Genomic DNA, 1,153,433 nt, shown 5'->3' with positions numbered 1-1,153,433 from the left:
ATACTCAAATTTTCAAACAGTTGTGATTTTAGTGCTGAAAATTGTCTCTAAAATAAAAAATCAAGGAATTTCATTTCGGGGTGAAATTAATCACCTGTCAAAACAATGATTGTTAGGGGCTCAGATAGCCGTAGCGGTAAATGCGCAGCTATTCAGCAAGACCAAGCTGAGGGTCGTGGGTTCGAATCCCACCGGTCGAGGATCTTTTCGGGTTGGAAATTTTCTCGACTTCCCAGGGCATAGAGTATCTTCGTACCTGCCACACGATATACGCATGCAAAAATGGTCATTGGCACAGTAAGCTCTCAGTTAATTACAGTGGAAGTGCTAATAAAAACACTAAGCTGAGAAGCAGGCTTTGTCCCAGTGGGGACGTGATGCCAGAAAGAAGAAGAAGAAGATTGTTAGTTTTGAAAACAACTTTACTTAATTAATTTGGGCCTCCTGAATCCAAATATGCTGACCAAATTCTTAACAATGCAAAATTTATAGAAATAATAAACAATTAATGTTCAACAATGCCGCCGAAAACGCCTAAATGTAGGCAATTTCCGAAGGAATCTTCTGATACCGTCGTTGGGGGTGACAATGGGTCAAAAAGGGATATGTGCGTTTTTTTTTTTTGAATAACTATCGCAATTTAACTCCAATAAACTTCAAATTTGGTGTGTATGTACTTTGATGGTACATTAACAACTGTTCAAAAAATTAAAGACAAATATTTATTCACAGCGGCACCACAAGTGAATGAAAAATGACCCAATCTCACCCCATTGAGGGGGTGACATTGGGTCACTGTAATTAAAATAACTTGTTTTTGAGAATATGATTTCAAAACCATTCACAACTGAAAAATATTGATAAAAAACGATGCAAACAAGACAAAAAGATATCTAAGATGTTTCACAAGTATGATTAACCCACTTAAAAGAAAAATTATACAGAAAATTGAAGAGCTATGAGAAAAAATATGTTAACTCAACATTTATCGTCAAGTTTTCATAAATTTTCCTGGTTTTTCCCTCAAATTGTCTTCAAAGTCTCATCCCCATTGCTATAAAGCCAATGCAGTTTCCCTAAAGGTGTACTGAAACAGTGATTTTTTTAAACCTTCGCAAATAGTTAAATTTCGGTGCTACATTTCACGATCAATAAATTTCAGGCAGAAGTTGACGTCATAATCCCAGTATTTCAGCGATCCAACTCATTTGTACTTCCGTGAGATGTTTCTATAATATGAAAACACTGATAAATAATCAAATTTAGAAAAAAACACCCTTTTGATAAAAATTTACAATGTTGCAGCGCACGAAACACAGTTGCTGGTTTGAGAAGTTGTCAAAATGCGTTGTATAGTTATTCAATACACGGAATACTCAAGTAGACTTGTTTGATGTTTCAGAGATGCTGTATATAGAAAGAATAAACACATCTTAATGAAAAAGAGAACACCCGGCATCGTAAAATGTCAAAAAAATGGACTTGGAATTTCATTTAATATCGTTCTTGCTTGACCCAATGTCACCCCCATTTTCAATGTTTTAGACATCGTACCGAAAAAAATTATTTTTTTGTGGGAAAATCAAACAGATTCCGGAAAATACCTGTGATGTGTAATGAAAAGACTTTCAACATTCTACTAATACAACGATAGAGGCTAGAGTACATGCGTGATACTTTGTACAGGAGAATTTTAATGTTGTAAATTTTATCTAGTTTCAACATGCAAGTTTATTGATGTAGTAAACAAAAACTACCATTTCTAAAAATGTATATTGTTATGAATTATGTGCAATGATATGTTTCCAAACATATGAATTATTAATTTTAGTAATATCAGCGTTATTAGCTGAAATATTTCACAAAACATATTTTTCCGTTTTGACCCAATCTCACCCCCTAGACCCATTGTCACCCCCATCGACGGTATTTATAAAAATTTCAATTATTACAAAAAAATGAACAAATTGGTACAAATATTGATGATAAAATTTGTGTTGGGGATGTATTTTAGGCATCCTTACAAATTTTCAGGTTGACACCATGTCCAAATACTTGTTTAAAACTATAAGTTTATTGATGTCTGCCAATACAACTCAGAACACGATTAAGGAATTTTCTATTATTTTCATAGAAACAAACATTCTTTAACACAAAAAAGCTTCACAACATGTAATTCGATAATAGTTAAGACAAACAACGTTCATTTGCTTTGGTTGCATTGATTTCTGTGCTCTATAAGAGGGAAATAAAATCGTGTGAAACAGTGATCAATTTCATCCGAATTTACGGTACTTGAATTTAAATATTAACTACACAAGTACGGGCTGTGAGTAAACTCATGACTATGCTTACGACTATGACTTATAACTAAGGAAACAAGTTTTAAAACAGATAGATTGACTATAAAATATCACAGGACGGCTGTAAGGACGTTCAACAGATTGACTAGGAGTCACAGATTTATGAGTATTTGTTACCTATTTATTAAGCAATCTAAATATTACAATTATATAATTCTTTTAGCTTTAAAGCATTTCCATAAATGAAATGAATTGCTATAAGAACCGTGGTCTCTTGGTCTTTGTAACGAGCTGTGCCTACACAATCTTTGAAGAAACTTCTGAGAAATTTTCTGAACGAATTGCTGAAGGTGTTTCTGGAGCCCTATCGGAACCGGTTCAACACAAATCCTTCTTTGAGGCATTTCTGGTATAACTGCTAGTGGAATCCGTGGAGTAAATGCTGTAGCGATAACGGTAGAGATTATCTTGGAAAAAATCGATTTTTGTGTCATGGCGAATGATGCTGATTCCTTATATTATCATATTTTTCTGAATTCACCGTAACGAAAATGGTATTTGGATATGGTAATATTAGAGAGCGTGACCCTTAATGATTGATGTGTAACTTTTTCTTAATGCATTAGGAAGGTTAAAACCATCAATATACAACTTTTTAGGCTTGTGGATCCTCAAGCCTGTATTCCATTAAGTCTATGGAGAACCAAGGACATCGACGCTCATCTACGTACTGTTTACTTATATGAATGTTTTGGGATCGGAGCTACATTAAAAACTATCAAAGAATTGCCTTTTACACTAGTAGATTTAAGATATTTATTTCAGGAAGCTTTTGAATGAACTAAAGCACCTGTCACCTCACTTAGCTCTTGACGGTACTAAGAGTCCTTCAAAATCTAACAATCTTTTAGGGTTCAGAATCGTAATACCGTTTTGACTCATATTCCGAACACTTAAGGCCAACAGTGACTTCAAATGCATCTGGGAGGCATAAATAAGTTCATATTTGTGAAAATTTAAATTTCTTCACAAAGTCTAACTGTTAGCTGTTGGGTGTGTCGATAAAAAAGTTCATTTAAACTTGTTTAGTATTGTTTTTACGTAAAAGTATGTAACAACATTTTGATTCAAATGCCGAACACTGCGTTCATTCTGTCTCATATTCCGAACACCTTAACTCAAATTCCGAACAGCACGAATAAATCGCATTCAGAAGAATAATTTCGCAAATAAATATATCTGAGCTAGTTTCACTGACCTTGAGCTAGCGAATTATGACCACTCCCGGGGTATAACATATATTTATATGCGTTTAAATTGAATTCCAATTGACTGCCATTTCATGGTAATTTGGTGACTCATTTCAGCGAAACATTTCAACCAAATCGCCATACAAAAACCGAGTGTTCGGAATATGAGTCTGTTCGGAATTTGAGTCAAAACGGTATATTATTCTAGTTAGAAACGATGAATTGATCTCCATTTAATGAAATAGAATTATATGGCCAAATTCTAAGGAATGACAATAACCTGTAAGCATTTTAGGCATCTGAAAAGATTGATTTCTTCTTCTTCTTTTCTGGCGTTACGTTTTCACTGGGACAGAGCCTGCTTCTCAGCTCAGTGTTCTTATGAGCACTTCCACAGTTATTAACTGAGAGCTTACTATGCCAATGACCATTTTTGCATGCGTATATCGTGTGTCAGGTACGAAGTACTCTATGCCCTGGGAAGTCGAGAAAATTTCCAACCCGAAAAGATCCTCGACCGGTGGGATTCGAACCCACGATCCTCAGCTTGGTCTTGCTGAATAGCTGCGCGTTTACCGCTACGGCTATTTGGGCCCCTCAAATGATTTACAATCGGTAAAGTGTTCGGAAAGCTACGACCAAACCAATTTTAATTTTTCATGAAGCATGGAAAAGTAAGGACTGATACTAGTTTTAGTTTAGGATAAATGTAGTGTTTTACAAACTTTGTTTAGCTCTAATATTATTTGTTTGCTGAAAGATTCAAAATTTGTTGCATTATAATGAAGCTATTTGAGCTTCACTGAATGTCATGTTCTATAACTTGATACCGTTTTGACTAATATTCCGAACACTTAAGGTCAGCAGTGACTTCAAATGCATCTGATAGGCATAAATTATGCGATATTTGTGAAGATTTAAATTTCTTCACAAAGTCTAACCCTTAGCTGTTGGGTGTACCGAAAAAATATTTATTTAGACTTGTTTACTATTGTTTTTACGTTAAAGTATGGAACATCATTTTGATTCAAATGCCGAACACTGTGTTCATTCTGTCTCATATTCCGAACACCTTGACTCAAATTCCGAACAGCACGAATAAATCTTATTCAAATGAATAATTTCGCAAATAAATTTATCTGAGCTAGTCTTACTGGTCTTGAACTAGAGAATCATCACTACTCCAGAGCTATAAAATAGATTTGAAGACGTAAAAATTTAATTGCAATTGACAGCCATTTCGTAGTGATTTGATGACATATTTCAGCGAAACATTTCAACCGAGTCGCCATCCAAAAACCGAGTGTTCGGAATATGAGTCTGTTCGGAATTTGAGACAAAACGGTAGTTGACATTGAAAACGCTTTAACCGTGCCAGCATATTTATGGCTCAAACTTTAAGAATATTTTATTATGTGATTTGAATTTATAAGAGAATGAATAAATAATTTGCCAGATAAGTTAAAATTCAGGGACAGTTAAATAAGAAAAATAAAAAAAAACTATATAAGAGTAGAAATTATTTGTACTGAGAATATTCGAAAAATAAGCCACATTTTAGTGCTGATGTGATCATTGATCAAGTTCATTTAATCAAAACAAGAATTCTTATTCGGTTGAGAACCATTGAACCTGTGAGTCAAAGAAAAAAGTTACTCAGTAAAAAACGCGAGCAAGTCAGCTGAATAGATCTCGAAATCAATTAATTTTGTTAAGTGACTCGTAGCGAAGTCTGTCTTCGTAGAGCCAGTATTCTAAGAAAGGGGCGAAAGTAGGATTTGGAGAATGCGCGTGTTCGATAACATTGGAAAATGCCTCTCTCCAGTGTTCTGTAAATTGATTTTAGATATCCGTTGAAGGGACACACATAAACAAATACTCTTCTGTGCCACGCCGGGAAGGTAGATAACGTTAAGCGTTCGGTTGGCCACAGGCCTACAGCAAGAGCATAGGGGTTAGAAAGAATTCCACGCGTTTGACTATTTGTTCACCGCGAGGCAGGTGAGTGACTCACTCCACAGACCAAGTTGCCTTTTTCCAGGCCTTTGTTTGTCACCACAAATTGTTATCGAAAAACGAGGCCACAAGCTGTAACGAAATCCATTTCGTTCTAATCCATTATGCAGATGCATCGATGCGTTCGACATCGTGTGTCACACATGCAGCAAAACCCTCATCCGCAGGCAATGGTGATTGGTGCCGCACGATCCAGGTAAGGCATGTTTTGTACATTCTAGATAGCTATCTGTCGATAGATGTAAACCCTTGTCACAAGGGTCGATCCCTGCGTGCGAGTGACAGTTTTTTACTTTTAGTTTGACTCACAAGCATTCTTCGATTCTAGTATGATTAAGGTTGTTAAAATATTTGTTACTTGACTAGTAAAATTTACTTTGGACATTTCTGGTTGCGATTAGTAAGTAGGAAATTTCCATTATACATGATCGTTACTATTTCTTGTCAATGAAATAAATTATCATAGCAAATAAATGATTGAATTTTAATTTCCAGTTTATATTCAATTTTGAATAATTATAATGGTTACCTCGGCTATGTTAAGATAACATATTTATATTTTTTCTCAATTGCTAGCTGTTGTTTGAAAAGCATTTCGAAAACATGCAGTTTAGTTTGTTTGTTATTGTATTGGCTATTCCAGAGAAACAATTCATTTGTATATTACGTGTATCAAAATTAGGCTTTAGGACCAAGCCTGCCACTCCCTTATTTTCTTTCGGTATTTGTTTTTTATAATCATTATCCAAACTTCCATCCAAACACACAAGTGCATACTCGACTTTTTTGCATCGCTTCCATGCTGCTGTAATTCTTTGCCCTTTAGCGCCGTGTTCCTTGATGACTGGCAAAGTCGGCCACCGGTGTTGAAGCACCAGCAGCAGCAGCAGGTAACGCGTTGGTAACGTAATTAAAATGTCATTAACTCACGAGACGGGGGAACACTACCGTCGTCATCGTCGTCATATCGTGTCGGCCTCTATCACTGGTCCACCAATTGCCATTCAGGGGACGCGGACATGGCAAACGTCCAAGATGACTTCTGACTTAACGACTGACTGCAGCATTGCAATGCACCAATGCACAGTGGACAAAAACAAGACCCGAAACTGTAATTTTGACAAGCCACTGGTTCAAAAATGTTGACAAATACCTTCCTAGTAACAAGAAATAGACTTGTGGTAGTCGCGTCCTGAGCAAACCTCGAGTTTGAGTGTTTTTTTATTGCTTTGATCAATAATGTATATTTAGACTATTGGCGGAAGATTCAATACAAATTAATATACAAAAAGCAGCTAATTTGGATGGAGATGTCACGCAGGCTTCGGCCTATGGCAAAGAGGCCTGTGTCATCTGCGAACAAAGATTTTAAACTTCCCTGAGGTAACTCAGGTAAGTCAGATGTAAAAATTTGTATAATATTGGTCCCAAAATGCTGCCTTGAGGATCACCAGCTCTTAAAGGAAGTCTCTCAGACTTGGAGTTCTGATAATTAACCTAAAGTGTACGATTTGACAGATAACTTTGGATTATTCTGACAATGTATGTTGGAAAATTTTGAAACCTTCATGCCAAACAATGTCGAATGCTTTTTCTATGCCTAGAAGAGCAAGACCAGTAGAATAGCCTTCAGATTTGTTGGAACGAATCAAATTTGTTACATGTAAGAGTTGATGAGTGATCAAATGTCCTTGTCGGAATCCGAACTGTTCATTGGCAGAAATTAAATTTTCGTTGATGTGGACCATCATTCTGTTCAAATGACCATTTCAAAGAACTTACTGATGGAGGAAAGCAAACTGATTGGACGATAACAGATATCCACTTTATAAAACTATAAGGGTACATCCCTATGGGGTTGTACGAACTGGTGACGTAGGACCACGTAACAATAGGAAATATATTGCATCCCAACGGCACATCAGCAGCGTCCTCGGAAACATCCTCAAATTGCAGTATTGTCAATAATTCGTAATAAATCAATTATTGTATGCTGCTATGAGATGAATTAAGAAATTATAGCAAGTATGTGGTAAACACATTAGGGAATATTACACAACTAACTCTTTGACACATTTGTTGGCTCTGGAAAGGGCCGATTGAAGTGTTGAATTTGCGTAACACGGACACATTTTGACGGCGCACTGGTTGCGTCCTCCTCGCCCGTTGAGATTTGCGGTGCTGATGACGATGTGCGCTGCAACAAGCGGCTTTGGTCGATTTTCTTCAGCCATCTCGAACAAATTAGGGAATATTACACAATCAACTCTTTAAAACACATTTGTTGGCTCTGAAAAGGGCCGATTGAATTTGCGTAACACGGACACACTTTGACGGCGCACTGGTTGATATCCTCCTCGCCCGATGAGATTTGCGGTGCGCTTCAACAAGCGGCTTTGGTCGATTTTCTTCAGCCATCTCGTACAAACAGCTTGCCTCTGGTAGCGAGGAGCTGAGCAGGTTTGGAGGAGCTCTTACCAGCTTGAAAGCGAAAACAGAATGAAACCGAATTCAACGAAGGAGGGATGCTTTATACCCTTAGAATAGCCGGTGATGCTCCTCCTTTCAAATTCTTCGTTTTCTTATCTGGGAAATAGGCTATATGAAACTGATGTCTGGGTAAGGGATGTACAAGATTAGCATTATGTTGTTATTGCATCCCGACGGCACTGCAGCAGCGTCCTCGGAAACATCCACAAATTGCCGTATTGTCAATTATTCGTAATAAATCTATTATTGTATGATGCTTTGAGATGAATTATAAGATTATAGCAAGTATGTGGTAAACACATTAGGGAATATTACACAAATAACTCTTTGACACATTTGTTGGCTCTGAAAAGCGCCGATTGAATTGTTGAATTTGCGTAACACGGACACATTTTGGCGGCGCACTGGTTGCAATCCTCCTCGCACGATGAGATTTACGGTGCGGATGACGATGTGCGCTTCAACAAGCGGCTTTGGTCGATTTTCTTCACCCATCTCGTACAAACTTGCCGCCGCTTGGTGATCAACAGCTTGCCTCTGGTAGCGAGGAGCTGAGCAGGTTTTGAGGAGCTCTTACCAGCTCGAAAACTAAAACAGAATGAAACCGAATTCAACGAAGGAGGGATGCTTTATACCCTTAGAATAGCCGGTGATGCTCCTCCTTTCAAATTCTTCGTTTTCTTATCTGGGAAATAGGCTATATGATACTGATGTCTGGGTAAGGGATGTACAAGATTAGCATTATGCTGTTATTGCATCCCGACGGCACTGCAGCAGCGTCCTCGGAAACATCCTCTAATTGCCGTATTGTCAATTATTCGCAATAAATCAATTATTGTATGCTGCTATGAGATGAATTAAGAAATTATAGCAAGTATGTGGTAAACACATTAGGGAATATTACACAATTAACTCTTTAAAACACATTTGTTTGCTCTGGAAAGGGCCGATTGAATTGTTGAATTTGCGTAACACGGACACATTTTGACGGCGCACTTGTTGCGTCCTCCTCGCCCGATGAGATTTGCGGTGCGGATGACGATCATCTCGAACAAATTAGGGAATATTACACAATCAACTCTTTGAAACACATTTGTTGGCTCTGAAAAGGGCCGATTGAACTGTTGAATTTGCGTAACACGGACACATTTTGACGGCGCACTTGTTGCAATCCTCCTCGCCCGATGAGATTTGCGTTGCGGATGACGATGTGCGCTTCAACAAGCGGCTTTGGTCGATTTTCTTCAGCCATCTCGTACAAACTTGCCACCGCCTGCTGATCGGACACACTTTGACGGCGCACTGGTTGCAATCCTCCTCGCCCGATGAGATTTGCGGTGCGGATGACGATGTGCGCTTCAACAAGCGGCTTTGGTCGATGTTCTTCAGCCATCTCGTAGCTTGCCTCTGGTAGCGAGGAGCTGAGCCGGTTTGGAGGAGCTCTTGCCAGCTCGGAAGTCGAAACGGAATGAAACCGAATCCATTTTTTTCATTAAAGGTTTATTTATTTCATTTCATTTTACATTTTTGTACATTTTACATTTCAAGTGATGCTGCTCATGGCATTTCAGCTTTGATCTTCTTCCACAAAAGTGTTGTTTCTTATAATAGTTTAGAGTTTTCCTTTTTTTTTTGCTCTTAGCAAATGTTATAATTTTTCCTTGCAAATACTTACAAACTAATCCTAACTACAATCCTAACCTAATTTTGCTGAAACAGCGTATTTATCATTGCATATTCTGACTGTTGACACTTTGTTTTGAATTTATCAAAATTGGCTATTATTTTTTGATCCAGCATTTGAACACCTGCAATATCATGCACTTCAGTATTCTTAGTATGGTATGGAACATTTAATATCATTTTAAGAGCCTTATTTTGAACAATTTGTAGTGTTTTTCTATGGGACATTGCAGTTGATTGCCAGACGGGCATAGCATAATCTATTACTGGTGATATAATCTGTTTGAATATTGCTATTTTGTTCTTGAGACATAATTTTGATCTGCGATTTATCAAGGGATAGAGTGCTTTTACAATTTTGTTGCATTTGGTCTTTGTTTTCTCTACATGGGATCGGAAGAGGAGCTTCTGGTCAATAGTGAGTCCCAGATACAAGACATCGGTGGACCAGTCGATGGAAACACCATCCATAACAATTTTGCAGTCATCGGGAGGGAGTAACTTTGGGGAGCGATTGAATGGGAAAACTATCACCTGGGTTTTGGCTGCATTCAGCTTTATTTTCCACAGGGATGCATACTGTTGAAAGGAGTTCAAGCATTCTTGTAGTTTTTTGACTGTGGTTCTGGTGTTACGTCCCTTAACCATAATGGCAGTATCGTCGGCAAAGAGAGACAGGTAACATCCATCGGGAAGTTGCGGCACATCTGATGTGTAAATACTATAGAGTATTGGACCGAGTAGGCTACCCTGCGGCACTCCGGCTGGGATTTGTAAGCTGTCCGAAAGTTCACCACTAAGGGCCACTCGAAACTGTCGATCTTTCAGATAGTGTTGGATTATCTTGATTAGATAGTTCGGGAAATTATAACGGTAGAGCTTGTAAACAAGCCCATCGTGCCACACATTGTCAAAGGCCTTCTCTACATCGAGAAGACCCATGACGGTGGACTTAGCGACCGATTTGTTTTTGTTAATGATATTGGTTACGCGATACAGCTGATGAGACGTCGAGTGACCCTTACGGAAGCCGAACTGCTCCTGTAGGAGGATGTTGTTGTTGTTTACGTGATCTAATACTCGATTTAGAATCACTTTTTCAAACAGCTTACTGAGAGCCGACAGCAGACTAATTGGCCTGTAGCTCTTTGGACTGGTGGGATCTTTTCCTGGTTTCAGTATTGGTACCACTTTTGCCAACTTCCAACAATTCGGGAAGTAGTTCAGATCTAGGCATCTGTTAAAGATGTTGGCAATGTGGGACAGAGCGGACACACTAAGGTTTTTGAGAACCAGGTTAAAGATTGTATCAAAGCCAGGGGCTTTCATATTTTTAGCACCTTTGATGGCTGCAGAGACTTCTTCGACCGAGATTTTCTTGTTGTCAGGGACGTAACAGGGGGTGTTATTCAAAGTGAGGAGTGTATCTGAGACTGCTTGCTCCATTGGACTAACCAAATGGCTACCTATCAGATGATTTTTGCTGAAGCTAGATGCAATGGCATTTGCCTTCTCTAACGGAGACACCAGTAAGTTTTCATCACACTTGAGGGGGGGAATCTGTTGGGGTTTTGATTTTAAGATCTTGGCTACCTTCCAGAACGGCCTTGAAAACGGATCCATTCTCCTGACATCTCGCTCAAACCTGTCGTTCCTCATTTCCTGAACTCGCAAAGCAATAATTTTGGTCAAGTAATTTGCTTGAGACTTTTTTGACAAATCTCCAGTACGCTGAAACTGCCTCCTAAACACATTCCTAGCTCGCATTATACTGCGGAGTTCAGGGTCGAACTGTAGTTGGCTACTTACGATTTGTACTCGTGGGACGCACTCGCTCTCGGCTGCTACGATGGCCGCTTGCAGGTTTTCTACCGCCAGGTCGATGTCTTCAACGGTGTCCAGTTGCACTTCTGCGTCGACTCTGGAATCGACTTTTCGTTGAAACACCACCCAGTTCACCCGGTGGTAGTCCTTCCTCGTTCGGCGTTGCCCTCGTTCAGCGTCACCACCAACCCTTAGCAGGACAGGCAAGTGGTCGGAGCTCAGTTCGTTGACGGTTGTCGGTAGTGGGACCTCCATGTTGGTCAGGAAGAAGTCCAGGCAGGCTGGGATGCCGGCCGGCGACAGGAATGTCGGGTCCTTCGGAGCGTTCACCACGAAGTACCCCAGTTGGGACTCGTCGAATAGAAGGTTTCCGTTCTTGTTGCGGCGATGATTTCCCCACGCCTCGTGTTTGGCATTTAGGTCGCATGCCACGATGAACTTCTTGCGATGTCTGGTCAGCTTTACAAGATCATTCTTGAACTGCCTTGCCTTACCTGATCCTTCATAGCACTGCTGCGGGCAGTAGGCGGCAATTACCAGCAGGGGTCCATCTGGAGTAGCTATTTCTACCCCAACTGCCTCGATGACCGATGTCCTGTAGTCGGGTTGGATCACGAATTTGATCGGCTGCTTAACAGCAATGGCCACTCCACCTCCATTGGTAGCCGTTCTGTCAAGCCGCACTGTGTTGTATCCCAGAAGGCAGAAGTTGACGCCGGGCTTCAGATGGGTTTCGGTGATGGTGATTACTTGCGCTTCTTCTCTCTCCGCGAGGTCGAGTAATTCCACATCCTTGGGTTTAACGGAGTGGGCGTTCCAGAGCAGAACCTTCAGGCCATTAGCCATGGCGGATGATGAATTCTCCCAAGCAGAGGATTTGGTCCGCACGGGTGCGACACTGTTGCATTTGCTGCCACATATCGTGGAAGATGGGCAGAAGTTGCTCAGGCGTGAGCAATGGAGCCGAGTTGTCGTGCGGCGCTGCATTGCTCTGCTGAGGCTGGAAGATAGATGTTCCACGCTGGCAAAGTCGATCCCGATAGGACAAACCCGGCGGAGGAGTATCCGTGCCTGCTTGACGTTCGGATGGCCTGCCCCCGGCTTGCGATGGGATTGGGGGGAAGTTCTCCTCGCTGAATTTCGGCGCCTCCTTCATCCGGCGTCTTGGCTGGTTTTGGCTTGAAGCTTGCATTCGGATCCGCTTGTATTCCGCTCGTTTTTCACAGGTGCGATCGGTCGCTCGATGGTTACCGCCACAATTGGCACACTTGTAGTCAACCACCTCTTCGATGGGGCAGTCTCTGGTCTCGTGTTGCTGAGTGCAGACACCACACCTCGGCGTCACATTGCAATTTCTTGCTCCGTGACCGAAATGCAGGCAGCGCATACACTGAGTAACGTCTCGATTCGCTCCACGGTATGCCTCCCAGGTGATGATGACGTCGTTGACTGCTCTAGCTGCCTTCAGAGCTCCAAGGGTCACTGTTCCTTTCTTGAAGTGCACGAGGTACAGGGCATATCGATACACTCTCTTCCTGTCGTGGCGATTCATTGGAAATACCGCTAATGGCTTGAGTTTGTAGCGGTTTTCCAATTCCATCTTGATGGCCTCTGGTTCCATGTCACAGAGACCACGGATGACAGCCTTGAATGGTTTTTCCGAAGGCATGTCGAAGCTGAAGAATTCGGCTTTGCTCCTCACCAGGTAGGCCTTGGCTTTTTGGTAGTCTTCCTTGCAGTTGAGGATCACTTTGACTCCAATGCGACATAGCTTGTACATCGCACTGATGTTGAGCGCCTTCATGGTGGCTTGCAGTTTGCTGAGGCCGACGGACTTTACCATCAGCGGAGGGATTTTTCCAGGTGGATCGCGCTGCTGTTGTTGCTGCTGCTCATCCGGCACGTCGCCAAAGTCACCTAAGTCGCTATCGTTGACAGCCGTTCCTCCAGTGCTGTACCGATTTCGCGACAGGATTGTCTCCTGAAGAGAGATTTCGTCAACTTGACGCTTCTTCCTCGTGTTGGGCTGCTCCGGTGTGCTGGCCGTAATGTCGGCCGGCTTTCCGTTCCGAACCTTTCGCTTGCGTCCCATACTGGGTTGCAAGCCGCGAACTGACTACGATATTAAACCGCGCTCTCGAAAAAACGTCCGATACCCTCAAGGGGTGAAAGTAAACTCGAAACCGAATCCAACGAAGGGAGCATGCTATATACCCTTAGATTAGCAGATTATGCTCCTCCCCTTCGTGCTCTTCTCTTTCTAATCGACCAATCTGGGAAATGCATATGTGCCAATAATGAGTTGGACTTAGAATTACTTGATAATTGCGAAAAATGATAATGCGTGAGAAATTGGTCGAACATGAATGAAAGGGTTGACATTTACTAAATATTCAATAGTTCGCTATTGATAATCAATAGTTTTCTTTAATATGAAGGTAAATTTCTGATCCATGGTGCCAAAATTATGAAAATTGTTCAATGGGAATTTCTTTTCAAAAGCATTCTAAACATGTCGCAATTTTGTTACATGTGATCATTTTCGTAATCGAAGTGTTCTCATAAAATATGGCAAATCAAAGACACTGTCGGAAATTCCACTCTAGTTTACAATCGTTATGAAATTTTGAGCACTCACCCCGACGGCACTGCAGCAGCGTCCACGAATAGTCTCAAATTGACGTGCCATCAATTATTCATAACAAATTAAATTTTGTACGAAGCTGCGAGATTGATTGAGGAATATAAGATGTTATAAGGTTGGAAATATTATTCCTTCAACTCTTTTCCACAAATATTATGGCCCTGACAAGGGCCGATGGCTTTCTTAGCCTCGATACGGTTACAGATAAATAGCACTACGGGATGTTATCAGTTGATTGCCATGGTCAAACGGGGAATTTGCTTATACGACGAACCAGCTGAATGGTTCGTGACGTGGATGGCGCACAATAGCAACGGGTATTGGATCCCCGGGCACAAGTCGAAATCAGGAAACGATGCTCACTCTTGAAAGCTTGAGCGATTTCACCAGTCCGACGCTCGATTAGCAGCATCTCCTCGGATCAGCAACTCTGGGGGCTTCTGGTTTCTGGTTCCTAACGGGCTTGCTTCTGGACCACCGATCACGAGTCGAAATCTGGGAGCGCGGATAAATTTGCAGCGGCGATGACGATGGCTTGGACGCTTCTCTGAGCAGCAGTAGTTTGCCGTCATCGCCGCCGCAAATCAATCTTGCGTCTTCCTCTTCCGACGACACAAATTGGACTGTGACGCGGGTGCAAAAGCAAAGCGAGAATGACTCGCCCGACCGTGTTCACAGTCCGACCGCAAAAAGAAGACTGAGGGAAGAAGCAGGGACCCATTTGCTTTTATAGTGGGTAGCGACACCGTCGAAAAGTGCTCGAACGTGATTGGTTGGATAAGAAAGAGGTCAACATTTATCAAATTTTCAATAGTTAAACAACAAAATTCACTTATCGGATATATTACTTACGATGCGTACATATATTTCTGATCGAATGATACTAAAATCGTAATAATTGGTTCATAAACAACTGAGTTATTAACGTTCAAAATCTCCCCTAATTTCGTTACATGTCTCATTCTCCGTACTTTTAAAGTGAAATTTTGAGCACTCACCCCGACGGCACTGCAGCAGCGTCCACGAATAGTCTCAAATTGACGTTCCATCAATTATTCATAACAAATTAAATTTTGTACGAAACTGCGAGATTGATTGAGGAATATATGATGTAATAAGGTTGGAAATATTATTCCTTCAACTCTTTACCACAAATTTGATGGTCCTGACAAGGTCCGATGGCAGATGAATAGCACTGCGGGAAGTTATCACTTGATCGCCATGGTCAAACGGGAAATCCTCAACGCAAACAGCAACGGGTAGTGGATCCACGGGCACGTGTCGAAATCTGGAAACTCGAGCGCTTCCGACGCTCGATTAGCAGCAGCTCCTCGGATCAGCAATTCTGGGGGCTTCTGGTATCTGGTTCCTATCGGGCTTGCTTCTGGACCGCCGATGCTGAATTTATCACGGGTCGAAATCTGGGAGCGCGGATAAATTTGCGGCGGCGACGACGATGGCTTGGACACTGAGGCAAAAATCTCGCATGATTTTCATAAGATCACACTAATGAACGCGTTTTTTATTATTTTTTTGTTGGTTCATAAGACACTTGCGTATTTCATTCGACGAGATTGAGATTCATAAGACAAGTGTAATTTTTTCATAACAATCAATTGTCAATGTCATAAGAACGCTTATGAATCCCATTTCTCATCATTGTGAAGAACCACGTGAGGCAAATTTTCTCGGTACAGCCATTTCACTATCAGAAATTCAATATGGCTTCCGAAATGGACGTGTTTGCTGATTTGTCGCTGGCTGACTCCGTTTCTAATGCATTAAAGGGTAAATATTTTCTATTTATCATCAATTCCGCTGTAACTAACACTTTCTTTCGATCAGATTAAGGAATTGGAGCCAACGAATAAGATTTTTGAATGAAAATTCAAAACAATTTGTATGACGCGTAAGAAATCACAAACCCCCCTCATCCATTAATCCGCCCCTAACGTAAACCTGCACCAATTCAGGCGTTCTTCACAACTTTTCTCAATAATGTTTCGCTGCTATAATATACTTCTTCGCGTTCAAAATAGGTTAGCCAACTAGAGAAAATCGAATTTTCATCCATTTTGTCGTATCGCAAATCGATTCTAATGCTTACAGTAATGTGCTTTAATCGAATTGCGACATGACAAAATGGATGAAAATTTGATTTTCCCAAGTTGGTTAACCTATTTTTCAACGCGGATTAGTATTATTCATTCATTGAAATTTATAATCTAAAGCTCAAATTACACAAGACAGTCTTATGGAACCAAGAATGGATCAGAACGTAATTCATAAGACTATCTATGGATTTTGTTATCAAGTCAATGCTGGTTCATAAGATCATCTTACGAAATTCCTTCGAGGTGTATTATGGAAACAACATCTGCCGAAAACCATACGATGGTCTTATGAATTTCAAAGATTTTTCTTGTGTCGTAATTCCATAAGCAAATCTTATGACAGTCTTACGTTTGCTTTCCTCAGTGGACGCTTCTCCGAGCAGCAGTAGTTTGCCGCTCGGAGAAGCGCCCAAGCCATCGTCATCGCCGCCGCAAATCAATATTGCGTCTTCCTCTTCCGACGACACAAATTGGACTGTGACGCGGGTGCAAAAGCAAAGCGAGAATGACTCGCCCGAACGTGTTCACAGTCCGACCGCAAAAAGAAGACTGAGGGAAGAAGCAGGGACCATTTGCTTTTATAGTGGGAAGCGACACCGTCGAAAAGTGCTCGAACGTGATTGGTTGGATAAGAAAGGGGTCAACATTTATCAAATTTTCAATAGTTAAACAACAAAATTCACTTATCGGATATATTACTAACGATGCGTAGATACATTTCTGATCGAATGATACTAAAATCGTAATAATTGGTTCATAAACAACTGAGTTATTAACGTTCAAAATCTCCCCTAATTTCGTTACATGTCTCATTTTCCGTACTTTTAAAGTGCACCCCAATATAGAAAACAAAGACGTAGTCCTACGTCAAAATGAAAAGTCCTTAAGTATTTGACAACGTTTCAGCCCAGCGGCTTCTAAAAATTGCGATTTTGGACCAAATTTTCCCCACTGTGCAATGTGCTATGAAAACGACTGGAATTCTTGCCCAGGTATCCCAGGCAAGCAAATAAGAAGCACCAGAATTGATGATTATGTTCATCCTGGCACGTCTTTTGTCATCATTGCTTCGGAAGTTTATCTCCATCCGTCGGTCTGATGCGATCGAGAGTGATTGCGGGAGAACTAGTACGAATGAAGAAGACACTCATCAGCAACTGGGAAGGCGGTCGCCACAACCGGCAGAGTAGCGTTATAATTAGGGTTTTTACCTTTTATAATTTATCTCGTTGGCTCTTAATGCAAATTGAAGAGCTCCAGCATTTTTCCGCCGCACTATTCACTGGTTGGCTTTGAAAGGAAGCTGACCATCAAGGGGGGAAGTAAACAGAGCTCGGAGAATTGGCATGCTCAGGTGCAATGACGGCTTCCGCATTGCTCTTTCACGCCAAAGTACGGCTTTCTGATTCATGGGTACTTGTCTTGCAATGATAATATATAGAAAGACGCTCTAGGGTTTAAATCATTCTCCTTTTGTTTTTTCGAACTATTTATAGTTAAATAGTTCATAATTTGTGAATAATTTAGATCTATTTAGCAAAAAAAAAAAATCTTCGCATAATTTGAATGTGCATGAGGCTGCTCCTAATTCAGGTTTTTGTTCTCTATTCGGATGCGCCACTGCGACCATTATTAAGATCTATTGTGGCATTACATGTTTCCTTAGTGTATAGTGCATGTCGCATTACTCCATTTTCATTGATTGGTAATGGAGCATCGATTTATGTACAGCTCTTGTTTTGATTCCTCAGAGATTGATATAAATCGAATGTGATGAAAAGGTCCCGCTATTTACACCCTTCATAGAGAATAACGTCTCAGCGCTCCTTAGCAAACATGATCGATTTATTTTCTGAGGAACCAAATCGGTACTACTGATATTTGACCTTGCAACGGTACTCTAGTTTTATCCTTGTTTCGCTTTTAGTTTAGTCCCAGAGAAATACTAGAAAAAATGGGCTTTGTAGTAGTAGCAAAACCGAATCAAGCTAGAAAATTTGTTTGGTAATTAGAATTCACGTGAGTCCTTGAATTGCCAGTACTTAACAGTTCTTGTTGATATAATACTCATGATTGTTATCCTGGCTTCAAGTGTAGTGTCGGGACTGACCAACTCCGAGTCTTTAACCATCTGCTAGGTAAAATAGATTTAAATTCAGAAACTGTTGCCAGTAACTAGGACTTTGTACCTAGCCCGACAAATAAAATGGACTAGGGATCAAATTGGTAGATCTTACCCCGTAGCGCACCACGAAAAGGTGATCTACCAGCATTACGGGTAAATTTTCAGGTAATTCAGGATGCGCGCAATTATATGAGTTATCCATGCCGATTCTGTCGTATGATGAAAACTGACTTGTGCTAATTATAATAAACTATGGTTCTTAAAACTTTTGGATGCCGAGCAAGTTTTTAAAAAACCTTGCGTTCTAGATTAGTAGTATGCAGCCATTCTGTTCATGTTTGCTTGGGGATTTTTTCTTATTACCGTACGGGTTTGGGCCGAAGGGTCTCAGATTTTCATGAAACTTTTTCCACAGGCAGGGCTCATGGATATATGAATAAAAAAAAATGAGAAAAATTCAGGGTCGCCTATTTTTCCGGAAAACTCAGGTGGAAATTTTTTGTTTTCCCTTGACACTACTTACTTTGAAAAATCATAACTCAAGAACAAAGCATCGTAGAAACAAAGTTTTTAAATGAAAATTTAAGCAAATTTTCTCAAAAATTCAAAAAAAAAATGAACTGGAAAAAGTTTTCTACAAAATTTTCCACCGTTGGGAAAGTTCGTAAAGAAAAGCTGGAAAATCTATCTCTAAATTTTTAATAAAATATTTTTCAGAAAGAAACTTTATAAACTTCAATTCTGGTAACTTTTAGGATCTACTTTTCTTTAGTTCCTGATCTATGGTCAATTTTGTAAAAAAATGCAAAGATTTGCCATACATGCCTTTTCGTTTAAAAATCATGACTTAAGACTCATCATGACTTGTCGAACCGGATTCAAATCATCTCAAAAATATGAAATTTTTGAAATGGAATCAGTTTCCCAGGACATTTTTCACTGTTTATGAAAACAAATAATGAAAACCCGATTAGCTATTCCAGCTTTCAAACAAAGTATATTTGAAAAGAGCTATCAATAAGATCCAATCCTACAATATTTTTCAATACGCTCATTTTTCGTTCCTAAAACATGATCAAATATTGCTAGGATGAGCTGTTTGAACCATATATTTACAAATTTATAAGTTCATAAACAAAATTATTCGTGCGTGATACAAGATTCCATTCAAAGCCATTACTTTGTACGACCTCAAGTAACAATACATCCATTTGTAATTTATTACAAAGACAAATCTTCGATCAAAGTCTAAAATTTTGTTGTAATTGCTGACATAAAAAAGCATAACACGACATCAGTTTATGCTTTTCAAACAAAACTAATTTCAAGTTTGAAAAATAAATTCCCTGAGCTTGAAAAAATCATTTATCTTTCTGATGGTTGCGGAGAGCAGTACAAAAATAAATCAAATTTCAAAAATGTATGCAACCATGAAAATGATTTTAAAATTAGAGCAGAATGGCACTTTTTCCCAACCTCACATGGAAAAGGTCCATGTGATGGTATCGGTGGCAATATTAAGCGAATGGCTAGAGATGCTAGTATTAGAAAGTCAGCGGAAATTAAAAACGCCAAACAATTTTTTGAGTGGGCTGTGTCGCAAAAGGTGAAAGACCAATTTAAAAAAGATTGGGAATTCATCTGTGCAACTGAAAATGACTATTCAGAGGCTGAAAAATTACTTCAGGAGAGATTTTCTAACCTTGTTCCAATTCCTGGAACAAAAATATATCATTCATTTATTCCAAAAGACGAACGAAGCATTTTTGCGAGTGAATTCTCAGATGCACATGAAAACCAAGAAAATACAGCATGCTTTGTTCTTAATACTACAAAGAAACGAAAATCTTCTGGTGGTAGCAACCAAAGGCAATCTTCCCGGTTGAAAAAATAGATAGTTTTAAGATAAAATGTAAGTTATGTACTGAATAGAATAAATAAAATTAAAGAAAAATATAAAAAGAATCTTATTTGTTCCACAGAAAAGAAAGAATCCCTTGGAATGGAAAAGAAACAGTTTTTTCAGCTTTGCTTAACGGTGTAATGTTTCATGAAAAATATAATCCAATCCGACTTTTACTTCATTAAAACCAATCCCATATCGTTTCTTTCAGATCTTTTAGAAAATTTACAATTGCTTTGATAAAAAAAACCTTGTTTTTCTGATGCTTCGATTGAAATATGGGTTTTCAAAGATAAGGCTTATATGGTCATTTTTCACAAAATTGACCATAACTCAGGAACAAAAAAAAGTACAACCTAAAAGTTACTAGAATTGAAGTTTGTAAAGTTTCCTTCTCAAAAATATGTTAATAAAAATTTTCCGCGGGTTCGGGCATAGATTTTCCAGCTTTTCTTTATGAATTTCCCTAACGGTGGAAAATTTTGTGGAAAACTTTTTCCAGTTCATATTTTTCTTGGATTTCGGAGAAAATTTGCTTAAATTTTCATATAAAAACTTTGTTTCTACAATGTTTCGTTCTTGAGTTATGATTTTTCAAAGAAAAGTCTTATATGGCACATCTGGACATTTTTCACAAAATTGGCCATAACTCAAAAACTAAAAACAAAGGCAATCCAAAAATTTCAGTGATTAAAACTTATAAAATTAACTTCTAGAAAATATTTTTTTGAAAATTTTCCACGAGTTCGGGCATAGTTTTTCCGGGTTTTCTTTACGAATTTTCCCAACGGTGGAAAACTTTTTACAGTTCATTTTTTTTGGATTTTTGAGAAAATTTGCTTAAATTTTCATATCAAAGATTTTTTTCTATGATGCTTTGTTCTTGAGTTATTATTTTTCAAAGTAAGTAGTGTCAAGGGAAAACAAAAAATTTCCACCTGAGTTTTCCGGAAAAATAGGCGACCCTGAATTTTTCTCAACTTTTTTTATTCATATATCCATGAGCCCTGCCTGTGGAAAAAGTTTCATGAAAATCTGAGACCCTTCGGCCCAATTTGTACGATAAAAAAAATCCCCCTTTCTCACCTTTGTCGCAGCAATCAAAAGCAATATTGAGACAGTTCTCACAGCAAACAAAGAAATTTTTTAGCATTGCACTACTACGCAGGCAATTGGATTGGTGGATTGACACTTGTGTCTGCGATATACGAGAGAACGCATTTAGCATTCATTCGCCGAATGCATGCAGCTAAATGAGCGGATTTCCCTCTCATTGAATTATTCCGTAGTGTGTATTGCCAGTCAGAGCTCGCTCATCAGCACTCAAAAGCGATAGTCAGTCAAACGGTATCAGAATGTAAGCAATCATTCATTCATCATCATTAAAGTGAGTTACCGAAATCCGCACAGGCTCAAAATCCATATACTTCATACAAATAGTAGGGGTTTTGTATGAGGTGGATCGATTTAGATTCATTTCTTAGGTGTACGGATCCCGCACGGTATTGCAATCAGTTGCTTTCGGCTCTCAGAATCGATAGTACCGTAAAACGGGGTAACTTTGATAGTTTTTTCGAAGAAAACTTGAATATTTATGCATGCTGTTTCAAAGAATTTCAATTCATATTTTTAAAACAAGTACTGGTATCCTAACTATCGATTCCAGTTGATAGATTTCCAAAAGATTTATTCTTAATGGATATATAATTTTTCATATAACCGAAAGTCGGTTTTCTGTTTTGGGGTAACTTTGATAATGGAGCATCACTCGAACAAAATTGAAAGAATTACAGAACATTTGTAGGGCGTTGCATATCTTTAGGCGTTAGGAAATTTCTGACTTAGATTACAAAAATGGTCCCAGTTTTTAAAAATAGTTTTCGCTAAGAGATTCGAGACCGAATCCGAGTTCTACTATAACTAGGCTATCAAGTTTAAGTGACGAATTCATTATGACTTCATCAAATAGTGATCGTAGAACAGATTGTTTGAGAGCATTTCAAAATTGCTAAAATCTTATAAATGTTCCATATTTGCATATACATCCTCAAATGTACTTGATTCCAACAAAAATAGCTTTAACATGAAGTGTCATACTAATACTCTTTACTTTTGCATTCGTTTTGCTTAACAGATTAACAGGAACTTTGTTATTTCGTTTAGTATGTTGAGAGTCTCGCATTATCAAAGTTACCCGCATTATCAAAGTTACCCCGTTTTACGGTACCTATCAATCTGTTTCCGTTTTTTGTTTCTCTTAGTGCTCACCGAAGAAGTAGAATGGACACTGAAAATTGAAACGTTCAGCTTGGTTAAGGAAACGGCAACCTCGCTCTCGACTGTACGTGGAAGCGAGTGAGGGAAACACAATACCTGAGTGAGTATTTTTAATACTTGTCTAAGAGCACTTTTGAGAGTTCATGTAAGATTTCCTTTTTAGACTTTTTCAAAAATGACTCTAAAAAGAAACGTCTAAAAAATAAAACACTGATTTCCTCATAAACGAGCTTTCTTCATGAATATTCACAAGAACTTCTCCAAATTTTTCTTAGAATTTCTTTGGAAATGTCTTCTAAGATTATTATAGATTTTTTGCCAGTAATTTTTGAAGCATTGTTTTATACGATACAAGAACACATATTTAAGGGAATTCCTTATATAAAGCTACATATAATTATCTTTAACTTGATATTGAAGGGATCATTGAATTAAGGAGATATAGAGTTGTAGAACACATAATCAGGGCAACTGTGGTTGTAGAGCATCCAGGAAGCCATGAAAATCAACTAGTTGTCGATATAGAAACATAGAAAAAGCTTTTTTGCAATTTCTCATCGTAATAGGCGGTTTTTCATCACGCCAATCTGTCATGAAACGGCTTACTTTCCTGCCCTTAAGTATGCAGTGCAGCAATAGTCATTACGCAACTGAATCCAGTGCTGTAATGATTCATTACGCAACGCTTTCTCATAACGCAACAATTGTCCAGAAATTGTAAAATAATGGTGAATGCATTCTGATATAATTTCTGGTACCCTCACGTGGTATTCTACGAAATTGCAAAAATGTTGTACGTAACTTATTGCAGAACTCGATTTTTACAGTACTCGTCGTTATTATCCTACTCGTGCTGTGAAAATCATCATTCGGCAACTTGTTCCGTGGAATAATAACAAAATTATCCTTATACATGTACACCTAAATAATAATAATATTCTGCGAAATGGATGGATAACGAACCAACGGATTTAGCTTTGTAATGTTCCGTTCTGTTTCACTAAGCAAACGGCTTAAGCGCCACTTTCCAATAAGAAGGACCGTTAGCTCTTCTTAATTACCCGGCATGAAACTACTCTCTCAGGACAGGACACCTAGTTAATAAGAACCGATGTCGCACTTAACAACCCAAAACGTCTCCAAAACTAACCAGAACCAATCCCAAAAATCATAAAAGTATTGAAACCGAAAAATAAATCCAAAATTAACCAATGGGGGAAATGCTTATTCACTTGAGGTACCCAACACCAATCATAAATCTAGTTAGTTATCAATTCGTGACATAATAAAAAACTCGTGGAGTAATCTAACTAATCTAGAAGTAAGTTAATTAAAAAATCAACATAGAATCCAAAGTAAATTTATTATATTGTAATTCAAATTTATCGAGTTGAAATTGCCTTAAAATTAACGTTAAATTTATTTCAAATTCAAATTAAAACAAGCCTAAACCCTACTGTAACGTCACGATTTCTGATTTTCTTCCAAAATATCTCTTCAGGAAGATCTGATCTTTTTCTTCTCGGCGGCAATCCTGCTTCGAAAGTCCCGCGTGGTCGCACAATATTCAATTTCAATTACTCACCGGTAGCACTCGTCCAAACTTACGCCATCGACCGGTATAACTACCGTATGACTCGCGCGTCAGCGTTGATTCCGAGGTAGAGACGTCCCCGCGCAGTGGAGTGATAAGCTTCCAATAAGATTTTAGCTCACGCCACACGACTTATTGGCGAGCGAGTCGTACAGTACGAGCGTCGAGACGATTGGTAACCGTTGTGGCACGACGATGCGGTGACCGGTTGACGTACCTCGGACAACTCACAGCCTCTTGACGATGGCCGCTAGTAGTCCCTGTCGTATCCGAGGGAGGGCTTCCACTTCTGTCTAGGGCAGATTAGCCACCCACGTTGATTGGGCAAGGAGGTTCTGTTCAACGCGGATACCTGAATTCTTAGTAGCCGAAACACACTGATTATCAGGCACTTACAAACAATATCTCAAATCAACTCGACAAATTCAATAGCTCTAATCATTCAACATAAAAGACACAGAAACTGAAATAAATACACCAAATAAATCTAAAACTCCCGAAACTTACTTCGAATTTAGTTGTATACCGAAATACAAAGTCAAATTTAGACTTAAGTAAGCTTTAATCACTTCCGAACTCACTCCGATTAAAACGATCTGATCACTTTGACGCACTCCACTAGAATAAAAGAACAATCGCGATCTAGACCTAATGAAGGGTTGAGCGAACGCAATTTCAACCCGAATGCGTAGGTACAAAGGTTGTTTTTTTTTTAATTGGCATATTTGGGAATTTTCATATTAGCCCATAGGCGCAATTTAGTTGGAGCGACAAGAGAAGTTTTGGCCATTTCTCTAAGACGCAATAGATTTGAATTTCCGAAATATTTCTTTAGCTCTTTTCAATTTTCATAGGTGGCGTCTTGTTTGGTTGGTGTCTGGACTAAACTTGAAGCTATGCTGTCAGTTTGCGACATTCACGACGAACTCTAGTATACATAACAAATACAAACAAAATATATCAATGAGAACGAAAACTACGAATAGAGTTCTAAATGACGTTACAGCTTATTCTTCCACAGTCACATTCTAGAAGTCTTCCGACGTGTTTGTGTATACAAAAAGTCGAAGAGCTTCATGGGGACAACAGGGAACGAAAACTAAAACTTTTTCAGTTGCATTTTGTTTTGCATTGTCAAACTTTCTTAGGAAATTTCTGGATTAATTCCAAAATCAATCCCTTTACAAAAGTGTGTTTAAATCCTACAAAAGTCAAAACACAATACCGTTTTGATTCATATTACGGACACTTAAGGACTCAGGGAAATATAACCCAGGATAGAGCATACAAAATAAATCATTCTGTATGATTCCTTAGCGCTATCGAGCGTCGGAAGCCCTTTACTTTCGAACGGTGGGTGAAGAATACGCTTCCGCAACTTCAATAATTTTAAATAAATCAAAATGTGTGGCCTTTTCATGATTCTTATTCCGGACGCTTCCTCACTTTTGCCTCATATTCCGGACACTTTGAATCAAATTCCGGACAGCTTATGATAATCATTAATGGAACAGTCAAATCAACAATTGAAATCGTTAAACCACCAAAGAGACATCTCAGGTAGTTGGGCATTATAAATTTTCAAAGATATTTATGGAAAAAGTTTACTAAAACGAGCCTTGAAATTGAGAACTTTTGAACAGCAAAAATTGAAACATTTCGCGTGAAATGTTTCCCATACAAAGTAGAGTGTCCGGAATTTGAAGCTGTCCGTAATATGAATCAAAACGGTATCTCAAGGAACTTCTGAAAAAAAAAAAACTGAACTGGATGAACTTTTCCAGGCCAACACAGGAGAACTTTAGGAAACAAACATAAATGTCTACAGAAGATCTCAGGTGAAACGTCCAGGATTTTCTAGAGAAATGCCTGCAGGAATAACTATAGCAATGCAATGCAATGCATCGAGAAAGTCTTGAAAGAATCTGAAAAGGTACGACTGGCATTTGTTTTGATTTATAATGACTGTAGTCATTTGCCCATTATCTTAAACTAATTACAATGTTCTTTCGTCATTAAAACCAAAAATTAAATCTTATTATATACTTAATCTATCCTTTGGAATTTCGATATTAAAACAATCACAGTTTACATTGTAAAATGACATCATAATATATTAAATAATAGACACATTTTTTTATAAAATGCTTATAAAAGACCCTCAAAAATTATTCAAACAGTACTGAAAAAAATTCGAGTATTATTTATATGAAAATCTCGAAATAATAATTTGCAATGAGTAATTTCTATACAAATCCACCGTTCCATACTTTGCAGAATTATGTTGTTTTGCATCTGTTAATTCCTCGCAAGACTCATTGCAGATATTTTACGAAATTTTCGAGTTATCATATGCTGTTAACTTATTTTTAGATAAACTTTTATAAAATCTGGGGTCAACGGCCTCCTCTCCTCTCTCTACACCTACGGTTCAAATTACACAATAACATTTACCATAAATACTTAAAACCTTGATTTAAAAAATGTGACAGCTCTAAATATCCTCATTGATATTTTTCAAGTGAATCGTTATGTTTTTCCATATCACTAATTACACCTTTAACCCCACATGGGATGTGATTGATATCAATTTCCGAAAACCGAATAAATATCATTTCATCTTTTCATCACGCCGGAAAAATCACCGACTCAAACGAAACATGACACGCACTTTTTCCCCCGACCCACACACAGATACGAGCCGTACCGATGATGCTAACAAAAATCACGCGATTGACGACTTTGTAATGGAAAATGAATTCAATTTTTATCACGTTCCACGAATCGGTCGGGGGAAAAAAAAGCAACCGATCAAACGGTACGAATGTTTCGATATCTCATTCGCTTTGATGAAAGCAATCAAGCAATCGACTTTCCTCGTCATCGTCTGTCTCTCTTTCTCCCGTCGTTCCGCGAACACAAGTGACAAATTTTCGGCATTTTCGTCAAATTCGTTTAATTTCAAATTCCTGCACGCAATGAAGGTGAAATGGCAAAAGAGAAATGGTGGCACCACCAGAAGCTTCACAGTGTGAGCGATAAAAGTGCAGATTGAGATGAAGAAAAACTTAGAAAACCCAATCCCTCATATCTTGTTCACAATTCTTGCAAAAAAAGTGCTGTTATGTAAAATTTTAGGAATTTTTGTTAATGATTCAAAGGCGGCGCAAAGATGATAAATGTTCATATGGAAATACATTTCGAAAAGTGCTCCAAACGTACAAATTTATTAGCTCAAAGTGAAAACTGATTCTTCAAACCATGAACCCTGACCGAAATGACTAAAAATTGGATGGAACTCTATGCTCATAATAAAAATCGTGAAGATTGAGAGGAGATATTTTAAAACTTTTTAACATATTGAATCACCCTAGTGCAGATTTCCTTCAATTTCATCTTCTGGTTAACGTTTTATGTTAGCACACTTGTGACTTGCATTTGGCAATCGATGAACGAATCGCATTCGACAAAATTGGAATTGATTTAAGGGCCCTTGAATGGCCCGTAAAGCTCGTGCTCCTTCTGCCATTTTGTCAGTTTTATTTTCTGTTGATTTTTTTTGTTGGAAGAGCTCTCTGTCGCGCAGGCGATGGTGCTTGTTGATGGTAGACAGTTTAAAGCTTTTGGGAGGCAAACTAGCATTGGCACAGAATTATTATCGATGATTTACGATCTGGAAGGTGCTCAGGGATCTTTCAATGCGATGAAACCAGATAGAAACAAATTCATATATAAGGGTGTATACGAGCTTAAAAAACTATAAGGGTACATCCCTATGGGGTTGTACGAACTGGTGACGTAGGACCACGTAACAATAGGAAATATATTGCATCCCAACGGCACATCAGCAGCGTCCTCGGAAACATCCTCAAATTGCAGTATTGTCAATAATTCGTAATAAATCAATTATTGTATGCTGCTATGAGATGAATTAAGAAATTATAGCAAGTATGTGGTAAACACATTAGGGAATATTACACAACTAACTCTTTGACACATTTGTTGGCTCTGGAAAGGGCCGATTGAAGTGTTGAATTTGCGTAACACGGACACATTTTGACGGCGCACTGGTTGCGTCCTCCTCGCCCGTTGAGATTTGCGGTGCTGATGACGATGTGCGCTGCAACAAGCGGCTTTGGTCGATTTTCTTCAGCCATCTCGAACAAATTAGGGAATATTACACAATCAACTCTTTAAAACACATTTGTTGGCTCTGAAAAGGGCCGATTGAATTTGCGTAACACGGACACACTTTGACGGCGCACTGGTTGATATCCTCCTCGCCCGATGAGATTTGCGGTGCGCTTCAACAAGCGGCTTTGGTCGATTTTCTTCAGCCATCTCGTACAAACAGCTTGCCTCTGGTAGCGAGGAGCTGAGCAGGTTTGGAGGAGCTCTTACCAGCTTGAAAGCGAAAACAGAATGAAACCGAATTCAACGAAGGAGGGATGCTTTATACCCTTAGAATAGCCGGTGATGCTCCTCCTTTCAAATTCTTCGTTTTCTTATCTGGGAAATAGGCTATATGAAACTGATGTCTGGGTAAGGGATGTACAAGATTAGCATTATGTTGTTATTGCATCCCGACGGCACTGCAGCAGCGTCCTCGGAAACATCCACAAATTGCCGTATTGTCAATTATTCGTAATAAATCTATTATTGTATGATGCTTTGAGATGAATTATAAGATTATAGCAAGTATGTGGTAAACACATTAGGGAATATTACACAAATAACTCTTTGACACATTTGTTGGCTCTGAAAAGCGCCGATTGAATTGTTGAATTTGCGTAACACGGACACATTTTGGCGGCGCACTGGTTGCAATCCTCCTCGCACGATGAGATTTACGGTGCGGATGACGATGTGCGCTTCAACAAGCGGCTTTGGTCGATTTTCTTCACCCATCTCGTACAAACTTGCCGCCGCTTGGTGATCAACAGCTTGCCTCTGGTAGCGAGGAGCTGAGCAGGTTTTGAGGAGCTCTTACCAGCTCGAAAACTAAAACAGAATGAAACCGAATTCAACGAAGGAGGGATGCTTTATACCCTTAGAATAGCCGGTGATGCTCCTCCTTTCAAATTCTTCGTTTTCTTATCTGGGAAATAGGCTATATGATACTGATGTCTGGGTAAGGGATGTACAAGATTAGCATTATGCTGTTATTGCATCCCGACGGCACTGCAGCAGCGTCCTCGGAAACATCCTCTAATTGCCGTATTGTCAATTATTCGCAATAAATCAATTATTGTATGCTGCTATGAGATGAATTAAGAAATTATAGCAAGTATGTGGTAAACACATTAGGGAATATTACACAATTAACTCTTTAAAACACATTTGTTTGCTCTGGAAAGGGCCGATTGAATTGTTGAATTTGCGTAACACGGACACATTTTGACGGCGCACTTGTTGCGTCCTCCTCGCCCGATGAGATTTGCGGTGCGGATGACGATCATCTCGAACAAATTAGGGAATATTACACAATCAACTCTTTGAAACACATTTGTTGGCTCTGAAAAGGGCCGATTGAACTGTTGAATTTGCGTAACACGGACACATTTTGACGGCGCACTTGTTGCAATCCTCCTCGCCCGATGAGATTTGCGTTGCGGATGACGATGTGCGCTTCAACAAGCGGCTTTGGTCGATTTTCTTCAGCCATCTCGTACAAACTTGCCACCGCCTGCTGATCGGACACACTTTGACGGCGCACTGGTTGCAATCCTCCTCGCCCGATGAGATTTGCGGTGCGGATGACGATGTGCGCTTCAACAAGCGGCTTTGGTCGATGTTCTTCAGCCATCTCGTAGCTTGCCTCTGGTAGCGAGGAGCTGAGCCGGTTTGGAGGAGCTCTTGCCAGCTCGGAAGTCGAAACGGAATGAAACCGAATCCATTTTTTTCATTAAAGGTTTATTTATTTCATTTCATTTTACATTTTTGTACATTTTACATTTCAAGTGATGCTGCTCATGGCATTTCAGCTTTGATCTTCTTCCACAAAAGTGTTGTTTCTTATAATAGTTTAGAGTTTTCCTTTTTTTTTTGCTCTTAGCAAATGTTATAATTTTTCCTTGCAAATACTTACAAACTAATCCTAACTACAATCCTAACCTAATTTTGCTGAAACAGCGTATTTATCATTGCATATTCTGACTGTTGACACTTTGTTTTGAATTTATCAAAATTGGCTATTATTTTTTGATCCAGCATTTGAACACCTGCAATATCATGCACTTCAGTATTCTTAGTATGGTATGGAACATTTAATATCATTTTAAGAGCCTTATTTTGAACAATTTGTAGTGTTTTTCTATGGGACATTGCAGTTGATTGCCAGACGGGCATAGCATAATCTATTACTGGTGATATAATCTGTTTGAATATTGCTATTTTGTTCTTGAGACATAATTTTGATCTGCGATTTATCAAGGGATAGAGTGCTTTTACAATTTTGTTGCATTTGGTCTTTGTTTTCTCTACATGGGATCGGAAGAGGAGCTTCTGGTCAATAGTGAGTCCCAGATACAAGACATCGGTGGACCAGTCGATGGAAACACCATCCATAACAATTTTGCAGTCATCGGGAGGGAGTAACTTTGGGGAGCGATTGAATGGGAAAACTATCACCTGGGTTTTGGCTGCATTCAGCTTTATTTTCCACAGGGATGCATACTGTTGAAAGGAGTTCAAGCATTCTTGTAGTTTTTTGACTGTGGTTCTGGTGTTACGTCCCTTAACCATAATGGCAGTATCGTCGGCAAAGAGAGACAGGTAACATCCATCGGGAAGTTGCGGCACATCTGATGTGTAAATACTATAGAGTATTGGACCGAGTAGGCTACCCTGCGGCACTCCGGCTGGGATTTGTAAGCTGTCCGAAAGTTCACCACTAAGGGCCACTCGAAACTGTCGATCTTTCAGATAGTGTTGGATTATCTTGATTAGATAGTTCGGGAAATTATAACGGTAGAGCTTGTAAACAAGCCCATCGTGCCACACATTGTCAAAGGCCTTCTCTACATCGAGAAGACCCATGACGGTGGACTTAGCGACCGATTTGTTTTTGTTAATGATATTGGTTACGCGATACAGCTGATGAGACGTCGAGTGACCCTTACGGAAGCCGAACTGCTCCTGTAGGAGGATGTTGTTGTTGTTTACGTGATCTAATACTCGATTTAGAATCACTTTTTCAAACAGCTTACTGAGAGCCGACAGCAGACTAATTGGCCTGTAGCTCTTTGGACTGGTGGGATCTTTTCCTGGTTTCAGTATTGGTACCACTTTTGCCAACTTCCAACAATTCGGGAAGTAGTTCAGATCTAGGCATCTGTTAAAGATGTTGGCAATGTGGGACAGAGCGGACACACTAAGGTTTTTGAGAACCAGGTTAAAGATTGTATCAAAGCCAGGGGCTTTCATATTTTTAGCACCTTTGATGGCTGCAGAGACTTCTTCGACCGAGATTTTCTTGTTGTCAGGGACGTAACAGGGGGTGTTATTCAAAGTGAGGAGTGTATCTGAGACTGCTTGCTCCATTGGACTAACCAAATGGCTACCTATCAGATGATTTTTGCTGAAGCTAGATGCAATGGCATTTGCCTTCTCTAACGGAGACACCAGTAAGTTTTCATCACACTTGAGGGGGGGAATCTGTTGGGGTTTTGATTTTAAGATCTTGGCTACCTTCCAGAACGGCCTTGAAAACGGATCCATTCTCCTGACATCTCGCTCAAACCTGTCGTTCCTCATTTCCTGAACTCGCAAAGCAATAATTTTGGTCAAGTAATTTGCTTGAGACTTTTTTGACAAATCTCCAGTACGCTGAAACTGCCTCCTAAACACATTCCTAGCTCGCATTATACTGCGGAGTTCAGGGTCGAACTGTAGTTGGCTACTTACGATTTGTACTCGTGGGACGCACTCGCTCTCGGCTGCTACGATGGCCGCTTGCAGGTTTTCTACCGCCAGGTCGATGTCTTCAACGGTGTCCAGTTGCACTTCTGCGTCGACTCTGGAATCGACTTTTCGTTGAAACACCACCCAGTTCACCCGGTGGTAGTCCTTCCTCGTTCGGCGTTGCCCTCGTTCAGCGTCACCACCAACCCTTAGCAGGACAGGCAAGTGGTCGGAGCTCAGTTCGTTGACGGTTGTCGGTAGTGGGACCTCCATGTTGGTCAGGAAGAAGTCCAGGCAGGCTGGGATGCCGGCCGGCGACAGGAATGTCGGGTCCTTCGGAGCGTTCACCACGAAGTACCCCAGTTGGGACTCGTCGAATAGAAGGTTTCCGTTCTTGTTGCGGCGATGATTTCCCCACGCCTCGTGTTTGGCATTTAGGTCGCATGCCACGATGAACTTCTTGCGATGTCTGGTCAGCTTTACAAGATCATTCTTGAACTGCCTTGCCTTACCTGATCCTTCATAGCACTGCTGCGGGCAGTAGGCGGCAATTACCAGCAGGGGTCCATCTGGAGTAGCTATTTCTACCCCAACTGCCTCGATGACCGATGTCCTGTAGTCGGGTTGGATCACGAATTTGATCGGCTGCTTAACAGCAATGGCCACTCCACCTCCATTGGTAGCCGTTCTGTCAAGCCGCACTGTGTTGTATCCCAGAAGGCAGAAGTTGACGCCGGGCTTCAGATGGGTTTCGGTGATGGTGATTACTTGCGCTTCTTCTCTCTCCGCGAGGTCGAGTAATTCCACATCCTTGGGTTTAACGGAGTGGGCGTTCCAGAGCAGAACCTTCAGGCCATTAGCCATGGCGGATGATGAATTCTCCCAAGCAGAGGATTTGGTCCGCACGGGTGCGACACTGTTGCATTTGCTGCCACATATCGTGGAAGATGGGCAGAAGTTGCTCAGGCGTGAGCAATGGAGCCGAGTTGTCGTGCGGCGCTGCATTGCTCTGCTGAGGCTGGAAGATAGATGTTCCACGCTGGCAAAGTCGATCCCGATAGGACAAACCCGGCGGAGGAGTATCCGTGCCTGCTTGACGTTCGGATGGCCTGCCCCCGGCTTGCGATGGGATTGGGGGGAAGTTCTCCTCGCTGAATTTCGGCGCCTCCTTCATCCGGCGTCTTGGCTGGTTTTGGCTTGAAGCTTGCATTCGGATCCGCTTGTATTCCGCTCGTTTTTCACAGGTGCGATCGGTCGCTCGATGGTTACCGCCACAATTGGCACACTTGTAGTCAACCACCTCTTCGATGGGGCAGTCTCTGGTCTCGTGTTGCTGAGTGCAGACACCACACCTCGGCGTCACATTGCAATTTCTTGCTCCGTGACCGAAATGCAGGCAGCGCATACACTGAGTAACGTCTCGATTCGCTCCACGGTATGCCTCCCAGGTGATGATGACGTCGTTGACTGCTCTAGCTGCCTTCAGAGCTCCAAGGGTCACTGTTCCTTTCTTGAAGTGCACGAGGTACAGGGCATATCGATACACTCTCTTCCTGTCGTGGCGATTCATTGGAAATACCGCTAATGGCTTGAGTTTGTAGCGGTTTTCCAATTCCATCTTGATGGCCTCTGGTTCCATGTCACAGAGACCACGGATGACAGCCTTGAATGGTTTTTCCGAAGGCATGTCGAAGCTGAAGAATTCGGCTTTGCTCCTCACCAGGTAGGCCTTGGCTTTTTGGTAGTCTTCCTTGCAGTTGAGGATCACTTTGACTCCAATGCGACATAGCTTGTACATCGCACTGATGTTGAGCGCCTTCATGGTGGCTTGCAGTTTGCTGAGGCCGACGGACTTTACCATCAGCGGAGGGATTTTTCCAGGTGGATCGCGCTGCTGTTGTTGCTGCTGCTCATCCGGCACGTCGCCAAAGTCACCTAAGTCGCTATCGTTGACAGCCGTTCCTCCAGTGCTGTACCGATTTCGCGACAGGATTGTCTCCTGAAGAGAGATTTCGTCAACTTGACGCTTCTTCCTCGTGTTGGGCTGCTCCGGTGTGCTGGCCGTAATGTCGGCCGGCTTTCCGTTCCGAACCTTTCGCTTGCGTCCCATACTGGGTTGCAAGCCGCGAACTGACTACGATATTAAACCGCGCTCTCGAAAAAACGTCCGATACCCTCAAGGGGTGAAAGTAAACTCGAAACCGAATCCAACGAAGGGAGCATGCTATATACCCTTAGATTAGCAGATTATGCTCCTCCCCTTCGTGCTCTTCTCTTTCTAATCGACCAATCTGGGAAATGCATATGTGCCAATAATGAGTTGGACTTAGAATTACTTGATAATTGCGAAAAATGATAATGCGTGAGAAATTGGTCGAACATGAATGAAAGGGTTGACATTTACTAAATATTCAATAGTTCGCTATTGATAATCAATAGTTTTCTTTAATATGAAGGTAAATTTCTGATCCATGGTGCCAAAATTATGAAAATTGTTCAATGGGAATTTCTTTTCAAAAGCATTCTAAACATGTCGCAATTTTGTTACATGTGATCATTTTCGTAATCGAAGTGTTCTCATAAAATATGGCAAATCAAAGACACTGTCGGAAATTCCACTCTAGTTTACAATCGTTATGAAATTTTGAGCACTCACCCCGACGGCACTGCAGCAGCGTCCACGAATAGTCTCAAATTGACGTGCCATCAATTATTCATAACAAATTAAATTTTGTACGAAGCTGCGAGATTGATTGAGGAATATAAGATGTTATAAGGTTGGAAATATTATTCCTTCAACTCTTTTCCACAAATATTATGGCCCTGACAAGGGCCGATGGCTTTCTTAGCCTCGATACGGTTACAGATAAATAGCACTACGGGATGTTATCAGTTGATTGCCATGGTCAAACGGGGAATTTGCTTATACGACGAACCAGCTGAATGGTTCGTGACGTGGATGGCGCACAATAGCAACGGGTATTGGATCCCCGGGCACAAGTCGAAATCAGGAAACGATGCTCACTCTTGAAAGCTTGAGCGATTTCACCAGTCCGACGCTCGATTAGCAGCATCTCCTCGGATCAGCAACTCTGGGGGCTTCTGGTTTCTGGTTCCTAACGGGCTTGCTTCTGGACCACCGATCACGAGTCGAAATCTGGGAGCGCGGATAAATTTGCAGCGGCGATGACGATGGCTTGGACGCTTCTCTGAGCAGCAGTAGTTTGCCGTCATCGCCGCCGCAAATCAATCTTGCGTCTTCCTCTTCCGACGACACAAATTGGACTGTGACGCGGGTGCAAAAGCAAAGCGAGAATGACTCGCCCGACCGTGTTCACAGTCCGACCGCAAAAAGAAGACTGAGGGAAGAAGCAGGGACCCATTTGCTTTTATAGTGGGTAGCGACACCGTCGAAAAGTGCTCGAACGTGATTGGTTGGATAAGAAAGAGGTCAACATTTATCAAATTTTCAATAGTTAAACAACAAAATTCACTTATCGGATATATTACTTACGATGCGTACATATATTTCTGATCGAATGATACTAAAATCGTAATAATTGGTTCATAAACAACTGAGTTATTAACGTTCAAAATCTCCCCTAATTTCGTTACATGTCTCATTCTCCGTACTTTTAAAGTGAAATTTTGAGCACTCACCCCGACGGCACTGCAGCAGCGTCCACGAATAGTCTCAAATTGACGTTCCATCAATTATTCATAACAAATTAAATTTTGTACGAAACTGCGAGATTGATTGAGGAATATATGATGTAATAAGGTTGGAAATATTATTCCTTCAACTCTTTACCACAAATTTGATGGTCCTGACAAGGTCCGATGGCAGATGAATAGCACTGCGGGAAGTTATCACTTGATCGCCATGGTCAAACGGGAAATCCTCAACGCAAACAGCAACGGGTAGTGGATCCACGGGCACGTGTCGAAATCTGGAAACTCGAGCGCTTCCGACGCTCGATTAGCAGCAGCTCCTCGGATCAGCAATTCTGGGGGCTTCTGGTATCTGGTTCCTATCGGGCTTGCTTCTGGACCGCCGATGCTGAATTTATCACGGGTCGAAATCTGGGAGCGCGGATAAATTTGCGGCGGCGACGACGATGGCTTGGACACTGAGGCAAAAATCTCGCATGATTTTCATAAGATCACACTAATGAACGCGTTTTTTATTATTTTTTTGTTGGTTCATAAGACACTTGCGTATTTCATTCGACGAGATTGAGATTCATAAGACAAGTGTAATTTTTTCATAACAATCAATTGTCAATGTCATAAGAACGCTTATGAATCCCATTTCTCATCATTGTGAAGAACCACGTGAGGCAAATTTTCTCGGTACAGCCATTTCACTATCAGAAATTCAATATGGCTTCCGAAATGGACGTGTTTGCTGATTTGTCGCTGGCTGACTCCGTTTCTAATGCATTAAAGGGTAAATATTTTCTATTTATCATCAATTCCGCTGTAACTAACACTTTCTTTCGATCAGATTAAGGAATTGGAGCCAACGAATAAGATTTTTGAATGAAAATTCAAAACAATTTGTATGACGCGTAAGAAATCACAAACCCCCCTCATCCATTAATCCGCCCCTAACGTAAACCTGCACCAATTCAGGCGTTCTTCACAACTTTTCTCAATAATGTTTCGCTGCTATAATATACTTCTTCGCGTTCAAAATAGGTTAGCCAACTAGAGAAAATCGAATTTTCATCCATTTTGTCGTATCGCAAATCGATTCTAATGCTTACAGTAATGTGCTTTAATCGAATTGCGACATGACAAAATGGATGAAAATTTGATTTTCCCAAGTTGGTTAACCTATTTTTCAACGCGGATTAGTATTATTCATTCATTGAAATTTATAATCTAAAGCTCAAATTACACAAGACAGTCTTATGGAACCAAGAATGGATCAGAACGTAATTCATAAGACTATCTATGGATTTTGTTATCAAGTCAATGCTGGTTCATAAGATCATCTTACGAAATTCCTTCGAGGTGTATTATGGAAACAACATCTGCCGAAAACCATACGATGGTCTTATGAATTTCAAAGATTTTTCTTGTGTCGTAATTCCATAAGCAAATCTTATGACAGTCTTACGTTTGCTTTCCTCAGTGGACGCTTCTCCGAGCAGCAGTAGTTTGCCGCTCGGAGAAGCGCCCAAGCCATCGTCATCGCCGCCGCAAATCAATATTGCGTCTTCCTCTTCCGACGACACAAATTGGACTGTGACGCGGGTGCAAAAGCAAAGCGAGAATGACTCGCCCGAACGTGTTCACAGTCCGACCGCAAAAAGAAGACTGAGGGAAGAAGCAGGGACCATTTGCTTTTATAGTGGGAAGCGACACCGTCGAAAAGTGCTCGAACGTGATTGGTTGGATAAGAAAGGGGTCAACATTTATCAAATTTTCAATAGTTAAACAACAAAATTCACTTATCGGATATATTACTAACGATGCGTAGATACATTTCTGATCGAATGATACTAAAATCGTAATAATTGGTTCATAAACAACTGAGTTATTAACGTTCAAAATCTCCCCTAATTTCGTTACATGTCTCATTTTCCGTACTTTTAAAGTGCACCCCAATATAGAAAACAAAGACGTAGTCCTACGTCAAAAGTGGAGTCGAAATAAGAATGTATATGTGTCAATTGTACTGCATGCAAATACACATTTATACATTAGAGGAATAGAGCAACACATTCTTTTTCATACTTAACTATTCAGTGGATGACCCTTAACTAGTTTGGAATAATCTGTATGAGTCTGCTTAAAGTATACTACTTTTAAAATGATCAGTTATCACGCTAGCAGTTCTTAAGATCAATATTTCCGGAGGATCGTGAACGATTTAGAACTTTTCTTTCGATACATTATGAAGCTCTTCTTTAACCTGTCTTTCAAGCCATACTCGTTGATTGGAAGATCTATGGTCCAGGGAATTCGTGGATGAATAAGAAATTATGTAATTTGCTTTTCATCGAACTGATATTGGTAAATATTAATTATGTACAACTTTTAAGAGAATATCGTATCACGATCGTAGAACTTAACACCTAACCCTGACAACCAGAAGTCGCATAACAATTTACGAACAAAGTCGTTTACCTATACAAATTGCATCACATTCGCTCTAAATGGTGGATAAAATCGTTTCATCGATGAGTTTCCTCGCTATAAAACGCTTTTTTTACGAGTTCATATGTATATTTCGTTTCGTCCCATACACTCGTACAAAGTAAATCGGATCAATCCATAGCAGCTGTCAAATAAATGTTGTGATCATAAATTAAGTCGAATAAGAGTACAGATTAGTTCGCAATAAAATCTACACACTCGCATTGAATGCTATCTTTCATCATAAAAAATATGCACGTATATCACCTCCACTTTTGTACGTATAAGGGCTTTTTACGATATCTTATACGTGAAACATTGCACATATAAACATCGCATAACGCAGAAGGTGATTTTATTATACGTGCATTCTGGTTGTCTGGGAAATGCAAGAAGGTCTTGGAAGGCTTGGAACATCTCTTTAATCTTGGAATTTCTTTGTGTATGTAAGAAATGTATTTCATTGCGTATGTGGAAATTAAAATTAATTTAAAAGAATTTTCTTAACATTCGTAAATTTGAAGAAAATATTACAAGAGGCTTATGAGTAACATCTTCCGCAGTAATTTTCGAATGCATTATAATTCATGGAGGTTTAGATTCAACAGAACCAAAACTAATATGAATCGATTAAAAATTATAGTCAAGTTGTGTTTAAATCTTTGGAAATCAACTATGTCTAAATATCGATCCCATTCAAAATTCCGATTCTTTAAATGCCATACAGCAATCGAATATATTGTTCTTCCATATGTTCATGATTCCCTTGCCTATCACTTGTCACCTTTGGCTAGGCCCCGGATACAATAATGATCCTATTTTTCATGGCCATCGCTCTTTTATTACCCGTCGATAGCAGTCAAAGGCCTCTGGAGCCATCATCTCAATTCACACAGCCCAGAATCAAAATCGTAATCGCCTCCCTTCTGTGACCCCTCGTCATATCTATCCACCGGACCAACTAGATTAGTTCCATCCATCTATGGTGAAATTGATTCCTCCCATCATAAAACCAAAAGTCAGACAAAACCGAACAAAGCAAAAAATCACCCCTCAATGAGCTCAGCATAATCCCATATGTGCCGTCGACCGGAGTGGATCTCATCAAACGAACAAGCGTGACTCAGTCAGACTCATCTCGTCGCAATCGAAGGCGTGCGATTGACTCTGCTCACGGCGAGTTTACGGCAAAGGTTTATTATGAAAAATAAGCATCGCCAAATCTTTCACTGGTCAAACATAAATTTTAATTTTAATTTGCCATAAAAAAAATGCACCGAGGGATTCCCAAAAACATTTTTTTCCAAAAAACAATATCTGTGCCTGTTGGGGGAATTTTTGTAGGATGATTGGATAATAATCGTAGTCAAGAAGATAAGAGCTTTTCAAATTTTAGTACAGGAATGAATAGATAATGATGAATAATTTCAGTTATAATAAGCACGAAGTATTCCGGCAAATATTTTAAATTACGAGGGGCCTCTTTCGTGGATAATTGTGAACAATCATTGATATTGGAATGGCTATGAGGATATCTCTAAGCGTTTTACCCATAATATTCAAGTGGTTTTCTCTAGTTATTCTACTTTGGAGTTTTTCCAGGGATTACTAGGGATTCCACCAGTTATTTTTCCTGGGATTCGTCCAGGAATTTATTCGATCATATCTCCAGAAAATTGTCTACAGATTCTACCAGAAATCTCTCCTGGCAAAATCCTGTCTATGAATCTATGGCGGAATGTATGGATGAATTCCTGAAGGTATTCCTAAAATACCTTTAGAAATTCATCCATCCATTCTTCCATAGATTCTTTCAAATGTTCTTCTACAAATTATTTAGAATTCGACTCATTCCATCAACGATAAATCCTCAAGTGGTATCTTAAATAATTCCTGCAGACATGTCTATGATAATTTCTTCAAAAATTCCTTCAGGAATTCCTCTGGGAGTTAGTTTAAGCTGTTTTAAGGATCCCATCACGCATTACCCCTGGAATCACATCACACATACTTTCAGAAACTTCTCTAGAAATTCATAACCCGGAATTCTCCCAGGGATTTCACCAAGACTTATTCCAGGATTCATCCTTAAATTCCACCAGGCGATTCATCAGAAATTCCACCAGGAATTTGTTCAGCGATTCTTTTCAGTAATTTTTCTACAGATTCCTCCAAGGATGTATCCAAAAATTCCCCAAGGGGTTTATTCAGTAATTCTTTCTATGCTCCTTCCAATAATTCCACCAAAAATCCTGCAACGGTTTGTTTAAGAATTTCTCAAATAAAACTTCTGGAATTCCAATACAGATTTATTCAGGATTCTTTTTCTCTAGAAATTCTTTCAGGAATTCCTACAAAACTACCTGATGAGACTTATTCCACAAATTTTTACAGTGATTCTACCCAGAATTTCTCCAAGGATACTTCAAGGACTTCATCAAGGGATTCCATCAATAATTCTTCCAAGTATTCCACCAAGAAGCCTTCAGGGATGTCACAGGAAATTCATCAAAACTTCCTCCATGGGATTTCACCGGGAATTCTTTTAGAGATTCCACTTGCAAATTTTTGTGAGATTTCCCCAGGTTATGCTTCAGGGATCCTTCTAGGGTATCTTCTATGAATTCTTTTGAAATTCCTCCAGTGTTCTCTTAAAAGATTTCTCCTTCCTCGTTCCTTCAAGGTAGAACTGTTAATTCGTCTTGGGAATTCTTTGGGAATCACTTCAAGAGTCTGCCAGAAATTCCTCCGAGGATTCCTAAAGGAACTTAGACCAATATTTGGGAACTTCTTCAGAGAATGCTCCAATAGTTATTTTTTCTTGGATATATTTACGAATTTCTCAAAGAGAGTTCTGTTTGATCTTTCGACCTTGACGCTTGCTCCTACGGGGGCGAGCGACGAAGGCAGGATCAAACATGTCGCGCGTCGGTTTAGTAAGTGAAAAAGTGGCGTGATCGGTTAGTTTTTTTTTATCCTTTGACCTTGACGCTTGCTGCTGGGCAGTGCGTCAAGAAAGCCAAGTTTTTTTTTCCTTTTCGGGTCGCGCGCCTATTTTTTTCTGAGTGCTTTTATATAGCCGAGCAAACGAGTGAGGCTGAGAGTGGATTGTGGCTGCATAGTGAAGGATAAAGGATCAATTGGTGAGCTCGTTTCATGCTACTATTTCTAATCTATAAAATATGTATGACTGCACATTTAATCGTTACAATTGTGGGACGTAAATATGAATTTTCAACAAACTATGAATTGTTCGTCACTGTGAGTGTCGACACAAACTCTGATTCATGAATTATTTATGTTTCACTTTTGACGTAGGACTACGTCTTTGTTTTCTATATTGGGGTGCACTTTAAAAGTACGGAAAATGAGACATGTAACGAAATTAGGGGAGATTTTGAACGTTAATAACTCAGTTGTTTATGAACCAATTATTACGATACTAAATCATTCGATCAGAAATATATGTACGCATCGTAAGTAATATATCCGATAAGTGAATTTTGTTGTTTAACTATTGAAAATTTGATAAATGTTGACCTCTTTCTTATCCAACCAATCACGTTCGAGCACTTTTCGACGGTGTCGCTTCCCACTATAAAAGCAAACGGGTCCTTGCTTCTTCCCTCAGTCTTCTTTTTGCGGTCGGACTGTGAACACGGTCGGGCGAGTCATTCTCGCTTTGCTTTTGCACCCGCGTCACAGTCCAATTTGTGTCGTCGGAAGAGGAAGACGCAAGATTGATTTGCGGCGGCGATGACGATGGCTTGGGCGCTTCTCCGAGCGGCGAACTACTGCCGCTCGGAGAAGCGTCCAAGCCATCGTCATCGCCGCTGCAAATTTATCCGCGCTCCCAGATTTCGACTCGTGATCGGTGGTCCAGAAGCAAGCCCGTTAGGAACCAGAAACCAGAAGCCCCCAGAATTGCTGATCCGAGGAGATGCTGCTAATCGAGCGTCGGACTGGTGAAATCGCTCAAGCATTCAAGAGTGAGCATCGTTTCCTGATTTCGACTTGTGCCCGGGGATCCAATACCCGTTGCTATTGTGCGCCATCCACGTCACGAACCATTCAGCTGGTTCGTCGTATAAGCAAATTCCCCGTTTGACCATGGCAATCAACTGATAACATCCCGTAGTGCTATTTATCTGTAACCGAATCGAGGCTAAGAAAGCCATCGGCCCTTGTCAGGGCCATAATATTTGTGGAAAAGAGTTGAAGGAATAATATTTCCAACCTTATTACATCTTATATTCCTCAATCAATCTCGCAGCTTCGTACAAAATTTAATTTGTTATGAATAATTGATGGCACGTCAATTTGAGACTATTCGTGGACGCTGCTGCAGTGCCGTCGGGATGAGTGCTCAAAATTTCATAACGATTGTAAACTAGAGTGGAATTTCCGACAGTGTCTTTGATTTGCCATATTTTATGAGAACACTTCGATTACGAAAATGATCACATGTAACAAAATTGCGACATGTTTAGAATGCTTTTGAAAAGAAATTCCCATTGAACAATTTTCATAATTTTGGCACCATGGATCAGAAATTTACCTTCATATTAAAGAAAACTATTGATTATCAATAGCGATCTATTGAATATTTAGTAATTGTCAACCCTTTCATTCATGTTCGACCAATTTCTCACGCATTATCATTTTTCGCAATTATCAAGTAATTCTAAGTCCAACTCATTATTGACACATATGCATTTCCCAGATTGGTCGATTAGAAAGAGAAGAGCACGAAGGGGAGGAGCATAATCTGCTAATCTAAGGGTATATAGCATGCTCCCTTCGTTGGATTCGGTTTCTTTTTTAGATTCCAGTCCGAGTAAGCGACACGTGCAGACGTCTTTTTTAGCTATCCGGTTAACTTGAAAAACAGTCAATACCGCATCCCGGCGAGCTTATCTCGCGTCCCCAATATGGGAGACAATCCAACTACCCTGGCTGCGCTCAAGGTGCTGAAAAGGTTGACCGAAAGTGAGGAAAGCAGAACCGGTGCATTGGAGAAGCAAACCAATGCCAATACGAAGCGACGCAATCCCTCCCCGCGGAGGAACGTTGCAAAGAAACCACCGATCAGTCACCCGATCGGTCCTACACTGGACGAAGCAATTGGAGGCATGCTGGTGAACGACCGGCAGCAAAATCAGGAGAAAAATCTCCTTGAAAGCAACATCTTCAATCGATTGAAGGATGGCGAAACCGGTAGTCCACCGGCCAACCAAAAACCCCTTGGTGCAAAGAGCAAGGAGAGGAAGGAGAAAACCGCACCTCAAAATGCAGTGCCACCACCAGAGCGGAAGGAGAAGTGTCCGCCAATATTCGTCAAAGGAGACCCACCCGGAATGCGTTCGTCGCTACGAAAGTGCATTGCCCGGGGACTAAGGTGCACATTCCGGCTGTGCACAGATGGCGTGAAGATAATCACCGACGAGAAATCCCACTACCAGATGGTGCTCGGCTTTCTTGACGAGAGGAAGTATGAGTACTTTACCCACGATGATCCTACCACCAAACCAATGAAGGTGGTTCTAAGAGGCCTTGACAGCATGGATGTTAAGGATCTAACCGCTGAGCTTGAACGCCGTCATCTCAAGATCAGCAACATTTTCAAAATTGTTCGTCACGATCAATCAAGAAAATACCGGGATCAGCTATACCTGATCCATCTTGAGCGTGGATCCATCTCCGTCAAGGACCTGAAATCCATCCGAACCGTCAACGACACGATGGTCAAGTGGGAGCGGTACAGGCCGGCGCATCGCGATGTTACGCAGTGCATGAATTGCTTCAATTTCGGCCATGGTACAAAGAACTGCCACATGGCGCCTCGGTGCAAGAAGTGCGGCGATAAACATCCCTCCGACATGTGCGACGCAATGGAGGAGGCTGACCCCAAGTGCGTGAACTGTGGGGATAAACACTGGGCAACCTCCAAGAACTGCCCGAAACGACATGAATTCATTGCACTCCGGAAGAAGGCTGCAGTGAATAACCAACCAAACAGAACGCGACCTCCAGCGCTCAACGAAGTGAACTTCCCGCAACTGGCGGCGGGCAATCAACCATCAACTGCTGAACTACCCAGAAGTCAGTGGCCTCCCATTCATCCTCCCGGTTTCCGGAAGCAGCAAGGAGAAGCCCTTCCAGCTGAAGATGCCCTTCCTCCCTACACCTCGGATCAGCTAGTTCCAATCTACAAGGAACTTGTAGCTCGACTACGAAGCTGCAAAACACGTATCGACCAGATTTACGCTCTGGGTCTTTTCGTAATCGAAAACGGCTTCTAGAGAGTTTCTGGTCGATATAACTACTGACACAGCATTGTCGGTTATTAGGTTAAGTTAGGTAGGTTATATTTAATAATTCTAAACCCCAACACTGAACGCCAAACAAGGGCGAAAATGTAAAACATGGCTTAGCCACACAAAATCACACCTTTTTATAAACACTTAAATACCAGAGCTGAAAAACTTTTAGTTGTACCAATCGACCTGTAAAACATTGTAATGCACAAGAAAAATATGAATAAAGAGAAATTTACTACTACTGGATTCGGTTTCATTCCGTTTCGACTTCCGAGCTGGCAAGAGCTCCTCCAAACCGGCTCAGCTCCTCGCTACCAGAGGCAAGCTACGAGATGGCTGAAGAACATCGACCAAAGCCGCTTGTTGAAGCGCACATCGTCATCCGCACCGCAAATCTCATCGGGCGAGGAGGATTGCAACCAGTGCGCCGTCAAAGTGTGTCCGATCAGCAAGCGGTGGCAAGTTTGTACGAGATGGCTGAAGAAAATCGACCAAAGCCGCTTGTTGAAGCGCACATCGTCATCCGCAACGCAAATCTCATCGGGCGAGGAGGATTGCAACAAGTGCGCCGTCAAAATGTGTCCGTGTTACGCAAATTCAACAGTTCAATCGGCCCTTTTCAGAGCCAACAAATGTGTTTCAAAGAGTTGATTGTGTAATATTCCCTAATTTGTTCGAGATGATCGTCATCCGCACCGCAAATCTCATCGGGCGAGGAGGACGCAACAAGTGCGCCGTCAAAATGTGTCCGTGTTACGCAAATTCAACAATTCAATCGGCCCTTTCCAGAGCCAACAAATGTGTTTTAAAGAGTTAATTGTGTAATATTCCCTAATGTGTTTACCACATACTTGCTATAATTTCTTAATTCATCTCATAGCAGCATACAATAATTGATTTATTGCGAATAATTGACAATACGGCAATTAGTGGATGTTTCCGAGGACGCTGCTGCAGTGCCGTCGGGATGCAATAACAGCATAATGCTAATCTTGTACATCCCTTACCCAGACATCAGTTTCATACAGCCTATTTCCCAGATAAGAAAACGAAGAATTTGAAAGGAGGAGCATCACCTGCTATTCTAAGGGTATAAAGCATCCCTCCTTCGTTGAATTCGGTTTCATTCTGTTTTCGCTTTCGAGCTGGTAAGAGCTCCTCCAAACCGGCTCAGCTCCTCGCTACCAGAGGCAAGCTACGAGATGGCTGAAGAACATCGACCAAAGCCGCTTGTTGAAGCGCACATCGTCATCCGCACCGCAAATCTCATCGGGCGAGGAGGATTGCAACCAGTGCGCCGTCAAAGTGTGTCCGATCAGCAAGCGGCGGCAAGTTTGTACGAGATGGCTGAAGAAAATCGACCAAAGCCGCTTGTTGAAGCGCACATCGTCATCCGCACCGCAAATCTCATCGGGCGAGGAGGATTGCAACCAGTGCGCCGTCAAAGTGTGTCCGATCAGCAAGCGGCGGCAAGTTTGTACGAGATGGCTGAAGAAAATCGACCAAAGCCGCTTGTTGAAGCGCACATCGTCATCCGCAACGCAAATCTCATCGGGCGAGGAGGATTGCAACAAGTGCGCCGTCAAAATGTGTCCCTGTTACGCAAATTCAACAGTTCAATCGGCCCTTTCCAGAGCCAACAAATGTGTTTTAAAGAGTTAATTGTGTAATATTCCCTAATGTGTTTACCACATACTTGCTATAATTTCTTAATTCATCTCATAGCAGCATACAATAATTGATTTATTGCGAATAATTGACAATACGGCAATTAGAGGATGTTTCCGAGGACGCTGCTGCAGTGCCGTCGGTATGCAATAACAGCATAATGCTAATCTTGTACATCCCTTACCCAGACATCAGTTTCATATAGCATATTTCCCAGATAAGAAAACGAAGAATTTGAAAGGAGGAGCATCACCTGCTATTCTAAGGGTATAAAGCATCCCTTCTTCGTTGAATTCGGTTTCATTCTGTTTTCGCTTTCGAGCTGGTAAGAGCTCCTGCAAACCTGCTCAGCTCCTCGCTACCAGAGGCAAGCTGTTTGTACGAGATGGCTGAAGAAAATCGACCGAAGCCGCTTGTTGAAGCGCACATCGTCATCAGCACCGAAAATCTCACCGAGCGAGGAAGATTGCAACCAGTGCGCCGTCAAAATGTGTCCGTGTTACGCAAATTCAACAATTCAATCGGCACTTTTCAGAGCCAACAAATGTGTTTTAAAGAGTTGATTGTGTAATATTCCTTAATTTGTTCGAGATGGCTGAAGAAAATCGACCAAAGCCGCTTGTTGAAGCGCACATCGTCATCAGCACCGAAAATCTCACCGGGCGAGGAGGATTGCAACCAGTGCGCCGTCAAAATGTGTCCGTGTTACGCAAATTCAACAATTCATTCGGCACTTTTCAGAGCCAACAAATGTGTCAAAGAGTTAATTGTGTAATATTCGCTAATGTGTTTACCACATACTTGCTATAATTTCTTAATTCATTTCATAGCAGCATACAATAATTGATTTATTACGAATTATTGACAATACTGCAAATTGAGGATGTTTCCGAGGACGCTGCTGCTGTGCCGATGCAATATATTTTCTATTGTTACGTGGTCCTACGTCACCAGTTCGTACAACCCCATAGGGATGTACCCTTATAGTTTTTTTTTTCAGAACACCCCTTTTTACCTTTATTTTTGTAATTAAAAAAAAAAACTTTGAATGGTTCGACACTACAAGTGTAGACTTGCGAAAAGTTCACTTTATTCAACAAACTTTGGATGGTTCGCCACTGTAAGTGTCGGCATAAGAATAAGAGTGTTCTATGATGTTCCAACCAATCAAAGTTTTTGTTTCTTTTCAAATAAGTAAAATATAATAACACATGCTTTCGTCCTGACAGCTGTAGGAATGTTACATTTAGGTATTTGTTCAACAAACTTTGAATGGTTCGTCACCTCAATTGTCGGCATAATTTTCCTCTACATAGAAATTGTTCATATCAAATGAAAATATTATATTTACAAATAAGCATGTATATATCTCACAAATCATTATTTATCATGGTCTAGTCGCTTATCAAAGTGAATCCTGTGACCCAATGATCCTTCCCATTAACAAACATCCCTCCCAGTAACCTTTGTGGAGATGCAGAGGCAAACACGGTCTCCAAATAGCAAAGGTTACACACTAACATTCCTTCCCCCAATCCCACCTGACTGCAAGGACGTGGCCGGCGCCGTTATTGGCCATGTATAAATAGAGGCACTGAATTATGCACATTGAAGAAGATTATGGCCAATCCCAGCCAAACTTCTAGTTGATTCTTTGTGCATTCTCACTGACTTCGGTCAATCACGGAATAGCAACCATTGATATGTGTAGTCAGTCTAAGCTAAGCGAAGCTAAGGTATATTTACGAATTTCTCAAAGAATTCTCTGGGCATTTTCCTAGTGATTTTTTCGGCTATTCCTCCAAAAATTTCTCAAGTAAATATCAGTGGAATCACTGGAGGAATAATCTTTTGGAATTTTGTTAAAGCTTCCTGATGAAATACCTAGACTATAGAAAGGAAGAATTTCCTGGTTTATTGCCTCGCGGAAATAATAGTGGCTTTACTGAAAAACATTTTTCGGATTTTTTGGTTAATTCCGTGGAGGAATATCTGATAATCCTAAATAAATTCTTAGAAGGGGAAACCTAGTGGAAACTTTTTCGGTTTTATTGGTGGAACTTTTGGCGGAACTCGGCTAGATTTCCCTGGTGGAAATTCTAGTGAAACTCTGGTGATATTCCCAGTGTTGACTCTGGAGGAACTCTTGGGGTAATTCCTTCATAAACTCCTCTCTAGATAAATTATGCTGAAACAACTAGAGAAACTATTGATGGACTCTCTGAAGCAACTACTAGTAGAATCTTTATGGGAAATTGTAGACGAATCCATTGAGAAATTACTTGTGAGTGGAATCCTTGAAGGTTTTTTTCCAGAATGTTTAGAAAGAACCTTTGGAGGAATTTTTGAATTCCTGGTAAAATCATCGGAAAAGTATTGGTGGAGTCTTTGAAAGTGGAATTCCTATGAGAATTACAGATGAAATCTTTCGAGGTTTTCTTAATGGAAATTCTGGTGAATTACCCGGGAGAATTCTAGATGCAGGACCTCTGGTGGAATCCTTAGAAGAAGCCCTGGAGGATTTATGTAGGAGATTTTTATTGCGGGGAAATTTAAAAATTTGGATAGCTTCGCAGTAAAAACGCGCAGCGAGCTATCCGCGCACAGAACAAAAGTCACATAGTGTGCGTTGAACATTCACCTAAAAAAATCATCAGCTTTATCACTATATGTCACATCTAAGGTTGATAATGTGCTAGTCAAAGGTTCCAATAGATATTATCAACAATTATTTTGAAATGGTATTCATTTGGGACGCCATGATTGGAACCGCATAGATTCGAGTTACGTATATGGAGACTAGTATAAGAAAACTCGGACTGAATGATTTCAATATGGCTTCTGAAGCTGTTTCTCTTTGGGTACATGTGATAATCGCGTCCATCATGAAGAGGGCCGGTCTACGAAGGTGTGGCAGTATATGTACTTGATATTGGAAAAGGCGGGGTCTAAGAACACCCAAAAATCAAGGACATCATTTCGAAATATTCTCTTTCCAAAGTTTAAATGCACCTTTCGATATATCATGATCTGTTGAGTGTGGGTTCGATTCCCGCTTCAATCATTGAAACTTTTCGCTAGGAATGTTTCTCAGCTGTACTACTGGAGCATGCTTGTCCGTTGTCTACAGTTAGGTTATAGTCTATGCAGCTAAATGCCTGAAGACAGTGTCCGTGTTCTAACTTGTAGTAGAAATATTTGAGGAATTCATAGTGGAATTCCTTAAAGTATTCTAGATGGAATTCCTAGGAAAACTTCTTCTGAAATCTCTAGAAGAACTCTTGATGGAATCCCAAGAAGAACTCTTGATGGAATCCCTAGAGGAACACCTGACGAAATTACCAGAAGAACTCCTGATGGAGCCCTAGAGGTACTCCTGATGGAATCCCTAGAGGTATGCCTGATGGAATCCCTATAGGAACTCGTGATGGAATTCTTAAAGGAGATCCAGGTGAAATCTCTGAAAAAACTCCTGAATAAACCCCTGGAAGATAGAAGATAGAATCTCTGAAGAAACTCCTGATGGAATCCCTAGAAGAATTTCTTATAAAATCCCTAGAAGAACTCTTGATTGAATCCCTTGTGGAACTTCCAATGGAACCCATAGAGGGACTAATGGAATTCCTGTTATAATCTATGGGAGAATCTATGGAATTCCTGATATAATCCACGGAAAATTCCTGAAGAAACTTCTAATTGAATCCCTGGAGGAATTCTTTATAAAATCCCTAGGAGAAATCCTGGTGGAATTCCTTGAGGACCTCCTGATATAATATTTGGAGGAATTCCAGGTGGAATCTCTGAAGGAACTTCCGATGGAATCCCTGGAGGAACTCTTAATGAAATCGTTAGAAGAACTCATGATGGAATTACTTGAGGAGCTCCTGATATAATATTTGGAGGAATCTCAGGTGGAATCTCTAAAAGAACTCCTGATGAAATCCTTGAAAAAACTCCTGATGAAATCCCCAGTAGAATCCTGATGGAATCTCTAGAGGTACACCTGATGGAGTTCCTGTGGGAACTCCTGGAGGAATCTTTCGAGGAATTACAGGTGGAATCCCTGAAGGAACTTTTGAAAGAATTCCACATGGAATTCTTGAAGGAATTCTAGATGAAATCCCTGTAGGAACTCCTGATGGAATCCTTAGAAGTACTCCTGATGGAATTCTTCATTGAAATCATGATGGAATCCCTGGAAGAACTACTTAAAGATTTTCTTGAGGAACTCCTGATAAAATCCCATGAGGAATTTCAGGTGAAGTTTTGGAAGGAATTTCTAAAGGAATCCTTACATGAATTCCTAGAAAAACCACTGGACATAGTCTTGATAAAATAAGAGGATTCTACAAAGATAATTCTTTAGGAGAACTTTGAGGAATTTTTCAAGAATTCCTTGAGCAAATTTGAAGAATTCGTTCGAAATATATCTCTATCTGCCGATATTGAATACCTTTCCCCTAAAAGTATTATTATGAAAATTACAAAAAAAAATGATAAGTGGCCTATGCAACGGTCCTAACTGAGCTTGAAATGAAGAAATCAAAGCAGTAGCAAGTTTTGATGTGTTAAAATTAGAGATGGGCAAAATGAATCAGACCGTCCAAAAAGAACCAAATCACTCAATTGAACGAGTAATGCATGGCTCTTTTTTGGCGACAACCGGTTCATTCGATCGGCAATCACATAAAGGATCAGATAAAAAGTGATACGGAAAACGAACGAATCGATTCGTTTCCCCTATTCTCTTTCGTTCGTTTATCGGTTTTAATGCATGATACATGCTTTGCTTTGCACGCCACGCTACGCATGTTGTTGTTCCTGCTCCGAGCTCTCAGCGCTCTCAGCATGGACAGACAAATTTGCCCCGCCTACTTGCATTGCAGGCAAACGAAAGATGAAGAATGTGCCAACCTGAACGGCAAAACGCATATAATCTCTCATTGTTGTTCGTAGGCATGCTCAGGAGAGTCGAATTGGACATCTAAGAGAGCCGAAGGTGATGTAGTGTTGGGAAGGAGAATGTGGGGTCGTAACGGCCTTTTGTTTCAGGCCGACGGCGCTGTAGAATCGCAACCCATTCTGTGGCGTAGTTGGTTAACGCGCGCAGTTTAGCGTATTGAGAGCCGTGGGATCGAAGCCCTCTTTTTCTTCTTCTTTTCTCTAGCCTACCGACACCTTTTGGCATCGGTTGTTGTTTTACGTCCGCCTATTTCTGGTACTAAGCCTTAACACGGACGCTCAGGGAGACCTCCACACACACCTGAGACCATACATATCGAACCCATCAACACATAGGCCGGGACCAACGGCTTTACTTCCCATTCGAAGGAAGACGTGATCAGAGAATTTATGCCTCAGAAATTCCCGACAGCATCGACGGGAATTGATACCCGACCATCTGGGGTAGAGGCAATCACGTTTACCACTAAACCATCGACGCCGCTATCGAAGCCCTCCGATTTCATTGTTTTTCACAATTTTACATCTCAATTTGTTTAAGCTGACTTTTGTGTCTACGAACTTCTGTTTTTTTTCTTGGCACCTTATTAGGTCAGCTATTCACAGATATTTTAAAATTAAAGCTTTCATCGTGCTTGGAAAGTATAAATCTGTATTTGTTCATCATTACATACAATAATAATGTAGGTACTCTAAAGAACGACAAATCGAAACAAAAATAAGTATTCTGAACCTCGAGGAGATTTTTTTTAGGAATACCTGAAATTAAGCGTACATTTTCGAATGATAAAAGATTTTACGATGCTTGTATTTTGTGATAATGTTATTCTACCAGACACGCCGTGTATCTTCCCAGCAGCAGCATCCCCGCTCGAACACTATTCAGTCGGTGAGCTGCCCTGACCCGGCACTCAATGTCCGGCTCGATACGAAGAATCCCGAAATGTGGGGGATATAAAATAATAAAGTCATAAAATTGGGTTGTAGTTCTTTTCTGCGATCCAACAAAGCGGGGAAAGCGTTTATTTGCCTTGTTCTTCGGAATGTTGTTCTCACCGAAACAAATGTTGCCGACCGCCGCACACTCGCCCTTACATATCACGATGGCTATCGATGAGTCGCCGAAATATGCATACATTAACATACAACAACGTATTTACATATTATTCAAATTATTAACATATATATTATTCCGATACCGAACAGTTCGGGCATCATTAAAGTGTGATACGGCGTGATATGTTATGAGCAAATATAGCGCGAGCTTGCGGTTCTCTTCCTCCCAGTTTTTCCTCTGCTCTCCTAATACAGTCACCCCACAGTTATGAATAGTGCGTAGATATTAATCTGTGTTGGATTAAATCCAAATTAGGATGAAAGTGTTTTTGTGACGCAGAATACCTAGATATAAGAAATCAATGTAATGTTTAAAATGAGACTAATAAAAAATTAATATAAAAACAGTGTTGGATGAAACGTACAATATTTCATCAGTTAGACTTGTAATTGCGCAGAACACTTTATACTAAGTAAATTATAAATCTATACAGCATTGCATTCAATTGTAATATGATTAGGCATGTTTTTATCGTCTGTAGGAATTTTGAAAGCGTCGATTCATAAATAAGGAGAGTGAGAACCATACATTAGTTATAAATTAAAGATAATATATTATAAGAGATTAGGAGATTGATTTGATTTATAAATCATTCATTTATCTCGATAATAAATTGCTGTTGTAGTGTTTCAATCCATAATATGGGTCCATTCGACTCATAATGAGGATCATCATCTCTGATCCTGTGTAGGATGAAAATTGCTATCGGAATCGACACTTTTTCGCATATGATAATAACATTTGAGGTACATTCATGAAATAAATCATAGTCTTCAGTTTTGGGGCGATTATTCAGACTTGCACATTGACGTCATGATTTTTGCTCATAATGTCTTCTAAAAATTGACCCTCAGTTGATTAATAACTGGGGGGTGACTGTACCACGATGGAAACTGTACGGTTTCGGTGATTGAGTGAAACACATAGCAGTTGGTAAGTTTTGAGAGGTAAACCAAATATAGATACAACAGTACTGACTTTTCAATGAGAATGTTTCCATCATTAGCGTGAACTGGAGTTTGTTTTCAAACAGTTTTGATTGCTAAACGCAGAACAAGTTTACACGGGAGATGAGATTCGATCGAAATGGTTTGTTGACATTACTAATTGAGTTAGTGTGTAAGTTTGGTTATGGAGCATCATGATTTGATAAATCAAAGAGAACAAAACTATTGTCGTTGGAGCGCTCAATTGTGTTCCGAATTTCTATGATTTAGGTACTTCTGCATCTGATAGCTCATCTGCTAAGAACATTCACCAAAATTTAACGTTTTATTTTAGTATTGCAGGACGTATTTTTTTGCAAACAACAGTTTATTGTTGGCAGAAGATATTAGTTTCTAAAAGTATCAATATTTTGTGTTCCAGTTAGCGAAAATTTGCCCCACACTAGTTATCGAACTCTTGTCCCATCGGTGGGACCAAAGTTCGTTTTATGCAATCAATTTTAGAACCGTCATAGCAAAAAAATTGCAAATTATGGCACTAGTTTGTTCAGCAAAATTGAAGCCTGTGTTAAATTTGCCCTGTATGGTATTAATTTATCTTCAATTGTTTTAATTTTTTTATAAATCTTGATTATTCTACTAAAGTCAAGCTTTTGCTCCACCGTACTCTTACAATAAAGAACTACTCATAGTATTTTGAAATACGCAATGTCACTAATTTAGTTCCAATTGTACTTTTTTGTTGCTGTTGATATTGGAGCAAGGTTTTGTTGCCACCTGCAAAAGAATCCCGCTACCTCATATAAAATAGAGTCGTTCGGCATTGCCTTCGCCGCAGATTCTTAAACGACCCACCTCCGCGTGCCGACAAGATAAACGATTATTTGGAAGTAATTCCATCCAAAACGATCCCCATCCGCCAGCATATCTCATCGTTCACGAAACTCCCAGCAGCCATTACCCGTCCATATGCGGAGGAGTTGAATTATGAGAATCTCCTACCTACGACGCGTCGCCCGGAGAAGGCGCTCGCTCCACAACAAAGCTTTCAACCTTTTTGGACATTCACAGGTTCTGACGATTAAACGCGATAAAAGCAACCGGCCGCCGCCACAGAGGGCTGCGTTTCTTTCTTCTCGAGCCGCCCATTTACTGCCCGTCCGAAGCAGGGATGCCAGGTTGAAAGGCATTTGGAGCATGCAAGGTACATATTCTTGGCACTTTTGATTCACTTCGGCAGTGGGGTTTTTCGAAAACTACTGAGCTCATATTTGGCCACAATATGCGTCGCATTGAAGTGCTTCTTATGGTAAAATTTCAGACAATTCGGCCGAGAAAAACTCCCCATGTCAAAGTGAATCATGGAAGTGCCCAACTAGTTTTGCACCCTACTTGAAGATATTTCAAAATTTGTGGATTACAAGAACTCTTGGTAAAGAATATTCTTGGTGCCGTTCATCTAACCATCCCTAGCCCGTCAAAGATTACACTGGGAAATTCCATAGATTATGACAAATATGCATCTACAAATTGTTCCAAAGATGCCTTCAGTTTTTCTTACACAATTCTTAACAGGTATTTTTTATGCAGCATCCAAAAATTACTACGAATATTTATCAAAGGAAACATCCAGTGATTTTGACGAAGCTTTGTTTTACCAGTGCATACGAGTAACTGACACTGAAGAAGGCTTAGAGTGGTAGGCGTAATGCGCGTTCCAGCGGACATTTGGAGTGTTATTTTAGCACATATTGTATATAGTCGCCTCGATCTTCCAAGCAATGGGAATTACTTTATCGATCGACGGATGTTCCGGAATACAAGGATCTCATCACGTTTCTCCATGGTCATTTGTCAATTTTGCAGTCGTTGCCACCGTCCACATCGCGTCAGCAGAGTTCAGCAAAATAGATCAACATCTGCCGCTGAAACCGAAGATCAACACCGTGCACACCATTACCTACCAGTTCAGCGACCAGCTCGTGCCCATTTTTCTCCAAGTCTCCACATTCGCCAATCAAATGAGACACTTTCCAGGGTTTGGTAGTCTCATAACGCTTCGACCTTGTGTCTGCAGAGTTTGCAACCAGAAGCACCACACTATGCTACATCAAACATCGAATGATCGCCCTTCCACTCCTAGCAAATGCATCGTCGTCGTCCTCGTCAGATATCCAGAAGCCTTCGTCCTTCGCTACTATCTTCATGTCCACCATAGTCGTCGCCAAACATCAATGTTTTTTCTTCGAATGGACATTAGAGTGATGCAGTTTTTGAAATGTTGGCTCCCCTATGCTTGAACATTTTGATTATGGTAAATAGCATCCTCCCAAAGTTTGAAATAATTCGGATGAAATTTGACTGTGCACACGCCATTTGAAATTTATATGGAGATTACTAAGGAAAACGCCAATCTTTTGTGTTCAGCCCTTTATCTTTTCATCATAATATTTGATGAAAAAGTGAACAAAACCTTCTCATGTGGAATTCTTTCAGCTACAACTTTGCCGAAGACCAAAGGTTGGACAAGTTGACTTAGGTGACAAAAGGTGACTTGCTTTCCATTTGAGATCAGTCTTTTGCGTTTCATCCGATTTGCAGGATCAACCGGAATAAGAAAAATAAAATCGCGAAACGTCAACAACGCAAGGGTTGAATAAATTTTCTGGGTGAATCTGGATGATTAACTTGAATCCCGAAATATCGCTACTCGAATATTAATGGCTTGAAGTTTGTTCAAGAAACACCAGTACACCAATGCAAATTTCTTGCACATCATAATGGTGTTCCAGCATATACAACCTCCAGTACATGCAGTCCCCTTTTTCAATGGCACAATTACTTTGCATTAACGCTAAATTATCGTTCTATAAAATAATGTGAAAAATCCATATTTGACCAAATTTTCGACTAAATGTCCTTCCGACCAAATGTCCTATACTTTTTAAAGCAATTCAGTTCTTTTCTACCAAATGTAGTTTCGACTAAACGTCATTTGACCAAATGTAATAGAATCATCATAATACACTACGCATCATCATTCTTTGCAAAAACAAATATTCAATCATTCATGCTTATATAATATGTTCAAAAATTTCAAAAAATTTCCATTTCTTCAGAGAATTTTTACAGTACCGTTGTTGGGGGTGAGAATGGGTCAAAAAAGGATATGTACGATCTATTTATTGAATAACTTTCGCAATTTAACTCCAATAAACTTTGGTGTGTATGTACATTGATGGTACTTTAACAACTGTCCTAATAGTTATAGAAAAATATTTATTCACTGCGGCGCTATAGGTGAATGAAAAATAACCCAATCTCACCCCATAGAGGGGGTGAAATAACTCGTTTTTGAGAATATTATTGCAAAACCAGTTACAGCTGAAAAATATTGATGAAATACGATGCAAAAAAGACGAAAAGACATCTAAGATGTTTCACAAGTATGATAAGCCCACTTTAAAGAACGAGTATAGCAGCAAATTGAAGATCTATGAGAAAAAAATAGGGTAACCCAGCATTTATCGTCAAGTTTACATAATTTTTCTTGTTTTTTCCTTCAAATTGACTTCAAGGCTCATCCGTATTGCCATAAAGCCTATTCAATTTCCCCTAAAGTGTACTGAAACAGTTACTATTTTAAACTTTCGCAAGTAGTTAAATTTTGGAGCGACATCAGTACATTTTAGGCAGATGTTGACGTCATAATTCCGGTATTTCAGCGATAATATGAAAACACTAATAAATTATTAAATAAAAAAACCTTCGATAAAACATTACGATGTTGTTGCGCACGAAAAACAGTTGCTGGTTTGAGAAGTTGTCAAAATGCGTTGCATTGTTATTCAATGCACGGAATCCTAAACTAGACTTGTTTGATGTTTCAGCGATGGTGTATTTAGAAAGAATAAACACATCATAATGAAGAAAGAGTACACATGGCACCGTAAAACGACAAAACAGTAGACTTGTGGTTTCATTCACCATCGTTCTTCCTTGACCCAATCTCACCCCCATTGTTAATGTTTTAGACACCGTACCGAAAAAAAATATTTTTTTGTGGAAAAGTCAAATAGATTCCGGAAAATACGTATGAAGTGTATGAAAAAGACTTTCAACCTTCTACTAATATAACAAAAGGGAATAAAGTACATGCGTTATACTTTGCACAGGAGAAATTTAATATTGTAAATTTTGTCTAGTTTCAACATACAAGTTTGTTGATATATTTAACAAAACCTATTATTTCTAAAAATGCATATTGTGATTAATTATGTGTAATAATATGTTCCCTAACATATGAATTATACATTTTAGTAATATCTGCGTTATCAGCTGAAATACTTCATAAATCATATTTTTCCGTTTTGACCCAATCTCACCCACATCGACGGTACATCAAAACTGGACCAGTGCCAACCAAGGATCTCCTCAGGAGTTACTCACCGGTTTCGTCAAGGATTTACTACAGATTTTATTTAAATCTATCAAAAATAAAAAACAGCGTTTATATCTCCAGGTTTCTGCAAAGGATCTATCCATCAAAAATATTTGATTATTCAAAATATAACTATCCACATAATCTCTAAAGAATAGATTTAAAGATTTATCCCAGCTTTTCTCTCCAAAAACTATCACGGGAATTTTTCCAAATATTCATCCCGAGAATTGTTCCTGTCATTCTTTTGAAAGCTTTTGAAATAATTAAAAAAAAACTAAACAAATCATGGTGAAAAAACTTTTAAAACTTTTCTAAACTGTCCCAAGTTTTTCTCATTGAGCTTTTCTAAGGATGTATCTCAAGAATTCCACATATCATACCTCTAGTAATTTCTCTAGAGAATCTTTAAGAAATTCTTTCAGACATTATGTTACGATTTTTTTCTAAGAGAAGCACAGCCTATTTTTTTTATCTAGTTCGTTTATTTGAGGCTCAAATGCGTTTAACGCTTTACGGAGCCGAAATTCATTTTTTGTATTTATTTTTTACATACAATCAATTGACTTTTTCAACATTAATGTGGGATGGAGCCAGGGTACTCGTGGCAGCTCGAGGTTAGTGGTCACAATTTTTGAAGGAAGGACATGGTAGGGATTGGGATCAGGGTTCTCAGCAGCTCATCCGGGAGGTATAACGTGGCATCTTGATTTTTGTTTCATGGCGTTGGTAGCGATTTCTTGCCGGTATTCGACTGCCGGATGGGCAGGATCCTCAATCCAACACAAAGGGGACAAAACACAAAAAAAAAACTGGGGAAGAGAACACAAGAGAATTAAACTTTTATACAAGACGAGCAAAGAAAATCGTAAATTGCGACCATATAAATAAGATCGCGGGTGCCCAACACATCTCTAACTGGAACATAGGGTTGTCTACCTCGGGCCGCAAGGGTATCCAAAAGTTGCGCTCTGGAGGCGTCCATATCCGGGCACTGCCAAACTACGTGATCGATGTCATCATAACCGGAACCACACCTATTACAAATATTGCTCAGCGCGAGGTTAATCCTGTGTAGATGTGCATCTAGCGAGTAATGGTTGGACATAAGTCTTGACATTACGCGAATGAAATCTCGACTTACGTCCAAACCTTTCCACCAGGCTCGCAAGGAAACTCTAGGAATTATGGAATGTAACCACCGTCCCAGTTGGCCATTTAGCCAATCGCTTTGCCAACCGTGAAGAGAACTTTGACGTACTAAATGAAAAAATTCATCGTGTGAAATTCGTCTATCATAAATCTCACCTTCCTCAGCGCCCTCCTTTGCGAGAGAGTCCGCCTTCTCATTGCCATAAATTAGGTAATGTGAGGGGACCCATACAAAGGTAATCTTATATGATCTTTCGACCAGTGCACACATCTGCTCTCTTATTTTTGTAAGAAAGTAAGATGCATGCTTTACAGGTTTCATCGATCGGAGTGCCTCTATTGAACTGAGACTATCCGAGAAGATGAAAAAGTGGTCTGCGGGCATGTTTGAGATCATCCCCAATGCGAAGTTGATTGCTGCCAGCTCAGCAACATAAACCGTGCAAGGTTCCTGAAGTTTTCGGAAGGCGGAAGAATTTTCATTGAAGACACCGAAGCCAGTGGATCCATTTATTCGTGACCCGTCAGTAAAATATCTCCTGTAGGAATCAACATTCTGGAACTTTGCGTTGAAAATACGTGGAATAGTTATACATCGAAGTTGATCTGGAATTCCATGAATAGCTTGTTTCATGGACAGATCATATTCAACAGAGGAACTGTCATTGGAGAAGCTTACACGTGGAGGGTTATAACATGGAAGGCTAATGTCAGATGACATGTAGTAGAGATAAACTCTCATGAATTTTGACTGAGTGTTCAGATTGAGCAATTCTTCGAAGTTTTCGATGACGAGTGTGTTGCTCACTCCACACTTAATAAGTATTCTTAGCGAGAGCTCCCAGAATCGGTTCTGTAGCGGTAAAACCCCTGCCAGAACCTCTAGGCTCGCATTATGTGTCGAGTGCATACACCCTAAGGCGATACGCAAACAACGATATTGAATTCGTTCCAATTTAATCAGGTGGCAGTTTGCTGCTGAGAGAAAACAGAAAGAGCCATACTCTAGAACAGAGAGAATGGTTGTTTTATAGAGTTTTATGAGGTCTTCCGGGTGAGCACCCCACCATGTTCCGGTAATTGTTCGTAGAAAATTGATCCTTTGTTGGCATTTCTCCGTTAAATACCTAATATGAGTTCGCCAAGTGCCTTTTGAATCAAACCAGACCCCAAGGTATTTTGAAGTCAAAGACTGGTCGATGTCTGTTCCCAAAAGCTTAAGCTTTAGTTGGGCAGGATTCCGCTTCCTTGAAAATACGACCAGTTGAGTTTTTTGCGGAGCAAACTCGATCCCTAAATTTCTAGCCCAAGTGGATAGATTATCAAGGGAATTTTGCAATGGTCTTTGCAAGATTTCCGCTCGTGGGCCCTTCATAGAAACCACAGCATCATCTGCAAGTTGTCTTAGCGTGCATGGTTCTTCCAAACAGTTGTCAATATCTTTAACATAAAAATTATAAAGCAAGGGACTCAGACATGAGCCTTGGGGAAGGCCCATGTAGCTAATTCTGGAAGTTGTCAGTTGACCGAGAGTGAAGCTCATGTGTTTTTCTGACAACAGATTGTACAAGAAATTATTCAATATTCCAGGTAGTCCACTATTGTGCAAATTTTCTGACAATATTTCTATGGAAACTGAATCAAAAGCGCCCTTAATATCCAAGAAAACTGAAGCCAATTGCTCCTTGTCCGCAAAGGCTAGTTGAATATCTGATGAAAGCAACGCTAACATATGAATTATACATTTTAGTAATATCTGCGTTATCAGCTGAAATACTTCATAAATCATATTTTTCCGTTTTGACCCAATCTCACCCACATCGACGGTACATCAAAACTGGACCAGTGCCAACCAAGGATCTCCTCAGGAGTTACTCACCGGTTTCGTCAAGGATTTACTACAGATTTTATTTAAATCTATCAAAAATAAAAAACAGCGTTTATATCTCCAGGTTTCTGCAAAGGATCTATCCATCAAAAATATTTGATTATTCAAAATATAACTATCCACATAATCTCTAAAGAATAGATTTAAAGATTTATCCCAGCTTTTCTCTCCAAAAACTATCACGGGAATTTTTCCAAATATTCATCCCGAGAATTGTTCCTGTCATTCTTTTGAAAGCTTTTGAAATAATTAAAAAAAAACTAAACAAATCATGGTGAAAAAACTTTTAAAACTTTTCTAAACTGTCCCAAGTTTTTCTCATTGAGCTTTTCTAAGGATGTATCTCAAGAATTCCACATATCATACCTCTAGTAATTTCTCTAGAGAATCTTTAAGAAATTCTTTCAGACATTATGTTACGATTTTTTTCTAAGAGAAGCACAGCCTCTTTTTTTATCTAGTTCGTTTATTTGAGGCTCAAATGCGTTTAACGCTTTACGGAGCCGAAATTCATTTTTTGTATTTATTTTTTACATACAATCAATTGACTTTTTCAACATTAATGTGGGATGGAGCCAGGGTACTCGTGGCAGCTCGAGGTTAGTGGTCACAATTTTTGAAGGAAGGACATGGTAGGGATTGGGATCAGGGTTCTCAGCAGCTCATCCGGGAGGTATAACGTGGCATCTTGATTTTTGTTTCATGGCGTTGGTAGCGATTTCTTGCCGGTATTCGACTGCCGGATGGGCAGGATCCTCAATCCAACACAAAGGGGACAAAACACAAAAAAAAAACTGGGGAAGAGAACACAAGAGAATTAAACTTTTATACAAGACGAGCAAAGAAAATCGTAAATTGCGACCATATAAATAAGATCGCGGGTGCCCAACACATCTCTAACTGGAACATAGGGTTGTCTACCTCGGGCCGCAAGGGTATCCAAAAGTTGCGCTCTGGAGGCGTCCATATCCGGGCACTGCCAAACTACGTGATCGATGTCATCATAACCGGAACCACACCTATTACAAATATTGCTCAGCGCGAGGTTAATCCTGTGTAGATGTGCATCTAGCGAGTAATGGTTGGACATAAGTCTTGACATTACGCGAATGAAATCTCGACTTACGTCCAAACCTTTCCACCAGGCTCGCAAGGAAACTCTAGGAATTATGGAATGTAACCACCGTCCCAGTTGGCCATTTAGCCAATCGCTTTGCCAACCGTGAAGAGAACTTTGACGTACTAAATGAAAAAATTCATCGTGTGAAATTCGTCTATCATAAATCTCACCTTCCTCAGCGCCCTCCTTTGCGAGAGAGTCCGCCTTCTCATTGCCATAAATTAGGTAATGTGAGGGGACCCATACAAAGGTAATCTTATATGATCTTTCGACCAGTGCACACATCTGCTCTCTTATTTTTGTAAGAAAGTAAGATGCATGCTTTACAGGTTTCATCGATCGGAGTGCCTCTATTGAACTGAGACTATCCGAGAAGATGAAAAAGTGGTCTGCGGGCATGTTTGAGATCATCCCCAATGCGAAGTTGATTGCTGCCAGCTCAGCAACATAAACCGTGCAAGGTTCCTGAAGTTTTCGGAAGGCGGAAGAATTTTCATTGAAGACACCGAAGCCAGTGGATCCATTTATTCGTGACCCGTCAGTAAAATATCTCCTGTAGGAATCAACATTCTGGAACTTTGCGTTGAAAATACGTGGAATAGTTATACATCGAAGTTGATCTGGAATTCCATGAATAGCTTGTTTCATGGACAGATCATATTCAACAGAGGAACTGTCATTGGAGAAGCTTACACGTGGAGGGTTATAACATGGAAGGCTAATGTCAGATGACATGTAGTAGAGATAAACTCTCATGAATTTTGACTGAGTGTTCAGATTGAGCAATTCTTCGAAGTTTTCGATGACGAGTGTGTTGCTCACTCCACACTTAATAAGTATTCTTAGCGAGAGCTCCCAGAATCGGTTCTGTAGCGGTAAAACCCCTGCCAGAACCTCTAGGCTCGCATTATGTGTCGAGTGCATACACCCTAAGGCGATACGCAAACAACGATATTGAATTCGTTCCAATTTAATCAGGTGGCAGTTTGCTGCTGAGAGAAAACAGAAAGAGCCATACTCTAGAACAGAGAGAATGGTTGTTTTATAGAGTTTTATGAGGTCTTCCGGGTGAGCACCCCACCATGTTCCGGTAATTGTTCGTAGAAAATTGATCCTTTGTTGGCATTTCTCCGTTAAATACCTAATATGAGTTCGCCAAGTGCCTTTTGAATCAAACCAGACCCCAAGGTATTTTGAAGTCAAAGACTGGTCGATGTCTGTTCCCAAAAGCTTAAGCTTTAGTTGGGCAGGATTCCGCTTCCTTGAAAATACGACCAGTTGAGTTTTTTGCGGAGCAAACTCGATCCCTAAATTTCTAGCCCAAGTGGATAGATTATCAAGGGAATTTTGCAATGGTCTTTGCAAGATTTCCGCTCGTGGGCCCTTCATAGAAACCACAGCATCATCTGCAAGTTGTCTTAGCGTGCATGGTTCTTCCAAACAGTTGTCAATATCTTTAACATAAAAATTATAAAGCAAGGGACTCAGACATGAGCCTTGGGGAAGGCCCATGTAGCTAATTCTGGAAGTTGTCAGTTGACCGAGAGTGAAGCTCATGTGTTTTTCTGACAACAGATTGTACAAGAAATTATTCAATATTCCAGGTAGTCCACTATTGTGCAAATTTTCTGACAATATTTCTATGGAAACTGAATCAAAAGCGCCCTTAATATCCAAGAAAACTGAAGCCAATTGCTCCTTGTCCGCAAAGGCTAGTTGAATATCTGATGAAAGCAACGCTAGACAATCGTTTGTTCCTTTGCCCTTGCGAAAGCCAAATTGTGTACTGGAAAGCATGTTGTTTGATTCGACCCAGTGATCGAGTCGGGATAGGATCATTTTTTCTAACAATTTCCTTAAACATGATAACATAGCGATCGGGCGGTACGAATTATGATCAGACGCTGGTTTCCCAGGCTTTTGAATAGCTATTACTTTGACCTGTCTCCATTCATGTGGAACAATGTTGTGCTCCATGAATGAGTTGAACAGGTCAAGCAACCGTCTTTTAGCGATATCAGGGAGATTTTTAAGAAGATTGAACTTAATCATATCGCGTCCCGGAGAGGAGTTGTTTGATGAAAGAAGAGCCATAGAAAAATCCAGCATAGTGAATGGTCTGTCCAAAGAATCGTCTCTTGGAGTTTCCCAAAAAGGCGGATGAGCTGGAACTGAGTCTGGACAGACCTTTTTTGCGAAGTTGAATATCCAACGATTGGAGTATTCGTCACTCTCATTTGAGGATGAGCGGTTTCGCATGTTGCGAGCCACTCTCCAAAGCGTCGTCATTGAAGTTTCTCGCGAGAGACCATCGATGAAACGTCGCCAATAGCTACGCTTCTTCGCTTTAATAAGATTCTTCAGTCTTTTTTCGAGCTTCGAGTACTCTAAATAAAGTTCTGAGGTACCATATCTACGAAAAGCTTTAAAGGCATTAGATTTTTCACGATACAACTGAGTGCATTCATCATCCCAACCAGGTGTGGCTGGTCGTCTTTTGAAGGATGCACTTGGAACTCGTTGCTTTTGGGATTCTAATGCACTTTTATAAATCAATTCTGTTAGGAATCGATACTCATCCAACGGTGGGAGAGTGTTGAATGATTCGATACCGAAAGTTACCGCTGATGCAAATTTTTGCCAATCGATATTCCTAGTGAGGTCAAAAGGAACCTGAGTTGACTGTTCTGACCTTTCAAGATTATTTCTGATAGAGGTTATTATGGGCAAGTGATCACTACCATGGGGATCATCGATAACCTTCCACATGCAATCGAATGATAGTGAACTTGAACCCAAAGATAGGTCAATGCGGCTTTCTTTGCCGTCGGATGAAATACGTGTCGCTTCACCTGTGTTCAAAATGTTCAAGTTGAAATCGTCGCATAAGTCATAGAAAATAGCCGCTCTATAATCGTCATAAGATTCGCCCCATCCAGTACCATGTGAGTTCATGTCACCCAGTATTAGAACTGGGGATGAGAGCAAGGACACTACATTCCAAAGATGACGGCGGTTTATTGAAACTCTTGGAGGAATATAAACAGAAGCTACGCAAAGATCTTTACCCTTTACGTTTATTTGGCAAGCAACGATTTCTATGCCTGGATGAGTCGGGATGGGGATTCTGTAGAATGAGTGGCACTTTTTGATCCCTAAAAGCACACCCCCGTAATTATCATCTCGATCCTGGCGTATAATGTTAAAATCGTAGAAGTTAAGATCATCTTCAGAAGAAAGCCATGTTTCACAGAGTGCAAATATATCACAATCGGAATTGTGAAGCAAAAATTTAAATGTGTCTAATTTAGGTTTTAGACTATGACAGTTCCACTGTAGCACAGTGATCATATCTTGTACCTCACTTGATGAATTAGCCATCGAAAGATATAATCGAAGCAAGGAGGGGCCACGAGATAGTCAATTCCCTGAGATATTCTTCTATTGCGGGGAGAAAAAGGTCGAGTATGCCTCTGAATGAGTCTGAAACTCCGAGAGCATTACATATGCGATCCACAAGGGCCGTAAAAGTTATCAGTCCTCGCTTAGCCCGGGGGGTTTTCGAGGAAGAGCGAGGGACTTCAGTAGCTTTTTTCTTGCTATCTTGTCTAGAGCTTCTTTTCGAAGTGTATTTAGTCGGTGGAGGCGGGGGCGGCAGATCTTTGCTGCAACACGGAACGGAAGCATCAAAGACCTGTTTCTTCGGGATTTTCAAATTTGCCCCACCTCCTTTGGAATTAGGCAAACTTCTGAGGGAAGATTTCAATACCTTACGGCGCAGTCCCGGAGAAGATGGAGACTTTCTTTTACCGGGTGCGTGTACCTCCGAGGAATCTCCCCCATCGGTTTCGTCGTCGTTTGCTTCATCGGAAGACAACTCTTGAAAAGAGTTACCAACTGGGATGGCTGATGAAGACTCTTCTGCGGACTTTTTTAAAGATTTTACCATTTCCGCATATGTCTTCTTGGAGCGCTTCACAATGGAGCGACTCTCATTTCGAATGCGCCTTTTGTATGCCGGGCACTTCTGCAAGTCATGAAGATCCTCGCGACAGTAGCTGCATTTTTCAGCTTCTTGTGTGCAAGCATCTTCCAAGTGAGCTTGGTTGCATTTGCCACAACGGGGCTTGTTGTCGCAAAAGCTAGCGCTATGACCAAGTTGTTTGCAGTTGGTACAATTAAATACCTTCGGCACGTATAGGCGCACTGGGTAAAAAACACTATCGATGCAAACAAATTTCGGGAGAACGGAACCAGGAAAAGTTACACGAAACGAGGCTGACGGCGAAAACACTTTCTTATTTCCTTCCATGGAAACTGATTGCAATTGTTTACAATCCAGTATAGCCACATCAGGAATGGACCGGTTCTCAAAAATGCCTTTGCCAGTCTTAATGTCTTCACATGTCAGACTTGCGTCGCTAATTTTCCCTTCCACCTCGACCTCTCTGGCAGGTATGTAGATAAAATACTCCACAGTAAAAGCCTCATGCTGAGCAATCTCATTCGCTGCTTTGTAACTAGGTGCAGTCACACGCAGCTTGGATTGCTTCACTTGGTGAATAACGGTCCCAGGATATTTACGCGTCAGCTCTCTAGAGATCGAGAGCACATTCAAAATCTTATTTTTGCGCCGGAAATAGACAACCCAAGGCCCAGCCGAAGACGGTTGATAAAACCGCGTTCGAGCAACGAGATCTTTAGGAGGCGTATCGCCTCCATCCGATTCGTCCATGCGGAAAAGAATTCAACCGCAACCGAATGAACAAAAATTAAAAAAAAATGTGGAGGAAAAAAAAAAGAAAAAAAATGAGTAGAAAAACTTAGCAATTAGTGAGCTATTTTGTACACACCTCCCCTATAAGGGCAAAAAAAAATAAAACTAAAAATAAAAAAAAAAACTTTCGAAAAAAAAAAAGTCAGTGGACTATTTTGTACACTCTTCCCCTAACAGAGCCAGCAAAATAGCTCCGGGAGAGAGACAGAGGCGAAGCGAAAAACAACTTTGAACTCAACACTGTTTGTTCTGGGAGATGCGAAAGCAGTATGGATAGGTATAGAAATTTGCTACTTATCCGTTCCCGTTCGATGACCGCAAAGCAGCTAGCCTTCCACGTCGTAGGTAGGCAAAAAATCGTATCGCCGTCTTCGCTGTTGATTTGCACGGGGGGATCCAATCACCGGGGGATGAAGGTGACAATTTATTGTGGCACGATACCAGTTGACCCTTGTCAATCTGGTTCGCTTCCTTCGCGGTGCGCGGTTTTAAGCACTACACTCAAGAGGCACAAAAACTGGTAAAAACCACACGGACGGTGGAGCAAAAAACCAATGAATATGCCGACTGCGAAAAACTGAACTGACTTGTTCGAGCGCACAACAAGGAATGAAGCACAGCCTCTATATATAATGCTTCATTTAAACAAATCATTCAAAAATCTGTTCCAAAATTTATCATATGTATATTTTAATCTTTGGTTACCTTAATTTCGCAAGATATGTTTCATTCAGTAAAGCCCAATAAACCTCCTGAGATTCTCTCAAAATCTTCAAAGATTTCTTGAAAAATTCGTCAAAAAAATGAGAGCATTCCTAATAATTGTTAATTGAATTTTTCCAGGATTCCTCTCTCATTTTATAGTATATTATGAATTATATGCTAAAGCAACTACCCTACGTTTCGGAAGCATTTTTCCCCATTCCCCGCTTGAATTGCTTGTTTTGTATGATATTGAAATTGCGAAATTTCAGGCAAACCACCAAATAAAAATCACCCAAGCCAACGTGTATCATAAAGATGAAGAAAAATCCTTAGTTGTCGATTCTAAAAGAAATCTCTGTAAAAACAATTTTCTGATCTCCAAAAGGAATTTCTAATGGAGTGCAAAAAAATAAATTAGTTTTTTTAAAGGAATTCAAATGATTTTTTAGGAAAATTTTGGAAATTTCAAAGAAACTTTTGATGGAAGGCCAAAAAAGTGTTTTTTTTATTAGGGATTTATGTGAAAATTTTTGAAAATTCTTATGTAGCCATATGTCGATATCCTAAAGAAATCACTAGGAGGACTTCTAGAGAATTCATTCTCAAAGCAGACAAATTCGCTCCCTAAGGGCTTTGTTGCTTTCAGAAATGCTTCAACACGTCACAATTTTATGCTACAGGTCATCAAAGTTTTGCAAAATAGTGTTTTTTTTTTCGATTTATATAGGACATTTAACTTTGATTTTGTAACCTAAAGTGATAGTTATTATCCTACCCTATGACTCTGGTACATTTTACTTGTTCGTACCTACGGAATTCCTGAGCTATTAATACTGGTTGCTGTATGCGCAGAAGATAGTTTCCCGGATTGTGGACTGATTAACATATTATTTTATTCTTTATTTTCTGATATAAAAGATTTATGATTTTGCTTTGATAAATAATCAAATTTATCAAGCATTGAAATAAGGACTTGAATGTTTCTATTTGACATGGTTTGATTGAAATTTCCCGATTAAATATCGATTTCATCGAATTTTTTAACATGCTTGCTGCCGCTATACAAAATACGTCGTTTCTTTTACACTGCCTGTCATAAATGCGGACTCACTAAAAAAATATTGCAAGACCCCGTTGAATATTGAATCAACCACCAAAAAGTTCAGCAAAGCCTCAAAATAGATAAATTTACATTGCTACATATATCTTGAGATGTTTATGATATGCAAAGAAGCGATCTTCAACAAAGTTGTTCAGCGAATAAAGGACATCCGGAAGGCAAACAGTTTGGTTCGCAATTTTGCCACTAGGTGGTGCTAGTGAGCTTGTGAATTTGAACATTTCAATCAAGTTCTGGCTTGTAATCCATATGAGAGAGGAAGTTCTAATCTTGGACAAAGTTGTTCAGAAAGGACAGATGCCGTCCATTTGGCCGAATTCCGTTTGGCGGAATGGGTCTTTTGGCCAAATGCCGTTGTCGCGAATTACAAATATTGTTTTTTCAATGCTGATATGTATGATCCATAAGTGTGGCCCAACATCTGATCTGCTAGTTAATTTGTTGATCTCTATGATGTGACGGGCCGTCTTGTTTGTCGCTATATCAGTGCTCCAGGAGCATAATTAAAACTATCCGATCATTCAGTACGAAGTTGTGAACTCTCGTAAAGACTCTGAGCTCATGGTTGGTTCGTCTCTGGGCTACCAACGGTGTTCTAGAGTTTGAAATGTTTTGATAATTTCATTAGAAATTTTTCCATCTTTCAAACAAAGGCTATTCTTTCAACTTGTACTGGTTTCATTACTATTGGCAATAATTTAGCTCATATTTTAATTGGGAATTTTACCAATTTTACCTTCTTTAAATCAACCGCAGATCTTCATCGTTATATTGATAAAACAATGATTTGTATTACACTAGCTTAAATTTTTATTAAGAGACTAGTGGTCCCGGCAAACTTCGTCTTGCCATCAAGTAGGCTGTTGAAAACCGTTATGAATCGTCCCATACAAAATGACAGTTCCGTTCAGTCCCGTTTTTCCTACTTTCCCGGTGAACATCCTGGAACTTTTATACACACAAACACGTCGGAACCCTTGACGAACAAAATGGAAAAAGAATCATCCAAATCCGTTGCCCCGTTCGTGAGCCATTTCGTGACATACAAACACCATTCCATTTTTATTTATATAGATTGTTTTTCTTTTGATCATAGGATGTTCTATCATATTGGAATTTTTTTCATGGTTATTAGAATTAAGACTAATAATACCAGGCTTGGGAAAAAATCTGAAATTCATTCTACAGTAGCCAAACAAAGCCAATCACAGTCAGCGAAGCCAGTGAAACTCACGCCTATCGCTGCTGTAGGCAAAGAGCCTTGAAAATCGCAAAACACCCGTTGCTAAGGGCAACCCAAAATTACTGTAGAAAAATGTTCTATTTTCCGCTGCATTTCCCGTATATAGACCCTTCAATGACACTAACGATTTAGAAGATTCATGCACCTAACATAGGCTACTTGATGAGATTCACTTTTTTCAACTACTGTACTGGGAAAGCAACGTGATTTTCGCGAAATTCAAGCCTACTACTATTACCATTCCCAGCACTGAATAATACGTTCATAGAGAGTTCTATGAAAAAATAAACCTAAAGACTAAGTTAAAGAAGCTCACTGTTTCTCGTAAATGCGTAAACCGATGTTGGAACCTACCCAGACAACCAAAATGCACGTATAACAAAATCACCTGGAGGCTTTGTATGTGCAAAATTTAACTTATAAGATGTCGCGAAAAGGCCTTCTACGTACAAAAGTGGAGGCGATATGCGTGCATATATTATGTGATGAATAATAACATACATTGCGAGTGTATAGATATTCTACCGAACTAACCAGTGATCTTATGCGACTTAACTTATGATAATAAATGTTGATTTGACAGCTGCTACGGATTGATTCGACTTACTTTGTACGAGTGTACGGGACGAAGCAAAATGTTCAAATGAACTCAGAAAATAGTGTCATATGCGAGGAAACTCATCAATCTGGCGAGTTTATCCACGGTGGTTTGCGAGTTTGATGTAATTAGTATAAATAAACGAGTTATAATGTGAACTTTCATGCGATTTCTGGTTGTCTGGGTATTACCGAAGTGAAAAACTGCTTAGGATGTTCTTCCTTCAGCATTGACTGTTCATTGAACTAACACTAAAGAGTCGTATATCAATGGTGATTTATCCTTCTTTAAGCATAAACTGTTCTTTGCAATTCAGCTTTGAAATACATTGCAAATGCATGCTTACTGTAGTTCACTATAGTTTTTAATTTCGGCCCACGACATTCGGCCAACTGATCCTTTTGGTCAAAAGGCATTCGGCCAAATGATCCCTGCGGTCAAATGACGTTCGGCTAGACGGCATTCGGCCAAATGACCCGGAACCTTCGAGAAGTCAATGACATTTCGAGGAAAGACAGTATGGTTCGCAATTTACCGCTAGGTGGCGCTAGTGGGCATGTAAAACGAAGCATTTTAATCATGTGCTATTTTGTGATTCATATGAGATAGAAAGTTCGAGTCTTTGGCAAAGTTGTTCAAAAAGTCAAGGACATCCAGAAGGTAAATAATTTTCTGATCCAGTTAAGATAAAAAAAAATGATTTAGGCTTGAATCTCTAGGAAATAAAGTAAATCAGACATAAAACGCTTAAATATGATGCCATGCCGGAATCACCTTATTATGAGGTGAATCAGACATTTTTGCTGAAAATTAAGGACAAATCCTGAAATCAGTATTGAATTATTTTAACATGAATTGCATCGGACCAGATTTATAAGAAAATTAACACTCAAATTATTTTACCGGAATCCGTGAATGTAATCGTATTCTCAACAGCTGAACAAAAAAATAAAACACCATAACTCCGTCTAAATTCAACGGATTCCGGTAATATTTTACCGAAAACTGTAAAAATGTACCGTACTACGTTAATTTCTTTCACCGAGCTATTCAGCTGTTGATTACAGTGAAATCCACGGATTCCGGTAAAATAATTTAAGTGTGTAGAAGATGGTACTTAAGAAGTCCTGATGACTTCTTACAGAAAACTTTGGAGTGATACCTGTTGATATCAGGATTTCCACATGTACAGATATATTCGTATATTACAGATTTTCTTGAGTATTGTATAACCAAGAATCTTTAGATACATATTAGAGATTGTTAGCAAAAATACAGATAAGTATACAGATTCTGTACATAAAATATTACCAAAGTTATGCAGATGTCTACAGATTTTTGAGCAAAATTGAAATTACACATTTTTGAAAACCATAAATTTTAAGCTGAGATTCTTCATTGTACTTACAAATTATTTGAATATACTTTAAGTTCTTGTAAAATTATAATGATTTTCTCCATTTTTTTTTTGGATACATATTTAAATTACGAATATTTTGTTCAAGGATACAGAAATACAGATAATTCAGGAAAAAAATACATATTAAAATGTGGCAAATGATGTCAGTATTTATTTTTAAAAACTCTGAAGGTATGCTAAGCGATATCGAAGGAAAAATTTCTTCAATTTCACTGATAAAAATATCGATATTCCTATATTTTTTTTCGTTTTTATCTTCTTTGATAATATACAACTTTCTTTAAATTTTGTAAAATCTTTTTGAATCTTTCTATGAAAGAACATTTTCCTTTGAAAGCTTTTCGATTTTTTTCCGGAGTAGATTTTTTGACTTTACTAAGGAAGTTGTCCTGAAAATTTTCAAGTGAAAATCACAAAAAAAAAATTCCCTGGCATCCCTGGTCAGGCGCGTCCCGTCTCGCGTGTAGGTACACTTGAGACGAAAACTTCCCGCGCGATCCCGTGGAGGTGTTGTTGGTGGTCATAAAAACGAAACCCGTCAGCCAGCCGGTGGAATTTCATAGTTTCACAGCTTCCTAAAATTTATGGAGGTGTGAACTGTGCCCGATCTTGCACCCATCTAGGGAAACACGCCGTCGCCGGTCGGTTGCCTTCTCACGGTTCGGCAGCTCTCTGCTCCGCTTGCTTTGCGTGGTAATCTGGTTCTAATCTGCAAGAAATTGTCGTAGATCTTCTCTGCCGCAGCTGGACGGTTCGGCTGCAGAGCCCAAACAAAATCAGTCGGGTGTCTCCGTAAAACTTCTCGATCGCGCCTCGATGGTCATTACGGTTTGGCGTCAAACTGGCACACTTTCTCTAGACACAGTGATTGTGAACGGTCGAAATAGAAGCAGAACCGAGAACAACATAATCTGTCACCGGACACAAAGGCCACCAGCGGCGACGTTGTTTGCTGTAGGCAGCGGAACAAAGACGACGATGCAAGAATTATCACCCTAGGATATGTTCGTCCGTCTTCGGGATAGAATTTGAGACATTTCTGTTTACGAGTTCTGGGAAAATCGGAATTTGCCCTAATTGTTGTCTTCGGTTCGAATTTCATACGAATGCGCTTCTAGTCGGATACAATTGCAACGGCTATGAAAGACTACCCCGTGGCGAGGGATTGGTGTTTCCTGGTTAGATAATAGATAGAATGTATAGAATACGCACTTTCAAGAAATGTATTGGGACGGCAAAACTTTCTCTTCAAGTATGCTCAGGTGAAAGTTGAGATAAAACAATTTATGATGTGCGTTTCCTTGTGTCTGGTAACTTCATCACAGCGATGAACGATTTGCAAATCTGATTGCTCATCAGTCGATTAAGTAAGAATTAAGAAAGAACAGAACAAACTTAACGAACTTGTGTCAACATATTTACCCATTTTTATTCGAAACAGTTTCATAATTTATTGTTTTAAACGATTTGTTGCGTGTAATGTATGTGTATATATGTTGTCAATAAAATCAATTTATTTATAAAACAGATCATTTTAATACAAAATGAGTCTAAAATTTTAAAATTATTAAACGAGTTCAAAATTAGATAGTCAGAAGCTTCTTCGATCAATAAATTTCCAAGATAATCCACAATCAATGGCAGTGCTTTTTAAAACAAACCTCGATTGAAAAAGCATCACTCATCGCCAACAATGCTCCACACGTAACTACTTAGAAATGATTTTGAATCCAGAATTGAATGATTTACGATCGATCGGAGTCGCGGTTCAACTATAGTCCCATGAATCACAATTAATCAGACAATGGGCGCGCGAAGCCGAAGCCAAGAGCCAATTGTGAGGCGTTCATGTTTGTCTGTTTGTGCATTGGCTGCCCTGACTCAGATTCAGCAACGACGACGACGACTACGACGAGTCAGCAATCAATCGACCGATGAAGCAGCTGTGGGACGGGGGAGGGCTTATTTACTTTATTGGCGTTCCTGCTGCCACAGACGATACCCTACACGAGCCCCAACGATAGACAACAAATACCATTCTGTCATAATTAATGAAGATGCATTCACGGAGAATGAATGGTCCACCGGCCAATGAGTGATGTTTCCTTGGAGACAATTGATACTTTAACGCTTTTCCCATGCTTTCCAACGACATTCTGCTTTGGTGTTCAGGTGTTGCGGCGGTGTAAGGACTGTATATTTTATAAATTGGACACCTTGTTAATCATATATTTTTTCATTTACACTGCGGAACACGTTTTTGTCCGTTTTCAAAAATATCTTAGCACGTCTAGTTTTTGAGATAGTGACTGTTAAAAATGTTAAAATAGGCTATTTCAGCAAACTTGCATGCAAGTTTGCCAGCTTGTATGGCAATTTATTTACTTAATTTACCACAGAATTCAAACTTCATGTGTAAAACAATACTTATCAACAAAGTTCATAATATTTTTGATGCTAAAAAATATTTTATGGTGTTTCAGAAAAGTATTTGTATAGAGACTGCAAGCATGTTGAAAAAATCAATTTAATTGAAATTTTATCGAGCAACTTCAACTAAATTATAGTTACATCGAAAGTTAAGGTTCTATTTCACAAGCTTGATGGATTAGATCACAAAACAGTTTGATAAATCATACTTTAAATCTCATGTAAACATCAATGAAACCAGTATTTTATACTACTTTGGTGACCTGTAGCTAAAAATTGTGACGTGTTGGATTTAGGCATTAGATTCAGCGACCCAAAATCTACTGAAGACACATTATTTGATTCTTGAGACACGCAAAAATATCATTTTTGCTACGCTGTGTTATTGATGAAATCGTATTTGGATTTCTGTACCGTTTTGCTCATATTCCGAACACTTAAGGCAATTTGCATGCATTTGATGCATTTGATAGGCATAAATTAGCTGATATTTGTGAAAATTTTAATTCTATCGCAAAGTTTAACTGTTAGCTGTTGGGTATGCTGATACAAATGTTCGATGTTCTAGTTTGAATGTCTTGTATTGTTTTGACGTTAAAGTATGGAACAACATTTTGATTCAAATGCCGAACACTGTGTTCATTCTGTCTCATATTCCGAACACCTTGATTCAAATTCCGAACAGCACTAATAAATCGTATTCAAATAATTTATCTGAGCTAGTTCTAATGTCCTCGAATTAGAGAATCATCACAACTCCCGAGGTATAAAATAAATTAGAAGACGTTAAAATCAATTGCAATTGACTGCCATTTCCTGCGAATTTGATGACATGTTTCAGCGAAACATTTCAACAAAACCGCTATACAAAAAACAGAGTGTTCGGAATGTGAGACAAAACGGTACTTTGTTTAACTACTATTCTAGGATGTCGTGAAAATTAAAAATCCATTTTGTTGCACAACTGAGCATGAACATGAAAAAAGATGACCCCTTCAATTCGTCGCTGACCAGAACAATCGAAGTTACACAGAGATTTAATGAATGGGGCTTGAGATTCAAAGTTTAAAAGCCAATAACGGCGAAAAACACGCCCAATACGGTTATCGGTTAGAAAACAGGAATGTTAGTTAGACAACCGTTGTTACTAGAGACCGAGTATACCTCTGCATCTCCACAGTTGTCATGGAAAGAATATTGGGTTAGTGGAATAAGGTAGAGATCTGAGAGTCACTAATGTTTGATGATGCGATCTATGATATAATCACGCCTAACCGGATTCGCGATATAATTCGAGAATCGCATTGCACGCCGAGAAAGTGTTCATCACTCGCCCCCGCGAGAGCAAGCGACGCGATGGATGAAACACTACAAACATTCCACGAAGCTTTTTCATTTCATTACGCGAATTACGCGCAACATGTTTGGTCCTGATTCGTTGCACAACTGGTTAAAAGTTTTTTTTCCAAACCCCTTAGAGAAGCTGTTAAACAAAGTTAAAAACATTTTTCTTAAACACCTTTTTCTTACGTCCTGCAAAAATGTGAAGTAAAGAACGTGTTCAAAATTGGTGTAGGAACTAAAAAATAGTCGTACAGGGTGATTACTATTTCTTGTCAGTAAAATAAGTAATCATAGAAAAAAGATGGTTGAATGAATTTGATTTACCAGTGCATATTCAGTTTTGGACATCAATAATATTTGTCTTCACTGTAAATAGATAACATATTTATTTTTTAACATTAATTTCCATCCACATGCGTTGTTTCAGAAGCATTACAGTTAACACGCACGTTGTTCAGAAGCATATATTTGAACCAAAACAGAGATATATTTTTCGCCAAAAATTTTCCATAATCAGTCTTATGCTATTCCCTAGTAAGTTTGAAAGATTGTGGTAACATACTGTTTCAATCAGGCAATTTTTTCAGCGGAGTTTAGTCAAAAATACATATTTGTGGGAAAAGTGCATGCCAGGTGTAATGCCTTTAAAACAACACATATGACTAAAAACTAAGGTAAATGAAAAAATATTCGATCTTTACTTTGTCAAAACAAACATAATAGCTTTACAAAACAGGATGTACACCGGAAATTAAAATTCGTACATATATCTTTTATCTACGATGATTTACTTTACTGACAGGAATAAGTAATCATCCTGTATAATTGAGAACTAAAATATGATGCTTTACCACATTCGAAATTTAAAATTTACACATTATGGTTGAAAAATCTTATACTTTTTCTAACAAGAACGCATGTTAAGGATTTTTTTTTTTCTAGGAACAAGAAAAGCATGTACAAGGTGTCCACTTTACAGAATGTACAGTCCATAGAATCGACTGACTTTGCTTAGCTGGGTGCGTGTGATCGAACAAACACGTCTTTGGGTAAGTCATAAGTAAATGTCAGTGAGGGATATTGGTAAAACCTGAGCAGAGTGAGGTTCGCGCGCTGTCAATGCTCGCAGCGGGATCGCGATGATCGACTATTAATCAATGGAACTGATCGGTTGTGTAGACTTGGGGCGTGGGGTTGTAAAGATGGAACAAACAAGTCATTTCCCTCGATTGAAATGGACATGTTGGCCATAAAAGTTTCATCGTCGTGCTTTCCTATGATTGCTGATCGTTTATTACCCATGATTGGAAATAAAAGTTCCTGGTGATGAGCCTGCCTGACTCGATAAATTTCTATGCCAATTAGGCGAGGGTCAATGTTTGAATCGAAAACAAAGGTCAGCTTTAAAACTTGAAAGAGCTTCACTGCTTTATCAAACAGCAATATGTATGTAAATTTGAAACCAAATAGAAACAAAAATTTGGGAAAACCAGAAACTTAAAACAAAACAAAAAAATCGTGGCAGTCTGAAATGGTACCAGGAACCTAGAGATCAACATGCCCGAGCGTACACCACGATGCTTTCGACACCTTTATTTAAGGTAGCACTATAATATTAGCTTCAACCGAGATTTACCCAACAGACCATCTTTTCCTGGAAATTTATAGACATTACAATGGTATGATCCAATGAAATCTTCATGCAAAAGTCATGTCTAAGGAATATCAGTCTATTCCGAATTTGATCGTTCGGAACAACGAAATTTGATATTAATTTCTTACTAACTGTTTGATGATTTATAGAAGTTGTGGAGGCTGCAAGCTTATTTCAGATCTCAATTCAATCGATATTAAACCGAGCAATTTCAATCAAACTATCTCTCCTGTTTTGTCCTGTTTTAATCGAGAATTAATTAAATTATCAAAAATACCATTCAATCATATTCAAATCAACAATATTCAACTTTGAGCAACTTAATCACAATTTTTTTACATGTTGAAGCATTTATGAAAACGATAACCGATTCAAAAACCTCAAATTTACTTCAGACAGATGATTTTATCTCTGAGACGAGCAAAATGTTATTTTCAGGCATTGCAGAATTCGTTCTCAATTGATTTCGAAGCCCGATCAAAGCAAGCTAAGCATGCTACCTACCTTGATACCTTGATGGCTACAGCGTAGCGTCACGCCATTGCCGGGCGTATTGTAGAGCTCCATCTTCGTCGGTCTTGGGCGAAACTTCTCCAATGGCCCCGAACGTTTAGGGTCGCCAGGTCCTCTTCCACTACGTACAGCCAACGTATTCGTGGTCTTCCCTGAAGCCGCCAATCGCAACCTGGTTCCCTTTTGAATATTATTTTCGCTATTATTTCTTCCGACATTCGCACTAAGTGACCAGCCTACTGAAGTCTGCCGTATTTTACACGCTTGATAATATTCGCATCTTTGTATACTTGATACAACGCCTGATTTATGCGTCTGCGCCACACACCATTTTTGAGTTTCTCACCGAGTATTGTCCACAACACTTTCTGTTCGAAAATACTGAGAGCTTTCCGGTAGAGCCAGAGCCATTCAAGATCTACGGTTCGTGCCCGTATAGAGCCACCGGAAGAATCACAGTATTATACAGAGCGAATTTTGTTTTCCTTTGCAAGCTGCAGGATACGTAATTTGTAAAAGGTCCTATTCGCAGCCGCAACACGTCTTATCACTTCGCGGGAAACGTCGTTGTCACTTGTCACAAGTCTTCCAAGGTAAACAAATTCTTCAACAATTTCAAACACTACCTCAGCACCTACACCACCATGCCTGACTCTGTAACGCTTGCTTAGCACACAACGTACAGCAGCTTTAGCGCCACTCTCAGGTTAGAGAGACTGCTGACGCTTTTCAAAGGTCCGGCTAAGAGACTCTTTACACGGGCGAGTATTCTAAGTGGCTCAAACACGCATTTTTCTCCGACCAACCCAAATGGAAGCTCTAACGAATTTAGAAATGGAAAAAGAATCACCGAATAAAATTTTAAAACCTAATTTATGAAAGCCTTAACCAATTAAGCTGAGAAAGCGATGTATTGAGGTGCAGTTGTTGCGTTTCACAATTTTATAATCATAACTAGGGTCAAATGGTCCAAAATGCCACTTTAAGGATTTGTGTCGTTTTCTCCTAATGAGATCCACATTTTAACGCCTTTCGAAGTCTTAAAAGTAACTTTACAATATTTCCTAGCTACCATCATGAAAACATTTCCCAAATTTTTTTTTTTAACGGGTATAAATCGTGTAGAAAAGTTGGTTGAAAAATGGGGGTGGTTCAAAATGACCAAATGGATGGGTAAAATGCCATTTAGTATGGAGAATTAGTAGTTAGCAACCATGTTTCTCCATGAGTTTGCTCTGTGGAATGGAAACGCTTATTCCTTAATGAAATCATCGGAAAACCTTAATGTTTAGGCAAAAAATCAGTGGGGGTTGTGTACAAGACACGACCGCATGACGTTAACTACGCCATTTAATTTGCTGCATTTGTATTATAGTCAAATGTCATAATTGCAACCTTCCTTTAGTTATAATCCAGAATGTAATGGTTTGTGAATTTAGAAAATATATATGTTCAAAATAAAATTTTGCGTTACGTCATATTTGAATCATTCCTTAACAATAGAAAATATATTGCATCCCAACGGCACAGCAGCAGCGTCCTCGGAAACATCCTCAATTTGCCGTATTGTCAATTATTCGTAATAAATCAATTGTTGTATGCTGCTATGTGATGAATTAAGAAATTATAGCAAGTATGTGATAAAGACATTAGGGAATATTACACAATTAACTCTTTAAAACACATTTGTTGGCTCTGAAAAGGGCCGATTGAATTGTTGAATTTGCGTAACACGGACACACTTTGACGGCGCACTGGTTGCAATCCTCCTCGCCCGATGAGATTTGCGGTGCGGATGACGATGTGCGCTTCAACAAGCGGCTTCGGTCGATTTTCTTCAGCTATCTCGTACAAACAGCTTGCCTCTGGTAGCGAGGAGCTGAACAGGTTTGCAGGAGCTCTTACCAGCTCGAAAGCGAAAACAGAATGAAACCGAATTCAACGAAGAAGGGATGGTTTATACCCTTAGAATAGCAGGTGATGCTCCTCCTTTCAAATTCTTCGTTTTCTTATCTGGGAAATAGGCTATATGAAACTGATGTCTGGGTAAGGGAATTACAAGATTAGCATTATGCTATTATTGCATCCCGACGGCACTGCAGCAGCGTCCTCGGAAACATCCTCAAATTGCCGTATTGTCAATTATTCGTAATAAATCAATTATTGTATGCTGCTATGAGATGAATTAAGAAATTATAGCAAGTATGTGATAAACACATTAGGGAATATTACACAATTAACTCTTTAAAACACATTTGTTGGCTCCGGAAAGAGCTGATTGAATTGTTGAATTTGCGTAACACGGACACATTTCGGCGGCTTTGGTCGATTTTCTTCAGCCATCTCGAACAAATTAAAGAATATTACACAATCAACTCTTTAAAACACATTTGTTGGCTCTGAAAAGTGCCGATTGAATTGTTGAATTTGCGTAACACGGACACATTTTGACGGCGCAATGGTTGCAATCCTCCTCGCCCGGTGAGATTTTCGGTGCTGATGACGATGTGCGCTTCAACAAGCGGCTTTGGTCGATTTTCTACAGCCATCTCGAACAAATTAAGTAATATTACAAATCAACTCTTTAAAACACATTTGTTGGCTCTGGAAAGGGCCGATTGAATTGTTGAATTTGCGTAACACGGACACATTTCGGCGGCTTTAGTCGATTTTCTTCAGCCATCTCGAACAAATTTAGGAATATTACACAATCAACTTTTTTTTTTTTTTTTGTTAAAAAAAACTTGTTTTATTGCATTAACATGTTTACATTACAACCTTAAACTAAATTTATAATGATCTAAACTTCTGTCTTCAATTTTTGTTTCTCTTATGTATAGTAGATATTTTGACAAAATACACATAGTTTCTTCTCGTTTAGTACTATTTAGAAAACTTAACTCAGGAAATTGAAAATTTACATTGCTTATATTTCTAAAGTTTCTTGTATCTATTCTACGAATGTTTGCTAGTGTGTACTGCCATAATATTCGTATTTTTCTACATTCAAAAAGCATGTGCTCAAGAGTTTCCCTTATATTATTGCAATTGGAGCAATACGGAGAGGAGATTCTTTTTTGACGATATTACAATTCTTTACATGTTATCTTTTTATGCACAAAAAGGTAACATATCGATCTTTGTGTTGATGTTAGCTTTTTATTGTTTATGTTTTTGAAAATTCTTGCCCAGCAGAAATTTGGGTTTTCCCTAATTATTTTCGGTATTGGTAGCTTTTCAATCATCTTATTGTATAATACAGATGAAAGTAAAGCATTTGGATCATCAGATTGATTTTTGCGGAATTCAAGAATTGGTTTATGAAGATAATAAAAATTAGCTGGTAATAATTTCATAGATGTATTGTCAATCATATCATTTAGTTCTATCAAACTGCGATCTCTTGCAAAGTGCAGCTTATTTAAGAAAAGTGCCTTACATTTAATATCAGGATTATGCAAATTCAAACCTCCATTGAGTTTTGTTAGCGTGATTTCATTAAATGCTACTATTGTTGGATGTCCTTGCCAAAGATATTGGCGAATTAGTTGTATTACTCTTTTACAAGTGTTTGCTAACATTGGAATGATAGATCCAATGTACCAAATTTTCAAAAGCGCGTATGTATTGATGAAAATAGTTTTTTGAATTATATTTAATTCCCTTGCTTTGTTCATCCACAAAAGCCTTGAAACATTTGTGACCGCAATTTTCCAATTTTCTGCAATAATGCTCTCAATGGAACTGTAAAATGCTATTCCAAGTATTTTTACATGCTCATTTAGATTCAGCCAACACGGTATATTTTCTTCATTGGCAGCACCAAAAGACATTAGGGAATATTACACAATTAACTCTTTAAAACACATTTGTTGGCTCTGAAAAAGGGCCGATTGAATTGTTGAATTTGCGTAACACGGACACACTTTGACGGCGCACTGGTTGCAATCCTCCTCGCCCGATGAGATTTGCGGTGCGGATGACGATGTGCGCTTCAACAAGCGGCTTCGGTCGATTTTCTTCAGCTATCTCGTACAAACAGCTTGCCTCTGGTAGCGAGGAGCTGAACAGGTTTGCAGGAGCTCTTACCAGCTCGAAAGCGAAAACAGAATGAAACCGAATTCAACGAAGAAGGGATGCTTTATACCCTTAGAATAGCAGGTGATGCTCCTCCTTTCAAATTCTTCGTTTTCTTATCTGGGAAATAGGCTATATGAAACTGATGTCTGGGTAAGGGAATTACAAGATTAGCATTATGCTGTTATTGCATCCCGACGGCACTGCAGCAGCGTCTTCGGAAACATCCTCAAATTGCCGTATTGTCAATTATTCGTAATAAATCAATTATTGTATGCTGCTATGAGATGAATTAAGAAATTATAGCAAGTATGTGGTAAACACATTAGGGAATATTACACAATTAACTCTTTAAAACACATTTGTTGGCTCCAGAAAGGGCCGATTGAATTGTTGAATTTGCGTAACACGGACACATTTTGGCGGCTCTGGTCGATTTTCTTCAGCCATCTCGAACAAATTAAAGAATATTACACAATCAACTCTTTAAAACACATTTGTTGGCTCTGAAAAGTGCCGATTGAATTGTTGAATTTGCGTAACACGGACACATTTTGACGGCGCACTGCTAGCGATCCTCCTCGCCCGTTGAGATTTTCGGTGCTGATGACGATGTGCGCTTCAACAAGCGGCTTTGGTCGATTTTCTTCAGCCATCTCGAACAAATTAAGGAATGTTACACAATCAACTCTTTAAAACACATTTGTTGGCTCTGGAAAGGGCCGATTGAAATGTTGAATTTGCGTAACACTGACACATTTTGACGGCGCACTGGTACAAATCCTCCTCGCCCGATGAGCTTTGCGGTGGCGATGACGATGTGCGCTTCAACAAGCGGCTTCAGTCGTGGCGGCGTGTTGTTGTTCCATTCGCGTTCCATTGAAAACTGAGCTGAGAATGCGAAAGGCACTCGAGACTTGCTCGCCGACCATGTTCACAGTCTGACGGCAAAAAGAAGAATGAGCGAAGAAGCAGGAATCGGTCTGCTTTTATAGTGCGAAGCGGAACGCAAAAGAAGCGTGGAAAACTGCTTGCACGTGATTGGTTGCGTAAGAAACCAAATTTTCAATAGTTTATTGTCGATATTCAATAGTTTTCTCCATTCGAGAAAATTGCTGTATACATTTCCGACCGATTGGTGGGAAAATTTTTAAAATCTATAGATAAATGACTGAGTTATTAGCGTTCAAAATCTTTCATAATTTCGTGACGGTCGCAAAATTTTAGATTTTCAATTGACACCCAGTATATTGCCGTAAGACGTAGTTAACGTCAAAAAGGGAAAAATGTTGAATTTCACCGGAAAAATTAAGGAGAAATCTATGAGTTTATGTCCAAGGGTTGCGGCGGCAACTCTTGGGTAAACATATTTCAACATCGTTTGGCAAAGAATACAAATTGAAACGTGCTAGGAATGATTTAATGAGGTGGGCCATTTTACCCCATCAGTGCGTCTTGGACCATGTTCCCCTAATCCTATTTTGAGCTCAAAGGGGTGAAAAACTTACAGTTTGTCTTACAAATTGTGTTCTGACGTTGGGGTCCAATCGTCGTGTTGCTCCAATCGATGTCGCGTGACCTGCAGACTGCAGCTCTGGAGATTTGATGGGTGGCTGACGAGGTCGGTTGGGGTGCAACGCGTTGGTGTATCACGGTCGCTCCCTAGAGCGCCAGATCGTATGGCTGACCTCTCAGCGCGGAGCTGAGTGATAACGAGAGAGAGCGCGACGGCTTCCGCGGCTTCTCTGCAGTCTCGGCTAATGGGGATCCACTGAGTGCTCCACCCTGGCTACGGGTGTCGTTCGTACTGGCACTGTGAGATCACTCGGCGTCTGGGGAACTCAAATTGATCGTCGATGAACGGAAGGCGATGGGCTTGAGCGTCGCTGGTTGGGAGCGGCGCTGGGAGAGTCGCAGCGTTCTCCTGTAGCGTGTGGGATGTTCCTCTCAACGATTTCACCGGAAGGGGATGAGCACCGTCGCGCGTAGGCTCGCGCTGATGCGCGTGAGACCGTTGATGCGCGTGAAAACGGCGATGCGCGTGGAAATCTCGATGCGCCGACAAGCTTGGGGATTCTAAACCCCAAAATAAAAACCCTTCGTTGAAGGGAAAGCTATCCCACAACAAAATTAGAAGATGCTTCGGTGTTTTGGATTACAATTTGTCTTAACTATGCTTTTTTCTTCTTCTGGCTTACAAAGTACACAATTTTATCGCGCAACTTTTAGGGAAAATTCCTGCAATTAATATAAGTTGCTTAAATTGGACCTTTTACTAGATCTTCAAATCTCACCTCCACTATTAGGATCACCAAGCACATAATCGGTCTATCTATTTTGGATTTATATATTTTTCACAATCTTCTATTGAAATTGGCTTAAGTGTATCTCGATCGCTTGCCTTCACAAAAGTGATTTAGTGGCATTCCCTTCTACATGCCTCAACTTAGGCTTAACAATAGCAATTCGCAATTCTGGTAAACACCTATTGTTTGAAATTCGCAGAGCAAATATATCTGCAATGCAGATATATCTTATCCAATCCATATCTGCCGCGTAGCCCGATCCGATGATACTCTTTCGCATTTCCTCCAACGGTATGCGCCGCGATCCCTATTGCAATCCTTATTGCTGGGGGCGTGAGCCATCTCACTCCGCATGCACTCATACTCTACACTTCGTTTCACTACCTGTTATCTGGACGGTGGGAGAGAGATTGGGTGGACCACAAATTCCGTCACGCGAGTGTCGCAATTCCTCTTTTTCTTAAGAGATGGCACTGCCACATGCTGTCAGTTGCATTATTCATATTGTGATGGGATTCCTAAGGAATCACATAGCAATATTTCAGAAAGTCGTTACAACTCTATCGCAACCATGTACTTCGTTTTGGTAGAAATAATAGTCAGTCCTATTTTCACTGTCTCCCCTTCAGAGGCACGAAGGTCTCTTCCACTGACCTGCGATCGATTCCAATTAGGTCTATAACGCCCGCAAAGCCAAGGAGCACATGCGACCTTGTGATAATAGTGCCATTTCTCTGCGCGCCAATAGCACTTTCGAGAGCAATGTTGAACAGTAAATTGGAAAGTGCGTCTCCCTGCTTCAACCCGTCTAACGTCACGAACGCCGGAAAACCATGTCGTACGCCGCTTTGAAATCAATAAACAGATGGTTATACTCCCGGAATTTTTCTAGGATCATTCGCAAGCTAAACATCTGGTCCGTTGTAGAACGGCCCTCTCGAAAACCAACCGACGAAGAACTCATTGAGCGGTCTCAGTCTGCGCGACAGAATTTTGATGCCGAATTCAGCAGGAATTACCCTGCTCTGTAATTGGCACACTCCAGTCTGTGCCCTTTCTTGTTGATTGGGCGTATGAGGCCATTCAACCAGCCGGTGGGCAATTCTTCGTCTTCCCATACCTTCAGAAGTACTCGGTGGATCGACTGATAAAGCTGCTCACTTCCGTGCTTGAGAAGCTCGACCGGGATCTCGTCCTACCCAGCAGCCTTACAGTTCTTCAGCTCGCTGATAGCCTTTTTAACCTCTCCCATGGTCGGTGGGTCCCTAGTTGGATCGTCATCATCAATTCTGTTCCTCGCTACATTTCCATTTTCACCGTTCAACAATAGCTGAAAGTGCTCCTTCCACCTGGCAGCCACCGCCGTTGCTGGCCGATAACAGCAAATTCCCTTCTCGATCTTTGCACATGGCGGGCACTGGTACGGTATCATTAACCGTTGCATAGAATCTTCGCATATAATTCCAGTTCATGCTTTCTTGAGCTTCAGCTACCACACTTTCTTCGTGCTGCCTTTTCTTTCTGCGGTGGATTCGCTTTTCTTCGGCTCTCGCTGCCCTGTACCGCTCTCTGTTCTGTCGGGTACTGACCACTAGCATACGGCTCGATTGTGCTACTTTTCCCCAAATGTCGGTTCCCCGAACGCCAGTTCCCCGAATGACCTGTTTCCCCGAGTGGAGCAGTTCAAATAGGCGCCATAATAGTTTTCAGTGGCAGTATGGTGAATAAGGAAAAACGATAAACAATCAAAAGAAGGAGGTATTTGGACATTCTTGGTTATACACATGTTGTCAAAAATGATGAGGACGGTAAAACTTGCAAGAACCGCGAATCAAATAAAGAAGGGTGCATATCAGATGACCAGTACGTTCACCACCCTAAAATGTATGAAGATATGAAAATTATGAGTTCCAAAAACTTTTCGGGGAAGTGGGTTATTCGGGGAAATGACATTCGGGGAACTGGCGTTCGGGGAAACGACATTCATGGAAACGACATTCGGGGAAAAGTAGCACAACCATACGGCTCTTGGCAACATTTTTCATGTCTGTCATTCTATGGCACTCTTCATCGAACCAGTCGTTGACCAGTGCCAATCACTTCTCGCGCCGTTGTTGTCACAGCTTCGTGGATAAGGTCCCATAGGCTGTCGACATCTCCAGCGACGTTGATTCCTCCCGATTGCTCGTCTAGCTGCTGGCGGAACTGTGTAGCTACGCCATCAGTCGACAAGCGTTGTATATTGAAGCGCAGCGTTCTGTTTGTTCTGGAACTCATGACGCTGGATAACCGCGCCCGAATTTTAGCTTCAATGAGGTAATGATCTGAGTCGATATTAGGATCTCAAAAGGTCCTGACATCCATGACATCTGAGAAATGTCGCCCATCAACCAGCACGTAGTCTATTTGGGAGCAGGCATCGCCACTCGGGTTTCACCAGAAATCTTCTCTCCCGATTTGCGCATTTGTGTTGCCGATGACTATCTTGACGTCTTGTTTTGGGCACTCTCCGTAGGCCTCATCCAGGCTCTCATAGAAATAATCCTTCATGTCATCGGGCTTATCGTTCTTGGACGCATATATGCTGATCAGGCTGTAGTTGAAGAACTTGCCCTTTATTCTCAACACACAGATTCGGTCGCTTACCGGTTTCCACCGAATAATTCGCTTCATCTGCTTCCCAATAACTATGAAGCCAACTCCATGTTCTGCTCTGTCGCCACCGCTGTAGTAGATGTGGTACTTGAATGAAGTGTTGACGTTGGAGTCCACCGCTCGGAATTCACGTTCTCCGGTTCTCGGCCAGCGTATTTCCTGGATAGCTGCCACATTCACGCCGACATTCCGCAGTTCACGAGCCAGAAGCCCAACATGCGCGGGTTCATTTAAAGTTCTCACGTTCCAAGATCCAACTTTCCAATCATTGTCCTTTATTCGTTACCGGGTCTGTTGCCGAAAAATCAATCCGTTTGCTTTAAGAGGAAAATAACCATCATCGTTTTACAAATTTTCAAAACCAGTTTTTTTGCTCAAAATTCAAGCAATTCAGAAGAAAATCTATCAATGCATAACACTCACTATCTGATATACGATGATAGATTTTCATAAGGATTGATTGAAATTTGAACGAAAAAACTGGTTTTTAATTTTTGATGATTGCTGATGATTGAATGATGGATTCTTGAGCCTTAATATTGCCTTTTTTGGTTGTTGAAGAGTCTTCGATAGGACACCTAACCAGTGTTGCGCTACCTACATCGCAAGAGGGGCTGCCTCATCGGTGCTGACACGATACAGCATTGTCCGCTTGTTCTTTACATGATGACCACGGTCATAGCAATCACAATCATCCACCTTTATCAGGGCTTTGGACCTGTAGCTCTGGTTCTAAATAGTTTCAAGTTCTTTCGGACATGCTACTATGGTGAGCCGTCATGCGCTAGCGGTGTTAGCAAAGATGTACAATAGAGTGATGCAAATTTTGAAATTTAGGCTCCCCTATGCTTAAATGATTTTAATTATGGTAAATAGCATCCTCCCAAAGTTTGAAGTGATTCGGAAGAAAATTGAATGTGCACACGCCATTTGAAGTTTGCATGGAGATTACTATGGAAAACGCCAATCTTATGTGTTCAGCCCTCTATCTCTTCGTCTTCATATTTTATTGAAAAGTGAACAAACTCTTCTAATGTGAAATCCTCCCAGCTACAACTTTGCCGAAGACCACTTTTTGATTGGACGTCAGGATAAATTGTTATTCATCATCATAAAGTTGGTTTGCATGTAGCATGCTTCACCAACTGTTCGGCAGGCAACAGTGGTGTTCCTGGCGGGAAGAATATATCAAAGTAATCCAGGCTACTATGTTCTACAGCAAAAAAGCAGTGTTGCTCTGAAAGTAGTTGAATGATCATCTCAGCATGATTTAGACTTTGTTATCAATAATAACAAATTATCCTTACGTCCCATCAAAATGTAGTCTTCGGCAAAGTTGTAGCTGGGAAAATTTCACATGAGATGAGTGTGTTCACTTTTCCATAGATTATTATGACGAGCAGTTAGAAGACTGAACACAAAAGGTTTGCCTTTTCCATAGTAATTTTCATATAAACTTTAAACGGCGTGTGCACAACCAAATTTCTTCCGAATCACTTCAAATTTTGGGAGGATCATTTTCATTATAAATGAAATCGTTTAAGCATAGGGGAGCAAAAACTTCAAAATTTGCATCAGTCTAATGTACAAGCCTAAAAAATAGCAGCAGCACAGGAGAGCCCCAAAGACACAGCGATAATAAAATCCTTCTTTCTCGCTTATTTACCATTTGAATACTCTAGCAATAGTGTCCTCCATTTGTGTATTTTGTTTGGATGTGTTTTAGTATGCACTGCTATCCCCCCGATAAAATTAGAGTTTTAGAAGTAGACGATAGACAGACTCTCATGATGTGCTGCAAGTCATGATTGTTACACAGAGCAACAAGTGAGCGATTCTCTCAATTTTCTCAGAATTCAACCCCTGATTATTTTCATTCCGCTGTGTAATACTGCAGTGCAATTTTTATGAAAATCAAGGATAATACGAGGTTGGGGCCCAGATAGCCGTAGCGGTAAACGCGCAGCTATTCAGCAAGACCATGCTGAGGGTCGTGGGTTCGAATCCCACCGGTCGAGGATCTTTTCGGATTGGAAATTTTCTCGACTTCCCAGGGCATAGAGTATCTTCGTACCTGCCACACGATATACGCATGCAAAAATTGTCATTGGCATAGTAAGCTCTCAGTTAATAACTGTGGAAGTGCTCATAAGAACACTAAGCTGAGAAGCAGGCTCTGTCCCAGTGGGGACGTAACGCCAGAAAGAAAAAAGAGAGAAACGAGGTTAGAAGTCCTCATGAGATCGCCACCATAAATGTCTCAGAAAACATACATAGTTAAATGGAATGAACATTTAAAAATGAGCCGTTCGAGCGAAAAATTGAATGTAAACATAACCCTTTCTGCTGGTCCAACTCAAGTTCCAAGCCGATCTCTCGATCGATACTGCAGCGTTCCTTTGTGGAAATGCCGAAACAAATGACAACGGCCACTCTGATTTATAACTGCACGCAAACTATCACTTTACCGCTCTCCCGTTGACGAATCGCTTTACAATGCACTGTTCGCCACCATTCGGTTATTTGGTTTTCCCACCCTGTCATAACACATTAGCCATAAATGTCAACGGCCACATGGCTACATGGCCACCGGGTTCCGTTCCGTTCCATTCCGTGTCGCTGTCGTCAGCTGGATCGACGGAACACAATCATAATGTAGGCCATGCATCATCGCATTCATAAATAAACTAACGCGAGATGCGATTCAAAAGTGAATGAAAATTCACTTCACCCAGTTGACAACGAAAACGACATCCACTGATTGGGGGGAGCGGTGAAAGTGTGGAGGCGGAGGATATGGAAAGTGCATAAAAATATCAACCCGTAAATATATCAACATCACAAGCTCCGGGCGACGACGGCGACGGCGGCTTCAGCTACTGTTTTTCCTTCCATAAATAATAAATTGTTTTTAAACAAAAGTTGAATCCGTAATCGATACAAATAATTTATGAATGCAAACTGTCAACGATATGGCTCGGATGTGGGGTCGAACGCCTCGGAAAAAGGGTTTCAACTTGGTCGCAACACTACAAGGTGGGTATGCAATGTTTGCTGTGGGTCAACCTCACATGTAGCGGTTGGTTCCATTAAGCACACGTCAGTTTCTATCCGTTTCAGGTGAGTGTTTCGTGGCAGAACCGAAAGTAAGGATAACGAAATGGATTTAAATATGGTCTGTAGGATTATTGGTCCTAGCTACTGGAAAATCTTACTAATATAGATTATGGAATGAGAGTATAAAGTACCACAGTAGGGAGTGCCGACAATGAATTCAATGGGGGTTAGTGGTGAGTCAAACTGGTTGGGTAACTTTATCAAAGAATATTTTCGAAAATTCCTTCGAGATAAATAATGGAAAGTTAATTCTGTACTATACCATTTTATTCTACTAGAGTATAGTACTAAATTCTAAATTTATTTATACACTCCCGTGCATAAGTTTGGGTTCACCTCCTAAAAACATGCAAAAGTGTTCAGTCCATATCTCTGTGATTACACGTCCAATTGAAACTCTCTAAGCCGCATTCGAAAGGCAAACAGTTATTCTTACTTCGTATGTATTTTTCCAAAAACATTTTTTGAATTGTATACTAAATTTTTACTCAAAATTGTGACATTTTTCAAAAAACACACTGGAAAAACATAGCTAATTTCCTCAGCATTGGATCGACCAATATTTTAAAACAAGGTGTCATTAGAATCGTAATCTTATGGATTCTTTAAAGAGTACTCACGATTTTTTTGCGGAAAAATCTGAAAAGTATTCAAAATCAATGAAACAGTCAGTCAAGTCATCGTGCAAAAGTTTGGGTTCGCCCCTCAGTATGGTGTATCGTGCAAAAGTTTGGGTTCATCAGTAATTTATACAATATTTCTTTAGGAATTAAACCAGGAATTTCCAAGTAAATTCCTGTGAAAATTTCAAACGAATGATTGAAAATATCTTGAAGACATTGGAATTTTCACAGGAATTTACTGCCGTGAATTGCAAGTTAGTTCCATCTGTAAAAAGTAGGCAATTGACAAAATGGGCTTTGAAGTTTCCAAACTCGTTTTCCATACGAATATTCAAAAAATTCCAAAGGATTGGAACATGTTCAAAATTTGCTTTTCACTACGATATCTCTCTGAGAAAAATATAAAGATGCACAAAACACGGTTCATTTTTGTGTTACACGATGCGGAAATCTGTAGTGCGGACTGATATGCGTTTACTTCTCTTTATGGGACAATTTGACTTGCTGTTTTTCCCTCGTTTTCGAACAACTTTTATTATCTCATAAGTGCAGCTGAAAGAACATTGGAAGATATGTTGAAAACTGAACTCAGTTCAATTGGGGCGAAAATGCAGAATGGGACTAACTTGCGATTCACGGCAGTAAAGGTTCTTCAAAATTTTCTTTGACATTACTTCAAAAATTCCTTCAGGGATTTCCTAAGAAATTTTCCCAAGGATTCTTTTGTCAAGACAACTTTGCCATTAGTTCCTCCAAGAGTTTATACATGAAGTTCTACGAAGATTCCTCCAATTATTTGTGTCCTTATCCAATCTCTTAGAAAATTATCAGAATTTTCACAAATCCGTAAACTCATTCAGGAATTGCTCCAAAAATTACAACAAGACTTTTTTCAAAGACTCCTTCGATATTTCTTCAGAAATGTTTTTTTTTCAAGACATCGTCTGGGATACCACCTGGACCTCTTTCAGAAAATCCTACACGAGTTTTCAGGATTTCATGAAAGAATTTCTCTCGAATATTTCCCAACAAATCCTCCATGTTTATTTCTTCAGGGATATCTCTGTATAATATTTTCAAGAATTTGTTCAAATATTGCTTAAAATTCCGCCAATCTTTTTTTATTGAACACTCAAAGATTAGGTTAACTGATCCATTAGTTTTGCGGCTTTCTTTAGTTGCGGTAGAGCCCTCTATACTGATTTCATTGTATTAGCCTTAGACTCGACACTGTCATTCGACGTATTGGCTTGTTGATACACGAAATAGTTGAAAACATCGTTAAAATTGCTTTAAAATTATCGATTGTTGTTTTGGTGGTATAAAACAGCTAAAATATTTCTCATTTGTACCAATAGTTGCGGTAAAGTGTTCCTATAGTGGATAATCCAATAAGAAAATAACGGATACCGCAACCATACGAACACAAATTAAAAATATACCGCAACTAAAGGAACAGTGTATCAATGGTGGAGGTACTATTTTTCACTGACATACCGTTGGTTACTACGATGAATTAATTTTTCTCATTCAGTAAATGGTCGTTACCTGGGAGGGAGAAACCAATACAAAATTTATGTACGTCATAGTGAGCCGGGATTCCGCTGTCACGAACTGTCACTGTGAGCCCAGATCTCAAACATTGGACTAACATGGAAATAGCGCGTAACTGATTAAAACACATTTTCGCATTTCATCAAAAGTGACAAAAAATGAATGAAAATCAATTCAAGCATATAATGCAAATAATGTCACGTGAGCACCTTTCAACTGATTGAATATAAAGCATTGAAAAACGCATCTTTTTTCTTTTTCCAATGAAAATTAATATTTAGTGCATAGAAAACTGTGGCCCATTTTCCATGTTTGTCAGGAAAGATCGAAATTACACAACAAAAGAAAACTAGCGGTTTTCCCCAAGCCTGCCTTGATTGTTGTTGGCAAGCTGGAATTATCTTGCAGTTCAAACAAACTCTGTTCTATATTTCGTGTGTAGTATCGGTGCCTCCCTCCCAGGTCGTTACTTTCCGTTATAACAATAATATGCACAATCATAGCGCTTTTTGAATTTGTCACAATCAAATGAAGTTTAATCGTACGTAGTACCTCCACTATTGAAACATTTACCCTATTTCTAGATTTTTTAATAATCTCCATTTATTTAAAAATCCTATCAGTGAATCCCTTAGTAATGCCTTCACGGTTTCCAGAGATACATATTTCTTTGCTTTTTTTTCAATCAATCCGTTAAAAAGTTTATCTAGAAAATTTTTGCGAGCTCCTCTGAAGATCTTCCCAGATATTGTAGAAGAGCTAGAGAGAACATTTAGCTAATTCATTTAGAAGCTCTTTGAGATACTATTGAGAATTCTCTTAGTATATTTAAAACACAAGAAAGACAAAACGACGAATGCCATTAAGTGGAATCCAAAAACGCCAAAAGGGACAAATCGTCGAAATTACAAAATAACTAAATTCATTTTTCCATAAACATTTCGTTCCCTTCTGATTCTCTCCTTTAGTCGATTTGTGTTTTCGACGTATTATCCTTTCGGCGTTTCGTCACCCAACCGTCAACAAGCAAAAATACACCGTGAATTAAACCATGTGTTCCGTACGGAACGAGCCGTAATCGAGTAAGATATAAATTCACCCCTAATGCAGCCCCCAACATGGCCCACCCTGCCGACGCCTCTATGTTAAAGAGCATCATTGATGGGCGTGAGTGTTAGTACTGAGTGCTAGTGAGGGACCACCTTGAACTTCATTCCGGAACTCACGACACTCACATGGAACTCACTGAAGTAGCAGCGTGACGATGAGTGCCGACGCATTGAGATTGTTTCACGCGCTACCGGAACACGGGTCGCGAACATTCTAGAACGCATCCGACCTGCTATTTATACGCAACCACTTCGTCCGTTGGATTCAGTACCTATTGTTTTAACCTCCGCGACCCAAAAAACCCAAACCCAAAATCGATGCCCCTATCCAACACGGTTCCCGTGGTGTCTGTACTGCACCGTGTTCCAACTGTTCACTACCGTCACCGCTCATCCAACACGTCTGCGCGGTACCTATATCGGGACGTGTATCGCCGAGGAAAATAGTATCCGTTTCGCCGCCTAATCCAACATGTTCCCGTGGTGCTCTGACCACAACGTGTACTGCAAGAAGAGCTGGCACTCAAGCCGCCCGTTTATCCGATACGTCTGCGCGGTACCCATACCGAGACGTGCATCGCCAAGAGGAAGACATTCGTTCCACTGCCCAACACGAATTGCCGACACGATTTGTGACACTTTCCCAAAGCGTGTAGCTCTAGGAGGAACCACAACCCGACCATTCGACACGTCCCAGGTAACCATAAGCCGTATAGCCCAATCCCCCATATACGGCTTATATAGTGCTATTTAACGGCTTATTAGCATTATATCAGCCGTAAAACAACATTTTGGCCCAATATACGGCTTATTGGTTACCTGGGGTCTGTGTGAAGCTTGGATCAGGACGTGTATCCGTCAAAGTGAGTTTGTTCGACACCAGCCAAACGCCGAAGAATACCAGCACAGAGTGACTGTTTCTACCCGACATGAATTCCAACGCCATGGAGTTCCAAATTCCATCAGAAGACGCTATGGAGAAGAATTTCACGCAAAAAATGAGATCCGTTACTCAAATTGTAACTGGAGCTTTTCAACTGAACGACCCAAAAAGGACGTTGACCCGACAGACCCAAACGCCAATTAGAGAACATCCGTTAATTCGAACACGCTGAAGGAGTTTTCGTTGCTTTCACGCCTCCAAACCCACGAAAGTCTTAAGCTAGAGCGAGTAAAGAGCACACTTGCTGCGGCCAAGGATCAGATGAGCCTGCCTCGACTCAGGACGTATTTGAAGAACGTTGAAGACGCTTACGTTGAGTTCAGCACTGTACACAGTAAGGTGGTTGCGATCATTCCAGATACCGCTCTACGCCGACAAGAAGAAATTTTCGCCGATTTTGCAAACCGATACGAGCAAGTACGATCGATTATCCAAGAATCGATGATAACCCATACGAAAAGCTACGCTAGAAGCTCCATTCCACAACAACCATTCGACGACCCGATCCGTACTGTCAATGAATATCACGCTGACTGGACGAAGCTCTACTTCCTAGCACCCGTAGTAGAGGAGAAGCCAAACAAAAAGGATTGTGAAACCCCACAGTATAACCACGAACTATCGAACCACGCATCCACGATGATTCCAGCCAACCACGCCATTGCAAATTCAACATCCAAGTCCATCGATCAAGATGCAATATGAAGCGCACGAAACTCAATCCAACCCGATCGTCAAACGCACTGGAGATAAATCGAACATTCAATTGCAACAATTGCATTTTTTTTAGATTTCTGCCAAATGTACCGAGCCATCGTAGGTCATCCAACCCACGGTAAAAAAGAAGCAAGGTATTATACTCAGAAAAATGACATTTGGCAGTGACGTCATTCCTATCTCAAACTCGAACGAGTGCAAGACAAAGCAAGGCCTGCTCTCCTTTACTATCCTCAAGGCCTCATGCTTGACGATAGGAATGACAACACATGTTTTGATGGAAAATCGTTGTTTACACGTGGGAATAGCCTACCTTGTTGTGTCTACCGTGATCCAACCTTTCCAGCGATTGAGCAGCATACCATGAAGAAGATACCGACCGACTCCGAGGAAACCAGATCCAGTCTATAGGATGGCCACTCAGCTGACAACCTCTACAAACGAAAATTCCGCCCACCGAATCCCGTCCAATATCCACCTAGTAAGAGCGATGCGATAGAGTTCCGACTCATCCGACCCAGATTCCGCCTGCCGAAGAGAACGACCATGGAGAATCATTAACCGGAGCCGTAATCGAGTAAGATTTAAATTCACCCCAAATGCAGCCCCCAAGACGACCCACGACATAATTAGGATTTATTTGAGCTTATGGGCCCCTTGAAAATATTTACACATTATTTTGCAAACCCTCGATGACTTCTTTGACAGAAAATTAAGAATGTAGGAATCTTTTGTGAGTCTCCGAAATACCTTCGAAATTCTCTAGCAATTAGTTTATAACCTTTGGGACTATTCAGGAACTCCTGACATGCAATTAAGGGGTCCTCCCTTTTGAGCTGTTTACTATTTACTCTCGAATATGAGATTTTTAAGACACTACTTATTTCATATAACACTTGTATCGCTTGGAATTCAAACTAGGGTTGGTGTACCAGTTAAGGGCATAATGGTTCCCTATTTCACCATACGTAATAATTTATTTTTGATATCATACAGCATAGCAAGAATAGTGTTTTGCTCATAAAACCGTTTGTTCTCAAATATTGTGTTTATTTCAAGCGAAATTGCCTACATTTAGGCGTATTAGGCAAGTTTTCAAAGTTTAATTTTGCAATTAAATTATCAAATACTCGAGTTGTAAGAATTTTGATATCAATTTCAGGAGACCCAAATTTAGTAGACAGGGAAATTTTTTATTCCTAAACCTGCTTTATCATATGGTGATCAATTTCGCCCCAGTGTGTCATTTTAATTTTTGGGTACAAAAACTATTTTTATGACATGTTCAATATTTTTTAATGTAAAGTTGATTACATAAACTGATAAAAATCAATAGAGTACTGGTTTTGTCGAAATTTGACAATATTTGAATTACGAAGGACAACACAGCAAAAAGTTGTGAAATACAGTTAAACCTCCATGAGTCGATGTTCCATTACTCGATATCGACTCATGGAACTATACTAAAAATTAAATTTTATGGTTACTATGATGGTCCCTTCAAACAACTTTCCATAGCATTGCTGTTCCATGACTCGATATTTCCATGAGTCGATGGTCCCTTCAATATCGACTCATGGAGGGATGACTGTAGTGATCAATTTGCCCCCGGACTACGGTACCTTCAAATTTTTAATTACACTGCGGAACACGATTTTGTCTCCAGCATCAAAATACCTCTATTCACTTAATTAAGGGTAGCTGAATCCATTGCCGTTTACAGAAATGTCATAGCACGTCTAGTTTTTGAGATATTGGTTGTTGAAAATGCAGAAATTGGCTATTTCAGCCAACTTGCATGCAAGTTTGCCAGCTTATAAGGAAATTTATTTGCTTAATTTGCCACGGAATTCAAACTTTATGTGTATAACAATACTAATCATCAAAATTTATAATACTTTTGATGCGGAAAAGTTATTTTTTGATGGTTTAGAAAAGTATTGTAATTTGCCATATAAGAGAAACGAAGAATTTTGTATGGAGGCTGCAAGCATGTTGAAAAAATCGGTTTAATCTAAATTTAATCGTGAAATTTCAACCAAAATATATCTAAAACGAAAGTTTAAGTCCTCTTTTGCATGCTTGGTGGATAAGATCACAAAAAAGTTTGATAAAATATACTTCAAATATTAGGTAAACATCAATAAAACCAACGTTTTATACAACTTTGGCGACCTGTAGCTAAAAATTGTGACGTGATGGGAAATTTCTGAGAACGGCATCAGATTCAGCAATCCCAAATCTACTAGAGACACATAATTTGATCCTTAGACACGCAAAAATGTCATTTTTGTTGCGCTGTGTTATTTTTTGTGTTTAAGTACCGTAATTTCGGGTGAAATTGATCACTTTTCACGGTTTTTCTTGTCTGATTTCTATGATGTTGACAATGCCAAACAACTGAATGCAGAAAAACAAGTATGGAAGGGAGCCTCATTGACTCAAGTACTGAAATTTTCTAACAAATGTAATTTTAGTGCTAAAAATATGTCTAAAACAAAAAATCGGGAGATCTCATTTCGGGGTGAAACTGATCACTTATCAATGCCATTATTGTTAGTTTTCAAAACAACTTTACTTAATAAATTTAAGCTCCCTGAATCCGAATATGCTTGCCAAATTCTTAACAAGACAATATTTATAGAAATAATGAATGTTTAAATTTCAAGAATAACGCAGAAAACGCCTAAATGTATGCAATTTCCTAAGGAGTTTCCTGATATAAAACAGAAATTCAATTTTTTCAACCAAATCAACGAATTGGTACGAGTTTTGGTTATGAAATCTAGTTTGGGGATATATCTTCAGTATCCTCACAAACTTTCAGGATTATACCATGTCTAAATCCTTGTCTAGAACTAGAAGTTTATTGATGTTTGTCAACACTGCACCGTACAAGATTTTGAAATTTTTCATTATTTGCATAGAAATAAACATTTTTGAACGCAAAAATCTTCACAACACACAATTTGGACAAACTTACGACAAACAACGTTCATTCATTGCAGGTTACATTGATATTTGTGCTCCATTAGGAAGAAATAAAATCGAGTGACACAGTGATCAATTTCACCCTACTGATCAATTTCACCCGAATTTACGGTAGTTCGAAATTAAACATATCTTGATGTCAAAACATCCAAAAATATTCAAAATGTAAAAGTTTCAGAGAAAACACATATGGCCAAATAGGGAACCACTATGGCCATAACTGGTACACTTTCGCTACCTATTCTTTTTTTCAACAATAACAAAACTATGCAAGGAATATGCCTTATTCATCAGGTTTCTGAGATACCTGATTTTCAAATTAACGTGACTGCGTAGCGCCATATTTTCATATTCAGCAGTCCATTCTAGATAGCTCTCATCATCCCCTACAGTTTTGTCGAAGATTCCAGCCTTCTAAGTCAGTAGGATCTGCAGAGACCATAGTATAGCATAGGCTGACTGTACATGCCAATGATTGCTACTTCAGTACTATGTTAGTGTGTAGTGATTATTGCCTCTGCATCTTCACAGTCATCAAGAGAAGGGTGTTGATTAGTCAGGGAGGAAAAAGATCTGAGAGTTACTTTCAGTCGGTGATGCGATCCATGGATAAGGAGAAAAAATATAACTCTTACATAAAACTAGTTTTGAATTTTTATCTCGCTGTGAAAAAATAAATGGTAGTTATGGTAGAAGATCGAAAAAGTACGTTGACACTCATAAGGAGCTGAAACCAGGCCGCCATCAGCAAACATCGTTGAACTAAAGGAAGGTCGTTTCGGTTTTCTCAAATTGGTGGCCCCTAGTACGCGATCTTGGTAAACGATTTGCAAAAATTAACATTTTTTTCTATAATTCCTGGGTATTTCTTCACGTGATATGGGTCACGTTTCCCTTGGAACACATAGCAAACGTAGTGTCATCGTGTAGAGGAAGGAAATAACTTTCATTTGAAAAATTGGCGGTCATTTTGAATTTCGTTAGAAAACCCGTTTTTTTTCAATAGCGCATTGCTTGTTTTGAATTCCAAGACCACCATCAGAAAGCTGGGAAAAAAAACTGAGTATAAATAGGCTACAACAACTAGGTGAACAATGGTATTTACCCAATGAAATGAACGATTTTCTAAATCGTGTTTTACGATTTGACGTAAATGGTGAGTGCAATCAATTCAATTATAATTTTTCGTACAACAAAGAACCATGTTTTCAATCCTTTCTTCCATTCGAGTGGAGAATAGGAGTACTTATTTATCTTGATTTTAGGTAGTAGAATGAGTTTTTTACCTTGTCAGCACTCAACGTGTTGAATAAGTCAAATCATACAAAATCGTTTATTTTATAGGGTAAATACCATAGCTCACCTAGTTTTTGTAGCCTATCATACTCAGTGTTTTTCCCAGTCATTTCGACGGTGATCTTGGAATTCAAAACAAGCAGTGTGATAGTGGTGAAATTTTGTTAAAAAAAATAATGTAAAGGAAGCCAGCTAAAATTATAAAGTTATTTGTTAGAAAAAACGCGATAACTTACAACAGAGTCTGTTACAACCCCGTTCAAATACACTGGTCGCGTTCTCCCTATGTTTCTCATACAGCAAGTGAATCACTTCCATGCTATAGTAGCATCTTCCGACGATATTACCCGTTTCATAGAAAATAACGAAATAAGTGTTCTGCAATGTTTCCATTTTTTATCTTTGTTACCGAGATTTTTAATCCTGGGTTAGTTCATCTCGGGACCAACGGCTTCACTTCCCTTCCGAAGGAAGTTGTCACTATAGCTTTTGAAGTCATAAGTGACTATCTCGGAAATGGGATTCGATCCCAGGTCCTCGGCATGAGAGGCATGAGATGTAACCACTACACCAGGTCCGTCCACTTTTTTCTTTCCATTGTGTCAAACTTTCATCCAATAAACTGCATTTAGTTTTATCGAAGAAATTGTATTAAATAGATATTCACGGTATTAATACATTTTTGCATTAAAACCTTGCAGTCCAGGTTTGGGTTTACTTGAAAAATATGACCTAGAAATTCTGCGAAGAATTTTTTTTTAATTTGTTTCGTTGAACTCTTTTCACTCTTCTGCACTGGCTGATCTAGATACGTTTGAATCCAACACGTTTTGAGGAATAAAACTAAATTCACTTGACATGTAAGAAACACATGAATTTAGCAATTGTGTACCATAGTCACCTCGTTCCATCCATTGAAACTGTTCGATAGCTAAGGTTTAAAACCATGAATAAGTTCAACAGCACTCACACCCTTTACCCGCGTTTATCGGATCAGTGACCCTAGCTAACATAAAATTACACGCTTCATTTCAATCTTACCAACCACCAGCCAAGTGCCATTAGCGAGCATGTCATCGGCGATGTGCAATTTAACCGTTTGAATAATTTATGACGGCACTTATTGATTTCAGTGTTATTCCGAAGAAGTGATTTCATATCCTAGAGTATGAAACCTATCTTGTGTTTGTCCTCACACAAACAGCAGACCCAGTGCGTCCCGATCGGAGATCAAAAGTCATAAAATTGTAATGCACCGATTGACTATTGGCAATGGTGCATCGGTAATTTTGACGGATTTGCCTTTTGCCACGACTTGATTGAAGACCAACAACGACGGTTTTATTGGTTCAGTGTTTAGTACCAAAGCTAAAACAAGTGCGTCCGTCAGTCAGTCAGGGAGGAAAGCATAGCCTAGTATAAGAGTATGCGATATGCAATTCTTTCAAGTCCAAACTAAACGATACACGGAAATCCTAACGTTGGTAATTATGAGCGTGTATGCATTAATAAAGCTTTAAACATATAGATACATATTTCCTTAGTTATTTTGAAATAAAATCAATAGAATAAAAATTTTCTTCGAAATATTCCCAATTTGTCGAAAATATCCGGAATTGGAATGAAAACATTTTCTTGTATTAAAGTACGCGGAATACGTGGAATATCGTTTCGAACGCTATTTAACGGAATTATTCAAAACATCGCATACCGTTAGCTCAGTCATATAGTATAAAAAACTAGATAGCAAATGCGCGACCTACCTCAACGATGGCGCTCGGTGACGTGACCGAAGCCTTGCGGACACCCATAAAAACTATAAGGGTACATCCCTATGGGGTTGTACGAACTGGTGACGTAGGACCACGATGGTTAATTTAACTGAATTTTATGTCGTTCTTGTTGCTCGTTTTGACTTCATATTGTTTTCAGTGCTCGAAACTTTCGTGAATATTTATGCATATAACGATTTGCAGCCAAGTGTACGTTTAATCATGTCCCAAATATACATTATCTTTATCCGATGAATTCGTCATATTTATCTATGAAAATGTGAAATTTCACTTCAGGTTGTATGATCATTTTGAAATTATATTAGTAACCTCCTATGAAATATATGATAGCATTGGAAAGAAGTTATTCGAGGATTATAATGAAAGCTTCAGTCATCGCTTTCTTGATCTTATGGTTTGAGAGAAATATTATTCATTGCTTGGCAATGTGATAAATAAAGTCGGAAGTCTGTTAACTTTCTTACACACATTTGGTGGCACTGAAAAGAGCCAAAGGCTCGGATGCTGTCATAGATGAATCGTACTACAGGATGTTATCAGTTGATTGCTATGGTTAAACGAAGAATCCCCAACGCAAGTGTAGAAATTTGTATAAGTTCTCTGCTTATAAGACGAACCAGTTGAATGTTTCGTGGTGTGGATGGCACACATCAGCAACAGGTATTAGATCACACGGCTGAAGTCGAAATCTGAAAACGTAGCTTAAGTTTGAAATCTTGAGCGACTTGCCTAACGGGCTTGATTTTTGACTGCACCACAGATGAGTTTATTACGAGCCGAAATATCATAAACTAGATGCTGAGGAGCTCTTACCAGCTCGAAAGCGAAAATGGAATGAAACCGAATCCGGCGAAGGAAGCATGCTTTAAACGCTTAGATTAGCAAATGATACTCCTCCCATTCGTGCTCTTGTCTTCTTGTCGACCAATCTGGAAAATGGGTATTTGCCAATAATGTGTTGGGCTTAGAATTACTTGAAAATTGCGAAAAATGATAATGCGTGAGAAATTGATCAAACATGAATAGTTGAAATGCTTGACATTTACTAAATATTCTATAGATAGCTATTGATAATCAATAGTTTTCCTTAGTATGAAGGTGAATTTCTGATTAATGCGTGCCAAAATGATGAAAATTGTTCTATCCGAATTTCTCTTCAAAACCATTCTAAATATGACGCAATTTTGTTACATGTGATAATTTTCATAATCGAAATGCTCCCATAAAATATGGCAAATCAAAGACACTGTTGGAAATGCCACTCTAGTTTACAATCGTTGTGAAATGTTGAGCACTCACCTCGACGGCACAGCAAGGCGTCCAAGAATAGTCTCAAATTGTCGTGCCATCAATTATTGATGACAAATTAAATTTTGTACGAAACTGTGAGATTGATTGAGGAATATAAGATGTAATAAGGTCGGAAATATTATTCTTTCAACTCTTTTCCACAAATTTGATGGCCCTGATAAGGGCCGATGGCTTTCTTAGCCTCGATGCGGTCACAGATAAATAGCACTGCGGAATTGATCAGTTGATTGCCATGGTCTGTGGATGACACATAACAACAACGGGTAGTGGATCACCGGGCACAAGGCGAAATCTGGAAACGATTCTCACTCTTGAAATCTTGAGTGATTTCATAAGTCCGACGCTTGATTCGCTGCTCTTTTCTCTTCGGATCAGCTTCTGGAATTTAGCTCCTAACGGGTTTGCTTCTTGACCACCGATCACCAGAAGCTGGATCGCTAGCTTGAAGGACGACGCTGCACAGGATCGGAGGAGCTCTTGCCAGCTCGGAAGTCGAAACGGAATGACACCGAATCCAACGAAGGAAGCATGCTATATACCCTACGATTAGCAGATTATGCTCCTCCCATTCGTGCTCTTCTCTTTCTAGTCGACCAATCTGGAAAATGGGTATGTGCCAATAATGTGTTGGGCTAAGAATTACTTGAAAATTGCGGAAAATGATAATGCGTGAGAAATTGATCGAACATGAATAGTTGGAACGGTTGACATTTCCTAAATATTCTATAGATAGCTATTGATAATCATTAGTTTTCCTTAGTATGAAGGTGAATTTCTGATTAATGCGTGCCAAAATGATGAAAATTGTTCGATCAGAATTTCTCTTCAAAACCATTCTAAATATGACGCAATTTTGTTACATGTGATAATTTTCATAATCGAAATGCTCCCATAAAATATTGCAAATCAAAGATACTATTGGAAATGCCACTCTAGTTTACATTCGTTGTGAAATGTTGAGCACTCACCTCGACGGCACAGCAAGGCGTCCAAGAATAGTCTCAAATTGTCGTGCCATCAATTATTGATGACAAATTAAATTTTGTACGAAACTGTGAGATTGATTGAGGAATATAAGATGTAATAAGGTCGGAAATATTATTCTTTCAACTCTTTTCCACAAATTTAATGGCCCTGACAAGGGCCGATGGCTTTCTTAGCTTCGATACGGCCACAGATAAATAGCACTCCGGGATTGATCAGTTGATTGCCATGGTCCTTGGATGGCGCACAACAGCAACGGGTAGTGGATTACCGGGCACAAGGCGAAATCTGGAAACGATGCTCATTCTTGAAATCTTGAGCGATTTCATAAGTCCGACGCTTGATTCGCTGCTCTTTCCTCTTCGGATCAGCTTCTGGAATTTAGCTCCTAACGGGCTTGCTTCTTGACCACCGACCACCAGACGCTGGATCGCTAGCTCGAAGGAAGTCGCTGCGCAGGAACGGAGGAGCTCTTGCCAGCTCGGAAGTCGAAACGGAATGAAATCGTATCCAACGAAGGAAGCGTGCTATATACCCTTAGATTAGCAGATTATGCTCCTCCCATTCGTGCTCTTCTCTTTCCAATCGACCAATCTGGGAAGTGCATATGTGCCAATAATGAGTTGGACTTACACTGAGGCAAAAATCTCGTATGATTTTCATAAGATCACACTAATGAACGCGTTTTTCATTATTTTTTTGTTGGTTCATAAGACACTTGTGTATTTCATACGACGAGATTGAGATTTATACGACTAGTATAATGTTTTCATAACTATCAATTGTCAATGTCAGTGCGCATCGTACCTTCGTGCTGTGCGTACACGAATTCTCTCTGCTCTTGGAAGTTTTCTTAAAAACTACCTAAAGCAATAAAACAGTACTTTTTAGTGCTACAAAAACAGTACTTTTCAGTGCTAAAATTAAAAACGGTACTTTTCAGTGCTACTAAAACAGTACTTTTCAGTACTATTTTTTCTACTATTGATCCCTTTACGATCCTTGTTTGGACCCGTGCCTTCGATTTTTCGTTGGACCCGTTGGCGAAAGCTAGCGGTGGTAATCCTTCTTGGACACCGTCTTGGGAAAAAACCTTTCGAAGGTCACGTCTTCTTTCGTTTATTAATTAAACATGGTATCAACAACAAACAAAAGGAAGGGTGAATCTCTGAATTCACTACTTCCTTCCAAAAAAGTGGGTTTTAAAACTGTCACTACACGTGGCAAGAATGGAAGAAAGGACGCTTCCCCGGAATGCGAAGTTTCTTCCAAGGGTGAAATGAATAATTGTATCGAAATGAGCAATCAGTTCGATGCTCTAGACAAATTTTCCGAACACCAAATCGAAGCAGCCTCTAGCCCAGGCTCTTTGATTCAAGTGAGGAAGCAAAGAGTGCCGCCTATCGTGGTCAGTTGTTCCGAATTTGGGGGATTTAGGCAGGAGATCTTGAACTCCATTAGGGGAATCAAGGTTTCCTTCCAAATCGCAAAGAAAGGAGACTGTCGCGTTTTGCCGGAAACTCTTAAAGATCGTGAGCTTCTTCTCAAACATCTTGAAGAGAAGAAGCACAAATTTTTTACTTATGACGACAAAACCGAACGTTTGTTCAAAGTTGTCTTGAAAGGTCTCTCAAGTGACTATAAATCACCTGAAGAGATCAAAAATGGAATAAATGATTTACTTGGATTTTCCCCAGTCCAAGTAATCATTATGAAAAAGAGAACCCAATCTGGCATTGTTCGGAAAGGGCTTTCTCAAGAATTTTATTTAGTTCACTTTAACAAAAAAGAACTAAATAATATTAAAGCTTTAGAAAAAGCAAAACTTTTGTTTGATGTCCGTGTGACATGGGAACATTTCCAGAAACCTGGAGGAAATTACCAGAACCCCACTCAGTGCCGTCGGTGCCAAAAGTGGGGTCATGGTACAAAAAATTGTCGCATGGATGCTAAATGCATGATTTGCGGAGGTTCTTCTCACGCCAAAGACGTCTGTCCAGTGAAGGAAGATACCACCAAATTCATATGTTGTAATTGCGGGGCTAACCATAAGTCCAATTTTTGGAATTGTCCTTCACGAAAAAAGGTCATTGAGGCTCGTGCCAGGCAGATGAAAGATAATATCCGTTACGATAACGGTCGTTTCCGGAATTTGCCTGGTAGAGTATCGAACAATGCTCATTTTTCAGTTAACGATCGCTTGATCATCAATCATACCCATCAGGAAGATCATAATCATGCTCAGTCACAAACTAATTTTAATCCGTCGGGTAGCCGTTCGAATCTTTCTATTTCGAATGTATCTACCCACGGTAAATCCTTTGCCGATATCGTAGCAGGAAATTCGAACTCCTCCCCTGTTCGATCCATGGGTACCCATTCTACTAGTTTCAAATCAAATGGAAAAAACCCTACCGCCACAGGTAACTCCGCTTCTTCGTCTACCGAAAATTCCAATGGGAAATCACATGACATGTCTGCCTCTGATTTTAATTTTCTAACTGAACAATTGAATCTAATGATTGATGCAATGTTCAAAGCCACCACTATGACTGAAGCAGTCCAAGTAGGTGTAAAATTTACAAATCAAATTGTTATTGGATTACGTTTTTCTAATGGATCCAAATAATAATTTAAATATTTTAAATTGGAATGCTCGTTCTCTGAATGGTAGAGAGGGCGAGCTGTTTAATTTTCTTACAGCTAATAACGTGCATATAGCAGTTATTACCAAAACGTATTTATAACCTGGATCTAAACTCAAAAGAGATCATAACTTTTTTGTTTATCGTAATGATCGACTTGATGGGGCATGTGGGGAAGTTGCAATCATCATTCATAGGCGTATAAAACATCAACTGTTTTCAACATTTGAAACTAAAGTTCTTGAAACTTTAGTTGTTTCTGTTGAAACACAGTTTGGTAAATATACTTTCATAGCTGCCTATTTGCCTTTCCAATGCTCTGGGCAGCAAGTTAATTTGCTCCAAACTGACTTGCGTAAATTGACTCGCAATAAGTCAAAATTTTTCGTCATTGGTGACTTTAATGCCAAACATCGGTCATGGAATAATTCTCAAAGTAATTCCAACGGCAGAATTTTATTTGATGAGTGCTCTTCAGGATATTTCTCAATTCAATACCCTGATAGCCCCACATGTTTTTCCTCTTCTAGAAATCCATCTACGATTGATTTGGTCTTAACCGACTCTAGTCATCTTTGTAGCCAACTGATTACTCATGCTGATTTTGATTCTGATCATGTCCCTGTTACATTTCAAATATCGCATGAAGCGATTCTCAATCCTATCAGCTCCACTTTCAATTATTTACGAGCCGAATGGAATATATATAAAACGTATGTTGACTCCAATCTTGATGTTAACATTTCTTTAGAAACTAAACTTGATATTGACAATGCTCTTGAAACTTTAACAAATTCCATTGTTGAAGCCCGGAGCATTGCAATTCCAAAATGTGAAGTAAAATTTGAATCCGTGATTATAGACGATGATCTTAAACTCTTGATCCGTCTTAAAAACGTGAGGAGAAGACAATTTCAACGCACTCGCGATCCTGCTATGAAAATTATATGGCAGGATTTGCAGAAAGAAATCAAGAAACGTTTTGCTCAATTAAGAAACAAAAATTTTGAAAATAAAATTTCTCAATTGGACCCTGGCTCTAAGCCCTTTTGGAAATTATCTAAAATCTTGAAAAAACCTCAGAAGCCAATACCGGCATTGAAAGAGGAAAACAAATTATTACTAACTAATTGCGAAAAAGCTCAAAAACTTGCTATGCAGTTTGAAAGTGCGCACAATTTTAATTTAGGACTTACTAGTCCAATTGAAAATCAAGTTACTCAGGAGTTCGAAAATATTCTCAATCAAGAGAACGTTTTCGAAAATGCCTGGGAGACTGATTTGGAAGAAGTGAGAACTATTATTAAAAAATTCAAAAACATGAAAGCTCCTGGCGATGATGGAATTTTCTACATCCTCATCCAGAAACTTCCAGAAAGTAGCTTATCATTTTTAGTTGATATATTTAACAAATGTTTTCAATTAGCATATTTTCCTGACAAATGGAAAAATGCTAAGGTTATTCCAATTTTAAAACCAGACAAAAATCCTGCAGAAGCTTCTAGCTATCGTCCAATCAGTTTGCTTTCCTCCATCAGTAAACTTTTTGAAAAGGTTATTTTGAACAGAATGATGGCCCACATCAACGAAAATTCAATTTTTGCCAATGAACAGTTCGGATTCCGCCATGGACATTCGACCACTCATCAACTTTTACGTGTAACAAATTTGATCCGTTCCAACAAATCTGAAGGCTATTCTACTGGTCTTGCTCTTCTAGACATAGAAAAAGCATTCGACAGTGTTTGGCATGAAGGTTTGATTGTAAAATTGAAAAACTTTAATTTTCCAACATACATTGTTAGAATAATTCAAAGTTATCTGTCAAATCGTACACTTCAGGTTAATTATCAGAACTCCAGATCTGAAAGACTTCCTGTAAGAGCTGGAGTTCCTCAAGGCAGCATTTTGGGACCAATATTATACAATATTTTCACATCTGATTTACCTGAGCTACCTCAGGGATGTCAAAAATCTTTGTTTGCGGATGACACAGGCCTCTCCGCCAAAGGACGAAGCCTGCGTGTCATCTGTAGTCGATTGCAAAAAAGTTTGGATATTTTTTCTTCATACTTGCAAAAATGGAAGATTTCTCCTAATGCTTCCAAAACTCTACTAATAATATTCCCACATAAACCAAAAGCTCTTTATTTGAAACCTTCAAGTAGACATGTTGTCACGATGAGAGGGGTTCCAATAAATTGGTCAGATGAAGTTAAGTATCTAGGGCTCATGCTAGATAAGAATTTAACTTTCAAAAATCACATTGAGGGCATTCAAGCCAAATGTAATAAATATGTAAAATGTCTCTATCCCCTTATTAATAGAAAATCAAAACTTTGTCTTAAGAACAAGCTTTTGATATTCAAACAAATTTTCAGGCCAGCCATGTTGTATGCTGTACCAATATGGACTAGCTGTTGTAATACCAGGAAGAAAGCTCTGCAGAGAATTCAAAATAAAATTTTGAAAATGATTCTGAGGCTTCCTCCCTGGTATAGTACCAATGAGTTACATAGAATATCCAATGTTGAAACATTGGAACAAATGTCAAATACAATCATTAATTATTTCAGGCAAAAATCGTTACAATCTTCTATTGCCACGATTAATGCGTTATATGTTTAGGTTAAGTTAGGTTAAATATATTAAAAACATTTTTTTTTCTCTTATAAGCAGGTGAAATCAACTCACCTGTAAAAAAACTGAACTGCTACGGCAAATGAAATGTAATATGTTGTTAACAAAATGTTAATTAAATCTTAAATTTGTTTTACCAAATTAGGATGATAGTGTTGTCAAATAACACAGAACACCTAGATATAAGAAATGAATGTAATGTTTGGAATAATACTAATAAAGAAATTAAAAAAAAAAAAAAAAAAAAAAAAAAAAAAAAAAAAAAAAAAAAAAAAAAAAAAAAAAAAAAAAATTGTCAATGTCATAAGAACGCTTATGAACCCCATTGTTCATCATTGTGAAAAACCACGAGAGGCAAATTTTCTCGGTACAGGCATTTCACTATCAGAAATTCAATATGGCTTCCGAAATTGACACTGTTTGCTGATTTTCCGCTGGCTAATTGCGTTTTAAATGCATTAAAGGGTAAATATTTTCTATTTGTCATCAATTTCGCTGTTACTAATACTTTGTTTTGAACAGAATGTGAAATTAGATCCGAGCAGCAAGATTTTTGTTTGAAAATTGAAGACAATTTGTATGACGCGTAAGAAATCCGAAACCCCCCTCATCCAGCAATCCCTTCATAATTCATTAACCGCCCCTAACGTAAAACCAGCACCAATTGAAGCGTTCTTCACAACATTTCGCAATATTTTTTCGCGGCTTGCTTCTTGTTAAAAATAGGTAAGCCAACTCCAGAAAATCGAATTTTCATCCACTTCGTCGTATATCGAAACTCGATTCTTATGCTTACAGTAAAGTGCTTTAATCGAATTGCGGCGTGACAAAATGGATGAAAATTTGATTTTCGCAAGTTGGTTAATTTATTTTCAACACGGATTAGTATAATTCATGTATTGAAATTTATAATCTGAAGCTCAAATAACACAAGATAGTCTTATGAAACCAAGAATGGAATAGAACGTTAATTTATAAGACTATCTATGGATTTTGTTATCATGTCAATGCTGGTTCATAAGATCATCTTACGAAATTCCTACAAGGTGTGTTATGGAAACAACATCTGCCGAAAATCATACGATGGTCTTATGAATTTCAAAGATTTTTCTTGTGTCGTAATTCCATAAGCAAATCTTATGACAATCTTACGTCCGTTTTCGTCAGTGTAGAATTACTTGATAATTGCGAAAAATGATAATGCGTGAGAAATTGGTCGAACATGAATGAAAGGGTTGACAATTACTAAATATTCAATAGTTCGCTATTGATAATCAATAGTTTTCTTTAATATGAAGGTAAATTTCTGATCCATGGTGCCAAAATTATGAAAATTGTTCTATCAGAATTTCTTTTCAAAAGTATTCTAAACATGTCGCAGTTTTGTTACATGTGATCATTTTCGTAATCGAAGTGTTCTCATAAAATATGGCAAATCAAAGACACTGTCGGAAATTCCACTCTAGTTTATCTCACCCCGACGGCACTGCAGCAGCGTCCACGAATAGTCTCAAATTGACGTGCCATCAATTATTCATAACAAATTAAATTTTGTATGAAGCTGCGAGATTGATTGAGAAATATAAGATCTAATAAGGTCGGAAATATTATTCCTTCAACGCTTTTCCACAAATTTGATGGTCCTGACAAGGTCCGATGGTAGATATATAGCACTGCGGGAAGTTATCACTTGATTGCCATGGTCAAACGGGAAATCCTCAACGCAAACAGCAACGGGTAGTGGATCCCCGGGCACAAGTCGAAATCAGGAAACGATGCTCACTCTTGGAATCTCGAGCGATTCCGACGCTCGATTAGCAGCAACTCCTCGGATCAGCAACTCTGGGGGCTTCTGGTAATTGGCTCCTACCGGGCTTGCTTCTTGACCGCCGATGCTGAATTTATCACGGGTCGAAATCTGGGAGCGCGGATAAATTTGTGGCGGCGACGACGATGGCTTGTACGCTTCTCCGAGCAGCAGTAGTTTGCCGCTCGGAGAAGCGCCCAAGCCATCGTCATCGCCGCCGCAAATCAATCTTGCGTCTTCCTCTTCCGACGACACAAATTGGACTGTGACGCGGGTGCAAAAGCAAAGCGAGAATGACTCGCCCGACCGTGTTCACAGTCCGACCGCAAAAAGAAGACTGAGGGAAGAAGCAGGGACCCGTTTGCTTTTATAGTGGGAAGCGACACCGTCGAAAAGTGCTCGAACGTGATTGGTTGGATAAGAAAGGGGTCAACATTTATCAAATTTTCAATAGTTTAACAACAAAATTCACTTATCGGATATATTACTAACGATGCGTAGATACATTTCTGATCATTGCATGTAAGCATTGCATTGCATTGCTTTATTCATACGCATCAATTCTTAATTTCTTGTTTACGCCCGATGTTGACGACATATTGTGTTTGTGCTCGCCGTTTCCTATTAAGCTTCGGATCGTCCAGTTGAACCTGTTTTATTGATTTTTCCGCAACGAGGACAAGGGGATGGGGAACTATTCTCAAATTAGGCAATAAATAGGTTCCCACTTGGACGACCCTTCGAGAAGCATTTGCGACAGCTTGGCAGAAGTAGGGTGACCAATATATTTTGGACCTCTATATATTTTGGACCCCCTTGGCCATTTTCCTGATAATTTCCCAGTTTAAATCGAAAGATCAACTCAATTTGCATGCCATTTGAAAAGAAAATGTGTTTATTTTATCTGAAATTAATTAATTTTAATCGGTGATCCATGCAACCGTTGCAACACGTTACACACAGAAATTGAAGCCGTCAGAAATTTTTCAAATGTAAACAAAAACTTTTTTCAAATTTCCGGACAAAAATCGTAGCTTTTCTTCGGTTTTCCATTGCCGATAGATTGATTAGACTATGGGCAAGCATATTATACATCCAGTGGCATGGACTTGGTCACCAAACGATAAAAAAAATGCCGGGGGTCCAAAATATAGACTTTGAGAGTCCAAAATGTATTGGTGTGTCCAAAATAATGAAAAACTGTCACTGTTCAATTATTCAATTATTTTCGACGTTTTTTGGATCCTACATGACCGTTTGGGCATTTTTATCTCGTAGAGGAAGTTTTTTTCTACATTTTGACATGTTCTTTGACTTGGTTACGCTGTGCAATGTATTAATTGGGACACAAAACTAAAATCACTTCCTTAGGGGGTCCAAAATACGACCGTTACCCTACGATATTCTTTCAAAGCTGGTTAATAGGGACATGGATGGAGCGTAGTCGGGATTTGCATAAGGAGGTTTCACGATTTCAAAAACATTTTAGACATTTTTTAGAAGGTTGTAAACCTTTTCCAATTTTGGATGGATTTGAGAAATAAGTGACGAAAGAAGAGTTACAAGTGACGAAGGGCCCAAATTCAACCTAAGCAGATTTCCAGAAGAATTTTATAGGTTTTTTTTTTCAAAAAATCATTCAGAAATTTGAAGTTTTTCTAGAACTAAAATAGTGTATCCTCAAAGGTTTTCCGTTCAACAGCATTAGGAATAACGTCATGTTTTTTTTTTATTTGATAGATGCTTCTAGTGACCCTGTTTCAAAAGGCCCAAACTCTATAGCTTTTGGTTTTGGTTTAGTCGGATGAAAATACTGCTGTAAAACTTGAAAGTACTGAAAATATTTTTTCAATACATTTCAATCAAAACCGTCCAAATCTCACTTACAAATCTTTGGGTTTGGACCACTCAAACATCAAACAAAATATTATTTTATGTAACAAACAAGTATTTTACTGTGTGAGCCCCGCTCTTACTACACCCATGGATACGGAGAAGCACTTTGATGAGTTTCACCGATGGAAATTAATCGAATCGTGGGACTAGTGTAAAATGCAATTGAAAACGTGGCAGAGTAAACTTTTACTGGGTTATTTGCTAAGGGACTGTTCATTAATCACATAGTTTCTTAGGTTAGAAAGGGATCATGTTTCAAACTTTAAAAAAATCTGTGTTAAGAAAATACCCCGTTATTTGCGTGCCAAACACTGTAGTCCACGTTGTTTATGAACAACCCCTGAACTGTAACATGCATAACTCAAAGTGAGCAATCTGTAATCTATGGCGATAGTCACAAAGTCACATGCAACAGAGTCTCTAGCATATATCAGGGCACTCAGATTTTTAAAAGCAACAACCGCAACCCGGGAAGGATCTCCCCATCAGCGACAGTGCATCGCACTTGCCGTTGTAGACTATCGAGTCTGTTTGAACAAATTAAGCGCTTGCATGATGGATTTCTCTGGCCTACCCTGGATTTATTTGCATAGTAATTAACATATCAATTTGCATTCGCTTCATATGCATGTCACATAGCCACATACAAATGCACACAAGGTGGATACACATACACTGAGGAAAGCAAACGTAAGACTGTCATAAGATTTGCTTATGGAATTACGACACAAGAAAAATCTTTGAAATTCATAAGACCATCGTATGGTTTTCGGCAGATGTTGTTTCCATAATACACCTCGAAGGAATTTCGTAAGATGATCTTATGAACCATCATTGACTTGATAACAAAATCCATAGATAGTCTTATGAATTACGTTCTGAACCATTCTTGGTTCCATAAGACTGTCTTGTGTAATTTGAGCTTTAGATTATAAATTTCAATGAATGAATAATACTAATCCGCGTTGAAAAATAGGTTAACCAACTTGGGAAAATCAAATTTTCATCCATTTTGTCACGCCGCAATTCGATCAAAGCACTTTACTGTAAGCATTAGAATCGATTTGCGATACGACAAAATGGATGAAAATTCGATTTTCTCTAGTTGGCTAATCTATTTTGAACGCAAAGAAGTATATCATAGCAGCGAAACATTATTGAGAAAAGTTGTGAAGAACGCCTGAATTGTTGCAGCTTTACGTTAGGGGCGGATTAATGGATGAGGGGGGGTTTGTGATTTCTTACGCATCATACAAATTGTTTTGAATTTTCATTCACAAATCTTATTGTTTGAATCCAATTCCTTAATCTGTTCGAAAGAAAGTGTTAGTTACAGCGGAATTGATGATAAATAGAAAATATTTACCATTAGAAACGGAGTCAGCCAGCGACAAATCAGCAAACACGTCCATTTCGGAAGCCATATTGAATTTCTGATAGTGAAATGAGAAAATTTGCCTCACGTGGTTCTTCGCAATGATGAGCAATGGGATTCATAAGCGTTCTTGTGACATTGACAATTGATTGTTATGAAAAAATTACACATGTCTTATGAATCTCAATCTCGTCGAATGAAATACACAAGTGTCTTATGAACCAACAAAAAAATAATCAAAAACGCGTTCATTAGTGTGATCTTATGAAAATCATGCGAGATTTTTGCCTCAGTGTACACACATCCCTATAGAGAAGCGTCGGATTCAGCAGAAGAAAATTGCGGTGAATCTGGTGCTGAAGCCGCGCGCCCGATCGTTTGCCGCTTGATGGACAACAACGGTTGACACTGCCACTGTTGACCGGTGTCACCGCTTTGGAATATCAACGTACGGAAATGTGTTCTTCTTTGCCTATGTCCTGCAGAAAGCGTGCTCCTAGGGGAAATACGGGGATGCGCAGGGACAAAGTATCACTATGGGACAAATCACCGCAGTGCAACTGCAAACAATGCACGACAAACGATCATGTGTAGGGTTCGCTGGGGTTCTTTAGTTCTTGGGGGAATTTTTAGATATCAGTAAAAGAAGATATCCATCTATTATTTCAAACTTAATTTGGGTTACGAATACCTTAGGGGCCGTCCATAAATGACGTAGCATTTTTTCACTGATTTTTTACACCCCCTCCCCCCTCGTAGCATTTCGTCACAAATGCTGGTACTCCCCCCTGGAAAATACGTAGCATATCGAGCACCCCCCCTATATATATTTTTATTTGTTTTCCTTAGTGACAGGGTTGAAACAAAATATTGGAATTGAGAAGTTCAATACAAAGTTTGATATTAATTACTGACTGAAATGAAAGGATAATCTATTCTAACAGTTTGATATACAGTAGCGCTCAAAAGTAAATTGGAAAAGTTTTAAATAAACATTTTCCTTGGTTTTGGTTTCCAGTTTCTTATAGACTAGATTATATTACTATTGCTGTTCTTACCATAAAAAACAAGTTTAATATAAAAATGTAAAAACAAATTGATTGGATTGATGAAGCTCGTTACTGTCGAGTTAGGGTCCAATATATTTTATAATATATTGAACAAAAATTTCGTTATATCAAAGGATTGTTTTTTTTTAATTATTCGTTGTTAGGAAATAGATTTCAATCAAGAAAATGATCAAGAAAATATATTAATTTGGATGAATCATCGTTAATATTTGATGACGGGCATATTTGGACGGTTGATATCCTTCAGCGAGTAATAACAACAGTGAGAAGTGGATTGAATTCATGAATGTTTCAGATTCGTGAAACTATCATTGATTTTTTATTTTCCATTTACGCTGTAAGTTAACATTAATTTTATTTGAATTAGTCTACTATATATGTCAATTTACAAAAAAAAGTAAAAAAGTTAAAGTAAAATTCGTAAGAACCGCCTAACAAATAAAGAAGTGTGTATATCAGCGGATCAGTACGTTCACCATCCTGGAATGTAAAAAGATATGACAATTATGAGTTCCAAAAAAAAATTCGGGGGTGTGGGTTATTCGGAGAAACGGGATATTCGGGGACCTGGCATTCGGAGTACTGGCGTTCAGGTAAACGACATTCGGAGAAAAGTAGCACTTCTCTGCTTTCTCTAGTTATTCCAAATTGTCTTCTATAAATATTTACTCAGATGGTTATTGACGTCTCTTCTGAGGACATATTTCGAGCATAATGATGAAATCAAAACTATGTATAATATAAGTTTTCTCTGCCTACTAATTTACTCAATTGCTTAAACTTAGTTCTAAGCTCTATATCACTCAAAGAACTCTCGTTACTCTTGTTTGTCATTTTTACTTTCTAGCATCTCTAGCATTACTTGCAGGAGAATAACATTAGATTTAAAGAAGAAAGAGCTACAATATCTTCTATCAATTTTATATAAGTTTTCATTACAACATTACCTACTTTTTAACTTATATTCTACTCGTTTATCAAGTACCTACACAGAAAAAAAATCTTAAATTTACATTGCTCGCAAACTTTCATGATTGTCAAGTAAAACAAGTTATAACTGAATGTTCAACGATAAATAATGTAAACCGAACGTTTTCGCTTGCAATATTCTTTGAGAGAAGTCGTTTTGCGTACAGTTTTTGGGATTTTTTTAGCAATGTTCGATAGAATAGCTGTGTTTGTAGGACATTACAAATAGCTTTACATGTTTGAATTTAAAAATACGTGACATGTAAATCTAAGATTTTTTTTTGCTGTGTATGGTTCACCAGCATTTCTAATAATTTTAGTTTTTGTAGCATATTTACTTTCTATATCTTCTTCTTACTTCTCGTGATGTTCTAGCTCTTTCAACGTCACTCCAACTGATTACTATGTTTATCTTTCGCTTCTATGCATTTCAAGTCTTTGTACCAATTCTAAGTTGTTATTTCTAACTGCTCCACCATAATAAGCTACTTCTACTTGTAAAGTTAGTTCACCTTTCCAAACTTCTTTGGATTCTTTATTTATGTTTTCTAATTTCTCTGTCATTTTTTAATTCTCTTATTGCTCTAGCTTCTTCAAGAATGCTCCAAGACGGCCCGAGGAATCGTTTGTATTTATTTTTTCCTCTTGCTTTGTGCGATTTTGCCGGGCTTTGGAAAATGCCCGAGGAATAGTATGTGTTATTCTTTTCTTTTCGCTTTGTGCGTTTTTTTTTCGGGCGGTGCTTCGAGAAGGCCCGAAGTATCGTGTTTGTGTGAATTTTTTCCCTCTCGGTTTGCGCATTTTTGCCGGGCAGTGCTTCGAGATGGCCCAAAACATATTCACATCAATAGGCTTCTATCTAGATTTTATAACCAGTTTTACCAACTTTCGAGATTGATCATTTATGGTGATATTCAGTGACTTATGAAATTGATTCCTCAACTTTACCGTTGAAACTTTATTTCACGAAACAACCCAAAAGTATATTGACATATATTACAGCATAAAACTAACGAACTAGAATGGGTAGAATAGATAACCCCTCAATTCCCCACTTATTTTAAAAATGAGACCATGAAAAAAATCGAAACCTAAAAATAATTTGTAAAAGTTTTTTTTCTGTGTAATGATCTTAATTAAAAATACTTAACGTCTGCGTCACTTACATATTTTTGCCAATTTTGTTTCACAGTTTTGCAGTTTAATGTATTTAGCCCATTAAACACGAACAAAAAATTTTTGCAACGTTTTAGAATCTACAATCTACAAAACTCTATGTTAATATACATCCCCTATCACATAATACAGTTCTCAATCCTGCGAATAAACCAAGCTAACCAGATGACTTTTATATTGAATGTCGACGTTTCTGTGACTTATTGACCTTGATACGGAAGTTCAATTCCTCAAAACTCCAAGTCCTTAAAATTCCATTTTAGGGTAAATCAATACATATTTTATTCAGAAAAACGATTGATTCATTTCATTTATTTAGTTAACATCTAAACGGATAACACTGATTCACGTTCGCCAAATCGATACATACTTGATCCGCCTACCAAGCTCGCTGCGCTTCGCGCTTTCTTGTACCAACCGGATCCGAAGTGAACACCATCCTTGCAGGGTTGTTGACCAGCACTCTTGAGACACGCCCTGGCCATCATATCCTTCTTTGGCCACCTTCTGAATACTGGGTTCGCTGTAGAGTTGTTCGAGCTCGTGGTTCATTCTTCGCCGCCACACACCGTTTCCTTGCACACCGTTCAAAGATCGTCCTTAGCACGAGACGTTCGAAGACTCCAAGTGCTTGCTGGTCCTCCTCAAGCATTTTCCACGTTTCATGCCCGTAGAAGACTACTGACCTTATGCGCGTTTTGTACATGGTACATTTGGTGCGGATGTGGATCGTTTTTGGCCACAGCTTCTTGTGGAGGCTAGGCCCGACTTCCACTGATGATGTGCCTCTGTTTTTCACGGCTTACGTTATTGTCAACCGTCAGCAAGGATCCAAGGTAGGCGAACTCGTCGATCAACTCGAACGTACTTACTTACTTGCTTACTAACTTATTTACTTACTTATTTGGCTTTACATCAATTATCTTGATAAAGCCTCGTAAACAATATGTTGCCAATTCACTCGGTTCATGGCCGCTTCTCTCCATCATCGACTGTGACCCACGCTCTCCAGGTCCTGGTGCACCTGGTCAATCCACCTAGCTCGCTGCGCCCCACGCCTTCTTATTCCGACCGGATTCGTAGCGAACACCATCTTTACCGGGTTGTTGTCCGGCATTCTTGCAACATGCCCTGCCCAGCGTATCCTTCCAGCTTTAGCTACCTTCACGATACTGGGTTCGCTGTAGAGTTGAGCGAGCTCGTGGTTCATCCTTCGCCGCCACTCGCCGTTCTCCTGTACGCCGCCGAAGATCGTCCTAAGCACTCGGCGTTCGAAAACCCCAAGAGCTTGCAAGTCCTCTTCGAGCATAGTCCACGCCTTATGCCCATAGAGGACTATCGGTCTTATGAGCGTTTTGTACATCGTACATTTGGTGCTGGGGTGAATCTTTCTTGACCGCAGTTTTTTTCTGGAGTCCATAGTAGGCACGACTTCCGCTGATGATGCGTCTTCGTATTTCCCGACTAACATTGTTGTCAGTCGTCAACAAGGATCCGAGGTAGACGAACTCGTCCACCACCTCGAAGGTATCTCCGTCTATCGTAACACTGCTTTCTAGGCGGGCCCTGTCGCAATCAGTTCCGCCAACCAGCATGTACTTTGTTTCCGACGCATTCATCATTAGCCCGCATTCACCATTAGCCTTGTTGCTTCGCGTTTAAGGCGGGTGAATAAATCTGCCACCGTTTTAAATATTCTCCCAATAATATCCATGTCGTCCGCGAAGCAAACAAATTGTCCGGATTTCTTGAAAATCGTGCCTCGACTGTTAAGTCCGGGTCTTCGCATGACACGTTCAAGCGCAATATTGAACAACAGGCACGAAAGTCCATCGCCCTGTCGTAGTCCCCGCCGAGACTCGAACGAACTGGAGTGTTCGCCCGAGATCTTCACGTAGTTTTGCACACCGTCCATCGTTGCCCTGATCAATCTTATGAGCTTCCCGGGAAAGCTGTTCTCGTCCATGATTTTCCATAGCTCTACGCGGTCGATACTATCGTATGCCGCCTTGAAATCGATGAAGAAATGGTGCGTAGGGACCTGATACTCACGGCATTTCTGGAGAATTTGCCGCACGGAAAGAATCTGGTCCGTTGTCGAGCGGCCGTCGATGAAACCTGCTTGATAACTTCCCACGAACTCGTTTGCTATAGGTGATAGACGACGGAAGAGAATCTGGGATAGCACTTTGTAGGCGGCGTTTAGGATGGTGATTGCACGATAATTTTCACACTTCAGTTTGTCGCCCTTTTGGAAGATAGGGCATATAGCGCCTTGCTTCCACTCCTCCGGTAGTTGTTCCGTTTCCCAGATTCTGACTATCAGCCGATGCAGACAAGCGGCCAACCTGTCCGGGCCCATCTTGATGAGTTCGGCTCCGATACCATCCTTGCCAGCGGCCTTGTTGTTCTTGAGCTGTTGAATGGCATCCTTAACTTCCCCCATCGTGGGAGCTGGTTGGTTTCCGCTGTCCGCTGTGCTGACGTAGCCATCGCCTTCGTTGTCCTGACCTTCTGTGCCTGTGTTCTCTGCGCCATTCAGATGTTCATCGTAGTGCTGCTTTCATCTTTCGATCACCTTGCGTCCGTCCGTCAAGATGCTCCCATCCTTATCCCGGCACATCTCAGCTCGCGGCACGAAGCTTTTGCGAGATGTGTTGAGCTTCTGATAGAACTTCCGCGTTTCTTGAGAACGGTACAGCAACTCCATCTCTTGGAATTCCACCTCTTCCAGGCGGCGCTTTTTGTCCCGGAATAGGCGGGTTTGCTGTTTCCGTTCCAGTCTATATTGTTCCACGTTTTGTCGCGTACCATGCTGCAGCATTGCAGCCCGCGCTGCATTCTTCTCCTCTAAAACCTCCTGGCACTCCTCGTCGAACCAATCGTTCCTTGAGCTCCGTTCCACATATCCGACAATGCTTTCGGCAGCGTCAATAATGGCTGCTTTGACTGTCCTCCAGCAGTCCTCAAGAGGGGCCCTATCGAGCTCGCCCTCATCCGGCAACGCTGCCTCAAGATGCTGCGCGTATGCATTGGCGACATCCGGTTGTTTGAGTCGCTCGAGATTGTACCGGGGCGGGCGTCGGTACCATACATCATTGATGACGGATGTTTTAAGCGCAGTTTCACCATCACCAGGTAGTGGTCGGAGTCAATGTTAGCGCCACGATAGGTTCTGACGTCGGTTATGTCGGAGAAGTGCCGTCCATCGATCAAAACGTGGTCGATTTGCGATTCTGTTTGCTGAGGTGATCTCCAGGTGTACTAATACGGGAGGCTGTGCTGGAAATAGGTGCTACGAATGGCCATATTCTAGGAGGTGGCAAAATCTATCAGTCGTAGGCCGTTCTCGTTCGTCTGCCGGTGGGCGCTGAACTTTCCAATCGTCGGTCTGAACTCCTCCTCCTGGCCAACCGTGACCGCGGGTCTTCAGTACATCGGAGAGTATGCGAGTACTTCCAATGAAGTTGAGAGATTTGCAGTTCCACGTACCGAGTTTCCAATCGCTAGTCCTTTTTCGTCGCTGTGGTCTTTGCCGATTATTCCGGTCCGTATTTTCTAGTTGACGTTCCAGTGCTGATGTGTTTTTACGGTTGGCTTGCAGGGCCTGACACCAATCCCCTAAATTTCCGGAGGACCATAGTGCGCAGTTTAGCTAAGAGTCCTTCTCTGGCACTCGAACGATGATCAGCCGGCCCTGACATGGGGAACAGACGCTTGAACGTATCCCCATCTATAGGAACACTGCTACCTAGATGAGCCCTGTCGCACTCGGCCCCACCAGCTAGCATGTACTTTGTCTTGATCGCATTCACCACCAGTCCAACTTTTGCTGCCTCGCGTTTCAAGCGGGTGTACAGGTCTGCCACCTTTTCAAATGTTCGGCCGAGAATGTCCATATCATCCGCGAGGCAAACAAATTTAATGGATCTCGTAAAAAATCGTACCCCGGCTCTTCGCATAACACCTTGTAGCGCAATATTGAACAACAGGCACGAAAGTTCATAACCTTGTCGCAGTCCCCGGCGGGATTCAAACGAACTGAAATGTTCGCCTGAATCCTTTAAACAACTTTGCACACCTTCCATCGTTGACTGATAAGAGCATTCCCGGGAAAGCTGCTCTCGTCCATGATTTTCCATAGCTCCACGCGGTCGATATGCCGCCTTTTTCAAATACTCATACGATTTTTAATTCTATATCTTCTGTACCTCTTCTAACTAGTCTAATTTTTCTATCTTCAACAGCATTTGCACTTTGATTTTGCCCATAAGTGACAATATTTCTCATATCACACCTCGACCCTTCAGCACGCTATAGGCGCCTGAGAATCATGCCCTGCTCTTAGCGCAGCATCCCAGGTTTCTCTAGTTATGCTCGAAGAGGCACATCAAATTGACTTTCAGTGTTTATCAATCATTATTATTAAGATGGAAATTGATCTCTCATTATAAATATTTACATACACTCAACGGTGGCATCGGCAGCAGCAGCTGATGTGTATCTGCTGAAGATGTTTCGTCATCTGCAATCTGCATCTTTTGACGTGTGTGTGTGTTTGTTTGATTCCGTGTTGAGATAGTGGAGCTTGGATGATGATTCATGCTAAGATGGAGGAAAGGGGGTTATCCGAGCACTAATGTCGCTGGATGGAAGATGCATGATGACCACCACCGAGGAGGAATGTCCCTTTTGATTTAAGCGTCGTTGGCGATTAGCATATCTGCATTGTCAAACAATCAACGTGACCTAATTAGCTTTCTGCTTCGAGTTGGAAGCCAACGCGCCACTAAAGGGACATGTTGAAAATGATTTGTATTTGGGTTTCAAGGTAGAGGGTGTACAATAGGCTGATCCAGTTTTTGTGAGAAAAAAAAAACAAATCGTAAAAATCTTAAGTTACGTCCACGAAGATTGTTCATTTGGACTCCCAGAAGGGTTAGAGATCACTGGTTACTTTTGTTGATCCGAAGACCCGTACTCAACTGAGTTATTGGATGTCCCTTGTCAATCGTTGGAATCAGAACTCGATAGATTGTTATTTGAGTCTGTATGGGTATGATCCTTGTTTTTACATTTCCGATAGATCTCTGGTTTCCCTTGTAGATTTGGAGGTCTCAATTCAAGGTAGTCGTTGGATTACCGTTTTTGGTTTCGGAAAAACGGGATATTCGGGGAACTGGCATTCGGGGAACTGGTGTTCGGGGAAGCGACATTCGGGGAACTGACATTCGGGGAAAAGTAGCACAACCACCAAATAAAATTGTTTATTGAATATGTATTGATCCTAATTAATTGAACCAGTTTGGATGTAAACTCTGTTCTTTAACGTCGGAAATACCACTACTTGTAAGGCGTGCAAAACTGAAGTTCTATATTCAAATGAGAACTTGAATCTGAACAATTGTGATTGTTTGAATTGTGTAATTATGATAGAGATTTTGTTACATGGACTCTTTAAGTTCATGGCCTGTATGCCAAAACTTGATCAAAATTGAAATATTGCACACCATACCATTCCAGAAAATATGCGCGACGTGACGTTAATGGCCAAGTCAGCTCTCAAGTCACCTGTTCAAACATACTTACGACTCCATGGGAAAATTCCAAACTGCATTCAACCGGTTCGTGCGAGAAGATCATCCACGAACTAATCAGCCAAGAAACACAACTTGAACCATATCAAATTGGGAGAATGAACAACTTTTGCCATTATTGGCACGTATTTTGGGGCTCAACCCCGACGCCGCGCCCGAAACACGACCAAATGATGACGACAACGACGATGACTTGGAAGACGGCCACGGCCATGGCCACCGCAGAAACGGGGCGCAATAATAATACCAAAGTACAATAAAACTGAAACAAATGGAAATTTTATGCTGTTAAATGGATCTTGTTATGGCGGCGTGGAGAAGAGCATCATCCTGGCCGTTCACAGTGTTGTAAGGGTACGCGATATGCATTTCTTTCACGTCGATACGAAACAAAATGAGACACGGAATTCCTAACACTGACAATAACGAATTGCTGCGCGTTAACCGCTACGGTTACATGGACTCTTATTGCTTTAAGTTTTAAAATAAACTTGAAATTATCTTCTACTGTTAGAATATTCAAAAAAAGCCACATTTTATTCCAATTCTTTCATTTCTTGTTACATCGAAAGGAATGAAATAGAAGTTCAAGCTAACATATACTGGATGTTTGGCAAATATGTTTCACAATAAATGAATTAAATTCGATATTTCTATAATTTCCGTTTTGTTACGTCTAGTATGAAAAAAAACGACAATTTAACGAAACGATACTAAATCCGGAAAAACGAATTTCGCCTTATTTCACTCCGTGGAATTTTTTCGCGATGTTTTTCAAAATCGTTTGAAATATCACATACCCTTACTGTGAGGTGCTGTGGTCGGATGTCGTGGTGGCACATTTCATTAGGTTGTTTGGGATTGGAATTTTATGCTCCTGTGTGTTCTAGATTTCCACAACCTGCAGCAAAGAGGTAAGTTTCTTCGGTTATTCGTTTGTTTTTTTTACCCCGGACCAAAAGAGGTGCAATAAATGGAAGAGCTTTTAACCGTGACCTTATCGCACCATCGAAAATATACAATGCTTTTAGGTTGCGATTGGTGGGGGTGAGTCAAGTGGTACCTGAACCTTTGAGTTCCCACTTCTATAAACCATCTTGGAATCGGAAGGTGCGTTCTCTATCTCCTCGACGCAACGGTCAGATGACTCTGGATGGAGTCGATGATCACTAAATTAATTTCGAACATGAGATCCACGCGGTGGAGGTAAAAGCGATGTTGGCATTTGGTTGATGCATTAATTTTATGGCGCTGATGACATGGTCTACACGTTCTATTTTCAGACAATTTATTGTATTCGTGAGTTCGATCTAATTTATTGTATTGTATACAACCATGAACGGGGGAGCTCGAAAAGTCGAAGGAGATGGATTTACAATTGGGGATAAATTTAAAAGAATGTGTGCTGTGCACGAAATTAGAGGAACTTTTTAAACAGAAATGATCGTAAATATCTGTTGATGTCTTTCACTTGAAGATTAGGAACGTCTTCGATTGTTTTTCTTCTTATTTAGATAATAAAAAGCTCAATAAGTAAAAAAGGTGGATAAGTAGGGATCTAGTAAAATGTGTTTTATCAATACAGCTTTCCTTCCAACGGAGAACATTCTGCTAATTCGAGCTGTCCACTTGGGACAGTAAAAGCGAAAAAAGAGACCATTAGGGGCTATCCATAAACGTGAATATTTTTTCCGGAATTTAAGAACCTTTCCACATAAATGACCACGTGGTTTATGGACGGCCCCATACCATGTGAATTTGAGCTAATATATTTCCTTTGATTGATATAAGAATGGACTGTATCGGAAATATTCGAGGATTCTTAAGGTGAAGATGAATCGAAGCCAAACCTCAAACTTTCAAGAGCACAAATCTGGAAGACAAAACATCCGTTAAGGCTGAAAAATTAATCGATTGGTGACTAGCTGTTGGTGTCTCGATTAGGTTTTGAGCTCAAACGGATGTTCTGTACTCTAGATTTTGTGCTCTTGGAAATTTTGAATTTGGCTTCGATTCATCTTCACCTTAAAGCTGAATACACATTTTCGTTTCATATAGTTTGCAAATTTTAACGATTATTTAAAGTTCAAGGTTCTTCTTCTTTTTCTTGGTATTACATCCTCACTTCGACAGAGTCTGCTACTCAGCTTTGTGTTCAATGAGCACTTCCACAGTTATTAGCTGAGAGCTTTAAGGTAATTTGCCATTTTCGCATTCGTATATCGTGTGGCAGGTACGATTACTCTCTATGCCCAGGGAAGTTAAGGTGAAGATGAATCGAAGCCAAACCTCAAATTTTCAAGAGCACGGATCTGGAGAACCAAACATCCGTTTAAGTTGAAAAATTTATCGATTGGTCACTCGCTGGTGGTGACCAATCGATTAAGTTTTCAGCTCAAACGGGTGTTCGGTTCTCCAGATCCGTGCTCTTGAAAATTTGAGGTTTGGCTTCGATTCATCTTCACCTTAAGGAAATTTCTATTACGAAAAGATCCTGGAATCGACCGGGAACCGAACCCAGACACTTTCAGCATGGCCTTGCTTTGTAGCCTCTAACCACTCGGTTAAGGAAGGCCCCATAAGTTTATGGTAGGTCAATTAGTACAGTCAACTCTCCCTAAATCGATGTTGAAGGAACCATCGAGTTAGGGAGGTATCGAGTTACAGAACACAAAACTAATGCAACTGCGATTCAAGGGACCATCGAGGTAGTCATGAAATCCAACTTTTACTATGGTTCTCTAACTCTATATCGAGACACAAAATATCGAGTAAGGGAGAGTTAGCTGTATCTTGAGAATTAAGCTTCGATGAGGTTAAATATACATATTATAGGGGTCACATCAATATTATAGTGATAGTGCACAGAGAACCACTCAGTTGGAGCTTAAAAAAATATATATATTTAATTCAAATTTGAATTTGATACACTATGTGTTTTTAAACATCGACTCTGATCTCATTGCTATCCAATCAGGATACAATCAACCCACAATTTAAACAAAAATCATACTTATATGTTCTGCAATCTGTGTCGTATCAACCAGCAAGTCATACTCCGCGTTCAATTTATCTTAATGCCAATTAAGCGAAACTGTATGGATCTCATTTTACATGTGGAAAATCGCCTAATTGCGTGTCCAAAGCTAACGAGCGACGGAGAACCGTTCCCCCGTTGCGTCATCTAAGTCTTTTCTATTCTTACACTATCGCAACCAGCTAAAACAACAATTAATTCCCGAATCATCTCGCCCAGACGCTTTTTTCCCTCTTCTGTTAAGTGTCTGGCTGTTTTGTTTTGTTGTTAACATTGTTTTAATCCACCTTTTCTAACTAGACGAGCCGTGTCGGGAGAGGGAACTTATTCCCCGATCCTCTCTTCATCTCTAAAATCTTACCGAAACTCGATTAGCTACCATGGCTGAGGTGAGACGACCCGATGCGATATGGGCCAGAAATCAAAATTACGCGCAACAACTTTTTATGAAATATAATTTACGACAAACAACTTTTTATAAAATGAGGGAAGGTAGAAAGTTTTTACCGGGATTCAATTTTGTAAGAAAAGTATCGACTGCTTTTAAATTTTTAAATGTTACTCAAATTAAACAACTACAGTCGACGCTCGATAACTCGATATTCAAGGGACCGTCGACTTAAAGAATTATCGAGGTATAGAATATGACGTCACAAAAGTCCCAAAATCCAAGGAACAAATTCCTGCATTTTTCATACATATGTGATCACTTCTGTAAGAAAGCAATATTATTTTGTTGAAAGTATTTTACAAACTATTATTTGAAAACTGTTTTTCGAAATGCTCGAAAAGTCACGTTAATTTTCCGGGCATTTCTTTTTTTCAATTTTTATTACATTTTGCAAGTATTTATTCACCTCTAAACAAGAATAAGTTCAAGTTTCTACGATCAAGAAGGATCTTAAAATAGCTATCGAGTTATGGAGAGAAATTTATCTCACATGTGACATCGAGTCGGGGAGATATCAAGCTACAGAAATACCGACTCATGAATAGTACGATGTATGGAAACATGAAGGGACCGTAAAATCCATCGAATTATGGAGAGTCGACTGTAGCTATCCATGTAGGAAATATGCCGTTCAGAAGAGAGTGTAAAAATTATTGTTTTAAATTTTAACCTTAACAGTACTGAATGCCGGCATCATCATCATCGTCATCTCGAAGTTACAGAATTTTAAATCTTCGATATCGCCACCCGGTACTGTAAAGGTTATGAAGACAAATTTATCTAAACAGTTGATAACTATTATTTATTTGCTGTGAAAATAATAATTCGATGGGCACTTCTTCTTCCTGTCGTTACATGTCAATTGGGATAAAGCCTGCTCTTGAGCTTAGTGTCCTTTTGAGTGCCACCGTTATTACCTGAGAGCTTTCTTTGCCAAATGAACATTTTTCATGTGAAAGGTACAAGGATTCTCAATGCCCTGGGAAGTTGAGGAAATTAATAACCTGAAGAGCGGGATCCATACCTAGCCCCTCAGCTTGGTCTTGCTGAATAGCTGCGTATTCACCGATATCTAGGCCGCTGGCCAAATTATTTGAAATTTAAGCGAGTTGTAATATTGCCCCGTGTCTTTCTCTTCTTTCTACGATTTCTGAGAGCGAATAATGGCGCTTATGCCTAGACTTGTCAGCCAGCACAAAAGGTGGAAATACCTTTGTGTCATCCCAGAGAGAGTCAACATTGATAAAGTGACATTAACCCAGTGTGCCACGTATCGTATAAGAATGTACGCCCAAAATCACACATTCTTACGTCAAAAATCATAATCGCACAATATGCTGAATTAAAATGAAACACAAAAAATTGTATATAATTCTCCACTACGATTCATTGAGCATGAGTATGATTGACCGCCCGCAGTTGCTACTCCGTTATTGCAAGAACAGCTGTACTTACACAGGGAACCAACAGACGCTACTCAGGATCAGTAGCATCCTCGATGTGTAAGTATTGGCGCTCTCATCAATATAACAATACCGGCGCCGGCTGCGTCTGAATGTAGGACATTTTGGGAATGGGAGCGAAATGTTGACGTGTTACTTGCTTTATAGAAGCCTAGGAGTCTTCTGCACTTCCACTAGAAAACACTGGGGGTTTGTATATGGAAAAGGATTCGTTTTGGTAGACGCTAAAGATATTACACGGATGAGCGATACCGATAGTGCGGTGTGCGGTGTGCGACGTGCGTATGTGGACTCCACCTTGGTATATGTATAGCCTTTTCATGTATTTTATACGAGTGAATTGATAAATATAGAATACATCTAGAGAAAAAGTAAATACATAGTTCACGAGTAATCAAACAATTTTTTTTTTCAAGGCACTCTGTGCACGTGGCCACTACTGTGCCGGAATCAGTTGATCAGTATCTTCTTTACCGATACAGATCTATTTTAAGTACTCTCTATTTACATCTACTTTCACTCTCTTCTACTCTATTTGCTCTCACACCGAGCAGGTAGGAGAGTGCTCTGCTGTTAGTCCAATTGATTTCCATAAGCCATAGTCCATTGCGGTGGTTCGTTTTGCCGTGTTCCTGAGTCGTTTTGAGGCTAGCTGCCTGCAAAGTGGGTCAGTTTGTCTCAGTCACCATCTGATACTGACGGAGGATGGATGTGTTCCCCAAAGCACGGTCCTCCGTGCGGCGTCTTCTGGTGGCTGGACGGGTTTTTTTGTGGAGGGGCTGGGAATTGAACCCATGGCCTTCCGCTTATGAAGCGAAAGCGTAACCTCAAGGCTACGGACCCCCCTTAAGTAATCAAACAATGTGTGATTTATTATGGTTTTGAGCGACAAATCGATTTTATACACATCAAATTGACATTTAACTACCAGTTCATAGTCAAAATCTCTTAAACACCAGAAATCTTGGAGAGGAAGAAATTTATTTGAAACGATTCGAACACGATCACGAACCACTTTAGCTTTGTTAACTCGCGAGCACAACAGATGCGAATAAATCAGCTCTTTGATGCTCTCTAGAATTTTGCTTTGATTTATCTCCGGTTCAACAGACATGTTCGGTAAACATTCGACATATATTGCGACATTTTTTTCATTTCTAAGGTCAGTTGGTTGGCGTTAAGTCAGAGTGGACCAAGTACAAAACTTAGGAAAATTGGTTTATTCTTTCATTAGATGCGAATTTACCTTTCCTCCATATCACTTTGATCAGATTTGATCAATCTTGTAAACGGCGAGATATATGTAACAAATTTACTTTGGATGATCAATAAAAATCGATTAAAGTATGCAGTCAGAGTGGACCAAGTGCTTATTACCATAACAGCGAAAATGATCAGTGCGCTAAAGAATGCGAGGAAATGAAAGACCTTTTGAGGGATTTGTCAGATTTTTCGACATCGAGGGATTCTTCTACTCGTCCATCAATAGAAATTCATAGATATTACTTAATTCGATGCATTTCATTTTGATTTTTGATTATTTCTCATATTCGGATGGGTAATCAGAAATTGTAACTATTTCTGTGCAGACAGAGCGGACCAAGTACCAAAAAGCAATGAACTGATTGATTATTGCATATTTTGAGTCGATTTCAGTGTCCAATAGAAGATTATGGTCGTTCTATGGTGTATGTGTAGAATGTCCTAGAACGCGCTTATTGGACCAGTATATTTTGGTCGGTACTCAAGTTTTTCAATTGGTCCACTCTGACTGAACGCATATTTGAATATTTCTGGTCTTCAATGCCCTGACCCTGCAAAATCCTTATTTTCAAGCTATCGTAATGCCACTGATTTCGGGATTGAAGATATGGATTATATAAGACTTAACCATACTGATGTCAAATAGTCTTGATAATCTGCTTATCTAAGAGATATGCACCCAGTTCGACCATACAAGCATTATATGGTTGTTATTTTCCTAGAATTTGTTCAGTCAGAGTGGACCAACTCACTGAACGGTGGTCTTTAGTTCAGTCAGAGTGAACCAAGTGCACATAGTCCATCAAAAAATCGTTCTATTAGAGGTTTGGATTATGATTTTTCATGATTATCACTTCACATTATATTGTTTGAAAGTACCATAATGTTCTGTAGAAATATTGAATTAAAATTTTAAAGGGTTTAAAAATGACAAGGTAATAAACTTAAAGCCCGTTTTTCTCAAAATATGGAAAATATCACTTGGTCCACTCTGACTTAACGCCGACCAGTTGTAAGATGATTTTATACACTCATCCACTACCGTCATTTCTCACAAACAGCTTGAGCGGTAGAGGAACACAAAAACTGTAAAATGAAATTTTCAAAAATCATAAACTTAGCATAAATCATTAACAAAAATAATTGCTTATTCTTGCTTGTTTTTTTTTTTGAATTTGTACACATATCATTGATCAGCTGCACACATGCCTTGAACAACGATATTATCAAACTTGAAGGAACCTTAAATTTTCCTTCGTAGGGTTCTAGGTTATGGTCGAATCTTTCAGAAAATCCATGCCTCAAAATATGCTTAACGTGAAAAATTGAAATATTCTCGTTTTAATCCTCCAATACCCAACCCCGCCTCTAGACGGGGTACACTTTGGAATTTTGTGTATTTTTTCGTAGCTCAAAAATCAAAATGAATTTTTTTTTTGCTAAAACCTTGGCTCATAACACGCACCTATGGAAAGTTTTTTTTTAATGATTTTTGAAACTTGTTTTGATGAAAAATGTTTGATGAAAAATAATTGTATTTTTTATAACCTACAAATGCCCGGAGTTTATTTAACGTGTAACACGAAAAATCGTGCTATTTAAATAATTTTGGTGGATTGAAATTAAAAACCAGAAATTTTAAATCCGCGAATAAAAATAAATCATTGTCCAAAACGTGTATAAAACGATTGGACGACTTATCGGACAGAGTATGAAGATATCTTTCATGATTCTTAGCTATTGAAGTACACTGCTCACACTATTATGGGTCACCTTGTCACGATTATTAGTCACTATGTTCCACACGCAATTCAAATGGAAATGACCCATAATAGTGGGTGACCCATGATAGTGTAACCACTGTACTTAAAACACCTAGAACAAGGCAAACAAGATTTTATCAAAACCAATGTTGAAACTTTTATTTCTTATAGTTAAAGGCTCATTCAGCATAGGGCAAAAATCAATTAGCTTGCAACATAAGGTTAATATACAGACTTCTGCCAAATATTTTAAATCGTTTATAAAATTTGGCATTGCCTTATTCCTTCCTGATCGATGGCAAAATTTTCTTCATGGAAATTAATCTTATATTTAAATTTCTCAAAAATTATCCTCAAAATTTATGTTTATAAAACTATTGCGGCCTGATTGATTTCTTTTTTTTTTTTTGATGCACCATAGTATTATTTTCTCCCAAATCTTCCAATGTGAAAATACGAGACAATGAGTCAAAAAGGTGAGCCATCTCATTCATGATTTTTTGGACTGCTGAGTTGCATGATTGACAACATACGCATGAAAAACCTCAAGCACGAGTTATTAGAAATTGAGTTTTCACCAACGAGTAGTCAGCAAAACTTCAAGATAGTTTTCGGAATGAATCTTTGGAAACTCATCAGATTTTTTTAATAACTACAGGGAACTGCTTAATGATTTTTTTTTCTCTTTATATCTACCTAAGAATTCACTGAGAAGTTTATATGGATTCTTCAAGTTTTCATCCGAGATGGCACTCTCTAAAAATCTCTTTAATGTTTTTTTGAGAAATGGCACCTTCTGGAGTTCTTCTGCCTATTTTTCATGCATTCTGTCTCGAGTTACACCCGCAATTTCGCTTGAGGATTTGCTTGGGCTCTTTTAAAATTCGTCCAGTTATATTTTTAAATTCTTTAGTTAATACTTATAATGTCGCTTCTGATTCCTGATTGGGATCAACTCCTAACATTACCCAGTCAACATTTTGGTTGGTATAATTTTTGATACACATCAATCTATATTAATCAATTCAATTGCATAGAATGCATGAAAAGGCTATATACCTACCAAAGTGGAGGCTATATGAGTACTTGGCACGACTTTTTCAGACTTTCTGCGATCAGATATATGATGCTACAAAATTTGACCTCTGGATCAGGAATCGGACACCTCACCACTGTACCACCGAGGGTTGCTTGATTATTTGCCAATATTAATACCGTAATCCGGGGTAACATTGATCATTTTTTTGAATATTTCTTAAATATTTCGTTCGAAAATGCAAATGTTGAAAATTTTATATTTTTAAAACAAGTACTGCCACCCATAGCTCGTGGCTATATACTGTATTTTGTTTTAAGAAAGATTTAAGCATGTTTAAAAAAATGTTTTAAGTGATTTTTTGATTAAGCTGATATGGGGTAACATTGATCACTCATGTAAACAACATTCGGTAATAATGAAAATGTCGTTACTTACTTAAATCATGGCCCCTGAAGCCGAATATGAAGGCCAAACGCTTACAAGTCATTTACTTTTTGAGTTATTTTAAAATTAAAAACACCTCGAACGCCGGAATACGCCTAAAAGTAGGCAATTTCCTAAGGGAATTTTACATTAGTAACAGTAATTCGACAATGTTGCCTAATTTAACATACTTTTGAAAGTTTTGACAACGGAATCGATTTCGGCAATGCCATTTTTAGTAAGAACCGCATTTTCCTTGCTCATATCGTTTGCAGAACTTATGTGAGACATGAATCTTCGGTAGTGTCATCCTTAACCATTAAAATCATTGTTTCGAAAAGTTGCCAAATTTACGCATAAGGTAAACGCAATCTTCTCAAAAATCTTCACTTTTATTAGCTCATGAATATAAGAAAGAGAAGCACCATTCATGATTTGGAAATGTTTCATCAATAAATGATAATACGAACTTTTTACGAGATGAGTCATTCCGATCAATTTTACCCCGCTGATCAATGATACCCCGGATTACGGTACATGTTTCATGTACAGCGACACATACTTTGTTGTTCTTTCAGGCTCATCGTCAGCAGATACTAAGTTTGGGTGGCAATTTTTGCTAAGTTATTGCGATTACATACGATGCTTTCGGGATTGATATATGATCTGTCAGTTTATATAACTTAACGCGATTCTATGTTGCACTATTTACGACATGTTTTGTTGTCAACACAGATTGTCGTTTGTGAATCGTATTGGGTATTTATATACAACTTGTGTTGACATTGATAACGATTAATCTTGCATCTTGTGCGATTCTGATTTTGAACGTATGAACATGTGATTTTGGATGCACATTCTTGTACGATACTTGGTTCACTGGGTATAAACTTTTTTCCTTCAAAAATCTATTTTCCTTACATTATTTTGTAAATCCTCTATGAAATGCAACCTTAAACATCCGAAATACCTATGAGAACTACTCTATGACCTTTTAAATAAATTTCTTCAGAAATTTCCCTAATTTTCCTCCAGGATTTTTTTAAGAATTTACAACAAACTCAATTCATTATGATTGTTTAGGGAAATTTCACCAAAAACAGCTAAGATTAGCAAAGTATTCATGTATTGTGCCAGAAACTTTTTAGGAAGTATTGCCTAAGGCTGGGATCCTCCGAGAAATTGCTCCAAGGATTCTACATAGTAATTTGCTTTGAATAGTTTTTGATATCCTAGGAATTTTTCTGGATATAGCATTCGAGCTTCTTCAAAGAAGCACCATGAGTTGCAAATCATCCCGCCGTTTTCAATCACTCCATTTGGCGGTATGTGACACAGACAAGTAAATGCTTCCAATGCACACTGGGCCAGGAACATAATTTAGCCAGACGAAACCTCTAGCGCTTCAGGGATGCATTTTATCGGGTTGGTGTCTGAGGAGACTTGTTTTGGATTTATTTGTTCCTTATTTTGATGATAGAAGTCGATAGAAGTAGTTGTAAATTTCACCGCTGCGATGTATACTTTTTTTACTTCGCGTCCAATAGCTTTCATGTTTTCGGCAAAGTTTTAGAACGTGTTAAATTACGACAAGTTGTCGAAGACACAAGAATTCTAGGACTTCAAATAACCGTCGTGCAAAGTGACATTGTGCCATAAAGGTCACTTTGGGAAAAGTTATTTACAGCAAACTTGAACCGGAATAATGAAAACAACGTTATAAATAGCCACTGGATGACCATGGATTAGTTTTTAGACTCTCGTACTAGTTATGCAATGCATTGAAAAGGGCGGTCAAAGTCACCCCTAAGACCAATCTCACTCCGCACGGTCGTAACTTTTATCTTAAAATAAAGAAAAACAGTATATCTAAGGTAAGTCTCCAAGGACATCAACCCGACGAAATGCACCCCTAAAGCGCTAGAGGTTTTGTTTGGCTAAATTCTGTTCCTGGCCCAGTGTGCAATGGACTCACCCCTTGAAGGAAGCACCATACTAGACAACGAACTAGCATGCAACGCCCAATGGCACAGTCGAAATACATTCCTGGAAAAGTTTTCCGGACTGTAGTGGAAATCGAACTCTCACACCTTGAATCGATGCGACTAAATACTTGGTAGCACTAGCCGCGCGGCCACGAAACCCACAGTATGAAACATAATTATCTAATTTAAACCTAAATTCTCTAAGCCACTTCGAATATTACTTTTGAATACCTTAGTTTGTATGGATTTGTGACAAAACGACGAAAGACAAAATATCGAATTCCAAAAAGTCGAAAGTACATCGAAGGAACAAAACGTCGAAAGCACAAACCATCTAAAAAAAGAGAATGGGAAGAAAACGAAAATTTCTTTGAAGAATGATTCTATTCCGGAAGAATTATTAATTCACTAACACCAAACGCACATTTAATCGAACACGATGTGAACATTTTTTTTCCAAAACAATTCCTAACCGCTGTTGAAATGTTACTACTTTCGACGTTTTTTTCCTTTCGACCTTTTGGAATTCGACGATTTGTGTTTCGAAATTTTGTCCCTAAACTAGTTAGGCCAATTTCTGTCCATAAAAAAAGTGCTAGGAATTTTGTCCCGAAATTCTGAATTCCGGCCCATAGCACGATGGTCAATTGAACCGTTTCCGAACGCCCGGCCCCGATCAGTTCGGCTCTGGAGCACGGTGATTGGCTGGGGCCATTGTTTTTCGGTGCGCGACCCCTCGTTGAGGGCATTATGGCGGAACAAAAATAACATTATTCACCGTCACGAATCATTCTTTGAACAAATTTTCGATAGATCTGGACGAGATCGGTGCTCGGACAGGTCGGCAGAAAAGGCGACGACCGATCGGTTTAGGGCGGAGTGTGTAACGAGCGGAACCGTTGAGCTTGGAGTAATTGAAGAGATGAGTTTCCACTTTTTTCGCCTCCATCATCTTTGAGGAGGGGGGTTTCGCGAGGTCATTTATGTCCATATGATTGACGTTATTGGCTTTTGTTATCACGCTTCGGTCGGGATGGATCTAAACCTTTGGTGATGGCGCGGAATGTGGAGAAAGATTATGATCTAACGGATCGAACACCGCGGAAGAAGGTGCGAGCGTGCGTCGATGGATTTTCAATATGCGAACACATACTTAAAAAAAACAAAATAAATCTTTGTAAATATGAAATGATGATCAACGATCATTTAGGGGAACTGGGGGTAAAATGAACACCCTAAGCAATTTTCATGTTTTCTTGCTTATGAAGCTGTCAGATTCTTATTCAATTGCTTAGAATTGAAGAAGGATGTTTATGCAATGTAACAAGTTGAAAAATAGTTATGGAATTTTATCAACATTATTATAATTTTGAAAATTTCTTTCCACAGAGTCAATGTTCCAAACATGTGGGTAAAATGAACATGTAACGGGGGTAATATGAACATATACTGGGGGTAAAATGAACATGTAGTGGGGCACGGTGTGCCAGAAACCGTTATTAACAGAAAAAAATGTCCATGAATTCGGCACCTACCATTCAAAAGATATGGTATTCAAGCATCTTCTCCTTGAATTTGAAAATATTCTAACGAGGGAATCGAAAGTTATAGTGATTTGAAGGTTTTAAGCTATTTTGCATGGGATATTCACATGTTTAAAAATATTTCTCAACGGTGCATCATTATTAACTTGTAAACAAGCCAAGTAACCATCAGCTTTGCATTATGCATTCAAAACATGTGATATCCAAGCATCTTGCCTGTAAATTTGAAATCATTACGTCGAGAAAATCTGAAGTTACAGCGATTTGTATATTTATCATTATTTCTATGAAGTCTAAATTAGAGCTTTTTTATGGCTTTTTTATATTAGTGCACAGAATTTACAAATAAAAATGTCCATATGACTGACACTCGGCATTCAAAAGATGATTATTCAAGCATCTTCGCAGCTAGTTTGAGAATACTTTATCTAGAGACAATACTACTAAAGTACTTTGAAGTTTTGGACCTATAATAAAGTAAATTTTGAGTGTTCAATTACCACGTTCAATGTTTTCACCACTACTAATTGCAACAAATTCTTATCAATATGTTGATCAATGTGATTTAATAGCGTGATTGACCGCGTACTGTTGCTTCTCCGTTATTACAAGAGCAACTATACATGCACAAGGAACCAACGGATTTTACTTAGGATTAGTCGCAGCACTCTCAGTGTGTAAGTAATAGAATTCTCATTCCTTGTACTAAGCAATACCGCGTCCTGCTGCGTCCGAATACATGTCAATTGGGGTTTTGGAATAACGTGATACTATCTTTGAGGAAGCCGTTGGAATCCTCTGCACTTCCACGAGAAGTCAATGGGAGTTTGGAAAATTGGAAGTGGTTATAGATTCGTCTTGGTAAACAAAACGCTTAATTACAATAGTTTTAGGGATCATCACATCATTTTCACTGGTTATGCCCTGTTATACCTCTCTTAAAACATAATGAAGTCATCAACATAATGAATAAAATAAAATAAAAAGTAATCCTTTTATATTCACAAAACATGACTGAATCAATATGACGATACCTTTGATGACGAACTACTCAAAGATCTCGCATGATGGAAATCATGCAGCATCAATCCAAAAAGTAATCTATCAGTATCTAAAGGAAAAGTCGACGCTTATAGTATCCAATAATTCTAGGAACTAAACGAAATATGAGGCTTGCTGCATATACATATTTTGCAAAACATGAAACAAGGTTAATTTCTACAATAAACTCCTACTAACTATTAATTGAACAAACACATATATAAACGTATCCCCTTCGCTGTCATGAACAAAATGTGAACCATCATTTTTAACTTATTTAAAACACTAGCATAAAACGATCTCACTAGTTGATAATCTAACCTCGACTGAGCAACATGGTGCCATTTTCAAATTGTTCAAGTTCGTCAATATGCTTATTTGGGCCACAACGAAACATTGCCCCGCAAAACGCGCAGAAATGAAACAAAATTCACAAAAACGAACCCATTTGCTTATAATTCAACGAAACACTGCATTTCTTCAATGTAAGATATAAGTTGAATGCAAATCTGTTAAGTTAATTTGTGTCGAAATAATTAAACGCGTGTTGCGAACACTATTTTAGACGATTGAAAAAAAATCTTAATGACTCCAAAACTTCAAAGTACTCTAGTTATGTTGTCTTTTGATAAAATAATCTAAAACTAACTGCGAAGATAATTGACTACTATATTTATTGAATGCCGAGGGTCAGTCCTATAGACATTTTTATTTGCAAATTACGAACACTTTCATAACAAAGGCATATAAATCAGCCCTAATTTAAACTTCACAGAAATAATCATAAAAATACAAATCACTGTAACTTCAGATTTTCTCGACGTAATGATTTTAAATTTGCAGAGAAGGTGCTCGGATATCACAAGCTTCGAATGCTAAATGTTAAGCTGGTGATAACTTGGCTGATTTACAAGTTAATAATGACGAACCGTTGGGGAATATTTATAAGCATGTGAATTTCCCTTCCAAAATAGCTCAAAACTTTCAAATCACTATGACTTTCGATTCCCTCGTTAGAATTTTTTCAAATTCACGGAGAAGATGCGTGAATACTATATCTTTCGAATGGTAGGTGCCAAATTCATGGACATTTTTTCTGTTAATAACGATTTCTGGCACACCGTGGGGGTAAAATGAACACCTTTGAAATTGAACGGGTTGCGGCATGATGCTCGGCATCTGGTGCATGTTCAATGCATATCTCACGGACAATCCGGAATCAATGGAACGTTTAGCCGCGACCATTTGGATGGCTGTCCATGTATGTCTTTGTATTTTCTCCGAAAAACTCTCAGCATCTGAAATAAAATCCAGTAGTATGCACCCTGCAATGGTGTTCATATTACCCCCATCTCGAGTAGTTCATTTTACCCCAAAAGAATCAACATCTACAAATCATTTGTTCTACGAAATTAGAACATAATAATACTTTCAATTTCCGTCTACTTATCATAAATACTTTAAAGATATGATGTGCAACGCAGTCAAATAGATTCTTGATGGTTTTAGACATAGAAACCTTAAATTCCAGGAGTGAAGATTTACATCACATGAGAAAACGGAGAGGCGTACTTTGTTTTTGTTTACTTTTCCAGCTTGTGACAGTTCTAGATCGCGCTAGAGTTGTCGAAATAGTTCCTTAGTCTGAGGATTCAGGATGGTGCAATGTTTTGCATAGATATATAGCATAATTACCGTAAAACACAAACCTGTTCATTTTACCCCCCCTGTTCATTTTACCCACAGTTCCCCTACATATTAATAATGTGGTTTGTGCCAATGTTTTGATCATCAATGATTCTTTAAGGACTATCCATTTTGTATATAAAATTAGAGAAATGGGTTGCAACTCATCAGCAAACGAGCTGTTTAAATTTACGAATCAAATCGAATTACAAATACCGTAAAACGGGGTAACTTTGATAGTTTTTTCGAAGAAAACTTGAATATTTATGCATGCTGTTTCAAAGAATAATAATTTATATTTTTAAAACAAGTACTGGCATCCTAGCTATCGATTGCAGTCGATAGATTACCAAAAGATTTATTATGAATAGATGTATTGTAATAGATGTAATCGAAAGTTGGTTTTCTGTTTTGGGGTAACTTTGATAATGGAGTATGAATCGAACAAAATTGAATGAATAACGAACATTTGTAGGGCATTGCATACTTCTAGGCGTTTAACGTTATATGGAAATTTCTGACTTAGATTACAAAAATGGTCCCAGTTTGTGAAAATGCTATTCGATAAGAGATTTGAGACCGTATTCAAGTTCTATGATAACTAGGCTGCCAAAGATAAGTGGCCAACTATTAAAAACTACATCAAATAGTGATCGTAGGACAGATTGTTTGTAAGCGTTTCGCAAATGGTAAAATTGTGTCAGTTTTTAATATTCGAATAAAAAGCCTCAAATGCACTTGATTTCAATGAAAATAGCTTTGACATGAAGTGTCATACTAATACTCTTTACTTTCGCATTTGTTTTGCTTAACTGATTAACAGAAACTTCGTTATTTCGTTTAATATGTTGTGGGTCTCGCACTATCAAAGTTACCCGCATTATCAAAGTTACCCCGTTTTACGGTACCAACATTCCCCAACTAACCAATAATTCGGATTGTATTTAACCAAACTCCAAAGTTCACTTTTGATATGAATCTAATTTTTGAATTTTTTTTTGATGAAAGTGAATACTACAGATATTAATTGAGCTTGATTCTCGGAAGAGTTACTAGATAACTAGAAAGCTCATAAGAAGTTTGAATTGAACTTTTTTCCTGTTTGAAGATAAATATCATTCTCTATAAGCAACTTAAACGATCTTATTGTAAACTGTTAAGTTCTATTATTTACTTAAAAAGTGAGCTGATCACACCAAAACATGCCCTTTTGTCCGAACTTTTGCTTGCTTGGGTCTAACCCAATTGAAGTTCTCCTGGAGGAGTTCGATTTCTTTTTCTTTCTTACATTAATACATACTTACTTCTGTCGGATGTTACAACTTTGCGATTATGGGCAATACTGTTCCGATGAACCGTGCTTAAATGAACATCTTCCAATCTTGTCCTTGCTTCTGAAAAGCACAAAAGTCCACATTGTAATCTTACGTTTCCCTCTGATAACAGCATCGCAAGAAAGTCGTCCTTCAAATCCCTTCCCATCCAATAGGGAACTCGCCGCGTGATCCACTTTCTCGAATCGTCAAGAAGAAAGGGCTGGTTCAGTTTCAACTCTTCTTGTACTTCTTTCTGACGTTACGTCCCAACTAGGACAGAGCTTGCTTCTCTGCTAAGCGTTATTATGAGCATTTCCACTGTTATTAACTGAAAGTATTATTAGTCAATTATTCATTCTTTGCATTCGTATACCGTGTGACAAGCATGAAATACCTGAGAATTCGATAAAATTCCCTAAACAAAAAGATCCTCGTTTGGTGGGATTTGAATCCACGACCCTCAGCTGAATAGCTGCGCTTCTACCGCTACGTCCACCAGGGCTCCTTTCTCACCCACCCACAGTTCATCGTCTTTGAAAACGATTGTTAGCCGAGTGAGTGGAAAATCGAATGAGAAAAGATTACCGTAAGAAGAATTCCGTATCCTTTGGCTCGTTTCACAATTCAATGTCCTCCTGAGCTTGTGCCGTGTCGTCGTGCAGTTTCTCCCGTAGTTCTCGAAGCGCGCCTGCTGCTATCTTATCAAGGAGCTAGGACTTTCCCCCAGTATGCCACCGCTCGATAACGAAAGATATAAGAATGCTCTTGCACGCATCGCAACCATCTTGTTCGCTTCTGGTGCAATACCTACCGGGAAAAAGGAATTAAAAGCAATAACTATAATTAATTAAATGCTCCTGCAGCAGCGCTCAAGTGACCTGAGGTTCTCATGTTGCCGACTCTTGTGGATGTGGGGTAAGTCGGCTGCAAACCGAACAGCAAGAAACTTTCCCTTTGAGCCTAATCCATTTGTCCTGCTGGGGCTTTGTTTCCTTCTCTTCGTCGCAGGGTCCGAGAAAAGTCTTCTTCCGTCTTTCGTTGAACGAATAATGGTTCGGCTCCAAATGGAAGCTATTGTAGTGCAAATGAAACTTGAAGATAAGCTGCAAGGATTTTAATTTGTCCGATAATGGGTAACAAATTGCATTTTCGTTAAGTGCGACATGACAAAGGGATAATCCGAAAATAATTTATAGATCTTTCAGATATTGTTGAAATGCTACTTTCTTCGAATTTTATTCAATCTCCGTTCCTGTCGGCATAAATCAGCATAGAGCATGTCCAGCTCAGAACGCAAATAAAAATGACTGGCGAATTTAGGCGATTTAGGCGAACTTTTTCAATACGAATTAAACTTTGCACATGTATTAGTAGCTGTTCCAAATGACATTTCCCATCAAAATGGGAAATACATTTTCAAATAGGCCCTTTCTCAAATGTAGTCTAGCATATTGAGCCAAATTTTGATGTAAAATGCTCAAAGTTTCATTCAATTCAGAAAAGGTAGCGTCTACGCAATTTTCGTTTTCAGCTGGAAATTCTTCTTATTGAACAATCAGCAAATCAATTGCCGAGTTCATTAGGGTACGTATTTCAAAATGCGAAGTGTAATCAACTGTATTCCAAAGCGGTTGATTAATAATTCCGAAAGCTTGTGAGTGGATTTCATGCCGGATTGGAGCCCACTCAACTCCTATAGGAGCATGGTTCGGAATATGGCTTTACGCAATTGTCTCAAACATGTCATAAATCAATCAGGCAAATAACGCGTGTGTGGATTTTTCACGGTTAGTTAAACGCATTTTCCGATAAACCGAACGATCCCGGGTGGTGTGGGTGCAAGCTTTTCCGCAACGTGAAACAAAATCGACAACGACCGTCGATAACGAACGCTGACGATGGCACAAAGGTCCAGTTTTCTAGAAAGTTGGCAAAAAACTTAATTTATAAACACGTTATTAGCTTAAACACAAAGTCTAGCATTCCTATACTATTCCCGTGAACAAATTCAATATCATATGTCGATTAATCTATTATATAAGAAACTATTATGGCATCTCAAATGCTAAAAGGACAGCGTTTGTGTATCTTATAAAACATCCCCATAAACAAACTCATCAACACTTGTGGAATATTGACCCTGCATAATATTTCCATAATTTTAGGAATTTGTACCACTGTGCGACGACGACGACGATTGGCGACCGACGTCAAACCCAGTAAATTCACAATAAAACCATACAACCGGAAAAAGCTTTACGAGTTAATCTTACCACACGGCGATGCGGGCGCTCTTTTTCGCGGTCGCATATTCTTTTTCATTTTTTTCTTGTGGGGGAAGAATCTTCGGTGGACCAAACGGTTTGGGGATCGTAAAGATACGCGCTCCAGTTAACAGCAAAATCGCATTCCATCCGTAGAACCGGGACGGCTGCTTGTAGTGGAAACCAGCGAATTGAAATATGGTTTTGATTGGGAAAAGGGTGCAACGCATGATAACTAATCGATTTGATGCAAGATCTGTTGATGACATTCGATGTAAAATGAGAATAGGAACTTTCATTCCACATTTAAGACTGTTTGGAACACAAGAAACTTTGCAAAAAACTATTTCAGTTCAGATTCCTCAACATTTAGTTATCCTACAAAAAAGATGAGAGAATTTCCAAGTTAACCAAACATATCCTATGACTTCTACTCGCTCCATTGAAATGCCTAAACATCTATAAGGATGATATCATAAGAATAGTGTTCTGTGAAATGTTCAGCTCTAACGGTAGTGATTTAAAGGAGAAATTTAAAAAAATGTTTCAAACACGTTAGTACTGTTATGTAAGTACCGTTTTGATTCATATTACGGACAGCTTCAAATTCCGGACACTCTACTTTGTATGGGAAACATTTCACACGAAATGTTTCAATTTTTGCCGTTCAAAAGTTCTCAATTTCGATGCTCGATTTACTAAGCTTTTTCCATAAAAATCTTCGAAAATTTATAATGCCCAACTACCTTAGATGTCTCTTTAGTGGTTTGACGATTTCAATTGATGATTTGACTGTTCCATTAATGATTATCATGAGCTGTCCGGAATTCGATTCAAAGTGTCCGGAATATGAGGCAAAAGTGAGGAAGCGTCCGGAATAAGAATCATGAAAAGGCCACACATTTTGATTTATTTAAAATTATTCAAGTTGCGGAAGCGTATTCTTTACCCACCATTCGAAAGATTAGGACTTTCTACGCTCGATAGCGCTAAGGAATCAAACAGAATGATTTATTTTGTATGCTCTATGTTGGGTTATACTTCACTGAGTCCTTAAGTGTCCGTAATATGAATCAATACGGTACAAACTTATCATGCCAAAGTGAAAACTCACTCTTCAAACCTTAATGCAGAATGCTGCTGAAGATACAAGTCTCTTTTGAGCATGTTTGGGATTTTTGAAGATGTTTGCAGGGTTTTAATCCTTTTTGAAGCTGAATAATAGCTCTTCTTCCATCCGCCGAATTGAATTACTCTCTTCAGCAAATTTCTATGTTGTCATGGTTTGAAGAATGATTTTTGATGGGATGATAGTACTTTCGGTTTTGGAACATTTTTTAAAATTTCTCCATAATAATTTCCATATGAACTTCGTCTTTAAATCATCACCTAAAAGCTGAAGAAATTCACAGAACGTAATGTTTATGGTAAAGATGGAAAGGAAGATACAAGAGATTAGATTTCAACGGCTTCCGAGGGTTATCCAACAACTCCCTTGAGCCCAGGTCTACAGATCAACAAACGTAACCAGTGATAGATTGACGATAAATCAACATGATTTAAACTCATGTAAGCTCATACTATTATGATAAACCAAGATCAGCATTTTCCAGTAAAAATTGAACTTGTTTCAGTTACTCTATAGTGCCCTCCATACACGGTCAGACGGTTTGAGCAACATTGACTCCACCCCCAAGTTAGTCAAATCACTCTGTGTTCCTACATCCTACGCTTGACAAACTGCCGAATCTTGTCGCACCAACATTACTTTGCCGTTTTCACATTGATCGCTGTTCGGGATGGAAAATCGACAAATATTTTCAACTAATGTTATTTTTATGTCTGGTGTTCCCGTGAATACAGAACAGCAGGAAATAGTGTCCAATGTAGATCGAGCTGAACAAAATCTTGATTAAAAAAATATCAAATGAGATTTTGAATAAATGACGCTGCGGCTTGAAAGGCTGCGTCTGACAGTTTTTTTTTTTCGAGGGTATCAAGAATTGTCGAGTTTGAATCGTTTAATGTTCGTTGAAAAGTGGCTGTGCGAGCTTGAGGCGCATGATGTTTTCGTTACGTGCGTTGTGTGATTCTCAGAAGATTTGTTCAAGATTCCTAAAAACTACGTTTATGAGACGATTTTTTGCAGAATTCAATTTGGCGGATTTGCTGTCAGCGTCGATTACAAACTTAAACGAGGTGAGTTCGTTCCATGCTTGTGAAAACATAGATTAGTATCGTGACAATGTTTCATTCATTAATTAAACAAACTATGGATGGTTCGTCTCTGCACTGTAAGTGTCGGCATATGCCCTTGTTACTGTATCATTCAAAAGTTCCTATTTTTATTTATTTGTCGCAATTACTAAACCATTACCTTTGAATAGTTCAACATTAAAAGTGTCGACGCTCAGATAGATACTTTATATTAATTTGAGGCTACATGAATCGCATCACTTACCAAGGTAAATCCTCATCATGTAGCTTTTGATCCTTCCTTACTAACAAAACTCCTTCTTGTAAAAACCATGGAGATGCATAGGTGATCTCGGTCTCTAGTAGCAATGGTTGTCACACTAACACTCCTTCCTTTCCCTGATGACCGTAAGAACGTGGCCGGCGCCGTTATTGACATTACTGAGTTTAGAGTCCTCGAAATTGTACATTGAAGATGGTACGCTACTCCCAAGCTACATCTCTTGGTTCCCTGTACAATTTTAATTATTCCGGTCAATCACGGAGTAGCAACTACGAATTGTACGGTCATCAATGCTTATGCTTATGCTTAAATGACGCTGCGGATTGAAAGTTACTTTTTGATAAAATGTTTGAGAAGAATAAATACACATTAGTTAGGAACGCGTCTATTGTAGAACCATGGTAAATCATTACGTTCTGGTATTTTATTGTTGGCAACATATAAGAAGATTTATGGTGGGAATTTAGTGAAGGGGAGAAGATTGAATTGGAACTCCTCCTGGAAGCATTTTAAAAATTTGACTAGGAGTTCATGTCAAATTCATCAATATCATTTTCATGTCGTTTTATTAATATCCATCTAGGAAACCATTAGAGATGAGTACCGTTTTGATTCATATTACGGACACTTAAGGACTCAGGGAAATATAACCCAGCATAGAGCATACAAAATAAATCATTCTGTATGATTCCTTAGCGCTATCGAGCGTCGGAAGCCCTTTACTTTCGAACGGTGGGTGAAGAATACGCTTCCGCAACTTCAATAATTTTAAATAAATCAAAATGTGTGGCCTTTTCATGATTCTTATTCCGGACGCTTCCTCACTTTTGCCTCATATTCCGGACACTTTGAATCGAAGTCCGGACAGCTCATGATAATCATCAAAGGAACAGTCAAATCATCAATCGAAATCGTTAAACCACCAAAGAGACATCTAAGGTAGTTGGGCATTATAAATTTTCAAAGATATTTATGGAAAAAGTTTACTAAAACGAGCCTTGAAATTGAGAACTTTTGAACAGCAAAAATTGAAACATTTCGCGTGAAATGTTTCCCATACAAAGTAGAGTGTCCGGAATTTGAAGCTGTCCGTAATATGAATCAAAACGGTACAAGGATAACTCCCAGAGTTTTTGGAGGAGCGCCCAGCCATTTCTACAAATATTATCCCAATGATTTCTCACTAACTTTCTGTTTAAAATAAATTTCGTACAACTTTGTACCTGAATGCATCCTGCTTCCAGAGATTTCTTGTGAAACACGCTAATTTCATCAAAATTATTCTAAAGGCAAAATTATAATTCTCTTAGCTGTGCATTCATTGAGAAAGTTATTTTTGGATACCCTGTCAATTTTTTCCACGTAATTCTGAACAAATGGAAAATTGTTTGATTTATTACAACATTCCTCCAATATTTCTCCACAATTCCGCTAGTTCTTTGACAATTTCGCTCTGAGTTTACTTATGAGTCAGAGGAAAAATGTTAGCAAAGCTTGAAGAATTCTTTCAGGAATATTTTCTTGGAATTCTTGATTGAACCTTTCTAGAAAAGGCAAAAAAATCTCTCCAGGAATTCATTGAGGAATCTCCACGGTGATCTGTTGAAATACGTGTTTATTTCAGAAGTTTGCTTTTAAAGCTTAATATTACAACAATGTCTTTTGACGTTTGAGAATGCACAGGGGTGTATTTGGAGGAATCTTAAAAAGGGACATTATAGTTAATACCTCAGCATGATCTAAAGCAAATCTTGAAAAAATTTCAGTAAAAACACATAAGAGAATGTATGAATAATCCCCGAAAAAATCTTCAGCCACAATTTAAGGAATATTTAGATATTTTTTTGAGAAAACATTTAACTGGAAATTTCTTATTATCATAAAAATTCCTGAATGGAATTTTGACAGCATTACCGATGTTAATGCTTCAGGAATATCTAAAAAAAACTTCGAAAAATTATTTGTTACATGTTCAGAGGCATCGTTGAAGAAATCTATAAAAATAAAAACAATACTTGACTTGATTTGAAGGCAAATATTGTACAAGGATTTACTATTGAGATCACCTCTAATTTCTTACAGATTCTTGCATGAATGTTCCAGTGATTCTCCCAGGAATGTTGCCAGGGATTTATCCAGGAATTCATTCAAGAGTTAATCCAAAGATTCTTCCGAATTTCCTACAAAGGTTTCTTAAGGAATTCCTGCACCAATAATCCAGGGATTCTTTCAGAATTTATTCAAGAGATTCTGACAGGCATTGCTCCAGCAATTTACAAGTTATTTTCAAAAACATTACTTTAGGAATTTTTCTAATGACTTTTTTAGGCATTTTATCCACGAATTCTCTAGAAATTATTACTGAAATCCTACAGGCTTTTAATGGATGGCTTCAATTATTGGTCAGGGATTATTCTAGAAATTTCTAGGAAAATCTTCAAGAGATTTAGAGTTAAATAATTCCTCGAAAATTTCTAAAGAAATTCTTCAAGGAATTATTCCAGAAAGGAAATCCTGGAGAAATTCTCGGATGAATCTCGGAGAAGCTTCTAGAGGAATTCCTTCAAAAATCATGTATACTGTGGTAGGAATCCTAAAAAACCTAGAGGTACATTTGAGGAGTTACTGGAAGAATCTCTGGAGTAGATATATCGCTGGGGAACTCTTGAGGGAATACCTGAAGATTGTCTGAGAAATCTGTGGTAAATTCCAAGAAAAGTTTTATGGAATTTCTTAGATAAATCCCTGAGGAATTCTTGGTGACATCCCTGGGACACACTTGAAAAAAAAAATTGAGCTTTTTTCTGAAGTTCCTGGAGAAATTTCTGGAATAATCTTTGGGAAATTCCTGGAGTTGTTTTAAAGGATTTCCTAGGATATTTTTGAAAGAACATCTGGAGAATTCCTGAAGGAATCCCTTGAGAATTGGTGAAGAAATTTCCGAATTGAGAACCTTGAGGAATTTCTGGAGAAATTTATGTTGAAATCTTCCCTCATTCACTGGAAAATTCATGAAAAAATCTCTGGGACGTTCCTGGAATAATTTTTGTAGCATTTCTCTGCAGTTCTTGGGGAGTTCTTGAAGAAATTTCTTCGAGCAGGTGTTCCTAGAGGAATCGCGGAGGAATCACTGGAGAATTTCTGGACAAATCCCGGAGGAATCCTTAGTGGAATTCCACAGGATTTTCTGAAGGAATCCCGGAGAAATTCTTGGAGAAATCTCAGGAGAATTCCTGTAGGAATCCCAAAAGATTAATTAACTATTAACTATAGGGCTCTGCACAAAAATCTCTCTCTTTCTCTTTCACCTCTTCACAAAAGTTGTTAACAACAAGGCCAGTAAACGTCAAAATCCCATACAAAATCTAAACAGTACAGAGCCCCAGTAACTAGTAACCTTCAACTATTAACTATTAACTATTAACATTTTTTTTTATTAATGACACTTTACACCATAGGGTGCATTCGTGTCAGACTAGGATGGTCACTAATTAACATTTATTGTACAATTTATGTTACTTCCCTCATAGTTGTTTGAATAGATTTGTGTCATGTAGAAACTTCAGCAGATTCTTCGTGGTGCACCATGGTGTTTTCTTCATTTGCTGGGGCGTCTCTCAAACTAGTGGAGCTAATATTGTTCTCCTGTCTTTCTTCATTAACTATTAACTATTAACTATTAACTATTAACTATTAACTATTAACTATTAACTATTAACTATTAACTATTAACTATTAACTATTAACTATTAACTATTAACTATTAACTATTAACTATTAACTATTAACTATTAACTATTAACTATTAACTATTAACTATTAACTATTAACTATTAACTATTAACTATTAACTATTAACTATTAACTATTAACTATTAACTATTAACTATTAACTATTAACTATTAACTATTAACTATTAACTATTAACTATTAACTATTAACTATTAACTATTGACTATTAACTATTAACTATTAACTATTAACTATTAACTATTAACTATTAACTATTAACTATTAACTATTAAATATTAACTATTAACTATTAACTATTAACTACAGTTAAACCTCCATGAGTCGATGTTCCATTACTCGATATCGACTCATGGAACCATACTAAAAATCAAGTTTCATGGTTACTATGATGGCCCCCTCACACAGCTTTCCATAGCATTGCTATTCCATGACTCGATTTTTCCATTAGTCGATGGTCCCTTCAATATTGACTCATGGAGGGTTGACTGTATTAGCTATTAACTATTTACTATGAACTATGAACTATTAACTATGAACTATGAACCGTTAACTATTAACTATGAACTGTTAACTATTAACTATTCATTATTAACTATGAACTATTAATTACAGTGGTGAGCTGGTCAATTAGTGCGAATGTCGGAAGAAAGAATTGCGAAAATAATAATAAGCAGGTAACCAGGTAGAATTAGGTGACTTCGTGAAAGGCCACAAATACGCTGGCTGTCCGCAGTAGAAAAGGAATTGGCGATCTAAACGTTCGGGGCTATTGAAGAAGTATCACCCAAGACCGGAGAGGATGGAGCCCTACAGTACGCCTGGCAATGGGGTGACGCTACGATGTAGCCATCCAGGTACAAGGTAGGTAGGTTTAACATGTTCCGGTAATAACTGAACTATAGTGTAACTTGTCAGTTTTCTGACGTTAATGTTACAGCCACACAAGTGCAATATAATATATTCTATACCATTTCAAAATAAACTGTTGTTTAAGGTTATCCAAAAATTTCTGTAAGTGAAGGTCTGCGTTTCTACAGACATCACCAGGGATCTCTCGACGGTTTATGAATAAGGTTCAAACCCAGTCAGACTCAAACAAACATATTCTACAAAATTTAGAGTCCAAAGGCTTTCTAAGGTTATACAAGAACTCTTTTGAGTCAAATCTGTCAAAAGAAAGGTAATTAGGGTGGTTTTGAAAATGCAATACTCAAATCTACATATTTTGTGCACATAGGGTTCGAACACGTTAAAAAATCTTACATCCCAGCTGATGGCTCACCATAATGTTGGCCTCGAAAGACGATGGTCTAGCAACAATGATTAAACAGATTCATACACGCACCATACGTAACATGCGTTCATAAGATCTGTGGTTCTCCAAGGATATAAAACTTGAACTTAATATGTTGAAGAAGAACCTTAGAGCATTTATAGCATTCGAGCCAGGCATCTTTGGCAGATTGCAGGAAAATTAACATCGCAAAGGGAACTTCGTAAGTTTTGTTTGAACAGCTGTAGATAAAACTAGAGAATACTGCAGAAAGGCTTATGTTAAATGTCATTTTAACTAAAAGAAAAACAACATCAAAGCTCCTTATATTTATCAGCATTGTACAGTCATTTCCATTAGGTGAACAACAAATTGAATAAACATTTAGACGTTTACATTCTAGTAGTCTTCCACGATGGAGTGTGATGAAAGATACTAGACAGAACTGATGCCCTAAGAGGTAGTATCCCACTAATTGGTACTCAAGAAATACAATCCATTGGACGAACGGAAGGTGAGATTGGTGTTTGGTATATCGTAGTATTGAAATAATAATGAAAAAGCATAATGAATTTAGTTTACCTCATCGGCTTACCTTGAAGTTGTTAAAGTAGTGTTTATGCATTTCAGATGTCTTATGCCCCATGCAGTGAATAAATGATGTCTTCCTGATCACCAGTCTACTTAACGCAACACCGGCGATAAATATTTATTTATACGTTGAACCCATGTTCTGTACCGGAAAATTGAATCACATTCGTGCAGTTCATCATCACATCAACAGCAATGTTTTGATTTCCGAGAACTATCATTTCCTAAGCTGCACATCGACGATCGGTCGAATGAAATATTAATTGTGATGTCAAATGTGCTTTGCCTTTGAAAGGTGCAATTTATTGTCACCGACACCGGCAATAATATTCCCATGGCGCAGCACAGAGACCATTATCATCACGTCACATTCGAGCGAAAGTGTCCACAGTCTGACAAACATTGACACTTTGTTGGAGATAGAATAGTGATAATTAATATGGTGTCAAGCAAACCGACGACGACACCAAACCAGGACTGCGACAATACGGCGTCAAACCTCTAATCTTCAAACCATGAACTGAACGCAGCTCCAAAATTATCACTCTACAAATAAGGTTTGGAACATTCGACTGTATACATTGACATGACGGTGGGTTTTTACTTGCTTTGAAAGTTCATCCGGGTTCAAAGTGATAACGAGTTGGCGAGATTATGCTCTCGGTGAGTAATTTTTATGCTTGAAAGCATTTTTCGATTGAATCAAATGAAGGTCCTGACCTAATTACTGAGGCCATTTCGACTTGGGTGAGGGATTTAATTTTCGACCCTTCTGTGCAGACTCAACCGTACATGAACACTATTATATTAAACATAGATCTAAATGCAGTATTCTGAGATGACATGTTAGGATTTATACATGAGAATATGGTTTGTTTCGTACATGAAAACGGTCGAAAATTGAAACACCAAGTTTCACTTTTCGACAGGTCGAAGCTGCTTCTCAGCTTAGTGTTCAATGAGCACTTCCACAGTTATTAAATGAGAGCTTTCTTTGTCAAAGTTGTCATTCACGCATTCGTATAACGTGTGGCAGGTACGACGATACTCTATGCCCAGGGAAGTCAAGGTAATTTCCATTACGAAAAGATCCTGGAACGACCAGGAATCGAAACGAGACACCTTCTGCATGGCTTTGCTTTGTAGCCGCGGACTCTTTATCTATTTGTCAGATTTATGGGTCGAAATAAAGAGCTTTTACCCCATTATTTCGTAATTGAATCGGCCCAGTTCCACTACCCAAAAGCAATTCAATTAATAAATCCCAAAATATCCGCCAGTCCCTTAAAAATTCTACAGGGAAATTATGTTCATCAGATTGGCATGATTATGGAAAAGTGCATCCAATCGACCCAGGCTAGCTTCATCGCAATAAAGCGGATCTTTTCGTAGTTGCATAACCGCTTTCTGCCGTTTGTTCGATTCCCACCTGGAATCGCTTTCGCTGCAACCGGAGAAGGTAAATTTGAATAATTTATTGAGTACAAAATTTCAAGATAAATGTAAATTTTATTCTCTTCTTCATTTCATTTCTCCACCCCGGACCTCCCCCGCCATCTCTTCCCGACGCGCCTATTCGGAGAATGAAAGGATAACCCAAGTTCTCAAGAACGCCCTCGAAGCAACAACCGCCCGTCTCGGAGCTTCCGTGTTGAGTAAGTTCTCCTCCAGTTACGTTATACTCGGTTAGTTACTTTGTAACCGGGGCCCGGTCGGCTGCCTCAGGGATTTGCATCTCGGAGATCTTACCGTTGGTTGTGCCAAGTGATGGAAGCTCCCCGAACACGGGAGTGCCCATTGAAAGTAGCAATGAGGAGAGCCAACGTGGCCAACGTTCGCACCGATTTCTATTCTTGAGGCTGCTTCTTGGGATGCTTGGGTTGTGTATAAATTTTTCATCTTCAAGTTGAAATGAATCCCTTCGAGGGTTTCGATGAATGAAAGCGAGAATTTGTAATGGGCAAAGCGGGGGCAGAGAAGGGATGGGATGGGTGGATGGTCATCGAAGAAGAAATTGTGGAACAATGTGCATCAAATAGATATGTAGTACTTGGAAAAAGGCTCTTTGGATGGGATGGGATGGCACATTTCCAGGGTTGTAACAGAACAAGAACAATGTGTTAAATACATTATACTTTCAATATCTACCTGAAAAAGGACTGTTAAATGTGTGAGTGTGAATTTAATTTAGCACTAGATTCGGGTTTCTGAGGTTAGTTTACATAAAGAATGTTCAACAAGCAGTAGGAATCACAGTCGCACAATACCTGGACAAATTTATTTGAGATAATGCGAATCCACAATCAAACACACAAGAATCACACTCAAAGAATATGGTATGCTTAATATTTGTCCTGTGGTAGGTGAGTTACAAGTTACAAGACTTTTAACAGAGTATTCCAATTCTGCTTTGATAGATTTGTTATATGTATTCTGTTTCACCGTAAGAGATAGTATAGTGATATGCCTACCTAGTACATTGGTGGGTACAGCGTAGCGTCACGTCATTGCCAGGTGTATTATAGTGCTCCATCTTCGTCAGTCTTGCGCGATACTTTTTCAGTTGCTGGCAGTGGTAACATTTTAGTTCCATTGTAGCGTGAGATTCCAATGGTCTGAAACGGCGAGTTGGCTAATAGTTCAGGCATCTCCTGTCTCGTAAAACCGTGACAGACATTAGAGTACGTTACAAATCCATCACCTGGTTAGTCCTACTAGACATGTCTATGCTCAGATGCCAGTGGATCTGGTTCTGAACATAGTTCTCCATGAAGGACTATGTCAACTCAAGACCTCTCTATTTGCATGGGATCACAAGGATGACAGTTTCAGCAACTATTTAAGTAGGGGCACTTAGGAGGATCCCTAAGAGATGTTTCAAAAATCAAATCTAAAGTGGAAAGCTAATAAAAGGACTTTGTACTCATCAGTAATCGGTTATGGTTTCCATATATAAAGGCGGCGCATATTGTCAACGTAAATAAGTGGGACTAGTGCGTACAAAAGTTTAGACAATGTGGCAAATCGAGGCCATGAAACGTAATTGGAAGTGCCTTTCAAACATGCTGGTGGTTGTTGAGCAACTCTAAGTAATAATCGAGTTTCCTAAGACTAGAAGCAATATTGTTGAAAACAAGTTTGTCAGGATTGAGAATATCATTCTTAGATGTAAAGTAAAACTAGGAGGAGTCAAGACCCAAGCAACCAAAAGTTCGGTTTTAACTCAAGCAGTGAACTCAAGAGTTAATTTTTAGTAGATTTTAAGATCCAAGGAAACTGTATATTTGAATAAGAGATCATGATGGATCACAGAACTTGATTATCGACAAAGTAACTTATGCACTTATAAACAACTAGAAAGTTCAGAACTAGTTCAAGTCAAACTTTTTTCCTTCTTTATGGTAAGAATTAACTCTCAGATTTCTGAGAGCTAAGCGTACAAATTTCCTTTGAACAGATTCAATTCGCGTGATCCAGCTGGTGTGAAAAGGACACCACATACACTACCGTGCATAAGTTTAGGTTCACCCCCTAAAAAACATGCAAAAGTGTTCAGTCCATATCTCTGTGATTACAAGACCAATTGAAATTCTTTATGCCGCATTCGAAAGGCAAAGAGTTATTCTTACTTCGTTTGTATTTTTCCAAAAACATTCTGTGAATTTTGTAAACTAAATTTTTACTTAAAGTTGTGACATTTAAAAAAACACACTGAAAAATCATACCGTCGATGGGGGTGACAATGGGTCTAGGGGGTAGATTGGGTCAAAACGGAAAAATATGTTTTGTGAAATATTTCAGCTAATAACGCTGATATTACTAAAATTAATAATTCGTATGTTAGGGAACATATTATTGCATATAATTCATAACAATATACATTTTTAGAAATAGTAGTTTTTGTTTATTACATCAATAAACTTGCATGTTGGAACTAGACAAAATTTACAACATTAAATTTCTCCTGTACAAAGTATCACGCATGTACTCTAGCCTCTATCGTTGTATTAGTAGAATGTTGAAAGTCTTTTCATTACACATCACAGGTTTTTTCCGGAATCTGTTTGATTTTCCCACAAAAAATTCATTTTTTTCGGTACGATGTCTAAAACATTGAAAATGGGGGTGAGATTGGGTCAAGCAAGAACGATAGTAAATGAAATTCCAAGTCCACTTTTTTGACATTTTACGGTGCCGGGTGTTCTCTTTTTTCATTAAGATGTGTTTATTTTTTCTAAATACAGCATCTCTGAAGCATCAAACAAGTCTACTTGAGTATTACATGCATTGAATAATAATACAACGCATTTTGACAACTTTTCAAACCAGCAACTGTGTTTCGTGCGCAGCAACATCGTAAATTTTTATCAAAAGGGTGTTTTTTTTTCAAATTTGATTATTTATCAGTGTTTTCATATTATAGAAACATCTCACGGAAGAACAAATGAGTTGGATCGCTGAAATACTAAGATTATGACGTCAACTTCTGCCTGAAATTTATTGATCGTGGAATCTCGCACCGAAATTTAACTATTTGCGAAGGTTTAAAATAATCACTGTTTCAGTACACCTTTGGGGAAACTGAATGGGCTTTATAGCAATGGGGATGAGACTTTGAAGACAATTTGAGGGAAAAACCAAGAAAATTTATGTAAACTTGGGTTTACATATTTTTTCGCATAGCTCTTCAATTTTCAGTATAAACTTTCTTTTAAGTGTTTTTATCATACTTGTGAAACATTTTAGATATCTTTTTGTCTTGTTTGCATCGTTTTGAGTCAATATTTTTCAGTTGTGAATGGTTTTGAAATCATATTCTCAAAAACAAGTTATTTCAATTACAGTGACCCAATGTCACCCCTTCAATGGGGTGAGATTGGGTCATTTTTCATTCACTTGTGGTGCCGCTGTGAATAAATATTTGTCTTTAATTTGTTGAGCAGTTGTTAATGTACCATCAAAGTACATACACACCAAATTTGAAGTTTATTGGAGTTAAATTGCGATAATTATTCAAAAAATAAATCGCACATATCCCTTTTGACCCATTGTCACCCCCAACGACGGTATCTAATTTTCTCAGCATTGGATCGACCAAAATTTTAAATCAAGGTTTCATTAGAATCGTAATCTTATATTCTTTGAAGAGACCCCACGAAATTTTGGCGGAAAAATCTGGAAAATATTCAAAATTAATGAAACAGTCAGTCAAATCGTCGTGCAAAAGTTTTGGTTCACCCTTCAGTATGGTGTATCGTGCAAAAGTTTGGGTTCACCTGTGCACATCATTTTTGTAAATATTTCTGCCATTTTTTAACCAATTTTATTAGTTCTCTCCTTCCCTCTGTACAATAGAACAATTTTACTACGGGTTTTAATCTTGTGTTTAAATTCTTTAAAGATTGTCTCCAGCCAGCACTCGTATTTATACAATAGTTACGTCGTGACAGATTTAGAAACCTAATCAAATTTTCAGCGCGAACGGTTCTCTAGATTTGTACTCTTGAAAATTCGAGGCTTGGTTTCGATGCATCTTCAACTTAATACTACTCTCAAAATATTCAATGGAATCCTGCTGAAACTTTTTTTCAATATACATGTACATAGTATTTTTTTTAAATTGTTCCAGGAACGTACATTAACAAGATTTTTTTTAAGTATTCGTTCAAGATTAAATTTCTTCATGCGTTCCCTCTTGAATTTGTCCCGGAGTTTCTATGAAGAAATTTAAATTTTTAAGGAATGACTTCAATTACTTTAACTTCTTGTTACATTCCTCCGAGGTTTTCTTTAGTAATATCGCGAAATATTCCTTTAAAATTTGCTCCTAATGTTTTATTGAGATTCTGCTTTGAATAACTTCATAAGCTCTTGAAAGTATCCCTTCAAAATTACATTTTGTTGAAACTTTCTTAGAGTATTCTAAAGAAATTCTATGAATTATACTAAAAGGAATTCCAAAAAGAGCTTCGAGGTAATCACTGATGCCATTATGAAGAAATTTCTAATCAAAAAACCTTAAGGAAATTTCATATGATTTTTTTTTATTTTAAGTCCGGTGTCTTGAGAAAAATTCTATGATAATTCAACGGTCATGTAATCTGAATCCTAAGATTGATTCAAAATTGCCGATCAAAGGGATCACTACAAATCGATTCTCCATTAAGTGATTCTCCAAGACGTTAAATGGACCCGTTACTCTAGACGCGTTCTGGACCTTTCTTTGCTTACTGTGAAAAAGTAGGATGGATTTCCTGCATAGCTTTATGGTTCATGCAAAAAGGATGCAGAAGCAGTGTATAAAGATCGTTTTGACGCGAAATTCGAGAATGAAATGGTGAAGACCGCTCTTCTCCAACAAAAGTCTATGTAGGTCGTTTACCTGGTTCATAGGCAAATATTAACACATACAAATTTAAAAAAAGAAACAAAATATATGTCCCGATTTTGTCGGGTTCCTCATTTTGTCAGCCTGAAATTCATCGAGGGGCTGAAAAAATTGGGTCCCTACTGTAAAACTGTATAAGTAGTTACTATGTTTTCCTACTCTCTATTATATATTATTGCAATGTTTTCCAAAGCATAACCGCGTAAGTGTTTTAGCTTCAAATAAAGGGTGAATATAGAATGCAAAGCCACCAATGGTAAGACAACATTCACCCGATACAACCACAGGGAGAGTTTTCCCTGTAGTCCCATTGACTTTGATATGCTCATAGCGATTATATCACACATCCATACACATGCGGTTTTTAAGATCTCTTGAGATGATCCAACAGGAAAATATCAGGAGTGACTTTTTCCCCATACAGCATTTATTGATGTACGGGTTCTAGGCGTCAGTCACCAAAATCACTCAAAAAGGACCTGCTACGGGGTTTTGGAGGCAAAACATACTGTTGGGTATACGCCGTATGCCTGAAAAGTGTGACCATTTGGCACAATCCTACTGACTAAGCATTGGTTATTTCCCTACCCTCGCCAAAAAACCCCCATCCCTCATCCCTACCCACCTAAATGATTTATGGAGACCCTGGGTTGATTAAACACCAAAACTTATTCAAAACTGAAGAGTATTACACAAATAATGCTATTCAATATATTAGGCTAGGATTGGCTGTATGATCACCTCGGAGATAGTCGCCCACGGCACGGGCCGCACATATGAGGTTGTGTTGGTCTCCAGCAATTCCTTGAGGCGGCTGTTATAAGTTTAAAACAGCCTCCGTGTCGAGCCAGGATGAAAGAGTCTTGAAAGGCACGTTAATACGTTACTGAACTGACCTGATTGGGTTACGGTTTTCACCGTACGAGATGACCTAACACTTCCCAATGTTTAGCGTTAGAAAGTTTCTAACACACCATGCTTCGAATAAGTCAAATAAACTCTGTAGTCTAATACAGTCATTCAAGCTATTCACGATCATATATGCTTTGGCATCGTCTACATAGAAAAACAAGATCCCGGGTGGTAAAATCAATCATGCATCATTGATTAACTAATGAAACCTATGCCTATGAGCCTATCCTTACACAGAGCGATCGATCCGTAAGATAAGAATCGAACCAATTACTAAAACCGGTGGATGTTCCGCATTTTCTGGAGAAGTATTCGATGATCGACACGGTTAAATTCCGCTTTGGGTCAAAATAAACAACATCTACTTGTTTTCCGGCGTCAATGGATTTAACGCAAAGCATCGTGAATTCATCGAGATTAGACTCGACGGACCTTCTCGGAAAAAAATCCATGCTGATCGGTGGAGATGTTGTTTGTGCAGCAATGAAACAAGGCCTCATTATTAATTATTCTGAATACCTTTGAACAAGCGCACAACAAAGTTATTCCACGGTAGTTTTTTTTTTAATTTCTTTATTAGTATCATTTTAAACATTACATTCATTTCTTATATCTAGGTGTTCTGTGTTATTAGACAACACTATCATCCTAATTTGGTAAAACAAATTTAAGATTTAATTAACATTTTGTTAACAACATATTACATTTCATTTGCCGTAGCAGTTCAGTTTTTTTACAGATGAGTTGATTTCACCTGCTTATAAGAGAAAAAAAAAACGTTTTTAATATACTTAACCTAACTTAACCTAAACATATAACGAATTAATCGTGGCAATAGAAGATTGTAACGATTTTTGCGTGAAATTATTTATTATTTTATTTGACATTTGTTCCAATGTTTCAACATTGGATATTCCATGTAACTCATTGGTACTATACCAGGGAGGAAGTCTCAAAATCATTTTCAAAATTTTATTTTGAATTCTCTGCAGAGCTTTCTTCCTGGTATTACAACAGCTAGTCCATATTGGTACAGCATACAACATGGCTGGCCTGAAAATTTGTTTGAATATCAAAAGCTTGTTCTTAAGACACAGTTTTGATTTTCTATTAATAAGTGGATAGAGACATTTTACATATTTGTTACATTTGGCTTGAATGCCTTCAATGTGATTTTTGAAAGTTAAATTCTTATCTAGCATGAGCCCTAGATACTTAACTTCATCTGACCAATTTATTGGAACCCCTCTCATCGTGACAACATGTCTACTTGAAGGTTTCAAATAAAGAGCTTTTGGTTTATGTGGGAATATTATTAGTTGAGTTTTGGAAGCATTAGGAGAAATCTTCCATTTTTGCAAGTATGAAGAAAAAATATCCAAACTTTTTTGCAATCGACTACAGATGACACGCAGGCTTCGTCCTTTGGCGGAGAGGCCTGTGTCATCCGCAAACAAAGATTTTTGACATCCCTGAGGTAACTCAGGTAAGTCAGATGTGAAAATATTGTATAATATTGGTCCCAAAATGCTGCCTTGAGGAACACCAGCTCTTACAGGAAGTCTTTCAGATCTGGAGTTCTGATAATATACCTGAAGTGTACGATTTGACAGATAACTTTGAATTATTCTAACAATGTATGTTGGAAAATTAAAGTTTTTTAATTTTACAATCAAACCTTCATGCCAAACACTGTCGAATGCTTTTTCTATGTCTAGAAGAGCAAGATCAGTAGAATAGCCTTCAGATTTGTTGGAACGGATCAAATTTGTTACACGTAAAAGTTGATGAGTGGTCGAATGTCCATGGCGGAATCCGAACTGTTCATTGGCAAAAATTGAATTTTCGTTGATGTGGGCCATCATTCTGTTCAAAATAACCTTTTCAAAAAGTTTACTGATGGAGGAAAGCAAACTGATTGGACGATAGCTAGAAGCTTCTGCAGGATTTTTGTCTGGTTTTAAAATTGGAACAACCTTAGCATTTTTCCATTTGTCAGGAAAATATGCTAATAGAAAACATTTGTTAAATATATCAACTAAAAATGATAAGCTACTTTCTGGAAGTTTCTTGATGAGGATGTAGAAAATTCCATCATCGCCAGGAGCTTTCATATTTTTGAATTTTTTAATAATAGTTCTCACCTCTTCCAAATCAGTCTCCCAGGCATTTTCGAAAACGTTCTCTTGACTGAGAATATTTTCGAACTCCTGAGTAACTTCATTTTCAATTGGACTAGTAAGTCCTAAATTAAAATTGTGCGCACTTTCAAACTGCATAGCAAGTTTTTGAGCTTTTTCGCAATTAGTTAGTAATAATTTGTTTTCCTCTTTCAATGCCGGTATTGGCTTCTGAGGTTTTTTCAAGATTTTCGATAATTTCCAAAAGGGCTTAGAGCCAGGGTCCAATTGAGAAATTTTATTTTCAAAATTTTTGTTTCTTAATTGAGCAAAACGTTTCTTGATTTCTTTCTGCAAATCCTGCCATATAATTTTCATAGCAGGATCGCGAGTGCGTTGAAATTGCCTTCTACTCACGTTTTTAAGACGGATCAAGAGTTTAAGATCATCGTCTATAATCACGGATTCAAATTTTACTTCACATTTTGGAATTGCAATGCTCCGGGCTTCAACAATGGAATTTGTTAAGGTTTCAAGAGCATTGTCAATATCAAGTTTAGTTTCTAAAGAAATGTTAACATCAAGATTGGAGTCAACATACGTTTTATATATATTCCAGTCGGCTCGTAAATAATTGAAAGTGGAGTTGATAGGATTGAGAATCGCTTCTTGGGATATTTGAAATGTAACAGGGACATGGTCAGAATCAAAATCAGCATGAGTAATCAGTTGGCTACAAAGATGACTAGAGTCGGTTAAGACCAAATCAATCGTAGATGGATTTCTAGAAGAGGAAAAACATGTGGGGCTATCAGGGTATTGAATTGAGAAATATCCTGAAGAGCACTCATCAAATAAAATTCTGCCGTTGGAATTACTTTGAGAATTATTCCATGACCGATGTTTGGCATTAAAGTCACCAATGACGAAAAATTTTGACTTATTGCGAGTCAATTTACGCAAGTCAGTTTGGAGCAAATTAACTTGCTGCCCAGAGCATTGGAAAGGCAAATAGGCAGCTATGAAAGTATATTTACCAAACTGTGTTTCAACAGAAACACCTAAAGTTTCAAAAACTTTAGTTTCAAATGATGAAAACAGTTGATGTTTTATACGCCTATGAATGATGATTGCAGCTCCCCCACATGCCCCATCAAGTCGATCATTACGATAAACAAAAAAGTTAGGATCTCTTTTGAGTTTAGATCCAGGTTTTAAATACGTTTCGGTAATAACTGCTATATGCACGTTATTAACCGTAAGAAAATTAAACAGCTCGTCCTCTTTACCATTCAGAGAACGAGCATTCCAATTTAAAATATTTAAATTATTATTTGGATCCATTAGAAAAACGTAATCCAATAACAATTTGATTTGTAAATTTTACACCTACTTGGACAGCTTCAGTCATAGTGGTGGCTTTGAACATTGCATCAATCATTAGATTCAATTGTTCAGTTAGAAAATTAAAATCAGAGGCAGACATGTCATGTGATTTCCCATTGGAATTTCCGGTAGACGAAGAAGCGGAATTACCTGTGGCGGTAGGGTTTTTTTCCATTTGATTTGAAACAAGTGGAATGGGTACCCATGGATCGAACAGGGGAGGAGTTCGAATTTCCTGCTACGATATCGGCAAAGAATTTACCGTGGGTAGATACATTCGAAATAGAAAGATTCGAACGGCTACCCGACGGATTAAAATTAGTTTGTGAATGAGCATGATTATGATCTTCCTGATGGGTATGATTCATGATCAAGCGATCGTTAACTGAAAAATGAGCATTGTTCGATACTCTACCAGGCAAATTCCGGAAACGACCGTTATCGTAACGGATATTATCTTTCATCTGCCTGGCACGAGCCTCAATGACCTTTTTGCGTGAAGGACAATTCCAAAAATTGGACTTATGGTTAGCCCCGCAATTACAACATATGAATTTGGTGGTATCTTCCTTCACTGGACAGACGTCTTTGGCGTGAGAAGAACCTCCGCAAATCATGCATTTAGCATCCATGCGACAATTTTTTGTACCATGACCCCACTTTTGGCCCCGACGGCACTGAGTGGGGTTCTGGTAATTTCCTCCAGGTTTCTGGAAATGTTCCCATGTCACACGGACATCAAACAAAAGTTTTGCTTTTTCTAAAGCTTTAATATTATTTAGTTCTTTTTTGTTAAAGTGAACTAAATAAAATTCTTGAGAATGCCCTTTCCGAACAATGCCAGATTGGGTTCTCTTTTTCATAATGATTACTTGGATTGGGGAAAATCCAAGTATATCATTTATTCCATTTTTGATCTCTTCAGGTGATTTATAGTCACTTGAGAGACCTTTCAAGACAATTTTGAACAAACGTTCAGTTTTGTCGTCATAAGTAAAACATTTGTGCTTCTTCTCTTCAAGATGTTTGAGAAGAAGCTCACGATCTTTAAGAGTTTCCGGCAAAACGCGACAGTCTCCTTTCTTTGCGATTTGGAAGGAAACCTTGATTCCCCTAATGGAGTTCAAGATCTCCTGCCTAAATCCCCCAAATTCGGAACAACTGACCACGATAGGCGGCACTCTTTGCTTCCTCACTTGAATCAAAGAGCCTGGGCTAGAGGCTGCTTCGATTTGGTGTTCGGAAAATTTGTCTAGAGCATCGAACTGATTGCTCATTTCGATACAATTATTAATTTCACCCTTGGAAGAAACTTCGTATTCCGGGGAAGCGTCCTTTCTTCCATTCTTGCCACGTGTAGTGACAGTTTTAAAACCCACTTTTTTGGAAGGAAGTAGTGAATTCAGAGATTCACCCTTCCTTTAGTTTGTTGTTGATACCATGTTTAATTAATAAACGAAAGAAGACGTGACCTTCGAAAGGTTTTTTCCCAAGACGGTGTCCAAGAAGGATTACCACCGCTAGCTTTCGCCAACGGGTCCAACGAAAAATCGAACGCACGGGTCCAAACAAGGATCGTAAAGGGATCAATAGTAGAAAATATAGTACTGAAAAGTACTGTTTTAGTAGCACTGAAAAGTACCGTTTTAAATTTAAGCACTGAAAAGTACTGTTTTTGTAGCACTGAAAAGTACTGTTTTATTGCTTTAGGTAGTTTTTAAGAAAACTTCCAAGAGCAGAGAGAATTCATGTACGCACAGCACGAAGGTACGATGCGCACTGTATTCCACGGTAGTTGCTTACACATCTTTCTTCACTCTTTTTGTGAACTGACAAAAGAAAAAAAAATGTTTTCCAGCATGCAGGAAACTGTTGTCGGCGAAGTGAATGATTCAGAAGCTTAGTCAAAGGAGACAGCAGTGTAGAGGAACATCTCTTCAGCAGCGCAGGTTATCTACCGTACAATCCAGGATTATACAAAAACTTAAGCATCACAATGGCTCTAGTTATTTCCTGTTATAATTAAGAAATATCAACTGATATATGACCAATTCTAGTCATATAAGAGTTAATCTGCATCATTTATAACATGTGTGCTCCTTGGGTAGGAACCGTGAACTAGCTTTTGGATTACGGTTATAGTCATAGCAATCATCAAGCGTGGTGTAACTCAACCCAAGCTCGAAGTTGGACAATAGCGCGATTCGATGGTGCAGTGATCGAAATACTCTGGACCTAGATGCTGAAAAACTAGATAATGTGATATCACGAGCGTGATACTTTCAGAGAAGACAAGTCGTCGATATACTCTTAGTGTGAATCAATTGGGAATATCCGTGCGACCTACCTTCGAGCTAGGTGAAGATTGCGTCGCGTGAGGGTTTCAAGATTGTAGGCTTCACCGATGGAGTTACCTTGGTAGTATATGGTGAATCGATGGAGGAAATAATTGACCACAGCGCACTCTACATTCATGGTCGAGATAAATTAATGAGGTCTTGGAAACTGGCAAGAATCACAGCAATTTTATATTTATATATATTTATATAATGTACGAATAATACTGATTTTAGTTGATCTTTGACTATGGTTATGAAAAGTTCTAGGTACAATTTCTTTAGCAAAATGTAGTTTACTATCTCACAAGAATAGTGTACTACTGAAGTTTGACATGAAATGAATGGAAAACAGGGGCTCTAGCTTCTATATGCAACAAACTTCCACGTCATGCGACCGCTCATTGATTGATCGGCTGAGCTAATCAACGGACAGTTGTCGAAAATTAGCGGAATCCGTATAGTCGCCTCTCCACATCTCGATATCGAAGGGACCATCAAAATAGGGAGAGATCGGGACATAGAACAAATTTTTAACGAATACTAGATTCAAAATCATCCCGTTACCAGGAAAATTAATAACAAACAGATATCATTGCGTCTTCGCAAATCTCTAAAATCTAGTCTAGTAACCTTTGATAATGGGCATATAGAAATACGGAGAGAAAATTGGGAACGAAAATCACATCGAAATAGGGAGATACCATTTTGCTTCGAATTGCCGGACGCTTCGAAAGCCGGAGACTACGACTATTTTTACGCTTTTAATCATATAAATTTAAATGTTTCTATAATAATCATGCCAAAACCATTCTTGAAGTTTGATTGTACGTCATTGATTTTAATGTATCGCAATAGGCTGCAATATATAAAAAATAAAAATAAAAAAACAAAATGTGTATTGATACTCTACACATTCCAGTGTTTGTTGGACTGAATCCAGACGCTAGCGTAAGATGAGTGCATCAGTTTCTCCAAAACTTTTATTCACCTTTGTGGTGACTCAGTGCTTTTCTAGAATTGTGATTTTTGTGATTCTGTATAGTAAACAGTTCAGAATCCTGGAATTTAAAGCTGGTGAGTTAAATTTCTTACAAAATATGGAAATTAATCGTCAAAACGAAGTGTCCGGAATTCGAAGCAATTTAATAGTAGCGTCCGGATTTCGAAGCAAAATACCGTCAAACGGGGTAACTTGCAACACTTTTCAACTTCGAAGCTATGTAGAAAAAAAAATTAAGGATTCAGATGAAACAAAAACCATGTGGTATCCTTTTTTTTTTGTTGGGAAGGTTAAGCCACTGCGTCCATTGGATTGAACTTTTGTGGCATGTCCCTTTTTACTATTCGCATCATTGAAGGAACTAAAACTGTCCACCATGAATCAAGTGAACAGCTTAAGCACTTTGACGCGTCTTTTCCCAGTCAGGCAAAATAGAGTTAATAAAACCCACAACCTTACTGGGATTTCCAGTCCAAATTTCACTTGGTGGTAAATAACCCCCGTTTAGAAATTTGGATCTGCGCTTGTATAATGCACTACAACTGCAGAGCAGGTGTTCCGAGGTTTCGCGTTCCATGTTACAGAAACGACAGATATCATTCTGAACCTGACCAATATTCTTTAAATGATATCTACTCGGACAGTGTCCAGTTAATAGGCCAATGTATATACATCCTAATCGCCACGTAAAGAATACCGCGCGGTATTAAATTTATCAGCATTTGGTTTTCTGGGATCAGGAGAGACGAAAAAAATACATTTTTCAAGCTACCCCTGATGTGGGGTAACATGCAACACATAGTGCTACCAAAAGTTCACTATTAAAAAGTTAACTTATATCGTGTTATTAATAATATATAATAATTTTCTGCAGTAAAAGCATGACAATAATCAAAAACAGAATAATCTACTCTTAGTAAACTAATTATTATTGTTTAAATTAGGAGTATTAAACCAATTCGATTGAAAACTCTATTGGATGTTTACACGGGGAAATTTTAGCACATCATAAGTCTCTAAAGTTGGAAAGCCAACTTTTCTACAAATATAATGGAATTTTAAGTTATACTTCACATAACTTGTATTTTTATACATATTTCAACGAACGCAACATATCACATATTGATATGTATGCATTGAAATAGTCTCTGTTGGTGCTTTGACATAATTATCACCATATTTCATGCAAAAAGTTCCTAATAGCAGATCCACTAGTTGAAATTAACGTATAATACAGAGTAATACAGATTTTCAAAATTATTCACAATTTTCATGAAGAGAATAAAAATAATTATGATTATAATGAACCGTATTGTAAATTTTGAAATATTTTGTACCAAACGTGTATTGAATTGATTGAGGTACACAAATTTTAATGTTAATGAACAAATATATGTTAAACTTTGCTATTTCATGTGTTTTTGATGACGTGCGGCAAGAAATATCAAACAATTGAGATTAAAATTGCTGTTGCAAGTTACCCCACAAGGGTAGTCAAAAACATTTTTGAATTTTTATAGTGTTCAAGCATCAAATTATCAAAACTTTTATATTGTCAATTTGTACACTACTAAGTACTGTTACTGATAGCAAATGCCTCGAATGACATATTTCTACCGTTTGTGTGGCACGAGGAACGATTTTCAGCATTATTTTCATACAATCCAACGTGTAATATGATTTTTACCTCCAGCAAACCAACCATAAAAGAAACAATACCCAAACACTCGCCAAAATCTTCTGTTTTATACCTTAGGTCAATAAACGGCAAAATAAATTACAATAATTTAACTTAATGCTAAACCAAACGTTAATTCGGTTACATGTCAAAGTGTTGCAAGTTTCACCCCTGTTGCAAGTTACCCCGTTTGACGGTACACGACTTGTATTTGCATATTCCAACCTTTTTTACATAACTTATCGCATTTTTTTTATTACACCATTCTCAATGATACACATATAATTTCATACTAAGTCACAGTGCTCTATGAAAAAATATATTATCAATTAGCAAAACGATGTTTTAAGTTGACATTGTGTTTATGGGTTCGGATTTCGAGTCAAAACGGTATCGAGATAAAGAGGATATCGAGATATGGAGAGTGAAAATGTATGCAGAATGAAGGGATCGAAAAAATCATCGACATAGGGCTAGATACCGAGATGTAGAACATCGAGATGTGGAGAGTCGACTGTATTGAAGAGCACCGCAACGCAACTGATCTGACTACAGTTCATCGACAGATGCAGTAACCGACGTATCGTTTAATAATATGGGTTAATAAAAATGGGTTAATAAAGAGTAAGAATTCAATGACTATAGTCATTTCAAATATCAGAGTATTGAGTTTCAATTGCAAACTATGGCTGATGGCAATGGAAGTCTGAGAATTTAGTAATAATGATAACTAAGAAAACAGAAATTCGCGGAAGCCGCAAAATTTGGCCTTTTCCAGATTATGGGTTTGTTTTGGAAAATTACAATAAAGCTTTTCTTTTTGGAAGGGTATAATGATAATACCACATTTCCTAAACATCTGCTACATCCCTGACATCATGATCTCAATTTTCGGAAACGGTATCTTCTTATGTAACACCTCCCATTGCAAGCAAGCTCCTCTCTGGAGGCCACACGAAAGAAAACCATCCGAAACAGTAGCATTCAAGTGAACCTGTAAAAATCCTTGCCGTAGCTTAGGATTAGTTTCCACTGTATACGTTGAAATCGAGCTAGACTGACAGAGAAAGAGCAATAAAAATAAACAGAAGCAAAGCTTGGATGAGAAAACCTCGGTTTCTCCTTGCTCTGCTCCTTATTCCCCAATCAAGTTCTCACTAAATGCATTTTGATTACTGGACAACAGTGGTATTGTTTCGAGTTGTGAAGAATACTTACCCCATCAGCACCATCAGCATCCCGGCATTCTAAGTGCATCGTTCAGCTGCTTCACAGACCCAATAAGACCTCATTTCCATCTATCCGTTTTGTAAGTTGGGTGTGCCTTGGTGTGAAGAGCCCAAGCGGCTTCTAGAGCAAAGTGTTTGGTCTCATTTAAATTTTTATAAAAAGCCACTAGGGCACTTTGGACGAATTTTGAGAAGAGCGTTCCAACGCAAATGAATCTTCTAGAATGAATTTAAATTGCCCATTGACTGGAGAGGGATGGTAGCTGGATCGTGTGAGGTACCCAAAGCTTGTAATGCAATCGTATCAAATTACACCTTTCATATGGGCTGTTAAACATGTTCGAGATTGCTTGAAATTTCTGTAAATATAGTGTGACTAAAATGCTGCTCATTCAAGGCGCTGTGTGGCGCCTTGTTGCGGCCTCTATTGACTTATTTGTTCAAATCGTGACAGTCCTAATTCGAATCGCAGCCACATGGGAGTAACAGGAACAATTTCATGGTCGAAAGTCTTATGGACGATTTCTGGGCCTGTTTTATGTCTCTAAGCTGTAAATGCTAAGTATTTGTTACTTTGAACACTTCTCGATTAGAAATCTGAATTAAAATTTAAGGACATTTGGCATAATGAGACTTATATGCCGACTTTAAAATGCTACCTGTTATTGTATGAAACTGTTTTATGCCAAACGTTTTTATGCGAAACGTCTTTATGCAAAATGGGTCACCCCCATGTGGAGCAATAATTAAATTGAACCACCCGAGTATTCATAATACTGTGAAGTTATGTATGTATATCTATAAAAAAGCATATTTATAAGAATCTTAAAAAGGCACAAACAAATTCCCAACAAAATATTTCTAATTATGGCCAGAAATATAAACCAGTTACTCCTATGAGCGCTGTCGCGTCCATTGCAACCATAAACTGCAGTCTGTTGGGGTACGACCACCCATTGATTAGTATTCGCACACGGTAATGGATTGTGGGTGGCACCTCCAGACGGTTATAACTGTCGGGTTTGATTCTATTAAAGGCACGTCAATACGAACCAAAGACTGGTCCCTACTGCCGTCCCCTAGTCACCGGATATGAGTACGATTCCAAGAAATGCACATTAGCCGAGGGGAGACTCGGGTTTAGGTGGACAAGTCAGTTGCATTTACAGAATTTTATTTGTCTGGGAATGATAACCAGAAGTTGCATAAGATTTTACATTAAAAGTAGGTTACTTGTATAAATACTCGTGAATGAGATCGTTTGATTGGCGTTTGATTGCATTTTATTTCGTTCCGTGACCATGTACAAAATAAGTTGAATCAATCAGTAGCAGCTGTCAAATAAACTTTGTTGTCATAAATTAAGTCGCATGAAGTTATATATAAAATTTCAATAAAATCTATGTTGCATTGTATGCCCATTTACATCATGTGAAATGGTTTATGGACAAAAGGTTGAAAATGATTTGCTTGGTGGGATTTTTTTATTTGTTTGAAAAAATATATTCGACCTTTTGTCCCTTCTTTTTTGTTCTTCTACCTTTTGTCCTTTCGACCATTTGTCTTTTGACCTTTTGTCAGAATCATGTAAAATATACACATATATCACCTCCTCGTTTGTACATATAAGTTACTTTTACGACATCTTATACGAAATATTTGCACATATAAGCATTGCATAACGCAAAAAGTGATATGATTACGTATAACTACATCCCGATTGTCTGGGTTATTCGACGTATTTGACACTGTTCACAAACAGAATTAGATGTAAATATTGAAGACAATGAAATCTGACCATTTCACTTCGGTCTCTCCTAAAAAACCGTTAGCCACAATTAGCAAGGCGACAAAGCTCAGCTCTATGGCACCGCACAAATTTTGATTCTCTTTCATTTGCCACGAAGGTGCAATTTAACAGTATTGTAATGGCTCGTAATAACGAGTCAATTACGATTTACACGAATTTTTAACACGCTGCACCACAATGCAAACGAGAACCCGTGCACCAATGTCTGGTCATCGTTCGTATCTAAGGGAAATCGATAACCATAAAGTTATCATTCAATTTTCGATTCGATTATGATAATACTCATTAAGTACAATCTGCCCTACACTATGTCATCGGTTCATTGGTTTTCCCATCGTTACACGGATCGCCTCCAAAACGGCTTAATTGAAACTAAATTTTTAATTAGGCAGCCATTGATCAGATGCTCCAAGCAGGGGGTGAGCATTTGTTTGCCTTTCGCCACACGCCATCCCGATCCGGGGCCTGGTTTCATTGGACCGTGTTTCCTTAATCGCCAGGCAAAATTATGATAATCACCTCTAATCACCTGCTCGGATGCCCGTTTCCTCCCGCCGTCCGGTCTGCTCCATGCCGAGTAGTAAGATTGAGAATTTCGAAACCAACGATGACTCGGTTTGTCCATAAATCAATCCAATTATTTACGCTTAAAAGGGAGGCAAAAATCTAGACTAGTTAGATTGTTTGGCCAAGAGTAGGGGATGAAAATATATAAGGAGGAAGTAATGTTACAATCAAAGTTTTAAGTAATGAGGAGTAAATTCAGATTTAATCTGGGATTGCAATAAGAAGTGAAAATAAATTTCTGTTCTGATGCGTACTATTATTGTTGAATGATTTGATCTAATGGCGAACACGTCTTCTGATAAAATACAAAATCTTAGTAAACTTTGGTGTATTATGCACAAAAAAAAACTGTCGATACGGCACAAACATTCTTCTACTTATTGCTGGAATCAACTTCGAACAATACTCTATTAGGTGAGTAAAATGCCAAGACTGCATATCCGCGTTTATGCTTGCGCTTAATGCCTTTCATGATTTTGAAACTTTTAAGATTATCTCGCAGCTTAACACTCCCATGCAGCCACTATCCCGCTAGTTTGTTGCATTTATCCATATTGATCTGATGGATGGAGCAAATTCGTACGCTCACAATAATTATGTTTCCGCATTCCATGTTTATTAAATAATCTATAGCTGAGAGAGTGAAGAGGAACCTTGGCTCTAGCCAAATGCGCATTTCCATCTGACTGCTCTCGCATATTGCGAATCTCTGCAAACACCTCATCATTGCTTTTGGGGTGAACTGTCGTGGATTGCTCCATCAACGCAAGAGCAAAATGTCGCATTCCTCTTTACCCTTTTGGGCAAAGAGCTGCAAAGAGGCAAAGAAGAGCTGTCTGGTGAGAAAGGGAACAAAAAATCTCTTTCTCTTTGAAGCACTGAGGTTGTTGAAACAAACTCTTTGCAATCGTGGGAATGAAAATAAGCAAACATAAACGTGTAAACTCTTCATCCCGCAGAATACGTACGCTCAGTTTTTGTGTGGGGAAAATCGCTTCTTTGTTGTAGTTGATCATTAAAAGGGAGAGAAAAAGGCTTAGTCAAGAGCAAAGAAAACCCAGCTTTCAGGAAAGTGGCAACCATCAATCTTCATGAACTATCTCGCTCTTCAAATAAGATGATGAAGATTTTTAGAAACTTCAAAGTAATGATTCTATTCGGAACTATTTATTTATTTTTAGCATGACCAAAATTGTAGTTTGAGCATATTTATTTCAAATATGGTACAAGATACATTCTCACCTTCAAATTATGATGGTTTTCCATTACTCCTGCGAGATCAACATTATTTTTACATATTCAAAATCATTATTTAATTAGTTAAAATTTAAGGCGATACGTCAACTTTTTATTGGTTTTCAAACATCTCTGTTAAAAAAAAATGTGTGCATATTTTCAGGATGTGTTATTCTACGCAACCATTCCTCTCTATAATAGCTTTCTTTTCTTTTTGATTGGACCGTATTTTCTCAATTTTTCGACGTTTTCCGGTAAAGGGTGCTGTCCAGTACTGAGGGATCTACCCGTACACTAAATGTATGAAAATTTTCTGTAAACCTATTCTGCATGAATGATACTGAAAAACTTGAGAAAACAATACAGGAAATACTACAAAAAAACTGGATGAATTTTTGGAGACATATTAAGCAGTTTTTGTGGGTCTACCAGGAGGACTTTTCGAGGAACTCCTGGATAATCATATTTTTTTGTTGTTGAATAAATGACTCTTTTTGCATTCTCAAATGCTCTGCTAGAAACTTATAAGGAACTAATCGAAATAAATCTTTGTTTTTCCCTCAAGGCCTCAGGAAATACAGATAAAAAAGATATTAGAGATGTTTTGGGTGGACTTGCCTTTGATTACATGTTCCTTGATGAATGATCTATTAAAATAAACAATTGAACTTATCCAAAGCTAACACAAATTCAAAAGCAGCAAGTTTGATTTTGTTAATCAATTGAATTTGGCTCTGGAATGCCTAAGAGTATATAAAGACAATTTACACCGTCTTCAGCACATAAGCTGCACAGACTGAACGATCACTAACTTTAGGCAACGGACTACACGAAACACCCAGTAGCCCAGCGATGAATTTTTCGTTTGACGAAAAGTTTTCACCGACTGGAGCGGGAATCGAACCCACACCCCGTGGCACAATACGCCTAGACGACTGACGCCGCTAACCGCAAGGCCACGAAGCCCACATATAGGCCTGGTAAATAAATCATTGGACAAACAATCTTACAGACGAACTATAACTCATTAGACAAAAAACAAAAACAGCTTTTTTTCGAATACGTAGGACATTATACAATAATAATTTTGGATTTATTATTTCTGGACAGCATTCAAAAAATTTCAAAAAGTACAGTCACGAATATGCTTGGAATTTTCTGAGTCAATAAATACTGAAGTAGTTTCTTGATGAGTCGTTGGAGTGCACGTATATGACAACCCCAATCCCACCTATTGGATTTGACAGTAGCCAAGATCAATTGAGTATCCGCATCACAATATATTTGAGTATCCAACGGTTGCTTAGAACATGTTGCAATCGAAAAGATGGCAACTTCGCATAATGGTGTTGGAGTGCTTTGTAGAAAAGACCCTGGAAAAACATTGGAGAATGAGGATTCTTTCATACATGGGTAAGGGTATGCGATATGGATTTTTTCCATGTCGATACGAAACGAAACGATACGCGGAATATCTTGCGCTGATAATGACGAAACGAAACGAAATTTAAAAATGTTTCGTGTAACTCGATACGAAATCAAATATCTCACGGAATTTTTCGAAACGAAACGAAATTTTTGAATTTGTTTCGCGGAATACACGTTTAAGTTTTTTTTCTTGTCAAAAGCTGGAAATTTTACCATAGGCATAAAAAACGTATTTTAAAACCCTCTACCATATGTAAACCTTAGTGATGCTCAGCGGAATCCTTACATGTTTTGGTAAGACTCTTTTCTGTTTGTTTGAAATTTTCTTAATAACTTTATAAGGTTTCATTTCAACATATCTGACATTCACACAAGGCAATGAATGGGTTTAATTTAAGGCGAAGTAGGCCGTCATTGAAATTTGTACGCGTCGTTAATGATTGTTGCTGATTCATCTCACGATTTCGAATCAAAGAAAACCAGTTGGTTTTGAACTGACACAGCTGAAAAAGTATCAGAATACATTATACATATTAGAGATACGTTTTCAAGTCGATATAAACTATCATTAGTTATATCACTTTGAAATGCCAGCTGAAAAGGCATCATTGTTGCCAAAATGAATGACGGGCTACTTAGCCTTAAATGTTACAACTAAGAAGTGGGTCGAAAAGCAGTTACAAACATTTAAAACAATCTCAAAAATACTGAGAGGAGCCCAAAATTAATTTGATTTTTAGAAATGTCTTACAATTTTTTTAATCATGTGGATGTGATGTTATGCTTATGATGGTATATAATAAAGCATGGGATAATGATATTCATTTTTTTGCTGTACTTTGTGGCATGAATGAATGAGATTGGGGACACAAGTCGATAAGTGATCATGAAAACACTAAACTGAGAAGCATACTCTGTCCCAGTTGGAACATAACGCCAGAAAGAAGAATAAAAATAAGTAGAACAGAGGAATCACTGAAATATTTGCTTTAGTATTTGCTGGAGTATTGAATTAAATTAAATTTTAAAGAATCCATCAACACATACCTCAGAAATCAATCAAGATAAATTTAAAAGAACTGCAAAAGTAATAAACTCCAAGAGATATTGCGGCAGCAACTTAGCCAGGATTGCCTGTTGGGGTTAATTTAGAAGTTCCTAATAAATTTTATGGAAAAGCTTTGCATAAACTGTGAATTAATTCTTGGAGGAATCAAATCTGGACGAAAGAAAACTTTTAGAGTAAACCTTGTAGAAAATACTGAAGGTATTTCTATTATTTTGAAGAGCAAATACTGAAGAAATGATCCTGTTCCAAAATCTGTGAAGGAATTTCTGAACGATTTCTGGAAGAATTAAGGATTGTTGATATTATCTCATTTTTAGATTCTTTGTTTAAAACTGACTTTAAAATCACATTTTCACTAAATTTTGAGCTTCAAGAGTATTTTAAAAAATATTTGAAAATTTCGAAAAAAAAAAGTTTTGATACTGGACTACATAGCATAGAGGAACCGCAAATAAGGCTGACAAGTTCACCCATGTTCGATCAGACAATCCGTCTTTCAATGAGCTAAATTTAATGTTTGGCTCATTTTTTTTTCTCGGGGTTTAGATGTGCGAAAATCGAAAAAAAAATGTTGGGCTTTTTCATTGTGAAATACCCTAGGTACACCACCAAACATGAATCTATATCCGGAACCAATTTTGATGGTGCATGCAATGCATGAATCAAATTTATAACTGATTTGTGATTTTTCCTGAAATAAATCATCAAAATCAATCGACAGATGGCGAAACTAGATAATTTTGAAACTTGATGTCGGTATTGAAAAGGTTAAGACTTTTGCCTTGCAGCATTTGGCTTCTAATACTTGTAATGATATATTATCAATATTCGCATTTTTTTTAAATTGGGGGTCGTGAGGAAATTATGTCACGATATAAGAGGAGAGAAGAGTTGGTGGTGTGGTACAGCGTGAATAAAACTAGATTCACTATTCGATAAAAAATAATGTATGCATCTTCCTTGTTTAAGGTGAATAAAAATAGAAGGCATACCTCAGAATTTCAAGAGCACAAATCTAACGAACCTGACAGCGGTTCAAGCTGAACACTTGATCGATTGGCCATCGAGTAACCAATCGATAGAGTTTTCAGCTTGAATGGACGTCTGGTTCTTTAGATTTGTGCTCTTGAAGATTTGAGGTATGGCTTTGGATCACCCAAATCAACGCGATTTTTTACGGCGACAGCGACAAACAATCGCTGCGATTTCGCTGCTACATGTAGAGTTTTATGACATAACAACGAAATCGCAGAGAGCCTTAACTCATTGATGCGTGCTATTAGTTTTCTCTTCTATTCTCCCGCTCTGCCCACACTCGCATAACAGTCCTATTTATATAGGAAATCCCATATAATATGGGACTGTTATGCGAGTATGAGCAGCGCTGTTCTTATGCAGAGTTAAAAGTGACGTCATAGCGGGAAAGCAAGAGAGAGAACTAATGCGCGCATCAATAATCTGCAGATTGTGCATGCACCACCTGAGCAAATCCAGAACATCAGGGACTCACGCTCCGCAGCTTTTTTTGACATTTGTGTACAAACAATTTTTGCGATATATTAACGGATTTGCTCAAAAGGACACGCGATGTTCCCTGGAGGAAACCGTGGTTTCGCTCTCTTCATTCTTATGGAAGATAACATTGCGGTAGTTCATCAAATGCAGTTGTTTCTTTCCTGGGCTATTCGCCGCGAGGAATTTAGGGCAAATGGGCGTTTTTGGAAACTTTACAACGGCAGTGCAGTTTATCATATCCTGCGGACCAGTCAATACTACAGTCATTCCACAGTCATGAATAGCACACAGATATGGATCAAAGTTGGATTAAACGGAGAATATATCATCAAATAGAGTAGCAATTACGCAGAACCCATTTTACCTACGCGAACCATAAATCAATACAGCATCGCAATCAACAATAACATGCTTAAACACATTTGTTCCAATCGTAGGAAATAAAATGTCATACATATGCCTAGTTGATTCATATTTGTGGGGTATTGAAACCCATACCACAGTTATGAATCTAATACAGTTAACTCTCCCTTACTCGATATTCCGTATCTCGATATCGAGTTAGAGAACCATAGTTAAAGTTGGTTTTCATGGCTAACTCGATGGTCCCTTGGATCGCAGTTGCACTGGTTTTGTGTTCTGTAACTCGATACCTCCCTAACTCGATGGTCCCTTCAATATCGAGTTAGGGAGAGATGACTGTATAAGACGATTCCTAAAGAAACGCCAAAACGTATGCTTTCACTAGCACACCATCCGTTTGCCTCGCACATGATTTGCTGTTATAGTGTTCTGATCCATGATATGAGTCGATTTGATCCATAATACGGACCAATTTTTGACTGTAGCTGCTAGGAGTAAAAGCGAACGCTTTGCTTTTTTTTTTGTTCGAAATTAAACTCGAATTTCGCGAAATTCCGTTTTATTCCGTTTGTTTTCAATTTTCCGTGGAAATATTTTAACAATTTGGCGAAACGAAACGAATTAGCAAAATACCAATTTCGCCTGTGCGAGTTCCGTGGAATTCCGCGGAATTTCGTTTCGAAGCGTATTTGACGGAATCATTCGGTATTTCGCATACCCTTATTTCTCAAATGCTCTGCTAGAAACTTATAAGGAATCCATCGAAATAAATCTTTGTTTTTCCCTCAAGGCCTCAGGAAATACAGATAAAAAAGATATTAGAGATGTTTTGGGTGGACTTGCCTTTGATAACATGTTCCTTGATGAATAGATCCTAAAATAATTGAACTTATTCAAAGCTAACAAAGTTTCAGAAGCAGCAAGTTTGATTTTGTTAATTAGTTGAATTTGCTCCGTTATGCCTAAGAGCACCTTGGGTCTGGTAAATAAATCATCAGACAAAAAATAGACGAAATTTGAAAAAACAAAAACAGCTTTTTATCGTATGCATAAGACATTATAGCTTAGCTTAGACTGACTACACATATCAATGGTTGCTATTCCGTGATTGACCGAAGTCAGTGAAAATGCACAAAGAATCAACTAGAAGTTCGGCTGGGATTGGCCATAATTTTCTTCAGTGTGCATAATTCAGTGCCTCTATTTATACAGGGTCAATAACGGCGCCGGCCACGTCCTTGCAGTCAGGTGGGATTGGGGAAGGAATGTTAGTGTGTAACCTTTGCTTTTTGGAGACCGTGTTTGCCTCTGCATCTCCACAAAGGTTACTGGGAGGGATGTTTGTTAATGGGGAGGATCGTTGGGTCATAGGATTCACTTTGATAAGCGATTAGACCATGATAAACAATGATTTGTGAGATATATACATGCTTATACGTAAATATAATATTTTCATTTGATATGAACAATTTCTATGTAGAGGAAAATTATGCCGACACTTGAGGAGACGAACCATTCAAAGTTTGTTGAACAAATACCTAAATGTAACATTCCTACAGCTGTCAGGATGAAAGCATGTGTTATTATATTTTACTCATTTGAAAAGAAACAAAAAACTCGATTGGTTGGGACATCATAGAACACTCTTATTCTTATGCCGACACTTACAGTGGCGAACCATCCAAAGTTTGTTGAATAAAGTGAACCTTTCGCAAGTCTACACTTGTAGTGTCGAACCATTCAAAGTTTTTTTAATTACAAAAATAAAGGTATATAAGAGGTGTTCTGAAAAAAAAATATTAAACATAAATAAATCATGAATCAGAGTTTGTGTCGACACTCACAGTAACGAACCATCCATAGTTTGTTGAAAAATCATATTTACATCCCACCATTGTAACGATTGAATGTGCAGTCATACATATTTTATAGATTAGAAATAGTAGCATGAAACGAGCTCACCAATTGATCCGTTATCCACTTTCGGCTTCACTCGTTTGCTCGGCTATAAAAAAGCACTCAGGAAAAAAAAATAAGCGCGACCCAAAAAGAATAAAAAAAACTGTTCGGGCTTTCTTGACGCACTGCCCAGGAGCAAGCGTCAAGGTCGAAGGATCAAACAGAACTAACCGATCGCGGCACTTTTTCAGTTACTCCAACCGAACTCACCGATCACGCCACTTTTTCACTTACGAAACCGACGCGCGACATGTTTGATCCTGCCCTCGTCGCTCGCCCCGGCAAAAGCCTTTATCGTATGCATAAGACATTATACAAGAATTACTTAGAATTTACTATTTCTATTTCTGGAAAGTATTTAAAAAAAAACAAAAAGAACAGTCACGAATTTGCTTGGCATTTTCTGTGTTGATTTAAAGGGAAATACTGGAGTAGTTTCTGGATGAGTCTTTGTAGTGATTTGAAGTAGAGACCCTGAAAAAAAAGAACACAGGAGAATTCCATGGACAACTTTCAATAAATGCTTCTACTTTGTAAACATATCGTGAAGAATTTCAATATTTGAATCACAGCTTGACTAGAAGAGCTGTCGGTTCTTAAGTTAATGATAAACCTAATTATTGAAAATATTCATAGATTGCGGGTTTCACGCTGCTTCCATTATGGCATCATGAGACAGGTATATTCAAGAAACCACGTAAGCAGAAGTTTTTCTGAGTAAATGTTTTCTCGATATCGTAAACAACTTTGCATAAAAGAGTTGCAGTAAACATAGTAAAAGAAAATTACTATAAAAAATTGAGGGTAGTTTCGGTAAGTTTTTGATATTGTCCCTTACGTAGTTACTTGAAAATTCCTTGAGGGATCCATGCAGGTTTTTCTATAAGAAATTCTTTTAAAAAATCCTGAAATTAATTTAAATCATAAATAACATCTAAATGGATTTCTACGGAAATCGCAAAACTACTTTCAAAAATGATTGCGGGTGAAAAATCTAAAAGAATCACGAAAAAACCTCCAGTAATTTAAGCTAAATTATCTATATTTCATCAAATAACTTACAGATACAGAATATTTTTTGTGTTTGTTTATACGTTTTGAATAGAGCAAATTATGACAATAAAAACTTATCTCGCAGAGAAATTCCTACATTTTAAATTATTTAATAATGTATAGGAATCCTTGGAATTCCGACTTCAATGGGGCAAAACCCGCTTCAATGCTAAGCGTTCTACTCACACTTCCAGCATAGTTATTAATTAAAAGCTTTCTTTGCCCAACTGATCATTTTTAAGGCTAAGTAGCCCGTCATTCGTTTTGGCAACAATGATGACTTTTCAGCTTGCATCTCAAAGTGATAAAACTCAGTCTTGATAGTCAATATATGACTTGAAAAAGTATCACTGTACGCGCTAACATGCATAAAGTATGATGATACTTTTTCAGCTGTGTCAGTTCAAAACCAACTGATTTTCTTTGATTCAAAATCGTGAGATGAATAAGCAACAATCATCAACGCCCAACTAACATTTAGTGCAAATGTAAACATTCTCTAGGCTCTCTTTATAGGGCTTTATGCTGGGTAAAGGCACTGTACATACGAACGAAAGCTTCTATGCGATCCTTTGACCAACAAATCTGGCGAATCTACTCAGCTACTTTTAAGCTGTATTGGCAGCTCTTATTCATACCGATCATTGCTCTATCTCGACAGTTATACGACAAGTAGCTGTGTAACATCTTCGGAAGGCGCTTTCTCAACAATTTCGCAACTGTTGAATAATTATTATACAGCTTCGCTGTATTATCGATTAAATATTATTTTCAAGCTGTTTCACAGCTTCCGGAATTCATAAAATAAGTAACTTCACAACGTTACCTGCCACCGCTTGGAATCGAACTCACGATCTCTGCATCCACAAGTCTCGACGCTGCCCTTGTTGCCACCACAGTCTATATCGAAAGGCAAAGAAAACACACCGTTTTGTTCTACATCGAAAACGGTTCACACAATATTTTATAATGATCGTAAAAGATGCCATAGCCGCGCTTACACCACTTCATCGGGCTGTTAAAGGGTGCGAAATGTCAAACGCAATGTTTACATCCAACAAGCTGAGTAGATGCGCCACAAGTTGTTGTTTTACAGCATACTGATGTATGCTCGCTGTATAACTAACGACAAAGCGCTTCTTAAATATATATTGAGCAGCATAACAAATCATATTGTATAGAAGCAGTTGGATTGATGATGGCGAGTTTTATTCCACATCATTAGGTTGCTATCTTTTACGGTGTTGAGTTACAGCTTAGTGAAAGCAGCAAAAGCGATAACTGACGAAATTTATTCAGCTAGATTTGCAAAACGTTTGCGTTACAGCTGTATTAACGCTAATCGTTCTATTTTTGACAACTTTCATTTTTTGCTGCGTTCGCTGCTTCAATTCAACTGTTATACAGCACAAAGCAAATAATCTTGGCTTATAGCGCTAAAATTGTTAGTTGGGCGACGCGTACAAATTTCGATGATGGCCTACTTCGCCTTAAGTTTATATCGTGGGATAGGAACAATACTTCAAACACAAGAAGGTCAAGAAAATCTCCATTACAAAAATCTTTTGGACTTTTCAATCGAAATGGACCTGGACCCTTAGTTTTATCACTGCACCGTAGGACCAAATATCTTCTTCTTCTCATTCTTCTTCTTCTGACTCTTGGCATTATATCCTCACTGGGACAGAGCCTGCTTCAAGGATTTGTATTCGATGAGCACCTCCACAGTCATTAACAGTCGCAACGATCATTGCAGAACCGTATCGGGTTTCTCCCGATAACGCAAATTGTGTAGCAGACATAACAGAGACGACGGGAATTCAAATAATAGGCCTATTCCCATCCAAGAAGTAGTCGAACGCTCATACGAAGGTTTCGTGATTGTCAAAATTAATGGAATCTTCGTGTGTAGCTGTTACGCCCCCCCCCTGGGTGGACACTGGAGCGATAGTACCCAGATGTTGGATGTGCTAACCGCCAAGCTGATCGATCGAATGCCGGTAATCATCGGTGGAGACTTCAATGCTTGGGCCGTGGAGTGGAATAGCCAACTGACCAACGCGAGAGGGAACAGTTTGCAGGAAGCTTTAGCGAAGCTCGACGTAAAGCTGTGCAACGACGGTAGGGTAGGGCATCCATCATCGAAATTACCTTTCGTAGCCCATCGGTGATGACCAATATGGACTGGAGAGTTAGCGATGAATACACTCACAGTGACCATCAAGCGCTCCACTACTGCTTTGGCCAGAGAAGCTGTGCAGTATGGCAGAGGTTGAATGGAGAACGTAGGTGGAAGAGGAAGCATTTCAACAAGGATCTTTTCGTCGAAGCACTCTGAGCAGTAAGCGACGCTCCAAACATGGATACAGCAGAGCTGTAGCTGACAGAAGCGTTGGCGAGAGCGTGTCACGCAACTATGCCGAGAAAATTGGAGCCAAGGAATCAACGGCGTTCTGCACACTGGTGGACCGACTCAGCACCCTACGTGCAGCCTGCTTATGAGCCAAAAGACGCGTGCAAAGAGCTAGATCAGAAGCCAACATAGAAGAGCGTAAGGTTACTCACCGTCTGGCCAAGGGCAGCAATCTTGGCGTTCCCAGATATATTTAGGACAACGTATCAGAAGTCTAGTGGAATGCTGCTTCCCAGAAGGTGCATACGCTGGTGTTGTTGTCAAAACCGAGAAAACCGCCAGGAGATCCTGCTTCATATATACCAATATGCTTGCTGAACACTCTTGGTAAACTTATCCTCTGCAGGCTGACGAAATACACGGAAAGCTAGAACGGATTGTCGGAAAGGCAGTTCAGATTCCGTAAAAAGAATTCGACAGTGGAAGCTATTTGGACAGTAATCGCGTACGCGGAGAAAGCGTCCATTCAGAAGAGGAAAGGCAATCATTATTGCGCAATGGTAACGACAGATGTTAGGAACGCGTTCAACAGTGCCAGTTGGGAGGCCATCATGTACCCTATACATAATGCGGCTCCCAAATATCTGTGTAAAGTTTTGCAAAGCTACAGAACCGGGTTACGATACAAACCAGGGACGGAAATCAACCAAAGTAACGGCAGGAGTTCCACAGGGATCCATACTTGATTCAACACTGTGGAATATGATGTGCGATGAAGTGCTAACCTTGACACTGCCGAATGAAGTCGAGATCGTCGAGTTCGCAGATGACGTCGTTCTCGCGGTAACTGTAGAGACTGCGGAGGAGGTGGAGCTGCTGACGGCGTCATTGAATAGGAGGTGGTGCTTCAACAGCCATGTAGACTACTCCTTCGAAAAGGTAGTGAAAGCAGCTAACACTGTAGCTAGGATCATTCCCAACACTGGAGGACCAAGAAGCAGTACGAGGTGTCTTCTGGCGACCGTATCATCATCCATGCTGATATGCGGAGTCCCGGCTTGGGCTGCAGCGTTGACAAGCAAAAGTAATCGAGAGGAGGTGGCAGGTACGTTCTGCTCACGACTATACGGGTGGCGAGTGCTTACTGCACTATATCGTCTTCCGTCGGGGACTAGATCGAGCGTAGTATCGTGTAATAAGTCGTCTGGGCGTCTGCAATCCGTAAGGCATCCTCCAACTGGGATTGCAGAGCTGACTCTGGCACTTGGCCAACCATAGTCTAGTCGAAGTAGGCTGAATCCATCGTCAAGGTCTAGCTGAGTAATTCGCGAAACAGCACCGGTAAATTGTCGTCGGAGCGCATGTGAACCGGAAGTTTTCCTCCACCGGAATATCGCAGTACCAACCCCGTCATCTGCCCGGCCAGCTTCGGAGTAGACTACGTGCATCTAGTCGAGTAGATCGTGTTGTTACACCGGCAAATGATCGTCGGGGCGTTTGTGAACCGGAAGCTTCCCACTACTAGCATCGGTTCGAGAGATCTTCCACCGTCGGGGAAAATTTCGTCGGAGTAGGATAGACTCACCACCGGGCACTACTCTGAGTTCTATGTAACGTATCACTGGCTTGAGGCGTTGGAGCGCTAGAAAAACGGAATTCATTCTTGAACCGGAATCGCTGGACCGATCTCGGCATCCAACCCGTCAACCAGGAGAGCTCAAACAGCAGCAGCGGAGAACAAGTCGTCTTAGAGTAGCAAGTGCACATGAGCGTCCAGTAGAAGTTCAACAGGGCTCTGACGTGAGGCCAGCCCAAGAGTGGAATGCGTCGTCGCACAGAAAGCTGTGCAAGCCCCGACGAGATTTTTAACCGTCAATCGGACAAAACGAGTAGTCGCAGAGAGACCGTAGAAATGTGAGCAGCATTTTTGAGCAGCTCCAAGAGCGAATGAGCAGAACAGCTAGATGCTGAGACTGACGAAGTGCATGAGCACTGCCCTCCCCTGATGAAGCTGCGTGATGTAATTCCGTTGTAGATCGAGGCACATGAGCAGTAGGGAAAGTTTTGCAGTCGTTAAGCACGCCGTATGTGAATCCCACACCATGCCAAGCTTTTGAAGCTTTTTTTGTACCCTACTATAAATAAAAAAAAAGTCATTTACTGAGAGCTTTTTTGCCAGAGCTGTCATTTTGCATTTGTACATCTCGTGTGGCAAGTACGATTATACTATATGTCTAGGGAAGTCAAGGAAATTTCCATTACGAAAAGATCTTGGCCCCGACCGGGAATCGAACCTAGAAACCTTCAGCATGGCTTTGTTTTGTAGCAGTGGACTCTTACCAATCGATTAAGGAAGGCCCCTGACATAATACGAATAATGAACTCACAATATTTGTTAACGATCATATATCTTTTTACAACACTTTGTCTCAACACACTCAAATCTCAACCAAAATGCACTTACATATATCTGATAAATTTTCAGCTTTTTTTTCGAATCCATTAAAACCCATCAATCACTTGAAGCAAATTTTGACCAGTCACGCATTTCACTTGACCTGCAGTATTGTTCAATTTGCTACACATTAATCCGATTTTACAACATCATTCGACGGTCTTCCTTTTGGGGCAAATCAGTCAACTGTATGTTTGACTTGGATCACGAAATTTTGATTTACTTTCTTACCTGTGAAAGCTGCCCGAGCGCGCTCTAAGTAATTTTCCTAACAAATCGCACCTCTTCAACTTAATTAAAAGTATTTACGCGACCGGCAATCTCGGTTTTTCATTTTTCTTCGTCGTCGTCGTCGATTTGCCGTCACCGAAGACCCACCCACCTTCCAGCAGAGTGATGGACGAAGAAAAGCAGAAGGGCGAAACACAGAGCCTGTCTTTCACCTTAATGATTCTTTTGTTGGCTTTGAAAACCGCGCTCGCATCCGAGTGGACGCCTCTCGTCATCAAGAGCGGTGTAGATTTCTTTCAAAAGCGTGGTCTTCGTCGTCGTTCGGGGTACTTTTTCGCGGCATGCAAACACCACTGAGTACGGCACACTGGTTCAGAACAAGAAAAACGTGCATTTTTCAGTTTTCGAGGTTCAAACGTGATTTTAATGGAGCCTTCTGATGCATTATAGAGTATCCCATAATCTTCACTATAGTATAAAAATATTGGCGATCTATCCACCTAGTCTTTCAGTAAAGAAATCATTTTTTTAATAGAGTGACTTGTTATATTTTCGTCAGCTTCATTCTCTTCGTCTAGGGTGGTTTTCTTGCCTTCGGAAAATAGAACAGTACAGCCTAAATTTTATAAGTTTTTTTACCCACCTTAATATCTTCAGCAAAGTTGTAGATTAAACTAAGTGGTATTTTTTCTCTCTAGATACATACCGTTTTGTCTCAAATTCTGAACAGACTCATATTCCGAACACGCTTTTTTATGGGCATTTAGTTGAAATGTTTCGCTAAACGTATAGAATATGAGTTAAAACGGTACGTTTTTCATGAGTTACAGACCATTTGTATTGAATGCCCTTAAAAGACAATTTTGAAAAATTACTTCTTCATAAATGTTTTTTATTTTCAATATTTTCATATCAAGTCTAAGCATATGAGCTATCTTACAGCTCTTCAGAAGAAATCACATTTAGATACTAAAAAAGTCAACGAAAACTTAATGCGCATGATTTTTTCGGGTTCTGAACCATTGTGCATTGCCACCACCACCACCACCAGTATCGTTACCTTGAGGGTTACCGAGGGAGCATTAGGCTAATGGAACCATCCATCCATCCATCGCCCTGGTGAGCTCGAGCTTGCTGATATTCCGTCGCCTGGGAAGTCAAAAAGTATCGGACAAAGTTTGCTATCTCCGGTACTAACAGTTACAATTTTTCAACTTCTCAAGCTTTGCCGCCTCGGTCCCGACCGAATCTTCTTATCCACGCTGGCTCCCCCCCGAACCGTTCGGGCGAGCTCCCGGTGATTGATGTGATTTTGAAGTCATGTCCTTGTCGCTGGAAATTTATCAGCCCACCGAAGATGCGAGAAATATTTTGACAAGCGATCATGCACTTTACGACGCTGTGGCGGTTTGCTTCTACCGGTTCTCATTCGGGACGGGGGTAACTAAGTGTTCCATTTTACCGGTCGTGAAGTGCAAAAATTTTCGTGTTTCGTTCACTCTTCGAATGCTTGAAAGTTAATGGCTGATGGGGTTTCAACGATTGAGCTCGTGACAGACGGACGAGATATGTAAAGTTTTGTGAGATTGATGCTGATTAATGTTGGCAAAGGAATACCTACATTTTTACGGACTGTATTGAAATTTAAGGTGATAAATTGACTTTGAATGGAAAATGTATTAGAACTGTAAATTAGGTTCGAATTCTAACCGAAGTTTGTGAAAAGTCGTTAGGGGCAGATCCCCTATCGCCAGACAGCACCCAACACTGGATATTGATGGAAAATGTTGAAGTCATGATTCAATCAAGATGCTGTGTTGGAAAAAAACATAACTGAGAGTAAAGTTTGCCTAGCCTAATAAATCTAAAATCACCAGTGCTCCAGAAAGAGCCGAACTGTAAGAGTAAATCAAATTAAATCAATTCAATTACCAAAAAAATCAACTTAGATTGAAAGGCCCTTAGGCCGACCATATTAGATATAAAAAAAATTTTAACGATCAAACAAAACATAATAAAATAAAGAAGAATTTACGTTACCTAACAAATCTTTGAAAAAGGTATACAAATTGGCGTAGCTAGGATATTTATCTGGAGGGGGGCTAGGGAGGGCCTAGCAAATACTTGTTTAACAGAAGTAATTTTGGTTGCAATTATCACGATTTTCACAATTTTTTTTTGTCTCATTTCGCGGCACATCAGAGATTGTAAATTTCAATTTTCGCTAGGAAAAATATTCATTTTTTTTGTAATTTAGTCGAAAATCCTTCAAAAATTCTAGGAAAAAAACTCACAAGGAATGTCCTCTGTGAATCATCGACGAATTTTCCAAATTTTCAAGCATGTGCTTTGAAGAGATTCCTCTGAGAATTTCTACGGGAATTTCTTCATGATATATTTTTGTATTTTTCAGTGCTTTCTCTCAGAACTCCTTTCACTAAGTTCGTCCTGGGATTCCCACGGAAAATCATTCCCAGACTTTTTGATCCCACCAGATAATTTCTCGATCAATCTCTAAAGAATTTCTTATAAAATTTCTTGAAGGATTGCGTCAAAGAATGCATTAGAAATTCTTTCAATCATTTCTCCTGGAAGGTCCTCTATGTACATATTACATATTAATTCCAATTGTTAGTTTAAAGTATTCTCCTGTGTCCATTGATAATTTGTTTGGGATTTTCTGGAACTACTGAGGATTTCACCAAAAAATAGTACAAAAACTTCTAGGAGTCTCGCTAAAAATCACCAAGTAAGGATTCATTCTACGAATTCTTCTGAGAGTTCGCCAACAGTTTTTAAAACCTTGCTTTTGAAGTTCTTCAAAAAGTTTCTCCAAGGATTGTTTGAAAAAACCACAGCAAAAATCATACAGACTTCCTGCAAAAAAATTGATTGACTTTTCCATGTGTTTAGTAATATTTCACAAGAATTTCAAGAGCAATTTGAAAGAACTTAATTGAGAAATTGTTATTCATGATTTCTCAGAGAAGTTCTCCACAGATCTGTCCGTATTTTTTCACAGATAATTATTTTTTAGAATTCAACATCCTGCCTTCTTTCAAAATTTGCTCGATTTTTTTTCAAGAATGCCCAACTAAGAAATGTTTAAAGAATATTCCTATAAAGATCCTAGCGCAGTACATTCAGCTGTTCTTTTAAAAAAACTCTTCCGTGAAAATACTTAAAGATTTTCCGAGTATTTTGTTCAGGGTTTTCTAAGAGAATTACATTATTGTTCCCCTAAGATTCTTCCGAAAAAATACCGAAGAGTTATCTTAGTATTTTCCAACGATTTTTTTTTTCTTTCAACCGAACTGACGATTTTTTTTGGAATTTTCCAAAGAAATTTTTCACCAGATTAACTAAGATATTGCAATCAATTCCTAAACTGCTCAAAAACTTTCTCCAGAAGTTCCATCAGGTATTCCTTCAGGTTCTGAAAATAACTCAAATTTTGTTGTGAATGGTAATCTCAAAACTCTTCCATAAAAACATTCAAAAGTTTATCCACTATCTATTGTTTGGTTCAAAAAGTGCTCCAGGAATATCGCGACGCGCTTTGAAAAATTTTGCAGCCTAATAATTCTGAAAAAAAGATCAAATCCTGTCGTTGAATCAAATTAAATTTTTGAAACTTGTTGACAATGTACAAAAGTTGTTGTTTTAATGTCTACGCCTTCTATAGTGAAAAATGATTTTTAACACCAATTATTTTGATGGATGGAATTTTCACTGAAAGTATTCAACCTAAATTCTATGGTGAACATATTGATATAGAACTCATTCTTTCCTACCTTTAGAAACTCCTAACGAATTTTTTGAAGGATCCATTATCGATTATTTTGTAGTACTGTAGAAATTTAACGCGAAAATATGTTTTAATATTGTGCTGTAAGATTTAAATTTTGAATCTCAGGAGAAACTTTTGCATTTCTTTGAAAATTCGTTGAAAAATTCCTGATGGACTTTTCAGAATCCTGAAGACTCCTACAATTTACCTTTTTTAAGATTAATTAAAATGGTACTTTTTGTAGTAATGAAAGTTAATTTATAATCTTTTTCTAGAGGTAAAATACAGGGTAATTAAAATGTATCTAATAAATTTACAAATAAAGCAAATTTCTAAAGAAAATCCATCAGAATCTTGTTAGGAATTAAACATTGAATTTATCCTTCCTTGACTCCTGATGTCTAAGAGTTCTGCCAGAAAGTCTCTAGAAATTTCGTCCTCGTATCGCACAAATATTCTCTCCAAGAATATGGATTATGCCAATAACTGGTAAAACTATTTCTAAAGAAGTGTTTTAAGGAAGATCAATGCACATTTCTTTATGAATATCTTATAAATCTTTTTCAACTTTCCAGTTGTTTTGCTACATCTTTCTCTACAGATTCATTTTCTGCTATGCAAATTTCGGAAGCCTTTACCAAATTTATTTTTTGGAGAAAAAAATTTAAGAATGTTTCACGCAATTTGGGAAGTATTTTAAAAATATTTCTCAATGACTTTTGTTAAACTTTTCAGAAGAATTTGTAATAAAAAATTTGTGAAAACTTTTCGAAGAAATTTACAGAAAAATTTCTAACAGAATTTTCAGTGAAGTACCTCAGTATTAAATTTTGCAGAGCTTATTTTTTTTTTTTTTTTTTTTTGAGGAATTGCGGAGAAAAACTGAACTTTTGATAGGTAAGGTAACGTTTCTCAGGTAAATCCGGGAACATTTTTTTAAAGACAATTTACACCGTCTTCAGCACATAAGCTGCACAGACTGAACGATCACTAACATTAGGCAACGGACAACACGAAACACCCAGTAGCCCAGCAATGAATTTTTCGTTTGACGAAAAGTTTCCACCGACTGGAGCGGGAATCGAACCCACACCCCGTGGCACAATACGCCTAGACAACTGACGCCGCTAACCGCAAGGCCACGAAGCCCACAATTCCGGAATCAGTTTACTAATAAGAAGTAGATATAGAAGGAATGGATGTCCCCCAAGAAGAATTCGCTTTGAAAGTATCAACCAGTCCTACTATATTATTTGACTAATTTCCAAGAGATTTGCAAACGTCCTGATACTTTTTTGAAGACATTTGCTACAAATCATTTATCAAATAATGAATGAAAATAAAATAGATTAAGCAATAAATGATAATTTTTTTGTTGAAATTCAAGAGCTTGTTCTTAAGACAAAGTTGCAATTTTCTGTTAATAAGTGGATACAGTCATTTTTTATATTTGTTACATTTAGCTTGAAAACCCTCAATGTGATTTTTTATCTAACTTCTTCCCAATCAATCATTCAAGAATTGTCGTATTCTGGTAGACTCAGTGTATGATACAGTGAAATTCTTCTTAGCAAATCAGTCTTTTTTGCAACAGTCTTAATCAAGCTAGATTAAGAAAGTGATGTATGTCTCATAAAAAAATCTATCTTGATCGATTTATCAAGAACAAAATAAATAACAAGTTAAAAGATTTGGTTTTGACTTGTCTTAACTCAAATAATCGACTTGTTCTTAAGGTAGAATTGTGGATTGCATAAACAAAGGGCGAGACCAGATGTGCCCTATGGGCAATTCTGTTATTAAAATTAGGGTAGTTCGAATGTTATTGAAGTGAGAGGCTCCTAAATCAATTGTGGTTTTGAAAAGTTATGGGCCTAATGTTATGATTTTCGGTCAAATTCTCATTGCTTGGAACGAAATAAAAATAAAATTTATTTCGATTTTTATGGAAGGGCTTTGCTAGATCTACCAGAAAGATGCTTTGGGGTTTATTAGTTTTGCATAGATATTTGGAAACCATTTTCGACCCATAGTAGGGCAACAGTTTTAATCAAGGGGGCAAAAGTTCGAGTCAAATATTATATCACGGAAGAACCTTTGCCTAAAATTTGCAAAATACTTCTAAATTTAGAAAAACATCAGGCATCGTTCAAAAAAGTCTCTGAAACATTAAGTTTTGTGTATTACAATTACTCTATTTGGGTAACCTGCTTATCAAAATAAAGTGTGTATTTTTCTACAATTTCTATCATAAAAGCATCGATGTTTGGTGTTTGAGTAAGCACCTCACTAGTGGGCTATAAGCTCGTTAAAGACAATCAATTTTGAAACTCATATAACTTAAAATGGGCAAATATTTTCACACAATTTTGTTCAGCAAAAGCCTATATGCCAAAAGTTCATTGTGTGGCATTTATTAATTATGAACTGTTAATTTTTTTTAGAAATATCGATTATTCAACTAAATTCGAACGTTCACCCCACCTCACTCTACGTAAAGTACTGAATTAGAATCACATTTTATTATAGGTGAAGATGCATCGAAGCCAGATATCAAATTTTTAAGAGCACAAATCTGGAGAACCAGATAGCAGTTTCAGAAGAAAACCTAATCGATTGGTCACTCGCTGGTGATGACCAATCGATTGAGTTTTAGCTTGTACGGCTGTTTAGTTCTTCAGATGTGTGCCCTTGAAAATTTGAGGTTTGGCTTCGATGCATCGTCTCCTTAATTAGCGGCAATATCGTGGGGATGGTAAACCTGTGATTTAATCTCATATATATAAAAAAAAAAAAAAAACGAAGAGCAAAACTTTGATTCTGGACTGGCAGCATTCATTCTTCAGAGTGTATTAAAAAGCTTATGGTTGACTACTGCACATAGCATGCCTGATTTCTCCCGATCAAACCGCAGCCATTTCAGTAAACATTGTAGTCCAGCTCCACAGTACTTAATTCGATATTATGGCATAATCGTGGCTTCCTCTCTAAATGACATCCTCTACCCTCTAAATCACCATGCAGCACTCGCGGTAGAAACGAGCGGAAAGATCTTCTCTAAAGACATTCTTTCAGCGCCGACTGAGGCTCGCCGATCTCGACGGGTGGCATCGGAATTCCTTGGACGCCGCATACACTTATCTTGCCTTTATTAGGCATTTCATGACCATAATTCAGCAAATAGGCTTCATAGATTCTGCTAGAGTGACACTCCAGGAGGAAGAGCCATGACTGCGCTTCATGGGGGAACGAAGGTGGCGGATATGGGAGCAAGCAGGATGGAAATATATAACATCCAGCCGTGGGGAGCACTTTGAGCCGAGTTGGGACGGAGCCTCCTCGGAGGAATTATGAAGCATAAACGAAACAAAAAGGCGCGTGAGCTTTGCTCCCCGAGAGGCTTTTCACCGTTGATTGTATGCAAAGCATTAATAATTTTCGCCATTCTGCACTTGAGGCAACAGTCAAAGAGCGTCCAGTCGCGCCTCTGTTGTTCGTCGGTATGGTCGATATTTATACACATTCTTCAAACAGTGCTGGACTTGTTGTTCTTGTGCTGATACGAGAGCATCAACGAGTTGGGGCCCCTTGTGGCGTCGTGAAGCCCCCCGGGAGTCCACTCGGTCCAACTGGGCAACAATCACGAGATATTTCATATTTCGCTTTCCATCTCACTTGGCACGTTCTATGCGCCGTTAAGTGCTCCGGATTCTGCTGCTCGCGGACATGCATGCAGATCGAATTTATTTCAATTTCCAGCTCTTATTGATTCGATTTGTGAGATGCTGTGCCTGCTGAAAATTAAGACAGTGCCAATGGGGGTAGCCAGAGATAGCACAGAGGAGGGCCATTCAAAATCTAGCCACTAGTTTTAGCTTTTTTTCAGTTTTTCACAATGCAATCAAAATCAATATGATCCAGTAATAAAAGGTCATGGTATATAGGCACATATTAAAATACAGTTTTTTGGCATATGACCGTAGTTTTTGAAAAAGAGTCTAAAGAAAATTGGGTTCGATTATCGGTCGGTCCAGGATCTTTGCGTAATGTAAATTTCCTTGACTTCCCTGGGCATAGAGTATAATTGTACTTGCCACACGATATACGAATGCAAAAATGGCAACTTTGGCAAAGAAAGCTCTCAGTTTATAACTGTGGAAGTGCACATAAGAATACTAAGCTGAGAAGCAGGCTCTGTCCCAGTGAGGACGTTAAAGCCAAGAAGAAGAAGAAGGAGACTCATGTGGCCCGTGGAAAGAGACTTTGGGCACGAAGAACCTTCTCGTACGAGTCATCGTTTGCCTTGACTATTAGCTCCTCGCCTCTCTTCCGGCCCTTGAATAGTTTTTGTTTTTCGCATCTGCTATTTGGTTTCGTCTTCCGATTTTTTCTATTGACGATTTTCTAAGGGGCATTGTTGCCGTCCTTGGTGGTTGCTGCGTTCGCTGACTCGTTGAGGCGAACGTCCTTGTGTTTCTAGGAACCACCCGGTCTTGCATCTCCTGGTGATGTTCTTGGCCTCTTCGGCGCGAAGGGCACGCTCTCCGTCGTCTTGGATTTGTCCATCCTTGGTTTCCCTCGCAAAAGTTATTGGCCGTTTGTTGAGTCGGCGCTTGCCTTATTTCTAAGGCAGTCTTGGCCGCTGACAATTCCTTCTCAGTCGATTCCGCTTTCTGTGCAACGGCCGCTTCTTCCTTGACAGCTAGACCAAGGGTTCCTTGGATCTTCAACACCATTCACAAACTCGTTGAATTCGTCCACCAGTTCTTAACCTGCTACAACAATCGGTTGGTTTGGTACCTTCAACCATGCACTGACCTGAATCTGTTGCTACTGCTATCGAAGCTGCTGTTGCTGCTGCTGTTGAAGCAGCTACTAAAGCCGCTGTTCCTACTGATCGCGCCGCTGTTCCCCTAGATACGATGGTGGTGATACTACCAAGCGACCTTTGATGAAATGATTTGCAGCGCCTTCTTCGATTTCATATAGACTCTCTTCCTTTCTTCAAGTTCCCCCCTCTAAGCCGATATCATTTCCCGCCATACGTAGTCGCCATTCATCCCAGTAAACACAAACTCGTATACAATAGCGCATAAGAGTACAAATGTGGAGGTGATATACGTACATGCGCCATAAGGCTGAATGCAAGATGTACGTATATCGCCTCCACAATTGTACTCTTATATCTCATCATAAACGATGGTGTGTTTACTGGGATGATTCCAAAGTTATCTATGCAAGCAGGGAGGTCATGCAAGGGTTGACACGATCCCTTATGAGCAACGTGTTCAGAGCTGGAACGGCGTAGAACGGAGTTTGGTCATCTGAGCCTAGTACTCATCGTTCAAGCTGGACGAGTTTCGAACGTATCCGGAGGCCTGCCAAGGTTTTACCGCGACGGGTGCAATCGCACTATTAGCCTACTCGCCGTTTCAAGTTTGTATACCCATCCTTACTCGGTGAGTAGAATAACACGACTGTCATGTCCGTTGTTCTACGCTGTGACCAGTATACCATAATTAGGATTTTACTGGCATCCATCCTGATGTTGGTTAGTACTTCAGAGACCTAAGGTACTTTGAAAGCGGTAACAGGTCGCTTGTTCTGGGTTCCTTGCAGATATGTGGTTTTTTGTAGAGATTCACCGGAGCCCACCGATGAATCCTCGCCACATCCTAGGTAAGTCTGGTCAGATAGGCCAGACGCTCGACCACCTCCCGGAGGAAGTGCTACTACAGGTGGTATTCCGTACGGCTGTATGGATGATTTCGCTTGGAGAAGGCAATAATCCCAAGCTCCTATCTGGCTTACTGGCTGATGTCAGAAGGACAACAGTGCCCAGGTTGCACTACCAGCTAAGTACGCAACCCTTAGCTGGCGGTCTTTGTCATCGTTAGACCCGTGAAAGCGTGAGGTAGGGGCTTGTGAGGATCAGAGCTATGCTGGGCGCTCCTTCCTGATTATCGACTCTCCATTTTGAAACAGGTATAATAGATCTTTAAGAGCACATATTTGTATCGATCTATCATGTACATTAATATGTCATTTATTCGAAATAAAAATTAAGTCAACATTAATTATCATTATATTTAAAAGTCTGAAAACTTTTGATGAAATGCAATCCACAGCAGCAGGGACGAAAGTCCAGGGGCATAACGGATCCCCCCAGGACGTCTGCGATTTGGGGTGTTGCCCAGAAAACCGTGGCAGGCCTTAGAGTACGTTCCATGAGATCACAAAGTGGAGATGCAGAGGCAAACACGGTCTCCAAATAGCAAAGGTTACACACTAACATTCCTTCCCCCAATCCCACCTGACTGCAAGGACGTGGCCGGCGCCGTAATTGATCATGTATAAATAGAGGCACTGAATTATGCACACTGAAGAAGATTATGGCCAATCCCAGCCTAACTTCTAGTTGATTCTTTGTGCATTTTCACTGACTTCGGTCAATCACGGAATAGCAACCATTGATATGTGTAGTCAGTCTAAGCTAAGCTAAGCTAAGCTATATTTCCTGCTAAATTGCTTTAAGATGATTCGGAAACATTCTTGGAAACTGCAAAATTTTCTCAGAAAATTATAGAAAAAAATCATATTCCTTAAAATTTTTGCTCCTTTGCACCTATTTTTCTGGTCTGCTGAAAATTGGTGCGAGCGCTTAAGTTAACCCCCTAATATGGTAGTTTATAGACGGATTAAAATTTGATTCCCAAATCATGATTTACAAGTCAAGAAATTCATAATTTGATTAGGTCATAGTACCAGGACCACAAATCATGGTTCCTGGTGTCATAATCATGATTCCTAATAAGCGTAACATCCAGAGTTACAACACTAAACGGGGTGCATTGCATTATTTTATTCGTTTCGATCATCCTCATTTCAACAAAATAAAGTGGTAGTATGGTGTTGTACGGGACTCTTAATCAGAAGGTTCTTGGTTCAATTCTCGCTTTAGCTTTTTTATTGTTTTTTTTAATGTTGTCGATCGTAAACAGATGGGTGGCTCATGATTTTAGGCATGTGATTCATGATTCCGAGCAACAAAAACATAACGCCTGTGTTGCGTTACGGCAATCTGACTCATGATATCATGATTCCAAATCATGGTGTATTTTCATAAGCTGAAAACACTCTGAAATCATGATGTCATCAGTCATAATCATGTTTTTCGATTCTGATTTCTACCCGTGTGTCGAGCACACGTCCCACTCAAACCAAAGTACCTTAACACCAGGTAACACCGCAAATGTTTATGCATCAATAAGAAAAAGAGGGGACGGACCTGGTGTAGTGGTTAGAACACTCACCTCTCACGCCGAGGACCTGGGATCGAATCCCATCCCCGACATAGTCACTTATGACGTAAAAAGTTATAGTGACGACTTCCTTCGGAAGGGAAGTAAAGCCGTTGGTCCCGAGATGAACTAGCCCAGGGCTAAAAATCTCGTTAATAAAGTCAAACCAACCAATAAGAAAAGAAAATAGCAAAAAATACTAATGAATTTTCCTTCATATTGTAAGGGAGTATCACTTCTTCAATTAATGTTCAAGGAATTTGGATTTGAAACAAGTAGTTTAACATAGTTATAGTATAACTACATTATTATCTTTGTTATCGGCTCCATAAAACTGGATAAAAATAAATTTAAAATTATATTCTCGTGAGATGGTTTTTGCTTCAAACCAGTTCCAAACGCAAGATTTTTTGCATGTAAAGAATAGTTGAACTATCGGACTCCAGAATAAAAAATGAAAAAATTGATTAATTATTTATTTGTAAAAATTATTGCGACGTAAGGCATTGTCTTTTAAGGGACCTATTTTATAAGTCGAGTCGATCGAAATGACTTGACTGGACTCACTATCGACCAAAAAATTCACTCGACACGGCTCTATCACTCGAGTCTTTCGACAGATGTTACCTTATGTGACTGAATTACTATGGGAGCCGACAGGTGACTTCTGAAATATGCCTGCTTGCTTTGATCGACAGTGATTTCAGACGAGTCACGTAAATCTGCTCGATTTACAAAATAGACCCCTAAATTGCCACAAACTGACTTCAAATTGGAGTTCATAATTTCATTCACTTATCTAATACTACTTGATGTATTAAATTACTTTGGTCAAAAACAGAACTGAGTCGCGTGTTAGAAAGCAAAACGAGAATGACGTACCAGACCGTGTGCACAGTCTGACGACAAAAAGAAGAATGAGCGAAGAAGCAGGAATCGGTCTGCTTTAAGGTGACACTTCGTTGAATCAGTAAATTTCTGTTTGAATTTACCACTACACAAAAAATATTATCTTATTTGTTGGTAATCGTGAAATTACAATTAATAACACGCCGTTGCCAGTCATCCCTGCATCAGTTTCAGTCTTTTTCATTTCGACTTAATAATTTTGCTTGATGCCGTGCGTTATCATCAACATTTCTGACAGTACTGCAAGCGGGCAGCCGACTTGAAATTAGAAAAATAAAGAAAGTGGAAAATTGTGATCGGGTGATTGTTTTAAGCACGGTTCTGTAAAATATTAGGTTGTATCTATCAGAAATAAACTGTGGAAAGTTCGGAATGCTGCTGCCGCAAATGCCGTCTGGAAACGGAGGAGGATCCCGGAGCTCCAAGCGCGACACAACTTACCCGGGCGACGGCGTGTTGACGAAAGAGGACGATTCTGGCACGCGTCTGTGCACGGTGGTGATGGCAGTGCTGGCAAGCTTTCGTGTTTCTGCACAGTGTCGATGTCAATTGACTTTATCTCGAGGGGTCCATCGTAAAGCATATTTGGAGATGCAATAGGGTGTATCCCACATAAACTAGAAGGTGTCTTTCAATAAACAATCAATGAAAGTAAACTGAGAACGGTGTTATACGTTTAGTGGAAATATAATGATATAATTGTTCGAAAAGTGTCCTTCGCTCGGAGATGAGAAAGTGTAAACGAACGAAGGAATGTTCGTCGTTCGTGTTGAAAATTAGCACGGTTCGTGAAATTTGGATTGTTAGCAGTTGCTGAAACTACAATAATGCTAACATAACAGTGTTCTGATATCCACTTAGCAATTTAGGAGTGATTAATTATGGGTAAGTGAAATATTTTGACAAAAAGTGCGAACCGCCGGCAAATGTGCCGGCAAAAAGGAAGCCATTTTCCCTGCCATGACAGGGATTCCTTCCTATATGTCCTTAATAGTGCGAAGCGGAACGCAAAAGATGCGTGGAAAACTACTTGAACGTGAGTGGTTGCGTAAGGAAGGGGTCGACAATTTCCCAATTTGTAATAGTTTATTGTCGGTAATCAATAGTTTTCTTCATTCGAGTCAAATGTTGTATTAATTTCCGACCGATCGGTGGGAAAATATAAAAATCTTTCGAAAAATGGTTGAATTATTTGCGTTCAAAACGTTTCGTGATGGTCGCATAATTTTAAATTTTCAATAGACACCCAGTATCTTGCCGTAAGTAAGGGATGGTACACAAATTATGTCACGCTAAATTTCAACTTTTTCGACCCCCTCCTCCCCCCTTTGTCACACTTTTTGTATGATTCATCCAAAAATTTTGTAAGGCTTGTCACGCTTGGCTCGACCCACTCCCCCCCTTGGAGCGTGACGTAATTTGTGCATGATCCCTATGACGTAGTTAACGTCAAAAAGCCACGGAAGAGTCTGAACCAGGCAGAGCCACAGGCGCAAAGCAATCCACGAGTTGAAAAGAAGAAAGTAAGGAGAAACCCAAAAATGGCGACCAAGGAGAATGCCAAACCGCTTAGGCGAGGCCCTCGTTATCGAAACGGAGGTAAAGAAATACGCCGAGGTTCTGAAGGGGATGCGAAGCATGGAGAAGTTATTACCATTGAGCGCAGATGTGCGGAGCCTAAGGCAGACTAGGATTGGGGAAACTATCCTAGGCTTAGAGAAGGACGCCAAGTAAGAGGGCGCAGCCTATAAGCAACTGGCACAAGAAGTACTTGGCGACGAGGTTGATGGAAGATCCCTGACTGAAGAATCGACTCTCCAATATAAAAATCTGGATGAGGTCACCGATGCAGCGGAGGTCTCGGCTGCCTTCAAAGAGCAGTGTGATATCGACGTGTCAGTAAGGCCATCCACCTTAGAAAGGCCTCTTTAAATGTAGAACTGGCAAATGTGGGTACAGCGAATACCTTCCGCAGAACAGGCATGCTTTGATAGTCTATGCCAGAGAGCCACCTTGAGTCCGTGGGGTGACGCCAACAGAGCTGAAATGGCTAAGCGCCCCTATAGAAGTCGCCCGAGTTGCTGCGATCGATAATCGATGTACCGTAAAACGGGGTAACTTTGATAGTTTTTTCGAAGAAAACTTGAATATTTATGCATGCTGTTTCAAAGAATTATAATTTATATTTTTAAAACAAGTACTGGCATCGTAACTATCGATTGCAGTTGACAGATTGCCAAACGATTTTTTCTGAATGGATATATAATTTTTCATATAATCGAAAGTCGGTTTTCTGCTTTGGGGTAACTTTGATAATGGAGTACCAATCAAACAAAATTGAATGCATTACGGAACATTTGTAGGGCGTTGCATGCCTCTAGGCGTTTAACGCTATATGGAAATGGCCCCAGTTTGTAAAAATGGTTTTCACTAAAAGATTTGGAACCGAATTCATGTTCTACTACAACTTGGCTGTCAAGAATAAGTGACGAACTCATTATGACTTCATCAAATAGTGGTCGTAGAACAGATTGTTTCAGAGCGTTTCAAAAATGCTAAAATCTCACAAATTTTTAATATTTGCATATAAATCATCAAATGTACTTGAGTCCAACGAAAATAGCTTTGACATTAAGTGGCATACTCTTTACTATTGTATTCGTTTTGCTTAACTGATTAACAGAAACTTTGTTATTTCGTTTAGTATGTTGTGGGTCTCGCACTATCAAAGTTACCCCGTTTTACGGTACACTTCCCGTATCATCCCACAAGACCCTGAACCCAAGCGTTGTGTGCGGCAGATGATGAAGAAGAAGTGGCAAGGGTGACGAACGAAGAGGTGGCAGAAGTTGTGAAATCATTCGCGACAAATAAGGCCCCCGGGGACCCGATGGTATCCCGAATGTTGCCCTAAAAGCGGAAGCGACAGAAATTGGTGCTACTAGGGGGACTAAGGGTAGTTTGCCCATGTTAAGGAATGCAGCGATTTTATATGTAAAAACATTATTTTATGCTCTTTTTTTAATGATGGTCGGATAAACAAACATTTTTTCTATCAAATAGTCGAAACAGCTATCCATTTTAGCTTTTCTGAGTTTTATAAATCATTTTTTATAAAATGCTTGCTTAACTGCATATGTATTGTTTTGCGGGGTAAAACGCCCCGCTTCAGTTCGGCGTTAGCCATGCTGTAAACGTACGCACACAATCATGCTTGTTTATAGGTTGCATACATCCGGGCGTTTGTTCAGATGTTATTGTTCAATAATAGTATACATGCTGATGCGAAAAATGTACATTTGTAAGGTTCCAAATTACGCGTAACTTCAATATGGCATTACGTTTGGTAGAATTAGAATTCAAACAGCTGTTTTGGTGTTATGAAATAGGGGTGGGCGTTTTGCCCCCAGAGTTGATTAAAGTTTAGGTCCTTCAATAAGCTTTTTAAGGACAAATTCAACGTATGTTTTCATGTTATACAAACTATAACAGTGCACAACAGTGAAAAAAAAGTATTCTTAACCACACCGTTCGCCCAAATCGAGGGTGGCGCGTTTTGCCCCCTATGGGCATATTACCCCCAGTTCCCCTACCAAAGGCGAGAAAACCATCAGGTGACCCAGCGGCATATAGACCTATCTCTCTACTAGATACAACGGGCAAGTTGTTGGAGAGGTTGATCCTCAACAGGCTAGCACCGTATACGGAAAGTTCAAATTGTCCAACAACCAGTTTGGATTCAGGAAAAGTAAATCTACTCTGGACGCTATCCAGTTGGTCGTTCAGACAGCTGAGATGGCAATCGAGCATAAATGGAGCGATATTCGTTACTGCGCGGTTGTCACTCTGGGTGTGAAGAATGCGTTCAACAGCGCAACCTGGGAAGCGATAGTCCACGCACATCACCGCCTCAAGGAACCGATGCAGTTGTGTAAGCTTTTAGGAAGCAATTTTGAGGGCAAGATTCTACTGTATGACACAGAGGAGATGCAAAAATACGTTTGAATTACCGCGTGAGTACCTGGCGGTTCAATCATGGGCCCGATGTTATGGAATGCGATGTACGCTACTGAGGCTGCCCCTTCCGACGGGAGTTAAGATTGTTGGCTTCGCCAACGTTATCACCCTAGTGGTCTATGGCGAATCGATGGAGGAAGTAGAGTTGACAGCAGTGCACTCAATTTATTTTGTTCTCAAGAAATGCTTCGAAAACTCTTTAAGGGTTGTATAGAAAAAATATAGATTTATCCTGAAAGAAACCATAAGAGATTTATTCATATGGAATTGTCAGAGTAGAGTAAGGTGGGGCAAAAGTTCGACCTTAGTGGTATAATCAAAGTTTCCAGGAAAACAATAGCAGTTAAAACAAAACAAATACCATACAGTGAACCTTCAACATATTGGCTATAATTTTGCTGAATAAACTTGTGTCAAAATATTTACCCATTTTTAGTTATAACAGTTTCAAAATCGATTGTCTTATTCGAACTTTTGCCCCACCGGTGGGGCAAGAGTTCGAATGTAGTGTGGGGCAAAAGTTCGCTGGCTAAAACACAAAATATCGATCCATTTATGACAGGCATACTTTACACCAGCCGTAAACTTAAGTTTGACGAAAAATACACATTAAATTTTCATCGAAAAATTGCGCAAAACCGGGTTAATTGTAATACACTCAAAAAATAGCAGTTTTTCGCAAAACTAAGTGGAAATGTAAAATTTTGGTGACAATTTTCACACGATCAGACAAATGTAACTAAATTTGAAGATTATATGTGGATTTTAGGCAATTTGCAAATTTTTCCGTGAGTTTATACATGGGTCGAACTTTTGCCCCACTATGGGCCAAAAATTGTTTTCAAGCATTTATGCAAAAACTAATACACCTCAAAGCAACCTTATGATAGGCCTAGAAACGCCCTTACATAAAATATTGAAAAAGATTTTATCTTCAATTGGTTCAATGCAACGAAAGTTTGACCAAAAATTACAATATTCACGTCGAAAAACAACAAATAGTCATAACTTTTCCAAATCTCAATCGATTTTTATGATATTTGGATTGAAAGTCTCTTACTTGAATAGCATTCGAACCACCATGACATTTATAAGATTTGTTTTAAATTGAGCTAGAAATCTTAAAAAGAAACTCTTACCCCACTCGAACTTTTGCCCCACTTTACTCTAACTCAGGGTTTCTCAACCGGTGGTCCGCGGACCCCTAGGGGGCCGTGAAGACACTACAGGGGGTCCGTGAAGCCCTTTTTTAGAAGTGTTTTATGAGTATTGGTAAATAAATGAGAAGAATTCCTTACCCGATTTTTTTGCAAGAGTTCATAGTTAGTGGAGTCTTATTTTCAATATTAGAAAAACAACTTTTTAATTACTGATAAAATAATTATAATGAAATTCTGTTCATATGAGTCTCTAAGCTTATCTTTTAGTGCAAGCCGGAAAACAAAATTAATATCGTTTCTATTGATATACGTAAATTCTTGGTTGTTGGCTATCTCATGTCTCTTGATCTACGAACGCTTTAATTTATTTTGCCCGACGTTTCGGCCATCTGTTGTGGTCTTTTTCAAGGGAAAAATGGGGGTTCGTTTTGTCCATACCTGACCAATTTTCCCATGAAAAAGGCCACAACAAATGACCGAAACGTCGGGCAAAATACATTAAAACATTCACATATTAAGACTGAGATAGCCGACAACCGAGAATTTTCGTTTCAACTTCCAGTCGCAACCACAAACAAATAGCTATACGTAAACAAATCCTGGCACATTTTAGGGCTAATTCTTGACATATTTCACTAGCTTTTTTGTGAGATCATCAAACAGTTTTTGGAGGGTTTCTCAGCGATTTACTGACGGAACCGGAAAAAGATTTTCAAAGTATGCAACTGTTTTCACTCAAACCATTTCCAAAACCTTCTTGAATCCATCAGTAGGATTTTTATTCAGAATTTCTAAAGATATTCATCCCACTTTAAAAGAATATACAGATGGATCTCCCGACCTACTGATCAGGAAGCAGGCTTGGTACCACCGAGCTAGCTGTCACTGCTTGTTAGTGGTGTGCAAAAACTGAAACAAAAGGATCTCATGCCTGCCAGAGCGGATGTCAAACGATTTCACAGAAGCACGGAGAAAATATTGCTATCACCAAACTGTTTGTCAGTATTTCACAGGGTTACAGTAAATTTGTTTTCACGATTTTTTCCGGTGATTTCACGATTTTTGTTGCCAATATAGAAGATTTCACAGGAAAATCTGTCATTTTGTTGTTTACAGTTAAATCTTATTAATTTATATCAAAGGATCCTATGATTTATGCTAAGTGTGCAGGCAGTGATCCTTTTATAAAACTTAATAAAAGTTTAAACGAGAATGTTAAAGAGTTATTAGTAATATTTTACGAGCTGTTTTCTGGTTTCTAAAAAGCTCAAATAAAAGTTATTTAGAATACTCAAAAAAGCTTGCAGAGGTCGAATCCTAACATAATTTTCATTGAATTTATTTACGAGAACCTCGCGGATTCTGTTGCAACTTTTGGTGCACCCGAAGAAATTATTTAAATTCAGTGAAAAAATACGAGGTTTCTCGAATAAATCTTCATTCTAGGTACCCCTAGACACATATTTGAAAAATAAAACTTTTTTTCACGTTTTTTTTAAATCTAAATGGTTTATTGTAGGATTTTGTACGATACTTCGAAAAGTTTTTATCGGATTGTTGGAAAGATGTTTGATAGACTTGCCTGTCTTTAGCGGAATCTGATTTATCTTGGAAGAATTCTTCCACTTTCTGTGGTGCATTACAGAGAAAATTATCTGGTGTTTCTGTAAAGGATATCAGTTGATTCATGAATAATCTTTGAAAAGTGTTCATGACCCTTTGTTTAGAGATTAAGTTTGTAAAACTTTGAAGGGGGTCGCAGCTTCAAAAAGGTTGAGAACCTCTGCTCTAACTGAAATGCTGACTTGGTCTCTTGATGAAAATCATAGCTACGCTCATGACAGTGCCCAATCCGAAAGAAACATACGTGGTGGTTTGCTTTGCATAGGTCTTTCACGGTTGCACACGCATTTTCAATAAGTCGTGATAACATCTGTTAGCCCTCTGTTGAAAACCTTTCAATATAATTCCCCTCCATAGGCTACTGGAAACAATTCCAAAATATCTACCTTAAAAGCTTTCACAAATGGCAGATATTTCTTCCAATTCCCAATACGTGACTGGAGACTCATCCTCTTAGATTACATTCAATTCCATTCCGAAGCCGAGGGAAACCTTCGGCGCAGGCAAAATAGGTACATCACGAGTATGTACGCACTTCAACTGGCGTGCCAAGAGCCAAGACGACTGTTTAATTTTGATTGATTAGCCTCCGGCGCCGCCAATGCAAGTCAAGAAGTCCCTCAGCAAATAACCATTTCCACCACGCACCGACATCAGCTATAATTACCACATTTGACAGCTCCCCGAACGAAGCCAAAAATGCAATGTCCTAACACCACTTTCGGAGCCAGATTTGATGATTAGATGAGAGACTTATTTGGTTGACGCTTTTTTCTCGCCTTTCTGAACAGAATAAAATTAACGATAAGTGACGCCCAGACGTGACGACGAATTTAGAATCGTTCTCTGGAGACAATCTTTTTCCCCAAGAAAACTTCAACTTGTCGTCATTATTCTTCTTTAATGGTGCGGAAAATTAAACAAAAAATAATTTCTTCAATCACCCAGCAACTGTATAGCAGTGACGAACAAGAAAGGTGACTTGTTCGGGGATTAGCGGGCACTGCACCCGAAAAAGAGATCCGAAAGCGCCCAGTCACGGACCATACCGCGGGTCATCACATCCAATCATGTGAGAATGTTGCCGACTCACGGTCAGCAGCGCAGCACCTTCTTCTCGTCAATAAACATCAGTGTGTGATGGGGAACCGACCGGTGAGATTGAATCAGGTGATAAACCGTAAACCACCACATGGGCGAATCATTTGGAATTGCTGGGCGGCGAAGATGACGCCGGACGACCTCTGACGACAAAGTTGTTGTCCACGGTGACGCTGAGGTTCATTGAGACTCATGGGGAAAGAAGGTAGCCTACAGTGAGTGTGACCTGAGACACAAAGTTGAGTGAAAGTCAATTTTGATCGGGACCTTAGCCTGCAGCGCTAGCCTGCAGTACGGGAAGCCTACAATATAAAATCGCACCGGAACAATCGGCGTAGACCCAGGTGTCGAAAACGGACTAACGATTGGAAACTCGGATCATGGAACATGGAAGTGGGCACTAATCAACCTGGACCAAAACCTAACATGTGACCCTTCGATTTTCATAAACCTTCAGTAGAACTTTATTGATGAACTTATAGTTAATTCTGGTACCGTCGTTGGGGGTGACAATGGGTCAAAAAGGGATGTGTACGATTTATTTATTGAATAACTAACGCAATTTAACTCCAATAAACTTCAAATTTGGTGTGTATATACTTTGATGGTACATTAAGAACTGTTCAAAACATTGAAGAAAAATATTTATTCACAGCGGCACCACAAGTGAATGAAAAATGACCCAATCTCACCCCATAGAGGGGGTGACATTGGGTCACTGTAATTGAAATAACTTGTTTTTGATAATATGGTTGCAAAACCATTCACAGCTGAAGAATATTGATGAAAAACGATGCAAACAAGATGAAAAGATATATAAGATGTTTCACAAGTATGATAAACCCACTTAAAAGAACGATTATACCAAAAAATTGAAGAGCTATGAGAAAAAATATGTAAACCCAACATTCATCGTCAAGTTTACATAAATTTTCTATTTTTTTCCCCTCGAATTGTCTTCAAAGTCTCATCCCCATTGCCATGAAGCCTATTCAGTTTCCCCAAAGGCGTACTGAATAAGTGATTATTTTAATTCTTCGCAAATAGTTAAATTTCGGAGCGACATTCCACGATCAATACATTTCAGGCAGATGTTGACGTCATAATCACGATATTTCAGTGTTCCAACTCATTTGTACTTCCAGGAGATGTTTCTATAATATGAAAACACTGATAAATAATTAAATAAATAAAAAAAAAACAATCCATTTGATAAAATTTTACGATGTTGCTGCGCACGAAACACAGTTGCTGGATTGAGAAGTTGCCAAAATGCGTTGCATCGTTATTCAATGCGCGGAATCCTCAAGTAGACTAGTTTGATGTTTCAGAGATGCTGCATTTTGAAAGAATAAACACATCTTAATAAAAAAGAGAACTACCGGCACCGTAAAATGCCAAAAAAGTGGGCTTGCAATTTCATTTACTGTCGTTCTTGCTTGACCCAATCTCACCCCCATTTTCGATATTTTAGACACCGTACCGAAAAATATGAAATTTTTGTTGAAAAATCAAATAGATTTCGGAAAATACGTGTGACGTGTAATGAAAAGACTTTAAACCTTCTACTAGTATAATGATAGAGGTAAAAGTACATGCGTAATACTTTGCACAGGAGAAATTTAATGTAGTAAATTTTATCTAATTTCAACATACAAGTTTATAGATATAGTAAGCAAAAACTACTATTTCTAAAAATGTACATTGTGATGAATTATGTGTAAAAATATGTTCCCTAACATATGAATTATTAATTTTAGTAATATCAGCGTTATTAGCTGAAATATTTCATAAATCATATATTTCCGTTTTGACCCAATCTCACCCCCCAGACCCATTGTCACCCCCATCGACGGTAGCTAAGATAAAAGGAAAGGAAAATCACGGCTACGTATTTTACCGGGGAAAGATGCTTCATGTTTGTTATAATATAATAATATCTTGACCAGGTCTCCACGTCTATCCGATCCTGCATTGTTGAGAAAAACGTGGTCCGAATCGACTCTTTTCAGCATATAAATTTTCACTCCTTTGCTAGGTCATGTCTATGCAAGCGATCTAGCTTGAAGTAACACACTGGGGTAGACGACTCTTAATAGGATGCATGATTATTATGGCCATAAGGGAAAATTTGAGGGATGGGGTAACCCGTACCAAAGCTGCTAGACCTTGATGGCTTCGTTGTCACCGGCATCAAGTGTTGAGTCGTTTAAGATAATGGAAGGAATAATGGGCAAGAAATAGCGCATTGTCATCCAAACTAACGAACCTGTTGCAAAATGTATGGAATAAGAGCAGACCATGTTCAAATTGATATATGAATGAGGAGATTCTGCTTAGGTTTATGAGTGCTAGGATGATCATTTGCTCTTGGTTCACGAAATACATTAGGATCTGTATTTCTTCAAATCCAATCACTAACTCTCAATTAGCATGAATTGGTAATCAACCATCAGAATCCGCTCTCGCAAGAAAGAACTGTTAATTTCATTCCCCGTAAAGACGACGGCACGATCCACCCGGATCGAAGTAATTACAATAAATGAGTTCGATTGTTTGGTCCATTTGAATAAATTACAAGATTCCTCTCGAACGGAGCGGATGCAGAGCGCAGCCGTTGAATCTTGAACAAAGGGAACGGATGGACAACGTCAGCAGCTAGTTTGTGTCCAATTCAAATTTCAACCGTTCGACTTCGTGGGCGGACATGGAGCTCCACCATTTTCTGTTCCAAATCAAGAAAGTTTCCTTTCCGGAACCGGAATCCCTTTTCCTTCGACGTCGTCGTCGCATCACTTGTTTGACTTGGAGATGCAAAATTTGTCGAACCGAGACAAGAAAGGTACTGATTTTAGTAATTTCATGAAACATCAACCACGGACTGGGTCAAATCTTTTTTCGTTTGTTTTGTCGTCCTTCCGGTTGCTTCCTGGCTTCCGTTGTCAATCTGGAAGATCATCAAGCGCTTTTTATGGTAATCTGCTCGTTGGGAAAGGTGATGAAAAGGGACATGCGGGAAATGAACCAAAAGAATCTCCTGGTCATTAATTTTAGGTGTGCCTTCACTTTGACTGGAACTGGGAACTGACCCATTGCCCAGAGACCAGGTCAGGTCTCGGTAAGATGATTTTCATTTTTCTCGTTTTTCACCTCATCACACATTGTTTATCACGTCCCGATAGAGCCCGGTGGAAAAGACAACCGTCTGCGACCGAGGTTGGTGGAGCAGGGAAAGACAATTTTCAAGTCCACCTTCATCTTGATTCCAATGGATCAAAGTCAAAATGAAGGACCGGCTTATGGTCTGCAGTACCAGAGGGAAGCCAGGTGACATTTTTCAGTATTTCTAAGCCAATTTTTTATTATCATCTTAGAGGCTTATCTTGTCGTCATCGTTGTCTTGGATGTCGTGTGCTTTGGAGTTGGTCGTGAAAATTTGAGATTTTCAGGTGTTTCACGCTTTAGGGTGACAGATGGAACTTCGACAGAACAAATAAAGACGTGGCAATGGAGAAGGTTATTTTTCATTCTCATCGTGATACTGATGCAGAGCTAAATGACACAGATGAAAAATATGCTCTTGAAAGAAGTTGTTAGATTGTGTTGAAGAATACATCATGAATGAATATTTAATCTAATAAAATATTGTGTTGGTGAAGAAAAACCCGAAAATTGAAACGTTTTCCTCCATAAAAAAGAGGATCATCCAATAATGAAGATATATTTCGATGATGTAGAAGGGAGTATTTCAAGAGGAGGCCTTAAAGCGAAGTTTTCAGGTGCTATAATAGCAGACAAATTTTAAGCCTGTACTCAGGATGCAATTGCATGCATGCTGCCATTTTGTCCATATTAACGGATTGCCTTCCATATTAAGTATAAATACTTAATTATTTTAAATGTTTTACGTTTCAGGGTATATTCTGACGTTCATACTAAAACTACAGCAAAACTGGTACTACATAATTGCACGCAAGCAAAATTGTTACCTGCCAATATCAATGTGTTTCAAAATTGTTTTCTGACCATCAAAGGTCCATTGTATCTATATCTAAAGTTGAAAAATATTTGTTTCTTCAACACATGGTAAACATTTCAGTTCGAATTTATGAAATACTATGAAAAAAATGTGATTTTTATAAATAATAACAGATATATTGGACATGATACACTTCCTCCTACTTTCTAATGGGAAGGGTGAGTCGATCAAGTATTATTATCCTATATTGACAGACTGCTCACGCTAATTTGAACAAGTTTCAATATCCTTAAACGTTGTTCTCTTAAACTTTCTTTTATTGCTAAGCGATGTTTGTTAAACTCTTTGTGCTCTACAATTCCTCCAAAATAATTATCACTATCCTGATAATCAGGATAATCGAATGTTGTTTTGTCTCCAAACGAAGGAACACAAATAATAAATACTAATAGTCATAGAAAGCACCTATATTAACGGAAAACGTCACATAAAGACAGCGAAAACACACAGTGAGAGAGCAACTAACTGAGAGCACACCTACGTAAGTGGATGAGCCAAAAATAAATGATTTATATAATTTCATGTATTAGATTTCATAGGTTACATTTTATTTTTAAATGGTACCATTAAATAGAAAACACAAAAAATCATTAATTGGCAGTCTTGCTGGTGTACTGAGAAGCTGTTATCTTACCAAATGTGTTGTATAGAGAGAAAGATTCACCTTAAAGTAGGGATAACGATTCGTAATCCAAGCCAAAAATAAAAAGGCGCTTGCCTTCCCATGGTTTAACTGCCTTGAACAGACGCCAGCAGTTAACAGACAGGGTTAGGTTTAGGCCATCCAAGCGAGAAACCACTTGATAAGCTGATGTTCGTTCGTCTTTGGGCCATGCACGGATTCTTGTGCAGGGATGGAGCTGCAACCCAGTCGAGTACATCAAGGCTACCCCGAGTCCACGAATCGGTAATGCTCTTTACTTGTGTCTTAAGCCAATTTCTGCCTCTCATGTCGACACAGCCGAACCATATTCTACCCGAGTTCACGCCACGTCAATTAAATCGAGGCTTAAATAACAATTTATCGTGCCTTGGATAAAGGTTACGAAGCAATTCTTCGAAATCATCAGTCGTTAGTTCACGAATACGACTAACCAACATAACTTTAGTTTTTGGTTGTCCATTAGATTTGCTGGTAGATTGATCATCGTGACGATTATTCGCCGCAAAAAGATCCTTTTGATCCGTTATGAAGAACGAGAGGTGGTGTCCTCAATGTCCTCTAGCTCGCGAGCTTTGGATGAGCTGTCCACAATCGGGTTAGGTAGGCCTGATCCACGTTCTCCTACCGAGGCAGATGAGATCGAAGTTTGCTGTCGAACAATGGCAACAGAATCCGGGGCAGCTGTCTTGGGCACGATGGTTGATGCACAATCCATGTCACTTTCAATGATGATAGATCCAATTTCGAAATCAACGACCATTTGTCCTTTCTCCGAGGACGCTGAGCGAAAACATCACACCAAGCGAAATGAACGAATTCACAAATTTATATCATAATAGAAAAAGAAAAACTTACCAATTTGTTAATATGGTGACAGAATTTACAGAAAAGAAAGTGCAATTTGCAGAATAATAAGGAGACACAAATTGGATTCAGATCACCGAACTAACGCGAATCAATTTGATGATGGCGAATGGACGATTCGATAGAAAAGAACTATCTTATGCGGTTATAGGTACTATTCACCGATTTGTCAAAAAGAGTGTAGTACTAATTTTGATTATTTTATACACATGCATTACAGACCTTTTAGCTTGATTTATGTTGTCAAGGGGCTCCAAAATTCGAACGTGTTCATTGTCCTTTTCATTTCATCCCTTTTGTGAGAGAAAGGTGGTAAGATGCAAGTCGGCCACATTTTTTTTTATTCCGCTTCAAACCGCTTAGCAGTAATGCAATCTTGCGTCGTAAAGAGCGAAAATGCTAACAAACTTGCATCTTGTCACTTATTTAATATTTTCCGTTGAAAATTCATGTTTTGGGCAGTTTTTGTTGAATAAGTAAGTCAAAACAATTTTCAAATTAATTTGTTGTTTATTAATTAATTAACTTATTTAAAACCTACTAGTTTCGCTTCAAATGCATGTTAAAAGATTTATAATCGGTTAAGTTTTCATGAAGTTATAGTCAAACAGAAATGATTTTTTAGTAAAATAAGGAAAAATTTAGAGAAAACTACTTTTAGCTAAGGCTATGATTGATTTTACAAAAATTTGATATTCTGCAAACTGATGCAAAGAGCTTTATAATTGTTTGGAAAATAACAAAGTTATGTAGACTTCCCTGAAGGTCATATTTTATAACTTGAAAATTCACCTTCAAGCCGCTTGAGCCACCTCTAAATCTTAATATTTTTGGCTCAAAATTGGTGGTTTCCTTTTTTATGTGATTTGAATTTAGAAGAGCACACGAATTTTTAGTTTTGGAACATTTCGATAAATAAGCCGCACCCTAATGCTCATGCTGAAAGTTGAAAATGATGCTTGTTGCTTGAACATTCATTGAACAAATTGAGAAGTTTGTTTTACTTATCTTGCTTATTTGAGCTTGGTTGCCATGAAGCATGAAGGAGCCGAAGTCATTAGTAATTATCAATTACAATTATTTATTATACTAAGACTTAGTTATCAGGGAGCCTTCCTTAGCCGAGTGGTTAGAGACCGCGGCTACAAAGCAAAGAAATGCTGCAGGTGTCTGGGTCCGACACTGGTTTTGAGGCTGCTTGGGCACGTCAGGAGTTAATCATCAATATTAACCTCCGTTTCCCGAGCAGCCTAGATAGCCGCGTAGTGTCGGTAGCGGTTGTTTCAACTGGCTAAGAATTAACACTACGGACTGCCTGTTCCGGTGGTAAAAGTCCACCTCACAGGTGACCCCTAATTTATGGTGTGATGCGTACCGTGCCTAAGAATGAATGGTTAGGGGGGTCTAAATAAAACCTAACCGCAAACGGAGCCTGTGGGGTACCAGGGCGCCCTCCACAGTATTGAGTCCTTCCTGTGCTACCCGGAGCAATGGTGCAGGTGACCTTGTGTTTCTCCGAGATAATCGGCTGCCCTTCTTCAGTCTCTATCTTGAGGCTTAATAAGGGTGGGATTATGAATATGTTGACATTTAATTTAAATTATCACCTATATGGATTCGCATTATGCGTTTTACACAGTGTATTCTGTGCTCTTTCGCCTTTGGCGACTTTAAATAGATACCGATCTGGTTTTTTCGTTGCTGGTCTTTTTCGTGCTGAGATTGCAAAAAGCTTAATCCTGCCTAGTTTGGGTAGTGGCTACGGTTAGGTTAGCTCAGATCAATCTTCAGCATAAAAGAACAGCAACGATCAATCTTTGCAGACTCATGCAAAATGGTGCAGCCCAAGTGGCGCTAGTTCAAGAACCCTACTTTCGTAGAGGGAACTTCTATCTAGGTAACCTTGTGGACCCAGTTTTTGCTACTTTTAGCAAGCTTGAAATGGCAAACTCGCGCTCCATGCCCCGCGCATGCGTGCTCGTGAATAAAGCAATCGTTGCTACACTCATTTCTGAGTTAACTACCAGAGATGTATGTGCTGTCACAATCGATGTTTCTGTTGGTGACCTCAACAGGAAATACGTCTATTGTTCGGTATATTTACCACATGATGAACCATCCCCAACGGATGACTTCAAACGAGTTGTCGTACACTGCGTAACAAAAGGCCTTCCGCTGATTGTGGGCAGTGATGCCAATGCTCATCACATCATCTGGGGCAGCTCGGATATCAATTTGAGAGGCTCCAGTCTGATGGAATACTTAAGTAGTACAGACCTTGGATTACTTAACATAGGCAATCGCCCAACCTTCATGGTTTCTAATAGAGAAGAAGTGTTAGACATAACGCTCTGCTCGAATAGAATCAGTCACGAGTTGACGAATTGGCATGTATCAGATGAGGAATCATTATCTGATCATCGCTACATCTTCTTTGAACATTCAAATGTAACTGCGCAGACTTTGCGTTTTAGGAATCCCCGGTCAACAAACTGGGAACTCTACATTGAATTGGTTGCGACCAAATTTCATGGATATTCTCCGTCCATTGAAAATCCAAGTGATCTGGATGATGCCGTTGATAATACAACATCCTACATTATGGAAGCTTTTGAAGAAGCATGTCCTCTGCGGTCTGTAAAGACTACAAGAGGGACCCCATGGTGGAATTCCGATCTGACTAGACTCAGGAAACAATGTAGAAGGAGTTGGAACAGACGCCGTTCAGCTGGATCAGAGTCGTTCAAGTCGGCTCGCAAGGCTTACAAGAAGGCTCTTCGTTCTGCTGAACGATCCGGCTGGAAAAACCTTTGTACAAATGTTTCCAGTTTGAGTGAAGTCAGTCGGTTGAACAAAATTCTTGCAAAATCTAAGGATTTCCAAGTGAACGAAATTCGCTTACCTAATGGTGACTTTACTTCTTCCGATGAAGAAGTTTTAGAATGTTTATTCAATACACACTTCCCCGGATGTGTGGACATAGCATCTACGGATGAACCAAATGTCTTTTCATGTAGTTACGAGTCTCTGGCCTCGGCTCGCAGTATCGTAACTACTGAATCGATTCAATGGGCACTCAATAGTTTTGCTCCATTCAAATCTCCAGGAGCGGATGGGATTTATCCTGTTCTGCTCCAAAAGGGATTTGAGTCTATCAAACATGTTTTGAAAAAGCTACTTGTAAGCAGTTTTGCTACCGGGTACATTCCCAAATCCTGGCGTGATATTACTGTAAAGTTTATCCCAAAAGGAGGACGTGCGTCGTATGAGGAAGCGAAGAGTTTTAGACCAATCAGTCTGACCTCTTTTCTTCTGAAATGTCTGGAACGCATTATCGATCATCACATCCGTGATGTTTATTTGGCAAACATGCCTCTTCATGTGAATCAACATGCTTACCAATCTGGAAAGTCCACTGTGACTCTTTTACACAAAGTTGTATATGATATCGAGAAAGCATTCGCTCAGAAGCAATCGTGCTTGGGTGTTTTCTTGGATATTGAGGGTGCCTTTGATAACGTGTCTTTCGATGCCATATTGGAAGCCGCACGAAACCATGGGCTACCTACAATGATTACCAATTGGATTCATCAAATGCTCAAAAACCGACATCTCTTCTCGACATTGCGTCAAGCAGCGATTCGAAAATTGAGTATTTGCGGATGCCCCCAAGGGGGAGTCTTGTCACCACTTTTGTGGAATCTCGTAGCAGATACGCTATTGAGGCAACTCAATAATAGCGGTTTTCCAACATATGGATTTGCCGACGACTATCTAGCTCTGATAGTTGGTATGTGCATAAGCACCCTATTCGACCTGATGCAAAGTGCTCTTCAGGTAGTCGAGAGTTGGTGTCGCCAATATGGCCTTTCGGTTAACCCGAATAAAACATCTATTGTTCTTTTTACGGAAAGACGAAACCGCGATGGAATTCGACCTTTACGTCTTTTTGGCACTGAGATTAATGTGACTGATCAAGTAAAGTATGTCGGAGTCATTCTAGATTCCAAACTTTTATGGACAGCTCACATTGATTTCAGAGTCAAAAAAGCTTGTATGGCCTTCGGTCAATGCCGGCGAACCTTTGGTAAAACTTGGGGCCTCAAACCCAAATATATCAAATGGATTTACACAACAGTTGTTCGACCAATATTGGCATATGGATGTCTTGTGTGGTGGCAAAAGGGCGAAGTGAGAACAATCCAATCAAAATTGGGCCATCTCCAAAGGATGTGCTTGATGGCGATGTCTGGTGCGTTCTCTACAACTCCCACAGCAGCGCTCGAGGCCCTTTTCGACGTTGCGCCACTACACATACATCTTAAACAAGAAGCACTTTCTTGCTCTTACCGTTTATGGGTACTGGATCTACTGGAGAAAAATCCAGTGAATCGTAGATCTACACACACTTCGTTGTTTCCACTTTTGGTGAATTGGGACAAAATTGTCCTTGCTCCAAGTGATCTCACAATTGCTTGTAACTTTCCTTACAGGACATTTACCACACAATTCCCTTCACGGGAAGAGTGGACATCTGGCTATTTGGAAAGAAGTATATCAAACAATATAGTATGTTACACTGATGGCTCCCTTCTTGAAGGTAGAGCTGGTGCAGGAGTATATTCTCGTGAGCTAAGGCTGAATCAGTTTTACTCACTTGGTAGAAACTGCACCGTTTTTCAGGCGGAAATATTTGCTCTTATGTGTGGAGTGCAATCAGCACTTCAACAGCGCGTAATGGGTAAAGTCATATACTTCTGTTCAGATAGTCAGGCTGCTATAAAAGCTCTCGCTTCGGCCAACTCAAGGTCGAAGCTTGTTATCGCATGTCGAACTCAAATTGAGGAACTGAATTCAGTCAACTCTGTAAACCTTGTATGGGTACCTGGCCATTCTTCCATCGCTGGAAATGAATTGGCTGATGAGCTAGCTCGTGATGGAGCATCGCATGACTTCATTGGCCCTGAGCCGGCTATTCCAATTTCGAAGTGCTGGGTGAAGCTTCAAATAAACTCTTGGGCGGCAACTCAGCACAAGCAATATTGGAATAGTTTGGAGTCATGTCGTCAAACAAAATTGTACATTACTGAGCCATCTACAAGGGTGGCGAAGTATTTAACAAATCTGTCAAAGCAGAATTGCAGTCTCTTGGTCAGAGCGTTGACAGGCCACTGCCGACTCAACTATCACATGGCAAATATTCAGCGTGCTGACTCATTTGTGTGTGATAGTTGTGACTCCGATTATGGAACTTCGTATCACCTGATATGTAACTGTCCAGTTTTTGCGCAAATGCGATTCCAATTACTTGGTAAACACTTATTAAGTGAAACTGAATACAGAAGCCTGAATCTTCAGGACATCCTGTTATTCTTAACCCGCTGTGGTAATGAGCTATAGGCTCTCTTTACGCTCATGCGTTTTGCAGTGCCCTTTTTAGGGCGCTGTTCGAACCCATTGTGGTATGGAGCTACATGCTCTCATTTCGCTTATGCGATCTTCCCTCTTCAAGGGACCCTACTCCTATTTCCTCCCATCTTTCCCTTCCCTTTCCTCTCCCATCGGGTAGATGATGAAATAGGCTCAAATATGGCGATGGCACAAATCTCCCAACTGGTGGGGAACGTGCCTTTGGAGCCGGCCTTCTGATACCTGATACCTGATTATACTAAGACTTAGTTATCAGGGAGCCTTCCTTAGCCGAGTGGTTAGAGACCGCGGCTACAAAGCAAAGAAATGCTGCAGGTGTCTGGGTTCGACTCCCGGTCGGTCTAGAATCTTTTCGTAATGGAAATTTCCTTGACGTCCCTTGGCATAGCTGAGAAGCAGGCTCTGTCGCAGTGAGGACATAAATGCCAAAAAGAAGAAGAAGTTTTCGGGGTAGCTGCGTGAAATTTAAAGATTCTTAGTAAACTCCTAAGATTTCTTTGACATTCTGTAAACTTCTATCGGAATACTGCTACCCGTAACGCGGGAAGATCAGCTTTTCGAGGTGCGTTACGGAATAAGATCTACCATATTGTACTCTTGTTGTATCTGTTCTTGTGAATACTTATAAGATAGGCTCGGAAGAGTATAAGAGAGTAACAAGCCACTAAGACCCACCTATTTGTCCTAGATGATGAGGAGGTCGAAGTGGGAAAATGGCTCAATCAGCATCTGAGGTTGGTTTCAACGCATGAGACAATTTCATTCCAAGTTCAAGAGTTTATCTTTCGATATCTAGGAGGGAAACGATTCCGAATCAGTGGAGTAGCAGACCTCTTAACTTCTAAAGTAAGCTATTTGTTTCAAGGAATCTAAATGTCTCATGCGATGAAACCTGTTCACAGTTTCAAAAAACGACTTTGAACCTTATAAGTGGAAGTAATAATTTGGAGTAGTGTTTGATCCTTCGACCTTGACGCTTGCTCCTGCGGGGGCGGGCGATGGGGGCAGGATCAAACTTGTCGCGCGTCGTTCGCTCAGAGAAATGAAAAAGCGCCGCGGATCGCTAGTAGTGTTTGATCTATTGATCGCGTCGCTTGCTTTTGCGTGGGCGAGTGACGAACACTTGTTCGGCGTTTGATGCGATTATCGAATTATTTCGCGAATCCGGTTAGGCGTGATTATATCATGGATCGCATCACCAAACATTGGTGACTCCCACATCTTTACCTTATCCCACTAACCCAATATCCTCTCCATGACAACCGTGGAGATGCAGAGGTGATCTCGGTCTCTAGTAACAACGGTAGTCACACTAACATTCCTTCCCTTCCCCGATGACCGTAAGGACGTGGCCGGCGCCGTTATTGACTTTTAAATTTGAGCTCTCGATTTGTGCACATTGAAGAATGGTAAGCTAATCCCAAGCCCCATTCATTAATTCCCTGTGCAACTTCGATTGTTCTGGTCAATCACGGAGTAGCAACTACGAATTGTACGGTCATCTATGCTTATGCTTATAAGTGGAAGTAATAATTTGATTCGCTGGAGTACCGATGCATGGTCAAAATCAGTATCAATCAACCAGCTTAGTGGCCGAACCTGATTAAGGGGCGTGCTTTTGAGAGTTTAATGGTGACAAACTGTTTTCTCCAAAAGGTATAAATAGCGGTATCTTTTTCTAAAGAGGCTCTATGCAAAATGGTAAAGAATGATATTTGTGTAAAAACGACTACTTCATTATTTCTCAATAATAATGGAGTAGAACGACATGCACTAAACAAAGGACACGGGTATACCACAAAAGATCATAGAAAACTGGTTGCAGTGGTTCATCCCGAACAGAAACAGAAAAAAAATCGGAATACTGTGGATTTCTAGTTGTATTTTGAGTATTGCAGGCAAAATCCTAAAAATGTTACAGAAAATGAATATATTTTCAGCGGCATTTGAAGATCGATACACTAAAACCTCAATTTAAGAAGTCTTTTTTCACGCAACCTCAATTTAAGTCACTTTTTTACGAAGTAAACTCAATTTACGTCACTTATTTTACGCAGTGCGTAAATTGAGTTTAGACAATTATGTGGGAAATTATTGACCTCCGGTTTGGAAAAACCGTTGGAAACCCATGCAATATGGGTATTTTTGGAACGGGCACGACAAGAAGATAACGAAAATCAATGTCCGACGCCATTTTGGAATCCAAGATGGCGACCTCCGGTTGGGAAAACCGTTGAAAACCCATGCAATATGGGTAGTTTTGGAACCGGCACGAAGTGGGGATGACGAACATCGATGTCAGACGCCATTATGGAATCCAAGATGGCGACCTCTGGTTTGAGAAAACTGTTGGAAACCCATGCAATATGGGTATTTTCGGAACGGCACGACGAGGGGATGACGAAAATCGATGTCAGACGCCATTTTGGAATCCTTGGAGGACCTAGGATATCGCCACAAATTATAACAATACTCATTTTACTGCTATGAATAGATAAGGGCCTGTGACATATCAAAAGAGCATCACTCGATATAGATCTTGGAGGACCTAGGAGATCCACACCAATTAATAAATTACACCGTTAACTAACAGGAACGGTTACGGGCCTTCGAAGTATTCGAAACCTAACCTCTTATTACTTATAACGGTCGTAGTGCTATATTTTATGGAGTCCTTGGAGGACCTAGGTCATCCGCACATATTATTACAATACACCGTTTACTCACAGAGATGATTGGGGGTCTTTGGAGTATATGAAAAAAAATTAACCTTCAATCACTTATTACGGTCGTAGATCCCAAGGCCTATATTCAATGAAATCCTTGGAGGACCTAGGACATCGCCACAAATTATAACGATACTTATTTAACTGCTATGAATAGATAAGGGCCTGTGCCATATCAAAAAAGCATCCATTGATAATTGGTTACGCTTGTAGATCCTATGGACTACACACTTGAATTATTTTACGGATTCCTGCAAAATCTCAACAGTTCGGTGAAATAAATTAACGGAGTACGGTAAATTTTTACAGTATTCCGTGAAAAATCACCGAAATTCGTAAAATTTCGACGGAATTACGGTGTTTTATTTCACCGAACTGTTCAGCTGTTGAGATTACGGTGAAATTCACCGTAAGAACTTAGTGTGTATACTCGATATAGATCTTGGAGGACCTAGGACATCCGCACAAACTAATACAATACACCGTTTACTCACAGGAATGGTTGGGGGCCTTTGGAGTACTTGATAACTAATCTCTTATCACTTATTACGGTCGAGATCCCAAGGCCTATATTCTATGAAGTCCTTGGAGGAGCAAAAACATCCGTACACACAAATAAAATATTACGATTACTTAAATGAAGTTCTTGGAGGAGCTAGGCTATCGGTACAGATTTTAAAAATATTCATTTTACTGCTATGAATAGATAAGGCCATAACACAAAAAACTATAAGGGTACATCCCTATGGGGTTGTACGAACTGGTGACGTAGGACCACGATGCTTAATTTAACTGAATTTGATGTCGTTCTTGTTGCTCGTTTTGACTTCATACTGTTTTCAGTGCTCGAAACTTTCGTAAATATTTATGCATATAACGATTTGCAGCCAAGTGTACGTTTAATCATGTCCCAAATATACATTATCTTTATCCGATGAATTCGTCATATTTATCTATGAAAATGTGAAATTTCACTTCAGGTTGTATGATCATTTTGAAATTATATTAGTAACCTCCTATGAAATATATGGTAGCATTGGAAAGACCAGTAGTGATTGAGGCTTGTTCAGTATGCTGAAGCAAAATCTAAGTAATTCTAATTAAAGAATATTTAACAGCAATGTGTATAGGATGTTATTCGAGGATTATAATGAAAGCTTCAGTCATCGCTTTGTTGATCTTATGGTTTGAGAGAAATATTATTCATTGCTTGGCAATGTGATAAATAAAGTCGGAAATATTACTCTGTTAACTCTCTTACACACATTTGGTGGCACTGAAAAGAGCCAAAGGCTTTGTTAGCTCGGATGCTGTCATAGATGAATCGCACCACAGGATGTTATCAGTTGATTGCCATGGTTAAACGAAGAATCCCCAACGCAAGTGTAGAAATTTGTATAAGTTCTCTGCTTATGAGACGAACCAGTTGAATGTTTCGTGGTGTGGATGGCACACATCAGCAACAGGTATTAGATCACACGGCTGAAGTCGAAATCTGAAAACTTAGCTTAATTTTGAAATCTTGAGCGATACCACAAGACGGACGCTTGATTTGTCTAATAATAGTAGTAATGATGCCTAACGGGCTTGATTCTTGACTGCACTACAGATGAGTTTATCACGAGCCGAAATCTCATAAACCAGATGCTGATCAACAGCTCAGCAGGCTTCTGGCTACGAGGTGCTCCTCGCTAAGCAGGTTCGGGGAGCTCTAACCAGCTCGAAAGCGAAAATGGAATGAAACCGAATCCGGCGAAGGAAGCATGCTTTAAACCCTTAGATTAGCAGATGTTGCTCCTCCCATTCGTGCTCTTCTCTTCTAGTCGACCAAACTGAAATATGGGTATGTGGCAATAATGTGTTGGGCTAAGAATTACTTGAAAATTGCGAAAAATTATAATGCGTGAGAAATTGATCAAACATGAATAGTAGGAATACTTGACATTTACTAAATATTCTCTAGTTAGCTATTGATAATCAATAAATTTCTTTAGTATGAAGGTGAATTTCTGATTAATGGGTGCCAAAATGATGAACATTGTTCTATCAGAATTTCTCTTGAAAACCATTCTAAGTATGTCGCAATTTTGTTACATGTGATAATCTTCATAATCGAAATGCTCCCATAAAATATGGCAAATCAAAGACACTGTTGGAAATGCCACTCTAGTTTACAATCGTTGTGAAATGTTGACGGTGACGGCATAGCAGCAGCCTCCAAGAATAGTCTCAAATTGTCGTGCCATCAGTTATTCATGACAAATTAAATGTTGTACGAAACTATGAGATTGATTGAGGAATGAAAGATGTAATAAGGTCGGAAATATTATTCTTTCAACTCTTTTCCACAAATTTGATGGCCCTGACAAGGGCCGATGGCTTTCTTAGCCTCGATGCGGTCACAGATAAATAGCATTGCGGGATTGATCAGTTGATTGCCATGGTCCGTGGATGGCGCACAACAGTAACGGGTACTGGATCACCGGGCACAAGGCGAAATCTGGAAACGATGCTCACTCTTGAAATCTTGAACGATTTCATAAGTCCGACGCTTGATTCACAACAGCTCTTCGGATCAGCAATTCTGGGGGTTTCTGGTATTTGGCTCCTAACGGGTTTGCTTCTTGACCGCAGATCACCAGGCGCTGGATCGCTAGCTTTAAGGTCAGAGCAGGTGCGGACGTCGCTGCACAGGTTCGGAGGAGCTCTTGCCAGCTCGGAAGTCGAAACGGAATGAAACCAAATCCGACGAAGGAAGCATGCTATATACCCTTAGATTAGCAGATTATGCTCCTCCCATTCGTGCACTTCTCTTTCTAGTCGACCAATCTGGAAAATGGGTATGTGCCAATAATGTGTTGGGCTAAGAATTACTTGAAAATTGCGGAAAATGATAACGCGTGAGAAATTGATCGAAAATGAATAGTTGGAAGGGTTGACATTTACTAAATATTCTCTAGTTAGCTATTGGTAATCAATAGTTTTCTTTAGTATGAAGGTGAATTTCAAATTAATGGGTGCCAAAATGATGTTTTCTTTAATATGAAGGTAAATTTCTGATCCATGGTGCCAAAATTATGAAAATTGTTCAATGGGAATTTCTTTTCAAAAGCATTCTAAACATGTCGCAATTTTGTGACATGTGATCATTTTCGTAATCGAAGTGTTCTCATAAAATATGGCAAATCAAAGACACTGTCGGAAATTCCACTCTAGTTTACAATCGTTGTGAAATGTTGAGCACTCACCCGACGGCACTGCAGAAGCGTCCACGAATAGTCAATTATTCATAACAAATTAAATTTTGTATGAAGCTGCGAGATTGATTGAGAAATAGAAGATCTAATAAGGTCAAAAATATTATTCCTTCAACTCTTTTCCACAAATTTGATGGTCCTGACAAGGTCCGATGGCAGATAAATAGCACTGCGGGAAGTTATCACTTGATTGCCATGGTCAAAGGGGAAATCCTCAACGCAAACAGCAACAGCAACGGGTAGTGGATCCCCGGGCACAAGTCGAAATCTGGAAACGATGCTCACTCTTGGAATCTCGAGCGATTCCGACGCTCGATTAGCAGCAACTCCTCGGATCAGCAACTCTGAGGGCTTCTGGTAATTAACTCCTAACGGGCTTGCTTCTTGACCGCCGATGCTGAATTTATCACGGGTCGAAATCTGGGAGCGCGGATAAATTTGCGGCGGCGACGACGATGCCTTGGACGCTTCTCCGAGCAGCAGTAGTTTGCCGTAGCAGTAGTTTGCCGCTCGGAGAAGCGCCCAAGCCATCGTCGTCGCCGCCGCAAATCAATCTTGCGTCTTCCTCTTCCGACGACACAAATTGGACTGTGACGCGGGTGCAAAAGCAAAGCGAGAATGACTCGCCCGATCGTGTTCACAGTCCGACCGCAAAAAGAAGACTGAGGGAAGAAGCATTTTCATTCATTTCATTAAATTCATTTTTATTTTCATTTGGATTTTTTGGTACAAAAGTGTTTTACATATTAAGAGTTTGACCCCGAAGGGGTCCTTCAACTTTGTTTGTCATAGTTTTTGTTTGGCTGGTTTAATGTTGTGGTGTTACCCTAGTTTTTTTTGGCCTTATGGGCTCTGGTAGTTTTTATAAAAGAGAATTTGATAACCTAACTAACTATTTACACTACAAGAAAAATTTGATAACCTAGGGGGGAACGAGGTCCCGGATGACCTGCTGGTCCGATTGATGGCAACGAGCCCTAAATCTGCCGATCGAGTCACCAAAGCGCTCCTCTAGTGTTTTGATCTCAGCCAGACGGTGGACCTCGGTTGTCCTCGTTCTCGGAGGACTATTGAGGATCATCCGGAGGATCTTATTTTGGGTCCTCTGGAGCCTCAGATGGTGGGTTTTAGCGCAACTCTCCCAGATTGGAACGCCATATTCAATTACTGGAAGAATGACCTGTTTGTAAACAGCAAGCTTATTCTTCAGAGACAGAGTTGACTTCCGGTTGATCAGGGGGTACAATGCTTTGAGCAAGATGTTGCTTTTAGTGACCGTTTTGTCAACCTGCTGTCTGAAGAGAAGCTTGCTGTCTAACGTTAGCCCAAGGTAGTCGGCTGCATCAGACCATTCCACCGTTGATCCACCGAGGGTGATTTTACAATCCTCAGCCGGAACAAGTCTGGGGGATTTGGAATAGGGGAAGAGGATGACCTGGGTCTTCGCTGCGTTGATACAGATCTTCCAGCTGTTCAAATAATCTGACAAGACGTTCAGGCCTCTTTGGAGTCGAGATGTTAGTGCTCTCGTGAATCTGCCGCTGTAGACGACTGATGTGTCGTCGGCGAACAGTGACAGAGAGCCGCCTTCAGGGAGCTGAGGCATGTCCGAGGTGAACAGGTTGTATAGTAGGGGACCTAAAATACTGCCCTGTGGGACACCTGCGGGGATGTTGTGAGGGTCTGAGTTGACTCCATTAAGGGAAACCCTGAACGTCCTGTTAAACAGATAGTTTTTGATGATTTTCACCAAATAGGTGGGAAGATTGTATCGGTGCAGCTTGTACACCAGGCCGTCGTGCCAGACGTTGTCGAATGCTTTTTCAACATCGAGCAACGCCATGGCGGAGGATTTGGCAAGGGACTTGTTCCGCCTGAGGATGTTGGTTACTCGAGTCAGTTGGTGCACGGTTGAGGGAAGAAGCAGGGACCCGTTTGCTTTTATAGTGGGAAGCGACACCGTCGAAAAGTGCTCGAACGTGATTGGTTGGATAAGAAAGGGGTCAAGTTTTATCAAATTTTCAATAGTTTAACAACAAAATTCACTTATCGGATATATTACTAACGATGCGTAGATACATTTCTGATCGAATGATACTAAAATCGTAATAATTGGTTCATAAATAACTGAGTTATTAACGTTCAAAATCTCCCCTAATTTCGTTACATGTCTCATGTTCCGTACTTTTAAAGTGCACCCCAATATAGAAAACAAAGACGTAGTCCTACGTCAAAAACACCAAAAGATCGTATTTGGCCAGTACATTGCAGGTATATATTCCAGGAAGTTTTTGGACGAACTAGAACATCTGTTGCACTCACTTAGTTACCAAACTCGGATCTGAGAATACAATCTCTTTTTTTCAAAATATAACAATCTTCTAGGGTCCAGTATTATGAGACGTCAGTCTACATAGAAATGATATAATCAAACACCAAAGAGTTCTTGGAAGACCATAACTTTTACACATTCTAGCCTGATTAAGAACCTAGTACATCAATAAAATGTTAATGATGCAAAATGAGCATAATTTCTTTAAATAATATAAATTAATTTCATACAAGTAGACTCTAAAAGGCAACACCTCGTTTTACGAATTAAGCTCCCTCGTTTTACGCACTGATTCAATTTACGCACCAACTCAATTTACGCACCCCCGATCTAGTTCGTAATTTGAGGATACAGTGTTATTTTAAGATAGCGGTATTTCGAGAGCTACGCTTTGAGTTACTGTTCTGTACGAATCTATGACAAAAGATCGAAAGACAAAAGGTCGGAAGGACAAAAGACAAAAGGCCGAAAGGACAAAAGGTCGAAGACCAAAAAAGAAGGGACAAAAGGTCGAAAATCTTTTTTTCAAAGAAGGCAAAATTTCCCACGTTTTGTAATTTTTTTCGATGAATTTTAAACCCATATTTCTACGGAAAATCCTTAGGCTTTGTCAATAGATATTCTGTTTCAACGAATATCATAATTTTTGTGTTCATAAATCAATTTCAACCGTGTTTTTGTGTTCTTAAGACTACAGTCAATTATTAGATATGAGATGCCTTACTACGATAGAAACATTTTTAAGAGCAATTTTCTTGTTACCGAATATTGTCCAACTTGACGCTTGGGCTTAAACAAATACACATTTGTTTGCATTAATTTCATCAAAAAATCATTCAGTTTTGTAATACTTTTCCTATAAATAAATTTCTAATTGTATTTCTATATTCTAACACTATTTTGAGGAATTGTCCAGTTTTTGAATTACAGTCACCTATGCGATTATTTATTTAACACGACTGCATACAAATAGTATACGTTAAGCTTATAAAGCATCATTGAAGACACATACTCAATAAAAAGTATGACAAAAGAAGAAACGTATGTCACTATTTAAACGACGCGTCTTTAGATGTACACTCTTGCAAAAAATAAAAATTAAATGGAGAAGAATAATGTTATAGAGTGGCTGATCCAGCGGTAGTGTGTGTACTTATAATAGTGGTAGTGCAATTTCAAGCGTGTTATAGGCAATTTTCATTTTAATATGTATTTTTCTAACATGGGCATTGTCAAAATGATATGAATGCAAAAAAATCTTGGAAATTAGTAAGAAAATAGTATCAAACAATTTAAAACCTTAACTTTTTTGCCAGCAATAGTGAGGCGTTCTTATTATAGTGAGTCTCAATGGAAAAACAATGTAAACCAGTCCTGTGATTGGTAATAGTAGTAGACTTGACTTTCCCAAAAATCACGTGGCTTTCCCAGTGCAGTAGTTCAAAAACGTGAATCTCTTCAAGTAGCCTATGTTGGGTGCATGCATTTTCTAAACCGTTAGTGTCATTCAAGGCTCTAAATGCGAGAAATGCGGCGGGAAGTAGAACATTTTTCTAAATTAATTTTGGGTTGCCCTTAGCAACCGGTGTTTTGCAATTTTCAAGGCTCTTTGCCTACTGCAGCGATAGGCGTGAGTTTCACTGGCTTCGCTGACTGCGATTGGCTTTGTTTGGCTACTGTAGAATGAATTTCAGATTTTTGTCCAACCCTGATGTAAACCACTATTATAGGAACAGAAGTTAGCAAATACCACTATCACTGGAACATGTTCCAGTAATGGAGGAAATGCCATTTTGAAGGATTCAATGATTTTATCATTCGAAGATTATGTTTTACGTGAAATAGAATATAAAAGCTTTCGATTGACGCATTCAGATATAAAAAACAAGCATCCGTTAGTTTTTGGCGATTTTTTATTTCTCAACCCGTTACTATTGCCTCTATCACTGGTACAGACACCCTTATTACAAAATTGAACATATTTGTTGTTCTTTGGAACGAAATTCGATTGCTTGAAATGAAATAAAATTAGGGTAGGTGTACCAGTTATGGCCATAGTGGTTCCCTATTTCGCCATACGTTATATCTTGAATGCCTTCACATTTTGAAAAATCTTTTGTGTTTTAGCAGTAAGATAAAGGATAAATCTTGATGTTAAAACATTCAGAAAGATTTAAAATGTAAAAGTTATCCATATTTTGCATATGGCCAAATAGGGAACCACTATAGCCATAACTGGTACACTTTCCCTAGATGTTAAAGTTAAGCATTTTGTAGTAAAATCTACTGGTTACTTTACTGGTTTAAGTTTACTCATACAATTGTGCATTTTAAAGAGGCAGTTTTTTTTTTGTTAGAGGTCCTTCGTATCTATTGAATTGAACAAAGCCATTATAATATTTTTCTTAAAGTTTTTTATTACTCTTGACCAACGTATTATAACCGGTGTTACTGACAGTATTTGTGGCTGTTTAATGGTGGAATTTGCAAAAAAATGTTTCAGCTTAATACGGTTAGTAATTCCCATGAACTTTTCCATAATTTGAATATCACTTTGTCGATATTTATTATTATTATTAAAAGACATTGACACCTTTTCAAGCGTTGTTTTTTCGTTTGAAATGTATTGTTAAATCGTCCGTTTCATGAACAGAAATGTAATGAAATGCAAGAACAGACATCAGACATCCCCCTTTTCCTTCGTGTTCTTTGTCCGTACAAAACATTAGAAATTTGTTTGGACCGTGGACTTTTTACAGGCGTTTTCTTCCCACGTCTTTACCACGTGGTTTATAGACGGCCCCTTACGCATTCGAATTAATTATTAAATTTCTTATCAACGTTGCTTTTGAATAAATATTTGCTTTCTTGTCCCGTTACTTTTCTGGACTATTCATAAAGCTCTGTTCACATAGTAGCATAAGTAAGATAAGCAACTACTTGGGCACTTCTATGACTCACTTTGGCATGGTAATTTTCCTCGGCTGGAAAGTCTTAAATTTTGCAAAATGGAGTACTTCAATACGCCACATAATATGATTATTTATAAGCCCAGTAGCTTTCAAAAACCCCCTGTCGAAGTGAATCCGGCGCCTCAATACAAGATTTAGGCAAATCAACTATTTCAGTCATTGAAAATCATTAAATGAAGAAAGACACATCCATTCCATCCTATCACGCTCCAAATTTCCAAACCATCATCCAATCGGAAGCGTCGCCCCGATTGTTTCTGCTTGGAAGTATCAATTTCCCATATACAACCAATCGATCGTTATCGAAAATCCGGTCGTTTCCGATCCCTACCCAATTTTCATTATTGTTATTATTATGTAACAACAAACGACGACAACAGCACCGAATCGCGCCGAAACGTCACATGGAATCGTAAATTACACACAATTATGTTCAATTAAATTCAATTATTGCTACCACCGATAGGGCGAACGCCGAGCGGGCGGTTTTCTCTGTGCGGTAGAATAGGGGACAGGAAGGGCACGTAAATGCAATCGTAAATGTTAATGAAATAAAACAAAAATGTACAACACTCATAAATGGTGGCGGCGGTGCTGTTGAATCAAAAAGCCCGATGCATACAGATTGGAGTCGTAAAGTTCCGACCGTTTTAAATGAGATTTTTCAGGGCTCTTCTGCTTCCTGCAGTTTAATGTCTTTTTAATCTCATTCCACGCGCTCATAACTCATTATCATTTCACACTAATTAGATTGCAAAACGAGTTTAATGGAAAATGGTGAATTTTGGCGTGGATTTGAGCTCCCATATGAACAAAGACGAACGTATAATAATACTAAGGAAGTATCGATATTAGTTTGAATGAACTCAAGTTGTTACTTATATATGCCAGAATATTCAAAATGATGATTCTATCTAAATAAAATAATACTTTTCCACGAGTGCGCTGAACGAAATCTACTGTCCTGAATTGAATGATTTTGCTGCATCTAAGCCCCTTACATATTTTCAGACTCATTCAAGATGATTTTTACCTTCGTTGAAATCATCAATCTAAATCGAACTCTAGTTAGGGGCTGTCCATAAATCACGTGGTTATTTGTTTTGGAATTTCAGACCACCTCGACCCTTGTGGTCATTGGCCAAACTCCCTCCCCCATAAATGACCACGTGGTTTATGGACGACCCCTATAATGTTGAGCATTTAAAAATCAATAATTGCTGCTTCTAAATACATATTTTAATGTATTTACACAAAAATTGTAATATTTTTACATTATAATATTTATATTTCCGAGTCATTCAAGTATGTTTACTTATAGTTTAAAATTTACTCAAAAAAAGAAGACGAGACCTACAAATCCAACTCAAATCTCAACAGAACTTGAGTGTGGCTAGGCTAAACAAATGTTTTAGTTGAAAAATTACATTTTCTGTTTTTGCTCTTGGGCTTCCCTTCAGTACATGTGTTTATACTTCTGTAGAACTATTCTGTTAGAATATTCTGATTAATTTTAGGAAAAAATTTTTGGTTAAACATAACGTATGTCGATCATTGTATTTATAATTTAGAAAACACCGTCGAAACTAGCTTCTTACATAAACACTTTTTTCCATCGAACGTAATAAAAGAGTTAAGAGGGCAGGATCCGTCATTGATTTCGGAATTTTGAAAAGCAGTTTTTCAAAAGAAAATTTACAGGAAAATGTATTCATTGTATTCTATTCTCCAACCGAAACACAGTGAAAACATTTTCATCGAATAATTTTTAGTTTTGAACAGCAAAACTGCTTTTGAAGTTTCGATGATGACGATTATTACGATGACGGAGCGTTGATCGTTAAGATCCTACCGAAGTGTTCCTTTGCTCCAATATAATCATGACACCTTCTTTGATCTGATGCTTGGAATTCCGATGAAATCTTCAATTTGCGCCTATTTAAACCATCGGGGTCATTGAACAAATAATAAATTAAGCTCCTCTGGTTGATGGCAATCACCAAATTTGTTTGGATAATCATCGCCATCGAACAAGTTTAATGACCCTTGTTGGTTCCGTCAGACGTGACCCCGCATCCTCGACCACACCGCCACACACGCGCTTCGAAATGACTAGAGTCCAAGTACGGTAAACACCGACAAATCTTCATTTCTTAATCATAAATCACAATTTAAGCCGTATTTAAGCCAGTGCTCATTTGCTTTAGTTTTCGTTTTTTATTGTCTTCAGATGTCGGTTTCCACTTCAGGGCCCCGTCCACGATGTTCTGTTCGAGGCCAGAGATATCTACCTCGCTCCCCGTGCTGAACCGAACCGTGTAAGTTGCGTTCAATCACTTTCGACGATGGACGGCTGACGGTGTGTCCGGGACCAACATGAATGGAACGAAGAAAAAAAAAGCCGAAAACAAACAACCGTTGTCGGATATGTCCCGAATGAGCCGGCCGAGAACCGCCGAGGAAGTGATAGCCATAAGAAGCATGAACTTCTTCGAGCATTCCCGCGGTAAAGTAAATCGTGCAGGAGGCCAAATATGAATTATTGTTTACCTAATTGTGAACGATTTGATTGCCTGCTCTTTCCGATGGTTTAGAAAGATACGTGTAACAGCGATGAGTTGATGAAGTGTTCCGGGTACTATTCGTTTGATGAGTAAACACCTATGGTTCAACATAGCAACATCGTGGAATTTAATAACAAAAAAACATCGACTCAAATTTTATTTTATCAGTTTTATCGTCAACACAATTCGTCATGTTATTTTAAACGTTTTTCAATTTTCGTCCTAAAAATATTAAATTAACAAATAAAAACCTCTAAATTCTTGAAGGAAACATTCAATGAATAAGAGACTTTTTTTAATTAGTTTTTTCTATAGTGCACTACATTTCTGCTTCAAAATTCAGGACATAAGTTCAGTTCAGCTCTCAGATGATAACATTAGAAGTGAACACTAAGCTAAAAAGGAGTTGTCCATAAGCCACGTGGTCATTGAGGGGAGTTCGTGGTCCAAAACGAAAATCAACGCTGAGAAGAGGGGGGGATATTTATGGTTTAATCGGATAAAAGAAAGTGTTGTTTTGGCACATACTAGTGTTTTTTGTGAGTATTCATGAGTTGTGACCCTCAGCGCGCCCATTGTATGCCATAGCCAAACATAATAAATTGAAAAATAATCTTCAAATTTAGCATACTTCTTAACAATCTTTGTTGTGTCAAAACATTTTGTCAGAAGGTTCTCAGCGTTCACAAATAAACATTAACAATTTTCGGATTTCCTTGATTCTGCCAACTGTCCAATTTCATTTATCATAATTTCCGAAAACACCTCAGAATGATAATTGATTTTTGACTTTTGATAAACCGATGCTGTAATGGAAAAATATAGAGGCAATTCGTAGGGGCCTTCCTTAGCCGAGTGGTTAGAGTCCGCGGCTATATAGCAAAGCCATGCTGAAGGTGTCTGGGTTCGATTCCCGGTCGGTCCAGGATCTTTTCGTAAAGGAAATTTCCTTGAATTCCCTGGGCATAAAGGCAATTTAGGCAAAGAAAGCTCTCAGTTAATAACTGTGGAAGTGCTTATAAGAACACTACGCTGAGTAGCCGGCTCTGTCCCAGTGGGGACGTTAATGACGAGATGTGTTCATCATTCATCAATTGTTATTACATTGTTACAACAAACAAACCGCGTCAACAATTCCACGCCATACAACTCGGCCCACACTCGCCAGATCTTACAGCGCCTGGTCAGCCCACCTCCTCGTCTTTTGTACCTGCCGGATCGGAAGCGAACACCATTTTTGCAGAGCTATTGTCCGGCATTCTTACAACATGCCCCGCCCAGTGCATTATTCCAGCTTTTGCTACTATCAGGATGCTTTATGCAGCCCACAGACGCTCAGACGGTTTGACCAACATTGACTCCGCCCCCAAGTTAGTCAAACCGATTTATGTTGCTGCAACCGTTTGACCGACTGTCAAAGTGTGTTGCAGCAACACCATATTTCTTCGCATGTTTTGAATGCTCTTGGCAAGCCTAGTGAATATGCACTCTTAAAAATAATGAAAATTACAGTGGACGTAATTTTGGATTTGACTGAATGATACATGATGTAAGTGATGGAATGACACAAAAACGTGTCCTTGAAGATGTATTGAACAAAAAAAGTAATTTTACATGTTAAAGGACACGAAAACTATGGAACTGTGATGGACATTTCCCGAATCAGACACTAACGTATTTAAAAATTGACACAAATTTACGTCATTCGGCTCGCTTCTTTTATGTGCATCCCAAAAGACGTAAATCACATGATTTTTTGGTAGTGTGTGTGATTGTTATTTTTTTCGATTTCTGTGGCTGTGGGGGTGAATATTTCTATGGCAATAATCGTTGTGAGAAAGAGCAGAGCTTTCAGAATTTAAATACCGGAAGAAATGGATATTGAGGAGGAATTACAATTACAATTTGCACGAAGTATTCCGGCAGAACTCTAAAACTATGAGGTATCTCTATCGGGGATTATTCTGAGCAGTCATCGATATGAGAATGACTAGGGTAATTTATTCAAAGTTTGTATCCGGAGTCTTTAGCGGTTTCCTCTAGTTATTCTACTTTGAAGTCTTTCCAGAACCATTGATTATACTAGGGATTCCACCAGAAAGTCTTCCTGGGATTCTACCAGGAATTTCATCAACAATTCCTCTAGAAATTTATCCACAGATTTATCCAGAAATTCCTCAGAGGAAAATTCTTCAGGCTGGCTTTCTTCCAGAGGTTCCTTCAAAGATTCCTCTGCTAATTATTCAGGGTTTCCTCTACTGGTTTCTTCAAAAATAAAAAAAATCCTCAAGTGATTTCTTCAGTAATTTTTCAGAGTTTACATCAAGGCTGACTTCAAGAATTCTTCCGGAGATTGCTATCACAATTTTTCAAAGATTCCTTTATTTCCTCTAAAAGTTATATCATTATTCAGGAATCACATAACGAATTATTTCAAATACTTCTCAATAAATTTATAACCAGAAATTCCCATAAGGATTTCACCAGAACTTAAATTCTAGGACTCCTCCTTAAATTCAACCAAAAGGAATTTCTTCAGCGATTCTTTCTTGTAATTTTCTCTACAGAGTCCTCCAGAGATTTACCCAAAAACTTCCGAGGGATTTATTCATACAATGCTTCCTTCAAGAATTCCTCCAAAATATCCTCCACAGATGTATTTAGGAATTCCTCCATCGAAACTTCAAGAAATTCTATACAGATTATATAAGGATTTTTTTTCCTGCGCTTTTACTAGGAATTCCTCAAGAAATTTTTTATAGAGATTGCTCAAGAAATTATTACAGGAATTCCATCAATGAATCCACCAGCAATTTCTCCTATGCATCAAAAACCTTTCCCTAGGAATACCTCCAAAAAATCCTTCAGTTATCAACCCAAACATTCTTCCAGAGATTCCTACGCGATTTTCGCTAGAAATTCTTCAAAAATTCCTACAGAAATACATGTAGAGATTCACTTCAGGAACCCTTACAGTGATTCCACCCAAAATTTCTCCAAGGATTCATTAAGGAATTTCTCTTGAGATTCCACCAGGAAGATTTTGGGAATTTAGCAAGAAATACTGCAAAACAATTTAAAAAAAAATTCACACACACTTTAGAAATTCCGCTTGAAATTTTTCGAGAGGTTCCCCCAGGTTACTTTCAGGGGATTCTTCTAGGGAATCTTCAATAAATTATTTTATGAATTCTTCCAGTGTTTCCTTAAAAGATTTTTCTTTGTATCCCTTAAGGGAACCTACGAGGCATTCTACCTCGAATTTTTGAAGGAATTACTTCAAGAATCTACCGGATATTTCTCCAAGGATTCCTAAAGGAATTTATCCATCAATTCCTTCCAGTATATCTTGGAGGATTTTTTCAAAGGATTCCACCAGGAATTGCCTTAGGGAATCCTGTAGAAACTCCTTCAGGGATTGCTTTAAAAGTTCTTACGGAGATATATTAAAGAATTTCCCCAGTGAATTTCTCCAGTGTTTTCTTTGGTGATTCCTCCAATGATTTCAGTATAAATAATTCCATGATTTTTTGCAGAAATTTTCCAAAAAATCATTCAAAGAATTCAACTTGAAGTTCAACCCTTCGTGGAATTGCTGGTCGATTCTCTTGCGGTTTTCCAGAAAAAAATAGTCAATTGAACTTGTGGTTTTTTTTTGATACCCTGGAGGAATGTCTGATAATCCTGAATAATTCGAAAATAGAAAATCCTAGTCAAATCATTGAAGTATTTTCTGATAGAACTTCTGGCGAAGCTGTATTAGATTTTTCTGGTAAAAAAAATTCTAGCGAAACTCTATTGATATTCTTAAACCTGGAAGAACTCATGGCGAAATTTCTTAAAAAACACCATTCCGGAAGAAATAGTTAGATAAAATACTGGTGAAATCTCTGAAGGAACCGAAGGATTTTTTCCAGAATGTTTTAGAAGAACTTTCAGAAGATTTTCTTAAATTTCCGGTGAAATCAACGGAAAAATATTGGTGAAGCTTCTAAAAGAATTTTTAGTGGAACCCCTATGAGAATTTCAGCTCATTCCTTGAAGATTTTCTTGATGGAAATCATGGAGAATTATCTGGGCGAATTTCAGATCCAATCCATGGATGAACCTCTGGTGGAATTCTTAGAGAAATTCCTGGAGGATTTTTAGTTGGAATGCCTAGAGGAAATCCTAGCGAAATTTTCGAAGCAATTCCTGTTGGATTCAATGAACGAATTCTTAGAGGAATCGCTGAAGGAATTCCTTTTTTGAATCCTAGGAGGAACTCCTCACAGAGTCACTTGAGGATATACTGATGGATGCGCATAATTGGTATAAACACAAAGTGGAATAAGAAAAAAACTCAGCAATCACAGAAAAAGAAGACCGTCTTCGCGAGTCTCAGGTGCTCACGAGAGCCGTGTTCAAGTTCAAACAATTTGCGATGTTTGATCACAGTGCGCTGTTCATCTCGTGGCAACCGTTGCCGTCATTATTTGTTTGCCTATTATGTGATCGTTGGATTCCTAGCAAGTAAGAGTTCATAGTTTGTAATTATTTTAAAAATATTTTAGACTTTAATTTATGTTTCAGCATCATACGATTTTAAAATTGATAGCCTGATTGATCGTATTTGGACGACGAAATTATTGGTTAAACTGTAGCGGTGTTTGAGACGCATTTCTAAGCCAAAGAGTTTTGGGATGTCTTGGCTCGATGAATTCGGTTGAGGGACATTGCATTGCGTCTAGGCGTAAGACAAAATCAATATCGTTTTATAATCTCATCCGGACAAATTTTAATGATTTTATGAATTAAACTTATGCTATACAGATTTGAAATGCGTTTTTTTTTTCACTGTCCGTTAAGAAATGACGAGTAACATTTTTTGCAATACAAATACTGATCACTATCCGAATGTTGATTTGTCCTGTGATAGAAATTGATGTTCATCTTACTATTGAATTAAACTACGATTCGTCCACACTGCCATCCTATGACTGCCATCCGATTATTACCAGCGTTTCGTCGAATGGCGCAAGCTCAGTTTATGTGCAAGTAGGTACTTGAGTGTCCTGAAATTTTCGTCGCTTCTTACGAGAGATTTCGGATCATTTATCCCAGTTGGAAGTTTCCTATGATTGTACTAGCCAATACCATTCACTGGTCGTAACCCAAACTTCGAATCGTGCCGTACCAAAATCATGGTAGACGTAATTGCTCGCTCGTCAAAAATTTTGGAGATCACAATTCCATGATCAATCTAGTCATCTTGTGTGTGTTCAAGAAGCTGAACATGAACACGAGAGCAATCAAAGGATCATTTGAGAACGCTCACAGAACATGAGCATTCAAAATGCGTCTCTGTTTAGGGGAACGTTCAAAAATTACGTCATTCATTTAGGGCAGTGGAGGTGTATGAAAGTGCGACAGTGCATGTGGGCAAAAGCGTGATAGTGGACATGGGGAGGATTTAGATTGACTTAAAAACAAAGGACGTAATTTTTGAATTTCCCCTTGCTTTGACAATCGATCAATACCATGTTGACGCGATAATCCATTTTGGTGTTCTACAATGTATGCCGGTTCAATTTCTGCCATAATATTTATGAAATTTGACAACTGAAGCTGAAAACCTTTACTTACTATTTACTTCCGAACCACAGAGTCCTTTAAATGGCATACTATTGATGTATGCAGCCCATGCTAGTCTTCTTCTTCTTCTTCTTCTTCTTGGCATTACATCCTCACTGGGACAGAGCCTGCTTCTTAGCTTAGTGCCCAAGGAACACACATGTTATAAATGATGCATATTTACTCTTATATGACTAGATTTTGTCATATAAGAGTTAAAATGCATCAATTATAACATGTGTGTTACTTGGGTGTTCAATGAGCACTTCCATAGTTATTACCTGAGAGCTTCCATTGCCAAAGTTCCCATTTTCACCTTCGTATATTATGTGGCAAGTACGATGAAACTCTATGCCCTGGGAAGTCAAAGAAATTTCCATTACGAAAAGATCTTGGACTGACCGGGAATCGAAACCAGACACCTTCAGCATGGCTTTGCTTTTTAGTCGTGGACTCTAACCACTCGACTAAGGAAGGTCCCTGCTGGTATTACTCGCAAATATGTTTTTTATGATGTATGAAATGCGTTTGAAATAGTCTACTTAACTATTAAACAATGAATGAAGTTATAGAGTCTAGATTATCCGCTCATATAAAAAATATCGTTGTCATTACGTTTGAAAATATATTGTCTAAATCTGGAATTTTGAGACTTAGATAAGCTGATATTTTAAAAATAAAAATCTGTACTTTATTGCCGTGCGTATAGTGTTGCAAAGTAACTAGCAGTATCGATCAAAGAAGTTTAGGTTCAATTCCCGCTGCAGTATTTTTTTTTCGTCAGATACGTATTACGATTGTGCCATTTGGCGTTGCATGCTAGTCCGTTGATTCGTGTGATGCTTCTTTAAAGGCCATAATCGTACATAATGCTTTCCAGGAAACTTTCCACGGTAGGATTGACAGCTAAAAATGTACATGCAACCGAAACGAAAGGGAAAACAAAACCTACGAGTATGGTCGAGCTTTACATTTTCCTTAGTAATCTAACGGTCACACCGATTGCGAAACTTTAAAAGCTCATGGAAAATCAAAAAGTCTACTGTTTGCAGCTGTCTTCTGTATTGTCTTATTAGAATCATTGTCAGTGTCTTTATTTTAAAATCTGGAAGTTTCCAAACATTTAAATACATTAAAAAAAATTGATTGTTCTATGTAATTTTTAAATTAGCTGGAATATATGTATGTAATAATTTCAAAAATCAAATTCATTCTTTAATATGGTTATTGACCTGATTTTGTCAATCCTTTTTAAATGGGTTTTTGAATTCCCTGTTATATGTAAGTTATCCGTCATAGTTCTTTCAATCCTACACACTACTAAAAACTAATACAGTACTGACCCGATTTTGTCAGCTTTTTGACCCGATTTTGTCAGTCTATCTTGAATATATCCAAAAATTGTCTTCGTCATGTTGTACCCGTTTACATTAATACTGATGACGATGTTCGATATCATGCACGCATGGGCGTAGCCAGAGGGGGCAATGACAATCCTCCTTCCCTCTGTACATAAGAACAATTTTACTATGAGAATTAATCTTGTGTTTGAATTCTTCAAAGATTGTCTCCAGCACTCGTATTTATGCAGTAGTTACGTCATGGTAGATTATAAAACTTAAAAAGTCTACCAAACATCAGATTTTTTGAAAACTTCTTGCCAGACATTGTTCGAAGGTTTTATCAACAGTCCGCAATGGAGATATGCACAGCTGAGTAGTCGACAAACGAATTACATACATTCTCGAGTATCAGTAAATCGTGATTCGTTACTTGGCAACCAGGCAATTATTTGTTAAAAATGAAAAATCGAAAAACACAGCCGAGTTCACGAAAAAGAAATTTGGTATGTAGGTTCATTCATGAATTCCTCTAAAAGTTTCTCTAAAGGTTAAGATGCATCGAAGTCAAACCTCGAATTTTCAAGAGCACATATCTAGAGAACCAGGTAACCGTTTGTACAGGAAATTTAACTCATTGGTCACATTTTGTTACATTCTTTCAGGGTTTTTTTAAAGTAATATCTCGAAGATTTCCTTTAAAATTTGCTCCTAATGTTTTACTGGTTTTCTGCCTTGAATAACTCTATAAGCTCTTGAAAGTATCCCTTCAAAACTACATTTTGATGAAATTTGCTCACAGTATTCTTAATGTAGTTTGGCCTAGGACTCATCAATAGTTTCAAAAACTCCTCTTAAAACTGTCTTAGAGATTCCTTCAGAAATTCCTCTAATTTCACTTCTATTTTTTTTTTTTGCAAAATTGCTAAGATTAGGAAGGATTCTTACTGGAATCATCTCACGAGATTTTTCATTAATTCGACCAGGAATTTCACGAAGATTTTTTTTAAGCATATAATCATCCCATAGGTAAATAAATAATTTCAGATATTTATTCCCGACTTTATCGAATGTCATTTATGAATACCTCTAAGAACACAAAGAAAACGCAAACTAAAGAAAGTTTCTCAAAATATTATTTTTTAATTTTCATACTGGAAACAATTTTTTTACAACAATTCCAGGTCAAATTCTTGATGAAACTTTTAAAACAATTCTATAAACATCTTAAAAACAGTTCTGGATGAATTTAAAAATATTTTAATATTTACATAGAAATCTCCAATTGAAATATTCTATGAATTATACTTAAAGGAATTGCAAGAAGAGCTTCGAGGCAATTACTGATGCCATTTTAAAAAAAACCTAAAGAAATTTTCGATTGATTTTTCTTAGGAATTGCGGTATCCTAAGAAAAATGCTTAGATAATTCAAAGGTTAGGTAGAACTAAGATTCAGATTGATGCCGGTTGTCTTACAGGCCAGAGCAAAATTTCCGATCAAAGGGATCCAAATCAAAATCAAATTTGAGAATGAAATTGTGAGGGCCGCTTTTCTCCCCCTGATAAACAAAAAAAAAAACCTGATTACGCCCATGTTCCTCGCCCCTTTAAAAGCTATGTATGTAGCAAATATTATCACGTTAAAATTTGAATGTCCCGATTTTGTCAGGTGCCCCATGTTGTCAGCCTAAAATTCATCGGGGGGCTGACAAAATCGGGTCTATACTGCATTACAATGACTTAAATTCCATTTTAAGCAAATAGACTCGATGTAAAAAATAAAATAAAGTAAATTTGATATTGGGAGCCAGATAGCCATACGGTATACACGCAGATACTAAGCAGGGTCTGAGGTTAGAGTCCAGCCGGTCGAGCATCTTTTCGTAATGGGAATTTTCTCGACTTCGTAGAGTATGATCGTACCTGTCACACGATATACACATGCAACATTGGTCGATTGACAAAGAGAGCTGTTAGTTAATATCTGTGGAAGTGCTCATGAGAAGTTGAGAAGCAGGCTTCTTTATCGTCAGAAAGAAGAAGAAGAAATTTTATGGTAATTATTTGCACTTAAAAACGGGCACATATGACGTAAATTTACATGAATTTTTAGGAAAACTGCTTACGCAGACTGAATATTTTGACGTTTCCATTTTAGCTGAATGATTCCAGTTATTTAAAATAAATTAGTTCCATGTTACCAACCTTAACAAAAACATCGTTCAAGCATCATTTGAAGGAGGGCTATGTGATTTCAAAAGTGATAGTGTATATGTTAGGTAAAGTGAGTGAAAGAGGTTGGAGGGAGTCTCTAAAAAAATAATTTAATTTTCGAGTCTAGTACACGACTCTGACAACGGCCTTATAGTGGAGGTCGAATTATGCGTAACTGTCAAAGGATACAAACTGTAGTGGAATAAAATGATATAGTTCTCAATTCGGTTTTCATTTATTTATATGTATTACACTAAACAATTCGAAGGTTTATTATTATTTTCAATTTTAATTTTTATTGCATAATTATGTTTGAGGACAAATCCCACATAATTTAGGAGGATATAAACAAACATAGCAAAACAAAGACGATTTGATTGAGCCAATTAGTTTTCAAGTTATTCACACATGTATGTTTACCCATTTCTATATGACGAAGACTAGTTCTTGAATAATCTCGATAAACGTCATCGTCACGTAATGCTTTGAATCTTAGAGAGAATATGAAGTATTTTTATCTCTCGTACATTGTTCTCGTTCCATTTATTAAAAAAAATCATATTAATTAAAGTACATTATTAATTAAAGTACATTATTTTTTTAAATTTCAATGTGCATTAAAAAAAAACATAATTATTTCTGAATTTTTGGGTCATCCTATCTCACGAAAGAGCACCCTAATGACGAAATAAAAAAATACGGGTCCAAAATTTTTTAAAAAGGCATGACTTGAACAACTTTCTATAAAAATAAAAAAAAACAACGAACATCGACCGCTTTGGGGACGGACCAGCACAATTGTGCTGGTCTGCATTTGACCCTAAAAATTTCATGGAGTGATAGAATAGTCAAAATAAAGAATGTTTTGTTCTACGAGATGATGAGTTTATAAGGTAAATTTTGAAATAATCACTCAAATATGGTCCGTCCCGAAAGGGATATAGAAACAACTCAAGAGCGCGCATTTGATAGATCACTATGGCACCGACGCTGCGTAAATTCACGCATTTTGACTTTCCACCCATCTGCATCGGTAGTTCATGGGACGTCGAAGCTTCAATTTGACATAATGACGTTGATGTTCGTGCAACATCCCTACAGACGGTACGATCGGTTCGTCAAACATTTGGCTCCGCCCACCGGTGGTTTGAGCAAAATCAAACTCGTTTGATTTTGGCCGACCGATTCGTCAACCGTCAAATCGGTTTCACAAACTGTCAAATTGGTTTGTCAAGCAGCATCACACACGGTCAAACATAGCACCAACATGTGCATCAACCTGGGGGGCGGAGTCAATGTTGGTCAAACCGTCTGAGCGTCTGTGGGCTGCATTAGGTTCGCCATAGAGTACAGCGAACTCGTGGTTCATCATTCGCCGCCACATACCGTTCTCCTGCACACCGCCAAAGATAGTCCTAATCACTCGACGTTTGAAGTGCTTGCAGGTCCTCCTCGAGCATTGTCTACGTTGCCCGTGTGCCCGTAGAGAACCACCGGTTTAATCAGCGTTTTGGACATGGTACATTTGTTGCGGGGAGGAATCTTTTTTGACCACAAGTTCTTCTGGAGTTCATAATAAGCACGACTTCCACAGATTATGCGTCTCCGTATTTCACGGCTAACATTGTTGTCCTCCGTCAGCATGGATCTGATGTAAATGAATTCATCTACCACCTCGAACGGTATCCGTCAATCGTAATGCTGGTTCCTTGGTGATCCTTGTCGCGTTCTGCTACACCTGTCCGATCACGGACAGTAGTTGACGAGGGCAATCCTTTCGGTTGAAGGATCCCTGCTTCGGTGGCCAATTCCTCTTCGGAATGATCGGCCAATTCCTTCTCCTGAAGGAATGCCTGGGGTGTCGATAGCTCAGACTGTGAATATGATTTCGCAACAACAGTCCTGAAAAGGACTACTAGGTTGGGCTGCTTTCGGTGAGGGAAACGCTTTGGGTATCGGTTTTCGAACTACGACGGTTTATTGCGCGTGCCATACAACGGTTAAATACTGAATGAATATATCTGTGCACGCAAGCTCCTTAAGTAGGCTGCAGGTAGAAGGACTCATTGCATGCACAGTGAAATGGCTTCGGTGGGAAATTTCCACTGTCTTATGTACTGGATGCTGCAATCGGTGGTCCGGGTGGTGTGATGATCACTGAGCCAGAAATTGCGTACGAATTTCATAAGAGAACGCTTGAATTGATTTCTTGACTGGTTTTCTCTCTTTCATAAGATTCTTATGAAACCCAAAACGTCCGATATTCACAAGAAATTCTTGTCGTTATCATTAGAGATCTTATGAATATCTTTATTTCCCTAAATTCAAAGAGCGATTCTCTAAATACATAATGGTCCTAAAGAATTCCATAATTGATATCTATGATCCTTCATAATTGTATCTTATGATATTATACCTATTTGTATTATGAACGCAATGATCGATGGAAGTTCACAAGTTTTTCTTATGAGTCTCATTAGATGCTTCTTATGTCTTTATTCCAAAAGAATTTCGTATGAAATTCTTACGTGGTTTTTGATAGGAAGTCGACTGTTTTTCATAAGTGTTACTAATCATTGTCATACGCGCGTTTATGAATCTCAATCGTGAATATTTTGTTATTAGCATCTCTCCACGTAATTCATAAGATTTTCGTATGAAATTGTTAAGAAAATCGTACTCCATTAGATTGTCTTATGAATGCCAATGATCAATGCGTTTGATATTCAAAAAGAGTTTCTTATGAAATTATATCTGTCTATGTAATGAGTGTTATTTCATAAGTCTGTTGTGGAATGTTATAAGATTCTCGAATGAAGAACAAAATACTTCTTATGTCGTTATTCCATAAGAAATTCTTATGTACCTCATACGTTCCGTTTCCTCAGTGATGGAGAGCTCAAGCTAGTCGATCGGGTTGCGTGAAGTAGTGTGTGTGTGTGAGGTTCAGGTAGGAAAGGGTGCTTGTTAGTGGTGGTAGCCGAAATACTCGCGGCGACTCGAGGTTAGTTATATGTTTGCTTTACATGAATGGGAACTGGGGGGAATGGATTACATAGACAGGATCAACAACAGGGTGAAAACGACGACTGAACTGATCAGGGTTGAAATGTTGCACACTGTTCGCGTTGTGCGTGAACAACGCCCACCAGCAAATACTTTCTTTTCCACTCATTTACTAGCAGTCTATTGGAGGTCTGACTTTTGTTGCTTCGCGTTTTAGCCGGGTGTACATTTCTGCTACCGTTTCAAATGTTCTTCCAATTATATACGTGTCATCAGCAAAGCAAACAAATTGACTGAACCGTGTGAAAATCGTGCCTCGGTTGTAAAACCCGACTCTACCAACAGCTTGTCCTTCAAAACTAATTTAAAAGAACTCCTGCGGCGAAGAATTCCACATTCAGTTATTTGAATTGAAACTTTGTCGTAAAAACAAAAAAATGTTAATCGTCTACAAACAATTAGCTTAACTGTTCGTATTTATTACAAAATTTTGTTTGTAGTGTAAAATTTTCTTTTTCATATGTGCTTCTTTAAAACGATTTACAATCCACTAGAAGCACTTAGCTTAGTTAATTGTTTGTTTCAAACTCACTGTTGTTGTCATTATTGATTATTCTCAGTCTCTTATAAATATTTGTTTTCTTAAATTGGTGTTGCCTTTGGCTGAGAATTGAGTGTCCATTACCAGGGGGCTCGTCATTAACTTTTTGGTATGGAGGAGAGCGGAGGGTCACTCAAATATTAAAAAAAAGTCATGATTGTGTACCCTTGGGATTGGGAGTTGTTCTAACTGTCAAATTTTAACCTAATTATGTTCAGTTAGTCTACTTGCTCATAAAAAATTTAAGCCCTATGGGCTAATGACTCATAGCTCTGATTGATGCGGTTCACATTTACAAAACATCGAGAGTCAATATAATCCGTTGGTAATATCTTGAAATTTTTGGATCAGATTTTTTGTACCAATACATATCATTTTGCAAAAGGTATGAAAGATTTTTTTTTATTTTTTTCTCAAAATGATTTTTGAAGCATGCCTACTAAAAATGGTTGAGCTGAAATATTCAAGAAATGTTAACAGTCTAATTTTTCATCAGTTGTTTACCCTCGTGGCGTGCAAATCAAATTTTCATCTGTTCCAAGAATATTCAATTGATTGGTCATCAAAATTAAATTAAAAACTGTTTGTCTTCAAAAGCATTTTTCGATTTGAATTCTCACTGCTAGGTGAAAAAGTATCCTGTAACGGTTCGAAATTAATACTAATGAAGTTTTAACAATTTTTCAGTCAATATAAAGGCATGAGAAGATCATTTAGAGGGGGAATTAATTTTGGCCAAGATTGAACCGAATGACTCTTGTGTGGCGGTAGAGGAATCTGATTTTTAAGCAATGTATGTATGTAATTTGAACATGTTTAATTCTTATTTACGCTTTTGTTGAGGAATTTTCAGTTAATATTAAGGGCGATGTGACATACTATTGAATAAACCTTTTCTTCAAAAAGCGTTATGTATTTTATGCTTGATCCCTTATGTACATCAAAAATGCTCTTAAAATTAAAAATCTATGATTTACCAATCCACTAATTGTAATCGTTGACTTGCAGATGTGGATTACTGCATAAAACTGGATGTGTCCCACTTGCACCGTTTAGCGAGTTAACTGCGTCTAATGGCTCATTCTAAAACTTTCTTCTAAGGTTTTTACAATTATGAAATTATTCGATCAATTTCATGCACACACCAACAAATATGTTGCCAAAATGTGATTGTGTTGTTTGATTGATTGAAATATTGACATTTGAAAATTTTGTTGAACAATTTGTTTGAACTATCGTTTTTTTATGTCCCATTCGCTCCGGTGTACCTTAACTACTTTTGCAACACTCCTGTTGTTCTACAGGCAATCAGAGGATGATGTACTTGTGTCAAGTCATAAGTGAATTGATTTGCAAAGGGTCTATTTTGATTTTCTCAAACACTGAAAACAATATGAACGTAAACAAATTTTACTGGCAAAGTTTGAATTTTGATCTGAATGAGCCGATCGAACCATATTTGGAGAGTGCTATTCATAAACCAAAACAAAAAAATCGTGGAACATCGCAATCGGAGATTTTTTTAATGTTACCATTCATTCTCTTAGTAATAACATGGTGATAGAGCGTTCAAGAGCTGCAACCTTTACAGACCACCACCATGGTCTGTAAAGGTTGCAGCTCTTGAACGCTCTATCACCAAGTTATTACCAAGGAAATGAATGGTAACATCGAGCCATTAAGCGTGTCAGCGAATAGTTCAATTCACGGTGAAATACTTTACCTTCCGCATTTAAAGAAATTTGAAAACAACTGTGCAAGTACCATAGTTGAATGTGAGATTTGGCCAAAAATGCGTAAGTCCTCATTTATTTTTGAACAAATTTCGCGATTTGACTTGTTATATTCGTCTGATTATGAGAATGCGTTGCCAATGCTGAAAAATGAAATTTGATTATTTTCCTTTAAATATGAAACGTATGAAAATTGGCCCAAGCTCACACTTTCGAGGGGGTGATATTGGGCCAAACAATCTACTTTCAGTAAAAAGGACTATCGATAAACATAGGAACCCCTTATTTTATAAGGCAAAATGTATGAAATTCTATAGTCCAGTTCGCTGCGTGTTGAAATGATACGCAATAAGCGCAAATGAAGAGAATCGTGTGCTTTCCAATTGAATAATTGATATGATGGACATGAATGTGAAACTCAAAAATAGTATTCGTCCACTTATAAGCGAGTTTTCTATGAAACCTCAAAAGTGACAATTTTAAAATGCCTTATTTTCAAGCTTTTTTCGATGATTTATTAAAAATAACTACTAGTTCTAGTGAGCGAATATTTTGATGGTACAGTCAACTTTCGTTTGTTGCACTAAACCTGTCGCCCACTTAGCGAAAGACGTTCACTAATCGGGCTGAGTTTCGAGTTGCCAAATAACATAGAACAAAAGAAAAACAAAAGTACCAAAATTGATAAATTGCGTCTTATGTCAGAAAATGAAGTTTGCCTTCGTTTTAGGTGGGAGCCTAATTGAAACGTGGCCCAACGAACGAAATTCGAATGTAATTGTAGCTAACTTAATGGAATACTACATTAAACTTTTATATTAATATTTCTAATGCTTGCTGAGATATTTCAGATTATAATTTGGCCTAATGTCATCCTGGCGATAGTACCTATTATCTTTGACAGGCACTGGCGCCGTTGTTTTCAGTTCTTTCAAAGGAGAGGAAACCAGGAAACAAGCGGTGACTTGCAGTCGTCAGCATCAACCAGCAATTTTCTTTTTCTTTTTCGAAATTTCTTTCGCTAACGACAAAAGTCATTCGTGTTGTTTGAATGCGGACGGATGGAGTGGATAAAAGGGATAATGAACTAGTTTACAATGACGTTATGCTGCAACTTCCAGCAAGGAAAAAACCTTTAATGCGGACCGTGTTTACGAAAAAAAACACCTATTTTGCTGCGCATTCATCGATTCAATGTTCATTCGGTGAACGTCCATTCACTGGATGTTGGTCCGGATGTCATTTTATGTAAACACGGCCCGCTTTTAGAGCGGAAAAGAAAAAGAAAGTTGACTGTAAAAGAAGACCGAAGGATAAGTCCATATTGCGACGCTTATTTCTCGATTATTTTTTCTAGATCGACGTATGTAACTTTCATACGATTTTGAGAAAACTAATTAAGAAGTATCACAACCTGTCTTCTAAAACTGTTTCTGAATTCTCCTTTTAAAGATTTTTTTCGCCGTACACATCGCTTAAATTTTGCATGAAATCAGCTCGCGTTAAAATACTAGGTAGGTTCTATCGGTTTCCACAAAAATTGTATGACAAAATGATAAGCCGTTCAGTTCAGTTACTTACGACGTTCTTGTACCAGTGTAAAATCGACTTTGTTCTGATTCGTGGCTATATCACTTTGTCTCTCCATACAACGGAGCGGTTAAAGTAATGATTAGGTTGCGAAAGTTGGAAATCTTACTTATGCCGTTTTGTAAATAATCGTAAGTTTAGTAAATAACTGAAAATAAACGTACCAAAAGTGAAAAATCGAGCTGGTCAAAAGCGAAACGTGTTGAAGTTCGTCTATGAAACACGTAGGATTCATAAATTAAGTTTGTTTTCTCTTCTGACTTGAGTCTGTTTGAATAAGTTTTTGAGTTTTAAAATCCACATCCAGCGGCGGCAGTAACGTGCAAACAATATGCATCCGAATAATTGCTGCAATGTCGCTCAACAGTCGCATCGCTGGACTGTTGAACGCTTTGCAGTTAAGCGCTCCAGGGACGCATTGAAATAGCCTGTTTCGCTCGAGTACTAACATGAATTTGAAATTATTCAGTGATACAACTTGAGTTTTATTAATTGTATTGTAATTTAAACTATCTCATTTGTCATGGAAAAATTTTTGATTTTTGAAAAAGCAGTTTGATTATCTTACGGTCGCATATCCCTTTTTCCAGTGTATACATCACCTCGCCGTCCAATAACGACTTTAATCTGCTTCAAATTAACTTCCCCATCTAACCAACCTCGCATTCTATTGAATTGTCACTTAGTTTCGGTCTCCCGGTTTTCCAACAATAATGACAGCCGTCTGCCGAGTAGATCGCTCCTCCGCATATCGGTTACGTCCACAATACATTACATTTGTCACCATCACCATCTGAGTTATCGATCTTCCCACTCCCATCATTGTCGGTCATCCGAGTAGCCTAACCGGTGAAATCACGGCCAAGACTCGCTCAAGTGGTCGACAAATGAGCGATTATCTGCCAGTCAAGTGTGAATAATGTGTGTAAAGATCGGAAATCTTCCAAGCGATCGGTCGGTTGGTTCTCGGTTGAAGGGTTTTCCAATTTGTTACGGATCGTATTCATCGATGATGTGACGACGATCAACTTTCGTAATTCAATTTCCTCTTGCCAGAACCGATGTTGCATCACAACATAATCGATAACCGCTAGATCGTAGATGCGGTCAGCGAGCAGAAAGAATAAGCAGAATCGTTCATGTTGTTTAATTAGTTTCTAGTTCCTGTTTTTTTGGCTGGTCTTTTTTTTTTCGCAATTTGTGTTTTGACAGACCATTTCGAATTCAATACTTCCGCATCTGCCGCGTGCGCCGACTGTTGAAGCGCAAACAATTCTGGCGGATTACTTTGAAGCTAACCGACAATAATCATCCTCGATCGATGGCGGTAGATTATTTATACAGAAATTTTAATTAGGAAGTCTCGGTTCTCGCGGGCAACAAGTCACTTGGGTAGATCTTTTTTTCTGCTTTCGGCGGAAGAACAGATTGGAGGGAACCTCATCGTGGTGATCGGTTGGCTGAGAAAAACACAAAACGACTCGACTCGCACGTTTGTCGATCGTAAACCATCCGATTGATGAGCTGCCTGGATAATTGGAATATCTACGTGTCTAGAAGACGATTGTGCGTCAAGCTGATGGAGCGAAGACGATGTCGAACCAGAAGATGTGTCGTTGCTGCTGGAATGGAAAGGGTGCATCGATATGTCTTTCGTCAGCGCAGCTTCCGATTAGTGGAGAATCAAACGAGTCAAAGGGTAAAAGAAGTGCAATTATCAGGGAAATTTATGAGTCTGTGAAAAATGTTACGAGGCGTCAATACATGCGTTTTATTGCATCATAAATGCGTAAAATTTGATAATTAAAAATGAAAGTTTGGAAATGGGGATTAGGCTGGAAAATGTAAAATAATACATTTCTTGTTATGTTATGCGTGTTAGATGTTTACAGGTAAAGTTCAAGTGATTTTTTTTACGTTACACTATAACAAGATTTATATGAAATATATGGAACACTGGATATTTTTGTAAGTATGACCATTCTGGGCACAAGGACACCTGAAACCTGTTTCAAAAGAAAACAGGCAAATATCAAATTCAGAAGTTCATACGCATGACTTTTGAACATTCTCACTGAACATTACTGAAAGACCAATCTAAAAATGAGGCATTCTCTCCTCTCTTGCTCTTTTGATTATAACAGTAGAATACTAAAGCTTTTGGGAAGTTTTTCACTATTGATCGAAAGGCATTTTCCTTGACTAGCGTTTCATACAAAAACGCAACAGAAGAGGTTAATGCGACTCAGTTACACAGCGCAACAAAAATGACAATTTTGCGTGTCTCAAGGATCAAACTATGTGTTTCTTGTAGATTTGGGGTTGCTGAATCTTATGTCTCTCTCAAAAATTTCCCAGCACGTCACAATTTTTAGCTACAGGTCGCCAAAGTTGTATAAAACATTGGTTTTATCGAGGTTTACCTTAAATTTGAAGTATTTTTTATTAAACTTTTTTGTGATCTTATCCACCAAGCTTGCAAAAGAGGCCTTGAACTTTCGTTTTAGATATATTTTGGTTGAAATTTCTCGATTAAATTTAGATTAAACCGATTTTTTCAACATGCTAGCAGTCTCCATACAAAATTCCTCGTTTCTCTTATATGGCAAAATACAATACTTTTCTTAACCACCAAAAAATAACTTTTCCGCATCAAGAGTATTATAAACTTTGATGAAAAGTATTGTTATACACATAAAGTTTGAATTCTGTGGCAAATTAAGCAAATAAATTGCCTTACAAGCTGGCAAACTTGCATGCAAGTTGGCTGAAATAGTCAATTTTTGCATTTTCAACTAGACGTGCTATGATATTTCTGTAAACGGCAATGGATTCAGCAACCCTTAGTTGAGTAAATAGAGGTATTTTGATGCTGGAGACAAAAACGTGTTCCGCAGTGTTATTGATTGAAGAGAGAGTAAACAAAGAAAGCCTCTTAATGTTAGATAGGTCCTCTTGAAAAGTTGCACGAGATTTGGTCGAATGACGTTCAGTCGAATGACATGCGGTCGAAAGTATTTGGTCGAAGGGACATTTGGTCGAATGGACTTTTGGTCGAAAGTTCATAGAGCATAACGTCGATTGGTATTTGGTCAATCAAATGAAAATAGGGTCAAAAGTGTATTATACAATGATTTACTCAAGTAAACAGTAAGCACGATAATGCGGTACGGTAACAGCATTATTTGCGCATATGGGGTGATCATTTGATGCATGTCAGTTTTATATATGCAAAGAATGCTATTATAATGCCAGAAAGGGCGAAATAGCGTGCCATTATAGTGCCAAGATAGAACCGTGCTTCTCTGCACCACTAATGTTGATATAAGACCACGTGAGAAACGTCAGTTGTTTTCGCCAGGTTTTTAAGGGCGAATATTTTGTGCTTTCGCGTACGCAGCCAGGGAGCTTCCGCGTATGCGGCCAAGCAACTGGTACACGAGGTAAATAAATGAATAAATGAAAACGGAAACCTCTAATAGTATGCAAAAAATGTAATAAAATGATACAGATAGTATCACCGTATCAGACATATTCGTTTTGGTAGTTTTCATCCTTTTGAGGACTTGCAATTGCCACATTTTGATCCTCGTTTTATGATGATGAAATTCCTTTCTTTGCGTCTCAAACCTGCGACACCCGTATTGTTGAGTTGTTGTCCTGCTCCTTTGCTCCTACGGCCACATAAGATGAATAGTATTGGAAAGAAAAGTGACCAATTTAAACCATCACTTTTCCCCGTCATAAAACCTGCAATTGTAGTAGTGAGAAGATTTATGTTTGACTCCCTCTTACCACTATATGCAAACACAAAGCACGTGGTATATCTGTCAAAACACTGGATGGCATTTAAACATACCCTGTATTCGAATATAAAGCCAATATAGCGCTTATTTAATGCCTGTATGCATCAGGCTTAGAAGCATTAATGATGCTGTAATAGGGTTTCTATATAGCGGAAGTGCTGTTATAAGGTGTGTAAGCATTTGTGGTGCTATTATAATGCATGTACGCATCTATGATGCTGATTAAGGGCTTATTATTAGTGCTTATGGTTACTTGGGTATGGCAGAATTGCAGCTTTTGTGCATCGTATGAGCTTTATGACATTTGATCAGATATATATGTTAGGAAAACTTATATGTCATCACAGGTCGACAATGAATCGTTTTATGCATTGATTATTGTTTTTTACGTTATACGACTTTGGTATGATGTCGTAATCTTCTGAGCAATCTCAATCGTCAGTTGATGTTGGATGAATGGTATTATGGTATTCTTTCAAAAATCTTTCTGAGGATCATTTGAATTCTTTCTACTAGATTTTTTTCAGAGATTCTTTCATAAGTTCTTCCGGAACTACTTCTAGGATGCTTTTAGGCATTCCTCCTGGATTATTCAAGAAATTTCCGTGTGATTATTCTATAAATTATTTCCCTAGGATTCTTCCGGAAGCTCTTCTGGAATACTCCTGGATTTCTTGCAGAAATCGCGCTGAAAGGTTTCATGATACCTTTCAAAGACTCTAATGGATTTTTATGGGAATAATTCCTGTTTTCCGGGAAGCTTTTGAGATTCTTCCGGAAATACCATATCATCCAAATATTATTCTAGTATGCTAACGGAAGCATCCCTGGGATTATACCAATAATCGTTCTGGTATTGTTCTGGAAATGCCATTGGGATTCCTTACATAATAATTCTTGGACTTTTCTGAATATCTTAAACAGAATTTACGATAGAATTGAGGCTAATGAGGGACCAGGAGTATTTCCTAACAATTTCAATGGAGTTTTCGGAAGAATTTCCGAGAAAAATCTTAAAAACTATGTCCGTAGTAATTTTGTTGTTCCATGAAAAAATGTCAAATAAATCCCCAAGCGATATCTGGAAAAATTGTAATATGATTTCCAGATGTATTCCATAGGGATATCCGGAAGAATCCCAAGAATTTGAACGGATCATCTGTTAGTGAAGGAAATGCTTTTTAACTATAGTTTCAGACGGATATCTGGAGAATCCCAGAAGAATCGGAATAATCTTTAGAAAATCTCAGAGGGAGATCCAGAGAAGTCCCTGGGACATTCACGAAAGAATTATTGATGGATTTATGGAAAAGTTTCAGAGTTATTTAGGCTGAATTTCCGGAAGAAATCCTGAGGGATTCTTGTAAGAAACCCCGAAAGATTTCTGCAAAAATCTTCAGGAAGGAAATCCCAGATATTTTTGAAGAATTCCACCCCTCAGGAAAGCAATCATGGAAACATTTTCGGCAGAATTCCAGGGAAATTTTACCGAAAAAAAAACTGGAAGGATTTCACTAAATATTCAAAAGTAATTTCGAAGATGATCTATAAGAAGTAAGATTTTCGGATGAATCACAGAGTGATAAGAAGGATAACTTTAGTAGTTTCAGAAGGATTTCCGAAAGAAACTAAGAGAAATTTCCGAAAGATGTCTGGAAGAATCCACAGGGATTCTTGAAAGATTCTCTTAAAGATTTTCTAAAGTATCATGAAGAAATTACAAGACGAATTCCAGAAGCAATTCTGGAATAATCCAAAGAGCATTTTTGGACGGAACAGCCCGAGATAGATTTATGAAAGAACTACAGAGGGATTACCTGATAAATTTCAAAAGGATTTCATATGAAGGGTTTTATAAGGGTCACCGGAAGAACTTCAGATATTTTTGGGATAATTTCAGAGAAGTTTGCGGAAAAATGGACGAGAGGTTCCAGGAAGAATTTCAGTGGGATTTTCTGAAGAATCTCAAGAGGATTTTAAGAAGAATCACAGAGAGCTGTGGAATTTCTTGAAGAATCCTAAAGTGCTTCAATTTGTAATCTTAGATGAACTACCGAAAGAATCTCAGAATAAATGAAAGAAGGATAGAAAATAATAATTAATGCATAAAATTTGATTATTCAGTGACATTTTCTATTACTGATAAATCACAATTGTTATTTTTTTTCGTGCACGCATTCGAGAAATGAATCTAACAATGGCGCAAGAACTGCGTTACATTGGAAGAATCCTATGCAACAAAAATTGCCTGCGCCATCCATCAAATTCGTTCATCAAAACCATGTTGGTAATTATATCAACACAGCTAAACTGATGATAAGATAGCTTGTACTGCTTTCAATTATTCAATCATTCAGTGTATTAGTTATAAAATGCTACTCTCGACGATAATCCGACCAAACTTTGTTTCCATCATGTTTATTTTCAATCAAATGTACCTTTCGAAGAAATTTCGGTTCGACCAAATGTCATAAGATTTCTATCACAATTAAATGTTTTTCAACCAAATATCCGTTCGACGAAACGTCGTTCGACTTAATGTCATTCGACAAACTGTCTATCGAACAAATGTCATAGATTCCTGAGGAAACTTTTCCAGGAATTTTTGCAGAGGTTTTTGCAAGGACTCTTCCATAGATTTTTTCAACGATTTTTCAAGCGATTTGTCCTGAAATTCCAGGAAAATCTCTACAGGTTTTTTTGCAAAGAAGCATTGTAGGCTTTCTTCAGGTTACATTGCGACAGTTTCGTCATGGATTACTTCTGATAATGTTCCGGAAGTTCATCATGTAGTCCTTCCTGTAGACTCACATGTAGTTTCTCTAGGAATTATTCCTGAGATTTATTCCCGGATCACTCTACTAGTTTTGTAGGGATTCCACAAGAGTTTAATTCAATAATTCGCTCCATGAATTATTCCAAGCATTTTTTCAAGCAATTCTCCTTGAAATATCTCCAGAAGTTCGTTTTGGTCTTGAAAAAAAATCCTCCAAATATTCGTCTAAAAGTTCCTTCAGAGATTAACCCATGAATTCTTTCTTAAATTTCGTCATACAGAAAAAGTACTTCTGCTGGGTTTTCTTTGTGAATTTTTACTAGATATTTCTAAAGAAGCTAATTTCCTTTAGAACTTTTTTGAGGCATCAATGGATAAATTCTTGAAGCGATTAGAAAAGTAATCCCTCCAGGAACCTCTACAAAAAACGTAGAGTAATCTCTAGATGAATATCTGGAAAAATACCTAGAGCAATTCTTGTAGGAGCCTATAGAGCGATTCTCGAAATATTCTCTAGAGGACTTCCTGAAAAAATCTCTGGAACATCAAATACGCTTTTCTGGTACTCAGTCTTTATTTTTTCTATGGCTTTTCAGGATAAAATTTACATAGAAGAAAAATCATATTTAATTAAAATATACATACCTACAGTCGGTTCTCTACCTGGACGTTGGAATAATTTATAGAGGAGATCTGTACATAATATTGATCTGAAGCAATCCATGCAGAAAAGCCTGAAAAAAAAACTGGTGAATTCTTTGTAGGAATCCCTGTACAAATTTTCTTAGGAAAATCCCTGGAAAAGTCTCTTGAGAAGCTCCTGTAGGAATCTTTGAAGGATTGTCTAAGTTAATTACTAAATCACTCCTGGAGGCATCTCTGGAGGAATACCTGGAGAATCCTTGGAGGTATCCCAGGAAGAATCACTGTAGATATTTTACTGGAATCCCTAGAGAATCCCTGGAATTCCTAGAAAAACCCCTGTAAAGGATGCTTTACACCCTGTACTGGATACTTTAAACGGAGGGTGACTAGTTCAAGGATACTACAATAACTATTAAGTATATTCATGTAGACAACTGTCAGATGAATTATTCAAATAAATAAATAAATAAATAAATAAATAAAGATTTTTCTGGAGAAATCTCTGGAATAAGGCTTGGAGGAATCCATGGAGAAATCATTGAAGAGATTTTCCAAAAGAAATTTATGAAAAGATTTTACTGGATGAATTTTTGTAAAGACTTTTTTAATGTTATCCCTGGAGAAATTGCTGCAAAAATATTTGATTACATTCCTACAGGAATATATGGAAGGATCCCTGGAGGAATTTCAAGAGAAACTCTTAAAGGAATTCCCGGAGTATTTTTTGAAGTCCCTGAACGAATCCCTCGCAACCTGGCAAAATTCTTGGAGTAAGTCATTTAGCAATTTTCCTGCTGATAACCCTGGTAAAAAAAATTCCAAAAAAGTCCATGGGGAACCCTTTGAGGCAATCGTGAGTTGTTGAACATCTGGAGGAATTCCTAATTGAATCCCTGAAGAAATTCTTGGAGGAATGCCGGAAGAAATCTCCGGTAGAATTTCTGGACGTATCTCTAGATGACTACTTGGGAAATATTTGTATGTACCCGTGGAGGAATCCCCGAAGGAAATTCTGGATAAATCACTAAAGGAATGTCTTGAGAAATGAATGTAGAAATTATCCTAGCGTAACTTCTGGAGGAGTTTCTGGAGAAAGCCTGGAGATGTCCTTGCAAGAATCTTTGTAGAGATTTTCATGGATGAATCCTTGAAGGAGACTCTGGAAGATTTTCCAAAGAAACACCTAAAGAAATCTCCGGAGTATTCCTAGAAGAATACCTGAAATAAACACTGAAGGAATTCTTAGAGAAATTTCTAGAATAATCCAAGTAGGAATTTTTCTGGAGAAGTTTATGCAGGAATCCCTGGAGACATTCCTGAATTACCTCATTGCACAAGGAAAGTTAAAAGTTTTCAGCAAAGACCAGGTCAACAAAACCAAAAAGATTATTAAATTTACAAGCTTTTCAATAGGAGTAAAACTTCAACTAAGATTTAAGCATTAGCTTGCCTTTTATCTTGCAAATTAATGAGAATATTATGATTTGTTTGAATGAATATCATACGAAGCCATAAAAATGTATTCACTATCCTTCATAATAATGTAACCTGTTAATCATTCTCAAAATTCTCTGATCTCACCGCACCCAAAGATTTGAAATTAAAAGTAATCATCCCGAAGAAATCGCTTGCTATTGAAGAATAAGGCCCCCAACGAAGATTCCCTCCGCTTCGAACAGCTGCCGATGCTTTGTTGTAGAATGCCGTTCATTGACCAAAATGGGTTATTATTAGTTATTTTATACCGCTTTGAGTGCTCGCAGCCACTTGACTCACAACAACCTGTGGTTAATTAATCTCAAGCAATTCTGCCACCTCACGCTGACGGTAATTAATTATTCGATCAATCGCGAGCTGTTTGGACGCACAACAAAAGATCAATCACCCGATCCGCCAGAATTGAAGTTTTTCCACCAGTACGTTGTTACAATCATGAAAGAGCTGATCTTAAACTTGTTTGATTGTTAGTTATTCAACAAAGTGAGATGCAAATTGGCCCTTTGCTTCATCTTTGCAGAATGCCATTCTTCTTACTTTGCCAATGACCATTTTTGCATGCGTATATCGTGTGGCAGGTACGATGATACTCTATGCCCTGGGAAGTCGAGAAATTTTCCAACCCAAAAAGATCCTCGACCGGTGGGATTCGAACCCATGACCCTCAGCTTGGTCTTGCTGAATAGCTTAATGCAGAATGCCATTACAATCAATAATGTGCACCATCAACAGTTATTGAGATATCACGGTAAAACTATGCTGACTCTGTGCAAACACATATTCACTTGAACTTCATCCTTATGAAGTATGTTATAGTACCAGAATGACCGCCAAGCGATTCGCAACGTCTTCCTAGTTCCCAGTCTTACCAACCACACACATATGCTGCATGTCACAAAATTCTGTGCAGTTGAATGCGGAAGAACCGTTTATCAAGAAAGTTCTCCGCTTCTCCAACAGCATCACGCTGGGGATCCCGAAGGGTGTCTACTTTCATCACTTTCACCACCCTTGCGGAGCAAACCGAGAAAAAGATGACTGCTACTTCGACGACAACGGGACCCAGCAGTGTTGCCAACACGCTTAGCCCCGACAATAAATTTCGAACATCTTGAGACTTTCCTGGAGCTTGCCAACCAACCCAGCCAGCAGCGTTGGTTGTCGCGCGTTCACCATCTTGTTGGAGTTGTCGTCCTCGGTCGTTAGTCGTCAGTATCCTAATCCTTTTTGCTTATTTATGAGCTGAACATTCCCAACCCAACTCGGGCTGAGTTGCGAAAGCTGCCATCATCAAATTCTCTCGTTTCGCTTTCAAGAATGTTGGAACGTCCCAGCTCTGCGGGAGGACCTCGCCAAAGTAGTTCTAACCTCTCGCATGTATAGGGGAAGATGGTTTCAAATGCGGACTTCAACTCAAAACAAAAAATGAACAAAACATTTTTATGTGTATATTATTATTACAATGAAAACTGTGTCATTTTTCCCCACCAGTGCATTTCGATTCACTTTACCCTACGTTAGTGCAGTCGAGGAGGTAAAACAAAGACATCTTGCGTCGTCGTCGTGTAAGGATGAGTTGGTCCCTTCTTGCCAGCACCGGCAGATGCAGATTCTCCCGTAGCATAAGTGGGAAACGTAAAAAAGGACACACCAAACAGAGCTGCCCGAAGATGCTGGGATGCTGTGTGTGCTCGCGCTGATCCCTACCTGCTGCTTTCTAGCATCACTAGGTATAATCATTTTTGCAAGATCATAAATATATCACATTTTGCCCTGTTTCTGTGCTTGTTCACGCTCGGTTTGTCACCGAACTCCGTGATCCATATTGCATCGGATTCAGATGGTTCCTTTTGCTGACAAGAAGGGTGAGTGAACTTTCGAGTGTTTAATACTCGAACTCATAGAATTGGCGTTTCTGCAAGTGAGTGTTATCGAAATCACGATGATTTAATGCCTTTTTACGGAACCAAGCATGTATACAATTTTTAGAGGTCATTTGAGTAATTTGGAACACGTATTACTTAAACTGTGTCCTTTTTCATACTTTTAATTCTTTGATCGTGTCATCCATAATCATGGAAATCATTGTTTTCAAATGTTGGAAAATTTACGTATGAACGCATCTCAATTTTCGCAAAAACCTTAATGTTTATTAGCTAATGAATAGAAGGAAGCGATTGCGATCAATGTTACCCCGGATAACGGTACTCCCTTTCACTCTGAGTATAAGTATTGCATTCACCGAAGTGTTGTTCTCAAATTTTAAAGGAAAAAATCCTCAGTGATAGAACCTGCGATATTCCAGCAAATTGTTCTATGCAAAACTTCTTTCAATGGCTTCGAAAAACTATCGAAGGTAACACTAGCATGAGCTTAACAAAACTTTTTCTGCATTCACCTCGAGAAACCTTTAAAAGAGTAGTATGTAGTCCATCGATTGTTTAGCTTGCTCCTGCGGCAGCGAGCGATTGAAAAAGAAGCACATTCATTTGGCATGCAATGTGTATTCGAGTAATGTCGGGAATCTGGTAAGGTGTGATTGTATCTGGATTGCATCACCATTATCACCTACCCACCTTATCCCACTTACCAAATATTCTTTCCATGACTACTGTGGAGATACAGAGGTATACTCGGTCTTCAGTAATAATGGTTGTCTAACTGTAATATTTCCCATGCTTGATGACCACATTGGGTGTGGCCGGCGCCGTTATTGACAACCTCTATTTATTGAATCTCTGTACAACTTCGTTGTTCTGGTCAATCTCGAAGTGGAAATGTTCATTAGGGCGATTCAAAATTTAAAAATGTTCAAAAATTCAATCTCACATGTCTTTCTTGCCATCCTTACTATTAAAATAGAGTTCTGTGAAATTTCCAGCTTTTTCGAATGTGATTTTAAGGTGATCCATAGACAATGTAGGTTTATATGGAAATTACTATGAAGAAATTTTGAAAAATTATCTAAACACGTCAGTACTGCGTACTTATGAAAAAACAAACTCATGAATATCCCTTCTTGAATTGGTTTCTTCTACATTTTTTATAGGATGATAAATTTGTACTTACATTCCAGTGCTAACGTGTTTGCACCATTTTTCAAAATTTCTCCATAGTAATTTTCGTATAATCCTACGTTGTCTTCGTACAATCTAGAAAGCTGAACTGCCCTAGTCGTCATCCATGCTCATGCTCATTCACCTCCGGGAACAATTTATAAGATATTTTCTTCTTCTAAGATTAATTCAGAATTTCCACCCAGAAATCAAATGGGTTCTCCCAGTATCCTTTTTTTTTCTGTAGAATTCATTAGAAGAATTTACCAGAAATCATCTTAGGGGCCGTCCATAAACTATATGGTTATTTTTCGAATTTACTCGGGGTCAAAAATAAAATTTGTGTGAACCGTGGTCCAAACAGCCCCTCCCCCGTAAATGACCAATTAGTTCATGGACGACCCCTCAGCAGTTATTGAAGGTTTCTTCGCTATTATCAAACTTTAAAAAGTAAAAGTGTGACCGCGCATAACTTGAGAACGGATATATCGATTTGTACCAGAATATTTGCGGAATGGAAATTTTATTGACTTGCCTGGACATACAGTGTCATCGTGCCTGCCACACAATATACGAATAAAAAATGACGCCTTTGGTAAAGAAAGCTCACAGTTAATAAATGTGGATGTGATATTAGAACACTAAGAAGTTGAGAAGCAGGCTCTGTCCCAGTTGGGAATGAATGCTTAGAAAATGGAAAATATGTTATAGATTTTTTTTTATGAGTGATTTCATGAAAAAGAATTCGGATGCTGTAAGGATACTTGTACGTTCCTCCAGAAGAACTCATGGATAACTCGCAGGAGCAATTATTGAGAAATTCTTAGAATATTTTGTGGAGGAATCTATGTGAAAATTATTTGCGAAATAAATGAAATAATCAGCGCAAGAATCAATTAAATAGGCAGGATTTTCTAAGACAATCACTAAATAAGCTACCCTTTTGATGCTTTCGACTGGTATGTTTCGCACTGGGGGATTTTTTCGGCAATGCAGTCTTAGGAGCAATTAAAACGACAAAATTTGTTCTATGCCCGACGTTTCAATGGTCTATGCCATCTTCTAACCCTTGAGAAAGATGGCATAGACCATTGAAACGTCGGGCATAGAACAAATTTTGTCGTTTTAATTGCTCCTAAGACTGCATTGCCGAAAAAATCCCCCAGTGTAAATAAGCTACTGCAAAAGTTCCTGGATGTGTAAGATTTCAAAGAAGTATACTTGGTAAAATTACAGTAAGGATCCCTTGAATAATTTGTGGAGAAATTTTAGAAATAATTACCTGCATAAATCTTCTCTAGAACCCCAGCAGAGGAAGTTTTCATGTATTTGGACCCTCTGAACAGAACGTCTAGTAAAGATAATCAAAACAAGATTTGAGCATTTAGTCCTGTTATTTTCCATTTGGAAGCATTCAAAGGTGGATACCTGGAGCAATACCAAAATGAATTCTCGTAGTATATCATTGTATAAATGTTGAAGGAACTTTTAAAGGAATCTCTGTATAATTTTCTTTAAAAATCTAGTGGATTTTTCTCAAGGAACTGCTGTAGCAATCCCTGAAAGGTGCAGTTGAAAATAGTTTTGGAAAGTCCCCGGAATTTTAAACCAGATCATGTGGAAATTGCTAATTGAATCGTCAAAGATTTAATACTGAAAAAAGTGTAAAACTCATTTATTTAGTTAACATCTTAAAAGAGTTGACACTGAATCAACAATTTCATAACACAATGCTATTATGTACATTTTTTTACGCGAAGCAAACATATTCCGTATTACACAAATTGAACAAGAGACCAGAAAGTCTATCATCTTGACCTGGTCTTCGACAGGCTTCAAACAAACTGGACTGTTGACTGAGTTTCTAGAATATTTTGCACACCATATATCGTCACTCCTATTAGTCTTGTGAGCGTCCCGGGAAATCTTTTCCCGTCTATGGTTTTTCAAGATAAATGGAAGATTCTAGCCCTTTGTATTTCCTTACACATGACACATAGTGTAACGTTTTACGTTTTAGTAGTTTAAAAACATAAATAATAAATAAAAAAAGAATTTCAGTTTTTATAGCGTTTGATAAATATTTCGTTTGAGTTAGTAAAACACGGCAATCCATGTATGTATTGCGTTTGCCATAAGAAATGGCGAAAGCTTCGTTTTATAGCAAGGCTTCATGTTCATTTTTTAGCGGACCTACCATTCGCCATGCAAAATCAGTTGGCTTGATTTTATATAAAAGTTTGTTCTTGCTTGAATAGTTGAACGTTTAGAAGAAGTAGTTTCCTAGCGCAAGAGTTACTTCGACTCGTTCATTCGCTACGTAGTTGACGGGAGAACAGAAGTGCGCGAGCCGAGTGATTCTAATCCTTTAAACAAATGTGACTTGTAAAGTTTCAACGCTAACTTTTGATTTGAAGGAATTTTTAAATTGAAGGTAAAAGTTAGTGAGAGAGTTAAAGTCACAAGTTGTGTTGAACGTTTTGTGTATTTCTTTCATCCGAGGACCGAGGTACGCTGGGTACGTGTTCATTAGACTGATGCCAATTTTGAAGTTTCTGCTCCCCTATGCTTAAACGATGTCAATTGTGATGATAATAGAGTGTCCATCCCGGGACATCCCGGGACAAAAAATCCCGGGATTTGATGAATTTCGGGATTTCCCGTTTCCCGGGATTTTTTTCTAACATCCCGGGAATCCCGGGATTCCCAAAAAGTACGTAGAATTTTATGAAAATCACTAAATTTTAATGAAAAACAATGCTAATTTTTAATGATAAACAATGATGAAAAACAATGATAATTTCCCGGGATCCCGGGATTTCCCGGGACAAGCATACATTTTTGTCCCGATTCCCGGGACGAGCAAAATGGCCGGGAAATGGACACTCTAGATGATAATCATTCTCTCAAAATTTGAATTGATTTGGAAGAAAATTGGTTGTGCACACGCCATTTAAAGTTCATATGGAAATTACTATGGAAAAGACAAACCTTTTGTGTTCAGTGCTCTATCTGCTCGTCATAATAATATATGAAAAAGTGAACACACTCTTCCCAAGTGAAATCTTCACAGCTACAACTTTGCCGAAGACCACATTTTGCTGGGACGTAAGGATAATTTATTATTCTTGATTCCAAAGTCTAAACCATGCTGAGATGATCATTCAAATACTTTCAGAGCAACACTGCTTTTTTGCTGTAGAACATAGAGTAGCCTGGATTACTTTGATCTATTCTACCCGCCAGGAGCACCACTGTTGCCTGTCGAGCAGTTGGTTAAGCATGTGAAATGCAAACTCATTTTATGATTATGAATAGCAATTTATCCTAACGTCCAATCGAAATGTGGTCTTCGGCAAAGATTTAGCTGCAAGAATTTCACATGAGTAGAGATTGTTCACTTTTCCATAAAATATTATGACGGCGAGTTAAAGGACTGAACACAAAAGGTTAGCGTTTTCCATAGTAATCTCCACATAAACTTCAAACGGCGTGTGCACAGTCAAATTTCTTCCGAATCACTTCAAACTTTGGAAGGATGCTATTTACCATAATAAAAATTTAAGCATAGGGGAGCCAAAATTTCAAAACTTGCATAACTCTAGTGTTCATCTATTGGCAGGAGCGGATCGTCTCGGGTATTAATCGGCAAAATCGTCGTTCCACTCTCGTTTTCCGAAATATAACAACAAGTGACTCAGTAAATTTTATACCCGGAACTTCATTAAGGATTTATCGCAGGGTAAATATTTAATCCGTCGTCAATCGGACCTCAAGAGAACAAAATGGATGTTTTCCAACGAATTCACAAATAATCCGGACCTGGGATTGTGGTAAGAACACACGCCTTCTGTTTCTGTTCGGGATGAACCACTGCGACCAGTTTTCTTTGATCTTTTGTGGTATATCCTTTGTTTAGTGCATGTTGTTCTACTCCATTACTATTGAGAAATAATGAAGTAGTCGTTTTTCATAAAAATATCTTTATATATATCAAATATATTCTTTATCATTTTGCATAGGACCTCTTTAGAAAAAGATACCACTATTTATACCTTTTGGAGAAAACAGTTCGTAACCATTAAACTCTCAAAAGCGCGCCCCTTAATCAGGTTCGGCCACTAAGCTGGTTGAATGATACTGATTTTGACCATGCATCGGTACTCTAGCGTATTAAATTATTGCTTACACTTTTAAGGTTAAAAGTCGTTTTTTGAAACTGTGAACAGGTTTCATCGCATGAGACATTTAGATGCCTTGAAACAAGAAGCTTATTTTAGAAGTTAGAAGTCTGCTACTGTCTCAAGAGTAGAAACCAATCTCAGATGCTGATTGAGCCAGAACACACGTCTTCAATGCCGAAGACATGGGATCCCATCCTCAAGATGACGCAAAGAGTCATAGTGACGATTTACTTCGGAAGGGAAGTAAAGCCGTTGCTCCCGCGATGAACTAGCCCAGGGCTTAAAATCTCGCTAATAAAAACAGAATTAAAAAAAAAACATGATTGACTAGGGCAGTTCAAATTTTAAAAAAAGTTTAAAAATTCAATCTCCCATATATTTGTTACCATTCTTACCATAAAAATAGTGTTCTGTGAAATTTTCAGCTTTCTAGGTGAAGATTTATAGATGGCCCAAAGACAAAATAGGTCTATATGGAAATTACTATGGAGAAATTTTGAAATATGTTTCAAACACATTAGGACTGGAATGTGAGTTTAAACTTATCATCCCAGAGTAAAAACTCATTATTCAAACCATAATAAAGATTTTGCTGAAGAAGGAAATTCAATGCGACGCGTAGGAGAGGAGGATTTGTGAGTTTGCTTCCTATTATTAAGCTTTATACGGGATTATAGTCCTACAGACATCTACAAAAATCCCAAACAAAAATAACTCAAAGGGAATTGTTTTTTCAGCAACATCCTTCATAAAGATTTGAAGAAAGAGTTTTCACTATGGGATGATAAGTTTGTACTTATATGACAGTACTAGCGTATTTGAAAATTTCTCAAAAATTTATCCATAGTAATTTCCATATAATCCTACATTGTGTTTGGGCCACCTTTAAATCACCACAGAAAAAGCTGAAAATTTCACATAACACTATTTATATGGTAAGGATGGTAAAGAACATATGGGTGATAAAATTAAAAAAAAAAAATTAAATTTTGAATCGCCCTAATCAAGCGGAAATCAAACCCACACCCCATGACACGATGCGCTTAACTGCCAGACAGCGCTAACCGGACGGCCACGAAGCCCACAAAGGTCATTTGTTTAAAAGAAAAGTACAAATAAGTAACACATTTGTCGTTGTATGATTTCATACACTCTTAAAAATAATGAAAATCACTCCGGACGTAATTCACATCATGACTGAATGACACATGATGCAAGTGATGAAATGACGTAAAAATGGGTTCTGAAAGATGTATTGGAAGAAAAATGTAATTTTACATGATGAAGGACATGAAAACGATGACGCTTTAATTGACTTTTTCCGAATCAGACACCATCGTATTCAAAATGTGACACAAATTCACGTCATTTGGCTCGTTTCTTTTATGTGCATCCAAAAGACGTAAAATCGCATGATTTTTTCGGAGTGTGTAATAGTGTATAATATATTCAACGAAGCATATTGTTATTTTGCATGGAAATATAAAAACTCAAATTTTCCTATATAGACTATGAATTTGGTCCGATTTTATTCCGATGTGCTCCGTCCCATCGGTTACCACCCTAGCCAGCTGTAAAATTTCCAATCATTCCCGCAACGAATCGATTCCCCCTACTTAACCCGAAATACTTTCGCGTAAAATCGCCATCATTAGCACACCGGATCCAATTCGCAGTCAATTTCCAGCAGCTTCTTGGTCACCCTTGGCAACCTACCTACCTCTATGTATAGCGCACATATCAAATGGCAAGAACAATTTCTTCACCAATAACAGAAAGGAAGCACCTTGCATCGCCGCTGCTATTCACACCTCCCATTGTGTGTTGGGAAGGTGCTCCCGGGCCAGCTCCGATTTTCTTTTGCTTTCTTTGCCGCTCGGTAAGGTATAGGTAGAGCAGAGCAGCAACCACTTCATTCTTTCCGTAAAGAACCGACACTTTTATTCAAAACACGATTCCACTGCATTCCTGACGAGGATGACGACGCACAGTGGTAGCGTCCATAGGTCAAAAATCGGAAAACTTATACAGTAAAGTCCCCGTCACTCGATATTTTGTGTCTCGATATCGAGTTAGAGAACCATAATTAAAATTGGTTTTCATTGCTAGCTCGATGGTCGCTTGGATCCCATTTGCACTGGTTCTGTGTTCTATAATTCAAAGTATAATTATTAAGGCTATTTCCGATGGTATTTTCTATCACATATTGTAAATGTTGATTTATGACCGCTTCGTAAAACAAATGAAACCACTGTGCAACGATTCCTTATGTGTCGGTATTTTCACGGATTTTGTACGAAACTTCGTTTTGTAGCTGCCGGGGGTTGCTCATTTTTCTGCAACACGTCCCACCAGGGTTCCGGATTCCGGAGCCCAGCGAAGTGAGCTTGAGTATGTTACACACTGCTTCATATTATGTTTAACTACACACCGAGGAGGGATATCATCATGCAGTTATTCGGCGGAAGAATGTAGGAAACCCGAAAGAAAAAAAATCCTTTGGAGAAAACAATATGTTGCTCTGCTGACTGCCACCGTCTGACGAAGATGACGACGACGACTGCTGAGAAGTTGGTCAACAAAGGATACGGATCGCTGGTTTCTTCTGCTACCATCCTTTGTCCATGAGGCATGGGGTGCTGCTAGTTCATTAAATAACTCTAGAAAAATGGACAGGACTCTTGTTGTTCTAGCTATTGGCTGGATTGCATCGGGTTCCGGGTCAATCATCCATGTCTCCCACTGGGTTTTTCCGAAGAATAGAAAGTTGAATTCGGTATTACCCGGTCATCGAAGAAACTATGGCTGGCGTGGCTTGCGAATGGCGTGCTGATTTTGGTGCTGATGGTTTGTAGATTACTCTGGATTGAGATCTCCTGGAACATGTTCCGTAAAACAAGAAAGGCAGTTAATCACAAAGATTGTGGGTGGTTAAAAGAATTTAATTAAAATTGTGTTACCTGTTTCAGTTGAAACTCGTTTTTCTTGCATAATTGTGCAATAATATCATACTTTACGATAGTGTCCTGATTTTACGAGCCCCCAAAAACAAGTTATCTCGAATTAAACAAAATTGTTCCAAAAAAAATATGTTGCTAGTAGATGAGTTAATGACCCTGCTAACAACACATTTGTATAGTAAAGTTCTATAGACGACACTTCAAAACTATTATATAAATAAAAAGCAACTTGTTGTCCTAATGGCCAAGAGTAGAGTACGCTATGTCCCATAATTGGATGCAAACTGAGCGTATTCCAAGCCACCCAGAACACACGGTACTACTTAAATGAAGTATCAAAATTTTAACGAATACAGTAATATGTTGAATATTACTGGAGTTGAATAAATAGTAAATAATACTCAAAATACTCAAAAATCAGATACAACTGTTAACCCCGATGTGCAGATGATCAAGGATAAGAATGGCAACACCCAGACCGACAAACATGCGGTAATCGAAAGGTGGAAGCAGCATTTTCGAACACATCGGAATGGCGCTGAAAACGCTAGCGTACTAAATCTATGATAAATGAACATTCTTTAAAAACGATGCGATAAACCAGGAAGATTGAAAAATAGTTATTTATGCAACAAGTTGCAAAATGATGATTTTTTCAGCACGAGTTTTACATTTATCCAACGAGGCTCGTCAAGTTGGATAAATACAACGAGTGCTGAAAAAATCGAGTTTTGCAACGAGCATTCAACATTTTTTGCTATTTCGAAAAATGCCGTTTCAGCTGGATGAACTCTAATCACGTAGGCTGTGATACAGTAGTACCAATAAATGTGACAAATTTTCTCGCCCCCCCATCGACATCATGCTGGACGATCCTATCCCAAATCAGGCTCGTCAGCATTTGTAGGAACGAGATAGATACCGAGATACCTAACATCGGAATTCGATTCGCATCCGGATACGCTTGAATGCGCCCTGCTTCCGAAGTAGGGTATCTTGCATGGATTCCGAGGAAAAGCCAACTTCGATTAAATGCATTTTCTAACAATTATCCGATGCAAATGTGCTTATTCTGAGCGGCATGTGAGGCGAAATGACAATTGTCGACTCGCTCCCATTTGATTAACATTAGTTGCCTCACGTCACCAGAGGTAAGAACGATTCGTCTCGACACACCGCGCAGACTAAGCACGAATGGCATGAAGAGTCAGGGTTATTAGATTGACGCCTATCAAAACAGTACTGAAAAGTGCTACTTTTCAGCACCGAAAAGAGTGCTGAAAAGTATCACATTTCAGCACTGTTTCCTTCGGTAGGATAAGTAGGCCGTTATGTTGATCAACTTCTCAATGAAAAGTTGATTGATTTGCAACGGAATTGCAAAAAAAACTGGCGATGTTTAAAGAAAGTTTGAATTTCGAAATTGAGTCACAGTAGGCTGTTTTTATTTGAATTTATGCTGCGACATTTATTTTCCTTTATTCTGTTTAACTCGTTCTTTGAATAAAGTCGGTTGTGTATAACACTCTGATTATAGTATTTTACTTTGTTTCTACCGTGAAATTCCGTCGGTTCTGACAAATTTAATGTTATTTCTTTGGTCAAAAGCTGCTGAAGGCCATAAACTCAATATTGTGTGGAATGGGCCATACGTTAAAAAAAGCAGGGAAATTAGGCTTATTTTAAAGGCTAGTGAGAACCTGGTCATATATTTATAATTATATAAAAACTTGCCTCGGATTGATTGGATGCTTTATAGATGCTAACAAAATGGTATGATAACATAGATGTTGTAGTGTTAATTTCTCTGCCCAAAACGAACCAGAATAACTGTTCATTCATCCGTTTAGTGCGAATGTGAGAGATGTGAAGATATGGAGCAGCTGTATCACTCTCACAAAACGCGTAAGTTCAACAAGAAACTCAATGCATCCCGCAAAGGCTTTGTGCCGCGAGCTGAAATGTACCGGGATAATGATAGAGGTATTTTGACGGACGAACGTGAGGTGATTGAAAGGTGAAAGAAGCACAACAATGAACATCTAAATGGCGCAGAGGTGGAAGACCAACATAGCAGGAGGAATGGCTTCATCAGTACGGTGGATGAGGGAAACGTGCCAACTCCCACAATAAGAGAAGTTGGATGCTATCCAAAAGCTCAAGAAAAACAATGCAGCTCGAAAGGATGGTATTGGAGCGGAACTTATTAAAATGGGCCCGGACAGGTTGGCCACTTGTCTGCACTGATTGATAGCCAGGACTTCGGATACAGAACAGCTACCGGAGGAAGGGAAGGAGGGAGTAATATACCCAATATGCAAAAAGAGTGACAAGTTCCATTCTTAACGCAGAATATAAAGTGCTTTCCCAGATCATCTTCCGTCGTCTACCACCGCTAACAAGCAGATTTGTGGGAAGTTAACAAACCGGTTTTTCATGAACGGGTGATCGACAACAGACCAAATCTTTATGTTGCGGCAGATCCTCCAAAAGTGTCCAAAAGTCCCAATAGGTGGTACTATTCATCGATTTCAAAGCGGCCTATGGTACCATCGATCGCAAAGAGCTATGGAAAATTATGAATAAGAATGGTTTTCCTGGGAAACTGATGAGACTGATCAAGGCAACGATGGAAAGTTTACAGTGTTGCGTGAAGTAATCGGGTGTGTTATCGGACACGTTTGAAACACGCAAAGGCGATGGTGTTTCCTGCCTCCTGTTCAATATTGCGCCAGAAGATGTTATGAAATGAGCGAGGTACGATTTTCAACAAATCCAAGCAGTTCATCTATTTTGCTGACGACGTGAACATTGCCGGAAGAACGTCCCAAGTGGTAGCTGAACAGTTTACCAGGCTAAAACGTATAGCAGATAGGGTTGGATTGAAGATAAATACGCCGAAGACAAACAATCTGCTGGCTAGAGGAACCTAGCGCGATAGAGCTCGCATTGAAAGACGTGTGCGGATCTAACGAGATGAGTTCGAGGTGGTGGACGAATTTATCTAGCTCGGATCATTAGTAACGTCGGATAACAACTGCAGCAGAAAAATTCGAAGACCTATCTGTAGTAAACGGAGCTATTTGTTTACTCTTATGCAGAATCTAAACTTTTCGCTTACGGACTACTCAATCCATCTCGCGCTAAATTAACAAAGGTCCAACGGTCGCAAAATTCCAATCTAGACTTGAGACCTCCTTCCCATCCCCACAATCGAATGTCAACATTAAAATCTATCTCGTATTCTCTTTCGCACTTCTTCCAGTTCATTTCTCTTTCATGTATCCTTGTCTACTCTTTTTTTATTCACTACACAAATTCCACAACTCTAACAGAAAACGTTCATGTTGATAGGTATCAAGTAAGATAAACTCATTGCCTTTCGAATGCGCCACAGAGTGTTCCACCTAGCTCGCTGCGCTCTACGCCTCCTTGTACCAACCGAATCCGAAGCGAACGTCATCTCGGCAGGGTTGCTGTCCGGCATTCATGCAACATACCCTGCCCATCGTATCCTTCCGGCTTTGGCCACCTTCTGGATACTGGGTTCGCAGTAGAGCTAGGCGAGCTCGTGGTTCATGCTTCACCGCCACACACCGTTTTCCTGCACACCGCCAAAAATCGTACAAAGCATTCGACGTTCGAGGACTAAAAGTGCTTGGAAGTCTTCCTCGAGCATCTTTCACGTTTCATGCCCGTAGAGGACTACCTGCCTTATGAGCGTTTTGTACATAATACATTTGGTGCGGGTGTGAATCTTTCTTGATCGTAGCTTCTTGTGAAGGCCATAGTAGGCTCGACTTCCACTGATGATGTGCCTCCTTATTTCACGGCTAACGTTATTATCGGCCGTCAGTAAGGATCCAAGGTAGACGAACTCGTCGACCACCTAGAACATATCCCCGTTTGACGTAACACTGCTGCCTAAGCGAGCCCTGTCGGCTCCACCAGCAAGCATGTACTTTGTCTTGGTCGCATTCACCACCAGTCCAAGTTTTGCTACCTCGCGTTTCAGGCGGGTGAACAGGTCTGCAGAGTGTTCGCCTGAAACCTTCACACAATTTTGCACACCTTCCTTCGTCGCTCTTATCAGTCTCGTGAGCTTCCCGAGAAAGTCCATGATTTTCCTTAGGTCTACGCGGTCGATACTATCGTATGAGGCCTTGAAATCGTTAAAAAGGTGATGCGTTGGGACATGGTATTCATGTCATTTTTGGAGGATTTGCTGTACAGTAAAGATCTAGTCCGTTGTCGATCGGCCGTCAACAAAGCTGCCTAGATAACTTCCATCGAACTCGTTTACTACAGATCATAGATGATGGAAGATGATCTGGGATAATACTTTGTAGGCCGCATTTAGAACTGTGGTCTCTCGAAAGTTGTAGTGAAGCTCCAGTAGCTGTTCTGTTTCCCAGATTGTGCCTATCAGCCGATGCAGACAAATGGCCAGCCTCTTTGGACCCATTTTCATGAGTTCAGCTCCGATACCATCCTTACCAGCAGCTTTATTGTTCTTGAGCCGGTGAATAGCATCTTTAACCTCTCTCGAAGTGGGGGCAGGTTGGTTTCCATCGTCCGCAGCACTGACGAAGGCATTTCCTCCGTTGTCCCGTTCATCATTGCCTGTGCTCTCAGCGCCATTCAGGTGTTCGTCAAAGTGCTGCTTCCACCTTTCGATCACTTCACGCTCGTCCGTCAAAATGCTCCCATCCTTATCCCAAGACATCTCGGCTCGCGGCACGAAGCCGTTGCGGGATGCGTTGAGCTTCTGATAGAACTTGCGTGTTTCTAGAGGCCGACACAGCTGTTCCATTTCCTCACACTTCGTCTCCTCCAGGCAGTGTTTTTTCTCCCGAGAGAGGTGGGTCTGCTATTGCCGTTTCCGTTTATAACGTTCCACGTTCTGCCGGGTCCCTTGCTGCAGAATGATCGCCCACGCTGCATTTTTTCCTCCAAAATCTGCCTACATTCCTCGGCGAACCAACCGTTCCGTCGACTCCGTCCCACTTACCCGACATTCCTCTCAGTTGCATTGCTGATGACTGCACTAACATCCTAAGCAACGCCACTTCCAACGATTTTATCTATCTCCCAGAAATGAAACAATTGGTACGGTTGTCCCCGTTTCTTCTTTTAATTTCCAAATATTTGCGTTCATCACGTTATTCATACGTGGATAATTTGGTAGCCGTATTTCAATTATATTCAAACCCAAGTCTGCGCAGCGGGCATGGCCATTTTTTATATCACGGATGTGCCGCAAATATTAATGTTGACAAGAAAATACGAGGTGAAATTTCGATATTTCCAGAATACTTTTCAATATTGGTGCCAGCAACAATACGTCAAAAGTTAATTAAGACCTTCAACAATTGAGCTAGCCATCTTGGTTGATTGTAGTTTGAAGTCTTCAAAAGATCCACTAAGAACGTCACCATAAACATTACTAACAATCATTCTAACATATGCCACAAATTCAACAATGAAGTTTTTACATTTATTCGATAACTTTTTAATGGTCATATTTTGCGCTTACATTACATAGGCTAATGAAGATTTGTTAGATAAAATTGTATATGTATCTTATACTTTCCATTCAATAAGCTTCTGATCTTACCCTGCATGTGCAGATCTGCAAGCAATCCTCAATTAAGCCATAAATCATTTGCACTGTTTGCTTTTTGCTTTCTGTTTTTACTTAAGCCCCGTTTTGCTCATTCCTTAAACTAAACTTTTTTCTTTCCAAACAAAAGATTAAAAACGCTGCCGACGTTCCGCACAGGCCATCCCAATGTGTGCCAATTGTTGGACTCAACGGGATCGAGGCAATTAGCTGACAGATGCTGACGGGCTCGGTTCGTTAGATTCTAAGCCAAACAGCAGAGAAAAAAACACCAACAAAAAGGAATCCCTGTCCGGGAGACAACTTTTCAGTTTCCTATAAATTATCATTAAAAGCACTCCACCAGCTGAAGGATCGGGTGAAGGTGAGCTGGCATCAACTAGGAGGACGAGGAACAAAAAGAAGTCCCGTCACAGTTGTCGCGTTTGTCCACGGCCTTCGCCTTAGCGCATAAGAAACTCCCCGTGTCTGGATTCAGTCCGAAAAGAGTTATGAAATTTATTTATGATTCTCATAGAGAGCCAACAAGCGGTTTCACCTTGCATCGGGGACAGGCCGGTTCCATTTGAGGGTGTGCGATAATTTGAATGATTCGAAAAAGAACGCTGCGGAATTCTACGAAATCTAATAAAGTGAAGTTATTACTTTCCTGGGTAATATGCTCATTATTGTGGTAGGAGGCATACATTCTTATTATAAATCGGAAGTACTTGTTCTAAAAGATTTGATTATTCATTATTAGTATGGACAAGAAAAAACTCTTTATCGAATACCCTTAGCGCCATTCCCCTGTTCGTGTCCAATGCAGTGCGAAGAAGATGCCGATGCAGCAGCAGCAGCACCATTCTTCGGCAAATAAGCACAGAAAATATGAAGGATAAAGGTATAGAAATTCATAAATGGAAGTGGTGAGGTCCCGGTGAACATAAGGAGAGAGAACCGAAAGGCGAAGGAGACACATTCGCCCGGATCAGTGTCTTGTTTTTCATATTTTTATAAAATATTGAAAGATTTTCTTCGTTTGTCCCTGCCAGAGCGCATCGGGCATCGGTGTCTTTCGGTTTCGCTTTCTGCTGGGGCCTTTTCAGAAGTGCATAAGTCTGGATAAAGGAGTAAATGATCTCTTGATATATTTTATGCCCATTTCGGGATCAAAATAAAAACAAAGAGTTATGTCTCGCAGGGATGAGCCTTCTGCTGCTTGGGACTCGTTTCTGGCATGCATTGGCCCCAGGTAATAATATCTCATGCTCTGCGTGAGCCATCCCAAGCAATGTGTGCCATAAATATGCGACAGCGTTTGCATGATATTCCAATTAAATCGTAAACGCAATGCGAGTATCAATTTTCACAGTTTCAGTGAATAACGGGATCATGTAATGGAAGGTCATTAATCGACATAAATTGGCATTATGAGTCACCGAGCTCAAATTTCTAATTACGAGCATGATCCAGCTGCTTCGATAGGTCGTGGGTTAGATCCCAACGAATAAAACCACCCCTTCCATTCGAAAAACATCTTCATAAAAATTAATTAAAATTACAACCAGCTCCTTTTATCGTCCAGCAGATGCACGAAATCGGCTCCTTCTAATCTACTTTTCCCAACACGAGCATCTCAAGACGATCCGAAACCTCCAAAACCGACAAGTGCTAGTAGAAACAAATTTTTATTAATCCATTTCCAGTTGATTGGTTCCCTTTCAACTCACCAGTCCAGTTCACTTGCTCCTATTCACTTCCATATCCAAGAACAAAGTTAGGGCAAGGTGGTTTGAAATGCAATCATGGCGTAAATGACCCGATTCATATTGATTTGAAATTTGTAATATTAAAACTGTGAATTCAGAAAGAAGTTTTAGAAAAAAATCAGCACTCAAAATTAAAAAAATTAATAAATTGAAAAAAGAGAATGTTGGCTATAAAAACTGAAACTAGGTATATTAAAAATATTGTGAACGACTGTATTAGATATTCTGTCAATTTCTCTGTAAAATGCCATTGAGTATGAGTTGACATTTTGAATCACCATCCCCTACTATCTGGGTTTCTACTGCTGCATATCATCCATTCAAAAAACGGTCGGATAATTATCAACCGGCAGACGCCCAACCAAATGAAGTCATTTATAGGAAGGGGTCTCCGCCACACACAATTAGGACGGCAGCTGATGCTGACTGGAGATCACTAGAACAGAGAATCAGCGTTCAGTGTTTCCCGGGAACTTGTTGCTAAATTAGAACCATCCAGGCGAACCAAGAAGATTGAACTGTGCTGTTGCTTCTTTTCGGTTCGTCTCAATTGAACCATAAAACTCAAGCTGTGAAGCTCCGGTATCTTAGCAAAAATCTCTCACTCGCTAAAAAGCACTTTTCCATTGGATTTCTGCCATGTGCCGCTGGCCCACAGGAGTGTGTTGAAATTTTACAACCCCGAAGGGCTTGCTGAGAGTTTCGGTTCTGTTTGGTTTCGGAAATGTGTAAGTTGTGCCTTCTTCCATCAGCTGCGACTAACAGCGCCTTTGGCCTTTCTGTGTGAGTTTTGATTGGACAAAACATACCAAAATAGATTGGCCGGTCTGGCTGACCAAAAGTTTTATGGATGAATCCCTCTTTGGACTATTAAGTCATAAAAAATGTGCTACATTTGGTGGCCAAAAGATGAAAGAAGGCTCAAATTTGACGCACTGTGAATTGTTTCGTTTAAGCTCAGAGTGCGTTAATTTTCGTCAGGAATGCGGATTTTTTTAAGCAATATAAAAAGAAGTCACTCATATATTACGTTTCGTTTTTAGGGAATAGAGGCGGTTTAGGTGAATGTGAACAAATTTTTCAAAGGCTCGGCGGGGAATTGAAAATGTTCGAATTTCGCATTCTGAGTCATGCAACGATGTACACTACCCATAATAAAAACGGACTCGCTTGAAAAAGTATTGCAACATTTAGCTAATTATTGAATCCCTGAAAAATTTAGCATCACCTCAAAACAGGAACATTCATGATGCTATATCTCGAGATGCTGATGATCTATAATAGTACGGTCTACAGCAAAGTTATTCAGCAAATCAAGGACATTAGGAAAACAAAAAAGTTTGGTTCGCAATTTTGCCGTTAGGTGGCGCTAGTGAGCATGTACAATTGAGCATTTTAAACAAGTTCTATCTCGTGATCCATATGAGATAGAAAGTTCGAGTGTTTTGCAAAGTTATTCAGAATGTCAAGGACATCCAGAAAACAAGTAGTTTGATTTAAAAATTAGCCGCTAAGTAGCGCTAGTGTGCAGATAAAAATGAGCATCTGTCTCATCATCCAGATAAGATAGAAAGTTCGAGTCTTCGATAGAGTTGATTATCTGTTCAAGGGAATCCAAATTGCACACAGTTTGGTTTTAAATTTTGCTGCTAGGTAACGCTAGAGAGCATGTGAAATTGAACATTCTTAACTAGTTTAATCTTTTTATCCATATAAGATAAAATGATCGTGTCTGTGGCAAAGTTGTTCAGAAAGTCAAAGAACATTCGGAGAACAGATTGATTTATATATTTTTATCTTCATACAAGTTCTATCTCATAATTTCAATAAGGAAGAATGTTCAAGTTTTCAAGGTCAAGGTCAGTTTAGCTCGTAATTTTCTCACTAGGTACCGGTGAACATGTTGAATGAAGAATTTTAAGCTAGTTGTGTATTGTGATCCAAATGATATAAGCAAGCTCGAGCCTTCGACAAAGCTGTTCAGACAGCCAAATAAATCCGGGCGTTACTGACGTTACTGAGTTTCGAGGTTGCCAAGAAAACCAACTTTTACTCTGGTAATTGAACACTTTGTCGAGATATGGAACATGAAATTATGGAGAGTCGACCCTCTCGTTATATAATAAGATAGAATGTCCATAATGTTGTTCAGATAGCCTTGGGTATTTGAAAATGTAAGTGATTAAGATCAGAATCATATCATATTAAAGTGATTTAGGACTGATCTATTGCATATTCAGTGTTTCAGATTTGATGCATAGTTTTAAAGATTCGCACATCATACTCAAATTATTTAAGTAAGAAACTCTTCATATCCAAATGATTCAGGATTGATTGTCTTTATATTCAAGTGGATCATGTTGGTTCGCTCCATACCCTAGTGATACATGGCTGATTCTCTTTATATTCATGTGTTTGAAGTTTGTTTCATTTCATTTTCAAGTTATTCAAGTTTTATTATCTCCTTATTAAATAAATCATGTCAGATTCACTCCATATTCAAGTGACTCATGACTGATTCACTTCATATCCAAGTGTTTCAGGTTTTGTTCGCTTAATATCCAAGTGGTTCACATCAGATTCACTTAATTTTCAAGTGATTCAGAATAGATTCACTTCATTTCCAAGGGATCCATGTTAGATTCGTTCCATATACAAGTGATTCGTGTCGGATTCATTACGTTTTCAAGTGCATCAGGTCTGATTCACTTTATAGGTCTAAATTAATTAATATTCACGTGATACAGGTCTGATTCATTTCGAGTTTGTGCTATTCATGTTTTGATTCCCCAAGTAATAATGATAGCTGAATTAAAGCTTATTCAGCTTAAATGCGATTTATACAGCCGCTTTTCAGCTGAACAAACTGTTATTCAGCTACCAATGTTTCCTGGGTCATGTCTTCCAAACAGTTTAGGACACTTTATGTTCAAATAATTCAAAACTGATTCACTTCATTTTCATGAGATCCTGAATTGGTTCTTCTTCTTCTTTCTGGCGTTACGTCCCAACTGGGACAAAGCCTGCTTCTCAGATTAGTGTTCTTATGAGCACTTCCACAGTTATTAACTGAGAGCTTTCTTTGCCGATTGACCATTTTTGCATGTGTATATCGTGTGGCAGGTACGAAGATACTCTATGCCCAGGGAATCGAGAAAATTTCCATCACGAAAAGATCCTCGACCAGCGGGATTCGAACCCACGACCCTCAGCATGGTCATGCTGAATAGCTGCGCGTTTACCGCTACGGCTATCTGGGCCCCTATCCTGAATTGGTATACTTAATGTTTAACAAATAATGACAGATTCACCTCATATTAGAGAGATTCATGTATAACATCATGTTCACTAGTTTCAGGTCTGATTCACTTCATTTCCTACTGGTTCGGGTTTAAATCATTGGATATTCAAGACTCCAATTTTCTATCTCATATGAATCAGAAGATGTAACTCGAGCTTTCTATCCAGGTACGAAAATACTCAATCTACCCTCGCCTACATTGATACTTGCTAGGTAAAATTTTTGTTGATTTTTATTTGTTTTATCCTCGCCTTGACAACACAACAAAGATTGGCAAAACGCTTTCTAAAAGATTGTCAGTTTCCTTTTAATCAGCTGGTTGAGCAGCTGTGATAATCGGAATCAAAAAATGATATTCATTCTAAACAGCTTGACTTTTTTACATTCCGCTTCGGGAAGTTGTAATTTTTGCACAAAGCACACTAAAGACGCGTCAATATCATCGATTCCGTGCATCGAATCGTTCATTACCTGTAAAGCAGCATATTTTTTAATTAATATGACCCTCATTGATAATCAATTTTATAAAACTGACACTCTTCTGCTTCTGATAATCAAAAACAGCAACAACATACGGGCATCCTCGTTTGTTTTTTCATCTACTTTTGCGCCTTCTTCATTGGTACAATCTTATTGGTGGTGGTGCGGTTACTTTGATGGTGGCATAATTGCCAGTGAATTGAGTATAGTGAGCATGATTTTTTTCGTCCCTGTTTCTATCTCCTGTGGATCACAAGAGAGACCTAGTTTTACACGCTCAATTATACATGCTCACTAGCACCACCTATCGGTAAAATTTCTAACCAAACTGTTTGATCCGCTGAACAACTTTGCTGGAGGTCTTCTCTTCGAGTATCCTAAAGATCTCGAGGTAAAGCAATGTAAATTTACCTTTTTTTATGTGATGCTAAACTTTTTGGGGGTGATTCAATATTCAACTAGATGTTACAATACTTATTTTAGTGAGTCTGTGAGTGTAGAATAAAGAATAAAGAAAGTTGTATTGATTTAAGAATCTTTAGATTAATAATACACTCAAACCTCAATTAACAATGTTTTTTTTTAACACAAATTCAATTGACGTCACTTTTTCTCGAAGTTAATTTAAGAACATCAGTATAGATCAGTACATTGATCCATTTGATTTTAAAAATATATAATCTACACAATACTTCGTTCACTTATATGGATAGTTGGGGGGCATCGCAATATTAAAGTACTCCCAACCAGTGGATTACAACAGATTAGTGACAGATTTTGTTACTCAGTTAGCGCGTTTTTTTTCTTTAAAAAAATGTATTATAATTTTGGCTGGTTGGTAAAATAACAAAAATTATAACTCAATTTCTTCTACACTAAACAAAATTGAAACAAAATATGTTATTATTTTAAAAAAAATTACTCATTATGTTTAAAATCGAACAAAAATAAAATTTATTTTCTTATTTTCCATAACATAATTGAAATTTGTTATAAGCAATAGATTTCAAATTTTTTATAACAATTTGTGGTATATTTATGTTTTAAATTGAAACAAATTTTAAACAGACATCGTTATTAGAACTGATATTGTTTTAATTCCGTTTTAATTTTCTCCATAAACTCCATATGCTTCTAACAAAAAAGAAACCAAATTTGTTATTTGTATCAAATCTTAATATATTTGTGCTACAATGTTGATGTAATCCACTGGTCAGGCTACCTATTGATAAATGGTTACGCTTGTAGATCATAAGGCCTTTATACGATATAGATCTTGTTGGACCAATGGCATCCGCACAAATTAATTCAATACCATCGATGGGGGTGACAATGGGCCTAAGGGGTAAGATTGGGTCCAAACGGAAAAAATATGATTTATGAAATATTTCAGCTAATAACGCTGATATTATTAAAATTAATAATCCATATGATAGGAAAAATGATTGAGATAGGCAACATTTTGCCCAACTTCAAATGCTCATAACTTTTTGAAAAATTGATGAAATTGGATGCATCTGGAAGCATGCGATGGCAAATTTGGCATTGTTTCAGGAATAAGCTCAGCCATGCGTATTGGCCACTGTACTCCGGAGATGTTCCGGATTTTCCAAAGTCATGTCCAAAACACATTTTTTCTATCGCTTGTCATTTTGTGCGGTGTGACGTTCTATAGATGTTAACATTTTTTCAAGAAACTAGATCCAATCAAAGATTGAATGCAGGTGGACGCAATAAGATCCGTTGGAAATCTTCCGAGATATGGCCATTTTCGTAAAACTTTTTCCGGAACACATGATCAGTCACGTTTGTATTTCCAATTATGTATATATCAACTGGAACTGTAACCAAGTGGGCATCAAATTTTAAGACGATGTTTCTAGGTGCCCTGGGGAAAGTGGCCAATTAGGAACATGTGGTATCAATATCAATGTGGTTGTCAAATTTTGAGATTTTTGAACGTGATGCTTTCGAAAATACATCCAGAATCTGGATGTCCTGACCACTCTAAGTAGGTTCCAAGTACCTTGGAGGATGTGACCAATCCAAAAAATGTCCTTAAATATATCAGTGTGGACAACAAAGTTCAAGATTTTAAAAGCTGAGGCTAAGGTGGTGGAAGCATTTTCAGAACTACAAGCGGTTCTCCGACATTACCCGGAAAACCATTACCCGGAATGCAATTTACCGGAAGACCATTACCCGGAAAACCATTTACCGGAATGAATCATTTACCGGAAAACCATTACCCGGAAGGACCATTTACCGGAAAATTATTTCTCTATTTCTCGCATTTTTCATTAACGTCCTTTTAACCAATTCACGGTACTTCAGGTCAGTATTTTGACTTGAAATATTTTAAATGATCATCAACGATAATGAACAGGGGATGTTCTTCTTTCAAAAAACGTAAGTGTCGAAGAGGAGACTAAGATATCTTCGTACTTGATCATGTCAATATGCACCATCTTCATATATTTTCATTTCATAGATGATTCACCCTTCTTTTAAAAATAAGCTGTTCTTTCAGCTTATTTTTCATCTTGTCTAGGCCGAACTGGCTAAATTTGGCTACAACTATGTTACTTTACTTTCGACATTCGACCGTCGGTTTTCCAAGTGTCCAAATGTTAATAAACAAGTAATGGTTAGAATTTTTAACACGATTGGTTGTGCTACTTTTCGACGAGTGTCAATTCACCGTTTCTGTAAACGTCAATCAACCGAATGCAAATTCTCCGTATATCCCTTTTTCTAGAATGACCCATTTCGGGTCATCTGATATTCACCCTTCTTTATTTGATTGACGGTTCTTTCGAGTTCCACCGATCTCAGCATTTTTGGCAAAATGTGTTTAGTTGAAAATGACCAATAATCTTCTTCTTATGATTGCTTACTATTCTTTCTAGTATATTATCCTGGATTCGGGAGACAGACTTTCAGAGTTATGGCATTCGTAGAAAAATAGCACAGTCAAGGAAATTCAAAGGAAAAGTAGATCTATTGAGGTTCAATATTTCGGAATCCACAGATAGACGTCTCAATGGCGTAAAGTGCCCCTACTCTCGATCACCAAGGCACTCTTAGTTTCGTCTTGATTTTTTAGATTTCCTCAAACCTAAAGACTCCCCTAAATCAAGGCGTTTTTTTACGGCTACAGCGATTTGCGCTGCATGCACAGTTTGATGAGCGTGTCTATCCCACAGCGATGCAATTTCGCAGCGATTTTCGTCGTGTCAGTCTTGATGGTTATATATAAGAGTGCTTGCAACGACACAATAACGAAATCACGTCGATTTTTTGTCGAATTCGCTTAAAAAAATTTATTCATTTGAGGGAGCTCTAAAGCTTACATGAGAATTGCACTGTACTGCACAGTTTTTTTATTTTATTTTTTGATACAATTTTTAAATTGGATTCTAAACTGTTTTAACTGAAGAAGATAAGAAAACTATTATAAATCCAAACATTTTCAAATGCTGGGATGTTCCATTTACTCCAGTGCACCCTACCTTAATTGATAGGCGATTTTTTCGATTTATATTGACCTCGTTAATATTTCACACCAAATATATATATATATATATATATATATATATATATATATATATATATATATATATATATATATATATATATATATATATATATATATATATATATATATATATATATATATATATATATATATATATATATATATATATATATATATATAACACAAAAAATTCTTTTCATTATTTTTAACCTTGCCTGTAATGTTTAGTTTTATAGCCTAAATTTGAAGACATAGTTTTTCGATCTATAGGGAGCCGGATCCTATTCTTGACACTTTTGATTCACTTCGGCAGTTGGGTTTTACGAATGCTACTTAATTTATATTTGGCTACAATGTTCGTCTTCTTGTAGTGCCTCTTTTTGCAAAATTTCAGATCATTCGATCGAGAAAAACCTCCCTACCATGCCAAAGTGAATCATGGAAGTGCCCAAGTAGCTCTGCACCATATCAGGCGATTCTTTTCTCATAAAATCGCAAATAAATGACATGTGCAATTAAATTTTGGTATCGTAATGTTTGTTGCGGCAAAGTGAAGCTATTCAGAAAGATCAAGCTGAGGTTGGTAGTATTGAATATCGCTGGTTAAAAATTATTTCTGGTTGGCAAAGTTGACATACTTGTCAATCTATGAACGAATGTAAAAGTGGTCGAACAATCTATGAACGAATGTAAAAGAGGCTCTCAGTTATTAACTGTGGAAATGCTACTAGAATAGCTTTGTCCCAGTTGAGTCGTAACGCCGGCATAAAGAAAAACATATTTGGTCCATAGCTGTTTGAAGATGTCTTTTGAAAAAGTGATTATGGAAACCGAGGCAAGATGGTTAGCGTGACATAATTTGTGCTGAGAATCAATGAAAGAGAATAAATATTGTACACAAATGTACTGAAAAAGGTCGTCGAAAATGGAAAATTTGGCTTTCCGGGTAATGGTGCATTCTGGTAAATGGTACATTCCGGTAAATGGTTTTTCCGGGTAATGGTACATTCCGGTAAGTGGTATTCCGGTAAATTGCATTCCGGGTAATGGTATTCCGGGTAATGGTATAGAATCACTACAAGCTGTCATACCCATATGGGTATCGAACTTCAAGGTTCTTAAAGGTGATACTTCCGGAATCATTTCTACAACCACCGGCTGTTATGACTACTTTATAGTAGGTTTAAGGTGCCCCTGGGGAAGTAAGCAATTTTGAACTGCTTCCAGAAGCATCATCTTCAAAAATATTGACATAATTACGAACAGGCTCGAAATTGGCCACATCCCCCGGGGTACCTCGAGCCTACTATGGAGTGGCCGCAGCAGCTGGTTGTTCTATAAAATGCTTCCGGAAGCGTCAGGTTTAAAAATCTTGAAGTTTGTAGCCCACACAGAAAAAAATATTTAATTTTCAATGTGATGTAAACTGAAGTCTATTGTAAAAATAAACCAAATTCGTGTGTTGTTACAGCATCATGTAAATTTAAATGAATATACATTCAATTTTCAACTAAAAATGGTTGAATATTACATGATCGTGTAAATTTAAATCACTTTTGTTTAAAAAATAATGGATTGGTCGTTGAAAATTAGGTTTATTTTGATGCTCCAAATATGTGCATGAAAATAAACTTAAATTTACAACATATTTTTAGCTGTGCATACTAATATAATTCTGGACATTTTTTGAATTGACCACATCCCGCGGTGTACTTGGAACCCACTTAGAGTGGTCAGGACATCCAGTATCTGAATGTATTTTCGAAAGCATCACGTTCAAAAATCTCAAAATTTGACCCGCACATTGATATTGCCCATGTTCCTAATTGGCCACTTTCCCCCGAACCCACTTTAAATTGGTCAGAGCATCAAATGGTTCTGAAAACTTTCCCGGAAGCATCGTCTTAAAATATGATACCCACTTGGATAGTGTTCCGGTTTATGTATACATGATTGGAAATACAAACGTGACTGATAATATTTTCCGGAACAAGTTTTACAAAAATGGTCATATCTCGGAAAATTTCCAACGGATCTTATTGCGTCCACCTGCATTCAATCTTTGATTGTATCTAGTTCCTTCAACAAATGTTAACATCTATAGAACGTCACACCGCACAAAATTACAAGCAACAGAAAAAAATGAGTTTTGGACATGACTTTGGAAAATCCGGAACATCTCCGGTTTCCGGTAGCCAATATGCATGGCCTAGCATATTCCTGAAACAATGCCAAATTTGCCATCGTATGCTTTCAAATGCATCGAACATCATCAATTTTTCAAAAAGTTATGAGCATTTGAATTTATGCAAAATTTTTAATATCTCAATCATTTTGCCTATCGCCTGTATTATTACACAAAATTTATTACCATATGCATTTTAAGAAATAGTAATTTTTGTTTAATTAATAATTCGTATATATCCTTTTTCAACGCATTCTCACCCCCAACGACGGTAGACCGTTTACTGACTTAAACTAACGTAATCCTTTATAACGATCGTAGATCCCAAGACCAATGCTCAATGAAGTCCCTAGAAAAAAAAACGTACAATTCCTTGAATTACTCTGGAAAACATATTGTAGTAATTTTGGGAGTGGCAAATAGAACATTATTGAGCAGGAATTTCCTACAGGTATTTTATCAGGAATCTCCTGAGAAGTTATTATTGTTCAGAGAAAAACGCAAAGGGTACACTATCTTTACAGCTAAAGCTAATTTCCAAAAAAGCAACCTTTCAAACTCACCATCCACTGCGATTGCGATTTTGCTAGCATTCCTATCCCATATTTTCAGTCCTCGATTCAATCTCTCGAAGGCGGAAAGTTAAGTTATAAAAATTAACCATTGTCTGTATCATTCATCGTAAAGATATTTCCGTCATCCTTCTCAAGGCGTGCGCTTGGATTTTCCATGACATTTTCCAGCCGACACGTCAACCGCAACTGCTTAGCCGTACTCAACTAGGGCTAGATATATTTGTTTATGGCCATTTCGATAAACCAGCATCCTCCCGGAGGCCCTAGGGCAGACCTACCGCCACCACCAGTAGAAATGAATAACGATCGACCACCATAAATAAGCACTTTGAACGACGAAGAGGATGCCTTCTGCGACAGCCACCGCCCCGACAAACGAAAGTAATAAACAGCTTTTCAATTTGGTTCCTCCGGCGTGGTCCACCTGGGGGCTCATCGATGCGTCCCTCCGGTAGACTGGTTCGAATCAGGAAATGGACAATTCTGCTCCGAAATGCTTCCGCATTTCCGAGCACGTCTAATCTCTTGAAGTTTTACCTGACAAAAGTGCCCGCGCTTGTTTACAAAAGTAATAAAACTTGGCAAAACAAAAAAAACCGAAATCTTCCAGTCGAAGGTGCTTAAATTGGTGGTATAGACTAGGAAGACGAGCACTACTAGTGGAAAGTCCCTGGAGACGACGACCAAGAAAACGAATGGTAGGCACGGCGAGGCACGGGGGCGTAATCCATTTCTCATGGTAAATGTCACGATTATAAAAGTCAAAATAAAGCCCTTCGGTTGGTTTTGGTTTTATGAACGTCAACGGTTGTTGGTTGGGTTGGTTGGCCGAGCGGTCGATGGGTATGGGAGCGAGAGATGCGGGTAGATAGAAAGAAACTGAGCTACGGTGCTCACCAGACCGTTATCAGCAGAAAAAAAAATATACGTCTCATCTGTACTCAAAAAATAATTTCCTATGGCAAAACTGTATGTCCGGGTAAAACTAAAAAAAGATCGTAGTGCTCATTTAGAAATTTCACCATAGAAAATAGAGGAGGTTAACAAATTCACAAATTCAAAGGATCAAATTTAACCCCAAAATACCAACAGTGATTTTTGATTGATATTGAGACTATTTTTCAGTTCACTATTTCACGAGCACTTTCAGTTTATTTATCTTGAACTTTTTTTAAATTGATCATTCTTTGTATTTGTATATAGAAGTCTATAAACTTATTTAAGTGATACATTCAATTAGATTAATTTACAATTATTTTCAATATTTTTTATAAGGTTCTATACAAATGTGTTCCTTAGTCTGAAACCATAAAATAAATCTAATATTTAATGTATGCATCAAAAATACGAATAATTTGTGTTTTTTTTTTACTAGAATCTTGAACCTTCGATGTTTGTCCCATTGCCTACCTTGTACCTTGATGGATACAGCGTAACGTAACGCCATAGCAGGGCGTATTGTAATTTTCCATTTCGTAGGTCTTGTGCGAAACTTCTCCAGTTATTTTAGGGTCACCAGGTCCTCTTTTACTGCGTACAGAACGCGTATTCATTGTTTTCCACGAAGTTGCCTACCTCAATCTAGTTCCCTGTTGAATATTATTTTCGCAATTCTTTCTTCTAACATTCGTATTATGTGACCAGTTCACTGAAGTCTGCCATCATTAACATACATAATGATATTTGCGTCTTTATACACTTGATGCAACTTGTGATTCATGCGTCTACGCCACACAGCACTTTACGGTCTGGTTCTTTCAACGTCCTACCCCTAGGCCGCGGAGAAAATCAATATTTTTGAAGGGAGAATTTTGTTTCCGTTTACGATTTGCGGTTATGAGCTCCGTATAAGGCCATATTCACAGCCGCAACACGTCTTTTCACTTCGCGGGAAACGTCATTGTCACATGTCACAAGTGTTCAAAGGTAAACTCTTCAACAACTTCAAACACGTCTTCATCAAACACTACATAAGCACCAACACCACTAGGCCTACCTCTATATCAACCTGCAAACATGTACTTCATTTTGATAGAATTAATGGTCAGGCCAATCCTCGCTTTCTACCTCTATAGATGCACAAAGGTCTCCACTGAATTGCTGAACTGATAAATCTATTCAAAATAAATACTTTCAACAGTTATTCTTAACTCAATATTGTGACGATTGTTTTTTTTTTTTTAACTATACCGAGAGGTTAAAATGGCAAATGAATTCTGATGGCGATTGTTTTCTGATAATAACGGTCAGAGGAGCACCGTGCGAGCAGTACCACTTCCTTAGGTCGCTCAGGGATTCACTCGTTGTGGCTCGTACAGCACGGGGAAATGGCTTCTTCAGGCATCAGGGACAAATTATAATTGATTTGATGTCTAAGCACATTTCGGTGGTGGCGGGGGTTGGTTTTTGGTCTAAAAATGTCATTCCAGTGGAATAGGTTTGCGCTGTGATGGGAGTAGCGATGGATATATAAAGAGTGACAAGTCGGCATGACGGTGGAAATCACGTTCCAAGAGTTTCATGATGTATTTTTTTTTTCTCGGCCGGGGTAAGAAAGAAAATTTGTCGGAAATCTGTGGGATTTGGCCCTTGCTGTTCCACTTTTCGATTGTGAGGCAGTGTATTAGGGTGAAAAATTAGATTACGGAATTCGAGAGGGAAATTTTTGTTGAATATTTACGCAAATTAGTTTGGAAAGGATTCTGACTTGATTGAGCTTCCGCTAATTTGGTAAGATTAAATAGGACGATGGATTGCTGTTGAAGAGCAAATGACAAGAGTTTATCTTTGCTATCTTTAAAGAGAAATTATAATTTTTATTAAAAAAAATATAACGTTGAAAGAATAAGAAATTAGGCTAGTTTTGGACAGCTTCTGACAGATGAATTCGAATAAAAGCAATCGAGGATATCTTCCAATAGCATAAGCATAGATGACCGTACAATTCGTAGTTGCTACTCCGTGATTGACTAGAACAATCGAAGTTGTACAGAGATTTAATGAATGGAGCTTGGGATTAGCTTACCATTCTCAATGTGCACAAATTAAGAGCTCAAATTTTATAAGTCAAGTACGGCGCCGGCCACGTCCTTACGGTCACCGGGGAAGGGAAGGAATGTTAGTTCGACAACCGTTGTTACTAGAGACCGAGATAACCTCTGCATCTCCACAATTGCTATGGAAAGGTTATTGGGTTAGTGGGATAAGGTAGAGATCTGGGAGTCACCAATGTTTGGTGATGCGATCGGTGATATAATCATGCCTAACCGGATTCGCGAAATAATTCAATAATCGCATTGTACGCCAAACAAGTGCTCATCATTCGCCCTCCTTCGTGCGACATTTTCAATAGATCAAATACTACTAACGAACCGCGAACTTTTTCACTACTGCTCTACCGACGCGCAACATGTTTGATCCTGCCCTCATCGCCCGCCCTCGCAGGAGCAAGCGTTAAAGTCGAAGAATCAAACACTCCAAACGAGGATATCTCGAGAATATCTTCTAAAACGCGAAGAAAAAAACATCACGTTTTGCCGGAAACACTTATTTATTTTCTTCTTCTTTTTACTAGCAATACGTTCTCACTGGGATAGAGCCTGCTTCTCAGCTTATTGTTCAATGAGCACTTCCACAGTTATGAAATGAGAGCTTTATTTGCCAAAGTTTCCAATTTCGCATTCGTATATTGTGTGGCAGGTACGATGGTACTCTATGGCCAGAGAAGTCTAGGAAATTTTTATTTCGAAAAGATCCGGGACCGACCAGGAATCAAACTCAAGGGAGCCCACATTGCCGTAGTGGTGAACGCGCAGTTATCAGCATGACCATGCTGAGGGTCATGGGTTCAAATCTCGCCGGTCGAGGATCTTTTCGTAATTTTCTCGACTTCCCCGGGCATAGAGTATCATGAGCAATTCTCGCTGAAACCAGGCCGCCATCGGCACCCATCGTTAGAATTCCAATTGTATGTCACTGTTCGCGGCTATTTTGAATTTGGCCGCCATCTTGAATTTTGATAGAAAAATCGTTTTTTCACCATTAGCGCACCGCTAGTTTTGAATTCTGAGATCACCATCAGAAAGCTAAGGAAAAATTGCGTAAGATAGGCAGAAACTAGGTGAGCAATGGTATTTACCCTATCAAATGAACGATTTTCTAAATCATGTTCTACGATTTTGACGCATATGACGAATGCAATCAATACACAAACCATTTTTGTACTACAAAGAAACAAGTTTTCAACCTTTGTTGTTTTATTCGAGTCGAGTAAAGAATAAGAATATTATTTTAAGTGAAAAAATGTGGCGGCCATCTTGGATTTTGACGCCATTTTGATTTTAAGTAGAAGAATGAATTTGTCACCTTCATAGCACTCAGCATGCCGAATTTAGTGACCACCAATAAAAAAAGGTTACGTATACTCTTCTTATTATTATTCTTCATTTTCCTGACGTTATGTCCCTACTGGAATCGAGCCTGATACTCAGCTTTATTAGTTATAAATCCAGGTTATTAGACAGGAATTTTCTTTTATAATGCGATTTCTGACAACAGAATAATTCTACGACATATCTTTGAATTCAGATATAATGAATGAATAAATTCAATAAATGAAAACCGGCCAAAAACATTGATTGTATTAAACAAACATTTTTGTACCATTCATTGAATGAAGTTTATAGATTGTGCAACGGGACATTAGTAAGTCTTGTTGTAATATCTGTAGTTTTAACGTAAAATGATAAAAGTGCATTAATTTAGAATGGAAATCTTACATTTTGAAGCAAAAAAACATCCTTGATTTTCTGAACCATAAAGTATCGTTTTAACTGCCGCCCAACATGTATGTGAAAAATAGCGAAATTGAAAGATGAGCAGCAGGTTTTGTTCTAATGTGGACGTAATGCCGAAACGCAGGTGTATTATTTCGAGGTTGGAAAATCTGGCGGCCATCTTGGATTTCGACGCCATCTTGCTTTTTAGCAGTTAAATAATGTTTTACCATCTCAGTACTCATCATGTTGAATTATGAGGTCTCCGTTAAAAAATAACAATCAGATTCTATTTTTCTTATCTTATCTGAGATGTTCAACTGATTGTTCATTTCTATCAATGGTTGAGACCAAATAAATTCTATTTTTCAACTCGAAGATATGCAGAAGAATCATTCAGGTAGCAAACAAGCGTTAAAATCATATTTGATCATTTGTTTTTAAAGCTAGTTAAGCTGAGAGGCTGGCTCTGTTCCAGTAGGGACGTAACGTCAGGAAAAATAAGAACAAGAAGAATAATAAGTGTAACGGTAGCATTAAAGTTCAACATGTTGAGTGCTAACAAGGTGAAAAATCATTCTACTACTTAAAACCAAGATGGCTTAAAAATCCAAGATGGCCGCCACATTTTTTCACTTAAAATAATATTCATATTCTTTACTCGACTCGATAAAACACCAAAGATTGAAAACTTGTTTCTTTGTAGAACAAAAAAAAATTTTTTGTATTGATTGCATTCGCCATATGCGTCAAAATCTTAGAACATGATTTAGAAAATCGTTCATTTGATAGGGTAAATACCATTGCTCACCTAGTTTCTGTAGCCTATCACCGCAATTTTTTCTCAGCTGATCTCAGAATTCAAAACTAGCGGTGCGCTAATGGTGAAAAAACGATTTTTCTATCAAAATTCAAGATGGCGGCAAAATTCAAAATGGCCGCCAAAATTTTTTCGATTTCAAATGAAAGCTATATCCTTTCTCTATACGATGCCACTAAGTTTGCTATGTGTTCCAAGCGAAATATGAGACATATCACGTGACGAAATACCCAAGATTTATCAAAAAAATGGGCTTTTTCGCAAACTGTTCAGCTAGCTGGCGTACGATGGGTCCACCAATATGAGAGAACAGGAAGGACCACCCTTAAGTTGTATCGAAAACTAGCGATCAGTGACATAAAATTGGAATTCTAACGATGGGTGCCGATGGCGGCCTGGTTTCAGCGAGAATTGCTTCATCGAATCTGTCACGCAATATACACACGTAAAAATGGTCAATCCGCTAAGAAAGCTCTCAATTTATAACTGTGGAAGTGCTCATAAGAACACTAAGCTGAGGAACATGTGGAAACACTTAAAGATCAGGAACATCTTGATGAAGAAAACTTTTACATTTACACCCCGGGGAAAAAAGTTTGATGTCAGGCTCAAAAATCATATACTGATCTGTTCTTGTTAGCACTATTTTTGAAAAAAATATTTATCTTGGAGTTACCAAGTTGTTTTTAGAAAAACATATTTAATAAAAATGTCTTCATCGTCAAACATTGCCTTAAAAATCGTTTCCTATCAAGATTCTATGGTAAAAATTAGGAAAATTCTAAAAATGTTTTTGTGTAGCCAACCATATGGACTATGAAAAATATATTGAAAGAATTTTTTTTCTATCATGAAAATTCAAAAATAAAACTTAACTTTTAGTTTTATTTTTTGAATTTTCATGATTGAAAAAAAATTCTTTCAATATATTTTTCGTAGTCCATATGGTTGGTTACATTTTCTGCAAAGAACATTTTTCTCTAAAATCATCAAAAAACATGCAAAAACTTCAAAAGTTATTCTCGAATCAAAATGATCGATTTTTCTATGGAAAACATTTTTTCCACCATATCGAAAACATGTGCAAAATTTACGGAAAAATTTTCAAAATTTGTTGATGTAATTCTGGTAGGAAATTGTAAAAAAAAATTGATATAGCCATATTTTGTTTTCACTGAAACCTCACAATTCAGCGTAGCTCTCAGAGAAGTTCCTGAAAAAAAAGTTAGTGCAACTCGAAAAATCTCAACAAGAATCATGGTGGATGTTTCTGCACGAATCACTGAAAATTAGTGGATGGAATTGTGGAGGAAATTTAGGGTAATTTTTTTAGGTATTTCTGAAACAAAAAAAAAAAAACATTCGGGGAATCTTATTCGAAAAATGCCTATCGTTATTTCCATCTGAATTTTGAATGATGTGTGCACAGCTAAATTTATTTGAAATAGCTTCAAAATTCGGGAGGATCATATAGGGGATCCGTCCTATTATGCAGGACTTAGGCACGGTGTTGAAATTAAAATCGTATTGCAGTGTCCAAAATCTAAATATTATAGTATTTTGCAATGTTAAGTGTTAAAGTGAAGTAAAAAAGTAATTATTGGAATCATACATACATTTTTTTGACATAAATCTGAAGCTCTTCCTCTGTCCTATTATTGCGGTAGTGCCGTCCTACTATTGCGGTTTACAAAAAATCATAGATTTTATTACATTCAATATACATTCAATACCACATAATGTTCGAGCATTGAAATTATGCTCCCTCCATGTTTGTGACACTGCACGGTACTGTCAGTTTGTGTGATTTTGGACCTATCTATGAGGAAAACTAATTTATTACTATACGTCACTATTCGAAAACAAATTAAAAGAATCGAATGATTTTCTGCCAGTTTCGTCTCCTTTTTTGTTGTAGGTGGACAATGTTAAAGTGAATAGACAAGGTTCTTCCATCTGAGACTACTAGTCGCTATGTAAGAAATGAATTTGTTGACCTTAGTATAATCTACAATGTCGATGCTTTTAAAAATATTTCCCACTAGCAACACAATTTTAAAGGATTGCTTCCTTGTGATCTTAGTTGTTCAACATATTTTTGGCATGTGTTCCGATTTTCAGTCAGTTTACGTGATTTTTTGGTAAAACATTGTGTTTATTTGCAGAATAGTTGTAAATAAGAGGAACTACAGGGTAAAAATAAACATAAAAAGGTTTGACTAAATAAATGTATGAATAATACAAAATTATGTCCCTAATTAGTATCCTAATAATATAATTAATGTTTCCAGCAATTACATTTAAAATGACTATTGAAAAATCGAATTTTTGAATGGGATTTACAGATACAGCAATAATAGGCATAAAGCTATTTTCATTGTCCTATTATTGCGGTATATGCTTCTCAAAAATATAGAACTTTTATTCAAAATTCAATATCTATCATGTAACTACATCCATACTGAACTGATATACCCGCTACACACAATTGTTTTGGTTCTAAACTTAAAAATTTAAGCTTATGAAAACCCGCCCGTAGATAGAGAGACTGGTTAAAAATATAGGCTTTTCTTGATGCATCATTTAAAACTGTTCTTCCAACGATCAAAATCGTTTAATTTTTCAAACATTATTTTGGTACAGCTTGGGAATACTATAAGCTTTCATCATCATCAATAATATCCATAGAAAATAGAGTTTTCGATTAATAATGGGGGTTTAATTCTTATACCGCAATAATAGGAAATACCGCAATAATGGGCAAATTACTCTATACCATAATTCACATCATCACATCATCATTGTTCACCGTGAAGTTCTAACATTAAAAAGATCTACAACTCAATTGGAAATTCGCTTGCAAGTGAAGGGGTGTTAGTCATAAACATGTTGACTCACACCTTTCAACTCCAAAAATAGCAGAAGTAAAAGTGAAAAAAAAAAAACAAATTTTCATTTGCGAAATGCTACAATTCAATGATAAATCTCCCATTTTCAATCACATATTAAAATAACTTTTTCGATACTTACCTTGTCCTAGCAAGAAAGCCCAACGCGGCCCCACATTTTTATCTTCACGAAAATGAAACTAATGTTCTAGACTCGTTGGAGACAAAAAAAAAATAGCTGCCACCATATGCGCATATGAGTTATGCGCTTCATGTGTTATCAAGGATTTTGTAAAACACTGTTTTGAACTATTTTTACTTAAAGTAGCATTAAATACAAAAAAGTTACTAGTAAATGATGTTTATTTACTTTGTTATTGTTAAGCTTTAAAAATTTGATGACAAAATATTTTTCAACAATTTTTTTATTCTAAAAAACGGTCAGAATAGATTTTTTGGCTGTTTTTACCAAAGTATCATACAGCGCCATCCACGTCAGTGATAAAGTAAAAGTGTCTACGGAAGAAATGTCACGAATGCTTCAATTAACAACTTTGCAGAAGAAAGTTTTTTTTTTGCTTGAATGTTTTTATCAAAAGATAAAACTGATATAGATCAGTTTTTACTTATCTAGCTGAAGGAGCCAAAATGCAGTAAAAAATATTCTAAAATACTTTGTCAAATACACCAATCCTCTAGGGCTCAAGTCTAGGGTACTAGAGGTTTTGGCCGTCGAAATCAGCAATCTGCCCCAGTGTGCGCCGTCGGCCAACCTGACACCATAGTCCGTCACGACTCCACGTTCTCCTCTACAACTCTTTATATCTTTCGGATTTCTAAGATGCCCAATTCAGCTCTCCTAAGCGTGCCTACGAACAACTGTGTGCGATTTTACTTTTAGCGTCGCACTGTTGCACTGTATCCGTGTTTGAACCGTTATTGACACGACATCCCTAGTAACGTGCATCTGGATAGTTTGTCACTGAGGATCCGAAAACAATGTCCATGGCTAGCGTTACATACAAAAAAAAAACGCAACCGAAGGAATTAATGTGGCTCACTTATTGATTGAAGAGAATGTAAACGAAAAACTTCTCTGTGTAAGATAAGCCCTTCTGATAAGTTGCGCTAGTGATTTCCAGTGATGTCTAGAATATTGGATAACGACCCGGTGAGAACTAACCATCTGGTACTATATGATGAGGCACCTAATGAACAAGACTGATCGATGAATTAGAGTTCGATCGGCGGACCCATCGCAGAATGCAAACCTGACGAGTGGAATGGAGACATCTCCCACGTGCAGTAGAGACCACTCAGGCCCTAGCCTGACCGGTAGGATCACTCATCTACACTGAATAAGGGTGCATTACTGGACTCAAGGAGGTGCCAGACAGTTGTTGGTGTTACCTTTATCGAACCTCAAACCTGTTTTCCTATTCAATTTTCCACCTCAATAAATTTTCACTAACTCTGCCAGTTCAAAGTATGTAGCCGCTCGCATACATTACACGCGTTATTTGCGAGTAATTCACAAATAAATAAACCATTGGCCTTCTTTCTTTGCATAACGCCTCAATCTCAAGCGGCGTTTGTTACAGATCTTACGCCTAGCCCCATCCGATACGCTCCCAACGTATCACATAACACAATCTCACCGCAATCAGAGTGCCAGCCGCCGCAGCACCGACCTATGAAGGCGATGATACATACAATCCTCACATGTACCATGCAACGAATCTTCGTACAAACGTGAATGGTGGCCCACATAACCTCCCAACATACGTAACACCCATGCAGTCAACTAATTGCGGAGTGTAATCTTCCAAACAGTGCAATTGCACCAACCAACGTCACAAAGCAGCTCTGTCTGCCGTCTTCCAAGGCGAAGTTGAACTGCATAGAAACCAAAACAACCGGCAGCGTAGCATATTTCTCCTCCACATCCGAACTTCCCCTCAAACGCCGAAGGGGAATACGCTACAGTCGCAGGGGAAGCCATGGAATGAAAGAATCGGGCAAAAGTGTTTGTGCGCTCGGCCACGGTAAGATGCCATAAACCGAAGCGAGGGGTTCGCTTTCAGCTGGCATTGCTTGGACTGGATCGTGGAGGTTTATTTCATGTTGGGCCTTTGGACGGAACGGATGGGATTCTCTTCAGCCTTTAGCTATAAAGCGAGAACCGTTGAGCGGTCATGCGCTGTTGGAGAACTTCTCGCACGCGAAAAACTGCTCGCGAGCAAGTGGGAAACCTCGCTCACAGGACTCTGCCGAGGGACGATGTTCTGCATGCTCGCAGTTAACACTGCTATTACATCGCCTTGGAGTTTTCGAGGGCCAGCATAGAACATTAGCAGGCACAAACCAGCTGAGGGGATTTTACAGAAGGGAAAATTTAGTAACGTCGTGGCTTCGGTGAAAGCAAGTCGTAAAAAGCAGGTTTTTCGTATCAGGAACCGTATCGCGCGGACGATTTTTCGCGGGCGAGAGCTTTTCCTCTGTTGGGAAGGATTTTTCCTCTGGTGGGGAGTTTTGGAGCTAGGGCTCGCTTCACGTCGGTGTGTTGTTTAAAGTTAAAGCCATCGGTTGGGTCGCTGGGTTATTGTAGCGATTGAGCATAAAAGAGGATTTGGGCTAGCCCCAACCGGACGTAAATTGGCAAATTATGTGAAACGTCCCTTCCGGTATCGTTATCAGTGTTTTCAGCCTGTGGGCGGTTTATACGAGATACAATAAAGATCGACCACTATCGATTGGTGGGACTCCTTCCGACTCGAAGAGAAGGGTTTTTGTTACATCAGACATCAACACAGAATCCCCTTCGTCTTTGCAATCTGCTGAACTTCGCGATTCGTTGGCATTCCAAACGGATTTGTTGTTGTCCGTGCGATCCACATCTCGAGCGGGTAGTGTGGCGCTAGTGGTGTGAGTGAGAATCTTAGCGGAGCGCCTGGTAGTGATGTAGGTGTTGGGAAAAACGAGGTTTTCCTTTGATTTATTTCTCGCAAATTGCGATTTTATAGGCGAAAGTCTGTGTTTGTAGTATACAAAACCCATAAGAAACAAAAGGAAAAACTTCACATAAATTCAGGCGCCTGATGTAATATAGGCAAAACAAGATGAAAATATATGCCCTTGCAAACAAACGAAAAAACCCACTGCTGAATCGTTGCTGGCAATAGGATTCGCGGGAAAAATAAAGCGAAACCCCAACGCGAGGGTCGATTTAGCTCGATGATTTATTGGAACAAGTGTTTGTGCGAATGAATTATTTGTAGGCCAACCCAGCTGTCACTGGCTAAAGTTGTTGTTGCCAATTCCGCGAAAGAAATCCCTCGGAAAATATCAGAAAATAAAAACTCTGCCTCAGACTGGGTGGAACGTTTCTCAAACCGAACATCCCGCAAAAAAAAGTTCAATCCAAATTAAATTGCGATTAGGCTTCGGCCCCCAAAAATTCCACGACTGAAGTGTGGCAGAAGAAGAAATCAAAATCCGAATAAAAACAAACAAGAGTATATTAAACAAAATAAAAAAATCCATCTTCCCCAAAACGCCCGTAAGCTTTCATAGTGTTCCGGACAACGTGGAAAAAATCGGGAACGGTCAGTGAAGGTTTTGGTAGGGCAGTGGCAAGTGGCGGTGAATGAGAAGAATCTTGATGCCACACGCACGACTCGGGGCTCGTAACAACCGGTGAAGATCTATCTCCATCCCCGGCAGTCCATCATCAGCATCGGTAACAGCCTGAAGCGGCATCATCTGAGTACTGGCCGGTGCTCTGTAGTGGTAACACGAGCTCTGCTTTCGATCAACTTTTCAGAGCGAGTATTTTGACAGCTGACAGACGCGCGCGGATGGATTTCGTGCCGAGGCGAGTTGGTTTTTAAAGGTACCTATCTCCTCGATACTACTTTTCTCTATAGTTTTTTTTAAGTTTCTTGGTTGGCTTTTGTTTTTATTTCGTCTACCTTGATCGGCAGCATCTTGTCTTCAGTGAAGGAGAAGAAATTTCGAATGAGGAACTCCCTTTTGCGTGCTTGAAAGGCGTACTATGAGTAAACGTGTGCTGGAATTTCAGCATCGCTGTTAAAGGGGATGTGGAGAAGCAAAATGTGCGTTTCATTCAAATTGAAATACAGACCATTTAGGATGAGCATTAGGGAGTAGTCTTCAAAATTTGAAAGTAGTATTTCTGCATTTTCGTGGGGCAGGTCTTGGTGGCCGGAAATTGACAAATTTAAAGTGAATCATTTTTTACCTGATCTATGATGGTGGAAAAGGATATGTGATCCGCTCGGTTATTATTATACGCCTTTAAGCTTATCGAGGTTTCATAGATGGCATGGAAATAGTTCTTATATGGCCTTCTGAATTGTGAGTTAAAACAGAAAAGCGGCTTATGGAGCCCAGATAGCCGTAGTGGTATACGCGCAGCCTTTCAGCAAGAGGATCGTGGGTTCAAATCCTGCTGGGTGGGCATTGAAATTTTTTCAACATTGAGTATCTTCGTACCTGCCATACGGATGTACACATGCAAAATGGGTAATTGGAAAAGAAAACTCTCAGTTAATAATTGTGAAAGTGCTCGTTTCGAACACTGAGAAGCAGGCACTGTTCCAATTGGAATGTAAAGCTAAGAAGAAGCAGCAGAACAGTTTTGAACTTTTATGAATACGATGATACATTATTACTCAGAGTCTTAGCCAGAATCGATGCATTCAAATGATGTCTTCTTCTTTCTGGCGTTATGTCCCCACTGGGACAGAGCCTAATTCTCATCTTAGTGTTCTTGTGAGCACTTCCACAGTTATTGACTGAGAGCTTACTATGCCAATGACCATTTTTGCATGCGTATATCGTGTGGCAGGTACGAAGATACTCTATGCCCTGGGAAGTCGAGAAAATTTCCAACCCGAAAAGATCCTCGACCGATGTACATGTGCTCAATTGGGGTCAATGAAGGATTTGGCATTGAAAAGAAAAGTGATTTTCTATTAATAAGTTTAATTTTCTCTAAATTTCTTCTGAGCTCGCAACTCAAATATATTTATTACACTAGATAGGGAACCGGATCCTATTCTTGGCACTTTTGATTCACTTCGGCAGTGGGGTTTTTCGCAAGCTACAGAGCTCATATTTGGCCACAAAATGCGTCGTAGCGCTTCTTACTGCAAAGTTTCTGACAATTCGGTCGATAAAACCCCATGCCAAAGTGAATGGTAGTTCCTAAGTGATTCTGCACCCTAGTTGATAATAGTGCACAAAATAAATGAGTTTGTTTCTGACAGTCTTACTGCGAAAAACCAGATTTCATCCGCAAGACGACTGACAAAGCCGCTAGTCACACTAGTTCTGAAAATTGTCAAATGCATTTTCATTCATGACGATGTCAGTCACCTAATGGTTAGAGGTATCATTAGAAAAGGGTGTTTAAGAAACGTTGAAGGTCAAATCAAATTTCTTGACATAGGAAACCCAATTAAAAAAATATATATATGAACAATTTTAATTTATTTATTTTTTATCCATGATTCCCTTTCAGTTAATTCATTGTGGAACATTCATTAGCTTGGTTTCCCGATAACAAGATGTGAGTGTTAAATAACAAAATGTGATTTTTTGTTGATAGCTTTTTTTTTTATCAAATTGTGAGCCAGAAGTTTCGGAGCTGCTTGAAGTTTTCCGGAAGTACACATGAATCCAACAGAATTGAATACTGATTTGGTTGAACATCGTTTACTCACCTGCCTTAGGTAAGTAGCACTATACTTGGCAAGCGGTGTATACAACATTTGAGCCATCAAGAAAATCATCTTTTTGATGGATAACCGAGCTACCCATAACCGCATATCAATAACATTCACAAACAAAGTATTGAAACAAAAACAAATAAATTTATCCTAACGTATGTTTCAAGACCCAGTCAATCTGCTGGTGTTGTTAGGTCTTCCAAGATGTACTAACAAGCTTTCGTCCTGATTATACAGACAATGATAGACGTTAAGGCGAATTTAAGTGTTCGTGTGTGATGAATTCCCCATATCGTACAATAGAGCGGCTTATACCATTGGCTTTGCTAGGACTGTATTCTGGAGGGGTATCACGGATATAATATTCGTCACATTGATCATTGTTTTCACAAATCTCGCATTTTTCATGGATTTTTATTCATTGTTCTCTTTTATGATTCGGGTGAAAGGTGTGGAACTGTGAACATGTCCTAATCGCTTTGCACATTTAGTGGTCTTGATAGATTTCAATTTTTAATGTGGACAAGGTTTCTTGTTCATGAGTTTAATATTCTCGATTTCTTCAAAGAACTATCTTCGAAGAATTCCTTCAACTGTATCTTCTAAAGTTCCTTTGAGAATTCCGTTAAGAATTCCTTCAATGTATCTTATACAATTTCCTTTATTTGATTCATGCCGTCTTCTGTGATATTTTTCAGGAATCCTTTCAGATATATCTAGGATACCTCTTAGTATTCAGCATACTAGAAAAGTTCGTAAGTTTAATCAGTATTATTCAAAAAGATATCTTCTGGGGACCCAGATAGCCGTAGCGGTAAACGCGCAGCTATTCAGCATGACCAAGCTGAGGGTCGTGGGTTCGAATCCCACCGGTCGAGAATCTTTTCGTGTTGGAAATTTTCTCGTCTTCCCAGGGCATAGAGTATCATCGTACCTGCCACACGATATACACATGCAAAAATGGTCATCGGCATAGTAAGCTCTCAGTTAATAACTGTGGAAGTGCTCATAAGAACACTAAGCTGAGAAGCAGGCTCTGTCCCAGTGGGGACGTAAACTCTAGAAAGAAGAAGAATCTTCTGGAAAACCTCTATTATTTTTTGGCAAGGTTTCATGTATGTTATTCTAAAAAATTACGAGCTCTGCTATTTCTAGAAACCAGCTCCTAGAATCCATCCAGGAATTATTCGAGTGATTCCTGCTGCTATTTCTTAAGAGTTTTCTGTAGAGAACCCGACCCGTAGTTAAAATAACAAAAATTATAGCACAATTTCCTCAACACTAAACAGAAATATAACAAAATATGTTATAATTTTACAATAATATAACACATTATGTTTCAAATCAAACCCAAATATAACTTATTTTGTTATTTTCCATGACAGAATTAGAACAACAATTCTTATAAGGAATTGATTTAAATTTTTAATAACAAATTGTGTTATAATTATGTTCTAAATTGAAACAAGTTTTGAACAGACTTTGTTATTAGAACTGATTTTGTTGTGATAATGTTATAATTTCATCCATCAACTCAATGTGCTTCTAACAAAATTTGTTATATGTAGAAAAATCTTGATATAATTGTGCTACAATTTTGATGTACCTAATCCACTGATCGGGAATCTTACAGGATTTCATTCTAAGTTTACTCTAAATTGTGTTCAAATGTTTCTACAGATTTTTCTGCATATTTTATCATATGTTACTTCATTATACTTCTCCGTGATTTTCTTGAGTGGAGTGTCTGTTCATATGGTAAAAGATTCCTGATTTGCAAACAGGAAGAACATTTGAAAAAAATGTGTTTTTAAAGCTGTTCCTCTGAATTACGGAAATGTTCTTTTCCCTAGAGTTTCGTTCATTGATTTTTCTATAAATAGATGGATCATTGGAATCCATCAAAAATATTGCTTTTTTCAAACACAGAAATTAATCCAGCTATTTCTTCAAAAGCTACTATTGGACATCAGAATTTTTTTTTTAATTTTTTTTTCTTGATTTCATCAAGGAAATAATCCAAACATTTCTATAGGATTTTTCTGGAATTTGCTTCCAGTGAAATAAAAAAAATGTGTGTGTCCATTGGAATTATGACCAGAAGAGAAACCAGATCTGCAAATATGTTATGAGGAGATCAGTACTTTACAACAGAATTTCTGGAGATATTTTTTTATTTGCTCAGAGGACTCAGAGGACTCGAAGTTATTCCTGGAATAATACCTGAAAATATGTTTCAAAGGGGGGACCTAGATAGCCGTAGCGGTAAACGCGCAGCTATTCAGCATGACCAAGCTGAGGGTCGTGGGTTCGAATCCCACCGGTCGAGGATCTTTTCGGGTTGGAAAATTTTCTCGACTTCCCAGGGCATAGAGTATCTTCGTACCTGCCAAACGATATACACATGCAAAAATGGTCATCGGCATAGTAAGCTCTCAGTTAATAACTGTGGAAGTGCTCATAAGAACACTAAGCTGAGAAGCAGGCTTTGTCCCAGTGGGGACATAAACGCCAGAAAGAAGAAGATGTTTCAAAGGGTTCCCAGAGTTATATCAATATAAATTTGGAATCAAACTTATTACGAAATTTCTTGTTGAAATATTGCTCTTATGCTCCAGCAATAGCGAGTTTTTCATTCGCTTATTACATCATGGAGTTTTTTTTTATGAAAGTTCAGATAAAATGTTATGCATGCATCATTTTCGCCACAATACTGGAGGAATGCAGGGAGGCATTGAAATTGGAATTTAAAAAGTTTGTTTAAGTCAAAAAATGTATAACATTTCTGACGAATTCTGAGTAAGTTTCATGAGTGATTCCAAGCAACAGCACCAAAATTTGGTAAATTTTTTAATTCATTTTTTTCTATTGAGCTGAAACTTTGCACAGTTTTCCAGTTCCATCTAAATCGTCATTTTCCGATATCAAATCTTCAAGTTGAGTCACGACTAACTTTTCAAAAGGGTGTATGTGAAAATGGTTCAAAAATATTCAAAAAGCTGCACAGCAAAAACGGTTTGTTCGATTGTTAGACAACTAAAGAAACAAAGTTAGACAACTAAATAAAGATTCCAAAAAAAATACACACAGTAAAAAAAAAAATTTTTTTGCATTTAAAAACATAATTTTTGACACAAAAACTCAAATATCTCAAAACCCTATCGGAATACCAACGTAATTTTTTGAGGGAAAACGGTCCATTATATTAGCTATCTACCATAAAAATTTGGTGATGGTAAACTAATAAACAAAAAAGTTATGACATTTCAAACATGTCACAATTTTCACATTTAGTAGAAAAAAAAATTTTTTTTCGGTGTAAATTAATACGGGAACCGCAGTTTGTTGCTGATTTTATTGTTAAGGGCCTTGCGTGAATTAAACAAGTCGTTTTCATGTATTCATTAGTATTATGTATATTATATGTATAAATATTATGTATATGTATAAATATTATATGTATATGTATATATGTATAAATTAAAATGAATTAACAGATTACACGAAAATAATTTTTTTTTTTTACCAGGATATATTTTTTTAGAGTATGATCGATGAGTTTCTAAATGTTATATATAAACTTTAAAAGTTCTGGATTTGGGTATGCGTTATGAGATCATGAAAACATTTTATTAATACTTATTTATTTATTTATTGTTATTCAATTTTTTACAATATCGAACACTTTTGCATCATTATCAGTACAGTTCGAGTATAGTTTTGCTTTAATTTTATTTTCTGACAATGGAATGAAACAGTGAAATTTTTGGGTTCCTTGGATCGTTTTCGCGTTATTATATTGCTCGCTGAGCTCTGATGCCGTTAATTCGTACTCTTCAGTAGTAGTAAAACAAAATGATAATTTTGTTAAATCTCCTTCTTTTCTGCGATTCGCCCAATCAAATAGTTCTTTTGCAGTTTTAATTGGATGCTCACTTTCTTTGGCTAATCTTGCTCTTGTGGCCATGCGCTTTATGGTTCCTTCAATAGCATCACAAGGACCTTTGCCATGTGACGTAGCAAAGAAATGCCATTCTGCATCAATTCCGTACTTTGATTTAAATTGACATAGGCTCGAAAAATTCTTACGGTTTTTGTACTGCGATGCTGCTCCATCAGACATGAAATATATCTTTCTGATTTCTTTATCCTTATCAACGCGTAAAAAGTTAATCATTTTGGCAATGAACAAATTTACAGATACTGAGTCGTGTCTTAAATCTTCGGAAATTACAATAAAACTAAAATGTTCAATTTGCGTACTTCCATTGAAATAAATAACGAATGGATGAATTGTAGCTTGTTGTACGTTCCAGTGGTGGGACTGCACTTCATCTTGCAATACAAAGCTATAGTTTTCAGAAAAATCACAAATGACTAAAAATTCACCATCTTGTAATGTATTTTTCGTATTTTTTAAAAAGCGGGATTGCTCTGTTTTAATAAAGTCGTGAGGAATTAAACTTTCTAATTTCAAGCAAAAAAACGACACAAACTCATCTACAGGTTTTACAATAGTTTCTAGGTCACACCTATCCGTGGTCACCCATTGCTCAAATGATAACTGATCAATATAATTTTCTTCAAACTCAGGGAATAAAGTTTTTTCCAATGATGAAGAATCTGGACAATCCGAACAAGATCGTAGATAGCAATTTGATGTTGTATTTTCACACAAAAGACTACCAGTTAACATTTTAATATCCTTTGATAAATTGATTCTTTTCAAACTATGTAAGATTAGGTTAATATTTTCGTGTGTTGTGCACAGACAAACATTATGTGTTCCTGAATTGGATAGAAGCTTGCATTGCCTTGGACAAAGGCTTGCAAATGAGGAAAAACCTACCTTAATATTTTCGTTAATTTCCTTGAAGCGTGTATACGCTTCTTTCAAAGTAGTCATCATTAATCGTTTTTGGATTGCTTGACGCTTTCCATCTTTTTTTACAGATACATAATCTTTTTGGCCAGGCATAGCTCTACTTACTTCATCGTCTTCAAAATATTGAATTATTTTTTCTTTTGTCTCATCTGTTAATGAAGTACTCGACCTAGCATTTTTGGTTGCAAGACAGTTATTTTTGAATTGTTTTGCCTCTTTTGCTGTATTTCTATTGGTTTTGAACTCATCAATGGCGTCTTGAATAGACCACGAGCTTGGCAGCATCGACAAAATCAATATTTTTTCTTTCCTTGTCGTGGATAGATTCGAAAACCTTTCCTTCATATTCATAATTACCTCATCGTAGTCTGTATTTTCCACATCCTCAGGTCCTAATTTGAAGAGGTTTCTTCGTACAGGTTCGTTGATTTCACGGTATTTTTTCTCGGGATAATTGACGTAACCCATCTTCGTCCATTTAATCGGAGTCACTTTTATTCCAGCTATCCCTTCGTTGAAGCGTTCGATGTTGACCTTCTGGATGCACTCATCTTCTGATTGATTTGTTGAAACAGATGTCGCTGATGGTACCGTGGCAAGACTATCTGCACTTGGTACTTCTGGTAACTCCTCAGTTGTTGTCGGCGCATCTAGTAATTCCTCAGTTGTTGTTGTTTTCGAACTTCCTGCAACCTGATCCACCGATGATGTACAGATTGCCCGTTTGTCAACGTTTAAACGGCAGGACGTACAAATGCGTAAATTTGTATTCAATGTAGACATTGGAGCATAACCAGCCGCTTTCAGTTTATCTATGGTGCTTTCGGTGAGATTTCGTAGCTCTTTCGAACACTTTTTTTCTGCAAACGGCCTGCAACAGTTGAGAAAGCAACTACTCATGTTGCTCGTTAGATTTTAATAAACAAAATCACTTTTAAGTTTTTACTGACTAGTTTGGTGTCGTTTGCTTGACTGAAGAAAAATTTTACAATTAAATCTTCTATAACCATAGTGGTAGTATATTTTTAGCTTTTTCGTGAGTATGTTGATGGTATGTACCTATCATGTTTTTGATGTTGTTGAAGTTACTCGCTTTCTCCCAAATATGATTAACAAAGTCTATTCTCTACCAAGGCGGGTCTATACCCAGGTGTAATCAGATTTTAACTTTGTGGAGAAAACCAGCGCCGAGAAAACCGACCTGCTTTACGTATACTAGATCACCTGGGTATAGACCCGCCTTGTTCTCTACGAGGTAAACTTTTTGCAGGTAAACTAGTCGTATACCTGTATAGAAAACTTTTTTTGTAGCTTTTGTCTTCAATATTAGATTTCTTATAGGTTTCTTTTATCAAAAGGTTCCAACACTATTGAGACAATTTTTCTTCAGTTACGTACAATAAAAAATATGACACTATCAAGACTTTAGATCACAACACAGGATCGCGTCTAACTTTCTAATAGATGCTATAATAGTTATGAATAATTAAATAAAATATCATGAAAACAACTTGTTAACCTCATGTGGTACCCTTAACAAAAAATTCAGCAACAAACTGCGGTCCTTAAAAAAATTAACAATGAAAAAAAAAAAAAATTTCACTAAGTGTCAAATTTGTGAAATATTTGAAATGTCATAACTTTTTTGTTTATTGGCTTACCATCACCAAATTTTTATGGTAGATAGCTAATATAATGGACCGTTTTCCCTAAAAAAAAATACGTTGGTATTCCGATAGGGTTTTGAGATATTTGAGTTTTTTGTGACAAAAATGATGTTTTTTAATGCAAAAAAAATGTTTTTTTACTGTGTGTATTTTTTTTGAATCTTTATTTAGTTGTCTAACTTTGTTTTTTTAGTTGTCTAACAATCGAACGAACCGTTTTTGCTGTGCAGCTTTTTGAATATTTTTGAACCATTTTCACATACACCCTTTTGAAAAGTTAGTCGTGACTCAACTTGAAGATTTGATATCGGAAAATGACGATTTAGATGGAACTGAAAAACTGTGCAAAGTTTCAGATATTTTTGAAATGGTCGATCAGAATCGACTTGCATGCCTTCGTGGAATTCCTCTCATGATGAAGACATTTTTAATAAAAAAGTTTTTCTTTATTTCGGTTTGTTGTCAAAATAATCACGCTCTGAAGAAGCAATAAAAATCTCAAGATTTTTCTAAACCATAATGATTATCATAATCACTTTCCTAAATGTAATTATATATGAAGTATATCAAGATCAATTCAAAAATAAATTATTGAAATGAGAAAATAGTCCATTTTTATTAATTTATCGTGATTCTTCATTAAGAGTAATAAGTTTACGAAAGTATATGCCATTTTTATCTCCACTTATTTTTTTCTGAAATTGCTATCCTCTGCTATGATGGATTGTCCAGTGATTTACCAGCAGTTATAAAATATACCAAAAGTATTTCCATGAAACTACTTCTTAGAATAACTGCAAAACATGTTGGGAACATTGCTTAAAATTTTTAGAGAAGATGTTTACTAGTTTCCTTCTGTATGTCTGCATAAATATTGTTGTGATTTCTAGTAGAAATCCCACTTTTTTTATTATTGTGCACAACAATACTATAGGTGGATTCCATAGGGACATTTTTGTGGAAATGTTGATGGAACTGTTAAAAACATATACCGCGGATTTTTCTTATAGATTGCATTATCCTGGAATAACGAAAAACCTAAGCAAAACTTAAGATGTTGTTTATAGTAGAGTAAATATTCAACTATTTACAGAAAATCAGGAAAATTTTAAATAGCAGCAAGACTATTCATTGTATTTCCTGCATATATGTTATGTAGCAACTGTGGCAAAATCACTGCTGACGTTTGTTTGTGGAATTCTTGATGCAATATCCAGACAAACTACGAATTACAGAAGAAAGATCTCACGAAAAAAAAAGTCTTCCAGGAAAAGGTATTTTAAAGCAGGCATTATAATACTCCTCAACATCACCAAAGCACGGTAGCATGCTTCAGAGCAGCGTACTGTCTCTGCCTCTTTGTCAAGGAGCGAAAAAATACTTCACAGAGAAGCAACAAAAATGACTTCGCGAGACTGGTTTTGTTCGAACAGGACACTCGAGAGTTCTTATAAAGTGTGAGTAAGGGTTAGCATAGATGCAAGAGAAAAAGAGTACCAGGAAAAATCCTTACAATTCAATACACTCTCGCTTGAATCTTGAATTTTGAGTTCTACTCTTACCCCTCACAAAAAAACCTCGAAATCGTCTCATTTTTGCATCGCGCACAGGAATTTCTGTCAAGCCTGTTTTCAAGTATTTCTTCGTCGAATATGAGAAACATTGAAATTCGTAGAACTTTGGCTCGTTGTTCTTTCTGCTCCAATAAAATTTGTATGGAGCGTGAACTTAAAAGCTTCAAAATAATATTCCTGGAAAATAGGTGTTCGTCCCCCTCTGGTTCTATTGCGGCTCTTATAACAAACTATCATCCAACGGCGGAGATAACGCGTAAAAGAGATACCCATAACACAAATTATATTGATAATGATTGAGAATTATTGGACCAATCTCGTGAAAAAGTTTATGGTGGAATCTTCTATCTCCTCAAAAGTTTTCTTGAGGAACACCTATTTTTCCAATGATCTTTCTCAAATAATTACTGGAATTTCTCCGTACACGTTCTGTAAAAATATCTGCTGAAAACCAACAGATTTTTTTATTCAAACAATTTAAAGGACACTTTTATACGATCCTCAACGGAGGTCTGTCTATGAAATCAGCAGAGATGGTATCGACACATTTCTATAGTTGAAATGTTTTTGGCTTCATATAAAACGTATTAAACACCTGTATTCAGTGGCCGTAAAGGCAACGTAACTGTGTCGTTTTCAGCGGGAATATTGAGCTACAAAGAAAGTTTATAGTTTGTAGATTCAACACCTCTTTGTATTTTCTACTTACAATAACTCTATCCTCCAAGACAAGACGACTTACAAATCTGATTGATAGGGTGCAGAGCTACTAAGGCACTTCCATGTTTCACTTTGGCATCGGGGGTTTGTCGGTTTTGTCTGAAACTTATTAAGAGACGTTCAATACGACGCATATTGTGGGCAAATATGAACTTCGTAGCTTTCAAAAAACCCACTGCTGAAGTGAATCAAAAGTACCAAGTATAGGATCCCGCTCCTTGCTTACGCTTTTTATATCTTAATTACCAAGATTTCAAATCTTCAGGTTAGTCCATCTCGAGTCCAACGGCTTTACTTCTTTTGAGAACGAAATTGTCGCAACAACTTTAGCGTCATAAGCTAGTATCTATTAGATGTTGCACTGTCTGTGTCTTGGGGTCATATTAACCCCACATCCAAATTTTAATAAATTAATGAAATTTTATTAAATTTTCGATTTTCGTGATATTTTAGAAATAAAATTTAATTCAGTTTTACTTCAAAAATACGAAATTTTTAAAATGGAGTGATTCATCACCGAGTTTTTGTGAAAAAGGTCCACCAAACATAACATTTGGAAATTTGGCGCCTATATCTCAAAAACAGTTCCACATAATACTTTGTTTTTTCCGGTTAAGAGTTGCAACAGGGGATGGGCTATTTTGATACAAATTATCTTTGAAAAATATTATTTTCCGACCACCCTTAACAATTTTGACGTTCTACAACTAGGTCTTAGGATGAATCTATATTCTGATAATTTGAAAAAAAAAACGATGTTGTCGGCGCTCATTGGTTCAAGGACTATAAGCAGTGTTGGCTTAGTTTTTAATTCTGCTACTAGGAGGCTCTAGTGAGCTTTCAAAGTTGTTAATTAGGTTAAAAACTATATGCTGCATGCTTGATTAGTCCGATATTCCATCAATATGAGATACTAGTGCGCATTAGAAATTCAAAACGTCTATATTGACATATGCAGATCAGATAGAAGCCTGGAGTTTTCGGTAAAGTTGTTCATAAGACCAAACATGTGCCTCCATCATTCATATAAGCATTGGAAATTTCAAACTCCATATCTTTCGATGCAAATCAGTGAGAAGGTGGGTGCTTTTATAGACCAAGATACATATTTTCTATTTCGATACACACAGTTCAATATTCGTTAACTAAGCTAAATAGCTATTTCACCGTAAACACTAGTCTGTCATCTGATCTGCATCCTGAGATACCGTATGGGATCGGAATTCGTTCACCGAAGAATTGAATCTATATCCCTATACTTATACAAAACTAGTATTTTTACGGATCTTGAGCCTGTATGGATTTCGATTTTAGATTCGCAAAGTTATCGCTGTTTTAATTTGGAGTCAATATGACCCCAAGGCACATACAATGTACTTTTTTAAAGAAAATTATTTTAGAAGACTATCCTTCAAGATATTTGATGAAATCTATGTGCGAAACAAACAACTCGTAGAATCGCTTCAAGGTGTCGATTTACTAACATGAAAGTTACAGCCCTTCAAAATACTCTGGAGTGATATTAGCCCTAGAACACAGACAAAGGGTCGAAGTATTAATATCACTTTAAATCTTCTAAATCGACTTTATTTAAGCTTCCAAAATGGACTAGAGAAGATATCAATAATTGATAACACCAACAAGTTCGCTCTTGATGGAAACCATGAAGAATCCGACGTTGTGTCCTTAGCAACAACCACAACACAAATTTTCGCATTATCAATCCTCTTTCTCTAAACTTGACCATCTCCGGAGCATTGGTTTCCTTTCGGTTCATCCATCCTCGGACCCATTACTGTCAGTTTACACCCTCCTTCCGATGCGTGTTTGTTGAACTTGTTTCGCTCTCCAGGAATCAAATGCCTACCGCGCCTCTAAGCCTATGATCCATCTTAACAGTTGATATAGTTTCATTTCCAATCCCGGACCGCACCTCCTCCGCCGCTTCTTCATGGACGGAGTCTTCGAGAAACTTCAACCGGGTGCGCAAACATCAACCAACTTCGGGAAAAAGTTGATAATTATTTGAATAAATAATGAGATTGACTTGGAAGTTTGCTTTTGCTACTACTGCTGACTGCCTACCTGGGACTTGGTTCAGCCTTCAAAGTCCGTCCCAGTTATGGACAGGTGCGGCGGTGCGGTACTTTGTTGCTGCTCCGATCAGGTGGAAAGGAAAAAAGTTAGTTTGCTACCGAGAATATGTCTTAATCTTTTGAATACTTTGACGAGTGAGCGCGGCGGAAAGGGGAAAATGTGTTGATGACTAAGCCTAATGTCAACAGACAGGCGCTCCGGAATGTGCCTCGGTGAGTGACTTTCGGAAAAAGTGTGTTAATGGAGTCAGGCATGAATTACTTATTAGTTTTGGAATGGAGTCGTGGGGACTCGTTGCGCATCAGATCGATAGAGGTCGTGATGTTACGGGTTCCCGGTATTGTGCGAGATTCTTTAGCAATTATAAGTGGAGTAGTAATTTGAAGGGAAAATGGTCAACATATTACAGATAATTAAATGTGTGTAACAATATATGAGTGTGTTCTAATGATGAAGCATTTCTCCTTTGACGCGTGGCTTTTTCTACTGAGCATACGAGTAATTAGAGGCGACAAATTATCGTCTAGTGTTACCATCGCAGCGTCTCGTTTCGGTGCCTAATTTCGTTTCGTTCCGGGTAAATCACTGCCTTGAAAAAGTCGAGTCCGAAAAAAAGGGAGGAAATTTGTCAGCGTAACGCTGCAATGCCGTCCTGAGGGCATTTCATATGGAGAATTAAACGCGTTTAAATCTGTGGCAGAGCAACCTTATGAAAAATGATCCTGAACAAATAGTCCAACGGGTTTTTTAGAAGGTATCATTTATAGGGGCAGAGCAACGCAAACGATGAAATATAATAAGAAACATTATTCCTTTTTGAACATCGACTCCAAAGGCGCGGTCAACATCAATTTGGGGATTATATTTGCCTGTATCGTCAATTTCTTGTTATTTCGACTGCACTGACACCCGTTTTTAAACCTCTGATGATATTTGGCATGATGTTACAAAGTTATTGGTGCAAAGGACAATTGTAGAAGCTACAATTTTATCCAATTTCCATAGAACACTAAAGATAGGACAAACATATCGTTCACACCCTATAGAAGAAATTTTACGTTCTACCGACCATTATTTGGATGCAAACATTTCCGTCATTATCCGGGTGCTAAGTGGATCCCTTTTATCGTTTGTCTTTCATTTATTGACGCCAAATTGGTGGACAATCCTCAAATTAGAAAGCACTCCAATTTAACGCGTCCCTCTAGATAACTTCCCTGATGACAATAGAGCAAACCCAGTCATTCATATTTCCACACCGAGCAGTTTCCCCTTTTCGGTTATCTACATAAATCCAACAACGGGGCCATCACACCGCATTCATGCTGACACTGCTGCAGCATCATTCAAAACCAGAAGTTAAGTCAACGTGAACCGAGAAACAGAGATAAAGAGAGTACTCCCCCCACTACCCGGTGTGGCCGTTACCCTTTGGGGCGAGCTGACCCATCCTCCGATGCTCTCCATATTGGCTGTCACCGTTTCCGGGGCCGCTGCAGAAAACACTTGGAAACAACCGGACGTCAGCCGGTATGATCCGTGTTGTCCCCTTTCGCCTCGCCAGCAACAAAATAACAGCGAATAGGCAACGACTCCGGGAACAGGGAAATCGGTCTCGTCTCCTAGTCGGTCTAGTTGGCTAGCTGGCTGACTGGCTGGCTGGTCAGTGTCCTCCGGTTGTCAACTGACTGACCAGCCGACTAACCGGCAATGTGACGAACAGCGGATTGTCAACCTACTAACAACACAGTAGTGTGCTCCGAACGGCGATGCACAGTGGTTCAGTTGCAGCTACTCGCATATAATACACCCGCGTCAAAATCTCGAAAATCGTTAAAAATGGCGATAACACAATTTTTAACGATTTTTGAGATTTTGTCCGACGTATTTTATGGGGGCCGCCACTGTGCGAAATCATGCCCGGCAAAGCTTAGCTTAGCTTAGCTTAGCTTAGACTGACTACACATATCAATGGTTGCTATTCCGTGATTGACCGAGGTCAGTGAAAATGCACAAAGAATCAACTAGAAGATCGGCTGGGATTGGCCAAAATCTTCTTCAGTGTGCATAATTCAGTGCCTCTATTTATACATGGTCAATAACGGCGCCGGCCACGTCCTTGCAGTCAGGTGGGATTGGGGGAAGGAATGTTAGTGTGTAACCTTTGCTATTTGGAGACCGTGTTTGCCTCTGCATCTCCACAAAGGTTACTGGGAGGGATGTTTGTTAATGGGGAGGATCGTTGGGTCACAGGATTCACTTTGATAAGTGATTAGACCATGATAAATAATTATTTGTGAGCTATAAATATGCTTATATGTAAATATAAAATTTTCTATTTGGTGTGAACAATATCTATGTAGAGAAAAATTATGCCGACACTTGAGGTGACGAACTTATCAAAGTTTGTTGAATAAAGTGAACCTTTCGCAAGTCTACACTCGTAGTGTCGAACCATTCAAAGTTTTTTTTTAATTACAAAAATAAAAGTAAAAGGAAAAAGGTGTTTTGAGTAAAAAAAATTTGACGTAAATAATTTATGAATCAGAGTTTATGTCGACACTCACAGTGACGAACATTTCATAGTTTGTTTAAAAATTATTAAAGGTGCAATCATACATATTTTATAGATTAGATATAGTAGCATGAAACGAGCTCACCAATTGATCCGTCATCCTTGAGCAGCAACAATCCACTTTCAGCTTCACTCGTTTGCTCGGCTATATGAAAACACACAGAGAAAATAGGCGCGCGTCCCGAGAGGGAAAACAACTGACGACTGCTCGGGCTTTCTTGACGCACTGCCAAGGAGCAAGCGTCAACGTCGAAAGATCAAAAAGAACTTATCGAACGCGGCACTTTTTCACTTTACTCGACCGATGCGCGACATGTTTGATCCTGCCCTCATCGCCGGCCCCCGCAGGAGCAAGCATCAAGGTCGAAGGATCAAACACAACTAAGCGATCACGCCACTTTTTCACTTTCACTCGACCGACGCGCGACATGTTTGATCCTGTCCTCATCGCCGGCCCCCGCAGGAGCAAGCATCAAGGTCGAAGGATCAAACACAACTAAGCGATCACGCCACTTTTTCACTTTCACTCGACCGACGCGCGACATGTTTGATCCTGCCCTCATCGCCGGCCCCCGCAGGAGCAAGCATCAAGGTCGAAGGATCAAACACAACTAAGCGATCACGCCACTTTTTCACTTTCACTCGACCGACGCGCGACATGTTTGATCCTGCCCTCATCGCCGGCCCCCGCAGGAGCAAACGTCAAGGTCGAAGGATCAAACACAACTAAGCGATCACGCCACTTTTTCACTTTCACTCGACCGACGCGCGACATGTTTGATCCTGCCCTCATCGCCGGCCCCCGCAGGAGCAAGCATCAAGGTCGAAGGATCAAACACAACTAAGCGATCACGCCACTTTTTCACTTTCACTCGACCGACGCGCGACATGTTTGATCCTGCCCTCATCGCCGGCCCCCGCAGGAGCAAACGTCAAGGTCGAAGGATCAAACACAACTAAGCGATCACGCCACTTTTTCACTTTCACTCGACCGACGCGCGACATGTTTGATCCTGCCCTCATCGCCGGCCCCCGCAGGAGCAAGCATCAAGGTCGAAGGATCAAACACAACTAAGCGATCACGCCACTTTTTCACTTTCACTCGACCGACGCGCGACATGTTTGATCCTGTCCTCATCGCCGGCCCCCGCAGGAGCAAGCATCAAGGTCGAAGGATCAAACACAACTAAGCGATCACGCCACTTTTTCACTTTCACTCGACCGACGCGCGACATGTTTGATCCTGCCCTCATCGCCGGCCCCCGCAGGAGCAAGCATCAAGGTCGAAGGATCAAACACAACTAAGCGATCACGCCACTTTTTCACTTTCACTCGACCGACGCGCGACATGTTTGATCCTGTCCTCATCGCCGGCCCCCGCAGGAGCAAGCATCAAGGTCGAAGGATCAAACACAACTAAGCGATCACGCCACTTTTTCACTTTCACTCGACCGACGCGCGACATGTTTGATCCTGCCCTCATCGCCGGCCCCCGCAGGAGCAAGCATCAAGGTCGAAGGATCAAACACAACTAAGCGATCACGCCACTTTTTCACTTTCACTCGACCGACGCGCGACATGTTTGATCCTGCCCTCATCGCCGGCCCCCGCAGGAGCAAACGTCAAGGTCGAAGGATCAAACACAACTAAGCGATCACGCCACTTTTTCACTTTCACTCGACCGACGCGCGACATGTTTGATCCTGCCCTCATCGCCGGCCCCCGCAGGAGCAAGCATCAAGGTCGAAGGATCAAACACAACTAAGCGATCACGCCACTTTTTCACTTTCACTCGACCGACGCGCGACATGTTTGATCCTGTCCTCATCGCCGGCCCCCGCAGGAGCAAGCATCAAGGTCGAAGGATCAAACACAACTAAGCGATCACGCCACTTTTTCACTTTCACTCGACCGACGCGCGACATGTTTGATCCTGCCCTCATCGCCGGCCCCCGCAGGAGCAAGCATCAAGGTCGAAGGATCAAACACAACTAAGCGATCACGCCACTTTTTCACTTTCACTCGACCGACGCGCGACATGTTTGATCCTGCCCTCATCGCCGGCCCCCGCAGGAGCAAACGTCAAGGTCGAAGGATCAAACACAACTAAGCGATCACGCCACTTTTTCACTTTCACTCGACCGACGCGCGACATGTTTGATCCTGCCCTCATCGCCGGCCCCCGCAGGAGCAAGCATCAAGGTCGAAGGATCAAACACAACTAAGCGATCACGCCACTTTTTCACTTTCACTCGACCGACGCGCGACATGTTTGATCCTGTCCTCATCGCCGGCCCCCGCAGGAGCAAGCGTTAAGGTCGAAGGATCAAACACAACTAAGCGATCACGCCACTTTTTCACTTTCACTCGACCGACGCGCGACATGTTTGATCCTGCCCTCATCGCCGGCCCCCGCAGGAGCAAACGTCAAGGTCGAAGGATCAAACACAACTAAGCGATCACGCCACTTTTTCACTTTCACTCGACCGACGCGCGACATGTTTGATCCTGTCCTCATCGCCGGCCCCCGCAGGAGCAAGCATCAAGGTCGAAGGATCAAACACAACTAAGCGATCACGCCACTTTTTCACTTTCACTCGACCGACGCGCGACATGTTTGATCCTGCCCTCATCGCCGGCCCCCGCAGGAGCAAACGTCAAGGTCGAAGGATCAAACACAACTAAGCGATCACGCCACTTTTTCACTTTCACTCGACCGACGCGCGACATGTTTGATCCTGCCCTCATCGCCGGCCCCCGCAGGAGCAAGCATCAAGGTCGAAGGATCAAACACAACTAAGCGATCACGCCACTTTTTCACTTTCACTCGACCGACGCGCGACATGTTTGATCCTGTCCTCATCGCCGGCCCCCGCAGGAGCAAGCATCAAGGTCGAAGGATCAAACACAACTAAGCGATCACGCCACTTTTTCACTTTCACTCGACCGACGCGCGACATGTTTGATCCTGTCCTCATCGCCGGCCCCCGCAGGAGCAAGCATCAAGGTCGAAGGATCAAACACAACTAAGCGATCACGCCACTTTTTCACTTTCACTCGACCGACGCGCGACATGTTTGATCCTGTCCTCATCGCCGGCCCCCGCAGGAGCAAGCGTTAAGGTCGAAGGATCAAACACAACTCTGTGCGAAATCATGCCCGGCAAAAACCAAAAAGTAGAAAGCGATTCTTTCCGCAGCTCGGTGAATCCATTTCTGTCACCGACAGTCGCCTCGTCCGCTAGAAGGCCCTTTTGGTCCGTCGGACGTCGTCGTTGTTGGTGGTTAGCCGTTCTGAATGTGACGACATCGAACGGATGCGGTGTGGCTTCGCTCCAGGATAGATGGAAAAGTGCAAGCTTTTGCTGAGGTGTACTTGTGTGTGGCTGGGTGGGGGTGTTGCTCTTCCGAGAACAAACATGAAGGACGCGGTTAATGTCCTGTCGCCCACTGTTCGGCTTGTTTATTGGCCGTAGAGTGAGCGGAGAATGCACGGAGCGAAAACGTAATTATTTGCGTGGAAGGTGATAATTTATAGGATAAAATGCGGTTTGCAGATGTCTTTTGTGAATTGGCAAGAATAGAACAGACAGTTTGAAATGAAAATTGAATGAAAATGAACAGTGTGAATCGTACCCTTTTGATTCTTGTTAAGGACACTTATGGCCACAGAGAAGTAAACATCATTGAAAAGTTAATGTGTGACCTCGTCATGATTCAAATTCTGGACAAAAGGCAGTTGATGAACAGTGTTTGCCGCATGGTATATTCATACAAAAATGGTCTACTGGCATAGAAAGTTCTCAGTTATTAACAGTGGAAGTCTCATGAGAAGCTGAGAAGCAGGTTCAATCCCAGTTGGGATGTAATGCCAGTACAAAGAAGCAGATCGTATATTAATTCTTTCTGCTAGTGGAAGGTTTGAAACTACCTAAAGTGTAGTATTATAGAGTAAATTAGAAAATAAAAATAATTCTATCGTAGGGAAACAAAATTATTAAGTTTGTCGCTAAAAGAAAACTTTGCATATTTCAATCTCTAGAACATTTCGTTCAGTGTAATCGTAAGTTTTGCATTCGCTTCCAGCGCAAGTGAACAGAACACGAGAATGTATGCGAACGATGCGAAGAACGAGAACGGAAGCGGAGAGTCTCCGCTCCGAGACAGAGGGGTTGAGCTGAATGGATGCGGAAGAGAAATACGTCGATTGACACTATGACTGGCACTGGTACTGAATGGAATGGAATGATGCGAAGTGAAGGAGGAAAAGAGACAGGGGTGTGTGACGCAGTAAGACTGATCGATGTCGTTGCGCATGCTCCTCAGTCTAATAACGATTTTTGACGCGGACGGTTGAGTACAGTTCGCGCGAGGTGAAAAAAAATAATTTGGAAAAAATACATATATTACTTGGTGACGCCATGAAAAAAGTGTTTGATTTTGAAAGAATACGACATGGCGCAGTCGTTAGTGTTGTTTGTGACTAACTTCAATCGGCAATATAATTGTGCTCTATTTTATTGATTATTGTGTGAATTTCAAATGTGATTATTTTTCTACGAAAGGAATGCTATAAGACGGATGTGAAAAAAGCAGAGGAGTAGATCGGATACATGGCGTTTGAAATGTTGAGGTAGGATGTTTAGTGAGAACGGTGGAGAAGTATTTGGCAATCAAAGGTAAAAGTGAACATGGCTGTTGAAATTTCGAGGTAAGATTTTCAGTGGGAACAATGGAAAAGTATCAAGAAATCGAAGGTAAAATTGCAAAAAATTTGCAAATTGATTTTTATTTACGAAATTTAAAATCTAAATTTTTACATAGTTAAAGGATATTCGGGGTGGTCATGCCGCAGCTGAAACGGAAGCAAGATAAAATATTATTCTGCTTGTTCTTATATTTCTGCTGAAAAGACGGATTTGCATGTCATGAATCGTGATATATTTTATGAGAATACTCCTTTATAATCGTAAAAAAAAAATATATACATATATATCAAAAAATACCAATCTTAAGCTGCCTATCGCCTTTGAATTCTTTGCATTATGTGAAAGGGCAGAACTATCATTGACGAAGAATACTTCAGCAATTTTTTTGAGAATGTCTTTGAGAAAACACTGTAAAAAAAAAGTAATTTGTTAGAGAGCGAGAGTTGGAATAAATAATTGAATCAGCAGAGCGAGTGGGCTACTGCTAGCACTGCAGATGAGCGGATTCCTGCATGATGCTTAATAAAAGAGCGAAAGTTGGAATAAATAATTGAATCAGCAGAGCGAGTGGGCTACTGCTAGCACTGCAGATGAGCGGATTCCTGCATGATGCTTAATAAAAGAGCGAGAGTTGGAACAAATAATTGAATCAGCAGAGCGAGGAATTTTTCAGGAGCCTGGTCAGCTCCATCAAAAAAAAAAAAAAGTGATGAAAACCAGATAGTATTACCTTTTTAAATGTATAACATGTAAAATTCGTTTGTTGAGACAACTGATTAGAAATTTTTTGGTTTTGTTACTTGACGGAATTTCCTAGGAGCCTGGTCAGCTCCATCCAGAGAAGTGATGAAAACCAGCTAGTATTACCTATTTAAATATAGAACATGTAAAATCGTTTGTTGAGAAAACTGATCAAAAAAAAACTTTTTTGGTTTTATTACTTGACGGAATTTTTCAGGAGCCTGGTCAGCTCCATCCAAAAAGAAGTGATAAAAACCAGAGAGTATAATCTTTTGAATGTATAACATGTAAAATTTGTTTGTTGAGACAACTGATTAGAAATTTTTTGGTTTTGTTACTTGACGGAATTTCTCAGGAACCTGGTCAGCTCCATCCAAAAGAAGTGATGAAAATCAGGTAGTATTACCTTTTTAAATGTATAACATGTAAAATTTGTTTGTTGAGACAACTGATTAGAAATTTTCTGGTTTTGTTACTTGACGGAATTTTTCAGGAGCCTGGTCAGCTCCATCCAGAGAAGTGATGAAAACCAGCTAGTATTACCTATTTAAATATAGAACATGTAAAATCGTTTATTGAGAAAACTGATCAAAAAACTTTTTTGGTTTTATTACTTGACGGAATTTTTCAGGAGCCTGGTCAGCTCCATCCAAAAAGAAGTGATGAAAACCAGAGAGTATTACCTTTTGAATGTATAACATGTAAAATTCGTTTGTTGAGACAACTGATTAGAATTTTTTTGGTTTTGTTACTTGACGGAATTTCTCAGGAGCCTGGTCAGCTCCATCCAAAAGAAGTGATGAAAACCAGATAGTATTACCTTTTTAAATGTATAACATGTAAAATTCGTTTGTTGAGACAACTGTTTAGAAATTTTCTGGTTTTGTTACTTGACGGAATTTCTCAGGAGCCTGGTCAGCCCCATCCAAGAAACATAGAACATGTAAACTCGTTTGTTAAGAAAACTGATCAAAAACTTTTTTGGTTTTATTACCTGATGGAATTTTCCAGGAGCCTGGTCAGCTCCATCCAGAGAAGTTATGAAAACCAGCTAGTATTAACTATTAAAATATTGAACATGTAAAATTTGTTTGGTGAATAAAAATGATCAATTTTTTTTTTGGTTTTATTACTTGACGGAATTTTTCAAGAGCCTGGTCAGCTCCATCTAAGAGAAGTGATGAAAACCAGCTAGTATTACTTATTGAGGTATAGAACATGTAACATATGTTTATTGAGAAAGTTGATTGCAGGTTGTCTGGCTGTGTAACTGGATGGATTTTTAGGAGCCTGGTTAGCTGCATCCAAAAGAAGTGATCAAAATCAAACAGAACCTATTGAGAAATAGAACATAAAAAAAAACCTTTTATCTAGAAAATTGATAAGAATTTGAAAAAAATTGAAATATTTTCAAAAATTTGGTCAGTAAAAAAAAATATAAAAATCAGCTAGTATTACCTCGAAATGTAGAACATGGAAAATTCGTTTGTTGTGAAACTAGGTTCGAAGTTTTCTGGTTATGTTACTTGATGGATATTTCGGGAGTCTGGTCAGCTCCATTCGAAAAAAGTAATGAAAATCAGCTAGTTTGTGAGATTTAGAACATTTAAAACTCATTTGTCGCGAAAATTTATCATAAGTCAAGAGTAGTGATGAAAATCAGTTAGTAATACTTATTTGTATTTTGAACCTGTAAAATTTGTTGTTCTGGTTTGGTTACTAGACGGATTTTCAGGAGCGTGGTCAGCTCCATCTAAGAGAAGTGATGAAAACTAGCTAGTATTGTGATATAGAAAATGTAAAATTTGTATAAATTTGATAGTAAATTAACTGTTTTTACTGGATAGATTTTTCAGGGGCTTCTTAAGATATGGAACATGAAAATTCATTCAATGAGTAGGTTATTGGAAATTATCTGGCTTATTATTCGTAAATTTGATAAATATTATTAAAAAAATATATGACAAGAAATATGATACATATTATAAGAACAGAAAATGTATTATGGAAATGAAGGGTGGGAAACTCTCAAATGTTTAATGTGCCAAAAAAAATGGTTTTTGAACTTCTTCGGAAATCACAGTAATATTGAATAGCAAAAAAAACGGATGTTTTAAAATTCGAAGGTGATACATTTAAGTGCTCAAAATTCATAAAGTGAATAACCCGGATAAAAACGTATCATTCAGTGAATGGAATAAACCATTAATGTACAATATAACGTATTGGATACAATACAGCGTATTGTAATTGAATGTCGAAGCAATATTATTCTTGTTTGGATAAACAATTCAAAAACAATATAATATATTGTAACAGAACATTGTATTGTTTTTAATTGGGTTTATACCTTACAATTTTGGTCAAATTCCTATTTACGAGTAAAACAACTGTTGCTTTTTTCTATGTAGCTTTGCTGAAAGAAATAAACAAAACAAGTTCAGAAAGCAAGAAATGTTGGGTGAAAAATATTCAAAAAGTAAAAATAAGTAGTTTTTTAGAAGTCACTTGACATTAGCTGTAACGACGAATGCAATCATGATACAGTTCGTTGAATTGTTTTTGTATTGTACAACAATACACGAATTGCTAATCAAGACAATTTATGAACAATATATCGTATTGTATTTTCAAAATGTTTGTATGAGAAAATATCTATATTTGTATTGTTACGATACTTAACCACCCATACATTATATTGCCAAAATCTCATATACAATACAGTGAACTGTTCAAAACAATATATTGTACTGTAATTGTATTGTCATTGTACAATATACTGTATTATATTTCCAATATATTGAATGGTACTGTTGCAATACGCTATATTGTTTTTGTATTGTATTTTTTATCCGGGAAACTACTCCGATAATAATGTACCAGTGTTCGTTTAACAAAAACAAATGATTCCTCGAGGTTTAATCTGAGTTTGAAACATATTATTACGATGTATAGAAATGTTGGTAAAAAAAGTTGTCTTCATAAAAAAAACACTAAAGAAATTCTCATTAAAATATGTTATTGAAAACGTTCATTGTTAAGAATATTGAGATGAATCGAATTATGTAATAATCTAGTATTTATTGTGAAAATACTATCAAAGGTTAATTTGAAAAATAAAAAATATACGAAGCATTAAAAACAACTCTATATATAAATACCTACATAGAAAATGAATCATGAATTTTTGATCTTGTCTTTTCTTTTATCAAAACTAAAGGTCAATGTTTACTACAGTGTTAAAACATTATACTGAACAATATTATATTTTGTATTTAAAAATTGAATAGTTATATTTATGCAGTTAATTTCAGTTAAGTTACACAGGTACGAATAAAAGCCACAGTTGTTTTCACGAAAATAGGAACTTGACCAAAATTGTAAGATAACAAAATAAAACATTAAAAAAGCAAAACAGTGTTGTGTAACATAATATTAAATTGTTTCAAATTGTATTTAAATTGTATTTCAATGATTTTCAGTCGATGAAAGATTGATTAAATTTGATTGTAGCAAAATGTGAAAATAAAAAAAAAAACACGGAAAACACAATATAATGCGGAAGACGATATTATTTTGGCAATAATGGTTTTATAAGATGAACTAATGATGATACTTTTCGATGAGTATGTTTTGTTTAGTTGAATTTATATAATAACAAATAAAAGTCTGATATAAATAGGACAGTTTTGCTGATGCATATTATGATGATCATGTTTCTCATAGTATTTTCATTAAATATTCGAATAAATAATTATTAATGTAATCGATTTTTGCAGTTAAATAAATTATGAAACATAGTAATAAGGTATTACAATTGAATTAAATAAGTTCACGTAAGGACAGTTTCAAACATCAATAATGTCTATAAAATTACCAAATCTTGACAATAATAAAAGTCAAAGATGCAACAATTGACAAGATAAAACGAAGAGTTTAAGACTTATAATAGATACAAATAATTAGAATGAATGAATTTCAAATTTTATGTTCTGATTGTACACGATTGAACAATTATTATCGTTCACGCAATTTTTCTTGAAAATAGTTAAATCCATATGTATCCACATGTATTTATGTATATATTTGGAGCAAGATTTTGTAACAAAACGTTGGGATACTGCATGCGTTTCATTCGTATAGAATGATTGTTTTGTTAATTATTGTTTAAATCAAATAATAAGTTTAAAATTAAGGAGATATAAAAAAAAATATATATATTAACACTTTTGTAGCAGAGATATATGACAGCAGTTTATGTATCAATCATATGAAGAGTATAGAAGAGAGCGAATGTAGTATTATAGAGTAAATTAGAAAATAAAAATAATTCTATCGTAGGGAAACAAAATTATTAAGTTTGTCGCTAAAAGAAAACTTTGCATATTTCAATCTCTAGAACATTTCGTTCAGTGTAATCGTAAGTTTTGCATTCGCTTCCAGCGCAAGTGAACAGAACACGAGAATGTACACTGAAATCAAATCTCCATTATATTTTATGTGCGCAAGACAGATAAAACTGTTTCAGGAGCTCGACGCCCGATTTTATGTGCACCATTTGATTTTTATGTGCACTATAATACAGTTCCAATGACACATTTTTGAAACTTATTAAAGTGGAACATAAATTACGAGTGTATCAACCCATAGTTGAGAATTATCAACTTCCGCACATAATTTCCAAAAGATTACATACATAATGATATATTAGAACAGCGGAGTAAACAAACAGGATAGGTTACGTTTGCACTCCCAAACTTTCAATCCTAAACGTTTCCGGAAAAACATCAACGAAAGCCTTGCTGGTTATAAAAAAGAAACTGTGAGTAAAATTCTCCACCTGCAAACAAACTTGAGCAACTAATTCATCACTTTTGTTTAGGGAAATGTGATTCTCAAGCGTGTGCACCAAATTCGGGATTCGATGGCAGTTCCAGTCAATTTCGATCAACTTTTACATGTATTGGAGTAATCGACGGAGGAATTCTTCCCAAGAAAAACTCGGGTTCCCCTTGATGTGCATCATCCGCGGGTGGAGATGGAGCACACATCTACTCTTCGTCCGATTCGAGCACTGGAAAGGACAACCGATGATGACGAACCGAAAGCCGCAAAACTCAAGAAGTGATTATATTTATTAAGCTTTTTTACACAATTAATAAAAGAATAAAAATATTTATTTGTTCAATAACAATTGTGTTAAATAAACTATTTGTAACAATTGCAGCGTTATTAATTAATGATGCCCGTAAATACAATGCTTTAATAAGCCTAATAAAACTTAGTTTACAAGCATTTGTTATGTATTTGCGCTGCACATAAATTCCAATATGAACAACGTTTCCAAATTTATGTGCAAGACTAATAAAGTACAAATGCGAAGCTTGATTGCAAAAATATAAGTGCAATGCACATGTATTTAACAGGGAGATTCATCTCAGTGTATGCGAACGATGCGAAGAACGAGAACGGAAGCGGAGAGTCTCCGCTCCGAGACAGAGGGGTTGAGCTGAATGGATGCGGAAGAGAAATACGTCGATTGACACTATGACTGGCACTGGTACTGAATGGAATGGAATGATGCGAAGTGAAGGAGGAAAAGATACAGGGGTGTGTGACGCAGTAAGACTGATCGATGTCGTTGCGCATGCTCCTCAGTCTAATAACGATTTTTGACGCGGACGGTTGAGTACAGTTCGCGCGAGGTGAAAAAAAATAATTTGGAAAAAATACATATATTACTTGGTGACGCCATGAAAAAAGTGTTTGATTTTGAAAGAATACGACATAAAGCAACAAAGCAATATTTCCTTATGCTACCAAAAAGTATGTTCGGTTTAATTTTTCAACCGATATTTTGTTTCTTTTAGTATCCGTGGCTTAGATTTTTTTTTCAGTTTTATTGGCAGTATTATATTTCCATTTACGATGGTAATCTTCTTGAACACCGTTTGGGACAAAACCCATTTTTGCGTGTCTCAAGGATCAGAATAGGGTGATGTGCTAGTATCCATCGTATTAAGCTCTGATCAGTGAGAACTGCAATTTTCCCAGTACTGCAGTGAATGAGGCTGATACAAAACGATGTCAAACAATTCTTTCCCAAAACGGCTTTTGCATTGTACAATAAGATATTGATAAATCTTCATCGTCTTATTGGAAATAATGCAATGAAACTGCATCTTGCCGTATTCTCAATTCGTCGTATGGTTTTCATTTCTGTCGCAATCAGTTTCCAGATTCGTCAAAACTCAGCTCAAACATATTAACACAATTTCTTTTGACCGAACATTTTTTAGATTTGCTCACAGTGCAGCGAAAACAACACAATCAAAGGTATCGTGTTTTTACGCTGAGCATCGCGCACACATTGATACACACAAGCTTTTTTTTCTCAGTACGACAGATTGAACTTTGTTTACTTTCTCAACTTTACGCGGTCATTGAGAAAATTTCATAAAATTTCGTGAATTATAGTAGTTTAACGTTTAACGCTCCGTCATCATCGTCATCGTCGAAACTTCAAAAGCAGTTTTTCTGTTCAAAACTAAAAATTATTCGATGAAAATTTGTTCACTGTGTTTTGGTTGGAAAATAGAATACAGTTGTGTGGTACTGAATGAACATTGTCATAGATCTTGTCTTCCAACCCTGTTATGATGGTTGACAATCAAAAGCCTGTTGAAAGAACTCCGAGAATGTAACATCGGATCGGACATCAAACGATCTAGTAGGCATGGCACAACTTCGACGCCTCACTCCTATAGTAATGTCAGAATGGAATGCAAGGTTCTTCGTGGTGCTCCCGCTTGCCAACAACGATTCTGAGCTTCACAACAGTGAATACATTTTCCTGTAAATTTCTTAATTTTGAATGAAAAAACTGCTTTTGAAAATTCCGAAATCAATGACGGATCTTGCTCCCTTCACGGCGTGTGATTGGAATGAAATCCTTCAGTGAAGAAGTTGCGACAAAGTTTGGTTTAAATTTCATGATGAAATTTAGATACATGCGATCTTTTTAAAATGCCTGCATTTTCCATATAGAAGCGCGTTCACGTTCGAAACCGTGGGTAGGACAAATGTTGTTGATTATTTTGTACACAGTGAAGCTAAGAACAATTTTAACCCTATGGCTTTCTAAGCTGGAAATTAGAAGTTACCATATCTAAGGGGCTTAAACGCAAAAGGTGTCAGTTGTTACCACAAAACTAAGTAAACTTTCCGTCTTTACCTGTCTGGCAGAGACTGATAGGATATTAAAGAAAAAAGGAAAAAGAAACCAAAAAGGAATCCAAAAGAGACCGAATAGAGACTAAACAAGAAGTAAGAAAACAAAATCTGATAGGAGCCAGGAAATACGAGTTTGATCCTTTATACTATCAGAGCAAATATTTATCAAAGATCTAAGATTTTTGTTTTTTGAAATTCCTCATAACATTACGACTAGTATTACTGTTCGTTTTACAGTACGTGTTTTTCCATAATATTCTCTAGGAACTTCATCAGAAATTATTTCAGGTTTGCTCAGTTATTACTTCGCAAATTCCTGAAGGTATAAATTTTGCCATTATTTTCCAAGGATTCTTTCGACGAACATTCCTAGGGAATTTCTACAAGAATTTTGCTTCAGATACCTCAAGAATTTCTCCAAAGACCTCTTTGAGTTATTTTTCAAGAAAGAAATAATTCCTTCAAGATTTTATCCAGTGATTTGTCCATAGACTTCCCTGGGACATCCTTAAAGATACCTAGTCAGAGCATCTTATGAAATTCAATAACTTCTCCAGGAATGCTTCTAGGAGGTTCCGGAGATTTCCTATAAAATTGTCTTTCAGGATTTATAAAAGATTTAAACTAGAAATCTGAAGATACCTTAAGCAATTACCTCAATGATTTCTTGTAAGATTTCTACAGAAATTCCTCCTCCAATTCTCTGAGATTTTCTAATGTAAATTTTGTTTATTAAAAAATTTGTCCGTGAGGTATTTTTGAAGAAAATTCTAAAGTTACCTCTGATAAAACATGTGAAAGTTTTAATCCTCAAAGTACTCCTGGACCTTCGGACTTTGGAAGATTTCATAGATAATTTGCTGAGATATTCGAAAAATTCGAAATTGATTAATCAAATCTCGGGATAGAATTTCGCAAGATTTTATATAGGAATTTCTCAAAAAATCAAGGGTCAGAATGTCGAAAGAAATTGTGCAGGAATGATTGGAGGATTTTTTGGGAAAATACTGTAGTATTATCTGTTGCAAAAACTCAAATAGACTTTTGGAGATTGCATGGGAATGTTTTGAGAAACATTTTAAGAATTATTTGAAGTTATTTTTGGATGAAATGCCTTGAGAAATTCCTAGAAACAATAGATTTGTTCGTTGAGCGTCTTGAGATATTCGTGGGTCTCTGGGGGGAGAAAACGTTGTTTAATTCTCGAAGGAATCCACATGAACAGAAGGAGGACTTCTTACAGGATTTTTTGGAAAGCTTTTTTAAACTTTTTTTTTAATCTGAAATAAACCTTTGTGAATTTCATTGGGAGAAATTTTGCGGAAATCTATGGAAGATCTTTTACAGTTGATGTTGGGTTGGTTTTGCAGTCTTGAAAATTAAAAACTATTATTTTATGTCGTCTATCGTTTCGGTCCATTTAGGACCTTTCTAAGGGAACAAACAATAGACAAAACAAAATGACCGTTTTAAATTTCGTCAAGACTGAAAAGCCATTAATGATGTTTCATACAGTAACAACTGGAGAATTCGGTTGAAAGATTAGTGAAAAACCATCTGGAGGATATTCTAAGATAGATTTGAAAAAAAATCATTACAAGCAGAGTAGGAAAAAAACTTGACTTTTGAGGCCTTCCATTAAAGTAGAGACTTTTTAGAGACATCAAAACAGAGACCAGAAAATATCAGTGGGAATTTGATGAATTAATTTTTCAATAATGTTGTGCAAATTCTTACAGTTAGTTTTCCAACATTGTCTTGGATTGTTCTTCACACGAGCCAGAATTTTTAGGGGTCATACACAAATCACGTTACTCTTCACTATGTTACATGAACCACGCAAAACTTTATCATGACTTCCATTCTCCATAAGAATAAGTACGATGAACAGATGATAAATTGTTTATTTTATTTTTCAAGCTTCCTTCTTTCCGCACCACTGTCTCCATACAATTATTTTTTTTTAAATCCATACATAATTCTAGACTGCAATATACTCAACATTTTCAAATTATCAAGAAGTAATTTTGATCATCAAACGTATTATAAACTTTGTAAATAAGTATTTCTAACACATTCAAATTGAATCTATCAATTAATGACTAAACCAGCACCAATGTCAATGTATTGACTTAACTATTGTCGTATTGTGAAGTTTGTTTGTGTTGAAGAATGTTTATAGCTATGAAAATTATGTAAAGTTTAAGAATCATGTTTGGTGCAGCGTTGACAGACATCACATAACATATGTGGAACTTAGAAGTGAAAGCGAGTTGAAAATTGTACCCACTAAGTGAGAGAGAGAGAGAGAGAGAGAGAGAGAGAGAGAGAGAGAGAGAGAGAGAGAGAGAGAGAGAGAGAGAGAGAGAGAGAGAGAGAGAGAGATTGGTCTGAGATTTTTACTAGGAAATAACTTGAAATTTGTGCAGTGGAAAATTCACAGCATTTTGATAACACACTTTAAACTTATCACAAATCCCCCATTTTGTAGAAAATGCTATTTTTTTTATTTGAACTGCTTTTCAATCGAAAGGATTTTGAGCACTAAACCTTTTGACAAAAATGATTTAACAAGAGAATCAAGTATGTAAAATAGAAATTAAAATTCTTTTTTTTTCAAAATATATCATAACTAAAATTTTGTCATTACTTTCAATATGGGATATCTGCGATAACATTAAAATGTGTGAATTTTTACTGCACAAATTTCAAGTTATTTCCTATTAGCGGTAGAAATTTCAGATCAGGAGTCTAGAAGTCAAGATCCAAGTATCCAAATAAGGCTATTTCGTATAGAAGACGACAAAATGATCTTTATTTTTCGCAGGTCACTGTAAAACATATATATGACCTTCCCTCCCACCATCACTAGGGTAGAGCTTGTTTCTCTGCTCAGCGTTCTTAGAGCACTTTAACAGTTATTTACTGAGTACTTTCTTGGCCAAAGGTGCTAAAATTGTAGAGATGGGCAAAACGGCTCATTTTAGTGAACGGATCCGGTCCGAAACACTCATTTCAGTGAACCGAATCTTTTGAAGTGGCTCAGCGGCTCGCAAAAAAGAGCGAACTGAATCAAGCAAAGAAGAGCGGTTTTCTCTCATTTACGCGGCATGCGTCGTACCTTCTTTTGTTCTCTCATTCTCCATATATTGATCCTCAGAAACTAACGATCGGACTCGGACGATTTTCCCTACCCGAACCAAAAGGAAGAGCAAATGTATGCAAATTAGGCGGTTGTTTGGTTGTGTAATGCTGAGAGTGCGGAGCTGCAGCAAACTGTATTTGCATGTGTGCCGTGGCGCGCAAAGCAAGTCACCTGTTAAGCGTTATACGAGAAACGAGCAGAAGAGAATAGGGGAATAGAATCGGTTCGTTCTTTTTCTAGGTCACTATTCGTCTGATCCGTGCTGATCAAATGAAACGACACTCGCCAAAAAAGAGCCATGGATCACTAGTTCATTTGAGGGATCCGGATCTTTTGAACAGCTTCGATTTTCTTTGCTCATCTCTAACCCACTTCCAGCTGCTGGCAAGTGGTATATCTGGTATAGAAGACATCGACCTGTCGTTACAAATGGTAAACAAAAACCATATGATTCAAACAATATACCAGTTACTGTAAAGATGATGAACATTAAGATCGGTGGACGTTCGCCTACATTGGGAAGCAATGAGACAAAAAATATTCTTATGTTTTATATAAAATGTATATAAAATGTATATAATCTTTTCCATAATTCCTTTTTTATCTCCACAGAACGTGATATTTAAAAAAAATAATCTTTTCTATCAAATGTGTTCCTATTTAATTACGTGAAGTTTTTCGGAGACGAACCAGCCACTGGGTGAAAATCTCCTTAATAAAGATAAAAAAAATTACGTGAAGAAGTTTATGTTTTCAAAAATCCTTCCGTTTGCCTAAAAATGCTTTTGTAAATAGATACCTTATACAGCGGCTCAATTATCCGGATATGAAATCGTGAAAAAGATTAGTTTCATCCAAAGCTAAGGTTCTTGGGATCAAAAAATATTCCGCAGTATTATAGTTGCTAACATGGAAAAAGGGTGAATATCTAAAATGCAAACGTTATTCAAAAAAAAAAAAAAGATTTTTTACCTGTTGAGTAACGTAGCATAAATGGAGAAGAGGGAGTTTCTACAGATTGAGCGGTTGTTTCCAAGGCGGGCATGGACAATGTTGAAAATTGCATTGAAATGAGCAATCCGTTCGAAGCTTTAGCCAAATTATCCGACCAGCAAATTGAAGCATTATCAGATACAAGGACTTCGATTCATACAAGGAAACAAAGGGTGCCCCATACCTGGTCAGTATATCCGAATCTGGAGGACTTCGGCAGGAGATCTTCAAATTCGCTCCATGCCGTCGGTGCGAATAGTTGGGTCACGGGACTTTGCCACATTGATGCTAAATGCATGATTTGTAAAGAATCTCTCACGTCAGTTTTGTGAAAGAAGATTTAAAATAATAAGTTTCAGTTGCCCAAACATTTGGGAATGTCCTTCACGCAAATGAATTGTGATGGCTCATATTAGGCAGATGAATGGAAACTATAATTGTACCCGTAATTCACAGATGTACCATCGAAAGCTAATTGACTAAGGCATTGAGAAATTCAGAAAATTTTTTGGAGAATGATGGCTATACCGTAGCATCACGAAATTGCCGGGCGTATTGTTAAGCTCCATCTTCTTCGGTTTTAAGCGATACATCTTTAGCTGCCTCGAACGTTTAGGTCTTCAGGTACGCTTCTACTGCTTATAGCCAGCGTATTTGTGATCTTCCATGATATCGCTTACTTCTATCTGAATCGCTGCTGAATATCAATTTAACAATTCTTTCTACCGATATTTGCACTAAGTGACCATCCTACTCGAGTCTGCCGTATTTTACACTTAATAATTTTCGAATTTTCATACATATGATATAAATCTTGATTCATGGGTCTGCTTCTTACACCTTTCTCTATTTTTCCCACCAAAATTGTCCACAGCACTTTGCGCTCAAAACCACCGAAGGCTTTCCAGTCTGCTTCTTTCTACGTTCACGCTTCGTGCTCCTAGAGAGCCACTGGAAGAATCAAGGTTTTATACAGGGCGAATTTTGTTACCATTTGCAAGTTGCGGGACTTAAACTGTTTAAACAATCCGTAAAACGGCTTTATAAGCAGCAACTCTCCAACAACTTGAAACATATCCCTATCAAACACTCTCTCGGCACCAACAGCGCTAGGCCTACCACGATCTCTACCTGCTGACATGTACTTCATTTTGTAGAATTAATGGTCAGGCCTATCTTCGCTGTTTCCTTTCTCAGATGCACGACTGACTCGCGATTGATTTCAACTAAGTCGATATTGTCCACAAAGCCAAGAAACATGTGCGACCGCAAGATCATTTAATAGCACGCTCAAGTGCAATGTTGCACAGTCAATTCGAAAGTGCGTCTCCCTGCTTCAATCCGACTAACGTCACAAACGAGGTCAATACCTCATCTTCAATCTGAACGCTTGATTTCGAACCATGTGGCGTAGCATGTAACTATCGATATAATAAGTTTCGTCGGGAAACCATGTTTAGACATTTTGTGCCCCAGTTCATTTCTTTTCACTGAATCGTACGCCACCTTGAAATCAATGAACAGATGGTAGATCTGCAAGTTATACTCCCGGAATTAATCTAGGATCATTCGGTAAACATTTGGTCCGTTGTTCAGTGGCCCTCACGAAAACCGGCTTGGTGTTCGCTGACGAAAGACTCCTCGAGCAGTCTCCAACCAGCCGTTGAGGATTTCTTCGTCCTCCCATACCTTTAGAATTACTCAGTGGATCAACTGTTGAAGCTGCTTACTTCTGTGCTTGAGAAGCTCGTTCGGGGTCTCGTAATTCCCAGTAGCCTCAAAGTTCTTCAGCTCGTTGATGGCCTTTCTAACCGCTCCTATGGTTGGTGGGTTAATAGCTAGATCGTCATTTTTGTCGTTCAACAATCGGTCATAAAATTCCCTTCTCGATCATTGCACATGGCGGTCACCGGCACCATATTGTGCCACGCGCCATGGATCGTTGCAAAAAATCTTCGTATATCGTTCCGGTTCATGATAACTTGAGCATACACTACGTCACTTTCTTTGTGAAGGATTGGCTTTTCTTCCGCTCTCGCTGCCCTGGACCGCTCTCTGTTCTGTCGGGTACCGGCCACAAGTATACAGCTGGAGGCACTTAGATAAAGTACTAGCTCTCAACATAGAACTAATAAGTAGAACTTTTCAGCGCTGTTTTTGTTGGAGGGAAAAGTAAGCCTTTGATGTTCATTCTTTGGATAAAAATACAATGGAATTCCTAAAAGAAAATTTTAAATTATTTTGTACATTTCATTGAGTTGTTTGACTCTCACAGCATTTTCGTATGGCTTTCTTTGGGGTTTATGAGGCCAATAGCTTCCTGTTTAAGGTGGTTCCAGAAAACAACGAGTAACCGATGCGGTGAGATTAATGTGCAGCCAAAAATTTTATATAAAAGCTATCAATAAGACATAAAAAATCGATATTCCACATCCTTCCAAAGTTCAAAAACAACTTTTATATGAAATTATTTTTATCCACTCCGCTTTAGTTATTTGTTGTTTCCCCGAACCATCTTTAACAGAAACAGGAAGCTTTTGGCCTCAAAAACTCCGACGGAAAGCCACTTCATTCGTCTTACTCGTTTCTTCTCGTGGGAGCCAAAACTGGTGCACATAACATTCCGAATACCTATATCCGTACGTTGCTCTTTTCCTTTTGGCAAAATATTTACTACCACTCGCCAAAGCTATAGCTACCGCAGCTTCACCAGTACCCAATCGATCGATTTTTCCGAGCGGAAGAAAACCCCGGGATTCCGGGGAATTACAAACCAGCACGAGCAACGAACGGAGGCGAGGTACAACTACTTTTTTCCCTTACTTTGAACAACTTTGCAGGAAAATACACCTCGCCGCTTTTTGACCCGGGTGAAACTCGATTTCCTGGCAAAACTTTAAATCTTCGCCAAAGATTTGCAGTTTCCCCGGTTTCGCCGCTCCTAGGCCATCCCGTCCGGTCGTTAGTCCTGCAAATGACGCCCTCTCTCTGCTCTGGAAGCAAGCAACGCGGCGCAGACAAAACTATCAGTGATTAATGCCTTGTAGTTGGGGTGTAAGTTTTTCTCCTTCGACGTCGCTGCCACGCTGGGATTGGGAAAAGTTTTTCTTTCGCAGTGCTTGGCCCTCCAAGATAGACAGCGTTAAATGTGCCTGAGTGGCACGGAGGAAAAGTAATTAAAATTTATAAATAAATGAACTCCAGCAGGAGCTACTCCAAGAACGACGGACGCAGTCTTCAACCTTCGCCCATCGACGGTAGTGTTCGAAGCAGGGCTAAAGTTTTTCCGAAACGTGGTGCTCTTGTTATGATGCCACTGTCTAGCGGAAATCCAATCTGGAGATCAAGTAGGTAGTAATAATAATGATGAACCCATGTGGCTGGTTTGAGTTCTCGCCGGCAGCGTTTTATTGGAAAAGGAAGAAATCTTCGCCGGAGAGTGGAATCTGATGTAAACAGAAATATAAAAGCTGGTAATAAAACTGACTTCAGTCACCGGGAATGGGTTTGATTTGTCTTCAGCATTACGACGACGATTGAGGGCGTGTGTCATCTTTATACACAGGTTCTGACTTTATGCAATTAGGAGCACGTGTCAGTATTAAAAAGATAGTAGTTTGTTCCTCTAAAACTAGCTTCTACATTGTTGAAATCGGCTTAAAATATGAAATGCAAACGGTTTGAGAGTGTTACAAAAAGTCGCAGATTTTTAAAAAATGTCACAAAGCAATGACACAATCTTCTGATCTAGAGAAAGAATGGAAAAAGATGACGGAAAAAGTAGACACTGCTGCTGTGCACCAAATTATGAGTGGTTTTTAGCAAAGAAAAGTAAATTTAAACGAGTAGCTGATGAATATCTTGCCTGATTTTTGTTTTGGTTCTCTACTTTGGCATCACTGGATATACGCAGTGAAATATAGTGGTAATGATTTAAGTGTTCTATCTTTCGCGCCAGATGCAACAATGTTCCCTGTTTGGAAGATAAGTAGGCACTGCTCAGGATTCAACGTTTTATTAGAAATCAATTACTAATAAGTGAGGTTCCGGTTTGAAAACGGTCTTCGTCAAAATTTAAAATGATAAATGTACTAAACGGAATCAGCCTAGTCCTACCCACCGAGGGCACATAAGCGAACTATAAAACCGATTGAAAAACATCTTGATTTTCCCATATTATTTCTCATACAAACGAGCCCCTCAATTTGTGCAGTCTTAGTTTTCATCCAAATGTGCTCAAACTTTGGGAGTGCACGAAATAGGGGTGGTGTACCAGTTTTGGACACCCTAAGAAAAAATATTGTTTATACATAAATCAAACGACCTTTGGTTGCTGTCAATACATTAAACGAAAGCTTTCAATCCATGCGCAGCAGGAAAAATATAAAAACTTATCAGAAACTTTGTTTGCTTATGTATTGAAAATCCAGTATTCGCCACGATTTTAATTTTGGTTCCTGAATTCGCCACCTACGTTGATTTCTTATGGAGGGTGGCGAATCAGGAACACCATGGCGAAAAATAGGTGCAAAGGAGCAAACATTTTAAGGAAAATATTTTTTTTCTATTATTTTCTGAGAATTTGTTTCTGTTTCCAAGAATGTTTCCGTATCTTAAAGCAATTTAGCGAACACTTAACAATTGGCAACCATATATGTCGTAAAACGGAATATAATCCTGGTTGGCGAATAACTGGTACATGGCGAATAACTGGTACATGGCGAATACCCTAGTACTTTACGGAACAAGATGCAGAATGATGATTTTTACAGCACGAGTCGAAAATTCTCTTTGCAATTCCTCATCGTAATAGGATTTTTTTCATCAGGTCATTCTTTCATGAAACGTCCTACTTTCCTGCACTGAAGTATACAGTGCGGGAATAGTCATTACGCAGCTGAAACCAGAGCTGTAATGATTTTTAACGCAACGCTTTCTCATTACGCAACTGTTTTGAGTTGCGTAATGAAACATAATACAACCATTTTGAAGAAATTGTAAAATAATGATGAATGTATTCCAACATTATTTCTGATACCTTCAAGTGGTCTTCTACGAAATTGCAAAAAATGTTGTAAGTAACTTGTTGCAGAACTCGATTTTTACAGTACTCTTCGTAATTATCCTACTCGGAAAGCCTCGTAGCTGTAAAAATCATCATTCTACAACTTGTTCCGTAAACTACTATTACAAATTACCTGGAATCGAATGAATGGTATGGAGCAAAAACGATATTTTGAAGCACCATAGTATACAGTATTGGACTAAATATTATTATTGAATTTCAGCGTACAATTTTTCAAATCACGAGTTTGAAGCAACGATTTCGCCTGTGGTGGATTTTTGACAAATTTTAGCAATAAGCAAAACTCTAAATTATAGGAGGAATATATTTATAGAAGAAAGTTGTAGAGTTAGATGAGCGAAACAATTTTGTCGGGAATAGTTTTTGTATAGAGCTATCATATTTTGAGATGAATTCTTTAAAAATTTTCGTCAAAAATTTAACTTTAGTCAAACTATTATTACTTTTGAACTCGTGAGTGTAAACATTACTCAACATTATATGTTGAAATCCAAGGTATGTATGGTTGAAACAAGTGCCTCAAGTTAGAAAGGTTTGGGAAATGATTGTAAAAAGAACAGATGTAATCGAATGCCAAATACTTGGAAATCGTCTTCTTTTTGACATTACGTCCTATTACTGAGAGCATTCTTTGCCAAAGTTGCCGTTTTCGCTATTTTAGTTGAACTACCAAAAATGCGACATAAATTTAAACAGAAGTTTTCGCTTCCCGCGAATGTGGATTACCGGTAATACATTGCCAACAATGTTATCCCCAATTGAGTTAAAGCAAGTAAGGAAAAAATGTTCATCCTCTAACCACAAGCCATAAATTGCAATCGCAGAAGGGCTATCCCAATTACGTTCGCATGAGAACTTTCGCTCGCTCTACTAGAATCTTCGTCTTCGTCTTCGTCCCCGTCTTCTCATCCAATGGCCTTGGAGGTGCACAAACCGCAAAATGCTGCTGCATATGTTCTGCCCGAATTTCCTCCGTCTTTAGTGCCGAGCGCATAAACCTTTCGGTAACTAACGACCGAAGTAAACTTCAACCGCACGCTCGGTTGGCTCGGTTGCAGCTCAAGCACGAAATATTAATTATTAAGCGAATCTTCGCCGTTCCGTGTGCATTGGAACCAAGCCGGGAGACAGATGCACCAATTCATCACCGCCGCGAACAGGCGAGGCGATCCGATCAACGTCGTTCGAACGAACAAATGAACGAGCGTGGAGTGTTTTACGGTGCAGTTCGTTCGTTGCCGCAGTGTCTGCTTCGAACGACGACGATGCTCTTGCCGATAGGGGTATGCGATATGATTTTTTTTTCAGATCCATACGGAGCGAAACGATTTCCTTAGAATCCTTATCTCCAAGATTTTAAAAGGATCCTAATTTTATTTCATCTAGGATTTTTTTCTGAGATTCTTTCAAAATGTTGACAGGATTTCTGCAAGATTTTTCAAAGGATTGTTTCATGAATCCTCCAAAAAATCTCTCGTAAATTTGTTGCCTTTTTCAGGATGTTTTCTGCTGTGATTTCTCCAACAACAATAAAAATTCCTCTAGAAATTTCGCTAAAAATAATGTTTTGACTCATATTCCGAAGGGTTGAATTGACATTAAACGTACCTGAAAGTCTGATTCATCGACTTTCTATGCAAATATTACTGTACAGATATTTGTGATTTTTGGTTGCTCAATTCAACTCAATCAACTCATGCTATCTTGAGCACAAATCATGTTGTATTTTCAACATGAACATCAACAAAAAACACACTGGAATCATAGAATCATGAGCAGACATGGCAGAATTCTTTCTCATTTGATTTTGAAACACGATCAAAGCAAGCGAAAAAAATCATCTCATCTGTATCAGTCCACGATCGACAATGCTTCGCAAATTTTAACAAGCATGATAAATAGCAGCAGCGAACAAGAGCCCCAAAGAGAGAGAGAGAGCGATGATAAACCCCATTTTTTCGTTCAATTACCGTTGGGGCGAGGTGTTTCATTTCACCGGCATGACAAATTATAACCAAACATCTGACAGCAATACTGCCCCCAGGTTTGGAACTTATTTTTATGGGTTTTATCATTCAGCATTAATCTTCAATTCAATCATAGGTGTACTAGTGAATGACAATCAGGTTCTCATGATGTGCAGCGGATCATTATTGTCACAGAGAGCGATCAATAAGAGATACTCTCAATTTTCACCGAATTAAATCCCTAATAATGAGTCATAATCTTATTTTTGGGTTCTGATTTCTATTCGTGTAAAGTGCGCTTGCAAAATATAATGATTCATCATTTCTAGCTCTTATTGATTTTGAAAAAGTATATGTCAATATTTTGTTCCAAATGCCAATTACTTTAAATGTGTCGTATTCCGAACAACTAGATTCAAAATCCTAGCAGCATAAACAATAAGAATGTAAACAAATAATCCCGCAAATAATTCATCTGATAAAGGCCTCAATTCAAAGCAGGGCTGCTTAACTTACGGCTGGTGGGTCGCATCCGGCTCGCCACTCCATTTTGTACGGCCCATGATGAGTTTGAAGACTCTACTTATATCTGGTCTGTTGAATATTCTGCCAACTTGAATTGAGAATATACCATCGTGAACTAAGGCAGCGTCCGGCTCTCTGTAGGAAATTTCTTGACCTTTTCAAGGAATTTCTTTAATTTTCTTGAGCGAAACAGCATACTTAGCTTAAATTGTAACGCTTGAGCCCTAGAGCGTTACTTAATTTGTGGATGCCGCCTTAATTCAATTTTATGCTAATATTTCAGCTCGGCTATATATTACTTTGCTTGATATCTCTTGGAGATTGGATATCCGTTATGAATTTTCCCGAAATTAATTTTCACTCAATGTATGGAGCGGTTGGCTCAGAATCTATTATAATGTTTTGAACAGAATGGTCGCAGATCTTTTAGCATTATTTTTTCGAAATAATTGGGCAAATTCATTTTGTAAGGATTGTTAAACAGAACGAACACACTCAGCACGTTTTCTTAAATTTCTAGCCAAGATTGGCACTGAATCTAAGACAAAGTTCTCACAAAACCCTCGGCTGATGTATCTCGGGAAAGATTGAAATTAGATCTACATAAGCAATCGAGTATTAGGAATATGAGTCTGTTCAACGTTTGAGACAAAAAGAAGAAGATTTTTTTTAATAGAGGTTTTCTAACTTTTTAGCTCGCGTAGTACTTTTTAAAACCGGCTTTAAGCACGGAGCACCTTCTCGTTATGGCAATTCCGTTTGAAATCATTTTTATAACAAAAAATGTTATAATTCAAACAAAAATTCAACTCATTATTTTGCAAATCTGTAATCTTCCAGAAGTTCCTTTGGAAATTTCTAATCGATTTTCCCAGAAATTATTCCAAGGAATCCTTACAGAATTCCTTCACCAAGATAATATAAAAATAGCGTTTTGTTTCAGGCTCCAAACAGACTCGTATTTCGAACCCTTCGATTTTGTATGTAAGAAATATGTCATCGAACTTTTAAGAAATTGCAGTCAATTACCTAGTCATCACATAGTCAAGATATCTGCGAAGCAAAAATATGATGCTCCCTGGCGTCATCCGGTGGAAAATAATCTTCTGTATTGTGTAAAAAACAGCCTTCCTGATCACTAGGGCCGCCTGCTAGCTAAATCTTGAGTATTTTGGCTGAATTAAAGTTCCATGCTCATTATAAAGCCATTTTATGACCAAATTTCAAATTTCATACCCTAAAATAATGACAATTCTTAAGCCCGTGCTGTAAACATTCGACACACACAGCACGAGCGGCAGAATGAACATCGAGAAATACAACAACTGTCAATTGAATGTCGTCTGACACGATGACATTTGCATAAAACATTAGTTTTGCGTTAAATTCAGGCGTATCGGACCACAAACAACAAAAATAGTTTGTTTTTGCTCTTTATGTAGTATGCGACACATGTACAGTGAAAGCAGCTCCTATTACGAAAAATTGCAGAAACAATCAAAACAGTAACGTTCCTTAGCGAGCCTATCGTGGTCAGAGGCGTTAAGTGACATTTTTCTTTACGACATTCGTTTGATCGCTCGTGTTGTGAATGTTTGAGTATGCTCACTAGCGCCGCCTGAAAGCAAAATCTTGAATCTCTTGGCTAAAGTCCTTGAGCATCTGAAACAAATTATCGAAGACGCCATCTTTCTAAATCGTCAGGCTCCTGAGATATCTACAGTAAACAAAGAATGATGCGCTAGAGAGCATTAGCCACTCGACGGCATAATTCTGAATCTTATATAAGCTTATCAATTTGGCAAAGAAAGCTCTCAGTTAATAACTGTGGAATTACTCATAAGAACACTAAGCTGAGAAGCAGACTCTGTCCAAGTGAGGACGAATGCCAAGAAGAAGAAGAAGAAGAAGAAGAAGAAGAAGAAGAAAAGGCAATTTTTGACCCCTGCCCCCCGTCCGTAACGAATTTGTGAGGAGAATTTCAAATTTTTGTAAGAGCCGTAACGCTTGCACCTACCCTTCTTCCCCCTGTGCAGCATTACGTAATTTGTGAAAGGCGCCTAATGAAGGAATATTTCAAACTATCGCCATAAAAAATTCTAGGGTTTGGAATATGAGTTTGTTCAGAATTTGAGATAAAACGGTATTAAAAATATTTGGTTCCATTTGTGCGTCAAAATAGTAGTAAGAGATGATGTGTCATGCTCAGAACTTGAGACAAAATGGCATGTTTGAATAATTGTACTCAATGGTTTTAACATTAAACTTGGCAAGGAGATAAAATATTTCAACAATATTAGCTAAATTAGAACTATGAAATCTTCAAAAGAATTCCTCCTCGACTTTCAGCAAGTGGGAACTTTTCAAAATATGCCTCAAAGCATTTCTGAGCCACTGTATTTTTTTTACCTTTGCTATGGGTTCAATCAGTATTTCCTTTAAGCCTGTATACAGGGATCCTATTAAAGTATTTATCAAAAAGCTGTGCAAAATTTATCAAAGATTCTTCCAGATCTTCCCTAAAAGTTTCTCTATATTCTTCCATAAATTTTCAAAGAATCCTTTCAGGAGCATTTTCAAGAAGTTTCAATACTTTTTCAAGTATTTTCCAAGAATTTCGGAATGCACACAGAAAATTTTCAGAAATTCCTTCAGATTTTTTTAACAATATCTACATTAGCTTTCCTCCATTTTCCTACATATCTTACATTCTCTTACAGTTTGATCATTTTAACGTTATCTTTTATTCAAATATTTGTGCTTCAATATATTCATAACTTAATCTGCATCTTTTTGTCTCTTGTTTAGTTACAAGTATGTAAAATACGCCCACAAATACTACATAAACTGCAATAGCTTGTTTGTTTCAAAACTTGCCGTTCATGTATGCTCTAAAACAATAATAATATCACATGATTTTTTTCGCAGCTTAATTTGAACGCACTTCTGAGAAATTCAACATGGACAAAGAGAGAAGGGAAATAATTGCGCACAAAAAATTGAGAAAAAAAAACGTCTTGATCTGGAATATAAATTGCAAAAGTGTTAGGTTTTTCATTAAATACTGTGTGGCTCGTACTGAATAAGTACGAAGTAACAATTTTGGCAGATCGCAAGCCACATAGGAAGCGTCGGTTATTTACTGTGCACCATCAGCTGTGGATTAAAATCAGGACCATTGATTCAAATCCAAACATTTGAGACCGCGATTTGGCCAAAACGGAACTTTTTGCAGTGCAATACCGTGCAATGGATTCGACTTCGGATATTGAAGCCTACGACCATACCATATCTGCAGACAACCATATAGAGTAAGGTGGGGCAAAAGTTCGACCTTAGTGGTATAATCAAAGTTTCCAGGAAAACAATAGCAGTTAAAACAAAACAAATACCATACAGTGAACCTTCAAAATATTGGCTATAATTTTGCTGAACAAACTTGTGTCAAAATATTTACCCATTTTTAGTTATAACAGTTTCAAAATTCATTGTCTTATTCGAACTTTTGCCCCACCGGTGGGGCAAGAGTTCGAATCTAGTGTGGGGCAAAAGTTTGCTGGCTAAAACACAAAATATCGATACTTTTATGACAGGCATACTTTACACCAGCCGTAAACTTAAGTTTGACGAAAAATACACACTAAATTTTTATCAAAAAATTGCCCAAAACCAGGTTGATTGTAATATACTCAAAAATAGCAGTTTTTCGCAAAACAAAAAGAAAATGTTAAATTTTGGTGACAGTTTTCACACGATCAGAAAAATTTAACTAAATTTGAAAATAATATGTGGATTTTAGGCAATTTGCAATTTTTTTCGTGATTTTATACATGGGTCGAACTTTTGCCCCGCTGATTCGAACTTTTGCCCCACTATGGGCCAAAAATTGTTTTCAAGCATTTATGCAAAAACTAATACACCTCAAAGCAACCTTATGATAGGCCTAGAAACGCCCTTACATAAAATATTGAAAAAGATTTTATCTTCAATTGGTTCCATGCAACGAAAGTTTGACCAAAAATTACAATATTCACGTTGAAAAACAACAAATAGCCATAACTTTTCCAAATCTCAATCGATTTTTATGATATTTGGATTGAAAGTCTCTTACTTGAATAGCATTCGAACCACCATGACATTTTTAAGATTTGTTTTGAATTGAGCTAGAAATATCAAAAAGAAACTCTTACCCCACTCGAACTTTTGCCCCACTTTACTCTAGGGAACAAAATTGTAGAAATGAGGCCTAATTCCGTACCATGAAGTTATTTGATCAAGTGTTGACGGAATTTAAGGGTTTTTTCATGATAGGTGATACCCACCAAATGACCCCGATTTAGAGATTTTGGGCTATTATGAAGCGGAAGCTAAGAGCGAATCAAAGTATCGCCTAAACATCGACGAACTGTAAACTAAATAAGATGAACTTGTCAAAAATATGGATGAAAATAGTGTGCGAAAATTAATTAACCGTATTTCGAAAAAAGTCCGACGATTTCTTATAAAAGGGGATGAATACTTTTTTTTATTGATTTCCTTTGAAGCTTAGAAGCATTTATGATTTAAATCAGAATTCGTTTTTGTTGGATTATATCCAAATAGTTCCAATTGGTATAAGTTCCAATTCTAAATGGGCCACACTTTACAACGAGAAAAGCAGGATATCGGGTAATGGAGAGCGAATTCGTATGCAGAATGAAGGGACCGAAGCAATCATCGACATAGGGAGAGATATCGAGATGTTAAACATTGAGATGTGGAGAGTCGATTGTAAAACGAAATTTTAAATTTTTGATTAGATTCCATGTAATTCCTCGGTATTCCGTTTAGAACTATATTTGACGGAATCATTCGCAATATCGCATACCCTTATGTACCGGGTACCGCTTCTATAACGATAATTTGAAGTGATGCCATTAACGAAATTTCGGGCCAAATCGCTGGATGCTCTAGTTCTAGCGCAAAGCTAGGCTAGTCATCGGTGGCAGCAGCCAGCGCGCGTTGAGAAAATTTATTTGTGACATACCGTGAAGTATGGCACGAGAGCTTCTTCTCGGTCGGTTCCCGAGCTGTAGACCAAGGAAATAGGTCAACGAGAATTGGATTCGACGTTGTTGGTTGGGGTGAAAAAGGGTTATAGTTAAGTGTTCGTAGTCCCTCAGCGAGGAAAGTGTATGTTTGAGTCGGTTTTAATTGTACTTGAAATATATGGATGCATGGAGCGAGAGACCGGACCGACAACATCAGCGAACACGGGGAGACCTACTTGGCACGTGTTCAACGAAAACCTTGAGCAGCTATGCGCTGCTGCATCTCTGAATCGACAACGACCAAAACGACCGAAACGAAGATAAATTTCTTGTAACTTTTTGGCCTAGTAGATAAAGGAGACGAAAACGACACTGGGAGACGACGGAGATGCCGTTCCAAATTAGTATCAATTTCCGAGACTGAAATAATCAATTAGTTTATGGCCGAGCGCGCCTTCCTGTCATGTGTCATCGGAGCAGCGATGATCAATACAATTTTAGGCATGGGATATTCTAGAACAGCGATTCTCGATCGGGTGTGTTTTGTTCATTTCACGACGAAATTCTCGCTCTACCTGAAAATTTTAAAACAGCGGTGCCAGTACCTGTCAAAATCGACAGGGACTGGCACCGTTGTTTTCAGTTTTCCCAAAGGAGAGGAAGGGAGTGAAAACACAGCAGATAGGGGGGTCCGTAGCCTTGAGGTTACGCTTTCGCTTCATAAGCGGAAGGTCATGGGTTCAATTCCCAGCCCCTCCACAAAAAAAACCCGTCAAGCCACCAGAAGACGCCGCACGGAGGACCGTGCTTTGGGGAGCACATCCATCCTTTGTCAGTATCAGATGGTGACTGAGACAAACTGACCCTCTTCGAAGGCAGCTACCTCAATCGAACACGGCAAAAATGAACCACCGCAAGAGCAATAGACTATGGCTTATGGAAATCGATTGGACTAAATAGCAGAGCCCTCTCCTACCTGCTCGGTGTGAGAGTAAAAGAGTAGAAGAGAGTGAAAGCAGATGTAAATATAGATTAGTTAAAAATAGATCTGTATCGGTAAAGTAGAAACAGATGAACTGATTCCGGCACAGTAGTGGCCACGAGCACAGAATGCCTTACAAAAAAAACACAGCAGATCATCAATTGAGTACACTAATTGAGAATCACTGGTACGATTTCTACATCTCAACGATTCCAATTCGATACCGTCAATGAAATCACAGTAAACTCGCGCAACTATGATGCCAACCAGCAGCCCTGCAGATCGAGTCTGTCAACTGCGACCGTAGACCAGATCCATTTAAATTCTCCGGAAGATGTTTATTATTGAACACTAATTAATTTTATTTGGCCGTTAAAAGTGCTGCACTGACAACGCTGCTATGTGTTGAAGTTGATGTAACACAAGCAAACACTTTTAGAACAGGGCGCCATCGCTATGCGCTATGCGCCTCTGTTGGAGGATGCACTATGGGCCACCAGCCTGGTCAAAAATATGTTTACCATCTTATGCAATTATGCGTTTTTTTTACACCAATTTGATATTTTGTTTTTATAAAAACATGTTTTTGAGACAAATTTTTGAATAGGCCCTAACGAAGTTTGTAGCTTATGATGCATATAGGTAACTTGTGCGAAAAACATTGCGAAAGCGATTATTCAAATCAGAACTTACCTAGTTGTAATGGTATGAATTATATTGCGACATTCAATTATCGACTTTAAAAACTTTTGCTGCCATTTGAGGAAAATCATTAAAAATAAACTCATTTTTTTTAAAACTCTAGCTTTGACATACTGTATAATGGAACTACAAAAATATAAATATCATATTCCACGAATATCTGAAAAGAAGTGATCATTACGGAATGATGTATACAAAACCATATCAGAACAAGTATTTTTTTCGTTTTTTTTTACATCGTGATCGCCCATAGTGGAACGACGAGAAACGATAAAAACCATTACAATTTCGATATAAAGAAAGAAAGAAAAAACGAGTGCTCCATTGAAACATATTTTAACACTCTCCATTCCTGGGGCTCGGGGTAGTGTACCTTCGTTAGCAAGTCTACATCGAGCTGTGGCACGTTTCGCCCATTTTCGGTGCACATAGTTGCAATTCTTTTGCACTCTCGGTTTCGCTCCTTTCGAGGCTGTCTGTTTATGTGAAAAAATAATCCTTTAAAGGCAGTCAGCTCCTTGTGCCGTTTGCGGAGGAGTACGGAGTGGGTGGGAGGTCTTGTTTTGCTAAGATTGTGTTCGATCTGGGAAGAAAGTGTTCGTCGGTAGTTTTTTTTCCCGTGTCTAGAAGCTAGCTCAAAGCGGAGTAGCAGTAGGTTGAACTAGCTGGAAGTGAAAAACTTTTAAAATTAAACTTCGTTATACGAGTTTTCCTTTGCCAGGACCAGGAAGTGCTGATGGGAAACGCCCTGCAAGCATACGGAATGGTTTTCCGAAGGCGGAGATCTATGGACTAGATTTATAGCTTCTTCAAAAAACGGGAATGATGCATTGCTTGGGCTTGTAAGGTGGCAAATCACATTTATTGGGGGGTAACATTGTACAATGTTGAAATGAAGTGTGGAAAAATTGACATTAAGAGATTCCTCTAGAACATTTTGAACTCTCAATTCTTCTATTTTTTGTTATTTCATATAAAATGAGGCTAAGCTCAGCACAGTGTTCCATGAGCCCTTGCACATTTATTAATTCAGAAGTTTTTGTGCATTTCGTGGGGCAAGTATCCTATGGTTCATAAAGTTTCCTACCATGAAAGATCCAGGACCAGCCGTTCGATCTATGTTTAACAAATCCTTTATTTGAAGAAATTAGGGATAGTCCTTAGAACTTAGAAAATGAAAACTTTCTGAGTTTTCATAGAAATGAAGTCAGAGTTCAGATGCTGCAACTAATTGGTGATAAAGTGCTCGTTAAGATCCAGCATATTGTGTGAACAATTTAAGTTCATTAATCGTGTACATTTGAGATGCATAGTGTAAAATTCAATTTAAATTAGGGTATTATAGAACTAATTACGGCATAAAAAAAGTGCATCCGCATAGTAACATAAACATTCAGTTCCCTTAAAATCATAATTGTCCCATATGGGGTTAAATGGTACATATTTTTCCATCACAAAACTCTTTATAATGTATTGTTGTTTCAATACTCATTCCAAAATGAATACACTTTATTGGAAAACGTTATCGGAAATATAACGTTAGTGCTCTACTATATAGAAATAGTAGTTAACGGAACAAATTGCAGAATGATGATTTTTACAGCACGAGTCGTAAATTAACGATAATTACGACGAGTGCTGTAAAAATCGAGTTCTGCAACGAGTCACGTACAACATTTTTTGCAATTTCGTAGAAGACCACTTGAGGGTATCAGAAATTGCATCGGAATGCATTCACCATTATTTCACAATTTCTGAAAAATTGTTGTGTTATAATTCATAACGCAACTCAAAACAGTTGCGTAATGAGAAAGCGTTGCGTAATGAATTATTACAGCACTTGTTTCAGTTGCGTAATGACTTTTCCCGCACTGCATACTTCAGTGCAGCAAAGTAGGCTGTTTTTCATCACGCCGATCTGTCATGAAACGGCCTACTTTCCTGCACTGAAGTATACATTTTGGGTTTTTTTTTTGCCATAGGCGCGTGTAACTGCTGTAGGGAACTCAGCGAATTTATTTTTAAGTAGATGAGAAAAACGAATGGACATGTAGAACTATTTAATTAGAAACATTTCACTAATATATAACAGGGATAAATCTTTAATTAGAAAGTGTACTTGTAACTATGTACAGAAATTTCCTAACAAAATAGGAATTCCAATTTGGGGCGAAATTGATCACTTGTTATTGTGTCATTGTGAGTTTAGAAACAACTCTACATACTTAATTTAAGCTCCCTGAATACGAATATGCTTTCAGAATATTGCACAATGGAATATTTATGGAAATAAATAAAAGTTTAATTTCAAGAATTTCACGGAAAACGCCTAAACGTAGGCATTTTAAAATAAGTTTCCCAATGTCTTACAGAAATGGAATTATTTCAGCCAAATGAGCCAATTGGTACGAATTGTGATGATGAAATCTGGTTTTAAGGTATATTTTAAGCACTCTCACAAGTCTTGTTCTTCAAATTTTATAGCCTCAACTTCCAGAGTTCCTAAAGGATGTTCAAAGAACTTGAAAGTTGTATGAATGAAATGTAATGAATATATCGATAAATGTCATGATTTCGTATTCTGGGGATAAGGAGTTGTTCTAACATTTTCTACTAGTTATGAATTAACCTAGGAATGCTAATGCATATTCAGTCTACCATCTCATTAAAATTTTAAGACTAAGGCTGACTCATAGCTTTCATTGATGCGGTTCACATTAACATGGTATGGTAACATCTTGAAATTTATGGATCAATTTTCTTACTAATTTGCCTTACATAAAAATTTTGCAAAAGGCATGGGAACAACGTTTCAGATAAAATATACAAGCCAAATTTATTTTTCTTTTAGAAAGAAATTTGATTTCATGAATTTGGAATTGCAATGTTGCAATGCATTTTTTTCACAAAAAAAAAAAACAAAAATTAATTTGTAAGCAGAATTACAAAAAATATAACTAAAATGTTCAAGAACTGCGAAAAATCTAATTTTCCATCAATTGTTTACCCTCTGGCGAGTCGGGAGTGCATTGAGGTGCGGCTTATTTTTCGAAATGTCCCGAGACCAAAAATTGGTCTGCTCTTCTGAATTCAAATCACATAAAATGGGAAACCTCAAATTTTGAGCCAAAAATATTACGATTTAGAGGTGGCGCAAGCGACTTAAAAGTGAATTGGCATAATATGAAACATGACTTTCAGTGGAGTTTTCATTACTTTGTTGTTTCTCAACCAGTTTTGAAGCTCTTAGCATAATTCTTTTCAAATCTGCAAATCTATTTTCCATCTGTTGCAAGCGTAATCAAAGGATTGGTCATCAAAAATGAACTCAAAAACTGTTTGTCTTCAACGGCCTTTTTTCTATTCGAATACTCAGTGGTAGGTGGATAAGTGTCCTGAAACGATTCGAAATTAACCCTTACTAAGTTATAACAGTTTTAAGTCAATATTATGGCATGAGAAGATCATTTAGGGACGGAAAACATTTTAGCCACGATTAACACTGGTAGCGAGCACTTAATCGGATCAAAACAAAACAAAACGCTGGTGAGTACCAGAGTGCTGATTTATTCGCATCTGTCGTGCTCGCGAGTAAACGAAGCTTATGTGATTCTTGGATGTGCTGTTCTGAATCAATTGCGCTTCTGAAAAAAAAAGCTGTTTTGCCTCTAAAGTTTCTTGATTTCAAGGGTTCTCGATTACAAACTGGTAGTACATTCTCCTGACCCCTGCTCTTTCTCCAGATAACTGAATAATCATGGAAACGAGGGGTCCAGAATAAGCCTCAAACGTATACCTCAACATTCAAATGAGCTGGTGTTACGAGCAAAGTTATTCAACATATCAAAGACTTTTTGGCGATGCAAAATCTGATTGAGAATTCAGCCGCTAGGTGGCACTATTGACACGTTTTTTTTTTCAATCATCTGTATCTCAAGATGTTTATCAGCTAGAACGTTTGTGTCTTCGGTAAAAATATTCAATAGATTGAGAGCCATCTGGAGGTAAAAAATCTAATTGAAAATTTATTCGCTAGGTGGCGCTAGTAAGAAATTGTCGTCAATTGTCTGTATCTCAAGACCTTTACCAGCAAGAAGGTTGCTATCTTCGGCAAAGCTGTTCAGCAGATCAAGGTCTTGTGATGAAAAGTCTGGTTAGAAACACATCCACTAAGTGGTGCTAGTAACAAATTTTCTCCAAACTAAGCCTCCTTATCGGCTGATCAAGGGCTGTGTGGCCATGAAAAGCTTACTAGCGCTACCTAGATGATGATCTCCAATCAGTCTCTTCACCACCAGAAAGCTGAATATCTTTGCCAAACATTCCAACCTTCTAGCTGATTTTTAGTCTTGAGCAACAATAATGGTGTTGATTTACCACGGTTTTGTGTCCAAACATGTTTTGAACAGCCATTCCAAATCTTATCAGCGTTTTTAGGTAGTCATCTGTAGGCTATGTCACACTTCATAACTGTTTGAATAACGCTTAGCTAATAATATCTGATCAGTCCCAATATTTTTCATATCCAGATAGCCCACAATTTGCCCAGCTAAGACCCAAGCTGTCCGATTCATTTTTCGTTCACTCGGAGTGTTTTTTTTTCAGTTAGCACTTTATTTTCGCGGAGTGATTCTGTATCCCTGCTTAAGCGTGTTGACGCTGAGATTGTGACTGTTCAGTCGAGGATGGATTACCCACATTTGTTTCATGACATGTATCTTTTTATGTATTTGTTAAACAAACTATGGATGGTTCGACACTTAAAGTGTTGGCATAAGCGCTTATTCATGTTTTATTAAATTTCGCGGTTCAAACCTTTGAATAGTTCGAGGTTTAAGATGTCGACGCATAGATAGATATTTTTTTAAACAGAGGTTACATGAATCGCATCACTTACCAAGGTGAATCCTGATCATGTAGCTTTTAAGCCGTTCCACTAACAAAACTCATTCCGGTGACAACCATAAAGATGCAGAGGTGTACTCGGTCTTTAGTAACAATGGATGTCACACTAACATTCCTTCCCATCCTCGATGGCCGTAAGGACGTGGCCGGTGCCGTTGTTGACATTACTAATTTCAGAGTCCTCAAAAATTTACATTGAAGATGATATGCTACTCCCAAGCTACATCTGTTTGTTCCCTGTACAATTTGGATTATTCTGGTCAATCACTGAGAAGCAACTATGAATTGCACAGTCATCAATGCTCATGCTCCAGGAAGCCCTCAATTTGCTGAATATATTTGTCAAAGATATCTTGAGATAGAGACTGAAGATTTCTTTTCACTAGCGCCACTTATCAGATAAGCTCCTAATCATTTTCTTCAATAACTACAAAATGACCTAGACGAATAAACAAAGTTTAAAGACGACTGAAGAGTGAAAGCTAGATAGTGACTTTTATACAGTGAATTGTGGGCGAAAACTTAGACAAGTGGAGGCGAATTCTTTAAAAGCAAAAACCCAGTCGAATATCATTACATATTCTTCAACCCTAGATAGCCCTTGATATGCTGAACAGCTTTGCCGAAGACACCAATCTTCTAGCTATCCTGATCAGCTTTACAGATTATAAGAAAAATAAAGTGAAATATTAGTTTTTAGTAGTGTGTTGGTGAACTTTTAAGGCAAACAGGACGTGGTCAATCTTAACATTTTGTTCTGATCTCTACACCAGAATCGTAACCAAAGCATTAAATAGTTGAAAATTAAATTCCACTCCATTTACAACAATTACTGCACTTGATTAGCAAAATATTCGCGCTCTTTAATCGAAAATTAATTTCCATGAGAATCATTGTTTCACAAAACTACCACTTTTTCCGATTCCAAAAGTATTTTTTGATTAAGTCAGTCCGGAGATTGATCATTTCCACGAAACGAGAAACAGTGGTTTCGAAGCCTAATCCAATTAAGGCCGTTCGGAAAATTACAATTTCAAATTACAAATTCTACCACAGCCACAGCCGCCATCACCGAAATTAAGCTAAATCTGACGCAATCATTGCTGCATGGTAGCACTTGTTTTTCAAGTGTCATTGAAATTCCCTGTTTAAATTTTATTACTTGTTAGTTCTTCTCCCCTCTTCCGATTCCGTTGCATTCTGAGCTGAGAGTTGGAATAATTTTCATTTAAGCTATATTTCTCCCGTGGCGCTGTTTTCCCATCTTGCATTACGGCGGCAGTCATAGGCCACGCCCCTCCCCCATCGAAATCCCGTGTCGGTAATGGACAATGAAACAAAACAGAAACGGAAAACTCGAAACAACACTCGCCGTGCGGAAAAACAAAGACCCGAAAAGGTGCTTTAATTTTTCGATCTCTGAAAACTGATACCCACCAGGGGCTTGTGAACTGGCGCTGCTCGGCATTTCGGGTGCAATGGTGAACGGGAAAGAGACAACACCAAAACGGTTGCGCTTCACCGAAAATAAAACACATTAAAATGTTAATTACTTTAGTCGTTTGTTTTAAACACATTTATTTAATGAAAGCAACAAACCATTTCCTGGGGTTCCGCTGATGCTTGTTGCCTCCCGCCGCTTTTGCTCCGATTTATATTTTTACCCGAAAACATTCCCTCTCTTTGTGCACTATTCTGGGCGCTGTGCTCCCCAGAGCGTTATTTTCCGTAAAAAGCTCAATTGAATCTGCGCTCACCAGTAGTTTTCTAGATATCTGAAAAAAATTAAAAAATCCAAAATCTTGCGGCCATTATTATTATTATTTTTTTTTTACTTATCTCGTTTATTTGGCAAGCTCAGGCGCCGTAGGGCATAACAGAGCCGAAATCTTTTCTTTTTTTTACATTATTTACATTTTGAAATTTGAACTTATTTTAAAAACTACGTTGGTTTGCGGAAGTTTTAAGGTTAGTGGATACATTTGAAATAGGGAAGGAAAGGATTTTTTGGAATTTCTTAAGCTACTTAGACTACTAAGCTGATGAAGCTTGAAGGGACAGGATGTCCAGATCTGTAATGAAACTAAACAGAAACGGTTTGTGGGAGACACGACGAGAAGAGGACAATTTGAATGGGAAAAAGAAAGACAGGGAACGAACACAATCAAACCCGGATATTGATACGCTTCAAAAACAGATGGATTAAATTCATATATTCTAAATCAAGGCCCGCCAACACTTCCCTGACAGGTTTCTGCTGTTTTCCTCGGATCCGGAGAGTTTCAGTCAGCTCAGATCTGACACCACGATGCTCAACGCATCCCCACACAACATGTTCGATATCCTGGTAAGCCACGCCGCAAACACAGAGATTGCTTTCTGAGAGCCCAATAAGGTGGGTATGCGCGCTTAACGAATAGTGATTGGACATAAGCCGACACATGACACGAATGAAATCATGGCTCATGCCCAACCCCTTAAACCATGGCTTTTTCGACACCTGTGGAAATATGGAATGCAGCCATCTACCCATTTCTCCGTCTCTCCATTTCTGTTGCCAGCTGATCAAGGTCTCCCGACGGGCCAATGCAAAAAATTCTTCGAAGGCGATTTGACGCTCGTAAACATCGCCTTCTTTAGCGCCTACCTTAGCCAGAGAGTCCGTTTTCTCATTGCCAGGAATGGAGCAATGCGAAGGGACCCAAGCTAGGGTAATAGTGTAAGAGCAAATTGACAAAGCACTCAATGCCTGGCGTATTCTATTCAGGAAGTACGCTGAGTGTTTCACCGGCTTCATTGACCGAACAGCCTCCAGAGAACTTAAACTGTCGGAAAAAATGAAGAAGTGCTCGGGTGGGAGAGAACTGATGTACTCTAAGGTGTAATGTATAGCTGCTAGTTCAGCAACATATACAGAACATGGTTTTTGAAGCATGAAGGAGGCGCTATGAGAAACGTTGTAAACACCGAAACCAGTGATATCATCCATTTTTGACCCATCAGTGAAGAATTGTCGGTTCTCGCTGACATGCCCGAATTTACTTGCAAACATGGGAGGGATAAACTTTGAACGAAAGTGATCTGGTATACCATGGATATCTTGCTTCATGGACAAATCAAATACTACAGAGGAACAGTCGAATTCTAGGAAGTAATCACGATTGGTGTTAACCGAAGATGGGCTAACCTCCAGCGTCATGTACCAGTAGTACACACTCATGAAACGAGTTTGAGGGTTATGTTCAAGCAGCTTTTCGTAGTTTTCAATAACCAATGGATTGAGAACCTCACAACGGATGAGGAACCTGAGTGTTAACTCCGCGAAACGATCTGTCAGGGGCTGTACTCCTGCAAGTACCTCTAAACTCATTGTGTGAGTCGAGTTCATGCAGCCTAGCGCGATGCGAAGACAGCGGTACTGAATCCGTTGTATCTTCAGCATATGTGTTTTCGCTGCGGATTGAAAGCAAAAGCTACCGTACTCTAAGACCGACAAGATGGTTGTTTGGTACAGCTTGATCAGATCTTCCGGATGGGCTCCCCACCATGTTCCGGTTATAGTTCGCATGAAGTTGATTCGTTTTTGGCATTTCTGTGTCAGATACACAATGTGTTTCCCCCAGGTGCATTTGGCGTCGAACCAGACCCCGAGATATTTAGAAGACAAGCTATGAGTGATTGTCTTACCCATGAGTGTAAGCGGAAACTTGGCAGGTTTGTGTTTCTTTGAAAAGACAACCATCTCAGTTTTCTCCGCAGAGAATTCGATACCCAGCTTTAAGGCCCAAGTAGACAAATTGTCCAGAGTATCTTGTAAGGGTCCTTGTAGTTCGGCTGCTGTTGGTCCTGTGACAGAAACAACACAGTCGTCTGCAAGCTGTCTTAACGAGCAATTTTCCATGAGACAGTCATCAATGTCTCTCACATAAAAATTATAAAGAAGGGGACTCAGACATGATCCCTGGGGGAGACCAATGTAGCTAATTCGTGAAACTGACAAGTTGCCATGAGTAAAACTCATATGCTTCTCGGACAACAAAATGTACAAAAAATTGTTCAAAACTGATGAAAGGCCACTTGCGTGGAGTTTGTCTGAAAGGACATCAACACAAACTGAGTCAAAAGCACCCTTAATATCCAAAAACACTGAACCCATCTGTTCCTTTTGGGCAAAGGCAAGTTGAATTTCTGAAGAAAGCAGCGCATGACAGTCGTTCGTTCCTTTGGCTCTGCGAAAAGTTGAATTTCTGAAGAAAGCAGCGCATGACAGTCGTTAGTTCCTTTGGCTCTGCGAAAACCAAACTGTGTATCTGACAGCATGCCATGCGATTCAACCCATTTATCCAGCCGAAAGAGAATCATCTTCTCTAACAACTTGCGAATACACGACAACATCGCAATTGGGCGGTACGAATTATAGTTCGACGCGGGTTTCCCGGGTTTTTGGATGGCTATTACTCTCACCTGCCTCCAGTCATCCGGAACAATGTTACACTCCAGAAAGTGATTAAACAAGTTCAATAGGCGCCTCTTTGCGACGTCAGGTAGGCCCTTAAGCAAATTGAACTTGATTCGATCCATTCCTGGAGCGGAATTGTTACATGAAAGGAGAGCAAGTGAGAATTCAACCATCGAAAAAGGTCTATCCATGGCGTCCTTATCCACCGGAATATCTCGTCGCACGCGATCAACAGGAACGGAATCCGGACAAACTTTCTTAGCGAAATCGATAATCCACCGAGGAGAGCTCTCTCGATCTTCATTAACCGACGATGTATTATGCATTCTTCTTCCGACGGTCCAAAGCGTTCTCAACGAGGTCTCACGTGATAATCCTTCCACAAAATGACGCCAATAACCGCTTTTCTTCGCTTTGACCAAGCTTTTAAACTTGCGTTCAAGGGAAGAATAGCGCTCATAGTTGTCAATTGAACCACGTTTCCGGAAGTCTTTAAACGCGGCGGATTTCTCGCGATAGAGTGCCTTACACTCTTCATCCCACCACGGATTGGGAGGCTTCTTGCGAACCGACGGACCAGGCACAGGACGGCGTTGGGCTTGAAGAGCGCTGTTGAGAATCAACTCGGATAAAAAGCGATACTCTTCCAACGGAGGAAGTACTTCTACCGCTTGTTCTCCATCAATGATCGTTTCCGCGAACTTTCCCCAGTCTATGTGCTTTGTGAGGTCGTAGGCGAGATCGATGGATGAAGACTGTTGTGTTCCATTGGAAATTGAAACTACGATCGGCAAGTGATCGCTACCATGGGGATCCTGGATTACCCTCCATGAACAATCCAGCGATAACGAGCTTGAACACATTGAGAGGTCTAAACGGCTATCCCTAGGACTTCCATCTTGAGCTGGAGGTGCCACTCGTGTAACTTCCCCAGTGTTGAGAATTGTCATATTGAAGTCGTCGCAGAGGTCATATATCAACGTTGATCGGTGATCGTCATACAGTTCCCCCCAGCCTGTTCCGTGGGAGTTGAAATCCCCAATGAACAACCGTGGTTCAGGCATAACAGAGCAGATGTGAGAGAGATCTCTGCGAGATATCGCCGATCTCGGAGGAAGATATATGGAGGCGACACTGAGGATTTTGCCTCGGATAGTCACCTGACATGCAACGACTTCAATGCCTGACATCGGCGGCAGATCGACTCTGTAGAACGAGTGATGCTTTTTGATCCCCAAAAGCACTCCTCCATATGAGTCGGATCGATCCAGGCGAATAATATTAAAATCATGGAAAGGAAGGGTCACATCAGGTGTTAGCCATGTTTCTGATAACGCAAAAACATCGCACTGTAAATTACTAACTAAAAATTTAAAACTATCTAATTTAGGCATAATACTACGACAGTTCCAGTGTAGAACAGAAATCATATCTTCGACCTCTGTGGATAAATTATCCATCAAAAGATATGATCGTTGCAAGGAGGGGCATTCTAGAAGCCAGTTGCTTCAAAAGAGGAGTCACACATGGATGCAATCCTTTTACAATGTTCTTCACTGGGTCAGAAGCATTGAAGAAATTAAGGATGATATCTACAATGCCAGAAAGCGTAAACATTGGAACGCCCTGAGGTTGCCCTAGGGGCTCCGAATGCGAACTTTCTTTTGGCTGAGCAGTTTGAAATTTTGGAATATTTGGGATTTTAGATTTTCCCGGTAGTGGCGGAAAGTCTCTTTCCTCTTGGAGTTTGAATCCAGGAGGTGAAAGCTTTGAGACTTTCGCGACAGGCTTAGTATTTTTCATGGCTGGTGGGTCATCACTGCTAGACAGATTCCGAGGCTTTTTTGTGGGTCTCTGGAGTCTCACACGCTTCCTCGATGAACCCTTGAAAACGAAGGAAATTCCTTCACCAACCTCAGAGTCGGAGCCCTGATCATCAAGAGACAGAGAAGAGTAGATATTTTGGGATTCAGCAGACGGAGCAGCCTTTTTCAACATCTCGGCAAAACTACGCCGAGAGCGCTGCTCTAATGATCGTCGCTGATGTTGCTGCCGGCGTACGTACGTCGGGCAGTTTTCGAGGGCATGTGGTGGACTTTCGTTGCAATAAACGCATTTTGGCGGTATACTACATGCACCATCCACATGTCTCTCCCCGCAAGAAGCACAGCGAGGTTTATTGCAGCAATACTGGGCAGTATGGCCCAGCTGCTTGCAATTTGTGCAATTCATTACCTTCGGTACGTACAGCCGCACAGGTAAACGAAGTTTGCCGATTACAAGAAAATTCGGCAAAGCAGATCCGGAAAAGGTCACACAGAAGGATTCAGAATGTGAATAGATCTTCTTTTCTCCCACCAGGGATACGGAATGCAATTGCTTGCATTCCAGTATGGGGACAGATGGGAGAGAAGGGTTTTTGAAGCGACCACAACCCTGCATCAATTCTTCGCAGGTCATACTGCCTTCGGTGACCACTCCCGCAATCTCAACCCGATGGCTTGGCAGATAAGTTTGATACTCCCGAGTAAAGAGCTCACAGGCCACAATCTCATTGGCCTGTTTACGATCACTGACGGTGACGCGCAGCTTACCAGAACCCACTGTGTCAATGGCGACAACGGAAGAGAATCGCTTAGTCAGATCATTACTGATCTGAATAGTGTTCAACCGTTTGCCTTTGGATCGAAAGAAAACAACAAAAGGCCCACCAGAGTCGGGCGGGTAGGCCTTGAGGCGAGGGGACGTCGGAGATGGTAGAATATTGGTGTCCATTTGAGACACATCAGATTGAGGGGACACACATGGATTGGGCATAGAGTTGTTTGTTTTTTGTTGGTTCAACACATTCGAAGACTCAGTGAGGGGATACGACGTTCCCCCGCCATCATCATCTACACCCATTGCGGTAGCTTTACACCGCAAAGGGCGCACGAATAACTCAAACTAACACTATTCACAGAAATGGAAATTGAATCAAACTGAAAAAAAAACACATACAAAGGGGAAAGGGAAGAGGGAAAACTTTCACACGCAGTAAAAACTAATCAAAAAAGACGTGAAGAGGAGAAGAACAACGAGAGGTACTTATCTTTTACTCTATCCACGCTGGCGTCGTCGATGCTGTAACCGATGGGCGTCTACGCTTGGGGAGAGGTAGCAAGTAACGTACGACCATTCGCTGGGACGCGTAGATGTGTGGTTGATCTCCGCTGTCCACGCTATACGCACACCACAGACGATGATCGCACTGATGAACTCTGCACTGCACACAGGTAGCACACGGGACGGGGTGCGAGCTGCCTTCGATGATACACGTGATCAAAAAAGGACGGTCTGGTTCCTGGTTCGCTGGTACGGTTAATGTGTGGTTGGTCTCTCACTGCCTGCCACCAACCAACACAGGCGTCGATAACGATGGTGACCACTGTCGGTGTGGAGAGCGCACCGCTGTGCACGCTATGTGCACACCACAAACGATGATCACTCAGGTAGCACACGGGACGAGGTGCAAGCTGTTTTCTACGATACACGTGATCGGAAAATAACCACGCAATGGCGAAAACGTTCAATACTTTTGCGCAAAACTCGATTAAACGGCAACACAATGGCTTCGCCAAAAGTGTTCCGCTTCCAAGCCGAACTAAGGCTCTTTACTGCACTAAAAACACTTTGCAATAGGCGTCGAAATACCAAAGATTTGGAAAAACGGGGGTGAACCCGGACACACGAGAACTATCGACTGTCTCGCACGGTAGCTCAACAAGGAATGATGGCCATTATTATTCCAAGTGTCATTAAGCCGAAAGCCTCAAAAAAGGTTGAGTACAGCTTTAATGGAAGTTATTTTTTCTGAAAGCAACTGTCAGAGGAGCACCGTGATGAAGTTCGTGTTTGATTCCATTCGCGACATGCTGCAAAAATGCGTCGCATTCAGCGTGTAAATGACATCCTATCCTAATAAAACCGTGAGCGGGGCGCATTGCTCACTGGTTGGAAATTAGTCGCCGGAACCACAAAACTGACACCGAGACCCATTGAAGCCAAGGATGGAAGACCGTGGAAATGACCCCTGAATAGAGGGAGCGCCTGGAGCTTAAGTCCGGAAGTGCCAAGCAAGCAGATAAAATGCTCCCCGAATGGTTGATGAACGGAAGATTTTTAAGAATGATTGAGTTTCACGAAGAGTTGAGGAAAGAGGATTTCCCATGGAGGCAGAAAGTGCTGACAGTCTTAGAATTCGGAGAGTTTTATGCCGCGCTGAGTGATATCGAGCGCGAGAAATGTAAATCATAATTTCCTCCCACTCTGCGTCGCGTCTACGTCATCGCAGTCTACGCGAAGAGGGCAGAAGTTGTCTCCGGTTTTTTTAGAGTCGTCATCAGAATGCGGCGTTTGCTGATGGGACGGGATGACGTTTTTTTTATGATTTAGATGATGCCCTTTTTTGTTTACGCCAAATGTTTGGCGGAAGAGGCGCGATTTTATCCACACAGATGGTAAGCATTTAAAATGTATCGGGAAGAACACAACGAGCCACAAGTTGAGAATTATATGAGATAAATTTCCGTTTGAGAGGCGAATATTTTAGTAACTTTTTAGAAAGGAGTGTTTTTTAGCCATTTACAGTAAACAAGTTGATGTAAAATTGACCATTTTTTTTCAGTTAACTTTACATCAAACTTGTTTAACTATTTTTAACAAACTTAGCTCACGGTGTCTATGGTAGAAAAACACTATCTGAAAAATGGACATCTTCAAGGCACCAAATGATAAACTTGAAACTTCTCTTTTCAATTGGTTCTCAAATAGAAATGATCTATCGGGGGTCATTTACTTGAAATTTGTTCTAGACTTTACGATAAAAAAAGTTTTTAATCTCCGATATAATATTTCTGTGTGCACCAAATGAAAGAAGATGGTCCACTCTTTCCATTTTTCCATATCGAAAATACTTATTTTTTGTGTTAGAATGGTTTCTGTCATAGAAACCATTAGCTTCTATGATTTTTGCTTTTATTTTAAACTCTCAATCAAGTAGGGGAATTAGATATACACTACCCGCCATAAGTATGGAATCGCATCATCTAGTATTGCAACACCTCAATTGAATATTGCAGCACCCCCCAAAAAGTTTAGCATCACCCGTAAGCTATTACAATAATGACGCAATATCTTGGAAACCTTACTTTCTAGAAAGCTGCGGTCTTCAGCAAAGTTGTTCAGAAGCCTTACGGCGTTCATCAGCTGAATTTTTTAATGCGCCATTTTGCCGCTACGTGGCGCTAGTGTGCATGTAATTTGGTCATATTTTAGACGGCTCTAGCTCATGATCCTTACCACTGAGAATGTTCGTGTATTCAGAAAAGTTGTTCAGAAGCTTAAAAGCAATCTGGGACAGCACTGATTGGTTAGCAATTTTGCCGCTACGTGGCGCTAGTGTGCATGTAAATTGGTCATATTTTAGACGGCTATAGCTCATGAACCTGATTACTGAGAATGTTCGTGTCTTCAGAAAAGTTGTTCAGAAGCTTAAAAGCAATGCAAAACAGCACTGATTGGTTTGCAATTTTGCCGCTACGTAGCGCTAGTGTGCATGTAAATTGGTCATATTTTAGACGGCTATAGCTCATGAACCTGATTACTGAGAATGTTCGTGTCTTCAGAAAAGTTGTTCAGAAGCTTAAAAGCAATGCAAAACAGCACTGATTGGTTTGCAATTTTGCCGCTACGTGGCGCTAGTGTATGTAAATTGGTCATATTTTAGACGGCTCTAGCTCATGAACCTTACCACTGAGAATGTTCGTGTATTCAGAAAAGTTGTTCAGAAGCTTAAAAGCAATCTGGGACAGCACTGATTGGTTAGCAATTTTGCCGCTACGTGGCGCTAGTGTGCATGTAAATTGGTCATATTTTAGACGGCTCTAGCTCATGAACCTGATTACTGAGAATGTTCGTGTCTTCAGAAAAGTTGTTCAGAAGCTTAAAAGCAATCTGAGACAGCACTGATTGGTTAGCAATTTTGCCACTACGTGGCGCTAGTGTATGTAAATTGGTCATATTTTAGACGGCTCTAGCTCATGAACCTTACCACTGAGAATGTTCGTGTATTCAGAAAAGTTGTTCAGAAGCTTAAAAGCAATCTGGGACAGCACTGATTGGTTAGCAATTTTGCCGCTACGTGGCGCTAGTGTGCATGTAAATTGGTCATATTTTAGACGGCTCTAGCTCATGAACCTGATTACTGAGAATGTTCGTGTCTTCAGAAAAGTTGTTCAGAAGCTTAAAAGCAATGCAAAACAGCACTGATTGGTTTGCAATTTTGCCGCTACGTGGCGCTAGTGTGCATGTAAATTGGTCATATTTTAGACGGCCCTGGCTAATGAACCTGACCACTTAGAATGTTCGTGTCTTCAGCAAAGTTGTTCATAAGCTTAAAAGCAATCTGAGGCAGCACTGATTGGTTAGCAATTTTGCCGCTACGTGGCGCTAGTGTGCATGTAAATTTGTCATATTTTAGACGGCTCTAGCTCATGAACCTGATTACTTAGAATGTTCGTGTCTTCAGCAAAGTTGTTCAGAAGCTTAAAAGCAATCTGAGACAGCACTGATTGGTTAGCAATTTTGCCGCTACGTGGCGCTAGTGTATGTAAATTGGTCATATTTTAGACGGCTCTAGCTCATGAACCTTACCACTGAGAATGTTCGTGTATTCAGAAAAGTTGTTCAGAAGCTTAAAAGCAATCTGGGACAGCACTGATTGGTTAGCAATTTTGCCGCTACGTGGCGCTAGTGTGCATGTAAATTGGTCATATTTTAGACGGCTATAGCTCATGAACCTGATTACTGAGAATGTTCGTGTCTTCAGAAAAGTTGTTCAGAAGCTTAAAAGCAATCTGAGACAGCACTGATTGGTTAGCAATTTTGCCGCTACGTGGCGCTAGTGTGCATGTAAATTTGTCATATTTTAGACGGCTCTAGCTCATGAACCTGATTACTTAGAATGTTCGTGTCTTCAGCAAAGTTGTTCAGAAGCTTAAAAGCAATCTGAGACAGCACTGATTGGTTAGCAATTTTGCCGCTACGTGGCGCTAGTGTATGTAAATTGGTCATATTTTAGACGGCTCTAGCTCATGAACCTTACCACTGAGAATGTTCGTGTATTCAGAAAAGTTGTTCAGAAGCTTAAAAGCAATCTGGGACAGCACTGATTGGTTAGCAATTTTGCCGCTACGTGGCGCTAGTGTGCATGTAAATTGGTCATATTTTAGACGGCTCTGGCTAATGAACCTGACCACTTAGAATGTTCGTGTCTTCAGCAAAGTTGTTCATAAGCTTAAAAGCAATCTGAGGCAGCACTGATTGGTTAGCAATTTTGCCGCTACGTGGCGCTAGTGTGCATGTAAATTGGTCATATTTTAGACGGCTCTGGCTAATGAACCTGACCACTTAGAATGTTCGTGTCTTCAGCAAAGTTGTTCATAAGCTTAAAAGCAATCTGAGGCAGCACTGATTGGTTAGCAATTTTGCCGCTACGTGGCGCTAGTGTGCATGTAAATTGGTCATATTTAAGACGGCTCTAGCTCATGAACCTGATTACTTAGAATGTTCGTGTCTTCAGCAAAGTTGTTCAGAAGCTTTAAAGCAATCTAAGACAGCACTGATTGGTTAGCAATTTTGCCGCTACGTGGCGCTAGTGTATGTAAATTGGTCATATTTTAGACGGCTCTAGCTCATGAACCTTACCACTGAGAATGTTCGTGTATTCAGAAAAGTTGTTCAGAAGCTTAAAAGCAATCTGATTGGTTAGCAATTTTGCCGCTACGTGGCGCTAGTGTGCATGTAAATTGGTCATATTTTAGACGGCTATAGCTCATGAACCTGATTACTGAGAATGTTCGTGTCTTCAGAAAAGTTGTTCAGAAGCTTAAAAGCAATGCAAAACAGCACTGATTGGTTTGCAATTTTGCCGCTACGTGGCGCTAGTGTGCATGTAAATTGGTCATATTTTAGACGGCTCTGGCTAATGAACCTGACCACTTAGAATGTTCGTGTCTTCAGCAAAGTTGTTCATAAGCTTAAAAGCAATCTGAGACAGCACTGATTGGTTGGCAATTTTGCCGCTACGTGGCGCTAGTGTATGTAAATTGGTCATATTTTAGACGGCTCTAGCTCATGAACCTTACCACTGAGAATGTTCGTGTATTCAGAAAAGTTGTTCAGAAGCTTAAAAGCAATCTGGGACAGCACTGATTGGTTTGCAATTTTGCCGCTACGTGGCGCTAGTGTATGTAAATTGGTCATATTTTAGACGGCTCTAGCTCATGAACCTTACCACTGAGAATGTTCGTGTATTCAGAAAAGTTGTTCAGAAGCTTAAAAGCAATCTGATTGGTTAGCAATTTTGCCGCTACGTGGCGCTAGTGTGCATGTAAATTGGTCATATTTTAGACGGCTATAGCTCATGAACCTGATTACTGAGAATGTTCGTGTCTTCAGAAAAGTTGTTCAGAAGCTTAAAAGCAATGCAAAACAGCACTGATTGGTTTGCAATTTTGCCGCTATGTGGCGCTAGTGTGCATGTAAATTGGTCATATTTTAGACGGCTCTGGCTAATGAACCTGACCACTTAGAATGTTCGTGTCTTCAGCAAAGTTGTTCAGAAGCTTAAAAGCAATTTGAGGCAGCACTGATTGGTTTGCAATTTTGCCGCTACATGGCTCTAGTGTGTATGTCATTTGATCATATTTTAGACGGCTCTAGCTTATGAACTTGACCACTCAGAATATTCGTGTCTTCAGCAAAGTTGTTCAGAAGCTTAAAAGCAATGTGAGGCAGCACTGATTGATTAGCAATTTTGCCGCTATGTGGTGCTAGTGTACAGCTGAGAGAGGAGACAGCTCACTGACAGTTGGTATGTTTTCTTGCCTTCTAAGACTTCTTTCTTTAGTTCTTGGGTTGTGCACAACGGTCTAATGATCTTATTTTGGTTAAAATCTTTCAATTCTTTTTGTTCACTATGAAAGAAAAAGGTATGAATAAAAAAATCAATAGCAGTTTGCCAACACACGACTATATTTAAGTATTCAACTTTTTAAAATAAGCAGTCATCGAAAAACACCTAGAAAGTTTCTTTACCTTTACTTAAATTTTGACGGTATTTTACGCTTTGCTCTTCAAATGTGTGGTTTTCGAGTGTCAGTTTATGACAGGTTCCCTAGTCTTTTGGGAGCTCGCAATCTAAGCCATCTGTCTCCTCTCTCTCAGATGTGCATGTTGATATGGTTATATTTTCGCGGGCTCTAGCACATGATCTTGACCACCTAGAATGTTCGAATCTTCAGCAAATATTTAGAAGAAGGCATTTTCTACGAACCTGTTTACTTAGACAAATTCAAAACATTGTGGAATATAATACAGTGAGGACCCGATTTTGTCAGCCCCTCGATGAATTTTAGGCTGACAAAATGGGGTACCTGACAAAATTGGTTCATTTCATTATGTTCCTGTTTTTCAAATTTCGACGTGTTGATGATTGCTTGTGAACCGTGTCAAGAACTTGCATAGACTTTTAAGAGTTCATTTAAAAATTACGTATCGCAAAATTTGTCAATTTTAGACCCCCTTTCACCTCCACGTAACAACTTTTGTAAAGAAAATTTTAAATTTTTGTATGAATCGTAACACTATGTAAGACCCCCTCCCTCCCCCTGTTGCGTTACGTAATATTTGAACGGTCCCTAAGGGGTCGATGACCATTGGCGTAGCCAGGTTTTTTTCATCAGGGGGAGGGGGGTTTGAGAAGATCGGTTCTTAACATTTTATTCACGATTTTCACGACAAAACGATCATTATACATTACACTCTTTTTGCATGAAACATAAAACTATACAAGATACCCATTTTTTCATAGTAAGCTAAGTAAAGTCCTAAACGCGTCTTATTTCAATGTTGAGTGACGGGTCTATTTAAAGTCTTGCAGATTTACCTATTGGAAAAATTCCAAAGATTCGATTCGTTGTGGTCCCTTTGATCGGCAATTTTGCTTTGTCCAGTAAGACAAATGGGATCAACCTGAGTTCCTAGTTATACATGATCGATGAATTATCTAAGAATTTCTCACAGAACACAGAAATTCCTAAAGAGGTTCATATTAAAATTCCTCTTGATTTAGAAACTCCTTCAAAATAGCATAAATAATTGCCTCGAAGCTCTTTCAAGTTCCTGAAAATCTCGTGAGCAAATTTTAAAGTTTATCTCAAGACATACTGAAGTTAAAAATGGAATGAATTCAACAAGGTCTAAAAGAAGATAATTATTGAAGTAAACACTTGAAAAATAAAAATATTCTATTAGAATTTTGAGTGAAGTTTGTGGTCGAGTTCAATTTTAAGCAAAAATAAATTTTAATTTAGACGCAAAACCCTTCCGGTGTACTCAGTATGTTTCTGGAACAATTTATAAAATTATTGCTTATTTTTGAAAAAAAAAAGTTTCAACAGGAATCTATAGATTAATTTTTGAAATAGTATCGAGAGAAATTCTCGGAGGAATTCATGAATGAACCTACACACATGTTTTTTTTTTGTCATAAACTCGTTGTATGAATCCCGTTTTTTTTTCAAATTTTAAGCATGATTCAACTAGCGAATTGCCAAGTTGCTTAGTAACGAAACACAGTTTTATGATACTTGAGATCGCTGTACATAACTCGTTTAATGTTTGGCATATTTAATTGAGTTTTTATGGAAGAATTTTCAGAATCACCTCCAGAAAACACCTTTAAATTTTGTTGAGGAATCTCTGGAGAAATTCGAGGTACAGCCAGGAACGGTTTAAAGAATAATTTCAGGAATAATTGGAGAAACACGTTGGAGAAATATCTGGAGGATTGTGAATGATATCTCGAATGAATTCCTGTGGGAAATACGCGGAGTTTTATCCGATTATTCTAATGATAATATTCTGCAGACAATAAATTTTGTAGAACCTTTTTGATTTTCACAACAGAATTGATACACCCTTCGAATAATTTATGGCAAGAAGTTTTTCAAAAGACTGATTGTTTTTGTATACTCCATAAGTTTTCCAATCTATCATCATGTAACAATTATATAAATATGAGTGCTGGAGTCAATCTTTTAAGAATACAAACACACGATTAATTCCCGTAATATTGTTTTTAGCATCGTCCAAAAGGGAGGAGGCATTCCCATTGCCCCTTCTGGCTACGCCCATGCGTGCATGACATTAAACATCATCATCAATGTTAATGAAAATGTGGTAAAACATGGCGAAAACAATTTTTTGATAAATTTAAAACAGGTTGACAAAATCGGGTCAAAAAGTGGACAAAATCGGGGGTAGACAAAATCGGGGGCAGACAAAATCGGGGGCTGACAAAATCGGGTCAGTACTGTATAATTGTTTACTATGTGTTATAAAATTTCAAAATTTGACATTTTTTATTAAAATAGACTATATATAATGCCTTAAGGAATCGTACACAGTTTTAATTTAAAGTTATTTCCAACATTCAGTTCAAATTTCGGATCCATCATTTCACTAAAAGCAGAGCCACCCTCGTCAAAATTGCTAACCAATCAGTGCTGCCTCAAATTGCTTTTAAGCTTCTGAACAACTTTGCTGAAGACACGAACATTCTAAGTTGTCAGGTTCATGAGCTAGAGCCTGCTAGAATATGATCAAATGACACACACACTAGTGCCACGTAGCGGCAAAATTGCTAACCAATCAGTGCTGCCTCAAATTGCTTTTAAGCTTCCGAACAACTTTGCTGAAGACACGAACATTCTAAGTGGTCAGGTTCATGAGCTAGAGCCGTCTAAAATATGACCAATTTACATGCACACTAGCGCCACGTAGCGGAAAAATGGCGCATTAAAAATTTCAGCTGATGAACGCCGTAAGGCTTCTGAACAACTTTGTTGAAGACCGCAGCTTTCTAGAAATTAATGTTTCCAAGATATTGCGTCGGGGGGCCCAGATAGCCGTAGCGGTAAACGCGCAGCTATTCAGCAAGACCAAGCTGAGGGTCGTGGGTTCAAATCCCACCGGTCGAGGATCTTTTCGGGTTGGAAATTTTCTCGACTTCCCAGGGCATAGAGTATCTTCGTACCTGCCACACGATATACACATGCAAAAATGGTCAATTGGCATAGAAAGCTCTCAGTTAATAACTGTGGAAGTGCTCATAAGAACACTAAGCTGAGAAGCAGGCTTTGTCCCAGTTGGGACGTAACGCCAGAAAGAAGAAGAAGAAGAAGATATTGCGTTATTAGTGTTATAGTTTACGGGTGATGCTAAACTTTTCGGGGTGCTGCAATATTCAGCTGGGGTGTTGCAATACTGAATTATGCGATTCCATACTTATGGCGGGTAGTGTATAATGAACACACGGGCAAAATAGACTTCATCAAATGTTTTAACACGGTTTACAATCTGTATTAAACTTGATCTGTGTGACGTTATAAAAGTTTATTATTTGCTGTGATTATCCTCTGTAATTTGGGTTCAAGTTTTTATTTGCTTCTTATTGGTATATTGGCAGTGTGTGTACCGTTGGCAGCGCAAAGCCTGATGGTATTGATGCTGCTGTTGCTTTGTGTTTTGGTTGATTGGCAGAATCGATGAACTGTGGTAAATTGTGGTCACAGTTCCCAAGCCTGGTTGTTTCAAGGGATGGTTAGAGGATATTTTTCGTAATTTTCTCCAGGAAATTCATGAGCACTACAACGCTTTTCTTGACTATTTCGATTTCCTCAGTTAAGAGTTATCTAAAGAAATTAAAAAAAAATTCTTGATGAAATTTAGTTTGGGATTTTTCCAAAAGGATCTACGAGAATTCCTATGCCAGTTCCTCCAGTTATCCTTACAGGTATTTTATGGATTCATTCAAGCATTCATGCACATTTCCGCCTTAAATTCCTCCTGGGATTATCCGAGAATATATAATTCATACTCTTCCAAGAATTCCTCTTCAAACTTGACCTGGGATTCCTCATAAAGCTCCATAAGAGATTTATCTAAAGATATCTCCCACATTTCATGCGAAATTACTCCTGCAGTTCTTCCAAACAATTTCTCGTGTATTTTTTCAAGTAGAATCTGCATTCTAAAGTTCATCTCAGGTTCCACATTACAGCTCATACTACAGTGAATATTCAAATAATTACAACCATCTTAGCAATTCACTTACCAAATCCTTCGAGAGTTCTTTCAGAGAACTTTGTGGTAGTTCATCCAGGGTTACTTTCAAACTAAATCAAGTTTCAGCAGATGTTACTTCATGATTGCCTACTGAAATATCTCCCAATTGTTTTTAAAAAATTGCACCAATAATTTCTGAAAATAAAATCCTTGATCTCTTTTTGGAGGTATTCCTGAGAAAATTACTGGGATAATTATTTGAAGATATCTTTGAGAAATCAATCACTGGAGTAATTCTTGAAGGAATTCTCTGGTTGAAATAAATTTAAAGAAGAAAATCCCTGGAAAAAATAAAAGTTCAAATCTCAAAGACGTTGTAAACCAAAATCTTGATGGAAGTTTTTATAAAATGATGGTTAACCATTTGATACATTTCTTAAGCACTTTTGATTTTCTTGCAAAAGTTCTGAAAGAATCTTTGAAAAAAAAATCATGATGGAATATCTGAGGTAACTTCTATAATAACCCTCTGAAAAATTCTACGTCCGTGAAAATCACAAAATGAACTCCTGAAGTAATCGTTGGATTTAATTTGACTTTTATTTCATCAATAATTTTTAAATCAATCCCAACTAAAAAACACAAAATTGAGGAAATGACCAAATTTTCTTAAAATACCTCCCTAATTAAAGTTGCTTTCTAGTGCTACTTTTCCAGCCAATAATTCTACTCCAATTCAATCCACTAGAAGTCCTCTTGATAATTTTCAGTGAATCAATGTGTTTTTGAACAAGAACTAAGAAAAGAAAAAAATATTATTACCAGCTTTATTAGGAAGATTTTTCCTAATAAAGCTAATAATTTTTCTTTTCCTAATTCTTTTTCCTTATTTCTTACGTGGTTCTAAGCTCACTGAAAAAAATGTAGTTCAAATAATGTTAACGTTCAACGCTCCGTCATCGTAATCATCGTCATCAACGAAACTTCAAAAGCAGTTTTTCTATCCAAATCTAAAAATTATTCGATGAAAATGTGTTCACTGTGTTTCGATTGGAGAATAGCATACAGTGAACACATTTTCCTGTAAATTTTCTTGACTTTGAACGAAAAAACTGCTTTTGAAAATTCCGAAATCAATGACGGATCCTGCTCCCTTAATCTGACCACTAGTTCTAAATTATTGACGCACCAATTTTTTTTTTTATTCAATAATTTTTGATGGAAGATTTGATTTTGTCTGTTAAATTCATAACTTGATTAAATTCTTCAAATTTTGAGCAATTTTAACATATTTCTATGTTTCTTCTCTTCCAGGTAAATACGAGAGCAAAAAATAGCTATTCCACTGGATTTGGTTTGGTCTCTATGGTCAAACAAAGACGCTGTAAGGTAGTTTATTGTTATACATAGCACTCTCATTATTTCCGCTGTTAACGCCAGAACGGGTAACGATTCTGCAGCGCAATCGGCCAACCTGAAACCAAAGTCCGTCACGACCCCATTTTCTCCTTCACAACCCTACACCTCCTTCGGCTCTCTGAGATGCCCAATTCGACTCTCCTAAGCGTGCCTACGAACAACAGTGAGAGATTTCGTGACGGACTTTGGTTTCAGGTTGGCCGATTGCGCTGCAGAATCGTTACCCGTTCTGTGGCGTAGTTGGTTAACGCGCCCAGTCTAGCGTATTGGGAGTCGTGGGATCGAAGCCCAGCAGAACAATTCTATTATTTTTCACAATCTTACATCTCAATTTGTCCAAATTGACTTTTGTGTCTACGACCCTCAGGTATTTTCAAAACACCGTCGGCTGGTTAAGCCGTAATAGACATGACAACCCTAATTGAGTACGATAAACATATTGTGAGTTTAACTTGTCTTGAGAACTACTTGTGGAAGGTTTATTGAAGTGTTGAGGATTACCATAAGTGATGATTACAAGTTTTAAGAGATACTTGACAGTTGCTCTCCCACACCGTCTCTAGTGTGGGCCACTTTAGTCTTATGAGAGGTTTATCAATGGGTTAGTATAGGTTTGTAGAATTACTGGTTTTATTTCTAGTTTTATAGAGTTGGTGTAAGAGAACACTTCAAGAATAGCATAAAATTGACTTTGCTACTTGGGTATGCTTTGTTTTAGACGCATTCACCATTAGCCCGACTCTTGTTGCTTCGCATTTAGGGCGGGTGAACAAATCTGCCACCGTTTCAAATTTTTTCCCAATAATGTCCATGTCGTTCGCGAAGCAAACAAATTGTCCGGATCACGTGAAAATCGTGCCTCGGCTGTTAAGTCCGGCTTTCCGCATGACACCTTCAAGCGCAATATTGAATACATTGAACTCTGACACATTTACACATTTCTTTTTCCCGGTGGTTAACGGAGGTTTTCTATCTACTCTGACCTTACTCCTTTCATTGTACTCAAAGATAAGTTGAAAAATTTTCATATATGTTTTTTTCCTTTACTGATTTCTAAATTTTCTTAATATTTGTTTTCGACAAATTTTCCCGATGAATCTTTTTAAATTCTACAATGATCCAGTTCACTTATAATTCTTATTCTTCTTGGCATTACGTCCCATTGGGACAGAGCCTGTTTCTTAGCTTAGTGTGAGCACTTCCAAAATAGTTAACTGAGAGCTTCTATTGCCAATGTTGCCATTTTCACATTCGTATATCGTGTAGCAGGTACGATGATAACGTTTTGTCTCAAATTCCAATCATGATTCATATTACCAACATAACTCACATTCCGAATAGTCAACTTTACAAGACGATATATCAAGAAAACTACTCAAATTTCTTTCTTTTTTTCGAAAAGATCATGGACCGATCGGGAATTGAACCCAGATACCATGGGCATGGCTTTGCTTTGTAGCCGCGGACTCTTACCACTCGACTAAGGAAGCCCAATGATTCTACGAAATCCGAAGTACGTGATTGCAGGCACAGATTGCCTTCGAAGTTTTTGAGCATAAAGTTCTCTGGGAAATATTGCACACGTCACCCCAAATCGGACAATCACGCAAGCTATAGAATGCAAAAAAAAAATGTGATAAAAGTGCACGTTTGCATCGGATCATTTCGACGTATATGGTGCACTTGTTCCTTGAGCTACAAGGAATAAGCGAACCAAAGACACTACCAGGATTCAACGTAACCCTGAGCTGCTATCACATTTTGAAGGGACGTGTACACTTTTGTGACGGTCCAACTTGGGGTGAAATCAGCAATACTCAGTGGGAAACCACGCATACGGTGACTGTGCATATAGGAAGAGGACTTCGAGTTCCAAAACGTTCAGGGTAACTTTTAAAGTATCGCCCAGAACCGACGAACTATCCCAGTGATACCAATGAGCACATATCCAAGAATTATTTCAAAAATTCCATCAGAAATTCAACCGAGTTTTCCTACTGGAATTCTTCCAAATAATGTCCCAACGAATAGTTCAAGAATATCGTCGGAGTCTCCTGACAATGAGTAATTTACAAGGATTTGTTCAAGGATTAGTGAAGGGTGACATAAATCATAGCATAACAAAGACTGACTGTACATGTCAATGGTTGCTACTCCGTGATTGATCGGAACTGGTAAGAATTGCACTACGATCCAAATGAATAAGGGATGGGAGTTTCCGCTTACTCTCGAAGTGCAATTTTAGCAAATCTAATATTATTGATCAATAACGGCGCCTGCCAAGTCCTTACAGTCAGTTGGGATGGGGAAGGAATGTTAAGGTGTAATGATTGTTGCTTCTAGAGACCGAGAATACCTCTGCATCTCCACAATCACCACGGTAAGGGAGGAAAAGATCTGGGAGCCACCTTTGATCGGTGATGCGATCCATGGACAAGGGGGGAAATATATGACTTATATTTAAAGCTAGTTTTGTATTCTTGTCTCAAGAATTTTTTAGTAGAAGATTTAAAAAATACGTCAACATCTTTAATGTCGAACAATTCAAAAGAAGTTTTTATTAATAGCGAAAACTGAGAATTATATGTATATATTTTAAATCATATGAAACCGGAATAATGCCGGCACTTGTAGTGACAAACCATACATAGTTTGCTTGAAAATTACATATGAGTATTACTGTGCATTTTTGTCTAGAGATGGTAGATGTTTCAAAAAATACGTCAACATTCACAATGTCAAACAATTCAAAAGATATTTTAATAATGTCAAAAAGAGAAATAATAAATGTATATTGAATAGTGAAGGGTGACATAAATCATTGAGTTTAACTTGAAAATACGGCCTTTCAAATTGTTACATTTTGAGATTTATAAAAAATCTAACCTTTATATGAACGAATTCAGTTTTTAAATGTCATATGTAAATCCATCATATGCTTTGTTATTGGAAAGTTGTGGATTACTCAAGTAAAAGAAGATTATCTAGATTTGTTATTATTGCGAATCAATTTTAGTTTCTTTATCCCCCTAAATAGGGTGAGATTTTTGGTATTTTATCGATTCTACCCCATTACACCGAAATTCACTACCCCGAACGCTATTTCCCCGAAGGTACAAATGCATTGAATGGCATGATTGTACCCCGTTTGGCATAAAGTCGTTTGGCATAAGGTCGTTTGGCATAAAGTTGTTTGGCATAATGGCCGTTTGGCATAATGGTCATTTGGCATAATGGCCGTTTGGCATAATGATTGACTTAAAATAACTATCGGCATTCTTTAAGCTTTTACCGAGATCAACACCACCGAGCCCATAGCAAAAAAAATGGTGGGTTCTGAACAAGCGTGGTGTTCGTTCAGAGAAGTGTGCATCAAATACCGTCAAGCTACCATTCACCGTGCATTTAAGACAAATTTGCACTTCAAAAAATTATATATTTTCCAAATAATTTGAAGCGTACTAGAATACCACTACGTAGCGTGCAATTATAAAATAATTCAAGGAAAAATCTAAAACAAGTGATGTATAACAAAAAATATACTCAAAAATTATGTTTGAAAATATCATGTTAAGGTCGCCTCGTACCGTTCTATGTCACCATTTACCGTGCACACTTGTGCTCCATTCACCGTGCGTATAGTTTTTGTCATGATTTAATTTTATATCTTGAAGAAACGTTGTTGATGGGGCAATTATGTTGCTAGTAGTGTGTGCACTCATTTTAAGAGTATTCAAATCTTCATTTACAATAAAAAACATAAAAAAGTTTAAAAATTGGGTAAATAATTATTTTTCCATTAAAATCGTTATAAGAGGTTTTACTGTATTGTCCAAACCATTCCATGTTCACTAAAAAACTAAATATGAAGTAGTTTAATGACGACATAACAATAAATCTAATATTACCGAATAATTTCATGCCTTTTACACTAATGCACGGTAAAAGGAACCATATACATTGAAAAGGAACCATGCACCGTGCATTTGGGTTTCGACAGAAACACAATAAAAAAAATCTCATTTGCATAAAATCTCATTGCTCATACAATGAAATACATCTTACTTCTGGTATCCACAGTGAAAACTTGTTAAAATTTTGAAAAATTTCATACTCTATCGTTAAAATGAAAAATGTGACTTTTTAGCGTTTCTACTAAGAGTGTTGAAAAATCTCATTATCAAACAGAATTCACATGATTATGACTACATAAACTAAGTTTTTCAAATTGTTTTGTGACACAAACTACTTCATTTCATCAGTTTTATGTTGTTTTGCTGACATAAAGAATAATTTGTGAAAATTGTATGAATATTCTGTAGGAATTTGTTTATGTGCACGGTGAATGGAGGCCGTACGGTGACTTGTGACTTAACGGTACACCATCTATTATCGAGAGGACCCATAACGCGGGTAGATCATCTTTTCATGGTGCGTTATGGGGTGAAGATCTACCAATGAACCCTAGTCCTGACTGCTTCAAACGAAGAGAACAGGATGCTATAGTAATCAAAGGAACACTATTAGTCCTTGTTACATTTTAAACCTAGTTAAAAGTGACAAGTCTCGGTTTTCCAGAATGACCTTGAGACAAGTATAAAAATGAGTCGAAATCAACAAGTTTTCTAATCTTTTATTTATTGTTCTCTAGTTTGAAGAAGTAAGGACTAGGATTCTGATGCATGGACAATATCGGTGTCACTTCCCGACTTTATCAAGGGATCCGATTTTGACTGATAAAGGGGCGCGCCTGTGCAGAGTTTACCCACCACACCCTTCGAAGGGTTTAAAAAGCGGAACCTTTCAATTAGAATCCTTCAAGTTAGGAATGACAACTGTAAAAAAAACGAATACTTTATCACTTCTCGATAATGACAAAGTAACACGACATGCACTATACAAGGGACACGGGATATACTACAATAGATCAAATATTGGTCGCAGTGGTTTATGTTCCGAACAGAAAAAAAAAATCGAGAGAAGTGAAAATTTGTGATTGAAATAATATTTTTTCCAGCATATCTCGGCAGCAGATCACACGTTTGCCCCAAAATAAAGTATATGTTGAACATTGGCAGGTTCTAAAGTAATTATCATTCTAACAACACATCTGGCAAGAATTAATAAAACCGCAAAATATAAAAATGGATGACATCAAGCTTTACTAGATTATAAAATTTAAAACAGTAAAAATATAAAGAACAGCCTATTTAAAAAAAAATAATTATACCAAAAGAAGAATGGACGCCAAAAATTATTGCGGCATAATAAAACGAAAAGATATAAAAAAGTGCGTTCAGAATCATTGAAGTGATTGTGCTACTTTTCCCTTAATGCCATTTCCCCGAATGACTAGTTTCCCCGAAAAGAGGTGACGAAAAAAAAAACGATAAACAGTCAAAAGAAGGAAGTATTCTGTCATTCTCAGCTATACACATGTTGGCTAAAATGCTGAGGATGGTTAAACCCGAAAGAACTGCCAATTAAATAAAGAAGGGTGCAAATTAGATGGTCAGTTCGATCACCACCCTGAAATGTATAAAGTTACGACAATGATGAGTTGTCCACACTTTTCGGGGAAGTGGGCTAGTCGGGAAACGGGATATTCGGGGAACTGACATTCGTGGAACTGGCGTACGGGGAAACGACATTCGGGGAACCGACATTCGGGGAAAAGTAGCACAACTCATCGAAGTAAATGCAGTAATCGATTTCTATTTTCGATGATAATTTGAGCAGATCAATGTTATCCATTGCCGCCCTTTTGTCAGTTGGAAACAAAAAAATACTTAAAAAATATAGCTTCAAAGAACAGCCTTTGCATAAAAAAGGAGAAATTTATTGAAATTTTGAATCAACAGTTTTCATACCTATAATTATGCTCACATCATATTTAGAAAAAAAAAATAAAACATTCGAAATAAGGGTAAATGTGTGATAAATATATAAAAACCCTCAGTGCAAAAATTTGTTCCAATAGCGAAACTCAAGAGAAGAATTAATATTTGAAAGAAAGGTATTTTATGGATAAATAATAAAATACTATTGGCAATAACTCCCCTTATATGCTTAAATTTATGCAAGAGCGAATGATTGTTGAATAAAGTGTCATTTTGTATCAATTGACTCCAAAACAAGCCTGTTGTCATCAGAAAGATTCAATTGAAACGTAAAAACGAAAAAAAAAATCTTGGTTTCAGACTCATTATGCCACACCACTATTATGCCAAACAACCATTATGCCAAACGACTTTATGCCAAATGACCTACCACCGAATGGCATTGCCCCGTGATACTTAAATTCGGGATATTTACATTCTGGGTAATGGGGTAGAGTCCTAAAAAAGGCAAAACGCATGAGCGTAAAGAGAGTCTACAGTTCAATACTACAGCGGATTGAGAATGTCAGAACGTCCTGAATATTCAGGTTACTGAAATCAGTTTTGCTTAAGGTGTTTATAGTACGAAGCCAAATCTCAAATTTTCAAGAGCACAAGACTTGAGAACCGAACAGCGCTTCGCGTTGAAAATCTATCCCATTGGTCACCACCAGCAAGCAAGCAATTTGATTGGTTTTCAACGCGAACTGTTGTCAGATTCTCTCGTCTTGTGCACTTGAAAATTCAAAGTTTGGCTTCGTTTTATAATCACCTTAATAAGTGTTGACCAAGTAATTTGAATGGCATTTGCGCTAAAACTGGACAGTTATCAGCTGTTACGAAGTTCCATAATAGGAATCACTATCACACACAAATGAATCAGCACGTTGAATATTTGTCATGTAAGTTGAGTCGGCAGTCGGCTTCACACAACACTTCGGAATAGCAAATAGCTGGTTTAGGTGCATGCGATGCTCCATTATGAGCTAAATCATTAACTAATTCATTCCAAGCGATTGAAGCATGGCCAGTTACCCTTACAAGGTTTAATAAGTTGTCTGAACTCAGTTCCCCAATTTGAGTTCGACATTCGAAAACAAGCCTACACAGCTAAAAATATATTGTAAATTTAAGTTTATTTTCATGCACATATTTGGAGCATCAAAATAAACCTAAATTTCAACGACCAATCCATTATTTTTCAATCGAATTCACTTTAAATTTACACGATCATGTAATATTCAACCATTTCTAGTTGAAATTTGAATGTATATTCATTTAAATTTACATGATGCTGTAACAACACACGAATTTGATTTATTTTTACAGTAGACTTCAGTTTACATTACATTGAAAATTAAATATTTTTTTCTGTGTAGATCTTTAGTTGGCCAAAGCAAGAGCATTCAAAGCAGCCTGACTATTTGAAATACTTCTTTACAAATATCCAGACGTCTACTCTTCCCTTGAAGGGAGTTGTGTGGAAAAATTCCTATAAGGAAAGTGACAAGCAAATGTGAGAACAATTGGAGCAAGGATAATTGTGTCTCAATTCATCAGAAGAGGAAACATCCAAATTACTAAAATTTCCAATGGACGAAGAGAATCCATGAAAATTACAATAAATTCTCAGTTAGTGGAGTATAAAAAATGAAAATCTGTGAATTTACATTCAAATTTTCAAAAAAGTTATAGCGATGGCTAGATAATGATTCATCATCTGATACCAAGGCAGTTCGTCAACTCGTGGCAGATTCTAATCATTTTGCCTAACACTTCTTATCTAGCAGATGCCATGAAGGTTGAGCGATTGTCTATAATAAGAAATACAATATATGCACTACTTTAGAACTTTATCAGACTGAAGCTTCTTTAAATTGATGTCTGACATCTGAAGCAGCAGATGGTGATGTGATGAGTAGTAGCATCACTGCCCACAATCGACTGAAGGTCTTTTGTTAGACAGTGTACGACAACTCGTTTGAAATTATCCGCAAAAAAATACACCGAACGATAGACGTTTTTTCTGTTGAGGTCACCAAGAGAAACACCAATCGTGTCAGTACATATATCTCTGTTAGCTAACTAGAAATGAGTGGAGCAACGATTGTCTATTTACGAGCACACATGCTCGAGGCATCGCATGCGTGTTTGTCATTTCATGTTTACTGAAGTAGCAAAACCTGGGTCCACAAGATTACCAAGATAGAAGTTTCCCTTACGAAAGTAAAATTCATGAATAAACAGAACATGGGCTGTAGAATTCTGCATGAGTCTGCAAAGCTTGATTGTTGCTGTTCTTTAAAGCTAAAAATGATCTGAGCTATCCTAACCGTAGCTACTATCCAAACTATGCCCAGGGCTGGAAAGCGTCAATGTTAATAGAGAGTGTCGTACAACTTATACATAGATGCTTCTCTCACTGTCATCGGACGACGAGACAATGGCAGAGATATTTTTTAAATTTTCTTTCATTTTTCCGTGGTTACGGCTCATGACGGAATCGTAAACTTGATCATTTTCAGTTCATTATCTGGTATGATTGTTATTTATATTGCTGGAATCATAGAAGAATATCCATTTAACTTATCAAATACTTCCCGAAATTCATTAAAAAGAGATAATTTTTTTTTTAAGCCAAACAACATTAAAATTGCTCTCATGAGAGCTCCATCATTGCGTCGTGACAAAGTGAGTGCATGAAATATAGTTTCGTGTAGTGACGGTGAGAAGACTTGTTTCATCAGTGTCGCAAGTCGCTCATGACAGCCCTGACTATGCCGTATTGAGCTATTTTAAATCTCAGCACGAAAAAGACAGGCAGCGAAAATAAACAGATCGGTATCTATTGAAAGTCACCAAAGATAAAAAGCTCAGAATACACTTTGTGAAAACCTTAATAAGAAACCATAAATGTGAACCATTTAACTAAATTACGAACTTCTTTGTAATACCACCCTCATTTATCCTCAGGATTGAGACTAAAGAAGGGCTGCCGATTATCTCGGGAGTGGAGGGCGCAATGGTATTCCACAGGCTCTGTTTTCGGTTAGGTTTCATTTAGACCCCCCAACCATCCATTCTTTGGAACGGTGACCTTGAAGCTGCATGAATTAGAGGTCACCTGTAAGGTGGACTTTAACCACCGTTTACAGTTTGTAGTGTAAGTTCTTAGCCAATTGAAACAAACGCTACCGACACTACGCGGCTATCTAGGCTGATCGGGAAAAGGAAATTAGTATTGATGATTAACTCCTGACGTGCCAAGGCCGCCTCAAATCACCCTAATTGACGGTAACTGTTTTATCTTATCTGGAAAGTGCACCAGAAAAAAAAAGTGAAACAAACAATACAAAAACGGAAGACTAAGTGATCGATATGAATGTAGTGCATCTTCACCTTAACTCAAACAGAAAAGTAAGTAAGCCATACCGTGGATTTTGGATTATAATCCAACTCAAACAGGAACCTTCTGATTTCGCTTATCATCATTTCCCCGAAAAGCATCCGGTCCTCCGAAGGGAATCACAAAAAACAATATTAATCTTCGGCTTACGAGCCTCGCTAGCAATTTAGTCAATTTCGTAATTACTTTTCTGCTGTATTAATTTTCCGATAAGCCACAAAGCTCCGTTTCCGTTGGGTGAGCGAACAGAACCAAATAGACGGCGGCTGCAGCGGCAGCAGCTACACGTTCATCCAAGAGGTATACAAAAAGGCACTCCAATTCATCGCTAATCCTTTCCTTTCCGAAACCTACGCTTTTCGTGTACCAACAAAGAAGCAACATCTCGACCCAACCCAACACTAACAACCGTAGAGTCATCATCGACGTTCCCGGCCTTGTTGGTCGGTCCAAGTCCAAGCTTCAGGCATCCTTGGCGTGTCCCTTTCTCACTTGGACCAACAACTCGAAACGGAATATATCTCATTGCTATTCATGACGCAGATTTCCGCTTTACTCCCCCTATTGATACCGTGTCTCGCGCCCGGAATTTCCGATCGGTATCGATTGTGTACGGTGCGCTTCCGTAATTAATTTTCCGTTTCGTTTTTATCCCGCTCAAGTACCCTCCTGCTCTGAAATCCCAATGGAAAGCGACGAAAAATCCGAAGCTTTGGACAGTGACCGAGTGTTGCGAGTGATGCGAAAGAAATTCTAATCAACTTGGTTTGGATTTTTTTTTGCGCTCCCATACTTTGTCGAATCAGTCATTGCCTTCAAAGAATTTCCATTTCGTAAGCCCCAACACGCTAACAAGGATCATCTTTTGCCCGGCGGTATTGCATGTGACTACACAGTCAGGATCATAACCAACTCGGTGGTGTGCTGTCGTGTTTTATGACCGTAAATGATTCAAATTACTTCACAGCCAAACGTCGACAACCGGACAGCAGTACCGATGAGCCAACGCACATTGGGGTCATAATTCACACGCCATCTGTCGGTCCATAAAAAAAAGTAGACGTCCGATGTGTTTGCTTGTACCCCCGCCTCCATTAAATCCCCAATCATGTTTCATCCTGGTGCTGGATTGGCAAGGTTTTCCACGTTTATAACAACTACTGAAAGTGGCGGAATGTTTGGGTTTTTATTTTATTGGACATTGTTGTTTGGCGTCATCGTCATAGTCATGTCGTGACGTAGACTTGTCGAATTAGTTGCGACAACAGTCAGTAGCTTGAACCGAGAGCCCTTGCGCCCCGTTCTACAGAATGGGAACCGACCGACCCAACGACCGTGGCGTTCCAGAAATGGATGGTTTTAGGAGACGACATTTATCAGTCGCTGTCGTCATCGCTGTTGTCTGGGTCGTTTGATGTTGCACTTTGGCTTCTGCTGAACAACAACAGTCAGTCGGTGCGGGGGCTCCATCGGTTGCTGGTCCCGCTAAACATGTCGAAAGTGTCACGTTTAATTGCCGTCATAAACAGGAGTGGAATCGAGAATAAGTCTGACTCGAGGTGAGACGGTTGCAGTCTAGTAAACTTGGACGGTCGTCGATGCGGTTAGGGCAGAAACTATGGACTTACTGTTCCGAAGTCATGATAAACGATGTAGTTTCACAATCAAATAAGATAAATATGGAAAATTCATAGAAAATATATAACATAATTATATTTTCACAGAAATGTATGCGATTGAGCAAGTATCGTTGTTTCTGACGTACGAAATATTCACATTTTGAATGGTTTATGAATAATTCTGGTGCTTACGAATGTCTTCGAAACTCATTCGTTATTTAAACGCTAATCCTGAGTCTATGAGAGTGGTCTATAATTTTCGAACTGCAACAATTTTCAGTAACATCTCTATATTTCATAATAAGAGCCCCCAGAAGCTACTGGATTTTTTTTTCGAGACTGTAAAATGGAACAACATCGATAAGTGAGGTACCACTGAAAGGTATAAAACTATAATAACCTGATCAAACATGTATGCCTTACATGAATTTAGGGAACGATGTAGCCAGAGAGTGGATATGTCCATATTTGTAGTTAAATTAGGATTGCCCAAGACGGTTTGAGCATACATATTTTTAAGTGATTTTTTGTATTCAGCAAGACAAAAGAATTACTGCAGAAAATCTTGAGTTTTTTTAGAAACTCGATTACATTCAAGTGTTTTCGGCGGTTCTCATGATCTTAAAAATAGCTAGTCTAATTGAAATCTCAATCAAACTATTTTTTGACGTGTTTCAGATTCAACTGGTGGGTTTCCATTAACCATTTTCTTCACAAACACGTCGCAGCACTTGAACAACAGTGAATAAACTACTTAAATCAGATGACCCGTTCTCAATCCATTTCGTGTCATACATACCATTCCATTTTTATTGATATAAAAGATAGATAGAATATGTTCCAAGACTCAAAAATCCGGTCGGTGTTGCCTTTTATAAGAAAAATGTTGGCGTTTTAACATCACTTTTTGAACAAGTCATGATAAATTTATTCAATGTACGAATTTCTTAAATGATTCAAACTTGTGCATCAAACCTATCAATTGTAAAAATCCGGCAAACAATTCGACTCAATTTCATCAAACTGTGATGGTTCATACGCAAGAAAAGAAAAGAATGAGAAAAGAAAGTCCTTCTGTCATGGCCCTAAGCAAACAGTTATCATTTCAAAATTTGGTACAAAAGACTTTTAGGGTCCAAAATTTCAATTGAAAATTATCTCTCTTGAATTTTTAAGCTTCATGATGTAAGAATAATTGAACATATAAAGTATTGGGCAAAATAAAGCACTGAATTTCACTCAACTAAAAATTTGATTCATCAACTTTTGAATTATTAAAAACGATTGTACCCCGTTTGGCATGAAGTGGTTTGGCATAAGGTCGTTTGGCATAAATCCGTTTGGCATAAAGTCGTTTGGCATAATGGCCGTTTGGAATAATGGGCATAATGATTTACTTAGAATGAATATCGGCATTTTTGAAGCTTTAACCGAGATCAATACCACCGAGCCCATAGCTAAAAATTTTGGTAGGTTCTCAATAAGCTTGGTGTTCGTTCAGAAATTTTTCAAGCCAAAAGTTGTTGTGCCATTAAAGAGCATAACTAAATAAAACTCGTGTAAAATCTCTTCGAGATAATAATTATCTCTACATCCAAGAACATTGAGTATCATTGAGCTTGAGTGTTGTCGAGGTTCTTACATTAGCACAAACCCCAAGAAATTGAGTGATCATTGAGCTTGTTGCGATATACATATTCGAAAATATAAAATTGGCAAAGAAACTTCGCAGTTATTAATAAAGGGAACGGTCATAGAATATTTCGCAGCAGATCAAGCTCTGTCCCAGTTTCGACGTAACACTTGATGAAAATTACTTGATAAAAGAAGGGAAAATTTATTTGCAAAATAAAAGCTCTAGTTGAAAGATCTAATATTGCAGCATAATAAAAAAATAGCCTTTATACGAAAGCAGATGATTTTTAGTTCAAAATGTTTAACGTACTAACGCAAAGAATCTTCCCACTGCATAGCTCAAATGAACTCACATTTTTGAAAGAAAATATGTGTGGCAAAACTTTTGAACGATTCCATAATAATTTTAATTTTGGAGGTGTACGTCAAAAACACCGTCTATAATCAAAAGAAGGGAAAATTTGTAAATGTTTTTTTTTTTTCAGTATATCTCGAAAGGTGTGTTTGCCAAAAAAATATGTTGAATATTGGCAGGTTCTAAAGTAACTATCATTCTAACAGCAAGAATTTATAAAACAGCAAAATATAGATATGGTTAATGGTAAGCTTTACTAAATAATAAAATTTAAAACAGTATAAATATAAAGAACAGCCGATTTATAACAGAAAGCTAAATTTATGATTAAACCAATAGAAGATTGGACGCTTAAAATTATTGCGGCATAATAAAACGAAAAGACATCAAAAATTCCGTTCAGAATGATCGGTTACCCGATTGCCAGTTTCCCGGTGCAGTTTAAATAGGTGCTATAATGGTCTTCAGTAGCTGGATAGTTAACGAGAAAAAGCGATAAGCAATCAAAAGAAGAAAGTATTCTGTCATTTTCAGCTATACACATGCTGGCAAAAATACTGTGGACGGTAAAACTCGAAAGAACCGATAATAAATCTTCGAGCTGTTTAGTAGAATACCTATAAGTAGATGAAGAAATCCGAATTTAGTACTATACCATTTAATTCCACTAGAGTTTGTATCCTTTGACAGATACGCGTATTTCGACCTCAACTGTAAGGCCGTCTTCAGTGTCGTGTACTAGACTCGACTCGAGTCTAGTACACGACACTGAAGACGGCCTTACAGTTGAGGTCGAAATACGCGTATCTGTCAAAGGATACAAACTCTAGTGGAATTAAATGGTATAGTACTAAATTCGAAAGAACCGCCAATTAAATAAAGAAGGGTGCATATTAGATGGTAAGTTCGTTCATCATCCTGAAATGTATAAAGTTACGACAATTATGAGTGCCAAAAACTTTTCGGGGAAGTGGGCTAATCGGGGAAACTGGATATTCAGGGAACTGACATCCGGGAAACTAGCGTTCAGGGAAACGACATTCGGGGGAAAATAGCACAACGCATCGAAGTAACTGCAGTCTCTTTTCATCTTTAACTTGAGCAGATCAATGTTATCGATTGCCGCCCTTTTGTCAGTTGGAAACAAAAAAATATCCAAAAAATATAGCTCCAAAAAACAGCCTATGTATAAAAAGGCGAAATTTATTTGAATTTGAAATCAACAGTCTGTATACCTATAATTATGGTTACATCATATTAAGAGAAAAAACATTGATTGTTTGAGAGAAGTAAATATATCGAAATTTGTGCTAAATATATCGAATTCTGCTGTGTTAAATTCATTCCAATGAATTATTCTCCCAAAAAAAAAAAACTCAAAAGAAGAATGAATATTAAAAAGAAGGGTAATTTCTAGATAAATAATAAAATACTATTGGCAATAAGGGGCTGTCCATTAATTACGTAAGCGTTGATGGGGGGAGGGGGGTCTGAGATTTCTTATGCGCCATACAATTTATTTTTAATTATCGTACAAAAAATCTTACCATGGGGGGAGAAGGGGTTTAAAAACCCCAAAAATTGTCTTACGAAATTCCTTTCCTAATATGCTTTAGTTTATTCAAGCCCATATGATTTTTGAATAAAGTGTCATTTTCTATCAATTGACTCAAAAACAAGCCTGATATCATCAGAAAGATTTAATAGAAACGTCAAATCGAATGTCACCTTAAGAAATTCTTGATTTCAGACTCATTATGCCAAACGACTATTATGCCAAACGGCCAATATGCCAAACGACAGTTATGCCAAACGACTTTATGCCAAATGACCATTATGCCAAACGACCTTATGCCAAACGGCTTTATGCCAAACGACTTTATGCCAAATGACCTACCACCATTAAAAACCTCTTGTTTTGCGAAAAATAGCATAAATTTATTTTAAATATATTTTCAAAACCATTAGATTTATTGAAAACGTTATTTAATAATGTTTCAATTTTGAGTTTTCGATCAAAATGCACAATTTAGCAGAAGGGCATATTGCATTAAATAATTCCATTTTAGAATTATTCCTTATTCAAAATTTTATTATTTTTTATATGCTATGTCGAACGTTTTGGAAAATTTAATTTGTTTTGTCAACATATGAGATTTGAGATGTCTCAAACGTGTGTTCACGAAAAGCTCTGAATTTCCAGCTTGGTATATTTGAGGTTACTTTTAAGCTGCGTTGAAAATTTTAAGTCAATCGTACTTCTAGAATTGAAGGCTTGATCATTTTGTATGGGAAAACGGCCAATGTGCATTTTGTTCTATCCAGTACTGTAAGTCAAAAAATTAAAAGTATGTTCAATTTAAAGAATAACCAATAAAAAAAAAATATGATCAAATGATTACCTCTCTCAAATTGGTAAGTGCAATTGGTAACCTCAAAGAATTGGTAAGAGATATTTACATTTTTAAGCGAATAAAGTTTTCCAAATTTTGGCGTTTCGGCTTTAAAAATGGCACATTATGAATAATATTGAAAAGAACTTTAAACATTATGATGATAACGATCAGTCATAATTTTGAAATGCAATTGAGTTGTATTCAGTCGAACTCTGAAGTTTTTTTTTTCAAACATTCAGTTATTGTTAATAATATACCGGAGCCAGTGGAAAAACCGAATCTAAAGATTGTGCCATCCTACTTACTTGATACTTGATGGGCAACAATTCCTTGCTATTGCGTTGAATCTACGCCGAAGAAGCCTTCTCCATTGGACCCGGTCCTGGGCCAATCGGTTCAAGTCGCCCTGAACGTTAAGCGACCTTAAATCCTCCTCAACTGCAAAAATCCATCTGGTGCGCGGCCTTCCACGGAGGCGACGGCCTCTCCCTGGTTCTCTGCTGAATATTTGTTTAGCTTGACGTTCCTCCGACATGCGAGCTACATGGCCAGGCCACCGCAGCCTGCCGTGTTTTATACGCTTAACAATATCCATTTCATTATAGACTTGGTATAACTCGTGATTCATGCGACGCCGCCAGATGCCATTGTCCAAATTACCGCCGAGTATTGTTCGCAGCACTTTACGTTCAAAGACCCCAAAAGCTCTCCGGTCGGCCTCTTTCAACGTCCAAGATTCGTTGCCGTACAGAGCTACCGGAAGAATTAGAGTCTTGTACAACGCGAGTTTGGTCTTCGTCTGTAAGCTGCGGGACTTTAGCTGGTTCTTCTTCTTCTTTCTGGCGTTACGTCCCAACTGGAACAAAGCCTGCTTCTCAGAGCACTGTTCTCATAAGCACTTCCACAGTTATTAACTGAGAGCTTTCTTTGCCGATTGACCATTTTTGCATGTGTATATCGTGTGGCAGGTACGAAGATACTCTATGCCCTGGGAATCGAGAAAATTTCCTTTACGAAAAGATCCTCGACCAGCGGGATTCGAACCCACGACCCTTAGTATGGTCATGCTGAATAGCTGCGCGTTTACCGCTACGGCTGTCTGGACTTTAGCTGGTTACGAAGTCCGTAAAAAGCCCGGCTCGCAGCTGCAATACGCCTTTTAACCTCGCGGGTAACATCATTATCGCAAGTCACTAGAGTTCCAAGGTACACAAATTCTTCAACTACTTCAAAAATATAACCACCTATCACCACCTCACTACCAACATCACCTATGGGCCCACGATGTCTACCAGCGACCATGTACTTTGTCTTCGTGGTATTGATAATGAGCCCAATTCGCGTTGTCTCCCTTTTAAAAGGCACGTAGAGTAAAGTGGGGCAAAAGTTCGAGTGGGGTAAGAGTTTCTTTTTAAGATTTCTAACTCAATTCAAAACAAATCTTATAAATGTCATGGTGGTTCCAATGCTATTCAAGTAAGAGACTTTCAATCCAAATATCATAAAAATCGATTGAGATTTGGAAAAGTTATGGTTATTTGTAGTTTTTCGACGTGAATATTGTAATTTTTGGTCAAACTTTCGTTGCATGGAACCAATTGAAGATAGAATCATTTTCAATATTTTATGTAAAGGCGTTTCTAGGCCTATCATAAGGTTGCTTTGAGGTGTATTAGTTTTTGCCCATAGTGGGGCAAAAGTTCGAATCAGCGGGGCAAAAGTTCGACCCATGTATAAAATCACGGAAAAATTTGCAAATTTCCTAAAATCCACATATTATCTTCAAATTTAGTTAAATTTGTATGATCGTGTGAAAACTGCCACCAAAATTTTACATATTCACTTAGTTTTGCGAAAAACTGCTATTTTTGAGAATATTACAATTGACCCGGTTTTGGGCAATTTTTTGATCAACATTTAGTGTGTATTTTTCGTCAAACTTATGTTTACAGCTGGTGTAAAGTATGTCTGTCATAAAAGGATCGATATTTTGTGTTTTGGCCAGCGAACTTTTGCCCCATACTAGATTCGAACTCTTGCCCCACCGGTGGGGCAAAAGTTCGAATAAGACAATCAATTTTGAAACTGTTATAACTTAAAATGGGTAAATATTTTGACACAAGTTTGTTCAGCAAAATTATAGCCAATATGTTGAAGGTTCACTGTATGATATTTGTTTTGTTTTAACTGCTATTGTTTTCCTGGAAACTTTGATTATACCACTAAGGTCGAACTTTTGCCCCACCTTACTCTATGCCTCTTCCACGGCTCGGCGATCAATCTCGATTATGTCGATATCGTCCGTAAAACCGAGGAGCATATACGAACGTGTGATAATAGTGCCATTCCTATGCACGCAAGCTCTTCTTATTGCTCCTTCTAACGCTATGTTGAACAATAGGTTTGAAAGTGCATCGCCCTCCTTCAATCCGTCTAAAGTTACGAAGGATGTGGAAATCTCATCCGCAACACATATACTTGATTTCGATCCTTCCAACGTTGCACGAATCAATCTAATCAGCTTCGTCAGAAAGCCATGTTCCATCATTATTTCCCACAACTTGTTTCTTTTAACTGAATCGTACGCCGCCTTGAAATCAATGAACAGATGACGAGTCTGCAAGTTGTACTCTCGGAATTTATCGAGGATCCGTCGCAGGGTAAACATTTGATCCGACGTCGATCGGCCCTCACGAAAACCAGCTTGATATTCGCCGACGAAGGACTCTTCAAGCGGTCTCAATCTGTTGAACAGAATACGTGACATTATTTTGTACGCCGAATTGAGGAGTGTTATTCCTCGGTAATTGGCGAACTCCAATCTATGCCCTTTTTTGAAGAGAGGGCAAATGAGGCCATCTATCCAGCTAGCAGGCAGTTCTTCTTCCTCCAATATCCTTAGTAGTATATGGTGAATTATTATATGCAGCTGCTCACTACCGTGCTTGAGAAGTTCGGCCGGGAGCTCATCCTTCCCAGCAGCCTTGTTGTTCTTCAGCTCTTTAATCGCCTTCTGAACCTCATCTAGAGATGGAGGCTCCACAGCTTGACCGTCGTTGTCGATGTTCATTCTGTTCTCCGATGCTCTATCGTTCCCTCCATTCAGTAACGTTTCGAAGTGCTCTTTCCACCTGGCAGCCACCACCGTTTTATCTGTCAGCAAATTACCTTCACGGTCGTTGCACATGACGGGAGACGGCGCTGACTTTCTCCGCGCGCCATTGACAGTTTCATAGAATCGTCGCATATCGTTCTGTTCCATACAGTTTTGCGCCTCGGCTATCACGTTCTCATCAAACTCTTTTTTCTTCCTGCGATGGATTCACTTTTCGGCTGATCTTGCTTCCCTGTACCGCTCTCTGTTCAGCCTGGTACCAGACACTAACATCCACGTTCTTCTCATCCGTCACCCTCTGGCACTCCTCGTCGAACCATCCGCTTCTGGGGCGTCTTCGAGCATTACCTATCACTTCTCGCGCTGTTTCACTCACCACTCGATGGATTGCATCCCATAGATTGTTGAGGTTTTCGCTCACATTGACCTCACTTATCCGCTCGTCCAGCTTTTGGTGGTATTCAGCTGTAACACCGTCTGCTGAGAAGCGTTGGATATTGTATCGCATTGTTCGCTGTGGTCTTGAATTCGCTACAGTTGATAACCGCGCTCGAATTTTACTGACAACGAGGTAGTGATCCGAGTCAATGTTAGGACCCCTGAAACTCCTAACATCGATGACATCTGAGAAATGTCGGCCATCCACCAGAATATGGTCTATCTGGTTGCAAATATCACCATTTGGATGCCTCCAGGTGTGCTTCCGAATATCCTTGCGTGCAAAGTAGGTGCTGCAGGTGGCCATCCCCCTGGCAGCAGCGAAAGTCACTAGTCGTAGGCCGTTGTCATTGGTAACGGAGTGAAGACTCTCCTTACCGATGATCCGACGGAAAAAGTCCTCTCTTCCGACCTGCGCGTTCGCATCTCCGATAACGATTTTCACGTCGTGTTTTGGGCACTCTCCATAGGCCTTCATAGAACGCGTCCTTCACGTCATCAGGTTTGTCGTTCGTCGGTGCATAGATGTTGATCAGGCTGTAGTTGAAGAATTTGCCCCGTATCCTCAGTACACAGATTCTTTCGCTAATCGGTTTCCACTTCATAACGTGTTTCATCTGCTTCCTGATCACTATGAAACCGATTCCACGTTCTGCCTTATCGCCGCCGCTGTGGTAGATGTTATATTTGAACGGAGTGTTGGCGATGGGATCAACCGCCCGGAATTCACGTTCTCCAGATCTAGGCCACCGCACTTCTTGAATGGCGGCCACGCCCACTCCAACCTTCTGCAGTTCCAGGTACAAAGTTTTCATTCATAGCCCTTATTTCGTTGCCAGGTCGGTTGCCGAAAATATCGTTCGTTATTTCTTCTTTCTCCATTTTTCGTGGTAGGTGAGAAATTCGGTATGCTACCTTACCGGGGTTGCGCTACCTACATCACGTTGATGGGGCTGCTACCTTAGGTTAGTTGACGTGATACAACATTTCATATTCAGCCGCTGGATACCAGAACAGGTGCTGTTTGAGCCGCACCTCCTGATGAACAGACGCTCGGGACGCACCCCCTCACTCTAGCTGATGTCAGAAGGCAACAGCACTACCAGCTAAGTACGCAACCCTTAGCTGGCGGTCTTTGTCATCGTTAGACCCGAGGAAGCGTGAGGTAGGGACTTGCGAGGACCAGAGCTATGTTGGACGCTCCTTCCTGGTTGTCGACTCACCATTTTACAACCCATCCATACAATGCCATCCATAAAATCTAAAAAATGAGACGCTAAATACTTGATCTTGAATTTAAATAATCGAGGAAAATTTATAGCTACAAAATGTGGACGCAACATTTTTCTTGCAACGCGTAATATTTTGTTCAAATTTTAGATATATCAGTTTATTTGAAACAAAAGTTTTACAACAATTGTTCTTAAATATATGTTTGAGATTTGTGGGCTTCGTAGCCGTGCGATTAGTGTCACCAAGGCATTTAGCCGCATTACGCTAAGGAGTGTGGGTTAGATTCCCGCCTCAAACCGAAAAACGTTTCGAGAGGAATGTTTTCCAACTGTGCTACTGGGCGTTACATGCTAGTCCGTTGTCTGTGTGGTGCTTACTTCAAAGGGCAAACAGAGCCCACTGGAAGCATTAACGTGTCGGCGTCTTTTTTTACGTAAAACTTTAAATTTTTTTCCTACAGGGTAGGAAATTTATCGCAAATTATCTGTACAAACTTTGAAGACATGGCTCTATACAATCAAGCATAATAAATTCAATATTCTTGCATGGTTTTAAACATTTACTTATTATATTCATAAGAAGTAAGTTTGACACATTTCCAATTTTTAATAATTGCAAAACCAACCCATATGTATTGAGGTGTCTTAAAGGGAGCTGTTTTCCGAGCTTTATGACGGAAGAGAAATGTCCATAGAACTCACTGGACTTGAACCGTACAATTTTTTATTCCCAGTCTCACTTGAAGCCACTAACCTGTAGATTGCTTCAAATAATAATAGGACATTTGGATTCATCTCTTTTAGGTTTCAGGGATAACACATCTCCAGTATGACTAGCGGCCCTCAGGAAAAACGTCTCCGAAAAATTTAAATTTGCCTATCTCAGTAACAAGTAATCATTTTGAATTTTTTTAAAGTTGTATTTTGTGTTATCCTTTAGATATATTATAAAAGGTACATGGATATTGATTTTCCATTGTTTTCAAAGTGAGATCATCTTTCCAATATTTTGCTGTTCGGATAATTTGCGGACACCCTGTACTGTTCTCAAGTTTTGATCATCAAATCTCAATCAATGAGCCCTTCAGTCACAGCAAAATAGAAGTTTGTTATTTTTTTCTAACCAAACTTGATTTATTTTATTTGGAACCAATCTACCACTATTTCCAGAAAGACGAAAAAATTTCGTGGACGAAAAAAAAAGACCTCTCACTGGTCTAGTAATCGAACCCATCGTCTTCGAATTGTCAATCCTCACTGATTCCTCAGAGATGGCCAGAGTGAAAATGTGACACGAAGCTAAAAGTTTATGAGAATGAATTATTTGTTATTAAGATCCAAATGCGCTGTTACAGGCGGCTTTTTTCTGATTTCATGTGGTTTCATACCAGAATTTTGTTTCAAAAAATTTAACCCTAAATAAACTCACACCCAGAACACCCCCCCCCCCCCCCCTGTTAAATGCCGCTGCCGCGTAGTCATGTAGATCGCGACAACCATGGACAAACGGTTATCAGGGCGCCTGTAACCGGAAGTCTACTTTTACGGCAATCAAATGGATTGAACTCGGTATCTGCCCAAGATGCACTTGCAAAGAAGGTCTTCTACCACCTTCGAATTTTCCGGCGAAGTAGAATTTATCCACCACCAGGATTATTTTGAGTAGTAGGTACTGACATGACTCGTCGCATTACCAGGTTCCGGAATGGCTGTTCCATCCCCAAGCAACCAAGAGTTCGGATAAACGAGAGTTTTTTGGATTAAGCAGCTCACTGTTAAAATTATTAACCGAATTTCAGTTCATTTAAGTTGCTTAAATAGAATTATGTTTACAATAAAGTAGGATAAAAGTTCAACTCAAATTTGTTCGGATCTTTCAAGCTGTTAATAAGTTCATAAGTTACTTTTTCAAGAATCTAGTTCTGTTAGTATTCATTATGTTCTCTCATTCAGCGCTATAGTATCTATTGAGCTCAAAATCAAATAGATGTGAACTTTTAGGTTCATTGGTTAAACAATTTCCCTTAAAATTACTCAGCATCATTGTTTCCAAATTAGATTCACAAGAGCTCTTAAATTTGCTCATCCACATTGAACTTCCACGGGAGCTGCTACCTACACATCGTTGAAAAATGATACCTTTCCACGGATGCTTTCGCTCCGAAGTACGCACATCGTTAAATTGAGATTTCGATCTGCCTGTATCCACCAACCTCGCTTACCCCATCCCACTCAACGCGTCTCCAGGAAGATAAATGATAATTGCTGCCAAACGGCTCATTCCCCTTTAACCGAAGTGGCTTGCTTCCGCCCTGAGACCCCCGAGAGACACATGATAATGAGACGGAAAATTAATCTACTCTCGCTTCGTGTAGAAAACCATACCTGCCGCCCCCCACCATGTGCGTAATACGAGCTCACCTCACCATCCTCCCAGCAACTCAGGTGGAGCTCATTTGGGCTACTAATCAAATTACATCGGCCTGTATCTCTCGCTTCTGTGAGCTTCGTAAAGTAGAGTAAAAGGATCTACGCCAATCGAGAAGCGTCAATGATCTACGTGTGGGAGCTTTCGGTGAAAAAGCGTCTCACGGAGTGTCTCAAACTATAATTAACGTAAAAAACCACTAAAAATTTGGCACCCACCATTGGAAATCCATAGATTTAAGCATCTTATACAGTCTCAATATAGAGTAATAGAACCATAGTGTAAGTTGGTTCTCAGGGCTACCTTGCTAAAATTGCAGTTGCACTGGTTTTGTGTTCCGCAACTCGATGGTCCCTTCAATATCGAGTTATGGAGATTTGACTGTAGCTCAAATTCATGATAATTATCGATTTCCTCGTTGCAATTATTTCAAATTCGCGGATAAGATGCTTCAACAGTACGCATGTCTTTCCAATGGTAGGTGACAACATTTTAAGAATTGTTTACATTAAAAACGATTTCAGACACACCGTGGTGTCTTATCTACAGCACCACCTCCACACCGTTCTCGTTTCTAGTGGCTGATACTTGAACCGTTCAGGCATGAATGGTCAGAAAAATTGCAGCGTTAGATGATACTGATGGGTTGATTGGCATGTGGGAGCATTTTCGGAGCGTTTCGGATGATTGAGCCTGCCCCGACCAAAGGAGATGAATTATTCTGGGAAGGATTCTCTTCCCCGTCTACCGGGATGGATGATGCAAGTGGTTGAGGGAAAAAAGGCGAGAGCTGGATGAGGTCACGCATGCCAGGTCAATTACGTGCGTGACAGAGAACAGAACTATTCATCCGGATATACGAAAAAGAGCAGCATCAGTGCGTTGGACATGCGGTTTGAGCTTTCGGGCAAAGCAATTTCTTGACTAACAGGCATGAAGCTTTTCGGGGAAGTCTGGCAAATATGTTAATATTCAAATGGGTCACTGAATATGGACGTCAGGAAGGATTTTCATTGGGATTTTGTTACACTGTTGGATCCTTTTTGTCTATAGTTTTAGAAGAAAGGGTTCGGAAAGATAGGATCAAAAATTTATTGGCAATTTTTCAATCGCTCAGGGTAGTGGAAATTATGCAGACAAGAAGGCTTAATGGAACACAGTAATGAGTTTAATAATTTTTAATTCTTCTTGGTTCTGTTGGCGGAAATAAAATTGTGGAAGAGGTTTCTATCAACACCGTCTTGGGAAAAAATAAAACTATTAGACGATAACTTCTCCGATTATAGTTAATTCTACGAACAAAATAATGGCAAATCCCTCAATTCACAATTTTCTTCTGGAAACGGATTTTAAATTGTCGCTGTCCGTGGAAATAATAGAAAGAATTTCGTTCAGCTGCAATTGGAAGCGGATTTTAATTCCAACTCTTCGGTTCAGCAGAGAGTGCTGCCAATCGTATTAAGCATTTACTAGATTCTAGATTCCGGTTAGAGGTTTTGAAATTCATTAGCCCTCTAATACCCATTTTTTTCCTATCTAAATATCTCTTTTTGTCATCTAAAATCATTCTAAAAACGATTTGGGCAATGATTTATTTTTCTTCGCAAATTTATGAATTTGGTTTTTGATTTTATTATTTTTATTTTTGAACATTTCTCTTCTTTTATTTTTTCTTGAAGCCTCTTGTGGTTACTGATTTTTGGTAACAATTTATTTATTTTTTTATTTATTTATTTAACAAAAATTTGGAAGAGGAAAAAACCCCTTTGAGTGATTTCTATAGAAATCTTTCTCAAAGAGGCACAAAACCTCGTCATCTTTTCCAAAACGTTATAATATGAATATATAATCTATAGGCTCCAACGGACAAAAACCATAACAGGGCCAAGCGCTTGATTTTCCAGGGTAACAACATATTTTTGGTAACAATATTAAGTTTCAAAAACCGTTTTATTCCTGAAGAATGGAGACTGCCTCATTTTGTCAAAACTCTTGAAAATAGCATTTTTGTCTAGGACATAGGAAGATATCCGGAATCATGGAGGTGATTTTCAGAATTGATTAAGCATTGTCACTGTGGAGCTAGGATACCAAACCTATTAATGTCCCTTTAACATGATTGCTATACCAAGTTTAGGTCATTCATGACAAGGACAACATTTGAGACTGTCTGGCATGCAAACGAAATGTTGAGCCTTTCACCAAGGATATAAACAGAAACTTGCGCATAGTCCTGTAGGTAAAATATTCAATAATTTCTATTCTTCGATGAAAAAAACACTTGATTAACAATTATTTCCTTCACCGGACAAATCTCATAGCCATACTCATTTCTACCTTTGCTGAGCTAGGTAGCTGTTCCAATGCACTACGGAACAATCGCTGAATCTTTTGCCGTTTTTTAATTTGGATTTTGAGATACTGATTGTTGAAAATGCGTTATTTATCAATATCAGTAAACTCACATGTAAGTTTAACAGCTTGTAAGCTGATTTTTGTGCTCAATTTACTGCAGAAATCAATGTTTAAATACTGAAGAATACGAATCAACGAATTTTGTGAATTTTCATTACTTGAACGATGATTTTCAAATGTTTGGAAAAATATAGTATATGGTCATATAAAAGAAACGACAAGTTTTGTACGGTGGCTGCTAACATGAACAAAAAATCGATTAAAACTAAAACAATCATCTATCAAAATTTAAATTTATTTTCACATCAATAAAATTGATATTTGATACAACTTCGACGACATATAGCAAAACATTTTGACGTGCTGAAGCATTCCTGAAATCGGCAAGGGATCAGCAACGCAAAATTTAATGGAGCCACATAATTTGATTTTTGAAACACATGAAAAGGTTAGCATTGTTTCGCTGTGTAATAGTTAACTCGAAGGGAACTGCCTATGTCAATGTAGCTGCGGGTAGCATTGCATAGTATAGACCAGGCCTGCCCAACCTTTCAAGCTCTATTTTGACATAAATATTTGATACGTTCACAAATATTGATCGATGTGATACATTTTTACAAAAAACGAAAGCTTGAAACTATATCCAACCGATTCATGTATAAAAATTCAAATTTGTATCGAATCTTTTGCTAGAGGTTCAATAAAAGCCAAATTAGCCCGGCCCGCAGGCCGCACTAGTTTATTGACTTAATTGCATCGGTAGCCTCAAGTTTATCTCATGGATAAAATATATATACAACATAGCATTCAATTGAGATATGTTTTTTATATTATACTGAGCAATTCTCGCTGAAACCAGGCCGCCATCGGCACCCATCGTTAGAATTCCAATTTTATATCACTGATCGCTAGTGTTCGATAAAACTTAAGGGTGGTCCTTTCTGTTTTCTCAAATTGGTGGATCCCTCGTGCGCCAGCTAGCTAAACAGTTTGCGAAAAAACCCCTTTTTAAATAAATCTTGGGTATTTCTTCACGGGATATGTCTCATATTTCGCTTGGAACACATAGCAAACTTAGTGGCATCGTATAGAGAAAGGATATAGCTTTCATTTAAACTTGAAAAAATTTTAGCGGTCATTTTGAATTTGGTCGCCATCTTGAATTTTGTTAGAAAAATCGATTTTTCACCATTAGCGCACCGCTAATTTTAAATTCTGAGATCACCATTAGAAAGCTGAGGGAAAATTGCGTAAGATAGGCTACAAAAACTAGGTGAGCAAAGGTATTTACCCTATGATATGAACGATTTTCTAAATCATGTTCTACTATTTCGACGTATATGGCGAGTGCAATCAATGCAAACATATTTTTTTGTACAACAAAGAAACAAGTTTTTAATCGTTGGTGTATTATTTGAGACAGATGAAGAATAGGAGTATTAATTTGAGTGAAAAAATCTGGCGGCCATCTTGGATTTTGACGCCATCTTGGTTTTAAGTAGTAGAATGAGTTTTCACCTTGTTAGCACTCATGAATGAAGTTTTCTTAGCTTACCATGTTTGAAGATCTTAGCATAATTCTCTTCAAAATAAAGTTCATGAAAAGTTTGTAGAATGTCAAATTTTACATAAATCAAAAATAGTCAAGTCTAAAGTAGTTTTTTTTTTCAAATTTTTCCTCGTTTAAATATAATAAATCATCTTAGCTTCAGGAATACTCAACCGATTTCGTATATTTTTACATGCTTTTGATGCAAATCTTAGAGTCTTTAAATTGTGGGTACAACAAATTAATTTGAAAAATAGTTTTGACTTAGTTATTTAACAAAAGCAGTCCAAAAATATGAATTTTAAACGGTTTTTGATTTTTTGTCAGTTAAACGTTAACTGAAACTGGTCATTCTCATTTGTTAAACTTTAAAAAATGCCTTGGAAGCAGTTCTTTTGACTCCGCCCTAATCACTTATCTTTGACGAATACGCGTTTCTCGACCACAAAAACATAAAAAAAATTGGATACGTGTAACTGACACTGAAGAAGGCTACAAATGGTAGTTAAAAAACATTTGTCAAATATAAGCGATTAGGGCTTCAAACACGTTAGTACAGGATTGTAAATACAAACTGTTTATTCCATAGTAAAATTAATTCTTCAAACTATAATAAAGAAATTTGCTGAAGAGAGTAACGCAATCTGACAAATTGGAGAAGAAATATTCAAGAGTTTGTTTGCCATTATTTAGCTTCATATGGGATTATAGCCCTGCAAACATTTACAAAACCCAAAACAAAATAAGCGGTTGTTGTTTTTTCGGCAACATCCTTCATTGAGGTTTGAAGGATAAGTTTTCGCTATGGGATGATATTTTGTACATTACTTCACAGTACTAGCGTGTATGGAACATTTTTCAAAATTTATCCATAGTAATTTACATATAAACCCACATTGTCTTTGAGCCACCTTTAAATCACGATCAGAATAGTTTAAAATTCCACAGAGTACTATTTTGAGACATTTTTTTCACAGGTTTGATTTTAAGAGATTTATAAAATTTTGAATTTTCCTAATGAACAATTGTGTTCATAATAATTTTCATACGAAATGCTCAACTTTGGCATGCTGTTACTTTGTTTCCATATGAGCAATCGGCATGAAATTTTGGCAAAGAACTAAATCTATACTCAATTTCATCATTGAAAATTTTCACACTACCGGCTAAAAAGTTGAGCACCAGGTAAAATCGCTCAAAATAATAGTAGTTTTTTATTTTTGTTTTGTTTTTGTGCAGCAATTATTTTGTAAAAAATCGGCTTGTTTATATATTTATAGCTTGGATGAAAAAACGATGAATAAAGAAAAATTCGCAAACTCAAAAAAACAGCACATATTTAAATGATTAAAACTACTTTTATTTTGAGCGTTTTCACCTTTTAGCAGTGCGAAAATTTTTTTCGAATATCATAAACATGAAACGAGCTCACCAGTTGGCATCCAACCTCGACTGAGCACGAATATCTTTTCGCACTAGCACAACGCAAACCGGACACAAAGGAATCAAAAGACCATAAGCTTCTGAAGCGATTTTTTTTCACTCTTGCTCAACTTGAACCGATGGATGATGTTTCCCATGGAGTAGCTATCATCTTTCATAAGCGGATAAATATCAAATGGTTGAGTCATTTAAGCCGAAGTTTTTAAAACTGTTGAAACACTACTTTTAGTACAAATATTTTCATAGATGTCCATTTGCAATTTGAATGCACTGGACAGCAAGTTAATCTGCTGCAAAATGTTTCATGTCATTTTTAACTCACAACAGGTCCCAGATAGCCGTAGCGGTAAACGCGCAGCTATTCAGCAAGACCAAACTGAGGGTCGTGGGTTCGAATCCCACCGGTCGAGGATCTTTTCGAGTTGGAAAATTTCTCGACTTCCCAGGGCATAGAGTATCTTCGTACCTGCCACACGATATACACATGTACTAATGGTCATTGGCATAATAAGCTCTCAGTTAATAACTGTGGAAGTGCTCATAAGAACACTAAGCTGAGAAGCAGGCTCTGTCCCAGTGGGGACGTAACGCCAGAAAGAAGAAGAAGAAGGTATATTTTTTGTCATTGGATTTGTCACACTTTAATATCGCATACCAAACTTGTTCGCCTAAGTTGTCCCAGGGTCGAATTTATTTTCAAGGATATTTTGAGATGTTAGCTGAAGGATCGTTAATTTATTTGCACTTTTTTATTAGCACCTCTTTTTCAATATTTTTATCAATTTTTTTGCTAACACCTAAAGATTATTTCATGTGATAATTGAATACCATAAAATGAATTATATCATCATAACTTTGTATGTTCCAATATTACATTAATCACATAAGTGGCCTATATGCATATTAGCAACAAACCTCATTAAATTGTTATGAGTCCCATTCAAAAATATATGTCGAAAACTAGTTTTTTGAAAACAAAACAACAAATTTGTATCTCATATGTTTGGCCGCCAATCTATAAGGAAACTGCTCGAAATGTACTCGCTGCTGTGTAATGAATAGCATATGCCAGGATCTGTAATAAAAATGGAGAGTAAAGATCATTTTACTGAATGGAAAAAGAAATCTTTCCAAAATAAAGTTTGACACGAGGACCCTGGCTTCAGCTAGGATATGACCTTAACTTAAAAAAGGCTCAAAAGCCTTTTTTTGTTGCTCAAATTTTTAATTTTCGTCTCACAAGTTCAATTGAACACTGAGTTGCTTTCAATATCATTTTTATTCAAAAGAAAGTTTTCTGCAATTCTTGGCAATTTGATCTGGAAGAAGTGAAAATTATTACAGGTCGGACTCGATTATCCGGAGACTCGATTATCCGGACTTTCAACTTTTTATAAAGCATACGTAATTTCCTTCCTTTTAGGCGTATTCCACAATTCAAAATGTTTTTAATTTTAAAATAACTTGATAAGTAAACGACTTGTAAGGACCAGGGACCATGATTTTAGTAAGTAGTGATATTTTCGATAATACCGAACGTTGTTTTCAAGAATGATCAATGCTACCCCATATCAGCTATATTAAAAAATAACTTATTTATTTAAACATGCTTTGACTTTCCAGAAACTAAAATACAGTAAAAAGACATGAGCAATGGGTGTCAGTACTAGATTTAAAAATAGAAAACTTGCAACATATGCATTTTCAACTGAAATTTTTAAGAAATATTAAAAAAAATGATCAATGTTACCCCGGATAACGACATAAACATTCAGCCCCTTATTAACTTTTACAACCACGTTACAGGTTGTACAATTCAGATTTTTTTGTTGTACCATTGTTAACACAATTCAAAATTATTTGTCAAATCGTTCACTTTAGGCTCGTTATTATATAGAACTCCAAGTCAAATAGACTTCATGCAGAAACTAGTGTTGTTCAGTACCGTTTTGATTCATATTACGGACACTTAGGGACTCAGGAAAATATAACCCAGCATAGAGCATACAAAATAAATCATTCTGTATGATTCCTTAGCGCTATCGAGCGTCGGAAGCCCTTTACTTTCGAACGGTGGGTGAAGAATACGCTTCCGCAACTTCAATAATTTTAAATAAATCAAAATGTGTGGCCTTTTCATGATTCTTATTCCGGACGCTTCCTCACTTTTGCCTCATATTCCGGACACTTTGAATCGAATTCCGGACAGCTCATGATAATCATTAATGGAACAGTCAAATCATCAATTGAAATCGTTAAACCACCAAAATGACATCTAAGGTAGTTGGGCATTATAAATTTTCAAAGATATTTATGGAAAAAGTTTACTAAAACGAGCCTTGAAATTGAGAACATTTGAACAGCAAAAATTGAAACATTTCGCGTGAAATGTTTCCCATACAAAGTAAAGTGTCCGGAATTTGAAGCTGTCCGTAATATGAATCAAAACGGTATTCTGTGACCAATATTGTTCATTATTTTCACGTCTGACTCACCTGTGTTTCTCAGGGTTACCGAATGTCAACAATCTTTGTGGATGACAGAGACCCCTCTGGCAAAGGACGTAACCTGTGTGTCGTATTGGGTATTAGAGCTAAAAACTTTAAAATGTATAGTTCTATTCAGTACTTACAATGAATCACCCCTTATCAGGCATTACAGAATTTATTCTCAATTAATTTCGAAACCCGATCAAAGCATGCGAAGGCAAACATCGCATCTGTATCGGTCCATGATCCGCAATATTTCACAAGTTTCACTCTACTGGCATGACGAGCAATCCTAGAATATCTGATAGAAATAGTGTTCCCCAGGATTGAAGCTTATTTAGATGGGTTTTAACATGAATTGTCATCCCTCAATGCCAATCAGAGCTGTAATAGTAAACGATAAACAGGATCATGATTGTTACAGAGAGTGATAAGTGAGATATACTGTCATTTTTCGCAAACTTCAACCCTTGCCCCTTATAAACAGTTTCACCACTTGTATTTCTATTTTCGTCGATGTTGGGGAGTGTGTGAGTCACCTTTGGCAGGAACACGCAAAAATTGACAGCAGCTTTCATGATCGCAGCTTCAATGCTAAACATGGTTTATTCAATACTAATATTAACAAACTATGATTCAAATAACTACATACATGTTTGTGTTCACTACGCACTACCAAAGAAACGGCCTCCGGAACTCTTCTCTTCCATTGAACACTACTGACTATTCCTTTAATTCAGTGTTGCTAGTTGCATAAACAATTTCCGTCACAACAGTCGATGTTCACGAACAAAAGTCAGCATTGATTCTACAATTTTGTTTGCAGGTCGGTTCACACTCCACTCAACCCACAACAAAATATTGAGTCGTAACATCTGAGCTCCAAAAATCCAAGTGATTTAATTTATCAAGACAACCATCCAGCACCTGCACCTGCAGAGATCGCATCGTAATCGGAAAAACAAATCCCGAAGCAGTCATAATTTCATTCAAATCTTCCAAATCAACAACCTCTGCCCAGGCCTTCCGAAAAAAAAGCTTTCATCGCATCGCATTTCACCCCAAACCGAAAGACCACCGAACTGATCTACGAATCCTTCAACCTCCCGGATTTGTTCCGTTTGATATTTGCAGTCAGCAACGACAACGATGATGATATATTTGCTATTTGTTCTGCGTGCTGTATCGTATGTCTGTCTGCTCAGCTATGTACCCCTTGAATCCCCCTCATCACCCTTTGATTGCGTCCTGCGTGCGATGTGGGCGCCGTGACAATAGAAATGAATGATTCGGTGACATATTTCCTATTCCCACAGCAGCACAATCCGGGAAAACCTCAACGTCGTCGTCGTCGTCGTTTGGGATGATGACGACGCTGGCGGGAGACTTCGGGGCGGCATCGTATGGGTCGTGTGCAGAATTCGGATTGGGACCGAAAGCATGAATTCCACGTGGACGCTGTCCGTCGTCAGTCAGTCGTTGAAGAGGATGCCGCGTCAAACGTGGTTTGTGATGTGCCGTCCTGGATAGATTCTTTTTTTTTTATGTTCTGTTCGCTCGCATCGAATGTGAGTGAGAAAAAGAGCCTCCGGCTAGCCACAGCCGCTTTGGTCCAGGCTTTGGGTCAGGGCCGTTTTTGCAAATGGGGGGCACGGGGAGAACAATATAATGGGGGGGTATTTGCCCAGAAAACTTTGTTGTTTCTAAAAAATGACTCTAGTCACCCCGAATTATTTTATAAACCCATTATCCCACGGAATCATACTTAAATTAATATTTAATGATAACTATAATAGTCCCATCAAACAGTTTCCCAAGTCATTTCTGTTTCATTACTCGATATTAACGTGAGTTTTTCAGATATGCACTCATGAAAGTTTAACTTATAACATACAATTGAAGAATAGTTTTGTGCGTAAGTCTTTTTAAAACTGAAAAAAAATATCCTAGTATCCGGCTTTCGTCTCGCGTCTGGCAATTCAAAGCAAAACCTTACCGCTTTCAATTGTTTCAATTATGAATATTTTTTGTCCTAATTTATGGGTGCCCGGAAATTTGGCAGTCCTGGGGCCATGATCCCTCGACCTCCCGAAAATACGGTTCTGTTTTGGCTGAACAACATCATCACGTGAGGTGAATGTGACCGTATTTGAAGCTTATGGCAAATACATGCCCTGTGCTTTGAGAGGGGAGTAAAGGGGATGTTGAAAACGTTATCACTAAAAGAATGGTTTTCAATTTCATATAGTATTTTTTCCTGATTAGAATGTTAGAATGCACATCAAAACTCATTTATAAATCTTGCATTGAGTATGAGTTAACCCCATATTTCCCCACCAAATTCACAGAATGAGGCTAGAAAGACATTCAATTTTTGGCATGGCGTAAAAGAAGGCCACCAGCAAAATGTGTGCAATGCTTTCGCCGTTTCTTTCTTTTGCAAGAGAGGCGTTTTTCCGAAGAATCGTCCTTTCCGATAGAAATGTCAGAGTCCAATGTACGAGTGGCACTTTCATTATTGTTCCCGGGTTTCATCTTCTAGTCCGAGTATCAGTTAGTCATCGAGAATGGAGTGTGCGTTGGTTAGCGAGTCAGTGGAGGGAAAATTAAACAACGACGATAAAAACACCCACAATCGAATCTCGGAGCAGTCGGTATTGCTGATGGTGGTGTTATGGTTCATGGAAGTTGCTGACTCTGGTGATATCGTTTCGTCTTGATTCGCAAGTGGAAACAGACTTGTGTTGTTTTGGTATGGTGCGATGATTTTTCCTCTTAATTATGAGTGCTAATGACAGAAAAAGCCGTTCGGAATGGATCGCTAAGAAAGATTCTTCGTCAGCAGCTTGTTGAAAGTTGCTACTAGAGTGCTAATATCAAATGGTCTTGATACATAACTTAATTTCATGTAGAATTAGTTGCACTCTACCGGTAGCGAGGGCCGAAACGAAAGTTTATCTAATTATCAGCCGCCAGTTCAATCAGTTAATGAAGTATTCACTTTTAGGTCAAAGTGGAACAAGAAAGAACAGAAGGTCGGAAATGATTTGCTTGGTTTAAATGTTATACTTCTTTGAAAAAAGATTTTCTAAATGTTTTACCTTCTTTTTTTCTTCGAGTTTTTGTCGTTTCGACCTCTTGCCTTTCGACTCTGTCCAATCGACCTTTTTGTCATAGATTGAATAGAAGTTAGTTGCACTACAGTTAGTGATATCGGTATTTCAGGTTGTCAACGCATGGTATGCTTTTAAGATGGCTAAAACCAGGGATGCAAAAAGTACTGTAGCAAACATTTACCACCTCTACATTTACATGTTTCTACACAACCATCAAGATCCAAAGCAAAGCATGACCGTTCAGAACAAAAAAAAATCACGCCTCTTCAAACCTGTAATTATTTTCTTCCTAACGTTTATTCAAACCCGAATGCGAAATGACTCGAGCACAGTGGTAACACGATTTTTCCGGTTTTCGCGGTTTCGCATTTTGGCACGATAAAGGCAGCATTAAATTGAACTTATTTATATGTATCACAACGGAATGAATGGGCTCTTGTTGCTAGCGCTAATAGATTTGAATTAATTGAAAACACAAGCGAAATATTAGCGATTGAACAATGTTGTGAAAAATTCAGTTTCTCATAACTCACTCTTGAGATTTTCCATGCGTGAGTTGTAAATCACGCAACTCAGCAGTCAAAACATTATGGATGAGTTGGCTTAGCTTGTTGACTCATTTTCTCGGTATTTCCACAGTTAACTCACACACGGCAATAATTTCTTGTTAGTCTGGTAAAATTATAGTAATACTATCTAACGTAAACAACAACATTCGGGTTTCACGAGTTTTTGACGGGTTTTGCGACTGAATCATTTTTTACGGTTTGAGTTGAATGATTGATTTTGCATCAAAATCTCAAGCGTGAGATTTGCGAAGCAGATCTTTTATGAGTTTGCTCTCGCGGGAGAGCGTATTGATTGAGATTTGAGTGTGAGTCTATCAACACTGCGATTGAGAGAAAAATAGAGAAACTTAAAAGTAGATGGAGTACCGTGTACCTTTTAATTCCGCTCCTAAATGCTTATCTTTGACAGATACGCGTATTTCGACTACCACTTGCAGTCTTCTTCAGTGTCAGTTACTCGTATCCACTGTCGAAATACGCGTATCTGTCAAAGATAAGCATTTAGGAGCGGAATTAAAAGGTACACGGTACTCCATCTTCTTTTAAGTTTCTCTTTTTGAGATTCTGCTCAGAGGATTCGAACATTCATTAAAGAGTTGGGACTGCGATTGAATTATCTTTCGTAATTCCTGGTCAAACTATCGTTACATGGAACCAAATGAAGATAAAATCTTTTTCAATATTTTATGTAAGGGCGTTACTAGGCCTATTATAAGGATGCTTAGCGAAATTTGCCTGATCGTGCTAAAAATGATACCAAAATTGTACATTTTCACTTAGTTTTGCGAAAAACTTTTTTTTGTGCATATTACAATTAACCCTTATTTAGCAATTTTTTGATGAAAATTCAGTGTGTATTTTCCGTCAAACTCAAGTTTACGGCTAGTATAAAGTATGCCTGTCATAAAAGTATCAATATTTTGTATTTTAGGCAGCGAACTTTCGCCCCACACTAGATTCAAACTCTTGCCTTGAAACTGTTATAACTAAAAATAGGTAAATATTTTGACACAAGTTTGTTTAGCAAAATAATAGCCAATACGGTGAAGGTTCACTGTATAGTATTGATTTTGTTTCAACAACTATAGTTTTTCTGGAAGCATTGATTAAACCCTTAAAGGTAAAACTTTTGCCCCACCTTATTCTATTTGAAAATAATCTCAACCGCTGTTCGATGACCATCTCGTCAAGGGTTTCATCAGAATTTCACTAAATATCTGGATTGGAATCTTCCAGGAATCTGCTTCTTAAATTTTCTGGCATTTTCTGGTAGTGAGCTCATTGCAGGCTTGAGATAACACTAATTTGTATCGTGGCAATGTTGCATTTATTCAATCGTATAACAAATTGTAGAGTGTTTATTAAAAATTCGATATATACGTTCATTTAAATTTTCATTTATTAATTTGAGATAACCTTTGCATAGTTCGTCATTGAAATTCTCGATGATCTGATAGATAACTTTTTAAATTGAGGCTACATGAACCGCATCGCTTACCAAGGTGAATCCTGATCATGTAGATCTCGAACCCTTCTACTAATGAAGCTCGTTTCTGTGAAAACCACGGAGATGCAGATGTGGTCTCGATCTCTAGTAGCAATGGACGCCACACTAACATTCCGTCCCTTCCTCGATAACCGTTGAGTCGTGGCTGGCGCCGTTATTGACATTACTAAGTTTGGTGCTCTCGAAATTGCACACTAACGATGGTATGCTACTCCCAAGCTAATTCTGTTGGTTATCTGTGCAATTTTGATAATTCATGTCAATCACGGAGTAGCAACTACACATTGTGCGGTCATCATTGCTTATGCTCCTGTCATGAGTTTCACAGGACTTTGTTTTCAATAATGCTTTAAACTTTAATATAAAAATTATTTAATATATTCTTGGGTAAACTCTCATTACTACAATGGGGCACGGTTTTTAGAGGTGTCATTTTTTCCCAGAAGCGTTTGATACTACTGCAGTATTCTTCAAAAGGATTTTGTCCAGGATTATTCAGTGGCGACTCGAGTTTAGTCAATCTCAAAGCTTCCACACTTTCAAGGGGGTCCTTAGGAGTTTTCAGAGGCTCACAAAAGATTCGGTTGTACGGATCACAGTGGTTGTCAGAGTTTTACAAATATGTTTTGAGGGAATTCTCATTAGTGTACAAAACGTTTTCAACGGTTTCCAAGAGGATTATAGAAGTTGCATTGAATACCCGATGGGTTCTGAAAGGGTTTAATATAAATTAAGAAAGAAATATTCAAGGATTCAAACACAAGTCTTTTCAGAAATAGTTCATGTATCAGACACAGACACGTCTGGCGTTATTCCACAACATTCCACATATTTTCTTAAAGATTCTCTAGGTTTTCGTTTGATAACTGTTTAATTATAATACACCGGATTTTCTCTGCAATTCCAATAAGAAGTTGTCAAGAATTCCTAAGATGATTATCAGACACTAACATGATAAGCAGGCGTTTTTTTTTTTGCAGGAGTTTTATTTCAAACTCTTTCACAAATTTTCTTAAACATTCATCCAGAGATACATTCGAAAACTCCTCTAAAATTTCTTCCAGAAGAACTTCGAAGGATTTTACATGTACTTCCTCAAGAAAATTTATTTCTAAAATTTAATTGGTCAGAGCATTTTAAATGAATATTTTACAATACTGCACTTGGCTAGGTAGCAAACCCGATTTGATGAAACTAAAAGCTCCCAGGAGATCTTAAGGAGAATTTTTTTTCCTCAAAATATTCTCCTGTGTTGATCATAGAAGCTTCCAGCTTTTCTCAAATGCGTCTTTAAGAGATATTTATTGCTATACACAAAGTTTTCATATATTTCCTACAGTTTTTAAAGAGGTTCCCAAAGATTGCAATGAAACCCTAATGACTCAGGTATTCTCAAAAAGTTAAAAAAAATATAATTCTTATAGGAAATCTGAAGATATTTCGTTGAATAAGCTTTACACTTTACTAAGGACACACTAAGGACGCACTAAGGATGCACTGAGGACAAGCATTGTTCCACAAGTATTTTCTTGGAAAACTATTTCCTTTAAGAATTGCCTACTGATAATTCCTAGTATTTTTTTCCTGGGATTCTATTCTAATTCTAAGTGCTAGCTCAGCCAATATTGAATGGCATCCTGGACATACCGGAACTTCTTCCAGTATTTTCTTGTCAGCATTAATATTTGCATGATAGCAGTGATGTAACACAAATATAAAGAAGGCCGGCCCATTTTGCAGACTTTGGTTTGAAGATTATTCACAAAATTACGGCGAGCAGTTTATCCACGTGTGAATAACATGGTAAACGCAAATATTTCAAATATGTTTAATGGATGAAACGGGGACAACCGTACCAACCGTTTCATTTGAGCGAGATAGATAAAATCGTTGAGAGTGGCGTGCTAAAAATGTTAACGCACACTCCATGTGCTGCTTCTCCTTCTACTGGGATGGGACACAGGTATTTCTTCCTCGTGCCCTGGCTGAAGAGCCTTGGCTTAAGCGCCATTTCTCGATATCTGGAAAAAGATAAAGGCCCTCCGAATATGCAAAAAAAAATATATATACATAATTACATCGAATTAACCTTCCAGTCGTCGCGTGGTTGGCCACTGTCAGAACCACCACGCTGCTGTTGTGAACGAAAAGCGAGGATTTTTCACCAGTGTTGTACAAAATACAACAGCACGACGATTGAAGTGTTAAACAGATCCTGTTAGCGGTAAAAACACTCAAATTTAAGGATTATATCGGAAAGAACTCACCAAATTCTTCTTGTCAACGAATACATAGATGACTTCAATTTTTCATCAATCATTCAACCAGCATTTGAACAGAAATTGTGTTCTCCAAAACTAATAAAGACCCTATAACTTGTTCTAGAATTAGGTTGTTCAGTTATCACAATTATCATTACATCACTACAGAATGGTTTTGTATGTAAATAAAGAAATAATTTGAATTTCCTCTTCCATCAGCCGAATGCATATGTTGCCGCCAATCGCTAATGTTATGCACTATTTAACATGTTCAATAAGATTCGGTTACTAACTTGTTTCGTTAAAGTTTTGTTCTTTTATCAACCGATTTACACTTTTGCCAGCAGAATTAAAATTATACACGGATACGAGCGAGATCGTTACCCGTATTTTTTTTCAGTAATTCCAATCAAAAGTTTGCAAAAAATAGTAAGATTATTGGCAAAGCTTTAAGATCCATTATTTTTCTTCAGCCTTTATCGAATTCTTTTACAACTTACCATAAGCATTACTGCAGGCAATTCATTCGAAAAACATACAAAAATTCCTCTAAGATTTCTTGCAGAAGTTCTTTTGAGAAACGCAGCTCATCAAGAAAATTTTCTATAAATTTTTAAATTTTAATTGGGTTGAGCATTTTTAACTTAATTTTTACAGTAGTGAACTTGACTAGGTCCCAAACCCGCTTAAGTGAAGATACAAGCTCTAATTACTTTGAAAGGATCTTCAAGAATTTTAAGAGGTACACACATATTCTCCTGTGCTGATCACAGAGGTTTCCAGCGTTTCACAAATGCGTCTTAAAGAGATATTTATTGCTATACAAAAAGTTTTCAAAAGCTTCCAACGGTTTCCAAGAGGTTCCTAAAGGTTGCATTGAACCCCCAATGGCTTCTCATGTGTTCTCAAAGGGTTTGAGAAAAATAATCTAAAGCACTTCAAGAATCCTTACAGGAGTCTTTCGAGAAATGGACTCCTCCTTGCAGTACTATCTGAGAAATTCCTCCAGGTTTTCCTTTAAAATTTGGCTAATGATAATTCTCCGTATATTTTTCTGGAATTCCAATAAAAAGTTTGCAAGAAATACTTAGATTATTGGCAAACCTTTCAAGAGTCATTATGCACTTTTTGCAAGCAGATTTTAATGAATTCTATCACAATTTACCTTAGGCATTACTGCAAGAAATTCATGCAGAAATATATACAAAAATTCCTATATGATTTCTTTCCGAAGTTCTTCTAAAGACTTTACAAAAAAATCCTCTTATTTTTATTAATTTCTGAAAATTTTACTGGTTTGAAAAATTTGAACAAATTTTTCCAGCGTTGAACTTGACTAGGACAAAAATAGTGAACCTGAAAGCTCTCTTGATTCTTATCTCTTAGGCGATCTCTGAGTCTTTCAAGAGGCACATAAATGATTCTTTTGTGCTGATCACAGAGGTTGCCAGAGTTTATCGAATGCTTCCTGAAGAGATACTCACTGCTATATGCAAGATTGTATCGAAACACCATGTGTGACTTCTTATGTGTTCTCAAAAAGTTTAAGAAAAAAATATCAATAATTTACACAGGAATCTTTCCAGAAATAATTTGAGAATTAGATACAAAATTGCATTGAAGACACTTTTTAGCAGTATTCTATAAGATTTTCTTGCGAATACTCTTCAGGTATTCATTTAATAATTGCCAAATGACAATTCTCAACTTTTTTCATGTGAATTCAATGGAAAGTTAGCAAAAAATCCTGGCAAACCTTAAAAGATTCATTCTATTTTTTGCAAGTATCTTTCTCCAAAATATTTGACAACTAACCTCAGTCTTTACCGCAAGAAATTCATAGAGAGATACATACAAAAATCATTCTGAGATTTCTACCAAAAGATCTTTAAAGGACTTTACAAGCAGTTCCTCAAGACAATTCAAGAATATTTTCTATGAATTTTTGAAAGTTCATAGCAGGGTGTCCCAGAAAGTATGAGCACGACTTTGCCGTACTGCCATTTTGAGACTAGTGCAGATAAAAATCTGATTTTCACACGTTTTATTCTTGCACTTATCAAGAGCAGATTTTGAATTTTGAGCATTTTTTTCGCTACTTGTTTGTTGATGGTGTTATCATTGCTGTTACGATAAGTGATCAAAGCAGTGGTCTAGCACTACCTACCTAGGATTCCAAAATGGCGTCGGACATCGATTTTCGTCATCCCCTTGTTGGGCCCGTTCGCAAATTATCCATCGTCATCCTCTCGGCGTGCCTGTTCCGAAAATACCCATATTACATGGGTTTCCAACTGAAGATCCGCGGTTTCGACATCGTAGCGCTGCAGGAGGTGTGCTGGACAGGTTCGATGGTGCGAACGTTTAGAGGTAATCATACCATCTACCAGAGCTGCGGCAACACACGTGAGCTGGGAACAGCTTTTATAGTGATGGGTGATATGCAGAGGCGCGTGATCGGGTGGTGGCCGATCAACGAAAGAATGTGCAAGTTGAGGCTCAAAGGCCGGTTCTCCAACTTCAGCATCATAAACGTGCATAGCCCTCACTCCGGAAGCACTGATGATCACAAGGACGCATTTTACGCGCAGCTCGAACGCGAGTACGACCGCTGCCCAAGCCACGACGTCAAGATCATCATAGGAGACTTAAACGCTCAGGTTGGCCAGGAGGAGGAGTTCAGACCGACGATTGGAAAGTTCAGCGCCCACCAGCTGACGAACGAGAACGGCCTACGACTGATAGATTTTGCCGCCTCCAAGAACATGGCCATTCGCAGCACCTACTTCCAGCACAGCCTCCCGTATCGATACACCTGGAGATCACCACTGCAGACGGAATCACAAATCGACCACGTTTTGATCGATGGACGACACTTCTCCGATATTACCGACGTCAGAACCTATCGTGGCGCTAACAAAAGTCGGCCTGATGGTGAATGCGTCAAAAACAAAGTACATGCTGATAGGCGGATCCGAGCGCGACAGAGCCCCCCAAGTAACAATGAAAGCTGAACAGCAAGAGTATTTGCTGAATATTGGCTGATCAATGGTGTACAAGGCTGAACACCGTGACAGCTGAACAATAATTTGAAGAAAAGCTTATTAAACACTCTTTTTCAGCAGTATACTCAAAGCTGAATATTTGAGTTGAACAAACTATTTTTCATCTACAGTTTTAACTTTTGTTCAGCCAACCTGAATGATATTGATTAAAGGTTATTTAAAGCTTTAATCAAGCCATTGTCGAAAAATTGTTCACCTGTATGTTGATAAAAATATACATACCGAAATATATACCTACATTGGGTCGAACACTAAATTAATTATTATAAAACCGTTTCATCGAACAACAACATTTTCACATCCCGAAGCAGACATGCTGTAAACGCACACGGGCCTATCATTTGTCGAAAAAAATCGATGACCTTGTGTAACAACAAGATAGAACCAAGGATATAACACTACACTCGATGACACAAATTTCTTCGTAACATTTTTAATTAACTGAACGAAATCGAAATCATTACCAACTTGCGACAACAATTGAATAGCAGAAATTAAAAACTATAAGGGTACATCCCTATGGGGTTGTACGAACTGGTGACGTAGGACCACGACGGTTTATGTAATTGATTTTGATGTCGTTCTTGTTGCTCGTTTTGACTTCATACTGTTTTCAGTGCTCGAAAATTTCGTAAATATTTATGCATATAACGATTTGCAGCCAAGTGTACGTTTAATCATGTCCCAAATATACTTTATATTTATCCGAAGAACGTGAGTTCGTTTTGTATGAACATTACAATTTGGTCAATCATTCGTCATACTTATCTATGAGGATGTGAAATTTCACTTCAGGTTGTATGATGATTTTGATATTATATTATGAAATATATGATAGCATTGGAAAGAACAGTAGTTCCTCAATGTTCACCATGCTAAACTAAATAGCGAATATTTAATAGTAATGTGTCTATAGGAAATTATTCAAGGATTGTAATGAAAGCTCCGGTCATCGCTTTGTTGGTCTTATGGTTTGAGAGAAATATTATTCATTGCTTGGAAATGTGATAAATAAAGTCGGATATATTATTCTGTTAACTCTTTTACGCACATTTGGTGGCCCTGGTGGCTTTGTTAGCTCGGATATTGTCATAGATGAATCGCACTACAGGATGTTATCAGTTGATTGCCATGGTTAAACGGAGAATCCTCAACACAAGTGTATAAATTTGAATAAGTTCTCTGCTTATACGACGAAACAGCTGAATGTTTGGTGGTAGGGATGGCACACATCAGCAACAGGTAGTGGATCACACGGCTGAAGTCGAAATATGGAAATGTAGCTCAATTTTGAAATCTTGAGTCGAAATCTAGAAGCGCGGGTCAATCTAGGGCGATTTCACAAACCAGACGCTGATCAACAGCTAAGCAGGCTACTGGCTGCAAGGTGCTCCTCGCTAAGCAGGTTTGGATGATTTCTTACCAGCTCGGAAGTCGAAACGGAATGAAACCGAATCCAACGAAGGAAGCATGCTATATACCCTTTGATTAGCAGATTATGCTCCTCCCATTCGTGCTCTTCTCTTTCTAGTCGACCAATCTGGAAAATGGGTACGTGCCAATAATGAGTTGGACTTAGAATTACTTGATAATTGCGAAAAATGATAATGCGTGAGAAATTGGTCGAACATGAATGAAAGGGTTGACAATTACTAAATATTCAATAGTTCGCTATTGATAATCAATAGTTTTCATTAATATGAAGGTAAATTTCTGATCCATGGTGCCAAAATTATGAAAATTGTTCAATGGGAATTTCTTTTCAAAAGCATTCTAAACATGTCGCAATTTTGTTACATGTGATCATTTTCGTAATCGAAGTGTTCTCATAAAATATGGCAAATCAAAGACACTGTCGGAAATTCCACTCTAGTTTACATTCGTTGTGAAATGTTAAGCGGTGAGTGCACAGCAGCAGCGTCCAAGAATAGTCTCAAATTGTCGTGCCATCAATTATTCATGACAAGTTAAATTTTGTACGAAACTGTGAGATTGATTGAGGAATTAAAGATGTAATAAGGTCGGAAATATTATTCTTTCAACTCTTTTCCACAAATCTGATGGCCCTGACAAGGGCCGATGGCTTTCTTAGCCTCGATGCGGTCACAGATAAATAGCACTGCGGGATTGATCAGTTGATTGCCATGGTCCGTGGATGGCGCACAACAGCAACGGGTAGTGGGGATCACTGGGCACAAGGCGAAATCTGGAAACGATGCTCACTCTTGAAATCTTGAGCGATTTCATAAGTCCGACGCTTGATTCGCTGCTCTTTTCTCTTCGGATCAGCTTCTGGAATTTAGCTCCTAACGGGCTTGCTTCTTGACCACCGATCACCAGACGCTGGATTGCTAGCTTGGAGGTCAGCAGGTGCGGACGTCGCTGCACAGGATCGGAGGAGCTCTTGCCAGCACGGAAGAAGAAACGGAATGAAACCGAATCCAACGAAGGATGCATGCTATATACCCTTAGATTAGCAGATTATGCTCCTCCCATTCGTGCTCTTCTCTTTCTGCTGGAAATGCCACTCTAGTTTACATTCGTTGTGAAATGTTGAACACTCACCCCGACGGCACTGCAGCAGCGTCCACGAATAGTCTCAAATTGTCGTGCCATCAATTATTCATGACAATTTAAATTTTGTACGAAACTGTGAGATTGATTGAGGAATATAAGATGTAATAAGGTCGGAAATATTATTCTTTCAACTCTTTTCCACAAATTTGATGGCCCTGACAAGGGCCGATGGCTTTCTTAGCCTCGATGCGATCATAGATAAATAGACTGCGGGATTGATCAGTTGATTGCCATGGTCCGTGGATGGCGCACAACAGCAACCCACTACCCGTTGCTGTTGTGCGCCATCCACTGGGCACAAGGCGAAATCTGGAAACGATGCTCACTCTTGAAATCTTCAGCGATTTCATATGTCCGACGCTTGATTCGCTGCTCTTTTCTCTTCGGATCAGCAACTCTGGCGGCTTCTGGAAATTTGCTCCTAACGGGCTTGCTTCTTGACCACCGATCACCGGACGCTGGATCGCTAGCTTGAAATCAGCAAGTGCAGACGTCGCTGCACAGGATCGGAGGAGCTCTTGCCAGCTCGGAAGTAGAAACGGAATGAAACCGAATCCAACGAGGGAAGCATGCTATATACCCTTAGATTAGCAGATTATGCTCCTCCCTTTCGTGCTCTTCTCTTTCTAATCGCCAATAATGAGTTGGACTTAGAATTACTTGATAATTGCGAAAAATGATAATGCGTGAGAAATTGGTCGAACATGAATGAAAGGGTTGACATTTACTAAATATTCAATAGTTCGCTATTGATAATCAATAGTTTTCTTTAATATGAAGGTAAATTTCTGATCCATGGTGCCAAAATTATGAAAATTGTTCAATGGGAATTTCTTTTCAAAAGCATTCTAAACATGTCGCAATTTTGTAATATGTGATCATTTTCGTAATCGAAGTGTTCTCATAAAATATGGCAAATCAAGGACACTGTCGGAAATTCCACTCTAGTTTACAATCGTTGTGAAATGTTGAGCACTCGACCCGACGGCACTGCAGCAGCGTCCACGAATAGTCTCAAATTGTCGTGCCATCAATTATTCATAACAAATTAAATTTTGTACGAAGCTGCGAGATTAATTGAGGAATACAAGATCTTATAAGGTCGGAAATATTATTCCTTCAACTCTTTTCCACAAATTTGATGACCCTGACAAGGGCCAATGGCTTTCTTAGCCTCGATACGGTCACAGATAAATAGCACTACGGGATGTTATCAGTTGATTGCCATGGTCAAACGGGGAATTTGCTTATACGACGCACCAGCTGAATGGTTCGTGACGTGGATGGCGCACAACAGCAACGGGTTGTGAATTCCCTGGAACAAGTCGAAATCCGGAAACGATGCTCACTCTTGAAAGCTTGAGCGATTTCACCAGTCCGACGCTCGATTAGCAGCATCTCCTCGGATCAGCAACTCTGGGGGCTTCTGGTTTCTGGTTCCTAACGGGCTTGCTTCTGGACCACCGATCACGAGTCGAAATCTGGGAGCGCGGATAAATTTGCGGCGGCGATGACGATGGCTTGGACGCTTCTCCGAGCGGCAGTAGTTCGCCGCTCGGAGAAGCGCCCAAGCCATCGTCATCGCCGCCGCAAATCAATCTTGCGTCTTCCTCTTCCGACGACACAAATTGGACTGTGACGCGGGTGCAAAAGCAAAGCGAGAATGACTCGCCCGATAGTGTTCACAGTCCGACCGCAAAAAGAAGACTGAGGGAAGAAGCAGGGACCCGTCGCTGCGCAGAATCGGAGGAGCTCTTGCCAGCTCGGAAGTAGAAACGGAATGAAACCGAATCCAACGAAGGAAGCATGCTATATACCCTTAGATTAGCAGATTATGCTCCTCCCATTCGTGCTCTTCTCTTTCTAGTCGACCAATCTGGAAAATGGGTATGTGCCAATAATGTGTTGGGCCAAGAATTACTTGAAAATTGCGGAAAATGATAATGCGTGAGAAATTGATCGAACATGAATTGTTGAAAGGGTTGACATTTACTAAATATTCTATAGTTAGCTATTGATAATCAATAGTTTTCTTTAGTATGAAGGTGAATTTCTGATTAATGCGTGCCAAAATGATGAAAATTGTTCTATCAGAATTTCTGTTCAAAACCATTCTAAACATGTCGCAATTTTGTTACATGTGATAATTTTCATAATCGAAGTGCTCCCATAAAATATGGCAAATCAAAGATACTGTTGGATGTGCCACTCTAGTTTACATTCGTTGTGAAATGTTGAGCACTCACCCCGACGGCACTGCAGCAGCGTACACGAATAGTCAATTATTCATAACAAATTAAATTTTGTATGAAGCTGCGAGATTGATTGAGAAATATAAGATCTAATAAGGTCGGAAATATTATTCCTTCAACTCTTTACCACAAATTTGATGGTCCTGACAAGGTCCGATTGCAGATGAATAGCACTGCGGGAAGTTATCACTTGATCGCCATGGTCAAACGGGAAATCCTCAACGCAAACAGCAACGGGTAGTGGATCCACGGGCACGTGTCGAAATCTGGAAACTCGAGCGCTTCCGACGCTCGATTAGCAGCAGCTCCTCGGATCAGCAATTCTGGGGGCTTCTGGTATCTGGTTCCTATCGGGCTTGCTTCTTGACCGCCGATGCTGAATTTATCACGGGTCGAAATCTGGGAGCGCGGATAAATTTGCGGCGGCGACGACGATGGCTTGGACGCTTCTCCGAGCAGCAGTAGTTTGCCGCTCGGAGAAGCGCCCAAGCCATCGTCATCGCCGCCGCAAATCAATCTTGCGTCTTCCTCTTCCGACGACACAAATTGGACTGTGGCGCGGGTGCAAAAGCAAAGCGAGAATGACTCGCCCGACCGTGTTCACAGTCCGACCGCAAAAAGAAGACTGAGGGAAGAAGCAGGGACCATTTGCTTTTATAGTGGGAAGCGACACCGTCGAAAAGTGCTCGAACGTGATTGGTTGGATAAGAAAGGGGTCAACATTTATCAAATCTTCAATAGTTTAACAACAAAATTCACTTATCGGATATATTACTAACGATGCGTAGATACATTTCTGATCGAATGATACTAAAATCGTAATAATTGGTTCATAAACAACTGAGTTATTAACGTTCAAAATCTCCCCTAATTTCGTTACATGTTTCATTTTCCGTACTTTTAAAGTGCACCCCAATATAGAAAACAAAGACGTAGTCCTACGTCAAAATTACCGAGGATTCTATTTTGAAACAAAAATCACAACACACTTTGACAGCTAACTCAAGTGTTTTTGCAAAGCGCTGTTATCACTTCTTCAGCCTCAATGCAGCCTTTAAAATAGCCCTTATTCAGACAAAACAATATGTTAGTCCCTTGCTGTTGATGATGTTCACACAGTCTCATGTGGAGCAGATGTCAAGGTAAGTGGTTATAAATCAGCGAATCCCAGTTCAAATCTCAATGGCACATATTTACTAATCTTCATCTTTAAATTCCAGCAATTTTCTACACTATGTATTTTAAATTGTTAGTTGCGTTGATAAAACCCAAAACTATAAACCTGTAAATACTTTTTAATTTTTTTTGGTTAATTGTTGAATAATGGATGAATAAGCGATCGTTAAGCCATCTGAAGGTTGCCATCTGTTCTAAAAATAGAATTATCGTTATTGAAAGAGGCCTGAATAAGCGCATGCTAGACCTTTATTCAGCCTTCTATATAGCTTCAATTAAGCTTAAGGCTGAATAAAATCGCCAGAATTAGATGTTTAACAGCTGAACAACAGTGAATGCAGGCTATGAACAGCTTTTGTTCAAACAAAGGCTGAATTGAATTAGCTATAAAAGCGTTTGAGCAGCTTCAAATTGTTACCTGGGCCGCCTGGGAAGCAGTGTTACGATAGACGGGGATACTTTTGAGGTGGTTGATGAGTTCGTCTACGTCGGATCCTTGTTAACGGCTGATAACAACGTTAGTCGTGAAATACGGAGACGCATCATCAGTGGAAGTCGCGCCTACAATGGGCTCCAGAAGAAGCTGCGGTCGAGAAAGATTCACCCTCGCACCAAATGTACCATGTACAAAACGCTTATAAGACCGGTGGTCCTCTATGGACATGAAGCATGGACCATGCTGGAAGAGGACCTGCATGCACTTGGAGTGTTCGAACGAAGGGTGCTTAGGACGATCTTTGGCGGAGTACAGGAAAACGGTGTGTGGCGGCGGAGAATGAACCACGAGCTCGCTAGGCTCTTCGGCGAATCCAGTATCCAGAAGGTTGCGAAAGCCGGAAGGGTGCGCTGGGCAGGGCATGTTGCAAGACTACCGGACAACAATCCTGCAAAGATGGTGTTTGCGTCGAATCCGGTTGGCACAAGAAGGCGAGGAGCACAGCGAGCGAAGTGGCTTGATCAGGTGCAACAAGATCTGGATAACGTGGGCCAAAATCGAAGTTGGAGAGACACAGCCATGAACCGAGTAAATTGGCGTAACATCGTTAACGAGGTTTTATCAAATTAATTGATGTAATACCATCTAAATAAATAAATAATAATCTAAGGAAATAACTGGAGCTAGTATCGTTGGATTGCTGAAAGATTTTCTGGAGAAAATCCTCTAAGCATCTTTTGAAAAATCATTGGAAGAATCGCTGGGAGAATTGGTGAAGGAATCTCTAGAAGAATTTCTGGAGAGATATTTGTAGCAGTCCCTGAAAGTATTCCAGATGAAACCTCTTGTAAAACCAGTCAAAGATTTTTTGAAGTTTTTACTCGAGCAATGTGAGGCAAGGAATTCTAGAAAAATTGAATAGCCGAATTTAATCTCTGATTTTTTTTCCTCCGGAGCCTGCGAATCAGGATTCACTGCAATCAGAATAAAAACAAAAACAAAACTTTAGAGACTAGTTTTGTTAAAATAGAGACTTTAGAGACCTTCCATTAAAATAGTCAATTTTCAAAAATTTGCATTAAAATAGAGACCAAGTCTGTAGCACGAGACTTGCTACCGGCCCTACACCAATTTCGTCAATTCAAAACAAGTGCATTTGTAGATTAAACAACTTCAATATTGAAACATGAATAGAATAAACATAATTTGAATTATGATACCAATAATAAGGGAATCATCTAATGGACTTTGTTGATGATGAATAAGCTCTAAAAGAGCATTGAATTAAGTTTGTAAACACATTACATGTACAAAAATCGTTAAATACGAAATGTTGAAAAAAAAATAATAATATGATTTTCAAATTGGGGTTTTTTGAACGTCATAAAATAGGCCCTCACAAGACAATGGCCCCGGGCCCACACATTTGTAGATTTGTAGCAGGTGATGGAATTCTCTTTGGTAACATTTCTACATCGTCCTGAAACTTTTTTTCTATGGTAGAGGTATATTTTCCGGGTTGTTCTGAAACGTTAAGATTTGGACCGTTAACGAATCTACCTGGCAGAAGAAAATCAAATAAATAAACAACACCTTGACATAAAAAGCTGCAGAAATAATATATTTTCTACTGCGATAGAGCATTTTTGCTCAAAGGGGGCGTAGTATACCTTTGTACCCTACCTGATGGAATGAGTGAATGAAGTCTTCGAGCCTAGTACACGACACTGAAGACGGCCTTACAGTTGAGGTCGAAATACGCGTAGATGTCAAAAGATACAAACTCTTGTGGAATTAAATGGTGTAGTACTAAATTCGGTTTTTCATCTTCTTCAATCGCAATACATATTTCCAACCACAGCAAATTATCGCCAATGATGAAAGACCCTCAACTTTCCCCATAGGTCCACGGCTGAAAGATTCAATGACTCAATCAGTCACCGAAGAATAAGCGAGCTTGACTCTGTGACGACAACGACGGCGACAAATTTGACGAGCCTAATATGATTTAAAAAGTTTCCGAGCTGGCAATGTCTGATAAGCCTCTGGTGTAAATTGCCCGATTAGAAGCGAATGGTGATGACAAAGCTTATTTTGCCAGTTCTACGTAATGCGGATGATCCGCACGACATTACAAAAGATTGAACAGATTGGTCGGATCTGGGCCTGGTGCCTCATCACGGTGCGGTTTGAGATGGTTTCGGTTTGAAATTTATGGTTTTAATATTTATCGAGCCATAAATTTCGCTCGTCTCTCGATCGAACAACATGAGTAGGTTACATATTCACACCATCCGACGACGTCTTTTACCGGGAAATTTTCAACATTATATCGGCATGTTCTACAACGGAGTCAATCGAGACATTTGACAGGGCTAGACGCATAAAATTTTCCTCTCATGAATAAAGTAATGCTCATTTGGATAGATGCCGACCGGAGGAATATTCTAAGGCGTGTTTTTATGAGAACTCGGTCGTTTTCCTGGTCGAAGACTTTCGTCGTCGGTTTAGATCTAACGACAGTGCTGACTAAGCCAGAACGCGTAAAACAGGGGTTTTCAGAAACTTTGGTGAGCGGAGCACTTTTCAAAATTTGATTGTTCTTCTCTTCTTCTTGGCATTTATGTCCTCACTGGGACAGAGCCTGCTTCTCAGCGTAGTGTTCTTAAGAGCACTTCCACAGTTATTAACTGAGAGCTTTCTTTGCCAAAGTTGCCATTTTTGCATTCGTATTTCGTGTGGCAGGTACGATGATATGCCCAGGGAAGTCCGGGACCGACTGGGAATCGAACCCAGACACCTTCAGCATGGCATTGCTTCGTAGCCGCGGACTTTAACCACTCGGCTAAGGAAGGCCCCATAAAAGTAAACAGTAATCTGACAGGAAATCAAATCGATTGGTCACGGCCAACGAGTTAATTGGACATACAATTGTGTTGTAGAAAATTTAAAGAACTCAGAAAAAAATAAATTGATACATCACGTTATTTTACTGCATCGCCTTAATTATTGCGTTAAATCATATTGATTTTAACTATGTGTAGCTTGCTTTATTACGTATATTCGACACAATTTATAGTGTATTTTCAAGCAAAAAGTTTAAAAATTGTGATCTTTAATTTTTAAACTTTTTGGTAGACATTTTTAGAAATGTCGCGCAGCACCTTCCAAGACTTCACGAAGCACCAAGTGCTCTGAGAAACACGAACTGAAAATCACCAGGGTAAAGTAAACTCTGATTCAACCGCCTCAGGACTGCCGCCGTCGTAAAATGTTTTAATTTGATTTAATTCACACGGTGCTTATCTTATCGGTCTACACCGCCAACTATAAGACAACCTCTCCACAAGTCGCTCGAATTCCGCCTGAACCGGAGAAAAGTTTTCCTGCATTGTTTGCGAAAATTTACAACATATCAGGACCGTAATACCGTTTTGTCTCAAATTCCGAACAGACTCATATTCCGAACACTCGGTTTTTGTATGGCGATTTGGTTGAAATGTTTCGCTGAAATATGTCACCAAATAATAAGGAAATGGCAGTCAATTGCAATTCAATTTTAAAGTTTACAATATAATTTTTACCGCGGGAGTAGTGATGACTCTCGAGTTTGAGACCAGTAGAACAAGCTCAGATAAATTTATCTGCGAAATTATTTATTTGAATACGATTTATTCGTGCTGTTCGGAATTTGAATCAAGGTGTTCGGAATATGAGACAGAATAAGCACAGTGTTCGGCATTTGAATCAAAATGTTGTTCCATTCTTCTACGTTAAAACAATACTAAAATTAATTAAATCAACATTATTAGTGGTACACCCAACAGCTAACAGTTAGGCTTTGCGGAGAAATTAAAATTTACACAAATATCAGCCAATTTATGCCAATCAGATGCATTTGAAGTCACTGTTGACCTTAAGTGTTCGGAATATGAGTCAAAACGGTAACTTTTCCCGACAACTCAACTGCTCGTCGTTCTCCAAACATCAAATTTGTCTGCAAAATGGCTACGCATCGCGTGGCGTAGTCCTTTAAGGTTCGGTCCCCGTCAAGACGTGCGATGGCAATCTTAATCTTTCTAGAAATGACATTAATAATTTGCTTCATCGCTCGTTGGTTTACCACCGGGAAACAGCTACAGTCGAGACAAGGTGGCACCTCAGTCCCTGTTCCTCAGATGTAAGAGCTTGAACACCGGCGATCATATGCGTGAGTAACGCAAAACACCACCGCGGTAAATGTGGTAGCAAGCAGAGCAAGAGGCAACAATCGCAGTTCTCCTGTGTGCACGGTAAAAAATCAAAACGTTCGATTGAATGGATTGATCATTTGACCCAATTCAAAACACCAATCACCATGATTTGAAGAGTTCTAACTTTGGATGTGCTCTACTGTCTTTAGCACTAGACTCTGGAGTGAAAAGTTATTGATTTTGAACATCATGCCTTTTGTATTAAAGCAATCATTGACAGCTCGTTGTAGAAAGTGATTGAGATCATTTTAATCACTTTCAACAGATGCGAGTTGGTGACGAGGTAAGATACAAGACTTGTATTCCGAAGGTCGAAGGTTCAAATCTGGGTCAGGCGGAAACGATCATTAAACTTTTTTTTTTTATTTCAAATCAAAACATGCAACGTTGAATTCAAGTGCTGTTATCTTGATATTGTCAAGATTCAACAGTAGTGCAAATCCAAGTGCAGAACTATTGATAGCATCGTGCTTATTTTTTACCGTGTGTTATCTTGATATTGTCAAGATTCAACAGTAGTGCAAATCCAAGTGCAGAACTATTGATAGCATCGTGCTTATTTTTTACCGTGTGAAACCACTGCAAGGACTGGGCACTATGGGTCAGAAAGCAAAATTTAACGCCAATTTTTTTTTTTTAATATATAATTAACTGTCTACACTACTCACTATAAGCATGGAATCGCATCACCTAGTATTGTAACACCCTAGTTGAATATTACATCACCCCGATAAGTTTTTATTTTCTTATCATTTATTTTGAAGGCTCAATTGTTTTCTGAAAACTCAACGGAGCTGATTATCTTGCAGAACTTGTTATTCGGAAAAAAAATCATAAAAAGATATCAATAGTGGGTCTGGCGAATGAACTTTGTTTTTGGCCCGGCGCCTGAACTGGAACCTGTACCAGAACGAGAAACTGCGAACTTGATTCGTCGCCTGGTTTCTTTTGAATTATCTATATTATCTCGTGGATTGCTCTGGTGACATCTCCCAATTTTCCTATGCTTTCCTTCCACCGTCGATTAGGCTCCTGTGCCACATACGGATTGCACCACCTGTTTCTTCTCTAATGTTTCCATGGTCTGGTTGATATAATCTTCTTCTTCTTCTTCTTCATGTATTTCGATTATGTCCTCCTCCAATGCTTCCGATATTCCCAACGCTTCTGATGTTCCTCAATATTTCATGTTCTCAAAATCATTTGTTTACATTGTTTATAGGCTCCTGTACTATTTAGTGACGATTTTCCAAAATTTCAGATTGATTAGTTTTGTTTTCGATTTTTGACAGCATCATAAGTGTGGAACATTGTACTGCTTGGAATTCATCAACCATAGTTTACCTACCAAACTTCAGAATGTTATATCTCTACGAAATCATATCTGATTTGTGCTCAATAGGCTTCATTTGAATTGTAGTCTCGAGTCTTTGAGTTGGCTATAATTACATAATGTTTAACATATTTAGTTGTTATTTGTAGCAAAACATGTTCTTCCAATCTTTCTTCAAAATTGTGGTAAATTTTTAAAACTTCGTCCGTTTTTTGTGAGGTGTTTCGGAAGAATGAGTCAAGTGTCCTTAAGACCTTCATAGAAAATCCTTCCTTTCCTATCACCAACATAATTGATGGTGAAATGTTCGTTTTCATGTCCATGCACACTTCACGCACTCCTATGTACATGTGATCGAGGCCCAGGTCCGGCGGAAATTTTTCTCGTACCACATACTCAATCGTGCCAAACTGTCCGAGCACCAACGACAGTCCAGGTGGACCGTTAGTTCAGGTGCAGGATCGAACACACGGACTTATTGCATATTTGCACCCGCGGTCGACAATCTCACTGCTACTGTTTTTCCGTTCGCATGAACGAATTGCCGTGGATCCACATTTTTTCGCCGCGATTCCGTCATGTATAGCCTCTTTCGACGTAAATTTGATGAACAGCAAATGGTCTTGTGCTGTTTTATATGCGGTTTCTATTGACTTCAAGTCCTTGTCCAGCTGTATAAGTAAGGTTGCCACTTCTACCCATGATGGTATTGGGATGTCCACCGGAAAACGAAATTATACGGTTTTAAATTCGGTTTCATCCATGCATTTTCTACAGCACGGAAGTCAACCACAAGAGATTTCCTAACAATAACGAGAAACCTTTCAATGGGGGAACACAATTACTTGCGCAGGGGACGGACCTGGGGTAGTGGTTAGAACACACGCCTCTCACGCCGAGGACCTGGGATCAAATCCCATCCCCGAGATAGTCACTGACAAAAAAGTTGTAGTGACGACTTCCTTTGGAAGGGAAATAAAGCCGTTGGTCCCGAGATGAACTAGCCTAGGGCTAAAAATCTCGTTTATAAAGATAAAAAAAATACTTGCGTCCGTTATCGATAAGGGCAACAATAGAACACCCACCCCGAAAAGTTTAGCACCAACTAAAACTGTAATACGGTTCCGGGTAATTAAGCCAAGTGCCATTGGACCGAATGCCATTTGACCGAACGCCATTTGGCCGAAAGAGTCATTTAGCCGAATGCCGTTTGGCCAAAATTAAAAACTATAAGGGTACATCCCTATGGGGTTGTACGAACTGGTGACGTAGGACCACGATGGTTAATTTAACTGAATCTTATGTCGTTCTTGTTGCTCGTTTTGACTTCATATTGTTTTCAGTGCTCAAAACTTTCGTGAATATGTATGCATATAACGATTTGCAGCCAAGTGTACGTTTAATCATGTCCCAAATATACATTATCTTTATCCGATGAATTCGTCATATTTATCTATGAAAATGTGAAATTTCACTTCAGGTTGTATGATCATTTTGAAATTATATTAGTAACCTCCTATGAAATATATGATAGCATTGGAAAGAAGTTATTCGAGAATTATAATGAAAGCCTCAGTCATCGCTTTGTTGATCTTATGGTTTGAGAGAAATATTATTCATTGCTTGGCAATGTGATAAATAAAGTCGGAAGTCTGTTAACTCTCTTACACACATTTGGTGGCACTGAAAAGAGCCAAAGGCTTTGTTAGCTCGGATGCTGTCATAGATGAATCGCACTACAGGATGTTATCAGTTGATTGCCATGGTTAAACGAAGAATCCCCAACGCAAGTGTAGAAATTTGTATAAGTTCTCTGCTTATAAGACGAACCAGTTGAATGTTTCGTGGTGTGGATGGCACACATCAGCAACAGGTATTAGATCACACGGCTGAAGTCGAAATCTGAACACGTAGCTTAAGTTTGAAATATTGAGCGACTTGCTAAACTCGATTCTTGACTACACCACAGATGAGTTTATCACGAGCCGAAATATCATAAACTAGATGCTGAGGAGCTCTTACCAGCTCGAAAGCGAAAATGGAATGAAACCGAATCCGGCGAAGGAAGCATGCTTTAAACGCTTAGATTAGCAGATGATGCTCCTCCCATTCGTGCTCTTCTCTTCTTGTCGACCAATCTGGAAAATGGGTACGTGCCAATAATGTGTTGGGCTTAGAATTACTTGAAAATTGCGAAAAATGATAACGCGTGAGAAATTGATCAAACATGAATAGTTGGAATGATTGACATTTACTAAATATTCTATAGATAGCTATTGATAATCAATAGTTTTCCTTAGTATGAAGGTGAATTTCTTATTAATGCGTGCCAAAATGATGAAAATTGTTCTATCAGAATTTCTCTTCAAAACCATTCTAAATATGACGCAATTTTGTTACAAGTAATAATTTTCATAATCGAAATGCTCCCATAAAATATGGCAAATCAAAGACACTGTTGGAAATGCCACTCTAGTTTACATTCGTTGTGAAATGTTGAGCACTCACGTCGACGGCACAGCAAGGCGTCCAAGAATAGTCTCAAATTGTCGTGCCATCAATTATTCATGACAAATTAAATTTTGTACGAAACTGTGAGATTGATTGAGGAATATAAGATGTAATAAGGTCGGGAATATTATTCTCTCAACTCTTTTCCACAAATTTAATGGCCCTGACAAGGGCCGATGGCTTTCTTAGCCTCGATACGGTCACAGATAAATAGCATTCCGGGATTGATCAGTTGATTGCCATGGTCCTTGGATGGCGCACAACAGCAACAGGTAGTGGATTACCGGGCACAAGGCGAAATCTGGAAACGATGCTCATTCTTGAAATCTTGAGCGATTTCATAAGTCCGACGCTTGATTCGCTACTCTTTCCTCTTCGGATCAGCTTCTGGAATTTAACTCCTAACGGGCTTGCTTCTTGACCACCGACCACCAGACGCTGGATCGCTAGCTTGAAGGACGTCGCTGCGCAGGAACGGAGGAGCTCTTGCCAGCTCGGAAGTCGAAACGGAATGAAACCGTATCCAACGAAGGAAGCATGCTATATACCCTTAGATTAGCAGATTATGCTCCTCCCATTCGTGCTCTTCTCTTTCTAATCGACCAATCTGGGAAGTGCATATGTGCCAATAATGAGTTGGACTTAGAATTACTTGATAATTGCGAAAAATGATAATGCGTGAGAAATTGGTCGAACATGAATGAAAGGGTTGACAATTACTAAATATTCAATAGTTCGCTATTTATAATCAATAGTTTTCTTTAATATGAAAATAAATTTCTGATCTATGGTGCCAAAATGATGAAAATTGTTCTATCAGAATTTCAATCAAAGAATCAGATTAAATTTTGTATGAAGCTCCGAGATTGATTGAGAAATATAAGATCTAATAAGGTCGGAAATATTATTCCTTCAACTCTTTTCCACAAATTTGATGGTCCTGACAAGGTCCGATGGCAGATAAATAGCACTGCGGGAAGTTATCACTTGATTGCCATGGTCAAACGGGAAATCCTCAACGCAAACAGCAACAGCAACGGGTAGTGGATCCACGGGCACAAGTCGAAATCTGGAAACGATGCTCACTCTTGGAATCTCGAGCGATTCCGACGCTCGATTAGCAGCAACTCCTCGGATCAGCAACTCTGGAGGCTTCTGGTAATTGGCTCCTAATGGGCTTGCTTCTTGACCGCCGATGCTTAATTTATCACGGATCGAAATCTGGGAGCGCGGATAAATTTGCGGCAGTGACGACGATGGCTTGGACACTTCTCCGAGCAGCAGTAGTTTGCCGCTCGGAGAAGCGCCCAAGCCATCGTCATCGCCGCCGCAAATCAAAAAGCAAAGCGAGAATGACTCGCCCGACCGTGTTCACAGTCCGACCGCAAAAAGAAGACTGAGGGAAGAAGCAGGGACCCGTTTGCTTTTATAGTGGGAAGCGACACCGTCGAAAAGTGCTCGAACGTGATTGGTTGGATAAGAAAGGGGTCAACATTTATCAAATTTTCAATAGTTTAACAACAAAATTCACTTATCGGATATATTACTAACGATGCGTAGATACATTTCTGATCGAATGATACTAAAATCGAAATAATCGGTTCATAAACAAGTGAGTTATTTCAAAATCTCCCCTAATTTCGTTACATGTCTCATTTTCCGTACTTTTAAAGTGAAATGTTGAGCAATCACCCCGACGGCACTGCAGCAGCGTCCACGAATAGTCAATTATTCATAACAAATTAAATTTTGTATGAAGCTGCGAGATTGATTGAGAAATAGAAGATCTAATAAGGTCGGAAATATTATTCCTTCAACTCTTTTTCACAAATTTGATGGTCCTGACAAGGTCCGATGGTAGATATATAGCACTGCGGGAAGTTATCACTTGATTGCCATGGTCAAACGGGAAATCCTCAACGCAAACAGCAACAGCAACGGGTAGTGGATCCACGGGCACAAGTCGCAATCTGGAAACTCGAGCGATTCCGACGCTCGATTAGCAGCAGCTCCCCGGATCAGCAACTCTGGGGGCTTCTGGTATCTGGTTCCTATCGGGCTTGCTTCTTGACCACCGATGCTGAATTTATCACGGGTCGAAATCTGGGAGCGCGGATAAATTTGCGGCGGCGACGACGATGGCTTGAACGCTTCTCCGAGCAGCAGTAGTTTGCCGCTCGGAGAAGCGCCCAAGCCATCGTCATCGCCGCCGCAAATCAATCTTGCGTCTTTCTCTTCCGACGACACAAATTGGACTGTGACGCGGGTGCAAAAGCAAAGCGAGAATGACTCGCCCGACCGTGTTCACAGTCCGACCGCAAAAAGAAGACTGAGGGAAGAAGCAGGGACCCGTTTGCTTTTATAGTGGGAAGCGACACCGTCGAAAAGTGCTCGAACGTGATTGGTTGGATAAGAAAGGGGTCAACGTTTATCAAATTTTCAATAGTTTAACAACAAAATTCACTTATCGGATATATTACTAACGATGCGTAGATACATTTCTGATCGAATGATACTAAAATCGTAATAATTGGTTCATAAACAACTGAGTTATTAACGTTCAAAATCTCCCCTAATTTCGTTACATGTCTCATTTTCCGTACTTTTAAAGTGCACCCCAATATAGAAAACAATGACGTAGTCCTACGTCAAAACATTGGTGAACTGCAGTTAGCATGCATTTGTAATGAATTTTAATGCTGAATTTCATAGAACAGACTATTCTTAAAGAAGGATAAATCATCATTGATATACAGCTCTTTATTCACTTGTTTTCTAGCGGTAATAACTGTCAGCAGGTTTTTGCATTGCGTTTGTAGTCAGCTTCTGATACGACTTATGCGTCTTTCTGTAGCATCGATTTGCTTCAGTCCTTCTGAAAGTACTTAGTAAATTAATTAATTTCTAGCAATCATATGGCTTCTTCTTTTCACAACTGAGAAACAGTAGGTAACGTAAGTGTTCACCGAGTTGTTCGGTTTAATTTTTATCAAGACTCTCTTTTAACGTATTATAAGCCTTAATTCCAATAACAATGAAACATATTCAAATACGAAAGTACAGCATGTGCTTGAAACAAGGAAAAATCTCTTGTTAAATTTAAGCTGGGCTTCGTGACCATGCGGTTAATGTTACCAAGCATTTAGCCGCATCAATCAAGGAAAGTGGGTTAGACTCCGGGAAAACTTTTAGTAAGGCGTTACATGCTAGTCCGTTGTCTAGTGTGGTGCATTCTTCAAATGGCAAATCGTTCATTGGAAGCATTAACGTGTCGGTGTATTTTTCAAAGAGCTAGTGTAATGCAAATAATTGTTTAATCAGTATAACTATAAAGAATTGACGTTGATTTAAAGAAGGTAAAATTGCCAATTAAAATATAAGCTAAATTATTGCCTATAGTAATAAAACCAGTACAAGTTGAAAGAATGGTTTATGTTCAAAAGAAGTATGAATTTCTAATCAAAACCATTTCAAACCTTAGCACGCCGTTGGTAGAGACGAACCTACCATGAGCTCAGAGGCATGAATCGAGTTCACAACTTCGTCCTAATTAATATCTTGCAGCACATGACGTCCCGCCACATAATAAAGATCAACTAATTAACTAGTAGATCAGTTTTTGGGCCACACTTATAAATCCTACACATCAGCGCTGAAAAATGAAAAAAAAAAGATTATATGTTCGTGAATCTGATAAACTGCACTTGGCCAAACGACCCATTCAGCCAAATGACATTCGTGCAAACGGCACCCTATAATACATGAGCAATTCTCGCTGAAACCAGGCCGCCATCGGTACCCATTCTTAGAATTCCAATTTTATGTCACTGATCGCTAGTTTTCGAATAAACTTAAGGGTGGTCCTTTCGGTTTTCTCAAATTGGTGGACCCCTCGTACGCCAGCTAGCTAAACGTTGTGCGAAAAAGCCCATTTTTTGATCAATCTTGGGTATTTCTTCAAATGATATGTCTCATATTTCGCTTGGAACACATGGCAAACTTAGTAGCATCGTATAGAGAAAGAATAAAGCTTTCATTTGAATTTCATTTTTCATTTCCATTTTGAATTTGGCAGCCATCTTGAATTTTGTTACAAAAATCGTTTTTTCACCATTAGCGCACCGCTAGTTATTAATTTTGAGATCACCATCAGAAAGCTGAGGAAAAATTGCGTATTTACCCTATGAGAAAAAACGATTTTCTAAATCATGTTCTACGATTTTGACGTATATGGCGAGTGCAATCAATGCAAATATTATTTTTTGTACAACAAAGAAACAAGTTTTCAATCGTTGGTGTTTTATTTGAGTCGAGTGTAGAATAGGAGTATTATTTTGAGTGATAAAATCTGGCAGCTATCTTGGATTTTGACGCCATCTTGATTTTAAGAGGTAGAATGAATTTTTCATCTTAATAGCACTCAGCATGTCGAATTTTGAGGCTACCAATAAAAACAAGGTTACGTATACTCTTCTTCTTATTATTCTTCATTTTCCTGACGTTCCGTCCCTACTGAAATAGGAATTTTCTTTTATAATGAAATATTTAGTAACAGAATAATTTTTCGACATATCTTTGATTTCAGTAATAACGAATACATAAATTTAATGAATGAAATGACGCGAAACAATCCAATAAGTAACGTTAATTTCGTATCAATCTCCGAAAATATGACAACGATCGATAGAACTGTTACATACGCCGAACAAAAAAGTTAACTGGTCGAGGCGACAAATTTTTGCCTGTCTTAGTGTTAGTAGTGACCGACACTACAACATCTAGCCGTTCGAAACCAAAACGTTAGGCAACGATTTGTCGTTTCGATTGTGTTGTTCACACATATGGCTTTCTGTTAAAAACAAATTTTCAACTTCTATTCATTTCTCTCGTCGCTCGCTTGCGATTCTATCCATCTTGTCATTTCATTAGAAAACAAAACATACTGATGCTGCCGCGTAGCGTTTTGATTCATATTACGGACACTTAAGGCCTCAGTGAAGTGTTACTCATCGAAAAGCATATAAAATAAATTAGTTTGTATGATTCCTCCGCGTTATCCAGCCTTGAAAATCATTAGCTTTCGAATGGTGAGTGAAGATTTTGATTCCGCAACACGAATAATTTAAAACAAATAACATAGTAAATCAATAGTTACAGTTCTTGGAATATGTCGCTCAATTCTGATCTCTGCCCCATAGTCCAAGGAAGTGATGTGGCATAAGAAAAATGTCGAGCTGACAAGTTTTCCGACCTTCCCCAGGCGCGCGTCCAACTCCCTCGGCAAAGGTAGTACCGTCTGAGCCACCATTGACTGGGAAGCTCCCAACTGAAACCATGCGGGTGCATGCTACCTTCCTGCTGCCAGCAAGGATTCGGATACACGACCTTCCGTACACTTGTGGAGAAGAGCTTGCGAAATTTATATTTATGATGTTGGGACGCACACTCTCACCCATGTATACAAAGTCCCGATATCACAACAAAAGCGGGAAGTGGGTTGGGAAAACCGCACCAGGCTGGGCCCCGTCAACAACCGCACTTGGATGCTCTGCTGCGGATGCGATGTTGTGCTTGTTATAAAGCTGCCGCTGGCAGGAGAGTGGAAAAGCTTAACAGGTCTGATTTTCAGGGTTTTATTTTTCGCTGAACTAACTTTTTCGAGCAACGAATAGGTACTCGCTCACTTCTGAGCGTGGAAAGTGTTGTGAAAGTTTGTGGATAAAATAATTAAAATAACTCTCGTTTTTCGCCGAACTGCCGCGGTTTTAGTGTAGAGTGATCTGTTAAAGCTGCATCAGAATGTATTGCGTGGTTTGTCGGGAATTATTGAATAACAGAATTCGTTTTGATATGATCCTTATGATGCTTGGTCGTGAAAGCGATGATCTTATTCGAAACAAATCATGATCAATCGTTTATTTTTTATTTGATTAGTAGCAACGATTATTACTTCAGATAAATGGAAGAGCTACTAGTTGCTAAAGCTCTATGATTTATTGTGTGAATAGTGTTCATGAAGCAGTTGAGGTCATTTTGGCAGGACTATGATCAAATAGTACAATTTATCAATTGTTCTAGTACAATCAATGCAACCGAACTTGCATTCTGATAGATTAGTTTATTGATTATATTATTGAAATTGTACTAATTTATTTATTTTCTATTTCTATTTTCAGGTACGTTCATTCTATGACACCAATACAGGTAGACGAAACATTTTGTGCATCAATTTTATTTTTCGTGCAACAAATTTTATTTTAAGAGCACTTCTACCACAATCATACTGTCTGTTTTCCCATTCAGTCCATGAGACTGCTTTACAATGTAACATAAGCAGCAACTGTCGTTGGATGCAGTAACATAATATTATGAATATTTTAAAAGTGTAATACCAACACACTTGCTCTAGTAGAAGCATTCAGTAGCGAGGATTGTTACAGTGAAACTTCAGTCCATTTTTTTCTTCATATACATCCCACGTACTGAACAAGGTTCAAGGCTAAGTGCTTTCTGGAATCTTGTTGCCAAGTTTCAAGGACAAACAGCACTCGTGAAACTAATTAGTTCTAGCACTGAATTTTCACGGAAACTTTCATCCAAATTAAGAGAAGGTCTTGATGAGGAACTGATTTCGTGACTTTTAGGAATTCTACTCCTACCGGATAAACTGTTTTGCCGAATCATATCAGCAACACACCCAAGCATAATTTATTTATTTCCGGAAAAGGGAATTTATTATCATTAACGTCATGTTGGCGCGTTAATGCGGCGGAAAATTCAAAAACTCTTCAAAACAATTTGAAACACATTTTGCTGACGACAACAGACGGCGCGACGATGATTCCGACGCACGGATGCTGAGGGTATGTGATATTATGAATAATTCCGTCAAGTGGCGTTCAAATCGCAGAACCGCGGAATTCCACGGAATACAATGGGGCAAAGTTTTTATTACAGGATTATGTTTCAATTCGTCAAAATTAAAAAAAAAATATCACCAAAATTTTTCAAACAAGAAAAAAAAATGGAGACAATTAAAAATTAATACAATTCAAACAATTCTTTTAATTTCCCGATTTTGTGAATAAGGACACTCTATTCTTCTAATTTCACAAATTCACTTGGTGATGAAGAAATGTCCCATGTCGTAGTTAGATGTTGCTTATTTCTTGTTTTTAGGTTCAAATTATAATAAAAATATTTAATAAAAAGCCGTCCATGAACCATGTAGTCCAGTTTTAGATACTCACTCCTCTCAAATTTTTAATCAAGGTCTTCTATACATATTTATCCTTTCTATGTCAAACTTTTCTTGATTTCTTAACAGTTTTAGAACTGCATCTCATGATAATCATTTGTAAAAACAACATGTTTTATCTGTCGAATATGCCTGGTTTTGAATTACATAAATCTAAAAATCGAAAATCACATGGTCATCCAAGGATTATCATTTCACAGGGTCGTTTTGAGGAATTTCTATAAATCACGTTTAGTTTTTCACGGATTCCAAAGAAATTCCAAAGGTTTTTCAAGGGTTCTTAGAGATGCTCAGAAAAGCTTGAGAAGTTTCCAGAGCTTCTTGGTGATTCCCAAGACGTTCTCGGCTGACCACAATTCAGAGAGTTATTCAGTGATTCCTACGCGGTTCCCAAAGGATACCAGTGGCCTTCAAAGGATTCACAGGAGTACCTTAGATATTCAAAATCATCAAAATACAAAAAATCAAATCAAAATTCTTAAAAAGTTCCTAGAACTTATGGTAGAGATTTGCTAAGGTTCGTAGAGTTTTCCGGAGGCTATCAAGCGGCCCTTGAAGGTTTACTGGGTTTCCAATCAGAAGTTTCAAGATTTTCAGATGTCCAGAGAAGTTTTCTTCTTATTTCACAGGCATTATGCCCTTAATGGGACAGGGCCAGCTTCTCAGCTTAGTGTTCTTATTAGCATTTCCACAGTTATCAACTGAGAGCTTTCATTGACATAAAAAATGCATATCGCATACCCTTAACAGCTGGGCACTTGGTCCCCAGAGTGAAATCGAGGGAAAATCACAATCTGCTTCGAAACGGAATTAATGTGTTGGCAGTTAGGAGGAGAAAAACGTTCACCAGGACCAGCAACGCCTTGGTACCAGCACTTGTTGACAAGTTTGGATTGGATTCTGGCGAAGTGAGTGGTGAGAATTTGTCACACAGTCGCCACCAGTAGGTAGTCAGTGCCGGGTGTACCGAAAGAACAAGTGGGAAAAATAAAATGTAAAACTAAAACACCGATCCACGGGAATGGCCGTAAAAAAGTATAAACTGCCACCGAAAAATGCTATCCATTCCGCGGCCGACAAGCGAAAGCGCCACTCATATCGGGCCGCCTGTCGTTTCGGGGAGTTGGTGACGATGATTATGATTTACGATTTCTCCTCACTTTTGTGGTTATGGTCCGGAGGGTGGGAGGGGTGAAAGGAAATGAGTCATTGAGAGAGGATTTTTTTGCGGTTTAGATAAAAAAAAATAAATGACATATGCCGCTTCATGATCATCATCTGGTGGAGTAGTAGGTTAAGGCTGCTCTTCAAAATGTGTTTCATATGTTGATATGCAGATTTTCGTGATCTTATAAGTTTATAAGTAATAATATTTTCAACCCGTAAATAACTTGACAAATGATCATAGAGATCTTTCATAGTTATTAACTTTTACAGCCCAGCGACATAACGCGAAGCTATTCAGCAAGGCCAAGCTAAGAGTGTGGGTTGGAATCCCAAAGCTCGAGGATCTTTTCATAAAGGAAATTTTCTAGATTCCCCAGGGCATAGAGTATATTAGTAGCTGTCACATGATATACACATGCAAAAATGGTCAATAGGCAAAGAAAACTCTCATAACTATGGAAGTGCTCATAACAACAGCTGAGCTAAATGTTCTATCCCAGTTGCGACGTAACGCCAGAACGAAGATGAAGCCTTATCCGCGTTTAACCTTATTAGCATGATAAACCTGATTGGATGTAGCGTCAAAAAATAATTGACATACACAGCTCTGCAAATTAAGAAAAGCATTGCGAAACACTTATCATATATGTGTTTTGATAAATATAATTATCTGATTTCCTTGAGAAATATTCCATTTGACAATGTTTGGAAGAGCCTCGCGATAATTTTCAAATATCAGACTCATATTTCGAACAAATGCTTCCTTTCCTTCTCTGTGGATTCATTATTATTCATACATTTTTGTCCACATTGCAATACCGAAACGCATATTTTCACAAACGAACTATTCAACACAGAACACACCAGCAACGCTCGCCAGCAATCAACTCCAGGCTTCCGAGAATCGTCTAATCTAATGAAAATTTCACATACTAATCCCATCTGCGGACCACACCAGAAACGGCCAGCGATGACGGCGATGATGACGCGGTCAGTCGATCGGTCGCCAGGGACATCACAACTCGTGAAACCCCATCGCGGAATGCGTCCTTTGTCGAAAAAAGGATTTCATCATGAATGGCACCGAATGAAAACGCCGATCCAAAAAAAATAATGCCATTCGTAGAAGGGAACAAAAAATCCTAAATTAATTTATTGCTCGGATTTTTCCTAATCGAACGCGCCTCAATGACGGGGTCCAACGGAGGGGCCCCCATTTGCTCGAAACTGGCCCGTGATTTGCACAGCCCAACCGCAGAAAACAGCGTGTCGGTCAATGTGAACAGACTGTTTTATGATTCTCAGATTCGACGTCGTCGTATGGATCAGCGGTGCTCATCCTGCGGCCCACGGAACACTTAAAAAAACACCATCTTAAGCCAAAGGCTGCTCAGACTAAACGATTTCAAACATAAGGCAACGGACAATACACGGAACACCCTGTAGCCCAATTATGAATATTTCGTTTGACGAAAACTTTTAACCGACTGGAGTGGGAATCAAACCCACACCCCGTGGCACAATACGCCTAAGCAACTGACCCCGCTGACCGCACGGCCACGAAGCCCACATCTGAAACTAATTAGATTTTTTATGTTGTTTTTTTTTTTAATATATTAATTAGTCTAAATTTGGCAAAAAGCGGCTTCAACACCATTTGACTATTATCAGCAACCAAAACTAAAAATGTAAGTTCACGGAATTTTTCAAACAAACCCTCTCCAATGAATACATTCACTTAAATCTTCGTTATGTTAGCTTTTTCCTGAAACAATGTTCAAGACTGAACAAACAATTTCACCCAGGCTCAAGCTAACGTTTTAAAAACATTCCCCGAATGTTTTTGACAAATCTATCGGTATGAATCGATGAAAGATTAAGCAGCGCATAAATTTAAACAAACGGACATGTTATTAGTTTGTTAACACTTCAGACGACAAGCTATTGTATTTTGTACAACACTGGTGAAAAAACCTCGCTTTTCAATCACAACAGCAGCGTGGTAGTTCTGACGGTGGTCAACCACGCGACGACTGGAAGGTTACAATTACAAAAGAAATGCGTTATTGGATTAGGTTGCCAAGAATTAAAACAAATTTAAAAAAATCCTAAACCTCTAGCATCCACAATGTGTAAATACTTGTGCTCTCATTATTGTATAAAGAAAACAATCATTTGAATTGTTACTTGCTTTATGGATTTTTGAAGTGTTGCTTGCTTTTTGAAAGCCGAGGAAGAAATCTGGGAGCTTGGATATGGTACAGGGTTGTTTAAGGGATTTGTTTTGGTGTTCGCCCCAAAAGTGCAAGCCACAGAATCAACGGATCAAATATTACTCTCCGGTTTTACAAAAAGTTTTAAGTCTCATTTCATCTTTCAAAATCGAAACCGGAGCGCCGAAGTGACTTAATCTATCCTGATCCTCTCCGTAGCACTTCTTTTAACTTAAAATAATTACGATCTCGTACCAATTTTAGAGAACTTATGATAAATCCCTCTCATCTCAAAAAATAAATAAATAATGATGTCCCGCAATGTTTATTTTTTAATCTTTATCGACTGCGATCATTTGTCCAGAGGTGACATCGGAAGGTTTTTCGGGTATTTTATTTTGTTACAGTTGTTTTTTTTGGTAATTGTCAACTTATATAACACATGGACCTGATTTTCAACGGTTTGGGTCGTAACAGACACTCACAAATGTACTGCTCAGAAAAGTAAGTGACTGACAATGAGAAAAATGTTGTAGCCAGTGTATCATGATCACGGAGTGGTCCCCTAAGGAACATCGGAATACCTACAGAAACAGAGGATCGGAAAATAACCGCATTCAAGGGAGATTTTATAAATAGAGTTTTTCAATAACTTGTTATAAACTGTATTTTTGTATCAGTTTACTGGATTATACTCAAAATTATACTAAAAATGTCCCATTAATAGACGAATATCTCTTCATATATGTGTCATATTAATTTAGTCTCTTCACGAAATTTCTTCTCAATTGTGTAATAGCAATAGCAATTGCCTAGAACTTGACAATTAATTAACTGTGTAATAGGGTGCGGCTTATTTTTCAAAACTAGTTAAAACCAAAAAATTCATGTGCTCTTATGAATTTAAATAACACTAAAAGAGAAACCTCAAAGTTTGAGCTAAAAATATTAACATTTTAAGGTTGCGCAAGTGTCTTGAAAATAATTTTCTTTTAGTTATAAAAAATGGCCTTCAGGGAAGTTAACTTTACTTTGTTATTTTTCCAACCGATTTTGAAACTTTAAGCATCATTATCTTCAAAATTCAATTTATACAAACTTTGTAGAACATCAACATCATTTTTTTTAACCAAAACTAGTCTAAGTTAAAAAAAATTTTTTCGACCTTTTATTACTTCTTTTTTGTTCTTCGACCTTTTGTCCTTTCGACCTTTTGTCTTTCGACCTTTAGTCTTTCGACCTTTTGTCATAGATTGAATCTGCAACACTCAATGCTAATTTAGTTTTTGCCAACAAATGTTGATATTTTTTATTGGTCACACTTGTTAAGTATTGTTATTCATGTATTTAAAGCATTCGAAGCAGTACAAGAGCATTTTGAATACCTTTTTGAAAGAAAATAATTGAGCTATTTTTGTATGGGAAAAAGATGTATTAAATCATCATGGTACAATATCTTAACTGAACAATATTTTTAATGAGTGTTTGTTGCTGATTGATGAATTATTACTCCTTTGATTATACAGTACACCTAACACAAACGTTTTTCACTTTTATAAAACTCTAAATTACTTCGAAATTAAGTGTTGCAAGTCACCCTGCATAGGTACATTTTTATGAAAATGATTTTTATTCAAAACTTGTTGCTATAATTTCGTAAAATAAAATCCGTCATATTATCACTTATTAGTTATAGAAACACCAGGTAGAGTATTACTTTTGTAAAATAAATCTATCTCATGGTTTTAGGTCACGATTTTGAACCTTCATCAAGTATAAGTTTCAAGACATTTTAAAGAATTATGTTTAATGTGTAAAAATATTTATGATAACAGCTTTAATCGTTACTCTTAATTGAATTGTGAGTCAAACGTATTGAAGCACCGATTTGAAACGATTTTTTTTTTTGAAATTTGTGTTTTATAGTGAAATTTAGTTGTAAATTACAATGTGTTGCAAGTCACCCCGTTTGACGGTACCTTTTTTGACCATAACTTCATAAATACTCATCTGATTTCAAATTTATTTATATGATTTTGAAGCAAATTTAGTTGTTTCACTGTTCATACAACACAGTTTTCTTATAAAATGGATTTAACTTAGTTATTCAAAAAAAAAAAAAATACTCAAAAATATTATCTTTTTTATTGAGAAACCAATTTTTTTTGGATTGTTTCAGCCTTTCGCCGGAAATTGCATCATTTCTATAAAACTTATATTTATAAAGCATCTTGTTTCAATTACAAGGTGAAAAGTGTACACGTTTATTAACATGTGTAAAAATATTTTTTTTTCAAAATCATTTAAAAATTGTTGCAAAGTCAATTTGAAATGAGAAAAACCAGTTTCAGCTCTAGAGATAATGTTTAATCGGCAAAATTTAAAATAACTGACATTTTTCGTTTAAAAATTTTGGTTTTGTGCAGTTTTTGTTGAATAACATGGTAAACAATGTTTTAGTAAAATGTGTTGTATGAACTGTTTGGAAAAAAAAATAGCCTTAAAAAGATTTGGAGTCGGTTGAGTATTCATGAAGTTACAGTCCAACAGAGATATCTTTTTTAGTAAAACGAAGAAAAATTTGGAAAAAAACTACTTTTATTTAAAAACAGTTTTGAGTTCAGACAAATTTGGTGCTCTACAAAGTTTTCATAAATTATTTTAGAGGGAATGATACTTAAAGTTACAAATTTGGTTGGATAAAAAAAATTATGTATACTTTACTGAAGGTCATTTTTTATCACTTGAAAATTCACCTTTGAGTCAGTTTATGAAAAATAAGCTGCACCCTACTGTGCAATTTCTACTCGCTTATTTTGAATTTTCTCTTTTTATATGATTTGAATTCAGAAGAGCACACGAATTTTTGGTTTTGGGAACTTTTGAAAAATAAGCTGTACCCTACTGTGCAATTTCTTCTCGATAATTTGATGAATAAGCTTGGACTGAAAAGGATGAGATTGTACTTACATACAAGTTTTGTCATGTTAATAGCGTTTTTCTAAATTTCTTCATAGTAATTTCCATATACACTCATATCATCTTTGAGTCACCTTCAAATCACCACCGAACTAGCTGAAAATTTGGCAGAACACTATATTTATTATGGAAATAATAAGAAAGCTATGGGAGTTGAGATTTTCTTTTTTTTCTGAAATCCGGATCACCCTAGTGCAGGGATTGCAGAATACGCTCTCATTTGATTTTTAAGCACGATAAAAGTAAGCGAAGAGAAACATCTCATCTGTTGCGATCCATCATCGGCAATGTATCGCAAGTCGTAAATAGGAGCAGCGAACGAGAGCCCGAGACCTCGAGAGCGATGACAAAATCCGTTTTTCTCATTTGTTTACCGTTGGGTGTAAGTGTTTTACTTAACTGGCACGATGAACAATCCCCGAACTTCCGATAGCAATAGTGCCTCAAGTGGAGCTTGTTTAGAGGGGTTTTATCGATACGTGGGAGATTCTCTCAATATTCTCAGGATTCAATCCCTGCCCTAGCGTATATATCGGTCATTCCATACCAAGTGTCCCCAGCATGTATAATCAACCATTGATTCTTTCAGGTTAATTGATTGACAAAAAAACTGTGGCAATTGACACTAAACTTCTGAGGTGTCTTAAGCCAATCTTTACAAAAGCGTTCATTTGCAATGTTTGCATTCTATAAATTCTCAAATGATGATAAAAAATAGCAACTTGATTGAATAAAATCTCAAATAAAAACTGCAATTTGAATTGTTCTATCAATATATAAAAATAGTTGAGAGAAAAGATTCTGGACAAAACTAAAAAATCAAATTGGCATCAGCTAAATAGCTTCAGACAAAAATATAACTATTTGATTCATAGGACAATTAATATGTTTTCAGGATAAAGGTTAAATAATTAAACAAACTAAAGTTAGTAAAATATGACAGAAAAAAAGCAATACAGTGAAACCTCCATGAATCAATATTGAAGGGACTATCGACTCATGGAAATATCGAGTCATGGAACAGCAATCCTTTGGAAAGCTGTTTCAAGGGACCATCATAGTAACCATGAAATTCTGTTTCTAGTATGGTTCCATGAGTCGATATCGAGTCATGGAACTTCGACTCATGGAGGTTTAACTGTATGTAATTTCGCTTACATATAAAGTTACTGTAGTTTATCATTAGCTATCCATAATACTTTCATTTCTCTACACTGAATATATTAGTTTAAAAATATTATGATAATCAATAAAACCACTGAATTTTCAGCTCTTAGGGGAAAAGCACTAATTTTCGACCTACAAGAAATCTGTGTCAATTTTCGGATTTCCATACAAAGTAGGCCAAAATCGTATAAATGGATCAAACTTAGTGCTGGGCTGAAAATTAGTGCTTTTCCCCTACAGTAAAATTCTTTGAATAAATCTCCAAAATGTTCATATTTTCAACATTCAGGTAAATAATGAAATTTGACTTTGAAATTCGATGTCTCAAAATTTATATACAGCAGCATAACTTAAATAACCCTACTTTTAAATGAAATTTCAAATGTGAAAGACGAAGTTTGTTTAGAACTAATTAAAATAACAGCCAGTGAGTCGTATTTGTAATAAGATTAAAACCTCAAATCACACACAATATTTGTAGAAATAATTTGCCAGCAAAATGTTTGATCATCGAGTTCATATTATATATGCTTTTTTCGCGACCATCCAGAGATCAGGAAAGTATGGTCTATGAAAAGAGTATTGCATTTTAATGCGTTAAAATCAACAACATCAACAGCAAATATATTTTTTATGGTATGAAAATGAGTTTTCACTATGCATAAGCATAAGCATAAGCATAGATGACCGTACAATTCGTAGTTGCTACTCCGTGATTGACCAGAACAATCGAAGTTGCACAGGGAATTAATGAATGGGGCTTGGGATTAGCTTACCATTCTTCAATGTGCACAAATCGAGAGCTCAAATTTAAAAGTCAATAACGGCGCCGGCCACGTCCTTACAGTCATCGGGGAAGGGAAGGAATGTTAGTGTGACTACCGTTGTTACTAGAGACCGAGATCACCTCTGCATCTCCGCGGTTGTCATGGAAAGGATATTGGGTTAGTGGGATAAGGTAGAGATCTGGGAGTCACCAATGTTTGGTGATGCGATCCATGATATAATCACGCCTAACCGGATTCGCGAAATAATTCGATAATCGCATTGTATGTCAAATAAATGTTCGTCACTCGCCCACGCAAGAGCAAGCGACGCGATCAATAGATCAAACACTACTAACGATCCACGGCGCTTTTTCATTTCTCTGAGCGAACGACGCGCGACAAGTTTAATCCTGCCCTCATTGCCCGCCCCCGCAGGAGCAAGCGACAAGGTCGAAGGATCAAACACTACTCAGATCAAAATAACAGTAAGGAAACAAATGAAAAACCGAATTTGTCATTTAACTCCACTAAAGCATTCATCCCCTGACAGACACGCGCATTCCGACCTCAACCGCAGGACCGACAGGCGATGTGTGAGAATTGCAAATTTCAGTTTATGTGGAGCAAATCATTCAGCTATCGCTGATCTTAAGGTGTTCTTTACTCCCACTTCCCCTATAAGAAATAAGGGCGAGTAATACTAATGAATGAATTGTCCATTAGGCATTTCACGGAGAAACCCTCTCTTTTTCGTTCTTTAACAAAACTTAAAAACTAGTTGACAGGTGCTGGCACCATCGTTTTCAGACCTCCCGAAGGAGGGAAAAAGAGCGATTCACTGATGACGTCACCGTGCAATGGACTGATGCACGAGTCCGCCAATTCGACGCCTGAGCGGTGCCGAATCCACTGGTTACTATGGTAACATAAATAATACGGCGCCGCTCAAACGTCAAACTAGTGAACCCGTGCATTGGTCCATGGAGAATGAAGGAAATCCAACCGATCTGTTTTCGCAGCGAAACCCTCTCTCTCCCACTCTCACCTTTCTCCGATTTTCCAGAGGAGAGAACGACTCTCCGCTGACTTCATCGTGCAATGGACGCTCTAAAATATTTGATGGCAGAGATGAAATAAAGCAAAACAGTACCAACACAGAGCAGACAGTGAGTGTTAAATATAAAAAAACACAGTCTGAAATAAAAACACATTTACTCCCACATCGATCCGTTGAAATCCACATCTTCGTCCCCAGCATCACTTTGCAACGTTCAAAACCAATCCACATCTGCATATTCAGAAGAAAAAAACGAGAAAAATACTTAGCTTCTTGAAAATGAGTTTTCACTATGGGATGATAAGTTTGTACTAACATTCCAGTACTAACGTGGTTGGAACATTTTTCAAAATTGTTCCATAGTAATTTCCATATAAACCTACATTGTCTTTGGGCCATCTTTAAATCGTCACCTTGAAAGCTGGGCCATCCTTAGGCGAGTGGTTAGAGCCCGCGGCTACAAAGCAAAGCCAAGCTGAAGATGTCTGGGTTTGAATCCCGGTCGGTCCAGGATCTTTTCGTAATTGAAATTTCCTCGACTTCCTTGGGCATAGAGTATCATCGTACTTGCCACACGATATACGAATGCGAAAATGACAACTTTGGCAAAGAAAGCTCTTATTTAATAACTGTGGAAGTGCTCATAAGAACACTACGCTGAGAAGCAGGCTGTATCCCAGTGAGGACGTAAATGTCAAGAAGAAGAAGAAGAAGAAAACTGAAAATTCCACAGAGCACTATTTTTATTGTTGAGATGGTAAGGAAGATACGGACGGTAGGATTTTCAAACTTTTTTAAATTTTGAACCGCCCCACAGTGGGACGAAATCAAAAACAGTAGGACGTTGTGTTTGTACTGAAACTTTTGGGTTTAGCGTTTCGACATGTTCTACAAAGTTACATCATTTGTTGAGTACTTCATTTAGACACTGAAAATATCACTAGAGGTAATATACACTGAGAAAAAAATAACTTTTTTATTTATTGTCAAAATTGAAATCTGTCTAAGAAAGTATTGTAGGCGACATCATTTCACGAAAGTTTTTCCAAGACGGAAAAGCTCTATCTCCAACACTGTTGAAGTTAGGGGGTAAAAATGATGGGTACCCCCTTAAAACTCATATTTTGTCCATAACTTCTAAATTTAAATTTCCACATTTTACAACGTTCTACAATGTTTAAGGTGCTGTAAAAGTTCACATTTTTTCGGAAGACACAGAAGCGCTAGCTCTTCATTTTGAAGATTTACGAACGATTTTCTGATTTTTTCACGTCAAATTGAAGTGTGCATAACTTGTAAAGTTGCAAGTAGTAGCAGCTAATGTTAGCATCATGCTGTTCCTCAACCTATACCCTTTTAATATATGCATAAATAATTGCGGAGTCTAGCGGGATCCATAGCAGTTTGTTTAACAGAAAATTGTATTTCCACTTTTTTTTTTCGTCCCACTGTGTGCCCTATTGTACATACAAGTCGCATTTTAATAAACGCACTATACTGCCCATATTCGCATAACAATCCCATGGTTATAGGGAATCCCATAGAACATGGGACTGTTATGCGATTATGGGCAGTATATACGGTTAGAGTGGACCACAATTTGAAATCGATCACAAACTCAAGACACCCTCGAAACGTGGCGTCTTAAGTAAAGTTGTTCTGGAGGTGGATCGCTATCCGATGGCACCTCATTTAATTTACAATTTGACTGCGCAACCTAGCTAGTGGGCATGAAACTTTTACTTTTGTTTTGCGGATATCTCAAGAACATGGCCTTTTAGAAAGATGGCGTCTTCGGCAAAGTTGTTCATTATCTCAAGGGCTATCCTTGTACGAGCTAGTGGATTCATAATTTTGCCATTAGGCAGCGCTAGTGAGAATGAATTTTTTTTTCCAGGAATCTCAGGAGCATGACCATTTAGAAAGATGGCGTCTTTGGCATAGTTGTTTAGTAGCTGCAGGGCTATCATTATCTAAAACAATAAATTCGATACTTTGCCACCAGGCGGCGCTAGCGAGCATTCAACTTTTATTTGGAGATAGTTTAAAATCCAGACCACTTAGAAAGATGGTGTTTTCGGCAAAGATGTTTAGTTGCTCAATGGCTATCATTGTTTGAGCTAATTGGTTTAAAAATGATTGGCTGATTCGAAATGTGTGTTTTGGTGTAACTTTTTTTTAAGAAAAAATAGCCCTAATTTTCACATGCAGCTCGCTCTGCACATAACTGCATATTTGTATCATTCGACAAAAGTAGGCATTGAGTAAATGAACTTCCAAGTGAACACTTAATGGCAGTATGGGAAGAAACTAAAATTTATAAAAATAAACCAGAACTCAAAAGTGCTTATTTCAGGCTGAAATGTTGCACAGCTAATATCGCACATTGTGTGAATAGTCAGAAAATAATAGTGATAGAGATTTCATGACGACTTAATTACAAGGCTTATATATAATCTCAATGTGATTGTTATGCAGTTACAATTACCAGTGTGACAAAACAACTTGGAATTTTTTTTCATATTTTCTGGAACAATCTCACAGATTTCAGTAAGTTGATCGAAAGTATTGATTATTTGATGACTCTCCACGGTATTATCTCGATATTGACAAAAATTTCGAATGTAACAAATATGCAGTTATGGGCAGCGCTGCTCCAATGTAAAATCGCAATTTGTCCCACAACACTCTGCAGCTTGAGCACCACTGAAATAGATATAGATGGGTTTCGGGATCCGGATCGACGCCGCATGCCGATGGCAATGACGCGATGTGTGTCTCGTCAACGCGCTGCTGCAGCAGTAGACGATTGGAAAATAATATTCCGCTTGGTGGCGGCCGCCGCCCCCCATTGCGTGTAAACCGGAGCGCCAATGAGCGAGCGGTGGAAGCGGCATCCAAAAATATTTTGCATTCTAGTTAATTAAGTCGAAAAATGTCCAAACCCGGTTGGTTGGCCGGTTGGCTTGTCGTGACGGGTGGTTGTGCCGTCGTATCGCAAAACACGAGGATTGGACCCTGGTCTGTGTTCTACTGGTGGCGGGGTTTCACTAATTGATGAGAAAATATTTCAACTTTTGATACTCCACGAAGGGGGTTCAGCGTCGGCAGAATCGAATTGAAGGTTGTGTTATGCCGTCAGAAGGAAAAGGGGCTACTCGACACTGTTGGCGCTTTTGCGATGATCAAAGTGAATAGAGAAACAAAGGGTTAATTAATCACCATCCAATTTTTGCGGTGATTCAGAAGATGGGATTGAAATTAATCATAGATCTACACGCTAAGTATTTTTCACATAAAAATGTTTTTCGAAAAAAATGTATGTCGAGTTTTCTTTTCAATTCAGTGCATACGCTGAGATACTATGGATTGACCGTTTTTATAGTTGTATTCTCCCTTGCTCTCCTTAATCTAACAATTCTACTCCAGGAAAGAACGAATCTTCCTGAAATAACGAAGAAGCGCTGGTTAAATTAAATTGGTCCCTTTCTGGAGTGCGCTATTGTTTCGGTGAATGTAGGCAAGCAAGAGTACCTAAGATAATGTGTTATATAATCATAGTAAAAGTTGGTTTTCATAGCTGCCTCGGTGGTCCCTTGAACCGCAGTTCGATAAATATATACTCCATCTCTTGCATCCAATCTGGTGCCACTCGAATTCGCCTACCTACTTGAGATTCCACCTCAGTGATAAACATGTTAGACTCGAAATTTCGATTTCGTCGTTGACACCTTTTGGTCTATTCTCAGCACCCATCTTCGGCAGCACAAACCCAATCAATTTACGAACAATCGTCGAGATTCGCCATTTCCCGAACAGAACCACCTTCTCTCCGAAGACTACACAATCGATGGACGACGAATGGCAGTGCCTAGCGGTGACACACGCACGAGCCCATGAATCTTCCTCAAATCAAACCCATCAATCACCCTGAGACACAGACACGCATTCATAAGATTTTATGGTTCCGGTTATATCTATCGTCTCTTACGGCCAGAAGGCTTCGAACAGGTTCGTAATCGAAATCGAAACGTATTGGATTGTATCCAAGGCTCCGAGGCTGCTGGGAGCATTGCACGTTTGCTCCCCACCATCATCAATCGTTTTGGTTCCGTTTCGCGTAGCACTCGCAGGTGTGTTCCGGGCAAAATGTCTTGATTTACGGGCACGCAATCAAATTCAATAACCATCCCCGGATTCTCGGTCATCCATGTCCTATTTTCTGTGACGTAACACACGAGCTCCGATGTAATTCAAAGTCGCACATTCGCGCCTACGTGTCTATCGATCCAATTGATGAACGCAAGGAATCACACACACGTACAACTAGGTTAATGTCCTTACAGATGTCCCAATAATGACTACGACGGTGATGATGATCACATCTATATAATTTCTCAATTTGAAATTGGTTCCACGAGACTTGACCCCAGCTCACAGTGGTTCAAAGGTGGACACAACCTCAAAATGAAATTGGTTTCCTCTGATTCTTTGATTCTTTTGATATTCATTGGAATTTACCTGAAAACTATAATAGTCCCGATAAAATTCAAAACGATTCATTCGAAATTTTTGAAATCTCTATTTGAAAGTTGTGGAACAGAGAGGAGATTAAAAATTTGCTAGACCTTGTCACGCATTTAAACATACCCTTACTTTTAAAAATGTTTCATAGTTTATCGAAGCTTCCAAACAACAATTTTTATGCTAATCATAAAAATAATCAGGTTCACGTTATGCGGGTGAATGAAAGAGATCAGACATTAATTTCAAAATAGACTCCCACTGTTTTATTATGGAAGTGTAGAAGACTCAACGGCTTCCTTCAGGCAAGAAACACGTCAACACTTCCTTCCCATACCCAAATTGACCTGCATTCGGACGCAGCCAGCGCCTTTATTGTTTGTTATGATAATAAGTCATATAATCTCATATTTATAAAATATGACAAAACATATGTGAGAAAATAAAATAATAAGTTAAGCTAAAATACAACAACCTTTACCTTACAAATGAGTGTTTGAGATTTTGACCATCATTTATTCCACATCGAGCCACTGTGCCCAGTGTTTGACGCAATGATGTCGATGGCCGATTCGACAAAGGAATATCCAAACACATGAAACGGACGGAGGTCATCGGAAAGGGCAGAAGTGCGAGACCGACTATGCTGTAGGCATATAATTATTCCAATGCGGTGATGTGAGTACACACCAGAAGGATGTGTCAACGGCAAATCGAACGTAGGTTTGAAGATGGGTCGACCAACCGTTCGATGACAACGGGCTTGGGTCGTATGGGAATGACTACTATTTTGTGGCTCTTCAGTTTCCAATCATCGTTGCGGCGGCTTAGGGGTGACAAAGGGGCGTGCGGGAAGGGTTCTGTCAGGGCAGGTGAAGTGTTCAATCAGACCAACAACACTCTCAAGTAGCATCGAAGCGTACGACAATAATGATGCTGCTATTGCAGGAACTCTTAGCCACTATTGCCTACCCACTTGCTGTGTGACAGTGGCAAAGGTTTTGCTGCTGCTGCTGACAATGAGGACGACGATGACGGTATTGATGATGTTAGTAATGACTTCAGTGCGAAATTGAATGTGGGGAACTTGTTATGCATCGTCCAAGCATAACTCGATTGATACACTTGTTATCGCCTGGTAGCAATGCTCTCGACAACTATTGTGTTGTGTTCAGTCTCCGGTTCAGTAGTTCTGAACTAGGTGTGATTGTCTGTTGTTGAAACACAAATTGGTTAGCGATGAACTGTTGTGAAAATTGATAATCATAAAATCATAAAATCATAAAATCATAAAATCATAAAATCATAAAATCATAAAATCATAAAATCATAAAATCATAAAATCATAAAATCATAAAATCATAAAATCATAAAATCATAAAATCATAAAATCATAAAATCATAAAATCATAAAATCATAAAATCATAAAATCATAAAATCATAAAATCATAAAATCATAAAATCATAAAATCATAAAATCATAAAATCATAAAATCATAAAATCATAAAATCATAAATCATAAAATCATAAAATCATAAAATCATAAAATCATAAAATCATAAAATCATAAAATCATAAAATCATAAAATCATAAAATCATAAAATCATAAAATCATAAAATCATAAAATCATAAAATCATAAAATCATAAAATCATAAAATCATAAAATCATAAAATCATAAAATCATAAAATCATAAAATCATAAAATCATAAAATCATAAATCATAAAATCATAAAATCATAAAATCATAAAATCATAAAATCATAAAATCATAAAATCATAAAATCATAAAATCATAAAATCATAAAATCATAAAATCATAAAATCATAAAATCATAAAATCATAAAATCATAAAATCATAAAATCATAAAATCATAAAATCATAAAATCATAAAATCATAAAATCATAAAATCATAAATCATAAAATCATAATATCATAAAATCATAAAATCATAAAATCATTAAATCATAAAATCATTAAATCATAAAATCATTAAATCATAAAATCATAAAATCATGAAATCATAAAATCATAAAATCATAAAATCATAAAATCGTAAAATCATAAAATCATAAAATCATAAAATCATAAAATCATAAAATCATAAAATCATAAAATCATAAAATCATAAAATCATAAAATCATAAAATCATAAAATCATAAAATCATAAAATCATAAAATCATAGAATCATAAAACATAAAATCATAAAATCATAAAATCATAAAATCATAAAATCATAAAATCATAAAATCATAAAATCATAAAATCATAAAATCATAAAATCATAAAATCATAAAATCATAAAATCATAAAATCATAAAATCATAAAATCATAAAATCATAAAATCATAAAATCATAAAATCATAAAATCATAAAATCATAACATAAATCATAAATCATAAAATCATAGAATCACTAAGTCATAAAATCATTAAATCATTAAATCATTAAAACAACTGGAATGGAACTGGAATGGAACTGGAATGGAACTGGAATGGAACTGTAATGGAACTGGAATGGAACTGGAATGGAACTGGAATGGAACTGGAATGGAACTGGAATGGAACTGGAATGGAACTGGAATGGAACTGGAATGGAACTGGAATGGAACTGGAATGGAACTGGAATGGAACTGGAATGGAACTGGAATGGAACTGGAATGGAACTGGAATAGAACTGGATATAAATTGGAATATAAATGGAATGATAAATGCTCGTTTAGCAACTGGAACATTTTTTATGTTTATTAACGGTAAAACAGAAACACAGCATACATCTTGATCAGAAATACAACGTGACATCCTGGATTAGTTATTTTCCGTGTTAACACCTGCTCGTTACTATTCGTTTCTCTTTTTACCAGTTGTAAAGCTCAATCGAAATTGCAATTTGTCATCCAGCCATCTACCAAGAATCAAGAGCCACCACGGTTTTCCACATGGATCTCACATACTTGTACGTGTCTATTTACTATTTATAGCTCTCTCTAGATCGATGCTTTCTGCACGTCAACTTCATCTTCCGTTCCTATTCCCATTCTAGAATATTTGCGCTTCTCACAGCACTCGCCATCCGAATTCACTGTTCAAATTTTGAACTTTCCGGTTACATTTTCGTGCATTCCCAACCCGGCACCCTAATGCCTCATCTCAGCTTTAATCCTCGCTACGTGTCCTTCGGCCCCCGGATGAGAAATTCCAAGTGTAATCCACTTGTACCGAAGAGCACTAGCTCTCTTACGTATATGCGCGGCTCTTCTGCACCAAAGTGGATAGCAAACATCGTAATGCGCCCCGGAAAATTGTTTGGATGTTGGCGGAAAAGAAAGCCATAATCTCGTCTAGTTTCCACTCGTAGCTAGCATTACATTACATACACACACCCACACCCACATGAAATCCCATCAGCAGCCAAGGGCTCTAGGATGCTTCCGAAAGCGTAATAATTTTGATTTTAATAATGAAACTCCGGCATAATTTTCAATCATCGGCATCAGCAACAACATCAGCTCGGTCGGTCGGTCGATGTGTGCCAAGCAGCTAAGTGTCTAGTGCTCTTCGGAGTGGAGTGAAGAGCCGCTTCGAATCCGCGCAGTTGATGAAACTTTAATCCAACACGCTAGATTGCGAAAAGCATACCAGCTGCTTCGCCAAGAGATTGAAGAGATTTTGCCATTTGCGGGGGGTTTTCGAAGGATGGAAGTGCAGATGACGACGGAAGGAGTTTTATTGGCGAAAGTAAAGCCCAAGCGAGAGGATGCGATGCGATAGGCACCGGGTTTGGATCATCGTCATTTTGTGTGTGTTTCTTCAAGCGATGAAAAGATTGTTGGCATTCCAGGCGCGCGAAAAGCTGAGAATGTGTAATTTAATATTTAAATTCAATTACGGATGGATTTGATGCGAAAGTGTGTGATGTTCCAGGAAGGAGCTATTGTGCTGAATTCGTAATGATCGAAACGGGATATCTTGTCGGAATTTTTGAGGTGTGGAATATTGCAAAATCGGTTCGACTCGTTTGATTGGTGAAAAAAGAGGAAACGATAATTTCTCGAACTAGATTAGATTGCTCCGGATACCATGAAAAATGTATGAGATTCTTTTGATGGGCATAGCAGCAGTTTTTTTTTAATCTGGATAACAAACGTTTATATTAATCTCTCTGGTTTTTTTTACATTTCCAACAACCCACATTTTAGATCTGCACCCCCTTTGCTGCGTAACATGATACTGTTTGGTTTCTAATTATGAAAACATTGCTCAATTGCTCATATTCCATACACTCATGATGATTAATCTATTTATATTACAATGCCTAGATAATGCTATTTCTAAACTTTACGATTGGCAGTTTCCATTCCTTGAACATGAATTACCATAAAAAATGTGTGTTCTGCTTTTTTTTGTGGGATGTTTAACAAATCCATAGTCATGCTTATGACGAAGTGCTATAAACTTGTATGATTTATAAGAATAAGTTGATGGGTAATAAATTCAAAAATTATTTAATTGCAAGGCAAAAGTGTAAGCAAGGCGGTAAATGTCATTGAGAGTAAGTAGGAAATAAATTGCAAGAGGGATTCCAACAGAAATCATCTTAATCATTTGCTTTCTATAATTCGATCAGGAGTTTCCCTAAAAACATCTTCAATAATATTCCATGATATGGGTTTCCTAAGAAATTATTTCATAGATTTTTTCCAAGGTTTCTGACTAACCAACGAAACATTGCCGCAATCAATATAATCTTCTTTTATAAAGTAGGGTGAAAATCCTTTCACGTTCTTAAATGCAGATGTAGTGCATACTTCAAAAAGCTACCTTGAAAATCCCTAAGGCGTCTGTAGACCATTCAAGGCCAGAGAAATCCAAATCGCAAATCGTTTTTTTTTCCTCAAATGGCCTGTTCCAAGCCAGCCATAAAATTTATGACCCGGCTCAATTTTTCGCCAGCTTCCCGTGAATTTTTCAACGACAAAAAATAACCAAAAAAATATCACCATAATTGGGTCAATATCTCTAAGCGCCCATTAACTCCAGACAGTGAACTTCATCCTCATCGCTTGACTACCGCAAGCACAACGTAAGTAACACCTCATTGGGCACATTTCTCACCCGGCAGTCGGCAAAATCTGTACAAGCCACATTACACCGTTACTTTTTCTTGGCTCAGCCCAATTTACGAAAGCAGCGCCTCCCGAAAAAAAAAAAAAAAATCTCACTCACTGTCAGAGAGGCGTGACAATAAATCACTCTCACTCGGTGAGCAGTGATGAAGCGGTGGAAGGCGCGATGCTCTCTCTGCACATACCTGCCTGCCTGGCCATTTGTGTAACAATGATGCACACTGAATTTGATCGGGTGCACTTTTCGTGGTCCCATTCATTAGGAAGGAGCCTGGGGCTTCCGCCGCCGTTGCATTCCGAGTGACTGCCTCTTCACGGAGACGAAGTGCAGAGTGAAAACCATTAAAAGACACATCATCATCATATTTTATCGCGGAGCACGAGGAATCTGCTTCTGCTAGGTAGGTAGGGCGAAGTGGTTCAAAATGACCTCATGGGTAAAATGGCCTAGTTTACATTCCAATGGAATAAATAATACAAAATGGTGTACGGAAACAAACTGCGACACACAAAAATATTTTGCAAAATTCGCACGTTCAACCTATCATCTTCAAACTTTCAGGGAGTAAAATAAAACATGCCATGAATTTATTCCAATGTTTGTTTTATTCAATTTGAATTACAAATCTAAGTGCACGACCTTTTCTCTTTACACTACTCATAAGGTCCTGTACAACACTTGGGCTATTTTTTCTCTTGCGTGGCAATCCATTTTTTTCTTCATATCTTTCTTAGGCTAGTTCCGAAGTGCCTGCTTCATGATGGTCCAGTTCTTTTCAATTGGCCGCAGTTCCGGTGCGCTCGGGGGGTTGAGATGCTTCGGCACGAAATTGACTTAGCCTTGTACCACTCCAAAACCTCTTTCGAGTAATGGCACAAGGCCAATTCCGACCACAACAGCGTGCCCATTAACCATTCCAATTGTCACGAATGAGGTACTCCGCTTTCCATACGAGCAAATTGCTTGCCAAATCATATATATTTCTAACAAACTTTGACATCTTCTGCTCAGGGACGTCCTCAGGGACATTGATTATATGATGAACAATGAAAAACTGGAGCCCCGGAAGTTGTCAGAAGTCTGCTTATACATACGTCTCATCATCCATAACGAGGCAATGTGGTTTCGTCAATATCTGGATGTAGAGCTTCCGGGTACGTGTTTTACGTACCGTACTCTGCCGTTCATCGCGATAAGGTGCTTTTTGGACTTTGTACGTATGTAGTCCTTCATGGTTTTACGCATCTTGCACGAAAGTTTTGGAAAGATTCAGTTTCTTCGCCTCAACTCGAACTGAACTGTTGGGATTCCTTCTGAAAGCTTAAACTACCCGTTTGTGATCCTTAAAACTATACGAAGATCCATTATTGCCATTTTGTTTTCTTTCCGATCGATGTATCGAATGTACCATACCCAGCTTTCTGTTGATGGCACGATGAGATAGATCCGGATTTTCAAGGTGCGTGCGTAATTTCTTTGCGACGTTGCTGTTCTTCCGACTCCATCTTCACAGTCCATCTACTAGTGAAACTTACACAGCGTAAACAATTACACTCAAAATTTGAATAGAAAATGCCCAAAGGGTGAAAAGTTACAGCCATTTAACAGTGGTGCAATTTGATTCCGTACACCCTTTACAGTACTTAACGGAAAGGATATCCCTTTAACCCTTTGGGGCCGGCGCGGTCATATATGACCGCAGTACAAAAAAAGGCTGTAAAAAAAGAACCAATGAACAAATGTATATACTGTCGTCGGCAAAGTTGTCCCAAATATACTCTTTTATCAGAGAAAAATATGAAGTATATGCCTTTATGACCTAATTGACAACCTAGAACATCCTGAACATCCTGAAGTTTGGAAAATTGAACTATAAGTACATACAAAGCGTGGAATGCTGTTTGTGAACATAAATGATGTTCAGGCTAGATAATACAGAATTACTCTTTTAACGAAAACACTATTTCACTTGCTCTGCTATGTCCTGGGATGTTCTAGGACGTCCAAACTGTCCTGAAGCACACTCTTTGAAATCTACAACCGTAACAGTAATTGTTTGGGTTAAAAACAATTACATTACAAATTCAAATAGATCTACCAACCTCTGAGAATCTCAAGAGCTATTTCAAGGAACGTTTGGGATATTCCAGGCCCTCCAAATTACCCTGGAGTTCAGAACTTCAGGTCTACACTTGTTCCAGTAGTTATTCTCGCTAAACTGAGTGAAATTATATGATCTACAATGTATACTGAACCTTGTCACGGATCAAAAGGCTACTTCAAGAAACGTTTGAGGTATTCCAGGCCCTCCAAATTACCCTGGAAATCTGAATTTCGTGCCTACATTTATTCCAGTAGTATTTCTTGCTAAACTGGGTGAAGTTTTATAATCTACCATGTTCACTGAACTTTCGCACGTATCAATAGGATGTTTTAAAGAACGTTTGGAGTATTCCGGGCCCTCCAAATTACCCTGGAGTTCAGAACTTCAGGGCTACACTTATTCCAGAAATTTATCTCGCTAAACTGAGTGAATTTATAAAATCTTTCCTGTTCACTAAACCTTCTCATGCATCAATAGGCTGTTTCAAGGAACTTTTGGGATATTATAGGTGCTCCAAATTACCCTGGAGTTCAGAACTTCAGGTCTACACCTATTCCAGTATTTTTTCCTTGCTAAACTTAGTAAAGATATATAACTTACCAAGTTTACTGAACCTTGTCACGGATCAATAGGCTAATTCAAGGAACGTTTGGGGTATTCTAGGCCCTCCAAATTTGTTTCAGTAATTTATCTCACTAAACTGAGTGAAGTTATAAAATCTAACATGTTCACTGAATTTTCTCACGGATCAATTAGCTGTTTCAAGGAACGTTTGGGGTATTCCGAGCCACCCAGATTACCCCGGAGTTCAGAAATTCAGATCTACAATTGTTCTAGTAATTTTTCTTACTAAACGATGAAGTTATTTAATGTTCACTGAGCTTTCTCACGAATCAAAAATATATTTCAAGGAATGTTTGGAGTATTCCAGGCCCTCCAAATCACCCTGGAGTTCAGAACTACAGGTCTTCCCTTGTTCCAGTAATTTTTCTTTCTAAACTGAGTGAAGTTATATAATCTACTATGTTGACTAAACCTTCTCATGGATCAATATGCTGTTTCAAGGAACGATTGAGGTATTGCAGATCCTTCAAAATTTCCCCAGGACTTCAGAACTTCAGGTCTACTATTTTTACAGTAATATTTCCTTCTAAACTGAGTGAAGTTATATAATCTACCATGTTCACTGAACCTTCTCACAGACCAATTGGCTATTTCAAGGAATGTTGGTGATATTCCAGGTCCTCCAATTTACCCTGGAGTTCAGAACTTCAGGTCTACCCTTGTTCCAGTAACGCTAAAATGATCAAAGTTTTCCCTTTGGGGCCGGCACGGTCATTTATGACCGCAGTCGGAAAATGGCTGTATAAAAAGAACCAATGAATAAAATTTACTGTCTTCGGAAAAGTCCTTGCAAATATACTTCCCTGTCAGGGAAAAATTTTAGATACAAAGGTATCGACCGTGATGATTTTATTTTGAAATTGTTTATCGGCATATCGGTCTATTTTGCTCGAAGAGGGAGCATGGAGAAGAAAGCAATGAATACTAGATGGATAGGTACCGTAAGGGAACGGCGAGAGAAATTGGATTAGATGTTGAAGAGGGTATACCATATGAAACAGTATTACTTGAAACGTCACTTCCTTGTGGCTAACGTCCCCTATGGGAACGGCTTGGGTGTGTTTTGAGAATGACACTACCAAGACAGCTGTTTCATAATCGCCCAGTACTTCTCGATGGAGCGGAACTCCGGTGTGTTGGAAGGGTTGAATATTTTCGGCACGAAATTGACCTTATTATCCGCATACCACTTCAGCACGTCCTTGGAGTAGTGGCATGAGGCCAAATCCGGCCAGAAGATTGTTGGGACGTTGTAAAATGAAGTTTAATAGTTATTTCTCAATCCCTGAAAATTTGATGGCAATCGGATGAAAACTCGAATTTTGCGAATCAATTTTGTGTGTGGCAATTTCGTCGTGGACACCCTTTATCTTCGTGCCTGCCACACTGTGGAAGTACTCAAAGAACACTAAGCTGAGGAGCAGGCTATGTTCCTGTGGGGACGTTACGCCAAGAAGAAGAAGAAGAAGAAGAAGAAGAAGAAGAAGAAGAATGTACCAGGTTCACTGAACTTTCCGTGTGATCAAATGGTATTGCTAAATACTTTTGAGATACTCAGGGTCATCCGCAATGCCCTGCAGCAGTCCCTGAAATCTACAGTCGTAGCCTAGTCCGTAACAGCAGTTGTTTTCACTTACATAACCAATCGAAATCTGTGAACCTGGGGGTCAGCTCTGGTCGCATGGTTTGCTGCTAGGGTTTGATTAACATCAATAAGTAGGAGTAAATATCAATAGAATGATTCGTTTATAAGGATTCAAATTCATCGTTAAACGCATGTACCTTGAGCTTCTCAAGAGTGTTACGTCTGTTTATCTATGGCAGTACAGTAGTGAAGCCTCTACATGGATAGTCGTGTTGCACGATTGCAAAAAAGAAGTAGAGCTCGAGATTTGTATGACGATTACCGGATCTTTTCGTAAAGGAAAGAGTCTTGACTTCCTTGGGCACAGAGTATGGGCGCATGCCTGCCACACGATATATCCATGCAAAAAGGTCATTAGAAAGATCTCAGGTGATAAATGTGGAAGTGCTAAACTAACACTAAGCTGAGAAGCCAGCTTCCTCCCAGTGGGAACGATATGCCAAGAAAAAAGAAGAAGATTCGTCGACAAACACATATATTCAAAACGTGTTTCTACTCGTTTACGCATTTAGACTCTACTTACGTTTTCTCAAATTGTTCTCAAACAAAAGGTGAAAAGCAGGGGGGTTGAAAATAGTATATTTTTACATGACATAATTTATGGATGCTTCCCAATAGATGTCGCTAATTATGACTGGAAACTTTGTCGAATACACCATGTTTCGGTAGTGCTTCGTTTTGTGATTATTAATTTTTTACCACTAAATCCTGACTCTCATCGCGTTGTAGATCTTATGTACTGAACATCCCGACAAGTTAGATAATCTAGAACATTCGAAATGATCTGATAATATTTGCTGAACACTCGGAAGGTTCAGAATATACGGTAGATTACAGTTCATCACCTTGTATGATGAACAAGGTTGTTATTACAAGCATAGACTTCAAGTTATGAACTCAAGAGCAGTTTGGAAGGCCTAGCACCTCCCAAAAAAATATTTGTCATAATTTCTTGTTATGTTCAGCATTTTGAGCACCAAAACTATTGAAAGGCGTTCAAAAAACTGTATAATAGTTCTTGGAAAAAATCAGGCCCCAAAGGGTTAAATCACTCCATTGGAAAATAGAATAATATTATTTCAAGAACATTATTCTCTTGCTTTTCCACCTCATAGTAAAATGTTTGGGGAAATTGATAACTTTTGATGAATTAGTAACCAAAACTGATGTACTAATATTCTGTGAATTTGGAAGAGCGTTTAGATAGTAGATATTTTTGGCATTAAACATGAAGTAAACAAAATCAAATTCTAGGACCGTTCGAAGAATTTCATAATAACAATGAAGAAGTAACTAGTAAGTACCCTACAATGGACCATCAATATGTGGGCTTCGTGGCCGTGCAGTTAGCGTTACCAAGCATTTAGTCACATTGATCTAAGGAGTGTGGGTTCGATTCCCGTTTAAGTCCGGAAAACATTTCGTCAGGAACGTTTTCCGACTGCGCCACTGGTCGTTGCATGCTAGTCCATTGTCTAGCTTCCTGTTAACTATACGGTTGCAGAACAATATTGTACCAACATATTTTCCCATTTTTAGTCATAACCCAGACAACCAGAAATCGCATGAAAGTTCACGTTACAACTCGTTTATTCATACTAATTACATCAAACTCGCAAAACACCGTTAATAAACTCGTCAGATTGATGAGCTTCCTCGCATAAAACACTTTTTTTCTGAGTTCATTTGTACATCTTGTTTCGTCCCGTACACTCGTACAAAGTAAGTCGAATCAATCCGTAGCAGCTGTCAAATCGACATTTGTTATCATAAGTTAAGTCGTATAAGATTACAGGTTAATTCGGTGGAATATTTATACACTCGCATTGTATGTTATTATTCATCACATTATATATGCACGCATATCGCCTCCACTTTTGTACGTAGAAGGCCTTTTCGCGACATCTTATAAGTGAAATTTTTCACATACAAAGCCTCCAGGTGATTTCATTATACGTACATTTTGGTTGTCTGGGAACTGATTCACGAGTTCAAAACAAGTGTGAGGCAAGAGGTCGCAGACTGAAACACAAAATATCGATACTTTTGTGGCAAGATTAACTTTTACTTCCCATGAAATGATGTTACACACTGATTTTTTGTGGGGGTGTGACATTTCGCATAAAGACGTTTCGCATAAGGACGCATAATGTCCTTTATGAAAAATGTCCGTATGCGAAACGTCCTTATGCGAAATGTCTTTATGCGAAATTGGTCACCCCCGATTTTTGTTCAGAAATTGGCAATACTAAGGTAAAATTGAAAAAGCCATTAGACGCAGTTACCTCGCTTAACGGGGCAAGTATCATGCATCAATCCACATCTGTAAGTCAACCATTGCAATAATAGGATTGATGAATCATAGATATTTAATTTCGAGTGCATATTTGATATACATAAGGAATCAATCATAAAATCCGTAACATTTTAGGAAGAAAACGTACATTCAATGGAATGTCACATCGCACTTAACATTAACCGAAAATTCCTCATTAAAAGCGTAAAGAGGAATATAACATGTTCAAAATTTATCATTTTTAAGTTATTAATTCAAAAAAAAAAAAAAAACAAAAGAATTTTTAATAAATAACGAAAATGTAAAGATTTTCTGTTTTGCAAGGCAGAAAATTAATTATTAATATGATGCAATTTTTTTCCGCAATTACTAAGTTTGGTAGATGTAACAAATCAATCTTTCATGCATCATGAGAATTTCATCTCTGTCTTTGTTCAATTTGAATTCGTATCTCAAAAATTCAAAAATAAAACAAAATATATATATGATTTTTTTTGCATTTTATCTCTTAAATAATAACGTTATTTAAGATAGATATTTTTACGAACATATTTTTTTAATGTTTAAGTACTTCTTTCCAAGAAAATGTAGGAAAAGTTTTGATTCTGATCCTTGTTAAAATAGGTCCCACTTACCCCGTGTATAATGCTATTTTGGGGTGAGTTAAACCATAGAAATTTTCATATTATATTCGAACAAAATACCTGTTTATCGTAGGCAGCTTGTAATTATACTTGAAATTGTAGCTAACTGATGGCAATTCGATATGTAACACAATTATTTTTTGCGAGCTAATGCAATACGTGATAAGTGTCACAATTTATCATGCCAGTTGAAAATGGAGCTGAATTGACAACTGTTACATGGAGCACATGGTAATAAAAATAACATTGTTTTTTTGGACTTAAATCATTCCGTATCATTGTATCTCTAACTTTCTAGAAGAATACCCCCTTGAAAAACTTTTCCTAAATGAGCTGTAACGGAAGATCCACACAAGTGTCTTGTGAACCTTTGTTAGTTGCCTTGGAAATGAAATTGAGTCCACATTGGCATTCTGAACCATCGTCCCCTACTTACCTTCCAAGCACTTCCAAAGCAGTACGGAAGGTTCCCCATCATGACCACCGACAGCAAGTGAACGCACGGTAGTTCTCAAAAGCAAGGTTTGCAAAATTACGATCCTCGAAAAAAAAGTGCTAACCGCCAGTAACGAGATGATGGTGTTGGCATGCGGCATAGCTTCACACCATCCATCTAGTAGGCAACCATATAGGTGGCCGTGATATGAGCGAGCACACGCGCAAAACCCTCTCACATCGGATCTCGAAAGCTGCGTTATTTTTGCTAAGAAAGTGTTAACGGCGATGGTATTGTTCTTTAATAGAAAGGTTCGTTCCTATTAAAAAAACTGCCCGTAAATTTCTAGCGGAGGAAATAATTGTAGGCCTTGTTTCCATGTCAAGGATAAGGAATTTTGAAAACAAAAAATCCAAGTGCCGTGCCGACAACAGTCAAACGAACAATTGAAAAAGCGATCGCATTTCTACACGGTGGGCAAGGATAATGGGTTAGAACACTTAGGCGGAAGCCTTGAGTACAAACACGTGCCCGCGGTGTAGTTTTAATTGAGAACAATAAGCTGTGAGACCTCTCGGAAGCATTCAATGTTTTGTTCCAAGAAAGTAAGATGGATGCAAGGAAAGAACCGTTTGATTTGAAAATTTAATTATAATTGTTTTCGGAACAGAAGTATGCATGATGGAACATATTAGTTTGGAAGGCCTTCCTAAGCCGAGCGGCTACAATGCAAAGCCATGCTGAAGGTGTCTGGGTTCAATTCCCGGTCGGTCCAGGATATTTTCGTAATGAAAATTTTCTTGGCTATCTAGAGTATCATCGTACTTGGTACCTGATATACTAATGCGAAAATGGCAACCTTGGCAAAGAAATCTCTCTGTTGATAATTGTAAAAGTGCTCATTAAAAACAAAGCTGAGAAGCTGGCTTTGTCCTGTGAGGACGTTATGCCAAGAAGATGAACATATCCGTTTTAGAATTAAATGCAAGGGGAGGGTCCAAGCTTTCATTTGGTGGATGCCTCGGGGATCATTTTTTGAATAATGTTTTCTCGTATAGACACACAGAGATACTTCTCTTCAGTCTATGTATTTGATATTTATACCTTGTTTTCAACTAAAACATGGTATGGTCAATCCAGAATTCAATACTCAGCAAAGTTATTAAAAATGACATAGCAACAGTTGCCAACTACTACAACGTTGTAGCATTCAAATATTGACCCTGTTCAACTCGTTTTACAACGCAAACATCCTCCAATTCACATCCCAACTCGTGATGCAACGTCATTTACATCGATAAACTGCCAACTAAAGCACCGATGCAACAATCAGAACAAGTCCCAATCGATTTGTGTACAATAAAAGTTAACAACTTCAATCAAAAATCCATTTACCGAGTACTGGAGACTCGATTGCTCGTTTTCCACGGTGCACAAAAAAATCCCTCAGTTGCAGTCCATTCCAGCTGCACCACCATTCCGCATCTTACACCCATCGGACTTAGAGTAGTGTCCTTCTGGACTCTTCACGCAGATACAGGCCCATCGTATACACCCATCGATCGAGCCTCGTTAGGCTGAGCTTGCAAACATCAACAACTTTTGGCAGCAAAAAAAAAAACTCCTATCAAAATCAATACTTTGGTTCGGTGAACGGACCATCACTGACAACGACATCCCCTGGAGAGAGACAAAGGTAGACCGATAGAGAGATAGCAACTGAGTCGCATTGCTGCATCCTAGCTAGGCAGCGCCCATTAGAGCGATTCAAATTACAAAAATGTTTGAACAATTGTCTGTCTTTTATATCTTTCTTACAATTCTTGTGGTAAAAATTGGTAAATTTTTATCCATTTTGGTGCATAATTCTCAAAGACTTCTGAATAAATAATATATTTTCAATTCTTAATAAGTATCATTCAAAAAATTTACACGCATTTTTCGTCGCTCTCAACTCAAAAAAAAAAATTATAAAAATATCGGTAATATTGAATGGATTTTCCTTAAAAAGTAAAAATAGTTGACTGCAAAAGTCGAAAGAAACAAAACGAGTACCGTAATAACTAAATATTAATTTCCATATAAATATATTTCGTCCTTGAATCACCTTTAAATCACCTCCGGAAATGATAAGGATAACATGGGAAGTTAGGATTCAAACTTTTCCATAACTCTAACCGCCCTAGTGCCCATCGGTCCGAGTTTGTTGGTCAGTGATGGGTTTTCCGAGTCCTTCACGGGTGGTATGCTGCTACCCCCGAAAAAAAGCAATCCACTGCACACCATACACTGCAACAACTCGAAACTGAGCGAAAAAGCCTTGTCCTGTGCCAATCTTCTTGCCAACATGCACTAGTATCCCAAAAAAAGTATGATTCTGTCTATTGTTTACTTGCCGTTGGTTTGTTCGTCCTTTCGGTCCTGTGACATTCCAGGGGCAAGTTGATCGTTGTCGTCGCTTTGGTTACATTTTTTTTGTGTGCGTCTACTACTATGACCGGAACGTGCAAAGCATTGTTGCTGACCTATCCGTAAGCCATTGAACTATTTGACTCACTAACTGAGTAAGTGCAGTCTTCGAACATTAAAAAAAAACTAATTCTTTTGCATTCGGGTTGTGCAACAACTCCTGAATTGGTTGAAAAACGTAAATCCAAACGGCACGCATTGTTCTATTCTTCAGAGTCAAAATGCTATCGAATACAATGCATTTTATAAACGCTTAATATTGATTTGTCTTCTGAACGCTTGGCACGGAAAAATTTACGTCGAATGAGTTAAACTTCACCTTTCTTAGCCGAGTGGTTAGAGTCCGCGGCTACAAAGCAAAGCCATTCTGAAGGTGTCTGGGTTCAAATCCCGGTCGGTCCAGAATCTTTTCGTAATGGAAATTTCCCTGACTACCCTGGGCATAGAGTATAATCGTACCTGCCACACGAGATACGAATGCGAAAATGGCAACTTTGGCAAAGAAAGCTCTCAGTTAACAACTGTGGAAGTGCTCATAAGAACACTACGCTGAGAAGCAGGCCCTGTCCCAGTGAGGACGTAATACCAAGATGAAGAAGAGTTAAACTTCGCATGGGGACAAAGAACTAAATACTTATATTTCAAAATGCATTGATTTTTATGTGTTTTTACTTTAGGCACCCTACAGGTCGATTAATTTATTTCGTTCGTGGAAAAAGGAAAACTAGTTGATTAAGATTCGTTAAGAAATTGCTGAGATATTAGCCTTCAGGGGATGTCTTGTGAGGTCATGAGGGATTATTATCTCCAGGAAGTTGATAAAAACTTCTAAGGGGATTTTTTTTTCAATATTTTCTCAGGTGTATCTGTTTGAATTCTTCTGCGATTAATCTCGAGGAATTATTTCAAAGAAATGTAGAAGAAATGTGCTCAAAATATCTCAATCAAATATTTTTCAAAGAATAGTTTTTTTGGTGTTCAACTGAGCTTGTACTAAAGCGATCAGATCTTTTGCAAATTTCACTGTTCTGCAAAAGTTTGGACGTCCGATCATTTTATTTATACAAAATCTTTTCAAGAATTTTGTACAAGGACTTTTTTTTTTGAAAATCTAACTATTTCTTCCCGGATTCCATTTTTAAAAAACTACTGTAAGCTTCTCTTAGAGTAATTCCTGAAAATAATTTCAAAGAAACTCCTGGACATGTTTTGAGGAGTTCTTGGGAAAAATCCTGTACATATTTCTAAAAAAATCCTGGAGGTTATGCCTGCATGAATAACAAGCATTTTATAAAGACATTACTGTTATTTTTTAAAAGGAATTTCATAAAACAATCCTTGGAAAAAAAAAAGAAAAAATGTTTGTAGGAGATTAAGTATTCTAGGAAAAGAAGGACAGCCCCTATAACATGTTTAAAGTAACAGTCATTAGGTAGGCAACGGATTCTCAGTATACATACCCGACTAATGGGTTACAACTAAATTGTAGCAAATTTATTTCATATAACAAATTTTATGTAATGTTTGTTAGAAGCACATTGTGTTGATGAGAGGTACAAGGGAATAGGCAAAATGATTGAGATAGGCAAAATTTTGCCCAAATTCAAATGCTTATAACTTTATGAAAAATGGATGAAATTGGATGCATCTGGAAGCAGTCGACGGCAAATTTGGTCCAGTTTTAGGAACTTCCTTGGCCATGCATATTGGCCACTGGACACCGGAGATGTTCCGGATTTTCTGAGGTCATGTCCAAATGTCATTTTTTCTGTCGCTTGTATTTTTGTGCGGTGTAAAGTTAGATAGATGTTTGCAATTTTCCTAGAAACTAGAACTAATAGGAAGTTGAATGCCACCGGACGCATTAAGATTGGTTGGAAATCTTCAGAAATATGACCATTTCCGTAAAACTGGTTCCGGAAAGCATGGTCAGTCATGTTTGTATCTCCAATCATGTAAATATTATCCGGAGCTATATCCAAGCGGACACCAACCTTAAAAATGATGTTTCCTGCAGCGTATTCAGAACCATTAGATGCACAGACCACTCTATAGAACGTTCCAGGTGCCCTGGGGGAAGTGGTCAATTAGGAACATATCCGGAACCATATCAATATGGGCATCAAACTTCATGATTTATGGTAGAATGTGATTCTAAACAGATGAACGGACATGTTCCGAATTGGCCACATCCCCGGGGCACCTGGAATCTACTATAAAGTGGTCATGGCAGCCGGTGGTGCTGGAAATGCTTCGGAAAGCATAACCTTTGAAAATCATGAAGTTTGATGCCCATATTGATATGGTTCCAGATATGTTCCTAATTGACCACTTTCCCCAGGGCACCTGGAACCTTCTATAGAGTGGTCTGTGCATCTAATGGTTCTGAATACGCTGCAGGAAACATCATTTTTAAGGTTGGTGTCCGCTTGGATATAGCTCCGGATAATATTTACATGATTGGAGATACAAACATGACTGACCATGCTTTCCGGAACCAGTTTTACGGAAATGGTCATATTTCTGAAGATTTCCAACCAATCTTAATGCGTCCGGTGGCATTCAACTTCCTATTAGTTTTAGTTTCTAGGAAAATTGCAAACATCTATCTAACTTTACACCGCACAAAAATACAAGCGACTGAAAAAATGACATTTGGACATGACCTCAGAAAATCCGGAACATCTCCGGTGTCCAGTGGCCAATATGCATGGCCAAGGAAGTTCCTAAAACTGGACCAAATTTGCCGTCGACTGCTTCCAGATGTATCCAATTTCATTCATTTTTCATAAAGTTATAAGCATTTGAATTTGGGCAAAATTTTGCCTATCTCAATCATTTTGCCTATCCCCTGTACATTCATGCATGGTAGATAGCTAACAACAATTTTCTTTTTCATTTCAGGTATGCGGCTGTGAGGAGTTGTACTACACGTGGTGATTATTTGCATTTCAATTGTAAAATATACTCAATTAATTTTCTGTTTTTTTTTTGTTTCTTCGACAATATTAAGGTTTGACGAATGAGTTTTTACTATGGAATGATACGTTTGTACTTACATTACAGTACTATCCAAGTAACCACTTGCTCGTTTATTTACCTTTTAGATCTGATGGTATTAGACGGCTAACATAGGACGTTTCAGTTGTATAATAGCACTTAAATAGCACGCAAGGCGAATTATAGTACTGTTTGGATACATGGGTAACGTGTTTGGAACATTTTTCAAAATTTCTTCATTGTAATTTCCATATAAACCTACATAGTATTTGCAGCACTTTTAAATCACCACCAAAACAGCTGAAAATTTCACAGAACACTATTTTTATGGTAAGGATGGTAAAAAATGTATGGAAGAAAGGATTTTCACACTTTTTAAAACTTCGAAACCGCTTCAATCAACTATCAACATGAGCCTAAACTGCCCATAAAAGCATAACTGTCCCATATCCAAAAACTAGGCACTGGGAAAATAGTGCTCAAAGTTTGAAGTTTGTTTTCTCATACAAATTTTCATAATTTTCTAGTTCATTTCTCCACGCCTTATTCATTTAACACCATTTTACAGATTACTCATGTTGCATCTATTGATCAGCAAAAATAATAAACTTGAACACAATTCACGTTTTTCAGTTGCTATTTGGGTTGAAAGTTCATATAGAGACTGTTATGCCTTTATTGACCCATATTGAAATGGGACTGCGCCAAGCTCATATTTTTCCAAAACATTTTTAAATAAAGTATGTAAATTTTGATATGCATTGTAAAGTATATTTAAAACCATACAGTGCTCGTACAGTAAGCCGACTTGTCCTATCCTCACAATCTCGTGAATATTGAGTAAAATTGCATTCAAATTGTTGTAAGAACATGCAACTGATCAATTTACGTCATTTCATCTATTTTAAAGAGACAATTTACACCGTCTTCAGCCATAGGCTGCACAGATTGAACATAACTTACATTAGACAACGGACACACGGAACGACCAGTGGACCAATAAAGAATTTTTCGTTTGACGAAAAGTTTTCTCCGACTGGGGCGGGAATCGAACCCACACTCTGTAGCACAATACGCCTAAACGACTGACGCCGCTAACCGCACGGCTACGAAGCCCATTTTATTACAATAGTTCGAGTGTAATTTTACGTAACAATCATGACGTAAGTGATGTACATCGAAAATGACGTGATATTACAATTCAATATTACAATGTTCAAAACTGTTATTTACTCGATTAAAATAAGTTCACTTTGTGGCTGTTAGATAAAAGAATAAAATGATCACGTTTTCGTGAAAACTGTCTTTTGTCGCCCAGCATTTTTTTACATACAAAATATGTCATTTTAAGCCACATTTCGAACGAATCTGATGTGCAGCTAAAGTTACGTGATATTACAATTTATTTTATGCTGTGCAGAGCATGTAATGGTTTGCAGGGCGCTTGTTCAATTGGAAAAAAATGTCTGAAATAAAAAAGAAGATCTCTCCGTAATGGTCAATTAACCCAAGAAAATAAAAACAAACAGTTGTTTCATATGCGAAATAAAACGGCTGTGTTTTTTTGTTTTATTTATTATTTTTTACATTTGCTCCAATTTTACAAGGGTACCTTAGGCATGGATCACGCCTCGTGCCTGTAGAGGACTGCCAAGAGAAGCCCATATTAAACACAACTGCGAAATTAATTTCCAACTAAGTACTAATATTTTCGATCAAACAAGACAGAATGTTTACGCAGAAATCTTTTAAATTTACGTCGTTTAAAGTGACCATGTTTAACGTCAAGGTTTTTTTTGGATCTAATTGGGGCCCCAAAATTTGTCTGAGGCTTGCGCATAGCCATTGAAATGTGTATCGAACAATCCTGGTAAACTTTGTGTGTTACAAATTTTTTTTTTTTCTATCTTTATTAACGAGATTTTTAGCCCTGGGCTAGTTCATCTCGGGACCAACGGCTTTACTTCCCTTCCGAAGGAAGACGTCACTGAAATTTTTAGTGACTATCTCGGGGATGGGATTCGATCCCAGGTCCTCGGCGTGAGAGGCGTGTGTTCTAACCACTACACCAGGTCCGTCCCCTGGCAAAAAACATTAAGTGTTTAAATTTCTTATAAAACTTACAGTTATTTTTGGTAGCTTATTTATTTTTTTTTTTCAATAATGATGAACACCAAGAGAAATCTTGTTTTTTTTAACTCCCTCATGATAGCATTTCAATGAAAATCACTGGCATAAGACCTCATCATCGTGGAAAACTTTGATAGAGCTTCAAAATTAAACGTCTACTCTCTTGGAAATTTCATTGTTGAAGGACGAGGCAATATTTCGCATACTAACAGAGATGGACAAAAAGAATCGGATCCGTTCAAAAGTTCCGGATCACTCAAAAGAACGAGCGGCTCTTTTTTGACAAGAGTCAGTTTATTTATTCAGCACGGATTCGGAAAAGAGTGACCCAGAAGAACAAACCGATTTTTTCCTATTCTTCTTCGCTCGTTTCTCGTTAATGATCAATTATGATAAAGCTTGACACGTGACTTGCTTTGCGCGCCACGGCACACATGCACACACAGTTTGCTGCAGCTCCGCACTCTCAGCATACCCATCCAAACAATTAATTTGCCGCGCCCACTTTCATGCAGACAGATGAAATAATGTATAGAGATAGAGAGAAAAAATGCCAACTTGAACGGCAAAAAACATCTTCCTTCTACCTTTTGGTTCAGGAGCTGGAGTTTGGAAGAATCAGTGATGAGCGGGAATGAGACTAAAATATGCATTTTCAAGCAACCCGTCATTACGTTGCCGCCTGTATCTGCGAGAAACAAGTTTCGTGAACTACTATGATTGTTGATCATAGAACTGACAATAAGTCAAGATCGATACGATCATTTTCCCTGATCAAACTTCATCGACTCTAAACTTATCGCGATAGTTATCAGATGGTAAATTACAAAAATTTTTGCCACTGGCGGGATTTGAACCCATGTTTATGGCCAAAAACGTTTTCATCAAACGCACATCATAACCACACGAACATGCTAGCTGAACGGAAGAGGAGATAAATTTGGTATATAAAAGCAACATGCGTTAACGAAGGACACTCGAAAGGAAGAAACAAAGAGTAGAAAAGGTGGAAAATTAACATTTAATATAAATATAAATTCGCTGCTGCAGATCTCGTGAGAACACTCTATCGCAGAACAGGACGGGTTTGATATTATCGCAAATTTCTTTTCAAAAAATTGACTTGAGCGGTAGGCTTATAATTATCGTCATGACCGATAATTTCACTCCTTGCTAGGAAAGAGAGAGCAAAAGATACGGCGCATGTCGTGCGACACTGAGCTACTAACCGGTGAAAAAAATCTGATTTACTAAAATGAGTGATTCGGATCGGATCCGTTCACTAAAATGAGCCGTTTTGCGTATATCTTAGCAGCACTACTGACTTGTGAAATATCAGAACTGTTTCATAGATATGTAATCACCTTGCTTTATACAACAAAGTTGTAATGTACATTCTTCACTGCAGCATCTTATGTAAATTGTTCACAAAAAGAACACGATCGTGTATGATAGTATGTAAAGGCTCTCCCAAATCACTGCGATTGTTTTAGGCGACAGCGACCAAAAAATCGCCGCGTTGTTGTGTCGCTGCAAGCACTCTTGTATGGAGCCATCTAGATCGACGCGACAAAAAGCGTCACTGTGGTTTAGACACGCTCATAAAACTCAACATGCAGCGAAATTGCGGCGATTGTTTGTCGCTGTTGCCGAAAAAAGTCGCTTTGATTTGGGGGAGTGTGTACTTTTATGTACTACCTATACGATTTTGTGTTAACTGGGGAATTGGGCACCTTAATGTTTATTGAAACCAGGGTTGGGAAAAAATCTGAAATTCATTCTACAGTAGCCAAACAAAGCCAATCGCAGTCAGCAAAGCCAGTGAAACTCACGCCTATCACTGCTAGGGCTCTGCACTGTTTGATTTTGTGTGGGGTTTTGACGTTTACTGGCCTTGTTGTTTAAAAATTTTATAAAGGAGTGAAAGAGTGGGATTGATTTCTGTGCAGAGCCCCATAGCCTTCAAAATTGCAAAACACGCGTTGCTAAGGGCAACCCAAAATTACTGAAGAAAAATGTTCTATTTCCCGCTGCATTTCCCGCATTTAGAGCCTTCAATGACACTAACGATTTAGAAAATTCATGCACCCAACAGAGGCTACTTGATGAGATTCACGTTTTTGAACTACACTAAAGTTTTTTTTGCACGTTTTTTTTGCACGTTTTTTTTTGCACGTTTTATTTTTACACGGCTTTTTTTTATACGCCTTTCGGAATTTTCACGGTACTTTTTTTGCACGGAATTCGAAATTATCACGGTTTTTTATTATTTACACGGATTTCGGAATTAACACGGCTTTTTTTTTCTTATTTATACGGATTTCAGAATTAACACGGTACTTTTTCCACGGATTCCTGAATTAACACAATTATTTTTACACAAATTCCGGAATTAGCACGGTTTTCTTGCGTGGAATTTTTTTGTACGGCACGGGGAACCGTGTAAAAAAAGACCTTAGTGTACTGTACTGAGAAAACCACGTGATTTTCGCGAAATTCAAGCCTACTACAATTACCGTTCCCAGCACTGATTGGAACCCTAAATGAAGCCGATTAAGCTTCAATCTGGTTGGATTTATTCTAATTGACTTTTTTTTCATTCAGGTATCCCCGTCCCAATTCACATAGGGTATTGCGGTAGACATAATCAACCACACCACTACCAGCATGTTTTAACCACAGAAAATATTTCAAAGTAATAAGTTTTTTGGTTTTCAAAATTGTTGCATATTTTTTTCACAAGTTCTCAAATAACTTTTCTATTTTGATATATACTTCTTGGAGGAACGACGTATTATGATGATAACCAGCGTAAATATCTAAGGCTACCGAATTTTTCTCATGCTCTATTATTTGCTATTGTGATTGGATTCTCCAATAAAAGTAGGTGGTAAAAAAATGAAGCGATTTGGTGCATCCGTTTTGGAGTAATTAATATTTTTGTGGTACCACTCTGGTTATATTAAGATCTTGAAAATCTAATAAAAAAAACACCAATTGGGAATCTACAGATTTTTTGGAAATAACTCCACCGATTTATATGAATTTTCTGAGAAGCTCTTTTAAACATGACATTGAGTAGCCTATAATTTTATTTTTCGAAAAATTGACTAATACAAAACGAGGGTCAAAAATGTTTATATGGGGATCATCGACCCTCTAAGAAACATTTGAATAAATTCTAAACCAGATGAATTGTGAAAAAAACTGACACACAATCTTAAATAGAAGAGTTAGGGCCTTCCTCAACCGAGTGGTAAAGTCCACGGTTACAAAGCAAAGCTATGCTGAAGATGTCTGGTTTCAATTCCCGGTCGGTCCAGGATCTTTTTGTAAATTTAATTTCACTTCCCTGAACATAGAGTATCATGGTACCAGAAAAATGATATACGAATGCGAAAATCGCAACATTTGCAAAGAAAGCTCTCAGTTAATAACAGGAAGTGTTCATAAGAACACTTAGCTGAGAAGCAGGCTCTGTCCCAGTGAGGACGTTACTGCCAAGAAGAAGAAGAAGAGTTTTTAAGAGTGAGAAGACGAAGAAGAAGAGTTTTTAAGGCTTGTAAAATAATGGTAGTTTCTAAGAGAGGAATTAAAAGTTATAGAAATAAAGACAAGACAATGTAGAATTTCACTTAGGAATTTCCAAGGACAGTCAGAAATACATGTGAAAAAAGATCACACTTCTCGCAAAAAATATTGCTGACATCAATAGAAACTGAACAACCAACGAGAGAAAGAGCAGCTGCGACATAATTTTCATACATTTCGTCGTATTCAATTGTGCATTTCATTTGTCAAAGGATTTTCCCACTGCATATCATAAAACTCACCGAACACAGCTTTGCTCCCCATTCCTGATGCCGAGTTCCGGGGATCACAGGAAAGCGAAACGGAAAGATTTTCCTCGTTACAAAAGCATTTTTTTAGGGGCGCTACAAAACGGGAACGGGAGCGGCCTACCAAGAGGGAAATGGTTGAAGAGCGAAATTTATTATATCATGCATGGAATGCAGCTGCGCTCAAGCAGTCGAAACCGGTGCAAAAAGGGCGACTGTGGAAAATCGCGAAATTCCTGTGTCAGCAGTTCCTGATTTTACGGCTCGGGAAAATGAGAAGCAAAAAAAAAAACACAGGAATGCAAGATGCTTTTAATCACCGAATAATTGCACCGAAAAGGTGCACACTGAAAGATGTGCCGGATGAGCCAGACTCCGGTGGGGTCAGAAAAAGACCATGTCCTGAAAAAAAGTATCTTCAAAAGAAAAGAATTGAACTTGTGAGCCGAGTGGGATGGACTTTGTGCACTCAAGATAGCGGAACGAAAGCTGACACAAAAAAGCGCCGAAGATTCTTTCTTCCGTACCGTCATTTGGTAGATACTTTTACAAAACTACTAAGTCTTACATTTTTCATTTCCCAAGCAGCATAAGTACAGACGACGACGACGACACTGGAAACCGAGCAGATGTTTCTTGTCTGTTTCAGAAGAAAAGCTCCTATTGGTGATGACGACGACAAAGGAAAGTGGATTCTTCCCCGGAGAGCTGCTGAATGAATAAAAAATCAATATCTTTTCTCAAATATATTCCCAATACACCACTAAAGGGGGTGAACCACATCGGTACAATTGAGATCCAAGAAATGGAAGGGAGAGTGGAAAAATTTCGACCGACTTTCCTTACGCTTGAAAGAATTGCTCCTCCCCGTAAGGGTATGCGAAATTTCGAATGATTCCGTCTAATAAGTGACGTTCGAAACAAAATTCCATGGAATTGCACAGAACACAATGAAACGAGGTTAGAGTGGTTAGAGTTCGTGGCTACAAAGCAAAGCCATGCTAAAGGTGTCTGGGTTCGATTCTCGGTCGGTCCAGGATCTTTTCGTAATGGAAATTTTCTTGATTTTCCTGGGCATAGAGTATCATCGTATCTGCCACACGATATACGAATGCGAAAATGGCAACCTTCTGTGGAAGTGCTTATACAAACACTAAGCTGGGAAGCATGCTCTGTCTTATTTGGGACGTAAAGCCAGAAGAAATTCTGCGAAACAATGTCAAAATTTCGTTCTGTTCTGAAAAACTCCGTGCCATATCGGAGTTTGTATCGTATTTCACAAAACATTTACATATTTCGTTCAGATTCGTTATTACAGCGCGTGTATGATTTCGTTTTTTATTGACAAGACAAAATTGCATATCGCATACCCCTAATCTCCCAGAACAGCGATGGAAGATTGTTGCAGCACACGAAGCTTGAATCGTCTAATTTCAAGATTCCGCCCACTTTGGAGCTTCAACTTGCCGGTGTAAGATTCTCTGCAGTGCTGGTGCGGCGAAAGCTTCTACAACGACGACGAACAGACGGGAAAATCTATTTAGCCAAAAACTTGTGGGAAACTACGAACGGAAGCCAAGCTCTAGGAAAACTCCCAGAGCTGCGCGTCCGTTCGTCCTTGTTGAATGTCTGCAGCTTCTTGTTTCCCCGGGTAAAAACGAGAAAAGGATTTGAACTTGGTTCAAATGGCATCATTGAGACTTGAGGTTGGATTGCGAAGCGGAAGCTTGGTCTGCTTGGCTTTGTGTGCGTGGAGTGGAGTGGTGCTTGTTATTCGGGATAATAAAGTATAATTTAAACTTTATAGACCACTCGATCGACAAGTGCTGTTGCTTCAAGAAAAAATAAACTTTTCGGTTGAATGGCGGTTGGGTGGTGATTTCAGATAAGACGCTGGTTGCCAAAATTGACACCGATTGTAATTTGTAGCTTGTAATTCAAAGATAGAAAATGAATTAATATTATCAGGGTCAAGCTAAAATTAAAACGCATTCTCTAGAGATTTTTCGGAGGATTTTAGCAGAATACTTTTGATATTTATTCATAATTTCATGATTATTTTTTATTGAGTTTCTCTTTAAAATATTCTCTCAGAATTTCCACAAGGGTAAACCTCATTATTCTTCGACATTTTCAAATAAACGTTCAAAATAATGCTGCTTTTTACAATTTTTGATACTTTTCTTTCAATAAACGCTTGCAAAATTTCCTCCACGATTTTTGAAAAGTTTGTTTAGAATCTGTTCAAAGATTTCTAGACTAAAAGTTTCAAGTATAACTTCTGTTTTTTGAGCATTCTATCAAGGCGTTTTTATGATTTTCAATCCATTTTCCATTTTCTTCAAACATCTATGGAATAACTTCTCAAGAATGTCGTTAGAAGGCCTCGTTTAGAGTTTTATATATCAATTCCTGTATAATTTTATTTATGAGGTTAAATTCGTAAATTGCCTTATAATTCTTTCAAAAATTTTAACGGAATGTAAAAATCAACCTTCCATGTCCTAACACATTTGAATGGTTCTGCAAGAAAAATGACACGCTCTCAAAAGAGTTTAATTCCAGGCAGCATTGGTAATTTGAAGAAGAAGCAATGCATCTCTGATCCACAGTATCAGAGGTTGTATGACCATAAATAAAATGCTTCAACACCAAAAAATATTGTGCAATGAAATCGAAATCCAACTCTTATGATTTGCAAAAATCTTTCGTATTTACGGAAAAGTCAGCAAATCAGTTTAAAGGGCACATTTCAAATTGTGTATATTGTGCCATCGTAAAATTTCTTAGCAATAGCGAAGCTTGTAACTATTTTGGGAAGGATATTATTGTGGACCATGAATTATAAATTGCATGCAAAATTTCAATCAACATTCTTAAGTGTTCAATAAACACCCTTTTTATTCTTTAGAAAGTTTCACGATTTTCTTTAGTTTTAAAGGGTTTATGAGCAATAGCTCGAAAGACAAAAAAAAAACATAAAGTCGAAAATGATTTGCTTGTTTGGATTTTTTAACTTCATTGAAAAAAGGATTTTCGAACTTTTGTCCCTTATTTTTTATCCTTTTGACTCATGCATTCTGTTATCACGAGACGTATGCTTTTCGGACCTCTTCGAGCAAAATCGTTTTCTTCTGTTTGAGTAAGCTTTAAGCTACAAAAATGCATGTTTATTACCAATTCAATTGGTTTGGGATAAGTTTTACTTACATTATCAGTCCTACATATAAGAAACCGCCAATCTGTGATACCGATAATATAGTTTCTGTCCCTGCGTGATTACATGTTTAGTTCATAAGCTTATTTATTTTTAATTTAAGTAGGTATTTACGAGATTTTAATACTATTGAAACAAATTAAGTTATATTTTGGAACAAATTTAGCCAATATATATTTGATGGCACAAATCTCCCAAATGGCGGGGAACGTGCCTCTGGAACCGGCCTTCTGATGTCGGAGCTCGTTGACTACTGCCTCTTTGTTGCCATAGTTCTACATACGATGATACCAGGATATAAGAAGTTGGGTAGCGTAATTCTCTTTTGGCAAGATAACAGGGAATTTGGAATCATGAGAAACGCAATCAGCTGCTTTCAGTCGACTACCCATTCTAATAACCCCGGGGTCATCCAAAAAAGGAGATAGTTTGTAGATGCGATTTTTCTTATCGAGTTTAGAAGACTGTTGATTTTTATGGATTTTTGAATCAACTTGGATTAGCAGCTTTTCTGTGCTTTTCACAACTCGGCATCGTTCCGACCTGGACAAGGTTTCGCTTCTTCCAATTGGGGCCCCTAAAGCGACGAACGAACGTTATCGCGCCGATCAACCGTTCCAAGAAAGAGAAGCGCTTGAAGTCTATCGCTTGATCCTCTGTGTTGTGGAGTTCTATCTTATCCCCTAGCTCCTTTTAAATCCAGCTCTGGATCACAGTAACCAATTGCGACCATCAGCCTGGACCACACAATAGGTTTACTGCAGATCAGCTAGGCAGGCAGGCTATGGATAGCAGATGATAGTAAACAGCCTTTCGTGGCTACCTGTATTGCTGGATGACCACTGCACTGCGATATGGGAGATCGTTGGAAAGCTGTCCATCTGAATTTGCAGTGGTGCAGAAGATGATTATTGAAGAGGAGAGAGATCTAATTTTTATCTCTGGATCTGATCATTTTGAGATCTCTACCATAGGATTAGCAGTGACCTTTCGGTTTTGTAAGCGGCAGTTAGGATTGAACCTTCACTCCAATAACAGGCGCGCGGGTCAAGGCCTTTGCATGGCCGTTTCAAGTGTTTCGTGTTTAAGTTTAAGAGATCGATGTTAGAATATTAAGAATAAATGTAGTCTGTGTAGTTCTGTGATTTTTGATAAATATATTGTGTTTTATTGTACCGCGAGTGTTATCATCTACAACTAAGGAAGAATTAGGCTCAGAGTTCTTTAAATGGAAGCATCTAAGGATAATTGTTGCCAACCCAAAACTCTGGTCGACAGCTGTTCATTCCAAACGACTCCAGACTTCCATACCTCTTGCACATGTACTACGAAAGGAGCAACTAAACCCAGAGGGTCGAACACGCTTATAACGAGACTCAGCAGCTCACGCTTCGATGGTTCAGAAGAACCATGGAGTAGACGTTGCAGATCTTCACGGGGAGCAAATGAAAACGAGACGACATCTTCTGAGGAAGCCACACCATCCCAAGAACTTGGCTGCTTTAGTGAACTCTTCGGCGTGCTCCACTGCGTTCAAGTTTTACACGTAATGGGTGGACCAAGAAGAGTACGTTGACCCAAAGATGGCGACTTTCATTTCAAAGACATGATGTGGTTCCATTGGTTGATTTCGCCACAGAAATCTTTGAGCAGATCGATCTTGTGTTCTAATTTGCACTTGATGGAACATTTACATAATATTCCCGCTGATGGCGACTTCCCTTTGCCGATATCTGCATAATACAGTCTGCAATGATGTCAGAAGGTCCGGCCCCTTCAGTAGAACCAAATTTAAGGAGATATTTCGTACTGGTGCAGCTGCATTCCAAACGATTCTAACTTAGCAGGGCTTCTTTGGGTTTTCCACCTCACCCAACGGGATAAACCATGTTCTTCTTGGATCAGTTCTTTCCAGTTTCTGCGGAGTCACTTGGAGAGCGTACCCCTTTGCTACATATTCGCTAATTTGTTGCCTCACGTTATCGTACAACGCCGAAGATTTTGAAAGCCGCCGTTCAAGGCATTTTAATCTTCGCTCAGCCATCGGTCTACTATCGGGGAACTGCACGTTGGTAAACCGCCATTAGAGCCCAGCCTTGAACCTTCCGTAGTTGACCCGTTTAGTAGTGGATTCCAGGATCTGCCATGCTCGTTGTTCATCTGCTAACCCCGCCGCCGTTTGCCACTCATACACATTTTACGGAAAAGAAACTCTTGACGAGCTCATGTAGCTCCTCGTCCCTGGATGTTTTTCTTTAAAAGACACGGACACCGTCTTCAGCCATTTAGCTGCACAGACTGTAACTTAACACTAGACAACGGACAAGCAAGCTCCAGTGGCACAGCCGAGAAACATTCCTGGTGATAAGTTTCAACGGCTAAAGCGGGAATCGAACCCACACCTCCTGACACGATGCGCTTAAATGCCCGACGACAGATCGGGATATGGAGAACTGTCAGTCTGATCCAACCCGATCAGAACACCAGGAACTCCATTGGTCCACTGCATACACATATCGTTATTTGACCATTCAATCCTAGTTGATCCGCTAATGATGTTGATATCCACTAATGATAATATCATTGTGGAATCAGACCCATTGAGGTAAAGAATAAATCGATGATTGCTATTCCTTAATCTTCGTTCCAAAACTTTGGGCTTTGCGCACATCTCTCGTTGGATACGAGTGATACAGAACGAGTCGACCTGTGTTGCCAGCACATTCGTTTTAAAGAAGGCTTGTTGTACCAACACCTCGCACCTTTAGTTGAATTCTCACAGTTTTGCTAGAATTCTTCTTTATTTTTAAGAGTAGTGTTTGATATTTCGACCTTGACGCTTGCTCCAGCGGGGGCGGTCGATAAGGGCAGGATCGAACATGTCGCACGTCGGTAGTTAGAAGTGAAAAAGTGCCCGGTCCGTTAGTAGTGTTTGATCATTCGACCTTGACGCTTGCTCCTGGGCAGTGCGTCAAGAAAGCCCGAACAGTCGTCAGTTGTTTTCCCTCTCGGGTCGCGCGCTTATTTTCTCTGAGTGCTTTAATATAGCCGAGCAAACAAGTGAAGCTGAAAGTGGATTGTTGCTGCTCAGTCAAGGATGACGGATCAATTGGTGAGCTCGTTTCATGCTACTATTTCTAATCTATAAAATATGTTTGACTGCACATTTAATCGTTACAACGGTGGGACGTAAATATGATTTTTGAACAAACAGTGAATGGTTCGTCACTGTGAGTGTCGACATAAACTTTGATTCATGAATTATTTATGTTTAATTTTTTTTTTCAAAACGCCCCTTCTTTTTACCTTTATTTTTGTAATAAAAAAAACCTTTGAATAGTTAGTCACTACAAGTGTAGACTTGCGAAAGGTTCCCAGACAACCAGAAGTCACATAACAGTTAACAAATAAAGTCGTTTACCCATACTAACTGCATCACACCCGCACTAAATGGTGGATGAAATCGTCTGATCGATGAGTTTCCTCGCATAAAATGCTTTTTTTTATGTATACTTGCACAAAGAAAATCAGATTAATTCGTAGCAGCTGTCAAAAACATTTTGTTATCATATATCAAGTCGCATAAGAGTACGGATTAGTTCGCAATAAAATCTACACACTCGCATTGCATGCTATTTTTCATCATATAAAATATGCACTTATATCGCCTCCACTTTTGTACATATAAGGCGTTTTCACGACATCTTATACGTGAAACTTTGCGCATATAAGCATCGCATAACGCAAAAGGTGACTTCATTATACGTACCTTCTGGTTGTCTGGGTTCATTTTATTGAACAAACTTTGGATGGATCGTCACTGTAAATATCGGCATTAAAAAAAGAGTGTTCTATGATGTTCCTGCCAATCGAGTTTTTTTGTTTCTTTTCAAATAAGTAAAATATAATAACACATGCTTTCGTCCTGACAGCTCTACGAATGTTACATTTAGGTACCGTAAACGGGGTAATTTTGATAGTTTTTTTTCGAAGAAAACTTCAATATTTATGCATCCTATTTCAAAGAATTACAATTTATATTTTTAAAACAAGTACTGACATCCTAGCCATCGATTGCACTTGATAGATTGCCAAAAGATTTAATCTGAATGGATATATTATTTTTCATATAATCGAAAGTTGGTTTTCTGTTTTGGGGTAACTTTGATAATGGAGTATAAATTGAACAAAATTGAATGGATTACTGAACATTTATAAGGCGTTGCATACCTCTAAGCGTTTAACGCTATATGGAAATTACTGACTTGGATTACAAAAATGGTCACAGTTTGTAAAAATGGTTTTCGCTAAGAGATTTGAGATTGAATTCATGTTCTACTATAACTAGGCTGTCAAGGATAAGTGACGAGCTCAAATAGTTCATATAGTGATCGTAGAACAGATTGTTTGTAAGCGTTGCAAAAATGCTAAAATCGTATAAATTATTAATTTTTGCATATAAATCCTCAAATGCACTTGATTCCAACGAAAATAGCTTTGACATGAAGTGTCAGACTGATACTCTTTACTTTCATCTTCGTTTTGCTTAACTGATTACCACAAACTTCGTTATTTCGTTTAATATGTTGTGGGTCTCGCACTCAAAGTTACCCGCATTATCAAAGTTACCCCGTTTTACGGTATTTGTTCAACAAACTTTGAATGGTTCGTCACCTCAAGTGTCGGCATAATTATCCTCTACATAGAAATTGTTCATAACAAATGAAAATATTACATTTACATATATGTAAGCATGTTTTGTTTCTCACAAATAATCATTTATCATGGTTTAATCGCTCATCAAAGTGAACCCTGTGACCCAACGATCCTCCCCATTAACAAACATCCCTCCCAGTAACCTTTGTGGAGATGCAGAGGCAAACATGGTCTCCAAATAGCAAAGGTAACACACTAACATTCCTTTCCCCAATCCCACCTGACTGCAAGGACGTGGTCGGCGCCGTTATTGACCCTGTATAAATAGAGGCACTGAATTATGCACCCTGAAAAAGATTATGGCCAATCCCAGCCGAACTTCTAGTTGATTCTTTGTGCATTTTCACTGACTTCGGTCAATCACGGAATAGCAACCATTGATAAGTGTAGTCAGCCTAAGCTAAGATAAGCTAAGCTCTTGTTTATTTTTAATGTATGGTTGAAAATGTTATTATTTTATGTTTATATAACCAAAGTCGACTGAATTTAATTTTATTTATAAAATCATGAATTGTCTTTTTAATTAACGAATAGACTTTCGCGCAAATTTACAAAGCAGTAAAATGAATACTCACACAACAATTTATGTGGTAGTTTAGTAGAAGCTCGCAACATGCATTAAATGCACAATCCAACGCGTTGTGCGTTACATGTACGTTACGTGTGATTTTTGATAACTACGACGTCATCGATTGAATACAAGGTGTGACAATATTTTGGTGTGATAAAATGTTTCAGCCGATATTCTCTTACGGTGCAAAAAGCACAAAATTGATTATACAATGTATTATGGATTCCGTTTTATCTCTTAAAGTGCTTTTGTGATGTTTTTGGGAACCTCTGTGATTCTCTATGATCCACTTTGGAAAACCTTGGTAGCTTCTTAGGAGCTTCCGTACTCCTATTGAGTATTCTAAACACTGAAATTTCTTCAAATCATCCTGATAAAGCTTTTAGATCTTCTGATAATTCATTGGGATACTTTGAAAATTACTGAAACTTTTTGAGTACATAGTTCTTCCTGATCTATTGCGTAATCCGGTTTAGGGACAAAATGTCGAAGGACAAAACGTCGAAACCCAAAACGTCGAATGCCAAAACGTCGAATCCCAAAACGTCGAAAGGGACAAAACGTCGAAGGGACAAAAAGTCGAAAGCAGTCATTTTTCTAGCGAATGTTATTGGCAAGCGTTTCTAAGGAAAAAATGGTTGAGATGCGAATGGCGCGGCCTGAGAAAACGAAACTTTACAATTTTCATCAAAGTAATCGTGGGACAAATTTTTCAGAAAAATGTCATTTCTGGAGAGAAAAGAAGCAGTGAAGCACTTTGAGAAGGAAACTGTAATGGAGGCCTGAGAGGATGTTCAATAATAAGATATTGCTGTGTGCGTTTGAAATGCAAATATCAAATGCGGGAACACCAAATGCGGTAAGATTTTTCACAAGAAATGCGATGTCAAAGATAGATTTTTCTTGCTAGGGCGGCGGTGATTTCTATAATCGTTGCTAGGTGTCCTTCGATTGATTTGTTTTACCGCATTTGGAGGACGTTTAGTCAAGATTTGCATCCCAAATGCAAACAGCAATATGTTCAAGGAGGTAAGGTGACATTCTTATGGCTATACTTAATTGCTGAAGTGATGAGAATTATTACACAAGTCAAAACAAGTCTGTTAATGCATAAGGTTGAAGATGATAAATATGATACTTAAGCTTTCTTTCGCCGTACCTCATAACTCATTCTTCTTTCAACAAATCAGTAACACTAATTTCATCAAATTAACTGGATTTCCGACATATAGTGATTTCTTTATTCTTTAAAAAACTACTCATTCTTTTGTCGAATAAGTACAATTGAACCGATTTATTGATTTGCTTTTCGGAAATAGATAGATGTCATCAAGATATCCAGTACATTTTATATGCACTTTTGAAATTACTTCTATGCATTGTATTTTTTTGTATAGAGAATCTCTAAATCATCAAAGACACAAATCATTTCAAAGATAGATAGAAATACTTGAACAATTCTGACATGACTTGACTTTTTTTTTTTCTTTCCTTTCTAAGACCAGCTATAAATTACGGTATCCCGTAGATATCTTTGGAAAACAATGTATTTTCACTGATCCGATTTTTTCGGGGGATTGACATTCCCTATATAAAATTTCTTTGGCCGACATTCGTTTTAGTCAATTTATCAAAAAAATATGAAATGTTGGCTATACAATACCAAGGGTTCCTCTTAATAAATCATACAAATCGGTTGAGGTGTCTTCAAGAAATCATCAAAAAAATATATGATATTTTTTTTACTATTTTTCAATAACATACTTCCATCAAATTATAGTTTCGAAAAGCGCAGCAAATTATAGTTTCCAAACGTTTTGTCAGACATTCGGGTACTTTTGTTCTTTTCAACGTTGTGGCATTCGACGTTTTCGCATTCGACATTTTGGCATTCGACGTTTTGTCTTTCGACGTTTTGTCTTTTCGACGTTGTGTCACCCAACCGCGTAATCCAAATGGCGAAACTTTTGTTTCACTTACTGATTCAATTAACGAACTACAGTGAACTCTCCACAACTCGATATTTCGTATTTAGAGATAAAGAACCATTCTTTCTCTTCTTGCCATCACGTCCTCAGTGTGACAGAGCCTGTTTAATGTTCTTCTGAGCACTTATCGTTATTTTTCAAGAGCTTTATTTGCGAAAGTTGCCATTTTCGCATTCGTATATTATTGTGTGGCAAGAACGATGATACTCTATGCCCAGGGAAGTCAAGGAAATTTTCATTTCCAAAAGATCCTGGACCGACCGGCAATCGAACCCAGACACCTTCAGCATGGCTTTGCTTTGTAGCCGTAGACTCTAACCACTCGGCTAAGGAAGGCCCCTAGTGAAAGTTATGTTGCATGTTTACCTCAATGTTCCTTGAATAAGGCGCAGATGCATAGATTTCGTGTTCAATAATTGAAAACCTCACTTACTCGATTCTCGCTGCTCATAGACTGTGACTGTGACTCAATTAACGAACCAGTTCAGTTTCATAAATTAAGATTCTAACGAAACACATCCTTTCATAACCTGGTCCAATGAGCCGAAAGTAGTCGTTCCTTTGCAATCCCACCTACTCAAAAACCGTTCTACGCACCAGAATTTCAACTTACAACATTACAGCTCCCAGAGCGAAGAAGTTTTAAGCACCAGCCCTTGAAAAGGGGTAAGCCCCCAATCTCTATTTGAAAAAGCCATTAGCGAGTACCATCGGATTGCGATTAGGACTTTCTCACACGTAGGACTTCGGATCCTCGGAAACGAAGCCAGGCAAAAAAAAGAACTGCTACAAACTTGTCAACAACTTTCGGCTCCGTGCTTTGAAGAGTGTCCACCAGGAGTACACTTGAAGCTCACTCGCTGCTGACCGGCCAGCCAGTCTCGAATGGGGGATAGAAAGGACGGATTATTTTAAGCCGTAAATGAAAATAATTTTTAATGAAAGCACTCTCCGGCGCAAGCTCTTCTCTAATTAATGAATGTCTAAGCGGCTGCTGGCGGTGAGCTGGCGCCCCTCCAGAAAGGAACATTTGCTGGTGGCCGTTGTTGGGTCACGTACTTCCTACACAGTTCGAACAAAACGTGTAAATTTCTGAGACATATAATGCACATAATTGGAGCGTGGAATATCATGGATATTTACATGATAGGTCATGTAAACTTCAATTATATGTCATGTAATCTAGCAAGATCCTGAGTGATTACATTACATATAACACATTTTTACATGATTTCAAACTGAAATTTACATGACGCCATGTTTACATCGCATAAATGAAGTTTACATGACGTGTAATCTTCATTATTTTTAACTGTGTAGAGACCGATGAGCCGGCCGACTGTATAGTACAGTTTATGACAAGAAGGGTAGCGGTTAGACCGCATTCTCAGAGAACTGGCCGAGCCAGAAAATACACATGGCAAGTGCTAAGGCCGGCCAATGGATGGTCAGCAGGGTGCGGCTTATTTTTTCTCAAGTTCTCAAAATCGAAAATTTTTGTGGTCTGCTGGAATTTTTTTTTCCTATGGGTAACAGTTCGAATTGTAATTCAAATGCAAATACCCATGCAGCGCAAAAAATTCCATCTCTTTATCAACGTAAAATCCCAACAAAAAATCAATAAAAAAAATTGTACTTACCTCTAGTAACATGTCTCGCACTGGTTTTGATTTTTCAACTGAACAATTTAATCATCACAATGACTAAAGCAGTCCAAATTGGTGTAAAATTCACTAACAAAATTTTTATCGGTATTACACCTTGATAAATACGCTTCAATAGCTGTCTATCTGAAACTTTGTGGTTTCTTTTCGTATGTGATAAGAGTTCAGTATAGCACACACATTTTTGGTTTTAGGAATTTCAAAAGAATAACCCACACCCTACTGATCCGGCGTTTTATGTTGTGGCCATTGTGTTGCTGGGGTTGCGTACACCAAAGGGTGGCTTTTGGAGATGCTGCTGGCTGCCAACATATTGCCGTACGTGTACGTGGTCAACCACTTTGCCTTTCTCTCGCTCTCAAACGTTGCTGTTGTTTAGATTTTCGGGGTGCTTCAGATGCAAAGTTCATCATCACCGCAGAAGCCGACCCCCTCTGTCCCACTCAGAAAGCAATGATACTCAATTTGGAAGCTAACGAGATCCACCGGTGGTTTCGGACGATGAGAATAGTTCGGAGTAGTGTTATTTGTACGTGACTTTTATTGAATTACGGACAGTTGTTCTCGACGTCCAACTAATTAACGAGTTGTGCTTGAGTCAGCTGGGAGCCCAGCATTCTGGGTTGGATGATGATGAGGTCAACTGTGCGGTTTGTTGATCTTTTCCCAATAGGTTGAAGTTTTGGTTGGTGTTTGTAATGATCTGACCGTGTGACCGAAGCGAAGCTTTTTTATTAATTTGGTTCAACAACTTCACGCCTTTTTATACAGCATTTGTAGCAATCGTCGTATTTTCAAAGTTCCTGGTCAGCATTCACCGTATGTCTTGCCCATTGTATCCTATCAGCGTTGGCCACCTTCTGAATACTGGTTTTAGGATTTTGACGTGCCCCTGCCGAGAAAGCTGATCAAGTTGAATTCAAATTCAAGTTAGCTTCCACGTTCACGGGTCCCGTTGTGACGTAATTGTTAACGCGCCAGTCGTACGAGCTGGAAGTCGTGGGCAGTGTTGTGAAAAACTCAATTTCTCACAACTCACGCTTGAGATTTATCATGCATGAGTTGTCAATCATGCAACTCAGCAGTCGAAAAATCATAGATGAGTTGGCTCACCTTTTTGACTCATTGTCTCGTATTTCCACAGTTTACTCACACATGGCAATAATTTATTGTTAGTCTGGTAAAATTATAGTAATTCTTTCTATCGTAAACAACAACATTCGGGTTTCACATGTTTTTGCCGGGTTTTGCGACTGAATCATTTTTTACGGTTTGAGTTGATTGAGTTGATTATGCATCAAAATCTCAAGCGTGAGATTTGCGAAACAGATCTCTAATGAGTTTACTCTCACGGGAAAGCGTATTGATTGAGATTTTGAGTGTGAGTCTATCAACACTGGTCGTGAGTTCGAATATCACCGAGAAGATATCTAACTTTTTCGCAAAATTTGATTCAAACTTGTAAGTACAGTTAATCCAACTATAAAGTTAAAACCAAAAAACATATGGGGATGTAAAACATGCATAATCGAGGTGAAAATCACTACTGAATGAATGAGAAGAAGAAAATGATGCCAAGAGGATAAGAAGAACAATGGAAGCTGTATCTGGGTGCCAGGGTGCCCACAAATCAACTCATCATAAATAAACACCAAAGTTTCCTTGAAGAGTTTTTGAGTAAATTTGTCGAATAAAAAACTCTCGTTTAACATTCATTCTAATTATTTGCATGTACTTCTTCAGTCTTCGTCTAATGAACCTTGTGGGAACTATTGATTCCAAAAATGGATTATTATAAGAATTTGAGATAAGTATAGAGCATGTACCACTCGCGTTCTACATGTCGCATTTACTATCGAGAATGTAGTAAACTCAACTTTACTACATTTTATTCAAACCGCCCATTGACTCGGATCACTACCTCGTTGTCAGTAAAATTGGACGAGCGGTTCAGTGAAATCAGCAAAAACCTCAACAATACATGAGATTCAATACATGGAGTAGTAAGTGAGTGAAACAGCGGAAGAAGTGATAAATACTGTTCGAAACCACCCCAGAAGCGAATGGTTTGACGAGGAGTGCCAGGAGGTGACGGATAAGAAGAGTATGGCCAGACGTCGGATGTAAGTGTCTGGTGCCAGGCTGACAAGAGCAGTACAAGGAAGCTAGATGAGCCGAAAAGCAAATCCCTCGTAGCTTAGCTTAGACTGACTACACATATCAATGGTTGTTATTTCGTGATTGACCGAGGTCAGTGAAGATGCACAAAGAATCAACTAGAAGTTCGGCTGGGATTGGCCATAAACTTCTTCAGGTTGCATAATTCAGTGCCTCTATTTATACAGGGTCAATAACGACGCAGGCGACGTCCTTGCAGTCAGGTGGGATTTAGAGAAAGAATGTTAGTGCGTAAGTATAGAGCAGCTGCCTTACATAACCGACCATGTTTTTGAATCTTAAGTATTTATTTTTCTGACGCTGATATTCAGAAACTTTCTCCAATTTCCCATCAAATGTTCGCAAAAATGCTCGCATAGATAGTAGCATCCCACCAGAGTGCCGCACTCGACAGTTCCAATTTCAACAGACATTCTGACGTGCAACTCTTTTGTCGAGTACCTTTCCCTATCTACGCACAGTTCTATGCTCTTGCACGAAAACTTCCAACGGAGTGCATTTCCAGAACGTACCGAACTGTCAGTTGGCTCCATTCTTCACCAAATATCAACTCTCTCCAAACACCGGGGCCGGCTAGGACCATAACGGGAGGAAAAATCTCCTCCATTTCCTGGCTGAACTAGAAAATAAGCAGTTTGCCATAGAGATATTGCTGGGACGCGTGGGGGCTGTATTCGGATGAAAGATGACATCGAGGTGCGGGGATTGTGATTTGTGCATCTTTTCCTCAATATAGTTACCAACCATGGAGCCGAGGTTGATGCCGCCACTACTGCTACTGGCAGCAGCAGAAAGGATATAATTTAAATATTTCTCTTCGCTTCACTGTAATGATGTGTATATTTCCTTCCATCATCTCGGAACGGCACAGAGGCATCCTTTGGGTGGTAAAATGGAAAATGTGGGTATGTTTACGCTGCTGACATGGGCGTAGCTAGGATTTCTGATGAGGGTGAACGGTATTTTAAATTGCACACCAAAAATACTATTTTCGACACCTTCTGTACATTATAAAATGTGAAACTTTAGATGGCCTTCATATCTACTTATTCCTGAAAAAGTAAGAGGTTGTTTCCGAGATACGACCGCCAAGTTGACGTTGGATAACGTTAGCTTCTTCTATTTCCTGATTTAGGACCGTCACGAACTTATGAAAGATTTACCTAGAAATCTAAAAATCTAATCAATTTTCAAACTATTTGTTGCATGTCAATTCTGATCTATTATGGATATTGAGTATTATTATTTGGTTGGTTCGGTTAACACTTCAACACCGATAGAACCGGTCGATGGAAGAAGAAGCATGGGCGGTAACTTTTGCTCTCCAAATAAACAGAGAAAGAGTTTTGGGTGATCTGTTTGTAGTATGAAAATGATGTCCGTAATAGGGAATGCATCACCAAACTCGCAACTAATCAATGATCATGACTGCGATAATTGACAAGAAAATTATGAATAAAATGGATCACTTGGGAAATGCGACCGTTCCTTATGAATAATCCCAGAGATAATCATATTCTTTAGTCCTTACATTTAATAGATGGAAATAATATCCTTAGGGGCCATCCATTTATTACATAAAGTTTCAGGGGGGAAGGGGGTTTCAGATTTCTCACGCGCCATGCAATTTATATTTTAATTTATTTTTATTTCTATACAAAAATCAAAGGGGGCTGTGTACAAGACCCGATTGCATGACGTTAACTACGCTGCGTCCTCGGAAACAGCCTCAAATTGCCGTATTGTCAATTATTCGTAATTAATCAATTATTGTATGATGGAATGAGATTAAGAGATTATAGCAAATATGTGGTAAACACATTAGGGAATATTATACAAATAACTCTTTAAAACACATTTGTTGGCTCTGAAAAGGGCCGATTGAGTTGTTGAATTTGCGTAACATGGACACATTTTGACGGCGCACTGGTTTCAATCCTCCTCGCCGATGAGATTTGCGATGCGCATGACGATGTGCGCTTCAACAAGCGGCTTTGGTCGATTTTCTTCAGCCATCTCGTACAACAGCTTGCCTCTGGTAGCGAGGAGCTGAGCAGGTTTGGAGAAGCTCTTACCAGCTCGAAAGCGAAAACAGAATGAAACCAGATTCAACGAAGGAGGGATGCTTTATACCCTTAGAATAGCAGGTGATGCTCCTCCTTGCATATTCTTCGTTTTCTTATCTGGGAAATAGGCTATATGAAACTGATGTCTGGGTAAGGGATGTACAGATTAGCATTATGCTGTTATTGCAACCCGACGGCACTGCAGCAGCATCCTTGGAAACAGCTTCAAATTGCCGTATTGTCAATTATTCGTAATAAATCAATTATTGTATGATGCTATGAGATGAATTAAGAGATTATAGCAAGTATGTGGTAAACACATTAGGGAATATTATACAAATAACTCTTTAAAACACATTTGTTGGCTCTCAAAAGGGCCGATTGAGTTGTTGAATTTGCGTAACACGGACACATTTTAACGGCGCACTGGTTTCATTCCTCCTCGCCCGATGCGATTTGCGGTGCGGATGACGATGTGCGCTTCAGCAAGCGGCTTTGGTCGATTTTCTTCAGCCATCTCGAACAAATTAGGGAATATTACACAATCAACTCTTTAAAACACATTTGTTGGCTCTGAAAAGGGCCGATTGATTTGTTGAATTTGCGTAACACGGACACATTTTGACGGCGCACTGGTTTCAATCCTCCTCGCCTGATGAGATTTGCGGTGCGGATGACGATGTGCGCTTCAACAAGCGGCTTTGGTCGACTTTCTTCAGCTTGCCTCTGGTGGCGAGGAGCTGAGCAGGTTTGGAGAAGCTCTTACCAGCTCGAAAGCGAAAACAGAATGAAACCAGATTCAACGAAGGAGGGATGCTTTATACCCTTAGAATAGCAGGTGATGCTCCTCCTTTCATATTCTTCGTTTTCTTATCTGGGAAATAGGCTATACGAAACTGATGTCTGGGTAAGGGATGTACAGATTAGCATTATGCTGTTATTGCAACCCGACGGCACTGCAGCAGCATCCTCGGAAACAGCTTCAAATTGCCGTATTGTCAATTATTCGTAATAAATCAATTATTGTATGATGCTATGAGATGAATTAAGAGATTATAGCAAGTATGTGGTAAACACATTAGGGAATATTATACAAATAACTCTTTAAAACACATTTGTTGGCTCTCAAAAGGGCCGATTGAGTTGTTGAATTTGCGTAACACGGACACATTTTAACGGCGCACTGGTTTCATTCCTCCTCGCCCGATGCGATTTGCGGTGCGGATGACGATGTGCGCTTCAGCAAGCGGCTTTGGTCGATTTTCTTCAGCCATCTCGAACAAATTAGGGAATATTACACAATCAACTCTTTAAAACACATTTGTTGGCTCTGAAAAGGGCCGATTGATTTGTTGAATTTGCGTAACACGGACACATTTTGACGGCGCACTGGTTTCAATCCTCCTCGCCTGATGAGATTTGCGGTGCGGATGACGATGTGCGCTTCAACAAGCGGCTTTGGTCGATTTTCTTCAGCCATCTCGAACAAATTAGGGAATATTACACAATCACTCTTTAAAACACATTTGTTGGCTCTGAAAAGGGCCGATTGATTTGTTGAATTTGCGTAACACGGACACATTTTGACGGCGCACTGGTTTCAATCCTCCTCGCCTGATGAGATTTGCGGTGCGGATGACGATGTGCGCTTCAACAAGCGGCTTTGGTCGACTTTCTTCAGCTTGCCTCTGGTGGCGAGGAGCTGAGCAGGTTTGGAGAAGCTCTTACCAGCTCGAAAGCGAAAACAGAATGAAACCAGATTCGTTGTTGTTGTTGTTTGAGAGGGACTTTAACCCGAAGGTCATTCGTCCCTTGAAACCAGATTCAACGAAGGAGGGATGCTTTATACCCTTAGAATAGCAGGTGATGCTCCTCCTTTCATATTCTTCGTTTTCTTATCTGGGAAATAGGCTATATGAAACTGATGTCTGGGTAAGGGATGTACAGATTAGCATTATGCTGTTATTGCAACCCGACGGTACTGCAGCAGCATCCTCGGAAACAGCTTCAAATTGCCGTATTGTCAATTATTCGTAATAAATCAACTATTGTATGATGCTATGAGATGAATTAAGAGGTTATAGCAAGTATGTGGTAAACACATTAGGGAATATTATACAAATAACTCTTTAAAACACATTTGTTGGCTCCGGAAAGGGCCGATTGAATTGTTGAATTTGCGTAACACGGACACATTTTGGCGGCTTTGGTCGATTTTCTTCAGCCATCTCGAATAAATTAAAGAATATTACACAATCAACTCTTTAAAACACATTTGTTGGCTCTGAAAAGTGCCGATTGAATTGTTGAATTTGCGTAACACAGACAAACTTTGACGGCGCACTGGTTGCAATCCTCCTCGCCCGATGAGATTTGCGGTGCTGATGACGATGTGCGCTTCAACAAGCGGCTTTGGTCGATTTTCTTCAGCCATCTCGTACAAATTAGGGAATATTACACGGACGGTGACGGCTGTGCCGCTCGATCTAATGAACCAGAATGACCGCGCTAGCCTCCCGCATGGCAATGACAGCGGAGCACTGGCTGGTAGCGACGATTTCTGGCCGAAAACGATTATGCTGGCTGGTGCACTCAAATGAGCGGCTTCAGTTGCTGCGGCTCCGAAATGCGTGGTTCTGCGGTTCTAATGCGTGTTGTATTCGCGTCCTATTGAAAACTGAACTGAGGACGCGAATGACTCTCGAAATTTGCTCGCCGACCGTGTTCACAGTCTGACGGCAAAAAGAAGAATGAGGGAAGAAGCAGGGTGCGGTGCGCTTTTATAGTGGGAAGCGGAACCGAAAAATGTGCTTGAACGTGATTGGTTAGATAAGAAAGGGGTCAACGTTTTACGATATTTCAATAGTTTGTTGCTAATAATCAATAGGGTCCTCCATTTGAATCGACGCGTAGATAAATTTCCAATCGATTCATGGATAAATATTGAAAATCTATCGATAAACGACTGAGTTATTAGCGGTCAAAACCTGACCATTTTTCGTTACATGCTCAATTTTTCGTTTTTCTGAATTGTACCCCCATATGTTGCCGTAAGACGTTATCCAACGTCAAAAAACGCAACAAAGTTGTTTATGTGTTGGCAGAGTAATGCCACTAGTAAATCGTTTCAACTAAGAGAAATGCTGAATTGATTGGCCAACTTATGTTTCTTACGGTTTGCGACGGCATATAAGGATATCAATCATTTTCTAAGGAAATGTCGAGGAAGTGTTACTTTGTTTTTTTTTTATCTACACTCTTCCATGAACCCTAAAGACTTTTAGATATTCCTGGATTCTACTGTGAATATTAATTCATAAATTCTACAGATACTTTTTCAAGGTATCTTCAACAAATTTTTGAAGAATTGATTCAGAAGCGTATCAAAAGGGTGCGGTGGGTGCGGTCCGCACCGGGCCCCGAGCTTCTAGGAGCCCTAAAAATATAGTGTGGATTTCTCAAAACAAGATTCTAGGAGCCCTAAAAATATAGTGTGGATTTCTCATATTATTGAAAGTTCGACATAGCTTGTAAGAAACTGACAATTTGTATGATTTCAAAAAGAAAATGAACATGTCATAAGTTTTGGATAAGACATCATCAGCGATGCACAGGGCCCCTGAATTATCCTTTATATTTGATACTTTAGGTCTAGGTTTTAAATGGGCCAAGTGACCTGGGAGACTATGGCATTGGGCCCCACATTTAAGAAGCCTTCACAGATATTTGTTTTGAGAGTTATATTTTTTTGTTTTTTAATCGATTACACGCCATGTCAGACTTATCTTAAAATTTAGAAACAACTACGGGTATTTCTCCAGAATGTCTGCTATAAAGTGTACCAATGATTTACTAAAATTGTTTGAGGAAGTATTTAGATGATTTCTTGACGAGTTTCACTGAACGATCCCAATGACTCCTCCTTGTAATTTATTGAAAATATAAATTCCTTCAGGTATTATTTTTAAACTATCCTAAAATACCTACCAAAAATCATCAAAATTGATTCTCGGGTGACCTTAAAAAATCAACCTTAAAAAAAATGTCTATTAAATTACAAAAAAATTATGGCATGGATTTTATCAACATTTTTTTCATTAAACGTATCCAGAGATTCATCCAACATTTCATTGAAAAACAAGATTATACTTCCAAGAATTCCCTTAGAAATTATTCCAGGAATTTTTGCAGAAATTCAAACTGTTTTTTTTTCAAACGCAACATTATCAATAAATCTTGGAAACTTTTTCCAGCGCTCTCATGTACAAACTCTACAGAATATTCGGAGCAATACCACCAGGATGTTTCTAGTAATTTCTGAAAGGATTGCTTCGGGCGTACAAACACTATTATATAACCAATCGTTCCTGTATGGTCGTTATTAAATGATTTTCAAAGAAATTGTGACAGAGTTTCCAAAAATTTCTACCCGCGATTTTTGAAAGGATTCTACCCAGGTAACCAATAAGCCGTATATTGGGCCAAAATGTTGTTTTACGGCTGAGGTAATGCTAATAAGCCGTTAAATAGCACTATATAAGCCGTACATGGGGGATTGGGCCCGATATACGGCTTATGGTTACCTGGGTAGGCTAGAGACAAAAAGCTGAGGGAGATTAAACAGGATACGCGGAGATGGTTAGACAGTGGCATTTCGGCCGACCAATGCGTCCTAACCAGACTGAGAATTGGACAAACCCGGCTCACACATACTTTCCTCTTAAAAAAGGAACCTCCGCACATTGGGGCAGATTGCTGTTTTCGACGGCTAAAACCTCTAGTACTCTGGACATGCATATTAAAGGTTTGGTGTCTTCGGCAAAGTATTTTGGAATAATTTGTACTACATTTTGACTCATTCAGAATTGATCTAGATAAGTGAAAATTGATCAAGATCAGTTTATCTCCTAGCAAAAACTTTCTTCTACAAAGTTGTTCATCGGGGCATTTTTGACATTTCTTCCGATGACACTTATTTTGTAACACTGACGTGGGTGGCGTTGTATGGCACTTTAGTAAAAACAGTCAAAAATCGATTTTGACCATTTTTTCGCATAAAAAAAGGATACAAATGTTTTGTCACCGATTTTTCAAAGGTTAACAATAAAAAAGTAATTCAACAACATTTACTAGCGAAATTTTCAGATTTGATGATACTTTAGTAAAAACAGTCCAAAAATAGTGTTTTACAAAATCCTGGATAACTCATGAACCGGCAAATGACGGCAGTTAATTTTTTGTACACGGCTAGTCAAGAACATAAGTTTCATTGTCGTGAAGAAAACAAAGTGGTGCCGGGTGGAACTTTTTTGCTAGAACAATTTTGGGATAAAAAAAAACAGTTATACAAGTATGTGATTTAAAATTAGATATATGTCATTTAATCTGCTTACAGATCTAGAGAATAATAAGATTTAGAGAAAAAAACCTTTATGTACTTTTGAAAACTCAGACGAATTTCATTTATTTGTATACGAGATTACTTTTATTAAACACACTACTATCACCCTAATAAAAATCGAAGGATGTAGATACAATGAGATGGGACAATTATCTTGAATTCCGTTTAAAAGTTTATAAGAACACCAGTTTAGAGATGAAATGTTTATAAGAACACCAGTTTCTGAAATACATCTTCAAAATATAAATTCATGAAAAGGTTATCAATCATAAGCGTTTTTTACATATTTTCATCAACTTTTCAAACCGCCACAACATAAAAGCTGCACGAGGCCCCACTTTTCTTTCTTCGCGACAATGAAACTAATGTTGATACAAAGCATTAGCTTCCGTCATCTGCCGCTTCATTAGTTATCCTGGATTTTGTAAAATACCGTAATCCGAGGGCAAATTGATCACTATTTAACAACTTTTTGTCATGTTGTCCTTTGAAATTCAAATATTGTCATATTTATTTCGTTAAAATCAGTACTTCATTGATCTTTACCAGTTTATGTAATCGATTTTTTTCTGAAATACAATTTAACATTTCATAAAATTGATCTTAATATCAAAAGTTGAAGATGACACATTGGGGCGAAATTGATCACTATATAAAAAAGCATATTTTAGAATGTAAAATTTCTCTATCTACTAAATTTGGGTCTCCTGAATCTGAAAATAATGTCAAAATTCTTATAACTCGTGTATATTGTCATTTTATTGCAAAGTTTAACTTTGTAAATCTGCATAATACGCCTAAATGTATGCAATTTCCTTTGAAATAAACAAGTTATTCAACAATAAATGGTTCTATGAGCAAAAAACTATTCTTGTAATACTGTGCGATTTCAAAAATGAGTTCGGCAGTTCACACTGAAGCTTACACAACATTTTTAACACCCAAAGTTTTCATACAGGCTCAGCACCAGCGGATTGTTTAGTATCGACATTTCCAACAGTATTGCTAACACCTTCAAAAACTGTGAATATTTTTATGCAAAACTGACCTTAATTAAAATGAAATATTTTAAAATCATCATTAGACATTTATAAACTAGAAAACATGGAATGTCTGTGATACCAAAGAAGTTTTAAGCATCCTTGAACGGAAATGCTATTTGGTACCGACCTGATCAAATTCACCCCAGTGATCAATTTGCCCCCGGTTTACGGTACTATTGTTGGACCTTATTTTACTAAAAATATAATAGAATCTGAAAATTTTGCTAGTAAATGATGTTAATTTACTTTGTTATAGTTGAGTTTCTAAGACTTCATGACAAAATATTTTTTAACAATTTTTTTGTATAAAAAATAGACAAAATCGATTTTTTTACTGATTCTACTGAATTGTCATATATTGCCACCCACGTCAGTGATAGAGTGTAAGTGTCTTCGTAAGAAATGTCAAAAATGCCTCAATGAACAACTTTGCGGAAGAAAGTTTTTTGCTAGGATGCTCCTATCAAGAGATAAAACTGATCTAGAGCAGTTTTTGCTGATCTAGATCAATTCTGAATGAGTCGATATGTAGTTAAAAATTATTTCATAATACTTTGCCGAAGACACCAAAACTCTAGGATGCATATCCAGAGTACTAGAGGTTATGGCCGTCGAAAACAGCGATCTGCCCCAGTGTGCCTCACCAACCTGCGATTGTTGCGAAACGTCACTTGATGTGCGGCATGTTATTCTGCACTGCAGAAAATATGAGCAAGAAAGACGAGAATACGGCATAGATTCACATAGCCTAAATGAAACTCCAGACAATACCAAGATGAGAAATAAAGCATTAATGAAATATTTACATGATACAGGATTGTACAGGAATCTGTGATAAAAAAATGAAATGTTATGTGTGAATTTGTAAATAAATAAGTTAGGTTGTTTTTTCCATCGACATGAATGTACCTGAAGGTGTAAAGTGTTACTAATAAACAAATAAAATATACAAAAAATACAATTAGTTCTCCAAATGATAAAAGCAGTAATTACCCCAGAAACTCCATAACGATTCTACCTTTTTTTTCAAAAAATTTTATAAAGCTTCTTTTGCAAGTAGTTTAAAGAAGAAAAAACAAGAATTTAAGTATTTTTGAGTTTAATGAAATAAAGAGTTCCTTCAGGTGAATCACTGCCTGTTTTTTCAACGTATTTTCCAAAATGTTCACTTAGTATGGCTCTATGAGTATCGATGGGAATCCCTCATAAAAAAAAAACATCAATAATAAGTTCAATCATTTTATCTTGAATGACTCCTAGATGTGCATAAAAAAAACAACATTTTTTTCAGTGATTAGCGCAATACTAAAATCTCTGGAATTTGTCCAGTGATTTCACAAGATATTTTCCTAAGAATTGTTCAATTATTTGTTTTCACGAGTCTTTAAAGAGCTCAACTAACAATAACCGTTACTACCGAAAAACTAAACATTACCTATATTTTGCAATTGGATTAAATGGACAAATTGATGTGAAGTTTGCGAAAAAGTTACACGTTTTCTCGGTGAGAATCGAGCTCACGACTCCCTGTTCTCTAGATAGGGCGCGTTACCCCTACGTCACAAGATGACTCATGGACGCAGAAGTTAACCTGAATTCGATTTCAGCTCAATATTCACGTGGTCATCTTTCGCAAAGCGCACCTCTTTCGGAAGAATTAGATGCTCATCTAAACACAACGCCTTCTATTTATATTTAATGCCTAACACGAGAGCGCATTATTTATTAGGAATTGAAATACCACACAACACTCTCCAAGAACGTGCTGGCTGAGATTTCTATAATGCGGGCTTCCAATGGGTCGTGACGTTCTCAAACGACCGGTTACGGAACATGAGTCCGTTGCTCGTTAAATACTTGTTTTAATTAATTATGATTCGGGATAATTTGTCTACTTAATACAATTGCAATATATATGTAATGTTTATTTTTTCGCTAGTTGTCAAACTTCCACTCGGCTGGTTAACCGTAAACCACGAATCACAATTAATTAAAATAAGTAATAACCGTAAGTAACCTACCAAGTACCGTACAACATACAGAAAGCTATCCAAGAATACCTTTAAACACCCTTTCGAACAGCAACATCTAGACATTTTTAAAACAATTTTTTCAAACATATTTTTTATTCCATACAAAGCATCAAAAACTACTTCCTGGCGGAAATCTTGTCTACGTCCTCGGCTGGACTTTTACCAGCAGAATATTGTGTCATGAGAGATCTTTCGCAGCGTCATGATGTTTTGGTTGGCACCATGAGTCTTAGTAGGATTTTCGCATGACTTTATTGAATAATTTCTTCTCTTCGACTATTGGGTGTGAGGGGACAGCGACCCACCCCTGGTCCCTCAGGCTACGCCCTTGTCTGCTAGGAGGATACTGGATTGGATGTGCGCTGTTTTCCAAGCCAAGGGAATGCATCAATGTTGCAAAGGATTGCGTTCCCAGCTGTTCTTGCCGCCGTTTCTGGGCGTCGAAATGGATGAAGTGATGCTTCAAACGGTGCGGTAAAGCTCAGTTGCGTAACATCGAAGATTGCGGGGGCCTGGTGTTTGTGGGGCGTTGGGTCACCCGGTGGTGTTTCTTCCAAAGCGACGAACGCCGCGATGAATAAATGATATCCGAGAATCGCGGGAAGTGGGTGGGTGGAAGGCGCTGAATTGTGGCAGTCGAGTGGGAAATATGAAAGGATTCCCGTTTCCAGGCCATTATGAAATGTTGAGAGCGAGGGCGCATGAAAGTGAACTCGGTCCCAGGCTGTCGCCCATTCTTCGGTTACGCGCTCCGAAAGAGGGGCTGAGGAACAACGGGTTGGGTGCTGCTGCTGCTGCTTGTAACAAACAAAGACCTCTGGGAAAATGGAATTGATTTTCCGACTCTTGAAGTGGAGGCCGTCTTGGTCGTCCCGGTGATGACAGCGAAGCAAGCAGTCGACGACTGCCGACAGTGTTCATCGCAAACAGGAGCAGTTGGTTTTCCGTCCGTCGTCCTCGTTGTCCTTCTTTGGAACACGATGACGCCGGAAGAGGTGAGCAGTCTAACGAGGTCATGGCATTCGCTAGTGAACTGGATGGTGGTAAGGGGGAATTATGACAGTCAGTGACTCAGAGTCTATCGCTGATCGTGGCGGTTTGGGAGGAAGTCTTTGAACGATGTCATATGGAAGCGTGGAACAAATACAGTTAAGTGGAAACTGTGAATGTTATATTGATTGTAAAGATTCAAGCGAGGGAGTGTTTAGTTAGGGGCACATTATAAGTCTTCTCATTGTTCACGAAACGCTGTTTCCTTTCATTGGAAACTGGAATTTCCGTTGTTTGAGAAATTGACGATCGTTTCTGATTATTGTTCCATGATTGAATTTTAAAATAAGTGGAACAACCTTGCAACTTTTATATTTTTTTCAACGTTGTAAAGTTTCATGACTAAAAAAAACATATTTTTGAATTCTTGCTTATTAATGTTCCACGAGCACTTAGATAGATTTCTCGTGTTTAATGTCACACACGCGTATCTGCAGTGATCGATTTATTTTCGTCCATTTTCTCTTTGGATTAGTACAATAAATTAAATATATTTTCGAAATTTCACGCTGTACCATGACGAAGGACGATGAATACTTTCTATTAAATCAAAAATAGCCGTCGAAAACAACTGCACGGCCGAAAAATTTGCCAAAGAGAAAATCGACGAAGAGAGATCGATCATTGCAGTTACGCCCTTATGAAACTGAACGCGAGATGTGTATTTTTCCAAAGAGTACAAACGATCCATCGACCATCATGAATGTAAATCGTGTTTTGTTGAAATGTTCATCCCTTTTTTTCACATGCTAAAATCTAAATTTTTAGGCCAATCCTTCCGAGATTGCGAATTTTACTTATCTATTTTAGTAAAATTATAAGAGTAAAACCTTGAGAATTTGTTAAGAACGATTGGGGCAAGATGAAATACAATGATGCCAATAAAAGTTAGTTTATTTAGTGGTTGCTATCTAAGGGTACGACATTTATAGAAGCAGTTTGCGAGCTGTAAGTAATTTTGTGTATAACTCTAACTGATAGATTGATTTTCCAGAAATCTTTAAGAAATAATCTTTTTAATCCTTGAATGATAGTAATGTTGTCCTTAACATGTACCAAATCTGCTATAAAGGTACGAGCTAGCATAAGAATTGATATATATTTTTGGATTGGATGCCTTTCCAGAAATTAGGAAACATGATTAAAAGACTCAAAAGCTGATAATCAAATAAAAGTTCTGAAGTATGCCTTTATCGATTCCCGTAGACATGTTTAACCAGCTTCATGTCACTAGAGAGGGACGCTAGCCCAAATAGGAGCTAATAATAAACTTATGATATTTACAATAAAAATAAAGAACTCTATCTGCACCCGGTCAGATTCATCCCTCGCTGCCAAGACGAAGAAGAAAAGCAAAGCAGCAATAATAAAAATCCTCTTAAACAGGGAGGGAATCCATTCAGTCAACAAAGTTGTGAAGCACGTTGTTTCTTTCACCTTTAGAAGCACGCTCCCTTTCGTTTTTCCTCCGAACGATATCAGTATGCTTGCTTGGCAAAATATATTCCCCGGAATCGGACAAAGCCATTGGAGGGATAGATCAATTTCACACCTTATCTGCCTGTCTGGTTTGGGTGACTCAGAAACTCGCACCGGGATATCATTTTCATAATGGTCGTTAAATTTCGGTCCACTCGGAGACTGCCTTCTGATGAATTGGGGAACGAGAGGGTGAGCTCAGGACAGTTCAGCAAAATTAAACAATATTACAATAATCGCATAGAAATCAGAGTGGATATTTCATTATAATAATACTCCTTTTGGGATTCTCTGTCTCAGTTTTTCACATCGTCGTATGATTAGGGGAGAAACGATGATTTTTGCAGCGCGTAATCAAATCCTTTAGAAGTGAGCCTGGTTTGGAATCGAGAATTTTACCAGACGACGACGACGACGACGAAAATAATAGCTCTTTGTTTCCTGATTGCATAATCGTTAGACGGGACCAGACCCAGAACGACTGTTGTCGGAAGGGTTTCATCTGATCCTTTCTCTGCCCGCTTTTGGCCAACCACATTACAGCTCATCCCGCTCGTCCAATCCGGCACCCACGTGACGTTTGAGCTGTGCTGGCGAGATGAGCGAGGAATTTATTACACAAAGCATGTAATTATATGAAATCTCACGTTGTCGTTCCCTGTCGAGAGGACGGTGCTTCGATGGGAACAAATGAAAAACGGACCACGGTTCGAATGTCCCAACTGTAGTCTGATGAATGGGCGTAGTCAGAGGGGGCGTTGTTGTCACCCCCTCTCAGATTGATGAAAACAAGTCGCTATGAACATTATTTTTTCTTCTCGGCATTACGTCCTTACTGGGACAGAGCCTGCTTCTAAGCTTAGTGTCCTTATGAGCCCTCCACAATTATTAACTGAGAGCTTCATTTGCCAAAGTTGTCATTTTCGCATGAGTATATCGTGTGGCAAGTACGATTCCATTACGAAAAGATCTTAGACCAACTGGGAATCGAACCCAGACACCTTCAGCATGGCTTTGCTTTGTAGCCGCCTGTTTGAAATTCTTATATGTATTTTCTAATGGTCGTGTGCTTAGAATTAGTCTGAGTGTGAGACAGGCCAAACCAATTTTGGTGTTGAAGTTCTTGCTACGTTCTTGTTCGAATATTTGTAAAAGGGGGGGGGGGGCTCTGTTGCACGCAGAATATCTGGAAAGATATGAACGATAATGATAATGAGAATCGTCCTTTCATCATCGTTGTCATTCCGTCCGTGTGATACGATGCGAGTCGTCGTCGCCGTAGAGAGAGCCGGTCAGTGACTTGACGAGTGAGGGAAGATATTTATGATGCGAAAAGTTGTCACCAATGAATCCTTTTACTATTGTTGTCTCAACTGGATGGAAAAGCGACGACCGGCGTGGAAAGGTCCTTTTCGGAATCAGAACTGTGCCGGCTTAAGTAGATAAATGAGTGTAAAATTGGAGTCGATTTGCTCGGGTGGGTCCAAGTGGTTTCAGCAAACGATACGTGACGATTGTTGACCTTGATGAATGGTGAAGATTTTATGTCTGATGATAGGATAGATGGATGTGTTGGAAAGTATTCTCAGGATTTCAGATTTCAAAATAATTCTGTAGCAACAATTGACATTGATTCACATTATAGAGAATGCATATCAGAATCCGCGGCTACAAAACAAAGCCATGCTGAAGGTGTCTGGGTTCGATTCTTGGTCGGTCCAGGATCTTTTCCTAATGGAAATTTCCTTGACTTCACTAGGCATAGAGTGTAATCCTACCTGTCACATGATATACGAATGCAAACATGGCAAATTTGGCAAAGAAAGCTCTCAGCTAATAGCTGTGGAAGTGCTCATAAGAACACTAAGCTGAGAAGCATGCTCTGTCCCAGTGAGGACGTGATGCCAAGAAGAAGAATGCATTTCGAATGTAGGTTCACAACGTGGGAGGTATACTGTAGTAGGCTTTGGTGTATAGTACTAGAGCTAAGCATTGACTTGGACATTGACAAATAAGACCATTCTGGAATAAAACGTTGAAAAGATAACATCGCCTTTTATTCTTACATAGGGTAGGTGTACCAGTTATGGACATAATGGTTCCATATTTCGCCATATCGCCATATCGCCATATCGCCCATGTCGATATGAACATTATCAAAGGTTACTAGGCCACATTTAAGTGAATCAGAACAATTTGGAAACTCGAAATGAAGTTTGTTTGTTTATTATTTCCCTAGTAACGGAGTGATTTTCAATCTAGTGTTCATTAAATAAGTGTTCTTTGTTTCGATCTCTCCCTATCTTGATGGTCCCTTCGATATCGAGATGTGGAGAGGAGATTGTACACTGCGGAACACGTTTTTGTCTCCGGCACCAAAATACCTCTATTCACTTAATTAAGCTGAATTCGATGCCGTTTTCAGAATCATCATAGCACGTCTAGTTTTTGAGATATTGACTGTTGAGAATGCGAAAATTGACTATTTCAGTCATCTTGCATGCATGTTTGTCAGCTACCGTACAATATATTACCGTACAATATATTTGCTTAATTTGCCACAGAATTCAAAATGTATGTGTATTTCAATACTTTTCATCGAAGTTTATTATACTTTCAATGCGGAAAGTTATTTTTTGATGGTTTAGCATATTATTGTATTTTGCCATGTAAGAGAAACGAAGAATTTTCTATGGAGGCTGCTAGCATGCTGAAAAAATCGGTTTAATTGAGATTTAATCGTGCAATATCAATCAAATTATATCTGCAAAACATGTTTAAGTTCTATTTTGCATGTTTGGTGGATTAGATTATAAAAAAATTAGATAATTTGTACTTTAAATTTTATGTAAACATCAATAAAACCAGTGTTTTATAAAACTTTGGCGACCTGTAGACGTGCTGGAACATTCCGGAGAATGGCATCAGATTCAGCAACTCCAAATCTAGTAGAGATACAAAATTTGATCCTTGTCATTTTTGTTACACTATAGGGATCTGGATAGAATTAAAAACACGCTTAATCGGAAATTTTTCGATATTTCTGCAATTATTTTTACCGAGGGACTCGTAACAAAAAAGTGATAATTCCCAAGAATATATATCTTGGCATCTCTGTGGATGTAGATTGCAGAAATAAACTAAAACTTTTCTAGAAGCAACGTATGAGTAAGGGCAAGCGTTAACAGTAACTCTTTCAACTTTGCCTTAGAACGTTGATTTATAATCTATATACCGTCGATGGGGGTGACAATGGGTCTAGGGGGTGAGATTGGGTCAAAACGGAAAAATATGATTTGTGAAATATTTCAGCTAGTAACGCTGATGTTACTAAAATTAATAATTCATATGTTAGGGAACATATTATTACACATAATTCATAACAATATACATTTTTAGAAATAGTAGTTTTTGTTTACTACATCAGTAAACTTGCATGTTGAAACTAGATAAAATTTACAACATTAAATTTCTCCTGTACAAAGTATCACGCATGTACTCTAGCCTCTATCGTTGTATTAGTAGAATGTTGAAAGTCTTTTCATTACACATCACAGGTATTTTCCGAAATCTGTTTGATTTTCCCACAAAAAAATCATTTTTTTCGGTACGATGTCTAAAACATTGAAAATGGGGGTGAGATTGGGTCAAACAAGAACGATAGTAAATGAAATTCCAAGTCCACTTTTATGACATTCTACGGTGCCGGGTGTTCTCTTTTTTCATTAAGATATGTTCATTCTTTCTAAATACAGCATCTCTGAAACATCAAACAAGTCTACTTGAGTATTCCGTGCATTGAATAACAATACAACGCATTTTGACAACTTCTCAAACCAGCAACTGTGTTTCGTGCGCAGCAACATCGTAAATTTTTATCAAAAGGGTGTTTTTTTCTAAATTTGATTATCTATCAGTGTTTTCATATAATAGAAACATCTCACGGAAGTACAAATGAGTTGGATCGCTGAAATACTGGGATTATGACGTCAACTTCTGCCTGAAATTTATTGATCGTGGAATGTCGCACCGAAATTTAACTATTTGCGAAGGTTTAAATTAATTACTATTCCAGTACACCTTTGGGGAAACTGAATGGGCTTTATAGCAATGGGGATGAGACTTTGAAGACAATTTGAGGGAAAAACCAATAAAATGTATGTAAACTTGACGATAAATGTTGGGTTTACATATTTTTCTCAAAGCTCTTCAATTTTCTGTATAATTTTTCTTTTAAGTGGGTTTATCATACTTGTGAAACATCTTAGATATCTTTTTGTCCTGTTTGCATCGTTTTTTATCAATATTTTTCATTTGTGAATGGTTTTGAAATCATATTCTCAAAAACAAGTTATTTTAATTACAGTGACCCAATGTCACCCCCTCTATGGGGTGAGATTAGGTCATTTTTCATTCACTTGTGGTGCCGCTGTGAATAAATGTTTGTCTTCTATTTTTGGAACAGTTGTTAATGTACCATCAAAGTACATACACACCAAATTTGAAGTTTATTGGAGTTAAATTGCGATAGTTATTCAAAAAATAAATCGCACATATCCCTTTTTGACCCATTGTCACCCCCAACGACGGTAATTGTTATATTAATCGATCGAATTTATCATATTTTATGAAACTTTTTTTTTCATCAACAGTAAGTTCAATTGTTATCATATATCTAATCATAATATTCTCTATTTTGTTCACAGGTACGTTGAATAATGCCACATCCCCTAAAAAATATGTCTGGAATGCCAATGTATAGCTTTAGTAACGAATTGGAAGGAATATTCCTATACCTAAACAAACGTGCGTGGTACTACCTGTGGTGAGTCACACCTGTTCCTTTGGAATATATAATCTCCAACATTTCTTTGTTAAAAATAAAAAACAGTTTTTTCACATCATTCTCCACGAGTTTCTTAACCTTTGCGTATCTGACCTGTTTTCACAGTAAAATTTTCTTGATCTTGGCTCTAATATCTAAAATTTTTAGCCCATTTTTATAAAATTTTGTCACAGTACCACAAGTTTCGTAGCCTGTACTAGGAACCTCTATTCGAGTGGTCGGTTCCGGATTTATAAGAACCATATCAAGTGACACACCAATCTTCATAATATTTTTCTGGGAGTATAATATGATGCATATTGAGAAATTTCTTACTACACAGAATTATTTAAAAGTTGGTACTTGCGAGATATTCTGAAGCCGATTTAGGGACCTTGAAAAAAGACATCAAACAGATGATTACAATCCCTATCATGCGACACATCAATCTTCAAGGGGTTTCATTGGGAGTATTCAAGCTTTCAGTACCAAAATCTCAACATATTTTTCAAATTTTATTTTCAATAATTGGTTTCTAGAATACCTTTAGAGTGTTATTACATTATCCTTGTGAACCATATGATGGACAGACATAAAAAATATCTGCTTCTAGTCAGATTACCGTAGGGTAGGACTACACTATGAATCTATAGACCCGTAATGCTAATTATAACATACGTTTCACTTACTTCTATCGCTTTTATGTATCCTATGATGTTTTTGCTTCATGTATACTGTTTGTTAGTATGGACAATGTAAAACCATAATCGCACAAATTATTCAGAAGCTGGACCATTTCTCAAAAATGTTTAAAACTACTTCAAATAGGATTTTCTATCATAGTATGGATGTATAATTAAAAAAAAAACGATACACAATTATTTAAAATAAAGGAATAACAAAACTTTATATCACTGACGCACATAAATCAGATAACAAGTAGGTCTTATTGAAACCTGTGCTTGCATTTATTATGTATATATCTTAAATTTGGGTAAAAAGTAATAAAAACAATTTGTTTCAGTGATTTTTGTAAGATGGAAGCCAGACAAATCCTATGAGTTACACATTTCCCTAGCTACTGTCAAAATCATGAATCATCAAAACTTCTACCCTTCACTTCAATAGCGGTATTAATTCCAAAAAATAAAAAAAATATAAGGGCACATTTTTTATTTGTTTTAATTCTATAACTATTCATTGCAAGTTTTATCAAAATAATATGCATAAATTGACTCATGAGACGAGACAATATTTATTAATAAAACTCAGTGATAGATACGTTATTTAAAATTTTAATTTAACCTTGCATTTCCTTGTCAATTGGCACTCTAGATGTGACCCTTATAGAAATTCACGGCTTCGTTGAATATTGTGATAACCTTTACCCTTGGGAGAATATTTGTGGGGTCAGTGGCGTGGGTAGGGCTTTCAGAGCCCGGAGCGGAGGCGGATTTGGAGGCCCCCAAAAAAGATGTATGTACCGCAACGGCATCGCAAAAATTAGCTACATGATAGGATAAAGTACATTTTTGTCAAGCTACTAGTGAAGTGACCCTGCGCAGAAAAAGCTGAAATTAAAAAAATAAATATGCCTATTATTAACGAAATTTCACGTACCATCGTAATCCGGGGTAACGTTGATCATTTTTATGGACGTTCCTTAAAAATATAATTTGAAAATGCATATGTTACAAGTTTTATATTTTTAAAATATGCTGTATTTTGTTTTCCGAAAGTTTAAAGCGTTTTTATTTAGTTGATATGGAGCTACATTGATTACCCATGAAATCAGCGTTCGATAATAACGAAAATATCATTACTTACTAAAACTATGATCCCTGAAGACGAATATGAAGGCCATATTGTATCAAGTCATTTACTTCTGAGTTATTTTAAAATTAAAAACACCTTGAATTGTGGAATACGCCTAAAGGTAGGCAATTTCCTAAGGAAATTCTGCATGATTTACAGTAATTTGTGAACTATGCTTAACTGAACATATTTATGAAAGTTTTGACAACTGAATCTTACTCGGAGATGTCATTTTTATTCTTGCTCATATCGTTTTCAGAACTTATGTGAGACAGTATTCTTTGATCATGTCATCCATTGTTTCAAAAAGTTTTGAAAATTTCGCATGAACACACCTTCTTCTTCTTCTTTCTGGCGTTACGTCCCCATTGGGACAGAGCCTGCTTCTCAGCTTAGTGTTCTTATGAGCACTTCCACAGTTATTAACTGAGAGCTTACTATGCCAATGACCATTTTTGTATGCGTATATCGTGTGGCAGGTACGATGATACTTTATGCCCTGGGAAGTCGAGAAAATTTCTAACCCGAAAAGATTTTCGACCGGTGGGATTCGAACCCAGACACCCTCAGCTTGGTCTTGCAGAATAGCTGCGCGTTTACCGCTACGGCTATCTGGGCCCCTAATGAATACTCCTTAATTTTCGCAAAAACCTTTTTGTTTGTTAGCTCATGAATAAATGGAAGAGAATCACCATTCATGCATTGAAAATATTTCATCGATAAATGTTTATTCGAGCTTTTACGAAGAGGGTCATTGGCATCAATGTTACCTCGCTGATCAATGTTACCCCGGATTACGATACTATAGAAAGTGTGCCGAAAATGTTCAGCAACTCTTCGAAGATTCTCTCAACTCCTACAAAACTATTTAGTGAAATCACTGTACAATGTCCTGAAATTCTAGTTGCTCGAATCACGGGGGTATTATTAGAGAAATTTTTGGTCAAATTCTTCTTAAGTCTTTAGATAAATAAGAAAAGTTGAAAAGTAAAATTATTTTTGGAACACTTTCAAAACTCCTAAAATTCTGGGAAGATTTTTTTGACAAATTCTTTGTGATGCTTAAGAACTTAGAAAACCCTACTGGGATCGCTGAGAAGTGCCTGGAGAAATGTGCCGCTTGAAAAACTTGTTGCAGTAATTTTTGGAGTTACCTATCTGAGGAGCCTGGAAAAACTTAATGATGAATTCAAGATGGCCAAATATCTGAGTATTTTTTGCATAATTCTAAGAGATTCTATGACACTACCCCGAACGCCACTACCCCGAATGCCACTACCCCGAACGCCATTACCCCGAAAGCCATTACCCCGAATGGGTCATTACCCCGAACGCCATTACCCCGAATGGATAACATTTTGAGACATATTCTAGTTAGAGAGTGGGGAGATGATTGTACGATTCCTTTTGAGTATTTCACGAGTTTGCGTCAAAAATGTATTTTTCAAATATTAGAAGATGAAAAAGCAGCTAGTTGTTCAGCAAATAATTTTTAAACACTAAGTTTTGTCCTCTAATTTTGGGAAGATTCACACAGCCACATTGCAATGCTCTGAAGAACAGCCTATTTCGAAAAGAAGGGTGAATTTATTATGAGAAGGATAGCTATAATATGCACAAAATTAGGATGTAGTAAAGTCTCTTATTGGACGTCGGTAGCCACTTCCTTTACTCATTTTTATAGGTGTCGGGCATTAAGATTAAGATCTTCTTAAAGATTTTGTTTCGTAAACGATGGTAATGGAAGTTCACCCTGAGATAGTCGCTGCAAGTGTTGTTCTACGGAACCCGCCTAAAAACCAACCTAATAGACGACCGTTCCGCTATCGAACTTATACACTTGTACATGTTAGAAAAATCGGCGGCCTCTGATAGACGCTTCAGTAAGAACTTTTGTTGATATGTGGGATCATTAATTTGAATTTCTGTGAGATAACCACAAACAAAAAATATTTTTTTGATTCAAGATAATGAAGAAATGATGATGGCAGAAAAGTGGTGAGTAAATCCATAAGAGACTTGTCTGTTTTAATACAAGAAGATAAAAGAGAGGGAAAATTTCCGATTAGAATTATAGCAGGAATCACTTTAGTGAATGCCTTCAAGATATATTCCTTTATAAAAAGCAGTTCTATACGGGAAAATTGGTGACTAGCTTATCCAACAAAATCGTGAAAGAACAGCCTATTTAAAAAAGAAGGGAAAATTTCTGGTGAAATGTTTGCAGCTATGACGTGAATGATCACTGTAACAACGTGATGCTATGACACAACCTATATTCATAAGAAAGAAAAATATTTGTTCAAAAACAAAATTGAAATATGAACACCACCAACAAGTCCAAATACCGGTGATTACGCATCTGTTAAGCAACACCATATTGAGGGTTATGGATTCAAATTCCTTTCAGTCAATAAAAGGCTTATTTTATTAAAGCCCATTCACAAATTTCGTAACGCTGAAGGGAGCAAAACAAGTTGGTGGGTGGTTGTCCTCAAAATGTTACAGCCCATTCACAATAGAGTAAAGTGGGGCAAAAGTTCGAGTGGGGTAAAAGTTTCTTTTTAAGATTTCTAGCTCAATTCAAAACAAATCTTATAAATGTCACGGTGGTTCGAATGATATTCAAGTAAGAGACTTTCAATCCAAATATCATAAAAATCGATTGAGATTTGGAAAAGTTATGGCTGTTTGTTGTTTTTCGACGTGAATATTGTAATTTTTGGTCAAACTTTCGTTGCATGGAACCAATTGAAGATCAAATCTTTTTCAATATTTTATGTAAGGGCGTTTCTAGGCCTATCATAAGGTTGCTTTGAGGTGTATTAGTTTTTGCATAAATGCTTGAAAACAATTTTTGGCCCATAGTGGGGCAAAAGTTCGAATCAGCGGGGCAAAAGTTCGACCTATGTATAAAACCACGGAAAAATTTGCAAATTGCCTAAAATCCACATATTATCTTCAAATTTAGTTAAATTAGTCTGATCGTGTGAAAACTGTCACCAAAATTTTACATTTCTACTTAGTTTTGCGAAAAAATGCTATTTTTGAGTATATTACAATTAACCCCGTTTTGGGTAATTTTTTGATGAAAATTTAGTGTGTGTTTTTCGTCAAACTTAAGTTTACGGCTGGTGTAAAGTATGCCTGTCATAAAAGAATCGATATTTTGTGTTTTAGCCAGCGAACTTTTGCCCCACACTAGATTCGAACTCTTGCCCCACCGGTGGGGCAAAAGTTCGAATAAGACAATCAATTTTGAAACTGTTATAACTAAAAATGGGTAAACATTTTGACACAAGTTTGTTCAGCAAAATTATAGCCAACATGTTGAAGGTTCACTGTATGGTATTTGTTTTGTTTTAACTGCTATTGTTTTCCTGGAAACTTTGATTATACCACTAAGGTCGAACTTTTGCCCCACCTTACTCTATGTAGAATTTCCATACAAAAAAGTACGAGGGGGTGGGTAAGTGTTAAAAATGGCAATTTTTGGCAAAATGAAATTTGTGAATGAACCGAATATGAATTGTGAAGGTGCCCACTGAACTGATAAACAGGCACTGTCTCAGAAAGAATGAGAAGAATATAGTTGCCATCAAGATATTTCGAAAGAATAGCTGGCATATAAAAGAAGGGAAAATATATGATGAACATTTTACCGACGAATTTTACGTGCCATTAATTACCAGCCTTCATTAGAGACGCATTTTTGCACGCAAAACAAGATACTGTACTGTATCTCATACTATTCGGGGTAATGGCTCATTCGGGGTAGTGGCGTTCGGGGTAATGACCCATTCGGGGTAATGGCTTTCGGGGTAGTGACCCATTCGGGGTAGTGGCGTTCGGGGTAGTGGCGTTCGGGGTAATGGCGTTCGGGGTAATGGGATGGAGCCTTCTAAGATGAGTACCAAAAACAAATATTCAGAGAAATTGCATGCACAATACTTGAAGTATCTAAACCTTAAAAAAATTGAATCAAAAAAATCCTAGAATAGTTCCTATAAGATATGATGAAGAATCCTCTGAAAACATCTGGGTGGAGCTTTGAAAATATTTTCGAAATCTGCAAAATCTTGAGAAAAAAAAACCTCAATTAATTGTAGAGCGGTTTATATAACGCCAGATAATTATCCACTAACTTTATTGGAGTGTTTTTTCACCAAAAGCATGATATTCAAGAATAACTAGGAAAAATCTCGATGACATTGCTCAGAAATATATTTAAAAATTTTACGAATTTTAAATGATGTGCAAAAAATTTGCCAAAACAAGATCCATTTTGTTGCCAAAATTGAGAGTGCAAAAATTGTAGCATGCCAAAAATGGAATCCCACTGTAACTTAAAATGATATTTCAATCTACTTATGATTGGATATTAAACTTTTAATCCGCATGTTTTCCGGACATCACAAAACTATTTTCAACGGCCTAGCCGACTGCTTTCGAACACAAGCACGTATGAAATGGTATAGACAAGCCCTAAAAATGAAATCCATTATCATGTCTCTCGGAGGAGCAGTAAATAAGCACAAAACAGCCCCCAGGGGTGTTTGAAAATTCAGCCCAAGCCTATCCATGTTCAAAATCGTCCACCAGTCAACTTGCGCTTCGTTTGTGTAGTGGGTGTAAACTAAAAATTGTTCTCCTGTTCTGCTCCATTCGGGGGTGCCACCCTCCAATACCCCTCCCAGTTCAACTTAACCTCCAAACCTTGACTTGCATCGATCGGTTCCATTCTGACCATGGCGGTACCTGTTGCGTGTTTGAATAAAAAAAAACTTGGATTGCACGCAGACTTGGTACAGCCCTCGAACCACAGAGACGCGTCGGTCGTTAACCAACCATCTCGATGGAAATTAAATATTTAGCAGTCCCTTGAGCCGAAAATGTTTGCGTGAATTTTTGATTATTTTGTCTGTGGATCGTTTTATTTTTTTTTGACGTGATGATACAAGGGATGAGTAAACAGTTGTGAAAGGTAGATTCTGATGGTAATGGTAAAATTACAAATGGTTCAAAGAAAAAACTTGTCAGATTTTTTTGAAAATTGATATCTAATTCCCAAAATTGGAATTTTTGAAATAAAGATAGACAATGTTCAATTTTGCTTGTCACACTTAACGTTCTCTAGCGCAAATTTCCGAATGCTTTTATCCTATCTGAACCAGAGGCGAGGTATCGAATATTTCTGTTGATGGGTGCGGTTTTTCAACATCATAGTATTATATCTGACGAAGGGAGGAAAAAGGCAGCCATCAGCAGGTGAGGAAATCCTGGTTTGGGTGTTTTCGAATTCACGAAAGGTGCCTCTCACGTAAGGACGACGCGACGCACATGTATGTGAAGCCTCCTCATTAGGGTGGGTTAAATTTAAAAATAGCTTGAAAATCCCATCTCTTATATCTTCATGATAAAAATGGTCGGCGTTAAGTCAGAAGGAACCAAGTATAAAACTTGACATAAGATGCAAAATTACCTAAGCTTAAAAAAAATCTTCATTTAATCTGGAATAATCAGGCTTTGTGAGTATTTTTGCAACAACGGGGATATGATAGTTGAAACATTTTCGGAAGTATCGTGTCACTTTCTTTTCATATCATTTTTCGTATAAACTTTTAAAGTTTTGGCCAACATTAAATCCCCTCCAGAATGACTGAAAAATTGTATCATAATGATTTCAAGGAGAATAGAGAACATATGATTGTCAAACTTGTCTGTTTTCTGAACCACCCTAATCCTCATGTAGCCTTCCTGGATGTTTCGGGTATGTCGACTTTTGGGAGCTATAATTTATTCTAATTGCTCTCACGTGAGCTTACTCCAGCTCCAATCCAACCGTGTGGTACCTACGCCATTAGTAACAACAATGTGCACTTGTAGTGAGCTTTTGTGGAACACAGTGGATTCTACAGGAAAGCACCACCGGCAATGTCACCGTCGTGATCCCAGGGGTAAGAGCACACATCATAACCGCAAAACCGAAAAGTGTGAGTGGAATGAGCGGAATTTCCACGGATATTCAAAATGAAATGTGTCTAATGGAAACTCCGAATTTATATGACGAACGTGATATTGAGTGGTGAAATGTGTCTGCAAATAAGAGATGAAACGGAAATCACACTGATGAGCATTTCGAGGAAATGGATGTTAACACACTTATACGGGTGATACTTTTTGGAACATATTTCTTTGGAAATTAATCCATTGTCCAAAGGCAATTCGATAGGAAACATTAAAAATTCCTCGCCCGAATGCACCGCAATGGCTTCCAAGGTGGCTTCTCATGTAGTCAATGAATCTGTAAGCATTTACTGTGCATCGCAGCGTGAAAACGTTCCATCGCACCTCCGTTTGATTGAACCTTCGCTTTTAATCCACCCGTCCGTCGCTCTCGGTATCACTGACACTGGGTCAGGCTGAAACCAATCATAAAATTTCCTGTTAATCCCAATTAATTCGAATCCTCTCGAATTTCCCTCGAGTCCTTTACCCCGGTCCTTGCTCGATCCCTCGGTGGTGGGCTCATGAGATTATGACTTGAATAGGAACTTCAGGTAGGCAGCTGATATCCATCATCGTTTATTTTGACAGGTCTTTTTATTATTTATTTATTCTTGCACCCACTTCATATACTTGGTGCTGCATTCTGGTTCGGCCACTGCACAGATCAAGCAGAAAAAGAAAGTTTGTTTGTGGGAGGAACTTCATCGAATGGATTCGCACTAATCCTTGATGTGATGATGAACTACACTGACGAAGTTCATCATTCGAGAGATTCCAATAATTTACTGATGAGAGAAATCAAGCGCTGTTTGACGAACGGATGAAAATGTAATGCCAATATCAAAAACTACATAAAATAAACAACCTTTTCTTGATTTGATGCTGAAATATACAAATTTTTAATTGGAATCATTTTGTGGACACATTTATACAAGGAGATATGGTTATTTCTGAAAACTTTAACAAAGCTAATTTATATAGAAGTTCTAAAGGATGCTTATTTCAAGCTTTCGATAAAAAAATCCCAATATATTTTCAAAAATTTTCGTGTTTTGAGTACAACATTTTTTGTTACTAAAGTTTTTCCATATAATCTTGTGTATATCGTTCTGAGTAGTGTTTGATTGTTTGATCCTGTTGCTTGCTCTTGAGGGAGCTAATTAAGGGATCAGGATCAAACTTGTTAGGCGCATCGTCGTGAAGTGGAAAATTGTCATGGATCGTGTCGAGATCAATTTGGTAGTGTTTGGTCTTGTTAAATAGCTTCACGTTTAACGCTACGGCGGTATGGGTCTTTTATACACACTTTTAAAACACACTTAAATGTGCATAGTAGGGTGGTTGAAAACAATGGGTTTTTGCTACACACCGCTCATTCGATTCTAGATTAAATTCTGACTGCTCTCCCAAAATTTGAGCTCATTTGGATAAAAACTGTGTTTTTATGAGAATTGCTATATAAAAGTAAGCAATATATTAAATCTGTCAAAGCCCACGTGCTCTTGAGGTTAAGAGCAACGCTGATACTGTTAGACTCATAAGTCAGCTACAACTTTGCCGAAGAATGTTTGCGAATCGTGAATTTTGGAAGGACTCACTCAGAGTTAAATCTAGAATCGAATGAGCTGTGTGGAGCAGAAAGATTTTTTGAACTACATAACTTTAAATGTTTCTCGATGCATTTTGTTTAAATTTCTAAAACTTCTCGAAAAACTTTTTTAGTTGATGGTCCGTAAACTTGGTAATATGATCCAAGTGGTTCCGGAGTTATTCCGGACTGTCTTCGAATACCAAAATTGGTCAAATCATCCATTCAATGACACTGTTCAGCTAGAATGTTGGTTTATTATTTCATTTATTTAGTTAACATCTAAACAGATAACACTGAATCAACAATTTCACTTCAATACTTGGTTCATGGCATTACTTCATCCTCGGTTCTGCCCCACGCTCGCCAAATCGATACGCACTTGATCCGCTCTCCTAGCTCGCTGCGCTCCACGCCTTCTTGTACCAACCGGATCCGAAGCGAACACCATCTTTGCAGGGTTGCTGTCCGACATTCTTGCAACATGCTCTGCCCATCGTATCCTTCCGGCTTTGGCCACCTTCTGGATACTGGGTTCGCCGTAGAGTTGGGCGAGCTCGTGGTTCATCCTTCTCCTGCACACCGCCGAAGATCGTCCTAAGCACCCGACGTTCGAAGACTCCAAGTCCTTGCAAGTCCTCCTCAAGCATCGTCCACGTTTCATGCCCATAGAGGACTACCGGTCTTATGAGCGTTTTGTACATCGTGCATTTGGTGCGGGCGTGAATTTTTTTGACCGCAGCTTCTTCTGGAGGCCATAGTAGGCCCGACTTCCACTGATAATGCGCCTCCGTATTTCACGGCTAACGTTATTGTCAGCCGTCAGCAAGGATCCAAGGTAGACGAACTCGTCGACCACCTAGAAAGTATACCCGTCTATCGTAACACTGCTTGGACGCATTCACCACCAGTCCAACTTTTGCTGCTTCGCGTTTCAAGCGGGTGTACAGGTCTGCCACCTTTTCAAATGTTCGGCCGACGATGTCCATATCATTCGCGAAGCAAACAAATTGAATGGATTTCATTAAAATCGTACCCCGGCTGTTAAGCCCGGTTCTCCGCATAACACCTTCTAGCGTAATATTGAACAACAGGCACGAAAGTCCATCACCTTGTCGTAGTCCCCGGTGGGATCCAAACGAACTGGAGTGTTCGCCTGAAACCTTCACACAGTTTTGCACACCTTCCATCGACGCTCTTATCTGTCTCATGAGCTTCCCGGGAAAGCTGTTCTCGTCAATGATTTTCCATAGCTCTACGCGGCCGATACTGCCGTATGCCGCCTTGAAATGGATGAAAAGGTGATGCGTTGGGACATGGTATTCACGACATTTTTGGAGGATACAGTAAAAATCTGGTCCGTTGTCGAACGGCCGTCAACGAAGCCGGCTTGATAACTTCCCACGAACTCATTTACTACAGGTGACAGACGACGGAAGATGATCTGGGATAACACTTTGTAGGTCGCATTTAGAATGGTGATCGCTCGAAAGTTCTCACAATCTAACTTGTCGCCTTTCTTGTAGATGGGGCATATTACCCCTTCCTTCCACTCCTCCGGTAGCTGTTCTGTTTCCCAGATTGTACCTATCAGTCAGTGCAGACAAATGGCCAGCCTCTCCGGACCCATCTTTATGAGTTCAGCTCCGATACCATCCTTACCAGCAGCTTTATTGTTCTTGAGCTGGTGAATGGCATCTCTAACCTCCCTCAAAGTGGGGGCTGGTTGGTTTCCAACCTCCGCAGTACCGACGAGGGCATTTCCTCCGTTGTCCCGACCTTCATTGCCTGTGCTCTCAGCGCCATTCAGATGTTCGTCGAAGTGCTGCTTCCTCCTTTCGATCACCTCACGCTGATCCGTCAAAATGCTCCCATCCTTATTCCTGCAAATTTCGACTTGCAGCACGAAGCCGTTGCGGGATGCGTTGAGCTTCTGATAGAACTTACGCGTTTATTGAGACCGGCACAGCTGTTCCATCTCCTCGAACACCGTCTCCTCCAGGCGGCGTTTTTCTCCCGAAAGAGGCAGGTCTGCTGTTGCCGTTTCCATCTATAGCGTTCCACGTTCTGCCGGGTCCCTTGCTGCAGCATGACCGCCCGCGCTGCATTCTTCTCCTTCAAAACCTCCTGGCACTCCTCGTCGAACCAATCGCTCCGTCGACTCCGTCCCACTTACCCGACGTTGCTCTCAGCTGCATTGTGGATGGCTGCCTTCACTGTTCTCCAGCAGTCCTCAAGAGGGGCTTCATCCAGCTTACGCTCTTCCGGTAATGCAGGCTCGAGGTGTTGCGCGTATACCGCTGCGACATCCGGTTGCTTGAGCCGCTCTAGGTCGTACCGGGGTGGCCGTCGGTACCGTACGTTGTTAACGACGGAGAGTTTTGGGCGCAGATCAACCATCACCCGAAGTTTAACCATTACCTAGAAGGTTGGTGTCTTCAGCAAAGTTCGGCTCTACAGATCAAGGACTGCCTGGTAGTAACAAATCTAACTGGGAATTTATCCGCTTGGTGGCACTAGTAACAAATTTCATTCAATCTTCTATATCTCAAGTTCCTGGTAAGCTAGAAGGTTGGTATCTTCTTGGTTGTTGAGCAGATCAAGGGCTATCTAACAGTAACAAATCTAATGATGAATTTTTCTGCTAGGGGGCGCTTGCAATAAATTTCCCGAGATCCTGATTAGCTAGAAGTTTGGTGTTCAGCAAAGTTGTTCAGTAGATCAAGAACTATCTGACAGTAATCTTCTATATCTTAAAATTCTGAATAGCTTGAAGGTTGGTGTCTTTGACAAAGTTGTGGAGCAAATCAAATACTATCTAGCAGCTGCAAATCTTATTAGCAATTTATCGACTAGGTGGTGAAAATAACTAATTTACTTCAATCTCGTATATTATTTTATTATTATTTAAGTAGTGGAATTCTGGAGATGCTCCCTGATAATTTATTATTTTTGGGCAAATCCCTGCACGATTTTTTGTAATAATTATTGTATTGCTTTTGACAGAGCTCTGACTTAGTATTGGATGATGGTAGTAGGTATCTTAACCCTTTTTTTTTATTTACGTTTGACTTGAAAAATGGGAGTTTAAAATTATTCGTTATATCGAGGTAAAAGTTACGAGTTGTTGGAAAAGAACATCAACCATCATAATTGCTTTTTTTTTCACAAGTTTTCATATTCGAGAAATTGGTAGTGTGATGACTTTTCCATTGCAAAATAAAACAATTTAAATTATGTTGTTCCATTGTGAACATTAGCATAGCCGGAAGTCCTAAATTCTAAAAAAAAATAAACAAACGTATAGATTTATCAGGATTATAAGATAGAAAAAATCGTACCAACGCAATATTTTTTCGCAATACTCGCATTTCGAATCAATTTGATCAGAATCAGGTACACCATCGCAGTCTAGCCATATTTACTGTAGACAGCAACCTTCCAGCAGATGAATTCTCAATCAGATTTTTCACCACCATGACCAGGTAAAGCCATGTCGTGTTGAAAAACTTTGTCTACTTTTATCATGATCCTTATATATACAAAATTAAAGAAAGATTATTACTAGCCCCACCTAGCGGATCAATTCCCATTCATATGTTTACCACCGTAAAGATTTAAAAATACGACAGACTTATAGCATGTGATCGGCTACACTACCATGTCGAAAACACCAACCTTCTAGCTAATCAGGGTCTTGATATTAGAAATTGAAGGAAATTTGTTACAAGCACTACTTAGTGGATGAATTCCCAATTGGCCAATTGTGGTACCCCAAGACAATCCAGAATAACGCCGGAAGCACTTGGATCATATTTTCCGGACCATAAAGTAGAAGATTTTTTCGGAAAGCTCTGAAATTTTCAACAAAATCCATCGAGAAGCAAAAAATTATGTACATTTAAGTGTTTTTCAGCATGTGAAAAATATGTGGGCTGGATGAAGGTTAATAACTGAGGGAGTACTTCAAGAACATTTCACAATAGTCGGACTCCATAAAAAAGGCAACCCAAACTATCATATATATTCTCAAATTCTATCAAACACAAATTAAATTTGTGTATTCAATCAAATTTGATTGTGTCTACATAAATAAAAAGGATTGGTGTTTCAATATCCCTAGTTGCCTTAAAAACGTCAAAGGATTTAAATCATTCTTCCACTGTTACATTCGTCTATGACTTCAACGTGTACGTGTGATGTCGGAAATATGGGAGAAAACTAATTTGTTATTTTGTATGAGAAATTGGTTGTCATTTTTAACAGTCTCTAGGACCACTTGTTTCTAATAATATCATGAACATAAATATACGATTCATACGAGTTACGTAGAATGTGAAGAGCCCTTTCTGAAACGAAACCCACTCCAAAAAGATTATAAACTTCGATCAGATGATGTGCTAACTTAAGATTAAATGTAGTTTGATCAATGTGGATCAAGCTAGTATGCAATATATTCTCTTGGAGTGTGTCCGCTAATATCAATAAAACAAATGGAGGACCTTCACAAAGTATATCTGGACCATTTTCTAAATTGCAACTTATTATGGTCATCGACTTTCTTCATTAAAACTTATTCTCAAGCTACTCTTTTTATTCTCAATGACTGCATAGAATATGTTCCATTTTTTACTTTAAAAGGACGTTTGCAGAAAGCCATTAAAATTGTGGTGAGATGTTTTAAGATCCAGTGGTTTTTACATATAAGCTTAACATTACTTTTACAAAGTTTCATCTTAAGTATGATTAAGCTTTGAGGTGAATCGGCCGACAGGTTGAAGGCCTCTTTAATAAAGGCAAATGATAATAATAATGATTGAGCTCAATAGAGGTTTATTATTATTTTAAGTTATGACTTAAAAAAAAAAGTTTAAATAATATTGTCTGATTTGACGTTCCAACTACTCCGTACAATCTGTCTTCCAGTACAATTCCCGGTTACAGAAGCCGGAAGGTCAGCAGAAAGCGAAACTGAAAAATATTAAAATAATAAACGTTGAGTGATGCCATTTCCCCCGCTACTCCAATCCTTCATGTCTTGTCTTGTCCAGTCTCCAACATCCTCGTGATGGCGATGGCGTACGATGATGGTGCAATCAGTTAATATTTTTTCGATAATTCAAAGTGACGTAAAACAAACGAGCGGAATAACGGGGTCTCTCTCTCTGGCTCTTCCGGGACCAGTAGGGTAGGTGTAGCGGTATTCGCTACGTCAAACGAAAGGTTAAATAGGAAAAATATGAGAACTGGTCACACACGTTGTTTTGTATTGAAAATTGAGGTGGTAAATAATGAATCACCCGCAGTATTAGCCATCTATATAGATTTCTTATGGCACCCATAAAAGCGCAGCAGTAAACGCGCATATATTCATTAAGTCTAAGTTGAGGGCCGTGCCATCCAAACTCACCTGGCGAGGATCTTTTCGTAAATTAAATTACCTGCCATACGGAATACACATGCAAAAATGGTGAGTATTTGTGTCGAAAGCTGGTATAGAATCCTGATTGGAGTATACTGCCCATAACTGCATATTTGTAACATTCGACAAAAGTAGGCATTGAGTAAATGGAATACAAAGTTTGCATTTTATGGCAGTATGAGAGGAAACCAAAATTTCCAAAAATTACCAGGAACACAAAAGTGCTTATTTGACGCTGATATTTTGTACAACTCATATCGCATACTGGGTGAATTGTCAGAAAATAATTCTGATAGAACTTTCATTGCTATTACATCACGAAGCTCATTTATAATCTCAATGTGACTGTTATGCGGTTATAATTACCAATGTGACAAAACAACTTGGTATTTTTTTCGAATTTTCTAGAACAATCTCACAGATTTCAGTAAGTTGATCGAAAGTATTTATCATTTGATGACTCTCCATGGTATTAACTCCAATTTGTCAAAAATGTCGAATGTGACTGTTTTGCAGTTATGGGCAGTATAGTGATACTATGGCGAATACCGATACATCTACCCTAGTGTCCATTCACTTGCAGTGCAACGAAGAACCCGGCAACATTTCAGACGGGATAAGCGATGAATCATTTATGCTCGTTACAGCCAGAGAGTTCTGAGGTTCTGAGAAATGATGCGCGGTCGGCGGGAGGATAAAAAGGTGATGCATTTGCATATACCCATCGCGCAGCAGAAGTTACTGCTCCCGGACCAAGATCCCGGCTGGAGTGGTGAATGGTGATGAATCGCCCGGACGCCACTGGAAAGCATAATGAAGCTGTTTTTGGCGCAGTTTCGACTCGGGCTGTTTTTGTGCTGAGCTTGACCGACCACTCCGAGTAATAGCGAGTACCAGTGCCAGTGGCAGGAGTGCAAGCAATAAAGCAAGCACAAAGTCGTCTAGCCCGGATGACCGGTGAACATTTTCGACACCGGATGTTTATCCACCGGGCAGAGAGCAGATGAATACAAATTTGGCTCCAGGAGCAACTTATACAACGATCAAGAGTCCCAGCATAGCGCTACATCAGTGGTTCAACAGCACTATCTAACGCTGGTGGACATTTGGTCGACTAATGTTTTGTCGAACACTTGTTGATATGAGAGTATAGTCGAATGGAACCTCTCGATTGAAAATAGACCTGTGCACCGCCGAATAATTTTACGGCATTTCTGAACTTTAATTTTACGGCAACTTCTTCGTTAATTATTTCTTAGATTCTTTGTGTTTTATGGAAACTCTGCAAAATTTTCTTCTCACCAATAACGCCGCCGTTGCAAAAATTGTCTGATGCCGCTGCCGATTGAAAATATTTCGGCTCTCAAATCTATTTGGAATACTTCTCGACCATCAACAAAAGTAGGGGAACTGGGTGTAAAATGCGCCGTTGGGGTAAAACGCGCCACCCTTGTTTTGAACGAACGACGTGCTTTGGGACACTGTTTTTCACCTGAGATAATGGAAAATGTATTAAAATGCTTCTCTAGATATATTTTTAAGTGTTTTCCTGGCATACATCGTGAAAAACTCAAAAAAAACGTTTGTCGCTGTTTTCGTTGTAATTTTGTGTTATTTTCTAGGCCATTTTTTAAACCGATAAACAACAAAACTTTTGAAACTATCACCGAGTATCGACTTGTGCACTCCCATAGTTTGTATTGCATGCGGAAAAAGTGTTGAATTCAACCTTAAAAAGCGTATTGGAGGACTTAAACTTTAATCAATTCGTGGGGCAAAACGGTCACACCTATTTCATAACACCAAAACAGCCGTTTGAATTCAAATTCCAGCAAACGTAATGGCACGCTGTAATTACGTGCAAATTCGAACCTTACAAATGTACATTTTTCGAATCAGCATGTATACTATAATCGAACAATAACATCTGATCAAACGCCCTAATATATGCAACGTATTTGCAAGCATGATTGCGCATGCGTGCGCGCGAACGACAAACGCCGAGATCAGGTGGCGCGTTTTACCCCGCAAAAAATAAAAATGCAGATAAGCAAGCATTTTGTAAAAATTGATTTATTAACTCCAGAAAAAAGAAAATGGATGACTGTTTCTACTATTTGATAGAAAACATGTTTGTCTATGAGATAATGAATAAAAATTGTTTATAATAATGTTCTTCATAGCTAAAAACGTTTTTTTCCTTAGAGGGCGCGTTTTACCCCCAGTTACTCTACTTCACCAAACCTCAATTAATTTTCATTCGTCCAGTTGCTTTTCTGCAACATAAACTGAAGCCCCAAAATACTGCGTCCACCACACATATGTGTAATCATCAAAAGCGTTTATTTGCTTTGAAGTAGAGGCAATCCGCCATCTATCCCCACTACAGCACCCAACCGAAGGTAAAGAACCAAGAGTGCAAACCAAACAACGCTCTGCACTGGTCCACTAATTGCATTGGTTCTCCAAGACGAGTTTCCCAACATTTCACACCGAATTGAGCTTCATTCGGTGGGTGATCAGTTTAGCATTTCATCGGAGGGAAAACTTTTCGCCATTATCCCCCCAAAAAAGCACTCACCAACGCAAACAGACGCAGAGCCGAAGCTCGCTCACAATGATATCGACCCACTCCGGTTTCATGCGAAGAAAAAGAGGATTATCATGGCCGTTGTAATTTATCAATTGTGTTGGCAAAATAGCCAAGGAGCATATGAAAAACTTTTGTGTGCGCTTTGCTTCGCAGCAGCGATGCCAGATTTTTAGAGTATTTATTTCGTAGATATCTTGAAAGGACAACTGATAATCAACATTTGGAAGTGGAAATTCGGAAGTTTCTTAAAAATGTCTTGAAAGAAGTAATTAAAAAAATAAAGGTTTCCTAAATAAAAATCAAAAATATATGTCGCAATTTCATATAAGATCTGAGATTTTCAAAAAACATGTTTGTTATGGATTTATGAAGGAATCTGAGCACTAGAGAAAGAAGCTAGAGATTACTATTAGAAACCAATATTACATTTAAGGTGAAGATTAATCGAAGCCAAACCTCAAATTTTCAAGAGCACGAATCTGGAGAACCAAACATCTTTTCAAGCTGAAAACTTAATCGATTGGTCACGAGCTGGTGGTGACTAATCGATTAAGTTTTCAGCTCAAACGGGTGTTCGGTTCTCCAGATTCGTGCTCTTGAAAATTTGAGGTTTGGCTTCGATTAATCTTCACCTTAAAGATGTTCTACAGATTCCTTTATCTTCCTTGTGCATTGGGGTCATTTTTCGCCAATCAGGGTCTAACGCTGTGACTTTGTAGGAAAAAGAAAGAGAAATCTAAATTTTCCGACTTTTCCCTACTTCTGAAAATGAATATTTTTGTGCTAAAAGAAGCGACCAGCGACAAAAAAAAAGTAAAATATTATGCATTAACCCCTCTACCGGCAGTTCATTTTTTACCGCTAAAAAAATATTCAAATCGCGATAACCTTTTTGTTTCTCGATATTTTTGCACCATTTTTTCACAAGCCCTCAAAAAACTCTACTAGTTTAAGGATTCGTGTCGATATTAATTATTGCTGAACTAGTTTTGAAAATATTCCGATGTTTCTTCAAATTTCTTCAAAGATAATCTTAAACGTTATTGCTACAGTGATTTCTCCAGGGATTCCACTAAGGATTTTGCCATAGATTCTTTCAGGAAGAACTTTTGTTCACTACCAGATTTTTGAGACCAATTCCGATAGGATTCCAGGAAAACCTTTAATAATTCTCCCAGCAGTTCCTCCTGTGATTTGACAAGGTATTCCTCCAAATATTATTCCAGTGACTCCTGCTGAAATATTTTTACAGAAATTTATTTCGAAATTTTACAAGAAGTTCCTGCAGGTATGCCTCTTTTGATTCCTTCATAGATTCCACCAGTAAATCTTAACCTTGATTTCTTCCAGGAAGTTCTCCAAGTATTCATCCATGATCTGTTCCAGGAATACTCCGGAATATTTCGCTTATTCATTCATGGATTTTCAAGCAATTAATTGATATATTCCTTCAGAGGTTCTTCTAGAAAATCTCCAAGTCCTCCAAGGATCGCTCAAGAAAATTATCTATAAGGATTCGCAGAGATGTTTTAATGGCTTTCTTCAGGAATTCCTTCTGAGGTTGCACTAGGACAATTTCTACAAGGACTACTCAAGATATTGTTCTTGTGATTACTCCAGAAATACCAGGATTATACCAGGAATTTCTTCAGGTGTACAAGATATTTATTCACGAATTCGTCAAGTATTGTACCCGGCAATTCTCCCCGAAAAACAATTAAAAAAAATCATCACATGAAATATTCTAAGGATTTCTTCAGATATTTCACATCAATTTCACCTGAGATTCGTAGAATTTCCTCCAGTAACTTCATCAGAAGTTATCCTAATGTGTTTTGCCGATAATTCGTTAGAAGTTTATAGAAACCATCCAAATCAACAACCAATTTACAAGACAATTACAGTTTGACAAAATCGACAAAAATAGTTTCTCCCTGAAGAAGACACTAGCCCCGTGTCGAAACGTTGGGGAAGTAATGAACCTCGTTTTATTTTTTTAAAGACTGCATTAAAGCCGAACGATTAAGTGTTACAGCCAAACCCCCGCTAGATGCCAGGTTATCCTAAGAATTTCTTTAGGGTTCACATTAGAACAACCCTTTCATGAATTCCTCCAGTAAAATCACTTCATAAATTCCATGCAGAGATTCTCTTCATGGATTCCTGCAGAGATTTCTTCTGGAATTTTTCCATGGATTCCATTTCCATAGATACGTCCAAGGATTTTTTTAAGGAATTTCTTTCGAAAAATTTCTACAGGGATCTCTTTTGTGATTTCCCCAGTAAATCTTACAGTTATTGTTCTTGGGAAACCTCCAAGCACAGTGGGACGGATAGGAGTTTAAGGAGGAAATATGGAACTCACACCTTCAACTGTGTTCTAACGTAAAAGTGAAGTTCTACAAAGTTGTTCCTGATTTGAAAAGTTTTTTTTTTTTGTAGGAACGGAAATTAGGGTGGCCCTTTGAAAAAATAGATGACAAAAAGGTTTTTCCTAGGTCTTAAATTGATAGCTTTGGAGCATTTTCGTTTGGGTGGCCCGTCAACAATAGGTTTTTGTGTTTCATTCTTTTTATTTCAAGTTTTTCAGCAAAGTTAATTTCCATCACTTTTAAAATAGCTTTAAAAGTGATGGAAATTAACTTTGCTGAACGCATATTTTGAGCCTTGTGTTTGGGTAGTTTTTGTTACAAAACTAAGTCAAAAATATTTTTGAGAAAAATGTGTTGTATGAACAGTTTCAAAACAATTAAATTTGCTTCCAAAACATGTTAAAAGATTAGGAATCGGTTGAGTATTTATGAAGTGATGGCCAAACAAATATGAATTTTTGAGTAAATTGAAGAAAAATTTGGAGAAAACTACTTTTAACTTAGACTAGTTTAGATTTTAGACAAATTTGATGTTATTTAAAGTTTTCATAAATTTAATTTGAAAAATAATGGTGCTTAAAGTTCAAAATTTGGTTAGAAATTACAGAAGTTTTGGTGACTTCACTGAAGTACATTTTTATAACTTGAAAATTCATCTTCAAGACGCTTGCGCCACTTCTTAATCTTAATATTTTTCGTTTAAACTTTTAGGTTTCTCTTCAAATGTGATTTGAGTTCATAAGAGCATACATATTTTTTGTTTTGAGAACTTTTGAAAAATAAGCCGCACCCTAATCTACAGGCCTAAAACATGTTTCAATTAGCTCTTAGGGTGATAAAAAGTGAACTTTGCTGAAAAACTTGAAATAGAAAGAATAAAATACAAAAAAAATATTTTTTGACGGGCCACCCTACAGCAATGAACAAAAAAATCTCTAAAACAGTCAATTTGTAAGCTAGAAACATTTTTTCTGTGAAATCAGCATAAAATTAGGCGATTTTCAAATTTGTATGTTCGTTTTTTGAAATACTTCCAAATAATCAATGTTGCCAGAAAACAAACGTTGTCGAAATCGTACAGACTTATTGTTGTGTATTTTTCTAGCACAATTTATCATAAATGAACTCAGAAAGCCACGCTACAACATAAAAATTGGGAAAATTGGGAATGTCTGATAATATATGTAAGGACCCAGTTCAGTTTTTGTAAAACTGTTTGATATTGGCATGGGCTCAAAATCTAACGGGAATTGTACTTTGGTTACATTGAGTTATTGGAAATGTCTTCAGGTACTCTTCAATTATACACGATAATTGTAGAAATCAACAACAATTGTATAAATCAATGTAAAAGTTATCATTGAAACACACATAAAACACAGCGAAGGGTTTCTCTGTACAATCTATTGAAACATTCCAGAAACTATAGAAAATTTGCTTGACATTGAATTCCAACAAATTTTGCAGAAATTTATATATATATATATATATATATATATATATATATATATATATATATATATATATATATATATATATATATATATATATATATATATATATATATATATATATATATATATATATATATATATATATATATATATATATATATATATATATATATATATATATATATATATATATATCATTCTTTACTTTGATTATGATCCAAACAAACATACATAAAATGAAGCTCTTTACATAATGAATAATTTTGCTGTATTTTATTGCACAAAACAGTTTAATTTAAATTTGAACTCATAATATAGACTATTTAGTTCATTAATACTCAACTGCAGAAGTCATGTGATATACATGAAGAATTTTTCAGCGTATCTCTTATATTTTAGCATTTCAGAAGATGTCGGTGTAAACTGTTTTCCAGTTCAAATTTTGCAGAAATTGAAGAAAAACGATTTCTGTAGATTTATTTGGATAGTTGATAGTGGACTAGATATCCGTAGCAGTAAACGCGCAGCTATTCAGCATTACCAAGCAAAGGGTCGTTGGTTTGAATCCCACCGGTAGAGGAACTTTTCGTGTTGGAAATTTTCTAGACTTCCCAGGGCATAGAGTACTTTGCCACATGATATACACATGCAAAAATGACCATTTAGCAAAGGAAGCTCTTTGTTAGTAACTATGGAAGAAGAAAAAGAAGGTTTTATTTATAGAATTCGTAGCTCCGTAAAGCGCCATCAATACGAAAATGTCTGGCATCGCTGCAGTTCGCATCATACGATTGTCTTGTTTGCCATTGCCGTTGGACCAGCTCTGCTCCGGATTCCCATATTACAGTCCACCAGCAAGTAAAGCAAACCGACGAGCTGGCAAGCAAAAGAAAGCTCTTTTTCCGTTCCGTTCCATTCGGAGTCGGCGGTCCTTGTCCGGTGCGAACAGAAAACTACAGAGACAGAGGGCACACGGGTGAAGCGAAGCGTGTGCACACGACGGAAAACTTGCTCGTAAACCACGGATGCCGATTCAAGCGGAAAATGACGTAATGGAAGTTTTCCCAACATTTCCCGAATTGCCCCCGGCGCCTGGACCTCTGCAGGGTGTCCATCCTGACCTGATCCTCCACCGCAGCACCGTAAGGATCCGTCGGATGATGGGAGAAACAAATATTTCTCTAATCTATTTTTATTATTCTCTATTTCGATTCATCGCCTCCCATAAATGCAGGGGATTCCAAGCTGCTCTGTAACAAGGTGGCTTAGCTTGGCCGGGGAATGGAAGCGGAACTTTGCACCATTTGGACCACGACTCGATGCCGGGGAACGAGGAAAGCTGATACAGCAGAAGGCAGAGCTTGACCTCATTCACGGAGAGTAGCGATGCCAACAAGGAACCCTCGCATCACAATGTCATGTTCAAAGGGCGATGAAGTTCTGCGAAATGGGAAGGTGGATGGAGGCTACGGGATGACGACGACGGACTTCGGATTGTGAATGGTCGTGTTTATGTTGTGTGCTGCGAATATACGTTTGATTAAATGGCCGTAAGTGAATTGCTGTTCTCGGTAGTATCGAAGGCGCGCGCGGAATCACGTGTGAGGGCGATTTGTTGCCACGGTGAATAATTCAACGGGCGGAAGTAAAAGAGCAGCATGTAGAGAGAGAGATAGGGAATGGATGATGAAATGTACCGAGGATTTGTGCTTTCGTTGATTAAGACGAGAGAGAGCGGGAAATCGGAGTCTGATCTTGATGGAATGGATTCCGACGTGTGATTGCGAGAGGAATTTATGGGTATTGAGATTGGTTTTGCTCGAACAAGGCAACAATGTTATGTTCAGAGCTATTTGGTACAAAGTTTTCCTGGGAGTGTGGAAAATTATAGGGTGCTATTTATTGAAAGTTCCCACATTAATCTTATCTGCAAGCAATCCATTAGTACGTTTTTGTACTAAAATCACCTCTATTACTTCTAATTACTAAGTTGAGAAACAAAGACAAAAAGTATTTCTCCCTAATACACAATTTGAATCACCCGCTTATACATTGATGATAATTCTAGAAGAAGAAACACTTCTTTATTCCGGAAAACACTTCCACTATCCTAGCAGAAAACGTTTCTAGAGGTTCTCACAGTGTTTCTCAAAGTTTATGTATGTAGCCCAGTCTAGTATACGACACTGAAGACGTCCTTACAGTTGAGGTTGATGTTCATGTGGAATTAAATGGTATAGAACAAAATTCGATGGTGATTTGTTGTATTTTCAAAAGCTTCAACCTAGAATACCTCCAGAAATTTCTTTGGCAAAAAAAAATCATTTCTGTCAAGAAAAGTTTGAAGTGAATCATCTTACTATTGACTGGAACAATTACTGCACGCAATTCACACAAAAAAAAACATTTGTTTGTCAAGTTTATAGATATCATTATAAAAACAAGCAGCCAGAATTGCTTTTGAATTACTTGCAGAGTTTCAAACATAACTGATTCTAGAGGATTTTACATAAATTTTCAAGGGATTCCACCCAGAACTTTCCTAAAAATGGTTACCAATATTCTACTACGTCCAGGAATAATCATCCTGGAACCCATTCGAAAGTTCTTATACACTATCTAGAGATTCCACCAGCATTAGCTTACAAAAAAATCAAGGAATTCCTAATTTTTTTCTTTTGTATCTCGCTTAAGTATTCTTCCAATAACCCATATGCATAATTATTTATTCTAGGATTCTTCCTGGAATTGCTCTGATACAGTGTTGGTGGACTCACAGTCCCATCAATTCTCCAACAAAAATCATTGGAGATCTGCCTCATGAATCTAATGCTAGAGATTATTATGCAAGATTATTAATCACGCTCATGCAGTGATAAAATGATTAAGTCCGTTAAATTATCATTATAATTGCATCACAACCTTTTTTGTTTGTTTGTGGCAAAATTTTGTTGTGAGTTTGCCATAATTCTACCACAAAAATGAAAAATAACTGCTTTGTACAAAAAAACTGGTAACCAAGGATGGAAATCTTGTGATCATGATAAAACAAATGATGCATTGTGGTTATTCTTTATCATGCGATCATAGCAACAACGACAAACCCTTAGTCGTCAAGCCATCACAACAAACTTTGCTCCCCGAAAAATGAATCGCTCGGCCTGTGAGCTGACAATCAGTTGTTCGCGATTCAAAGTCATAATTTTGGAGGATTTTTCTGATTGCACTCCGCGATTTGTCTCTTAGCTTGTCGTTTTTAATCTAAAAGTCAATCGTGCATGGTATGTGAGAGAGTTTATCCGTGAATTTTGAATTGATTCGCCTTAATCGCAACATGTTACAATATCCGACAAACCCTTTGTCCTACGACAAACAGTTCATCGGATGCTCGATATATCTATGATCATCGCGCGTGGTGAGGTGTTGAAATCATCTTGCTGCAAGAGCGACGGCCCTCTTGGACCATTCACATACCGTTTTGCTTGTCGTTAGAGCTGATTTTTTTCCATCCTTGCTGGTAACACAAGAATATGGGTGATACGGACGAGCCAGCCTGTAGTCTTGATATCGTTGGAAAATAAATTTCGTGAGCAACCACTTAGAGTAAGGTGGGGCAAAAGTTCGACCTTAGTAGTATAATCAAAGTATCCAGGAAAGTTATAGCAGATGAAACAAAACAAATACCATACAGCGAACCTTCAACATATTGGCTATAATTTTGCTGAACAAACTAGTGTCAAAATATTTACCCATTTTTAGTTATAACAGTTTCAAAATTGTTTGTCTTAAATGAACTTTTGCCCCACCGGTGGGGCAAAAGTTCGAATCTTGTTTGGGACAAAAGTTCATTGGCTAAAACACAAAATATCAATACTTTTATGACAGGCATACTTTATACCAGCCGTAAACTTATGTTTGTCGAAAAATACACACTAAATTTTCATCAAAAAATGCCCAAAACAGGGTTAATTGAAATACACCCAAAAAATAGCAGTTTTTCGCAAAACTAAGTGGAAATGCAAAATTTTTGTGATATTTTTCGCACGATCAGGCAAATTTTGCTAAATTTGAAGATAATATGTAGATTTTAGGAAATTTGAAAATTTTTCCGTAAGTTTATACATGGGTCGAACTTTTGCCCCGCTATGGGCTAAAAATTGATTCCAACTATTTATGCAAAAACTAATACACGTCAAAGCATCCTTATGATAGGCCTAGAAACGCCCTTACATAAAATATTGGAAAATATTTTATCTTCATTTGGTTCCATGCATCGAAAGTTTGAGCAAATATTACAATATTTACGTCGAAAAACAACAAATAGCCATAACTTTTCCAAATCTCAATCGAATTTTATGATATTTGGAGTGAAAGTCTCTTACTTGAATAGCATTCGAACCACCATGACATTTATAAGTTTTGATTTGATATGAGCTAGAAATCTTAAAAATAAACTCTTGCCCCACTCGAACTTTTGCCCCACTTTACTCTATGCTTTTAAAATCTTAAGCATGAGATATTTGTACGCGCACAACGCGAACGGTGTGCAACATTTCAACCCTGGTTAGCGCAGTCATCGTTTTCTCCCTTTTCTTTTGATGCTGTTTATGTAATCCCTTTCACACCTATTCTCAGTCATATAACGAACACTAAACTAACGTTTGTGGAATCGCCGCGAGTATTCGGCAACCACACTAACAAACACCCTTTCCTATCTGAAAATCACACATACAACTTCACGCAACCTGATCGACTAGTTTGAGCTCTCCATCATCTCGCAACCCGCAAAACCGTCGTGCGCTGATTGGTTGGCGCCTTTTCCAATCACCATTCAGTCAGCAATAATTAGAAGATACCGTTTATTATAAATAGTGCACCCATTCTGTACTCGTAATATTCCACAAAAATTTCATGAGTAATTGAAAAGAATTCAATTCGGAAAATGTTATTCATGATTCCTCATTATTTTTCAGATTTCTCTAATATTAAGAAGGCACATCTCGCCTTCCTTCAAAACTCTTTCGAAATATTTTTTTTTTTGTATTTTTTTCAAAAAATGCCTAACTAAGAAATGTTTAAAGAACTTTAACATTCCTATAAAGTACTTAGCGGAATACGGTCAACTGTTCTATCAAAAAAATCTTTCGTGAAAATACTCAATGAGTTTATGACCAATTTGTTCAGGGGTTTCTTAGAGAATTATGTTATGTTTTCCCTAAGATTGTTCCGAAAAATTTACCAGAGATTAATTTAGGTATTTTCCAGAGATTTTTTTTTCTCTTAACCGCACGACCGATTTTTGGGGATTTTTTGAAAAATGTTTTCACCAGATTCACCAAGGTTTTCCAATTCATTCTCGAACTTCTCAAAAAAATCTCCAGAAGTTCCATCTAGTGTTCAAAAAATAACTCAATTTTTATTGTGAATTGTAATCTTAGGATTCATCCATAAAAATTTATCGACTCTCCATATTTCGGTAAAAAAAACTACTTGTTGGTAATTTTTTGAATAATTACAGCTTATATACAATTTGCAAAAAAAAAAATAACTAAATTCGTGTCGTAAAATTCAAGAATGAAACCGTAGAATTTCTGAAACTCATTGACAATGTACGTCACAGAAAAGCTTAGGTTGTCCTTGTAGGATTAACTACACAAAATAATTGTTCTTTTTTCTTCGTCTTATACAATAGAAATTTATTTTTGCTAAAATAGATGGACTTTTTACTGAGAGTATTTGTAACTGAAATCTTAGATTATATGAACTCCGAAGTTTCATGATGCTATGGTGAGCATATTAGTGTAGAATTCATTTTTCCTTCCTTTGGAAATTCTAAACAAACTTTTTTGGAGCGTTTATTATCGATTATTTTGTAGTACTGTAGCAGTTCGACGCAAAAATATCGCCAGTATTTTTTGAGAACAATACCGGAGACGTATTGTAGTAAAATTCGTAATGTAAAGTATTGGTGCATTTAAATCTAAGGGATAACTTTTGCATTATTTTGACAATTTAATCCTAAATGGTTCCTGATGGACTTTTAGGAATCAGGAACCGTACGTTAAGAATTCTGCAATTTTTAAAAACTTCAAAAATTTACCTATTTTTAGACTTTTTATAATGTTGCTTTTTGGAGTGTGGAAATATTTATGTACGCATTTCCTGAAAGCGACATGCAGAGGAAGGAGAAACAACGAACAAACAAAATGTTTAAACAGGTAGAACAGATGGGCAATGGTACAATGAAAGATTATATATTAAGTTTTCACTAGAGATATATTACCAAGAAATTAAAACCTCTCTAATGTATTTACAAGTAAAACAAATTTCTCAAGAAGGTCCATCAGAATCTTCTTTAGAAATTTTCTTCGAAACTCTCGACTTCTGGTTTCCTTGAAGGAAAGCCTCCAGAAATTTCACCCTCGTACCGCACAAAATTCAAACCAAGAGTGTGGATTCTGTCAATAATTGGTAAAATTATTTCTTAAGGAAGATAAATGCAAAATCTGTATGAATATTTTAATAAATTTCCCCTCTTCCCAGTTATTTTGCTACATATTTTTCTAGCTTTCTCAAAAACAATTTTCTTTCCAATTCTTGAATAATCCAGGGAATTGAAGCAAATTTTCTAGAAAAAAAACAAAGATGAAATTTTTGACGCAATTTGTGAAGAATTTTGAAAATATTTCTAGTGGACTTTCCATGAACTTCGTGGAAGAATTTGTAATATAATTTATGATAAAAGTATTGAATGAAATAAGAAGAAGAATTTCTAATAGAACTTTCAGCGAAATATTAGATATGACAGATACAATGTTTATTTGGAGGAATTGCAAGGGAAAACTGAACTTTAGAAAGATTAAGTAACATATTTTAGGTAAATCATTTTCCGGAATCAGTTTGCTAATAAAAGGAAAGGCATAGAAGAAATGGATGTTTACCAGGAGGAATTCGCTTTGAAAGTATGAACAAGTCCGACAATATTATTTGACTGATTTACAAGATATTATCAAACGTTCTGAATCCGCCCTTTCATATTCCATGAGGAATTTCATTATACTAAAGATCTATAAAGAATATCGAAAAGTTTTTTTTTTTTGACGTAGGACTACGTCTTTGTTTTCTATATTGGGGTGCACTTTAAAAGTACGGAAAATGAGACATGTAACGAAATTAGGGGAGATTTTGAACGTTAATAACTCAGTTGTTTATGAACCAATTATTACGATTTTAGTATCATTCGATCAGAAATGTATCTACGCATCGTTAGTAATATATCCGATAAGTGAATTTTGTTGTTTAACTATTGAAAATTTGATAAATGTTGACCCCTTTCTTATCCAACCAATCACGTTCAAGCACTTTTCGACGGTGTCGCTTCCCACTATAAAAGCAAATGGTCCCTGCTTCTTCCCTCAGTCTTCTTTTTGCAGTCGGACTGTGAACACGGTCGGGCGAGTCATTCTCGCTTTGCTTTTGCACCCGCGTCACAGTCCAATTTGTGTCGTCGGAAGAGGAAGACGCAAGATTGATTTGCGGCGGCGATGACGATGGCTTGGGCGCTTCTCCGAGCGGCAAACTACTGCTGCTCGGAGAAGCGTCCAAGCCATCGTCTTTGGCGCCGCAAATTTATCCGCGCTCCCAGATTTCGACCCGTGATAAATTCAGCATCGGTGGTCAAGAAGCAAGCCCGATAGGAACCAGATACCAGAAGCCCCCAGAATTGCTGATCCGAGGAGCTGCTGCTAATCGAGCGTCGGAAGCGCTCGAGTTTCCAGATTTCGACACGTGCCCGTGGATCCACTACCCGTTGCTGTTTGCGTTGAGGATTTCCCGTTTGACCATGGCGATCAAGTGATAACTTCCCGCAGTGCTATTCATCTGCCATCGGACCTTGTCAGGACCATCAAATTTGTGGTAAAGAGTTGAAGGAATAATATTTCCAACCTGATTACATCTTATATTCCTCAATCAATCTCGCAGTTTCGTACAAAATTTAATTTGTTATGAATAATTGATGGCACGTCAATTTGAGACTATTCGTGGACGCTGCTGCAGTGCCGTCGGGGTGAGTGCTCAAAATTTCATAACGATTGTAAACTAGAGTGGAATTTCCGACAGTGTCTTTGATTTGCCATATTTTATGAGAACACTTCGATTACGAAAATGATCACATGTAACAAAATTGCGACATGTTTAGTATGCTTTTGAAAAGAAATTCTAATTGAACAATATTCATCATTTTGGCACCCATGGATCAGAAATTTACCTTCATATTAAAGAAAACTATTGATTATCAATAGCTATCTATAGAATATTTAGTAAATGTCAACCCTTTCATTCATGTTCGACCAATTTCTCACGCATTATCATTTTTCGCAATTATCAAGTAATTCTAAGTCCAACTCATTATTGGCACATATGCATTTCCCAGATTGGTCGATTAGAAAGAGAAGAGCACGAAGGGGAGGAGCATAATCTGCTAATCTAAGGGTATATAGCATGCTCCCATCGTTGGATTCGGTTTCATTCCGTTTCGACTTCCGAGCTGGCAAGAGCTCCTCCAAACCGGCTCAGCTCCTCGCTACCAGAGGCAAGCTACGAGATGGCTGAAGAACATCGACCAAAGCCGCTTGTTGAAGCGCACATCGTCATCCGCAACGCAAATCTCATCGGGCGAGGAGGATTGCAACAAGTGCGCCGTCAAAATGTGTCCGTGTTACGCAAATTCAACAGTTCAATCGGCCCTTTTCAGAGCCAACAAATGTGTTTCAAAGAGTTGATTGTGTAATATTCCCTAATTTGTTCGAGATGATCGTCATCCGCACCGCAAATCTCATCGGGCGAGGAGGACGCAACAAGTGCGCCGTCAAAATGTGTCCGTGTTACGCAAATTCAACAGTTCAATCGGCCCTTTTCAGAGCCAACAAATGTGTTTTAAAGAGTTATTTGTGTAATATTCCCTAATGTGTTTACCACATACTTGCTATAATTTCTTAATTCATCTCATAGCAGCATACAATAATTGATTTATTGCGAATAATTGACAATACGGCAATTAGAGGATGTTTCCGAGGACGCTGCTGCAGTGCCGTCGGGATGCAATAACAGCATAATGCTAATCTTGTACATCCCTTACCCAGACATCAGTTTCATACAGCCTATTTCCCAGATAAGAAAACGAAGAATTTGAAAGGAGGAGCATCACCTGCTATTCTAAGGGTATAAAGCATCCCTCCTTCGTTGAATTCGGTTTCATTCTGTTTTCGCTTTCGAGCTGGTAAGAGCTTAGCTTAGCTTAGCTTAGACTGACTACACATATCAATGGTTGCTATTCCGTGATTGACCGAAGTCAGTGAAAATGCACAAAGAATCAACTAGAAGTTCGGCTGGGATTGGCCATAATCTTCTTCAGTGTGCATAATTCAGTGCCTCTATTTATACAGGGTCAATAACGGCGCCGGCCACGTCCTTGCAGTCAGGTGGGATTGGGGGAAGGAATGTTAGTGTGTAACCTTTGCTTTTTGGAGACCGTGTTTGCCTCTGCATCTCCACAAAGGTTACTGGGAGGGATGTTTGTTAATGGGGAGGATCGTTGGGTCATAGGATTCACTTTGATAAGCGATTAGACCATGATAAACAATGATTTGTGAGATATATACATGCTTATACGTAAATATAATATTTTCATTTGATATGAACAATTTCTATGTAGAGGAAAATTATGCCGACACTTGAGGTGACGAACCATTCAAAGTTTGTTGAACAAATACCTAAATGTAACATTCCTACAGCTGACAGGACGAAAGCATGTGTTATTATATTTTACTCATTTGAAAAGAAACAAAAAACTCGATTGGTTGGGACATCATAGAACACTCTTATTCTTATGCCGACACTTACAGTGGCGAACCATCCAAAGTTTGTTGAATAAAGTGAACCTTTCGCAAGTCTACACTTGTAGTGTTGAACCATTCAAAGTTTTTTTAATTACAAAAATAAAGGTATATAAGAGGTGTTCCGAAAAAAAAATGTTAAACATAAATAAATCATGAATCAGAGTTTGTGTCGACACTCACAGTGACGAACCATCCATAGTTTGTTGAAAAATCATATTTGCATCCCACCATTGTAACGATTGAATGTGCAGTCATACATATTTTATAGATTAGAAATAGTAGCATGAAACGAGCTCACCAATTGATCCGTTATCCTTGACTGAGCAGCCACAATCCACTTTCGGCTTCACTCGTTTGCTCGGCTATAAAAAAGCACTCAGGAAAAAAAAATAAGCGCGCGACCCAAAAAGAATAATAAAAAAAAAAAACTGTTCGGGCTTTCTTGACGCACTGCCCAGGAGCAAGCGTCAAGGTCGAAGGATCAAACAGAACTAACCGATCGCGGCACTTTTTCAGTTACTCCAACCGAACTCACCGATCACGCCACTTTTTCACTTACTAGATCATCGCGCGACATGTTTGATCCTGCCCTCGTCGTTCGCCCCGGCAAAAGCAAGTGTCAAGGTCGAAAGATCAAACAGAACTAACCGATCGCGGCACTTTTTCACTTTCTTCAACCGAACTCACCGATCACGCCACTTTTTCACTTACGAGACCGATGCGCGACATGTTTGATCCTACCCTCGTCGCTTGCCCCGGGAAAAGCAAGTGTCAAGGTCGAAGGATCAAACAGAACTAACCGATCGCGGCACTTTTTCAGTTACTCCAACCGAACTCACCGATCACGCCACTTTTTCACTTACTAGACCAACGCGCGACATGTTTGATCCTGCCCTCGTCGTTCGCCCCGGCAAAAGCAAGTGTCAAGGTCGAAAGATCAAACAGAACTAACCGATCGCGGCACTTTTTCACTTTCTTCAACCGAACTCACCGATCACGCCACTTTTTCACTTCTCGCTTTCGAGCTGGTAAGAGCTCCTCCAAACCGGCTCAGCTCCTCGCTACCAGAGGCAAGCTGTTGATCACCAAGCGGCGGCAAGTTTGTACGAGATGGGTGAAGAAAATCGACCAAAGCCGCTTGTTGAAGCGCACATCGTCATCCGCACCGTAAATCTCATCGTGCGAGGAGGATTGCAACCAGTGCGCCGCCAAAATGTGTCCGTGTTACGCAAATTCAACAATTCAATCGGCGCTTTTCAGAGCCAACAAATGTGTTTTAAAGAGTTATTTGTGTAATATTCCCTAATGTGTTTACCACATACTTGCTATAATTTCTTAATTCATCTCAAAGCATCATACATTAATAGATTTATTACAAATAATTGACAATACGGCAATTTGAGGATGTTTCCGAGGACGCTGCTGCAGTGCCGTCGGGATGCAATAACAGCATAATGCTAATCTTGTACATCCCTTACCCAGACATCAGTTTCATATAGCCTATTTCCCAGATAAGAAAACGAAGAATTTGAAAGGAGGAGCATCACCTGCTATTCTAAGGGTATAAAGCATCCCTCCTTCGTTGAATTCGGTTTCATTCTGTTTTCGCTTTCGAGCTGGTAAGAGCTCCTCCAAACCGGCTCAGCTCCTCGCTACCAGAGGCAAGCTGTTCGTACGAGATGGCTGTAGAAAATCGACCAAAGCCGCTTGTTGAAGCGCACCGCAAATCTCATCGGGCGAGGAGGATATCAACCAGTGCGCCGTCAAAGTGTGTCCGTGTTACGCAAATTCAATCGGCCCTTTTCAGAGCCAACAAAGGTGTTTTAAAGAGTTGATTGTGTAATATTCCCTAATTTGTTCGAGATGGCTGAAGAAAATCGACCAAAGCCGCTTGTTGCAGCGCACATCGTCATCAGCACCGCAAATCTCAACGGGCGAGGAGGACGCAACCAGTGCGCCGTCAAAATGTGTCCGTGTTACGCAAATTCAACAATTCAATCGGCCCTTTCCAGAGCCAACAAATGTGTCAAAGAGTTAGTTGTGTAATATTCCCTAATGTGTTTACCACATACTTGCTATAATTTCTTAATTCATCTCATAGCAGCATACAATAATTGATTTATTACGAATTATTGACAATACTGCAATTTGAGGATGTTTCCGAGGACGCTGCTGATGTGCCGTTGGGATGCAATATATTTCCTATTGTTACGTGGTCCTACGTCACCAGTTCGTACAACTCCATAGGGATGTACCCTTATAGTTTTTAATTTTGTTGGAGTTTAATCAAATAACTTATGAAATAGAAAATCTTATTGTAAAAATATAGTTTAAGTCTGCGTGTGTGAACTGGATATCAACAAGCAGTACGATCAGAAACTATCTGGTTCAACCAATTTATTGCCAGCATTAAATTGCATAGATTTTGTTTGAAGTATTTTGAATGTGCCCCTTGAAATTGGTTTTCTGCGAGACACGCAAACAATGAACGGTTAGCTTTGGTGAAAATTATTGTGTTCAAATTGAATGACCGAATCGAGTTCGCACCGCTCAGGTTTAAGCAATAAATTTATTCATGCAAAAATACTTTAGAAATATAATCAAAATCAAAGAGAGAATTTTCTGCTGGAATGAAGCACTATGGTCGATTTTGATACATTTTTCCACACCAGGTTAAATTACTGCCATTCATCTGGAGAAAACTTAGCCTTGTCGAAATTCCTTGAAAGTTAAGCCTTAATTTTCAAAAAAAAAATCTCGCTTTGTATTGTCTGAGAAATTCCTCTAGTAATGAAGTCGAGTCTAGTACACGATACTGGAGACGGCTATACAGTTGAGATCGAAATACGCGTACCTGTCAAAGGATACAAATTCTAGTGGAATTAAATGGTATGGTACATAATTCGTTTTCTAATCTACTTCATTTTGTTTATTTTTTTCAATTATTTTTGCAGATATTATACGATTTGAAGTTAATATTTGGATTTCTTTTGTGAATTTTCATAAGGAAATTCATCATCACCTGACACCTTGAGCAGGATTTCCTCCAAAAACATGAGAAATCAGAATTCACTGCATGCTGCTTTATGCTGCATTATTTTGATTATTATTTTTTTAATCAGGAAAAACGAATTTTGGGAATCTTACCTTCAGGATATTGGCGCCTTTTTGCACCGCGGAATTTTTTGGAACAGAGATGTCGAAAAAATGCGCTTATCGCATACACCATGAAGCTAGTTCTAACAGTAATCAATCGATCGACAGCCAGAGTCAGAGCCGCCACGCTGATGCAGTGTAAGACAAGCGAGGTTTTTTTCACTATAGTTGTACTCTATAAAATAACGTGATTACTGAAAAGATGTTTGTCAATACTAGAATCATGTACACTAACTCAGATAATTTTGCTTCATATTAATTTTGTTTTATTATCATCAAAAATTCTTGGGGGGCTTGGATAATTCTGGATGAGTCTGGTTCCCGGCCCCCCTGTCTCCCCCTAATCCTAAGACAATGGTGCATGTGAATTTTATAATGATTTGACATTAAGATTTTTTTGAGAATTTTGTAATTTTACCTAGAAATATGTATCCTATGAAGAAATCATTAGATTACAGCAACATAAAATTATACAACTACTAGAATTTTATAGATTTCAGTACTGAGATTCTGATGCAAAATCCGAAAAAAATCAGTCATTCTTACAGAGATACCTTCTCAAAGATACCAACCTTATTTCAAAAGATCAAAAGTCGAATCAAATACCGGATTTTCAATATTTCCACAAAATCCCAGAAATGCTTACATAATCTTAGAATAATTATAACCAATCTAGAATGTCTTTCGCAATCGGAAGTTATCATATAGATTGATTGCAACATGTGATAAAACTTGGATAATAATTTTCACCGTCAAACGGGATATCTTGCAATAGGGGTGAAACTTGCAACACTTCGACATGTAACCGAAATTCAAAAACGATTTTGACTACCCTTGTGTGGTAACTTGCAACAGCAATTTTAATCTCAATTGTTCGATATTTCTTGTCGCTTGTCATCAAAAACACATGAAAAAGCAAAATATAATAGATATTTGTTTAATAACATTGAAATTTGTATATCTCAGTCAATTCAATACACGTTTGGTTCAAACAATTTACATGAACCGCATAATAATTAGAATAAGTTTTATTTTCTTCATTAGAAAGATGAATAATTTTAAAAATCTGTATTAAAATTTACTAGAAGATCTACCATTGGGATCTTTCTGCATGAAATATGATGATAGTTATGTCAAAACACCAACAGAAACTATTTAACTCATGCAAATCAATATGTAATAGATCGCTTCGATAGAAATATGTTCAAAAAAATAAGTTATGTGAAGTATAACCTAAAATACTATTCTATTTGCAGAAATAAAAACGTTTAAATAGCTTCCCAATATTTGTAAAGATTTGTGATATGCTAGAATTTCCCCGTGTAGACACCCTATGCCACACCAATTGATTTTTATATCGATCAGGTTCAATACAAATTATTTAATAAATAATAATTAGTTTTCTAAGGGTAGATTACTCTGTCTTTGATTATGGTTGTACTTCTACTGTTCAAAGTTATTTAATGTTCATAATAACACGATATAGTTGAAATTTTTAATAGTGAACTTTTGGTAGTACTGTGTGTTGCATGTTACCCCACATAAGGGTTTTTTTTTTCTTCAACTTGAGAGACATGCGATAGTTTTAAGGTATATAAATAAAAAACAGCTTATGTCATTATGAAGCAAAGCTGAAAGTCTGCAGTTCTGGTAAGACTGAGCTCAATTAGTCCAGATACAAGCCTTCAAAGTTTCAACGACTTAAAACATGTTCATATGGTTAAGGCATCCATCCTTCTTCTTCTTCTTGGCATTAACGTCCTCACTGGGACAGAGTTTGCTTCTCAGCTTAGTGTTCTTATGAGCACTTCTACAGTTATTTACTGAGAGCTTTCTTTGCCAAAGTTGCCATTTTTGCATTCGTATATCGTGTGGCAGGTACAATTATACTCTATGCCCAGGGAAATCAAGAAAATTTCCACTACGAAAAGATCCTGGACCGACCGAGAATCGAACCCAGACACCTTCAGCATGGCTTTGCTTTGTAGCCGCGGACTCTAACCACTCGGCTAAAGAAGGCCCCTACCTTGTGGCATCCATCCTAGTCGGATCAATCAAGAAGAACATGTGTTATTCTTTCCCTTATATATCACTACATTTCCTGCATAACCAACAAAAAATACATCTATCAAAATATAACAATTGAATATAGCATCAGAGTGAAAAATATTCAACTGCAAGCAATAAACGACGAAGGAAAGCCGTGAACGAAACTTAATACATATTTTGAATATAAATCAATACCGAGCGAGAGAAAACGGATGGGCCACAAGTGCACGCGAGTACGATTCTTCCATTCGCCATGTCTGCCAGTTCGTTTCCCGATCATATGGGAATGTGCACCGCCTATAGATATAATCGTTCCATCTTTTGCCCCTTCGTTCGCCCGCCGAACCGGATGATTCTATTCTTTTCCTCGGCTGCACGCTCGTCGCTCATTGTTTTATTTTTTGTTCTGGCGGATACTTCGCCAGGAAATGTCCCTATCCTCACTCTCCGGAGATCCAGAATCGGTACAATAAAAGGACAAAACGAAAGACGATCGTACGGACGGACGAGCGAGGTGGATGGATGTCGTCTGTCAGAAAGCCGAATATTTCAAACTAACGAGCACACAAATCAAAATATTGATGACGGGAAAAATGAAATGAATGGGAAAAATTTGACTGAGACTTGTACCGTGTCCGATGGCAGCGCAAAGATAAACACTCACTCGTTCGGCCATCCGATCCGAGGGCTTGACTCATGATGAATTTCAATGATGACGGTTCGGCTGAACCTTTTTCTCCTTCAGGGAAAATAATTGGGAAGATGGGAATAGATATCGATTTGATGATTCAAATTTTTTTGAGACTGGGATCGATTGGTAGCAAAAATTAAAGCGGCCACAATTTTCCATTTTCTGCAATAATTGTGCTAATTTTTATGAGCTCTAATTACACCTCACGGAATTCGCAACAACATTCCGACAACAAGTTGTTCGATCGATAAACGCTATGTTGAGAATGTTGGCATTCAAATTATCGTGCTGCAGAATTCTAATGCCTCGTCCAGATCGCCCACGGCCGTGTCAGCTTGACAAAACCACACGACGGCGGCACCGGAGCTGGACTGTCGACGGTTTTGGACGGCTGCATCTTTTCGGGGTCGTTTTATGCTGCGAGAAGACAAACGCAAAACCACAGCAGCGCATTAGGACGCATTAGGACCTGGTCTCGAGAATATGTAAAACCGCAAATTTGAAGAGCACTCACACCCAGCACCGACGGAACCTGAGCAGCGGCGGCGCGGATGAGAGAACCGCAGGAAAATTATCGTCATTATAATATCAAATCATAATTATGATAATGTGTTTTCTTAGAAATTGAGCCTCGTCGTCGACCATGCTCCATCTTCGTCATCCAACTTGAAGAATCTCGGCGCACGATATGTGGCGCAAACAAAACACGCTTTCCCCACCCACCTGCCCAAGATGTCTCCCTGCAACACCTCCCACACGTTTGACGAAGATGATGACGCTAAGAAATTCGAAATCCGAGTTAAATGGTGTTGTAGCTTTTGTTCTGGTGCCAGATAGCGGCTCGTCGAAACAGATCACCGGGGAGTTAATTTAGAAGACAAACAACCTAAAGTTGGCGATGAGAAGACGATGATGATGATGGGTTAGTTGACGGGGCTGTCAGACAACTGCTGTGTTTATCATTATTCAGTTCTTGATAGTGCTTAGGTTGCTGTTTATTGGAATGATGGTTTACAGTGCTTTATATTTTGACAAACATGGAAAATCAAAAGATTAGGTGTTGATAAATCTGTACATATTGAGAGAGATTAGAATTTGCTTATTGTAAAATCGATTTAGTCAATCATCCACCATCAACGAAGTAAGATATTATTCTTCAGAAGGCTTAGAAAGAAGAAAGCAGTTGTCCATTAACTGCGTGCATTATATGAAGGTAATGCAATGTTTCAGTTTTGGGAAAATTTGAATGAAATACCTTCCTGGTGGAACTCTGAAGCGTGTTCAGGAAGATTTTTCGCTCATTCGTACACGACAAAGTCAAGTCTAGTACACGACACTGAAGACGGCCTTCATTTGAGGTCGAAACAAGCGTATCTGTCAAAGGATACAAACTCTAGTGGAATTAAATGGTATAGTACTAAATGCGGTTTTTCATTTACTTATAGGTATTCCACTAAACAGTTCGGAGATTTATTATTTTTGTTAATTATTAGAAGGAATTTAAAGACATCATGTTATTCTTGATGTATTGATCGATAAATTTAGTAAATTATTGTAATTATTATTTGAAGTGCATCTTCCAGAATTTTGGCAGACTTTTGAGACGATTTTTTTAATCCAGTAAGAGGAATGACAGTGCCCGAACACAGCGACTGGTGAAATTCAAGATAAAATTACCGGGTGTTCAGAAGAAAATGAGAACGATTTCAATACTTTTCTGTAATTAAAGTAACGAGCGTAATTTTTTTTTTCTTTCCATACGAATAGTCCACGTAGACGTATTTGAACAGCTCATCGCTTATTCTATGAATGAAATTTTGACAGGAGGCGGTGTCATAACGTGTGAAAGTAACAGCATATCATCAGTAAAATGGACTATTGGTCTCTGGACTTCATATAAAAGGGTGGCATGTTACTTTTCGTTCAGATGCTGTCAGTTCAATCGAAGATTGCGTCGAAACAGCAATTACTTCGCGAGCGTGTTGTACGGTTTTACTAAACGCATGGTCATCAACCCTTAAGGAACCCGACCAATTTACCCCAGTGCCGTCGCATTGAGATTTTTTTCGGCTTCCACAGTGCCCTAGTGTACAAAAATAATAGGCGGTCCAAGGATACGAAGTAGTTGACCACGAGGATCCGGAATTGTATCCGGAAGATGGACGTCAATGCCGTCCAGCGCTCTTGTAAGAGCATCGCGACTAAGTTACGTCGTACTGCTGATCAGTGTTGCCAAATATTAGCTCAGTAGCTTTAAAATAACCTTTCTGCCGAAGTGAAGCAAAAGTGCTTAGAATAAGATCCAGATCCCTATATTGATGTTTTGAATTCATTAATTTTATGTCTTGAAAATATTTAAGGGTAATTTTTGTTTAGTCACACGAAGTTTTCACGGCACACTTTGAGGCATGTAATTGGTTGTATTCCAGTAAGAGCACTAAACGGACAGAAATTTCACAAGGTGTTCTTGGTGTTTTTTTAGTTTTACTACAGAATAAAATGCTGCTTAGAAACTAGACCATCTATTTTTTTCACAATATCAAACAAAGTGCGTATTTATTTCTACTTTTCCTTGTTTAGAGTTCCAAAACCCTCGAACAATTCTCCGGGAAGGAAATGAGATTTTCTGGGATCTGCTCTGCAACCGTGATTTGGCAACGTAGAACTCCAGCACCGGTATCTGCTTTGCGACTGCCTTGATGTTGGTTTCGTCATCCATAACCACACATTTCGGTTTCGTTAACCACTCTCGATACAGTTTCCTTGCGCGGGATTTGGCCGCCGTGTTTTGTTGATCACGCCGGCTCGGTGCCTACCGGACCTTGAATACACGAAGACCAGCTTGTTTCATGGTTTGCTGAATGAACCAGGCGGAACACTTGGCCTTCAGAGCCACGGTGCGAATCGAAAGGTTCGGATTACGCTTGAAATAATCCAACACCTTCCGGGCCTTCACAGGGTCAGCTGTCTTCGACTTTCTTCCACTACCAGCCCGCCGCTCGGACGTCTGGGACTCCTTAAAATATTTTAGCACCCGAGAGACACAATTCGGCGCACAAAATTCTCCGGCGATTTTCTTCTTGTTTCGATGCCATCTCAATAATCGGTGAACCGATTGCAATGAAATTTTGCACATCTAAACAATACACTCCAATCTAGTTCTATCCAAATTTTCATTAATTTTTACCCACGGACATAAAGTAACACATGGTAAAAAATGGTGCATTTTTTTCGAGTGTTGGCCTTATTCAACTAATTTTCCTGCAATTTATTAGGTTTTCTGATCTAACCATAATTTTATTCAAAGAATCTCTATCGAATTGCTTGTATATTTCCCTTCAACAATTCCGCCTGAGATTGCTTTAAAAATTCTTTTCAACATTTCCCCAATAAGACACTCTACGTACTTAGTACATGTAAATTCCAATTCATTGTTTAAAATATCATTCGGTTGTTTTTTAAAAGCTTGAGCTTATTCTTGATTGGCCGCCCGTGGTTGCTACACCTGTATCGCCAGATTAGCTGCACTTACACAAGGAACCAACCAGATGACTGCTTGGGACTCACATACACCCTCAGTATATAAGGGTTGGTGATCTTCTATTTTTAGGCGATAATGGCGCCTGCCATGGAAGAATGCAGACGAATGAATGGAAAAGGGGAGGAATTGATGATGCATTGAACGGGCTCCCACTGTAGACCGTATATACCACTGCGTCTACGCCAGTTTTTGCGGAGAGGATTAGGGCTGGTATAATTTTTATGGCGGAGAGGCTTGCTGTTTGGTTATCAGACTGCCTACGTATCAGGCGTAAGGAAAGGCGTGCTATAATGATGGAACAATGGATATCCGATAGATCAACCGTGATGTATAAAGAGTGGAAGACAGAAGCAAGCGAAATAAGAGCTACAAAGTACTTGAAAAAGAACGGGCCTGGGATTAAACCCATGACCTTCTGCTTATGAAGCAGAAGCGGTAGACATTGGACCACCAACCCCGTCAACCCGTATAGACCTAAGTGAAGGAAATAAAACTTAAAACCTCACCTAATACTTAACGGATTGATCCTACAAATGACCATTTCCGGATCCCTGGGACGCCTCAAATTTATGACAAAGTGTTCAATTTGTATGTTAGCATGTGTGTCAAGCTTAGGGGAATGCATGTTATTGAACTATTATGTTTAATCGCTACTTTTAGACAATTGAAATGGTTTAATATCCAACAAATCTATAGTTGGTTCTTCAGGGCATTAAGTTCAAGTGGTCCGAACCGGTACATACTGAACGGTGCAATACTATTAATTTGTTGAATATACTTAAGATCTAAATGATTGATGCAAATTAAAATGATTGCCATTGGGAATAAATAAAGATAACTTTTAATACCCCTAAAAATAGTCTTTTTTTTACCCGGAATAACTCCGGCCACAGAATTACCACCGAGTTCCTCTGGCCACTTCTAGGCAAAAATTTGTTTCAATCCGTTAAATATTTGTTGATCGGCGAAAGTTTTAGTATTCTTGCTATCTTCCTTCAAAACTCTTTCGAAAAAAATATTAAAAAAAAACCTACCTAAAAATAACATTCCTTCCAAGTTTCTTGCGAAATAAGTTCAATTGTTCTTTCAAAAACTCATCCACAGGAATACTCAAAAAAAATTTGACAATTTATTCAGAATTTTATGTTTTATTATTTTTTCCCCTCAGATGTCTTAAAAACTATAAGGGTACATCCCTATGGAGTTGTACGAACTGGTGACGTAGGACCACGTAACAATAGGAAATATATTGCATCCCAACGGCACATCAGCAGCGTCCTCGGAAACATCCTCAAATTGCAGTATTGTCAATAATTCGTAATAAATCAATTATTGTATGCTGCTATGAGATGAATTAAGAAATTATAGCAAGTATGTGGTAAACACATTAGGGAATATTACACAACTAACTCTTTGACACATTTGTTGGCTCTGGAAAGGGCCGATTGAATTGTTGAATTTGCGTAACACGGACACATTTTGACGGCGCACTGGTTGCGTCCTCCTCGCCCGTTGAGATTTGCGGTGCTGATGACGATGTGCGCTGCAACAAGCGGCTTTGGTCGATTTTCTTCAGCCATCTCGAACAAATTAGGGAATATTACACAATCAACTCTTTAAAACACCTTTGTTGGCTCTGAAAAGGGCCGATTGAATTTGCGTAACACGGACACACTTTGACGGCGCACTGGTTGATATCCTCCTCGCCCGATGAGATTTGCGGTGCGCTTCAACAAGCGGCTTTGGTCGATTTTCTACAGCCATCTCGTACGAACAGCTTGCCTCTGGTAGCGAGGAGCTGAGCCGGTTTGGAGGAGCTCTTACCAGCTCGAAAGCGAAAACAGAATGAAACCGAATTCAACGAAGGAGGGATGCTTTATACCCTTAGAATAGCAGGTGATGCTCCTCCTTTCAAATTCTTCGTTTTCTTATCTGGGAAATAGGCTATATGAAACTGATGTCTGGGTAAGGGATGTACAAGATTAGCATTATGCTGTTATTGCATCCCGACGGCACTGCAGCAGCGTCCTCGGAAACATCCTCAAATTGCCGTATTGTCAATTATTTGTAATAAATCTATTAATGTATGATGATTTGAGATGAATTAAGAAATTATAGCAAGTATGTGGTAAACACATTAGGGAATATTACACAAATAACTCTTTAAAACACATTTGTTGGCTCTGAAAAGCGCCGATTGAATTGTTGAATTTGCGTAACACGGACACATTTTGGCGGCGCACTGGTTGCAATCCTCCTCGCACGATGAGATTTACGGTGCGGATGACGATGTGCGCTTCAACAAGCGGCTTTGGTCGATTTTCTTCACCCATCACGTACAAACTTGCCGCCGCTTGGTGATCAACAGCTTGCCTCTGGTAGCGAGGAGCTGAGCCGGTTTGGAGGAGCTCTTACCAGCTCGAAAGCGAAAACAGAATGAAACCGAATTCAACGAAGGAGGGATGTTTTATACCCTTAGAATAGCAGGTGATGCTCCTCCTTTCAAATTCTTCGTTTTCTTATCTGGGAAATAGGCTGTATGAAACTGATGTCTGGGTAAGGGATGTACAAGATTAGCATTATGCTGTTATTGCATCCCGACGGCACTGCAGCAGCGTCCTCGGAAACATCCTCTAATTGCCGTATTGTCAATTATTCGCAATAAATCAATTATTGTATGCTGCTATGAGATGAATTAAGAAATTATAGCAAGTATGTGGTAAACACATTAGGGAATATTACACAAATAACTCTTTAAAACACATTTGTTGGCTCTGAAAAGGGCCGATTGAACTGTTGAATTTGCGTAACACGGACACATTTTGACGGCGCACTTGTTGCGTCCTCCTCGCCCGATGAGATTTGCGGTGCGGATGACGATCATCTCGAACAAATTAGGGAATATTACACAATCAACTCTTTGAAACACATTTGTTGGCTCTGAAAAGGGCCGATTGAACTGTTGAATTTGCGTAACACGGACACATTTTGACGGCGCACTTGTTGCAATCCTCCTCGCCCGATGAGATTTGCGTTGCGGATGACGATGTGCGCTTCAACAAGCGGCTTTGGTCGATGTTCTTCAGCCATCTCGTAGCTTGCCTCTGGTAGCGAGGAGCTGAGCCGGTTTGGAGGAGCTCTTGCCAGCTCGGAAGTCGAAACGGAATGAAACCGAATCCATTTTTTTTTTTTGTATTAAATCATTTTTTATTTCAGCTTTTAAATACATCGATTTGTTATTACAATTTAAGAGAATTACCAATTAGGCATATCAACTTTAGTCTTCATTTTCTTGTTGGATGTTTTTACATATAGTATGTGGTATACATTTGAAACTTTGTTTCTGTTTTTGTTTGATCTTAACCTAACTTAACTCTACTTACTAACTACTAATTATAAATGTTTCGTATTGTTTCATATTCTGATAATCTAGTTTTGTTTACAAACTTTTCTTTTAGTTTTTGGAATCTCGCTTCCAGTAGTTCTAGTTGTGCCATATCATGGACTAAAGTAGTTCTTGTATTTCTCTCTAAGCCAAAGATTATTTTTAAGAATCGGTTTTGTATGATTTGAAGTTTCTTTTTGTGGCTTTTGGCACAAATGTCCCATATTGGAGCTGCATAGTCCAATACAGGTAGTACTATTTGCTTATATATTGCTAATTTGTTTTTTATGTTTAGTTTTGAATTTTTGTTAATTAATGGGTAAAGTCTATTCAGTAGTATGAGGCTTTTAGTTTTAGTGTTTTCTACATGTTTGTTGAACAAAAGTTTTGCATCTGTTGTTAAGCCAAGATATTTTACATGAGGAGACCATTCTATTTCATTTCCATCTATAACAATTTTTGTATTTGGTTTGTGTTTGGGTGACTGATTTAGAGGAAACAGTATTATTTGTGTTTTTATTGCATTGATTTTGATTTTCCATAATTTCATATAGTTTATAAATGTTTCTAGACAGTTTTGTAATTTGGTTGTAATGTGTCGAGTGATTCTGCCTCTGACTTGGATGGCAGAATCATCTGCAAACAAAGATAATTCTCCATCTATAAGTGGTGGAATGTCCGATGTAAATATTGAATAGAGGACTGGGCCTAGAATACTCCCCTGGGGGACTCCTGCTTGTATTGTGTGCTGTTCGGAGTAGTGTCCTTGAAGGTACACTCTGAATTGTCTATTGATTAGATAATCGTGTAATATTTTAACCAAGTAGGTTGGGAAATTGTATCGAACTAGTTTGTGAACTAATCCCTCATGCCATACATTATCGAAGGCTTTTTCGATGTCTAAAAGAGCCATTGCTGTTGAATATCCGATTTCTTTGTTTCTTTTGATCCTGTTTACTACCCTGGCTAGTTGTTGTGTTGTTGAATGGCCTTTGCGAAAGCCAAATTGCTCGTCCATGAGAATGTTATTTCTTTGGATATGTTCATTTAACCGGTGCAGAATTAGTTTTTCAAAAATTTTACTTATTGATGATAGTAAACTGATAGGCCTGTAGCTTTTTTCATTCGTGGGATCTTTACCTGGTTTTAAAATGGGAATCACCTTTGATTTTTTCCAACTGTTTGGGAAGTAACTTATATTTAGACATTTGTTGAAAATATTGCAGAGGAGGTTCAAACTATTGTCACCTAGATTTTTTAGTACTATATTTAGAATGCCATCATCGCCTGGTGCTTTCATGTTTTTCTGTCGTTTCAGAATTGAATGGATTTCTTCTACATTAATTTTGCTTTGTTCAGGTAAATAAGTATTGGTGTTGTTTAAAGTTTCTATTGTTTGTTTAACTGTATCTTCCATCTGGCTATTCATGGTGAGTCCTATTTCGTGAGATTTAACAATATTTAGGGCTATTGCATTGGCTTTTTCAACTGGGGTTATAAGTATTTGATTGTTTACTTTAAGATGGGGAACAGTTTGTGGTCTATTCTTGAGTATTTTTGCAATTTTCCAAAAGGGTCTTGAATTGTTGTCGAGTTTGGCTAATTTTTCTTGGAATTTCTGGTTTTTGATTTCTTCCAACCTTTTGCTTATTATTTTTCTGAGACGATTCACAATAGATTTCAGTCTTCTATGACCAGTTCTTTGATATTGTCTAAGAAGGGCATTTCTTTTACCTATCAGGATTCTAGTGAAATTGTCTAATGCTATCACTTCTGAACGAACCGTTGTGGTCCTAACATTGTTATCAACTGCCGTTTGGATCACCTGGATGAGGTTTGCTAGCACATCATCAATCTGATCCCTGGTATCAATAGCTTGTTCCGCATTGAGTTGATTGTCAACTGAACTTCGAAGCCTGTCCCAATTAACACGATGAAAGTTCTTCTTGGATGTCAAAGGTCTTGATACACTGGTGATTCCTACTCTTACCACTACCGGAAAGTGATCTGAGTCTAACTCCTGGATGGTTTCGGGTTCACTAATCCCGTTCGACAAGTTTGACAGAAAAAAGTCAAGTGTTGATGGTGAACCTTTAACAGTTACGTACGTTGGAGAGACTGGGTGATAGATGGAGTATATACCAGCCTGAAGATCCTCAAACAGGATTTTGCCGTTGGCATTGGACCCAATATTACCCCAGCTAGGATGCCGGGCGTTCAAGTCGGTCCCAATGATGAACTTGCAATTTGTGTGTGCTAGCTTCCTGAGATCCTGACTGAATGACAGCCTGCTGCCATCAGTAATTTTTGTTTGTTGCCCAAAGTATGCGCTGATGAGTCTAACTTTGCCAACACTGGATTCTATTTCTATGCCAATGGCTTCGATAACTTTGGTGTTGAAATGGGGTAATGCCTTAAACTTCAAGTGATTAGCTATTACTATGGCGACACCACCACCTTTGGTATCCTGACGATCATGACGGATAATTTTGTAGTTTGGAATACTCAGCTTAATGTTAGGATTTAGGTGAGTTTCCGTGATCAAGGCCACTTGAATATTCCTATCAACTAGAAATTGTCCAAATTCTATCATTTTAGGTCGGAGTGACCTAGCGTTCCAAGTTACAATCTGGATAGAGCTATCGACCATACTGGATCAAGAACACTCCCAACGTTTCTACTTGTTCATGCCGGGAACGACAACGTTTCAGTTTGTCCGACATGTCCAGGAAGATCCTAACCAATTCTTCTGGGGCATAGAGCGAACCACTTTGCGGGACAGATTCACATTCATCATCAGGGAAGGAAGCAGCGTTAGCACTCACCTGGGGAACCGGATGTTGAGATGAACTCGGTGTTGCGGTGGTCGTTCTCGGCTGTCTAGGCCAAGACGGGGTGACGTTGGGTTGCTGGCGCTGATTGCTGTTTTGTTGGAGGGCCGGGAATTCATCCTGGCGGAACAGCTGTTGATTCTCGGGAGCTCTTCTTCCGGGGAGGTTTCTGGTCGCTGCATTCTTCCGGATCTGCTTGTATGCCTCGCGCTTGGGGCAAATCTTGTCGGAGGCTTTGTGTCCACTTCCACAGTTGACACACTTGTAGGCTGCTACATCCTCGTGGGGGCAATCCGCTGTGATGTGCGGATGAGCACAAATGTTGCAGCGGGGCTTGAGGTTGCAATTTCGAGTTCCGTGGCCGAAGTTCAGGCACCGCATGCATTGCGTTACATCACGGTGTGAACCACGGTAGGCTTCCCAGGTCACGATCATGTCGTTCAGCGTACGCACCGCCTTCAGCGCGTTCAGCGTGGTGGATCCCTTTCGGAAGTGGACGAGGTAGAGGCAATCTCGATTGTCGCCTTCGCTGAACTTCCGGGCGATGACGTGGATTGCCACAGGCTGCAGCTTGTAGTGCTGGATCAATTCCGCTTCGATGAGGCTTTTCTCCGTGATCGGTAGACCACGAATGACTGCTTTGAAGGGTTTCTCCTCGGGGGCGTCATGGGTGAAGTATTCCGCTTTCTTCCGCTGGAGGTAGGCTTTGGTAGCTTCCATCGCTTCCTTCGTGTGGACCACGATTTTGATGCCAATTCGTGTGAGTTTGAACTGGGCATCGATGCCGTTTGCACGGAGGTCCTGCTTGAGTTGGCCAAGAGGGACACTTTTCACCACCAGAGGAGGAATCTTGGATGGTTGGTTTCCATTCTGGTGGATGAATGGTGTGATGAAGTCATCGGTTTGGCCAATGTCGCCGAATCCTCCCATCTCGCTTCGGTTTTCAGCAGTGCCAGCTTCGGTGATGACGCTCTGGGTTCCTGCCACGATGTTGCTTGATTTGGCACGCTTTCGATGACCGGTCGGGCTTCCTTCTTTCGGCTTCTTGAGAGCCGACTGCGGGCTGTTTTGCTTAGAGCCATTGCTCGAGCGACGGCGTCCTCGCTTACCCATACTGGGCAGCACGTAATCGAAACACTTACTTAATTACGAACGAAAAGTCTAAAACACGTCTTATCGCGACGACGGTACAGACTGGAATGATGAAACCGAATCCAACGATGGGAGCATGCTATATACCCTTAGATTAGCAGATTATGCTCCTCCCCTTCGTGCTCTTCTCTTTCTAATCGACCAATCTGGGAAATGCATATGTGCCAATAATGAGTTGGACTTAGAATTACTTGATAATTGCGAAAAATGATAATGCGTGAGAAATTGGTCGAACATGAATGAAAGGGTTGACATTTACTAAATATTCTATAGATAGCTATTGATAATCAATAGTTTTCTTTAATATGAAGGTAAATTTCTGATCCATGGGTGCCAAAATGATGAATATTGTTCAATTAGAATTTCTTTTCAAAAGCATACTAAACATGTCGCAATTTTGTTACATGTGATCATTTTCGTAATCGAAGTGTTCTCATAAAATATGGCAAATCAAAGACACTGTCGGAAATTCCACTCTAGTTTACAATCGTTATGAAATTTTGAGCACTCACCCCGACGGCACTGCAGCAGCGTCCACGAATAGTCTCAAATTGACGTGCCATCAATTATTCATAACAAATTAAATTTTGTACGAAACTGCGAGATTGATTGAGGAATATAAGATGTAATCAGGTTGGAAATATTATTCCTTCAACTCTTTACCACAAATTTGATGGTCCTGACAAGGTCCGATGGCAGATGAATAGCACTGCGGGAAGTTATCACTTGATCGCCATGGTCAAACGGGAAATCCTCAACGCAAACAGCAACGGGTAGTGGATCCACGGGCACGTGTCGAAATCTGGAAACTCGAGCGCTTCCGACGCTCGATTAGCAGCAGCTCCTCGGATCAGCAATTCTGGGGGCTTCTGGTATCTGGTTCCTATCGGGCTTGCTTCTTGACCACCGATGCTGAATTTATCACGGGTCGAAATCTGGGAGCGCGGATAAATTTGCGGCGCCAAAGACGATGGCTTGGACGCTTCTCCGAGCAGCAGTAGTTTGCCGCTCGGAGAAGCGCCCAAGCCATCGTCATCGCCGCCGCAAATCAATCTTGCGTCTTCCTCTTCCGACGACACAAATTGGACTGTGACGCGGGTGCAAAAGCAAAGCGAGAATGACTCGCCTGACCGTGTTCACAGTCCGACTGCAAAAAGAAGACTGAGGGAAGAAGCAGGGACCATTTGCTTTTATAGTGGGAAGCGACACCGTCGAAAAGTGCTTGAACGTGATTGGTTGGATAAGAAAGGGGTCAACATTTATCAAATTTTCAATAGTTAAACAACAAAATTCACTTATCGGATATATTACTAACGATGCGTAGATACATTTCTGATCGAATGATACTAAAATCGTAATAATTGGTTCATAAACAACTGAGTTATTAACGTTCAAAATCTCCCCTAATTTCGTTACATGTCTCATTTGCCGTACTTTTAAAGTGCACCCCAATATAGAAAACAAAGACGTAGTCCTACGTCAAAAAACCTAAAGAATTCAAAATACTATAAGTTTTCTTGGAAATCAAGATTTAGAGTTGAAACAATAAGTTTATTCATAAGAAATTAAGTTGAATAATTAGAGGAAATGTGTTCAATGTAAATGAGTTTTGGGATTTCCCGCAAAATTTCAATTTTATATCACGGTGCTCCCGAGCAGTCCATTTGCGGAAACAAATTAAAATCCTTTGAGAAATGTTAATAGTGTTGTAAATGCTGTCTTTCCATTAAGTAGCTGTCAGATCATTGGGCGTGCCCGGCAATGGAAGTTGTCATGCATTTTATCTCTAAGTTTTGATTGAATACCTGTTCCAACACTTTTCGTTTAGTAATTACAGAGTAAGATAAAGTAAGTAAAAATATGAAAAAAAAATGAAGCGTTTAGTACACAACCTATCTTTTTTATTTTGGAAAGACGTATATTGAAATTTTAAGGTTGTACTGTGTTAAAAACGTTGAAGAGGACGTTTAAACAATTGAAGAAATATTTCATGTTTATAATACTTTTGACACCAACAACTCCTTTGAAAAGTTTGATCGCTGCTTATTATTTTCATTTGTCATATGTCGATAACTCGATATTAACCCCTCTACCGGCAGCTATATTTTTTACCGTTAAAAAAATATTCAAATCGCGATAACTTTTTTGTTTCTTGATATTGTTGCACATTTTTTTCACAAGTTCTCTTCAAGTCAAAGAATATGTGTCGATATTGATAATTGGTCATCTGGATCCTGAGATATTCTACAATTCCTTGGGGGACAGACACGTAGCCATAACCCACGTTTATGTCTCAGCTACAGAATTTATATCGTATTCGGATATTCTTTCCTCGAATTTTTATCGTATTTGGATATTCACTCCTCGAAATGATACATTAATGCGAGTTGTGAGAAAATGAAGCAATTTGGTGCAACCGTCTTTGTGTTATGTGTAATGTGTGACAGTGCGTGTATAAGGTATTGGAATTAAGCGTGACATTGGGGGGAGTGGGGGTCCAGAAATCTCGAAAAACGATGGACGTCATATTTGAATCGTCCCTTATACCATTTTTTATCATTACCCACACTGCACAACATAAATTCTTCTAATACTTTAAACGTAAGCTCTTGTGACCACCCATGAATTACGAGCATCTGACCTTGACAGGATCTGGATCCGACCAAGCACGAAAAAACAATCCACACACAGTAAGCAACCATCAGTTGCAGCATGCTATTCCCCGACGAACCCCCAAAAGCCCCATGCCATAAAGCCATCCTTCCGATATAAAACTCCAAGCGCCCAGTTATTAAATTTTATTCCTTTTCTCTTACCGTGTTTTTATTTGCAGGTTCATCCGTTAGCAGAACACAAGTTACACGTGCGCGCAGGTGCTCAGCCAGCGGAAAATTGCTTCCTTGCATCACGTTGTCGCAGGATACACGTGAGCCTCCCTCTGTTCGTCGCCATTATTGTGGTGTCCCTGAAGGCAACAGAAGACTATTTTTTCGGATTTCGTTCGAAAGCGTAGGACGCCAAAGCCAGCAACAAGGACGACGACGAGAACCTGTAAGCCCTGAGAACGTTGCTGCGAAGGTGTGCTTTCGGTTAGAATGACAAACGCAAGTACGTAATCCGAGATGAAGCTGCACCGTCATTCGGAGCATGAGACTTGAAGAGTGCCATCGCAGAAGCTGTTATTGTTTTTCCACGCGAGGTGAAAAATTTCCGTTGCTTTCCTAAGAAGAACCTTTTGTGGAGTTGTGTGGGTGAAAATGGGTTGTGAAGTGGTTAGGTGTAAAGGCAGCCAAATGGCAAGTGTGATTTATTCGCTGGTGTTGGTGAGTGTGTGCCTGTTTGGCAGTACCGTTGGGGCCCATTATTGGGATCATTCGATGTTCCTGGACGATGACTACCGGTTGCTGTGGACCGTTTCGGGGTACGACATAACGTTCGAAATCCAAGCCCGCACGCACGGCTACATCGGGCTGGGCTTCTCCAAGGACGGGACCATCTACGGAGCGGACGTCGTCATCGGTTGGGTCGACCAAGGACAAGTTCATTTTCAGGTAATTTATAATCGGCTGTTTATTGCCTGCCCAGCAGGCGGGGGGCGGATCCATTTGATAGTTTATTTCGGAAACATAGGGACCTATTTTTTTCTGCCGGGGCTTATGGATGGACACGGTCTTTTGTCGTCGAGGAAAACCTTTCTTTTGCCATAAATAGCTATAAACATAAAGCACGCAGACCCAACCATCCGGAATTGGAGCAAAACTGATGCTGAATTGAATACACGACCAACTTTGTTCGTTTTCGGCCACAATTTGCGACGCCCACCTTTACTATAGAAAAAGCGAAAACAGTTCGAGGGAAACGAATGCAACCTTCAAACATTATCATGAAAGTAGTCAGAGGAGGAAGGGGAGGGTAGGTGAGTCTTTTACCTTCTCCTCTTCCCTGGTCAAGGGACCGTTCATAAGTGACGTAGCATTTTAGAGGGGAGGGGGGAGTCTACGATTTCATGACGAACCATGTATTATGTATATAGAAAAATAGGCTATGATGGGGGAGGGGGGTTTTAACAATCTGCCAAAAAATGCTACGTAATTTAATCCCCAACAAGAAAGTACAAAATCAACTGCATAAAATTGTTAATTGAAGTTTTCATAATATTTGCATTTCAGCATACATGAAATTGAAATTGCGTCTTTATACAATTGAATGATAGATTTCTTAGAGTCAAACTAAAAGTCAGACGTCTACAACATGATATCATGTCTTATTTTTGAATCAAAATGTTTTGTTCAATCCATAATCTGGAATAAAATCTGGACAATTCCATGCAGATATTTGTAAAAGAATTTGAAAAAGTATGTCGAGGAACAATTTCTTTAGAAATTTCTGTATGAATTTTCGAGGAATTTATGAAGGAATCCCTGGATGAAATTTTTGATTCTTTAAAAATGCTGAAATAAATGACAAGAAGACCTCCTGAAAAAAAAAAATGTTGGGGAATCTTGAGATAAACTCCTCAGAAAATACATGTTATGATTCATGAGATGTAATGGACCCGTTACTCTGTCCACAAATTGCACCAAAAGTCGTTTCGGACTCCAGTTTACTAGCTATGCAAGAAAAAGTAAGACTAATGACTTGAAAATTTTGAATTTTCATGCAAAAATGTGCACAGATTGTATATAATGATCATCTTAGCATGAATAGAAAACCTGGCTACACCCATGACCACCACTGACTGAAGGTTAGAATTCCAAGAAAACAAAAAAAAAATAGCTAAAAGTAACCGAAAGCTTATTTTTTGCATAATTTGTCCATTTGAAAACACCGAAACGAACTTGCCAAAATTATACCGGAGTAAGCTGATGGGAAATTGTTGTCCTTGTACTCCCACGTGGACCACCACCGTGCCACGTGAATTCCACCAAAATAAATGGCAAGCAGCTCCGGCCAGGACTGATAGAGACATGAAAACCGTCTTCCAGACAGGGGAGCAAAAAAAAGTGGAAGGAGGTTGAAACAAAGCACTTTTTATGGCGCAAGTATAGCCGGGATAGCAACAAACTCTCATCCAACGCGAAATTGTCTATAATTTCGTTTTTCGGTCCCGGATAAGAAAGTACGCAAATAACAAAAGCCATTTTCAAATTGGAGGTCCGGGATTTGTCGTGCCCGGAGAGTTTCCTTTCTTGTGAAAATTTTCGCTTCCCTCTCAGGAACAAACACCGGAAGGCGACTATTCGGCACTGGAACGTCTTCTAGAAATGTCTGGAAGCAGTCAGCTGCCGCCGACGATGCACAGGGGTCCCGCTTCTTATAAATCTGGAAAAATTCAATTTAATTCTACGTTCATTAACAGATAGTTAAGAACTTATACGAAAATATCTAAAGTAAATGACGGGGTTGGTGGTTTGATGGCTACCGCTTCTGCTTCATAAGCAGAAGGTCATGGGTTCAATCCCAGGCCTGTCCCTTTCCTCGTACTTTGTAGTTGTATATATCTTACTCGCTTCTATCTTCCATTCTAAATCTATCACACTCAAACTATTCGTTCACAGCAAACGCTAGAACCAGAGACGGACAAGAAACCGTTTCCCTAACGCATCCATTCTTCCACGCGCATGCGTTTCCTTACGCCTGATACATAGGCAGTCTGCAAACCACAAAAGCAAACCTCTCTGCCATGCCTTTCCCCCAATCCACACACTCCCGCATGTACTGGCGTAGATGCAGTGGTATATACGGTCTACGTGGGAGCCAGTATAATGCATCATCAATTCCTCCCCCTTCCCCACATTGGTCTGCATTCTGACGTGGCAGGCACCATTGTTGCTAAAAATAGAAGATCACCAGCACTTATACACTGAGGATGCCTGTTAGTCCCAAGCAGTCATTCGGTTGGTTCCTTGTGTAAGTGCAGCTGATCTGGCGATACTGGAGTAGCATCCACGGGCGGCCAATCAAGCTCAAGCTCAAGCTCAAGCTATACGAAAACATCTAAAGTAAATAGTTTTTCTTCTTCTTCCTCAATGGGTGCACATGCCCATGAGACCTTAGTTTTTGCTTGCAAACTCATAAATCGTGCAGATTTTGTTTTAAGCATATTCGTGTTACTTATTAAGCATTTCTTGATCAAAACTTAATAATGCATTATTTTTGTCATGATTTTTCCAATTCGAACCACTGAGCGACGGTGTAAATCGATCAGGGAAATTAGTTTTCTCTGTTTCTTTTCGTTGCTGGTGGTGTGGCGGCGTCGGCGGTGGAAAATTATACAGAATAGTTTGATAATTGTACAAAGTTTTTCGCTGAAGAAGTGTAAAGTTGTCGCGACAATGGCTGAATTAGTAATGTTGGTCTAGCTCTGGGAAAGTTGTGGTGGTGGGAATCGGAGACTTACCGGAGGATGGGTTGGTAGCATGTAATTATATGAGCTAGACAGATATGGAAAAGTGATCAGTTATTTTCCGGCTCTGGAAGATTTTAGTGGGTATTTTAACATGTTCAAATTTTGGGTAATATTGAGGGAGTTGCTAATGGTATCGAATCTCATTTGTTTGTTCCATGTAGCTTTGAAAGTTTTTTAGAAACGACATTAAATGCTTAGTGATTATCGAACGCATGTGTGATAGATTGGAGGTCTTCGTTAGTCTTGCGGTTACGTACGCGATTATAAAATAAAGTCATGCTGAATGTTTTTCGTACGTGGGTATCTGCCACATGAAATACGACTCCGAAAATAGCAAATTTTGCAAAGAAGTTCTCAGTTTATCACTATAGAAGTGCTGATGGTTTTTTTAGATGCAACTTTTTAAACATAAGACGATTCCCTTGAGGAGTTGTGATTTTTACTTCTAGAATCCCTTGACCAATTTATTTAAAAATGGTGGGAAAGACATGTGTTTATATTCGTGGAGTGTTCATGGAAGCTTCCTTATAGACACACTTCTTGAGAAATATCTGGAGTAATTATAGCCATCCGTACGGAAAAATCAGAGCAAACGCTTCTCATATTACTAGAGAAAGCAAGGATTACTGGAGGAATTCTTGAAATTGTGTAAAACAAATTATTGAAGAATAATCGATATTTTTTGTAAAATTTCCTACATAAATGCCAAGTGGCCTTTTTAGCGGACTAAATGAAGGAATTTAAGAGGAAGCTGTGCAGGAATTACATTTTCAATTGAGGTAGTGTAATTGACAAAAATCTACTTTAAATTATACTGAGTTTAAAGTAGTGCGAAAATTTCGTCGGAGGTGAGATTGGGCCGAAAATGCTTATTGATTTTAAAACACCGTTTTCATAATTTGACAAGAAATCTTCTTTTGAATATGTGTAATGGAGGTTTGCTAATGCTGAACTAATATATGAAATTCGTTTGTTTTTCATTGAACGGGAAACGTAAGGAATACCCCATTAACTTTTTTTATCAGTATTACCAATATTTTCTGAGATATTTCAGATTATGCTTTGACCCATTGTCACCATTGGGCGTAGATAATTTAAACCTCGATGAAGGTGCATTTTGAATATTTGAAAATGCATCACGTATTTTTATACGGGAAATAATATTTTAAGTCAAATTACGTAAGTCCAATCAATTTATGTTTTTTTTAGAAAAAGTCGAAGAATGTTTTGATTCGAGTCTTATTATTATACATCATCTCCAGCCTGAGTAGGAAAAAACACTCTATTATCGGATACTTCTTCTGCTTCTTGGCATTACGTTCCCACGTGCACAATTTTTAATATAAAGCTTTCTTTGTTAAAGTTACCATTTTCGCTTGTGTATATCGTGTGGTTGATATGACAAAAGTTTATGCCCCAGGAATTCAAGAAAATTTCTATAATGAAAAGATCCTAGCCTGAGCGAAAATCGATCCCAGACCTTCAATTAATATTTCTGTCGGTGCTGGAGGATCATTCATTATATTAAATTAATTAACTCATTACTCGTGGCAGGGATGGGTAAATTATGGGTGACATTATGAAAAAAATCCACGTGCTCTGCTGGGATTGAAACCCAAGACTCTTGTAGGCTAGACGAGCGCTTTACCAACTGAGCTACTGAGCCACTTGGTGATCGAATAACTTAAAAGGTTACAAGCTTCGAATTCAAATCCTAAATAAATCGCACACGCTCTGCGCGCGTGTTTAGTAACATGGGGGTTATGGAAGGGATCGGCATGATCTGTGGGGATTTAAATTCGAAACTTGTAACCTTCTTAGTTATTCACCAAGTGGCTCGGTAGCTTAGTTGGTAAAGCGCTCGTCTAGCGTACAAGAGTCCTGGATTCGAATCCCAGCCAAGCACGTGGATTTTTTTTTTATAATTTTACCCATAATTTATCCATCTTTACTACGAGTAATGAGTTTTCTAATTTAATAACCATGCGGATTGGATTATCAAACAGCTCAATATAAGCGTCAATTTATCCATTATATTGTTTTCAATATATAATAATGAACGAAACATTCAGCCCGAGGCTCGTTTATCTCGCTATAGAGATCATGATTTATCGGGGCCCAAATAGCCGTTGCGGTAAACGCGCAGCTATTCAGCATGACCGAGCTGAGGGTCGTGGGTTCGAATCCCACCGGTCGAGGATCTTTTCGGGTTGAAAATTTTCTCGACTTCCCAGGGCATAGAGTATCTTCGTACCTGCCACACGATATACACATGCAAAAATGGTCATCGGCATAGTAAGCTCTCAGTTAATAACTGTGGAAGTGCTCATAAGAACACTAAGCTGAGAAGCAGGCTCTGTCCCAGTGGGGACGTAACGCCAGAAAGAAGAAGAAAAGATCATGATTATGACCTCAGTATTCTTTGACAACTATTTCCATTCCGGAGATTCATTTTTGTAACTTTGTCATACCCCAAAAAAAAAAGATTCCATTAATCATACTAAAGCTAATAAAGGTTCAGAATGTCTCACACTTACCACAGTTTTATAGGATCGGGCTTTTACCAGTTCCCTAGATTGCTTTTTCACCTCACCCTCGATTCAGGAAAAAAAACCCAAGCCTCATAATAAAAATCAAACCTATATAATGGATTATCGCCATAAAAAAGAGAGCAAATATCCGGTGTAAAAATTTATGACCTAGGAATTAAATACTAATGAATCGTTTCACCGTCTTCCATAGCATTTTCCCACTTTTGAGTCCTCCCGATTGACCCATTACGGAGCGCGACCGAGGCTCCCAGTCAATTCAGCTCGTAGGATGTGCCCCACACCCGCTGCAAGGATTATAGCTATCGCTTACCCGAAAGTTTGCCCAATCGTTGAATCTTACATGACCACCGGCAAGATAGTACCCGAGCCCGGCAGTGGGACAAAGTAGCACATCGATAAGGGTTGCTCGGTGGCTTTTCACACTTCCACTTATGGTTTTCGGTTGGATCTGGGTTCTACGGTGGAGCAAGCTTCCCAAGTCAGTGCACTGTTCGTACAAGTTTCCACACATTGGTCCTCGTTGCCGTTAATGATGCAGAAATAATTTAATTTACGCTAAATTTATTCCACCGGACGGTCTTCGTCGTTGCCGTCGTCTGGTGGTAACTTCCGTCCTATGTGCGAGATTGACGGAGAGAGGGAGTAGGAAGCATCTTAAAACTTACCCCCCAGATTTTGGGTACGGAGGAGTTTCATAGAGGAGGTACTAGAATATTTTACTGGTCATAGCTTAAAAATTGAAAACTTTGATATTTTTGATCCTATTGTGGAGGTATAATTTCTTGCTGCACTTTTTCTTTACAGGAGCAGAAATAGTTTTTACGCAGAACATTTAAAAAATAGTGTTTTAATCGCTCAGTTTTGGGACAATCGAAAATAATAAATTTATGAAATTTATGAAAAATCTTAATATTGAATAAGCAACTTCATACGACAACATGATGATGAGACCAGTTCAAATATAGCTCCAGGAATTCCTTCAGGATAACCTCCAGAAATTCCATCAAGAGTTCCTCCTGAAATATTTCCAGTGTTCCCACCAGCCATTTCTCCAGACATTCTTCCAGATTTTTTTCTTCTCCAACGAGGACTATTGATTGTTACTATACTTTCAAGACCTTCAGCGATTCCTCCAGGAATTATTTCAGGTGCTCCTCTTGGGATTCCTCAAAATATTATTTAAGGCATTTCAGCAGGAAAATCTTTACAAGGATTCTTCCAGAGATTTTGCGAGGAGTTTGCACAATGATTCCTGCATAGGTTCCTTCAGGATAATGTTTACTCTCGCTTTTCCAGTAATATTCTGGGAGCTTTACAAGCAATCATTCCACAAATTTCTACAGGGATCCTTTCAGAGATTTATTCAAGGATTATTTAGACGTTTTCTACTGATATTCTTATAGAGCTTCTTCCAAAAATCTTACCATAGACTCCTCCAAGGATTCCTACAGGAAAATTTCTATGAAATTTCTTGAATTTATCCAGGAATTCCCACTTGAATCTCTGTTATTTCGCCAGTGATTTCTGCAGAAATTTCTCCAAACATACTTGCAGAAATTTTGTCAGAAAGACCTCTCGAGATTCCTCCAGGAATTATTTCGGAGATTTCCTTAGGGATTTGGTGAAATTTCTGAAGAAATTTCCGGAATAATTCCTGGAGGAATCTCGAGAGGTCTATCTGACGAAATTTCTGCAAGGATGTTTGGAGGAATTTCTGCAGAAATCACTGGCGAAATAACAGGAGATTTCTTCTGGGATTCCACTAGGATTTTTTCCAAGGATGCAAAAAGAATCTCAAAACTCTCCTTCAATAATGCTTTAAGGGATGTCTCCAAGAAAATCGCTACAAAGTAATCCTTCAGGAATTCCCCGAGAAGGCGGGGTTGTTGGTCTAATGGCTACCGCTTCTGCTTCATAAGCAGATGCTTCATAAGCAGAAGGTCATGGGTTCAATCCAAGGCCCGTCCTTTTCCTCGTACTTGTAGTTGTACCTTTCACTTGCTTCTATCTACCTCTCTACCCGAGACGGGCAGAAATTATCTTTTGCCCTACGTCTTCATTCTTTCATCATTATAGCACGCCTTTCCTTACGTCTGATACATAGGCAGTCTGCTAACCAAACAAGCAAGCCTCTCTGTCATAAAAATTACCCCGCCACTTCATCCTTCCCGCATGAAAAGGCGTAGACGCAGTGGTATATACGGTCTACCGTGGGAGCCAGTTGAATGCATCATCAACTTCTTCTCTTTCCCCTCATTGGTCAGCATTCTGACGTGGCAGGCACCATTGTTGCCTACAAATAGAAGATGACCGGCACTTATACACTGAGGGTGTCTGTTATTCCCAAGCAGTCATCTGGTTGGTTTCTTGTGTAAGTGGCGATACTAGAGTAGGTAGCAACCACGGGCAGCCGATCAAGCTCAAGCTCAAGCTCACAAAGTAATCCTCCAGAAATCCACCGAGAAATTTTTGAAGAGATTCGATATTCCTATTCGAAATTCTTCTAGAGAATCCCTCATCAATTCCTCCAACAATCAGAAATTAACCTAAGAATGCTTTCAGGGATTTCTCCAAGAATTTTCCCAGAAATTGCTCGAGGAACTCCTTTACTAAAGAAGTCTTCGAAAATTCCCTGGATAAATTCCTGGAGCAGTCGCTGGAGAAATTCTTTGAGCCATCCCTGGAGGAACACCTATAAAATTTAATGAATGAATCCTTAGAGTAATTCCTACAGATCCCTGGATGATCCCCTTTAGAAAAAATATGAAGAAATCGCTGTTGTTTTACTTGAAGGAATGTTTTCTTGTAAAATCCTTAGAAAAAACTCTTGCAAGAGTCTCTGGATGAATACCCGGGGAAATCTCTAGAGGGATTCCTGAATAAATCGATGGAACAATTTTTGGAGGATCCCATGTAGATGTTTTTCTAGAGTAATTCTTTGAGAAAATTCAGTTAAAAATGCTGGGTAAATCTCTGAAGGAATACCTGAAGAGATTTTCCTTGAAGAATCTCTGGAAGAGTCTCTAGAGAAATTCCTGTATGAATGTCTGAAGGATTACATTGGTAAATTGTTAAATGAATCAATGAAAGGTTACCTGGGTTAATTGATGAAGAGATCTGTGAAGGATTAACTGCGTAAATTGATGAAGCAATCCCTGGATGCATCTCAGTAAGAATTCCTGGAGAAATTCCTAGAGTGATCCTTGGATATCCCTGAAAGAATCACAGTGAAGATTATGCGGGAGGAATCCCTGAAGAATTCCCTGCAGAAATCCCTGGATAACCTTTGGTGGAATCCATGGAGAAATATCTGTAAGAATTCATGATGGGATTTTCCTAAAGGAATCAAGGTAAAGCTTTTTCTTATGTAATCCCTGGAGAATTTCTTAGAGTTTTTTCTGGTAAAATTCCTGGAGGTTAATCTTTTGAGAAATCTCTACAGAAATTCTTTAAGGATTCCCCACAGGAATTTTTAGAATGCCAGAGCGAATCTTTGAAAGAATTTCTTAGGGAATTCATGTAAGATTGCCTGGAAAATTACTAATAATTCACGTAGTGGTTTTTTGGAAGATTTTTCTCTGGAATTCCTGGAGGAATCCCTCAAAATATTCGTGAAGTAAAGAACCCCTGGAGGAATTCCTGATAGAATCCTTGCAGAATTTCCTTATGAAATCTCTGGAGCTATTCCTGGAGGAACCCATGAAATTTTCAAGAGGACTACCTGTATCCTTGGATGAACCCATGGAAGATTTTCTGATAAAATATCTGAGGTAATCCTTGAAGAGATTTTTTTAGTGCCAATCCTGAAGAATGACTTGGAGACATCTTTGCAAGGATCCATATAGTGAAAGAATCTCTGAACGAATTTCAGGCTAAATTGCTTGAATAAATCTTTTTAGAAATAACTTGCAAAATCCCAGTAAAAAATACACTTGAGGTATCTATTAAGGATAAACTGGAGGCGTTCCAGCAAAAACTGTTTGCGAATATTCTAGGACAATTCCTGTACAAACTTAGCTGCAGATATTCCTGCAACAATGCTTGGAAGAACTGCAAGAACTCCTGGCAGAATTTCTGGACGAATTGCTGAAGGTATTCCTGGAGCCCTATTGGAGCTGGTCTCAAAAATCATTATGATCAAAAGTTCTTCCCGAAGAAATCCCTGGTGATATCCTTAGTGGAATCACCAGAGAATCGCATGTATTTCTACTTAGAGATGGAAAATATGAATAATAGCTTGTCGAATGATTCCAATTCGCTATATTATCGAATTTTCCCAAATTGTCCTAACGGAAATGGTTACGGGTATTCGGATATATTGATTTCATGTTTGGGAGGCTTAAATAGCGTTAACACGCAGCTTTTCAGCAAGATCAAGCTGACGAACATTTTCTCGATGTAATGCTTGAATGCTTGATTATTATAAAGAAATAAAAAATTCACTTTTATCAATATAAGGCGTTTTTTTATCAATATAAGGCCTACAAAAGATCACCAAGGGCAGTTTATAATTTTGTCCATGAATGATCATAATTACTCCTGTGTGTGATGGCGCGGTGATCAGCCGAGGCGTTGGGGATTACACTTGTGCAAGAGATTACAGGACGACGCCGCGCTGCCTGCCAACCGTTTTTCGGACTTGGGGAGTGTAATTAAGGCGCACAAGTGCTTCCTTCTCTCTCTCTTTGGCACTACTCACTTTGGTTGAGTGTTCTGTTTAATGATTCAGAAGGTTTTGCTGGCGCTGCTGCTTCTGCTGCCTTAACTGCCCAAAAGAAGCAAGAGGGTGTCGTCCAGCCCACCGAAAGCAAACGTCGAAGAGGAATTCGTGTTTTGGGAAGGGATTTATTTCCGGTCTGCGGGATTCGGCCAAGCCGTGGCGATACGGATCCTAAGTAAAAGCTCGTTAAAAGGATAAAAATTAACTAGCTTTTACTTTCAGGGATGTTCTTGGGACGCTTTGCGGAATGAAGTTGTGAGGTGCGATTTATTGCGTACACGTGTTGTATTTTAGGGTGTGGAAAATTCACGATTTACGTTGCAGCTGGGATTTGTTAGTTACGGTGTTCAACATCGGTTTGGAAAGTGGAAAGTTTGGCTTAAGATTCTGCTCATACAGCGCCGTTAACGAGTGCTTCCAGGAACATGGCCCGCTATTTCGCATCCATTTTATAATTTAGAAGCACGCCCGAACAATGAAACAATTTATTCCCGGACTAAGTAGCAGACTGATTCTAGCATTCCGATAAGCTGCCAAGGAACAATCGTGCTCCAGTTCGGGAGCATTGAAGCTCGATTCGTTTTTTTTTCGGGGGCTGCAACTGCAGTTCCCACTGTGAAGCGCATCTTCCAGAGGGTCTTATTGTTCGCGAACAAGCCCCGAGCGACCGAACCGGAGAAAAAACGAATCCGGAGCACATAATCGCTTTATCTCAGAAATCTAGCGCGCTTAAATACACAACTTTAGTGCTGCTGCTGCTTTGGCTCGCATCTTGGTGGCTTCTTGGCTCCGGGGGAAAAGACAAAAACTGCAGCAGCGCCAAACGAACATGGAAAATGATGAGAAGGTTAAGTTTGGCATTATTTATTGAAATTTATAGCCGCATTAAAACTATCTGAAGCATGCGATCTAGCGAGTCAGCGGATGCATTAAAATGGAGTAATGTTGCGTGGAATGGAAAGTTGGACCGATCCGAACAAACAACCTTGTTCTGTGTGATGCATGTTTTTAGCGGATGACCTTTTGGGATTTCTAGAAATCTCTTTCAAATTGAGATAGTGCTTCAGGAATCCTAACATTAAGAACTACATTGATCAAAATAATATGAACCACATTGAACATTTTAGGAGGGAGTCTAGCGGAGGGGCTTACAAATTCTTATTTTGGAGGAGAAATTTCAGTCTCAATAATTACGATTTTCACAAATTTCGTAGCTTACATAGATTAATAATGGTTTTATTTGTTTGTGATTTGGCTCATATTGCTGCACGTTAGTGATAATTGTAAGCTTAAAGATTCACCACGGAATATGTCCATTCTTTTGGTTGAACTTCTATTTGATATTATGTATTGGCTTTTCTCGGTGACAACAGACAAAAACAGCATATTTTGCGTTACGCGTTTCGGCTTACTTCACTTCAGCCCTCATCAGACGCAAAATGCTGAACGCAACCTTACAGCTTGGTCTGTCACAACTATACTTGTACAACTATATACTTATACGCAAAATATGCTTTTTTGTCTGTTGTCACCGAGAAAAGCCAATATATAATACAAAAAAAAAACAAATGTCCATTCTTCGTCAAATCCAGTAAAAATAAACATAGAACTCATGAAGAACATCCCTAAACTAGTGTTTAGTGAGTTTCTTCTGAAATTTCCACGGAAAATCATTCCCGGGATTAGTAGTTATTATTCGATAGATGTTTCCTTCAGTTTTTTAAAACTAAATGATCTTACCAGAAGATTTTTCGAACAATCTCTGACATTCCGCCAGATAATTCTTCAAAAGTTCTTTAAACTTATCTCCAGGAAAGTCTTCCTCGTGCGTATTTATATAATTTCAAATTGTAAGTTTACAATATTAGAATTTTCTGGAATTACTGTGGATTTCTCCAATATTGATTACATGAAACTCTGGGAGACTCATCAAAATAGCCATCAAAATCACCAAAAAGGCAGAGATGCATTTGAACGCGTTCTGTTCATGTTCTGTTCAAGGCTTGTGATCACGAGAGCCGTGTTCAAGTTCAAACAATTTGGATGTTTGATTACAGTGCGCTGTTCATCTTGTGGCAACCGTTACCGTCATTATTTGTTTTCTATTTTGTGGTGCACCGCAAACACAAAAATGGACCTATGCACCGGTTCATTTTCTGACGTTTGAGCGGTGCCGTGTTATTTACGTGACCATGGCAACGAATGAATTCGGCTCCGTTCAAAAGTCAAATCAGTGAACTCGTGCATTGATCCATCATTTCGATTCATCGATTCATTCGTTCATTCCTAGCAAGTAAAAATTCAATGCATGAAATATATTAACAACTATTTTAGACCATCATCTCTGTTTTAGGATCATTTTTTATTGAAATTGAATAAACGCTGGAATGACTGGTTAGACAACGGCGCTGTTTGAGACGATATTTCTAGGCCTGAGCGTCTCGGGATGCCATTCGCAGTTGCATATTCTCGAGTATTCCTTGACTCGCTGTAATCAGTAGAAGCATTAGCCGTAGAAGGCCAATGTCGCGACTGTTCGTGTGACCAACATCTAGTTTGCCACGCTCTGACAGTCTGGGTACCGGGTCTATAAGTGTCAAATCAAATTTTTCAACCATAATAAAACATTCTCTACAACATGGCACTAAACAAACAATCAAAAACTTCTATAGTAAGTACTAATAAAATAATTCTATTTTGTGATTACAGCGCCACTAGCGTTCTACTACTTATATTTCTATTCTGTAATCGGTTGCGGGTCGGTACATCCTGTTTAGGCGCAAAATATAATCAATATCGTATTACAATCTGGATTTTATGAATTAACTTATGCTATACAAATTTAAAATTTGTGGTTTTTACCGTCCGTCAAGGGTTTTACTCGTCATTCATTGCAATACAAATAATGAAGACTATGACTGCCATCCGATTTTTCACAGCGTTCTGTGAAAGGGCACCAGCTCAGTCTAAGGGTATGCGAAATACCGAATGATTTGTTTGACGGAATCATCGAAACGAAATTCCGCGGAATTCCACGGAACTCATACATGCGGATTTTTTATTTTACGATTTCGTTTCGTTTCACCAAATTGTAAAAATATCTCCGCGGAAAATTGAAAACAAACGGAATAAAACGGAATTTCGCGAAACTAGAAATTATTTTCGAGCAAAAACGGCATAGCAAAAAATAATTTAAAATACTTTTGAGACGATTATTTGATTTTGTTGTCAGTTTTTAACCATCAATCATAAAATAAAATAATCTCAAAACTCCTAAAAAATCCAATTCTCACATAAATTAAAGTTCCTTTTCAGATTTTTGGAATACGATCCTTTCTCCAGTATTTGCTCAAGAAAACTACCGGAAATATTTCAGGTACTTTCCCCATTGATTACTCTGAAAATTTTCTTTCCCCAGATTTTTTCATTAATCCTCCCAGCCATTTGTAGAGTGATACCTCTAAGAATTTTTGCACTTTTATTTTGGGATTTTTCCAGTATTTTTTTTAGGAAGCCCTAATTAAACTCGACCAGAGAATCCTTGTTAAGATCCTCCAGCAATAGCTATTTTAATTTATTGCTCTTGCAGTTCTACCAAATTTATCGCGATTGATTACGGATTCTTTGAAATTTAATATCACAGTACTACAGTAATTACTCTGGTAATTCCTCTGATTCTGTATATTTCTTCTTCTTTCTGGCGTTATGTTCCAACTGGGACAGACCCTGCTTCTCAGTGTTCTTACGGGTTCTTATAGACTTCACATTCTCTCAAGGTAAAAAGCATACATATGACCAATTTAGTTAAAATCGGACACAATTATTTCATATTTAATGGTATTTAATAACATAACATCATCACTACATGATTTTTAAATACATTGTAGGGCATCTTTCAAAATTAAATGAGTGCTTCGGAAAGCCCAAACAAGACGCTTCGTTTTCGGGACGTCGAGAAATTTTGCTGTTCGCGCTGTGTGAGTGCGAAAAGATAGTCGTGTTTAGTCGAGGATGGATTACCAACTGGTGAGCTCGTTTCATGCTTATGATAACACATTTTTTAATAAAAGCGTGTGATATTCAAACAAACATTGTATGGTTCGTCACTACAAGTGTCGGCATTATTCCTATTTCATATAATTAAAAATATATACATATATTTTTCTCTATTCGCCATTAATGAAAACTTCTTTTGAATGGCTCGACATTATATATGTTGACGTATTTTTTTTTTAATTATCTACCAAAAACTTCTCGATACAAAAATATAAAACTAGCTCTAAGTATAAGTCATATTTCTCCTCCTTATCCATGGATCGCATCACTGACCAAAGGTGACTCCCAGATCTTTTCCTCCCTCACTAATAAACACCCTCCCCGTGGTGATTGCGGAGATGCAGAGGTATTCTCGGTCTCTAGAAGCAACAATCATTACACTCTCACATTCCTTCCCCATCCCAACTGACTGCAAGGACTTGGCCGGCGCCGTTATTGATCAATGATATATCTGCTAAAATTGCTTCTTCATTTGGATCGTAGTGCAATTCTTACCAGTTCCGATCAATCACGGAGTAGCAACCATTGACATGTGCAGTCAGTCTATGCTATGCTATGTAGGGCATCTTTCAAAATTAAATTACTTGTGGGCTCAACACAACATTTTTGAGATTGTTTTAAATGTTTGCGACCACTTTTTGATCCACATCTTAGTTGTGACAATTAAAGAACATCCACCCAACCCCTTGAGCGTTATAGAAATCTGTGAACAGGTTTTATCAAAAAAGACATAAAACATGTAAGTTTGTCCTTGAAAGTCAGAAAAGATTTCAACACTAAAGGATCCCAAACCAAACCGGGATTCAAACCTGTCACCCTCAGCAGGTTGGGCTGAGTATTGTTTACGTAACTAATTTTGCGCAGCGCCAAACATTGCACGTTTGGCTGAAGCAGGAAATATTTTGTTGCAATATTTTCTTAGTTTGAATTTTCCATATTTTAATGAAATAAAAATTAAAATAATAACCATCACAATTTTTACAAGATTTTTTGCTATAGGAACGTATTTGAAGTGTGTTCGCGGTAATTGAGAGAAAAGCGCAAAATAGCAATAAACGTGCAGATAGGAGGACTTAACTTAGGAGAAGTTAAGTTCTCTTCATAATGAGACACATTTGTCACCCAAATCGATTGAAGTTTAGTAGTAAGATGCACGTTATATAATACAAAATATTTTGAGCCCGATAAAACTGACAAACTGAATGAAGCTGTCAAAAATACAAGAATTCACCCGACGTGTATATCTACCGAAATTATCACTACACAGGAAAATTTCGCGGAATTTCCTGAAAAATTTCGTTTCGTTTCGAAACATTTCGTGAGGATTTGAATTTCATATCGGTTTTCGTTTCGCTATGAGCAGTGTTGAACATTCCGTATATCGTTCCGTTTCGTATCGCCATGGAAAATACTCATATCGCATACCCTTTTTTTGTTTTTTACAAGGGGGAAATCTGCAAACAGATCCCCTGAGAAGATAACTCAGGGAATGCGGGGATGACGCACCAACGACGACCCGCTAAAACCAGCCTATGCACTGTGCATGAGCAATTCATTTAGAATTGCTCAAGTGGTGAACAGTGCATCGACATGACCCTTGGACTCAGACCCTCATCTCCCCGGAACCACCTTACGGTATTTCTTCGGGAAGGGACCAGTGCATATAGCACAACACGTGTAGCAGAAGTAGCCTAGGCAAACTGCTTCTCCTAGCCGACTTAAACAATGTTACAAGGGACCAGCCTCGGCAGGGCTAATCCTCTGCAGCCAACTCTTGGTCGGCGCGCCATAGACGCTGCAATTCTAACATAATGTGAGTGACAGCCGTAGTTACTGCATTCCAGCACTCGGCATCCGCACACATTCTCTCTATAATATTGTCGGGGGACGTGTCCCCTCCGCATGTAGTGAGCATGCGACCTCTCACAACAATGAAACGGGGGCAATCGAACACGACATGCTCCGCTGTTTCCTCTACACCAGCACAATTGGGGCACGCAGGAGATTCTGAGTGCCCGAACCTATGCAGGTACTGTCTATAGCAACCCTTAGCTCAGTCTATGTGTAAATAGGTACTTAAGGTTTCTGATTTTTTATAATCTTCATATGTGCCATTCCGGTGCATTTATCCCAGTTCTAAGTTGCCCCTTATCGTACTAGCCTGTACCAAAATTTTAGTGTATGGTTTGGTTGAGCGTTGAAGGTCGAGGTCGAGCGTAAGAACGCTCAAAAAGGAATTCTGCAAGGAGTTCACCAACAGTTTTTCAAACTTTGGCGTTGAGGTTCTTCCTAAAATTTCTCTTTAGATTCCTTCAATTTTTTTTTTTGCAGAGAACCCTCAGAAATTCTTTAATTATCGCTTGAAAAAATCGCATCAAAATTGATTAATTTATTCTTCCAACATTAATTTATTCTTCCAGGTATATTAATTTAAGGACACAGTTAGTTTTAGTTTTTTAACAGTAAATCCTCTTAAGTGTTTGTTCAGATTTCTTTGAACATTTATTTTACCTAGCTTCCTACATTTCTTCAAACTCTTTTGAAAATAATATTTTGAAATTTCTTCCAAAATGCCTACTAAAGAAAATTAAAAAAAATCGAACTTTCCTATGTAGCTCACGCGGAGTACGTTCATTTGTACTTTCAATAACTTGTCCGCGGAAATACACAAACAAGTTCTGGGCAATTCATTCAGGGATTTCTCTAAAAAAATATATTGTTTTCTCCTGAGATGTCGCCCTAGCATTCTTCCAAAAAATCCACCAGAGGTTCATTCAAGTATTTTCTGACGATTTGTTTTCTCTCAAAATCTCTAGCGATTCTTCAGGAGATATAAAAAACAACAAATTTTCTAAAGAAATTTGAATTTCATTCTTGAGCTTCTCAAAAATTTTCTTTAAAAATTCCATCAGATATTCTTTTTGGTTTCAGAATTCCATATTTTTTCCGAAAATTAATCCCGGGGTTTTTCCAGAGGTAACGTCTAGAAAATTAGCAACTCTCCATTTTCGGTTCAAAAGCTACTGCAGGAATACCACAATCTATTTTTTAAGGATATTTTTACCAATTGCTCTAAGAATCAACAAGCTGTTATATCCAATTTATATAAGAATTCTAGAGTAATACATACGACAAAAGTTCTGGTGAAAATTATAATTTGGAAATTTGTTGGATTATTTAAGCCTAAAATTTAATATGGAAAAATATACTATAAATATTCCTGTCGAAAGATTTATACGATTTACTATAAAAAACTTGTTCTTTTCCTTTCGTCTTTCATAATGGATAATGATTGGCGTGAAAACGGATGACATTTTTACCGAAGGTATTTGTATCTAACATCTCAAAAAATGAGAATAATGATATTATGGCAAACGAATTGAAGTAGATTTTTTCCAATTTCCAGAAATTATTTTTGGAGGGACTATTTTCAATCATTATGTTATAATCTAGGTTATAACTGAAGAAGTTTAACGTGAATATATTGGTGGTATTTAAAAAAAAAACACATTAACACAGTTTTGCCAAAGAAGTCTGATGGTAAAATTCGTAAAGTACTGTATGGCCCATAAAAAAATGCGAAAATTGTCATATTATGTTTAATGGTAGTTTTTACAAAGAAAATGTGAATGAAAAATATATATTATTTATAACTTGCATTGTTTAATCTATTTAGACTCAGTTTTTCAATTTGGACATGATTTTTATCTGTTACTATCACCTTACCAGAGACAAATTGGAAGCATACCTTCAAATTTTATCATGCGGACGTCGAGTTCGAAATTTCTGTGATGAAGGCTTCTAAAACATCAACGATGGCGTGAGATTCTTCACAGGCCTGGTCTCCAGCATAAGCCCATATCAAATGATAGAATTGGTTCATACCCGGGTCATTGGAGACTTAAACGTATTTTCGAAAAAAACGGCTCATTTTGGAAAGCTTTGATTGAACCTTCATATAAGTGTGATAAGCGGCTCCGTTTAGCTCAAAACCTGTAAGCTAGTATTGATATAAGTTGTCTCTAACCGAAGGAACAAATTTCATTCTCAAAAATCTCTTATAGGCCTCCGTATTTATATTTTACTAAACTTTAACAAGAAATAAAGGCATATCAAACCTATAAGACGCATATGCATTCAAAACTATGACCCTAGCAAAATATTTTATTGTGACCATGAAAAACACGTTCTCTAAGAACTCCTCCATCCTCTGATACCACTAAACTAAAATTTACACCAATAAAGAGTGATTTTTGAAGGTGGAAAGTTTATCACCAGAGTATACGACAATCAGACGCTGTTTCTAGCTTTGGGCGGACAAAACCTTGGAACTTCTTTGCTTTATTACATAATTTAGGACAGTAATAAAAATATGACAAAAATTGTCTTAGATGGCGGAGTTATTTTAGAATATACTTTAATAATCAGAAATTACTTTCACTTGCAAGAACAATGAAAATAACGCTTGTAGATCACGTTCATACAATTTTCGTATTTTTTAAGGGCCATACTGCAAGATACAATTGAACCTTGGGAGAAATTGTTGCATTACTTTGAAAATTTGTTGAGCAATTCCAGATGAAATCAGGAATCATTTAATTTTGTCTGTAGATTCTTTAAAGTACTTGAGAATGACAAATGTTTTGTACGAAGTTCCTAAAGAAAACATCATAAGAAGGAAGTAGAAACAACAAATGAAGCATGTTGAAAAAAGAACAGATGGAACAAGTAAAAATAAAAGATTATTTATATTTTCTCTCTAAATGTGAATGATTTCAGGATAATTAAAATATTACAATCTCTCTACCTTATTTTTTTCTCAACAAAATCCGTAAGCACTTCTTTTGAAACAACGTATTCTTTTAATCTTTAGTGATTTCTGAACTCCCAAGAATTCCGCCAGAAAACCTCTAGGAATTCCACCTTGGAATCGCAGAATATGGTTTCTGCCAGTAAATGATAAAATTATTTATGAAGAAATTGAATTTGAAGAAAATCCATATTTTTTTTTTATCAGTGTCTTAATAAATCCATTTCCCCTTCCCAATTATTCTGCTGAATGTCTTTCAACAGATTTTTTCACTTCTATGCTTATTTCGGAAGCAAAAGTACTCCTGTGGGTTTTACATTTTTCGTAGATAACCGTAGATTCGGAGATTGGAGGCAGAGTTCCTAGAAACACACATGTAAGAATTTTTGACGCAATTCGTTATGTATTTGCAAATATTTCTGAAGGAGTTTTGATAAACATCGACAAACAATTTGTCATTAAATTTCAGGGAAAACTTTTAAAAGGAATTCTCGGTAGATTTTTCAGAAAACATCTTGGTATAAAATTTGACAGAATCAATGAATTGTATGGATTGCGAGGGAAAACATTGAACTTTTGTAAGTTTATGTATTGTTTCAATTGAATCCGGGAACATATTCCGAATCAATTGGTTGCGTTGTGTTGCGATGCGCGGTAACGGAGTATCCCAAGCAGCACAGTTTGTTTCAACTCAAGAATAAAATAATCTCTTGAAACTAATCCAAGTTGTAAATGGTTGAAAATATGACTTTCAATTGCACTGAATAGCAACGCAAAAAGCGCAAGAGGTGGAATCTGTTTGCAACATATTTAAGTTATACCGAAATTGCTAATTTGTGGCAAAATACTAGAGAGAAAAAAAAATGAAAACAAAAATATGAACAAGAACCACCTCAAGATCACCAAACTTCTCCTCTACTCACTACTCCACCAGCTCTTCGAACAATTGCTACGCCAATGCACTATAAAAGCGACCACATGGCCCATTAATCAAAGCTTGTTGCTTATAACTTTACTGCACCCTTCGGAATACAAGTTCATTACTTTCGAAATTAGACCACGCCTGAAATAATCTAAACTTTTTGCAAAAACATCCGCGCAACATATGAGAAACATCATTCAAACAAACAAACTGTTGCTAGACCATGTTTTCGTTGTTAGATGATACGTAAGGTGCAACTCAACCATATTGCAACTCGATTCAAACAAACAAACTTCTAGCTGTCATACACGTAGTTTAGTGCAACTTGGTCGCAACTGGGATGAATCTTCTTGAGTTGTGGGTATGGAAACGAAAATTGAATGCAAGTTGCGGATGCTTTAAATGAAAGTAATTTGAAACATAACATTAAAACCGGCATTTTGGGAGAAGTTTCAAGAGTTTGTTTGAAAAGTTGCTGGAAACATCTTGACAAACTTGACTTCATTGCTATTTGCAAAGGACATTTGCAGCAAATCTTGTCGTTTCAAAAATGTTGAACGTCAAACAAGAAGTGAAATGCGTGTTCATTGGAATGGAAATTAAACTTTATGAGCCTTGATATTGATATGCAACCGAACTAGAACCATGTAAGTTACAGATGCTTTTATTGATACGCGATTGAAACAATTTTTGAAAAACATCTCTTTGGAAGATGTTTCGCGTGCTACTTGGGATACTGAAAACTGTCATGTTATTTTCTTCACAACTCCTCATCAAATTACTTATGGAAAAATTGTTTTGATCAATCATAAGTTAAAATGAAAAAAAAAAAAAACGTGACAACTTCCATTGCCGGCAACGCCCATCCTCTCCATTACGAGGAAAGAAAAGGATAATGATGATATGACACCAACTTAAAGAGAGGCCAGAGACTCACCGACGCCTTCATAAATGTCAAGTTGGATGATGGGGAAGAGAATGGTCTAAGATTCACTTCAAATGAGTGATACGACCGGATTTAAATTGTTAGGAGTGACGTTGCTAAGAAATTTAATGTCACTCCAAGTGGAACCTATTCCGAAGCAATTTGTGGATAAAAAGTAGACATAGAAGAATGGTTTTCCTCCAGTAGGAATCCACGTTGAAAATGCGAACAAATTTTATAATATTATTTGATTGTTCTTCAAAAAATTGTAAAAAAAAGTTCTGAAGTCATCTTTCGGTATTCTCTGAGCAATTTTATTATATTAAAATTTTTTCAGGAATATTGAAGGGCAGCTTAAAAAATGTTGCAACAAATCCGCTGAAAAATCATATTTTTTTTAGTTCCGTAACAATTTGAAATATAATATTTTTTCTTGAAAAACACATGTGGTTATGAGTTTATGCAATGAACTTATTCATGCACAATTTCTTAAGAAATTGGATTAAATCAAAGAACATGTTGCTGGAATAGAAAACTATGGTCGATATTATTGGACTTTTCATCCAGTGTAAATTTCTGCTATCAATCTAAAGAAAACTCTGCCTTATTTTTTACAAAAAGAAACATTTCCATGGTTCAAAAAATCTTCTAATTTTGCCTATTTGTTCTATTAACTTAGTCAGATATTATACAAGTTGTATTTAATGTATGGATTTCTTAAGTAAATTCATAGAAGGCACAATAAGTAAATTGTACTCAGGCAAGTTTTGAACATTTATTCGATGTTTATGCATTATCATGTGTTTATCAGAATGATTATTGGAAAAAAATGGTTTATTCATTTCCTCGTTCCCCCTCATTAGAAAGAATATAGAACAACTCAATAACTTTCCAGCTGATTTGCAAATAATTTATCGATCTAGTACAAAACTAAAGTTTCTTCATTCAAGATCGAATCATACGGTAACTGGGAGTATCCACCACAAAACAATGAAAAAAAGCAAACGAGAACGAGACAAACCACAAAAAAAGACATTCTGATCAGGCGCAATCCAACCACTACTAAACCAATGATGATGATGATGCTCAAACACAGAAGCGAATCCAACACCAACCAACGAAGTAATCGATCTTATCGAACGGGGATTTTAATTTGAGTGGTTTGTTTATGGATTAATTCGATGGGCTCCTTCCTTCCGTCGTCGTCATCCGTCGATTTGCTGGTTGTCCAGGTTTACAGAAAGGAAGGACAACCGACAGAATCAGGAATCGAAGCGATGGGCTTGTTTGAGCCTGAGCGGCAAGTGTAAACACCGAGCGAATCGAGTTGAGCACAGGAAAAAAAAAGGAAACTGAATGTAGATAAATGTCAATCGATAGCAGCACGGGGAGGAGGTGAGAGAATTTCCAATTAAAATTTTGTTTGGCGATTTAATACCATGGAATTGCACAGAAGCAAGGAGGAATTGTTTGATTTACAGTGCCACTTTTTACGATGATTGGATGTTAGAAACAGCAAATTTCCTAAATTTATGATAGGCTTCTCTGGTAGGGGTAGTGGAAATTGAATTGATGCTTGCTCTCTCCGTAGGCAGCACGGCACAAATTGAAATGAGCGTAAAAATCCTTACAAACACTTCAATTTATCATAGCTGCTTAAACATTCCGCCACAACGCAAAGCAATCATAAATCAAAACAAATAGCATTCGAAACACACAGAAACCGAACGCAAACGTAGCTAGCGGAGTGACTTCCTGCGGAAAGGCAACGAAATAGTCCGTGAATTGCGCACACGCATTCGTCGGGATCCCAGTACGGTTCCTACCAATGAGGCTTCGTCCCGAGCAGAGGGAAGTAACAAGTCAGTTCCCTACTTTTGGTCTCCTTGCCATCATGGGTTTGCAAGAGAAAATGTTGAAGGGCAAGAGGTTAGAGGACAAAACATCGAACGCAAATCAAATTCAAATGGACAAAAATTCGAATGGGAAAAAGTTGAAATTGACAAAAAGTCGAATATAAAAATGACAACTAATGTAATATAATTATCACAATCAAACATTTCAGTTGGCTCCTCCTTCTGATCGGGATGCCCTAATCGCCATCGACCGATCTCATGTAGCGAAACTTCAACACGTACACGAATACGAGGGAATCCTTCTTTTTTTTCGATGGGGAAAAACTGGCGGCCCACGGATAGTAGAAATGAAGGTACCGTAAAACGGGGTAACTTTGATAGTTTTTTCGAAGAAAACTTGAATATTTATGCATGCTGTTTCAAAGAATAATAATTTATATTTTTAAAACAAGTACTGGCATCCTAGCTATCGATTGCAGTCGATAGATTCCCAAAAGATTTATTATGAATGGATATATAATTTTTCATATAACCGAAAGTTGGTTTTCTGTTTAGGGGTAACTTTGATAATGGAGTATGAATCGAACAAAATTGAATGAATAACGAACATTTGTAGGGAATTGCATACCTCTAGGCGTTTAATGTTATATGGAAATTTCTGACTTAAATTACAAAAATGATCCCAGTTTGTGAAAATGCTATTCGCTAAGAGATTTGAGACCGTATTCAAGTTCTATGATAACTAGGCTGTCAAAGAAAAGTGGTCAACTATTCAAAACTACATCAAATAGTGATCGTAGAACAGATTGTTTGTAAGCGTTTCGAAAATGCTAAAATTGTGTCAATTTTTCATATTCGTATAAAAAGCCTCAAATGCACTTGATTCCAATGAAAATAGCTTTGACATGAAGTGTCATACTAATACTCTTTACTTTTGCATTTGTTTTGCTTAACTGATTAACAGAAACTTCGTTATTTCATTTAATATGTTGTGGGTCTCGCACTATCAAAGTTACCCGCATTATCAAAGTTACCCCGTTTTACGGTACCTATCTAAAAGTGTGTACGAACCCATGTTTAAAGCTACACCACGCGTTCGATCGGAAAAGATCGACACGTTGCGATAGAGGACAACAACGGTGCGGTGCGATGGAGGAACCTTTAACCCACATAATAGAGCACCGACCGTCCACCAGTGGCAGCGAGAACGTGGAATTCTGTTAGTGCGTCGCCGTTACAAGCGTAAGTTACCACACTCCGTGGCGTCGGCGTCTTGCCCGCTGGCTTTGGTAATTGATTTTTTATGCTTCACCTGCTTTGTGGGGCTTTCCAGGGTTTGAACGCCTAAGGATTGTACTCGGAATAAGGTGTGGGGGAGGAGCGTACCATGCATGAACGAATGTGGAGCGATGGAATCAATTTTCCGCATCCTTGTTGAGGCGCTCGGTTTGAATCAGTTCGTTCGTGGGCTGCGTGGGTTTTCGATACTGTTTTGGACTTTTCTGCGCTCAAACGTGTCTGGAATGATTTAGATTTGAGTAGAGTTGAGGAATGTTGGCTTATGAGAATTTTAGAGTGGAATCAGTTGGAGAGACTTTGACCCGACATGCGATTCGTGAACATCATATTTTCTTCAACTATTAGTCGTGAGCCAATATCAGCTGGATCATGGCAACATGTAATCATTTTTTCCCCTTTTTGAATATCTTCTCCATTTTTTGCAACATGCTGGAAACTTTTCATTACTATCGTATTAATAATATTCAAAAATTTGTTCCACGGATAGGGAATAAGATCAGTTGCTGCAAACAAATAATCATCTAAATTTGGCTCTAATTATATAATATAATCAAAGTGTCCGGATATCGGTACCGTCCTGATTTTGATTCACCACGGTACAGTCTGTCTTAAAAAAATAAATTTTGATTCCAGGGTTGCCTATAAATTTTCTTACTAGGAATTCTTTGAGAGTCCCTCCAAATGCAATTTGAAACATTTATTTTGAGATCTCAATAAGATTTTTTTAAACGACTTCTTCAGCAGTTTCTGCAGGGTCCTCTCCAGAAATGTCGGAAAGACTTTTTTAAGAGGGCTTCTATGAATTTCCCCATACAATTCTACAAAAATTCCACCAAAAATTTCTTCTTGTTTTTTATTCTGGATTACCAAAAAATTCCAAACAGAGTTTTCCAAGGATTCCGCTTAAGATTTGGCAGGAATTCCGACAACTAGTTTCTATCAATTGCTTTACTGATCCTTCCTACAAATCTATTGAGAATCCGTTCGTGATTTTTCCAGAACTTTCTTCATGGTTGAGGAATGGCTACGAGAGGTTCTTCTCAGAAATTCTTCATGATTACCTGCAGAATTTTTATATGATTCTTTTAGGGATTACTTTACGAATTTCTCCAGATATCCCTTCAGGTGTTTTCAACTAGAGATTCTATTAGGTCCAAGTCCATCAAAGATCTTTTTTTAAATTCTTCCAAGGGCTAATTAAGAATTTTTGCTCTTCAGGGAATCCTCCAAGTATTTGTGCAGAAATTCTCCCAAGTTTCCTCAAGAATTTCCTCAGCAATGTCTCCAAAGTTCTTTAAAGATTTGCTTGAAAAATTTCTTCAAGAATAAACTATGCCATTCATCCATAATTTATTCCAATGACTTCTTCAAAGTTGCCTTCATTTTTTAGGTTTTTTATTTATCATATTCCTTATCCTTTCGTTCGAGAACTGCTTTAACAATGTGCTATTAATGACTACATTTTAATGTTGTCCGAAATTTCTGAAGGGATGTACACTGTAACCTCAATTTACGAACTAGATCGGGGGTGCGTAAATTAAATTGGTGCGTAAATCGAATCAGTGCATAAAACGAGGAAGCTTAGTTCGTAAAACAAGAGTTTGCCTTTTGGAGTTTACTTGCATGAAATTAATTTATATTATTTAGAGAAATTATGCTCATTTAGCATCATTAACATAATATTGATATACTGGGTTCTTAATCAGGCTAGAATGTATACAAGTTAACGTCTTACAAGAATTCTTTGGAGTTTGGGCATATGATTCTACATGAGTTAATGGAGATCAATTTATCATTTATTTGTAGAAGAACGTCTCACAATACTGGACCCTATACACACTTAGATTAAATTACTGGGGTCGGTAAAATTTTACTGGGTTTTGGAACTACCGAAAATGTCAGTAAAATGGAAACTGTCGCCACGCGTAATTGAAAAGCAAATTTCACCATGTTTTATTTTTTATCGATATATGATATAAAAAGAAAGCTCTCTGCAAAATTTAAGTAAAAAATCTCTGTTTTTCGATTTCTGACATTTTTTTTAGTTTACTGACTTTTTCGGTAGTTCCAAAACCCCAAAACCCGAACAGATTGAGTGTGCAAGATTGTTATATTTTAAAAAAGAGTTTGTATTCTCGGATCCGAGTTTGGTAACAAAGTGAGTACAACAGGTTTTCTAGTTCGTCCAAAAACTTCCTGGAATATGTACCTGCAATGTACTGGCTAAATATGACCCTTTTATGTTTTTTTTTGTTATGGCCTTATCTATTCAACGCAGTAAAATGAGTATTGTTAAAATCTGTACCGATATCCAAGCTCCTCCAAGGACTTCATTTAAGTCATCGGAATATTTTATTTGCTTGCACGGATATTTTTGGTCCTCCAAGGACTCCATAGAATATAGGCCTTGGGATCTACGACAGTAATAAGTGATTACAAGTTAGTTTTCAAATACTCCAAAGGCCCCAAACCATTCCAGTGAGTAAACGGTGTGTTTCATTAATTTGTGCGAATGTCCTAGGTCCTCCAAGATGCATATTGAGTATAGGCATTAGGATCTACAAGCGTATCCAATTACACTGCGGAACACGTTTTTGTCTCAAGCACCAAAATACCGCTATTTACTTAGTTAAGAGATGCTGAATCCATTACCGTTTTAAAAATTATCGTAGCACGTCTAGTTTTTTAGATATTGGCTGTTGAAAATGCCAAATTTGACTATTTCAGCCAACTTGCATGCAAGTTTTCCAACTTGTACGACAATTTATTTGCTTGATTTGCCACAGAATTCAAACTTCATCTCTATAACTACACTTATCAAAAAAGTACGTAATACTATCGATGCTCAAAAGTAATTTTTTATGGTTTAGAAAAGTATTGTACTACTCATTGTTATGTCTTGTCTCCGTCGCGTCTCGTGAATGGAAAGTATTGTATTTTGCCATATAAGAGAAGCGAAGTATTTTCTATGGAAAATGCCAACATGTTAAAATAAATCGATTTTATCTAACTTTAATCGTGAAATTTTAACCATGTTTGGTGGATTAGATCACTAAAAATTTTGATAAATTATACTTTAAATTTTATGTAAACATCAAATAAACCTGTGATTCATACAACTTTGACGACCTGTAGCTAAAAATTGTGACGTGCTAGAACATTTCTGAAAACGGCATCAGATTCAGCAATCGCAAATCTACAAGAGACACATAATTTGATTCTTGAGACACGCAAAAATGTGATTTTTGTTAAGCTGTGTTATCAATGGATGCTTTTTTGATATGGCACAGGCCTTTTTTTATTCATAGCAGTAAAATGAGTGCTGTTATACGGTGTTAGGTCATTTGGCATAAAGTCGTTTGGCATAAAGCCGTTTGGAATAAAATCGTTTGTGCATAATGTTTATTTGGCATAAAGTCGTTTGGCATAATGGTCGTTTGGCATAATGGTGGTTTGGCATAATAGTCGTTTGGCATAATAGTCGTTTGGCATAATGAGTCTGGAACCAAGAATTTATTAAGATGACATTCGTTTTTACGTTTCTATTGAATCTTTCTGATGGCATCAGGCTTGTTATGGAGTCAATTGAAACAAAATGACACTTTATTCAACAATCAATGGTCTTGAATAAACTAAAGCATATAAATGTTAATGCCAATAGTATTTTATTATTTGTTCAGAAATTAATGCTTCTTTTTAGTTACGCTGTTGGAATATTTTTTTTTGCACTAAAGATTTTGATATATTTAGCACAAATTTACCCTCCTTTCAAACATTCTATGTTTTTTCTAAACATGATGTAACCATAATGATAGGCATTATAGGTATTAATCATTGGTATGAAGAGTGTTGATTTAAAATTTAAATAAATTTTAACCTTCTTTTATATATAGGCTGTTCTTTGGAGCTATATTATAGATATTTTTTGTTTCCAACTGACAGAAGGGCGGCAATCGATAACATTGATCTGCTGAAGTTATTGGCGAAAAGAGAAATCGATTACTGCAGTTACTTCGATGGGTTGTGTTACTTAATCCCGAATGTCGTTTCCCTGAACGTAAGTTCTCCGAATGCCAGTTCCTTGAATATCTTGTTTCTCCGATTAACCCACGTCCCCGAAAAGCTTTTGGCACTCATAATTGTCGTATCTTTATACATTTCAGGGTGGTGAATTAATTAACCTTCTAATATGCACCCTTCTTTATTTAATTGGCGGTTCTTTCGAGTTTTATTATCCTCAGCATTTTTGCTAACATGTGTATAGCCAAAAATGACAGAATACCTCCTTCTTTTGATTACTTATCGTTCTTTCTCGTTCACTATCCAGCCACTAAAGACTATTATAGCTTCTATTTAAATTTATATGCCGTGATTATTTGTGGCGTCCAGTCTTATATTGGTTTAATATTAAATTTTGCCTTCTTCTAAAAATAGGCTGTTCTTTATATTTATACTGTTTCAAATTTTTATTATTCAGTAAATCTAAATGTCATCCATTCTTATATTTTGCTGTATGATAATGATGATTACTTTTGAACCTGCCATTATTCAACACATTTTTTTTTCTTGCGAATACGTGATCTCTTTTCCCTTCTTTCGATAATAGACAGTGTTTTTGACGTACACTTCCGAAATTAAAATTGATATTGAATCGTTCAAAAGTTTTGACACACATTTTTTTTTTAATGTGTCGTTCATTTCAGTTATGCTGTGGGAACATTTTGTTTGCGTTACACTGTTACAGCCTCAAACATTTTAAACAAAAAATTATCTGCTCTCTTATGAAGGCTATTTTTTGCATTATACCGTGATAATAGGTCTTTGGATTAGAGCTTTAAATATTTTGCAAATAAATTTTCCCTTCTTTTATCATGTAATTTTCATCAAGTGTTACGTCCAAACTGGGACAGGGCTTTTTTTCCAGTGTCGGGGACATATTACCACTGCGACCATTTATTTGATCTTTTGTGGTGTCATCCTCTTTGTTTTTGCCGCGCTGAGAGGACTCATCACTATAAGAAGTGACTATCCACCCATCAGTTGGCGTGTATCCCAATCAGGTACAGCATTCCATATGAAACTTAGTACCTGTTTGGGATGAGAGTTCCAGATTTCCCAAGGCTCTAATAAGCCTTTTTCTAGATATCTACAACGCTTACGGTAAAGTGCAACACACTCGCACATTAAATGTTCAGAGCTCTCACTCTCCAACTTGCAGAAACGACACTTATCCTCCTGCAACTTTCCAATTATTTTTAAGTGGTATTTACTAGGACAGTGACCTGTGATCAGTCCAGTATAAGTACTTAACTCATGTTTATTCAAGTTTATTAACCTTAGTGTTTTTCTGGCGTCCGGTTCTATGAATCGTTTCGCCTGACGGGAATCGGATGTATTGGTCCAGGTAAGTTTTATCTTTGTCCTTTCTAAATTCTTTAATTCTAGTTTAAGACCACATGGAGCTATTCCAAAATAAGGCTCAGGTCCAATAAATTGAGTGGATGACCCTATTTTAGCTAGCTGATCAGCTTTCTCGTTCCCTTCTATTCCACAATGACCAGGAACCCAATAAAGATTGACCTTATTGCGACAGGACAACTGCTGCAGTAGCATGGTGCATTCCCAGACCAGTTTAGATGGGACAGGGCTTGATCTGCTACGAAATTTTTTATGAGCGAAATATTCTACTGCGAACTTTCTTTGCCAATTTAATATTTTCAAACATGTATATCGCAACATGCTCAAAGATACTCTATGTTCTGAGATGTAGAAAAAATTATCATCACGAAAAGATCTTCCACCAGACCCGTTACGAGTTTTATCAAGTTATGCTCTCCAACGTCACAACAATTTTTGACATTCATAGCTTGGAAAATCTCTGAACGAACACCATGCTTATTGGAAACCTACAAAATTTTTTTGCTGTAGGATCGGTGGTGTTGATCTCGGTAAAAGAATCAAAATCGCCGATATTCATTCTAAGTCGTTCATTATGCCAAACGACCATTATGCCAAACAGCCATTATGCCAAACGACCATTATGTCAAACGGCTTTATGCCAAACGACTCTATGCCAAACGGGGTACAATCCTGTTATACACTTATGGCGATGTCCTAGGTCCTCCAAGGACTCCATTGAATATAGGCCTTGGGATCTACGGCCGTAATAAGTGATCAGAGGTTAGTTTTCAAATACTTTAAAGCTCCCAACCATTCATGTGAGTAACGGTGTATTGTATTAAATTGTGCAGATGTTTTAGGTCCTCCAAAATCTATATCGAATATAGGCCTGAGGATCTACAAGTGTAACCAATTATCAATGGATGCTTTTTTGATATGGCACAGGCCCTTATCTATTCATAGCAGTAAAATGAATATTGTACTAATTTGTGATGATGTCCTAGGTCCTCCAAAGACTTCATCGAATATAGGCCTTTGAATCTACAAACGTGATCAATGGTCTATCGATAGTTTTATAATATGGCACAGTCTCCATTTATTGAAGTCATTGGCATATTTCATTGGTTTATACGGATGTTTTGCTTCTCCAACCCATATTGCATGGGTTTCCAACGATTTTCCCGAACCAGAGGTCGCCATCTTGGATTTCTAGTACTTTTGCATGGTATTACAATAATCCCTTCCTTCTACAGTAATTTCAGAGGGGAATTTCAAGTGCTTGAGGCTCCCAATTATCAACAACATTGCTTTACAGAGAACATTGTGATGACTGTACCTCGGTGCAAATTCTTTGAACACAACCAATTAAATGAACTATTTATAGGTTTATCATGTGAAATCAAGTTCCTATTTTACGCTCGAGATGTTTAACATTCTTCACGGAAAGAAATCTTGTCCTGGAATCATGAATATCCATATCCATGGTCTGATTTTGTTTGGAATATGTTGGAGAGTGCCATGATTTCATGAATTATTTTCGTGGTTTCAGGAACACATTTTTACCCGTGTTCTTGTTCATTTTAGTGGAAGCTTTCAAAGCCTATGAAGCTTGTGATGACTTAGGTAGAATCTTTAGCAGATATTCAATGAATATCTGTAGATACTCACATTTTTAAAATATACCGCACTATGATACATTTGAAAGCAATCTTAACACCTCAACCATTAATTTTATTGTTGTGTTGAGATTACACAAATCATTCAAAGAATTATTAGGCAAGGCTGAGTATTCTAAGAAACTTAGGCTTCAATATATGGATCGAAATACAAACCATTAATAGACTCCCGATTTTTCCGACAAATATTGGCAACAGTATTCCAGGAACAAACTCTCAGTCCATTTACCGTCGAAGTGAAAGTCCTAGTCAGGATCCGACATCGCAACCCCAACCACCGGAACCTCACTTTTTCCCCCGTTGCTATCGCACGTGGCCAACCAACCGAACTAGGTGACGTTGTTTCACCTGGCTGATACCGGAAGTGGGGATTCACGACAGAAGTGCTCACATTATCCAAATCGAAAAGGCACAAAACCGTTCCCGTCGTTGACAGTGTTGTCATCGATGACTTCGAAGACCTAGTAGCAGATTGAAACCAATAGAGGATATGTGACACGCATCATTGCATGTATCGTTTTGTATTTTCTCTGTTTCTGCCAGCTTGAAGGTTGGTTCTTCGAATGTGCTTTCATTGGATCCCGTTCCTCACATCGGATATCTTTCGCCCTCAGAGCAGGTAGCTGTGAGTGTGCACATGCACGCACGTGTTGGGAAATGATATCGGTGATACACGCGTTTTAAGGTTGTTTCTACAGTACTTGGTGAAAGTGTTCGAGCCGTTGTTTCAATTTTTAACCCAAGGAAATAAAATCTGCCTATTGTAATAAAAACGTGTTGTGAATATTTGAAGTTTTTATTGTATTATTGTTTATCTGAAAATAATAACAATTACATGATTAAATATTCCGCAATTTTTGTGTAATTCAAACGTATGCATTTCATGTTTTAATACACGACAAATGAGCAAAATACACCTCTTGATTGAATTTGGTATAATTTTCTTTTATTTTCTTTATCTATTTCATCACATTACTACCCAAAAAAGGCAGTGAAATTCTTAACTCAGTGTTTTGTTTATTATAAATTCCATTGATTGTTAAATAAAAATGTATCTGTTTCGAAAAGCTTAGTCGTCAGTGCGGGACCTACGCCTAGTTCATAAAAAGCGCACCCCCTCTACCCGACCCGAATCGTGAGCCTTTGTTTTATCTCATCCCACGTTTTGCTCCGAATACGAGCAGTGCCAGTGACTTTTCGTTCTTTTCTTACCACCGAACCGGAACGACTTTGGTTTGACTGAAGGATAAAGAAAGGACGACACGGGCACTGACACCGCGCCACCGCTTTCCCAGAGTGGGTACATGTCTCTGAATTCCGTTGTACTTTTTCTTTCCTGAAAGCTAAGGGCTCTCACCACCATAAGATCTACGTGACACTCGCCCTGCTGCTGGAAGGCGGAAAAGCAACAGCTCATCCTTCTTTCCCATCTGCTTTAAACTCGACGAAAGCTTGTGGTGAATGTGACTTAAAGGGACGTGGGAGCGCAATGCATAAAGGAGACGAGTGCTTTCACCAATACAACCGGATAAAATGAACTTCTGCTGGTAAGGCGAAGGAACTTGGTTTCGAAAAAATGCTGCGTTTGTCTTTTCTTTTGTCGGGCTTTGGGGAAAGTCACACGCACATACCCTTTGTAACTCTCAGCATCATTTACGACTAGCAATACAAGTTGACAAATTCCGTCGCCACTTTAGGAGTGGGTGGAAAGCAGTGGGGTCTTCCTTAGCCTAATGGTTACGCCCACGGCAACACAACAAAGCCATGGTGAATGTGTCTGGGTTCGATTCCCGGTCGTTCCTGGATTTTTTTCATGTGGGAATTTCTTTGACTGTTTAATCGTACCTCCCACACGTATACGAAAATTACAATTCTGGCAAGGAAAGCTCTCAGTCAATATCTTATAGAACACTTAGATGATAAGGCATTGATCCAGAGGAAACGTAATGCCAAAAAGAAGAAATAGGATGTCAGTGTCACATTGACTGGGAAGCTGCTGAATATTCTAGATTTTAGCTGACAATAATAAGATGGGGGAAAAGGATTGGCTGCTGTTGACAGACAAGGACCTTGCCATGGTTGTAATCCCAAGGCGAGGACTTTCTGTAGGTTATGGTATGCGTACTCGCATCAATTTGTTACTTCGGAAAGAGTGTGAGAGTCTTTTTGAAGAATTCTAGGCTTACAAACGTAATCTTCAGAATGACGCAGAGTTGGTTGTCTTTATAAGACTTCTTGCTATGTTGCTTCACGTGCTTAAACATTTTTGGCGTAAGGAAATAAGGGGGAAGGATACCCGGGGTACCCCCCCATTTCTTATTAAAGATTTCCTAGCATAATTTCAGTTACAATATAAGGAAAAATTATAGCCGATACGAATTATACTTTCTACTTCTTTTTTCACTACCATAAAAGTGATTGGAAGGGATGGGGATAGCCCTGGGGATTTACCCGATTTGTAAGGGATTTTAAAGATGCATTCAGATATTAATAAACATTTCTCGAATGACCTCTTATTCTAAATCTTGGCATTCCGTCCTCACTTCGTGCTTCGTGGGGCTCCCAATTATCAACAACATTGCTGAACTTTACAGAGAACATTGTGATGACTGCAAATTCTTTGAACACAACCAATTAAATGAACTATTTATAGGTTTACCATGTGAAATCGAGTTCCTATTTTACGCTCGAGATGTTTAACATTCTTCACGGAAAGAAATCTGGTCCTGGAATCATGAATATCCATATTCATGGTTTGATTTTGTTTGGAAGCTTTCAAAGCCTATGAAGCTTGTGATGACTAAGGTAGAATCTTTAGCAGATGTTCAATGAATATCTATAGATACTCACATTTGTAAAATATACCGCACTATGATACATTTGAAAGTAACCTTAACACCTCAACCATAAATTTTATTTTTTATTGTTTCACTACCATAAAAGTGATTGGAAGGGATGGGGACAGCCCTGGGGATTTACCCGATTTTTAAGGGATTTTAAAGATGCATTCAGATATCCTCACTGAAACATAGTCTGTTTCTCAGTTAAGCATTCCAGCTAAGCAAGAAGCTTTCCAGCTTCTGGAGAGAAGTTTTCTAGCTTTCCAGCTTCTGGAGAGAAGCTGTCCAGCTTCTGGAGGGAAGCTTTCCAGCTTCTGGAGCGAAGCTTTCCAGCTTCTGGAGCGAAGCTTTCCAGCTTCTGGAGTGAAGCTTTCCAGCTTCTGGAGCGAAGCTTTCCAGCTCCTGGAGCGAAGCTTTCCAGCTTCTGGAGCGAAGCTTTCCAGCTCCTGGAGCGAAGCTTTCCAGCTTCTGGAGCGAAGCTTTCCAGCTTCTGGAGCAAAGCTTTCCAGCTTCTGGAGCGAAGCTTTCCAGCTTCTGGAGCGAAGCTTTCCAGCTTCTGGAGCGAAGCTTTCCAGCTTCTGGAGCGAAGCTTTCCAGCTTCTGGAGCGAAGCTTTCCAGCTTCTGGAGCGAAGCTTTCCAGCTTCTGGAGCGAAGCTTTCCAGCTTCTGGAGCGAAGCTTTCCAGCTTCTGGAGCGAAGCTTTCCAGCTTCTGGAGCGAAGCTTTCCAGCTTCTGGAGCGAAGCTTTCCAGCTTCTGGAGCGAAGCTTTCCAGCTTCTGGAGCGAAGCTTTCCAGCTTCTGGAGCGAAGCTTTCCAGCTTCTGGAGCGAAGCTTTCCAGCTTCTGGAGCGAAGCTTTCCAGCTTCTGGAGCGAAGCTTTCCAGCTTCTGGAGCGAAGCTTTCCAGCTTCTGGAGCGAAGCTTTCCAGCTTCTGGAGCGAAGCTTTCCAGCTTCTGGAGCGAAGCTTTCCAGCTTCTGGAGCGAAGCTTTCCAGCTTCTGGAGCGAAGCTTTCCAGCTTCTGGAGCGAAGCTTTCCAGCTTCTGGAGCGAAGCTTTCCAGCTTCTGGAGCGAAGCTTTCCAGCTTCTGGAGCGAAGCTTTCCAGCTTCTGGAGCGAAGCTTTCCAGCTTCTGGAGCGAAGCTTTCCAGCTTCTGGAGCGAAGCTTTCCAGCTTCTGGAGCGAAGCTTTCCAGCTTCTGGAGCGAAGCTTTCCAGCTTCTGGAGCGAAGCTTTCCAGCTTCTGGAGCGAAGCTTTCCAGCTTCTGGAGCGAAGCTTTCCAGCTTCTGGAGCGAAGCTTTCCAGCTTCTGGAGCGAAGCTTTCCAGCTTCTGGAGCGAAGCTTTCCAGCTTCTGGAGCGAAGCTTTCCAGCTTCTGGAGCGAAGCTTTCCAGCTTCTGGAGCGAAGCTTTCCAGCTTCTGGAGCGAAGCTTTCCAGCTTCTGGAGCGAAGCTTTCCAGCTTCTGGAGAGAAGCTTTCCAGCTTCTGGAGTGAAGCTTTCCAGCTTCTGGAGCGAAGCTTTCCAGCTTCTGGAGCGAAGCTTTCCAGCTTCTGGAGAGAAGCTTTCCAGCTTGCATGCTTCTGATGATAAATTTTTCAGCACTCAATGAGCAATTGCAGCTTCAGGCTAGATCTTTTTTTATGCTCCTGACGAAAAGCGTTTCAGCTTCAAATGAGTCGCCTTTAAACCTTTGACAAGATTATCAGCATATTTCAAGCAGAATTTTACAGCTTCTGATGACAAGCTTTTAAGCTTCTGCCAATAAACTTTTAATCTTCGGATGAGAAATTTTTGTGAGCGAATATATTTTTTTAAGAATAACTGATCTAATGCTGGTTTAAATACTTGGAAGATCCACCGAAGGAATCTTTGGTAGCATTTCGAAATGTTTCTTGAAGTATCTTTTGATTATTTTTTCTTAAAATCTCTGAATGGATATTTGAAAATTGTAAAAAGCTGAAAAAATCATTGAGAGAATTACTTATAGAACCTCTGGTGAAATTCTTGGATAAATTACCCAAGCAAATCCTTGAGATATTTCTGTAGTGCTACAATGATGAAGTTGGTGTTAAATTCGCAAATAAGTTCCGATAAAATCTGTTGAAGCCCCACCAATACACTGTACGATTTCCATTACAATACCTGACATATGACATCATACGCTGAGGACTCGTTAAACACTTTCAGGAGAAATAATTTAATAAATGCTTGAACAACTCCTAGATAATCTTTGAAGCAAGAAAATGGAAAAAATCACTTATATTTTTTTTAAATCCATTTATTTTCAAATGAATTTCAAAAAATTAAAAGTGATCCCTGTAAAAGCTCCTGGTTCTTAGAAATTAATCCACGGTGAATGTCTTCAGAAATTACTCGGAGGTCTATTATATAGACATCAAACTAAACCACGGACTTTATTACATAAACTGGTCAACATAGGATAAACTTAAGAATCATTTTCTAATCATACTACACCCACTCATGACGATCAATAATCTTGAAAAGGACCGTAACCACGGCAAAAGTGCTTGCCAAGTGATTTCTATGAAATTTCTTCCATATTTTCCCCCGTGTACAAACCCCCGTCATAATATGCTTTGAATAGTGCAGTAAAGCTTTTGTTTTACATCCCCTAGACTTGCTCAACGATCCACATCGAACTCCAGACAGCGATTTGCTGGCGACGACGGCGACTTTGGCGCTGCTCACTTTTCCAACGAATGCGGTGTTGCTTTTGCCCTTCTGGGACATTCTAATAGAATATCGGATATTGGATGGCGTGCATCCCCGTCCGGTTGTTTTGTTCCCGTGAACCTGAACCCCGGTCTTTCAGAACGGTGGTGTGCCATCATCGATTCTGGGTAAATCACGATCACTGAAAGCTGGAACCTTTCCTAGTCCCCTCCTGAGACTAGAACCGAGGACGACGTTCTCTGATTGAATATTTATGACTGTCGGAAGCTGACTGCTTTCACCGGCTGACTGGGCACATGCTTTGCCAAGTGTGACATCGATGATGATTTCTCGGTAGGATCCAGAGTGGGCATGGGAATTGGAAAATTGCTTCTATTTAAGCATTTTCTAAATTTAAAGCTTTAAACAGTAGACATTCGATGTAAAAATAGGACGCACAGTGGCGCGCCTTCACACGAAGGTCGGTCAAAATCTGAAAAATACCCCAAATCGTTTGCGAGCGATGATTAACCAACTTCAATGTAACGTGTGACAAAATTTCGACCTGCAAAACTTGCTGGCCGAAATACAAAAAAACGATACCATTCGGGCAGGCATATTTTACATTAGTGATGAACTTAAATTTGCAGAAAAATACACAAGGTTAATTGAATTTATCCACAAAAAGCAGTTTTTCGAAACACCCAGATATAAGAAATGAATGTTAAGATTGAAATTAAACTAAAACAAGAAAAAATATGAAAAGTTAATATATATGAGGAAAAATCATTCAAAAGTAGGCATAAACATCAATAAAAAATATGAACGGGTAATTGAAAAACTTCATTTTTTGCGATTTTGTCCAGTTATGCGCCACTGTGCGACATCCAACAGCTTTAAAGAAACACCATCGGAAATGAAACACAGCGTCAGAACCACCGAGATAAGAACTTGATAACTAGCCAAATATCACCCCCTGGAGATGCCTGGCGAGGAAGTTCCTTCGAAGGGAAGAAATGAAAACACGGAAAATATATCAACATCTCGGGGAACGCCATTCCGGGCTGGCAAGAAGAAGGGAGGAAATGATAAAGGGAGGCATTTAATTTAGCTCCTTCGCGTTCTCGTCGTGGTTTGCTTTTGGGTTGATCCTGAGGGATCCTTCTCCCCACAACCTCGTTTCTGTGTTGCGTTCCGTTTCGTTGCGTTGTCGTCGTACAACAATCACATTCAAAATTGTGTTTTCCCGATTACGTTTCCAGTTTTCTTCGCCGTTTGTCGCACGTACACTCGTGCTCATTCAACAACATTTCCGACAGACTGGTTCATTTCCCAGACTTCAGGCCGGACCGTTTGGAGTAGCTTGGAAAGCGTCAACATGTCTAATCCCAAGAAGGGTCCGCATTATCAACAAAGAAAACGACAATGGAAGCAGTAGTGTGCAAGCAACACAGCAATAAGCAAAGGAGGACTCGGGGTCATAAAAATAAATTATTAACACTAAAATCTTATTGCAACCCTCGGCGAAAAAAAAACCGACGACCTCCCTTTCAGTCCTTACTTCTTTACTTTCACTTATTTCGGGGCTCCCCATTCCAAAGACGATATGACACGGCCAGTGGATATGGAAATTGATGTTGTTCGGCACATTCCGGCTTCATTTTATACTGCTTGTTATTATTTTGTTGATTTCACCTTGTTCCCCAGCACCCCAGCTACGTTGTATTCTTTTTCCCCGTTTCTTAGATGGTTGAGTGTTTCACTTGGCTGCGATTCGGAATCTAAGTTCGAATCAAGGATATCGAAGCAAAAATGCACAAACCATTCTGGAGAAGATCGTAAAAGCGATTGACAAATGGACTGAGAATTGTGGGTTGATTTGGTGAAGGGGAGAATATTTGGTCAATGACAATGTGCATATACAAGATTTCAAAATATAATTTTTATTTTCAGATTTTTATGGCAATTAACATTTTGTGATATTTTCAAAATAAGCTTCTTAAATTTATTGATTATTCATTGGATTTAGATTCCGAGTTCAATCCAATCAGATTCAAAATATATTTTCAGGATAAGTTTCACATAAGTAAAATGATAGTCTATAGCTCTGCAGTAACAAGTAATAAACAACGGAAAAGTCGAGCCTAGTGAAAACGACACAAAATATATTGATGGAATGTTCGGAGAACTTGTTCATTGACATAATATCTTCCATTCAGTGCATATTATTTTTTGGAAATCACTCAGCAGGTGGCGCTACAGCATGATGAGATGTAGCTTAACACCGGAACATCCAACCCCCTGAAACAGTCGAAAGTCCAAATGCAATGCAAATCTTTTGTTTTCGAAACGATTTCATAAATGTTTTAACACTTCAGTCGTCATGCTGTTGAATTTTGTACAACACTGCTGAAAAAAAAACTTGCTTTTCGTTTACAACAGCAGTGAGGTGGTTTTGACGGTGGTACACCAAGCGACGACTGGAAGGTTAAGCAATGGAACCGAGCATCAATCAAAATCAACGTCAATTTTAATTGTCTCAAAAAAGTTATCAAGATACAGATACCTACTTTCTAGAATTTCAGAAAATTCAAAGCGTCATATTGTTTTCGCTACATGTACTTTACTGTCGAAGTAGAGTGAAAATGTTTTAACAGAAATAGAGTTTTTTTTGGTTACACTCAAAAATTTTTTCACTTGAAAACAATACTCTTCCTTTTAAACTGATTGCCTATAAAACATAATTCAAAGCGATGTGCTTTCTCTCACATCAACTTGATTGCAGTAGTCCAGTGTATATCTTTGAAAATCATCATCAATCTTTGATTGATCAAACTAAAAATTTATTTTACTCAAAAACTTCTAAAAAAACAAAATTTTCAACCTGTTTGCTTGTAAATCAATATTCATAGGACCTTCTAGGGGCCCAGATAGCCGTAGCGGTAAACACGCAGCTATTCAGCATGACCTGAGGGTCGTGGGTTTGAATCCCACCGGTCGAGGATCTTTTCGGGTTGGAAATTTTTTCGACTTCCCAGGGCATAGAGTATCTTGGTCGTTGGCATAGTAAGCTCTCAGTTAATAACTGTGGAAGTGCTCATAAGAACACAAAGCTGAGAAGCAGGCTCTGTTCCAGTGGGAACGTAACGCCAGAAAGAAGAAGAGAAGAAGAAGCACTTTCTACCTTTTTCTGCATACATTTGCTTATACAAAAACCCTAGATTTTCCACGTCTCTGTAAATCTGTAAATAAAGCAATGACTTATGTATTTTTTGCAGGTTCTTACTTGCATTAATTTATTGAGCATTTTTGGGAAGAAAAGGTAAGTTTTGACAATACTCTTAATTTCTGTAAATAAAATAACAACGAAAAAACTTATTTTTGAATGCTGTTTGCCCAAAAATCGAGTTTCAAAGCGATAACATGTCTTAAGGATTCTACCCCATTACCCTGAATGTCATTACCCCGAATGCAATTATCCTGAATCTACTGTTACCCCGAATTTCATCGCACCGAGTGCTATTTCCTCGAATTAACAATTATTTTGACATGATGACATTGACGACATTTCTTCATGATATTGCAATTTGGGGTTATGGTTCATTCGGGGATTTGGAATCCGTGGTAATGGCATTAGTAATAAATTTAAGAGTACCAAACCAGTGATGAGGAATATTGTGCCAGTTATGGCCATAGTGGTTCCCTATTTGGCCATACGTAAAATTTCAATAACTTTCATATTTTAAATCTTTTTGAATTTCTGAAAAATTTTTAAACATCAAGATGTATCTAAATCTTACAACTACCAAACAAAAATAGCTTTCAAAATGTGAAGATATTCCAATAATCCCGTAAGGCGAAATAGGGAACCACTATGTCCATAACTGGTACACCTACCCTATATTTGAGCAGGAAAAAACATTTTTAATTGCACTCAAACATTATTTTGCTTCAACAATTACACGAAACTCCAGCTAATAAAAAATGCCCATTAAACTAAATTCGAAGCGATGACATATATTTTCCGGCATTAATTTGCTTATTAAAGTTCAGTGAATACGTTTGGAGTAACACTAAAATTTCTGATAACATTCAAAACTTCTTTCGCTGGAAAATTCATCAAACTCTCATTAACTTATTTTTTTTGCCAGGTAATCCAAACTTGAAGTATCGACATTATTTTTTTTATAGAAGTCTTTTGAAAATGTTTCAGCCAAGCTATACATTCTGGAATAGGTTTAGATTTTTTGCATACGAACCAAAAGAAATAGCGATGTCATAAACATTTGCCGACAAAATATTGACTTTAAAAATCTAGTATTTCAACTAAAAATGTACTTTACCTGAAAAACCTCGATATTATACTTGATTTTGGACATATATTTGCTCTAGGAATTACGTGTTTGAACAAAAGAAAAACTAGGAGAAAGTATTTGTTTAACCTATATATTACCAAAAACAAAACTCATAGCGATTTCATATTGTTTTTTCGGCTCAAATCGAATTGAATAAGACCAATGAACATGTTTGAATATAAATAATCACATGCACAGGCCATCGTATAAAAGTTTGATTTAAAGACAAACAATTAAAAAAATACTATTTTCGTTTTTCCAGTAACATAAATTAAAGTATAATAGAACCTACCTATTTATACCCAGAATTGTTCACTGGACAAGTTACATGTCTTTGTTTCAATGTTCAAATTTCAGACAAAAAGTTAAAATGGGCTTTTCGCCGTTTTTCAAATAAAATAAGTTGTGAATGCAGTCAAAAATTTCGATCTCTGTTCAAATACGTTCACTAAACTTCTATAATGAAATTTATAACAAAACTACTAGATGCCATCGCTTTAAATTTTAAATCATTAGCTAAGGATTGAAAAAATGGGTTTTAGTAATTTTCACTGGGCTTCTACAATCAATGTTTTGTACAAAAAAGTACATGTTACCGGGTCAAATTTTGTTTTATATGAGAACAGGTTAAAAAAGAATTTTTCGTGGTGTGTTGTGTAAAACAAAAAATTTGAGTGTAATCAAAAATTTTTAATTATTGGGCATCTGGATTCTACTTGTTACCAAGAAAACAATATTTTTTTACCTTCAACATAACAACATCGTTTAATGTGTGCTACAAATCCTTACCACAAAAAAACTGGGAAGTTCTATTTGTTCAATAATAAATGTTAGATAATTTGGGTATACCAGTGGCGTAGCTAGGGTTTTCAGGGCTAGATGCCGAGTCAAATTTGGGAGCCCTTCAAAGTAGAGCTGTGAGGTTAAAAAAGTGATCAAAAAGAGACTAAACGAAGTTTCAAAAAAGATCCCTCAGAGAATCCAAACAATCATCTCTCAGAGGGTTTTTCTTGAAACTTCTTTGAGGATTTCTACACTCTTAAAAAAAATATAGATTTACATGTGACATAATTTGCACTTAAATATTTTGTGATGCAAACGTATTTAGAACGTAATTTTAATTCTTTTTTGACTTACAGTTCGACGTCTTGCAACAAAACATGATTTCAAACAAATTCAGATTGAGAATCACGTCCAATAATCTATTTTTACAAAGTCGCATAACGTTTGTGTCAACTGTCCAATATCACATCACATGTCATAAATTGTAAAATATGAAGACGAGACTGAAATTTAAATTTTATGTTACTTAAATTTACATGATCTTTGACTTTAATGTTGGCATCATCGGCCTTCATTGGCAAACATGGCTGATGTTGTACGTCGCGATTTCTCTCCGTTGTGTTTGCGTGATAAAGCAATTCAAATAGAGGAAAATTCAAGTTTTCTTATTCAAAGGAACTATCTGAAAAGTTGTAATGGTATTAGCATAGAAACTAATGATAGGCATCTCTCAGAAAAGTGCGTGGTAAGCATGTGAGTTACTAGGTACGGAACTCCATGAGAGTGAGGAAAATGTTGGCGATGGCTGGTTAGCTCAAATTTGGAAGTTTTTTTTGCGGGTTTGTGAGAGAGCACGGATCAAAAAAGATTTACAACGTGTGAAGCAGTAAGGCCACCGGCGGATTGGATATTCAAAGCAGTTTTAAGTTATCTTGATGGATACTGGTTGTCACAGGTAAGAGTTTTGAAGTTGTTGTTAAAATTACCAGATTCTTAAAAAAACATGGCAAGGTTAAAACAAAATTACACGCCAGAATGTAAAAGTCAGCGACTTTCACGTCCTAGCGTGTATTTATTTTTTTTGTCATTTAATTTTAAGAACAGATGTAATTTTATGTCAAAAGCACGTAAATTTAAACGAATTTTTATAAAAGTGAAGTGACGTTACTTCATGAGAATGTTATTTAGGTGCTTGCTTAAAGTTTCCTTCAGTTAATATTTCAAAGGTTTCTTCAGGAGTACAGGAAGCGATTTCTTCATAAATTTTACAAGAAATTTCCCCCAGATTTTCGTTTGGGATAGAAGAGTTCATCCAGGATTGTAGTACGAATGCCTCCAAAAAGATGCTCACAAAATTTCCTACAAATAATTGGAGGGAATTTCAGGAAAAATAATCCAGTGGATACTTTTAAACAAAATCCTAAAGAAAGCTCTGATTCTGGAAAAAAAAGATTCTAAATTCCAACAAGAGAGAAGCTTTTTGAGGATCTCTGGATTTCTTTTAGGCTCTTGAGAAAGCCCTGGATAAGTATCCCGAAAGCTGATAAAGTATTTAATGGACAATATATCGAACGGAAACCTGCATAATTTTCTAAATAAAATCTTTAAAAAAAACTCGAGTGGAACTCTAGAAGGAGTTACAGGAATAAATGCTGTAGCATTTTGTGGTCTAAAACCCCAAATGAACTAATAAATTTAAGAATCTATAGAGATCTTGAATTGTTCAAGAAATGTTTGTAAGAACTTAAAATTTCTGGAGAGTGTATGAGAAATCCCCGGTTAAATCTATAGACAAATTTCTGAAAGAATTCCTAGTTATTTTTGTGGAATAATCCCTGGTAGAATTTATGGAACAATTCCTGTGATAACCTTTGGGGTAATTCCTGAAGAAGTGGTTCTTAAATGATACACAGTTATACTGAAAAAATATCAAAAAATCTTTTGTTCTTTGGTTTCTCGAAAAAAGTTCTACACGGTTTACTTTTATTTCTTGGAAGTATTCATGGAGATATATTTCTCTAGTTATTACTCTGAGATAGTAAAAATTGATTCAACTGAAAGAAACTCTCTAGAAAATCCTTCAATATTGTGGACTGGTTAATGTTTTTTAGGGAAATTCTTCAAAGATTTTCTAATCGAATTCCTGAGAGCAACACAACACTAAACAAATTTTTATAATAATTTCTGGAGGGATCACTTGAGGAGTCTTTGTATGCATTCTTAAAAAAGGCTCTTGACAAATTTGCTGAATAAAAAGTAAGAGGTTGTTTCCGAGATACAATCGCCAAGTTGACGTTGGATAACGTTAGCTTCTTCTATTTCCTGGCTTGAGACCGTCAAGAACTTATGAAAGATTTTTATTTAAAAAAAAAAAACCAATCATTTTGTCATGTCTACCTATCTCAAGTGATATTTCTTATGACTCTGGTACCTTTTACTTGTTCATACCTGAGCTATAAATACTGGCTACCGTAGGCGCAGAAGAGAGACTTCCCGAACTGTGGACTGATTAACATATTATTTTATTCTTTATTTGCAGGATATAAAACATTTTTCATACTATTTGTTGCATGTCAATTCTGACCTATTATGGACATTGTATGATATTGTTTGGTTGGAATCAGGGATAGAATCAGTCGATGGAAGAAGAAGCAGGAGTGGTAACTCTTGCTCCCCAAACAAGTATTCCGGTTGAACGTTAGGTCCACGCATGATCCACTAAGATTGGTTGCTTTAGTGGGTTCCGAAACCAGTTTGAGCTGGAGATACTTCTCCATGAAGTCTGCGAACTCCATGTTCTCTTCTTTTCTTAAATTGATGTTAAAAATGCCAGTCACGATGATTGGCATGATCTCTTTTTGATACTCGCTGAAGTTCCGCACCATGGAGAACTTCTTCTGCTTTGTCGTGGTACCGTAATTTCGGGTGAAATTGATCATTTTTCACTGTTTTCTTGGTATGCTTTCTAAAATTTTATCAATAATATACAACTAAATGCAGGAAAACAAGTGCGACGGTGAACCTTATTGGCTCATGCATCGAAATTTTCTAACAAATGTGGTATAAGTACCAAAAATCAGCTCTAAAATTAAAAATCGTGGGATCCCATTTCGGGGTGAAATTGATCACTTGTCAATGTGATTATTGTTAGTTTTGAAATCAACCCTACATACTTCATTTTGGCCTCCTGAATTCAAATATACTTGCCAAATTCTTAACGAGACAATATTTATGGAAATAATCAATAATTAAATTTCAAGAATACCGCAAAAACGCCTAAATGTAGGCAATTTCCAAAGGATTTCTGTACTTTAGAGCAGAAAATCAAATTTTACAACAAAACGAGCAAATTGGTAAGAATTTCGATAGTAAAATCTGTTTTGGAGATATATTTTTAGCATCCTCACAAACTTTCAGGTTTACATCATGTCCAGCTCCTTGTTTAGAATTATAAGTATATGGATGGCTATCAATTTCACACCAAACTTGATTCTGGAAATTTACATTATTTTCATAAAAATAAACATTCTGTGACACAAAAAACTTCACTTCACACAAATATACAATATTTAAGACAAACACCGTTCATTTACTATAGGTTGCAATGAATTTGGTGCACTATTAGTAAGAAATAAAATTGCTTGACACGGTGATCAATTTCACCCTACTGATCAATTACACCCGAATTTACTGTATTCGGGGAAGTGTAGAAGCCAATCTACGATTCCAGCGCTCGGCCATCATGGTCCTGCAGGAAGCGAGTGGTCTAACTGATTGGTTTGTTTAAGGATACCATCCTGTGCACGATCTACGCCAAGCGTGTCACCATCATGCCGAAGGACATCCAGCTGACTCGTCGTATCCGTGGAGAACACGCTTAAATAGAATTGCAGCACAATTTCAAACAAAAGGGCCCTCTTCAGAGCCACAACAATGCATGCGACGTAAAAGAGTTACAACCAGAGACATTTTACTATTAATTGTTTATTTATTTATCAATTATAATTTTGGTTGATTAGTTTTCAACGGAGATAAATGGCAAACAAAGATTTACCTACGTTCCCGTCGCTCGAGTCGGGCGGCGGTAGCATTTTTCCAGTCTTCTCTGTGTGCGTATTTCGATTCGATCGACAATTTCTTACCTATTCAATACATCAACTAAGCTGTTGCTGATTAGTTTTAGCTCTTTGTTTGACAAGTTGATACTCTGATCGCTCTAGCATGCATTTACACGACAACGGCATTATTCAAAGTAAGTGAAGTTTGTAAGGATGCTTAAAATATATCCCCGAGCCCGATTTCATCTTCTAAACTCGTACCAATTAGCTCATACGGTTGAAAAAATAAATTTCTGTTAGATATCAGGGATTTCCTTAGTAAATTGCCTACATTTAGGCGTTTTCATCGCAATTTTTGAAATTAGCTATTTATTATTTCTTTAAATATTTTATTAAGAATTTAGCAAGCATATTCGGATTCAGAAAGTTCATATTCATAATGGAGAGTCGTTGCAAAAAAATAACAATAATCTCATTGACAAGTGATCAATTTCACCCCGAAATGGGATTCCCCGATTTTTTATTTACCTAAGGGATGATTTTTAGCACTAAAAACACATCTGTTAGAAAATTTTGGCACATGAGCCAAAGAGGCTGACCGTCGTGCTTGTTTTCCTGCATTCAGTTGTTTGGCATTTTTAACATTATTGAAAACAGACAAGAAAAACAATGAAAAATGATCATTTTCACCCGAAATTACGGTACCGTAAAACGGGGTAACTTTGATAGTTTTTTCTAAGAAAACTTTAATATTTATACATGCTGTTTCAAATAATTTTAATTCATATTTTTAAAACAAGTACTGGTATCCTAACTTTCGATTCCAGTTGATAGATTTCTAAAAGATTTATTCCTAATGGATTTATAATTTTTCATATAACCGGTTTTCTGTTTTGGGGTAACTTTGATAATGAAGCATCACTCGAACAAAATTGAATGAATTGCAGAACATTTGTAGGGCGTTGCATATCTTTAGGCGTTTAACGCTATATGAAAATTTCTGACTTAGATTACAAAAATGGTCCCAGTTTGTAAAAATAGTATTCGCTAAGAGTTTTGAGACCGAATTCGAGTTCTGCTGTAACTAGGCTATCAAGTATAAGTGACGAATTAATTATGACTTCATCAAATAGTGATCGTAGAACAGATAGTTTGAGAGCATTTCAAAATTGCTAAAATCTTATAAATTTTCCATATTTGCATATAAATCCTCAAATGTACTTGATTCCAACGGAAATAGCTTTAACATGAAGTGTCATACTAATACTCTTTACTTTTGCATTCGTTTTGCTTTACAGATTAACAGGAACGTTTAGTATGTTGAGAGTCTCGCATTATCAAAGTTACCCGCATTATCAAAGTTACCCCGTTTTACGGTACATGTAAACTTCAAAACGTCAAAACCTTATAACAGTAAAAAAAATGTGCTTTTCTTTGAAAATTAAGACATGCCTTGATATTTACCCATTTATCAATAGTTTAGTAATGAAAATTAATAGTTTTCATTATTGGAGTCGATTCGTAGAAAGATTTCCAATCGATTGGTGCAAGAATCTTGAAAATCTATGCGGGCGTTAGTAAGTTATTAACAGTTAAAATCTAACCACTTTTCGTGACGCGAGCGATTTTTCGTTTTTCGAAATTATACCCCAGTATGTTGCCGTAAGACGTTATCCAACGTCAAAACTGAAAATTGCTTAGAAAACGACGGAGTAATGCATTGTCAGAATTGAACTTGTAACTTTTGCTGGACCTTTGTAGCAATCATAAATTTTCTCCCCCTTGATAGCAAAAAGGTTGCGAAATTATTTTTCTCAACACTTATTGTTTCTAAAGGATCAACTACCATGAATTTTGTCTCAATAAAATGCAATAATAATTATATGGTGCTGTAGGATACCGACGATACATTTTAAAGAATTTGTTTGGACCCTCACCATAGACTTTGAATTTTTATTTTGCTAAACTGTGTTTTTTATGAGATTATAACTACCTATTAATAAAAATTTTAAGGACTGAAGCACAATTGTAGGATACCTTGGGCATTAACGGGTGAATATTTGAGCCGAAAAGAGAAACATATCGAAGAATGTTAGATTCGAAAATGACCTTAATTTATATTTTCTGTTTGTGTTAAATTCAAGATAATCGAAAATATTGAAGACACTTACACTTAACTAACTGAAGAGTAGACTAGTGTACCTCAAGGTTTCTATAGTGCGCGGTGTGGTTAGCTGCGGGGAAGGTGAAAATGACAGCTGGCGAGTTGGCTAGCTGGCGGGTTTGTGTACACTGTTTTTCACTCTACCGTTTTTATGGGGTTGTTAGGGAATGTTTACTTCAACAAACATAAACACAATGAAGTGAAAATTTTCTCCAGCATTAATGAGCTGTTTTGTCGCGAATCAAATCTAGCTTTCCAGGCGAATCCTTGACCATATATCGCTCCCAACATCCAACTCCGTAGCACTTATAAGGGTGTTGCTGAGTCGGTGGCCTCTCATTTAGTAAGTGCTTCATCAACATTTCCTTCTCCTATCCCAACTTACGGTAAAGATGGGCGTGGCCGGGAATAGTAATATTCATTATTTTGGTAATATTATCAAAGACTGGGCCAAGGTTTACTCCCTATCTTTGTTCCTGAAACCCCAATGGCAAATTCACCATTTAAGGAATTTGTTACTTCATTAAACCTTCATAGTCACAAGCTTGAGGAGTGTCAATTTTTGTTGTAACGCATCGGAATCTTTATTGAAACAAACAAATCAAAACATGGTATTGCAATCTTGTTACATGACACATCTTGTGAAACTTGACTTGCATTGCTGTTTGTATGAATCATCCCTCCCTCTAAGAGGCAATCATTTTCAGCGTCTACCAATATCAAACACGTGACGAATCGCAATTTCAGTGGTACCTAGTTCATTTATTTAAATACACCTGAACAGTATCAATAAAGTTGCTTGTGCCATCAATTGAACTTAATTGAAACATTCTTTTAGAAACAGCTTATTGGAAGATGTGGCATGTCAGTAGACAAATTTGTAACAATCCTTTCTGTATCTTAAAGCTAACGGTTTATGCGCCACCTTCTAATTGAAGGACCGTTAACTCGGATTTAGATCCCGGCATGAGACCGCTATCTCAGAGCAGGCCAACAGTTAATAACGGACCGAATTGTGTACAAATTGACCCAACCAATGAAGCAAACTTTACTAATGACTAGTAAATCCGACAGAAATTGTATAACTAAAGAAAAATCGTACAGTCGAGCAGTCGAGTTGTGTCTTTGCTAACTAGACCAACCAATTTGCGAAAGTTTAACTTTGAATGACGTCACGAACTAGTGGAGGGAGAACTGAATTCGAAGTAACATTTATTTCTCATCAAGCTTCGCATTTAAAATTTGACTGATCAGGTTTGTTATAAGCTTCACATATAAGAGGAACCAGTTTATTCTACGACTCGATTCAGTTCAAGAAAACCCTACTCTTTATTTTGTGACGTCACGGCTAACTGTATTGGCTTATGTTTGAACCTTTTACAAAAAATAGTATTTCTTTCTTCTTAGGCTAGTCTGACCTTAAGCCGGAAACGTTGCGGCTCCCACGCTGTCCTTGGGCGATTAGTTACCGTGGTTTCGTTGCCAAGCTTGGAAGTCCAGTCGATGTTCGAGAGGTGGTTTGATTGTTGGCGGTGAGATTACCTTTGACTTACCATAGAGCAAACACTAGCACGATCCGTGGGCGACGATGAACTCAGGGTAGATGCGTCCCTGTCTAGTGGAGTGACGAGCACGTGGACGAGGCTCGATATCGTCCCACTTGACTAAACGGATCTTAAATCGAGCAGTATTGCTAGCCCGATTCGGATTGTACACTTTTACACCGATGCTACAGTGTCTCCGCTCAATGCCTAGCTTTTCTGCGCGCCAACGGTTGATCGCTACGGCACCGCAGAGTCTAATTCGGTCTGCCAACTCGAACCACGTGGACTGACCGCTCTGGTCTGGCTTGCTTCAACTTCGTCCTGGAAAAATATGGACCAACTCCGGACGAACCGCCCACGTTGGATGGGCAAAGCCTATTCAACGTTAGAATTTCACTTATTGCTTCACTTAAGGTCGAAATAGTAATGGCTTACCTGAACTAAACCACTATTAAGGCACACGTGGTTGTTACACGGTTCTTCACTAAACAACTTATAAAAAACCTGTAATTGAATGTTTTTTAAATTTATACATTCACTGAATAAAGTACTTTCCCGGAAATTACTTCGATTTCAGTTTGAAGCTAATACACCTTTACAATTTGAATATTCTTCTAGAATCACTCCGACAAAATATCGACTTGTCAATTCGAGCACTCCACTTTAAATGAAAAGACACTCGCGATACAAATTGGTATAGACCTAAAAGCTACGACGCAGTTTGTCTGCAAGCTGTACAATTTTTAAGAAGCCTTTTCCTGATTGGAAATTTGAAAAAGGATGGAATTTTCCACAGGAGTGGAAATTGTGCAGAAAGAAAATTAACATGATTAGGTCAATTCGCCAATCAATATGCAATTTGTATAACACGCGCGGGCTTTTGATTTCATATCATGTCGACGTATCTAAATCGAGCTTTTTTTGACAATGAGGTGGCAGCACTAGTAAAACTTGAATGAAAGCTTCGTGGATCCTATGTTGTAGGGTACACGGAGAGAAATTTATTTCTTACTTTATGACAGTTAACAGAAAAAAAAACAAAACATGAAAAATTATTTAATTTGACGAATAATTCAATTTCTTACATTCGCCTATACCAATATTAAAAATTTTGAAAATTTGAAAAATTTTCAAAATTTTTCTTTTAGATTACACAACAAAGACACAGATTAAAATATTTTCTGTTTCTTATGTACCATTCAAACTACTTAATTAATTTTACTATTTGTTAAGTTGGAATTCTTAAACACATAACTACACTATTTAAACTATGCCATTATGAACTCAACTCATTCACCTAACAATCATTCAAATTCCCTATCAAACCTATATATACCGAAACTCAACCTCAGAAATATCTGAGTATGAAATTATTCTGAATTAACCTCAGAAATATCTGAGCAATACTTATTTTCCGAAACCGAACATAACCGAATTAACCTCAGAAATATCTGAGCATATGGTTTTCCAACCGATAGCAAAACTAGAATCTAAGCCTTAAATTAATAACCGAACTCATACCGACTCTTTCATTCTGATCCAAATGACATAGCCTAAACACACGGAAACAAAACCGACGCATACCAAATCCACAAATACTGAGTTTTCAGTACCGGGTACACGCGAAAGCTTTCCACTTCCGAAAGCTTAATCATAAACGTCAAAACTAAACAAAACACACGTAACGAAAACAGAACGGTATGGTTGCTGCATCGTGTTACGGATTTTCTTCGAAAAAAACGGAAACTAATGGAATTAACTGGCATGAAATTTAATGTGAATGGAGTTAAAAGGTAAAGTGACTGTTTGGAAATAGGTAACTATTGAAAAACTACTTTTGAATTGCGGAAATCTGTGTTTCTAAACCGGGCTATTGAAGTAAACAAAGTGCATAACCAGTGAGATTGTGAGTCAAGGTCAATGTTTGTCGACCAGTTAACAGACAGGAATGCAACTGATGCATCACATACCAACACAGTTAATGTATTCAAAAATTATTAAAATATTCTAAATTTTAGGTTTGTTTTATGGAGTTTATTTAGGTCTTCAATGTGAGGAAACTGTTCAGACATCTCGAACATTGGACCTAAAAGTGTATACCTCTGGGAGTGTTTTTTTTTTTTTTTTTTTTTGGTGAAATCTACTAGTTTATGCACATCATGATGATGTACCGTCATAGCTGGTACTTCTGTACGCTGAGTCGACAATGCGAGGAAACAGACCAGCTGACATCTCAAACATTGGACGTAGGGAATGACCTCTTTGAGTGTTTTGTATCTGATTATGCTGGTTTATGCACACCTATGTGGTGGCCGTCATAGCTTGCCGTTCTATGCACGCTTTAGAAAAGAGCCATGATAGCTTCCAGCTATCTTTCGCCCATCTAGTCGTTCCAAAGCATATGTATTGGTACCTAGCACTTCACTTACTCGTACCTTTTCGTACTTATTTGCGAATTTTCCAACAAAGTTACGGGATTTATCCGAGAGATGCACCATTCTTTTATACACCACATCGCCCTTTTGGAATACGTGTCGGTAATTGGCTCGCAGATTGTAGGGGTGGCTGTACTTTTGGTAGGCCTTTAGTAAGTTATGCTGCACCTGAATATGCAGTTGCTTCATTTCGTCTTCTTTTTGTTCGAGATCCTTCTGAAGTTCACTTTCTTTCATGGTCTCGTACTCACTCCCACTACTGACCATGTTGCGACCGAAGTTCAGGAAGTAAGGAGTGTAACCTGTACTTTCATGAACACTTGTTCGTATTGCTTTTGCAATTTGATGGACAATATGATCCCAATTGCGGTGATCTTTCTCCTGGTTGAGCGAGCAGCGGATAGCCGTTACGATTACCCTATTCACGCGCTCAGCTGGGTTGGGGCTAGGGTGATAAACCGATAATGGCCAGTGAGTGACAGAATATGTAGCTAGCAGTTTCTGAAATAATTCAGACTTGAATACGGTAGCATTATCCGTAATACAAATTCTGGGCGCTCCAAACACATTGAAGACAGTGTTCTCGACAAATGTACAGGTAGCAGCGGCTGTCGCAGTCCTCATGCACTGTATTAAGACGAATTTAGAGAAGAAGTCACTTACAACGAGCAACCAAACATTACCCTTTTTAGACCGTGGGTACGGTCCCAGGAAATCCATAGAAATTAATTCCCATGGTCGGGAGCATAATTTAGGCTTCCCGCATATTGGCTTCACATTCATGTTGGGTATTTTTGATTCTCGACAGACTTCACATTGGCTACAAAAACGTTTAACGTCAGCTGCCAAATGCGGCCAGTAATGTCGTTCGCGAACTTTCGCCAGGGTTTTAACAAAACCTAGGTGAGCTTCTTCATGTATCGCCTGAATAATTGCACGTCTTTCCACCACTGGGACAACATACTTCCAACGGAAACAGGGATCTTCAGCAATTGCTGCATTGTGAATGTGCTTGTATGTTTTTTTTATCACACACTTGGAAGTCAGAATACCTTTCCGGATGGGCCTCTATCATTTTCTTCAGTTGATCAATATAGGGATCCACAACGACGACGTGATTTACGGCACGCGACAGGGCGTCTGCCGGTATATTTTCTGACCCTTTCTTGTATTGCAATAACATGTCGTACTTAGAGAGTTTAAGGGCCCATCTTGCAATTCTGGCTGACTTACTCTCAATCGACATAGTTTGCAAGAAAGTCAAACTCATAGCATCCGTTTGGATTATGAATTGGGATCCTTCGATAAAGTGCTTAAAGTTTTCAATACTTAGAAGAACTGCAAGACACTCTCGTTCAGTAGCACTGTAGCGCCTCTGTGTGCTTGACAATTTTTTTGAGTAGTAGGCAATAGGTTTTCTTACGCCGTTTTGCACCTGGACCAGTACTGCACCTACCGCTAAATCAGAACTATCGGTCTCGATAATGAACGGCAAAGTAAAATCAGCATTGGCCAATACTGGCGCCGAAACTAAAGCAGCTTTCAACTTATCCAAGGCGACGTTAGCTTCCACTGTCCAGGTGAACTTTTTAGCTCCTTTCTTAAGAAGGTTGGTGATTGGCGTTGTAATCTCAGAATAATTTGACAGAAATTTCTGATAAAAACCCGCAAGTCCAAGAAGACGACGGACATCCTTAACAGTCTTCGGTACCGGGTAGTCGAGGACTGGCTGAATTTTGCTTACATCCATCGACAATCCTTCCTCTGATAGCACGTAGCCTAAGTACGTTATTTTCTTCTGGCAGAATTTGCTTTTCTGAAGATTGATAGTTAGTCCAGCTCTTTGAAGTCTTTCGGCGACGATTTGAATTAGACGAATATGTTCTTCTAAACTATTGGAGACTATTATGATATCATCCAGATAAACATATACGTAAGGCTCAAGGTCATGTCCGAGCACGCGAGACATCAATCGTGCCATAGTTGCAGGTGCGTTGGTCAACCCGAATGGCATGACTACAAACCGGAACAAACCTTTATTTGTGCGAAAGGCAGTTTTATCTTTTGCTGAGACCTCTAAGGGTACCTGATAGTAACTCTCTGATAAGTCAATTACGGAAAAGAATTTCGATTTTGGGAGGCGTTGAATGATTCCCATCATATTAGGGAACGGGAAGTCATCCTTTTTGGTACACTGGTTGAGTTTTCGTGAATCGAGGCAGATCCTCCACTTCCCGTTTGGTTTCTTAATAGGAAGGAGGGGGTTTAGGAAGTCGACAGGTCCTTGACACTCTTCAACAACTCCAAGGTCCATCATCCGTTGAACTTCCGCGTCGATTACCTTCTCTACACTAGGAGACCACCGATAATACGAAACTTTTCTAGGTTTCGCGTCAGGAAGAAGGTCTATTCGGTGTTCCATTAAATTGGTACGACCTAACTGTCCTTCTCGAGTTTCTGGTAATCTTTTAATCGCGTGGTAGAGGGCTTCTTGTTCTTTTTCCTTAAGTGTATGTTCCGTAATCAGATCTTTAACTGTTTCAAGTGATTTCTTGGGCAACTCTACGGTAGGCATCTCCAAACTTTCGTCTACAATTTCATTTGCGGTGCTCACGGCAGTAATTTCCGGATATGGTTCTAATTGAAAGCAGATTCTAGCGGTGCGATCTCCGAAATAATCTTCAGCGAACGTTAAATCCGTATTAGTGTGGTCACTCTTCACCTTTTTTGTGTTTTCAGTTCCAGACGACACTAATTGAAACCCAAATTTAGTCAGAAAATCAACTCCTAAAATCAACGTTTTTGTGACCTCGGGCACAATTATCGTTGGAATCACATGGGTCGCCTGTTCATAGGAAAAGGGAACATTAACATAACCCAAACAACGATAGGCTGTCCCGTCAGCAGTGGATATTTTTAGCGGGATGGGGTGAATTTTCAGTCCTAGCTTGTTGATAAGGTTCACGGAACTTATTATCGATAAACTAGCGCCGGTGTCCGCTAACCCTTCGATCTCTTCGGATAGAATTCTCACTTTCAAATGCGGACATTTGTAAAACGTAGTGTTTATGTGATGGATACTGTTGAATATGTCGTAATTGGGATTGGGAATCTCTTGATTATGGTTACGAGGGCAAGGATTCCCGGAATTGCCCTGTTTTATTAGTTTTTTGGCAATTCTTCCTGTTGACCCAAATTGTGGTTATTCGGACATCTGTAGGCCGTAGTGTCCGTCAACCCACAAATATGGCAAAATATGGTTTTGCGCTTATCGCAATCCTTCCACATATGTCCTACACGTTGACAATTCCAACAGATCGCTTGCTTGGTCTTCTCTGAGTTTGTCTCAGCATTTGGTTTAGCTCTGCCAAATCCTCTACCCATTTTAGCTTTCAACGCATAGATTTCCTCTACTTCTTCACTATTCAAAATCTCTCCAGTGACATCATCTTCACATTCCACTTGATGGATGGCTGGACGAGGTTGAACGGAACAAGAATATAAGTTGGACTCGAGAGCATCGAACTTGAAGCAGAGTTGAGCCAGATGCTCAATCGAGTGAATTGGTTCAAGGGCTAGTCTACGCTTGTAGGAAAGCTTCATGTTTTCTACAATTATTTCGAACTTTTCGGCCTCCGACATTTTCTTAATCATTCGTTGTGCGAGCATCTCCATGTCTGTCAGGTATGCACTGAACAACTCAGAGGGTCGCTGTTTTCGGGCACGCATCTCCTCTCGAATGATACGGTCACGATTCGGATTATCGTACCTCATCTTTAGGTATGCTTCCAACATTTCCCACGATGTAAACTTCTCCTCGTATGTGGTAAACCAGACGTAGGCGCTGTCTCTGAAGAGCAAATGGGCATGCATCCTCAACTCATGTTTTGTAATATCGTACGATCTACAAAGGATGTTTATTTGTCTTAGAAAATCCGTGACAGGGACAGCGTTGGAGTCACCCGTAAACTTTGGCCATTTCTCAATAATACTACATTGCTGATGCGGCAATCGTCTCGAGTATCCACTAGGTGGTAACTGCAAAGAATTTCGTTGACCACCTGGAAAATAGTCAAGATTTGCAGTTTGCTCATTCCGAGGTGTAGAGCATCTAGTTCTGTTCATGAATGGTTCTCCAGTAGGAAAACTTCGTCCAGTTCCAGAAACTTGTCCTAACGCAGGATTGTGATATGTCCCAGTAGCGTATCCAGATAACTGTAGTGGCGGCGAAGGATCAGGCATCGCTCGCTGAACGGGAATACCGCTTCGAAGTACATTTGAATTAGCTGAAAGCCCTGCATGATCTAAATTAATTCTAGGATCAATGCTAGCATTCGCCATCTTGGCCGTTATTGCCTCCACAGACGAGTTTTGAACTTGAGAAATACCCATCTGTTGACGAATAATCTGATCGACACGCTTTTTAATGTATGTTTCTATTTCAGAGACGTGAATGTATTCACTGCTTTGCTGAGGCACATTAATACGTACGGTGCCCGAATCGTTGGAATACTGTCTCGAAGTCGCTTGTTCGACGATAGGTGGTTGGGCAGGCGATCGAAGCCTTTCACCCTGGTTCATTGAACGGTTCGAAGCCCCTGCATCCAATCCTTGGAAGTTAGAAAGACCAGTGGTACTCTGAGTTTCCTCTGCCGGCAGCGAAGGAACTCGAAGGGTCCATGGATTCGATTGGAAGGTATTGAAAAACTCGACTTGGCGTGGGACCGTACCTGAACCCGAAGCCGGTTCAGCTTGTCGGAAATTCAGCAGGTCTTCCACTAACGCGGGTATCACCTTGGCAATGTCCCTCTCCGATTTCTCCGGATTTCCACCCACAGCTCCTTCAGTCTCATCCCAACTCATCAGCCACGGGGATCCAGGATTTCGCTGCACGTTCCTGAGCGTCTCATTATCACCAAGATTGGGCCTCGTCAAAAGTTGACCTCCAATCCGATTCTCCTGCGGACTAACGTCAGAAGGGTTTCCATGGGTTGTGGACTCCGCACTCGGTCCCTGGCCGACGGTTTCGTCCAACCCAGTAGCAAAATAAGTGGTCGCAATTTTCGAGATCATTTCCAGCAAACTATGCAGAGCTTCTTGTTGCTGAGTAGTACGAGGGGTGTACCTGCGAACACGATGGAAATAATGAACCAACCTGGAGAAGCAGGTCGGGTGTGGTCCCTCATTCAGAAGATCTGCGATCTCTTTTAGTTTTCTCGGTACTTCCCGAAGGTCATCAGTCATCATTGCTTCAGTCACACTAACGTACTTTTCCGAATCCGGATCACGAAAAACTACTCGTAGATCTCGTCGACGATTTTCGACGGATCCAGTGAGCATACAGTTTCTTACTGCCAACTCATAATTCACTTCACTTTCATCTAAATGATTAGGATTAATTTTGAACGACTCCATGTCAAACAAACCAAAAAAATCAAATTCACTAGTAGAAAAATATTCACTTAATCACTAAAAAATCAAATTGAATTAAAAAAATCACTTATGCACTATTATCAAACCGAATACAACTAACCGAAACCGAATATAACTAATCAAAACCGAATACCTTATCGAACTAATTGAATCACTAAATACCGAATCTTCAAATAAAACCGAAACTTAAGAAAAACAAAATACGATACGAATATAATTGAGTTCAGAATAAGCAATCCAGGTACAAATTTACAAGCAAATATTTACAACTTAAAATTTCGAATTCCAACCAACTTCTAAATTCAAAAATTCACGAACTACTAACTGTTTTCGGGCCCCACGTTGGGCGCCAAAATGTAACAATCCTTTCTGTATCTTAAAGCTAACGGTTTATGCGCCACCTTCTAATTGAAGGACCGTTAACTCGGATTTAGATCCCGGCATGAGACCGCTATCTCAGAGCAGGCCAACAGTTAATAACGGACCGAATTGTGTACAAATTGACCCAACCAATGAAGCAAACTTTACTAATGACTAGTAAATCCGACAGAAATTGTATAACTAAAGAAAAATCGTACAGTCGAGCAGTCGAGTTGTGTCTTTGCTAACTAGACCAACCAATTTGCGAAAGTTTAACTTTGAATGACGTCACGAACTAGTGGAGGGAGAACTGAATTCGAAGTAACATTTATTTCTCATCAAGCTTCGCATTTAAAATTTGACTGATCAGGTTTGTTATAAGCTTCACATATAAGAGGAACCAGTTTATTCTACGACTCGATTCAGTTCAAGAAAACCCTACTCTTTATTTTGTGACGTCACGGCTAACTGTATTGGCTTATGTTTGAACCTTTTACAAAAAATAGTATTTCTTTCTTCTTAGGCTAGTCTGACCTTAAGCCGGAAACGTTGCGGCTCCCACGCTGTCCTTGGGCGATTAGTTACCGTGGTTTCGTTGCCAAGCTTGGAAGTCCAGTCGATGTTCGAGAGGTGGTTTGATTGTTGGCGGTGAGATTACCTTTGACTTACCATAGAGCAAACACTAGCACGATCCGTGGGCGACGATGAACTCAGGGTAGATGCGTCCCTGTCTAGTGGAGTGACGAGCACGTGGACGAGGCTCGATATCGTCCCACTTGACTAAACGGATCTTAAATCGAGCAGTATTGCTAGCCCGATTCGGATTGTACACTTTTACACCGATGCTACAGTGTCTCCGCTCAATGCCTAGCTTTTCTGCGCGCCAACGGTTGATCGCTACGGCACCGCAGAGTCTAATTCGGTCTGCCAACTCGAACCACGTGGACTGACCGCTCTGGTCTGGCTTGCTTCAACTTCGTCCTGGAAAAATATGGACCAACTCCGGACGAACCGCCCACGTTGGATGGGCAAAGCCTATTCAACGTTAGAATTTCACTTATTGCTTCACTTAAGGTCGAAATAGTAATGGCTTACCTGAACTAAACCACTATTAAGGCACACGTGGTTGTTACACGGTTCTTCACTAAACAACTTATAAAAAACCTGTAATTGAATGTTTTTTAAATTTATACATTCACTGAATAAAGTACTTTCCCGGAAATTACTTCGATTTCAGTTTGAAGCTAATACACCTTTACAATTTGAATATTCTTCTAGAATCACTCCGACAAAATATCGACTTGTCAATTCGAGCACTCCACTTTAAATGAAAAGACACTCGCGATACAAATTGGTATAGACCTAAAAGCTACGACGCAGTTTGTCTGCAAGCTGTACAATTTTTAAGAAGCCTTTTCCTGATTGGAAATTTGAAAAAGGATGGAATTTTCCACAGGAGTGGAAATTGTGCAGAAAGAAAATTAACATGATTAGGTCAATTCGCCAATCAATATGCAATTTGTATAACACGCGCGGGCTTTTGATTTCATATCATGTCGACGTATCTAAATCGAGCTTTTTTTGACAATGAGGTGGCAGCACTAGTAAAACTTGAATGAAAGCTTCGTGGATCCTATGTTGTAGGGTACACGGAGAGAAATTTATTTCTTACTTTATGACAGTTAACAGAAAAAAAAACAAAACATGAAAAATTATTTAATTTGACGAATAATTCAATTTCTTACAAATTGAAGGATCTAGTCCAGCAAAAAATTCAGGAATCTCAAGTTTGGACTCTTAGATTAAGTGAGGATGCAACGGCTGCCACAAACCGTAATCAATGTTTCCGGTTTTGTTGGACTAAGGTAGGAAATCTTAAACTTCATTAGGCAAATCAAGGTTTCCTTCCAAATTGGAACGAAAGGAGACTGCTGCAGTTAGCTGAAATCCCGTATTTATCGTTAAATACTTCTAAATAATCCACACAGAAAAGAGAATAAATTTAGCACTTACAACGACTGTCCTCTTGAACGAGTTCTCAAATATTGATGAAATACTTAAAGATCACAGAAGTTGAAATCAATTATTAACTTAGATTTTCCTTAACCTAAGTAATCAATATTGAAAATAATAACCCAAGATGGAAACATGTTACACAGCTTACATGACAGCTTTGATGGTGACAAAAGTCCATGTAACATTTCCGGAAGCCTGGAGGAAATTTCCAGAATCCCACTTTGAATAACAATGTTGAAAGCAAGTTTTGAACACAATCTTAAAAAAAAAATCAGACAAAATTCGTATATTGTGTGACAAGTATAGGCACCAACTTGTGACGTAAATAGGGAATTTGGGCTTTCCAAAAACGTTTGTTTTGGTGAGTACTAATGGTGCGGAAGTCTTTAATGAGACTATGCGATTACTTTTCATTATGGGGTGATTTGACTTGCTGTTTTTTCCTACACAGTACCAAAAAATAATGTGATTTACGTCTTTTGGGATGCACATAAAAGAAGCGAGCCGAATGACGTAACTTTGTGTCGAGTTTCAAATACGTTAGTGTCTGATTCGGCAAATGTCGATCACAGTTCCATCGTTTTCGTGTCCTTCAACATTTAAAATTACATTTTTTATTCAATACATCTTCAAGGACACGCTTTTGTGTCGTTCCATCACTTACATCATGTGTCATTCAGTCATAAACAGAATTACGTCCAAAGTAATTTTCATTATTTTTAAGAGTGTAATTCTCCCGAACAAGCCATATTATCTCGTTAGAGCATTTGTAAGAGCATTGTAGAATATGTTGAAATCTGAGCTCGACTCAATATTGACGAAAATGCAGATGGGACTGACTTGCGATTCTTGACAGCAAGGAAACTTTCACATTGTTGCTCTGTTCAAATTGCTCACAAAACCCGACCTAAATCCGATATTTTTCAAGCCCGAACTCGACTCGTATCCAGAAACCTTTTAAATCTGACCCGAACCCATCAGGTGGCAAATTTGGCAAAGAAAGCTCTTAGTTAATATCTCTGGAAGTGCTCACTAAGCTGAAATGCAGGCTCTGGTCCAGGCAGGACGTAATGTTAAGAAGAAGAAGAAGAAGTATTATTACAGGCTGTAAATGCATGAAATAGAGCATTTTTTCTCAGTTATTTTATGTCGCAACGGATGTTTTGCAACTTTGTATACGTTAACATTATTGAATAGTGGGGCCATCATCTTTCTAAAGTATTTTAAGTTTCATTTTTTTTTCTTCGAACAAGTAATATAGAATTCAACAAGAAAATCTATGAATGTACAGGGATGATTACCTTTAATACGGAAATATATTCTATCAATCTATCCAAAACATTATTTTTGATATCATTATGAATTTTAAGATCGATATTTGAGTTTAAATTCACAAAAAAAAAGATGAATGAACATGAATATGTTTATCGTTCATTTTAGATCTTAATCAATGGTCTAATAATTATTACTTGTGAAAAAAAATCAATATTATATTACATACTTTATGTTATACGTGATACAGACTTTAAAGACAAAATTTAGTGGGAATGTTCCGAAACAGATGATCCCTTTAAGCTCAAACTTTCGGAAACGCATGAAAAAACCTCGCACGTGGCGTCAATCTCTTCGGACCATTTTTTTTTTCTTGAGCTAAACCCTCAAAGCCTCGTATTCCCCAGCAAAAAATCCCAAATCCACATTCACAACAGATTAGGACCAAACAACCATTCAATATCATTTTAAGACAGACGTGCTCGTTGTCGCTTCCATTTAGAGATGTTACTTCCTTTTTCCAAACAAAAATACAGAATAGATTTTTACCCATCCATCCAAATGGTGTTCTCCTCTTCCCCAACCGAATTCGGTGAACTCGACTCCCGACGGTGAGATATGAGTGCTTCGAACGGAGGAAAATTGCTACATGGAAACGAATTTATCAATTTTTATCTGGTCCCGAGCATCACCTTTCCCCGCCATTCCGCTTCTTGTTCCTCGGCGAATGAAACGGCGAATGGTTTTACTTTTCACTCCCTTGAAGCCATACTAGAGGGTGGTTGTGGCGGTGGGAGGAAAAACGCCGGAACGGGGCAGAAAGTTTGATTGTTTCGATTTGTGCTGATCCCTGGTCCCGGGACGGCTTTCCCACATTACGGCGAACTGAAAGCGAACCGTGAACCGTTGTGGCACAATCACAAAAAATGTTTTATTTACAAATTGAAGTGGGAAATGCTTTCGGTTGGAATCGGAAGCGACAGAGGAGGGATGATCAAAAGTCTCCGGGGTGGAAAATATTTTCGGAAAGGCTCACTGCGTGCTGCGTCTTCCAGGGAATGGAGTCTGGCGTTTTTTGATTACATAACTTCAAAGATGTAGCGAGGATTTCCACGGAATGTTGCGGGAGAAATAGGATTTCCCAGTTACATCCCTGAATCAAAGAACAGTCAATCATAAAGAAAATCGTTTAGAATTCCCCCTGTGCGATGGAGATTGAAATTCCGTAGCAATGATTGCTAATTTATGATTGGCACATGACGAATGCCGTTAACGAACGGGGCTATACCCGAAGATGAGGACGAACGGCAGAATCGATCCGAAGAGCGCACGTCAGTAATTGACATTCGATGCGGATTAAAGTGTGATATTGCATTGTATTTTCAATTTTCGTTCAAGTAATCCGGTCCCAATAGACAACCTCTCACACACGTGCTTCCTCTCTGTGACTTCGGAAAATGGGTGGGTGGATGAAGAGTACAGACAACCGTGAGTGTCGGGCGAGGAAAATTGAAAAAGGCAAGAACAAAATCGAGACAGGCGATTTGCATAAATTTAACACCCCCGACCAGAGAGATGCCAAAGATCGCATCGTGCCAGGATGTATCGAAGTTAGGTCGGGTACTGTTAAAACTCGCAAAAAAACTTTTAGCCAAAAATCCGATAAGCTGTTGCATGCCAGCTGACGACGCCGACGAAGACGACGATGGGTTCGATCAGGGGAAATTTTCCACCCCAGTTCACTTGCCAGTCTGAGACGCCTAATGCTGAATGCGAGTCCTGGAATGGGCGAGTTTGACGCGGAAAATTCCAATCACATTTGAGTATTAGAACCCAATCCGGGATATAGAATGCAGAAACTGTGTGTTTAGGTAGTGGCTGTACGAAACACCAAACAATGGTGTGGCACTTTTCGTAGACATACAAGTTGGCACCCTTGCCTAGAACATCACGTTCGCTCTGTGGAAATTTATGGGAGGTAGCTCGAAAATTTCACTTGGCAGATGTTTTTTCAAATTATTAGAAGTGTAGTTTTGACGCTATCCACGTCTTGAAAAACCAATAACATTTATAACCGTCATTAACCAAAATCCCTCAAAGTTACCCGATAGCGCGATTCGTTGAAATCTGGAAATTATGCTCAATCACATAATCCGAAATCGATAAACACCGAATTATTTATGATTATGTGCTCCTAATATCTACTCAACCGCACACTGCGCGGTATGCAATGCCCCATGGAGTGGACGAAGAAACCTGTGTAGTTCGACAGTTTACGGTATGCTGCGCTTGGTGTCGCAGAAGGGTGCTTATGGCGACGACAGGTGTACATTTCTTATGCACCCACCAATCAGAAATATAAGTTGTGTTGACTTTGTTTGGCTCGTTTGGATTTGTATTGGAAGGAGGATCAGAATGCAACACAAACATTCTCGTGAAATTTATTAGTTTCAAGATGCTTCATTTTTTTCTATCTTCATTAACGAGATGTTTAGCTCTAGGTTAGTTAATCTCGGGACTAACGGCTTTTCTTCCCCGAAGGAAGTCATCATTAAAACTTTTATGTCAGTAGGTACTATGTCTGGGATTGGATTCGATACCAGGTTCTCGGCGTGAGAGGTTCTTGGCGTGGTATCCACTAACAATGATTTTTGACTTCACTCAGTAAGTCAGATGTGCACATATTGTACAATACTTACCTTGATACCTTGCCTCGATGGCCACAGCGAAGCGTCACGCCATTGCCGAGCGTATTGTAGAGCTCCACCTTCGTCGGTCTTGGCTGGTACTTCTCCAATTGCCTGGAACGTTTAGGGTCACCAGGTCCTCTTCCACTGCATACAGACAGCGTATTCGTGGTCTTCCACGAAGTCACCGACCTCTATCTAGTTCCCTGCTGAATATTATTTTCGCAATTCTTTTCTCCGACATTCGCACTTAGTGACCAGTTCACTGAAGTCTGCCGTATTCTACACGCTTGGTAATATTGGCATCTTTGTAAGATTGATACAACTTGTAATTTATGCGTCTGCGTCATAAACCGTTTTCGAGTTTCCTACCGAGTATTGTCCGCAGCACTTTACTCTCGAAAACACCGTGATCTTTCCGGCCTTCCTCTTTCAACGTCCACGCTTCGTGCAGATAGAGAGCCACCGGAAAACTCAATGTTGTATACAGAGCGAATTTTGTTTCCGTTTGCAAGTTGCAGGACCTAAGCTGGTTACGTAGTACCCCAAACGCCTTTTCACTTCGCGGGAAACGTCGTTGTCACATGTCACAAGTTTTCCAAGGTAAATAAATTCTTCAACAACTTCAAATACCTCCCAATCAAACACTACCACTGCACCTACACCACCAAGCCTGACTATATCTCTACCTGCAACCATGTACTTCGTTTTGGTAGAATTAACGATAAGTAGGCCTATCCTCGCTGTCTCTCCCATCAGAGGAAGGAAGGTCTCTTCCACTGACCTGCGATCGATTCCAATTAGATCTATATCGTCCACAAAGCCAAGGAACATGTCCGATCTTGTGATAATAGTGCCATTTCTCTGTAAGCCAGATCTCCTAATGGCACCCTCGATTGCAATGTTAAACAATAGATTCGAAAGTGCGTCTCTCTGCTTCAACCCGTCCAACGTCACGAACGAGGTTGACACCTCGTCTGCGATCCGAACACTTGAATTCGAACCATCCAGCGTAGCACGTATCAGCCTAATTAGTTTCGCCGGAAAATCATGCTCAGACATTATCTGCCAAAGCTCATTTCTTTTCACTGAGTTGTTCGCCGCCTTGAAATCGATGAACAGAGATGATGAGTCTTCAATTCATACTCCTGGAATTAATCTAGGATCATTCGCAAGCTAAACATCTGGTCCGTTGTCCAGCTTGGTTTTTGCCGACGAAGGACTCCTCGAGCGGTCTAAGTCGACCGAATTTTGTACGCCGAATTCAGCAGGCTAATTCCTCTGTAATTGGCACACTCCAGTCTGTGCCCTTTCTTGTAGATTGGGCGTATGAGGCCATCCAACACCTTCAGAAGCACTCGGTGGATCGACTGATAAAGCTGCTCACATCCGTGCTTGAGAAGCTCGACCGGGATCTCGTCCATCCCAGCAGCCTTACAGTTCTTCAGCTCGCTGATAGCATTTTTAACCTCTCCAATGGTCGGTGGGTCCACAGCTTGATCGTCATCATCAGTGTTCATCCTGTTCCTCGCTACATTTCCATTTTCACCGTTCTACAATTGCTGAAAGTGCTCCTTTCAGCAGTTGCCACCGTTTTATCGATCAGGAAATTCCCTTCTCGATCATTGCACATGGCGGGCACTGGTACGGTATTGTGGCGCGCACCATTGACCGTTGCTTAGAATCTTCCGTCGGGTACCGGCCACAAGCATACGGCTTCTGGCGACATTCTTCATGTCTGTCACTCTTCTGGCACTCTTCATCGAACCAGTCGTTACGTCTTCGTCGTTGACCAGTGCCAATCACTTCTCGCGCCAATCACTTCCCGTCACAGCTTCGTAGATAGAGTCCCACAGGCTGTCGACATCTCCAGCAATGTTAATTCTTCCCAACTGCTCGTCTAGCTGCTGGCGGTACTGTGTAGCTACCCCATCAGTCGACAAGCGTTGTATATTGAAGCGCAGCGTTCTGTTTGTTGTGGAACTCGTGACGCTGGATAATCGCGCCCGAATTTTAGCTACAACGAGATAATAACCTCTCCTGTGGTCGGTGGGTCCACAGCTTGATCGTCATCATCAGTGATAATGATCCGAGTCGATATTAGGGCCTCGGAAGGTCCTGACATCCATGACATCTGAGAAATGTCACCCATCATCCAGCACGTGGTCTATTTGGGAACAGGCATCGCTACTCGGGTGTCGCCAGGTGTGTTTGCAGATATTCTTTCGTGCGAAGTAGGAACTGCTGATTGCCATTCCTCTAGCAGCAGCGAAGGTTACTAGCCGCTGGAGGCTTTCCGTTCCAATGACGAATCGGAAGAAATCTTCTTTCCCGATCTGCGCATTTGCGTCACCGATGACCATTTTGACATCTTGAGTTGGGCACTCTCCGTAGGCTTTATCCAGAACTCATCCTTCAACGGGCTTATCGTTCGTTGGCGCATATATGCTGATCAGGCTGTAGTTGAAGAACTTTCTCAACACACAGATTAGATCGCTTACCGGTTTCCACTGAAAAATTCGCTTCATCTACTTCCTCATCACTATGAAGCCAACTCCACGTTCTGCTCTGTCGCCACCGCTGTGGTAGATATGGTACTTGAATGAAGTGTTGGCGATGAGGTCCATCGCTCAGAACTCACGTTCTCCGGCTCTTGGCCAGCGTATTTCCTTGATAGCTGCCACGTTCACGCCAACAAGCGTGGGTTCATTCAAAGTTCTCAAGTTCCAAGATCCAATTTTCCAATCGTTGTCCTCTATTCGTTGCCGGGTCTATTGCCGTAAAATCAATCCGTTTGCTCTACTTTTTCCTTTTTTGGTTGGTGAAAAGCCTTCGAAAGGCCACCTAACCAGGGTTGAGCTACCTACATCGTGCTAGAGGGGCTGCCTCCTCGGTGCTGACACGATACAGCATTGTCCGTTTGTTCAGGGCTTTGGAGCTGTAGATCTGGTTCTCAACAGTTTCAAGTTCTTTCGGACATGCTACTGTGGTAAGCCGTCATGCGCTGGCGGTGTTGGTAATAGAACCCAAACTTTTAAAAACTAAACACTACCCAGTCAACATTTTGGTTGGTACAACTTTTGTTATACATCATTCTATATGAATCAATTGAATTGTATAGAACGAATGAAAAGGCTATATACGTACCAAAGTGGAGGCTATATGCGCTATATGACTTTTTCAGATTTCCTGCGGTCAGAAATACGATGTCACAAAATGTGGATGAAAATTTAAAAGAGTTTTCAGCAAGCCTTGAACGCGAGACCTCTGGATTAGGAGTCGGGCACTTTATCACTGTACCACCAAGGGCTATAGACAACAGTCAAGTGATTATTTGCCAATATTATTGCATGTTCCATGTAAAGCTACACTTGCTTTGTTGTTATTTGAGGCCCATCGTCAGCAGATACCTTAGCAGATTGCTTAGGTGGCAAATTTTGCAAAGTTATTGCGATTTCTTATGATGATTTCTGGAGTGATAAATGATTTCTCAGTTTATACAACTTAACCCGGTCGCATGCCTGTACTGAGTACAGGCACCTTGATAACAGCTCGCTTTTCATACACAGCTCGAGCGAGGTGACGCTAGTGATGGCTGAATGCGCGACCACTCTTGAGTTAACACGATTCTTCTTCTTCTTCTTCTTAGCATTAACGTCATCACTGGGACAAAGCCTGCTTCTCAGCATAGCGTTTTTATGAGCACTCCCACAGTTATTAACTGAGAAAATTCTTTGCCAAAGTTGACATTTTCGCATTCGTATATCGTGTGACATGTACGATTATACTCTATGCCCAGGGAAGTCAAGGATATTTCCATTACAAAAAAATACCCGAAACCGAGAGCGAATCGAACCCAGACACCTTCAGCATGGCTTTGCTTTGTAGCCGTGGACTCTAACCACTCGGCTAAGGAAAGCCCGATTCTATGTTGCACTATTTACGACATGTTTTGCTGTCAACACACATTGTCATTTATGAATTGTATTGGGGATTTATATACAACTTTTGTTGACATTGATATCGTTTAATTTGGCATCTTGTGCGATTCAGATTTTTGACGTACGAATATGTGATTTTGGACGCACATTCTTATACGATACGTGGTTCACTGGGTAACCGCTCGACCATTAAGCCTCTTTGCGAGTCCTTTAGTAAAAATCATCAACTATTCTTACATAAGGAACCATTTAACCAATCAAAACACATAATTTACAAAAATATTTTATTTAGAAAAAGAAAACAATCCAAAGTTGCTTTAATTACACAGTTATTCTCTTTTACATTTCAGGTACGTTTTTGCGGTGTTCGCACAAGGAATTTGCAAAGAATGGTGAGATACAATGAGCTGTGAAATCTTCTCGAAATTAACGTCAAATTGAATGTCGTGTACTGAAGTATGAAATGCCTATTTTAACTATAATTTAATGCCTCTTATACAGGTACACAGGTAATGAAAGTAAAAAAAAACATTTCCTAAACACTGCCCATTCTCAAATCAAATGGATAGATAAATCCTAGTTTGAATGACGACTATTCTGCTTATACAAATAATTTACTCTCGCGTCAAAAACGTTACTAAAACAACACAACTATAACACTCCACGAAACACAACCCATCTATTAAAGCTATATCAAGTAACAAGAACAAAGCAAACTTGTAGCGTTCAGTCCCAAAATGCTACCCATATTTCATAAACGATTACGGTCTACTTCAACTCCCCTTTGCCCCTGGGGTGTCTGTTTCCTCAACCTTGCCACTTCACCCCTCCCCCCTCCTTCAATCAACCCAAACTCACGAAACCACTTCCATTAACAATGTAACACACTCACGCACGCAACTCACCAGCCCAAGACGAAAACGATGGGAAGTCTTCCATTTTTGTCGTCAACTTTGGCTTTGGTACCGTGCGCTCCACGCACTGCTTTTCCCACTCCAGTGTGGATGTTGTTGCTATTGCTGTCATCTTCCGCCGTAATAATTTTCACCTCCCCCTTAGAGCTGTGGAGGAGCAGAGCGGTCTTTTGTCGGAAAAACCACCACTAGACTCAACAGGGCACTTCTCTCTCTAGGAGTAAGCGCAGAGAGCATATGCGACGTACTAGTTCAGAGGTTCCCTAACTTTTTCGTGTTTCGTTCCTTCGAGACGACCATCTTCAATTTGCAGTAAATTTTTCGCATATTTTCGGTATGATAAAGTATTTTCCATATATAAATCGTTCATAATGACTAAAAAAAATTTATAAAAATGGCTCATGAGTTTTTTTGCATGCAATTTATCAGAAAAAAAAATCGATGGAAAAGTTGTAATAAGCTACAACTGAAAGTTGTAGTGGACTAAAAAAAATATATTGACCGAAAACGTATTTTATCAAAAGGATTTTCGCTCCCTCAATACGAATCTCACAAGTTTCTACTTTGGGAACCACCATACTAGACGCTAACGACGAGCCCGGGCATGTACCTACGCATGAATATGTGCCATTATGTAACAATTAATTTTAATGAAATTAGAGCTAATTATAATAGAAGTTGTTTGAGAACGCGAAGGAGCCATTCACGTGCATGTGTTGCCCGATTTTGTGTGCACGGCGGAGGGGTGACTCGAAAATCTCGAGAAGAAAATTCATAATTTTTCCAGCGTTGTTTGGCAGTAGACTGCAGATGGCGTCGGCCACGAAGGTTTCATTTGTCGGTGTAATAATGTGAGTACAACATTTTCGTGGAATTTGAATAGAAATTGCGGTTACGGGCATGCATTGGAATTTTCAATTAACAGGGATTTGGTGAGTATGGAGGCTAATAAGCACTTCATCAAGGTTCTGTGAACGAGCGAAATTAATTTGACAAGTTGAGCATTATGAAATGAGATTTAATGAAACTCTGTTACATGTCGTCATGTATGCTTAGATTCAGGATTTGCCATTGGGGTAGAATGCTCTATTTTAAAACGGAATTTGCTCAAAAATCTAAAAGTTAAACCGTTTATTTTTTGCGAGTAAACTCTTTGAAATAAACTACAACATCATTTACATATGACTTTCTCAGAATATCATGTTGGTTATTTCCAAAACCAACATCTACCTATTGATATTTAAATGTTCCAGATGTCAACTTTTCTGACATTTTTTATCATGTGTCAATCAAATTTAAATCACCTTCAGTTTTTCAGACCAAACTTCATTTTCTGTTCTGATGACATCCCCAACCCTAACAGTTTATTGGTACCCTACATGCACAATGAAAATTATTGCGATAGTATTTACATTGGCCAGGTTGTAGTACGGAACGGTAAACTGAAATGTGACACAGGATGCGGAGTGGGAAGAAGCCGGAGCATTGATCGAGCTATGTTGCAACTAGGTACCATGTGTCGACTAACTGTCGGTGTACAGTGGGGTTATATAACTGAGTTTGAGTATAATAAAGGAAAATGGAAAATAGAATTGAGTTCTATGAATTTTGGTACTGGGGTCTTCCTTTGAAATGGAAATTTCCTTGATTTTCCTGGAAATAGAGTATCATCGTACTCGTTTCCTTAGATACGATAGAAAACATTGATACATATCTAAATTCAGGTTTCTTTCACTTAATAGCCTTTAAACTGTTCAACTCGCGATACTGTCTGTTTAACCTCAGTAATGCTAATGTAACTTTTTTCAAACACAACAAAAATAGTAACAAATGCCCTACCGTGCACCGATGGTGGAATGCAGGTAAAAAGAGAAAATATTTCATTCGCAATTGAAAGGGAACAATACCGGAGAACACGCTGACCTACATTTGTGAATGCGTCGAACGATAGCATTGTTACGATGAAACATCCCTGGGGAGAACACAGGGACGAAACATGAAAACAGGTTGGGGGTACAGTTTAATCGACGAAATAAATTGAAATTAGTTCATTGTCAACATGACCGGCTTCATTGGATCTTTGTGAAGTAAATTCCCGGAATAGATGAACAGGAAAAATATATTGAATAACCATAAACTTTATGCTTTTGTTAGAATTTTTCATCGGAAAATTTGTATGCACGATACGATGCCAAACAAGTACTCAATTGCGGATGGATCTTTCATTAAAATTCAGTTGGAAAAGGTCGAGTAAAGTGGGGCAAAAGCTTTTTAAGATTACTAATTCAATCCAAAACGAATGTTATAAATGTAATGGCGGTTCGGATACCATTCAAACAAGAGGTTTTTACTCTCAATATTATTAAAGTCGATTAGGATTTGGAAGATGTATGGCTATTTATTGTTTTTGAACGAGAAAGTTGTAAAGAACAAAATAGAAGTAATATAAGTATAAACTATGAGATGTTATAATTTTTGCATAAATGTTTGATAACCATTTTTGGTCCTTAGTAAGGCAAAAGTTTGAATCAGCGAGGCCATATTGCGGCATTAATAAATATTGCCATATTGCGGAAAAAATTGCTAATTGTCTGAACCTAAAATAGTTTCATGAAATTGGGCTGAATTTACTGATCGTGTGAAAAATTTTTCAAAAATTTTCAAAATTTCAGGTGAACATTTTTTTAAAATTTTTCAAAATTTTTCAAAATTTTTCAACATGCTTTTAAAGCAAATTCAGTGGATTTTATACTGTGAATAAAACAAACTTAAATGAAAAAAAGACTTGTTTGCCAAAATAACTGCCCAAAAAAAAAAGATTTTCAACGAAAAATATCATTTTTTTTCGAATTGTTGACGTTAAAACTTAAGCTCAAATTGTTTTTTCTCAGTTTTTAAACCATCAAAAGCTGCAGTTAATTTGTTCAAATGTAATTTCTGGCAAAAAAAAAGAAATTCCAAAGAATTTTAGAATTTTGATCATAAAAACTCATGTTTTTGGGAAGTTTTTGTGAAATAACAATTCTTTGATGGAAATACTCAGTGCAATATGTCCCTCTGTGAAATTGATCAATTTGGATAGAAATACAAATTTGCGGTAAATATTTTTTCAAAATGTTAAAAGAAAAACAATTTTTCACAAAATGAGGGTACAGTGGGATTCCATTTTTGGCAACAATGTTGAAATTTTCAATTACCAAAATGGAACCTTGCCAAGATCGGAACCCATTGATTTTATTTAATTTTTCAATAATTTGTTTTGGGAATATCATTAGGATGTTTTTACATCTTTTTGGAATCGTATGATAGCCAGACTTCAAAACGGTCCACTTTGAAGCATATTTCCGTAGGGTAGAACTACGCTTTGAATTTTTGACCAGTTATATTAAATATGACAGGCTTTCTGAACGCTTAAATGTCTTCAACGATTTTTAGACTTAATGTGCACAACTTTTATGAATGACTGATGTTCGAACAATGTTCGCTTAAGTGACCTTTATTCAAGTATTGCACATTCTCTCAAACCTGTATGAATTCAGATATACAATATCACTGTATTCTTACATAGACGTATTAACAACAATTAGTTGGTTCTTTAAGCCCTAGCCTCAAGTTCGACCAAATTAAGTTGAGAATAGGTCCTAAGGATTATGTGTTGCAATTGCTCTTCACAAAAGTAATGATTTTAAATAAAAACGAGTATTGATTAGGCTATTTATAGGATTTTTCATAAAAATTTGGATGTGAAGCTCATAAAGAAATTATTTCGAAATGCGATAGAACAGTGATGGCCGTACTGCATCCTGCGGTCTGCATTACGCATGAACATGCTAGGACTCTGAAGCATCTCGCTAGGAATCCTCAGGATACTGCCTACAATTATCATAAATTCGCTTAGAATTCCGATAGGAAATGATATATGCCCAAAAGCTCACTAGGAATTCTGTGGATATCGTTTGGATTCTTAAGATTCTAGAGTCTCCATGTAAATTTATGTATTCCCCGAATTCTGCTTAACACCTATTCAGAATCTTCAACATTGTGCTAGAAATTCACTAGATATAACTATAAATCCTCAGTATCCCGCTAGGGACTCCCAGATCATGCGTTAAAGCTGAGGAGTTTACTTGGAATCTCTAGGTTTCACGCAGCATCCCCAGTAAGGAGATGTCCATTGATTACGTAAGAGATTATAACGTGAAGGGGGTTTGAAATTTGTTATCCGCCAGAAGCCAACTAGAAAAACCTGGAATACCAAAAGGATTCTCCAGAATGTAGTTAGGAAACTTTAAGATACAGCTAAAGATTGCTAGGATCTCGTAAGGAACATTTTGATTATTTTGTGTGGCTCGTATCCTTGATTAAAAGTTTTCTTGATATAATCCGTAGTATACTCCGGCCAGAGCGCAACTATTATAGAATGTTGGATAATCTCTTAGAAAATCGAACGTCATACAAAATCTCCAACAAAAAGGGAATGTTGTTCTAAAAATTAAACGCAAAAAGTTCAATATTCATACTTATAATACAGACAAACAGTAAAACTCACTCATGTAATGGATGCATTTTGTTTGACTGGCTTCTGTTTGGGCCCATCGTATTATTTCGCTTAGTTAACAACAATCCTTGAATTTGACAATGTTTATGAAGGATTTTAAGTGACGCAACGTATAGGCCCAGAAAAGATACCGGTGGATCATAAATTTGACTAACTTATCTTAAAATTATGGATAACATGTTATCATTTCTGAAATTTTCTTAAATAACGCAATTTATTTCACAAAATTCCATGAAAGTTAAGAGACACTACTGTTTGCTCAATTTGCCTCTACAACTGCGGTATACAATTACATATGCAATGCATGTAATTCCATAATGATAAAAACTGTGAGCTGAGAAGCCGAGATAAAATTTGTGCTTTGTGGCGAGAAGATGCTTGTGCTTTGTTCGAACGTATTGTTTCAAATCTGAAGAGTGGTTTTTATTAAGTGTACCTACTGGTAGACTCAAGTCGGCTATGGATCTATGGATGTCGGCTATAGAAGTATGGATGCCTGAAAAAAATGTTGGAAGCCTTTTTGAGATACTTAGAGACATTAATTATGCAAAGAAAAGTTGGGAATACATGACCATCGCGATGTAAATAAGCTCGTACGGGAGCTATTGGGGATTAGGGACAACATTTCGAAAGACAAAACGTCGAATCCCAAAACGTTGAAGAGACAAAACGTCGAAAGCAGTTATTTTTCTAGCGATGGATTTTTTTATTGTACATAACTAGCGTTACTAAGGAAGAAATGGTTACGATGCAAAAGGCGTTGTGAACAGCAAAATTTTAAATTTTCATCAAAGTAAGCATCAAACTTTTTTTTAGATAAATGCCAATCTAACATCTATTTCTGACTGGAGTAGAAGCAAATTGAAACTGAAGCCTGAAATGTGTTGATTTTATCAGATGTTAAGAAGACGAATAGCCTCTGGAGTCACACAACAACAGATGAAGGGATATCAATTGGGTTTATTCTACGAGTAGTGTGAGGTGAGAATTTTCGGTCTCGTATAGCGATGTGACAATACTCGACTTGATTGAAGTGACACTCCATTTGATTTACATGGCGCGTCACTTCACTTAAATCGAGAATTGTCACCTCGCTATAAGAGGCCGACGATTTTCACCTCACGCTATTCGTAGAATAAGCCCAAATAACAGCGCTTAATTTTCGTTTTTTCTACCACTCGTGGGTCAATAAAATTTCTTATCGACCAAAGCAATAATTATCAAAATGTGATAAATCCAACAATGTTATTTATTTGGAATGTAAGAATTTTGTGATAACTTAATTTGTTTCTATGCAAAACAAGATCCATTTACCTCAATTAGCTACTTCTCAAAAATCGCTGTAACAATTAAATTTACTTGATCCAAAGATGTTTCAAAATTCCTTGGGAGACCGACGCGCAGCAATTACCCACATAAATATCTCTGACTACAGAATGTTTATCATCTTCGGATATTCCATTATCGAAATGATACATTAATGCGAGTATGTTGCGAAAAAATGAAGCAATTTGGTGCAATCGTCTTTGAGTAATGAGCATTTATGTATCTGGTACCACCATGGATAAAAAAGATCTTGAAAATTCTAAAAAAACGCACATCGTAATTTTCAGATTTCTCCAAATATACCGAACCGATTTGTATGATTTTTCCAGAGTAGCTCCTTATTACCTGGCATTGTAACGTACATATTTTATTTTTGAAAAATTGACCAAAAACAAAATGACCGCAAAAGATATTTTATATGAAGAATGTCGGTCCCCCAAGGAACATCGGAATATCTTCAAAACTAGATCACCAATGATTAATATTGACACGGATTCTCAAATTAGGAGAGTTTTTGGAGGTCTTGTGAAAAAATAATGCAAATATATTGAGAAACAAAAAATGTTATCACGATTTGAATATTTTTTTGAGCGGTTAAAAATGAAGCTGCCAGTAGAGGGGTTAATTACAACCTTTGTTTTTTTTACAAACGCAAAAAACTTTCTGAATCATAAACCTTCAAGTAAATTTATCTGCACAAACCTATTATATTGTTAAATAGTAATATCAACCGCAACTCATTCGAAGCACGATTTTTAATCATACGCCTCAGTAAGAAATCGGACTTTAAAGGCTTGTACAGTCTCAGTTTTCATCCAAATTAGCTAGAATTTGATGAGAACTCTTTGAATCTGGCCTTGGATCGAGATGTGGAGCACAACAATTTTTGCAAAACACATTACTAATGCTAATAGCTGCCCATAAAAGCATATTAGTTTCATATGAAAAGAGTAGGCATTTACAAAATAGCGCTCAAAGTTTGAATTTTGTCTTGTCATACAATTGTTAATAATTGTATACTAAATTTATGTATGTCATAATCATTTACTGCTACTGCACAGATAACAAATGTTGATTCTTTTGATCAGCAAATTGTATAAACTTGGACACAATTTACGTTTGCAGTTTCTATTTGGATTCAAATTTCATAAAGAGACTGTTATGCCTTTATTTTTCAATGACATACTGCATCAACCATTTTTCCACAATTTTTCCAAACAAATTTTGTTAATTTCTACATGTGTTGTAAAGTATATGGAAAAAAGTGGCAGACTCGCCCAGGGCGAAAGACACTATAGTCAAGAAAAAAAAATTAACAAACATGAATGTTGCCACGAACAATTTTGTTCGATCGAAAATGCATAGTCATGCTCTTATTAACGGTTAGTGTAATAGTCTTGATGCAATTTTCACCGATGAATGAAGAATTCCTCAGAATAAAAGCTCTGAAATAAATTTAATGCGGGTAGATCACCTTTTCGAGGTGCGTTTCGAGGTAAGATTTACCATATTGTACTTTTATTGTATCTGTTCTTGTTAATACTGATAAGTTACGGTCGTAAGAGTATGAGAGAGTAGTTAGTTAGTTGTCTTTATTTGAGACGCTTTAAAATGAGAGAGTAACAAGCCACTGAGATAAAGTAACCAGATGTATTTTGCTCCAAGGCGGGACAAAATGAAAAATTCAGCAGCTCTAGCACATACCACTGATCTACAGTGGAAAATATATGTAAAAGCAAAGCTTAAAAATAGGTATGGAAATGAGTCAGAATTGTTAAAAATTCAATGATTTTTTTATAAAATTACCACCTCAACTACACAAAAGTTAACGATATCTTGCTGTTTTTTAAATATTGAAGCTCTCTCACACATGCAATTTCTGTCGTTGCTTGTGATTAAAAAATGAGTACTCCAACATTTCAACTTTTTCATCGATTGTTTCCAACAGTGTGAGGGACGAATTTTAATAAGAAAATGTTGATTTGGCAATCTGATGTATACGGCAAACGGTACTCAAAACAAAGCGCGTGGAGTAACTTCTATACATCTAGAAAATGTGCATATACTTTCTCTTGCTAGTTTGGATATGTGTGTTTTTGATGTGATAGCTCACAGAGATGCTTGAAAGTTGGCCAGAATAGTTTGACTAAACCTGATGCTAAATGTAAGATGATGTTCTGTAGGTATGTGTAAAATAAAAAAAAACTATCATCGAACGAACATTTAAAGGGCAACAGAAAATGATCATAATTGAAATTTGATTACGTTACCTAACAATTTCATTATCTGCCGTAGAATTCGAACATAATGAATACATATCGAACAAACAATAATTTGAGTGAAATGCGGGGCATTTCGCGGGACACTTTTCTGCGCAGGTCAAATGGTCGGAATGCGGGACTGTTCCGCAAAAAGAGGGTTACTTTACACTAAGACCCACCTATTTGTCCTAGATGATGAGGAGATCGAAGTGTAAAAATGGCTGAATCAGCATCTGAGGTTGGTTTCAAGCCATGAGACAATTTCTTTCCGAGTGCTCATCTTTTAATATATAGGAGGTGTACGATTCTGAATCAGTGGAGTAACAGACCTCCCACAATCTTAAATATGCTTCTTGTTTCAAGGAATCTAAATGTTTAATGTAATGAAGCTTGTTCCCAGTTCAGTAATTCAAAATGAAATGACCAAATACTAACTGAACACTGCAAACACTTTCGCCCATTTCGCATCTAGTATGGTGATTCAAAATGTGAGAAACTGCACAACCTTCTCGAATTGATAACCCAATCGCTTTTCCCATTCCCATCAAACCACTTCGATTCGCTTTTTAGGGTGGAGTGAAACCACGCAGAACCCTTTAATGTCGATTTCGCTTTGACGCCGCCGGTGGCGTTGATGATGACGTGATAGTGATGGAGCTTTCGGTTTGTGGAACTGCCACCTTTACCACCCCATTGACTCCGATCCGTACCGGGAAATGGGGTGGGGTGGGCCCAAAGTTGAACGACTGCGCTCCGGCTCGGATAGGTGTCAGAAGATAATACTGGTATACTCACTCAAACCTCCTCGTAAGCCCGAAGCGAACCGGAGAAGTCATCAGCGGGATTTGTTGACTCGATCTCTCCTGGTTTTGCTGGAGTGGGCGTGGAAAGGTGGGCGGGGCGGTTCAAGAGCTACGATAATGTTTAAATTTCGCTCGAACGCCGCGCTGCGGATAATACACCGATATGATCCGGCTGAATGTGGGTTATAGCTTCGGGTTTAATTACAATTTATCGGCGAACGAACAAACACACTTTACCTGTGCGCTGTTCGAGGGGTTGGTCGGTGGGTACCTACATAGAGATGCGATATGCGGCGCATTCTTCGTCATTGTTGCATTGTTGTGGAAATGGGAGTAGGTGGGTTGATGGGTTGATGGCTTCTGGCGGCATTGTTTTGCGTTGCGATAAATTTTGAATGAATTTCCTTTTGTTTGTGAAAGCTCGGTTGCTCGTTGTATTGCCGACAGGAAAAGTAAATTGAGATGAAGCTTTCTGAGCTGGTCGGATAAACTTGCAGATAGGCTGGAAAACCCACCTCGGTGATCCCACGTTATATTGGATATGGAGTGATTGACTTGCTGGCATTTAACTTGATTGAACCCACAAAGATTATTGATTTGAACCAGAATTTTTAGTGCAGTGTAACATCAGACCTAAACAAAGTTGATTTAGCCAAAAAAATGTTCAACTACCTTCAGCTACTTATCTTTGCGATCCGAGTTATCTTCAGCACCCAAAAATCATTATTTGAATTAAGTTCCCTTGTTTTTGACTGGGTTCTCCCTGCCTACAGTCCCTAATAACCCGAGAGTGCCAAAACCAACGGAGTGTTAAACATAATTCCAAAATAAACTGTTATCTATGAAACGTATATGTACCCTTCTCCAACACGATACTAAACTTTCAATCTGCTCATCACCTTCTGCCGTGCTTCACCATGCTGCTAAGGAGTCCACGTGAACGTGAGTGAGTGGCACCGAGCAAGACTTTGTGTTTGTTTTCCAGATTAGATGTGAATGAGGACCGCCTTCGACTGCCAGGCCTCGCTCAGTCTGTTCATCGAGCAGAAGCCCCGAAATTAAGTTCTCCATATTTCTTTAACGCCAAAAGCGCCGAGAGACTGCCTTTGGAGAGTTTACTTTGAAGCCAGCTGTGGTGATGGCATGGCAGTCGTTTGATGTTGTGGATTCTTCCACCTTGGTAAGAGCTCTTCGTTACTTCTTGTTGACTTTTGGGTGTTTGTTTTACGCGCCTTGGCCATGGCCAAGAAGATTCCCTGATATGGAGGCGTTCATAAATTTGCGGTGAATGGCCCCGGATGATCGTGCGGTCAGGCTTAGATTTTTCTGTCAGCTGTGACTTGCACTGCTGGACAAGGCTTTTCAACAACGGGGGCTAATTATCAGCTCATTACTTTGCGCCAATTGGGATGGGACCTAGAAAACAGCGAGTGCCAAACGACTACGACGACAAAGTGGACGATTTTATCGGGAGAAGCAAATAGCGACGATGAATAAATTACTGAATTTGCGCTGGTGAAAATATACAAACAAATGGATCCGGAATGGGATCTTACGGTGGAAGGTGAAATTCGAGTGGGTGGAATGGGTGTCGTATTTTAGACGTTTTAATTTCTTGGTCGATAAGATTGCCCGAAACTGTTTTGTCGGACGCTGAGAATGTTGGAGATTTTAACACGGAGGAATGTTACCGTGGTGAATCAAAATCCGGACGGTACCAATATCCGGACACTTTGATAATGTTGATTAATTTATGCATAATTTGAATGTTTTTATGTTTGGTATTTTTTCGTAGTCTATACTTTAAACATTGAATATTATCATGCTTTCATTTTCAATCTAGTTAACATTGCCAAATAATTAATAAAAATAACAAAACGTTAATCGTTTCTGTCGGACGTCATTCCTTCGTGGTCCATGTTAATTGACGATTTACGATCTTTGAACGCACAACCCAAACCAGAGGTTGAAGAAAAAGTGTGTGAAGTATATTTATATGGAGTGTTTAGAACACAATTTAAAACAGAGACATATTTTCAATGTTTCGTAACAAAGCTGTTGTGAATCATGAAGCAAATGTGTAATTAAAGGACTATAAAGAGACTGTCCGGGATTACGGGTCAGTGTTTTTAAACCCGGACATCGTTTGGAAGACCCACTTTTACTAGTGAAAATGATATTTTGGATACATAAAACAAGAGAAGACATGAAATATATTCTTATAAAGTGTTGTGAGTGATAAGAAAATGGTGTAATGTAAGATTAATTGTGTATATCTGAGATTCCAGCCACACGTTAACGAGTTCAAGCCACACGCGCTTCAGGTCAGGTAATTAAATCACTTACGTGTTGTTCTCTGTGACAATATAGGGGAAAATGTACGTCGAATTGATTGAAAAATATTATTTCGACGAGTTTGTATGATTTTCTTGAAAAGATATGCAAAAATACTAGGGGGAGATCCCCCAGTGCCGGACAGCACCCAATACCGGACAAAGTCGAAACATTGAGAAATCATGGTCCAATCAAGATGGTGTATTAGTAGAAAAGAAAGCTTTTTTGTAGACTAATGTTTGCGTAGAATAACACATCCTTGAAATATGCACGCCTTTTTAAAAAAGTAGAAAAGTTTTAAAATCTTTAAAAAATTGACGTATTCCCTTAATTTTGAGCCTATTTAGCAATTATTTTGAGTATGAAAAAATACTTTGGATCACGCAAGCATGATCGAGCATAATACTATTTTGATAGTGTGAATGTATTTTGTACCATAATTGAACTAAATATGGACAAATTACAATTTTTGTTAAGCACCTTCTGTCCCTCAGTTTCGGACAGCTTGATTTGTTATATGATATTTTTGCATTTATTGCATCAGTGTCTCAAAATACTTTCATTTTTCATGGGTTCCGTCGATCATGGTATCAAACATGCAATAAAATTAAGAAGAATGAACATTCAGAACAACACTGTAAAATGTGCTATTTTTCATCAAATATGAAAGAGGTTTTTAACAGGCATCTTGCAAACTAAGAAAAACTCAAATTATTCTTGTAAATGTTCCAAATGCATTGAATTGGTAATTATAATTTATTCCTATGTTCAAATTTACATAATTCGATGCATTTCCAGATCGTGTCCGGTTTTGGGTGCCACCTTTCAAGATCGATCAATTTGGTACTAAAATATATCATCAAAATGTAATGTCAAAATTCATATTTATATTTTCAAATTTATTTTTGTATACTACAACAATGATAATATTTGTCATAAATGGGTAACACGAGCCCTTAAAATCAATATTTTTCGAATTATGAATTAAGTGGCCTAAGTGTCCGGTACTGGGGGATCTCCCCCTATATAAAAACACAGGTGTCCGGATTTTGATCCAAAAATGTCCGGATTTAAAAACATCATTTGAGCAGGTGTCCGGATTTAAAGACAAGACACGCTCAAATATTTCGTTGATTTACTTGTAAAAATCATGAATAATATCGAAAATTTGGTCACTTTCATGAAGATCTGAAGTGTAAAAATATGTTGAATAATAACACTTCAAAAATATTTTAACCAAACATACCTAAATCTAAGTTTGAACATTTCTGTTGACTTAAGCGTCCGGGTATTGATGCAGCACGGTATCGAGTGCTCCAGGTGAATGGTTTTTTTGGGAAACAATTGTACGTTGAACAAGTAAGATTTATACCACTAGTTTGACATGTCATGCCTCTTTTTTATCCCTATTTAAAATGAGCCTGCTTTTAGCCTAAGTAGACAAAAGTTCAGATGAGGGCATTTTCGAAGCTAATCAGTATATTAGATATTAGTCTATAGCCATTTTAGCTGCTAACTTAATGTTCAAGTTGTGCAGCAAAAAATACTACATAAACAAAAATATAGCCTTGCAGAGTACTTTTTGTTTCAAATTTAGATACCTCAACATGGTTTATAATGTCTTGGTGGAAAACATGCACTTGTTCTTTCTGCGTGAGAGCCCTATGTCGTACCACTGTTTTGTGTCCGATTGATTAATTGGGTATTCATTTTGGCTAGTGATACAATGCCCAACTCATCAGCAGGCCCATAAGTACTCTCAAAAACATGTTCAGGCGAACCATGTCGTGTTCTTTAAAGCTGCTGAAGAGCATTAGTATGCCTACACTTTAGCCTCTTTTGTAGCTTATAAGTTCCGCTTAGAAACTCATCCAATCTTTTTTTTACATTTCAAATTTTCAAATGAATTTACTTAGTTTAGATAACATCTGTGGCTTTATAGCCAGTGTTATGAAGAACTCAAATTCTCATACCTCATGCTTGAGATTTTTCATGCAACCTAGCTGTCAACATATCATGGATGAGTTGATTCATCTATTTGAATCATTTCCTCATAGTTCTACAGCTTTCTCACACAAAGCAAATATTTCTTGTTTTGGATTCCGCTTCCGATGTTTGATTCGGCTGACAACATTTTGAAGCGGCTAAAGCTATATTCGAGGATTGTTATTTATGACATTTGAAATTGATTTAATAAGTGATTGTATTGATATTGCAGTTTGTTTCCAAAGGAAAAAAACATTAGTGCTGCTTTTGCTTGAAGAATTTCTGCATTGAAATTTGGGGTTTGTAATAAAAGAAGAAGCCAGATTGTTAATTTTTTAGAGTCTTCAGAGAAATTATGAATGAATGACCTTCCGTATATCGCGTGATAAACTATTGGAAAAAACTGCATGTAAAAGAGTTTCTCATGCGTGATTTACAAAAAAAAAAACAGCGCGACCGCTGAAGTGTTGTGATTTAGATAGTTCGAAAAGTAAACGACAGATTTTTGTCGAATCTGCGATTTAGACTCAACAAAATTGCCATCAGTACAAGATTCATTGGAGAAGCTCAAAACTACTTCACATTTTTGTTTCATTCAATTTTAGCAAATTCAGCAGCTGACTGTGATCAGCAGCATCAATGGTTTACAATGCACAATAGTCCGAATCGATAATTTAGGAGGAAAATTGTTTTCTCTGTTAGATTTTAGATGATGTCTACCAAGAAATCATTCGTCATTTAAGCTTAAATTTTGACTACAGCTTTTTTGTTTTATGGATTTTGTGGCTGCACTCTTCTACAAGTTTTTAGAAAATGTTATTTTAAACAACTTTGTCAACGACACTTGATCTAACTCTACATCTGAGCAATCAAAGGTAGGTCACGATGATGTTACAAGGGGTTTACAACCGGACTATTTTTTGTTAGATTCTACATCTCGAAATATGGAAAACTCAAAAGCCTTTCGAGCGATGGACCAGAGGAGAGGCTCTGAAATGATCAATTTCGTTCGAGTATAATGTTATTGAGCCAGTTGAAAATTAGTCAAAGTATTCATTGTGACAGTAATTAACAGAATTGACATTAATGTATGTTAATAATGTATTTTTATGCCAGAGGCGTAACTAGAATGGGTTCTTTTTGCCATACTATTCATATAAAACATAGTTTATTTTGGTGTCAATATTCCGTTCACTTCATAGTTTTCCAATATCCATCATAAAACCCGAGATAAACCTAATATTTTATTTCAAAAATGTAGTAAAAAAGCTTGACAAGAGGCTAGTTGAATTTTGTAGAAGATATTGGAGGTACAAATTTTATTGACAACAAATGCTGCCAAGGAAAACCTCTTATGTTAATTATGGGGCTGTTTTCTAGATTTAAAATATGTTTTGAACTGCAAAGCTTATTAGAATATGAACCAGTAGTGTACCCAGTAAGGACATAAATGTAAACAAATTAGGAAATAGTTTTTTATCAGTTTTTTTTTCAAATTATTTATAATTCTAACAAAGTATATAATTCTAACGACCTTCCCTTGTAAGTATATTGATTCTGAATTGTTTAACTTAGGGTGGACCTGAAAAATGAGTTTTTTTTTGTCTAACTTTTTAGTTGTCAGTCTTACTGCCCATAAAAGCATAACTGTCCCATTTTGATTTTCGCACCAACACCTTTTTTGATCGCAGCATTCATGATTTAATGTATACTTTACTGTACATATAAAAATTTACACACTTTGCTCGATGATGTTGTGGAAAAATATGAAGTTTATGCAGTCCCATATTGAAAAATAAAAGCATAACAGTCTCTATATGAACTTTCAACCCTAACAGCAACTGCGAAACTTTATTCATGTTCAAGTTTAAATTTTAAGCTGATCAATAGAAGTAAATTGAGTAATCTGTGCGTTGGTGCTTTTTCCATATGGAACAGTTATTCCTTTACGGGCAGTTAACGTTACATTTAAGTGGAGAACCATGAAATCGATAGATGCCAATAACTCATTTAGTTGGTTGATACTTTTTTTAGTAGGCCAGATATTATGCAACTTTTATTGTCAAAACTGTTTGAACGCATTTAATGAAATTGAGAAAATTTACTTCAAAAATGCACTAAAAACACTAGAAACTCAACTGCCGCTCGAAAGATTTTAAACTTATCGGTATGATGCCAAGATTATTCACAAGAATAACAAACTTAAAATGTTCAGCAAAAATGCGTATCTTTATTTCCCCTAAAACTATTCTAGAGATCACATTCACGTATAATTGAAAAAAAAAAGTCCAAAAAACTAATTTTTCGGGTCTATCAAAAGTTTCTTCAACAAAGTTGTTCAAAATAACATTTCCTGAAAGTTTGCAGAAGGGCGCAGCAGCAAATTTTATCAAACAAAAAAGTTTGAGTCAAAATTTAAACCTCAATGAAGGCCACCGTATTCAACTTTTTCTTAGAAGATGCGAAACTCAATGACGAAGGTTTCACTGTAGATATCATTCGTCTAAAATCGACGAAATAAAAAATGTCGATTGGTAAATTGTCGATTCGGACCATTGAGATTCGGATCCAATGGTGATCTTCACCTAGTTATATGCCAACGAGTTGAAAGACATTTTTCAAGAGAAAATAAAGCACATTCCAGGTGAGTTTCTGAGTGAAACTGTTGATGAAATATTTGATAAAATATATGGCGAGTTTAACAAAAAACCTCCAAGATTATTCGGAAAGCAAACTTGGATTCTAACAGAGAAAAGCAAGAGATAAGAGAACAAAATTGGAGCCGATATAAACACTTATTGCTTAAAGCCTTTTGGGCGCCTGAACTTGTTTTGTTTTACTCGATTTCATATACGATTTAATAATAACTAGAAATACTTGGATCAGTTATTGAAGGTATTTCTAGACGAATTTCTCGATTGATTGAACACAAGACTTACAAAATAGCCTTATGAAGAAACTATTTGTTAGTTTTTGAAGGAATATTCGAAGGAGATCTCGAAATACTGCGACGTTATAAGTAAAATCTCCCACTGTTGTTTGTAGGCACGCTAAGAAGAGTCGAATTGGACGTCTAAGAGATCCTAAGAAGATGTAGAGTTATGAAGAAGAATGTGGGGTCGAGACGGACTTTGGTTTCAGGTTAGTCGACGGCGCTGCAGAATCGTTACCCGTTCTGTGGCGTAGTTGGTTAACGCGCCCGGTCTATCGTATTGGGAGTTGTGTGATCGCAGTCCACCAGAAGGATTCCATTTTTTCACAATTTTACACCTCAATTTATCTAAACTGTCTTTTGTGTCTACGAACTTCCGATTTTTCTCGAGACTTTATTAATCTTTGAAGGAATTCCTAAAAGAATCACTGGTTCTAATTCCGGGAAAGTTTGTCTGGTTCCCTAGATTTGTGCTCTTGAAAATCGAAGGTTTAGTTTTGATGCATCTTCACCTCAAGAGAAATAAAATCTAAGAATTTTTGAAAAATCGAAAGCCCCCAGTAAGAAACAGTAGATAACTTTCAAAACAAATACTTGCAATTCGGGAAAATAAACTAAACGATTTTTACATGTTTATCTCTTAAATACGCTAACAAGTGTATGAATACATGTATTTTAAATAAGTTGATGAGGTTTTTTGCACAGTTGGCGCCATCGGCAAAAAGTACAGACAACAACCTTTCGAACGTTCAGCTTCTCTCACTGACCGCCGAGCGGTGACGCTGATGTTTGTACTCACTGATCGCGCTACGCTCGTTTCTCAAATTTCTCAAACTTCCATCACAAGTGCATGGAAGAATGGTAGTCGAGAACTGTGAAAACGTATGGAAAATAAAGAACAACGTAATTTACCAGCATTTAAGAAACTGGATCGAAAAACTAGTGATTAAAAATCAAGCGTAATGTGAATAGATAACTTTTTGTGTTTAGTTCGTCTTTCGTGGTGCTCTCTTTGTTTCAGGATTTAGTTTTTACTACCACTGAAAAAAGGCTATCTATTGCCTTTTCAGTTTTGAATATCACCCTAATAATGAAACACACTTTTGTTACTAACTATGAGATGCCGAAGCAGTCGAATGTTTTTTTACATTAAACTAACTTTGATCAATTTATGTATGGGAATTTGAAAGATTTTGACCAAATTTTGTATGGATAGTTGTCACCGTGCTTCGAAGAGAGATTTAAAAGAATTTCAGAGGGCATTGCGGTTTCTGCGACAACTCTCTGATGAATCACAGGGGGATTCCTTCAAAAGACGTGGAATAATATCAGACACATAAACGAAGAAAATGCCACTAAAGATATTTTTAAACATTTCCAAAAGTAAAATCCTTGATAGAGTTCCACAAGAACTTCGTATGATACTTGTTAGATTACACAGCGTAACAAAAATAACATTTCTGCGTGTCTCAAGGATCAAATTATGTGTCTCGAGTAGATTTTGGGTTGCTGAATCTGATGCCATTTTCAGAAATGTTCCAGCACGTCGTGTAGCTAAAGCTACAGGTCGCCAAAGTTGTATAAAACACTGGTTTTATTGATGTTTACATAAAATTTGAAGTATAATTTATCAAACATTTTTGTGATCTCATCCCCTAAGAATTCTGTTTTGCACCTAAGCTTTCATTTTAGATAAAATTTGGTTGAAATTGCACGATTAAATTTAGATTAAACCGATTTTTTCGACATGCTTGCTGTCTGCATACAAAATTCTTCGTTTTTCTTATATGGGAAAATACAATACTTTTTTAAACCATCAAAAAATAACTTTTCCGCATCGAAAGAATTATAAACTTTGCCGATAAGTGTTGTTATACATATAAAGTTTGAATTCTGTGGCAAATTTAGCAAAAAAATTGCCTTACAAGCTGGCAAACTTGCATGCAAGTTGGCTGAAATAGTCAATTTTTGCATTTTCAACAGCCAATATCTCAAAAACTAGACGTGCTATGATATTTTTGAAAATGGCAATGGATTCAGCAACCCTTAATTGAGTGAATAGCGCTATTTTGGTGCTTGAGACAAAAACGTGTTCCGCAGTGTTATCTGCCTACGAAATTATATGAAGAGTCTACAGACGGATTTTGCGATTCAATCTAAGAAGTTTTACTTGTGGAATTATTACATGAACTATTGGAAGATATATACAATTGATATAGGTATTATTCCATCAGCATTCGCTTAAGGTGAAACATCTCGGAATGTAAAGATGGCCGGCACAATGGCCGACTTCTCCACCTACTCACGTTTTCAAAGGCACAAAACTGGAGGAATAGTTGGCAAATGTTCCTGATCTTCTTATTTTAAGCTTTCTGCTAATGCACAAAGCCAAAATAAAAAGTGCACTGTTGTGGGATGCTTTTTTCGCGAGATTTGTGCCTTTGAAGTTTTAGTGCAATCTTAGAAGTTGATTCCAAACTGTTTTACCTTAAGCAGACAATGAAAGCATCAAGAAATTACCCACGGTCTTTCAAGACTGATTATTCCACCAACGCTCAATTCCCATATCGTAGAGAACCTATGTCTTTAGTTGTATCACATTTTCCAACAACTCGCAGTACAAATTGCCCTCAATTGAAAAGTGGTAATATGTGGTATGTGTGCATATTTTCTACATATCTTCTCGCTTGTCGGTTTACCATTGCGCTACACCTGTTATTGATTGGCGGTGGTGAGATGTTGTGCGGTGTGGCAATGCGGGGGCAATAAAGTATTAAAAACAAGCCCTGTCGATAAACCAACTTCTGGTTCTACGGTTCGCTTTGAGTACCCTCAGGGTGTCGTCGTCACCGTGTCGCCCTTCCTGCTGCTTGCTGCTGCTGGTCTGTTCTTTTCATCATCTTGGCATTACGTCCCAACTGGGACAGTGTCTGCTTCTTATGAGCACTAACACACTTATTAACTGAGAGCTTTCTTTGCGAATTGAGCATTTTTGCATTCGTATATCATGTGACAGGTACGAAGATATTCGATGTCCTGGGAAGTCGAGAAAATTTCCAACACGAAAAGACTCTCGACCGGTAAAATCGCTACGGCCATCTGGGCCCTCCTTCATCCTCCGTTGAGCAACCGGTCGACATTGCCGAGGAAGAACGCAAAGTAACTTCGGCTACTGTTGCAGGGCATGCGGGTACTTGCAACTTAGGGGGCAATAAAACGAGCCGGCAATTATCGCTTGGCGCATTCACCCTCTCATTCACCGCAGAAGCAGCAGCAGCAAACAGGTAGTTGGTTGACTAATTCACATGGTTGCACAAATTGTTATTGGGTTTCACCCTGGTTAGTGAGTGGTGCCGACGGATGGCAGCTTGGTGAAACAGTTTGGACAGCAGTTTGCTAGGGGCATGCGCTATTTCGAAGGTTTCGTCATACACGTCTTCGCAGAGTGCTTCTAGTGAATCCTAATGCGAGGTTTAACAGTGGCTTCTAAGCGGCTTCCAGAGATTACAAGTGGACTTCAAGAGGTTCCCAGCAGTACCTAAGAGGTATTCAGGGCGTATCAATAATTATTGATATGGTATTCGCAGAAGTTTCCAAGGATTTCCATGAAATTTACAAGAAGTTCCAACATGTATGACTGTGGTGATTACAAATGGTTTTCAGGAAAACCCAATAAAAAATTCTAATGTTTTCAGGTGAATTTCCGACCCATAGAGGTTTCCAAAAGTTATTCTGTACATCGACATGAGTTATCTGAGGTTCTTATTTCAAAATTAAATTGAAGGACATCGTAGAGGGAGTCTGAGAAGCACTCAGGAATCCATGAGAATATCTTCAGAGGCTGTCTAATGTTCATAAACCACGTGGTCATATTTTTAGATTTCTAGACATACATCTCTTCCCCTGTGGTCTTTTGTACACACAAAAATATGAAAATTTGTTTGAACCGTTATCTTTGGCCAGACCCTTCTCCCGTGGTTTATGGATCCCCCCTAAGCTCTTGACGTTTTTAGCTGCCCTTAAATCTCGTTCATTAAAACCTTGTGAAAGCATTAAAAAGTGCATATCGCAAACCCTTCAAGTTCGCAATTCAACCAACCATATCTACATACGATGAAACTTATCATAATTTGTTGCTGAATAAAAAATAACTGTGAAGAATTTGCTCCAGAGCTGGTTCCAATTAATGACCACTTTGTGCTGACTGAGACTGACACCGCCTGGGAAAAAACGGAACCCGTAATGAACGGTTCGCTGGCTCAACTCCGGGTGGTACCTGATACAAATGGTTGGTGAAACTTTGCTCAATTGTTTTACTTGGTTGTTGAACAGGGTAATGGATTTTTCCTTTTGCTCATTGGAAAAGTTGAATACCCTTTCCCAGGTTATTCTATGTTTTCACTCTAAACTCATCGATTATTCAGAACGGGTGGAAAGTTCCTCCATGAACGTCATCGAACGACCTACTTTCCATTTAACAACCCCTAGAAGTGATTTTCAATGGATCAAAATGTTCAAATATGTTCCGCTCGTGTTGTCTGGGGAAAAACTTTTCAACCCCTCCTCCCATGGCGCAAGGTCATTCTCATCTGGAAGATAATATTCACCGCACGTTTCCGTGCTCAAAGGCAAAAAGTAGACTCTTCCAGTTCATTTGGTTTTCTTTGAAGCCGGGACACTTTCCGGAAAGAGTCCCAGAAGAAGCTGCTAATTAGTTACTTTTATCCTTTATCCGAAGCTTTTTCCCGTGCTACACCTTTTTCGTCCCAGCAGTTCCTGATGGGGAGTCTTCGGAAGCTACCGAAGAATAAGTGACCTATTTTCCATTCATCAGCACCGAGAATAAAGCCGGCTTTTTTTCCTTTGGTGTCTTCTTTCACCGGAACAGGTTGAGGATAGCTACCGCTTGATGAAAACCGAGACGAAAAGGGCACGTTACCGGTCGACTGCTCAATGGTTCAATATTTATAATGTGTAATCATTTCCTCAGGGGAGTGGACTGCGGTCGACGTCGACGCGGTTAGGATTTGAGCTAGGGAAAGGAACGGGAAGGAAACGGAAAAGGAAAGCTTTCATCAGGTGAAACCTTTGCTGGTTTACCTTCCGGATCAATAAATGGTTGAAGGGGAAGTACAATATTTTTATGATTGCTTTCAACACTGGGAGAACTTCATCAAGTTAAAGTAACGAGAAAGTTGTTCGGTTGTGTCATTGCGTAATTTGTAATGTGCAGGATTGGCGAATTGTTTCAATTGTTTTCGTGCAGACAATCTCATTCCGACAAATTAGTTGGTAGTCTCGGAATATTCCTCGATCTTCGAAAGAATGCGAAATATGATTCCCGGATTCCTCTTTTAAATAGTTTGGGGTTTGTCGATAAAAAGAGTGCTCTTTTTAAGAGAATTATACAGCAATTTACTCCGAATTATCATCAGAATTCTGAATTTAAAATAGAATTACCTTATAATAATTGAAATACTTTAATTTATTTTAAGAATATTCTTCATAAAATTGTCGATTTAATGTAACAAGGGTTTTTTTTTAATGTAAATTATTCAGCGTTTTCTTCAAGCTTCCAAAATAATGTCCTTAGAATTTAGGACAATTTTCTAGGAAACTCGTTCCGAAAATACTCAAAAAACAATTTTGGTTTTATTTGTGAAGTGTATACCCAAGTAACAATGAAAGCTGAACAGTGAGAGTATTTGCTGGATATTAGCTGGTTAATGGTGTCTATGGCTGCCCAGGTAACAATTTGATGCTGTTTAAACGCTTTCTCAACTAATCGAATTCAGCCTTTGTTTGAACAAAAGCTGAGCATAGCGCTTACAACCGTTTATTCAGCCCCTAAGCATCTGATTTTGGCGATTTTATTCAGCCTGAAGCTGATTTTTAGCAATTTAATAGGCTGAATAAAAGCTTATCAAACGTTTATACGGAATATACTTGAATGTAGCTGATTCTATTTTTAGACAAGAAGCAACATTGGGCAGCTTGAGAATCACTTATTGAACTTTAATTCAATACTAAGTCAAAAGATGTTCAAAATATTTACAAATTCGTAACATCCACTGTGTTAATGGGGCTAATCATTTTATACACGCTATATATATACGCTGAAACTCAAATGTACTAATTTATAATTATGAAAAGTTGGGATTCGAACTGGGGTTCATTGATTTATAGCCGATCTCCTTAGTATCTGCTCCACCTGAGGTTGAATGGAAATTAGTAAATGGAAGAGCATGACTAATTATACTGTAGCTGTATACTTTTTGATTTGAGGTTGCATTAAGGCTGAAGAAATGGTACTAACACTAAGCGAACACACTGAGATTAACTGTCATGAGTTTGTTTTGATTTGTGTTTCTGCAATATCATATGCAGAAGAACAACGATTATACAAGTCAAACTAGACGGTCTTAATATTTTTTCTCAAATTAGCGTTTAATTGATGTAATTGTGACCTATTCGAATAAGTGTAAACTTGAAAATCGTTCATCGTTTCCTAACTTTAAATCACCGGAATCGCGTGAAGTGTATATATTTTATTACTTATCAATCATAATAGATGATAATAGAATCGTTTACCGGAGAATCATGGAATGCGTTCCAATCAGGTGAGTATCAATATCGGTTGGCAAAAATAGGTTGGAGTTTTCGGAATGTTCGCTTCATAATATCGAAATTTTTCACTCAAGTTATGGAAACTGATTGAAAATTGTTTTAAATTAAAATCAATAGCCTTAAGATCAACGCCTTTATGTACGTTTCGATAGCTGAAGTATCTAGTTGAATATTCTATGTGGTGATTTATTTATGGTGATACATGATAATGGTTGATTTCACTTTTAAACAACCAGTAAACAGTATCTTTGAGGTTAGCTGAACGGAAGTGAAAGATGAAGCTGAACAATATTTTATACAGTTTGATATTCAGCTTTGAGTGTTTTGCTGAATAAGAGAACTGAATAAGCTTCTGTTCATATTAGTGTTCAGCTATCACCGTGTTCATGCGTACTTTATTCTGTCTAGAACGATATTTATTGAATTTGAAAAATTTCACCAATGACCTTCGGGGAGATGAATAAAACGCAGAAAACAAATTGAAGCAATATTCAAACTTATCTGGTTTGTTGATAAGTTTTCTTGGAACCATCCGATTTTGATAGATATTATCCAAATTTTGAAGGTTTGGATGAAGGTAGGGGGTGAATCAGTAGTATCATTGAAAGAACTCATTTTTCTATCAAATATTCCATCTTTTTTATGCTTAGATAGGGCAGGATGCAAAGAGGGAAACCCATACAGATATATATTACTCCAATCGTCCTATTTATGTTCATACAGATATCGATACAACTATTCGCATTGAAATTCAAGCATAAATCATAATATGACACATGAATTTTGCTTTCCGGAATAAAAAAAAACTTTGCTGGGTAATGGCTTTAATTAGATATTTTTATTTATTTGATGAAAAATAGTCTTTAAAGTATGTCAGGCATGCGAAGGACGGGGGGCATAAAGTCGTTTAGCATGAATACACTCTATTCATATTCTAACACTGTCTTTTATCTAAAGAAGGGAAAATTTGTGATTGAAATAATATTTTTTGCAGCATCTTGTGTTTGCCAACAAAGAGTAGAATATTGGCAGGTGTTAAAATAATCATCATTCTTACAAGAAGGTCTCGCAAGAATTGATAAAACAGCAACATATAAAAATGATTAACATTTAGCCTAACTAAATAATAACATTTTAAATTGTTTATATTTCAACAACAAAAAGAACAGCCTATTTAAAAAAGGTAACATTTATGATTAAACCAATAGAAGATTGAACGCCAAAAATTATTGCGACATAATAAAACGAAAAGACATCAAGAATTGCGTTTAGAATCATCGAAGTGATTGCGCTACTTTTCCCCGAATTTTGATTCTCCAAATATCAGTACTCCGAATGTCAGTTCCCTAAATGATCTCTTTCCCCGAATAATCCGTTTCCCCGAAAAGTGGTACAGTTTAAATAGGTGCTATAATAGTTTTCAGTGGCTGGATGGTGAATGAGAAAGAACGATAAGGAATCAAAAGAAGGAGGTATTCTGACATTCTCGGTTATACGCATGTTGGCAAAAATGATGAGGACGGTAAAACTCAAAAGAACCGCCAATTAAATAAAGAAGGGTGCATATCAGATTGTCAGTTCGTTCAACACCCTGAAATGTATGAAGTTATGACAATTATGAGTGCCAAAAACTTTTCGGGGAAGCGGGATATTAGGGAAACTGGCATTCGGGGAACTGTCGCATGGGGTAACGACATTCGGGGAAAAGTAGCACAACACATCGAAGTAATCGATTTATCTTCTCGCTGATAACTCTATCAGATCAATGTTATCGATTGCCGCCCTTTTGTCAGTTGGAAAAATAACTATAGCTCCAAAGAACAGCCTATGTATAAAAGAAGGTGAAATCTATTTAAATTTTAAATCAACTGTTTTTATACCAAAAATAATGGTAACATCATACTAAAAAAAAACAAAAGTTTAATTTGTGCTTAATTTATCAAAATTTTAAGTGCAAAAATTTATTCCAATAGCGGAACTCAAAAGAAGAATTAATATTTGAATGAAAGATAATTTTTGGATAACTAATAAAATAACATAGGCAATAACTTTCCTAATATGCTTTAGTTTACTCAAGAGCATCCCCTCCTCCTTCCTCCTTCTTGGCATTACGTCGCCACTGGAACAGAGCCTGCTTCTCAGCTTAGTGTTCTTATGAGCACTTCCACAGTTATTAACTGAGAGCTGTCTTTGCCAATGTTGCCTTCTTTGTATTCGTATATATTGTGGCAGATACGATGATAATTTATGCCCAGGGAAGTCTAGAAAATTTCCATAACGAAAAGATCCTGGACCGACTGGGAATCGAGCCCAGACACTTTCAGCATGACTCCATAACAAGCCTGATGTTTTCAGAAAGATTCAATAGAAACGTAAAAACGAATGTCATCTAAAGAAACTGTTGGTTCCGGACTAATTATGCTAAACGGCTTAATGCAAAACGACTTTATGCCAAATGAGTTACCACCCAGACAACCAGAAGTCGTATAGCAGTATACAACGGATGTCATATATTTGTACAAACTGCATCACTCCCGCACTAAATGGTGAGTGAAATCGTTTGATCGATGAGTTTCCTCGCATAAAACGCTATTTTATGAGTTCATATGTACATTTCGTTTCGTTCCGCATAGTTTTTACAAAGTAAGTCGGATCAATCCGTAGCAGCTATCAAATAAACTTTGTTATCATAAATAAAGTCGCATAAGAGTATAGATCAATTCGCAAGAAAATCTACACACTCGCATTGCATGTTATGTTTCATCAGATAAAATATGTACGTAAATCGCCTCCACTTTTGTACGCATAAGGCCTTTTCGCGACATATTATACGTGAAACTTTGCACATATAAGCATCGCATAAAGCAAAAAGTGGTTTGGTTATACGTACATTTTGGTTGTCTGGGAACCGAATAAAGCTCTTTTAGCTCTTTTTATCCGTAACAATAGATCAAAAAGAGCATGAAATATACAGTATCGGGCATATAAAATGCACCAAAGTCGTTTTCCCTTACAAAATGGTCAATTTCAGAGAGCTATATCTCCACCGATTCTCAATCAATTCTTCTATTTATTTTGTGACGAACTACAAAGTATCTCAATTTTCGATAACTAGTGAAAAAGTTGTGTGAAAACAATTGATTCAAAAATTACAGATAGGTTGAATTTTGACAAAAAAAAAACCATCAAGACGAAAAGTGATGTATCAGACAAACTATGCGTCGTATCCTTTTGATGTCTTCAGCGCATCATTCAATGATTTTTTTTTTATTTTCTTTTTAATTCTTTATTAGTATCATTTCAAACATTACATTCATTTCTTATATCTAGGTGTTCTGTGTTATTAGACAACACTATCATCCTAATTTGGTAAAACAAATTTAAGATTTTATTAACATTTTGTTAACAACATATTACATTTTATTTGCCGTAGCAGTTCAGATTTTTTACAGGTGAGTTGATTTCACCTGCTTATAAGAGAAAAAAAACGTTTTCAATATACTTAACCTAACTTAACCTAAACATATAACGCATTAATCGTGGCAATAGAAGATTGTAACGATTTTTGCCTGAAATTATTTATTATTTTATTTGACATTTGTTCCTATGTTTCAACATTGGATATTTTATGTAACTTATTGGTACTATACCAGGGAGGAAGCCTCAGAATCATTTTCAAAATTTTATTTTGAATTCTCTGCAGAGCTTTCTTCCTGGTATTACAACAGCTAGTCCATATTGGTACAGCATACAACATGGCTGGCCTGAAAATTTGTTTGAATATCAAAAGCTTGTTCTTAAGACAAAGTTTTGATTTTCTATTAATAAGAGGATAGAGACATTTAACATAATTATTACATTTTGCTTGAATGCCCTCAATGTGATTTTTGAAAGTTAAATTCTTATCTAGCATGATCCCTAGATACTTAACATCATTTGACCAATTTATTGGAACCCCTCTCATCGTGACAACATGTCTACTTGAAGGTTTCAAATAAAGAGCTTTTGGTTTATGTGGGTATATTATAAGTTGAGTTTTGGAAGCATTAGGAGAAATCTTCCATTTTTGCAAGTATGAAGAAAAAATATCCAAACTTTTTTGCAATCGACTACAGATGACACGCAGGTTTCGTCCTTTGGCGGAGAGGCCTGTGTCATCCGCAAACAAAGATTTTTGACATCCCTGAGGTAACTCAGGTAAGTCAGATGTGAAAATATTGTATAATATTGGTCCCAAAATGCTGCCTTGAGAAACACCAGCTCTTACAGGAAGTCTTTCAGATCTGGAGTTCTGATAATTAACCTGAAGTGTACGATTTGACAGATAACTTTGAATTATTCTAACAATGTATGTTGGAAAATTTAAGTTTTTTCAATTTTACAATCAAACCTTCATGCCAAACACTGTCGAATGCTTTTTCTATGTCTAGAAGAGCAAGACCAGTAGAGCAGCCTTCAGATTTGTTGGAACGGATCAAATTTGTTACACGTAAAAGTTGATGAGTGGTCGAATGTCCATGGCGGAGTCCGAACTTTTCATTGGCAAAAATTGAATTTTCGTTGATGTGGGCCATCATTCTGTTCAAAATAACCTTTTCAAAAAGTTTACTGATGGAGGAAAGCAAACTGATTGGACGATAGCTAGAAGCTTCTGCAGGATTTTTGTCTGGTTTTAAAATTGGAACAACCTTAGCATTTTTCCATTTGTCAGGAAAATATGCTAATTGAAAACATTTGTTAAATATATCAACTTAAAATGATAAGCTACTTTCTGGAAGTTTCTTGATGAGGATGTACAAAATACAATCATCGCCAGGAGCTTTCATATTTTTGAATTTTTTAATAATAGTTCTCACTTCTTCCAAATCAGTCTCCCAGGCATTTTCGAAAACGTTCTCTTGATTGAGAATATTTTCGAACTCCTGAGTAACTTGATTTTCAATTGGACTAGTAAGTCCTAAATTAAAATTGTCCACACTTTCAAACTGCATAGCAAGTTTTTGAGCTTTTTCGCAATTAGTTAGTAATAATTTGTTTTCCTCTTTCAATGCCGTTGGCTTCTGAGGTTTTTTCAAGATTTTAGATAATTTCCAAAAGGGCTTAGAGCCAGGGTCCAATTGATTTATTTTATTTCCAAAATTTTTGTTCCTTAAATCTGCAAAACGTTTCTCGATTTCTATCTGCAAATACTGCCATATAATTTTCATAGCAGGATCACAAGTGCGTTGAAATTGCCTTCTCCTCACGTTTTTAAGACGGATCAAGAGTTTAAGATCATCGTCTATAATCACGGATTCAAATTTTACTTCACATTTTGGAATTGCAATGTTCCTGGCTTCAACAATGGAATTTGTTAAAGTTTCAAGAGCATTGTCAATATCAATTTTAGTTTCTAAAGAAATGTTAACATCAAGATTAGAATCAACATACGTTTCATATATATTCCAGTCGGCTCGTAAATAATTGAAAGTGAAGCTGATAGGATTGAGAATCGCTTCATGCGATATTTGAAATATAACAGGGACATGATCAGAATCAAAATCAGCATGAGTAACTAATTGGCTACAAAGATAAATAGAGTCGGTTAAGACCAAGTCAATCGTAGATGGATTTCTAGAAGAGGAAAAACATGTAGGGCTATCAGGGTATTAAATTGAGAAATATCCTGAAGAGCACTTATCAAATAAATATAGCCGTTGGAATTACTTTGAGAATTATTTCATGACCGATGTTTGTCATTAAAGTCACCAATGACAAAAAATTTTGACTTATTGCGAGTCAATTTTCGCAAGTCAGTTTGGAGCAAATTAATTTGCTGTCCAGAGCATTGAAAAGGCAAATAGGCAGCTATGAAAGTATATTCACCAAACTGTGTTTCAACAGAAACACCATAAAGTTTCAAAAACTTTTGTTTCAAATGACGAAAACAGTTGATGTTTTATGAATGATGATTGCAACTCCACCACATGCACCATCAAGTCGATCATTACGATAAACAAAAAAGTTAGGATCTGCTTTGAGTTTAGATCCAGGTTTTAAATGCGTTTCGGTAATAACTGCTATATGCACGTTATTAACCGTAAGAAAATTAAACAGCTCGTCCTCTTTACCATTCAGAGAACGAGCATTCCAATTTAAAATATTTAAATTATTATTTGGATCCATTAGAAAAACGTAATCCAATAAAAATTTGATTTGTAAATTTTACACCTACTTGGACTGATTCAGTCATAGTGGTGGCTTTGAACATTGCATCAATCATTAGATTCAATTGTTCAGTTAGAAAATTAAAATCAGAGGCAGACATATCATCTGATGATTTCCCATTGGAATTTTCGGTAGACGAAGAAGCGGGGTAGGAGTTACCTGTGGCGGTAGGGTTTTTTTTCCATTTGATTTGAAACAAGTAGAATGGGTACTCATGGAACGAATAGGGGAAGAGTTCAAATTACCTGCTACGATATCGGCAAAGGATTTACCGTGGGTAGATACATTCGAAATTGAAAGATTCGAACGGCTACCCGACGGATTAAAATTTGTTGGTGAATGAGCATGATTATGATCTTCCTGGTGGGTATGATTCCTAATCAAGCGATCGTTAACTGAAAAATGAGCATTGTTCGATACTCTACCAGGCAAATTCCTGAAACGACCGTTATCGTAACGGATATTATCTTTCATCTGCCTGGCACGAGCCTCAATGACCCTTTTGCGTGAAGGGCATTCCCAAAAGTTAGCTTTATGAGGGCCCTTGCAATTGGCGCATTCAAACTTTCTGGTATCTTCTTTCACAGGACAGACGTCCTTAGCGTGAGAAGAACCTCCGCAAATCATGCATTTAGCATCCATGCGACAATTTTTTGTACCATGACCCCACTTTTGGCACCGACGGCACTGAGTGGGATTCTGGCAATTTCCTCCAGGTTTCTGGAAATGTTCCCACGTCACACGGACATCGAATATAAGTTTAGCTTTTTCTAAAGCTTTAATATTATTTAGTTCTTTTTTGTTAAAGTGAACTAAATAATATTCTTGAGAAAGCCCTTTCCGAACAATGCCAGATTGGGTTCTCTTTTTCATAATGATTACTTGGACTGGGGAAAATCCAAGTAAATCATTTATTCCATTTTTGATCTCTTCAGGTGACTTATAGTCACTTGAGAGACCTTTCAAGACGACTTTGAACAAACGTTCAGTTTTGTCGTCATAAGTAAAAAATTTGTGCTTCTTCTCTTCAAGATGTCTGAGAAGAAGTTCGCGATCTTTAAGAGTTTACGGCAGAACGCGACAGTCTCCTTTCTTTGCGATTTGGAAGGAAACCTTGATTACCCTAATGGAGTTCAAGATCTCCTGCCTAAATCCCCCAAATTCGGAACAACTGACCACGATAGGCGACACTCTTTGCTTCCTCACTTGAATCAAAGAGCCTGGGCTAGAGACTGCTTCGATTTGGTGTTCGGAAAATTTGTCTAGAGCATCGAACTGATTGCTCATTTCGATACAATTATTCATTTCACCCTTTGAAGAAACTTCGCATTCCGGGGAAGCGTCCTTTTTTCCATTCTTGCCACGTGTAGTGACAGTTTTAAAACCCACTTTTTTGGAAGGAAGTAGTGAATTCAGAGATTCACCCTTCCTTTTGTTAGTTGTTGATACCATGTTCAGTTAATAAACGAGAAAGACGTGACCTTCGAGAGGTTTTTTCCCTAGACGGTGTCCAAGAAGGATTACCACCGCTAGCTTTCGCCAACGGGTCCAACGAAAAATCGAAGGCACGGGTCCAAACAAGAATCGTAAAGGGATCAATAGTAGAAAAAATAGTACTGAAAAGTACTGTTTTAGTAGCACTGAAAAGTATCGTTTTGAATTTTAGCACTGAAAAGTACTGTTTGTGAAGCACTGAAAAGTACTGTTTTATTGCTTTAGGTAGTTTTTAAGAAAACTTCCAAGAGCAGAGAGAATTCGTGTACGCACAGCATGAAGGTACGATGCGCACTGAACATCACATCAAAATTCATATCATCACTCGCCCAATAATGATTCGCAAAACTGAACTAGGGAAAAAATAGAGTCTCCAAATCGACAATATAAAAGTGAACCAAAATAAAACAAATAAAAAGCGTAATCACAAAAGCTGATTATTCCTCACTTTTCGCTCCAGTTTGCCAAAGAGCTATGAGTGACTAAGCCGATTTTTCGCACCGCCGCCGTTGGTCCACGTCATTTCTACCCCCAAGAAGGTGAGTAGGTAGCCAAATATCCAAATTGTGCGTGTATTTTTTGGCTAACCTCCGTGCGTATTTGGCAGAAGGGGCGACCTTTCACTCCCATAGCGGGGACGATGGTCACCCAATAAAGGAAACAGGTCTGGGTTCAACCCCCGAATCGAACGGGATGACTGCGAAGAATGTGCTGAGTGGAGATTCCGTAACGATGATGCCGAAAGAATGTGCGCGGGTACCTACAAACGATATTTGCTCAGCCAAAAAGCAAAAGTCCGAGACAACGGCGACGACCGATGCACAGTGGGAAAAGGGACACAAAATGCCTCCTTATTCATGAGGCTGATTGCAGTCTCGTATTCCGAACTTCACTAGAGTCTGTATCCTTTAACAGATATGCGTTCCTTATTCTCGAAAAACACTATTTGGGGCAAAATAGGAACTTTCACATGAAAACGAAGATTGAAACTGTCGCCATTCGATTCCTTGACGTTCTCTCCAAAAAGGTTTTCATGAACCGCAATCGATCGCATAAATAAAGTGTCATTTTGGTTCCATTCTGTCCCATTGTGTCGACGCTTGGTCATCGAGGGACCCGATTGTCTTTGATTGTTGGCGATGACTCAGCACCGGGATCGCCCGCCCATTCAAGCCAGGAAAAATGCACTCAACCTTGCTGGGGTCTCTCCTCCATACAAAACCGATTTGCTCTCTCTATCGCGTAAAGGCGAGCGAGGGTCAGTATATAAAACGGTTGGACAGTTTGGAGAGTCACGGTACAAACTGTCCAGTGAGAAAACACAATCACGATGTGAATCGGTACCCGAAAACAGATTATGGCGGTCTTTTGTTGATCCCGTGACCGAAGTATGGTTTAGTAGTTTACGGACCGTTAGGCGACCCATCGCGTCATCGGTGCCGTATTGGTTCTGGCTGATGCTGCGAAATGGGTTCGATGATGCTGCCAAATTATCTTCCTGGTGTATGAGTTTTGTGTTTTTATAACCGTGAAAATACAATATAGAGAGTCTCTGCTTGTTTAATAATCCAGGTTGAGTTTTGACACCTGAGTAATTACTGCCATTTTTCGCCGCCGAATCAGCTGACATCGTTCACAGCTTTAACGAGCACACGACCAGTGAAGATAACAATAAAAATCAAATGTGTCAATTTCAGAGGGGGCTTAATTGCTTTTTATTTTGATAAATAATTAATTTACGGTACAATTGCATCAGTTTTTTTTTCATTATTCAGTAGACCGCGATGGCTTTTTCCCAGTGGCAATGGCACGATTTTGCTGTTCGCAAAGGGATGAAGCATAAACAAACATTCTCGGTGGATATCTCGGTGCTCTGTTGGTTCGAGCAAAAAGTTAATTAACACACGAAAAAGGGAAAACAATATATTCCTCGAGCCAACATTATGAGGATGCGAATCAGGTGGAATGGATTTTTTCGCTTGAAAGTTTAAATTTTCTTTTAGCTGGTGGGCTACACTAGCGTTACAATGCTTCGTTCAGCTTTAAGGATCAAAATTTGGAGGAAAATTTTCAGGTTTATGGATAAAAGATCAAAAGACAAAACGTCGAAAAAACAAAAAAATACCGAACTGACTAAATTGAACCAAACTTGGTCTTGATTGTGAATCTACTCTTCTGTTCGATGTTATCCAACTTTATAGATCGAGGTTTCGAAATAAATTTCCCCTGGATCAGTGCTACGTTACGCGTATAGCTCCGTAATTGAATAAAAATCCCCGAAGTGATATCCAGGAGCATTCAGTTTCAAATTATTGGCTCAGTATCGAACCGAAGAACGGGCCAGCCACGGATAGATTACATCCCACATCGGCAATGACAACCGTTCCGGGGCGTCCCAACTGTGTGTGTGGTCAGCGTCAACCAGAATCTGAGATTACCCTCGAGATCGAACTTTTCTACTAAACCCATCGGCAGGAGCGAGCTTTTCTGCGGTCACACTCGGTTCGATGTATGTTGTAAAATGTATATGATTTATTTCGCTGTTTCCTGTCTCTAGTTAGTTGAGGCACGTTGCCGAGATTCCATTTGGCGGACTCCAGCTCACGTGGCATTAGTATACAATCTACGGGGGCCGCTATGGAAACTGCTAGGCAAGCTACGCCGGCCGGCACACAGTTGTTCAGGTTTTAAAAATTATTGGGAAAATTACGCATTCTTAATATTCACAAGTTTGGATCATGACAAGTGTTTGACATATTTGAGATTGCAAACCCTGTTTTAGGAATAGTGACCATATTTTGATTTTCAAGAAAAAAGAAGAATAAGAAGAAGAAGAAGAAGAAAATAGTTTAGATTTAATGAAATACCTACACACTTAAATTATTTTACGGATTCCTGTAAAATCTCAACAACTGAACAGTTCGGTGAAATAAATTAACGGAGTATGGTGAATTTTAACAGTATTCGGTGAAAAATCACTGGAATCCGTAAAATTTCGACGGAATTACGGTGTTTTATTTCAACGAACTGTTCAGCTGTTGAGATTACGGTGAAATTCACCGTAAGAGCTTAGTGTGTAAGATATTTTGGACTTGTGCACCTACATGAAGTCAAAACACGAAAAAAAAAAACATTTTTTTAACAATAAATGTTTAGGTTGTTTAGTGGACTACCTATAAATAAACGAAAACCGAATTTAGTACCATACCATTTAATTCCACAACAGTTTGTATCATTTCACAGATAAGCGTATTTCGACCTCAACTGTAAGGCCGTCTTCAGTGTCGTGTTCAACACCCGATTCAAGTCGTCTTTTAGTCTCGTCTTCTAGTCGAATCTAGTTGACGACACTGAACACGGCACACAATTGAGGTCGAAATACGAGTATCTGTCAAAGGATACAAACTCTAGTGGACATAAATGATATAGTACTAAATTCATTTATTTTCGTATATGTTCTCAACTGTCTTATATTGTCGATAAATGTGTTACTTTGATTTTCAACCAAAAACATATTTGGAAATTGGGTATTTTTCCCCGGCTTTTTAGAAAACTGAACCTCTGTGCGACACCGGAACAAGTTGGCAAGGTGCTCTCGCAGCAGCAGTGCGCAACCTGGGACTTACTATTTCAAATCCTTTTTTTTTATGGCGGATCCGGTCCATTCGGGCGAAACTTGTTCGATTGCATTGGCTGGCCGGCGTGGCGCGCTCGGAGTCACAAAAAAGCTGGGCCATTTCGGTGATTATACTCCAATGTTGCAGAGGTTCACGGTGGAACAAACAGACTTTCCGCGAGAGAGAGGAAGAAAAAAAGCTCGCGCATCGGAAAAAATAGCCACATTGCGATCCTACAAAGGATGTGTGCGACTATGAACCGAAGTCGAGCGCTTTTATAATGAAGATTTATGTGAACCCTATCCTGTTTTGGTCATTTTCAATGCGTCTGCAGATTTTTTTTTCTAGTGCACAACATAGCTGAATTTGTCTGGTACAGGGGTTCCAGCGGTCCAGATGAGAAGGGAAAGTATAGTCTATTTTTTCTCGAGTTTTGAACATTTCGATAGGATACAAAATAATCGGAAATCCAGGTTGTGCTAGACGCAGGATGCATTTCAGTTCTCGTTGTTGTCGGGTGGTGGAGATGAGCTTTGTTCAGAAATTCATAGGTGTACACTACAGGTTTGTATATCTAGATTAAGATGGCCCCGAGACGTAGCGTTGCACCTAGGGTAAGCTTGGTAAACATCAATTTGTGTGCTCCATTTTCAAAGTCAAAGTATGTCTTCATTTTCATTATTTTCATTCAGCAATATTATATCTTCTATCTTCTGTCTTCTAGCTTCTAGATTCTAGCTTCTCGCTTTTAGCTTCTAGCTTCTAGCTTATAACTTCTAGCAACTTGGTTCTAGCTTCTAGTTTCTAGCTTCTAGTTTCTATTTTATAGTTTGTATTTTCTAGTTTCGAGTTTCTAGCTTCTAGTTTCCTTTTTTTTTAGAAGGTTAGAAATTACGAACTAACCCAGCGATCACGTTCAATATGTAGGCTAGTCATATCGTATTCGTCCATCGTGCGCCATCGGAACTTCCTTTACCGACTTAATCCACCTTCGCCATCGAGCCATTCGGAACTGCCTCTTGGCCTCATGGGGCAGGCTATTGTGCTAAGCACTGCTTCTTGCTTCGCTTCCTGCGTATGACTCACGTGCATCTTGCGCTCCTGTACTTCCCTTGCTCTTTTCGTACTGCATTTGGAGCTGGCGGCACGGCTATGTTTCTATTGACGCTTCTATGATTACTACACTTCGTTGCTCTGCTACGACTGGGGCTGGCATCTCGCCAGAACCCTACCAAACATATGCGCCTGCTGCTTATCCACTGTTTCAGGAGCTCTCCAGGTTTGACCAGTTAGATGCCGAGGTCGATCCAGCGATTTCGGTTGGAGGATGGCTTCCGGTTCATTGGTGCCCCGACGACTTCAACCGGTGACTCGCTACGGACTACTAAGAATAGTTCCCGACGGTGAATCTATCCTACTCCGACGAAGATTTTCCCAACGGTGGAAGATCTCCCGAACCGATGCTATAAGGGCAGATGCCGAGGTCGGTCCTATGATTCCGGTGGAGGAAAACTATTGGTTTACAGGCGCCCCGTCAACTATTTGGCGGTGTAACTGCACGATCTTCTCAGCTAGTCTCTGACGGTGGACTTAACCTACTCCGGAGGGGAGCTTCCGGTTCACAAGCGCCCCGACGACCATCTGCCGGTGCTGTTTTGCGATCTACTCAGCTAGTCCCCGGCGGAAGGACATAGCCTACTCCGGCAATGTTGGTCGGTTAAGTGCCGGAGTCGGTCCTGCAATTTCGGTTGGAGGATGACTTCCGGTTTGCAGGTGCTTCGACAACTTATTACCCTCCGCCCGCTCTACTCGGTCAAGTTCCCGGCGGAGGATCTAGCCTACTCCGGTGGCGCCCGTTGGTCTCCTTCATATGCTCGCTTCAACAGACTGACTTGTCGAGAGACGAGGTCGGTTTGACGATTCCGGCTGCCCCAACGACTCAGAGCCATGAGCTGCCGCTGCGTTAAGTGCCGAAGAGTAGCTTGCCATATTCGTTGTAACAGAGGCAGCATCTGGACGATTGTCTTGTTTATCGCGTCCCATTTTTCATTGGCAGCACACATTATTTGAATAATATTGTGCACATTCACGTCATTGCCGACGACGTACATCATCTGGACTCGCTCATGTACGATGCGCGGAAATTCAAACACGTGCTCAGGGGTTTCCTCAACATCGCCGCACCCGGTACAAAACGACGACCTTGCGTGTCCAAACCAGTTCAGGTTTTCTTGAAGCAGCCATGAACAGACAAAAACGGTGTCAAGTGGGAATTCACTTTTCCGAGTTTTCTGTTAACCCATTTCGACAGGCACGGAATTAATTGGTGGGTTCATCTACCGTTCTCAGTGCTATCCCACTGCTGTTGCCATTTCCTCATGGTTTCATCTCTTGATCTTTTTCGAATTCCTCGCGTGACTCGGTTCCTGTAAAACTCGCTGTCCTGTTCGAGTTGAAGCCTTATAGGAATCAATACTGCAAACACATAAACTGCCTCCGATGATATCGTACGAAACACACTCGACACAGACATGGTCATCGGTCTGAACGTACTGTTCAGCCTGGAGCGGTTTCTCTTCGTCTGCAGTGCTATCATCCACAAGGGGCAAGCGTATATAAGTATCGATGTAGACACGCTACTGCTGATCGCTGAATTATTGAGCATGATCTGGGTTGCCGATCATCGATCATCACTCCCAGGTGTCTGACTTCCCGCTTTGAGTCACTACTTCTGTTTTGTGATGGGCTAACACAAACTTTTTCCGTCGCATCCATTCTTCCACGGCGTCCACTGCCTCAGTAGCAAGTATCTCTACTTCCTCTAGTGACTCGCCGATGACTACGAGCCCTACGTTATCTGCGAAGCCGACGATCTTCATACCCCGAGGGAAGTTCAGCTTCAACACTCCATCATACATAGCGTTCCAGAGGGTCGGTCCAAGAATAGAACACGACCGCCGTGACTGTTGTGCACCTTTTCCCGGTGTGTGTTTGTAGATCAGAGTACGAATCTGAAATCTTACAAAGATACTCGGGTGACCTCCAATTTGTGCAGCGACTCGGCGATCACAGCCCAACTGGCACTGTTGAAGGCATTTTTACGTGCATAGCTTCCACGAACTTTTGGATGGCATCAACGGCGGATCTACATTTCCGAAAGCCGAACTGCATGTCGCACAAGCCATTTTCTCTCTTCGTGTATTTCGTTAGCGTTCTTAGAATTACTCGTTCCAGCACGTTACCAGCTGTATGAAGCAGACATAACCGTCTATCTGTTGAAGGATCTCCAGGAGACTCGTCTGGTTTCGGCAGCAGCACCAGCTTCAGTCGCTTCCAAATGTCGGAGAAGTTACCCTCATCATATATTTTCGCAGCACAATGCTTTCAGAACTACGTTGGGGATACCGCCTAGTCCCGAAACCTTCTTGGTTTTTGAAGCTTTCAACACCACGATCAGCTCATCGTTCGTTACCTGGGCTTTTTCTTCTTCGTCATCTTGAGCTCCGTACGGTCGGATCGTGCCGAGGGAATAGCGCTTCAATGATAGTCTTCATCTTTTCGAACACCTATCGGGTGGTACAGCTGGGCCCCTGTTGAGAGCGGTTTTTGCTAGTCTTCGATTTGCTTTTTCAGCGTCGCTACGGGCTCCCTGCATCCTTCTCCTAGCTCGGAAGCAGCTTGCAGGCAGATCGACAATCGTCGAGGTTCACCAGTGGGCTGGGCAGCTACTATGTTTCGGTTTAGCCTCCCTGATCATGGTTGCATCGCACGCTCTTGCAAATGCCGCTGCCAACTCATTTGTAGTAAATTGCTGATCATTGCGCTCCAACGTCAAACTGCGACGTTTTTTACCTCCGCTCCTTTGATAGAGTCCACGCAAGTGTATCACAGGCCAGACATCCTCGTCCGTAGAGATTGCATTCGCCTCCGGGAACACGGCTCTCATTTGTACCGTATTACCCATGGCTTTCTCTGTGAACTCTTTGCTGCTTTCAAAGTCAAAGCTCTTCCTGCTGGCCATCGGGTCTCTTTTTAGCTCCAGGATCATATCGCCTGATTTTTCGCACGTCTGCACCTAGCTGTTCGAGCTCCAACTCTCTTCCGGCCCTTAAGGACTTTTTTCCGGACCTGCTCTTTGTTTTCGTCTTTCGATTTTTTATGCTTGACAATTATTTTGTTCCTTGGTGGTTACTGCAATCGCTGGGACTGTCTCGTTGACTGGAGCGTGAAGGGCACGCTTTCCGTCCTCCAGGGTTTGTCCCTCTTTGCGTTCGTTTCCCTACGAAAAGTGATTGGCATCGCCGTTTGTTGAGTCGGCGCTTGCCTTATTTCTAAGGCAGTCTTGACCGCCGGCAACTTCTTCTCAGTCGATTCTGCTTTCTGTGCAGCGGCCGCCAATTCCTTGATAGCTAGTCCAAGGGTTTCTTGAATCTTCAGCATCAATGTCTTGATGTTTTTGTGCACAATGCGAATTCGTGCAATTTGTCCACCAGTTTCTTAGCTGCTACAACTCTCGGTAGCTTTGGCACTTTCGACCATGCACTGACCTGAGCCTGATGCTGCTGCTGAAGCTACTGCTGCTGTTCCTCCTGATCGTGCTGCGGTTGCCCTAGCTGCGATGGTGGTGATCTTACTAAGCCACCTTTGGCGAAAGGGTTCGCTGCGCCTGCTTCGATTTCAATTATACTCTCTTCCGTTATTCAAGATCCCCCCTCTGGGCCGCTATCATTTTCCACCGTATCCCTTATGAGAATCGTGTTCAGAACCGGATTGGCAGAGATCGGGGTTTGGTCAAACGACCCTAGTACTCATCAATTAATGTGCTCGGGTTCCGAACGTATCCAGAGGCCTGCCAAGGTTTTACCGGGACGTGGGCAATCGCACTATTAGCCTACTCACCGTTTCAAGTTGGTAGCACCCATCCTTACTCGGGGAGTAGAATAACGCGTCTGTCAGCTCTGTGTCGCATTGTAGTTTGTAATTCGTATTCCTGGTATGTCCGTTGTTCTGCGCTGTGATCCATAATCAGCATAATACTGGCATCCATCCTGATGCGCCAGTTGGCTCTCCAGAGGGCTAAGGTACTGTGAAAGCGGTACCAGGTCGCTTGTTCAGGGCTACTTGCAGATCTGTGTTTTTTTCTAGAGATTCATCAGAGTCCACTGATTAACCCTCACCACATCGTAGGCAGACCATGCTTGACCTCCTGTTCAGAAGGACCAGACGCTCGGCCACCTCCCGGAGGAAATGCTAAAGATGGTATTCAATACGGCTGTATGGATGAATTTCGCTTGGAAAAGGCAAGAATATCAAGTTCCCACCTAGCACAACCTCACTCTAGTTGATGTCAGAAGGACAACAGTGCCCAAGTTGCTCTATCAGCTAACTACGCAACCCTTCGTTGGTGGTCTTTGTCATCGTTAGACCCGTAGAAGCGTTATATAGGTGCTTGTGAGGACCAGAGCTATGTTGGATTGTCCTTCCTTGTTGTCGACTTAACATTTTGCAACCCTAGCTTCTAGCTTTTAGCTTCTAGCTTCTAGCTTCTAGTTTCTAGTTTCTAGCTTCAAGCTTCTAGCTTCTCGCTTTTAGCTTCTCGGTTCTAGCTTCTTACTTCAAGCTTCAAGCTTCTAGCTTTTAGCTTCTAACTTCGATATATAAGCATTGCAAAATTCGTGATTATTATTATTACTATTAGCTTTATTAGGGAGATTTTCAGCCCGTGGCTGGTTCATCTCCACGAAATTCGTTCTCAAATGATTTCTGTATCGTACCATGATCCACAATGAATCGCAAATTTTTACAAGTTTGATAAATAACAGCTGCGAAAGAGAGCCCTAAAGAGAGAGCGATGACGAAATTAACTTTTCTCGCTGATTCATCATTACACGCATGTTTAATAAACAATCCCCGAAAATCCTGTAGCAATACTGCCACCCAGGTTTGGAGCGTGTTCAACTTGGTTTTATCATGCACTGTTATCCTCTCTATAAAATCAGAGCTGTAGCAGTAGACGATAAACAGAGTCTCATGATTTGTTGAGGACCATGATTGTTGCAGAGAGTGATAAGTGATAGATGCTCTCAATTTTCTCAGAATTGAACCCCTGATGGAATGGTGTTTGTATGTCACGAGTTGGCTTGAAAAAGGACAAGCGGGTTAACCTCATTCTTTCACTTCTGCGTGTTACGAAAAATATAACGTTTTGTGAGTAAACTGTTATCAGGCAATATATTGAATACACCTATTGTAAAACTACGCCCCTGACGGCACCCTTCTATTGCAATCATGTTTCAACTACAAAAGCCACAAACTGCGCCGAACGGATTGATTTAGTGCTTCCGTATCCGTTGCCTTCATTTTCGCGATATGGCACGGTCCGGACACTCGGACAGATTCGTCCTGGACCGACCGGCAGCGCCAACCAGTTGGTCCATCCCGCACTCACAGAGTTTAATAACTCTGCGATGATAAATGTGACACAACCCGGGCAACGCATATGTCGTCGTTCGTTGTGACCCTACCAACCGGCACATGTCCGACACGTGAACTTGGCTGCTGGGCAAAATCGGCTTTCGTGTTGCACCTGCTGGGCCTCCCTGCATTGGACAGGTATGTACCAACATTGTAGCACAATCACACACACGCACGCATACACAAACCGTCTGAACAGTAATTAATTTATTGCCATTTCAGTGCAAATAAGATTCTTATCACTAGACGACGTGTGTTCACGTAAATTAAAATGTTGAGCGGGATTATCGTGACCGAGGGGAAATGAAGCGATGGTAGCGATACATCCGTTCTGAGTTCACTGAAAAATGTCATATATGCCTTTACTACAGGATTCATTTTATTACGGGATGTCCCATGAGATAAGTCCACTTGATATTTTATGGAAATTTAAAATTTACATCCAACACGTGGATTTTTATTGATACTAACATATATTAGATCTGAAATGTTACGAGTTTGACAGTTTTTTCTCTTTATTCAAAAAATCTGTTTATGGATTTTATTAATTTTTCCTCAGAAAACTTAGCAAGAATCTAATAACAAAACTATCAAGTAATGACCAGAAGTCCGAAAAATTCTGCCTCTCTTTATTTATTATGCTGTGGATTTTAACGCTAACTTTCATTTCATTACACTAACATTCATACTATCAGAAATTTATCAAAAATTTCGTAAGAAATCGATAAAAGAATTGCTTAAAAGCTACGAGAGATTCATACAATAGGATAAGAACAAAACCACAGAGCTTAAGTTGAATTCTGATGTTCAATTTCCTGAGATAAATTGTATGGATTGAAAGAAGATAGAAGAAGAGGTAGAGATAGAGATAGATATAGAGAATGAGACAGAGACAGGTAAGAGATAAAAACAATGATAGATGTAGATATAGATATGAAGATAAAGATTCAAATTAAGATTTTGATTCAGATTTCAGATTCCAGATTTCAGGTTCCAGATTCCATCCAGATTCCAGATTCCAGATTCCAGATTCCAGATTCCAGATTCCAGATTCCAGATTCCAGATTCCAGATTCCAGATTCCAGATTCCAGATTCCAGATTCCAGATTCCAGATTCCAGATTCCAGATTCCAGATTCCATTCCAGATTCCAGATTCCAGATTCCAGATTCCAGATTCCAGATTCCAGATTCCAGATTCCAGATTCCAGATTCCAGATTCCAGATTCCAGATTCCAGATTCCAGATTCCAGATTCCAGATTCCAGATTCCAGATTCCAGATTCCAGATTCCAGATTCCAGATTCCAGATTCCAGATTCCAGATTCCAGATTCCAGATTCCAGATTCCAGATTCCAGATTCCAGATTCCAGATTCCAGATTCCAGATTCCAGATTCCAGATTCCAGATTCCAGATTCCAGATTCCAGATTCCAGATTCCAGATTCCAGATTCCAGATTCCAGATTCCAGATTCCAGATTCCAGATTCCAGATTCCAGATTCCAGATTCCAGATTCCAGATTCCAGATTCCAGATTCCAGATTCCAGATTCCAGATTCCAGATTCCAGATTCCAGATTCCAGATTCCAGATTCCAGATTCCAGATTCCAGATTCCAGATTCCAGATTCCAGATTCCAGATTCCAGATTCCAGATTCCAGATTCATTCCAGATTCCAGATTCCAGATTCCAGATTCCAGATTCCAGATTCCAGATTCCAGATTCCAGATTCCAGATTCCAGATTCCAGATTGAGATTCGAATTACGATTGAGATTGGGATTAAGATTCAGTTGCAGATTCAAATTTCAAATTCTTTCGTTCCCCGATGATGATCCTAAGGTCGTGACCGACTCAAGGTGTGTAATACATTGTTATCTTTCCAGATAATGTCACATGACACAGGTTTTGCTTCCAAGTATATTGAACGACAAATTTTAAGCATTCATCAACCATCAACCTGTTTCTGTTACTATACAAATTTCGACTTTCAATAATCTCTTGACAAACGATCCACATGTTTTCCATGAAACCTGACCTAAGGCTACTTCACCTGTGTTCAAGACATGGTTTTGTTTGAGCATAAAACCTATTAATAGAAACTTTCGTCCTTCATACACTCCGAACAGTCACGTTTACCCACAAAACAATAACAAAATCGCAATCTCACTTCCCGAAATTGACTTTCGATTTCGTCGACGGCTTCATTGACCCTGTATCGGGCTTCAAAAACTTCACCGCTATTATGTACCATCACCGCGGCGACACTTTCTTATCGCAATGATGACGATGACGATGTCATTTTTATTTTCGTCCGCTCGTCAATAGACTCGGTAACTTTTTTCTTCCTCTCTTCTGATTCCCATCCACATCGTGACGACCGACTGTGCACCAGAAGATGATCATCAATTGGCGGCAATTGTATTTTTCCGCACGTTTTCAGAATTATTCTCAACTTCAAACGAAGCCTGGCTGCCATGCAGGGATGATGAGGCGCTTCACGCAACGCGTACTTCAACTTCCTTCCGGTTCTTTTGAATGAGTTTTCAATCTTTTTTTTCCTCTTTGTGGCTCTTGAAGTGGGGTTGCCATATTTGTCTTAATCGAAGAGAGTAAATTTAGGATAGTCCTTAGAAAAGTACATTGAGCCCAAAGCAGCATTATAAACTAACTCTATCTCAAAAGAATAAAGGAGAATGTTTTACAAAAAAAAATCTTAAATTGACTGATAAGTCACAAGAACGTGAATTGTAAATTAAAGCAAAGCAATAATTATACTTCTAGCTTCTCCTAATAACCTTTTACAACCTGTTCAATTTTGTCGTCAATCTTGAAAATTCTACAGTTGATGTCATTATGCAAAACAAAAAAATTATAAACTCTTTTTCAACGCAAAAAGGGTGAAAGTACTCCAAAAAGAGTACCGATGGCAACACTATTCCGCAGGCGATCTGAAGAGCCCGATGAAAAGTGTGATTTCATGCGTTTGGCAGCAGCGGTTTTGTGGAGACACAATCCAGAGGGGATGCCAATAATGGGCGTCAACAGCTACCATAACGGCGACAGGCCGTACATACAGAGGGAGAAAACGGTTTTCCAATTAAATTTGGTGAGCAGGGGCTTCGGATTATTGTTAAGTTCCGTAAGATGTCCAGCGAGAGATAAGCGCAGTCTTTGGAGGGTGATGACAAAGACAGTTTGAGGAGATGGACAAGTGCGTGTAATCGAGTGTGGCGCCTTGAATTTTTTTTGACTATGAATCTACTGTTGTTCACTCAGTGATCAACGATTGGATAACACGTACAGCATAGAAGGAACAAAAATACAGATATGGATGATGTCTGCCTATTTCACTCTTTGGTTAAACGCCAATGAAATAGTTTAATCAGCATTTCAACCAAGAATTAAAAAAAATCATTACATTAGTTTGACTAAAGGTGTAGGACAAGGCTATGAATATTACACTATGTTTCTTAGATTTGATTCGTTTGAATATCTGACCAAGCACATTTTTGGGTGGGTTTTTCAACATACTAATTTTCTTAGAGCCACCAAAAAGAAGATATTAAATTCGCACAATTCCACACATCAGATGGCACACCATCAAGAGATTAAGCTTCAAGATTAGTATTAATCCACAAAAATATAGTAAAAACTTTAAACTTTAAAGGATTCTCTCATTTCCCAGCTGTTTGTGGCACCATTCACCTGAAACGACAACACCAACTGGACAGCAGCAGATAGAAGCAGAAAAGCTGGAAATTAATCCTACTCATTTTCTTCTGCTCTAATTTCTTGAGATTTTTTTTTTCCACAACGTAGTCCAGTCCCGGAGGAGAAAATAAAAGCTTATTCTAAAAAGTAAAAAAGGAACGATTTCAAGAACTCGTTCAATCTGGAATCCATTTGTTCCCTAAAACTTCTTCCCGAAAAGATCCTCGACCGATGGAATTCGAACTGACAACCTTTATCGTAATCTTGCTGAATAGTTTTTTACCAATCCTCTTGCTTAGGCCCCAGAAATATATTCCATAAATAATCCTCTGTACAATTCCGGGTGTAATTTGAGAAATGATAGTTCGTGTATCTCATTAAGGCTTCGAAAAAATGTAAGAAAAGATTTATTTAAGAAGATTTCAAAATAAAAAGTTGTTGTCAGAGATAGAAAACTCCAGTTCATTTAAATCCCGCCAAAAACAAAGACATGTGGCGACTCAAGAAAAACGAAGAAATAAATCAAATGATTAAGGTTATAAGGTCAAGAAAACTCGTGTCTATTGTTCAAAATTACAATATAGTTTTCTATGCTAAGAGCCGGGTTCATCAGCTGAGGAACGATTTTTAATGGATCCAGTCAATTTGTTAGCTTCGCTTATTATATGGGGAACGATGATTTCCAAAAATTTAAGGTTGTAAAATTGTACATCCTCAACGTAGATTATGATCGAGGAGGACACGAGTATTTGAACTTCATGTGTGTGGAACCATAATTGGCATTGTGCGAAAAAACGGTTTGTGGCAGCGAATGATTAATCATGAACTCGCTAAACACCAAGGCGATTGGCAAACCATGTTTTTGAACCGTTCAAAAGAATCTAGTGATCCGTGGCTCTTTTTTGGCGAGAGTCAGTTCATCCGATTACCAGTCACAAAACTGATAACGCAAAAAAGAACGAACAGTTATTATTTCTTTTCCCCTATTCTCTTTCGTTCGTAAATATATCGGCTTTTTAATAACGCTTGACTATTTGTTGAATTCTGAGGAATTGAGAGTATCTCTCACTTATCACTCTCTGCAACAATCATGATCCGCAACACATCAAGAGAGTCTGTTCATCGTCTACTGCTACAGCTCTGATTATATCGGAGGGATAACAATGCATGATAAAACCCATCCAAAGAAGCTCCAAACCGGGGGGCACTATTGTTCTAAGTTTTTTTTTTCTGGGATTGTTTATATGTCAGTAAAGTAAAACACCTACCCCCTGGTAAATAAGCGAGAGGATTGGGTTTCATCATCACTCTCTCTTTGGGACTGGTTCTTCATCGCAGCCCTAATAGTATCAAGCTGTTACAGCTTGCGAAGCATTGGTGATCATGGACCGATACAGATGCGATGTTTTTCTTCACTTGCTTTGATAGTGCTTCGGTATTGAGGCTTGCAAAATTTCGAATGATGCGAAACGAAATTCCGCTGAATTCCATGGTTCTGATGAGGTGAAATTCATGTTTTAGGATTTTGTTTCGTGTCACTACATTCAAAAAATTTCTTCGAAATATTTCAAAAACAAAACGGAATAAAATGGGCAGGGCAGACAATCGTCAGGTTAAACACCGTGTGACGAAATAAAAAAAGACATCGTCATCCAGTATAATTCCTCTGGAAGGTCGTCGTCTCGTCATCGACGATAAAATGCACGACTAACTTTAATCCAAAATCGTCAAAGAGCAATTTTTCTTCATTCCGCTTGCTACCCTTACTCACAAAAATAAGGCGTTTACTGTATATTCGTTGGCTTCGCACCACCCAACGAATGCCTTCACAAAATATCTTGTATTGACAAATGAACCCGTTCTCCTCATGATTCTACAATAGCTCTGTTGATTAACGCGTGGTGTTGACATTTCAGAGATCGTTTGTTCGATTCCAGATGTGTTTTGTTTTATTTTTTCAAAAAAAAATGCTTTTAATCTGTCGAAGACACGATCCATGTTTTTATTCGGCTCAGTGCACAGTGGCTGCGCTCCATACAAATGCTGGCCAAAAGAACAATTCACACTCAAAACGTTCAAAAATGCTAATTATTTGACAAAACATGATTTTGAGAGGTGATTTGATAGAAATAGTCGCTGAAACAAAAAATCGATATTTCCGGTACATTTGACAGAATTAGTTTAAAATAGCATATTTTTTTAAATATAATCAATGAAATCCGTATCCAAAAAATCAAATGAAACATCATTATTTGGATGTCAATTTGAAGTAAATTATCGTGGGCAAACTCGAGGTGGTTTTAGAACCTATTCGGGAATTTATAATGGTAAAAAATGCGATATTTATAACAAGTATGATGGTCTAATGGTCTAATTCGTAGTGTTACTCAAAAATATGTTTTCTTATCTTGGCGCAAAAAAGCGCAAGTGAAGCCATCGTTCACCGAAAACTATGTAACACTGGCCACACATTGAGGGGTAAATGATCATTTTAGAGCGTTTCTTAGATAACTTGCACCACCTTTGTAAAAATGCCTTATTTTTGAAGAAGCTCTATGTTATACACTTCTTGGCATTCTAAAATGTTTAACATGTCAAATATGGTTGAAAACATTTTCAAAACAAAGCCTAAGATATATTCTTTCGAATGAGAAAGATTTGGTCATGATTCAGTACAGAAACTGCAATTTCTATAGAACAACCTACACGAAATTTGAAAAAATCAAAAGAGTCATTTTCAGCTGACATCTCTCCAGGTCATAAGCTGTGAAAAATCGAAATATACACCGATCGTTCTTTAAATTTGGGGAATTGTTATTCGGAAGAAATCAAGAAAAAATATTCAAGAAGGAATCCGCATCCGACGCTGGTTGAATGACGATGACGATGCTTGTTTTAGTTTCGTCGCTGACTTTTTCCATTTGACGGTAATAAATAAAAGTAATAAAAGTATTTTATTCGTACAAATAACATCACTACCGTACAACGCGGCAAATGAAATCATTTGCTTGACGAGTTTCCTAGCAAAAAACAATATTTGCAGAGCTCATCAAATCAATCCATTGCAGCTGTCAATGGTTTATGGACAAAAGGTCGAAAGACAAAACGTCAAAAGGACAAAAGGTCGAGAAACAAAAGGTCGAAAGGACAAAAGGTCGAAAATGATTTGCATGGTGGGAAATTTTTCCTTCTTTGAAAAAAGATTTTCGACCTTTTGACCCTTTGTTATTCGTTCTTCGACCTTTTGTCCTTTTGTCCTTTTGTCTTTCGACCTTCTGTCCTTTCGACCTTTTGTCTTTCGACTTTTTGCCATAGATTCGCTGTCAATCCACTCCGATATCAGAAATATTTTATTTATTATTTATTTTTATTATATCAAATGGAACATGCATATTCACTGGATTTTTTTACATGCTTTATTACTTTTTTTCATATAAAAAGGTGTTATTAAAAAAACGACGTCAAAAACCTGAGTTTTTCTTACATACTGAACAATGTTCTACATTATGTCTCGTATGTTCACGATACGTCGAAAAACACGAAGTCTTTTTTACGTAAATATTATACAAAATTTGAAAACCAATAAATTTCTGCAAAAAAAACATATATTTTTTGTGAGACCTAAAGATGCGAAATGGCGAAACACGAATTGTTATTTTTAGCATTGAAAGCATAAAAAATCGTCGGATATAATAGAATATAGCATAGCACTATAACTGAACGAAAATATTGTTATCATTCTGAAGTGTTTGGTTGCGTAAGAAAGGGGTCGACATTTTCACAATTTTCGATAGTCTATCGTCAAAAACCAAATGTTTTCTTAATTTGAGTAAACTGTTATATACATTTCCGACCGATTGGTGGGAAAATATTGAAAATCTACCGGTAAATGGCTGAATTATTAGTATTCAAAATCTTACATAATTTCGTGACGGTAGCATTATTTTAGATTTTCAATTGACACCCAGTATATTGCCGTAAGACGTAGTTAACGTCAAAAAATAAACTGTGTTCCGTGAAACATTACTAAAAATTTCGTTTCGTTTAGAGAAATTCCGTGTCATATTGGATTTTGTTTCGAACTTTACGAAACATTTCAATATTTCGCATCGTTTCGTCATTAGCTGTGCAAGAATTTCCGCGTATCGTTTCATTTTTTATCGACATGAAACAAGTTCATACCGAGTACCCTTAATTGAGAACGAATTCTGCAATGCCTGCGATTGACACGTGCCTTGCTTAGCGCGCCATGCCACACATGCAAGCACAGTTTGCTGCTGCTCCGTGCGCTCAGTGCTCTCAGTATAGCCATACAAATTTGTCTCGCCCGTTCCGGGAAACCGAACGATAAAGAGGGATGAAGGAAAGAACCGCAAATCGCATAGTTTTGCATCTTCCTTTGGTTCAAAACAACTCTTGAGCTTCCCACTCTAACAAGACAGTCCTCGACGAGTTGTGATGGCAATATTTTTTTATGGAATTTTACTCTGGTGTGTTTTTTGCATCTTCCTCGCTAAATTTACTTTGCCTTTCTGCTTATCATTTTTTCGCTCCCTCGCAAAGAGGCAAAGACAGCACGCTGCTCTAGAGTATGTCACCGAACTACGATGATGTTGAGGAGAATTATTAAGCCTGCTACGACACACGGTGCACGCGCCGAGCGACACTGAATGAACCGTTGGATCCGTTCGCTCTGTTCAGTTCGCTCTTCTTTACGAGACGCTGAGCCTTTGAAACTTTGAACTTTTGAAGCTTTGAACTGTTCAAAAGATCCGATTCACTAAAGTGAGTGATTCGGATCGGAACCGTTTACTAAAAAGATCCGTTTTGTCCATCTCTAATGTTTGAAGTATGCCGGACAGCAATATTGCAAAAACGGCTCTTGCAACGAACAAATGTTTGCCCTTTTATTTTGCTGGGTAACGGTTTGAAACGGGCAACACGTTACGAAATGTTTCCCAGCAAAATCAAATGGATCCGTTGGACATACTAAACATATGCTGCAAGTGTCCTATTTTCAGTCATCAAATTTCTCGATTTAAAAAAAATACTTATTTCAAAAACCCAAAGCCCCATTGTCATTCATATTTTCAATTCGGTACTTAAGTGAGATCTAGTAATAGCCTTCTAGGCTAATCAAAAATTAATTAGTATATGGTAAACAAAATTAATGTATTTTTCTTTTTCTTTATAGGTATGTACAAACATCATTCAAACCATGGGAATGCGATCAAGTGGTAAATATATTCAAACCAAAATGTTAAACTTTTTTATGATTATGAACTTTTGAATACGGTAAACTCTCTCTCTCTCTTACTCGATAATGCGGAGCCCAATATGCTAGAGAGATCTAAGCCTTTGGAATAAAATATCTTTAGAAAGTGATTTAAGTTTTGTATTATTCTTTAACACAACTGAAACATTTAAAGTTGAAAAATAAAAATTCAGCAAGATCAGATTGTCATTCAAATTCGATTACCTTCAGTATCATTTACAAAGTCATTTGCTCTGTATACTATGTATAAAATATTTGGGTTTAATTCTTATAATTAACAATAAAAACTGTCTAGGATAATTCAATGTTAAAAGTACAGTCACGTAGAAAAGAAAAGTACAGGTTACGTAGAATACAGAACTTCTCCACAGCTTCCACAGCTTCTTTCATGGAGACCAATTATGCACAGACGCCAAGGAGCGAGTAATGGCGCTTAAACCAAAGCTTTTTAGCTAGGACAAAATAAGGAAATGAGGAAATATATGTGCACCATCCGTGGAAGACACGCGCATGGAGTGACATTAAATTTCTTAGCAACGTCTTTTCCAACAATTTAAACTCGGTCGTATCACTCGCTTACAGTGGCCGGCAATGGAAATTGTCATTTCTTTTCATTTCTGACTTTTGATTGAACAGCTATTTCATCCAAAAGAGATGTGCTAATAAATAAACTCAACTGAAAAGTTAGTTCCGTCACAATCAAAGAAAATGAATCTTGAAAATCAAAATTGATTGTGACTTATTGGAAACAAATGCCAACATGCTAAATTTGGGCCGTCAATCAATAACTCATCTTACCCTTGCTAGTACTAGCTGATTATGTTGCATCGAAATCGGTAATCAAGTGCTAATCTTCCACCTTCGATCGCCACCCAAGCGAATGAGGTTAATGCAATTTATGACGCGCTTTGACCTGGGAATCACCAGCCAACATGTCGAGCGCCTCATCCCAAATCCAAATGCAAACCAGTTGTTAAATCGACAACGATAACGATGTTGCCGTTTGGGGCCTTCCTCAGCCGAGTGGTTAGAGTCCGCGACAACAAGGTAATAATGGAAATTACATCGACTTCCTTGAGCATAGAGTATCATCGTACCTGCCACACACGATAAGAATACTAATACGAAAATAGCAACTTTTCTAATAAAGCTCTCAGTTAATAACTGTGAAAGCTGAGAAGCAGACTTTGTCCCCGTGGGGACGTAACGCCAAAAAGAAGAAGAACGCTGATGCCGTTGATGATTTCGATTACACCGTCTTCCCGGTTGACGAGCGTAGTCTTCATCCTTAGTAAGAGCCGTTCGTTAGTCACATTGCGTGTGTGGAGGAAACGTGTCTCTCTTTGATTGAGATTTACGACTTTCTTACAGTCAGTGCTGCTTATCGATTCATCAAGACCAGCCTGAGATGCGTCTCCGCGATGCTCACGTTTCTCCAAGGAACCAAATATTTACACGTGTGTGGCATGTTGGTTTTGCTTGAATTGATTGCCGATTACTGATGAATCGTTTCGTCACGATTGAAACAGTTAATGTGGGGTAGAGGTTTCACCATAGCGATCGATATGAGACGTGTGGCTCTGTCTCATTCCAACGCCCTAGCTTGGTTCAAATGTCAATGAACTAAAAAGGAGCAGTCATCATTCGTCGGAAGGAGAAAATCTCTTCAACCTTATGCCCCGAAGGATTGTCAACACAGTATTGAATCCGGTGTTTGCGTTCGTAAATGAAGTCCGTTTATCTTCCGGGAAGTGCTTGTATGAGGATTTCTAAAGTAAAAAAGATACGATTTGTAATCATTTCAGGACATCAAAGCATTCGAAAGTGTATAAAGCATTTAAGACTGCATATCTTCCGGCAAATGAAAGGATTCCGGCTTTGATGAATCAGTAATTTAATCTGTGGATTGGATACATTTCATCGAAGAAAGATTGCATGTGCAATTCGTACTAATATCAAACATTCCTAAGACGATCAATCAGAATGAAATACTTCAAGATAAATTGCCTGTAATTCCGGTGAAACCTGGCTCTTCCTGCTTTCGAGAGTACAACTTTACAGAGATAGACAAAGGAAATTGTGGGTAGCATTGCATCTTGGTTAATCATTTCACCCACTTGGACCACAAGGCAAACGCAGACGCATAATTCATCCGTAGTCAATCGGAAAATTTCTCACCTAATTAATTGGCTACAGATGTCAGACAGATAGACAACAAAACGTCGTTGGAATGGTGGGAACAGAAAATCATTGACATAGAAAGGTCATTCAGAAGGAGTGTTGTAGTTGTGTGGTAAGTAGGGATGAACATGGTCTGGTTTCAATAATGTAATATTTGCTATTCATTTATATAATATTTTTTTTTCAAATTCTTTATTAGTAACATTCAAAACATTTTTTTATTAATTACATTCAATTCATTTCTTGTACCGAGATGTTCTGTGTTGGAAAAAAAAACTATCATCCTGATTTGGTAAACCTAAGTTATGCATTTATTAACATATTCATGACCAGTAGTTAACAATGTATCCGACAAAAAATCTTATCACTCACCAAGCCGCCAGTTCGCAAAGTAAATATTGGCCACTTGTTTTGCGATTTAACAAGTTAATAACTACCATTGACGGTCAATCAAAATTGGCAAACCATCAACATAGCCTCAGCAGCATCGAATTTACTTAATGCTACCAAACAGACTGTATTAATCTACTGCTACCGAACCAGTAGCAGCATCAATCACCATCGGCAGCTGCTGTCCTCTCTCTCTCTCGGTCGCTCTATTGCCCCACACAGAAACCTGTGCAGTAAAAACATTTAATCATCCTACCGGTTTGTTTCCTCCTGTTGGCCTAGGACTCGTTGCCATTTCTCAAAGCCAATTTTCCATTCCATTCAATTTAGCAATCAATCATCGAATCGGTTCCCAGAGCTTAAATTGATGCAATTGGAGGCGCATTAAAACCGCACACACGAGATACCCAATGCTTACACGATGCACAGAGTTTCAGGTTTCGAAAATGTCTTTTCCTAAAATGTTATTCGTCGGAAGCAAATATATGCTTCTACCTACAATATCGAATAGTAAAGAACACACAAGAAGATTAAAAAAAAAGCTTTTTTCTATCTTGCATCTCATTGGCATTGCGTCCTTACCAGGCCAAAACCTGCTTCTCAGTTTAGAGTTCAATGAGCACTTCCACAGTTATTAATTAAGAGTTTTCTTTGCCAAAGTTGCAATTTTTGCATTCGTATATCGTGTGGCAAGTTCGATGATACTCTATGCCTAGGGAAGTCAAGGAAATTTCCATTACGAAAAGATTCTGGACCGACCGGGAATCGAACCTAGAAACCTTTTGCATGGCTTCGCTTTGTAGCCGCGGACTTTAATCACTCGGCTAAGGAAGGATAAAATAGGATCTGCATCCCCAAAACATCAACACTTGGAATGTATAATTTTCCTATGACTTTTTCGAATCTGGACCACTGTGCGATGCCATCTGACCGAATTACACCGGTGTTCAGCCTGAGCCTACGCGCTCCCTTCCCCCCTGACCGAAGCGAAGAGTTTAACTAGGAGGTTGGCCAAGGGGAAAAAAGTTTAACCTGTCTTTATGTGGATTGCCATATGTGGGTAGAACCGAGAAGCTGTGGTTAGAGGGCACTTACGAAACCCATCTAGCTCTAAATAAGCCTCGTTCTCTTCCTGCTTCCATTGGGAAAGCCTTGGTCTAAGCTTTGAACTGGTGCTGCTGCAGTTGCTACAGGAGAGAATGACTAACATGGTAGTAAAATTCTCATTCAAATGTTGTTGTTGAAGCACGCTAGGCACCTACCAACTTGAAACGGTAACAATGTCTAGTGGTAGTGCTCACGTTATTGTGGACCACACAGGGTGGCCAGGCCTTCCGATTTCTCGGTAGTTCTATCGATATAATGGAATTTTTAATGATTAATAGGGAATCGATAAACTTTTATTCTAACTTTTCAACCGAAATCTATCGTTTTGTAATCTTAAATTATTTAGAAAATAAATCGCAATAAATCTTTTTTTTTTGTTAAACCTGATTTTTGTTACGGAAATTCTCAAAGATCATAAAGCATTTTCCCAGATATTTCCTTCATCTAGAATTTATCTACGCATTGTTCGAAAGGTTCGTCAAGTAATACTCTAATATTCCTTCAGAGATATGTGCTTTCAAAGTAACTTCCAAGAAATATAGGGTGTCCCGGAAAGTGTGGACACGACTTTACCATACTGCCATTTGCTGATAAAAATCTGATTTTAACACATTTTATTCTTGTATTTATCAAGAGCAGATTTTGAATTTTGAGTGATATTTTTGCTACATATTTATTGATTGTGATACATTTTTAGAAGCTTTTTATATTAGTTTTGCGTAAATTGCGTCATATCTGTGCGACTTTAATGTACAAAATTTGTGCTAGATCGTAAGGTACGTCCCATGAAAATCTGAAAAAAATATATATTCATCAAACTTAAGTATAAGAAATTTGAATAGAAAATAAAAATTCGATTTCAGATGTGGTCGATTTATAAATGGGTCAAAACCAAGTTCATATGCTTACGTTACAGCATGAAAAAATCTATCTATGTTAGATACAGTATACTTGAACTCACCACATCGAAGAATTTTTATAAAAAAAAATAATAACTAGTTAAGTTCCAGCAAAACACAAAAGTACTGTGCTAGATAAGAATTGATCTTCTAAAGTAAAAAAATCAATCTAAAAGATTATTTTTATCAACATTTGAAATGCCCCTATGAAAAAAACAAATAATATAAAATTATATATTAGCTTGAAAAAATATTATATTCTAGTTGTCGAAATCGTGCCCATACTTTCTGGGTCACTCTATAAACAAGTATTTTTTCATTTCTGAAATATTCCGTTAAGAATAAATCATCCTCCAAAGATTTTACTAAAAATCGTTAAGATAATCTGCCAGGAATTTTCGACAACTTTTCTTTCAAGGATTTCTACGACATTGTGCCATTGACTGACTGCTTGAAGCATTTTCTTAGAAATTCTGCCAGGATTTCCAGATTTGCCAGATTTCCTTTCCGGGTTTCCATAGATACATCTCATTATTCACAAGAGGTTTTTAAAAATTATGCAAACACTTCTGAAACAATTTGTGGAGCATTCTTTGAAAAATTATCTGCAACATATTTCATTAGATTCCCAGGAAGGTTCTTTTGAGAAATTTTTGTCTAAAATATCTTTGAGAAGTTCGTAGAAAAAAAAAACTGAAATAATCATGTGAAGCCTTGAAGAAATTTTTGAGAAAATGCAAGTAGATATTTATAGAGCAGAATCTTAGCAAAGAAACTTAACAGTAGATTGGAGTACCTTGTACCTTTCAATTCCACCCCTAAATGCTACCCAGTAAATCACGTATCGTATAAGAATGTGTATCCAAAATCACATATTCGTCCGTCAAAAATCACAATCGCACAACATGCCAAATTAAACGCTATCAATGGCAACACAAGTTGTATATAAATCCCCAATACGATTCATAAACGACAATCTGTGTTGACAGCAAAACATGTCGTAAATAGTGCAACATAGAATCGCGTTAAGTTGTATAAACTGACAGATCATATATCAATCCAGAAAGCATCGTATGAAATCGCAATAACTTAGCAAAAATTGCCACCCAAACTTAGTATCTGCTGACGATGGGCCTCCAAGAACAACACAGAATGTGTCGCTGTACATGAAACATGTATTAATATTGACAAATAATGACCCGACTATCATGAAACCCTTGGTGGTACAGTGGTAAGGTGTCCTATTCCTGGTCCAAAGGTTCTGCGTTCAAGGCTTGCTGAATACTTTTATTTTTATTTTCATCCAAGTTTGTTGGCATCGTATATCTGATCGCAAAAAGTCTGAAAAAGTCGTGCCAAGTACGTATATAGCCTCCACTTTGGTATGTATATAGCCTTTTCGTGCATTCTATACGATTGAATTGATTCATATAGAATGACGTATAACAAAAGTTATACCAACCAAAATGTTGACTGGGTAAATACCCCTCGTTAGGGATGCTCGATTTTATTTTCAAATACGTGTGTTATTTTCGTTATAGTTCACGGTTATTCAAATCTGAAAAACTTAAAATAATATTAAAAGTAGATTGGACTACCTTGTACCTTTTTATTCCGCTTTTAAATGCTTATATTTCACAGATACACGTATTTCGACTACCACTTGCAGTCTTCTTCAGTGTCAGTTACTGGAAGTGGATAAGAGTAACTGGCAATGAAGAAGACTGCTAGTGGTAGTCGAAATACGTGTATCTGTCAAATATAAGCATATAAAAGCGGAATAAAAAGGTACAATGTATAATGGCGTGGCGTCTTCGGCAAAGTTGTACAGTATTTGCAGAGCTATTATTTTTGTAACCAAGAAACTCGATGAACTGCCACAAAGTGGCGCTAGTTTAAAAAGTTCATGGTCATTAGCGCCACCTGGTGACAAAATCTCGAGAATTTTGCCTCAAATAATGTCAGTCCTTGTGCTGAACTGAAGATGCCATGCTTCTAAGGGGACAGGCTACTGAGCTATTCACATTCGATTCCTATAACGCCCTCCAACCATTTGTACAATAGAAGACCTGACTGTAAATCATGATTAACAATAATTATGAGAATATGAGAATTATAAGAAATTGAATTTCTCCAATCCATTGAACATGTTGAAGATGTCAACACTCAAAACTTCATCAACTAAAAAAACTAAGAAAACCTGTAACCTGTATTTTCAAATCTAAATCATAAGCGTTTATTCGATAAAAAAAATCCCAGTATTCGATATAAAAAAAGTAAAATCTTATTTTTTGATTTGCAAATGCATATGTCCACTAAGTAAAATGACTTACGAATCTCTTACAGCATGAACCAAACATTATTCAAAACCAACGCACATTTAAAAGTTCTCGAGTTGGGCAGCTGAAGACACTCCCTAGTTTCATCTTGTACGTCTTTGAGGAAAAATTCGACAATATAACACCTTTCCAATCGATGAAATATAGTATTTTTTAATAACTTTAAAACTCCAAATATACAATGTAGAAAATAGATTTTGGATTTAACTAAAAATTCGCTCCACTTCAAACCCCACTCAGAGTTTTGGACACGTACAATCCAATTTATGGCGAAAAATCTATATGTCTTCGCTTTTAAATAAAGGCTTACATATTTAAAAACCAGGATTTCTCGAAGCTTGTTATCATAATAAGTTTCGAGTGTAATCACAAATTTGTTCCACTCAAACTGACTGCAATCAAATTAATGTTGAAAAATCTACATATCACTGCTCTGAATTTTCGTTCATAGACAAACAGAGAGGAAAAAAATCCTTTGGTATTTTCGGTAACATAGTTTTTAAATGATGTCAAAAACTTATATTTCTGCTCAAACAGGTTTACCACAGTTCTACAAGAAACTTTGTGTGGAAAAAATTTCAAAAATGTCGCACTCATCAGCATTGCAAAAGGAAATTTTTAACTGGGACCTTACTATCAAGAGATAAAACTGATCTAGATCAGTTATAACCTACACAGATGAAAACTAAAGGGATCAAAATGTAGTGCAACTTTTTTCCAAATACTGTCGAAGATCCCAAATCTATAGCATGTCTATCCATAGCACTAGAGATTTTGGCTGTCCATCGTTAGGGATGCTCGAAATTAGTTTTTTGCAATTCCGTTGCAAATCAATAAACTTTTCATTGAGAATTTGATCAACATAACGGCCTACTTTTCCTGCCGAAACAAACAGTGCTGAAAAGTGCTACTTTTCAGCACTCTTTTCGGTGCTGAAAAGTAGCACTTTTCAGTACTGTTTTGGCGTAAACCAGTCTCTCCATGCCATTTGTGCTTATTCTGCGCGGATGAGTCGAGACGAGTCGTTCTCACCACGGGTGACATGAGGAGAATAATCAAATGGGAGCGAGTCGATACCTCACCAACTTGTCTCGCCTTGCATGCCGCACAGCATAAGCATAATTGCATCAGATTCTTGGGTATCTTGTACGATTGACGTGAGGTGAGAATTGTCGGTGTCGTACAATGAGGTAAAAATTCTCGACTCGAACGAAGTGACTTTCCATTTGGTTTACACGGCGTGTCGCTTCATTCGAGTCTATATCCGCTGTGCGATCTAGTTCCGACTCAGTCTGGCGATTCTTATGTGGGATCGAATCGTCCAGCATTTGTAGTCAGCTACTGTATGTGCTGTCTTACCTATTCTTCCCTCCAATAGGGATAGAACTGCATGATACCGATGGGGGCGAGACATTTTGTGACATTCATGGGTACTACTGTATCACAGCCTACGTGATTGAAAAATAATGAATTCACGCATGGCTGTATGCCCATGTGGGTTCTCTTGAAATGTTTGTTTGTGCTTTTAGAGTTCATCCAGCTGAAATGGAATTTTTCGAAATAGCAAAAAATGTTGTATGCAACTCGTTGCAAAACTCGATTTTCTCAGCACTCGTTGTATTTATCCAACTAGGCAAGCCTCGTTGGATAAATGTACAACTCGCGCTGAAAAAATCATCATTTTGCAACTTGTTGCATAAATAACTATTTTACTCTACAACCATTATTTGTTTGGTTAGCAAGGATAATTCGGTCTTGAAAACCCTCAATTATAACATTGGAGATAAAATTTTACGCAATTCTCATCCGCTCCAGTGTGAAAAAACATGTATTGGATCAATACATGCAGGGGAAATTTGAGCACCCCAAGGAACGGTTTTTTTTCCACAGTATGAAACTATGTAATATGGACATGAGAAATGTGAAATAATTTCGAACATGCTCTCATTAAAGGCATTCCGATGGAAAGGTAAAACAAAAATACAAAATCGATTTATTACTCTTCCAGAACTTCACCCGATTGGATCATTTTTTAAACAAAATACTTGTTTTGATGTATAAGTTCAGAGTTTGACTTAACACTGAGAATTTATGAAATTTGTTATGAAAGTGAACAGATCTCAAATATACAGTTCTGTTATTTTTTTTTTTTGATCTCTATGTTCAAGAGCTTTGTTTGACTTAACACTGAGAATTTATGAAATTTGTTATGAAAGTGAACAGATCTCAAATATACAGTTCTGTCATTTTTTTTTTGATCTCTATGTTCAAGAGCTTTGCAATCACTATTTCTCTAGATCATCCCATCAAACTCATAGGTGAGAAGGACGAATCTTCTGCTATTTTCACAATACTTAATTTTAGAATTCTTGTCTTTAACGGTTAAAATTTCAATAGTCTTATGCCAAAACATTCAACCGTATTTGACTTCAAAATTGTTAGGCTTGATGAACGGTATTTCAAATCTATGTTAGCACAGATGAGACCTAAGCATTATGTTATTTATTTATTTATTTATTTATTTAACCAAAATTTTGAAAGAGGGAAAAACCCCTTTGAGTGATATCTGTTCGAAATCTTTCTCAAAGAGGCACAAAACCTCTTTATCTTTTCATATAACGTTATAACAGAAAAATTAAAACTAAAGGCTCATACGGTAAAAATTAACCATAGCAGAGCCATAAACTGCAACATGGATCCAAGTGAAGTAATGGGGTATGGGGTGGCTTCCAAAACGGGATGAGGGAGGGGGTCTACCAAAAAAGAGTCCATCTTCATATCTGCAAATAAAAACAAGAAAAAAAAAAACACACACCAGCAGAAATATCAAATAGTATATGAAATCTCATTCAAAAAACTATATAAAAGTTTAAGTATTTGATAACATTTCGTACCCAATATATCCCGAATAGATACTGGTATTGAATGTCCGTAATTCATTAAAGTGTTAAATAATGTAGTCCTTGGTAAAATAAACCTTGAACATTGAAGGACAATATGATCAATGTCTTCATAAGATTCACCACATTCACATAAATTAGAATCCACAATATTGATACGATATAAATGATTATTACAAATATAATGATTTGAAATGAGTCGTGAAAATGAACAAATAAAATTTCTAGTTGCTGGTATATTCCTAAACCAAGGAAAATTACTGACTTTTGGACAAATTGAATAACACCATCTCCCTTTATTACTGGAATTCCAACAAGTTTGCCAATTATCAAGGGAATGTGTTTTCAATTTAGGATAATATTCAGAAGGAAAAATATCACGATCGTAAATTATACCCCGAACAACACCAAATTTAGCCAATGAATCAGCCTGTTCATTACCATATATTCTACAATGAGCAGGGATCCACAAAAATTTAATTATAAATCCTTGACAATGTAAATCAAATAATAACTTTTTCAACATGAATAAAACATGATGAGTTTTAAAATTGAAAGATATGGTACCCAAAGCACGAAGGCAACTTAAGCTATCAGAACATACAATGTAAATATTTGGTGGGCAGTCCTTTATCAAGTTACAAGCAAAATATAAAGTAATTAATTCTGCAATGAATATGGAACATGGAGATTTTAATTTGAAAAAATGAGCCACATACTCATTGTATATTCCAAATCCAGCGATGCCTTGAACTAAGGATCCATCTGTGAAATAAAATTGTGCAGAAGTGATTCCATCAAATTTACGCATAAATAGAATATTGGCAAAATGAGAGTATAGATGATTTGGAATTTGTTGCAATTCATGGAATAGAGAGAAATCAATCAAAGGTAGATAAGTGTGAATATTAATTTCAAAATTATAAAAACTATTATATGAAATTGGTGCAACATTTTCAGTTGAACAAATAATGTAAGATTCCAATATTCTGCTCGTTGGGTTAATTTCGAATAGTGACTTCAAAATATCAATAATTGGATGATTATTCGAGAGACAATTAATCAAAAATTTACAATTCAGTTCTTGAAAACGAATTTTAAGTGGTACAACACCGGCGAGTACTTCTGTTGATTGAGTATGAGTTGAATTCATAAGTTTCAAACAAATTCTCAAACAACGAAATTGTATTTTTTCAAGTTTGACAAAATGTGTATGTGCAGCACTTCCAAAAGTGAAACAACTATATTCCATGACTGAACGGATAGTTGTTTTGTAAAGCGTAATTAAGTCAGATGGATTGGCACCCCACCAAGTACCTGTAATAGTACGAAGAAAATTGATTCGTTTCGAACATGTTTTTTGAATTTGTTTAATATGAATGTTCCAATTTAATTTAGAGTCAAACCATATACCAAGATATTTAAATTCGTCAACTTGTTCGATTTCGATTCCATCAAGATACAAATTAATGGATATGTTCGAATGTTTTCTCGAAAATATGATATATTTAGTTTTCTGAACTGAAAATGAAAATCCGTTTTCATGAGCCCATGAATCAATGTTATTTAAGGCACATTGCATAAAATGACTAATGACTTCTCTATTTTTGCCACTGATAGAAATAACATTATCATCAGCAAATTGAAGCAAATAGCAACCATTTGGAATTATTGATGCCATATCACTGGTAAATATTTTGTATAAAAATGGACTTAAACATGAACCTTGTGGAAGTCCAAAATAGCTATATCTTAATAACTTTGAATCTCCATTGTGAAAAAAGTTCATAATTTTGAAAGAAAATAAATTACATAAGAAATTAGAAATCATATTGGGAATTTTTAAATTATGCATCTTTTCGAACAATAAATCGATTAGAACAGAATCATAGGCTCCAGAAACATCAAGAAAAGTAGAAACTAAGTCCTGTTTTTTATTGAATGAAAGTTGAATTTGTGAAGCTAATAGTGAAACACAATCGCGAGTACCTCGACCTCTCCTAAATCCAAATTGAGAAGATGAAAAAATTTTATTATTCTCGGCCCACAATTCAAGACGATTCAAAATCATTCTTTCCAAAAGTTTACGCAAACAAGATAATAAACTAATAGGTCTCCTACTATCAGCTGATGACGGATCTCTACCAGGCTTTAGAATACTGATAACTTGGATTAAACGCCATTCATAAGGAATAATATTTTGAGTTAGGAAAGCATTATATATTGAAAGTAAATGGAGTTTTCCATCATCCGGTAAATTTTTTAACACAATAAATTTAATATTATCAATACCTGGAGCAGTATTTTTAGTAATTGATAATGCTAAGTTAAACTCAGCTAATGAAAATGAACCACAAAGTTCAGGAAAATAATTTAGTGAACTATTTTTAAATTTAATGGAACATGGGACAAAATCAGGACAAATTTTTGAAGCAAACTCATGTATCCATTTTTCCGAATATTCTAAAACATTAGGAATGGTGGGATCATAATTTCTTAGATTTCTGGCAACAGACCACAAGGTAGATAAAGAAGTTTCTCTATCTAAATTTTGAACAAAATTTTTCCAATAATTTCATTTTTTGGATTTAGTTAGCCTTATGAATTGTGCCTCAGCTTTACGATATAGTAGAAATGGTTTCTGGAGCCTGATCGACGAAATAATTTAAAAGCATCAGATTTAGTTTTCAAAGCAATGGAACATTCATTATCCCACCAAAAAGAAGGGCGATTTTTTCTAAAAGAACATGACTTATTTTTTTTATTTTGAGATTTATGCAAACAATCAATCAATAATTTTGAAAAATTATTGTAATTTTCAATTGGAGATAACAATTCAACAATATTAATTAACGAAAGAGATACCAGATCAGAAAATTTTGTCCAATTTACATTTGTACAAAGGTCAGGAGCATTAAATTCATGGACAAAATTATCTTGGACAGGATTTTGAATTTCAATTAAAATTGGTAAATGATCACTACCATTAGGATCGTCAATAGTTTTCCAAGAAGATTTCATAGACAAGCTATTAGAGCATAAAGATAAGTCAATACACGAATGATGATTTGGTGGTACAACAATCCTAGTAAAAGATCCATCATTGAGGATATGTAAATTTAAGTCATCAATTAGTTCCATAATCAATGAACCTCTACCATCCGTTTTCTCACTACCCCAAGCAAAATTATGTGCATTGAAATCACCTAATTTATAAAATGGGGGAGGAACTTCGTTCAATATACTTCTAATTTGCGATAAAGAAAAAGTGGTATTAGGAGGAATATAAAAGCAAATAACTGAAAACTCACACTTTTCTTTTTTAACAGAAATAGCAATATATTCAACTTGTGAATGTATTGACAAATCTAAATATTTAAATTCTATATTTTCACGAATTCCAATAAGAACTCCTCCATACGAAGAATCTCTATCTTTTCGAATAACATTGAATTTAGAAACATGGAAGAATTTTGATGACACTAACCAAGTTTCATTTAAACAAAACAAATCAATATTATAACTGCTTATCAAAACTTTTAAACTATCAATTTTTGGAATAATACTACGACAATTCCATTGTAAAATATTCATATCATTATTTTTTATTTGAGCCATTACGAAGAGAAAAATGAAGACAAAAGAGGGCCAAAAGAATTCAATTTATTTAAAAAGGAAGCCAAAATAGGTAAAAATATTTTAATTATTTTTTTCCAGAAATCACTCAATCCTAAAAATTCTACTATTTCTTCTAAAATGTTCAAAATTGAGTTATCAGTATCTACTTTAGCTTTGTTTTCCGATAAATTGTTTGAATTTTGATTTTTGTTGTTAGATGTAGGATCAGTCTCTATTTTACGAAATCCTGGAATATTTTTAGGAGAAGTAGTATCATTCAAGGATGGAAAGTGCAAATCGAAAGAAGTAGATGGTTGAGGTTCAAATATTTGATTGTGGTTGTTAGAAGTTTTATTGTTTATTCTTTTCCTTTTGCTAGGAGGTTTGTACACATAATTACCAAAATTTTCATGGTCTACATTACCATCATCATCTGACAAAATTTCAAAAGTATTTGCAGAAGCAATGTTATCAGTGGATTTCATTACTTCAGCATACGACAAGAGATTTTTATTTTTTATTTTTTGGTTGAATTTTGATTGATTTTCGATATAAACAGCACATTCTTTTAAAGAATTGTGTTCCTGTTTACAATAAATACATAAATTAGATTGATTCTTGCAAGTGGATGACGAATGAAATTCACCACATTTAGAACATTTTTGTTTGTTAGAGCAAAAATTCGAAGTGTGACCAAAAAGAAGGCATCGATCACAATGCATGAGCTTTGGATAATAAAGTCTCACGCGAAAAATAACATTATCAACATTAACGTAGTCTGGCAGTACAGATCCAGAAAACGTAATCTTGATACAATTAGAATGTACATACTTGGTATCATTCCCATCAATAAATAATTTTGATAAACGGACACAATCCAGTATCTCGACAGGAAAAATGGATTTGTTTCTAAAAAAACCTGAGCCATGATTTCTAATGTCATCACAGTTCAATGATTCATCATATATTATTCCATTAATTTCGCATGAATCACAAGGTGCATACACGCGATAGGAATTAAAAAATAACTTGGATTCCAAGAGAGCATTTGCTTTAAGCATTATGTTCAAAACTTTTCATTTAAGTCGATGAGCTTACCGATACCGCAAAAATAAAAACAACCTGGCCTCCCTGGCATCAAAGTCAACTCATCGAAACGAATCGCTTCCAGGTTGGTCTCTGTCAATGGGGTAGTGGTTACCCTATCGATGCTGCGGTTATCGAGATAACATGCTTACAGTGAGAGGGGTTATTGTTTTGCTGCACTGGACCATCCATCCATCCCCAGCGCGTGTGAAGTCAACGACGGCGCTTAAGGTGCTACACTGACTTCTACAAGCTGCAATGCTTAAAATTTCCAAGTGAGTGATTTGTGCAAATCCATGTTGCTTATTGCCAGCATTTGCGTCCGATTCCGTCAGCAGCAGCAGATGTAAAGTCCCCTCGAACTGAAATATCATGGCTATTTGATGAGATATGAATCGAGGGAGGTGAAGGTAAGATGGTCCCCTCAAGTGGCGGTGAGCAAATGGAAGCTCTTCGAACAACAAAGTCAAGGTAAACTTTGGCACGCATGCTGCAGATGACGGCAAGCTGTAGCGCAGTGGCACTGTCTAGGACACGTAATTGTATGATATTAAACTTGACTGGTTGTTGTTTTTGCCTCATCGTGATTACCATGCCGGGCAAGGTCGAGGCAACATGGACTGTGGACCAGCCAAAGCGGTAAACAATATTTGCGGTGTGATTGTTACAGAAAGGACGACGCAAACAAGATGGTTATCGCTGGAAATTGAGGTTGTGTTTCGAAAATTCATTGCTTAATCATTTATTTGTGGATCCAATGACACGGTTCTTTTACAGCGATATTGGAATGTAAGGAATGGAACATCTGCTTAAAGCCAGTTCTGAAATATGTGCTCTGTTGACAGATTTGTCCACTTAAAATGTAAGTATCTTATTTAGTATGATCCAATGCAATATGCATGTTCCATTCTTAAGAAACCATATATTGTGACAAGTATAGCATGTTACTTCTGATGTACCAATAGGCTCAACATACTTCGACAACTATGCTGCTACTCAAAGCATGGCATGTCACTTTTATGAACAAAAAATGTAGACGATAGCTCACAGAGAAAAAAAAATCATCATATCTCTTACCGGTTCGTTGCCCAAATGCGCTCATGTTTTTTTTTTTTTTGGTTCGTCTTCGTCGGTCGCCATTACTTTGTTTTCCACAACAATCAAATTAATGACATTTCAGTTGTCTCTTTCATGTTGTGCCGTTGTTGTGTTTATGTGCTATTCTCATTTGATGCGAACCTGCCCAGGCAATTCTGCTTTTACTCTGACATTTGCATGGCGGTAGATAGACGACGAGACGACGAGCGGTGATCGACAGCTTACCACCCAAAGCTGGTACATGCTGGGCGGACAGACAGCGGACTCCACCCGCAGAAAGTCGGGCCAAGTCATAGTCAGTCAGTCAGCAGCCGGTGAGGTAACCCAGCCCACAAAGGTCCAGTTTTTAAATGTATTTTTTCTCCTGGTCTAGGCTGAACTGAAGCACGTCCGACACGATGTGATGGAACGAGCCCACAATTTTACTTTCATTTATGACTTTGATGAATTTACACTTTCGATTCGGAACTTTCATCGTGTGTAAACTTTGCGTCCATTGACATAACTCGATTTGCAAACGTCATTCCCCACAATCATATTGATTACATTTGGAATCGATGAAAATTTCATCACTGCTAATCGGAGTCATATCATCATACACAGAAAGAAAAATTAATACCGGTCGACGTAATTTTTGGTTTTTTATGAAAGAAACAGCTTATATAGCTATAGCTGGTGGGAACACGAAGAGATTTATCCAATTGTTCCACTGGTTTTTAATAATAACTAAACCTTGATAAGTACAGGGTGTCCGCAAATTATCCGTACAAACTTTGAAGACATGGCTCTATACAATCAAGCATAATAAATTCAATATTCTTGCATGGTTTTAAACATTGGCTTATTTTATTCTTTAAAAGTAAGTTTGACACATTTCTGATTTCAAATAATTGCAAAACAAACCAAAATGTATTGAGGTGTCTTAAAGGAGCTGTTTTCCGAGGTTTATTACGGAAGAGAAATGTTCATAGAACATACTGGATTTGAACCGTACAATTTTCTATTTCCAGTCCAACTTGACGCTACTAACCTTTAGATTACTTCACATAATAATAGGACATTTAGATTCACCTCTTTTAGGTTTTGAGGATAACACATCTCCAGTATGATTAGCAGCCCTCAGGAAAAACTTCTCAGAAAATTTTAAATTTGCCTATCTCTGTAACAAGAAATCATTTCGAAATTTTGTAAAGTTGTATTTTGTGTTAACATATAGATGTATTATAAAAGGTACATGGACATTGATACTTCACTGTTTTCAATGCAAGATCATCGTTCCAATATTTTGCTGTTCGGATAATTTACGGACACCCTGTACTTCCGTAAAATAAAAATACAAAAAAAGTTAAGCCCTGTTAAGGCTTATAGCGCTGAAATTGTTTGTTATGCCATGCTTGAAAATCCTATGAAGTTGTAAAGGCCGTACATTTCCTAAAAAGTTATTGGGTTTTCGATTTCTCTGCATCATTTGCTTCATTTGGATCCCATATAACTTCTAATGCATTGGATTTATGAATTTCTTTGCCAAAACCTTAACTTCCAGATTTTTCTTGATTTCTGTTCCAAACTAGCATGAAACAAGGATTTTTAACAAGGATTTTTTATATTACCGGATTTTTTTTAAAACTAACAGTTTTTTTTAAACTAAACATATTTCGATTGTTAATTGTCTGATATTTCGATTAGCGTCATTGTTATTTTTCTCAGAAAGCTTCATAACCAATCTCCAATCATGTTAGCCTCCAAAGAACCTAACAAGAGCAATTTGTTGTTGTGACTAAAAGGAGGCTAACTGCAAATCGTTTAAACCCTTTTACACCTTTTTATAATCTTCTCAAATCGGTTCTATGGATTGTTAGGCTTCAATTTTATGCATCCAGCGGCTAGTTGTATCCGTTCAAGATGTAATTGTACAGCATTTTTGCGACGGGATTAATCTGCAGCTCATATTACAATTTATTTTTTGCTGTGTAGCAATCCAAAACGCTGGATGCGGAACTGTTCACGGTGGGCCCAGCCAGGGGCTGCCGTCGTGCAATCATCATCAAAGTCATTATTCACTCCTAGATCCATCGTGCGTACCCTCCTCTGCTGCTGCTGCTGCTGCTCCTCCGTGGTCATCATTTGGTTCATCATCCCTGGGAATGGGGCCAGTTTCGCAACATATTAGCATGACCGGGTGGGGATCCGCCCCAAATGGTTTGACTTTCATTCGTCGAGGAACAGAAAAAAAACTGAAATGTAGCATCAAAGGATTTTTAGACACTGCCGTTTTTTTGCAAGTGCTGCACAATCCACTCTCGTTTGCTTTTGTCTGGGGATGGTATGGATTCCGTACTTGTTAGGATGCGCTTCTGGTTTGCCACGAAAGGTAGTTACATAAACATGAACGAATACTGATACGTAGCTGAGTTAGTGAGTAGGTGCATAGGAATGTTCGTAAAGTGGGCACATCGTCGTCGTCGTGATGTTCCACCGGTTGATGTGTTTAATGTATGCATACCACAACACAGATTGCCACAGAAGTGTAATCAAAGTCTGCGTTTTTTGTATGGATGTGTAGAGTAGAGTGTACTATGACAGAGAAACAGTTCAAACAATATCTTGCACCCATTCAGATTCTGGCGCAAGCTGAATCGAAATGTCTAATATGATTCAAATATTTGCTAGCGGATTAATTTAGCTTCTTTCATCAATTGATCACCGTTCCTCATCTATCGAAAAATTGTATAGGAAGAGTGATCATAGGCGTCTATTCCACCTGTTCTACCTGTTCTTGGAACAAGTATGTATTTGTAAAACAAATATGATTGTATGGAATACAGAAAATAAACACTGATAAGTATTTAATCTCAGTTGTACAGCGGAATCATACACCTACAAACCGCCTAAACTTATCCGCTTGTTGTATCCCCGTTCCTTGTTCATGTAGAACGATATAATGCAACCCACAGACGCTCAGACGGTTTGACCAACAATGACTCCGCCCCCGAGTTAGTCAAACCGATAAATGTTAATGATACCGTTTGACCGACTGTCAAAGTTCGTTCCAGCAACATTATATTTCTTCGATATATGATCTCAGCAAGTCGAGTGAATATGTGATTATATTTTTTTCGAATTGTGTGACTTTGGGGAGATCATTTCTACGATTTTGGGCAATAATCGTACTGAGGAAGAGAAGAACTTTCAAAATTAAAGTGTCGGATGAAATGGATATTGATGAGGAATTTTAGTTAAAATTCACTCGAAGTATTTCGGCAAAATTTTTGAGAGGTATTTGTCGCGGATTACTTCGTGGATATAGGAATGGCGATGTTCTATCCAAAATCTTTAGTTGTCTTCTATAGTTATTCTACTTAGAAGTTTTTCCAGTAATCCATTGGTTCCATGGGATTCCACCATATATTTTTTCCAGGATTCTACCAGGAATTTCCTCAATATCTCCTCTAGAAATTTATCCACTTGAATATAGAAATTTATCCAGGGAAAATTCTTCAAGCATATTTTCAGGTGGCATTCTTGCAGAGATTCTTCCAAAGGTTCCTCTACTAATTATTCAGAATTTCATCCACTGATTCCTTTAAAAATCACTCAAAAAAAAAAAAAATGCAAGTGATTTCTTCAGTGATTTTTGAGACCTGCCTCCAATAATTCCTACAGAGTTTGCTATAACCATTTCTTCAAAGATTACTTCAGGAGTTCTTCAAGAATTCATCATTCGTTATTCATGAATCACATCACGAACCGTTCCAGATACTTATCAAGAAATTCTTCACCCACAATTCCCCCAAAAAATCCTCTAGGACTTTTTTCAGGGCTTACTCCTAGGACTTCTCTCTAAATTCCAACAGGAGTAGCTTCAGAAATTCCAAAATAAATTTCTTCGATTATTTTTTCTTGTAATATTCTTGTACAGAGTCTTTAGGGGTTTCTTCGGTGATTCATCCAATGCTTCCTTCAAGAATTTCACAAAAAAAAGTCCTCCAAAGATTCATCAAGGAATTTCTCCAGGGATTTCACCAGGAAGCATTTAGGGATTCCACAAAACAAACTACAGAATAATTAAATAAAAACTTAATACACCGGATTCCATCAGGAATTCCTTTAGAGATTCCACTTGCAATTTTTGAGAGGCTCCCACAGGGTATTATCAGGGAATCTTCAAATAAATATTTAATAAATATTGCCAGTGTATCCTTCATAGATTCTTTCTTATATTCTTAAGGGACACTACGAGGTATTCGACCTGGGGTTTTTGAAGGAATATCTTCAAGAATCAACCAAAAATTTCTACGAGGATTGCTAAAGGAATTTATCCACCAATTTCTTCAAATATTTCTTGGAAAGCTTTTTTTTTTTTCAAAGAATCCGTTAAAATAACCTTAGGGAATCCTGCATTAACTCTTTCTGGGATTTTAGATTTCGCATTTTGGATTTTTTTAGATGTCTTTCTGATGGAATACCTAGGGTCGAGAAAGGAAGAATCTCTAGTTCAATCCTTTGCAAAATTCCTGGTTAATTCTCTCGCGAAAATATTGGTGGTTTCCCTAGAAAAACTCCTGTGAGGAAATTTTGGTAGAATCTCTTAATAAATTCCTGGAGGAATCCGTAGTAAACAGCCTGACTGAACCCAGAATAACCCTAGAGGAATTCATGAAAAAACCTTAAGAAAAATTACTGATTGAATCTCTGGAAGAACTTCTGATGGAATCCCAGAAGGTATTCATGATGGAGTCCCAGGAGGATTTTATAATGAAATCTTAGAACTAAGTATTTCGAAAGAAATCCATGGAGGAACTTCTGATGGAATCCCAGCAGAAACATCTAATGAAATCTATTGAAAAACTACTGAAGAAACATCTGATGGAATTCTTTGAAGAAGTTCTGATGTGATCCATGGAGGAATTTCTGATGGAATCCCTAGAGAAGCTCTTGATAGAATTCCTGTAAGAATTCCAGGTAGAATCTCTGAAGAAATTACAAAAGGAATTCCTACAGATACTTTTGATGTCCTTCAAGGAACTCCTGCTGAAATCATTAGAGGAACACCTGATAAAATTTCTAGAACATGGAATGGAACCTCTAATGGAATCCCTAGAAGACCTCCTGCAGTAACCCCTAGAAGAGCTTCTGATGTAATTCCTGGTGGAACTCCTGAAAGAATCTCTGAAGGATCTCCTAACAGGATCCTTAAAGGAACTCCTGATGAAATTCCTGGCGGGATTCCTGATAATATGCCTGGCAGAAGTCATTATAAAATCCCAAGAAGCAATCTTGATGGAATTCCTTGAGGAATCGATATAATTTCTAGAGAAATTCGGTTCCGGCTCATTTGGCCGAATTGTTTACTATTTTTGGCAGTTTTCTCCTCTCTTCTCTCGCTTCTCACGGACGGAGAAAGTTGCCATCAGTATGCATTTGAATTCTACAGTCAATTGTACTGTATAATATCTTATATTCATTTTTGCTGTTGCTGCGTCGTACATTGTTTTTCTCACACATAAAAATGTTTTGCAACACTTGTGACATTGTACACCTTTTGAGTATTATGAAATTGTAAAATACGTGGTTGTAGCAAGTGTATGAATATCCAAACCATTCTAATTGCAAACATAAAAACTGGCATCACTTCCAATCAGTGAGAGCGGCGCATCCGATTCATAAACAATGTTGGCTCAGTGAATTCGCGTTCTGGTGCTGTTTTCGAGCACAAATAGACGAATACAAGTGATTTATTGGCAGACAATTAATCGTTCCATAAAAAAATATAAAATTTCCATAAAAAATGCAAAATTTGCCAGTAAAGAAACAAGGGTAAAATCAACAGAAAAGTTAAAAATTTCCATAAAAAAATAAAGAAGTGCATAGAAAAAACAAAATTTTCCATGTATATAAAAATTTTGAGCAATAAATAGATTCAAAAGTGCAGTAGAATCGACAATAATCTCACTAAAAAATATCGAATTTTCCATTTAAAAACCTCAAAATATCCCTATTTTCTTCACAAAAAGCAAGAAATAATTATAAATTTTTCACAAAAAAAGCCAAAATTTGCAATAAATAAATAATAATTCGCCCACAATAAATCAAAAATTTCCATTCAAAAAATCAAAGATAGCAATAGCAGTAAATGCAAAGTTGCAATAAACAAACCCAACCGATCAATTCAAAATTACAATCAATACATGAAAATGATGTAGAAGATTCCAATATTTAAGTAAAACTTTCCATAAAAATAACGTAATTTTCCAATAATGAGTAATAATGTGTGTAATGGATTTCATAAATTTTCAGTCAAACTGAAGCATTGTTTTCACAATTGGAGCTAGTTAGTCGTCGTACATATACTATTGGACAAAACATTTGCAACTTTTATTTTATTTGTCATTTATGGTCCGATTTGAATGAAATTTTCACAGAATATCAGACATAACTTGAACTTTAACATATATTTTTGAGTGATTTTTCCAATCACAAGTTGAAAAGCAGTAAGCAGTTATACTAAAGTGAATTTTTTGACGATTTTTCATAATTGACATAACTTAACATATTGAAGGAATAGCTTCATCGTATGTTCAGCAAAGTTGTAGATTTTGACGAGATGAATAAGTTTGCTGAAGACAGTTTTTGTGTAAGGCTGTCAGATTTTGAGATAATAAGTTTTGAATTTTTCGTCGAAAATTACACTTTAGTCAAATCGTTATTACGTATAAACTCGTGATTGGAAAAATTATTCAAAAATTTATGTTAAAATTCAAGTTACATCTGATGTTCTGTAAAAGTTTCATTCGAATCGGTCCATAAATAACTGAGATCTAACTTTCCAAAGTTGGTCATTTTGTATGGAAAATCGAAAAAGTTGCAAATGTTTTGTCCAATACTGTATGTAGATGTAGAAATTGCATTTTAGAGTTTGATAATTAATTACGTAAGAATTTAGGGGAGGGGAGAGCGGGGTGATTGGCCGGGTTTGAAAAAATATTTCTTGCCATATAGAAAAAAATAATGTTTCATACAAAAAATCATACATGGAGGGGAGGCGAGGTTTCGAAAAATCACAAAAAAAAATGTTTTTTAATACACCCCATCGTTAGGCGCTACAATTTTACTTATTTCGGCAAAGTTGAAATGAAAAATGGAACATGGGATATCTAATCTTCCAATAATAGGAACACTTATGTCACTGCTTGGGTTATGTCCAACTACATTGATGATAGAAGCTTATGCTCTCATGCCCCACCAGCTAGGGAACTGGTGTTTACAAACTAAGCATCAGTAAAGTAACTGCCCACAGCAGTTGCAGAAATGTGTATACTTCGATTGATGAGTTTTTTCCTAAATATTTTTTTTATTTGCATACGAACATAACGCTTTTTAAAGTATCTTCTAATAGGTTCATTTTAAGATCTAGAGGGTTGTCTCAGTACTACAAATATGGTTAAGCATGCTGTTACCCACTTCATGTTTCATTTCAACTTTGCCGAAATAATTAAAATTGTAGCGCCTAACGATGGGGTGTATTAAAAACATTTTTTTGTGATTTTTCGAAACCTCGCCTCCCCTCCATGTATGATTTTTGTATGAAACATTAATTTTTTCTATATGGCAAGATTTTTTTTTTCAAACCCGGCCAATCTCCCCACTCTCCCCTCCCCTAAATTCTTACGTAATTAATTGTCGAACTCTAAAATGCAATTACTACATCTACATACGACGACTAATTAGCTCCAATTGTGAAAACAATGCTTCAGTTTGACTGAAAATTTATGAAATCCATTACACACATTATTACTCATTATTGGAAAATTACGTTATTTTTATGGAAAGTTTTACTTAAATATTGGAATTTTCTACAACATTTTGAGTTGCTCAGTTGGGTTTGTTTATTGCGACTTTACATTTACTGCTATTGCTATCTTTGATTTTTTGAATGGAAATTTTTGATTTATTGTGGGCGAATTATTATTTTTATATTGCAAATTTTGGCTTTTTTTGTGGAAAATTTATAATTATTTCTTGCTTTTTGTGAAGAAAATAGGGACATTTTGAGGTTTTTAAATGGAAAATTCGACATTTTTTAGTGAGATTATTGTCGATTCTACTGCACTTTTGAATCTATTTATTGCTTAAATTTTTTTTATTTATGGAAAATTTTGTTTTTTCTATGCACTTCTTTATTTTTTTATGGAAATTTTTAACTTTTCTGTTGATTTTACTCTTGTTTCTTTACTGGCAAATTTTGCATTTTTTATAGAAATTTTATATTTTTTTATGGGACGTTAATATTTTAGCCTGATTTATTGCTCCCAGGAGCATTGTGCGTGAAAAATCAAAGTGTTTCAAGTATCGCATCAGATTTTTGAATTGCTACGGTGAGTAGAAATACGATTAAAGTGAGTTTCAGAACGGGCACCGAAAAGCCAGCAAACAATATCTCGGTGCGTGAAGAAGAAGTGATTCGGAAGTGCGTGGTATTTTACAACACAAATCACAGCAATAACTAAGGGGCTGTCCATTAATTATGTAAGGGTTTATGGGGGGAGGGGGGCTTTGGTATTTCTTACGCGCCATACAATTTATTTTTAATTTTCTTATAAAAAATCTTACCATGGGGGGAGGGGGGGTTGAAAAACCCTGAAAATTATCTTACGTAATTAATGGATCGCCCCTAAGTATTTGCATTCAAAAACTGTTGATTTGTGAAAAACATATTATGGAATGCTTTCAGTTAAGAAACCACCGCTCTACAATAAGGTTAGTAACTTCAAATAATCATTTTTTGTGATCGCTCTGCAAAACACTGAGAGAAGTGTGGGAGGAGGGAGCGGAAAGCGAAGGGGGAAGTAAGGTGCCATATTAGAGGCCATTTTGGTACTCATGGGGATATGTCCTTAAAAGTATTTTTTGAACAAGATTCTTTATGAACGCATTTGAAGCCTTAATTCCAAAAACTATGAAAAATACTTTTCTCTTAAAGAAACAGCATATGATCAAAATCAGTATAAATACAAATAAATACAAAGAACTGCCGATGCTTTAAAGAAGGTAAAACTCCCAATTAAAATATAAGCTCAATGATTGCTGTTAGTAATTCAATCAGTATAACTCAAAAGAATAGCCTTTGTTTAAAAGAAGGAAACAATTATGATAAAATCATTAAAAATACTAATAACTCTTGCTTACCGTTGGTAACCAAGAAACAAATTAACCATTTGCTTGGAGTCTTGACACGATGTGGGGAGTTCACAACTTCCTCCTGAATAAACGGGTCGATTTTATAAGTTGCCATATTTAGCGAAAAACCTGAAGTCCTATCACATCTTAAAAATAAACAAATAAATTAGCTGAACAGTTACTGGGCCTTAACTATTAAACCTACTCATCAGCGATGTAGCAATTTGATTTTTTAATCTAGTAATTAGGCCAAACGGCATTCAGTTAAATGACCCGTTCGGCCAAACGAGGCCGGACACCAGAAATTCCAGGTGCAATCTCCGAAGGAACTCCCGATGAAATCTCTAATAGAACTCCTGATGTAAATTCCAGAAGAACTCATGATGTAATCCGTAGGAGAATTTGTGTTGTAATCCCTGGAGATGTTCCAGGTGGAATCTCTGAATAAACTTCTGATATAATATCTAGCGGAACTCCTGAAGGAATCTCTATAGGAACTTCTGTTGAATTTTTTGAAGAAATTACTGATAAGATTCCTGATGGAATCCCTGGACGAATCCCTTATAATATCCCTGGAAGAAATCCTGATAATGTCTGGAGGAACTTCTGATGGAATCCCTAGAGAAACTCTTGATAGAATCCCTGGAGGAATTTCCGGGAATCTCTGAAGGAACAGTAGTTAGTATCGGTTGTGCATGATAATGAAGGCCATTTTATCGAAATATGTTTTCAATTTTGAGAAACTTTAAATGAGTTGCCTTTCTTCATACAAAACAAAACAATCTAACTCCAACTGGTCAACTGTAAACATGACCAAATGGATAACCATAGAAATCTACTAGTTTTTTTCTAGTTATCTCCGCCGTTTACTACAAATCCCCATATTCCACAAGGATTGAGCACAGAATTCTGAAAAATTTCAATGATTTTTTTTAAATCTTCCAGGAATCTTCAAACAGCAAATCATAAACTGTAATATTACTTCATTTTACATACAACGTACAATTACATCTTTTAAAAGATTTATAGACAAAAGGCCGAGAGATAAAACGTCGAATGGATAAAACGGTCACAAGACAAAAGGTCGCAAGATAAAAGGTCAAAAAACAAAAGGTCGGAAGACAAAAGGTCTGAATTAATTGCTAGTTGGAAAATTGTTCTTACTTTCAAAAGGAATTTCAACCTTTTGTCTCTTATTTTTTCTCCCCGACCTTTGTCATATCATCCTTTAGTCTATCGATTCTCTGTTCTTTTGACGTTTTGTTTTTCTTTCGTCATAGATTCACTTGAGGTTTATTTCTTTTAAGTTTATATGTTTTTGGATTAATTTACGTTCAATGATTGTATCATAGCCAAAAATTATGTCGGCCAATATCAATTAATTTCTTGCTGTGTCGGATCTCGTTGTAAATCTCCAGAAACCCACTTGAAAACGCCAGACATTATCAACATCCCGCTGAGAATCGCTAGGATCCCGTTGAGAAAACCTCAAAGCCACCCCAGTTATCCACTATGCACAAGTTTCCATATAGAATTATGGCCAAAAATACTTTTGCCATCTCATGTCAAATTTATGAGTTTTTAGATACAAATTTGATATTTTGTTTCCAATGAACAAGTTTTCGAGACCAACCTTTGAAAAGGGCTTATAGCGAAAAAATGCGATTAATAATAATGATGCATATAGGACATTTATGCAATTAACGATGTGTAAACCATTAAACATTATAAATCTTACATAATAATGATGAAATGAATCATTTAGCGATATTGACTATCCCCTGAAATTATCTTTAACTAATAATTAAGAAAAAAAAAGTACAAATATGTGCAACTAAAATTTTTACTATCCTTTAGTTTACATCTTTGAATAACCTTGGAAATGACTTTTAGCCTGGAACTACTTGGGACAAAAAAGTATTGGATGTGTAAAGTTACAGTAAAAAATCGAATATGTTTTTTTTTTGCAGGGTAGTCGCCACGTGCACCAGAACTTGAGTACGAATTTTCATTTCGTTTTTTTTCTTAGATAGCTTTTTTCGTAAGCTTTCGAATAATGTATAAATATATGTATAAAATATTACGATTCTGTAGTATATTCCATCCAACGTTTACCTTGTATTTGTACTGAATTATTTGTTTTTCTTAAAACCCCTAACTGTATCAATTAAACTACAAAGGATCTTGCTTTAGTATTCCAGGAATATCTTAATACAAGTGTTTACTATGTATTTATGTACCAGAAGAATCTATCAGAACAAGTCATTTTTTCGATTATTGGCCAACTGATCACCCATAGTGTTATCGCTGCGATCCTACTCAGAATCCCCACGATTTCAATGTACATTTTTTGGATCTGATTTGGTCATTGTTAGGGATTCTCAGCTTTGACTAAGATCCCATTTAAAATTCAAAGTAATTTAGGGGTTCTCAGGATTCAAGTTAAAATCCTCAAATTGTTTTTCGATTCCTACTTAGGAATCCGTTGAAAATTTACATATCATTAAAATTTCATAGGAATCGTCAGAACTGTGATTTTGAACTAAAGATTCCAGCTACTATTTCCAGGAATCTTTTATAAAAATGCTCAATATTGCGCTACAAATTCCTAAGAATCTGTTGGAGGGTTGGAACTTTAAAAATTTGCTTTTGGTGCGATTCAACTTATTGCTGATGCGATTGCTAGAGGATTTTGCAAATTTGGAAGAAGCAGGCTTTGGTACAGAACATTGTTAATGACGGGTAATGTTGTGCGTCGAAGCGTTAGACAATAGTAAACTAAGCTGTAGACTTCAATTCTTTCTCATAGTTATAGATTTACACAACAAGCAGATACCGAAGAATTTTGACATAGCACAAAATAATACGCACCAAATATTACTTTTACATTGTTTCTGTATTCCTTCATGTAGTATCCTCCTCGTCCCGAAAGGGCAATAAATTTGAAACTGCACTCAAAACCCATCCGATGTTGTATGACTCCCTAGAAACCGGGTCAGCGTTCTGTCACGTATCATCACAGACACAGACAGCCTTCTGCCTGGTCAGCGTTCCAAGAGTGAACCCAACAAGTAGGAAGCAAAACTTGCACCGAAATGCACTACCCAGAAGCATGTAAGCATCATCGCATCGTATCGGGTGCACTGCACTTCGCCATCATTGCTCCATCAATTTCCAGGGAAATCTTTTCCGGACACTTGATGGCAACGCACTACACCGTAGAAGCATTCCTCTCGAGGTCCTCGATGGAAACTTTCGAGGAATGAACTTTTCAAAACATAAATTGACTTGTTAACTAGCAATTATTGCAATTTTTCCTTCGCAACACTGTGTGGCAGCCGGCTTTCTCTTGGATGCACCACTGGTCGTCTCGTCGATGATGTTGCACAAGTCGTAGCAAAGACCGACCGGTCATCCATCCCGATGGGGGAGTTTTCCCGATGCCACAAGCTCTTGCAAGTACCATCCAGGGAAAATGTGTTCGTAGAGGAGGTGTTTTGGCAAAATTTCTCGTCTGTGCTTAAGGATGCGAATTCCACCTCCATTTGGGCTAGGATGGTGCTCTTGCTAACGACAACGATGGAAACGGTGGCATTTTCCGTGATCCAATATGAGTGGAATAGTTTTGGGAATTTGAGCCTTACTGAAGGATTCTCGGCGTAATGTTTGCAGCAATAACAGGCTGGAAGGGAAGACTGTGGAGCATTTCCAGTTAAAAGCGCAAATGAGAACGCCCTTTTCAGACAGATTTTTGAATGATATTTTGTGCTTGTGTTGCAAACTATCCGATACGACATTTACCAATCGAATGTTTGCTTAATTTTATAGAATGAGTATAGAAAAGACTCTTTTTAATGTTTTGGAACCCTTTGAACAGAATCTCGAAAAGAGAATCAAAAAAGTAGGTATAAGTACAGGGTGTCCGCAAATTATCCGTACAAACTTTGAAGACATGGCTCTATACAATCGAGCATAATCAATTCCATATTCTTGCATGGTTTTAAACATTGGCTTATTATATTCTTAAGAAGTAAGTTTGACGCATTTCCGATTTCAAATAATTGCAAAACCAACCCAAATGTATTGAGGTGTCTTAAAGGGAGCTGTTTTACGAGCTTAATGACGGAAGAGAAATGTCCATAGAACTCACTAGATTTGAACCGCACAATTTTCTATTTCCAGTCTAACTTGAAGCCACTAACCTGTAGATTGCTTCAAATAATAATAGGACATTTGGATTCATCTCTCTTAGGTTTTAGGGATAACACATCTCCAGTATGACTAGCGGCCCTCAGGAAAAACGTCTCCGAAAAATTTAAATTTGCCTATCTCAGTAACAAACAAACATTTCGAAATTTTTTAAAATTGTGTTTTGTGTTAACATATAGATGTATTGTAAAAGGTGCATGGACATTGATTTTTCATTGTTTTCAATGCGAGATCATCTTTCCAATATTTTGCTGTTCGGATAATTTGCGGACACTGTACTTGTACCTTTTTATTCCGCCCTAATTTCTTATCTTTGACAGATACGCGTATTTGGACTACCACTTGTAGCCTTCTTCAGTGCCAGTATCCAACATTTTAAACAATACATACATCACATTAAGGTGAAGATGCATCGAAGCCAAACCTCGAATTTTCAAGAGCACAAATCTGGAGAACCAAACACCCGTTAGAGCTGAAAACTTAATCGATTGGTCACCACCAGCTAGTGACCAGTGAATAGCATTTTCAGCACAAACAGTTGTCTGGTTCTCTAGATTTGTGCTCTTGAAAATTCGAGGTTTGGCTTCAATGCATCTTCACGTTAAGGGGTGAACCCAAGCTTTTGCACGATGATTTGAATGACTGTTGTCAGCCATTTTTTTAGTGTTTATTTTTTTTTCAAATGTCACAACTTTGAGTAAAAATTTTGTATATAAATTTTAAAAAAATGTTTTTGAAAAAATACTGACGAAGTAAGAATAACTCATTGCCTTCTGAATGCACCATTGAGATTTTCAATTGGACCTGTATCACAGAGATATGAACAAAGCACTTTTGTATGTTTTCAAGGGGGTGGATCGAAACTTTTGCACGGGAGTGCATCTCCATCTCCTATTTGATTTTTTTTTATTTATTTCAATTGTTCGTAAATTTGAGTCTTTATTGGTTTTTACTTTATTTCTGTCTTTTCATTTGAGGTGAAAATTTACGAGAAACCAACAACTTTTGGGTTGATCACTTTTTTCTGCCAGTACTTTACATGCACAAAGTTTTATTTAACTTGGAAAAGGCAGTGTCTACGCGATTTACTTTTTGAACTAGAAATGCACGAAAATCATACTACATTAGTGCAAACGTTATTTCCACAATCGATTATTTAAAATAAGTACATGATTCCAAACCATAAAATTTGTTTAATTGCGGCATTGAATTTTGTAATCAGATAATAATGTCTATGAAATGGATTCATTAAACAAGTTGTTGAATTTTTATTTCGCCTTTCATTCACTATTCCTCGCGATTTGTTCCACCTTGAATCATCTATCTTTTATTATAAATGATTCAACTGAAACCAGCTGACAAGACACTGATAAATGGTGGATTCCTTCTTCGTGTCTCCAGACACTTGTTGCAAACCCCACAAAGCATCGGGTATCATTTCCTCAATTGCACCCACCACACCATCTAGGAAGCGGTTACGAGGCGCGTGTTCGAGATCTTTCATTTGTTTCACAAATTTAAGATTAATTACCGGTCACGTTGCCGGGGACACACTCCGAGACTGGCCACAAAACAAGATAAGTTTCTACCAAACACGTCTTCCGTCCGGCGTCGTCGTCAGTCATCACCGTCTACACCGGCCGCCAATAATGAGCCCAAGAGTGAGATTAAGCGTGTCATGGTGTTTTTATATCTCGACAACAACCCTCTCCTTCCTTGATTGCGTTCTTATCCGGAAAGAGTTAAAATTTGATCTATGCAAATCATGGTTCGGTCGTTTCTCTCATCAATGGCGATCACGAATCTGGATTGGATCGATATAATGGAGGAAATTTGATTCCGATTGACTCACAGTGTGTGGTGTTATGTTGAGACAACTGACTTGATTTGCATTAATGAGGTCAGCTTCGATGAAGTCTTATGATTTAACATTGGATAAGTTTTGAACTACATTTCTATGAAAGGGCTTTCTTTGCTTTGCATAATTGCATAAGTAATTATTTTACAGCTGTAATAACTTTTCCATAGAATTATTTGTAAAACATGATAGGATATATATGAAAATGTACTCTACAAAAGTGTGCATTAAGTTCCAGGAAAAAAATAAAGCACTTTTGAAATACTCGAAGAAATATTTATTGAAATGATTTGAGTTGAAAATTAATTTCATCCGACTTCTTTGCGTTTGTTATTGATAACTGATCAGCGTTCATTGGCTGGTGATATACATCACAGAATTCGTCCAGAATCAGTTTTTATTATCCAACTAGTGTTCCTGGGAAGCTTCGTCTTGCCATCCAGTAGGCTGTTATAAAATGTCATGCAATCCCCCATAGGAAATGACACAATAGTCACTCCCGTTTTCCCGATAACCGGATACCCCCGTGGGATTGGCCACTTTTAATGAACACTTTTTAATTCGTACCCCGCTAATTTGCACATCGTTCAGACTAAAAATGGTTCAAACGTCATCTGGCTCATGGAACGGTGTAAAGTGAAATGGAACGCTGTGGAACGGAACGCAGAATCAAAACAAAACAGTGGAAGAGGTAACCAGAAATACGGTTCTAGGGTGTCTAGATGTTCAAATTAAAAATAAACCCCGATGGTTTGCATGAGGTACCGTTCAAATTATCTGCAAAATCCCCCGGGGGTGCACGATTGATTTTCCCGAACTTTTTCCTCGCACGATTACGTCGCAGCCCTTTTCCAATGCAACTGTGAAAAAGAGATATCAATCCGTTTATCCGTTCTCAAGTCATTTCGTTACATACTAGCACAATTTCATTTTTATTTATATAGATCAGGTAAAAAAATTGCTACGCGTCGTTCGCAAATTAAGTAACGCCTAGAGGGAGGGGGAGGCTCAAGTATCACAACAAATTTCAAGCAAAAAGCGTCACGGGAGTCTAGTACACGACACTGAAGACAGCCTTACAGGTGAGATGGAAATACGCGTATCTTTCAAAGGATACAAACTAGTGGAATTAAATGGTATAGTACTAAATTCGTTTTTTTTCATCTACTTCTCATACATATATGCATGATTTTCTAGTACATTTACACAAACTATATTCACTTCACTTAACTCCAAATATTACTAATTTTGCTTTTATTGATTATCAAAACATATGAAGTTGAACCCAATTCACGTTTTGCAGATGCTATTTGGGTTGATAATTCATATAGAAACTGTTATGCCTTTATTTTTCAATGTGGGATTAAACCAACTTTATATTTTTCCACAACACTTTCAAACAAAGTGTGTTTATTTATATATGCATAGTAAAGTGTATTTTAAATCATGGATATTGCGACGAAGGTTGGTAAATGGCTGGGCAAGGCGTGCCATTGCCCAGCAAACCAGTGATCTTATTAAGATGTTAATTTAGAATTGTTTAAGTGTGGATTATACGTTAGAATTGGATACGATGTAAAATGTAATTGTTTCAGATTGTTCATGGAATCAAATATATGATCTGATCTGAATTTGCATCTTATCAAACTTTAATTTAATATGGCAAACTATGTAACTTCGAATTGCCATTTTCTTAAGATTTTGATTTTACTTTGTTTGATTCTATTATAATCTTCAATACGAGATTAGATATGAGTTCATCTGAAGCAAAACTTAAATCATACAGGGGAAGATCACTCATCGCCGGATGCATTTCAAAACCAGGCATAAACCGAGAAAGAGATATTCATGCAAAAATTAACAAATATCAAAGTTTTACAGCAACAAAATGGTATCTCTTTGCACAAGCATTTCTGTTTGATGCCTTCAATTTCTGTTAAACTTAGATGCACTGGGGGCGGCTGCGGTCACTATTCAGACCGCATTTTTTCGCCAGTCTTACAATGCTGTTACAGTTGCATACGTTTAATCGATGAGAATATAGTTAATGATGAGAACACAGGAAAAGATCGTAATTGTTTCACTAACTAATTATTAGAACTCTAATTGTAATAATTTTAAAACTGATGGCCAGAAATTTTCGACTTGTATCACAATTTTTTATTCACGTTTGTTTGTAAAAAATAAGTCATATAAACTGCAATACACAGTCATACACAAAGTTATAGTACATGCCAAATCAACTTCTCTCGAGTTGTATTGTCCATGATGAATTGTCTAAGATGTATGCATATGGCCTCGATATTTGTGCGAATAGAAGGAATTCATGGATTTAAATAATGATAATATTATTATTGCTAATGTATAATTATCAAATACGGAACAAATCAATTACTTCAAAACATGGTTCAATTGTGTCAAAAATTGGTGTTGATGTACTTACAAAATGTATCGACGACGAATTCACTTGTACATGGGTGGCATGAGGTAGAAGTGAGTGCAGATCCGCTTTATTGTTGGATGTTCTGCAAACCTGGAGCATCTGTACTCCATGTTATGAGCGGCTGATCAACGTCCGAGTGCCATAGAAGGACTCTAAGCTAAACTGCGCACTATGGCCCTTTGAACATTTAGGGGGAATGGTCCTCCGGAACTCTAGGGGAACATCGTAGCGCTGCAGGAGGTGTGCTGGACAGGTTCGATGGTGCGAACGTTTAGATGTAATCATACCATCTACCAGAGCTGCGGAAAGACACATGAGCTGGGAACAGCTTTTACAGTGATGGGTGATATGCAAAGGCGCGTGATCGGGTAGTGGCCGATCAACGAAAGAATGTGCAAGTTGAGAACCAAAGGCCGGTTCTTCAACTTTAGCATCATAAACGTGCATAGCCCTCACTTCGGAAGCATTGATGATGGCAAGGACGCATTTTACGCGCAGCTCGAACGCGAGTACGACAGCTGCCCAAGCCACGACGTCAAGATCATCATAGGAGATTTGAACGCTCAAGTTGGCCAGGAGGAGGAGTTCAGACCGACGATTGGAAAGTTCAGCGCCCACCGGCTGACGAACGAGAAGGGCCTAAGATGGCCATTCGCAGCATCTACTTTCAGCACAGCCTCCCGTATCGATACACCTGGAGATCACCACAGCAGACGGAATCACAAATCGACCACGTTTTGATCGATGGACGGCACTTCTCCGATACAACCGACGTCAGAACCTATCGTGGCGCTAACATTGACTCAGATCACTATCTAGTGATGGTAAAACTGTGCCCAAAACTATCCGTCATCAACAATGTGCGGTATCGAAGCCCGCCTTGGTATAACCTAGAGCGACTGGCCCAACCGAACGTCGCCGCCTCATACGCGCAGCATCTCGAGGTAGCGTTGCCGGAAGCTTGACGAAGCCCCTCTTGAGGACTGCTGGAGCATCAAAAAAGCAGCCATCAACAACGCAGCCGAGTGAATCGTTGGATACGTGGAAAGGAGGACATGTAACGATTGGTTCGACGAAGAATGCAGGCAGGTTTTGGAGGAGAAGGATGAAGCGATAAAACATCGAGTGATATAAAAGGAAACGAAAGCAGCAAAACCGCCTATTCCGGGACAAAAAACGCCGCCTGGAAGAAACGGAATGTGAAGAAATGGAACAGCTGCATCTTTCACAAGAAACGCGAAAGCTCTACGAGAAGCTTAACGCATCCCGAAAAGGCTTCGTGCCGGAAGCCGAAATGTGTACAGATAAGGACGGAAGCATTTTGATGGATGGACGTGAGATGATTGAACGGTAGAAGCAGCACTACGATGAACACCTGAATGGCACGGAGAAAGGCGCAGAGGGTCACGACAGCGGAGAAAGTGACTACGTCAGCACGGCGGATGAAGGAAACCAACCTGCTCTCACATTGAGGGAAGTTAAGGAGCATCGACCGCGAAGACTGGGAAGCTCACAAGACTTATAAGAGCGACGATGTGCAGAATAGCGTGAAGATTTCGGGCGAACATTCCAGTACGTTCGAATCCCGCCGGGGACTTCAGCAGGGTGATGGACTTTCGTGCCTGCTGTTCAACATCGCGCTACGTATCACGCGGGGAGCCGAGTTCAAAAACCGAGGTATGATTTTCACAAGATCTAGCCAATTTGTTAGCTTCGCGGATGATACACTGAGGAAAGCAAACGTAAGACTGTCATAAGATTTGCTTATGGAAACGACACAAGAAAAATCTTTGAAATTCATAAGACCATCGTATGGTTTTCGGCAGATGTTGTTTCCATAATACACTTCGAAGGAATTTCGTAAGATGATCTTATGAACCATCATTGACTTGATAACAAAATCCATAGATAGTCTTATGAATTACGTTCTGAACCATTCTTGGTTCCATAAGACTGTCTTGTGTAATTTGAGCTTTAGATTATAAATTTCAATGAATGAATAATACTAATCCGCGTTGAAAAATAGGTTGACCAACTTGGGAAAATCAAATTTCCATCCATTTTGTCACGCCGCAATTCGATCAAAGCACTTTACTGTAAGCATTAGAATCGATTTGCGATACGACAAAATGGATGAAAATTCGATTTTCTCTAGTTGGCGAACCTATTTTGAACGCAAAGAAGTATATCATAGCAGCGAAACATTATTGAGAAAAGTTGTGAAGAACGCCTGAATTGTTGCAGGTTTACGTTAGGGGCGTATTAATGGATGAGGGGGGTATGTGATTTCTTACGCGTCATACAAATTGTTTTGAATTTTCATTCCCAAATCTTATTGTTTGGATCCAATTCCTTAATCTGTTCGAAAGAAAGTGTTAGTTACAGCGGAATTGATGATAAATAGAAAATATTTACCCTTTGATGCATTAGAAACGGAGTCAGCCAACGACAAATCAGCAAACACGTTCATTTCGGAAGCCGTATTGAATTTCTGATAGTGAAATGAGAAAATTTGCCTCACGTGGTTCTTCACAATGATGAGCAATGGGGTTCATAAGCGTTCTTATGACATTGACAATTGATTGTTATGAAAAAATTACACTTGTCTTATGAATCTCAATCTCGTCGAATGAAATACACAAGTGTCTTATGAACCAACAAAAAAATAATAAAAAACGCGTTCATTAGTGTGATCTTATGAAAATCATGCGAGATTTTTGCCTCAGTGTATGGATATTGTCGGCAGAACATTTGGAACAGTGGCAGACCTGTACACCCGCTTGAAACGTGAAGCGACAAAAGTAGGCCTGTTGGTGAATGCGTCAAAAACAAAGTACCGTGATGAATCAAAATCCCGACGGTACCAATATCTGGACACTCAATCAGTATTCATGAATTTAACGATAAAAATCCATAAAAAATATGGTTATATTTTCACATATCCTTAGATTTAATCTTATTTTATCATTTAACAATAATCTGCAATCTAGTAATCGGTGCAAAAAAATAATAAAAATGATAACAAATTCGGTACTTCAGATCGTCATTTTTCCTGCAGCGTGCAAATTTTAGCTGTGTAGTTTTTGACTGACTTATCGGTATTGGATCACTCGCAAAAGTATGGATAAATGTTAGTTTTTCACTTGTTTTGTTAAAAATCGCGAATGTGATGGTAGATTGTGCAGTTGAGTGGGCGACAGTAGTGATTTAATGTGTAAATTAGTTATTTCAAGAACAACGAGATGCTGTCCGGCTTCGTGAGCCAGTGATTCTATAGCCGGACATAGAATTAAATTGTCATATATCTGCAGTGCAAACGAACCTTTGTCAAGCATATATGTGAAAAATTGGAAGTTTAAGTTGAAAATTTATATAAACAGTGATTAGGCAATAGTTGTGCACAGAAAAACCGATAAAAACCATATTCATGTCAGTAGCTTAACAATACAGCTTTCGAATCAAACCGCAAGTATGGAATTGCGGTAAAAAGTCAAATTACATATAAAGTTTTGTTCTTAAAGTATATTATATGGCAAACGCATGTACTACATTCTCCGAAAAATTATTTTCTATAATGTACAAGCTGATTTTAATGTGTTCCGTATAGTTTTGGCATATATCATTAAAGCTGTCCGGATTTTGATTCATAAGTGTCCGGCATATCGATTCATGTGTCCGGATTTAAGGACAGGACATGCTTCAGTATTTCCGCAATTTACATCCTATTTTTGCTATTTTTGCTAATATTTTCGTCGTTTACATGAAGATATGACGCTAAACTAAATGTATGCAAACCCAACTACAATTAGATGAGGCAATAAAGTAGTGAAAATAGAGCTGGAACACTTGGAGCCTCTTAAGCGTCTGGATATTGATGCAGCACGATACATGCTGATAGGCGGAACCGAGCGCGATAAAGCCCGCTTTGGAAGCAGTGTTACAATAGACGGGGATACTTTTGAGGTGGTTTATGAGTTCGTCTACCTCGGATCCTTGTTAACGGTTGATAGCAACGTTAGTCGTGAAATACGGAGAAACATCATCAGTGAAAGTCGCACCTACTATGGGCTCCAAAAGAAGCTGCGGTCGAGAAAGATTCACCCCCGCATCAAATATACCATGTACAAAACGCTGATAAGACCTACAAGCACTTGGAGTGTTAGAACGAAGGGTGCTTAGAGGACCATCTTTGGCGGAGTGCAAGAGAATGGTGTGTGGCGGCGGAGAATGAATCACGAGCTCGCTAGGCTCTACGACGAACCCAGTATCCAGAAGGTAGCAAAAGCCGGAAAGGTGCGCTGGACAGGGCATGTTGCAAGACTACCGGACAACAATCCTACAAAGATGGTGTTCGCGTCAAATCCGGATGACACAAAAAGGCGACGAGCACAGCGGGCGAGGTGGGTTGATCAGGTCCAACAAGATCTGGAGAGCGTGGGCCAAAATCGAAGTTGTAGGGACACAGCAATGGACCGAGTAAATGGGTAACGAGGTTTTATCAAATTAATTAATGTAACACCAACTAAACAAATAAAATAATGGAAGGAAATCATTGTTTAATTCCAACAACATTCTTAAAATGAGAAAGTATATAAAAACGTGAAAGAATTCAAAATTTTACCAGGATAAAATGTATTACGTGAGGAACACAAACTCCTGTTCATGGTGCAAAATAAATATACACAAAAAAAGAGATAATAAATAATACGGTTGATTCAAATAACTTCAAATCAGCTAAACAGATCCATTTTACTCCTTATCCAAAGCCAATCCAGCAAGGACTGCACTCACCGAAGCTGCGGCCCTCGTCACGCTCATCTGCGCCAATGTCAATATCACCACATCCATTCACAGCTGAAAGAAGACAATTATTCGGTGGCATGTCTTTTGCAGTGCACCACACTCAAGCCTCTTCAATTGCCACACTCTACTCGTATGGACGTGAATTGGGCTTATTTCCCAGTCTCTTCACTTCAGCGCGCGCTCGCTGTAGCAATGCGCCGCTCCATTCTGGAGAAGTGATTTCCACGGCGACGACCCGCCGGTTGCCTATTTCAGTTTGCTTTTGAACAACACTTAGTCCGGCCGTCGTACAGTCAGTTGAGTTCGTACTAATTCACTCATGAATATTGCAAACAACCCAAACAGTTTCAGTTTAAAGCGTTCTCCATTAGGAGCTGAGCAACACCGGTAGCACCCCAAGTCTCAGTGTCATCTCTCAATTTCAATATGGGACCCTAGACTCGTTGTGGGCTGCGCTGTTACTGCGGGATGGTCTAGGCATTGGTTGGTTGGTGTTAATTATATCTCCAACTCTTCTACGTGAGTCTATTGAAAAGTTTTGAAGAGGTGGTTACTTGGTCGTCCTCGCCTTCGCCATTCGGTTCGACTGTTTTGCGAGCAAAGCCCATCCGCCTACTCCGAACCGAGCTCTAGAACTTTAATTGACTCTGGCTGCTGCCTCACTGGCAATGACGCTGTTGAGTAAATGAAGCCACTTTAGATTTTACCCCTTTCTTTCTCTAGCTGCTAGTGGCTCTACAGGATAACGGCAACTCCGGAAATGCGAAGAGCTTATCGGAGTATTCGTTAACATCATGTGTCGTTGAGACCATTAAGTGGAATGGAGGAGTGGGAAGCAAACTCAGTGACCATTTAGCTGCTAAAAGCGTGGAAAATTTATTTTATCCCTGAGCAATTTCCATCAATTAGCAACTAGTGGAAAAGTTGCGGTTTAGACGGAACAAAAACACGGCCGCTCAGAATGATTAAATCTTGGCTTCAATTTGGACCGAAAAAAAGCTTAAGCCCTTCTTTTCAATCTGCGAGAACTATTCCAGTTGGTAGGAAAAAAAATATAACGAGGGATCAGAGGAAAAGTTTTCCGGTGAAGCCAAAGCCACTGAGCACAGTAAGAGGCATCATCATCAAAACGAGAGAAGCAGGAATAAAAGTAACATTTTTAATTACACCCTATCTGTGCACCGCCATCTTCTGCAGAACACCGAAGGGAGGAACTCCCAGGAAGAAGGCAAAACACATAAACGGATGACTCTTTTGCGGTATTACTTGTTCTTGCCTCCCTCCTCGAGGGAAGAAGGCGTAAAGTTTTCCCGGGCGCTGTGAAAAAGTGGAATAATTTCCATCATTGCCCTGCAGCTCGCTGTTGCAGCAGCTGCGATGGAAGACGTCGCTGTCGCTGTCTTCGACGACGATTGCAATACAGCATCTTACCCATTCGCAGGGCCAGGGCAAGAGCGCTATAGTGTGCGGTGGTGATGATAGCTGATTTAGCATTTTTATGAGCCAGGCTTATTTCTTCTGCAACTCGGTCGCCCGGTGTCATCGGCAGTGTCACAAAGAAACCTGGTGAACTTTTTTCGCCTTGACTGGTGGGTGGAGTGAAGCAGGGATTTTGAATTGTTATTGCACTTTGGAAAAGTATTTAAAATGAGGAACGGTGTTAACTTTTGCCCAAGTTTATGTTATGAAGAGGGCACATTTTAATGCGATCAGAATAGTGTGCATTTGATGAAGGAGTGCTTTTAAAGTGCAAAAAAATGTGGAAAATGTAGGTTGGAATTTGAATTTGCTGACAAGATTCGGATTATGATAACTATTGAGCAAGATTAAACAAGTAAGAAACATTTTTTGCGTGTTCGAGTATTATGTTTTCTGATGGAATTGAGTTCGATTCAGGGTGGAAATAATTGTAGGTAAATAAAAAAAATGAGTTTGGTGAGAAGTTTCAGCGGAGTAAACAAGTATGCTTGAAAATACCTGAAGGTCGTAGACACAAAAGTCAATTTGGACAAATTGAGATGTAAAATTGTGAAAAATAATAGAATCGTTCTGGTGGGCTTCGATCCCATGACTCCCAATATGCTAGACTGGGTGCGTTAAGCAACTACGCCACAGAATCGTTACCCGTTCTGTGCGGAACAATTGTCTATCAGGTAAGTCTTAGAGCGATTCCTTAGAACAACACTTGCAGCAATAATATCAGGGTGATCTTCCATTTCATCGTTTACGAAACAAAATTTTCTAGATGATTTTAATGCTAGTGAACCTACATCTAAAAAATACGAGTGAAGGAAGTAGATTACAGCGTTCACAAGCAAACATTACTATTTCCTAATTTTGGGCATATTATAGCTTCCTTTTTTATAATAAATTCACCCTTTTTTTTCGAAATAGGTCACACAGCCTTTATAAGAAACATAGTATGGGGGAACAATTTTCTAAAAAGCTAGCTCCTTTTTTATCTTATAATATTAAAAAAAAACCAAACTCGTTCAACATTCATAAGAATTGTACAATTTTCTCCCAACCTCCTAATTAGAATCGGTCTCAAAACCTATGCGGGGTAGTGTCATAGAGTCTGTGAATATACTTTGAAGCGCAACGAAATTTTGCAAACTTTCCATGGCACATAGTGATTCAAAAATTCAAGTAAGAGGATGTCCATTAAGACAATTTTGAGTGTTTTTCATGGTTAAACTTTTTGTGTGAACATTAAAAATAAAGAGTATGACGCGTACAAAATCTCCGACCCCTCGTCTACCCAAAAACCCTAACGTAGTAAATGGAGCACAATAAAATCTGGTGAATATTTTGACTAAATTAAGAACAGTTCAACCTTTTTTTCTTGATTTTTCTAAAAATATGTTGAATAATAAAGATCTACGATAATAAAATTTTAACTGGAATGTTAACAAAACGTGAACTAAGTTTGTAACATTGTTTAAGGAGTTTGGGTGACGCGATGAGAGAATGAACACTAAGAAACCTGTACGGACCTAAATGAACTTCCACTTCAATTAACTTTACAGATTGACAATGAACAACTACTTCGAAGCAATACAAAAATAGGTTTTGGGCTGCAATAATAATAAAAATTTGACTTCATGATAGGTGATATCTCATTAGAAAAAAAAAGATAAATAATTCAAACATGCCTGTAATCCGAATTGTTTAGTTACACAAAAATGAATCTTGAAGGCATGATGGTACCATAAGGTTTTTTTTTTATTTTAATATAGTTTACAATTTGAGACCTCTCAAAACTTCTATGATGCCGAGGTAGCCGGGAACCCTTCCAAGTTATATTTCAACTTTGATCCCTATAGAATTTTTCGCAATCCTACAAAGGGTTGATTCATATGGTCACATAAACTTCTAACTCGTATTTAAATTGATAATTTGTTTTATTTTTCCTTCTATTAGAAATTGTTGACGCCTCTACTTGTTGTCGAATTCAAGCAGCGATTCAATTTTCAGTTTCTACGGTAAAATATGAAATTTGTTCACTAAAAAATCATTAAACGTCAAAAAAGAACCCGACAATCACAAGGCTAAGGAACATTCCTTACTCTACGAATACCCCTATGAATACGTATACCTATTTACTTATAGAATTATTTCAAGAACTTGTGCAGGGATTTCTTCAGAAATTTTCCAGGGATTACTCTAAACATATATCCATAGGTTTCTACAGAAGTTCGTCAAAACTTTTCTCCAATAAAAGAACAATTGAAATGATTTCTCAAGGAATTCTTCAATTATTTTTTTTAAATAATGTTCTAGGTATGATTTAAAATATTTCTTCGAAAATTCGTTTGAAAAATATTCAAAGCTCTTTTTCTTCTATTCCTGCAGATTGTTAATACATTCTTAAATCCTTTCTTCACACAACCGTGAAAGGGTTTTTTCAGGACAATTCACAAAGATGTTGCTGAGGATTTTATTCTTGAATTTCTCGATTCATGTAGGATCTTTCAGGTTCCTAGAAGACTATTTTCTAGACTTCCTCTAAATATTGAGTTAGAGATTGCTTCAGTTTTATTTATAGATTCCAGTATGAATTACTCCAGCTATTTATTCATAGATTTCTCAAGTCATTTTGACATTGACTTTAACAGAAATTAATCCAGGCAATCATTTAGTTTTGAAGGGATTCTTTGCGTTTGTTGGGCAAAGTAGTTTGCGGTCTTCTGATTTTGTTGTATGCTTTTGTGAGGCGAACGACGGAATCAAGATCCATAGTGTCTGGTGAGCTCGTCTCTTGCTTATTATAACACAATTTTACATGGCAATGTAACGTTTATGTAATTTTCAAACAAACTCTGGATGTTTTTTTTTCTTGCTTATTATAACATAATTTTTCATGGCAACGTAACGTTTATGTAATTTTTCAAACAAACTTTGGATATTTTCTTCATTTTACTAGTTCATTTAATTGAGGCTCAATCGCGTTTAACGATTTATGTAGCCGGAATTCTTTATTTTTTTCTATCTGCAATGTATTTTCTTTTCAGCGCCAAAATTAGTACGGAATGGAGCCAGGGTACTCTCGGCAATTCTGGATTAATGGTCACAATTTTTGAAAGAAAAGACATAGTAAAGATTCGATTTAGGGTTCTCTGCAGCTCATTCGGGAGGTAAATTGTGGTAGTCCCTTTATCGTGGCATGGCGTTGGTACTAATTTCTTGCCGGTAATTTTCTGCCGGATGGCCAGCATCCTCAATCCAACACAAAGAGGATAAACCACAGAAATGGAGAATAGAACACAAGAGAATTACACACTTATACAAGACAAGTGAAGGAAATCGTAAATTGCAACCATGTAAATGAAATTGCGGGTACCACACACATCTCTAAGTGAAACATCGATTCAAAATCGCCCAACGCAAGTTATAACATGGAAGACTTATGTAAGATGACATATAGTAGAGATAAATTCCCATGAATTTTGATTGATTATTCAGTTTGAGCATTTTTTCGAAGTTTTCGATAACGAGTGTGTTGCTCACTCCACACTTAAGTATTCTTAGTGAGAGCTCCCATAATCGGTACTGCAGCGGTAAAACCCCTGACCCCTAAACCCTTATTCTTGTTCATATAATTTCATTGTACAGTGTTTATACATACACATATATTATACACACACCTTTCGTGTTTCATAATTACTTAAAAGAACCTAGGAATAGTTCAACAGTAGTTTTATCTTCTAACAATATACTTTCAGCGTAAGACAAAAATGCAAAAATGTCGCATCATCGACCAAAGGTGTCTCCCAGTTTTTTTTTCTCCCTCACTAATCACGAAGCACCTTTCCCGTGATAATTGTGGAGATGCAGAGATATGATCGGTCTCTAGAAGCAACAATTGTTATACACTATCATTCCTTCCCCGTCTCAACTGACTGTAACTGGTCGGCACCATTATTGATCAACATTATGAGAGCTGCACTTCGAGAGTAAGCGAAAAGCCCTTATTCGTTTGGATCGAAGTGTAATTTTTATCAGCTCCGATCAATCACGCACTAGCAATAGTCTATGCTATGTTTACCATTCAGGTTATTCTATAATTTTCTTGATTTTTATTATATATCTGTTAAGGAATCATTTCAAGGATTCTACTCCAACAATTATTCTATTGATTTCCAAACTAAATATCCATGTTTCGAGGTAATTCAGTATTTGCAAACATCTTGAGCATCCAAAGGCTCAATCCTTTTTTTTCAGTGATTTTTCCAGTAAGTTCTCTCGAATTTCCTGTCAGAACATCGTGCTACAATTTCTCAAACAATTCCCCCAAGGAATTGAAAAGATGCCAACAACGATTTATTCAATAAAGATTTTGCACAGCAATCGCTCTTGGAATTTTTCCAAGAACTCATTTTATATTTTTTTCATGAGTACATTGAAAAGTTTTGTCAGCATAGTAATTAATTCTTTGGTAATTGTTCGATTTTCAATTAAGTTGAAATTTGTCTAAGGTTAACAAAACTTAGTGCAAAAATTTCTTTCTAGCTATAAAGACTAAGAGAAAATCTTAATACACTTTCAAAATCTTTTCTTAAACATCAAATCTAGTAGTAAATACCGAAACTCTTATCAACCATCAGCAGTGCCAAAGTGCAGCAGTAAAATCGATACTAATCTTTGCAGATTCTTCCGGGAAAGTGCACAACCAGGGCACATCTGACGTTCCATCTTCTTCCACTATCACACACACTCACAGGAAACCCTCGCACACCGATGGCTCTGTACCGGTGTCATGCAAACCCAACGGTGGACGTCATCACAGCCAGCAAGTCAAGTTTAACGACAGAACTTTTCCTGCGGTTTGTTACTCGAGGAGGAAGATGATTCCCGGGCCAACAACCAGCCAGGTGATATTGACACGCGCGGTGCTGAGTGCAAAGTCCTTAGAACCAGCAGCAGCAATGGCAGCATCCAGGACGGAGTGCCAACTGTGTCTTGGATGGCAATAAAAAAAATCTACGGGAACGTTGCGCTGCTTCCAACCCCCAGCCAGTAAGCCGTTCGCTCACCGGAGTTGACATGTGAATCTGGGTCACACAGACCGGGGTTGAAGCCACATCGTTTACCGAATGTGTGCTTTGCGGTCTCCGCAGGTCGTCCGGGCTTGCCCAAGTTTTGGCTTTATACTTTTAATCGTTTGCCAGCCAAGTCCCGGGATGATGGTGTTTTGCTGTGCTATCTGCCATACCGACCGCTCCGAACCAGGTGAAAAAGATTCTATTTATGCCAGCGGACCTAGAACCAGCAAAAGGGGACACCAGCTTATGTAATTCGTCGCACATGTGAAGTTTGGATGGTTCTTACCGGGCGCAGGGCTGGTGGCAGGTCTCTTTTTTAGAGACTTGGTCACTATTTGGATGCATGTCAATAACAAGTCTCTACTTTTAATGAGAGTATCTTTTTGAACCAAAACAGTCCCCAAAGTATTTTTTTTCTTTTATCCTTGCAAAATACTTCAGATAAACCTTCAAAAACTGAACGCCTACCGTAAAACTAAACTTTACTGATACTTTGCAATTTCATCCAATTTTGTGTTCCAATTTTGGATGGACACTCAAATCTTCCGAAAGAGGTGCGCTTTGCAAAAGAGGACCACGTGATTATTGAGATGAATTTGAGTTCAGGTTAACTTCTGTGTCATGAGTCCTATCGTGGTGTAGGGGTAACGAGCCCTATCTAGTGATCAGAGAGTCGTCATTTCGACTCTCAACGGGAAGACGTGTAACTTTTTCGCAAATTTCATATCAATTTGTTAATTTTATCCAATTACAAAGTTTATGTATTGTTAAGTTTTACGGTACTTGTTTAAACTTCCACTCAGCTGGTTAACCGTAATATGTACCGATAAACGATAATTAAAAAGTATGTTTCAGTAAGGTCAAACATTTGTCCCACCTTTCTCTCAAGTTTTGTTTTATTGGTTTCTGTTAGGTCTGTTTCAGGTTTCTGTTTAGTTTCATTTTGGTGATTTTTCAGGCATGAGATTTTCAAAGTTCCTTTTTGTAAGACACTCATTCGTTACCAACCCTGCAGTCACAATCCTCCACCGACAGTATTTATGGTGGGAAAGGGTTCTTTGTGTGTATGTGCGCCGCTCTTTTTGTTCCAAGTAAAGCTCGCAGGCAGAGCCAACCCAGCCAGCAGCAGTCGGCAGGTCTTTATCTTCCACAGTGCATTTAAACGGCCTTTAAAGGTTATTCGTTCCGCAGGCAGACGTGATAGACTCTCTCTCCAGGTCACACGGAACGACACAAACACGGGGATGGGACGGAAGCCGGGATCAGCTCAACGTTCACTTAGGAAAATTGCTTCAAGGGAAACCATAAAAAGTAGCAACCAGGAGATTTAGGATTTAGGAAAATTTATTGCATTTTCGCAAATGTAAGGTTTGAGGTGTGGAGCTTACCGGTGGGGATGGGAGGAGAGAAGGGAGGGGAGGTGACCTAACCACCGCACAGCCGTCGCAATCAGGACATGGAAAGTGGAAAATGGTAGCAAAATCGGGTCAGCCGGCAAACGACAAACTGCACAATCCCTTGCTCCAATAGAAGGCTTCCCAGCAGTGACCGTTTTGCTTGAAGCGCTTATTTTAAAGTATCGGTTCTGTTTTCCTTGGGTGGATTTTCGATTTAAAGCCGCATCGGTTGTTACGACAGGATGGCACAGTTTGCTGACTTTTGTTTGTTTCTCCGTATTGGCTGCAACGATCAACCTAAATGAGTAAGCAGTAGCTATTGCGGAAAACTCATTTGACGGTAAACGGTGGTAACAAGCGGCTTTGGATCGGAATTGGTTGGCTTTATGGCGGTGAAGGAGGGTCTTCCATAAATTGAGTCACGCTCCTGAGAGGCAGGAGAGCTTAGTACAACGTGACGATCCATACAAAAGCCTTCATATAAAAATTTGATATGAAGGAGTGCTGGGATTGAAAAAGGCCAAATTTCATGTGACGTTATTTAGGGATAATCCCTAGTGCGTGATTGCAAAGCAGAGGGTAACGCGTTCAGCTTACAAATGGCATGACACGATGTAGAACGCTTTTCAGATAGTGTTATTTGGAATAGATACATGTGTAAAGCACGTGTCCAGCTAGATGTAGAGAAATGAAGCTTGTTAGAGCCAACAAAAAACTTCATTCCATTTTAATCTTATAATTTCTTTATGACATTGCACTAACTCTCATGATGATGACACTTTTCCGAGCAGTTTAGTGGAATACCTGATAGTTAATAAAAATCGAATTTAGTACAGTGGGATTCCGTTTTTGGCAACAAAGTTGAAATTTTCAGTTGCCAAAAACGGAACCGTGCCAAAATCGGAACCCATATTTCAAATTTTATTTTTCAACTATTGGTTTTGAAAACATCATTACAATGTTAATACATCAAAATTTTTATGGTATCATAAGGCGTTGATACTTCGAAAATGTTCACTTCGAAGCATTTTTTCCGAAGGGTTATACTATGCTATGAATCTATAGCCACGTAGTGTTAAATCTGGCAAACGTTTTTCTGGTGGTGTTTTTACGCCTCAACGTCTTCAATTATTTTTTAGAAGCTTTAGGTATAATTTTTGTATAAGAGGGCCTTGTAAAACCTATAATCGCGTAAGTGAACTTTATTCAAGAACTGGACATTTTCCTAAAATTAAAAAAAAGTTTTTGTTTGCTTATAAAGACGTGTTTACGAATCTATTAGTATTGCAAAGCGGCATTAGCTTTTTTTCTAATTGTATGAACATTTGAAATCAGTCTAACTTTTGGACTTAAGCGTAAAATTTGAAAAATTCGGGCGATTTAGAATTGCTCTTTCAATTTATGTTTCTGATAAAGTAAAGCATTTTATAATGAATGGTGAACTGCTACCAAAAAGGCAAATAGAAACATGAGATGATGCATAAACAAGACTTGTAATTTTGTAGAATTTAGTTTTTACTTGAAATAATTTAAAATTGTGCTGAATATATGTTTAACACCTACCTTATGAAATCAACCGAAATTTACAGGATCCTGTTATGAAACCTCAAGAACCTTATAGGAATCTTCAGGTTCTCATAAGAGATCTACAGAAAAAAACGCTTAAGCTCTAAAGCATCTTGCCAAGCATCCGTAGGATCTCACATAGAGTTCTCAGGATCTTGCTAAGGATTTTGCTAGGAGTCAACATCTTGGAATTCCGCTGCGATGTTGCTGAAAATTCTCAAGTTTCCGATGAAAAAAATATTTAAAGTTTATTATAATTAGGCTACCACTAGCGCACCTCAAATTCCTCTGGGAACCTTTCCAACTCCCCAAGCTTTTGACATAAATTTTAAAAATACTTCTAGAAATTCACATTATCCCGCCTAAAATTTACAGGACGTCCTAGAGTTTGTTAGGAATTACCAGATTTTGGATAAATTCTTGTATCCCTCAAGAAGCCCTCAGTGTCCACTTGGAATCTGCAGATATCCTCATGATTTCGATAACATTTCTGAAAAGTCCCACAAGAACGAAGAATTCCTTAAGGATTCTCCTGTACCCTGGAGGAAACTCATAGACTCAGCTCGTAAGGAACATTTTGATGTTGTTGAGACCCGTATCTTTGATTAACAATCTTGTACAGAATTCTGGATCGTCTCTCAACAAATCTAACACCTTACAGAGCCTATAGAAAAGAGGGAACGTAGCTTTAAATAGTTGACACAGAAAGATCAATATACACACCAATACCACCGTAGTTATCGCACGCTTCAATAATATTATTGAGAATAAATTGTAGTTTGCACCGTATTCGCATTTGTCATGTTATTTAATTAAATTTATTGAAAGTTATGATACACGACATTTTGATGTACATATTTGTATTTTTTATTGCGGTGTGTTTTTAAATGCGCAATGTATGTAAATGCATAAAAATAAAGACAGTGAGCCAAGAAGATGAGACAAGATATATGATTGTAACTCTGTGTGAGTCATAGATTTTTTGTTGCTCTCATATCGGTGCTGGTTCTTTGTTCAAACAAGCTGTTCCAAATCTGAAGAAAAGTGTTTTTTATTGTATCACCTACTGGCAGACTCAAGCGGGCTGGTCACTCGATATGAAAGCCTGAGAAAAAAGATTGGTTTTTAGTTGAGATACTGGTGGAGATTATTGGTCTCATGAAACGTTGTCAATGTACGACCAATGACCATTCTGAAGTAGTCCAATTACCGTACCCGAGTCCTTAGTAGTTGGTGAGATTTGAGAAAATATCGACGAAAATGGAGCTCTGGAATGTAATTGGTGTGGAGTTGACATCTATTCAAATGACTAAAGCAACAGACACGATAATATTTACAAAAAATTACAAATTTTAATGGTATTGAAAAATGTTGCCAAAATCGGGAGGTGCCAAAATCGGAGCATGCCAAAAACGGAGCATGCCAAAAACGGAATCCCACTGTACATTAACTTGCATAAGAATACTATCAATGATATTTTTGTATTAATTCTTGAACAGGGCTTTCCTTAGCCGAGTGATAAGAGTTCGAGGCTACAAAGCAAAGCCATGCTGAAGGTGTCTGGCTTCGATTCCCGGTCGGTCCAGGATCTTTTCGTAATGGAAATTTCCCTCACTTCCCTAGGCATGGAGTGTCATCGTACTTGCCACACGATTTACGAGTGCGAAAATGGAAACAAGAAGATCCCTGAACTCCTCATTTGATTTCCTGACGGACTTTTCCAGGATTTTGCTTAGTATATTTTTAGTAAAAATAATTTAACTAAGAATACCTGCATCAATGGCTTTAGAAATGCTTTTAATTTTTTTTCTGGAATTGTATTCACGATGTCACGACTTCATAGTTACATCTTATTATTTCCGCATTAATTTTTACAGACTGCTTTTTAAATTCATCCAATTTCTTGCAAAATTTTCCTTATGGCCCATTGAAAAAATATTCATTAAATTTTCTGAGAGTTCCTCCAACGGTTTTAAAGAAATCAATCCATTACAACTGGTATTTGTTCGAATTTTATTTTTCAGGAATTTTATGATCAACACCATACAACTATAGGATTTCTACATGCATATTTCCTATATCCCAAGCGTCAAGATCGAACGATCAAACACAACTAACTATCGCGACTAACTATTTTGACGTTAACTACGTCAAAAAAGTATCAATTGAAAATTTAAAATTTTGCGGCCGTTACGAAATCATGTAAGATTTTGAACGCTAATTACTCAGTCATTTACCGATAAATTTTCTATATTTTCCCACCAATCGGTCGGAAATGTATACAACAATTTTCTCAAATGGAGAAAACTATTGATTATTAACAATAAACTATTGAAAATTGGGAAAATGTCGACCCCTTTCTTACGCAACCAATCACGTTCAAGCAGTTTCCCACGCTTCTTTTGCGTTCCGCTTCGCACCATAAAAGCAGACCGATTCCTGCTTCTACGCTCGTTCTCTTTTTTGCCGTCAGACTGTGAACATGGTCGGCGAGCAAGTCTCGAGTGCCTTGCGCATATCGCATATCGGAGCAGCCGCGACTAAAGCCGCTTGTTGAAGCGCCCATCGTCATCCCCACCGCAAACCTCATCGGGTGAGTAGGATTTCAACCAGTGCGCCGTCAAAATCTGTCCGTGTTACTCGAATTCAACAATTCAATCGCCCTTTTCAGGGTCAACAAATGTGAACTAAAGAGATAATTGTGTAATATTTCCTAATGTGCATACTACATACTTGCTATAATCACTTAATTCTTCTCGTAGCATCACACAATATCTGATTTATTACGAATAATTGATAATTGCCAATAGGGGTCTTCTTAAGCCGAGTGGTTAGAGTCCGCGGTTACAAAGCTAAAGGTATCTGGGTTCGATTCCCGGTCGGTCCAGGACCTCTTTAATATTGGATTTTCCTTGACTTCCCTGGGCATATGTTCTCTTCGTACCTGCTACACGATGTACGGATACGAAAATGGCAACTTTGGGAAAGAAAGCTCTCAGTTAATAAATGTGGAAGTGCTCATTTAACACTTATCTGAGAAGCAGTGAGGACCGTAATGTCAAAAAGTAGAAGAAGAATATACGGCAAATTGAAATTTACGGTGGCGATGACGATATCGATGACTGGGGCACTTCTCCGAACGGAGATCTCCTCACTGTTCCTAATTTCACAAACCATTACATTCTGAATTATAACTAAAGTAAGATTGAAATTATGACAATTGACTTAAATCCAAATGCAGAAAAACACATGGAGTAGTTAACGTCATTCGGTCGTGTCTTATACACAACCCCACTGATTTTTTTCTAGAAATGTTGTGTTAAGCCTCATGACGGCGTACCCGTAGAGATCAGATTCTCATCATTGATTGTTTCTTACGCGAAATTCAGCCAACTTTCATCCTACTTAAACAAAACTAATAAGCGAAAAGATTCGCCTCCCGACGAACTATTACAAGATCGATGAAAAGAAATTCACTACAGATACGTCGTTATAAGATATGGTGTCATAAAATAATGCATTAACATATTTGAATTAGGATATATTGGCAATGAACGTTTCATTGTTATATCAGATATCGTCTTTTACTATCAAACAAAAATCTTACTATCCTTTGCCATAGATACTCTGATATGAAGTGCTAATACATTAAATGTGTTTTCCGTCTCAAATCCTGCAAAAAAAAATCAACATCGAAGAAAGGCAAACACCGAATCAGTTCCTCCATCAAAACAAACCTATCGATCGGGCGCCCACTCTCCCAGAACGGAAAGTAGGTATCAATGGTACAAACAATCTAATCGATATCCGACCAACAACGCGGAGCGCAAAACGAAACGAAAACAACCCCAAACCAAACCTGAGTATGCTGACTGTCATAATTCCCGAGATGAATTTCTTCGCCGTCAGCTAGAAATAGTCGTCATCACCACAACAGTCAGTCCAGATTCGGAGTCCAGTTCCGAATGCCGGCCGCGACCACACCCTTCCGTGTCCGCCCCCATTCGTGTTTGTTTGTTTGGTCCGTTGGGGCGGTTGGAATGGGCGAAGACGACGAAAACTTCATTTCTCTAGTCCCGTATCATTTCGATCCGATGAGAGATAAAAATAACAAAATACAAACAGACACATACTGAGTAGGGTGTCCCAAAAAGTATCAATGTTCGGAATGTTATAATGCTTAAGGTGAAGAAGAATCGAAGCCAAACCTCAAATTTTCAAGAGCACGGATCTGGAGAACCGAAAACCCGTTTGAGCTGAAAACTTAATCGATTGGTCACCACCAGCGAGTGACCAATCGATTAAGTTTTCAGCTTAAACGTATGTTTGGTTCTCCAGATCCGTGCTCTTGAAAATTTGAGGTTTGGCTTCGATTCATCTTCACCTTAACCATAGATAGGTAAATATGCTTATACATGGTATTGTTGTAGAACAATTATTTTAAAATAATTTATTTCATGAAAAATTCCTAATGCATTTTCAAAACCGCACTTTCTGAAGCCAATCTGTTGAAGTATCCATTCCGGACGTGCTGAGTTTCCAGAGAAGAAAGAGGAGGTCTGCGCCGGCCTCAATTCGCTTGAAGTTTGATTGATGCCCCCTTTGGGGGGCAAACCGGGTGGCAGCCGAAAACCATTGGCTAGTTTTGTAGTCCGTTCGTCCGAGTCACTCTTCTACGATTAGGTACAGTGGACCCGGTGCAGAAGAAATGCGATGAATGGCGCTCGGTGATAGTCCATCTCGAAACAAAATAGCATTACGTGTTTCGTGTTTTGCCTTTCCGACTCCATGCCTAGCTGCCTAGCTGTCTAGCTAGCTATACCGGGGCAATGTGTAACACATATCTCAGATCTACCGAAGCGAGGGTGGTCGCTCAGACAACCGACAACAGATGGCAGAAGAGCCAATGCCATCAGCATGAATGGTTGATTCTATTATGGAGGTGAAAAATGAGCTTTTTGTTGTACTGTTTACCCATTGGTGTAATTTTGTTTTCATTTTGAGCCGTTTGTCATGAATAGACCAATTTCTCTATTTGGGATGGCTTTGTGATTGTGGTGATGAAGATTGCGTTTTTTATGTGGTGTTTAGAGTACAATAGCCCACACGAATAAAGTGACACTTGCCGAAATACTTGGAACTAATGGGTTGATGCGTAACACATGTACCGTTTTCAAATTTCGAACAATACTCAGAATCCGAACGCTTATCTTTTTACAAAGACTTTGCAAAAAAAACATCACTCAGAGTAGTGGTTTGTCCATCGATTCTGTAGCATGTTGCTTTAGAATGAGCGAATTTGACTAGGTACCCTAGTCAACATTTTACTTTGTTTAAAAACGTGTGGGCTCAACCTCCAAATAGTAGCTAAGGATCAATCAAAATTTTGTATGGAGGGAACTCTGAGAAATGACGTTTAGAGGTGACAATGTCAAACAAATATTTATAGTAAAGCAAAATTTCATTAAACCCATAGTTTTCATATTTTTTGCAGATCCTCTGGAACCCAAGCTGTAGTGGAAAAATATTTGATTGTATGTTCTGAACGAAAATTGTGTACACTGATTTTAAGAAAGATCAAAAACCATGATTTTTCCAATCCATTTTTATTTTATATTGTTGTTTTTATTTTATATTATTTTGTTTATAGGTATCAATTATGAAACTTGTTCTATTCTTATTTACGGAAAGATTGGAAATTTTGTAAGAAAAATGTTTGTTTTTTTCGCTGCTCTATTTAGTGAAGAAAATAAACTTCTGTGCTGACTATCAACACGCGTAGGAGAATTTGTTACTAGTGGCTTTTCGTACTCATGTTGCGTGCACTAGAGCAGCGAGCTCGATTATGCGATGTCATCAACACCTGATACCTTTAAGGTCGTTGGGGGACCACTTAGCATCCACATACGGACTTCAACTTGTTACCTGATTTTTTTTTTCTTACCAAAACGAGTACTTTACAATGACGAACTTAAAACATTTCACATATTCGAAAAGTAAAGGACAGTCTAGAGGAGAGTCCAAGTATATTGACAGCTATAAAAGGTATGCTTTTAACGACTGTGCATTGGTATTAACTCTTCTTCTACTAAGGGGATGGAAACTTACACCAACTACCAAGGGTCCAAAAAAAGTTGGAAATGCAACTTTGAACATGCATATCTCTGTCGTTTTTGAAGCAATTTTCAATATTTTTTCAACCGAACACTATTCAAGATTGATGTTGTTTTTTTTTTGGGGTTCTTAAAATAGATGCGTCTACCCTAAGTTATTAAGCAAAAGGCAATTCCTAGTTTTTTTTAGATATTTTTTCACAAACTCAACGATAATTAAATTAAAGAGATGATTTTCGACATTAATTTGCTTGTTTGAGTGTAGTGAACATGTTTTAGCAGAAATTGAAACTTTTGATTACACTCAGAATTTATTTCACTCAAAACATTACGAAAACCCCGATTTTTTGGACCCGTCTACCTGTAACTCAATATAATTTAAACTTTGATAGTGTGTGAGTGCGCGTGTTTTTTTTTTAGTTTTAGAAGATGGTAAATTGCATTTTCGAACTTTACGTGCGCTGGAGTGTCGGACTCGGAATCCACTACCGACCTTCGCCCACCATGGATCAATCCACTATGGGCCTTCGCCCATGAGCCTTTCCATCTGGAACTGCCTCTTGGAATTACAGTCGCCTTTCCACATCTCGATATCGAAGGGACCATTGAGATAGGGAGAGATCGAGACAAAGAACACATTTTTGATGAATACTAGATTGAAAAACACTCCGTTGCCAAAAAAGTAATACACAAACAAACGTCATTTCGCGCTCCTAATTTGTTTTGAATCCCAAAACTTTGGTCTAGTAACCTTCGATATTGGTCATATCGATATACGGAGAGAAAATTGAGAACGAAAAATCAACAGAAACACATCGAGACATAGAGATATCGAGATAAGGAGGATATCGAGATATGAAGAGTGAAAATGTATGCAGACTGAAGGGACTTATAAAATCATCGACATATGGAGAGATATCGTGATGTAGAGCATCGAGAAGTGGAGAGTCGACTGTACTTCATGGGGGAGTCTATTGTGCTGCTTCTTGCTTCGCTTTCTGCGTGTGACTCACGTGTATCTTGTGCTCCTGTACTTCCCTTGCCCTTTTCATCCTACAACTGGGGCTGGTGTCACGCCAGGGCCCTGTTTGTATTGTCTCTTTGTTGCTGCGCCACGTTTGGGGCTGGCAACTCGCCAGAGTCCTGCGCAACATTGGGCCTGCTGCTAATCCACTGATTGTCGAGCTCTTCATATTGGACCAGTTGGATGCCGAGGTCGATCCATAGATTCCGATTTACTGGTACCCCGATGACCCTGATGGTTTGTCACGATCGCTACTCGGCATAGTCCCACACGGTGGATCTAGTCTACTCCACTGGAGAGTTCCTAACGTAAGAATATCCTCAGAAACCTTTAACGTTATGCGTTCGTTCCCGCTACACTGCTGCTGACCGATGAAGTGCCGAAGTCGATCCAGCGATTCCTGACGGCGGAAGATCTCCCGAACCGATGTTAACCGGGTCGGTCCGACGATTCCGGCAACCCCAACGACTCAGAGCCATGTGCTGTCCGCTGCGTTTAATGTAGCTGCTCCTCTCGCCATCTTCGTTGTAACAGATGCATAAGCTGGAAGCTGGCTCTTTTCCGAATTCATCACGTGCCTCGGTCCCTGTAGCGCTCGCTGTCCTCTTCGAGTTGAAGGCTTATAGGGATCAATCCGTATCGTACGATACGCATTCGACACACGCATTACTATCAGTCTGAACTAGAGGTGGGCAAAACGGCTTACTTTAGTGAACGGATCCGACCTAAATCACTCACTTCAGTGAACCGGATCTTTTGAACGGTTCAGTGGCTCAGCGGTTCGCGAAGAAAGAGCGAACTGAACCGAGCGAACGAAAAAAGAGCGGCTCACTCCCTGTTGCGCACCATGCTGTACCTTTCGTATATTTAGCTCTCTCATTCTTCATCCCCAAAAACCCTGCCAATTTCCTCCCCTGCCTGTATGCAAGTGGGCGGGGAAAACTTGTCTGTCTATGAGCAGAGCACTGAGAGTGCGGAGCAGTAGGAAACTGTGCTTGTATGTGTAGCGTGGCGCGCAAAGCAAGGCACGAGACAAGCGTTATAATAAAGTCGAGAAACGAAGGAAGCAGATCAGGCGTAAATAATCTATTCGTTTTTTTCTCCGGTCACTTTTTTGTCTGATCCGTGCCGAAAAAAAAAGAACCGACCCTCGCCAGAACAGACCCATGGATCATTCGTTCTTTTGAGTGATCCGGATCTTTTGAATAGCTCCGATTCTTTTCGCCCATCTCTAGTCTGAACCTATTGTTCAGCCGGGAGCGGTTCCACTTCGTCTGCAATGCTGTTACCCACACGGCGCCAGCGTATCTATCGATGTAGACACGCTCACCAGCAGTCGCTACTTGCTGCTGCTAATCGCTGAATTGTTGGGCAGGATCTGTGATAGGGCTGATATCACTTTCACGGCTCTCTCGCATACGTAATCGACTTGGCTGTTGAAGTTCAACCGGGCATAGATCATCACTCCCAGGTGTCTGACTTCCCGCTTTGAGTCGATGGTACATTGCCCAACCGAGATTCTCTTATGCTGCACTGCATTTCGGTTGCTTATCATCACAACTTCGGTTTTGTGATGGGCTAACAAAAGCTTCTTCCCTCGTATCCTTTCGCCGTGTCTACTGCCTAAGTAGCGAGTATCTCTACTTCCTCCAGTGATTCGCCGATGACTACGAGCACCACGTCATCCGCGAAGCCGACAATTTTCACACCCCGAGGGAATCTCAGCTTCAACACTCCGTCATACATAGCGTTTCAGAGGGTTGGGCCAGGAATAGAACCTTGTTGGACGTGATTGTTGTGCACCTTTTCCCAGCGTCTGTTTCGTAGATCAGTGTACGATTTTGAAAGTAGCTGACCACACCGCAGAACCGATTTTCTCTACTCTTTTGCTTTCGCGCAGTCTCCATAGCTTCCACGATCGTTTGAATGGCATCAACGGTGGATCTACCTTGTCGAAAGCCGATTTCTCCCTCCGTGTATTTTGTAAGCCTGTTTAGGATTTATCGTTCCAGCACTTTGCCAACTGTGTCCAGCAGTCACACATAGGTCTATATGCTAAAGGATCTCCAGGATGCTTCCTTGATTTCGGCAGCTGCACCAGCTTTTGTCGCTTCTAAATGTCGGGAAAGGTAGCCTCATCGTTACATTTTTTGCAGCACGGTTCTGAACATATCCGGGTTTTCTTGGATTGTTGCTGGATTGAGCTACGTTGAGGATACCGTCTGGTACCGGAACCTTCTTGGTTTTCAAGGCTTTCACCACCACGATCAGCTCATCGTTCGTTACCTGGGCTTCTTCTTCTTCGTCATCCTGAGCTCCGTACGGTGTGGACGGCCAGCTCCGTGCCGAGGGAATAGCGCTTCAATGATGGTCTTCATTTTCTCGAGACACCGTATCTGAATTGGCGTTGCGACAGAGCTTTTCCAGGCAGGTTTTCTTGCTGAGCCTGATTTCCCAGTTAAGAGCGGTTTTTGCCGCCTTGTACGCTGGTCTTCGATCTTATTCGCTAAAAAAACTAATATATTAGAATACAGTCAACTCTCCATAACTCGATATTGAAAACAACATCGAGGTATCGAGTTCTATTTCTTCTTTATGACATTATGTCCTCACTGAGAGCCTGCTTCTCAGCTTAGTGTTCAATGAGTACTCCTACAGTTTAGAGCTTTCTTCGCCAAAGTAGCTTTTCACATTCGTATACCGTGTGGTAGGTACGATGATACTTTATGCCCGGAGAAGTCAAGAAATACAAAAAGATCCTGGACTGACCAGGAATCGAACTCAGACACCCTCAGCATAGCCTTGCGTTGCAAACGCGGATAGAACACAAAACCAGTGCAAATGCCATCAAAGTTGCCATGAAAGCCAACTTTCAATATGAATTTCTTACTTGATATCAAGATACGGAATGTTGAGTAAGGGAGAATTGACTACATGGGAAAAGCACTTATTTTCGACCTATAAGAATTCTGTGCCAATTTTCGGATTTCCATACAAAGTAGGCCTAAATCGTATGAATGGGTCAAAAACTAGTGCTAGGTCGAAAATTAAGGCTTTCCCCCTATTTAAATTTGCCAAAGAAAATTCGCATTACGGTATTTCCTAATCCATGTTAAGCCACTATGATAAAAACTGAATACCCATAGTCTCCCCAGATCTACTTTCGCACTGTGTATTGCAACTCGGTATTGAAAACGGAAAACGACCCCGCGCTGGATAAAGTGTCACCGCAATCCCCAAACCAGAGGTGCAAAGGAACCAAAGGAATTTTTTCCATCCTCGCCTGCATAGCATCATGGCGATGCTCTACTCTACCACCGTCACCAAGTGCTGCGATTTCGTTTCGGTCACTTCACTATCCTACTGCGCTGTATTCCATCGGTTGGAAGCAGAAAGGGATGGCGCATAAAGGAAAATTGTTCAGGAAATTGAATTTTATGGCACAATAATATGATTTTCAGAATCAGTGCGCCTGCTACGGAAAGGTCTCGGGTGTCCCATCGGCGTCGGCTAGGAGGTTGAATCGTTCCGTGCTACAGGACTAGAGCCCTACGATGGCATTTTGTGCGACAGACAACCGGTGGAGGAGTTTATCTAAGTGGAATTCCAAGCTACATCGAAGCGAAGAGTTCGGGGTGGATCTGCTGGCCCCGCATTCGAACCTCGGTATTGGAAGAATAATTCAATTTACTGTGAACACCCTTTCCGCAGCAAGAAAAACGCTGGAATTCTCCTCCATCATCATCAACATCATCGTCAGAGATACATTACCATATTCTATCAGCCGAGCACTTTGCTTGCGCAGTAATTTTTACCGGAAGTTTCCGACACCTCAACAACACCGACAGACAATCCACAAAGAGGCAACCGGGGGAAAATCCATCATCGATTCCGCCCCACCGAGTAACCTCCTCAGGGGAAAACGAACAGTGGGACGAATGTTCAAAATCGTGAAGATGTTCCCATTAACCATGAGGTATGGTCTAGCAGAAATTAAAATTTGGCTTTTCACATGTTTTAAGTTAATGAGCATTTGATCAACATATGATTGAAATTGATGATCGATTACACGTGCTGGTCATTCAAATTTGAAAATCGTCAAATTAAGACCCGATTCATACTGTTTTCTTCAAAACATTGGTTCTATAAAATACGACCTGACGCGGTACTGGGCAAACGTTCACAATTTCAAGCATTTTTCCCACTGTGAGGGTCGTACCAAGCAGTGTTTGCGGAAGGAAAATCCAAGGACGACGACAACAGGGAAGCAACGACGAAACCCACCGAACCGAACAGGAAATTCGATCAACCAGCGGCGGGCAAAAGGTGATAATTGAATTGATTTAAACAAGCCATAAAAACAGAGATAAAATAAAATTAAATCGAACCGAACCGAATGTGTGAGCCATTTTGTTGTCCCGGGAAAAACGCAAACCCATTCGAATTGGCACTTTTCGGGATTGGAGTCTCCCTTCAGGCGTGCCCGGCACCCCCTTCGAATAACCGCCATCGGTGAAATATTGCCGTCTTTTAATGGCACCGAACGGAAAAACACCCTTTTCGGTTCATTGAACAAAAAGCGAGGAAAAGGTACCCCGGATGGGCGAAGCCCCCGAAATTTCGCCAAACCACGTTCGCGTCATTGCTCCGGTAGGTACTCAGGTGCGTACGGGGTCCATTTCACGGCTCGTTCCACCAAGAAAGCCATTTTCGAGCGAAATGCTGCTATGAATAACGTTTTATTCCCGGCCTTCCGACAACCACCACCACATCACGCTTCCAGTGACAATCCCGAGCGAACTACAAAGGCATCGTATCGCATCCGCTGTGGTTTCTTTATGGCTTTTCTCAGGCGTTCGGAGAACGTGCGTGCACATCGACCAAGACACGCAACAGCGAAACATGCAGAGGATGAGAGCGCCGAGTGGCAGCCACTGACTGACAAAGTGACATGGCTATGGGGAAGGGGGACCTATGGTCTGGAATAGAAGTATGTGACTGAAAAATAAATAAACACTTGATGTGACTCAATTTCTTGGGGTTTGTGCTAACGTAAGAACCTCGACACCACTTATAAGACGCGACGTGAGACAGGACACAACACTTATTGTTCTTACAACGATTAAAAGGAGTTAAAATTACCTTTTTAGTCGACCGGTTTCGGGCTCGATGTTGCCCATCTACGGGACGATGTCCGTGATGTGATTCACGCACAATCTTGCCACAGTGTTGCTCGCGATAATCTAGGCAGCATCAGCTTTCAGGTGCTTTGTTCAGGCGAGGTTATTCTTGTGAAGAAAATGATGCTAATTCAACAATTTCTCACTTAAAATACTTAAGCATAGGCGATAACATGGCATAGAGGATTGGGGCCCACATAGCCATAGACACCACGCAATGAAAGTGCTAACACATACACAAATCTGAAATGCAGGCTCTGTTCCGGTTGGGACGTAACGTCAGAAATAATAATTAGAGGAAGTATCTCAGGTTGCAAACCAATGAGAATACCCCCTTCTTCGCCAACAGGTTTTAGAAGGCCGGCTCTAAAGGCACGTTCCCCACCAGTTGGGAGATTTGTTCCATCGCCATATATGAGCCTATTGACATGTTTCTTGAATACTTCGCCACCCTTGGAGTTGGCTCAGTAATGTACAATTTTGTTTGACGACACGACTCAGAACTAATCCAATATTACTTGTGCTGAGTTGCCGCCCAAGAATTGATCTGAAGCTTCACCCAGCACTTCGAAATTGGAATGGCTGGCTTAGGGCCAACGAAGTCATGCGATGCTCCATCGCAAGCTAGATCATCAGTCAATTCATTTCCAGTGATGGAAGAATGGCCAGGTACCCATGCAAGGTTTACAGAGTTGACTCCCAAGTAACATTAGTAGCTGAATAACGGTTTATTCAGCCGAAGCATGCATGAGAGTGGTTTGTCTTATTCAGCAAAAATGTTTGTTGGGCTGAATTCAGTTCCTCAATTTGAGTTCGACATGCGTTGTATTTTAAGGTGATTATAAAACGAAGCCAAACTTTGAATTTTCAAGTGCACAAGACTGGAGAATCTGACAACAGTTCGCGTTGAAAATCAATCAAATGACTTGCTTGCTGGTGGTGACCAATGGGATAAATTTTCAACACGGAGCGCTGTTTGGTTCTCAAGTCTTGTGCTCTTGAAAATTTGAGGCGTGGCTTCGTTCTATAATCACCTTAAGCTCGCCTACTGTTGATGTTGTATTTTTACCTTTCGGTCGTCGCGCGAATTTTTGTAACGCGAGTAGTCGCGCGTTGTATTTTGTACAACACCCTTGGTTTTGTGAATATCTCAGGTGTCTGACCACTTAGATAGATGACGTCTTCGGCAAAATTAATCAGTAGCTTATGGGCTATCATTATCATAGCCAAGAAATTCGAAATTTTGCCAGTAGGCGGCGTAAGTGAGCATTAAGCTTTTGTTTCCCAGATCTCATGATCCTGACCGCTTAGAAAGATGGCGTCTTCGGCAAAGTTGTTCGGTAATTCAAGGACTATCATTGTTTGAGCTAGTTGATTCAAAATGTTGCCACTAGGCGGCGCTAGTGAGCATAAAACATTTGTTTCGCAAATATCTCATGGACCTGATCACTTAGAAAGATGGTGTCCTCGACAGAGTTGTTCAGTAGCTCAAATTTCTTCTTTGTTAAGTCCTTAAAGTTAGAGATTTATTAAAATAATGATAGTCCCTGAGCTTCCGAATAACTTTGCCAAAGGTACTTGTCAAAAAAGTCGAAAAATGATAGTCCTTAACTAACTAAACAACTTTGCCGAAGACGACATCCTTCTAAATAGCCAGGATCCTGAAAAATCTGCAAAACAAAAGTAAAACTTCCATGCCCACTAGTGCCACCTAGCGGTCAAATCCCGAATTAAATGAGGTATCATCAGATAGCGCTTCACCTCCAGAACAACTTTACTAAAGACCCCAAGTTTCTATATTATCTGGATTTCGAGATATGACGATTTCAAACTGTGGTTTCTTCGAAACGTACATAGTGCGTTCATTATTATGCGACTTCCATGTACATTTATTGATTTTATCGTATTATAAAAGGTCATACTGTAAATAAAAACTGTCGAGTATTGTTCTTAAGATTCTTGAGGAATCCATTTTGGTTTTGTGTCGATAGATATCTTTGTTGCAAAATGATAGCATATAAATCACAACTGTTGTACAAAGTACAACAGCGCGACAGCCCGAAGGTTAAGCTCGTCTACTGTGAACCACGTATACCACTGCATCTACGCGAGTTTATGCGGGAGTATGTAGGTATTAGAACTATAAAGATTCATGGCAAAGATTTGTTCTGATTAACAGATTGCTAAAATCAGAAGAAAGAGGGAAATTAATGCAACACATGACTTGCACAACAATGCTACGCCAGCAAACTCGGTCCATGGCTGCTGGCCTCCCGTTTCTCGATCGTCCCACACTTCCACGATTCAAATTACTAGATCGTTGCAGCTCTCCAGTGCCTTAAAATTCAGCCGAATGATATCCAATCAGTGCAAAAACGAACAAGAACAAACTCCGAAATGGAACGTTCTTCCGACAATTTGCACGTCGTCAGCTAAACAGATGAACTGACTGGATTTACTGAAGATCCCCGTTTCATAAAACCTTCTAGCCCAATGTTGAACAGGAGACAAAAAAAGGCCATTGCTTTGTCCGATTGCCTTGCCTGTTTTAAACGAGTGCAATATCTTCATACAACACTGTTCACTATTAATCGCTGCGTTGATCAGTCTTATCAGTTTCCCAGGAAAGCTCACGTCCATAATTGCCCATAGCTCTTCACAGTTGTAGGTAACATAGGCCGTTTTTAATGCGATGAATAGGGCCGAATCCAATTCTTGACACTTTTAATTCACTTGGGCAGTGGGGTTTTTTTGAAAGCTTCAGAGTTCATATTTAACCACATAATGCGTCGTACTGAAGCGCTTCTTATTTCAAAAACTTCAGACAATTCGGCCGAGTTAAACCCCCCATGCCAAAGTAAATCATGGAAGTACCCAAGTGGTTCTGCACCATAGGAGGTGCGTAGGAACTTGATATTTGTTACACTTCCGGAGAATCTGCCGCAACATAAAGATTTGGTCTGTTGTCGATCGCCCGTCCACGAAACCGGCTTGATAATTTCCCACAAATCTACCTGCTAACGACGATAGATGGCAGAAAATGATCTTAGAAAACACTTTACACTATCTTAAGAATAGTGATCGATTGAAAGCTCTCACATTCCAATTTGTTACTCTTTTTATAGATTAGATGTATTACTCAATCCTTTCACTTCTCCGGTAGCTGTATTGTATTCCAGTTCCTTGCTAGTAATCGGTGCAGACAAGTACCCAACCTTTTTTGGCAAATTTAAATAAGTTCATTTCCAATGCCATCCTTCCCAGCTGCTTTGTTACTTTTGTGCTATTTGATAGAATCTTCAACTTCATTTATTGTGGAAGTTAGCATGTCTTCCTGATCCACAGTTCATATGAAAACAATTCTCTTGCTGCCTTGGTATTCCGCTACTGCGTCATTCAGATGTCCAGTGCAGTGCTATTTTCACCTTTCAATAGCATCACGTTCGTCCGTCAAGATAATGTTGAGGCACCGCCGTGCCTCAAACATTCTAGACAAATCGGGAATCTGGGTGCACTGCCGCTCACCACACTGTCGTAATCCATTGCCCATTGTACGGTGACGTCATCCAAAAATCGCTCTCTTTCTCTCTTTTGGGAAAACTGAAAATAACGGTGCCAGTATCTGTCGAAATTGACAAGTTGACAGAGAATTTCGCAGTGAAATGAACTATTGCGCGCGATAATGGTGATGGTGATTGTTGGAATTACCCTAAATAATAAAACAATTTCAGTTTCAACTCCATTTTTTAATTTTAATTTTGAAACACTTTTCACGCACATCCGTACTACACAAAACTCTTTTTCTGAACTGATCTTATTCAGTCACCACTAGCCGCATTCATCTCGTTGCGCAAAGCTCTCTCTCTTCCTGTTTCTCGTCATTGCAAGAAAGCGTGATCAATCGCGCTCTGCTCAGCGCCAGCCAATCAAGTGCACATTTGAAAGCTCGCTCTTTAAAACTCTCTTCTGCGCTTCATCTCTGTAGTGTTGCCAAACGCTGTGTGTATTTGAAAACTTTACTCTCACTGTCTTTTCTTGCACTGACAGGAATGATCACCCAATTGTTTTCTATTTGTTTAGGTTTATTATTGTTTAACGCCGTGTTTTTACATTGATTCAATTAATATATTTTAATTATTATTATATTCACACCCGTTACTCCTACAATGATGATGATGACATTTGCGAGCGCACGTGTCACTCATGAGTGATTGGTGACATCAGTGAGTGACCGAGCATTGCTGCTGGCTTCGGGTGGGTTGGATGCTGCTGGTGATGATAATGCTCCCGCATTCGACGTTCCTTCTCATGTTCCTTTCTGTAAGGGACAGTGGGGCAATTTTGCCACCGGAGCGGTCGATTCGGGCGCGAACTCCCCTCGGACTAGCAAGAACTCGTATCGAATCACTGGCATAGTGATGTCAGTTGGCGATATAGATGATAGCAGAGTCTTTCTTCCTTCGTCTTTTGACAGACAGAATATCAGACAGAACAGAAAAGACAGACAGAAAGCAAAACAGCAATAAAGAAGCTATCCAGGTTACAACAACGACAGTCACAACACAGCTAGTTCCAATACTCGGTTGACATTTGCAGGAGGAACTGAAACTACCTTTCCTAGGAATGACTTCTTGACTTGCAGTTTCCTTCTCAGTTCCAACGCTGGGCGATTTCCTGTCGACCACTTGGACGTCTCATGACAGCTGATTTTTCCTTTTTCGAGGTTATGCAGAAATTTCCACTTCTCCCTCTGGGGCCAAACAGCGTAACACAGTTGGTCCTCTAGTGGCGCGTCGTTTGCCATCCTATGTTCAATGGGCTGTGACAGGTATAGAATCAGCATTATTATCCGAAATTCCTCAGCAGTCGTTGCAATGTGACACGTTGGTATACGTTCATTCCGCGCAGTCTAACGCTGTTCAGGAGCTGTGGTACGATGATCATCGCAGCTAGTCGTCCAGCTTCCTGAGTTAGTGTCATTTTCATCAGCTGAACTCAACTGCTTGGTAGGAGTCGTATAACTTTACGGCAGTCTCGTCATGAACGGCATGATGCTTCTCTGCTTAATCGGTTCAGGGAGACACAGACTGAGGTGTGTATCCCTCTCGTTGATTAACCTGCATTAGCCATTACAACCAATCAGTGTGCGCTGCAAATCTCGGATGGTTCGCAATAGCCGTCGATGGTGGTTTCGTTGTTTTGATATGCCATTTTCTCGCTGGCCTTGGTTGATAGAAACATGGTGCTTCATTTAGATTTGGAAGTGTCAGCATCCAAATCTACATGGCTTCCTCTAAAATGAGCTTCACTTGGTTGGCCACAGTGCCATCTCCAAGAATACCACTGGATGCAAGGTAACAATCTTTACGGCCATAATCCAGTTGTATTACAGATGTCACCTCGTGAAGAAGCTGGGACGCACAGGACTGATCAGAGAGTTTGTCCTGAACGGACTCTGACTCCTCCTCAGATGGCTGACGGTGCTCAATCGTACACACAAAGGACACAAAGGACGGTCCCGAGAGCTCATCCAAGATGGAGTCTGGATTCATCATAGTTTCAGCCGTCACAGTCTCAGTGGCTGAATAGTGTGACTGCTCTTCTCTGGAATGTGTGGACTGCTCCTTGGTAGCGTTTCCGAATTAAATTAAAAAGTTTCTCGGTTACTTACTTTTCTCTTTGAACAACCCTCTGAAATTTTATGTAAAATGAATGCAATGTAATTCCCTTACAGGTAAAATTTCAAGTTATTTGTAGTTCGTCATCCAAATTTCAGCCAATTCGGACTACCAGAAGCTAAGATACAGCACCCCAAACTTGAGCATTTTGTATGGAAAAACAGCATTTGATTACTAACTTATGTCACTGACTGTATCACTTTACGGTTCGAAGACTCCACACCTGGCTGTTCGGACGACTCCTCTTGAGCTGACTCCTGACGGTGTTCCGGGCTACCACCTCGCTGAAGTTCCCTATACGCTGTCATATCTGACGTTGAGCACCCTGAACGACCCGATGAGTTTTTGCGAATAATACTCTGACTGGATCTCGGATTCCCCAGTGATGTACGGCGTCTTTTCTCTTGGTGATTCAGAGAGCTAAAAAGAATTCCTGTACGGTCCGGTTGCATCGTGTTAGACGGATGAGAGTGCTTCTCCATTAGATTACACTGTGGAACACGTTTTTGTCTCCAGCACCAAAATACCTCTATTAACTTAATTAAGGCTTGCTGAATCCATTGCCGTTTTCAGAAATATTATAGCACGTCTAGTTTTTGAGATATTGACTGTTGAAAATGCGAAAAGAGTAGTGTGTGGTCTTTCGATTCCATAGCATGCTCTTGCAGGGCGAGCGATGGAATCAAGACCAATTGTTTTCGGTCCGCGTGGCGCGAGTGCGAAAAGAGATTCGCGTTTGTAGTGTGTGGTCTTTCGATTCCATAGCATGCTCTTGCAGGGCGAGCGATGGAATCAAGACCAATTGTTTTCGGTCCGCGTGGCGCGAGTGCGAAAAGAGGTTCGCGTTAGTAGTGTGTGGTCTTTCGATTCCATAGCATGCTCTTGCAGGGTGAGCAGTGAAATCAAGACCAATCTTTTTCGGTCCGCGTGGCGCGAGTGCGAAAAGAGGTTCGCGTTAGAAGTGTGTGGTCTTTCGATTCCATAGCATGCTCTTGCAGGGCGAGCGATCGAATCAAGACCAATTGTTTTCGGTCCGCGTGGCGCGAGTGCGAAAAGAGGTTCGCGTTAGTAGTGTGTGGTCTTTCGATTCCATAGCATGCTCTTGCAGGGCGAGCGATGGAATCAAGACCAATTGTTTTCGGTCCGCGTGGCGCGAGTGCGAAAAGAGGTTCGCGTTAGTAGTGTGTGGTCTTTCGATTCCATAGCATGCTCTTGCAGGGTGAGCAGTGAAATCAAGACCAATCTTTTTCGGTCCGCGTGGCGCGAGTGCGAAAAGAGGTTCGCGTTAGAAGTGTGTGGTCTTTCGATTCCATAGCATGCTCTTGCAGGGCGAGCGATGGAATCAAGACCAATTGTTTTCGGTCCGCGTGGCGCGAGTGCGAAAAGAGGTTTGCGTTAGTAGTGTGTGGTCTTTCGATTCCATAGCATGCTCTTGCAGGGCGAGCGATGGAATCAAGACCAATTGTTTTCGGTCCGCGTGGCGCGAGTGCGAAAAGAGATTCGCGTTTGTAATGTGTGGTCTTCCGATTCCATGGCATGGAGTTGTGTTTGATCTTCCGACCTTGACGCTTGCTCTTGCGGGGGCCGGCGATGAGGGCAGGATCAAACATGTCGCGCGTCGATCGAGTAAAGTGAAAAAGTGCCGCTTTTGATTAGTTCTTTTTGATCTTCCGACGTTGACGCTTGCTCCTGGGCAGTGCGTCAAGAAAGCCCGAGCAGTCGTCAGTTGTTTTCCCTCACGGGTTGCACGCCTATTTTCTCTGAGTGCTTTTATATAGCCTATTAAACGAGTGAAGTTCAAAGAGGATTGTTGCTGCTCAAGGATGACGGATCAATTGGTGAGCTCGTTTTATGCTACTGTTTCTAATCTATAAAATATGTATGATTGCACCCTTAATCGTTACAACGGTGAGACGTAAATATGATTTTTCAAAAAAATATGAATGGTTCGTCACTGTGAGTGTCGACATAAACTCTGATTCATAAATTATTTATGTCTAATTTTTTTTTTCAAAACACTTTCTTCTTTTTACCTTTATTTTTGTAATTAAAAAAAAACTTTGAATGGTTCGACACTTCAAGTGTAGACTTCCAAAAGGTTCACTTTATTCAACAAACTTTGAAACGTTCGTCACATCAAGTGTCGGCATATTTTTTCTCTACATAGATGTTGTTCATATCAAATGAAAATATTATATTTACATATAAGCATGTTTATATCTCACAAATAATTATTTATCATGGTCTAATCGCTTATCAAAGTGAATCCTGTGACCCAACGATCCTTCCCATTAACAAACATCCCTCCCAGTAACCTTTGTGGAGATGCAGAGGCAAACACGGTCTCCAAATAGCAAAGGTTACACACTAACATTCCTTCCCCCAATCCCACCTGACTGCAAGGACGTGGCCGGCGCCGTTATTGACCATGTATAAATAGAGGCACTGAATTATGCACACTGAAGAAGATTATGGCCAATCCCAGCCGAACTTCTAGTTGATTCTTTGTGCATTTTCACTGACTTTGGTCAATCACGGAATAGCAACCATTGATATGTGTAGTCAGTCTAAGCTAAGCTAAGCTAAGCTATTGACTGTTGAAAATGCGAAAATTGACTATTTCAGCCAACTTGCATGCAAGTTTGCCAGCTTATACCGCAATTTAATTGCTTAATTTGCAACAGAATTCAAAATTTTTGTGTATAACAATCATCAAAGTTTATTATACTTTCGATGCGGAAAAAATATGTTTTGCCATTATGTTGCATATAAGCCTACTTTATATCAAGAAAATGAACCACATACAGCCTTGTTTTCCTGACAACAAAAACAGAACTGAAAAGTGCTACTTTTCAGCACTCTTTTCGGTGCTGAAAAGTAGCACTTTTCAGTTCTGTTTTGGGAGTCACCAACCAAGAATCTGCGACTCTTCAAACGCCATTTATTGAACTGCCCTGTGAATCTCAATCACTAGTTTGACAATGCTTCTGCAATCATTTGGCGATTCGTATCCGACTAAAGGGAGCCCAGGGAACCATTCTGATTTAGAATCAGGTCACCCAGTGTTCTCGAAGGTTGCTGCAGAGTAAATTCTAAAATGTCCGGAACCTAACTCCACGCCTGGTTCGTGCAGGCAGGTTGACACATGAGGAATAATTTAAATAATTTGAAAACTGCATCCGGAGCCTTACCTGTCCGTCGTCGAAATCAGATCAATAGAATATGGATTGAAGCGTGCAAATTTGTGATTGTCATACGCAAGATAAGATTGCTGTGTCACAGCCTACCAGATTGAAAACTACTGAGACTATGCGTCGCATGAAGGGCCCTGTGGATACTCATGAAATATGTTTGAAATAATTCATTAGAACGGCATTTTTCGTAATAGCAAAAAATGTTGTGTGCAACACGTTGCAAAACACGATTTTTTCAGCACTTGGCAAGCCTCGTTGGATAAATGAACAACTCGTGCTGAAAAAATCATCATTTTGCAACTTGTTGCTTAAATAACTATTTTGATGGTTTAGAATATTATTTTATTTTGCTATATAAGAGAAACGAAGAATGTTCTATGGAAACTGCAAACATGTTAAAAAAATCGGTTTAATCGAAATTTATTCGTGCAATTTCAATCAAATTATATCTGAAATGAAAGTTCAAGTTCCATTTTGCATATTTGGTGTATTAGATTACAAAAAGTTAGATAAATTGTACTTTAAATTTCATGTAAACATCAATAAAACTAGTGTTTTATAAAACTTTGGCGAACTGTAGCTAAAAATTGTGACGTTTTGGAACATTTCTAAGAACGGCATCAGAATTACCAACTCCAAATCTACTAGAGATACATAATTTGATCCTTGAGACACGCAAAAATGTCATTTTTGCAATTTCTCATCATAATAGGCTGTTTTTCATCACGTCAAATTGTCATGAAACGTCCTACTTTCCTGCGCTGTAGTATGCAGTGCGGCAATAGTCATTACGCAACTGAAACCCGTGCTGTAATGATTCATTACGCAACGCTTTCTCATTACGCAACTGTTTTGAGTTGCGTAATGAATCATTACACAACAATGTTTCAGAAATTGTAAAATAATATATAATTTCTGATACAATCAAGTGGTCTTCTACGAAATTGCAAAAAATGTTGTACGTAACTCATTGCAGCACTCGTCGTAATTATCCTACTCGGCAAGCCTCGTAGGATAAATTTACAATTCGTGCTGTAAAAATCATCATTCAGGGGGGTTTGTAGCCTTGAGGTTACGCTTTCGCTTCATAAGCGGAAGGTCATGGGTTCGATTCCCAGCCCCTCCACAAAAAAACCCGTCTAGCCACCAGAAGACGCCTCACGTAGGACCGTGCTTTGGGGAGCACATCCATCCTCCGTCAGTATCAGATGGTGACTGAGACAAACTGTCCCTCTTCGCAGGCAGCTAGCCTCACTAACAGCAGAGCTCTCTCCTACCTGCTCGCTGTGAAAGTAAAAGATTAGGAAAGAGTGAAAGTAAGATGTAAATAAAGATAAGTTGAAAATAGATCTGTATCGGTAAAGAAGAAGCTACAGATCAACTTATCAACGTGTCAGAGCGTTTTTCATGGCCGTTCGCTGACCACTGCCTGTTTTGTTAGCTGCTCGATCGTCAGTATAGCTTCGGTATGAAGCTGGTTGAACCGTACATGCTGCTCATCATGCTCTTCGAACTCCGTCGTTGGAATCCGTTTCAGGATCTCCTGTTGAAGGCTTGTGTACTCTCGATAGTACATATCCAGGTTCTTTTCGTAGTCTCGGAGCAGTGATGATCTCATCTTAGATATCCTCCAGGTTACAAATTACGTACGTGACCTTTTGGGTGACTTGGTCACGTAGATGGGGGTCCCATAGATGTCACAGGAAAGATCGACAGGGACTCCTCAACTAGTCGCCTTGTTGACCAGCAGGAATTTCAAGAATGGTCACATTGTTGACCTCGGGACACAGAAGCCACTTGTTTTACACGTCTTACTGTCCAGAGGAAATGGGGTTTACTTCTACTGATACCCTTGTAGATCAGTAGAACGTTTCGCTGTTACCTATCGCCTAGTAGATCGGTAAATGTTTCTCCCTTCGTTGGTATCCTTGCCGGCGGCAAGAATATCACGCTTCGTACGGATCCTCTCGTTTATCGACGGAATTTCCTCGGCTGGTCGCCTCTATGACCAGGAAAGAACTGCAGTACTACCGATCGACTCGTTCTCGACTGGTTAACCAGGTAGAACGGATGCTTAACTACTATACGCCTCGTTGACCGGTAGAAGACTTCGAAGGTACCAAATTTCTCAATGATCGGCAAGAATCTCGCATAGTCTGCTATAACAGACATTACACACTCTAGTTCTTGCCGGCGAATGAATGTTACCGTTGACATCAATCGTCACGTTGATCGGCGGGGATTCCACGGCTGTTCGCCTCGATGACCATGAAAGAATACACTCTTAAAAATAATGAAAATCACTGCGGACGTAATCACATTATGAATGAATGACACATGATGTACGTGATGAAATGACGTGAAAATGTGTTCTGAAAGATGTATTGAACGAAAAATGTAATTTTACATGATGAAGGACATGAAAACGATCAGACACCATCGTATTTAAAATGTGAGACAAATTCACGTCATTCGGCTCGTTTCTTCTATGTGCATTCAAAAGACGTAAAATCACATGATTTTTTCGGAGTGTGCAGCAATGACACTGATCGACTTCTTTATTGGTGGGAATTTCTCGGATAATCGCCTCGATGACCAGGGCAGGGCTGTTAAGTATCATGACCGACTTGCGGCTCTGACGAAACAAGTCTTCTCACTGTCACTAGGCTACATTCCATGTGCTTACTTCGTCACGTCGCAATGACAGAGCTCTCACGAGAGCAATTTTAATGATATTTTGCTATTAAATTTTCTTTTTTTTTCTGTTCGGAACATAAACCACTGCGACCAAGATTTGATCTATTGTAGTATATCCCGCGTCCTTTGTTTAGTGCATGTCATGTTACCTTATCACTATTGAGAAGTGATAAAGTATTCGGTTTTCTTACAGTTGTAATTCCTAACTTGATCACAGGAAAGGATTCTAATTGAAAGGTTCCGCTATTTATACCCTCTGAAGAATGTGGTGGGTACACTCTCCACAAGTGCGCCCCTTTATCAGTCAAAATCGGATCCCTTGATAAAGCCAAGAAATTGCACCGATATTGTCCATGCATCAGAATCCTAGTCCTTACTTCTTCAAATTAGAGAACTAAATAAATAAAAGATTAGAAAACAAATTGTTGTATACGACTCATTTTTTTTCCTTGTCTTAAGATTATTCTCGGCAACCGGGTAAACCGAGACTTGTCACTTTCAACAAGGTTTACAATTGTAATAAGGACTAAAAAATGTTCCTTTGATTACTATAATATCCTGTTCTCTTCGTTTGAAGCAGTCAGGACTAGGGTTCACTGGTAGATCTTTACCCCATAACGCACCACGAAAAGGTGATCTACCCGCGTTATGGGTCAAGTTAAATTTTCTTATTTTGAAGAATTTCGGGAAGTAAATGAGTTTAATAAGCAAAGTGGATATCCTTCCATGATTCCTGCGATATAAACAACAATCATACCTGATAATGAACTATTTTTTTTTCTTTATTAACGAGATTTTTAGCCCTGGGCTAGTTCATCTCGGGACCAACGGCTTTACTTCACTTTTTAGTGACTATCTCGGGGATGGGATTCGATCCCAGGTCCTCGGCGTGATAGGCGTGTGTTCTAACCACTACACCAGGTCCGTCTCCGATAATGAACTAAAAATTAACAAGTTTCGGACTCCGTCACACGTCGTAGCGACGGAAAAATGAAAGAGAATATGCAAAAATCTCTGTCATTGTCTCGCAGTTCGATGACAGTGAGGGAAGCATCTATGTAAAAGTCACGCGACACTCTATATTTATACTGACGCTTCCTAGCCCTGGACCAGGGTAAACGGGTTCTGCTCCTACTGTGCGCCTCGTTGATCAGTAGGTAGAAGACTTCGGTGATATCGAACCTATCGCGACAGAATTTCCATCCGATTTGGAGCAATGTCTTTTGCTCTGCTTAGTGTTTTAAAAATACTTCATCAGTTTCACCCCAAGAATGATTTTATAAAATTTTCACGGGTAAATTGAAATACACTTTAAAAGTATTTAACGATACGTCTATTTCAATCATTTCCATAACTAGAATCATTCCCACATACCTTCAGCAAAAGTTGAGTTGTTCTTTCCAGCCATGTTAGTTACCACAAGGCTCAGAAATTCCCCGATCCAAATCGTTTTTCCCTTTTCTGCAGCAACAGCCCTCAACCGGAAACGCGAGACTTTTCCATGGAAGTTTAATTACGGGTAACATATTGAATAAGGTGATGACGATATCCGATATACCACGCCATCATACCATTCGTTGCGGCAGCCAGCAGCAAGACACCGATTCCGTTGAATGAGATCGAGAGGAAAAAAACCGGCACGGACATTGGAAAAGTGGAAAAATGAGCCGGTTGAATAGGATCCTGCGAAGGGCGACAGGCATATGGTGTGTGGGTCATGATGATAATGGCCAACTTTTGCTTCTTTTGCTCTTGCTCCGCTTTATTGCGGGTAATGATAGGATTCGTATGCGGGAGATATTTCTCCTCTGAGCAGCATCCGTTTCTTGGTCCCATTGAAAGTATCGGTAATATAATGGAATGGGAACAGATCGTTGTTTACCATTGAACGCAATGTTTAAGTGATGGTAATGTAGTTAGATGACATTAACACCACTGTTTTCTGAACCTCAAATGCAAAAAACCTATCAATAACCAGACGTAAATGCTCTCGATCCCGTCAATTTTGAAACAATATTCCGTAATCAGATTCAATCGACGCATATTTCAAGAGACCCATGCATTGTCATTGTCATAGTGCCTTCCTCAACCGAGTGGTTAGAGCCCGGGGCTATATCGCAAAGCTAAGCTGAAGATGTCTGGGTTCGAGTATCATCGTACCTGCCACACGATAAACGAATGTGAAAATGGCAACTTTGGCAAAGAATGCTCTCAGTTAATAACTGTGGAAGTGCTCATAAGAACACGACGCTGAGAAGCAGGCTCTGTCCCAGTGAGGACGTAATGTCAAGAGGAAGAAGATGCATTGTCAGTCGTGGTTCAATTGTAACAGCTAGTTCTAAGATAAATCATTCATTTCGCTCTAGACTGTGAAAGTCAGATGCGAAAACACATGAATGCACTAACTATTCTTCAACTGAAACAATTACAGCAGGGGCGAAGCACAGAGTCCCAACACAGTCCGGTTCAAACAACTTTCGGTGAACGAGTAATGCAAACAATACGACAACGATGGTGACGACGGTCGCGGTTTCCTTGTTTGATGAGTCGCATATGTACGTGGACCATCTCCGCGTTTGGCGCTACAAAGTGAACCTTGCGGTGTTTCATGATATCCAGCATCCAGCATTGGCCGTGACTACGCTGTGGTACACGCGGTTTATTTTCTCAAGTGTTTGACATCAAACAAGCTAGGAAAATACCAATCACCAAGCTGATGTTGGTGCGTTGTTTTTACAATAGTGATCCGCCGCTACTTGTTCCCTTGGTGGCAAACAGCAAGAAGGTCGGTAGTCATGCGGTTTTCGAAAGGGAACGTTGGTTGGTAATGGCTAAATTTAAACAATTCAACAAAGTGTGTTTCCAAATTGAATGCATTTACGGGTCATTCCGGGCTAGATTCTTGTGTATACAATTGGGGTTATTTGATCTCATCGTTGTTCTTTGGTACATGAGTAGCATTGGATTCATCGATAGGAACTTCAGTTTGATTAGTTCAAAACAAACTTAAAGTTTGTATGAGAAAAGTTATAAAATTTATACTCCGATTACATTGGTAGCACTAAATCGGATGAGTTTCTTTCGTTTATTGACTTGAAGATTCTCCAGTCAATAGAAACTGCATTATATCAGAAATTCTTTCGTTTATATACAAAAAAAATATCTTAGGAAACTCATGGGAAAACGGACAGAAAAATAAAATTTTCAAACTTTCGGTTTGTTAAAGTCTGTTCTCTTCTGAGAATCTTCAAATCGTTGATTAAAGATATCCTTAGCACCACCTATGGTCGAAAATGTAAAAAGAACCATTTTCCATACATATGATAACAGAGTAGTGTTTAATCCGTTGATGATTTTATTGCATGTTCTGAGCGATGGAAACCGAATTATATGGATCCGGACTGTGAGGTTGTGAAAAATATCGATTATCTTTGTCCATGCTTATGCATCCATTTCACATTATTTTTATCGTTCACCAAAACAAATCGTTTGAACAATCCTTTCCCACAGTTTTTTCTTGTGGAAATTTTGTATTGAAAAGGATTTTGAAAATATATCAACCCATTCTGTCAATGCCTAGTTTTTACAGATGGGACTGACTTGCGATTCATGGCAATGTAATATGTGCAAGAATTCCACTAATTTTTTCACATTTTTTCGGAGATTCTTACAAAAAATCTTTTAAGGATTGCTTTCGGATTTTTTTCTAGAGTTTTAAAAGTTTCTTCTAAAAGTCCTCCAAATATATTTTTTACTGAATCCCAAAATAGCTTGTTTTCTCAAGAATTCTGGCAAGCAATTACTCTAAAAACTTCCATTCGTAAAAAAGGCATTTTCCATTTCTACAAGATAATTTTTATAGACTCCCGGTGAATCCTTCAGGAGTTTTGACAGAAGTAACTAAAATATTTCCCTCAATTATCGCTTCAGAGAATTCTACACAAAATCTTCCAAATAGTACACTGCCCATAATCGCATAAGTGATTTCTACAAGAATTTCTCCGAGAAATCCTTAAGAAAATTCTTTCTCGGAGTCATACGGATACTCCTCCATGAAAATAGATCCTTCAGTGATTCCGATAGGAGCTATTGAGGAACTCCCGAAGTTATTCTATTGTTATTCCTAAGCACATTCTCACACACATTACTTCAGGAATTTATACAATTATATTAACAAGGGTCCTCGTAGATTCTAATGGGAATAATGTCAAAGATTACTAAATTCATCAAGAATTTCACAAACTAATTCCTCTACGGTTCAATAAATTTTTCAGAGACTCCCATGGAAAATCATTATATCAAAACAAAATCCTGGGGAAATTCATATTCAACTTCTGAAGGAATTCTCTGCAGGATTTCCTGCGGATAGCCCCTTAGGAATCTCTTGGCAATTCATGAAAGATTTTCTGTGGGAATTCGTGCAGGAATTCTGTGAGCATCCTGGGAATAGGGAAGGAAATCCTTGAGGAATACCTAATCCGTCAGAAATTCACAGAGGAAATGTAAATGTTGTTCAGAGATTTCCACACAACATTCTTCAGAAATTTCCTCGGAAATTCCTGCTGAGATCACCTCAGGAATATCCCCTAGTGTTTAGAAAGCACTTGCTATAGGATTTTTTCAGATTTTCTGTAGGAATTTGCTTAATATTTGCAGAAAGAATAAATTTTAGACCAATCTGACCACCGATTGATTTATACAATCACTCAAACCATTGGGCATATAGAAACAATACTTTTGCCAACATATCACCTTCGGATAAAGTATTTTTGGAGCGCCTTGCTGGGTAGTGCTTTGTGAAGCCCAAGCAGGACAGTTCGGTTTTGCGTCGTGCGATTGATTTTGCTGACGGATTCGCGCGTATTTTCGTTGCCGGAGAATTTTTTCCCCTGTTTTGCAGTAGTGTGTGATCCTTTGACTGCGACGCTTGCTCCTGCGGGGCGGTCGATGCGGCAGGATCGAACGTGTTACGCGTGGAGTGCAGTGAAAAAGTGTATATTATTTTACGGAAACCCCAGTGCGGCGACGGAGAAAAACTGCTTCACATCCTGGTAAAATCGTTCTTTATTATTGTTTACTTTACTCACTTATTACCAATTCAAACTAAATACGTGCCAGGGTCGAAAATATAATTTTCGATTCGGGAAGTGTAAAAACATTGCATATATCCATGTGATATCTGGATGTTTTTATGCGGGGCTTACTGTAAATGAAAATGACCTCAGAATGTGTGTGAATTTACTGCCATTCCTGAAATGGGTCGTTGGAATTTCAGTAGAGCTATCACCTTTCATCTCCTGGGCTAAAATTGTCTGCAGATATAAAAATATCGAAGGGTATCATTAAATACATGCATACAATTTTCTTCCATAAAAGCACTGCCGGCCAGTGGGAGGTGGATTGTATCACACACATATCACCTTCGGATAAAGTGTTACCATCAGTTCTCCCTTCCAGACCATCAGAATGTACGTATAACGAAATCACGTTTTGCGTTATACGTTGCTTAAATGTGCCAAGTTTTACGTATAAGACGTCGCGAAAAGGTCTTATACGTACAAAAGTGGAGGCGATATATGTGATTTTTTTATATGATATAAAATAGCATGCAATGCGAGTGTGTAGATTTTATTGCGAACAAATCTGAACACTTCTACGACTTAATTTGTGATCACAAAATTGACTTGACAGCTGCTACGGATTGATCCGATTCACGAGTATACGGGATGAAACAAAAATGCACTAATGAACTCAGAAAATAGCGTTTTATGCGAGGAAACTCGTCACTTAAACGATTTCTGTTACCGTTTCGTGCGGGTGCGATGTTGTTTGTACAAGTGAATGAGATTTTACGTTAATTTGTATGCGATTTTTGGTTGTCTGGGCTATTCTCAATTTTAAAATCGTTTACGTATTCCACACTACTTCCACTTATCTTAAGTGTCAATTACTCGCATCCACATTAGAAATCTTTGCGTCTCTACACCTTAAGTAATATCACCAACCGAGCATAAAAAAATTCATGTCCTAGATAATTTCAACGGATATTTGGGAGAAGTAAACGTATAGAGGACGGACCTGGTCTTCTTCTTTTTGGCGTTACGTCTTCACTGGGACAGAGCCTATTTCTCAGCAGTGTTCTTATGAGCACTTCTACAGTTATAAGCTGAGAGCTTTCTTTGCCAAAGTTACCAGTTTCGCGTTCGTATATCGTGTGGCAAGTACGATGGAACTTTATGCCCAGAAAAGTCATGGAAATTTCCATTACGAATAGATTCTGGACCGATCGGGAATTGAACCCAGATATCTTTAGCATGGCTTTGCTTTGTAGCCATGGACTCTAACCACTCGGATACGGTAAGCCCCTCTGACGGGACGATCCTGGTGTAATGATTAGATCACTCACCTCTCACGCCAAGGTTCTGGGATCGAATCCCATTCCTGAGATAGTCACTTATGACGTAAAGATTATAGTGACGACTTCCTGCGAAAGGGAAGTAAATTCGATGGTCCCGAGATGAATTAGAGGTAGAAAACAATACAGCGGTTCACACGTTGAGCATGCGAACATTGGCAGAATGTATTAAATGTTTATCACTTTCCTGACAAAATAACTAAAAATCTCGAAAATTTTAGTGTGAATCTCTTGGTTGCAAAGAATACTTCTGGTGCCTAGGTGGGTCAGGCACACAAAAAGTTTGAGAACCTCTGCCTTGAGGTGATTTTACAAGCATAAAGGTTTTTATTAGAATAATTTCAAGGATTCTTACAGCTTTTTTGCCATAGCGGTTTTTATAACATTTTCTATCGAAGATTTCTACAATAATATTTGTGAGCATTCTTCATGGGATTTGTCATAAATGCCTTCAGCGATTCTCAAAAGCATGCCTGCAGGTATTACCACAAAAGTATGTATCTACAAAAAAAATGAAAGGGTCGCCAAAGGATTCTACCCCAATATCCCGAAACCCATCACCCCGAATACCGTTAACCCGAACACCATTACCCCGAATTCCAAATCCCCGAGCAACCCATCATCCCGAATGACATTACCCTGATTTCCAATATCATGGGGAAATGTCATCAATATCATCATGTCAAATAGCATTCGGGGCGCGAATTCCATCACCCCGAATGCTATTTCCCCGAATTTAAATTATTTTGACATGATGATATTGATGACATTTCCTCATGTTATTGGACTTCGGGGTAATGTCATTCGGGGTTTTAGAATTCGAGGTAATGACGTTCGCCCAAGTAGTACGCGAAACATCTTCCAAAGAGTTGCTTTTCAAAAATGGCTTCAATCGCGTATCAATAAAGGCACCTGTAACTTACCTGGTTCTAGTTCGGTTGCATAACAATATCAAGGCTCATAAAGTTTTATTCCCATTCCAATAAACATGCATTCCACTCCTTGTTTGACGTTCAACATTTTTGAAACGACAAGATTTGCTGCAAATGTCCTTTGCAAATAGCAATGATGTCAAGTTCATCAAGGTGTTTTCAACAACTTTTCAAACAACCTCTTGAAACTTCTCCCGAAACACCGGTTTTACTGTTATGTTTCAAATAGTTTTCATTCAAAGCATTTGAAACTTGCATTCAATTTTCGTTCCTATACCCTCAATTGAGGAAGATTCATCCCAGTTGCAAGGAAGTTGCACTAAACTGCGTGTATGACAACTAGAAGTTAATTTGTTTCATTCCAGTTGCAATATGGTTGAGTTGCACCTTACGTATCATCTAACAACGAAAACATGGTCTAGCAACAGTTTGTTTGTTTAAAAGGTGTTTCTCATGTGTTTCTCATTTTTTCAGGAGTGGCCTAATTTTGCCTGTAATGAACTTGTATTCCGAAGGGTGCAGTAAAGTTATAAGCAACAAGCTATGACTAATGGGCCATGTGGTCGCTTTTATAGTGCATTGGCGAAGCAATTGTTCGAAAAGCTGGTGGAGTAGCCAATAAATGAGAAGATTGGTGATCTTGAGGTCGGTAGTTCAATTCTCGTTCATATTTTTGTTTTAGTTTTTTTCTTTTAAGTATTTTGCAACAAATAAGCGATTCCGATATAACTTAAATATGTTGCAAACAGACAACGCCTTTTGCGCTTTTTACGTTGCTATTCAGTGCAATTGTAAGCCATATTTACAACAATTGACAACTCTGTTGACCAACAAACTGTGCTGCTTGGGCGGGTTAGTTGCATTGGGGGTAATGGGGTAGAATCGCTATAGTGATTGCCCAAGCTCTTTCCCTGAGGTTTTCCCAAGTTTTACGTAAGGGTTGTTCTAAAAAATAGCCACAAAAATCATATGAAGATATCCCCGAACATTTTTTGGGGGTTCTCTAAGTTTTAAGATATTCTTATGAGAATCTCTTCAAAGATATCCAGGGATTTCATCCTTAAATTGCTTTGAGGTTTTTTTCAAAGAAATAGATTTATGATTTCTGGTGGGGATTTTTAATACATCCTTCGGAATTGTAAATAAGTGCTTCTTATGGATTTTTTGGAGATTTTTCAATAAATAGAAACTTTTATGAAGATACGTTCAAAAATTCCTTCAAGAACCGCTCGATAATTTCATACAGATGATGCTAGAAATATCTTTAGTGGTTCAGAAACTTCAAGACTATTCAAGATTTATTTCAAGAATTTTTGAATGATACCCTTAATTATTTCTTCAGTGGATTTATATTTGTGGAATTTCTTTAAATAATGTGAATAATTTCATTTATTTTTAGGGGTCTTTTTTGGAAATTTATCATGTTTTTACCAAAGTTCTGAATTTTAATATCAATGATGTGAAATCTACGACTTTTCTCACGTAAAGAGAATGCTTTTTCGCCTCCTCACGTGAACATCTATTTTCGCTCACACTTATTTTCCCTAGAGTTACAATGAAGGATAACCGAAAATCACTCCACTCTGGAAATAATTTTGTTTTCACTCCATCATATTTTCGCTCACCAACTCGCCCGAGAATTATCACTATGTGGTTAAACAGAAACTAGTGCCGGCGACGGGATTTGAACCTAGAATATTGCTAAAAACAACCGCGATGCGTGCACGCTAGCCATGCTACCACACCAACTTGACGGAATAGTGGTTAATTTGGTGTATAAAAGCAATTGCTGTTCGTGGCGATGGATACAGGAAAAGTTCTCCATGGATAGGAGAAAGAGAAAACAAACTTCTCACAGCTGTGGAAATGTGCAATTATCTTTTTACGCTTCGTTTTGTGGACGGATAAAATCGCAAGGCAGCTCATCGCTGATAATTACTGTGCGGGATAAATCCATTATCGTGAGAGTGAGTGAGAATTTGGAAGCCTGGTTGTTACTTAAGGAACTTCTCGATGGTCTTCTCCATCAGTTCCTCCACATAATTCTGCCTCTGAATTTTTATGTGTAACACTATTAGAATTTCTGTGGAAAATTCGGGCTTTTTATAAATGGAGCATGCTGCGGATAAGAGTGATTCCACGCAATGAGCTGAAAGAATGACCAATGAATTGAGCATAATATTTTGATCTTAGACCTGAGCATATACCTAGTAAAATTTAATGGGATAAATTCAAAACCTTATAATTGATCAGAACCTGAAGGTATTGAAAAAGCTGAGTATTATTAGAAATCTACAAAAAAAATTTAAAAAAAAAACGAACATTATATAAAAGTAAATTATTTCGAAGATCATCTTATTCAGCTTCACAGTACAGAACTGAAATTGATATCCATCCCACACTTCAGTACATAACATACTCCATTTCCACCAATATCTGGTCTAGCATAATGCATATCTTTCTTTTGAACCGCTTTCATTCTTCCGTCACGCTGGCAACGACGATGACGCGGTGATGGTCACATTCGTTCTCACAATCTAGCAACTAAGGTATCAAGGTGCGCACCTCACGCAAGGGGAAGAGCGTTGAAAGCACTCACCCATCCGACTGACAATGATGCACAGCGACCCAAAGCTGGTCAAAAATGAAAAAAAAAAATGCAAATCTTTTACGTCATATTTTTTCTTACTTTCTCTAATATTCTATGGTGACTTCCTAAATGTTTAAGATCGATTGTTGCTAATTTCTACTCTTTAGATCATGTTAATTATTAAAATGAACGCATTTTTAAATGATCCAATTTCACAAATGTTGTGCTTCCCAAACCGTTGCTTCTGAATTAAATCTCAATCAAATCTAATTCAACCAAGCCCAATTTTAAGAACAAACCTTGTTTTGAAAAGATTACTGGGTAAGAGAAGAAAATTTAAATTTTTGGCCAAAAAACTATCTGACTTGATCTGACTATTTATGTCATTATTATTATAAACTAAATTGACCGCTAAATGCATGGGAAATTTTGAATTTTTGTTTCAGCTATAATTTAGATCAAAGATCATTTTTGTCGATTAGCAAGATTTGTATTTTTGGCCAACTGTGCGACGTGGCAGTAGAGGAAACTCTAGAATGCACTACAAACGAGCTCACAGAGCTGAGAGTCGTGCTAATCAAGCTAATTGGAGATAATTAGCCGGTTTATACTTTGTTCGATTGCTGCTGCTTTCGCTACTGACCGTGCGGTGATTTGCTTGTCTACGTCGTCGTCGTCGGTATCCATGATGAGAGTGTGTATTTATGTAAATGAAGGTTTCGTTGGCAAACCGAAGATGACTCGTTCAGGATTGGATTAACGTTGCCACAGGCGGAGGTAATAGTCGTCTGTCAGATGTGTTCAAATAGCGCAAAATTGTTGTCACTGTAATTTGTAGAAGCAAGTTCTTTTGAATATTTTAAGTGGAGTTTGATAGATGCACTATGATCGGGAGAATAAAGTTTAACCAAAACGAGTTTTATTGCTTCAAACGAAGGAACATCTTATTTTGATATGCTTTGTGGTGTTTCTTTTTAGGGATTATTCACATACTACATTACTCTACTGTATATTTATATAAGTGATTGGAAATGCAATCAACCCGGCTTATGAGGATCGGTTTCTCATGATCTTTTTTGTTCTTCTCTTTCCAGGTGTGTACCGCTGTGATTGCAACATTTTAGAACCGGCCGACCGTAAGTTACAGCACTAAATCACTAAAAGCTTTTGCTAGTACAACTCCCCGAAACGCATTCGACTGGATCGTCTTATCAGAAGCAACACTTGTTTTCCCAAACGCACCCCACTTAAAAGCGTTTCCGAATAAATTCAAAAGAACAACCTCTTCTCCTTTATCTGTGGGCCGCTATCAGCTCAAAAATCAAGAAATGAAAACCCATTTTGGCCGGAGGCGATTCCCGACACGGCGAAAACATTTCCCAACCCCAACAGCAGTGCTTCCAATTCGCACCTCTCTGTGTCAGAGTTCGGACCCTACGCCAGACTAATAAATCAATATAATACTTCCCCGCATGGACCGAAAACGTAACGGTAGCAATAAATCAAGCACCTTCTTTTTTGCGTCCGAAAACATGAGCCGTCCGTTTGTTTGAATTCACACATTCACACAACTAGAATAGTGGAATCTTTACCATTCTACTGCACAAACTTACACAATTCTGGAGAAGAAACAAACGTTGGTTCAGACGACGACGGTGGTGCAACCAGCAGACCGACCAAACGCACTATCAAGATTCCCATAAGATACCACCTCGTTCTGAGGCCAACACTCTGACCACAGACAAATAGGCGTAACACTGACAACATTTTCGTTGATCACCCTCTAAGCGGTCCGTTCAAATTTTATATATTCCATACCTCACGACTAGAGGCGCTTTCCTTCGTGTTTGATGTTTCACACTAGCACCTTCTGCAGGCTTTGTTGTTGATATATGCGATGAACTATAATGGAAAGAGTTATGTCTATTCGTCTGTGCTCCGACATTTGGTGGCGCATTGACCAGCTAGTAATGCAATGCTTGAGCGATCACTTGATTCGAGACTATTTTCGGAGGTGGAGAGATTTATACCTTACTCGATTAACGGTGGAGATATAAGTTTATGCGGGTCCCTTTATATGTTGGATTATGTGGGTGATGGAGGAGAGGATCTTAATTAATCTAGAATAAAATTGAAGATTGGTTAGTGGGGTACTTCCCGTTTTGCTATAGCACTATACAGCCGAGGCTTGTTATAACGACATCTCAAGGGATCGTCGTTATAGGGAAAAGTCGTTATGGAGAACAGTTTGAAATATTTAAATATTTTCCAAGGGACCGAAAAGCTTTTGTCGCTATAAAAGTTACAGCGAGCTTCAAATGTAGTTCGAAACATTTTGTTTTGTCAGGCAGTGCATCATAACTTCCACACAGGTCTCAAATCTACAAGAATTTTATGTTTCAAAATAAATGAATTGATTTGGTAAGTCAAGGGATTCTATCAGGGATTTATACACGGATTCTTACAGAGATTTCTTCAGTGATTCCTCAAGGTATTCGTCAAACAGTAGCGTGGGAAGGACAGGAGAGACATGTCCTGCTGACAAATATACTTGGGTAGAACAGTTAAAGAATTGATTCAACGCGAAGTGATATCATTCCTAAAGAATTTCTATCACCAGATATAAGGTCTTGGATAAATTGCCATGAGTATTCCTGGAAGGGTTTCTTGACAAATTACTGGAATATGCACTATCAGATTTCTGAAGAATCGTTGGAATATTTTATGGAGTACCTTAAGACCAGTGAACTATGGGCGGTTTGCATACAGACTGGCGGCCAAAAAATATTTTCAAAAACAAGTTTTCGAGACTAATTTTTGTATAGTATCTGTAGCAAAATAATAAGTTTTGTAACTAATGATGCATACAAGCCATTAATGCGTTGTGTAAACCATTATAAATGTTAAAGCTTATATAGAAATGATGATATGGATGATTTAGCGATATTCAGTTATTCTCTGAATTATTTTTTAGCTGTTTTTTTAATAGAAAATGGTCAATAATATTGTAAAAATTCAAAAAGCCCTAAATTAAAAAAGTGCAAATTTGTGCAGCTAAATTCTTCACGATCCTTTAGTTTACATTTCAAAGTACCCTTGGAAATGAATTTTAGCCTGGGACAACTTGGGACAAAAAAGTATAAGATGTGTAAAGTTTCGATATAAAATCAACCACTTTTTTCAGTGCAATTCCAGCTTTTTTCCGACCTAAAGAACGTATTTTTATTTCATTTAATTTTTCTAAGACAGCTTTTTGAATAAGCTCTCGGACAGTGTATAGAGATCTGTATAAAATATAACGATTATGCAGTATATTGTATTCAATGTGTACCTTGTATTTGCACTGAATTCTTCATTTTTCTTAAAAAACTCTAACTTTAACATACTCTATCAATTAAAATATAAAAGATCTTGTCCTGATATTGCAGGAATATCTTAATAGAAGTGTTAAATGGAATGATGTACAAGAAAAACCTAACAGAACAAATCATTTTTTCGATTATCGGCCACCTGATCGCGCACTTGGACAGTGCCATCTTTTACTGAGTAAACGCATCACAGATCTCAAAAGGCACACACACTTAAAATAAATCGCAGTATCCTGTGAAATAAATCACCGAATTTGAACTGTAAACAACAAAAATACAGATTTTCCTGTGAAATCTATTATTTTACCGAAAAAATCCGTGAATTTGACTGTTTTACCGGAGAAAATCCGTGAAATCTACTATTTCACCGTAAAAAATCCGTGAAACAAACAATTTTACTGTAACCCTGTGCAATATTAACGAACAGTTTGGTAACAGCATTATTTTCACCGAACTTCTGTGAAATTGTGTGACAGCCGCTCTGGCATGAGTTTCATTTTGTTTCAGTTTTTGCACACCATTATCAAGCAGTGAAAGCTGGCTTAGTGGTAGTAAGCCTGCTTCCTGTTTGGAAGGTCGGGAGTTTGATTACCAGTCGAACCATTTTCTTGTTTTTCTTTATGATTTTGTTCAATCATTTTACAGATTGTTCGATGATTTTTCACCGAACCTTCAGCTGTTGAGATTACGGTGAAATTTCACCGTAATCCGTATTTTTTTTTAAGTGTGCACTCTGTAGAAGTTCTTGGCAGAATTATGTTAAGCACTTCTGCAAGATATTGCATTATTAATTCCTGAAAAACGGTTAGATCATTTTTCTCAAGGCTCATAAAAATAAAACATTTTTTTTTTTTCGAGAATTTCTGACAGCATTCTTGTTGGAAACATTAAAAATGCTTCAAGAATTGTTAAAAAAATTGCAGCAAAATATTCAAAGAAGTTTCTGCTAGTTGATTACCATTGACAAAAGAAACTTCAGCTTCTTAAGTAATTTTACAATTATCACAGAAGTTTCGAACTTCGATAATATCCAGTTTGCGCTGTTCTTCTTCTTGGCATGACGTCCTCACTGGGACAGAGCCTCCTTCTCAGCTTAGTGTTTTAATGAGCACTTCCACAGTTATTAAATGACAGCTTTCTTTTCCTATTTTGCCATTTTCGCATTCGTATATCGTGTGGCAGGTACGATTATACTCTATGCCCAGGGAAGTCAAGGAAATTTCCATTACGAAAAGATCCTGGGCCGACCGGGAATAGAACCCAGACACCTTTCGCATGGCTGTGCTTTGTAGCCGCGGGCTCTAACCACTCGGCTAAGGAAGGCCCCAGTCTAGGATTCCATATATTTGAAAATATTCTGGACTTCATTGGATAAAAAGATATTGGCAACCTTTGTCCAAATTATGATTTTGAATGTGGATGTGCCTCTGTCGACAAGAAATTGCTTAAGGTATTCCTTAGGGTGCGTCTTATTTTTCGAAAGTTCTCAAAACCAAAAAGTTTGTGTGTTCTTCTGAACTCAAATCACTTGAAATGGAAAACCTAAATTTTGAGCCAAAAGTTTTAAGATTAGATATGGCACAAGCGATCTGAACGGGAATTTTCAAGTTATGTAGTGAAGTATCCATAACTATGTTATTTTCCAACCAATTTCGAAAGCATCATTATCTTCAAAATTAAATTTATAGAAAGCTTGTAGAATATCAAATTTGAAAACTAGTCTTAGTTAATAGTAGTTTTCTCTATATATATTTTCTTTTTTGTTTACTAAAAATCATCTTTGTTCGACCTTAACTTTATGAATAATCAACCGATTCTAAATCTTTTTACATGCTATGGAGCAATTTTAGTAGTTTTTTTACTGTGAGAAAACTGCCGAGAAAACATGAATTTTCAACGAAAAGTACTTAATTTTTCCAATTTTGGTCAGTTAGATGGCAACTTTCATTTGTTAAACTTTTTGAATAATCCTAAAAGCAATTTTTCGCATTTTTTATAATAAAACTATTTTTGATTTTTTTTTAAATATGTGGGCTATTTAACTCGTAGTTGAAACGAAATGCTTTATAAACTTCAGTTAAACATTCAAAATGTAATTTCTGGCAACCTGGCAGATCTGAAATCGATTGGGTATTCAGTTATGGTCGAACAAGAAGAGGAAAAATATGGAGAAAACTACTTTTAATTAAGACTAGTTTTTGTTTTAGACAAATTTGATGTATACTACAAACATGTCATAAATTGAATTTTAAAGAGAATGCTGCTTGGAGCTTCAAAACTGGTTGGAAATTAAAAAGTTATTAGGACTACACTGGAGGTCATATTTCATAACTTGGAAATTCACCTTCAAATCGCTTGCGCCACCTCTAAATCTTCATTTGGTTTTGAGAACTTTCGAAAAATAAGCCGCACCCTTGTATTCCTCCAGGTATTCCTTTAGGCATTCCTCCAAGGATTCTTATCAGAGCTTCCTTGAGGAGTTCATGCAAGGATATTCTAGGGATTTTTTGTGAAATTCATCCAAAGATTACACTGAGTCCTCTCCAAAGGTCCTTCCAAGGATTCCTTAAGCAATCCTTACCAGTATCCTAGGAACTCACTAGGAGTTCCTCTGAAATCCACCGTGGTTTCCTTCAGGAATTTATTTGGCGATTTCTTCGGGAATTACTTTGATGATTCCTTTGCAAAAACATCAAAGATTTTCTGCCAGAAATTATTTGGGATTTTTTTTCATAGAGTTTCTTTCGAAGGATTCCTCCGGGATTTCATTTCTGGAAGGATTTCTTCAATGTTTTCTTAAGGCATCCTTCCGGGAATTTCTCTGGATAGCTTTTCCAGGGATTTTTCAGAGGAATCCTTCAAGAGATTACTCTGAGGATACCTTCAGGAATTTTTCTGGGCATTTCTCCAGTTGTTCCTCTACAAACCCCTCTAGGAATTTATTATGAAAATCTTGCTGGGTTGCTTATAAAAATTTATCCAGGAATCCATTCAGAAATACAAGAAATCTCTCCAGGATTCTATACTGACATTCTTGCATAATACTTTCAAAAAGTCCTGCAGAAATCTCTACTTCCACGGCTCTCTTCATGTATTCGTTAAAGTATCCATCGAAAAAAATCATTCACGGATCTCTCTGAAAATTCCTTCCGAAATAATCTCAGGGATTTCTCCAGAAATCTGTTTAGGATTTCTTGTAGGAATCTTGCCATGATTTCCTCTAGGAATCCCTCTAATAATTTATCTAAGAATCTCCCTACGTTTTCTACATGAAATAGCTCAAGTAATTCGTTCATATACACATCCACAATTCCCTCTTGGAATTATTCCAGGAGTCCCTTCAAAAGTTCAAGCAGGAATCTCTCCAGATGCTTTTCCATCTTTTTATAGGCACTGTTGAAAAAAATACTCCATTGATTTGTACTGGAATTTTAATAGTTTCTTCCAAAAATTACTAAAGTGATTATCTCAGATGATTCTCCAAAAGTTCGTCAGGTAGCTCTTTTATAATGTTTATATGAAGTGGGACACAGCATTGAGTAACAATTTTCGCAGTCGTTCTTGCAATAATTTCTACGTATGATTCCACCAGTAGGTTTTCGAACATGATTTTTCTTCACGACTTCTTTTTCAAAAGTTCGGCAGTTACTACCCTACCGGTTGGTTATTCCAGTGATTTTCCAACGACTTCCTTAACGTATATGTTAAGACTTCTTAAAGGAAACAGGAGTTTTTGGAAAAAAATTGAAGGGCTTTGCTCAAACATTACTACAGAAGTTTTCCAGGTGTTTCGTTAAGAAGTTCTTCAGATATTACGTCAGGACTGCTTTCAGTATTTCTTTCAAAAAAAATCTGTATGATTTTTGACAATATTTTTTGGATGAATTCCCGTTTGAAATCCTGGAAGTATTCCGGAATTAAGTTCGTATAGAATAATGCCAGTAGTAAATTTGTGTTAAGCCTTCAGTAAATTTTGGTATAAAAATGAAGAAAGTATATTCTGAGGGATTCCTTAAATAGCTGTGTAAAATATCAATAATATATAACATATTTTTATAGGAATATTTTAATGGAATTTCACAGAACTGTTTGAAAGCCCTGCAAGGACCGTATTCTTAACTATACTTAGACTTATATTTAAAAATTTCCGAAAAAAACGTTGAAAAACTTCAAATATTATTTGGAAGAAAATCCTGGAGTCAATCCTGGAAGAAGATGAGCAGCGACACGATGTAATTTCTTCAGGATGGAAGCTCTAAATAAGATCTATCAAGTATTTTCTTGGTGCAATTTGTAGAAAGGAATCAACAAAACCTTCATTTACTCCTTTGCATACTGAGAGAGAAGGAAAAAGAATCATCGTTCACTCCAGCTCGTAGCGTAATTAGAAGAAGAGTCAATTCAGATTTCTAGCTTAAAAATGGAGTAGCCCTTTTCTAATTTCGAATAATGTTAAACACATGATAAAATCGGGGCTATATATGGAATCCTACTCAAAATTTAAACCTTAGAAAAATCTTAAAGATCTGTACCGCGCATCCAGAGATATTTTCACATGTATTTTAAAAAAGGTCCTAGGAGCATGCATAACAGTCTCAGAACAGGAGCCCTTTAGAGGTTTCTACGAGCATTGCTGGAGGGTGAAAAATTCTCAGGAGCGCAGGTAGAGCGCTTTTAAAGGTACCGTAATTCGGGGATGATAATACATGCATCCCACTAGGAATTATAGCACAGAATCGGTCAAAAGTGATCAACTTCCCCCCAGTTTACGGTATTTAGACGTGTTTTAGATGAATTTCGTATAGATTTCATGAAATAGTTTTAGCAGCAAGCTTTAGAAGCAAATATTCAAAGATTTGTCTTGGAATGTTAGGAGAAATCTATAAAATATTTTGAATACTCAATGAAGATAATTCTAGAAATGCTGGATGAAGTTTTTTCTTGAAAAGATCACTGCAAAGGAACATTGAACGTTTTGTTAAGGTATTAACTATAAGATTTTTTGAACGGTCTGAGAAGAAATTTGTTTAGATGTTTTTGTTGGAGTGACTATTTGAAGTTATTCTTAGAAAAGTCCCAGAAGATATAAATTCTCAAAATGCGCATCGTAGTGATACTTCAAATATTTTTTGGAGTTATTCTCACAATTAATAGCGGTCGCGCCATCGGCCATCGCCAGCATCACATCGCTCTTACTGTGTATATTAAGCGGATGTACTCTGTATACGATTCAACCAGCATTTAGTTCTTGACTCCTGCTAAGAATTAGGCAATCCTGAGGCTATCGAATCGCGAAAAACTCGAAGTAATATACATATTTAGAGGTTACTCTAGAGACATTCGTAGAGTGATTCCAGGAAGAATAGTTTTCATAATACAGTAGTTGATTAGATAAGATATTCGTCACCCACCTCCCTTTCACTTCTTGTTACTCCCACTTATATCAGCATCCAGAGGATCTCTTCAGGAAATATCGCCTTCATGAGATATCCAAAGCTATCGAGTCAGCGATTGCAATCCCCTGGGTTCCTGCCCACTCCATGGGGTTAATCCAAGATGAATTTGCAAAACCGCTACAGACATCATCTCACCCGAGTCTGCTCGGATCCCAGAGCAGCTATTTGGGGAAAATACATAATTTTATTCCCCAGACCACCACGCGCTGCCAATGAGATTTACCTATGCACGCTAAAATTGAGTTACACAACGATGTGCGAGAACTGAACAAAAGAGATAATTTTTCAGAAATCTAAAATGGGAAGCAGCACTAAGGATTCCATTAAATCTGCGAAATGCGTTGAGTTAATGGGAACCAAGATGGATAAAATATCGATCACCATATTTCCACGAGAGATTCTCGTAGTCGATAATATTCGAAATTCCAACAATTTTTATCATTTTAGTGCAAACAACACAACTGGCTCCACTCGCAACCGTTTTAGATGGATCAAAAACCATCAGACTTTTTCAGGTTCGCATTCCACTGCATGGGTTTCGCCCACCAAGCCAGCGAGACGCCCATCTGCCAACAGGGAACCGGCGATGCTGTCGATCATTATCGATGCTCAGCTGTTCGCAGGCTCGGACATTGTCTGTATATTGTTGCCCGCCACAGATGGGAGCCACCAACTACCATCGGCGTCGCACAGTGATCCAGTTTTTCGAAATGCTTGCAAAACACCAGCTTAAAAATTTAGTTTCGAGTGGAAAACTTCTTATCTAGGGCTCATGCTAGATAATCATTAAAATTTCGTAAATCACTTTAGTGGAATTTTAAGCCAATTGTAACAATTATATAAAATATCTTTATCCACTTATTGACAGAAAATCAAAACTTTGTCTTAAAAACAAGCTTTTGATCTTCAAACAAATTTTCAGGCTAGCCATGTGGTATGCTGTACTAATATGGACCTGAGACGAGACTCGCGAAGACGGTCTTCTTTTTCTGTGATTGCTGAGTTTTTTTCTTATTCCACTTTGTGCATACCAATTATGCGCATGCGCATACCAATTATACGCATGCTGTTCAAATCCTCACATGAACCTCTCAGCAAAAAATGATTAAGTTCGCATCACATCGAATCATAAATAGCCATTTGAGTGAAATTTCATGCCAGCAAACGTAGCAGACATTAGAAATAATTAATCTTCTGCTTAGATTTATCAGCAACTTTGGAAAAAACTGCTCCGCCGACTGAGGTTTTTAATAACAAGTTACTTTGAACACAATACTTTTCACTTTTTCAGCCATAAAAACGGTGGGCTGCATTTGACGTTTCGTGAGAGGGGAATCTGGGCTGCATATGACGTTGATATTTTTCCTCTTCGCGAGTCTCTCTCAGATATGGACTAGCTGTTGTAATACCAGGAAGCAAGCTCTGAAGAGGACTCACAATACAATTTTGAAAATTATTCTGAAACACTATCCCTGTTATAGTTCTAACGAATTACAAGGAATAAACAAATAATGGAACAAACGTCGATTTTTTTTTTAATTTAAACAAAATCGTTGCAATCTTCTATTGCCACGTTTAATGCGTTATATATTTAAGTTAAGTTAGTGAAAGGCGTTTTTTTCTCTTATAAGAAGGGGAAGTCAACTCAACTATAGAAATTCTGAACTGCCACGGCAAAGGATCTTCATACGGTACAAAACGCTCTCCGTGGAGATATCTTGCTTGAATGCGACTTCAAGATTCGATTAGAAAGGATTTCTCTTTCCTTAGTTCGCAAGAACAAAAGATTTTGAGAGCTCCAAAATGTATGAAAAGAACCAATTTGTTGGAATTCGAAATGAGTAGGATGGGAAAAAACTGATAACTTTGCCGATAATAGGACCTTTTTCCCTAAATAATGTTCCAAAACACTTTTCAAGGCTTAAAAAAGCAAAAATTTGAGGCTATAGAATTTTCACCATGATTTATTCTATCTGGACCTCTGTGAATCAACCAGCAGCGCCCGCTGCGGTCGGGAATCAACGCACGATGAAAGAGTGAGCAAATAATTAAAGTAAAACAAAAGCCCAGGCACATGGGAAATTAATTAAGAAATCAATAAGTGAATGAATCGGTCGGTTGAAGCGATGCGATGGCATGGAGGCGGATCGGATCGCTCGGTTGGAGCTTGGGGAGGTGGGTTGTAGCAAAACAACAGCAAATGAGCTTTGCAGGAGGGCGGTGGCGGCTGGTGAGTGCGCATCGGAGTTTGCGAGTTGAGTAAGCCATCGACGACTAGGACGGTGCTTTTGAAGGCAGAGGGCCCCAGGAGGGCAAGACTCGGCGCAACAGTTTCCGATGTTTTGTCGGGATAATTGCTAATTGGGTGGTGGATGAGATTTGGTTTTCGGACAGGTGGGAGAGCCAAATGAATAGGTTTTTACGTTAATAAGGTGCCTGTCTCATAACTTTCATGTTAATGGAGAAATAGTTGTGAACTGAATTTTTCCAAAACTTTATGAGCCTAAAAGTTGTGTCAATTAGTATAAAAGCAGCCGAGTGCGTATCGTACCCCCGTGATGTGCGTATACAAATTCTTTCTACTCTCGGAAGTTTTTAAAACTGAAATTTATAAAACAGTACTCTTTAGTGCTAAAGAAAACAGTACTTTTCAGTGCTAAAATGAAACAAAAACGGTGCTTATCAGTGCTACTAAAACAATACTTTTCAGTACTATTTTTCTACTACTGATCCCTTTTCGATAAACGAACCGGAACAAATGAAATAATTTCATGAATACTTGCTTTCGAACCTTCAAGGAGCATGAGCATAGATGACCGTACAATTCGTAGTTGCTACTCCGTGATTGACCAGAACAATCGAAGTTGCACAGGAAATTTATGAATGAGGCTTGGGATTAGCTTACCATTCTTCAATGTGCACAAATCGGGAGCTCAAATTTTAAAAGTCAATAACGGCGCCGGCCACGTCCTTACGGTCATCGGGGAAGGGAAGGAATGTTAGTTAGACAACCGTTGTTACTACAGACCGAGTATACCTCTGCATCTCCACAGTTGTCATGGAAAGGATATTGGGTTAGTGGGATAAGGTGAAGATCTGGGAATCACCAATGGTTGGTGATGCGATCCATGATATAATCACGCCTAATCGGATTCGCGATAAAATTCGATAAACGCATTGTACCCCCAACAAGTGTTCGTCACTCACCCACGCAAGAGCAAGCGACTTGATCAATAGGTCAAACACTACTAACGATCCGCGGTGCTTTTTCATTTCACTACTCGACCAACGCGCGACATGTTTGATCCTGCCCTCGTCACCCGCTCCCGCAGGAGCAAGCGTCAAGGTCAGAAGATCAAACAGAACTCCCTTGGATTATTCAACAAATATCAACAAAAAGTGTTTTAGATTTTTTTCCTGAATACTTGCTTTCGAATTTTCAGTGGAAAACCATGAGAAAAACTGTTAATAACCAAAACAATATGAATGCTTTCGAAACTGGCACAGCACCCGGGTAGAGGAGAATCGCAAAAGAATAACAAAACTTACCATTAAAATAGAATGTTTGAATAGCAAAATTTGTTCTTTGTTTGTTTGAAATAAGAGATAAAATAACAAAAATAATAACTAAGTTTATATGGCATAAAAACAAAATAATATCATATTTTGCCATTGTAATAACAAAATAATAGCAAATATATTGGCAACGTAAATAACAAAATATGTTATTATTTGGATATTGATAACAAAATAATGACTAAATAAGCTATTCACGAGTAGATCAAAAGAATGGTAATTTTAGTTCTTTGACTTTAATATCTAAATTTAGCATGATTGAAAAATAAACTTTTTGCTTACCTGCAAAGAACATTTGCTTTTTAAATATTCAATGAATATCATACGAATTTTAAAACGAGCTATTATGGCAACATTTGATGTTGGTTTGTTCTCATTAATTATTTAAATAAAGTTTTCAAATATCAAAATAATGACATATTTTACTGTGATGGCGATGTTTGTTATTCTTTACATATTTAATGTTTTTTTAGTATTTTTGCATAAATAACATATTTTACCATGATAGTATATTTTGTTATTGATTAGTTATTACATGACTTTCAGGTATAACATACCAATGACAAATTTTGCTATGATTGTATGTTTTGCTATTGATGAGATATTTATGTCATATATTAATAACATAATAATGGTTAAACTAGATATGATTGCAAAATTTGTTCTTATTTTACCATTATTTTGCTATTCACCTCTACCCGGGCAGTGAAGATGTGGAGAAATATTTGGCAAATTAATTTAGAAGTTCCAATTTCTGAAATAATTCTACTTAACATGATTTTTTGAAGATAATAAAACAAAATTAGTTTGATACGAACTTCATTAAAATACTTTTGGAGAAAATTTAGATATAATTTATATTCTGTGCAATCTCAAAGCGGACTGCCCACCCGAGCACAGGGAAAAATCAAAATGACAACTCAAAACGAACAAATTATGATCGTTTATTTCCATTTAATATTGAAAAGCTGTTCGAAAATTTTATAAATCTCAGCGCTATAGCTCAAGATCTGAAAATATGTAAACAAGATCAAAATAAGTGGGCTTCGTGGCCGTGCGGTTAGGGGCGTCAGTCGTTTAGGCGTATTGTGCCATGGGGTGCGGGTTCGATTCCCGCTCCAGTCGGTGGAAACTTTTCTTCGAACGAAAAATTCATCACTGGGCTACTGGGTGTTTCTGTGTGTTGTCCGTTGTTTAATGTTTGTAATCGTTCAGTCTGTGCAGCCTTTGGCTGAAGACGGTGTAAATTGTCTTTTAAAAAATAAGTTCTTTGACTGGAATAAAACACATTTGATAGCAATATGGCAGAACTGAACAGAGTGACGTCAAGACAACCTCTAGGAGCAAAATAAAGTCTCAAAAAGCAAAGAGAATGATGCTCCTATTTCTTTGTTCTTCCATCTGATAGGCATAGGGGGATTTTTTTTATTATCGTACAAATTGGGCCGAAGGGTCTCAGATTTTCATGAAACTTTTTCCACAGGCAGGGCTCATGGATGTATGAATAAAAAAAAATTGAGAAAAATTCAGGGTCGCCTATTTTTCCGGAAAACTCAGGTGGAAATTTTCTGTTTTCCCTTGACACTACTTACTTTGAAAAATCATAACTCAAGAACGAAGCATCGTAGAAACAAAGTTTTTATATGAAAATTTAAGCAAATTTTCTCAAAAATCCAAAAAAAAATATGAACTGGAAAAAGTTTTCCACAAAATTTTCCACCGTTGGGAAAATTCGTAAAGAAAAGCCGGAAAAACTATGCCCGAACTCGTGGAAAATTTTCAAAAAAATATTTTCGAGAAGGTAATTTTATAAGCTTTAATCACTAAAATTTTTGGAATGCACTTTTTTTTTCGTTTTTGAGTTATGGCCAATTTTGTGAAAAATGTCCAGATGTGCCATATAAGACTTTTCTTTGAAAAATCATAACTCAAGAACGAAACATTGTAGAAACAAAGTTTTAATATGAAAATTTAAGCAAATTTTCTCAGAAATCCAAAAAAAATATGAACTGGAAAAAGTTTTCCACAAAATTTTCCACCGTTAGGGAAATTCATAAAGAAAAGCTTGAAAATCTATGCCCGAACTCGCGGAAATTTTTTATTAAAATATTTTTGAGAAGGAAACTTTATAAACTTCAATTCTAGTAACTTTTAGGATGTACTTTTTTTTTGTTCCTGAGTTATGGTCAATTATGTGAAAAATGACCATATTAGCCTTTTCTTTGAAAACAAATCTTTGCATTTTTTACAAAATTGACCAAAGATCAGGAACTAAAGAAAAGTACATCCTAAAAGTTACCAGAATTGAAGTTTATAAAGTTTCTTTCTTAAAAATATTTTATTAAAAAATTTCCGCGAGTTCGGGCATAGATTTTCCAGCTTTTCTTTATGAATTTCCCCAACGGTGGAAAATTTTGTGGAAAACTTTTTCCAGTTCATATTTTGTTTGGATTTCTGAGATAATTTGCTTAAATTTTCATATAAAAACTTTGTTTCTACAATGTTTCGTTCTTGAGTTATGATTTTTCAAAGAAAAGTCTTATATGACACATCTGAACATTTTTCACAAAATTGGCCATAACTCAAAAACGAAAAAAAAGTGCATTCCAAAAATTTCAGTGATTAAGGCTTATAAAATTACCTTCTCGAAAATATTTTTTTGAAAATTTTCCACGAGTTCGGGCATAGTTTTTCCGGCTTTTCTTTACGAATTTTCCCAACGGTGGAAAATTTTGTGGAAAACTTTTTCCAGTTCATTTTTTTTTTGGATTTTTGAGAAAATTTGCTTAAATTTTCATATAAAAACTTTGTTCCTACGATGCTTTGTTCTTGAGTTATGATTTTTTAAAGTAAGTAGTGTCAAGGGAAAACAAAAAATTTCCACCTGAGTTTTCCGGAAAAATAGGCAACCCTGAATTTTTCTCAATTTTTTTTTATTCATATATCCATGAGCCCTGCCTGTGGAAAAAGTTTCATGAAAATCTGAGACCCTTCGGCCCAAACCCGTACGGTAATAAAAAAAAATCCCCATAGCCGATTAGTTAGCATCAATGTGTACACATCTGAAGGTCGAGAGTTCGTTCCTGGTTGTTGTCTTTAATTTTTTTTTTCTGCCATCTGTCAGATCATATTTTGATATTTATTTGTTGGTCAGTCAATAAACTTGCCAGATATTGTTTTGATCTTTTGATAATATCTTAACAAGATGTTGTTTTATAATTCTCCATATTAATTTTTGATACTATTTTTGATCTTTTATCTCTTATCTCCAACAAACCAATAGCTGATTATGATCGTCAGTAATTATTTCAGAACAACAAATTAAGATCTTGGTCCGTTTGTTTTACCTGCTTGGGCAGAGGCTTTCAGGCAAAACTCAGAATTTCCTGGATGAAATTCTAACGGAAGGCATAATCTGTTTCAGTTCAGCTCCAATCTCTAACAATCACAATTTGTGATTGTAATTGTAACTGTGACAAAGTGACCAATATTGACTGTTTCTAAAATTAGTAAAAATAAGCAAAATTATGAATACTCGACACGTAGAACAGCTAAATCAAAAAGGACAAAAACGATTGACAATTTTTCCCTTGAAAAAGGCCACAATAAATGGCCGAAACGTCGGGCAAAATAAATTAAAACGTTCGCTGTTTACGACCGATAGCCGACAACCAATAATTTACGTTTTCAACTTCCAGTCGCTACCCCCAATAAATTTAAATCTACAAATATTGCTGGGTGCAGCGATATGAGACAAAACCACACCAAATGAAATCACTTCAAAACTATGGAAACAAGAATATGCTGCCCCACGCCGCCCGCGAACTTCTTCTCAAACATCTTGAAGAGAAGAATCACAAGTTTTTTACTTATGATGACAAAAGTGAACGTTTGTTCAAAGTCGTTTTGAAAGGTCTCTCAAATGAGTATAAGTCACCTGAAGAGACCAAAAATGGACGGTGCCAAAAGTGGGGTCATGGCTCAAAACATTGCCGTATAGATATCAAATGTATGAATTACGGAGGTACTTCTCACGCCGAGGACGTCTGTCCTGAGAAGGAAAATACCAAAAAAAATAATGCGCGAATCGCGGAGAAAACCATAAGTTCAACTTTTGCGATTGCCCTTCGCGCAAACGGATCGCTGAGTCTCGTACCAAGCAGAATCTCCAACAATTCTAATTTTTCAGTTAACTTAATCATTATTCCCATCACCCGACCAGACCGAAGAAACATGATTATAACAGAATGTGTTCCCCTGATATGATTTTTTTTATATCACCAGTTGTTATAAAACATGTACCGTTAGTAGTTAAAATAACAAAAATTCCAACAAAATTTGCACCAAATTTCACTTAAATATAACAAACCCTGTTACAATTATATCAAAGTTATTACAGAATGTGTTGCAAGGATGTTACAAAATAACAAAATTATTGCTTACTATGTTACTGTTTATGACATCGGATGTTATTTGCAACAAACTGTTAAATGCGATGTCAAAAATATAACGAATGCTGTTATGAATATGTTACTAAAAATATAACAAGTTGAGAATTTTATCAAATTCTGTTATTTTTAACTGCTGCTGATAGGAATGTGTTATAATTTTGTTATGTGGTTCTGGTCGGGCAGGTATTTACCTTAATAGGGTCCTAAAGCCCTGTCCCAATTTTAGTATCAAACGCTTAAGGTTAGGGCAAAAACACATGTTTACTCAATTTTTAAATGATTTTCATTTGTTTAAGTCCAAAAAACATGTTTTTAAGATTTTTGAGATTTTGTCTCACCCCTTGGTTTAAACTCGTCCAGGGTTGACCAGGCCCTACGTTGTGATTAACTATGTGGTCCCGGAGGGGCAGACTAATAACGACGACTTGGCTTTAACGATTATTTATTGCCCACCACCGAGAGGCAGTGCTCCTGCTCGGTGGGGGATACTCCTCGTTACAATCACAACTTACAACTAATATGAACATGGAATGGTGCCTCTTATATATGGGAGAGGTAGTACGGATGAGTGTAACATATTACAAAGGTTTGATGCGCCGACAACTAGCATCACGCAGCCCAAAGCAACAGCATGAAAGCAAACAGGCTGCTTGCAGCTAGCTGGGGCGAAATGAGACAAATTAAATACACACTGCTGCGCTGCTGCTGCAGCTATCATTCAATGGGAGAGTCGTTGCGGTGAGACCGAACAATTGGGTATATTTTGTTTTCCGTGTCCCTTCCGAAATGTCAGATAGGAACAACCCCAGTGTTAGAACTATTTTGTGGCATTTTTGTCGAAACAGTGAATGTCAAACATGATCACAAGTGTCAAGGTTCATATTAGGAACCATTTTTAAAATTGAAGTTTAAAAATGTTATGACCGTTATTTAAGCTAGAAAAATGGTTAAAGTAGTTGCAAGAACATGCTCTTTCGTATTATCAAATAAAAACAAGAATTCATTAAACATTTTAGGATCCAATTGTCTTCCTCCTATGTCATTGTTGTAGCAGGTACTTTCAGTTCCTCCCCTTTTATCCATACAGGTAACCCTTCGAACTTTTTCAAATTAAATGGAAATACCCCTGCTTGTGCCACCGCAGATAACTTCTATTCCATCTTCTTATTAACGGAAAATTCCAACAGAAAATGTAATCACTTATAGTTACATGTCTCCCTCTGATTTTGATTTTTTAACTAAATAATTAAATCAAATGATTAATGGAATGTTTAAATCCACCACTATTGCTGAAAAAGTCCAAGTGTAAAATTTGCTAATCAAATTGTTATTCTCAAATGGATCCAAATATTTTTTTGAATTGGGATGCTCGTTCTTTCAATAGTAAAGAGGACTAGCTGTTTAATTTTCGAACAGCAAATAACATACATGTAGCAGTTATTACTGAAACTTGTTCTAAACCAGGATCTGAACTCAAAAGAGATCCAAACTTTTTTGTTTATCGTAATGATCTACTTGATGGGGCATGTGGAGGAGTTGCAATCATCATTCATTGGCGTATAAAACATCGATTGTTTTCGTCATTTGGAACTAGAGTTTTTGAAACTTTAGGTGTTTCTGTTGAAACACAGCTTGGTAAATATACTTTCATAGCTGCCTATTTGCCGTTTCAGTTCACTGGGCAGTTAGATAGCCCAACAAACAATTTTGCTAAATGAAAGTTCAACAAATCCCTCTTAAGCTAATCTCAGTTTAATAAACTATTGTTTAGCTACTAATGTTACTTGGGAGTTTGATTCAAATGCTTCTGTTTTTGACATTTACCCTAACATGACAATTCTCAAAGCAATTCCATTATATGAAATTTTTTTCAGGGTGAACTCGTGAATTATCGAATCTTTTATCTATATTTGAAAATGTTTGGATTTCGCTAATCTAAAGTGCTTGTTATACTACGCGCAAGTAAGTTGCTGTGAAGATGCTTATACTGAAATTGGAAACACTCATCCGGTATCCAAGGTTGATGAACCCGCTCAGTTTACATGATCCACATTCCCAGGGAGCTGGAAAGTAGTTTTTCTTTCTGTTGCCCTTACTAACAAGAACTACGATGTTTACAATAAAACTAAACATTTTATTGGGCCCTCTTTACGTGATACTCCTACGGAAAGGCCAAACCAGCTGGAAAGCATCACCGCATCATGTAAATCGGACAGGTTCTCATGTTCGTTCGACGTCGTCCACTTGCCTTCTTTTTCATCCCAAACACACTTTCCTTCCACCCGAACGGGACCAATTGCCATTACTTAGTGCATTCATCTGGGTGCACTACAGTTATTTGTTACACAGAGGTCCAGTTTTTTTAAAATCTTACAAGAAGCAAACATGTGTTTAAGTTTCAAATACAAGATCAAGCAGATATCTACATTATCATACTGGAAAGAATACTCACGAAAATTGGAAAAGAAAATTGTTTTACTTTATGAATGGAGGTTTCATTCACATGTTCGAAAACCATATATTTTGTTTTCAAACTCAATTTTTTCATTTTTACAAAACCCGAGAAAAATATATTTTCAGTTAAAGTTCTAACTTAGATAAGATTCATTCATGTATGCAAATTTATTTGCATCTGTAATTAACATTATTTATTTGGCAATTATTTTTGAAGGCATACAAATCGCTCCTCATTATTTCGACTAGAGAAGACATCTCTTGTCTAAGTTTGCCTAAACATTTGTTTTGAAAGAGCTCTTAGAGCTTCAAAATGTATAAAATAGCTTTTAGAGCTGCAAATTTATTAAAATAAACCACAACACTTTTCTTGACCAAAACAGTAAAACATTCAGATAGCTTCATTTTTGCCATGAATTTCCAAATCTGGACCCCTGTTCATCGATAGCACAGAGCCACACCCGACTGATCGATTTTTACTCGATCGAAAATTTTCATTCCGCACCGGGCGCGCATTCGAGAGCAGTGTAAATATTTGATGAATATTTATTTGAGCAAGGGAATCATCGCTTGTTTTTGTTGGACCATCATCCATGCGTTGGTACTGCTGTTCAGCTTCTGGCAGTCAGTAGTCAGTGGATGGTGATTGAATGAATTTCCATCCAATCGCGCCTAATTGGAATAAAATGAAGCGACTGCAACTGAGCTGCATCCATCAGGAATACATTTTACGATGATTCGGATGTAAGACGAGGGGCATCCGTCGTGTCTGTTGGGATGTTAATTATATGCTTGTTATCTTTGAAGAGAGAGCGAATGACTGGTTTGGGTTAGATGGGTGAGGAACCACTAGTTTAGAACGTCATAAAATCAAAAATGACACGAGATGGTAGCACGTGCTCGAGTCTGGTGTAAACAGTGGCAGGGAATGAATGTCCCGTGAGGGTTTCAAATTCAAAGGAAAACATCAAAGAAGCTTGAACATAAAAGACCTTTGGGTTAGGAAGCTTATTCGAACACCGTTTTCTAGTTTTGGACTTTATACTCATGATTAGCTTTACTGGTTAATCGTCTATCCCGGATTGATAACCACCCGGCCATGGCGCCATCCAATTGGAAGTGATTTATGTGAAATTAGTGCCATTAGCTTGCTCGATCAATGTCAGCTCTGTCACGTGGTCTTACCGTAGATCCGATGCTATGTCAATTTCTTTTCGCTGATTCACGGGCAAAACATGGAAGAAACTCCATGCACGGGGCACAAGGGACGACACGCTGCGCCGCCTGGTGATCTATCCCCTTTAAGTCAATCGACGCCAGTCAGGCAGGCGGTTTGTTTGACGACAGACGAGACCTGTCGATGGGGGCATCCAGTGCAGGGCAACACAGCGGCAATGAGTTCGACAAACGCGACATCGACATGACATGCGTGCCATTACTCGCGGGAAATCAGCTCAACCCCAGCAGCGCGGCGTTCGTTGTGGCGAGGTGCTGCATTTTCGTGGGCACCGTCGTTTACGCGAACTGTGTAAGACGACGACAAGCACCGAGATACGGTGCTTTGCAGGCCGTTATATCACAAAAAAAAAGTTTTCTGATAATTCCGCCTCAGTCTAGTACTCGACACTGAAGACCGCCTTAGAGTTGAGGTCGAAATACTAACTCTAGTAGAATTAAATGGTTTAGTACTGAATTCAGATTTTCAATGGTCTGGGGAGCACCGTGGAAGCCCTTTTGAAACAGTTCACTTTAACAACTGCATCATCCTCGGATGCGTGACAGGTCTCTCGCGTCAGGAATCCCCAAGAGTGAAATTTGCTGCTTCCTTCCTGTCTCCCCAATGCCGTTTCTTTGCTTGTTCCTTGACATAACGATCTTAAAATCACAATATTTCACCGGCACTGTCAAGCAGCAGCGTGACATATGTTCAAAATCGTAGGCTGAACGGGGACAGTGTGTTGCAGCGAAACAAAGTGCCTACCCAAGGTCTCCAGAGCTAACACACATGAGGTGACACAGCCCAAGAGAGACGTCTTGATTGATTTTTTTGTGAAAGTGCGTTCGATTGGAACAGTGGGAGAAAGTGTGGAAATTGTTCTGTTAAATTGAAATGCTTAAAACATGAATATTTTCCTTTCTTCATCACCCTAAATCATAACCAATTCGTGATCAAACCTTCTTTATGCTTGAAAAATAAAATGCAATGATATACTTTTTTTATCTATCATACTACATACTACTTGAGCTGAACATGAGAAAAACAAACTGTGCTGCTTATATTTTGTATGGAATACTTTTTTTCTGGCGTTGATATAAAAAAACATAATGCATGGAAGCATTTACAACGTTTTCTGTCAGACAGTTCTCCATTATTGTAGCCAGGATTTTCTTCTGGAGGGGGGCCTTGGGAGGACCTATAGCAAATTTTTATTTTACAGAAGTAATGTCATTCACAATAATCACGATTTCCATAAATATCGTAGATTGCATAGATTTTATCTGTTTGTTATTTGTCTGACACCGCTGCACGTCAGAGATATTTATAAATTTATTTCTATAATTTTTCAGATCTTTCTTCAAGAATTCTTTTACCAGTTTTCAATGAGTATCTACTGGGATTTCCACGGAAAATCGTTTACGAGATTAGTAGTTATAATTCCATAGATTTTTCCTGAAGTTTCATCAGGCTTTCTAGGCCTACTAAATAAATTATCGAAGTATCTCTGCCGAGAATGCTGAAGAAATTCTTTTATACATTTCTCCAGGAAGGTAATCTACTTGCTTATTACAATTTATTTGTTACTGTTAGTTCAAAATATCATCCAGTTGTTCAACGATAATTTGTTTAGTATTTTCTGGAATTACTAAGCATTATTACTGAGCAAGAAATTCTAGGAGTCCCACCATAATTATTTTCAAAATCACCAAGCAAAGGTTCATTCCAAAAAATCTTCGAAGATTTCACCAATAATTTTTCCTATGTGACCTTTGAGGTTCTTCTAAAGTTTTTCTGCTGATTCCTTCAACAAAAATTTCAGAAATTCTTCAAAGTATGCTTGGAAAATTCGAAGCAGAACTGATCCAAGATTTCCTGTAACGAAAAACATTTAATTATTCTTTCAAGAGAACAGGATTCCTCCCAATATTCTACAAGATTTTCATAAGCAACCAAGAAGATTCAGTTGGGAAAAAGTTCTTAGGAATTTTTCAGAGAAGTTCCCCCAGATCTATCTGAATTTTTCCAAAGAAAATTGTCTATGTGTTTCTTTAGATTTATGGTAAGAACAATTTGATGTTGCTTCCCGCATTTATTCAAAACTCTCTCGGAAATAATATTTTAAAACTTCTTCAAAAATGCTCTCTGGAGAATATTAAGATATAAGAACATTCTTACACAGATTCTAACGGAATACGTTCGAAAGTTCTTCTAAAAAATCTGCCTTGAAAATATTCAGAAGATACCTGAGCAATCTGTTCAGGGATTTCTTCATAGAATGTTATTATTCTCTTGGGATGTCGTCCTAGGATTCTTCCAAAAAATCAACAAAGACAAGAGAACAGCACTTGTTATTGTCTTGGGGATTTCCAAAAGAAATTTTTCTACAGCTTTACTAAAGAATTCTGCAATTCATTATTTAACATTCCAAAAAATTCTTCAGAAATTCCAACAGTTATTCTTTTAGGTTCTAGAAATAACCCTGGAAGTTTATGCCAGGATTCTTCCAGATACAACATCAAGAAATCTATCCACTCTTCATTTCTATTTCAAAAGCTGCTCCAGGAATACCTCAATATATGTTTAGAGATGCCTCTACAAATTACGTTAAGAATCACTCCATATTCAATGTTTATCAGATTTCCAGATACACATACAATTTGTAAGATTTTCTTAAGAAATTTGTTTGTTAACTTCAGCTAAAATTGAATTCCGATTTTTTTTTTGTATTACTGCCATAAATTTTAAGAATTCAACAACTTTTTGACGAAATTCTAAATGATCTATTTTTTTCAGGGTTTACCCACAAAAATTTTGTTTCTTTTTCATAGTTTTCAAGTTTAATTTTTACTTCGAGAGCCACGCGTAACATTTTTTAAGGGTTTCGGGTCATCTGGCCGATGGCCGTTTAGCCGAACGCCATTTGGCCGAAAGGGTCATTGGGCGGAATGCCGTATGGCCGTGAAATTGAAAACAATAGTGAACCACCCGAGTAACACACATGTTATAATTGAGGCAGAATAACTCTTATATGACCAGATCTGGTCATATAAGAGTTATTCTGTTTTAATTATAACATCTCTGTTACTAGGGTACTGTTAGTATGCATTTGTAATGAATTGCAAAGCTGTCTGACTTATTCGTCTTCCTGTAGCATCGATTTGCTTCAATCCTTATGATAGTACTTAGTTAATTAATCAATTTCTAGCAACCAAAGGTTTGACTTCTTCTTTTCACAGCGGAGAAACATTTAGCTTCTTAAACGTAAGTGTTCACCGGGTCGTTCAGTATATATTTTTTTTAAGACACTATGAACGTATAATAAGCCTTAGTTCCATTAACTATGAAAAATATTGAAATATGAAAAACAGCTTATGATCAAAAGAAGGAAAAATCTCTAATAAAAATTTAAGCTAGTGTAATACAAATAATTATTATATCAGTATAACTATAAAGAACTGCCGATGGTTTAAAGAAGGCAAAATTCCCAATTAAAATATAAGCTAAATTATTGCCAAAAGTAATGAAATCAGTACAAGTTGAAAGAAAAACCTGTGTTTAAAAGAAAGAAAAACTTATTATAAAATTATAAAAAACATGGCAAACCCTAGCACATTGTTGGTAACCCAAAGACGAACCAGCCATGAGCTCAGAATCTTGACGCGCAACCACAACTTCGTCCTGAATGAGCGGATAGTTTTATGTATTCTCTTGGAGCTCTAGCAGGCCACACTTTTGAATCCTACACATCAGCGTTGAAGAAAATGATTTTTTTTGTTCTTCATTCAGCCAACCGGCTTTCGGCCAAACGACCCTTTCGGCCAAATGGCATTCGGCCAAAGGGCCGGACAGCTTTTTACAGATATTCCTCGAAAAATTTTACGCATAGCTCTCCAAGTTTAATGATACTATGGCGAACAGATTGAAGTCGTAACCATTTTTTTCCTACTTGCAGAAATTCCAACAAACTCTCTTGGAAGAACTATTTCCAATCGTTGTGGTAGAACTGTAGAAGTTTAACGCGAACATTTTGGCGATATGTTTAAAACCATTCCCAAAATAACTCATGGTAAAATTCGTTGGGTAAGATTTTACTGAATATAAATTTTAGAGAGAAATTTGAATAACTTAATGGACTTTCAAATTGTGCAATTTTTCAAAACATTTAGAATTTTATCTTTAGATTGTTTTAGATGTCGTTTTTTATGTTTGTGTATGTGAATATTGTTCAACGATGTTCCTCAAGGAAGCGTCATGCGAAGGAGGGAAAAACAACAAAATGTAAACGCAGTGAGGAAAAACAGAATGAAACAAAGATGGAAAATAAGTGATTATTATCAATAATTCTCTCAAAAAATGAATGATTACAGGTTGAATAAAGTCTCTCTAATAATATGTAAAACAAAACAAATGTCCCAGCTTTAGACATTTTCTTTGAAATACAGCAGAATTTCTTCCTTAACCTCTATATTGTCATGAATTTTGCCAGGAAGCCTCTAGGCATTCCGACCTGGAGAAGAGTTAAATCCCAGAATATGAATTCTTCAGATACTTGATAAAACTATTTCTTACGAAATGTTTTAAGAGAGCTCTTTAAAATTATGTCTGTATATCTTAATAAGTTTCTTTGTTCTTCAAAGTTATTTTGCTTAATGTTTTTTTTTTCCACAGACTCCACTATACAAATTTGGGAAGCAAAAATATTACTGGGAGTTTTCAACAACATTCCTTAGACGATTCGACGACGATGTTAGTTTCAAAACACTTTTCGTAGATAATTCTACGATATTGTTTAATCCGGAGATTTGAACCAAAATTTCAAAAAAAAACAATTTTTGACGTAATTTGTATTGTATTCTGAAAATATGGCTCAGAGACGTTTGACGAACTTTGCAAAATAATTTGTAATATATTTTTTTTTAACTATTTGAAGGAATTTAAAGAAAAAAATTTTAGTTGAACTTCCAGCGAAACTTCTCACTATAAGATTAGGCAGAATTAATAAATTGATGGAGGTAACTATTCAGTTGAGTGCTGAAACAAACTCCGGAATTAATGTTGGGATAAAAAGTAGATGAAGAAGAAACGATTGTTCTCCAGGAGAAATTCACGTTAAATGTATGAATAAATCTCACAATATTTTTGACTAATATCCAAGAGAATTGTAGCAGAGTCCTAAAGCCAGCTCTCGGTATTTCTTGAAAAATTGGATGATAGTGTCCTTCAAGTGTCTTTGAAGAACAAAGCACAGTCAATGAAAAAATTGCTTACTGGAATAAAAACTATGGTCAATATCGTTGAACTTTCTGACACCAAGTTAAATTTTTACCAAACATCTAAAGAAAACTAAGCCAAGTTGAAGTTTATTGAAAAGATTTGTTATGAAATAAGCCTTAGTTTTAAACCAAAAATTCCCTCCAATTCCTGCCTACGAAATTCCTCTAGTAATGTTGCCTATTTTTTCAACCAATGTTGGACATTATGCGAGTTGTAGTTCATGTGTTGATTTCTTTAGTACTTTTTTATTAAGGAAATCATCATCACCGGACACCTCGAGCAGAGCTTCCTCCAGAACCTGGAAAAACCAAATTGCAGTGAATATGCTGATTTATGCTAAAAATTTGGAAAAAGCATCGTCTGCATTATTCAGAAAATACAAATTTTGGGAACCAAATTTCGAATAATGACGCAATTTCGTATCACCACGGCGTTTTATGCAACAGAAATGTCGAAACTTTGCGTTTATCGCACACACCAACAAACTGGTTCTAGCTGTAACAACCAATCGAGTGACAGCCGGACGGTCAATCTTATCGTTGTCGCGTGATTCAACGAAGACAGAACCTCCACGCTGATGTTGTGAATGACGAACGAGATTTTCCCACTATTGTTGTACAAAATAAAAAAAAAACTTATAAAGAGTTGTTTGTCAAAAATAAGAAATATAAAAATTGATTTAAAAGATTTTCCTTCACGTTAGAATCATGTTCTTCTTCTTCTTTCTGGTGTTACGTCACAACTGGGACAAAGCCTGCTTCTCAGATTAGTGTTCTTATGAGCACTTCCACAGTTATTAACTGAGAGCTTTCTTTGCCGATTGACCATTTTTGCATGTGTATATCGTGTGGCAGGTACGGAGATACTCTTATGCCCTGGGAATCGAGAAAATTTCCTAAACGAAAAGATCCTTGACCAGCGGGATTCGAACCCACGACACTCAGCATGGTCATGCTGAATAGCTGCGCGTTTACCGCTACGGCTATCTGGGCCCCTGGGTTAGAATGATGTAAATTGTTTTATTTTAATTTTTGTAATTTTTGATGGATGGGGATTAGGTTTGCAAAGATTTGTTTCGCCCTATTCATATATAAGTTTAGATTTATGAGATTCGTATTCAATATTTTTTCCAACCGTACTAATAACCACTGAATATTACTAAAAATCTTCCAAGGAAATTGTATAAGGCACCACTGGGACGTAATAAAATTTAGGGCCACCTTCGCTTAAGCCGTAAACCACGTTTACCCATATAGTTAAACTAGGTTTAAGGCTTAAGCGGTGGCATATAGTTAAACTAGGTTTAAGGCTTAAGGTGAAGACATCGCTTATTAGTCAGTAATATTCTATAAAAAAAAAACTGCCTGTAGCTTCGTGTTGTTTTTTTCTAAGGGGTATTTAATCTGGATATTATTTCTCCAGGAAATTTTCTAAAAGTTTTTGGTGGGGTGTCAAAACGAAACCAATAAATTAATATATGTTGTTTTACTCTTGAGTTGATTTCTCATTTAAAATAGGTAGAACATATTTTTTTTTCAGTTTAGTACCATATTCAAGCTTCCAGAATCATTCGGAGGATTGGGGGCATAATAAACATAATGGACCCCCCGTTTTTCTTTGAAAATTTGCACGCTTCACGTATAGTAGTGACAGTTTAATGTTTTTTCGCTCAAATTGTCCTTCCAGTTGTCCACTCCAGTGTGTGAGTATTCATAAGAACTCTGAAAGGCAGATATACGGCATTACATATTCAGAAGTCCTACGGGCTTCTTTACAATTTTACGGAGCATCATGAGCACTTGATTTGATATCGTGCATTCTAATAACTAAAATAGTCGTGATGAAAACAAATCTTTGAGATGTTTAGTAGAATACCTATAAGTTGAAAAAAAAATCGAATTTAGTACTATATCAATTAATTCCACTATGACGCTAAATTGTAAACGATCGTTAGCAGAAAGAATTTGAAGTGTAATCCATTTCAGATTGTAATTTAGCATAACTGCGACAAAAAAAAAAATTAAAACTAGAGTCATTTCTACAATTTAGCCAGCTTCAACTATATAGAAACTCCCTGATTTGAACAAATTAAGTGAAACTAAACTAAGTCTCTACCTCACTTGACGTTACTGCCGCAATCAATTAAATACACCAGCGGAAAAATCTGAAAATCTCCACAACAACCCAAAGTTACCACCTCATCTCGCACTCACTACTGTTGGAATTCGCTTGTCACCGCCACTATGCAAAGAGCAAAGGCGAGCATCAATGTGTCACACAGCTTATTCGAGAGGCAAACACATCTAAACACTGAACCGCTCCTCCTAGTATACGCGGTAGGAACATACTTTGACTTCGTTGTTTTCGCCAGCGTGACAGTCAAGCAAGCGGATGAGCTGCTGCTCGTCAGTAGTGGCGGCAATGCCTAGCAGTAGTAGGATGGAAACTCATTTTCTTCAAATTAGTCTGTAAATGAACCGTACTAATTGAGAAAAATATGATGACGTGAAACAAGCATCGTTTGCTGACACCACGCGGCGTGTGCGTTTAGTTTTCTTCGAATGGCGGTTGCTGGCGTCGTCGCCATGCAGTTGGGAAAACTGTCCACAGAAGTGCAGACTTTTCCGCTGGGTTCTACTCGTCTTCATCGATGTCTGTGAAACGCGGAATGAAAGATTTTTGGGAATTGTCTGCTCATCTGTGAAGTTAAATGCTAGTGACAATGTGGAGTTTGCGTTGCGTTTCGGGGCACTTGGGTGAGGCCGAAGAAAACGGTGCAAGCGCTAAGGGTATGCGATATTTTTATTTTTTTTAGATGTCGATAAGTCATACTATCGTATTTTCAGATATATGACCAAAACATTGTTATGTAGCAAGTGTTTAAGTTCTCCCTATTCGTAAAATAAAGAATGCATGAAATAACACATATTTTTTATTTAAACTTCGTCAATACAACACGAAAAACAAATGGGTAAACCATCTTATCGTCCATTTCCCTATTATTACTAAGTAGGAGTGAATAGTCTATGTTTACAAATATAGTGAATTACTTTATGTACTTTTGATCTTTTTTTTTAAACAAACTTAACTAAACATTTAAGAAAATCCGATTCGTTTTGTTTATCGCAAAAAATAGGCAATTTGTATTTCAATTTGGCCATTTCGTTTATTTTCAACAGTATTTCGTATCGGTATTGGTGTCGGTACATGGTATTTGACGAAATCCTTCAAAATATCGCATTCCCTCAGCGGACGCCAACGCCGAAGAGCAGAGTAACAAATTTTCTACGGACGGAACTGTTTGTGCGAATTAGTCGCTTTTGAGAGTGCCACGACCACGGAGATTGATGCGAAGATGGAAAACGGTGTGTTGAGGCACCGTCAGCTCAAAAGTTGCGTAGCCATTAGTCGTCGTCGTCTTCGTCAACAGCGGTGTCCTTGTCAATTTTGAGGAAAGTAGCCGAGTCGGCCATTGACGGCGGCTAATTTATTCAAAGTGTCGTTCCTAATTTTGCTTTATTTTAGTTTTCTTGAAAGGAGGCGCACGGTCCTTGGCTGGGTGGGAGAGGGAAATTACTGTGAAGATGAAGTTTTGCGCTGCGTTTGCTGGATATGATCTTCGTGGGGCTCAGTCAAATTAATTATGGAGCTCAATCCTGTCAATTTGTGATCCTGATGAATATTCATGAATTGGAGCAAAAATTCACGGAAAGGTCATCCCGTTCAAGGCCGTAATGCAGGGGCATCGGAACGTATGCAACATGGCAGAAAACTTCAGCTAACGTAGATCCAAGTCAATTGGATTATGGAAACTTTTATCATTTTTGACAACTTGTTCTACACTGTTATTTTGTATAAGATTGATAGAAATCAAATTTTAAGTTCATAAGGAATTATTTATACATTTTGCACGTACTACTTAAATAGGTGAGATAACTGTCTTCTCTTGTGGCTATTCTACCCAACTGTCTTAGTTTTTTTTCTACAAAATTATTAAGCCTGATCTTTCAGCATCGTATTAGGACCTTAGAATCTCATCATTCCTTTAATTTTAAACCTTTTTCATAAATATTTTCCTTTAAAGTACTACCATAAATAGCTAACCATACATCGTTTTCAAAGAATATATTTCAAAACCATGAAATCACAAAAAAAAAATCAAAACTCTCTAACCGCCTCCAGACTTGAACGTCTTGAAAGTACATTCCCAGGAAATGTACACCGAACCAGTTTGTCATCGATACCGTGATCGATTACCTTGCACCACTCATGCGTTACATGTTCCACTAATCGATTTCGCTAGTAAATCGATCCCCGATCGCTACTAGCGATTAGAAAAGTACATTTAAGTCGTCAATTCCGAGGCTTGTCGTTACTCCACCGTCGATTGACGCTGCTCAACCTGTCAGATTTTACTTCTTTCGAATGGGAACCTTGTTGCAGCTAGAGCCCTTAGCAATATCTCAAACATCAAACCGGTCTGTCACCAATCACTTGGGTCTCCTCCGGTTTGATCTTTATCGCGAAACAAACACATCAATGAACATGGGCCAGTCTGCAGACGTCTGTCGTTCGGGGGACTTCGTACCTACCTTGTAATTATTCCACGCACGCCACTCGGATCGTAATTTAAAACTTGGCTCATGTTTGCTTAATTCACCCTCTTGGATCGCCCTCGGTGCCATCTTCTGCCATTGCACGTTTGAATCGAGTGCATACTAGCGCAGTACTTTGCACTCTGAAGATTCTGTAGCATTTACCCGAAATACATTTACCCGAATGCCATTTACTAGAATGCGACATTTAAAAGACACCGACATCGTCTTCAGCCATTTAGCTGCACAGACCGTAACTTAAGGTGAAGATTCATCGAAGCCAAACTGTTCAGGCTCAACATAAAAACTATTGATTATCTCACCAGATTGATGATCAAAGCAGAATCAAATTCATTATACTAAGAATTACTTCAAACTTAGCAACTTAGAGTCATTTGCAACACCGTATCATTTAGGTAAATGTCGAAATCAGGTACTTTCTCATTCGGTTAAATTACATTCCGAAAAATGACGTTCGGGTTAATGTCTTTCGGTTGAACGGTTTTCGAGTATTTTTTTACAGCTCCGAAAACCATTCATTAACCCATGCTGAACGCGAAGCGACCCTCCTTGAACTTGAGCAGAATACATTCCTCAAATTGTCATCCAATTGGCTTGCAAAAGGGTGGTAGCTTGTCCAGCCGTTTGTGTACAATTCTTCATTTGTGACTGACCTTCGCGTCGCCGAACGAGAGTGACTCAATCTGCATTTAAATTGTTGGACTCTTCTTACAGTGCACTATGGTCCAGGAATCAGTTTTACGCGGAAAGATGCATTTTGAGCTTTAGAATGAAACATTAGACAAAAACGGTCTTCTACAAAGTTGTTTGTATTAGTTAAGCCCTTTGTTTGGTTTTATTGAAAATTAGGGTGGACCACATTTTCATAGAAATTGTGTAACTAACTTTCTTATTTGTAGAAGTTATATTATACATGCTTCAGCAAAGTTGTAGACCATTCAATTTCAAGCAACTTTGCCAAAAAAAGTTTTTTTGTATCTCTTAAATTGACCGATTTAGAGCTTTTTTCCTACGGTGACATAGGGTGGTCCGAACAAAACTGGTTTTCTGGCTCTAGAGTTTTCAATTCAAAGCGTCGTCAAAGCGGTCTATGAGCGACTTTTAGAATTTAACAAAACGCAAATTTTCATGCAAAAATATTGATGATATCTATTTTAGTTCAAAAGTTATTAAAGTTTTTCTGCTTAAAATCCTTTGTTTTTCAAGGCATTTTATTAGAGTTACAAAAATAACACATCTGTAATTTTTTGACATAATATACAATTTTATATTGTCTTTTGAATGCCGTCAAAAGATATTTTTTATGTTTGCCCCAATCAGAGATATTCACAATCAAAGTAGGCATGTTTTTGAGAGAAAAACAACAATAACTCCTAAACGGAAGGAGGTAGCGAGTTTCTTCACTCACCAAATTACGCATTTTTGAAAGCTCTAAAAGTGTTTCATAGACTACTTTGATGAGAAATTTGAATTGAAAACTCTAGAGCCAGAAAACCAGTTTTGTTCGGACCACCCTATGTCACTGCAGGAAAAAAAGCTCTAAATCGGTCAATTTAAGAGATAAAAAAAAACTTTTTTTGGCAAAGTTGCTTGAAATTGAATGGTCTATAACTTTGCTGAAGCATGTATAATATAATTTCTACAAATAAGAAAGTTAGTTACACAATTTCTATGAAAATGTGGTCCACCCTAATTTTCAATAAAACCAAACAAAGGGCTTAACTAATACAAACAACTTTGTAGAAGACCGTTTTTGTCTAATGTTTTATTCTAAAGCTCAAAATGCATCTTTCCGCGTAAAACTGATTCCTGGACCACTGTGCAGTGGAGTGAGAGAACCCTACCAGAAGAAGTCATGTACGCGAAACGCCTCCGCAGGTCTCATTAAAATAACAACGACGACGCATCCCAAAGCCAAAGTGCGACAAATAACAAGCATCGACGACGATGACGATGCTGCCAGGTACTTACCTACCAATTCCATAGCGTGTGTACGTACACTCGATGTACAAACGAATGCCGTGTTATGAGCTGAGTGGTGCGCAGTGGCTCCGAAGAGTTTGAATGTCGGCTGCAACTTCTTCATTTTTCAACATTTTTTTACGATTTTTGTCTAAACAACCCTCAACAATGATCGTATAACAATTGACCGGGGTTTTTCTTGGCCGAGTGGTTCATTTATTTATTTAGTTAACATCTGAACAGATAACACTCAATCCAGAATTTCACGCCTCAATACTTAGTTCGTTGCCGCATCTCTCCCTCCTTGATCCACCCACCTAGCTCGCTGCACTCCTCGCCTTCTTGTACCAACCGGATCCGAGGCAAACCCCATCTTTGCAGGGTTGCTATCCGGCATTCTTGCAATATGTCCTGCCCATCGTATCCTTCCAGCTTTGGCTACCTTCTGGATACTGGGTTCGCCGTATAGTTGGCCGAGATCGTGGTTCATCCTTCGCCGCCACACACCGTTTTCCTGCACACCTGCACTGCGGCGTTCGAAGGCTCTAAGTGCTTGCAGGTCCTCCTTGAGCATCGTCCATGTTTCATGCACGTAGAGAACTACGGGCCTTATGAGCGTTTTGTACATGGTGCATTTGGTGCGGGTGTGAATCTTTTTTTACCGCAGCTTCTTGTGAAGGCCATAGTAGGCCCAACTTCACTGATGATGCGCCTTTGTATTTCACGGCCAACGTTATTGTCAGCCTTCATCAAGGATCAAAGGTAGACGAAGTTAGGATCTCTGGAATTTCAGTGAGGATTCTAGGTTTCCAGTGTGGATCCTGGGATTCCAATGTAGATCAAGGAACTGTAGCGTGAATCGTAGGATTTTAATGTGGAACCTGGGATTTTAATGTGAATTGCAGGATTTTAGTGAAATTTGGCAGAAGTCATAGGTATCCAGTGTGGATCTTGGTATTCCAGTGGGGATTCTGGGATTCTGGTGTGAATACTACTGTATGTTCTAGTGTAAAATTTGGTTTTTCAGTGTGCGTCTTCTGACTTCAATATGGATCCTGGGATTCCAATATGAATGCAAAGATTCCAGTGTAGGTCCTTATATTCCAATGTGGATACTGATATTTAAGTTTGAATCCTAGGATTTTAGAATGTATTACTGGATTCCAACAGTGTGAATTCTTGGATTCCAGTGTGGATGTTGGGATTCCAGAATGGATTTTGGGTTTCCAGTGTGGATCCAAGTATTGCAGTATAGATTTTGGTATTCCAGTATGCATTTTAAGATTGTAACGTTGATCGTGGAATTCTTTTGTATATCCTCGGGCTTTAGTATGGATTCTGGTATTCCAATGTGGATTCTGGGATTCTAGTGTGAAACCTCGGGTTTCAGTATTGATCCTAGGATTATAGCGTAGATATTGGGATTCCAGTATTGATGCTAGAATTCCTGTGCGAATTCTGCTATTTCAGAATCCCAGAATCCGAGGAAGCCCATGCGGATTCTGGTTTTCCATTGTGGATTCTGGGTTTCAAGTTTGAATCCTGGTGTTGCAGTGTAGATTTTAAGATTGTACCGCAGATCGTGGGATTGTTGTAAGGAAAGGATCCTGGGATACCAGTGTGGATCCTGGGATTGCAGAGCAGATACTGGGATTCCAATATAGATTCTGGAAATTTATCGTGCATCCTGAGACTCCAGTACGAATCTTGGGACTTTAGTGGGCTGATTAATCCAGTGTGAATCTTTGGATCAGAACATAGGTATTTGGTATCCAAGTTGAATCCTGGAATTCCATTATGGATCCTAGGGTTTCTGGTGTGGAGGCTAGGATTTGATTCTACTGTGGATCCTTTTGGATTCCAGTGATCATGCGATTAGAGTGGATATTGGGATACCAATGAAGATTTTGAGTTTTTAGTGTGGATCTTTGGATACCAGTATGAATTTTGGGTTTTTAGTGTGGGTCCTGGGATTCCAGTGTGGATCCTGAAAATCCATTGTAGATCCTAAGACTCCAATATGATTTCTGAGGCTTCATAGTAGATCCTGGGAATCCAGTGTGGATTCTGAGTTTCCAATGTGGATCCAGGGATTTCAGTATTGATCCTGGGCTTTCTAGAGTGGATTTTTGTATTTAACCCTCTAATACCCAAATTTTTATTTTCGATTTAAGTATTATTTTTCGTTATCTAAAATCGTTCTAAACACGTTTTGGGCATTTATTTATTTTTATTCGCAAATTTTTAAATTTTGGTTTTTGATTTTTATAATTTTTATTTTTGAACATCCCTAGCTTTTTTCATTTTTTCTTGAAGCCTTTTCTAGTTGTTGATTTTTGGCAATAATAAAAATTTTAATTGTTACGGTGTTTTGAAAAATATTAATTTTTATTTTTTTTTTCGGAGCGTATTTTATTTTCCGTGTAACAAACGGAAAAAACAGGTTTGAAATGATTTTAATACCACCAGGCTCTTCGTTTGTGATAGGTTAATCGTAGAAAAATATAAGAGGTACGATTTTTTATATAACACGTTAAATGAAGCCCAGGCATTTGTAGGTTATATAAGAATGCAATTTTTCAAACAATTTCTAAAAATACAAAAAAGTTTCAAAAGTCATAAAAGACTTTTCTTATATGCGTGTTATGAGTCAAGGTATAAGCCAAAAATAAAATAATTTGATTTCCGAGCTACGAAAAAATACACAAAATACCAAAGTGTACCCCGTCTAAAGGCGGGGTTGGGTATTAGAGGGTTAAGTGTGGATCTCGAGTTTCTTGTATGAATGTTGGTATTCCAGTGCAGATCCTGGGATTTCAGTGTGGATCCTGGGTTTACAGTGCAAATCCTGGTAATTCAGCAGAGATCCTGGGATTCCAGGTTAAATACTGTGATTCCGGTGTGGATCCTGGGATTCCAGTGTGAAGGCTGAATCCTAGAGTTTCAGTGTGGATCCTAGGATTCTAGTGTAGATTGTCTTAGTGCATTGTGGATCCTAGGCTTCTAATGTTGATATTGGAATTTTAGTGTGAATAGTTTTAGTTCAAAGAGGAGCGTGGGATTGTTGTGTGGTTCGTAGTGTGTCAGTGTGGATCCTAGGATTCTAATGTGTGATTTTATTTTGAATCTTGCTTTTCTGGGGTCCAGGGCATCGTGGAATTGTAGTATGAAACCTGAGATTTGAGGATCTTGGAATTACAGTGTGGATCTTGCAATTTAAGTATATATCATGAGTTTCTAGTATGTTTAGTGGTATTCCAGTGTAGATCCTTGGTTCACAGTGCGTATTCTAGTAATTCAGCGGGGATCCAGGTTGGTACTGGGATTCCAGTGTGGGTTCTGGGACTCTAGTGTTGATCCTTGGATTCCATTGGTGATCCTGGGATTTCTGTATGGATCCTGGCAACCCTGTCAATTGATTCTGGGAATCTAGTATGGATTCTGGGATTCCAGTGTGAAAGCTGGGAATCCAAGAGTTCCAGTCTGGATTCTTGAGTCTTGGATTCTAATGTAGATTGTCGTACTGCATTATGGATCCTAGGTTTTTGATGTAGACATTGAAATTCCAGTTCGGTTTGTTGTAGTTCAATGAGGAGCGTTGTGTGATTCGGAATGTATCAGTGTGGAACCAACGATTCCAATTTGAATATTGAGATTTCATTTTGAATCGTACTCTTCTTGTTGGATCCCTTGGATTGTGACGTGGGTCGTTGGATTCAAGTGTGAAACCTGAGATTTCAGTGAGGATCTCGAGATTCCAGTAAGGGCCTTAGAATTTCAGTGTAGATCGTGCGATTTAAGTGTGATCCTGGGTTTGGAACATGGGCCCTTGGTTTCCATAGTGAATCTTGGGATTTTAGTGTGGTCCAAGGACTTATGGTGTGGGTCCTAGGATTTCAGTATACCAGTGGAGATTTTCAACTGTGGATCATTCGATTCCAATTTGGATCTCGGGATTACGGTATGGATCCTGAATTTCTTGGTCCCAAAGCCATATCTAGGAAGACAAAAATGTTTGCGCCTAAACCTTCAGTTTGAGATATATGGTGCCTTCGGAGAAGTTTCTCCATTTGTTTTAGACATTTTTTCAGTGAAGTGAAATTAGGATGGCTCGTATGGTTTACGAGATCACAACACATACCTTTTGCTGTCGCTTTTAGGCCTATACAATGTTCTACAGTGTTTTAGAAAACCGATTTGGAGCAACTTTGCCGAAGAACCCAAATTTCTATATCTTATGGCTCACGAGGTTTGATTTTTATCAACAAATAAGTTAAGTGGACCTTAAAAATCAGTTTTTTCATGATACCTTTTCATGCGAGAATTTCTCGCAAAAGCATTGTTACGGACACATTTAGAACTTTTGATTGCGCAATTTTTAACGCAAAAAAATACTGTTCTATCTCTTATACTTGCAGATTCATCAGAGATTTTCTTCAACAAAAAATGGTTGTTATAGGGGGGTCCGAAGCCTTGAGGTAACGCTTTCGCTTCATAAGCGGAAGGTCATGGATTCAATTCCCAGCCCCTCCAAAAAAATAACCCGTCCAGCCACCAGAAGACGCCGCACGGAGGACCGTGCTTAGGGGAACACATCCATCCTCCGTCAGTATCAGATGGTGACTGAGACAAACTGACCCACTTCGCAGGCAGCTAGCCTCAAACGACTCAGGAACACGGCAAAACGAACCACCGCAAGAGCAATTGACTATGGAAATCGATTGGACCAACAGCAGAGCACTCTCCTACCTGCTCGGTGTGAGAGCAAAAGAGCAGAAGAGAGTGAAAGCAGATGTAAATATAGATTAGCTAAAAATAGAACTGTATCGGTAAGGAAGATACAGATAAACTGATTCCGGCACAGTAGTGGCCACGAGCACGGAGTGCCTTAAAAAAAAATGGTTGTTTTCAAATGTCAATATCTCTGAAAGGCGCAAACGAATTTTGAATCTTTTGTTGCTTTGAGAAAGATAATCATTTTCTCTAATGATAGTAATATAACTGTGAGGAAGTTTCTTTGTTTGAAGAGATTAACCAAATTTTGAAAATAATATGCTTTTAGACGAAAATCGTCCATAACTTGGAAAATAATGGAGATAGCTCGCTGGTAGCTTCAACAAAAATGTGCAAAATAGAAATTTCTGAAAGTGTATGTTACATAGTATCCGTTAGAAATCAACGCTTTAGGATATATTCACCATAAATCGAAATTTATACACTAAGGAAAGCAAGAAAAGAGAATTATGCTAGAACGACCCAAGAAATGTAAAGTCATTGAAAGTTGAATATACATGAATTGATATTAGATCGTTCACAGTAAGTGGAGTCTGAGGAGTTTGGAGTAGGGAAGTTATTGGCTGAAGCAGTTTTAACAGAGATTTAAGGCCACCTTCTAATTTTTTAATTTGTTACTTTATACAAACATTTGGGACTTATATCTGGCTATTGCACAAGATTCATTCATTCTTCAACAGGCGAATGCTGCCCTGGCTACTTTGTTGTGGCAGATGAAATGGAATTAATTGAACGGGATAAGTTGGATGTTCAGATAAGTTAATGAAAGTTACTTCTTTATCAGTTTGAGAGGATATCACTGAAAATGTTCAAACAATTTATCTGAATATAGGGGAATCCTAGAAGAAAACTGTTTTTAGCAAATTTGTTTACTTTGTCTAAAACTACAACTTTGCTTTAAACACAATAAAGCTTTTCCTTCAACTTTTTGAGTTACATCAAAATAAAATTTATCTGAAAATCTTATTAGTCAAATTGTTACCGCCTTTGAACTAGTTGTTAGAAAAATCGCTTACAAATATATGTTAAAATTCAAGTTATGTCTAAAGATTTGTTCATTTTTTATTCAAATCGAAAATGTTAAAAATGCTTTATGGTATAATATACGTTAAAGTTTACGCATATACGTTTTAAGCAAATTCTAGTCCAATGCAAATGGAAATAGTGGATATAAAAGGGCTTTATTATTTTTAAATGATCGATTGTAACTAAATTATCCTGCTAATCATATTATTGAACATCTCATAATATGTTTTGAAATTCAATCCAATGCAATGAAAAAAATATGTACAGGAATTTGAATTCTAATTTGCATCATTTATTTTTTTTTTCTAATTTTTGAGTAATCTATACCTTAATTACCACACAGGTAGAGTAAGGAGCAAATAGCAATTTCAGTTTTCTCAGTTAAAAGGTTTAAATGCACGAAAGAAGGAAGAAATATCCCCCATTCGCGCCACTGCGCTCCGGAAAGAGCACTTACAATGGAACTACCTGTGTTCACATACCCGGTGCGCAAAACGATCGCTCAACGGGCAAACGAGCGGGGGCTCTTCGTTCCTGAATTATGCGAAATTAAAATGTTGTACTTTTTTTTCTCTTCTCAATGTCCATCGGTACAAATGCTCGTACACTGAATGATCCCACACAGACATCACAGACAGACAGAAGCTCCCAGTCAACTTGCTCCCCACTCAGACTGTAATTATTCAATTACTCTGTCTGCATATTTAAACGAATTAAACTCGTACTCACCGCGCCAAGATTGTGTACCAACCGAGAGGCAAATGGTTATCGTATGTGTGTGTGGTGGCACAAAGCTGGAACTGGAGAGGTCAAGTGTGAGAGTCCCTCGTCTAACTAGAAGCATCGTAGCGCTGTTTCCCATTGATGACACAGCGCTATCTAGGAAGCCGAATCGAATCGAGCAGACACAGACAGCTCAATAAATCTGTTAACAAATTGAACCGATTCCGATTCGTTCACTAATTTGACCAAATCCCATGGGTCTGCCCCAGCGACGAAATGTGAAATGATGCTCCTGATGGGGAAACAATCTCCAAGAGAAGAGAACAAGACATAGGTAGATTGACCAAATTATTGGGAAGCTTTTCCTCATTCCGGTGGTGGATGGGCCACGATAAGAACCGACAGCGAAGAGAGGAAATGAAAACTGGAAACATCGGAGCTTAATTAAAAGTGAACGTTGTTAAGGGGATCGATAAAATGAGCGAGAATGATGGTTGGGGCTGGTTGGTTGCCATGGGAACGGGGAATTTGGGGGTATTGAGTCGCACAGAAGTGTGATGTACGAAACAATCATGCAAATAAAATTCAATGATTAAATATTCGTTGAGCTGAGATAAATTGTATTAATGATTTGAAGGGCATTGTATGTAATTTGGGCCTTATTTCCCGGTCGGTTAGAGTCCGCGGCTACAAAGCAAAGCAAAGAGTTCGATTCCCGGTCGATCCAAGATCTTTTTCCAATGGAAATTTTCCTGACTTCCCTCGGCTATGGAAGGCCCCATTTGTCGCATTGGATTATTACTAATATATGCACCAAGTTACTTTTACGATAAAGATGTGCAAATTTGTTAGCAAATCATTTAATTCCAACGACCATAACAACTACTTATTCCCAGTAAACTAACCCTGATAATTGACATAACTACTCACAATTGGCAAACTTTCCATCGCCCACACAGAAATAACCCCTAGAAGCCACCCCACCACGAAGGGACACGATGAATGATGAGCACAGGGGGGACTTTCTCATTAATCATGAATTTGTGTTTTCCTATCGACCGCATCGCGCCAACCACGAGGCGTCTATTTATTTATCATTAAGGTCCACAGCGCTGGCAAAAGCAAAACTTCTTCCATTTCTCTGCAATTCACCCCAACCACTTAACGGAAAATAATAACTAAAGACAAACAGATGTAACGCTTAGAAAATGTTTCTTCAAAATTCATCGGTAAGATTACACCATCATCACCGTATGGTTCACGAAATACTGTTTTGTGAAATTATCGTTAAATGAGTGGTCTATGGAAATTGCGTCAGTGTTACGTCTGCTTGTCTGTGCTGTAACCATCACAGCCACACCAATAGTAGACAACAAACCAACTAACCAAAGCGTGGGTTGTTCTTTTTTCCCTTGTATTTCCAGGACCGGCACGTGAAAAAGAACGGCGATGGCAAACCGGTGGTCGATTCGTCCCAGGACTACGTCCTCCTGCTGGGCTACGAGAATCAAACCCACACGGTGCTGCGGTTCAAGCGGAAGTTGGACACCTGTGACGTGGCGTACGATGTGCCGATAACGGTGAGTACCCTTACCTATGATGGGCGGACATCGCTTATCTGCATTCCGTGCGTGGAACCATACTGTATTTTATGGGGAAAGGGGGAGGGGGGTGTTATGGTCCACGGGGTAACCACTAATGAGTGTATGGTTACCTAACGACTGTCACTGGATGGCTGTTTTGCACGTACAAAACAAGTTGTAGAGTCCAGATACCGAATGACTAACGGGTTTGACCGTGAATCTGTTTTTTATTGCATCAACAATTGTAAAATCTGTTTTAGTTCTAAGTTTTAACGCAAACGTCGTTTTAAGTTTTTTTTGCTATGTATTAGAATTGTCGTGACGCCACGATCAATGAAAAGGGAAAGAAAGCTTAGATCACACAGTGCAATCGTTTTTTGACCCAAGCATCAAAATACCACTATATCTAACTTAATTGTGTGGTTTAGGAATAAAGTGTCGAGAGTCAAAATGCCGAAAGAGAAAACATCGAATGTTAACCATTGAATCCCAAAACTACAAACGGGACAAAACGTCGAACAGTAATTGAAAGCTGGCTAAAAATAAAATATTGTAGTTTTAAAATATTTTCCCTGATATTTTTTTTCTGGCTTTCTTCAGTACTGAATATGAATTCCTGAAATTTTATTGTCGATCTCTACATCATGTGAACTGTAGAGATGCCACAGATATTCTTTTTAAAGATCGAGGATAATATTTCCTGGAAACTGCAGGAAAATAAAGCTTTCAATCAATAACTGTGGGAGTTCTCATTAGAATTTACAACTTCTGCTGTGAACACCATCTTTTTCATCTAATGTTTACTATGTCTGGTTCCATGTTCTAACATCATTCCAGAATACCTTGAATACTTCAGAAAAATCATTCTGTTTGCGGGACCTTCAGCATTCTTCTGAGGAATAGAGTTACAACACTAGTAACTGAAAATATCTATACATGTGTGAGTTAACTATTTTATGAAGATAATTGTAGATCCAGTCATGTCCATGAAATGCCTCCATGTGATTGATTACTTTGGCATAAACTATATTGGGTATTTAAGTCAAAAAGAAAACACAAAAATCACGCTCATATTTTAATGAAGCAATATTGCAACATCTTGGTCGTCATAGAGTTGCACCGTATAACAGCAATAAACAGCGTAATCAATAAGTCAATTTTTGCCAAACACGAATCTGAAGCCGCGCGACCGCCTCAGATCTTAGGAAGCAGAGTACAAAATTCACATCCACGATCCAGCGCAATTCACTCTCATTTCGCGCTTCGTCGCTTGTGCATAACATTAATTACCCACCGGCTTCGCGCGAACACTGAGCACACCGCGCGCTACACATGTTTCAGGCCCCCGGGACAACATCGGCTGGCGTAATCAAGTGGTTCATTATTGGTGGAAACTGGAGCAACTCATAGGCCATAAATAATGGTCCGCTTCGGTTGAGGTTGAAGTTCCCGCTAGTGGTGTTGATGAGAAAAATCAGACAGCTCCGTATAGATATTACCGCACACACGAACTCGTGATTTGCCGCTCAAAGCGTTTGAGGTTTGAACCTTGCGCAGCGCACTGATTCAAAAAACGTCACCAAGGCGGTAAAAGATCGGTTTGGCATAAAGGTAAATTTGCATAGAGTCGTTTGGACAAAACGTCAAAGACCTAACGTCGAAAGACAAATCTTCGACATATTCATTCTTTCGGAGGAGAATCATTCACAAGCATAAGCATAAGCATTGATGACCGCACCATTTGTAGTTGCTACTCCGTGATTGACCAGAATAATAGAAGTTGCACAAGGAACAAACAGATGTAGTTTGAGACAAGCTTTCCATCTTCAATGTAAACTTTCGAGAACTCCAAACATTATAAAGTCAATAACGCCAGCCACGTCCTTACAATCGTTGGGGAAGGGAAGGAATATTAGTGTGACATCCATTGTTACTAGAGACCGAGATCATCTCTGCATCTCCATAGTTGTCATGGGAATGAGTTTTGTTAGAGGGGAGGGATTATAGCCGCATGATCAGGATGCATAAAAGGATGCAAAAATCAGGGGTAGAAAAAAGCGGGTTGGGGCCTTCCTTAGCCGAGTGGTTAGAGTCCACGGCTACAAAGCAAAGTCATGCTGAAGGTGTCTGGGTTCAATTCCCGGTCGATCCAGGATCTTTTCGTAAAGGAAATTTCCTTGACTTCCCTGGGCATAGAGTATCGTCGTACTTGCCATACGATATACGAATGCGAAAATGGCAACCTTAGCAAAGAGTTCTCTGTTAAAAACTGTTGAAGTGCTCATTAAACACTAATCTGAGAAGCAAGCTCTGTCCCAGTGAGGACGTTAGTGCCAAGAAGAAGAAGACAAAAGCGGGTCAAAAAGATTGCCAAAATTGGGAGTTCACATGGGAAATTGTTAGATCCAGATTAGATAATTTATTATTTTACACTAGATATTTTTCTGGAGATTTTCCAAAAAAATCTTGAAATCTGTCCTGTAATACTTCTATTTACAGAAATTTGTTAAAGGTTTATACAAACAGCTCGAAGTTTGAATTCCGTAGAGTTGGTTGGGATTTCCGAGAGGTATATTATGAAACTCTTTGATAATTGCTGAATATTTAGGCAAACTGGGACTGCGATCAGGAAAAAATCTTATATTCTTTCTGAATTTTTGGTGGAAGCTTATGACTTCAAAACAACTATCAACGAATATGAGGCTGTTGGAGAACCGTAAAAAATTCTAAAATTGTTTTAGGACTGTGAGTTAATAGGTAAAAAATAGAATATTGCCATATAAAGATATGCTAATCAATAAAGAAATGGAAAACAGAGTGTCCATTTGAAATCAGGTTCCAAATCCGGGATCCTGGATGCCCCAAAAATTAAAAAAAAGGTAACAAATAGGTACAGTGACTTGATGTTTTTGTTTTTTTCTATACAATATGGACAAATTTGGAGGACTTGTTCTAGCTTATTTATGAATTATTTTTAATTAAATTTATATAAAAGTGAGAGCCAAAAAGGTTTGAATTTCAAAGGAGTATTGGATAACAAGGTTCAAAATATTAGCAATATCTTAAAGACCATCCACCTCCTAGAATTCGAAAGAATTTTAGAGATATTATGGAATTATATAAACAAATTTTAACTCTGCGTATCTAAACTTAGACTTTATTTCCCCAAAATCTGTACATATATCTAAACTTGGACTATAATTCCACAAAAGGGCTAAGTTCAATAGTCAAACTTCGCCTTAGGAAATGTGCGTTAGACATGGCTCATGGCTGGTTTCTAGAGAACTTTTTGATCTGGTGATATCTCCAAATACATGTTATTGTTCTCCTATGAAGCTGACTGAAGCCTTAGCCATGAATGCCAGATTACATCTTCTTAGCAGTCTATCAATGATTTGATCGAAAACATAACAAAAATCTGGCAAAGGGTATCTAAAGGATCTCGCTACTTATTGACCCATAAAATATTTAGCCATGAATGGATTTACAAAAAAAATTTGGGGATAATCAGAAAAATTCGTTGTAAATTACAGAAATCCAAACAAAAACTCATCAGAAGAAGTGTTTGAGCGTGGAACGGGTTAGTAGTGTTTGATCCTTTGATTGTATTGCTTGCTCTTGTTAGGGCGAGCGATGAACACTTATTCGGCGTACAATGCGTTTATCGAATAATATCGCGATTTCGGTTAGGCGTGTAGGGGAACTGGGGGTAAAATGAACACCCTAAGCAATTCTTATGTTTTCTTTTTTATGAAGCTGTCAGATTCTTTTTTAATAGATCAGAATTGAAGAAGGATGTTTATGCCATGTAACAAGTTGAAATATTGTGATGGAAATTGAATTTTATCAACATTATTATAGTTTTGAAAATTTCTTTCCATAGAGTGAATGTTCCAAACATGTGGGTAAAATGAACATGTAACGGGGTAATATGAACATATACTTGGGGGTAAAATGAACATACAATGGGGGTAATATGAACATATACTGGGGGTAAAATGAACACATGCTGGGGGTAAAATGACCACCATTTAAATTGAACAGGTTGCGGTATGATTCTCGGCATCTGGTACATGAGCAATGCATATCTCACAGACATTCTGGAATCAATGGAACGTTTAACTGCGACCATTTGGACGGCTGCCGATGTCTGTCTTTGTATTTTCTCCAGAAAACTCTCGGCATCTGAAATAAAATCCGGTAGTATTCGCCATTCCCTGGTGTTCATATTACCCCCATCACGAGTGGTTCATTTAACCCCCACAGAATCAACACATTCAAATCATTTGTTCTCAGGATTTAAAAGATAAAAGTACTTTCAATTTCCGTCTACTTATCATAAAAACCATAAAGATATGATGTGCTACGCAGTTCAATAGATTTTTGATGATTTTAGTCATAAAAACCTTAAATTCCAAGAGTGAAAATTTACATCATATGAGAAAACGGAGAGGCGTACTTTGTTTTTGTTTACTTTTCCAGCTTTTGACAGTTCTAGATCGTGCTTGAGTTGTCGAAATAGTTTCTTAGTCTGAGTATTAAGGATGGTGCAATGTTTTGCATAGATTTATAGCATAATTACCGTAAACCACAAACCTGTTCATTTTACACCCCCTGTTCATTTTACCCACAGTTCCCCTATATGTAATGGATCGCATCACAAACTAATGGTGACTCCCATATCTACCTTATCCCACTAACCCAATATCCTACCCATGACAACTGTGGAGATGCAGAAGATTATTCGGTCTCTTGTAACAATGGTTTTCTAACTAACAATCCTTCCCTTCCCCGATGGCCGTAAGGCCGTAAAATTCGCTTTAAATTGCAGAAATCCAAACAAAATCTCATCATGGGACTCAAGAACTAGGCTTCATCCAGAATCAGTATCATCAAAAACCCCAGGAATTCTTCAAATGCATTTCTCAATTAATCTGTTCAGGATTTTAGTAGATTTCCGAAAAAATATGCGAAATATATAATTTTGGCTTAGCTTTTTATTAACCTCTACCTATATTAGAGAAATTTCAAGCAAGGATATTTTCAATAATCCACTTAAAAGTTTTAAGGCAATCTACTTACAACCATTTAAGTGATTTCAAAATAATAATTTTCCTGAAACTGATCTATTATTGATTCGATTTCCGTTAGCATTTCATCTAAGATCTATTCAAAAATTTAAAATGAATCTCAATGGAAATCCTACAAGCATCTCGCCATGAACCTTGACAGGAATCCTTTAATACCCTTCTGAAAATGTTTCAATGTTTTTGATCGTTAACTTTCTACCAACTCACCAAAATTTAGACATGATGCGATTTACAGGTGATAGCACCTCTTAGAAAAAAAATTCTAGTTTCACCCATTGGAATTGAAACAAACCGGTAGTCTGCTGCTTGAAATACATATTTTTCCAAGTTCCTGCTTTTCCCAGATTACCCGAATGGGTGAACAGTCTGAGAATAATTAGGCCAAATAGAATAGTGTTAAGTTAGTTGGAAAATCGGTTGGGATTTTTTTTTTCGTATTTTTGTAAATGTCGATCACTTTTCAGAGAATATAGGGAAAGTGTACCAGTTATGGCCATAGTGGTTCCCTATTTGGCTATATGGGACTTTTTGCTAATTTTCACATATTAAATCTTTTTGAAAGCTTAAATATCAAGATATATATTAAATCTAACTACTACAACACACAAAATTTTCAAAATTTGAAGACATTAAAGTATCACGTGTGGCGAAATAGGGAATCACTATGTCCATAACTGATACAAGAAATCTATGGATAATTTCTTGATAGCTGGAAATAGCTGAAGGCTTTTGGAACTGGCTCATGAAAATGTTTAGATTTTTTCTGAACAAATAATTAATGATAAATTCTTGCAAAGGATTTTTTTTCCACACATACCTATGGAAAATTAACCTAAAATTCCTCCACAACTTATACACATTTTTCAACGAATATCCACCATGGTTCTTGTGGAAGTCTTTTTGCAAAATATAGCTTTACCCACCCTTTTTAGAGTTACAAACCAGAATTCCATGACAATTTTTGGATGGAATTTTAAGAACATCTTTTTAGAAGTTATACAAAATTGTTTAATGTAATACTAGACACACGCCTCTACGTTTTCCTTCTACATTTTTCCATTACAACATCGATTAGTTTGGAATTCCGATAGTTTTCTTAAGACCTTCGAGAAAATATAAGGGAATTTCTGAAGTTATTAAAAGCTATTTGTGAATGCCAAGGACTTCTCTGACAAAATAATAACTGTTTAGCAATATATGAAATTTCAAAATTATTCATCAAACAATTATGAATAGTTGCGGTTTCTTGAAGATAATTGAATATAGGGTGTCCCAGAAAGCATGGGCATGACTCTACCATGTATCCATTTCGAGACTAATGCAGATAAAAATCCGATTTTCATATATTTTATTCTTGCGCTTATTAGGAGCAGATTATGAATTTTGAGCGATTTTTCCGCTGCCTGTTTGTTGATGGTGTTACATTTCTGGAAGCTCCTCTTATCAGTTTTGCACAAACTGCGTTATCTAAGCGATTTTGTTGTATAAAATTCTGAAAAATTATATTTGTCATTGGCGATACGATATATGATCAGACTATCACTTATTTTATCGAAAATTATAGACATATGAAATTTCAATAGAAACATGAATCCCGATTTCAGATGTGGTTGATTTTGAAAAGGGTCAAAACCAAGTCCTTGTACATCCCTTAAACATGTAAAAGTCAAAAAAAATTTCGCTTGTCAAATGTATAAATATTTGACATATATAAATTTAAAATTAATTATTTTTATTTATATTCAAAATAATTGAAAAGCTTTCGTGAAATTATCTTGTTAAATGTTTCCCAGGAAAACCAACTAAAATTTTAAACAAAAAATCTTGTGGAGCGTGTTTGGTACAATGTTATTGATCTTACAACATCGAAGCATTTTGATAAAAACATTTATCACTTGTTAAGTTCCACCAAAACACAAAAGTAGGGTCTGTGCTGGCTAGATAAGAATTGATTTTCCGTATTAAATAATTTCAATGTAGAAAAAATATTTAATGAATCAAATTTATCACAGGCTGCATTTAAAATGTCCCAAGAAAAATACAAAAATATAAAAATATTTATTTGTTTGAAACAATATTGCGATTCTCGTCATCAAAGTCGGGCCCATACTTTCTGGGACACCCTATAAAAGTAGAGGATCACAACTCAAGACCACTCCACCTTCTTGAATCCGGTAAAACCTCAAAATGGACACAATTTCAAAAGACAAAACGTCGAATTCCAAAAAGTGTAATCCCAAAACTTCAAAAGGGACTAAACATCGATTTTTTTTTTTCATTTTTTTGAAAGAAAATCATTATTTTACGAAATTTTCGTTCACCTCCCTTTTGTCGACATTTTGGCATTCGACGTTTCGTCTTCCGACGTTTCATCACCCAACCGATGTACAAATCTCTAAACGAACAGCACGCTGAAAACTGAAATTTTTGTGAAACTTGTGGTAGTACCAATCTTGCTAAAAACTTTGGAAAATGTAGATGATCGGCTAAACAAAATAGTGCGTCAATTTTTAAAAGGAATCGTTAATTATATATTAAATTTGATTGTTTTATTCTAGTCGTTTTACTTCCCTCGTTAAGCCAAGCGGCCATTATTCCAAACGGTCTTTATTCCAAAATGCTCTATGCCATATGGGGTACAACGTACAATCGTCACCAACGTTGCGCTGAGGTTGGAAAAAAATCTGCGGGTCTCAGTGGTTGTCAGAGCTGAACTCATTTTTTTTGGAAAAAATATGTTTGGTACTTATAAATTTTCCAATTAATTAACATACTACAGAATAATTATCGATTCTTTAATTTAGGTTCAGCGTATTCCGGACAAAAATTACCCAATTAAAATATGATCAACTCTCATTTCTCATATTCTTTCGGCCATAGTGATCAATTATGCTTGTCCCTCCACGAACTGGGCCTGGTGTTAAATCGAAACATTTCAAGTATGCATGAGAGTGTCGGGAAATGGTGCTAGTTTATCTTCGCGCACTTGCCGCACTCCAATGCAATGCGATGGAGCAACTGAGCTGAGCCTGCAGCTTCTAAAGCACGAATCGGCCCAAATCTGTCCAAACGAACGAAATTAATTACATGCATTATTGAGTAACAACAGTGCAACCTCTCGGAATCAACCACAGACTGTGTCGGCTATCGGGGCCTATGGGAACTGTGGGGAGACTAAGAGGTGGTGTGCGCACGCCAATGTGAATGCGTTCCGTAATCGAGGCCCTCGAACTGTGCGAAGAAAGAAGTTGTTGCACAATTGCTCGCTTGCGTGCAATGTCATTGAGCACGTCTTACCTATGAGGTAGTCTGAACAAGGAGAAGAATCCGCCGAGCGATCGAAGCGCAACGCCTCTTGGACTAGTTGACTGGTATTGATGATTGGATCCCTTTGGGGGTAGGTTGAGTTCGAGTCTGGCTGCACCTGGCTGGATGCATTGGTCTCGCTGACTTGCACTGGTCAGTCGGCTTGCGTTGGGCTTAGTTTAATGAGCTCCAAGGCGACCATCTGCTGGAAATGTCGGAGCGACCGATACTAGACCGTGTTGCTTTGGGGGACGTCAAAATCAATCATCTGCCATTAAGTTAATCCATTTCTGCAAATTATGTTAATGCTGCCGGTGTCCATGAGCACTGTGAGCTAGGTAAATATGAATGACAGATGCGCGATCATATTTACGGCATGGCAGATAAGCGTGAATAAATGAACATGCTACTGCAGAAGCTTTGTAACTTAACGCCTAGAGGAATCTGTTTCTTACTATGGCAGGAAGTTGCAAAGATAAGCAAGTTGATTTTCAGCTTAAACTTGACGGATTGTGCTGTGACCGAATAGTAAATGGAAAAATAATCCATTTACATATCTGTTACAAAAACCATAATTTTTATATCCTTTTCAAACTTCAATCTTACTTTTGAAATTTATTGAATTTGAGAGATTTGAAATCGTGCAATACATTTTTGCTTCATTTTGTATGCTTAAAAACTAAAGGCCTTTTTCTGGAATTGTGTTGGTTTTAATCATAACTATCCGAGCAGAAGAAAATCGTTGCTTAATATTCTATACCAGATAAATTAAGTTTAAATTTGTATCTACAACTATAGTTTGAATTAAATTGAAGTTAGGTAGAACTAAATATTGAAATAATGCTTTTTTTAAGATAACTTTCTTTAATTTATTTTGTAAAAATAAAATCAAACCATGAGTCAAGACAAGACATAAGCCGCAAAATCGTCTATTTAAAACTTTCTTCTCCACCATTCACTAAGCATGTCAAGCGGCCAACCATACACTCTATTGGTCGTCATCCCAATCGCCAATAAATGCTCTCTAATGACGACTAAAGGCACCAATTCAGCCATCATTCATCCGGCCCAAGAAAGGGAAACATCCCGATCCATTCATGACAAACCCTCCGCTAATTCCGCTGCCAATCATAGTGAAATGACAACATAATGCAATCAAAGGTCGCTGGCTGCCTTTTCGCACTTCTTGCTCTGCCCTCTAGGTTGGTTGGCTGTTTGCTCTCGCGTCGCGTTCGTCCATCAGCCAGCTGGATATGGTCTTGGAACCTGCTGACAACATCCCACCGGACGGACGGCAGTCCCATCTCCTTGTCCATGTCGCTCAGGGTGTGCAACTTCATAATAGCCCTCGGTGCACATAATGGCGCAAAATGAATTTCTTCTGGCTCATACGACAAGGCTCGATATAATTTGCGCTCGAGCGATATTAAATGATAGCTATATATTCGTGACAGTGGTTCCCGAACTTTTCAAGTTCTACAAACAACGAAAGGAAGGGCGAATCTCTGAATTCACAACTTCCTTCCAAAAAAGTGCGTTTAAAAACTTTCTCTAAACGTGGCAGAAGTGATATGTATATAGGAAGTTTTTCCGGAATGCGCGCTTTCTTCCAAGGGTGAAATGGATAATGATAATTACATCGAAATGAGCAATCAGTTCGATGATCTAGACAAATTTTCTGAACACCTAATCGAAGCAGTCTCTAGTCCATGCTCTTTGATTTAAGTGAGAATTTGGGGGATTAAGGCAGAAGATTTTGAACTCCATTAGGGCAATCAAGGTTTCCTTCCAAATTGCAAAAAAAGGAGACTGTCGCGATTTGCCGGAAACTCTTAAAGATCGCGAACTTTTTCTGAAACACCTTGAAGAGAAGAAGAAGCACAGTGTTTTTACTAATGATGAAAAAACTGAATGTTTGTTCGAAGTCATCTTCAAAGGTCTCTTAAGTGACTATATGTCACCTGAAGAGATCAAAAATGGAATGAATGATTTACCGTTTTGATTCATATTCAGATCACTTAAGGCCAACAGTGACTTCAAAGGCATCTGATAGGCATAAATTAATATTTGTGAAAAATTTAAATAAAAAATAATAATTTTAAGTCTAACTGTTAGCTGCTGGGTTTGTTCTTAAAATTGTTCATTTAAACTTGTTCAGTATTGTTTTTACGTTAAAGTATGGACCAACGCTTTGAATCAAATGCCGGACATTGTGTTCAGTCTGTCTCATATTCGGAATATGATTATGTTCGGAATTTGAGACAAATCGGTACTAGGATTATCTTTAGTCCAAGTTATCATTATGAAATAGAGAACCCTATCTGGCATTCGTCGGAAATGGCTGTCTCAAAAACATTATTTAGATTACTCTAACAAAAAAGATCTAAATAATATAATGGCTTAAGAAAAAAAAAGCAAAGATTATGTTCGATTTCCGTGTGACATGAGAACATTTCCAGAAACCTGGAGGAGATTTCCAAAACCCCACTCAGTGCCGTCGGTGCCAAAAGTGGGGTCATGGTACAAAACATTGTCGCATGGATGCTAAATGCATGATTTTCGGAGGTTCTTCTCACGCAAGGACATCTGTCCAGTGAAGGAAGATAACGATAAGTTCATATGCACAAATTACGGGGGCAATCGTAAGTCTAATTTTTGGGCTTGCCCTTCGCGTAGGCGGGTCATCGAGGCTCGTGTCAGGCAGATAAACGGTAATGTCCGTTACGATAACGATCGTTTCCGGAATTCCCCTGGTAGAGTATCGAACAATGCTCATTTTTCAGTTAACGATCGCTTGATTAAGAACCATACCCATCAGGAAGATTATAATTACGCTCATCCACAAACTAATTCTAATCCGTCGGGTAGCCGTTCGAATGTTTCAATTTCGAATTCCACCCAAGGAAAATCATTTGCCGATATCGTAGCAGATAATTTGAACTCCTTTCCTATTCGTACTATGAGTACCCATTCCACTTGTTTAAAATCAAATGGAAAAAAACCCTACCGCCCCAGATAACTCCTACTCCACTTCTCGTCTACCGAAAATTCTAATGGGAAATCATCAAATGTACCCACTTCAAGTGATATGTCTGCCTCTGATTTCAATTTTCTAACTGAACATTTGAATCTAATGATTGATGCAATGTTCAAAGCCACCACTTTGACTGAAGCAGTCCAAGTAGGTGTAAAATTTATCAATCACATTGTTATTGAGATACGTTTTTCTAATGGATCCAATAAATAATAATTTGAATATTTTAAATTGGAATGCTCGTTCTTTGAATGGTAAAGAGGGTGAGCTGTTTAATTTTCTTACAGCTAATATCGTGCATATAGCAGTTATAACTGAAAAGTATTTGAAACATGGATCCAAACTCAAAAGAGATCCTAACTCTTTTGTTTATCGTACTGATCGTCTTGATGGGGCATGTGGGGTAGTTGCAATCATCATTCATAGGCGTATAAAACATCTTCTGCTTCCATCATTTGGAACTAAAGTTTTCGAAATTTTAGGTGTTTCTGTTGAAACACAGCTTGCTAAATATACTTTTATAGCTGCCTATTTGCCTTTTCAATGCTCTGGACAGCAAGTTCATTTGCTCTAAACAGACTTGGGGAAATTGACTTGCAATAAGTCGAATAATTTTGTAATCGGTGATTTTAATGCCAAACATCGGTCATGGAATAATTCTCAAAGTAATTCCAACGGCAGAATTTTATTCGATGAGTGCTCTTCAGGATGTTTCTCAATTCAATACCCTGATAGCCCTACATGTTTTTCCTCTTCTAGAAATCCATCTACGATTGACATGGTCTTAATTGACTCAAGTCATCTTTGTAGCCAATGAGTTACTCATGCTGATTTGATTCTGATCATGTTCCTGTTACGTTTCAAATATCACATGAAGCGATTCTCAATCTTTCAATTATTTTCGAGCCGACTGGAATATAAATGAAACATAAATTGACTCTAATTTTGATGTTTACATTTCTTTACAAACTAAACTTGATATTGACAATGCTCTTGAAACTTTAACAAATTCCATTGTTGAAGCCCGGAGCATTTCAATTCCAAAATGTGAAGTAAAATTTGAATCCGTGATTATAGACGATGATCTTAAACTCTTGATCCGCCTTAAATACGTGAGGAGAAGGCAATTTCAACGCACTCGCGATCCTGCTATGAAAATTATATGGCAGGATTTTCAGAAAAGAAATCCATAAACGTTTTGCACAATTAAGAAACAAAAATCTTGAAAATAAGATTCCTCAATTGGACCCTGGCTCTAAGCCCTTTTGGAAATTATCTAAAATTTTGAAAAAAACCTCAGAAGCCAATTATTACAAATTATTACTAACTAAGTGCAAAAAAGCTCAAAAACTTGCTATGCAGTTTGAAAGCGCGCATAACTTTAATTTAGGACTTACTAGTCCAATAGAAAATCAAGTTACTCATGACTTCAAAAATATTCTCAATCAAGAGAACGTTTTCGAACATTCCTGGGAGACTGATTTGGAAGAAGTGAGAACTATTATTAAAAAAAATCAAAAATATGAAGGCTCTTGGCGATGATTGAATTTTCTACATTCTCATCAAGAAACTTCCAGAAAGTAGCTTATCAATGTCAGTTGATGTATCAATTTTAAAAACAGACAAAAATCCTGCAGAAGCTTCTAGCTATCGTCCAATCAGTTTGCTTTCCTGCATCAGTAAACTTTTTGAAAAGGTCATTTTGAATAGAATGATGGTCCACATCAATGGAAATTAAATTTTTGCCAATGAACAGTTCGGATACCGCCATGGGAATTTGACCACTCATCAACTTTTGCGTGTAACAAATTTGATCCGTTCCACCAAATCTGAAGGCTATTCTACTGGTCTTGCTCTTCTAGACATAGAAAAGCATTCGACAGTTTTTGACATGAAGGCTTGATCCATTTTTCAACATACATTGTTAGAATAATTCAAAGTTATCTGTCAAATCGTACACTTCACGTTAATTATCAGAACTCCAGGTCTGAAAGACTTCCTGTAAGAGTTTGTGTTCCTCAAGGCAGCATTTTAGGACCAATAATATACAATGTTTTCACATCTGACTTACTTGAGTTACCTCAGGGATGTCAAAAAAATTTGTTTGCGGATGACATAGCCCTCTCCGCCAAAGGACGAAGCCTGCTTGTCATCTGTAATAGGTTGCAAAAAAGTTTGGACATATCTTCTTCATACTTGCAAAAATTGAAACTTTCTCCTGTTGCTTCTAAAACTCAATTTATAATATTCCCACATAAACCAAAAGCTCAAAAAAAATTGATCAATTGAAGTTATGTAACAAGGGTTCGTACTAGATAAAAAAAAATAAAGTTGGGAAACCCTGGTCCCGAAGTCTGTCAGCCACTAGCGTCGGAACCGGTTACGATGGAACGCAAATAGTTGGCAGGGCGAAGGGAATTTACTGCACACTGTGTGCGAATATGTTCAGTGAGCTTTTCGCTGCAAGGGCACTTTTTCTTACCATGACACATACAGTCGGCCGTCATCAGCAGCAGACGACGACGAAGCCGACGTATGATGGGCCAAGGATGCCTAGAAGGCATTTTTAGGTCTTCGTCATCGTCATCATCATTATCTTGGTATAGAGAGATGCACGAGAAGAGCTGATAGTAGACAAAAGCGACAACCTTTTCAGTTGTTGCATCACTGCGAAATGATTTCATGTGTGTCTGTGTGCTGAAATGCCTTCAGGAATGAAGAGGTCCCATTTTGTTTTTGTCGGCAACTTACCAGATCTTCTGGTGAAGCGATTCCAGAGCTCCAGGGAAAACTTCCTCTTCAATGAACTGATTGTGTTGATGATGCCTCAAGTGCTAAGCAATTGACACCTAGGATGAATGATTTCTGCAGTGTTATTGGGATTCTCTTTTTTCCTATAAATTTACGTTTTAAATAAAACCAGCCACTTCTCTAGTAATGTGGATTTGACTCTCGGACATATCAATAATCTGAGAAAAATTCAAACAAAATGTGAATCTTAGTTACAGCTCAGATTATTTGTGATTTATTTTCCGGCGGGGGATACAACACGACCCCCTTCTCTGGCTGCACCCAAGCCTCAACTTTGTTTAAGAACAAACTTACAATTACGAATTCAAGGTTTACGCGTAAGTTTATTATATCATGACTATTGTTCTCAATAGACACTTTAAAATGTATCAATTTAGAATCGTTTATCACTTTAAAACGACACATTGAATTTAATAAGCCGGATAGGCTTAACGGACACGCAATCCATTTCACACATTTCCAACCAACCGAATGCACAATAAAGACAATCATAATCTCGCGATTCAACTTTAGTTCGTCTTAGCAATGGAAGCACACTGGAAGTCTCTGATACTGTTACTCGTTTTCCGTCTGATTGTTGGGACCGATCAGGGAAACAACTTTACCCTCAACCTCTTCAAAGAAGTCTACAATCTAGAAAGCGATAGAAATTTCGTACTGTCACCGCCCATCATCCGTGCCACATTGCTGTTTCTATATCTAACAGCGAACTGGAATGCAGCCTTGGAGATGCATCAAGCTTTACAGCTCCCACCGGATAAATCGGAAGTCCTCGTTGAGCTGAAAGATTACCTCGTGAAGTCCATCGACGATCGAGCCCAACTACCAGTCAGTTCTCAAATCTACCGTGATCCGAGTGAATTAAGTGATACCCTGCTAGAACTACTCGATGGATATATGAAACCCGAAGTATCACTTTTGTCCTACAGCGAAGATCCCGGCACTGTGATCTCAATGTCGCTCAAATCCACATATATGCCCAACTACAACCTTCTAATATCGACGGCCTTCAACCTTTCGGCAAACTGGAGAAACCAGTTCAACCCCAAAGCCGGAAGATCCGGCATGTTTAAATTTTCCAACGGCTACCACCAAGTGAGCTTTATGAAGAAACCTGCACGCTTCGGCATACTCAAATTAGAACAGCTGACCGCCCTGGAAGTGCCCTACGATTCGGACCTTTCGATGATCTTCCTACTACCGAACGACGAAGACGTTCCCTTGTCCTCTCTAGTGAAAGACTTCGATCTGCAAACCTACCGGACCATCGACTCACGTTTGCGGCAACGATTCGTGGAGGTGGCAATTCCACGGTTTGCGATAGACAGTAACGTTCCACTTGGGATGAGTTTGGCCCGGATGGGAATGGTATCCAGCTTTCTGGCGAACGCGTTCGATTTCTACCGGTACCGAGGTAGCGGATTGGGTCCTATGGATCATGTGGGGTCGATTCGAGTGCTAGAGGGAGGAACGGTGGAGGTTGAAGAGGCTCGTAAGTTCGACGTTGATAGTTAGGCGAGTCAGATGTCTAAGAATTTTATTGTTTTCATTTCAGTGGAAGACACTGTGCCACCTGCATTGCTTCCGTCTTTTCGAGCGGACAGGCCATTCTTATTTTTGGTTCGTAACACTACATCGAAGGACATTCTTGTGATTGGACACCATTCTAACTTCAATGGTTGAAGCTTTTGGATGAAAGATTATTATGTAACTTTAAGAACCTTCGATAATAAAATACCGTAACATAAGACTCTTTGATTGGCCTGAATCAGTTGTTTTTATACAAACTGTTTTGAACTTGTGATTATAGAGAGTTGTTATCCGCTTGATATTTTGCTGATACAGTATGTGTACCTACTGTATAAAAAATGGAGATCCACCAACTTCATCCAAAACGTTCACTTTTTGTTGGGTTTTTAACTTGATACAAAAAGATTTAAGTTTATCTGACTCTGACTCTGTAATGTGATCATACCGAGTCTGAGTAATAAACTGTATATTGTCCAATGTAATGGACAGCCGTTTTGTGGTTTAAGAGCTTTATCAATCTTAAATTCAAAAAATAAAAATGATTCCTTATAAGTTTGTTGAGATACTGAACGGTTTGAGGTCGTCCACAGGGGTTTTCAACAATTCTCAATACATAGTTCTGAATGTTTTTCTATGAGTATATTTGAAGCGATTCAAAGAAATCCACAAGGATTGTAAGGACTTACCAAGGGTTCTTGGCGAAATAAAAAAATGGTTTGAACTGTAGTAAGGAGTTCCCAAAGATATTAGACAACAAAAGGAGTTTTCGGAGGATTTTGTTATGATTCTAATGTGTGCCTGATAGTTTCCAAACAATTCCTCTAAGTTCTGAGAATTTTTGAAGGCCTCATACAGTTGGTTATTTCTGTGATTCTCATGGTAGTGTCAGGATTTTGCAGGAAATTTCGATATGTTTCCAGTTGCTCTGAAGAAGGTTCAAATAGTTCAATGATGTTTTACAATTTTTTCCATAATTTCTGAAGGGATTTTTTAAGGTTTACAATGGGTTTCTTGTGGTCTTTAGGTGGTTTTCAAAAGGGTTTAAGCGATTTATTTTCTTTCTATTTGTTTTTAACCCCCCTTTTAGCAGCCTCATTTTCCCCCCACAAAAAATATTTGAATTGCAATAACTTTTTTGTATCTCGATATTTTTACACCATTTTTTGAAATGTTCTAAAAACTATTCTATTTTGAAATTTGTTCCGATTTCGTTCATCAATTATCTGGATTAGGAGTTAATCCAAAATTCATTGGGGGACTTATGCGTAGCCATAATATGCGAATATGTATCTCAGGCTACAGATTTTTCTTATGTTCAATTATGTTAAGTTTACAATGCTTTAACGAGAGTTAACTGTGAAAAAAAATAAACAAATTTGTACAACCGGTTTTGAGTATTTGTTTTTGAAATAACAAAAACATCAATCGTAATTTTAAGATTTCTTGCAGATTTCCAAGTCGATTGATTTTTTTCAATGAAGGTGCTTGTTGCCTAATTTTGTATAGTCCAATGTTTTTTGATAAATTGACTTAAAATAAAATGATGGCAAAGATTATTTTATACAGGAAGTGTTGGTCTCCCAAAAAATATTGAAATATATTCAAAACTAGATGACCAATGTTCAACATCGACTTATAAACTCAAATCGTTACAGACTTCCAAAAGTGGAAGAATTTTTTGAGAACTTGTGAAAAAATAGTGCAAAAATATTAAGAAACAAAAAAATATAACGATATGATTTTTTTTGTGAAAAATGGAGCTGCTGATAGTGGGTTTAGAGATAATTCAGTGTTTTTCTAAAGGTTTGGTAAAGAGTTTTCTAAAATAATCGTTGGGTTCTTTTTTAGGAATGAATAGGCATGGAAAACAAACATTGAATTTTAGTGGATATCAAAAAGATATTGGAAGGAAAGCAGAAGTCTGCGATACCTCGAGAAAATTATGAAGCAATATTAGCGTGTTTTCCCTTACATTTTTCGGTAAAAAGTGTTGAAAGTACAATCGTCTCTCCATAACTCGATATTCTATAACTCGATGGATGTTTCAGTCCCTTCAAATTTCCATAATATGAGCTTTCCATAAGTCGATATTTTCATAACTAGATATCTCCAGTAGTCGAAGTCAGGTGAGAGGTAAATTGCTCTCCATAACTCGATATCTATAACAAAATATACACATAAATGTTCTGATTGTCACTTAAAACTAATGAGATTTTCAAAGCATTTCGAAAATACTGTCATTATAATAATATTGCTTTTGTACAGAAGTACAGAACGTAGGGAAAGTGTACCAGTTATGGCTATAGTGGTTCCCTATTTGGCCATATGTGTTTTCTCAAAAACTTTCACATTTTGAATATTTTTGAATGTTTCAAAATCAAGATTCATTTTATATCAAACTACTAAAACGCACAGAATAATAAAAAAAATGAAAATGTCCATAACTAGTACATCTACCCTATTTTAAATGCAAAAAATTGTCCCTTAAATTTTTGGGATTTTTTTGTGTCGGTATAATAAGTAACTCGATAATTCTATAAGTTGATGGTTCCTTGAATATCGAGTTATGGAGAGTCGGCTGTATAATATTACCAGCCTCTAGTCAAATTACTCAATTTTTTTGAGAAATCTTTGAGAAAGACCCTCAATGAATTTCTAAAGAAATCTTATTTCTTGTATGGATTTTATTCCCTTGTACAACTTCCCCCAATCTTAACGAATCTACGAGAGTTTTCAGAAAAAAAATCCCGAAGCATTTTTAGATAAATTTCTGAAGAAATTGGAATGGAGATTCACTTGCATATATTCCTGAATGATTTTATATAGCTATTCCTCCATTCCTGGTAGTGTTCAAATTGGTAATTTCTCCCAAGCCTGAAATAATTATTCTAAAATATTTTTTTCCACCAATATCTACAGAAGTTCTCTCAAAAACTCCTCCACAATTTTCTACCAGTATTGCTTAAGTAATTCTTACAGTCATTCTTTTAGTATCTTACCCTTCTTATTTCGAAGAAAAACTTCAAATTGTGTTAAAACCTCTAACTGCAATTTTTTTAATGATGCATAAAGAGTTTTCATTCAAGCTGGAGCTCGCCAGAATTCCCGATTACCGGGAAATAATTTTTATATATCCCGAGAAATTTAATTTTAATGATAGAATTAATTTTAATGATAGAATGTCAAATGTTATGTCAAATAAACCAATGTCCTCACTGAATCTGAATGTATCTTATACTTTAATATTTATCTTAGATTCGTCATAAAAATATTAAACAAAATTCATGGCTTCTCGACGATATTCGTTTGAATGAAAAAATTGGCTATTCCATGAATACCCGACAAGTGGATTACAATAAAATAGTTTCACAATTATTTCAAGATATAAAACAAATTACGAATTTTGTTTAATTTTTGATACAATGACTTTGAGTTGATGGGGTAAATGATAAAATAATCAAAACAAAATCAGTTATAATTTATTGGATGACATCAACAGACAAAACAGGTCCCAATGATGTATAACTTATGTATATCTTATTCTAGTTTAACAAATATAAAGCAGTTACGAACAAAATCACAATTAACGATGAAAATACAACAACATAAAAACAACATTATTCGTCAAGAAATGAAAGAAACACGGTTTTAAACTTTCTCCGGATCGTTTGTCGGGAAAGGTGAAAGTCGAAAACAGAAGCGACCCTGTTAAACACTCGTTTGATGCCAATGTATGCGCTCTGTTGTCCAAAGTTTGTTCTCCGGAAAGGAAGTCGTAGCATCGTATTGTTTCGTAATACTCTTGGGCGGACATCCAAATCGAGTGACTGCAGAAGTACAGGACAGTTGATTCTCCCCTGCAATGTGTCTGCTACAACCATAGCTCGTGCGATATCCCTACGTAGCTGAAGAGTCTCAAGATCAATTAGTTGGCACCGACTTCTGTAACTCGGCAACCGAAGTGGATCTCGCCATGGAAGTTGACGAAGAGCAAAGCGAATAAAGCGGTGCTGTATTGATTCAATCCTGTCAGAGCCGTTCTGGTAGTAGGGATTCCAAACTACACTGCAGTATTCAAGTGTTGATCGAACCAGCGAGCAGTACAGCGATTTCAGACAATATACGCTAGTAAAATCTTTGGCAACGCGAAATATGAAGCCCAATGTCCTCGATGCCTTCGCAACTACGTACGCCACATGATGCTTAAAAGTGAGTTGTGGGTCAAGAATCACTCCAAGATCTTTCACACTATCAACGCGCTGAATCACAGTGTTGAAGAGTTCGTACCGGAAAACTACAGGTCTACGAATACGGACAAAAGAAATCACAGAACATTTTCCGGGATTAACGGTCATTCGATTCAGGGTGCACCAGCTGGCAAATGCATGAAGATCCTGCTGAAGGCACATTGCGTCGTAGTCCGAATGAATTCGTCGATAGATCTTTAAATCATCTGCGAAGGATAACCGAGGCCCCTTGAGAGTGTAATGAACATCGTTGAAATATATCAAAAATATTAACGGTCCCAAGTGGCTGCCTTGAGGAATTCCGGATGTAGCTAGAAATTCATTGGATTGAAAACCTTCAATGGTAACCGTCAGTTTACGTCCAATGAGGTACGAATGGAGCCAGCGTAGCATGTTGCCGCTAATGCCGAACCTTTCCAATTTAGCCGTTGCGATAGCGTGGTTAATCTTATCGAAAGCGGCTGTCAAGTCGGTATAGATAGCGTCCGTTTGCGCTCCCTCTGCGAAACTGTCAGCAATGTGCGACGTTAGGCGTATTAGGTTGGTGGCCGTCGATCTACCCGAGATGAATCCGTGTTGATCGTCGCTTAGGTGATTCTTACAATGTGTCATCAGTGGGTCCATTACCACGAGCTCGAACAGTTTGGAGATGGCACACAAAGACGAAATCCCTCGATAATTATTGACGTCTTTGCGTTCGCCCTTTTTATGCACGGGAAACATGGAAGCATTTTTCCATAATGACGGAAAGACTCCGCTAATAAGGGATAAATTAAACACCTGTCGAATAGGAACGAGCAAGCTATCAATATGCCTCTTCAGGAAAGCAGAAGGAATGCCATCCGGACCAGCTTTCATCGTCGATTTCAATTGAGAGGCGGCTCGGGAAATCATGTCATCGTCGACGGTGAGTGTAGCCCACGAATCGTTGACCAACGGAACGTTGCTGGCGGCTTGAGTAACGAGTACCTCAGGAATTACTTCATCACAAAAAGTGCTAGAAAACTTTTGAGCGAAGAGTTGACAAACGCTTTGAGGCTCTGAAGCGACATCTCCATTTAAAAACAAAGTTGGAGGCAGACCAGACACTTTTCTCTGCTCATTCACGTACCTCCAAAAAGATTTCGGTTTTGCTGTAAGGTCTCGTTGAACTTGTTGCTGATAACGATTGAAGCAATGCCGACTTGTTCTCTTATAGGCGGCATTTAACTTAACATATTGCTCGCGCATCCGCGGAGTAGGGTTTTTGGTGTAGCGTCTTAATGCGGTTCTCTTAGCAGTTTTCATCGTGCGAAGCTCCCTGGTTTGCCATGGCAAACCCTTGCTGGCAAGAGTTTTTTTGGGAACATGCCTCTCGATCACGTGTTCGAGAATGTGAGCAAGAGTCGAAGCAGCATTGTCCACGTCACGAGTGTCGAGAACTTCTGTCCATTCAACGGCGGCGAGGAATTCCAGAATGCCTTCATGGTCAGCTTTTGCGAAGTCATACGTCACTTGGGCGATTGATTCACGTGTACTATAATGCTGGACGATCAGCTTGAGAACCAGAGGAGGATGGTGGTTGACTTGCTTAACCAATGATGAGGGCGCATTGGATATGGGCGGAGCGACATCTTGAGCACTGACGAAGCAAAGATCGAGGCTTCGGAGATTCTCATTGGTTACGTGGTTGATCTGTCGAAGAGTTGCTGTACTGTAGCCATCGAGAAGTCGGCTGTTTTAAATTTGTTTCAATTGAACACAATTTGTTATAAGAATCTAAGAGAAATTGTTTATAAATGAGCGCCTTTAGTCATGTGAAGAGAATAACAGGTTTTGTTACAATTCAGTTATAGAAAATAACAATATGAGTTATATTTTTTTGTGTGATTTAAAACATAATGTGTTACATTTTTGTATAAATTATACATATTTTGTTTCAATTTTGTTAAATGTTATTTTTTTTTTTAACGCAAGTCAACAGTTGATTCTTACCACTTTTCTATATTTTCAGTGCTTTATTTTGTAAACTGAAAACGATCCGATTTTTTTGAACTTATAGTTCACGTATGAAATAAATTAAAGGTAAAGATAACTGAAAATTTATTCCATTTTTTTTCTTTTCAATTAAAAGCTGTTTTTGTTTCTGATATGTACTAATAAATCAATGACTATAAAATTATCCAAGCGCGTTAAACAGCTACTAAAAGAGAGTATAATTCTGATAGTGAAACAAAAAAGCAAAATAATATACATTCAGCTCTCCTATTAGACGCTACCACCCACTTTACACCCACCGCAATTCCTCACTTTACGTCCATTTAATTCAGGTCAAATGCTGTAGGTGACGAGTTCATGGTCAGTGATGGAAAGTGGCGAACATGTCTGCTAAACTGGAACAAAAACAAAACCAAACGCTCCCGAGCGCCAGAGCGCTGGTTTACTCGCATTTGTCGTGCTCCCGAGTAACCGAAGCTAAAAGTGATTCGCGAATGTGTTCGGAGCCATTCAGAGTCATATTGTGCTTTTGGGAAAAAATCTGCTTTTTCTCCGAGATTTATGGTTTCCAAGGATTTTAGACTACAAACTAGTAGTTTACTGTCGATTTGATGGTTGTACAATTAATTTGTCTGTCAAACCTATAATAAATCACACCTTGCTCGGTTACTCGCGAGTATACGTTCCCGAGCTTGTTGCTACTTCTTTTGACATGTTCTCCCAAGCAGACGGGTGCAGACTTACTCACACCTAGCCAGTTCGTGAGAATGTGATGTGCGTTGGTACACACTCGTGAGCTGCTTCGTGATGCGAACTGTTCCACCACTGTTCATGGTTCATAGCCTCATTCATCAACAGAAAATCAGCTTCAGCCCACTGAAAACTACTGCTTCTTTGCCACAAAATTTCCTTCCGAAATGCCTCAGAAAGTTCAGTCAAAGACTTTTCTACAACTATTTTAAAATATTGATTCGTATCTGTGAAGATATTTCATATGATTCTCTGATGTTTCATATTATTTTTTTGTAGGACTTTTATCGGTTTTTTTCTGGGATTTCTACCGAAATTTTTCCAAATATATTTAATAATTAAGTCTCTCAGAATCCAACAGTTCTTTGTGAAAACAACCCAGACTTCTAAAGCATTTTTCTAGGAGGAGCTTTCACTAAACTGCCTGCAAAAATTGCTAAAAGTATTTTTAAGGATTTTCTTGGAATTTCTACAGGTTAAAATATTCGTGAACTTGTCATGAAAATTAATAAGTCATCTTTGCAGCAATAAACAAAATTGACCAAGGCAATTCTCAGGAGATTCCTTCAGTACTTCATTTATAAATTATAGTTAATTCTCCCTTGTGCGATAACCCGTATCTTGATATCGAGCCAGAATAGTAAATATTGGTCCCTTAGATCGCAGTTGCACTGGTTTTGTGTTCTGTAACTCGATACCTCCCTAACTCGATGTTTCCTTCAATATCGAGTAAGGGAGAGTTGACTGTATCTCAAAAACACGTTTTAGTATTCTAACGCGCTGGAATTTCTACAGTGCTTCAGAGATGTGGCAATAATTTCGTCAGAAATTTATCAAGACAATTGATAAGGGATCCATCACGCAGAACTTCCAAATAGTTCTACAAGTTTTCTTTAAAAAAAAATTACTCAAATTCTTCTGAAGATTCTTCCAAATGTCATTATCAATTTTTTCAGGTTTACTTTAATTTTTTCCAGGGATTCCATTAGAAGTTTGTCCGGAAATGTATCTTTGAACTTGTTCCTGAATTTTTCCTGACTTTTCCGAAGATATATCTCTAAAGGAATCATTTTACAACTTTCTTCAGGAATCCATTTAAAATTGGAAAATATTTCAATTCTACCATACCAAATTACACTGCTGAATACCATTTTGTCTCAAGCACCAATATATCGCTATTTCCTGTTGAAAATGCATTGTTTACCGATATCAGACATCTTGAATGCCAGTTTGCCAACTTGTTTGGCGATACACATAATTCAAACTTCAACTTAAACTTGGGTCACTTAGTCAAGTCGGGTAAAAAAGGGCTATTTTTTGGGACACGCCAAGTTGTCTGTATTTATTTGCAATGGCAATTATTTTAATTTGCATAAAACATTAAGATCTGATATTCAATATTATAAATGAAGAGGTAAACACCGTTTAGAATGTACTGGATGTGGCCACTCGGGCTTAATGCACTAAAACAAACGGCTTTAGATTTGTTGGATTCTAAAACGTTTTAATTCGCTAACAGTAGAGATTAAACATAATTATTTACTGAAATACGTTCCCATGGGCTTGACACATATGTTTAGATACAAATTGGCCCCTTTGTCATAAATTTGAGGCATCCTGGGGACCCAAAACGGTTATTTCAAGGGTCAAACAAATGCAGGACACAAGGTTATCCAATTCAATCGTTTCTCAAAAGGTTTACGCTGATGCGTTTTTCTTGAAATTCCTTGACATAGTGGCCACATTATAGCCGATGCAGGAAATTATCCGTAACTTGAAATTTGCCAACCTCCAGAGGCAGAGAAGTACATCACCCTTTTCAACCGACCTGACCCAGTAACCCACTCGAACAATTCTGGGCAAATGAACATGTATGCCAGTATACTGACAAAAAATAATTTAAATCCGTTAAGTACGCGTTGAGCGGTGAGAGTTTTAGTAATTTTTCTTTCACTCAGGCATTCTTTTTCTTCTTTCTGGCGTTACATCCCCACTGGGACTGAGCCTGCTTCTCAGCTGAGTGTTCTTATGAACACTTCCACAGTTGTTAACTGAGAGCTTACTATGCCAATGACCATTTTTGCATGTGTATATCGTGTGACAGGTACGAAGATACTCTATGCGCGGGGAAGTCGAGAAAATTTCCAATACGAAAAGATCCTCGACGGGTGGGATTCGAACCCACGACCCTCAGCTTGATCTTGCTGAATAGCTGCGCTACGGCTATCTGGGCCCCTCACTCAGACCTATACGGGTTTAAAAATTTCCAATTTAGACTGATAATTCCGCTTGACATTTTGAATTTGAATTACTTGTAAAACCCAAAAATTTTAATATAATAACTGGACCAAAACGATCGGAATAATGAAAACTAAAGACTGCTGTTTCAATAACATAACCTCAATCGAAGCTCATCCAATGTTTTTAAGAGTGATGCTTTAGGAATGTGCGATAAAAGCAAGTGAGACATACAACTAAAAAGCACAAGGAAAGTGTCAGGCCTGGGATGGAACCCATGCCCTTCTACTTATGAAGCAGAAGCGGTAGTCATTAGACCACCAACTCTGTCTGTCTCAAATCCACCCTTTCTATTTATCCAGAGATAATTCTAGAAATTCAATAAAGTATTTCTACATGGATATCAACAAGAATTTTCTCAGAAATTACTTATATGATTCTTTAAATCTTTTCTAAAAGAAATTATCAATAATATGCCATCTAGGATTTTTCCAGCAGTACCAAAAAATCCTCCACATATTCCTGCTAAAAACCCGGCAGATATTTCTCCAAATGCCACTGCTATTTTTCGGCAAGTTTTTTTTTAAGTGCTCCATTGGGTGTTGTTCCAGTAATTCCTGTATGGATGTTTATTTTAATATTTTCTGGAATCCATTCTGGGTTTTCAGCAAAATATTCTTCAATGATTCCTTCTATATTTTCTTCAAGATTTCCGTCAGGAATTTCTTTCGAGAAATTCAAATCAGGATTTGTTCAGTTGCTACTATATTTAACAAATTCTGTCAATTTATTATATAAGAAACTTTCTTTAGCTTGAGCTCCCTCTCAATATTTTTTTGGAATAATTGCATGTATTTCTGCCATAATTTTTCACAAAACATATCCTGAGTTTCGACATAAGTTTGCTAATTTAAGTGTAAGCACAAAATTCACGTGAACAAGATTTACAGATAAGACTAGCACACAATTTCTCGCAATCATTTTCGCACTCGCTGTAAGTGCTACAACTGCTCCCGCTAATGCCAGAAAACGACTTCTGCTTTGCTGATTGCACCAACTCTTATCCTACGCTTGAATAATCCCACCTTCCCAACTACCCCCAACCCTATTCGCCCATCCAACAACAATCCTGTCTATCTATCTGTCTGTCTGTCTGGCTAGAAAACCGTCAGCAGCAGGGTTCGTCATCAGTAGCTCATTACCGCCACAAAGCTCCAAACTCCAACCGCAGCACATTTTGACGCTCTTTGGGGCGCTCCAGAAGACGTCAAACTCAAAACGTCCATAGCCGTACCGAGAGAGAGAGAGCGGCGTTAATTATTAGACTTCATTATTTCCAATTCCATCCATCAATGTGCACGGATAGAGGAGCTGAGGCATGTTCCTGGCTCTTGGTGTCGGGAACTTTTGGGCGCTACTACAGCTCTAAGGGGTATGCGATATGTACTTTTTTCGTTCAAAAAACAAACTGAAGAAACGAAACATGAAAATTTTAATATTCTCAAAGAATACCCAGGGGCTCCTAAAGCGATTTTAAGGGTCTGCAAAGCATTCCGAAGAGTTTCCATTGGGTTCTTAAAATTACTTTTCAAAATTGGCGAGCATCTTTAGAGTTTCAGAAGTTCAAATGGAAGTTCGGGGGAGTTTAGATAGAAGTTCAAGGAATTATAATTGGGAATTATGAAATTCGGAGTAGTTTGCCGTTCGAATTGATGGCATTCTGAGTAATGTGATTCAGGATAATGGTGTAGAATCGTTTAGTTTCGAATAACTGTAGATTGTTTCAGTGTTGTGAAAAACTCAATTTCTCACAACTCACGCTTGAGATTTTTCATGCGTGAGTTGTCAATCATGCAACTCAGCAGTCAAAAAATCATGGATGAGTTGGCTCACCTTTTTAACTCATTGTCTCGTATTTCCACAGTTTACTAGCACACGCAATAATTTCTTGTTAGTCTGGTAAAATTATGTTAATCCTTTCTAACGTAAACAACAACATTCGGGTTTCACGAGTTTTTGCCGGGTTTTGCGACTGAATCATTTTTTACGGTTTGAGTTGATTGAGTTTTTTATTTTTTTTTTTTTTTTATATTGAAACAAAACAAAACATTACATATACAAACATAAACCTTAATCTAACTGGCTCATTCGGCGACAATTAGCACCATCACAAAGCCGTGCTTCATAAAATATTTATTGATTATGGAAAAAGTAGTAAGTTTAGAAAACGAGTGGAATATTAGAATAGATTATAACAGCGTTGATCATTTGATCAATATGAGAATCAAATCTTTTGTTCAATAGTTTGAAGAAACTCGTTCACATATTTCAAATACGGTATGTTCCGGGATCCTAGCAGGTCTCGAATCGGCAATCCAATAGGCAAGTTGTTCCTCGATAGACTGTTGATAAGCGTATTTCTTATAGCAGTATGACGTTCGCAGGACCAAACTATGTGGTCTATGTCTTCGTAGTCTTTTTCGCACGAGCATTTGTTTTCCTGTAGAATATTAATACGAAAAAGATGTGATTTGCATCCGTAATGGTTGGAGATAATGCGAGACATGTTTCGTATAAAATTTCTAGTTACGGGAAGATTGTCGAACCATGGCTTGAACGAAACTGATGGAAAAATAGAGAAGCACCATCTTCCTAATTGATCTTCACTCCAAGATTTTTGCCAGTCTAAACGTATTTTTTCTTTAATTTGTGCGAAATACTCCGATGCTTGGATTTCTCTCTGGTATAACGGTCCATTTGAAGCGCCTTCTTTTGCAAGTGCATCAGCTTCTTCATTTCCATGTATGGAACTGTGTGCTGGAACCCACAAAAATATGATTGTGTACCCTATGCGAGATAGTTTGTAGACAAATTCTTTGATTTTCAAAATAAAAAGGGACGCCCTACTATCAAAACGATTAGTACCGAGTGCGCTTAACGCACTCATACTATCTGAACAAATGAAGTACCTAGAAGGCGCATTCTGCTGAATCAGCTGACAACAGTGAAAAATCGCTAGTACTTCGGATAAGAACACCGAACATGGCTGGTTCAAACTGAACGAATATCCTTTTTGATTATGGTAAATTCCAAAACCGGCTTTGATTCCTGATTTAGAACCATCCGAATAGAAGACTTGAACATTTTTCACGTTTTTTAGCTTGACTCGTAGCGCAGAGGCCGCGACTTTAGGCATCAACCAATCGGGTGTATCACGTACCATTGCATGTAAAGATGTATCAACGTTTAGAGGAAAAGTGTGAATTTCGATCGCGTAATCAAAATACTTATGTGAAGGCGTTTTGTCCATGTCCATAGCAATAGCATATCTATATGATGCGAGCATTTTGCTTGAAGGATTTATTTCAAACAATTTGTCAAGAACACGTTCAACTTCATTTTTACTTTCGAAACTTTGGATAACAAATCGACAACCTAATTCAAAAAATCTAAGCGGAAGCGGAGGGACTCCGGCTAGAACTTCTAACGACTGGACATGAGTTGATTGCATCAAGCCTAGAGAAATTCTGATACAGCGGTTCTGAAGTCTACACAACTTCAACATGTGAGTCTTTGCAGCTTGGTCGAAAACAAAGCTACCGTACTCAAGTACAGATAATATTGTAGTCTTATAAAGTGTCAACAGAAGTTTAGGATGGGCACCCCACCAAGTTCCCGTTATGGTTCTTAGAAAATTAACCCGTTTTTGACATTTTTTCACTATGTAATGGATATGCATCTTCCAGGTCATTTTAGGATCAAACCAGACGCCGAGATATTTAGATTCAAACACTAGCTTCACTTCTGTGTCGTACAGGAAAACTTTTATGCTTGTTGGTGAACGTTTTCGTGAAAATATCATTATTTCCGTTTTGTCGTTTGAAAACGAGAAACCGTGCGAATCACCCCAGAGAATTAAATTATCTATAGTTTGCTGAAGTGAGGTTTGCATGACTATCTTATCCTTCCCAGCTACCCAAATGACACTATCATCGGCGTACTGCACGAGAAAGCATTTATCTGCTAAACAATCGTCCATGTCATTTGTGTATACGTTGAACAGAAACGGGCTCAAGCATGATCCCTGCGGCAAACCATAGAAGCTATCTCTTGATGTTTTGAAGACGTTGTTCAAATAAAATGACAATTTCTTTTTTGAGAGAAGATTGAGCAAAAAATTTGAAATCAGCGAAGAAACCCCAAGAAAATGCAATTTGGAACAAAGCTTGTCGATCAGTACCGAATCATAAGCGCCAGAAATGTCGAGGAAGACCGCGGCTAATTCTTCTTTCTTATTGAACGCAATTTGAACGTTTGTTGCTAGAAGAGCAAGGCAGTCTCGGGTTCCTCTACCACGCCGAAATCCATATTGAGTTTTAGAGAGTACACCTGATTTTTCTAACAAAGGTTCTAAGCGATTCAAAATCATTTTCTCCAGTAATTTCCTTGGACATGGCAACAAACAAATCGGGCGATAAGAATCTTCGGAAGATGGATCTTTGCTAGGCTTCAGAATTCCAACAACTTTGACTTCACGCCATTCATCTGGGCACACATTATAGGCAACGAATTTGTTGAATAAATCAAGTAAGAATGTCTTCGCTATCAACGGCAGTTTTCGTAAAACGGTGAACTTTATACCATCTAATCCAGGGCAAGTATTGTTCGATGATCCTAGTGCAAACTCAAATTCTTCAATCGTAAACGGCGCGGCAGTCGTATCTACAGAAGTTCCAGTGTCAATCGCACTGATGTATTCCTTTTCAGGTGCGACAAAATCGGGGCAAATTTTTTGAGCAAAACGTGACACCCATTCTTCTGAGTAACTGTCTACAGAAGAAGAGCAGTAGCTACTATTTCTAAGCTTACGAGCAGTCGACCACAATGTTGCTAAGGCAGTATCTTTATCTAAGTTTTCAACAAAAGACTTCCAATATCCACGCTTTTTCTTTTTCGTAATTCTTACAAATAGAGCTTCCAACCGTTTATACTCGATAAAATCTTCTCTGTAACCAGTTCGACGAAATGTTTTAAACATTCTAGATTTGGCCTGCAAAGCGTTAGTACATTCTTCGTCCCACCATATTGTAGGAGATCTTTTGAATGTGTGTACAGTTGGAACTGGCTTCGTTTGAGAGTTACGGAGCGCGTTAGTTATGCCTCGAGCAAATCTACTATAAGTTTCATTGAGATTTCTATTATCTTGGGTCTTATTAATCAATTCAGTGACTTTGAGCGAGAATGTTTGCCAATCAACGTGTTTTGCTAAATCATACAATGAGCACCGATCCTGTAGTACCTGCCCTGATTTACAGTATTTGATTACGATAGGTAGATGATCACTACCAAACGGATCATTTACGACTTCCCACGTGCAATTTAGAGCGATTGAGGATGAACATAGTGAAAGATCCAAACAAGATGGGTTATTTGATTGAAGATTGATACGAGTGCCAGTGCCGTCATTCAAAATGCTGAAGCGAAAATCGTCGATTATGTCCAAAATAATCTTTGACCTACCATCATCTCTTAACGATCCCCACGCAACTCCATGGGCGTTAAAATCGCCCAGGATTATGCATGGTTGCGGTACAGAATTAATAATTTGTCTCATTGATTCTGCACTGAAACTGCAATTCGGAGGAATATAGACAGATAGAACGGAGCATGTAAAATCTTTCACTTTGATTGAGCAAACGACGACTTCGATTGGACAAGGGGTGGTAACAGGGAGGGAATGAAACTCAATACCGTGACGAACGCCGATTAAAACTCCACCGTACGGCTCAGAACGATCTTTACGAAGAATATGATAACCAGGAATATTCAAGAAATTAGCCTCAGTCAACCATGTCTCACAAATGCAAAATACGTCAACTTCGTACTCAGCTAACAAAGCATTTAAGCCAGGTAGCCTTCGGATGATACTTCTAGCATTCCACTGAAGAAACGATAACGCGCGCTGAGTATTATTACACTCCATTCCTACAGCGGAAGAATTCGAGGAGTGGCGAGAGGAGGGGCAGAAGAGATTTAAGAGCTTCCCAGATCTTCGATAATACCGGGGCAACAGATTCCACAAGCTTACACCATGTTGGGTTGACGCCAAACAGACCACACAATGACTTCAAAATTTCCGAAACAGAGTCGACAACAACCTCAGGCTGGTCAATCTTCTTGAACCCTGGGATATCTTTTGTGGGTTGCAGAGGTGGAAAATGTTTTGACGACGAAGCGAAACCTTCCGCTTGTTCAGACGACGTGGATTTACTATTTGTCGCCACAGAGTTAACCTTACGCTTTCTCGGTGGTCTGTAACTGCAATGCGCTTGAGTTTGAAAGTCATTCTCAAATGAACCGGACGCACAATCGTTTTCGAGCGGGGTGAACATATTTGACGTAGGGAATGGATCGTTTACTGCTTTTAACAATTCAGCACAACTAGCCTTACTGCGAGCAATTAGTTTGTTCCTAACCTGTTTCTTCACTTCTTGGTATGCTTTGCACGTTGTGAGAGAATCATGGCTGCCTTTGCAAAGAATACATGTGTTTGTATTCCTGGGGCACTTGGAGGACTCGTGATCTTGACCACATTTAACGCACTTTACCTTGTTGGAGCAATATTTATCTGTATGACCAAACATGTTGCAGCGACTGCAGAGCATGACTTTGGGAGTGTAAACACGAACCGGAATGAAAACGTTGCTGACATTCACGAAATCTGGAATCATAGTTCCAGCAAATGTGATTCTCAATGCATTCGAGTGAACTCTGTTAGATTTATCAGCGTTCATCATGGTGAGCCGTTCACAGTCCAAAACAGGCACGGAAGGGAGGGCCCTATTACGGAACCTGCCTTCACCGAGCTGCATGACTTCCTCAGGCGTGAGTACTTCGTCATAAATGACGCCATCGACTTCGACATCTTCACATGGTATGTACACCCTGTAAACACCCTCAAAGCGATCCATTTTAACGATTTCGTTGGCCTCCTCTCGTTTTGAGAGAACGACTCTAACCTTGAACTCATTAATCTTCTTCAATTCTTTGATAGAGGTGAACTTACTGTACAATTCAGACGAGATTAACAAAACTTTGAGCGGAATGGCAATCTTTCGAAAATAGACTATGAAAGGGCCCTTTGCGCCTACCGGATATTCCCGGATTCTAGGCGACCTTGATTGTGGTTCAGATTTCTCAGTGCCATCATCTTCCCCGTCTCCGTCCATTGCAAAAATGGAGGAGCGGAATTTAGCAAATAGTTCTAATAAAAAAGGCTCTCTGTTGTCTCGGCAAATCAACTATGGATCGAACAATACTTAGCTTGAAATCGATGCAACTCCAACAATGGTCTGCTAACAATAGAACGGCTTCACACTATTGAACACGGGAGAAATGAAAAAACACGTCTGCCTGCAACAACTGATGAGCGAAGAATGAGTTGATTGAGTTGATTTTGCATCAAAATCTCAAGCGTGAGATTTGCGAAGCAGATCTCTAATGAGTTTGCTCTCACGGGAGAGCGTATTGATTGAGATTTTGAGTGTGAGTCTATCAACACTGGATTGTTTATATTACTTCATAGTTCACCTGTCCCTGAAGATTTTTTTTGTACCGTAAAATGGGGTGAAGTTGATCACTTTCGAGCGATTTTGTTATATAACTCCTAGTAGAATTCATGTATTATTATCCAAATATTTTTACAACATGTACTGGTTGGATATCTATCGAATTATACAAACGAAATTTTGACGAAATGTTCACTTAATTACAAAAACATTTATTTTAAATCAAAAAGTGAAGTTTGATCAATTATTGCGATAAGTTTCCTGAAATAAAGAGATATGCTATTCACTAAATTTGGGGTCACTGAATCTGGAACAAGTCCCAAAAATCTTACAACTTAATGATATATCGATTAATTTTGAATTTTAATGTTGGAAATTTCAGAACACACCACATTAAACGCCTAAAGGTATGCAATTTTCCTTGAAATAAGCAACTCGCGCACAAAAAATTACATTTTCACTCAGAAAATGATTGTTTATCATCAATGCAAATTTAAAACTGTATTAACAGAACATATCTGCAATGTAAGAAATAGTTAATTTAAATGGTGTCTTTATATAGCCTTGTCAATAGTCGATTGTTTGGAGAAGAACCCTTCAACAGTTCATCAAACATTTAATAAAAAATCTGTTTTTCCATGGTATAATTATCTTGAATGTCAAACCAAGCTTAGGAACATCAACAGCAGCCATCAGGTAATACGACGTCACAAAAAATGTGCTAATTGAAATCAAATCATAGCTCTATCGACAGTTTATACATGTGGGTACATGAATGATCAACTTCTCCCCACTGATCAACTACACCCCGAATTACGGTACCCTTGTATCCTGCATCACGTTTCTGGGGAAACGGGCCATTCGAGAAAAAGCAGCACAATCGCCAAATAAAATGCTCTTTAAATCAACTTTGAAATAGGAACCGTCTTGTTCTTGGTTTCATTCCAGCATTCATTATTTTGAGCACACTTGCATATTTCACGTGATATCTCATGAAAATATAAATAAAAAATGCTTGACAAGCACAAATTTAAGCAACTCTGAAATATCGCATACTCCTACACAACTCAGCCGTACGGTAGTACTTTAATTACCAACTATTGACGATGGGAAAGTCGGCGCGTTTCTTCAACTACGCCTCGACAAGTACGTGGTCTCTGCCCTAAACTGTCCGAATGTACTGTTAATTGTTGTAAATTGTTTGGGACTGCGAAGCAGTAGCTCTTTAAAACGTGTCTGGTCCGAACAGAAGAAGCAAAAAAAATACCAATGAAGCAACATCGAAAACGATTACGACTTTTGTGGTCTGTCGGCGACGATGGGAACTGAAATAAGTAAAATCGATACCAAGCAGAAGCGGTCTCATCATCGACAACGACGATGACGACGAGGCTATCATCATCAGACGTGTGTGGGACTAAGGCAGCCGATAGTCAATCGAAAAACTATAAGGGTACATCCCTATGGGGTTGTACGAACTGGTGACGTAGGACCACGACGGTTTATGTAATTGATTTTGATGTCGTTCTTGTTGCTCGTTTTGACTTCATACTGTTTTCAGTGCTCGAAAATTTCGTAAATATTTATGCATATAACGATTTGCAGCCAAGTGTACGTTTAATCATGTCCCAAATATACTTTATATTTATCCGAAGAACGTGAGTTCGTTTTGTATGAACATTACAATTTGGTCAATCATTCGTCATACATATCTATGAGGATGTGAAATTTCACTTCAGGTTGTATGATGATTTTGATATTATATTATGAAATATATTATAGCATTGGAAAGAACAGTAGTTCCTCAATGTTCACCATGCTAAACTAAATAGCGAATATTTAATAGTAATGTGTCTATAGGAAAATATTCAAGGATTGTAATGAAAGCTCCGGTCATCGCTTTGTTGGTCTTATGGTTTGAGAGAAATATTATTCATTGCTTGGCAATGTGATAAATAAAGTCGGATATATTATTCTGTTAACTCTTTTACGCACATTTGGTGGCCCTGGTGGCTTTGTTAGCTCGTTATAGATGAATCGCACTACAGGATGTTATCAGTTGATTGCCATGGTTAAACGGAGAATCCTCAACACAAGTGTATAAATTTGAATAAGTTCTCTGCTTATACGACGAAACAGCTGAATGTTTGGTGGTAGGGATGGCACACATCAGCAACAGGTAGTGGATCACACGGCTGAAGTCGAAATATGGAAATGTAGCTCAATTTTGAAATCTTGAGTCGAAATCTAGAAGCGCGGGTCAATCTAGGGCGATTTCACAAACCAGACGCTGATCAACAGCTAAGCAGGCTTCTGGCTGCAAGGTGCTCCTCGCTAAGCAGGTTTGGATGATTTCTTACCAGCTCGGAAGTCGAAACGGAATGAAACCGAATCCAACGAAGGAAGCATGCTATATACCCTTAGATTAGCAGATTATGCTCCTCCCCTTCGTGCTCTTCTCTTTCTAATCGACAATCTGGGAAATTCAAATGTGCCAATAATGAGTTGGACTTAGAATTACTTGACAATTGCGAAAAATTATAATGCGTGAGAAATTTGTCGAACATGAATGAAAGGGTTGACAATTACTAAATATTCAATAGTTCGCTATTGATAATCAATAGTTTTCATTAATATGAAGGTAAATTTCTGATCCATGGTGCCAAAATTATGAAAATTGTTCAATGGGAATTTCTTTTCAAAACCATTCTAAACATGTCGCAATTTTGTTACATGTGATCATTTTCGTAATCGAAGTGTTCTCATAAAATATGGCAAATCAAAGACACTGTCGGAAATTCCACTCTAGTTTACATTCGTTGTGAAATGTTGAGCACTCACCCCGACGGCACAGCAGCAGCGTCCAAGAATAGTCTCAAACTGTCGTGCCATCAATTATTCATGACAAATTAAATTTTGTACGAAACTGTGAGATTGATTGAGGAATTAAAGATGTAATAAGGTCGGAAATATTATTCTTTCAACTCTTTTCCACAAATTTGATGGCCCTGACAAGGGCCGATGGCTTTCTTAGCCTCGATACGCTCACAGATAAATAGCACTGCGGGATTGATCAGTTGATTGCCATGGTCCGTGGATGGCGCACAACAGCAACGGGTTGTGGGGATCACTGGGCACAAGGCGAAATCTGGAAACGATGCTCACGACGCTCGGACGCTGGATCGCTAGCTTGAAATCAGCAAGTGCAGACGTCGCTGCACAGGATCGGAGGAGCTCTTGCCAGCTCGGAAGTAGAAACGGAATGAAACCGAATCCAACGTGGGAAGCATGCTATATACCCTTAGATTAGCAGATTATGCTCCTCCCATTCGTGCTCTTCTCTTTCTAATCGCCAATAATGAGTTGGACTTAGAATTACTTGATAATTGCGAAAAATGATAATGCGTGAGAAATTGGTCGAACATGAATGAAAGGGTTGACATTTACTAAATATTCAATAGTTCGCTATTGATAATCTATAGTTTTCATTAATATGAAGGTAAATTTCTGATCCATGGTGCCAAAATTATGAAAATTGTTCAATGGGAATTTCTTTTCAAAAGCATTCTAAACATGTCGCAATGTTGTTACATGTGATCATTTTCGTAATCGAAGTGTTCTCATAAAATATGGCAAATCAAAGACACTGTCGGAAATTCCACTCTAGTTTACAATCGTTGTGAAATGTTGATCACTCACCCCGACGGCACTGCAGCAGCGTCCACGAATAGTCTCAAATTGTCGTGCCATCAATTATTCATAACAAATTAAATTTTGTACGAAGCTGCGAGATTAATTGAGGAATACAAGATCTTATAAGGTCGGAAATATTATTCCTTCAACTCTTTTCCACAAATTTGATGACCCTGACAAGGGCCGATGGCTTTCTTAGCCTCGATACGGTCACAGATAAATAGCACTCCGGGATCGATCAGTTTATTGCCATGGTCCTTGGATGGCGCACAACAGCAACGGGTAGTGGATTACCGGGCACAAGGCGAAATCTGGAAACGATGCTCATTCTTGAAATCTTGAGCGATTTCATAAGTCCGACGCTTGATTCGGTGCTCTTTCCTCTTCGGATCAGCTTCTGGAATTTAACTCCTAACGGGCTTGCTTCTTGACCACCGACCACCAGACACTGGATCGCTAGCTTGAAGGACGTCGCTGCGCAGGAACGGAGGAGCTCTTGCCAGCTCGGAAGTCGAAACGGAATGAAACCGAATCCAACGAAGGAAGCATGCTATATACCCTTAGATTAGCAGATTATGCTCCTCCCATTCGTGCTCTTCTCTTTCTAGTCGACCAATCTGGAAAATGGGTATGTGCCAATAATGTGTTGGGCCAAGAATTACTTTAAAATTGCGGAAAATGATAATGCGTGAGAAATTGATCGAACATGAATTGTTGAAAGGGTTGACATTTACTAAATATTCTATAGTTAGCTATTGATAATCAATAGTTTTCTTTAGTATGAAGGTGAATTTCTGATTAATGCGTGCCAAAATGATGAAAATTGTTCTATCAGAATTTCTGTTCAAAACCATTCTAAACATGTCGCAATTTTGTTACATGTTATCACATTTTCATAATCGAAGTGCTCCCATAAAATATGGCAAATCAAAGATACTGTTGGATGTGCCACTCTAGTTTACATTCGTTGTGAAATGTTGAGCACTCACCCCGACGGCACTGCAGCAGCGTCCACGAAAAGTCAATTATTCATAACAAATTAAATTTTGTATGAAGCTGCGAGATTGATTGAGAAATATAAGATCTAATAAGGTCGGAAATATTATTCCTTCAACTCTTTTCCACAAATTTGATGGTCCTGACAAGGTCCGATGGCAGATAAATAGCACTGCGGGAAGTTATCACTTAATTGCCATGGTCAAACGGGAAATCCTCAACGCAAACAGCAACAGCAACGGGTAGTGGATCCCCGGGCACAAGTCGAAATCCGGAAACGATGCTCACTCTTGGAATCTCGAGCGATTCCGACGCTCGATTAGCAGCAACTCTGGGGGCTTCTGGTAATTGGCTCCTAACGGGCTTGCTTCTTCACCGCCGATGCTGAATGTATCACGGGTCGAAATCTGGGAGCGCGGATAAATTTGCGGCGCCAAAGACGATGGCTTGGACGCTTCTCCGAGCAGCAGTAGTTTGCCGCTCGGAGAAGCGCCCAAGCCATCGTCATCGCCACCGCAAATCAATCTTGCGTCTTCCTCTTCCGACGACACAAATTGGACTGTGACGCGGGTGCAAAAGCAAAGCGAGAATGACTCGCCCGACCGTGCTCACAGTCCGACCGCAAAAAGAAGACTGAGGGAAGAAGCAGGGACCCGTTTGCTTTTATAGTGGGAAGCGACACCGTCGAAAAGTGCTCGTACGTGATTGGTTGGATAAGAAAGGGGTCAACATTTATCAAATTTTCAATAGTTTAACAACAAAATTCACTTATCGGATATATTACTAACGATGCGTAGATACATTTCTGATCGAATGATACTAAAATTGTAATAATTAGTTAATAAACATCTAAGTTATTAACGTTCAAAATCTCCCCTAATTTCGTTGCATGTCTCATTTTCCGTACTTTTAAAGTGCACCCCAATATAGAAAACAAAGACGTAGTCCTACGTCAAAATGGGGAGAAAATCGATTGTCAATTGAGTGAAATTGTTTGAAGATGATGCCTTTTCATCGGAGGACAACGATCAACACGGTTCCGAATGGGGCCGGGAAAAAAACGTGCCAAGCTTGGAATCGTTTAAGATCCAATGAATTTGAAGGAAAGTGTCAGTAGCCCCGTCGATGAAGCTCGGGTACACGGAATGAAAGGCGAAGAAAAAAAAAACTTTCTTTCGGACGATTAGTTTTCCTTTCGGTGTAGATGGTTCTCATTCATCGTCGGACACCGGAAGAGGGAGGAAGGCATAACAGGCGATGGATCTTCTTCTCGTGCAGCTGTTTTGTGAACACAAATGGGTGCAAAGCTTTTGCGACATTAATCACTCGTTGCTTTTTGCTGCTGGAATCTTACGCAACCACATTGGCAGATGTCTGGACAGGGAGCGATTAGAAGGGGGCTTGAGATAGAAAAAGTTACGTCTGATAGTTGAAATGATAATTATGTTGTAAAACTAGTGAAATAATATTAACTATCGCCTATCAAACACATCTTATTTATTATTTTCTACCCTTAGACAAACATCATTGCGGGTTTGAAACATAGCATAGTTTAGTCTAGAATAGAACCTCCTTCTCATCTCCGTGGTCTGTGAGTACTTCTCCACTGTTATTAATTGAGAACTTCATTTGCCAGTTGACCTTTTTACCATGAACATGGATAACCGCTTCGTAGTTGCACTCCGTGGTTGACCAGATCATTCAAAGTTGCTCAAAGATTGATTGAATAGAGCTTGGAATTAGCTAACTATTCTCAATGTGCACAAATTGAGAATTCAAAGTTTAAAAGTCAAAAACGGCACCGGCCACGCCCAAAGTGGTCATCGGAGAAGGGACGGAATGTTAGTTAGACAACCATTGTTACTAAAAACAGAATATAGGGGGACATGGGGTAAGAGTGACACCCGGGGCAAAAGTGCCACCTCTAATTTCACGTAGTTGAAATCAATTTTTTGATGTTTAACGCAGGATAAGAATAAATTGAGTACTAATTGAGGGTTGTGTAAATATTACAGTTAAAAATGTTTAGCACAAAAAATTGAAAAAAAAAGTTTTCAACTCACCAACGCGAAAAATGCGAAGTATTATAAGAATGTAAGACTGGAAAACAAGTTTTGACTCCGAATAAATACAAAACATATTGTTTTTCCGCACAGTATTGATGATTTTCAATTGTTTAATATAATTGTGAGGAATTTTTTTCGAAAAAGTCCTTTTGATATTAAGTTTTACATTTAGTCGAAGCTTGTTATAACGACATCGCAAGGGACCGTCGTAATAGAGAAAAGTCGTTATAGAGAATGATTATAACACTGAAATATACTTCAAGGGACCGAAAAATGTCATTATAGAGAGAAACTTATCAATGTTACCTTGAATCAAGGTACATAAAAAATGGAAGTAAAAAAAACAATGTTTATACTAAAAAAAATCATAAAACGGAGTCCCTAAGTTATAATAAAACTTGAAACCTGTAGATTTTTTTTCCCGATTTTAGCTCTTTCCCGATTTAGTCAACCCTAAATGCAGCATGGGGCTGACAAAATCGGGACATTATTGTATAACAATTCCATGTAATTGGCTCTTTTGATAATAGTCGAGCAGTGTTGCCATCTATAATCAGAATACAAAAAAAAATAAAAAGGCCAATCTGGGAAGTTCCAATCCATGTTTCAACTTAACTGATTATATCGGATTTTCACATCTAAAGGTTGCATTTTCAAAAACATATTTATACTCTTGATCTTTTAAGGACCGATTCTTTTTACGATCCCCCTATATCGGTAGTTAGAAGACGTTGGAGTGTAGTAATATAATTGTAAATTTATTGTTTTCGTTGCATTATACATCACGTGCTTCTTTTTCCTGAGTAATTTAAATCAGATTTATACATTTCTTTGATTTAAGCTTTATTTGCTCATCATTATTCAATGAACCGAATATGTGTATAGTTTCGTGGATAAAGGATTTTTTGCTAAAATCGACAATATTTTTCTGTATTCGGTCAATCGAGAGCTCGACTATACAGTTTTTTGTGAAAACTTTCTTTTGAAATGATATTATCTTCCCTTGACGCGGGTTTCGTGTAAGTGTTTATTCTTGCGAGTCCGCACTGCCGTTTTTGGCCCTTCGTACATGAGATGTACGAAAAGCGATTTGATCAAGATTGTATTGTTATTCATGATCAGTCACATGAATCACAATACAATCTTGATCAAATCGCTTTTCAGATTTTTCCAGTGCTATATGCAGATGGTTTGCTACAATAGATGAAAGTACTTCGTCATCATCATCATCTAAACGACAATATTCTACTAATGCTGTCTTAATCAAGTCAGAGACATCACGAGACTTTTTGACGAATACAGTGCAAAATTATATTCTGAAAGCATTATTTGCAAATTAGTTCATTTATACAATTAATGACTTAACTTTCAAAGATTTGTATGTCAGTTCCAGGCTGAAAATAAATTGACGCATTCACCATACATTTTTCAGAGTAAAAAGATTGATTCGAAGCTTCAATATTGAATAATTTTCACGATCATTCCTCCCGTCCGATTGTGCTGAATTCTCTCATGTCTTTCGCGTTCGAATCGAAGATGAGATTATTTGAAAATATATATGAAACTTTATGAAATATTTACTACAAGTACTGAATAAATGAACTTTACGAATCACAAGGTTATTATAAGTTTCTTGTTATGACAACTAGATACGCCACAATAATTGAAAAGAAGCGGCCAAAGTTCCAACATTTTTTTCATATTCGTATACTGTGAGATACATTATTTATGTCATTTAATTGTTGCAGTTTCAGTACTAAAATCCATTTTGAAAAAACAAATGGTTTTAGGGTTTCTATTTGGAAATATAGCACATATTTTTTTAACTCCTCGCTGGAGTATCATATTATACATGTGAATAAAGTCGTATTTGAAGCGCACTTTAAGATACTCTATGCCCTGGGAAGTCGAGAAAATTTCCAACCCGAAAAGATCCTCGACCAGTGGGATTCAAACCCGCGATCCTCAGCTTGGTCTTGCTGAATAGCTGCGCGTTTACCGCTACAGCTATTTGGTCCCCGACTTCGTTCTATGATCACCTAAAAAAGAATTTATATAAGAGAGGGATCACAAGGAGTTCCTCAAAGAAGTGCTACCATCTCGGAATTTTTTACAAGGTTTGAAAAATTATTCACATATGTACACAGAATGTCCTTATAATATCTCCTCTTGATTATTTAGTTTCTTCTTAGTATAACGTCCCTCCTGGGACAAAGCCTTCTTCTCAACCTAATATTCAATGAGCCCATCCACAGTTATTAACTGACAGCTTTTTTTGTTGTCAAAGTTGCCATTTTTGCATTCGTATACCATATGGCGGGAACGACGATACTCTATGCCCAGGAAAGTTAAGGAAATTTCCATTACGAAAAGAACTCAGGATCGACCAGCATGGCTTTGCTTTGTTGCTGCGAAGTCCTATCACTTGGTTAAGGAAAGACCCAAAAACTCCAGAATATCCCTGTGTTCACAACACCTTTCTCAGAGATGTCAAAAAACGCCTTCACAGAGATATTCACCAAAGGCTCCACAGAAGTCATCTCAAAGATTCCACAGAGCTCTTCACAGAAGAGATTTCTTCACTCTGCACTTTTACAAAGTACACTTCCATGACACAGAAACAAGTTGCAGTACAATTTCACTTTCGTTCACTTCAAAACGACAGCCTATACCCATTCAATTTCATTTGCCGCCATCTCATTAGGACCTCATTCCAGCGCATCAGCGCTATTATCGTTACCGTCTGAACATCTTCGCCCCTTTGAATGCGTGGGATATGCGCGGCGGAAATGAAAGGTTTCGCGATATTTACTCACATGCACTGGCAGCATGGGATATGCAAGCGGCATATACAGACCTGCGCAAAGACCCATTCAGGTTTTCCCTCGGCCCCATGACGATTACAACGCGTGATTAGTCCAGACCCCTCGATGATTCCACCAACCCCCGCCAATCGGTCCAGAAAACGCAAGGTTTGTTTAGCTTTCGGAATTTATGTGAACCAGATAGCTGCGAACTTGTTGACGACGACGACGAGGACGGTGTAATTACAACTGACGATGAGCTTCTTCATCAGATATTTTTTATTCGCGTTATATGTAGCATCAAGTGCACATTTACTGCCGTGCAAAAGTTTGGGGTCACCCTAAAAAAAAAAACATACAATATTGTTTTGTCCATATCACTTCCAGTTGAAACTCTCAATGGTTCATTCGTAAGGCTTTGAGTAACTTCGTATGTACTTTAACCAAAAAAATTTGATTGTCTTCTAAACTTGAACATTTTTCAAAAATTGCACTGAAAAACTATGGCTTATTTTCTCAGCGTTGGATCGTTTAAAAGTTTCTATCAATAGGACCGTACTTAATTTCTTTTCTAAGAAAACTTAATAACTAAATCTAAAAACTTTTGTGAATCCATGAAACATTCATTCATGTCATTGTGCAAAAATATGGGGACACACCTCAGTAGAAACATAAATTTGGTATCGTTTCAACAATTTACAAGTTTCCCTGCTGTTGCAAGTTTTCCAGAGATATTTTCGAAAAAATGTTATTATGTTCTTCGTGTACAAATTAAGTAAACAAAATGTAATTATTTTTTTAAGTGCCTGCAAAGTTAAATTAGCTCATTGTCTTTTGAATAAGGCATAAAGGTGTTCAATTAAACGTGTATTCACAAAGATAAGAATATAATACTTTTGTAGATTTCTTAGGGGGTGACCCCAAACTTTCGAACGGGAGTGTATGTTGTGATGGGGCGCAGAGCATTCGCCTATATTCAGTGCTGATTGAAAGATAATCATCCCCGGACAGCAAAACAGTCTTCTGCAGCAACAACAACGTAGGAATGCCATCGTGAAATTACCACTTTATAGCTTTTAATTAGTGCCTTTCGCTGGCTGGCGAAACAACTTTCCTCCGGTCGGTCATATGGGAGTTTTGCTGGTTTCGTCGCATGGGACGCTGAATGTATTCACGGATGGTATGAATATGGGACGGAGACGAGCATATGATGGGCTCGCTTCGCACACGCGTATGCAGTTAATAACACTGACTGACTGGCTGCTGATTCTAATGTTTATTATCATGACAACAACGATGACGACGATGGCGACTGACTCTGATGATGAGCTTGATAATGACGATGTGAATGCGATGAAGATGGCTTTACAGTTACAGGGTTCAATAGAAGATCAGTGCAGTAAGAACCTGGCTGGGCGGTGAAAGTTGGACGCCAATTCTGTTGTGTATGAAATTACTTTCGATATTGTTATCACGGCATTGAGGTCAATGCAATAATACCGGCTTACCGTCACGGCAGAAATTCGTTTTGAAACTTGATCAGAAATTTTTCACATAATTCCAGCAGCGATAGCTCTAAAAACTCTATCTGGGGTTCCTTCAAACATTCTACCAAAAAATCCTCCAGGCATCCATTCTGGAATTCCCTCAAGAATTACTCCAAATTCCCCCAAGCGGGGGTTCCTCGAGGACTTCCTTCGATGAATGTTACAAAAAAAGGTATTCAGGAACTCCTCCGTAGATTTTTCCAGAGATGCTAACAAAAATGTATCATAATTTTTTTCTGAGATTCATTCAGTTATTCCGAAACTGTTTGATTTAGGCATTTTTCCAACAGGCTCACCAAAAATTGACGTAGGAATTCAATGTTATAATAGGGCCGCTAATAACCGTGTCGGTAAACGTTCAGAAACACCAAGCTGAGAGCCGTGGGTTCGAAACCCGCAGCCGAAGATCTTTTCGGGTTGAAAGTTTCCCGACTTACATAGGCAAAGAGTATCTTCGAACTTGCCTCGCGATATACACATGGCTAGGAGAAACCGATCACTGAAGCTACTTCGGCTTTTTGAATTATGTGCTTTAGTGAGGCGATTCAAATTTTAAAAATGTTTGAAAATCCAATCTCCCATATGCTCCTTACCATCCTTACCATAAAAATAGTGTTCTGTGAAATTTTCAGCAAAAAAAAATATTTTTTTAAACACTCTCGGGCTAAACATTAATTTAAAGCTTGGTTTTGAAGTAAGTTTAGAATGAAAAATCTAAAAATTAAATAATATCAACACCCCTCATAAACACATTTCCTCCAGCGATTTCTTATGGTATTGCCCAAAAATATCTTCAGCAATTCCTCCAGAGTGTCATTACATTATTCTTCCTAGAAATCCTTCAGTGATTGCTTTTAAGATACCTTAAAGAATCACTCTAGAAATACCTCAACATATTCTATCAAATATTCTTCTAAGATTTTTTCTAAAGACTCTTCGATCGTTTCAACTAAAAATTATTTTAATAATTCTTTTTAGAACTGAAACTTCTTCAATTCCTTGAAAAATTCTCCAAGTGTCTGTCCAGTTAAACTAACAGAGATTGCTTTAGGGATTTCTCCTGAAATCCCCCCAGGAGTGCCTAAAGGTATTCTTCCGTAGACGAGCAGGCAAAAAGGGTTGTAATTCCGAAAGGGTCGTTAGACCAAAATAATATTTTACTGTTTGTGAAAAATACTTAATACTACTTAAAATGGCAAACATAATCATTAATGTTTTCCATTTTTAAACAAAAAAAATTGTTTTAAGTTAGATCACAGCGGATATTGTAGAATTCATATTAAAGTTATAGTTTTACGATCCATTATAGCATTTTCGGCATCATGTCATTCGTCCTAATGATCTTTGGCCTAACGACATTTGTCCTAAGACATTCGGTCTAACGGGATGTAAACCTTCCGGAGGTTTACTCAAAGATTCCATCTGGGATTACTATATAGATTTCCCTAGAAATTCTTTTAGGGATTCTGCAATGGGAACCCTCCATTTATTTTTTGTTCTAGGTATTCTTAAACAAATTTTTAACGAAGAAAATATTTTATTTTTCAAAATTTCTCCAACGATCTTTTTTGGATTTTTTCAGATGTAGTTTCAAGTACTGTTCTAGAGATTTTTCTAGGGATAAGGACGAGGGACTTCCTTCAAGATTTTTTAGAAATGTGTTGCAGGTAAACTCCTACGAGTTTCTTCAGTTATAAATTAGAATCTATGACAAAAAATCGGAAGACAAAAGGTCGGAAGGGCAGAAGGTCAAAAGACAAATGGTCGAAAGGAAAAAAGGTCGAAGAACAGAAAGAAGGGACAAAAGGTCGAAAATTATTCTTTCAAAGAAGAAAAAAAATTCACCGAGCAAATCTTTTTCGACCTTTTGTCCATAAACCATTAAGTTAAGTCATTTTCCTCAAGTATTTTTCCAAAAAATCATTGAACAGATCACAGAATTTTTTTTTTACGAAATCTCCAGTTTTTAAGAAATGCTTGGATGATTTCCTACTGAAATCCATAACGTACCCATGAAATCATTAAACATCAGACATCAAACTTTCAAAAAAAGTCTTTATTGTTTTTTACAAATTTGTCATCATATCACTTGGAAATTCATCTCTATTTGACCATAACTTCATGAATACTTAAACAATTCTAAATATTTTTACATGATTTTGAGGCTATCTAGGTCAATTTAAGTAAAAAACTTTTTTGACTTAGATATTTAACTGATCAAAAACATGAATTTTAGACAAAAACTATGTTTTTGCTAAATTTTTGTCAGTTGAACGTTAATGCAAGAGCTGAAGCTGGTTTCCCTTGATTGTTAAGGAATGTATGGACTATTCAACTCGTAGTTATGAAAATATGCTGTATAAACTGTAGATGTATAGTAAAATGTAATTACAATGCGAACACATTTGATTTTTTCATAAATAAAACATGTTTTCTGGTAGTTTTCAACAAATAATTAATCGTACGGAGAGATCACTTATTTTCAACCCATTCATATGATTTTGGCAAATTTTGTATGGAAAACGGAAAATTAGCACAGAATTATCGTAGGTTGAAAATTAGTGCTTTTCCTTTTTTGTGTTGTTTTGAATTTCACACTAATTACTCTCTTCTTGAAAGTAGTGCTAACGCTGTATGTTTTTAAGCAAATCCTTCATAAGCTTTACTCAATTGGTAGACGCTGCACAGTTTTTGGGTGGATATATTAACTCTTATGTGTGGAATTCCAGCAGAAAAATTCGAAAGCATTTAATGAATAGAATAATATACCTTATTATCAATTCTTTTGCAAACTCAAGATCGTGCTAACGTTGAACTAAAATCGGGGAACAGAATTCAGAAAACTCTGTAGGCCTTGTATCCAAATCCAATCCAAATCCAATCCAAATCCAATCCAAATCCAATCCAAATCCAATCCAAATCCAATCCAAATCCAATCCAAATCCAATCCAAATCCAATCCAAATCCAATCCAAATCCAATCCAAATCCAATCCAAATCCAATCCAAATCCAATCCAAATCCAATCCAAATCCAATCCAAATCCAATCCAAATCCAATCCAAATCCAATCCAAATCCAATCCAAATCCAATCCAAATCCAATCCAAATCCAATCCAAATCCAATCCAAATCCAATCCAAATCCAATCCAAATCCAATCCAAATCCAATCCAAATCCAATCCAAATCCAATCCAAATCCAATCCAAATCCAATCCAAATCCAATCCAAATCCAATCCAAATCCAATCCAAATCCAATCCAAATCCAATCCAAATCCAATCCAAATCCAATCCAAATCCAATCCAAATCCAATCCAAATCCAATCCAAATCCAATCCAAATCCAATCCAAATCCAATCCAAATCCAATCCAAATCCAATCCAAATCCAATCCAAATCCAATCCAAATCCAATCCAAATCCAATCCAAATCCAATCCAAATCCAATCCAAATCCAATCCAAATCCAATCCAAATCCAATCCAAATCCAATCCAAATCCAATCCAAATCCAATCCAAATCCAATCCAAATCCAATCCAAATCCAATCCAAATCCAATCCAATCCAAATCCAATCCAAATCCAATCCAAATCCAATCCAAATCCAATCCAAATCCAATCCAAATCCAATCCAAATCCAATCCAAATCCAATCCAAATCCAATCCAAATCCAATCCAAATCCAATCCAAATCCAATCCAAATCCAATCCAAATCCAATCCAAATCCAATCCAAATCCAATCCAAATCCAATCCAAATCCAATCCAAATCCAATCCAAATCCAATCCAAATCCAATCCAAATCCAATCCAAATCCAATCCAAATCCAATCCAAATCCAATCCAAATCCAATCCAAATCCAATCCAAATCCAATCCAAATCCAATCCAAATCCAATCCAAATCCAATCCAAATCCAATCCAAATCCAATCCAAATCCAATCCAAATCCAATCCAAATCCAATCCAAATCCAATCCAAATCCAATCCAATCCAAATCCAATCCAAATCCAATCCAAATCCACTCCAAATTCAATCCAAATCCAATCCAAATTCAATCCAAATCCAATCCAAATCCAACCCATTCGTAAAATTTTCTACCATTTGGTATTGCTGCCTGCTGACCTTTTGCGAACAAACGACATTCAACTGTTTCAATTCACTCTCACAAAAAAAAACAATCCATCCCAACAACAAACTATCTTCCGAAACGAACACTACAATGCACTATAACAATCCCAATCATCCTTCCAGTCCCTAAGCCGAGTGATCCAAAAGCATTGGTCTACGGAAGGAGTCATCTACTGCAGCAACCCCACATAAACAAAAGATGATTCGGTCAGCGATTTCTGATTCCCTGCTAAAAGCAAACGGCAAAAAGTTTCAGTCGACTCAGTCGGTCCACAAGCCAAGCAACGGTTGCGCCAGACCTGCAGTCTTATCTCGTTCCCAAATCCCATCGTTTCAATGTCCAATGTCGGCCATCGGAGACAGACCAGTCAATTCGCTTTTCCAAAGTCTTAGAGTCCTAGTCCCGGGATTGCCCCGGACCGGAGTTGATGACGATGGAGTACTGGGGCCAGTTGGTACGCAGTGCAAAATCATACACAGCTACAATGTCATAATTTTTCACTTAGCCTTCAGTCTGTGTAGACTGGTGAGCTTCTGCCTGGAAGATAAACGGCGGAGATTGGCCGGAGCGCGTGCTCGACGGAGAGGTTTCATGGGCAACCCCCCTCCGGAGAAAGAGAGAGGACATTCAGTTTAGAGACGATGACGATACGATAAAGTTCTTCGTTTTGTGTGCGAACAAACGGTTTAGCGCACAATTTTATGTTGTTCATTTTTTTGCCATCATTTGAACGTTTCGATCCACTTTAGCTGATGGGAAAGACGAGATGGGTCGGTCGGTCAGAAAGGATATCCGAGTCGGCAAGAAAGGACTCATGAAATATAAAACAAGTGATTGCCCGGTTGGAGGGAGACGGGAAGATGGGTTTCAGCCAAGCAGACGGCAAAGTTTCGAGAGGTTCTAACAAGCGAATCTTGCAGAAAGTTGATAATGTTAATAGTTTCTTTTCTTAAGAGGATATCTTGTTGCGCCATCCTTGTTCGGTACAGTGTATGTGTGGCAACCCGTGGTTTTGGCATGTATAATGATTTCAATTTTTATGATCAGATTACGCAGTTGAGAGTTCACTTTGGAGTTGATTTTAAGAGAGTTAGAAAGATTGCAGAAGGTCAATTTATGCAAGAGTTTTTTTAAATCTGCGATTTCAATATCAAAAGCTATTTTTAACATTAAAGATTTGACACCTAACTTTCACCGCCCGTCAGGTTCTTGTTGCAAAGATAAAACTATTTCCTATCTACCTCATTTTCTGTCTGTGGTAATTTTATATGGTTTTTATGTCAATTCGCCTGGGTTGATGCATCGTGAAACCAATCGATATTACAGTTTGTGTAAAAATTCATAGCAGAATGAAAGGGAGACTGATAGAAAATAGTTATTAATGCAGAAACTTTAGTAATTCTTATAGCCTTTTGGGTTTCAGAAGGTCGGCTGGGATTGCGATTTGAATGCGATTTAATTCCGATTTGATTGATTTGGCTTCGTTTTAGAATTGGATGCTATTCGATTGCAATTGAATTAGAACTGGATTGCTATTTGATTGTCATTCAATTATGATGGTGCGTATTATAACGAGTGCGTTTCTATTTAGATTTTATAGCGATTCAGATTGCGATTCTATGTTAATTCGATTGCAATTCTATTGAAATTGGATTGCTATTAGATTGCGATACAATTACATTTCAATTGTAATGCAATTTCTGTTATACTACGATTCGATTGTGATTCTACTACAATTCGAAAGTAAGTCGATGGTAATTCGTAATCAGTTCAATTGTGATTTGATTATGATGCGATTGCGATTCGATAATTGCATTGCGATAGAATTGCAATAACACTTAGATTCTACTACGATATAAATACGATTCAAATAAATATCTAAAGCAATTCGATTGAAATTTAAAAATAGTTCAATTGCAATTTATCCGTGATTTGATTACAAACAACTGCGAAACAATATCGATTCAGTTATAATGCGATCGCGGTTCTATTGATGTACTTTTACTATCAAATTGGATTGGATATCGATTCAAATGTGAACCTCTGACGATGCTGTGGTAGATTTTATGGTGGAATTTCTGATGAAACTCTGGTGATATTCCCAGTGTTAACCCTGGAAATAACTCTTGGCGAAATTCCTTTCTCGAAAAATTACTGTTGAAACAATTAGCATGACTGGCGAAGTCTCTGGAGGAATTACTGCTGGAATCATTATATAAAATTGTAGTTGAATCCTTTGAAAAATTAGTTATGGGATCTTTGGAGAACATCTTTGTGGAATCCTTGGAAGAGTCTCTGGAGGATATATTGGTGAAGTTTCAGAAAAAATCGTGGTGATGATATTCTATGATAATATCAGCTAAAATCCTTGAAAATTTCCCTAATGGAAACCCTGGATAATTAACTGGGCAAACTCCAGATGAAATCCATGGAAGAATCTCTGATGGAATCCTCAGGAAAATCCCTGGATAATTTTTGTAGACGAGTTTTATCAGAGAAAATCCTAGCGGAATTCGGGAAGGAATTCCTGGTGGATTTACTGAAGGAATTCTCGGAGGAATCCCTGAAGGAATTCCTTGTTTGAATCTCAGGAAGATTTCCTAATAGAGTTACTGGAGCATATACTTATGGTTCCTTATTATTGGTGAAATCCTTATAAGAAATTTCTGGTAAAATCCGTAGAGGGATGAATTTCTGATTATTCTCAAGAATCCCTGGGCAAATTCCTTGAAAAAAATCCAGAAGAAATCCCTTAAGGAATTTCGAGATCAATTCCCTAAGGAGTTTCTGGAAAAAATCCGCTAATAAATTTCCAAGGGGAATCCCTCGATAAATTCCGGAAGGAATCTCTGGAGGATTTCCTGTGTTTAAATCCCTTAAGAAATTTTGAGAGGACACCCTGGAAAAATATTCTAATCCCTTAATGAATTCCGGGGATAATTCATAGTGAATAGCCTGATTATTGACCCACAATAAACCTAGATGAATTCATGAAGGAACCTTTAGAAGAATTCCTGATAAAACCTTTGACAGAACCACTGATTGAATTTTTGATAATATTCGTGATGGAATCCCATGAGGCTTTCATAATGAAATATTTGGAGTATTCCTAATGAAATTCATAGAGTAACTTGTGATACAATCCCTGCAGAAACTCTTAATGAAATCTATAGAAGAACTCTCTAGAGAAACTTCTGATAGGATCCAATGAGAAACTTCTAATGTAATCCCTGGAGGAATTCCTTATGAAATCCTTACAAAACCTCTTGCTGGAGTTCCTGTAGTAATTCCAGGTAGAATCTTTGAAGTAACTTCTTATGGAGAACCTGAAAGAAGCCCTGATAAAATTCTTAGAAAAAATCCTGATGTAATCTTTAGAGGTACTTCTGCTGTAATCCCTGTTCTTTCAGGAATCTCTGAAGGAACTCCTGATGACTATCTGAAAGAACTTTTGTAAAAATTGCAGGTGGAATCTCTGAAGGAACTCTTGGTGGAATCCCTGGAGAAACTTCTGATGTAATCCCTGAAGAAATTCCGAATTGAAACTTTTCAGGAATTTCAGGTGAAATAGCTAAAGGAACTTCTAATGAAATCCCTGGAGGAACTCCTGATGAAATCCCTAAAAGAACTCATGAGGTAATCCCCGAAAGAAGACCTGATGTAAACCCTAGAAGAACTTCTGATATGATCTCTGGATGAGTTCCATTTGGAATCTATGGAGGAACTCCTGATGAAATACCAATAGGAAATCTTATTAAAATTGCTGAAGCAATTCTTGATAAGATTCCTAATGAAATCTTTGGAGGAACTCCTTTTAAAATCCCTAAAAGAAAACCTGATGCATTTCCTTGAGGAAATCCTTAATAAATCTAGAGGAATTTCAAATGCAATGTCTGTAAGAAATCTTGAGGAACTCCTGATATAAACTCCAGGTGGAATCTCTTGATTAAAAATCTGGAAGAATTCCTAAAGATATGCTTGAAGTAACTCGTGATGAAATCATTGGAGAAAATTATTATGTAATTCTCTAGAGGAACTCCAGATAAAATCCTTGGTGGTATTCCAGGTTGAATCTCTGAAGGAACTTATGATGGAATTCCTAGAGGAACTTCTGTAAAATTCTCTGGAGTAAGTCAAGGTGAACTTTCGGAAGGAATATCCGGTAGAATCATTGAAAAATTACCGATGAAGTTAGTTTGTAGAATTCCCAAAGAAATTTCTGCAACACCACTTTGAAGATATCCGCGTGAAATTCCTGATGATTCTTGTAAGAATTCCTTTTACAATCCCTAGAGATCACACATTTTCTAGGACACCATGGCGTCGACGCTGCATAAATTCTCGAATTTTGACTTACCACCCATCTGCATCGGTCGAAGCTTCAATCCAGACAATATGATCAGTTCGTCAAACTTTTGGCTCCGCCCACCGGTGGTCTGAGCTAAATCAAACGAGTTTACGAGTCAAATTGGTTTCACAAACTGTTAAATTGGTTTGTCAAGCATCACACTCGATCAAACATAGCACCAACCTGGGTGCGGAGTCAAAGTTGGTCAAACCGTCTGAACGTCTGTGGGCTGCATAATGTCAGATTGGGATTGGGATTGGGATTGGGATTGGGATTGGGATTGGGATTGGGATTGGGATTGGGATTGGGATTGGGATTGGGATTGGGATTGGGATTGGGATTGGGATTGGGATTGGGATTGGGATTGGGATTGGGATTGGGATTGGGATTGGGATTGGGATTGGGATTGGGATTGGGATTGGGATTGGGATTGGGATTGGGATTGGGATTGGGATTGGGATTGGGATTGGGATTGGGATTGGGATTGGGATTGGGATTGGGATTGGGATTGGGATTGGGATTGGGATTGGGATTGGGATTGGGATTGGGATTGGGATTGGGATTGGGATTGGGATTGGATTTGATTTGATTCGATTTAATTGCGATTAAATTGCGACTCGAATTAGATTGTGATTCGATTACTTTTCAAATGAGCTTTGCGTTCGCATTGCGACTTTGCTTGAAATTGTTAGCTTTAGATAGAATTGGGATTGTAAATGACTAGCCTGGGGTTGACTTCATGACCTTCATCTTAGCAGCATTATTAGCCATCAGCAAATTCTAAAAACTGATAAAAAATTCCTAATAAATCCTTTTTCTAATTCCAGAACGACACCATGCGAGTGATCTACATCTACCACGACGAAGAACCTCGGGGCTCCCAGTACGCCCCAGGTAGCCTTCCAGACCCGGCCGAAGCGTTCAAGCAGGCACGTTCTCTCTTCCTGACGCAACGGGTGAACCAATCGCCAATCAAGCTCGACGCCCGGATGAAGATCATGGAGCTGCGCAATCAGGACGTGGAGCTACCCGCCGAGGGATACATCCTGCACTGGTGCAAAGTGTTCAAACTGAACGATATCAATCGCAAACATCACCTGATTAGGGTAAGTAGAATTTGTCCTCCGTCGGTTTTTGCCGATATTTCCTTCCTCTATATCGTGCAAGGCAGCAGCAACATCAATCGAGCACAGTGGGAATAAATCAAAAATAGACGATCAAAACATCTTAACGGCACTTTGGTCCATAGGGGTCTTTGGATTTTTTTAGATAGCATTTCGAGTAATAATTAAACATAAAGTTCAGGTTATTTTGAATCGGCCACCCGAGCTACAAAAAAAAAAATGAAATTTTCGAGACATTTGGTTACTTTTAGTTCAGTTTTGACAGATAACTTTGGATCATTCTAACAATATATGTTGGAAAATAAAAGTTTTTTAATTTTACAATCAAGCCTTCATGTCATACACTGTCGAATGATTTTTCTGTGCCTTGAAGTGCAAGACCAAGAAACAATAGACTTCAGGATTTTTGGAAAGAATCAAATTTGTTACACGTAAAATTGGATGAGTAGTCGAATGTCCATGTTGGAATCTGAACTGTTCATTGGCAAAAATTGAATTTCCGTGAAATGAACGATCATTTTGTGCACAAAAAGTAAAAAGTCTGATTTTTATTCTAACTTCTCCCACTGTGCAGCGGTGATAACGAATTTTCGCGCTTGTTCGTGTGTGAAAGCGTGCGCCCCCGGCGATAACATTTTTCCGATTCTGATTGTGATTGCAATTGTTTTCGTGGGGGAAGGGAGGCAGAGCTGAGGGGGAAGGAAATGGTTTTTCTTTGTTTTTCCTCGCGTGAATTACGACTTTCGAAATTCGGTGCCGAGTTCGCCTGGAGACATACAGAGAAGGAGAGTCAAACATGCGTGTCTTGGCTCACGTGCAGACGTTCTGAACTCTGAAGATAGCGGCGGAAGTAGACATTGCAGACGACGCTTTTTTTCTTCTCGTTTTCTTGGTGACACGTAGACAATTGGATTTTTCTCGTTTGTGTTTGCACGGTCGCCGATTTGCCTGTGGGGATCTTCCAATCAGCGTTGAGTTTGTCTTCGGCGGGGGTGAAGATTGGAACTTTTCTGGAAGTGATTTGGGATGACAGTTACCGGCTTATTGGAGTCACTTGAGGGAAATGATGGTAATTAAATAAATGCGAGCAGCACTGCTGAGGGGGATTGGTATTGAAGATTTTGGATAATTTAATTGCCAATAGAAACGTACTCCTCGATAAATGATCTCAAACATTTGTCTATTCGTCAGACTATTGATAAACTAGTCATTTTCCATCTGAAAAACAAACAGAAAACTAAAAGGTCATCTTGGTTTGTCATGATCAGTGGTATCTATTCAAATTTCATTTCCCTAACAAAAAGTGTCTACACCACTGTGCTAAACGCCATTATCTTGAAACAACACCCATCATCATCATCGTCGTCCTTTTAAAACTCTGGTCTTTCTAGAGCTTGACGTTGTCATCCTAGGGAAAGCCGTACCACCCCTTCGGATCCATTATTGTCGTCTACTCTTTTATGTCTAATTTCTTTCCATGCTAAGCATCACCATCATCACATCCAGGTTCTCACTCAGTTTCCCATTTGAAGAAAATTCGTCCACTCGGTGCAACAATGCAATGACAACCGGTCGATGATGCTCTCTGATGATGGTCGGTGACGATTTGTGGCAATCCCCGAAATGGCAAACGTGAGGTCCTCTCGTAGACAGCCGTTGAAAAGTTCATCGAAAATGCAACAAACCAGTCGGTCAGCATTGGGCAGGACGTCATTCGTTGGACTTTTGGGAGGAAGGAATGGGTTCTATTCTCGTTACGGTTTTGTGATAAGCATTGTCCTTGGGTTGATGTTTTGAGAAGTATGAATCTCCCCAGACAGCCTCGTTCTGGTGGAATGAATAATGGTTCACGATTGTGTTGGAAGAATCATTTGAAGAATACTGCAATTGAACGATCTATTCAATTGTGTATCTAAATAATTCAATGAATAATATTATACAGATTAGTTTAGTACTGAACTTTTTTCTAACGTTTATTGGTGTAGAAATATGTTTTTTTTTCTTCTGGAGAATGTCCAGAATATAATCAGAATGGAATGGTTTGAGGAATGAAATGTCCGTCTCTTAGATTATCACTGTATGGGTTTGAAGTTTTGGTTTCAAATGATGTTACTACAGTACACTGTAAACTACAACCCTCCAGTACTTAAGATTATCTTGGATAATCTGGATATATGTATTTCATATAACACATATAACACATATCAAACATTTCCAATTTCAGCGTTAGGTATTTAATTGACGCTGCCTAAATGGGTCCCTCCAAATCCATCCTGTTCAGATATTGGAGTTCAATTCATCCAGATTTCGATTGATTTCTCGTCGGAATATCAGGAATCTTTTGTGATAATTCTTACTTGTGAATTTCGCTGACAAAAATTTGTTTCGCTCACTTTGGGATTCTGATATCAAACTAAAACTCGAGGTATCCTGAAATAAATTCCACTCATTCTATCTAGGAGCTCAATGAAAAAATGTTATATTTTTTTCCAATAAAAATTTATCAATCTACACCAAACAATTAAGAATAAAAAGAAGAAAAACTTAGTCCAATCCAATTAAAATAACTTCTGACACAAATTCGAATTTGGACAAATTGCGATGAAAAATTATGAAAAATAATGGAATTGTTCTGGTGGATTTTGATCCCACACTCCTCAGTAGGCTAAACAGGGCGTGCTAACAAGCTGCGCCACAGAACAGGTAATGATTTTAAAGCACCGTCGGCTTACGTGATCGAACTCCTTCATGGCCCCACATTCTCCTTCACAACGTTGTACCTCCTTCGGCTCACCTGTCTAGCGTGCTAAGGAGTCGTGGGATTGAAGCCCACCAGAACGATTACATTTTTTTTCATAATTTTGCGTCTTAATTTTCCTAAATTGACATTTGTGTCTATGAACTCCTGTTTTTAAAATACGGCTGATAAGCTGTGAAAATCTTTATAACGCTTGTTGTGTTATGAAGTTTATCGAGAAATTTCATCAGCAATTCCTTGACCACTTGGCTTTTTATTTTTTAGATTGCTCTAAGAGTTTCTCATAAAATTAGGCACAACTTCCAAATATTCAGCAATTTATTTCATATCTTGTCCAAGAAGGTTTAAGATTTTCAACTAACTTTGCTAAGCAAATATTTTAAAAATATAAAAAAAAAACATTCATGATTCAGGAATACTCTTTTCTATGACTGTTGATGAAACCTTCAAATGTTTCCTGTAAATAGTTCTTGTGAAATATCAAGAAATTTTTATCTCATACAGATATTGTTACTTTGCTTACATGTGTTTGTCTACATCAGAGCTGGTCCACCGGAAGATCCGGTACTTCTGTCGAAGTGGGCATATCCTGAAATAAGATTAAAATGAAGCTGGAGAGATGGATTTCTTTCAAACGACTTGCATAGTTAATAAACCTATGTTTTCTTGAGATTTTTCCCTAACGTCTTGCAGGGATGAGCTTTATACAAGTTGGCTCGTTATGATGTCGAATGGCCATTTCTTGGTCATCCGGAAAATCGGAAACATCCGTAACATTGGACATATTCTGAAAGTGGACCTATAGAACTGGGATTTTTTTTCAAAGTTGAGCTTCAAATTAATCTACCATCGTCGCCTCAGAATGACCTCAAATGGTCAATTCTTGGTCCTCTAGAAGTTTAGGAACATCCATAAAAATGGACATATGCTGACAATTGACCTACAGAGCCGCGTCTTCTTTCAAACAATTTGCATGCATGGTTTCAGAATTGCATCAATGTCATCGCCGTGGTCTGATCTTGAATGGCGCTTTGAAGGACTCCGGGTTATCTAGGCTATCCGGAATGCCAATTGTTCGGAAGAAATTGCAGCTCTCTAGGTCAACAGTCAGAATATGGCAATTTTACGAATGTTTCGGATTTAATGAATTATTAATTTTCCAAATTTAAAGAATAAATGCTGTCTTTGTTTTGCAGCTAGACATATAGGAAGGAATCCCTGTCATGGCAGTGAAAATGGCTTCCTCACATATACAAACACATTTCTGGAAGTCCACATTATTTCTCAAAATATTTCACTTACCTACACCAAGTTCACTCTCAAATTGCTAACGGGACATCAAAACACTTCTACCTTACGATTTCCGTAGTTTTAACACTAATAGCTGGTGGAAATTTCATGAACCGTGCTAATTTTCAACACGGACGTTTAACTTTGCTACAATTGTTCTTATTCGTCTGCGAATGGAGAACACGCCGAATTTTACCACTTTCGCTAACGTAGAACCTCCAACACAGTTTACTTTCTCTACTTGTCAAGTAAAGAATAATTACTGGTTGATTTCTGATGAAAACAACTTAAGATTTCACCAAACCGTGCTTAAAACAATCACTTGATCACAGCATTTCGCTTTGTTTTACTTTTCTAATTTTACGCCGGCTGCTCGCTTGCAGGGCTGTCAGATACATTGATGGTTGCGTACGACATCAAGCAATCTTAGGGCTCATTCACAAATTTCATAACGCTTAAGGGGGTGGGTGGGTGTCTTCATGATGTCACGGCTAATACATAATTTGTAGAATAATCATACAAAAAGCGTTACGAGGGGGTGGGTGGGTGTCAAAATTGGCCATTTTCGGCGTTATGAAATAAATGAATGAACCCTTATTTAGTCGAAGGGGAAAATACTCAAATTGAAATAGCGATTGCGGGCAACAATAATAATCAATTATAATTTCACAATGACCAACAAATAGGAGAATATTTTTTGTGTACCACTACTTTTATACAGTTATTAGTGGATTCAAAGGAGTTTCACCTTAAGCATCATCAAATGAAGTTTTAATGACAGATAATTGTTCTATCCATATATCTGACATGGCATGATCGATTCGACTTTCATTATAGAAAAAAAAAAAAAAACAAGTAATAAGATTAATCTGGCAAGGATTGAATATTCGATAAAATTAAGACTCGACTTACAAACTCGAATATTCGTACAAAAATCAAAAAAAGTTATTTGATTAATATCTGATTCACTAAGAGTTTTTCCAGGGTTGAGCATGTTTCATTTGGACAGCATTCCTAAAGATTTAAACTTCAAGCACAGACAAACAGACGTCACACTCTCATCATTGTCCATCGATCACCTTTTTAACGGTCGAATCAAAAATATAGTAGGTGGCCAATCGACCACCCGTAGCAATCGCATCGCATTTGTTCGCGTTTGACGTTTACACACTAACGCCATCTGATGGCCTGTCGGCCAAACATGTCCTCGTGACTATGATTTTGATTGAAATTCTAAGTGTTACGTCTGTTTGTCTGTGCTTCAAGGTAGTCTTTTGAAATGAATTTTAGGTGAGATTCTGAAGAAAACTGTTAAATATATCGTGGAAAATCCTGGGCTGAATTTCTTATATAGTTCTAACAAAGGTTTTTAATTGTATTCTATTTTTTGCACTACGCCAGTATCAGTATTTGTATAGAACATTTCAGAACAAATTTCTGTAAAACAAAAATATACAATTTATTAAAAAAAAAACACATTTTAGCAAAACTTGACGTCTCGCACTGCTTTTCTTCAAGACCTACTTTAGAAACTTCTGATCAAAATATTGATTATTTGTAGAAGCAATCAATGGTGGATTTTGAAAAGGTTTCTAATTGACCATTTAGTTAAATTGGAGGCCAAATTCCTACCCATGAAATTTGCATGTTTTTTCTTAAATGCTCAGTACTAGAAATGGGCGAAAATAATCGGAGCCGTTCAAAAGATCCGGTTCACTCAAAAGAACGAGTGATCCGTGGAGAGTCGGTTCATTTGATCAGCACGCATCAGATGAACAGTGATCCGGAAAAAGAACGAACCCATTTTAACCCTATTTTTCTTCGTTCGTTTCTCGGCTTCATTATAACGCTTGACACGTGCCTTGCTTTGCGCGTCACGCAAGCAAAGTTTTCTGCTGCACCGTGCTCTCTGCGCTCTTAGCATAGACATACTAATTTGCCTCGCCCACTTGCACACACGAAGATGTAAGATAAAGAGAAGAAGTGAATGGAAAGCACATTTCTTCCTTTTGGTTCGGGTATGGCGCGTTCAATTCTCAACTCTGGCAACAGAGTACAATGCACACATCTTGGGTTCGGGTAGGAAAAATTGGCCAAGTGTATCGTGTGTTTCTGGGGAATAATGTACGAAGAATGTGTGTGAGAGAGAGAGAGAGAAAGATACGAAAGAAACGACGCTCTGTTCAGTTCGCTCTTCTTTTGCGAGCCGCTGAGTCACTGAACCGTTCAAAAGATCTAGTTCATTCAAATGAGTGATTCGGATCGGATCCGTTCATTGAAATAAGCCGTTTTGCCCATCTCTACTCAGTTTCATGAATATTACTAGAATGAGAAGTAGATATGAGTATTGGAACCCACGAAGATACACGCATTTCGACTTGGAGTCCTCCTCAGCGTCAGTTACACGCGTCCACTGGATAATGCAACTTTCGTTGAGGAAGACTGCAAATGTTTTGGGATAGATGCAATGGGGTGTATGTGACAAAAAACCTTGCTGGGAGAAAATCAACTTGAAAATTTTTTCACCTATTTTCAATATCATGTAAGTTTCATTGCTGGAAAACAAAAATAAGCCAATCTTCTACAAATAATGCTATTTTTCTGCTGGACGAAAAATATTCCTAAAATATTCCTCTGCGTTTGGGTCCGTCAAGTCACAGTCAAATAACACGTATTTGTCAAAAGAAAATTAACAGAAGCAGAATTATATGTACAAAATATTCACATATATTGTTTATGCTTTTTATTTTAGTATGACACCGACATGCTAATGCTTCCAGTAGATCATTTTGCCCTTTGAACGAGGCATCACACTAGACACTAGCATTCAACGCCCAATGGCACCGTTGAAATACATTCATGACGAAAAATTGTCCGGACTAAAGCGGGAATCGAACCCACACTCCTTGACTTCATGCGACTAAATGCTTGTTACCACTTTCAATTTTAATCTATTTGTTTATTTTCATGCTTCATGTTCATCCATTTGTTTATTTTTATGTTTAAAATCATGAGGAAATTCATCACCTTTGACTATCCTATGCGATGCTTACGTTTCGTGATGGCTAGTCTCTCGTTGCCAACGATCCCCTTCCACCGATAAATCACAACTCCATCTCACCTAACATGGTTCTCTGAACTTTATGTATCTTCCTGCCAAAACTGTCGGCTATTATTGCACGAAATCGTATCACTTCACTGGAAGAGAAAAGCCAAGAGTGCACTGATACCTCCATGGTCTGCCATTTGGTTGATTCGAAAAGCTCCTCCTCTGCATCTGACTGGCAAGCGAGGTTTAGCTTGGTCAACGGTGTTCGAATTCCGAGTAAAGCCGGAATATTTTCCCAAGCTGCCCCAAAGCTAACATGAGCCAAAACCTCAGCATTTCTTTATTTTTTATCCAATTGATGATGGCGGAACAAGGAAACCACCCACCGACTGAGAAACTCACACAGCACACGGACGAAATTTCGGCAAAATTTTCAAATTTTGCAACCCCCGGAAACCATTTATTGTGCAAGCGATTTGTGTTTGCTGGCCGCCTGTTTTACACAATGAGCATTCCTGGTTGTTTCCACTATGAACCGAAGCACTAAGGAAGTTTGGCGGATCCAGCTGACCAAAATTATTTTGGTACGTTTTCGGATTCTTTATGTTCAGTTGGATGAGTTTAAAAAGAAGTTACATCAAACATAATAAAAGACCTTTTTTTTTTCTTCACATTTTGGTATTTCAACGCCTTTTGCTTCAACTATGGAGTTTTTTCATGTTTCGAAATCATTGTCAATATCATGTTTTGTTTGCAAAGAAATGATAATTTCAAAATAACTATCAATGTAGGTTTCGTATGTATTCCAATCGGCTCGAAAATAATTGAATATGGAGCTGATTGGATTAAGAATCGCTTCATGTGATATTTGAAATGTAACAAGGACATGATCAGAATCAAAATGAGCATGAGAAACCAGTTGGCCACAAAGGTGACTAGAGTCTTTTGACCAGCTAGATTCTCTTAGAACCCTTTAGTGCGACGTTGGTTCTGACTGCTCCTGGTTGCCAGGCTAACAAGTTTCTTTGTTGTTTTGATTGCTCTTTTTTGCTCCACCCACCCTTGGCCCATTGCAAATCCATCGGAGACCGAGCTGCAAAAGCGGAACCTCCAGCTCCAACCCGGTAGCAAACCGAACACGGAATAATATCCTGTGCCAGAAACCAGAACGGTACTTTTGGCCACAACCAGCAAACCATTTGTTTGTTTTATTGATTTGCTTATATTAGCAAGCAGTTTTTCGGTTCGTTCTCCGTTGTCCCTACGGTGGCTCGGTGGCCATTCCAGTACCACCCCACCGATGGGGAAGTTAATGCAGTCAGTCAGTCAGTCAGTGTGTGCTGATTCGGGCAACCGAGTAAACTGACCTGAATTAATACGTCCGAGTAACTCACCAACAACAGCATATTCATTACTCTTCGCTTCCGACGACATGCGGTTGGTTGTCGTCGTTAGGTGTGGTACAGATTGAACGGGACGGCAAGGGCGGGTGATGGTAAATGGTGATGACCCAGGAAGGTCATACCCCGATACTGGGGCGGGCATTTCCTTATGGTCGTATCAGTTGATGGGCCTGGAGGAGAACATCGTAGTCAGAGTGATGTCCAACAGCTATCGTCTTTCATCTGAGATACGCGGCAGAACATGTTGGTCTCTAGAAGCTTTCTGATTATCCGTAGAACTAGTAGAAGTTTTGATTGGTAGGGTAACTGTTCCACTCATTTACACGATTATTTGTTATTTTGACATGCAACAGTATCGACGCTAAAAATAAAACTCTCTCTTTCTGTTGTTGTTAAGTACGCTTAGGAGTGTTGTATTGGACATTTAAGACAGCCGAAGGAGATGCGAAGTTGTGAAAGAGAATGTGGGGTCCTGAAGGACTTCGATTTCAGGTTGGCCGACGACGCTACAGAATCGTCACCCCTTCTGTGGCGTAGTTGATAAACGCGCCCTGTCTTGCGTACTGGGAAGTCGTGAGATCGAAGCCCATCAGAACTATTATATGATTTTTCATAATTTTGTACCTCAATTTGTTCAAATTGACATTTGTGTCTAAGAATATCAGGTTTTTCTATCTCTTTTCTTACCTAATTATTGCCTAGCTAGTAATATTCAGATCAAGAAGTAAACATGCTACAAAAGAAGCATATGTAGAACGCATCACGAAGAGCAAAGTTATGGCTCGTACCCTGTGATACTGCTTGTCCCAGTCCAAGAAATGTACAACCTTCTGACGCATTCGTCCAGATCGCAATATCCAACACCCACTCCGAGTCTCTTTGATGTAAGACGTTATCCGTTTACAAGGAAATCCCTTTGCTGCTTTCCGTGTAATGGAACCGATTAAATCTCCTCTCGGTTCGGTTTCGATAGGACATCGTCAGCAGTGGGGCCTTCAGGACCGATCAACTAACACACACACATTGAAATTCTGGGGAAAGCTCCCCCCGGCATCGGCACATACCTACAACGGACACATGTTATCCATTCGAAGACACATCGAACCACACAGCAGGATCACGCAATAGACCGTAAGCTCTATTTCCGCAAAATGTGTATAGATACTATCCTCCCATCCCGGCCTGCCCAACCATTTGGCACCAGAGTAATTCATCCGATCCGATGGAGCAATCCTGCCGACACGAACGAGACAAATGAGAAAAGGGACCAGAAGCAAAACATTTTCATTGGCCCAATAATTTGTGCCAAGCAGATGGCATCCAAACCAGGAGCATCTTCTGCGCGTCCAACGCCGTGCTGCATGGGCGAAGTCAGGACTTTTATCTGGAGGAGGAGGGCGGTGCCCACCGTGGCAGATCACTGTTTTCGACGGTCTAAACTTTCAGTACTCTGCATCCTAGAGGTTTGGTGTCTTCGACAAAATATTTTGGAATAATTTAACCATCCCTGTATGAAACTATAGTAAAAACTGCCAAACAATTTATTTTGACCATTTTTTCATACAAAAAAAATGTTAAAAGTATTTTGTAATGGAGTTTTCACTGCATAGCAATAACAAAATAAATTTACAAGTTTTTTTTAGCAAAATTTGCAGATTTAATTACACTTTTAGTAAAAAGTGTCTTACAAAATTTTGTATAACTCATAAGGCGGCAACTATTTTTCATCTACGGCTAGTTAAGAACATTAGTTTTATTGTCGCGAAGAAAGAAAAGTGGGGCCACGTGGGTCTAGTTTCCAAGAGGTATGAAATTTTATCCCATTTATCCACCTGCATTCATACAACACGCATGACAATTATCGTTCGTGGAAGATAACGAGCCATGGATGAAAACAAGACAGACACACACCAACCACTGTTTGGTGCTGATTACTGTGTGCCATCACTTGTAACATTCGCTGACACACTCTCATTCTGATCAAGAAACATAGGCGAATATTTTCCATTTTCTGTGCTATGTTTACGACCAAAAGGGCGTTTGATGATCCTATAGATTATAATGAGGTTGTTAAAGGCTATATGGAAGTTATTGCTTAATTTATTCAAAACCTAAATCACCCGAATGGTTCGACACTGTTGTAGTTTGTGAGAGTTGCTGCTCTTGAACGCTATCGCGCCATGTACCAAACGAGAGAGCAAATCGCAATCGGAGAGCTCTATGAATTCGAACGCATTCAAAGGGCTCTCTGATTGCGATGTGCCACGAACTGTTATGGTTCACGAGCTATTACACTTGTCGAATATGGTTTGATCGGCTTGCTCGGATCAGAATCCAAACAGTGGACAGAATATAGAAATAATCAGTTATTTTTTGCAAAAACCTGTCAAAGCTACCCCGGCTAAGAATGATATATTTTATATGCTTTCTGATGAGGTATACTTCATTGAAGCCTTAAGTGTCCGTAATATGAATCAAAACGGTTGTCTTTTTACTTTTTTGTGTTAAATTTAAGAAGTTAATGGTATTTTGATAGTTTTGTTTTGAAAATCTAGTGCAAACATTTTTGCCCTACGGTGCCTGCGAACCTTTGCCATACAGCCAACACAAACGTATCCTACTAAAAATAATTAAATGTTTACGTCATATCAAATGCACCTCAAATGACTGATTGTAGCATGATATAAGACTTAAAATGATACTAGAGTTTCTTCGATTTTTTTTTTCAAACTTTTACCATCCAAAACTCTTATTGGTCACTTTTTCAATATTAGATTAGAACAGAAGCGACATGTGTCCTAATTATCAACCTGTGCACTTCTAAATTAGTGTCTTATATTTTTGCCTGTATCAGATATACCTTGAATTCAAACTATTTTTTTTTGTAATCAGTGATTTCTAATCTTTGTGTTGAAATATAATTTTCTTCTAGTCATTCAGTTGACTCAAAACATTTTAAATTACATATGCAAATCGGTTTTTTAGTTTGAAGTATCAATTCAACCAACAGTTTTTCAATTCTTACACATGACATGGGCTATAAGTTTATAAAGCTCTTTATGTTTTTAAGATGTATTCCAGCAAAATATCTTCCAGATTTTACTCCAAATTTTCTGCAAGTATCCCTTAAACATTTTTTCGTAGTATTACTCGCAGGAATCCGTAAAAAAACCCCTCACAAAAACCGCCAAAAAATCTCAAGAGTACCATTTGTATACATTTAACCTCTCATCATATTTTATCGAACAATTTCTCTTGAATTCCTTCAGAAATAACACTCAGAGGGATTTTTTCAGGAACACTGTTAATGTTTTTTTCCAGAATTTATAAATTCAATTCTTCTGCAAGAATTTTATATGTATTTGATCTCATGTTTTTTCATATTTCTTTCTACTTTTTTTGGACTCTATTATTCAATATATTCCATAGATCACTTTGAAGGAATTTCTTTTGAGAATCTTGAAGAAGTACGTCTGAGGATTTCTCCAAAAGCTCTTTAAGGGATATCTTTGAGAAAGATTTAATTTCTCTCAAATATTTTTCAAAATAGCTTTTTAAAAATCTTCCAGTAGGCAAAATGCGCTTTGGAAATTCTTTAAGGACATGAAGCAGTTGATGATGTAGTGGTATGGTATCAGGTTAGGGATTCAAAGGTACTGTGTTCGAGACTGGACGAAAACTTTTTGATCGCAGAAGGCTGTGCGTGCAAGCGGCTACGTTTTTGAATTCGCAGTCACATTTACCTCGGTTCGAAGTTGTTTTCGATTCGGCCGATGAAAAAGCAAAATGGCTGATGGTGCTATGCCACTCAACACAAATTAAGGTGATTATAGAACGAAGCCTCACCTCAAATTTTCAAGAGCACAAGACTTGAAAACCAAACAGCGCTCCGCGTTGAAAATTTATCCCATTGGTCACCATCAGCAAGCAAGTAATTTGATTGATTTTCATCGCGAACTATTGTCAGATTCTCCAGTATTGTGCACTTGAAAATTCAAAGTTTGGCTTCGTTTTATAATCACCTTAAGAAGAAAAGTGCTGCTTTATTGTCGTTTGAATGGTACTATGCGACCCGGATTAAATACACGCTTCGCAGTGAACCAAATTGTGTACCACGTTTGACGCTTGTCTCGTTGTTTTCCGAAAAACAGATACGTGTTGCGCTTTGTTTGGTGAACTATATACAGAACTATACAGAAGTTGAAAAATGGGAATTGATCACGACCAAATTTGGACACTTATACCGTTTGGGCGTGTGGTCTAACGATGACCGAGTGTCTTGTGTGACTAAATGAAAAGATGATGGCAGTGCTTCGAATTGTTGAGTCGATAGCGTCGTAGGCGTCTTGGAAAAAAATTGGTGAGATTGTTCTGATCTTTTTTGTTACCTTATTAAACTAAATACGTGCCCGTTTCAAAGAGTATATCTTTGGATGTGGAAGTATATTTGTATTATCATTATTTTATTTGATAATATAACCTTTTATATTGAAATTTATGATTTCAATTATTCATTTCAAATTAACTTATGTCAAATATATATACTTTTGGATGGGCAACAAACATTTTAGATTTTTCCATATTTTAATGAACATACAAGGACTCGGTTTTGACCTGTTTAAAAATGGACCACAGCTGAAATCTGATTTTTAGTATCTTTTCGAAATTCATATACTTAAATTTAAAATGACAAATAAAATTAGTGATGGTCTGATAATTTATCGTATCGGCAATGGTATATATATTTTTTTTTCAGGTTTTTATTGTACGTACTCTATGATCTAGAACAGATTTTTTAAGACAAAGTCGCTCAAAATTGGCGCGATTTGTGCAAAACTGATAAGAGGAGCTTCCAAAAATGTTACACCATCTACAAACAGGTAGCGAAAAAAATAGCTCAAAATTCTAAATCTGCTTTTGATAAGTGGAAGAACGAAATGTGTAAAAATCAGATTTTTATCTGCACTAGTCTCGAAATGGCATACCTTCTGGGACACCCCATACTTTCTGGGACACCCTATACTCTTGGAAGAACTCCTGTTTCATTACTTGGAGGGAATTTTAGAAAAAATATTCCATGAAAGCCACATCCAGAAGTAATCGAAACAAAATATTTTGGGTATTTCTGGTTGAAATACTGGAATTCTTGATATTTTCAAAATTTTTTGGAGAGCTCTCTAAGTAATGCTTTGAATAACTCTATGAAGATTTTCAAAGGTAATGCATTTGAAAAATATCTGATGGAATCCTAGAAAAATACCTGGAGATGTTTCTTTATTTGAATGTTTTAAAGAGATCCTTACAAAAACTTCAAGGTGAAACTTAAGATAAGTTTTTTGGAAAAGTTTTTAATGAAATTCCACAAAAATGCCTGGAGCAAGGTCAGAAGTATTCAAATACTTTGAAATTGAATTTAGTGAACTCTTTGATATAAAATTAAACGCTTTTCAAAAGAAGGTACTGTACTGTTCAATAATGTACAAAACTATTCCGAGAAAAATAAAATTGTTTGAAAAATGTGCATGGGAAATTCCTAAACAGATTCCATATTTTGTTAATCAAACGAATGCATCAATTTCTTAAAAAATATCCTGAGGAAATGCTGAAAATATCTGAAAACGAGAATACATTTGACAAATTTTACATTTTCTTTTTGTTTTCTTGTGTTTTTAGCAGTCGCTAGTTCAACACTCTATCAAATTAGAGAACACCAAAAGGGCACCTCGAGAAAGGGTGCGCCAGAGAGGCCACACTTAAGAGGTAGAAGTGACCCAGAAAGGATCACTTCTCTAGCCCAACCAAAGGGGTCTCGCCGAAAAAACAGCTTAAAAAGTATGAGAGTATGCCAAGTCCCACGCCAAAATATTTTGTAATTTATTATTCAAAGAACGCTACATGTATATACTGTGCACTGTTATTTAGATATTCTAAAAAAATTTTGTTAAACCAAATGCGATTTGCGTAGCTGGCAGGCTTATTGAACGGACAATGGATAAGTGATTATTCCAGCAGTTTGTTATCGTGAGACGTCATATCATGTTGTACAGGCCAGCGTCTTCCAAAAAGCGCAAAAAGGCTTCCAGGGTTGCTTTGTCTTCTTCCAGGGCTTCACGACCCCTGTGACACGACGATCATTTCGGGAAAGGAGTCGGATAGGTAGACTCTAACTACGACTCGGAAAGATAGCTTAGACAGGATGGCAAATAAATAAACATAATTTCTAAGGCTAAGTTCAAAAGGGAATGCATGAAGAAATTTTCAAGAAATATGAAGAAAAATTCTCGAAACTTCCTAGTGAGAATACTAAAATAATTCATGGCGCATTTCCTTTTTTTGGAAAACAAAAAAAATGTTCCATAGGTTCAACTGGTGTACGATATTTTTTTGTAAAGGTTTGATAGAAATTCTTGCTTGGAATCAAGGATACACTTAAACAACATTTTTAAGTGGCAGAAAATTATCTTGAGATGGTGTTGAAAACTGGACAAAGACATAAAAACGATTTCTGAATTAAATTATTAGGAATGATAATTGGATTTCGGCTTTCAGTCACGAATTAAGCGTTGATTCGTGACTGAAAGCCGAAATCCAATTATCATCATCAAAGTTCAGTCAATCTTTGTTAACATTATTAGGAATGTTTGTTATCAATTTTATTATTTATTCCTTTAACATCAAAAGAAATATATAGTGCAAAATAAAGAGTAGTCCTAGAAAGACTTCCTGAATATGCAGGGGTATCTTTTGTCGAATTACTTGAAAAATCAACTTTAAGATAACTTGAAACATTCTTGTCGAAATCCTTTCATGTTCCATAACCGATCTTCATGTCACATAACATATTCCTGGCAAGTTCCGTTGCGGACTGCTGATAAAATCTATCATCATATGATTTATGGTTACCTCAGGCTTGATAGAAACTCCTCTGCTATGCAAAGAGGAGGCGATTTTGCCGATTTTCTGAGGAGAAAAAACTGAACTCAAAATTGTTACCATTGATCCATGACGCATTTTTTCATAAGCCTTAATTCTGAAGAAGAAATGTAAATTCAAACAAAATTTACGAATGTAGAAAACCAGCTAACTTTGACTTTTTTCACGAAGGCCCAGGGGGGAAAGACAACGGATTTACCCCTGCTCGCTCCTGGCAACGCCCATCTGTGGCTGTCTATTACTAGCTGAGGTTTCCGAGAAAACCGATGGCCCATACCGGAGACAATAACAAGGACGGAGGTGCAAACCGCACACGTATATGGAATCTGGATATTATGGAAACCCTCCAAACGGGCAAGTACAAGAAAGCCGAACGGGCGGGCGGCAGCAAGATGAAAGGCACTTTCTAGGAGTTGACAGATTTCAGCCACAGTCGAATAGGTTACGTGACATCTAAATTGGACCCTCAGTTACATGTAATTGTGCTAATTGGATTGCACCAGTATGATGTTCGGATTTTGACCGGATGGTTTCCTGCTGGTGCGTTTCTGTGGTCAACCCCTGGAAGTTGTCCATTACCAGCCCCACTCCGCTTTTCTTGAGCATATGTGGGTCATTTGGGGACTGTCTGCTGTGATTGCTGGCCGATTATTAAGCTCTGTGGTATCGGTTGGTCAATATTTGCGACGACAGGCTGATGTTGCACTTGGGATATATGGTTCTTTGATTGAGTGGGATTGGTTCTGGTGCAGTTGATGTTTAGTGAGGAACGTTATTGCAGATCGAAAATCAAACCTAAATTTAGGCCTCATGCAAACGCCATGACAAATTGGAAATGTCGTTTTGAGAGGGGTTCCAATAAATTGGACAGATGAAGACAATCTTATCTAGGGCTCATGCTAGATAAAAAAATGAACATTCAAAAGTCACATTAAGTGCATTCAAGCCAAATGTAACAAATATTTGATTTTTTTTTCCACTCATAAACAAAAAATCAAAACTTTGACTTAAGAACAAACATTTGATCTTCAAACAAATGTTCAGGCCAGCCATGTTGTATGCTGTATCAATATGGCCAAGCTGTTGTAATACCAGAAAGAAGGCTCTGCAGAGAATTCAAAAGAAAGTTTTGAAAATGATTCCTCCCTGGTATAGTACTAATGAGTTACACCGAATATCCAATGTTGAAACATTGGAGCAAGTGTCATATAAAATAATTAAGAATTTCTGACAAAAAGCGATGCAATCTTCTATTTTACGATTAATGCGTTATATATTTAAATTAAGTTCAGTAAATTGAAAGGTTTTTTTTTCTCTTATAAGCAGGTAAAATGAGCTCCCCATTAAAAATTCTGAACTTCAACGGCAAATGAAATGTAAAATGTTGTTAACATAATGTTAATAAAATCCTGATTTATTTTTATCAAATTATGATGATAGTGATATCTAACACAGAAAACCTAGATATAAGAAATAAATGTATTTTATTAAAAAAATAAAATAAAGAAGATAGAACAACGCCGCAGTCGATCGTCCACACTCGAAACATTAATTACCTCGGCAACCGTTTTTACCATCCCACAAAATGTATAGAAAAAAAAACGCGCAAACATTGTAAGTACCCATCGGCCCACACAGACGTAATTCAATCGGATCGAGGGCAAGAATCAGACACGGCCTGCCTGTAAAAAAAGGTATTTCGCGACCCACTTTGCATCCGTCTCATCATCATCAACGGCAGTCCGTCAGTTGAATGTGCCTAAAGTGAGCCATACCATCATCATCAAAGGCTTTTTTTTTCTTCTCGCGAGCAACCAGGTCGCAAATGCATTCAATTTAATTTAATGTAACATTCAATCGTTTTTCCCGCTGCCCCCTGGCCGACGTATTGGTTGGCTTACATTGATAGAGAAAAGTGGGGTAAAATTTATTTTATAGATATGTAGCTCAATTCGTTTACACAAAATCGGTCTCTTCTGAAGCAGCACACCGTGTGTGTTATTTTAATACATCCTGAAAATCACTACACTTTTCTTATTTATGGAGGGATTATTAGAGCTTGTTCAAGAAAACCACTTATTGAACTTCAACACTTCTTTTGCAAAAGAAACAAAACTTCAAACTCTAATATGTTGCCTATGTTGACAGATTGGCCTATTTCGTCTGCAACCTACAGACTTCTTCATTGTCGAGTGCTCGATTGTTACAGTTTTTCTGCAAATACTGATTACTCCACTAAAACCGAACTTTTGCCTCACCTTACTCTATGCGCATACGTTGGGAAAAAATCGGGAGGATAAATAAATAAATGCCACCGGTGTTTCAATCCGTCGCGGTTGATGCCGGTGCGCTTCAGAATCGAACTCGCACGGGTGAAGGCTTGTATTAAAGGTAGCTGGCAGGTTTTTTTTATTTCGGTTGGTAGAAGGAGGAATGTGGAGTTGTTTGCAGGGTCACGTTGCCATCGGGCAATTTCTCACAATGACGAAAAATTTTCGCCTCACTTCTTGCCACCAATCCGGCTGATGGCTTCAGGGGGCTGTTATTGATGTTATCTTACGTTTATGGTGCAGAATGAAAACTATTACGTTCGTCGATACAGGTTGTTAATTTGTATCAAATCCCTTGTGAGGTTCAACTGGGCATTACGTACCATTGGTACCTCGCGTACCTGCAGGAATAAAATAGACCACTTTGTGTGGTCCTTAACCTCTTGCCCAGCAACTCCTATCCCTACCTCCTCGCGATACTGGTCGGGGTACGAGTAACCTTGGGGAAGATCGGGTAACCAACCCCGGTGGGAACTTTGGTCGTGTGCTGACAGGGAAGGGGGGGGGTTTGCTTTTGCTTCTGCAAACCTGGAGCGTCTGTACTTCATGTTAGGAGCGGCTCTCAACAGCGTCTGTTGTTCATGTCAGGGGCGGCTGATCATCGTCCGAGTGCCAGAGAAGGACGCAGCTAAACACTTTTTACGCGCAGCTAGAACGCGAGTACGACAGCTGTCCAAGCCACGACGTCAAAATCATCAGGTTGGCCAGGAGGAGGAGTTCAGACTGACTATTGGAAAGTTCAGCGCTCACCGGTTGACGATCGAAAACGGCTTATGTCTAATTGATTTTACTGCCTCCAAGAATATGGCCATTCGTACCGATACACCTGGAGATCACAACAGCAGACAGAATCACAAATCGACCACGTTCTGATTGATGAACGGCACTTCTCCGGCGTCAGGACCTACCGTGGCGCTAACATCGACTCTGACCACTCCCTGGTGAAACTGGCCAACTATGAACACATTCGGAACTATATCAATATGTTACATACAAAGATATCGACCGTGATAATTTTATTGTTAAGCCAAGGCTGTCTTGGTAGTGTCATTCTCAAAACACACCCAAGCCGTTCCCATAGGGGACGTTAGCCACAAGGAAGTGACGTTTCAAGTAATACTGTTTAATATGGTATGCCCTCTTCAACATCTAATCCAATTTCTCTCGCCGTTCCCTTACGGTACCTATCCATCTAGTATTCATTGCTTTCTTCTCCATGCTCCCTCTTACTTCGAGCAAAATGGACCGATATGCCGATAAACAAATTCACACTATATCAATATGGGCATCAAATTTCAAGATTTTCAAAGGTGATGCTTCCGAGAGCATTTCTAGAACCACTGACTGCCATCACCACTCTATAGTAGCCAGGTGCCCCGGGGGATGTGGTCAATTCAAGCTATGTCCAGAAACACATCAAAATGGGTATAGAACATCAAGATTGTTGTAGGTGATGTTTCTGGAAGCATTTACAGAACAACTAATTTCTTTGACCACTGCATAGTAGGTTTTAAGTGTCCTGGGGGAAGTGGCCAATTAGGAACATGTCTGGAACCATATCAATATGGGTATCAAACTACTATACAATGGTCATGGCAGCCGGTGGTTCTGAAAGCATCACCTTCTAAAATCGTAATATTCGATACCCATATTGATATAATTCCGCACATGTTTCGAATCAGCCACATCCCCCGGGGCACCTGGAACCTACTATAGAGTAGTCATGGCCGTCAGTGATTCTAGAAATGCTCTCGGAAGCATGGCATGTTTGATTTTGCTCGGGTGCAGTCAGTTCAATCGAAGATGGCGTCTAAGTAGCAAGCCCTCCGCAAGCGTGTTCACGGTTTTACGTATGTGTCGGAAGAAAAGAACCCGACAAAATTGCCCCAGTGCCGTCCTATTAAGGCGAAACTGGAGGCTTTTCCGTTGGGATTAACATAGCCAGCTTTCAAATTCAAATTTTCTTGGTAGTAGTGAGCTCATCCAAGTACCGCTATGGGGAGTATTGTAATCGCGTGTAATTCAGATAATGGAAATTATAAGAATGCCATAATTGGGTGGACATTAACAAAACAATTACTCAAGGAACTGAAATAACTTACTTTGGGCTGAACGACCTTGGTAGCCTGTCACAGTGGAGCAAAATATCATAATTTTTAGTCAATTTCTCTATAGTCATAGATATGAGTTTTTGAGAATTGTTATCTCCGACGAACTATATAGGATAGATATAAACTATATTTTGTGGATCGAAAATTCGATCTACCTGGCTTTGAAATCATATAGGCTAGTTTTCCATTTCAATAGTATCAAAGAAATTGTAAGAAGTATTGCAAAACGTTTGATAAAAATTGAAAAAAAAAACGATAACAATTTGTCGGCAAACAAAATGTGAGCAACATTTTTTTTTATATCTAGGGTTGGTGCTCCCTTAGTGGACAGTCCCCTATAGTCACACTAGTGGCTTTTTACGGCGGTTTAGCTATAATCCTTTTCAAAACATTTTTTGACATGAAGGTCAGGAGCTATTTATCTAAGTACCATTGATACACAGCTTGATATTGTTCAAAAAATGATCGAAATAATTAGTTTTGCTTAAAATTTGAGCTCCCTTGCGCCTATAGTAAACTCATTGTTCCTATAGTAGCACTACTGAGAGAAACTATTTTTTATTTCACAAAATAATTGAAGAATTAACAACTTTTTTTTCATCAAACGAAAGCTTTTGATCCACACTTTGTACGAAAAATATAAAAGTTTTGTAAAAATACGGTTTTGATAAGTATTTTGCCAACGCCGTGATGCTAGTGCTATAGGAACAGAAATTAGAAATAGAGCTACTATAGGCACATGTATTCCTATAGTGGCACACGCGATAATAAATGCAAACATTTGAGTTTTCGTAGTTTTCATATTTTTCCCACAAATCCAAGATAAAAAGCTTTCGGATGTTGAAAAAATAATGACGGTAGCGTTATTTGTCGATTTTATACGATTTTTTGTTCTAAGCTATGTGGCTATTGATACATCGACCCTATTGCTAAAAAAATTAGTGATCATGGGTTCGATTTTCAGCACCTCCATAAAAAACTTTGTTTTGTCATCGAAAGAAACCACATAGCGGGGAAGTCCATTCATTCTCCATCAGTATCAGATTGTTGAAGCATAAAATGAATTAATTGAGAACCAAAGACAACTCTCAGATTATTTTTGCATTGTTGGTGAATGCTTTGCTATTCTGGGGGATTGCCTGGACATATTGGAAATATGTGATATTTCTTAACCTCAATTTGTTCTGATTTTTCAAAGCAGATTTCGTTGAGTATTTCTGAAATATTGGCAAATGCTTAGGAAATCTGAGAGAATTTGTGGACATATTTGAATGTTGGAGGATAGTAAGAAGGGGGCCCAGATAGCCGTAGCGGTAAACGCGCAGCTATTCAGCAAGACCAAGCTGAGGGTCGTGGGTTCGAATCCCACCGGTCGAGGATCTTTTCGGGTTGGAAATTTTCTCGACTTCCCAGGGCATAGAGTATCTTCGTACCTGCCACACGATATACACATGCAAAAATGGTCATTGGCATAGTAAGCTCTCAGTGAATAACTGTGGAAGTGCTCATAAGAACACTAAACTGAGAAGCAGGCTCTGTCCCAGTGTGGACGTAACGCCAGAAAGAAGAAGAAGGATAGTAAGAAAGGGAAGAAAAGCTCTGAACTTCACAGAGCACTATAAGATTATTTTAAAGTTTTTAAAATTTTGGTGATTTTGAATGGATGTTCCGAAAATTCATTTTTTTTATCGATGTTGGGAGCACAAAAATCGATTGAATCGATTTTCTTCACTTAATTTTTTGTTTCGATTCAAGAGGAAGAAATTGATAAGTATTTTTTAATGACTTGATAAATCATAAACCTAGATTTGAATTAGCCTGTAAGTGTTTCATATATAATTTTGTATTTCAATCGTTATTCAATGGAAACAATTAAGAAATCGTGCGAAATTGCATTTGGTCGTATTTTAGGAGCAAACATCGGTCAATCGATTCGACATGTTGAATTTGAATCGATTCAGTAACATCGATGTTGAGATCATATTTGCCCTTAGCTTCTTACAACCCATATTTATCAATTTCATGTACACACACGCGCGTAGAGCGAGTGGGATTTGGTTACCGAACACCTCAATATATATGACAATATATTTCTAAGTTGTTTCTCAATACTTATTTTTGATGCATTGGTGAATAGTTTGGAATTCTGAAAAAATGTCTGGACTAATTTGGAATGATGACGCATAACGAGGGATTCCTAGGTTATTTCTGAACTAATTGAGGATTACAGAGAACTTTTAGGTCATATTTGATTTTTTTTTTAATGTTTCATATTTGTTGATGAATACTCTGGAATACTGAGAGAATCTCAGAATGAATTGGGGATGTTAAAGAATAACCAGAAATTGATAGATTAGTTCGTAACCAAATGAAGATCACATTAAACTCTTCGAATATTTCTGAATCGTTGGTAAATACTTTTGAATTTTATGATAATTTCTGCACAAATTGAGTATGCGGATAATGACAAGAAATCCTGAGGATCGCCAAGAATTATAAAAATATGTTTGAATTGTTGTTGAATACCTGGTATTCTAAGAGAAAGTCTCAAAAAAAATTTGAATGTAGCCAGGTAACGACAAATTCCTGGAATATGTCTGAATCGAACATAGATCACGAAAATATTCTCTCTGAAAGTATTTCAAAATATAAAGACGGATAAACAGCGGCTGAAAGCTTTTTTTTTCCTAAAGATAATCAGTTTATTGTTATTTATTTTATTTCTGAATAGATGGTGAATAATTTAAAATTCTTATAGATTGTCTGAGTAATTTGGAAGTGTTGATTGCAACGAGAAATTTCTTGAAAATTTATTAACTAATTGAGAACCACAGAGAATTGGTAAATTATTTCAGAATTGATGTTGTATATTTTGGTATTCTGAGAGAATGTCTGGACAACTTTGGAATGTTAACGATAACAGAGAGAATCCTAGGTTGTTTCTCAACAAATTTTGGAGTACAGAATACTCTAAGATCAGTATTGAATTAACAAGATTATTTTAGAGATCAACAATTTACTTTCGAAATCCTGGGAGAATGTTTCAACGAATTAGAAATTTTCAAAGATAACCAGAAATACCTGGAATATTGCCCAATTTATTGAGCACCATAGACATCTATAGGAGAATTTCTGAATTGTTTGTAATACTTTGAAATTCCCGAAGAATGCCCAGGCAAATCGGGATTGTTGATGATAACGAAAAATTGCTTCTTGACGATATCAGAGAACAATAAAATTATTTTTGCATTATCCACATAATGTTTTAATTGAGAATGTTGAAGGATAACGATCAATTCATAGAATATTTCTGAACTGTTTGAAGATCACCGAGATCCCTGAGAGTATTTCTGAATTGTTGGAAAATAAATTAAAATTATGAGAGAATGTCTGGACAAATTGGAAATGCTGAAGGGTAACCTGAAGGTTAACATAGACCTCTAAGATCTTTTATAAAAGGTTGGTAAATACTCAGATAAGAATAACGAGAACTTTCAACTTTCTCAAAATATTTCTTAATATTTTCTTCTAAATTGTTGAAAAATATTTTGTAACTCTCGCTCTGGACTAATCTTAAATGTTGAAAAATAACAAGAATTACCTAGAATATTTATGAACTAAATGAAAATCACAGAAAATGCAAAGATTATTTCTGAATTTTAAGTGAATATTTTGGAATTCATGAAGAATGCCTGTACACATTTTGAATTATCGCGGATTCAGGAGATTCCTAGGATATTTCTTAGCTAGTTGAGGATTACAGGAAACTTTAAAATTATGTTTAAAAATGCAATATTGATTTTGGATTGTTCGTAAATACTTTGGAGGATTGAGAGAACGTCTGAAAAATTGAGAATGTCGAAACATAACCAGAAATTCATAGAATATTTCTGAAATTATTGGGGATGCGAAACTCTGAAATGTTGGTAAATATCTTAAAATTATGGGAGAATGTCTGCGTCATTTGGTAAAGTGGGAAGATATTAAAAAAATCAGAATATGTTTAAGCTAATTGAGAACCACATAGATCTTTGAGTATTTATGAATTGTTGGTTAATACTTTGAAATTCATACAAATTTAAAATGTTAGATTCTTAGGTTATTTCAGAACAAAATATAAAAACAAAGAATTTCAGGGATATTTTTGAATATTTAAGATGATTGTTTAAATGTTGATATATACTTTGGAATTCTGAAAGAATGTCTGAACTTATTTGGAAAGTTGTACATAACGAGATATTCTAAGAATATTTCTTAACCAATCAAGGATTGCAGAAATGTTCAAGCATATTTCTGAATTGTGTTTACAAACTTTGGCAATCTGAGACAATATCCGTACAAAATGGGAATGCTGAGAGGAAATTGTTTTGAACATTTTTGTTCCTATTGAGGATTTTAGAGAACCCTGAGTGTATATTTGAATTGTAGTTGAACGCTTTGGGTTTATGTGAAAATGTCAAGACAAATTTAGAATATTTATGATAACGAGAAATTCGTAGAATATATTCAAACTAATAACGTAACACAGTGATCTCTAAGAGTGTATCTAAATTTTTAATTAATAATTATTATGAAATACTGAAATAATGTCTGGGCACTTAGGGAATGTTGAGAATAACGAAAACTTTGTAGTATATTTCTGAATGTATTAAGCATCACAAAGAACTCTTGGATTATTTCTGAATTGTTGCTCAATATTTTGGAATCCTGGAAGAAAAACAAAGGCTGATGATAACTCACCAAGGATTTCAGAGAATTCCAGGATTATTATTAAATTGTTGTTGGATACTTTGAGTTTCTAAGAGGACGTCTGGAAACAAATGTTATACGGAAAGATAATGAGGGATGTAGATTCATGTAGATTCTGAACTCATTGAAAATAACAAAGATTGCTAAGATTATTTTTGAATTTGTAAGATGATTTTTCAATTGTTGATGAATACCTTGGAATTCTGAGAGGATATCTGAAAAAATTAGGAGTATTGAAGTATAACGAAAAAATCCTAAAATATTTTTTAATTAATTAGCACGCAGAAAAACCTCATAGAGTATTTCTGAGTTGTTAATGAATGCTTTGAGAATCCTAAGAGAATATCTGAATAAATTTGGGGACGTTAAGGAATTACCATAAATACTTAGAATATATCTGAACTAATTGAGGACCACAGAAACCTCTAAGCGAATTTTGGAATTGTTGAATACATTAAAATTCTGAAAACATGTCTGGGAACATGGGAAATGCTGATGATGACGAGAAATTTCTAGTATCTTACTGAACTTATTCAAAATCATAAAGAACTGTTGGACTGTTTCTGAATTGCTGGTCAGGAACTCTGAATGAAATTTTGGACAATTTGGAAATGTTGATGATCCTAGACTATTTGTAAATTTATAATGGATTTCAGATAATGCTGAATTATTTTCAAATTGTTGTTGAATACTTTGATTATCACAGAAATAAATTAAAGTATTTCTGAATTGTTGATGAATAATTTGGAATCCTGGGAAAATGTCTGAATAAATTTGGAATATATAAGCATTATCAGAAATACCTAGAATACTTCTTAGCTTATTTAGTATCACATAACTCTCTGAGAGAATTTCTGAATTGTGGGTATGTCTGGGCACGTATGGATCTTTCATGGTAATTAAAAATTTCCGGTATATTTCTGAACCTATTGAGGATCACAAAGAACACTTTGCTTATTATTAAATTGTTGTTTGATAACTTAGGCATTTTTTGGACAAACTGGGAATGCAGATGATAACGAGAAATTTTTAGAAAATTTCTAAACTGATCGAAGATTGTAGAGAATTTTAAAATTATTATTAAATTGTTGTTGGATACTTTGAGAAACAGAGAGAAAATCTTGGTATATTGAAGGATAACTAGAATTTCCCAAGAAATCTGAGCTGATTGAGCAGAAATCTATGATAATATTTCTGAATCGTTGTTGATTACCTTAGAATTCTGGGAGAATGTCTGAATAATTCGAAGTGATGAAGGATGACCAGAAATTTCCAGCATATTTCTAAATAATTGAAAGACTATACAGAAGTATAAGATTACTTCTGAATTATTGGTGAATATATTGGAATGCTTGGAGAATGTATGGACAAAATTGGAATATTTACGGATAACATGATTCCTAAGCTGTTTCTAAACACAAGAAAGATTACAGACAACTTCAAGTTCTCTTGGAGTTCTGAATGTCTGAACTTATCTGAAATGTTGAGCATAACGAGACATTCCAAGAATATTTTTGAACTAATTAAAGATTGCAGAAATGTTCAAGGATATTTCTAAATTGTTAGTAATTTAAAAATCTGAGAGAATATCCGGACAAAATGGGAATGTTGAAGGAAAATTTCACATCCTATTGAGGAGTATAGAGAACCCTGAAGAATGTCTGGACGGATAACTAGAGATTCGTATGTTAATTCTGAACTAAGTAGAGAATTACCTAAAATATTTCTAAGCTGAATTAGGACTACAGAAATCTCCGAGTTATTTTCTAATTTGTTAGCAAATAATTTAAAATTATGCAAGAATGTTAGGACACTTATGGAATGTTGCTGAAAAATTTATTGTATATTTCTGAACTTATTGAGGATCTTAAAGAACTCTTTGATTATTTCTAAATTGTTGTTGAATAACTAAGAAACTCTGGATGGAATTTTGTACAAATTGGGAATGTAGATGATAACGAGAAATTCCTAGATTTTTTTAGATTATTATTAAATATTTTGAGAATATGAGAAAACGTCAGGATAAATTTGGAGAATAACGAAAAATTAAAAAAAAATCTGGTCTAATTGATCAGAGATCTTTGAGTAGGGGGAGATCCCCCAGTACCGGACACTAAAGCCACTAAATTCATAATTCGAAAAATATTGATATGATGGGCTCGTGTTACCCATTTATGATAAATATTATCATTTTTATAGTGTATAAAAATAAATTTGAAAATATAAATTTGAATTTTGACATTGAGTTTTGATGATGTATTTTAGTATCAAATTGATCGATCTTGAAAGGTGGCACCCAATACCGGACACGGTCTGGAAATGCCTCGAATTCTGTAAATTTGAACATCATTGAATGTGTACACTATAGAAATAGTTTATAATTACCAATTCAATGCAATTGCAACATTTACAAAAATAATTTGAGTTTTTCTTAGTTTGCAAGATGCCTATCAAAAACCTCTTTCATATATGATGAAAAACAGCACATTTTACGATGTTGTTATGAATGTTCATTCTTCTTAATTTTATTGCATGTTTGATACCATGGTCGACGGAACCCATGAAAAATGAAAGTATTTTGAGACACTGATGCAATAATTACAAAGATATCATATAACAAATCAAGCTGTCCGAAACTGAGGGACAGGAGGTGCTTAACCAAAATTGTAATCTGTCCATATTTACTTCAATTATGGTACAAAATACATTCATACTATCAAATTAGGATTATGTTCGATCATGCTTGCGGGATCCAAAGTATTTTTTCATATTCAAAATAATTACTGAATAGGCTCAAAATTAAGAAGATACGTCAATTTTTTTAAGATTTTCAAACTTTTCTACTTTTTTAAAAAGGGATGCATGTTTCAAGGATGTGTGATTCTACGCAAACATAAGTCTACATAATAGCTTTCTTTTCTACTAATACACCATCTTGATTGGACCATGATTTCTCAATGTTTCGACTTTGTCCGGTATTGGGTGCTGTCCGGTACTGGGGGATCTCCCCCTATTTATGAATTATTGTTGAATACTTTGGAATTCTGAGAGAATGTCTGAATAAATATGGAGTGTTGAAGGATAACCAGAAATTTCTAGAATATTTCTGAACCATTTGAGGATTACAGAGAACTAAAATATCATTATGAATTATTGGTGAATATATATAAGTTCTCAGAAAATGTCTTGAAAAATTTAGAAAATAAAAGAATAACGAGATTACTAATTTGTTTCTGAAATCATTGAGGATTACAGAGTTCTTCAAGATAACCTTTGAATTCGCAAGGATTATATCTGAATTGTTTTCGAATGTTTCCGAATTCTGAGAGAATGTTTGAAAATGATTTGAATGTCGAAGGATAACTAGATATTCCAAGGATATATCTGAACAAATTAGGATCACACAGATCTCTGAGAATATTTCTTAGTTGTATTCTTAGTATTTGAATACTTTGAAATTTAGGGAAAATATCTGAATAAATTTTAAGTGTGAAAGGATAACCAAAAAATTTCAGAATATGTCTGATTTATTTTAGGCTTACTGAGAGCAACAAAATTACTTCTGAATTGTTGATATATAGTTAGGAATTTTGAAACAATGTCTGAATAATTTGAAAATGTTGATTTCTCCTGGAAATTCTAGAAATATTTCTGAACCAATTGAGGATAACAGAGATCTGAGGCTATAGATAATTTTTGTCAAATATTTTGAGATTATGAGAGAATTTGTGGACAAATGTTAAACTTATTGTGCAACACAGAGATCTGTGAGAGTGTTTCTTAATTGTATTTGAATACTTTGGAATTCTGAGCGAATGTCTGAACAAATTTGAAATTTTGAAGGATTATAAAGAATTCCTAGGATACTGCTTAACTAATTGAGGATCACAGAGAGCTATAAGAATAATTTGGAATTTTCAGATGGATGGATGGAATTTTTAGAACTTACAGATAAGTTCTCTTTGATTCTCAATAATTTTAAAAATAAACTAAGAATATCTCATCATCCATCATCATTGCAAATATGTCCCGACATTCTTTCAGAATTTCAAGCTATTCATCAATAAATCAGAAATAATTGAAGAAGCCTCTATAGATCTCAATTAGTTCAGAAATATTTTAAGTATTCCTTCAACAGTCCTAATTTGTTCAAACATTCCCTCTATTTTCTTCCAACGTATTTACCAACAATTTATAAATTCTGTCAGAGTCTCTTTGACCATCTAGTTATTTGCAACTTTCCCAAATTGTCCAGATATTCTATCAGTAAATCAAAGAAACTACCAACAATTCATAAATACTCCCAGAGGTCTATGTGATCCTCAATTATTTTGAAATAAATTCTAGAAATTTCTGGACATCGTTCCACATTCCCAATTTGTCCATACATTTTCTCATAATTTCAAAGTATTTTTCTAAAAATAATATATACCCTCAGAGATCACTGTGATACTCAATTGGGTAAAATAAATTTTATAATGCCTCAATTTGTTTTGGTATATCTTGGAAGTTTCTCGTTATCCTTCTTAATACTAATTTTGGTTACGCATTCTCTCGAAAAGAAAAACAATCTTGAAAATACCAAAATATTCTTATAGTTCTCTGATCCTCAATTATTTAAGCAATATTCTAGGCATTCATGATATTTCTTCAAAATTTGAAATTCGTTCAGATATTCTTTCAGAATTCCAAAGTATTCAATAATAATTTAGAAATACTTTCACAGATCTCTGTGTTGCTCAATTAGTTTAACGTTTGGCCACAAATTTTGTCATAATTTCAAAATATTATTAAAAAACTATTTAAAGACTTAGAGATTTTTGTTATCCTCAATTGATTCAGAAATATTCCAAGAAATTCAACATTCTCAATTTATTCAGACATCGTTTCTAAATTCCAAACTATATATCAACAATTCAGAAGTATTTATGTTGCTCTCTGTAAGCTTCAAATAAATCAGATACATTCTAATTTTTTTGGTTATCTTTTATCACTTTAAATTTAATTAAGATATTCTCTCTAAATTCCAAAGTATTCATCAGCAACTAAGAAATATTCCCACAGATCTCTGTGATCCTAATTTGTTCAGATATATCGTAGGATTTTCTCGTTATCCTTCGACATTCAAATCGTTTTCATACATTCTCTCAGAATTCGGAAATATTCACAAACAATCCAATTACAATCTTGCGAATTCAAAGGTTATCTTGCAGAACTCTGTATTCTTCAATTATTTCAGAAACGAATTAGGAATCTCATTATTCGTTTATTTTACAAATTTGTCCAGACATTTTCCAACAATTAGTTCTCTGTGATCCTCAAATGGTTCAGAAATATTCTAGGAATTTCTGGTTATCCTTCAACACTCCAAATTTATTCAGACAATCTCTCAGAATTCCAAAGTATTCAATAAAAAAACAGAAAACTTCTTATAGATCTCTGCTGAATAAGTTTAGATTTTTTTAAGAAAATCTCGTTATCCTTCCAAATTAATCCCGACGTTTTCTCAGATTCTTAAAATATTTAAAAATAATCTAAGAGTTCCCTAAAATCTTCGATTAGTTCAGAAATATTCTAGGAATTTTCAGTTGATACATTCCCAATTTGTCCAAAATTTCTTCCAGAGTTCCAGAAATAATCAAAGAGTTCTTTGTGATCCTCAATAAGTTCAGAAATATACTGGAAATTTTTCGTTATCAGCAACATTCCATAAGTGCCCAAACATTTTTGCAGAATTTTAAATTATTTACTAGCAATTCAGAAAATAACTTGTAGATTTTTGTAGTCCTAATTAAGCTTTGAAATATTCTAGGTATTTTCGATAATTCTTTAACATTCCAAAGTTATGCAAATATTCTCTCAGGATTCCAAAGTATCCATCAACAAAACATAAATAATATCATTTATTTCTGTAATTTTAAAATAATTCTTAAATATTCTAGGAAACTCTAGTAATACTTCAATATTTCAAGGAAAATCTTATTTGTTCACATATTTTCTCGAAACTCCAACGGTATTCATCGAAAATTCTAAAAAAATACTAGTACATACAAAAATAATTTTAGAATTCTCTACTTAGTTCAGAATAAACATACGACTCTAGTTACCCGTCTAGACATTCTTCAAGAATTTCAAAATATTCACCAATAATTCATAAGTTATATTTTAGTTCTCTATAATTCTCAAATGGTTCAGAAATATTCAAAGATTTTCTGATAATCCTTCTTTCAAATTTATCCAGCTGTATTCTCAGAATTGAATGTATTCATCAACAATTAAAAAAAAACCGTCATCATGCCTCATTTGTCTAAGCATTTTTCAATATTTTCAAATTATTTACAATTCAAATTTTGGAGTGTTGAATGATGACCAGAAATTCCTAGAATATTTCTAAATTATTTGAGCATTAAAAAGAACTATGAGATTCATTCTGAATTATTGATGAATATATTGGAATTATTGGAGAATATTTGGACAAAATTTGGAATATATACGGATAACGAGATACCTAAGTTGTTTCTGAATTCATGAAAGACAGAACAGAACTTCAAGATTACTTTTGAATTTGCAAGATTATTTTTTAATTGTTGGTGAATACTTCAGAATTCTGAGAGATTGTCTAAAAGTAATATGATAGTGGAAGGATAACGAGAAATTCCTTGAATATATCTGAACAAATTCACCATCACAGAGATTTCTAAGAATATTTTTAAATTGTTGGTGAATAATTTGAAATTCTAAATGTCTGAACTGATTTTGAATGTTGAACATAACGAGACATTCCAATAATATTTCTGATCTAATTAAGTATTGCAGAAATGTTCGAGGATATTTCTGAATTGTTGGTAAATTCATTTGAATATTTGAGAGTATATCCGGGCAAAATGGGAATGTTAAAAGAAAATTTCTGATCCTATTGAGAAGTATAGACAACCCTGAGGGTATATATGAATTGTAGTTTAATATTTTTGGATTATGTGAAAATGAATAACGAGAAATTTCTAGAATATTCCTTAACTAATTGAGGATCGCAGAGAACTTAAAGATTATTTCTGAATTGTTGGTAAATAATTTGAAAATATTGAAAAATGCTAAGACAAATGAGGCATGATAACGGTTTTTTTTTTTAATTGTTGATGAATACATTCAATTCTGAGAATACAACGGGATAAATTTGAAAGAAGGATTATCAGAAAATCTTTGAATATTTCTGAACCATTTGAGAATTATAGAGAACTAAAATATAACTTATGAATTATTGGTGAATATTTTGAAATTCTTGAAGAATGTCTAGACGGGTAACTAGAGATTCGTATGTTTATTCTGAACTAAGTAGAGAATTCTACAATTATTTTTGTATGTACTAGTATTTTTTTAGAATTTTCGATGAATACCGTTGGAGTTTCGAGAAAATATGTGAACAAATAAGATTTTCCTTGAAATATTGAAGTATTACTAGAGTTTCCTAGAATATTTAAGAATTATTTTAAAATTACAGAAATAAATGATATTATTTATGTTTTGTTGATGGATACTTTGGAATCCTGAGAGAATATTTGAATAACTTTGGAATGTTAAAGAATTATCGAAAATACCTAGAATATTTCAAAGCTTAATTAGGACTACAAAAATCTACAAGTTATTTTCTGAATTGCTAGTAAATAATTTAAAATTCTGCAAAAATGTTTGGGCACTTATGGAATGTTGCTGATAACGAAAAAATTCCAGTATATTTCTGAACTTATTGAGGATCACAAAGAACTCTTTGATTATTTCTGGAACTCTGGAAGAAATTTTGGACAAATTGGGAATGTATCAACTGAAAATTCCTAGAATATTTCTGAACTAATCGTAGATTTTAGGGAACTCTTAGATTATTTTTAAATATTTTAAGAATCTGAGAAAACGTCGGGATAAATTTGGAAGGATAACGAGATTTTCTTAAAAAAATCTAAACTTATTCAGCAGAGATCTAAAAGAAGTTTTCTGTTTTTTTATTGAGAAAACGTCGGGATAAATTTGGAAGGATAACGAGATTTTCTTAAAAAAATCTAAACTTATTCAGCAGAGATCTAAAAGAAGTTTTCTGTTTTTTTATTGAATACTTTGGAATTCTGAGAGATTGTCTGAATAAATTTGGAGAGTTCTGCAAGATAACCTTTGAGTTCACAAGATTGTAATTGAATTGTTTGTGAATATTTCCGAATTCTGAGAGAATGTATGAAAACGATTTGAATGTCGAAGGATAACGAGAAAATCCTACGATATATCTGAACAAATTAGGATCACAGAGATCTGTGGGAATATTTCTTAGTTGCTGATGAATACTTTGGAATTTAGAGAGAATATCCTTATTAAATTTAAAGTGATAAAAGATAACCAAAAAAATTAGAATGTATCTGATTTATTTGAAGCTTACAGAGAGCAACATAAATACTTCTGAATTGTTGATATATAGTTTGGAATTTATAAACGATGTCTGAATAAATTGAGAATGTTGAATTTCTTGGAATATTTCTGAACCAATTGAGGATAACAAAAATCTCTAAGTCTTTAAATAGTTTTTTAATAATATTTTGAAATTATGACAAAATTTGTGGCCAAACGTTAAACTAATTGAGCAACACAGAGATCTGTGAAAGTATTTCTAAATTATTATTGAATACTTTGGAATTCTGAAAGAATATCTGAACGAATTTCAAATTTTGAAGAAATATCATGAATGCCTAGAATATTGCTTAAATAATTGAGGATCAGAGAACTATAAGAATATTTTGGTATTTTCAAGATTGTTTTTCTTTTCGAGAGAATGCGTAACCAAAATTAGTATTAAGAAGGATAACGAGAAACTTCCAAGATATACCAAAACAAATTGAGGCATTATAAAATTTATTTTACCCAATTGAGTATCACAGTGATCTCTGAGAGTATATATTATTTTTAGAAAAATACTTTGAAATTATGAGAAAATGTATGGACAAATTGGGAATGTGGAAGGATGTCCAGAAATTTCTAGAATTTATTTCAAAATAATTGAGGATCACATAGACCTCTGGGAGTATTTAAGAATTGTTGGTAGTTTCTTTGATTTACTGATAGAATATCTGGACAATTTGGGAAAGTTGCAAATAACTAGATGGTCAAAGAGACTCTGACAGAATTTCTAAATTGTTGGTAAATACGTTGGAAGAATATAGAGGAAATGTTTGAACAAATTAGGATTGTTGAAGGAATACTTAAAATATTTCTGAACTAATTGAGATCTATAGAGACTTCTTCAATTATTTCTGATTTATTGATGAATAGCTTGAAATTCTGAAAGAATGTCGGGACATATTTGCAATGATGATGGATGATGAGATATTCTTAGTTTATTTTTAAAATTATTGAGAATCAAAGAGAACTTATCTGTAAGTTCTAAAAATTCCATCCATCCATCTGAAAATTCCAAATTATTCTTATAGCTCTCTGTGATCCTCAATTAGTTAAGCAGTATCCTAGGAATTCTTTATAATCCTTCAAAATTTCAAATTTGTTCAGACATTCGCTCAGAATTCCAAAGTATTCAAATACAATTAAGAAACACTCTCACAGATCTCTGTGTTGCACAATAAGTTTAACATTTGTCCACAAATTCTCTCATAATCTCAAAATATTTGACAAAAATTATCTATAGCCTCAGATCTCTGTTATCCTCAATTGGTTCAGAAATATTTCTAGAATTTCCAGGAGAAATCAACATTTTCAAATTATTCAGACATTGTTTCAAAATTCCTAACTATATATCAACAATTCAGAAGTAATTTTGTTGCTCTCAGTAAGCCTAAAATAAATCAGACATATTCTGAAATTTTTTGGTTATCCTTTCACACTTAAAATTTATTCAGATATTTTCCCTAAATTTCAAAGTATTCAAATACTAAGAATACAACTAAGAAATATTCTCAGAGATCTGTGTGATCCTAATTTGTTCAGATATATCCTTGGAATATCTAGTTATCCTTCGACATTCAAATCATTTTCAAACATTCTCTCAGAATTCGGAAACATTCGAAAACAATTCAGATATAATCCTTGCGAATTCAAAGGTTATCTTGAAGAACTCTGTAATCCTCAATGATTTCAGAAACAAATTAGTAATCTCGTTATTCTTTTATTTTCTAAATTTTTCAAGACATTTTCTGAGAACTTATATATATTCACCAATAATTCATAATGATATTTTAGTTCTCTGTAATCCTCAAATGGTTCAGAAATATTCTAGAAATTTCTGGTTATCCTTCAACACTCCATATTTATTCAGACATTCTCTCAGAATTCCAAAGTATTCAACAATAATTCATAAATAGGGGGAGATCCCCCAGTACCGGACAGCACCCAATACCGGACAAAGTCGAAACATTGAGAAATCATGGTCCAATCAAGATGGTGTATTAGTAGAAAAGAAAGCTATTATGTAGACTTATGTTTGCGTAGAATCACACATCCTTGAAACATGCATCCCTTTTTAAAAAAGTAGAAAAGTTTGAAAATCTTAAAAAAATTGACGTATCTTCTTAATTTTGAGCCTATTCAGTAATTATTTTGAATATGAAAAAATACTTTGGATCCCGCAAGCATGATCGAACATAATCCTAATTTGATAGTATGAATGTATTTTGTACCATAATTGAAGTAAATATGGACAGATTACAATTTTGGTTAAGCACCTCCTGTCCCTCAGTTTCGGACAGCTTGATTTGTTATATGATATCTTTGTAATTATTGCATCAGTGTCTCAAAATACTTTCATTTTTCATGGGTTCCGTCGACCATGGTATCAAACATGCAATAAAATTAAGAAGAATGAACATTCATAACAACATCGTAAAATGTGCTGTTTTTCATCATATATGAAAGAGGTTTTTGATAGGCATCTTGCAAACTAAGAAAAACTCAAATTATTTTTGTAAATGTTGCAATTGCATTGAATTGGTAATTATAAACTATTTCTATAGTGTACACATTCAATGATGTTCAAATTTACAGAATTCGAGGCATTTCCAGACCGTGTCCGGTATTGGGTGCCACCTTTCAAGATCGATCAATTTGATACTAAAATACATCATCAAAACTCAATGTCAAAATTCAAATTTATATTTTCAAATTTATTTTTATACACTATAAAAATGATAATATTTATCATAAATGGGTAACACGAGCCCATCATATCAATATTTTTCGAATTATGAATTTAGTGGCTTTAGTGTCCGGTACTGGGGGATCTCCCCCTACTCAAAGATCTCTGATCAATTAGACCAGATTTTTTTTTAATTTTTCGTTATTCTCCAAATTTATCCTGACGTTTTCTCATATTCTCAAAATATTTAATAATAATCTAAAAAAATCTAGGAATTTCTCGTTATCATCTGCATTCCCAATTTGTACAAAATTCCATCCAGAGTTTCTTAGTTATTCAACAACAATTTAGAAATAATCAAAGAGTTCTTTAAGATCCTCAATAAGTTCAGAAATATACAATAAATTTTTCAGCAACATTCCATAAGTGTCCTAACATTCTTGCATAATTTTAAATTATTTGCTAACAAATTAGAAAATAACTCGGAGATTTCTGTAGTCCTAATTCAGCTTAGAAATATTTTAGGTAATTCTCTACTTAGTTCAGGATTAACATACGAATCTCTAGTTATCCGTCCAGACATTCTTCAGGGTTCTCTATACTCCTCAATAGGATGTGAAATTTTCCTTCAACATTCCCATTTTGTCCGGATATTCTCTCAGATTTTTAAATTACTAACAATTCAGAAATATCCTTGAACATTTCTGCAATCTTTAATTAGTTCAAAAATATTCTTGGAATGTCTCGTTATGCTCAACATTTCAGATAAGTTCAGACATTCAGAACTCCAAGAGAACTTGAAGTTGTCTGTAATCTTTCTTGTGTTTAGAAACAGCTTAGGAATCATGTTATCCGTAAATATTCCAAATTTGTCCATACATTCTCCAAGCATTCCAATATATTCACCAATAATTCAGAAGTAATCTTATACTTCTGTATAGTCTTTCAATTATTTAGAAATATGCTGGAAATTTCTGGTCATCCTTCAACACTTCGAATTATTCAGACATTCTCCCAGAATTCTAAAGTAATCAACAACGATTCAGAAATATTATCATAGATTTCTGCTCAATCAGCTCAGATTTCTTGGGAAATTCTAGTTATCCTTCAATATACCAATTTTTTCCAGATTTTCTCTCTGTTTCTCAAAGTATCCAACAACAATTTAATAATAATTTTAAAATTCTCTACAATCTTCGATCAGTTTAGAAATTTTCTAAAAATTTCTCGTTATCATCTGCATTCCCAGTTTGTCCAAAAAATGCCTAAGTTATCAAACAACAATTTAATAATAAGCAAAGTGTTCTTTGTGATCCTCAATAGGTTCAGACATACCATACGTGCCCAGACATACCCACAATTCAGAAATTCTCTCAGAGAGTTATGTGATACTAAATAAGCTAAGAAGTATTCTAGGTATTTCTGATAATGCTTATATATTCCAAATTTATTCAGACATTTTCCCAGGATTCCAAATTATTCATCAACAATTCAGAAATACTTTAATTTATTTCTGTGATAATCAAAGTATTCAACAACAATTTGAAAATAATTCAGCATTATCTGAAATCCATTATAAATTTACAAATAGTCTAGGATCATCAACATTTCCAAATTGTCCAAAATTTCATTCAGAGTTCCTAAGGAATTGACCAGCAATTCAGAAACAGTCGAACAGTTCTTTATGATTTTGAATAAGTTCAGTAAGATACTAGAAATTTCTCGTCATCATCAGCATTTCCCATGTTCCCAGACATGTTTTCAGAATTTCAATGTATTCAACAATTCCAAAATTCGCTTAGAGGTTTCTGTGGTCCTCAATTAGTTCAGATATATTCTAAGTATTTATGGTAATTCCTTAACGTCCCCAAATTTATTCAGATATTCTCTTAGGATTCTCAAAGCATTCATCAACAACTCAGAAATACTCTATGAGGTTTTTCTGCGTGCTAATTAATTAAAAAATATTTTAGGATTTTTTCGTTATACTTCAATACTCCTAATTTTTTCAGATATCCTCTCAAAATTCCAAGGTATTCATCAACAATTGAAAAATCATCTTACAAATTCAAAAATAATCTTAGCAATCTTTGTTATTTTCAATGAGTTCAGAATCTACATGAATCTACATCCCTCATTATCTTTCCGTATAACATTTGTTTCCAGACGTCCTCTTAGATACTCAACAACAATTTAATAATAATCCTGGAATTCTCTGAAATCCTTGGTGAGTTATCATCAGCCTTTGTTTTTCTTCCAGGATTCCAAAATATTGAGCAACAATTCAGAAATAATCCAAGAGTTCTTTGTAATGCTTAATACATTCAGAAATATACTACAAAGTTTTCGTTATTCTCAACATTCCCTAAGTGCCCAGACATTATTTCAGTATTTCATAATAATTATTAATTAAAAATTTAGATACACTCTTAGAGATCACTGTGTTACGTTATTAGTTTGAATATATTCTACGAATTTCTCGTTATCATAAATATTCTAAATTTGTCTTGACATTTTCACATAAACCCAAAGCGTTCAACTACAATTCAAATATACACTCAGGGTTCTCTAAAATCCTCAATAGGAACAAAAATGTTCAAAACAATTTCCTCTCAGCATTCCCATTTTGTACGGATATTGTCTCAGATTGCCAAAGTTTGTAAACACAATTCAGAAATATGCTTGAACATTTCTGCAATCCTTGATTGGTTAAGAAATATTCTTAGAATATCTCGTTATGTACAACTTTCCTATTTCAGACATTCTCTCAGAATTCCAAAGTATATATCAACATTTAAACAATCATCTTAAATATTCAAAAATATCCCTGAAATTCTTTGTTTTTATATTTTGTTCTGAAATAATCTAACATTTTAAATTTGTATGAATTTCAAAGTATTAACCAACAATTCATAAATACTCAAAGATCTATGTGGTTCTCAATTAGCTTAAACATATTCTGATTTTTTTAATATCTTCCCACTTTACCAAATGACGCAGACATTCTCCCATAATTTTAAGATATTTACCAACATTTCAGAGTTTCGCATCCCCAATAATTTCAGAAATATTCTATGAATTTCTGGTTATGTTTCGACATTCTCAATTTTTCAGACGTTCTCTCAATCCTCCAAAGTATTTACGAACAATCCAAAATCAATATTGCATTTTTAAACATAATTTTAAAGTTTCCTGTAATCCTCAACTAGCTAAGAAATATCCTAGGAATCTCCTGAATCCGCGATAATTCAAAATGTGTACAGGCATTCTTCATGAATTCCAAAATATTCACTTAAAATTCAGAAATAATCTTTGCATTTTCTGTGATTTTCATTTAGTTCATAAATATTCTAGGTAATTCTTGTTATTTTTCAACATTTAAGATTAGTCCAGAGCGAGAGTTACAAATTATTTTTCCACAATTAAAAAAAAAACATTCAGAAATATTTTGAGAAAGTCGAAAGTTCTCGTTATTCTTATCAGAGATCTTAGAGGTCTATGTTAACCTTCAGGTTACCCTTCAACATTTCCAATTTGTCCAGACATTCTCTCATAATTTTAATGTATTTTCCAACAATTCAGAAATACTCTCAGGGATCTCGGTGATCTTCAAATAGTTAAGAAATATTCTATGAATTGATCGTTATCCTTCAACATTCTCAATTAAAACATTATCTCAAATCTCCAAATTATTCAACAGATATTGAAAAAATGTGGATAATGCAAAAATAATTTTATTGTTCTCTGAGATCGTCAAGAAGCAATTTTTCGTTATCATCAACAATCCCGATTTGCCTGGGCATTCTCCGGGAATTTCAAAGTATTACAAACAAAAATTACAAAAATGTCCAGGCATTCTCTCAGAATACCAAAATATACAACAACAATTCTGTAATAATTTACCAATTCTCTGTGATTCTCAATTAGTTAAGAAATTTTCAAGAAATTTCTCGTTGCTATCAATACTTCCAAATTGCTCAGACAATCTATAAGAATTTTAAATTAATCACCATATATTCAGAAATAAAATAAATAACAATAAACTGATTATCTTTAGGAAAACAAGCTTTCAGCCGCTGTTTTTTCGTCTTTATATTTTAAAATACTTTCAGAGAGAATATTTTCGTGATCTATGTTCGATTCAGATATATTCCAGGAATTTGTCATTACCTGGCTACATCCAATTTTTTTTTATACTTTCTCTAAGAATACCAGGTATTCAACAACAATTCAAACATATTTTTATAATTCTTGGCGATCCTCAGGATTTCTTCCGCATTCCCAATTTGTGCAGAAATTATCATAGAATTCAAAAGTATTTACCAACGATTCAGAAATATTCGAAGAGTTTAATGTGATCTTCATTTGGTTACGAACTAATCTATCAATTTCTGGATATTCTTTAACATCCCCAATTCATTATGAGATACTCTCAGTATTCCAGAGTATTCATCAACAAATATGAAACATTATAAAAAATCTAAAATGACCTAAAAGTTCTCTGTAATCCTCAATTAGTTCAGAAATAACCTAAGAATCCCTCGTTATGCGTCATCATTCCAAATAAGTCCAGACATTTTTTCAGAATTCCAGACTATTCACCAATGAATCAGAAATAAGTATTGAAGAACATTATGCCTAGAATATATATCACTTGGAACCCTAAGATTTATTGTGAATTATTTGAAAATATTTTGGAATTCTTGAAATATGTCTGGACATATTTGAAATGCTGACGAGATTTTTTAATTGTATTTTCCTAATAAATTAAGGATGACAGAAAATTTCTGAATTGTTCGTTAATACTTTGGAATTCTGAAGAAATTTCGAGACGAATTGGGAATGAAGAAGTTTCATCATAGATCATTTTTTTAATTTAATGTTTGAACTTATTGAAGGCTACAGAATATACCGTAATCCGGGGTAACATTGATCAGCGGGGTAACATTGATCGGAATGACTCATCTCGTTAAAAGTTCAAATAAAGATTTTTTGATGAAACATTTTCGAATCATGAATGGTGCCTCTCTTTCTAATATTCAGAAGCTAATGAAAATTAAGGTTTTTGCCAAAATTGCGTTTACTTCATGCGTATATTTGTCAACTTTTTGCAACAATGATTTCTAGCATTTTCACTGACACTACCGAAAATTCATGTCTCACATGAGTTCTGCAGACGATGTGATCAAGAAAAATGCGCTTGTTACTAAGTATGACATCGCCAAAAACGATTCCGTTGTCAAATCTTTTATAAGTTCATTCAATTAGGCACCATTGACTAATTACAATTAAGAATGTAGAATTTCCTTAGGAAATTGCCTACTTTAAGGCGTATTCCGCGGTTGAATGTGTTTTTAATTTTGAAATAACTCAAAAAGTCAATGACTTATAAGAGTTTGGTCTTCATATTCAGGGGCCATGATTTTATTAAGTAACGACATTTCTAATATTACCGAACGTTGTTTACTTGGGTGATCAATGTTACCCCAAATCAGCTGAATCAAAAAATCACTTTAAACATTTATTTAAACATGTTTAAATCTTTCGGAAAACAAAATAAAGTATATAGTTGGGAGAGGTGGGTGCCAGTACTTGTTTTAAAAATATAAAACTTGTAACATTTGTATTGTGAAATGAAAAAATTAAGAAAAACTCAAAAAAATGATCAATGTTACCCCGGATTACGGTACTTGAATTGTTTCTAAATTATTGGTGAATTCTTTAGAATTCTGGTAAAATGCTTGGACAATCTGGGAATGTTGAAGAAGAATGAGATTTTTTGTAGAATATTTGTGAATTTGTTGAAGCTTACAACGATTGCTATTGATTTTTTGATAAATACTTCGGAATATTTGAGAAATGCATATATGAACGCTGAACGTTAACAATTATTATTTCACTATTATTTCAAACTTTTTGAAGTTCGATAGAAAATTGTTCTAAATCCAGAATAGTTGGTGAATGCTTTAATATTTCTGAGAGAATGTTTGAATAAACTGGGAATGTGAATGGAGAACCAAAAATGCCTAGATTACTTCTAAACATTGCATTCTAAGCATTACAGACTACTCATTATTTATTAATGATTTGGTTATTATATAATAAAAGTTTTCGAGTATTCTAGATATTCAAAATTAGTTTAAGATTATAGTATTTTATTCCTTTGTTTATGAATTATTGGTTACTGCTTTGGATTTCTGGAAGAATTTCCGGACAAATTTGGAATGTTGATGAGAAATTCATAAAATACTTCTGAGCGAATTGAGAACCAAATACAACCTTAAGAATATTTTTCAATATTTGATGAGTTCTAATTCTAAAAGATTCTTTGGAAACATTTGGTCAAAGTTGAATGTTGAAAACAAGTGTCGAGATTATTTTTAAAGGGTTTAAGACAAATCTCAAAAATAATATCAGAAACATCTTTCTAACTCGTTAAAATAATTTTCCAGAAGCATTGATCACTCACCAAATCTTTAGGTATATTGTCAGAATACACCGCTTTCTTTAAATAACTTGAAAAATATTTTCAAATTTTCTCATTCCTTTCAAATATTCTCCTAGATTTTTCGTCCTCTCACCAATTAAAAAAATCTAAATACCTGTATTCCTCAAAAAATTCAAGAATTGGAGAGTCCTATGTAATTCCCAAGCGTTCCCATATCTTGTAAATATTATCCTAAGAGTTGTTATCATTCATAAATCATGCGAAAATATCCTAAAAATACCACGTTATTCACAAACAACATAAAAATTATCCAAAAATTTGTCATAAGCCTTAAACATTATTATATCCCCCAAATTTCCAACCTATAGTTTTGATCATACATCAAAAAATAAAGATAATCTCGTATTCTTCGAATAATTGTGAAATAATCTCAACACTTCCATATTTATTTCTCTCAATATTACTCTCAGAAGATTTTATTAGGTACCAATAATTTGAAAATATTGTAATTTATTGTTACGTTTAAACATAATGTCAAAACTATCCTTCCTATTAACTTCAGAGTTTCCCAACCGGTGGTCCGTGGACCCTTAGGGGGCCGTATAGATTTCTCAGGGGGTCCGCGAAGCTGTTTTAAATAAGTGTCATTTTTGAATTGAAAAGTAAATAAGAGGAATTTATAACATCGCTTGTTTTACAAGTGATCGTTATTTAAAAGGACTCGATCCCATCATTTTTACTACTTGGCATTACATCCTCACTGGGACAGAGCCTGCTGCTCAGCTTAGTGTTCTTATGAGCACTTTCACAGTTATTAACTGAGGGCTTTCTTTGCCAAAGTTGCCAATTTCGCATTCGTATATCGTGTGGCAAGTACGATGATACTATATGCCCAGGGAAGTCAAGGAAATTTCCCAGATACCTTCAGCATGAATTTGCTTTGTAGCCGTGCACTCTAACCACTCGGCTAAGGAAGACCCCGTCAGTCGTTCAAATTAAAAATGGTTGAAGAGAAATGGAACGTTGTGAAACAAGACACAGAATCCAAAACAAACTAGTTTTTTTCGTTGTGCTGAGGGTAACTACAAGTTCAAATTAAAAATAAGCCCCGATGGTTTACATGGAGTATCGTTCAAATTAGCGGGATGCGCAGTATAACTTTACCTCACTAAATTTGTATGTTTTTTTTAGTGCAAACTAGAAAACAGAATGAACATCATTTCTATAGCATTGTTATTAGAAAATTCCTGGCATCCTGGATCCTTGATGAGATCCTCGAAAAGCTTCTGAGCAGTTCCTCAGCGAAATATTGACGGGATTTAAAAAAACAAAATGAGATTCTTCACTATTTCCATCAGTATAATTCTTGACGGATATCGGACAAGATTTTCTGTAGAGTTAATGATGAAAAAGTTTTACGAATTTTTCCAATGACTGTTATCTGGTTCCTTAAAAGCTCATTAAAAAATTATTTTAGTATATTCGAAGCAGTTGCATAGATGGAATCATTAGATATTTTGATTTCGCGGATTTTTGTAGAAGCCTTGGGTATACCCGAAAAAATATTTCACATCTTGTAAAACAAATTTACAACGTTTCTCGGGTTAATCTTGATTATGGGTACTCTTGTAAAAACTTTTGAAAAATTTCTGTCGGTTGTTTTTGTTGAAATCTTCTCAACCAACTGATTTTTGTTGGATTGTGGTATGATCATTTAGAAAGTTCTTATCAAACCTTACTAAGATGTTTGAATGACTCTTGGTAAGATTTTTAGTGAACTTCGAATGGTGTTCGAAGAATTCTTGCATTGATCCCTCAATCACTTTTAGAGGTCCGCGGAAAGTTTGTTAAAATTCATAGGGGGTCGCACCCTCAAAAAGGTTGGGAATCACTGATTTACTTAAATATTATTCCAGTAGCTCGAAACAATAACGAATAGTTTGAAAATTATTGAAGAAGTTCACAGTGACTGAAGTATTCCCATGTTGCACATATTAATCATTATGTGATAAAAATTCATCAATAAACTATTCCAGTGTTTCTTTATATTTGCAAAAATCATATATGTCACTGCCAGAATCATTCGTTCAGTATTCCTGAGCATTCACTACTAATCCAGAAAACAATATAGAAAATCCGATTATTCTCAGACTGTCTTATGTTACTTAAATTATCCCCAGTATTTGTAAATCGACCAAAAGTGGAAAAGAAATCTCAGTATTTTTCGTTGTCCTAAACAGTTTCTCCATTTTTAGAAACAATTTGCTTCTCGTATGTATTTCTTGGTTGTTCTCAAAACTAGCAGTTTTGAATTTATAGCCATTGAATTTCTAAGAATATAATCTAATCTGATCCACCATGAACAAACTTGTTGCAAATTATTGATATTCACATCAATAAATCCTTTACAGAGTAAATCGATTTGCTCAAAATATAAGTTACGCTCACGCTTCAACGCAATGCAAATAGCGAGTATAGCCACTATTTCTATAGACTTGCGAATGAGGATTTTATAGAGCCAAACAAATTGACAACGGTTGTACGAATGCAACAGGCAAACGAGGACAGAAGGAATGATGCCAACTCTCTCATTGCATCAATCCGCCAGTCTATGGCTAAAATGTGTTTGCTGCTGCAGGAATCTGTTCAAATATCCCACCCGTCCTTGATGATTTTCGTTCTCCGTTTTGTGCCGTCCGTAATCGACCGAGCAAACCGGTCATCTGCTGCTGGTTTTTTGTTTTACACATACACGCATGCGTATGATACTACTGGGTGATGAAAATTTCCGTGGAACGCTCCCTAGAAAAATGGTAATCTCGCGAAAAACGCATTTTCCACATATGGTGTCTTCGGCGAATATGTTCCTTGTAAAATTCCCCATCTTTGGACGAGTTCCAAATTTTGCGTTTCCATATCAACTTTACGAGATATCGGCGTGCAAAGCCAAAAGTTGGCTCAGGGGAAATCAAAAAAATTTCACAGGAAAATGGTAATCTCGAAAACGGAAAACATTTTCCACTAGGAAAAAAAATTAGAAGATACCTTGAACCTTCCTCTATCTTGTTAAAGTTAATCAGTGGACTGGTTCCGTAGATCTCCGAAATTCTTCAGACAAATCCACAACCACACACAACCGGGAGAATGATTCGAAAATACCTTTCCAACAAAGGCAAGCGGACAGGTTCTAATCCAATGTTAAATTTAACATCTGGATCAACCTCAAACCTCAAAAAATGTTTCGGCAACTACGAAACAGTACAAGTTATAGAATCTATTATAAAACTATTTATTCACAGATTCATTCTTGTTACAAATGAGTGAGATACCGTGAGATGTATTTCTTCCCGTACTAGTCTTTGATGTACGTACTTCAATAGCGATGCATAAACTATCAACTATAAACTATCAACTGAATTTGCGCTAGGATGAATGAGCTTACGAACGAATGGATACAAAAGAAAAAGAATAAATGATCTGCAATATGATCACTCTGAAAGCTCCCTTGAGCGTTAGACGACTAAAAGCTCGTTCGTGCATTATAATGAAAGCTAGTCTACGTTACATTTGAGATACCCGATTAAAAATGAATAATTAATTCTAACACTTCCCCTTAATTTTGCATTTTTAAGCAATTTAGAAACTTATCAAATTTACATTTAGCTAGGGGTTTCGTGAAGAAATCTGCAATTTGATTATCACTTGATACATAGGTTATTCTCAACTTCTTATTTTTAATCAATTCTCTTATATACATATACTTTACGTCCACATGTTTTGTCCTTTGATGTTCTCTGGGTTCCTCGGCAATCCTTATACAAGGTATGTTGTCTTCATAAATTGTGAATGGGATCGAATTAATCCCAATCTCACTCAATAAATGTGACAACCATATCCCTTCTTTAGCTGCATTACAAAGGGATACCAGTTCAGCCTCCGTCGAAGACAGGGTTACGATTTGTTGACGTTTGCTGCTCCACGATACAGTATTCCCGAAAACCATGAAGACATTCCCAGAATTCGACTTCCGACCTTCTTCGTCATTGGCGTAGTCTGCATCAGCATATCCGATCAATGGGATGGGTTCAGTCGATCGGTTGTATGTCAGTCTCATCTTTTTGGTTCCTTGCAGATAGCGTAAAATCCGTTTGAGACCGGTTCAATGAATTTCTCCTGGGGCGCTCTGGAATTGACTTAGCTAACCAACAGAAATAGTTAAATCGGGCCTTGTCACCAAGGCCAAATACTGCAAGCATCCAAGCAAAGCTTTGAAAGGAGCATCAGTTATATTTTCTGATTTTCTCCACTTCAAGTTTGGGTCCATTGGCGTGTTTACAGGTTTACAGTCCTTCATTCCAAATTTGTCCAGAATCTTGTTAACATACGATTCTTGCGAAATTACCATTTTCCCAATTTCTTTATTATATTTAATATCAAATCCAAGAAAATTGTTGACTTCATTCAAATCTTTCATCTGAAAGTTTTTGGTTAACTCAACTTTGATCCATTTGATTTGATTGATGGTTTCTCCAAAGATCAAAATATCATCAACGTATAAAATTATTATCAAATTTCGTTCCTGAGATATGTACAAGCAAGAGTCACTTGCTAATCTTTTGAATCCTAATTTGGACATAATTTCATCAAATCTTTGATTCCAACTTCTGCCGGCTTGTTTAAGTCCATACAGACTTTTATTTAGTTTACATAGTTTTTCAACGTCTCTTCCCATATTTGGAAGCTTCATATAAATTTCTTCTTCCAGAATTCCATTTAAGTAAGCAGTCTTAACATCCATTTGATGTATAAACAAATTATGTTGAACTGCAACTGCCAAAACTGTTCGTATACTCGTTAATTTTGCTACAGGAGCGAAAGTTTCATTGTAGTCTAATCCTGGCCTTTGGGAACAGCCTTTAGCCACCAGTCGCGCCTTATATCGATGAGTATTGTCAACATCTTTTATCGTAAACACCCACATTGAGTTGATAGCTCTTCTTCCCTTTGGAAGCTCACTAACCAACGTCCACGTGTTATTTGAAGATAAAGATTGCAACTCCTCATCGATCGCTTCTTTCCATTTAGGCCAATCGTTAAGCTTCTGTAGCTCGTGTATACTCTGAGGAATATTTTCTAGTTGTGCTGAGATATAGAAACTTGTCTCAAAATCTTGCAACCATCCTGGCGCTCTATGATTCCGTCTACTTCTTCGCAAGTATTGATCACCTCCATTCTCAAAGTCGTCCTCAGCTTCAACGAATTCCTCATCATCAGTACTGTGAACTGAATCTATATCTGAATAATGGATTAGTTGATCATTTTGAACGGCAGGTAATTCTGCCTCACAATAACGACGTTCATTTGAACCATCATCCTTTTCGTTAGTATTTTTGAAAAAATACTGTGATTCATCAAACACAACATCGCGAGAAATTATGATTTTTCTTTGATCATTGTCCCACAATCGATATCCATTAACTCCATAACCCACAAAAACTAAAACTTGACTTCTTTTGTCCAATTTCAAGCGGTGTTCTTTGGATATATGAGAAAATGAGATACACCCAAATGTTCTAAGTTTACTCAAATCGGGTTTCGAACCGAACCACATCTCATATGGCGTTTTGGTAACGGACAATGCACAAGTAGGGCTACGGTTTGTGACGTAAGCTGAATTGTAAAGTGCTTCCCCCCACAAATACATAGGTGCATTACTATCGTGCATCATTGCCCTAACCTTTTCCATGAGCGTACGATTCATCCGTTCGCAAACCCCATTTTGTTGCGGTGTGTACGGCACTGTTGGTGTCATCTGGATACCCTTTTCAATGCAAAACTTCACAAATTCATTTCCAAAATATTCTCCCCCATTGTCTGATCTGAATGTACTGATTTTCGAATCAAAATGAGCAGTGACCAATGCCTCGTACTCCTTAAATTTGTCAAACACTTCACTTTTGCTACGAATCAAGTAAACTACTACGAAATGAGTAAAATCGTCAACAAAACTCACGAAATACTTGAAGCCGTTATAAGTGGGTTCTTGCAATTGGCCACACACATCCGAATGAATAAGCTGTAACGGCCTTCTAGACCTAGGTTTATCGGAAGTTACAAAAGGTAATCTTGTTTGCTTCCCAGTGATACAAGCTTTACAAATCACTGAATTTCCTTCAAATGATGATAATTGACTGTTAAGTCCTTCAACCATTTGCTTTGAAATCAGTTTCTTTAAGCTTGAATCTCCCAAATGGCCTAATCGGTTATGCCACATTTGCAAGCTATCGGACACCTTACCTATATTTGCTTCTTCGCTATCAGCAGCTAAATAAACCTCAAGCCGGTAGAGACCATTATCTCTCACCCCATGAATTATTTGCTTACCTGTTTCATCCTTTATAACAACGCCACCTTTTTGAAAAACAACGGAACAACCAGCGGACTCAATTTCAGCCACAGAAACCAGATTGGAATGTATCTCGGGAATGAATAAAACGTTATACAATACTAACGAATCTTTATTGCCTCCAGAACGCAGATACACATTTCCAGCTCGTTTACAGAATAATTCAGAACCATCCTTGGCTGTTTTGATCCGCTTCTTTTCGATCTCCCACATATCATTGAATGCTCGACTGTCATAAAACATATGGCGAGAAGCGCCGGAATCAAGAAAACAGTCGAACAGCAAACGACGTTTGCCCAACTGACGGATACGATCGGCTCGGATTACTTCGTCTTCAATTTTGTTGGTGTCCAATCTACCCAACGGGATGCGAACCATAAAAGCTCCATCCTGTCGGATAATGGTTTGGCTGGCCTTGCAATTTGATGCGGCATCATCACCTTGGTCTCCAGATACTTCCGGCGCTACCTTATCAGATGCCTGGGCTAAGTCGTCGACATCCATTGACTCGACAGGTTCCGACTTGTCCGAACCCGGATCTTGAGAAGTACCCAAGTGTACTATCTCGACCCCATGGTTGGCTTCGTCAACCTCCATCGGTTCAATGGGAACTGTCGGACCACAACGCAGATCATCATTGATGATAGCCGGCTGCATCTCGACCACTTGGTGAGAGACGTTTGCCAACAAGGCCACGTCATCGCGCTCATCATGCACCTGCGCTTGGTGCACACGATCGGGGCGCGCTCCATTTCCTCCGCCATTTGCTTGTCTTGGCTGTTGCTGACGCCTCTTGTTTCGCCGGTAGACGAAACAGTTTTTGCGACGATGTCCAATCTTCCCGCACTCGTAGCACGTGACGTTCTTTTTAGGTGCTTTTTCTTGACCCATTAATGCCACGCCTGGTTGTGGCTGTCGATGAGGCTGGTGTCCTCCGTTTGCTCCGGCTGCTTCCTCAGCATCAAGGAAAAGGCGCTGCACTGCTTCTATGGACATTGCTTCGAGATCGTCCTTCCTGAGCACGGATAATGCTCCAATCACGTGGCGATAGGATTCCGGGATGGCTACCAAGAGGGTGTTTAACTTTTCCGCTTTAGTGATTACTTCGTTCATCGTCTCAAGTTGGCGGAGCACATCTGAATGCTGTGCGAACAGTTCTTTTAGCGATGCATACCTTCCATCTTTCAAACTGTAAAGTTTAGCTCGGAGGCCGATCATAGCGACCGCTCCTCGTGGCTGGTATATTCGGATCAGCGTATCCATGATGTGCTTCGCATAACGACAGTCAAGAACGTGTCCCATAGCTATGTCATCCAAAGCAAACCAAAACTGATTCACGGCGGCGTCATCGTCTTTCAAGCGTTTTTGCAGTTTCTCTTTACGAGCATTTTCTGCTGCAGCATCGGCCCCTTCGGTGGGCGCAGCATAATCCTCTTCATCAGGAGTTTTCTCAAGTGTGTACAGAAGGCCATCTTGCTTTAAGTATTGTTCCATTCTACGTTTCCAAAATGGAAATGATTTTTCATCTCCTTTGAAAAGTGGAACACATACTCTTTGCAAACGATTTTCCATTTCTGTAAATCTGAGAAATCAAAAGTAAACCGTCAATTAATATTGTCCTGGGCCCATAACCTGTTAAAGTTAATCAGTGGACTGGTTCCGTAGATCTCCAAAATTCTTCAGACAAATCCACAACCACACACAACCGGGAGAATGATTCGAAAATACCTTTCCAACAAAGGCAAGCGGACAGGTTCTAATCCAATGTTAAATTTAACATCTGGATCAACCTCAAACCTCAAAAAATGTTTCGGCAACTACGAAACAGTACAAGTTATAGAATCTATTATAAAACTATTTATTCACAGATTCATTCTTGCTACAAATGAGTGAGATACCGTGAGATGTATTTCTTCCCGTACTAGTCTTTGATGTACGTACTTCAATAGCGATGCATAAACTATCAACTATAAACTATCAACTGAATTTGCGCTAGGATGAATGAGCTTACGAACGAATGGATACAAAAGAAAAAGAATAAATGATCTGCAATATGATCACTCTGAAAGCTCCCTTGAGCGTTAGACGACTAAAAGCTCGTTCGTGCATTATAATGAAAGCTAGTCTACGTTACATTTGAGATACCCGATTAAAAATGAATAATTAATTCTAACATATCTTACGACGAAAACCGATTTTGAAAATAATGAACCAAAAAAATATGAAAAATCGTGAAAGCCGAACATGGAAATCCAATCCAGTTTCGCCTTAAGTTTTTTCTCGGCTTCTTTAGTGCCCTCGTGCAATGTTGCTGAACAACGATCGGAAACGCGAGGCACGATGAATTTTCGTAGGTATCAAAACAGAATCTACGAATAAACACAAACAACCGTTCGGGCGCTTCATTCGTTCGTGTTTCATTTTCGGATCGCTATTTCTCCCGACGCAATCATCGAATGATTTTCCATCGCTCGGTAATGCACCCCACAGACGCTCAGACGGTTTGACCAACATTGACTCCGCCCCCAGGTTGATGCTCATGTTGGTGCTACGTTTGACCGTGTGTGATGTTGTTTGACGAACCAATTTGACAGTTTGTGAAACCAATTTGACGGTTGACGAATCGGTCGGCCAAAATCAAACGAGTTTGATTTTGCTCAAACCACCGGTGGGCGGAGCCAGATGTTCGACAAACCGATCGTACCGTCTGTAGGGATGTTGCACGAACAGCGACGTCATCATGTCAAATTGAAGCTTCGACGTCCCCGGAACTGCCGATGCAGATAGGTGGAAAGTCAAAATGCGTGAATTTACACAGCGTCGGTGCCATAGTGATCTATCAAATGCACGCTCTTGAGTTGTTTCTATAATAACCGTTTTCTTTAGCAAATTCACCAAGGATTCTTTAATTATTCCTCAACCAATTTCTCCAGAAATATCTTCAATGAATCCATCGGCAGTTTCACGTGTGATTCAAAAAATCAAACCATGAAATGTACCTGGATTTGAACTACAGGGATTCCATCAGGAATTTTACCAGGAATTTCTTCAGGTAATCCTCTTGTAATATCTTTAGGAATTCTTCCAAAACTGCTTCATTATTCCACCAGGTGTTCTTCCAGAAATTTAATCAACATTTTGTCCAGTGATTTAACAACAAATTCCTGTAAGAATTTCTTTATAAATTCCTTCCGAAAGTTCACCTGGGATTCCTCATGGGATTCTATCAGGAGTTCCTACAGGGATTCCATCAGTGATTCCTCTGAGAATCAGGAGTTCTTCTTTTTCTTGGCATTACGTCCTCACTGGGTCAGAGCCTGCTTTTCAGCTTGCAGCTTTTTAACTGAGAGCTTTCTTTGTCAAAGTTGCCATTTTCGCATTCAGGTGGTACGTACGATGATACTCTATGCCCAGGGAAGTCAAGGAAATTTCCATTACGAAAAGATCCTGGGCCGGAATTTTAAACCAGAAACCTTCAGCAAGGTTTTGCTTTGTAGCCGCGGACTCTGATCACTCGGCTAAGGAAGGCCTCTAGAATCAGGAGTTATTATAGGGAATTAAACAGGATTTCATCCAGACATTCCATCAGGAGAACTTCTAAAGATTCAGTCATAAATTTCACGAAGGTTTCATTCAGCAGTTCCTTCAGGGTTTTTATCAGGACTAGCTCTAGGGATTCCATCGGAAGCTCCTCTCCGGATTTCATCGGAAGTTCCTCTAGGAATTCCATCAAGAATTCTTCTGGGGGTTTCATCAGATGTTCGTCTAGGGATTCCATCAGGAATTCTTCAGGGATTCCATCTGAAATTCCTCCAGAAATTCGATCAGGTGTTCTTTCAGGGATTGCACCTGGAACTCAACTAGGGAGTTCATCAGAAGTTTCTCCTGGGATTCTATCAGGAGATATTTCCGAGATTCCACCTCGAATTTCTCTATGGACTCTGTCCGTCGTTGCTCTAGGGATTCCATCAGGAGTTCTTCTCGGAATTTTAACAGAAATTCCTCCAATGATTCCTTCCAGAGTTCCTTCAAGAATATCTCTACAAATTCTTCCAAGGATTCCTTCAGGAGTTCCCCCAGGGATTTCATCAGGAGGTGCTGTAGTGATTCTATCTGGAGTACCTTTAGGGCTTCTAGAGATTTCATCAGGAGTGGAAAGTCAAAATGTGTTTTGATCCTCCAGGGATTCCATCAAGAGTTCTTTCTGAAATTTCACCCGGAATTCTTCAAGAGATTAAATCAGATGTTCCTCGAGGAATCCCATCCATGTTTCTTCTAGAAATATCAAGAGTTTCTCTAGGGATTCTATCTGGAGTTCTATCCGGAAACTTATCATGAATTCTTCCAGGGATTTTATCAGGAGTCCCTTCAATGATTAGGAGTTCCTTCAAGAATATCTATAGATAGGAGTTCTTCCAAGGATTCCATCAGGAGTTCCTATAGGGATACTATTTGGAATACCTAAGGGCATCTATTAGAGTTCTTATGGGGATTGCATCAGACGTTCATCAAGAGTTCTTTCAGAGATTCCACCTGGATTGCCTCCAAAGATTCAATCAGGAATTCCTTCAGAGATCTTATCAGGAAATCTTGAGGAATTTTATCAGGACTCCTTCTAGGGATATCATAAGGAATTCTGCTAGGGACTCTTACAGGAGTTCCATCAAAAATTCTTCCAGGAATTCCATAAGGAGTTCCTTCAGCAATAGCAACTGGAACTTCTCCAGAGATTCCATCAGGAATACCTCTAGCAATTCCATTAGAAATTTCTCCAGCGATTCCATTTGCAGTTCCTTCAGAGTTTCCACCTGGAATTCCTTCCAGAGATTCTGTCAGGGGTTTCTCTAGAGATTCCATCACTAGTTATTCTATGAATTTCTTCAGAAATTCCTCCATTAACTCCATCAGGAACTCCTTCAACAATATATTTAGGATTTCCTCCAAAGATTTCATCAGAGATTCCTCCAGGGAAGCCATAAAGAGTTTCTTCTGAGATTTCACCCGAAATTTCCAGCTAGCATTTCTTCCGAGATTCTATTAGCACTTCCTTCAGAGTTTATATCAGGAGGTCACCTAAGAATTCAATCAGGATCTTCTAGGGATATCATATGGAATTTCTCTAAGCATTCTATCAAGAATTTCATCAGGAATTTCATCAAGAATTCCTCCAGGAATTTCATCAGGAGTTCCTATAGTGATTCCATAGGGAAGGGGGATTTCATCAGGTGTTCCTCCAATGATTTCATCTGGAATTCCTGCAAGAATATCTTTAGGAATTCGTACAAGGGTTCCATCAGGAATTCCTCCGGATTCCGTCAGAAATTCCTTCAGGAATCATCATTAAATTCTTCAGAAATTTTAACAGGAGTTCCCTTAGAGATTCTATCAGGAGTTCCTCTAGAGATTGTATCAGAAGTTTCTTCAAAAATTTCTCCTGAATCAGAAGTTTCTTCTAGGGATAATATCAGGATCACTTCTGGAAATTACATCAGGAGTTATTCTGGGGATTTCAAGAAGAGTTCCTTCATAAGCATTTTCTTTAGACATTCAACCTGGGATTCCTTCTGGGATTCTATCAAGAGTTTCCATAGGAAGTATCAGGAGTTCCCCAGAGTCTTTCAATAGGAGATCCCAAGGATTTCCATCAGGAGGTCCAAAAGGGATTTAATTAGGAATTCCTACAGGGCAAAACAATAGAAATCGTTTTTGGCATTTCATCATGATTTCCCAAGGGATTCCATAAGGAGTTCTTCTAAGGACTTTATCAGGAGTTCCTCTAGGGTTTCCTTAAGGAGTTCCTTCAGAGATTCCACCTGGAATTTCTACGGGAATTCTATCAAGAGTTTCTCTAATGATGCTATCTGGAATTATCACAGGAATTACATCACAAGTTTTTCCAAGGATTCCATCTGAAGAAGTTCTTCAACAGATGTTATTGTAAATTTCTCCAGGGATTCCATCGGAAGTTCTTTCATAGATTCCATTAGAAAAACTGCTAAGACTTTATTATAAATCCTTCTGGGATTCCATCAGAAGTTCTGTCAGGGATTCTATCAGGAATTCTTCTAAAGGTTCCTTCAGGAATCCCTCTAGGGTTATTCTGGGTTAATTTATTATGAATTCTTTTCAAAATTTATAAGGAGATACTACCCGAACTTCTAGAGAATAAGAAAAGAATAATTCCTCCAACGATTTTCAGGTATCAGGTATCAGAAGGCCGGCTCCAAAGGCACGTTCCCCACCAGTTGGGAGATTTGTGCCATCGCCATATTTGAGCCTATTTCATCATCTACCCGATGGGAGAGGAAAGGGAAGGGAAAGATGGGAGGAAATAGGAGTGGGGTCCCTTGAAGAGGGAAGATCGCATAAGCGAAATGAGAGCATGTAGCTCCATACCACAATGGGTTCGAACAGCGCCCTAAAATGGGCACTGCAAAACGCATGAGCGTAAAGAGAGCCTATAGCTCATTACCACAGCGGGTTAAGAATAACAGGATGTCCTGAAGATTCAGGCTTCTGTATTCAGTTTCACTTAATAAGTGTTTACCAAGTAATTGGAATCGCATTTGCGCAAAAACTGGACAGTTACATATCAGGTGATACGAAGTTCCATAATCGGAGTCACAAGTATCACACACAAATGAGTCAGCACGCTGAATATTTGCCATGTGATAGTTGAGTCGGCAGTGGCCTGTCAACGCTCTGACCAAGAGACTGCAATTCTGCTTTGACAGATTTGTTAAATACTTCGCCACCTTTGGAGATGGCTCAGTAATATACAATTTTGTTTGACGACACGACTCCAAACTATTCCAATATTGCTTGTGCTGAGTTGCCGCCCAAGAGTTTATCTGAAGCTTCACCCAGCACTTCGAAATTGGAATAGCCGGCTCAGGGCCAATGAAGTCATGCGATGCTCCATCGCGAGCTAGCTCATCAGCCAATTCATTTCCAACGATGGAAGAATGGCCAGGTACCCATACAAGGTTTACAGAGTTGACTGAATTCAGTTCCTCAATTTGAGTTCGACATGCGATAACAAGCTTCGACCTTGAGTTGGCCGAAGCGAGAGCTTTTATAGCAGCCTGACTATCTGAACAGAAGTATATGACTTTACCCATTACGCGCTGTTGAAGTGCTGATTGCACTCCACACATAAGAGCAAATATTTCCGCCTGAAAAACGGTGCAGTTCCTACCAAGTGAGTAAAACTGATTCAGCCTTAGCTCACGAGAATATACTCCTGCACCAGCTCTACCTTCAAGAAGGGAGCCATCAGTGTAACATACTATATTGTTTGATATACTTCTTTCCAAATAGCCAGACGTCCACTCTTCCCGTGAAGGGAATTGTGTGGTAAATGTCCTGTAAGGAAAGTTACAAGCAATTGTGAGATCACTTGGAGCAGGGACAATTTTGTCCCAATTCACCAAAAGTGGAAACAACGAAGTGTGTGTAGATCTACGATTCACTGGATTTTTCTCCAGTAGATCCAGTACCCATAAACGGTAAGAGCAAGAAAGTGCTTCTTGTTTAAGATATATGTGTAGTGGCGCAACGTCGAAAAGGGCCTCGAGCGCTGCTGTGGGAGTTGTAGAGAACGCACCAGACATCGCCATCAAGCACATCCTTTGGAGATGGCCCAATTTTGATTGGATTGTTCTCACTTCGCCCTTTTGCCACCACACAAGACATCCATATGCCAATATTGGTCGAACAACTGTTGTGTAAATCCATTTGATATATTTGGGTTTGAGGCCCCAAGTTTTACCAAAGGTTCGCCGGCATTGACCGAAGGCCATACAAGCTTTTTTGACTCTGAAATCAATGTGAGCTGTCCATAAAAGTTTGGAATCTAGAATGACTCCGACATACTTTACTTGATCAGTCACATTAATCTCAGTGCCAAAAAGACGTAAAGGTCGAATTCCATCGCGGTTTCGTCTTTCCGTAAAAAGAACAATAGATGTTTTATTCGGGTTAACCGAAAGGCCATATTGGCGACACCAACTCTCGACTACCTGAAGAGCACTTTGCATCAGGTCGAATAGGGTGCTTATGCACATACCAACTATCAGAGCTAGATAGTCGTCGGCAAATCCATAAGTTGGAAAACCGCAATTATTGAGTTGCCTCAATAGCGTATCTGCTACGAGATTCCATAAAAGTGGTGACAAGACTCCCCCTTGGGGGCATCCGCAAACACTCAATTTTCGAATCGCTGCTTGACGCAATGTCGAGAAGAGATGTCGGTTTTTGAGCATTTGATGCATCCAATTGGTAATCATTGTAGGTAGCCCATGGTTTCGTGCGGCTTCCAATATGGCATCGAAAGACACGTTATCAAAAGCACCCTCAATATCCAAGAAAACACCCAAGCAGGATTGCTTCTGAGCGAATGCTTTCTCGATATCGTATACAACTTTGTGTAAAAGAGTCACAGTGGACTTTCCAGATTGGTAAGCATGTTGATTCACATGAAAATGTAATGTACCCGGTAGCAAAACTGCTTACAAGTAGCTTTTTCAAAACATGTTTGATAGACTCAAATCCCTTTTGGAGCAGAACAGGATAAATCCCATCCGCTCCTGGAGATTTGAAAGGAGCAAAACTATTAAGTGCCCATTGAATCGATTCAGTAGTTACGATACTGCGAGCCGAGGCCAGAGACTCGTAACTACATGAAAAGACATTTGGTTCATCCGTAGATGCTATGTCCACACATCCGGGGAAGTGTGTATTGAATAAACATTCTAAAACTTCTTCATCGGAAGAAGTAAAGTCACCATTAGGTAAGCGAATTTCGTTCACTTGGAAATCCTTAGATTTTGCAAGAATTTTGTTCAACCGACTGACTTCACTCAAACTGAAAACATTTGTACAAAGGTTTTTCCAGCCGGATCGTTCAGCAGAACGAAGAGCCTTCTTGTAAGCCTTGCGAGCTGACTTGAACGACTCTGATCCAGCTGAACGGCGTCTGTTCCAACTCCTTCTACATTGTTTCCTGAGTCTAGTCAGATCGGAATTCCACCATGGGGTCCCTCTTGTAGTCTTTACAGACCGCAGAGGACATGCTTCTTCAAAAGCTTCCATAATGTAGGATGTTGTAGTATCAACGGCATCATCCAGATCACTTGGATTTTCAATGGACGGAGAATATCCATGAAATTTGGTCGCAACCAATTCAATGTAGAGTTCCCAGTTTGTTGACCGGGGATTCCTAAAACGCAAAGTCTGCGCAGTTACATTTGAATGTTCAAAGAAGATGTAGCGATGATCAGATAATGATTCCTCATCTGATACATGCCAATTCGTCAACTCGTGACTGATTCTATTCGAGCAGAGCGTTATGTCTAACACTTCTTCTCTATTAGAAACCATGAAGGTTGGGCGATTGCCTATGTTAAGTAATCCAAGGTCTGTACTACTTAAGTATTCCATCAGACTGGAGCCTCTCAAATTGATATCCGAGCTGCCCCAGATGATGTGATGAGCATTGGCATCACTGCCCACAATCAGCGGAAGGCCTTTTGTTACGCAGTGTACGACAACTCGTTTGAAGTCATCCGTTGGGGATGGTTCATCATGTGGTAAATATACCGAACAATAGACGTATTTCCTGTTGAGGTCACCAACAGAAACATCGATTGTGACAGCACATACATCTCTGGTAGTTAACTCAGAAATGAGTGTAGCAACGATTGCTTTATTAACGAGCACGCATGCGCGAGGCATGGAGCGCGAGTTTGCCATTTCAAGCTTGCTAAAAGTAGCAAAAACTGGGTCCACAAGGTTACCTAGATAGAAGTTCCCTCTACGAAAGTTGGGTTCTTGAACTAGCGCCACTTGGGCTGCACCATTTTGCATGAGTCTGCAAAGATTGATCGTTGCTGTTCTTTTATGCTGAAGATTGATCTGAGCTAACCTAACCGTAGCCACTACCCAAACTAGGCAGGATTAAGCTTTTTGCAATCTCAGCACGAAAAAGACCAGCAACGAAAAAACCAGATCGGTATCTATTTAAAGTCGCCAAAGGCGAAAGAGCACAGAATACACTGTGTAAAACGCATAATGCGAATCCATATAGGTGAAAATTTAAATTAAATGTCAACATATTCATAATCCCACCCTTATTAAGCCTCAAGATAGAGACTGAAGAAGGGCAGCCGATTATCTCGGAGAAACACAAGGTCACCTGCACCATTGCTCCGGGTAGCACAGGAAGGACTCAATACTGTGGAGGGCGCCCTGGTACCCCACAGGCTCCGTTTGCGGTTAGGTTTTATTTAGACCCCCCTAACCATTCATTCTTAGGCACGGTACGCATCACACCATAAATTAGGGGTCACCTGTGAGGTGGACTTTTACCACCGGAACAGGCAGTCAGTAGTGTTAATTCTTAGCCAGTTGAAACAACCGCTACCGACACTACGCGGCTATCTAGGCTGCTCGGGAAAAGGAGGTTAATATTGATGATTAACTCCTGACGGGCCCAAGCAGCCACCAAAGATTACCAGGATTTCCTCCAGGGATTTTATCAGAAATTTCTTATAAGTATTCCATTACCGGCGTTACTCAAGAGATTCCTTCCGGAATTTATCAAAGGATTCCTCGCGGAATTCATCATGGGGCTCCTCCCGGATTTCCTTAAGAAATCAATCCCGGAAATCCTCAAGGGATTTCTCCGGATTTTCCAAGGAACTTCTCGTGGAAAAACTCCAGGGATTCTTGGGGGTTTTCAGGAACCCTGCAGCGATATTACAAGAAATTTATTATAATAGTTTTACCTGTAATTTGGGAATCTACCGATATATCATCCAGTGACTCCATCAGGAAGTCCTCCTGGGATTCAAAACAGGAATTCCTTTAAGAATTCCTCTGGGAGGTTCCTTCGTGGATGCCACCAAGATGAACTCCAACTATCCGATACCGAATTTCCTATTTCACTAGTAATTCCTTCAGGTACTTCAACAGTATTTTCCCTAATTATATCACCTGTAATTTTTCGCGAGCGAATTTTTTTAAGGAATTTCACAAGGAGTTCTTCTAGCGTTAACACTGGGAATATCACCAGAGTTTCGCTAGAATTACCTCCAGAAAAATCTACCAGAGTTTCACCAGAAGTTCAACCATAAAATACTTCAAAGGTGTTATTAGGATTGTGCTTCAGGATTATCATTAATTCCTCCAGGAAGTTAACTGGTATTAACTCAGAGTTTCAAACAACACATTTCTCTAAATGCCTCAGGATGAATCCCTAAAGTAGTTCTAAAAGATTTTTTTTCATCTCTAAAGAAAAATCCATAGAGATATATCTCTAGAAATTCTTGGAGGTATCACCAAAGAAATCTATAGATTAATTCTTAGAGTGTTTCCTGGAGAGATTCCTTAGTATATTTCTGGAAGAACTTTTAAAGTAATCCCTGAAGGAGTTTCTGAAAGATTCTCTAAGGTAATTCCTGGTAAACTCTTTGGAAAAAATCCTTCAAGAAATACTGGTTGGAATTGATTGATAAATTCCGTTAGGAATCCTCGGAGAAATTTATATTAGATAATTGAAGTAATTCCTGCAGAAATCCCAGGACGAATGCCTCGTAGGGTCCCTTCAGAAATACAAGGAAGAATCTATGGAGGAAACACTGGTGGAGATTATAAAAGAATTTATTGAAGATTCTCTAGAGGAAAACCGAAGGATAACTTGGGGAATCCTCTCAAAAAAATACAAGTGATATCTTTAAAGGAATTCCTGCTGATCAAGTTTTGATGATTTTTTTTTTGCAGTATTTTTCTTGAAATCTTTGAAGGCTTTCTGATGAAATTCTTAGAGGAATTGTTGGTGGAATCCTTGGAGGAACTTGATGAATCCTTGGATAAATTGTGGGTATGATCTGTATAGAAATGCTTGAAGTTTCGCTGGAGGAATTCTTAAATGAATCTTTGGAGGATTTTTTGGTGGAATTCATTGGATGAACCACTGGAGAAATCTCTTGGGAAGTATTTGTTTGGATCCCTGGAGACATCTGTTGAAAATTGCTAGAAAGAATCGCTGAAGAAATTCCTGGTGGGTTTTCTGATGTAACTCCTTGAGGAATTTGAGGAGGAGGAGTCCTAGGAGCAAGCCCTTAAAAAAGTCCTGGTAAAATCCTTGGGGGAATTCCTGGTGATGATTTTTTGAGAAATCCATTGAGAAGTATCTGAAAGAATTCCTGATGTGATTCCTGGGTAACGCGTGATGGAATCCTTGGAACTAACTTCTAGAGAAATTCTGAAGAAATCTTTGAAAAAATTGTTATAACAATCTGGTGGAATTCTAGGAGGCAGCCTTGGAGTTAGCCCTGAAGAAACTCCTTGGGATTTTTTGGACAGATCTTTGAAGGAATCAGTGGTTGAAATCCACAATAATTTGTAGAGGAACCTCTAAAGGAATCCTTGGAAAAATTCCACCTGAAAGTATACCTAAAAAACGTTCACCGGAGGAATTTCTGGTTGAATCTGTGGATAAATTTCTAAAGGAATTATTGATAAAATTCGTGGTAGAATCCCAGGAAGAGCTTATTATGTTATAACTGGAATTTCTCTTAAATATTTATTTCTTCCGGTACTTAAATGTTGAAAGTTCTTCCCTTTCTTACTGCGATTATTGCCAGAAAATCGCGAAAAGATTATCCTCCACAGCCACAGCATTCGAAAAAATAACAATCATATATTCACTAGACTCTCGGCAAGTCTAAAAACATGCGAAGAACTATCGTGTTGCTGCAACCAACCTTGACAGTTGGTCAAACGGTTGTATCAACATAAGTCGGTTTGACTAACTTGGGGGCGGAGTCAATGTTGGTCAAACCGTCTGAGCGTCTGTGGGCTGCATTATGTGAACGGTACGATCCACGCTGCCTGATCTTCGCGAAGAACAGGAAAATATTCACTTCGATCATCTTCATGCGGGCTCGCAACAATCACGCTAAACTTGCTCCGCTAAAAAATGAGTGCCGAGCGCACAAAATTGGCCTCTTTTCGTGCAGCTCAGATTCTGTGCAAAAAGTTTTGTGCAAACGTTGGTAAACAAAACTGAATGAACGAAATGCGCACAGAGGAGGAACGCTTCGAATGCGGAATTCGCTTCTATTTTTGTACTGCTTCTGAAAACATAAAAAAAAACATTCCAATTTTAAATTTTTTCAGAGATTTTTTCATTTAAATAGCCGAAGCGGAAGCAAATGGGGAAAAACTTTCGCATTTGCGACCATCTTACGGCTTTTCGCTGGAAAAAATCCCAGAAAACGTACCATCTTACCTACGACCAACTGTTTGCTGCCGCGCGGGAGATCATTGACAGTTCTGTTTTCATCGATCCCCGCACAGCCGAATACCTGAACTCACAGAATGAGTGCGACCTACACAGAATTTTCACTCAGTCAGCCAGTTCTGCATTTGTTGCCTCATTCTGTGTAGTTTTAACACATGCGCTGCGTGGAGCTGGCTTAGCGTGGAGTGTTTGCTTGACTTTACGAGAAGAAGCAACCTTGCAATGAATCACGAGAATGAACAGCGCGTGGATAAATGAATCCTATGAATGGGAAGGCTTCGCGAACCACTTATCGGTGTGTTCATTTTGCTTCTTCGGCATTGCATCCGTTCGCTTTTTGCGATGCTCTTCGTGACGCAAAAATGAAAAATGAATTTTGGCGAATGGTGGATCGCGAAGATGCGTCGATCATTGTTCACGAAGAAGATCCATCGCAACCTCGTATACAGAAATAATTTACTGGCCAAGGATGCAAAGCAGATGACCACGAGAATCCGGAAAATGGACGTCAGTGCCGTCCAGTGCTCTTGTGATAGCATCGCGACTTTGTAGCGTCTTACTGCAGATTAGAGCCCCCTCTCCAATATTCATTGACGTTTTCACAAACATAATGTTATAAGGGTGGCTGATCCAGTGGTAGTGTGTGTACCAATAATAGTGGTAGTGCGGTTTTAAGCTTGTTATTGGCAATTTGAATTTTTGTTTGTATTTTTCTAACATGGCCCCTGTTCAAATAGTATGATTGTGTATAAAAAAATCTTGGATGTCAGGAAATAGCTATTAAAAACCACTATTATAGGAACACAAGTTAGCAAATAGTGGAACATGTTCCAGCAATAGAAGAAATGATTTTTTAGTAGATTCAAAGATTCTATCATTCTAAGATTATTTTGACGTGAAATAGAATAGGATACCTTTCGAATGTCGTATTCAGTCATAAAGACCTTCCGTTATTTTTTGGCGATTTTTTATTCCTCAATCCGTTATTATTGCCTCTATCACTGGTACAGACGCTCTATATGACTGATAAAATGCTTATTTTTCATTTTACGGACGTTCAATGCTCCAAAACATTTCATATAACACTAAAAATTTGTCTCCAATTCCGAACATGCCTCATATTCTGGACACCCAACTTATTATTGCAATTTTCAGGATATCCTGTCAATTTTATTCATAGGATGGTCAATCTTTCTATGATTCATATTCTCTAAATTGAAAAGTTGTGAAAATATTAATTCTTACCTTCCGAATCGCCACTCTTCGGAATATGAGTCATGATGGGAATTTGAGACAAAACAGTACCTAATTTGGAAACCAAATAAGTTTGGATCATGAAACGGAGCCACTCTGAAGACAGAGCCATAATGAGGTCTACCACGTAGACATCGAGACAAGCAACCCAGTTAAACAGATGAATCGATCACAATTGTTCTCATTCGGTATGCAGCATCCAGAAGTCGCTTTTTTCGCAGTTAACCGCTTCGTTTAAATACATTACACTATGAAATGCCTCGGAGCGCGCCTTTTGAACGTCGGTCGCGGGACTGAGGTCGATTACAATCGGATACCCGCCGCAGCAGCAGTTACAAAACGGCGCGCCACCAGCTTCTCTCACTTTTTACCCATGCGGGCTTGGGCTTACCTCGCCAATATGCATGCGCCCACATATGTAGGTTGCCATTTTAATTATAGGTTACCCCAACCAACACCGGGAACAGTTCAATGGTCGTATTGTCTCCGCACTGCCTCCGGATCACCTCGCGGGGCTGCTTGCGCAGAAAAACTACCTTGTCCCACTGATGAATGTTCCCCGTGCTCCGGTTTCCTCACTCTTTTGTCCCAGCAGTGTTTCGCATAAGCAAGCACCGCGATCCACTCTTCTGGCATTGGCGTAGTAACAAGGACCGGTTGGGGGAGCCAGAAAATATTCGTGCTATTGAATGTGAGAAAAAAAATATTTTAAGCAAAACGATAGATCTAAAGATAGTAAAAAATACAATGACCAGTAATCATCGATTGTGACGGATATTACATATTTGACATTAGAAAACGCTAGTCCAGCTACGCCAATGCTCTTCGCCGAAGTCTTTGACTTGCAACAATGCTCCACAACCTGCACGTGACTCCCGGTGATATTATCTGCTGGTAGCCCTGCCGCCGTCATCTCCGCCACTCGAGCACAAAACGACAATTCCGGAGTTACCTTCCTGCTCCTTTCCCTCTCGTCTGTCGTCGTCAAGGCGAACCTGGGGGGCAAACGTCACCATCAATCGCGGAAAACGAATTGAGGGAAAAAGCGAGCGCACAGAAAATTCTCATTCGTTTGTTTGCCGTTAAATATTTTTAATTGCAAAATCACGAGAATGTAAATAAAATGTAATTAAATGAAAACGATAGTCGACGAGGGATTTTTTGCAGCGCTGTGTTTGCCTTTGACCGGTTGTCGTTCTGTTTTATCTGCCCTGCCTGTCTCTTTTCGTTGCTGATTTTTTCGTGCTTTGCACTATGGGCTAGATATTTGAATTTCGCTACAAAATTTCAAGAACTCTTAGCTCTGTATATCTTGACTAGATAAAACATAACTTTTGACTCCTATTTTTGCAAAATTATCAAGATTTCAAGTCAGAATAATTCAATATTATAAATAAAACGATATAGTGAGCTATAGGCTCCTACTTGTATGTTCTAAAGGATAGTTCAATAGAGTTCTCCAGTAATTTCTCAATGAATTCTCCTAAACAGTTTCTAAAGAATAAGTCTGGGATTTTAATCTTTAGTTCTTGTAAGAAAGTCCGATGTATTTTTTTTCTGATTTTTTTTTAATCAATCTTGTAGATATTCATCACAAAGGAGAATTATAATTGTTTCTAGGGATTTCTCCACAGATCACATTAATGAAATTGGCCAAAAAGGAACACAATGCACCAGAAACATTCATGAACAGCTTCTATAAGAGTTCCTTCAGAGATACCTCCAAGGATTTTTCAGGGATGTATCATTACATCTATTCGAGGATTACTCCAGTAATCTGGACTCTGGTCTCCAGATTTTCATCTAGGATTCTTAATAAAAAGTTCATCTAGGGATTCTTAATAAAAAAAAGGTTTATGGAATTTTGTCGCGAAATTACGATTTCTGGCCCATAGTGCATCGGTAGTACCAGGCAACCGAACGCTGTCGTACCGGTTGAATGGACTGACCTACCTCAAAGAATGCGATTTCCATCGGATTTAAATCTGCGCTTGACGACACACTTGCACACAATCGAGCGAACGGTGAGCAAGCGGGTGAACGAGTGTTCTGGTGGATTTTTTTTCAATTGGGAAAAAGAGTGCTCAATTGCTGAGCTGTCCGCCCGGCTGGATCGTTGAGTGGCGGAGCTGGCAAGGGAACATGGATGGACGGCAATTTAAAATTGATCAAATGAAACGAATGATGCAATTTTAAACATATCAATCAATGGAAATCAAAAAGCAAACCAGCGCTGCACTCGTTATTCTTCGTCTTCTTAGCATTACGTCATCACTGGGACAGGACATGCTTCTCAGCGTAGTGTTCAACGCACTATTCCATAGTTATTAACTGAGAGCTTTCATTGCCAAAGTTGCCATCCATGTTGCAGGAACGATGATACTCTATGCCCAGGGAAATCAAGGAAATTTCCATTATGGAGAGATCCTGGACCGACCGGGAATCGAACCCAGACTCCTTCAGCATGGCTTGATAGCCGTGGACTTTAACCACTCCGCTAAGGAAGGTCTCATCGCTGCAGTCGTACCTTTTTTTTTTGGTGATTCAGTAGGGGACCGAAATCCGTACAGTTCATACCAATAGTAGGCATTTTCTATTAAATGGACGGATTTAGATTCATTTCTTAGGTTTACAGATTTTGATCCCACACGATGTATGTACCGTTTTGTTTCAAATTCCGAACCGACTCATATTCCGAACACTCGGTTTTTGTATGACAACTTGGTTGAAATATTTTACTGAAATATGTCATCAAATAACGAGGAAATGGTAGTCAATTGAAATTCATTTTTAACGCTTTTAAATCTGTTTTATACTTCGGGAGTAGTGATGATTTTCTAGTTTGAGGTCAGTAAAACTAGCTCAGATAATTTTATTTGCGAAATTATTCATATGAACACGATGTATTCATGCTGTTCGGAATTTGAGTCAAGGTGTTCGGAATATGAGACAGAATGAACACAGTGTTCGGCATTTGAATCAAAATGTTATCCCATACTTTCACGTAAAAACAATACTAAACAAGTTTAAATAAACATTTTTTTCGGCACACCCAACAGCTAACATTTGGACTTTGTGAAGAAATTAAAATTTTCACAAATAACTGCTAAATTATGCCTATAAGATGCATTTAAAGTCACTGTTGGCCTTAAGTGTTCGGAATATGAGTCGAAACGGTAGTTTGCATCGCGTTGCATGGAAGTTTTAATAAGATTTTCATTTTTTTCTTAAAATGAGTCCTAGCACAGCCATCCATTCAAAACATCAGTAAAGGATCATAGGAAGCATCAACTGCTCAGAAGCGGCAAGATTTGATCACGAAAATCCAGTGTTCAACTAGTGTTTCATGATAGGGCAGAGCTTCAACAGCATTCTCGTACTTTTGGTGCCACAATCATCTACGTGAGATCATAAATAGTCCAAATTACTTTGATCGTCATGCTAGACCTTAGACGATCAACATTTCGATGCAGAAGTGCTTTAGGAACATTCGTCTGAATTTCTCAAGTGTTCAGATATTGTAAATTAGCGTTCAATATGGCGTGAAGCGTATTGGCCAACCGTCGGATGATCCGTCCACTAAAGCTGGTTACTGAGCTTTAACTGGAGGTTGTTTGACGTGCAGTTAGCAGAGTTGTAAGCAATCACGATAGTTGACACGTTTTTGTTGGCATTCGGCAGCCTTTGCCTTCAGCATTCACTACACGAGGGATCAAGTGAACGTACGAAAGAAAAATGTCAATTGAATGCAGTTGACCACGTTGGTGTCACAAGAAAACGGTACGGAAAGAATCAACTACTGTTGTTGCTTATGATCGGACATTTCTGAAATCTATGCAAAATTCATCATATATGAAAATTTCATCGTGTCAGACGACATTTATTCCACAGTTTTTGTGTTTCTCGATGTTCATTCTACCGCTCCTGCTGTGTGCGAGAGGTGACGGTAGCGTATGAATGTGGAGGAATCAATTGACTACTGTCCTATGAAGCGAAAATAATGTTGCGAAAGAAAATGTCGTATGTTTACAGCTGACACGTAAAGAATGTAGAACATTGCTTAAAAGCTATTTTGTAGAACTTCAGCTGAGATTTGAGTTGTTTGCAAACTCAAAACTGAACGAGCTGAATTGCAATTCATGTATCAATCATGACCATGTTAACTTTGCTATCATACTCTCATTTTCATGTTTCATTATTTTCATATTTACAAAAGCACTTATCTGGATTTCTAAGATTATATATTGATACTTTTAGATTATCAGGAATCATACATTTGGAAGAATGAAAGTTTGTTGCTTCTACTGGAATATGTAATTATATCCTTCTTAATTTTTGTGAAACAAGAATCTCTTTCGAGATAACATTGAGTTTCTCGACAGCCATTATGCAAAGCTTATCAACATAATAAATAAAGATATTTGTTTTGAGTATAATTATCGAAATCCACAGGAACCTTTGCCACTTAGAGAGGTAATTCAACTTTTTAAGGCCTGATTTGATTTGATGATATTTTGAAGTTCTCAAAACCAAAAATTCAGTGACGTCTGCATAACTTTATTATTTTCTGAACAATTTCGAAATTTGTAACATAATTTTTTTTCATTAAATTTATGAAAAGTATGTAGAACATGGAATCAAAACTAGTTTCAGGTTTGAAGAGTTTACAATGATTTCTTCTAAATTTGATTATAAAATTAATTAAGGTTATCCATAACCACATGAAGAGTCAAAGTCAACCGATTCCAAATGTGTTTACACGGGTCTTAAGATAATTTGTTTGTTTTTAAAACAAGTTAAAGAACAAGAATTGCGTATTTTTAAGTTCAAACACCATCAAATTAACGTCATTTCATATTTTACATCGAGTATTTTTCTTACCATGAAATCAACGTAATACGAAGCATTAGTTTTTTTTTTTAGTTTGTTTGGTTTAAAAATCATATTGACTAAGTTCTTTAATAAAAAATGAATAAAAACAAGAAAATATAGCCAAACCTCTTTTTACGCTCCCCAGTGAGGGGCGTGAAAAGAGCGAAAGTTAGAATTCAGAGCGTAAAAATAAGGAGCGTGAGTTAGAATTAGGAGCGTAAACATAATTAGAGGTGATTAACCCGTATAGGCCTGAGTGAATGAAAAATTACTAAAACTCTTTTGAATGCAAACAGCAAATACTTAACGGATTTCAATTATTTTTTGTCAGTATACTCGAACACGTATCTTGTTTCTGAAAGTGGTCAGAGAATCTCGAGAGTGTTCCTGTGGCCGGAGTTATTGCGGTGGATCACTGGATCAGGTCGTGTGACAAGGGTTTTGTGCTTCTGTGCCCCTGGAGGTAGGCAAATTTCAATTCACAGATAAATTCCCGAATCAGCCATTATATGGCCACTTTATCAAGGAGTTTTAAGAAAAACGCACCAGCGTAAGTAAACCTTCTGATAATCGATTAAATTGAACAATTATGTTAACTGCATATGATTGAGCCAACAAATGACCATTTTCGGGACCCAGGGATGCTTCAAATTTATGATAAAGTGCACAATTTGTATCTTAACATCTGTGTCAAGCTTATGGGAACGCATTTTAGTGAACCACTTATTTTGATCTATACTATTAGAGATTTGAAACGGTTTAATATCTAACAAATCTAGAGCCGGTTCTTCATGACATTAAGCCCGAGTGGCCGCATCAAGTACACTCTACACGATGCAAAACTATTCATTTTTTATGTTGAATATCACTTCTTGATAATTTTTGCAGAATAAAATTAATTCCATTGGAAATAAATAAAGATAGCTTGGGATGTCCCAAAAAATTGCCGTCTTCTACCTGACTTGACCCAGTGACCCAGCGCGATAACTTCGGCTACAGGAGTATTCCCGAGATCCTGTGGCCATTTCTAGAAGCTAGATATGTGGGCCAGTATACTGACAAAAAATATTCCAATCCTTTAATTGTTCGCTGAGTGGTGGAGGTTTTAGTATTTTTGCTTTAACTCAGGCCTATACGGGTTAAAAGTTTATCGTTTGTTATCAAAGAGTTATGCGTTTGTTCGTGGTTCTTTCTAAGGGTATCAATAGGGATGACGGAAACTATAATCTAACTTCATTTTGGAATCCAATATGTCATCTTCCTGTTTATGAAAATCAGTTGAACCCATGTACCCATGTATGGTAATATTTGATTCCAAGCTGGAGACTTCCCGTTTGTAAAAATCACTTATAACCCATGCAAAATGGCTTTTATTAGAATGGGAACAATGAGTTGGTTATGAAAATCGATGTCTGGCGCCTTAAAATAAAAGATGGTGACTTCCGGTATGTAAAAACCACTTGGAACCTATGCGATATAAATATTTTTGGAATGGCACCCTTCCAAAAATTCCCGTATTTCATGAGTTTCAAGCAGGGATGGGGTGCGACTCAAATCTCTTTCGGTGCTACACACGCTGCTACGAGACAGCACCTTATATTCGAAGTAGAAGTGCTTGAGTATTTTTTATGCATTGTACCCTGGCAGTGCTGACTCTCTATGTTATTTGAGCTGCGATGTATCGAGTTGTCTCCTTATCATTCTTTGCGCTTCGTACACGCGTCAAAAATTCCATTGATTTAATGTCACTAATATGTGGCTGTCAAAACTCTTAAATACGAGGAACAAAATTTATCACCAGCTTTTGTTTCTGACTTTACCAAATACATTAAGATCCCCACCTATAAGTTTTTGCAAAGTACTTAATAAGTTTGTCCGCCTTTAAAGCATGCCTCGCTGATATTTTCCTAGAGTGAATTTTGAGAAATTGAGAGTACACGGGAAAAAAATCTGTGGTGAAAATTACTATTTTAGCTGACTACGCCCATTCTTAAAACTACCATGGAATTTTAGAGAAAATTACTATGTTTGTAGTACATTCCACCGTCTCTCTTGTACTTTTGACAGAAATCTTTTTCGTCAATCTGATTACGACTACAGACATGGTTAAATCATGCGCATTTGTGGTCTGCTGAAAATTGTCGGTGCGAGCGCTTAAGTTAACCCCCTAAAATGGTAGTTTCTACCGCACAATTTTTTTGCGTGTAGAGATTGTGCTTAGATTTGTCTCGCACAATAACAAATTGTCTCCTGCACCTTGCTTTGAGTTTACTCGCATAGAATGGAATACGCACAAATAATTTCGGTGCGACACGCATGTTTTTTGCACAGCACTGAATTTTCAGACATTTCCTGGTTTCAAGTGATTTTCACAAACCGGCAGTCACCATCGTGGATTTTAAAATGGCGTCAGACATCGATTGCGCCATCTTCTAATCGGTCCTGTTCGAAAAATATCCATATTGCATTTGTTTCAAGTGATTTTCACAAATCGGAAATCGCCATCTTGTATTCCAAAATGTCGTCAGACATTGACTTTCGCCTTCTCATCAATCAATCATCAATCCCGTTCCAAATACACCCGTATTGCATGGGCTTCAGGTGATTTTCATCAACCGAGAGTCGCCATCTTGAATAAGGTCCTGAAGCCCTGTCCTAATTTTAGTACCAAACGGTTAAGTTTAGGCCAGAAACACATGTTTACTCAATTTTTGAATGCAATTTTGACAAAAAATCATTTTTTTATCTGATTTCTGATTCTGAAATTTTGGGTGTATTTTGTTCTCCGTGTCCCTTCCAAATAGGAACAACCCCAATGTAAAAAAGATGAGCCCCTGTGGCGTTTCTGCCGACTCGGTGAATGTCAAACATGATCTAAAGTGTCAAGGTTCAATTTTGAACCTATTTTTAAAATTAAATTTCAAATTTGATATAACCGTTATTTAAACAGGAAAAAATGCTTTAGTGGTTATTAGAATATGCTCTTTCGTCTTTTTAAATTAAAACAAGTTTTCACTAAAAAAACTTAGGACCCTATTCCGGAACGGCGTCGGGCATCGATTTCCGGCATCTCCTCATCGGTACCGTTCCAGTAACACCTATATTACATAGGTTTTCGTGGGCAAGCAGAAGCATAAGATGGAATTTTTGGAGCGTAAAAAGAGGATGCGTAGGTTGGAATTTGGAGCATAAAAAAGGGGCATTAAAAGAAAGAGCGATAAAAAAGTGAAAAATATATTAAATTAATTAACTCATTACGCGTGGTTAAGATGGATAAATTATGAGTGAAATTATGAAAAAAATCTACATGCTCGGCTGGGATTCGAACCCAGGACTCTTGTATGCAAGACGAGTGCTTTACCAGCTAAGCTACCTAGCCACTTGGTGATCCATTAACTTAGACGGTTACAAGTTTCGAATTCAAATCCCCACAGATCACACAGATCCTTTGCATAATGGATATGGGTTATGAAATGGATCTGCGTAATCTGTGGAGATTTGAATTCCAAACTTGTAACCGTCTAAGTTATTGGGTCACCAAGTGGCTGGGTAGCTTAGTTGGTAAAGTGCTCATTTAGCATACAAGAGTCCTGGGTTCAAATCCCAGCCGAGCACGTAGTTCTAGCAAGACCAATCTAAGCGTCGTGGGTATCTTCGTGCTTGTCGCACGATGTACGAATGCAAACATGATCAATTGGCGAAGAAAGCTCTTAGTTAATAACTGTGGGAGTAATCATAAGAACACTATGCTAAGAATCAGACTCTGTCCCAAAATGAAGAAGAAAAATATACCCCTGCTGCTGCCATATTTCAAAAAAAATGTTCATCATAGACTCAACCATTTTCTCTAATTCCCATTTGTATGTCCACCTTTTCTTCCAATACAGTACGAACCGGTGTTTGATTCGGCCTCCAGTGTGCCCTTCCTGAACTACATCATTTTGCACGAATGCCAAGGTTCGTCACCGGATCTGGAAATTCTGTCCCGCGAAGCTGGCCGTCTTTGCTACAAGGTGGACCGAGCAGTGCTGACCTGCAATTCAATTGCGGCCGCGTGGACGCGCGGGTCCGAGGTGAGTGGGGTTTAGTGGGCGTTCACAGATAAAAATATTTAAATTCCAATGTAATGTAAACTGAGGCATAGAGTAAAAATAAACCAAATTCATCTATTTTACGACATTTTGATTAGTTTTCAACCAAAGATGCTTAAACGTTACATGATCATGTAAATTTTAAGTGCATTTGATTGAAAAATAAGCGATGTATCGGTGACATTTCAGTATATTTTGATGCTCCAAACATGGGCATGAAAATCAACCTAAATTTACAAAATATTTTAAGCTATGTTGTTTTCTTATAGGACATTACTTTGGGATTTGTTTAACATCGTTTTGGGTTCAACTGTTTTTAGCGTCACCGAATTGACCATTACTGACCACAACTTTCCACATGACAGGGTTTCTCATTTCCCGCCGAAGTTGGCTTCCCGATGGATTCGAACCAGGCTAGATTCTACCTGATGGAGACGCACTACAGTAATCCAACGGAGGAGATTTCTTCGGTGAAGTCCAAATTGATGGTTGATAACTCGGGGCTCAAGATCTACTATACCAGTTCGCTGAGAAGTCACGATGCCGGAGTTCTGTCGATTGGCATGGATCCAAGCTGGAGACACATCATTCCACCCGGTCAGGAACACGTGCTTTCTGAGGGACATTGTGTAGGAGAATGCACTCGTAAGGCTTTTCCGCGGGATGGAATCAACGTGTTTGCCGTCATGATGAAAACTCACCAGATTGGACGGCAGATAAAGCTGAGGCAGATTCGCCACCGCGAAGAACTGATGCCGATTGCCCACGATAAGAGTATAGATTATAACTATCAGGAATACCGAAGACTGGACTCTCCGGTTAAAGTGCTGCCTGGAGATCGCCTCATTGCGGAGTGTATCTACGATAGTTCCAAAAGGGCAGCCATCACACTTGGTGGGTTAACCGCCAGGGAGGAAACTTGTCTAGTTTTAACCCTTTACTACCCTCGGCAAAAAGAACTGACCACTTGTCACTCGTTGCCAAGTTTACCCACGGTGCTCCACTCGCTGGGAATCGACACCTTGGTTCCGTAAGTAGATCTTCGCCATTCGAAAGCTTGGTTCACCCCAAATTTAAAAACTCTTACTAACGTTTGAAATTCTCCTTCCTCTCTTAACAAAAACAGCGGTTCCAACCCGGTGCGGATCAAACTGCCGACGGAGCTCGCCGGAATGACTCTCGAGACGCGTCTCATCTCGTACGACTGGCAGAACAACTTCAAAAGTTTTCAGCTGGCAACCCGGAAAGGATCCTTCAAGCCACTCTGCTGGAGTGCGAAAAATCACCCGCTTCCGGTAAGTACACGTACGGGGCTTCAAACGCTAGCGTGCTAGGCATAGTTTTACACTTAGAATAGCATCCTGCTGCGTGAGACGGAATCCGCCACGCTAAGCGGATTTCAACCGCCGACGGAAGGAATGATGAAATCCTATTAGCATTGGAACTATTATCAGGAAAAAGTTCTTGCGAGCGGTTTCGATTGCGGCAACAAGTGCTATCGTGTTGTTTGCTGTTTTATTGGAATAGGTTTTGAAATGGTGGTGTGATTGTTTCTGGAGATCGGATCATGGTATTTGTAATTTTACATTTAGCCAATTATTCAAGGATTTAAACCAAACCGGGGAAGTTTCAGGTGAATGAATTTCACAAACCGGTGGCTGAAAATCAACATTTTTTTTTCCTGACAATAAGTCAGTTTTGTACAATTGGAGAATTGTTAATTTAAATAGAAAGAACATGATGTTACCCTGATTTCCAAAATTTGGGTCATTAAGGCAGTTTCAGTTTCAAAGCGATATTTGAAAATAACCATTTTCTTTTAAGAAAATGACTGATAACTCTGCAAACATAAGAAATATAACAGTAATTTCTTCGGCAAAAAGCGCAATCGAAAGCCAAAGGTGCTGCCCTATCTTATTTGTTTTAAAAAAAATCATAACTCCTATAAGAGATAGAAATTTTGATTCTTTGACAAGGTTGCTCCAAGCCGATTGTTCTAATACATTGCAGCCATAGCATACTACCACCCACTTCCACCGCATCTGTCGTCTAATACATTCAGGTGAACCTTCGGCAAGTAATAAGCTTATAGTATGTGCCAGCCACAAACAAAAAATCAGCTTCATCCTATTGATATCTGCTGAGAAATTGTCGTGTGAGGAAAGTGGATAGCAGCGTCTAATAGGTGACCTTACTGTATACCATTCAATTAGATTTGGCTTCTCTAGATTTGGCCTGTTCTGGAGTATGCACACCTATGTGTTTTTGATGATCTTATTCAATATCAGTTTGACTGAACAAATAACTTGAAGTTTAGTTTAGTATAGTGTCAGCTTAGTGCTGTTGGCTAAAGCAAAGCTAGAATGGTGATAAGTGCATCCCAGTTAAAGTTGTTAGTTGTAACTTTAAAATATTAATCTTTACAATCATATGACTGATAAGATTTTAACAGGAAACTGTTAATATTCAATTAAGTTCTCAAAACTTTTGGCAACATAACCTCACATTTAATCGCCAATCGGATATACAAATCGGGTAACAAATGCAAAAAAAAAACTCGCAGTTGATAACTATTAAATTGGGTGTGTCTTATTTTTCGAAATGTCTCAACACAAAAAGTTCGTATGCTCTCCTGAATTCAAATAACATAAAAATGGAAACCTCAAATTTTGAGTTAAAAATATTAAGATTTAGAGATGGCGCATGGACTTGAAGATCAAGTTATTAAAAATCACCTTCAGTGAAATCTACACAACTTTGTTATTTTCCAACCAATGTTTAGGTTCGGAGCATCATTTTTTTTTTCAAAATTAAATTTGTGAAAGGTTTGTTGTACATCAAATTTGTCCTAAATTAAAACTAGTCTTAGTTAAAAGTAGTTTTCAATAAATTTTTCCTTTTTTTACCAAACAGATCATTTTTGTTTGACCATAACTTTATGAAAACTTAAACGATTCTTTTTTTTACATGATTTTGAAGCAAATTTAGTAGGTTTTAAATTTTACGTTTAATGAATTGATTTAAAAATTGTTGTGACTGACTTGTTTAGCCAATACTAACCGAAAATCTGAATTTTCAACGTAAAATAAAATATTTTTAAAACTTTTATCAGTTGAACGTTAATACTTAAGCTGAGACTGGTTTTTCTCATTTGTCAAACCTACAGAAAGATCTTAGATGCAATTTTTTATAAGTTCTATAACAAACATATATTTTTAATTTTTAAATATATATACATTTTTTAACTTGAAGTTAGAGCAGATGCGTCGTAAATTTTAGTTAAACAGTAAAATGTAATTTCTGGCAAAAAATGATCAACAATTCGAAAAAATTTGATTTTTGTTTTCATTTTAAATCATGTTTTTGGGTAGTTTTTGTTATATAACTTAGTCAAACATTTTTTTAATTAAATCCATTGTATACGCAATATGAAAACAACTAAATAAGCTTCAAAAGCATTTGAAAAGATCTGAAATCGAATGAGTATTCATGAAGTTATGGACAAACAAAAAATGATTTTCTTAGTAGAAAGAGAAACTAATTAGGGAGCAATTCTCGCTGAAACCAGGCCGCCATCGGCACCCATCGTTAGAATTCCAATTTTATGTCACTGATCGCTAGTTTTCGAAAAAACTTAAGGGTGGTCCTTTCTGTTTTCTCAAATTGGTGGACCCCTCGTACGCCAGCTAGCTAAACAGTTTGCGAAAAAGCCCATTTTTTGATAAATAGAGGGTATTTCTTCACGTGATATGTCTCATATTTCGCTTGGAACACATAGCAAACTTAGTGGCATCGTATAGAGAAAGGATATAGCTTTCATTTAAAGTTAAAAACATTTTGGCGGCCATTTTAAATTTGGCCGCCATCTTGAATTTTGTTAGAAAAATCGTTTTTTCACCATTAGCGCACCGCTCGTTTTGAATTCTGAGATCACCATCAGAAAGCTGAGGAAAAATTGCGTAAGATAGGCTACAGAAACTAGGTGAGCAATGGTATTTACCCTATGAAATGAACAATTTTCTAAATCATGTTCTACGATTTTGACGTATATGGCGAGTGCAATCAATGAAAACATTATTTCTTGTACAATAAAGAAACAAGTTTTCAATCGTTGGTGTTTTATTCGAGTCGAGTGAAGAATAAGAGTTTTATTTTGAGTGAAAAAATCTAGAGCCATCTTGGATTTTGACGCCATCTTGGTTTTAGTTAGTAGAATGAATTTTTCACCTTGATAGCACATGTAGCATGTCGAATTCAGAGGCTACCAATAAAACAAGGTTATGTATACTCTTCTTCTTATTACTTTTATTTTTCCTGACGTTACGTCCCTACCGGAACCGAGCCTGATACTCAGCTTTATTAGTTATAAATACAGGCTATTAAATAGGAATTTTCTTTTTTAATGCGATTTATAATGTCAGAATAATTCTTCGACAAATCTTTTTTTTTTTAATTCAGTAATACTGAATAAACAAATTTATTGAATAAATACCGTCCCAAAATATTTATTGAAATAAACAAACATTTTTTACCATATGCATTTTTGTCATTGAATGAAGTTTATAAATTGCGCGTTTGGACATTAGTAGGTTTTGTGGTGATATCTGTAGTTTTAACGTAATCATTTCCAAAAGTGCATTAATTAAGAATAGAAATCTTAAATTTTTTAAGCAAAAAAATCCTTGATTTTCTGAACCATATAGTATCGTTTTTACTACCGCCCAACATGCATGTGAAGAATAGCGAAATTGATAGATGAGAATCAGGCTTTGTTCTAATGTGGACTTAACGCCGAAACGCAGGTGTATCATCTTGAGGTTGGGAAACATGGTGGCCATCTTGGATTCAGACGCCATCTTAGTTTTTAGCAGTTGAATGATTTTTACCATGTCAATTAATTTAATTATAAGGCCTCCGTTAAAAAAAACCATCAGATTCTTTATTTCTTATCTATTCTCAGCTGTTCAACTTATTGTTCATTTCGATCATAGGTTTTAGATCAAATAAATGAAAGAATTAATGCTGTTTTTCAAATCGAAGATATGCAGAATAATCATTCAGATAGCAAATAAGCGTTAAAAATCCTATTTGATAATTTGTTTTTGAAGCTAGTTAAGCTGAGGGGCTGGCTCTGTTCCAGTAGGGACGTAATGTCAGGAAAAATAAGAACAAGAAGAAGAGTAAGTGTAACGGTAGCATTAAAATTCAACATGATGAGTGCTAATAAGGTGAAAACTCATTCTACTAACTAAAACCAAGATGGCGTCAAAATCCAAGATGGCCGCCAGATTATTTCACTCAAAATAATATTCTTATTCTTCACATGACTCGAATAAAACACCAACGATTGAAAACTTGTGTCTTTGTTGTACAAAAAATAATGTTTTCATTAATTGCACTCGCCATATACGTCAAAATCGTAGAACATTATTTAAAAAATCGTTCATTTCATAGGGTAAATACCATTGCTCACCTAGTTTCTGTAGCTTATCTTACGCAATTTTTCCTCAGCTTTCTGATGGTGATCTCAGAATTCAAAACGAGCGGTGCGCTAATGGTGAAAAAACGATTTTTCTAACAAAATTCAAGATGGCGGCCAAATTCAAAATGGCCGCCAAAATGTTTTTAACTTTAAATGAAAGCTATATCCTTTCTCTATATGATGCCACTAAGTTTGCTATGTGTTCCAAGCGAAATATGAGACATATCACGTGAAGAAATACCCTATATTTATCAAAAAATGGGCTTTTTCGCAAACTGTTTAGCTAGCTGGCGTACGAGGGGTCCACCAATTTGAGAAAACAGAAAGGACCACCCTTAAGTTTTATCAAAAACTAGCGATCAGTGACATAACATTGGAATTCTAAAGATGGGTGCCGATGGCGGCCTGGTTTCAGCGAGAATTGCTCAGGAGTAATTTTTTTTCAAATAAGACTGGTTTCAATTTGAGAAAAAAAAATGATGTTCTACAAGCTTTTCACAAATCTAATTTTGAAAAGAATGGTGCTAAGAGGTTGGAAAATAACAAAATTATAAAGACTTCACTGAAGGTCATATTTAATAACTTGAAAATTCACATTCAAGTCGCTTGCGCCATCTCTAAACCTTAATATTTTTAGATCAAAATTTAAGGTTTCCATTTTTATGTGATTTGAATTCAAAAGAGCAAACGAATTTTCGTTTTTGAGACATTTCGAAAAATAAGCCGCATCCTACTGTGAAAGTTTTTATAGGAATACTAAACTGGGAAAAAGGTTATATCTTAGTTGGGATGTTATGCCATAAAGAAGAAGAAAATAAGCAAACTAATGAGGATGAAGCGATGAAAAAGAAGTTGTTTAATGTTGAGTTTTACGTGAAGAACAATGATACTAAGGACTGATCATTTTATGGACACTTTTTTGCTATATCTTTTTTATTTATTGATAAAATCGTTATCGGTTTTCTGTGCATCGTTCAATTATTATTTTTCAATGTTATATAAATATAAAATCTTACAAAATGCTTTAAGTACAAGAACAAAATAGATTTTCCAAAAACTCATCAGAAAAACTGATCGTCAAATACCGTCAAAATCCAGACGGTACCAATATCCGGACGCTCTGATAACTATCATTAATTAAATATGAAAATTTGATAATCATTTAAATAATTTTATGCATAACTTCTTCTTTAAACAATATTGATCATTTTAGTTCCATTCCTAATCTAGTTATCATTGCCTTATAATTGATAAAAATAAAAACAAAACTGATGCTCCAGTTTGACGTGATTTACTTGCAGTACGGTTTATTTTTGAAGGAGTCGCGACGAACACACTTCAATGTTCAGTTAACAGTTATATATTTAAATTACATTATTTTAAGAAGTGTTTTGGTTTAAACAGTGTACAAAACGTAAATTTAGATATTGTGAAGCACTACACTTGTAGTGTAACGTGAGAATAAACTTTAAATTGTGTAAAAATAGACTGTCCGGATTAGAAGACAAGTGACTTTTAAGCCGGACATCATCCGAAAGTACTGAGTGTTTCCTTTGTGAACTAGTAATTAGAAAGTAAGTTCAATAGAAAAGCAGAAAATACTATCATTAAAGTACTACGAGTTGTTGCAAGTGCTAAAAAATCAGTTTGACTTACATTTTGATACTTATTAAACACCAAGTAGCCAGTCGCATGAGTCCAGAGCCAGTTGAGGTAATTGAATAACATATTCCCTCAAATTTTTAAAATCTTCTTCGTAAATCAAATGTCTGCTTAAAACCATTGACCAAATGATCGTAAATGTGGCATTATAATTAATTTTAATACGTTTTTCATGGATTTTAGTCCACTAATTCATGTTACAATACCGGTGTCCGGATTTTGATTCATATGTGTCCGGATTTTAAACAAAGGTATGCGTCAGCTGTCTGGATTTATGAACATGCTATGGATGATTGTTTCACTGGTTTTCATGAAAATTTCGTAACTTCTAACATACAAATCATCATTAATACCAAGATCTGGTATACAACTTGGTGTGTTAATTTCCCACTTCAATTTAATTCGAAAAATACGTGTTCAAAACAGAGTTTGAACATTTGTCTCTACTTAAGCGTCTGGGTATTGATTAATCACGGTATAAGCATTATTTTTCGCTTAACGAAAAGCCTCATTTTTATAAAACAATGTATGTTGGTATCCTTCGTCATTCTACTAAAGGTAGCGGTTTGAACAAATCAATAATAATTCACCGTTCTCTGACACTAGATCATTCTAGTGATTAATCCTTTATGGTCAAATTTGCTTAAACACCATCCTTTTACTCCCAGCGAAAAAGTTAAGTAAACATCGTTAAAAAAGGGGTTTGGATTAATAAAGAAACTTTATTGGTATAAAAGATAGCTAAATCGCGAGTCCTAACCACATTCTAAGGTATATTTTTTCACTTTATGGTAGTTTTACTTAAAAATCTCTTATTTTTTAAATCTTGTACACTACCCGTCATAAATACGGACTCACTGAAATAAGTATTGCAACACTCAGCCTAATAATGAATCACCCCCAAAAAGTTTAGCATCACCTCAAAACAGGTTAATTCACATTGCTATATCTCGAGATCCTTACGACTTGCAAAGAAGCGATCTTCAGCAAAGGTGTTTAGGGGATCAAGGACATCCGGAGAGGAAACAGTTTAGTTCGCGATTTTGCCGCTAGGTGGCGCTAGTGAGCATGTAAAATTGAGCATTTTGAACTAGTTCTAGCTTGTGATCCGTATTTATCCATGTACAACAAATTGTAAGCGTGTTTTTCCAAATATTTTGATTGGTAATCTCAGAGTAACACATTATGAAAACAATACATGAAAATAATTCGATTTCATTACAGAAGTGTTCCCAATTTTGATTATTGTCATTTTGCCTTGGAAGGTTTTTGGAAAGAAACATATTGTGCTTTTTATGTGACGTGGGGATCAAATAAGCAACTCTATGAAGGCGTAGGTTATTTTCCATATTTATACTATTTTAGCACTTTCGCCATGACGTACTTTAAATCTAAAAAATGCACTCATATCAGTTCCATTTGAATTTAAAATATTTTCGCAATTCCGTTGCAAATCAGCCTACTTTTTATCGATAGAATGGACCACATAACGGCATACTTTTCCTAACGAAAGAATCAGTGCTGAAAAGTGCTACTTTTCAGCACTAATATCAGCATCTAAAAGTAGCACTTTTCAGTACTGTTTCGAGAGTTATCAAAATGATGTCGGATTGCATCCATACATCATTTGTTCAATTATTCTGAATTTCTTAATGACTTAGTCAACTAAGTTCGTATGATGAACCTAATTTAGTCGGATTCGAGTTGTTAATTCGGGTTTAGAATCAGACTCTATCGACTGTGAATCATCTGGAAATTCGAAGCAGCACATTTTATTACCTTCTGTTTAACAATGTTGTTAGAACAATATTTCCAGTTGTTATAATTTTTATAATCGTCTCCGATCGAGTTGTTTCGCTGCCGTCATTAATCGTCATGATGGGGTTCTGCTGTCAGAAGTCCAAAATCGGGTCAGTGTGTCCGAAAGGCACAAACGTGCCTAAGATTATCAGTCGAGTGTCGTCGTTGCTGGTTGTGCATGGGTATCGCTCTGCTCAATCATGTTATATCAACTAATGCGCAATACAGAAAATCATTTCATTCAATGTCTCACCAATTTCCCTTTCGATAAATAAATCGTATATTAGCTCAATATTCCAAGTTGCATTCATATATAAATAAGCGTTAAATTTATTCATCTGCAAAAGTGCTTATGTTCTTCAACAGTATTGCCAAAGTGCGGTGGTACAATGTAGGTTGGAACAAATCAAAGCACTTTTCCTGTAGCATCAGTGCTGGGTGGTGAATTAAACAAGCTTTTACTACAGTGCTTCTCAAACGCACCATTATCGATCCCAACTGCAAATATTCTAGCATAGCATAGCATAGCATAGACTGACTGTACATGTCAATGGTTGCTACTCCGTGATTGATCGGAACTGGTAAGAATTGCACTACGATCCAAATGAATAAGGGATGGGAGTTTCCGCTTACTCTCGAAGTGCAATTTTAGCAGATCTAATATTATTGATCAATAACGGCGCCGGCCAAGTCCTTACAGTCAGTTGGGATGGGGAAGGAATGTTAGGGTGTAATGATTGTTGCTTCTAGAGACCGAGAATACCTCTGCATCTCCACAATCACCACGGGAAGGGTGTTTATTAGTGAGGGAGGAAAAGATCTGGGAGTCACCTCTGGTCGGTGATGCGATCCATGGACAAGGGGGAAATATACGACTTGTATTTAAAGCTAGTTTTGTATTTTTGTCTCGAGAAGTTTTTGGAAAAATACGTCAACATCTATAATGTCGAACAATTCAAAAGACGTTTTTATTAATGACGAAAACTGAAAATTACATGTATATATTTTAACTTATATGAAACAGGAATAATGCCGACACTTGTAGTGACGAACCATACATAGTTTGTTTGAAAATTACATATAACAATTCAAAAGATAATTTTTAATAATGTCAAAAAGAGAAAAATATATGTATATTTAAATTGTATAAGAAAATAGCATAATGCCGACACTTATAGTGACGAACCATACAAAGTTTGTTTTAATATTACTTAAAAGTTACGCTTTCAAGAAAATATGTTATCACAAGCATGAAACGAACTCACCAGTTGGTAATCCATTCTCGACTGAACACAAAACTGACACTGACAGCAAAACTTCTTGGCGTCCCGAAAATAAACCGTCTTGCTTGGGCCTTCCCAAATACGTACCCAGCAAGACGCTCCAAAACAGGTGAAAAAGAAAAAAAAAATTCTCCGGCGACGAAAACACGCGCGAATCCGTCACCAAAATCAATCGGACGACGCAAAACTGAACTGTCCTGCTTGGGCTTCACAAAGCACTACCCAGCAAGACGCTCCAAAACAGGGAAAAAAAAAAAAAAAAAAAAAAAAAAAAAAAAAAAAAAAAAAAAAAAAAAATTTCCGGCAACGAAAACGCGCGAATCCGCCAGCAAAATCAATCGGACGACGCAAAACCGAACTGTCCTGCTTGGGCTTCACGAAGCACTACCCAGCAAGACGCTCCAAAACAGGGGGAAAAAAAATTCTCCGGCAACAAAAACGCGCGAATCCGTCACCAAAATCAATCGGACGACGCAAAACCGAACTGTCCTGCTTGGGCTTCACAAAGCACTCTCGATCCCAACTGCAAATATTCTTCTGATAAACGCAAAAAACAAGTTCGAGACCACTGCTTTAAAACAAATGTTTTCCCTCCTCCTTCCTAACTCCTTCCCACCTGCAGGCAATAAGCTCACATGTTCGAAGCACCGAAGCAGAGCATTGAAGACCACGACGACGGAAGTCGGAAGCCCATGCTTTTCGTTTACCCAAAGCTCGAACGGGGAATGCATTTTCCGAGGCGTGTGAGCATGTGTGTTCCCCTTTTCTACACGTTCTCCTATGTTCCTGTGAAGCCATCTGTGTCTAAAGTTGTCGATTGTGTCTCGCCTTGCAAAGCGAAAATCGATACTGGAGAATGCTAATTTTCGGTTGGAAATAAATTTTATTGATAAAGCACTTAAAGTCAGTCAGTGAATATTTCAAAATTGAATCCCATTTATATAAGCTATTTATGGGTTTCGCCCGTCTGCCACTGCGCTCCAAGCTAGCAGTAGGAACTCGGCTACGGTGATTTTACTGCTCGACAAAGCCCTTCCGGCAAAGGCTTTAGAGGTTGTGTGCATCCATGTAGGCGCTCGATATAGGCTTGAAAACCATCGGGTTCTTCCTGGTGCCTGTCGGAATGGCATGCCTGGGTGGAATCTTTTAATAAATATTCCAAAGTTCTTCGTTCTCGGTTCGATTGCTCTCGGTCTAAGTATTCAAAGTGCCAGGGTTTTGCTTTCGGTTCGGTTGTATGTCGTAGTCGTAGCACCGTGCACAGAACTCAGCTGAGTGAGAAATAGACATCAATGGATGCCGACATTTTAAGCTATAGACACATCCCGTGCCCTGCACCACCCACCCCACAGCACACATACACGCTCTAATTTCATTCATTTTTACTTCAGTCCCACATCATTGGAGTGGGTTTGCTGAGAATGTGATGGGTGGTTTCATCCCAACATCCAACATATCCCATCGCTCACCATAGAGAAAGTTTCGGTCGCCGTGATTGCCTGCCGAACCAGAAGCTATAGTGGAAATTGAGGGTATGCGATATTTCGGACTTGATACTTCGAAATGATATTCTGTGGAGTTTCACGGAATCGATCGAGGCGAAATTTTGGATTCTGATTACGTTTTGTATCGTAAAACTCGGCGTAAGCATCTCGGCGGAATTTTTGGCCTTCGTGAGTGGAAATGGAACTTCGCAAATTTAACCATACATTAGAATAATTGTTCAAAAATTCACGCTGCTTTTCAACCATCCACTCTAAAAGTTTTGAGAAAAGTCTATCAACCACTTGGCCTCTTGAAGTGTGTGAATAAGGTTCTGATCGAAAGGGCCTATGTAAGAAAATATTGATCCAAAAAATTAGCATTTCAAAACTAATTTCTAATTAATTGGTAGTTTCTGACACGTTTCATTAGAAATGCACGTGGCATATAAACAATTGATAGATAGTTTAGTTGTATCAAAAGAAGAGAAGCGTCAACTATTATCCAACTTAGACACTGTTTGCTGCGGCGTTTTCTGATCTCAAATACGATTTTGAAGGGCTTGTCTTTTTTATGACTGTCTAAAAGAATTGAAAGCTAAGAGAATACAGGAAAACAGATACCAATTATTGAAGATTGTGCGTAAATTTGTATGAAGTGATGGAAAATGAATGCGATAGTGTGTGAAATAAAGGTAGATTTTGGACTAAGGAGTCTTTTTGATTTTAAGACCTCACCGCCTCGTCTTTTGATCGTATAAACATTTTTAAAATTGTATGGATTATGGTCATTAGGCACGTGATTTTTGGATGGCATTGAATATCCATCCATAATTGAGATCTGTGGAATATAAGGCAAATTTCGATACATCCCAAAACACAATGTTATGATAACGAAACATCAAAACCTTGAGTCAATGAATAATTTTCTGAAAGACAGGTCTCATATGTGTCATTTATTTTTCTCCGTTTTCTGCAAAAAATTTCTCGACTTTGCTGAAAGAAACCCATGGAGAAAAACATGTGAGATTTTTGTATGTGGCTTCTGAATTAATTTTTGCTGGAAAAAACTTGAAAAGGAATCTTTTTGGGGTCTCTAGAATTAACAAGAGTAAAAAATACTGTTGTATGTTCTTGAGTCTTTAAAAATATTTATCAAGTTTTCTTCAGTGGTGGAGAACGGTGAGCAAAGTCGGTTCATGCCTTACAGAAAAATGCTACCGCAACGGTGATCCCCGTTGTGCGTATATGTTCTTGCTTTCTTTGCTCACGATCTCCCGACAACAAATACTGTAGAGAGCATCGCATCATTTTATTTTGACATGTGCTCAGTAAGTTAGTGTGCACTGCTCACGCGTCAGATTTTCCGTGATATTTCTTCGATGACATCATATGTCGGTCAATTTTCTCAATGCTGTCCTATATTAATTTGTAATCTATCTATTATAATCATAATCCTCCAAGTCATTGAAAAAACAGTGAATTGAAAACAACGGCTGTGTACAAACTTTGCTCATCCAGCAATCATGCTCTTTGTACATTTGTTTTGTTCTGGTTCTCCGATGCAAGAATCTGTGAGCAAATCTGGCGTTGTTGGTTCGTGAGCGTGTGAGCGTGTCTCCTGTTTAACTTCGGTTCAGTTTGCGTAACCGGATGGGGATTTCCACCAGTGCAGTGGCTAAGCGAGTCAAAATTGATAAAAAAATAACAAAGTTATGAAGACCTAAATGAAGGTCATATTCAATAGCTTGAAAATTCACCTTCAAATCGCTAGCGCCACCTCTAGATCATAATTTTTAATCTTTGATCTAAAGTTTGAACTTTGTGGCTTTCGAAAATGTATCATGGATTCTAAGTGAAACATGAACATTCGTATATATGTGTACAAAAATCCGCTTACCTACATGAATGATTAAGAGACTAAGCCATACTTAAAAACAATCAATAAACGAATGCTTACACATACAGTGAATCCACAATTAAGAATCACCCACAATTTATGAATCAGCTGCCTTTAAAGGACAAAATAACAGTAAAAAATAGCACAAAACATCACGGAAACATTTTCACTTATAATTTATTTTGAGTAAAATTGTTTACGTGATGTTTTGTGTTGATTTTTGTTGTTATTTTGTCATTTAAAGTCAGCTGATTCATAAATTGTGGGCGATTCTTAATTGTGGATCCACTGTACCTATAGTATTGCTATAGAAAACTAGATAATATTTCGAAGGTTTCATCCTGAAATTCTTTGAAAATAGCTCTAACAGATCTCCCACCAATTATTCCAAAGATTGATCATATAATACTGAAATAAATAATCTCTTCAGGATTTTCTACTCTGTTGACTTCAATAAATTCCAAATAAATCGCAACTAAACTTCCTGTAAAGATTGTTTTAGGATTCTCCAGAGGTTTCCTTCAAACAATCTTTCAGAACCTTTTTCTTCGTTTCCTTAAGAAACAACCAAAACTCAGATTTTGTAGGGAGTTATACAAGAATTCTTAAAAAAAAAGCTTTCAGGGGTTTCTTTATGAACTTCTCAATGATTCGTCCAGATAACCTCCAGATATTCAAATTATCGTCTAGATATTTCTGGCAAGTTTTATCAGGACGATTGAATAAAGAATCGTCCTGATAAAACTTCAGCAACACCTTGCTGCATTTTCTCCAATGACTGAAGCAATTCATTTTGAGTCTCCTGCAGAGTATTTTCTTGGCAATCCTCCAGTTTTTCTTGGGATTTCTGCAGTTCTTTCAAGATACCCTCAGAGAAAAAAAGTTATGATTTTACAAAAGAAATATCTTTGATTATTTTGATAATACCTCTGTAACTTTTCCGAAAATGCCACAGATAGTCTACTGAAAACATCTCTGTGATTTTTCAGATAATTTTATTGGGAACCTTCCGGATGTCTTCAGGGATTATCCCGCAAACCGCTAAGGAGTTCATCAGGAAACTCTTCCAGGATATTTCTACCATTTCCTCTGAGATTTTTTCAAACACCCCTCTGAATCTCACTGAGGTTCTTCTGGGAATCCCTCAGTGATTCTTCCCTGTATCCAGTATACACCTGGGATTCTCCCAAAAATTCCTCTAAGATTCTTTTGGTACTCCTTTTGAAATCCTTTAGATAATACGTCTGAAGTTCTTCAGATTTTTCTGTGGAATTTTTAAGGAGATGCTTGTCACTGGGGTTTTCTGAAAATCCTTATGGTATACTTTGGAAAATTCACCTGGGCTTATTCCTACAATCCTTCTGGGATTTTTCCGGAAATATCTCATAGATTCTTCCAGAAATTCCACTGGCATTATTTTGGAAATTGTTCTAGTTATCCCTCTGATATTGTCCAGAAATCCTTCTGATTCTTTAGTAAATCTTCTTGGGACTCTTTCGGAAATCTTTTTTGAATTATTATGGAAATCTTTCCAGGATTATCAAATAGTTGTTTTCTGTTTTTCTGCCGAAAATGTTTCAAGGATTCGTTCGTAAATCTTCTTGGTATTCTTATGAATCTGTTTTGAGATTTTTCTGGATAAGGAGTGCATCGAAAAGTAGTCGCAAACTTTCAAAACAGTCTCAAAAATAATGGGTTGAACCTACAAACAATTTTTTGATCGGAAATGCTTTACAATGTATTTAAAAATGATGATGTGGTGATATTCTTTCAATAAAGTGGCATTTTGGATGATAATTTTGCAAATTACTAAGAGATGTCGATGAAAATCTTGCACACCTCTGAAAAAATGATATGTTAATAAATGTGTTAAATTTTTAGAAAAAATGATTTTTGTTTGTGCTAATATATTCTGTGCCACAACCCTCATGACATAGTGTAAAAAATATTTTGAAAAATTCATTAACAGGCATTTGAGAGCAAATACAAAAAATCGAAAGAAGTCGACTTTTAAGGACCCCGTTTTTTGATTTTTTCTGTCTACACGTTAATGGTAATATCGAACGATTGTAATGAATAAAAAAATGTTTTTTTATTGGAAAAGTTTCTTTGCATATTTATGAAGTAATGTTAGCAAAAAATTTTATTCTATATGATTGCCGCTGTATACGTCAGAGCTTCAAAAGTTGATTAAACAAAAGTGACTTTCTAAAACCGACCTTGTTCCAATAAGTGAGCTTTTTTAGAGCAATAATTTATTTTTTTGAATTTCTTTTTACGTGCTGTGTGAAGTAAACATATTTTCCGATAGAATAAGCTTTTCATCCTATTTTGTTTGATATACATTTTGTTCAATACAAATCATCGAATCTTCAGAAGACACTTCAAAAATGTAATTTTGTGCTAGATTTTATTTTCCATGCTTTATAAACCTTGTTGTATTTATATTAAGACTGCATATTATTCAGTATTTTTTTAGCTGCTTCAATATTTGATGACATGATGAAGATATGCGTGAAAAAATCTTTTAAAAAGATGAACTATGTTCTGAGATATACCGTTTTGAATGTTTGCGACTACTTTTCGATACACTCCTTATATCGAAGAATTTTCCGGAAATCCTTCGGGGATTTTTACGGAAATCCTTCGGGGATTCTTTCATAAATCCCCCGGAAATTCTTTCAAAAATCTTTTTGAAATAATTATTTTAATCACTTTGATAATTTTATAGAAATCCTTCTGTATTACTTCGTTAAATGTCATTGGTACTCTTCTGGTGATCCCATTTTAATGCTCTCGGAAATCTCTCTGCAACTATAATATTTAAAAATTTAATATTCATTCTTTGAGAATGTTTCGGGTACCCTTCTGAAATTTTTCCGTCAATTCGTTTGGAATACTTACGGAATTCCCATTAGAATGCTTCAGAATCTCTCTGATGGTTTTTCCAAAAATACCCCAAGAATTGTTTGGAAATCGTTCTGACACTCTTCCTAATAGCTTTTATTTTTTCCAGAAATCTTACTAGAATCATTCCAGACATCTTCTTGCTATTACTTCAAATATTCGCCTGAAGTATTTCCGAAAATACCTCTGTGGTTCTTGAGAAAATTCATCTAAGAATGTTCCGAAAGCTATTCAAGAATAGTTTCGGAAATCTCTCTCTGGAATTCTTCCGACAATTAATCGGAGAGATTTCCGGATTCCTTTTTTGCTTACTCAGGGGTCCTTGAAGAAATTCCTCATATATTCTCCTGTACATCCCTGTGAGACTTTTCTAAGAATTTGCTGTGGAATATTTACGGAAATTATTTTTAAAATTCACGAGAAAGCGTTCTGGGATTTGGCCGGATGTCTCGTCTGAATTCTCCCGAAAATCGTTTTGGGCTTATTCCGAATCTTACAGCAATTCTGCCAGATATATTTGAGAATTCTTCTAGAATTATTTCTTGAAAATTCCCAGTAAGTTCAACAGGCAACATTCCAGAGGAATTTTCGTTAGAATCCTAGTAACATTTCCAGACATATTTTAGAGAAGCCAGATAATCCCAAAATAATTTATGAAAGAGTCCCAGAAGATGAATCCTTAAATGATATCCGGAAAAATCCCAGAACGGTTTTCGGAAGAAAACCCGAGGAAAATCTCAGAAATATTTCCGCAAGAATCTGTGAGGGAGTTCCGGAAGAATCTTCGATGGATTTCTTGAAGATTTCCAGGAGGATTTCCGGAATGATTCTCGATTATTTTCCGGAAGAATTCCAACGAGATTTGTGGAAGTATCTCAACGAGATTTCCGAAAGAATTTCTGGAAGTATACGAAAAAGTCACAAAGAGCTGTCTGGAAGCATCTCAGCAGTTCCAGAAGAATCTCAGGAGGATTTTCGCAAGAATCATCGAAATATAACCCGAAGAATTTTTCTAAGATTTCTGGTAATGTTCTACCGAGATTACCGGACAAATCTCAGAGGGTTGTCCGGGAGAATTCTTGAAAAATATTCCGAATAATAACAACATAATTCCAGAATGATCCGACAAGAATTACGTAAGAATTACAGAAGCATTTCCTTTGAAATCTCTGAAGGTATGGTCGAAACTTCCCAAAGAATCTTGAAAAATACCGGAACAATTTTTGATAGAATCCTCGAAAAACATCTTGAAGGATTCCAGCAGGATTTTGGAAAATAACTACAGATGAAACATCCTAGAAGGACATCCAGCCAGAAGAATCTCAAAAGTAATTCCAGAAGACTTTCGGTATTCCCACGAAGATTATCATATGTATCCCAAAAGGATTTCCTGAAGAATTCTCGAGAAATATCCGGAAGTATTCCAACAGAAATTCTTGCAGGTTCTTAGAAACATTGTCGGAAGAACCCCAGAGGTATTTTCATAAGAACATCAATAATCCAATGTACCATATCGATCTGAAGTGTCCGGATGATTTGAATCCTGGACACTGGCCTTGAATGACCTAAAATTTTGTTTTTTCGACCACTTTTTTTGCATAGATAATGTAGAAGACGTCATAATTATGGGTTATAGGCAAAAATATAGGGAATTTGGATTGAATATACCGTCAAAAAGGAAAGTTTTCGGTTTTCGAAGCGTCCAGCAAATTGATGAAGCACAGTATATATTTTTTTCGCTTAGGTTCAGTATTTTAGTTATATTGTCATAATCGGATGGTTTTTAAATATTCCAACGGTGAAATTTTGATTTTATTCAGTTTTTAGCTTTTCTTCATTCTTAAATTCATTAAAAACCCATTTGTTGACGCATTTAAGCCCATACAAAAGATATGAAAAAAAAATCACCGATATAATATTTTAAAACCTTCCGATTATGAAAATATAGACCAAATACCTGATCTAAAGCGAGGAAAAATGCGATGTTCATTCGGATTTTATAATCGCCTGGTTCAGTAAAGCGTGGCCCCGTAAAAATCAATAAACTAAATAGTTGATTAGACATTGGGCCGCCCTTATGAATCCTTTCGGCCAAATGACCTTATAAGAAAAGGGATGTAAATGGCAAAAACGTTGTTTTGAGAAAATCGACTTTTAAGTTTTTGTTATTTCTCAGTCCAACATAATTGTTTGGGAGCCAACACAACAAGCCGATCCGAATTATGTTATTTTTTCTGCTGGACAGAAAAATCTCCTAAAAATACCGTTGAAAACCGAAGAACTCTTCAGTATAACTAACACATAACCGACTAAAATGCCATTTACACCCATTTGTGTTATGGCCTCTCAAATGGCAAACTTAAGTTTTTGGTGACAAATGCTTTTGAAATTGTTCATTTTAACAGGATGACTAGCTTCCTTAGAAAAAATTAATTAACGTTTTGTTTCGAAAAAAAACCCGTGTCGCATCAATTTTTTTACGAAAAACTTGAAAATACTGGAAATCCCCCCTCGTTTTATATTAACACTGCGTATCGCATACCCTTAGCTGGAAATGACTGAGTATGTGCATCGACTCCCCCGGCTTTATTCTTGCTCCATCGAGCGTGTCTGGATCCGGTATTAAATACCATCGCAGTGCATCGAGGTTCTAGGAGGAGCGTGTTCCTGCTGATGGCTCCGGGAATGCGATGGAGATGTCAGCTCAGGCAGGAGGCTCGGTATTCCTATCGACAATGCAGACATCGGAGTGAGCCCCGGTAACCCTATGTGTGTGATGTCTGCTCGATGGTTATCATCAGAGACTACGCGAGAGGCATCCTAACCATTTTACAGCCGTAAGCTCAATTGCTTCCAGCTTCACGTCCTTGAGAGGAGGGCGAGTCTCGAGTGAACCCTGTCTGATGGGAAGTAGCATTTATGGGTGCAAATATAGAATATTTTGGCAGGATATATGGGAGGGTTTAGTTTTTGGATAACGTTGAGCGACAGTGCCAAAATTTAATGAAATTTCGAGAGTCTCTCTATGGATCTTCTTCCTTTTTTGGCATTACGTCCTCACTGGAACAGAGTCTGCTTCTCAGCTAAGTGTTCGTATAGGCACTTCCACAGCTATTACCTGAGAGCTTTCTTTGCCAAAGTAGCCATTTTCGCATTAGTATATCTTGTGGCAAGTACAATAATACTCTATGCTCAGGGAAGTCAAGAAAATGTCATTTTACGAAAAGCCTGGACCGACCGGGAATCGAACCCTCAGCATGGCTTTGCCTTCTCTTAGGCAGGCCCCCCTCTGTATGGATCTGATTCAGAATAAAAACAGAAAAAATGACATGTATAAGAATAAAATTTAAGTTTTATTGGTATTTTTGATACATTAAAAAACGAAAAAAAAAGTTTATCTAGCGCGACTCGTTTCCTTTTCATTGTACATTTTTAAACACTTTGGAAGTTTTTCGGTAACGTCAATTACTAAATGTTTCTAAATGTCATTTCTTGTTACTTCTCTAATTTATCAGTAACGTAAACGAAAACCCGAATTTAGTTCAGTACTATTTGATTTCACTAGAGTTTCAACTCTAGTTGAATTAAATGATATAGTTCTATATTTGGTTTTTCATTTACTTATAGGGATTCTACCAAACAGCTCGAAGACTTATTATCTAATTTACCATGTATAACACTTCGTTATCTCTCTGATTCGCAGGGCACCGACAACCTCGAAGGCTACCCACCGAACATCACCAAGTCCTACAAAGTGCAACGGTCCTGCAGTTTCCTTCGCAGTCCATTGAGTGGCACCAATCCCAGCCTGGGCAACGTATCGTTCCAAAATCGCAACCGCTATCTGACGGAATCGGAAGCAAGAGCTGACAGTAATAGAATCGACCGAAAGTATCCACCGACTAAAGATGATGACATCGACGGTATCGAGGACGAGGATGAGAATTCTATCGATCAAGACGGAAACAACGTGATAGAGGGAGCCGCCCGAAGTAAAGTTTCCCGCAGTTCCGTAACGGAATTGATGGGGCTGAGTGGTGCTTCGACGCCAACGAGTGCTCTGTTGTTGTTCCGGTCCCAGATGATGGTAGCGTACTTGCTGTTCATCATCTTCCTGAACTCGTTCCGGATAGCGTAAGGCGAATAAGGGCAACGGAAATGACGAGTTGCAACATTTTTTCTTCGATGGGATGACCAGAAGGGACTGACTGTGTGTATGGAAAGAGGTTAAAACCGTTTAACGATAAGTAGGCAACAAATTGCACCGTATCTTCTGTACAGATGCGTTCAGAGAAGAATTCCGATGCAAACTAAAAAAAGGTCGAGAACCGTATAAATTGATCGGAGAAAAAAAGGAAGGAAACGGAACTTATTTTTAAAATGGAGAACATTTCTTCGAAACTTACTTGTTCCGATTGTTTTTTTGTTTTGTTTCCTGTTGAAAGGCAAAGTCCATAAACTCCGAAGCTAGCACTCTTACCATCGTGGAAGAAGGTGGGAGGGTCCTGGAATTAGCTAAGAGCCCCCATCGCTTGGATGGCTCCGGTGGTGCGGGCTTTCTCAATCTAGAAAACTTTAATGAAGATACTTTTATAAAACGACTAAAGTTAATTCGGTAGCCGGACCGAAGAAACAGGCAAAAATGTTTTGTAAATAGCAGTAATTGTCAACTGTAACCTGAGCAGAAGCTGTTTTGTAAATATAGTGTTTTTGTACCAGCAGCCGAAGCCCATCCCCGGGCAAGTAACTTTAGCGCAGTGGAAGAGAGCAACCAAACACGAAAGAAAAAGTAGCGAAAGTAATTTTTAAGTGTCGAGAGCAAGAAAACTAAAACTCGTTAAATTAAGAGATGGCATTAAAAAAAGCGAAACTGTTCCGTACTTCTAGTCAGTAGTAGTTCAGAGACACGTAAAAGCATCGGACTTGATTTTGTTGAAGCATCTTTGTCGATAAGCATACACTAACGGAAAGTTTTCCTATTTATTTTTTCTCTGCGAAATGTTGGTTCAATCTCTGATAAAGGGCGTCCAAAGTTTGGGACGCCATAGGTTTCCTCCGTAGCTGCTTTGTTATACGACGAATATTTTTGTATGATGGGATTCTATGTATGAGAGTGGGATTGAAAGTGGTTAAAAAATGGAGTTCTTCGGTGTCGAGGCAATGGTTTCGAGAGATAGTACTACAATTCGAAAAGTTACAACCTCATTCCATCTCCCCGAAAAAAAAAATCGTACATCACGAAAACCAATATGTTCTGTAGCCAACAAAAAACAAGAAAAAAAAGCGAAAGACAATCATAACCTATTACGGGAAAAAATTGGAAAAGAATGCAAAGGAACTAGGAACTTAACAGCGAACGAAAAGAGCATTATTTATACCGGAACATGTGTGCGAGAGGCAGAAAACGCGAATCTCGAATTTATGAACAAAATGAGAAAAGTTTTATGGAAGTAAGAAATCGATGTGGGTTACGATTCGGTTGGTATGGTGTCAGCACTTTTTGCTGCTCTCTTGTCGTTCTATTTTATTGTGGAGAACGCTGCGAGAAAAAACCCTCATAATTTGGGGAAAACTTTGCATCGCCAGCCAAAATGAGTCGTGGGGGAGAAGGTGAAAAGGAGAAGCGAGCGAGGATGTGAATGAGTTGGTGCTATATTAACTTGTTTGAAAGAAATAAACGATCCGAAAGTACAGATAGGGATACCGTATATCACAGGGGAATTCGACCAGCATACCGAAATGGGGATCAAGTGCACGATGAGGGGCTGGAAGGGCAAATTGGAAACACGGTTCAATTAGGGCGTCTACATTAGAAATGTTTTACCCCCCAATGTTGGATACTTGTTCGAGTTTTCTATCACCTTACTTATGGAAGGGGATACTAGAGCATATTTAAAAGTCTACATCAGTTAGCATTAGCATAAACGTTGCCCAAGTGGGAAAGTATTGTAGTTGGTACAAATTCAAAAGCTCTGATGAAGAGGAAAATAGTATAACATCCGATGCTTGATGGATAAACATTTGAGTTTGATTTTTGTTCCTTAGATGAATCAGAATTCAGATAGTCAAAACATCGAGAAACAAAAATTCAAAATCATTATTTTCCATAACCTGAATTTTAACCTTTTGTCCCTCCTTTTCCTTACTTCGATCTTTTTCTTTCGACTTTTAATATCTCTGAAATTTCGTCATAGATTTCGAACATACCATAAACTAGAGTTCTAAGTCGAGTATGGTTTTAAGTAAAAAAATTACCAATCCGAAAAGATCTTCGATTTGGACCAGAATTCTTTCACGTTACCTTTGGTAAGGGTATTGCTGAATAACTTTGAAGAATATTAAGAGAAATCAACTGTCAAAAATCATTGACTTAGTGTTTGGATTTCGATCCGACTAAACAGATCGAACCATATTCAGAGAGTGTAACAGTTCATGAACCATAACAATTTGTGGCACATTGCAATCGGAGAGCCCTATGAGTGTTGATATTCACTTTCCCGTTTGGTAGCATTAAGGGGCCTATTTTATAAGTCGAGTCGATCAAAATGACTATCGACCGAAAAATTTGCTCGACTCAGCTCTGTCACTCGAGTTTTTCGACAGTTGTCACTCTATGTGACTGGACTACTATGGGAGTCGACGGGTGACATCTGAAATATGCATGCTTGCTTTGATCGACAATGAAAACAGACGAGTCACATGAATCTGCTCGATTTACAAAATAGGCCCCTAACTCTCACAGACTTCAACGGCATCGAGCCATTCGGTTGATTATGTTTTGCATAAAATTATTAGGGAACAACTTTTAAATTTTCTGGTAATGCAACCTTGAACAACTTAATTATAATCTGTTAAATCATCGAACACCAATTTGGTTGCAAATATAGCACAGAAAATAGAAAATATTCGCGTCTTGATCAAAATGAGAGTGTGTCCGCGATTGTAATACGTGGTGACACAAATTGATCGGCACCAAATAGTGTGTGTCTGTTTTTTTCCTTTCGTGGTAATATTCCACGAGCGATAAATGTCATGCATGTTGTGTGGATGCAGGCGGATAAATGGGTTAAACTTTGGGCTCGTGTCTCAATGACCGTTAAATTTTCCAAATCCTGCATTGACTACAGTGCCAAAAGGTCTTAAAGCAGATGTACAGTCACCCCACAGTTATGGATCAACCAAGGGCCATTTTTCAGAACAAAATATGATTAAAAATCATGGTACCGATGTACAAAACCGGCTCACCTTCCTGGCACTGCAAAATAAAGTTGTTTTGAGGAACACACCTCAAAATTTAGGATTTTTGCGAGAACGTGTCGATTTAGATTGAAATTCTAACGGTTGTCTATCCCATAGATTTGGATCAGTAGGATGGATCAAACCTACTCATATGATGAATCAAACCCCTATAACAGCAATTCATCTGCAAGGAGAATGCATGGAGTGTCAGTAGAAGTATACGTTTTAGCGTTTTGTTGGAATCGCCTTATGTGTGATTCATAACTGTGGTCAGGCTTGAAAGAAACTCTGTGATGCAAAGGTGAGGAGATTTTGTTGTTTTTCTGACGAGTAAAAACTGAATTCATAATTTTCAACACAGATCCTCAAGCGATTCGAGTGAGAGTGCAAAAAATGCAAAGATTTTTTCGGGTACTCTCTCTCTCCCTCTCTCTCTCTCTGCGATGCTAACCTCTATTCACGCTTCAAAAGAACTCTTGGGTGTCCCGTCCGAACAAGGCAGGTGTCGGGGAGTTGTGAGAGCATTCTGTTTTTGCAGGGAGTGACGAAAATAACCTTAGTAGTGGTTCTGGCTTCCTTGACCACCGAGTGGTGGGGTAGATAACATTGATTTATGGATTTCTCTTCGTATTTTCGACCTTTGGCATGTATCCCGATTGCAGATACTCGTCCATGAATGCAACGTACTGCGTCATCCCTTACCAATCTTCGTTCTGTTCCAAGAAGGGGCCGGTAGGCGATATCCCGTGATTTGCCCTGAGTTGGGAGTACATCCTCATTTTTGGGTAGAGAAACAATGTAACGACCATCTGAATTTCGTTGGATTCCACGTTGGAACAATTCTTTACATAATTTCTCCTCCGGTGAGTGAGAGAATGAGCCGTTCCATCAACTTTTCAAACTGGGAATTTGTTGAAGATGAGCAGCCACCACAAACTACCCAACCGAATGCGGACTCAGTGAGAGTTAGTGGTGATTTCCTATGGAAGCTCTCCAACCAGTCTGGAAATGCTCGAAGAAAACTTCAATGCCAAAGACCAAGTCGACTTCTTTGGATTGGAAAAACACAGGATAGACTAATTGGATTTCTTCCGGTACTTTTGCGCCCATCCGTGTTCATCGGGATCGTGGGTCGTGGTGGAGATAGAAATCTGAAATGTCCTGATCTTTCAAAAATTTGAAAACAAACAGATACGTGTTGAAGCTTTCAGCGACTTCTAGGACTGACGCTACAAAAATGTAACACATTTTGCATTAAGGGTCAGCAAGGACCCATGACTTTGAAAGGCCCTCGAAAATCCATTTTGAACATTTTTTGTGATTTTTGCTTTATATGAAAGATATGAAACCTTAGAGTGGAACTCTGCACATTTGTTGTAAGTATGGCCATTCTGGACACAAGCGCACCTGGAACCTGTTTCAGAAGGAACTGACACATATAATTTTAAGAAGTTCATACGCATGCATGGTACGACAATTCAAATTTCATGATTTTACATTCCAATTTTCAAGAGGTCTAACAATTTAATTTGACTAAATTTGGTCGGAATATTCCGGAAGTGTGTGCAATAGCTCAAAAGTCATGACTTTTCATCCACACACATCAAAATAGATATCATTCTCTTCGTTACGTTCCAAATGGGACAGAGTATTTTTATCAACTTCTACAGTGGTTTTTAATGAGAGCTTCCAAATTGCATTAGTCATTTTAATGTGCCTGTAATTTGGATGTCGAGAAAATTTCCAACCCAAAAAAAAATCCTCGACTCTATTTTAAGAAGATTATTAGCCTTGGACTTTCTCTCGTGACCTACGGCTTTACTTCCGAAGAAAGTCGTCACTGCAACCTTTTTGTCATAAGTGACTATCTCGAGCATGGGGTTCGATCCCAGGTCCTCGTTGGGACTCGATTCGAGCCCATGACCCTCAGCTTGGTTTGGCAGAAAATCTGCACGCGTACCGCTTAGGCTATCTGGTTGGGAGGCACCAAAAAATCTTCAAAAATTATTATATACGAGTAGCGGACCGTTATTGAAACGGACAAATTAGGAATGTTTAGTAATATAATGAATCGGCGTCATTCGATAAGTCACATTTATTACCTGTAAGTCAAAAGTCGTTTCATTGCATTCGAATTAGAGCTTATGAACTGTATTGCAATTTTGTGATCTAAAAAAATACGGCTGGAAAATCTCCTGCAATCACATTTCATAAGAACTCATTCCAGGGATTCATTTGAAAGTTTATTAAGGGATACCAGATAATCCTCCAAGATAACTGAAATCTTTACGGCGATGTCTCTAGAGGGGTTTTGCAGGAACATTTTATCGCTACCAGGTTGTTTGCCTGGTTTCGCGAGGGCATTAAAAAAACCTTCAGTACTCAATTATTCTAAAACTTAGGCCAGGGTTTTCTCCAAGGATTATTCCAGTGATACCTGTAGGGAAATCTATACAGTGATGCCCCCAGAGATTTCACAAAAAGTAAGAATGATTTTCTCTATGGATTCCTTTAGGAATTTTTCCAGAAAATCCTACAAAGATAGTTCCAGGCATTTGTCAAGCGATTTCTCCTGAAATTCCTCCAGATATTCTATTTGAGATTCCTCAAACAATTTCTTCAAGGATTACTTCAGATATTCCCAAGTGTTTTCTTCAAATATCTGGAGCTGCAATACTAGTGAAGGACAGAAGAATATTACGATTAATGCAGGCCCCAGGGTTCTCTTCTGGGCCCAACGTTATGGAACGCAATGTACGACGGAGTGCTGACCCTGAAGCTACCAAGAGGCGTCAAAATTTTAGGATTTTCAGACGACATAACGCTGGTGGTGGTTGGCGAGTCACTGGAAACAGTGGAGATGCTTCTCACAGACACAGTGGAAAACTGGATGCGGGAGAAGAAGCTGACCATAATTCACCAGAAAACTGAATCGATGCTCATCAGCAACTGTAAAATGGTTCAGAAGGCTGAAATAACAGTTGGGAAACACGTCATAGCCTCCAAACATGAACTAAAACATCTCGATGTAATGATCGATGATCGGCTCATATTAAATAGCGCTGTCGATTAAGACTGTGAAAAGGCAGCGGAGGTGATTACGGCACTGTCCAGGATAATTCTGAACGACTCGGAAATAAGCCGTAGCAAGAGAAGGTTATTGGCTAGCGTGTCCTCATCCATCCTGAAGTACGCTGGTCCAGCGTGGGTAGCTGCGCTGAAGACAAAGAGGAATCAAGTTCGGCTTGCCAGTAAATTCAGGCTGATGGCCATGCACGTATCGATTGCCTACCGCACCGTTTCGTCGGAGGCGGTATGTGTCATAGCCGGCACGCTCCCTATCGGTTTTGGAAGAAGATTGTGAGTGCTACAAGGCAAGGGACACTAGAAGAGCTCGGAAGACTGCAAGAATCTACACCATAAGGAAGTGGCAGCAGGAGCCGCTGCGAATGGAAGGTGGACCTATCATCTTATCCCAAACCTGACGGAATGGGTGAACAGAACACACGGAAAAGTCAGATTCCATATGACGCAGTTCGTATCAGGCCACGGCTGTTTCCAAAAGTACCTGCGTAGGTTCGGCCACGTTCGATCGCCACTCTGTCCAAGGTGCGACGATGTAGAGGAAACGCCGGAACACGTAATATTCGAGAGCCCACGCTTCGATACGGAGCGTAGAGAGACGAAAACTGTCAGTGGTGAAGACGTCCGAGTAAGCAGCATCGTGGACAAAAGGTGTAGTGACGAAGATATATGGAATGCGTTGAATACACCGGTGGAGAAGATAATGTCGTTCTTCGCAAATTAGGTTAGCTCTGACGGAGTTGGGTAGATCTACCACCAGGGGCTATCCAAGTATGTCGTGGAAAGTTCAGGGGCTAAATGGCTCACGAACGGTTTCACAGTCAATTCCTTCGGAATAAGGTAGACTCACCGACGACGACTAGAAGACGATAAACGCGAGAGCCAGCGGGCTCTGTATGACGATCAAGTGGAGGAACAATCTGAGTCGCGTGGCCTAGCATGATAATGATAGAATACGTCGAAATCTAACAAAGCGGTGCAAACAGGACATAACACCTCTCCTTCGAAGCAATACTGCAAGGTGGTGCCAGAGGGAAAGTCAGGTGACAGGGATCTTTGGAGAGTTTTTTTAGTGAGTAGGCACAAGTGAATCTCACATAGTGTCAACCAAATCTTTACACTGGCATGTGCATGAACAATACACTCAACAGGCCCGTCTTGAGAAGAATTTTTAACTCCTAGATGCGGAGATTCTCTGAAGAAATTCCCCCAGGGATCGTTCCAAAGATTCTACCAGAGATTTCTACAGAAATTCCATAAGACATTACTTCATGAATTACTCCGAGGATTTTTCCTGGAAATCTATTACCTCCAGACCACAAGAATTCCTTCAAGATTTTCTTCCAACAACTACTTTAAACAGAAATTTTCCTACAGGAGCTTCAAGAAACAAATTTTAAGTAATCACTGTAGAGTTTGACGGCGGATTCCTCAGAGTAGTCCATAGATAAATACCTAGTTAAATCCATTGAAGAATCCTTGTAGAAAATTTTACAGTAATTTCTGGAGAAATACCCAGGAGAACGCTTAACGGAGTTCTTAAAAAATCTTTGTAACGATTTTTAAAGGAACTCATGTAGAGATTGTTTTGAGGTAGTCTCTGGAGGAATTCCTGAATAGATTGCTGAAGAAATTCCTGCAGTATAGATTGCTGAAACAATTCCTGCAGAGATTTTTTTAAAGGACTCACCGAAAAAAGATTTTGGTGGATATATCTCCTGAATAATCTTTGGAGAAATTCATGTAGAGATTTTCCTAGAGGAATCCATCCTGAGATTTTCCTATTGATTCCCTGACAAAATTCCTGGAGCAATCTGAAGAGATTTGTTTTACTTGGAACCTGGAACTATCTCTGGAAGTAGTCTTGTAGAGATTTTTGTGTAGGAATAACTGAGGAGTCTCTCGAAGAATTCTTGGAGGAATTGTTGAAAAAATCCATTCCTCAGAGTAGTCCATAGAGAAATCCCTGAAGGAATACTTAGTTAAATCCATTGATGAATCCTTGTAGAAAATTTTATAGTAATTTCTGGAGAAATACCCAGGGAAACGCTTAAGGGAGTACTTAAGAAATATTTGTAACGATTTTTAAAGGAAATCATGTAGAGATTGCTGAAGAAATCTGTAAAACAATTCCTGCAGAGATTTTTTTGAAGGACTCACCGAAAAAAACCTGTATGAATCTCTGCAGGATTACCTGGGTAAATTGCTGAAGGGATCTCTGAAGGTTTACCTGCAAGGAATCATTGAAAGCCTCTCTGGTTGAATTCCTGTAAGACATTCTGAAGTAATCCTTGTATTTTCTGAAAAATAAAACCACTGTAGTGATTTTACTGGAAACATTTCTAGAACAATTTCTTGAGAAATCTTTAGAGAGATTTTGGTGGATATATCTCCTGAATAATCTTTGGATAAATTCATGTAGAGATTTTCCTAGAGGAATCCATCCTGATATTTTCCTATTGATTCCCTGACAAAATTCCTGGAGCAATCTGAAGAGATTTGTTTTACTTGGAACCTGGAACTATCTCTGGAAGTAGTCTTGTAGAGATTTTTGTGTAGGAATAACTGAAGGAGTCTCTCGAAGAATTCCTGGAGGAATTCTTGAAAAAATCCATGAATGATTGGAATTGAGTCATATGAGAAATAATCTACAAAATATTGTTGCGATCAGAAATTCTTCTTAGTCTCTAATCCATAGAGAAATTTTGGAAGAATTGCTTGGAGGAGTCACTGGAGAAATAACAAGTATATGGATTTGAAGGTATTTGTCGAGAAATCTCTGGAGGTTTTTCTAAACCTATAATGTCATCCTCGTCAACATGTGTATGTTGGCAATTTAAGTTTGGTAGGCGTCAATTTAAATGATCCATTGCTGTACGGTGAATGTACCAGATTAATCCATACTTTACGATTTCCCATGAGCTTCACTGAAGAAGAAATTGAGTTTATCAGCATAAGTGGCAACTGTTGATGGACCCTTTTCATGTGATTGTAGATCCCCCCTCTCCACAGGTTAAACCCCAGTTTTTTTCGCAGGTTGTCAAAACATAATATAGCATAGCGCTTTTAAGCTGCAAAAATAAGGGAGTTGGCCTTGTCCCTCGTCCTGGTTTGATCAAGCCACTGGTTGTCATCACGCACTCTGCTAGGGATGCGTTAAAACAGGGTGTACGCCAAGTCCCTTAGCTCTACCGCTCTTTTGATTTCATCCGTTATCCATGGTGTTTGCTTGTCGCGTTTAACAATACTGCGTTCCAGAGCCTGATGCTGAAGTAGATACTTTAGTTCGTTAGTCAGAAGTTCCGCCTTCGTCGATGGGTCTTCGGTGGCATAAAACTGTTGCAGATACTTGCTTACGCATTTCTCACACGAATGGTCTGTGGAGTTGACCTAGGTTTTCTCATATTGAAGATAGATTACTTCATGATTAGAAATAGTTTTGCCGGTTGATGTTTTCGATTTTATCACACTCTCTGGAGATCATGTAAGATCATGAGATTGAACGATTAATCTTGAGTTGAGGGTGGAAAGCAGATTTTACGATAGGCGTGCTCCTTTCTGTACGTAAATCCATATTCCACCGAAGGTCCTAGTGCTATGATCTCTTCCACATTGCAAAGAGTGCTTGACAAAGTGTGATTCCGTCGATATGCTGTTCTAGCCCTCTCACATTAAGGTGAAGAGGTTTAGAGGTTCGGAGTTTTGCATACTGTGCTTGTGTTCGGTGAGATCGAAAAGTGTAGTTAATACTATCTATTTTCACGAGTAGCTCTTCTTTTTGGAAAAGGACGGCAATGATATCGTTACATACAAAGACATTCAAAAGGTTGCACTGACAACATTTCATTGATGGTAAAACGGTACTCAAACGCTGGAGAACGTTTTGGTTGACACAATTTTGCATTTTTGTGCCTGTAGAAATTTATGAACATCCCCACACTTGTGACGTATGATTATTAGAGATGGGCAAAAAGAATCGGAACCGTACAAAAGATCCGGATCACTCCAAAGAACGAGGGATCCGTGACTTTTTTTTTGGCAAGAGTCGGTTCATTTGATCAGCCAAATCAGACAAAAAGTGACCGGAAAAAGAACGAACCCATTCTTTTTCCCCATTCTCCTTCGATTGTTTCTCGGATTTATTATAACGCTTGACACGGGTCTTGCTTTGCGCGCCACGGCACACTTGCAAACACAGTTTGCTACAGATTCACACTCTCAGCAAAGGCAGATGAAAGATAGAGAGAAAATGTGCTCACTCGTGAGTTCTTGGGGACGAATGTAGGAAGAATGAGAGAGTTAAAATACTAAAAGTACGACTCTTTTTTCCGTTCGCTTGATTCAGTTCGTTTTTTCAGTGTAAGCCGTTCAAAAGATCTGGTTCACTGAAATGTGCCGTTTTGCACATCTCTAATGATTATGTATAAAAATTGAAGGAAAACAGTTTACTTCGGCATGCAAGTATGTTTAAGGAGCTCACGGTGACGCTGTTAACGCTGAAGGCATTAACTCTTAAAACGTAATTAACGATAGTTCCTTACTTCCATAAAACCATCAAAAGAATAGAAAACAAACCTTTTGTTGCCTCGCTACCGAAGATTCCATTCATCGAATTGTGTACGTATGCAAAAAACAAAAACAAAATTTCAGCTTGCCTCCCCTTTTCTATAATGGGACTGCGCCAAAACGATCATTAAATAAAGCATATGCACCCTCAGAAAATTGATGGCACGATACTTAAAGTTGGAACTGGTGACTGGGCAAACCCAGTAGAAGAAAGCGAGAAAAACAGATCTATAAAACTTTATTTTACCTATATATTTTTTACCGAACGCTAAAATACGAAACCAGTAGAAGTCCCGTGCACGCACCATTGTAAATTGAGGGACAAGCGAAAATAAAGGTTGAGCGAGATAAAAATAAGAATGGAAAACCAGAAAAATATATGCAAATGTGATATCGTAAATTAAAACTAAACAAATGGCTATGAGTTGTAAATGGATGTAAATACGTTTATAGGGAACTATGCTGTAGAAAGGGTTTGGAAAAATCCATCTGAAAATAAACACCCACATGTCACCGTACTTTTGTTACCTAGGACCCATATGGGGAAAAATGTGTAAAACATTAGCGAGTAGAACAAGCGAAACCAACCGTGTCGTGTTTCTAGACTTTTGATTCAAATCTGGCTATATCTACTGTTGTTTCGGTTTCAAAGCTGATTTCTAGCTCACGCTCTACTTCTCCACAGCCACGGAACTCTATCGAAAAGAACAGCTATCCACTCATCGTCCAAACCAAACCGAGAATCACTTCTTTTGAAACTCATCCGGTACTCATGCTCGAATTGCTATGCAAACACATTAATTCCATCAGCAGCTATGATAACAGACTCGAAGCGTGATAGACCATCAGAATTTGTAGAGCAAACTTTCATTTCTTCACGAGAGCCAACCCGAGTTGAAGAGTACGTTTGATGATGTTCAATTCTGTGTAAATAATTAGTAAAATTGAATTGTATTCGAAGATTGATAAAGATTCCTTTTTATATTTAATCAACCAAAACCGTTTTCGATGCATTTGTAGAAAAAAAATTCAACTCGGGTCCATCTCAAACTTTCCTCTGAAGAATCCTACCTCTTTCAGTGTCTCATGAGTAAAAACACATAGCTAGAGCATAACAGATGAAAACTCCTTCCATCCAAACCGACAAAAGGCTCCACGAAGTGTTTCGCGCCTTTTTAGCAAAGACATAAGCATAAAATAAATAAAGCAAACTATGAAACAACCATAGGACAAAAAAAAAACTCTGAAGAATAAAATAGAGGAAATACACACCACTACTTGTACCGGAAGATAGGAAAGGAGAAATAAATACAGAACATTATACTAAAATACCACCAGCACAATAGAGAGCAATGAAATATTAGAAGAAAAGACCAAAATCATACAACCAGCTTGAAAGGATGAAAAATCACACAGAGAAAAAATAATGCTAAATAGAACTAAACCACCAGCCAACAGCAGCACCAACTTGAGGAAATACCGGTTGAAAATGCAGCTTTTGTGTTGCACTCAGTGCAGATTCTGTTTTTTCTTCCGCCGAGAATCAAAAGCATCCATTTGAATTTTAACTGGCAGCGTCGTTGCACGCTGGACGACGAAAATTAAATTATATTTAAATGAGACAGTGCGAATTAAAGCCAAACATCCCCACATGCCGACCGCACGACAGAACTTTCTGTAGGAAAACGAAAAAAAATACATGACTTTATGGAACCGAAGGAAGAGCGAGCGAAAATGCCGAGCATAGTTTCACTTGAGGATTCGTTCTGTGGCAGTAGGTTTATCCCTTTTTTCATAACGACTAAACAAAAGTGGCAAAATTAACATAAAAAATTGCACTCTAGCCAAAGTCTGATAGCGGAAAAATGTGACATTTCGAACAATGTTTTAGTACAGTAGAAAAAAAACGTTACCGAACCCTAAAAGAGGTAAAAGACGGAAAGCATCCACTCGAGTAATAGTAGTTCATATACACAATAAAAAAGAGAAAACAAAACACTCACACGCAAACCTATTCGGGCACCCGAAGTTAGCACAGTAGCAAAGCGGCGAGAAATGAGTGCTTCTAATGAGTGTGATCACCGGTGGTGATGTCGAGGGATAACCGATGAGCGAGACTGGAATGTTGGTGCAGGCGGGAATAAATTGGAAGAGCAAAAGTAACAGAAAATTATCGATCAGAAGACTTGAAGAGAATGAACGCTACTAGTGTGTGAAAGAGAGAAAGATAGAGAGAGAGAGAGAGAAAACACGGAAGAAGTAAGTAAATCTATACAGTTATTGTAAAACAAAACAAAAAAAAAAACGTTGTAAAATTGAAACACTGAATGAAAACAAGTGGAAAAAGCAATACGAAAGTAAAATAAATTTAGATATTAAAAATGAGTCCAATGAACTGATTTTTATTTGAATAACATCCGAAATCCATTTCCCATAGTTTCGACAGGCTTTTTTATCGAGCCTACTAGACATGTTTTGACTGAACGACAATATATGAGTTACTAGAATTTTGTTTTCTATAGCTATTTTATCCTTCAAATTAAAAGCATTCTTATGATCAGAGGTGAGAAAATCCAACTGCTCTATTTAATGTGGTTGTACAGAATGTTTATTTATTCATTTTACTGGCTTTCATTATAAAATGGTCAACTCTTCCTTACTCCGGTTTTGGAAGGACCATCGCGTTAGGGAAGTATCACGATACAGACACATATTTATATGCTTTTTATTATTTGGACAACAAAAAAATTAATGTGAAAAATCTTATAACTGTAAACATAATCATATATTCAAATTTAAGGAATTTGTAACCTTTCTGGAGGATATTTGGAACTTTTCATAATAACATCGAAGTGAAGAGGTAAACTTGAATAGGAAATTAAAACAAACAACAACAATTTAGAGAAGTATTGACTTACAGGGGAACGTACGTACCATCGAGTTTGGGGGACTATCGAGATAAAGATTATCGAGTAAGGGATGTCTTCTTGTACCTGCTGGATCACAAGTGAACACCATCTTTGCACAGTTGTTGTCCTACAGTCTTACAACGCATCATTTCGGGTTTTGAAACCATCAGGACATTCGCCGGTCCTTCGCCACTACACACCGTTCTCCTGCACACCGCCAAAGATCTTCCTAAGCATCCGACGTTCGGAGACTCCGAGTGCTTGCAGGACTTTCTCAAGCATCCTTCCCGTTTCATGTCCGTAGAGGACCAGACCGGTGGTCTGGTTTTTGTGCATGCTACAATAAGTGCTGGGACGAATCTGCTTGGCCGCAGGTTCTTCTGGAGCCCATAGTACACAATTTCACTCAGATGGTGCGCCTTAGTATTTCACGACTTACATTGCTGTCTGCCGCCAGCAAGGATCCGAGGTAAGTCGACGAGGCTTTACGTCAAGCCCTTTCACGTTCAGCTCCGGACACCATGTAAGGTACCCCGGGGCAAGTGAGAATCCGGGGTAAGTGGGGCTTTTCGTCATAGCTCAACTAGGAATGGGGGTATTCTTCTAGAAAGTTGAAGATACTATGACAAGGAATGTATTTAGTACCAAACATATTGTTATTTTTTTACCATCTGGTTCATGTAACAATTGTCAGTTCAGCGCCATTTTCAACTTGCATGACAAATTGTGACACGTTTCACGTCTTGCATTGACTCGCAAAAAATAAATGTGTTTTAAATCGAATTTCCATCAGTAAGCTATAATTTTAAGTATTATTACAAGCTGCTAACGATAAACCAGTATTTTGTTTTCATTTCATAGAAATTTTCGATGGTCTATCTTACCCCAAAATATATTTGTACCTGGGGTAAGTGGGACCTATCAAAACAAAAACCAGGATCAAAACTTTTCGTACACGTTTCATACATTTTTCTAGAGAGTAGCACTAAAACATTCAAACAAATGATTTTTATCAAAAGAAGATCAACCTAAAATTACGTAATTGCATAAGAGGGAGAAGAAAAGTGTTATTATTCTTTATTTTTTAATTATTATTTTTATTTTTGAAATATGACTTCAAAATTGAACAAACACACAGCTGAAATTTGAAATGCATGATTACTTTTCTTTGTTATTTGAACTTTATTTGTTATTTCTACCAAATTAAGTAGTGATGGAAGACAATTCCATCCCATAAGGTGGTTTACTGCCATGCATATAAATAATAACAAAACATATTTATAATTTCGTCAATTATTGATTTTTTATGTGCTACATTTTAATAAACAACTTATAAATGATATATTTTGAACATGTTTAATTCCTCTATACGCTTTTATTGAGGAATTTTCAGTTAATATTAAATGTGAGGTGACATACTATTAAATAAAAGGTTTCTTCCTAAAACGTAACGTATTTTATGGTTGATCCCTTATGTACATCAAATATCTACTTAAAATTAAAAATCTATGACTTATCAATCCTATTATTGTAATGGTTGACTTACTGATGTGGATTGATGCATGAAACTGGATGTGTCCCACTTGCCCCGCTTAGCGAGGTAACTGCGTCCATTGGCTCATTCTAAAACTTTCTTCCAAGGTTTTCACAATTTCGAAATTATTCGATTAGTTTCATGCACACACCAGCAAATATGTTGCCAAAACGTGATTGTGTTGTTGGATTTGAAAAATATTGACATTTGAAAATTTTATTGAACAATTTGTTTGAACTATCGTTTTTTTCGTTCCCACTTGCCCCGCGGTACCTTACTTCGTTTTTGGACGCATTCCCCATCATTTCTACTCTTGTTACCTCGCGCTTCAGGCGGGTGTACAAATCTCCCACCGTTCAAATGTTCTTCCGAATATATCCATGCCAAAAGCTTGTTTGCTTTGCTTTGATTGTGAAAATTGTAACTCGGCTGATGAGTCTGGCTCTACGCGCACCCTCCTCCTGACATCCTTTAGCGTAATGCTGAACAAAAGGCACGACATTCGAATGAACTGGAGTGTATTATGCCCGAAATCTTTACGCAGTTCTGCACACTGTGCATCGACGCTCTGAGCTTCTCGGGAAATCGGTTCTCGTCCTTGATCCTCAATAGTTATATGCGGTCGATACAGTCATATGCCGCTTTAAAATCAATGAACAGTTGAAAGGGGATCTGATATTCCCGAATTTTTTGTAAGATTTGTCGTACTGTAAAAATCTGTCGTTGAGTGGCCGTCCACGAAGCCGACTTTTTTCTATTTTTTTCAAATGGTTCTCACATTCAAGCTCGACATATTTTTGTAGATAATGTATATAATCTCTTGCTTCCACTCCTCTGATAGTTGTTCTGTCTCCCAGGTACTGACTATAAGCCAATGCCGACAAGCAACCATCCTAGCCAGGCTCATCCTAATAAGTTCCGCTCCGATACCATCCTTCCCAGGTACCTTGTTTTCTTTAGCTGTTGAACGACATCCTTAACTTCCCTCAAAGTGGGAGCTGGTTGATTACTCTTATCGAACATTCCGAAGTAGTCATTTCCCCTGCGGCCTTGAACCTACGTGTTTGTGCTCTTATCGCCATTCAAATGTTCGTCATAGTGCAGCTTCCAAGTTTCGAGCACCTCGCACCCGTCCGCCAAAGCGCCTCCATCTTCTGCACATTTTGGCTCGTGACACGAAGCCTCTTTAAGATGCGTTGAGGCTCTGTTAGAACTTACGCGTTTCTAGGGTTCAGTGCAACGGTTCCATTTCTTCACATTGCTTCTGCATATGATACTTTTCTCCTTAAAAAGCCGGGTCTGCTGCTTCCACTTCTGTTTATTATGTTTCACATTCTGTCGAGTATCTTGTATCGACGAGAGAATCCTCATCCGGCAACAATTGTTCGAGATCAGCTGCTTTAGCCGCTTAAGGCCATACCGAGGCGGGCGTCGGTACCGTAGGTTATTAACGACGTTGTTGCGTCGTCCATCAATTATAACTTGGTCCATTAGAGATTCTGTGCTTTGTGGTGATCTCCAGCTGCCCCAGTGCGGAAGGTTATGTTGGAAGTAGGTATTACAAATGGTCATATTCCTGTAGGTGGTGAAATATATCAATCATAGGCCGTTCTATGGGGAGTATTCAATCCGAGATTCCAGTAATTAGTTTTTCAGTTTAGCCTTGCTGAATAGCTGAGCATTTTCCACTATGGCTATCTGGGCCCCAAATGAGCCTGTCTATAGAAATGATAAAACATATTGCGAATAACTAGAAATTACAGATTCTGGTGATGTCCAGAACACATCCCTACAAGAAGAAGTGAACACCTTTGAATATGCTAATAATTTTTCAACATGTGCAACCAATTACTGAATAGAAAAAAAAATAAACAATACTAGTGAATCTTGAGAATCGTTAGAGTTATTTTAATAGCGTTGTACAACCAATAAATATTAGTTAATGAAATAAACATCCGAATATCATTTCTCCTTATGTCCGTTACACCGAAAAGTGATGTAGTTCAAACAGGTACAATAAAAGATCTCCTTAAGCCCTTTCATACACAAAAAACAGTACCAGTATTAGTAGACGGAGCCTTGAAATTAAGTACTGTATAGACACATTGAAACAGTATAACATATTCTCACAAGAATCAACTTCCCGTGTTTTTGTTAAGGAGTGTATCGAAAAGTAGTCGCAAACATTCAAAATGGTATTTCTCAGAGCATAGTTCATCTTTTTAAAAGCTTTTTTCACGCAAATCTTCATCATTTCATCAAATATTGAAGCAGCTAAAAAATATTGAATAGTATTCAGTCTTAATATAAATACAACAAGTTTTATAAAGCATGGAAAATAAAATCTTGCACAAAATTACATTTTTGAAGTGTCTTCTGAAGATTCGATGATTTGTATTGAACAAAATGGATATCAAACAAAATAGGATGAAAAGCTTATTCTATCGGAAAATATGTTTACTTCACACAGCACGTAACAAGAAATTCAAAAAATTAAATTATTGCTCTAAAAAAGCTCAATTATTGGAACAAGGTCGGTTTGAGAAAGTCACTTTAGTTAAATCAACTTTTGAAGCTCTGTCATATACAGCGGCAATTATATAGACTAACATTTTTTGCTTTCATTACTTCATAAATATGCAAAGAAACTTTTCAAATCAAAAAACATTTTTTTTTTCATTACAGTCGTTCGATATTAATGCTGTAGAAAGAAAAAATCAAAAAATAAGGTCATTAAAAATCGACTTTTTTCGATTTTTGTATTTGCTCTCAAATGCTTGTTAATGATTTTTTGTAAATATTTTTTACACTATGTCATGAGAGTTGTGGCACAGAATATATTAGCATAAACAAAAATCATTTTTTCTAAAAAATTTACACATTTATTAACATGTCAATTTTTTCAGAGGTGTGCAAGATTTTCAACGACATCTGTAAGTAATTTGCAAAATTATCATGCAAAATGCCACTTTATTGAAACAATATTACCACATCATCATTTTTAAATACATTGTTAAGCATTTCTGATCAAAAAATTGTTTGTAGGTTCAACCCACTATTTTTGAGACTGTTTTGATAGTTTGCGACTACTTTTTGATACACTCCTTAAAGAAAAAAATACGGAAAGACTATAAAAATTAACAATACGGTTACAACACGAAACGTTTTATGAAGGAAGCTATGTAGATATCCAGGATAACACTATTTAAGGTGTATTATAAATCAATTGGCAAAATTTAAGAAGTACTTTTACAAAACTAAAGACAAAATATATATTAAAAACAACAAATTATGAAGTATCTCGCTTGTAGTGCTTGAGAAAGATCAAACACGAAGAAATGTTTTCACCTGAATTTTGAGATTATTTACCCAAAATAGAATTAACCCAGAATGTCTCGGTATTCTCTTTCTTCCCCAAAAATGGTGGAAAAAATAGAAAGAGCTCCATCTACCCAATGGGGGAATTTTGGCCCAATAAACCAAATTGAAGTAAACGCAGTTTTTCTTAAGCTTGGGTTGGAAAAATTAAATTTGCATTAAATTTGCATTAAATTAACTCAAAAATGAGTATATTTTTCTTTTGTAATTACAGACAAACTAACTAATGGGGATGTTAAAAACAACCGAATGTCGCCAATGCGTACGCGCAGCATCTTGAGGCAGCGTTGCCGGATGAGGGCGAGCTCGATAGGGCCCCTCTTGAGGACTGCTGGAGGACAGTCAAAGCAGCCATTAACGACGCTGCCGAAAGCGTTGTCGGATATGTGGAACGGAGCTCAAGAAACGATTGGTTCGACGAGGAGTGCCAGGAGGTTTTAGTGGAGAAAAATGCAGCGCGGGCTGCAATGCTGCAGCATGGTACGCGGCAAAACGTGGAACGATACAGACTGAAGCGGAAACAGCAAACCCGCCTATTTCTGGACAAAAAGCGCCGCCTGGAAGAGATGGAATGCCAAGAGATGGAGTTGCTGTACCGTTCTCAAGAAACGCGGAAGTTCTATCAGAAGCTCAACACATCCCGCAAAGGCTTCGTGCCGCGAGCTGAGATGTGCCGGGATAAGGATGGGAGCATCTTGACGGACGGACGCGAGGTGATCGAAAGGTGGAAGCAGCACTACGATGAACACCTGAATGGCGCAGAGAACACAGGCACAGAAGGTCAGGACAGCGAAGGCGATGGCTACGTCAGCACAGCGGACAGTGGAAATCAACCAGCTCCCACGATGGGGGAAGTTAAGGATGCCATTCAACAGCTCAAGAACAACAAAGCCGCTGGCAAGGATGGTATCGGAGCCGAACTCATCAAGATGGGCCCGGACAGGTTGGCCGCTTGTCTGCATCGGCTGATAGTCAGAATCTGGGAAACGGAACAGCTACCGGAGGAGTGGAAGCAAGGCGTTATATGCCCTATCTACAAAAAGGGCGACAAACTGGAGTGTGAAAATTATCGTGCAATCACCATCCTAAACGCCGTCTATAAAGTGCTATCCCAGATTCTCTTCCGTCGTCTATCACCTATAGCAAACGAGTTCGTGGGAAGTTATCAAGCAGGTTTCATCGACGGCCGCTCGACAACGGACCAGATCTTTTCCGTGCGGCAAATCCTCCAGAAATGCCGTGAGTACCAGGTCCCTACGCACCATTTGTTCATCGATTTCAAGGCGGCATACGATAGTATCGACCGCATAGAGCTATGGAAAATCATGGACGAGAACAGCTTTCCCGGGAAGCTCACAAGATTGATCAGAGCAACGATGGACGGTGTGCAAAACTGCGTGAAGATCTCGGGCAAACACTCCAGTTCGTTCGAGTCTCGGCGGGGACTACAACAGGGCGACGGACTTTCGTGCCTGTTGTTCAATATTGCGCTTGAAGGTGTCATGCGGAGAGCCGGACTTAACAGTCGAGGCATGATTTTCACGAGATCCGGACAATTTGTTTGCTTCGCGGACGACATGGATATTATTGGGAGAAAATTTGAAACGGTGGCAGATTTGTTCACCCGCCTGAAACGCGAAGCAACAAGAGTCGGGCTAATGGTGGATGCGTCGAAAACAAAGTACATGCTGGTTGGCGGAACTGAGCGCGACAGGGCCCGCCTAGGAAGCAGTGTTACGATAGACGGGGATACCTTCGAGGTGGTGGACGAGTTCGTCTACCACGGAGCCTTGTTGACGGCTGACAACAATGTTAGTCGGGAAATACGAAGGCGCATCATCAGCGGAAGTCGTGCCTACTATGGGCTCCAGAAGAAACTGCGGTCAAGAAAGATTCACCCCCGCACCAAATGCACGATGTACAAAACGCTCATAAGACCGGTAGTCCTCTATGGGCATGAGGCGTGGACTATGCTCGAGGAGGACTTGCAAGCTCTTGGGGTTTTCAAACGCCGAGTGCTAAGAACGATCTTCGGCGGCGTGCAGGAGAACGGCGTGTGGCGGCGAAGGATGAACCACGAGCTCGCTCAACTATACGGCGAACCCAGTATCGTGAAGGTAGCTAAAGCTGGAAGGATACGCTGGGCAGGGCATGTTGCAAGAATGCCGGACAACAACCCTGTAAAGATGGTGTTCGCCACGAATCCGGTCGGAACAACAAGGCGTGGGGTGCAGCGAGCTAGGTGGATTGACCAGGTACACCAGGACCTTGAGAGCGTGGGTCACAGTCGAGGATGGAGAGAAGTGGCCATGAACCGAGGGAATTGGCGAAATATTGTTGGCGAGGCTTTATCAAGATAATTGATGTAAAGCCAAATAAGTAAGTAAGTAAGGATGTTAAAAATTTAGCCAAAATTAGGTAATTTGGCTCAACTGGGATTGCGATGAAACAGTCCAAAATTAGGTTAAATCCCGTCTATGTGTACGTTGATGAAACTTAATTGGGGTCAATTTATGATTAAAAGTCCAAACTAATCAAAATATGATGTAAAAAACATCTCCGGTAATAGATTGTTACAATACACTATAAAAGAAGGACATATTTTCGACTTCTGCAAGATAAAAATGAACAAGACAATGTAACAAACAGTACTAGACATATAACAGTAATTTTCACCAAAAAAACCTATCGGAAATTCACTGCCAAAAACAACAGTGACAGGGTGGAAAACTAGGATTAGGAATCTGAAAGAGGAGATATTTAGGCCATTCTCGACCAAACATATACAGTGGGATTACGTTTTTGCAACAAGGTCGGAATTTCCAGTTACCAAAATCGGAACCCATATTTTTTAATTTTTTTTTTCGAATAATCGATTTTAAGAATATTGTTAATATTTTGTTATGTCATCCTACGATGACTAAAGTTTGGAACGGTCCACTTCAAAGCATTTTTCTGTAGGGTAGGACTATGCTATGAATCCACAGACCCATACTACTAATTGTACCGGGCGATACTTAATATCTCTCCAAAGCCTACAATGGTATTTTTTATAAGCTGTTTGCTATCTATTTTTATGAATGGACCATGTTAAAACAAAAAAAAACGCAAAAGTGACACTTATGCAAGGACTGAACAGTTCTTAAAAACTCTGCAAGAATAATGAAATTTAATACAGGTCATTACAATTGTACTTAGCAAAAAAAAATTTGGGTGTTTCAGAACTGAATTTGATTTTACCAATCAATTTGATAAACTTAAAAACCGGTAAAATTTTTCAAAACATCGCAAGTTGAAAATGGCTTATAAAGATTTTTTTCTTGCAAAGTAAAGCACCCAAGTAACCCCTAGCCCGCTAGTTCGCCTTTTTGGGCTTTGAAGCTCTTAACAACTGTGCAAAATTGCAGCTTTCGAGGACTGCGTTAGATTTTTTATAGAGGTCAATTGGCGACCTCTGGCGAATACTAAATCCCATAGTAAATCCCATACAAGCTTTGAACGGCTGGCGCTGAAATAAAGTTTCTCTGATCGAGCTGAAATTTTGCATAGTTGTTATGGAACCCAAATGCAATCCAAAAAGTAGACTGGAGCGAGAATCTGAATTTATTTTTTTCCCTAACTACTATTCACCCAATATGAAATGTACAAAATTTTATCCTCAAATAAACACTTTTGAGTTCTTTGTATTTTTTGGAAATTTTTGCTTCCTCCCATACTGCCATAAAATGCATACTTGGTATTCCATTTACTCAATGCCTACTTTTGTTAAATATTATACAGTTATGGACAGCGAGTCTGATAGAAATCTTCAGGTGCTCTAGGACTCTGAAGCTTCTCGTGTGAAATCCTGTGATATCACCTTGACGATATTGTTAAGGAACATAAGATGCCGCTGCGATACTGCCGAAAATTCTCAAGACAACTGCTAGCAATTCCCAAATTCCGCTTGAAACCTACCCAGACAACCAGAATGTACATATAACGAAATCACCTTTTGCGTTATGCGATGCTTAAATGCGCAAAGTTTCACATATAAGATGTTGCGAAAAGGCCTTATGCGTACAAAAGTGGAGGCGATATACGTGCATATTTTATATGATGAAAACTAACATGTAATGCGAGTGTGTAAATTTTATTGCGAACTAGTTTGTACTCTTATGCGACTTAATTTATGATAACAAAATTGATTTGACAGCTGCTACGGATTGATCCGACTTACTTTGTACGAGTATACGGGACGAAACGAAATGTACGTATGAACTCATAAAATAGCGTTTTATGCGAGGAAACTCACCATGTTGTGCGGGTGTGATGCAATTTGTGTAAATAAACGACTTTGTTCGTAAACTGTTATGCGACTTATGGTTGTCTGGGTATTCAGCTTTCTCAAGATTTTGCCAGAAATACTTAAAATACCTATAGAAATCCACAATTACATGCGAGGAATTTACAGGACGCCCCAGAAATCTTACGTATCTTAATCTTTGCGCGGCATTCACAATAACTAATTACACTTTCTCGAGATTCCACAAAAAAAACCCTGAAGTCTGCTAAGAATCTCCATACTGCACTCAGTATCCTCAAAAATTCTCCTAAAAGACTCAGAAGCTCACTCCTGCAAGTATTTTTCAGGATCTAGTTAAGAAGCTATTAATTCCAGCTAAAGATCCCCAGGATCTCATAGAGAATATGTTGACTTTCATGCGGCCTATACACTTGATTATAGATCTTGACATGACCAGCCTAGGTACCATTGGTACACACTTAAATTATTTTACGGATTTCTGTAAAATCTCAACAGCTGAACAGTTCGGTGAAATAAATTAACGGAGTACGGTAAATTTTTACAGTATTCGGTGAAAAAACACCGGAATCCGTCCAATTTCGACGGAATTACGGTGTTTTATTTCACCGAATTGTTCAGCTGTTGAGATTACATTTTGCGGTAAAATGAGCTTAGTGTGTAAAGATTGTTGGATCGTTTTTTTTTCTAAATCTAATGTCATATAGGATCTCTAAGAAATAAGGTAGCTCTTAGAAATTAATGCAAATAGATCAACACACACACCCATCCCACAGACAAACTTTCCCAAATCTGCAGAAAAGGGTTGTTTTTGTGTATCACCAATCCCATAACCATTCTGAAGTGAAAAGATGTGCATATACGGAATCCTATTAGTTGGTGTAATTTGAGAGAATAGCGACGAATATGAAGCTCTACAATGCGCTCATTATGAAACTGACCTGCTGTTTAAATGATTAAAACAAAATATGATATTTACAAAAGTTCACTTTTTTCATAATACTCAAATATGTTGCCAAAACCGGACCCATTTTGTTACCAAAATCGGGGGTGCCAAAACTGGAATCCAACTGCCTTCAAAAAAAAAAAAAACCGAAGACGATAAAACTTGAAATCGGCGGTTCAATCAAATAAAGACGGATGCATATGACTATTTCGTTCGCCACCTATTAACATATGAAGTAATGACAATTATTAACGATATTAGGTGAACTGGTATCTGTAAATCACAAAATTTAGCCATTTTATGCTTGGAAGTGATTCATTAACCTAAATAGATTATAGCTTGTTGTTAGATGCTCAGAAGGCCTTGGAGTTAATCAAGGTTAACTAACGTTCACATGTCCGCCATCGTAATCATCGTCATAACCGATACTTCAACAGCAGTATTTCTGTTCGAAACTGAATTGTATTCGATGACAATGTGCTCACTGTGTTTTGGTTGGAGAATAGAATACAGTGAACAGATTTTCACGTAAATTTTCATGATTGTGAACGGAAAAACTGCTTTTGAAAATTCTTATTTTCAGGACGGATCTTGCCTTCTTAAACATTTTCTAATTTCTTGGTTCAACGTTACTTATTATAAATCACGGGCTCTGTTATCTTGTAACACGAAAAAAAAAAATCGTTTGAATGTAACAAAATCATGCTAAATGAGAGTTTATGTAAATTTGTAAGTTAATTGGCGCAGAGATAAGGTAGGTACAGAGCTACTTGGACATTTTAATGATTCACTCATGGGGGTACTTTTCGGCAGAATCGACTGAAAGTTTACAATAAAAAGCACTTAAACACGACGCATAATGTGGCTAAATAAGAGCTCAGTAACATTCAAAAAACCCCAATACCGAAGTGAATCAAAAGTGTCCAAAATATGATCCGGCTTCCTAATCTGGAATAAATTTGATCACAATGCCCCAAAACTATGATTTTTTGCCACTCTTTAAACAATGAGGTAAGGAAATATCATAAATATAAAATTTACCTATGCTCAAATACGAGCAATTTGACATTTTTGTGTCAGCTCCGTTCTTCTTCATCTTCTTGGCATTACATCCTCGCTGGGGCTGAGCCTGCTTCTGAGCTTAGTGTTGTTCCACAGTTATTAGCTGAGAGCTTTCTTTGCCAAAGTTGCCATTTTCACATTCGTATATTGTGTGACAGGTACGATGATACTCTATACCCAGGGAAGTCAAGGACATTTCCTTTACGAAAAGATCCTGGACCGATCGGGAATCGAACCCCGTACTCAAACAACTCGGCTGAGGAAGGCCCTTAAGCTCATCGATGAGAAAATTTTCATCAACGAAATCAAATATTATTTAAGTGTTGCATAGTTTTCCAACATAACTTACAGACAAATGTCATAAATTTTGCAATGTTTGCTCAAACTATATCCCATTTGGCAGTAACCGCTTATTATTCCACCCGTTTCCCCGAAGATACTGTGATAAATTAGAAATCAGCTGCAAATTACAGACCCTAGCCCGCTTCTCGTGGCTCGTGGGTAATTCGCTGCAAGCCCGCCTCCTCTCATTGAGCGTTGAAGTTCGTGATCCCTTTCTGCAGCCGCACCATCAATTTAAGGGACCATAAAATTCCTTCCCTTCAAACAGTAGTACAGACACTCGGCGGCGCGGTGATGATGACGATATGACTACGACGACGATGACGACGACGGTGAGTCTATGCCAGTAATGGGCTTTGCCTGGACGGGAACTGCACTGCCGTGACCCGATTAGCTGAAACTAGCAGAATTATAACTTGATATGTTATTTAATAACGTTCATTTTTTGTAGACACGAATTCACTACAGTTTATCAAAATTGTAACATGTTTTGTCAAAAATACCCCTTTTATCAAACATCAACCAATATCTTCTCCTTCCTGGTGTTACGTCCCTTCTAGGAGAGAGTTACCTTTTCAGTTTCTAATGAGCAATTCCACAGTTATTAACTGAAAGCTTTTTTTACCAAGTGACCATTTTTGCATGTGATGGCAAGTACGAAGATATTGCATGCCCTAGGAAGTCGAGAAAGGTTCCAACCCGGAAAGATCCTTGACCAGTGGGGTTCGGACCCACGAGCTAAGCATTTACTGCAACTAATATAAAAGCTACCAAACCTTAATTAACGTAAATTATTTCTTTTTGAACTCCTTGTAGAATATTGTACCTAGATTTGTTATAACTTTTTGGAACATGATGTGTTATTAAATGAATTATAGTATATTCTGTTACAACCTTATGGGAACTTGTCACCTCTAATTTTTAATAACGGGCTTTATTTATATCTCAACATGATATATTTTGCTAATCGGGAAGCCATAATACCAAGCTGAAATGTTTACTTTGCCACCTTCTGGCGTCGTGGGTTCGCGGGATTGTAAAAATAACATTAGCCGCTTGCCCTCCCTGCACGGTTGCTGTTCTTGGGTACCACCAATTGTTGAGAAATTAAACGTGGAGGGTGGAGAAACTGTCGTAATTTTTAGGACTCTTGCAGGTAAGCGCGGTTTGGATGTTTGGCTAAGCTGTAAATCTTCCGCAGAATAATTACCGTAGAGGAAGCTCAGGATAGTTGATCAATTATAATGCGGAAATTTATGGCATTCTAGGTAAAAAACGTCAGTTGTTGTCATGTGTAAGCAGGAAACATTTACGTAATTGGAAAGTTCACTCTACGCTGCTCACAGCTCTAAATCACTTGTGCAAATCACGTTGAAAGGAAAATTGTATATCACTCACATGGCTGGTTCGAAAAGGGTACATCAAATTGAATTATTTATATCGATTTCAACTGTTCAACTGTAGTGAACCCATTTTCCATTTGTCGGGAGGGTGACCACTGGTACTTATGGGTGTAGCTAGAGGGAGGGGGGGTTAGGGGACTGAAAACATAGTTTGAGGCTTTACAGTTTTAAAAAACTGTAAAAATTTCGAAATCGTTCGATCGATTTTAATGAAACAATTTAAGAAAAATCGCAATTCTATTTTTGATGCACGGATTTAGGCCCAAATTTGTTGGGGTACATAAGGTATTTTCAAAATTAAAATGATGGGGAAATGCAAAATGCATAAAACTAACTGTTAATTGATCTATTTGATGGAATGTATCTCCAGTTGAATATAAAAGACTATTGCATACGTTTTGTCAAGCTGTTAACCTTCACACAATTTTGCACACCTTCCATTGTTCCTCTTATCAGTATCGAGAGCTTTTCAGGAAAGCTGTTCTCGTCCATGATTTTTCATAGCTCTACGCGGTCGATACTATCGTTTGCAGTCCTGAAATCGCAATCTAACTTGCTGCCTTTCTTTCACATGGGGCGTATTACCCCTTCCTTCCACTCCTCCGGTAGCCGATCTGTTTCTAGGATTGTGCCTATCATCCATCGCAGACAAAAGACCAGCCTCTCTGGGCCCATCTTTATGAGTTCAGCTCCTATACCATCCTTACCGTTCTTGAGCTGGTGAATGCCATCCTTAACATCCCTCAAAGTGGGGGCTGGTTGGTTTCCGTCGTCCGCAGTACTGACGAAGGCATTTCATCCGTTCATTCATCCTTATCCCTGCACATCTCGGCTCACGACACGAAGTCGTTGCGGAATGCGTTGAGCTTCTGATCGAACTTACGTGTTTCTTGAGACCGGCACAGCTGTTCCATCTCCTCGCACTCCGTCTCCTCCAGACGGCGGTTTTTCTCCTGAAAAAGACAGGACAGCTGTTGCCGTTTCCGTCTATAACGTTACACGTTCTGCCGGGTCCCTTGCTGCAGTATGGTCGCCTGCGCTGCATTCTTCTCCTCTAGAATCTGCCTACATTCCTCGTCAAATCAATTGTTCCGTCAACTCCGTCCCACATATCCGACATTGCTCACAGCTTGATTGCTGCTTTCACTGTTTTCCAGCAGTCCTCAAGAGCAGTGTTGTGAAAAACTCAATTTCTCACAACTCACGCTTGAGATTTTTCATGCGTGAGTTGTCAATCATGCAACTCAGCAGTCAAAAAATCAAGGATGAGTTGGCTCACCTTTTTGACTCATTGTCTCGTGTTTCCACAGTTTACTCACACACGGCAATGATTTCTTGTTAGACTGGTAAAATTATAATAATCCTTTCTAACGTAAACAACAACATTCGGGCTTCACGAGTTTTTGCCGGGTTTTGCGACTGAATCATCTTTTACGGTTTGAGTTGATTGAGTTGATTTTGCATCAAAATCTCAAGCGTGAGATTTGCCAACCAGATCTCTAATGAGTTTGCTCTCACGGGAGAGCGTATTGATTGAGATTTTGAGTGTGAGTCTATCAACACTGCTCAAGAGGGGCTTCATCCAGCTCACCCTCTTCCGGTAATGTAACCTCGAGGTGCTGCGCGTATGCCGCTGCGACATCCAGTTGCTTAAACCGCTCTATGTCATACCGAGGCTGCCGTCGCGACGCGTCGGTTCCGTACGTTGTTAACCACGGAGAGTTTTGGGCACAGTTTAACCATCCCCAGATAGTGGTCAGAGTCGGTCTGAACTCGTCCTCCTGGCCAACCTGATTTTTTTTTATTATCTCCATTGGTGATTTTGACGTCGCAGCTGTCGTAATCGCGTACGAGTTGCGCGTGAAAAGCGTCTTTATCATCATAAGCGCTTTCGGAGTATGGGCTATGCATGTTTATTATGCTGAAGTTGAAGAACCGGCTTCTGATCCTCAACTTGCCCATTCTCTCATTAATCGTCAACCACCCGATCACGCGCTTCTGCATATCACCCATCACTGTAAAAGCTGCTCCCAGGTTGGTTACCTCTTTACGTTCGCACTATTGATCCCTTCCAACACACTTCTTGCAACGCAGCGATGCTGATTCCGCGGTCCTTCAGCACATCGGCGAGTATGCATGTGCTCCCGATGAAGGTGAGAGATTTACAGTTTCACTTATCGCTAGTCCCTTTACGTCACTAAATGACCTGAAAAACGATTCTTTTCCCCTATTCTCCTTCATTCATTTCTCGGCTTTATAACAACGCTTGACACGTGCTTTGCTTTGCACGCCATGGCACGAATGTAAACACAGTTTGCTGCAGCTTCACACTAACAACTGATTTGCCCCGCCCACTTGCTTACAAGCAGACAAAATTAAATTACATAGCACATGGTTTTTGCTTATTCCGTTAGGTTCGGGTAGTGGAGATCGGCAGAGCAGAGAGAGAGAGAGAGAGAGAGAGAGAGAGAGAGAGAGAGAGAGAGAGAGAGAGAGAGAGAGAGAGAGAGAGAGAGAGAGAGAGAGAGAGAGAGAGAGAGAGAGAGAGAGAGAGAGAGAGAGAGAGAGAGAGAGAGAGAGAGAGAGAGAGAGAGAGAGAGAGAGAGAGAGAGAGAGAGAGAGAGAGAGAGAGAGAGAGAGAGAGAGAGAGAGAGAGAGAGAGAGAGAGAGAGAGAGAGAGAGAGAGAGAGAGAGAGAGAGAGAGAGAGAGAGAGAGAGAGAGAGAGAGAGAGAGAGAGAGAGAGAGAGAGAGAGAGAGAGAGAGAGAGAGAGAGAGAGAGAGAGTTTTGTGTTCTTACTTTATGACGTTTAATGTGTGTATCCATTCGCTGTTCCACTGTGCCGTGGATTTCCGAACATTGGATGCAGATTTTTGTTTACGGTTGTCACTCGGAGTTTCGGTGATGAAATACTATGGTTTGGGTTTTGGAATCGTTGACATTTATTTTCCAATCCGTGAGGAATTTGATGTAGGGGAACTGGGTGTAAAAGGCGCCGTTGGGGTAAAACGCGCCACCCTTGTTTTGAACGAACGACGTGCTTTGGGACGCTGTTTTTCACCCGAGATAATGGAAAATGTATTAAAATGCTTCTCTAAATACATTTTAAAGTGTTTTCCGGGCAAAAATCGTGAAAAACTAAAAAAAAAAAAGTTTTTTGATGTTTTCGTTGTAATTTTGTGTTATTTTCTAGGCCATTTTTCAGCCCGATAAACAACAAAACATAAGAAACTACCGAGAATCGACTTGTGCACTACCATAGTTTGTATTCCATGCTAAAAAAGTGTTGAATTTATCCTTAAAAAGCGTATTGAAGGACTTAAACTTTAATCAACTCGTGGGGCAAAACGGCCACCCCTTTTTCATAACACCAAAACAGCCGTTTGAATTCAAATATCAGCAAACGTAATGCCAAGCTGTAGTTACGTGCCAATTTGAACCATACAAATGCACATTTTTCGAATCAGCATGTATACTATAATCGAACAATAACATCTGATCAAACGCCCTTATGTAAGCAACGTATTTGCAATCATTATTGCGCATGCGTGCACGCGAACAACTAACGCCGAGATCAGGTGGCGCGTTTTACCACGCAAAAAATTAAAATGCAGATAAGCAAGCATTTTATAAAAATTGATTTATTAACTCCAGAAAAAAGAAAATGGATGGCTGTTTTTACTATTTGAAAGAAAACATGTTTGTCTATGAGATAATGAATAAAAACAGGCTTATAATAACACCCTTCATAGCTAAAAACGCTTCCTTCCTTAGAGGGCGCGTTTTACCCCCAGTTACCCTACGTGTCAAGACCGCTTTGGAGCCTAGCCACGAGCATGACACGTTCTGAGTAGGTGATCGCAGAGTCGTCTGCAAATAGCGACACGGAGCCCCCTCCTGGGTGACGTCAGCCGTGTATAAATTATACATCAGGGGTCCCAGAATGCTACCTTGGGGGACTCCGGTGGGAATCGGATAGGGATTCGAAAGTGCACTGCCTATACAGACTTGCGGTGTTCTTCCCTCAAGATAGCTGGAAATTATCTTCACCAAGTACACCGGAAAGTTGTACTGGATGTTTTTGTGGACTGGGCCGTCGTGGCACACATTGTCGAAAGCCTCTTCGACATCGAGCAGGGCCATGACTTTGAGATTGCTTACGAGTGGTTGATGAAATTCGGTAATCTTTGGAGCTGATGGACCGTCGTGTGACCTCGGTGGAACCTAAATTTATCCTCCGGATGTTTGTTGTTGGCTTCGGTGTGGGGCAGAAGCCTGGAGTATATAAGCTTTTCGAAGAATTTGCTTATTGAGGAAAGCAGACTGATCGGCCTGTAGCTCGAAGGACTGGTGGAGTCCTTACCTGGCTTGGCAATGGCTACCACTTTGGATCGCTTCCAAGTGGATGGGTAAGTATTCAATCGCAAGGCTACGGTTGTAAATGCTTAAGAGAAGCGACAGGGCTTTTAGACCGAGGTGTTTAATGACGATGTTGAAGACACCATCAAATCCAGGGGCTTTCATGTTCCTCAAAGATGTAACCGTTGTGGCGAGTTCATCCAGAGAGATCTGCTGCTCGTCGGTGAGTTCACTTGGCAAGATAGCGAGTTAAAAAAGCGTCAAACACCGACGCTTCCATCGGGCTGACAGTGTTGTGACCAGAAAATGTTTGGAGAGAGAATCGGCTTTCTCTCCAGAGGTCGGATGGTCCTTCTCGTCACTGGTTAGTAGAGGGATGGGCTAGGGCTTGCTTTTTAAGGCTTTCGTGAGTCGCCAGAAGGGCTTCGAGTAGCTAGGCATACTGCGAATGTCCTTCTGGAATTGTATATTCCTGATCTTCTGACCTCTTATCGCGATAATCTTTCTCAACTTCCGGTAGAGAACTTTTCGGTCCTGATTTTACGTTCGTTGGAACTGACGCCGAATGGAATTCCTGAGCGAGATAGTTTGTTTAGTTTCTGTATCGATATTGGCGAACTTACTTGTTACTTGTTACCCAATGGGGCCGTCCAGTAATGACGTAAGATAATTCTGGCGATTTGTGCACCTCTTACCCATCATGGTAATATGTTTTGTTTGGAAATGGAAAACAATTCACCCACCTCCCTCTTAATATCTTACGTAATAAGCGGATGATTCGAAAATGAGGAATTTGTCAAAATGTATCATTTTCTGAGAAACTGCTGCACTGTTGAAAACCGTGTTTGGGGTTTTGAACGCCTTCCCTACCCCCTGATTTAAATCCTGGCAACGCCCCTGCTGGTACTGGCTGCGACCTTATGCCTCGTTTTCGATTTCAACCACGAACCGACCGACCGACAGACCGATACGATGATGGTAGCCCCCTCGTAGGAAACTACTCTTGTATTTGGCGTGCAGAATTTATTTGAAATTGAATTGATTTTAAAATCAGTAGATATCTAGAGAAACGATCGGAACCTCTGGCAAACTGACTGAACTCTTCCTTTGCCGGTGAAGGCTAAAATGTGGGCGTTTGTACTTTTGTGCAGCACTGGTACCCCTTATCTAACCGGCTGGAAATGAAATGTATGAAGTGGGATTCTTCTAGCCCCTCTGGCACTGACGGACGGTAAAGAAGGTCAGTTTGGAATGAATTTCTCCCATTGGGGCTACCATTCCGTTTCGTTTGACAATGGTTGAGAAATCGGAAACAAAAAGCAAGTTGATTGATAAAGTTTTAATTGAAAATTTAAATTAGTTTGATTTGCTATTAGTTAGATACAGGTTAAATCGAAAGTCCAGAGATGGACAGAATGATAGGGAGTAGCGAACTGACAGATGACCTTTCTCCACCAGTGAACTCATTAAATTTCCAGGAGATTGAATGAACCACCACGGCTCAGTAAATTTTACCTCTCGGAAATGACATAACAATGCGAACAAACAAACATAGTTGGGAATGAATCGTGAAATCATTGATTCAGACTCAGGGCTATCCAATGAATGAAATACAGTAATCAGCAGCAAATGCAACGCACGCCACTCTTTCGCTTTAGATCTCTGCCAATTGATAATGCAAATGATTTGTTAGCATGCAACCGACGTTCGATGTTCGATTTTCCTTTGAATGGAATTGTTTTTATCGGTTAAATGGAATACAATAATCCGATCATGATGGACTCAGACATTTTAAAACACGCATCATTTGTGCTGTTTACAAACATACAAATGATGATGGATTGAGATTTCAATCGGTGGAATTGTGAAGACACTTTGTTTACTTCATTTGAATGCTCGGAAGTTGACAAATATTTCATAAATTGTTTTCCAGAATGCGAGTGTGTAAAAATAACAAATATTAGGTAAAATTAGAAAAAAAAACAAAATTCTGCATGGAAAATATTGAAGATACTGTAATGCTTAAAAAGTTCAACATGATCCTCTTCTTCTTTATGGCATTACGTTTTCACAAGGACAAAGCCTACTTCTCAGCTTCAATGTTCAATGAGCACTTCCACAGTTATTAACTGAGAGCTTTCTTTGCCAAAGTTGCCATTTTCGCATTCGTATATCGAGGACTCTAACCACTCGGCTAAGGAGAACCCCCACAAGCCCCACATATTTAGCCAGGATATCCAAGTCTAGTTATCGATATCGTATAAATATTTTAAAATGAAGACTTTTTATAAATAAAAACGGATTTCTAAATTCTTATAAAAAATATTCTTAGAACTTTAAAATTTCAACGTAGTTTGTTTCAATAACTGATTCACAGTAAAGCCATATAATGCCCAAATATATTTGCACCATAACTTGAAACAATCAATTCACCCAAGGCCATCACATCTCATCATTCTCACCACACTGACCGGTTGGTGTCAATCAACCTGAGTAATAGCCGCATAATTGAACTTGAAACTGAGACGACCATCGAGCTCGCAATACTTTTATCACTTCCCGAATATCTGTCCCCCGGTTGATTCCCCAAGCCAAGCCTTTGCTCCCCGAGTCCAAATCAGGTGACAAAACAACACCCTGACTTTATCTGACCGGGACTATCTTCATTATTCGCATCATTTTATGCGGCTGAGGAGTAAAAAAAAGACCAAACCTGCTCTCGTTACTGCTCCATTAAATAATAAATCTCGCCCAGCTTGGAGTGACCAAGCCAGGTCCGGCCACCGGGGCGAGGAAAGGAAATCTGATATGCCATTATTTTTGACTCATTTCTCCGCGCTTCGGCTGATTTCTTGGAGGACCCGTATCACACCCGGACCGAACGAATGCCACTGCGCGTGGAAGGAAACTGGACCTGGTCGCACCGGTCACCGAGGTTCTTTGCACTACTGCTACTGGCTGCTTCTGGTGCCAAAGGCTGCTGCTGCTGCTGCTGGTTCTATCATCATCAATCGTTCGGTGGTGATGTTCCGTCGTTGCTACTGCGTTGTCGTCGTCGTCACCGTCGCACAGTAGCGAACCTCCATACAGAAGTCGGAAAAATCCAAATAAAGAATAGAATGATTGAAAATTTGACCGTTTGCTTATCTTGGTATGCTGCATGCAATTTTAGCATTAACTTAATCGATTGGTCACCACCAGTTTTCAGCTTAAACGGATGTTTGGTTCTTCAGATCTGTGTTTTTGAAAATTTGAGGTTTGGCTTCGATTCATCTTCACCTTAAGTTTTTATCAACAAACTTATTGAGAACCCTGAGTAATTAATAGAAAATTTTCTTCGAAATTTACAATAGATTCTTGGTAACATTCTCGCCAAAACCTTTTATGGATTCTTGTTGGATTTCTGATGATGTTGGAAACAAAGAGTCTTAGTACCAATTTTAGAGATTTTGACAGGCTTTTCGCCACTGTGCGTCGTTCCAGAGGCCGAGTTTTGTGGCCATGGGAAAGATGCAGCCACCGATCGTCGTCGTCGTCGGTGTGAGCCGGTGTCATAACATTGATATTGGCTTGGGGTATAACTCCACCATCTGACCACCACCGTTCATTGATGTCACACACCGTTACCGGGATTCGCAGGATGGCTTCGTGCTCCACTGCGCGTTGATTGATTACTTCAATCATTTACGCTGACGTCGTTTTATCGGTGCGGGGTTTTGTTTTTGCCCTTGTACTGACCGTTGTGGAAACCCTTGGACGGCTCGGACGACGATCTTGGGCTTTATATTTTAATAAGTCGCCAGAGCGGAAAGAATATGGAACTTGATGGAGCGGGAAATTGGCACATGATTGAAAGGAAGTTCAAGCTAGGGGACTAAAGGCATGAGCATTCTGAAGCTTGAAACATTCTAAGTGGCCTCGTTTGAACTTGAACAGCAGCAAAAAATATACGATATTAATCATCCACTTCAGAATCAGATAAAGATTTAAATCCGGTCAGCTCAAACTTTTTCAAACGTAGAGTGTAGAAATATCATTCATTAACCGTACCGTTTCGTCTAAAATTTCGTACATGACTCATATGCCGAACAATAGCAATTTCATAGGTAATAATTTAAATTTTCACATCTTTTAAATCTAGGGGACTTGCATTGAAAAAAATTGGTTCAGCTATGAAAAAAAATTTTGAAGTTTTCTTGGTAAAAAACCGCTACAAAAAGTGGAATTTTCGGAATATAATCCATGTTTGAAATTAAAAACAAAACGGTATAATGATTTTTATCTGTCAAGCGTTTAAAAAAAAAATCTTATAGAGATCTTAACATATGGCTTGCTGTCCACAATGGTTTGCAACGAATTCCACAGAGGTCTCCAAGAAAGTCTCCACAAAAATCTTCCCAAAAGTATTCACAGAAGACTTCATATAAGTTCTCAAAAAGGTTTCTACAGAAGAGGTCTCCACAGGGGTCTTTCACATAAGGCATAATATAAACAACAAATAAAGACAATGGAAGACTGATCATCTAGCCCCACCTAAATCCAATCAAATCATAATTTTAATCCAATGACTAACTTCAAATGGAAAGAAAATATCCCCATTTTCAATCGTCAACGTTCAGCCACGAATATAGCTCCCATAAAGCAATCGATAAACGAGGATGATGCACGGTTGAAAATAGCAATGCACCACACTTCATGAAACAAGACAAGCATATAATAAATGAACTTAAAAAACTATAACACCAAAGAATTTGCACCGACAAAATTGTTCGTTCCATCGAAGAACCATGGTTGAAATCATGAAGCGACCGATAACCAGGCTTCTATAGCGATATACTATGGAGTCACATCCTTCAACTGCAACCCTTGCGATGGCAAAATCCAGAATTTCTCTTATGCTCGTTGTTGGCATTCCCTTTGGTCCCCGCCAAATGTCGTCGAATTCAATTCAAGCTACAGCGGAAAACAAAATCTGTCGATTCGATTTTGGAGGCTGACTGAACACCCGACCAGCATAAAGCCAGAGCTGAAACAGAGTACTATGGGCCAGAAATCAAATAAGAGCGACGGAAGTCCAACTTTTTTGCATTAAGTGAATAACAAAGATTATTTTTCTTATTATTGAAAAGATGTGTGATTGTATACCAAAAATTGTACCTGATTTAAAAAGCATTCCTCGCATAATCTGAGATAACGCCCTAAAAATCATTAGTAACCATCGGTGTAGCTCGTTGTTTCTAAGCAAATGAATGAATAAGCATCCAAACCCTCACAACTGGCAGGTTAAGAATGATCATTTCTTAACCATAGAGTTGTTAAATAACGTGTAAATCTTTTCGGATGCTTAGGAATAATGAGCCACACCCATGATTACCAATGATTTTTAGGGCGAGATCATAAGTTATGCGAGATTTCATTGCTCTCTATGCATTTTTAACGAAAGAATATAATTTCCATCAAATTAAAAAATATGTGATGAAAAACGACAAAAATAATAATTGTTTGTACATTGGCAAAAAATGTGTATACCGTAATCCGGGGTAACATTGATCAGCGGGGTAACATTGATCGGGATGACTCATCTTGTTAAACGTTCAAATAAAGATTTATTGATGAAGCATTTTCGAACCATGAATGGTGCTCTCTTTCGTATATTCATAAGCTAATGATAATTAAGGTTTTTGCCAAAATTGCGTTTAGTTCATGCGCAAATTTGTCAACTTTTTGAAACAATGATTTCTATCATTTTCACTGACACTACCGAAAATTCATGTCTCACATGAGTCCTGCAGACTATATGATTAAGGAAAATGCGGGTGTTACAAAAAATGGCATCGCCGAAAACGATTCCGTTGTCAAATCTTTCATAAGTTTATCCATTTAGGCAACATTAACTAAATACTATTACGAATGTAGAATTTCCTGAGGAAATTGCCTACTTTTAGGCGTATTACGCGGTTCAAGGTGTTTTTAATTTTGAAATAACTCATAAAGTAAATGACTTGTAAGAGTTTGGTCTTCATATTCGGCTTCAGGGGCCCTGATTTTAGTAAGTAACGACATTTCCAATATTAGCGAACGTTGTTTACTTGGGTGATCAATGTTACCCCATATCAGCTGAATCAAAAAATCACTTAAAACATTTATTTAAACATGTTTGAATCTTTCGAAAAACAAAATAAAGTAGATAGCTAGGAGCGGTGGGTGCCAGTACTTGTTTTAAAAATATGAAACTTGTAACATTTGTATTGTGAAATGAAAAATTTAAGAAAAACTAAAAAAAAATGATCAATGTTACCCCGGATTACGGTACGTTAGTTTACACTAATTCGAACAAAAAAATAACACTTTAAAACAAGAATTTATTGGAGACAATTCATCCATTTTATACCTCTAAGTCATAACAAACAATAATATGCTCTGAATTGGAGGATTTATACTACTTTACTATTTTGAAATTAATCTTGGGCAAAAACCGACAACAAAATTGTTTGATTTTTCAATATTTGTTTTTTATATTTATATACCAGAGAGACTTTAAAAACTTTAAGGTGAATTAATTAAAATTTAATCTGATTAATGTTGGTCCATTTTGAAAATACCTTGAATTTTGACGCGAAATTTGAATTACCAGCCTAAAGTGCAGAGGCGAGATGGAATGGAAGCCGATAGACTGCCACACAAGTCGAGCAAAAAGCTTTGAGCCACGATGATGATGAAGGTAGCTAACCCGCAAAGCGGCAATCAGAGCGAGTGCAGTCAGTTCAGCCCTTTCAAAAGTTGGGTAGTAAAGTGCATCGATTCAGTATAAAAATATGATGGGAGAGTCATCGAAAAAGTGACGTGTTCGGTAATGATGTTCCACCGAATGGTTGCTGAAATTGGATTTGATTGCATATGTACCTATAAGAGTATTTTTATGTGTCACTTTTTGCTTTGACAGTGTTTTCCATTCCAGAGTAGTGAGTGAAACAAGTGCACAAATGGTCTGTGGATTATGGTTAGAAAGATTGGATTTAGCATTGAAAATCATTGAGGTGTTTCAAAGGGTTTCGATGAAGGAATTTGAAAATTCTGTCAGAAGTTATTTTGGAACGTTTTTTCATACGAATTCAATGTTTGAATTTAGGAGTCACACAATAGAAAAAAATCAAAAATAGTTCATTAAAAAGTCCATTGATACATTCAATGTCTAATCTGTAAACCATCCAAAGTGGCAGATTACATAAAGTGATTTTGTTGAACAGCATCCATCTACTTTGACCATCTGGCCTTCAACCTGTGCAACAATCTATTAATTGCTCATAGCTTATCGAGCTTTAAACCATTTTCCTAACGTCCATTATCGCAGCAAAGTGGCATAACATCCACTCGCAAATAAGTGTGCCTAATGTCTGCGATCACTTACAGCTTAATGCTTTTCATTGACCAATTACGCGAAGCGATCGAACCAGGAAAATAAAACACATCTGTTTCGCCACTCCGGTAATCGATTGTCTTTACCGAATTAGGCAATCTTCGATTCGATCCCTCACGTTCCACTCAGTTGCGAACCTAAATGGTGATGTTTAACGGTCATCACACCTCACTTCTCCCCCGTCCATCACCTCCCGCGGCCAAAAGCTCCCGTTTCATTGCACAGATTCGAACACATTTTTGACCTGATTACTCTATTCATCGATTCATCTGACGATGAGCGAAGAAGAGCTCTCGAACGCTAATGAGTAAATCGCCGAGAAATTAATCCCTCGCGTTATGCAATGGTGCTCACTAGCGAGTAACCCTTCGCCAAAAGACTACCTTTGTTTTTCGATAATTTGCAACACTGATGCTACCTGGCGTTAATTGGTGAGGATCGATTGCGCGACAGAGGCTACGATACTGCAGTACGTCCTAGGGCGAAAACTTTTTACCACAAAGTCGATGGGTTTGGTTTATCGAACGAAAATGGCAAGATTGCTTAGGCGATGCACAGTGGCCTCATTCGTTACAAATGTTGGTCAAAAGTACAAATAACACTTAAATCGTTCAAATGTCATCGAACTCATTGATCAAACTTGATTTTTGCAGAACGTTTGATGAAAAGGCTCACTTTACACTAGGAGCCCCACGATCAAAAATGTATCGCGGAGCCCCGAAATCAAAAACATCTAGCCGAATCAAGCTCTGTCGATTTTCAAAATTCGTTCACGTACAGTATCGGACATATAAAATGCACCAAAGCCGTTTTCCCATACAAAATGGTCAACTTCAGAGAGCTATATCTCCGCCGTTTCTCAACCGATTCTTCTCATTTTTTCTTTGACGAACTACAAATTACATCAATTTTTGATAACTATTGAAAATGTTGTGTGAAAACTATTGATTCAAAAGTTACAGATAGGTTGAATTTTGACATTAAAAAATGCACCAAGACATAAAGTGATGTAGCAGAAAAACAACGCTTCGTAGCATCTAGTGTCTTCAGCGCATTTGTTCATTGAGTGATAAGGACCAAATGCGCTGAAGACACCGAAAGGATACGACGCATAGTTTGTCGTGAGGCCCAAGCAGGACGGTTCGGTTTTGCGTCGTCAGATAGGTTTTGCTCACGGTTTCGCGCGTGGTTTCGTTGCCGAAGAATCATTTTTTTTCTGTTTTGGAGCGTCTTGCTGGGTAGGCATTTGGGAGGAAGTTTTGCTGTCAGTGTCAGTTTTGTGTTCAGTCGAGGATGGATTACCAACTGGTGAGTTCGTTTCATGCTTGTGATAACACATTTTTTCTTGAAAGCGTAACTTTTAAGTGATATTAAAACATACTTTGTATGGTTCGTCACTATAAGTGTCGGCATTATGCTTTTTTCTTATACAATTTCAATATACATATATTTTTCTCTTTTTGACATTATTAAAAATTATCTTTTGAATTGTTCGACATTGTGAATGTTGACGTATTTTTTAGAACTTCTACCATATCGAGACAAAATGCACAGTAATACTCATATGTAATATTCAAACTACCTATGTATAGTTCGTCACTACAAGTGTCGGCATTATTCCTGTTTCATATAATTTAAAATATATACATGTTATTTTCAGTTTTCGTCATTAATAAAAACATCTTTTGAATTGTTCGACATTATAGATGTTAACGTATTTTTTAAAATTTCTACCAAAAACTTCTCGAGACAAAAATACAAAACTAGCTTTAAATATAAGTCGTATATTCCCCCCTTGTCCATGGATCGCATCACCGACCGGAGGTGACTCCCAGATCTTTTCCTCCCTCACTAATAAACACCCTTCCCGTGGTATTCTCGGTCTCTAGAAGCAACAATCATTACACCCTAACATTCCTTCCCCATCTCAACTGACTGTAAGGACTTGGCCGGCGCCGTTATTGATCAATAATATTGGATCTGCTAAAATTGCACTTCGAGAGTAAGCGGAAACTCCCATCCCTTATTCATTTGGATCGTTGTGCAATTCTTACCAGTTCCGGTCAATCACGGAGTAGCAACCATTGACATGTACAGTCAGTCTATGCTATGCTATGCTATGCTATGCTATGCTAAAATTTTATTGAATAAGAATAGTGTTTATGTTTCAGCAGAAAGAGGAACTCTGGATCAGACTGAAAACTTATAAAAGCTAAGAAAATCACCAAAACCTGTAAATTAAAATTGAAATCGACTAAACATAGATTTTCAGCATCAAACATCACGTTGAAGTTCAGTGCACATGTTTTTGATATAATAGACATTCTTGATCACACCCAAAATGTTAACAAACCCCCTATTTTTTAATGTTAAATCAAATTAGAAACGTTTATTCGATAAAAAAAAATATGGAAATCCAAATTCTAACTTCGATAATGCATGTATTCAATTATAACAGCTACTTTCAAAATTCTCACAGAATTCAGTACGATGATGAGAACGCACACTTCATTTCAATCACGGAAGTTAACAGTTCAAGACAGATCTAGAAATGTTCGATGAAAATTTAAATTTATTTTAATTAAAAAACTATGAAACCCCGATTTTAAAAAATGTTTGCCAAACTACAAGCGATGATATGAACTTCTCTTTTAATACAAATTTAAGCATAAAATTTTAAAGCATTAACTGACATTTCTGATTATACCTTAAATTTATTTTACAATCAACTCCCAATAACTCAATATTGAATATCAAGTTAGAGAAGTATCGAGTCACAAAACACAATACTAAATACGACCCAAGGGATTATCTAGGTAGCCATCAAAATCAGCTTTTATTATGGTTCATTAACTCAATATCAAGTAAGAGAGATTTGACTGTATCTAAAACTGTGCAAACTCCTATTTTTTAACCTTTACTGATAAATCAAAATTTCTAGCGAAAAAATATAATGTTTCTACATAAATTGGTAGAATTTGTAGAAACCAAACTTTTTGATTACACTCAATTTTTTTCACCGAACATTACAAAAACCTTACTGTTAACAACTGTTTATTTTCTGAAAATTCAAATTTATGCGATGACTTGTAAAATAAACACTTTTAGTTTTGAGAGACGAACCAGCCAAGGGCTGAAAGTCTCTCTAATAAAGAAAATTCATTCATTCACTTTTAGTTTTGAGTTTTGATTGACAAGCACGGCTTGAAAATGGAATGTTTCTTAGATTTCGAGTACAAGAAATATTTTGTTTTATCTAAAATTACTATACATGATTAGTAGTGCGCGGATAATTTTTCGAATGTTCTCAAAACCAAAAATTCGTGTGGTTTTCTGAATTTAAATCACATCAAAACTAGTCTTATAGGACAAAATATTTAGTTTAAAGTAGTTTTCTTCAAACTTTTCCTCATTTTAATAAAAATAAATCATTTTTGTTTGACCAGAACTCCATGAATACTTAACTGATTTCAAATATTTTTGAAGCAAATATATGAGTAATCAAAATGTGAGTACAATAATCGAATTTAAAAAATATTTTTGACTTAGTTTTAAACAAAATTTGCCCAAAAACATGAATTTTTAACGTGAAATATCATATATTTTTAAATGCTTGTCCTTAAATGTTACAACTCTAGCAGAACTGGTTTATCTCATTTGTTAAACCTTTAAAAAGGTCTTAAAAACAGGGTTTCATAAATTTTATAAGAAACATTTCTTGAAGTCTCTATTAAATATATGCACTATTCAACTCGTAATTATAACAAAATGCTTTATAAATCTAAGTTGAAGAATAGAACTGCAATTTTCTGTAAAAAAATATCTACCGCTTCGAAACTAAAACATGATTTTTTACATTAAAGAATCATATTTTTGAGTAGTTTTTGTTAAATCGAAGCTATTTTTTAAATTAATTTGTTGTGTGTTGTGAAAACAACTATATAAGCTTCAAAAGATTGTTAAAATATGTATCTGAAATCGGATGAGAATTCATGAAGTTATGGTCAAATAAATATGATTTTTTAAGTAAAAGGGGCCTTCCTTAAGCCATGTTGAATGTGTCTGGGTTCGATTCCCGTTCGGTCCAGAATCGTTTCTTAATGGAAATTTCATTGACTCCCTGGGCAAAAAGTATCATCGTATCTGCCACACGATATACGAATGCGAAAATGGCAACATAGGCAAAAAAGCTCTCAGTTAATAACTGTGGAAGTGCTCTTAGAACACTACGCTAATTAGCTGGCTCTGTCCCAGTGTTAATGCCAAGTAGAAGATTAAGAGATAAAATTAATCCAGGTCGTTTCTTCGATCTATTGGTATCAGGTATCAGAAGGCCGGCTCCCAAGGCACGTTCCCCACCAATTGGAAGATTTGTGCTATCGCCATATTTGAGTCTATTTCATCATCTACCCGATGGGAGAGGAAAGGGAAGGGAAAGATGGGAGAAAATAGGAGTGGGGTCTCTTAAAGAGGGGAGATCGCATAAGCGAAATGAGAGCATGTAGCTCCATACCACAATGGGTTCGAACAGCGCCCTAAAAAGGGCACTGCAAAACGCATGAGCGTAACGAGAGCGTAGATCATTACCACAGCCGGTTAAGAATAACAGAATGTCCTAAAGATTCAGGCTTTTGAATTCAATTTCACTTAATAATCACATTTGCGCAAAAACTGGACAGTTACATACAGTTACCCCACAGTTACGGATAGCACACAGACATGGATCAGAGTTGGCTTAAACGGAGAATATCTCATCAAATAGGGTTGCAATTACGCAGAACACATTTTACCTACGTGAACCATAAATCTGTGCAGCATCGCAATCAATCATAACATGCCCTAGCATATTTTTTTCATCCGTATGAAATGAAATGTCATCCGTACTCCCAGAAGCGTCGATTCATAACTGTGGGGCATTGAAAGCCATACCACAGTTATGAATCAACGATAAGACGATTCCGAAAGAAACGCCAAAACGTATGCTTTTTCTAACACACCTGTTTAACTCACAGATAAATTGCTTTTATAGTGTTCTGATCCATAATATGAGTCGATTTGATCCATAATAAGGACCCGCCTCCTCCATTGATCCACATCTGTGGGAAGGAGAACGTTTGAAATAGCTATCGAAATTGACACTTTTTCGTAAAAAAAGGCAAATTTTGATGTGTACTCTCAAAAACAACTATATTTTGCATTGCCAGGGAGGTTATTTTGTTTTGCACAACATCACCATTATTTTTAATCATAATTTAATCTGAAAAATGACCCTTAGTTGATCCATAACTGTGGGGTGACTGTATCAGGTGATACGAAGTTCCATAATCGGAGTCACAACTGTCACACACAAATGAGTCAGCACGCTGAATATTTGCCATGTGATAGTTGAGTCGGCAGTGGCCTGTCAACGCTCTGACCAAGAGACTGCAATTCTGCTTTGACAGATTTGTTAAATACTTCGCCACCCTTGGAGATGGCTCAGTAATGTACAATTTTGTTTGACGACACGACTCCAAACTATTCTAATATTGCTTGTGCTGAGTTTCCGCTTAAGAATATCTGAAGCTTCACTCAGCACTTCGAAATTAGAATAGCTGGCTCAAGGCCAATGAAGTCATGCGATGCTCCATCGCGAGCAAGCTCATCAACCAATTCATTTCCTGCGATGGAAGAATGGCCAGGTACCCATACAAGGTTTACAGAGTTGACTAAATTCAGTTCATCAATTTGAGTTCGACATGCAATAACAAGCTTTGACCTTGAGTTGGCTGAAGCAAGAGCTTTCATAGCAGCCTGACTATTTGAACAGAAGTACCGTAATCCGGGGTATCATTGATCAGCGGGGTAACGTTGATCGGAATGACTCACCTCATCAAAAGTTCGTATTATCATTTATTGATGAAACATTTCCAAATCATGAATGGTGCTTCTCATTTTTATGTTCATGAGCTAATAAATGTTAATATTTTTGTGAAAATTGCGTTTACCTCATGCGTAAATTTGTCAACTTTTCGAAATAATGATTTTAATTGGTTAGGATGACACTACCGAAGATTCATGTCTCACAGAAGTTCTGCAAACGATATAAGCAAGGAAAATGTGATTCTTACTAAAAATGACATCGCCGCAAACGATTCCGTTGTCAAAACTTTTATAAGTATGTTCAATTAGGCAACATTACCGAATTACTGTTAAGAATGTAAAATTCTCTTAGGAAATTGCCTACCTTTAGGCGTATTCCGTGGTTCTAGGTGTTTTTAATTTAAAAAAAACTCAAAAAGTAAATGACTTGTAAGCGTTTGGCCTTCATATTCGGCTTCAGGGGCCATGATTTAAGTAAGTAACGACATTTTCAGTATTACCGAACGTTGTTTATATAGGTGATCAATGTTACCCCATATCAACTAAATCAAATAATCGAATAAAACATTTTTGTAAACATGCTTAAATCTTTCAATAAACAAAATACAGTATATAGTCTCGAGCTATGGGTGGCAGTACTTGTTCTAAAAATATGAAACCAGCAACATTTGCATTTTCAAACGAAATATTGAAAAAACATTCAGAAAAATGATCAATGTTACCCCGGATTACGGTATATAACTTTACCCATTATGTGTTGTTGAAGTGCTAATTGCACTCCACACATAAGAGCAAATATTTCCGTCTGAAAACGGTGCAATTTCCACCAAGTGAGTAAAACTGATTCTACCTTAGCTCACGAGGGTTTACAGCTGCACCAGCTCTACCTTCAAGAAGGGAGCCATTAGTGTAACATACTATGATATACTCCTTTCCAAATAGCCAGATGTCCACTCTTCCCGTGAAGGGAATTGTGTGGTAAATGTCCTGTAAGGAAAGTGACAAGCAATTGTGAGATCACTTGGAGCAAGGACAATTTTGTCCCAATTCACCAAAAGCGGAAACAACGAATTGTGTGTAGATCTACGATTCACTGGATTTTTTTCCAGTAGACCAGTATCCATAAACGGTAAGAGCAAGAAAGTGCTTCTTGTTTAAGATGTATGTGTAGTGGCGCAACGTTGGAAAGGGCCTCGAGCGCTGCAATGGGAGTTGTAGAGAACGCACCAGATATCGCCATCAAGCACATCCTTTGGAGATGGCCCAATTTTGATTGGATTGTTCTCACTTCACTATGCCAATATTGGCCAAACATACCTACTATCAAAGCTAAATAGTCGTCGGCCAATCCATTAGCTTCAAGAGCGTATCTGCTACGAGATTCCACAAAAGTGGTGACAAGACTCCCCCTTGGGAGCATCCGCATACGCTCAGTTTTCGAATCACTGCTTGACGCAATGTCGAGGAAAGAAGTCGTTTTTTGAGCATTTGATGAATCTAATTGGTAATCATTGTAGGTAGCCCATGGTTTCGTGCTGCTTTCCAATATGGCATCGAATGACACGTTATCAAAGGCACCCTCAATATCCAAGAAAACACCCAAGCAGGATTTCTTCTGAGCGAATGCTTTCTCGATATCGTATACAACTTTGTGTAAAAGAGTCACTGTGGACTTTCCAGATTGGTAAGCATGTTGATTCACATGAAGAGGCATGTTTGCCAAATATACATCACGAATGTGATGATCGATAATGCGTTCCAGACATTTCAGAAGAAAAGAGGTCAGAATGATTGGTCTAAAACTCTTCGCTATTTCATACGACGCACGTCCTCCTTTCGGGATAAACTTTACAGTAATATCACGCCACGATCTGGGAATATACCCGGTAGCAAAACTGCTTACAAGTAGCATTTTCAAAACATGTTTGATAAACTCAAATCCCTTTTGGAGCAGAACAGCATGAATCCCATCCGCTACTGGAGATTTGAAAGGAGCAAAGCTATTAAGTGCCCATTGAATCGATTCAGTAGTTACAATACTGCGAACCAAGGCCAGACACTAGTAACTACATGAAAAGACATTTAGTTCATCCGTGCATGCTATGTCCACAAGTCCGTGCAAGTGTATATTGAATAAACATTCAAAAACTTCTTCAACATACGAAGTAAAGTCACCATTAGGTAAGCGAATATCGTTCACTTTGAAATAATTAGACTCTGCAAGGATTTTGTTCAGTCGACTGACTTCACTCAAACTGGAAACATTTGTATTTTTTTTTTTCCAGCCGGATCGTTCAGCGGAACGAAGAGCCTTCTTGTGAGCCTTGCGAGCTGACTTGAATGACTCTGATCCAGCTGAACGACATTTGTTCCAACTCCTTCTACATTGTTTCCTGAGTCTAGTCAGATCGGAATTCCACCATGGGGTTCCTCTTGTAGTAATCACAGACCGCAGAGGATATGCTTCTTCAAAAGCTTTCATAATGTGAGATGTCATAGTATCAACGGCATCATCCAAATCACTTTAATGTTCAATGGACGGAGAATATCCATGAAATTTGGTCGCAACCAATTCAATATAGAGTTCTCAGTTTATTGAACGGGGATTCCTAAAACGCAAAGTCTACGTAGTTACATTTGAATGTTCAAAGAAGATGTAGCGATGATCAGATAATGATTCCTCATCTGATACATGCCAATTCGTCAACTCGTGACTGATTCTATTCGAGCAGAGCGTTATGTCTAACACTTCTTCTCTATTAGATACCACGAAGGTTGGGCGATTGTCTATGTTAAGTAATCCAATATCTGTACTTTTTAAGTATTCCATCAGACTGGAGCCTCTCAAATTGATATCTGAGCTGCCCCAAATGATGTGATGAGCATTGGCATCACAGCCTATAATCAGCGGAAGGCCTTTTGTTACGCAGTGTACGAGAACTTGTTTGTAGTCATCTGTTGGGGATGGTTCATCATGTGGTAAATATACCGAACAATAGATGTATTTCCTGTTGAGGTCACAAACAGAAACATCGATTGTGACAGCACATACATCTCTGGTAGTTAACTCAGAAATGAGTGTAGCAACGATTGCTTTATTAACGAGCATGCGTGCGCGGGGCATGGAGCGCGAGTTTGCCATTTCAAGTTTGCTGAAAGTAGCAAAAACTGGGTCCACAAGGGTACCTAGATAGAAGTTCCCTCTACGAAAACAGGGTTCTTGAACCAGCACCACTTGGGCTGTACCATTTTGCATGAGTCTGCAAAGATTGATCGTTGCTGTTCTTTTATGCTTTATGCTGAAGCTTGAATTTTCAATTAATGTCCTATAGGGCGTTAAGATGCTACAGTCTACATGAGACAACATAAAATTACTTAAGGGCGTTGATACAGTTTAGAATTTTCAATTTTGATCTACGTGGAATAAGGTCAAATATCTCAAAGGCGTTCATAAACCCTAGAATTTTCAATCGATGTTGTACATGGCAATACAGCTCGTAAATTTCGTTTGATTTTCTACAGAAAATCGGCGCTAGATAGTTGTTAATTTTGCAAACCTCTATTAAATTACTGCGAAAAGCTTCTTAATCGTCGACTAAGCGTGACTAAGTAGGACGACAGGACTGTCTACAAATCTAAAATCAAAACAATGAGAAATGTCACCTAGGTGACGTCAAAGTAGTGTACACGATCGAACGGAATTAATAGAAGCATGGTTTAGTCCCCTTTTTCGTCAACAGATGGTGCTTTTGGCAATGCTAAATGGGTCGCCAAATTTGTGTATGGGATAAGTAGAAGTGAATCATTTTGTTAATATAATATATTTGGTAAAACTAAACATTACATTTACTTTGCAGTTGGATTAAATGGACAAATCGATGTGAAATTTGCGAAAAAGTTACACGTCTTCTCGATGAGAATCAAACGCACGACTCCACGTTCACTTGATAGGGCGCGTTACCCCTACATCAAGAGAGGACACAATGGGCAAAGAAGTTAGCCTGAATTCAATTTCAACAATTTATTGTAAATCGTCAAGGAAAGCTCTCGGTTAACAACTGTGGAAGTGCTCATAGGAACACTAAGCAGTTAGGACGAAACAGAAAGAAAAAGAAGAAGAAAAATAAAAGCTTGATTTGGTTAAAATCTTGTACACAAAAGCGATAGATCCGATGGAACAACCCCAATAAAATTTGAAAAATTCAAGAGGTTCAATTTTAGCTGACATCTCTATAGTTTCTAATATGTAAAAAATCAAAATAAACACAAATCAATCTAAAACTTTGGAGAATTGATATTCGTTACTTAATTAAGCTCAGAATATATCAGTGAAAAAACTTGCAAACATCTTTTTTCAGTTTCGTTCAACTTTGAGCTACTGTACGACGATGAAAACGACGTCAAACTTGGGCGCTAATTTATTTAACCACACAGTGAGCAATCGAGGAATTACTTTATAGTTGGCAAGTTTTTCCGCATGGATGGAAATTTCCCATGCCGACAAGTCGCATTTGGTATTGAACCAACTGTGAGGTGCGTTCCAATCGTAAGTAACCGTAAGTTATTACGTTTCGTTGGGGCTCCTTGTTCGCAATTGTGCTACGCAGCGGTGTGAAATCGGCTGGATGGCTGAATAACTTCGAGTTGGACGAAAAAACCACAATCTCATTTAGGTTTATTGATTTCTTCCCATGCTTTTCCGCTGACCACCGAGATTGGTGTTGGCTCTGTGGTGGTAAACGTTTCTGAGCGCTGTCCAATTGGTTCGCAGAAGTGAGTAATTTATGTTGCTTATTCAGGTGCAATTTTTTCACAAGGGAAAATCATGCTGATGGTGTTTTCAATGGTGAGGTAATTTATTCGATATTGATAAAAATCATTGAAAAATGCATTAATTCCTTAAGATAGTTATCTTAATCGCAATGTATTTTTGAATTTGTAGAAAAAGTCATGTAAATTTCACAAAAACCTGTCTCTTTTCAGTTAACACTTCTCGAACTTCCCAGACTCAGTTCCCATTTGATTATTTCCTAGCGTACACAACTTCGAAATTGGATTTTCTTCTCATTTATTTCGTTCAATTTGATTTCCAACCTCGAAGGCGCGGCAGCAGCAACTAAGGCAGGGAGTGATAAATTCGCAAATGCAAACGTGCTCTCCTTCATCTATTCAAAGCTGCACAAAACTGCATCGGCGGCGATAACGACCAACGACGCCACCGAACGTCTATGACGGACGGGTGATGAATGGTGGTTGCTTGCTGCACAGTAGCAAGTGCTTTCTCCGTAAGTGAATGACAAATCCATCCTCGGAGGAATATAGGCTTCTTTTCATCGAGCAACGCAACCACAGTAAAGCCCCATTCAAGCAACAAGGATGCAAATGGAATCGTAAATTCAATTTCCATGTAACCATTCATTCGCGAGCGCGATCAACTTTTCAGTCAAATACTGAGGATGGAACGGTGCTTCTCAGATCGTTTTAATCAGAAAAAACTCCACCTGATCTTTGGTCCTTTTTAATGTTAAGCCCTTTTGAAAGTACATGTAAACGGTTTCATTGTACCATATTTATCAGTAGAAACATACCATCAAAACTTGATTCAAATCCAGTTTGTTTAGCTATTTCTAACCACTGTTAGGGGTTTTGAATCAGAAGTTCGACAGTTTCACCCTTTTTAAGGTGTGATCATTAGAAACACTGATTTTTTAAAGATTTAAGAGATATTCTTGTACCATTTATCATGTTTGAATGTTGTTAACGACACAATGCCATTACATGTTGCAGAACTTTTACCCAATTGACTCATTTTTCATAAGCTCAAGCGCTTCCAGCCATAACGGATCCAATTCTAATTTAATATTTTTCACAGTTCATATACAGATTTGATAGAGATTTTTTCTAATACTAACAGTGATAATCACGTTCTGGGTAAAACCGTGGATGGTGCTTCTTGAAAACTTTCATTCCCAGAACTACCACCATCCACTTGAAGCCTACGCAACGTGCACTTGTCGCCTGATTTGAGTTCACACTAATCTTTTGCCGCGGTGTGAACGAGGGTAGCAGCTAAGCAGCTTGGTCGAATGGCGTCATTCTATGGTTGTGTCAAACGAAAACTGACTAATTCAATAAGACCGAGGCGGTTTGGAGATTAAGCATGAATCGAAATTTGGAAGAAGGAGGTGTCAGCGCTTACTGTGTGTCAGCAAACACTGCTGTAAGGCGCGTTTCAAACTTCCCATCCATCAAAGCACGAGCTTTCTATGGTGGGTGGAGTGGATGGTAATTCCAAGGCAAATGAATGAACCGATCTGTTTTTTTTTTTCTCAAAGTAATTTTATGAACGGATGTAGTAGTAGAAGCGCAATGATGACGGATAATGTATTTGAGAATTCGATCTTCCACCTTAAGATAGCACTAGAACAAAAATCTAAGAGGGTCCAAATCCAAAAGCCCTGTCAAAATTTTTGATACCAAACGAGACCAAAATTTAGACCAGAGACACATGTTTTCTCAATTTTTAAAAGTTTTATAATTAGTTTAAAAGTTTTATCATACCAATTGATTCAAACAATTGTGTCCCAAATGAATGAATTTTCTTTTCCTTGTACCTTTTAAATTGCAAGATAGGAACTGTAGTGTTTATTAGCTTAAGCTTGATTGGCCGTCCGTGATTGCTACTCCAGTATCGCCAGATCAGCTGCACTTACACAAGGAACCAACCAGATGAGGGACGATTCAAATATGACGCCCATCGTTTTTCGGGATTTCTAGACCCCCCCCCCCCCCTCTGTCATGCTTTTGCCAATACTTTATACACGTACTGTCACAGTTTCGTAGACCTCCCTTTCCACAAATGATGGTCGAATGACCCCTGAAAGCTTGTGCCTAACATACACCCTCAATGTATAAGTGTTGGTGATCATCTATTTTAAGCGAAAATGGCGCTTGCGACGTCAGAATGCTGACCAATTAGGGGAAGGGGGAATTGATGTTGCATTTGAAACTGGCCGACAGTAGACCAGATATACCTCTGCATCTACGCCAGTTCATGCGTGATGATGTAGCGGTAAGGTTACTTTAATGGCAGAGAGGCTTGTTTTTGGTTAGCCGACTGCCTATGTATCAGACGTGAGGAAAGGCGTTATGGAAGAAAGGAAGCGTAGGGAAACTGTTTCTTGGCCGTCTCTGGTACAAGCGTTTTCTATGAACGAATCATTTGAGTGTGATAGGTTAACCCTTAAAATCCCGAGACGAACCTTGAATTTTTTAATGACCACAATTCGGAGACTAGTAGATCAAAAATTTGAAATAAATTTCGAAGTAAATGCGGCTACTTGGTCTTATAATCCTTGGGTAAGACATCCCCCTGACCCCTCCCCCTTCTCTTTATAACGGAAAAAACGTGGACAGGAGGGGTGCAAAATTGGTTTCAAATGGATATCTCAACATCCAAATGAGCTAGAAGGCCTTCGGCACTGCTGTTTTGCAGGTCGAGGGCTATCTTGCGGTGGACAGTCTGGTTGAGATTTTTTCCGCTAGGTGGTGCTTGTAACAAATTTTCTTCAATTGCCTTCGATCTGCTGAACAGCTTTGCCGAAGACACCAACCTTCAAGCTAATGAGAATCTTAAGATACAGATGTTTGAATAAAGTTTGCCACTAGTGCCATCTAGCGGATGAATTCTCAATCAGATTTTTCATTGCCAGATAGTCCTTGATCTGCTGTATAACTTTGCCGAAGACACCAACCTTCTAGCTTATTTGGATATCCGTTTGAAACCAACTTTGCACCCCTCCTGTCCACGCTTTTTCCGTTATCAAGAGAAGGGGGAGGGGTCAGGGGGGATGTCTCACCCAAGGATTGTACGACCGCTAACCGCTTTTACTTCAAAATTTATTTCAAATTAATTGATCTTCTAGTCTCCGAATTGTGGTCATTTAAAAATTTAAGGTCTGTCTCGGGATTTTAAGGGTTAAGGTGAAGACAAATCGAAGCCAAATTTTAAATTTTCAAGAGCACATTGTCCTGCTTTTGTAGCGTCCGAAATTTTGATGCAGCAGGGTACAACACCAGATAAGAGTAAAAAAGTGAAGGCAATATACGGGTATTGCCCATAAGTGGCATGTTAAATGTATCTTTAACGTCTCCACATTTTTTTTTTTTTTTTTTAAATTCTTTCATTTGCGATTATGTGTTGCATCGAAAGATATATCTTCAATTAAATTTTATAGTTCTAAGAGGATTTCCTTAAACAAAATTTAGACAAACTTTTAAAACATTTTTTGGAGATAGTCTGGAACTAATTCCTTGAAGAATTTCAGTATAAATTCCTAAGTAGAATAATAAATCAGATCAAATGAATTCGTGCAGGAAACCTTGTCGGATTCTTTAAAGAAATCAACAAAGAAATTTTCGCAGAGATTCTTGGAGGGAATATAAGAAATTTTTTAAGGCTTTGATATGAGCAAAAAATGAAGATACAAGAGGGATTTATGGGCCAACTGGAAATCCTCCGCTATTGCATTACCAATTTAACATGGAACAGCTCGAACTAAGTAAGTAGTGAAGTCCCACGTCCAAAAGCAGCGAATCAGCGATCAGCGTGTGACAAACGGTACCAACCGCCAACCAAACTATCGCAACGAGAAAGCACCGCGCTTGAAAGCATACCTTCTTCCATTCTTTCGCCTTCTCGCAGTTCGTCTTTTGATGGAGAGGCGGAGACTGTTGCTGAAATAGTTGTTGGATGGCGTGTGACATTTTGATGAATTAACAAATCACATTTTCGCACACGATTTCCCAACAACCTGGGAAACCACCACCGAATGGAGCTTTTGCATGAACATCTCTAGGGGGGTAAAAGTCATTTTCCTGTGTTGAAGTGTGATTGCAGACATGGGTGTCACACGAAAATGAAATATTTTTTTGCCTAATGCAGAGTGGAATTTTACACGCAATCGCGGAAACGTTGAACCCGAAGAATGCGTGTCGTTGAGGAGAGGCTCGAAAATATCAGTGAGCTACGAATTTGACCTCGAAACGATTGCAGAAACACTTGATTTATCGGGAATCGCCATGGGTGTAGTCAGATTTAGGGCAGAAAGAGGCCATTAGATTAAAACATGAACAAAAGTATGGAATCATGATAAAACAGCGAAATTTTGGGTTCATCGCATCGATCAGCGGCAAAGTTTCAAGAATTTCAGGGTGAATTCCCATTGTTCCTATAAGTCATGCTATATTTTTTCAGAAATCCACAAAAGTCATCTCTTAAAGTGCATGAGAAATAAATAAATAAACAAATGAAAAGAAAAAATAAATCAAATAATACGAACATTTATTCAACAAAATGTTGCTTCAACAATTAATGTAATTTGTAGTGATTTTGGAAGAAATTACTGGGAAAATTTTCGGACAACTCTTAGAGATGTTATAAGTGATGTTTATAAGTAAATCAAAACTTTGTTTGCAATTCCTAGATATCTTTGACGGGTTTGGTAGTTTAATGGCTTCATAAGCAGAAGGTCAGATCCCAGGCTCGTCCCTTTCCTGTGTTACAATGCATACACGAGTTTGAAATAATTACACACAAAATGCGAAAGGCGTCGACAATTGTATTTTTTCGAGGAACTGATTAATAATACCTTTGAGATCGAGCAACCTCCCGGACCTCCTCAACATCCTGAATACGCCCATGGGCATTGTACCTGTACGCGTACATAACCTAACCCACCCATAACCTGACAGCGAAGAACGACGAGGAAGTCAAAAGAACCCAAAAGAAGGCGGTACCCCGACGACGAAAAAAGAAATTTCATTCGGAAACGCGTGATGAAGTGGAAATTGGTGAAGTCTGCCAAGTGTTGTGGAATGGAGCAAGTGCTTTTTTGCGTTCCGTTGACTTGCAGTTCTTTTCTCCACTCGGCGGCACTGCCAACCGTTCGGATTGAGTTTCCAATTGAATTCAAAAGACTCAAAGCGTTCCCAAAGCTGCAGACCATGGTTGCCGATGGTGGTTGTTGCTGTAGAGTTCTTACGCGAGCCTGTCACAAGTCACTGCAAATTAATGAATTTTATTTCCAATGGTGACTGGAGCTTTGGGTGGGAAGGTTACGACTGCAACAGCGAATTCGACGATGAATACATCTCTGGTGACGTAATGAAGAGAAATGGGACTGTTGTGTCAGCTACTCCTGGCAGTCCTTGGACGCAGTCAATGGAAACTGATTGAATGACTTTCCGGCAGAATGGTCTTACTGGGTGAAGGGGTGAATTTTATGTGCAATGATTGAATTTGAAGACAGCATTAAAATAATTAAAGAGTAGATGTCACTCAGAGTAAGGGTTGCGAAAAATGTTTTTCTGGTGTTGTAAAAATATATATTTCGATTATCAAGAATTAAATGGTTTGTGTATTTTTCTGGGTTAAGTTTTGCATATTATAGAAAACAAATAGTTTTCAAACCTAGCTGTTTCTAAAAATGTGAAATGGAACATCAGAAAAAGACATTTTGACGTAGGACTACGTCTTTGTTTTCTATATTAGGGTGCACTTTAAAAGTACGGAAAATGAGACATGTAACGGAATTAGGGGAGATTTTGAACGTTAATAACTCAGTTGTTTATGAACCAATTATTACGATTTTAGTATCATTCGATCAGAAATGTATCTACGCATCGTAAGTAATATACCGTTTTGATTCATATTACGGACAGCTTCAAATTCCGGACACTATAGTTTGTATGGGAAACATTTCACAAGAAATGTTTCAATTTTTGCCGTTCAAAAGTTCTCCCTTTCGAGGATTGTTTTCGTCAACATCTTCCATAGATATCTATGAAAATTTATAATGCTCAGCTGCCTTAGACGCCTCTTTAGTGGTTTGCCGATCTCAATTGATGATTTGACTTTTATATTTATGACTTTCATGAGCTGTCCGGAATTCTAATCAAAGTGTCCGGATTATGAGACAAAAGTAAGGAAGTGTCCGGAATAAGAATCATGAAAAGTCCACACATTTCTATTTATTTAAAATTATTCATTATGCGGAATCAAAATCTTCATCCACCATTCGAAAGTTAATTGTTTTGAAGGCTCGATAACGCGAAGGAATCATACAGAATGATTCATTATATATGCTTTCTGATGAGTTATACTTCACTGAGGCCTTAAGTGTCCGTAATATGAATCAAAACGGTATCCGATAAGTGAATTTTGTTGTATACCGTTTTGATTCATATTACGGACAGCTTTTAATTCCGGACACTCTTCTTTGTATGGGAAACATTTCACACGAAATGTTTCAACTTTTGCCGTTCAAAAGTTCGCATTTTCGAAGCTTGTTTTAATAAGCATTTTTCATAAATATCCATGAAAATTTACAATGCCCAACTGCCTTAGACGTCTGTTTAGTTGTTTGGCGATTTCAATCGATCATTTGACTTCTCTATTTATGATTTTCATGAGCTGTCCGGAATTAGAATCAAAGTGTCCGGAAATCAAGGCAAAAGTAATGAAGCGTCCGGAATAAGAATCATGGGAAGTCCACACATTTTCATTTATTTAAAATTACTCATGTTACGGAATCAAAATCTTCACCCACCATTCGAAAGCTAAGGGTTTTTAAAGCTCGATGACGCGGAGGAATCATACAAACTGATTTATTTTATATGCGTTTCGATGAGTAACACTCCACTGAGGCCTTAAGTGTCCGTAATATGAATCAAAACGGTAACTATTGAAAATTTGATAAATGTCGACCCCTTTCTTATCCAACCAATCACGTTCGAGCATTTTTCGACGGTATCGCTTCCCACTATAAAAGCAAACGGGTCCCTGCTTTTACCCTCAGTCATTCAGTTTTCAACCACCAGTGCGCGCGGACGTATTTCGAGAGCGAGTACTTTCCGAGCGATTCTTCAGTGAGCAGTGAGCAGTGTAGTGACTTTCCAACCGATCGCGGTTGTAGATACAGTTAACCACTTTTCGGTGGTACAGTGACAGTGACAGTAACAGTGATACGGTAAAGACATGATACCGTTAGTGATAGTGAAAAAAGTGATACAGTGCAAAGAGAGCCTTTGCGCGAAAAAGTGCGAGCGAACATGGCGGCGAGTTCGGGGTGGGACCCTGGGCTTCCCCCCACGGCTTTTAATGGCGGTCCTACTGTTCCGGAATGGATGGGCGGCGTTGGCATCGGCCAGCTGCAAATCCTTTCCCTGTTTGCAACGGACGGTGAGAAGAAGCTTTGCCCATTCATTGTGGGCAAATCGATGCAGGACCTCGTCGGCGAAATTGAAAGCACCACAACGGAAGCGAATGGATCGAAATATTACGGTTGTTAAGAAAATTTTCCGTTTTGCGGTAGCCGCCGAGTTCTACCGCAGCTGTCAAAGTTCTACCGCAGGCTTCGAAATCATTCTATCATTGATGCAAACCATTCAATCATAGTATGCTTGAAAGAGAAAGCGCTATGAAAAACATCATCAAACAACAATCATCAATACGGTATCCAAGGTATCATCGAAGCCTGCTGATGCTTTACCAGTGCAAATCAGTGATGTGACAGCTGCGGTAGCTTTCCGTTGAACCGTAAAACGGAAAGTTTTCTCTGAAATTGCAATATGTGCTGCGGGTACGTGACGCTGGGCAGGTGAAGAAACTGCTCAGCATGAAGAAACTTTTCGACGGAACGGCGGTGACGGTGGAACTCCACCCATCTTCAACAAGCGGCGCTGTGTGATTTCGTGTCGCGAAATCCAAAGCAAATCGGAACAAGAGCTGATGGAATGGCTGGCCAAGGACGGAGTGGTCGGCGTAAAGCGGATCACCCGAATGCAGGATGGCAAACCGGTTAACACCCCAACTGTCATTCTAACGCTGAACGGAACAGCAGTGCCCGACCACATCAAAGTCGGACCACTGCGTATCAAGACACGCATGTACATCCCTGACCCGATGATATGCTACAAGTGCTTCAACTATGGCCACTCCAAATTCCGGTGCAAAGGCGCTGCAAAGTGCCGAAATTGCTCCAAGACCCACGACCTTGAAGGGGAGTGCAACGCTGTCCCTTTCTGCCAGCACTGCCAAGGTGCCCACGGACCTGCGAACCGATCATGCCCGGTGTACGCGATGGAGAAGGAAATCGTTAGGCTGCGATTCACCAAAGGCATTTCCCAGGAAGAAGCCAAGAAGCAGATCCAATCCGGCGGCGGTTCCTATGCTGCCGTCAGTTCATCAGTTCAACAGAGGCTGATCAACGCCCGTACATCCACGGGACAATCGGAGCAACTGAAGGCCAATAACGACCTGATCAAGCAAATGACCGAGACCATCACGAAGCTAACCAGCAGGATCGAAGAACTGGAAGAGAAGAACACGAGTAAGAAGGAGAAGAAGCGATCCCGCAAGATCCAGATCTTGAAGGATGAAGGTAGCGGCTCCGAAATGGAAACAGATTCCAGTGCCAAGCAGAGTACCCCCGGACAACCCAGCGTAGGCGTTTCGAACCAGGTAAGTGCTGTCCTTCCAAAGCCAAGCGTTCAGAAACACAAACGTCACCCTACTTCCGAAATTCATGCCCCTATTGTTAAAAAAGCAAGTGCTGACCAATCGCAACAATCTTCTGATCTTGCTTATCCCCCATTGAACAGCAAATCTCCCCCAAACCACCCTGGCATTCTCGACCAACTGCAAACTCTAATGGATTCCACTCGTCTCAACTCCCCTCACTCACAATCTCACAATGGCCAACACATCAAACCCCATAAATAGTCAATCGTCCTCTAACCAACCAACTCAATCCTGCCTAGCATTACAATGGAATCTCTTCGGACTTAAAGGTAAACTCTCAGAATTACAATTATTAATATCTAAATTCAACCCTATTGCTTTAGCTTTACAAGAAACAATGGTTCCCAATTCAACTTCAAAAAACTTCATCAAAGGTTATGATTTGTATATTTGCGAAAACCCTGATAACCCCTTCAAAACCGGTACAAGTTTAGCCATAAAAGCTGATATTCCTCACCGTAGAATTTCTCTCCCTTCATATGATTCTTTATTCGCCGGTAGCCATAGAAATTGATTTTCCCTTGAAAATCACACTGGTTTCCATTTATATCTCTCCCTCACATAACCTCCCCATTAAAGCTAGTCTTGCCAAAATACTTGACCAAATATCATCACCTGTTCTTCTGATGGGTGATTTTAATGGTCATTCAACTCTTTGGGGCTGCCATCGTAATGATTCTAGAGGATCGATTTTATGCCAACTCTTTGACGAATATGGCATGACTCTGCTGAACGATGGTAGTCACACTAGAATCAGTCTCTCAACTGGTCAATCATCAGCTTTAGACCTTTCAGTATCCTCCCATAGCCTCAATTCCCAGCTGTCTTGGATGGTCCACAATGACTGTTGTGGTAGTGACCATCTTCCTATTGTTATCCAACTGAATAGAGCTCCTCCTGTGTCTTCCTGCCGTCCTCGTTGGAAATATGAGCTGGCTGACTGGCCTAGCTATCAAAACGAGGTCTTCTCGGTATTTTCCAACAGAGCCCCTTCCTCAGCTGAGGAATTCGTCCAACAATTGTTTGCCATCGCTACACACCACATTCCCAGAACCAATGGTTCTCCAGGTAAAAAATCGGTTCCATGGTGGAACGCCGAGGTTCGTTCTGCAGTCAAACTCCGTCGCAAAAAATTACGTGCTCTTCAGAAGATTGCAAAGGAAGATCGTAAAGACTCTACCACTTTTTCTGAATTCAAAGCTGCCAGGAATGCAGCCAGTTCGGTCATTAAACAGGCCAAACAGGACAGCTGGGACGAATTCATCTCCTCAATTAACCCTGACAGTACTTCAAAAGAACTGTGGGACAAAGTCCATCGATTAAACGGTAGTAAAAGTAGACAGCCTATTAAACTAAAAATCAGTAATCAAATCACTGATAATCCTTCAATTATAACCGAGCATCTCGCTGACCACTTTTCCCAATCATCTTCCTCCTCCACTTACTCTGATAACTTCATTTCCCACAAAAACACCATAGAAGCATCTCCTCCCAATTTCAATACTGATGAAAATCTAGAGTATAACTGTGATTTTTCATATGAAGAGTTAGAATGGGCTTTACACAGAGTCCACGGGTCATCAGCTGGCCCGGATGATGTAGGTTATCCACTTCTCAAGAACCTTCCCCTAATAGGTAAATCCATCCTTCTTACAATATTCAACGACATTTGGAACCGCGGTGAAATCCCTAACTCTTGGAAGGAAGGTTTAGTTGTTCCCATTCCCAAACCCGATAAAGATAGAAATAATGCCGACAGCTTCCGCCCCATTACTTTATTAAACTGTATTGGGAAGATTCTTGAGAAAATGGTTAACAGACGACTCATCACTCTTCTGGAATCTCATGGTTTACTAGATAATCGACAGTTTGCTTTCCGCCCAGACAAAAGCACTGATGACTATCTTACCGAACTTGAGGATATCATTAACTCTCACCTGGTAAGGGGAATGCATGGTGACGTTGTATCCCTTGACCTGTCGAAAGCATACGATCGTGCGTGGCGTTTTCCCATTCTCTAATCTTTTGAAGAATGGGGAATCAAAGGTCGCATGGGTCATTACGTCCAAAGCTTCGTTCAGGATAGGAGATTCAGGGTCATCTTAGGCAACAACCGATCTGAGTTGAGATATCAAGAAAACGGTATTCCTCAAGGTTCGGTAATTGCCCCAACACTCTTCCTCATCTGCATCCAATCGCTATTCAAGGACATTCCGCCCAATATCTTCATACTAGTCTATGCTGACGACATCACCATACTCACCTTCCACAGCATAAAATCTCTGTCCAGAAAACGAATTCAATCAGCAGTTCTGAGTATTTCAAAATGGGCTGATGAACACGGTTTCACTATATCCCCTGAAAAATCCCAACTTCTACACATCAGTCGCAATAGAAAAAAGAGTCAAAACTCCCCGACATCACTCTTAATAATACAATTATAAAATCCCAAATATCCCTCAAAATCCTTGGTATTCACCTCGACCGAACCCTCAGCTTCAGGCATCACCTTAATAGCGTCCGCAAATCCATCAACCAAAGACTTAATCTCATAAAAGTAATCGGCTCCCGTATACCTTGCGCCCACCGAACATCTATCCTACAAATCGTCAACAGTTGGATTCTACCTAAGATGTTCTATGGTATTGGCCTCTTCAGCAGAGGTGGTGATTTGGTAAGCAACAAATTAAGCCCACTGTATAATAAAGCTGTCCGTCTAGCTTCAGGAGCTTTTGCTACCAGTCCCATCTTATCCATTATGGCTGAATGCGGACAACTCCCTTTTGACTATTCCTTAACTACTAACGTTGTTTCCAAAGCTATCAGATGGCTGAGTCTGGGGGGTCGAAATGACGTCCCTCTGGTCACACGAGCCTCTGACTTATTCCAATCCTTCACAAACCAATTGCTTCCAGAAATAGCCGTATTACCTAGATCCAAAACCAAATCATGGAATCAACCCACCCCCAAAATAGATCTCTCTCTTCTAGAGCAGGTCAAAGCTGGTGATCCACCTTCTATAATTCAATCACACTTCAACAAACTCCTCTCTGAAAAATACCCCAACCACCTAACAATATATACAGATGGTTCTGTCTATAAGGATTATGTTGGTTATGGTATTGCAAGCTTCTCTACACTCCCAAACATCAGTTCTGCCCTCCCCCCATCTTGTTCCATATTTAGTGCCGAAGCATATGCCCTTCTAAAAGCCACTCACCTCTGTTCCACCCTATCAGATCGTCCCATAGTAATCTTCAGCGATTCTGCTAGTTGTCTTCGAGAAATGAATTCTTACTCCTTGAAACATCCCTGGCTTCAGGAGGCCGAAAGACTTGCTTTGGTCAACAGAGCCACCTTCTGTTGGGTGCCAGGTCACTCTGGCATCCACGGTAATGAGGAGGCTGACCGGTTAGCAGGTGTAGGTCGCAACATGAACCCAGAGGATGTTTCCATTCCATCCATCGACGCTCAGAGATGGACAAAGGAGAAGATCCATGACTCCTGGAGCACTAAATGGTACAACAGCAGGGATATCGCACTCAGAAGATTAAAATCATCCATTTTCCCCTGGCCCGATAACATCAACCCCAAACATCGTCGCATTTTAACCCGTTTACGAATTGGTCACACCCGTTTAACTCATAGTTACCGTATTGACAAAATAGATCCCCCTACTTGCACATCTTGCGGTACCCCTTTAACTGTCCCCCATATTTTGATTGACTGTCAAAGTTACAACACTGAACGCTTGGCTTGTAATTTGGACGGCACCCTGGAAGAGACGTTATCGCCACCAAACGAGGAAGCTTTAATTGCATTTTTAACCACCACCGGATTACTGGACCACCTTTAAAAACCTGCGATAAGGGACGAATGACCTTCGGGTTAAAGTCCCTCTCAAACAACAACAACAACAACTTTTACCCTCAGTCTTCTTTTTGCGGTCGGACTGTGAAAACAATCGGGCGAGTCATTCTCGCTTTGCGTTTGCACCCGCGTCACAGTCCAATTTGTGTCGTCGGAAGAGGAAGACGCAAGATTGATTTGCGGCGGCGATGACGGACGATGGCTTTGGAGCTTCTCCGAGCGGCGAACTACTGCCGCTCGGAAAAGCACCCAAGCCATCGTCATCGCCGCCGCAAATTTATCCGCGCTTGCAGATTTCGACTCGTGATCGGTGGTAATGCTGCTAATTGAGCGTCAGACTGGTGAAATCGCTCAAGATTTCAAGAATGAGCATCGTTTCCGGATTTCGACTTGTTCCAGGGAATCCACAACCCGTTGCTGTTGTGCGCCATCCACGTCACGAACCATTCAGCTAGTTCGTCGTATAAGCAAATTCCCCGTTTGACCATGGCAATCAACTGATAACATCCCGCAGTGCTTTTTATCTGTGACCGCATCGAGGCAAAGAAAGCCATCGGCCCTTGTCAGGGCCATCAAACTTGTGGAAAAGAGTTGAAAGAATAATATTTCCGACCTTATTACATCCTTTATTCCTCAATAAATCTCACAGTTTCGTACAAAATTTAATTTGTCATGAATAATTGATGGCACGACAATTTGAGACTATTCTTGGACGCTGCTGCTGTGCCGTCGGGGTGAGTGCTCAACATTTCACAACGATTGTAAACTAGAGTGGTATTTCCAACAGTGTCTTTGATTTGCCATATTTTATGGGAGCATTTCGATTATGAAAATTATCACATGTAACAAAATTGGGACATATTTAGAATGGTTGTCAAGAGAAATTCTGATTGAACAATTTTCATCATTTTGGCACCCATTAATCAGAAATTCACCTTCATACTAAAGAAAACTATTGATTATCAATAGCTAACTAGAGAATATTTAGTAAATGTCAAGCATTCCAACTATTCATGTTTGATCAATTTCTCACGCATTATCATTTTTCGCAATTTTCAAGTAATTTTAAGCCCAACACATTATTGGCACATACCTATTTTCCAGATTGGTCGACTAGAAGAGAAGAGCACGAAAGGGAGGAGCATCATCTGCTAATCTAAGTGTTTAAAACATGCTTCCTTCGCCGGATTCAGTTTCATTCCATTTTCGCTTTCGAGCTGGTAAGAGCTCCTCCGAACCTGCTTAGCAAGGAGCACCTCGTAGCCAGAAGCCTGCTGAGCTGTTGATCAGCATCTGGTTTATGAGATTTCGGCTCTTGGTAAACTCATCTGTGGTGCAGTCAAGAATCAAGCCCGTTAGGCATCATTACTACTATTATTAGACAAATCGAGCTCAAGATTTCAAACTTAAGCTACGTTTTCAGATTTCGACTTCAGCCGTGTGATATAATACCTGTTGCTGATGTGTGCCATCCACACCACGAAACATTCAACTGGTTCGTCTTATAAGCATCGAACTTATACAAATTTCTACACTTGCGTTGGGGATTCTACATTTAACCATGGCAATCAACTGATAACATCCTGTAGTTCGATTCATCTATGACAGCATCCGAGCTAACAAAGCCTTTGGCTATTTTCAGGGCCACCAAATGTGTGTAAGAGAGTTAAGAGAGTAATATTTCCGACTTTATTTATCACATTGCCAAGCAATGAATAATATTTCTCTCAAACCATAAGATTAACAAAGCGATGACTGAAGCTTTCATTATAATCCTCGAATAACTTCCTATAGACACATTGCTGTTAAATATTCTTCAATTAGAATTACTTAGATTTTGCTTCAGCATGCTGAACAAGCCTCAATCACTATACTGTTCCTTCCAATGCTACCATATATTTCATAGGAGGTTACTAATATAATTTCAAAATGATCATACAACCTGAAGTGAAATTTCACATTTTCATAGATAAATATGACGAATTCATCGGATAGGGGTAATGTATATTTGGGACATGATTAAACGTACACTTGGCTGCAAATCGTTATATGCATAAATATTTACGAAAGTTTCGAGCACTGAAAACAATATGAAGTCAAAGGAGCAACAAGAACGACATCAAATTCAGTTAAATTACGTCACCAGTTCGTACAACCCCATAGGGATGTACCCTTATAGTTTTTAAAAGGTTAACAAACCTTACAATTGACTTGACATACTCAGTTGTATCAGATAAGCATAGTTTGTTCAAGCATTTCAGATATCTTTTGAATAAATTCCACGCCAAGGGTCGTGGGTTTGATTCCCACCGGTCAAGGTTTTTTTTCGTATAGAAAACTTTCTTGGTTCCCAGGCCACAAAATAAACAAATGCAAAAATGGCCAATTGGCATTAAAAGCTCTCGATTAATTAATTGTGGAAATATTAATAAGAACACTAAGCTGTAAAGCATCCTCTGTTCAAGTAGGGATATAAGTCAAGAAATAAGAAGAAGAAGTTCTCACGGAATCATTCATAATCAATCTCGTTACAATCCATTGTTTTGTTCTGGGTATTATACTATAAAAACGTGTAATGAATCCCAGAATCAGTAACCCTATCTACCAGCCAAGCAAGTGCATAAAAAGATGCATCGACTTAGCACAACGAAGGTTCTCCAGATGCAGCAGAGGGTAAAACGAGATCATTCCGCCGGCGTCGCCCATTGAGAAGATGATTGAATTTTCGGTTCGATGGTTGGATTCGTCGGGAAATGGAAGTAATCTGCCGGGCTCCGAATGGAACACGCTGCAATAATCAAAGCGCATAATGCACTGAGCTGCTACGCTACGACTGCTGACTACAGTTCATTCCCCCTCCATCAACCAATCTTCAAAACGATGCTGCTGCAATCGTTCTGGTTGTTCGATGATGCGATAGCAGGTGGGACGGTAGCTGATTGCGATTGCTTCCCATGTCGATTATGATGGTTCAGCTATTTCTTTGATGCAGCATAAAAAAAGCTGATCTGAATGTCATAAAATTCGCATCAGAATCGCTAGCCATTTCCAAAATAATAAATCGGCAGCCACACACAGACGTGGAACACTGCTCAGACTGGCACGGTAGGTAATACCGTCTTAGCGGCGATATTAAAATAATTCCTCTCGATACCGACATTAATGGAAAAACCGGTAGTTGTTTGGATTAATTTAATATTTATTGAAAAGAATTATTACAGATCTGCACTCGCCTCGGAATGCTCCTTTCCATTTCTGCTTCGCCAATGGACCCTACAGGTAGCGGTCGTATATATACACATACGTGAATGGGGGCATAAATTCTCCCGTTGCTTGGGTTTCTCTTCTTCGGGTTTCACTTTGGCTAATTTTTCGCTAATCCTTGTGAATGATAGCGCTTCTTACTCGTCCGGCGATCGACGGAGGCTCCACCGACAAACGACCATACGAACAGTAAGACATCGAAAAACGCGTCATAAATGGATTTTGATCGCACATACTACCCGAAGCGAACACAACTGTCCAGCATTCTTGCAACATGCCCTGCCCGACGTATCCTTCCAGCTTTGGCCACCTTCTGGATACTGCACTCTTCGTATACCATACTTCTGTTCCCTGCCAAAGATCGTCCTTTGCAATCGTCGTTGGAAAACTCCAAGAGCTTGCGGATCCTCCTCGAACGTAGTCCACCTTTTACGCTCTTAAAGCATTACCGATCTTTTGTGCGTTTTGTTTACCATGATTTGGTGCAGGGGTTAATCTATTTTGACCGCAGCTTCTTGCGGAGGCCATAGCCCGATTTCACCTGATGATGTGCCTCCATATTTCACAGCTAACGTTATTATCAGCCGTCGGCAAGGATTCAAGGTAGACAAACTCGTCGATCACCTCGTATGGATCGTAACACTGCTTTCATGGCGAGCCCTGTCACACTCGGCGTATTAACCACCAGCTCAACTTTTGCTGCCTCGCGTTTCAGGCGGGTGTACAGGTCTGCCACCTTCTTAAATTTTCGGTCCACAATAGTAATGTCATCTGCGAAGCAACCAAATTGACTGAATTTGTTGAAAATCATCCCCAGTCTGCTTAGCTCGGCTCTCCACATGACACCTTCTCGATCGATATTGAACAACAGGCACGAGAGTCCTTTACCTTATCGTAAGTAGTCTCAGGCGGGATTCAAATAAACTGGAATGTACGCCTGAAATCACCACACAATTTTGAACACCCTCCATTGTTGCTCTTATAAGTTTCATGGGCTTCCCAGGAAAGCTGTTCTAGTCCATGATTTTCCATAGCTCTACGCGGTCAATATTGTAACATCCAATCCATTATTGTCATGTCTGTGCTTTAAAGTCGTTAAAACTTTTGAACATGACATAATAGACGTTGTGCTGAATTTAAACCCGCTCATCACATATTCGCACTATCCAAAGAACAACTGTCCCACATTTCCAAACAGGAATTCAGCTTATATCGAATTGATGCGTCTTCGTCTGTCCCGATCAATAGCAACGCACACGATGAGGAACGGCCGGACTGCGCCGAAGAAAACTCTGCCTCGGCAGAACACCGAGGAACAACAACGAACGGGAAGATTTAAGCTACCAAATCGATATGACAGTAATATATTCTAAATTTATTAATGCTATCAATATGAGAAAGGGGAATTCGCCTCCAAAAGACGCTTATTATTGGTTTTCTGGATGGCATTCTTTCCGATTTTTCTTCGTCGCTTCCATCAACGTCGCGCCGATTCCGTTTGTGAATCGTAAGGTCTTTTGTTGTTTCGGTTTTATCTTCTTTGTTATTAATATTTACATTGAGCCCAGCCACAGACAGTCACAGAAACGAGCGCGCCTTGGTATTATTCCGAGGCAGAACCGAATTGGTACTGAAGGCGCTCCCTGGCCGTTGAAAGATGCAACCTCAGACAATTATTATTGGCATCCGTTCTACTCTGTGTTGTGTTGTTACTTCATGTGATCGATTCTTTGATACTTTGAGAATACGTCATTTTTACACGGAAGCCAATTTGACGCAGGGTTGTAGTCAAGATTCCTCTCGTTATACAGAAACGAAAAAAAAAGATTTTTCTTTGGTTTACCAGTTTGGTTTGTCGACTTTTGCAGTTTAAATTTTATTCAATAAAACCAAGTACAAAAAATGAGAAACTACTAACACGAAGTTAGCAATAAGAAACTAGAAACTGAAAGCTAGAAACCACAAGCTAGATACTAGAAGCTAGAAGCTAAAATCTAGAAGGGAACGTTAGACTCTAAAGGCTGAAATTTTGAAAAATAATTTAGGTAGGGTGCAGAGCTACTTGGGCACTTCCATGATTCACTTTGGCATGGGGTTTTCCCCCGCAGAATTGTCTGAAATTTTGCAATAAGAAGCGCTTTGGTACGACGCATATTGTGGCCAAATATGAGCTCGGTAGCTTTCAAAAAACCACACTGCCGAAGTGAATCAAAAGTGCCAAGAATAGGATCCAGCTCCCTAGTTGGATGCTGGAAGCTAGAAACTAGAGGCTATAAGCTAAAAGCTGCAGCTAGAAACTGAAGCTGGAAGTTAAAAGCTTGATACTCAAAGCTAGAAGCTAAAAGCTGCTGCTAGAAGCTGGAAGTTAGAAGCTAGAAGCTATAAGATACAAGCTATAAGCTAAAAGCAAGAAATTTGGAAGCTCGATGCTGGAAGCTAGAAGCTGAAAGCTAGAAGTCGACGTTAGACTCTAAAGGCTAAAAGTTAGAAAACGAATTTAGAAAATTAGAAGCTAGACACTAAAAACTAGAAGGTAGAAGCAAGAAGCTAGGAACTAGAAGTTATAAGCTGGATGGTAGAAACAAGAAGCAAGAAGCTAGAAGATATAGGCTCGATGTCAGAAGCTGAAAACTAGAAGTCCGTTAGACTCTAAAGGCTAAAAGTTAGAAAATGAATTTAGGGATTTGGAAGCTAAAAGCAAGAAGCTAGAGGCTAGAAGCTAGAAGTTAGAAGCTTGAAACTGGAAGCGATAAGCTAGGCGATCCATGTAATGGCCCGATTCCCTATCCAAGAAATTAACGGAATCTTCGTGTGCATCTGTTACGCTCCCCCCGAGGTGGACACTGGAGCAGTACACCCAGATGTCGGATGTACTAATCGACCCAGACAACCAGAAATCGCATGAAAGTTTATGTTACAACTCGTTTATTCATACTAATTACATCAAACCCGCAAAACACCGTGGATAAACTCGTCAGATTGTTGAGTTTCCTCGCATAAAACACTTCTTTTCTGAGTTCATTTGTACATTTTGTTTCGTCTCGTACACTCGTACAAAGTAAGTCGAATCAATCCGTAGCAGCTGTCAAATCAACATTTGTTATCATAAGTTAAGTCGCATAAAATCACTGGTTAGTTCGGTAGGATATTTATACACTCGCATTGTATGTTATTATTCATCACATATCATATGCACGAATATCGCCTCCACTTTTGTACGTAGAAGGCCTTTTCGCGACATCTTATGAGTGAAATTTTGCACATACAAAGCCTCCAGGTGATTTCGTTTTACGTACATTTTGGTTGTCTGGGGACAAGCTGATCAGTTGAACACCGGTAATCATGGGTCTCCTCTCCCAATGCTTGGGCCATGGAGTGTGGTAGCAGACTGACTAACGTGAGAGGATACAGTTTGCTGGAAGTTTTAGCGAAGCTCGATGTAAGGTTGTGCAACGACGCTCTCGCTAGCACATTTCGAAAAGACGGTAGGAATCAATCATCGACGTGACCTTTTGCAGCCCGTCGCTGATCACCAATACGAAGTGGAGAGTTAACGAAGAATACACACACAGTGACCGTCAAGCGATCCACTACGGCGTTGGTCAGAGAAGTTGTGCACTGGAAGGAATGGAAAACGTAGGTAGAAGACGAAGTATTTCGACAAGGATCTTTTCGTCGAAGATCTCCGAGCAGTAAGCAACGTTCCAAATATGGATGCAGGAGAGCTGACAGAAGCATTGGCGAGAGCGTGTGACGCAAACTATTCCAAAATAGTTGGAGCCAAAGAATCAGCGGCGTCCTGCATACTGGTGGAACGACAGACTCAGCATGCTCCGTACAGCCTGCTTAAGAGCCAGAAGACGCGTGCAGAGAAGTAGATCGGAAGCCAGCATGGAAGAGTGTAAGGTGACTTATCGGGTGGCCGAAGCCGTGCTCAAACGTGAGATAACGACGAGTAAATCGAACTGCTACAAAGAGTGGCTCCGGGAAGCTGACGCAAATCCTTGGGGCAACGCATCTCTAGTAGTGATGGCGAAGATTAAAGGCCTAGTAACACCAGTTGAAATGTGCCGTGACAAACTGAATACTGCGTCCAAGTAGAAGAGCAGAGTCAATCGATACTGTCAATCGAGATCATTGGGATCGCAGATGACGTCGTTCATGCGCTAACTGGCGAGACTGCGGAGGTGGTGGAGATGCTGACGACGGAATCGCTAGACATCATTGAATCGTAGATGACTGGAGTCTAGCAGCATTTGGCTCATCACAAGCGAAGGAGGTGCTGGCCAGCAACTGAAAGGCAGTTCAGCAGCTCCAGATAAATGTCGGAGGACACGCAATCTCATCGAAGGGCTCTCTAAAGCACCTTGGAGTGAAGGTCGACGGCAGGCTAAACTTCAACAGCCACGTAGACAATGCCTGCGAAAAGGCAGGGAAAGCAGCTAATACATGCCCAACATTGGAGGACCAAGAAGCAGTACGAGGCGTTTTCTGGTGACTGTACCATCATTCATACTGAGATAAGGAGTCCCGGCTTGGACTTCAGCGTTGGGAGAAAAAGTTACTGAAGAAACTAGCAGATATGTTCCGGCTCATAGCTATACGGGTGACGAGTCTGGCCTGCCCAAATATCGAGGAGACCCCGGAGCATGCCCTTGATTCAGGGATATACGAAGCGAGATGATGTCAGAAACTGCAAACGTCCTAAATCCGGAAAACATCGTGCAGAACTTGTGCCAGCATGAAATCACTTGAAATGTGGTGAACAGAAGGATAACGACGTTATCCGTTGTTGCAAAGGAGCTGACGTCGTTGTTACAAAGGAGATGACGTGAAGACCAGAGAGCTCCGGGTCGCAATCGGAGTAGGCTAAATTCCCCGGCGGGGACTATACCGAGTAGAGCGGGCGTAGCGTAGTATCGGTAATAAGCGCCTGCAAACCGGAAGTCATCCTCCAACCGGAATTGCAGAGCCAACCAAGCATTTGGCCGACCAACATCGAGGCGGAGTAGGCTGAGTCCACCGCCGGGGTCTAGCTGAGTAATTCGCAAAACAGCACCGGTAAATGGTTGTCGGGGCGCCTGTGAACCGGAAGTATGCTTACTCCGGAATCGCAGGACCGACCTCGGCATCTGCCAGGCCAGCTTCAGAGTAGGCTAAATCCACCGTTGGGGACTTGTTAAGAAGATCGCGAGGCCAGCAAAAAGGAAGTATGCGTCGTCGCACAGAAAGCTGTCCAAAGCTCCGGAGAGATCTTAAACCGCCAATTGTGCAAAACGAGTAGTCGCAGAGACACCGTAGAAATGTCGTAGTGAGCAGCATTTTTGACGACATAAAGCTCCAACAGCAAACTAGCAGAACAACTAGAGGCTAAGATTGACGAATTGCATGAGCACAGCCCTCCTCCGATGAAGTTGCCTGATGTAGTTCCGGGGAAGATCGAGGCACAGGAGCAGTAGGGAAAGTTTTCTAGTGGTTAAGCACACCTGCTCCAAGCTAGGAGCTAGAAGCTAAAAGTTGACTGAAGCTGCTAGAAGTTAGAAGCTAGGAGATAACACCGCTAGCGCATGACGGCTCACCATAGTAGCATGTCCGAAAGAACTTGAAACTATTGAGAATCAGAGCTACAGGTCCAAAGCCCTGATAAAGGTGGATTGTTGTGCTGGCTATGGCCGTAACCATCATGTAAAGAACAAACGGACAATGCAGTATCGTGTCAGCACCGAAGAGGCAGCCCCTCTAGCACGATGTAGGTAGCGCAACCCTGGTTAGGTGGCCTATCGAAGACTCTTCACCAACCAACAAAGGCAAAAGTTGAGCAAACGGATTGATTTTACGGCAACAGACCCGGCAACGAATAAAGGACAAGGATTGGAAAGTTGGATCTTGGAACGTGAGAACTTTGAATGAATTCGCGCATGCTGGGATTCTGGCTCGTGAACTGCAGAATGTCGGCGTGAACGTGGCAGCTATCCAGGAAATACGCTGGCAGAACCGGAGAACGTGAATTCAGAGCGGTGGACCCCATCGCCAACACTTCATTCAAGTACCACATCTACTACAGCGGTGGTAACAGAGCAGAACGTGGAGTAAGCTTCATAGTGATTGGGAAGCAGATGAAGCGAATTATTCGGTGGAAACCGGTAAGCGACTGAATCTGTGTGTTGAGAATGAAGGGCAAGTTCTTCAACTACAGCCTGATCAGTATATATGGGCCAACGAACGATAAGCCCGATGACATGAAGAATGAGTTCTATAAGAGCCTGGATAAGGCCTACGGAGAGTGCCCAGAACAAGACGTCAAGATAGTCATCGGTGACGCAGATGCACAGATCGGGAAAGAAGATTTCTTCCGACCCGTCATTGGAACGGAAAGCCTTTATTCCGTTACCAATGATAATGGCCTGCGACTAGTAACCTTCGCTGCTGCTAGAGGGATTGCTATCAGCAGTACCTACTTCGCGCGAAAGAATATCCGCAAACACAACTGGCGACATCCGAGTGGCGATGCCTGCTCCCAAATAGACCAAGTGTTGGTTGATGGGTGACATTTCTCAGATGTCATAGATGTCAGGACCTTCCGAGGCCCTAATATCGGCCCTAATATACAACGCTTGTCGATTGATGGGGTGGCTACACAGTACCGTCAGCAACTAGACGAGCAGTTGGGAAGAATCAACGTTGCTGGATACGTCGACAGCCTGTGGGACCATATCCACGAAGCTGTGATAACAACGGCGCGGGAAGTGATTGACACTGGTCAACGACGGAGACGAAACGACAGGTTCGATGAAGAGTGCCAGAGAGTGACAGACATGAAGAATGTCGCCAGAAGCCGTATGCTTGTGACCGATACCCGACAGAACAGAGAGCGTTGCAGGGCAGCGAGAGCCGAAGAAAAGCGAATCCAGCGCAGAATAAAAAGGTAGCACGAAGAAAATGTGGTAGCTGAAGCTCAAGGCTATTTTCAAGGCATTTTTCCTACATCAGCGATACGCGTGAGTTTCACTGACTCCGCTGACTGTGATTTGCTACGCTTGCCTACTGTAGTGTGAATTTCAGAACTTTTCCCAACTCTGCATATCATTGCCAGCCATGTGCAATGATCGAGAAGGAAATTTGCTGACCGATAAAACGGCGGTGGCTGCCAGGTGGAGCACTTTCAGCAATGTGGAATGGTGAAAATGGAAATGTAGCGAGGAACAGGATGAACATAGATGATGACGATCAAGCTGTGGACCCACCGACCATATGAGCGGTAAAAAAGGCTATCAGCGAGCTGAAGAACTGTAAGGCTGCTAGGAAGGACGAGATCTCGGTCGAGCTTCTCAAGTACGGAAGTGAGCAGCTTTACCAGTCGATCCACCGAGTACTTCTGAAGGTATGGGAGGACGAAGAATTCTACTGGCTGGTAGGATGGCCTTAGCCACCCTATCTACAAGAAAGGGCACAGGCTGGATTGTGCTAATTACAGAGGAATTACCCTGCTGAAATCGGTGTACAAATTGTAGCGCATGCTGTTTAACAGCCTGAGTCCGCTCGTAAAGTCGTTCGTCAGTGAATACCAAGCTGGTTTTCGTAAGGACCATTCGACAACGGCGAAACTAATTAGGCTGATACATGCTACGCTAGATGGTTCGAAATCAAGTGTTCGGATCGCAGACGAGATGTCAACCTCGTTCATGACGTGATCTGCAAACGATATCGACCTAATTGGAATTGATCGCAGTTCAGTAGAAGAGGCCTTCGTGCCTCCGAAGAGGGAGACAGCGAGGATAGGCCTGACCATAAATTCTCCTAAAACGAAGTACATGGTTGCAGGTAGAGATTGAGTCAGGCATGGTGGTGTAGGTGCTGAGGTAGTGACAACGATGTTTCCCGCGAAGTGAAAAGACGTGATGTGGCTGCGAATAGGGCCTTTTACGGATTACGTAACCAGCTTAGGTCCCGCTGCTTGCAAACGGAAACAAAATTAGCCCTGTATAAAACATTGATCCTTCCGGTGGCTCTCTACGGGCATGAAGCGTGGACGTTGAAAGAGTCAGACCGTAAAGCTCTCGGTGTTTTCGAGCGTAAAGTGCTGCGGACGATACTCGGTGGGAAACTCGGAAATGGTGTGTGGCGCAGACGCATTAATCACGAGTTGTATTAATTGTACAGAGATACGAATATTATCAAGCGTGTAAAATACGACAGACTTCAGTGGGCTGGTCACTTAGTGCGAATGTCGGAAGAAATAATTGCGAAAATAATATTCAGCAGGGAAGCAGGTAGAGGTCAGCGGCTTCGTGGAAGTCCACGAATACGCGGGGCAACTGGAGAAGTTTCGCCCAAGACTGACGAAGATGGAGCTCTACAATACGCCCGACAATGGCGTGACGCTACGCTGTAGCCATCAAGGTAGGTAAATGATGGAAGATGGAAAATAGAAGATGAAGGATAGAAACTTGTTTCAAATATTGACCAAAGACTTGTTTCCAGTCTTGTCATAACATTAAGTAAAAAAAAAAACATAAAGTAGTAATTCTACCAATAAGGACAACAACCCACTTCAACCCTGTGGTTCAGGGGAGAAAGGAGTTCTCTTCAATAACGCGCGCCACTGAATGATCTGGAAGGAGGGGAAAGGAACCAATATTCAATCCTGTTCGAATTGTCCCGAAGCCCGGAGCAAAATCCACCCAGCACACCAGAAGCATCGTTCCGAGATATGTGCCAGTTGTAACGAACGGCAGCAGTAGCAATACAAATGAGAGAAATATTAAAATAATCCAGCGTTCGTTTGAAGTCTTTTCTGGTCGGAATAAACCCTGATAGCTACTTTCTTGCCATTCACTTGGTGGCTAGGATGATGAGGCGAAGCCTGCAGAAAAGATGACAGAATCGACACACAGTAGTGACAGTATTGGCAGTCCAAAGGCATGGGAGGAAACCGAAGAAGAGAGGAGAAGGGTGACGCAATCTTTCCGGCGGCTGGACCACTTTGAATATTGGTATGCTAAGATGATTGGACGATCCGGTTGTATGCAGCCGAATCGAAGATGGGAATTATAATACACTAATGACCTATATGCTGATGGCGAGAAAGACTGGTCCGATAGACGAACCGGCTTCTTCGGTGTGTTTCTTCCAATGGAATATCTGCGAGATTGAATCCGTTGATTCGACTGAAATTCGCATGCCAAAACTCGATGTTGTGAGAGATGATATACAATGATCCTAATGAGCTGTCGTTGATTTTAAGCCTCGTGGATAAGGTATTTGATAGTGCTACCCAACGGAGCTCAACGTGGAGAAAGTGGATCGAATTGAATAAATAAGCCAGCAGATTGATTTGAAAACTGTGGGAACTTCTGTGACCTTTACTTGCCTCTTTCAAAACATCCCGATAATGAACTCCAAAACTCAGCCAATAAATAACAAGATTAACGGATTCGATACGCTTTCAAATACATTGATCCAATCATGACGGACCGTAATGCCCATCCCTGGTCTCCGAAAACCTTCCTCAATGGCCATCTAAACGAGCAAGAACACTTTAAATTCAAACCCACGGATTCTCGAAGGTCAACTGCGCCATGCGATAATCCTCTCTGACTGGCCGCGGATTCAAAATGTGGATGCAATTTGCATTTCCCGTTTGTGTGACCAAAAATTTCTGGCTGGGTCACAACAACTTCGGCAAGCAATGCGACTGTTTGGTGCCGGCAGGGTGGTTCCGGATTTGAGCTCGAGTTCCACCATGTGGGCGATAACGACGCAATGATAGTTTGGATCGCGCTGCCGTCGAAAATTAAGATGTGCGACCAACAACGCAACGCGTTAGATGGCGAGCGGTGGTGGTGCAGAAGACACTCCTCAATCCGCTGAAGCCACCACCGCGTCTAGAGGTGTGAACCGCGAGCTCTGATGAACCGAACAACGGTCACTTACTGACTGCGTAAGGCAATCCGAAGATGAAGAAAATAACAGCGAAATTGCCAATGTAAAATTATCATGTTAATGGGTTTTATTGATCCATTGAATTTCATTATGTCCAATCCGTTTTAGCAAGAGGATGAAAGAGAGGGTTGTGAGGAATTTGAAGAAGGCGAACATGGAAATAGATACGAAGTGTGGAATGAGATCATCACGGTGGCGTTTACGGTGGAATTATTTATTTATGTATGAAAAACAACAAAAGTATCTGACTGATTAGATCACAAGCTTATGGGATGTTTGATAGCTGTCGATTCATTACCAGTATCATTGACCAGTATCATATGGATGTCTAAATGATTGAGATAGGAAAAAAATCCCATATTTGATGACGAATTTGGTTTTGTTTTCGTAATTTGCCTTGCCACACATATTGGCCCCTGGAACCCGGAGATGTTCCGGATTTTCCAAGGTCATGTCCTAATCATATTTTTTTTATTTTAGTACTGTATCATTTAATTCCACTAGAGTTTAGACATTATATGAACATGCCATCAATACGATTTTTGAAAGTAAAACTTTTGTCTAGCATGAGTCCTAGATACCGTTTTGATTCATATTACGGACAGCTTCATATTCCGGACACTCTCGTTTGTATGGGAAACATTTCACACGAAATGTTTCAATTTTCGCCGTCCAAAAGTTCTTATTTTAGAGGCTTGTTTTATTAGGTTTTTTCCATAAATATCATTGCAAATTTATAATGCCCAACTACCTTGGACGTCTCTGAAGTGGTTAAATGATTTCAATTGATGATTTGACTGTTCCATTAATGATTATCATGAGCTGTCCGTAATTCGAATCAATGCGTCCGGAATATGAGGCAAAAGTGAGGGAGCGTCCGGAATAAGAATCATGAAAAGGCCACACGTTTTGATTTATTTAAAATTATTGGAGTTGCGGACGCGTATTCTTTACCCACCATCCGAAAGTTAAGGGCTTCCGACGCTCGATAACGCTAAAAAATCATACAGAATGATTTATTTTGTATGGTCCAAGCTGGGTTATACTTCACTGAGGCCTTGAGTGTCCGTAATATGAATCAAAACGGTACTTAACTTCATCTGACCAATTTATTGGAACCAATCTCATCGCGACAAAATATCGTTTCAAATAAAGACCCGTTGATTTATGTGGGAATATTATAAGTTGACTTTTGGAAGCATTGGAAGAAATCTAACATTTTTGCAGGTATGAAGAGAAAATATCCAAACTTTTTTGCAATATATTACAAATGACACGCATTCTTCGTCCTTTGGCGGAGAGGCCCGTGTCATCCGCGAACAAAGATTTTTGACATCCCTGACGTAACCAAGGGAAGTTAGACGTGAAAATATTGTATTAAATTGGTATCTAAGAGCAACAAATCTCTTACAGGAAGTCTGAAAGACTTGAAATTCTGATGATTATCCTGAAGTGCTCGATTTGAAAGATTACTTTGGAATATTGCAACAATGTATGATGGAAAATTGAAGTTTTTTTTTACTAAGAATCGTTCATGCCAAACGCTGTTGAATCCTTTTTCTATGCCCAGAAGAGCTAGACCAGTTGAATGAGCTCCAGATTTATTGGAACAAATTAGATTCGTTGCCATTGGCGTAGAAACAGTCAAAAAAAAATCAAACAGGAATATGTTACATACAAAGATACCGACCGTGATAATTTTATTGTGAATTTCTTTATCGGCATATCGGTCCATTTTGCTCGAAGTAAGAGGGAGCATGGAGAAGAAAGCAATGAATACTAGATGGATAGGTACCGTAAGGGAACGGCGAGAGAAATTGGATTAGATGTTGAAGAGGGCATACCATATTAAACAGTATTACTTGAAACGTCACTTCACGTGTATCCATTAATATCCTCGTCCAAACACCATCGCAAGCTGGGAAGATTGAAGTCACCAATCGACAGGATGATGTCATCGGCTGACAATCGATCTGTCATTTCTTGCACTGCCTTCGCATGAGCGTTGTACAGCTCAACGTTTGAATTCGGTGGAAAGTATACAGCAATTATGCACAGCGACCGTTGCCTCAATTTCACACAAACTGCCACTTGCTCGAGTTCGTCACAATCATTCAAATGAACTGATTCACAGTTCAAGACATTTTTGACAGCTATCAGAACTCCTCCTCCACGCAAATGTTGGCTTGTCCTAGAACTTCGATCGCACCTAAAAATTGCGTAGTCGCATGAGATTTCACTGCTGTCAATATCCTCGCGTAGCCATGTCTCAGTGAAGACAATCACGTCGTAGTCACAACTGGACATCATCAAACGCAAATGAGCTATTTTGGTGCGCAGTCCCCTAACATTTTGATAATACATCGAAAACATGCGCTCTTTGACACTATCCTCTGCGGCAGGTACATCTCCTGATTCAATGATTTCAATAGCTCCGTCATCCAATCGAGCTTCCATCGGAGCTTGGCGGCTAGAATCGATAGATTGTACTGAACGAATTTTCTGGAATTATCTGAATATTTGTATGGAATACAGTTTAATTGTAATGTAAAACGGGGTAACTTTGATAGTTTTTTCCGAAGAAAACTTGAATATTTATGCATGTTGTTTCAAAGAATTATAATTTATATTTTTAAAACAAGTACTGGTATCCTAGCTATCGATTGCAGTCTATAGATTGCCAGAAGATTTATTTTGAATGGATGTATAATTTTTCATATAATCGAAAGTTGGGTATATGTTTTGGGGTAACTTCGATAATGATTGATGATAACGTTATATGAAGTTATATGGACTTAGATTACAAAAATGGTCCCAGTCTGTGAAAGTGCTTTTCGGTAAGAGATTTGAGATCGTATTCAAGTTCTATGATAACTAGGCTGTCAAAGATAAGTGGCTGAATTTTAATCTTGGAGGAAATTTTTGCATCATCTTGACAGTTTGTTAAGCAACTCCTGATGGACTTTCAGAAATAGGAATTCTACATAAATTTACCTTTTTCTACGGATCATTTAGAGTATTGCTATTTTAATAATAAACATATTTTTGTACGCAGTTCTTGAAGAAAACGCCATGCGACAGAAGGAGAGACAATAAAATCTTGAAGTAAGTAGGAACAACATATCGACAACGGAGCAACAAAAGATAAGAGTTTATTTTTATATATTTTTCTCTAGAGGTAAATGATTTCAGGATAATTAAAGCATTAAAACCTTTCTTATGAACAAAAACAAAAAACGAATTTCTCAAAAAGTTTCGTCAGCATCCTCTTTAGAAAGTATCCGATTAATCTTTCTTGGCTTTTCCAGAATTCTGTCAGAAAGCCTCTAGGAATTCCGCCCTGAAATTAAACGAGAATTCAATACCAGAATGAATTTAATTATTGAAACTACTTCTAAAGAAAAAAAAAATGAAGAAGATCATTATTAACTTCTTTATAATTATCTTCATTAATCCATTTACACTTGTCAGTAGTTTTGCTTAATGTTTTTCTGCAGATTCATTTACCGCCATGCTAATTTCACAAATTAAGCAAAAGTATTCGAAGGCAAGAGACATTTCAAAAACTTTCTTCTATTCTATTTTTTTATAAGCGTCTTGGAAATATCAGAATTTCTTCTGGTATCTTCTTGTCAATATTAATATTGGCAACACATCGGTATTGTGATACAAATATTAAAATAGCAAGGCCCACTGCGCAGACTTGGTGTTGAAGATCATTTAAAAATTGACGGTGATCAGATTATTCACTAGTGAATAACATGATAGACCAAAGTTTTAAATTCTATAAAGGATGGCATGGGGGCAACCGTACAGCCGTTTCATTTTGGGGGATAGGTAAAATGTTGGACGTGGCTTTACCAAGAATGTTACTGTACACTCCATTGCTGTGTATTTACCTTTGCGTGGGAGGGACATAGATATTTCAGCCTTATGCCCTAGCTCTAGAGAATTGGCTTAAGTGCCATTACTCGCTTTCTAAAATGAAAAGAAAACTATCCTGTTCCGTTAAGAAATATTAAAGAATATCGACACTAAGGCTTAGCCTGAAGCAAGAATCAGTATAATATCGCCCGAAAAAAATACGATGATGTGATTTATATGCATACAGACACCATGCCAGAATCGATCAATGTTCCAAAACTTGTTAGTATTGGACATTATTTATTATCAATTTCTACAATTTGACTAATGGTGCAAATGTTGGAAAGATCTCACCCATGACCATTTTTTTTCTGTTTCTGTTCGGGATGAACCACTGCGACCAGTTTTCTTTGATCTTTTGTGGCATACACGTGCCCTTTGTTTAGTGCATGTCGTTCTACTCCGCTACTATTGAGAAATAATAAACTCCATTGCTGTGTATTTACCTTTGCCTGGGAGGGACATAGATATTTCAGCCTTATGCCCTGGCTCTAGAGCATTAGCTTAAGCGCCATAACTCGCTCTCTAAAATGAAAAGAAAACTTTCCTGTTTCGTTAAGAAATATTAATATTATCAATTTCTACAATTTGACTAATGGTGCAAATGTGGAAGTTTTAATCGAAGTTCAAAACTGAATATATGTTGGAGAGATCTCACCCATGACCATTTTTTTTCTGTTTCTGTTCGAGATGAACCACTGCGACCAGTTTTCTTTGATCTTTTGTGGTATACACGTGCCCTTTGTTTAGTGCATGTCGTTCTACTCCGCTACTATTGAGAAATAATGAAGTAGTCGTTTTTTATACAATTATCATTCTTTACCATTTTGCATAGAGCCTCTTTAGAAAAAGATACCGCTATTTATACCCTTTGGAGAAAACAGTATTTCACCATTAAACTCACAAAAGCGCGCCCCTTAATCAGGTTCGGTTACTAAGCTGGTTGAATGATACGATTTTGACCATGCATCGGTACTCTAGCGTATCAAATTATTGCTTCTACTTAAAAGTTTTAAAATCGTTTCTTGCAACTGTGAACAAGTTGCATCGCATTAGACATTTAGATTCCTTGTAACAAGAAGCTTGTTTTGAAGGGTAGAAGGTCTGTTACTCCACTGATTCGCAATCGCTTACCTCATAGATATCGAAAAATAAGCAATTGAATTTGGAAAGAACTTGTCTCGTGAAATGAAACCAGCCTTAGTGGCTGATTGAGTCATTTTTCCACTTCGACCTCCTCATCACCTAGGACAAATAGGTGGGCCTTAGTGGCTTGTTACTCTCTTAAACTCTTCCGACCGTAACTTATAAGTATTAACAAAAACAGCTACAACAAGAGTACAATATGGTAGATCTTACCTCGTAACGCACCTCGAGAAGGTGATCTACCGGCGTTACGGGAAACCTATGACCATTGAACAACTGTGATATTCCGATGTACTCTTGCTGCTTTCGAATGCTGAATGTCAACTCTCTGCAGTGGGCTCGAGTATCTCGAATCTTCAATATCCGATACCAAAAATACCTGTGATCTCTCAGAGACATTTCAAAATGTCTTTTCAAACATAATTCTTGTATAATCCAGGGATATTAAGCTGGATTTTATTTTGGAAATATTTCTGGAGGATTTGCAGTTGCAATTTTGCGAAAGAATTTGTAATTAAGGTAGTTCTACTAGAAATTCCTTCAAGTAGATTTCTCCAATATTTAATGATTTAAAATAGCAATATTCTAAATGATCCGTAGAAAAAGGTAAATTTGTGTAGTTTGATAACTTGTAGAATTCCTATTTCTGAAAGTCCATCAGGAGTTGCTCAACAAACTGTCAAGATGATGCAAAAATTTCCTCCAAGATTAAAATTCAGCCACTTATCTTTGACAGCCTAGTTATCATAGAACTTGAATACGATCTCAAATCTCTTACCGGAAAGCACTTTCACAGACTGGGACAATTTTTGTAATCTAAGTCCATATAACTTCATATAACGTTATCATCAATCATTATCGAAGTTACCCCAAAACATATACCCAACTTTCGATTATATGAAAAATTATACATCCATTCAAAATAAATCTTCTGGCAATCTATAGACTGCAATCGATAGCTAGGATACCAGTACTTGTTTTAAAAATATAAATTATAATTCTTTGAAACAACATGCATAAATATTCAAGTTTTCTTCGGAAAAAACTATCAAAGTTACCCCGTTTTACATTACAATTAAACTGTATTCCATACAAATATTCAGATAATTCCAGAAAATTCGTTCAGTACAATCTATCGATTCTAGCCGCCAAGCTCCGATGGAAGCTCGATTGGATGACGGAGCTATTGAAATCATTGAATCAGGAGATGTACCTGCCGCAGAGGATAGTGTCAAAGAGCGCATGTTTTCGATGTATTATCAAAATGTTAGGGGACTGCGCACCAAAATAGCTCATTTGCGTTTGATGATGTCCAGTTGTGACTACGACGTGATTGTCTTCACTGAGACATGGCTACGCGAGGATATTGACAGCAGTGAAATCTCATGCGACTACGCAATTTTTAGGTGCGATCGAAGTTCTAGGACAAGCCAACATTTGCGTGGAGGAGGAGTTCTGATAGCTGTCAAAAATGTCTTGAACTGTGAATCAGTTCATTTGAATGATTGTGACGAACTCGAGCAAGTGGCAGTTTGTGTGAAATTGAGGCAACGGTCGCTGTGCATAATTGCTGTATACTTTCCACCGAATTCAAACGTTGAGCTGTACAACGCTCATACGAAGGCAGTGCAAGAAATGACAGATCGATTGTCAGCCGATGACATCATCCTGTCGATTGGTGACTTCAATCTTCCCAGCTTGCGATGGTGTTTGGACGAGGATATTAATGGATACATCCCCATGAATGCACTCACAGAAACAGAGAGATGTTTAACTGAAGGGTTGTTTGCCTGCAGTCTCCGACAGGTCAACAGTTTTGTTAACGTAAATGATAGACTTCTGGATCTCGTTTTCGTTAACCTTCCAGAGTATTTTGACTTGGTAGCGCCGCCTTCTCCACTTTTAACTATTGACAATCACCATACTCCATTCGTTTTACTACTTGACAACAGCGAAATTCCGACCTTACTTGACGACCAGCTAAACTGCTTCAATTTTGACTATGCAACCTGCGACTTTGATTTGCTTAATTCTAATTTCGGACGAATTGACTGGGATCTTCAATTGTTCAGTGGCACAGTAGATCAGATGTTAGCCGCTTTCTATGTTTTACTCAATGATGTAGTCAGCAATCATGTACCTAGGAAAAGGAAAGCGTCTGTCTCCGTTTTTAGCAAACCGTGGTGGACTCCTGAGCTAAGAAATCTCCGTAATGGCCTCAGAAAAATGCGTAAGCGTTATTTTCTCTCAAAGAGTGACATCGACAGAGTTCAGCTGCGGCAGCGTGAAGCTGAGTACGAACAGGCTCTTTCGTCAACGTATGAGAATTATTTGCTAAGGATTCAGTCATCTGTGAAGCAAAACCCTTCGTACTTCTGGGACTTTGTCAAGCAACGGAAATCCAACAACCGCATTCCTTTCTCGGTCAGTTTCAACGGAGTGACATCTCGTTCGAATGTGGAAGCAGCCAATTGTTTTGCCTCATTTTTTGAAGGCGTTTTTAGCAGAACCTCACCCGTCCAACGTAATAACCACTTTGCCCAGATAACGTCTCACGACATACATCCTCCACGCTTCGAGTTTTCTCAAGATGCGGTACGAAAGGTTCTAGAAGGACTGGACACCTCGAAAGGACCTGGCACGGATGACATACCTCCAGTGTTACTAAAGAATTGCGCCAATACACTTGCATTGCCCATTGCTGCTGTGTTCAATCGTTCGCTCCGAGATGGAATTTTTCCAAAGGCATGGAAACTGGCGGCAATTGTACCGATCCACAAATCCGGGAATCTCAACTGTGTCTCCAACTATCGTGGTGTATCTATCCTGTGCAGTCTTAGCAAGGTGTTCGAAAAAATGATTCACGAAGTTCTGTATAGTGCTGCTGCTCCGTATATCTCAATTAGTCAGCATGGCTTTATGAAGAACAGATCAACGACAACAAACCTGATGTGCTATGTGTCAGAAATATCCCGAGGCATGGAAACCAAAAACCAAGTCGACGCAGTTTATGTGGATTTTGCGAAAGCTTTCGACACAGTACCGCACAATCTGATCATCGATAAAATGAAGCATCTAGGTTTCCCCGACTGGTTTACAAAGTGGCTGTACTCATACCTCTCTGGACATAGCGCTTTTGTAAAAGTGAACTCGATTAGATCAAGATACTTTAGCATTCCATCCGGAGTACCGCAAGGTAGCGTACTTGGACCACTTATTTTCATTATTTACATTAATGACCTGGGCGAACTGATCTCTTGTTCCAAACTATCCTTTGCCGACGACCTAAAATTTTTCCGAACCATAGCTTCTCCAGCTGACTGTTTCGATATTCAAGCTGATATTGATCTATTGTTAGTTTGGTGTGGTGACAATGGCATGCGTGTCAATGAGAAGAAATGTAAGGTTATATCTTACACTCGCCGCAGTAACGTGATTCACCATGAATATTGTATGGGTTTAAATCCACTTGAACGAGTAAACTCAATATGTGATTTGGGGGTCACTATTGACTCGAAGCTCCGGTTCAATGAACACATCAACATCATAGTTGCCAAGGCATTCACGGTGCTGGGCTTTATACGTCGGCATGCATCTGGATTTAACGATGTGTACTGCCTGAAGACGCTGTTCTGTTCACTAGCTCGCAGCATTTTAGAGTATGCCACACCAGTTTGGTCACCTTATTATGCAACGCATACATTGATCATCGAGCGTGTCCAGAAACATTTTTTGAGATTTGCTCTGCGACAATTACCATGGAATGATCCTCAAAATCTTCCCTGCTACCCTGATCGTTGTAAACTGATCAACCTAGAAACTCTCTTAGCCCGTCGTACCAAATTGCAAAGACTATTTATCTTTGACCTTATAACAGGTAACGTAGATAGTCCAGAACTTATACAGCTGATTCCGTGGAACACACCACCTCGACGCTTCCGAAATACATTCATGTTTGCTGTCCCTTTCCACAGAACGAACTATGGTTCAAATAATTCTTTAATCTCGTGTTTAAGATCATTTAACGATGTAAGCAACGCATTTGATTTTAACCTCTCGAAAGATATGTTCAAACTTAGAATAAGAAGTATAGAATAATATAGTTTTCAAGAAATCAGTCTGTACGACAAAGTCGAAGATGGTGAATAAATAAATAAATAAAATTGGAATGTGTTTCGATCTCAATGAAACTTTCATAGTTTGCTTTTTACTCCGTTACCTTTCTAAGCAAAATATATAGATGACCAAATAACGATTCATTATAGCGTTACACGATGCGAAAATATGCAGTGGGACTGCAATGCGTTTACTTTTCATTATGGGACAATTTGACTTGGTATTCAAGTCAGCTCGCAAGGCTTACAAGAAGGCTCTTCGTTCTGCTGAACGATCCGGCTGGAAAAACCTTTGTACAAATGTTTCCAGTTTGAGTGAAGTTAGTCGGTTGAACAAAATTCTTGCAAAATCTAAGGATTTCCAAGTGAACGAAATTCGCTTACCTAATGGTGACTTTACTTCTTCCGATGAAGAAGTTTTAGAATGTTTATTCAATACACACTTCCCCGGATGTGTGGACATAGCATCTACGGATGAACCAAATGTCTTTTCATGTAGTTACGAGTCTCTGGCCTCGGCTCGCAGTATCGTAACTAATGAATCGATTCAATGGGCACTTAATAGTTTTGCTCCTTTCAAATCTCCAGGAGCGGATGGGATTTATCCTGTTCTGCTCCAAAAAGGATTTGAGTTTATCAAACATGTTTTGAAAAAGCTACTTGTAAGCAGTTTTGCTACCGGGTACATTCCCAAATCCTGGCGTGATATTACTGTAAAGTTTATCCCAAAAGGAGGACGTGCGTCGTATGAGGAAGCGAAGAGTTTTAGACCAATCAGGCTGACCTCTTTTCTTCTGAAATGTCTGGAACGCATTATCGATCATCACATCCGTGATGTTTATTTGGCAAACATGCCTCTTCATGTGAATCAACATGCTTACCAATCTGGAAAGTCCACTGTGACTCTTTTACACAAAGTTGTATACGATATCGAGAAAGCATTCGCTCAGAAGCAATCGTGCTTGGGTGTTTTCTTGGATATTGAGGGTGCCTTTGATAACGTGTCTTTCGATGCCATATTGGAAGCCGCACGAAACCATGGGCTACCTACAATGATTACCAATTGGATTCATCAAATGCTCAAAAACCGACATCTCTTCTCGACATTGCGTCAAGCAGCGATTCGAAAATTGAGTGTTTGCGGATGCCCCCAAGGGGGAGTCTTGTCACCACTTTTGTGGAATCTCGTAGCAGATACGCTATTGAGGCAACTCAATAATTGCGGTTTTCCAACTTATGGATTTGCCGACGACTATCTAGCTCTGATAGTTGGTATGTGCATAAGCACCCTATTCGACCTGATGCAAAGTGCTCTTCAGGTAGTCGAGAGTTGGTGTCGCCAATATGGCCTTTCGGTTAACCCGAATAAAACATCTATTGTTCTTTTTACGGAAAGACGAAACCGCGATGGAATTCGACCTTTACGTCTTTTTGGCACTGAGATTAATGTGACTGATCAAGTAAAGTATGTCGGAGTCATTCTAGATTCCAAACTTTTATGGACAGCTCACATTGATTTCAGAGTCAAAAAAGCTTGTATGGCCTTCGGTCAATGCCGGCGAACCTTTGGTAAAACTTGGGGCCTCAAACCCAAATATATCGAATGGATTTACACAACAGTTGTTCGACCAATATTGGCATATGGATGTCTTGTGTGGTGGCAAAAGGGCGAAGTGAGAACAATCCAATCAAAATTGGGCCATCTCCAAAGGATGTGCTTGATGGCGATGTCTGGTGCGTTCTCTACAACTCCCACAGCAGCGCTCGAGGCCCTTTTCGACGTTGCGCCACTACACATATATCTTAAACAAGAAGCACTTTCTTGCTCTTACCGTTTATGGGTACTGGATCTACTGGAGAAAAATCCAGTGAATCGTAGATCTACACACACTTCGTTGTTTCCACTTTTAGTGAATTGGGACAAAATTGTCCTTGCTCCAAGTGATCTCACAATTGCTTGTCACTTTCCTTACAGGACATTTATCACACAATTCCCTTCACGGGAAGAGTGGACGTCTGGCTATTTGGAAAGAAGTATATCAAACAATATAGTATGTTACACTGATGGCTCCCTTCTTGAAGGTAGAGCTGGTGCAGGAGTATATTCTCGTGAGCTAAGGCTGAATCAGTTTTACTCACTTGGTAGAAACTGCACCGTTTTTCAGGCGGAAATATTTGCTCTTATGTGTGGAGTGCAATCAGCACTTCAACAGCGCGTAATGGGTAAAGTCATATACTTCTGTTCAGATAGTCAGGCTGCTATAAAAGCTCTCGCTTCGGCCAACTCAAGGTCGAAGCTTGTTATCGCATGTCGAACTCAAATTGAGGAACTGAATTCAGTCAACTCTGTAAACCTTGTATGGGTACCTGGCCATTCTTCCATCGCTGGAAATGAATTGGCTGATGAACTAGCTCGCGATGGAGCATCGCATGACTTCATTGGCCCTGAGCCGGCTATTCCAATTTCGAAGTGCTGGGTGAAGCTTCAGATAAACTCTTGGGCGGCAACTCAGCACAAGCAATATTGGAATAGTTTGGAGTCGTGTCGTCAAACAAAATTGTATATTACTGAGCCATCTCCAAAGGTGGCGAAGTATCTAACAAATCTGTCAAAGCAGAATTGCAGTCTTTTGGTCAGAGCGTTGACAGGCCACTGCCGACTCAACTATCACATGGCAAATATTCAGCGTGCTGACTCATTTGTGTGTGATAGTTGTGACTCCGATTATGGAACTTCGTATCACCTGATATGTAACTGTCCAAGTTTTTGCGCAAATGCGATTCCAATTACTTGGTAAACACTTATTAAGTGAAACTGAATACAGAAGCCTGAATCTTCAGGACATCCTGTTATTCTTAACCCGCTGTGGTAATGAGCTATAGGCTCTCTTTACGCTCATGCGTTTTGCAGTGCCCTTTTTAGGGCGCTGTTCGAACCCATTGTGGTATGGAGCTACATGCTCTCATTTCGCTTATGCGATCTTCCCTCTTCAAGGGACCTCACTCCTATTTCCTCCCATCTTTCCCTTCCCTTTCCTCTCCCATCGGGTAGATGATGAAATAGGCTCAAATATGGCGATGGCACAAATCTCCCAACTGGTGGGGAACGTGCCTTTGGAGCCGGCCTTCTGATACCTGATAGATGACCAAATAACGATTCATTATAGCGTTACACGATGCGAAAATATGCAGTGGGACTGCAATGCGTTTACTTTTCATTATGGGACAATTTGACTTGGTATTTTTGGGACTGATTTGCGATTCACGGCAGTAAACTTCAGTCAATAATTTTCAGTAATTAACTTTAAGCATGATCTACAATACCTTCAATGATCTTTAATCGTTTCTTTTGCTCAAAAGTTTTTATGACTTTTTAAATGAAGCAAATTGCTTTGAAATTATGAATAAAGTTTTTTTTTCATACTTCCATTAATAAGTGTTATATTGTATTGTTAAATTTGTACTTCCATTCCATTTCAACCGAAATGCTAGTTTTATTGAAAATTTGATAAATCCCAGGATCCCGGGATTACCCGGGACAAGCTTAGATTTTTGTCCCGAATCCCGAGATGAGAAAAATGGCCGGGAAATGGACACTCTACAGCAGATTATAAAAATCGAATGTACCCCGGATTTTTTCCCGCTAGATATCAGTATTTAGTCTATAATTTCAAAATCGGAAGGTTTCAATTTTATAACATGACCGTTTTTTAAGAAACCATTGCATGGATATTAAGATAACGCCCTGTCCAAATTATATTCATATCAGGGTGTCCAAAATGTATAATTGATGTCCGAAATGTATAACAGACAGGCTGCTAAAAAAATGCTATTTTGGAAGCTAATGCTACAGTTTGTAAGCTTTTTCTCCCCAGAAACTCAAAGTACAATGAGACATTCAGCATATAAGTTACATAACGTAATGAAATTATTGTATTTAATGCAGTTAATAGATCGCCGTTTCCAGACATATCCTTAGCCTGTCTAAAATACATAATTTACCCTACGTGTGTATGTAGAAGACTTTCCTGGAGAAATATGTAAAGAATTTCTAAAGCATACTCAGGCGAAATTCTTTAGGAGATTTTATTGAGCAATATGACCGAGATTATTCGAGAAATCTTCTGGTAAGATCATAAAGCATTTGAAACTTCAGTACCGTAAAACGGGGTAACTTTGATAGTTTTTTCGAAGAAAACTTGAATATTTATGCATGCTGTTTCAAAGAATTATTATTTATATTTTTAAAACAAGTACTGGTATTCTAACTATCGATTGCAGTTGATAGATTGCCAAAAGGTTTATTCTGAATGGATATATAATTTTTCATATAATCGAAAGTCGGTTTTCTGTTTTGGGGTTACTTTGATAGTCGAACAAAATTGAATGAATGACGGAACATTTATAGAGCGTTGCATACCTCTAGGCGTTTAACACTATATGGAAATTTCTGACTTCGAATACAAAAATGGTCCCAGTTTGTAAAAATGGTATTCGCTAAGAAATTTGAGACCGAATTCATGTTCTACTATAACTAGGGCATCAAGGATAAGTGACGAACTCATTATGGCTTCATCAAATAGTGATCGTAGAACAGATTGTTTGTAAGCTTTTAAAAAATGCTCAAATCTTATAAATTTTTAATATTTGCATATAAAGCCTCAAACGCACTTGATTCCAACGAAAATAGCTTTGACGTGAAGTGTGATACTAATACTCTATACTTTTACATTCGTTTTGCTTAACTGATTAACAGAAACTTTGTTATTTCGTTTAGTATGTTGTGGGTCTGTCACTATCAAAGTTACCCGCATTATCAAAGTTACCCCGTTTTACGGTAAATCTAATGACGTATAACTACTAATCACGAGAATGTTGTTCTATAGCAATCTCAGAAGGAGCTCAGTGGAAACTGGTAAAGTAGTTCTTGGGAAAAACACTTAACATTTATTATTATTATTATCTTCATTGAAGAGATTTTCAGCCATTAACCAACCAATCTAAACAGTCTCTAAAGCACTTAAAAATAATGGAAATAATCAATGAAGAAATCCCCTGTGAAATCGCAGAGGAATCTCTTAAAAGCACATGGATGAATAGTTTGTGGAAGAATCACAAGTGAGTTGTTTGGAATTTTTGAAGGATTGTTCTACTGGAAAGACGAAGAATGAATATTTCCCGTGATGACAATTTAAATTAACAATTTTTTTCTAGAAATGTGCAGCGATATGAGACAAAAACACAAACAAACAAACAAAAATATAAATCTATGTAAATTACAAAATTTGTGAAAATCGTGATTATTGCGACCGACATTTGGTTGGTGTTCAGACATACCGGACTAGCTGATATTTTGGCGCAATGTGGTATAAAGGAGGTGAGGAGAAAGTCGTTGTGAGCTTGTATTAGTACAGTGTAAAACCAAAACAAACATTGAGGGGAAATGGGTGACGTCATACGGTTTCAATGAAATGTTGTGAGTGAATAAAGAAGCGTCCATAGCATCACAAAAGTCGAAATTAGACCGGAAAAAAATCAACAGCTAACACCTAGACGTAAAACTCATTCAAATAAATTCCAGAAATAATATTTCTTTGAAATAAATTCGCGGAATAAACTACTTTTCCCTCTTTTTCCAATCATATTAGCTTTCCACACTGCATTCATGGACATAGCATTCCTCGCGATATATTCGTTATACTCATTGACATCCATTGGCTATCAGTGTTTTACGGCTGAATATTTTACGGCGCCTTCCAAAGTGCCGGAGATATCCTGGATTGTAGATTTCATCCTAAAATGAATCACCTCCCGTGCTATCCTCCCGAGTTGATTTTTTCATGTTTTTGTTTGAGTAACAACACTCTAACAACCTTGGTAACGAAGGGGTTGCTAGCAACGAAGCCGCAGAAACATTTGTTAACAAACGGTATGACGTCACACATAGTCACATTGCAATGGGTTGCTATGTTGAGAACTCAAGCGATTCACTAATACATACAAACAGTTGTGTATTATACAGAATCATCTCCTCACCTTTATTAAAGCACATTGATTTTGGCGTTCTAAAAGTACGTTCAAGACTCCATCAATTGTGAATTTTTCGTAGTTATTTTGATTCCGATGCATTATCAAATAGATAAGTTCCATTATTACAGAAAATCATGCAAAAATTTAGAAATTTCGAATGACTGGCGTACAGTCACCCCACAGTTATGGATAGCACACAGATATGGATCAAAGTTGCATTAAAACGGGAATATCTTCTCACATATAGTTGGAATTACCCAAAACACATTTTACCTACGTGAACCATAAATCTATATAGCATCGCAATCAATTATAATATGCTTAAGCATATATTTTCCGTCCGTAGAAAATAACATGTTAACCGTATTCTCAGAAGTATTGATTCATAACTGTGGGGCAATGAACACCATACCACAGTTATGAATCAACGATAAGACGATTCCGAAACAAACGCCAAAACGTATGCTTTCACTAACACACCATTCGTTTTCCTCGCAGATAAATTGCTGTTATAGTGTTTTGATCCATAATATGAGTCGATTTGATCCATAATAAGGATCCTCCTCTCCCATTGATCCACATCTGTGGGATGGACATCGTTTGAAATTTCTAACGAAATTGATACTTTTTCGTAAATAATCGGAAATTCTAAGGTGTATTATCAAAAAACAAATATATTCTGCAGTGCCAGGAAGGTAATTTTGTTTTGTACAGCGTCACCATGATTTTTAATCACATATTGTTCTGAAAAATGACCCTTAGTTTATCCATAACTGTGGGGTGACTGTACGTTTTTTTTCTGAATCCATGAAAAAGCTCTTGGTCCAGTCTGTCAGAACACCGACCATTTATTCTGTAAAATTAGAATTTGCCACGAGTCCCCCCCGCCCCATTAGGCCCCTTCCAGAACAAAATCCTAGCTACGCCAATGTTAGTTGCACGTTAAAGTTAATGAGTGGCCGAATGTCCATTTCATTGATATTTCCTTATTAATTTTGCAGTACTAGTTCATATCTCATTACTAATAAACTTTGAGTGCTGGTTAACTGCGTTTTGAGTTAATTCGCTTCTGATTGGATGCATCATTAGCATCAGCATTATCATCATGCGTCGGCAATTGCCAGTTGATGGAATTTTCAATCAACGGGTGTGCACTCTTCGTTTTGACTTCCTTTTCTTGGCAGATCATATGCTGCAGATCATCAATCAGATAATGATTATGAAGAATCTAGTACGAAATGATTGTGTAGGGGAGAATAGTGCAGTGTGTGTCAACAATTAAACATATATTTTATTGTTTTTCTTATCAAAAGTTACAACAATGTGTTTTTCAATGTACGGCCAGAAGGTACAAGACTCAAAAATGTTCATTACTACTTAAGGTGGCACCATGCTTCATGTTTTCACAACAGACTTTTATTGGAATATTTCTGGACCCATTAGACCAATGTCCAATATCGACATTTGTTCTGCAAATAGGAGGGTTTTTTGAGAGCTTATTATTCAAGAAAATATTCAAAAATATCGAGAAACAAAAAAATAACTGCTAATTAAAATATTTTTTGTTGCAAAAAAGAGATGTTACTATTAGGGGTTTATCAACCTTCCAATCTGTCTGCCAATTGAAAGCACTCATAACTTTACTTTGCCTTCCGGGAGCCGAATGCGGTGTGATTTCCTCGCTCTCGAAAATGAGTAAGGACCGATGCGTGTGCTTCGGGTGCTTGGAGGTTATCACTGAGCAACGATCCGCGTTGCACACGAGCTGCGAGCGCTAGCGTTTGGTGGTTAGTGATGATGGCATGCTTCCAGAAATTGGACTTACATACATGCAATCTTCGCCTCGAAGGAATATTTAGATTCCAAGGCGTCAAATGGTTTTCCGGCTCGTTTTGCATGCAACCGACAAATGTGTTTTCAGCGAAGGGAAATTTTACTGCAGCTTCGAACGTAATCGTACTTACCGGGTGCAATCTACAGTCAAGTTTTTCTTACGAGATATTCTGTAGCTCGATATATTCCCCAACAAGGCAATTCCATTAGGAAATTCTGCATACTTCATAGTTATTTTTTTCATCTGAACATACTTATACAAATTTGGACTACAGAATCGTTTTCATTGCTACCATTCTTAGTAAGAAAAGCATTATCCTTGATTCTACTATCATTTCCAGAGCTTCAATATCTACTTAGGGAGAGTTGACTGTTTTACCGATCTCAGCTGAACACCGGTCCACTACCGCTTCTGCTCGACCTCGCTGCTGGTTCAGTTACCCTCTTCTAACCGTTGTCGTCTGTCAGTAGCGAGAATGCATTTCGAATATAATTAATTACCTATTTCCGACCGTTCGGCACCGAAAGGGGTTTCCTTCTCCAACTCGTTTCAGAAATGTTGAAATATTGCGTGCAATTTGTTATCATTCAAACCGGAGAGCTGTTGGTTGCATGTTAAAGGATCGGGTTCTCGCGAACAGCTTCTAACACGTTGCACAGTGGAATGAATCGGAACCGTGATCGGATTTATTGGGGAACCGTTGAATTGAAAGAACATTTTTTTTATGGAAGGGAGCTTGCTTAGCCGAGTGGTAAGAGTCCGCGGCGACAAATCAAAGCAAGGTGTATTGGTTCGATTCCCGGTCGGTCCAGGATCTTTTCGTAATGGAAATTTCCTTGACTTTCCTAGGCATAGAGTACCTGCCACACGATATACGAATGCGAAAATGGCAACTTTGACAAAGAAAGTTCTCAGTTAATAACTGCTAATAGGAACATAAAGCTGAGAGACAGGCTCTGTCTCAGTGAGCACGTAATGCCAAGATTTAGAATGCCATGGAAGACCACGAATATGCTGACTGCACGCAGTGCAACAGGTCCTGTCGACCCTAAACGTTCGGGGCAACTAAAGAAGTAGCGCCCAAGACCGACGAAGATGGAGCTCTACGATACGCCCGGCAGCGGCGTGACGCTACGCTATAGCCATCAAAGTCCAATAGTTAGGCTCTTAAAAAGTTCTATTACGGGTTCAATTTTGCCCACTGTGCTTTCCCTCGGAAACAAGAGAAAATTAATCTTCCTCCCGGTTGAGCAAACTCCGTCCGTCCGTCGAGATGAAGAACGCAAAACACATTTGGGGGATAATTATTTTCCAATAGGCTAGTTGCTACCAAAGTGGGTGCATCTTCGAAGCTGCTCAAGATCAGTACCGAGATTGGCTGCTGGCTGCTGGCTGTCTGACAAGAAAACGAGAACAACGACGATGACATGGCGAGAGAGCGAAGTGGTCACGCAAAGTGATCTCGTTCCTGTTATCTGAAACCACTGCACTCAGCCGGTAAGATTTTATGTAAATTAGAAACACAGCTTGCACACCTTTTTCTTCGGGCTACTGATAGGGTAGGTGTACCAATGATGTAATAAGTGAACAGTATGGATTAAAATCAGGTTTTAATTAAGACTCTAATATGTAAGTATGACTTGTTGATGTTATTAAAGGCTTCAATTCTGAAACAAATGAGTCAAACAGTTTTAATATTCAATTGGATCTACAAAAAGAGATTAGAAAAGTTTTTCTTAGTTAAGAAACAAAAATTTTAAAAATAAAATTTTCAATTTGACCATGGCTCTAAGCCCTTTTGGCAAACATCCAAAATTTTGAAAAAAAAAAAAACTCAGGATCCAATCCCGGAATCGGAAAAGGAGAACAAAAAAAGCTGAAAAGTTGTTGTGAAGTTTGAAAACGCGCACAATTTTAATTTAGAACTCACCAGTCTAATTGATTATCAAGTTACTCAAGATTTTGAAATATTAGGTATTAAATTATTATGAAAAAAAAACAAACAAAAAAAATATGGAAGCTTCTGGCGATGATGGTATTTTAACAATCTCATCAAGAAATTTCCAGAGAGTAGCTCATCTTCCACTTAACAAATGTTTTCAGTTGGTATATTTCCTAACAAATGAAAAAAGGTAAAGGTTGTACCAATTTTAAAACTGGACAAAAAATCCTGCAGAAGCTTCTAGCTATCGTCCAATCAGCTGGTACAATAAACTTTTCAAACAGCATTATGGTCCACATCAACATATCTATAAAATCTCAATTTTTGGCAATGGACAGTTCGGATTTCGACATGGACATTTGACCACTCATCAACTACTACGTGTAACAAGTTGGATTCGTTCCAACAAATTCGAAGGCTATTCTACTGGTCTTGCTCTTCTAGACATAGCAAAAAGCATTCGACAGTGTTTGGCATGAAGATTGTAAAATTTAAAATTAAAATAACTTCAATTTTCCAACATACATTGTAAGAATAATCAAAGTTATCTGTCAAATCATACACTTCAAGTTAATTATCAGAACTTCAAGTCTAGAAAACTTTCTGTACGAGCTGGTATTCCTCAAGGCAGCATTTGTGACCAATATTATACAACATTTTAACATCTAACTTACCTGAGTTACCTCAGGGATGTCAAAATTCTTTGGTAATATGACTATAACTGGAACTCCTACCCTATGTTACCTTCTGACGTGTTAGGGATAGCAACCAGCGAGCGTCAGCCTCTAACAGAAAAGTGCGATCAGGTTCAAGCGTCAACATGGTTCTCGGTAACGAGAGCAACGACGATGAAAAAACTCAGCGTTTGCACCATCAAGCAGTAATCGACAGTAGCCGAAGACTTCTCCGGAGTTCGGACTAATGCGTCAGCCGCGTAATGTGTGTCATTTATCTCCGTGTCGAAGAAGGTGGTTGCTCTCGTGTGCGTCTTGTCTTGTCTTCCCTTGCTAGTTGAAGAACAGGCCGAGCTGCTGGCTGGTGCGCTTGTTGAAAATTGACAGACGGTACACGGGAAGCGGTGTGAAGCGATAAGATAATTAGGTCTCGTTTGAAGTAAGTGCCTCGTGCAGGGAAGCAGGTGATGCGGAGACCGATCGTAAAATGATGAGCACAGACTAAAACCGAAATTGCTTGATGAGGTTCAGGGGGAATATAGGATTTCAAGCAACAAAAAAAACGATTTTTTACGAATGTTACCGGTAGGTATCATAAGGTTATGATGAATCGATGCCACACCTCGAATCTTCAGGATCAGAAAACTTAAGAACAGGACAGTTATTAGCTTAGCTATTAGCTAGTACGACTGTCTGGTTCTCCGAACTTACCACTAGATCAATGATTCGCCTTTTTGGGCGTATTTAACGTTTCGTCCAATGACATTTAGTCGAAAGTACATTCGGTCGAATGGACATTTCGTCGAATGAAAATTTGTTCTAAAAGTATTCAGTTGTCTTAAGAAGTATGTGATATTTGGTTAGAAGGACATTTAGTCAAATAAGGATTCCAGATTATTTTACAGAGTGCCATTCTGACGTTAACTTCACACGTTAGCCCGTATCCGACCGGGTTACGATTATTTCTTCCAATTATTATTGGGAACATTCAATTCAACTGATTTGGATGCGGTTTTCACTAAATACAATCCAAAGGCTTCTAGTTGAGGGATTCCACGGAGGCATGCAAGTCGATTCTGATCGACCATTTCAAAAATATCTGAAACTTTGCACAGTTTTTCAGTTCCATCTAAATCGTCAATTTCCGATATCAAATCTTCAAGTTGAGTCACGACTAACTTTTCAAAAGGGTGTATGTGAAAATGGTTCAAAAATATTCAAAAACTGCACAGCAAAAACGGTTCGTTCGATTGTTAGACAACTAAAGAAACAAAGTTAGACAACTAAATAAAGATTCAAAAAAAAAATAAACACAGTAAAAAAAAATTTTTTTTGCATTGAAAAACATCATTTTTGTCACAAAAACTCAAATATCTCAAAACCCTATCGGAATATCAACGTAATTTTTTGAGGGAAAACGGTCCATTATATTAGCTATCTACCATAAAAATTTGGTGATGGTAAGCCAATAATCAAAAAAGTTATGACATTTCAAATATTTCACAAATTTGGCACTTAGTGATATATTTTTTTTTTTTCATTGTTAAATTTTTTTAGGACCGCAGTTTGTTGCTGAATTTTTTGTTAAGGGTACCACATGAGGTTAACAAGTTGTTTTCATGATATTTTATTTAATTATTCATAACTATTATAGCATCTATTAGAAAGTTAGACGCGATCCAGTGTTGTGATCTAAAGTCTTGATAGTGTCATATTTTTATTGTACGTAACTGAAGAAAAATTCTCTCAATAGTGTTGAAACCTTTTGATAAAAGAAACCTATAAGAAATCTAATATTGAAGACAAAAGCTACACAAAAAGTTTTCTATACAGGTATACGACTAGTTTACCTGCAAAAAGTTTACCTCGTAGAGAACAAGGCGGGTCTATACCCAGGTGATCTAGTATACGTAAAGCAGGTCGGTTTTCTCGGCGCTGGTTTTCTCCACAAAGTTAAAATCTGATTACACCTGGGTATAGAGCCGCCTTGGTAGAGAATAGACTTTGTTAATCATATTTGGGAGAAAGCGAGTAACTTCAACAACATCAAAAACATGATAGGTACATACCATGAACATACTCACGAAAAAGCTAAAAATATACTACCACTATGGTTATAAAAGATTTAATTGTAAAAATTTTCTTCAGTCAAGCAAACGACACCAAACTAGTCAGTAAAAACTTAAAAGTGATTTTGTTTATTAAAAATTATTAAATGTTTAAAAATCCAATCTCCCATATGCTCTTTACCATCCTTACCATAAAAATAGTGTTCTGTGAAATTTTCAGCTTTCTAGGTGGTTGTTTGAAGGTGGCCCAAAGACAATGAAGGTTTATATGGAAATTACTATGGAGAAATTTTGAGAAATGTTCCAAACACGCTAGTACTGTAATGTAAGTAGAATCTTATCATTCCATATTGAAAACTCATTCTTCAAACCATAATGAAGGATGTTGCTGAAGAAGCAAATTCCTTTTGAGTTAATTTTGTTTGGGATTCTTGTACATGTTTGCAGGGCTATAATCCCATATCATGCTAAATAATGACAAACAAACTCATAAATATCTCTTCTGCTATTCGTCGGATTAAATTGCTCTCTTAAGCAAATTTCTTTATTATGATTTGAAGAATGAGTTTTTACTATGGGATACTAAGTTTGAACTTACATTATAGTTCTAGCGTGTTTGGAACCTATCTCAAAATTTCTCCATAGTAATTTCCATATAAACCAACATTGTCTTTGGGCCACCTTTAAATCACCACCTAGAAAGCTGAAAATTTCACAGAACTCAATTTTTATGGTAAGGATGGTAAGAAAAATATGGGAGATGGGATTCTCGAACCTTTTTAAATTTTGAACCGCCCTAATGCCTACTTTTGGGGCTAAAACTTAGTGGTCACATATTACGGATTTCCCGGGGGTCATTCCGGTGCTTCAAAAGGACCACAATAACCACTTATTCATCCTTTTGGCAAAAAACATCCAAACATAAAAAATCGAAATGAATTGGACACAATACATTTGGTTTTAGGGCATAAATCCGAGTAATTTAATCGAATTGTTCATATTGGCCACCATCTGGGACTCCAGGAACCGGTTTCGCATGCACCATACTTGACAGAATGTCGAAAACGACCCTAAGTCAAAATTTGTAACTTTTTTATGGAAGCACCCTTAGGGGTCATTCAAAACTTTTTTTTTCGGCAAAAAATAAAATTTCCCACAAAAAAATAATTGTCAGAGAATTTTAAATTGCTTTGTTTCAATCAAAAGTTGCATTCATTCGAAAAAGACCCAGGGTCCAGGAAAATTTAGCTTATTCTTTGTATCGGGTAAGAAAGGACGAGTTGACTGAGGCGACTAAAGTCGGCTTGCCTACAATTAAGATCAACTTATCCTGTCTCGCAGAACATATCTGAATGAAGAGGCAGCATGAAACGTCAAAAACGCAAGATGTTGATTAATATGCTTGGGGGAGACTAGGGTCCATCAAATTGAATAACAAAATTTTGCTAACCACATATAGATTGTTGGTAGAATGCCTTAGAGTTTTTTCAATTATTCAATCACTGCACATTGGTCCCAAAGCCATATCTAGGAAGACAAAAATGATTGCGCCTAAACCGTCAATTTTAGATGTATGGTGTCTTCGGCAAAGTTTCTCCATATTTTTCAGACATTTTTTTCAGAGATGTGAAATTAGGGTAGCCCACATGGTTTACGAGATCAGCACATAAACTTTTTTGCTGACGCATTTAGGATTACACAATGTTCTACAATGTTTTAGAACAACCGGTTTGGAGCAACTTTGCCGAAGAATCCAAATTTCTATCTCTTATGGTTCGCGAGTTATAATTTTTTTTAAACAAAAAAGTTAGGGTGGTACTGAAAAATCAGTTTTTTCTTGATAACTTTTTATAGGATAATTTCTCGCAAAAACTTTGTTCCGAGCACTTTTAGAACTTTTGATTACGCAACTTTTTGCCGAAGCAACTACTGTTCTATCTCTTATGGTTACGAAGTTATCAGAAATTTTCTTCGAAAAAATTGTTGCTTTCAAATGTCGATATCTCTGAAAGGCGCAAACGGATTTTCAATCTTTTGTCGCCATTAGAAAGATTATTTCTTTCTCTGTTTATGGTGAAAAAACTGTGAGGACGTTTTTTGTTTGAAAAGATTGACAAAATTTTGAAAATGATATGTTTTTCAACCAAAAATTGTTTATAACTTGAAAAATATTCGAGATAGCTCTTTGATGCCTTCAGCAAAAATGTGCAAAATTGAAAGTTCCGATAGTGCTTCATACAAAGTATTCATAAAAAATCATTGCTTTGAGATATATTCACCATAAACCGAATTTTATATGGTAAAGAAAGCTAAAAAAGAGATATTTGCTGGAACAACCGGAATAACTGTATGTAAAGTCATTTAAAATTGAAAATATATGTAATGAAATAAGATCGATCACAGTAAGCGAAATGTTTGGAGTTAGGGAAAGTTAGTTGCTGAAGCAGTTTTAACAGTGATCCATGGAACATTAATCCATAAACGGGGTCTTGTTATTTCACGCGACATAATGTTTGTCCAGCTAACCTATGCCGTGGTTGGTTATAAATTGCTACCGCTTCGGTTTACTAAGCAGAAGGTCATGCGTTCAATACCGGTTCCGTTTATTCCCCAAATGATAACAAAACGTATATTTTGAAGAATTCCTTCAAATTATCAAAACCTTACTTCCCGTGATATCCTCCCATAGAAATATAGAAGTATCTGTAATTATTCTATCTGGGCATCCAACTTATCCCATTCAATTCAATCAAATCTAATAAATCTGCCACAACCAATTAGTCAGGGCAGCATTCGCCTGTTGAAGAATGCATGAATCTTGAACAAGAGCCAGATATAAATACCAAATATCTGTCTAAGGTAACGAACCAGAAGGTGGGCCTTGATCACTTGAAAACTGCTACAGCAAATAATTTTCCTTTTTTCAACTCCTTAGATTCCGCTTACTATGATCGATATCAATATATGTGTATTCAATTATAAATGACGTACATACAGTTATTTCTATTGTTCTAGCAAATATCTCTTTTTTCGCTTTCTTTACCATATAAAATTCGGTTTATGGTGAATATATGTGTAAGCGTTGATTTTTTATGAATACCTTGTATGAAGTTCTATCAGAACTTTCAATTTTGCACATTTTTGCTGAAGGCACCAAAGAGCTATCTCGAATACTTTTCAAGTTATAGACAATTTTCGGTTAAAAACATATTATTTTCAAAATTTTGTCAATCTTTTCAAACAAAAAACATCCTCACAGTTTTTTCACCATAAACAGAGAAAGAAATAATCTTTCTAATGCCGTTTGAAAATCCGTTTCCGCCTTTCGGAGATATCGGCATTTGAAAACAACCATTTTTTTGAAGAAAATTTCTGATAACTTCGTAACCATAAGAGATAGAATAGTAGTTTTTTCGGCAAAAAGTTGCGCATTCAAAAGTTCTAAAAGTGCTCGGAACAAAGTTTTTGCGAGAAATTATCGTATAAAAAGTTAACGAGAAAAATTTGATTTTTCAGTACCACCCTAACTTTTTTGTTTAAAAAAAAATCATAACTCGCGAACCATAAGAGATATAAATTTGGATTCTTCGGCAAAGTTGCTCCAAATCGGTTGTTCTAAAACAATGTAGAACATTGTGTAATCCTAAATGCGTCAGAAAAAAAGTTTATGTGCTGATCTCGTAAACCATGTGGGCCACCCTAATTTCACATCTCTGAAAACAATGTCTGAAAAATATGGAGAAACATTGCCGAAGACACCATACATCTAAAATTGACGGTTTAGGCGCAATCATTTTTGTCTTCCTAGATATGGCTTTGGGACCAATGTGCACTGTATGCATCAGCGAGAAAATACTACTCGCGACGATAATTGAACTAAACGTGAAACTTTGTTTCCATACTATTAAGATTCCACCATATGTCCTTTCCACGAAATATCGGTTCGACCAAATGTCATGTGCTTTCTTTGAAATAAAACCTTTTCGACCAAATGTTCATTCGACGAAATGTCCGTTCGACCAAACGTACTTTCTACCAAACGTACTTTCGACCAAACGCCATTCGACTAAATGACATTCGATGAAATGTCTTTTGACCAAGTATCATAGATTAAAAAGAGTTAAGATAATCCATTGTGCAAAAAATCTAGTTCGGTTTTATATCTGTTGTACCAAACGATTTTCGATCAATGTCATTCGACCAAACGTCATTTGATCAAATGGCCCAAATCTCAGCTGAATAATAGTTATATAATAAAAAGCATGACGAATCGAACGGGATTCGCGAAGGATGGACGGTTGGTCATTAACATAGTTACCTATCTTGAGACGAAGCTTTATAAAAAAATGAAATTGATAATTGTTCCTACATCGACTAAACAATTTTCGAAAAAAAATCTCCATTATTTAAGGTAAACTGATAAGACCAAATTGACTTGCTTATTGAGCTTCATTGGATTCTGAGATAATTGTAAGATTGTACCATGTAAATGTTGGCAAATTTTCGAAATTGAAAAACCGCATAGTATCAAAAAATAGCAAATGGGCCCTAACGAAACCCTGGAAAATTTGAAAATTCTAAAGAATCGTTTAACTACTCGGCAAGCGACTTGAAGTTTGGCATGGGAAAATGATTTATTCAATATGGGGAAACGGAACATTTCAAAAATATATAGATAAAGGTACATAGCGAACGTACTAAAAATTCTCTCCCTAGCTGAAAATTTAGGGCATGAAACAGTGAACATTTCGTTACAACAAAATTTTCTAGTAGATCTTCAAATAAACGAGTTATACAATTTGGAAGCACCGAAAATTTTCTACGTATGATTTACCATTTTTTAATCTGGCATCACGGTGCATTTTATGTAGGAAAGTGGGTGGCAAAGCCGTCTTCCGCATCACCGCACGCTGGATGGAGGTGGAACTAGACAGAAGAACGGTGTCTTCAGTAAAGTTGTTACCAAGTTCGAAGAGTCCCCTTTTGGAATTTAACGCACTAGTGAGCATACAAACTATGTACAAACTCTACAGAGATATGCTGGTATCTCAAGATCCTGATCGATTTCGAAGGACGATTTCTTCGACAAGTTTGTTCAGGTTGGAAATTACTGACAATTAAACATTTTGGAAGTACCTTTTTCTATTTATTTATGAGATGGTCCGTTTCCCTATATTGAATACATCATTTTCCCATACCAAACTTCAAGTCGCTCACCGAGCAGCTGAACGATATTTTTTAGAATTTTAAATTTTGCAGGGTTTTGTTTGGGCCCATTTGCTACCATTTTTGACGATGCGGTTTTTTAAATTCGAAAATTTGTCAAAATCGATACAGCCTATTGTAACATTCTCTTGTTTAGTTTTATTAAAAACTAGTGAGCCCGGCAAACTTCGTCTTGCCATCAAGTAGGCTGTTGAAAAATGCTTTGGATCGTCCCATACAAAATGACAGTTTCGTTCACGCTCGTTTTTCCGACTTTCCCGGTGAACATCCTGGGATTTTTATACACACAAACACGTCGGAACACTTGATGAACAAAACGGAAAAATAATCATTCAAATCGGTTGACCCGTTTGGAAGCCATTTCGTGACATACAAACACCACTCCATTTTTATTTATATAGATAACGCGCTAACAAATTTCATACAAGACAAGAAAAAGCTTTTGTTAGAAAAACCTTTTTTCTTAAAATTGACCATCTTTTGATGTATGCAAGGTTGGTAATTAACATAATAACCTATCGTAAGATAAAAAATCAATCAAATAAAAAATGATCATTTTTTAGAATATCCCGATTTTTTTTCTGTGTGGGCTTCAAATTACACTTTTTACAGTTGTTTTTTTACAAGTCATCCAAACAACACTTTTTTTGTAGAAGTTGCCATTTCGTCTGTTGCATATTCTAGAAAAAAAAAATCTGCTGAAAAATGTTGGTCCCTTTTTATTTAATGATAGCCCAAATTAATTTTGAAACAAAAAAACTAAGTGAGTATGCAAAATGTTATGCAGAAAGTTTCATTGAAATGTGACAGGCTATTGCCAACATCTATTCGAGTTAGCGCGAAAAGCATCCATTACCCATTACCCATTACCTCGAATAATATTATCCTGAATTCCAATATCACGGGCAACATCATTGTTATTGTACATTCGGGGAAATAGCAAATCGGGGTAATGATACATATGCTCAGAATCTTTGTAGGGACCGTCATATCAACAATCATTGATACTTAACCAGGGAAGGAGCTTCAGAATCATTTTCAAAATTTTATTTTGAATCCTAGAACCCTGCATTCTTTCTGGTATTACAACAGCTAGTCCATATTTGTACATGGCTGTCTGCAAATTTGATTGAAGATTAAAAGCTAGATCTTGGAACAAACTTTTGATTTCCTGTTAATAACTGGATAAAGACATTTTACATATTTGTTACATTTGTTCTGAATGCCCTCAATGTGATTGACCCTAGATACTTAACTTAATCTGACCAATTTATTGGAACCCATCTCATCGTGACAGCATATCTACTTGAAGGTTTCAATTAATGTGCTTTTGGTTTATGTGGGAACATTCTTAGTTGATTTTTGTTGCAAGTATGAAGAAAAATATCTAAACTTTTTTGCAATCTACTTCAGAGGACAAGTAGGCTTCGTCCTTTGGCGGAGAGGCACACAGTAAGTGTTACCTAACAGTGTGGGTTCAATTCTCGCTTCAGTTTGGAGTTTTTTTGTGTGTCAGGCACGAATCTTCTTCTACTGACCGAATTAATTTCAAAATACTTGTAGGTATTTAAAAAAAATGTTTTGAGTTTGTTTGGCAAACACAGATACTAGATTTTTTGTTTAAATTTTCCTAAGCATTAGTAGTTTCATATTCGAATTTCTCTAATATAGCCAGACGCGAATGACCAAAAGTGGTTAAAGCGTCTTTAATAATAATAAAAAAAAATCGAATTTCTCCTTCAATTTCTACGTCCCAAACAGTACTAAACTGCAAAGCATTACTCATCTCGAATGGAAAAATTTCACAACACTTCCCACTAATTTCGCAGGTGCATCCGTACCATAAATCCAAGCAGAAGGAATTTCGCCGCATAACCATACATTCAGTCGCCACACACAAAGGCACAGCTTCCATCCAACATCCAGGTCGCAATCATTAAAGCATCAATAATATCAAGCGTTGCCGGGAAACTTGTCTGCGACTCGCTTCTCCCCATTTGACTGCACGCATACGATTATTGAGCTTCCGTCTTACTCATCACTATCATCAGCAGCTTCATCGACACGAGGGCACACAAGTAGCCAAAGGTAGGTACTTCACTCCGAAAAAAAGACAACAGGTAGGCATCCAAGCATCTTCCAATGGCATCTCTAGTAGTTCAGTATCATTCAGCGGTCGCCATAACCGGCAAGATGCTGCGCTGCTGCTATCGAATGACGATCGAAGGTCGTGTATGGTGGTAGCGTGCTTCTTGCATCATCTGCTACTGCTTTTTGAGGCGGTTTTTTACTCTTCAAACCCGTCCTCCCCTGTCTTGACGCACTCGTGAAAGAAATTATGATTGCTTTTGCTGATGATGCCTACTCCTTCCCGTCACCTTTTGCTACTGCTTCGCAGCAACTCCAGTCCGTGACATCAAGATCGAGATAGTGGCTGTAATTTATTATTATTTGCATGTAGCTGTACATCTCTCCCGAAGTAATTACTCAGGATGCTCAAACAGGTATCTCTACTGCTGGCTTCGCTTCTTCTGCTGCTGCTGCTGAGGTGGATTGTGCATTAATTATGGTCGGTCGCCGCACACACAATCATACCGTCCAGATCCGGGCATTCGTACGGCGTCCGGACATCGCATCGTGTCGGTTGTCATTTTATAGAGACGTCTATGCAAAACTAATGGATTATGAGACCCCTAGGTCCCGTTGGTGTTGATGTTCGGGTGGCTCGTTGGTCTCAAATGGCAGGTCGGTGGGGTTTATCACCTTCGTTCAGTCTACAGCTCTGAGTGGTGTGGAGAAATGACACTCGGTGGACAGGGTTTGTTACATTCCATGGCGTGGAGAAAGGAATTTATTTAATGGATGTCTTGGATTCTCTTGTCTTTGGAAGGAAATCCAGGCGTTGGGGGTCTTTATGAGGTTTAGATATGAATGTTATCTTTAGCACCATCTGCACCTGGTTGACTAGAAATACGACAGTGCTGATGACAAAGAATGAATTCATCCACTACACATAATGAGAGGATATGAGTACGAGTACAGTAAGGGAACTGAGGTAACAGATTGAAACTTTGGGATCGCTAACGCTAAAGGGTGTAAGTGACATTTTTGACGGGTCTGAGTCGAACGTAAAGAAAAATTTTGTATTTTCTTTCTAATTCCTTTATTAGTATAATTTCAAACATAACATTCATTTTTTGTATCATCCTGATTCTGGTAAAACTAAATTAAGTTTTATTTACATTTACACAACATATTGCATATCATTTGCTGTATCAGTTCAGAATTGTTACCAGTGAGTTGATTTCACCTGCTTATAAGAGAATAAAAAACGCTTTCAATTCACTATACCAGGGAGGACGCTTCAGAAGCATTTTCAAAATATTATTTTGAATCCTCTGCAGAGCTTTCTTCCTGGTATTACAACAGCTAGGCCTGAAAATGTATTTGAAGATCAAAAGCTTGTTCTTAAGACAAAGTTTCGATTTGCTGTTAATGAGTCGATACAGACATTTTATATTTGTAACATTTGGTTTGAATGCCCTCAATGTGATTTTTGAAAGTTAAACTTTTATCTAGCATGAGCCCTAGATACTTCAATTCATCTGACTAATTTATTAGAATCCCTCTCATCGCTGCAACATGTCGTTTGGTATAGAGGACTGTGTCATCAGCAAACATTTTTGACATCCCTGAGGTGACTCAGGTAAGTCAGATGTGAAAATAAAGTATAACATTGGTCCCAAAATGCTGCCTTGAGGAACACCAGCACTTACAGGAAGTCTTTCAAACCTGGAGATTTGACAGATAACTTTGAATTATTCTAACAATGTATGTTGGAAACTTAACATTTTTTTAATTTCACGATCAAACCTTCATGCCAGACACTGTCGAATGCTTTTTCTATGTCAAGAAGAGCAATACCAGTGGAATAGCCTTCATATTTGTTGGAACGAATCAAATTTGTTACACGTGAAAGTTGATGAGTAGTCGAATTCCCATGGCGGAATCCGAACTGTTCATTGTCCAAAAATAAAATTTTCATTGATGTGGACCATCATTCTGTTCAAAATGACCTTTTCAAAAAGTTTACTGATGGAAGAAACAAATTGATTTGACGAAAGCTATAAGCTTCTGCAGCATTTTTGTCTGTTTTTGAAATTGGTACAACTTTGGCATTTTTTCATTTATCAGGAAAATATGCTAACTGAAAACATTTTGTTAAATATATCAACTAAGAATGATAAGCAACTTTCTGGAAGTTTTTTGATGAGGATGTAGTAAATTCCATCATTGCCAGGAGTTTTAATATTTTTAAGTCTCCCAGGAACATTCGAAAACGTTCTCTTGATTGAGAATGTTTTCGAAGTCCTGAATAACTTGATTTTCAATTGGACTAGTAAGTCCTAAATTGAAATTGTGAGCGCTTTCAAGCTGCATAGCAAGTTATTGAGCTTTTTCGCAATTAGTTAGTAATAATTTGTTTTCCTCTTTCAATGCCAGTATTGTCTTTTGAGTTTTTTTTAATTTAGATATGTCCTGTTAATCCGTGCTGGAAAAACTTATTAAGAAATTGTTGACTTTGAGGATAATCGAGTATACACAGCGCTTCAACTTGATATATGCACACCAGTACGGGTTTCGTAGTGGATCAAGCTCGCTTACGGCATGCTGCGACCTTGTCGATAATCCTATATGATTCACTGGACCGCAAAAAGATTGCTGCTGCGCTTTTCATCGACCTCAAAAAGGCGTTCGATACTATAGATCATAGAATGATGGTTGAAAAGGTAGTGTCTAAGCTACGGTTGAATGGGAAGCTACGACTCTTTGCGGATGATACGTCGTTGGTCTATGAAGCAAACAACGTCGATGAACTTCTAAACCAAATAAATGAAGATGTTATTATTATTATTATTATTATTATTATTATTTATTTTAACTAAAATTTAGAAAGAGGGAAAAATCCCTTTGAGTGATTTCTAGTGGAAATCTTTCTCCAAGAGGCACAAAACCTCTTTATCTTTTCAATAAACGTTATAAATCAAACTTAAAACTAAAGGCTCATACGGTTACAAACCATAACAGAGCCAAAATCTTGAAATATAACCATCGGCGTTAAAATAAGAGGGTCATCGGAAGCCAGTGAGGAAGAGAGTCAAAATCGAATCCGTGATATCTGAAAATAAAAGTAAAAAAAAAAACAAAGAGTATCAAACCAAATATGAAATCTCATTCAAAAACTGAAATAAAAGTTTCATTACAGGATACCATTTTTTACCAAGAATATCACGTACAGATACAGGAATAGGTTGACCCAAATCTTCTATATTGTTGATTCATTTATTTCTAGGAGAAATGAATTTTTGACAATGAAATACAATATGATCGATGTCTTCAGTGTTGATAGACTCACACTCAAAATCTCAATCAATACGCTCTCCTGTGAGAGCAAACTCATTAGAGATCTGATCCGCAAATCTCACGCTTGAGATTTTGATGCAAAATCAACTCAATCAACTCAAACCGTAAAAAATGATTCAGTTGCAAAACCCGAATGTTGTTGTTTACGTTAGAAAGGATGAACATAATTTACCAGACTAACAAAAAAATATTGCCGTGTGTGAGTAAACTGTGGAAATACAAGACAATGAGTTAAAAAGGTGAGCCAACTCATCCATGATTTTTTGACTGCTGAGTTGCATGATTGACAACTCACGCATGAAAAATCTCAAGCGTGAGTTGTGAGAAATTGAGTTTTTCACAACACTGGATGTCTTCATAAAATTCCCCACAATCACATAAATTGGAATCTATTATGTTAATGCGATATAAATGGCTGTTACAATTATAATGATTTGACATCAATCTTGAAAAAGAGCAAATCAAATTTCTACTTGCTGGCATATTTTTAAACCATGGAAAACGATTAACCTTAGGACAAATAGAATGACACCAACGTCCTTTGTCACTTGAATTCCAACATGTTTGCCAATCCAAAAGAGATTTAACTTTCAATTTTGGATAAAATTCAGAAGGTAGTATGATACGGCTGTAAGTTATTCCGCGATGAACACCAAATTTAGCTAACGTATCTGCCTGTTCGTTACCATAAATTTTTCAATGAGCAGGAATCCAAACAAATTTGATGATAAATCCTTGAAAACTGAGTTCAAGCAATATTTTTTTCATTAATAATATAATATAATGAGTTTTGAAATTGAAATTAATTGTATTCAAAGCCTGGAGACAACTCAAACTATCAGAACAAACAATATAAATATTTGGTGTACAATCTTTAATTAAATTGCACGCAAAATAAAGAGCAATTAATTCTGCTGAGAAAACAGAACAAGGAGATTGCAATTTAAAAAAATGACCAGAAAATAAATTATAGACACCAAAACCTGCGATTCCTTCAATCAATGAACCATCAGTATAATAAAATTGTGCGGGAGTAATTCCATTGAATTTACGCTCGAACAAAATATTAGCAAAATGAGAATGTTGAAATTTTGGAATTTGTTTCATTTCATAGAATAGAGACAGGCCAATTAATGGTTTGTATGAATGAATGGAAGTTTTTGAATTATGAAAAGCATTCGAAAGGATTGGTTCAATATTTTCTGTAGAACAATGAACAAAGGAATCTAACATTTTGCTCGTAGGATTAATATCAAATAAAGATTTCAAAATATCAATAAATGAAGATGTTATATTGCAGAAGAATTATTATGATACAAATTTGTTGTCGCTTAACCTTAATAAGACGAAGTACATAGTGGTTGTTTGTGTTTGTGGCCTTCGTGGCCGTGCGGTTAGTGCTACCAAGCATTTAGCCGCATCGAGTCAAGGAATGTGGGTTCGATTCCCGCTTCAGACCGGAAAACTTTTCATCAAGAACGTATTTCGACTGTGCCACTGGGCGTTGCATGCAAGTTCGTTGTCTAGTGTGGTGCTTCCTTCAAAGGACATTATCGTCCACTGGAATCATTTAACGTGTCTGTGTCTTTTAAAAAAGTTACAGAATAGTTTTGTGCATTCAATTTATATTATTAAAAATGTAAAACATATTTTTTTCGAAGCGTCCGGCCAATGCATTGCCAATGTATCGTTTGTTTAACACATAGAGCTTTTCATCATCATGAAGTGCAGAATACAATATATTTTTCGTTGTTAATAAGTTAACAATATAGCAAATAAATTATCAAATACATCGAAAATCTATCTCAATCCATGCGAAATAACATTTTGTTTTCTCCCACGACGTTTATTTTTTTTTTTTTTTTTTTTTTTGTTGGAAAGGTTAAGCCACTGCGTCCATTGGATTGAACTTTTGTGGCATGTCCCTTTTTACTATTCGCATCATTGAAGGAACTAAAACTGTCCACCATGAATCAAGTGAACAGCTTAAGCACTTTGACGCGTCTTTTCCCAGTCAGGCAAAATAGAGTTAATAAAACCCACAACCTTACTGGGATTTCCAGTCCAAATTTCACTTGGTGGTAAATAACCTCCGTTTAGAAATTTGGATCTGCGCTTGTATAATGCACTACAACTGCAGAGCAGGTGTTCCGAGGTTTCGCGTTCCATATTACAGAAACGACAGATATCATTCTGAACTTGACCAATATTCTTTAAATGATATTTACTCGGACAGTGTCCAGTTAATAGGCCAGTGTATATACAAAGAACTCTCTTGTTGAGCTCTAAGAGTCTTTTCGTGATAGTTTCATTTGGAACTAAAAATCTTTTAGATTGAGTACACCTTGTGGTGACCATCCAATTGGTCATCACCCTTTGTCGTTTCCAGCTTTTTAGTTCCATATTTAGTGCACAGTACGATATGCCACAGAATGGCTCCGGTCCAATGAACTGTGTATTTGAACCCTGTTTAGCAAGCTCGTCTGCCTTTTCATTTCCTACAATGCCATTGTGTCCCGGAACCCAATACAAACATACAGAGTTTTCTTGGCACACCTGCCGCAATGAGAGAATGCATTCCCAGACAAGTCTTGATGAGCATTTATATGCGCCCAATGCCTTCAATGCAGCTTGACTATCAGAAAAAATACAGATATTTGCATGTCTGTATTTTCTCTTAAGACAAATATTAGCGCATTCTAGTATGGCAAAAATCTCCGCTTGGAATACTGTTGGATAGCTTCCCATCGCCACGGAGACGTTTGTCCCAGGGCCGTAGATTCCTGCTCCAGTTTATGTCCCAATTTTTGAGCCATCTGTGAAGAATTTTATGGAGCCTTGACGAACATTGGGACCTCCAACATCCCAATCCGTACGCGTCGTATCGCATACATTGTAAGGGATATCAGAATTGTCCACAGTTTTCATCCAGTCCTCATGCATATTCATCACTGGCCCACAATGGATATGTTGTGAAATATTCAAATGCCCAACAAGATCACCTGATTTGAACTTATTTAATCTATTAAGCCTTAGAAAACTCTTCTCCGCTTCTAATTGTACAAATTCGTACAACGGTAGCAGATGAAGAATAGCATCTAATGCTTTTGATGGAGTGCTTTGCATCGCTCCCGTTATAGCGATGGACACAAGACGTTGTACTTATGATAGTTTTGCTTGTGTTGTGGCCTCTTTTGTTTTTGGCCACCACACTAGCGAAGCATATGTCACTTTTGGACGAATTATGGCCAAATAAATCCACATTATCATTTTTGGTTTCAAGCCCCATCTTCTGCCAAAAATTTTGGAGCATGCCCAAAATGAACTTGTAGCTTTATTAGTCACATATTCAATATGAGCATTCCAATTCAGTTTAGAATCCAAAATTACTCCTAAGTATTTGACTTGTTCACTAAGGTGCATTTGTACTCCTCCAAGCTTCAAAGCTTTTAGGATGAACTTCCTTTTCTTAGTAAAAGGGACAATTACTACTTTTGTAGGATTTATGTTAAGGCCCTCCATAATACACCAAGAATTGGTTAAGTTTAGGGCCAGTTGCATTCGTTCTGAAATGATATTGTCAAACTTTCCTCTCACAATAATGACTATATCATCTGCAAATCCTACAACTTCGAAACCTTTTTCTTCCAAGCTTTTAAGAAGATCGTCAACTACTAAAGACCACAATAGAGGCGAGAGGACTCCTCCTTGTGGACAACCTTTTGTAGCCCTTACTGTTATAGATGAACTTCCCAGCTCGGAAGTGATTTCTCTTTTTGCAAGCATATTATTGATCCAGTTAATGATATTCTTGTTGAAATTCCTTTTCTTCATTGCACGAGCCATTGAAGAATAGGAAGCGTTGTCGAAGGCTCCTTCAATGTCCAAGAATGAGCAAAGTGCTATTTCTTTCACTGAAAGAGTTTTTTCCACTTTTGTTACCAATGTATGAAGTGCCGTAATTGTTGACTTACCAGATTGATAAGCAAACTGCGAGTCAGATAATGGACACTTGAGCATGTATGTTGAATTTATGTAATCATATAACACTTTTTCCATAGTCTTTAACAAAATTGATGAGAGACTAATAGGTCTATATGACTTTGGATGCATTTTATCTCGTTTTCCTATTTTAGGAATAAAGATAACCTTCACTGCTCTCCAATCAGATGGAACATAGTTTAATCTTAAGCTCGCCTTAAACATCTCAATTAGAGGCGAAATCAGCACTGCTTCTCCGTTTTGAATCAGTGCTGGGAATATTCCGTCCACTCCTGCAGATTTGTAAGGTTGAAAAGATCTTATAGCGTGTTTCACTCTTGCATTTGTAAATATTTCGTCTGCAAGATCTGGTTCAGAGATTACTGTTCTATCAGATGGCAAAGCTTCGACAGAACAGCTTTCATACTCGATTGGCTCAGAGCTGTTTGAATCCACACATGAAATTGACCCAGGAAAATGAGTTTCCATAATTAAATTTAAGGTTTCATCCGGAGTTTTCGTAGAAACTCCGTCCTCTCGTTTCAACGACCCTAGCTTGAACGTGTGATCTTTGGCCAGCGCTTTCTGTAGTCTTGCGACTACAGGAGTAGCACTTATATTTTCACATGTTTGAATCCAAGATCTTCTCTTAGATTTTCTTATTTCCCTGTTGTATTCAGTCAAAGCTCTCCTGTATTGAGCCCAGTCTGAAGTTTGTTTCGCTTTATTAAAAAGTTTACGAGAGAGTTTTCGTAACCTTTCATGTTTAGTGTTCCACCAAGGCACGTCTCTACTAGAAGAAGATTGCTTCATAGGACAATTAGTATGGAACGAATGAATAATTTTCCCCTTTACTTCATGAGAAAACGACTCTAGTTTTTGAATAGAATCAATGTTTTCATCCTTTGTAAATGAGTTGGAATTTAAGCACTGCGCATATTGTTCCCAGTTGGTTTTCCTGGGATTTCGAAAAGCAATACGCGGATAATCACCTCCGCTCCACTCAAACATAATGTCCTTATGATCGGACAGGGAAGTTTCTTCTGACACGTGCCAGTTTGAAATTTTATCATAAATTGCAGCATTACACAATGTCAAATCCAAAACCTCCTGTCTGATTGCATTTGAAAAGGTAGGTTCATTACCCTTATTACATATATCTATGTTACTAGAACACAGGTAGTCCAGAAGATATTCACCACGGCTATTAATATCCGTACTACCCCATACGGTATGATGTGCATTTGCATCACAGCCAATAATTAACGACTTATTGATTTTTCTGCAATGATTGACGAATGAAACGATCTCAGGAGGAGGAACCTCTAAAGCGTCACCAGGGAAATAAGCTGAGGCTATTACAACCTCTGTAATTCCTCTAGTGGTCGGTACCTCAACCATGACCGCAACAATGTCACGTTGTATAAATTCAGTTAAAGGGTAGCATTTCAAAGTGTTATTAATGAGTACAGCAGTTCTGGGTGAACTCTGATTACCATCATAAAATAAATTACACTTATTGGTTTCAATTCCAAGTATTTTTCCTTTATTATACCATGGCTCTTGTATTAGTGCCACGTCCAATCCCTCCTTTCTGAACCTCCGACTCAAAACAGAAGATGCACCTTTTGCATGATGGAGGTTCACCTGCAGGAATTTGAGGAACTTCATATTTGTGATTATTAACGTTTATTTTTATTGTCATACTAACTTTTTTTTGTCGTATTCACCTGATTTTCCAATTTCATGACACAAAATGCATGATTCAAGGACATTTCAGAAGATCCTATACTATGTATGTTAAAGGACACTAACTCTAGTTGAAATTAAATGGTATAGTATGGGGCCCATATAGCCGTAGCGGTAAACGCGCAGCTATTCAGCAAGACCAAGCTGAGGGTCGTGGGTTCGAATCGCACTGGTCGAGGATCTTTTCGGGTTGGAAATTTTCTCGATTTCCCAGGGCATAGAGTATCTTCGTAATTTTGCCACACGATATACACATGCAAAAAATGGTCATTGGCATAGTAAACTCTCAGTTAATAACTGTGGAAGTGCTCATAAGAACACTAAGCTGAGATGCAGGCTCTGTCCCAGTGGTAATGCCGAAAAGAAGAAGAAGTACTGAGTTTGGTTTTCATTTAATTACATAGTACAAAATTCGATTTTCACTTATTTACTTACTAACAAATGATTGTTCAAAAATCGAAACTATTGTTGAAGCTGTACAAACCCTATACATATGTTCAATAGAAGGCAATTCCTGTGTTGAGAGAGAAAAATAAAACATTAATTTCTCAAAGCGTTAAAATCTTAATCGCATAACTTTAATTTAGGTTTCGGAAGTTCAATTGAAAATCAAGTAACGGGTACCCCGATTACATTTAATCTGAACACTTTTTAATTTGTACCCCGCTAATTTGCACATCGTTCAGATGATTCAGATGATAAAAATGATTCATTCGTCATTTAGCTCATGAAACTTGGTGAAGTGAAATGGAACACTGTGGAACGGAACGCAGAATCGAAACAAAACAGTGAAAGATGGAACTAGAAGCTCGGCTCTAGGGTGATTAGATGTTCAAATTAAAAATGAACCCCGATGGTTTGCATGAGATACTGCTCAAATTAGCGAGGATACACGGAATTACTTGAAAATTGGAAGAAGATCAAAAGAACATTCTGTAAATTTTTGGGGGACTGATTTGGCAGAAATGAGAACTATTATAAAAAGAAATCAATAATAGCTCCTGACGATGATGAAATGTTTACCATTATGCTACTTTTCCCATAATAATCCGTTTCCTCTAAAAGTGTTGAAGGTAAAAATGGTGCAAAATTAGTCTTCAGTTACTGAATGATGAGCTAATAAGAACGATAATCAATCAAAAGAAGGAGATATTTGATAACACTGGTCTAAACACATACTGTCAAATATTTTGACAGCGGTGAAGGTTAGAAAAATCAAGAATCAAATAAAGAAGAGTGCATACCAGATGACCAGTTCGTTCACCATCAATAAAATGTTCAAAGTAATGGAAATTATGAGTGACAACAGTTATTCTAAGAAACCGATTATTCAGGCAAACAGGGTATTCGGGGAACTGGCTTGATTTGGTTGAATCATACTTAGTCATATTTTACCATGTAGTTGCATTCTTTCTCTTGGAGATTTATTTTTCCTTTCAGTTCACTCCAATATTCTCACTTTTTTCATTTGTAATCACTTGAAGCTCCTCACTGTTTTGATTCCAATCGTGATTTTAACCCAAAACAGCGAATAGTCAGTCATTCCAGTTTAGGTATTAATCATGCAGTGATTGATGACCGTGTGCACTTTCACCGCGCAATTCTGCTCGTCATCCGTCGCGGCGATACCACCAACCAGAACTCACACATGGCAGCCCGCGATGCATGCATACAATTACCGTTACAATGGCTCCAGGTCAAACCGGGGACACACCGAACCGAAAAGCGAAAGTCATTCTCTTGTTTGCGCCCCGGAGCACTCGAAGCCCTGATCAGTCAGTCAGTTTGTTCCTATATTGGTAGTAGGGCAGCCGTGGCACATAACAGCAATCGCTCACCGCCAGCATAAACCATCAGAATCACCCCGATCATTTCGATTGCCCCAGCGAACGGCGGCGGGCGCAACTTACAGTCACAAACGTTGCAACGCACACTGGGGCAGAATCGATCAATTTGAGGAAACAAACTCTAGTTCACTGGAAAGGCGAGATAGACGTCTCGAGCTTTCAACGAAACCTGCTTATTTTTTAAAATACAGTTGTATTATTAGTACTGATTGCATAAATGGCTCAAATGGCATTTAAGTATGTGGCCATGTTGTTTGTTCTATTTTGCTTAAATTAGACGTCAAATTTTCAAAGCTTAAAATTCGTTAAAAATATGGACAGGTTTTTGAGAAATTATGCTCAAAATCGTAATGTTAGATCCCCCGGACATGGACATCTTATACAAGAAATTTATGGTTACGAGTCAGTCGATCGAAAGCCTTTTGGCCTTAATGATAGAAAATAACAAACAAAAGTACCATGTAACTTATGAGTTTTGAAGTTACATTGCATAGGACAGCTTATTCTTGAAGTAGGACAAATTTCCATTTATATACAAATACCTTTATACAATCCTTTATACCAATTCTGAAAATGGACAAATTTATAAATAGCTTTTTATGAAAGGAAATAATATTTCGGATTAAAACGTTTTTTTATTGCACCACTATTCACTTTAAAGTAATAAATCAAAATACAACTTTATGTTTTGATGAAGACTCTTAAAGAACGTGTCTTAAGCTTCAATGCAATTAATTGAGCATGATTGACCACCCGCAGTTGCTACTCCGTTTATATTGCAAAAAAAAGCGCCAGCTGGATCAATTGCAGGTCAATTTGGGAATGTGGAGGAAATGTTGCTTTATTTAAGCCAAGGAGTCCTCTGCGCTTCCCCTAGAAAACACTGGGAGTCTGAATATGGGAAATGTTTCGTTTTGGTAAATGATCAAGAAATGGTTTGAACTGAATACGTGAACGTATATATGGTTGACCGATACCGATAGTGCGGTTAGTGTTAGGGTTTGAGATTTTTTCCGCGATTCTTCGTTTCAGCCCCAGTGTGCGTCGATGGCAGGGCTCAGTTGTCCCCGGTTCGATTTGCAATTGATACCTTCCTGCCTTTCTCGTTGGTTGCCCGCAGAAAAACATATTTATTCATGAGTCTGTGCAGCAGCGACTGAATTAGCACCACCGTGGCAATAAATATCGCTTTGATTTAAATGCATGTATGGTGCGGTGCTGCACCAGTTCCACCACCGCGCTAAGTATGTGTCTATTGTTAGGTAGCATACCTGGTGTATGCACTTCTCGTGGAGTTCTTCGCCACCATATGGGGAAGGTGCGAGAAAATATAAAAACCATCGCTTCTAATGCAAATTAATGCCAAAGGCTGTATTCATTATTTCGATACCTCTGGTCTGGCACCTTGACTGCTTCTGACGACCGACGGTGGTGGTGACGGGCTTCAGCGCAGTGGGACCTTAGAGGTTCACATACCTTGGAGCTTACTAGTGGAGCAGTTCACTTACGTAAGAGCTACCTAGTGTAGTCTACCACTCTTCAACTGGGAAACAAGAGCTTTCCGGGTGAACGATTGAGCAGCAAAGTACACTGAAATCTCCATTTAAGTAAGGAGTCGGGGTACGTTGATAGAATTTAACATAAAAGGAAAAAGAAGTCGGAACAAAAGGGATTGTCATGGAAATTTCCTTGGCTCCCTGGGCATATAGTATCATCGTACCTGCCAAACGATATACAAATGCGAAAATGGCAACATTGGCAAAGAAAACTGAGATGCAGGCTCTGTCCCAGTGAGGACCTAATTATAAGTAGAAGAGAAGTACAGCTATTCTAGCAATAATGGAGTAGCAACTGCGGGCGGTCAATCATAATCATGTTCTAGTATGAACCTTATGCTCTATCATAATCCTCCGGAAGGCTACGTCCCAAATGAGTATGTTGATAACCTAAGATTCCATAGCTTATCTCCAACCTTATTAGTTCACAGCTGTTTGATCCTGCTATAGTATGATTTGCAATGAAAAAAAAATTTTACGTTAATCGAATTAATGTCAATGGAAATTTCACTGTCGGAGCTTCAAGCCACCTCTCGACACGCTAGCAGCAGTCAGTCTACTAGCTATGTAGCACTTGAACGACTCACCACCAGAGTCTCAGAGCGTAAGAACGCTAGGTGCTGGAAGCGCGAATATTTTTCACCTTTTTTGCATTCCCGCAGATATTATTTATTGCTCTCCGATAATCAGTGCGCATATCGCGGAGGGCACTGCTTGGGAGTCGACGAGCTACTCACCGGGTGTTGAAATAACACGCTGGTAAGGTTAAGGCTCAGCGGCACGACAACTTTACAACCGGTGTTTTGCGCTCCCCGACGAAACAACAACGTTGCATATCCATCCAAAAGGATGGAGAAGAAGGAGCGGGGAGACCTTTCCGGAGGGTTTTATGAGCGATTAAAATTTTAATCGGTTGCTACTACCGTTGCGGAATGGGTGCCCGTAATGGCGATACAATTGCGCTGATAAACCAATTTTGAAGAGAGAATAATGGGTTTCAGGACTTCGCGAGATAACATGTTGATGGAGTGTTGCTGTTGCTAAGTCGTGGATTTTAAATAGCCTTGTATGATTGGGCATGTGACTGCGGTTGAATTTTAATGTTAAAGGTTAATGCTTTTTGTGATCAAAGCGCATTGGTATTGAAATAAAAATATGAAAACCATACTTTCGTTCAAACTGTAAAAGTGTTCATAGAGCTCTTAACTGAGATGCCGTTTTTAAAGTACTTCTAGAACAAAGAAGAAAAAGTGTACTCTACCTATTTTGTTGAAACAGTGTGAGCATCTTTCCAATGTCGAGCTTATTGCAAAACTACACCTTTTTAGATGTTGGACAATAGAAACCCGAAAGAATTCCCAGGTCATTTACGTTTTCAAGGCAAAACCATGCTGAAGATGTCTGGGTTCGATTTCTTATCAGTCCATGAAAGGCCCAGGAGTCCATAGAGTATCATCCTGCCTGCCTCACGATATATGAACGGTGAATAATAAATTAGTGTGCAATGAAAAAGGTACAATACTCAAATCTGTAGACAGCGTCCATAAATGTCGTAGCATTTTTCGGCCATTTTTTGACACCCCCCTCCCCCATCGTAGCCTATTTTCCCATACCTAATACATGGTCCGTAGCAAAATCATAGACTCAACCCTCACCGCCCCCCTCAAAAATGCTACGTCATTTATGGACGGTCCCTTAGGTTATTGATTTACTATTTTTTTCATTTACTATAGATCTACATCACAAACCTGTACCCCTTTAGACATTAATGAATAAAATTTACACCCAAACAGAATCAATGAAATATGTTCTATCATGTTTCGTGTGCAACAATTGTTATCGATTATTCACAGACTACTTTAAATAGAAGGCAGACGTAACCAGAGGTATCATAGGTTTTTGGACAATGTCTATGCTCAAACAGACTGAGCATGAGCATGAGCATGATTGATCGCCCGCAGATGCTACTCCGTTATTGCAAGAACAGCTGTACTTATACAGGGAACCAACAGACACTACTCGGGATCAGTAGCATCCTCAATGTGTAAGTACTGGTGCTCTCATTATCAAAACAAACAATAACGGTGCCGGGTGCGTCCGAATGCAGGTCAAATTAGGGATGGAGCTTTATGGAGCCGAGGAATCCTCTGCACTTCCACAGGTAAACACTGGGAGTTTGGATATGGGGGAGGAATTCGTTTTGGTAAACGATAAATATATAATTTGAAATAAATGCGCCTAACCGGATTAGCGATATTACTCGATAAACGCATTGAACGTCGAACAAGTGTTCGTCACTCGCCCTCATAGGAGTAAGCAACAAGTAAAAAGGATCAAACACTATTAACGCGTTCCGCAACCCGCGACACTATTCCACCGTGCTACGCGAGCAGCGCGCAACACGATTGATCCTACCCTCATCGCCCGCCCCACAGGTATCAGGTATCAGAAGGCCGGCTCCAAAGGCACGTTCCCCACCAGTTGGGAGATTTGTGCCATCGCCATATTTGAGCCTATTTCATCATCTACCCGATGGGAGAGGAAAGGGAAGGGAAAGATGGGAGGAAATAGGAGTGGGATCCCTTGAAGAGGGAAGATCGCATAAGCGAAATGAGAGCATGTAGCTCCATACCACAATGGGTTCGAACAGCGCCCTAAAAAGGGCACTGCAAAACGCATGAGCGTAAAAGAGAGCCTATAGCTCATTACCACAGCGGGTTAAGAATAACAGAATCTCCTGAAGATTCAGGCTTCTGAATTCAGTTTCACTTAATAAGTGTTTACCAAGTAATTGGAATCGCATTTGCGCAAAAACTGGACAGTTACATATCAGGTGATACGAAGTTCCATAATTGGAGTCACAACTATCACACACAAATGAGTCAGCACGCTGAATATTTGCCATGTGATAGTTGAGTCGGCAGTGGCCTGTCAACGCTCTGACCAAGAGACTGCAATTCTGCTTTGACAGATTTGTTAAATACTTCGCCACCCTTGGAGATGGCTCAGTAATGTACAATTTTGTTTGACGACATGACTCCAAACTATTCCAATATTGCTTGTGTTGAGTTGCCGCCCAAGAGTTTATCTGAAGCTTCACCCAGCACTTCGAAATTGGAATAGCCGGCTCAGGGCCAATGAAGTCATGCGATGCTCCATCGCGAGCTAGCTCATCAGCCAATTCATTTCCAGCGATGGAAGAATGGCCAGGTACCCATACAAGGTTTACAGAGTTGACTGAATTCAGTTCCTCAATTTGAGTTCGACATGCGATAACAAGCTTCGACCTTGAGTTGGCCGAAGCAAGAGCTTTTATAGCAGCCTGACTATCTGAACAGAAGTATATTACTTTACCCATTACGCGCTGTTGAAGTGCTGATTGCACTCCACACATAAGAGCAAATATTTCCGCCTGAAAAACGGTGCAGTTTCTACCAAGTGAGTAAAACTGATTCAGCCTTAGCTCACGAGAATATACTCCTGCACCAGCTCTACCTTCAAGAAGGGAGCCATCAGTGTAACATACTATATTGTTTGATATACTTCTTTCCAAATAGCCAGACGTCCACTCTTCCCTTGAAGGGAATTGTGTGGTAAATGTCCTGTAAGGAAAGTGACAAGCAATTGTGAGATCACTTGGAGCAAGGACAATTTTGTCCCAATTCACCAAAAGTGGAAACAACGAAGTGTGTGTAGATCTACGATTCACTGGATTTTTCTCCAGTAGATCCAGTACCCATAAACGGTAAGAGCAAGAAAGTGCTTCTTGTTTAAGATATATGTGTAGTGGCGCAACGTCAAAAAGGGCCTCGAGCGCTGCTGTGGGAGTTGTAGAGAACGCACCAGACATCGCCATCAAGCACATCCTTTGGAGATGGCCCAATTTTGATCGGATTGTTCTCACTTCGCCCTTTTGCCACCACACAAGACATCCATATGCCAATATTGGTCGAACAACTGTTGTGTAAATCCATTTGATATATTTGGGTTTGAGACCCCAAGTTTTACCAAAGGTTCGTCGGCATTGACCGAAGGCCATGCAAGCTTTTTTGACTCTGAACTCAATGTGACGTGTCCATGAAAGTTTGGAATCAAGAATGACTCCGACATACTTTACTTGATCAGTCACATTAATCTCAGTGCCAAAAAGACGTAAAGGTCGAATTCCATCGCGGTTTCGTCTTTCCGTAAAAAGAACAATAGATGTTTTATTCGGGTTAACCGAAAGGCCATATTGGCGGCACCAACTCTCGACTACCTGAAGAGCACTTTGCATCAGGTCGAATAGGGTGCTTATGCACATACCAACTATCAAAGATAGATAGTCGTCGGCAAATCCATAAGTTGGAAAACCGCAATTATTGAGTTGCCTCCATAGCGTATCTGCTACGAGATTCCACAAAAGTGGTGACAAGACTCCCCCTTGGGGGCATCCGCAAACACTCAATTTTCGAATCGCTGCTTGACGCAATGTCGAGAAGAGATGTCGGTTTTTGAGCATTTGATGAATCCAATTGGTAATCATTGTAGGTAGCCCATGGTTTCGTGCAGCTTCCAATATGGCATCGAAAGACACGTTATCAAAGGCACCCTCAATATCCAAGAAAACACCCAAGCACGATTGCTTCTGAGCGAATGCTTTCTCGATATCGTATACAACTTTGTGTAAAAGAGTCACAGTGGACTTTCCAGATTGGTAAGCATGTTGATTCACATGAAGAGGCATGTTTGCCAAATAAACATCACGGATGTGATGATCGATAATACGTTCCAGACATTTCAGAAGAAAAGAGGTCAGACTGATTGGTCTAAAACTCTTCGCTTCTTCATACGACGCACGTCCTCCTTTCGGGATAAACTTTACAGTAATATCACGCCAGGATCTGGGAATGTACCCGGTAGCAAAACTGCTTACAAGTAGTTTTTTCAAAACATGTTTGATAAACTCAAATCCCTTTTGGAGCAGAACAGGATAAATCCCATCCGCTCCTGGAGATTTGAAAGGAGCAAAACTATTAAGTGCCCATTGAATCGATTCAGCAGTTACGATACTGCGAGCCGAGGCCAGAGACTCGTAACTACATGAAAAGACATTTGGTTCATCCGTAGATGCTATGTCCACACATCCGGGGAAGTGTGTATTGAATAAACATTCTAAAACTTCTTCATCGGAAGAAGTAAAGTCACCATTAGGTAAGCGAATTTCGTTCACTTGGAAATCCTTAGATTTTGCAAGGATTTTGTTCAGCCGACTGACTTCACTCAAACTGGAAACATTTGTACAAAGGTTTTTCCAGCCGGATCGTTCAGCAGAACGAAGAGCCTTCTTGTAAGCCTTGCGAGCCGACTTGAATGACTCTGATCCAGCTGAACGGCGTCTGTTCCAACTCCTTCTACATTGTTTCCTGAGTCTAGTCAGATCGGAATTCCACCATGGGGTCCCTCTTGTAGTCTTTACAGACCGCAGAGGACATGCTTCTTCAAAAGCTTCCATAATGTAGGATGTTGTAGTATCAACGGCATCATCCAGATCACTTGGATTTTCAATGGATGGAGAATATCCATGAAATTTGGTCGCAACCAATTCAATATAGAGTTCCCAGTTTGTTGAGCGAGGATTCCTAAAACGCAAAGTCTGCGCAGTTACATTTGAATGTTCAAAGAAGATGTAGCGATGATCAGCTAATGATTCCTCATCTGATACATGCCAATTCGTCAACTCGTGACTGATTCTATTCGAGCAGAGCGTTATGTCTAACACTTCTTCTCTATTAGAAACCATGAAGGTTGGGCGATTGCCTATGTTAAGTAATCCAAGGTCTGTACTACTTAAGTATTCCATCAGACTGGAGCCTCTCAAATTGATATCTGAGCTGCCCCAGATGATGTGATGAGCATTGGCATCACTGCCCACAATCAGCGGAAGGCTTTTTGTTACGCAGTGTACGACAACTCGTTTGAAGTCATCCGTTGGGGATGGTTCATCATGTGGTAAATATACCGAACAATAGACGTATTTCCTGTTGAGGTCACCAACAGAAACATCGGTTGTGACAGCACATACATCTCTGGTAGTTAACTCAGAAATGAGTGTAGCAACGATTGCTTTATTAACTAGCACGCATGCGCGGGGCATGGAGCGCGAGTTTGCCATTTCAAGTTTGCTAAAAGTAGCAAAAACTGGGTCCACAAGGTTACCTAGATAGAAGTTCCCTCTACGAAAGTAGGGTTCTTGAACTAGCGCCACTTGAGCTGCACCATTTTGCATGAGTCTGCAAAGATTGATCGTTGCTGTTCTTTTATGCTGAAGATTGATCTGAGCTAACCTAACCGTAGCCACTACCCAAACTAGGCAGGATTAAGCTTTTTGCAATCTCAGCACGAAAAAGACCAGCAACGAAAAAACCAGATCGGTATCTATTTAAAGTCGCCAAAGGCGAAAGAGCACAGAATACACTGTGTAAAACGCATAATGCGAATCCATATAGGTGATGATTTAAATTAAATGTCAACATATTCATAATCCCACCCTTATTAAGCCTCAGGATAGAGACTGAAGAAGGGCAGCCGATTATCTCGGAGAAACACAAGGTCACCTGCACCATTGCTCCGGGTAGCACAGGAAGGACACAAGAGCAAGCGTCAAGGTCGAAGTATCAAACACAACTAACCTATCGCGGCACTTTTTCACTGAATCCGAACGACGCACGACATGTTTGATTCTGTCCTCGTCGCCCGCCTCCGCAGGAGTAAGCGTCAAGGTCGGAGGATCAAACACAACTCTATGCTCAAACAGACTGAAACAAAAAAAAATTGTCAAGTTTGAGTTCAAAGACTGGCAAAGTTTGTCTAAGAACTACGTTGAAGACAGAACCCTATTGTAAATGATAGCATAAGTTCAAAAGTGGAGATGATATACTTGTATATCGAATGTAGTCTTATGGTACAGTACGTATATCGTTACTAGTTTAGTACTCTTATGCACTATCGTATACGATTTTATGTTTACTGGGTATCTTTAGATGACGATGAATTTCATTACAGTAAGATCCGGCATCGTCTGGACATTGGACACAGACAACGTCAGCAAAGCTTTAATTAATAGCCGTGGACTTAATCAAAAGACTAATAAAACTTAAGAAATTACAGAATTTTGTAAAATTTACTGATCTGGGGATAACATATAAATATGCAATTTTGTATTTCATTGTAACATGCAGGATCAAACTTGTCAGCACCAATTAACGTGGTTACCTTCAGACCTCGGTTTCCTCAACGAGAAGTCTTTCTTAGCAGCAGATCTGATATGTGTCCAGTATATGGGATAGAGCAATTCATCGCATTTCTGGTTTCTGTTCCATCACAGAGTGGCTTCACTAGCGTCGCTGAGGTTTATCTTTTGTCCTTTTCTAAGAAAACTTTGTCTGCTGCTTTTACGCTAAGGAAAACTTTTACTACAATAGGAGTGTTTCTATCCAGTGGAAAAGGAGTTTAGATACGTGGTTCACAGGGCTTGCATTTCTGTGTGATAAGAGCGAACAGTCAGTATTTTAAAATTTGTAGCTCATTGCAATCATTTTGAGAAATAAATTGTAGTTCAAACGAATGATGTTAATCGTACTCACCATGAATACAAAGGTTTCAAGTAACTAAAACACTGAATAATAAAAGTGACTAACAATTTCAATTGAATACGTAAATTACAGAAAACGTACATCAAATAAACTTAGATTTGACCAACTCCCATATCTGCATCCAATGCAAGCCCTGAAGGACTGTGAAAGTAATAATTAAAACTTTGTATAGACAATTTTTACCAGCCCTTGTCATCCTAATTGAAGTTCAGTTCTTGGAGGAGCTCACTTTCCCCTGAACGAGGAAGGGCTTTTTGTGCGGGTGCCAGTTGGCTCACATTGCTTGCCACCAAAAGCCAAGGTGGTTTTGGCAAAGTAGGAGCCGAGATTGTTTAAACTAGAAACACACGGGCAGTTGCACACATTTAGATGCTTACATACACTCGAAGCAAGTATCCATGCTGATGATTACCGTTTTGATTCATATTACGGACACTTAAGGCCTCAGTGAAGTATAACTCAACATAGGGCATACAAAATAAATCATTCTGTATAATTCCTCAGCATTACCGAGCGTCGGAAACCCTAAACTTTCGAATGCTGGGTGAACAATACACTTCCGCAAGTTGAATAACTTTAAGTAAATCAAAATGTGTGGCATTTTCATGATTCTTATTCCGGACGTTTCCTCACTTTTGCCTCATATTCCGGCCACTTTGATTCGAAATCCGGACAGCTCATGAAAATCATTAATGAAAAAGTCAAATCATGAATAGAAATCGTCGAACCACTAAAGAGACGTCTAAGGCAGTTGGGCATTCTAAATTTGCATATATTTTTATGGAAAAAGATTATTAAAACAAGCCTCGGGAGTGAGAACTTTTGAAGAGCAAAAATTGAAACATTTTGTGTGAAAAGTTTCCTATACAAAGTAGAGTGTCCGGAATTTGAAGCTGTCCATAATATGAATCAAAACGGTATATGCACTACACTAAAATCTTACTCTGAACAATTAGGTGTGGGTGAAGCGTGACAAAAAAAACTTAGCGAATCTAGTCACGACGATGGCGTTGGAGCAATTTAATTTACGAATTATTGTTACCTTAATTATTTAACTCTGCAACGTGAATATTTGTATGGGTAGACGGGATTATTGGGTTAACAGAGAACACCAGTTGTATTGGTTCAACCCCCGAGCTATGGACAGTTTTCATAAATACTGGCGTTCAAAAATATTGTAGACATCTAATGTTACATTTATTAGTATTGTAATACGAATTCGATGATTTGGTCCAAAGAAATGTGCACTCGAGGCAAACTTTTAAATAGGGCCTATAGTTTTGTTACAAATGATGTCTATAGGTCACTAATGCTATTAATTTTTCAAAAACCACTTAAAATATTGGAATTTACGTAGATATGATGAAATGAATCATTTTGCGATTTTCGATTCTCTTCTGAAGTAATCTTTAGCTGTTATTTAAAATAATTGTTTAAAAATTGAAGAAAGTCAAAAAGCTTTGAATAAAAAAGTTCAAATATGTGCCGCGGAATTCTTCACGAACCTTTACATATTAAAGTATTCTTTGAAATTAATTAAAATCTGGGACAAAAATGGGATGTGCAAAATTTTGATAAAACAAACATTAATTGTTTTTTTGTAATGTAGCCTTCACATTCACCCGGACTAAATTATGAATTTTAATTGCATTTCATTTGTCTAAGATAGCTTTTTGAGTGAGCTTAAGAACAGTTGTGCAGTATATTTTATTCAACGTACACCTTGTGTTTGCACTTAATTCTTTATTGTTCTTTAAAACTCCATTATTCCAGGAATATTTTAATAGATGGGATGATATACGCAAAAAAAAAAACAATCAGAACCACTTGATCGCCCATTGTGCCCAGGAAATAATGTCACAGGAGTTCCAAAACAAATCATATCTTGTATTTTTCAACACATGATTCTAGGTACTACCTGTTTGTAGGTAGTTGAAGGTATTAATGAAGTCCAAAGAGTGTTTTCCTGATTTCACTATTACCCACCACCAGAACCAAAATATGTCTATGAAGGGGATTTGAGTTCTTTGATCCAACAATCGACAATTATTTATGCCAAAAGGCACTCGTTTAAAAATATAGAAATAAAGGTGGAATTTAAAGGTACAATATTGATATATACTATTTTATTTATCTCTATTGAGATTCTGATGACAGGGTATTCGAAGAGATATTAGAAAAACAAACCTAATTACGTACTTTTCGGAGTGAGCAGTTCATCCCTAAAAGAACCAGTTGACTGTAGTTTTAACATTTTTTCTTCTTCATTCTTAATGAAGTGTTTTCTAATATTTTTTTCCCGAATCAATAAATTTTCAGGATTATTGCTTTCTTGTTTGTGGAAGTTCATTCAAAATTCTTCTTGACTCGGGATGTATTTAATAGCTCCTTACTGCATGGTTTTTATACAAAATGGAGACGGTCAGATGAAAGTGATAGTGAACAATAGTAAAGTATTTCATTATAATTATTCTACAATATTGTTTTTGTTCATTATTTATACCTTAATATAAAATATACCTTACTTTACTTTACTTTTGATGGCGATACGTCCTTCGAGACATGACCTGCGTCAGTGTTACGCCAACTAACTCGATCCATGGCTGTTAACCTCCAGTTTCTCGATCCCCCCACACTTCCAAGATCAAGCTCCTCTTGGTCAAACCACCTAGCTCGTTGCGCTCCCCTTCGTCTTGTACCGGCCGGATTTGAAGTGAACACCATTTTTGCGGGATTGTTGTCCGGCATTCTCACAACATGTTCCGCCCATCGTTCCCTTTCAGCTTTGACGACTTTCTGGGTTCATCGTAGAGCTACGCAAGCTCGTGGTTCATTCTTCTCCTCCATACGCCGTTCTCACATACTCCGCCAAAGATCGTCCTAAGCACACGTCGTTCTAAAACTCCTAGCGCTTGCAGGTCCTCTTCGAGCATCATCCACGCCTCATGCCCGTAGAGGACTACCGGTCTTATCAGCGTCTTGTACATGGTACACTTAGTACGCAAGTGAAGTTTACCAGACCGCAAAATCTTGTGGAGTCCGTAGTAAGCACGACTTCCGGCAATTATACGTTTCGAATTTCTCTGCTGCAGTTGTTATCCGACGTTATCAATGATCCGAGGTAGACAAATTCGTACACCACCTCGAACTTATCCCCGTCGATCATCACGCTTCTGCCAATGCGAGCTCTATCGCGCTCGGTTCCTACAGCCAGCAGATATTTGGTTTTCGACATATTTACCTTCAATCCAACCCGATCTGCTTCACGTTTCAGCCTGGTATACTGTCCAGAAACCACCTGGAATGTTCTTCCGACAATGTCCACGTCGTCAGCAAAACCGATGAACTGGCTGGATTTATTGAAGATCGTGCCCCGCATGTTGAAGCCCGCCCGTTCCATAACACCTCCTAGCGCAATATTGAACAGGAGGCAGGAGAGACCATCGCTTAGTCAAAGACCTTTGCGTGTTTCAAACGGGTCCGATAATGCACCCGATATCTTCACACAGCACTGTACACTATCCATCGTTGCCTCAATCAGTCTAGCCAGTTTCCCGGGAAAACCATTCTCGTCCATAATCTTCCATAGCTCTTCGTGGTCGATGGTATCATAGGCCGCTTTGAAATCGATAAATAGGTGGTGCGTAGGGACTTGATATTCGCGACACTTTTGGAGGATCTGCCGCAACATAAAGATTTGGTCTGTAGTCGATCGCCCGTCCACAAAACCGGCTCGATAACATCCTACAAATCTGCTTGACAGTGGCGATAGACGGCGGAAGATGATCTGGGAAAGCACTTTATAGGCTGCATTAAGAATAGTGGTCACTCGATAGTTCTCACATTCTAACTTGTCACCCTTTTTGTATATCCGCTGCGTTGTTAATGGCTGCTTTGATAATACTCCAGCAGTCCTCAAGAGGGGCTTCGGTGAGCTCTCCCTCTTCCGGCAACGCTGTTTCAAGGCTTTGCGCGTAATCAGTTGCGACTTCGGGTACCTTGAGTCGTTCCAGATTGTACCGTGGCGGGCGTCGGTACCGAATGTTGTTCACAATGGAAAGTCGTTGGCGCACTTTAAGGTGAAGATGAATCGAAGCCAAAGTTCAAATTTTCAAGAGCACGGATCTGGAGAACCAAACATCCGTTAGAGCTGAACACATAATCGATTGGTCACCACCCGCTAGTGACTAATCGATTAAGTTTTCAGCTTGAACGGATGTTCAGTCACCAGATCCATGCTCTTGAAAATTTGACCTTTGACTTCGCTGCCCATAACTGTCCCATATTGAAAAAGTAGGCATTGAGAAAACACCGCCCAAAGTTTGAAGTTTGACTTCTCATGCAAATGTTCATGATTTTCTAGTACATTTCTACTTGCCATATTAATTCAGTACAACCTCACAGGTAGCTCATTTTGCTTCTATTGATAATCAAAAACTATAAACTTGAACACAATTCATGTTTCGCAGTTGCTATTTCGGTTGAATATTCATATAGAGACTATTATTCCTTTATTTTTCAATATGGGACTGCACCAACTTCTTATTTTTCCACAACATTTTCAAACAAAGTGTGTAAATTTTTATGTGCATAGTAAAATACATATTAAAACATGGATGTTACGACGAAAAAATGTGTTGGTTCAAAAATCCATATGGGACAGTTATGCTTTTATGGGCAGTTCGATTCATCTTCACCTTAAAGTGCGCCAACGACTTTCCATTGTGAACAACATTCGGTACCGACGCCCGCCACGGTACAATCTGGAACGACTCAAGGTACCCGAAGTCGATTTATCTTCACCTTAACCGTCACAAGGTAGTGGTCCGAATCGATGTTAGCGCCGCGATAGGTTCTGACGTCGATAATGTCCGAGAAGTGTCCTCCATCAATCAAAACGTGGTCAATTTGCGATTGAGTCTGTTGGGGTGATAACATATACCTTACAAATATTTAATTTATATTTCCTCTATATTCTAGAAGTTTATTTCCAGGCGTCCAATCCAGCTGCAGCCTGCTTACTCATAATATTTCTAAGATTTCGCGTGATGGATGAATCAAAGCTGGTCGATTCAGATGAAATTTTTCAGTGTTCAGTCACCATGGTCTTTAAAAGTTTGAGTTAATGCTAGGTTAATAATTTAAACATGTTTCTTGTCTTTGACATATTTTTGCAAAGGACTTAATGATTTAACGGCATGACTAATTTTATGGCCTTGTCTATATAAATAAAAATGGAACAGTGTTCATTTGCCACGAAACGGTGTGAAAACGAGTCAACAGGTTCCCACAAGTAGATGAAAAAAACCGAATTTAGTACTATACCATTTAATTCCACTAGAGTTTGTATCCTTTGACAGATACGCGTATTTCGACCTCAACTGTAAGGCCGTCTTCAGTGTCGTGTACTAGACTCGACTAGTACACGACACTGAAGACGGCCTTACAGTTGAGGTCGAAATACGCGTATCTGTCAAAGGATACAAACTCTAGTGGAATTAAATGATGAAGTACTAAATTCGGTTTTTTCATTTACTTATAGGTATTCGACTAAACAGCTCGAAGATTTATTATCAGGTTCCCATAATTCTTTCCCTAAAACTTCCGTTAATAGCTATGACGTATTTGTGAGTAGAAAAAGTGTTGGAAACTCCCCCGGAATAATTAGAAAATTGGAAGAAAACTAATATGTAATTTTGTATGGGAGATTGCAAGCAATTTTTCAACAGCCTACTTGATGGCAAGACGACTTCTATCACAAACATTTGGAAACATGAGGTACGCTATGACCAAAGACAAATTAAAGACCTCCATGTCCCTTGCAGTTGCCCAAAATTTTATGGCTCATAAGGTAATCTAGAATGCCGTGAAAAGTGTACTGAGATCTGTCAAACTTGGGTACCTTTTGTACTACCGAGGGACCAAATGCAGTACTAGAAGTGGTACACAATCTGAGCCGAAGTGTGACGGACCTGCTATGACTGTTTAATGTGCATAGATAAAAATCTATATAAAAAATTTCTTCAAGGTTTACCCTAACGAAATTCTTGAACATAATAAATGCGTTATAATGAACCTTTTAAGTGGAAAACCTGTGAGTAAATTAGAATCGAGTCTAGTACACGACACTGAAGACGACATTAATTCCGTGCTCAGATTTTTTTATTCTACAAATTTATTTTAAAAAAACATTGCAACTCACATATTTTCTAAACAAGTAAAGCATTTAACATTTCGGAAGTCAATAAAACGGAAAAAAAAATTTAGATTGAAATTTCAGTTTCGTTTTTTTTTTTGTAATTTTATCAACAACATTCGGAAATGATGAGATTACCGTTATAAACTAAATTCATGGTTTCTAATACGAATATTAAATTGAATTTCTTGTTACTTCTTTTCTTGTGCTATTATTATAGGTTTCATTACTCAGATTCCGTATATTAAACACGTTTAAACTTTCCAAGATAACTTTATATTTGTGCAGAATTCTGCAATTTTCACGGATAATAAAATAAATATAAAAATTTGTTTGACTAAAACGTCTTAAGCGAACCCAATTATAGTAAAAACATGTGGTTTATATCGTTCACAAAATTCATGTGAGGCATAAATGCTTGATCATGAAATTATAGGTTTTTATCATTCAGTGTCACCTCACATATCGATGTCACTCTATTTTACAGTACTGCGATTTTCTGGGCACGCCACTGCTGCAGCTCATTTTGTTCAGCATTCAATTCCAGGCGGCATTCTTCAAAAAGCAAGCAGCTTGAAAAAAATGTCCTAACTGAAACATATGATAGCATGAACCGGACCGATATGTGAGTATTTTATGCAAAATTCAATTAAGCGCGCAACACAATACAATATCATTACCCGCCATGTCCAGTAGCCGACAAATCCACAGCCCAAAGTGAATAAAGATAATGCAGCACTAACATTTCAAAAGAGTTTTCTCAGAAATGTTCCATCACGTCAAAATGTTTAGCTACATTTAGATGTCATTTGGTTGAAACTGCACGCCCTAAATAAAGATTAAATCAACTTTTTTAACATGCTCAAAGTCTCCATTCAAAATTCTTCAATACTCTTACACACCATATCAGGAAATGGAACATCCCAGAATTTCCAGAATGTTGTTCAGAAAGCTATCGTTATCTAAAGCTTAGCTTAGCTTAGACTGACCACACATATCAATGGTTGCTTTTCCGTGATTGACTAAAGTCGGTGAATATGCACAAAGAATCAACTAGAAGTTCGGCTGGGATTGGCCATAATCTTCTTCAGTGTGCATAATTCAGTGCCTCTATTTATGCATGGTCAATAACGGCACCGGCCACGTCCTTGCAGTCAGGTGGGATTGAGGGGAGGAATGTTAGTGTGTAACCTTTGCTATTTGGAGACCGTGTTCCCAGACAACCAGAACGTACATATAACGAAATCACCTTTTGCGTTATGCGATGCTTATGTGCGCAAAGTTTCACATATAAGATGATGCGAAAAGGCCTTATGCGTACAAAAGTGGAGGCGATATATGTGCATATTTTATATGATGAAAACTAACATGTAATGCGAGTGTATAAATTTTATTGCGAACTAGTCTGTACTCTTATGCGACTTAATTTATGATAACAAAATTGATTTGACAGCTGCTACGGATTGATCCGACTTACTTTGTAGGAGTATACGGGACGAAACGGAATGTACATATGAACTCATAAAATAGCGTTTTATGCGAGGAAACTCATCGATCAAACGATATCATCCACCATGTTGTGCGGATGTGATGAAATTTGTGTAAATAAACGACTTTGTTCGTAAACTGTTATGCGACTTCTGGTTGTCTGGGTTTTTCTCTGCATCTCCACAAAGGTTACTGGGAGGGATGGTTGTTAATGGGATTCACTTTGATAAGCGATTGGACCATGATAAACGATTATTTGTGAGATATAAACATACTTAGGAACATAATACCTTCAATTGACTTGAAGTGACGAACCATTCAAAGTTTGTTGAACAAACAGCTAAAAGCAACATTCCTACAGCTGTCATGACGAAAGCATGTGTTACAATATTTTACTCAAATTGAAAAAAAAAACGATTGGCTCGAACATCACATAATAATCTTATACCGACACTTACAGTGACGAACCATTCAAAGTATTTTAAATAAAATGAACGTTTTGCAAGTCTACACTTCTAGCATAGACAAAAAAAAAACCGAACCATTCAAAGCCCTTTCCTATTTATGAAAATAAAGGTAAGGGATTTTATATAAAAAAATATAAAACAAAAAAGTTATGAACAAAAGTCTAAGCTGACACCCACAGTGACGAACCATTCACAGCCTGTTGGAAAATCATATTTATGCAACGATTGAATGTGCGGTCATACATTCTTTACAGATTAAAAAAAAGGCATAAAACGAGCTCACCAATTGATCCCTCATCCCTGATTGAGCAGCCACAATCCACTTTCAGCTTCACTCGTTTCCTCGGCCATATAAATGCACTCAGAAAAAAAGGCGCGCCAGTCGAGGAAAAACAAACTAATATTACTCGAGCTTTTTCCATGCACTCCAAAAAAAAACGCAACCCGAGAAAAAAACTGACGATTTCTCTGGCTTTCTCGACGCACTGCCCAGCAGAAAATAATGCGCAACCCGAGTGTGACAAAAACTGACAACTTCTCGGGTTTTCTCGACGCACATCAGTTAGTTGCTGTTTTCCTGCTGTGAAAATTGTCCAGGTGTCCATTTTCGCAATTTTATCACCCTGCCAGCAAACATTGACTTCATGTCCGAATTCAAGTACCCCATATGAATCCTTTCACATGTGATGAAAACATGTTGTTCTTTGTCTAGATGGCATTAGCTAGATTCGATTTAGCCGAAAATTTATTTAATCCATACATGATCTATATCAGACATCAACTTAAGAAATACCCGTTTTAAGCTATCATGGCGTGAAGAAATCTGTGTTTCAGCCATGCATTGTTGAACATGGGCAACAAAAGGTAGATTCATCTGTCAATTCGGTGCACGCCGATATGCCTCCTTGTGTATATTAATCAAATTGTCAGTGATTTGCGTAAAATCCTTGCTCAGTCTTGTCCAGATGATACGTGGCGGTGGTATTAATTTACCAATCCGATTATATTGATTCCATGGGGTTCCCTAAACTGGTTTCTAATTAAAATCGATAAATGAACCAATGTATGGAGTGCATGCTTCTGAGGTTTTTAGATTTAAAGTTAAAGGATCGATGGGATTAGAATATTGCCATTCGACCGATAAAGATTCGATAGAGATCTATCTCAATGTTGCACTTAATATCAGCTGGCTAATTTTGGTTAGTTCCAGATAGCTGTTAGGATAAACGCGCAGCTTTTCAGCAGAACCTAGCTGAGGGTCGTGTGTTCCAATCCAACCAGTCGAATATCTTTTCGAGTTAAACATTTTAACGACTTCCAGGGCATCACGAATATTTGTACTTGCCATACGATAAACAAACACAAAAATGGTCAACCAACATAGGAAGCTTTCAGTTAATAATAACACTAATAACAGTAAACAATAACGCTTAAACGAGAAGCAGGCTTTGTCTCAGTTGGAAAATTAACGGCGAAAAGAAGAAGAAGGAGTTATTAAGATATATTTTCCTATAATTGATTTTTGTGAGTTTTTTTTTCATAAACTTTGAATACGTAATTGCTAGATCTCTCATACAATTGTACACAAAACGTCGCATTGTAATACCATAACCATCCAAACGCATCATTGCCAGATGCTGGTTCTGCGTGGGCCAATCAAAACCATTTAATCAAAAACGAATCATTTGCAACTTGTTCCTCGCACAACTGAAACAAAACCACAACGAACCCCTCCAAAAAATGACCATTACTTTTGTATGCGCACAGGCTGTTGTTGCACTGCAGAAAACAACCATCACCAGGCCAGGCGATGATTTTATCTGGCGTCATTTTTCTCCGCCATGTCCGAAAATATCTTACCGACGACGACGACGACGGTCGAACGATTGCCGATTGGCCTCCGGGTACTTTTGTCGTTTGCTTCTGTTGTCGAACAAATGTTTCCGTGTTTTTATTTCGGTTGTGCCTGTCGTGTTCTGTTTTCGGTTTTTATTCGGAGGAAATTTATTTATTACAATTGTTCCAGAGATATCGGGATCACTTGGTGGCAGGGATGCCGGTTTTTTTCCAATGTCTTCCAAAAGGGTCCTGAAGTTATTTTTTATTTTTTGTACCAAACGCTGGAGTCAAAACTATACGTTCACTCAATTATCTAATGTTTAAAAAATGCGTTTTTGCTTTTAATTTTTTTTTGAGTTTATGCTGCATTGTTCTTCGTTTGTTTATGGAGTTTATGCCACAACCCGAGAATCAGCACTGATTTTGGGTGAATTATGTTTTCCATGTACCTTTCAAAAGATCAGATTGGAATAACCCCAATGTTGAAAAGCAAAACTCCAGTGGTTTTTTGTCGGTGAAGTCAACGTCAAACATGATCCAAAGTGTCATGGTTCATATTTCAATGTATTTTTTAAATTGAAGCTTAATTATGATTCAGCTGCTATCCGAGCTGAGAAAGTTGTCAAAGTAGATATTGTTGTTCAAGTCGCAAAATCATAGATTCTAAGAAGATTGAAATGATTCTTGAAAGGTTGTTGGCAGTATTCCTAAAACATTCGCTGGAGGGATTTTGGTTTGCATTCATTTTTAATTAATTTGATTAGCATTAGCATTTAGCATTTCGCACAAATTCGTAGGTAGTACAGTACTAGACCATTGTATGAGGGTTGCCTCCTTCCCGTCCGTTACCAAAATCAGAAATTTGGGACTAACCTCTAACTCTTGGACAAGATTGACGCATTCTCTAATAATCGAGAGCTGTCCTGGCCAGGTCCTTGCGAAAGCTGGGGAATGGGAAAGGATGATTGATCGAACACCTGCTTAAGAAAGATGCAGAGAACTCTACGACCTTTGATAGGTGTCTCATTTTGAATTATTTTGATATTATCAAATTATTAGCCTACTAGATATGTGATTGATCCACTTGGTAAATTCTAATTCAAAATATTCTTCTCGATGTCTTCGCAAAATTCGTTTTCCACAAAATGTCATCTTTCAAAAGTCTTGCATTCCAATTTCTTCCAATCTGGCAACCCTGTTTGGCGGGGAACGGCAAACCGGCGCGCAATGACAAGCGAGAATTGTTGCCAGCTTAATAAATTACCCGAACGACACGATTCGAAGTGGGTGTCGAACTGGCAAGCTGATTAGGGGTTTCCGATACAGACGTTTCAATAAATTAAGATAATCTCTCGAGCGGGGGGATAGCCGACAGAGGGAGAATGAACGTTATTCATTTTTGAACGCATTCGGAACGTACCGGAGATGGTATGGCGATATTGAGAGGAATTTAATTACCAATTGTGTGGAAAAATGCGCAAAGGGAAAAATTCTTCGCGATGCAAAGTGGATCACGGAGAAGTTCCCATGGAATAGGATCCCCCGAAAAGGCACAAACGCAACCCTGATGCGCGTCGTCATAGGGCAAAGCGGTACAAAATGTCCATGGTGTGAAATAACAAATTTGAATGAATTTATGATACATACGATACTTTCCGAGCGGAGATGAACCAGCCATAGGGCTGAAAATCTCCTTAATAAAGATAATAATAATAATAATACTTTCCGAGAAAGTAATTGGTATTATTTGTTTTTATTCCAAGAAATAACCTTAAAAAAAAGAAAATAAAAAAAGTAGATTTGAATATTGTACTTTTGAACTTCGTCCTAAATGCATTATCTTTTCACAGATACGCATATTTTGACTACCACTTACATAAAGCCTTTTTCAGTGTCAGTTTCTAGTACCTTACTTTTTGTGATAGCGTTTGTGAATGCTTAATAAAAAGCTATGTTTTGCGTTTAATAGACTGTAGCCCTAGAATATCAAATAACTAGGCAACAGAAAATATTGTAAACAACTGTGATACGCTACAAGGTTTTTGTGAAACTTTGTTATTTCTCTGTAAAATGCAATTCAGCTGAAGTTGGCATTTGGAACTATCTTCCCCAATCTCGGAACGGTTCGACCATAAAGCAAGAAACAAATGAATATGCACTTTGCTTGTTCCAGAATCAGATAAACATGTCATATGTCTCCCGGCAATAATTGCCATGTCTCGGGCACGGAGATAGCACAATCGATAAGAAGTTCCCCCGAGCCTTGGGCTCGTCTTCTCGCGATCTTCTCCCGTGGCATCGGGGATCGCATCCGAAGATCAGAACCCCACCGCTCCCAGTAGATCCTTGCGGTCGCTGTCTCACTCACTGTTCCACGATGCGTTGATGTCGCACTGACTGTGCCTGGAGGCAGCGGCCATGGTAATGAAATATGCTACGAGCTGACTCGGGTCTTTTGCCGCAGCGAATGCAACAAGTTCTCAATATAATATTTTAATTTCGATAAAATCTATGATGAGAGACGGGAAAATGCCTCTCCTCAGTGCCAATGTCAGTGCTATTTTACATGTGCGGAATCGGCATTTCAACTCGGGGTGGTGCGGTCATAGGCGTAGAATCCGGGTAGATGAAGTAACTAAGATTTCTACTAATACATATTCTACACATAAAAAAAATAATGTGAAATATAACATCATTTTACACATTAGCCCACACGTTATTTTACACGTCGCAAATCTTCAAATCGCAAATTTCTCTTTTAGTTTTTCAGAGGCCTTCTTTTGATCAGAACTCCAAAACTAAGGTTTAGCCGAGCATACCACCCAAAGAGGACTCGTAACGTCGGCGAAGTTCTTGATGTACGAGCTAAGAAACTATGCAAACCCGAGGAAGCTGTGGAGCTCTAATACAGAAGTGGGTTCTCGAAACATGCGGATATCCTTAATATTCGCTTCATCAACGTGAAATGCTTCGTTATCTAATTCGTGGTCAAGGAATTTCATGTGCGTTTTGTCCTTCTCACATTTCGCTACGTTATTATTATTTATTTGGCTTTACAGCAATTATAAGCGGTTTCTTCACCACCGCTGGTTTAATCGTATGGGTAAACGTGGTTTACGGCTTAAGCGAATGTGAAGAAATTGGCCCTTAGCTTGATAAAACCTCGCCAACAATATTTTGCCAATTCGCTCGGTTCATGTCCGCTTCTCTCCTTCCTCGACTTCGTTCTACGCTCTCCAGGTCCTGGTACACCTGCTCAATCCACCTAGCTCGCTGCGCCCCGTGCCTTCCTGTTCCGACCGGATTCGTGGCGGACACCATTTTCACAGGACTGTTGACTGGTATTCTTGTAACATGCCCTGCCCAGCGTATTCTTCCAGCTCAGCTTTAACCACCTTGAGGATACTGGGTTTGCCGTAGAGTTGAGAGAGCTCGTGGTTCAATCTTCGCCGCCACACGCCGCCGCGGATCGTCCTTAGCACTCAGCGTTCGAAAATTCCAAGAGCAAGTCCTCCTCAAGCATAGTCCTCGTCTCATGCCCGTAAAGGATTGCCGGTCCTATGAGCGTTTTGTACATCGTGCATTTGGTGCGGGGGTGAATCTTTCTTGACCGCAGTTTCTTCTGTAGTCCATAATAACCACGACTTCCACTGATAATACGCCTCCGTATTTCCCGACTAAAATTTTTGTCAGCTGTCAGCAAGGATTCAAGGTAGACGAACTCGTTCACCACCTCGAAGGTATCCTTGTCTATCGTGACACTGCTTCCTAGACGGGCCATATCACTCTCAGTTCCGCCTTGTTTTCGACGCACTCACCACCAGTCCGACTCTTGTTGCTTCGCGTTTCAGGCGAGTGAACAAATCTTCCACCGTTTAAAATTTCCTCCCAATAATATCCATGTCGTCCGCGAAGCCAACAAATTGTCCGAATCTCGTGAATATCATGCCTTGACTGTTAAGTCCGGCTTTCCGTATGACACCTTCAAACGCAATATTGGTCCACAGAGGCACGAAAGTCCATCACCTTGTCGTTATCCCCGCCGAGACTCGAACGAACTGGAGTTCCCATAGTTGCTCTAACCAATCTTGTGAGCTTCCCGGGAAAGCTGTTCTCGTCCATGATCTTCCATAGTTCTACACGGTAAATACGTATTCAGTTGTTCATCGTCTGTAGTGGAATCCGACGAATCTGCTCGCATTCGTTTTTCACTGGTGATCTCCTGCACATGGTTGGCATGCCGTTCTCGGCAAGCAGCAGAAAAGTGCCCAATTTTCCCGCAATAGTTGTTCATGGCGGGCATGCATTCCCAGCGTGGGATAATCGGTTGCACTCGGAACATCTTGAACGCCATCCATATCTTTTTAATCCGTGTGCTTCTTCATGGATCGCCCATTGTTGCTCCGTTGAGCAACTTTGATGTCAGCTTGAGTAAGGTGGTCAGCTGGCTTATTTTCTGCCTGATAAGCCTCGTCTCTGGTGGCAGAATAAAAATGAAATATGATTCATGGTCCAGAACACGAGCGGTTTTAGCGAACTCTTTGTTCAGCATGCTTTTGAGGAGCTGTGTACGGATGAATCGCTTCTGATCGTCATGGCTATAGCCACATAATGTAGCCTTCTTTGTCAGCCTGGAGTGAAACGAGACAATATACATCTACAAAATATATTATATATTACATAATATATTAAATAACAAATTATAAATATATTCAATATTCATCTATGTTCGTCACAAATGTTAATAAGTAGTTCTCTCCAAATTCAAATGTTAATAAGCAGTTCTCTCCAAATTCAGCCACCGCCTGGACTGTTTCTTATAATTCGGGGCCCATTGATAGGAAAAGAACCTTGGCACGGTAGACTGGGTCATACACGCTAAAAAGCAACTCTGCGATTTCAAAATACTCTAAGAAACGATTCCACGTTTCCAATAGCCGGTATGTCTTTTGGAAATGGAGGAATATATTCCCAACGAATGTTTGCGTTAACGCGATGCGTGACATTATTGTCTCCAGCGCTTGACCAATGACCACCCTTGTAACTCATCAGCTGTAGAGCGCGCGGCTGGGTCACTGAGTTCGCGGATCGGGCTATTGTTATCCGTAGATTTCGATGACTTGGTAAGCTGCTCGATCACCTTTTGGAGTAGTGCAATTCTTTCGTGCAAATTTGCATCGCTTGATGGCGTCAACGCTACTATCTCTTCCGGAATGGCGGACGGACTTACTTCATAGATCATCACATAAACTGGCGTTGTTTCGGAAGATTCGCCGTAAGATTCTACCTCATCAGTTTCGATCACTTCTACGGCTCCGTTGAAAGCAGCTCATCGGAGTAGAATGAGTCATCATGACCTTCTTCTATGTGATTGCCGTTAACTGCGGCTCGGACGTATTTCCCTTGAGTGGACATTTCAAAAAGACAAATCTACGGGTATGTACAGATGGTTAGTTGTATTAGCTTGAGGTAGTTAATAGAAAATACGAATTACCAATGGACGTCCCATCGCACTAACCTGCACAAGCATTAAAGTTGGAAGAAAGTCATTAACAAACGCTTCGTTACAGGAGACAATACCTCTCATTTCAACGTAAACCGCATTCTACGTTAGTAGATGTCCCGTTCCACTTCAAAATCTTTTAAACCGAGCCTCACAAAGATCAGCGATGATTTCCACTCGATAGGTCGAGTTTGTTCCCTAGATAGTGAGAAGTAAAGGCTTCCCCAAATTAGTGCGATTGTTTTCAGCGGAAGCGACGAAAAAACGACACGATTTCGTCGTTGTGCCGCTGCAAGCACTCTTATATGAAATCGTCTAGACCAACTCGAAGAAAATTACTGCAAAATCGCGTCGCCGTAGTTTAGTCACGCTCATAAAATTGTACATGCAGCAAAACAGAAACAAAATCGCGGCGATTTTTTGTCGCTGTCTCTGAAAATTATCGCGTTGATTTAGGGGAGCCTTAAATGTCTCTATTCACTTCGACTCGAATGCTTTGATTATTCATAAAATCAATCACATAGTTTTATGTAACGGTTGTCTCAATTTATGAAGTGTCTCTATTTTTAGGTATTTTGTTCCACGTTTTTATTTCTCGCTTTATATTTATTGGATGTTCCTTTTCACTCTCAAAAGCAACATACATTATCCGGAAATGCGGTCGAACCGATCCGTGGAAAATGTTCAGTCATATGTTTTAAGATTTCCTACTCCAGGTTTGCATTTTATTTGCCTTTCTAATGGCAAACCTGGCGGGATTGCCAATGTGGAATTCCGCCGAACACGGCATTCGAACGGTAAGCTGTTCGGCGGAAGCCGATGGGCTCCATGCGGAGCAACTCACCTACACGTATAGTCTCGACGATGGTCTGAGAAGAGAAGGGAAGAGACATAGGACGAGTGTCGTAAAGCCTCGCTGTCGGCCGTGGTGCTTCGGATGCCGAAGGGCAATCGTGCCTTATGCCAGTTGTCGTCTGGTCACCCAGTATTCGAGTGTACGAAGGTACGGTGCTGCCATCTGGGAAAAGTTTGCTCGATGCGTGAAGCGTCGAAAATTTTACCCGGCAAGGTATAGGAAGCGAAATTTCAAATGCTCATATAAAATTAACTACAGTAGTTATTTAAAATCTTTTCAGTATATGTTGATATACTTTTGATGGGCTATATTTTAGGCATATAATTTTGAGTTTTATATATTTTTCTCAATATGCTGCTGATTCTATAGTTGATCAATAGTCTAACCCCGTACACTTAACAGAATTTAATTAAAAAGTGTTTTGATTTTTTAGAAGCATTTGAAAATTGACTTCCTATGCTTTGCCATGTAAAATAATCGGAGCTTCACGCATAGGGTCAACTGTGGTAATTACCTTCGTAGACGCGAATTTCACACCAACTAACGGGTTGGATTCGCTAGTTGGAAGGCAGCCGTGTTCCAACCAGTGAATTCCCGCTGTATCTTGAACATTAAGAGAAATTGTCGAGTCCCTGAAAGTTGATTAGGGCTCATTTCTCAAATCAGAACTGACCGGTGAAAAAAAAAAACAAACAAAACGCGAAAAGAAAAAAACGAAATGCGCCGGTGAAAAACAAAAAAAAGGCGTCAGTAGTGTTTGATACGCTGAACCTGTTGTATGTTCCTGTCGAGCGAGCAACGTAATCAGTATCGTGTCCGGTTTGCGTAGTAACCGCACTATCAAGTGTCGGTCATTCGTGTATTTCGTGCTCACGTATTCATTTCGAATTATATATTTATCGTTTACCAAAACGAATCCTATCCCATATCCAAACTCCCAGTGTTCTCTTGTGGAAGTGCAGAGGACTCCTCGGCTTCTGTGAAGCAAGTAACACGTCAACATTTCCTTCCTGTTCCCAAATTGACCTGCATTCGGACGCAGCCGGCGCCGGTATTGTTTATTATGATAATGAGAGCACCAGTACTTACACATTGAGGATGCTACTGATCCCGAGTAGTGTCTGTTGGTTCCCTGTGTAAGTACAGCTGTTCTTGCAATAACGGAGTAGCAACTGCGGGCGGTCAATCATGCTCATGCTCATGCCCAACAAGTTGCAAGTTGCAATGATACAACGAAAGAACAATTCTCAAGTTCAAATAGATCGAGTGCAACGATTTTATAACACAGGTCGGGCATCTAGAGAAGAGAAGTGTTTTTGTGTAACCTAAAGAGCTCATAGTTTGCAGTTTCGGAGATGAACCAGTCATAGGACTAAAAATCTCCTCAAGAATATACATATAATGAAGTAGACTATACACCAGAAAAGAAAAGTAATCGCCTATTTCAATGTGTGGGAAATTCATTGCAAGAAGTGATCAAGAAATTAGAAAGAACCATCTTCGTTTTACAAATTTTCAATACCAAATCAAATTCAAATCAATGTACATGAAAATCTATCATTTTATTACACTTACAACCTGCAATGCAGTGATAGATTTTCATGAGGATTGCTTCAAATTTGAGCGAAAAAACTGGTTTTTGTTTTGCAATGATTGCTGATGATTGAATGATGGATTCTTGAGCCTTAAACAGGATACACGGTGGTGGTTAGACAGTAGCAATTTGGCCGACCAACGCGTCCCAACCAGGCTGAGAATCGGACACACCCGGCTCACACATACTTTTCTCCTAAAAAAGGAACCTCCGCCAACCTGCGACTGTTGCGGATCGTTACTTGATGTGAAGAAAGAAGAAAGACGAAAATACGCCATGGATTCACCTAGCCTTAATGAAGCTTTGAACAATAGCAAGGGAAGTGATGAAAAATTATCTACTTTAATAATGATACACTGCATGATACAGGGTTGTACAGTAAGATGTGAAATGATATTTGAATGTTATATGTGAATATGTAAATAAATAAATTAGATTTCTTGTTCGTTGACAGGAATGCACTCTTCAGCTTTACACCGAAACGCCACTAGCCACTAACGAAAAAATAAAAAATTGAAAGGCTATATACATACCAAAGTGGAGGACATATAGGGTAATTCGCCAATTGCTGAACGGTCAAAATGCTCGTTAATTGTTGAACACGCCATAAGCAATACACGGACTGTTTAACAATAGGCGAGGTTTTCAGCCGTTCAACATTAGGCGAATTGCCCTACGTACTTCACTTTTACCCGTTATGAAATCTGCGATTGTGGTAGCGAGAACATTTCTCGCTTAACTTGTGATCTCGCCCTAAAAGCCATTGGTAACCGAGTGTGTAGCTTGTAGTTATTGAACAATCGAATGGACTTTAACGTTATATGGCAATGCTACGATCCTCCTCTATCTCCCAGTACTGATAGATTTTATCTTGGTCCATTAATTTGCCTACAAACAACAAGCTACAAACTCAGTTACCAATGGCTTTTAGGACGAGATCATAAGTTATGCGAGATTTTTATTTTGTTCACTACTACCAATACATGCAAGAAAGATTGCATTGAAACATTCACAATATGTTTATTTAGAACCAATTAAGGTACTGCCTTAGAATCAATTTGGTCTTGCCCGTATGTATCAGGCTTAGAAGCATCTGTGATGCAGTAATTAAGTTTTTACGCGGTAGAAGTGCTGTTATGAGGCTAACAGGCATGTGTAGTGTTGTTATAATGTACATTTGCATCTATGATACTGATTTAGGGCATATTGTTAGTGCTTATAGTTACTTAAGATGAGCTCCCCTGTTTTACGAATCCCCGATCTTTTTCGTAAATTGAAGTTACAGTGTATTGTTTGTAAATGGATGTGACCTAATTTTTTTACATTTTAACGCATAACCAAAAATACGTAGGTTATTAATAATTTTTATTATGTTGTCTACGTGACGGGTCTGCATGTAAAAACTCTCTAGGGACTTTACTGGAATTTCATAGGTTTTTTCATATATATCTCCAAAGGATCCTCTATTTACGGCTGATGCACATTCGGCGGTTTGGTTTTCTGAAAATACGTCACAGTGAGTGACTCGGTTGACGTAATACAGCGTTCCATACTCAGTCGCTGGATGTCATAATACACGCTGCTTGAGTCATATATGGACTATCGAATGCCTTATATTGATATTGATATAAGGTTGAACGATTATTGCAATACGAACGCTTTATGTATCGGTTTAGCATCACTCCTCATCAAGGCGTCGATAGGCGCGTGGTGTACGCTCGGGCTCATTGATCGCAAAATTCTTGGTACGATTCCAGGTTTCCGCGTACACGTGCTGATTTTTTACCGTGTACGGTGCAGAGCTACTTGGACACTTCCATGATTCACTTTGGGGCGTTTTCTCGGCCGAATTGTCTGAAACTTTGCAATAAGAAGCGCTTTAATGCGACGCATATTGTGGCCAAATATAAGCTCAGTGGCTTTCAAAAAACCCCAATGCCGAAGTGAATCAAGAATGCCAAGAATAGGATCCGGCTCCCTACTGATGCTCGAGACGTAGGGTTTCGTTCTACTTCGTCGTAAGCGCTATTATTCGTCGTATCAAACTTAAAATGTTCCACTACGGCGGATATTCAAACATAGATTCATTACCCAAGTGTAATTTTGTTAAGGCTGTTATTGTTCGTACACTTGTACACCAAAAATGCAATAAACCTATTGTATCGATAAATAACTTCAGTTCAATTATCCCTTTTGCACTTTTTCACCAAATTCGAACTGAGAGAAATGCTCAGCGATCTACTGAGCTACACCACATTACAACCCAAGTTTCTTCCCGTCCCCCTGTGTGACTCACTTCGCCGGGCACTTATTTTCACTATGGAAAACCTTCGTACTTCTTCACTGAAGGATTTCATTCCAATCACACGCCGTAAAGCTTCTACAATTCACGAAATTTTATGAAATTTTCTCAACCGCCGCGTATAATTGAGAATGTAAACAAAGTTCAATCCATCGTACTGAAAAAAAAAAGCTTGTGACATTTTTGACTGTGAGCAGCTGTCACGATTCGGTTCGGTCAAATGGAATTGTTTTTATATGTTTGGGCTAAGTTTTGATGGCGAACCATTAAATTTAAAGGAAATTGATATATTCCATCATGCTGAAGGAATGGAGGGAGATACCCGTAGATCTATATATTCAAGTAAAACATTTTATTAAAGCGTTGATATGTTGTATTTTGACCACTCACTATATCACAGTGAGCCACTAGCTGTGAGACGGATCTGGAAACTGATTGCGACATAAATTAAATTGATACGACGAGTAGAGAAACCAGCAAGGAATAATTTAATTGCATTTTTTCCAAAAAAAAAACATGATCAAGATTTATCAAAATCTTATTGTACAATGCAAAAGCCGTTATAGAAAGAATTGTTAGGCATCGGTTTGTATCAGCATCATTCACTGCAATGATGGAAAAAGTGCAGGTTCTCACTGATCAAAGCTTAATACGATGGATACTAACACATCACCCTACCTCCTCACTCTTGCTGGTACCAGCATAATAAAAGTGTCCAGGCTGTACTACTAGCTGAATATGAAACCCTTAGCTGATCATTCGACCTGTTGAAGCGAGAGATGTAGAGATTTGTGGACCACAGTTATGTTAAGCGCTCCTTTCTTGTTGTCGACTATTTCACAGCCCAAAGTATCGAAAAAAGTATGTAAAGTGTGCACTATACGTAAATATGGAAAATTTAGTGATTAAAAGTAGACATTGCCAAAAAGTTATATGTTGAAGCTTTGCAGAATATGGCTAGAACAGTTTTGCTTTTAAGGCAATTAATGCTGCCTTTTCGAAGGTGAAATAAATTCGCCTTTTTTGTGTGAAATAACGTGTTCTCGATTTGAAGTTAACTCTTGTTATATACGTATGTAAACATAATCCATCTCAACAGCGTGCTTTCAAGCAAAAAAATTCATTTGATTCTGGGAACAGCAGTGTAGTTCCTGATTCAGAACATCAATGACGCCTATGGTTACCAACATTGCATGCGACTTCAAACGTCTTACAGCATCAAATAGAACGCCATTCGATTCACACAGCGCAAAAAGCGTTTGCGCAATAAATAACCGTTTAGCAAGCGGAGGCAGATTAATTTTCGTTGATACCGAATTATCCCGTAAGACCTCCGGTTAAGGAGTCTCCCAGACTTTTAATTTATATGCCCTAGCATGGCCAACCAACCAACCCGTGGCAGGTCTACTACCTAGTATCTCTGTTTTGAAATCAATTCCTCGTCGGGTGTTCAGCAAGAAGGCCGCGCATATGCCTGGGACCCCAATGCAGTGCGGTTACACAAGTTGGAAGCCGCGCATCGAACTGAATCTCGACAGACAGAAGCTGATTCGTCTGTCAAGATACGGATCCACCGGAATCGATCTTTTTCTGGAGGACAGCAAAGACCGAAGCATCAGCTACTTGCTCAATCAACACGAAGTCTGAATCCATCTAGCACTGAATTTGTGTTCGAATATCGTCTCCTGTCGATCGCAGATTCAGCGGAGATAACAGGTTTTCGGTGGTCTATCCGATTGAGAAAGCTTGACAGAAGACAAAGCCCACGCTAATTGGATGGAAATCGACGAGCAGCATGGAATGACGTTTGGCAAACTTTGCGATGACAAACCGCTCCACAGTGGTTCGATCCAGTTCGTAATATTTTAACTTATTTTTGAATCAAGTGTTAAGAATCATATTAACTATTATTAGACTAAAAGAAGAAAAATTTACAAAATAACTTGTTGATACATTTTTGAAACGACAGAAAAAAAAATACAAATAATTCAGAAAAATTAGAGTTTGACGTTTTGCCGAACGACTGTGCGATTGATCGAGACGAACACAAATGCAAATCCCAATCGCGATCGTTGCGCGGTAGATGCGAATCACAAAAGTTAAGGGAATTTGAATGCGAATCGATCCCATCTGTTAGAAATTCATCGAAACTTCATTGTTCTACCATTCCAGTGATTCCAGATTAAGATCTTAGCCCTTCGCAGGTAATCTCGGCTGTTCAGCGTTTCCGAAATTCCCTCTGACATCTGACGCGTCCATTCTCCTTCAACCGACAGCGCTGATGGTGGTGCCCCTCAACTGTAGATTGATTTATGCACCTGTTTATCTGCAGCACCACATGGTGGCAAAACGACGGCGGCCAAAGAGGTCACAAAGATTGGACATCGCTCGTTGTTTTTGCCAGCTGTCGGTTTTGATCGCTATCAAGTTTCTGTGATGTCGCATATAAAGTGCATTATCTTTTTGCTTTCCCAAAGCGGACGACTGGAGGCAGCTACCGAGAGTGGCAATGGCAATGGCTCTTGTGCAATACAGCTAACTTTTTTTTTTATTATATTTGATATTTTCTTCCTACGCCCGGAGCTGCGTGGGTAAGTGCTTAAATTCATTCGGTAGTGGCCTTGTATGTACTTACGCGGATCGTTCATCCGTTGAAAGCCTGTCGTAAAAACCGGACACTACTCAAAAAAGAAGTTTGGTAATAAATCATCAGAAAAAGTTCTAGTCCCATGTGTTGTGTTATCATAAACGAATGATTTGATACACAAGTTAAGATGAAAAAAAATGATACATTAAAAAATTGAAAGCCTTCAATTGAAATGAAAACAAGAAATAATATTGCTGTCAATTTTCTCTTCAAATTGAATCAACTTTCAGTACAGTGTAATAAAATTATCTCTAAAACTTTATATCCCAACATACGCTGGTATACCGACCCAGATAAACAATAAGCGTTTGAATAGGCTGCAAATCAGTCTTCAAACTGCATTCTATATGCTCACTGCCCCTATATAGTTGCCTTGAAAATAGCAAATGCACTGCCATTTAAAAGTATATTACTGTTATTCAGCATTTTGAATACACAACATGTTTTGCTTTCCGAGCATGCTCAACTGCCACGAAAGTGCTAAAAGCAGCGAATATTTTCGTAAACTACCAAACTGTCAGCTTTCACGCTGGCCAACAGCACATGTTTTCCTGTTTTCTGAGAGATATCAAGAAAACATAATGTCTAGAAGAAGAATCAACATTGAATAGTAAAAATATACATTTTGACTATTGAATCACATTTTTATCTGATTTATTTTTGAGTTATCCTAAAATTACATAGAGAAAATCATCAAAACTATTTTAAATGCTTTGAAATTACAAAAGGACAACATCCATTACCCATGCAGTGGATTCATGTGCGGTTCAGTGTAATACATTCAGATTACTTTTCAACATTGGTACATTGGTGATCTTATTTCAGTAGCAAAAGTAAGAAAACATTACGTAACTTTCCCTACGTACTTTTTTTAAATCCTCTAGAATGATAAGCAAGGGTGGCCTACACGAGTGACACCCCAATACTATGTCAATACCTATTTCATTCGATCGCCCAAACTGCAAATGTTGGCGAAGCAGAAATGAAGTCATGTAGAAGCAAAGTTTTTGTATTGCAAAAAATCTTAGCGCATCACTGCTTCACCTGTAGCTCATCATGTAGCGCTGCGCACCGCTTCTCAACAATCTTAGGGTCTTAGGTTCGAATCCCAATGCACACTGGTCCAGGAAGCTAATTTAGGCGGACATGAGGTTTTCGTCAAGATTTATTGATTTTAGAGCCATAGTTTATTCTGAGAATATGTTCAGAATTTTCAGTACTACAAAATGTACGGAACAAAATTTTTTTTACGGTAATCGCAAGAGTGACGCATACGCCAACTTTTTTATTTTAACGAATCTTAAGTTGGTATGTTCAGCAAAGTTGTAGTAAATGATCATAGAAACAACTTTGTCGAACAAACTTTTTCTCGGTTTTGCTTCAGAGCCGAGATAATTAGGTATTTTTAATAAAAAATCGTTTTTTGCTCTTAAGTGTTTTATTTTTTAGTTTTATTGGCCTACTATGTTCTACAAAGTTTTTATACTTATCATTTGCTACAACTTTGCTGAACATACCAAAGTTGTATTTCTTATGGTTTTCATGTTATTTGAGTTTTTCATCTTAAAATTAGCTATTTTGTATGACTTGTATCTCAACTATGAGCACCTCAAAAAAATATATCTTCCCACCAAATGATTTTGCAGTCTTTCAAGTACCTGTGTGCAAAATTTGGAGAAGATGATATTTTTCTATCTCGTTTAAAATCGATTTTACTAATAGACGATATGAGATAAATCCATATTTATTGAATATTCATACATGTTCAACTCACAAAAGTCATGGCTACCTAAGCATATCAAACCAAAAGTAACACGTGTATTTATATAGGAATATAAAGTACATCGTTTTTCAGTTGTTTTCGATTAACTTGGAAGCTTCTGCAAGATATTCATCGTCTTTTCCTCTGCCTGTATTTAATCTATTCCTAAGCAAGATCACCGTAAGTCGTACAATTAAGTCAACATAAGCCGTACAAAATTTACAGTTCGATTGAATTCTGTGGCATGATTTTCCCAGAATCTTCTGATGGATTCCACGTTTCATGTTTTTCTTTGGTAATGCGGCATGCCCGACAACACCACTTCCATGCAATAGTTGTAGACGTATCAGTAAGTGTAACAGCATTCTAAAGGATCGCCACGAAAAGCCCTCGAAGGAAGGTTAGGGCTGAGACTGTACGAACCTCTTCCAGCTGGTAGGAACTCAAATGGTCGTAACACGGCATGCCATTTTTTACGGGAAGTAGATATTGTGTATTTCTTTCACTACTGAACTGCGAAGTGCGGCCTCATAAGTCCGAAAGTGTGAATAAAAGTGAGGGATTGCATTGAATCCTGTTGGTGTCTTCAGACCACTTATTCTTCGATTTACGAAGAATAAGTCCCCCGAAGACACCTACCCGATTTGATTCAATTGCGCACTTTTTTTTTAGCGTTTCCGCACTTGTAATAAATTCTTTTCACGGATCTCAATCATTTTAAAAGTGGTCAACTTTAATCGGAAGATTAACGAGGAGGCATTTGAACAGTTTTTGTCAGAAACGTACTGTTAGTATCGCCAGTTCTACGTTTGGTATGTACTCTCTCCAACGGTGCAAAAACTACTTTCGCATGGAGTGATGTTGTCCGGCATGCCGCCGAAGAAGCATAAAAAATGCGGAATAAATCCATCAGAAGATTCTGGGAAAATCATGCCACAGAATTCAATCGGACTGTAAATTTTGTATAAGTATTTTATACGCGGCTTATGTTGACTTCCAACCCGGATATCTTGCTTAGGAATAGATAAAATACAGGCAGAGGAAAAGACGATGAATTTCTTGCAGAAGCTTTCAAGTTAATCGAAAACAACTGAACAACGATGTACCTTATATTCCTATATAAATACACGTGTTACTTTTGGTTTGATATGCTTAGGTAGCCATGACTTTTGTGAGTTGAACATGTATGAATATTCAATAAATATGGATTTATCTCATATCGTCTATTAGTAAAATCGATTTTAAACGAGATAGAAAAATATCATCTTCTCAAAATTTTGCTCACAGGTAGTTGAAAGACTGCAAAATCATTTGGTGGAAAGAGGTATTTTTTGAGGTGCTCATAGTTGAGATACAAGTCATACAAAATAGCTAATTTTAAGATGAAAAACTCAAATAAGATTAATACCATAAGAAATACAACTTTGCTATGTTCAGCAAAGTTGTAGCAAATGATAAGTGTAAAAACTTTGTAGAACATAGTAGGCCAATGAAGCTAAAAAATAAAACACTTAAGAGCAAAAAACGATTTTTTATTAAAAATACCTAATTATCTTGGCTCTTAAGCAAAACCGAGAAAAAGTTTGTTGGACAAAGTTGTTTCTATGATCATTTGCTACAACTTTGCTGAACATACCAACTTACGATTCGTTAAAATAAAAAAGTTGGCGTATGCGTCACACTTGTGATCACCGTAAAAAAATTTTTGTTCCGTACATTTTGTAGTGCTGAAAATTCTGAACATATTCTCAGAATAAACTATGGCTCTAAAATCAATAAATCTTGACGAAAACCTCATGTCCGCCTAAATTAGCTTCCTGGACCAGTGTGCAATGGATTGACAAAAAACAACTAATCATAATGTGTCAACAAAATATGTTAGAATAGAAACATTAGCGATGTGTGTGACCGAAGTCACTATACTGTTTTACTACACCACTAAAAATAAATACCACGATATCGATAGTTCTGCTCTAGGATTTGCACTACTGTTCAATCTTGGAAATTTCAATGAAACATCAGTTGAATTCAACCTTGTATGTTTTGATTTGAAATAGAAAAAAATATGAATGTTCCTATCCGTTCCAGACTTGAACCTTCAATCTTCGGAGTACAAGTCTTGTATCTTACATCGACACCAACTTGTACCTGTTAGAGGGAGTAGGATTAATTTCAACCACTATCTGCAAAAGGGGACTTCGTGGCCGTGCGGTTAGTGTCACCAGGCATTTAGCCGCATCGTGCTAAGGAGTGTGGGTTCGATTCCCTCTTCAGACCGGAAAACTTTTCGTGAGAAATGTTTTCCGACTGTGCCACTGGGCGTTGCATACTAGTCCGTTGTCTAGTGTGGTGCTTCCTTCAAAGGGCAAAATGCCCACTGGAAGCATTAACGTGTCGGTGTCTTTAAAATAATTTGAAAGAATAGCCTATCGATTAAAGAAGGCAAATTCAAATTTAAATATTATCAGTACCAATAATTATTGAAACAGTATAAATTTAAAGAACAGCCCATAATTCTAAGAAGGCAAAGCTCAGTCAATCGTCCATTCGCCCAAATGTCCATAAGTCAAACAGCCATAGGCTAAACATGCCGCCTACAATGATATGATGCCTATGATTAGCTTGCTTTTCGATGTCAGGCTATAACATGAACAATTTTTAAGTTGTTTAGTTAGTTGGATTATGAATAGCTTTCAGTATGTAGCTAACATTATGAATTTTTCGGGAAAATGGTACATTCGGGAAAACAGTTTTCGGAAAAGTGGTTAATTCGGGAGAAAGTCATTCGGGGAAATTGCATTCGAGGAAATGGTTTTCGGGAAATGTCGGACAATCAAATATAGATATTGACGTAATCATGCTCACAACACTATGATTCTGGGGCAAAAATGTTTCTGAGATGAATTTTTACAGAATCGTTAGCAGAATGTTCGTCGGAAATTACCTATTTTACATCTTTTTAAAAAATAACTCATTGATATTTGACAGATTAAGCAAAAATGTTGCAGTAACCAATTTGTTTGTATTCCAAACTTTGCCTCGCAGCACAAAGTTGTTTCTGAGATCAGGCCCCGACCTGAAAAAGATAGGCAGGTCTGATTTAACGTATCCGTTAAAACTTCTAGGAGAATCAATTATATATTTCTGTAGTAAAAACTTCGAAGGGGCTTTCTGAAGGATTTGTAAGATTGTATGACATTTGCCAGAAAACCATTTGCCAGAATCAATTCGCCAGAATGATTTTTGCCAGAAAACCATTCCCCAGAATGTACCATTCGCCACAAAGCCATTCGCCAGAATGGACCATTTGCCAGAAAACCATTCCCCAGAATCAATTTTTGTAATTAATTTTCAATCTTGATATCAATTGATCGACAAATTTATGGTAAATTTAAGCCTACCGAATTTTTCGATACTCGTGATTTTGGTATCTTAAATATACTCATATTATTTGTACTTATAACATGAAATATTGTGAAACCAACTCCCAGACTATTTACATCAAGAGAATTGGACTACTAGCACTGCACAGCTACAACGCAAAATAATTGAAATTTAACGTCACTTCTACAGTACAGTGCTCGCACCGTAAATGTTGTGCAAAACAATAATTATATCATTGTAATATTATAATAAGTTTAAAACAACTGATTTATCCATGTTATTTTGTTTATTTTGTTAAAATCCTTCGCACACAATTTTATGCAGTTTTCACAACATGAAACATGTGTGGCGGACGTAAGATTACCTTTTCTTGCTATATAGCTGATCTGATAAAAAAGCTGAAATGTTTGGCTCGAATATGTTTAGTTTCAGGATTCAGTAATATGAATAGTGTATCTTTCTGGAAAAATATCGCAAAACAACTAAAAAGAACAGCCTTTCAGTGAAAGAAGGGAAAACTATGTTTGAAATATGATCAGTTTAGCGCCAAAAATCATTTTAAAAATATAACTTAAATGACTTAGCCCAACGTTCTTTCAGTCATACATTCAGTCCCTGAAAAGAACGTTAAACTGTTTTACTCTTAAAAATAATTTTAACCAGGTTATTTTTTGTTTCAAAGTTCTTTTGCACCATTTGGGACAGACTACCGAAAAACCCTTCAATCTTCAGTATTTAGCCTGATTGTAACTTTTAGCTATCCGGTATCGGATATAATAAGAAATTCCTTGAAGTTTTGCCACGTGGCTATGATTAATGGTAAAAACTCACAGATATTTTTTTCTTATATTCTGTCACTTGCTATACGAAACAAGTCGATTATATGTTTTTGGAATCACTCGAGTTATTGAAGATTTCAAATAAAATAAAGGTCATGGTTAACGTTCCATGATCGACTCACTTTCAATATAGCTTCTTTATTTGGGGACATGTATTGATTGTCCATTTCCCGATTTTTGCATTTTTACTGTCCAATAATTGTCTTTGCAGACATTTTTATTGCTATCAGTCTATGATTTTTTTAAACTGTAATTCTTAAAAATGGAGATGACATTATATTGTTTACATAACTTCCATTGCTTCTGTTAGCTGCAGGCAGCAACATATCTTTTCAGTGCAATTATGAAGAATAGCCAATGATATAAAGAAGGATAAATCTCCTATGAAGCATATAAGTCCGTGTATTCGTTAGCCCTAAAGAACAGCTTAATATTCAAAGAAGGGAAAATAATTAATAGAATGATGAAAATACAGTTGCCTATAAGGGGTTGTCCATTAATCACGTGGTCATTTCTTTCAAATTTTTGATATTTTGTCCATACAAACATTTTAAAATTTGTATAGACCGTGGTCATTGACCAGACCCACTTTCCCATGCCCCATAAATGAGCATGGAAGATCCCTAATAGCATGTAGAGAATAGCCTGGAAAATACTCATCATAAAAAAACAGTTATTTCTCAAAAATTACGAAAACCTCGGAAATATATTACATCTTCTTTTTATCTCACGTTACGTCCCAACTAGGACACAGCGTACTTCTCAGCTGTGTGTTCTTACGGGCTCTTCCATAGTTATTAACTGAGAGCTTTAATTGCCAATTGACTCCCACAATCCGAAAAAATCTTCAACCGGTGGGATTCGAAATCACACGTCCGTTAGCTTGGTCTTGCTGAATAGCTGCACGTTTTCCCCTACAGCTCTTATCTGCCACCATAAGTCTATAATATCATAATTAGTTTAAAATATTCTATCGAACAAAAAGTTAAAAATCCTAGAAACATTTTTTTTTTAATTTAATTATGTACATATTTCCCGCTGCAAATCATAATAATTCGAAGAATTTTACACACCTAAGTATTGCTATGCAAAGCAAAGTATTGAAATAATATTTTTTCTGGGGAATGGTCTTTCTGGGGAATGACTTTCTGGGGAATGGTCCATTCTGGCAAATGGATTTCGGGCAAATGGTCCATTCTGGCAAATTGATTCTGGCAACGGCTTTCTGGCAAATGGTTTTCTGGCAAATGTCATACAACCATTTGTAATCACATAAACACATAAAATGATTTCAAAAAGGTTATTAATAAATCTGAAGACGAATTTCTCAAAAATCATAGAGTGGCCCTTTTGGAGGAATTTTTGGCAATATCTGTGCTGGACTTGATGAATAATTTCTTGATCGAATACTCAAACAATTATATGTAGTAATTGCTGAAGGAAATCTTGTGAACTGTCCTTGAAAATTTCCTGATGAAATTCCTCGATGAATCCCAAAAAATCTTATTTAAACATTTTTTCTACGTGTGGAAATCGTCACTATTATGGATTCAAGGCGAAAAAACGAAATTTATTCCAGAAACACCTCTAAAAATGCCACTGTGCTAAGCGTTTGGCAATTTAATGCAGGATGGTATATTGAATTTGAAGTTTCAGATTGATTCTTTGAATAATTATTTGAAAACTCGCCACAGATTATAACTATTGGTTCTAGACGGAAAAGACTCAAAAAATCTTCAGAATTAAACCTAGGCTGTACAAATATCGAGTTAATGTTATAAACTATAACTTGAACATAGCTCTGACTACTATAGATAATATAGAGCGAAGATAGAGTTATATGGCGAATTGGTTAGGCGTGATTGTACCATGGATCGCATCACCAAACAAAGGTGACTTGCAAATCCTTACCTTCTTTACTAACACAATATCTTTCCCACAAATACTACGGAGATTTACAGGTTATATCGGTCTCTAGTAACATTAATGAGTGTCTAACAATCCTTCTCTTCCCCGGTGATTGTAAGGACGTGGCCAACGCCATTACAGACATTAGCTCTCGAATTAAAAACGCTAGTGTTTTATATTTCCCGACGTTTTGATCAGTTTGGGATCTTTTTCAAGGGTCCAATCACTACGGTTTTCTAGTCAAGTTTAGCAAAGCCATCCTGATTAGAAAACCGTAGTGATTGAACCTCAGATATTATCTGAAGAGTAACGAAAAATAATAATAATAAAAAAGAGAGAAATGGGCCAGAAACAATAACCGCGCAATCCTCTCTCCTAGCATCGCAAGTCTATAAAACAGATCGTGTGAAAATTTTCTCGCAATATAATAAACAGGGACAGATATTTCATGTCAACTATTTTTGCAGTAGCTGCTTCGTCGATGTGATCGTCGGTGATCGGCTAATTGTGGGGACAGTCTTTCTTTTCACGTCCCTGCACTGCAACGAGCAGCTTTCCGATTTCCCTATGAACTCCGCATGCGATCTCTCCACTCTGAAGGACAACGCTGAGCCTCTTAAGTATGAAAAGTAGCTCTCTTACTGTCCTCCTTTGCTCATACATGCTTCATGTCCCGATGCATGGGACCGCACGATAATGAGATTTCTCAAGGAGCTGCACCCCAACCACGGTCTCACTTACGCAGGCACATTAGGTGGAATTATCGTTAAGTAGCGATACTCTCGGTCGGACCTCGGAGATGTCAGCTGGGAACACAAAAGACAAAACTTGATTTGACACACCGGTTCACTCGTATAGGTACGTGGTGATTTGTCTTTCTTCAGCAAGTGCACATTTCGCTTGTCGCGCAAACAAGGCCCCCATCCACCAATCAGCTTCCGACTGACTGTCTGTCATTTGCATAACAAACTTTAAATATTGGACATCGATGGCAATGCACAAACCACACCAAACGATGATAATCACCAGTAGGGTGGCTTAGAAAAATAATTGTTCGAAAAGTCCTAGAATGAAAGATGTGGTTATTTAAAGCATTTTTTTTTTCATATGACGCGCCGGCTTCGTTCTTTGGCGGAGTGGCCTTAGTCATCCTTAAACAAAGATATTTAACATCCCTGAGGTTGCCCAGGTAAGTGTGCAAATTTTGTAAAACTTTTCCTCCAAAATGCTGCCTTAAGGAACACCAGCTCTTACAGGAATTCTTTCAGACTTTTTGAACACTGATTTTCCCTGGGACACTCTAATCACCAGTCAGTGGATAGAGAGACCGCTCCCTGGCAGCACATCGCAAACATATGTGTGATTTCACGACTCAGAGGGATCAAGGAGAAAAATCTCTTTCAATTTGTTTCGCTGTCTCGTCGATGAGCTGTCGCGACGGCTTCGTCTTCGTCTTCGTTGAAGTCGAAGTCTCGTTTGCGTTTTCTGCATCGAGCGCATGTTCGTTGCTTTGTTTTGACTAATGTGAAGCGTCATTAAGAAATTTGCCAAAGGCCACTAAGCGATTCGCAGTAGTCGACGAAACATCAGGTCCAAGTCTTGTAATCAGGCGATGATAATGAAGACGATCGACGACGGGATCGTCATAAGTGATTGTGAGGTGTGATGATAGAAATTAAGGCCTGTTTCGTTTGGCGCTGGAATGACCGGTTGGGATATCCTACGGGGATTCGCTGCAAATGATGGACCAACCACTGCGGATGTAAGTTAATGCGCAGATTTCAACCAGCAATCATCAAACAAAATGCATTTCTTCGGTAAATTTTGCGAATGAAATTTAAGATTCTTTTCTGGGGCTCAAAAATATAAGCTTGTTCGATTATAAACGATGCTGGCAGTATATACGTCATGTTCTATCAAAATCTTGAATCTTCCTTGTTCCACTCACAAATAGTTTCCGTATGACACCTCTTTCTCTTCCAGATTTTGTACTTCGACTTATACAGTATAAGTCATACCTACTGCTTCCTTTTCTCCGAACCATACCATACTCTCACCACTCCATCATCAAACGAAACTGCCGTTGACTTCCTCTTCACATTTGTGGCCCATCATTTAAATCAATCATCCAAACGGTAGCGGATCACACCTCGACGACTTTTGAAGAAGCAATAAGCTTTATTAAATTAATTGATTGATCTGTGCTCCCAAGAATACGTACTCATTGACCAAAAGTAGGAATTTCTCTGGAAAAACGCGTAAATCAGATAAACACTCTAGTCCCACCGGTGAATGAAGCTGAAGAGTTTAATGTCTTTCTTTGCTTCTGGATTTTTTCCCTCTTCGTTTAATGGGATAATGCTCAATCAAGAACTATTTTCCCGGAATGCGTCGCTTCATCATGTCGATGTTGCTGAAGCTGGAGGCCTTACCGCACAGTCCACTTCAGATTAGAGCAAGTGGAGTCCCCAACCATGGAGGAAGAGATTGAGTCATCAGGAGAGGAAGCTGAGAGGGCGGCAGCCTAAGCAACATTCCTTCGCGCTTAGGCACAATGAAAACGAATTGGACACAGCCATTAGCCGGTGCGGTTGGTGTGACAGCGAAATGGACAGATCTGCCAAGGTCAGCGTGGTGTGGACACGTTTCGTGGCATGGTGGACTCACACGGCCGGGTTTTTCTACCTCCGCTCAGGTTCAATCGAGCCACCATCACACACAGGAATAATTTGGGACAAGTATGGTCAGAACTGTTTTCTGCATATAATGATCTTTCAATGCCCTAGTATTTATTGAAAACCAGGTATAGCAATACATTTGAAACGGCAAAAAAACTTATCAAACTATCGGTATAAAACATGCTGTTATAGGCAGAAATTGCAAAACTGCAGTTTTTGAGTTCATTTTTGATGACCATCCGTTAGAACATTATTACAGAGCAGAAGAAAACTTTTATAGTGCACAAATCAAATGATTGAACCATTATCATATTACTTTAAATATATTTACTGAGATGGAGTTTCCTCAATAAACATTCTTGTTCGTATCTTATTCAGTTCAGATAAGCCAATACGACTATTATTTTAATCTATTGGGGCATGATCCGTATCTTTAGTGTATCTATAGTGCATGTCACATTGCTGCATTCCCAATGATAGAAAACGACGTATCAATTTCTGCACACTTTTTCTTTTGATTCCTCAGAGATTGATAGAATTACGAATGTGATGAAAAGGTCCCGTTCCAGGTACATACAGGGGATAGGCAAAATGATTGAGAAAGGCAAAAATTTGTCTAGATTCAAATGCTTATAACTTTATGAAAAATGGATTAAATTGGATGCATCTGGCAAATTTGGTCTTGTTTTAGGAACTTGCTTGACCGTGCATATTTGCCAATGGACACCGGATATGTTCAAGATTCTCCGAGCCAGTCCGAGGTCATGTCCGGATCTATATCCAATAGCCTGGGACACGGTTACATGAAAAATTTAGATTCCCGCTCCAGTCCACTTTTTGGATTGCATTTAGGTCCCATAACAATCGTGCAAAATTTCAGCTTGATCGGTGAAACTATATTTACGCGCCAGCTGTTCAAAGTTTATATTGGATTTACTATGGAAAAACTCACTTTTTCAAAGAAAAATTGCCAGAGGTCGCCCATAGTGCTCTATAAAAATTCTGAACACAGATCTCGATAGGTATTTCTACGATGAAAAACATTGCCGAAGACGGCAAGGCAATCCGATGCTTGTGAAAAAAGTTATTAAGCATATACTATTCGGGAATTTCGCCCAATTTTGTTATTGTTGTTATTTCTTTACGTATTAATCAACATCGCCTTGACAATAAATTTTCATTGAGTAACTTATTCCGCAAGTGTCGGATTGTTTCGCGGTCTTTAGAATTATTCTTCATCGTAGAAATACCTATCTAAACCTGTATTTAGCATTTTTATAGAGCACTTTGGGCGACCTCTGGCGATTGTTCTATGAATTGCAGTAGAAATATATGGAAGTAGTTCTAAATAAATTACACAGCGTAGCAAAAATGACATTTTTGCGTGTCTCAAGGATCTGAAATTTACTAGGGACACATAATCTCTAGTAAATTTAGGGTTGCTGAATCTGTTGCCGTTCTCAGAAAAGTTCCAGCACGTCACAATTTTCAGCCACATGTCGCCAAAGTTGTATAAAACACTGATTTTATTGATGTTTACATAAAATTTTAGGTACGATTTATCAAATTTTTTTGTGATCTAACCCACCAAGCATGTAAAATACGACTTAAACTTTTGTTTCAGATATAATTTGGGTGAAATTTTAGGATTGACTTTGAATTAAATCGATTTTTTCAACATTCTTTCAGTCTCCGTAGAAGGTTCTTCATTTTTCTTATATGGCAAAATACAATACTTTTCAAGATATCAAAAAATAGCTTATGAGCATTGAAATTATTATAAACTTTGTTGATATGTATTGTTTTACACATGTAGTATGAATTCTGTGTCAAATTTAGCAAATAAAATGCCATACAAGATGGCAAACTTGCATGCAAGTTGGCTGAAATAGTCAAATTATGCATTTTCAACAGCCAATATCTCCAAAACTAGACGTGCTATAATGTATAATAAAACGGCAACGGGTTCAGCAACCCTTAATTAAGTTAATAGTGGAATTTTGATACTTGAGACAAAATCGTGTTCCGCAGTGTTATTGAAAAATTATCTCTTCAAATTCCCACTGATATTTTCCAATCTCTATTTTAATGCAAGTCCCTAAAAGTCTCTACTTTAATGGGAAGTCTCTAAAGTCTCTGATTTAACCAAAATGGTCTCTAAAGTCATTTTCATTATCCTCCATGCATTGAATCCTGATGCAAAATTGTTCAGGCTCTAGAGAAACCTTTAGAGACTATAGGGAAAAAGCATTAATTTTCAACCTAAAAGAAATATATGCCAATTTTCGAATTTCCATACAAAGAAGGCCATCAGGCTTTTCAAGAATTTTGACTCACATTCCCCAAGGAAAAACTTAAGAAATTATCAGAGTGATTTTATTTAGAATTCTGTAAGATTCTTCTAGAGGGGTCACTCCTGAAATTCTTGTGGAGATATTTTTGCCAATTCTCCCAGAAATTCTTCCAGCGATTTTTCAAAGCATGCGTAGAATTTGCTCCAGGAAATTCATGAGAACTCCAAAGCAACTGCCTTGAGTTGTTTCCTTAGGTATAATATTGATATATTTTCTCCAAAACTGTCAAAGAAATTCCTCCAGATATTTTTTCACTAATTCTTCAACCGAATTCCCCAGTTTTCAATGTAAGAGATCTTCTAAGGATTTCCACAGAATTTCTGCCGATGAAAAGGTTTATTCCAGAGTTTTTATAAACACAGCCTAAGGAGAAACCGTGCTAGAATTCCGCCGCCTATTCAAGTAAATTCCTTCACAAATTCATTCGCGTTTCTTCCCAGGGCCCCAGGAATTGCTAGAAGAGTTTTTCGAACAAGTCTATTTTTTTCCTAGGAATTTCTCTAGCAATTCAACCAAGTTTTCTCCAGCATTCAATCCAATTAATACCCCTTAAGTTGTTCCAAATATTTTTTTGACATGTTTTTCCAAACATTTTTATGTAATCTTTAAAAGTTCATTTAATTTTTTACACCAGTTACTACAACAGCATTATTCCTGCACAATTCATTTTCAAGATTCTGTCCAATGTCTTTCGAGAAATTCCTTCAGATAATCCTGCAAAATACTATCCCAAGATTCGATTTTTTTTTTCGATTATCTCAGCAAATTATCTATAAAATCTTCTAAAACTTCCTCGTCCAGGAGTTTTTTCAGAGGTCCTTATTCTCTAAAGATTTAAAACATACACATGTGTTATCTAAGGTTACTTCAGGATTTTCTTCAGAAATACCTCACGGAATTATTTTTTACAGAAAAATTGTCTTGGAAATAATCCTAAAAATTAAATCAAAACATACTTTATGAAATCTTTTAGAATTAGTGGAGGAATTCATGTGGAAATCTTATATGGAATCGCTGGAGCAATTGCTGAAGGTATTTTAAGATAAATTTCTAGTATAAATTCCCAATCCTGAAAAATTCATGGATAATCTCTAGAAATTCCTGGTGTCAATTCTGGAGAAGTTAATGATTGAATTTTAAAAGATGTTCTGACCAGGAATCTTGGAAGTTGTCCCAGGTAAAATCTTTGGGTGAATCACTGGATAAAATCTTGGAGGAAAGTCCTAATTCCTAATTGTTGAAAAATTTCTAAAAAAATATTTGGAGGAATTTTTATGATTTCCTAAATAATCCTTGGGGAACCCCCATTTCCTTGGGAAAATTCATGTTGAATGATTGAGTTATCCTTAGCAAAATTCTTGGAGAAACTTCCAAGAAATATTCGTGAAGAGATTATTTGGGAAATAATTGCTAAATGTACACCTTGAGAAATTTCCGAAATAATATCCAAACATACCTGAAATAATTTCTGATGAAATTCCTAGAGAACATCATGAAAAAACACATACAGTAATACGAGCAGTATAACTTGTCGTAATGTCACGGAGAATTCTCAAAACCAAGTCTTAGTTCTCAGCGAATGGCATAATGGTATGTTTTCAATAATAATTTAATTATTTTGCTGATTTAATGGTATAAATGGTATCAAACTCTTATTTCCCGGCTCCTACAAGGTTTCGTTTTATTTTCTTGCTTCCTGTTTGGTCTCTTTTCTGCCTTTTTTGATTCCTTTTAGGTCTCTTTTTTCAGGCAACAAGTCTTAAGTATCCTATTTTAAGGTACTCGGTCGCTTCCAGTCCTGTCAAGACGGAAAATTTTCTTATGACGAGGGGAATAGGGCTAATCGTTATTAATCATACCAAAAATTGAAATTCTTCACACAAAAAGCGTTACGGAGGGGGTCAAAAAATTTTAGTTTTAGCGTTACGTAATAAATGGATGTTGCCTTATTTTGTGAGAACGATTGGCGCCCTTTGCGTTTGAGCCCCTCAAATAAAGTAACGTTCAATTTCCAGTTCAGGAAACCGTAGGGTGAAATTTCTTAGCTTCAAATATTTGTCAACGTTTGTCCTACCCATGGCTTCAACCGTGAACGCGCCTCTGGTTTTACATGTTCATCACATTTGGAGTACATCACAAGTATTACTTATGATTTTACCAATTTTTGGTACACTTATCATTAATATCTTTGAAAACATTATCAAAAGTGTTCGATACAAATATGTAAATCAAACATTTCTAAGAAATACTAGTTTCAAGGAAGCAAAATTCAAATTTTTTTGGGAAACACAGCTCTAAAAAATTCGAAGGGTTATTAGAAAATGGTTTGAAGGAATTTTCAGGTCTTCATTCAAAACTTATTTTAGGGTTCACTCGCATTTTGAAATACCCTTAAATTATTATACATAAAATTAAAATAGAAATTTTTAATATTTATCAGAATCCAAAAATGATAATACTTTTCTGTTAATGGATTTCTGGACTAATAAAAAAACAATAAAAAAAATCATTTTCATTTTGAAAAACAAAAAACATAATTTAGGGAGAAGTTTTTACATTTGTGTAGACATGTCTGCATAAGTTTGAAGTGAAACAACCCCTAAAAGGATCGCGAGTGTTATTTCTGCATGAGTTGAAGAGTAAGTGAGTTTTTAGCAATCTGTTTCGAGGTGCCTGAATGTTTATACATTGAAAGTTTAAGAAAAAACTAGGTAAAATTCTTTTAAATATTTTTGAGGACTTTTTGGTAAAGTTAAAAGAATACATTTCCCCAAAAAAAATCAATATAAAACTCATGACATTCTTCTACTTTTTCTTTCAGTAGTTACATCCCATATGCGACAGAGCCTACTTCTCAGCTAAGAAGTATATGTTTGAGACAAACATATTATTTAGAGGAGGCGCAAACGACTTGAAAACAAATTTTCAAATCAAAAAATACCTTCAGAGAAATCCTCATAACTTTGTTATTTTCTAACCAATTTTAAAATTTAAAGCATCATTATCTTCAAAATTTATTAAATGTTTGTAGAACAATCACATTGTCTTAATGACGAGGGTGGTGGTTTAATGGCTACCGCTTCAGCTCCATAAGCAGATCGTCATGGGTTCATTCCCAGGGCCCGTCCCTTTACTCGTACTTAGTAGTTGTGTATCTCTCACTTATTTCTATCTTCCATTTTTTATCTATCACAATCAAAACTATTCGTTCATAGCAAACGCTAGAACCAGAGACGGACGTGAAACCGTTTCCCTAACGCTTCCATTCTTCCACGCGCTCGCCTTTCCTTTCGCCTGATACAAAGACAGTCTGCTAACCACAAAAGCATACCTCTCTGCCATGCCTTTCCCCCAATCCATACACTTCCACACAGGGCTGCCACATATACAGATAAATCTGTATCACACAGATTTTTTTTTTATTCTGACACAAATTTAATTTTCATGGAACACAGATTTTCTTTCAAAAAATTTTGAATGAACACAGATTTTTTTTGTATGGGACACAGATTTTCTAACCTAGTGGATACAGATTCTCTATCAAATGATCTGGCAGCTCTGCTTTCACATGAACTGGCGTGTATGCAGTCGGACTCCACGGTCTACAGTGGACCAGTATAAGTGCAGCATCATTTCCTCCCCCTTCCCCACATTGGTCTGCATTCTGACGTGGCAGGCGCCATTATAGCCTAAAAATAGAAGATCACCAGCACTTATACACTGAGGGTGTCTGTTAGTCCCAAACAGTCATTCGGTTGGTTCCTTGTGTAAGTGCAGCTGATCTGGCTCAAGCTCAAGCTCAAGGACAAGAACATTACCTTAAATCAAAAACAGTATAAATCAAAAGTCTCTGTCAAATTTTTCCTTATTTTACTGAAGAAAACATCAATGTTTTAATGCTCATCAAGTTGTCTATATCAGTGAATTTGAAAATAATGGTAACTGTCCCAAAGAGCAATGAAGCAACACAGAGTAAGTAAATAAAAAAACGAATCTAGTACACGATACTGCAGACGGCCTACAGTTGAGATCGAAATACGCGTATCTGTCCAAGGATACAAACTCTAGCGGAATTCAATGGTATAGTACTAAATTCGGTTTTTTCATTTACTTATAGGTATTCCACTAAACAGCTCGAAGATTTATTATCAACAAAGAGTACAAAACAAACCAACATAAATTATTTTTTAAAAGTTGTAAATGTATTGTTGCAAGTCTAAGCCTATGTTCAAATATAAAACATAAAGTTATAAACAATGGTACCGTTCCTTAAAAGGGTTTTCAATTTCTTTTCAAAATTAGTGAAATCTTAATTGTTGATTCATGTGTAAAATCTGCTAAAAAGCAATTTGTTGAATTGTCATTTTACATAGGTAATTATTTCTGATCAATAAAAACCATGGAAAGTGATAAGAAACCGTCAACAAATTTTATTGGCATCCAATGTATCCAATGTAATCACAATATGCGGCATTGACCATGTTTAAAATAGTTTATTGACAAAAGGTTGAAAAGACAAATGGTCCAAAAAAAAACGAGAAGACATATGGTCGAAAATGATTTGCTTGGTGGGACATTTTTCCTTCTTTGAAAAAAGATATTCGACCTTTTGTCCCCATTTTTCGCTCTTCGACCTTCTGTCCTTTCGATATTTTGTCTTTCTATCGTTTGTAATAAATTCGTTTGAATATATCATACGATCAAATATCTGAATTATGGCCAATTTCATTCCAGTCACTCCCCTGTGCAGCGTCCAGCAACATTGCCAGGGAGAAATCGATATCGGCAATTTGTCGTGCAGATCACTTTTCGACTGAGCCCCCCTTAGATTCGTTAGATACTACACCGAGACTAGGCCACATGTCAATCTGCCAGAGGTGAGAAGGCCTTTTGTTTGCCTAACCTGGACTTAGACAGGGCGACCGCGTTGCCTGTCGCGTACATAACTCAAGCACTCAGCCATCAGAAAGCACTTTAGTGGTCTTGTGCTCACTTACATACATGCTTTGGCTTTGGCGATCCTGCCGGTCAGTGACGGCTCGCCAGTGGGTATAAGTCAATCAAAAACGACGCCCAACACGCTTGCACGCCCTATGGCCAGAGTTGCAGTCAAAACAAATATCAGTGCCCCACACAGCAGTGGGCCTAGTGTTATTTTTGGACCTTAGTTTAAACTACAATCGATCGGGTCAAATTTATGTCCGTCGTTGGGGGTATGCGATATGCATTGTTTTTTTTTTAATATCGATACGGTAGGCCATGGCGCCTTTCTTTAGCCTTGTGATAAACTCCGCTGTTACAAAGCAAAGCCATGCTGGAGGTGTTTGAGTTCGATTCCCGGTCGGTCCAGGATCTTTTCGTAATGGAAGTTTCCTTGACTTCCTTGGGCATGAGTATCATCGTACCAGCCACACACGAATGCAAAAATGGCAACTTTGGTAAAGAAAGCTCTCAATTATCAACTGTGGATGTGCTCATAAGAACACTAAGCTGAGAAGCAGGCTATGTCCTAGTGAGGACGTCATACCAAGAAGAAGCATTCGCTTCTGCGATAGAACAGTGTTTCTTCAAAAGATACGTATTACATCTTCTAACCTTCATAAGTTTTGTTTCTTGGAGATCTTCGAGATGCAGATATATCGGATTATTATTTTCTAACACAAACCTCTTTGACAAGAATCTTCTCTATATCGTTTGAGATGCCAAGTGGTTCATGAATATTTTCTAGAGTTTGTAGAATGGATATTTTAAAATAAACAAGGAATATGTACTTGTGACATTCCGCTTTGCTTCGACATTCCGCCTAATCAAAACGAAATTTGATGTTCCACCTAGATGGAATTCATATCGATTACCCTTACCCGCCATCACAATGTCCAGTGTGTCGCCCGGCTTACAGTAGTGTCCCTTCGATTAGCGCCCAGTTAGCAGTGGACCCGACCATGGTGGCGTGACTTTGATTGATTTATTAAGTCAGCGAATGGCGTCAATTAGTGGGATACCTGCCTACCTCGAAAACTACAAGTCGCGGCACACACAATGCGACTGGACCTCAGCGAGGTGTGAAATACTTTCCGATGTGGACCGGCAGGCGACAGGAACGGGTGCAATAAATGGCACTTTGGTGTTCCGCAAATTTAAATGTTCTGTACCGCACCGTGGCTGACGAGTGAATCACGAGTGCGCTAATGGATCGACTACCAGTTGGCGATTGGCAGCCGAATAATAGGATTCGATATTTGACATTAAACAGATTAGCAAGGTTAGTATGCCTAATTTGAATGATTTCCGGTTGATTGAGATGATTGACAAATTTTCCATGACAGGATATTTGAGCTGCTAATGAGGTCATTAAATGTAGTTGAATGAATGAGAAGCTCTGAAAATTGAGTAAAATTAAGAGCAAACCAAATTTCACAAGCTTAGCTTGAAGTGCGACTTCGTAGTTGTGCGGTTAGGGTGTCAAGCAGTTGGGCATTGGGTGTAGGTTCAATTCCCGCGTAAAGTCTTCAAACTAAGAGCAGTGCTTCTCGGATGTGCCATTAGAACATGCATGTCTGGTGTCTAGCCTCGAATCTGATACCAATTCTAATGGCTTGCGGTTTGTGACTTTTCCGCTGCTAGAGCGATGGCATTCAGAAGTATCTACGTTGCACGCAAGCATATTCACAAAGACATCTGGCGACACCCGAGTGGCGACATCACCCTAGTGGACTACGGCGAATCTATATAGAAGGAGAGTTGACAGCAGCACACTCTATCTCCAAAGTTGTGGAATGGATGAGGTCTAGGGAACTAGGCCCGTCACAAGACTGAGGTGGTGGTGGTCAACAACCACAAGTCCGAGCAACGGGAGCCCTTCTCGGTAGGTGATTGCACCATAAAGTCCAAGCGATCCCTTAAGCATCTTGGAGTAATGATCGATGACAATCTCAGCTTCGCTAGCCACGTTGAATATGCCTGTAAAGTGCCTGCCGTTGATTATGCCATCTACGGTTATAGCAGTGCTATCAAGGATCATGTCTAACAGCTCTGCTGTAATTGCCAGCAACGCAAGCTGCTGGCAAGCGTGGCGCTATCCATATTAAGGTATGAAGGACCAATCTGGTCAAATGCCCTTACAACAGGCAGAAATCTAAAGCAGTTGGAAAGCACTTACAGGATCATGTGCTTAAGAGTAGCAAGCGCATACCGAACGGTTTCCAGAGAGGCCTTGTGCATCATAGCCGGGATGACGTCCATCGGGCTCATCATCAAGGAAGATGTTCAATGCTTCAACCATAGAGGTACCTAGAGGAGTCTGCAACGCGTGTAAAGAGGTAACGCTTAGAGGTTGGCAGCAAGAATAAGCTAACTTCATTAAAGATAGATGGAGCTATCGACTAATACCAAATATGTCAGATTGGAATGAAAGAAACCATGGGGAAGTGAACTTTCAGATGACGCAGTTTCTGTCAAGATGTGATTGCTATAGGCAGTACCTGCATAGGATCGAACACTCAGAATCTCCTGCGTGCCCCAATTGTGCTAGTGTGGAAGAAACAGCGGAGCATGCCGTGTTCGATTGCCTGCGTTTCATTGTTGTGCGAGATCGTATGCTCGCATGCACGCGGAGGGGACACGTCCCTGAACAATATAATCCAGAGAATGTGTGCAGATGCCGAGTGCTGCTGACCAAGAATCGGCTGCAGAAGATTAGCTTCGTGATTTTCACAAACCGGAAGTCGCCATCTTGGATTCCAAAGTGACATCGGACATCGATATCCGTCATCTACTCGTCGGCCCCGTTCCAAAAATACCCATGTTATGAGGTTAAAAGAGCCAAATTGAGTACACTCTGAGCATCTTTTGCCAACACACTCCGTCAGCATCACTCTTTGCGTAATCGCTTTCACTCTCTTCCCTACTGCGCGCCCTCATTGTGTTCGTGTTGTTACACTTTGCGCGCGTCTGTCTCCTCTTTGTGCAGTGGTTAAATTCTGCTTTTGGGCGTATTGTACGAGTTTATGCCAGCCCTGATATAAGGTGCAACACACAGTCATACACGCAGTAATAGTGAACTCCAATTCGATTCGTCTGATGTTGTATGGAAATATGCACGGCTTCATTATTTGACGTTTTAGCGGTGCCGTGTTATTTATGTGACCATGGAAACCAGTGAATTCGGCACCGCTCAAACGTCAAATTAGTGAACTCGTGCATCGGTCCATTGACCATGATGAATTGTCTAAGATGTACATGTATGGCCTCCAGATTGATTATAAAGTCTGTTTTTACCGAATGAGTGTTCACTTTATTGACTTGCAGTCTCAGTTATGTGAACATCTGTGTTGGCTGGGATAATGCACGAGTTCATTTATTTAAAGTTTGAGTGGTGCTAAGTTCACACATCGCCATGGTCACGTACATAACACGGCACCGCTCAAACAAACTGTGTTAAATTCTATATGCACTGGTAATCCACTTGGTCTTAGTGGGTCGTCGGTGGTCCGTTATCCTCACACTCCCTGAGTTAGCTTCCCAGGAGTCCAACGCAACGAGTTCTAGAAATAACAGAACGATGTAAACGTTTGTCGGTGGATGGGGTTGATAAACAATTCCACCAGCAACTCGACAAGCAGTAGGGAAGAATCAACATTATTTGGAACATCAACAGCATGTGGGGCCCTATTCCTGAAGATACAATCACAACGGTACGAGATGTGGTTGACACCAAACAATGGCTAAGGCAAAACAAACGGTTTGAAGAAGAGTGCTAGAGAGTGACAGACGTTAAGAATGCCGCCAGAAGCCGTATGCTAGTGGCTCGTACGCGTTAGAATGGAGAGCGATGCAGGACAGTGAGAGCTGATGAAAAGCAAATCCACCACAGAAAGAAATGACAGCAAGAAGAATGTGTGATAGCTGAAATATACCTAAATATAACGTGAACCAGAATAATATGCAGAGATTTTATGCATCGTATATACCGTACCAGTGACCGCTATGTGCAATGATCGACAGGGAAAATTACTGATTAATAAAATTAGGGATGATACAGGGTTGCAAAAAAACTCAAAAACACCAAAATATACCTCTTTGAAATTTTGACATTCGTTCCATGTATTATTGTTCTCTCTCTCTCTCTCTTTATTAACGAGATTTTTAGCCCTGGGCTAGTTCATCTCGGGACCAACGGCTTTACTTCCCTTCCGAAGGAAGTCGTCACTGAATTTTTTAGTGACTATCTCGGGGATGGGATTCGATCCCAGGTCCTCGGCGTGAGAGGCGTGTGTTCTAACCACTACACCAGGTCCGTCCCCATGTAGTATTGTTATTTCTTGCCTGAAAATTTGAGTTTGCGATTTTTTGCGCTTTTGGAGATATTAAGTTTTAAAAATTGCTCTATTTTCCAAGTTTTTCCATTATTTCCTAATTTTTAAGCGTCATATTTTTAAAAAATTTTGGTTCTGAAGAAAATTATCAAATTCGTTGAAAAAAAAAAGTCTTTTCACTAATTTGGTCTTATATTGCAAATAACTTATAAATATCACTGAGCAAAGTTCTATTTTTTTACTGTTTCCAACAACAAATCTTCATGGTATACCTTTTAGAATTTTTCTAAAATAAACACCAGAACCTACCTTTTAAATCTTATACTTAACAGATTACTAAAATTTCTAAATATACAAATACGAATTTCTACACATTATTTTAAAAAACTCTTCAAGAACAGTTACAATACATTGCAAAGGAGCTCGTCTTGGAATCCTTGTTCAAATAAAAAAATACCAGAATTTCATTCAGATTTCTACACAAATTTTTCCATGAAATCCTTCAGAAAGTCATCCAAAGCTTTTTTTTTATAATATCTCTAGCATTTGTGGAATCCAACAAGCAATATTTAAAAAAAAATCCATTGAATTTCTAAGACTAAACTGATTTTTTTGTGTGATAGAACACAGAGAACATTGTGGTTTTCATAGATATATGATAGTAAAGCCTTGAGATAAAATCCTGATTTTTTTTTCAAATCAATGGAATACAATCAATGCGTTGGGATCAAAGCGTTGTAACTTCTGTATATGAAATCAAATTACTTATATTACTTGAGGTACTTCTAATTAATTCCTTTTTTACCATAGCCTTTTCTGGAGCTTCGGCGAATTTTTTGGAAGTCCTCAAGAGAACTCAAGCGAAAATTCTTAGAAAATCTAAGGAAAAATTCTTAACGAAATTTCAGCATTCGCCATATTTTGCAAAACCTGGAGTTATTCCTAGAAAAATCCAGAAAAGAATACATAGGGAGCCGAATCCTATTCTTGGCACTTTTGATTCACTTTGGCAATACGGCAATACACTGGGACAGAGCCTGCTTCTCAGCTTAGTGTTCTTATGAGCACTTCCACAGTTATTAACTGAGAGCTTACTATGCCAATGACCATTTTTGCATGTGTATATCGTGTGGCAGGTACGAAGATACTCTATGCCCTGGGAAGTCGAGAAAATTTCCAACCCGAAAATATTCTCGACCGGTGGGATTCGAACCCACGACCCTCAGCATGGTCTTGCTGAATAGCTGCGCGTTTACCGCTACGGCTATCTGGGTAGCTACTCTGGATAGCTACAAGCTACTCAGCATATATTTGGCCACAATGTGCATCGTATTGAACTGCTTCTTATTGCAAAATTTCAGTCAATTTGGCCGAGAAAAACCCCCCATGCCAAAGTGAATCATGAAAGTGCCCAAGTAGCTCTGCACCCTATACAGGGGATCTTTTTTTTTCAATATTTTAATTAATCTATTATTTATTATTCTAGGAGAATTGCAATGAAATCATAAAAAAACTTTCAAAGACAAATTACTATGTAAATCGACTGGAGCAATTTCTTTGGGGTTCTTTGAAAAATTCCTGGAATGATTCATGTAGGAATCCTCAGATGATTTCAGCAATTTTTAGTGAAATGTCTCAAGATGATCATGAAGAATTTGGTGAAAACATTGCAGAATGAAAGTTAGTACAGTTACTGTAAGAATATTTGAAAAAAATCGGAGGAGTTTTCAGAGGTATCTCTGAACATTTATTTGTTTAGTCTGTGATTGGATTTTAGCAAGGATTCCCAGAGAAAATGTCAGGTGGGGAATTTTCGGAGGAGTAAACGAATTTTCAAGAGCAATTAAAAAAGAATATTTTGAAAATAAAAATACTCAAACTATCTTAAAATATAACTGCACAAATTGTACAACGAAAAATAAAAAACACTCAAAGTGATTCTTAAAAAATAATAATTTCCAATTGAATTCCAGGTCTAACTACTGATTAAGTTCAAGAGAGAATGCATGAGAAATTCCTGAAAATTTGAGGACGAATTTCCGAAGGTATCATCTTAGACGAATATTTGGAGGAATTCCTATGAACTTCTCAGCCAGTTCTTTGCTGAAACATCCAAAAAAATATCTTGAGATACTGCTTACAATTTTTCGGAGAAATTTGAGGTAATCCGAGGAACAATTTCTGAAAATAGACCCTGGAGTAATTTTTCTTGAAATTGTTTGAAGAATTGAAAGAAAAACATCTGGATGAATCCCAGGCAGATCTCTTGGGAAAGATAATCAGGCGGAATTTTTTGAACTCTATTTTATGGCAGACTCCTTTATAGACAGATATACTGCTGACTGTTTATAAAACCTTCCAAAACTTATTAAGGAAATCAATCAAAATGCAATATTGTAAAAATATAAATATCGTAAAACGGGGGTAACATTGAAAGGTTTTTCGAAGAAAACTAGAATATTTATGCATGCTCTTTCACAGAATTATAATTTATATTTAAAAACAAAAGATTTATTTTGAATGTATACATAATTTCTATATGAAAAATTCCAAAAATGACGTCCATCATTTGGGGGAGGGGGGGAGTCTATGAAAGTGTGACAGTGCATGTAATAGGTATTGGAAAAAGCGTGACAGAGGGGGAAGAAGGGTTTAGAAATCCTGAAAAACGATGGACGTCATATTTGAATCGCCCCATAATCGAAAGTCGGTTTACTATTTTGGGGTTACTTTGATAATGGAGTATAAATCGAACAAAATTGAATGAATTACGTAACATTTATAGGGCGTTGCATACCTATTGACATTTAGCGTTATTTGGAAATTTCTGACTTAAATTATAAAAATGGACCCAGTTTGTAAAAATGCTTTTCGCTAAGAGTAGTATGTGGTGGGTAACGCACTATCAATGTTACCCGCATTATCAAACATACCCCGTTTTACGGTACTAATATGATACTAACATTAAAATATATTTTTGACTAGACTTCAAGAATTACTCAAAAAGTTTATCCTGACGCTTTGTTTTATAAATATGAATGCTGAGAACAATCTTTGTAAACAAACCAGTTTATTTGCTTTATATTTTCCATCGGCCATAAAGGGGTTGAGCAATGGCCCCTCCCTGCCCCCTTTTGGCAACCACATCTTTAATTAATTTTCAAAATTATATGGAAGGCAACCCCAAATTTAAGGTCTACTTCACTCCAAAGATGCTCTGCGGCTGCAGTCCACAGGATTGAAAAAATAATGACTTCATATCCCATGTCAACAAATTCTGCCATAATATCTGTGGAGTCCAATCAGTTCCAAACAAACGAATTGCAAATTTTCGAATTGTTACCTGTCCTGTTTATCCGTTCTCAAATCGAATGCGTTGGATTGAGTTCCCAAAAAAAACTTCTCTTCAACAAACTCCAAAAAAAACCGTCCCCCGAAAAACAACTTCGCTTGGTGTCCCCGTGATCTCGATTCCGTCGACATCTCAACTTAGTATCGCGGTGAACCTGAACATGCTGCCAATTATAGCGAGCCTTAATTAATTTCACCAGCTTGCACAATAAATTATGGCTTCGACACGAGAACGCAAGCGATCGGTGGTTGTTGCGTTTCAGCCTTGCGTTACATACCACTGGACCACGCGGTGAAGTGATCTGATTCGTGTTTGCTGATGACGAAGGTGACCCACGATTGGTGGTTGTTGTAGTAGCGCACAGTGGGCAGAAATGAATCCTAAACCACAACTTTGAGCAGGTACATGATAACGTTTCAAACCAGCGCCTTCTCAAAGTTTTCGTTTCGTTTTCTCCCACTGTGCTGCGTGTTGGTTTCCCTGTAGGTACTTTATTAGGCGCGAGCTGGATCTGAGCAACAAATTCCTCAAAGTTGACCATGTTAGGAAACCCCCGGCGTGTATAAGTTTACAAACGCTTCCAGCGAGCATCGATTAGATATATAGCTCAGCGTTGAAGGGGACCCCCAGCCGGGAATGTTTTGGTCATTGCTAGTCAATACTTTTACTTTCGGTTTATCTAATCGAGCAAATATAGCGGCTATTAATCATTCTCACCTTACCGTGACTCCGAAATTAGGAGACCGTCGTCGTCGTCGTCGCAAGAAACTGTTGTTTTCTCACTACATTTATAGAGCCCATGTGTTGGCGGTCATCATCGTTGCCCGGTCATTTGACGGAGGCCAGTTCGGGTTCCGATTCCAAGGCATAATTAACCTTCTGTCTGTTGTAAAAAAAAACATAGTCAGTTCTTTGGGGTCATATTAGAATGTCCGTTTGCAAGACCTTTATAAGAAAAATCGTGCAATACACTTCAACAAATGAAGTTTTGAAAATGTTACCTCACGCATATGGCACAATTTAAACTATTTGCAGAAGGACACTCGTTACGAAATTCATGCTTTCATCCAGTAATACTACTTCAACCGATAAATATATATATATATATATATATATATATATATATATATATATATATATATATATATATATATATATAAATATATATATATATATATATATATATATATATATATATATATATATATATATATATATATATATATATATATATATATATATATATGTATATATGTATATATATATATATATATATATATATATATATATATATATATATATATATATATATATATATATATATATATATATATATATATATATATATATATATATATATATATATATATATATATATATATATATATATATATATATATATATATATATATATATATATATATATATATATATATATATATATATATATATATATATATATATATATATATATATATATATATATATATATATATATATATATATATATATATATATATATATATATATATATATATATATATATATATATATATATATATATATATATATATATATATATATATATATATATATATATATATATATATATATATATATATATATAAGCTAAGGATAACAAATGAACAAATTTAGATACTGAGCAATCAAATCGACTGTTTTAAGTTGAGAGTTTTGTTATAGCCACTTTGGCGATAATTGGTTCAAAGGCGGAGGCGGTATGTTTATATATTTTGTTTTGATTTTTCAATCATACATTCGAAAGAGGCAGCCGCTTATTATATGGTAGATAAGTTGTTTCAAAGATACTCGATTTTTAATTTTCGTTTTCATTTTCCGCGTTAGAGTCCGCGGGTACAAAGCAAAGCCATGCTGAAGATGTCTAGGTTCGAATCCAGGTCAGTCCAGGATCTTTTCGTAAAGGACATTTCCTTGATTTCCCTGGGCATTGAGTATCATCATACCTGCCACATGATATACGAATGCGAAAAAGGCAATTGATTTTTTATCAATTGAACTCAACATTTCTGGAAAATTGAAAAAGCAATTATTTCATTACTTATAAGCTTTGCATTATCATTCGCTCTGGATGGCATTCGAGTTCATTTCGTTCAAATAATTGATAGACCATAATTTGTACGCTTTTATGGCGAATGCAAAGAACACTATTGCCATAATTGGTACACAGACAACGTTTTACAAATTCAATTTGTTTAAGATTTGTGGGCTTCGTAACCAAGCGGTTAGTGTCGATTCCCGCCTCAGACCGGGAAACTTTTCGTACGGAATGTTTTCGACTGTGCCACTGGGCGTTGCATGCTGATCCGTTGTCTAGTTTGGTGCTTCCTTCATAGGGCAAATTGCCCACTGGAAGCATTAACGTGTCAGTGTCTTTTTTAAAAAGCCTTAAGTATATTTAATACTAAAACTGTTTAATTCATCTGTTTTGAGAGGATTGAAACAAGTTTATAACATCAACAAATCATGGTGACGTTTTAGAAACACGATTAAAATCAGTTTTTTGCTATGCATACTGTTAACATATTGCATACATTATTGATACACCAACCCTAATTAATTATAGTTTTCTCTGAAAATGCCTAACCATAAGGTGAAGATGCAACGAAGCCAAACCTAAAATTTTCAAGAAAACAAATCTGGAGAAAGAAATATGCGTTTGAACTGAAAACTTAATCGATTGGTCACCACCAGCATGTGACCAATGATAATGACAATAAAGTAAAACCATGAGTAAAACACTTACCTCCAATGGTAAATATGCGAGAGCAGGGATTGAATCCTGAGAAAATAGAGAGAATCACTCATAATTCTGGGTTTGTGCTATTGAATTGAGAGAATCTCTCGCTTATCCCTCTCTCTGTAACAATCTTGATTTGCAGCACATTATCAGAGCTTGTTTATCATATACTACTACAAATCTGATTAGATCGGGGGGATGCATGATAAAATACCTCTAAACGCTCTAATCCTAGGGGACCCTATTGCCATCGGATGTTCGGGGATTTTTTATCGTGACATAAAAATAAAACACTCACCCCCGACGGAAAAAAAAACGAGAAAAATGTATTTTATTATCAATCTCTGTTTAGTACTCTTGTTCGCTGCTCTTATTTATCAAAATTGTTACCACTTGCAATGCACTTTTCATCATGAACCGCTACAGTTTTTCTTCGCTTGCTTTGATTGTGCTTCAAAATCGAATGAATACGAATTTAGCAATGATTGTGTGGGAGAAATGGGTTTTATCATAGATTTCTTTTGGACTCTCGTTCGTTGTAATTTATCAAGGTTGTTACAACCTGCGAAACTTTACCGATCATGAACCGACACAGATGCGATGTTTTTCTTCGCATGCTTTGATTGTGCTTCGAAATGAAATGAGAACGAATTCTGTAATGCCAGTAATGCAATTTGAAATTGTGTTCAGAAGCCTCGGACATTAACACCGGGCATCCAAGTTTTAGGGGAAATATCCTCATAAAAATAGTTAATCTTACTGTTTTAACTGTTTCAGCTACAACTACCTGAAAGTAAAACTCCGGTTTAGTAGCAAAATTCTACTTCCTAATTTCGTAAGCTCAATGTTTGTGTTAGAAATACTTGATATGCTGAAAGAGGTCTTGTGGAAATCCTCTAGGAATTCTAATGAGAATCCTGGAAAGAAGCAGTTTACAATTCTGGAATGATTCTGGTGAAAATCCAGGAAGACATTAGGATGAATCGGTCCAAGTAAATACGAGTAAATAGTCGATATATTCGATTCCATACGAAGTAAAATTGGAATCGGTACTTTTCAGCAGTGATGAAAGTCCATTGAACAGTCTATTCATGCACTTCAGGAAAATGCTACCGCATCGATGGTTCCTTTTGTGCGATTGAGATCTTGCTCTCTTTGCTCACGATCGCCCGAACATAAATACTCAAGAGGGCATCACATCATTTAATTTTGAAATGCACTCACGCATCCGATTCCCTGTGATATTTCTACAACAGTGGTGCGGAAAGTGGTTATAACAGGTAGGACATGTACTATGCACAAAAACACCTGGGTAGGACAGTCAAAGGATTGTCCTACCCACGGATCAACAAAAAAAAAAACAAGTTTAGCAGAAAGTTTGGAAAAAGGAATAAGTTATTTGATAAACGTTGTACTTACTCTTATGGAGGATGATAGACACGATAAGAGTTTGATTCCTTAAAAGTTAGAAAAACAAAAGGAGCAATCTTTTATGACATTTCTGAATGAATCAATGAATGATTTCTTAACAATATCTATGGTCAATCCTGTATTTTTTCTGGGACAACCTCATAAGTATCGATTTTAATCAAAATGGTCTCTAAGTCTAATTTTTTAATCAATACAAGCATTGAATCCTGATGCAAAATCGTTAATAACAAGTTCAACAGGATTTACTTAAAATATCATAGTAATTTTATTTAGAATACTTTTCAACATCTCCTACAGAGATCTCTCCGGGAATTCTTCTCGAAATTTGTCTACTAATTCTCCCAGCGGGTTTTCAAAGGATTCTCAGATGAACTTCTCGAGAGTTTGCTCCAGGAAATCCTTGAGAACTTCAAAGCTACCACTTGCAGTAATTTCCACAGGTATGATTGTTTCCAAAACTATCCTAGAATATCGTCCAGATATGTTTCATCCATCAACCAAATCCCACAGTTATTACTCTAGGATCTTCCTAATATTTCTACAGATTTTCTTCTGAGGAAATCCATAACGGTTTTTCAGAGTGTTTGAAAAAAATAGTCCAAAAGGGGGTTTCAAGCAGTCCTGCAAAAATCATCCCCTGTTAATATTGATTCCATCAAGAATTCATTCACAATTGTTTCCAGAAATCCAAAATCTCTTGAGAGCTTCTTCGAAAAAATGTATTTATTTTTCTAGGATTTTTCCAGTATTTCATCTAAGTATTAATCCTGCAATTTCACTGAACATGTCTTGAAGAAGTTTTTAAAAAATTCCTATGCAATCTTCAAAAGTTTTTGTAAGTTTTCACACCAGTTTATACTACAGCATTTTTTCCAATAGTTTCTCCGATCATTCCTACACTAATTTCTTTAGAAATACCTTCCAATGTTTTTCAAGATTTTTTTTTAGAAAACCTGCGGATTACTATCCCGATTATCTAAGAAAAATATAAAGGGAATCTTGTAAAACCAGCTCAAGACTCCAGGAGTTCTTTTCAGAGTACCTTGTTCATTAGGGGGGATTTTAAAACTAACACAAGTTTTTATCAGAGGTTGCTCTAAGGTTTTCTCTAAAAATATCTCACGGATTAATTTTTCAGAAAAAAAAAATGCTTGGCATTTTCCTGGAGACATTCTTGGGAGAATTCCTAAAAAAAACTTTCAAGGCCTACTTGACAAAAATTTTAAAGAATTACTCAAAGAACTCCTGTAGAAACATCAGAAGAAATCTCTGGAGCAATTGGTATCTTTGAAAAAAATCATATTTGAAATCTTATGTAAATCTTGGAAGACAATTCTTAATTAGTGTATACTTGTCGTACTGTCACCAGGAATTCTCCAAAACGGGTTTAGACCTCATATAAATTTCTGCTTTGATGCTATGAAAAACTGTTATCTCCTGACTTCTATTAGATTTCGTTTCGTTTCCTTGGTTCCTGTTTGGTCTCATTTTGATTTCTTTTAGGTCTTTTTCTTGCAAGCCGTCTCTTATTTCTACTTTTTAAGGCACTCAGTCGCTACCAGTCCTAAAGACGAAAAGCTTTCTCAGTCTTGATAATAAATCTTCGAGCTGTTTAATGGAATACCTATAAGTAGATGAAAAAACCGAATTTAGTACTATACCATTTAATTCCACTAGAGTTTGTATCCTTTGAAAGATACGCGTATTTCGACCTCAACTGTAAGGCCGTCTTCAGTGTAGTGTACTAGACTCGACTTGTTGTAAAGCTGTCTGTGACGAAAACCTAATTCAGAGAAAATTAATTTTGAAGTATTTTCACCAACTTTTCATACTATACAAACTTTAAGGGAGTCAAAAATGTGAGCCAGTAACAATTTTTTTTGCCGTTCAGCGAAAAAATTAACTGAAAATATCTTTAGAACGCTTCGAAACAAAATCATATTCCACTCAATTATTTACATAAATAGCTATGAACGGAAAAAAGTATGGCCGTGAGCAAACTCTGCTCATCCGGCAATCACGCTTTTTTAACTTTTGTTTTGTTCTGGTTCTCCGATGCAAGAATCTGTGATCACATCGGTCGCTGTTGGTTCGTGAGTGTGTGAGCGTGGATCCGGCTTAATATTGGTTCATTTTGCGTAAACGGCAATCACTTCGGTATCGTATGAAACTAGTTGAATCGAATGAGTACTTTCTCGTGTACTTTTTTTAAAGGATGTTGCAACCACAACGCGGAAAGATTGAAAGTCTTGAAAGTTTTTTTTAAAGAATTTTTTCAATTCTTCAATATTGATCACCAAAATAATCTCTGTTCTTTGATTACTTAATAGCGAAAGTCACTTATATAGTATACTTTTGATTCAATATTTTGGTGGTATCGATGCTTTCTTCCGATACTACTTTCAAGTAAAAGTATCGATACCTTGATGGTATCGTTTAATCCCTAGAAGACACCCGATGAGAATTTTGGAAGGATTGTGATGAAAATGTGGGTTTCCGCTGAGATCCCTGTAAGGATGCTGATGATAATCCTGAATGGTTTTGATAACAATCCTGGAATGATTAGAATAAGAAGCCAGGAAAGATTATGATGAAAATATTTGTTTCTGATAAGAATCTCGGATGGGTCCTGAATGGGCTCTTGAAAATTAAATTGATTAGAATTCTGGAAAGATTGTGATGGCCTGGGAGGATGATAATTAGAATCCTGGAAGGGTTTTGATGAGAATATTGGAAGGATTCTGATGTCGATCCTGAAAAGTTTATGTTGCAAATCCTAGAAGGATTCTGATGAGAATTCATGGAGTATTTTGGAAGGATTCTTGAAAGGATTCCTGGCAGGATTATGTTGAGAACCCTTTGAAGAATTTTGATGAGAATCCAGGAAAGATTCAAGAGAGAATCCTGAAAGGATTCTAATGAAAAATAGGATTCTAATTCTGATGATAGTCTAGGTAAGATTCTGATGACCAACTTGACACAAATCTGATGAGAATCTTTGAAATTATTCTGATGAGAAATTTGAAAGGAGTCAGTTGATAATACAGAGATGATTTTGATAAAAAAAAAACTGTTCCGATGATAATCCCGAGAGGATTGTAATTATAAATTTAATTGGAATTCAGAGAAGATTATGATAAAAATCTCGAGAAGCCTTCGTTGAGAAATCTCAGAGTATTTTGATGTGAAAACTAAGAGGATTTTGATGAGATTCTGAGAAGATTGTGATGATAAATTTGATGAAAGGAGAGGGATTTCAATAAGAATCATCCTGATACGAGGAGAAAATAATTTTATGTCTATCCTGTAAGAGTTCTGATGAGAGAAGAGGGGATCTTAATGAGAAACCTGATGATGAGATTTAAATGAGAATTCGGGAATTCTCCTGATAAAAGGAGAGGATATTTGTATGACTATACTGTAAGGATTCTGATGAGAATCCAGAGAGGATTTTGATGAGATTTCGGAGTGAATTCTGATGAGATTTCTGAGAGGATTAATCGAAAGCTTTCAAGGATCATTCATTAGAAACAAAATAATATGAAAAGCCATTGATATTTTGAAATCAAGAAGCGAAACTGGACCTTAAACAGTAATATCTATTTAAAATGACCTGATTTGTTTCCGATGGTCAACTATGGTCCAGTAAATGTGATTATTTATGTGACGGTATGGAAACCATTATTGGAATTCGGTCGTTCTCCGAAATCTCATATCGGGATGTCTGGCGTCCTATATATGGACATGTCAAATGGTTTAGTTATTATTGTGGTTCAAGAATGTTTCACATGAAGCCTAGGGCTGAAAATCTCCTAAATAAAGCTATAATAATGTTTCACATGAGATCGCATAACAACATGCTATATTCAAGAACGTTTACATAAATACATTCGACATCTATTGCAATTTTACCAAGTATAACTAGTTGATTAGGAATTGTACACTACATTACCAGCCGTTGATCCAGATTAGCCAAGGGTATTCAAACCTTTGTGAATTTGTTTGGAGATGCTACTAATCCCTTGTAAAAAACGGTTAAAATTTTGAAAATCGGTCGTCCACGTCTCTTTAAGGTTAAGTGTTTTTCATTGTATTGAACGATAACCATGGTATATTCTGGATGACAGAATTTTTAAGGGAGTTTTTTGTTTCGGAATGTCCCGGAACGGACATTCTAGGTCATATTGATACCTAATGGAAAACGTGAAAGTTCGCGAAATTCGAATGGATTCTTTCGCTCTTTTAGAAACAAAATTTTGTTAAGTTACACTAGAAAATTCAGAAAGGGAACAACTTTTCGTGGGGGAGGTAGTGTAATTGTTAAAAAATGCCCAAACAAAGCTAAACTTATACGCTTTGGATGCTTATATCTTAGGAACAGTTTAATATAAAATAAAACTTTCTTCGGTATTTGCAAATGGAAAAGGGCTTCTATATTACAAATTCATATGATGTGAAATACACCGTATGATTCTATATTTAGATGATTTGGAAGATTGATATTCTAATTGGTTTGGAAGATTGGTGTCTTCGACAAATGTTGTTCAATTATTCCTTTATTCTGCCACTAGAGGACAATAGTGAGGATTGACAGTTTTAAACTTTTTAAACGAAATAGAACTACTTGTGGAGCAACTGTGCAAAATTCACAGGTTCCCAACTGGCTTGCAATAGTTCACGTTGTATGTAAATGGTGAACAATGCCGACTTGGACTACAACTATTTTTTTTTTAAACTATTTAAAAAAGAATAATTAAACTGCATACCAATGCTCCTTACATGTGTATGACTTACACAATTGCTGAAATCAACAAGCACTATCATATCCTCCTCAGAGTACCAATTCTCACATAATCTGCATGGTCCGTTTCTGATCCAATCTGGACATGTATAAGTTTGGAATATTTGATGTGTATTAGCGCCTCTTAGTGGCTGTATTCCCAGCTAATCAGATATCTTGAGTATTACTATTGCCCAAACTTACAACTTTACCGATAACATCAGCCTGCTATCTGGTATGCATCCTGAGATATATGAGTTTGAAATTTTAAGTAAAACTAAATAAGCAGTCTGTAGTCTTCAAACAAATAAACAATTACCAGATTTCTAACATAAACTTGAGAAACGTAAGACAAAATGTTTGAAGCAAACGAGTGGCTCATAGCGGCAGTTTGTTGAACTAATCAGATGTGCAGCATATAGCCCTTGATTACGTGAGCAACTTTGCTGCAAATATCTTTTTTTCTAATTTTCAGAAACATGAAATATTTGACGTAATTTTCTTTTTCTTCTTTCTGGCGTTACGTCCCAACTGGGACAAAGCCTGCTTCTCAGCTGTTCGTAGTGTTCTTATGAGCAGTTCCACAGTTATTTACTGAGATCTTTCTATGCCAATTGACCATTTTTGCATGTGTGTATCGTGTGGCAGGTACGAAGATACTCTATGCCCTGGGATGGCGAGAAAATTTCCAACCCGAAAAGATCCTCGCCGGTGGGATTCGAACCCACGACCCTCAGCTTGGTCTTGCTGAATAGCTGCGCGTTTGCCGCTACGGCTATCTGGGCCCCTGGTAATTATTAGTTTAAGGGGTTTATAAAATAACATTTTCTGATTAAGTGCCAGTATCTGGTGATTCCAAATCTGTACTGAAAAATATATGGTTTTATATGGCACTGTTGCTGAGATATTGTCTCAAAATTCCGTTGTTTTACCTTTTTCTATAAAAATACCTCCTTGCGCTACATCAAGTCCCTGATTAATTGTTTTCTAAATTTAGCAAACACTTAAATCAGTTTGTTTTCCAAAAAATCTAAAACCTGCCAAGATACCGGGCAGTCATGACACATATAACGTTTCAACGAAATTATTGTAAAAAAAACAAGTTCTAAAATATTTCGAGAATAAAATACATTTCCAAAACACAAAACTCTTAAATGCAACAACGTGTGAAAAAATCACAAATCAGCACACTTACAAAACAAAAGCTTTTCAAATTTTTCTGGTGTGACCTTGATTCCAGAACACAGACAAAAGGCTGAGCGGGTGCGGGTGCGTATATCAAACTGACAACGATGACTGGCTGGCTGGCTGGCTGGCGGCTCGCTGCTCTGTCGTCACGTTTGTTTCGCATTAATTTTGGGTCAGCAAGTTTCGGGTTCGGATCAAGGTGACTGCTGGACATAAGCTCCGTGCCATGGCGTTGAAAAGTTTTCCCAAAAGTTGAGCGGAGATAGATCGGTTTCAGGTGTTGCTGATAGGAATCGTTATGGGGTGAAAATTATAGTCATTTTTCAGTTTTTAGTGTGGGCTGAACGTTATGATGGAAATCAACGACTGAAATGCCTTCGGAGGCCATTTGATTGATTTTTCTTCGAGTTGTAAAACATGTAATGCGTATCAAATGTTTCTATCTTATTGTTTCATAATCAATAATATGGAGGTTGTTGGGTATATGACAGCTTTGGTTTCCATATCTTGGTTTTATGAGAAGTAGGCAACTGGCAAACAAGGAAAGTAAATGCTTCTTCCTTCACAAATCCTGAAACTAATTGCTGGATCACTGTGCAATGCTTCCTGAATTTCATTGTTTCATTCGCGCTTTCAGACCTGCTCCGCCAAGTATTCAGTGCCCATTAATCCTTGCTATGACTTATAGTTCACTTTTGTCCATCTTTCAAAGTATTTATATCCATAGAAAATGCATTTCGCAATCAGAATTTATGAACTATTTATGCAAATGGCACCGTTCCCAGATCGTTAGTCTTCACCCTCGTATGCAAAGCGCCATCTAACAGAACCATTTCGGAGAAAAAATATCAAAACTTCTTCTGGATGTTCGCTAAAGTAGCAAATCCAACAAATTTCCACCAACTTGGAATCATCCCCCCATTTGGTGCATCGTTTGGACCATTCCCACACAATACAAAAGGTGAGAGCAGAAATATGTTTTGTAACGTTTGTCCTGCTACCTCTACATGCCGCAACTTTGTATTGCTTCGTCAGCAGGAGAGTTTGTTTATGCTTCTTTGATTTCCAACTCTTCTTTTGATAGGAGAAAAACTACCATCCCAGAATAACGATTGCCATTCTCAAAAATAGTCAAGCACAATGCACGGGTATTCCAATCCTCCACAGTGCACAGTGCTTCATGAGTCCTAATTTTATGAACGAAAATGTTTTGTGCCAAATTTGTATTTTCACTTGCTTTTTTTAATTATAAAAATGTGAAAATCTATCCCATTGATAAGGAGAACAAAAAGAGTCTCTTCTTCTTGAAAACCTTCTATGACGACATTATACCTCTGTAACCAAAATTTCGTCCATAAAACATTTTTGATCACGAATTTTAAGGCTCAGAAAACACTGTGCATCACCATACCATCCAAAGATTCCAGGTTTTCCAACAGATCCGTGCTGAAATTTTCGCTTGAACAGGCAAAACCATTTTCGCGCGACTAAACCCCTGTCGACAACCAACCGACCGGCGGCAGCGGCAGGATTTGATTCCAGAGTTGTACCTGACTAGCTGTGCTACCTTCGATTCGAACCTGAGTGCGGGACAAAAAAAAGGGCTCTCTGAATGGAGATCTGAAGTCAAGCGAGTGCAAAAAATCGGGAATTTATGGATTGTTACTTGAAGGGAAGATGCAATTTATTGTGAAAATGTTCAACCCCACCACCATTTTGGAGCTCGCTGCAAGTGTTGATCTTGGGTTTTCAGTCTACTTTGTGAGAGTTTTCTAGGATACAGGCGAACATTAAAGTTCTTTTTTAGCAACCATTCGTTTGGGATTCCATGAATCTTTTCTTTATGCTTCAGTGTAAAATATGATTAGACCAATAATAGAATTGAATTTTTCAGAAACTTAATTGAAACTATTCAAAGGAAGCAGAAAGCTTATCCTGCATTGGTAAAACTAGCTTATCGGTAGTTACTTATTCATCTAACATCAAAAGAATAGCTTCTACATTGCGTTCGATAGCAACACTTTAAATTTGGCTTTCTGCGTAAATATTTGACGATGTCCGGTAATTTGGCCGAATTACGAACAAAAAATAATCTAATTGCTACCCAATGACTGTGATGATGTTTGCTGAGAAAACTCTAAGCTGATGAATGATTCGTCTCTGGGTTACCAAAGATGTGCTGAAGTGTAAAGTGATTTTCATTGATTTCATCCGAAATTTCCCCTTCTTTTAAACATAGGCTATTCTTTCGACTTCTATTGGTTCAATACTATTGGCAATAATGTCAATTTGTCAATTTTGCAGCACGTCATAGTTTTTAGTACGGCAAAGTTGTATAAAACAATAGTTTAACTGATGTTTACAAAAAAATTAAGGTACAATTTATCATTTTTTTTGTGATCTTATCTTCCAAGCGCGCAAAATAGAATTTTAACTTTAATTTTAAATATAATTTGGTTCAAATTGCACGATTAAATTAAGACGAAAATCGATTTTTTAACATGCTTGCAGTCTTTATAAAGAAAAAAGAAAGAAAGATCTTTCAAAAAAGTTGTGGGAGTGCTTATAATAGCACTAAGCTGAGAAGCAGGTTCTGTCCTAGTGAGGACGTAATGCCAAGAAGAATCAATTTTGAATTATGTGGCAAATTAAGCAAATTAAATGCATTACAAGATGTCAAACTTGCATACAAGTTGGCTGAAGTAGTCTTTTTTGCATTTTCAACCAGATCACAAACCAGATGTGCTATGATATTTTTGAATATGGTAGTGGATTTGAATCCCCTAATTAATTGAATAGCGGTATGTTGGTGCTAGAGACAAAACCGTGCTCGAACGATAAAGTCCATGTCAATCGCGAAGCAAACAAATTGACTGGATATTGTGAAAATCATGTTCTGGTTGATAAGGCCGGCTCTCCGCATCACACAATATTGAGCAACAAGCACGAAAATCCATCACCTTGTCACAGTCCCCGTCAGAATTAGAACTGCACACATTTCATCGTCACTCTTATCAGCCTTGTGAGATTTCCAGGACAGCAGTTCTCGTTGATGATTGTCCATAGCTCTATGCGGCCAATGCTGTCGTTTGCCGATTTGAAATCGATGCTTGCCTAATAACTACCCAGGAACCTGTTTACTACAGGTGTTAGGCCGTATTTAAAACGGTGATTGCTCGGAAGTTTTTACAATCTTACTTGTCTTTTATCCCTTTCTTCTGCCCATCTGGTAGCTACCGTTCACCAGACTGTGCCTATCATCCGGTGCAGATAAATGGCCAGCCTCTCTGAGATTATCTTTATGATCTCAGATCCACTACCATCCTTGCTTTATTGTTCTTCAGCTAATGAATTGCATCATAAGCCTCCCTCAAAGTTAGGGAATTTTTCTCGTTGTCTTGGCCCTCATTGCCTGCGTATTTAACACCATTCAGGCATTCATCGAAGTGCTGCTTCCACCTTTCGATCACCTCACGTTTGTCCATCAAGATGCTCCCATCCACATCCCTGCTGATCACGGCACGCAACGCGAAGTCATTGCGGGATGCGATGAGCTTCAGATAGAACTTCCGCTTACCTTTGACCAGCACAGCTGATCCATCTAACCGCACTCCATGTCCTCCAGGTGGCGGTTTTTCTTCCGAAGGAAGTGGTTCTGCTGTTCCGTCCATAACGTTCCACGTACTGTCTTGTCCCTTGCTGCAGCATGCCCGTCCACGCTGCTTTCAGCTGTATTGTTGATGGTTGCTTTTACTGTTCTCCAACAGTCCTCAAGAGAGGCTTCATCCAGCTCACACTCTTCCGGTTATGTTGCCTCGAGGTGCTGCGCGTATGTAGTTGCAACATCCGGTTGCTTAAGCAGCTCTAGGTCATACCGGGGCGACCGTCGGTACCGTACGTTGTTAACAACGGAGAGTTTTGGACATAGTTCAACCAGATAGATATCAAAGCGGAGTTAGCGCCATGATAGATCCTGACGTCGACAATGTCGGAGAGGTGCCGTCCATCAATCAGAACGTGGTCTTTTTGTGATTCTGTCTATTGTGACGATGTCTAGGTGTATCGGCACGGAATGCTGTGCTGGAAGTAGGTGCTACGAATGGCCAGGAGTCACATAGCATAGAACATCTTCATGCTTGCTACACGATATACTAATTCAAAAATGATAAATTGCCAAAGAAAGCTCTCAGTAAGTAAAGTAAGGTGGGACAGAAGTTTGAATGGAATAAAAGATGTATTTTTTAGATTTCTAGCTCGGGTCAAAAAAATGTTATATATGTCACGGTTGTTCAAGTCCTATTGAAGCAACAGACTTCCACTCCAAAAGATATACCAAGTAATCCATTTATAATTGGAAAAATTGTTATGTGTTCCAATCAGCAAACTTTTGCCTCACCGATGGGGAAAAGTTTTTTTAGACGATCAATGTCAAAACTGTGATAACCATGAATGAATAAAGTTTTTGATATAAGTTTGATTAGCAAAACAGTAGCCAATAGATTATGGAGGTATTAATTTCTTTTCAGCAAAAAAAAAACAGCCAGAAATCGATCACGATTTTTTCATGAGTAACCTCTTCTATGTTCAGCCAAGCATACAAGGAATAAAGCATTATCGAATTTACACGAAACATAACCATTCAAATTGTAAATAGCTTTCCATAAGGCAAAACATCAATTTCAATCTTCACGAATGCCAGTCCCATAAATAATACTGCGCAACCTGATAGGTGCGCCGGTTATTAATATGGAAATTGCAATGTTTTTGTCTCACGGAAATTTATTGATGCTAATTTAATAAAATGCTTGTACGCTCATCTTCCCACCCTTCTCCGACCAGGAAAGGGAACCCGTTGCCACACCCTCGTCTCAACACAATTTCTCAAACGGCGTTGCGTCTGCTTCGCTTTGATTTTCGCTCAAGTTTTGCAAAGCTGTTAATTCCTCACCACCGCGGTGCGAACAATTCTCGGCCGCAAAGTTTTCCTACATTTCCAGAACGTCCAAGTGGCCCAAGTACCTACACAGCACTCGCGAAGATGGCGAGTGCGATGATGTACACACAGTAGGTTGATTAGAGTGTGCCAAAATTTCAGTTAGTCAGAATCAAAAATTTTCAAAAGTATCAACAATTTTGCTAAATGTAAAGCACAAAAATTTGACATTTTCAAACATTCTTAGGGGCGTTTAGTTCTTAGTGTGCCTCTAATACAGAAGTGTGTTCGTAACATGCTTAGCTACCAATAGTAGGTTAAGCCCCCAAGTTGTCCGACAAAGTGACATTTTGGAACACCCTTATATAGATGGTTCCTGACTACAATCTGGTCTTCGCGCGACCATCCTCCTAACAGCTTTGCCAAAGTCTCCATCGCCTCGAAGAGACAATGCCAAACGAAACGACGACGCACCATCACGCTGGTACTGCTGCTGCTGGGCCTGGGCAGCAAAAGAAATACAGACGGCCAAGAGGCGAGACCGACCCGAAGAAACAAAAAGTAACTTAACACACTTTACAAACAAGCTGCCATAAATTAAAACTGAAATTTATTATCTTAATGGCCATATTTAAGAACTACTTTAAATATATTAAAATGTGCTGATACGAAACGGAATCTCAGTGGAGCTGCAGCTTGCGAATCACCTTCGAACTGAATGGTGGACAATCTCCGCTTTCGGTTCGTTCGATACGGAACCGTCTCTGGAGGACGAACGGGTGGTTGCTGTTGTTGGCGAACTCTGCATGCGATGATGGCCATTGCTTGTTGTCCACAAATCCAGAAAGTTCTTTCCTGGAGGCTACAGAGCTGTGTCATCGAAACAACGCGAGCTGCGAGGTGACAACCACCATACCACAATAATGTCCCGGCGAGTGTGTCATAAATTCCCCGAGCGTCATAAAATATTCTTCGAGCGTGAGCAACAAGTGAAAAATGGTGGTCGGTTAAGGCGATCCAAACGGTACAATCGACGGAGTATGGGATGATCTGATTGAAACAGCGGAACTCTTGGGTAGGGTTTACCGACATTTCAGAGAAAATCATTATCCCGGTTATAACTTCCTGAAAACCATTTCCCTGAATGTACTGTTTCTTCGAAAGCATTTGGAAGATACTATTCAGATTTTGTGGTTGTTATCGGTAAATCAACTAAGATAAATTCAGGATTTTCGATTATAGCTACAATCAAAAGCTTGGTATTGTGCTTAACTGAAATAGAAAAGAATATAACATCTGAGATATTTAGGATGGAGAAAAATATATGACAGTTTATATTAGCTGATCATTTTTTTTTTTTGTATCTGTTTAGAAATTAGAGTTCTTTATTTAAGAATAAAATAATATATACTTCAGTGAACATTCCCAGACAACCAGAAGTCACTTAAAAGTTTACGAACAAAGTCGTTTGTTTATACAAATTGCATCACAATCTGATGGATAAAACCGTTAGATCTATGAGCTTCCTCGCATAATATGCTACTTTATGAATTTCCATGTGCACTATCCACCAGAGGTATGGAATCGCATCATATAATATTGCAGCACCGCCCAAAAAAGTTTAGCATTACTTGTAAACTATAATATTCATGATGTAATGTCTTGAAATCCTTACTTTCTACACAGCTGCGGTCTTCAACAAAGTTGTTCAGCAGCGTTACGGCGTCCATTAGGTGAAATTTTGAATGCTCAATATTACCGCTAGTGTGCATGGAGTTTGGTAATATTTTAGCAATGCTTAAATCTAGCATGTTCTAGCTCATGATCCCGACCACCTAGAAAGCTTGTGTCTTTAGCCAAGTTGTTTAGAAGTTTGAAAGCAATTTGAGGCAGCACTGTTTGAAATACAATTTTGTTGCTATATGGCGTAATTTTGCATGAACATTCGAGCTCATCATCCTGGCCAACTAGAAAGTTCGTGTTTTGAGCAAAATTTTCCAGAAGCTTGAAAGCAATTTATGGCAGCACTATTTGGTTAGCAAACCCATAACGATTTCATCAATAAATGCAAATGTGTAGCATAAACAAGCTGTCTACTTTATAATACTAACAGTCCTTCTTCTTCTTCTTCTTCTTCTTCTTGGCATTACGTCCCTACTGGGACAGAGCCTGCTTCTCAGCTTAGTGTTTTTGAGCATTTCCATAGTTATTAACTGATAGCTTTCTTTGCCAAAGCTGCCATTTTCGCATTCGTATATCGTGGGGCAGGTACGATTATACCTAGCCCAGGGAAGTCGAGGAAATTTCCATTACGAAAAGATCCTGGACCAACCGGGAATCGAACCCAGACACCTTCAGCATGGTTTTGCTTTGTAGCCGCGGACTCTAACCACTCGGCTAAGGAAGGCCCCACTAACAGTCCTTACTGATAAGATTTTCGCAATTCAAAGCACAGAAAACTGTAAATTTTCTTTTGAGTTTGCAGCGGTGATTTTCTTCAAATTAACCTGTTCTGCGAACAAAAAGTCATGAAATTTCACAAAAATTTACTCATCTACTGAGTAGGGGATGGTTTAAATTGTTGATTTATATTGTTTATTATTTACATTTGATTATAAAATTACCAACATATACATCGTAGAATAGGTAAAAAGTGAGGTTATCAAATGTCCCTGCTTTTGCAACATAACCTCACATTCAATCTTTGGACCACAAATGCAAAAAAATATACTCTGGCAAAAAATCTCTCAGTTGATAACTGCGGAGATGTTTATAAGATCAGTAAGCCCAGAAGAAAGCTATTTCTCAGTTGGGGTGTAATGCCAGATGTATATCATAGGAATAATAAAAAAGAAGAAGCAGAAAGGTAAGAAGGGAGGGAAGAAAAAAGAAGGGTAAGAATGGAGGGAAGAAAGTGTCAACTTTCTTTAAAAAAAAAACAATGATCAGCTTGACCATATCCTTGTTGCTATTTTAACATGTATGACCCATATTACGGAGCAAAAAAATTATGTGATTACCGTTCTAATATTACATTTTTCAATTATTGACATTTTGACCGAAACAAACAGAAACTATCAATGATTTATGGCAGAATTATATTGATTGATTGGAGTCTGTAATAAACTTTCAACACGAACTTATAGGAATGAACAATATAAATGCTCCTCACAGCTTCTAAACATCAATACAATATGAGTAGAAAATTTGCAATCATGTCAAAACTGCAGTTTTATTTTCAAATTTGTAAAAAAATTTGCCTGAGAAAATTATTTCGATTTTGTCACGGTTCTGTTTTTATCAACTGAAAATTGCCGACCGTGTTGATAAAAACTATTGTACCCGTTTGGCATAAAGTCGTTCAGCATAAGGTCGTTTGGCATAAAGCCATTTGGCATAATGGTCGCTTGACATAATGGCCGGTTGCTATAATGATTGACTTAGTATGAATATCGGCATTTTCGAAGCTTTTACTGAGATCAGCACCACCGAGCCCATAGAAAAAAATATCGTAGGTTCTCAATAAGTGTGAGGGTTACTTAGAGATATTCCAATCTATGAATGTCAAAAATAGATAGCATGAACTCGTGACGGATCTGGTGGAAGTTTTTTTTCTGAATATTAATTTTCTTCACATCCCAGAACATAGAGTATCTTTGAGCTTGTTGCTATAAACATATTTGAAAATCGTAAATTGGCAAAAAAAGTTCACAGTTATTAATAATGGGAACGCTCATAGAATATTTCGCTGCAGATCAAGCTCTGTCCCAGTTTGGACGTAACACTTGATGAAAATTACTTGGTAAAAAAGGGAAAATTTATTTGCAAAATATTAAAAGCTATTATTAAAGTATAATGATCTAAGATCTATTATTAAAGTATAATGCAAAAATTGCCTATATTCGAGATAAAAATAAAAAAACAAAAGCAAAAAACTCTTCTCACAGCATAACTCAAATAAACAACACATTTTTAAAAGAAAATACAGTACTGACCCGATTTTGTCAGCCCCCGATTTTGTCTACCCCCGATTTTAACATCCTTTTTGCCCGTTTTTGTCAGCCTAAAATTTATATTTATTTTAAACCGAATAAACACGTCTTTACTGGCAACATTAGGTGCATAAAGTCAATAATGACATTGGCCACGCCTATACAATTATCTCATGACTGAAATTTTGAAATGTGATTTTTTTTTAATCCAAGAAACGAATCAATGTTATCTTGGATTACGATACATAGAAAATGCAAGTAAAACAAATTGTTTTCCATGAATAAAATCATAAAACTAAGTCTCTAAGTTAAAAATAAACTTGAAACCATTCAAAAAAAAATTCCCGATTTTAGCTCTCTCCCGATTTTGTCAACCATAAATGCAGCATGGGGCTGACAAAATCGGGACATTACTGTATTTGTGGCAAAACTTTTTAACGATTCAATATTAATTTTAATTTTGGAAGTGTACATCAAAAACACTGTGTATATTATAGAAAGAAGGGAATATTTGTGATTTTGAATAATATTTGTGAATAATATTTTTTCCAGCATATCTCGAAATCATGTGTTTGCAAAAAAGAAATAATGTTGAATATTGGCTGATTCTGAAGTAGAAATCATCCTGACAGCACGTCTTGCAAGAATTGATAAAACAGCAAAATAAAAAAATGGTTAACATTCAGCTTAACTAAATAATAAAATTTGAAACAGTATAAATATGAAGAATATATTTTTAAAAGAAAGCAAAATTTATGAGAAAACCAATAAAAGATTGGACGCCAAAATATATTGCGGCATAATAAAACGAAAAGACATAAGAAATTGTGTTCAGAATCATCGAAGTAATTGTGTTACTTTTCCCCGAATGTCGTTTCTCCGAATGCCGGTTATCCGAATGCCAGTTCTCTGAATGACCCTTTTTCCCCCCCGAATGCCATTTCCCCGAACGACCCATTTCCCCGAATGACCCATTTCCTCGAAAAGTGGTGCAGTTTAAATTGGTGCTTTAATAGTCTTTAGTGGCTGGATGGTGCACGAGAAGCAATAAAAAGAAGGAAGTATTCTGTCATTCTCATACACATGTTGGCAAAAATGATGAGGACCGTAAAACTTGAAAGAGCAAATAAAGAAGGGTGCATATCAGATGGCCAGTTCGTTCACCACCCTTATATGTATAAAGTTACGGCAATTATGAGTTTTAAAAACTTTTCGGGGAATCGGGATGTTCGGGGAACTGTCATTGGGGGAACTGGCGTTCGAAGTACCGACATTCAGGGAAAAGTGACACAACCTATCGAAGAAACTGCAGTTATAATTTTTTTTAACTGATAACTTGAGAAGATAAATGTTGTCGATTGCCACCCTTTTGTCAGTTGGAAACCAAAAAATATCTAAAAAAATATAGCTCCAAAGAATAGCCTATTTATGAAAGAAGGTGAAATTTATTTAATTTGTAAATCTACAGTTTTATACCTATAATTATGGTTACAGCATGTTCAGAAAAAACATAGAATTTTTGGAAGGGTGGAAGGGTAAATTTGTGCTAAATATATCAAAATTTTCAGCGCAAAAATTTATTCCAATAGCGGAACTCAAAAGACGAATTAATATTTGAAAGAAGGGTAATTTCTGGATAGATTATAAACAAAAACTTTTGGCAATAACTTTCCCGATATGCTTAAGTTAATTCAAGTGCATATGATTGTTGAATAAAGTGACATTTTGTGTCAATTGACTCCACAACAAATCTGATGTCATAAAAAAGATTCAATAGAAACGTAAGAACGAATGTCACTACTACCGATAAAAACGGAACATATCTGTATTTTGATTTCCCCAGTGGTAACTACCCAAGTAACACCAAGCATTATAACATTGCACGTACTCTACTGCATATCAAAAATACTGATGCGACATTGCTTTTATGCGATAAATTACAAGAGCTGTCAAACAAAAGAGCATTAAGGTGAAGGTGAATCGAAGCCAAAGTTCAAATTTTCAAGAGCACGGATCTGGAGAACCAAACATCCGTTTAAGTTGAAAACCTTATCGATTGGTCACCACCAACTAGTGACCAATCGATTATGTTTTCAGCTTAAACGGATGTTTGGTTCTCCAGATCCGTGCTCTTGAAAATTTGAACTTTGGCTTCGATTCACCTTCACCTTAACGCTGCATTACAAATGTATCAATGCACTAATATTACTTTATGAATTGCTTGGTTGCTTTATAAACAATCTTGCATTACTTCGACAAAATCAGGGCCTTTTTCCACTTTTGAACAACTCTGATGGTAGGCTTACAGCTGCTTCATATAAGCAATGATATAATGCTCTATGGTTACTTGGGTAGAGTGTCCATTTCGCGGCTATTTTACTCGTTTCGGGATTCGGGACAAAAATCTAAGCTTGTCCCGAGAAATCCCGGGATCCCGGGATTTTTTTAAATTTTCAAATCAAACTTGTATTTTGGTTGAAATGGAAGTAGGTATTTAAAAATACAATGTTTTTTCAAAGAAATTAAAAGATAATATAACTTTTCAAGATAACATGACAAATCATATATGACTTTTTCATTCTGATAGAGTTACTTATCAAAAATCAAAACAAATGAAAAATAGACTAGATACGAGCTTGCTAGGGTTTTTTTTATCAAATTCTTCACTCATGAATGGACATACGGTAAAAAAATTGAGTCTTAATATAAGAGGAATTACTTCAAACATTTGAAAAGTCATCAGAACCGTAGAACAAAAGAAACGCTTATTTTATTACTGAAAATTATTGACTGAAGTTAAGGTGCACATTCAAATTTATTTTCTCCACTCAGGCTTATAAAAACGGCTAATGATGAAGACAGTGATGGAAAGTGGCGAGCATGTCTGCTGAACTGGAACTAAAACAATACAAAATGCTCCCGAGCATCTGAGTGCTGATTTGCTCACATCTGTTGTGCTCACGAGTAAAAGAACCTTAAGTGATTCGTGAACGTGTTCAGAGCTGTTTAGAGTCGATTGCGCTTTTGGGGAAAACTATTTCCCCTCCTAGGTTTCTGGTTTTTGGGGGTTTCGACTGCAAACTGATAGTTTAATGTCGATTTGATGGATATACAATTGATTTGTCTATCAAAACCATAATAAATAACGCCTTGTTTGATTACTCGCGATGTTGAAATAATTAAAACTTTGCAACTAGAGAAATAAAAACATGTGTTTTTAACTTAGTAAATTGGCCTTTTAATGAAAATATTTACCCATTTATTCTCTTTTCTATGATGCTCTTCTATTGTATCAAATAGAGCTTGATCGTGAGAAAATTTGTAATTAATTTTTCATTGACATTTAGTGGTTTTCGTCAAATTTCACGTACACTTCGGGAGTTCCGGGAGTTTCGGGATGCCAAAACTAATATCCCGGGAAACGGGGGTAGCAACTATAGAAGATCTTCCAAAGTTTTCTACAGGAGTTATCCTTAAAAAAAAAAACAATTCTGCAGTTCTTAGAGAAATTCATATGGGGATTATAGAGAATAGAATCTCTCATTGCAATGCATTTTTACATGAGACCTTCAGAAAAGTTCAGCGAAAATTCTCACAAATTAAAACATGAAAAAAAATGTGATACACCTTGATATCCGCTGTCATATGGCATATTTGCAATGTCGTAGTTATTCCGGTGAAAAGGCTATAGTATAGTCCAGTGGCAACACAAAGAATCATGAATCGTGACATCATTTGTCGGCGCAGCTAAACTCCATTATTGTCAGCGAGGAGAATGTGCCCACAATAATTGTACGTACACCAGAAGTACCATTCATCCCAATTACGATCCAAAACGAAGAAATGAAAGAATCCAGCTTGGTTCAAAGAATTAACCCAACTGCATGCCCGGTGGTGCTTCGCTGAGGTGCCTCCATTTGCCGCTCAGCAGCCGTCCTCACAATTTAAATATTTTAAACTAATTATGAACAAATATTTGATCAGGTTCAGACGAGGTATTTGTCGTGGTGAGTTGTGAAGTCGAAGAGCGGAGAGCGCCGAGAGGAGAGACGCAGTATGAGCACGAACTTGTCCAGGTCATTGCGGTTCGGCAACTCATCAAAGTCCGTCCGACCCGCGAAGAAAGAAAGCTGGACCCAAAACAAAGCAAACTAAACCCACGACGACGAAAGACCTGGAAGAACCAACTGCTGAGGTATGAGATGTGGAATTAAAATATTTTCGTTTCTCCTTTTGACTGTCGATTCATCTGCCGCGATGGTGTGTCGTGTCTAGCTTCGCTTTGTTCTGGGTCGTTTTTTAGAAACTGGATCACTGTTCGTGTGCAAGTCGAAATGAACAGCTTTCGAACATAAAACAATTCCTCGATAAAGCATTCCATATTTGCAGTTTCGTAATTGGGATCGACACTTTGTAAACATCATTACAGAGCGTTGAGTCAGCGGTTACGTGTCGAAATGATTAAACTTGTTCATCACCTCAACAACGCGAGGTGTTCCACAATCGTAGTCAGTAATTATTTGACCTCCCAATTATTTCCGAAACCGATGCGGAAATAACATTGTATCATGCGATCCCTAATTTTCGCTGCTACTTTTTAAACATTGGAATCGATAAAGAGTTAGAACACTGGAGGCGAACAGTGCACAGTGGACAAAAGGGAGACCAAAAGTTGACCCTGTAATGTGTAATGTTTGGATTATTCTCAGTCTAAAATATCCAACTTCGATAGATTAGAGGCTCGTCTATAAATAGCGTAACGCTTGAATAAGAGAGAATGATCAATTTGAACGTGACAACATATACATGGAGGCCATCCATAGCCCAGTGGTAACGTTCGCGGCTACAAAGCAAAACTATGCTCGGTTCGATTCCCGGTCGGTCTACCCTGGGTGCCTGCCGTAACGATATACGTATGCGAAAATGTCAAACCAGACGAACAAAGCTCTCAGTTAACTGTGTTAGAGCTCATAAGAACACTCAGTTAAAAATCGGGCCCCATCCCAGTAGGGACTAAATGCCAATAAGGAAATGTGGCAAAAAAAATAGTTTAGAGACGAACTTCAACCATTTTGACCGTGTTTACATAAGCGACGTTCCACTGTGCGACACGATGGATAATACTCTCGTTTCTTGGGGCACATTTGTTCAAACTTGCCACCACGCAGCCCAAACACCCGTTCAGCAGTTGGATTCGAAAACGAATGGTGTCAAAATTATAGCCCTCAAAACGGAATCGCATAAACTTCACCTTCCGGGGATCGCGCGGCCTTTCGAATCGGGATCGTAAAATCCTCAAACTCCTCCGAAACTCCAGATCGCACGCAGAGGTGACGGCAGCTTGCTCGCGTTCAAACATTATTCCACCAACGTCGACGACGACGAGATGGCCCTGTTATTATTTTTATTTTCAAGTTTTTAAACACAGGAGCACTGCATTGCCACTATATGTAGCGGAGTTTGAGGCAAGTGTGCCATAGGGGCAAGTAGGCTACCGCTCATTTCGATGCCTTATAAGTCCATGCATAATTGATGCTTAATTGGTAGGTTTTAAAAGCGTTAGACAAAGCTAGCATACAAATTGTTAAAGGGGGCACCATCGCCCCAAATGCCGCTATACGGCAGCACCAGAAACGTGTTCCGATCCGTGTAAATTTAATGTCACATAATTTGTAGCTTCCTGTGTTTTCCTCCCGCTCGATGATTTGCGGCAGCAGTTGGGTAATTCGGCGTACTGCCGGTTTGGTGCAATTTCGATTCCAGGCATTGCTACACAACTGCAGCAGTAAACTTGGTGAGTCTGGATTGGCACGGTTGAGAAAGGTAGTTTGCTTTGCATGTGCAGATGCGCTTCGTTGGTAGGTTATAAATATTATGGATTGCTCTGGAAGAGCTCCTCGACGGCGATAGCGGCGGTAGCAAAAGGGAGCTGTATCGTTCTCCGCAGCTAGGTGAGCGTGAAATGTTCTATGTATGCCGAATGTTGTCATCTTTTTCGAAGCATTTGCGGCTCTCGAAGGTAACGATCTGTGACACGTTTTGAATGTGAAACCAGTAGTTGCAATTTAGCGAGGAAATGGGGAATATGGTGGTTATTGGAATAAGTAATAACAGTGAATGGAGCAAATATGGGTGAGCAGCACGTTTTGAACTAAATTTGTTTAAAAAATCTACCGTTTTGTTTTTGATTATTTATTGCCTTTTCATATTTGCTAACATGATAGATAACATTTAAGGTGAAGATGAATCGAAGCCAAACTTAAAATTTTTAAAGCGCAAATCTGGAGAACCAAACATCCGCTTGAGTTAAAAACTTAATCGATTGGTGACTAATCAGCTTTAACGGATGTTTCGTTTCCCGATTTGCGCTCTTGAAAATTTCAGGTTTGTCTTCGATTCATCTTCCCCTAAGATTGTAAATTTATGAAATAAATTTGAGTCATTCCAAGTCATTTCATTATAATAATGTTGCTATTATAATGCTACAATGTAAGCGTGCTTCTCTGCTCCACTAATATCAATATTGAAATATGTGAACAACAAATTTTGGGGCGAATTTTTAAACTTTCGCATACCAAGCTCAACAAGAAAAAGAAATAGTTGAGAGAAGTTCACTGTATTAGATATTTTTGACTTCTTTACAACAATTGTGCCCGAATGACAGTTCCCCGAATTCCATTTTACTAAATGATCCATTTCCTTGGGAAGTGATACACCCAACTAACATTTAGTGCAAATGTAAACATTCTCTAAGCCCTCTTTATACGGCTTTAAGCTGAGTAAAGGCGCTGTACATACGAACGAAAGCTTCTATGCGATCCTTTTACCAACAAATCTGGAGAATCTACTAAGCTTTTTTTAAGCTGTATTGGCCGCGTTTATTCATACCAATCATTGCTCTATTTCGACAATTATACGACAAGTAGCTGTGTAACATCTTCGGAAGGCGCTTTCTCAACCATTTCGCAACTGTTGAATAATTTGTATACAGCTTCGCTGTATTATAGATTAAATATTATTTACAAGCTTCCGGAATTTATACCATAAGTATCAGAATTTAATGCTCCCAACGTTACACAATTAAAGTACCTGCCACCGCTTGGGATCGAACTCACGATCTCTGCATCCACAAGTCTCGACGCTGTCCATGCTGCTGCCACAATATATATCGAAGGCAAAGAAAAAACACCGTTTTCATCTACATCGAAGACGGTTCACGTAATATTCTATAATGATGTTGTAAGATTTTGTAACCACACTTACACCACCTCAAAAGACTGTAAAAGAGCGAGAAACGTCAAACGCAATGTTTACATCCAACAGGCTGTATAGTTGTGCTACATATTGTTATTATATAGCTTGTTGCTGTATGTGCGCTGTATAACAAACGACAAAGCGCTACTTATTTAAATATTTATCAGCATAACCACACAGTTAAAAATTATGAAGATTACACGTCATGTAAACTTTATATATGCGATGTAAACATAACGTCATGTAAATTTGAGTCTGAAATCATGTAAAAATGTGTTATATGTCCTGTAACCACAGAGGATCCTGCTGGATTACATCACATATAATTGAAATTTACATGACATATCATGTAAATATCCATGATACTCCACGCTCCAATTATGTGCATTATATGTCTCAGAAATTTACACGTTTTGTTCGAACTGTGTAAGCATATTGCACACAGTACCAAAAAATTATGCGATTTACGTCTTTTGAGATGCACATAAAAGAAGCGAGCCGAATGACGTAAATTTGTGTCGAATTTCAAATACGTTAGTGTCTGATTCGGGAAATGTCGATCACAGTTCAATCATTTTCATGTCCTTTAACATTTAAAATTACATTTTTTGTTCAATACATCTTCAAGGACACATTTTTGTGTCGTTCCATCACTTACATCATGTGTCATTCAGTCATAACCAGAATCACGTCCAGAGTAATTTTCATTATTTTTAAGAGTGCATAGAAGCAGCCGGATGAATGATGATGACTTTTATTCCACAACATTAGATTGCTACTGTGTAAGGTGTTGAGTTACAGCTTTGTAAAAGCAGCAAGAGCGATAAAATACGAAATATACACAGCTAAGATTTGTAGCTGCAAAATGTTTGCGTTATTGCTGTATTGACGCTAATCGTTCTATTTTTGACAGGTTTCGTTTTTTGCAGCGTTCGCTGCTCTAACTCAACTATTATTCAGCAGAAAGCAAATAACTTTGGCTTATAGCGCTAAAATTGTTAGTTGGGCAGTTCAAAGAATAGTTTTCAATAACATGGTGTCGAACCAAGAATAACGATTAGTTATCTAGAGTACAGTAGGAATAACGATAAGTAATCAAAACCTGAGGACGGTAAATGTCGAATAAACTGTCTATGAAATAAAGAAGGGTGCATATTAGATGATCATTTCAGTTGTCTACAATAAATGTCATAACTTTAGGCAATCATGAGTGCCAAAAAAAAGGTGAAGTGAGCTATTCGAGGAATTAGAGTTCAGGGACAAGTAGTACATCTCTTTACTATGATTGCGGTATTTTGATACCGTAAAACGGGGTAACTTTGATAGTTTTTTCTGAAGAAAACTTCAATATTTATGCATTCTGTTTCAAAGAATTACAATTTATATTTTAAAACACGTACTGACATTCTAGCTATCGATTGCACTTGATAGGTTACCTAATGATTTATTATGAATGGATATATTATTTTTCATATAATCGAAAGTCGATTTTCTGTTTTGGGGTAACTTTGATAATGGAGTATAAATCGAACAAAATTAAATGAATCACGGAACATTTATAGGGCGTTGCATACCTCTAGGCGTTTAACGCTTTATGGAAATTTCTGACTTAGATTACTAAAGGTTTTCGCTAAGAGATTTGAGACCGAATTCATGTTCTACTATAACTAGGCTGTCAAGGATAAGTGACGAACTCATTATGACTTCATCAAAAAGTGATCGTAGAACATATTGTTTGTAAGCGTTGCAAAAATGCTAAAATCTTATAATTATTTTAAATTTGCATATAAATCCTCAAATGCACTTTATTCCAACGAATATAGCTTTGACATGAAGTGTCATACTATTTCTCTTTACTCTTGCATTCGTTTTGCTTAACTGATTAACAGAAAATTCGTTATTTCGTTTAATATGTTGTGGGTCTCGCACAATCAAAGTAACCCGCATTATCAAAGTTACCCCGTTTTACGGTACTCAATATATTGTGATGAAAATTAACTTATTTGTCTCGCATTTTACTCAAACCTGCAATACCTGTTCTGTTAAATAGCTCAAGTTTTGCTCCTTTGCTTCTGCCTCGATCTGCCGTTGAATTGCATCAAGTAACGACATTTGGGGAAGGCTGTGCTCGAGTTATTCGTCTCTAGCGGTACGGTCGAGTAATCTCAGGCACTAGCGGTACTGCTATAGTGATACCTCCATGAGTCGATGTTCCATGACTCGATATCCACTCATGGAACCATACTAAAAACAAAATTTTATGGTTACTATGATGGTCCCTAGAAGCAGCTTTCCAAAGGTTTGCTATTCCATGACTCGATATATCGATGGTCCCTTCAATATCGACTCATGGAGGTTTCACTGTAGTTCATTGTTAGAACTTCATGTCGTAAAAAATAGTAGAAGCATTAACCTAAGAATGCTAATGTCGCTATTGATATTCTTGTTTAAAATTGGATCAAGTTTTACTCCCCAGCCTTGTTCTTGAAAACAGTCTAGATGGGATTATCAATACGAACATGAACATTGCTAGTATTCATTCCACGAAGTATACCGTAATCACGCTAACGCTAACGCTAAAAAATGCTGCTCACTACGACATTTCAACAGTGTAACTTGTTTTACCCATCGAATCACTGAATCACGTAGAGGTTTTGTATATTTTTTTGTTTAACAACACATTCTACTTTTGGGGCCGCTTGTTGACCAAGCTTTGTTGCTCTGCGACACTTGCTACCGATTCATCGCCTACCGTCTGACCAATTCGATGCTGATATTGATCCAGCTTTTCCGGTTGAAAAATGACTTCTTGTTCAAATGCACCCTGACGCCCCAAAACTGGAGATTCCCTATGATCGGCAAAGGGTTCCCCGACAAAAGGATATCTCCAAACCAATGTTGTCGCTAAGGTTATTCTTCGATGTTGTCGCTAAGAGCGCAGAAGTAGGTCCAGTAATTCCATTTCGATTACTTCGATTACTTACTACCCAACGGAGGATCTAGTCGACTCCGATCGCTACTCGGAGATCTCTGGCCTTGCAGTGCCATCTCTCTTGCAGCGAAGACATAATCTGGGTTATCTTTCATGCTAGCACATGCCCTGCACAATGTTGACCGGCCACCTCACTTGCTGTTTCTGACATAATATCGCTTCGTATATCGCTAAATCGTTGGCAGTCCAATACAACATTTGCCTCTTACATATTTGAACAGGCCGGAGATTCTGCGTGTCCGAATTTATGGAAATATTTCTTGAAGCATCCTTGGGTCGGAACGACGGAACTATTAGCAGAGCTAGCAATAAGACATGCACAGTGACTGGTGGTTGAAATCTAAGTGAAGTTTTATTACTTTCTCAGGGTTACATCCATTGAGGGGAAGTGGTGGCAAAATGAACAGGGGTGGTAAAATGAGCACCGTGCCTTTTACCGAGAAAAAACAAATTTGAATGAATTTTTATCACGCACGGACGATTTAGAGCATAAATCGGAGTGTTCGGGTTGATACGGAGGTCATTTGAAGTGAAAATCAGGATTGGGAAAAGTTCTGAAATTCACTCTACAGTAGCCAAACAAATCCAATCACTGTCAGCGAAGCCAGTGAAATTCACGTCCATCGCTGCAGTAGCCAAAAAGCCTTGAAAATAGTAAAACACCCGTTGCTAAGGGCAACCCAAAATTACTGTAGAAAAATGTTCTATTTCCCGCTGCATTTCCCGCATTTAGAGCCTTCAATGACACTTATGATATAGAGAAATTCAAGTACCCAACATAGGCTACTTGATGAGATTCACGTTTTTGAACTACTGTACTGGCGACGTGATTCTCGCGAAATTCAAGCCTACTACTATTACCATTCCCAGCACTGGTGAAAATATAAACGAAAACTAAGATTTTAGAAAACCAAGTTTGAAATATAGAACTGACGTAACTTTCAGCGCGGCAGACTTCAGGTTTTTCAGTGAGGTGATTATCGTTATGATATGATGTCAAATCTGATACCTTTAGATTTATTTTTGAATGGGTTACAATAACTAATGTATATGTTTTCAGGAATGCAAAGATAATTTTTAAAAATATTTGTTTTACTCACGTGTTTTGCATGATGTTCATTTTACCACCAATAGCTGTTCATTTTGCCCACATAGTGCAGTTAAAATGAACATGTGCATCGTTTTTTGCTTCCTATAAAAATATGTGAATATTTAGCTATATCTATCTGATTTCATGTTGCTGCTATAGATAACTTCCCTATTTTTAATGTGTGTTCCTGGTTTTCTATCTTAACCAAGATAATATCCTTAAGGTGTTCATTTTAACAACTCTTCCCCTATCAAGGCTAGGGCTATGCATAATATGATTAATTGTTAACACCCCGTTTCACTTATTTAATTCTAATAACTCACGCTGCTCGCGGAACCTAGATGTAGGAAGACCATTTGTCATTGCATTAGCAATCTGCTCCTCATTTGGTTTGTTCTGCACTGCCGTGAATCGCAAGTCAGTCCCATCTGCATTTTCGTCAAAATTGAGTTGAGTTCAGTTTTCAATATATCTTCCAATGCTATTTTTCCTGCCCTCATGAGATAATAATATTTGTTTGGAAAAAGTAGGAAAAAAAAACAGCAAGTCAAATTGTCCCATAATGAAAAGCAATCGCATATCAGTCCAAAAACGGATTTCCGCACCGTGTAACACTAAAATGAACCGTGTTTCGATCATCTTTTTATTTTCCTCGTATATATATATCGTAGTGAAAAGTTAATTGTGAAAGTTTCATTAAGATTTGAACATGTTCCAATCCTCTGAAGTTTTTTGAATATTCGTGTGGAAAACGAGTTTGGAGACTTCACAGCCCATTTTCTCAATGCCTACTTTTTACAGATGGGACTGACTTGCGATTTACGGCAGTGCAGTTGTATTTGATTTTTCTGTAGCAAATTCATCCAGCTCCCGGCTCAGTGAAGCTTTCTGCCCTCTACGCTTCGATTCAATATCTAGATACTTGCTCTTGAGGAACTCCAAGGTCAGCTTCTCAGACACTGCTTCCAACGCTGTGTTCACAGAAACGTAGGATACCGGCATCGTCAGCATCACATGACAGGCTACGTCTTCTTCATCCACTTTTGCTCCGGTAGACTTCAATTCGTGAACCAGTTGATCAAACCGCAAGAAATGGGCTTCAAGACCTGACCGATCATCGTGCTTCGTCTCTAGCAACTTTTGCTTGAGTATGAAACGATTTGTAATGCTTTTCCTCTGGTACACTTCCTGCTGCCCATCCCAAATTTGCTTCGGGGTCCTTTTATCTTTAATGTACACGTGATGACTGTCTGCAACTGCTTCAATCAGCACAGCTTCACAGCAGCTACAGTCTGCCTCCTGAACTTCCCAGAAGTCTTCCTTGATGGCTTTCTTCTCGATACAGGGTGTCCGCAAATTATCCGTACAAACTTTGAAGACATGGCTCTATACAATCATGCATAATAAATTCAATATTCTTGCATGTTTTTAAACATTGGCTTATTGTATTCTTAAGAAGTGAAATTGCCACATTTTCGATTTCAAATGCTCGCAAAACCAAGTCAAATGTATTGAGGTGTCTTAAAGGGAGATGTTTTTTGAGCTTTATGATGGAATACAAATGTCCATAGAACTCACTGGATTTGAACCGTTTAATTTATTATTTCCAGTCTAACTTGAAGCCACTAAACTGTAGGTAGGTTCAAATAATAATGTGACATTTGGATTAAGTTTTTTTTAGATTTTAGGGATAACACATCTCCAGTATGACTACCGGCTCTCAGGAAAAAAGTCTCAGAAGAACTTATATTTGCTTATCTCAGTAGCAAACAATCATTTGAAATTATTTGAAGTTGTATTTTGTGTTAACACAAAGATGTATTATAAAAGGTACATGTGCTTTGGTTTTTCATTTTTTTCAATGCGAGATCATTATTCAAATATTTTGCTGTTCGGATAATTTGCGGACACCCTGTACAATGTACAACTGCTCCAGAAACGCCAGAAGCCTGAATAGCCAGTTATTGAAATTCGTACCATCTAAAACCTTGATTCGCAGGATGGGCCTCATCACCCATTTCACCAATATTTTGGACTGCGTAACGGACAAGGAGAGGAAGGGGTCGTCGATGATCACGTTGGGGTGCTTCGACGTTGACCTCGAACTACTGAAACGACTGACCAGCAATATCTCTGTTTTATGATGAGCCAACTGCATCTTGACGACAGCCAGGGGTTAAATTCTGAGAAAATTGAGAGTATCTCTCACTTATCGTTCTCAGTAACATTCATGATCTGCTGCACATCATGAGCACCTGTTTATATGCCGCTACAGCACTGATTAGATCGAGGGCTAACAGTGCATGATAAAACCCATCTTGTCAAACTTCAAACTACTGAAAAGGAATCGCTGAAGAAATTTCTCGCCGATTCCTTGCAGAAATTTTCTACAGCGACTCCCATTTGAACTGACAGTTCTTTTCAATTGCGTACTGCGATCAGAAAAAAAACGCATTCTTGATCGATTCCTTGCAGAAATTTCCCATGCATCAAGATAGGCCGAGAAATTACTTGCCAGCAGCGAATCAGACTTTAAGGTGAAACAGTTTTGAATCAACTTCTAAGATTGCACTAAAACTTCAAAGGCACAAATCTCGCAAAGAAAGCATCCAACAACCGTGCATTTTTTATTTTGGCTGTGTGTTCTAGCAGAAAGCCTAAAATAAGAAGATCAGAAAAGTTTGCCAACTATTTCTACAGTTTTGTGCCTTTGAAATCGTGAGTAGGGGCACAAGTCGGCCATTGTGCCCACCATCTTTGGATTCTGCGATGTTTCACCTTAAGGTGAAGATAAATCGAAGCCAAAGTTCAAATTTTCTAGAGCACGGATCTGGATAACCGAACATCCATTCAAGCTGAAAACTTAATCGATTGGTCACTAGTCGGTGGATGTTTGGTTCTCCAGATCCGTGCTCTTGAAAATTAGAACTTTGGCTTCGATTCGTCTTCACCCTAATTAGATAATACATCAATATAATTGAACTTGGAACCACTGCAAGCACAAACCATTTTATTTTAGGTGCTAAATCTTTCATAGTTTTCAATCCTATTTGGGAACTACCAATACATCGTAAAATTGTCTTGAAATCATTTTTGTACTTAGGGTAGGTGTACCAGTTATGGCCATAGTGGTTCCCTATTTCGCCATACGTGTTAACTAGAATTCCTTCACATTTTGAAAAATTTTGTGTGTTTTAGAATTAAGATAAAGGATGTATCTAAATGTTAAAACATTCAAAAATATAAAAATTGTGAATGTTATCGAAATTTCGCGTATGGCCAAATAGGGAACTACTATGGCCATAACTGGTACACCTACCCTATATGTAACAGAACCATCATAACCTATGTGGAGTTCTGAATCGTTGTTGGCAAGCGGGAGCCCCACGAAGAGCTTGACATTGCACTCTGACGTTACTATGGGAGTGAGTGCGTCGAAGTTGTGCCATGCCTACTAGATCGTTTAATGTGCGATCCGATGCTACATTCTCGGAGTCGTTTTAAAGGGCTTTTGATTGTCAGCCATCCTAACTGAGTTGGAAGCCAAGATCGATGACAATATTTAGTCAGTGCCACACAACCTATATTTTTGCAGTTTACGAATCCTAGAAGCTCTGCAGAGCAACTTTGTGAAAAACTTATCATATAAGGATAATTTCAACAAGCTTTTAATTCAATAGGGAAAATGGCCAATTTGTCCTGTAAATAAAACACTACACTAAATAACGTAATTGCATGCAACACTCAGTGACATGGTCCGATAAATACTGAAGAAAAGTAGGGGGACATGGGACAAGGAAGACACCCGGGGCAAGAGTGCCACCTCTAATTTCACGTAGTTCAAATCAATTTTTTGATATCTAACGCAGGATAAGAATAAATTGAGTACTAAATGAGGGTTGTGTAAATATAACAGTTAAAAATGTTTAGTACAAAAAAATAGAAAAATGTATTTAACTCACCAACGCAAAAAATGCGAAATATTATAAGAATGTAAGACTGGAAAACAAGGTTTGACTCCCAAGAAATACAAAACATATTTGTTTTTCCTCCCAGTATTAATGATTTTCAATTGTTTAATATAGCTGTTAGGAAATTTTTTCGAAAAAGTTCTTTTGACATTAAGTTTTACATATATAGAAACAGTATGTCTTATGGGGCAAGAGGGACACCGCAATTTTCTCATATAAAATCACATGAACTTTTATTTTTCTTGTTCAATATTGCAATAAATCAATGTTTCCTACTAAATAAAATCAATATAAACCATCTTGGACATTCTAAATGGTTTCTGAATTTTTTTTACTATTATTGTTACAGTCAAATATCATGAGAACTAAATATATTTCGTAAAATTACTTTTAAACTATAAGTCAACTTTAATCCCTCAGTTTTTATCTTTACTTACTCTAGAATTTATCGTTATGGTGGGGCAATAATAATGTACAAAATTTGTGGCATTTTGCTTTGGTGGTCTTCTTGCCCCATACGAGTGGCACTCTTGCCCCGTGCCTCGTTGAAAAACCTCATAAGAAGAGACATTTTCAAAAATCTCAAATCATCATGTAATTCTTACATTTTTGAAATCTATCGATAACATCATTTAGAACAAGAGGTGAGCTTGCCCCTACACTGGAATAATCTTCAAAAATTGTGCTAATCAACTATGATTTGAACCTATATATCTTAAGGTGTCCTTCTTGCCCCCAGCCCCCTATTCCAGTATGGAGCGGAAATTTAATGCACACTATATAGCACAATGGGTTTAGTGCCCGACGAGGCCGCACAGTTTCTCAAAAAGAGCTTAAATATGACAATATATTATTATTGTAAACCACTTATTGTATTACCACTTAGAGGATCAATGGCTTCAAAACCATTCTTAAAAAGAATCATTCCTGTTTCCAAATATTTTACCAGAGTGATTGAACAGGTTTTGTAACAGTATCAAGAAAAATCACATATTCACTTTAATACGTTGTTATCAAGATATTCTTATCATTTTTACCAATTTTCGAGATTAAACATGTTTGATGATATTCAAACAAGACCCCTTAGCTTTGACAATGCAGTTTTACTTAACGGAACAAGCCAAAAGTATATTGGAATATATTACGGCATTAATCGAATGAGTTTAGTAACTTGGAAGAAGTAGAAAAGATAATCCCTTAACACCCCTCTTATTTAAAAAAAGAGACTTTTTCCATAAAAATTATCAGAAGTTCAAATCTAGATGAAATTTTCAAAAGCTTTTGTCTGCGTTATGATCTCAATTAAATATACCTACCTTCTAAGTTACTCACATATTTTTCTTAATATTGTTTCATAGTTTTGTAGTAAAATGTATTTAACCTATGAAATTCGAACAAAAATGGTTTAGAAAGTTTTCAATATCTAGACACCACAATACTTTATTTTAATAGACATCCTGTATCACATAATGCAGCTCAGAATCCTCCGAACAAATTAAGCATTTCAGATGACTGATATATCCACTTTCGACGTTTTTGTGATTTGTCAAACTCGATTGAGAAGTTCATTCCCTTAAAACCCCACGAGTCCTTAACACCCCATTTTGCGGTATGCCATACTGCCCTTCTACGCATATTTGTTCCATGTTCTATGTAAATCTTATGGACCATGGGACAAATATGCGTAGAACGGCAGCATAACGGAGTCAAATTCTGTGCAATTCCTAACACCTAACGCTATCTTTGAGAAACCGTAAAACTCGTGGTTTGGTCGCGTTAAGCAATAACAAATCGAAACTATTTCCTCACAAGGGCTTAACTGACATGAACGATTTCTCTTAATAGATTCTCCTTTTCGCTATTAACGTCGCCAAATTGAATGAATCTGTACTATTTCTTGCTCATAAAACATAACATATTGATTGTTTACCCTACAGCAAGAAAACATGTTACGTAAAGTCAATCAGTTTTCAACAATAATGCAAAGAGAGCACATACGAGGAGAAATCGATGATTGCAGCAATTGTCGAAATGTTGTTGGTAAGAATGGAATTAATAAACAGCAATGTTTCCTGGCGGTGCTAACGTAGAGCGGATATAACGACAACCTGTAACGATACAAAAACAACGGATTTCAAGGACAGCGTCCAGAGAAACAATACATGAAAAAAACAAAACTATTGAAGTGTATACAGAATCAAATGCAAATACCTGAAGCCAACCTTGAAAAAAAACCTAGTTACTGGGCTCAAATATTGTATTGCGTTAAAACAACTCTGAAATGAGTTTAATCGCGTTTTCGTGCAAAACTTCTTGATTTTTTTCTTCTCACATATAGTCAGAACTCTTATTTTGGATACCTTCATTGAAACTTGTACATAAAAAAAAATCAAATCTAGCATACGATTCAACCATCAAACTCATGTCAAGTATCCATCCACTGACGGTAGATTTCAATTATGCAAAGGTGCATCAAAATCTTCCACAGCGATATGTGGCAACACGGGGATTAATATTGCACCTTCCCGTAGGTAGCCGGAATGGAATACCCTGCTTCAGAGGAACTTCAGAGGTATCTACAAGTGCACTCTGCACATGACGTACAGCGTGGTTGAGCAAAGTGATGACACGTTCTTCGTTTTATATCATCGTTTTTTGCCAACGCTCATATGCGGTTTTCCACTACCGCAGAAGATGCGCTTGGCTGGGCGTGGTGGAAAATTAGTTTCTATTTTTAAGCAGCGCAATATTGCACGCCTCGAATCGCGCGGATTTGTCGGCGTGAATGAAATTTTCGCCACCAACGACGAGAACGGAGACGACGACGGCTTGTCATTCATTGGTGTTGGAAATCGTGGCTCGAGAAGAATTATGACATGACGTGAAATACCTGGTAAGGTGATTACAATATCTGTGTTAGGATAGATTTTTTTTGTAGAACTGTCGTAAAACGAAGCAATGGGGTGACAATATCAAGTCTTGTCTAATTCAATCATGATCACAATTTGAGTAACACTTTTTATCGCCAATCATGACAGAACACACTTCAAAATGTCGTTAAATTTTACAGCGCTGAAAAACCGGGTCCAGCGACATTCAGTTCGTCTAGTTGAGCGGATGGTAATAGTATCGTGACAGCAGTCTATGCGTCTTTCAGAGTTTACGCTGGGAATATAAAGATTGAGTCAAGTAGATTTATGGGCAACGATAAGCTCTCGACGTTGGTAGCACGGATTGCTACCTTGAAGTGAGCAAGCAATCATGTGAATATGATTAGTATGAAGGGTTTTTTTTGGCTGTGAGATCCATTCAAGATCCGTCAACCAAACGACGTCTAGTTTTCAGAGGTCTTTTAATTTGGCTGTTGGTTTCATGATCAGTATGGGCTTTAATTTTGTTTTTCTTTAGTAAATATTATGAGCTTTTTATGGTAAAAACATAGAAATATCTCACATAGATGCAGGAATCTGAACACAACTTCATCATATAACCTATTTTCGGTATTTCAAGTACCGTAAAACGGGGTAACTTTGATAATGCTGGTAACTTTGATAGTGCGAGACATTCAACATACTAAACGAAATAAGAAAGTTTCTGTTAATTTGTTAAGCAAAACGAATGCAAGAGTAAAGAGTATTAGTATGACACTACATGTTAAAGCTATTTTCTTTGAAATCAAGTACATTTAAGGATTTATATGCAAATATTGAAAATTTTTAAGATTTTAGCAATTTTGAAACGCTCTCAAACAATCTGTTCTACGATCACTATTTGATGAAGTCATAAAGAATTCGTCACTTATACTTGACAGCCTAGTTATAGTAGAACATGAATTCGGTCTTAAAACTCTAAGCGAAAACTATTTTTACAAACTGGGACCATTTTTGTATTCTAAGTCAGAAATTTCCATATAGCGTTAAACGCCTAAAGGTATGCAACACCCTACAAATGTTCCGTAATTCATTCAATTTTGTTCGATTGATGCTCCATTATCAAAGTTACCCCACAACAGAAAACCGACTTTCGATTATATGAAAAATTATATGCCCATTCAGAATAAATCTTTTGGCAATCTATCAACTGCAATCGATAGTTAGGATACCAGTACTTGTTCTTAAAATATGAGTTATAATTCTTTGAAACAGCATGCATAAATATTGAAGTTTTCTTCTAAAAAACTATCAAAGTTACCCCGTTTTACGGTAAAGCTGAAAGAAATAGACTATTTCCTGTCCCACAGGTTGTGCAAAAGTGAGGAAGAACCCAAGTACCCATCTTCTTTTTCTTCTTCTTTGCATTAACGTCCTTACTGAGACAGAGCCTGCTTCTCAGCTTAGTGTTCTTGTGAGCACACTTCCACAGTTTTTTAATTGAGAGCTTTCTTTGTCAAAGTTGCCATTTCCCATTCGTATATCGCGTGGCAGGTACGATGATACTATATGCCCAGGGAAGCTAAGGAAATTTCCATAACAAAAAGATCCTGCACCGACCGGGAATCGAACCCATACACCTTCAGCATTGCTTTGCTTTGTAGCCGCGGACTCTAACCTCTCGGCTAAGGAAGGCCCCAAGTTACCGTAGTGCCAGAAAGAAGAAGCAGTTAATAATTTGAAAATGTCACGTTTTGATTGATAAGTTTCGAGCATTAAACACAAACATCTTGGTTTGGAAGCATTAAATGTCGACAAAGAAATGTGTTTCTCCGAGTCAAATAACGCCATGAGAAGTATCCCTCCAACTACGCTGGAAACTATCAGCGAAGTACTATCTGCACACCTTGTAGTTTTACACAACAAAGTTTGATTATCAGAAAAAAAATCCAATCATCTGATTGCAGAAAGTTTTCTTCCATGCAATCAATCTACCTTCATTATTCAAGGATTAATCACCCATTCGCTGTGCAACAGCAGCCACCAAACGCCCTAGGGAAAGAGAAGCGACACACAAATCGAACGAAATTTCTACCGATAACTTTATCATCGTCAAGTAAAACTTTCCCTGATTCCCTGAGCTTGTTCCACAGCTCTTCCGATGTGCAGGTGCTCCAAAAATATGAGGATGGAAAAAAAGCACACAGGAATCGACAGGACTTGCACTCACAAATGATTGCGCTCGATTTGAGCTGCACCGTTACTGTTGCTCTGTGTGCCCGATGTGCTTCAACAGTTGGAGAGTTTTCGAATCAAAATCCGAATAGGGGAAACTTATGCCTTCGCTTCCACTTTTGCTCCGTCTCAAGGCACCGAGGAAGCATTCACCCATGGTGCAGCAGACGTTCGTTGTTAGAAATTGTGCACTTCCCGGTCGATGCGCTGTGGGCCAGGAATTAAAATTTCACGACAAAGATTTTAGAAGAAACTTTGAGCATCTGGAAGAAGCTCTTTTCCAGCTTCTGGGAAAAGCTTTACCAGCATCTGAGAGTAGCTTTTCCAGTTTCTGTGAGGAACTTTGCCAACTTCTGGGAGAAGCTTTTCCAGCTTCTAGGAGTAGTGTTTCAACCTTCTGACAGAAGATGTTGTTGCTTCGGGGCGAATTTTTCCAGAATTCTATCAGAAGCTTTCCCAGCTCCTGGAGAAACTGTTTCAGCTCCTAGTGGAAGCTATTCCAGTTTCTGGGAAAAGCCTTTCCAGCTTCTGGGAGAAGTTTTTTCAACTTCTTGAAGAAGCTTTTCCAGCTTCCAGAAGAAGCCTGTGCGAGAAACTTTTCCAGCTTCCAAGAAAAGCTTTTCCAGCTTCCGGGAGAAGCTTTTCCAGCTTCTGTAAGAAGCTTTTTTAGTTTCTGGGAGAAGTATTTCTAGCTACCGGGAGCAGCTTTTCCATCTTCCGGGAGAAGCTTTCCAGCTTCCGAGAGGAGGTTTTCTAGCTTCCTGTAGAAGTTTTTCCATCTTCCTGGGAATAAACTAGCTCCAAGCTAAAACGAATTCTTTCCGTCAAGTATTGCCTATAGGGCAATTTTAACATTTTTTTTGGAAATCAAATAATCCGTTGGTATACAACAGGTTTGATGAATGGGCATATCATACTTTATAATTCATATTATAATAATATTAATTGGTAGCGAAATTTCAATTCCTGGCCCATAGTCCGTTGGAAGTTTTACCCCGGTTGGCTTTGCCGTTACTTCCCCATGGGAGCCGGGGAAGGCGAGGATTTGTGGATGTAGCGTTCCGTAAAAGGATAGAATGTAAAACAAAATTTATAATTGAATTTCGTCAATAAATAGTGCCCAAGGAAAGTTTTCTCGCCGCTTCTCTCCCGACTCTGTCCAATTGACGACGATGGGAAATGAAGGGTAAATCGGCGGGAGGCAAACTTTGTCGACTCGAAGGATATGGTGCTCCCGCTCGGTCTCGGGTAAGGAGGAGGAAGAAGGCCATGTCAATAAATTGAAAGTTCTCTCGTAGGATTTGACAAGGTGAAGCTTCGCATTCGACACAATGGAAATTCGTTTGTCAAAGAAGTTTTCCCGGGCATCGATAGTTTTTCCACAGGACCGGCAAAACTTTAAACGAGCGCATCTTGGGACGTTACTAGCATTGGTCTTGTTACATTTGAAATGAACTGCGGGAGAGGAAAGTGTGTTGGGTTTGTGAGACGAAAGACGACACTGCGCTGATTGGATTCAAGTGAGATCAGACAAATGGAAGAAAACGCGAACATGACCAAGTGTGCGTTCACGGTGTGTCTGCAACCGTTGTGACCGAACATAATGACCTTCAATTCTGCACTGCACCTAACATTCAGATGATATGATATCCTAGCATGTATATATTTGTACAGTTAGTTCTAAATCAATCAACTTGATAAAACCTCGCCAACAATATATCGCCGATTCACTTGCTTCGTGGCCGGCTCTCTCCATCCGTGACTTCGACCAACGCTCTCCAGATCCTGGTTCATCTGGTCAATCCACCTAGCTCGCTGCGCCCCACGCCTTCTTGCTCCGACATGATTCGAAATGAACACCATCTTTATAGGGCTGTTGTCCGGCATTCTTGCAACATCCCCTGCCCAGCGTATACTTCCATCTTCTGGATACTGAGTTCGCCGTAGAGCTGTGCAAACACGTAGGCACGACTTCGTATTATCCGACTAACGTTGTTGACATCCGTCAGCAAGGATCCGAGGTCGACGAACGTCAATCACCTCGAAAGAATCCCCGTCAATCGTGACATTGCTTCCTAGGCGGGCCCTGTCGCGCTCATCATGTAATTTGTTTTCGACGCGTTCGTCATCAATCCGTGTCGTGTCGTTCATGTCGTCCGCGAAGTTTGTTTGTCTTTCCGGATCTCGTAAAAATCGCGCCTCGACTGTTAAGGCTGGCTCTCCGTCATGCGGAGATTGAACAGCGGGTACGAAAGTTCTTCAGCTTGTCGTAGTCCCCGGCGGGATCCGAACAAACTGAAGAATTCGCCCGAGATCTACACGTAGTTTTATACACCGTCCTTAAGCATGAGCATGAGCATGATTGGCCACCCACAGTTGCTACTCCTTTATTGTACTTACACAGTGAACCAACAGATCAGTATCATGTTCAATGTGTAAGTATTGGTGCTCTCATTATTATAACGAACAATAACGGCGCTGGCTGCGTTCGAATGCAGGTCAATTTGGGGATGGGAGGGAAATGTTGACGTGTTACCTGCTCTACGGAAGCCGAAGAGTCCTCTGCACTTCCACAAGAAAACACTGGGAATTTTGATATGGTAAAGGATTCGTTTTGGACAACGATAAATGTATAATTTGAAACGAAAACGAGAGCATATACACGGATTATCGATACCGATAGTATGGTTACTATGTGAACCAGTTTTGCACAACGTCCATCGTTGCTTTAATCAATCTTTTGAACTTCCCAGGAAAACTGTTCTCGTACATGATATTCGATAGCTCTATCCTATCCTAGCACCCTCTCAGTGAGTCTTGCATCAAGGAAAATCAGAGCTATAATAATTCGTGAATATTTCATAAAAGCAATGGGAGCGTTTATTGATGTATGGAGAACATGTAATCTTATATGCGCACCATAGTCGCAGTACATAGGTTTATTACCATCTCCGTTGTGTTTATCAATTTTGTTCATAAAAATCTCCAAGGCGTAACTACGACTCGCTAAAATTAGTTTTGCAGCACTCAATAGAATATCTAATCACCCCCAAAAAGTTTAGCATCACCTCAAAACAGGTTGATTCACATTGCTGTTTCTCGAGATCTTGATTATTTGCAATGAAGCGGTTAAGGACATCTGAAAGGCAAGCAGTTTGGTTCGTAATTTGGCCACTAGGTGCTGTTAGTGAGCATGTAAAACTGAACTAATTCAGCTACCTTTATCGCATGATTTTAATTAGATAGATGTTTTGAGTCCAAAGCGAATTTGTTCAGAAAGTCAAGAACATTCGAGAGACATCCAGTTTATTAAAAAATTTGGACGCTATGTGGCGTTAGCGAGCATTGACAAAATTGAGCATTTCCCAACAAACATTTCTGCGGAATAAGAGTTGCACAAATCACTCTCAAGCAAGTTTATTTCAGCTGAATAGACTATTATTCATCTACTAATGTTACTTGGGTTTGAACCTAGTTTAATCTTGTGATACAGATAAAATAGGAAGTTTGAGTTTTCAGCAAAGTGGTTCAAAAGCTCAAGAACATCCGCAAGGCAACCAGTTTGCTTCGAGATTTTGCCGCCAGGTGATGCATTACACTAGAGGTATAAAATTTAGCATTTTTAGCTTGTTTTATCTTGTGATTTTGATTAGACAGAAAGATAAGGTCTTCCAAAAAGTTAATCAGAAGATCGTGAACATCCAGAAGACAAACAGTTCAGTTCGTTATTTTACCTTTGCATGGGAGATTGAACGATTTCACCTAGTTCTGAGCAATTCTCGCTGAAACCAGGCCATCGGCACCCATCGTTAGAATTCCAATTTTATGTCACTGATCGCTAGTTTTCGATAAATCTTAAGGGTGGTCTTTTCTGTTTTCTCAAAATGGTGGACCCCTCGTACGCCAGCTAGCTGAACAGTTTGCGATAAAGCCCATTTTTAGATAAATCTAGGGTATTTCTTCACGTGATGTCTCTCATATTTCGCTTGGAACGCATAGCAAACATAGTGCCATCATATAGAGAAATGATATAGCTTTAATTTAAACTTGAAAAAAAATTGGCGGCCATTTTGAATTTGGCCGCCATCTTGAATTTTGTTATAAAAATCGTTTTTTCACCATTAGCGCACCGCTCGTTTTGAATTCTGAGATCACCAGAGTTGAGGAAAAATTACGATCAGAAAGCTGAGGAAAAATTGCGTAAGATAGGCTACAGGTACTAGGTGAGCAATGTTATTTACCCTATCAAAGGAACGATTTTCTAAATCATGTTATACGATTTTGACGTATATGGCGAGTACAATCAATACAAACATCATTTTTTGTACAACAAAGAAACAAGTTTTCAACCTTTGGTGTTTTATTCAAGTCGAGTAAAGAATAAAAGTATTATTTTGAGTGAAAAAATCTGGCGGCCATCTTGGATTTTGACGCCATCTTGATTTTAAGTAGAAAAAAAAATTCACCTTGATAGCACTCAGCTCGTCGAATTTAGAGGCTACCAATAAAAAAAAATGTTACATATACTCTTCTTATTATTATTCTTCATTTTCTTGGCGTTACGTCCCTACTGGAACCGAGCCTGATACTCAGCTTTATTAGTTATAAATCCAGGTTATTGAACAGGAATTTTCTTTTATAATGCGATTTTTGACAACAGAATAATTTTTCGACATATCTTTGAATTCAGTAATAATGAATAAATAAATTCAATAAATGAAAACCGTCCAAAAACATTTATTGTATTAAACAAGCATTTTTTTACCATATGCATTGTTGTTCATTGAATGAAGATTGCGCGTCGGGACATGAGTAAGTCTTGTGGTAATATCTGTAGTTTTACCGTAAAACATTGACAAATAGGCATTAATTTAGAATGACAATCTTAAATTTTGAAGCAAAAAAACATCCTTGATTTTCTGAGCTATAAAGTATCGTTTTTAGTAGCGCCCAACATGCATGTTAAAAATAGCAAAATTGAAAGATGAGAAGTAGGTTTTGTTCTAATGTGGACGTAACGCCGAAACGCAGATGTATTATTTGAGGTTGGAAAATCTGGCGGCCATCTTGGATTTCGATGCCATCTTGGTTTTTAGCACTTGAATGATATTTTACCATCTCAGTGCTCATCATGTTGATTTATTAGACCTCCGTTAAAAAAAAACAATCATATTCTATCATTATTATTTGATCTCAGCTGTTCAACTGATTGTTTATTTCTATCAATGGTTTTAGACCAAATAAATGAAAGATATAATGCAATTTTTCAACTCGAAGATATGCAGAAGAATCATTCAGGTAGCAAATGAGCGTAAAAAAATCCTATTTGATAATTTGTTTTAAAGCTAGTTAAGCTGAGGGGCTGGCTCTGTTCCAGTAGGGACGTAACGGCAGGAAAATGAAGTACAAGAAGAAGATAAAGTGTAACGGTAGAATTAAAGTCAACATGTTGAGTGCTAACAAGGTGAAAACTCATTCAACTACTTAAAACCATGATGGCGTCAAAATCCAAGATGGCCACCAGATTTTTTCACTCAAAATAATACTCTCATTCTTCATCTGTCTCAAATAATACACCAACGATTGAAAACTTCTTTCTTTGTTGTGCAAAAAATGATGTTTGCATCAATTGCACTCGCCATATACGTTAAAATCGTATAACATGATTTAGAAAATCATTCATATAATAGGGTAAATACATTGCTCGCCTAGTTTTTGTAGCCTATCTTACGCAATTTTTCCTCAGCTATCTGATGGTGATCTCAGAATTCAAAACGAGCGGTTCGCTAATGGTGAAAAAGCGAATTTTCTAACAAAATTCAAGATGGCGGCCAAATTCAAAATGGCCGCCAAAATGTTTTAACTTTAAATGAAAGCTATATCCTTTCTCTATACGATTCCACTTAGTTTGCTATGTGTTCCAAGCGAAATATGAGACATATCACGTGAAGAAATACCCAAGATTTATCAAAAAATGGGCTTTTTCGCAAACTGTTCAGCTTGCTGGCGTACGAGGAGTCCACCAATTTGAGAAAACAGAAAGGACCACCCTTAAGTTTTATCGAAAACTAGCGATCAGTGGCATAAAATTGGAATTCTAACGATGGGTGCCGATGGCGGCCTGGTTTCAACGAGAATTGCTCTCTATCTTGTGATGCAGATCAACTTGGGTCTTTAAGAAAGGTGTTTCAAACTTCAAGGTTATCAGGGAAGTAAATAGTATGGTTATTGATATCGTAATTAACATTGGTAGCTGGATTACAGCTTATTTAGCTAAAAAAAAAGCTGAATAAATCAGCTTAATTAACTGTTATTCAGCTACCAATGTTACCTGGAATTACTACTAGGAAGCGCTAGTTGACATGCAAATTGAACATTTTAAACATTCATATTCACAATACTACGAACATAGGGGACCTAATCGATCTAAAACTACCAACGTCTCACAAAGCACATTCGCAACATCCAACTTAGCATTAAGGTGAATTTGGAGTAAAAACTTACTGCTACAGTTTCTAATTTAATGAAAAATATGAATCTTTGGATCATTTAGGGAATTAGACCAGAACAACTGAAGGAAGTGATTCAGAGCGAAATTACTTGAACATGACGTTAATAAGATCTAAGTCACTGGAATATTAGGTAGATCAAAAGGAAAAATTTTAATTAGGAGAGTGAGTGCTTAATACATGAACCATGAAATAAATCAGACCTGAGTTAACGAAATTTTGAATTTAAATCGACCTAAAGCCTTGAATTTCAAGGTAAATCTGACCTCAATCACTTGAATATGAAGTGATTTCGAGTAGAATCACATGTATATGAAATCCAATACTTAATCACTCGAATATGAGGTTGTTCCAATTTGTATCACTTGAATATAAAGTGGATTATTTCTGAATCACTTTAAAATGATTGAATCACTAAAAAATGCATTGCGTTGCGTAGTAACGGAATATTCCTTAGATTGCATACTGAAAGCTGTCATGTTATATACTTTATCACTCTTATTTCAATTACTTACGAAGAGCTATTTAGGATGAAATAGTTGTTGTATCGGAAGCCAGAGATGAAAAGGCAGAACATTTTCCATTGCCGACCATGTCCATCTTCTCCGTTACGACGAAAGGGAAGGAAAATGATGATATGACACCTACTCAAAGAGAGGCCAGCGATTCACCGAAACCCTCATAGATGTCAAAGATTTGGATGATATGGATGGGAGTGGTCTAGGATTCACTGTAAGCAAGTGATTGGACCGGATTTAAATTGTTGGGAGTGACGTTGCTAAGAAACTGATTGTGCGTGTCCTCAGTGATGGAGCACAGGTATTTGCACTTTGTGTCCTAGCTAACAGAACGCATTCTTTTCATCAGAAGGAAGCTATAAATGGTACTATTTGCAACCATATAACTACTGAAATTTCTGATCAGAATCACACTTATCACAAACAAAACAAAAACTATCCGGGTGGCGTAGCACCGGCCGAACCCAGAATTGAATCAATAGAAAATGGAACGAAAAAGACTTGCATCAATCACATTTAACGGGAAATCAGACCTGATTCTTTTGAATATACAATGATTGAGACCTGTATCACTATAAAATGAAGTTGATCAGAATTGAATCACTGGCGTATGAGATCCTCTAGAACACTTGAACCATTCGAATATAAGGTGAAATAGATTTGAATCATTTGAATATTAAGTAATGTATACGGCTTCAAAGGAATTTATTCGTTTCGCAAAAACTTC

The 1,153,433-nt window shown here is 38.2% G+C and overlaps 2 protein-coding genes and 1 non-coding gene across 3 annotated transcripts; 2 read left to right on the top strand and 1 right to left on the bottom strand.

Annotated features, from left to right (window-relative positions):
- The first annotated feature begins 290,902 nt into the window (after positions 1 to 290,902).
- On the top strand, positions 290,903 to 935,666 carry LOC5578723 (MOXD1 homolog 2). The gene is made up of 8 exons (XM_021849989.1): positions 290,903 to 292,405; positions 546,781 to 547,498; positions 787,428 to 787,583; positions 840,539 to 840,817; positions 912,751 to 912,936; positions 913,320 to 913,984; positions 914,081 to 914,249; positions 933,173 to 935,666. Exons 2-8 carry the CDS (start codon positions 547,205 to 547,207, stop codon positions 933,605 to 933,607), a joined length of 2,184 nt encoding a protein of 727 aa, XP_021705681.1. The 5' UTR covers positions 290,903 to 292,405; positions 546,781 to 547,204; the 3' UTR covers positions 933,608 to 935,666.
- LOC23687669 (serpin B8) lies at positions 802,333 to 803,575 on the top strand. The gene is made up of 2 exons (XM_011494851.2): positions 802,333 to 803,319; positions 803,383 to 803,575. Exons 1-2 carry the CDS (start codon positions 802,353 to 802,355, stop codon positions 803,508 to 803,510), a joined length of 1,095 nt encoding a protein of 364 aa, XP_011493153.2. The 5' UTR covers positions 802,333 to 802,352; the 3' UTR covers positions 803,511 to 803,575.
- Trnaa-ugc lies at positions 912,171 to 912,242 on the bottom strand. The gene has a single exon. It is a non-coding gene; the product is annotated as a tRNA-Ala (tRNA).
- Positions 935,667 to 1,153,433: the final 217,767 nt, after the last annotated feature.

Source organism: Aedes aegypti, chromosome 3, assembly GCF_002204515.2.
Source record: "Aedes aegypti strain LVP_AGWG chromosome 3, AaegL5.0 Primary Assembly, whole genome shotgun sequence".
NCBI lineage: Eukaryota > Metazoa > Arthropoda > Insecta > Diptera > Culicidae > Aedes > Aedes aegypti.
The sequence above is the reverse complement of the archived record's forward strand: the minus strand, read 5'-3'. Positions and strand labels throughout refer to the sequence as shown.

Excerpts from the sequence above, each read along its gene's own strand:
- LOC5578723 (XM_021849989.1), top strand. The coding sequence starts at position 547,205 with ATGGGTTGTGAAGTGGTTAGGTGTAAAGGCAGCCAAATGGCAAGTGTG. Across the intron at positions 547,499-787,427 it reads AAGGACAAGTTCATTTTCAG|GACCGGCACGTGAAAAAGAA; the intron begins GTAATTTATAAT and ends TTGTATTTCCAG. Across the intron at positions 787,584-840,538 it reads CGTACGATGTGCCGATAACG|AACGACACCATGCGAGTGAT; the intron begins GTGAGTACCCTT and ends TTCTAATTCCAG.
- LOC23687669 (XM_011494851.2), top strand. The coding sequence starts at position 802,353 with ATGGAAGCACACTGGAAGTCTCTGATACTGTTACTCGTTTTCCGTCTG. Across the intron at positions 803,320-803,382 it reads GGTGGAGGTTGAAGAGGCTC|TGGAAGACACTGTGCCACCT; the intron begins GTAAGTTCGACG and ends TTTTCATTTCAG.